Raw genomic sequence first — 1,153,433 nt, forward strand, 5'->3', positions numbered from 1 at the left:
TGATCTTGCCCCTGTGCAAAGTGGCACCTGCAGAAGGCGCTCTCCAGAGGAGTGAAGCTGTTGTGGCAGAACACAGGGAGAGAGCTGATCCCGTAGATAAGACGGGCCAAGACTATGAAGAGCTTTGTATGCGACAGCCTACTTTGAACTGAGCCCCCAGTAGCGGATAGGCAGCCCGTGGAGTGACTACAAAATGGGAGTGATATTCTTGCTCCCGATAATAAATGAGCTGCAGCGTTCTGTACCAACTGGAGTTTCCAAGTAAACTTAAAGAGGAGACCTATGTACAGTGCAGTACAGTAGTCAACTATTTGCCCCCCCCAAGTTGGAATGAGAGGCAGACACAGTGTTTGGGTTCTAAAATGGGCCACTTTATTAAAATGACAACAAGCAAACATCAACTACAGCAAGGCCCTAACTAGCGGTACAGGTCAGGCTCTGGGGTCACTCCTGGACCCCGCCCTGACCTGTCTGGGCAAGACACCCGCTGCCCCGGGTGCAAGCCATCCATCAAATGGCTGGGACCTGGCCTGGCCAGGCGAAGTTGTTCACCCCTGTAAAGCTCCCCCACCCAGCCATACAGCAGCGGGGGGAGACTGGCTTGTCCAGGGGTTCCCCACCCAGGGCATCTGTCCTCACAACTGGGCCATATGGCAGCCAGCTGCTCCTGACAGACCCCAATTCCCCACCAATGGGGAGGTGCCAAGGGTGCTCACCGGCCTGCTACAGATTTCCACTAACTGAAATCCTACTCCCCAGGAAATTAACTCAGACCCACCAAGCCAAATAACCCCACAGATCTCACAGTGCAAGGTAGGCGGAAAAACTCCAGTCCCAGCACCAATTAGGGACGAGGAGAGAAAAAATTCCTACCTGGCCCCATCAAAGGTGACCGGCTAGTCCCGCACTGAAATAGGGTGAGGTGGGTGGGCTGAATACGAGGCAAGACTGAAGCCATGGGGGTGGAGAGGCCAGCTAAAGCTGCAAGACTCCACCCCCAAAAGCTGAGCCCCATATGTAGGGCTCGTCTTCTGCCTCCATCCTTCCAGGGAGGCAAAAGGCTGCCACCCGCCTAACTGGCTTATGCCACTGGCTGGGATGGCAGGATTAGATCTAGTAGCATCTTAAAGACCAAATGTATTTCCAGGGTATGAGCTTTGGAGAGTCAAAGCTCTCTTCATCAGATACAAGAAGTGGAAAAAGGAAGTACATCCTGGCACACAGACTAGCCAGTCTGTGTACCTGCCCCAATTAATAACTGACACAGCCAATCACATGAAATAATGGACAGGAAAGCGATTCAAACCAAGCATTTGTAGGTAACTGAAACAGTAATTTGTTAGGCAGAAGTTTTTGGCAGGAAATAAGACCCTCCTGGCAATCTTAACACTTATGCAACTTAACATTCACTTAACTATGGAGGGCTTATAGCTTGCTGCTGAGAGTGTAAGATAACAAAGGAAATTTCACATAATAATAAACAAATTTTCTAAAGAACAAAGGAGAGGAGCTTTTTGACTTAGTTCCAGAATGGAGTTTGGTTTGGAATATTGACCAACCTTAGAATAGCAATTAATGAAAGTAATACCAAATATATATATATGTATATGTATATGTATATGTATATGTATATGTATATGTATATGTATGTGTATGTGTATGTGTATGTGTATATGTATGTGTATATGTATATAGCTAAAGTAACCCACACTCACATATTTTAAGACCAAATCAAAAGATTTCTGTTTATTGTATCTAGAAAAATGTGTGTTTGATACACAGGTGAAAAAGCAGCAAAAGACCTCCCTTTTTATCCTGTGAGGTAGATTAGTCTGAAGAGTAATGACTGGACAAAAGTATGAGTTTGAATCTGAAAGTAATAAATTAGTGATATATAGCACTATATAGTGATATATAGGGTACTGGTATCTTAAAACTGTATGAGAGTGTAATAATCCACATGGAAAGATTATGAGGGTAAATGTTTTACCAGTGGCCCACATCACGTTTCAACTGAGCCGAGACCAATGCAATCCTAAGCAGAATTGATTTCAGTGGGCTTGGACTGGAGTAACTCTGTTTAGGATTGTACTGTCTGTCCTTTACCATGCCTGGCTCTGTCTAACTCCCCCTCCCACACGCTTCGGGCATTCCTGCTGTAGGAATCTTCATTGCTGATCATGAAGCGTGATTCTTTAATACCAGATTTTAATCAAATGCTCATTTTCCTATGCTTATCTAACTTCTAAAGTGCATAGCTCTATGTTTCTAATTTACCAATAAAAAAAGATTTAGGAGAGCAAAACATGATTTAGGAACAAAAAAGTTTAGGAGAGAAAGCTAAGGGATGTGACTTATTCATGCACAAACACTTTTCAGTTTTAAGGGGAAAAAAGAGGGATAATCTTTTTGATGATTTTATAGTGCACATTTCCTCACGGCTCAAGGCAGTTGTTTTATTTTGCATCTCTGTTAGCAGTCAGACCCCTCCTTCTACTGAGGGGCAGACTTTAGATATAAAATCATAAGCTCCCTGCTTCATATAGCATAAGTGCAAGAGACTGCCTGGCCTGTATTAAAAAAAATGGAAGCCAGCCAAGTAAGAGCCTGGAAAAATGTTTCAAAAGAAGTGTCAGTGGCTGGCTGTCTAAAGACCCCCCCCCCGCCTTATCCTGGGGCGATTCATCATAACATAGGGCAATGATTCTCAAAGGAAACTCCTGACTAGACATGGGCACAAACCAAAAAAATTTAACAAATCCACGGTTTGTGGTTCGGTGCCGATGACGATCCTGAAGTCGCGAACCGCAACGGACATTTCCCGTTGCTGAACCGGTTCATGGTTTGTGGTTTGTGGTGCTCAGAACAGACCCGTTGCACTTAGAGAGTCCATATTCACAGGCAGTGTGTAGCAGGCTCTCCTCCAGTCGCTCCCAAGTGTGGTCAAGATTGCAATAGGGATCTTGGAGTTATACCCTCTCCAATCCGAGGCCCCCAGGAAACTCCCACAAAAATCCAAGCTCAATTATACTCTCTCTGTCTCTCCCCAAAGGCTAGCAAGTAGCAAGCAACAGCTCTCACACTCCACTGCTCACTGAAAGTGAAAGCCAGCCTAGGAGAGCAGTGCTTTTTATAAGCTGAGGTCCCATAGAGCAATGCAGGAGGTCTGTGTTTGGCCTTCAGAGCTGCCTATCAGGGTTTGCAGGGATGAGATTGAAGTGCCCATGGCTACAGAAAACCCCTCCCTCTCCCTCCCCTGGGTGTCTTCTCCCAACTTGTAACCACTTTGCAGCTCCATGGATGGAAGGAAGACCTGCCGATCAAGGTAAGCTGGGCTTCAATTCGGGTTTCCAGGGCAACAGAAGGAGCGCAGACAGAGTTCAGGCATTCCCCTGGCTCCATTTCCAGGGGAATTGATTGATGGCACCTGACTATCTGGCTTCCCGAACTGCGACCAAATGCACCAAACCAGGCTTCTTCCGAACGCTGGTTCATTTGCTGTGGACAATCACAAACTGCCGGATCGTGATTGCACGATCGCCAATTTCATGGGTTTTTGAGGTTTGTAATGCAGTTCGTGCCCATGTCTACTCTTCTTGACTCATCTTGTCAACACTCGAAACAACAGGTTTAAATTACATGCAGAAAGGTACTGGCTAGATATTAGGAAAAACTTTTTCACAGTCAGAGTACTTCAAAGGTGGAGTCAGCTACCTAGTGAGGTGGTGAGCTCCCCTTCACTGGCAATTTTCTAGAAGAGGCTGGACGAATATTTGTCAGGGATGCTTATGCTGCATTGGTCAGGGGGTTGGACTGGAAGATCTGTATGGCCCCTTCCTACTCTGTGATTCTGATATTCTGTGAACACCCAGCCTTACTTACCATCACCCATTTACCCTAATCTAGCAACACGATGCTATTCAGCAAATCTGGTAGCTTTTCCCATCCGGTACTTCGAGGGTCCCAACTCATTATCCACCCCTGGAAAACCTATTAGGTTATTGTTTGGAGGGCAAAGAAATCAGCTTGCCCCAGGGAGCATTTTGCCCTATATCTGGACTCCCTAGCCACCAGTGTGTGTGTGTGTGTGTGTGTGTGTGTGTGTGTGTGTGTGTGTGTGTGTGTGTGTGTGTGTGTGTGTGTGTGTGTGTGTTTTCTTGGATCTGTACACACACACACACAAATCCAGTTGGGCTTCTTCTTCTTCTTCTCACTGTGAAATGCTGGTCATTTTGCTGCTGATTTCCTCTTAGCCTCTTACACTGTGTATATGTATGTTTGCCTTTTTATTTCTCTTTTAATAAAAAAACCTTTCTGGTTGAGCTTCTGGGTACTTTATTTTGAGAATTCTCTTAAAGGAGAATTGGTGGAGAATCCCAGTTACCCCCTCTCACTTTGTCTCCTTTAAGCTAATTCCCCAACTAATTACATAACTGCCTATTTGGATAACCTCTCAGCCTTTTTCTTCTCAATGATTAATAACAGTGTAAAAATCAGAGGATGTTATAAACACACAATTAAATGACACAATAAATATAGCAATGTAAAAACATACTGAACTACTTCAGCCAAGCAGATAAAATGAATAAAATAACAGCATAAAGACACGATGTAAAATATCAACAGACAGTTTTAAAAGATGCAATAAAATGATCTCTGTGAAGGCAGTCTATGAAAGAAAAACCAACCCTACTAATAGAATGACTGTGCAAATAATCATGTTTTTACTTAAAATTTATCAGGATAGGCACCACATGAATGACTGCGGAGAGGGCATTCTGCAGCTGAGGCACCACCACAGAAAAGACATTGGCTGTTTTCTTACACATTGCATAATGCATTTTCAATGCACTTTAGCAGTCGTTTGCAACAGGAAATAGATAGATATATATGCATCATATATTTACTTTTAGTAGGGCCAATACAATCCTTACACTGAATTCCAATCCATAAGAATTCATTACAAAAGTGAAGCAGTCTACACAGGTTTTCCATGAACAAGCAATTTTGCTAATAGAAAACAAGGATATTCATATTTAAATCCCCGAAATGTGCCAATTTTATATTCTAATGATGCTTTTCATTTTGCTGAAACATCAAAATGCCCTGACCTGGCTAATCCAGGTGAGCCTGATCTCATCAGATCTCAGAAACTAAGCAGGGTCAGCTTTGGTTAGTAATTGGATGGAAGACCTCCAATGCAGGTGAGAGTTGCAGAGGAAGGCAATGGCAAACCACCTCTGATAGTCTCTTTCCATGAAAACTCCACTAGGGGTTGCCATAAGTCAGTTATGACTTGAAGGCACTGTCTACCACCAAAGCATCAAAATACATTTAGGCTTGACAGGAAACTCTTTTAATTGGGCAATACAAAATCAAGGGGGAAATAATGGTGAAGTGTTCTCTCTTTTTGTCTGAGGAGGTGTAACTAGAGAGAAGGAAGCTTACCTTAGGGGCACAAAAAAGCCTCTGTTGAAAAGGAAAATAGCAGGCAACACTGGATGCTGTTAAAGGCACAGAAAATTTCTTTTCTTTAAAAAGTATTAAACAGTTAAACAGCTTCTGTCCTATCCCTCCATTTTATAGGGAAAAACTCATCTGCGAACTGGCCAAATTGGACAAAATCTGGGGCTCACCAGTGAAAACTGACTAGTTGGCCATTATACTTTATGGTGAATGGTTGACAGGTGTAACTTGCTGAAAGAAGGGGAAAACTTGGTTGATGTTCCTGAGGGCAGCTCTGAATTTGTGCTTATCTGTAACTGTTGTTCATTGAGTATCTTTTGTGCATGCACGCATTGGAACTGTGCAGACACAGGTTACCCAATGTGAGACTACACGGATAGATGGATAGACACGAATAGACAGATAGATGGATAGACACGGATAGATGGATAGACATGATGACGAACATTTGGTTCTACTTTGATTCTTCTTAGGAATAGTAGGAGCAGTCAATAAATAACTCAGAGAGATGCCTTGGTAGGAATAGGGACTGTGCTATTAGATACTATCTGCTGATGTACATATGCTCCTACTAGGGAGTTTCTCTGTTGCTAAACATGCCATGTTAACTAGTTATGCTTTGTTTCAGAAAAATTTCATCTCTATCCTCAGCTTTATGATTGTTTCAAATTTTCTGCTATCATTTCCTATTGTATCTGCTCATTGAATATCTTCACTGTGATTCGTTATTGTACTTTGCTCAGTTAACGTCCTAGCTGTTGATTATATTGTATTTTACTCATACTGTGTGTTCTGCCTTGGGTCTCTGCTATGCACTGCTACAACTGCATGTCTAGCTGAAGATTCATTGACACGTGCAGTTACCAGCACTTCAGGACACATGCGCACCTTGGGAAATGGACACGGGCAGGTAGGATCAGACACGATTCTTGGCACTCGTTCAGACTCGTGTAATTCATCATGTCTAGTTCTGCTCTCAGTAAGAAAGGTGGAACAACAACAACAACAATAGTAATAAGCAGCCTTGCTTGAGCAAGGCACATGAAGAAACAAGACGGGGAAGGACCTCAGTGAGCCCTAACACCTATGTCTCCACCTCCATCTTTAAAAGCTTGTTTTAGCCATCTGCTCAGGTGTATATCAAATCTTGCAATAACTCCAAAGTGTTATGCAGTCTACAAAACTAGGAGGTGAACCATTCTGTTGAGGTGGGAGTACTTGCTGCACATGCTTTTCTCTTTTGATATACAGTTCTGCGGTATTTTGGACTAGCAAGGATTGGAAGTGGGTGAAAACTGGCCCCAATAAATACTAAGAAATATGAGAGATTCAAGGAAAGAGAGCAAATGTATCATGAGGTTCCTCAAGCCTCTCGTGTACTCTGCCTCCTTGTTCCTTCCTGAAAACAACACATACTAATTTAGCATATTGCATTATACGTCTACGGCTAGCATCCTACAACTCCAGTGAATGCTGTACCTTTTGAGGTTAATTGCCTGGAGTGGAGGGTACATGAATAACTCATCGCTTGCTTTAATTATGATCTTTTCCATGCTTGATTAAACTCCAGTTTTGTTTTTGTTGTTGCTTTCTTCTTTGCTTTAAGAAAGGTTTTTGTTTTAATAATAATAATAATAATAATAACATTCGATTTATATACTGCCCTTCAGGACAACTTAATGCCCACTCAGAGCAGTTTACAAAGTGTTATTATTATTACCCCACAACAATCACCCTGTGAGGTGGGTGGGGCTAAGAGAGCTCCAGAGAACTGTGACTCGCCCAAGGTCACCCAGCTGGCTTCAAGTGGAGGAGTGGGGAATCAAACCCGGCTCTCCAGATCACAGTCCCGTGCTCTTAACCACTACACCAAACTGGCTCTTTAAAAAATCATTTCAGCTTTTATAGTGGTAAGTTGCATTAAATATATAAGAGATATGGAGTGTTGATGTACCCTGGCTAAATTAGGGAAGGGAGCAATGGCTCCGTTTTCATATGTATATAATTCCCAGCCTTCAGGTATGTAAATTAAGCCTGCTAAGGCCCAGTTCGCATGCTATTAGAGCCGTGCGGGTACAACTTACAGCAACTGGAGATCAAGCTGCTCTTCTGAGTAATGGGGGAATGGTCGGATGGAAAGTACCTGTGTTATGCTAGGAGAGCCACATGATTCATTCCTCAAGGTGTTAAATGGAAGGTCTTGTTAACTGTCCCAAATAGAAGCAAAGTTTAGCAATACATTTCCCTCCCCCTGTAAGAATATTTAGCATCTAAGCATGAATTAAAAAAAAATTCATCCAGAGAAGAAAGAAACATTACTATATATATTACTCATGGGACCTTCCTCTGTCGCTAAAGTACTGAGAAAAACAATGCATTACCAGAAATACTGGCCTGAAATCTTTATTTTGCCCAGTGCATCAATATCATGTAATAATAACCCCAATTCAGTGGCTTGTGATAACAGGTGGCAATCACATATTTATTCACTCTGTTCTGTGGCTACGACAGGGATTGCCTGCCTTGATGTGCCACAAGGACATATACAAATGTCAAATTTCATTTGCATTGTGTATCGGTTGTTTAAGTTCAAGGTTTTGGATTTAACATTTAAAGCCCTTAGCAGACTGGGACCAACATATCTGTGGGACAGCCTCTCACCATATGTTTCCCAGAAGGTGCTCTGTTCAGCCTACAAACATCTACTGGTGATCCCTGGCCCCAAGGATGTTCGTCCGGCTTTGACCAGGGCCAGAGCCTTCTCAGTTCTGGCCCCAGCCTGGTGGAACTCTCTCTCTCTGTTGAGACCCAGGCCCTGTGGAACTTGTTAGAATTCCACCAGGCCTACAAGACAGAAATGTTGTGCCAGGCCTATGGTTGTGGTTGAGGCATGGGTGGACTACCTAACTGCCCTTTCTTGCTGTGGGCCTTTGGGCCGTTCCACTTTTATTGTTGTGTCCTGCTGTTGATTCTGGTGGTCTGCCTTTGTCGTATCCTGTAGTGTCCAAACATACTGGATTGTGTGGCATTTAGTGCCACATTTTGAATTCAGATGGCTTTAATTCTATGTGTACTGTATGAGATGGTATTTTTATCTTTCTGTATTTATTATATGGTTTTAGTTTATATGTGATTTGATATTGAGACCTGCCCTGAGCCTGCTTGTAGGGAGGCAGGCTAGAAATGTAATCAATCAATCAAAACAAATCAAACATTGTTGAGGTATCCTTCTTGCCTGGAGTTAAATGATCAGATATAGGAAAGTTAACTAGATTGCTTACGGCTTCTTAAGAGCCCACCTCTATCTGAATCAGACCTGACCAAAGTCACCCAGAACAGTATCACATATTCATAAGGAGTAGGCATATTAGTCTGATGCAAAAAATATACATAATTATTATGGAACTTTCTAGACATAGATTCTTATTGTAGCATAATCTTTTGTGGCTTAGAGGCCCTCCTGTTCAGATGCAATCGATACTGTCTTAAAATAGGAAAATTGATACAACCATGATGTCCATGGAAAAACTGGTAGGAGTCATTGCATGCATTGGGTTGGACCCTTTCAATTGGCGGAAAGGCCCTTACAGTAGCTGGGGGACTGTTTTTATATAGTAGTTGAGTGTTGCATTAAGAAAAGTTAATTCGTTCCTTATGAAAGCATAAAAAATGCTGGAGATGTTGTAAAAGCCATTCCTAATCTTTGAGGAAAGATGTTTATGAAGACTTGTGTGAATGCTGGCACATAGAATAATAGAGTTGGAAGGGACTTTACAGACCATTCTAGTCCAGCCTCCTGCCCAATGCAGGAACAGCCTAAAGCATCCCCAATAAGTATTTGTCCAGCCGTTCCTTGAAGACTGTCAATGAGGGGGAACCCATCTCATCCCTGGGCAGCCAATTGCACTGCTGAACTACTCTTAACGTGAAGAAGTTTTTCCTAATGCCCACCTGGTACCCTCCTGTAGTTTAAACCCATTGTTTGGAGTTCTATCCTCTGCTGCCAACAGGAACAGCTCCCTCCCCTCCTCTAAGTGACAACCTTTTAAATTCTTAAAGAGAGCAATCTTGTCTCCCTTCAGCTGTCTCTTCTCCAAACTGAACAGGTCCCTCAGTCTTTCCTTGTAGGACTTGGTCTCCAGGCCCCTGATCATCTGGGTTGTATTCGTGTGTGCCCGTTCCAATTTGTCCACATCCTTTTTGAGGTGGGGCCAACAGAACTGCACATGATACTCCAGGTGGGGCCTGACCAACGGGGTATATAGTGGGAATGACATCCTGGGATTTGGATATTATACCTTTCTTAATGCACCCTAAGATTATATTTGCCTTGTTCACTGCTGCATCACATTGACTACTCATATTTAGCTTCCTGTATCCCAAGACCATGTTCACACACACTGCTACCCAGAAGTGTATCCCTCATCCAGTATCCATACTTTTCATTTTTGTTACCCACATTAAGAACCTGGCATTTATCATGTTAGACTGCATCTTATTCAAATATGTCCACTTTTCCAGTGTGTTCACATCTCGTTGAATTCTATCTCGGTCTTCAAGGGTGTTTGCTACTCCTTCCAGTCTGGTATCATCTGCAAATTTAATTAGTAATCCCTTCACACCCTTGTCCAGATAATTTATTAAAATATTGAAAAGTACTGAGTCAAAGACTAATCCCTGTAACACTCCACTGGACACCTACCTCCAGTCAGATATGATGCCATTGACAACTACTCTTTGAGTGCAGTTATCTTACCAGTTCCCTATCCATCTAACCATCCTAGAGTCCAGTCAACAGTCTACCAGTTTACCCATCAGAACATCATGAGGAACTTTGTCAAAAGTTTTACTGAAATCCAGATAAACTACCTCAACATCATTCCCGCAATCCAGTAAGCTTGTCGATTGTAGAAGATGAAATTAGTCTGGCAGGACTTGTTGGGAACAAATCCCTGCTGACTTGCCCATATCACCATGTTGTCCATCAGATGCTTGCATATTGATGCCTTGAATATATGTTCCAGTATCTTCCCTGGGACAGAGGTCAGGCTGACTGGCCTGTAGTTCCCAAAACCATCCTTTTCCTCTTTCTTGAAGATTGAGATGACATTTGCCCTCCTCCAGTCTTCTGGCACATCATCTGTCCTCCATGAGTCCTGGAAGATGATTGGCAAAGGGTCTGAAAATTCTTTCAAAAAGACTTTAAACACTCTTGGAGGCACCCCATTTGGCCCAGTGGATTTGTGCACATCCAGGGCAGCAAGGTACTTCTCCACAACTTCTCTGCCCATGTCAACTAGCAGCCCCACAGCCATGTTTTGCCTACTACCAGGGAGAAAATGGAGGCAAAGTAGGCATTAAGCCTTTCTGCTTTCTCTCTGTCCTCTGGCAGAGTTCCTCTATTTTCACCCAGCAATTGAAGTATTGCCCCCTTCACCTTCTGTTTGCTCCTCATGTATCTGAAGAATGCCTTCTTGTTGTATCAAGCCCCCATGGCCAGTCTCAACTTATTCTGAGCCTTGGTCTCTCTGATGGCTGCTCTACAGTGCCTACCTGTCCAAAGAAATGCATTCTTTGGATGCATTTCCTTCCCTCTATTTCTTGAACATCTCCCTTTTCCTCCTGAGCTCATCACAGAACTCTCTGTTCATCCACATTGGTATTTTAGATACTCTACTGCATTTCCATCCTGCTGGAATGGAACCTGCAACAGCTCCTCTTTTCGGAGAGACCCTTCATCACTCCTTCTTTTCCCCTCCAGCATCCTTCTCTATGGAATAACTCTCACCATATCTCTAAGGGCGAAGCTACAAGTGACGAATGACACTTGAACAGCAAGTGTATTTCTCCCTGTTCACTTGCGCTCCACTCAATCCACTTGCTGTTCAAGTGTCATTCATCACTTGTAGCTTGGCCCTAAGTTTATTAAAGTTTGCCCTACTAAAATCTAACCTGTGCATTTGGCTACAAATCCCCTTGTTACCCCACAGCAAAAGGAATTATAGTACACGATCACTTCTCCATAAGGTTCCCAACAAATTTACTCCATCAACTAACACTTCAATGTTGTTTAATATCCAGTATGATCAAGCCCCTTATCACTTCCTCCACCATTTGAGAAAGGACGTTGTCAGGTAGGCTGGTCAAGAAGAATTTATGTGACTTTGGGCACATAGCAGACTTAGTCTCTCAGCACACATCAGGGAAGTTGAAGTCTCCCATAACTACAAGGGTACTTTTCTGGGATACCTTCTTAAGCTGCTCATGGAGGGCAGAATCCACTTCATCTCCTTGGTCAGGCAGTCTATAACAGACCCCAAGCACAATAGTGCTCATCCTTCCCTCCTTTATCTTCAACCAGACACTTTCCACTGGGTTGTCACTCTTCTCCTCCAGAATTACCTCACAATCAAGCCCCTTCTTCACATACAGCGCCACTCCATCTCCTCTATGACACTTCCTGTTCTTCTTGAATAACTCTCCACTACTGTATTCCAGTCATCCCACCAAGTGTCTGCAATGCCTACAAAGTCATATCTTTCTGTCAGTATTAGTAGATCAAGTTTCTTCTTATTGCCCAAGCTTTGGGCATTGGTTTATAGACATTGGAAACCTTGCAACATTCTCCCCTCCTTGACCTGGCCTTCCTAGGTAGGCCTCTGCTATTTGCTCTCCTTCCTTGAAATTCCTATGCCAGGTATCTCCATTCCCCTGAGATGTCAAATTAAAGCCATCCCAAGGAATCTCCCCAGGTCACTTCCAAACACATTCTTTACTGTCCTTGATAGGTAGAGACCATCGCATGCAAGCAGGCCATCTTCAAGAAAACATAGGCCATGGTCCCAAAATCCAAATCGCTCCTGCAGGCATCATGAACGCAGCCAGTGGTTCACCTCCACAATCTTCTGTCCCTATTGCATTCATCTTCCTCTGACTGGCAGGATCGAAGGGAATACCGCCTATACCCCCATTCCTTTCAGTTGCCTACTAAGGACTTCATAGTCAGCCCTTATGTAGTCATTGGTGTTCATGGCCGTGTCATTTGTTCCCATGTGGACCATCACAAATGGGCAATAATCTGTTGGTTTGACTAGCTTGGCCATCTAGTCTGTGATATCCTTGATCTTTGCTCGGCAAGCAACACACCTCTCAGGCCATGGGGTCAAACTTGGACACATGACGGTCCATACCTCTCAGCAGAGAGTCACCAATCACCAAGACTTTCCTTTTCATTCTAATGTTATTTGCTTGTAGATTCTCCCCTACTTGTTCTTTCTGGTCTTTGTTGTCATACATCTGCCATTGATTCTGCTCTAGTTGTTGTACATCTGACAGAGATTCCATCATATCAGCAAAGGTCTGGAATCGATTTCTCAGCTCCAGTGGCATTGAGTGCTGTATTGCTCTGCGTCTTCTAGTTCATGCTGTTGATCTTTAAGGAAGTTCATTAGGAAAATATTCTGTTTTATTGTCCCTTCCACAACTCTCTCCATCCCTTTGCAGAGCCTGAACACTTGATAAAACCCTCTCCTTTGATCTCTTGAAGGGTACCAGTCCCTTCCTCCAGACTCTTCACTTTTTCTTCCAGTAGCATTATCAGCTTGCACTTGGGACTTGTAACTGGAACAGGTAACTGGAAATGGCTCTTCAGTAGCCATTGTCTACTTCCGAAGCAGAAGTCTGCTTATGACTGCTATACAAAATAGATTTTCTCCTCCTGGAATCTACTTTCTGTGAGGAACCCTGGGCCCCAAAACCTGCTCTCATATCTCCTGAGTGATAACGCAACCTGAGATTTCAGAACAGCACTCATTAAGATTGGATTCCCCTGCAGATTCATGGTTGGGGGGTCCAACCTATTGACTCTTTCTGCTGTGCTGTCCTCACTGGTGACTGTGAGCTGCTTTTATCTAACTGGTGATAGGTTTCTGATAATATTTTATGATGACTTTTTAATTGTTGTCAGCATTCTATGAAAATGTTTAGACAGTGGTGCTTTTAGCAAACTTGCAATTCTTCCATAGTTAGGCCCTGTGACTCAGGAGTTCCATAAAAATTCAGTCCAAGATTGAATTTATTTCAGGACCCAGCCTGTAGCCGCTGCCAGTAATGAATCTTAACACAGAAAGGTTAAATGTTCGGAGCAATTTATTGGACGATCTGAGGAAAATATCCTGGGAGAAAAAAATTATGACAGTATTTTTAATACTGCTTAACAGTATTTGATGCCTTTTTTAAATGGTGACCTTTCCAAGCCCTATATTTTTAGGCCTGATTTATTATTTTGGCTCTGTAATAAAAACACTCTTTTATGGACATCTATGCCTCATCCACAATGAACTTAATAGCACTTAACATTCATCTTTCAGTCTTTTAGGGCTGAGCATGGCATGTTCTTACATGCACTCATTTCTGCACTTTGCAGTGATCCACTAAAGGTCTTGCTGCAATTATGGATCAATATATCTTAAGTGCACTTCAGCTTAAAAGAAGGAAATGTGTGACTTGGACCTCTCTTGATGAAATTATCTCAGACACTTTGAAAATTATTTCGGGTTTTTTTAGGCTTAATCCTCTGGTGGATTAAATGAATTAGAGTTTTACACTGAAAAACTATAAAATCCATGAGGAAAACCCCCTTTCATTCACTTGTAGCAAGACTTCCTTAGAGTAGTTTTGGGGTATTCAGTTAACATGTTTAAATCCTTTTTTCAGCAGACCTAAGTCACAGAACAACACAGAAGAATAGATCCCAAGGAAGATTTCCATGCACGCAAGAGCCTGTATGCAAGTGGAAACATGCTAAAAAGATCAAGTTTGTGACAAGTTTAACTTATTGTATCCCAACTTTCATTTCTGCTTAGAAAAGACAGCATGCAAGACCTTACCAGCGATTAGTGTATATTGCACTATATCTACTTCTTGCGCAAGCAGAACTGCATTAAGTGAGCTTGTATTTCTGTTTATGCATCACTGGATCCAAACCAGAGTGCTGGAAAGGTTTTATAAGTACAGCATTTGTTCTCTATTCTGTCACCCCTTATTTGAGTACATTGGTTTGCACTAACTAAATTTATTTTGGGATCAGCTAATGGCAACTTTCTCATGATTTTAAGAGTTTCTGGTGTTATACATCTGTGAGTACAACTGATCTTGAAATAATCCTAGGTACTGCTGAATTTGGAATTATGTGGACAAAGCTAACCTAGTCCTGTTACAGTGCCATTTTCTCATAACTGAATCATCACCATAAACTCCTTTGCTTCTAGGATTCACACAATTCTTTTGCAAAAAGAAGCATTTCTTCCAATGAACGCTTCTGATTATAAATTAACCTCTGTGTTAATTTTATGGCCTCTTATATACTAATAGCCAAGTGTCCTTGATCTGTGGATACTTAGATCTGGAGACTGGAGCCATGAAATGACAGGATAAATCTTTCTACAGACTTGAAAAATGCCCCAGGTTTTCAGAAAAATCTGAAATTTTAAAAAAAATGGAGGGTTTTTAAAAAACACAAAATGGTAAAAGGAGTGCCTATAGCTTTAACCAGATGCCCTTGGTGGCTGTTGCTAGGCAAACATGACTCAGTTAGGCCTAGCTGCTTGCTACTGTTCAACAGTAGCCCCTCCCCCCAAAAAAGTGTAGTATAGTGGTTAGAGTTTCAGAGTAGGATATGTGAGACCCAGGTTCAAATCACCACTCTGCTGTGGAAGCTCACTGGGTCACTTTGGTTCCACTCTCAGCCTAACCTACCTATCAGGGTTGTTGTGGGGATAACTGGAAACAATAAGAATGATGTAAGCTGCTTTGGGTTCCCACTGTGAAGAATGACAGTATATAAATGAAGTAAATGAATAAATATAGATGGGGGCAGATAAAAGGCAAGTAGTTTAGTGGGTTTGAAGAAGTACGTAGGGAAAGGTGAGCATAAGAAGACTGCCAGGAGGAGGGAAATAGTGTGGGGAAGGGAATACAGGGGAAAATGAGGTACCCTTGGCAATTCCTTGCAGGTTCTCCACCGTTCAACTGGGCTCAGCTCAGCCAGCACCACACAACTGGGCCACAGGATAGTGGCCGCCAGGGAGAAGGGAAAGGGGGCGGGGAAGGTGAAGACAATCAAAGGTGGATGAGGAGAGAAAAAAGCAGGAAAAGGGAGAGAGGCTATATGAGGCAGGGAAAGGAAAGAGGACATGGTGGGGAGGGGACAATGAGATGCTCTCCACAAGTCCTTATGAGTCCCCACTTGTATTTACTAAATTCACAAATCAGGAAACTAGTGGTAATTTGAGAGAACTCTTATGTTCTTCAGAAGGTCCTTTAAATGCTTTTGGAGGCCAAGATCCCCTTTTGTGGCCTGTATTAAACAAATGCTTGGAATCACTTCAAAGATGGATGTCTGGGGGATGGGGTTGTGGGAATGCTTTCTAGCACAAGTAGAAGAAATCTGCAGAACTTTAAAGACTAATAAGTTTGGTTGTTGGGGGTTTTCCGGGCTGTATTGCCGTGGTCTTGGCATTGTAGTTCCTGACGTTTCGCCAGCAGCTGTGGCTGGCATCTTCAGAGGTGTAGCACCAAAAGACTTTTGGTGCTACACCTCTGAAGATGCCAGCCACAGCTGCTGGCGAAACGTCAGGAACTACAATGCCAAGACCACGGCAATACAGCCCGGAAAACCCCCAACAACCATCGTTCTCCGGCCGTGAAAGCCTTCGACAATACTAATAAGTTTATTGTAGCATAACATTTCACCAAGGTACCTCACTTATACACCCCTGAGTAGGCTTAGCAATCATGGTATAAAGGTGCAGGACCTTTCATGGATTAAAAATTGGTTGTATGACAGGAAAAGTGTAGGAATAAATGGACTGTTCTTGCAATAGAAACAAGTGAGCAGTGGGGTGCCACAAGTATTGATACTGGGAGTGGTGCTATTTAATTTGTACATAAATCATTTGGAATTGGGGGTGAGTAGTATATTGGCCAAGTTTGTATATATCAGATTATTCCGCGAGATGAAAACAAGATGAACAGAGCTGCAGGAGGATCCCTCTAACTCATTTCTACCAAGTAGTGTATAGTTCATTAAAAAGATGTTAAGTTGAAGGATCGTTCACTGCAATCAATTAACATAGCGACAAATACCTAGCTGGATTCAGCATTTGTATCTTCTATCTCCATAATTTATAAATGTGAGTCACATAGTTAACTAGCTCATATTTATAACTATCTAAGTGTGCAATTATCCTCATTTATTAACCAGGTTTGACTTAAAAAGTGACCAGGTTAATAAAAGTGTCCACATGCTGGGCTCATTTCTTGTTCTCAAAATTAATCTGCATCTTGGTAGATTGTTTTTAATTTACCAGTTTATGAGGAAAAGGCACGTGTGCATGTATTTATGAAAGAGAATCTAATGCAATGAAATTGTTGAATTTGCTTAAGTGATTAGATTACTCACTACTAGGCTCTACACCTGATCTACTTCCAAAGCTTCTCTTGTAAAGGACGCTCAATGTTACAAAAGCAATTATCCATTTTTATTTTTGTTTACATTGCACTGAAAATTTACATCATACTTTTACAAATCCCCTTTTTCATAAAAATAGACTTCTTTACAAAAGTGTATGCATTAATATAAGAGGAGTAGCCAGTTGCAGAAGAAACAAGATTTTAAACAAGATCTCAAATGTATTAACTTTAACATTAAATGAGTGAATCATCGTTATTGCAATCATTTGAATAAACAAGAATAAATAACAAATTGATGATATAAAATATAAAAACAGTGTTCTTTTAGTAGAAGACAGTGTTTGGGACAGAATCGTATGAATTCTCAACATAAAATGCTGTAAAATGATTGATAAGAAATTCACTAAACACCATAGAAATCCAAGCAGCAATCCCAGGTACAATGAAAGGGGAAGGGGTTTTTTTTTTTTTTTTTGGTAGGCACTCTCTATAACATTAATAATTTTTTTGATTTTCACAGAGTTATTCATGTCTGGGGAAAGAATGTAATAACAGATAATTTGCACTGGCTAATGTACAGCAACGATGAGTGCAAAATGATTTCATGCTATAAAAGGAAGACAATGAACTATGACACGGAAATTACTTAGACTGTCATTTGATAATTAATTTATGAAACTATAATCAAAACTAAAAATTGCATTCCTTTATATGTGTGAATGAAATTGGTTTGCGGTGCCTAAACCAGCCTTGAAAGGAAGTTGGGTTTGAAGAGAAAAAGATTTTTCTCCCCCTTCTTAATATCATGATTTCCTTATCACCCTTATTTACATTGTACTGTTGCAACAGAACAAAGGATAAATTGAAGAACATAAATATTAATTTGTATTCCAAAATGATATCATCAACAACAAAAAGTCTCCCCAAATTACAATCAGGCATGATTTGTTTGGACAAGCCAAAGTCCACTGAATTCAGTAGGAAACTCGTGATCCACGGCTTAGTTTGCCATTTGATTATGCCAATGTATATAGCTTTGTCTAAGAGACAAACTCAGTTTCAATCCCAAGTACTTTGGTTGATCAGGGATTGGATTGGGTTACATCTTTCTTCAAAACTGATTTGTGGTTGGCATAACCGCTTGCAGCCATAGCAATATGCCTGACCCTGCTTTGGCAAAGCATTCAGAACATGCATAACCCCTTCTCCTGGAAAACAACTAGTTGCTGGTATAGCATATTAACATGAGACCAATGTTGTCAGTGTAAAATGATCCCTTTTCCTTGCAAGACTTGCAAATTTTAAAGGTATAAGCCCATACCTACCTGTGCATTAGACAGATACAAGGTATAGAAGATATGAGGGAGATCCATGTATAGAATCTTCCATTTAAAAAATGCCCATTAGAAGCCCCTGGCAGAGGGTTTGAAGATCAGGGAAGGATCACTGCATGAGAAGGTGTTCCTTCAGGCCCTTCCATGATGTAAGACCCTCTTGGAAGCTTTCATTCAATGCTGTATGGTAGAAAATTCAGGTACAAATACCCTAACCTGTGTTTTATACCACGCAAAGCAAAATGCAGCTGCTGAGGAGCATTTCAAATTGAGGAAGGGGCATGAGAGGAAAGGGTTAAAATGCCTTCTCACTCAGCAGCCTTTTCTAGATCTTCAGAGCATCCTCCTGGATCTGCTAATCTGCATTTTAAAAAAAAATCATCAGATTACTGTCCTAAATCAGAACATGCCCAATCCATAAGGAGCTGCTGTAGGTTTGCCCATTCAGTTCAATAGGGAGGGCAGATATGTGCCTCTGGCATTTGGTGCACAGACCTGCTCCCTCCATTGGAGTAAAATAGGAGAGACCTGGTAGGCAGGAGAGTTCTCTGCATGAATCCAAGTCCAGGTGCCAGCAAGGCATTTATGGTGTACCTTCTATTGACTGCAGGTTTCCTGGCATTGGGACCCTGGGGACAGCGTGGAAGCAGAGGCTGATCAGAGGGATGTTGGTACAAGATCCAAAATTTAGTTTCTAGTGTTTTGGTAAACTTTCTTGTGATCTTTCAAGAAGGGCAAATTGGTGTTACTAGGAAGGTGGGGGGGGGGGGGAAGAGAAGGAGGGTGAAATGGATACTTTCCGAAGTAGACCGCTGCAAAATTACAAAACCGGAACAACTAATTAACAGGGCAGGTCCCAACTGTTTTTATACTGCTGTCAGATTGGCGGCAGTCAGTAACAATAACATGAAATGGAAGAGGGTGGAGGAATAATGGAACTACCCTGTAGCCAAATGCAGGAGTAGTTAATACAAAGAAAACAATGACGGCAGAAATGGAGCGGGGAATTAAATACATGAAATAAAAGAACCTGAGAAGCTGATACTTAATTATCCCACTGTGGCATGAAAATAATAGGTTGTACTAGCAAGCTTAAACCTATTAATGGCCATGGCATAATCTTAGAAATTCATAGGTACAAACCAGGGTGGGGTGACTAAAGTCCTTAAAAGAGAAGGTATAATTGAGAGAATGGGACCAAATTCTGTCGGGAGAATTATGCAGTTTGTGACAGTTAAAAGAGAAGTCCGTGACTTGCTGTCTCCTGTAAATATAACTCTTAATTTCTACCATATATCTTTTGTTTTGTTCTTTTAAACCCAGTCCCTCTAGCATAGTTTATAAAGCACAGAAGTACTGATAATGGATGCTCCTCCAATATATGCAAATATGTTTTATTTTTATTTATTTAATTTTTCTTTTTTTTTAGAATAATCTCCTTTTTTAAAAAAGCAAATAAACTGTGAGTAAGCACTCATGGAGTGCAGCAGATTTTCTGTAAAATACTCCATGGTAGCCATGAAGTAAATTTTGTTTTCCAGTTTATGAAAAAGGAAAGAAAAAGAAATCCACTCTTGTCTCTCTCATCCTCAGGAGAAGGTGACCCAGGAAATCCTGAAAAGTGTGCTTTAATATATAATTTTTTTTAAAACAGTGAACTAGGCGTGCACTGTGCCGTTTCAATTTTCAGATCACCGAAGTTCAACCGCCGTCCTGTTATACCATTGTGCAGACCGTGTTCAAGTTGGGATCAAACCGTACTGCCTTCCCTTCAACAGACTTGGCGTTGGTGTCATACATAGGATTTTCAAAAGCAGCTTGTCCATTGTTATTTTCATGTACCGAGCATCCTGTGTACTGCGTTTTAGGGGCAGTTCTGTAGGGAGTGGGGAGAAGAAGGGAAAAGTGAATCATATCAAGTCCAAGTCAGGGCAGTCATTGACACAAAAAAGTACAAATGATAAAATCCAGAGGCAAATATTCTGGAGCTTTCCCATAAACCATAGTACCATGGAATACTCTCATCTGTAGCCCTATCCACAAGATACAATGAATACATGTATATCATGTGTGTACGTGCATAAGAAAGAGCCAATGCTCCTTAAAAATAAAACCAGGGACCAGTACCTGGATAACTGGGGCTTAAATCACACATTCAGTTCTACTTCTGATGAATGTAATGTGATAATTGTTCAATGTATGTATAAAAAAAAATCAAGTGTACTCTCTTCATGGATGGTACATATGTTCAATGTAACTTGTGAACAGGACTTGTGCTTGCCTATTTTTGTTTTCAGCAGGATTTTTTAAAACAGAAAATGGGATGCACAACCAAAAGGAGCCAAACCCTGTGCCCTTCCCACCTATCTTGTCATACTCTTGTTGTATGAAACAACGTTATTCCAGACTAATTCAATTCTGCTATTGAAGCGGAGCAAATAGATAAATATTACAAACAATGGAAGAAAGGACTTGTGGCCTATTTTCTGTACTAAAATAAAAAAGAAGACCCACCCCTGTCCACATGTGAATGGCACAGCTGTGAAAATTACACGAAGACCTCTATCATATCTAGTTTTGCTCTGAGGTATATATACCATTTAATTGGATGAAAGTCCTAAGTAAATGAAATATTTGCTGATTAACGTATGATTCTTCATTGATTCATCAATTAAATCTTCATAGACTTGCATGTGAACAAAACCAATAATTAGGAAAAAAATGGTTGTTTTTAGACAATTCATTCAAATGCCACAGCTAGCATTACCTCAGGAAAGGCATTCCCTCCTGGACCTTTGCTAAGATGGCTCCTGTCACCCATATAGTGAACAACTTAAATTAAAAAAAATCCACTCATTGATTTGTGGACAATTCTTTACTTAATCAAAGAATTTCTAATGGATTAACCTTAAAGGTAAACTAACTTTTATAGCCTTTGTTTTTGACGATACAGTAAGAATCCCACTTACAAATGGGTTGTGTTCCAAAAGTTCATTTAAAGTCAGATGTTTGGAACTTGGACACACATTTCCCCATAGAGATACAAATATACATGGTGCTTAGTTTCCCAGGTTAGCCCACAGAAGCCTGTTAAACCCATAATGTATACTGTAAGTTTACAATAAGAGAGAAAAACAGCATAGGTATATTACTGAGCAATTATTAAGCATGATAGACAATAAAATAGTTGTAGACTAAGCACTGGGTAGAGTCCAAATTTTCCAATGGCAGAAAGGAACTTCCCTGCCTTCCCTCTCCCACTAAAGCCTGCTGATCTCCACAAAATGTTGCTCCTGGAAGACAAGGATCCCTGAAGAATGACATGAACTCTCTGGAATTCTCTTCCCAGGAAGATTTGTCTGACCTCTTCTGTTGCTTCACCCAGCAGGTGAAGACTTTTTTCCTTTCACTTGGCATCTCTGTGATCCATCCCCCATTATTTTAACTGGGATTTTTATGCTTTGTATTTTTCTTAGGTGCTGGTTATAATTGTTTTAATGATCTCTTTGTGTGCTAGTTTTAATGGTTTTAAAGATTATTTTGACTTGTATGTTTTAATTTGTTAGCTTCCTTGGTGGCCCTATTGGGGCGGAAATATGGGGTAAAAATCAACCACAAAACCAGGAACATCAATCCAGTTCTGAAGAGGCCCCCACATTTTCTCAGCAGAACACAGCAGCAACAGGCAAGGCACAGCCACCTCCCCCTCCAGAGAAGCTCCAGCAAAGTCAGAAGAACTCAGGAAAATGGCTGGCTCTGACCTACAGCTGCCAATACCAAGCTGGGAAACTGGGGGGTGGAACCTGGGGAGGGCAGGCATGGGGACATGGGGGACCTCAGCACAGATGTAATGCAATAGAGTTCCCCTGTGAAGCAGATACTTTTTCCAGGGGAACTGATCTCCGTAGACTGGAGATGTGCTGTAATTATGAGATATCCCCAGGCCTGGAGGTTGGCAACACTCCTCTCACCAAAAAGGCCTTATTATTTCAAACTTTTCCAAGGTACTGTGGTTAGAGAATCTTGTTTTGATCAGGTTTGGAGCTTTTAGGGGGGCTCTTCTTTCTTTTCCTTTCTCCACTAGAAGCTCCTTGATACATTGATCTTGAGCAGCAGAATTGTTTAAGCCTATTTCTTAAGGGACATAAGGACTAATATGAACTTTGCAGCTGCCAGTGTAACTTTAGAATTCCTATCACTCAATAAAAAGGGTATTAACTCAGACACACATAATCCCAGCCAATCAATTAAAAGAAGAATAATGTAATGCCGTCAAAGTTCCTCATAAAAAGGAGACTCCAATAGCATATGCACTGAAGAACCTATCGAACCAGAGGAACACAGATAAATGGAGGGGGTATCTTCTGTCTTTTTGGGTCATGTCCTTTTTTTCCCGGGGGTGGTCTTTGTTGCTACTTAACATTGCCTTACAGTAACATGGCATTTGGCCCATAGGAAACAATGGAAACCAGAATGGCTGGGAACTCCTTGTTCAGGGGTCCATAGAATCAGACCCCATAGTTCAATCCCCTACAAACCGGGGGAGGGTCTATAGAAGAGAAGAAAGATTTGTTACCCTGCAATTTTGGTGGTATTTCTTTTACAGACTCCTGCTTCAGACCCCCAGGAAAACCTCCTATTCCCCTACAGGAAAGAAAGGAAACCAGGAGCGCTGGGGGGCACCTTGTTTAGGGGTCCATGAATGCGAGGTCTTTATGGGAGAGGGGGGTACTGCTTCCTGCAAATGTAGTCCCTTTTGTTCTAAAAGTACCCACTTGGAACCCAGCCTGGGTGTTGTGTGGCTGCCAAGGAAGCACATTGTTGCATTCTACTTTGCCCTGTGCCATCTCAAGTGCACTGCTGCTGGTGAGGAGGAGCTTAGGTACTGCTGTGCCCATGCTTCTCCTTCCACATTGGAACAGGGTGAACTGGTGGAGCAAAGCTTGGTGTTGCTATGCCCCTTCCCCATACTTGGCTTGCTTCATCTCTGTGCAAAGAACAGTGCACTAGGCTTGCCTCTTCACCTGCCCCACTGCATACTTCATCTCTCACTTTTTCCTCTGTCTTCCATTCCTCATTCTTCTTTTATTCCCCCACTGCCTTCCAAATTCCCAGTCCTCCTCCTCATCTTTCTGCTTGTTTTATCTCAAAGCAAGAAACATGAGACAGATTCAAAACATTTAAAAGGAGGAAGAGGAGAGTGAACACAAGTCAAAATCTCCCCTTCTCTCTGCTTTGGTTCTATCTGCACTTCTAGAGTTTCTCATTCCTTCAAGCCTGTGCCCACAACTCCCTCGTTAGTTAGCTTCTGCTCTTCCCCTTCACTCCTCTGCTGCCTTAGAGGCTCAGGTTTCCAGGTTTCTGTGGCTTATGTTCACGATTCAGGCATTTGTAACATGGGGACTTGCTATACTTGGATAACAGACCAGCATCTTATTGGAACAAAGTGTAATTTTAATATATGAAACCTCATAAAAATAGCTGTAATGCTGAGGATTTTTTAAGACATAGAGAACAGTTTTTACATTTAAAATCCTAAATTGTTAAACTCTGATAACAAAACCATATAGTACGGGAGTAAACTTCTGCCATATGCACTCACTATATTCCACCTACTCATTGCCTTTCTTCCTCTCTTATCCAGGTAGACATAATATATTATCCCAAACAATAGGGACTGATATCTCAAATCTCCCTAAGTCTTCTTTCAGTATCCAGATAGAAATTGGATCACATAAGCCCAAACAGTATTGATTTAACAGGGGGGAGGTGCTAGCTACTGAAGTTGACTATCCTCTCACCTTTCTCCCGAGCCCTGGATACTTGAAGAAGCTGTAGGATGAGACTTGGAGCAAAGGGACTGTGAAATCCCTCAACTTGTCACATCAACCTTGAGGAACTTTTTTGAGCATCATTTAATCATCCTACCTCATTTGATGGGAATTTAGCTTTAATGTCCTTCCAAACTGAACTGGAAGACCAAGAAAACTCAGCTCCCTTGCTCCTAAGACTTGGGAAGCTCTCTGTGGGCCAACAGGGGCTCCACAATTCCATAGAACCTTAACAATCAGCCTCTGGAAGCTTTTGCATGTGATTTCTGTGTCCACAACTTGGATAAAACAGAGAAAAACGTTTATATTTTCATGCAATTTTCTCAGCTATTTAAGGGAAAGGTTTTTCCTTCATTGAAGATGCAAATTACCAATATAATTGAAACTTGGGGAAATTGGGGTCGTCATCTCTACTCAGTACCCTCTTGTAGTAGGTAAGAAAATGTTGACAAGTTTTACTGCATTTCATACCTGTCCTCAAATTACTCAAATACATCAAGAAAATTCAAAACATTGTTTTAAAATGTTTTGTACAAAAGCGACTAGTTAAATAAGGACAAGTGGGTGAATTACTGGGAAACGTTGACAATATCACCACAGCCTGATTACAGTTGAATTATCATTGACTGCAGAGGAACAACCTTCCACAATAAAACCTCTCATAGGCATAAGACTCTTCTAAGCACTTACAACATGGTAAACTATCTGGGATGTACGATAAATTTTACAAGAAATATGAGCCACAATACTGTAAATGTCAAAAACAAAATATAGGCAGTATGTAAAGTACGCAGCCACCCCTTTTTATTGCAGTGTCCCGAGATGCCGAGAAATTTGAATAACCTTGCTCCTCTCTTGGAAAGAGTAATTTACAACAACAATTTAAAGAGCGGGAAGTAAAGGTATAATGTAGGAAAATAACCTTACCTATCAAGCATTTCTGACAGTTTTAAAATGAGGTTAGTGTATGTATCCACTAGACAAGATGTTTTTCACTGGAACACTTAATTTATCTTGAATGAAATAATGAGGTATACAGGCATTAAATAATTCAGTGTAATGATAATACTGAGTATGGGCCAAAGCAAATATGGATGCGTTTAAGCCTCTCTTTTTTATCAAAAGGTTTATGTGCTCTATTATGTGCTCACACTTCTCTTTCCAGTGGCCTGGGATGTGTGTGATTAGATTCTCAGATGTGTTCCCACTTCAAAGATACACAAAACAAAATTTTTTTTTTTCATCTCTCAAATTTGACCTTAACAGAAGCAGTTCCCACAGCAGGCAGAATCCTTCATACTAACAAGGCCCCATTGTTCCCTAAGCGATTTTCATTTGGTTTTAGTTAGAATCAGAATATTTTGAGACAAATGCATAAAGGGCCATGTTGGTCCTTTGTCTATTTAACTTGAACTTTAAACAACTGATGGGTCTCACAAACGCCTGACAGTAATTGTGAGCACAATGAATTCTTTCGAGATTCCCATGAACTGGTCTGTGAATCCTTGTCTGAGTGCAGAATGTTACCTTCTAAGAACGTAAGATGGTCCTGCAGGTACAGGATTTTGACTTTCAGGTGATCACCACAAACGTAGATTGTTTGTACAGGTTTCACACATAAGTGCTGCTTCCATACCCACAATAAGCAAATCTGCCAGAGCTAGGGTTGCTAGGTCCCTACCATCCCATATTCTGATGGCTGGCCTGTGTGATGTCATGTACCTGGATGGTGATGTTTGTAGGGACTGGTAATGTCACATTTATAAGCAGTACTAATTCCAGTATTTTTACCCACCCCATGGTGTAGACTGGTAAGCTGCAATACTGCAGCCCAAGCTCTGCTCATGACCTGAGTTCAATCCTGGCGGAAGCCGGGTTTAGGTAGCCAGCTCAAGGTTGACTCAGGGCGAAGCTACAAGTGACGAATGACACTTGAACGGCAAGTGTATTTCTCCCTGTTCACTTGCGCTCCACTCAATCCACTTGCCGTTCAAGTGTCATTCGTCACTTGTAGCTTGGCCCTCAGCCTTCTATCCTTCCAGTTTCCTGGGGGTAAAGTGTAGATGACTGGGGAAGGCAACGGCAAACTACCCCATAACAAAAAGTCTGCCAAGAAAACATTGTGATGCAATGTCCCCCCCATGGGTCAGTAATGACTCGGTGCTTGCACCTTTATCTTTTTTTTTTTAATCCACCCCCGTGCACCACACAGTATCTGTGAATGCATGTATCCACAATCATGGCTCTGAAAAGATGGACTAATATATGCCAAACGTAGAATGCAGTTAGTTCCAGATTATTGCTTTCAATCTTCCATTAATATCGGAAACCATTATCAGAAACAGGCATGCCCTGATGACCATCCGGTCTGTACTAGCTAATGCTCCTCCTGATATTTTAATTTGCTATTCTGAGAATGAGTCCCCCAAACTCGACGCTAAGCCTGAGATCTAGCAATGATATTTCAGATGGTGCACTCCTGATGCTTTTTTCCTGAGCCAAACAGCCAGAAAGGCAGAGCTAGTCATGCTATTTCCATTGCATCCCACACTAAAAAATGTGGAACGCCCAGTTGGGCTCACAGTTGGGTTTGAATTAGTTTCTGTATTTCATTGCAAAACTCAACAACGTTTAGGCAAGCATTCACTCATGTCGTCTTGCTTTCAAATGTGAAGCAAGTCAAAGGAAAAGGTAACCTTATGAAGTTAGTATGACACAAGCGCTCAGCCCTTCAGGAGCTAAGAGATCCCTGTCCTGCTATATTCAGAAAACTACTTGCATAAAATGGACACACAATTAGATCATCCAAGAGTCAAGCCCAAGTATGAGGAAGGACCTCATACAGAAATCCTAGTTGCCTTTCTTTCCTTCCTGTTCCACGATTTAGTACCAAGATAACTACTGGTTCAGAACAGACTGGCTCTACAGCTTCCCCTCTCCACCTTTAGACTTTACCACTATGTTATACTGGATTCCTGCTAATGCTATGTGTTTGTGAACTTGTATCTATTTACTCTATGGCATTGTTTATGGAAATGTTCTTGATATTGACTGTGTAATCCACCTTGAGTCTCCGTGAGAAAGGCAGACTATAAATGACATCAATAAAATAAATAAACAAATATGGTCCCCAGTTGGGTGAACTGTGAATTCAGCATAGAGCAATCAGCCTAAACAATCAGCTCTGATTCCCGCTTTCCACAGCAATATGTTTTTACTGACACCTACCTTTGTTTATAAAGGTAAAACCCAAATCCTGCTAATATAAGGGCAAAGAAAGGCACGAGAATAGCAATGGCCACAGAACTGCTGTTTGTACCGTGTGGTTGGTTTGAAGAATTTGAACCTTCAGACGTGTTCAGTCCTAGAAAGACAACATTTATTTTTATGACAGTCATGATTCTCATTCCACATATTCAAAATATTACAGCGTCAATAATAAAGCAGAACATAGAAAAATGAGATAAGCTCTAAAATTAAATATTTCCCAAATTCCATTAAATGTTTCTGAAATACTTCTCATCCTAATTTCTCTATGATCCTGGAGTTCTAGATTAAGAATATTTCCAAAATGGCACCACTTCATGAGGAGCTCTCCTCTGTTTCATTTTTCACTTCCAAATTTTGAATCCTGTGGTTTGCTTCTGTTCCTTTGCCTCCTTCTGCATTACCAATGTAGATATATACACTGATAAAAATGCTGCTAAGAAGCAATTGTGATGTGATCGTGCATATGATTACACAGATTATTTTTGTGATGCTTTACAAAGTACTGGTAAAACACTGCACAGAAAGAAACTTGGAAAAATCATCATGTACATTCATAGAAGGATTGTTTTTCTGCAGTTTGCAATGAACACATGCACATCAATAATGCAACTCAATATGGATGCAATGTTTCAGCACCACTACCTTAGAAGGAATCTATTGTCAACCTGGCTCAAGTACAAGAAATTTATAGAGCTATAGAAACCACTTTGGATTGTTCCAGCTGAAGTAATTAACCCAAATATGGAATATCAGGGAAAGGAATGGCTTACCCTCAAAGAATTAACAGTATTAGACAATGATGGGTTGAAACTTAAGCGAAACGAAGAGTTGCCATTTAAATATGGTTGGTTACAATATAGACAAATTAAAGATTTATTTGATTCAGAACATAGAAAGAATGGTTTTAGAATTAAAAATTCAGAACTAGAGGAGCTATTATTGGGGGATAATAGTAAAGCAATATCTAAAATGTATAGGTTGTTATTGAAGTGGTTTACAGAAGATGAAACAGTCAAGGTGCAAATGGTAAAGTGGGCCATAAATTGTAATAAGGAAATAGTGATGGAAGCATGGGAACAATTATGGAAAAATACCTTAAAAATATCAACTTGCACCAGTATTAAAGAGAACGGTTATAAAATGCTGTATAGATGGTATTTAACACCGAAAAAATTAGCCATAGCTAACAAACAGTTATCGAATAAATGTTGGAAATGTAAGGAGCATGAAGGTTCTCTATTTCATATGGGGTGGACTTGCCAAAAGGCTAAAGACTTCTGGTCTAGAATATGTGCTGAAATGTCTTTGATATTACAATATAATGTTGCTAAAAATCCAGAAATGTTATTACTATCTTTACATTTAGAAGAGGTCAAGAGAAATTATAAGACATTGTTATATTATATAATAGTAGCAGCAAGAATTTTATATGCTCAATATTGGAAAAAAAGAAGTACCGAATAGACATGGGCACGATCCAAAAATAAATCCCGATTAAGCCGATCTTGGATCTGGGCTGCCGCCGAATGCAGGTTCCTGATTCTAACCGATCAAGTCTCGTTTCCGGTCCAAAATCGGGAACCGGGGAGGCCAGTACCCATAGCAACCATAGTCAGGCTGTTGCGCGAGCGCGTGCGCTCCTGAGTCACTCCTGCCCACGCAGCAAGCCGGCTGTTCCGGTGCGCTGTGGAGCTGGCCGCAAGACAAGGGGCAGCCGGCTTGTCTGCACGCCCCTTGTCCTGGGGAAAGGTGAACAGCGCAGGTGGCCTCTCAGCCTCCCGCGCTGCCTTTTGCCTTTTCCCAGGACAAGGGGTGGCTGGCTTGCCCACATGCCCCTTGTCCTGGGGAAAGGCGAACGGTGCGGTCGGCCTCCCAGCCTCCCATGCTGCCTTTTGCCTTTCCCGAGGACAAGGGGTGGCTGGCTTGCCCACACGCCCCTTGTCCTGGGGAAAGGTGAACGGCGCGGGCGGCCTCCCAGCCTCCCATGCTGCCTTTTGCCTTTCCTTTGTGCCCACCCCCTTCCCTCTCCCTCCCCTGGGTTGCTGCTCCATGCTTGGAAGGAAGCCTGCTAATCAAGGAAAGCTGGGCTTCCATTCGTGTTTTGAGGGCGACAGAAGGAGGGCAAACACAGCTCATTCCCCTGACTCCGTTGCCCAGGGAATTAATTACTAGCACCAGAGTGTCTGCAATTCCAAACAGAAACTGACCCATCCGATCAAGTCCCGAACTAGCAAACTCCCGACTGCTGGATCGATTGCCATGGACAGAACCGATTAGCAGAGTCACGATGGTGAAAATGCCAACATTGGGGGGGGGGGGGTTGAAATCGTAATTCAGATCGGGCCCATCTCTAGTACAGAATACTGAAGAATGGACAAGGAAGCTGTTGTACATGGCCGAAATGGACAAATTAACTAGAAATCTGAAAGACCAAGCTCCAGAAACTTTCTTGGAAGATTGGAGGAATTTCAAGAAATATTTGGAAAAGAAATGCGATGTTAAAGGACAACTGTGGTCTTTGGAGGGATTTTAAACCTTATTATAATGCAATTCCGAACAGAAACTGACCCATCCGATCAAGTCCCGAACTAGCAAACTCCCGACTGCTGGATCGGTTGCCATGGACAGAACCGATTAGCTGAGTCACGATGGCGAAAATGCCAAAATCAGAGGGGGGAGGTTATTATGGTGGAGCACTGGTGTGGGAGCATATTACACCGGTGCTACGCCAGCTGCATTGGCTGCCAGTGGAGTACCGAATCAGGTTCAAGGTTTTGGTGTTAACCTACAAAGCCCTATGCAGACTGGGACTGACGTATCTGAGGGACCATCTCTCACCATATGAGCCCCAGAGGACTCTCCGCTCAGGTGGAAAACATCTTTTAAGTGTCCCTGGCCCTAGGGAGGCCCGCCTGGCATCGACCAGGTCCAGGTCCAGGTCCTTTTCGGTCCTGGCCCCGGCCTGGTGGAATACTCTGTCTTGCGAGACAAGGGCCCGGCAAGATTTGCTTGCATTTCGCTGGGCCTGTAAGACAGAGTTATTCCGCCAGGCATATGGCTGACATTGGGCGGTGCCCCCCCCCCGTGGAGGGGGGGTTAAACCATCACCCCTATGCCAACACAGATGCATGTATGAACCACTGTGCAGCATGAACCATAACATTTAATGCTTTTAAATGTTTTTAAATGTATTATTTAATGCTTTTAAATGTTTTAATGGTGGGTGATGTTTGTATTTTGTTATCCAACCTGAGCCTGAGAAAGCGGGGACGGCAGAATATAAATATAATAAATTAAATTAAATTATTAAATAAGACTTTAATGAAGGGAATATATATTAAGATCTTTACCATGGTTAATGTAATATAATTGCAATATAGTGTAATAATAATCTCTATGAATAAAGGGGGGTTCGAGTGTTGTTGGAAGTCAACAGAGAATAGAGGGAGGGGAGGGGGTGGGGTCATATATTTAGAAAGGTTTAATTTGGATAAGATGTATGTATTAACCAACTATTTTATATCACCTCATCCAATAAAATCTATTTAAAAAAATAAAAAAAATGCAACTCAATTGAAATCTGTGCCAGATTACATATACACCAAGCCATTATTAATTTTAGAAATCCAACTGGAATCAAGGATGGAAGATGCAATTGGGGAAATTTTCCTTGTACTTGGTTGGTAGAAATTAATAGTCTGTTTGGAACTGGGATCTGCACCAGAACCTCATGTCACACATTTCAATTTGATTCTAACATGGCAAACTTAAAATGGGCTTAGAAGGTTTTAACTCTGTTTAGGATTGCATTGTAATTATCATATCCCCCTGGAAACACAAGTTCTCTCCTTTGCATAGTGGATTTCTTTTTTAAATAGAACCTAATAAACATAAATGTGTCATAGTAGCAAAATAACTATGAAACAATGCAAGTGCATATTAAAATGCGGTCACCAAAATCAGCCATAGTTGAGTGAGTGAACAAGTGCCTGCCCCAACTTCTGTTCTCAGCCGACTTTGCCCTTTTCCTTTGACCTCTGCATCTTCCCAGTCCCTTAAAACCCTTGCTTCTATACGATCTCTAATGTGGGCACTAATTTCCACTGTATGCCTTCTATCCCTTCAGTCATGAAATACGAAATGCTTACCAAATGCTGGGAATGTGAATGGAAAGGCATCCTGGTGATTGGCTAATTCTTGCTTAATAAGAATTTGCATCTTTGTATTTGCCCCAAATATTAGATAATTTGCCATCTTTTATGAGTCCTTTCTTCCAGTTTTCTATCTATCCTGTAGCTGTGCTGGATTTTATTCATCTGTACATTCCAATATTCATACTTATTTCTGAGAGGGTTTTTTCCAATGTGCTCCTTTTGTTTTGATGCAGTAAGTTAGAGACTATGCACTCAAATAGGTCACCAGTGTAGATGAACATTAATTGACTGTCTACTGTTGCCACACAGGCATCGATGTCTTGCTGTCTCTCAAGCAAAGGAAAGAAGTGATATTCCAGTATAATGCTTTTAGAAGGAACATACCTCCTGGGTAATGCTGCAGATTCCCCTAATGCAGCTCATAGGTTCTCTTATTTCTCAGATTTCTGACAATATTTCTCATGCCCTTTTTGTCAAAGCCAGTTCAGGAGGTACGCAGAAAGGCAGATCAATTTACAGATATATGGGACTTTGTTACACAGTTATCAAATGTGGGCTCCCACACATGCATATAATAACACACCTATTGTTTAGATGTGGTGTGTACAAAAATAAGGAAGAACACTGAGGTGTCTTTGTAAAAACATGAGATAGGCGGTGATACTTCAAGAATACACAAAAAAGAAAGCAAACGGCAGAATAAACATGGCAAACTGGTGATGGTGAACTAATAAATATGTGAAAAATGAGACACAATAAAGAAGCAATAAAAGAATCATAAGGCAGATCATGAGAGGGAGGACAGGAAAGGTTGCATCAGTGCTTATTCTCATGGCCCTTTGTTATATGCCCAGGGTAATACCAATTGCCACTTTGGGGTCAGGAAGCAATTTTCTCCAGGCCAGTTTGGCCAGGGATCCTTGAGGGTTTTTTTTGCCATCTTCTGGGCATGGAGCAGGGGTCACTGGGGGTGTGGGGGAGGTAGTTGAGAATTTCCTGCATTGTGCATGTCAGATGTGCACTGCTTATCTGCCATGTATGTCTATTCTTCTCTGTACTCTGTACTCTGGGCCTCTGAGAATGTGTAAAGAATAGACATGGGCACAATCTGATTTCAAAAAAACCCAGATTTTGGCGTTTGCGCCATCGTGACTCAGCTAATCAGTTCCATCCACGGCAACCGATCCAGCAGTCGGGGGTTTGCTTGTTCGGGACTTGATCGGATATATCGGTTTCTGTTCAGAATTGCAGACACTCTGGTGCCAGTAATTTATTCCTGGGGCAACGGAGCCAGGGGAATGAGCTGTGTTTGCCCTCCTTCTGTCGCCCTCGAAACACGAATGGAAGCCCAGCTTTCCTTGATTAGCAGGCTTCCTTCCAACCAAGGAGCAGCAACCCAGGGGAGGGAGGGGGAAGGGGGTGTTCTGAAGCCATGGGCACAAAGGAAAGGCAAAAGGCAGCGCGGGAGGCTGGGAGGCCGCCTGCACCGTTCGCCTTTCCCCAGGACAAGGGGCGCGCAGGCAAGCCAGCCGCCCCTTGTCTTGTGGGGCAGGTGAACGGCGCAGGCAGCCACAGAGCCACTCGCACTGCCGCCAGCTCTGCAGCACACTGGAACAGCCGGCTTGCTGTATGGGCGGGGGGGGGGACCCAGGAGCGTGCGCGCGCGTGCACGCACAAGACCCTAACTACAGTTGCCCTGGGCACTGGCAACTGTAGATCCGGCCCTGGGAATGTCCCCTCCCTGAGGGGAGGCGGTTCGTTGCTGGGTTAAAAACTCCCCCCCACCTCTACTCTAAGTGTGTGTGTGTGTGTGTGTGTGTGTGTGTGTGTGTGTGTGTGTGTGTGTGTGTGTGTGAGAATGTCCCCTCCCTCCCTGAAGGGAGGCGGCTCATCGCCGCCTCCCCCTGCCCGCCGGGCCTGGTGGCCGCTGCCACCAACCACCATTCCTATATCACTGGAAACAGCGGGGTGCCCTCCCGCTTTGGCCTTCCTGATTCCGGATCGGAAATGGGACTTGATCAGTTAGAATCGGTGGCCTGGGTTCGGCAGTGGCCCAGATCCACAAACGGCTTAATCGGTATTTTTTTTTGGATCGTGCCCATCTCTACTAAAGAATTATCTGGGTAACTGTCTGACTATGTAGCCAAAAGTAGCTTATCTCACAGGCGGCTGCTTTTGTATTCTCGACTAGCATGGGAAAGTATCCTTGAAGTGCTGGCCAGAGCCATATCTCCCTGAGACATGAAATGAGCTCATCCTTATCTTCCCTTTCCCTACTCCCTCCAACATCCTAGGTCCTGTGCGCCTAAATTCTAATGGTCTTTATCCCAGGGCAGGGTAACTAACATTGCTTTGCCCATTTATGTCACCAATGCTGTAGTCTGAGTGCACTGATACTGATGGATCTCTAATAATAAAAAAAACTTTCACTGGACTCTTGAAGTGTCTGTAGTGAAGTAACTGGAGATCTAACTGGCAGAGCCTGACAGTGCAGGAGATGGGACTAGATGTCCCTGGAGGTCCCTTCCAAATCTATGATTCTAATGAAAGTGGTCATGTGGGACAGTGACTGAGAAGCATTCAGCCAATCTTGCAAAATGCACACCCTTTAAATGAGGAACTTCTATATTAAGAAAACAGGAAGTGAAGCTCTAATCAGGAACAGTCAAGGACAGACAATAAGATAAGAGAAAGGTGCTACTATCTCACATTATTTTTAGGGGCAGATCAAACTGGTGCAGAAATATCCTTAGGACAAGAAGCCTGACTCTTTAATATTTGCTAGGCTAAATGGATTGCCTTTGCTTACTTGTTGTTGTTTCCTTCCTTTCACGTTGACTTTAAACAATGAGAAATTTATCCTCCCTAGAAACTACAGGAATATTTCCACTTCCAGATAAACTTATCACATTCGAAAACGACTAACCTACGGAAAAAGGGATTGTAGCCCAAATAACTAATTCCTCTTGTAACAGTGTACATTGCTCTAAAGAGAACTCAGCTGCCTGAAAAACAGGAACATTTAATTATACTCCAGCTTCTGTCTCAGGGAAAAATACTGCAGTACTCAAGAGATGGTCTCCAGTAATTTATAGCTTAATATTTTCTTTTAGCTACCTAACATTTTCTTTCTTTTTTATATGCTTATTGAGAAAAGCAGTAAGATTTTATTAGCTGCAAGGAATTTGGGGAAAAGGTGAGTGAACAAAGCGATTGGTACACAGCATCAAAGATGAATATCTAAGTCTCCCCAGTGTCTTCCTTACAAATGATGATAATAAAAATTCTGTCTGAATCATCACCCAGTTAAGTCATGATACTTTTAACATAAATTGATTGAGGCCAAGCCAGGTCAAGGAACTGAAGAGGGACTTGGGGATGTTTATGAGTATTAGAATATTCTTTTTGGCTTCAAGAGGTTATGAAATATAAAACGCTAATTGCATTCAAAATCTGACATGAAATGCTTGCTTTTTTCTCTAGTAAAATTCAGCAGAATTTTTCACATAGATAACTCTTTGGTGCCAGTTTGAGAAAATGACTGTTCTGCTATGCAAAGCATAAAGTAATAGGATGAGGTTCAGGGACTTAACTTGACTGGCAACCCTTGGGAGATTTATGGAGCAACATTTGGCAATGTGATGTTATTTGTGAAAACTTAAATGGAATTGATGTTTTCAGTGAATGCTAGAGCATTTGGTGATGGAGTGACATCATTTCTGGTTACACTGTTGGAAACGATGTAGTCATATTTCCCAACTCTGCTCAGCCCCCACATTGTTTTCCTTCTACTCTCTGGAGCAAGGACAGGCAACAGGGGCAAGTGTTATGCCCACCATGGGAATGACAACCTTATACACAAGAGATTAATGAATGGATCTCAGTCAGGATATCCTGGTTTCAAAACAGTTACCAGGGGGAAGGGGTCATGTAGCATGCGCCATATTCCTCACAAGCCAGTTTGGTGTAATGGTTAAGAACAGCAGGACTCTAATCTGGAGACCGGGTTTGATTCCCTGCTCCTCCACTTGAAGCCAGCTGGGTGACCTTGGGTGAGGGCCAAGCTACACATGACGAATGACACTTGAACAGCAAGTGTATTTCTCCCTGTTCACTTGCCCTCCACTCAATCCACTTGCCAGGCAAGTGTCTTTCATCATGTGTAGCTTGGCCCTCAGTCACAGCTCTTGCAGCCCCATCTCACAGGGTGATTGTTGTGAGGATAATAATAACAGACTTTGTAAACCACTCTGAGCAGGTGTTAAGTTGTCCTGAAGGGCAGTATATAAATCAAATATTATTAATATTATATGAAAAAGGGAGGTCTTCCTGGACCACCTCAAAAGCTATGGGACCTGAAATGGTTGTGAGAATGGGACATGCCTTTAAGTAGACTGTTTACTATTCTCTAAACACGAGATTTTGACATTCCATCAGGTGTACTCATTTAATCATGAAGCACAACTAAATATTGTAATATTAATGTACTAATTACCTAATCTTTGAAGTCCAAATTGCCCATAATCTTTACCCTGGATAAATCCTTGAAAAACATAGGTAGCACCATCGGGTTCAGCAGAAACCTACATGGATAGAAAAGGACCAGTATTAAACTACGTGTACATATGCTGCTTAAAATACACCAGCTTATTAGATTCAAGCTGGAACAAGCCACTTAAATAATTCAGATACTTGTTACTATTCTGTATTTTTAATGGAAATCTATTTTCTGAACAGGAGGTAGTTGGGCTAAGAGAACATATGGGCCATTATATGCTTTTGTGTCTGAATTGCAACAACTCTGTTTTGTTTTGTTTTTTTAACATCTGAGATTACCATCACTACAGTTTCAAAGGAAATCTTTCTTTCAGTCTGGCTGCTTTGCACATTTGTCACAAAGAGTTCTTGAGAACACCTTAGAGAATAAATCATATGTGACTTTGAAACCAAGTATGAAAACTTGTAGGTGTGTTATCTGAAGCAGCTTTTGACTCCTTCTGTAAAATGGTGATCTTTCATGGGCTGTATTCTAGTTCAATTTCACTGAATGGAATTCAAGGATGTATAAATGTGTGCAAGATTATGGACGATCTAAACTAAGTCATATAACCCTTATCAGTGAGCAGCTGCCACCCCCCAAATAATCTGTGCTGTTTTAGTTCCAGAAGCATATCCAGACTGACTTCCAGTATGCCCCTGTGATCAGGTTATGATTGAATGATGAAAGTATATGTGCATGAGTTCAGCAAGTGCTGACAGCATTCACACAATTCCCTTGCTAGAATTGAAAAATCTCCAGCAACACCTCCACGCTTATGTGTTCAAGTGACTGGGGTGAGTCTTCTAAGTATTCCATACACCACTGACACGACAGAGTATGGCTCAAATTATCAAGGCTCTACCTGGCAATTAACAGACCATATATAAGCACCTGTATTAACAATTTCACATCACTAATCGTGTAGTGGCAAGGGGTTGTTGTGCACTTTTGTTTTGGCTGCAGCACTAGAAGCTGGAGCATAGGATGTTCTTCTGGTAGCAGGAAGACTGTGGCATAACAGAAACTTCACAAACACTAGTCCTATCCAAGGTATGGCCAGTAACAGCCATACTTACCAAGCAGACACACAACACACAAACATACAAAACTTGCTCATGGTCTTTACTAACAGTTGGCCAAGGTTCAGCATAGGCTAGCGGATACAGTGTGAATAAAAGCAAGATTCAAGTGCAGTGGCACCTCAATGGCCAATAAGATTTTCAGGGTATAAGCTTTCGAACGCCAAAGTCCCTTTGTCAGAGCTTTGACTCTTGAAAGCTTATACGCTGAAAATCTTCTTGGTTTTTTAAGGTGCCACTGGACTCAAATCTTGCTGTTCTACTGCAGACCAACATGGCTACCCACCTGAAACTATCAAAATGGATGACAGTAAATGACACATACATATAATTCCATATAACCAAGATGTCCACTTGATTACTTCCTGAACCAAGTTTAAGAATGTGAAAAGGCTTATGATAGAGAATTTATAGCTCAGTGACTCTGTAGACCACTGGAATGACATGTGGAACCCAGTGGCGTAGCATGAGGGGGCAAGAGGGGTGGTCGCCCCAGGTGCAAAATTTGCGGGGGGTGCAAGAGACTGTGCCGTGCTCTTGGGGAGGCCGCCCGCACTGCCTGTGCGTGGATGGGGTGGCCAGCTCACTGGGTGCTGAGCCGGCCTTCCTGCAGCAGGCAACACAGGAAGTGGGTGCCCTCCTCCACAGCAGCCACCTGTGCAGCCACAGCGAGCTCAGTCTGCTGCAGGAAGGCCGGGTCGGCGCCCAGCAAGCCAGCTGCCCCATCAATGCACGGGCAGTGCGGGCAACCTTCTCAAGAGCATGGCGCAGTCTTCGTTCTGCTGCAGCCACTCATGCTGCCATTTCCTTTGGGAGGCCTAGTGAGTGCCTAGTGAGCCGGCAGCCCCAGCAGCTGCAAGCGACGAAAGCAGCCTCCCAAAGGGTGCAGGCAGCTGTGGTGGATGGGGACGGCCATGTGCTCCGCGATGATGTTACTTGATGTCGCTTTGCATGCGTGCATGAGGGCTTCCCTCACCCCAGGCCCTCTAGAGGCATGCTACACCGCTGGTGGAACCAGCTGTTCTTTGGTAAGCGTGAAAAAGTTGTACAGTTCAATGTAGCATGATCCTCCCGGTTCTTTGTAGAGGATGCTTGTAATTAGCATATCTAAATGCATATGTGTTCAACATCTATCAAGGGCCAACTGCTTTGAGGCAAGAAATCGTTGGATCCAACCAGCTTCTCTGCTGGCAAAAAATGGAGAAGGAGATCCTTTTTAACCATCAGAGAGACTCTTGCAGGAGCCATGGGGACAGCATGGATAAAAGGCATGTGCAACCGCAGGCTGTAGTTAAGAGGGGGATTTAGGTGAGACTGAAAAACCAGGCGGGATCCAATCATTCAAAAATGTTTGCTACAGAGATATCCTAAGTCCTTTAATTACTACATAGGAAAGTCTTTAAACTTTTTCAAGACTTTCCATTTTGACATGATTTCTTTAGAAATTAAAATCCAGATGTTTGTATTCATCTCTTGATAAAAATTCTAAGTTGCTTTTCAATAGCAAAGGACTCAGTGTTAGGTTTATAGAAATGACTTTAAATCCTCACTTATCTTAACCACATTGTTGCTTAAAAGTATTATTTTCCAGTGTACTACTTTATTCTAGAAATGAAATGTCATGCAACCATATTCATTTCAGGAAAGAAAACTCCTGGGAAGAAGATATTTCTGGGGTAGTCCACATCCACTTAAGCAATCAATACTTTTGTCACTTACATTATAATGGATCCAGATCTTGTCTCTATATTCCCCTGGGCTAACAACAAGTTAGTCTTCCAATCACTGCCATTGCAACCTTTCCTTGCCAGTAAGGTGGAAAACAGCATCAATGCTGGCTATTGCTCCTGGCCCCAATGGAACACAATGAATTGTGTCATGGCACGGCCTGATGGTACAGTTAGTTCTCTGCCCTTTGTCAGGAGAGTGTACTAGGACCAGGATTTTAGGCAGCAAACCAAAAACCACTGGAATGTTACGAAGAGAGCAGCTTTTATTCTGTGGCATAAAAATGCAAGTAATTGTGACTTGCTTTCAATATATTGTGGGGCATGAAAGGATCACATGCTGCTCCAATAAACTGAAAATAAAAGGGATTTGGGAAAGTATCAATGAAGTGGCTGCTCATACTTTATGTTGAAAATTGCTGCTGTTTTCCAAAAAAAACAGCTCTACCATTTAAGATTTTTTTTTTTAACCTTTGCAATCAGAAGGTGGCATTTCCCAAGACTCTTTAGAATGTCACTATATTATAGTACCAACATTTGTGGGTGCCCCATCAGTAGCCACATGAACCTGTTTTCCAACACTGATAATTATATTCCATTTTATAACACCTATATTTTTCAAGTCTTGTGCACAAGCCATCATTTGCGATTAAGACAGTATTGTATTTTGCCAGAACTATACTCACAAAACCGTCCATTGCCCATTTTTCCTCCTTCAGTTTATTCAGCGAAGTATGGGATGGTGCTTTAATGAGATATATATGGAGCATTAAACGGGCTTCTTGGCTTTTATATACCCCTGTAAAATATAAAAGTAGTTGATCTGTACCACTTATAAGTAACTGGAACTTTAAAATAAGGAGGAAAAAAGAAATATCCCTAGACTTTTTATGTGAAGTCCACCTGATGCTCACACAGTAAAAACGTGAAGGTCAGTGGTTTACAACCTGTTCAGATATTTAACAATAGACCAGAAAAATGACTTATTTGGGTAATTATACATTAAAATCAGGAATGTAAATCTTGAGCTCTCTCTAGCTTCACTTATCTACACCGTTCATCCTATTTCTCTTCCACCATTGTTGGAGCTGAGAGCATTACAAAGCTTTTTGTACTTTTTAAACTATTTATTATACTGTTTGATACTGTTGTTTTAAATTGTCATATGTAAGTTTTATTGTAATGTTTTATGGAATGTAATCTGCCCTAAGCCTGCCTGTGCAGGGAGGGCAGAATAGAAATCCTCACCCCTGTACTATATATTTTTCAGTCAAATCCTGAAGTATATTTTGCACTGATGAAGAAGGTTTCACAGTTAATAATAATAATAATAATAATGATGATGATGATGATGATGATGATGATGATGATGATGATGATGACAGCAGTAGTAGCAATAACCATCACCACAATAATAATATGTACAACCTTCAGATAACATTTTATATTTGGGCATGTCATTTTTATCCTTCTAAAATTCGGCCATCCCTCCAGGCAGCTTTAGCTGCTCACAGAGAGGGCCGTGTATTGCCCTCCTGGAAGAAGGGAGGACAACACAGCTTTCCCGGGCATCTGTGGATTTTTCAAGGGTGGGCGGAACCAATAGCCTCTCAGGCAGCTCCGCACACCCGGCGGCAGTCGCAAACAACGCTCGGCCCACCCTCCTCACCCTGTTTTGGTGCAGGATTAGCCGGTTGCTGTATTCAGAGCCAGGTAGGAATTTTTCCCCCCTATCCTCAATTGGACCAGGGATTGGGTTTTTTTTGCCTACCTTGCACCTTTACTTGAGTGGTAGAAATTGGCAGGTGGTGGTGCCTGTTAGTGATGTCACTGGCGGGATAGAGTTTGGTTAGAAGCAGTGGGCCAGTGAGCACCCTTGGCGTTTCCCTATTGGTAGGGAAGAGGGGTCTGCTAGGAGTGGCTGGTACTGCTTGTGACGGCTGCCAGCGCGCGTGGGCAGACTGCCTGGGGGAACCCCACGTGCAAGTCCTTCCCTCACTGCTGTATGGCTGAGGCTTAGGAGCTTGAAAGGGGTGAACCAATTTGCCTGGCTGGCCGAGTCTCCTAGCCATCCACATGGAGGGCTCGCACCCGGGGCTTCGGGGCTCGCCCAGGCAGGTCAAGGCGGAGGTCTAGGTAGGACCCCGTGGCTTGGCCTGTACCGCTTTACCCTTGCCACAGTTATGGTTAATGCTGTCGTTGAGGTTAATTTAATAAAAGTGGCCCTTAGATCCAACACCTGTGTCTGTCTCTTCATTCCAACTAGGAGGGCAATATCTTACATTGCCAACAGCAGTGTAACAATGCAGCTCTGAATCTGCTAAAAGAACTTTCCCAAGTGACCAAGCAAGCACTACTCCTCAGAATCTGGTTCTGCACCATGTAAGAGGCTCCTGCTGTGCTTCTGCAGTACGTCTGTTCATGACCAATGCAACAGGAACAGCAATTCTGCTGTGCTGCCAACATGTACTACATTGTTTAGACCACCAGTCAAAACATGATGTAATGGTGCCGAAGCCACTGACTTTCAGGATCAGGCCTGAAGACCACATTGCCAGCTGATGTTTCAAAATAATATCAACATCTGTTGACAAGGAGCACACATCCAGCTACTGCCAGATGTCTCCTATCACGGCCAAATAATTCCTGTGCTCGTGGAAATATTAAAAGTGGAGGCTAAACTGTTATTTTGTAAGCAGGACACATGAATTAGTTTTGTAAGCAAATTTCTTAGATTCACACCCCCACCCCCCGCAAACTCTCAAGGAGAACTCTTGCTAATTCTAGCAATGGCTGAAAGAAAACAACTACTTACAAGAAGACAATTACTGATGTTCTGTGATGGATACTTGAGCCAATTCACTGGCTTAACTGTTTCTAACTAATAAAAATGAGTATTTGTAGAATACAATATGGCTATTTTAAGATCTGAATAACATTCAGTCAGTCAATAACATGCAAATCACGTATTATTCAATACATTGCCTATTTTCATTAGTGACCTGTCAGAGACTCCTGGGAACTGTATCCTGGGTATGAAGTCACCAGCTCTTCTCCACAGTGCCTCCAAATATGAAGGTTCCACTTAGGGATTGTGGCTAATGGATTGTGGTTAATATATACATAATAATGATGAGTCATATGGCTAATACACCGGCCACTCTTGAAATGTCAGTATTCTCATCTGATAGTAGCAAATGGCATAAATTAAATAAATATTTATTATAAATTGTTTGCCGTGAATCCATTACCAAAGATTGTTTGCCCTGAATCCATCGCCGATAAATTTCACTGAATAACTCTGAATTCTAATATTATGAGGAAAAGATCTTTCTAGCTACGTCATTCTAGAATAAGATCATTCTATTCCATTCCTAATTTTATAAACCTCAATCAAAATCTGAGATGTGAACCCTGGAACAGGAAGGGAGAATAGATGTCCTGTTTCTGGGGCCATGCCCACCCCAAAACAAAAAGTTAAAAACAAGATGAGCCATTAAACAAACAATTTTAAAAAGCCAGGGCTTGTTTGAATGTGTTCTTGCTGGATAAGACTGCTTTGTATTATATTACCACGGCATAACAGGCAGAAATCCACCGGGGGGGGTGGTGGTGGTCCCCAACGTCCCAGGGAAGGAGAGCTGCAACCACTGAATTCCTATTTGTTGGTGCAAGGAGAGGTAAACAGTGTGTTGATGCAGTAGCAGGGGGGGAAATGCCTGGAAGGTGTCTGGAAAAGAGAATGTTCCTGAGTTTCTGCAAAGTGTTCTCACTTAAAGCTCAGCCTGCAACTTTAGCTTAGCACACCTTTCTTTCCTCCTCTTGTTAGAGCCCTACTCTGTGGTGCAGAACAAAAAAAAAATGAAAGGGCTGAAGATACAAAAGGGCACATAGATCACCATCGTGTGGTATAAACAGAAATTACACTATCACATGGTTAAAAAAAAACCCAAACAGATAAATTATAGAGAAATTACAGATAATTCCTCTTTTGAAAGAGGAAAAGAGAATAAGAGGAACCAATCACTATATCTAAAAAAGAATATAGCAGAAAAAGAAATTCAACCCCCTAACAACCATAAATTCAGTAAATATACTTATTTATTTTTAAAAAATGAAGTTGGATTTTTTTTTTGTCCTGGAGTATCTCACTTTAACCTTAGACCGCTTTGTTCCTTCTATGTAACAGATTTACCTTTAAGTAAAAACCTACCAAGGCATGGAGAAAGGTTGTAGTCCAACCCAACGATGCTGTCCTAGTTTCCTATCTATTTTTAACACTGGGAAGCATTTTTTTTTAAATGTGATTTTCCACTGCCGCACTACAATGGTACCATGCATTTTGTTACCTCAACAGCCTACCACCTCAAGCTACTACATGTGCCCTGTTTTTATTAAATCCAAAGGGAGGTATTTAAGGAACTGCTTTACTCTTCCACTGAAAACAGCAGTACTAACCTTTGGTTGGAATGTAACACATATTTGTTTTATTAAAAAATAGATCTTGCAAAATCCTGTCCCTGACATTACCAAAGAACTGAAATAGTTGGTCAAGGATGTTGTTTCAAACTGTTTAAGTAAAGCCATTGTTTTATGCAAAAATATAAACATTTAAATTACAAGGATTAAATGGAGAACTATATGGCAATTGTCCCCTGCCCCAAGTCGTACCTGAAAGTAACAGCTCCATATTGCTGTTCGTAAGTGTAGCATTCACTCTTCCTGATGTTGCATTGAAACTAGTAACTGTCAAGGTCATGGGTTGTTTTCTGCCTTTGTAATTGTAGGAGCCTTTCCATATGTAATTTTGGGCAAACACATCATCGGGAACTGCAAGAACATCAAAACTGTTAGTGAGCGTTGCCATATTTGGACTGCAATAACTCTGATTAAAATGAGAAGAGATGTTCATTTCCTTTCCTCTTCAATTATTTTTTGCTATTGGAAATTATATTTATGATCTTCACTGCACCTAGCATCTATATGCATAATGCACAGAAATGATGACCAGAAGCTCATCATTGAGCTAGATTCAACTGTACCTGCCTTAATTGAAAACTCTAAGGATACTGCATACATCTTAAAGAATCCAGTAGATAAAAGTAAGGCATTTTTTAAATAATGCTTTCAAAACTATGTGTTTTATAATGCAAATTATGTTTGCCTTTACTTTGGAAATTTTGGATCAAATTCTGGTATTACATTTGGCAATGTTTCCCTGCTATTATGAATTCTCATTGAAACTGAGGATATTATAGCACTAAACCTTTACATTTGAGAGCCAGTTTGGTGTAGCAGTTAGAGCGATGGGACTCTAATCTGGAGAACCAGGTCTGATTCCCCACTCCTCCATTTGAAGCCAGCTGGGTAACCTTGGGTCAGTCAGCTTTCTCAGCCCCACCTACCTCACAGAGCGATTATTGTGGGGATAATAACATACTTTGTAAACCACTCTGAGTGAGTGTTAAGTTGCCCTGAAGGACAGTGTATAAACTGAATGTTGTTATCATTTTTTTATTATTACATTATATCCCAAAAGAGCCAGTTTGGTGTTGTGGTAAAGAGCACAGGACTCTGATCTGGAGAACCTGGGATTTGAACCTGTGTCTCCCCGGGCCTATTCTAACCACTACACCATGTATGGTTCATATTTTCCTGCAGCATCATCTACAAATTATACTTTATATACATGAATACACATAGTTTAATGTCTAAGAATTCTGGTCCAGTGAGAGTCTACTACAGGGAGCCAGTTTGGTGTAGTGATTAAGAACAGCAGTCCTCTAATCTGGAGAGCCAGGTCTGATTCCCCACCTCTCCGCATGAAGCCAGCTGGGTGACCTTGGGTCAGTCACAGCTCTCTCAGAGCTCTCTCAGCCCCACACACCTCACAGGGTGATTGTTCTGGGGATGATAATGACATACTTTGTAAACTGCTCTCAGTGGGTGTTAAGTTATCCTGAGGGCGGTATTTAAACTGAATGTTGTTGTGGTTGTTGTTGTTATTCTTATTATTTTATTTTTAGTGTAATTTCATGTTTACCTCACCTTTCTCCCTATGGGGACCCAAAGTAGTTTACATCATTCTCTTCTCCTCCATTTTTCCCTCACAAAGAACCTATGACGTAGATTAGGCTGACATCATGTGACTGACCCAAAGATCACCCAGTGAGCTTCCATGGAAGCGCGGGGAACCAAACCTGGGTCACCCAGATCCTAGACCATCACTCTAGCCCCTTTACCACACTGGCTCCATATTTTAAAAATACTTTATGAGAAATGTTGTCCTAAGTATTATTTTAAAATCATAGATTGATGACATTTACAGAACTCTTTCAGAGATAACTGAAAAACAGGATTAGAGATTCATTAAGAAATTCTAGATAGATGTAAATGTTACAAGAAATGATAACAGAACCATAGCTCGACTACAGATTTAAACAATTTCCAAATCGATTGCAAGCCAAGGTCCTTCAGTCCAAGTGCTAGTATCTCCAACAAATAATTCTAAGTGCTTGCACCACATCTGAAACACCATATTTTCCCCATGGAAACCATGACCATGAAATCAATTTGAAACTGATTAAGTGTTGTGAGGCCCCGCCCCGCTGGGCGCGCCTTCCCCGCGTCCTGCCGTCCCGGGGGTGACCACCAGGGGGAGGTTGAAGGTGCTCCCTCGGCCTCAGACTGGATAGGGGCAGTGGTTCAAGCACCAAGCTCTGCCTCCTATCTGGCGTTCTGGAATATACTCGCTCTCTCTCTGTGTCCAACCTTCCAACTAGCCGTCTCCTCCTCGGCGTCACTGGGAGCTCCCTTCTTATAGTCCCTCCTGGCTCTGCCCCCTGGCTTTCCACCAACCCTCTCCCCTGGCTCATCTGCCCTAGTCGCTAACACCTGGCTGCTCCCGCCTGGTTGGTTCCCCTGCCCTTCCGTCACCCTTCCTCCCCCTGCCCTCTCTCTAGTGCCTGTTTCTTCCCTCCACCACCCTTCACCAATCCCCGGTGCCGCTTCAGACCGGGGAGCCCTCCCAGGAGCCATCCAGCCAACCCAGAGCAGGGATGTCTCGCTGGGCGTCCCTCCTTCCGCCCGCCCCATCCGGGCTTTCCCCCTCCCCGCGCTGGGCCGCGCTCGCCCCGGAGCCGCCTCCCCGGGCGGCTGCGGCGGCGTCGGAGCTACCCTCCTCCGTCCGCCGCTCCCGCTTCTCTGCCGCGCGGCCGTCGTCCCGCCGGGCAGCCAGCCCGGCTCCGGCCACTCCACGGTCGCGAGAGGCGGCCGCGGCCGCAGCCGGCCCCGCCGCGGCAACGGCGGCGCCGGGCTCGACTCTCCCGGCGGCGGCGCCGGCGGCAGACCCGGCGGTTCTCGCAGCGGCGGGCCCCGCTGCCCCGGTGAAGGCCGCGTCGGTGGCGGCAGGCCTCGCGGCTCCCGCGGTGGCGGGGGCGCAAGCGGGAGCGCGGCCGGGAAGCCGAGGGTCGACGTCCCCTCCGAACCCTGCGCCGTGGGCTCCCAGGTAGGTTGGGGGGCTGGGCGGGGCTCGGGTGGCTGGTGGTGGGCTCCCGAGGGGGTGGGGGGTTGGGTCCAGTCCGGGGGGGGAGGGCCCACCCCGGACACACCCCCCCCTGGGGGTCGGGAGCCTCCTGGTCCATGGAATGTTCCGGGATTCGCGACATGTAGTCTGCATTCGCATGGAGCCGTCCCGGACGGTGTCGGAGCTGGAAGCTGAAAGGGAGCAGAGAGAGGTACCACCTGAGAACCCGTGGGTTGTGGTCCTTCATGCGGGCCATCCATAGCAGGGGGGCGTGGTCCGTGACCAGGGTGAAGGGGTTGTTGGCAAGGTAAAACTGAAGTGCCCCCACTGCCCACTTCACCGCCAGGGCCTCTTTCTCTACGGTAGCGTATCTGACCTCTGCCGGTTGCAGCTTCCGGCTGATAAACAACACGGGGTGCTCTTGACCGTCGACTTCCTGGGAGAGGACCGCCCCCAGCCCCACGTCGGAGGCGTCCGTGTGTACGAGGAACGGTTGCTCAAAGTCGGGGTTCCGCAACACGGGGGCCCCTGACAGGGCCCGGCGTAGGGCTTCAAAGGCACGGAGCCGGTCGGGGTCCCAGTGTATGGTAGCCGGTTGGTCCTTACGCAGGCAGTTGGAGAGTGGGCTGGCCTGGCTGGCGAAGTGGGGTATGAATTTACTGTAGTAGCCCACCAGCCCCAAGAAGCGCCGCATCTGCCGCTTGGTTCGAGGACGGGGGCTCTGCTCCAACGTCGTGACTTTGTCGGGTACGGGGCGTAAGACCCCGCGGCCCACCTGGAATCCCAAGTACGTGAGTTCCTGGAACCCGATCCGGCTCTTGCGCGGGTTGACTCGCAAGCCGGCCCCGGCTAGGGCTGCCAGGACCGCACTCAGGTGCTGTAGATGTGACGTCCAGTCCGGGCTAAAGATGATGATGTCATCTATATAGGCTCGGGCGAACCCCTGGCAGTGGGCCAGCACCTGGTCCACGAGGCGTTGAAAGGTGGCGGCGGCCCCATGCAGCCCGAAGGGCATGACTTTGAATTGGAACAGGCCTTGGGGGGTCGCGAAGGCCGTTTTCTCCCGGTCTTCGGGTGCCATGGGTATTTGCCAATACCCCTTCGTGAGGTCCAGGGCTGACAGGTAGCGTGCCGTTCCGAGTTGGTCGATCAGTACGTCAGCCCGGGGCATGGGATAGGCATCGAAGGTGGCGATGGCATTGACCTGCCGGTAGTCCACGCAGAAGCGTACGGAGCCGTCCGGTTTCCCCACTAGCACGATGGGGCTCCGCCACGCACTACGAGAGGGCTCGATGACGTCGAGGCGGAGCATGTCCTCCACTTCCTTGGCCACGACTTCCCACCGTTTTAGAGGGAGTGGCCTCCAGGGGGTCCTTGCCACTTGCCCCGGGGGTGTAGGTATGTGGTGAGACAGCATAGGGGTCCGGCCCGGCCGGCAGGAGAAAAGACCTGGGTTCTGTCGGATCACTGCCCTTGCCTGCGCCCGTTGATCGTCCTGGAGGTCCGTGTCCAGTACGGGCTCCTCTTCGGCGAGTCCGCTCGGGGTCCACGGCAACTCGCCAGCGGGGAGTTCTAGGGGGTCGGGCGACAGGTTGCACTGGTGCGCCTCCGCCTCGTGCCAGGCTTTCAGGTCATTAATGTGCAGTCTCTTCCGGTGTCGGGGGCTCGGCCCGCACTGGACTTCATACGACAGGGGCCCCCGCACTTTGGTGACGGGGTAGGGTCCCCGCCACGGGGCCCCTGGGCCCGGCCCCATGACCCGATGGTAGACCAGGACCTTTGCCCCCACCTGGAATGTCCGAGCTTTGGCTCCCCGGTCGTAGTAGGCCTTCTGGGCCTGCTGGGCTTCCCGTAGATGTTCCCGGGCGGCGGCCCGACAGGTCTCCAGCCGGTCTTGGAGGTCCTGAACATACTCGGGGGCGGGTCGTCCCTCGGGGCCCACTGCTCCCCCACCAGTCCCAGTATCCCACAGGGTCGCCGCCCATACAGGAGCTCGAAGGGGGCATATCCCGTAGAGGCCTGGGGTGTCTCGCGGACCGCGAAGAGTAAGGGGTCTATGTACAAATCCCACTGGCGGGGGCGGTCATGGGCTAACTTGCGGATCATCGCCTTCAGGGTCTGGTTGAACCTCTCCACCAGCCCGTCGGTTTGGGGGTGGTAGACACTGGTGAAGATTTGTCGTACTTGCAGCGTACGGCACAGATGTCTGGTGAGCTGGGCCGTGAAAGGCTTCCCGCAGTCCGACAGCAGCTCCCGGGGCAATCCCACCTGAGCGAAGAATCGCAGCAGCACCCGGGCGACCCCCGGGGCCTTCATGTCGCGCAGGGGAATGGCTTCAGGGTACCGGGTAGCATAGTCCATCAGGACCAGGATGTAACGGGCTCCCCGTGGCGTCCGTGGCAACGGGCCGACGAAGTCCATGGCCACTCTGGAGAAGGGCTCCTCGATGATGGGTAGCGGGGCCAACGGGGCCCGGGCTGGACGGCGGCTGGCTTGCCGCTGGCACAGCGGGCAAGCCTGACAGTAGCGTTTGACCTCCTTGGCTAGCCCCGGCCAGAAGAAGTGGGCTTCAATCCGGGCCGCAGTGCTTCGCGCACCCTGATGGCCGCCCCAGGGGTGGTCGTGGGCGGCCTTGAGGACCTCTGGGCGGTAGGCAGCTGGGACCAACAGCTGGGCCACTTCCCCTGGTCCTCCTTTCACTAGGTGGTACCAGCGCCCTCCTACTTGGATGACCCGCGGTAGCCGTCCTGCTCGGCGGGGATCAAGGACCCGGCCCTCACTTACCGCGGTCATCCGGCGTAGGCTTTCCAGCGAGGGATCCTCGGCCTGGGCGGCGGCGAATCGGGGCTCGGTTCCCCATCCCCGGCGGAGTTGGGCTGGGACATCCCCGATTCCATTCTCCTCTGGGTGTCCCTCGGCGTCGCCTTCGTCGTCCCCGACCATGACCTCCCCAACTTCCTCCCGATCCGGGGGAAGGGCCGTCTTCATGGCGGGGCAGAAGTGGGGGGAATCTCTCCCCAGCAAGACTGGGTAGGGGAGAGCTTGCACCCGGGCCAAGGGCGTCTCGCAGGTCTGGCCCCGGTACGTCACTGGGGCCAAGACGACGGGGCATTCCTCCACATGGTTGTGGACACAGGCGATGACGGCCTGACGGACCACCGGGAGGTCTGCAGGCAGGAGGTGGGAGCGGATCATTGACACGGAGCTCCCGCTGTCGAGGAGTGCCGTCAACTTCCTGCCCATCACCGAGACCAAGACAAGCATAGGGGGAGGCCGGGGGGCCCGGCTCGTTGCGGGCAGGGCCGTGTCCCAGCCCAGGTCGCACTCCATGAGGGGGCATTCTCTTTTCCAGTGCCCCCGTTGCCCGCAGGTGAAGCACAGCCCTTTGTCTCCCGGCTCCCGAGCTGAGCTGCCGGGCTTAGGCATAGCGGGGGTTACGGGCGGCGGGAGAGCTAGTCGGGGCCCGGCCGAGGGTCCTCCGGTTGCTCGATTCAGCTGGGCAGGGGCGGGGTGCCGGGGTCCCGCCCGCGCCCGTCCCCCCTTTTCGCCTGTGCTGCGGCTCCCGTTGCTGCCGGGGCGGGGCTCCGGCTTCCCAGGCTCCCGGGACTCCACGGCCATCACGTTTTCCCACAGCGTGGTGGCTTCTTTCAGGGTGGCGGGCTTATTATAGGCCACCCAGTTTCGAGCCCGTGTCGGAATCACCTGGAGCAGCTGCTCGAGGACCACTTGGTCAGCAATCCTCCGGCCGTCATCCGAGGTGGGCTTCAGCCAGCGGTAGGCGGCATCCTGGAGATTGGCCACCAGGGTGCGGGGCCGGTCAGTCTTCTGGAAGGCGATGGACCGGAACTTCTGCCGGTAAGTCTCCGGGGTGATTTCGTAGCGATCCAATATCGCCTCCTTAAGCCTCGCGTAGTCCGCGCTTTCGGCCTTGGGAAGGGCCTTCAGGGCGGCCTGCGCCTCCCCCGTAAGGTAAGGCCCGATGATGAAGGCCCACTGGGCCGATGCCCACCCTGCCGCCTCGGCGGTACGCTCGAAGGCCTCCAAGAACGCATCCACGTCATCCTCCGGGCCTAGCTTAGCGAGGTGGAACGGCGGCCTGGGGTTGGGCCCGGCGCCTCCGGCGGCCCCGGCCCCGGCGCCGGCCAACGCCTGTTGAAGGTTCTGGATGAGGTTCGCCTGGGCGTCCTGCTGCTGACGCGCGAGAGCGGCTTGCGCATCCAGTTGCTGTTGGGCCACCTCCTTCAATAGTTGCCCCTGGTGCTCGGCCAGCCACTGGCCAAACTGCGTGAGATCCATCGTGGAGCCTGCAGTCTCGGCAGGAGTCTCCACACTCGCCGCTTTCAACACCGCCGGGCGCAGGAGGGGTCGGGGGCTGCTCCAGCCAGCTGGAGTGGGCAGGTGCGGGCGCGGGTGCCTCACGGGGCTGCCAGTGCCTGCATTCTCCACCAGTTTGTGAGGCCCCGCCCCGCCGGCCGCGCCTTCCCCGCGTCCTGCCGTCCCGGGGGTGACCACCAGGGGGAGGTTGAAGGTGCTCCCTCGGCCTCAGACTGGATAGGGGCAGTGGTTCAAGCACCAAGCTCTGCCTCCTATCTGGCGTTCTGGAATATACTCGCTCTCTCTCTGTGTCCAACCTTCCAACTAGCCGTCTCCTCCTCGGCGTCACTGGGAGCTCCCTTCTTATAGTCCCTCCTGGCTCTGCCCCCTGGCTTTCCACCAACCCTCTCCCCTGGCTCATCTGCCCTAGTCGCTAACACCTGGCTGCTCCCGCCTGGTTGGTTCCCCTGCCCTTCCATCACCCTTCCTCCCCCTGCCCTCTCTCTAGTGCCTGTTTCTTCCCTCCACCACCCTTCACCAATCCCCGGTGCCGCTTCAGACCGGGGAGCCCTCCCAGGAGCCATCCAGCCAACCCAGAGCGGGGATGTCTCGCTGGGCGTCCCTCCTTCCGCCCGCCCCATCCGGGCTTTCCCCCTCCCCGCGCTGGGCCGCGCTCGCCCCGGAGCCGCCTCCCCGGGCGGCTGCGGCGGCGTCGGAGCTACCCTCCTCCGTCCGCCGCTCCCGCTTCTCTGCCGCACGGCCGTCGTCCCGCCGGGCAGCCAGCCCGGCTCCGGCCGCTCCGCGGTCACGAGAGGCGGCCGCGGCCGCAGCCGGCCCCGCCGCGGCAACGGCGGCGCCGGGCTCGACTCTCCCGGCGGCGGCAGACCCGGCGGTTCTCGCAGCGGCGGCGGGCCCCGCTGCCCCGGTGAAGGCCGCGTCGGTGGCAGCAGGCCTCGCGGCTCCCGCGGCGGCGGGGGGCAAGCGGGAGCGCGGCCGGGAAGCCGAGGGTCGACGTCCCCTCCGAACCCTGCGCCGTGGGCTCCTAGGTAGGTTGGGGGGCTGGGCAGGGCTCGGGTGGCTGGTGGTGGGCTCCCGAGGGGGTGGGGGGTCGGGTCCAGTCCGGGGGGGGAGGGCCCACCCCGGACAAGTGTTTTGAGTACCAAAACAGAAGAGAACTGAGCATGGAAGCATTTGATCACATGAACATACTGGCCAACTGGAGGGAAAGAAGTACACCCTTTCCATGTCAAAGTTCTCACATGCATCAATGTGGCATCTACTGAACCCTCTGGTGGGATGCATATAAATCATGATGAACAAATAAACATTCTGTTTCTGATAAATCATGTTGATATATGTTCAACTTCACAGAATTATTACAGACAGAATTTTCACAAACTTACTATATATTACAGACTTCCACACTTCACATTGTTTTCTAATCTGAAATATTGTAGCATGCTTCCATATAGATATGACCATAGGTGAGTAAGCCACATTGGCTACTTTGCTGCATCACATACAGCTCTTTTGAGGAAATGTAGTTGCCAGAAGTAAGAGCCCTTTTGAAAGTACTCCATTATCTGGGCTATTCCTGTTTAAACCACATAGTGAAATGGGAAACTATTCCTGATCCTGACTGACTTGTTTTCCAACTACAAAACATTGGGCTTGAGAAAGACATGTTTTTAAAGTATTTATTTACAAAAAAAATGTATGTATGAAGCACAGCAGAGATGTGTGTGTGTGTGTGTGTGTGTGTATGAAGCACAGTGTACCCCCTCTCCTAGACCATTCTTTTTTTGCCATTCACAGTTTATCCTCCCTCAGTTCAAATTGTCACTTCATATACAATGGTATTCCATACCAAGTTGATATTTGTAGCCTTGGCTTTCAACAGAGAATTCACAGTCAAAACATGATGGCTTCTTCATGTTAACTGGGAATGAAAAAAAAAAGATGCAAAATTTCCAATAGATGGCATGTTGGTCCATAGTAGAACAGAAGGATTTGAGTCCAGTGGCACCTTAGAGACCAACAAGATTTGCAGGATATAAACTTCAGATAGAGGGAGGGGTAGAGATTCTTGAGCTTTTACACCTTATTCAGGAGGTGGAGAGGGTGGAGCAAAGAAGGGAGTCAGGATATAAAGGTAGAGCACTGCTTGATTAGAGCAGAAATTAGTGTCCATAGTGAAATAAGAAATTTATGTCTCAGTTCAGTCCCAGGCTGAACTCAAGTTCAGCAATCTTCCATTGCAATCTGCCCTTGAAGCTTCTTTGTTTGAGGACAGCCTCTTCTAGATCAGCAATGGAATGTCTTGGAAGATTAAAATGTTCTCCCATTGGTTTTTGAACATGATTTTTAATGTCAGATTTATGTCTATTTATTCTTCTGCACAAGGACTGATCTGTTTGTCCAATGTAGACAGTGGAAGGGCACTGATGCAAAGGGTACTGCGTTCTTCAAAGGCGAAGACTATCAAACCCAAAGATCAGTCAAAAGTCTCTGTATCCATCCCAGTCAAAAGAAAATAACCTTCTTGTGGCTAAAATAATATGGTAAGTACTTAATATGAGATGAATGTGCTCCACAGTACAGCACCTCTATAACCTACAAGAGCCAGTTTGGTGTAGTGTCTAAGAGTGGCAGGACTCTAATCTGGAGAGCCGGGTCTGATTCTGCACTCTTCCACTTAAAGCCAACTGGGTGACCTTGGGTCAGGCACAGCTCTCTCAGAGCTCTCTCAGTCACACCTACCTCACAGTGTCTGTTGTGGGGAGAGGAAGGGAAAGTGATCATAAGCTGCTATGAGACTCCTTTAGGTAGTGAAGGCCAGAGTATAAAACCAACTCTTCTTCCTCTTCTACAAATAAGTGAGCTTACAGAAACCAAGTATGGGATCCAAGTCTAGGTTTCTATTAAGAAGGCGATGTTATAGTGCTAGTATATGATTTGTTTTCATGATACACTAACATCATAATCCCGAGTCCTGTCTCTGAAGGGTTTAGGATGACAGCAAAGCACTGCACCAGTATGCTTTGAAGAAACATAGGTGTAAATTGGATATAAGGTGCACTGTCAAGCTACACCGAAGTAACTGCAGCACCAGCGCAGAAACTGGAAGCATCAGAGGCTACTCATGGGCGCAGCTAGATTTAAGTTACCATCCTAAGACTCTCCAGCTCCAATCAACCCCTAATACCAGCGTGACCAAAGACCTCTGCATACGACCTCTCTATGCATTGACTGAAAACATAGATATGGAGAGGAGGCTTGAGTGCTGTGGCCCCATTCTGGTGTGATTACGGTCTGTAGGCTTCTGAGCTCAGTGCCTACACACATACACTCCCTCCCCACCATCAGCATTGTTTGGAAAGCATAATCCCAGATCACAGAATCCCTGTTGTAGTTTTCAACACCCGCATAGAACATGGCAGGAAATTGCATCATTGCGATCCGGTTATCTATTTCATTGCATTTCAAAGGTTTAAAGACAATTCTAAATTCAAATACAACCCAATCCAATAAAAGTGTGGTTGAAAGTCAACTCTGCGTTAGACCTGAAGACTATAAATCTGCCAGAATGATTAATCTTTTTTAAAACATATTTTTGCTACAGAACAATAGTTGTTAGGCACAACACAATTACTACCACTTCTATTTCATAATAATAATTTACTAATTGCTATTATTGAATTGAATCAGACTTACATCTAAGAGAGGGTACTTTGGTTTGCAACCTTGGAGAATTTAAGCAGTGTAAAACCTTCAAGATAATTTAGAACTTTTCTAAGCTTCATAATTGTTTAAAGTGTATTGGGGTTTAGCACAAAATCTTTGTTAAATGAAGAAAACGATTCAACAGCTTTTCTTTTTTAGTGCCTCCTAAGCATTTATCACATTTTTAACACTTTCCAAGGAATAAATGAATGTTAATCTTTATAAATTGAGGTGTGGAATGATGAGGTAAGCTCTAATGCAAAGCCAAATCAATGGGGAAAGTTTCAGTGATTTCAATAAGCGCTTGGGTTAGACTCTTAAATCTCAGTTGATGCATACAGTCTCACACTTGGTTCTGAAGATTAAAATCTCAGGATTCTGAAATATTAAAAATGTGAGGACACTTCAATAAATATACTGAGTGAAAAATTTAAACGGCGATTCCGCACAGCAATAATACACATTTTTATGTCCTACTATGATTAAGGCTACTTCACTGTCTATATAGTATGTGCTTACATTTGCTTTGATTTGGGCTTTGATGCCTTTAGTGAAATTCTGTTTCTCTACTCAAGTCTTCTTATTACCTCCTTCTACAATATGCACTTTTAGTAAGTAGCCACAATCCCTCATAAATACATGCTGAGTCAGTAAATGGAAAAAGCAGCCAATACCGTTACAGAAACTTGCTTGAAAGTTCACCAAAAGAAAGGGCAGCGTTTCTTGAGTACAACTTTCATAATGTTGTATTAACACTGCAAACAAAGGTCTATTGGATGTAGCTCCTTATCAAGAGCGGAGAGGAAAGAAATTTGTTAGTATTTGAAAACAACGTTCATCTCATATAGACTGATCAGGGTGGTTAAAGAGGGCAGTTGAACTGTTCAATGTAGTATTTCTATATAGGGCCGTTTCCAGATGGCTTACCTGAAGCCACTCCATGCCGCAATGTTGTGGATCGTGCCGGGGAAAACGCGAAATATCGTGTTTTCCCCTGCACGATCCACAACATTGCGGCATGGAGTGGCTTCAGGTAAGCCATCTGGAAACAGCCTAGGTTTCCTTTTTCTCACATACATGTTTCTCAGGATTTGCTCTTTTATAAAAATTGTTCCTGAAACTCAGATTGGCGAGGATCCTAACCTAAGGTCAAAGGACTTTATTTCCCTGTGGATTCCAGTAGGACACAATCACAATGGTGGTTGAACACCCACATGGGAAGAGACTTTAAAATCTATTGCACCCACCACCCCTCCCCTTCAACCAGCAACTTGCTTTGCAAAGAGGTGAGCCATAGTTGTTTCGAGTCCAGTAAGGACAACAGATAGAGCAGCAGGAACAAAAGAGAGATGAGGAGACACTTTAAAATCACTCCCTGTCTCTCTCTTAAATCGATCCATCGCCACTAACAGATTACGAGCTACTAGTAGCCACAGTTCTTCCATCTGAAGCTATGCTTTTATTGTTTCAGTGTTTTGCAAGCTTGTCTTTGAGATCTTTCTATCAAAAAGCATAGTATAAATATTTTAAAGTTTAAAAAGTAAATAAAAACAGGGACGTTGCAAGGACTTGCAGGGGCATCTCATTTAATGTCCCTTCCACTATTTCCTCTTTCCCTTTCCTGAAAACCTCCATAGCTTCTCCCCTTTTCTTGCTTCCTTTTCTCTTTCCCACCCCATCAGCCAACCTACCCTATCTGCCCCACTGTCTCCAGCTTTCTATCTTTCCCTCTGCCTGGCAGCCTCTACACAGTAAAACTATGGCCTAGTTAGTTACACAGTGGGGAACTTGCAAGGACTTGCAGAGGGCACCTCACTTTCCCGTTTTCCCCTCCCGACACTATTTCCTCTTTCCTTCCTCTTGACAACCCCTATATTCTTACCTTTCCCTGCTGCTTGTTGCCTTCCTATGTTGTTTTTTGTCTATGTGCATTCAGCATCAGCACCAGCTTTTAAGAGGTCATAGGATTGAGAAGGAGAAGATCTGCATTCATGACAAGATCAGCATTCGAGTGCCATTGTTTGTACTTTACAAAATCTAACTCCTAGTTTTTAGAAAACACCACTGGAAAATGCCATTGAAAAACACCCAGATGGCATGATTGGAAGTATTAATTCAGCACTAGTAAACAGCATGACATCTACCTATGTAAGAGATCACATCTGCCTGAGACTCCTGGGTAGAGATGGGCACAATCCGCATTACGATCGAAACCCCCCCACGATAATGGCGATCGCGCAATCATGACCCGGCCGATCGTGATCGTCCACGGCCAACAATCCAGCGATCAGGAGAGGCCTGAATCGTTGCGTTTGGGCTCGGATCGGGGATCCAGACTCTCAGGTGCCAGCAATCTATTCCCCTGGCAACAGAGCCAGGGGAAAGCCTGAGCTCTGTTTGCCCTCCTTCTGTCACCCTGGAAACCCGAATGGAAGCCCAGCTTCCCTTGATCAGCAGGACTTCCTTCCAACCATGGAGCAGCAAAGCAGTCACAACTTGGGAGAAGACACCCAGGGGAGGGAGGGGGAAGGGGGTGTTCTGTAGCCATGGGCACTCCAATCTCATCCCTGCAAACCCTGATAGGCAGCTCTGACAGCCAAACACAGACCTCCTGTGTTGCTGAGGGAGGGTGAACAGAGCCCCAACATGGGCTGCTGGAAGCCCCCCTGAAACAGCTGTTTGGATTGTGGCTCATCGCTGCCTCCCCGTGCCCGCCAGGTCCGGCAGCCGCCGCCACCACCCACCTTCCCACATAGCTGGGAATAGCAGCACGGCCCACTTTGGCCTCCACGATCCACGGCTTAGGAACGGGAGATGATCGGTGTGGATCGTTAATTCGAGATCGTCGCCGGCGCCAATCCACGATCAGATGGATCGTTAATTTTTTTGGGATTGTGCCCATCTCTACTCCTGGGTATGTGATTTATCTTATGTACACATACACTGAAATAATTCTAGCAAGTGATTTAATTTTTAATGTACCCATAAATCAACTAAAATTATTGCAAGAAACAATTTATGGAATGGAAATTTTGGGGTTTTAAAATTTTAATTTGTGAACCTTTCACCCTGAGTGAAATGACCGGTCAAACAATCATTTATAGGACCATTTGTCAAGAACCTAGTCTATTAGTCCGTTTCTTGGTTTTTCAAATCTTCAGTTCAAGTTTTGGGACCTGGTTAGGCCCATCTCTGGAAGATTACATTTACAATGATTTTGCAGTTCCCAAAGAGATAAGAGATAAAATGCAACTGAGGCAAATAGGTGCAGATGAGATCATGGGATTAGAGAGCTTCAAGGCCAAAGACCAAAGACCAGAAGAGAGTTTTGCAGCTCTGAGTTGGGAAATTCCTGGAGATTTGGGGGGTAGAGCCTAGATAATGTGAGGTGTGGGACAGGGAGAGGCCTCAGCAGGGTATAATGCCATAGAGTCCAACCTCCAAAGCAGTCATTTTCTCCAGAGGAACTGATCTCCGGTGTCTGGAGATCAGCTGAAATTCCAGGAAATCTCCAGCCACCACCTGGAGGCTGGTAACATTACATTAGCACAAGCAACCCTGGGTGACGTTAAGTTGCTCTGATTGTGAATACGCTTCAGCTGTAGAGGAACTTGGTCCCTTGTCTCAGTAACACCCATTGACTGATTAAACAGGATCAGGCCATGCTGTAGGCAGCCTGGCATAAAGCAAGGTCTTCATTTTAGTCTATGCTGTTTTTTGCTGCTGGTGGTATACTTGCCGCTTACACACCATTCTGCGCATTTGACTTGACTACCAAGTTAGGTGTCAGTCCAGGACTCTTGTCTCTGGACTTCAGACGTTGGAGTTCTACTTGGACTTTTATGCTTCTAGCCTGAAAACATAACATCTGTGTCAGGGAACCAAAGCCTGTACTGTATTTCAGAGTAGTTATTTTCTTTCTCATCTTGCACAGTTTTTATCTGTGTCATCCTTTGCACACTTCTTAATAAACATTATTAATCATACTTCTGTGATGTTATTTGGGTTCGGGGGACCAGAACTTAAACCCAGAACTTTGGCCTATTTGGCTGCAGCTACCAAGTAATTGTCAAAATCAACCTGCAGGTGTTCTACTTTGCAAGGCTGACTTGATTAACATCCAGTAGGGCTGGAGACTTTGTTCCTCAGGCTCTACGCTGAAGGTTAGTTTAGAGGAACTGGTGGTGGCTCCTATTAGCCTGGGAAGTCAGGATTTGCCCCCAGGAGTGAGTTTTGTTCTTGCTCCCTAATCCAGCCTTCTTGTGTATATAATGGGCTGAGACAACATTTATAGGCATTGTTATTACCTCAAGTTGTAACTTTGGAACCTTAGTTTTATACTGCACTCCTAAACATTATTAATACCGAATGACAACCAACAAGCTCACTGGGATTTGTTATAAGGATGCTGTAGTTGGCATTGTGGGCTGGAATAACTAAATATTGCATATCACCTCTGGACATTTAAATAGCCCTAACTTAATGGCCTTAACTCAGAATTTAGAGGCCATTTGCCTATGAATTTATTAAGTACTTTGAACAGCATGCATATGGTTTGTTTTCATTGGTACTGCTCAGCTTCAAGCCAAAGGGCAATGCAACTTATGACAGTAGGATTCAATTCGGCCATTATAGTGAATGATTCCATACAAACACAGCAATCAGTTACCCCCTTCTAAACCCATTGAGTTCAATGGGCTTAGAAGGGTATAATTTTTTGGATTGCCCTGCAAACCAACCATCAAGTCATGCTGATGGATCAGAGATAATCTTAGATTCAGTTTGGTCCAATGAGGTGGACAGAATGGAATAGGCAGGAAAAGCTCCAGGAGAATGAAAGTCTTGCAAGCTGAACAATTAGCATGAAGCAATACAATCTATGCAGAGTTACACATGTCTAAGCAGGGGTCATTTCATAGAAAAAGAGCGGCAGGAACTCATTAGCATAACTCATTAGCACAACTCATTAGCATATGCCACACCCTTCGACATCACTGGAAGTGTTTCATTAGCATAACTGATTTGCATAAGCCACACCCCTGACATCCCCTATCCTGGCTGTTTTGGACCCAATCCTGGCCATTCAGGACCGAAATTGGGCAGAAAATGGCAAAAAGGGGCTGAAAATGGCTGAAAAGGGGCCCAAAATGGTCAGAATTGGGCCGCTGCTGAGTGGGAGAGTGATCCACCACCCATCAGAGGCTCGAACCAGGCTGTTTTGGGACAAATCCTGGCTGTTTTAGGCCTGATCCTAGACATTTTGGGCCAAATCCAAGCCGAATGGGCCCAAAACGGCCAAAAATCAGGTGGGCGGGGCTACCTGACATGTTACCTCTTTGGAGAACTACCGGAACTGCATTCCTGCACGTTCCCCCTCAAAATGAGCCCTGTGTCTAAGCCCACTGAAATTAATGAGCTTAACCGTGACTAAGTTTGCATAAGATTGCATCTCTCCTTGATGATATCGCCAAATTACTGTTGCTGACTCTCGGTTCTCCAGCTGAGACTCCTTATTTAAATACTAAGATTTAAAGTTTACTTTGGCATCTGTGTATCATAAAATTCTGGCATGCGAGCAAGTCAAATTAATATGGCTTCATCCATCTGTATGAAGTTTCCATTTTCTTTTCTCAAGCCCATGGAGAAATTGCCCACTCACCACTAATTCCTGATCTTAATAGCAGCAGAAAGTATGACATAGAAAGAACTATCATAATAATGCAGCTGTTCCTGTAAGCCATTATTTCTTCTTCCTGAATTTATAACTGTGAGCATTGATGGATCTATTTTCTAAAGCATTCCTTATTTCTTATCTAAGCAAATTAAAGTGGGCGAGCGGAGTGGGGTGAGGACTGACTTTGCTTGTGCGCTGCAATATGAACAGAGAGCCAGAAAACTAGGACAATACTTTTTGCATCTGGCAGACTACTTGTTAATTTTCTTTTTATAGGCCTCGTTGTCACATGAATACAATATATGCTGTCCTTCCTCTTAATTCCATTTTTTTGTGTATCCCCAGTTCTCCACATTCATGCTTCATTCACCATATGAACTTTTACTAACCAAAATATGGGTAAGACTCCTGGCTCACCTACATGTTAACTTTTCTCTGGGGCTGTGCACGGATTGGTTGGAGAGACATGTCTGGAGGTCCATGCTTCCTAGTCTTACATGGACCCTTGTGGCATGCAGGGAATGGGAGTTTGGTTAAAGTGTTAGATTAGGATCTGGGAGACTCATGTGAGAATCTCTGCTCTGCCGTGGAAGCTTGCTGGTGACCTTGGGCCAGTCATACACTCTCAGCCCGACACACCTCACAGGGTTGAGGATCAAATGGAGGACAGCAGAATCATAAGCTGCTTTAGGTCTCCATTGGTCAGAAAGGTGGGGTTTAAATAAAGTAAATAAACAGAAGTTTCTTTGTCTTCACCTGAAATGGCTCTTGGGAGCTATTTGCCCTATTGGAGGGTTCCACGTGTACTGATGGTGTACATGTTACGTTCCCCAAAAAAGCATTTCCTCAGTAATGTTTTGAGTTAGGACACCAAGACAGTGGGGGAAGGTCTAAGCACCCTTTCCCCATTGTCCCAAAGCAAACTGGACTCATGTTCACCCCAGAAATGCAAAACTCCAGGACACATCTCTCGACTCAACCTGTGGACATTACATTGGAAAATGTAACATGTAATTGGGCCCTAAGCACAACAACATTAGTAAAGAAAAGGGGAGAAAGCTGTACTGAACTCTCATTAACGCTCAGCCATCCTATGTGTGTTTTTGTCTTCCTTTCTTCCTTTATTGCTATATTTAGTGTTCAAATGTTTTGCAGTAACCATACTCGGATGAAAAATGATAGCTAAATGACAGGTTATTGCATTATACTTTATATGTACATAATTCATCATGCTGAATAGTAGTGACACTGCCAACTGCATACTCAGCTGCATAATTAAATGCAAAGCGACTTGTCAGTAATGTAAAAAGAAGGAGAACAATCCAATCAATGTTCAACACTGCTAGACCTCAGTGATTTTAAAGAGTGAGATATGCATATGCTTATGGGACTTTAAAGTTGCTTAACTTTGGATAGATCATGTACAAACATGAAGGCTCTAGAACAGAGGCAATGTGGATGCCCTGGTGGCAGTAAAAAAAGAAAACTAGGAGACAGACCCCTTCTGGGCCTTAGTATTATCAACTGTACTGTAAACTTAAGCTTGTACAGCAAAGGTTGAAGCTAGATATAGGACAGCAGATCTAGTTGGACTTGGCTCCAAAGACTTTCTTTCCATCTGGCTGTCAGCATAACTCCTGGTCCATACTCTACTATGCTTCTTTCTTCTAAAACAAGGGTACTCTTTAAGCCCACTCCTGATTAGAGATGGACATGAACAGCAATACGAACCAAAAAAAAAGCCACGAACAGCCTAATCTGCTGTTCGCGAACAAGCCTCATTCTAAATGAACAGGTGGTCGTTGTAAGTTTCGTTCGTTGCTGTTCCTCAAGCTAGACTGTCTGGCACCTGCAATCAATTTCCTTGGCAATTTAGGCGGGGATTGTCTGAACTCTGTCTGAACTCCTGCTGTTGCCCTGGAAACCCCAATCTAAGCCCAATCTAGCTTGATAGGCAGGTCTTCCTTTCTAGTGTGGCGCTCCAACTTTGTTACAAGGCAGCAAAGAGCAGGGGGGAGGGGGGCTCCCAGCTCTGGCTTAGTTTGCAGGCAGTGAAGAGGGAGAGACAGTTGCTGTTGGCATTTTGAAAGAGTGCATTGGAGCTTGAATTTTCTTTGTGCGTGGCGGGATAGGGATCTACCCCTTCAGGTTCCAGGGCTGCTGCCAGGCTCTGGGCCAAGCTATTATTTATTACTGGTACCTTTCCTGCTGCCTGCTCAGGTAAGGTTTCTGGGAGTGGTGCATTAGGGATCTACCCCTTCAAGTTCCAGGGCTGCTGCCAGGCTCTGGGGCCAAGCTATTATTTATTATTGGTACCTTACCTGGTTCCTGCTCAGGTCAGGTTTCTGGGAGTGGTGCAGTAGAGATCTTGACCAAACTTGGATGATGGCTGGAGGAGAGCCTGCTGGCCCCCACGAACATCCAACCACAAACATGTTCGTGAACAGGCCATGCTCGTAAGTGTTCGTGAGTTCCTGTTCATGGATGGCAACGAACAATGAACATCATGTGTTGTCGAAGGCTTTCACGGCCGGAGAACGATGGTTGTTGTGGGTTTTCCGGGCTGTATTGCCGTGGTCTTGGCAGTGTAGTTCCTGACGTTTCGCCAGCAGCTGTGGCTGGCATCTTCAGAGGTGTAGCACCAAAAGACAGAGATCTCTCAGTGTCACAGTCAACACAGTGTCACAGTCAACACAGTCAACGTTTCGCCAGCAGCTGTGGCTGGCATCTTCAGAGGTGTAGCACCAAAAGACAAGAGATCTCTCAGTGTCACAGTCAACACTGAGAGATCTCTGTCTTTTGGTGCTACACCTCTGAAGATGCCAGCCACAGCTGCTGGCGAAACGTCAGGAACTACAATGCCAAGACCACGGCAATACAGCCCGGAAAACCCACAACAACCAATGAACATCATGTTCATTTTTTTTTCTGTTCATGCCCATCTCTTGATTAGCAAAGGAAATTTTTATGCTATGACTCAGCAGTTCACTAGAAAGGAGGGGTGTGTGTGTTTCCATGTTGTGTTTCTGCAGGAACACTACAGCTTGTGAATGAGCTAGTGTTTGATTTCACAAACTCTAAGGACTTACAGAAATAAAAATCTTTAAATGTTCTGTAAGTTTGTATATTTGATGGCTTGAAAAAGGGTGTTTCTTGAACTCTGGAAGATTTCAGTTTAATTTGATGATATTCTTTTGACCAAATCATACAATTTATCCTGATTTGAGATTTAACTAATGTGGAACATTATGGGATTCCTGAACATGTATTTCAGCACTCTTAGAATCACTGTGAAGTGGAGACCAGATGATCTGGAGATGTGACCAAGACTTAAGACTAGTGCTTTTCCAAATGGTTGTCTATTTCTAAGTGGAAGCAGTGATTTTGAGGGGTCTAAAATATTCCTCTAGGCTCCTTGAGAATGTTTGCTCTTTTCACACCAGTTTGCATCCATCATTCCTCCAAATTTACTTTCACACAGTGTTTCCTTGACTGGTTGCAAGGGATCATTATTGACCTCATTCAGAATTAGTGAACATTTTTTGATTGCTGTTCCCCAGAATGGCTGAAAAGAGGATTTTTTGACGATGGCTGCAAATATTCTCAAAAAGTGATTACCTCTCCTTTCAACATAGACCAACTTATGTCAGACATAGAAAGAGTGAAGGATTTTGGTATCATTAGCCAAGAGGGAAAAAAAGAAAATTGTTGACAATTTTGGTTTACTTGAAAGAATGTCAAAAAGAATCTGAACAACTATTTACAAAAGTGCCTAAAGGTATTAGACAAAGCCAATTGGTTTCTCAACATGTGTACTCAAACAAAATAAAAACACAGCATTTCACAAATATTGTCCCGATATTTTACCTCCCTAGAGGTTAACTCTGCAGAGGAAAAACATAACAATACCAGTTTAGCACTCCTCAAACTCCACTAACCATTTGTGTCAATATTTATTCAGAATATTTTATCCAACTTTTATCTCACAGTGGGGACTCAAAGCAGCTTACAAAATGAAATAAACACAAACAATGTGATTTACAAAAATATATACACTCCAAGAAACTACCAATAAAAACTTCAAGCTGGTTATGAATAGCAAGGATGTCCTAAGCAGATGGTCATTCCACCACCATGGTGCATAAAGAGACTCAGGCTAAGAGCCAAGAGCTCTTTGGCTGTTGCCCTTTAGCTTGAGTCAAAGGCTCACATCTCTATGCAGGCCCAGGCTTCACATTATCTACAGGATGGAAGGGAAGAACAAATGCCCAGGTCATGTCTTATTCAGCTGTCCGAGATATTCCCAATTTCTTCCCCTTCTCATTCACATCAGCCTGGAATCTAGATGAACATTATTATCTACAAGCACGGCAATGCTTACACACATGGATCACCATTGTTGTAACATGTGAATGTGTGAAGCGGCCCTAAATTCTATAAATGTCCTTAAAAACAGATGAGTTCTTCAATCAACATTCTGCTGCTACTCTAGAAACTACAGAGAGAAAGGAGTTTTGCTACACTTTAAGAATGTCTTCATAATCCATATGCTGTCTACATCCCCCTTATGTTTTATTATATCATAAAGCCATACATATACTTCATAAATGTGTAAAAATGTACATATGGATGGGACTTGCAACGAATGAATACATGTCATCTTATTTTAATTACTTTCATTGTTGTTTAAGCTTGCAAATTTTTAACAGGGGCCACATTTGACAACATTTGATGAAAGGAAAGAACAAGCATGAACTGTATACAGTTTCCCAGAAAAAGTGCTATAAAGTAACAGGCAGACAGGGTATTTATTTTTTTTTTAAAAAATCTTGCCTAGTTATATAAGGCTATGGACTAACAGAAAGCATGCTGGATGTCTGTTCCCCATATAAGTTTGTGCCTGGTCCTTGACTAGAATTTGTGTCTTCTTCCCAGTTTTTATTCAGTAGTGTTTCCAAGTTGGTCTGATACTGTGTGTGTAACAGAACCTTTTGACTTCCTAGCTTTTCAGGGCAAAACTATATGTTGAGTGATTCCGCACACGTTGGATAATGCATTTCCAATCCTCTTTATAGATCATTTGGAATGGATTTCTTTGTGCGCGGAACAAAAAATCCACCTCAAACGATTGATAAAGTGCATTGAAAGTGCATTATCCAATGTGTGCGGAATCAGCCGTTATTTCAGCAAATGTGCAAAAGGACGGAAGGAGTATTGACATCTAAAGACGACGACAGATGTGCAGAAAGGATCTATTATTCCTTTCCACACCCACTGTATTGTGCAAATGCTCCCCCAAGATAACACATTTAAAAATACATTTAAACTGCCCTCTGACATCTCTAAAGGGTACAAAAGAGAAGATGGACTGACCCTCCTTTTGCACAGGGCTTTCTCCCTCTTGCTATTTGCTTGGACAAACCCAGAACTTTATAAACTTGTTGCATTATATCCTATAATTTTCCAATTAAGTAAGAACTGAGGCTTTTCAAAACTGATGCTTAAATTTCTTTGCAACTTAAACAAGTGACAACACACATGTAAATATCATAACAACCGTATGTGACAACCACAAGTGAGACAGAAACATGTTTTTCAATAATCATTCCAGAGTTAAATATTCCTCTATTCCCCTGTAATAAATTACAAGCGTTCACCATCTGACATCTATAATTTGTCTAATTTCTTTTAATTTTAAATGTTTCTCTTATTCAGACAGCTATTTTCCTCATCATTCCTAGCCATGGGGCGCTAAGGATGTATTTAAATTGATTTTCACATTCTAAGCAGTAATTTAGCTGTAGCAACCATCCTATTCTTTAAATGGCTAATTTTTACTTGGCAATTGAACGAGCTCATTTCCAACAGAACTCCATGAGTCCTTCTTCCTGGTTGTGTCAGAGGGAGGGGGTGAAGCAGTGAGAGTCCCTCCACTGACCAAATTGGAACCCACTTGACTCCTGCCCTTCAAGAACTTTCTCCTGCTGCGGCCACGTTACCCAGTCATTATGCAATACATTATCTAAGAATTGGTACTTCACTGTGATTGTCTTCCTATTTCCTCTCCATTCCTGTTCTACTTGTGTTAATGTGTTATATTTTAGGCACTGTTTTGAAATATGAACAGCCTTGAGTGCAAAGACAGAAAGAACAGAAATGCAACTATGCTTGCTCTTCATAACATGCTTACTTACAACTCAGTATTAACTCTTATACATTGCATATATGTATTTATGTTGCTGCTTAAAATTAAAAATCCACAAACCAAAGCTGTCCACATGTTGTTCTTGGAGGCAGCACAGGCAATATCCCTATTCCCCAGTATGAAAACCCAAGAATCATTCAAATCAAAACTCAGAAGGGTGGCTCTTGGCTTCCTCTATATTATTCCTATGTCACTTCTCATTCATTTGAATGAACCTGGGCAGGAGAACATGCTACTTGACTGTCCTCTGATATCCAGAACACTATCATGTTATATTAGCCAGATCATTATGTACTGCTGATCCAGTTGATTGATTTTCTTTCAGATGGCATCAAAGTATGTTGCTAATGAAACAACTTGATTTAGCCTGTCATCTCTTTCAACTGAAATATATGGCCGTTTCCACATGTTGTTAAAGCAACGGGCTACTCACTCAGTGTTGGCGGGTTTTTTTTACAGATTCCAGATGCCTCCGATTTCAAAGCGGAAGCAGGCAGTTTGTCTTTCGTCTGATCAGCGTCTTTTCTGAGACTGGGATTTCCCAGTCTTTCCTATGCTGGGTCAAGGACGCTGATCAGACAAAAGACAAACTGCTTGCTTCCGCTTTGAAATTGGAAGCATCTGGAATCTGTAAAAAAAACCCGCCAACATTGAGTAAGTAGCCTGTTGCTTTAACAACATGTGGAAACGGCCTATAATTTTGACTAATTTAGATTTTCTGCCATAATATTTCAATATTTCTTCTAGGCTATTGTGTTTCCCCAGTTTTTGGCTAATAATACTCTGGACATTGATTAGTGATTCTAAGTCAATGTTTGCTGTTAGGTCCTTACGGTAACCCTGCTGGATTTATCAAGAAGAGTTAACAGGATGTATGAGATATATATATTACAGTTTCAAAATGCTTATATATTTCCATTAAATGCTCAAAGATATACGGCTGGGCACGTCCTTGTCAGCAGCAACAGGTTACTTCCTCTTATATGTATTCTATAAATATGAAGTGGTTTAAGATACCGATGGCACATAACTTTGAGGGGAAAAAGTGTTCCTTTAAAAATAATACCTGGGATGATGTTGCCCTCCATTCTTCTACATCTCCTCTCGGATGATCACATATCTCAAGTTAATGTCATGTTAAGAATTCCATAACACTGAACTGTTGGAGAGTTCTGAGATGTGTGCACTATATTTTTTACTAAGAAGTTATTTGGATCTTAGCATTTTTGTTTCTTTACTCATAAGTTTCTGAAATCAAAGTACTCACCATTTAATTTGGGACTTGGTGTCCCCAAAGCTGGCCTAGGGTCTTTCACCAATATTTTGGAACCAGCTGTTGATATAAGTAATACCAAACAATGAGCAGCAGTACATTAAGAAAACCATTTTGATTTTCTCTATAACATACAAACTCACATATTACATGCAATTGCAACACATATACTTGATGCTGTTAATAAAGATAAAATTATTTTTAATTATGTCAACAGTATAATCCTACGTAAAATTACTCCAGTGTAAACCCATTGAAATTAATGGGTTTACACTAGGATTGTACCGTAAGAATTAGAGATAACCCCCTCCCCCAATCTTTATTGAGAATAGTCTTGTTCTTTCTGGGCTTTTTCAGATAATTTACAGAAAAAAAGATTGAATTGAGGGTTTTTTCCCCTGAGCTTTCTGAAACCTCAAATAGAAGTTACCTGTTGCCCATCAGCACACCCTGTCCCCAGCTTTCTCTACAGCCAGTTTCCTTCCTCACCAGATGGTTTAAAAGGCTAAATTGATATCTAAAGGCCTGTTTCATATCTCTTTAGCATAACATCTTTAAGTTTAAGCTTAAGCTGCAGATATGGTCTTCCTTGAGCAATACTCCCATGGATACATGGATCCGCTAGCAAGCTGGTAATTCAGTGGGGCTTGTAGGGAGGAACTAATTATATTAATTGGCCACTTCACATGACAATCACATATTCTACGGTTTCTAGGATCCCTTACCATCCTGGTGATGGGGGGGGGGGGCTGCCACTCACCTTTTTTATGTCTTCTCACATGCACAAAGTGCACATATGCTCCTGGTGCCCCTGATGACATCACTTCCCAGCAAGGGCTGGGAGTGTTCCTATGCTTCACAGCACTTCACAGCAGGCTGATTTTGGCCCCAAACAGGCCTGATTCAGGAGGGAGCACTCCTAGCCCCTGCACTCCCTGGTGTGGTGTTGTTGTGCCACCCCAGGAGCAGGCCTTGGAGGCCTATTCCTCCACCTTTTCCCTCCGCCAGCGAGTGGTGACAGGGGGCTGAGGGTGGAGCAGGGGATCCCCCACCTCCACTGAGGGACCTGGGATTCCTAATGTATCCTGCTTCAGCAAGTCCTAGTTTTGGTGATTTGAAAAACGTGTTTGTTGCTGCATGTATAACGTATGTATGGGAACAGCAGTTCATACAACTAGTATACCCATGCAAGTCCTGCTGTGGTACATGCCAGTGGACAGACAGGTAAGTGACTGTGTACGGTCTATCAAGCATTTAAAATGGGTCTTCAAGTTTAAGGAATGCAGATTTAGAGGCTTCCAAAAATGTCACCAGCCCCATTCCTCTTCAAGCCTAAGTCATGCTTATTTCTTACGTGCCAGGCCTGTCAAAAGTCGCACACTTCAAGAATGAAATGAATCTACAAAATGGAAAAGAAGTGCATGTCTCATTGGCTGACTAACTTTACAGTTGCTGCATGGATCCTTATTACTGATACATCTTTGTAACTTGAATCACTATGAGGCAGATGAAAGCCATACAATTTTTCTAGTTCAGTCACTTTTCTGTGAAAACTATTTTCAACTACAACAAGAGAGGACATGGGAACATGCTGCTTTTTCTCTTAACAACATTTTCTTCTGAAAGCTTTTACAGGTTTTCTGTATGTATCAGTAAGATCAAAAAGGCTCTGCTAGAGAGCACTTTTTGAAAACTGGTCTTGGGCAATGGAGTAAAAGCGTACGAGGGCCTTCTCTCTTTCTACCTGCTTGCCAGTTAATTTACTTTGTAGATGCCAAAGTTTACAAAACAAAAATCAGTCAAATGTCTGGGTAGGAGGGTGTGTAGAGGAGCAGGCAAAAGAGAGGGAAGAAGAAAACCAAGAGGTTTCTGTTAATTCTTTATGTCCTGATATTTCAAAGAATGTAGCACTATGCATTCATTTTCTCGCATCTAGTAAATGATTCTAAGCATTAAATTCCCTGTGAGACCTTTTCCTAGGAGTTTGTGTGGTATACTAGAGAGAATGCCAGACTGGGTGGGGCTGTGGCTCAGTGGCAGGGTTTCTGCTTTGCATGCAGAAGGTACAGAGTTCAATCTGCAGCATCCCCAGTTTAAAGGGATCTGGTAAGAGGTGACATGAAAGACCTCCACTCACAACTCTGGACAGCCACTGCCAGTCAAAGTTGACAATTCAGTAGAAGGCAGCTTCATGTGTTCCCAAAGAGACTTCTAATATCATACAGCCTCCAATATAGAACATGGGAGTTCAGGTTATCCCATTTAAGCCACGATGCTCAAAGAGACTGTGGCCTATCTCTGTAATTCGGCCCACCTACCTTACAGATTCATTTAAAACATCAAAGCATCTGGAGGGTTGGGCAGAAAAGAATGGCAGCAAACAAGGTGACTCTTGCCTCTGGTACAGCTGGGACAGGGAGATGCAAAGTGTGAGGGTATCACATCATGCATTGTGTTGTAATAGATATTACTGGTGGTGTGTGATAAAGAGAGAGCAGAAATTGACACGGAACAGCTTCAACTCCACATCTCTTCTAACAGAAATTCTGCCCTAAGTAGGGAAAGGCAAGAGGTATACCTTCACAAACAGGAACCTTCCCTGTCCAAGTGCCATCAGATCTGCAGACTCTGTGTTCTGATCCTCCTGCTAAGAAAAACCCTGGCTGGCAGGTATATATCAGGGTATAGCCAAGAGAGGGAAGATCCATTCCTTCAACATTAGTATGAGCTGGAGATTCTGGCTGTTTACAGCTGTGAGCTAAAAAGAAAGCCATAATTATATTTTAGGTCTCAAAAAGCAAGCAAGTAGAAGAAAAGCAATAATGAAAACACATGTTGCAATGCTAATTGCACGGCAAGACAAGTTGTCCTTGCATCCAGTTCTCTCTTGCTGTTCAAGAGACTTTTGAATTATAGCACTGCTGTGAAATACAGGCCTTGTCCAGTGACCATGACTGCCCAGGCAAACATCTGATGCTATACACATCTTCAAACAGAGAGAGTGTGCATCTATACAAATGTGTTAATGAGATCGGTGGGGATCATTACAGGTACCACCAAAATGATTTAGGATGATTACTGAATAGTGTGCAGTATTATTGCAGCAGAAAATAAAAATTCATCTCTCACCACTATACTGGAAGAGAGATTTTGGGATCATTGCTTTTAAGAAATTTATAATGTATCTAACTCCATGGGAAGGAACACTCTGGATCTTTATTACAACAGAATACATATTTTTTTCACACTATACACAGAAAGCCATGCATATAAAGTTATTATAGGTTATACTGGCCAAACAGGAAACCTGTCTCCTTACTACACCAGATCCCAGATGATTTGGATAGATGATACAAGGAACTAAATCTTGCAAAGAGATCACATTGGCCCATCTATCAATCTTCTCTGCCACTGTGCTGGAAGTCTCAGATTAGACTGCTTTGCATGATCCAACCGAAAAAGCACCTGGCAGCTGTTAAGCAGCCACCAGCTGTCTCTTTCCTTGGATCACTGGAACTGGCCAGGCTTGGGGTTGCAGGCAAATGGCTAGGGACTATGAATAAAAATATGTATTCAACCAATCTACAGTACAAGAACAAAGTACAGACAGTACTTGGTGGCTCTCACCAAGTAGTAAACTTGCTCCCAGTCTGCTGCTCTAGGCAATGACTGCAAAGGCAATGGGATGATTGACAAACACTGGGCACTTGACAATTGCTTTATTAAAATGTATGTTTTAAATTTACATTTTAAATAAATGGAGTGCAATCTTAAAACTGTCCTGACCTGGATAGCCTAGGTGAGCCTTATCTTGTCAGATCTCAGAAGCTAAGCAGGGTCGGCCTTGGTTAGTAACTTGATGGGAGACCTCAAATGAAGACCAGGGTTGCAGAGGCAGGCAATGGCAAACAGCCTCTATTAGTCTCTTGTTATTAAAGCCCCACTAGGGGTTGCCATAAGTCAGCTATGACTTGAGGGCACTCTCCACCACCAGTCCTAAAATCATTCTGGAAATTGCCTAAAACAGCAGTTGAGCCCTACAACAGTACAACCCTATGATGCTGCTATGCCAGTGTAAAACCAGCACTCAGGCAAATGGTAACTCCTACATGGCCACCATTGTGCTGCCTGTTTCCCTCATTTGCATGTAGGATTACAGCAGCATGACATCACAAGGACATTCACAGTGATGTTGTGCTCTGTGTACACTCCTCCAAGGAGATCAGAGCAGTAAACATACTTGCCTCACCAATGTTGTCCTCACAATAATCTTGTGAGGCCAGGAGAGAGTGACTAAAAACATGCTGGGCTTGAACCATACGTCAGGGTGGTATGGTTGGAGTGGCCATGCTTCCTTCCCTGTGAGTCTTCTGGTCAAAAGAGCATGTGTTTGCAGGAGGTAATTTAAACTAGTGTTGTTAAGAGAAACTCTCTTCATTCCTCTTTACCAAAGTTCATACTGAAATCCAATCATCTGTTTCATTTACTTACTTACTTACTTACTTACTTACTTACTTACTTACTTACTTACTTACTTACTTACTTACTTACTTACTTACTTACTTACTTACTTACTTACTTACTTACTTACTTACTTACTTACGTCCTTTATAGTCTGCCTTTCTCACTGAGACTCAAGGCGGATTACATAGTTTGAGATTAGTACAATCAGTATCAAGGACATTTCAATACAGTATCAAGGACATTTCATAAACAATACCATAGGGGAAATAGATACAAGTTAAAAGACATAGTATTAGCACAAGAATCCAATACAGAGTGGAAAAAATACTGAAGCAAAACATAATCAGTTCTAGGACTAACATTAGACAACATGGAGCACTGGTGGCACATAGGAGTACATATTTAAAGAAGCAGTTAATATGTAAGGCAATATAGTGATGAAGTCTATGGTCCCTAACTCATTAGCGAAGCATCTTCCCTTGTTTCCTTGTTTTGCAATTTGGAGTTATCCTATTCAATCCCATTTTGATCAAATAAAAGTTCAAAGAGAGGAGGAGCAGAAAGGGAGATTTTGTAAAATTTTAGAATTTTGCTCTGTAGATGTTCAGAGGCAGACAATGACCATTTCCACATGCCTCAGCATAGTGCTAAACTCACGGAATGGGGGCGTCTTCACAGAGCAATTTCTGACATCGGACATTGTGCCATAAAGATGCCCTCGTTCTGTGAGTTTAGCGCTATGTTGAGACATGTGAAAATGGCCATTGTCTTCCAAAGCTTCCTGGCCTCCTGCTAGATCACCCCTCTGTGGTGTGCAACTGCAGGGGCTGAAGTGATGAAAGAATATATTAATTTCTCTTCAAACAGAAATGAAAAAGAAATCCTCCTTTTAAAAGCTTCTGAGAGCTATTGCAGCATAGCGGTCAAGCGGCTGGACTGTGAATCAGCACTCTGCCAGTTCAACCCCCAGTACTGCCATGAACTCTGCACACCAAATACACTCCATTTATTACACTGATAAAAACAAGATCATGTTTGTTACTCTCCTATTTTTATAATCATGAGCCCCCTTCCCCTTCATATTCATTGCACAACACTATGCTTTGTCTGCTGTATTAGTTTATGCTGCCCTTCACTGACTAGATAGTGTTTGTTTAAACTATACAACAGTCACGTGGAATGTGCACTGGTGTACATTTTCAAGCACTAGAGTCAAGGGTCACTGCACTCCACTCAGCAACAGCAGAATTTTAACAAGACAGCCACAAAAGCAAAAACAGGGATACTTATTTACCAGAACATTAGAAATGTCCCAGTGCAAGGATACAGTAGCACTAATATCAATTTGTGTGTGCATGTGTGCATGGGGGGGGGGAGGTTAATTAGTGAAATAATAATCAATGCCATAAGTCTCAGAATTAGGGTTAACAGCTCTGACAAGGGAAATTCTTGGAGATTTGGGGCCATTGTCTTGGAAGGATGGACTCTGGAGAAAGGAAGGAGCTCTGTAGGGATGTGATGCTGTAGAGGCTGCCCTCTAAACATGCCACTTCCTTCAGGAAAAACTGATCTCTGTACTCCGGAGACCAGTTGCATTTCCAGAAGAATTCCAGGGCCCCCTGGAGGATGGCAACTCTACTAAGAAATGTCTCTCTAAAAGGTTATTGTAGAGAAAAGACAGTTTTAATGGAAGGAGGGTATTATCGGTTTTCAAACAAACATTTCTTCTTGATTCAGGGAATGAGAATTGAGTCTTAGGGGAAAGAAACTTAATACAAGGGAAAGAATTTTGTGAAGGGAGAAGCCTAATATTTTTGTTTCCAACATAAATGTATCTCCTTTGCAGACAAACATCCGACAGGGTGTGCCTGCTTCAATCCAGATCACTTGAATATTATCGGATTAGCATTCATGCTATTTAAACCATTCACGCTTATGCGCAAGAAATGAGACACCTGTTGTATACAGTTTAAAAATCAAAACTTGATACAAAGCTCGAGTACACTGCAGTCCAGGGCAAAACTATGACAAATTTCATTTATTTACTTCGATATTTATTCTGCCCCTCTCACTGAGACTCAAGATGGATTATGAAGTTTAAAACACTGCAATAAAACAGTATTATGCATACACTAAACAATGCAATGAAACTGCCCCCAAATTTGCACAGATATCAAAGCTACAACCCTATTTCTTGTATTAAAATGACTTAAAAATTCAAATAGGACAAAAATTTCAACGCGTAGAGATCTGCTTTACTCCTTTTATTACTTACGTATGCATTCTGGCTGAATCCCACTCCACATAAGATCGGGAAGACAAGTGCGAGTTGTGGAGCCCTGAAGGAGATATCCTTTTTTGCAGTGAAACTGGACGACATTTCCTACCTATGGAAACATGAATAATAAATCAGTTAGGTCAAAAGGGAATAAAATTATTTTTAAAGAAGTTCTGACTGCAGTTACATCTGTATTCCTACTGATTTTTAATATCTGAATTTTTTTAAAAAGATCACATCCTGTTGTCATGGTTACAGCTAGAACTATAGGGGAACAACTGCTGGATGTGACCAAGAAACTTGTTCAAGACACCTATGCACACAGAAACTGTTAGTTATAGGCAGGACTTTTCTTCTGGGAAAAGAAGTGGTGGAACTCAGTGGTGGAACTCAGGACTGCACAATGACGTCACTTCGGGTCAGATGGAACAAGGGGGGAATTTTTTTAAAGTTTAAATTGCCCTCAGCGAAAACGGTCACATGGCCGGTGGCCCCGCCCCCTGATCTCCAGACAGAGAGGAGTTTAGATTGCCCTCCACGCCATGGTGCAGAGGGCAATCTAAACTCCCCTCTGTCTGGAGATCAGGGGGCGGGGCCACCGGCAATGTGACCCTTTTCAAGAGGTGCTGGAACTCCATTCCACCGTGTTCCAGCTGAAAAAAAGCCCTGGTTATAGGGCACACAGAAGCCTGGCCCTATATCTAGACAGGCCACAAAGAGAGTTGAGAGGCCTAGAATAAAATAACCTTGGAGAAGGGCATAAAACAATAGAGCTACACAGTTGTATTGCCATGTGTAGATTAGAAGAGACATGTAACTCATATTAATGCATACAACATACAGGTGCAGGGAGTATATGAGTATGGCAAGAATGTCTAACTTTATAGAAGCTGGCAATATTATATATGTACTGGTGGAGGGCCAGAAGATATTCAGAAGTATGAGAAATGTGTAATTACTAAGGACCAAGCTACAAGTGACGAATGACACAGGTTGGACACTTGTCAGCTTCCCTCAAGTTTTGATGGGAAATTTAGGCATCCTGGTCTTGCAGCTTGGCTCTCCAACTGCTGTCCAATGGACTTTTCAACTGTCACTTGTCCAACATTCCGCCAAGCTGCCTACATTTGCCATCAGAACTTGAGGGAAGCTGACAAGTGTTCAACCTGTGTCATTTGTCACTTGTAGTTTGGCCCTAATTCTATGTAAACTCTGTTAACACAAAAAGTAGCAAGAATGAAGTAGCTGTTGTTATAAGTTTCAAGAAGATTTTTCAAATATGAATAATCTTGTTTGGTGTATGAATTTATAAGATATTAGCTAGCCAAGAATTTGAGTCTCTGAAGCAGCTATTGTTAAGAAAAGGTTCCGAAACCCTATAAATACGACAAGTTAAATTGATAGCAAGCTTCTTCATCTTCTTTGAAGAGGATCCTTGCTGTGACCTTCATATGTTTAGAGAAGATACTTTTTGGACTCATGTAATTGCTCTCCTTAATGGTCTTTGTATTTGTTATAATGGTGGTATGATTTTCTCTTGATTGAGTTGTTATTAAGAATACTAAAGAGGTATGCTGTAACAAAAAAGGTTTAAAAAGGAAGCAGACTCCGTAAGTGTATTACTTGTGTACCCAGTAACGAACCAAAAATGTTATCTGTGGTGTACATCTGGCCAGGAGTTAAATGATTTGCTATAGGAAAACTAATTAGATGCTCAGGGCTTCTTAAATGCATGCCTATATCTGAATCAAGTCTGACCAGAGTTATCCAGGAAAATATGAACATCTACAGGGTCAACAATTCTTCAGAAAATTATGCTTCCGACAAAAAATAAATCAACATGTATTTAGTGTTCATCTGAAACTTTTTTCTGGGAGACTGACAGTGTTCAAGGGGAGCAGAATCATGGTGGTAGGCCCCACCTAAGGTTGTCAACCTCCAGGTGGGGCCTGGATAACTCTTGGAATTACAACTGATCTGCAGACTACAAAGATCATGAAGAAATGGAAGCTTTGAAGGGTAGACCATATAGTATTATAACCAGCTGAGGTCCCATTCCTTCCCAAACTCCACTATCCCCTGAATTCACCCCCAAATCACCACAAATTTCCCCATGGACTTGGCAACTCTAGTCTTACCCCAATCTGTATGAATTTAGAATATTCTGTGAACAGATTATACCTTTGTGACCTTTGTGCTCTCTCTACACATTTAGATTGTTCAAATGATCAGGGAGTCTGTTTCTTGTGCACTGTATATGCATATTGGATCTGTTTTCACAACACACATATGTAGACCTGGAGCACAGCCTGCAATGGTAATTCACTCCCCATTGCATACATTTTGTGTCCCTCTGTCTATTGTACAGTTTGAGATTGTGATGGAGCTCAGCAGAGATGTGATGCCATAGAGTTCTCCCTACAAAGCAGCCATTTTCTCCAGGAGTAATTATCACTGTAGTCTGGAAATCTGTTGTAATTCCAGGAGAATGCCTGCCCTCACCTGCAGCTTTGCAACACAATTTTTGAAAGGGCTTTCTTGCTATCTGTTCCACAACTGTGGCTGATAAGTGTAACAAAAAAAAATCACCTTTGAAGCCAATTCATTTATTAAAGACTACCTGGGCCCCCCAAAACCAGTCGTACATTTCATCTCTGCTTCACCAATGTGCTTTATGTATCCTCCACTTTCTGGAGTTTGGTCGTTGACTACAAAACCTCTTCTGTTGTAATCCCTGGGGTCTAGAAACACCTCTTGACATTCCCATGACTGCTGACAAACGTGATGAGCTTTTGGGCACTGGGAGATAACATTTATATTTTACCTAGGCATCTGAAGACACCTAATGGAGGATTTTATTTTTCTATGAGAAAATTCCATTTCTGATTTTGATTCTTCCTTGGTGGGAATCAAACCCATAATCTCTCATTTCCTAACCACGATTTTTAAAAAATAAAATATGTGCATTTTTAGCATACTGCATGAATAAAACATTATGCCCATTTGCATGGCATGTACAAATAATGTGCATTTTCATATCAATAGTGTGTTAAAGCTGTTCAGCATGTGTAAACAATATAAACCAGTTTACAAAGCCAGCAGTGAAAAGTGAAGACAAACATATAAACAAATAAGTGGGGCTCCCACAAAGACTTGCAGGGGGTATCTCATTTTATCCTGTATCCCTTCCTCCACTATTTCCTCTTTCCCTTCCCAGGCAGCTACCATATTGTCTCCTTATCCTGCTTCCTTTTTTTCCTTTTTGCCCTCCAGCTGACCCAATTTTATCCAGTTGTGTGGTGGCCACTGCCACCCAAGCAGGATGAGTGTGTTGTTAGTGAGTTTCTGGTAGTCACCAGGAGGCCTGTCCCCTGCAAGTCCTCCTTCATCAGGGGACATGACAGTGGAGGAAGGGATGGGACCTTTTCTGGGGCTTTTCTTAAAGCTACAGGCATTGTTCTGTTAGTTTTGGGAGTTTTAATCCCATGATTCTTCTAGATTTCAGATCTTTCTGCAACCCTCAGATGGGAGAGCCTTTACAGCTGCAATGGGCAGAGAGAGGATTCCCCTAGGGTTGTGGCATGGGTGGAAGAGAGGATAGAACATGCAACTAGGAGGCAAATCACTTCTTAAGATCTTTCACCTTAAGAAGCCTGGGGAGGACAAAGGAAAAAGGAGCTGAAGGAAAGGAGCTCAGCTGTGGAAAATGAGAAAACTTTCCTGGGAGGTAGGCCTCTTCCCTAAGAAAAATTGTATCCACAGCAGCTTCCCTACCACTTTGTTTCCAAAAGGCTGTGCAAAATGCTTCCCCCCCCCCTTTGCAAAGCCTGAAACATGTCTTGGAGGAAGGGGAAAGCAGCTATTTAATCCTTTCCTGGCTTTTAAAGCCAGGAGAAAAGTGTAGTAATGTAACAATGTTGCAATGTTGCTGTGTTACAATGTTGTGACATTGCTACACTTTCTTGCTTTTGAAAAAAAAAAGAATTTGTGTGCATACCCCAAAGGAGGAAGGGAAAACCAGCCATTTAGCCGTTTCCTGGCTTTTAAAGCCAGCAAGGAATAAGCAAACTTCTGCAAACATGTGAAGGTTTCCCCTCCCATCAGCTGAAAAGCAGCTGGCATTTAAAAGGGGGAAACCAGAAGCTCACACCCCTATTCTGCAGACCTTCTGCTGGCCCAGAAGTGATGTTTTCATGAACCACATGAACTGGTTCGGGAACTGGGGCAAGTTTGTGAAAGTTCGTGCTTCGTGGTTCGTGAAACTGTACAAACCTCGAACGTCCCAGTTTGTTTTTTTCCTGGTCCCTGCCCATGTCTAGTTTGCACTCCACCTCTGGGTCCAAGTAACCTTCCAAACCATCAGGTGGGGCCATGGATAAGTGACCACAACTCAGCCTGTTGCGCCCTCAAACATTCACATCCTGAGACAGCAGCTTGCAACATACATGACACCTTAAAGAGTACATATTAGGATGAGTAAATTCCCAGAAGTCTTTTCCATTTAGGGTTTGATCTTTCTTCACTTCAGAGGAATGTAAGATCTTCTATCAAAGCCTTAGTAGAACAGAACAGTGGGGGATTTATCCACCTTTTGCCTTCCTTTCCTATTCTCTCACTACTACCAGTGTTTGTAGAGGGGGCAGGGATATGATTCAAGCAATTATATTTGGTTCTTCAAGACAGGATGAGGTCTCAGAACCTAGAAGTATGCAATCCTGGGCTCAGAGAATAGATAAGAAATCCAACCCCTCCCCCCGCAAGAGTGCAGTTCTGGGTTCCAATAAATGATCTGGGAACTTACATGGCAAGATATGAGTATCAGACTTGAACTTGGGTCAGATCAGAAGTCCCTTGGAATGGGATTTAATGAGTAGCCCGAAGACCCTGATTTGATTGCAACATCTGATCTCATCAAGATTCAATCATGCAAGTCTGCTGGGACCAAGATTATAGTCCTTTTGATTATAGGCAGCAGAGGGCTGTGTCCTTGTACTTAAAAGGGAGCCAATTTGAGAATAACTTTCATATCCTGTTCTCTATGCCCAGGCTAGGACCTGAATCCTAACATGTATTTCTAAAATTGACTCCAAGGCAAAACTCTACACAGCTGTCATTTGAATGATGTCAGGCTGCCTGCATTCAGCAAGCATATGGCAAAGGGGTTAGTCAGAGGCAGTGAAGTTCCTCTGGCAATTTGCAAGAGTGACTTTGCTACCTGATTTCTCCACATATTTAATGAACTCAGATCACACAAAATTAGCCTTAAAGCAGTTCAGTGTTGTGATAGTCTGGGATCAGTTTCTGATGTCTGAAATAACGTTCATTTCCATTTGACATAAGTCCAGTGAACACAATCGAGGCAAATACATTTTCTACTCTTACTTAAGTATTCAATAGAAATTTATAGCTTTCTCAAATCATTTCCTGGAGTGATGAACCAGGCGGAAGCGGCTGTGGCAGCTTTTTATCTAATGCTGCACTTTTCTATGGCCAAACAAACTTATCTTCTTGTAGTATCAACTTCCTGCTTTTAACCTTAGAGATATGCCCAGGGTGAATTTGTTCCCCCAAATGTACTTTGTTTTGCAGAATGATAAATAAGTGTCACAGAAATATGGATTAGAACACATTATACTTAGCGATATACATGTATTCTACTAAACTTTATAAGAACTCTGTATGAACTTTGCTGTAGTTTTTCCTAACTTATATAACTACACAGGTGCTCTTTCATCTTTAACAGCTAATTAAAAATAAAACAGTATCAAGATAAATGTTCTCTAATTGTAGAATGGACCGATGGACTGATGATGATCTGCTCACTTAGCTTCTGTCATTTTTATTGATTTTTTTTTTATCTTGCAGCTGGACATAGTGTCACTTTCTGGCTAATTAAAATATCCCGTGGCTGAAAATATGAATAATTAATTAATTCTTAAACCAATCATAGGTATCTATGCTATTACGTGAAAAAGATCTTAGATTTTTGCATAAGATAACATATAAAAAGTGCTAACTTAGATAGCAGATCAGAGTTCTGACTGAAAGGAATCTCATCAAGATCTAGGTGAGAAACTTATTTTTGTTATGTGTGTTATGAAAATCTTAATTCATTTCATAGTGAAACTGATTGATTTAAACTTAGAATTAACTGATAAATGTTAGGAAACTTAATTCTTGTTGCCTTTATTTGTTCCATCTTTTTAGGTTTTATATTCATAAGCATTTATATTTTAAATTTTGTTTCATTCAAAGACTAGAGTTTATTTCAATAAGAGAAAACTTTAAACTCTAAAAAGGAATCTTTGCGTCTTGAGGGGAGAATATTGCAAGATGAGCCCTATAAATGATTTTGTACTGACAAGCAGATTATCTAAACGAGTGAATGCTGTTTTTTCAGGTCCCAATTCAAGTTCTGGAAACTGCTCAGGGTTTAAGAGAAACTCTTTAGTCTAACAGTAAAGGCCTTAATGAGGTGCAGATAACAGGTCCGTTACAGAAGTGGCAGTGCAGCTTAGTCCTATTAGAATATTGTTACCTGTACAATAGTAAACAGCATCCTCAAAATATAGCCAGTTACCACAAAACAACCTCAGAAATCTAGGCATTTTGCCACCACAGGAAAAAAAAGTACAAAACAAAACACAAAAACCATGAGGCTATTCAGAAACACTGACATGGGTACCATTTAAGTGCTCTCGAGAGATAATGTTATTAATTGTATATTTTTGCACATTTTCCTTTAAAATTCATGAAGGTTATGTTGGTTGTCTAATACTTTAGGTTAAACACACAGTATTTGTTGTTTCAGATATAAAAAACAGTAAAGGAGCCATACTGGTGTGAGTTATTCAATATGGTAAAGTAAAAAGGCGGAGCTACTCAAAAGAAACATTCTGCCTTCTGTCAAAGTGCGTTTTCACGCTCTGGATGTTTTATTACTAAAAAACACAATGATATTTACCACCACAAACATAGTTTTTCTGGAAATGTTTCTATCACAACATACATTGGAATATGACTTGAGGTAGAATTATACCCCATACACAATATTGAAAGGTTTTTACAGGGTTTAATAAGCATTAAACTGACAGAAAAGAGGGCTTTCTATTCTTCTTTCTTATCTCTATGCTGAGTTTCCATATAAAGTTTCATAAAACAGACCCATAAACTCATGTGAAGCTACCACAAGGGTGACTGAGCTATTTTTCTTTCTCAGTTCTGATTGTGCCTTGGCTCCCTTCAGGTTTAATATAAAAGAGGTGGCTATATTTCCACATACTCTTGTACAACGCAAACACACCAAATAAATTGGACAAAACAATAGACCTTAAAAATCTTGTATATATGACAGATTGCCCAAAATAAATCCCAGTCATTTCCATTCAGTACTATGTTGTAATGGCTTATGGTCAGAGTGCTATGAACAATTTCCCATGTTACCAACAATATCTCTACATAAATATTTCAAGCCTCCAGTTCATTTCAAGGACACAGGGTTTTTTTTAAAGCTTGAAGATGAAGTTGGGCAAAAACTGACATCTGAATATATTCTATCTTTATAAAATCATCACATTTGTTCAGGATATCTGTAACAAAGTCCAAGGTATATTGCTGAAGTCATTAAATGCACAGAATTATTTTGGAGCTGTTACGATTTCATTTGTATGTGGTAGATAGGATTAAAAGTAGACATGGGCACGATCAAAAAAAAAAATACCAATCAAGCTGTTAGTGGATCTGCACTGGTGATGACCCCAGATCACCGATTCACTCTGATCAAGTCCCGTTTCCGATCTGGGATCTGGGATCGGAGGGGCGCCCCCCCCCCACACACACTTAGAGCAGATGGGGAAAAAGTTTTTAACTCAGCGACGAGCCACCTCCCCTCAGGGAGGGGACATTTTCTCTCTCTCTCTCTCTCTCTCTCTCACACACACACACACACACACACACACACACACACACACACACACACACAGAGTAGAGGGAGGGAAAGTTTTTAAGCTGGCGACGAGCCGCCTCCTCTCAGGGAGGGGACGTTTTCTCACACACACACGCACGCACTTAGAGCAGAGGGGGGAAAAGTTTTTAACCCGTCCTTGCCTCTCCAAATAGAGAGAGAGAGAGACCCACCCGTCAACAAGTTTCAGCCAGCTTTTAAAAAAAAGCTGGGATAGAATCCATTCCTCCCCACCCAATTTTAAAAGCAAGCAGCCAGTCTTCCAAAAGCATATTTTAAACAGGAAGAAAGTAAAACCAGGATCCACACAGATCCTCGCAGATCCTATGGTTTTTTAAATAGGAAAAACACAAATGAAACATCAAATCACATAGCAACTTCTTGCAAAAAGCAGGCACTGGGCTGAGAAGCCAGGAGGAGACAGATATCTCTTTTCAGTGTTAACTCTTTCAATGCACTGAATGAACTCAGGAGGAGCGCAAAACAGCTTCTGCTGATAGCCGCACTCAAAGTTTTCTCTCTCTCTTAACCCCTTCCTCTCCTGCCTCCATTGCCAGGGGAATAGATTGTTGGTGCCTGAATGTCTAGCTTCCCGATCCTATCACGATCGCCCCATCCAGCCCCGGTCCAGCGCCCTCCTGACCGCTGGATCGTTTGCTGTGGAAGGCAAAGATCCACCAGGTCCCGACTGTGCAAATGCCATTATCGTGGGTTTTTTTTTATCGTAATGCAGATCATGCCCATCTCTAATTAAAAGTAAAGATAAAGTATGTCTACAACTGGAGGTAAGCCAATGACTTTATCTGTATCTATTGAACAAAGAGCAACAAAGCAACTGAGGCCAAGCTAAAGTCATGATAAGTTTTATTCTTTTTCTTTTACAAAATGGAGCTGAAGTGGTAGCAAACTGCAGTAGAAGATCTGTGCAGGAAGGATTCCATTCCTTAGCAGTTTTCTTACCAAAAACTGCTTACCTGGACAAGTACTTTTGGGGACAGGTAGGTTCTTGCAGAAAACTGCAAGTGGGGAGCAAAGAGGTCCTCCCAACATGAATTTTCCATCACTGAATTTTATAAAGAAAAAATGTCAAGGAAAAAAGAACACCTTGAAAATTGGGCAGGATTCAATTATATTTTTCATTAAAAGTAGCTGCCTTTAAGTTTCACAGCTATAGAGAGTTGGGCCGTTTTCACACTACTAACCTGCTTCTGTAACGTTGAGAAACGTCACGCAAAAAACGCGGACGAGATCATCTTGCGAGAGTTTTGCGCGATATCGTGCAAAACTCTCATGAGAAGATGCTATCTTCCGCGTTTTTTGCACAACATTTCACAATGTTACGGAAGCAGGTTAGTAGTGTGAAAACAGTCTTGTTTAGAAATGCATGGGACATACTTGCTAAAATGCCAGTAATTCTGAAATTGCATTTAGTACTCTGTATAGTTCCTTGGTCCCTGTCTTGCTACTTTTTAAAAATATTTTGCATGTGTTGAGCAGTCCCTCTGTGATGGACCGGACTGGCTCCAGCTCCACCTCTCCTGAGCAGCAGCCAATGCAAGAGGGCAGATTGCTGGGCCAATGGAAATGAGTGTCTGTTGGAGGGAAAATAAGGCTCTTGGGAGCTGCTGGAGGAGAATGACTCTGCCGAGGGAAGGCTGCAGAGAGAGATAGCTGATTACAAACCTGTTCTGATTCTTTGACACATTTTTTGTTTAGCTCAAATTTGTTTGTTAGTTTAAAATCTGTTCATTTCTATGTTCCTTCTTGTAAATAAAGTTTATTTTTGTTTTGTTTAACCCTGGTTGGCTTGGAATCATTGGCAGAGGGGGAAAAAATACCCCCCCCCACACACACACCGGCCTAGTCTAAATAGTGGCAGTGGAAAGTACTTTTGAGTATACAGAAAGTATACTCAGTTTAAGGAAAGTACCTCTGAGTTCCCTTTCCCCAATAGCCCTGAGCTGTAGCTGGGTGAGGTGGAGTACATACAAGGAATGGGCTGCCTGTCTGGTGGAGTCTCTGGAAGAGGAGAGCAGGGACCCTGTGAGGATTTGGGTCAAGGCTCTCTGTCTGCAGAAGTGGAGCTAGACAGGTGGCGTGTGATGGTATCCTCAATTTTAAACAACAACATTTGATTTATACACCACCCTTCAAGACAACTTAATGCCCACTCACAGCAATTTACAAAGTATGCTATTATTATCCCCACAACAATCACTACGTGAAGTGGGTGGGGCTGAGGGAGCTCCAGAGAGCTGTGACTAGCCCAAGGTCACCCAGCTGGCTTACAGTGGAGGAGTGGGGAATCAAATCCGGCTCTCCAGATTAGAGTCTTGCGCTCTTAACCACTACACCAAACTGGCTTTACCAGCTTGGGTGGCAAGAGTGTGGAAGGCTTTTTGTGTGTGTGGAGGGGGGGTCCCCCCGCTATACCCTCTTTCAACCATGGTGCTCACAAACCATGGGAAATGTTTTCAAGCCCTATCATGCTTCCAGTGATGCTCCCAGAACTGGGCTCACGAGAAAGAAGCTATTGTTTCAGGTTTTGGAAAAATAGTTTGCAAGAGTCAAGCTCAATTCCAAAGAATTCTTCCACCTTTCTTACCAATTAAGCAATTCATTCGGAATTCAAACAGAAGTAGAATGACCACAAAAAATCTCCACTGCAGAATACAATGGAAATTCAGCTTCACCAAACCTACCTGATAACCAAATGTATTGTTTTGTGATCCGTGTCGGGGAACTCCAGGGTTTTCACATGCTGTACGACTTGGTTCTGAGAAAAAAAAATATGAAAGAAAAAGATGCATCATGTAATGTGCGTGCATTTTAAAAGTGTGAATATGTTTACAATCAACTCATCACAGACACAAATCAAGAGAGTCAAAATTTAAATGAAAGAGCCCAATCTGAATCTTTGAAATTAATTCATATTATGTTTTGTCAACAAAAAAATGGCATAAAGAAAATCTCGTCAAGCTAGCCTGTTGTTACTTTATCCCAGAATCAGTGTGTAGGCATCAGCCCATAGGATTGAGCACTCCTACTAAAAATGTATTCAAGTAAAACCAAGCAGAAGAATACAAATTCCAGAGAGAAACTATCTAAGTCTGTTGAAATTAAAGTAAAAAGGAGTCATCTAGCACCATAAAAACTAACAACTTTATTGCGGTGTAAGCTTTTGTGAACCAGAGTCTTCTTTGTCAGATGCACATGAAGGAACTATGTCAACTTTACAGATGTAAATCATATATAAGTTTCCCTCCCCCATCAACCCATCATGGGTTATGCACCAATTTGTGGCCACGTATCACAGAGAGGCACCTTTGTATAAACATCCCCTTCCCTTTACAGCCTTTGGCTGAAGGTCTCTAGTTATACACATGTAAATATCCTACATATGAAGGCTTGGCTACAGAGATCCTGCTGCCTGAACAGACTATACTTCTGTTAGTGTCGAGTCTCACTGATTGGTCACTACCTCTCATACTCTCCCCTCCTAACAACCCTGCAGATTTTCTTCTGCTGAAGCCAATTTTTAGGAAGCAGCAGACAAAATGTATATGGAGGAATGAACAACAGTCCCCACGCTAGTAGATGTGGTGAACTGTACCCAGTGAGAACAGCATTAGCAATAAAAAAGAAGGGAAATATGTAGCAGAATATGACTAATCCCACCATACCTATGCAACGGGGAGATGACCCACTCCATGTACCATCTGCTTGACATATCCGAGTACTAGACCCAACCAACACAAATGGAAGATTGCAGCTGAAAGAGACTTCTGACTGATATATGAAGCTCTTGCCTTCTCTTTTGCCTTGTGCAGGTACTCCTGGGTCACCACAAAACTTTGCTGTAGAGAAAGACAATACACAGAAAGCATGTCAAAGTTGCCTATGGTTCCCTGGTCTCTGTACTTCATAATATCTGAAGTGGAACTTTAGCTTGTGAGCACAACACACAGTGCACAGATGCAAGCTCTGGTAGCCACACACCCTTCTTCCTGGAATGCCTAGTGATGCACTTACATGTCAAGCTAATATCTGGAGGGTCCATTATTTATTTTTCACTGCTGCTTTGCGCTAACAATCTCTCAAATGTCCAAGAAAAAATTAACAACATTCCTTACATTCTGGGACGTCGGTTATTTTTAAAGGGAAAATTTGTTGAGGAACATCATCATTCATTCAAGTATTTCTCCCCAGTCTTTTCCCAGCTATGTGTATTGTTGGATGCTTTGTAATTCTCTGTATGAATGGCGTAACCATGGAAGCCAGAGACCTCAGCAATTTGCATCGGTCTTATTTTTCTCAAGAAATGTGGAAGTATGCCGAGATGTCTTTGTTGCAGGCTTGAAGTTCTAGGAACCTGTCTTTTCCCAGCAGAAGTTTGCAGCCTGCTATTTTCCAAAGTATCCTCACAAGTCTGAAAGCAATAATTAATAATATTTTTGTTTTATGCAGAACAGGCCAATATTTGGGGAATGGCAGACATACCTACTGATTTAGGAATCAATTTCAGCACTAGAGGGGGAAAACCTTGGACTCAAGAGGCATCCCAGGATGAGAAACAAAAGCGTTGAAAGGCACTCATTCAGAATGCTCCATGTTAAGGAGCCCTGGGAGTGCAGCCAAGTGGAGGAAATAATGCTTGACCTGGCATGGCCATGAATACAGATACCACTTTGGTAGCTGGCAAATATGCCACCGTATCCGCACAAATTGCTACCATGCAGCAACTGTCAATGACTGTGGCAATTAAGACATTCCTTCCTTGATCTATGGCTGAATCCATAAGCAGCTCAAGAAACAAATGGGAGTTTTCTGAACTAGCCTTTTGTCTGGGTTCAACAGCCCCAATACCATACTGATAGAATCAGAGATTAAGGTTGCCAACCTCCTGCATTTATTCATTTAAATCATAGTATCCCCTATGCTCTCGACATACAATGGTTAGATTGAAAGGCAAATATGCATCATCACAATGAAATTCAACTGGGAGCTCATGTCGTACAGTGTAGTAACTATCAGGAGTGTACGTAATGAAAATCATGAGCCTGTCTCCAGGTCTTATTTGTGACTCTCCAGAAAGGAAAGGCTAGCCCTGGCTCCTTGGTAATCATGAAACTCTTCCATGAAAAAATCTGTGTTTTTTCCCCAGGTTCCAGCATTTATTAGCAATGCAGCATGAGCTCACATGTCACTTGGAACCTGTACTGATTTCCTGGAGAATTCCTTCCTTCCAATCAGATCATTGCAAGGGAAGACCAAAGAGCCCTCCCAGCCAAGCTGCAGAACATTGCCATTCTCCTTCCTCCTTCCTCCTGCACCCCTCCTTATGCGCTGGAGAGAGCTTTTGGGGGGGCGAGTAGAAAAGCCTTGGCTTGTCCAGGGGTCTGTAGAATTCTAACTCTTTGCCCAAATTACATGAAGCTTGGAGAGTTCTTTGAAGGACATGCCCAAGATACTCCTCTGCAATTCTGCAACATTCGGTTGAAAAACAACACCAATCTCCGCCCCCCTCCCAGTTCCCCATGGGAAATGATGGGAGTGCAACTTTGGGAGTGGAGCAGTCTGCAATGGGAGCCTTCATTTTCTGAACAACAAACCTCAACAAGAAAGAAAGGAAAATGCAGAGTTTTTAGAGGAAAGGTTAAAAAAAACATTAGTTTACAAATAGGGAAATGAAATGAATGTAGACAGGACTTTATGCTCGGGGCTGGCAGGAGCTCTCCTGCTGACTGCTGCTTGACTGCTATTGTAGAAATTAGTAAAGAGAGATCTTCAGGCTGCTGCCCAGAAAATGACCTACTAGCAGGGGCTGTAACCCCCCCTTGTTCAATCTGCTTGAAACTTAGAGGGGCTTTAGAGTAGAGAAGGACTGTGTTCTGTGTGATTTTGGTGCTGTTAAGTGCAAAAGCAGCTGTTCTCCCTCCCCTTCCCCACTGAAAAGAATGGCCATAAAAATCAAGAGAATGGAAATAAAAACTAACAAATTTCACCTCTACCGGGCAACACCCCAGGCCCCACCAGAAAAGTACCCAAATCACGTTAAACTTTTCACTCAGTGGCTCCAGATCTGAAACCACAATGAAAATGTTCTAGATACACACCCGTGAAAACTACACAATGAAGTATACTAATAGAATCAGAAAAAATGATCCAAAAAGATTGCTTCTGCCAAGAGCATAACAGATACCCACAGACAAGCAACTCTTTCTCAACTTCAGTTCCCTTCCCTCTGTTAGATGGGAATAATAAAACTGACTTAAATTGTAAGGTACTTGAAATGATTATGAGATAATCCAGAAGACTTTCCTTCCTTGATCTTCTGTGTGGCTGAATCCATAAGTGGCTCAAGAAACAACTGGTTGATTTCTGAACTAGCCTTTTGTCTGGGTTCATCAGCCCCAATACCATACTGACAGAATCACAGATTAAGGTTGCCAGTGGCTCAGTTCAGAATGTGGTTTTAATTAATCTATCTATGGTTACTGTGATAGAGGCCTGCGTTCAGACAATCTATGATTACTGTGATTGTCTAAACGTAGGCCATTCCACTCAGGATGTGAAACAATGGTTTGGGGAAGGATTCTTAACTATGGTTAGTCTTCGCTAAGGTTTTGAAGAATGTACAAAAGTGGACAAGCTGGGAAGTGAGTTGGGTCTTTGTGAGGGAGGCAGCAAGAAGAGTGAAGGTGAGGAGATCAGGAACTGTTGAAGCAAATCGGGATTTGAAAGATCATTGCGAGCCAAAGCCTGGTTTCACAAACTGACAGAGATTAAATAAACCATGCTGGGAACAGAACTTTTGTGTTGTAGTGGATACACTGTTGGCTTTGGATGAGGATATGCAACTATAACATCCTGCACTCCTTCTGAGTTCCATGGAGGCACAGCATATAAATAAATAAATAAATAAATAAATAAATAAATAAATAAATAAATAAATAAATAAATAAATAAATAAATAAATAAATAAATAAATGGTGATAATGAGTGCCATCAAGTTGCAGCTGGCTTCTTGAGTCTCTACAGGGTTTTTAAGACAAGAGACATTCTGCATAATGGTCATGGGCTTCCTTGGCAGTCTCCCATCCAAGTACTAATCAGGGTCAAGGCTGATCTGAAATTACCTGTAGTATACTTCTGATCATGTGATAGTTTGCCAGAGGTCTAACAAGCTACCACACCTGAGAGATGCTACACGAAAAGAGAATCTGAAGACTTTAACAAAAGGAATTAGGGAAACAGTGACAGAAGCACCAGGGATACTGTTGCAACATTGTGCACGGAGATGGTTGTTAAGTTGTTAGGAGCACATGGGACAAGCCACCCAGCACCTGTGTACCTGCAAAGTTCTGTAGTTGCAGCTGTTGTGCTCCAGTGACCATGTTGGGTTCCCCTCTCTATTCAGTGTGTTCCACTGTGTTCCAGTTGCAGCTGTTGTGCACAGCTGTTGCAACATTGTGCATGGAGATGGTTGTTAAGTTGTTAGGAGCACATGGGACAAGCCACCCAGCACCTGTGTACCTGCAAAGTTCTGTAGTTGCAGCTGTTGTGCTTTCCAGTAAACATGTTGGGTTCCCCTCTCTATTCAGTATGTTCATTAACAGAGACTGCTGGTCCTCCAGGAAACTGCTACATGAACTGCCATTGCCAGCATTATTGACTTTGACAATATGTAGACATTTTGATTAAAGTTGTAAGGCATACCAGTGAGTCAACTTTTTAAAAAAAATTTGAGCAACTGTGCAAATGCAATCCAGTACTCTTTGATCATGCTAAATAATTAGACAAAGCAAAGAAAATACAGAAAGTTGTGTAATTGTCATCAAGATTTAGACCTATTAGGATGATAAAATATTCCTCGGCACTAAATCCATAGAGATCATTGCAATGCTGTAGAACTGGGATGCACTAGGAGTATATAGATACCCAGAAAAGCAGAAGAGATTAGAGAAACACGATGCACATATAGTGTACTGAATGCAAAGTAACTCAACAGTTTCGACAAAATAAGCAAAAAAGTCAGATCCAGTCATTATGTGCTGTAGTAAATATGGGAGCCAGTATCCACTGGGAAGTCATGTATGTACATGAGCATCTTTAGACCTTTGGCTCACAGTCATGACCTAAGTTTTCAGTTAACAAGGTCAATTCAGAACAGCCCCATGGATGCAAGGAGATTTGGGTTTTGGTTTCCAAGCTAATGCACATATAATCCCTACAATGAATATGACAGGATTTACTTTTGAGTCAGCATGTATAGGATGAGGTTTGCACATTGCACTATAAAGCTCATCAATATAGTACCGTTCATACTTGTGATGCTTCTCCTATGCCTATGCATACATTGCTCCATTTCTCATTTCCCTTTCTCAATAATCAAATCCACAGAAGTCACTTTTTAAAAAGATTAGTATTTTTTTTTCAAAAAAGGGAGGGGAAAATCTATGCAAGAACCCTAGTGTAAAGAGCCAGCATACATTTGTTATTGTAATGAAATCTGCAGCAGTGAAAAATCCATCAATGTCAGCAATTTTATGATAATAAAAATTTCTGTATAAAATAGGTAATTTAATATAATATTGGAACAAAAGTCCAATTGTGAGAGAGACAGCCTGGAGTCTCTTCTGTACTTCTGGCAGGCAAAGTCATTACTGATGTCAGCGCAAGTTTTGCCTGAGCTAAGAATGTAGTTCCTTCTGGTGGCATTTTTGTCACATTTGACAAACTTGTTCCAGCTGTACAAAATATGAGATGAATGCTGTCACGGGTCTTTCTTCAGTGTCTACACTATGCTTAGAAGCTGGAAAATTATCAGTTTACAAAACTAAGGACTTCAAAAGGTCAAATTTTATTTTTGTGTCTAACAAATTAAAGTACTGCCCTGTCTTAGCAAGTTATTTCTCATTTATCTGGTGTGGATAGGACCAAGGGTGAGTACTACCTTCACCAATGTCACTGTGATGGTCCTGCTGGCTTTGTGGGGCCTGCACAGGGACTCCATGCTCCGAATGGCTTGCTCAAAAGAAAACATGGGCAGCCCAGAAGGAGCAAAGGGATGTCAATAGCAGAGCCAGGCCTGGGTCCGGTGATGGGGAATTTAAAGGGGTGAGCAGAGGCCACAAGGTGGAGGAGTGTGAGGGGAAGCAGGAGGAAGTGAGCCAGCTGCTGGCAGGGAAGAAAACCAGTGGCAAAAGTGGAACAGCGGTGGTGGCCATGCCAGGAATGTGCATGGCGAGAGCAAGGCCACTCCCAAAAGCAGGGGGGGCAGGTGTCAACAATGGAGGAGGGCAGCCAGTGTAAACTCAAGCTGGGTACAGCCCATTCCATGCCACTGAGATAGGAGGTCCCGAGGGAGAGGAGCCCAGACTGCCAGCAGCAGCAGGGAACTGGGAGGAGGGAGCTTCAGCCCCTGAGTTGAGTATCCATGGAGGCAGCAGCGGTGGTACACTGGCAGGAAGAGGCCTAGAGCCAGAGGAGGACAGAGGGACTCTTGTGGGGTGGTGAGCACCAGAGCACTAGTGGTGTTGGGAAGAGGGCCAGTGAAGAGTCAAGGCCCCTGCTAGTGTGCGAAGGACAGGGATCCCTGTCTGAGGTCATGGTGGCCAAATGATAGTCACTCTGGACAAAAAGAACAAGATTTGAGTCCCATAGCATCTTAAAGGCCAACAACATTTCCATCGGTTGAGTTTTGAAAGTCAAAGCTCCTTTCATCAGGTATCTGACAAAAGGAGCTTTGACTCTCGAAAGCTTATACTCTGGAAATCTTGTTGGCCTTTAAGGTGCTTCTGGACTTGAATCTTGCTCTTCTACTACAGACAAACATGGATACCCACTTGAAACTAGACAAAAAGAACTACTCCGTTTAGCGAAAGAAAGTCTAGGGTTTTTTTCCACATGTGCCATCTAGAAAAAGAGGGGTTTAAATTCAAGAAGTTATAGTTATGCACAGTAATAAAACCCATTTTGTAAATAATTTTTATAAAGGGGGATTGTCTTACATTCAGGGTCACATTCTTTTCTGGTGAATATGGTATTGCGGCAATAACACCAGTTAGTGGGCCCTGCAGTTGTGCCTACCCTCTTCCAGTCCCTTCCTCTCCCATCCCAAATTCCTCCTGCTCTCCCTGTGCAGTGCTGTAGTGCTGATGTTATAGATTATAGTTAATATTCACTAGGTTCCTCTTTTTATTGGTATTACTGGAATTTTTCCCTTTCAGCCATGGCAAAATGGAACCACTGGTTGGCATGAATTGCAAGTTTCCACTGATGCATCCTCTGTCATGGCCCCCACTATATGGAATGCTTAGGAAAACTCTGACTTTCCTGGCCATCCACAAATGATGCAAATCTGAATTATTCAAGAGGGCTTTTTACTCAGATATAAGGGCTGGACTGTAAGGAAGTGGTCTCAAGAGAGCCATCAGTAAAGAGAATCCATCAGTAAAGAGATAAGGAGAGACCACAGTCTTTACTAATATTGCCCTAAATACTGAGGGACCATAGACTTCATTACTATGCTATAAGTATTATCTTACTGAGTAGTTCCTAAGTTGTTTAATATGTCAGTTGTAAACGTACGCAACAAAGTTTATGCTGTTTCGACATTTCTCCAGCTCTGTATTGGATTTCTGCTGTTTTTTAAAAAATCTTTGCAGATTTGCATACATACCCATTACATGTTTATTGAAAAGTCTTTGATATTGATTGTACTGACTCACATTGTGTAATCTGCTGAGTCTCAGTGACAAAAGTGGACTATAAATAATAAAAATATAAATAAAAATAAATAAAATACATATAATTGGGGTGAGGAACTGTGATGAAGGTGTAGCCCTGCAAGCTGCTCCTGATTTCCTAAAAGTAGCTAACAGATCCTCAGCATTATGTTTGTCTCTGCTCCAGGGAAGTATATACAGTAGTCTTCTACTGCGTTACTGAGTATTTGAGATTTAATGGAAACACCTGTCAGAATAAAATGAAAATATCAAAGGACTACTTACGTAAACACTGTGGTACTTCGCCACTCCATGTTCCATTACCAACACAGGTTAAAACAGCAGGAAAAGATAGCTCATAGCCAGGCGAGCAGACATAGCTAATACTAAAGCCCCAGTCAAAATTTGTTCCTTCCTGTCTTCCATTAGAGATCTGGGGTGGAGTTGGACAGGTAACAGCTGCAACAACATTTACAGTCATTAGGCACAGCAGCTGCAAATATCCCTAGCGTCTACCATTACTAGGTGAACCATATGTGCTAATTTAACACTTTTGGAGGACAGTATAGGAGTTTTTTTTAATGCTGCTGCTGCAGCTTGCAGGTTACACCACATGTACTTCTTTCCATGACCTAATATACGCTCAAATGCATCCTGCAGTGGATGGAGAGGATGCAGGAGCTAAAAAAAACTACTAAACACCCCCCATGCACAATTGATATATTTCAGTTATATAAAACTCAAGGTCCTCTGTAAGTAGATCAAGGTATATTAGAACACTGAATATTTTCTTTCTATTGCTATTACTAAGTTTTAAGAAAGGAAAATAAAAATACTAAAAGTGTATGAAATTACATTGATGTTATTGGATGAATTATAGTACAGTTCTGAGCAGAGTCACACTGAAGACAATGCACTTAGAAGGATATAACTCTTCTTGGGTTACATTGTAAATTGCTCTAGAGCTGTATACATGGGATGGCTTGCTGGATATATACTTTTAAGCAGATCAAAGAAAAGATATTGGCATGGAAGAAAGCATTGTGAAAACAGTGGTGGAAGGGAACCATGAAGACTAACAGCAGATTTACTGAGCAATTCTAAATAAAATTACAGCATTCTAAATCCATTTAAATCAATGCCATTAGAACGGTAGAACTTTATTTAGGATTGCACTGTAATTTATTTTAGAGCTATGTATTTTTAAGAAGATGTGGGGAAAAGATGCAAGAGGCCTGGCGGTAACCGTCTTCCAGAGCAAGGAAAACATATCCCTAAGGTATATCATGGTAAAAGACGGACTACTATTCCAGGGAATTTTATAGCATGGTGCAGCTTGAAATTGGCTCTGTTAGGTAAAGAGTGTTTGAGTACTTAGCTGAGTAGGAGAGTTGACAATGATGCTTAAAGGAACTTTACTTCATGACCAGGAGAGAGCAGAGCTTATGATTACGTTATGAGTTTTTAAAAAGGTAGTAAGTGGAAAGGAAAGGAAACGAAATGGAAAGTTAATGTGAACAAAGGAATGGGAAAAAACATATGGATGAAGGAGGAAAAATAGAAGATGAGTGTCCATCTATAAACTGAATAAAGAGTAACTGCTAATCCTAGCTTCCTGACAGGCACTTTTAAGAATATTTTAAATCGTTTCCAGCCTGGTTTGGGGCCTGGTTATGGGACTGAAACAGTCTTTTTTGGCCTGGTGGATGACCTGCACTGGGAGATGGACAGAGAGAGTACAACTCTGTTGATTCTCCTGGATCTCTGAATGGATTTTGATACCATCAATCATAGTTTCCTTCTGGACCACCTTTCCAGGCTGGGAGACACCATTTTGTAGCTGTTCTTGTCCTACCTGGAGGGTAGGTTTCAGAAAGTGGTGCTGGGAAACTGCTGCTCAGCTGCTTGGCCTTTGGGGTCCTATAAGGCTCCATCTTGCCCCCATGCTCTTTAACATCTACATGAAAACTTCAGGGTGAGCTTTGGGCTTGGTTGACACCAATATGCATATAACACTGAGCTCTATCTCGTGCTTCCAGCTGACCCCAGGGAGGCTGTTGAAATCCTCAACTGGTGTCTAGAGGCAGTTTGGGAGTGGATGCAGGCTAACAAAGTGAAGTTGAATCCCAACAAAACAGAAATGAACATAAGGTATGGCACCTGGGATTTCAGGTGTCTGCAGTTTTAGATGGGGCATGGCCATTCCAATGACCTTTCAAGGACGGCGAATTTAGCTCTTTTTAATATGGTTCCATAAACTGGATAAAACATTTGTATTTTGTTGAAAGTCCTTTGTTAGTTGGTCCCTTATCATTTGTATCATCTTGTCGCTGATAAATTGATTTTTTTAAACGGATTTTGGTGTTTATGCTTGTAATTTTTTACTGCAGTTATTGCAAATTACTTTGGGAGTATCTGATCAAAAGTAATGTAGAACTTTTGTATATAAAGAAAAACATGAGAAAAGCATTACAAATATTTTTTTTCATGTCCTTTTGGGTATATCTTTAACTATACACCTTTAAAAAAGTAATGTGTGAAGGACCCCTAACACGGTAAATTACCATCCTAAGCAGACCTATACAAATCTAAGCTCATTGACCTAAATGGACTTGGAAGGGTATAATTCCGCATATCATAGCACAGTAAGGCTACATGAGCAAACAAACAGAACAGAACGAATTATGAGCATCATAACCAAATTCAGCACCAAGAGAGTCGAAGTCAATAAAGAGTGGGAGACCTATATACCTCATCCATACTTTTTATTGACTCAGACTCATTTCTGTTACAATGTTCTTAATTCATTATTTCAGAAATGAGCAAAAAATGCATAAGGGAATGGAAGAACAAAATACTTTATGAGAAGACTGTCTTCATAAAATTTTAATCTGTCTCCTAGTCATTTTACAATTAGATGAAGTAAGAGGGCAAAACACTAAAAACACAGTAAAGGACAAACTAGATGTGACAGGAAGATGCATGTATATTTATTCAAATATCTTCCTATTAATCTGAAAAGTGCGGGGGAAGCTCTCATCTGAGGGAGCTCTCATCTACATACAGCACACAGGTAAAGGGAGTTTAGCCCCACCATCTGCACCTTACTATTCTGTGTTATTTTAAACATTTTTTCTTCCAGCTCAGCTTATTTCCATTACCAAAACTAGCCTAGGGGAAAAGTGCTTTGAATAATAAAGTATAGTGGGATGAGAGAAAGGAGGCATGATTTCATTCTCTTAACTTACATGGATGGTTTTCAGTACAAAAAGAATTTAAAAAGTGCAACTTTTCTACAAGGACTTGAACAGTGTTTACAGAAATTATATGCAAAATTACATACAACTGAAATATCCCAATTATGTGCAACCACTGTTTAGAGTGCATTGTCCCGGGGATAAAAAATAACTCCTCCTATCATCTCCAGGTCTGCTGCTACTTCTCCATATGCAAGGTAGTATAAATAACACAGATTGTAAGGCAACATTTTGAGAAACATAAAACAACTATAACAACCTGCAGAACTGTCCCATTGAACATGTTTTCCTCCTTACTTCTTATCCTAATGGTCCTCTGATATAACAAAGCTGGGTGACTTTGTGCTAAACTCTCCGTCATTGCATGCAGAATCCTAGCATACCCCAAGGATGGTTCCTATCACATTGTAAGAATCTCTATCCTATGTTTCTTGCTACTGATGCGGAAAATTGTGTTTTGATGGTACCTTTCCATGGCAGAGGCCACCAGCATGCAAAACATGGTTTCGTGTAGCTAAGAATTGTCCCCAGACTGTGACTATAACCCTGTATTTTATGTGCTCTAAGGTGGGGATGGGGAGGCTCATTTATTTCTGGACTGGGCCTGTAACCCACTATGGGTCATGTCATGAACCTACTCTGTAAGGCTTCCATCCTTAGGAGTTATGGTTCCAGGCTGGAGTTTGGTGCGGATATAACTGATTCCTTTCAGCCTTACTCACTAGTTACTATAGCAAATCACCAGAAGCCCCCAACCCCCCTTCCATTTTCCAGCCAGCTTGGGGGGGGGATCCAGGGGACTATTGAGTATGGGCTGTAGTAAATGACTTGTGCATTGTTCTGGCCTGCTAAAGAGAATGTACTATAAAAGCACTGAAAATCCAAAATGATACCTTTACATGTAGGGAGCATTCCACTCCATGTGCCATTCGTGGTGCAAGTACGAATTTTGGAGCTATTAGATTCCATTATGTACCCTGGCTGGCACATATATGTAACATTTTGTCCAACAACATAGTCATCACCATATCTCAAGCCATTGGCTGGGACACCTGGATCCCCACAACTGATTACTATGAGGAAAAATTGTTGACAGACATGAGGGTAAATTATCAATGCTATTACATACTTATTAAAGAAAAAAGTATGGTAAAATGAATTATTGATTACACAAATATTTCCATCTTCAGAAAACAAATGTAAATGCCACCTAGAAGAAATATAAAATGAGTATACTATTTAGTTTATAGAAACTAAATCTATAACTCCTTATCCACCTTATATAAACATATTGAAAACAGAAAAGGTAGTTAACTTTCATATACATGTGCTCGTACATTATAAATTAATGAGGACTGAAGAATGTTTCTCACTCAGCCTTTCAGTTTTGCAGAAAAAAATTGTAACCCAATACCCAATGGGTTTCTTCTGTGCCAGAAATTATGGGAAGGTGAAAGAGAATGACGAAATGTAAAATTTCAATTGAAAAGAGGTTGAGCTGTGCCTATCTAAAACATACAGTGGGTTTGACATCAATTAGGAAAATAATGTAATGACTAGAGATGGGCACGAACAGTATTATGAATGCAAAAAAGCCCACAAACAGCCTGTTAGGCTGTTCATGAACAAGCTGTTCATGAGGTCTCATTCTAAATGAACAGGTGGTTGTTGCAAGCCTTGTTCGTTGCTGTTCTTTGCTGTTCGTCAAGCCAGACCATCTGGCACCTGCAATCAATTCCCTTGGCAACTCAGGCAGGGATTGTCTGAACTCTGTAAGAACTCCTGCTGTTGCCCTGGAAACCCCAATCTAAGCCCAATTTAGCTTGATAGGCAGGTCTTCCTTCCAAGTGTGGACAAGAGTTCCAAATTTGTTACAAGAGGAAAAGACTAAGGGGGAGGGGGGCTCCCAACCTTGGCTTTCAGGGAGAGACAGGGTGAGTGCATTGGAGCTTGAATTTTCTTTGTGTGTGTGTGTGTGTGGGGGGGATATAGATCTACCCCTTCAAGTTCCAGGGCTGCTGCCAGGCTCTGAGGCCAAGCTACTATTTATTATTGGTACCTTTTCTGGTGCCTGCTCAGCTCAGGTTTCTGGGAGTGGTGCAGTAATGATCTTGATGGCTGGATGAGAGCCTGCTGGCCCCCATGAACAACAAACAACAAACATGTTTGTGACAGGATCATGTTCGTCAGTGTTCGTTGTTCATGGATAGCAACAAACAATGAACATCATGTTTGGGTTTTTTTTTTGTGTTCGTGCCCATGTCTAGTAATGACTTCCCCTTCCTTTCTGGTAGTCTAAAGCCATGTTAGATCTCTGTGCTGATGAAATTATCCACTGGTGGAAGAAATGTACCAAAGCAGAGATGCATAAACCTGTCGATATTCGATGTATTGTCGAAGGCTTTCACGGCCAGAGAATGATGGTTGTTGTGGACTTTCCGGGCTGTATAGCCATGGTCTTGGCATTGTAGTTCCTGACATTTTGTCAGCAGCTGTGACTGGCATCTTCAGAGGTATAGCACCAAAAGACAGAGATCTCTCAGTGTCACAGTGTGGAAAAAATGTTGGCAGGAAATTTATATCTACTCAGGAAGGGGGGGTTGGGCTGAGTCATCCTGTAAGAGTTTCCCAGGATGTGGAATGCTAATGGACTTGGCCATCCAGAAAAATCAGCAGTGGCTGAACGTAGCCTAACTCAAACAGGACACAGTATCCTATTCCAGGACACTAAAATACTGGACAACACTTCCAACTACTTCGTCAGATTGCACAGGGAAGCCATTGAAATTCATAAGCATAAGCACTATTTCAACAGGAGAGACTTTAAGAATGAATAGAGCATGGTTTCCAATCCTGAAAAACACCAGGCTAACAAAATACTCTATACCCTACAATAGCCCTGCAGAGAAGATTAGCATATCAAGCACCAATCCATATGCAAAAAAACCCTCCTCAGGATACAGTGAAGCCTCCCTCCATTGGCATTCCACACCCTGGGGAACTCTTACAGGATGACTCAGCCCAACCCCCCCTTCCTGAGTAGATATAAATTACCTGCCAACTTCTTTTCCACACTGTGACACTGAGAGATCTCTGTCTTTTGGTGCTATACCTCTGAAGATGCCAGTCACATCTGCTGGTGAAACATCAGGAACTACAATGCCAAGACCACGGCTATACAGCCCAGAAAATCCACAACAACCATCTGTCAATATTCATTTCTTGAATGCTCAAGGAGTTATTTTTCACCCCTTTTTAGATGTTTTCCCCCAAATTCATTAGGTTTCCATTGAACTTTTGACTGTTGATTTATGTTCATTTTATGCCTATGATATTTACAGTTTAGTGCTTTTCCACTTGATTGTAGTATGTCCTGATAGGAAAAAGACAGCAGCAGCTGCATAACAGATTATGAAGAAACCAATTTTTTAAAAAAAAATCAAAGCAGACTGCAACATGCTTTCTTTTAAACCCTGCATTTCCAACTGTAGCACCTCAGTGGGGCCAACAGTGGCCCCATGTGGCCATTTCAGCTTGGGAAACCAGTACGGGAGGGAAGACAGTAATCCCTTCTCCCTCTGTGTCACAGTCCTGAATCAGGATCCAGCATTCTTGGGAATACCAGTCATAGAGGCCATATTTAGCTTTGCAAAGTTCACAGTCTGGGCAAACCCTGACCTGGCTCATGTCAGATGTGACACATCTAGTTTGGGCCTAAGAGATAAGCAATAGCATGCATGATAATATGGGTCATCTTTCTTATATTTGAACAAAACAAACCCTGTTCCATTCCACCTAGCCCTTAGTCTTTCCCTCCACATATTTAAAATGTCATTATTATTTTGTTTTTGTATTAATTTTCTCATTTCTCCCTCATCAGCAGGAGACCATGATGAAAATGTTATACTATGCTTATGTTATACTATGCTTATGTTATACTATGCTTATGCAACTTAGTTTTCATTTTCAATTGAAACTTACTTGTGCAGTTGGGCAAAGAACCAGACCATGTTCCATTGGCAGTACACTGTCTTACAGAAGATCCAGACAGAATATAGCCTTCCATGCAAGAATAGATGACGGAACTGGAGAACGTCGTGCCATCTATCCGAAAAACCTTCCCATTAGCAGTTGTTCCAGGGTTACCACACTGCACAGCTAGAAAGTCAAATACAGAAATATACAAAATGCAGTGGAGAATGATTTTAAAAGCTATAGAACCAAGTTCAAAATAATATTCCCATGAATTTAAGATGGAATTGGACTACTTCATAGCAGAGATGAAAAAATCCACTTGGAATATGTTAAGTCTCATTAAAACTCTTTGACCTCTTTCCAAAACTTCATAGCAGATCTAAAGACCAATGTGGATCCAGACAAAACACTTTCTTCTTAGCAGTTTCAGGTGGGTAGTCGTCTTGGTCTGTAGTAGGAGAGCAAGATTTGGGTCCAGTAGCACTTTAAAGATCAACTAGTTTTCCAACATCTGAACTTTTGAGAGTCAACACTCTCCTTTTCAGATATTAGATATCTGGACCCAAATCTTGCTTTTCCTGTTAGCAGTTGTTCCTGTGGAAGAACGACCTGGTTCATTTTGATATTGGTTTGGGTGGACTCTGGTTACACAACCAACGAATATAAGTAACCCCCTGAGAAATACCACTTGTCATATTGAAAATTCAATTCCAGAATTTTCACTTGAGAAGGAACTTCAAAAGAAGTTTTGGGCAAAATTTTGGTGCCAGGTCGTGCTTTCCTACAAAAACCTAAACAGGAACACTGCAGGGAAACAACATAATGATGTAGTTGTGTAAAATGCTGAGGAAAAACCTTTTAAAACTTTTTTTGTTAATTATTGCATTCAGTTTGTCATAGATTATGTTCTGTGATATTTTGTTGCTCTGGTGAAAAAAATCTAAAATGGTAAGTACTCAGGAGTGTAGTCTCTGGGCACAACAAAGAGCTATGCAAGATTATTGTGTATTATATATCAAAATATACATAGTGCCACAGCGCTTACTCACTGTGAGATCCTATCTCAGTGGATATTTACAAATGCAGCCCATAGCATAATATTAGAATCCATGTAACCTCCCCCCTCCCGCTTCATTCATATAATAATTTTATTTCATGAGATCAAGGCCAGCTTGAAAGGTTCCACATCCGGCACCCAGCATGCCATTTATATCACAAAAATCCAGATCTTTTCTTTCATTTGTTTTCTTCATTATAATTTAATAATTTTTCAAGTCATCTGCAGTTACTTAACAATATTGCCTTCTCTTTTGGTTAGTGCTTCCTAGTAGATTATAACCAAGGAATAAACCAAACCTTTTGGTATCTACTGTGTTGGCATGGACCAGTGATTTTCAACTTTCCAGACCTGGTATCCACCTTTAACTCCCTGGTGGCAGCATGTGCTCCTCTAAGCTGCAAGAAGGTGACATTACAATCACATGACAAGAAGGAGGGGTGACCAGCATCATGTCATTATGATGTCAGAATGCTGGGTCAGCAGCATTATGACATCATTATGATGTCAGTGGTCAGCAAAGCAAGGCAGCTGGGGGCAGGAAATACAAGCCAAGCACAAGGAGGTACAGTGGAACAAGCCAATAGTTAGAGCTATGGAGCTATCCTCTCTACACTGCCTCTGAGTGACCTTGCCCTAGTGTTGCCAACTCTGGCTTGGGAAATTCCTGGAGATTTGGGGATGGTGCCTTAGGAGAATGGTGTTTGAGGAGGGAGCATAGCAGGGATGCGATACTGTAGAGTCCCCCCTCTGAAACTGCCATTTTCTGCAGAGGAAAGGATCTGTTGTAATTCTGATAAAACTTAAAGCCTCACCTGCACATCACAGAAACTACCGTAAATACCGTAGTATGAAGTAGATAAAATAAAACCTAATTTTGGATCCTCCATTCCCCTGAGAGGAACTATATTATTTAGTTGCTTTAAACTATGTATTCTAAAGCTGAAAAGATATTAAGGAACACATTTGTGAAATGAATAATTTTATTTAGAATGAGACAACTATCTGCTATGGGCAAATCAGATCACAGAAATAGATTATAAAAGATGAGAAGCTCTCAAACTGTCTTTTGTGTTCAAGCAGCTTTTTTCTCATGAAGAATCTGTTGGGAATTATTTCCTATTTATTATTAAGCTAAAGTAACCAAAATGACTTTCCATAAATATCATGCTGCATCCTGCTTGTATCCCAATGTGTTGTCTGCATAATCTTTTGTTGCAGGTAAGTAGGTTGGATAAATTTCACTCCTTCCCTTCTACAGTTGTATTATTCAGCTGCAACAAATGTTCTGTTTTGTATCCTTTTGTGTGTGTGTTTGTGCCATCAAGTCACCTCTGACCTATGGCAACCGTATGAATGAAAGACTTCCAAAACATGCTATCATTAACAGACTTGTTCAGATCTTGGAAAGCGGACTCCATCTCATGTTGGGTCTTCCTCTTTCCCTCTTGCTGTCAACTTTTCATAGCATTATTGACTTTTCCAGAGAGTCTTGTCTTCTCATGATGTGACCAAAGTACAATAGCCTTATACATATTCAATATGAATAGTTATCTCTGCTTCCATAGTAATGTATGTCCCAACGTATAGCCAATGCATATTCCTCCCCACTCTCAATGCCAAATCTAGATATATCATGGTGAAATGACTGAAGAAATATACATGGAATTTCATTGTGTAACATGGACAGCTTGGATCGAAATGTGATATATTCTGGGGAGAAATCCTGTCAAAGAATTCTGAAGCATCCCAAGAGGCAACTGGTGGTGTAGTCCTAAACAAAACTTAATTTACCTCAGTTGATTTAGAAGGGTATAACTTTGTTTGGGCTTGCTCTACAGTTTTTCTACCGTTCTGGTCAAAATTAAGTTATCTAAATGTATTACTTTCTAAACATATATTTTTTCAATGAAATTATTTGTTCCAGAATATTTAGTTCAAACAACTTTTATTGTCCCCTGCTCACATTGGACAACCTGGTATGTGCGTTACATCAGCTTTCACAGATGGTCTGTGAGATATTGCTTCCTACACAAGTTTGTTTGCTGATAACTTTGGGGACCAACAAAGAGAAAATGTGGGGGCATCATGTGAGGGTAGCACCAGACGTACGGGGCAAGGTAAGCAGTTGTATTTTCTATCAAGCATTTGAACTATTTGTACCACTACGGTAGCTTGCCAAAGGGAGGACCAGCTGGCCTGCAGGTGTTTTTTCTCATATAGAAATCTGCTTTGAGTCCACACACACATTGGAGAAAAGCATCGTAAAAATATCCAAATAAATAAAGATTGTTTCAGGAGGGTAGCTGTGTTGGTCTGCAGTAGCAGAGCAAGATTTTGGACCAACTAGATTTCTCAGCTATGAGCTTTCAAGAGACAGAGTTCCCTTCATCAGATACAAGTATACATAAATTCTCTTCTTGTGCTACACTACCATTGAAGATGGCTAGAGGGGTGATACTGCAGTGACTGGTAGTAATCCAGCCTCACTCATGTGACACGTAGGGCCAGTAGAGTTCCATTTGTTCCCATAAAGCTGCAGAGTCTTGCCTAGCAACTCAGTCTACTTGCCACTCAAGCATAGACTGAGCCTAAACTATGTGACAGCTTCAGCATCTACTTCCCTCTAGAGCATTAACTCTTAACAGATACATGTCCAATTTAGAATCTACACTTCAGCTTGATTTTAAACAGTGGTATTCCGTGCCAGGCAAAAGGCAGATTGCAGGATCTGTACCTTTTGCAGATGTGCATGCAAGGAATGGTTAGTCTGCCAGTGCAGTGCTCCTTTGTAATGGGAAGACCTGACCTCCAAATTCAGAGGCCAGATCAACCTCCCATTGAAAATAATGACCATCTGGGGGACGGGAGCCCTTCCTCTCACCCTCTCTCTCTCCTTCCCTCCCCACTCTTGCTGCGTTCTGGTGGAGGAGGCACTTGTAAAATTATTTTTTTGTATGGGAAAGTTGGGAAGTGTGTATCATCAGGAGTACTGTTCCAAAAAAATGGCTTTCAGGAACAATAACACTTCCAATAGTTAATGAAAATTATAATAATGCTGTTTCAACTTTCTAATATAGGACTGAAATGATAATTTTGCAAGTGCACATTCCTACAAAACACAGAATTTACATGTGCATGCTTAATCCTTTAGAGAAATAATTGGCTCCATTTCTCTCCTTCAAAGAAGGGAGGAGAGAAACATGAGAAGTGCGTAATGCACTCTTGAAGACAGTCTGATTTTTTGCATTATGGTGAGGAGGGACTTAAAACATTCATCCGCACTGCTATTTCAGTGTCCATGAACAGTGCAATGACACTGCAACTTTTAGGGTTAGGAAGGATATACCAGAACTGTGTAAGATGAAACAGCAGCAGATGGACTTCCCTAAAATGATATTGTTACTTTTTAACAGTTTGGCATGCAAGGTCTGCTATAAATGAATTACCTTTACATTCTGGTTGTTTTCCTGTCCAACTTCCATTTGCTAGGCATGTTCTTTCCTCTGATCCATGAAGGATGTAACCAAGCTCACAAGAGAATTGCACAGTACTTTTAATTCTAAAATTGCTTTGTTCTCTGGAACCATGACCTGGAATTCCTGGATCTCCACAAGATCCTGCATTATCACCTAGAATTTATAATACGAGTTTTATTTCAGAGAGCATAAAAAACTGGATGGATTATGCTGATGTATGTTTATATTAATGCAGAACTGAAATGAGTGCATATGCAACCATAAATGACATAATGTTACGAGACAGTTTTGTGATCGATGCAAAATTAAACTATGCTATAAAAAGTGTACAGAAACTCTACATATTCACATTTTCTTTTGAACTTGAAATGTGTAGCATCTAATTATGTCTCATAGAAGTATAAAGAGGATTAATAAAGAATGCTGTAATAAAGAATACCGTGTTTCAATCAGAAAATATAACTAGTGTCTTGCTCTTTTCTTGTAGCTCATGGCAATTAAAAAAAAATCAGAATTCACTTTGTTCTACCTCACTGTGGAACTTCTAATTCTCCATTTAGTCAACAGTTGGGCTGGACTAGACATCAATATTCTGCAGGATAGTTAATACACAAAATTTATAATAAATCAACCTGCATTGCCCAGAGAAAAATATGTTATTAAAAATATAAAAACAAGGGACATATTATATTGGATATGTAACACTTATCAGCTGACTCAAGTGACACTGAAAATGCTAAAAAGAAAGGTTAATAAATCCCAGAACCACCAGCCAGCCAGAACTAAGAGGAAATCTCTTCTGTTCCTCCAGTTAAGCTCTGGACATGGTCAGCACCCCATCCACACCTGCCCATTAATTCAAGAAGAGAGGAATTTTTCTTTGTTCTTTAGCAAATATTTATACTCGCCAATATCTGACTACTTCTAATAGCCCAGTGGGGAGAAAGAAACATAGTGAAATACTTTTTGTGACATCTGAATGTTCCTTTGTAACCTAGGCCATTTCCAGATAGCTTACCTGCATCCGGGACGTCGTGCCACATTTCAGATCGTGCCAGGGAAAACGCAAAATATCGCATTTTCTCGCGCGAGTTTTGCATGATGTCGCGCAAAACTCACGTGAGAAAACACGAGATTTCGCGTTTTCCCCGGCACGATCCGAAACGTGGCGCGACGTCCCGGGTGCAGGTAAGCCATCTGGAAACAGCCCTAGAGGAAGAGCCAAGGCCCTATTGCCACCGCTTGTTCACTAAAGCAAAATGTCTATTTACATGGCTACTCTTTATATAGGAATGTCACTAACACCACATGATCTATCATTCTTCAGTTTTCATGTGTGGTTTGTCTACAGAGTAAGGGGCAAACTAAAGAAAATGGAGAGAGATCTTCCAACAGAAATTTCTTGGGCGGAGAGCTAAACCACCCCTTCCCAAACATTGTGGCCTCAACTTCCACCTCCAGTTGCTTTTAAGATTTTTTTAAAAATCTGAATCTTCTACTGTCTTACCTAGTTTGGCCCTACCAAGATACTAAGTCCTGAAAACATTTTTAGGGTACTTCCGCAAGACTGTTGATCTGGGCACTGCAGAAACTGCATTGAACCTCCTGGTTATAATTATTTATTTGAGAAAATCCAACCATTTGAGGCATTTTACAATCATGACTTAAAATATGAACTAGGAAAAAATCCATATAAAACCACTGAAAACTATCACCCTTTAGCAGAATCATTCAGAAGCAGATCATTAACCCTTACCTGATGCTGATGTAACATTGCTGATGCCTTAAACTGCAATTATGAGATAGACGATAACCATGAAGCTGAATACTAATAGACAGGTCTAAATCGAATTTATTCAGTTTAATCCGGCAAATGCCACTGGAGGCTGGCTCCCCTCCATGTCTTATAGACCACCTAGTCCATGTCTTATAGACCACCTAGTCCACCCCCTGCCTAATGCAACAAACAGCCTAAAACATCCCTAAAGTTTTCGTCTAGCAGCTCCTTGAGGACTGCCAATGAGGGGCAACCCACCACATCTCTAGGCTGCTGATTCCACTGCTGAATTACTCTTAATGTGAAGAAGTTTTTCCTAGTGTCCAGCTGGCACCTTTCTTCATGTTTTGAGTCCTATCTTCTGTTGTCAACAGGAACAGCTCCCTCCCCTCCCCTAAATGATAGCCTTTTATAGAATAATAATAAACATGTTACTTACAGGAGGGCGGGAGCATACCACTCTATGGCCCATTCCCAATCTCATAACCATGATTCAGAGATCTTTATAAGGACAAAGTAGTAGAGTCCAGTAGCACCTATAAGACTAACCAACTTTATTGTAGCATAAGCTTTCGAGAACCACAGCTCTCTTTGTCAGATGCATGACGAGGACAAAGCCTCTGGAAGCGTTTTTTTTTAAAAGCCTCTTTCCACTAAATACTATGCTTTAAAGAAAGTAAAATACCTAGGAAGTTGCCAAGAACACATGACACATATTACATCAGAACAGGGTACGTGTATTAATAATTCTGAAAGTTAAACAAAGCCAAGTCAAGAGAAGGAAATCACGATGCAGAAACACTCCATATGGAATTCAATTTTCTTCAGTAATATGTAAGCAACATTAAATATAAATATTCATCACCAACTGGTCAGCTGTCCTATCTTACTCTGTCTGTTTTACATTTTAAATATTATTAGAAACACTTCCCAAACTGGCATTCCTTGCAGACCTAAAGCAGTTGTCGCTATATCATTTAAAGGATATTTTTGGGTTTAATTTTCAGTTCCCTAAAGAGCCAAACAAGTTCAACTAAAACTAATATAATCTTAGAATTGCATTCAAAAGTACATTCACATACTTCAAAAGTGGTACCTGAGCAATGAGGCATAGATCCACTCCAATGTCCATTTAACTGGCATGTTCGAGATGGCTGTCCTATTACTGAACGTCTTCCTGTACAGGAGTAACGAACGGTAGAACCAAATGTATATTTTTCTCCAGACAGGACCGCATTTGGAGGAATGCCAGGATGACCACAGTCAATCACTACGATACATAAATATTGGAGATAAAAATTACGTTATAATCTAAATTCTTCCATCTGCAATCACCATTATATTTTGTATGTTTTACTATTTATTTACACTATGCTCCTTTTCCCTGGGTCTTGTGTATATATGTGCTATCAAGTCACCATTGACTTAAGGCAACCCCAGCAAGGAGCTACCAGGGCAAGAGACGCTGATTCTGCACACGTTGGATAATGCACTTCCAATGCACTTTAGCATTTTCGTGTGCGAAACAAAAAATCCACTTCCAAATGGTCTCTAAAGAGGATTGGAAGTGCATTATCCAATGTGTGTGGAATCAGCAAGAGAAGCAAAGGTGGTTTGCTAGTGCCTTCCACTGCAGAGTCTTCCTTGGTGGTTGCCCACCCAAGTACTGACCTTGCTTAACTTCAGAGATCTGATGAGACCTAACTATACCATGCTGCCCTCCCTCCCTCCTTTCCTGGATCTTAGCCGAGCTAAAATTTAACAAGCAATTGTTGTTGATATGTGTATATTCATGTTTGTGTGTATATTTATTAGCATATGACTATCTTGACTGGGCTACAGTGGGAGTGCAAGGAAACAGAGGCTGATTCCTCACAGTCTAAAAATAGCACGATACTCACGGAAGGCTGCCAGCTTCCTTGCATGATTTCTGATGCCATCCGTTTACAAAACGCCACAAACAAAACACCACAGATATGATTTGTGGCGTTTTGTAAATGGATGGTGTCAAAAATCATGCAAGGAAGCCAGCAGCCTTCCGAGAGTATTGCACTACTTTTAGACCGTGAGGAAATGGCCAAAGATGTCAGAAAGTGTGATATAAATATTTCAAGTCTTTGTTTCTCAATTTTTATGCCTTATTTCAGGGAACTGCTTTTGAAGCACTTCCTAGTCTCCTGAATACATGCAGTATTATCTCGTTATGAGAAGATTGTCAGAATTGATTTCTTTCAATCCTGTGCAATGACTAATAAACATCATGTTATGTTAACCAATTTCCTTTCTTTTCCAAATGAAATTTTGGAAAATGTTTGGAAAATTGGAAAATGTAGTAAATAAGGCTTCATTTAAGACTGCATGTGTCAGGTTATTATGGGTTTCGTATCAGCTTTTAGTGGAGTAGAGCCATGGAATTGTTACTTTTTCTCTTTTCTCTCCCCCCCCTCCCATTTACTAGTGGCCTATGTTGCAGTGCTGGTAGTGACGTGTAGAGTGAATTTTTAATATCTATCCCACAATCTTGGCCAAGACTTTCATAGCCTCATGATGTTTGGTGCTCTCACCCTCTTCCTTTTCCTTTTTTTCTAGAGATCTGGTGGCCATCCCTCCTTCTCCCCTCCCTTTTTGTAAGCAGCCATGAGGAGCAAGGATATGGATTATTGCCATAGCTCAATTATTATCAGGAGCTAGGCAAAGCATGCATATTACTTCAATTCTGCAGTCATTTCATTGGCTACCCATCAGTTACTGGGCTGTATTTGAGGTTTTGGCTATCACAAACAAAGGCCTCTATTGCCTTGGTCCCTCATATCTATAGGAGTGCCACTCTTTCTATGCTTTGCCATAGTAGTTTTGTTAATCTGAACAGGGTTTCTGCAGATACCACCCTGCATAGTGGCCAAATTAACAGCCATCCAAACACATGCATTCTCTATGGTGGCCCACATGTTATGGAATGGCCTGCCTGAAGACAGGAAGAAACTTCCCACTCTCAAACTAAGCAAAACTGAATTATTCAGGAAGGCTTTTTACTTAGGTAATAGGGCTAGATTGTAAGAAATGGCTCAGACAGGTCCTTTGACAAAGGAACAGGGACCATAGACTATACTATTGGGTACTATCTGTTGATGTAGATATGATCCTGCTGAGTAATTTCTGCATCATTTAATGTCATGTCAAATTAATTGTTTTGTTTCAACAATTTTTCATCTCTGTATTCAGATTCATGCTAGTTTTCAGATTTCTGTAATCCATACCCTATTGTATTGTTTATTGAAACCCCACCAATTGATTGTATTGTCTTGCAATGTGCAATCTGCCTTGAGTCTTAATGAGAGTGGACTAAAAACGCATACATAAATAAATAATAAAATAAATAAAAGGGAAGTGCATGATTGACTGAGCCAACAGACTCCTCAAACTCCCACCCTGACTTTTAGTGTAGTGTGTAGTGTGTTTTAAATTGTTGTAATCCACCCTGAGCCCACTTGGTTGGGGAGGGCGGACTATAAATTTAAGTAAATAAATAAATAAATAAATAAATAAATAAATAAAATAGCGTCTTTTTTTTAAGAAGAGGAAGGTGCACAAAAGCTAGCTGGGGAGGAGGGCATTCCATCCAACTTAAAATGTATATATATATAAAAGTGTATGAAGTGACCCTTGAAGTATTTTAAATATTTCAAACACACTTTTCTAATTCAGGAGAGAAAATATTAAGGAAAATAGAACATTGCCTCAACTATACAGATGTGTTCATTTGAAATTTTGCATATAATCTGGTCCTCAATCTTGAACATAATCATGTCTGAAAAGATTTAAAACAACATAACACAGAAGCAAGACAGCGGTTTCATTACATTTTTCATACTGACTATTTTCTTGGCTTTTAAATGGACCCTAATCCAATTTATTGGAGACAGCATTTTATATATTTTAAAAAATTAACAGGGATGGGATTGACCTAGCTGTAAGTGAAAGAAAATATATTTTAAATTGCAGAAACACTGCTAAAATGGGTTGAACATTCAAATGTCTGTGGAAGCCTTTTTTAGAGAAACAAGTGAGCCCTATAAAAGCGATGGAAATGCTTCAGTGTTTAGACCAACAGGTGTCTTATTCAATGAGAACAAAAGACTCAAGATGATGGAACATTTGCGGCATTTTGTAGAACATTATCCACACAGATAATATATGTCTTGGAAAAGAACAAGGTCCTCTATCTGTGATACTGAAAAAGAAGCAAAGAGGCTGCTGAGATATGCAACCGGACACATTTTTCAAGCAAGATTTAATTGTACTTGCTTTGTTTGCTAGGCCAAAATCTTTTTCTTAGGATTATCAATAACACACAAAAGAAAATCCTCCTCCTTCTGCTTAGCGATTGAAAGAACAGTACCTCTTGCAAGATACAGACAATTACAAGGAATATCATGACCAAAGTTAAGGAAAATTTACAATCTTAACTCTGTCCTGTAGAAACTGCATCTCTCCCCTCCCCTACACCCATATCCATGTATTATGAGATAGCTGATAATGTTATGTTGAATCAGACCATTGGTCCATCAAAGTCAGTATTATGTGTTCAGACAGGCAGTGGCTCTCCAGGGTCTCAGGCAGAGGTTGTTCACATCACCTGCTGCCATATCCTTTAATTGGAGATACCAGAGATTGAACCTGGGACTTTCCGCATGCCAAGCAGATGCTCTACCATTGAGCCTGGGCACCTTCCTGTGGGGGCCAATGCCATGCTGGATCAGAGCAAGGTTCCATTTACTCCAGCATCCTGCTTCTAACAGTGCCCAGCTAAATGCTTCGGAGCAGGCAATAAGCAGGGCATGAAAGCAACATTTCTCCCCTGTGGTTTGTCTCCAAAATTTGGTGTTCAAGATTTGGTATTCCTCTGAATATAGACGTTCCATTAAGCTATCAAATAATACCACTGATACACCATAAAGTTGTGAAATCCCCTTTTCCCAGACATCCTATCCCCTGGACATCGCCCCTGTCCTCAATCCTGCGGCAGCAGGATCCCAAAGAATTATGCCTTGTGTCTTTATTAGAGGTGGGCACGATCCAAAAAAAAATATCGATAAAACTATTTGTGGATCTGCGCTGGCAACAACTCAAGATCACCGATTCACACAGAACAAGTCCCGTATCCGATCGGGGAGGCCAAAGCGGAGGCCCCCCCCCCACACACACACTTAGAGCAGAGGGGGGGAAGTTTTTAACCCGGTGACGAGCTGCCTCCCCTCAGGGAGGGGACGTTTTCACACACACGCACTTCGAGCAGAGGAGGGGGAAGCTTTTAACCCATCCCTGCCTCTCCAAATAGAGAGAGAGAGACACCCCGTCAACATGTTTCAGACAGCTTTTTGAAAAAATAGCAGGGATAGAATCCTCCATTCCTCCCCACCCGATTTTAAAAGCAAGCAGCCAGTCTTCCAAAAGCATATTTTAAACAGGAAGACAGTAAAACCAGGATCCACACGGATCCTCGCAGATCCTATGTTTTTTTAAATAGGAAAAACACAAATGAAACATCAAATCACATATCACAGCCAGGTCCACAGACTGAAATATAAAAAACACAGATCCAAAAATATTTGGAGCTGCCATGGTGAAAAAACATGAATCTGAGACACAGATCCTCATGAATTCATATGATTTTTTCATTGAAACAAAACAAATAGGCTGTCATATTTTAGATCTTTTGGTCCTGTTTGTGGCATTGGACATGATCTGGGACAGTATACTGAATTTTGGGTGGCCCCATGTAAAAATCAAGAGGATCCATGAGGATTCGTGCTTTTGAACCATGTTTTTGTGCCGTGGCGCTGCCACAAAGCTGTGGATGAATGATTTTTTTGGTCCCATTTGTGGATATGGACATGATCTGGTTTTGTATGGTGGATTTTGGGTGGCCCCATGAAAAAATCATGAGGATCCATGAGGATCCATGCTTTTAGACCATGTTTTTGCACCGTGGGAGTGCCACGAGGTGGTCGATAACTGATTTTTTTTGCCCCTTTTGTGGCAATGGACATGATCTGGGATTGTACGGTGGATTTTGGGTGGTCCCATGTAAAAACCTAGAGGATTCATGCGGATCCGTGCTTTTAAACCACATTTTTGCACCGTGGCGGTTCCACGAAGTAGTGGATGGCTGAATTTTTTGGTCCCATTTGTGGCAACAGACATGGTCTGTGATTGTGTGGTGGATTTTGGGTGGCCCCACTTAAAAATCAAGAGGATCCATGTGGATCCGTGCTTTTTTAGCATGTTTTTGTGCCATGGCAGTGCCACAGATTAGTGGATGCATGATTGTTTTGTTGCTGTCTGTAGACTAGAACATGATCTATAATATGACAGCCTTTTTGTTTTGTTTTGTTTCAATATAAAAATCATATGAATTCATGAGGATCCATTTAAAAGTATCTGGATCCAGCTTTTACCCACTCCCTTTTAAACACACACACACACAGAGCCGTGAATGAGGTTTTCCCACAAAATACAGTGTTTTAAAAGCAGGTTAAAAACAGAGATTGACAGACAGAAAAACAGCCATTCCTCCTACAAAGCCCCGTTTTTTTAAAAAGCAAAAAACATTTGGAGTGCCCGTGGTGGCTACAGAACACCCCCTTCCCCCTCCCTCTCCTCTCTTCTCCCAAATGGTGATGCGTTGCTGGCTGCTCCATGGTTGGAAGAAAGCCCTGCTGATCAAGGAAAGCTGGGCTTCCATTCGTGTTTCCAGGGAGACAGAAGGAGGGCAAACACAGCTCAGGCATTCCCCGGGCTCCGTTATCTGGGCAATAGATGGCTAGCGCCTGAGTGTCTGCAATCCCGAACAGAAACCGATTGATCCGATCAAGACCCGAGCAAGCGCCCTCCCTGAACACTGGATCTGTTGCCATGGACGGAACCGATCAGCCCGGTCCCGATGGCGCAAACGCCATTATCGGGGTTTTTTTCAATCGTAATACTGATCGTACCCATCTCTAGTCTTTATTTTACCTGGCCTAAATATATTGTGATGCATTCTTAAATCAAGCCTTTAACAGCAAGTTTCTAAAACAGTTCCATAGATTCCAGAGAGAGATCATCAAGATTAATCTTGAATAGAATTTTATAGATTGGAGCCCAGGAGTGCTGAACTATACAAAATGAACCTTAATTTAACTTTTTTTTCTGTTGTGGTGCTTTGAGAAGAGGAAAAAAAAATTAGAAGGGTCAGAATATCATCAAAGCATGGAAGTCAATGAATATTTTGCTGAAGCTTTGATGGAACCAATCCTCCATGCTAGAAATAGTGAAGATTTAATTGGTAATAATTATCAGTTTCAGCTTGCCTGTTTCTAGACAACAGAAATGAATCACACAGTAAAGGCACTTTCAGTCCACCCTATCTTACCATGCTTAGACACATATAATCTATTAAACAATGCCTTAAACACAGATCTCTGTAACTGTTTATAATCTGGTATTCTGATCCTAAAGATTTTGAATTAATATATCTACTGGAAAGCAGAATTAAAACAAGACAGCAAAGGACACATGACATTTACATGTGAAATAGGCTAAATTATCTTTTATTATAGTACAGATTTTGCAAAAATGTTCTTCACTGAGAAACTACCTTGTAGGAAGTGGGTGAAAAGACAAAAGACAAAAACAATGGATAGTTTAGAGTAGAGATAGGCACGAAAGAAACTACGGAACAAAATTCCGTATGGAACAGCCAGTTCATAGTCAAAGAACCATGCATTCAGTGGGATCATGTTTTTCTGAACCAGACGAACCTTTATTACTGTTCTGTTGCCGGTTCGGACACTTTTGGCACCAAACACTCCCTCACCCAGGCAACAGGGGCAGTCTTTAGCTTGCCCCCAATCTGAGGCCTCCAGGCTTGATTGGCAGCTGTCAACTAGACCTGTCAACTAGAAAGCTCCCACTCTGGCCAACTAGACAGCTCCCACTCTGGCCTATCCAGCCAGGAAAGGGGGGGAGGGTTAGAATCTCCAAGGCAACCGAGGAGATGGAACTTCAGCAGCCATGGTAACACCAATCTCTTCCTTCCAAAACCATGTTAGGCAGGTTTTTCTGCCAACCAGAGTGCTCCTGTGTTGTTCAATCTCTTGGGTTTTTCCATAAATAAGGGAAGCCGTGTGATTCCTGGTTTCAGTTTCTCTAGAGCGGGAGAGGGAGGAGAACTTGGTGGCTTGGTGGCTGGCTGTGGTGTTGGGATTGGGACTGGAACTTGGATCTTTGGCCTGCAATTCTGGCTGCTGGAAAAGGGGGTTGAAAAGCCTCTTTTCTCTTCTCTTGCTTTCTTGTTTTTCTTACTGACTGAGGACTGGGGAGGCTTTTTGGAAAAGGGTGCTTTTTTCCTCCCCCCCCATCCTAGTCTTAGCTTTTCATCTTCACCCCCCCCCCAGCTTTGGGGCTCTATAACTCGGAGGTCCGTATTGCAATCTTCATGAAACTTGGAGGGTGACTGGAGGAGAGCCTACTGAAAACTCCCTGCAAGTTCGGGCTCTCTGAGCATGAAGGGGGCCATCCTGGGCCCCCCAAACTGGTTCAGAAATCTGGTGAGTTCTTTAAAGTTCATGTTCAGTGTTCCGTAGAAATTAACAAACCACAAACCGAGCAGTTCAGGTTTTTTTTCATTCCATGCCCATCTCTAGTTTAGAGCATTATCCCTAAGAAAAAAGGTAAAGCCTTCAGTACCTTTTTGCTTAGAAAAAGATGACCACTGAAGAATAGGGATGCCACAAATTTCTTAGAAAGAGATACTACTGAATTGCAACTGATAATGAAACTCAAGACAATGTATCCACCTGGATTAAACAGAGACCTAGGCTTCCTGTCTAATGCTGATTTCTCCATACCTACTGCCCCTCTACATATCCCACCTAATCCAATCATACCTGCTATTGTCATTCATTGACTATTGATATTTATTTATTGTCATTCAGCATCTGAAATCACACCACTCTTCAAGATATAAGGACAGATGGATTCACATTCTAACTGTATCTGAAGAAGTGAGCTGTGACTCTTAGAATATCTGTTTTGTAGATATAGCTATAGAGGTCTGAGATCCTTTTGTAGCTTCATCCCTTGAAGTTATTTAATATTACATACCACAGTGTGGCGCTCTAGCAGCAGGATAGGAAGGTTTAGGCAGACATTGCCTGCCTCTGAGCATCTACAGAATGAAATTCTGAAATGTTGCAAAACCTTCCTCCTGCCCCTTTTCTCTTACAATATCTATTTGATCAAAATAGAATTCCAAAAAAGCAGTAAAGAAACATGATGTATTTCAGGAAGAAATTAGGTAAAGAGGAATTAAGAGAACTTCTCACAACCAGGGTCCTCTCACCTCCTCTCCAAGTTGGGCAGGAACAGAAACAATGCTTTTGTAATCTGCTGAACAACCCATCACAAAGGAGGGAGGAGAAAGAGCTAATTTCTCTCCCTTTCTCTGCAGCCTAAGCTGACATCTTGTAGGGAGGGAGAGACAAGGCTCTTGGGCTTCCAGTCACCCCTGTCCTAAATTTGTTGCATCTCATCAAGTCTGGGATGCAGCAAAGTTTCCAGGACGGGAGACTAGAAGAACCGAACTTCCAGAGGATCACTCAAGAGTTGGTTCCTGATTCCCAACACTTGTAAAAAACTCAAACCTTTGCTTACTATAGAGCAAAATTTCCAAATCAAGAGATCAGAATCTGACTCCCACCTGATCCCTCATCTGTGATACATAAACAGTTTCCAAAGAATCTTTTTTCCATAGCGCAGATTTTGTGGCGTTAGAGAAGAAACAGAAGGGAAGTGATCACAATGAATATTCATTCGCGTTATTGATGTGAAGGAATGCCCAGCAGCAGAAGGGGCAGGGAGGCAGGTTATCTCAAACGTGACATGTTTTTGAGGCAGCTAGCCCTTCTGTTTAAGGGGGAAAGACAGACACTCGATGTAGGTCATTGCATGGGATAATCAAATGCAATTGTTTTGCTGACAGTACATAACATGAAAAATTATGCACAGTTGTTCTGCTTATTTTAATAAGAAAACACATTCTCTCCTCATTTACACATTTCTAAAATACTTACTAATGCATTCTGGTAAAGGTTTATCCCAATGACCATTTGGCTGGCAGACTAAAACTGAAGATCCAAATAAAAAATATCCAGGATTGCAATCATAAAAAACAACAGTGCCATAGGTGAAATTTCCATGCTCAATTTTACTCTCTCGTATGGAATTTGCAGGAATTCCTGGATCAGAACAGTTGACCACTGCAAAAGAAAAATATAGACAACACAGTAGTACATTTGTTAGACTTTATTAGAAATGATTTTGTTTCCAGTGGTTTCAATGCTGCATTGCTAAATAAAAGAAAAAAATATGCACTAAATAGCATAGCATCAGAATAACTCAAAAAATTCTTACAAGTGTCGGCTCAGTAAAAGGGGAAACTTGAGGGGTCATCCATTGCAGCTTATACAGAATCAAGAGCCATCCTTGAACTACTGAGCCAGCAATGATTGATGGAAACATTGTGGAAAGAAAAAGTATCAGCACAATCCTCTTCTATTGCAGAAGCTCTTTGACTTTGAGGAATGAGGAGTTGTAATGACAGTTTCATATTTCCTTGCTCTTGCCCCCTTCCTCTGATCTTATCAGCCTCTCAAAACCAGAGTGCCACAGAAATGAATGAAACAATTGTAATTCATTTGTTGATATGCCCATTCATTTTTTGTTATTCTAAAGAATTTAACAAGTTAGGCCTTTTGGTTTTCCCCCATTCATTTGAAAATGAACACACATATTATGGCTTATTCATTCTTTATAATTCCATGTGATGAAACTGATGGGAAATGTAGGCATCCTGGTCTTACAGCTTGGCTCTCCAACTGCTGTCCAACGGACTTTTCAACTGTCACTTGTCCAACATTCCACCAAGCTGCCTACATTTCCCATCAAAACTTGAGGGAAGCTCACAAGTGTCCAACCTGTGTAAGGCGTCACTTGTAGTTTGGCCCTGAATATGTCTTTGGTTTGCTTCATTCTCACTTTCAGGGTTAAGCCAACTATAGTCTGTCTTTTCAATACAGCACTCATACTAATTCTCATTATAATTACTCCTTTTGTTTTACTGCTTTCCTACAACATATACAAGTAAGTGGCCCAGAGGAAAGAAGAGAACAAACTCTTGCTTGGTTCAAAGAGTTTGGAATGGAAGAACGGTGATAACATATATGTGACACAAACTATGGGTTGGATCGATGTATTGTCGAAGGCTTTCGTGGGTTTTCCGGGCTGTATTGCCATGGTCTTGGCATTGTAGTTCCTGACGTTTCGCCAGCAGCTGTGGCTGGCATCTTCAGAGGTGTAGCACCAAAAGACTATGGGTTGGATCAATTGCAAGGACCTTGTGAGGGCCATGGAAAGATTCCTTTCCCTTCTCCTAGCAGTCTTTTCTAACTCCAGTAAAATTTATTCCCAGGGCTCTGGGACCCAGGGGACTAATAGCTCCACAGGTTGGGGGGGTGCAGTGGGGAAGGAGCAAAACCACTTACACTTCTGTCAGTGGAGCTCCACTCATTCAAGAGACAGAGGGAACAAATTTACTCCATTCCTTTTCCCCACAGCAGCCTCCTAACCTGCATGAGGGTCTTCTGACCCCAAGAACAAATTTTCTAAGTTGGAAAGGGCTGCTAGGGGGCAGGGGGGAGCTAAGAGGATTGGTGTTCTTCAGTGCCTTCCACTGATTATTCATATGATCCCTATTATATTTTGTACTAGGCTAGTAGTCCATCTACAAAATTAGTGACCCCTTTTAGGGATAATGTTTGAATCTGTACCCATTGGGTTAAAATGAAGAGCAGGTATTAGCACTTTAAAATATTGAATTAGTATGTGGACTAGATCTATTCTCAAGTAGATTGTATACAGATTTTTTAACAATGGGGAAGCAAAGGATTTTAGCCATATACTATTTTTAAAAAGATAGTAGTTCAGAAAAAGTAGAGCAATGTTCAAAACAAGACAGAAACAAGAATTAGAATACTAGATAAATGAGAGATGGTGCCACATAGTGACTTATACACAGAATTAGCACAGAATTTTTTCAAGTAATTTTTCTCATTATGAATGATGCTGGTTTTTTTCCTGTCATTGTGAGAGGAATTTACTAGAGGGATATAGTTGTTTAACTTGATATAAGAACAACTTGCAAGCTTGCAGATATTTTTTAAAAATTGATTGATGTTTATGTTGATCAATGGAAATGTCATAGTCCTCAAAGAAAGAACTAGCTCTGGTATCCTATGGCGATGCGGGGGCGGTGGGGGGAACAATTTGATGCTCATTAGTCCTTTGGTGTTCGAAGTTTACTTTCAAGATATAATTTAAAATGTCATGGCTGTCAAAGCTTTCTAAAACCAAGTGAATCGATACACACCTTGGGCTTCTGACCCTTAGAATTATAATACTTAGAATATTATATTAGGGCCCAATACCAATGCACAAGTGATTTAGCATTGTTAGGCAAAATTCTAACTAAACCTCATATAGTTGATATGATTTAGAGTCCAACAATGTAAGATACATTTTTTTAAAAAAAGCTTAGCTGTAGCTTCAAGAGGAAAGCAAAGTCTCAAACAGAAGACCAAACACATTGTGTAAAACAATTAAAATACAGTACATTTTTATATTCGACGCTGTCTAAAAAATCTACCATGGGCCATATGCAGTTCCTGTTGGAAGGAAAAATATGATCCATACACACTCATAGTGCAATCCTAAGAAAACTTTCATAGGAATAAGCGTCGCTGAGTAGACCTAAGTAGGATTCTGATTGTTCACTTGATTCATTTTTTATTCAAAGAGCTACTAGCATCAGCAAAAAAGTACTTCCATTCACAAAACACGAGTTCTTTGACCAAGTTTCTCCACCCCTTCAGTCTGTAGACTCCAGCATGCTTGTGATTCTAGAGGGTCTGACAGCTTTTGCCAACTTCAAGGGACCACAGATGGGAAGGGAGATAGTCCTGGTATGTCAATGGAACTCTGTGGCTTTTAGATGCAAAACATTATTTTTGAAGAACAGAAAATTCCCAATCTTCAAACACCTGTTGCCTTTTCCCAAGCTGCTTTTTAGAAAAAAATGCCTAGCACAGGAATTAATTGCACAGTCTCCAATTTCACTTTGTTCTTTCTTCTTTATCTAAAGCAAGCCTTCCACCCCAGCAAATTAGTTCTTACCTTTACATATCGGTGGTGGATGGCTCCATTGCCTGTTTGCTTGACACTGGGCTTTTGTTGGTCCTTGCATGACATAGCCAGTGTTACAAGAGAATGTGACAACATCATTGAAATTGAAACCATTCCCACTCGTTCGTCCATAAATCGGACTACCAGGATGACCACAACTAACAGCTACCATCAGAAACAAGCAAGAGAGGAAGAGTATTGTTATAACTTTTCGTGGCGCTGAAAAATTAATAGCATTGGGTCCCCCCCACTGGTGTAATAAAGATATCCTAGCCTTGTCTCTGGTTTCAAGTTCTCAAAGATAAAACACATATGACCATACATTGGAAAGTAACAGGAGTTCAAAAAGGAGACAAACTTGTGCTACAGGAGGTTAAGCACATGGTTCATGCCAGCAGTAGTACCCATATCCATGGATAAAGATCTCTCTTGTAGAGCTTCAAGATCTTCAGCAGTTAGACTAGGGCTAGCAAACAAAAAGTTTCAGGGCTGCACCCAAGGGCTTTCCTTCCCTCTCCTCTTAGGACTGGTCTAGGGCTGTCAGATGGTGGCATACAATTTAACAATCAAGAAGGGAGATGAAAGAATTGGTGAACTAGATAAAATTCATGTGTATGAAGGGGTTGGGATGTGTGCTTTCATATTTCCAGTTTGAAATGCAGGTATATTAGGGAATCCAGATTGATACCCAAGATTCTTGAATTTACTGGTATTCTGATCCTGATTATTCCTGGAAATATTTGGGAATATCTAGGAATAACCAGGACTGGCATTTTAAAGATTGCAACAGCTTGTTTTTCTTGCTTTTGCAGGTTTCCTGGATCAAAATGGAATGGGAAAGGAGGCAACCGTCACACTTCAATGGCATTGCATGTTAAGGGGAGCTCAACTATCCATTCAATCATGGCAGTTCTCTCATGGCCCACAGAAAAACTGACTGCCTGACTGCAGCTTCGGGGCAAGATTTTTTGGAATGCATGCTTTTGACTGTTCTAGCCTGCCTGTGTCTTACTTCTGCTCCCTGCAGCAAGGTTATTTCTGCTAGGATTCTCTGGTTTGGCATTGATTCTGTTGGGCGTTGTTGATTTTTTTTTTTTGCATCAGGAAGCTTTTGGCCAGTGGTTGACCTTGTGTGTTTGGCTAAGACTTCTTCGCCCTGGAGAAAGCAATGGATTTTTTCCCCCACAGGATTTTTTCCCCACATGGAGAGTAGCTGAGGGCACCTTGTTGAGGGGCCCATAGATCTGGACCCTTGACCCAATCTACATGAAACTCACAGTTTCTTTGGTGGATAGGCAGCAGCAGCATTGCTGCAATTTTGGTCCAATTTGCACAAATAACAACATTCCAGGACCCCCGGAAAGATTCCCACATAAAGAATAATGGACTCAGTTAATTTTGGAATACCCCCGCCAAAACCTGGTCTAAATACTAAACCAGTATGGAAGGACTGGACTATAAGAGAATACTGATATTTCTGGCCTTCTCTATACTTGAATCTGAAATATACTTATTTTTTAGTGCATATTCCTCTCTGTAAAGTAGTTCTTATACACTATCTGTTCCAGTTATTCTCTTTCATTTCTGTGATAGATACATAAACAACCAATCCATGCTTGCACAGAACTGCACAACTGCTGTGATTTCTTCAAATCCAGTTTAATTTCTGACTTCTCTGTGGGAATCCTTTGATGAAATTAGGGAAGGAATTTCAATGGGAAATTTAAAAAAAAATTAAAAACATCAGGAGCCCCACTTCTCCTTTTGTAGTGATGGCTGGGTTAATAGCTGGTGTGCATCATCTTGATTAGTCTTTCTTTCTTTGGAAGGCAATGTCTTCAAAAGAAAACAGTTTTCTAAAATAACTGAGACACATCATTGCTGGTTTCATTCCCCAATACAATATAGCCTATTTCTACAGTGTAGATTCTTCCACTATATAAAGGTTAAATAGACTCAGATTAGTTTATGTAATGCTAAGGAGAATTTTTTTTTAATTTGATTTTTTAAAAACATCATATATGCTAATCCACTGCGACATGCAGTTTCTGAAAACCAGCTTTTAGTTTTCAGGGTAATAAACTGTTCGTTTTCAGTGTACCCCTTTACCAAATTAGTAGAAGCAGAACATGCATCATGCAAACCTTTGCTATCCTTACTTACGCACACAGGATGGAAGTTGACCAGACCAGTTGTGATCTTGTTGGCATATTCGTACAGATGAGCCAATCAATCGAAAGCCAGGATTGCACTGGTACACAACGGTGTCTCTGTACCCATAATTTTCTCCAATTACTTGACCATTTACTATAAGATCTGGAATACCACAATGGCCCGCTAAAATAAGATTAAAAAATAATTATGATAGTTTAAAATGCATACAGATTTAAGTCCTATCCTTACGACTACTGGCCTTATATTAATTTACATTTCTATTTTTTTCAGAGCTGAATGTATGTTGATTTGAGTGGAAAATGTGACATAAAATAAATAAAATTGTCCTCACAACCTTACAAGGTATGTTGAGCTGAAACACAGTTCTGGCTTGAGGTCACCCAGTGCTCTTCATAACTGCGCTGGGATTTAAATCCCAGCCTCTTCAAGGGGAACATTCAGTCCACCACACCACACTGCAGCAGCTCTCCTAGGATTTCTTTGAAACATTTTACTTAAACAAGAATGGTGAAAGACAGTGTGGACGAGTGGCTAGGGGGCTGGATTTGGATCAGCACATCCCACTAAGACCATCTTAGGTTGGTCCACTCTCAGGCTAATCCAATCTCTCACATTTGATCTGAGAATAAAATGGGGCAACCTTTATGTGTACCATCTGAGCGCTTTGGACAAAGGATTTCCAGAATGGGAATTATCTTGTGGGTCCCGCAGGGCTCAATCTAATCTCCCATGTTATTCAACCTCTATGTAAAAACTTTAGGAGAAATCATTTGCAGCTATGGAGTTGGATATCATCAATACGCAGATGATACCCAACTCTATATCTCAATATCCAGGTCCCCACAGGATGCAGTAGAAATCTTAGATCACTGCCTGACAGCCGTAGTGAAATGGCTGAAAAATAACAAATTAAAATTGAACCCAGACAAAACTGAAGTGATGCTTGTTGGGAAGTCAGATATCTTGAAAGACATTGTACTCCCCACCTTCGATGGAGTTCGTTTGACCCTTGCAGACTCGGTTAAGAGCCTAGGGGTTATACAGGAGCCAGCACTAGAACCAGAAAAAAACCGAACTATGTGGTTCGTGGTTCATTAAATTTCACGAACCACGAACTTTCATAAACCTGCCCATGGTTCACGAACTGGTTTGTTTGGTTCGTGAAAATGTCACATCCAGGTCAGAAAATCATCACTTCCATGTCAGCAGAAGGTCACTTCTGGGCCAGCAGAAGTTCACTTCCAGATCAGCAGAAGGTCTGCAGGAAGTCCATCCCCTGTTGCCTAGGAAACTGATTGATTGGCACCAGGCTGTCTGCAGTGCCGAACCAAAAAATGAACCAAACGAACCAGCCTAAAAGTTCATGGTGGTTCATCAGAAATGGGATCTGACGAACCATGGTTCGTGAACCATGAACCGGCCTGGTTCGTGCTTAATTTTGGTTCGTGTTTTGGTTTGTGCCCATCTCTATCCAGCACTACTACTAGAAAAACAAGTTAAGGCAGCTGCAAAAAATGCTTATTACAATCACACTGCATCACAATGCATGTCCTAGAATTGATTATGTGCTTAATTTTGGTTCGTGTTTTGGTTTGTGCCCATCTCTATCCAGCACTACTACTAGAAAAACAAGTTAAGGCAGCTGCAAAAAATGCTTATTACAATCACACTCTATCCTGGAAAATGGCTTCTTATCTCAACATAGGCGACCTGGCCACCTGGATCTATGTTACAGTAACATCAAAACTTGACTATTGTAATGCATTATACATTGGTCTCCCATCTAAGTTAACTAGGAGGCTTGAATTGGTGCAAAATGTTGTGGGCTCGACTATTATCAGGAGCAAGCAGGAGATAGAACATCACTCCCATCCTACAGTCATTCCATTGGCTACCTATCAGTTACCATGCTCAGTTCAAGGTATTGGTTATTACATACAAAGCCCTTCATGGCCTTGGTCCAGCATACCTACAGGACCACCTCTCTCTCTATGTCCCTCCACCGCAGCTTTGCTCATTTGAACAGGGTCTCTTGCAGGTGCCAGCCTGTACATGGGTGAAATCAACAGCAGCCCATACATGGACTTTCTCTGTGGTGGTCCCTACCCTATGGAATGACCTGCCTGAGGAGATCAGGAGAACCCCCACACTAAGAGGGTGGTATTGTAGGAAAAGGATCCCACATGTTTCGCTAAGGAGTTAGAAACCATAGATTTCACCATTATGTTGTCTTACATATTATCTGTTGCTTTAAATATGTACTCCTATATACTACCTGTGCTTTATGTTGTTCAATGCATGTCCTAGAATTGATTATGTTCTGTTTCAGCAACTCCTCAACCCCATACTGGATCCTTGCTAATACTATAAACTTATATTCTTTTACCCCATGACATTGTTTATGGAAATGTTGTTGACACTGTATGGAAATGCCTGCCCTTGATCTTGCCATTGATTGTACTAATCTCACACTATGTAATCCACCTTGACTCTCAGTGAGAAAGGCAGAATATAAATGACATAAACAAACAAACAAACAAATAAAATAAATAAATAAATACGCTATTAATGCAAGAAAACAAATCATAATCAAACATTAGACTGGCACTTTTAAACCTTAAGCTTAATCTTTGTTAAAATGCCACCACTCTGGCTGATATATGTGACAAATTATAAAGTTGGTAGTTGTCTTCTGATATTTAAGCACATCTGCCCAACCTGTGAATCACCCAGCCAAACACAGGCTAGCCATGTACAATGACTTAATTAGGGAACCAATAAACATCGTGTTTTTGCTACCTGCTTTGCATTTGATCAAAAAGTGGTTTTTAAGCATCCGGTGGGCCAATGCTGACGTGGTGGATTGGACTCTTGTGCAGTTTTCAACATGTACTGGTCTCATTTAACTATATACTTTGTAAAATATCCTCTGTCCCTTGTGATGTAAAGCATCAATTTTCTGAATATGGAAGTGTGTGTAGCCATCATAAATATTTATTCCCATGAATTTACTTGAAATAAACCCAGTTTGGCCATTTGAAAGTCAACCTAATTCATCTTATTTCAGAGGGTTTCCCATCATTGTATTCCAGGAAACCACAGATTCAGTCTTCTGTCAAACTCCCACATTCTTTCTTTCTCTTTCTACACACACACATGTAAGAGGATGTTCTAATATGTGTATTTTCCATTTGAAGACAAAATCTGGACCATGGGAATGAAAAGAAGCATTTCTGAAAGAAAGAGGCTGTTGTAATCGCTTTCATTTAAACAGATTCCCATTACCAAGGAAACCATTCTTTTTGTCTGCATGTCTTTGGAAACGGCTGCCTTGTTATGTATTATGCATTGAAAAAGGAGATGCAGAAGTATTTTAAACCATGCAATAATAGAATTATTATGGTTAATTGGTAACTGTTTATCGTTTGGTCATTACAACATGGTTTGTTTTAATTCCTTTGCATTTCACTGACTTCGAACTGCTTCTCCCCCACTCCCCTTTGCCTTTTTTCTTTTTAAGTTGTCTGTGATGAAAAGAATTTCAAAGTGACAATATGACATTGTCAGGAATATAAGAGCGCCAGCTACAGTAAAGCATGGCTACACACCACACATTTTATGGCTCCATCTGTTGTTAAGGGGCTTTCAATTCTTCCATTTTAAATTATCATTTTCAGGTCTCTGGGACAGTTGGGAAAAAATTATTCTTTCCCAAAAGTTTGAATCCATTCTTCCTGGACATTTTAAAAGTTACACAACTATTGTTCAATTTAAAACGTAGTTGCTCTCAATCATTCCTTTGTAGGACAATAACTCTTTCCACATGCCTTCTTACAATAGAAATTTTCTCCAGGTTTTTACTTTATATGACAATGGTATTTCTACAGTATAGGAAAAAAGAATTTATTATTTTGTTCAGTAATATAAAGATGGCACATAATAAACCACTTTTTGGTCATAAATATGCCGTTTTGAATAACTATGTTAGCATTTGGAATGATACCAATGAGCTGATCTGTTCTTTCCATTCAGTTCATAATTTAAACTAGAAAATTCCTTTCTATCCAGCTGATTTTTATTGCTTACACCAGGGCTTTTTTTCAGCTGGAACGTGGTGGAACAGAGTTCTGGCACCTCTTGAAAATAGTCACGTGCCTGGTGGCCCCGCCCCCTGATCTCCAGACAGAGGGGAGTTTAGATCACCCTCTGCACCATGGTGCAGAGGCCGATCTAAACTCCCCTATGTTTGGAGATCAGGGGGCGGGGCCACCAGCCATGTGACCACTTTTGCTGAGGGTGATTTAAACTTTAAATCTGCATCTTGTTCCAACTGACCCAGAGTGATGTCATTGCGCGGTCCTGGGAACATTTGCACAATTTGCCCATGTGCATGTGGTACCAGGGGCACTACTGCCAGCTAATTCTGTGGTACCCAGTCCAAATTTAACAATAATGTACACACACATACAAACATTACCCCCCCACAAAAAATTACACATGCCTTTGAAATCAGGTGGTATCTTGGCTTGCTACATAGCAGCCCCAGATGTTGTGTGGAAATGCAATGGCAGTGGCAGCCATTGGGAGGAAGTGAGGAGAGAAAGTTGGAGCCACATGCTTGCTCTCCTCTCTGCACCAAGTGCAGGGGAGAGGTGAACAAGCAGGCAGGAAGGAACAGGACAGCCTAAACAGGCAGGTAGGGATGAGCCAGAACACCAACACACAGGTTGAGAGAAACTAGGACCAGAGATGGGGTGGGGGTGGGGACTGTCAAAAGCAGTTTCAAGGAGTTAGAAAATGGAATTTTCCTTCTACCATGAGTTCCCATCTTGTACTAATGTTACACATCTGATTAAGTATATCCTAGTTCAAGAGCCACTTCTGTTAAAGAAAAGCTCCTGAAGATTGGAAGGCTTCAAACTTGGCTGTTTAGAAATCGATCAATATCTTGATCTCCAAGGGGCCACGAGACTCTGCTTTTTCATTTTGGTGACCTCCCCCCCTTCTAAAAGCATGTGGGAGCATCTTTTTAATGACAGCAGCCAAAGATCTGGCACAATTTCCCCTCAACTCACTCAGGAAAAGGGAGACCTATGCGGACTATGCCAAGCACTGAGCTACAAATCTCATTTATTTTATAGCCCAGGCTGCCTTTCAACAGTATTGACTTTTCTATGTCATTCTCCACACTCAGTTTTATATTCCATTACTATCATTATAGCATTGTTTGATGCTTCCCTGTGAAAGGGCTCATGATGACTGATGGCATATTAAAATATGGAAAAGCTGTATTTTTGCTAGAAATGCTAAAATCTATCAAGCTTTACATACTGAATATTTTTGAAACAATGTTTTTACTCCCACTACACTATGCCTTTGCAACAATCATGTTTTCCCACAAAGGAATCTGTTCATCCTAGCTTATTTCTTTAAAACATGTATAAGCCCTACCTTTTCCCAGATAACTGGGACCCAAGGAGGGAACCAACAACAACAACAACAACAACAACAACAACAACAACAACAACAACAACAACAACAACAACAACAACAACAACAAAATCAGCAACAGGCCTTAGGGCTTCCTATTATTGTTGTCTGGAAAAAGAGAAACAATTTCAGAACAAGAGAAGCTCTGTTTAGCCACAATAACCATGCACAATCAAGGCGTAGGGGGATGGGAGGAGACCACATCAACTTGCCACTCCCTTAACCTGCTGATTGGGTCATCTGCACATATGTGCTGCATGTGAGTAACCTATGTGCATGCACCTGTGTAGAAGTGGGACCTGTCAGTGTGATTTCACGCTGTCCTCGACACACTGATATTTGTGAGCATGTTGTCCCAGTAGGTCTACAAGAAGGCAAAGTTCCCCTCTCCTGCCAAAATTTTTCAATTAAACGTTATTGTTTGCCAGGTAATATCTTTGATTTACTGATTCAGCTGGCACACTGCTATTTTGGAATGAAGTCACACATCATCTATTATTTTATGTTATTTATGAGACTTGGGTTGGTAATATAAATGGTATCCCAACTGAAGCAAACCGAAGCAAAGGAATGCCACGTGCTTGTCACTGATACTGTTTGGTTCTGTTCTGTGGTGTTTCCCTACTGGTTGAATGACACTGGTTGTGTTGGGCTAAGTTGCAACAGTGTTCCTTGCTTCAGTTTGGTTTGGGTGGAATAGATGTGATTCTCTGATGTGTGTTTTTGGTCTCCTTGCTTCATTTTAATTCTGGGGGGATTCCATTCTTGTGCTTCAGTATTGTTCTATTGGGCTTTCTCTGGAATGAGCTCAGCTTGCATTTGGGAGTGTGCCTTGGTCATGGCAGCCTTGTCCCAGTGTGTTTCTGCAGTGGGAGTCAGTTTTGTCTTTTCCCATAGGAGACAATGGAGTGGCTGCGAGCACCTTCTTTGGAGGTCCATAGTATTGGACCCCAGAGTCCAATGCTCCTGAAACTTTAAGGGTCTTTAGAGGACAGTTAGGATTAGGTCCATTTAAAACATAGTGGAGTTTGTTTGAAAAATGCCACCCCAACCCTCTGGATAGCCTCCAGATAGACTCCCCATAGGGAATAAGGGAAAGTGGCTGAGGGCACGTTCTTTTGGGGCCCATACAATGGATCCCTGGCAAAAAAAAACCTTCATAAAACTTGGGGAGTCTTTAGGGGACGGGCAGAAGTAGGTTTGGTGAAGTTTTATTTAAAAATGACGCCCCCCTCCTCAGCCCACCAAATAGCCCCCATAGGAAATAGTAGCCAAATTTTACAAAACTAATTCAGTAAAAAATATGGAATACTAAATCTAGTTTGGAATTCACCTTTTTGATCCCAAATCCCTGGATTTCACTGAATCAGCCAAAATTTAGTATTTTAATCCAAAGGAAGCTTGATGATTCACCGGCGGGCTGTGTTGGCACCGGGTGCAGGATGAAGTAGAGGCATGGCCAGCCTCAAAGAGGAGCAGCCGCCCCCGCCTCTGGGCCAGCTGCATGGCCAGCACCATTCCATCAGAGCAGCACAGGAGCAGCAAGTTCCCCTCCTACCCTCCACTGTTCATGGAACGATGGGGGGCACTGTCACAACTTTATGGGTTTGGCAGTTTTGAGGTTGGGTGAGTGGGCTTTCGGGACTGCTCACCCCGATGGATCTGGAAGCAAGGGTCGCCTGGCAGGGCCAGTGATGGGACAACGTGTGCTGAGGTGTGCCAGCGGGAGGCTGGCGGGAGATGCATCGGTCGGCAGCCTGGCCCTCCAATGCCAATGGGGATCCGTGCCCAGATGCCAGGCCAATGCTCCATCCAGCTGTAATCAATAAAGTTGTGGCCATTTCTAACCCAAAAGGTGTCTGGTGTGAGTTATTCAGCCAAAACACAGTCTGACATAGCACATAGGTGACAAATACCAAACCAAACTGCACACCCCTAAGCCTAAACTTTAGATTTTTAAAGGGATTAGGTATGGCCCAGTGGTACAGCATCTGCTTGGCATGCAGAGGGTCTCAGGACAATCCCCAGCATCTCCAACTATGTGGTACAGGTAGTACGCAGGTGATGTGAAAGGCCTTGACCTGAGAACCTGGAAAGCCACTGCCAGTCTGAGTAGATAATACTTATCTTGATGGATCCGTGGCAAGTCCTTAACTGACCTGCAACTGCAGAACCTTGAATTGACCCCATTTGCAGGTGCCTTGATAGTCCAGAGAGATCTCCTGTGGGTTCAAGGAAAGGGTGGGTGGCAGCCATCATAGGGATTGGGGGTGCTGCTGTTCATAGGGATTGGGGGGGCTGCTTTAAGTTGGGGGTTGTCTAAGGTCTACATTGTGGCTGGAGGTGAAGGTGCCCTCATAGTTCTGATATACGCTGTAGGGTAGATAGTCAGTGGACCATAGCCTAGGCAGTTAGTTGTGACAGCGACTTGCCTCATAGTCCATTACAGTTCTGTGTTCTAGTTTATCCATCTGTATGCCCTGCTTTGCATACAAAGACACTCTTCTCCAATATGTCCTTATATCTAAGGATGGACATATTCTACTGTTTTTCCCTATCTGACCAAGTTACTTTGACCAATTAAAACTCATTCTCCAGTTTAATTTTTTTTATGCCCAGGATGAGGCACAATAAAGAAAAAAAAAGGCTTAAATTTGTGCCTACAAATAACTATATACCTATATTTCTGTAGCTCCAACATTAGTGATCTCTGGATGAGATACCAAAAATGTTCTAAAACAGCAACAACAATTTTAACTGTTGAAATGAGCAGATTTTATCTTCAAAAGCGTGCTTGTGTACCTATTGTTTTGGATCCAACAACTGCCATCTAATAGATGTGAAGCCTTACTCTGGCAGAGGAAGGTTTTCCATTGGAAGATGGCTTGTGCTATCAGAGAATTCTTTTCCATTTAGTAAAAGAGAGTCATATGATCTCTCTCTCTGCCTGTGTCTATGTGTGCTTTATGTTTCTTGTATGAAAAGTATATATTAAAGAGTAGCCCTGAAATGATACCTTAATTGCATAGTATCGTTATTTTTCTTAATTCCTGAAAGATTTTATTCAGCAGCTATGATAAGAAAGATCCAAGATTTATACATTTTTTCCCCTGGCTAATGATTCTACAGGAAGCAGAAGCATTTACTTAAAAAAAATATTTATACATTTGTAACCTTAACTAACAAATAGATTATTATTTATTGTAGAGTCAGCTGAATTTGATTCAGTTTTTATTTTCTAATTAGTTTCCTTTACTGTTTCTTTTAACATCTAAGGGGGAAAAATAACCATCTGTCAAGCACTTAAGAATCTCCTGTCCCAAATTGTTCCCTTGGCAAAATATAAGGGAGAATTCAACCTTTCCCCCACTAAGTATCAAGAAAAAAATTGTCTGCCAAAGATTTATAGATTAACTAATTATCATTTTGTTCACGGAAGAGAAGAACTACTTTGGCTGAAGGCTAATGGTGGAAGACTAATGGAACTGCAGAAGTGTGGCTGTTCTAACAGGAAAAATATGACAAGCGAATGTTTTTAGTAAGCTGGGCAAAGGAAAATCTTTTTGTTCTCCTGCTGGTTGAGGGAGGCCCTAAAAGTAAAGTTATATTTTCTTCTGTATTTTTGCTGCATAGCCTTGCACTCTGCCTTAGTAATGATAAATGAGAATGGAACTATAATGGCAACTTCAAAATGCTATCACCATCTTAACCTCTACTGGAAAGAAAATGTCAACTGCTTGCAGAGCTCTGAATTGATGTCTGTTATAAAGTCAACACAATAATCCAGAACAAAATACGTTCAATCACAAGCCTTTGCCATATGGCCGCTTGGTTCCACCTTTTTTAAATGAAACAGGCCCTACAGAAACGGCATGTTTCAGACAGGGAGTTCTTGAAAGCTGAAATCCTGTGCCGGACTACCTATGTGCATACTTCACTGCTTTCAGTGGAACGGGTCTGAATCCCTACTCTCACCTAGAAGATCGCTAGATGATCTGGAACCAGTCACATCCTCTCTTAGACTAACCTACCATATGTGGTTGTTGATGGGAAGGTAAAATGAAGCTGAGGAAAACAGTGTTCTAAACCTCTTTTAGTCCTCACTGGTATGAAAAAGTTGGGTATAAATATCTAAGTGACAAAACAAATTCAGAAGCTTTCAGAAATAGTTCACTGTGTTTCCATGCAGTCCCACATATGGAAAAACACTCAGAAAGAAGACTGGAAATGCTAGTTCCCTTCCTTAACCCATGTGCAATAGTGATACTTGCCAGGAACTTTAAAAAAAAAGTGAGAAAAATCAACAGTCCCACTGACTGGGTACATAAAGCTTCAGTATACACTTTAAGGAGCTCTCTAGATGGTGGCCTAATATTTCACTTCAGTTACATGTGGTTAAGCTATAATGAATTTAAAAGCTCTTGCTGGCCATGAGCCAATAGTTCACAATTCATACAATGAGCTCTGTGAAATGTAGAACCTCCTTATAAACGTGAAAGATTTCACATCAAGACAGAAATGGAACAGACTTTGGAAAACACCTACAGAAAACACAAACACCAAAAGAGAAATGTAACCCTAATACACTCCTTAGAATTAAAGTAAACATATTTTATATATGACAAAAGGCATCTGAAGAGGCAGTCTACAGCCTATAAACTGTATCTCAGGGACTCAAAGAAATCTTTAGGGGCAGCCATCTGCTTGGATATGCCTAGTGGGATTTTTGGCTCTGTTTACTTCAAAAGATCTCCATGACATACTGCAAACTGTTTCTGAAAATTCCCTTCACTGAAAAAGTAGTTTGCTGCTTGATTCCGATGGGAGTATTGCATGGTTATTTTGATCTTGGCACACGTCCTGTTAAAATTAGCTAGCCCCAAAGGGTGCCACATCTATAAGGATGCCAGATGCCAGATCCCGCCCCCACCCCCATCCCCCTGGCAACCAGCGGGAGACTTACTTTACTGAGGAACCCCTTGACAGTGATGTGATGATGCCCCAAGTGATGTGTTGACATCACTCCCTTTGTGCCTGGAAGTGATATTAATGTGCCATAGAGTCTTTGGGGAATGCTAGAGTGACCCTTGTCACTTCTGTTTTAAACTTCCTGCCATCATACTAGGCCTAACCCACCCATTCCTCTTGCTGCTGCTCAAGGCACTGGTGGGCTATAGCATGAGGCCTGGAAACTCTACGCATCTCACTCTTTAAACAACTATACCATAAGACGAATACACTTAATCCAAGCATACTTTACTTGTCACTACTCCATTCATCATGAATATAATAATGGTCGAATCCACATTACTCATTCTAAGTCCCATGTTCCCCGCATTCCCCACGCAATCCCGAGTGCCGGTCACATTACCTCATTAAACAGACACATTTCATTCGCATTTCTCCTGAATATGTGGTCACAGGTTTTCAACGGGAGTTTCATGGTGGCCGTGAACAGGCCAATGCGCAATTTACACGTTTTTTTAAAAAACCACCCCCCTTCCTGTCTCTCCGGCCGTTCTGAGAGTTCCTATTGGCTGATTCAACTTGCAAGTGCTCCGTAGTCTGCAAAAGACTGTTTTTGACTTCATAGCATTGGATTTATTGATTATGCTGTTTCTGAATCAAATCTGGTAGTTTGAAAAATCATTTTGGGGTGAATCCATCCTCAGAACGGACTCGCGAAACTTCCTTTTTAACTGTTTTTTATTTTTTTTTATTTTATATTACTGTAATATCGAAATTATGAAATATCGAAATAATGACACTCCAAGGAAGTGAAACTTCAGTAAAATTCAGGCACTGAACTGTCCTGCATAGGAAATGCCCACAAAAGCTTCCCACATGCTTCCAAATTTCCAAAAAAGAAATGGGAGAGAGCCATCAGTGCTGTCAGTGGGGGAAAGAGAGGCATCATTATCTTCAATGATGTTTCTTTATAAGGCAAGATCGAAATAACGGAAAAGTGCGCTCAAAAAAATAAAAAAAAATGGGCGGGGAAAAAAAGTTCCCGCCCAAAAAAGCAGTTTTCGAGCGGCCGTGTGACTGGAGGGACACGCGAGAAAGACGGATTGGAAGCAGGAATGTGAACGAAGAGGAAAAAATCGTGGATTGGAGGCAAACGGAAGATATCCGATAAACATGCGGGTAATGGGTGAATGTGGATTCAACCTATGTGTTCATAAATCACTGTGAAACCAACTGGACATCCAGGAGCATGGCAGCGCATATGACAGTCAAATGCGACAGAATACATTCAATATAAAAGCTGGACAGTCAAGATAGCATCTTTTATAGAGAAGGAACTTGCACAATACAGTCATAAAGGTTCGACTGTTATAAAAGAAAACTAATTCCTTACCTAAACACCTTGTTTCAGTTCCACTCCATAGACCAGATGAGAGACATTCCCTTACAGCTGAGCCCACCAGCATGAATCCTAAATCACATGTAAAGATTGCTGTTGATCCATATGTGATCTGAGTTCCAATCTTATTCCCATTTGGAGGTAGAGGAAGTTCTCCACAAGAAATGACTAAAAGGTTAAAACAGGATGAAATATGTTATTGGCACTGTTCAAATTCAAAGATTTAATATTCATTTTCCATTAAATTAAAATATTAGGTGCCTCAGAGGCAGTATGCAGTGATAACTGCATGGAAAATTCTGTTAACAATTAATATGACGTTGGAAGACTATACATATGATTGTTAGGAAAAAAGGGATACATAATTCAGATGCAACCCAACTGAACAAGTGAGTAGCTGTAAAGCTCTTTGAATCTGCCTTCTAAAATGTATGAGACTATTTTTGAACACTATGTAGAAGCTACAAGTCATGAATAATGACTGTTACATATGCATTCTATGCATTCTGCATTCTATGGTTGGATCCAGCTAACATTTTCTCTCCATCTCACCCAATTCCCCTCCTTACTACAACTCCCCCCCCCACGTGGCTCTTGTCTATGCAGATCCCATGATCTCCAGCACAATCCTCTCTTTTTCACATTGAGAAGGTGGTTGGTTCCAGCCCTATGTATGTATGATAAAGTAATTAAAACATTCACTGCTGAGTCATTTTAGCTTTGTCATATTTTCAAATGGACTTCATTGAGGACACAAGTAAATGATACGGCATCTCCAGGGACAATCTGTGGACACTGCAGTCACTTTGCAGCAGGCATTCTCTTGCTTTAAAAATGCCATGGGATCCCCATCCTGTCTGGGGCCACAGAGTGGGGGAAAGGAGGGGCTCTTGTTCCCTGGCACTACTTTCAAGCATCCAAATGTCTGAGACATTTGAGATCTTGAAAAATGATGTGGGGGAGAGATGGGAATCCCTCCTCCCATGCCCTCAATCCTGTGCAGAATCGGGAGCCCATGGTTTTGTTAAAACAAGAGAATGATTGCAGTGTCCCTGGGCTGTCCCCAGGGATGCCATATTGTCTAGCTGTGCCCTGAGACTTCATCACAATGAAGAGTTTGAGCAGTACAGCCACTGAGAATTTTTCCTACATGCCAGATCGCTGGATTCTACGAAACGTGATAGGTGGGGTGTGACAAATAGTACATAGATACACTAAGCTATGACAACATGAAGACAGAAGGCTTGCGACCAAAGTGGACCTTTCGTTGATGAGCAGAATACTCACTTTGGCAGTATGGTCGTTCATTTCTCCAACTCCATGTCCCATTCGCAAGGCATTCAATTGATTCTGGTCCCAATCCATGGTAGCCAGGGTCACAACTGAAAACAACTTTTGTTTTGTATTCATAGTGAGAGCCATTCACTATTCGCCATCTCCCATGTTCCAAGGTGAATGAATTGATGCTTGGGCATGTAACAACTTGAGAGAGAGACAGGGAGATAAGAAGAATTTGTGCTGTTTTTGTAGTTTCTTAGAAGGAAATTAACATGCATTGGGGGAAAAAGGAGAATTTTCCTTGAATACTAAGCAGATGAGTTCATGTATTGAGGATAGGATATTATCTGAGTTCATAACCTAAACAGCTGCACAGTGATCTGCAGACAACAGCTAACTTGGATCCTCTCTGAATTTCAACATAAATATAAAAATTTAGATTTAATTTCTTATCTTTGGATTTGATGGGTGATTAACCAGATTTATATTAATGCTCAAAATAATTACTTAATGGATTAAGTATTACAGCTAACAAGTACCATATTTATTTGGCTGGTGGTTTAATCCTTATTATAAGTACCTTGGTTCTTTCTGGATTATAGGCATGATACCAGTTTATTCCTCTTACATACTGAGAATTCCCACCTAGTAAAGTCTTCACACTAGCAGACCTATAGAGATAAGGGCCATCATATTCACCATCACAATATGATCCCGCCATGACTCTTTGTCTCCTATATTGCCCTTTAGATGGAATGATTCAATCCCTTTGTCACAACATAACATCATCATCTCCATCTCCCTTGAGTTCACCGTTGTGTTATTTGTTTAATCTTCTCCATCCCAACTTTGGAACTCCATAGCCTTTGATGTTCTCTCATTAACACAGGCCTATCTAAATAGCTGTATCGAAAGAAGAGGCTGCCCCAAGGAATGAGTCCGAAACGTCACAGTAACAAGCCCCAGGGACAATAGCTACTGAACTCTGTAACTCCACTCAAAATAAATTAAACACTCAATAAGACTCGTGTCCGTACAAAATTATTCATTCAATTCAAGGTAAATAAGCCATCAGTTCTAGATATCAATTGGGTAAATTCAAAAAAGGTAAGTAAACCATCAACTTTAGGCAAAAATGCTACATCCAATATACAGAAAACAGACTGTATACCCTTGCTTTTGTCCAACAGTGTGTACAACTTAAAGCCCTTTAAATATCAATGTGAAATAAGTCATCTTATTCATATGCCATGTAACACACTGCAGTACACGTGATTGGAGATCCGATGAAGGTACACGTGATTGGAGATCTGATGAAGGTAGGAAAACACTGTTGGGAGACGCCATTCTGGTCTCCGCTCGAAGAGGAGAACAGGTAGGGGAAGCGGTGGAATCCCGCAGATGAATAAAGTTCTCGTGAATTCTTGTGTCTTTCAGGTGGAGAAATGCAGATGAAGCGGGACCCAGAGGGCCCCCCTCCTATTCGCCCTACAAGTGGCCGGCAAAGATGAATCAGCTTGTTTCACAGATGTTCACTTCCTCAGGGGCCACCATATAATCCACCAGTACAATAATTTTTTACTTTCCAATATATCGAATCAAAGAATCTCAGGTGCTCCTAGCTCTACGCACTCAAGAACGGTCTCGATGATTTTTTGAATTTACCCAATTGATATCTAGAGCTGATGGCTTATTTACCTTGAATTCAACAAATAATTTTGTACGGACACGAGTCTTATTGAGTATTTAATTAATTTATTTTGAGTGGAGTTATAGAGTTCAGCGGATATTGTCCCTGGGGCTATCTAAATAGCTGGCAGGCCTTTCTCCAGCTCTCATTTCCAGTTTCTCTCTTCATCAGTCATTTTACTTGATACTTTTAAAAACATACATTCCCCCCTTTAAAATACTAATAACCAAGCAAGAACACCAGTTTCAAACAGCAAAAATTGTGTGAAAGTTAAAGGATTAAACCCTTTCTCTCTTTTCTACATAGCTCCAAGGCAAGTAGTGGCTGCACAAGACTGTAAATTTACTTTTTACGTATAGAGTGAGTTGCATGGTGTTTCTCCTGTGTTTAATCCCAGAGAGTCAGACAGCTTATATAGCATCTTGGTTTGTTCCAACTGAGAGTTCAGGAGGTAGAACAGAATATTAAACTTTGGGCACAATCTACTAGGAACCTTTCCCTTTTCATGCAACCTGTGTTATTTTGGAATTCCCCATACATTTAGCTTCCTCATTCATTTTATTTTCCTGCTGCCATATTCCTTTAATATTTCCACCTATATATACATTTCCCCCTACTTAAAGAATCCTTTACTCCAGGGGTCCCCAACCTTTTTGAGCCTTCCTTTGGTATTCTGACCCTAGTGGGTGCAACCACAATGTGGCCCTCCCAGCCAGCAGCATAAGCTGCTTGGGGCAGGGGCCAGGTTTGCAGCCCCGGATGAAGGGAGGCAGACCCTCCTTCCCCAGGCATCTGGGGATTTTCCCTTGGAGGCAGAGCAAAGGGCATAAAAGCCTGCTCCACTTCTCAGGTCCGCAGTCTTCTTCTTTGCTCAGCCCGCCCACCCTCCCCATTGCAGTGCAGGATTAGCCGGTTGCTGTTTTTCAGGGCCAGGTAAGAATATTTTGCTCCTATCCTGATTGGCATCCTTGGCTGGCAGGTTTTTTTGCCTACCTTGCACTGTAGGGGGTTAATTAATTAGATCGTGGAGCTGTAAATAGCTGGTCACTGGCAGGATAGGATGGGATTTGAGTGGGGCAGTGACCCCCTTGGCACATTCCCTTAGGGGAATTGGGGGTCTGTCAGGAGCAGTTGGTGGGCTTCACCACTGCCAGTTCCAAGGGCAGACTGCCCAGTGGGACTCCTGGACAAATTCACCCCTATGGGCTTCACGGCACTGGGGGTTAGAGCATTTCAGGGGAACCACTTGCCTGGCTGCCGGGTACCAGCCATCCTTTGGAGGGTTCACCCTTGGGGCAGTGGGGGATCACCCAGGCAGGTCAAGGCAGAGGTCCAGTGAGACCACAGAGCTTGACCTGCACCGCTAGTTAGATCCCTTGCCAATTCCAAGTTTGTTTAATTAATAAAGTGGCCCATATTTTAAACCCACACAACTTGTCTGGCTTTTATTTCGACTGGGGGGTGGTGGCAAAACAGTGACCACAGGTTGTGGAGCCAACCACAGAATGCCAGGGAGTGAGTTTATAAATAACTCTAGTTGTAAGAAACTCTTCAACATTTCAGGCAGAAGCTCTATTTAACAGGATGCTTTTAAAAATGAACACTTTGTTTTAAAATATTTTCTTGTATATACACAACTTACATACAGTAAGTCAGTGGATTTCCTTGCCCTGTAGTGGCAGCTGCTGCCAAAGCAAGGTTTCTAAAAATCAAAAGCTCTGCTGGACAAATCTGGCCCCACCTACTTTCTAAAACACTTGGCAAGCACCGGGAAAGGTGTCAGCGGGCACCATGGTGCTGATGGGCACCATGTTGGGAGCTCCTTCTTTATACCATATAATTGACCTTTAAAAATACATCAAAACTACCTAAATTATCAAATGTAATCACTTGAAAAAGACTTTAGTTATAAAAATGGACAAAAATACTTTTTGAACCTGGATTGTCCTTACCTACACAACGAGGAGTTTTGTTATGGTTGCTCCACGTGCCATCTGGTTGGCAAGCTGCAGTCGTAAGTTCCTTGGATGATAGCCTATAACCATCATTGCAAAAATAAGTAACCCTTGTGCCTACTAAGTAATCTGTTGTCAATATCCCACCATTCGCTGGCGCTTTTGGAATTCCACAAGATATAGCTGAAGATTGGGAAATAAAAAAGAGAGAGATATGATTTGTCCCATCTTACTACAACCCGCCTTTGGTGGATAATATCTTTAAAATTCAGACACACGTAGGTAATTGTAATGAGATAGCATTCATTTTGGGTAGGAACAGATCCGTAGAGGGGGAGTAATGGTTCATGGTTGCTGGAACTAACATTCATGCCCCACCATGCTTCTGAGTATATACTTGATGCACCACAGGTTACCACATATGCAGTTAATATGCTAGACAGATGGGAAGTGCAGATACTGGGCTGGATGCAGTCAAGTTTCACTTGATCTCACTTAATTTTCCTTTCTCCACTACAGCCACCATCCCATGTGCCCTTTGTTCATGCAAGGCCTATGATCCCCAACATAGCCTTGTTTGGTGGTGAAAAGGGGCCCCTTGAGCCTTTTTCATTGGTGGAAAAGTCGGCTGGATCCAGCCCCTTATATACAAGAGTCTTTGTGTATTCAGAGGTAGGACCTGTGCAGTAGTAATCTTTGACAGTATGGGTTTGGACTGGTGGAAGCAGGCCTGATTCCCCTTGAGATCTGCATGTCTAACCAAACATATTCCTGAACAGAAGAATACTTTTCAAGCATTTCCAATAATGATTTAAATGATATCTTAGATAGGGGCATAATTTAACTTTCTCTCTTATATACCCTCAACATGTCCCTCTTCCTCTCTAGCTTACCACTGTAGCTAAGTATATTAAATATATGCTGTTCTTTTTTGGTATATGATTTTTTTAAAAAATAAAAAAAAATCCATCACATATTAATATTCATACCTATCCAAATTAGGTATAGAGAACAGATAACTTGGCCTCAAAGCCAAAAGGCTGAATAAGTACTCCGTCATCGTATTGTGAATTTTAAAGCCATGTCTAGCAGCTTCTAGGGGCAGGGAGACACAACATGTTGTGCTGTGTGATTCCAATCCTACAGACTCTTATTGGGGCATAACTGTTACTGGAGTGGATCCAGCTATCCTCCATGGAGCCTGCTTTCATCCTAAGGAAGAGTCACTTAAATGGGAGGAAAGTACTGGTGATTTAAAAACAATAAACAAATTTTGGAAAAAAAAAAAAAAGGAGGAAGGTTTCAAACGAGCCAAGTGGAAAAATTAGATATAAATAATTTAATGAATACCTACATAAATAAATAAACTTTGCTCCGCAGACAGGTAGGATAGGGGTATAATATATCCCATTAAATTTAGTGATACTTCTAAGTAAATATGCACAGGATTGAGCTAACTAATCCTATTAAAGGCTTTGGACAGGCTGTTTTTGGCAAGACCATTGAGGTGATTAACATGTGTTCTGGCCCTCAGCTGGGAGTTCTATATTCATATACCTCTATTTCCATTAGATAAACAAAAAAGAAAAAAGTTTACTCTTGCTTTCCAAATATGGTGTGTGTGTGTGTGTGGGGGGGGACCTAGTTTTGCCTCAATACCAAAATCACAGAAGATGTTTTTACACAAGACTGAGGGCCAAGCTACAAGTGACGAATGACACTTGAACAGCAAGTGGATTGAGTGGAGCGCAAGTGAACAGGGAGAAATACACTTGCCGTTCAAGTGTGATTCGTCACTTGTAGCTTGGCCCTGTGAGTACCCATAGAGGACTACTTGATCACACAAATATTGATGAGACAGCTTCAGTGGAGACCCTCATTCTAGCCAGTTGAAACATTAACTGGGTTGACCAAGTTCCCAAGTAACCAGAACACAATGCGTAAATGACCATTTCGGCCCTAATCTCTTAATCTAAAAAGAGTCCAAGTGTGCCATCCTAAACAGAACTACACCTTTCCGAACACATTCATTTTCATGCACTTAGAAGTATACAAGTCTTTTTTGGATAACACGGCATTTTTTTAATCATTTGTCTCTATTAGAATGCATAGAAGAATACTTCCTGGAAACTTTCTGTGTTTTGCTCTTTAAAAGCCAATTGTTAACATGAATTCATTTGGATCGACACCAATCTTGATTCCAGGATTAGCTCCTTTCTGTGTATCACACAAGCCTAAACAAGTTTCTGGCTACTTCCAGGGCCGGATCTAGTGTTGCCAGCCGGCACCCAAGGCAACCCAAGTCCGGCTTCCCGCATGTGTGCACAGTGCGTGTGCGCTCCCGGCACTGTACGATGATGTCATTTCTGTGATGTCATCATGCAGGGTGGAGCATGCCACCAGCGCGGCAAGCCGGCTGCCCCGGCACATGGTGTGCTGAGGAGCTGGCAGCGGCAGCATGGGTGGCTGGGAGGCTGCCCGTGCCATTTGCCTGCCCCACTGAGGGGGCAATGGGCTTGCAGTGCACTCCCTGTCCTGCGGGGCAAGCGAATGGCGCAGGCGGCCTCCCCCCTCCACTTAGCTGCCCGCGCTGCCACTGGTGTGCTTCCAGCAGCTGACAGCTGTGCCCGGCGCCCCCTCTTTGGTGTCACCAGGGGCAGACTAACCCCCCCGTCCCCCCGTCGATCTGGCCCTGGCTACTTCACTGACACAAGGTAGAGAAGCAGGACCATGCCTAACATTAGCATGCTCACTCAGCAGTTTAGGTTGTCCCGAGAAGAAAACAAGAAAGAAAACCATCCTTCCGGGAAAAATAATTGGCCTTTGAGGGAAAGAGAACTTTTCTTTTTGGATCTAATTGCTTGCCGTATAACTGGGGCCAGATACTGCCTTCTAAGAGAACATGTGCCTTTCTAAAATAGCCTATCAGCAGCACAGCACCCATCAATACATGTTACAGGCCTCACTTCTTCCCTTGGGGATTTTTTGCTGTCCAGATGTTCAGACCACTGTCTTGGAGATCAAGCCACTGCTTGGACCTTCATAGGAAGCTATAGTCATCTCTGTTCTCTCATTCACTCTGTCTTTTTGGCCTCTTGCTTCCCCTGTTGTGTGAAGTAACAATGCTTGATGTGATTATCTCCTTTACTCTGCTTCTTCATGTTGAACATTATATAGAACAAGTAGATGACCCACAAGGACATGCAGGACTCATCTCATTTCCCCTATATTCCCTCCCCTACTGTTTTGTTTTTCCATAACTGGGAAGCTCCTTCTCATCCACCAGCCAGCCTACCTTTATCTACCCCTACATCTTCAGCTTTCCATCCTTCTCTATCCCGGACAGTCTTTTCTTGGGAAGAGGCCAAGCTGTTTGGCAGCTAGTGCTGAGCCAGGCTATGTGGTCCCTGGGCCCAGTTGTGCAATGGTCCCCACTGGGCCAGGCTGAGTTGTGTGGCAGTAGCTGCTGGTGTCCAGGCAGAGTTGTGTGGGCAGTGAGTTTCCAGCAAATCCTCCTCATCAGTGGATATGATAGTGAGGAGGTGGCAGGACCTTTTCCAGAGCTGATTTGGCCTCCTTATCCAACCAAGGATTGGAAGCCTGGGCAATATAGCTGTGGTTGCCTGGCAACCCCCCAACAGCTACTGAGAGTTCCATGGGCATTCTTTTTTACCCACAGGAGTTGTTTGTTCTTTTGCAGAGTTTTAATCCCCTAACAGTTTTTCCAAGAGTTTTCTTGGAACGTCCTTCAAATACGTAGAGAAATCGACCCATCTGATTCTACCTCCATTTTGCTTCTCTAACAATCATATCCTCTATGGTTTGATTCAGAAGTAGATATATTTATACCTACTGAAATGTCTCGCCACTTTGTCAACAACTGTTTAATAAAGCCACTGTGTTGGCTGCTGCCAAGAATAAGGGGGGGAGGGTAATCTAGGCCCACAGCATTTACTAGAGTGGCAACAGCAGGAAGGGTTTCTTCCTTATGCTCAGCTTATTTTGGTGTGGTTTATGGTTCAAATTTGAAACTGTGCCATATTCACGCTGACAGGTGTCGAGGATATGTAATTCTGATCACACAAAGAAACACTTTTTCTTAGCCATATTTGCTAGGGATCCTGGAGGGTTTTTTGCCTTCTGCTGGGCATAGAGCAAAGGTCACTGGGGGAGGTGAGGCGAGGAAGACAGCTGTGAATTTCCTGCATTGTGCAGGGGGTTGGACTAGATGACCCTTGGGGTACCTTCCAGCTCTATGTTAAAAAAAAATAGTTACTGATTACATGAAGGGATGAATATTTGACAAAGGAGGTGTGTATTAATAATTACTCTGCACAGTAATTACATTTGCCTTGACTCTCAGTGAGAAAGCCATACTTTATATGAAACAAACAAACAAACATAAGAAAAGGGAAAGTAGGGATTTGTGTGTTATATGCCATCAAGTTGCTTCCAACTTATAGTAAACCTACGAATTAATGACCTTCAAAATGTTATATCACTAACAGCTTCTCTCAGGTCTTGCAAAATTAGGGCTGTCCTTTCCGCTTAAATCTTAAGCTTATACTAAAACGGAATCCAAATTAGGCAACTTCTCTTTGTTTTATTTTAAATTCAGTTTTAAGAAAGACAGAAACATAGAGCTGGAAAAGGATCATCTAGTCAAACCCCACGCATAATGCAGGGAATTCACTGCTACCTCCCCTCAACTCCCTCAGCGACCCCCAGGATCCCCAGCCAATCTTGCTGGGAGGAGATTTGTTCCTGACCCCGAAGCGGTGATCAGCATTACCTTGGGCACGTAAGAATGGGCCACAAGAGCCTAGTACCTGTTCATCCTTTTCTGTCTTCCCTCTCACAATCTGCCTAAATTCATACTGAGTCATAGAATCAGCACCCTGATCTGGGTGGCCCAGTTGAGCCTGATTTCATCAGAGCTAAGCAGGTTCAGTCTTGATTCAGTATCAAGCTAAGCAGGTTCAGTCTTGATTCGTAATTCAATGAGAGACCTCCAAAGAAGACCAAGGTTGCTATGCAGAGGCAGGCAACGGTAATTCACCTCTGTTAGTCTCTTGCTATGAAAATCCCACCAGGGGTCGCCATAAGTCAATTATGACTTGAGAGCACTCTCCACCACCATAGAATTAGTATTGCTGTCAGATAGCCATCTGGCCTCTTCTTAAAAACCTCCAAAGAAGGAGAGCCAACCACCTCCCGAGGATGCCTGTTCCATTGAGGAATCACTACAACTGTCAAGAAGTTCTTCCTAATCTTTAGCTGAAAACGCTTTTGATTTAATTTTAACCTGTTGGTTCTGGTCCAACCCTCTGGGGCAACAGAAAAGTGGAAGGCGGTAGCTTCTAGCTGGCATATTTTCTTCAGCATTACATGGTTCTTCCCAAAGATGAACTTTCATCCCTATTAACAAAGGGATTATTTTAACCCTATTAAGGTGCCATCTATCCTACCTATGAGAAAATTCCAAGATCTTTTTTATAACTGAATGTTCCTAAAGTCTTACTACATCCATGTAATACCTTATTCACATTTGCAAAGAATAACAAGGACTTCCTATGTTCTTTTTCTTACTTTTGCTCTTTGTTACGTTGGTCACTTGTCTAGAACAGCCACCTACTGCTGTATCTATCCACCAAGTGAACTTTTCAAAATGTTCTTTCCCAATTCCCAGCTGACTTCTATTCATCATGCTATCTGCCACCAGCTTGCTCAGCTCAATCCACATCCCTGATACTCTTTTATCAAGGCTTATCCTATTCTGTCACCTTTGTCTACCCTGGTCAAACAAGTCTATAAGCTCTCTAGGAAAGCATCTGGTCTTTGTTTATTCTCTAAAGAACACCGAAACCTCTTGGTGTTAAATAAATGTTAAATCACTGCAGCAGTAGTAGTAGCAAAAGCAGCAGCCACCCCAAAACATGTACATTGCCAGCAGGAGAGTCAGGGCAAGCTGCTCAGAGGGCCTCAATGTACTTTTGTATTCTGCTGTTTGCACACTATTTGCTTTCAGAATCCTTAATAAAGTCATTGTACTCTTTCTTCTTTCCAATAACCATGGATCCTTCTATTTCCTGATCTGCTCCCCTAGAAAGCTAATATTTTTCAGATATTGTTTCACGCTGGCTGTTTTCTCATAAAGTTTTGTCACTGTTCTGCCTGTCAAAAGTGCTATATATTTGAGGGGAAAAAATATGATCCACTGCAGAAAACTACATGGAATGGTGCAAATTTTAATTGTATGTTACTCAATTCTTTACATCCTGCCTCCTCCCCTTTATGATTCTGAATTGTTCAGACATCAATTTATGCAGAAACGGTGATTTATAACATGGGAAAAAATTCAAAGCAAAGAAGATTCTTCTGGGCTGGTTGTAAACATGGTGCTTACTTTTATTTGCAGAAAACTCTAAAAAATCTCAGCTCTGTGCCTGAAGACCCAATAAATGATATAACACCCCCCCCCCCCAAAATACTTGTTTGCTAGAGGCCACGGGTGCAATATTTATCTAGACGGAAATCAGAAACAAGAAGGAAACCAAAATATAAAAGACTACTGGTCATGAATGTTTCAAAAAATTCAAGTGCATTTTTGGAATTAAATGGATAAAGCCTGCTCCAGAACCAGCAACATTACAACCACATGCCAGTCAATCTATTAGGGAATGACCTATGTGCACACATTCTAACCATGGAATTTAATGCTACTTTTAGAGAAGCCTCTTGAGGAAAAAATGGCTGCACACAGTGCACAGAAGGTCAAAGAGCAATGATAGCAAATGACCAAAGACTTTTATTGTTGGTCAATATTCTGAAAGAAAGGCTTAGTCAGTGATATCTGGGGGGGGGGTGCTTTGCTAGTAGGAATGACAGTGGCAACTGTGATTGCTCAAGCAGAGAAAATCCCTTACATGAAATTTGGGTAATGGTGGTGGATATAAAGGCTTCTCAGTCAGCAGTATGCAAGCATGTGGTTGCCAACTAGGTAGCTACACATGCTGACATGAGCTGGGGCAAAGACATCCAGTTAACACTCTCCATTTCTATGGAGCAGATGGAAAGACCCCATCTCCATCACCATCTCCGCCAGCCCATAACAGCAGAAATTGCTCTCTGGCAGACCATCTCATCAGCCACTTTTGAATATACTCTGCCTTTGAATATTCCTCCTTATAATTGTGAACAGGCTTAAGAGTGTGCACATTTGTGACAAGTTAAAGGGCTTACGCTATTAAAGCAAAGCCCAGTATTCTCAGTGCCTATCCAAAGAGATCAATCCTCACTTTTGCTAGTCTTAGAACCTGTCTCTGCCCCACTCCCTAAAAAGCAGCAGAGCTCACTGCTGTTGACCTTGTGCATCCAGGATCGTCAATTCCAGGTTGCAAAATTCCTGGAGACTGGGTGGTGGTGGAACCTGGATAGGGGAGAGGAGAGGAGGGACCCAAACAGGGTATAATGCCATAGACTCCACCCTCCAAAGCAGTCATTTACTCCAGGGGAACTGATCTTTGTAGTCTGGAGATCAGTTGTAAGTTTGGGGACTCTCCAGGTCTCACCTGGAGGCTGGCAACCACTTCCAAACAATCTCACAAGATACTAGTGTATCTGTTACAGTACAAGGGCCAAGCTACAAGTGACAAATGACACTTGAATGGCAAGTGGATTGAGTGGAGGGCAAGTGAACAGGGAGAAATACACTTGCTGTTCAAGTGTCATTTGTCACTTGTAGCTTGGCCCCAAGAAGGAATTTCCTATAGCCAGCCGAACACAACCCACTGGTCAAGTTTGGTAACAACTGGGGATTTAGTAAGTCCTTTTGTTTTTTGCCATATGCTGAGCACCGTTTGGCCATAAGTGATTGGTGGTGGGCTGTGTTCGGCTTGACAGGTCACAAATTGAGCAGGCCTGATTCAAAACAACAAATGAAAGGAACATTGAAGTCAGGTTGTCAAATATGTAAACGTTTGGAAGAGTTTCAAAACTCTTTTAAATATTAATAGAAATGTATAACCTTAATACCCTCCTTGCATCTGATGAATAGAGCTGTAGATCTTGAAAGCTTATATTACAATAAAGTTGGTTAGTCTTAAAGGTGCTATTGAACTCTTTACTAATAGAAATTAAGACACAGCATTTGACATTAATTTTATACCAAAAACACATAAAGGGATTCTTTTACACAGAACTGTTGTATTTCAGATCAAACGTTTATTCTCCCAAACTACTTATGAGAATTAGCACGGAGGAAATTTCAATCTCGCTTCAGTCGAAAGGTCAGGAGGATCATATACATGGGCTTGCATTTAAGTAGAAGTAGTACTTGGACAGCATAAACAGAGGTCTGCATTCCTCTTACTTGTGTCATCGGACACGTCCAAGAAACAAGTTTATAGAATAAAAACAGTATTGATGACTTTTCCCCAAGTTATGTAACCACAACTTAGTTGTGTTGATATCTCTAGTAGTATGTTTACATTCTTATCTACCTGAACAATATCTACCAGAACAATACATTACATAGCAGTATAATCCTCACTCCTGCTCCAGACCCTTTGTTTGACGTTGGCAAAAGAACCAAGGGTGATCACTGCCCATTAAAGCATTTGCTTCAGTTCAGGGGTAACATCTTGCTTAGTCCTGCCTATGATCTCCTAGAGGAATCTCAGTCTTGTGAAAGGAGAATCAAGTGGTCCACACAGCTACAGTCCAGCTGAGCTCAAGTTCTGGTGGAGGATGACCTATGGTCTCTTTGCTAAGAACAAATGCAGGGTAGCTGTGATGTCATTAAGTGTTTTGAAGGCATAAGCCAGTTCCCTCAAACCTCTGCTCTCTCTCAACAGACCCCCTAAAATGACAACTCATCTTGGCAGAGGGTGGTTTGATCAGGAATATAGAACTTCCAGGAAAAGAGCTAGTACACTATATTCAACAGATTTGTCACCATAAGAAAGGAACATCTATCAGTCACCTCATCTCTAGAAGGTCATTTCATATGAAGTTCCTTTGGCAGAAGAAGCTTCACTTCACTAAATTGTAATGGCAGGAACTAGGTCCCAAGAAAAGAGGGAGTCCTAGTTCTGGGTATTAGTTTCCTTCAGTTTAGCCAGATCCCCCCTTTATTGGAGGCTCAGATCTCAGCAAAAGACTGGCATGCCCACTACAGCCAAGTATTCAGCCCCCACCATTCAGGAGAATGAGGCAGTGAGGCAGTCACCATTTTTAGATCTGTCTACCTCACCACAATCACCTCCCATCACAGTATCTGAAATAAGAGGCCTCATCTCCTCTCTCTCCTCTGTTAAATCCCTCCTGAGCTGTTTAAATCCTTTCCTGAGTGGTGGGTGCCCATCTTTCCCAAGTTATTTACCCAGATCAATCTAATTGGTGTCTTTTTTCCCATCAGGGTGGAAACTAACCATTGTAGCCCCAGTATTTAAAAAGGGCGCCACATCAGTTCCCCCAAATTATTGACCAATTAGTCTACTGGGGATTGCCTCCAAGTTGGAAAGCAATATTTGCTGTGTCTGGTTATCTGCCCTGAACAAGCAGGGCTCAAGAAAGGGAACACTACTGATCGCTGCCTGACTGTTCACCAGCTGGTTCAACAGAGTATGAAGGGCCCCACCAAGGCCTTGTCCCCAGCGTTTGTGGATCTAACTGCTTCCTTTGACTCAGTAGATCAGAACATATTGAAAATTACATAAAAAGTATTTTAATGTGCAGAACTTTGATCAAACTTGTAAAGCTATACAAAGTTGTAAAGCTGTATCAAAGCTGTAAAGTTGTACAATAAATCTGAATCACAAAAATTGTTAGATACATATGAAAAAAAATATAAATTCCATCAACATTTTGATATGAAATGTATTGTCCATTTTAGGAATTTCAACTGCAATGGAAAACAAAAAAAATGAACTTCTTTAAAGCTCAATGAAGTTTTAAGAGTCATTCTTTATCTTGAAAATATAATACTACAACAGAAAAATAAACTACACTGCAGACTTTGAAGTAACATGGATCATATAAAACATGCATAGTTGCTCCAGTGAGCACATGTAATTCACAAATGAATTACACTTTTCCTACCAATATCAATATCAGGAACAGCTCCACATGTATATTTCACCTTGGATCCCACAGAGAATTTCCATGGGTTGGGGTGAGGTGAGGGCAGCGGCAGCCAGTTCCTACCCTCTTGTCAAAGAGTTCTTGCTCTCCCCTTGGTGCTGTTCCTGAGGGTACCCTGAACCTCAGGAATAGCACCATGGGGACATTTTGGGCTGCAGCAGGAGGAAGGAGGGAAGAAAGTCTTGCTTTGTTTATAGAAATCATTTTCATCCACGGATATTTCTGGTGGACCAAGCCCGGTGTTCCATGTGTAAAGCTGTCCGCAATACTGATTCGCTTGAATATCACTGGAATCATTAGACACAGATCCCAATGAAATAATGAAGTAGTGCTTACCTTGACAGGCTGGGACTGGTACATCCCATGCATGATATCCATTGGGAGATTTCCTACAAACAGCGGTGCTCTTCCCAACAAGTCGATATCCTCGGTCACAAGCCCAGCGGACTACACTGTTGAGCTGGCCACCCGTCTGACTGACAATGAACCCATGAGGAGGTGACTCTGGAGTGCTGCAGTAAAGAGCTTTAGAAAAACAAAACAAACAAGGCATTTTGTTCCTGACACCAAATTATTTAACAAAGCATCTGCTTGCAAGGATTGCGGGATACATTTTTGTCCAGTGAGAAGAAGAGTTGAGAGGTTTTTAATATCTGATAAAGCTACAGCCCTTATCCCAGTCCACTTTACCAGAACGCTATAGAGAGTTTCAGAGGCCTTCATGGTAATATAGAGTCACAATAGGATACCTGCTGGATTATGGATTTCCTGCCACAATAGAAAAGAAAACCAGGGTCTGGTGCTATGCCACTATTACCATGGACATTTTACCTAGTTCCACTTGCTTTTGGCTTCAGAACATATATAGATCAAACAATAATGCATGGGAGAAGAAACTAGAGACAGCAAAAATACTCCATAATTACACAGAATTCGTAAACCACACAATGGGGGCACCTAATCTTTTGCAACTCATTTATATGCTATACTTTGTAATATATTACTTAGGACTTCATTTTTTTTAAGTCATTATTACTGCACCAATTAATACTTAGACTATAATTTATTTTTCCTGTTCACATACATGATTTGTGAATTTTATTGCTTCTAGTCTGATAAAAATTTGCATGTGTTAATTACAAACATAATCTAAATACACTGTGTCAACTTCTAAGTTCAATTTTCTATCTGAAGATCTCGCATACCATAATTAAGTCTTGTTCTAACATGTACTTAGCTTAATTAATATTGGTAAGCGGATTGAGAAAGATGGCATAGAGCATTTGCTGGACAAACTCTGGTACAAATGACGTTACAGAAGACCCAGAGATGAAGCTTCAGTGTTCATATAATCAGGGTAGTGGAACAGAATTTCCATACTGGTTAGACACAACAGTTCTCTTGGCTGTACTTCACTATAGTTGGTACTGAATATTGGAAATGATCCATTTGCATATCTTGGGTGAGATCTTTTTTTCTCACGTGTACACATCATTGTACTGTGTTTAATCACTCACAGCTGATTGTATCAGTTTTTGTAAAGATAATAAAGGAACCAATTGTGTTTACGTACCTATGTATCTTATCCTGAAACCCTTTTTGTTGGTGCCATGGTCTGCTGACCATCGGAGAAACACTTCATGGCCACTGCTGGTTACATTTAGAGAGGATGAATAATCTCCACTTAGGGAGATCAGCAGTGGACTATGACTATTTGGTCCTTGATAACAGAGGCAGGGAGGAATGAGGCAGAGAGAAGAAAACAAACAGACCAAAATTAGAGAGGTATCAAAAGTGAAATAACACCATTCAATGGAGCAATACATTGTATATCATGCAACAGCTCATATATATGAGAACAGTGATGGAGAACGTTTAAAAATGACGCCATATCCCAACAATGCAAATGCAACTCACATGAATATGAGGCTTATGCAAACACTAGTAGCTGAAAACAAAGCACATGTATTGCACAGATGCATTCAAGGCTGTGTATAGTTACCGTCAAACACCTCAAGTATATCAAATTCCTTTTCCGTTTGAAAGAATTCAAAGTAAAGGCTAATGTTATAGCCCTTTTCCACGGTAATGGTCCATGCACACATTTGGAGGTTTGGGTAGCTATCTGGGTAGCCAGGACTCAATATCACTCCTGTTGAATCCAGGCGTAACTCATTAGCAGGACAGAGCACTACAAAACAGAAGAAACACTACAAAAATTTAGATAGCTGGAAAGTTTCCCCATCCTGTCATGTTTAACAGTCTCAATATGCACATCAATGGCTTTATTTCCATGAGCACAAAAATCTTAAGACGTATTAACATGCCTTTTCTAAAATAAATCACTACATGAATAAACAGTAATTAATGCTTCCGATGCCACAATAAGGAGACTTTTCCCTATTAATGTATATCAGTAAAATCTGCTTGGATTTCTATCTATTTTCAACAGAAGGTGCAGTGCTATTTTGTGAGGAAATTGAAAAGATATAAGAAAAGAAATGTTCTCTGGTGACAAATTTGGCTAAAAATTCTTCTATAAGAATAAATAATGATAATAACATTTGATTTATATACCACCCTCCAGGACAACTTAACGCCCATTCAGAGCAGTTTACAAAGTGTGTTATCATCACAACAATCACCCTGTGAGGTGAGTGGGGTTGAGAGAGCTCCGAGAAGCAGTGACTGACCCAAGGTCACCCAGCTGGCTTCAAGTGGAGGAGGGGGGAATCAAACTGGGTTCTCCAGATTAAAGTTCTGCCGTTCTTAACCACTACACCAAACTGGCTTTCAGCATGAAGACCCTGTCAGACTTATTTTTTTAATCATTTGCCTCATGCAATTATGGCATGAAGTTGACTAACCAGAACTGCTGTCTTCCCTGCATACCTATGCAGAGAGTACTTCACCTGCACATGTTCTAGAGGTCCTATTCTCAATGAAATTACGTATGTGTGCACGCACATTCACATACAGGGACACAACAACCATAAATCTTGTATCAAATACCAAGAGGAACAACAAAGGGCTTAATCTGGGATTGGGTTCACTTCATTGTCTGAGCTGTGTCTGGTGTCCTATTTGCCAGAGCAGTGAAATGTTTTGTTCAGTACTTGTTGTAATTGTGGCAAAGAGAGAAGTTCTACATAGGTAAGGCATATCACTTAATACAGTTTTGCATAAAATTACAACCAAATATGGAGAATAAAGCTGTACAATGTTCACAGTTAAATCCTGAACTAATGATTCCAATGAACCTGGGTATTGCAGAACAGAGTGGCCAAAAATGTAACATTAAGGACTGATTCACACATAACAAAGACTTTGGATTACATATGTGTGAGGTTCTGTGCCTCCCAGGTGCATGGGGGTCTAATTAGAATCAGGATTGCAATTTTCCTGACCTTAAAGGACCTTGAGAAATTTGTACCCAGGCTTGCTGGGTCTTCTGCTATAGCAGGACAGCTCCCATCCCAGGTGCCCTGCTAATCAATGGAGAAGTGGGAGCATAATGGGGGAAACAGGTGTTGTGCCAGTACCATGATATCACTTCTTGCATGAACCTGGAAGTAATGTCATCATGTTGGCATTATACTGTAGGATAGTAGATTCCAGGTACTGAAATCACAAGGTGTTTTCTCAGGAGCCTTAATTAAAAGCAATGGTCCCCACAGTCTAAAACAAACAGAACTTTATTCCTTCTTTATAAACCTCTGAGCAGTATGAAGGGAAACAGAGAATGAGATTCACTACCTAAATATATGCTGCACTTTGTGGAGTGCTACATTATTCAGATAGGAACTAGCAACAGATTGTAAGACACAGACTTTTTTTTCTCCAGGTTATTCATATCTGTGGTATTAAATGAAATTAAACCATGGTAAACACAATACATGGGTAAATAGATAATTGGGATAATTGGTAAACACTGGGTGATCTATCTTTTAGCTATAAGATGTCAGGGTTTTTTAGCACCTCAGTTCGATTACATTTCTCTCTGTAAACCTACTCCACTGAAAATTTCCAAATTATATTCATCTTAGTGCTGCCAGTTTCCAGCTTCTCTTTTCATTTAATTTTACAAGTCAGCCAAAGGCTAAGAAGTTGCTTGTGGGCATGCTCTGCTTTTCTGTTGTGCTCCAATTACTATAGCCAAAAGATCTCTTGATTTCTTAGCCATAAATTCATTCATCTTTTTACTGAATTACAGATAATCAGATATTATCTCAGAATTTGAGGGGTTCTCAGCTGCCAGGGAAAGATGATGAAATGGTCGAGATATGTGCAGTATTGGAAGGGCTATCTTCTCATACCTAAATTGCTTAACACTTATTATGATCTTTAACTGAAGCCTTTCTCTAGGTGCCCATGTCTATGGAGTTTTTTGGATATAGTAACCAGAGGTAGAACCTTCTCTATTGTGGCGTCTCAAATGAGGTGTGTCTTGGCTGAAGACTCTACAGCTCAATCACTACCATAATGAAATATGCTGGCTATTGATCTAGATAAGTTTTCAGAATAGTTTAGGCTTCATTTTCTTTTGATTTTGACTATTTTGCAATATTTATAAGCCACCTTCACATTCAGAACATTTTATAAATGTATTGTCGAAGGCTTTCACGGCCGGAGAACCGTGGACACTGAGAGATCTCTGTCTTTTGGTGCTACACCTCTGAAGATGCCAGCCACAGCTGCTGGCGAAACGTCAGGAACTACAATGCCAAGACCACGGCAATACAGCCCGGAAAACCCACAACCATCATTTTATAAATGTTTACAAATTCAGCAAACTAGGCACACTTCACTGCATTTAGCTATAATAAAACTTCATACAAGTACAATATAATCAGAACCAGATTAAAATGGAATCAGATCAAAAACAGCAGTAGTGGACAATAACAAGTAACAGTTCGTATCAAATATCAAGTACATATCAAATGAAGGAATGAAGTAAGTGAGGTGGGTATACACGCATCTCAGTAGAGTGTAAACCTTAATCATAATGGTAGGTTAACCACTAAAACCCCCCTGCTCTTGGTGGCTGTCAATCCTAGATCCCTCTGAGACGATATCTCTGAGACGAACAGGTCCTCTTCACTGATGGAACTTAAAGGGTTCATATGTGGGGAAGACCTTGGATTCAAACCATTGAGGGTGTTGTTGCACTGTTATTCTTCAAATTAAAGGTAGGATCCTACCATTTTGTTCCATCAGTACGTATATGTTTCTCCATCACAAGAAGCTTTCCACAAGACATACTTGCATTGATCAAGACAATCTTACATCAGAAGAAGGTTTCTTGGCTCATATGAACACGTGGGAATCAATGGAACAAAGTGGTAGGCTTCAACCCTAAGGGTTTATGTTCCTGTGAAGAAGAACTGCATGTGGATTTAAATTATAAAAAAAAATCTATCTACATTTGTATAAAGGTCAACATCTGTAGCAAAAGGCTTGTTGGTTGCTGAGTTTCTGCAGCTCTCATTCAGACCCTGAGGGCTAAAAATGCTTAGAAGTTTGTTACAGAACTCCTACAAACTCAGTGCTGGGTGGCTGTAGATTACATTTATTCTTATTTCTTTTCACATTACAAAAGTGTGCAGTTATGTGAAACTGCTGGATTCAACAAAAAAAACCCCTTTCACATATTGAAAGATTAACATCTGAGAAGGAAGGGATCAGTCTGCAATTACGTTACCTCTGTTCCAAACTATCACTTTTCTCGTTTCTGCTCTCTACAGACGCCAATTTACTGAAATTGCTTTTAGGAAAAAAATAAACCCCCGGTTAGGAAGTAGAGAGATTATATAAACATATTTCTGTGAAAGAATTTTACCGTCGATCCATTTCTACCACAATGTAACCTCCACTGATTTTAAATGGCATATTCCATGAATACAGGAGGCTGCAGTGAAAAAGTAGCATGATGAATTATTTACATCCTTCTCACTATTATTTTTTGTTTTAATGACTAATCCAAGATGGCTACCAGGAGTAGCATAAAATATAGCTGGTCTCAGTAGGGTCTGGATGGACATTATGAATCTCCCTTCTCTGACCAATTCATGCTGAGTGGTCGGTTGGCTTCTGTTCTAAGTGAGGAAAGAACAAGTGGAAGAAGATTGATAAATTATGCTTTATCTGATCTCTGAGCAAGCTATCAAAAGTATTTAAGTGGCATATAAAAGGAATGCTGCATATTACCACTATGAGCCACTTTGAGGGTCCAATGAGTACAACATACATGAGCCTGTTATATGGGAACCTGAAGACATCACAACAACATGCAAATAACATATAATATAGGAGGGAAAAAATTCAAACACCAAACCTTGGCAAGCAGGTGGTGCTCCATCCATCTGTAGCCTTTCTCCCAGTCTACATGTCAGAATCTCATTACCAACTAATGTAAACCCTGGTAGACACTGGTACCTTATTATGTCCCCTGTTTGATTAAAAAAAAAGGCTGCAGTTAAACAACAATTAATGGGGACTTTTGGCATTGACAGCAGCACTGATTAATGAAGCACCCGCCATATATAATGTGTAAATGACCACTGGCGCAAATAGCTTTGATTAGACAGAGGAAATGTTGTGGCAAACGAGCAGCCACATTTATCATTTCTTGCCAGCTATACTATTAGTGTGAGTCACAAGCATTGGCTGCTTGTTACTCTGAAGAGCACAACAGCAGGCTGGTTGAGTTTTAAAGCTCTATATTTTTAGTAGTCGTGACAGTAATTAAAGGGACAGCATTAAAGACCCTAATTCTTGCTGTCCTTTTTCAGACATCAAAATACTGTGATTTGGAGATGGCTTGTCAGTTCTAAAACTGCAGGACAGAATTCAAGAACAATTTGAAATGCACCTTATTTAGTGTTTAACTCCGTAAGTGTAACCATCCATAGATCTACATCCTACAAACAGAGCAATCCTAAGCACAGTTACTCCATTCTAAGCCCATTGAAGTCAATGGGCTTAGACTGGAGTAACTCTGCTTAGGATCGCACTGAAAGAGTCCTAGCATTGGGTTGGATCCAGCCAGCTTTTTCATTCAGTCTCACCTAATTCCCCTTTTTATTACAGCTCCCTTTCTGCATGGTGTTTGATGAGGCAGGACCCATGGTCCCCAGCACAGCCTTCTTGGTGGTCTTCCTCCCTTTTTTACCAGTAAAAAAAATCTAGTTGAATCCAACCCATTGAATATTAGTGGATATGGAAATGAACTAAATTTTTGTAACATCTTGTTGTCCGCATAGCTGGTCCTTTCCTAAGAAATCTCACTTTATTACCAACATCTGCACAATTTCAGACAGTCATGCAAGTTGTTGGGAGAGAAGTACACACATACAATTGGAACAATTTGAGAATTTTTAGATTGGCTGATCAACCAGCTGACCAGGCAAACTGGTTTCCAAGGTAAAGTTGCTTGATCCATTCAGCAATGTAATCAACTGTAATGCTTTCAAAACACCTTCCGCTGCATGCACATGTGCTTCTCCAGCTGTACATCTTCCTGTTCAAGACTGTAGCAAGACTAGGATTGCCAGCTTCAAGGTGGGGCCGCCCTGGAGTACTCCCAGGATTACCTCTGATCTCCAGATTACAGAGAAAAGTTCCCTTGGAGCAAATGGCAGCTTTGGAGGATGGGCTTTATGGCCTCAAATCCCTGCTGAGCTTGCTTTCCCCCCCCGAACTCCCCCCCCCCAATTTCTTGGTATTTCCCAGCCTGGAGATAGCAACCCTAAGCCAAACTCTGTTGGCCTCAGAACTGTCATAATGTCTACAAAGTTTTGCAACCTTAAACATTCAGGGCAGGAAAATAGAGTGCCCTGGTATTACTCTATGGTGTTATTGTATTGGAAATAGGCATGGCCATTTTGGATATTTTTATCAGACCACAGATAATTTTGTCTTATATCCACCGTAAAAGGTGAAATGATTTCAGCTGAAAAGCTGAAAAGAGTTTTGCATGTTTGGCAGTTTTCTTTTGGTGAAACAAGTGTTCTTTATGCATTCACTTGACTTTTACCTATTTCAAATTCATCATCCTCACTCAAAATTTCAGCATTAGGTAAAGCAGGCGGAGGCTGACACACTCGAAGTTGGTATGCTATGAAATACAGAAGAGATTATGATAAACATGATGCTCAGGATAACAATGAACCACACTGATAACTTTATCTTGAGAGGACTGAAATCTACAAAGTGGACCACATGGACTCAACAGTATTTAGAATGGTAAAGAGTCCAGTAGCACCTTTAAGACTAATTGTAACATAAGCTTTCGAGAACCACAGTTCTCTTTGTCAGATGCAACTGACTGTGGTTCTTGAAAGCTTATGATACAATAAAGTTGGTTAGCCTTAAAGGTATGACTCTTTACTGTTTTGCCACTACAAACTAATAGGGCTAACACCACAGTATTTAGAATGCTTGTTTTAGAATTTTTACTTCTGGCTCAAATGTTTTAGCCAATAGCAACCCCTCATTTATTATGTATTTTGGATGAACTGCCAGATATACATTTGTCACTTTTTTCAAGTTCCCAGCTATCAAGGCTTGGAGAGAGCATTTCATTGACCCAAATGTTTTATGACACTATATGACACTCAAGAACTTCTCTGGCTAGACAGGAAGAGGGAGGCTAAGGAATCCAGAGCTTAATTTGAACAGGGTACTACTTGCAATGCTGGTTCTGGAGCACTAGAAGACCAGTAAGCAGCACACCACTAGAGATGGGCACGAACAGCAATACAAACTAAAAAACCCTCACAAACAGCCCAATCAGCTGTTCGTGAACAAGCTGTTCATGAGGCCCCATTCTAAACAAACAGGTGGTCGTTGCAAGCCTTGTTGGTTGCTGTTCATCAAGCCAGACAATCTGGCACCTGCAATCAATTCCATTGGTAACCGGAGGCAGGGACTGCCTGAACTCTGTCTGAGCTCCTGCTGTTGCCCTGGAAACCCCAATCTAAGCCCAATTTAGCTTGATAGGCAAATCTTCCTTTCAAGTATGGAGCTCCAAATTTGTTACAAGGAGCAAAGAGCAGGGGGGAGGGGGCTCCCAGCTCTGGTTTTGCAGACAGTGAGGGAGAGAGAGTTGTTGTTGGTATTTTGAGAGGGAGAGTACATTGGAGATTGAATTTTCTGTGTGTGTGGTGGGATAGGGATCTACCTCTTCAAGTTCCAGGGCTGCTGCCAGGCTCTGGACCAAGCTATTATTTATTACGGGTACCTTTCCTGCTGCCTGCTCAGGTAGGGTTTCTGGGAGTGGTGCGGTAGGGATCTTGATGGCTGGAGGAGAGCCTGCTGGCCCCCATGAACAACAAACAACGAACATGTTCATGAACAGGTCATGTTCGTCAATGTTCATTGTTCATGGATAGCAACGAACAACAAACACCGTATTCATTGTTTTTTTCTGTTTGTGCCCATGTCTACACACCACAGCACTATTGGACATTTGCAAAGTCCCTTTCGTCTCTACAGAGTTACAACAGCCACCATTGCACGTTTGGTATTAGGGACAGGACTTGTCCCAAACTTCAACAACTCTTGTTTTATATGTTAAATGTTGGATGGCTCTCTTCCAGTCCCAGAGTGCAACAGGTAAGAGTGATAGCAGTAGCAACTGGAGCAGACAGGAACCAGAGTGATTACATGAATCTGGGGACTGGAGAGGCTGCAGAAGGAAGGGAAGTCAGTGCTGTGTCAAAACAAGCTCCAGATAACAGGGAAAACAAAATAGTTCATGTCTCACCATTTGGGATTGGCTTTGGGAGCAATGAGACCGAAGCAGGGGGAACTTGTGGTCATGTGAGAGTTGGCATCATGAGACAGAGTTGGTGTATGTATTTGTGCTGGTTGAGAGAGTTCTGAAGCAGCAGCTATATTAGTTCAAAAGGAAATTCAAGGCCTAAAAGCTTTACTAGGCCTCTCCCTGAACAATCTACTATATCTACTTCTCTCTTTCAAAGTGACAAGTATGTGGGTACCAGTGAAGGTATCTCATTAGTCTCTCTCCCTCTTGTACTTGCCTGGATATCCTAAAATATATTCTCATGTACACATTACATTAGGGGAAAACAGTTAAGAAAATCAATAATCAGGCCCAGTGCCTGATGTCAGTAACTTAAATTTTTTTTTTACCAACAATTGGAAAAAAAGGGCTCTTTCTATCTTCCATCCCTCATGTATACAAACTCTGTTATTGTGGAAAACTTTGTGACGGCATTGTTAAGAGAAATTATTTTAATTCCTCTTTACCCAATTTCGCCCTGAACTCCAACAATCCATTACATTGGAGAAATCAACAGCTGTATGCAAAAAAGTGAATTTTGGAAAAAGAAATTCCCCTCCCCATAACAGCACTACTTCATGAGATACCCTGCTGTTGGATCTAGTTTTTAATACTTATAATTTTAACAGTTCTCCAGTTTTTTGCAGTTAACATTTTTGCAGTCATTAATAGACATGGGCATGAACGGGGAAAAAAAGAACAAGATGTTTGTTGTTCGTTGCCATCCATAAACAACTAACAACGAACAGTATCTAACACAACCCTGTTCACAAACATGTTCGTTGTTCGTGGCCCCTTAAAGACACCTTTAAACTATCAGATGGCAGGTGACGGGGAATTCCCCCCTGCTGTCTGCCAGCTGGTAGTTTAAAGGGACCTTTCCTGCTACGTGCAACGGGCAGGGCCCTTTAAAAGCCACAAACTGACCTTCCCAATGTCCAATACCCACGAAACTGGCAGGGGACATAGTCCTCACTGTCCTCCAAAGTACCAAGTTTCAGAGAGATTGCACCCCAGGAAAGGCATGATGCATGGGTCTCCCCCTTTGTTGTCATTTTCTCTTCAGTGGCAAAAATGGGACTCTCTGTTGGAAGTACTTTGAAGGGTTAAAGCCAGAAGGAAAGCCAGAAGGAGTTCAGACAGTTCAGTCCCTGCTGTTGCCAGGGGAATTGATTGAAAGGCCCCAGACTGTCTGGCTTGACGAATAGCTGATGAAGGCAATGAACGAGGCTTGCAACGACCACTTGTTCATTTAGAATAAAGCCTCACGAATGACTTGTTCGTGAACAGACGAAAGGGCTGTTTGTGGGTTTTTTCCGTTCATAATGCTGTTCGTGTTCATGTCTAGTCATTAATGGGTTAAATTTCATATTTCTATTCAGAGTAGGTAAATATTCACCAATTATATCAAGCAGTATAACTTCCTGGAGTAGCAGAGGCTTATAAGTAATTATGAGCTCTATTTTGACAACTACTTTTAATTTTACCAGTATTTTATTATTGTTTTCCACAAGTAGGAATATAACAGTATCACACTGATCTTATGCAAATATGCAGATATAGATGGATATAGGTGTGGCTGTAGCTGTGTTACTCATATGGAAGTGAGCTAAGACATTTTTTCCCAACAAGATAACCTGTTAGACAATCAACACATATATACCACACACCATGATAACTAAGCACAAAGAAGCCACTTGTTGTGAAGTCACTGTGAAACTTGATGAGTATCTGATTTGAAGTGCTGTAGACTGATTCCAATGCAGTGTTGCCACTGAACTGTCCAATCTGTGGAGAACTTTGGTCGGGCCCATCCCTAAGAAGTAACAAAACAATACCACCACAATTAAACATATGCCTTGTCACCTTCTTTAGGTAAGATTTAAGGCAGGAACAAAATGAAGAGAACAGATAATTCTAGGTGGGGATATAAATGTTTTAACACATTGTTTAACAAATTAATACGCTGCAATCCAATACCCAATTGGCATAGTTTACTAAGGGCTAGTATCATTTTTTCACTTGAACAGAACTTGAACAGAAGATCCATTAAAACAAGTGGTAGATTTAAAGTGGCATTGCTTGGGGGAAAATAACCTAACAGGTTGTGTTTATCTTGGAAAAAAATTATAAAAGGCAACATTTATCACAATCTCCTCCCTTGCAAATATTCCTTTAAATTGATTTATGTGAAGTTCCTGGTCTTCACTCCCCTATTTTTCATTATCTATTTTTTCTACAAACTTCAAATATTTGGGAAAAAGCAGTATCTTCTCATTTTGCTGTGTGTCATCCTCACCTTGAAATCTCTAACTGGCAAATAAGAGTATCAAATAACAAGCACCCCCTCACTGTTCCAAGGCTGGTGTTTATAGTATTTTGGACTGTTTCCATCCTTTTTCATAGTGTGAAACAACTGTAAAACATGTGCACACTATATTGTTTAATGCTCATAAGACTTCTGTCAAGTGCAGTTTACAGACATTTAATGTCCAGAAAACATATTTTTTTATGGAGCACTCAAATGTTCCCTCTAATGTGCAGGTGCAATTAATTGCAGCTACAGATGTTAGCATTTGGTCACAGACATGTGATTTGTAGTTCGAGTTGGACACCAAAAAGATTACATTGGAACGAACATAAAATTACAGGCTATTTAAAATTATGTGTCTCTTAATGTTCTAGCAGATTTTTCATCAACAGAATCCTGGGCAAAATAATAATGAAAAAAAACCCCCTAGCTTTTATATCTCGTTTTGCTCTCTGCCTAACAGTGACCTGTCCTGCTTCCTCCATTTTTTAAAAAAAAACTTTTTATTTTGAAACTTTTTTGTTTCATACAAAGCTTGACACAAATATTTCAAACCCAACTTTACAATATAATAAGAAAGTCAAAATAAATTAAATGAAACAAACAATCAAATATATACACAAGTAGGTAAAAGGTAAAGGTAGTCCCCTGTGCAAGCACCGAGTCATTACTGACCCATGGGGGGACGTCACATCACGATGTTTTCTTGGCAGACTTTTTACGGGGTGGTTTGCCATTGCCTTCCACAGGCATCTACACTTTACCCCCAGGAAACTGGGTACTCATTTTACTGACCTCGGAAGGAAGGAAGGAAGGCTGAGTGAACCTTGAGCTGGCTACCTGAACCCAGCTTCCGCCGGGATCAAACTCAGGTCGTGAGCAGAACTTGGACTGCAGTACTGCAGCTTACCACTCTGCGCCACAGGGCTCTTCATATATACACAGGTAGAAGTGTTTATAAGATATACATTATTCACGTGTCTACAGACCAAGTTTTAGAGGGTAATCCATATCGTGAAGCAGTCTCTCAGAAGCTAAAAGGATCAGCTGGATACGGTTTGTATGGTTTCATATCTTGGCTAAGCATATAGTACAGAACTGGTAACCAATCTTCTAGGAAGCTTGACTTACTGAATCTGCTTGTTTAACTTGATAGCTTATTTTCTTGATAAATAAAGTAATCCCAGATTTTGTTATGCCATAATGTGATTGAGAGGTACTTGGGATTTTTCCACAGGGTAGCTATAGTAGCTTTAGCTGTGGCTAATAAAGAGGCTATTAAATTTCTCAGCCCTCCAGGTAGGTCCTGATCTGACCAAAGAGTAAGTTGAACTAGTTCAGGTTTTAGAGAAACCTCATATCCTGTGATTTGTTTGATGCATTTATGTACATTTGATCAGAACTTCTCAACGACTTTGCAAGTCCACCAGTAGCGAAAAAAGGAACCTGCTTCCCTGCATAGCTTCCAACACTTTGGGGGCTTGGATTTGTTCATGTAGCGGAGTTTTGGGGGGGTAAGATACCACCTTGTCAATAATTTAATTGATCGAGTTTTGATGTTTATGGACCTGGATTTGAACATTGTTGAGTTCCAAATTTTGAACCATTCAGATTCAGAAACAGAGATGTGGCAATTTGCTTCCCAGGCTGTCTGGTAAGGAAATGGTTTGGTCTTTGAGTTAGAAAGCAATAGTTTGTAATTTTTAGAGATAAAACCTTTGATTTTGCTGTTTTCAAGCTTTACAAGATTTTCAAAGCTCAAACACAAATAGAGTAATCCTAAGAACAGTTACTCCAGTCTAAGCTCATTGAAATCAATGGGCTTAGACTGGAGTAACTTTTCTTAGGATTGCACTAAAAGAGAAGTGCTCTTGAAGCACTGGCTGTTTTTCTGTGTAGTTCTTAATTAACATCAAGTGGTGCATCTAAGTACTTTATGCAGCTATGAAAAAACAAACAAACACACAGTCTTTGTTCTGATGCTACTTGCAGAACTGATCTGCAAACAAGAACACTGATATGAAAATAAAATATATTGGAATCAACCACTGATATCTGTGATCAATAAATAGTAAAAGAAGAAAAGTTAGTTTTGATGGCTCTTCAGGTCAGCTGAGCCCTGCCTTGCACATGTCTTATGCTACGCAAGAAGACAGCAATATGTTCATGCTGGACTAGACCAGGTGAGGAAAAAAAGAGCCTGAAGTGGAAGTCCTGGAAGGGGAAGAAGGCAAAATAGATGCACTGAGTGTATCTTCTTCCCTCTTTGCCTCCATAACCTCACATGCTGCTGTCCTTGCCCATCTTGCAATGGGTTCTTTTCCTTGACTCTTCTTTTGCAACTAGGTTTCTTTGATTCTTTTCCATCGTAGAACAAGCATGCCAGCTACTGCTTGGAAGCAGTGCCTGTTGTCCCATAGACAAACATTTGTGAAAAGCATTACCTTATATTCTTGCTATCACCAGTTCTCTGAAGGAATTTGGAAAAAGCATAAGTTGATGCGGTGATAGAACTTGCTCAGTCTTCATACATACTATCCCCATTCCAGAGAAAGTAGGTCACTGTTGCTCATTTAATATGACAAGCCACTCTCAGCTAAAAGAGATTTAGGCATAACTAATTTCTTCTGGATCAGGGATCATATATGTAATCTTCACACTCAGAGGTTTAGTTGATACATACTCAGATATCAGTCAAGCTTGCTAACTAGCCACCGCATGTGTAAACTGGCATTAGATATGATACAAAGAGAGAGCTGAAAGTTGTGTTTAGTGTGTTATCTACAACAGACAATTCACACAAACAATTCATAACTTGATGTCACAGTTACAAAGCGCAGGAGGCATTCTTCAATAAGGATTTTCTCTTAATACCTGCAAGGCATTTCTCACATTATGCAATGTGGAATGTTTATATATAAGCGTGGGAAGCAATTACTCGTAAATGCCATCTTACGCTTAATACCATATGTATTACTATAAAAAACACAATAGGAAAGAGCATTCCCACACAATGAAATTCCAAACAATGACATTTTCAACAATGGGATGCATGAAGTACATTTACCTTCTGTAAGGTAAAATATGTTCTTTTATTGTTATTAGTCAGTTTGGGAGACTTAGTACTACTAGTCTGGAACCTTAAAAATATGTCAAATCACTTGATAATCTGCCTTATCGCTACATGTCACATGCTATAAAATAAATCAGTAATATTCATTTTTACTTACCAGACAGTTATGAAATCATATATTGGCTCTGTTTGAAGAACAGTGAAATTGATATAGATGCCATTCCCTGGTGGTACTCTTACAAGCCAAAAACAGTCCTGGAAGTTGGGATACTCATCAGGGTAGCCTGGAGAGTATATGGTGCCATTCATTGAAGTTATATTTCCTCCACAAAGAGCTATAAAGAAAAGAAAGGCAATGATGTGCATGTATGTTTCTGCATCAAAAATGTACGTTCTTTTTCTAAAATATGGTAGGTACTATACAGTGTGTAATATGACACAGGTGTCTTCTAACAGGCATGCTGCCTAGCCCATTGTGGGCATACGGTTAAAAAGATAAGGAATGAGAAGTCAGATCACAAGGTTTTCACACATCAATCTTATTTATTTTATTTTATTTATTTATATCATATTTGTATTCCGCCCTCCCCGCAAGCGGGCTCAGGGCAGATTCCCCTAATTAATTCACTGAATATATAGTCTCAGAAGAGCCAGTAAATGAAATTTCATATTAACTAATATATATCTATTGAAAACATACCTTCACACCTGGGAAGAGGATGGTTCCAGTTCCGACTGATCCCATGAAGACAAGTAAGTGCTGAGTTTCCAATTAAAGTGTATCCAGGGAAACACTCAAATGAAATGGTTTGTCCAACAGTAAAGTCAGTTCCAATGACGAAACCATTGCGAAATGGACGTGGGTCGGGACAACTCTGCAACTGATATGCTGAAAGAAAACAAAATAATAACCCTAAGGATCTCTTCAATGCACCAAAAATGCAAGTCTTTTCTAAGACACAACTTTATCAAAAACACCTACTTTAAAAAAAAGAACACCTGACTATTCTTAATGTGTTAAAGTGACCCTTTAATGGTCCACAGCTAGAGATGGGCACGAACAACAATACAAACAAAAAAAGCCACGAACAGCCCAATCTGCCGTTCACGAACAAGCTGTTCATGAAGCTCCATTCTAAATGAACAGGTGGTCATTACAAGCCTCGTTCGTTGCTGTTCGTCAAGCCAGACAGTCTGGCGCCTGCAATCAATTCCCTTGGCAATGTCGGCAGGGATTGTCTGAACTCTGAACTTCTGCTGTTGCCCTGGAAACTCCAATCTAAGCCCAATTTAGCTTGATAGGCAGGTCCAAATGGAACTCCAAATTTGTTACAAGAAAGCAAAGACCATGGGGGGGGGGGGGCTCCCAGTTCTGGCTAGTCTTTGCAGACAGTGGAGAGGGAGAGAGACAGCTGCTGTTGACATTTTGATAGAAAGACAGGGAGAGTGCATTTGAGCTTGAATTTTCTTCGTATGTGGTGGGATATGGATCTACCCCGTCAAGTTCCATGGCTGCTGCCAGGCTCTGGGGCTAAGCTATTGTTTATTATTGGTACCTTTCCTGGTGCCTGTTCAGGTCAGGTTTCTGGGAGTGGTGCAGTACGGGTCTTGACTTGGATGATGGCTGGAGGAGAGCCTGCTGGCCCCCATGGACAGCCAACCATGAAAATGTTCATGAACAGGGACATGTTCATGGTTGTTCGTGAGTCCCTGTTCATGGGTGGCAACGAACAACGAACATCATGTTCAGGGTTTTTTTCTGTCTTTTTTTTTTTCTGTCCACAGCACATTGTTCTGAACTTTTCGATTTCCTAACACACACCAAAATCTGTGTATTTTCATTCCACAAGCCACTTTTGGCTTGCAGTCACAAGTCACTGGTTTCTAAACTCCTTTTACTCGCAAAAGAAGTTTTCCATACTGCAAATGATATTATTTGTGAAAAACATGTCAAAACATGTTGCCATGTTCTCACAGAAATAGTCCCACAATTCTTTGTGTTGTGGACTGTATGTTAAGTGGATTACAGGCCTGCCTGTATTTTCTTTTAAAGCAGTGGTAGCAGAAGGTCATAAGAATTATATGAGCCATGTATATGGATGTGCATACATGCTCACTGCATGTACAGTATTATATACATAAATGGTTTGGATCCCACAGAGGATTTCTGCAGGCAAATGGGAGGTGGTTTACAACAATTCCTCCTTCCTGCTGTAGATCTCCAACTCCCCTTGATGCTGCTGTTGGATAGTCTCTGTCCCCTAGGAGAATCATTTTGGGGAATATTTTGGGCTGCAAAAGTCTTCAAAGGGATCCAATCCAAAAGCAGGTCCAAGCAGTATTTCTACTTTTCCCACGGGGTGATTTTGTCCTAAACGGAACTGTAAAACTGCATCTCATGCTTGAGACAAAATCATGTCTTATAAATAACATATATCTTCTATTTATATATAATTTTGTCGATAGCATCTACAAAGAGAGAGAAAATCTGTGTAAAATCACTCACCTTGATACACAATATGAAATCCCTGTTTGTTCTGAGAATAGTCACTGTGAAAATATAAGCTAGTTTCATGGGTTGTACTAAAAAGAGAAGCTGGTAACTGAGGGCCACTAAGTCTTCCAATAACACTACTAGTATCTGTTGATCCACTTCTGACTTCCAAATAATCATGTATTGTTTCTGTTGAGAAATTTACAAACTGCAAGTGCACACCTGAAAAAAAAAATTATTTGATACTTAAATAAATGTGATAAACTATAGCAATGTTTTTCTTAATAGTATTGTACGGTAAATATGTCAACACTGAAAAAATAACACAAATGGAGAGGCCATACTATTGCATAAAAGCTGAACCACATTCTGATTTTTCAGTACGTGGCCATATTTTACTCTGCCACTTACTCTGCCATTTTCAGCCAACCATTGGTGCTGCGTGAGGTATGGGCATTTGTGAAGGAATCACTGGACCATCTGTATAAACTATAACCATTAATACTACTTGTCCCCCACCTGTAAATATCCATGGGCTATTGTCCTAGGATTGCCTTGAATATTAAAACATCATCTTAACTGTATTGCGACTCTCCTAAACAATATCCAAAGTACTACAAATCTCTTAAACAAAGGCTTTTTTGATGTTGGTTTTTCCTTTCCCCTGTGTTATCTTGTCTGCATAAAAAAAATTATCCTATTCCACTGGAAGGGAAAAGGCTTCATTTTGGTGCTTTCTCTCTCTATAATTTATGTACAGAGGCAAGCTTATACATCAAATGAGAGCAAGAGTGGTACTGGTACTGCAGTTAAAAGTGTTCGAACACAATCAGGAGATCTGGGTTCAAATCTTTATACCAGTCATAATCTCTCAGCCTGACCTAGTCACACGATTACTGGGAGAATAAAATGGTGGAAGGAAAATCTTGTATGAGCTCCTTGGTTGAAGGGCAGATTGAGTGTGATGAGTAGATGAATGAATGAAATAAAATGAATTAATTTTGGAACATTTTTGCTTTGGGGAAGAGAAGGACAAGGAGTCCCATACAGAGATAAAAGTAGTGAATATTTAATTTATATCTGCATTCAAATAATAAGACATATAATAAGACATATTCCTTAATATGTCTTATTATAAGACTTATTCCTGCATGTCTCACTAAAAAGCAAAGTAATCTCCATTTATTAGGTACAGTCTTCAGATAGCTTGGTGAACTACAGCAAACCACTGAGAGCAACAGAACTTTTGCACCTAACTTGCATTAACAGGATAAAATGGAGGAGAGGTGAATGATGTAAGCTGTTTTCTGTCCCCACTGGGTAGAAAGGTGGCTGACAAATGAAGGTGGCTGACAAGTGAAGGTGCCTGACAAGTGTTTTAATAACATAACAACAACAACAATGTATTATTTTCGCATCTAGCTTTCTCTAGCTGCTATTCAGCAGGATGCTTTTGTTGGAAATGAGCAGCCCAGTCCAGCAAACTATGTGCCTTCTTCACCAACTGAGAAAAGGAAGGAAGCGTTGGTGACTCTTTCCTTTTCACTGAATATCTGCTAAAACTGAGGGAAGAAGGAGCCAGAATTGTGACAGCTCCAAAGCTCAGAGACTTTAGAAACAGAAAGACAGAGCTCTATTTGTTGTTCAAGGGGTAAGACATCTAAGAGGCTACCGTCTATTCTTCAGAGATTTGCCGAAATTGTTAACAGACAGCAGGAGAAAAGAACAGGCATTTATTCTGAAAGTGAACCAAATAAGGTAAAATAAGATGACATTTTCATTTTATTTATAATGCAATGCTAACAGAGAATGATAAATCATTGTTTTCATTATAAAGATAATTGAGTTATATTGAATGGTTCTGGCAGAAATAAGCATATGGATTTCATATAATATTCAGCAAATGACATCTGATGTCAATTTAATTATTGAAAAGCGAGGAGTAATGATGTACTTATCCAATTTAAATTATTTTGTGGCTATACAGTACAGATTCTTTCATATATCCAACTACAGCCTTGCAAATAATTTTCCAGGTCACATAAATTATGTCCTAGATGAACATCTATGCTACATATTTAATTTCAAATTAAGACTGAGTGTTCTTGCTTCCATTTATATACCATGGAAGGAGGGGGAAAATGTGGAACTCTATTTAAACAGATGCACACATTCTAAAGTGACCAGCTCCTAACCTTTCCTCTCCTAATCAGTCTCTCTTTTTTTCACATTTAGTATACTACTAAGGTCCGTTTTTGCATTCCGGCTATGTTTAAGCCATAATCTGTTCTGCATTTCACTCTGTTCCAGGAATCACTTTTTCTAGGAACAGGTGTAGTTTAGTGGCTGGCTATTACACCCTTTGTGGTATTAGTACTGTTACTTTAAGGTTAACTCCCATTTGCTCTCTAGAAAGGAGAGGCTCAGTTCTTGTGACCATTACTTAAAGAGTAGTTTGTTACTGAGGCCTAGTTGTGGCCTGTTCACTTTGTTAGTTGTAGTGTTCCAATAATCACAGTTCTTGTGAGCACTACTGCCCCCACTATTGATTCCTTCTCTGCCTAGAGATACTACACCCTTCTAAGATCACTGATTTCAATTGGCTTAGAAGGGTTCAACAACATTTAGGATTGCACAGTCTTAGAATGAGCTCTGAGATCGATCTCGTTGTCTGACTCAGGGCCAAGCTACAAGTGATGAATTACACTTGAACAGCAAGTGGATTGAGTGGAGCGCAAGAGAATAGGGAGAAATACACTTGCTGTTCAAGTGTCATTCGTCACTTGTAGCTTCGCCCTCAGTTACCCATTTGCAGTACTGCTCTACACTAGAATTTAATCCCATATTCTCCAAGGAGTTCATGATATGCATGGGTGCCCTCACCTTCAGCACACATTTTATTCTTAAATGACCCTGGTTAGGTTATTTTGAAAGAAAATGACTGGACCATGTTCATCAATGAATTCCATGGCTAAAGGGATTCCTGAACGTCAGTCTCCCCAGTCACAATCCAGCACTTTAGCTACTGTACCACATTGGCTGTTATATTGTGTTTGATTGGCCTTTGTGTTTGATCTGAGAACTGTTGAAGCATCACTAGCAGGGCATTAGGAAGCTCTGGTGGTCTCGTGATCCTCAATACTGGAACCACAGGCTAGAGTGGATTAATAAACTGCTGCAGATTCCACAGCCCTCACTGAGGAAGGAACATTGGCACTATTGTTAAGGGCCCCAAAGCATCCGTGCTGGTTGTAGTAGCTCATGCAGCAGTGTCCACAAAGTTGGAGACAAATAAGGAGTAACCTATGAGAGGTTATCCTCTGAGGACATATCCTGAGGACCAACCTTAAATACTCGCTGTAGGAGAACCGGTACAAGGAGGAGGGGATGCAACCCTGCTCCAAACTCCCTTGGATCTACATCTCAAAGGAGGTGATCTATGAGGCGAGTGTTTAAACAGATGCTTTGTTTTCTTTTTAGCCTTCTTAGGTATCAGTTCGGTGAAACTGATGTTGATCTCAGCTCCAAAAGAGGAGCTGGTTCGTAGGATGGAACTGGGGGCACTGAAATAGAAGCTGGGATATGGGCCCTTTTCTTCAGTTCAGCCCCTCACTTTGCAGGCTGTTCTGAAGCCCCCAAAGTCTTTTCATACAGGGCTGCTTTCAGTCTTGCCACCCTTTTATGTTTTGCTTTTGGTATGAACTGCCAGCATGCTCTAAAAGTAGAGACATTGTAGCCCTCTCCTAAGCAAATAAGGGCCAGTCATGCTTATCCAATTGAGCCATCTTTCTACTGCATTCAGTACATTTTTTCTAAAAGGACCATGAGGAAGAAAAATAATTTAAATTGAAAATATCAAAGTTCTGAGGTAAAAGTAAGAGCCCTAGAAAACATGTCCACACTTCATGGCAGTGAAGGAAAGACTGAGAGAGGAGCATTCTCCCCTCCTCTGTCATGTGATGGCTTAGGCACGAAAATACTGTCTTGAGCTGCGGGGAGGGGAGGAGGAGGCCTCCAATCACTTCAGAAAGCTCTAGAAATCTTTTGGCTGGTCTGCTCATGTGCAGTCTCATGTATGCCTGCACAGAAGTCTCAATGATGAACCATAGTTTTCAGTGAATCTTAAAGAGGACTCATGTCACTTCTGGTTTTATCCCGAAAGTGATACCAGTCCTCTCTAGGAATAATCAAAACTTTATGGGTTCACCCTAGAGTTTCTGTTGATTCCTAGAAAAGTGTGATATCACATCTGAGTTTTTTCTGCTCAACAGCCATTTTTTAGTTTTTCTTCCACCACCACCCTGAGTGGCAGCAGGAAACAAGAGGCAGAACTAGAGGATCCTCTGCTACTACCGGGGCCTGGCAATCCTAGTCTACTATCACCCTCCTTTAAAGGTCCCAAATATTACACAAAGACAAATCTGAGTTAGGTTGTTATGGGATGGAGAATTTCTTTTTCCAAATGTCCTTTTTTAGATATAGCCATTGATTTCTCTTACTTTCTTTTTTTTTAAAGAAGAATTTCTCTTTCATTGCTATTTGAAGAAAAATCAAGGCACCTTTTTGTAAATTCAGTCCTTGCACTTGTTTTATGTTATACAGCCCAGAATGGTGCTCTAGCAGAACTATAGGATGGCTTGGGAAGTCACTGTCTGCCTCTGAGCATCTACAGAGTGAAATTCTAAAATTCTGCCAAACCTCCCTTCATGCCGAACTCTTTGATTAAAAAGGAGTTGATTAGAAATGGACTACACATTCCTAAAAAAAGAAAAGGATTGCTGGATTTCAGAGTAAAGAAGAATTAAGATAATTTCTCTTTTAACAACCGTATGAACACATGCTTTTAATATGATTAGGTTTCGGTTTTTGAAAACGGAACCTAAAAATATGAAGTGTAAACAAATACAACTGTGTGGATCCCAGGTAATATATCTAGGATGCAGAGAAGTTAGCCGTGTTAGTCTGTGGTAGCAAAATCAAAAAGGGTCCAGTAGCACCTTTAAGACTAACCAATTTTATTTTAGCATAAGCTTTCGAGAATCAAGTTCTCTTCGTCAGATGCCTGATGAAGAGAACTTGATTCTCGAAAGCTTATGCTAAAATAAAATTGGTTAGTCTTAAAGGTGCTACTGGACCCTTTTTAATATATCTAGGGTATCCAATATATGGCATACTCTGTAATAAATTAATTACTTTAGCATTTCAATACTAAACTTGCTAAAATATGTAAGTCATGGATCATAATTCTTGAAGCACTACAATCCCAATTTCTAACTTGCTTTATCCTCAAGTTAATACTTGGTGTCATAACTTCTATAATTTATATCTTTAAATGTAGTTCAAGAGAATGAATATATGCATTATTCTACTGATTTAAACCTTCATGAGCATCCAATGGAATTTTCAGTTTCTCCCATTCCCTACAATATCCAGGGCTGGACACCTTGATACGTGTTGTGGCATGGTACATGTTGAGCTACCATGAACACAGTAGTAAGTGTGGAAACATGCAGCACACAATGGAAGTCCTGTGCAAACAAGGTTGCCATGTCCATGTGAACAACACAGGCCATTATGTCTAACAAAGCGCTGCAAATTAAAGCAGTCCTAAGTCCTACAACAAAATTATACATATATTACTGTTAATTAGGAATTAAACATACCAAAACCAATAGGTAGCATGATTGTCCATGTGCAGTCCAAACTGCTAGGATAATTTCCAGGAAAGCCTGGGCTGAGAATCACTCCACTGAAGTCTGACATAGATCCACCACATTGTGCTAAAAAGGAGAAATTAACATAAAGAATAGTTTAAGACAACCAAAGGTGTGTGGCGGGGTTAAATTATTTATATTAATTTGCTAAATAAACACCTTTTAAAATAAAACATTCGTTATTATTTTACATTAGGATAATATTTTTGCTTTATTGAGTTAGAAGAATCACCATAATTAAGAAATATATTATAATTCAAAATGTCCTCCTGAGACCTCCTAATAATATATCCTATAATTTAGGTAAGACTGTTGACATCTATGGGAGAATTCTAAGTATTTGGATGATTCCCTCTAACTAAACACTGATTTAGGCTACCCACATTAAATAAGGACCAAGCTAAACATGCAGGATTTTAAAGAGTTGGGTCCGGGTTCCACAGACCCAACTCAGGTCCCCTGCAGCCACACAGCAGCTTTGGGGAATGGCTGTTAAAAATAAAGGAGAGCCCAAACGGCCATGGAATGCCACTGAGGGGAAGTAGGGGTTCCTACCTCCCCCATCAAGCTATTTCCCCATGTCAAAACAATACGGGAGGGAGATTTTCCCCCTGTTTCTTCTGTTCCATGTGGAATATTCTGTGCATGTGGAGCAAAAAAACCGGGGGGGGGGGGCCTCCCCCATGCTATTGTGGCATACAGAACTGACTTGAGGGAGAGAGGGATGAGCCTCTCCCCCCGTGGAGGCATTCTGAGGCTGTTTGGGCTCTCCTCTATTTTTTAACAGCCATTCCCTAAAGGTACTGTGTGGTGCAGGGAACTTGAGTTGGTTCTGGGGAACCCAGAATCAATTCTTTAAAAACTGGCACATCTAGCTTGGCTCTAAGAAGATTTAAAAAATAATTTAGTCATGTAAAAAGATTCAGAAGGTTTTTACCCAACTGAGCTTTTTTTAAATGTCAAATCAACCTAAACCACAACCAGCTATGTATTTCAGTGCCCCTATGGCTTCTAAAGTTGATTTTAAACCAGATATGCATTTTCATATACTTTTCTTTAGATAATGCAGAATGATTTCCATTGTCAATTGTTACATAGTTGGAGTCTTTACTTCTTATTATGCTTTCATTCACTCATTATGCCATCGAGGGGGTTGGTAATTAGAGATGGGCACGATCTCCATTACGATTAAAAAAACCCCACGATAATGGCAATCTCCCAATTGTGACCTGGTGGATCGTTGTCTTCCATGGCAAACTATCCCGCAGTCAGGAGGGGGCTGGACCGGAGCGATTGTGATAGGACCGGGAGGCTAGACATTCAGGCGCCAACAATCTATTCCCCTGGCAACGGAGGCAGGGGAATGCCTGAGCTCTGTTTGAAACTTGATAATATTTCCCCTAGCGAGGAAAAGCAAACAGTTGTGAGTGAAAAGGTGGCTTCCTGAGAAAAATATAAGCAAAGTGATTGGGAGAGGAATGGGTTAAGAGAGAGAGAAAACTTTGAGTGCGGCTATCAGCAGAAGCTGTTTTGCGCTCCTCCTGAGTTCATTCAGTGCGTTGAAAGAGTTAAGAAGAGATCTCTTCTCAGTGTTAACTCTCTCAAAAAACCCTTGCTTTGAGAGCAGCTATCAAGCTGTTTTGCGCTCATCTCCTGACTGAGTTTGTTCAGTGCGTTGAAAGAGTTAACTGAAAAGAGATATCTCTCTCCTCCTGGCTTCTCAGCCCAGTGACTGCTTTTTGCAAGAAGTTGGTATGTGATTTGATGTTTCATTTGGGTTTTTCCTATTTAAAAAACCATAGGATCTGCGAGGATCCGTGTGGATCCTGGTTTTACTTTCTTCCTGTTTAAAATATGCTTTTGGAAGACTGGCTGCTTGCTTTTAAAATCGGGTGGGATGGAGGATTCTATCCCTGCTTTTTTAAAAAAGCTGGCTGAAACTTGTTGACGGGGTGTCTCTCTCTCTCTCTATTTGGAGAGGCAGGGACAGGTTAAAAACTTCCCCCCCTCTGCTCTAAGTGCGTGCGTGTGTGTGTGCGAGAGAGAAAATGTCCCCTCCCTGAGGGGAGCCGGCTCGTCGCCGGGTTAAAAGCTTCCCCCCCCCCTCCTTATGTTTCATTTTTTGATAGTTTTCAGATAAAACAAATCTTGTATTCCAGAGACATACCTAAGCAAATAGGAATAGGGTAATTCCATCTTCTTACAGGTCCAGGCATACACGTGATATGTGAATGTCCCTATAATGACATGAGATAAAATTAAAAATTTAGCAAGTTAGAAACTGTGTAACACTACACTGCCAAAATGACAGTGTCATACACTGATAATTCATTTGAACAGGGGATGACAATTCATTTCTTTCCTTCCTTCTTTCTTGGGGACACTGGTACCAGTTTGGAAATATACACTAGCACCGTATATGAAGGAATAACCCAACCAGTTACACATAAGGGAGCTGAAAAGCAGGAAGTCAGGATGGTAGCTACTATTGCCCCTCCCTCCCTACAGCCCTCATCCACTCCCACTGAGAGCCATGCTGTCTGCTCTGCAAGATCCTTTAGTGGTTAGATGCCAGAGAACAAAAAACAAGGCTCTTGGTTTGACCCTTTACAGCTTCTCACACCAGTGGCCATAAGAATGAGCCCAGCTTGCAGGACAATAATCAAAACCAGTCTGCTACCCAGTAATTATATCATCTTACCTAGATCATCTTGCTGTCCCTTGTTACCTCACCCAATACCAAACTATCCTTGCCCTCTTCCTTATGACCGCATTTAGATCTCCATCTATCTTGGTAACACATGATATGCCATTCACCAAAAATTCAAACTGACCAATACAAAGTCAGTTTGGTCCAATACCATCATGAATTATAGTTCTGCAATAAATGTGGATAAGAGCAGGGCTGCTCTATGTGTATAAGACCGGCATCCCTAGCCCATCTTTATACTTGGTTTCCTCCAGTACCGTTTAGCACTGCAAGCATGAAATTACTATACCCTTCCTTTTAATGAGTGGCAGAATATTTTTTCCTGTGCTTATTTTACTCTTCTCCCCCAAATTAACCTTCCTACCAACTCCCCATCCCTTAGCTCTTTTCTATAATGCCAGCCAATCTTTCCCACTGTATCCCTCACCTGGTCAATGACTCCACATCCCACCACAGTTTTCATCCCTTCTGGGCTCTTCTTCTCTGGGCTGGTTTGCTCTGGACTAACCATGGGGACGGAAACGCGGCTTGCAATGTAAGAATTCATCATTTAGCTAAAAGTAACCCACCTACACTAGATTGTGCAAATGTGAATGGTTTTATTGGACAGTCATGCTTAAATTGCTGTAGTACTATTGCAAAAGAATGCTCCAGTCTTCTTGTCTTGAGCCTTCATCGCAATTCCTTATTTTCTGTTCTTTATTTTGGCAATAAAATTACTTACTGGGGAAGTACTCTTTTCCTTCTTTCTCTTCTCAAAGATTTATTGTGCCAAACTGTAACCTGTGTATACAACAGACTAAGGGCACTTGAAAATGTGAGGGGTGGGGTGAGGAAGATCTCATGGTACTGCCATACCACAGGCCTGATCAGGCCTTCATGGCAACAACTATATTCTAAAATGGTGTTGGCGGCCATGGGTTGGACCCAGGTCCATCGTAACATATAGATTGGCTCTATAAAGATGTAGGGGATGCTCTTTCTGCAACAGGCCTGACATGGGGTCTGACTCTGGTAACAATGAAGGAAGAAATCATGGAGGAAAAGGACTGAAAATGTTCACAGTCTTCACTGTTATCCTTGTTGTGCAATTCTCATCTTTTCTCTGTTACTCATTATTGTTTCATCTTCCTTCATCCCTTCCACTGGTCTTCTGCCAATGAAGTTTAGACTATAAACTGCTTGAAAGCATGGACCTGTCTATTTTTTGCTCATCAAACTCTTTCAGTGTACAAGACATAGATGCAATTGCATAAAAAATTCAGAGCAACAACAATAAAAGGTCACTGAGCTAGGCTAGCCAGTATTTTTTCTAACATTACAATCGACCGTGGCAATCTTCTGTTGCACTGAATGTTGCAAGAACATCTGCAAAAAGAAGCTATATTTTTTCCATCTTTATACAAAATAAGCCCTTTGTATCACTACAGTTCTCTACATATAGGAAGAAAAGAAGATGTATTAATTAGACATTTTCACCGACAAACTGTTCCAAGTCCAAATAGTGTGGCACTCTGCATCTGACGTCATTTTTTTACCAAGTGAGAAGACGAAACAAAACAAAAAGTTTACAAATAACTAATGGGAGGAAAGTGATGTTGCAAAGTTATTCCTCTATTGCTCTCAAGGCCAAATTAACTTATATCAATAGTAAGTCTTTCATTATGTTGGACAGGATATGGGTCTTTGTTTTGATATATTTCACATTTATAGAAATGATTCAACCCCCCCCCCCCATCAACTACTTCTATTTTTCAAATCAGCCTCATGAGAAGGAAGGGAGGGTTTAGCCCAGTCTCTGGCAGTTGCTTCCTTACAGTTGCTTTTATCCCTCATATTTTCATTTCACTTTTCTTCTTCTGAGCTCAGGATGACATATATGATACACACAGCAGCCCTATCAGATAGGTTAGGCTGTGAGAAACAAACCCAAAGAGCATGGCTAAGTGAAGATTTGATCCCTGATTTCTCCAGTCATAGACTGACAATTCTCCAAGTAAGTCACACTGGTTTTCATCTCCATGAGGTTCAGGTTCAGGTTTGCAAAATAAACCTGAGTCCTGCATACCAGAAAGGAGGGTGAAGCAGCTGGGTCAGCAATCCAAAATACAAGTACCAGGAGACAGGGCCGGATCGAGGGGGGGCAGGGGGGTAGTCTGCCTCCAGTGCCACCAAAGAGAGGGCGCCGGGCGCAGCTGCCCACCGCTGGGAGCACGCTGGCGGCAGCATGGGTGGCTGAGTGGCCACCTGCACCATTCGCCTGTCCAGCAGGACAGGGAGCGCGTGGCAAGCTGGCCACCCTCTCAGCTGGGCAGGCAAATGGCACGGAGGGCTGGGAGGCCGCCCGCACCACTTGCCTGCCACGCACTCCCTGTCCTGCAGGAGAATGGCATGGAGGACTGGGAGGCTGCCCACGCCATTTGCCTGCCCTGCAGGACAGGGGGCGTGCAGCAAGCCGGCCACCCCCTCAGCGGGGCAGGCGAGGGGCGTGGGCGGCCTCCCAGCTGCCGGTGCTGCCGCCGCTCCACTAGTCACCAGCTGGTAATTAAAATCTACTAAAGAAAATTAGCACATACTTACCTTTGGTGTGAGATTATAACATCCTTTGTTTGCAAAGAGTTAACTCACCCCACCCCAAAACAATTCTAAAAGCAGCTATTTAGCAACTTGCATGCAGAGACAAAGAGATCTATTATAATAGCTAGTGGAAAGAAATAGAAGAGAATAACAAAAAAGGCTGAACAAGAGATCTATTTGTCAAAATCCAGGAACTCAAAGGGGAATTCAAACCATGAGTAGGGATGCTGAAAGATCAACATGGAAATACAGTCTTCAATCAGGGCAAAATACAGGGAAGATGGAAACAATACACTGAAGAACTATACAGAAGAGATGGAAGGATAACAGATTCCTTCAAAGAAGAATCTTTTGATGAAGAGCTTGAATTTCTTAAAAAGTAAAGTGAAAGCTACACTCAAAGAAACTAGGAGGAACAATCACCAGGAGTAGATGGTATACCGATAGAGCTATTTCAAGTGACAGAAACTGTGTCCATCAAAATCTTAACAAGAATCTGTCAACAAACATGGAGAACACAACAGTGACCCACGGACTGGAAACGCTTGATCTGTTCCAATTCCAGCCCCCCCCCCAAAAAAGATACCAAGGAGTGCTGCAACTATTGGATCATCATATTAATTTCCTGTGCAAGCAAAGTGACACTGAAAATTCTACAATAATGACTCTTATCATACATGGAATGAGAAATGCCAAATGTTCAAGCTGGATTCAGAAAAGGAAGTGGCACTAAAGATCATGCTACAAATTTACATGGCTAATGGAGCATACCGGGAAATTTCAGAAGAAAATCAGCCTGATAATCATGAAAAGCTATGGATTGTGTTAAAAGAAAAGGGTGAGCCACAACCTTTGATTGTTTGATGTGCAACCTGTACTCTGGACAGAAGGCTACTGTTAGGACAGAATATGGGGAAACAGTGTGGTTTCCAACAGGCAAAGCTGCCAGACAAGAATGTATTTTCTCCCTATCAGTTCAACTATATGCAGAACTATCATAAGGAAAGCTGGATTTGATTTAGAAGAAGCTATAGTGAAAATTGGTGGAAGGAACATTAACTATTTGAGATAAGCAGATGACATCACATAACTAGCAGAATATCCTGAAGCCCTGAAATTACTACTGATGAAGGTTAAAGGAGAAAGTGCCAAAAGAGGATTATAGCTAAACACTGAGAAGACAAACAATGACTGAGGAATTACACTATTTTAAGGCTGACAATGAAGAAATTGTAATTGTTAAAGATTTTCTATTCCTTGGCTTACTCATCAGCAGAAAGGGAGACTGTACCGAGAAATCAGAAGGAGATTGATACTTGGAAGAGTAGCCATGAAGGAACTAGAAGCTATCCTTAAAGATAAGCATGTGTTGCTGGGAACCAAGATCAAGGTAATCCATACTATGGTATTCCCCATTAATATGTATGGATTTGAAAGTTGGACAGTGAAGAAAGCTAACAGGAGGAAAACTGATGCAGAAAACTGGGGGTTGGATGTTCCTTCCAAACCTACGGTTCTATGATTTGAAATGTGGTGCTGTTTTATGGATATCATGGATAGAGATGGGCACGAACAGCAATACGAACTAAAAAAAGCCACAAACAGCCCAATCAGCTGTTCGCGAACAAGCTGTTCGTGAGGCCCCATTCTAAATGAACTCTAAACAAACAAGTGGTCATTGCAAGCCTCGTTCATTGCTGTCCGTCAAGCCAGTCTGGTACCTGCAATCAATTCCCTTGGCAACTTAGGCAGGGACTGCCTGAACTCTGTCTGAACTCCTGCTGTTGCCTTGGAAACCCCAATCTAAATCCAATTTAGCTTGATAGGCAGGTCTTCCTTTCAAGTGTGGAGCTCCAAATTTGTTACAAGGAAGCAAAAAGCAGGGGGGAGGGGGGCTCCTAGCTCTGGTTTTGCAGACAGTGGAGAGGGAGAGAGAGTTGCTGTTGACATTTTGAGAGAGAGACAGGGAGAGTGCATTGGAACTTGAATTTTCTTTGTGTGTGGTGGGATAGGGATCTACCTCTTCAAGTTCCAGGGCTGCTGCCAGGCTCTGGGCCAAGCTATTATTTATTACTGATACTTTTCCTGCTGCCTACTTAGGTAAGGTTTCTGGGAGTGGTGCGGTAGGGATCTACCCCTTCAGGTTCCAGGGCTGCTGCCAGGCTTTGAGGACAAGCTATTATTTATTATTGGTACATTTCCTGCTGCCTGCTCAGGTAGGGTTTCTGGGAGTGGTATAGTAGGGATCTTGATGGCTGGAGGAGAGCCTGCTGGCCCCCACGAACAATGAACAACAAACATGTTCATGAACAGGTCATGTTCATCAATGTTCATTGATCATTGTTCGTGGATGGCAACGAACAATGAACACCATGTTCAGTTTTTTTTCTGTTCGTGCCCATGTCTAATCATGGATATCAAAAAGGCAAATAAATGGATTCTAGATCAAATCAAGCATGAACTCTCCCTAGAAGTTAAAATGACAAAACTGAGGCTATGGTACTTTGTTCACATTATGAGAAGACTCACTGGAAAAGACAATAATCCTAGGAAAGGTGAAAGGCAGTAGGAAAAGTGGAACACTCGAGATGGCTTAAGTCAATAAGGGAAGCCACATCCACCAGTTTGCAAGATCTAAGCAAGGCTGTTAATAATAGGATGTTTTGGCAGGCTTTCATTCATAGGATCAACCTAAGTCAGAAGTGTCTTGATGGCATATAACACACACACACACACAAACAAAACTTTCCAACTTTACCAGCACATTTCTGTTAGAGTTGTAAACTCTGGGTTGGGATATTCAAGGAGATGTGGGAGAGGAGTTGGGGGGGGGGGAGTTGGAGAGGGTCTATACAGTCCACCCTTCAAAGCAGCCAATTTCTCTAGGAGAGCTTATATTTTTAGCCTGGAGATCAATTGAAATTCTGGGAAATCTCCAGGCCTCACTTGGAGGTTGGCATCCCTACTTTCTGCCCTTATGAGAAGGGAAAATTAGACTAAAATAATTTTTTAAAACACTGTCTTAAATTTTATGGTGTGTGTTCCCCCATCATAATAATAATATATACATTTGGAGGGTTTATTCATTAAAACTTACCTGAAGAGAATATCCTTGATCACACTGAAAGGAAACCACATCTCCAACCATGTATCTGTCGCCAATTTTAATACCGCTGTTTGGGGTCTGTGGTTCAGGGCAAGAGTCCAAACCTATAGCTGTGAAAAGTTAAAAAACTTAACAATGACAAAATACATTTCCTCCACCATTTGTCAAAGATTCTCGAACATATGCACTAAAGTTTTCTGGTAAGTATGAATGCTTATTGAGACTGATTACAGATGAACTGAAGCTTCAAAGCAATTGTTTCTAGATTTCCTTCCTTTCTGAAACCTGTTCCCCATCAGCTTGCCCAAATCAGTCTCTAAATGTTGCAGTGGATTGTGTTTCAACTCAGTTTAAACAGAACACCATCTAGATCTAATGTATCTCACAACTAGCTTTATGTGAAACAGAGGGAACTGAGAACACCGCTAATACTTTTCTGCGGCAGCTGCATATAGCTAGACAAATCAGTGAGGTAGGAGAAAACTATTACCCAAAGTATAATTTTCTCATTATCAAGCATACTCAGAAGGCCATTGATCCACATAACTCAGTATAGTCTACTCTGAATGGCACAGGAGTACTCCATGGTCTTAGTTAGAAAAATGTCTTTCCCGACACCTGATATATGAGATCCTACAGACTGATCCTGGAAGCTTCTCTGTGAAAAGCAGGGCTGCCAAGCTAGGCACTCAGCAAGAGATGGGGGAGGGGGGCAGTTGTCAGCAACAGTGTAACATCACTTCTGGGAAAACCCAGAGGTGACATCATGTCTCTCTAGAAATGGTCAGAAACTCTAAAGCAAAACCACAGTATCTTCAGCAATTCCTACAGAGGGCTGATGTCACTTCCAGGCTTTCCCAAGATTCTTTCCTGGATTCCTACTGAGGCATGATGTCACTTCTGGGTTTTGCCAGAAGTGATGTCACATCAAAACCATTTTTAAAAAATTCTTTCTCCTGCCAGCTGGAATCTCAGGTGGTCTAACATTCATAGAGAGGTATGATGTAACTTTCGGAAGTGAAATGACATTGTTACTGAAAGCAATTTTTATTTATTTTTCTTTCTCCTGCTAGCCATAACTCTAGGTGGTCAACCATTTTCCCAGAAGCAATGGAACACTGTCACCAACCATTTTTTTAAAAATTCTTTCTCCTGCAGGATACAGAAGACCTAGGCAGACTACCATTGAGCTATCTCTCTGAGTAACCAAAGGTAATTTTCTAAAGAACCACTGCTATCTCTAAAGATTTTATAGATTTTATTTTGGTAGATTTCTTAAAAGAAAACAAAACCCAACATAGATTTTTCAAAGAGGAAAAAATCTAGACAAAAATCTCAGTATTTTGCAGCATTTCCAGGAATTGCCTGTGGCTTATCTGGAAAGGAACAAAATCCCTTCTAGAGTTCAGAAAACAGTTTAAAAACAATTTTAATAATAATAAAAATAAAGAACTTGTTTTTTGTTAAAAAATTAACATGATGCTTAAATATTAAGCATGGACGATGACTTCTGGCTGTTAAGCCAACATTAATGTTGGTTTAAACTGGGTAGGCATGCTTACAAGAGGATGCCCATGTTGCCCATGTCAGAAAAGCTTGCATGAAAAGTACCACACAGTCAAATCAGAGGTGCCAATTAAAATAAAAAGGCATTTTCAAATACAGCACATCCAACAAAAATTACTTACAACTATTCCACAACTCTGAGTCTCTCTACCCGAGACATCTGACACGTGAAGAACATGTGTCAGGAGATGTAATGTTGGCTGGGAAGAGTAGCTTAAAAAGACAGAGCTGGTGGCAGGGCAAAGCTTTTGCTATACACTGGTGCTGTGTGAAGGGGCAGTGAAATGCCAGAAGGGGGGGAACACCAAAGGGCATGGAAGCAGTATCTTACACAAAAATAACACAACTCACTTCACATTAAAGAATCACCCCAAAAAATTGCTGTCAAAAGCACTTTATTTCTGTAACTGCTTTAGGTTACACAGTAGGAAGGCACAACAGAGCAGGAAAGCAGTGTACTACACAAAAATAACACAACTCACTTCACATCAGAGAATCACACAAACACAATTGCTGTCAAAAACGGTGAAGTGGGTTGTATTATTTTTTGTAGTACATTGCTATCATGCCCTGTTGTGCCCTCCTACTGTGTAACCTAAAGTGTTTTTGCCAGGAATTGTGTTTTTGTGATTCTCTGATTTTAAGTGAGTTGTGTTATTTTTGTGTAAGATAGTGCTGCCATGCCCTTTGGTGTTCCCCCCTGCTGTGTAACCTAAAGCTGTTCAAGAAATAAAGTGTTTTTGACAGGAATTGTGCTTTGTGATTCTCTGATGTTAAGTGAGTTGTGTTATTTTTGTGTAAGATAGTGCTGCCATGCCCTTCGGTGTTCCCCCCTGCTGTGTAACCTAAAGCTGTTCAAGAAATAAAGTGTTTTTGACAGGAATCGTGCTTTGTGATTCTCTGATGTTAAGTGAGTTGTGTTATTTTTCTGTGTGGGGGACTACTGGTGTAATGTGTCATAATGCTTTGCCTACTTGTACTTTGGAAGGGAGAAAATAATTTTTTAAAAACTTTATTTTGTGTTGTTCTTGTTTTATTCTTTGTTGTGCAGTTGGTTCCCATCATAGGGAACAATGGGGCTGGCTGGCCAGCCATCTCTGTAGGTGGGGGGGGAATTTGAGGGAGGGTGTCTGTGGTTCAGGTGCTCTTTCACAGGGACCAGCTGGCACTCAGAAGTGTGCCCACCATTGTGGCACCCCTGGGCTGTGCAGAATTGCCCAGGGAAAGAGAGTTTAGAAGTTCCCAGCATAGGGAACAAAGGGAGAGGGCTGGCCTTTGCCAGCCTGTTCCTGGGGTTATGGGTGTGGGGCAGGTGGAGGTGGATTTGGGTCTGTGAGGGGCTAATGTGGGGATTTGGGTCTGTGTGTGGCAGCTGGGAGGAATTGGGTTTGTGTGGGGCTGTAGGGGGTGGACTTTGGGGGCTGAGAGCACCTACTTGGGGAGGCCATGGAATGGCCCCGCCAAGTGGGAGCAGTCTGAGCCTTGGTGGGGGGTGGGAGGAAGGGTGGGAGAAGGGTCCCAGAGGGCTGGGGGGCATTTTGCATGCAAAATGCCACCCCTGGCAAAGGAAGCCTGCTTCTTCATTTTTCCCCATAGGAAATAATGAAGAAGATGAGCAGCAGCATGCTAACAATATGCTGCTCCTTCGCTTTCTTATGGGAGGATAGGGGGACCTGCTTTGGGGGGCCATAACATGGCCCCCCAAAGTCCAATCGGTCTGAAACTTGGGGGGTTTGTAAAGAGGGGTTAGAGGAAGGTCCCCACCAATTTTGGGCTGATTCGGTGGGAAAATGCCTCCCCCAGACGTCCGGGAAGACGCCGGAGGCATTTTCCCATTGAAAAAGCCGAAAGCCGAAAGCCGAAAGTAAGCCGAAAGCCGAAAGCCGAAACGGCTGGCCGTTTCGGCTTTCGGCTTATATGAAAGAGAATCCTCTTTTGGCTTTCTGCTTTCGGCTTTAGCCGAAAATTTTTGGCTTGCACACCCCTACTTCCCGGCTAACATTGCATCTCCCTACATGTGATGAACACATGCCGAGGTGTCTCGTGTAGAGAAACTCTACATTAGGGAAGTTACTTAAAGGTTCTTTTTAACTATTTATCTTAATGCCATTTCAGAATATTAGCACAGTTGTTAATAAAACAAGTGAGAATAATATACTATAGCATTCACTTTAAAAAATATTAGAGTATATCTGACATAGCTCCATTTGTGTTCCTTGCACAGAGTTACAGTATGATCAGTTAAGAAGCAACCAAGAATATTAGTTGTGCACTGCTAATTACTTAACCAGTAGAACTTGCTTCATGTTGAAATTGCACACAAAACTACTCCATTGTTCACCCAGTAAATAAAAGAAAATCCCAGGGCACACACCTGCATAAAGTTAGCTCAGCATAGTGAAGAGGAAAGTTTTGTTCTGGATCTAGTATACTTTGGTTCTCTGGACACTGCCTGACTGCCTCCTGCTTCTTTTCAATTGCCTCTGGTAATCAGTTCTGGGAACAGACAGAACCAGAACATACCACATGTGGAGGGGAGGGACCACAGTTGAGTCACAGTTGGATACGAGAGGTATTCCTTTAGATATGTTGGTCCCAGAGCATGAAGGTCTTTAAAGATCAGCACTAACACTCTGAATTGAACTAAGAAGCAAATAGGAAGCCAGATCTATTTTTTCAAGTTTGGTAATATATGTCCATGATAGCTCAATACTGTAAACAGGTGGGCCCACCACATTCTGTACAGGTAAATTATGACAGTGGGGCATTTTTATAACAATGACAACACAAGACATGAAGTGGCTTGTAAGGGTGGTCACTATGCAAGTCACAAATGGGACAGAATGTTGACATGCTTCTGAATTGTGTGTCAGGAACAATGGTTTAAGTTTGTAGAATGCAAGTGTGCAGACCAATCACAAGAACCATACCAGGCAACTGGAGCCACTCCCATGGCAACTGAAAGTAGATCAGCCAAAACTAGAAGTGACATTATCAGATGTCAGTCAAGACATGGAAGAGAACACCTATATAAAGAAAGCGCTGAGAAGAGGAAGGGCCAGAGGGCCAAGCAGACTGTGTGGCTCTGGCTCTCAACAGTCAGGAGCTACTGCTGCAGAGACGTTGAAGACAGTTAGCAGTGGGAGGATATGTTTCTGGGGATGCCCAGTAAATATGTGACGCATTCTCAGGAATCTGAAGTGATGCTCCAGGAGAAAGGTGAGAAGTAACACCTCCTTTCTTTTATGACATTTTACTCATCCTTGGCAGGTGATGGGGCAATTCTGAATCCCCTTGTGGGAATGTGATTTGAACATCTGGCACCCTTGATGCCTAGGGTCAGGGCTGAGGTCAGGTGGTCGTGTGAATGGTGACAAGTTTTATTTGATGGAATGAAATATTTTTAATCATAGCTGAAGAGTTTTGTTATATTAATTAATCTGACAATGCCATTTGTACGGCTAGAACAGTTTATAATGACAGTCAATGTACTGAATTTTAACTAATCTCTACATAGTTGGACAAGTTATTTCACATGCATTGCCTACTTTTTACAGGTTTCACTTCTGAATTACAAAGCTCCACAGTGCATATTGAGATATATGACTCAGGGTTGTTATTATGAAACAACAGCCTCTGTCTACAAAGCCACAACATCGTCAGTTATATCTTTTGGGTCATCCACAAGTCATTGGGTTTTCAGAGACCTTTGAATCACTTGTCTCTGCATATCAAACATAGCTCTCTATTATTTTACCCGTTCACTTCACCCAAGATGAAAGAGAATAGATAAGCCCAATGCTCTTGATTTTAGCAAGTATTTTTTTAAAGTAACCTCTGCCTCTGAACATAGCTCTGTATTTCACAATAGCAGCTATTTATTTATGTATTTGAAATATCTGTATACTGATTTCTCCATGCTCAAATTGGATCACACACAAACATAATATATCATCACACATTTTAAAAACATAATACATCATCACACATTTTAAATATTAACATTAGAGGTGTGCATTACAAAATTCCCAAGCCCCTCCCCCCCAAAGTTCTGATCCTTACCAGCTATGTGGCATGAGTTTGTGTTTCCCCTTTGATTCTACTGATTTCCTGGACAATGGCATTTCTTCATTCCAATAAGATCCTTGCAAAGGAGGAACACAGAGTACTCGCAGCCACAGATACTCTGTTACACAATCATTTCTTACAGTAAATATGAAAAGAGTGGCAGATGTGCCTTCAATATTTGTGTACATGTACTAGGGAGCTGTGATAGATCAAGATGGGTAGCCGTGTTAGTCTGTCTGTAGCAGTAGAAAAGAGCAAGAGTCCAGTAGCACCTATAAGACTAACAAAATTTGTGGTAGGGTATGAGCTTTTGTGAGTCACTTGTGACTCGCAAAAGCTCATGACTCACTTATGACTCACAAAAGCTCATACCACACCACAAATTTTGTTAGTCTTATAGGTGCTACTGGACTCTTGCTCTCTCTAGGGGCTGTGAATTGGACTGAAGATCCATGAAGTGTGTCCACAGATATTTAAAGGTATGCACTCGTCAGAGTTTAGTCTGCTACAAAAAACAATAACGAGGCTTCAGTGTCCTTGTGGCAAATATGATAGCTAGATAAAACTGTGATGTGCCCCTTGAGCTGAAAACAAATCTGAAATGAGTTAAAGAGCTGCCATCCCAGGATAACTTATCTATAAACAAACCATTAATAATGTCAACACATTTCCATATAATGATATCTTGTAAAAGTTATCATAAAATTTAATGATTGCAGAGAAGCCTAAGCTTCTTGGAACAGAAACAAAAAGCTGGGAAGTTGCAGAGAAGGAAAGATAGGTCAGGATAACCCCAGATACAGAGACAGGTGTGACAGACAGGACTTGCTCCAGCTCCACATCTCCTGAGAGATGGGAGTGGATAGAATGCTTGGCCCATGAGAGTCAGTGTCTGTTGGAGGGGAGGAGGGAGGCTTTGGGGAAGTGTTGAGAGAAGTATTTTGACTCTGCTGAGGAGAGGCAGGAGAGATATTGTTGGCAGTTAAACCTGTTTTGTTACATTGAAACATTCTCTGTTTAACTCCAGTTTGTTTATTAGTTTAAAATCCATTCACTCTTATGATCTATCTTGTAAATAAAATTTTGTTTTGTTTAACCGTGGCTGCCTTGAAATCATTGGCTGAGGGAAAATATCCCACACACAGGCCTCAAACACTCTGGTGACATTAAATGGGCCAAGTTTAAATGGTGGCAGTGTGTATATAGTGACAGTCACCTCTAAGTTCCCTTTCCCCGAATAGCCCTGGGCTGTAGCTGGGTGAGGGGAGGTACATACAGGGAACTGGCTGCCTGTCTGGTGGAACCTCTGAGAGAGGATATAGGGGAGCTTGTGAAGATTTGGTTCAGGGCTCTCTGCCTACTGAATAGGTGGCTAGACAGCTGATATATGATGACCTGGCCTTTAGCTGCCTGGGAAGGGAGGTTTGGGGTGAGTGGCAGTGTGTGAAAGGCTGAGAGAGGGTTATCACCATAACAGGTAATAGGTAAACGTGACCACAATGTCCTAAGTGGGAGTGAGAAAAAACATAAGGGCATATGTTAGGAGGGGGAGGATTGATGGAAGTGGATGCTGTCTCCTTGCCTCTTAGGGCCAAGCTACACATGACGAATGACACTTGAACGGTAAGTGTATTTCTCCCTGTTCACTTGCCCTCCACTCAATCCACTTGCCATTCAAGTGTCATTCGTCATGTGTAGCTTGGCCCTTAGTCTCAGGTTTCAGAGGCAAACAATGAGAAACTGAACAAGATAGAAAGGTCAGGGATCATCCTTTCTTTCTACTATCCTGGTGTTACCCCTTTGAAATGCAGGCTGATACTCTTTGGCAGGGCTTTTTTTCTGGGAAAAGAGGTGGTGGAACTGAGGGCCAAGCTACACATGATGAATGACACTTGAATGGCAAGTGTATTTCTCCCTGTTCACTTGCCCTCCACTCAATCCACTTGCCGTTCAAGTGTCATTCATCATGTGTAGCTTGGCCCTTAGTGATGGAACTCAGGAAAGCACAATGACGTCACTTTGGGTCAGCTGGAACGGTGGGGGGGAGTTTTTTAAAACCTATAAATGAGTTTTTTAAAACCTGAACGGAGGGCAATCTAAACTCCCCCCTGTCTGGAGATCAGGGGCCAGGGCCACTGGCCATGTGACCATTTTCAGGTGCCGGAACTCCGTTCCACCGTGTTCCTGCTGAAAAAAAGCCCTGCTCTTTGGGACCATCTTTACCTTCCCTTCCTCATTCTCTTCTCCATCTTACAGCCAGATGAACAGGATGCATCCCCTGCATCTCCCATCATCCTAGCTTAGACAGTTTAGAATGCTATCATTACTTTCTTTCCAATCCAAAGTATGGTTCCTTGCAATGAAGGACTATTATTTCCTTCCTAAGGATACAGCAGCATCTGTGTAAGCTTATTCCTCAACAGCATTCATGCACATGCTTAGCTGCACTCCCTAGGCTCCTTAGAATTTCCTTTGGTCATAGATCAGGAGAGAGTTTTCTGGACACAAAAGTTATACATCAAATCTCTCAACACCATTGGTGGCACATACATGAACTCGAGCCTGTCATATACTAGCCCTGTTCATAAGTTACAGTGAATGCAGTATAATCCCTGCACAGTGATTTTTCTTTACATATGTGTTGAGTAATTCTCACATTACATTCAACACATGTACAGCAGAACCTGTGATTTAAACCCCAGATTTATCCAGGCACTGGTCTGCAGTTTCATTTGAAAAGTGAATGTGTTGGCTCTTAAGGATTTATGTGCACTCTCTGTAACTTGTGAACAAGACTATTGAGTCAGATTGTTGGTCTATCAAGGTCAATACTGCTTTCTTTCATTGGCAGCAGGTGCCCAGGTTCTCAGGTCATTCACAACATTTATTACCTGATCCTTTTGACTAGGGGATGCCAGGACTGAAGCTATGATGACTGTCTGCATGCAAAGTAGGTACTCTGCCACTGAGCCACAGTCCCACCTGTTTGGCTATGTTCTTTCTTAATGGAAAGCTTAGTTATTGCTGAACACAATACATTTGGGTCAAGATGTTTGTGATTCAGAGATGTGATGCTGTGCTGGTAAAAGATAAACCTCACCTTCAAGAAAATCTGACAAATTCATAGGTTTCTTTTGCTTCTCCTCTCTCTCAATAAGTGTTCACAAATACCCTTATTCCATTATTAATACACTCAGTAAAAATGGGTAATTTCAAATGAAACAGGAAGAAGCACACTCAGGCTACATAATTCTTTAAACAACCACTTACTTTTAATTTTTTTTGAGTCATTATCTTTATTATTATAGATGTTCTTGTCAGCCAGTGATTGTTAAAATGACAGATATTAACTGTGTAGTTCTGCAGCAGTTTGTTTTAAAAATTCATATTGACAGTTCATACCCATTTCAGCTGAAAAATAGGTGATCAAAGAGCTGCAAAGTAGCTATAAGGACATTTATACAGTTTAGAATACAATTAATCTCAAAATATGATCACTACTATTCCAATTAGCCAGCTGTTACTGATTAACTAATTTGTTTAAAATATAAGATCTTTAGGTCGAAGAAAAAGAAATCTATGTGATTGCCCTTGCCCAACTCACACTTAACATATCATCTAATCAGACTCCAAATTTGGAATAGTATGGGTATGATAAAGAATGGAACTAGGAATCCATACTACATACTGCCCCTTTCCAGTTGTACATTTGTTTTAGGATGAAATACTCAACAGTATCTAGGTAACCACATTCTGGATAATATACAGGACTGACTGGCTCAGATATCGAGATCAGCATTGTAAGAGTGACCACTTCCTGAAATCTCAATCCTTTCTCCTACTAGCTCTCAAGCAACTAATTATCTGAATATCTTTGATGATAGACAGTAGACGTGGGCACAGAATGGGAAAAAAGCAAACCACGTGGTTCATGGTTCATTCATTTTCATGGAATATGAACCACAAATTAGCCAAACTTGAGCCGGTTCCAAACCCGTTCGAGATTCAAGGGAACCTAGAACAGGCAACTTCATGCTCACAGCCAAACTAAACAAGACTTTCCCAATGTCCAATACCCACCAAAATTGCAGAGGACCTAGTCCTCACTGTCCTAAAGACTCCCCAAGTTTCAGAGGGATTGAACCCTGGGAAAGGCATGATCCATGCCCCCCCCCTTCCTGTCATTTTTCTCCTCACAGTAGTAAAAACTGGAGTGTCTCCTGGAAGCAACTTTGAGGGGCTGGCCCTTTTCCTGGCTGGGTGAGCCAGAGTGGGAGCTCTCTAGTTCGCAGGGACAGCTGCCAATCAAGCATGGAGGCCTCAGATTGGGGGCAACCAAAAGACTGCCACCATTGCCTGGGCGATAGATTGACTGGCACAGTGTCTGGCTTCCCAAACCAGCAATGGAACAGAACAGTAGGAAAAGTCGTTTGTTCCGTAAAAACGTGGATCCACAGAACACATTTCTTTGAAAAAGAAGCAGCCGTTCCGTTCGGAATTTTGTTCCGTGGTTCGTTTCATGCCTATCTCTAATAGACAGCAAAGAAAGGGACAAACTCCTGGAGCATGAGGATTACATTACAAATATCACAACTACATTCCAAATTTCAGCACCTACAATAACACCATAAAATGGATAATGAGGAGCTGGTAATCACATCTGGCTGACTTTTATCCTCTAACAACCTTTCCTTTGCTAACAGAACACCCCACTTCACAGAGTGAGTTGTTCTAGTCCATTTTATAATGTTATATGATAACTCATCCATGAAACAGTTTTTCCTGTCTATATTCAACAGCATGATCACTTACAGTGCAATCCTAAGAAGAGTTACTCCAGTCTAAGCCCATTGACTTCAGTGGGCTTAGTCTGGAGTAACTCTGTTAAGGATTGTACTGTTAATGATCTCAACACTGCATCACTGATCACCAACTGCAATCCATAGTTATAGTCTGGTACAGACAGTTCCAAAATAAACATGAAATTCAAAATTTTAGAGTCTCTATATTTGATCATTATCTTTGCAGGACTCCACTTCTATTTCACAGGGTGTATGGTACTATTCATTCCATGGGGCCCTGATGAACACAGTCTAAGAAAGGAATAAAAATATAGGCAATCGACTCCTAATTTGTTTATATTATTCTGCCTCTCCACTGACCTGCTTGGTGTGGCTAACAAAATCAAATCAAATCATTAAATCATAAAAGCAGCATAAAATTATCAATAATAAGCACATCATAAAAACAAGCCAGGGCATAACAACAGCATTAACTAAGGACATAAAACTGATGCTCATAAAAAATTCCACAGGCCACCATTTTTATTTTATGTACTAAAAGAGGACCACAGCAAGTAGGAATGCAATCCTTTATTTTATGGAATGATGTCTCCAAAGTGATTCTAACTTACCCAACTGTAATATATATTGCAAGTACATTACCTGTATACTCCAGGTGAAATCCAGCAGCTGATACACTAATATCTGATTGAAAGTTCAAGTACAAATTGTTGGATGTGCTGTTGAGAAGTGGAGGTATTGTTGTTCCTGGGGAAAGAATGAAGGCCATAAATCTATACATCGGTACAGCAAGAAATCAACCTATTATTTCATTTCAATATTTTGTGTATGAAAATTTGAAATCTGGCAGAAAAAAGAGATATACTGTCTCTGACAACCAGGGCTTTACTGTTCCTACCTGCTTTGTTCCATTTCCTAGCCTGAGGAGCTTTTAAAATGAAGCTGCTATTGATGGTAAAATTGACTTTGACAACATGAACTATGGAGTTTCCAACTGGTTTGTTACAAAGGCTATTGTTATGCTTTTAGCTACTCTATCTATTCAGTGGGAAAGGCTTTATGATAATGTTTGGTGTAATTTGTTCTTGCTATTGAGTGATCAGCTGAAATAGAAGTTCAAATATTCTCTACTTCAGAAAGTGACTATCATTGTTATCCTAAACGAAGTTATCAATGAATATACCTACTTTTCAATACGGCCAAATCTATATTTATGTCCAGAGATCTGAGCCATGAATAGACAGTACACACAGCCCTTTCCAGTGCTGTTCAGGCCTTTGAGGGTCAATTCTTGGGGGCTAGACCTGCCAGCAACCACTGAGAATCGTGCTACCACCCAACTGCATGACTCACCCAGGCCCAAGCTGCTTGCTACTGTTCAGTAGCAACCACCTCACAATAACTGTCATTTTGTAGCTGACTCTGATTAGCCAATAAGAGAGAGTGGTTTCAGTTTCAGATCAGGATCTGGGAGACCCAGGTTTAAATCCCGACTCTGCTGTGTAAGAGGCAGCCATGGAAGAGGGAGGGAAGAAAAGCTGAAGATGAGGATGAAGGTTTTTTTAAAAAAGGAGGGCATAAAAACACTAAAAAGAAGCTCAGGAAAAAAAGAGCAACTAACATTTGATCTATTGAGATCAACACTGCAAGAAGCTCCTAACAGCCTGTGGGATGGTTTGGGTTGGAGCAGGAGAATGTGGGCTGACCAGAGAATAATGATAATGGAGGAGGTGCTATAAAGAGAGGCCAGTATCAGTGGCCCAGTTACCGTAAGAAATCATTTCCACTTTGCTCAGAAACTTTGGCCAACTCTGGAATACTGCACTGTTGGTTTTTAACATTCATCCAGGTGCAAGACAAAATCTTAAAAAACCCAACTATGTTTTAAAAAGTTTTATTGTTGCTCTAAAGGATATATCACTGTGGATGAATACTGGAAATGTAATACAATGTCCTGTGCTCACAGTATGTGTCGTGGCAGATGGTAATTAAATCAGGTTTTGCACAGACACCAATTTATGGTACTGCTTAGTAATGAATCCACTGAGATTCCAGGAACTTGGCGTGCCATTTTTTTGACTCTTATTCTGAGAGATGGTAAGCATTAGCACCTTTCTACATTATATGAATACGAACTGAGATATATCATAGCTAGCATCTTCAAACGTAGCAGATTGATTGTTTATCATGAAGAAGAATATTAGAAATATATTCACCTGAATAACTTCCAAGCCTTGGAGCATTATTGTCAGAGCCATCATAAAAATCCAAAGAGTCCCAGTTATGCTCTGTTGCAAAACTTATAACTTGTACCTGTGGGGAAGAAAAAATGAAAAGAGAATATGCAATTGCTCTGCTTTACATTCAGAAAAGATTGTACATTAGGGATTGGTTGGAACTGAAGTATATTTAACAAGTGCCAGATGGCACCCAGGCCAATGGATTGGACCCAGTTACCTTTTCCACTCAATTTCACTTAATTTTCCCTGTCCCACATGGCTTTTGTCCACACAGGTCCCATGATCCTCAGCATAGCATTTTGGGTACTTAAAAGGGTCCCTTCACTTTCCTTGCTCACCAGCAGAAAGCTGGGTGGAACCAGCCCATTATCTGCATGTACAAAAATTGAATAACTGCAAATGCATGCTTTTCATTTTGTATGCTACGATGTATAGAAGAGCTATGGTTTTCGTTAGTGAAACATCTATAATAATGGTGTACAGGGGTCATTTTGTAGAAAAAGAGCTGGAGGAATTCATTAGCATAACTCATTAGCATATGTCACGCCCCTTGACATCACCAGAAATGTGTCATTGGCATAACTGATTTGCATATGCTACACCCCATGACATCACCTATCCTGGCTGTTTTGGACCAATCCTGGCCATTCAGGGCCGAAATTGAGCCCAAAATGGCAAAGGGGGCTGAAAATGGCCGAAAAGGGGCCCAAAATGGTCAGGACTGGGCCACTGCTGAGCAGGAGAGTGATCCACCACCCGTCAGAGGCCCAATCCGGGCCGATTCGGCCCCAATCCAGGCCAAAACGGGCCCAACATGGCCGAGAGTCAGGTGGGCAGGGCCACCTGACATGTGACCTCTTTGGGGAACTGCCGGAACTGCGTTACTGTGCTTTCCCCCTCAAAATGCGCCCTGATGGTGTATACGCACAAAAGATATTTGAAATTTGTGAGCCAGAAATCAAACTTCTTAAAAAAGAATAAAATTCTGTACTGCAACTAATACTGAACTGAAGCCTCACATAAATTCCATAATCTGCTGTTTGTCTCTGTTAGCAACAATTGTGCAAGTAAATATTTTTTTAGATGTCACTTTTACAGGGTGTGGAGATGGCATATAAGAGAGTACTTTAACAAATATGACTACCAGTCAAAGTTAGCTCTATGTTTTAGGAGGGTTTGATTTCTCTGTAACAATGCTTGCTTAGGGAAATGGAGTGGATGAGGGTAAGTAAGAGAATGGAATTTGATGTTCAGTGTCTGGAACCTCAACATGGCAAATGTAATTAGTTTATGCCTGCTCTCTCTCTCTCTCTCTCTCTCTCTCTCTCCCCCTCTCTCCACATACATCTATTATCACATGGATAGATACTGGAGTGGGAGTCAGCATCTTCCTTACCATTCCATTAAAGTTGTCCATTAGCAAGTCCAGGTACTACTTCTACATTTCCCCTTTGGCTTTCAGTTTGCAACTTGGGAGTAGCTATCCACTCTTAGACTTAGAGGGGCAGATTTAGCCAGCTTCAGATCACTAATTTAGGAAATCTCCCCCCCCCCCCGCCACCCAGTGTTAACTTCCCTGAGATCTCCGGAGGGAAATTGATAATACTAATAATAATCAAAAAACTTTATACCCTGACTTTATCCCCAATGGGTACCCAAAGTGAGTTACATGGTTCTCCTCATCTCCACATTATCCTCACAACTCTCTGAGGTAGATTAGGCTGAGACTGTGTGGCTGGTCCAAGGTTACCCCAGCAAGCTTCCATGGCAGAGTGGAAATTTGATCTTAGAATGTTTACATTTTTGTTCAACACCTTAACCACTGTCCATCTGTAAAAGGTGAGAGATTAAACAAAGAGGAACCTTCTGTATTTGAAAATGTATGCAGCCAAACCACTTTCTTTCCCTTTGCTGAATTTCCAACGAGATTGTGAATAGAGCCAAAGAGGGAAAGGCTGCATTGACAATCTTCTTCTACACTGCTCTTATGTAACACCTCATGTAATGTTCATATTATATGTTTTTTGGAACATTATTTCCCTGTTTCCTGATCCTTGATAAACCCTCCAACAAGAAGGTTTGTAGGTTAATTTCTGAGACATTATTTATAGATAACATGATAACTCCCTCATGCTCCATAAGCCAGACACTAGCTAATGGAAGCATTAAACAAAATTATTAGGGAGCAGAATGTTATTCGTACTTTTCTGCTGCAGCATTTCTTCTGCCTTCCTCTAAAGCATCTGGCATTGGCGACTGTTGCAGTCCCATAACTGCAGATTTGGACTGATCCAGTAAGACAATTACTGTGTTCACATACAAGAGTGAACAGATTGCTTTCTGAACTACCAGCTGGTTGATAACTGTTTTAAAAAAATGTAGATGCCACTTTTATGCATAGTATTGGTACTATTTTTTAAAGGGGAAAAACTTTGCAAAGGTAATCTTGCACATTTGTATATATTTGTGCATGTGCATAATGGAGAAATAGTCTCTTGTTCATGCTCTAATTGTTTTTATACTGGCTATAAAGGCAGAAACATAAAGCTCTATAATCCATATCATTTTTGATAGTCTGAACTCTGGTATAGGAAAGAAAATTTCCAGTGACTCAGGCGCGTCACATTGTTAACAAACTGCAAACATCTACCTTTTCGATAATGCATACGTGGGGTATGGTTGCCAACCCTCAGGTGGGGCAACTGATCTCTATTCTACAGAGATCAGTTCTCCTGGAGAAAGTTACATCCTTGAAGGGTCAACTCCATGACATTATACCCTATTGAGGTCCTTCCCCTCCCCAAACCCACCTTCCCCAGGCTCCATCCTCCAAATCTCCAGGAATTTCCCAACTTGGAATTGGCAGCCCTAGGACTGTTAGTCCTTCCAACAGCCTACAAGGCAATTTTAAACAGAGTTATATTCTTCTGGACTTATAAGGGTATAATTCTGCTCAGGAATTGCACAGAGTTACATGGTGATCTGACTTCGTAAAAGTTACCACACAATGCAGAAACTGGTTGTCTAAACATTAAATAGCAAACTATTTTATACTGAAACCATTCACTCATTTAGCCCATCTATTCTGATTCTGTTACCTCCAAAGTCCTTCCCTGCTTTCAAGCTCCCATAGATCATCAGGTCTTGCACTGCTACATTGCAGCGAGAATCCATCTTTAATATCAAACCAGAGAATCAGGCAATCAAGAGGCCAAAACACAAAGAAGCAGCCTGACTACTATGGGAACTCCGGCATACCCCTAATCAACACTCATTTCTGTGACTCTTAGGCCCCACATACCCAGGCTAATTAACAACTGAGGTTGGCTGTATGATAACTAGGCACTCCAGACCAATTAGAAATATCCTTTACAAATGCCCAATAATCTAATCAAAAGGCATGATTGTATCATCTGCTATACTATCAACAGTCTTGAAGGCTGGATATTAGTCATCCTAACTGCCCACAAGACCATGTCTGAAATCAGCAACTTCTAGTCATCTAAGCCATCCCATAATGTATCCCAGACAATGACAGTAGGCATACTGATCCCTGACAGGGATCCAGAAACCTCCACAATGCAACTTTCCAACAGCCAAGTAGAAAAGGGGCTCTGAGAGCCTTGCTACAAGTGACATTTTACATGTGAAGGATAAAGGACCATTTTCGCAAGTCTTTCTGGGAACTGAAGTTCCTCTCCCCCACCCCTTTTCCTTTTGTTCCTTCCCCTCGCTGCCTGAAGAGACAGAAAGCCTGCGGCAACAGCAACTTTTGCAAATCGTTCCTCCATTCACAAGCCTGCTCTCAATGATCTTTGGGGCAGGCAGCTACAACTTTCTCAACTTTCTCCGGAGCATTCCCCCCCCCCCGAAAGACGATTTGCAAAAGCTGATGTTGCCGTAGGCTCTCTCTGTCTCTTCAGGCAGTGAGGGGAAGGAACAGAAGGAAAAGGGGTGAGGGAGAGGAACTTCAGTTCCCAGAAAGACTTGCGAAAATGATCCTTTATCCTTCACGTGTAAAATGTCACTTGTAGCAAGGATCTGAGTTCCATTATTTTAAGTCAGTTCCAATCCTGGAATCTTAATCCATGCAGACAAAAGACAGCAGTGTGCATTTTCACACCCCCTCAGGAACAATCACACTCCTTTCTCTGCTCCTCAGTACTTTTTCTTAGACTAGCCAAATGGGAGAAATTTGAATGAGGCATTTTGAATGATTATAAAAGTAAAAGATGTTTATTGGCAAGCCTCAAGTAAATTGCCACAGTTTTAATCACTGACCTACCAAGAATTACCATAATATTCGCTACATAGAACTGATTTACTTGAAAGCTATCATTTTACTTATCTTTGCCACATTGTATCTTGGCTAAGGCAATAGAGTTACTAGCTGATTAAGCATCTGTTTTTCTTTCTCATTTGTCCTCTGGAGGCATATACAGCCTCAGCAGAACTGCACATGGAAAGACTCAGATACCCCTCTCCACCCATGACTGACATGTATACATGAGACATTTACATTTGCATACTCTGACACAGGTGTCCATTTGGGTAGCAACTCACCAAGACTCAGGCAAAGCTCCAGCCTAGTCTTGCAACTTGATGATATGTTGCTTGCCCCCATTTTCATCTGTGCGTCCCTCACTTGCAGCCTGAATATATTACACTTGAGCAAGTCCCAGCCCCTGCAAGACACAGAACATGGGGAGCAATCACCATGTTTTGTGTTGTAAGATGGATTCTGCTCCATAAACAACTTTTGAAGAAGCCTTTTGGCAGGAGAAACCTGGGAAGATGAGTTGTGCAAACAAGACTAAAGCAATCAAATCATATCAAACCAAAAGATAAAGACACCATTTTCTGTATTATTCTTTACACGGTAAAGCAATCACTGACCACTGATGCAATTTGGCCTTGTGACATTTGCGAACATCTGATTCAGAACTTCCCTCTGTCCCAAAATACCCACCAAAGGTAAAACTTGGTGTCATGCCTTCAGTTTTCTAACTCTGTCTTTGTACCTGCTCTCAATTCAATCAATACACTTCCCAGCTGTTTCCACACATCTTTCCCCCTGAGGGAAAATTGCGCAAAACTTATGGAACAACAGCGTCTTCATGGCACGATTTCCCATCATGACTCCATTTCCTGGCATGATGATGTCATAAATTGTGCCATAAAATGGAGTCATGACAGGAAATTGTGCCATGAAGATGTTGCTGTTCCGTAAGTTTTGCGCAATTTTCCGTGAGGGAAAGATGCGTGGAAACGGCCCCTGTTCTTCTGCCCTTCCCTGGTAATTCATTCAATACACTCCTAGTTCTATGCTTCTGTCCCAGTAATTTACCCAATTGACAACCCATTTCTTTATCCTCTGTTGTAATCTTTTATTTTTTTAAAAGATTCCATGTTATGTCCACCCAAATCCTATAACTAGCCTATCTGTAGAGTCAGAAATCTAATTCTGAGCATAGCTACATCTGGCACTACTTGGCCTGCAACACAGGCTGTCTACACACTGAACCCCTCCTTCTTCTGTTCCAATTCCTATGCTGTCTAGGGATAGTATATCTTTGCACCCCAGTTTAATCTATCTATCCCTGTTTTCCAACATGCAAACTTATTTATTTAAAACGTTTATTAGCTGCCTTTCTACCCTGCAGGAGTTCAAGGCAGCTTACAGTACAAATAAAATAGTAATCATAAAATGAATGAAGTTTAAAACACAGTTTAGGACTGCCAATAAACATAAAAACAAAATTAAAAGCAGACCAAAAAAATGTGTTTAGGTATTTCCTGAAAATCGGCAATGAGGGGGCCAGGCAGACCCCCCTGAAGATGCTGTTCCATAATTGTGGGACTGCCACTGAAAAAGCCCTCGCTCATGTACCTACCCGGTGAGCTGTCTGTCTGAACATATGTTCATGTGTTTCTGGAGGATGTGTTAATGGATATTCAGAAGAAATAGTTGGGACCGTAAGTGCAATTCCTTTCACAGAAATCATCATTTCTGCCCGCACCCTACAATCCCCTGTGCCACTGAAAACTTCTTGTTTCCAGAATCCTTCTTGAAGACACATGAGAACCATACTAGAGTTTAAACAGTTTATTTAAATAGCAGATCTATGTCATAAGTAGAGGTGGGCACGAACCGGGAAAATGACAGTTTGTTGCTGTTCATGGTTTGATGCATTTCACGAACCACGAACCGGCATGAAATTGCCCGGTTTGCAAACCAATTCGTTTGGTTCGTGGTTTGTCACTTGTGGAAAAGTAGAAGGTCTGTAGAAAGTCCTGTGCGTGCCTCAGAGCTGGCGCAGTAACATCATTTCCAGAAGTGACATCGCCAGCCAGCACGCTCTGGAGCCGTCGCAGCAATGTCACTTCTGGAAATGGTGTCGCCACACTGGCTGGGAGCGCACATGGGGTGATTGTCAGGTGAGGAGGCAAACCCCACTGATGAACTGAAAAACAAACCAAACGAACGACCCTAAAAGTCGTTGCAGTTCATCAACATGTGCCCCGACAAACTGCCAGTTCGCAAATCCTGAACCGGCCCAGTTTGTGACGAACTTTGATTTCTATTTCACTTTGTGCCCATCTCTAGTCATAAGCAATTAGTATACTTAAGGGAGGGATGCACTATAGAGGCCAGTGGCTACCATTACTTTGGCAACTCTGCCTGGCTTTAAACAATCAGAAATTTCTTCTGGCTTTATTTATAGTAATGCCTGCATTGGAGAAACAAACCTTTATATGGCTTCTAATAGCCAAGGGCTGGACTACTAACTGCCACAGTCAATTCTGTCCAATTAGAAGGGGCCAGGACAATAACATCGTGGCCCTAATGGCCATGAATGAAGTTCTAAGGATAAGCAAACCCTTGGGAATGGGGTGGCATACAGCACAGAGGGCTGCAGCAGGAGGAGGAATGTGTGGAAATAAACACACACGTGACATAAAGTACCTTTTCTCAATGCAAGAGATATTTGATCCAGCCCATTATCATTTGGATATAAAAAACAGATTAATTTAACTTTCACATAATTTAAATTGTAAAATAGTGCCAGTTTTCATTGCTTGCAACGTGTCACCCTGACATATTCTAAGATATAAAAGGAACAGTTCTGAACGGAAACATCTCTAATGGTGAATTCTTCCACACAAAAAAACCCATTCAAATAATGTTCAAAGAACTATGTAAGTAGTCCTATTGTGACAGTTGTTAATTGCTTACTAAAACTTTTTGTCAAGTGTTCAGTGATCTTTTTGATGAGCACAGTTTTTTAGATGCCAGCCTTAGGAAATAAGAGGAGAAAACCACATGCGTTCTTACTTGGATTCCAGCTCCTTCTGGCACTGTGATCTTCCATACACAATTCAGATTGTTATCGTACGGTTCAGGGTAACCAGGGGACAAAATGGTACCTTTGCGCTTAGTTAAAATTCCTCCACAGGGCACTAGAAACAAATGCATAAAACATGGAAAGAGGTTTCCTGATACATAATGAATCAAAGCAGGGATAAGATGTAATATTATACAATTAATATATGATGGAACTGAAAACCTTTAAAATATGATCTAGTTCAAGATGATTCAGGAAAAGAATGCCCAGCAGTATACTTCTGATACTTTTTCCTAAAAATTTGAAAAAGAACTCAAAAAGTTCTTAAACAAACACTTCCTCTCAAAATGTTAACAATACAAAAGAATTTGAATATATGGATAATATTCACATTTTAAATGAGACATTTTTCAGCCAGTTGAAAATTTAAAGATTTAAATGTGTATAAATAATGCACTCCAGAGACACTGGTTAATGACATTACTTTGTCTGGAACACTTGACACATATACAGAAAGACCCAGTTTGGCATCTACCTTTAATAAATATCTTTTCTTCTTCTCAAAAAAATACTTACCACAATCCAGTCACCAAGGATACATAGACTATGTAATCAGTATATGTAAAAAATGAAGAAATGGGGAAATGCACAACAAGCTACTTTCCAAAATTATCCCAAAGCCTTGTTTTGGATTATCTCAGATTCCCATAGGTCAAATACCACTGCCTCAGTGAAAGCCAATGTGCTTGGTAGCTTAGCTGTTCATTAGGTTCACTGTACTACCTGGAAGGTGCTCGGAACCTGAAGAAGCTGTCTGCTTTGGAAGAGCTTGGCTCAGAACCTTCTATAACCTCAAAGAGATGGACAAGTAAAGGTGCTGGGGAACTAGAGACTTGCAAAAAGATTCTCTGTCCCCAAGCAACACCCTATCAGGTACACCACCAAAACATCACCACCACCACCACCACCACATTTGAATGATATACCGCCCTTCAGGACAACTTAACACCCACTCAGAGCAGTTTACAAGGTATGTTGTTATTATCCCCACAATAATCACACTGTGAGGTGGGTGGGGCTGAGAGAGCTTTGGCTCCCAAAGTCACCCAGCTGGCTTCAAGAGAAGAGTGGGTAATCAAACCCGGCTCTCCAGATTAGAGTCCCACAGCTCTTAACTACTGCAACAAACTAGCTTTCTGAAAGAAGCTATTCATTTTCTGTGGAGGGGAGAGACTGAATCAATCAAACCTGCATTGAAGCATTAAAATGCTTGGATTGAGGGAGAGAAGAATAAATGATCAAGTACTGTTTCGTTGAAAAACTTTTTTTGTTTGTTTGCTGGTATAAGGCATGACTGAAGAAGTGGTCAGAAAGAAGATGAAGAACTTTTAAAGCTTCCTCCTTGTAAATCTCTTCAACACTTGCTCCCCCACCCCCGTAATATATGAGCCTTTACATTTTAACTTTCAATTAATCTATACCTATGAAACCACCTCCCTCCCTATGTCCCTCCATGGCAGCTTCACTCATCTGAACAGGGTCTCCTGCAGATGGGCTTTCTCTGTGGTGGCCTCTACCCTGTGGAACAGCCTTCCTGAGGAGGGCAGGAGAGCCCCCACTCTCCTGGCTTTCTGCAAACAATGCAAAATCAAACTATTCAAAAAGGCCTTTTACTCAGATAGGAGGGCGGTATTGTAGGGAGGGGGTCTCAGATGCTTCATTAATGAGTTACGGACCATATGTTGCCTTATACATTATCTTTTGCTTTAAATATGTACCCCTGTATACTGTCTGCACTTCATGTTGTCTAATGTTAGTCCTAGAACTGATTATGTTCTGTTTCAGCAGTTCAACTCCATATTGGATCCTTGCTAATGCTATGTCTTTTTAAACTTGTTTTTATTTATCCTATGACATTGTTTATGAAAATGTCCTTGACACTGTATGGAAATGTCCTTATTACTGTATAGAAGTGTCCTTGCTACTGATTGTACTAATCTCACACTATGTAATCTGGCGACAAGAAAACTTAAGTGATTTTGTAATGACCATACTGTATCATACAAAGTACTAACTGTTGGCTTTAAATCCTCCCCCTCTCAGTAGACAGAGAGTATATTTACTTGAGCAATTCAACTATAAAAAATAAATCCAAGGTAGCCACAGATTTAATATAATTTCTGAGATTTAAAATAATTTCTGAAAGTGATACCAAAAATAATTCCAGTTCTTGAGAAAGTCCTATCTTAAAATAGCGTATCTGGTAAAATTTGGGTTAGTTCTTCTGCTTTGAACCAAGCAGTGATATAAATTTGTCAGTGAGTAAGTATGAGATTAGAAAGCTGTGGGACACACATTTCAGAGTCTCTCTACATGAGACACCTCACCATGTGTGTTTGTCAAGTTTAGGGAGATATGTTAGCTAGGAAGCGTAGTTTTAAAAGACAGAGCTGTGGAAATAGCTCCTCAGAGGGTTTGTTAATTTCATCTTTGCCTCTCCAAAGGCTCTGTCAATTTCACCTATCCAGTCTAAAACAGTGTGGGATTACAACCAGAGGGCAAGAGGAATGGAAATGGGCTGGAGCTGCCTTCCAAAGCTGGGCTTTGACCTGGAGAGATTATAATGGGCTGAAAAGCCTTCTGGCATTTCACAACATTTTCACACAGCTCCAGTGTACAGTAAAGCCTTTGCCATGCCATCTTTTTAAACTACCCTTCTGGCTACCATTGCATCTCCTGACATGTGTTCTTCACATGTCAGATGTAGAGAGACTCTCAGTCAACGAAAGATGTCTGGAGCACCCAGGGTTTACAAACGTGACCTGTTCTTTTAGTCCCAGTAAAGTCCCATATGAGCAATCCAGACTTTTCTGAAGTCAGAGGAGTTATTTTCACTGACATTAATGAAGTCAGTTATCATCTTTAGGGACTGCTCAAATTAGTAAAGGCCCTATTTGTATCAAGCACAAAATAAATACAACAGCAATAACAGACACAAATAGAAAGAATTCAGAAGGGACTGCATTGACTCTTGATGCTAAGCATGAATGATACTTTTGGTCAAGGCACTAGACAGTCTAATATAATTGCATTAGGCTGCCATCTAAAATATTCTGCTGGTATTTTAATGGCTTGAAGAAATGATTGATGAGAAGTTTTATCAGTACCATTAGCAGCCAATACATCATGCTCCTGAGAAAACATTATCAAGTCCTTGAGCTCATTTCATTAGATACAAATATGAATACTTGGAGGATATGGGGAAGAAGGGAAACTTATCTGAGTAATGAATACAGAGGCTACATTTGTAGTGCATATAGCTGATAGAATCTATCAGGGACAACATGAATAAACTAAAGGTCAGTGTCACTTAAACAGTTTAAATAATTACTGGTAAAAGCAGGAGCAGGCACAATGACTGATGGCTGATATTGGTAAGGAAATCTGAGGCATTCACCACAGTGCTATAGCAATTCAAAACAGGCATGTATAGTATTTCAGTTATTAAACTGATTTTGTTCAATGCAATTTTCTAGCCCAAGCATATTTATGAGCTTTATTAAAAGGGATACACACTGATGAGGATCAACTAACATTTTAGCTTGTAAATCTCTCTTACGTCAAATTATCTTATCTTATATTTCCTCTTCCTTTTTCATATTTATAAATGGTGCACTGATATGCTAGTAAAAACCAGCCACTAAGGGTCAAACAGCACATGACCTGTGGGATCCTTGATGGGATACACAGATGTACTTTAGAAGTACAAACAACCAGAAAGACTTCATATGGACCATGGCGGCAGCACTGGGTATGGTGGTTAACTCTTTTCCTGCATATAATTCACCTGATCAGGAAAGCCCCCCCCCCTTCAAACTGGTTTAACACCTGATTGGGAAAAGGCAGGTACCTATATGGTGTCTTTCTCTCCCCTCCCCACCAATCAGGGCTTAAATCAGGGTTCAAGGGAGCTCATATAAATAACTTCCACAAGTGTATCCTAGGAAGGAAGGAAGGCGGAAGGAAGGTGGATAGAGATGAGTTTTCATCCGTCTGAGAATATAATCTGAGCTGGGGGGAAATTCTTGCAACTGTAACACTTGCTTTGAATTGAAAGCAGATATTGTGAAATTGGTAATGTAACAGTGAAATCCCAGGGCTTTTTTTCTGGGAAAAGAGGTGGTGGATCTCTCTATTATCACATGTGTGTGCGCAAAGCACACATGCACTGCCAGAAACACATGATGAACTTACTTCTGGGAAGTGACATCACTTCCGGAAGTGACCTCGCTTCGCGGAAGTGAGATCATCGTGCAGGCCGCAGCGAGGCCCCCCCCCGAGCACTCCCTCGATTTGGGCCTGCTCACCTCCCCGCCCCTTACCTGGCAGCACTGTTTCCTCTAAGAGGAAACAGGTACACTTCCTGGACACCACTGTACAACTACATAATGGATGAATAAATACCACCTTATACCGGAAACCAACAGACCGATACTCTTATCTACATGCCTCCAGCTACCACCCTAAACATACCACTCAGTCTATTGTCTGCAGCCAAGCCTTACGTTACAACTATATCTGCTCCAATGCTCTCGACCGAGACTCACACTTAAGAGATTTACAACAAGCATTTTTGGGACTACAGTACCCACCAAATGAAGTGAAGAAACAAATCAACAGGGCCAGACTAGTACCCAGAAACAGTCTGCTCCAGGACAAACCTAAAGGAACTAACAACAGAACACCACTGGTTGTCACCTATAGCTCCCAGCTCAAACCCATCCAACGTATCATCAGTGAGCTACAACCCATCCTGGAAAATGATACCTCTCTCTCAGAAGCCCTGGGTGGAAGACCTTTCCTTGCCTACAGACAGCCCCCCAACCTTAAACGACTTCTCACTCACAACCATGAATCGGCTAGCAGAGTCACCAGCACAGGTACCAGGCCCTGCAACAGACCCAGATGCCAGCTCTGCCCCTATATCTACCCAGGGAATACAATTACAGGACCCAATGGCATCAACTACAGTGTCTCTGGCTCTTACAGCTGCTCATCCTCCAATCTGATATATGCCCTCATGTGCCAACAATGTCCTTCTGCTCTGTACATTGGACAAACCAGCCAACCTCTACGCAAAAGAATAAATGGACACAAATCTGACATTAGAAATGGCAACATCCAGAAACCAGTGGGAGAACACTTCAATCTACCAGGACATTCCATCAAAGACTTAAGGGTCGCTGTAGTTCAACATAAATCTTTTAAAAACAAAATCCAACGGGAGGCTGCTGAATTAGAATTCATATGCAAATTTGACTCTGTCAAGCTGGGACTGAATAGGGACTATGAATGGTTATCACATTATCACAGGTAACAGATCTCCTTTACAGAGGCGGGGTCTGGGGGAGCCCAGTGGCACCTGGCATGGGCTTTCGGGGACCACAGTTCTCTTTGTCAGATGCATCTGACGGGGAGAGCTGTGGTTATCGAAGGCTTGTACTGCATTGGAATTGAATGGTCTAGCTGTTTAACTGCTACAAACTAACACGGCAAACTCCTTTGAAACCTCACACCAAAAGGAGATGTTTACATTTACTAGCAAAGGAATGTTTTGGGTGCATCCTCCCTCTCTCCCCCTAATTGCACCTTCGCTCTCCCCCCTCCCCCCTCCTCTTCTATATTTGACCAGTTTCTGTACCATGCATCTGACGAAGAGAACTTGATTCTCGAAAGCTTATGCTACAATAAAATTGGTTAGTCTTAAAGGTGCTACTGGACTCTTTTTGATTTTGCTACCACAGACTAACATGGCTAACTCCTCTGCATCCTCTAAGAGGTGCAGCGTTGTGAGCCAGAAATCTACTTTGTGAGCAGCAAATTGCAAGTTTGGTCATGCCTTTTCCAAAACTAGAATCCATTTGATTGAAAGAATTTTGAATTAGGTTGTCTGAGGCATTGGTATTGGGTGCCATCAATATTTTGATGACACCCACTTATGCATGTGGCTCTCAAAAGCTTATGCCTCAATACAGTTGGTTAGTCTTAAAGGTGCTACTGGACTCTTTACTATTTTGCAACTACAGACTAACATGGATAACTCCTCTGGATATTAAAGAGTGCATCTGTAATATATGTTCACTACCACATGAAGTAGCAACTGCTAGAGGGTATTAGGAACTTTAAAAATGATTAGAGAAATGTGTGAATGAAAGATTTGTCACAGTTACTTTAGCATAAGAGTTAACTGGGGCAGTATAGCCAGGCTAGCCTGATCTTAGTTCTCAGAAGCTAAGCAGGTTTTGCTTATGATTGCTTTTCCAGTGCTGCAGTTTTGCTGGTACATAAACGAGAGTGATAATTATAGTATTGCAAGCTACCCTGCCTTTGAGATGTGGTGGGATAGAAGTCCAATAAGGGAATAAATAAAGACAAATCTACGGTGCTTTGTATTATTACCTGATTGGTAATAATTGCACTTTTTCTAAGTGAAATAATAATGCTTTGCATTTCTATAGCAATTTTATTTTTCAGAGAGCATTGCCGATATTACCGGTAACCCTTACAATGGCCCTGAAAGGTAGGCCAGTGTTGTTCTCATATTGTAAATGGACGGTTGAGATAACCTAAGGCTACCTTTTGAGCTCCTGGCAGAAGTGAGATTTGAACCAGGGGCGTCTGCATAAATTTGAAAACAAGCAGAAAGCTGATACACAGCCAAAACAAAACAGAAGCAATTTAATATGACATACTGTTAGTCTCTTGACCATTTATGCAAAAGACTGCATGGAAGAGTCAGCAGAAGGCAAAAAAAAAAGGCTGGGAAGTAAAGATCCCTTATAAGTATCTCCTTCCCATTTCCCCGTTGATTGAACACAGACTCCACTTGACCAATGAAGCTCCACACTTAGAAAGGTTGACACCAGCTCATGAACTGACCTCTGCTGAAACATTTCACCCTTTTTAATTCCAGGTTTCTGAGTGTTTTCACTTTTAATGTCTAATTTGTGATCATTTGTTCTCTTGCATCCTCTTTCCTAAAGAACCCCCACCCCAAGAAGGGGACTCATAGAACAACCCCCTCTTTCCCCTGTAGGACCAGCTGGCCGGACAAACAAGAACCAGCCACGAGCTGCAGCACTGTGGCCTCTGCAGCCACTGGCCTCTGTGGGGGAGCCTTCCGAGAGGCTCCTTCACTCCCAAAGACCAGGTCGGGGAGGGGGAGGGAAGTGGCTGCCTGCCCCATTAACCCCGACAGGGGTCGGCCCAGGTGGCTGCCTCAACTGCCCAGCACAGGTAGTGAAGAAGCCCAGAGAGTCACCTTCACCCCCCCCCTCACTCCACGTGGCTGCTCTTGGCTTGCCACGACCAGGAGCTGCTGTCTTGCCTGCTGTGGCTCCCACTGTTGGGCTCTTTGCCTGGCTCTGCCAGGGGTGGTGGCGGCAGTTGTCCTCATGGATGCTCCTCCTTCTCCCCCTCAGTGGGTGTCCAGGGTCGGCCTCGTGGACTGCCCCAGACTCAGCCCTGCCAGCCCTCCTCCCACAGCGGGCCCTCGACTGGCAGCCCACCTCCTACCTGGGCCCAGCTGCTGCGGGGATCCAGCATCGTTTGCCTGTTTCCTCCCCCCCCCCTCCTTTTTCTGGTTTTGTTTAATTTTGGTTTTTAGTTTGGATATTTTTTGGGGGTAAAAGTTTGGTGCTTTTACAAGCTGATGTGTTCTGCAGGAAGGCAATCTTTCTATTTTTTGTGCTGATTTGTTATGTGTTGGTGAAATTTTAGGGTGCTCTTCTGTAAAGAATTAGAGGTTGCTCTGATAGATTAGAATAAATGTGTTAAACATGGGATTTCCCTCCCCCATAAGAAACAACAAGATGGCTAGGGATGTCTTCTTCAAGGATCTGTAAAATTGGACCCCTTCTCTAATCTCCTTAAAACTGGAGGGGGGTGCAGGGGGGTCAGAAGAGAGGGAGGACTTGGTACACTGAATTGTTGGTGCTATTTTTTCTACAGAAACACTCAATCTGTACCTCCGGAAATATCCCCTATTCTCTCATAGGCAACAATGAAGACTGGAATGGCTGGGGACACCTTGTTCATGATTAAATTGGACCCCTTTGTCCAATTCCCTTCAAATTGGAGGCAGGGGTACTTAGGGGACAGGAGAGACGTAGTTTCATGCAAATTGTGTGCTATTTGTTCTAAAAACATCTGCTTCAGACATCCATGTAGATCACCTATTCCAGCCATTTTTGTATGTATGTTTTATGAAAAATTCCATAATTCTGTTTTATTGTTGTGCTAATACACAGAACACCTGGAAAAGGTATTTTGGGGGGGTATATTTTTGTCACGGGAATTTCAGTATGCACATCTCTATTCTACTTTCTACTTTGTATATGGTATGCCATGCCTTAGAAAGGTTTCTGCTTCGTTGTCTTCTAATTCTGTAATTCAGGTCCTGTTGCATTGTTGATGGTATATCTCCTGCTGCCTGACTGAATTTTTTTAATCATTTGTAACCCACCTTTAGTGAGAAAGTGGAGGGTGTGATAAATGAAATAAATCAATCAAAATACAAATAAATTCTTACAAGAGAAGAGAGAAATTACAAAAGAAATTTGTGTTGAAAGAATTATTAGGAAGGCATACAATATATGAAAAAGTGTACTTAGCATCAAAGAGTAACTTGGTAAGGATATCCACTGGCATGCAACTCTTAACCGTGCGATTCTAAGAACTGTTTCCTTGGAGTAAGTCTCACTGCTCTCTAGAACAGTTTCTTTGGACAATTTTTTTACTGTATATTTGGAATGAATGCTTATGATGTAGGAGTGGGAAGCATACACAAAATGATTGCATGTAATGTTAAAACAAGAAGGACTGCGAGCAGTTTGGACTATTACTGCAAAATGTATGCAAACAAAAGAAAAATAATGCATAAATATAAAATCAGAATAACTGATTTAGTAGTTATTGTGCAAACAGGATTGAAAGATACTAATAGATTATAAAAACGATATGATGATAATTACAGTATTATAAAAGGGTGGGATTACTAGAGTATTCATTAAACTTGAGAATGAAAGATTAAGGGAAAATAATTTATTGAAAAATACAGTTTTAAACAGTGAGAATGTAGAACTTAAACTAGGAATGATTGTGATATCCGAAAAGACCAGGTTTTGCCATCATAATAGGATCAGTGTTCCTTTGCAAAGCCTTTTGGATTGAATCCCATTCCAAGGGGCTTCTAATGAGTACTCCAACCCAGTCTGAGTCCGAGATTTGAATCTGGTACTTAGCGTTTTTTGCTGGAAGTGCCTTCTCTGAGGCCTGAAGTGTGCACACTGGGCTCTCAGAAGTGATGAAGACTCTTAAAGAATCATCTCTAAGAGTCTCTCGACACGAGACATCTTACACGAGAACGATCACGTGTAAGGAGACACAATGCTAGCCAGGAAGTTTAAAGATGTCTCGGATAGAGAGACTCTAAGAGAGAGGTGAATTGCTGCTCTGAGCCTAGAAGTGCACAGTTCTCTAAGTGCCGGGATTGCTGTTCTGAGGACTATACATATGTAGGCATTGTGCCTGGCTGATGCAAAGTATAAGCGTGAGGAAAGGTGTGGCCAACATACTTTGTCACAAGCAGGAATGGGGTTAACAGGTTTGGATCTGTTCTTCTTCTGTCTGTGCACACTCATATGCTGAGTGTAGACAACTAGTGTCTTTGTCTCTGTCGAATGAGGATTCTGATGCAATTTTAATTATTGTTGCAAGCTGCCCATCTGGGGAAAGGTGGAGCATAAATGTTTCAAACAAACAATGTTTAAGACAATAAGTCAGTAAGCTATTACTGCCATCTACGTCGGGGAACAGTACAGCGGTGGTGTGAGACTTGACAGGATACTTTAATAACCAATAACTAGACTTCTACAAAAATACAACTTTAACTACTTACCAATACATGAAGGAAGGGAATCATTCCACTGTGCCAAGGCATTGGGCACGGTGTCGCATCTAATTGCTATTGATCCATAGAGTACATAGCCTGGATTACATTCAAAAAGAACCAATGAACCAACTGCAAATTCATTTCCGATCCTTTTCCCAAATCTTGGTTCAGGCACTGAACTGCACTGCGTTGCGCTTGTTCTTGGAACCGCTAGAAACATACAAGAAATTGTGGCAATTCAGTGTCTTGCTCCATAGCAAAGCCTAAGATAGTTTTTGTACACAAATGTTTAAAACTCCTTTTGATAAAAATAGGTGTTCTTTTGATATACCTCCTGAATTAATTGCTAATGCTGGATTCTATATCAAGGGCTCCAACTTCTGAAATGTAAATAAAACTAAAATTCTAGTTAACCTAAGAAGGGCTATCATTCTGAGACCTTTGCAAATTACACTGGAATTGTAACACTTTATTCAAATAACATACTGAGTTCAAATCATATTGCTGTGATGGGTTGATATTTAAATTTATTGGATATGGTTTGATGAATGTATTTTTCTGCTTGTCGGATTGGTGTTCAAATCTTATCAAAGACTGAATCACAGTAGCAAATGTTGGCATGCATTTGTTTAAATGCGTGATCCTTCACAAAAGAGGAATAACACAAATCAAGTGAAACATCTTAATAATTAATAGCAAGATTAGATAGTCAGCTCAATGTAATGCAACTGCCAGAATATTCACTCTGATACAGTAAGACGTATTTCAGCAGCAGGCTAGATTGAACATTAATAGATCAGATTAACTATATTTTCTCTTCTTTGAATATGTCCTCCAAAGTTTGGAAATATTATTTAGGTTTTCTAAATTTATGATTTGAGATTTACTAATACTTATGTTTTCTTCAAAGTGCAAACAACAAGCAGAAGGATGCAAAATATACAGACAGATGGAAATATGACACATGAATAGCCAGCTGGTATTTTCCCTCTCTGTATCTGACACTTCATAATCTCAGCAGTGTTAAATATAGTTTTAAAATATGTATTTTAAGAAACATATTAATATATGAATGGAAAATGAGGGGTGAAAGATTTTAGCACACAGAATTAACTGAAGCATCTCTGAGGCCCTTGTGTCCCATACCTTGATACACAAAGTGAAATCCTTTAGCTGTTACAGGTCCAACTGAAGTAAACCGAATGGTAATCTGGTTACCTGAGCTCAAGGGAAGGGATTCTCCTACTCAAGAAAACAAACATTGCATCTCAGAAACAATTTTCTTCTAATGATTCTAAAAATACTGTTCTCGTTCAATTTGACAAAGTAGGCCACAAAAAAGTTTGTGCCATTATAAGTTAGTCTAGTGATCATTTGACAAAACAAATTGATTGTTTTTGCTATACAGACTAACAAAGCTTACCTCTGAAAGGTAATGCTGTATGAGTAATTAGAAAGTGAGACTCTATGCTGGTGAAATCAATTTATGGTTGAGTTAGAGTTTTTTAAAAAAACATACACTCTGGAAGGCTTTAATGGTTTCTTGAAGAAGAAGCTATAGATACAATAGATAAGTGGTGAGCAATCTGTGGTTGGATCTTTCACCATCTTCAGTTTTATTTAAAAACAGTCATGCAGCAACCGATTTGTATTTGGGCCATAACACTGAGATGGAGGGACTTACACTTTTCCTTATTCCCACCTAGGATTGCCAGTCTCCCCGCTCCCACCATTCATCCCCTGCCCCTGCTTACCTTGCCGGCAGGGAGGGCATGCTCCCAGGCAGCACAGCATGCTCCCATGGGACCGATCCAGCATGGATCGGGCACGAATCATCCTGGATTGGGCCTGAATCAGCCTGGAATGGGCCACTGTGCAGCGTGGGACTGCTCCCACGCTTCGCAGCATCCCGATCCAGGTCAAATTGGCCCAAATCTGGACCAATTTGACCCAATTCATGCTGAATCGGGGCTGATTCAGTCCCCCTCCTGAGAAGCATGGAAGCACTCTTGAGGCAGCCATGGCCCACGCAATGATGACATCACTTCCTGAAAGTAACACCATCACACAAGTCCGGGAGCGCATGTGCAAACATAAAAGAAGGTAGGTGTCGCATCCCCTACCTCCTGCAACCCTATGCCCACCCCACTTTCTATTAAACCTAACAAGATAATCTATTTGGTGTAATACCAATGGGTGGGGGGGAGTTCTATCCAGGAAATGGCATGGAAGGTATCCCCTACTGCCACACTGCAGAGATCCAAATCTCCTTCTGTCTAGCTGCTTTTAAATAAATAATTTGGGAGATCCAATCACAGAGCTCTTGTATAGTATCTAGACTTGGATGAAGATAATAGTAATAATAACTAGAGGACCTGCAGTAACATCTTCTGTATTCCCTTCACACTATTTCTTGTTTCTCTTTAGACAGCCCCCAAATTCTTTCCTTTCCCTGCTCCCCCACTCACCAACTAGCCTTTATTTTATCTACCTTCTCAGTCTTCAGCTTTATTTATTATTTATTTATTCTCTTTATACTCTACTTTTCTCCCCAGTTATTCTACTCTCCTCCATTTTGTGCTGTGAGATAGACAAGACTGAAAGACAGTGACCAGCTGAAGCTTACCTACCAAACTTCAATGGCAGAGTTGGGATTTGAATCTGGGTCTCTCAGATTCTAGTCTGATACTCTAACTGCTATGACACACTGGCTCCCAGCTTTCCCTCCTTCCCTCCCCCTGTAGCCTGTCCCTGAGAAAAGTCTGGCCAAGTTGTAAAAGTCATGTGGTAGCAAGTCACTCAGATGAGTTTTGTGGTGGCCGCCACAGTCATGCCCAGCCAAGTTGTAAGTTGTGTGGAGACTGCTGCAGGGCCCAGGTGAGTTCTGTGGCTTCAAGTCATAGCCACTGTCACATGCCTCGTGAGTTGCATGGTAGCAAGTTGGCTGCTGCTGGGCTTGGCCCCAATGAGACCTCCCTTCAGGACAGAAGGGAGGGGAAAGGGGGTGGACTGGAAGGCCAAATTAGAAATTGAATGGGCCCTCCTCTGTGGCCTTTAATGACAGAAACAGCAGTTTGAGGGCTGGGAATGTTGTATCTGCCTAGCAACTTCAACAATGAAGGTACAGACACTGCTTCTAACCCTGACCCTCCCCTCAAATGTATTTTTTTTTAAGATTTCAGATTTTTCTATAAACCTAGGGTTTTTTCTCAGGATTACAAAAGGCTCTGCTTTGTCTGTTCATGGCTCCAGTCTCTGGAGTATTAGATACACTGACAAGTGGGGAACCTGCAAGGACTTGCAGGGGCATCTCATTTCCCCCTCCCCTACCATTTCCCCCTTCTCTTCTCTGAAAGCTCCCACAGCCTCTTCCTCTTTCCTGCTTCTTTCTCTTATTCATCTCCATTAGCCAATCTATCTTCAGCTGCCCCCATCTTCAGTTTTCCCTCATTCTCTTCCCCTGGCAGCCTCTCCCCAGGAAAACTTGGCTAAGTTGCATGGTGCCAGGCCAGGCCCAGTTGAAGATGGTTGCTGTGCTGGGCTGAGCTATGTGCTGCCAGCCAGGCCAGACCTGATTGTACAGTGGGGATGCTGCAAAGATTTACGGGGAAAGGGAGGCGCCCCTGCATTTCCCTCCCCACACTATGTCCTAGGGTTTCCAGCTTCACTGGGGTACAAACTGGGGAATGGGGGGATTGGGGGTGTGGGTATATTGGGCGGACCTCGACTGCACTCTGGAGCACTTCCTTGTCATGCTGGGAATGATGTCATTCCTCATATGACAAGGAAGTGCTCTGGAGCACTCAGAAGCTTCTGCGGGGCTCCTGGACCCATTTCCTGCACCTTCCCCCTCCCTTTGGCCAGGAGAGAGGGAGATCTCTCGCCCCTTCTGGGGGAATGAGATCCCTACTATTTCCCCTTTTCTTCCTCCTGGCAGCCCCCATATACTCACTTTTCTTTGCTTCATTCTCTGCTTTCCACCTACCAACCACCAACTTTTATCTGCCCCACAATCTTCAGCTACATTTATTATTTATTTACTTAATTTATACCCAACCTTGCTTTACAAAGCAGGTTACATTATTCTCCTCACTTACATTTTATACTCACAACAATCCTGTGAGGTAAGTTAGACTGGGAACATGTAATTGACTCAAAGTGACCCAGTGAGTTTCCATGGAAGAGTGGGGAACCCGGGTCTTCCAGATCATAATCAGAAACTTGAGCCACTACATCATAATGGCATTCATGGGCTGGCTGCTGTTGAACGGTAGCAAGAAGCCAGACCTGGGCGAACCTTGCAAGTTTGATGGTAGCAAGTCACGTAGTGGTTTCTGTCAGGTCTGGCCCTCATGAGGCCAAAACAGCCCCGGAAAGGTCCCTGCCCTCCTTTCTTTCACTTATAGAAACCAAGGTTTGAACTTTGGCAATACAGTTGTAGTTAGCTAGCCATGACCACTTAGGGAATTTGTTTAATAAAGGTAAAGGCACTGCTACTATCATTTTGGGGTTATTAACCTCCCAATGCATTTTGTTTTTATATTGCAGATTTTTCTGGGGCTTTCCCCCTTCCCTACTCTTTCCTCTTTCTCTTCTCTGAAAACTCTCACAGTCTCTCCTCCTTTCCTACTTCCTTCTCTCCTTCATATTCATTAGCCACCCTACTTTTTTTCAGGATTTTTTTTAGAATTGTAGAAAGACCTTTCTTGTATGTTCTTAGCTCCACTCTCTGGATTTAAGCATCCACAGATGGGGTTGTGTTGAGAATTAGACATAATGATAATTATATTATAACTAAGATACATTTAGTTATATGTTGTATTATAACTAAGGTTCATTTCACACAGCACTCTGTCTTTTCCAATCAGATCATGATGGTGGAAACAATCCACTGGTCTTTTTTTTTTTCACCAGCATCTGTTAATCCGAAGTTTGCTACCTATAAGTCTATAGGCCTTTTGGGTGTTAAGGGAGTTCTTAATTTTCTGAACAGGAAAAGTCCTATTTATTTAAATTTTTAACCCACCTCCTCTCCTGGATATTTGAAGTGATATAGACGGAATTCCCTGAACATCTTCCTTCCAGATACTGAATAGATCCAGATCTACTTAGCTTCAGCAAAGTTGCTACAATATGATCCTTCCAACCATGCACTAAAGTAATAACTCACAGTTCTCTGAAATGTACATCTTCTTAATCAGTGGCAATGGCATATGCCATTAGAGGCCTAAAGCTTTTATATCCCATGATTACTTGCAACATATCTTCCAGGTCCCAATTAGGGAGAAACAGGGTTGCCAATTCTGAGTTGGGAAATTCCTGGTGATTGGGGGATGGAGCTTTGGAGAGGGGAGGAACTTCAGAAAGGTATAATTCCATAGCATCCATCCTACAAAGCAGCTATTTTCACCAGGGGAACTGATTTCTGTAGTCTGGGGATCAACTGTAATTTGAGGATATCTCCAGGCCCTAGCTGGAGGCTGGCAAACTTAGGGAGAAATCAGTTCACCAATAGACACATAGTCTATCTTGTTCAGCCTGTCCAATCCAAATCACAGTGAGTCACATGCAGGGCTTTTTTTCAGTTGGAACGCGGTGGAATGGAGTTCCGGCACCTCTTGAAAATGGTCACATGGCCAGTGGCCCCGCCCCCTGATCTCCAGACAGAGGGGAGTTTAGATTGCCCTCCATGCTGCTCCAGAGGCATGGAGGGCAATCTAAACTCCCCTCTGTCTGGAGATCAGGGGGCAGGGCCACCGGCTATGTGACTATTTTTGCCAAGGGTGATTTAACCTTTAAAAAACTCCCCCTTGTTCCAGCTGACCCAAAGTGACGTCATTGTGTGGTTCTGAGTTCCATCACTGAGTTCCACCACCTCTTTTCTCAGAATAAAGCCCTGGTCACATGCATAGAACAGCTAAAACCAGAGAAAGGCACCAGTCTAGTAAATAGCACTAGAAGAAGCCAATCCATGATGTAGGCCAATCACAATAGTGAAAGGCAAGAGAAAACCCCAAGCACTCAGATTCACCAGAAAATGTATCAAGTACAGTGAGACAAATGTGAACAAAACTCATTATCTCAATCGACATTCTAATTTTGTACACACTTGGCTCAGCTGTAAATCCCACAAATCTCAAAGGGTCTTACTCTCAAGGAACTATGTATTGAACTGTGCTCTTAGTCAAAATTTAATTGGTATAACTCCATGATAATGACATCTTATCTCTACTAGCTGTGGCAGTTCTGTCACAGAGAGAAGAAAAACCACTGATGCTCAAGCGTAGTATTTTTTTTTAATCTTTCACAATTTCAGTGGATTGCAAATGAAAAATAACAGCATACCGTTATGATTGTCTCTATAGATTAACCTATCTCAAAGCCAAAGGACTTCCTCTGCTCCAGCAACTATTCCTGGCAAACTATTTAAAAAGTTTACAACAATGTTTGTTAGCAAGCTAAAGTTGATGATGCCATTGCCACTGTAGTCCAGTATTCTCTTAATTAATTTGTACTGTAACTTCATGTCTGGAAGTAATAACACTTCTGAATATCAAATGCTGGGGAAGAAGACTACCTGAGCTGTTGCTTTCCTGCACTCCACAGAAACTTCCCAGAATAATCTCGGTAGCTTCTTTTTGAAACGAAAAGTATTCAGTACAACTCTTCCCAATTTTTTAGGAAATCGTTATAGCTGTTTATAATAATTCCTAATCATAATGACAGGGGAATATACTGTGTAAATGCACTCAGTATAAAAAACATAGATAAGTACAATATATTAGCCTGATCTAGGTAAAGTCAAGAAGGGTGAAATCCCACTGATTTAAATTGGAAAAATTAAGTGTGTTCTATCCCCCACTTCCATGTACTCAGGCTGAAATGTGTTTGATTCAGGGCTTTTTTTCTGGGGAAAGAGGTGGTGGAACTCAGTGGGTTGCCCTCAGAGAAAATGGTCACATGGCTGGTGGCCCCGCCCCCTGATCTCCAGACAGAGGGGAGTTGAGATTGCCCTCCGCGAGGGCAATCTCAACTCCCCTCTGTCTGGAGATCAGGGGGTGGGGCCATCAGCCATGTGACCATTTTCAAGAGGTTCCAGAACTCTGTTCCCCCACGTTCCCCCTGAAAAAAAAGCCCTGGTTTGATTTAATCTGCAATGTTATTTTACTGCTATACTTTTTATCCTACCATTCTTCCAAGCAGATCAGAGCCATATCCATGGTTCTCCCTGGCTTATTTTATCTTCACATAACTATGATTTGGGTTAAGCTAAGAGAGAATGATGGGCCAAAGGTCACCCAGTAAGCATCATGACAGAATGGGGATTTGGACCTGGATTTCCCATATACTAGTCCAGCACTCTAATCAGTTCACCACACTGGCCTTCAATATATATACCACATTTATGACTAAATATTAGGATACTATTATTTAATATATTCCCTAGTGCAGAGTTAGATCCTTTTAAAGTCCATCAACTTCAATGGATTCAGAAGGGATTACTCTGTAGTGTTTATTTTCATAAAAATGACCAAGTAAATGCTGGCCGAAAAAGCAAAAACAAAAAATTGGGATTATGGTTAAAATCTCTCAAGGGTATTTCTGCAGGTGGAAGGACATGCATTCACGGAGCACAAGTATCTCAACTCCCCCCTCTACAGCGGCCTAACAACCCCCCCCCCCAATCCTATTTCTGGGGGATCACTTGTTCTACAGGAATAAAATTTCGGAGGGCATTTCAGGTAGCCGAAGAAGTGGGGGGGGGGGGTATGTAAATTGCACTTTGTGAGTATATGTCCTTCTGCTTGCAGGATCTTATATTCTGTCTGGTTTGTGTCATTAATCTAAATGTTTAAAAAACAAAGCTGATATAATTCATTTACCAAAATCACTTCCTCACACAGTAATGCTGTTTCAGATTTTAGAAGGGTACTTTTACATGATTGGTAGTAGTTTCTTTTAACAATAGCTTTAGATGTATTAACATGGATCGGTCACACCCCCCTTTTTTAAGCAAAATGATTTCTGACTTCAATTTGAATACCTAGGATGCCAAGCTAGCACCTAATCCCATTCAGTTCATTATGCAGTTTTAGTCAGGTAGGTAGCCAGCGATACAGGTGAGAAATGGTCATACATGGCCTGAAATATACAGCATCTCTCTATACATGGAGTTCCTCACAATCTCATATTAGTATAGATAGTTTCAATCTCCATGTTTATAGATGGGAAATAATTTGGGACTTTCAGATCCGAATCCAAAAGTCTATCCACTAGACCAACCAGCATTTTTTTCTATTCAGTAATAATATATTATAGTTCTGTTATGAGGTACCTGAGTGTGATCCTGAGAGAGAAGATAATAAAGACGACTGTTGAGTTGGGCCATCATATACCTCAACCACGTCGTGAAGTGATGTCTGGAAAAATACAAACTGGCCAAATACCACTAAACACAACAGTGAGGGGGGAAAAAGAAAAGAAAAAGGCAAGGGGGAAATGAAAGAACAAAATATCTGTTTTCTCATTTGATGATAATGCACACAATATATTGATAATTAAACTCATTTTTGTGTTACCATTTTTATAGGATGATAATACATTCTGATCCCTTGAATAAACACAGTTGAAATTCTGGAACTGTTGACAGCTGTTTTAATATAAGCTTGCTCTTGAGCACTCATCTATATACCATGACTGCAGTCAGGAACAGGACTTTGTTAATGACAAACATTAACTTGGTTAACTGTTGGACTCACACATTCCCTCTCTCTTCTCTTGCTCCGTTCCTTTCATAGCACACCATAACTGAAAATGGAAGTTTTCAACTAAGCCCAATTGAATATAACTTCCAAATGTGGGCACCTTAACAAACGGAGCTTTATTTCTTTCCCAGTAAGTGAGATTCTACAGAATGATAAAACTGGGGTCAAGAATTCCAGGAACTAGGAAAGAAACAACCAACAATTTGTTAATGTATCCGAATCCGGCCATCACAAGAGAATTGAATAAATTGATTACTTTCATTTTAGTTGTTAACCATATCATAATAGAATGGGGGGGAGCACAGAGGGACCATGAGAGGACAGCCATTAATCATGATAGTGTCCACCATGAGCAAACACTAGTTTGTTCATAAGTCTGAACTGAGCCTAAGGTCGAGGAATCAAACAGTACAATGGGACTTGCCTTAGGGAGGCATTCACAGAAATAAAGGACAGAAGTAAGGCAGTTATATTCCAGAAAGATACCTGAGCCCTCGGCCTTCATGACCATTATGAATATATGGACAAATACTAAACAACATAATTATTTTCCTGGAAATATATGGGGTTGCATGTAGACCACATTTTTACATAACAGAACAGAACTTTCTTAGCTTCCCCCTGCCAGTACAGCCCATTGATTCCACCAATTGTTGTCTTGGGAGGATAGGAGACCCTGAGGTACAGGGTAGGTGTTTGGCAGTGAGATGGGAAAATGGGAGGAAACTGCCGATTTCGTTTGGATCCAACCAGCTATTTCATTTCCATAATTAGTTGGATAAAAAAGTACCGGTTCGTATCCTACCACAAATCATCTGAAATTTTCCTCCAGCCAAAAATGCCTTCCTCCAATGGAAGTGGCTTTTCTACCATCAAACTGTGCTGAGCTGAATGGTAGGGTAAAAACCATTTACTTATTACTCATTGACATACTGAAAGTTTAACCACTGTTAGTAGTGATTCTTGTGTTCATTCAGGCTGCCACTCTGAAACCATCTTTTAGGATCAAATTCAATGTGATGGCATGACTGGGCCCACAGCATGGCTGGATGGGGCACTGCTGTCCATCCTCCACCTTCTCAAGTGCTGAAACTGTGGCAGGGATGCAGCATTTTAAAGTCATTTCCATAGGCTTTAAAATGGCAGCAGCATCCACGGGTTGGACCTGGAAGAACCATCATTTCTAGTTTGGCCCCTAGAGTTGCATAATAGAGATGTCAAACAATTAAAAAATTACATGATGTTAGGCAATAGAATCTGTTTTTGTGAGAACAACACTGTATCAGAATCCAAAGTTTCATAGTTGAAACAGAACTTCAAAAGAGGAATGGGTTTCTTCCACAGAACTACTTTCTCTGGAGAGAAGATATGTTTAATGTGTGAAATTGAGGTGCAAATGGGGGTGGGGAGACACGTGAAGTCAAACTCTGACAAAACGGAATGAATGAGGGTTAGTCAGAAATTGTGTCACAAACTGCAGTCACCTTAATGATAAAAGTGAGATCTAGTAAAGGATGGAAAAGTGGTGTGTAGCAGCCATACATTCCCTTCTCCAAGGAGAAAAGACACAGGTCAGGAGGAAAGAGTTGTTTCTTCTTTGAATCTTTACCTCAGAGGTTGCCAAGAAACCTTTGAGGTGGGAGACCTGGTGGCCCTTTATGAGACTTCAACTAGAAGCCATGGATTCCTAGTCATGGTAAAATTGCCAGATTTATTTAAAAGTATCAGCAAAGTAGTAGTAGTAGTAGTAGTAGTAGTAATGTAGCCAGCAACTATTTTTAATATACAGTATGTATAGTTTCCCCAGATTGTATCACTTTTCCCATAGTCTTATTCCTACACTGTAATAAACACTTTTTTGCTGGAAAGCCAACATATTTTCATTGATACCTAAGTATGTACATGTCAAGCTCTGCTGTCCAGGGGTTGGAGCCTGGGGGAAAGTCACCCTCCAAGATGCCCTCCTTGTCACAGCTGCTGGGGGGTAGGTCTCAGAAAAGGGGAGGGGGCTACAGCACCAGTGCACCCTCTCTTCTCCTGGAGCAGCCTGGCTTCTTCTCTCTGGCTCCCACCAGCACTGTCTCCAGCTTCCTCTCCAGCATTTTTTATAGGGAGCTCCTGGGCATGACACCATCTCCCAGACTCCATTCCCTCCCAGGGCTGTTTGTCCCTGCTCCCACGGTCGAGTGGCAGACCTGGAAGCCTACCCCAGGACCTTGGAGCCTCTCTTCTGTTGCCCTGCAGCTGTTCTTGGCTCCCCTCTAGGGCAGGCTGGCTGGCCCCTTCCACATGATGCTGGCAACATGTTGGGCCTGCATATTAGCTTGGTGAGCCAATGCTGCTTGAAGCCCACCTGCTACCTGCTGAGCCTTGCCATCCGCTTTGGAAGGGTCGGCCAGCTTGCCTATTTCATACAAGCTACCATATTTAATAGAAAGGAAGAATGCAAGTTATAAAGAAAAACATTCATTGCTAGATATAACTGTAATATGTATGCAAATGTAAGATGACACCCGCTTTTATGTCATCACATGGAAAAATGAGTCTTGCATTCGAGTAAATACAGTCATTTTTGTGGGATACAACAGAAAGCTTTCAAATGAATGATAATGCAGTGAATGATAAACCTGGTGTTACTGGTCCTTTAATTTTTGGCTCACCACAAGCCCCTTCCCATTGTAGACATGGTGGTGGAAAGAGCCATCAAGTCACTGTGGACTTATGGTAACCCCTGCTGGGTCTTTCAAAGAAGGAGACTAACAGAGATGGTTTGTCATAGCCTGCCTCTGCCACTTTGGTCTTCTTTGGAGGTCTCCTATCCAATTGCTAATCATGGATGATCCTGCTTAGCTTCTAAACTCTGATGAAATTTGACTTGCCTTTGCTATCCAGGTCAGGGCTTGCTGTAGACATACAAGCTGGATATTGGATATTGCACTCCCATGGGGCTACGGCAATCATTTGCAACTGATATACATTAGAGATGGGCACGAACTGGGGGGAGGGACCCTGTGTGGTTCGTGGTTTGTCGCATTTCACAAACCATGAACCACGAACTTTCATGAATCTGACCCCCCCGGTTCGCAAACCAGTTCGTTTGGTTTGTGAAAACGTCACATCCAGGTCATCAGAAGGACATTTCCGGGCCAGGAGAAGGCCACTTCCAGGGTCAGTAGAAGGTCTGTAGGAAGTCCATCCCCTGTTGCCTGGGAAAGTGATTGATCGGTGCCAGGCCATGACAAACCAAAAAATGAACCAAACGAACCAGCCTAAAGTTCGTGGCCGTTCATCAGAAATGGACTCTGACGAACCACTAGTTCGCAAACCACGAACAGACCTGGTTCGTCATGAACTTTGGTTCGTATTGTGGTTCGTGCCCATCTCTATTACACATATCTGTCCTGTGTGGAGAAGCTAATCCAGTTGCAAAGAATTGTTATAGTGCTGCCAGGACACATCATTCACTGATATGCAGATTCAGCAATATTTGTAGATGTGTTTGCTTTATTCTCATCTGCCTCTTCCTTTTTCCAACTCTATCGTGAGTGGTATCTTATTTAACAAAGGTGGCATCATATTTACTGTGCATTGTTTGGCTCTCTGCTGGAATTGTCTTGATTTCCAAGACAATTTCCTCCCCATTTTTTCCCTATCTCATTCTTATAAATATTTCATTTTTCTGATTGCTCTCAGCCATTCAGCTGATCTTTTCATCAGTTGCAGTTACGCAGCTGAATATGGATATACTTCAAATTGATAAGAATCTGAGTTCCATTTTTTATAATTTGAGACTGTTTCCAATCCATGTAAGAACTGCACCTTGCCTGCCTGGCAACTGAAAATGTGACAGCCCCCTCCCCCCCAATACTCCATGTTTTGGGTTTCAAGGACAAGCAAAAGATGCACATTGCCTGTTCACTTCAGAATACAAATGGGGGGGAAATCTTCAGTAGGATACCTATCACCAATGATGTATTTAAAACTTATTAAGTCAGAAGATCTCGGGGAGTTAGCCATTCATCTGTAGTAGCAAAATAGTAAAGACTCCAGTAGCACCTTTAAGACTAACCAACTTTACTGTAGCATAAGCTTTTGAGAACCACAGTTCTCTTCATCAGATGAATGCAGGGTATGAAGAAACTGGCCATATATATATAAGTGGTGGTGAAGGGAGGGGGGAGTAGATGCAAATCAGTTGCAAAAGTCATGAAAGAGGTGGAATGCACAATCCAGGCTGGGTGTGACCCCTCCCCTCCATGGCTGAATCTGAACAGAATGCCTGAAAGGCAGTTAGTTCTGATAATGAGATAACCATTCATAGTCTCTATTCAATCCAAACCTGCTGAGTCAAATTTACGTATGAATTCAAATTCAGCAGCTTCCCTTTGGATTTTGTTTTTAAAAGGTTTCTCTTGAACTATGGTGACCTTTAAGTCCTTGATGGAATATCCTGGTAGATTCAAGTGTTCTCCCACTGGTTTCCGGATGTTGCCATTATTAATGTCAGATTTGTGTCCATTTATTCTTTTGCACAGAGGTTGGCTGGTTTGTCCAATGTACAGAGCAGATGGACATTGTTGGCACATGAGGGTATATATCATGTTGGAGTATGAGCAGCTGTAAGAGCCAGAGATAGTGTAGTTGACACCACTGGTCCTGTACTCGTATTTCCTGGGTAGATATGAGGGCAAAGTTGGCATCTGGGTCTGTTACAGGGTCTGGTACCTGTGTTGGTGACTCTGCTAGCTGATTCCTAGTTGTTTGTTTCCTCACCTCATTTGGTGGGTACTGTAGTCCCAAAAATGCTTGTTGTAAATCTCTTAAGTGGAAGTCCCGATCAAGAGCATTGGAGCAAATAGGATTGTAATGTAAGGCTTGGCTGTAGACAATCAACCAAGTGGTATGTTTAGGGTGGCAGCTGGAGGCATGTAGATATGAGTATCAGTTGGTGGATTTCTGGTATAAGGTGGTATTTATCTGTCCATTATGTAGTTGTACAGTGGCGTCCAGGAAGCATACCTGTTGTGTATAGTGGTCCAGGCTCAGGTTGATAGTAGGGTGAACACTGTTGAAGTCCTGATGAAACCTCTCAAGGGCTTCCTTCCCATGAGACCAAACGATGAAGATGTTATCCAAGAACCTTAAATACAGAAGCGGTTTCAGTGTATAGGAGCTGAGGAAGTGTTACTCCAAGTCTGCCATGAATATGTTAGCATATTCTGGTACCATGTGGGCCCATGGCTGTGCCATTAACCTGTAGATATAAGCTGTCACCAAAGTAATTGTGAGTAAGCACAAAGTGGCAAAGTTCAGTGGCGAGGTATGCTGTGGTTTTGTCTGGGATAAAATTCTTCATGGCTTGCAGTCCATCCGCATGTGGGATATTGGTGTACAGAGCCTCAACATCCATGATTGCTAGGATGGTATCATCTGGTAGGTTGACAATGGGCTGTATTTTCTTGAGAAAGTCAGTAGTGTCCTGTAAATAGCTAGGTGTGATGGTGGCATAGGGCCTGAGGATGGAGTCTATATATCCTGAGACTCTTACTGTGATAGTGCCAATTCCTGAAACAATGGGGCGTCCTGGGTTACCTGGTTTGCGGATTTGGGGTAGTAGGTAGAATGTTTCTGGCTGTGGTTCCTGGGGTGTGTCCATATGGATATGTTCTTGTATGTCCATGGGGAGTGTCTTTAATATTTTATTGAGTTCTCTTTTGTATTGTGTTGGAGAGTTGTTTCTCTGCTTCCTGTACACAGTTATGTCTGTCCATGATGACGACTGTGCTACCTTTGTCAGCTTCCTTGATTACAATGCCAGAATTATTTTTGAGGCTGTTTATAGCATCTCTTTCTGTACGGCTGAGATTCTGCTTTAAGTGGTGTTGTTTGTCAATTATCTGAGCCTGGGTACGTTGACAGAAGCATTCAATGTAAAAGTTCAATGAGGAGTTGCGGCTCTCAGGGGGTGTCCATGTAGAATTCTTGTTTCTGGAACTTTGTAATGATGATTGTGCATTGCTTGGTTGGGAGGGTAATTGCTGCTGTGATGGTGTCTGTTCAGCGGTCTGTTCAGCGATTTGTTCAGTGGAGTGGTTGAAGAATTCTTTCAGTCTTAGGTATCTAAAATAGGCCTCCAAGTCTCCACAGAGTAATATGGTAAGTCAGAAGAGGGATACAGAGAAAATCTATAAGCTTCAGTCAAAGAATCCATCTTCTTCCACAAATGGTTGAAGTTTATTCCTACAACAAAACTAGATCCAAGCTGAAAAAGAGCATGCTTTCATGACAATGTCAATTGTTTCTGACATAGTTGACAGAGGAACTCAGGAAATGCTACTGTCATCATTAAGATTTTTTTTTTAAGGTGCATGCTATGGTTTGGAGAATGATTTCCAAAATTGCATCTGGTGAATTTCTCGGGGGTGGGGGGGAGAACACTTTGCAAATACTTGTGCTGGCTTGAATTCAGGTTTAGATACCTGGTACCACTGCACTATTTTTTAAGAGAAATACATTCCAATGTGCATTCCCATCTACAACTACTATGACTAAAGCTTTTTCAAAGGAACACACACAGCCACCCAGAACCACGCAGGTATAAAAATTAGTGAAAGCAAAGACATGCCTATACATTTCTAGCTACCAGAAAAATCCTACTAAGAGCTAAATGCTTCTAAGTCCACTGAAGTCAATGGCTAACGATGGTGTAACTCTGCGAGGGTTGCCATCCACCAGGTGGGGCCTCCAGTTCTGCAGACTACAGAGTTGAGTTCCTCTGGAGAAAATGGAAGCTTCAGAGGGTAGACTCTATGGCACAACATCTCTGCTGAACCCTCTCCCCAAATCTCCAGGAATTTCTCTACACAAATTTGGAAACCCTAAACTCTGAATAGTATTTCATGTAAGAGTGCAAAGAGTGATGGGCAAATTTTTATACATTTCAACATGGCAAAATAGGAAATACTACATGGTGCCATGAAACTGCAACCACACCAATGGGGCTTCGTAATATTCCTATAACACTTTCAAGTGACACTGAGGAAGACTCAAACCCTGTAGATGTTCCCTTTGAACCTTAAATAAAGTGATAATAAGGAGGAATGGTTTAGATTTATTAGAACATAAATTCAATAGACATTACAGGGAGGAATGTGTTGGGACAAGGGTTGCTCTGGCTATCAAAGAGGGCATAGAGTCAAAAAGCTAGAAAACATTAGGGGAATAAACTCTCCCACAAAAATCACTGTGGGTAAAGATGCTGGGCCCTAAGAGTTACTTTAAAGTGGAAGTGCTCTACTGCCTGCCTGATCAAAACCATGAGGCTGATATTGAGACAGAAAGGGAAATAAGGGAGGTGAAAAAAGCAGACAATATCCCTCCTGGATCAGGGTGCATTTTTTCAGCATCACTATTTCTCTTCTTGTGCTTAAAGAACTCTGGGGGAAAAAACCTTTAGCTATAAATAGAGAGAAGGGTGTTTGGAGAAGATAATAGGTAATTTAAGGAAGTCATCTATATGAAGGAGATGTACATTAGTAGGCAAAAGCTTCTGAAGTTTAAAAAGAAACCCTGCTTATTCAGCTCCTTATGTTCTGATACAATGCATAGACATCAACATGCTTCTGGACACACACTCTTAGCAAAAGAGTATTGTCTATTGATACTGAAGTAGCACTATTGTTTTTCTATTTATTCTCTTAAAATGTCATCTGTAAATACTGCAGTTTCATCACCTGCAAATACGGCAGCTTCGTTAGTGAGGAAATCAGGCTAGAGCCTTGATTTCGTAGCTTGAAATTATTCACATCACAGGTGATAATCAACAGGCACTTTTGCACTCACATAGCATTCTACACAATTGCTCTGTGCAAGATATACACTTACAGGGGTTAGGATGGCAGAAAGAATCAGAGATACTTTACTGGTTACAAAATATGGCATGCACACAGTATATTGAGAAAAACCAAAAGAATCATAAGCTCAGGGGAAGGTATCAGGACAGTATATAACAAATGCATATCACCTGTAGGTTTACTGAGGTGGAAAGGCCTTAACCTATTTTACAGGTCAGACTCAACAGCCTTCTAATGCACTGGAAAATACCTGACTTTAATAACTTTATTAACGACTGAGCGTCAGTGATGAAATCCTAAGTGACTCCCCTCCCAAGATCCATAGTGACATGGGATTACCCCTTCAACACACTTGGTTGGATCCAATCAGCATTTTGTTCTGTTGAAAAAACAAATGAAAAGTCCTCATTGACCACCTCAAAAAATGCTACACTGGGAATCAAGGGACCAGCAAGGACAAAAGTTATGTGCCACAGGGGCTGTGGTGAGGAGGGGATTGGGTGATACTATGTGAAAGAACTGGCTGCGACTAACCCATTGTTTAGCCACAACAACATATTCTGCTTCTTACTTACTCTTACACATCCCTCACACATACTCCACGAACAATGTATTCTGGTACACAATGATCCAGTACCATAGTACCAAGTAGTCCCATTCACCTTAAAGGCAAGTTCCATGAACTGTTTTCACAGGATTTCACTTTTAAGCAGGCATTTTTAATAGTACCAATCACAATAGTTAGAACTTATGAACTTAGCAGTCCAAGCTGGATCCTTGGTCTTTCCATGGAACAGATGCAATGAGTGAATCCTTCTTCACTATGTAATCATGTCATTTAGGAGTATTCCTGATCTGAATAGCCCAGGCAAGCTAGATCTTATCAGATCTCAGAAGCTAAGCAAGGTCAGCCTTGGTTAGTAATTGTATGGGAGACCTCCAATGAAGAACAGGGTTGCAGAGACCCAATGGCAAACCACCTTTGTTAGTCTCTTGCCTTGAAAACCCCACCAGAGGTAGCCATAAGTCAAATATGACTTGATGGCACTATCTACCACCAGTTAACCCCTGCAATGGGTGGAGAGCCCCAGGCTTGTCTACGATATTTAATATCTCTAATGAGTAAAAGCCAGGGAAGAAGCAGGTAGTGTGGAATCTTAATGCATCTCAAGTCAGCAATTTCACATGACAGTCTCCTTTTGAAGAGCTTTTGTTGAAGAATGGAGACATTCAGGTCAGGAATAGTACCCAATGAGAGGGTAATGTTTTCCAACTGGTTTCTGAGTATTATGATTTCTAATGCCATGTTGGTTTCCATTAGTCTTTTGCATAGGCATTGAAGTGATGTATCCAAGTTAGTTCCTATGCAGGTAGGTGAGTCCAAGATGGTATAGCTAATGTTATTGGGTCCTGTTGTACTATTGCTTAAGTGTATATGGAGACAAAAATGGCATCTTGATTTGCTACAGAATTTAATTCCTGAGTTTGTGCCTCGATTCAGTGGTCCATTGCTGTTGGTAAAAAACTGTTTCAGAAGAGTGGGTTGTCTGTGAACACAGAAAGGCCTGCCTCCAAAGGCCTGTGTGGGAGTAGTAGACCACAACTAGTGGTGTCCCATTATCTCCTTTAAGCATATATTCTAGTAGGCTATTTCTGGATACCGGTCTGAATTTGTTGATCCGGTTCTTCCGGTGTGTACTGTAATCCCAAGAAGGCCTGTTGCAAATTCTTCCATGTAAGTCCCTGTGCAAGGTAGTGAAGAAAACACAGTTGTACAACAGCACTTGACTATAGACCACAGGATGCTCAGGTTGGTAGCTGGAACCATTCATATATGTGTGGTTGAGTTTTTGGTATAAGGTGTATGTGGTTGTACAACGGCATCCAGAAAACATGTGTGGACTGGTCCAAGATCAGGTTGATTGTAGGGTGAAAGCTGTAGAAATTCTTGTCTCATTACCAATGCTGGTTTCTCCACACCTAACCCAATCAAGCCTGCTATCGTCATTCACCACCAGCGATTGTCATTTACCTGATATTGTCATTCAGGTTCTCAAAGATATAAGGATAGATGGACTCATATTCTAGCTGTATCATGTTAGTGAATCATTCCTGTGACAGGCTACGTTTTGAATACTAAATGCACTTCAAGGTCCCAATCTTCACAGATCTGTAAGTATTGAATTGAACTGATTGATCAGTTTGTTTATGAACACCTTCAGTAACACCATTATTGTATCCAAGATCTATTTTCTTCTGAAGAAAGGTGCTTACAAAGTAAAATAGACACATATCAAAACCAACATAACTCCAGTATTAAAAATACTTTGGGACAATTCACCTTTAAAATTGCCAAAAACAACAACAAAAAAGATAATGTATTGTCGAAGGCTTTCACGGCCGGAGAACGATGGTTGTTGTGGGTTTTCCGGGCTGTATTGCCGTGGTCTTGGCACTGTAGTTCCTGACGTTTTGCCAGCAGCTGTGGCTGGCATCTTCAGAGGTGTAGCACCAAAAGATAGAGATCTCTCAGTGTCACAGTGTGGAAAAGATGTAGGTCATTTGTATCTACTCAGGAGGGGTGGGGTTGAGCTGAGTCATCCTGTAAGAGTTTCCCAGGGTGTGGAATGCTAATGGCGGGAGGCTTCACTGTATCCTGAGGAGGTTCTTTTGCATATAGATTGGTACTTGATGTGCTAATCTTCTCTGCAGGGCTATTGTCGGGGATAGAATGTTTTGTTAGCCTGGTGTTTTTCAGAACTGGAAACCATGCTCTGTTCATTCTTAAGGTTTCTTCTTTCCTGTTGAAGTTTTGCTTATACTTGTGAATTTCAATGGCTTCCCTGTGCAGTCTGACAAAGTAGTTGGAAGTGTTGTCCAGTCTTTTGGTGTCCTGGAATAAGATACTGTGCCCTGTTTGAGTTAGGCTATGTTCAGCCACTGCTGATTTTTCAGGTTGTCCAAGTCTGCAGTGTCTTTCATGTTCTTTTATTCTCGTCTGGATGCTACGCTTTGTGGTCCCGATGTAAACTTGTCCACAGCTGCAGGGTATACGGTATACTCCTGCATTATTTCTCAGTAAATCCCTACTATACACCATGATAAACTTTTTTAAAAAATAAAATCATGTGTTATATTGGTATGAAATGTTTAAAGATCTAGGTGAACTCTAGCTAACCAGGCTAATGTTAAGGATGTAATGTTATCTAGGAAGAGACTTCTTAGAGAATATTTTTTTTCAGTTGTAGTTCGGTTTCCCAATTTTTTAAAAAAAGTTGCATTCACTTGTACTTCTTCAAAGGTTATCAGTTGTCTTAAGCTATCACTGGTAGAAGGTATGGAATACCTATCCACACCCTCACTGGGGACAATTGATATTAATGAGATCAACAAATATTCGTTATTCGTTTGTAAATTTTCAAAAGCCTGTTTAAAAAGAATGAAAGTTTTTTTGTTTTGTTTTTTAAAGGCATAGTAAGGATCAGTCCTGAAAACAAATTCCTTGTAGGAGGAAAATGAAGTCATCTCAGAGGAAAGGCAAAAAGAAGAGAAAAATTTGAAATAATATGAAAATATATGAAAAAAATAATATAGGAAACTTAGCAAAGGCTATGGGAATAAAGAGATTGAAATTAGGACTGAACAGATTTTTCCCAATGCTGTTTCTTTAAATTGCTTCATGGGTTGCTCAGCTTTGAGTTCCACTTCTCCTGAATTCTGGTTTAACTTGGATAATTTCTAAGATTAATTCTGGAACTGAAACATAAGGTAATTTGCCACAACTTTCAATCACCTGTTTCTTGTTCCTGCAGTATATTCCAAACATTGCAGAAAAGCAATATTCAATGTGATAATTTATCCAGGTTCTCTATGTGAAGTTTTAGTATTATGCATATACAATTCTATGCATTGGTAAACCATCATATTCAAAAATAACCTTCATGTAATCATACAAAGAGTAAGATGAAGATTATGTATTTGCAGTCCATTCACCTATTGGCCATGTAGAAGAGTGGGAAAGACAGGAACAAACAAACAAACAAACAAAAAAGATACACATTCATATCTTGTATAAAATCTGGAAACAAACAAACAAACAAAAAACCCATGGATACTTATTAATGAATTGGTTTGCTGTTGTAAACAATTTGGAACTGTATTTCTCTCTCCAACAGAGAGACATGCAGTTGAGAAAAAAATTCAGAAGCATGCCTAGGTAAAATAGTTCAAGAATAATACTATGAGACCATCCTGTCCCTATGTCATATTTGTCTTCTGCTGTGTACTGGCATCTTTATGCTCACTAAGACACAAGTGACTTGGTTGAATGGATTGTGATGTCTTCAACAATTGGCAATTTAGAAGCAATTTATGTCTCTCAGATACACTTTTTATCTTGAAAAATACAAGATAATGCAAAGCTCTTAAACTGTCATTGTAAGGTTGTCTGAAAACAACACAGAAATGGAGGAAAATATTTTCTGAAGAATTCTTATTTTCCTCTTGACTGAAATCCTTAAAAAAAACAAATCTGAGCTTATGAATTCCATGGGAGGGGGAAAAGAGTATTTCTAAACAGTTTCCCATCTGAGGCCTTGATCAGCCAGAAACTACTAAATGTTAGTTAGTGTTGCTATAGTTAATGTTTAGAACCTTTAAATATTCAATAACAATATATTTGTCTGTCATTCTGCATATAGCTATTTTTTTCTGCACCTCAGTATTTTACGTAAAAGAAATTGGTTTTCAAATATGATAATCTAATCCAGCAAATAGTTTCTGACAATAAAATATCATTGACTTCATTTTTTGATTCTTTCCTAGCTACATTTCAAAAACAAATAATCTTTAGATGACTTCTGTTAGGATGCACTTCAGAAATGTTTGTTCTCCTGGTTATATCTAACTCCAGTGAAAACAGGTCTCCCCTCACTCCTCAATACAAAATTGAAAAATATTATTGTACTCTAGGATTACTATGCTAAAGATATTACCATTCGTTGTTTTATTTCTTGAAAATGTATTTGAGCATTCTGTAATACATGCTAAGTCTCTAGATACCCATAGCTGACTCATGAAAAGTATCAACCAGGGATTGCAATTTTTCTATACTTCTAAATCCAAGAGGAACTTGGCTTTGCACAATAAAGACTATTTTCCTAGGGGTAAAGGGAGGGTGGAAACCAGCTTCACAGGGAGAAATATTGTTCTAGTTGTTATAGAGGATGGGTCCACAGTTCAAACACATGTGTTGCAACCAAATAGGCTCAGGCTCAGGCCCTAGCATCTTCAGGGTGAAGAATTGTAAGTCAAACCTACATGTTATATTTAACAAGTAAAAGCCGGCTGTGAGTTCCCTGTGAGGCTGCTTATGTAAGCGTATAGTGCACTAACGATCCACCAACGGGGCAAATAATGCCCCTGGAACTATTTTGGACTGGGAAAATGGCTTCATGGAAGGGTTACAAATGGGGATGCCGGTCCCCCACCGGGGGAAGTGGATCCTCCGCTCCCACCCTCCACCCCTGCCTCTGCTTGCCTGGACATCAGGGGGAAACACGCCTCCTGGGGAACACCACCAGGTGGTGTGGTGTGCTCCCACACATCACAGTGGCCGGATTCAACCCAAATTGAGCTGTTGCAGGGTGTGCCAGTGCTCCCACACTCCGTAGCATCCAGATTTAAGCTGATTTGGGTCCAAATCATCCCAGATTTGGCCCCAAATCAGACCTGAATCAGGCTGAATTGGGCTGCTGCATAGTGCTGTGTAGTGCGGGAGTACTGCCGCACTCCACAATGGCCTGATTTGGGCTGTTTCGGGCCTGCTTCAGCCTCCTGGGGAGCGCAAAAGCGCTCCCAGGGTGGCCCATGACCTGCACAATTATGTCGCTTCCTGGAAGTGATATCATTGTGCAAGCCAGGAGTGTGTGCGCAAGGTAGGTACCAGGTCCCACATCTCCCACCGGGGGGCTAGAGGGACCTGGCAACCCTAATTATAAAAGACTGTGGGCCAAGCTACAAGTGACAAATGACACTTGAACGGCAAGTGTATATCTCCCTGTTCACTTGCACTCCACTCAATCCACTTGCCGTTCAAGTGTCATTCGTCACTTGTAGCTTGGCCTTGAGTTTGACAGCTGCTGCCATTCTGAGCAGATATGACTGGTTCATATATATTCACTGATATAAGTATAGATCAAGATGGGTAGCTGTATTAGTCTGACTTTAGCAGTAAAAAGATCAAGAGACTAGCAGTACCTATAAGACTAACAAAATTTATTGTAGGGTATGAGATTTCATGAGACACAACTCACTTCTTTAGATACAGGTAGAATGTGAATCCTTCTGTTCCTATATTTTGGAGAGTGGAATTATTTCATAGGCATTGGTGGGGGAGGAGACTTACCTCTTCTCGCTTACAGACAGCCTGCCAACATAAAACATCTAATTGTGTGTAATGATAAACTACTTAACAGTAACATGAACTCTGGTACCAAGGCCTGCAACAAACCAATATGCCAATTTTGCTCTTATATAGATCCTAGCAATACCATCAGTGGACCCAAAAACTTCAGCCATACCATCTCAAGTTCATATTCCTGACCGTCCTCCAACATGATTTCTGCCATCACATGCCAGCAATACCCTATATGTTGGACAAACCGGGTAGTCCTTTCAACAAAGATTTAATGGACATGAGTCTGACAACAGAAACCGCAATATTCAAAAAAACAGTGGGGAACACTTTAATTTTCCAGAACACACAGTTGATGACCTAAAATTGGCAATTATCCTGCAATGGAATTTCAAAGGGAGGCTAGAAAAAGAGACTGCTGAATTACGGCTGATAATGAAGCTTAAGACAATGCATCCACCTGGATTAAATCGAGACCTAGGCTTCTTGTCTCATTACCAATGCTGGTTTCTCCACACCTAACCCAATCAAGCCTGCTATCGTCATTCACAACCAGCGATTGTCATTTACCTGATATTGTCATTCAGGTTCTCAAAGATATAAGGATAGATGGACTCATATTCTAGCTGTATCTGAAGAAGTGAGCTGTGTGTCACACAAAAGCTCATACCCTACAATATTTTTTTAAGTCTTATAGGTGCTACTGATCTCTTGCTCTTTTCTACTGATACAAGCATGTTTTGTTCATCACTGGTTGCTTGGCTTCTAAATCAGGAAAATCTCAACCATAACAGTAGGAAACAACATATTAATGTCACTCAAGCAGTACTTGGTGCTTGTATCTCAATATAAAATGGTAAAATTCCCAAAACATGATTTCACTCAGAAATCAGTTGGTTTTATTGTGATTGATCCAGCAAGGTCATTTAATGTGGACTTGAAACAGTAAAACTAATTCACTTGCAGAACAGAAAATATGAGTGTGATTTTAATAGTCGCTTTACCAGAAATGAGTGCTGTTGTGCCAGCATATCACACAATATAATGTTTACCCAGCACTACAGGAAAATTGCTTTACTGTAATGCACAAAAACATTCATAAAACATATTTACTATCAGGAGGTTCCAACCATCTCCTACACAGGCAAGCTTAATTGCAACTGGTTGAAATATATTTTCCATCACTGGAATCCCAGCATATAGATGAGCCCTCTGAACAAAGGGCAAGCGGTTTGAACTCCTGTTGTCAAAATTTCAAGGCTTTCTGTGACTTTGCAGGTGCATCAGTTAGACCTAAGGCAATATCACACAATTTACATTCTTGCTGTTTCAGAGACAGATAAAAATATCCAGATAAGCATGCAATTAACAGTTTGATCCTAAGCCAAGTTGATTTCAGTGGGCATAAATGGGAGTAAGTCTGTTTAGGATTGCACTGTAAAAATACTCAAATATGTTAAAATTAAATGAACTATAACATGTGGATCTGGATACAATCTGCAGTTCTGCACCTATATGTTACTTGAAAGCTACTTCAACATAATTCAAGTTCTTTGGCTTCTACAGAACTGTCACTTTGAAAAAGTTATTTTTCTCTTCTGTCTCCTCCCAATAATTTAAACCTATAAATTAGGATAAGGTATTTTTGTGTGGATAATTATTAGGCTAACCATGGGATGTTATAGTTTAGATTAGCTGTTTAATCAGTTCAACCATCTGAAAAAAATTCAAATTTTTGTTGCCTTGCTAACTGTTCTTGCTCAAATACACACTTGAATAAATCAGATTTTATTTTTATGTTTCTTTTTCTTTTTATTTTTATTTTATTCTCCTGCAAAACAAATGCACACACAACAACAATAACTTTTAGCAGACATATAAGGAGAACAAATGGATACCAGCAAATCAAAATATATTTGAAGATTCCCTAAAGCAATGTTTAAGACTAGGGGTGTGCGATTCGGGTTTTGGCAAACCTGAAAAAAACCGAATCACCCCGATCGTTCTGAAACTTGGGGGGTTGTTAGAGGGGAGTTAGAGGAAGGCCCCCACCAATCGTTCTGAAACTTGGGGGGTTGTTAGAGGGGAGTTAGAGGAAGGCCCCCACCAAATTTGGGGTGATTCGGTGGGAAAATGCCTCCCCCAGGCTTCAGAGAAGCCTGGGGAGGCTTTTTCCCATTGAAAAAACACCCAAATCGATCCGAATCGATCCGAATCGGTAAACCCGAATCGGCTGGGTGATTCGGATTTCTGCTAAATCCGAATCGGCCTCTCGATTCGGATTTAGCAGATTCGGAAAAAACGAACCAGGGTGCCTTTGCACACCCCTATTTAAGACAATTTCATGGCATTAACAAATAGAACATTTCATTGGTCAACTGGTGGCACAATATGAAGCAGATGCAAATAAAGACTGATGGTATCAAATAACTTATGGCATCCTCGGATGTATATAGAAGGGATTTTTAAAACATATTTCTGTCTTGTGCAGGGAAAACCATAGGTTGAATCTACACATACCTTTGTGCAAGCAGAAGGAACTTCTGTTCATTCAAAGAGAAAGTCCACAATTTCCATGAACTTGACCACACAAACTGTACCCCTTATGCTGCACCCGAATACTGTTCCCGAGGATTCCCGAACCTCAGGGAAAACTTTTGGAGTGAGATTCTATGTGTTTGTATTAGTGCAGAGAACAAAAGAAGCAGGACCCATTTGTGCTATAAGCAGAGTTCCACTTGTGTTTTTTGACATCCAGCCTCCCCCTCAAAAAATTGAGATAGGCTTCTATCCAATTCTAGTATTCAGGTTTCTCAGGAGTGGGGAGAGTAAGAATCAGCTAAAACCTGAGCTGTAAAATTGAAGCCACTTGCCAAGGTTCATTAATCCTCTGTTCAGTACACCAAAACAAAGCACCAGAGGGAATAGTTTGATGTCTGAAATATTATTCACGTTCCAAATTTGGATCTGAAATTTGTTATTTGAGCTGATTTATAATTAAGATAGCATTTTGCAAAACAAATAAGTAGAAAAGCATACCCTGCTGTTTCATCCTTATGCTGTTGCAACTGATTCAGTTCGATTGTAAATTTAGACACCCTAAACTGGGGGGGTGGTTGGCTTAAACCATGTTGGAAATTAAGAGTGCAATCCTAAAACAAGTTACTCCAGTCTAAGCCCGTTGAAATCACTGTTAATGTATTAGAAAACAAGATGTTGTCACATTAATCTGAAAATCCAGTGGCTGCCTGTAAAAGTCAGCATTACCTTACAGAAACATCACATAATAAAATGTGACATAACAGTGTCAATGATGTTCAGGCATCTGGTCTTAAGTAGGGGTGTGCACCCGAAAAAGAAAAAGTGGGAAAACAATTTGAGATAACCCAAATCCTGAAGTGGCAAGAAAGCAGTGCAGCATTTGAAAGCACCCCTTTTCATGCCACCTGCAAGTAGCATGAAAAGGGGTGCTTTAACTTTCAAACGCCGTGCCGCTTGCTTCTCCCAATGGGTGAAGCAAGCAACGCGGTGTTTGCAAGTGCCCCCTTTCGTGCCGCTTGTGGCATGAAAAGGGTGTCTTTCAAACTTCCCACCTTGCTGCTTTTTTCCACCAATGGGAGGGGGAGGAGGGTGCCCCCCCATTGGGGGAAAAAGGTGGGGCAGGAAGTTTGAAACCAAGCAGCAGTTTTCTTGCTGTTTGCAATGCAATCAGCTAGAAAAATAATGCGGGAGCAGTTGCTGCCACTTTGCCTTAAGCTTCCCGAAGCTATACAAATCGCTTTGGAAAGCTTTGCTTCGGATTCCCGAATCGGCTCAGAAATGCTGGGGCCAATTCGGGGACACTGAATCTTTACAAATTGGGCCTCATTCAAGTTAAAAACCCGAATCAGAAACCCAAAACACACATATCTAGTCTTAAGCACTTATTTAAAATATTGTAACTAATAATTGTTTATTTGCATATTTTAAGATACCTTTATTTCACATTATTCTGCTTTAAAAACACTGGGCTGGATTCACTGCAAAAGCTTTTGGAAAGAACAAGTCTCCTGAAAATTCTATCTGAAGTTTAGAAGAACTTTGGAAGTAAGTCAATATAGAGCATTGTCCGGACTTGAATGGCCCAGGCTAGCCTGATCTTGTCAAATCTCAGAAGCTAAGCAGGATCTGCCCTCATTAGTACATGGCTGGAAGACCATCAAGGAAGTCTAGGGTAGCTATGCAAAGGCAGACAATGCCAAAACACATCCAATACTCCCTTACCTTTAAAATTCTATGAGGTCGCCATATGCTGGCTATGACTTGAGGGACTTCACACTCATACATTATTCTCTTCTTCATTTTATTCTCATAATAACCTATAAGGTAGGTTAGGCTGAGTGTGTGACTGGCCCAAGGTAATCCAAAAAGCTTCTACAGCAGAGCGGGGAATCAGACCTGGTTCTCTAAGATTCTGTACCAGTACAAAACACTGGCTCTTCTGATTTAGTGGGTACCACAATTGGGGGCACCACTACATAGAAGGATCTCTATTTAGTAACCTGCTCAGCTTCTGAAGTTGGACATCCTTGCTTTTGCATAAAAAATGTTATATGTGCCTTAACAAGTTAAATTCTAGTCATCAAATACATAAGCCAGACCATGTTTTAGAGCAAACTCTACATCAAGAGTCCAAGGGATCCCACCAATCTATCTGTGTTTGAAAGCAACCTGGTTCTTCTGCCACTTCTGCCTTCTTGTGCTTCTTGCTTATCTTTGTTCACCACACTTCATGAAACAGAACTACATAACCACAGAGATTTCACCACTCTCTTGTTCAGGAACTGAAATGCCCAACTGCCAGGAGCAGAGATGAGCAAGCTTTTCTACGTATGCTAAAACCATTCTAACAAAAGAAACAAAGGGATACCACTTCTTGGTGAGAGAACATCTGGGTCAACATCTGGGCAATTTTCTTTTTAATGTCATGCACATGTGTGTACAGCATGTGTGTGCATACACACCAACAAGTACTAATTAATCAGGAAGAGGGGAAAAAAACTTTAGCAGCCTAACTGTGGCTGGAAAATGTGTTCCAAATGATTGTCTGTCATTGACATTTCTGAAAACTATGATTCCATTGCTGTAGCAAAACCAAAAGGAAACAACTTCAATATGGACTGTCCAGGTGCGGGGGCCCTGGCCTCCCTGCCGCCCAAGGATGAGGTACCAACCCCTGAGGCTCACCTGATGGCCCCGGAGGGAGCTGGAGCCAAGGGCAAAGAAGCGGCAGTGGAGGGTAGTGATGCTGGAGGCAAGGCGAGGCGGCCAAGACAGACGTGGCCGAGATGGGCTGCTGGAGCACCAGGCAGGGCCGCACCTCTAAGGCGGGCCACCAAGATGGTGGGGCAGCCAGCGGACAGGCTGACACAGCCTCAAATGATGACACCCATGAGGAGCGCCCCAGGCCACCCCCTCAGGATGTCCAGGCAATGGAGGAAAGGAGAAGGCCAATGGAAGACCCAGAGGCCATGAGGGTGGTCAGCTGGGAGGAGTCAGGTTGAGGGAGGATGGGCTGGGGGTGGGGGCAGGCCACTGTGACTACAGGTAGCACAGGTGGTAGGAATAGCCTTAGGAGCGGGAGGCTGGGGTCATGGAGAGGAGAGCTGGTAAAGGGAGAAGGCAATAAAAGGGCAAAAGGAGCAGAGAAACGGTGATGGAAAGAAGGAGCAAAGGGGAGCCAGAGAGCAGAGACAGAGGGAGAGGAGGACTGAAGCGCGCTGCAGAAAGAAGGGACACAGAGCACAGGGAGGAGAGGCTGGTTCAGAGACAAAGGTTCAGCTTCTTGGGGAAAGCAGGGGTTCTAGGGGCTAACCACCTTGCCCTTGTGTGATCTCGCACAGAGGACTGACCTGGGGGCTCCATGGCAGCCTCTCAGAGGGGGCATGTACAGCCAGGCAAACCTCCTTTCGAGGCTAGCAACAGGAAACAAACACGGCCGAGTGGTGGGCAGCAGCAGCAGATGCACAGGGGTGTGACACAGACATTGCTCTGCAACCTAGGTCTCAACAGATGGTGGTTATTTTAATGCTTAGAAATGTGTAAAGAAAAGAAAACAGCTTACAAAACAGAAAAAATACCAAAATAGAAAAATACTATCACATGTGGGTTGGCCTTCAGCTCAGTTAAAGCTTTGAGCCCTATTCTGTGAGACATGACCCAGATGAAATCTTATCTTCACTTACCTGAGATTAAGTTCTTCTGCGAGGGGACTTCGTGCTGAGCACGTCTCATCAAAATCAACAGCAAAAGTTAATCAAAAATAAATCAAGTTTGATTGCTTTAAATGGAACTTAACAAGAAGATGAGACAAAGAGTCTGTCTGCAAAACAGAAGTTGCCAGTTCATAAAGTCTCACTTTGGCTCTGGGCCCTCTAGAGATGGCAGGAGAGTTTAACCCTTTTACCAGTCAAAATAAATATTAGCTGGACCAGGGCTTTAAACTTCTAGAAAGTATGGCTACAAACAAACAAACAACCTACCAGCTTGGCTCTGAACTTCTTTGGTAAGTTACACAACTGTTCTATCTATGACCATCCTTTCAACCAGCTTTCAGGTGTTCATTTCAAGAAATGTGCACTACAAGCTGCTGTTCTCAAGCACTGCATAAAGGTGCTGTCATTTGGGGAGCGCATACAAGATAAGATAGAGCCTATTAATCTGCTGCAGCTGACCTAGGCAGTTGGTATGAGTTATGTGGAAGATGTATGAACAAGGATCATAATAAAGATGGAGATAAAAGAATACCAGGACTTGAAACTAGTCTCGTCTGTGTTAAAATGGAATTTATAACTCTTTTCCCAGTAGCCACTGGCTTTGATCTTAACAGGGTCAGAGTTTTCAGGCTGATGGCGAAGGAAGGACAGTCCGGCTCCCTTCCTTCCAGCCAGCCAATCAGCATGGCTGATTGGGAGAAGGAGGGTGGGGACTTCGTCCCTGACCTGAGAGAAGTAGTTCTCTCTCAGGTCTGCCCTCCTTCTATTTAAAAGGAGCCAGCCGGGAGCATGCAGCAGTTGGGCACCGAACAGCGATCGCTCCCATCCACTGCTTCGTTTATGGTTTACATACAGGCTTTTATCATGCTATTATTTACAACTGTTAATTCAAGCTCGGCATAAAGGTTTTGGTTTGATTTGTGAGTGTTTTCAACTGGTTGGAACACAATTTACATGTTGGGTTGGTTTTTTACTGTAATGTTACCTCATCATTTTGTGGCGGTTTTGGTATTGGCCATGAATCCCCTTGGGGGGAAACAGAACCTGTGCACACAGTTTCCCCACAGGACAAGACATGGGCAGGGGCAAGCACATCTCGGGGGCTGCCAGAGCATGCATGCTTCCAGGTGACAGGGGAACCCATTGTGGATCTTGCTAACTGTCATCCTGCAGTTTCCCTTTCAGTAGGTGGGCTGAAGGGTGAGGGATCATCGGGTGGCAGGCAGGTCAGCTGATGCAGGGATCCACGCCCTACACTGTGCCAATGCTCCCATCACTGTAACCAATAAAGCTGTGGCCTTTTTTCTCCATGCCATGTTTCATGCGTATTTGTTAACTTGCCCAAATACCCAAGCCTTTGAGCTGGCCCTGCAAACAAAAGGCATGCCAAGAAAGTGCTTGATAAACGATCATGACGCTAAACTATATAGCTTATTCTTTACATTGGTAATCCTCGCAGATGTGGGGCAGAGCAGGGCTTAGGTACCTGACACACAAACAAAATAAGGCTTATTCCAGACTGCAGCTCATGTATGAGAGATGGTGAAAGGAACCAAGTGGGGTTGCATCTAGAATCTGGCCATATTATGAATGAGACGTTTTCACAGAAAGACCCGTTGTGCATGGAGGAAGAATATTCGTGAAACTTCTCCTGCCCAGAAAACAAGCAGGAGTGTTATATTTGATACAACTCCCATTCAATGTGCCTAGGAGAGGAAATGCTTCTGAAGCAGTATCCTATAACTATTCAGACAATATTGATGAATTCTGAATATCTGATATTTAAGAACGTGAGCTTAGATACCCTTGGTCATTGCCAATAGTTGAGGTTGAAAGAAAGCAATAGTTATTTTCAGTGGAGTGAGTAAATGTTTTTAAAGCACACTATAGATTATAGATATAGTTTCAAGGCTTTATTTTTAAACAATACTGAATATTCTCTTCAAAATACCAACTTCTTCATTGGCATCTGTTCATTTGGCACACATGCAAAGCATTCAACCAGTGAATGAAATTCCTCTCAGCTGTGAGTTATGATCTGTTTGTATAACACTCACCAGTCCCTCCTCTTCTAAAGCTGGTATTTGAAGATTAAGAGGAAGGTGATGTGAAACAGGCTTCATATTATGCAGTCAGAATCTAATAGACACAATGTTGACCTTGTACTCAAAACAAAAAGCACAACACAGCAATTATGGGACAATACAGGTCTAATTTCTCCCTCATGCACACATTCCTGAAGATACTACCTTCAAATTTATGTCTGTAGAGTAGAGATGGGCACGAACAGCAATACGAACAAAAAAAAGCCACAAACAGCCCAATCTGCTGTTCGCAAACAAGCTGTTCATGAGGACCCATTCTAAACAAACAGGTGGTCCTTACAAGCCTCGTTCGTTGCTGTTCTTGCTGTTCGTCAAGCTAGACAGTCTGGCACCTGCAAGCAATTCCCTTGGCAACTTAGGCAAGGGTTGTCTGAACTCTGTCTGAACTTCTGCTGTTGCCCTGGAAACCCCAAGCTAAGCCCAATTTAGCTTGATAGACTGGTCTTCCTTTCAAGTGTGGAGCTCCAAATTTGTTACAACAAAGGCACAAAGAGCAGGGGGAAGGGGGGCTCCCAGCTCTGACTTTGCAGACAGTGGAGAGGGAGAGAGACAGCTGCTGTTGGCATTTTGATAGAGTGCATTGGAGCTTGAATTTTCTTTTTGTGTGGTGGGATAGGGATCTATCCCTTCAAGTTCCAGGGCTGCTGCCAGGCTCTGGGGCCAAGATATTATTTATTATTGGTACCTTTCCTGGTGCCTGCTCAGGTCAGGTTTCTGGGAGTGGTGCAGTAGGGATCTTGACTTGGATGATGGCTGGAGGAGAGCCTGCTGGCCCCCACAAACAGCCAACCATGAACATGTTCATGAACAGGGCCATGTTCGTGGCTGTTCGTGAGTCCCTGTTCGTGGATGGCAACGGACAACAAACATCATGTTCGGTTTTTTTCCTGTTCGTGCCCATCACTAATGTAGAGAATCTACAGATTCATGCATTTGGATCTATGACCAATTTCTTTTTCTTTCAATTCGGTTAAGAGAAATTCTCTGAATTCCTCTTTACCCAATTTTCCCCTGAAATTCAACCCTTTTCTTACTCTCTTTTTAGGAATTTAAAGTCAGTTCCTGATCCATTTCATTTTGATCAAAAATGAAACTCTCACTTTGGGTAAGATTTGTTCAATTCTCTCCCCACTCCCAACACACACACACACACACACAGTTCTAGGTTATACAAAGCCTAACAGTGAACTGCATTTCAGGCTGTCAGGTCTTCTGTTAGAAAGAGACATCCCAACAGCAGCTCCTACCCCCTGCTGCCTCTCAGTAGGGTGGTGGTGGGAGGGTTATGTGGCTATGATGTGACCATTTCTGGGGCAAACCCAGAAATGAAGTCCCCCCATTGATGCAGCACTCTAGGGCTCACTGGAAACTCTATGGCATTTCTAGAATGTCACACCAACACAATGCCATTTCTGGGTTTGTCCTAGAAGTGACATCATGGCATTTCTGAAACACTGCCTCCAGGCTCTCACTGGTTACCAGCTGCTGGCTGACAGCCCTACCTGCATTTGATCCTCTATTGCCTAGTTGTCACTGAGGTATGAGATGGCTATATCACTTTTGAATTCACATAAGTGAATGCTTCCTCAAGCAAATAAATTCCCTATACACAGAAAGCTAGAGTTCAGGGACAAGAGACCCACCACAGTCTTCTTGATTTTTTAATGTGCATTGATTGGGGGGGGGGGTATGGGGAAGCAATTAACATGTAATCTTCACGTGCACTTTAAGGTACTACTGCCCAATCACAATTTTATCATTTCAGTAAGAACTAGGTCTTTTCCCTAATGGTTGCCATAATCTACACTTTCAACAATAAAGAACATTCTTATTCTAGCTCCCAACAGAACTGGATATAATTCAATTAACTATATAGAAATGTAATCAGCCCTGGATGCCAGTCCTTTCAAGATTTTCCAACAGTTATATTAGAAACAAAGCATGGTATAGTTAATGAATTTTATAAAATAATAAAAAGAGAGGACTTTCACTTCTGATGCCAGCATTTCCATCTTTAAAGCTAGTAGTTCAGCTGCTACTTTTATGTCCTGCAAATGAATAGTACGTATTGTGCTATGTTGTGATGGACTATATCTCATTGTAATTAGATTGTGAGGTCCTCAGTATGATATACAAATTGTACTCTCAGCATTGGCGGTTACTGCAGTTTCATACCAAGGGTGCTAAACCTATTAATATTAAAAATTTACTGGACCTGAGGCAAATATATTTGAACTTAGTGGAGTGGGAGACAGAAAAAGAGAAACAAAAAAGGTGAGGAGGAGGACAAAATAAAAATGATGAATGTTAAATGTTTCAGAGAAAATGGTCGGGGAAAGGAACATAAAAACGACACTCATAAACAACTGGCCAAATACATACCACTGTGAACAACAAAGCATTTTAAATATCTTTTTTAATAGGTAGCATGAATCTTCTCTCTAAACCCCTGAACTGCATAAAGCAGATGGCCTGAAATTAACCATGTGGATACGATACTTCTTGAAGATGTATGCATAGAGAAGACAAGAAAATAAAAAACTTTGTTACAAATGGAGATATCACTGGAGCAGATTCCTTACAAGGCCTGGGACTTCCACTCCCATCTTTATTACTGGCCAATACTCAAAGTATTGGCCAATACTCTGACACCAATGTAGGCAGAACAAGAGTCTTCCACGCTCAATTTTTTCTCCTTTTTTCAGTTTCTCTGAATTATCAATATCAAGGTCTATATCCTCTTGCTAAATAAGCTGTTTCTACCCATGGGCATTACACCTAAAATATGATTCATTTATATTTGTTTAAATCTTATGAAACATGTGAGGAGAGGGAATCACATGAAATCATTCCCTATTCCTCCTGACAAAACAAGTGCGGCAAAATACTTTTGCCTAATACCTCTCCTCACCATAGCCTTTGTGTATGGTGACATTTTGTCCAAGGAAGCTCTTGTGACATCCAGCATGTTAGTTGTAGGGCGCTGTTGTGAGAAGCGTAAGGTTGAGAAATACCCACCTCCGCATGAGCCTTGCATTCACACTTCATATAACTAAACACAGTGCTTCATCCCAGTTTTCCATGAAGCCACATTTCCATCTTGTGAGGTGAATTCCCTCCATTTTACTTACAGAACCTTATCAGCTGTTAGTTCAATTTTAAAATACATATAAATTGTTGTTCTTTAAACAAAACCAACACAGTTGACCATTCACAATTTAAATTGTAATAAAGATAGAAAGCCTACTTTAAGATATTAAAATCTAGGCAATGAAGCTTTTTAAAAAGCAACATAAAGAACAAATAAATGTTTTTTTTAAAACCTCCAAAAAGCTCCTAGGAATAAGCACAGACCAACTTCCTTTGTCCTGTTGTCCTGAAGGGTGGTATATAAATCGAATGCTATTATTTTTATTTGGCAGAGACATCCAAAAACACAGCACAATATCTCTGCTTTTAATCACAAAGTCAAGCTATATATAATGCTAAAAAAATCCATAAACAGATCCCTTCCACATATTTTAGTAGTGGTTAGCACCTGCAGGTAGTCTTAGTTTAGATAAGAACCACAGTGCAGGAGGGTTCCAAGAGATTCACTCTTTCCCCAAATGTTTATCCTATTGAAAGGAATGTGGTGTGAGTGACTTCTACATTCAGATATGTATCCAGATGTATGTGAAAATTAAGATGTTTCCAACTATACTGTATGACTTTCATTTAGATGCAATGGATGATGTCACTCCCGGAAGAGACGTCATCACGCTGGCTTGGGAGAGCAAGAGCATACAAAGTCCGTGTGTGAGGAATTCTGATCCAGATTTTTTCCCATTTCATCTTGCAACCCTACCTGGGTGAGTCATGCAAGTTGGTGACAGGAAGTTGTCCAATAACTGCTGCTTAACCTGGCCTTTAAAGGCCAAAACAACTCTGGAAAAAGCCTTGCTCCCTCCCCCTGCCTTTTATTGGCATAAACCAAACTTGGAATACTGGCAAAACTGTTGGCGTTGCCAAGCAACAGCCAACCGCTACATGCACTCTTTTTATCATTGGGAGCGATTAACTCCCCAATGTATTTTTTAATAAAGATTTTAAGATTTCAGATTTTTCTGCAAAGCTGTTTTTTTTTCAGATTTGTAGGAAGATTTCTCTTGTCCATTCACAGCTGCAAGTGCCAAATTTAAGTATCCTCTGATCCGGCTGAGTTCAGAATTGTATATATTGATTATTCTATCAGCCACAACATTAAAACAGTCCATTTCCCCCTTTTTTATCCTACTAAATATAATCTTACATGAAGTTCAGCCACTTAATCAGCTACCCATGCCTATGCTGTTAGTTTTTTTAAAACATGAAGTGCATTTTAAAGCAAAACTGACATTGCCAAAATAAGTACAGAATGACATGGCTTTTAAACTGTCTGTAGATTCCACACTCAATGAACTGTCCAACAGGCATAATGTGCATTGACAATACTGTTTGGCTGGTTTTACTCAGCTGGCAGAACAAATTTTGCGCTTGCATTTTCTGGAGTTTGCAATAGTCAATCTTTTATGGACTGTTCACCGAAAAATTGCTAGTGGCCTATTGATGCTACTCTTTCCATATTGCTATTTATGTCAGTTTCAAATCCACAACAGAATATCTCAAAAACCCAAGAAAAACATGCCAAAAATGTCAGCATTTGCAACAATGCTTGTTAGAAAATAGTGATTACTATACAGTGACTTAGAATTTGTTTGTTTTTTGTGGTGGTTCTCCAGACATCCAGGAATAGACACTATAGTCAAGGCAACTAGGAAACAGATTAGTTTTCAAGTCAGTAATGAAAGGTGAAAACCAAGCAGACAAAAAAAAATGACCAGGAGTCTAAAATCACTGGTGTAAGCAGACAAACGTGATGCATAGACTGTCTTGCTTGTATCTGGGAGATCCAGGTACACATACTCAGACAAACAATTAACTGAAGAACCAGGGTAAATCAAATCTCAAACTGATACATGACACATCCTCCATCAACAGCACCTTCTTATATGCCATCCATGCTACAAACTGGGACAAGACACACAGAGAAACCTGTTTAGTAAATCCTTCTCAGAACAAAGAAGTCTTCTTCCTGAAGTTCATCACCAATGGTTCTTCCAGAATAGCTGACATTCACACTCTAATACAAGTAGAGACAGAATATTCTGTTTTTCAGCAATAATCCTTTGCTGGCATGCAATGCCAGAGCAACAGTGGTATCTGTCAAGGTGACTGTGTGAATGAGTAGTGTGAATAAGGAGATGGTCTGTGACTGTTTGTGTAAATGATACGTTTGTGAACGGGGTGTGTGATTATCTATCACATTTTCCACATCCCTTCTCCAAGGAGCTCAGGCAATGTGCACAATTCTGTCTCCTCCATTCAATTCCCACAACAACCCAATGAAGTACATTATGCTGTGAAAAAACGACTGGCCCAGCAAGCTTCCACGGCAGAGTCCTCTAGTGCCTAGTCTATCACTCACACTGGCTTTCAGTGTATATAAGCAGTAGTTACAAAGTTTGTGAATAATTTATGTTGAGCATGTGGATATGGTATGTGAGTGGATTCGGCATGTGAATAAGATTGCAATGTGTGAATGAGAAATAGAACTGAAACCCAAACAAAGTTCATGAATTTTCAATAGAATTCAATTATGTATAACAAGTTGACAGGCTATTTATGAACCAAACAAGGTATTTACAAGGTCAGATAAACTTTGGAAAGGAATACTGGGACCAGCTCGTATTCCACAGTCCACAAAAGGCAAAATATCCCGTAAGGACAAGTCTGATTTTTAATTTGGGTGTTAGTGTCTTACAATCTGGAGAAAACCCAGGCATTAGTGCTATAGGTATAGATTTGTGATTTCAGTTATCAGAATATGTAGATCCTGTTCACTTTTAACCTTGGATCTAAATTTTACAGTATTTAAGAAAAGCACAAGCTATATAAACATCTCAAGTGTGCCAAAACATAGGATAATGTTTTTTACATTACCACATTGTAACATTTTGCAGTCAGCAATGAGAGTCTTCAGCAAAGTCCTTGTGCTGCAGGGCAGATACAGAGTATATCCCATGTGCTGTTGTTTGATAATGGTTACAGTTGATGGAATTGCTCCACTCTTAGTTATGGCACCAAGCTATTGAGATGAATAGCAGGCAACCCTTCTTGCTAGGGAGAACATACACATCACTGGAAAAGTGGCTATACTGAATGTAGACACTGAAACAATATCCTGACTATTGAAAGAACTCTGTTAATCAAATTCCTGTATTTTGTTTTAACGAATGTGTTACTAAAAGGTCTCTTATCTTTATAACAAAGCTGCCTATATTGACTAATCAGATTGCAGTTTATTTTTCAGTCATACATAGCCTGTCTATTGAAATCAGCATGCACTCATTCCGGAGATTCCTTTTTAAAGCAAACCTGCAGAGTTCCAAGGGGATGGAAGTGGCAGTACAGAAAAGTGAATATTAAGCATGCCAGAAGGCTCCCAGCCATGATCCAGTGCTAACAAACATGTGCCTGAAGATACTAAATGAGAAAACAAATCAAAAGCAATATTGGGGAAACTACCCATTAACAGTTATGCATATTTTCAGTTCAAGAGACCGGAAAAATGCACCAATGACTCCAGCTACCTTTAGTTGTTGAGAAGGTTTATGCGAGTCCAGTCCCCATCAAAGGGGCAAACAGTAAAAGGAAGGGTATTGGGAAGGGTAAGTGCTTTTGTTGAGAAGAGGTTCAGAAAAGTGAATAGGTCTCTGAATCCATTACCACAGCCACTAGCAATAGTAGTGGATACTGTAAATTTTCAGGGCTTTCTGTTGTGTGTTGTGTCGTTAAACATAATTAAATAATGCAAATCATCAAGAAAGAGATTAAAATTAAGCATCTGCATTTTAATTTTAATCAGTGAAGGACTGCAGTGTTAAACAATTAGCGATCATTGCACCCTTCTGCAGGATCAGTGGGAGAGTGTCAAAGCTGACGAGTCTTCCATGTTTACAAAAGATTCTGCCTATGACATGCTGTGTGCTTTTGTGAATCGTTTATCTTCCGGCTTAAGCCTGTCATTGTATGAAATATTGAAGCTATGATTCTGCATGACAGAATGATGAAACAGTGAAAAAAGGGCTACGCTAAAATGATCCCCTTCCAGAAATTTAGCAGTGAAATAGCTATTCCTTCCACTCCATCAAAAGTTTATTAGTCTAATAATCTGATTAAAATATTTGTCGTTTCTTCCTCTATGGTCAATAAACTATTGCTAAAATTGACTTGACTTTATACATTGTTACTAGTTTACTCATTTCAAAGCTGATTTTAGAACCGATATTTGGCAGTGATCTATGTACTCTGAAATAGATCCGTAACTGTCAGTGGGTGATAGGCAGAATCAAAAAGAGTCCAGTAGCACCTTTAAGACTAACCAACGTTATTGTAGCTTAAGTTTTCGAGAATCACAGTTCTCTTCATCGGATGCATGGAGGGCAAGAAGAAGAAACTCCTCTGCATCCATGATAGGCAGGTTTATTTATAGTGATGACATAATTTTACTTCCTCCTTTCACTAGAAGATGGTTTTATTCTTGGTTGAATAGAATGGAAGAATAAAAACTACTGACTTCGGTATGGTTTTATCCTTATACTTTTAATGCAATTTAAGCCACATTAATATATATATTAATATATACATATATAAATATACATATATATGTATATATATGTATATGTATACATATACACATATATGTGCATATATGTGAAAACCCACCAACCAATGTGTCCCAGAGAACATGTAGCAGAAAGTATGTGCAATATACTATAGTTGCATTATTGGTTCCCCTGCACTTCATTAGTTGCAGCTACAATTAGGCTAAAGGGGTTAGGGATATGTTAATGCAACATCATCAAATCATGTGGGCATTTTCAAGGGCACACTACCAGAGAAATATGGGTGGGTGGGATTTAGTTTGGATTTGTTCTATCTGAAAGTTAGGCTTTTGAACAATTTCATATTTCTTGGAGGGAAGGTGACATAGTATAGCCCAATCTTTTCAGATTTCGGAAGCTAAGCAGGTTTGCTTCTTGGCTAGAGAACCACCAAGAAGACTGCAAAAAAAAAGGCAATGTCAAACAACCTCTGCTTCTCACTTGCCTCAGCCCCTGCAAAGGTCATCATTAGTCAGTTGAGACTTGATGGCACATGCATTCAGATTGGTAACAGATTTAAAACTTTCCTATGCATATGAGGGTTATATAGATTTTTGCATGTTACCTATGCATTTATTTATTGACTTCATTGATTTCTCTACATGAGACGGATTATATGAGGATGCTCAAGTGAAAGGAGACACAATGTTAGTCAGGCAGTTGAATTCTAAAATACAGACCGGAAAGCTTTATCAATTTCCCTCTCTACAAAGACAGCAAAGATTGCTACTCAGAGGGCTTGTTTTTTTCTCTCTTTGCCTCCTGGTAGGTTTTGTCAATTTCACTTCCCCTTCTGGGAGGTGAAGAGGAAATAAACCCTCTGAGCAGCGATCCTTGATGTCTCTGTAAAGAGGGAAATTGATAAAGCCTTCTGGTCTGTCTTTTAAAACTCAGCTTCCTGGCTAACATTGTATCTCCTTTCACTTGAGCATCCTTGTGCAATTCATCTCATGTAGAGAGACTCATTCTCTAATTTTCTCAAAGTGGCTTACACTGTTATCCTCTCTTCCATTTTACCCTTTGAGGTAGGTTTGGCTGAGTGTATCTTACTGGCTCCAGGTTACTCAACAAGCTCCCATTGCAGATTAGAGATTTGAACCTGGATCTTCCAGCACTGAGTCCAACATTCCAACCACTACATCATACTGACCGTGTGAGTATAGACTCTTACATGGGTAGAAACAACTATTTTATATACTATATAGATTCAAATGAAACGGTGTATGTGTAGTATAGATTTTTGTGGCCTTTCCAGGCACTCTGGCTCTCTGGGAAATGTATAGTCCAGGCTGACAAAAAATAAACAATGTTGCCTCCTGCAAAGGGGAAATTGCTTGTTTGACTACTATAGGTTCTTTGATGGGGCACAGTTGACCAAATTCCTGTCACGAGACAAGTGTGGAGGAAAAATGGAGTGCATGAGCATGGCAAGCAAGCTGTGTTCATGTTCCCATAAACAGAACGACATCTGAAAGTGGATGTAGTAGTGCTGCACTGAATTCCTTTGATGTTTCATTTTTCCAGTTAAAGATGCTGTTTCACAGGAGTATTAACAACCACAACATTTTCTATTTTTTCACTCATGCTCCATCTCCCCTCCCATCTGCTGCTGCTTTAGATGTGAAAAGGCAAAGTGCATACTTGTTTTTCAGGACACAGCAGTGGCGTAGCAAGAGTTCAGAGTGCCCTGGGTAAGGCAAGTATTGTACCTATGTTCTCTGTTGTACACTTTGCACATGTGCATTCCCAGGCCAGCACAATGATGTCACTTCTGGGAAGTGATGTCATCCTGCAGGGTGCGACCGCCCCCCTCCACCACAGCCATCCACACCGCCACAGCCAGCTCAGCTTGAGCCATCAGCTTGGTGCACTCCTCAGCCAGCAGCCAGTGCAGGAAGGCCAGCTCAGTGCCCCATGAGCCAGCCACCCCATCAGTGCACAGGTGGTGCAGGAAGCATCCCCATGGGTGCGGCACAGTCTCTCCTCGACCTTTCCTTGGTCAGCCTTTTGAAATTTTGCACCCCTACTAATTTGCACCTGGGGCAACCGCCCCTGTGCCCCCCCCATGCTATGCCACTGGGTCACAGGGCAGATACTTCACATCTTGCTATGACAGTAGCTTCAATGCATCTGAATAAACTCCATGCAGTGTTGATGGAAGCACTTTCAGTTCTACACCCAACTGGATGCATGTCTGAATGTTAAACTCATTGATACACACTGCATTCCTTTCAACAGGATGTGCACTTGGATGCCAGTTGGATATCTCTCCACATTCTGCCCCTAGTTATCCACAAGGTGTGAGTGGATTGAAGTGAGGAAGCATCAGCTCACTGCCCTAGCAGGTATGTGTTTCTTCTTACCCTTGATATTCAGCCACGCTCAAACAATTCCATGCTCCTGAAAAGGGGTGTGCTAAAAAGGAATACATGTTTCATTCGGGACAAAAAAGGCTAACAAAATGCCCCAGCCTAGTTAGCTCTGCACTAATACTAATGACACTGGAGGCATCCTTCCGTAGTAGGTCAAAGGAAGTTCATTCAGCCTGTGGCTCTTACGTTGGTGGAAGAGCCCCTGAAGTTGGAGGGAAAGTCCTTTTGCCGGTGGAAGCCTAATGGAGTGAAAGAATATGAGCCACTACTGTTATTTATTAAGGCCATGATTTTAGATGCTTATTTTTGCACAGTAGGCACAATTCTGAAATGCTGACCTTTGGTTTTTGGAGGACATGTTGAAGATATTCTGACCATACACATTTTATGTAATATATACATCTACAATAAAGGGAAAACACTGTGGCTGGGAGAACAGAAATCTAATACTAATTTACTGCATGACTGAGGAGCACTTGAGTTTTTCTAGGCATAAACTAACTTAATGCTGTGGGGGAAAAAAACCTCAAAAATGAGAACTAAAATAACTTCATCACCAATCCTAAACTTTCTAGAACCATGGAACTGGAAGAGATTTCAAGGATCACCTACTCGACAATCTGCAGTGAGCCACCTTTCATTGGAGCAAAATTTTATAATGCCACCAGATGCATGTGATATGTCTATAGATCAAAAGCCTGTTAAGCCTAACCCAAGCAGAAGCTGCATTATTGGCTTCCGGTCACATATTCTGGTTTTATAAACCACAAGTTAAAGTGTTTTCAGCTGTTCTGTATAACACAGAGAAAATGAGTGAACATTCTTTTAAGAACTAAGTAACTATATGAAACAAGAATAAACTACAAAATACTCCCTAAAATACATATTTCTACAGGACAGACTGACTTGCCTAGTATTGTTTCTCCCTCTACAGATCTATTCAAAGGATGACGTCACTGGGAGATAAAAGATTATGATATATATGATCTGTGGGAAACAGTAACTGGTCCTAAGTCACCCACAGGTAGGGATGCCACGGACTTCAATGCAAATGAGTTTGCAAATGTTTTTGCCAGATGAACTTACTATATACATTAATTCTGCTGAGCTGATCCGGGGATTAGCTCATTGGTGCAGCAAACATCCCCAAATCCTTACAAATTGGTCTGCAGCTGTATAGTAGTGGTTTAGCTACAAGCCATACTAGTTGGTTGATCTCTGGGCCTTATTCACAAATGGATCAATATCCTGGTGAATTGGATTGTTCCAGATCCAGGATGGAAACTGTGCAGAGGGGAGACCTGGAGCACCTGGGTATGTAGATTAGAGGGCATGCTTAGCCAGAAGGAAGGTGGGGGATGGTTTCAACTGCATCCAGTGCTGCCATTGGCAAGTGAATGGGGTGGGCTGTTTGTGTGCCATTTCCAGTCACTGGTTGTTGAACTGTGTCACAGTCACCCTGGAGTTATATTGCAAAATCCTGCCCACTTGTGCATTAATAGCAAAAGTTACTCCAGGGCTATTCCCCCCCACCCCCCACATTTCATTAGAATATGTTGATATAATCAGAGGGCCAATAAAGATATTACATCTGTCATTTTTACAGACAGACTTGACATTAGGGAACTAATGCTCTGGGGACTGATTCAGACTGGAAGTATAGCACAAGGGTGGGAGCAGCTTTAGCCTCCCTCCACCATTTTCCCAAGCCAAAATAGCCACAGGGGACTTATTTACCCCAGTCTGGGGTTTCAGACAATATACACAAGGCCAGGCTGCACACAGCTTGCCTGCTTTTGATATTAATTTCTCTCTCAGTTATAAGTAAGACCTTTTTCTCAGGTGCACACAGTTTGCCTGCTTTTCCCTGACTGAATGTTCTTTCACAAACACACAGTTCAGGTTTCCACATAGGTTATATTTCTCTCAGAAATGCTTAAACATGCTAAGGCTGCACACAGATTGCCTTTCTTGCCCTGACTAAATATTTTCTCTCTACTAGAGATGGGCATGGAATGAAAAAAAAATGAACCGCTCGGTTCATGGCTCGTTAATTTCCACAGAACACGGAACACATACTCAACGAACTCACCCAATTTCCAAACCAGTTCAAGGTTTGGGGTTCGGAGGTGGGGGGAGACTAGGATGGGGGAGGGAAAGGAACAAAGCACCCTTTCCCAAAACACCTCCCCAGTCCCCAGTCAGTAAGAAAAACAAGAAAGCAAGATAAAAGAAAAGAGGCTTTTCAGCCCCTTTTCCAGCAGCCAGAAGTGCAGGCCAAAGATCCAAGTTCCAACCCCAATCCCAACCCCGCAACCAGCCACCAAGCTCTCCTCCCTTTCCCACTCTATAGAAACTGAAACCAGGAATCATACGGCTTCCCCTATTTATGGAAAAAGGCAAGAGATTGAACAGCACAGGAGCACTCTGGTTGGCAGAAAAACCTGCCTAACATGGTTCTGGAAGGAAGAGATTGTTGTTACCATGGCTGCTGAAGACCCATCTGCTCAGTTGCCTTGGAGATTCTAACCATTCCCCCCCTTTTCCTGGCTGGATAGGCCAGAGTGGAAGCTCTCTAGTTGGCAGGGACAGCTGCCAATCAAGCCTGGAGGCCTCAGATTGGTGACAAGCTAAAGGCTGCCACCGTTGCCTGGGGGAGGGAGTATTTGGAGCCAAAAGTGTCCGAACTGGCAATAGAATGGTAAGAAAAGTTCGTTTGTTTCAGAAAAACGTGGTCCCATGGAACACATGGTTCTTTGACTATAAACCAGACGTTCCATACGGAATTTTGTTCCGTAGTTCGTTTTTTGCCCATCTCTACTCTCCACTCTGTCTAAAACTGCATTCACTTTGCCCACACTCTCAGTCATCAATCAATCATATCACTCACTCATTCCTCTCTTTCATCCCCACTCTTCATCTATACCACACCAAGCATTTAAAGACACATACACGCATTTACTTAAAATCATTACAGGAATCCACTCAAAAAAGTTTTAGGATGCATATACTGGTGAAGGGAGGAGAAGGGAAGGATATCCTTCTGGACACAGCATCTCACATGGGATAATGAATAAGTGCATGGATTCACTAACAGAACAAGACTTGATGGTTGTTGGGGGTTTTCCGGGCTGTATTACCGTTAATATTAATACAGCCCGGAAAACCCCCAACAACCATCGTTCTCCGGCCGTGAAAGCCTTCGACAATACATAGAACAAGACTTCATTTTAAGTTATTATTTAAAGTACTCACTGTTCTGCTAAGGACACACCAGAAGCGTTTATGAGTGACATTGAGGTCTGAATGATGGGGGAACTAGTACAGGAAAAATACATCTCCCATGGTCCTTTGCTAAACCATCCATGTTTTAAACAGCATGCATGCACAAATATGATAGTGCATGTGTACATGCATGCTGTTGTGCTAGGAGTTCAGGAATCCATACCGAAAAAGCAATTCTAAGCAGGGTTACAGTTTTCTAAGCTGATTGACATCAATGGGCACAGAAGAGTGTCACTTTGCTTGGGACTGCACTGCCAGTAAGCTTTATGATCAAATAGGTATTTAAATCCACATCTCCACAATACAAACTATTATTAGCTATGCAAATTATTTTATCCCTTAATGAAAACAATCAAAACTAGGCTAAATCATTTGTTAAAAAATCATAAATTGCTCTTTGGTATACTGGCCATTGTTGTTGTTGTTGTTTAATAGGGTGTTCTGTTGTAGGGATAATAATGGCATACTTTGTAAACTGCTCTGAGTGGGTGTTAAGTCATCATGAAGGGTGATATATAAATTGAATGTTGTTGTTGTTGTTATAGATTAGGCAGAGAGTGTTTTACTGGCCTAAGGTCACCCAGCAAGCTTCCATGGTAGAATGAGGATTCAGATCTGGATATCTTAGAACCTAAACTGACATTGTAACCTCTATGAAATATCTAGAAATATGAATTATTTGGAGTGGAGGCTGAATAAAAGCATATGCAAAATATCAGGAATTCTTGGCCTTTGACACATATGAAGCTCAGAAATGTAAATTATTACAAGAAACATAAATTACCTTTCAGATCTTGGCAAAATATAATCATGCAGTTTAAATCAATTCCCTGGTTAATTAAGCAGATGACAATTTAAAGCAAAACTATTCCAACTGTTGCTTGCCTGGCTGTAAGCCATAAACATCCTTATCATATAATGAGATGGATACTCCAGTTCACCAGCAGATGATTTCCTGAATATATCGGAAACATATTTCACAAACTCACTGAACTGTTTAACTCGTTGATGCTTTCTGCACAGAGCAACTCTTGTGGCCCATGACAATGCTCCACATTGAAAAAAAACAATAACATCCAAAACCTAAGGAGTGATTATGCTACTGGATATTATTTTATTCAAACAAATATGCTACTAAACCTAGTATATGTCAATTTACACTGTCTGCTATTAAAATTTTACTCTTATTATTGGTTATGAGCTATACTCGAAGACAGCATAATTGTACTTACACCACCAATAACTGTAATTTTTGAACAAATGCAGTGTAATTTTAAAAACATTCCTTAATTATGAACAAAAATAATATTCAGGACCCTGAGTACCACCAATATCAATCTGATTTGTGATGTATGGATCCAAAATGTTGGCTGTCTTGCGGGCAGAGCAGTGCCAGTTAAATATGTGCACTGTTACCTCCAGATGAAGCTAAGACTGCATTAAAAAGTGGTAAACTATGATCTTTAGCTCTGTCAACAATCATCCTAAATTACCTCCTGTAAGGAGTAGACATGCGCATGAACAGAAAAAACAAACAAACATGGTTCATTATTCATTGCTATCCACAAACAATGAACAACAAAGAATGAAGAACATGACCTGTTCACGAACATGTTCGTTGTTCGTGGGGGCCAGCAGGCTCTCCTCCAGCCATCAAGATCCCTACCACACCACTCCCAGAAACCCTACTTGAGCAGGCAGAAATGTACCAATAATAAATAATAGCTTGACCCCAGAGCCTGGCAGCAGCCCTGGAACCTGAAGGGGTAGATCCCTACTGCATCACTCCCAGAAACCTTAGAGATGGGCACAAACGATAGAGATGGGCACGAACAGAAAAAAAAATAAGCATGATGTTCGTCGTTTGTTACCATCCACGAACAGGGATGAACAACCATGAACATGGCCCTATTCACGAACATGTTCATGGTTGGCTGTTCGTGGGGGCCAGCAGGCTCTCCTCCAGCTATCATCCAAGTCAAGATCCCTACTGCACCACTCTCAGAAACCTGACCTGAGCAGGCAGCAGGAAACGTACCAATAATAAATAATAGCTTGGCCCAGAGCCTGCCAGCAGCCCTGGAACCTGAAGGGGTAGATCCCTATCCCACCACACACAAAGAAAATTCAAGCTTCAATGCACTCTCTCTATCAAAATGCCAACAGCAGCTGTCTCTCCCTCTCCATCATCTGCAAAATCAGAGCTGGGAGCCCCCCTCCCCCCCGCTCTTTGCTCCCTTGTAACAAATTTGGAGCACCACACTTGAAAGGAAGACCTGCCTATCAAGCTAAATTGGGCTTAGATTAGGGTTTCCAGGGCAACAGCAGGAGTTCAGACAGAGTTCAGGCAGTCCCTGCCTAAATTGCCAAGGGAATTGATTGCAGGTGCCAGGCTGTCTGGCTTGACGAACAGCAACAAACAGCAACGAACGAGGCTTGCAATGACCACCTGTTCGTTTAGAATGTGGCCTCACAAACAGCTTGTTCGCGAACAGCAGATTGGGCTGTTCGTGGCTCTTTTTAGTTCGTATTGCTGTTCATGCCTATCTCTAGTAAGGAGCAGGCCTTATTTCACCTTATACACAGCAAAACTTTGGTTCAGTCTTCATGTCTGTAAGAAATTTTATCAGGCCTGTTTGCTGAGAGAGGCACAGCCACTGTTAATTAGTGGCACCTGCATTCCTATTATTTCCTGAGAAAGTGGCCTTGAGAAGCCCAGTGCCTGGCGCTGCTCTCAGCTCTAGCAGTACTCCCTAAACTTTCACACAGAGGTAATGTCAAATTAAGTAACGAGCCCTGATTGGTTCCTTCAGTGGGATGATGGTCCCCACCACTTTGAACAAGCCTCACTGTTTCTGGGCAGTTTACCATTCTATCTCTTTACATCATTCAGTCCAGTCTTGACCAGCTATGCTCCCTTGTAATCTCTGCCAGCTACCAGCTATGGAAAAGGAGAGCTTCTAGCTCCATGCCATCTCCAGGATGCCGAGAATGAGCTGGCATGGATGGAATTTGGTAAGAACAACCTGCTTTGGAACCAACTCAGACAATGCTTAGACAGCTAGCCAGTAAAGTAGTATTTTAGCTAGATAGAGCATAGATAGATTAGCAAGCTGTTATTTGTTTTTGTCTTGCCTAAATGCTTTTATGAGCAGTTTCTGCCTAGCACACATGCCTATGTTTTCTTTCTAATACATTCCTTTATATTTTACCAGCCTGTCTCCAGTGTTGCTTGCTAAGGACGAACACACACTCAAAAAAGAACCCTGAAGAAAAGTTGCTTCAAACTAATGATGAGAGCTCTTAGAGGCTCCTAGGGGTCCTGTGAGGTCTGGAGAACCAGCAGGGACGGGGAATGAGAGGCTCTGGATTAATATACACCACCTACAAAAAGAAATGCAGAGGACATACCCTGCTTCTCCTTGTTTGTTTGCTTTGACAACTCTCAAAACTGATGGGCTTGTAGCCAGTCTGCTAATACTGATGATATGATGCCAACAATCACAAGCACTCCTGTTACAGCCAAAAATTACCTGTTAGTGTAAATGACACTATACGTCTGGAGTCATCAAATGCAATCCGCACACATTTCTAAATGATCCCCGTCTAAAACACAAGGGACTGAAAATTACCATTAATTAACTATTGCCACTGTTGTATTTATCATGGAAAAAACAAGCAGCTTTAGCTACCATTTTTAAACACATTTATTCATTTAAAAATACTTATAACCTCACCAGAAGCTAACTGGGAATGCACTGAAACTTGAAATATGTGTGTTTAAACATCATAGCATTCAATTACTATTCAACATCTGTTATTGGGAGAGCTTGTACAGAAACCACTTCTCTTTTTCTTGAGATCCAGGTAGTTGTAGATATCCTGAATTAGATGTCTGCCATTAGTAATGTCCTAGATGAGTATGAAGTTTAATAAAATTAAGCTCAACCAGGGTAAGATAAAAGAACAGTAGGTAGATGTTTTATCAGACTTAGTATTCAACCAGTTTGGGACAGGTTTGCACTCCTCCTTGAAGATCAAGTTCATAGTTTGGAGATGTTTTTAGATTTGAGTGTAAATAACAATGCTCATGTGGCATTTGTTGCATTACTGGTACCATTCTCCTGCTGTGTCTCACTTCAACTCTAAAGAAATTACTGGTTTAGGTTTCACAACCAGTGTGAGAGGATGACACACACAACCTCAAAAGATTGTTTGAAAAAGCAACAAGGCTTCTAAGCTTTCTTTCCAGCTGGCTCAGAACGACTGTGATGGACAGAGTCTTGTTCCACATCTGCTGATGGAACTGGTGGAACTGATGGAGCCATTGGAGCCCCTGGAACTGATGAAGGGGTCGGATACTAGGAGGTGCCAGTGAAACGTAGGAAGCATGAGATGCAGTAGCAGGTCCTTGTGCAGAGGTAGAGAGAATTGATTTTTCCTTTGAAGGGACTTGCAAGGCTCTTTCCCTTGAGGCAGACTTGAGATTTGAGGCTCTATAATGCCTTGCCTTCGGGGTAAATGGACAGCAAATGGAACATCTAGCTGTGTCATGTTCCTCCTCAAGACGGAGTAGACGGAGGGCATGATCATCTGATTGCCCTGCACTCAGAACACTTTTAAAATAGTGCCTTATGAGCCATTTTGTCTTGAAGAAAAGTTAAAAAAACTTAACAATCCTGACAGCTGAGGACCGAAAGGCGGGAATCAATAGGCTGCTTGAGCTGAGAAGAGAAAGACTGAAAGGGCTTGCCCTTTTGAACTGTGCCTGTTTCCTCTGTCTTTCCTCTTTGTTTTTATTTATTATTTTATAATCTTTCTTCTTTTTCTGTCGTTCCTGAGTACAAAAGGAAGAAGAGTCCCTCCAAGGAAGACACCCCAGGAAGCGCTGAGAGAGGGCTGAAAGGACATCTCTCCTCAGTGGCAAAAAGAGAACTGAGGGAAGGTGCTCCCCACTCCCCTTTATTATATGCCAAAAAAGGCAGGAAAACTGGCATGTGGGGGGAGGGGAACGCCAAAAAGAACTCTTGAGAGTTCTGGAAACTTCTACCACCATAGGCAGTACCCTTGTCGGACAGTGCTATGACCATGACAACGCATACGGAAAGTTTTGTCAGAAACTGAAGAAGTCACAACAATACCAGGCATATAGAAAACTGACATCAAATAACACAATGCCTACATTAAAGTCTCATTATTCCAAATACGCTCACATATTTGTGTAATGTGTATCACTCAAGAAGCGAGCCAAAAGGTAGAGAGAACAAAAAGGGAAAACAGAGGTTTATTGTTACCTAGACCCAGAGTCTGAATTTTTATTAGTGATTTTTTATACTGTCATTCCATTATTGTGTCTTTAGGGCTTGTAAACCACCCTGTGGATTTTTTAAATAAAATCAGTATTTTAAACAAACAAATAATGACTAAATAAATCAAAGCCAAGCTCCTTCTCACTGAAGCTTTATATATTCCAGTTCAAGAGTATCATTGTTTGAGAGTCAAGTCATAATAGCTTGATTAACACAGCTTTTACCACCAAAATTAGAACTTTCAGGTCATCCCACATTCCCTTAAGTACAATGTTTATATATCATCTAATTTGGAAACAGATGTGCAAAATTCAGGCTATCCTAAAATCTTGTACTGTGAATCTGTGAATCTGAATCGTAGTATATTTAGAGAGAGATGAATTCTCATTTATTTAATGGCTGCTACAATATTTAAAAAGTTCTGTTATGTAGTTGTAACAGTACAGATAACTAGTCTTTTGTAATCAGTAGCCATGCTATGAGCATTCTCATTCTTTCATACAAACACCCATGCACGTGGACCCTACAGTTCCCAGGTCCCTATACCCTCTTGGCAAGAGTGGGGGCCCTGGGACTTACTGGCTGGAGTGTCCTTGTGTACGTGCATGAAAATGTCACTTCCTGGATTAGTCCTCTGTCCAGGCCTGTGTCTCTGACCTGGAGGGCTCAGAGGAAGATACTGAGGAATCAAGGCCTGGGAACGAGGAGGATCAGCCAAGGTACCTGCTGACTATACTTCAGTAATGCAAGTGGCTGTCCCACCAGAGCCTGCAAGTTAGCCCCCTGGGATAACCACTAGGGCCATGTCAGAAAGGACATGAACCTAGCTAGACCCAGAGCCCCTAGGATTCTCTACCACCCTGCAGGAACATTGGCATCATAGTGCCCAGGCTGAGGTGGCACAGAAAAGGTGAAGTGCCACTCTGGCTGCATTCTTCCTCCCTGTAGATCCAGAGCAGAACACCGAGAGTGGTAATTCCTTGCAGGATCCAGGCCAGCCTCAAGAGCCAAATCACTGCTCAGTGATTGTTGTTGGGATAGGGTTGCCAGCTCCAAGTTGGGAAATCCCTGGAGTTCTGGGGGGTGAAACCTGGAGAAACCTGGAGAAAATGGGGTTTGGGGAGAGAAAGGACCTTGGCATGGCATAATTCCATAGAGTCCTCCCCCCAAAGTAGCCATTTTCTCCAGGTGAACTGTCGTCTTTATTGACCTTGCCGTGCTAAGAATAAACTGCACTTAAGAATTGCTTTGCTGTTTCTGTTGAGGGACTTTGGTGGCTTTGACTGTGCCCCCTGATGAAATCGTGGCTAGATGAAACAAGCTAAATGAATTAATCTTGCTGGCTGCTTGTTGGGCTAACCTGGGACTGGGCCGGTTCCTGGGATACATCTGCCTAAGATCCTCTCTACACCAGAACTGCTTAAGAGGACCACTGTCCACCTTATTGTTTTCACATTGTTTACTGCTACATTGCGGACGGCTTCTGGACTACACGGATGTCTGACTTTTGGAAAAGACTTGAGAATCCACGGATTGATGGACTGACTTTATTTTCAGCACCGTGGTTTTGGTCTTGGGAGGCTTGGTCTTGTGAAATTGACTAAGACTGGTCTCTGTACTTATTCCACTGAGATGGTTGTTTGTAATTACATTTAAAGCTACTTTTCACTGTTTCATTGTTCAGAATTATACTATTTTTCAATTTTGGTATCTATTGTAGTTTCACTGAATTGTTGGTCCCTGGGCTATTGTTGTGTGTTGGTTTGAGTTCTGCCCTTAGGGCTGCCCTCGGTTTGTGTGTGTTTTACAACCTGGAGGCTGGCAACCCTATGTTGGGATAATAACAACATACTTTGTAAACCACTCTGAGTGGGTGTTAAGTTGTCCTGAAGGGAGGTATATAAATAGAATGTTATTATTATTATTATTGAGAAGGCCACATTGCTGGATCAACTGGTCCACTAGGCACAAGGTCTGTATTCCAAATGTCCGGCTCTTAGCATAGGTTCACTGATACTTTGTGCTCCTGAGCCTAGCAGGCCAAGCCAATGGCCCTACTCCATAGGAGTCTAGCCAGGCCAGGCTGCAAAGTGCAGGACAGATGCAGATCAAAAGTGGCTCACAACTTTATTCTCCCCTCCTCCATTTTATCCTTACAACAACCCTGTGAGGTAGGTTAGGTTGAGAGAGAGTGACTGGCTCAAGATCACTCAACAAACTTCCACAGCAGAGTAGGTAGGATTGCCAGATGGGGTCCAGAGAAATACTGGACCCTGAGGAGGAGGGGGAGGGCAACATTCATCTGTTTAAAAAGCAGTGTATGCACTCCTGCATTATGACATCACTTCTGGACTGATGTCATCACGTCACCCTGCATCCTGGCAGGTGGCCTGGCTAGCCACCCCTGGGCGGGATGGCACAGATGCCCAGGTGGGTAAGGAGCCAATCCTGAGCAGTGCTATGCAGTCACATGCGGATGGAGGAAGTGATAGAGGAAGGGGAAAGGGGAGGGGTAAGTGTCTGATTTGGGGGGAACTTTTTTCCGGACAGTCCCCCAAAGTACCAGACTGCCTGGGTGAAAACCAGACACCCGGCATCCCTAAGAGTAGTGATTCATATCCGTTTCTCCCAGATTCCAGTTGGACGCTCCAACCACTATACCACGGTATGTAAGCAAAACTGAATAAAACAGGACTGGATTCCAAACAGTCCTGCTTAAGATGGCTCTCAAAATCATTCAAGAAAGGCAAGACTGTAAAATATTCCATTTATTATGTTTGATTCATGCAGTTAAAGTCCAACATTGAATATTTTTATGGGGCCTAACAATTTTATGTGACCGTAATAATTTATTTCTGTCCTTGGATTTCAGATTTCCTTCACTATTGGGTGCCATTGGTCTGAATGCGGAAAGTGTAACAAATACATCTGAGTAAGTCAGGGCCCCAGGCATGGGGTTGTGTGGGTCAGAGTCATAGAGAAAGACCAGTGTCTTTCAACAAGCCCCATTAAAATGGTAGAGTCTCTTCATGATATTTCAGAACTTAGGTAGAAACTGTTCTTACAAGGCTCATGAGACTGTATACGTGTATAGGATAGGACTGGTATCTGTGTGTTTTACAAGTTTGTATCAAGTCCAAATAAAATATTCATAGACCCTGTAGTAATTGTAATTGATAAATATCCATGTCCATTGATCTATCATTATGTTTATAATTTCAGCTTGCCTCCTCTGTCTTTTCATATATATCCAGACTGCAAACCGACTGCGACTTAATCAGTAATGCTGGTTATATATACATCTTCTGCATGAGGAATTTACTCTACGTAGCAATGTTTTAGACACCAAGACATCAAAAGGGTCTATCTTCTGCAAATTATTTTCTTATTGATGTTTTTAAAAAGCATCGTTATACCAAGGCATATGATTCAAATAACATGACTGTGTACCAAAGTGGTTCTCAGAACTGAAGCCACAGGTTCAAATGGTTTGTAAAAGGTTTCACCTCAACATAATTGCAATTTCCAAGCAAAGATCTTGAAGTAATAATGTTTAAATAAGTCAGATAAAAAATACATGAAGCAAAAAGACTACTCACCGAACTCCTTAGGAACAGCAATGGAGTAAATGCAGTTGTGTCCTATGCTGTAGTTTTTAGGGTAGTTGGGTGATAAAACTGTGCCTTCAGAACCTGTTGATCGACTTCCACATGGCGCTAAAAAGTAAAGATACAAAACAAACATAACATCAGGACTGTAAAATGAAGCTTCTGATTTAAATAAATGAAACAGGCATTAAATTAAATACATTTTCATTTAAATAAATTTTAACACACTGAACAAAATGGTGAGGGGGTGTGGCTCAATGATAAAGCCTTGCAGAAGTTTCAGATTCTGTCCCACATCTCCAATTTAAAAAGATCAGGTAGCAGGTGATGTGAAAAACCTTAAAACTGAAATTCTGGAGAGCTGCTAGTCAGAATAGACAAGACTCATCTGATTGGACCAAGGGTTTGACTCAGCAGAAGGCAGCTTGATGTGTGTGAATTGCATAAAATGGCACATCTGTTAATAATTTACATTTTTATTAATTAGTTACATAATGTTTACATTATTTTTGATTATGTATATTCAAAATAAATAAATTACGTCATCTAACAGTCACAGCTCCTTTTGGTGAGGTTCTCTGGTCAGAAAATAGTAAAGGGTCCAGTAGCACCTTTAAGACTAACCAACTTTATTGTAGCATAAGCTTTCGAGAACCACAGTTCTCTTCAGATGCATCTGACGAAGAGAACTGTGGTTCTCAAAAGCTTACGCTACAATAAAGTTGGTTAGTCTTCAAGGTGCTACTGGACTCTTTACTATTTTGCGACTACAAACATGGCTAACTCCTCTGGATCTATGGCCAGAATTCCAGGATATGCAAGTCTTTATCATTGAGCTACACCCCCTCACCATTTTGTTCAGTGTGTTAAAATTTATATAAATGGAATTCCAGGATAAACTTTCAATGTGGAAAATTCCAAAAGTAAACATATTTTCCCTGAGTGAAGAATCCAGTGTGCACAATAATGGAGACATAAATCTGTTGAGTACAGTTTCATTCATTTCATGAACGGTGAGTCCCATTCTAGGATATTCCCCCAATCTCAGGAGTCATTGAAGTAGTGGGAAGAATTATGAATCAAGCAGACATTGGCTGTTTACACATGTCTTAACCATCGCACAAAATCACGCAAACCTCACGGAATGATGGTGTCTTCGTGGCACAATTTCCCGTCATGATGACTCCATTTTGTGGCGTAATGACTTAAGAAACCATGTCAGGAAATGGAATCCTGATGGGAAAATCGTGCCATAAAGACACCGTCGTTCCATGAGTTTTGCGTGATTTTGTGTGACATGAGAAAATGGCCATCATGTGTGTATCACATACTCAATTCAGAGGGGATAAAATCCAGCTATTCCTACCGGCACATAAAAGCTTCCCATTCATGGCATCGAATAAAGCACTGTGTGTGCCTTTCATTGAAATTAATGGAAAAGCTCTTGCAGGAAAGGGCTTATGTTTGCATCCCTCTCATAGTCAGCATCACTACTCAAAACAGAGTCCTGGGATTATTTTTGTTTGTTTGTTTGTTTGTTTGTTTGTTTGTTTGTTTGTTTGTTTGTTTGTAGTCCGCCTTTCTCACTGAGACTCAAGGCAGATTACATAGCGTGAGATTAGTACAATCAGTATCGAGGATATTTCCATACAGTGTCGAGGACATTTCCATACAGTGTCGAGGACATTTCCATACAGTGTCGAGGACATTTCCACAAGAATGTCATAGGATTTTACAAAGACACAGCATTAGAAAGGATCCAATACAGAGGTCAAAAATTGCTGAAACAGAACATAATCAATTCTAGGACTGGCATTAAATAACATGAAGCACAGAAAGTATAGAAGTACATATTCGAGCAACAGATAATATGCAAGGCAAGATAGTGGTGAAGTCTATGGTCCCTAACTCATTAGCAAAACATTTGAGACCCCCTCCTTACAATACTTCTGTCCTATCTGAGTAAAAAGGCTTTTTGAATAACTCGGTTTTGCATCGTTTGTGGAAAGCCAGGGGAGTGGGGGAGTCTCCTGACCCCCTCAGGCAGACCGTTCCATACAGTAGGGGCCACCACAGATTAGAACCAAAATAAGGACTATTTAAACCACCAGTCTGAATACAACATCAGACTGCAATCACTTCCTCGAAAACATGTTCTGCTGAAAATGAGATGCAGTTCATTGTGAGTAGTTTATGGCTTGAAGATATTTTAATTTTTTAATGACTTTAATAAGAGTAAGATTTAAAGACTTCACCTCCCTGAAATTTATGTTGTCGTTGTTCTGTTGTGCAATGGCCTTCCCACAGCCATTCTTCCAATGCCATGTTTTTGTTTTTTAATGTTCACTATAAAGTTAAGACATACCACTTCCTCTACATTTTCGTTAATCTGTCAATGGTATATGTGTATGTGATTATGGGTACTTCAAATCTTCTGCAACTTCCTTTCAAGTGCTCTACTGATTTTCCCCCCCTTATTTTCTTGTTGCTCCTGGTTTTGCTGATGTTTTCAAGCATTAATTGTTTTAACTGTGTTTAGAATGGTTGTTGACTATCTACCTGTGCACGTTTTAATATTATTTGTGTGATTTTTCAATGTTTTATTGGTCAGGAGGATTGGAATGATGGAAATAGCCAAATAAATGTGACGCATATCAGATTACAAAAGAGGAACACATGCTAAATACCTACATTTTTAAGAAACTGAATTATCAAATTATTTATATTTCTAGTTTTAAAAGCTCACATGCAAGATGCACTGATATTCTGGTAATTTTCACAAAACTGACGTCTCTTAATATCTCTGGAAGAAGATAACAATATAGAGGCAAATAAGACAAAATAAATAAAGACCCCAAACAAGTAAAACAGAAACAAACTATTGTTGTAGTTTCTGACTAAATAGGCTAGGACTGTACCCACAAGCTCAGAGTGTTCTCACAAGTGCCGTTAAAAAATGTTTTTTCTCTTGCATGCCATTTATATAAACACCTGGCTGTTTTCATGAGGGAGAAAAAATGGAAGAGAGAGATTTGCAATGCAAATGATCACAGACTTTACATTTGCTTTACAAAACTGATTGACACAAGAGCTATTTTAAACTTCATGTGTGAGAAAAGGCTGCAGTCTCAACACACTATGGCAAAATCTGTATTCCAAATTGATGGCATGATTTTTTGTCCCAGATGGAGTGGGCAGGATTTCTTGCCTATGTTAGCAATGATCTCCTGCAAGCCAACATAAGATGCAACCATATTGTGACATGTGGTTGTTATATCTAAAAGCATATGATGTGACACCATTACTTGGCCTTCTTTATAAACACTTTGGGTGCCTTGGGTGCTATACAGAAATGCTTCCATGTGATATTTTGACCAGCCAAACCTATAACATACTTCTGGGGTCACTACTGTTGTAGGAAGGCTACATTGTACAGATGACACGTCCACATGTTGACTGAATGCATGAGGAGGGATAGCATGTATAAAGTAGTGGGTTCAGATGCTAGAGTAATTTTAGCATAGCTCTTTTATTAGCAGGAACACCACTGAAAACACATGTGGCAAGCCACAGCTATATACACACAGCCCACTGCCAAAACACACCCCAAAATTCAATTCAACCAATAGCAAACACCTGGTATTTCAAATCCCCATCCGTTACTCATTAGCCTGTAGGAGTATCTTGATTGGCTGGCTCAACAAGCCCAGCCAATCTGAGTGGGTCTGCAAGGAGCACCTCTAACAAAGGATCTTTGCTTGAAGCTCCCAGTACACTACAGCAGGCACTGGCATTCTGGCCCCACCACCTCTTGAAGCACTCGCTGAGTTGTCTGTACAGAGCAAAGGCACGAAGGAAGTGTTCACGCATATGCTCTCTCCTTGTGATCAGGGATATTGCTGATGATCCTGCAGTTGTATGTATGGACACTTCTTCCATACTTTAGCTCCGTGCAGATAATTCAGCGATTGCACTGAGGTAAGGGAGTGTGCTTTTGTCTGCTCTCCTTCCATGGTCAGTCAGCATACAGATGGACCATCTGTACAGCACTCTTATGGTCAGTAACTAAGAAACCTTACGGCATCACTGGAGGAAGATCCCACCAACTAAGGCATTCTGGGTAGCGAGTAAAATATGTAGCAGCCCTTAGTTTGTGACCTGCTTCAGGAAAAGGTATAAACAGATGGTTCATGATACCCTTTCCATTTCTGACTGTGTACTATCATTATTTCCATACCTATAATTAGCATCTAGTACATATATGATATAAAATTAAAGCATAATTGTATTCTTAGAAATTATAAATGTATAAAAGTATACAAAAAACAATCACCAACAGATATATAATTCAAATATCGGTGTATACAAGATTAGGCTCTGGTGCATTCTCTCTTAAGGCAAATACAAAACACGTATTGAATGAAAAAAAATCTTATTTAAGATTTAGGTGTACTTTCTTTAGAATGTAAAATGAGGGAGAGAGGAATTAAATCATTTTCACAAAAGCATTAATTTTCAAATGAAGTAAATCTTATATGCAAATTGTTCTATTTCTTGTGCTAAACCTATCAACAGTGAAACTACGTGTCAAATTACATATGGAATTTGCAATAATGTTGAGCATTATCTGGAGACGCAGTCCCGTCTGTAAGTATCCATTTCAAGAAAAAATTAGCTCGGGAATACTTTAGCATAATGCTTATTTCGTGCAAGCTTATGTTATATTATCTATCCACTCCAGGAAAGTTCTGCCAATCTTAATGAGTCAAAACGTGTAGTGTTACCTTTTGTTATGCCCTAAAGATGCAAATCAAATCCTGTATTGCATCTGCATAACATTACTGGTCACTTAACATACTATGCATGTGCATTCAACATGCCAGATATGAAAGTAAGAAGAGCTTTGCTGGATCAGACCAAAGGTTCATTTACTGCAGCATCCTTGTTTCCACAATGGCCAACAGCATGCCTTGGAAAGACCACAATGGGGACACACAGTCCTCTATTACTACTGTTGGCCAGCAATGGACATGCACAGGTATACTGACTCTGCATATTGACAGAATCGTTCATATTTAAGAAACACTACCAGAGAGTCCTACCTTAGCCAAAACCTGAGATTATACAGGCCGTTTCCCCATGATCTAAAAATAGTGCAATACTCATGGAAGGCTGCTGGCTTCCTCGCGTAATTTTTTGATGCCATCTGTTTACAAAACGGAGGCAGGCAGCCACAAAAGCGCCATCATCACTGCCTCCCTCCCTGTGAGTATCGTGCTATATTTAGGCTGTGGGGAAATGGCCATAGTCTCAGACTGAGTTAAGCGCATGTACATTAGTTAATTCAATATTACTTTTTCCTTTACATTTTGTATTTTCAAGCTTTCAAAAACATGGGGAAGATGTTGTTTTACACTTCTCATCGGGACTGAAAACTGGGGGATGTTTGCACAACTGCGCAACAACCGGTTTCCATGCTTGTTGCATGTTACAACATGCACGAAAATGCAAATGACTCTATTCCCCTAGTTCACTCCCACTCCAAGATACTTGTGCAGGTTCTTTCTGGACAAAGTGCTCATCATTATAAGAAAGTTGTCAAGTGGACTATAATTCACAGGACCATACAATCAGAATTGCAATGTACACAAGAAATCATCGTATGAAGGTTATTGGCTCTTAATTGGCAATAACAACCAAATTGTGAAGGAAAAGGTATTTTCACAAGATTTTTTTTTCTTGCTTATACCAGAATTCTTCATCTTTAAGATACTTTATTTTTGTATTAGTGGCACAGATGAGCTTCATTCTGTATGAATTTTGCATGGCACAGACTTCCTGGCATTTGCAGTATAATGCCTCGACAGCCATTTCTATGAACAGTAGTCTGACACAGGCATTTTTTTAAAAAAATGACAAATAAATAAAACACAGTAGATCTCATTAATAAGAGAGAATGCAAAGTTGTGTGTGGGGGGGTTGTTTTTGTTTTTGCTTTCAGTCTGAAATTGAATTGCAATTATGATTTGAATTCCTCTCAGCATGAAATGGAGTTTTCCACCATGCTGAGCAATAAAGAACTAACTTGTAAACAATAGATATTGGTTACGTAGGAAGATAAATCTTGTGTAATACTATTGGAATGAAGTGCATTTGGTGAAGCTGACAAAAATCATTACTTATTATCCTTTGTCACATGAAAAGTTTAATCTGCACACCTTAATTACACTCTGCTCTTAACAGCGATCATCAAATGCCAAATGGCTTAGTGTATTAGCCTGGTTAATCTTTGCATTCATTCATATTAGAATGAGATGGTGGCCTTGGTTCATGTCCCACAATTATTAGAGAGACTTCAAGGACATTTGAAATAAAGGTATTAGCCAAAGGCAAATGATATCTAATACAGACAGGTATTAAGTACATAGCTTTCCTTCTATCTTTCCTTACATTTTTTAGGTTTTTTTTAAAGACATTTAATGCCATTTGAGCAAGTATTCCTTGCCTGAGTTAAAACTTAAAATCTGGATTCTGTAATTTATGGACATTTTATATGAAAACTAAAAGTGTACTTCTAGCTAAAGGATTTCTGAACTACCACTTAGAACCTGACCAGTTTTGGATTCTCAGAGCTTTGTGTTCCCCTGGGAAGGGACCGACCACTTATAAAGTCATATGCACTCCTCATAGTTGTTCTTAACTCAGTGTCAGCTCAGAGATTCAAGTTGGTGCAGAACGCCACAGCTCAGTCATTTTCAGGAGCTAGACAGAGCATGTATATACTCCCATTCTGCAGTCACTCCATTGGCTACCCAACAGTTAAGTGGGTTCAGTACAAGTGTTTAGTTATCACATACAAAGCCCTTCATGGCCTTGGTTCACCATATCTGCAGGACTGCCTCTCTCCCTATGCTCAACCATGACACTTTCACTCATCTGCACAGGGCCTTCTGCAGGTGCCACCCTGAAAATGGGCAAAATCAACAACTGCCTGTACGTGCACATTGTCTGTGGTGCCCCCCACCTTATGGAATAGCCTGCTTGATGAAGTGAAGAGTGATCCCAGTCTCCTGGCTTTCTGCAAACTATGCAAAACTGAATTATTCAGGGAGGTGTTTTTACACAGGTAGGAGGGCTGTACTGTAAGGAAATGGTGCAAAGAGATGCATTAGTAAAGAGATAGTGACTGAAGCCTATAGTACTATTCCTACTGGGTAGTTTCTCTGTTGTCTAATATTTCAGGTTTAAATCTTTTTTCTCTATTTCAGCATTGTTTTAACTCTGCTGGATTTCTTTAGAACGTAGGAGGTGTTGTGGATTGGGCGGGAGGGTTCCTTCTCTCTCTGATCCTTGGTACTTTGGTAGGGTGCCACCACCCCAGCTAGGAACCAGGCCTTTCACTTCAAGCTGCTGGGGATAGATGATTAGCTTCTAAGCATACACAAAGTTCTGGTAGGTGAACAGGTAGCCAGCACATGGGGGAGAATTGACACAACTTGGTCTTAACCATGAAAGATCTTTATTTACTACTGAAAGAGAAAGAGTACACAAGTAGACATGGGCACGAACAGGAAATAAATTCTGAACACCCTGTCCGTTGTTCGTTGCCATCCATGAACAATGAACAATGAACAGAACCGACATGTCCCCTTAACGAACATGTTTGGAGTTTGTGTTCGTGGCCCTTTAAAGATCCCTTTAAACTATCAGCTGGCAGGTGGCAGGGGGGATTCCCCCTTGCCGTCTGTCAGCTGATAGTTTAAAGGGCCCTTTCCTGCCACATGCAAGGGGCAGGGCCCTTTAAACATCCCACAACCCCCAGCACCCCCCCTGCCCCACCCCAGTGCCACTGGGCTGCTGCTGCCGGGTGTGAGAAGGACGGAGAGATTCTCTCCATCCCTCTGACAGTGGGCAGAGCTGGTGCCACGGGCCACTTCTGCCCGCTGTCAGAGGGACAAGGAGGCTCACCTCGTCCCACTGATAGCTGGCAGAGCCGGTGCCGCCATGGGGCCGCTTCTGCCCACTGTCAGAGGGATGAGGAGAGACTCCCCTAGTCCCTCTGACAGCAGGCAGAGCCAGCGCCACCATGGGGCTGCTTCTGCCCACTGTCAGCGAGATGAGGAGGCTCACCTCGTCCCACTGATAGCAGGTAGAGCTGGCTCTGTGGGGCTGCTCCTTCCCGATGCCAGCGGGATGGAGAGATTTTCTCCATCCCTCTCGCACTGGGAGAGCCAGCACCACCCCCTTTGCTGTCATTTTCTCTTCACAGTGGCAAAAACTGTACTGCCTGTTGGAAGCTACCTTGAGGGGTTACAAAACTGACCTTCCCAATGTCCAATATCCACCAAATTTGTAGGGGTCATAGTCTTCACTGTCCTCTGAATACCCCCCAAGTTTCAGAGAGATTGCAGCCCAGGAAAGATATAATCCATGGGTGCCCTTTGCTGTCTATTTCTCTTTTGAGTGGCAAAAACTGGACTGTCTGCTGGAAGCTTAAGGGTTAAAGCCAGAAGGAAAGCCAGAAAGAGTTCAGACAGAATCCAATCCTTGCCATTGCCAGGGGAATTGATTGAAGGCACCTGGGTGTCTGGCTTCCCAAACAGCGGCCAAACGCAAGGAACGAGGCTTGCGATGACCACCTGTTCGTTTGGAATGGGGACTTGCGAACAGACCATTCGCAAACAGACGAATGGGCTGTCCGTGGGTTTTTTCATTCGTATTGCTGTTCATGCCCATGTCTACACACAAGTAAGGGAAAAGAGGGCTAAGTTACATAGTCAGAGTTACCACAGTATACCTTATTCATCTCCTTGAAATAGGCAGTCCAATTTCCAGGAAGGGGGAGAAGGCCTACATCAACGATCCTCTGTCCTCTATCCTAGAACTCATTGGAGCAGCAATGGCTAAAGGGCTGCTTGCTCTTTTTGTACTTTCCTCTAAACCCAGCCTCTTCCCTAGGCTGCCAAGGCTAGGAGGCCCTTTGGTCATCTCTCTCACCTAGGACTCATCTCATAGGTCCCCAGATTTTATGACAGAGGCAAAAATCTAGAACAACACACAATAAATTAATCTCAAACTTGCTGCCTTTTTCTAGCATCAGATGAGAGGAGTGAAGGGAAAATAAGTGGTCATTCAACTGCCCCTTTTCCTGTCTCTCCAGCTTGATTAAAGGTAAATCAGAAGCCAGTTTTGATATTAAAAAGGCCTGAGCCTGATTCTCACAGGAGGGTTCTACTTTGACAATGATGGGGATCATGGGACCTGAATGGACAAAAGCCACACGGGACTGAAACTGTAGTAAGAAAGGGAACGGAGCAACATTGAGTGAAAAACTTGGCTGGATCTAATCCATTACTTTGATCACATTGTAAAATAAAATCCTAAAAACTTATCTTTATGTCAGCAGCATTCATTCCCTCTTTTTCTTGTTTGTTCGTTGTTGTATTTTCCTGACTGAGAAGAACAGGGATATGCGAAATCCACACTGGCTTCTTATTCACTAAAACAGCCCAAAGGGATCACTCTGTTCAAGAACACTTCACCCACAGTCGACTGGATAAAGTCACATGAATAATAAGAAATGTCTTTTATTACCTTTGGTGCTAAAATTGTTTGCTTCCTGAGAATCAAGAAACAGACTGAATAAGCAGAAAAAGTCTTACCATGACAGCTGGGTAAGGCTCTGTTCCATCCAGGTCTCCCATCATCTCCCATGATACATGTGAGTGTAGAATAACCTTGAAGAACATAACCCGCATCACAATAATACGTGACAGTCGACCCCAATTTATAATCCATTCCAAGTCTTGTGCCATTCATTATATTACCAGGATCAAAGCACGACTCCCGAAGTTTGGCTGTAATCAAAAGAATAAAGTGCCTTTAATTTTGAGGATCTCCCCCTTTCAAGAGTATTTTACCTTAATGTATCTTTCTCTTATACTGTTAAACCCATAAACATTTTTCTAAACTAGTTAACTATTGAAGAGTAATATTGCTTGATGCCAGCTTGAAGTGTACAATTTAATTTCAGGCATTAGATAAAGATACTGTCTGACCAAATCTTAATGATCAGGAGCCAGTGAAATAACACTAGATGTAATTGTATTGCTTACTATAAAATTAGCCATCAAACAAACAGGCTAACGGTGCAATCATTAAGAATTATGCCCGTTTAATCCCATCAAAATCAATGGATTTAGATTGGAGTAATTTATCTTAAGTATCAAGCTAGGTAAAACAGTGGCAAACATGCAGTCTCTTGATGGAGTGGTAGCAGGAAGCAACAGCTAATTTTTATCCTTATGCAATCCCCCCCCCAGTTGAATTCTCTTTTCCAGTTGTTGTCCTATTTACAGCCAGAAAGATATAATATCCTCACATCTTTCCACCATGGAGGGAAAGTATATGGGAGATGGAACTAATTTTGACCAGAAAGGTTTAAGCATATACTCTCCCCTTCACTCCCCAGGAGGCATTTCAATGGTCCAGGAAGGGAGATATGGGGAGTCTGGTCGTATCTACCTGTGTATCATTTAGTTTGATCCTAAGGTCTAGTTCAAACTGCAGGTGGGGGCTCACATTATTAAATATACTTTCATAAAGAAAAAAAGCAGGCTGTATGAAAAGTGCTACAATCCCTATATAAGTGGAGGATTTAGCAAGTAGACTGCTCTGTTCTTCCAAGAGAAAAGCTAGTAGAGTCCCCAGGCTGCTAGACTCTAATGAAGAGTTTAACCTTGTACCATAACTAGTGATTAAAATAAGATTCTTTTTATCATCACCACAGTCATATAGAGATGTCCATTTAGTTCCTGTGGAAACTACCAGTGCCTCAAGATTCCATCTTATCCCCCATGCTTTTCAAGATCTATATAAAGCTGCTGGGAGAGGTCATCTGAAGTTTTGGACTGAGTTGCCATCAATATGCAGATGACAATCAGCTATCTTATGCTACCAGCAACTCTCAGGGAAGCAGTGAAAACTGTGAACAGTGGCCTAGAGGCAGTTTTGGAGCTGATGAAGGCTAGCGAGCTGAAACTTAATGACAACAAAATAGAGGTGATATGGGAGGGGGAGGGGGAGGGGGAGGCTTGACCCAGGAAATGTGTTATCTCCTCTTATAGATGGGGTTGCACTCCCTCCCAAAAAGAACAGGTTTGTAGGTTGGGGGTGCAGCTAGACCCAGGCCTCTTGTTGCACGTGGCAGCAGTTGACAGGAGTGTCTTTCAACAGCTTCAGCTGATGAACCAGTTGTGGCTGTTCCTGAGCAGGAAAAATATTGCTACTGCAGGACACATATTAGATTGCTGCAATGCACTCTGAGTGGGGCTGCCCTTGAAGACTAATCCAGAAGCTACAGCTGGTACAGAATGCTATGGCCAGTACGCTCACTGGAGTGGATCATAGGGACCATACCTCTCTAGTCTTGTTCCATCTATACTGATTCCCAATTTGCTTCTGGGCCCAATTGAAGGTGCTAGTAATTGACCTTTATAGCCCCATATGGCTTGGGGCCAGCATATATTAAGGACCTTCTCCTGTATGAAGGATCTCCTTAAGGACCTTCTACCCATTCACTCTAGTCATCTTTGGAAGTCCTGCTCCAGGTGTCTCCACCATCTGAGGCTAGAGGGGTAGCAACCCAGGAAAGGGCCTTCTCAGTCATGGCACCAAAACTTTGGAACACCCTTCCCAGGGAGATTTGTGTGTCCCCCTCTATTTCTGTCTTCGGCCAGCAGATGAAGATTTTTGTTTTGTTTGGCATACCCCCAATAACTGTAACTGGCCCTCTTCTCTGTTCTTTGTGTTATGTGTTTGTATGTGGGTTTATTGAACTGTTCTTATACTTTTTAAAAATATTGTTTTAATTTTTTTAATGTTTTAATGTTTGTGGTTTCCTGCCTTGGGAACCCTATGGGGGTGGAAAGGCAGCATATACATACATACGTGCATACATACATACATGCATATTGTTCTGTCTTTCTAAGCATTCTTTTCTCAAACTAAGAACCTCAGGCTTTCCTGACTGCTATCTTCAATTTGCCCTAAATGTAGTGGAAGTCATGAGAATCTCATCTTCAATTTGCCCTAAATGTAGTGGAAGTCATGAGAATCTCATCTGTTGTAGTGATTCAATTCCCAGCAAGAATTTCCCCACATTCTCAATATGTGTGACCTAAGCTGAGCTTTTAAACTGATACAAAAAAAACACTATAATTCCAAATTGTGAAAAAGAAAGAGAAAAGAAAAAGTCTCATTACCACTGAGCAAAGGGGAAATAAAATGAGTGATAAAAGCAATCCTTTTTCTTCAAGTCAAATATGTATCCTTCCAGGACACTGAAATAAGAGCTAAGAAGAATAATTTTAATGGCCCATATTGCCCCTCCCTCCCTCTCTCTCTCTCATTCTCTTTTGGTGCATTTGGTTCACTGTAGGCTTTCTCATGAAGCCACTTCATATTCGGGCCTAAGCCATTTCTTGCATTTTCCAGTCCAGACATTACTCCCCCACACATAGGTGTAAACTACGAGGGGGGCTGAGGGGCTCAACCCCCCCTGGAGCCCCCCTGGGCAGCCAGTGAACTACATGGGGGCTAAGGGGCTCAAGACCTCTCAGATCTCACATGAGGGTCTCAGCTACAATAGCCGACAAAGCACAGGATTGTCCCCCCCTTCCTGTTATATCATATTATAATTTCTATGATTCTTTGGGGCTTTGTTCCTGTTTTTTGCTTGCATGTATTAGTGTGTTTATTAAGAATTTGTCATTTTTAAAGGTATTGCGGTTTGCAGGGCTTTTTTCTGGGAAAAGAGGTGGTGGAACTCAGTGGTGGAACAGTCAGGACCACACAATGACGTCACTTTGGGTCAGCTGGAACAAGGGGGGAGTTTTTTAAAGTTTAAATTGCCCTCGGCAAAAATGGTCACCTGGCCGGTGGCCCCACTCCCTACTTTCCAGACAGAGGGGAGTTTAGATTGCCCTCTGTGCAGACTCCCCTCTGTCTGGAGATCAGGGGGTGGGGCCACCGGCCATGTGACCATTTTCAAGAGGTGCCAGAACTCTGTTCCACGTTCCTGCTGAAAAGAAGCCCTGGTGGTTTGTATAAACAATTTACAAGCTTGTGTCTCTTTTACATTGTGGGCAACTGAAGCGGTTTACATAAATAAAAGAAAGGACCAGAGACCGTGTGAGATTTTGACAGCCATAAATCCAGAGATGTATTTACTGTTTATTCCTTTACTGCCCTTTGATATGTAGATTACCACTCAGGAGTAGAGATGGGCACGAACCTAAATATGACCCAAAAAAACCCATGAACCAGGCTGGTTCGGGGTTCGTGAACCAGGGTTCGTGGAAGCTCCTTTCCATGGAACTTCCACTAACTGTATGCTGGATTGTTGGGTCGTATTTACAGAGGCAGTTTAAATGGCCATTTCCTCAGTTAAATGGACATTTAAACTGCCCCTTTAAGGGCCCTGCTGCAGCAGCCCCCCCCCCACTGCCTGCCAGCTGATAGTTTAAAGGGATCTGCCTGGCAGGGCCCTTTAAACTGTCCAAACCCCAGCGGCCTTCCTGCCCTTCAAGAGGCTGAAAATGGCCTTCCTGCCCTTCAAATGGCTGCTCCAGCAGCCATTTGAGGGGCAGGAAGTCCATTTTCAGCCTCTTCCGTCGCCCTGCAGGCCTCCAGGGAGGTGGAAGAGGCCGAAAACGGACTTCCTGCCCCTCCTGGGAGGAGAGGGCTGCTTGCAAGGCAGGAAAGGGCCCTTTAAACTGTTAAATGCCCCTTTCACTGGCACTGTTAAGGCCAGAAAGGGGCATTTAAACCCCACGAACCATGAACTGGTTCGTAACTGATCCAGTTCCGTGGTTCGTGAAACCCACGAATCATGAACCTGCTGGTTTGTTGTTTTTTGTTCCATTTCCATATCTACTCATGAGGACTTCCTCCTCAGAACAGATCTGTAGGTAAGAAGCTCTCTTCACTTTCCTATCAAATTATGGAGTTTCTATAGTAAAGAACTCTGACTTCTTTTTTAAAACTAAAACTTTTCTAAAACTGCTTCCCTTTTAAAACTTATACACTCACACCAGCCAGCACGCTCCAGCCACCCATCATCATGTTTTCTCTGCAGTCAATGCTATTCTGTTAAGGACCAGTTTCTATTCCTTTTAACAGGGAAAAAAGTGAGTATCTATTTTACTTTCCAATAATCTTATCATTACATTGTATTTTGGAAATGGAACACTGGGAAAGGGTAGGCCTTATGTTTCCTTGTTGAAATAGCTTGTTTGTTTGTTTGTGGCTTTTTTTTTTTGCTCCGTGTGGGAGAACAGTTAGTTTTTTTTCATGGTAATGTATGGGGGGGGGGCTGCTTCAGCCACTCCTAAACTCCTCTTTCAATTTCCATTCCATGTTTAAATGGAGAGGTGGTATCTATTGCAGAAAAGGACAATTCCTAAAAATGAGTGCTGTCTCTCTGAAGCAATGAGAAGCCAGCCCTATCTGCATGAACAAGATTGGAAGGGGGTGCATGCAGATCAGAGGCCTTTTAAAAATTTCCTTTTGCCCTGTGTCCAGGCTGTGATTTGGTTAATAATGTTTTTAAGGTGGAGTTTAAGCAGTGTGCTAAGAAAGCAAGGTATATAAAATCCTAGGTAGTATAACTGCAAGTTTTCTTGGGGTCATGACTAGCACTGTTCTGAATTGCCTCAAAATGTGCTTGTACTCACTTATAGGATATGAGTTTGAAATGAGAAGATGGGAGTTTGCTACTACTTTGCACTCTGTACACTGCTCAGAAATTGAGTGCACGACAACTGTTTTGTATTCTGCCCTAGTTCAGACTTCAACCATGCATTTACCAAACAAAGGCATCTGCAATGCCATAATTTAGTAAATTTCAGTACTAAGTCACCCTTATGAATAAGGCAGAATCAAGACTCCTGTAAATGAATGTCCAGGAAAACTTTAAAAATGTTCCCTTACAGGCTTTTCTGTGTTGCCTTTCTTAGTGTCAAATTTGTGACCATTAGTTTGTCCTATACACATGATATGTATAATTATAGATCATAAAGTGACTTTCCTAAAAGTGAATTTCAAAAACAGGACACAGCAAGAGATCGCAGAAGTAGCACTATAACCACTGACCAACTCCCACATTTTCCTAGGTTTGGCCCAGCTCAGGGGCATTGTTAAGGGGGTCCCCATGGGTGCTTGGTCCCCCTAAATTTGTGCGGAGCCCCTCCCTAAATCTCCCATGGCCCCGCCTCCATAGATGGTGGCAAAGGAAGTCCCTCCCTGTGATGTCATTGGCTCCTCCCTGTAATGTCACTGGCATAGCAATACCTCTGGCTCAGCCCCAGCCCCAGCCCCCCCCCCCCGGGAAATTGGAAAGTCTACGCCCTTGCCTCCCCACAAGCACTTTTTTTAAAAAAAGGAGTCTTCCATCCTTCAGGACCCACCAGCCCATTTTTAGCCTAGACTAGCTCAAGCTTGTCAGAGCTTAGAAGCTAAGGAGAATCAGCCACGGTTAGTATTTCGATGGGAGACCAGAGTTGCTATGCAGAGGAAGGCAATGGAAAACTACCTCTGCTCATCTCTTGCCTTGACAACCCCTTGCAGGTCTCTATAAGTCAGTTGCAACTGCACTTAATTATTATTAGATCCTTTCACTTGTAACTGTCTCTGGGTTAAAGAAGTTTCCTCTGAGGGCCAAACTACAAGTGACGAATGACACTTGAATGGCAAGTGTATTTCTCCCTGTTCACTTGCCCTCCACTTGATCCACTTGCTGTTCAAGTGTCATTCATCACTTGTAGCTTGGCCCTGAGAATTCAATGGTTGCACAGAGGTCCTAGAGGTTCTAGTTCAAAAGGGGGAAAAAACCCTCTGTTTTGTTGACTGACCACCATTAACATATGAGCAGACATTTTCCACACCCAGGAAAACTGAATGCTAGCTATAAAAAAAATGATCAACTGTCTTTTGCCAACATAAGAATCTGGTTTAAGCTTTATTATTTTTCCCATAGATATCTGTGGGATAGAGCATCATTTCCTCCACTGAAACATTATGTTTTAACTATGGAAGAACAGGGGAAAAAATCATAAGAGACCTCACCTGCAATCTGATGCAGTAAATCCCAGATACAGATTTACTATCTCAGTGAAACCTAGGTCTCAATTATTTTTTTTATAAAGACTATTGTGCAACTTCAGACTAGCAACCTTATCTAATAATGTCAAATTGACAAAACAGTGTTTAGAATGTAGTACATGACTCAAGAAACAAAATATCACACACACTGAATTTCTTAAAGCATTGTAAGGACTTTTAAAAGGTTCAAAAATACAAATACCAGGGTCAACAAGGAAATCAGGCTGCCAGAATTTGCCATAAAATTATGGGCATTTACCTTTATATTCCAAGTGGAAGCCAGTAAAGCTAACAGATCCATCACTTCGAAAAGCCAGGTGCATGGAATTTGAACTGCTTTCTATCCTTTCTGGCAACTTGCTGTCTTGAAAGCTTCCAATTAGAGGACTGTTGCTGTCTGGCCCATCATAGATATAGAGGAAGTCATAGTTTGGTTCTATACTGAAGCTAGGAATGTTTAAAAAGTGAGACATGTTAGGTGGAACACGGCTTGTCCCATGTTTTCTTCCTAATAAATTCTGCTAAATGATAAAGCCATTTCATAAGAAAGGTTTTGTCAGGCATCTGCTGAGTGCTGACTTTCATTACTGTTTTCTAACCTCTTCCAAGTCAAATACTATATTTTTGTATTGTAGAACGGTCAATATTACAAACAGCATTTCCTAAAAATAAATTTCAAAAACATACAGTTTACCATAGCCATTTGTGCATCTTTTAAAGGCCATTTTTGCTTCTGATATCAGATTTGATGTGTACTTTTTATACGCATGTATTTTCACAAACCTTCTCTCAGTGTTGACCGTTATAGGTCAGAAACGCAGACTTGATACTATATTTGCTTTGCTTAATCTATGACATCATTTCAGATACTGAATACTGCTAGGAAAAAAATTGAACAAACAACATTTAATAGCCAGGATAGCATTGCTCACCTGAGCCTTATCATTATGTAAATATATGGCTTATAAAATGGACTCTCAATATGACTTTGACATTTTGGTTTAATCTCATGAATACATGTCCTATAAAAGTTTTTGAAATGTTGGCCCTGATTGCCAGTGTTTTAGTTTTAGGGTCAACAACATATTTTCCTATGAAGAACACCAACATTGTACTGAAGAAAACTTTTATGACATGCAAGATTACAAACTCTCTTGCTTTCAGTGCACATTCAGAAAACTGAAATGCTAACTGCTTTCCATGTTAGCGACAAAAGTGCCTCCACAAATGACTCATGTGGCTAACTATGTGGTATGGTGAGGATGGGTCTTTCTTTAGCCATAAGACATCATATATGCCATCTATACAAATTCTGCATAAATCCATGCTAAATAATATAACAGATATCCATAACATTATTTAAAAATATTTCCAAAATTTTAACTTATAAATAATATAACTGATGTACTAAGGCAAAGGTAGGCAGCCCCTGGCACACTTCAGACAGTGGCACACCAAATCATTTTTCTTGGTTGGGTACCATTTGCCAGATCTACACCCAAGCACTGAGGCACCAGCAGAACTACTGAGGGCAGTGTGCAGGAGAAGGCAATAGGCACATCCACTAGAAGGGGCCAAGGAAATTACATAGGGTTGCCCATCCCATGGCTGACAATCCGCAGGAATATTGGTGGGGATGGAAACTTTTGAGATGTCTCTTCCTGTTTTAGAACAGAAAGTGGAGTCATGAGGATGCTCCAGAATTTTTTTTTTAATTTCAATTGTTTTTACCATACAAATTTTGAAACTCCTAGAGTGTCATGATGCCACTTCCTGTTCCAAAACAGGAAATGATATCTAGGAGTCGATCAATATCATTTTCCCATGCCACTCCATTGAGTGAGGGCAGGGAACAGGGAGCAGCACCAGGAGGTCTCCTCACTTGCGGTGAGTGACAACGCAGTTGCCCTGAGATGCTGGCAGTGCTGCTGAGGCTTGGCTTGTACCAAGCATGTCTGGCTAAATACGACCCTCCCCCCAAGCAATTTCATACACAGATTTATTTTCTGCACTTGGACAGAAAAGGTTGCCTATCTCTGTACTAAGGGTCAGTTTATTTTTTTTTTAATAGAATTTTTATTGGATGGGTTTAAAAACATAAACATAAAAATCGTTATCATTATCCACCCCACTGCATTTTCCCCATCCTTCCCCCCGCCCTTTTCTGGTGACTCCCAGCAGTTTTCCATACCCACCTTAATCTAAAAAGTATATCATATACATTCTTAAAATCTATAATGTATATCTATATTATACATACTAATCAAATCTCTTTACTTATCTTAACTATCTACACTAACTATATTGCTTATCTTAGTTAAAAATATAAAAATTATATAAGTAATAATAGGTACATATACTAACTGGGAAAAAAAACTACATATATATATTTAACATACTATTCCTTAGATACCAATTAACTATATTATCTATATTTCACATATACTCCCTATAACCTTATTACTCATACTTATACTCCCCTGTAAATATACTATATTAATCCAATAAAATACAGTAAAATATACCCCTTTTTAAGCTTAAGTAAGTTTCTATCTCCCCTAATTCTCCAAAGACCACAGCTTCCCCTTCATGTCCCACTTTTTCTCCACATATTTCTTAAATTTTTCCCAGCTTGATGTATAGTCCAATTCTTCTTGTTCTTTCAATTTCCTTGTTAATTTGTCCATTTCTGCCATATTCAAAACTTTCAGAATCCAATCTTCCATAGATGGTATCTCCTGAGTCTTCCACATCTGTGCATAACACATTCTGGCCACCGTGATCATATAAAACACCATAACTCTGTCCATTTTATCAAAGTCTTCTAGGTTCATGTACTAAGGGTCAGTTTAGAACAGCTTTCATTTTCACATACCTCAAACTGAGGACCACTAAGGAATCACAGGAGGAATCACATATTACCAAAAGCTCTCTGCCATCCAAAATACAGTAAGTTGTAAGTTCTTGAGCAGGCCAGTTTCCATTCCCTCCTCCTTTAACATATACCCAATTGCCCTCGGTATTTGTTCTCAAAAGGTCCTTTGGGGAGAGAGAGGTCTTCTTTTTAATTTACAAATTAACATCTTTTCCCTTCTACCTTGTCTGTGAATGGTTCCATTTGCCTGCCACACTTACAGAAAATCAGACATCAAGGATGGTATCAGAAGAATGAATGATTCCAAAAATTAGGGTTGTTAAATAAAATTTTCTTAATTCCTCTTTATTCAATTCCCACCCCAACAATTCTTTTTCTTCTTCTCTTTTTAGGAATTTGGAGTCAGTTTCTAATCTATTCACTTTTGAGCAAAGGCAAATTCAAAGAGAGGAGGAACAGAAAGGCGAGGTCTGCAAAATTTCAGAATTTCACTCTAGAGATGCTCAGAAGTAGATAAACCTTCCCAAGCCATCCCTGTCCTTCCTATGCTCCTGCTAGAGAACCATCTTATGGTACGTAACATAAAACAACTGCAAAGGCTAAGGTTATAAAAGAGTGCACTGATTTCTCTTCAGAGAGAAAAAAGAGAATAAGAGGAATCCACGGTTATGCCTAAAAAAGCAAATTTCAGAAAAATAAATCCCACTCTCCACTATCCCATGTTGATGTCCAGGCCAGCTTACTATACTCCCTGAAACCCATGGGCAAGGAAGTACTGCAATTTCTAAACAATGGAAGCAAAAATATTACACCCAGAAACTGAGCCAGTAACTCACCTACCTAAAAAAATACCCCACCCCCACCCCAATTTGGCACATATGTAGTAAAGTGTGGAAGATCTTGTCTAAACCCAGATTCGGATCCAGTTCATGCATATTTCCTGGTTTTCAGCATACTCATTCCTCTCTTATGACTAGAGAGGTCCTCAGCATTTCAGATTACTACACACATTATTCATGAGGAACTCTGCATTAATCCATTTCAAAGCATTCTCGTTTGAAAAGCAACCTGGTTGCCATAGTTAGAAAGCCCAAAGTGCCAATGACATGTCGGTCATTTCAAATTCTGGCCAACCAGACACTTACCTGATAAATGCTAATGATATTACATAATCGTTATTAACAGTGATAGTCCAGTCACAGTCTCTGCTATGGGGATAAGGATGAGGGAAATTTGGTGAAAGAATAAAACCTGACGAGCCTGTCAAATTGCCTCCGCAAGGTGCTGTGAATAAATCAAACAAAATTTAAACAAAGTGAGTCCTAACAAACTTCCATTTTATTTTAAATCACTCAAACCAACAGGCAAAAAGAAAAGCAGCGGTGGGGGGAGGGAGTTGCCACCAAGATCAGCTAATGACCCTGTCATTATTCTGATTTATCAACTGCCACCACCATAACACCGCAAACCCAAATGATATCCAATGCTATTATGTTCAGCAACTCTGAGCAAGACAAAGATTTTGGTGTGTACACACACTCAAAAGTTTGGTGATTTGTGATTACAGTGTCTTTCTCAGCAAGCAGTATTATTGTGCAAAACAAACAGAACAATTCATACAACAATTGTCCTTAACGCGACAAGCAAACTGCAAGTAAATCAATATAATTATAACTGTGTAGCAGACAAATTTAAGATTGATGTAATCTCATCAGAATCAGATGTTTTATCTTAGAATTAGCATAATAGTTATTCATTTTTATGGGCATCCTGAACAGTGTGTAAAGCATACCTAATTTAACTTTGAATCAAGAAAGGCCCTGATCCAATAACTTGGTTACATATATGGACACATTATGATTTCTTTTCTTAAACAACTACTTTGCACTGTATCAAAATGCAAGTGCAGCAGGTGTTAAAGTGTCGAACTGGGAAGTGTTGGGTGAGATTTAGATTGCATATCACTATGAAGCTCTAGACAAAGAAAAGAACTCTCTGAAGACCAGCTATGCAACTCAAGGCTCCTTCCTGAATCAACCAGATAAGAAGATACTTCTTAACTACTATCAAAAGCCCTGTAAAAGGCCTCTGATATGAGCAACTCTTGCTGAATACAGACTGCCTTTGCTCATCCTGCACTCAGTTAATATGATGTCTGACTAGGGGTATGCACCCAAAAAAGATTTGGGTTTCCTGCTTTGGGTTTACTCGAAGCAGGAAAAAACGTCAGAAAAACGCAAAATCTGAAGTGGCACGCTGCTTCGGATTAGGGTTTCTAACTCGCTTTGGTCATAGATCCAGAGGAGTTAGCCGTGTTAGTCTGTAGTAGCAAAATCAAAAAGAGTCCAGTAGCACCTTTAAGACTAACCAATTTTATTTTATTGTAGCATAAGCTTTCGAGAATCAAGTTCTCTTCATCGAACTTGATTCTCGAAAGCTTATGCTACAATAAAATAAAATTGGTTAGTCTTAAAGGTGCTACTGGACTCTTTTTGATTTAACTCGCTTTGGTATGCTCCGTAAAGATTTGGAGTATACTGAAGTGATGGGGAGGGGGAGGCCCACCCCACCCTCATCCTCCCACCCCCCCACCCCACTTACCTAGACAGACAGAAGGCTGGAGCCAATGCTGCACTGGCTAGATGGCCGGCGGAGAAGGCCTGAAGCATTCCTGAAGCATTCTTGCTGCTGCCACACAGCCATGGCTGGTGCGGCTGCCTGGCAGAGAGGACCTTCCCTGCCGCCATTGCCATGCAGCTGTGGCCGGCGTGGCTGGCACAGCCAGCTGGCCTGCAGAAAGGGCTACTGCCGCCGCTGCCTCCAGAGGCCAGCAGGGAGGCGGGAGGACCTCCTATTCCAGCATGGTACCAGGTAAGTGGGGGGTAAGGGTGGGGAATTGGAAAGTTTAAAGGGCCCTGAACCCCCGGGGCCCTGAAGCTTCCCAAAGCATTACAAATGCTTCAGGAAGCTTTGGTTTGGTATTTCCAAATCAGGGCCAGCATGCTGGCCCCGATTTGAAAATACTAAAGCTTTCCAAATCGGGCCCGATTTGGGTATTTTACCCAAATTGGATACCAGAAGCGCACACCCCTAGGTCTGACTCACAGTGGTCTACTCTAAACCCTTTAAAAAAAAATGAGGAAATCTGTACTACTGCTTTCAATGGTGCTACATTTGAAAGACATTTTCTAAATATCAAGATACCTAATTCTCAATATAGCTTCATTTGTGGATACTTAAATCCAGATACTGGGGCCAAGGGGAGACAAGTTATATCTTTCAAGAAATCTGGGGGGGGGGGAAGCCCAAGGTCTACAGAAAAAAAATTCTAAAATCTAACAAAAAGATACAATGAGGAGTTAACATCCCCTCTACAAATAACAGAAGCATCACCTGCAGCTTTAAGAAAAGAATGACAGTTGCTTAGGCAACTACAAAAATATTGCCAGATTTCAAGGCTTGGTTTCTGGCAGCAAAAGGTACGGGGAGGGTATAGGGCCTTTTCCAGGGCTAATTTGGTCTTTGATGGAGGACACATTGGGGCCAGTCCTAGCAGTAACCAGTGGGAAACTTGCTACTGCTTAACTTGCATGACTCACCCAGGACTGGCTACTTGCTACTGTTCAACAGCAGGTGCTCCACAAAAGCCAAAATTGTGTAATGGTTAGAGTTTCAGATTAGGATTTCAGAGATCCAGGTTCAAATCACCATTCTGCTGTGTAAGCACACTGGGTAACTTTAGGCCCCACACTCCCAGCCTAACCTACCTCACAGGATAGTTGTGAGGATAAAATGGAAAAGAGGAGAAAGATGTGTGCTGTTTTGGGTCCTCATTTGGGAGAAAGCTGGGGTATAAATGAAGTAAATAAATAATAAATATAGCAGAAGATATGGTACAGATAAAAGGTAGTTTGGTGGGTGGATAGGAAGGAGAAAGTGGAAGACATGAGGGAGTACCAGTAGTGGAGCCAAATAGTGTAGGGAAGGGGGAATACAAGGGAAAGTAAGGTGTTCTCTGCAAATCCTTGCAGGGTTCCCACAAAGCAACTGGGCCCAACCCAGCTGGCCCCATGCAATTCAGGCCAGACCAGAAGCTAGGCTAGCACCATACAACTAGCTCAGACTTTTCTGGAGTCAGGCTGCCAGGGGAACAGAAGGAGGGGATACTGAAGACAGTAAGGCAGACAAAGGTAAGTCTGTTGATGGTAGGGTTGCCAGGTTTCCTGGGGCCCAAGCCAGTGGACTAGGGGAGTTGGGGGGCATTTGCAATGGGAGTACATACTCCACCCACACACAAAGGTTGCAAACACTCCTGAGCAGTCCTTTGTTGCACCGAGAATGACATCATTCCTGTGTGAAAAGGAAGGCCCCGCATGGGGCTGAGCTGATAAAAATCAGCCTTCAACATTAGATTGGGGGGCAATTTTTATCAACTCAGCCCCACATGGGGGGGGGGGTTCCCTGATTCTACTATTTTGTTCCTTTCCCTCACCAAAAATATTCCTTCAAATGGAGACATTTTTTAAAAAATGGAATAGCAATTTTGTGTTAGGAAAACATCAACAAAACTGCAAATACAAAGAGTATTTTAAATACAGAAAATATTAGTTCTTCTGATCAATGTCAAATCATAATACGGTAAGCTGATATGCCCATGTAGTGTTTGGAGGATCAGGTATACAAAACAGTTAACACATGATGGTATCCACTGAGAGGCATCAAGTATGTTTGATTTCTAAATGTAAAACTCGTCCTAAAGCATCCTGTATTTAATAGATGCTTAAGACAGAGTAGCCAGAATCTGTGCCAGCGTAGTTTCATAAAAGATGAATCTAAACAGATGCTCCAGGGACATCGCTCCAATGAAATCAGACACATATGCTGGTAGAAAACTACAGAACGGACTATAACACTCATGCATTTTAATTTTAACAGGCAGACTATGATGTGAATTTCTATATCTCTTTTGATTTCTTTTAGTTTAATGTTTTTTTACATAGCCAGGAGAGAAGTGCATACTTTCATTAAAGCCTTTGTTCAGTTTTTTTTTTTTAAAGAACACATCTGTGGTAATCATATTTTCCAGATCTTCACAGAAAACAAAGCTGTTAGATGTTTGCCCTTTCCAGAACAATCTGATCTCCTAGTCATATTAAATATTTACAAAGAACATTGTCACAACACATTTTTCACACAGAAAGTCTAATAAGGCAAAACGATCAATTTTCATAAAGCCAGATTTCTTTAATGTAAGTTTTATCATTAAAATATCCTTTAACAGGCAATTCTCTGTATAATTCCAGTGGCACAAAACAATTTAATACTAAATCCAGAGAAAACTGAGCTTCTGCTCGAGTGGCAGGGTAATCAGGATTTCCCTGGTGCCAGTTGTTTCTAGGGACATATGAATATTTCCTCTCTCGTTTTAGTTTTCATATGGTGCCTTCATGTTGCCTTTCCATTTTGCTCATTTACAGTGCTAATACACTGTTACTGATACATTTGTTGCTGCAACAGTTCCTCCACGGCAGCTTCGCTCATCTGAACAGGGTCTCCCGCAGGTGCCAAGCTGCACATGGGTGAAGTCAGCAGCAGTCATACATGGGCTTTCTCTGTGGTGGCCCCTATCCTGTGGAATGACCTGCCTGAGGAAGTCAGAAGAGCCCCCACTCTCCTGGCTTTTCATAAATGATGCAAAACCAAATGATTCAAAAAGGCTTTTTACTCAAATGGGAGGGCTGTATTGTAAGGATGGGGTCTCAGACTTCGTTAATGTGTTAGAGACCATAGGCTTCATCACTATATTGCCTTACATATTATCTGCTGCTCTAAATACGTACTCCTATGTACCACCAGTGTTCCATGTTGTCTAATGTTAGTCCTAGAATTGATTATTTTCTGCTTCAGTATTTTTTCTACTCTGTATTGGATTCTTGCTAATACTATGTCTTTTAAACTTGTATCTATTTACCCTATGACATTGTTTATGGAAATGTCCTTGATACTGTATTGAAATGTACTTGTTACTGATTGTACTGATCTCATAATGTGTAATCTGCCTTGAGTCTCAGTGAGAAAGGTGGACTATAAATGACATAAATAAATACAATTTTAAATAATGTTTACTTTATTTTAACGTTATATTTCATTGTTATACCATTTATGCATAGCAGGTATAAAAACAAGTGCTGATGTTAATGGTAATGGCTAGGATCCAGAGGAGGGTTTCCACAAAGAGAAGTGGAGGCTGATCTTCACTGATTCCACTATTTGGTTGCACAACCCCAGTGCTCCCCTTACACTTTTCCTGGTGCTCTCCTTTTACCCAAAAGCAGCATTTTGGGAGGGGTTCTGGCCTGCAGATGGAGGAGAGGGGCAAGAAAGTTGTACTCCACATACAGAAATCCCCTGCCATCACTGGACATTTCTAGTGGATCCAAGGCACTGACTCCATCAAAATTTTGTTAGTATGGGGAGGCTGGCTGAAGTTATGGCCTGTGCGAGGAGAACCGATGACAGAAACTAGGATGTTTGAAGGTAAACAGAGTGTTTATGAAATTTGGCTACAGCCAACATGCAGCATATCAAAAGCCACAAGCAAAGGATTACCCCAACTTTCTGAACTAACTTTTCAGGATGCACAGGGCTGCTGTGGAAAGGAAACACATCCAAAATCCTTAGAATTCCATCCACAGATTGCTAACCCTAATAATAAAATAAAGGATTTGAAAAGACTATGAAAGCATTCACTGATTTGATAATGAAGTATGAATACACTGCAACCTGTTCACAGATACAATATTGTCCCATGAAGGCCTAATGAGCTGCTCTCACATTTGTAGCTAATTTACCTTTATGAATTCTAAAATCTTGACTTTTGGCTTTGTGACGGGGCCACTGTATATGTTTTTAGAGTCAGAAAAGCAGTTGTGTCTTCTCTTGGTTTCTGCATACCTATACAGACTGGTGGGTTGGGCTGCCAGAAGTACCGATTTTCTACCTGAATGCAGGTTATTCTCTCATCTCCTTGCAATTCATAACCAGGGTCACACTGAAAAATGACTGTGTCTCCGGGCTCTCTTCCATCCCCATTTCTGGTTCCATTCATGGGGACACCAGGATCACGACAAGCTGTGGCTACAGAGCCTATGAGAGAGGGGGGGAAATCATTTTAAATTAATATTAAGCTATATATAGGACTGCCAAGCTCCAGGTGGGGCCTGGAGAGCTCCCCGAATCACAGCAGTTCTCTAAAACACAAAGATCACTTCCCTGGAGGAAATGGCAACTTCAGAGGGCAAACTCTCGGGCATCAGATCCTTGTTGAGGACCTTCCTTTATCCAAACTCTTTTACTCCCAGGCACTGCCCCAAAACTTCCAGGAATCCCCAAACCAGAGTTGGCAACCCTAGCTGCATAACGTATTTAAAATGCATTACATAGTTCTGGTAAGCCAAATAATTTCCTCGGCCTCTTTTCTTTGGGGAAATTATCACAAAAAATATATGGTCCAATAAAATGCATCTTTTATGCAATTATTCCTTTTATTTGCCATCTGTTTTAATTACGGAGTGTGCTCACATTTTTGCAGATTTAATGTAGCATCTCAGCACTTAAAATGCAAAATCTCATAGGCTGGTAGACAGGTTCTGCTGAATAACTCATACAAACGTGATTTTTAAAGAACCAGGAAAGGTTTGTGGTGTTCCTGTAAACCTGCCACTGTGCATTTAAGATTGTCACCGTGTACCCCAGGATCACTCACACGAAACTGCCTTATACTGAATCAGACCAGTGGTCCATCACAGTCACTACTGTCTATTCAAACTGGCAGCAGCTCTTCAGGATCTCTGGTCTTTCACATCACCTACAACATGATCTTTATTGGAGATGCCAGAAACTGAACCTAGGACTTTCTGCATGCCAAGCAGATGATCTACCACTGAGCCACATTCCCTCCCCAAGGATAGTTCAAGCGGCTTTATATTTCTTTCTTCTTCTTAATAGGTTGACCAAAACAGATCACACATTTGAAACAATCAAGGGAAAAAATTCAGCACATCAAAGTCCAACAAGCTTAAGCACTGTTTTCTTGAAATGGGATTTAAACATATTCAGCATTTTTCTTTCTTTCTTTCTTTCTTTCTTTCTTTCTTTCTTTCTTTCTTTCTTTCTTTCTTTCTTTCTTTCTTTCTTTCTTTCTTTCTTTCTTTCTTACTTCACTTCACTTCACTTCACTTCACTTCACTTCACTTCACTTCACTTCACTTTGCCTCCTTGCTATTATTTTGCATCTATCACCCACAGCCTGCTTGCCTTCAGTGTGTTCCGTCCTTTAAATCTGCACTGTACATTCCATTATGTACACTGAATGCCATTGTTTCTATTAGCTGTTCATTTTTCTCAAATATCTCTTTCGTTACTCCCCAGGAAAATTTGTGGAGTAAGCACAAATTCCAACAAAGTCTCTTATAACCTTGCAATCACACCTGCAATGCCATATTGACAGAAAACTTCTTGCAAAGTACAGAGAATAAGCTAAATCGACTCTTTATGAATATACAGTTTTGTGTTCTAGCATATTATTATTGTCAAAATTATTATTATCATCATTGAACTGTTTAATTTCAGACCGGTAGCTGTGTAAGTGTATTGTTGCAAAATAAAGCAGAAGTGGTGCCTTAAAGACTAACAAATTTTATTCCACACTGAGCTTTCATGTGTCAGAGCTCGTTTCTTCAGATGTCTTTTTAACCCATTATACAGCAAAATCTGCTTTGATAGCCATAAAAGTTTGCTTCTGAAGTAGTTGACAAAGAACACAACCTGTGCACAGTCCTTTGATGCATAAATTGGCTGTTCTGCAGTCAAGAACCCTTTTCTATTACGGAAGACCATTTTGGAAGCTCAGACAATATAAAATGGTTTATATCTCAACTGAGAACCTAATGGTTAACAGGTCCCATATTTTCAACTGAGCGGGTGTAGAAAAAGTGGCTCCACTCACTGAATCATATCTACTCAAGCCAACCCCCAAAACATGGAGTTTTTTAGAGCCTCCTCTCCATTCAGCTCATGATAAAGGAACTCATCCTTTAAACACAGCCTTTCCTACCTTTATCCTACCCGCGGGTTCTGCAATAGAATAGGTAGATGATGGTCAGGTTAGACAGGATGGTTAGACAGGCCAGCTATCCTATCTGTTTAAACACAAGAGTGTAGAAAGAGGCAGGGACCTGTTTTTTTTTTTTTTAAGTTATGTTGTGGGGGGTGTCTGTGGTTCATCTCCCCACAGCTTCAAGTTCTTTTCTCCTCTGACAGGCTCCAATCTTGAGTGGTTGGACATGAGGTAAGAATGTGAAGAAAAGATCACACCAAGAAGGTATTTTCTGTTTGCCCCCACCCCGTACCGTTTCCTTTTAAAACCAGATCATACCCCTCCTCAGTCGCAGTCCCATGGTTCCAATGTCTGGCTTGGCCCTGAGGTGCTTAACAAGAACTGGATTCAGAACAAGCCTCTCCTGCAGCTATTTGTGCCACATGTCCATGGGGGAGTTCCTTTATTATGGTTTCAGTGGCAAGAAAGTGGCCGTTTTCACACGTCTCAGCATAATGCTAAAGTCACGGAACAAGGACGTCTTCGTGGCACAATTTGACATCGTTGCGCCACAAAAACGGCATTGTGGCACAATGACGTCAGAAATTGCGCCATGAAGATGTCCTCGTTCTGTGGCTTTAGTGCTATGCTGAGATGTGTGAAAACGGCCAGTGACTGAGGTATATAATAATGTGCATGGGGTGTGTGGTCTCCTGGGACTAAAATAATTATCTGCGTATGTATGTGGTCACTTTAAGAAGGCTGTACAAATCAAACAATGCAGCTTTTATTAAACTAAATTAATCTATGTCAGAAACAGGGCGGAAGGCATCATCTTACCCCTACAACAAACTTAAAGTATATTCTGTGAAATAAATGAAGTTTACTAGACCAAGAACCTCGCTAGGGAGAAATTCACACCTTTCATAGTCACCGTTCTGAATCTGACTAAAACCCTTCTGTTTGATAAAAGTGTCACTGACAAGCAGTAGCCAGCATGCTAGCTAAACCTAATTATATTCTTTATTTCCTTTTTCTTTTTATTCTGACAGTCCGCTCTTGTTGCACTTGTCCTGGTTTTGAATTTAACTTCAATCGGAACTGTACAAGATATTTCAAAAGTTCTGCACAAGCACATTAAGTTACTCTGTGTTGCTTCACATAATATATCTCAGAATCACATTTGCCTTCTTCTTATCTACTTTACATTCATGACTCATCACCATCCAGTGATAATTAAATCCCCAAGTTTCTCTTTCTTCTCCCATCTCTAAAATATGAGGGTTTTTTATTCTCCAAATGCTCTTTTCTTATACTTTCAACTATCAAATGTCATCCCGTTTCAATTACTTGAATCCATGAAGCTATCTAGTTCTCTCTGTATAATTTTCCTCCCCTGTCTATTCCAACAATACTGCCATTAGCAAATTTTATGAATCCATTGCATTATCCATGGCTTGGGTCATGTCAGGGGAATAACATATAAAATGTTCTCAAAGACTACTTTACAATAATTTCATTGGTAAATGTTCTGGACAAAGCTCTAACACCCTGTGCTCCTCTTTGCAAGTTCTCTATTATTTTTATTATACTTTTCTCTAGCTAGTGTGGCTGAAAGCCTCAACATGGTTTTAAAATATATCTTCTGCTTCTAAAACAAGAACAGCAAAAAAGAGCAAGTCTGTCAGCTTTATTTAACACTGTAGCATGTTTTGTTTTGAATTTTAAAACTGCTGATTTTGACATGAGAATGTTATTCATCATAAATTTTCAGCAGTAGATCTTATCCTAGTTAAGTATTTCAGCTGCAAGAAACTCTGATAGCAAACATAAAAAGAGCCATATTAATTTTATAAAAGTGATTCAACATTTCAGGGAAACCAAAATCCCTGTGAGAATTCTACTGGTACTTCTGTTATGCCTAAACATGAGTTCGTGCATTCTCTTATTGGATAAGCAAACACTGATTCTGTAACATTTATAGGAAAAAAAGACATACTGCTGAAGAAACACATGAGACCACAGCCTTAATGAATTTTACAGGTTGCCCAACAAATACATAGCCAAAGGAAATGGGGTGGAGGAACACTCATCCAGAACTTCTGTAATCACAGCAGTCAGTTATTGTCTAGAAAGATCCATAAAATGCACACAATGAGAACTGAAGTATGCTATACACAAGAGAGCCATAATTGCACCCCCAAACATCTTTTTAAATCTTTAGCATCTTTTTAAATCTTGGAGGGAAAAAAACCAGTTTCAAGGGGCCCAATCTAGCTTATGGCCATGGTATGAGAAAAGAGGAATTTATTAACTGTTATCTCATATCATTTTAGAATAGAAATCTGCTCGTCTACAAGTTGCTATAAGCTCTAGTTTGTGGACAAGGGGGTGGGAAATGACTTGAATTGTGCTTCTCCCTCATTCTGTTAGGGAAAAAAATGTCGGGGTGAAGTGTTCAGCCCTCCACACTGCAGCTCTGAGAGAAATCCTCTCATGTTTCTCAGTGACTGCTTTTAATATTAACAGAAATATATCGGGATCCAATCATGGATCTCCTATGCAATGCATAGTCCAGACTTCACCCCATTTTAAACTTGGCCAGCACAACTATGTTTTTGAAAAGGTTACAAGGCAGGAAGGTGAGACCAAATCAAGCTACAGCTGTCCAATTAGTCAAGAATAGGACTAGGGGGACTTACAAAGCAGCAGTAAAGGGCCCAGATAATAAGAAACCCGAGTGTACAAGCTGCTTGTATTGGTGTCTTGAACCAGTAGAGATTAGATCTGAAGTGAGAACTTTTAAGGAAATTGATGTTTCACTCTTCCTGTTGCCAGAATAAGAGCCTTGATCATGCCAAGAGGGCATAGTGCTCTCCTCCCAAGTAGGACTGGCTTGCAGGATACTTTGAGCTTCCAAGCATGTACCTGTCACGTGGTCCAGGCCTCTACTCAGATCTACCACCTTCTTGGCTTCCAAGGAAGGCTGCAGGTTCTGAATGTGGATGGTTTACCTGCAGGAGTCCTGTGTTGTCATCGCCACTGGATCCCTAACAGGAGCATGCTATTGCATAGTGACTCTGGGACATCCCTCTGGAGATCCTCGGGCTCTCGAGGCTGTACTGGGAATACTCTTCCTCTAAGAAACCTTCATCCTGTAGTGAGACTGGCCCCTGGCAGGTGCTGATAGCCTTTGGATAGCAGGATAAATGGAATTCTGTGGCTAGATTTGGCCTCCTAATTCAGACCTTTTAACCATCCTTTCTCAAAATGATAGCCAAGGTATAGCAGGTTGACAGTCAAGACTGACTGTCTACCCGGGAGGCAGATCAAAGCTGCAAACATAGAGTCAGGTGTGATATATTGGGTCACATAGGGCTGTCAGTGTGGGAGAAAGGAGCTCAAAAGCTTACCACAATGCTAAAGGATCACTGAAGTCCATGCAGACTCAAGAATTGAAACTAGAGATGGGCATGAACCAAATTACGAACCAAAGTTCGTAATGAACTGGGCCGGTTCGTGGTTTACGAATCGGTGGTTCATGGGAGCTCATTTCTCATGAACTGTGACAAATTTTAGCCCAGTTCATTTGGTTTGTATTTTGGTTTGTCACTGCAGACAGCCTGGCACCGATCAATCAGTTTCCTAGGCAATGGTGGGATGGGCTCTCTGCAGACCTTCTGCTGACCCAGAAATGACGTTTTCATGAAACAAATGAACCAGTTCCTGAACTGAAGAAAGTTTGTGAAAGTTCATGGTTCGTGTAACACGATGAACCATGAACCACACAGTTTGGAATTTTCCCAGTTTGTGCCCATCACTAATTGAAACATAAAGTTCAAAGGAATGTACAAGCACTTTACAACTCAACATACTTCAGTACTTTAAGCTAATAATTGGCCCATCTCAACTGGAAATTCTATTGAACAGTCAGTGGAATGGATCCTCAACAACCTTAAGAAATGAAAACTGCTTCATTTTGTGGTATTAGATACCTAGAAAGCTGCACAGCTTCACTTCAAGAATTCCCAACATAATATATTTCTTTGGGTATTTGTAATGGCAAAGTGGGGAGAGGATAAAATACATACTATAATCCAAATCTTCAAAGTATTTTAACTGTCAACAATTCAAAGCAGAATCAGTCTAATGATTACTATGGAAACACTTTGACTGTCTCACACACATTTGGATCAGATGTCAACTTTAAAAGAATTTAATGAAAGGGAATGGATTAACGAAAGGGAAAGGATTAATGAGAAAGATAAAGACAATTCTCTCAGAAATGGAGTGTAAGATTCTTTTTTACCCTTTGATATTACGATTCTGCTTTTGGGGCAGGGGTGGGGGGGAAGCCTCCAAAAAGAAGGCTCAATACCTTGAATAACTTCAATAAGAGGACAAGAAGTGACCAACTAATATATCAGACTCACTAATTTTACCTTGAAGAGAAAACGTTTTATGGTATGCATTTCTGAATTAATGAACAAGACAAACAGCAGATTCTTTCAAATGTGAAAACAAGCTAGTTAACATGAAAAACCATCACACAGTAACATTCAGAAAAACAAAGATGCCCTCTGTACTGACCTGACATAGCCCGTTGTTCACGTTCATGTTTCATGTGGACTATCACAGCAAAGTGGAAGGAGGCAGCCTTCTCACTTCTTAAGCAAATGCTAGCACTGTCTAAGTTACTTGATGTCATACTCACAAAAATGAGGGATGTAAAGTGACAGAAAATATTTTAAAACATTTCAAGGGGAAAATCCAGTTTCATAAAATGGTGCGGGTCTTGGGCAGGGGATAGGTTAATTGTGTTATCAACAATATTGCAGACATTATCCAATATGTGCCCATACTCTCATGTAACAATATTCAACACAACATTCACAGTGGTCTGTCTAACTGGTTATGTTTTCCCACTGACAAACATTTCCAGTTTGAAAAAGAAGCAAAAGGCAAATAGCTGCACAATAGAGGAAAATCCTCGAGGGAGGGCATCTGGAGAGAAGGCTGACATTTATCATACCATAGGATTACTATCTGGAAAAGAGATTTCTCCATCTTTCCTATTTCAGTTAATCTCAGTGGAGATGGAAGGGGTGTTAAGGGAAATTCTCTTAATTCCTTTAATTTTCTTAATTCCTCTGAGATGCTCAGAGGCAGGAAATGTCTTGCCAAACCTTCCTATCACCCTGCTAGAGTACTACCCTTTGGTGTGTAGCATAAAGCAACTCCAAGGGATGAAGTTACAAAACGGTGCATTGATTTTAAAGAGACATCAAATAGAAATGAAACGGAAAGAAGAAGAGGAATCAATGGCTATACCAAAACCAGTGCATTTTGGAAAAAGACATTCCTCACCTCATAACAATACTAGAAGAAAGCAAACATGTTGCACAGCATCTGATCAGTAGTCCCTGGGGGACCCCATGCACAGCAGTTCATACTAGTCCTCTCCTAACCTCATGGCAACCATGGAACAAATGTGAGAAACAGCTACTGCGCCACAAAAAGCCTGCGAGGAAAGGGATGTGCTTGTTGGCTTTCTCTTTTTTGTAGTTTAGCAATGAATTGAAAAGCACAGACAACTACTGACTGTCCTTGCCCTCCAGCTGTTCCCAATTTACTGAAGAGGCTAAGAGCTTATTGGGCTCTCCGTTGCCCTCTCTTCTATGGAGGAGACTTCAGAAAACAAGTGGGTGTATTTCATATTTGAGAAAGGGCAGCTTGTAATTTGAAAAAGGGTATTCTCTGCAAGAATGCTGTGAAAATACAGAATCTCCACATCTGCAAGGAGAAGTATTAACAACCTATTCAGATGCCCAGCATAGACTGAGGATTCTAGTATTCATGACAGTTAAAATTGCAGAGAAAATCTCTCCAAAGTTTTAACATTTTGTTGAGGCTTTATTATTTTCTTGCTTGTTTAAAACTGCATAACTGGTTGCATTTATATTGTTGTAAGCTTTAGCACTGACATGATCACCAGAGGGGAGAGGCCAAGCCTCAGTGGCAGAGCATCTGCTTGGCATGCAGAAGGTCCCCATTTCAATCCCGGACATCTCCAATTTAAAAAGATGTTGCCCAGACCTCGATAGCCCAAGGAAGCCTTGATCTCATCAGATCTTGGAAGGTAAGCAGGGTCAGCCTTGGTTAGTAATTGAATGGGAGACTTCCAACAAAGATTAGGGTTGCAGAGGCAGGCAATGGCAAACCACCTCTGGTAGAGCGGAACTACAAGTGACAAAAGGCACAGGTGGGACACTTGTCAGCTTCCCTCAAGTTTTGATGGGAAATGTAGGCAGCTTGGTGGAATGTTGGACAAGTGACAGTTGAAAAGTCCATTGGACAGCAGTCAGAGAGCCAAGCTACAAGACCAGGACGCCTACATTTCCCACCAAAACTTGAGGGAAGCTGACAATTGTGCAACCTGTGTCATTTATCACTTGTAGCTTGGCCCTGAGTTTGCACACTTCCCTGTCTTTGGCACACTTTCTTTCAAAATTGATGACATTTACGCATCAAAACTTGAGGGAAGCTGACAACTGTCCAACCTGTGCCTTTTGTCACTTGTAGTTCTGCTCTGAGTCTCTTGACATGAAAACCCTACCAGCGGACACCATAAGTCAGCTATGACATGGTGGCACTTTCCACCACCAGTATATGATGTTAAAGACCTCTATCCAACACCCTGGAGAGCTGCTGCCAGTCTGATGAGATAATACTGGCTTTGATGAACTGACAGTTTGATTCAATATAAGGCAGCCTTATGTGTTCAAGGCCTGGCAAACTTACCTTGCTGCAGGGCTGTGATAGGTTCACCTCAATGATCATTGATGAAGTTTGTGTTCAGAAGCTTTGAAACTGCAAAGCAATTGCTTACAGGGTTTCTTTAGGTTGTTGTAGTTCTGGGTTGATAAGCCAATGAACTGTGTGATGTGGTCTGCCATTTTTTATTCATTTATGCATCTATTTATTTGAAATTGCTGCTGTTACATCATTATGTTATAGTTTTAGCAAGGAAGTCATGTTGGCCTGCAGTGGAACAGTAGGATCTAAGTCCAGTGGCACCTTAGAGACCAGCAAGATGTTCAGAGTTTAAGCTTTTGAGACTCAGAGCTCCTTTCTTTAGATACAAGTATGAATTGAGATCCCTGAACCTTTATATCCCATCCAGAGAGGTGTTACAAAAAAGGGCATCAGAATGCAAAGGTACAGTGCAGCTTGAGGTGTGTAGTAAAACAGGATGTCAGGATGTAAAGGTACTATAGTACAACACAGCTTGAATAGAGCAGAAAGTAGCATCTGCAGTGAGATAAGAATCCTCTATCTCTATTCAAGCCCAAGGGGTCCATTGTTCTGAATTTGTGGATGACAATATATTATTATATTGTGTACTAGCAACAAAGCCTGTTGTGGGAAAAAAATACAAGGGGATCTAGAAAGGGCAGGGCAGCTGGACTGGGCATTGCTGCCTTCCCTGCAAGGTGCCTTAGAGCACTCCTGTGCTCCAGAACAGCTCAATTCAGCTGTGCTCCCCACAGTGGCTGAATCAGGCCTGTTTTGGTCAGAAATCAGGTGGCTGTGGCACACAGGAGTGCACTGCACTACCAAGGAGCTGCCATTCCCCCACCTCCCCCCGCCAGCTAAGTGGGGGTGAGTGTGGAGGGTGGGAGTGGCAGATCCTCCTCAGGGCCTCCTAGGCACATCATGTTGCCGAGGACTCACCTTTTATCCTCTGCAGAGGGTCACAATTTTATGCCTGCACGAGGATAAAAGATGAGTCATCACCAATACGGCTTGCCTTTTATATGGTCAGATTATTATGTTACTACCATGATATTATAGTTTCAAGTGGGTAGCCATGCTGGTCTAAAGCAGAAGATCAAGATTCAAATCTAATAGGTTAAAGATCAACTAGATTCCAGGATATAACCTTTTGAAAGTCAAGCTCCCTTTATTAGGGAGCTCTGACTCTTGAAAGCTTCTTTTCTGGAAATCTACTCGAATCTTGCTCATTATCACCCTATCATTAGCCAATATTCCTGGTGTCATGGTATAATAGTACTACTGACAAAACTTTTTTAAAGAAACATTCATAGACATCAGCAGAGGGGGAAGGAGCAGACACTGAAGGCAAAGAGAGACACTAAAATTAAATCCATTTAACTTTTAATTTCAACTATGTGCCCTTTGGCAAAGGGAGAGGAAAGCTCCTAAGACTTAACAGCACTTTTTCCTCTGTTGATTTATATCAAGGAGATATACTTTCCTCCTAATGACATCAAGGTGTAACTAGAACTACGCTATTCAACACATGCAAAAAAGAAGTGTAATTATGCAACACAAACACATCTGAATTTATTCAGGCATACCCAAACAGTTTGTCAAACTACTGGCTCCTTGTTCACAGATGGTGAGTAGGATACGAGCCAAACTGGTGGGTGCTTGAGCATCTCTAGATCCATGACATAATATTGTTTACAGGAAGACTTTTTTTAATGATTTTTTAAAATGTCATGTGAGGTTTATGTTTGTAGTCTCAGGTAGTTTTTTTCCTTTTGTTCTGCATACTGTATTTTCTTAGTTATTTTCATATTAAAAGGAAAAGAAATATTTCCAAAGATGAACAGCAAAATCAGGTAGGATTCAATGGCCATTTCACAGTTTGTGTGTAGAGGGAGGCTCTGTAGTTCCCTCACCCCATAACATGCCCTCACCACCTTGCCTCATAAACAAAATTCTCTCTTTCAAAGCAATAATGAAACTTAACCATCTTCACAAAGAAACAAGTAGCAAAAAGTTTACCTTAAAACCAGAGCTACGCAAAAGCCTAACATACAGTTTAATAGAATATAGTAATTTATGGTATAAATGTACATATTAACTTACTTGAAAACTGAATGGCAAATCCTGATTTACTGATATAGAAGTCTGTGTCAAATTGTATTGTTACTATGTTGAGAGTGCTATGGATGCCTTCTGGAATAAGAGAACCACTAATTTCCTTCAGCAACATGTCATTTTCAGGTGGTCCATCCCAGACACGTAGTATATCATGCGATGCTTCAGTATCAAAGGCAAGAAACTGGAGGCTGTTAAAAAAAAAGGAATTACTTCTAATCACTAGAAAATAATTGTAATATGACAATGTGTACATATCATGGCTTGGATTGCACCTAAAATTTCTGCAGACAGAAGTGTTTCCATCTGCAAGAGAATCATTTCCTTGACTCTCCCTCCCACTGCACGGTGATATGCTCCCCCAAATGCTGCTGCTGGGGGATGTGAGGACCCCCAGGGATAACTGGGGAGAACTGAAGGTCTGCTGAGAGAGAGAATGGTGAAAACCAGCACCCACTTGTGCACACAGAAATTTTAAGTGTGTTCGATTGTAAATGTAGGAGTCCCATGGCACAGAGCGGTAAGCTGCAGTACCGCAACCCAAGCTCTGCTCACAAGTCTGAGTTCAATCCTGGAGGAAGCTGGGTTCAGGTAGCTGGCTCAAGATTGACTCAGCCTTCCATCCTACCAAGATCGGTAAAATGAGTACCCAGTTTCCTGGGGGTAAAGTGTAGATGACTGGAGAAGGCAATGGCAAACCGTAACAAAAGTCTGCCAAGAAAACGTTGTGATGTGACGTCCCTCCATGGGTCAGTAATGACTAAGTGCTTGCACAGGGGACTACCTTTAGCTTTTTTTAAGATTGTAAATGTAGAAACTGATGGACTATGTAACCCTAAGGAGGGGAGGTAATATGAGTGAACAATAAGTACTCTCCTCTGCTATGGTACTATTGGCTATGCCTTTATAGAATACATGCACTTTTTCTTTCGTAGGGAGAGATCCCTGATTTAAATGTAACCTCAAATATAAGTAACCCCAAATACAAATATATGTAACCCCAAATACATTTAATGGAGGGAGGTGTCATTTTAAATGCTTAGGCTACCAATGTTATGCAATCTTTAGAAGATATAGTTGCCTTGCACAAACAGGGCCTCTTATTCTTTCTCCTTCACACCCTGACATTGGAAAAACAAGGCAGCAATATGAGAGATAAAGAAGTAGGGCGTATATGGCGCCTGGGCCATACATATCAACAGAGTTGTCAGTGCCTAAGACACATGTTCCACTTCTCCACCTCACAGAATAGCTATCTCTATACATCAATTGGTGTAGCTGTTTCCAAAAGTCAGACTGCAGCCCTGAATATTGATGGGTTTTGCAGCAAAATGTATTGTCCAGACTTTGGGGGCGGGGGTTGTGATGCATTACTTAATTTAACTATACTATTTACTGTTACTACTATTACATTATTATAGGTAGGTAAGGTAAAGGTAGACCCCTGTGCAAGCACTGAGTCATTACTGATCCATGGGGGGACGTCGCACCATGATGTTTTCTTGGCAGACTTTTTACGGGGTGCTTTGCCATTGCCTTCCTCAGTCATCTACACTTTACCCCCAGGAAACTGGGTACTCATTTTACCAATCTTGGAAGCATGGAAGGCTGAGTCAACCTTGAGCAGGCTACCTGAACCCAGCTTCCGCCGGGATACAACTCGGGTCATGAGCAGAGCTTGGGCTGCAGTACTGCAGCTTACCACTCTTTTATTCCTTTTATCCCAATTTACAAATAAAGAAAATATGCATTAGCCAGTAAAATACACCCATATCTTGAAGCTAATTGTATGGAACGATGAATCTTTTAAAAATGGAAATATTCCACTGGGATGGAGGGGACCAGAAAATTTTCCACCCCACATACCTGGACAAAAATATTTATCCTTTCTAATTATATAGCCAAATCCTATGCATGTTTACTATTAAGTAAATCTTGCAGTAATGCTGTGGTTAGGGTTAGGGTTATCCTCAGAAAATCATGCCCAAGGTTGCAGCCTTTAGCTAGTAAACTGTTTTTTGCAGCAACATGAAGGCCAGAATCTTTTCCCCCCTCTACAACCCGAGAGGTCATTGGAGTACCTGACGATATTTCCTGGATCAACTTCAATCATCCACATGCAACGCAGATTATTGTCATAAGGAAATGGATAGCCTGGAGATAAGATTCTTCCAGAGGATTCTCCTTTAAAACGACCTCCACATTCAGCTGGTGAAAATAAAGTGGCAATCAAAAATAACAACAGTTAATGCTTCCGTTAATATTTCAAGCAAAATGTCTGTTATTTCTGTGTTGCTAATTTCACAGTAAATGTATTTGCTGCACTACTTATGGGGAAAACAAACAAAAAATAAAATGCATGCCTCACAGCCAAGAGCATTATGTTAAGTAGGCTATACAGCACTTAGGGTTTTTTTTTCCCCAAAGGTAATTTGGGAATTTTATTTAAGCAAGCAGGCAATCCCAAAGCTGAGAAAGACATCTTAATCTAATGATCAAAAAACTAGGGTCATACTCTAAGCAAGCTATTTCTACATCATGATTTGTTTATTGATAAATAATTCCAAATTGCCTTTCTTGCAAGGTATTTACAGTGGTCACTAACAGGAGAAAGTCACATGAACAATGAAGGGACCATGTTTTGCAGTAAGGAACATCAGATGGTTAAGTGTGTGTCTTTAAAGAGAATTACAAAATGATCCAGTCATCAGCTATGAATAATGCAGAGCAAATAGCTCATGATGCAATAGTTACAACAGCATCCCATATAAGGCAAGCTGTCTTTCTGTTCTGCCTGCCTTTCAGATCCTCTGCATCCACCCTTACTCCACCTTTCTTTGGCCAGTGAAAATCTGCATCATATCTAGATGATAAAGCTTCTCTTATGTGGCCTTTATATTCTAACATAAGCAGTTGCGGCTGGCCTGGTTCACCTTTCCAACTCTTCTTCCATGTTACAAGAAACAGCGGTCTGTTTCTGTTGCCCAACATAAGTAATAACTGGTAGTCTGTTAGTTACATTTCCAGTATCTTTTACAAAGTGGAATCTGTTCATTGAAACTAATAAAGAATTCTACTACCGATACAAGATGGCAGAGGATAGTCCCACGCCCTTCTTTCTCCCGTCATGCACTTAAGAAGACTACTTCCATGGAGCGTGTAGCCTGGATTGCATCCATAAATGATGGTGCTGCCGGCAAAGTGGCCCTGATCACTTATCTTGTATCCAAATTGTGGCACGCCTGGGTCCTCACAATGAGAAAGCTCAAAACCTGTAGTAAGGGCAAAAAACAGCAGTGTTACCAAAATTAGAAATGCAGGCCACTTTTGGTTCGGGAGTGTGATTAACAATCCAGGGGTTGTGCTTTGACTGGGAAGAAAAAAGATACTGAAAAACGTACATGCTGCTAAACTATCAGATATTCTGGGTTTGGGTTGGAAATCTTGTTCCCGTTGATAAACAGAGCTATGCCCCCAGTGTTCAGGATTATTTGCTATGCAAATGAATGTCCAAACAAAATTAGGAAGCTGACTCCCTGAAGTCTCATGCAGAGAACCTACTGATCCTTTCAAGTGGAGAGGCTGGGAACCGAACCTGGGACTTTCTGCATTCAACGCAGATGCTCTGGCACTGAGCCCCAGCCCCATCAATGGAATTAATACTGAAGGAAATGAACAGTGACCCATTTCACAGATCCACATGGGCAATAGCGTGCTGCACATCAGCTGCTGCATGTGTGAATTTCTACACAAGGAAAACGTTTATCTCCTGCCGGGGCAGCAGAGGTCAATCTTGGATAAAGCAGCCCCACAAACAGGTGACTAGTGTTTTCACAGCCAACTGTCTGTAATCTGTTGGACTCAACGCAGGGGTTTCTACCTCCCACTGCACCCTCTGGCACATGTGGATCCCATCCCACAAGATAATCTATGCATGGAAACCAGCTTCCAGATTATCATAGAATCATAGAATTGGAAGGGGCCATACAGACCATCTAGTCCAACCTCCTGCCCAGTGCATGATCAGCCTAAAGCATCTCTGACAAGTATTCATCCAGCCTCTTCTTGAAAACTGCCAGTGAAGGGGAGCTCACCACCTCCCTAGGCAGCTGATTCCACTTTTGAACTACTCTGACCGTGAAAAAGTTTTTCCTAATATCCAGCCGGGTGCCTTTGTGCCCATTGCTTCACGTCCTACCCTCTGCTGCCAACTGGAACAGCTCCCCGCCCTCCTCCAAATGACAGCCTTTCAAATATTTAAAGAGAGCAATTATGTCCCCCCTCAACCTCCTCTTCTCCAAACTAAACATTCCCAAGGCCCTCAGCCTTTCCTCGTAGGGCTCAGTCTCCAGACCCCTGATCATTCTTGTCGCTCTCCTCTGCACCCTCTCGATTTTGTCCACATCCTTTTTGAAGTGAGGCCTCCAGAACTGCACAAAATACTGCAGGTGTGGCCTGACCAGGGCAGTATAGAGAGGGGCTATGACCTCCTGCGATTTCGATGCTATGGCCCTTTTGATACAACCCAGGATTGAATTAGCCTTTTTGCCACCACATCACACTGACTGCTCATATTCAGTTTACAGTCCACTCTTACCCCAAGATCCCTTTCACATATACTACTGCCCAGAAGTGTATCCCCCATCCAGTATTTGTGCTTCTCATTTTTGTGGCCCAGATGTAATACTGTGCACTTGTCTTTGTTGAATTGCATCCTATTCACAGCTGCCCACTTCTCCAGAGTATTCAGGTCTTGTTGAATTTTAATTCTATCTTCTTGGGTGTTTGCTACCACTCCCAATTTGGTATCATCAGCAAATTTAATGAGCAGCCCTTCCACTCCTTCATCCAGATCATTGATAAAAATATTGAAAAGTACCGGGCCCAAAACCAAGCCCTGCGGCACCCCACTGAACACCTCTCTCCAATCTGATGAAACGCCGTTGACCACCACTCTTTGAGTGTGGTCCTCCAACCAGTTCCCTATCCACCGAACTGTCCTATAGTCCACTCCACAGTCTTCCTGTTTGCCCATCAGAATGTCATGGGGGACCTTATCAAAAGCTTTACTGAAATCCAGATAAATCACGTCAACAGAGTTCCCCCGATCCAGTAAGCTGGTCACTCGATCAAAGAAGGAAACCAGGTTGGTCTGGCAAGATCTGTTAGGAACAAAACCATGCTGACTTCCCCAGATCACTGAGTGGTCCTTCAGATGCTTACCGATTGATCCCTTTAAAATCTGCTCTAATATCTTCCCAGCAACAGAAGTCAGACTGACCAGCCTGTAGTTTCCCGGGTCATCCTTCCTCCCTTTCTTAAAGATTGAGATAACATTCACTCTTCTCCGATCTTGTGGCACATCTCCAGTCCTCCAGGAGGCCTTGAAGATGATGGACAGGGGTTCTGCAAGTTCTCTGGAAAGTTCTTTCAGCACTCTTGGGTGCACCCCATCCGGCCCAGGGGATTTGTATTCATCCATTGCAGCCAGATGCCTCTCCACTACCTCTCTATCAATGTCAATTAGCCACTCAGGTGTCCTGCCACATTTTCTACTATCTCTAGATGTGCCTGAGTTCTTCAGGGAGAAAACAGAGGCAAAAAAGTCATTAAGCCTGTCTGCTTTTTCTCTGTCCTGCATCAGAGTTTCTCCATCTACTCCCAACAGCGGTCCAATTGCCTCTTTTACCTTGCGTTTGCTTCTCATATATCTGTAGAAGTTTTTCTTATTGTAGCGAGCCCTCCTGGCCAGACCCAGCTCGTACTGAGCTTTGGCCTCTCTGATGGCTGATCTGCAGTACCTAGTAACCCTCATATACTCCTCTTTAGAGGTCTGTCCTTCTCTCCATTTCCTGAACATTTCCTTTTTCTCCCTTAGCTTATTCTGGAGCTCTCTGTGCATCCACATCGGTTTCTTGGAGCCTTTACCATGTTTCCGTCTTGCTGGGATAGTGAGGACTTGAGCTTGCAAAAGCTCATGTTTGAGAAAGGCCCACCCTTCACTCGCTCCTTTCCCTTCCAGCACACTCCCCCACGGAATGACTCTCATCAAGCCTCTGGGTTCATTGAAGTTGGCCCTACGGAAATCTAACCTATGAGTCTGGCTATGAACTTCCTTGGCTCCCCGCAGCAACTGGAATTCAAGAAGGACATGGTCACTTCCCCCTAAGGTCCCCACCACCTTCATCTCATCTACCAATTCTTCCCTGTTGGTTAATATCAAGTCTAGTATGGCTGAACCCCTTGTAGCTTCCTCCACCTTTTGAAAAAGGAAGTTATCTGCCAGGCAGGTCATGAAATTGCGTGATTCATGACGCTTTGCTGAGCCGGTCTCCCAGCACACATCGGGGAAGTTGAAGTCACCCATAATTACAAGGTTCTGATGTCTGGATACTCTGCCAATATGTTCAAAGAGGGCAGCATTCATTTCTTCTCGCTGGTCAGGTGGTCTGTAGCAGACTCCAACAATAATACCCTTTGTCCTTCCTCCCCTTATTTCTACCCATATACTTTCCACCGGGCTGTCCACCCCATTCTCCATATCTTCTTGACAATCAAGCCCTCTCCTCACATACAACTCCACTCCACCTCCTCTTCTACACTTCCGGTTTTTCTTGAACAACTCATACCCATCCACTAGCACATGCCAGTCATGGGAATCATCCCACCAAGTTTCAGTAATTCCTACTATATCATAGCCCTCTGTTTGCAATAGAAGCTCAAGCTCTTCTTTCTTATTGTCCATACTTTGGGCATTGGTATATAGACACTTGTAGCCTTGTACCTTTGTTTGACCTTCCCTACCCAGGTGGGTCCCCACTGTGTTCACTTGATCATTGAAGTCGCCATGTCGATCGTCCCCTGCCCCTTGCGGCATCAGTTTAAAGCTCTCCTGATGAAGTTTTCCAGGTTCGTTCCAAACGTTTTCTTCCCTGCCCTTGAGAGGTGAAGCCCATCATGTGCTAGAAAGCCTTCTCTAAGAAAACCTATCCCATGGTCCCAGAACCCAAAGCGCTCCTGCCGGCACCACCATCTCAGCCAGCGATTCACCTCAAGTATGGTCCGCTCCCGGTGTGCTCCTCTTCCTGTGACTGGAAGGATAGAAGAGAATACCACCTGAGCCCACAATGTCTTCAACTGCCTTCCAAGGGCTTCATAATCCTCTTTAATTCTTGCAACAGTATTCGAAGCCGTGTCGTTCGTTCCCACATGAATCAGCACAAATAGGTACTTATCAGCAGGCTTGATGAGTTTTGGCAGCCGGTTGGTAATATCCTGAATTCTGGCTCCCGGCAAGCAACACATCTCTCGGAATAGGGGATCTGGCCCAGAGACATGGCGTTCTATACCCCTGAGCAAGGAGTCCCCGACGACTGCCACCTTCCATTTTTTTTCCACTTCCATGTGGCCCCATGTCTTCTGCACTCCCTCTTCCAGATCTTGGTGGTTCTCCTTCCACTGTCACCTCTGTCACCATCTCTAGCACTTCAAAGCAATTCTTGAGCTCAAGTGGACCAGAGCATCTTCTTCGTTGACGCCTTCGGGTTTGTACTGTAGATCTGAGAGGAGGCTCAGAAGGGAGATCGACTCTTACTCCTCCTCCTTGACTTTCCTCTTCTTGGCTGTGCAGAGCCCCCAGGCTGTTGTCAATAAAATCCTCTCCCTCCTTGATCTCCTGAAGGGTGGTGACCCTCTCCTCCAGGCTCTGAACCTTTTCTTCCAAAACTCTGACCAGCTTACACTTCTGGCAAGTGAACTCTGTCTTCTCTTCTGGGAGAACAAACATGGCACACTCCATGCAGGTGACTGCGAAGGGGGCTTCAGTAGACATGATTGCCTTCCAAATATACCTTCTAGCTTCAGCTCTCCACCAAGTGCTCTTGCCTCAGCTCAGGTGCTTCTCTGGATTCTCCCTGGATGGAGTTTGGAACAGTTTGCATCGCTGCAGTGCATATGCAAATTACAGCATCGGCAAGGCTTAAAACGGTAGGACAGCTAGCAAAAAATAGGGTCACCTACCAAGTGGTAAGGAGGATTTTACCACACAATAGTTACAGATATGGGGTAGAACATGTAGGAAAGCAACTAATCTGGATAGGTTCTTTTTTGAACAACAGATAAAGGAATTCATTAGCAAGAAGCTATAATGAAATCATTGCATAACATTGCGGACACAGCACAATTCTAAAGAGAACTCTCACAATGCAGTCAAAAACAGAGTTATACACTTCTCATACTAATGATATCAGGGGACTTAAAGGACTGCATAGGACTGAACTGTAACATGAGCTCCTGAATTAAGGGTTCAAGATACCCCCACCTCCAGTCAGAATTTATCTAAGGAATTAAAAGCTCAGGAGCAACAGCTGAAAAAAAGGTGTTTTCAGATGTAAAAAGGCCATTGTGCTATAAATGTAATTTGCTAAAATGTGATTAAGAACTGGATAGAGCCACGTGTTGATAGATCCTCTAGTAAGTATTTGGAAGAAAGAAAAAAGAGACATTAACTATAAGGTTAACCTGGCCAAAGTGTCTATGAGGGTATATTTCATGAATGTCTGGAAAACTGGAGGGAATGCTTACACAAAGTAGTAATTTAGATCAGAAACTGCTGTTTGAAGCAACATGCAAAGATAGTCTGGTTAAAGATGGAACAGGAATGGATAGGAATTGCTAAAATCTTGTTTTACCACACAGACACATGAAAGTATCCTTGCTTTATGTCCTTTCCTCATGACTACTTTAAGCTGGAACTTCTGAGTATTCATGCTGATAAGTGCAGAATTGGCTTGGGGTTTCGACATTGTGCACTGCATGACTCCCAAGTAGAGATGGACATGGACCGGGAAAAAATGAACCATGCGGTTCATGGTTCATCGCATTTCACGAACTTTCACAAACCTGCCCTGTTTCGCAAACCGGTTCATTGTGTTCGTGAAAACATGACATCCAGGCCAACAAATCGTCACTTCCAGGTTAGCAGAAGGTCACTTGCGGGACAGCAGAAGGCCACTTCCAGATCAGCAGAAGGTCTGCAGGAAGTCCATCCCCTGTTGCCTAGGAAATTGATTGATCGGTGCCAGGCTCTCTGCAGTGATGAACCAAAAACCGAACCAAATGAACCAGCCTAAAGTTTGGGGCAGCTCGTCAGAAATGGGCTGTGACGAACCGCCGGTTCATGAACCGTGAACCAGCCTGGTTCGTCACAAACTTTGGTTCATGTTTTGGTTTATGCCCATCTCTCCTCCCAAGTAATCTGGCATCTGCTTTGTTATTCTGGATGAGCTGAAATGTGTCTGTATGGAGCTGTCTTTTGCAGTGGCTGCCACATGTGTTGTAATGTTACAATGCAAGAACCCAGCATGCCTACCATCCTCTCTCTCTCCTTGTATTTGCTGGACAGTCCTGTGCCCACGTTTTTTGTTTTTTTTTTAAGAATTCTAGAGAGGAAACTGGCAGCGGAGTTCAGGAGTGAAACCTACAAAGATCTTTTCGCACTTGTTCCATTTACAGATATTTCTAGCTGCCAGTGCTGTTAGTGTGGTTTGAATTGTCTGCTTGGTGCAAAATAGCACCTCTCTGCCAGAGCAAAATGTTCAAATGTTGCTGCCCAAACAAAACAGCATTCTCACTGGCTTCCTCACATCATGTGGCTCTGTTTTTGGATGGGGAGGGTGGATTCATGAGAGAAAGCCCTTCCCTCCAGTTTCCAAATCACCATGATCATGAGCCTCAGTTATAAAGGAAGGGGGAAAAAAGTAAATCCAAGAAACAATCAGTGGGGTATGTGCTTCACCATCAGAGAATGGGACGGAAATTGCTTAAAGGGGTAAAATGCACAAATATTTCAGTGCTGCAACTCTTCCCTTTTTTTTTTAAAGGGGAGGATGTTGTATGCTCAGACCTCTCCTAACACCAGAGTCAGTCAGTTGAGAAAAGTATAATTTGCGGGCTCATGAATTTGCAGTACAACCATATGAGAAATAATATCACAGTGTTATGACCCTTCCCTTATTTTAAAAAAAACAACACAGATGTGGAGAGCTGGGAAATGAGTGGTGTCCACTGGGCAGCCAACCAATCAACACCCAGGAAAGGAAAAGTGGAGAGGGGAAGAGAAGCAGTACTGGACTAAGAATTCTGCACACACATAAGATGCATCAACAGTGGCTTAATGGCGACTTAAAAACAAGTCACCGTATATGCACAGGGAAAAATGTTGTGGAAGGCTGGGGAAGTTAGATTCTGTATCTCATGCCTCCTTTTCTTGTGTGGAACTCTGGAGACTGAGAGAAGCAGAATGGAATCTGAATTGCCGTAAACTGACCATGCAGAAAACACTTTGGACAAGATGTGGTCAGAACATCTGCAAAAAGATAGTAGTGAGGAGATGGTATAAATGAGCTTTTCACCTCTCCATTGAAAGCAATTGATGCATTTTTCATTAAAAGTGGACCATACAGCCAATAGAAGCAATCTAGGGAGAGAGAAGGCTGGAGTAAAACATCATCTCATAAAATCAGATTTGTTTCTTTGCTTTTCAACCACAGCAAGAGCAAAGCTGGGCATGATCGTGGGTGTTAACTTCCTCCTTGGCATCCCTGAGAAGACCAGACATGATCTGTACTTCTGAAGGGTCCGGTTGGCCACCTTGCAGCTTCAGTTGGTATCCTTAAGTCCCATGGATAAGGTAATATGTCATTTTGTATCCTTTTACTTGATTATTTGCTGCTGGTAGTGTAGCGGGCTACCTTCAGGGCCAGCATCAGCATATGGCAAGATGGGACAGCTGCTAGGGCCCGTGGCTTCTGTTGGGGCCAATTGTTGCTGACTCCCTACTCACAGATCACTTTTGTCACCTCTTCTCCCAGCTACATGTAGGTAATGCACAAAGCATTCTAGTGGCCATGGTAGTAGCACACCTAGCTGCACCCGTCACCCAACATAATCAGGGAAAAGGGCATGCAAGCAGTGTTGGCAGCTGTGACTGCAGGTGTTGGGAGAGCTTGTGAGCAAGCAAAGCAAGAACACATAGGGAGTATGTGGGTGGGAACACAAGAAGGGGAGCCTAGGAGTGGGCACAGAGGTGTTTCTGCCCAGGACCCCCCAAAATCTGGAACCAGCACTGGTTACCGTGTTTAATAAAAAGGTTGATTTGTAAATCTAACCTGCTGGGTATGCAGTTGGCTTTTCTCTCACAAAGAAGTTGCAGCCTATAGCTCACTCAGCAAACTTGAAAAAAATGCAACACTGGGAATGTCTACTGAGTGTTATTTTTATGTTGATCCAAGAGGTGCATCAAAGCAGGGGGCTTCTTCCTCCCTCTTGACCACTAATTTCTCCAGGTAGCATGCTTCCACCCAAACTAAACAAGCTTGACCCTTCACCAGGTATTGGGGAACTGGTGAGCTCCTGAGCATGTACAGAGCACTAGCTATTGCTCAAGGAAAAGGTCCGTGAGCGAGGACCTGTTGGCACAGCTTCACTTCACCAAAAAAAGGTCTTATTGAAGTACAAAAATATGAAGTACAGAAATATGAAATATAAGGAGCACATAGTATATAGAAAGTTGCCTTGCACTAGGCTTGCAACTAAGTAAAAGAAAAGAAAGAACAGAAAATTGCTAATGTCTAACAGCCATGTTGAAAGTTACCTAACAGTACCTGAGGCAACCCCTGTTGGGATGGGCATTCCATGCTTGGGGAAGGTGAAAGCAAGCTTGTCCTTTTAGACCCTCCATTTTCCATTCCAGAGCTACTGAAACACATAGACCAAGGGCTGCCAAGCCCCTTTATACTCTCCTCCTCCAAGGCTAAACTGGCCTTTGGTCACATATGCACACGTAGAACATGAAGCCAGTTTTATGATGGTACCAGATTGCTAAAACAACATACATTTATTTATCCCAAGGATTTCAGTGAAGCAAACATCTCAAGAGGGCTGTCAGTTTGAGCAAGTGGTGTTTTATTGCCCTGCCTTCTCTCCTTCCTATTTTTCAAAGGGATGGATTGATATATAAAAAAGGTCTATGCTCCAATCATGATAGAGGGCATATGTCAGTTCAATAGCTCCCCCCCCCAAATTACAGTGAAAATTGACTTAGGATAGACTAGTTATAATCAGAAAGAGAATATCATGTTTCAGACCCAGGGGGAAGATGCAGAAGGGACAGACATGCAAACACCATGTTGGAGTTAAGAACTTTATTGATTACAGCTGTCAGACCCTTGGTGCATGGTAGGGCAATAGATCCAGATACTGGCAGACCTGCCCGCTGGAGATATCGTGGGATGGCAGGATGTCAGGCTCCACATGGGAGTATGCAATTGCATGGTTCCCTCTGCCACTTGAGAGTGGGGGGTGTCCTGATACACCCCCAAGTTGGACATGTCCCCACCAATCCTCACTCCAAGATCCCTTAAGGGGATCCCCAACAGGAGGAAGCAGGGACACACGCCATTGCCCCTAAATGGATTTGGTCCAATACTGATACCATCAGCCATGAAGTTGTGATGGTAAGAAATGAGATAACATCACAAGATTCAACAGAAACCAACAACCTGAAGCTAACAGACCATGAACATGCTTAAACAAGGGAGGGACAGAGAAGAAAGCCAGACTGAGGCAGGCGGTGCAGCAGGCCCTGAATAATCAGTGGCTAGGCAGACCAGAAAAAACACTCCCCTCTCTTGGTCCATCCACAGGGCCCTGCCTCCAACTTGACCTGGCTGGGCCCTGATTGGCTGGCTGGAAAAGAAGCACTGCAGGAGACCGCACTGGAGAAGATTCTTCTGGGATTGTCCATACCACACTGCCAGCTGAAGACCATGGTGCCTCATGTTGCTCCCCCACCTCCTTGGGTTTGCAAATCCAGCCTTGAGTAGATCTGGGCCCCAAGTTTGTATGGGCACAGTAGCATAGAGTTTAACATACCTGTATGCTTAAGGTCAGTCCTTTCTTGTAAATGACACACATTGTAGATGTTAATGTTACCAGAATGATCTGTTTGACTTGAACAAAATGAATGCTGTTTTAAGATGGATTTGCACAGCTGTGGAGGCATGGAAGACCACTTTTTTGGTTGTTGTTACGACTGTGTAAGGCAAATAAATCATGAGAGCTTGATTTTTGAGGGTCTCAAATAACCACCTGAATATTTACAGTGATGCAACAACCATGACCCCATTGATTTGGCACTATGATGGAGATCTTCCATTAACCATTCCACACAAACTTGCATCTCTCATATTCACCAAGAGGGACAGAAAGCTCATCACTCCCATAACCAGTATCTTCATGGTTTCGAAATACTTACTGGTATATACAAGTTGAAAACCTTCATCTGTCCCTTCAGAATCTGAATTAAATTCAAGCCAAAGATGATTGGAAGTGCTGCTCAGCGTCAATCCTCTCAGTGATGCTCCAGTAAAAGCCCCCAGCAAGTGTGCTGTATTGTCCCTTCCATCATATATCTGTAAAACAAATTGGCCTTGCTTAATTCCAACATCCCTATTTCCATTATGAGACAGATCAAGGCTGCTGTATCTCCTTATTATATGTTTACACAGAATGTCTCTTATGATCCTTATTCCTTTTAAACTAAGACAATTTGCAATATATATATATATTTAAAAACCTGAATGACAACAGACAGGGGCAAACTTCCATTTCAGAATGGCACTTTTAAATATCTGTGTTTACTTTGCCAAAGCTCATATTTTAATGGTGGCATCAACACATAATAAATGATCATTTGGTATACCCATTTCTATACAAGTCATAAAAGTGGCATAATGCAAAATGCAATCTCTCTGCAGCCATGAATATTAAAGGCAACCTCTGAACAATCTTGGTAAATAAAGACACATTCTCATTTATATCAATAGTATAAAAGGGAACCAAAGGATCTCAGATGGAACAAACAGACTAACTGTAGCTATAAGTTGGAAGGACAATTTAATCTATATGTAAATTTGGAAGCTCTTTATTATATATTTATTTAATTTCCTACACTCCTAAAGAGCCCCCCTCACATGCAAATATCCTTGAAAAGGTGTTGAGAGAAAGGAAGTATTTCAGATGAAATGTAAAACACATTTAGCCAGTTTCAAATTGGGATTTCAGGCGTATGAAGAATTAAACAGAAGTTTGGTCAGCAGTATATGTTATATTTAATGCTTACAGTCTTTAAGTGGGAGTTATATTTGTAGCTGATCATCTTCTGTACTTCATTTCAGACACAAAGTAAAAAAAGTTAACCATGTAAGAGCTACATCATAATTCTTGTCTATCTTCTACTTAAAAAGCATACTGTTTCAGTTTACGTCAGCAGAAAATGAATACTAGAAAAAAACTGAATCATAGCAATCTCTTGTTCATTAAAAAGCACATTGAAACAAATATGACCAACAATCTCTTTCACATACATTTCTTATTTAATACTATTCAAAGAACTTTTAAATAAGGAAAGAACAAAAAATAAGGAAACTACTAGTCAGGTTTCTTTTTCTTTTTCCATTGAACATCTTATGATAAAGTTACCTCATACAAAGCAAGCCTATCGGTTCTTTATTTTCTACTCTGACTGAATAGAGGCTTTTATTTTGCTGATAACATCAAATTTTTCAGAATATGGAAAGATCAAACAGACCGTGAAGAATTCCAATAGGACTTTTCCAAACTGGATGAATGGTCAACAAAATGAGAAATATAAATAAATATAAAGTAATGCATACTGGGACAATACCTAAAGGTAACTTTCTGTCATTGAAAGATATGCCCAATTCTCATTGCTTTCTTCATCGAGATGCATAGAACTTCAGAAAATAACTTTATAATGTGTGGATCAGGCCTTAAGAGGTTGCCTGCTCAGCTTTACAAAGGAAACTGTGCGTGTGTGTTTGTACTTCTGCACATCTTTTAAAAATCAGTAGAGAAGCTAACAAAAAATCAATATAATAAAATCAATAGGCTAAGTAGCATAAATAGAATAGCAATAATAAATGAAATATTCACCACTGAGATTAGAATCAACTTTTTGAGTTTTCACCCCTTGCCCAGAATTCCAAGAATCCCTCACTCTGAGCACCTTTCTTCATCTGAACCTCTTTCTCTGGTGGCTGCTTCCAGGTAAACTCACTAGATGACCCAAAGCACACAGCTAATGTATCTTGATATTACAAGGGGAAGGAAAATGATAAAACATGCCATAGAGATGCCAGTTCCATTACTGGACATAGCATGTATCCCAGTCATCATATAAACACATGAAGAGCCTGGCCCATTGGTGATACTGGCAGTGGGCCAGGCCAGCTTGGCGATCCCATATAAATATTAAGAAAAATGTTACACAGGTAAATCTAGAAAAAAAAAACAGTGAGAAATTGCGGGTGTGGGGTGGGAATTGTGCTGTATTTAAATAAGTTCTGGGCAAAAATGGGGGGAAAGACCATAGTACTAACTAAGACTATAGTACTAGCCACAGAATATAATTATATTTCTTCTGCAATGGAGTGGATTAAACAACACGAGAAAATAGAGCAAAGACTACTTAGCAGTAAATGCTTAAAAGTGTGTTACACACAGACCCATACACGCAAAAAAGGAAATAATAAAAACATTCGGTTAAATATTGCCTTTATCAATGAAATAAAAAGATGAGTATCATACATTTTGAAATAATGAATGTTGTAACCTACCTTAAGAACATCTCCTTGTGCTAAATGAAAGGTTCTGGCAGAGATATTGATTCCCTTCCCTGCTTGTACTTGAATGCTGTAAATACATTCATGGTTGTTTTCATAGTTGAGTGGGTAATTGGGGGACAGCAAAATCCCTTCATTATTTGTTGCAGATGCTCCACATTCAGCTGCAGGTAAAGCAGAATTTGAGGTATAGCTCAATAGAGAACATAAATTATTTCAGTTATGGTAAAGCTGGGACTGTAAAATGCAACCTAATACCAAATTACTAATATCTGGAGATGAATTGTAAGCGTAAATGTATTACTTTGATCTCTCTCCACATATACAAATGCCAAGCCTAATGTACATCACTGACAGTGTAGTCAGATGTGGAATACTATGGCAAAATTGCAATAGCAATGGTTGCTGGAAAAAATTAACTATGTGGTAATCAGCGATGTGGGTTTTCTGAGAACTGAGTGAGGAGGGCTTGGAAAACTATTCAATGCCTGAAATAAAACGTAATCTGATTTAGTATTTTTATTTCAACTTACATTTAGTAAGCCACTTTGAGTCCTGCCATTCCGAAGAAAGTAAATACTTCAAGTAAAATTTAAAAAGCACCTCATGATAGCTTTATTTCCCAAATGCAAACAACAACAACAACAACAACAACAACAACGACAACAACGAGCTGATTTTAAGGCAAGAAAGACCAATTGTGGTTTAAATTCAGAGCTTTATAAGGAAACTATTATTATAGGGATAATATCTCCAAAAACATAAAGACAATATACATATACTTGGGTGACAGTGTTTAAATGTAAAAGAAAAAAAAATACCCCCAAATACTGAAAATTTTTGACATACTAATGTTAGCGCATCCAGAGAACTGCACGTGTCAACTCATCCATTTCAACATAATGTAAGTTTCTTCCACAGAAGCTACTAGACCATCTCAGTTGTCTCTGTAGTATCATTTGCATTATTTATTAGTTTCATAACAGATTGGAGATTACAATATCCCTTTCACAATGTGAAAGATGTATAAATAAGATTTTTTACTTTGCTATTACATCCAGTCAGCATTTCCAGTCAATCTTCCACAATTTTCCATCTTACCATGTGTCCCTACAAGTCTAAGGATCCCCAGCATAACATTTTTCGAGGTTATGCTGGTTATGCTTTTTCAGCAGCTGAAAAGCTGGCTGGATCTAACCCTTAGTTTTGATTCAACCTGCACACTCAATCAAGTGAATTCATAAGACACACTTTAAATTTATAGATGTATTTGTGGTTATATTATATATCCACTCCCACCCTGTTTATCAACCAGTAAAATATATATGCAGTCTCTTGCACAATTCCTTGGGGAAATCACATGAAAAATATTAATTACAACTTAGAAACTGTCTAGCATACCTAATCGCTTATGCTCCATTTCAACATTTCTTCAGCTCTGTTTTGAATTTCTGCTGGTTTTTAAATCTTTGCAAATTTGAATATATGTATATGTATATGTATATGTATATGTATATGTATATGTATATGTATATGTATATGTATGTAGATAGATAGATAGATAGATAGATAGATAGATAGATAGATAGATAGATAGATAGATAGATAGATAGATAGATAGATAGATAGATAGATAGATAGATAGATAGATAGATAGATATTGGATTGGCAATGACATCTATTCATTATTATTAATTTTATGAAACAAAGACTTTTCAGAAATGGACAATTCTCCACAGAAAAATGAAGCTCTACACATGTTTTCTCCCTACTTCCCTTGTAGTAATTATTAATAACAATAATTTTTAAATCACCTATTTTTTTTTTCAAATTGTGTTGCTTTTCTTATAATAGCACATTTATTATTTCCCTGAAGTTTTTGACTAAGGCTGTTCCAGAGCACACACAAAAATGGTGCATGTGTGCTTCGAGTGCCTTCTGCTGACATCAATTTGAGTTTAAAACTGAAGCAATGGGGTCTCGGCATATCCAAATTGGCCTAAGATACATGTTTCAGAATGAATTTGGCCCCTCTAAGTCCCTTTCACTTCTGTTCCCCAGAAGAGATAAGATTTCCAGACATGGCAAAAATCTTAGTATTTGCAATTTGCAGCAATTCACCAGAGTTAATGGAGGGGGGTGGGGTAAGAAAAAGTTAAAGAGTCGAAGAAGAAAGAACAATGTATCCCTTCCAAAGGCAGAAGAAACTTTTGAGATAATTCTGGAATGAAACTGTATTTTGATACAGCATTTCATTTTTTTTTTGCAGGCTTGTTTTTAATTACAGTGGAAAGGAACATTGTTACACAGTGTTCAGCTTTGTTGTGTTAAGCATAGATCATGGAAAACCTTCCCTAATTATCAAGAACAATTGTTCTGGAAACCTCAATAAAGATACCACAAACATGAAGTACTTTCCCCCCTCAAAAACTAACTACCACTATGACAAAATTGATAGATCATCATTAAAATTCTAAGGCTTGCCTATACTTTGAATTATTTTAAAAACTTTATTATATAGAATATTAACTTCATTTATAATTGATCAACATATGAACATATTTATCACTCCCCCCCACATAATGAATGCTAAAGAGCAACAGTCGGCTATACAGAGAACTCCCCAACGTGTTGAAAACACATGGGTGAAATATAGAATATAATTGTATCAGAAATAAGAGGTGTGTTACCATCCTTATCCATGCTGTATATTTGCAACTCCATGGACAATGACTACACATACAAGCAAATGAAAGCAGCTGACCACGTACCCACACACCTGGGCAGAGGTGCACTCCAAACACGTCGGCCACCACCAAGACAGATGATCTCTGAAGTTCCCTCTAAGCGGTATCCAGATGAACAGGAGAATGTTAAAGTGTCTCCAACTCCAAAGTTAAACCCTATTCTGCTTCCGAATTGAGGAGTCCCAGGATCCTCACAGGGTTCAAGGTTATATTCTGTGAGAGAATTAAAAAAAAAAACTAATCACGTTCTTGTTCCAAAATCTCTTTACAGGTCTGCTTCGTACTTGATCTCTGCCTTATTACCAAACATGCAGTTGTACCTGAGAATCAATTTAGACTTCAGGTAAATTTTCAAAATAAATGTTCCTATAAGTAAATAGGCAATTCAGCTACAATTTAAAAATCATGCCTAGAAATGTTTATAGTATCTGCAAGAGGCATGCTTGCCATTCCTATAATAGCTAAAAATGCCTCTGATAGTATGAATCCCAACACATAAAATGAACCTAAATTATTGTGCAGCATAAACTCATGACCAATTTCCTCATGGGCTCCTTTGGAAATATCACTTCTTGAAATAAGACTTGAAATCATTTTGATGCAACATAATTTTCTCACTTAATAACTTTCTGTGCAGTTTATTATGATTTTCTTTGGCATCCATTATGACTGCCACAGCAGACAAACTAGGATTTATATTACAGAAATGACAACAAAATCATTTGTAAAGAAGATGTGTTTTTAAAGGGCATTTTTCGATATATATTTTCATCTTTGATCTTTCCCTTTCCCTCTCCTTTCCTTCCAGGCCAAGTTCAGTACGATAGCAAGCACTTTGTACAAATGCCTCATTTTGTTCTCTTACCAGAGAAAGTAATATTAAATCCTTCATATGATATTGAAAAGTCAGAAATGAAGCGCAACTGAGCCCTGAAATTTCCATAGAGACCAGCGTTGATTGCTGATGGAAGTTCTGAGCCAGTCAGGCGTGCCAGTGGCCGTGTGAAGCTGCCGTTCTCCGTGATTAGTAAGTAGTCGTGATGATCTTCCAAGTGAAAGGTGTGAAAGGTGAACTGCACTCCTATTAGAAAAAATAAAATTAGACCCACATATCACATAGTTAACATGAAAGCAATTATATCACTGATTAAACTCATACATCTCATTACAAACTAAGTCTTACATTACCCTTGCCCTCATTCTCCATCAGGTTATTTTTTTTCTTTAAAAACTGTTTAAAATACACACACAATTTTTAATTTAGTCATCTATGCTTTATTGTGGGGTTGGAAGAAAAAGATCGTTTACCCTCAAGGCACTTCTACTCATTTATAGAATCTAAATCAGATGCTATTGTTAATTCTCACATTTTTTTCCCTCAAAAGAACACCTAAGTATGATATTGAAAACTGCTTAAATGGTATTTGCATTTAATAAAAGTTCAAGGCAAATGTTGGACTTAAATTTTGAACTTATAATCAGAACTAACAAGTAGTATTTGAAACACTTTTTTGAGACATTGATTGAGTCTTCCTGGAAAACTCCTATGTATTTCCACAGTAGCTAGATCAGTAATATTAACAGCTTAATATAATCTGTAACAGCAACAGCCTCCTTGTTTATTCATATATTAAATGGCTACTTGCACAAGAAAACTTCACCCCATACACTGCCTAGTTAAGGATACTTTAATTGTGGGTGATTCTGTTTCTTTGCACTAATTAGAAACCTTTTCAGCACTGGTCAGAACACTATCCCCATATCTCAATTTTCCAGGGAAACAAGCATTGATTCCCCCTCCCATTGTGCTACACAAATGTGCAGAGAGTTTCTAAAAAGGCTGAGTATTGGGAACAGCGGGGGGGGGGACCGCCTTCCTCCAGTTTCCATTCGACACACCATCCCAGACCCCAAATGACCTGGTTACTGGGAAACTTTCATCCTCTTAATTAGGCATGGCGTTCAACCAAATAGTAAGTTGCAAAAAAGCTACTGTGCAGTCTCCAACTGGTTTGCAAAGGAGTTTGTGATGGTTGCTTGCTTTTTATTTATGTATTTACATTATGTATAGTCCGCCTTTCTCACTGAGACCCAAGGAAGATTATACAGTGTGTTAGTACCGTCAACTTCCTGGACAATTCAATAAACAATGTCATAGGGTATATATATGCAACTTTGCTGAGATTCACAACCAGCAGAAATCCAATGCAGAGTTGAAGAAATGCTGCTGACACACAGCATAAGTAATTTTAAAACTAACATGTTAAACTGCATTAAACGGTAGGTTTATACCCAAAGCAACAGCTGGCACACAGTAGTAAGGTCTATGGTTCCTATCTCTCTACTGATGTATCCCTCTCAGACCACTTCCTTAGGGTACAGCTCTCCTATCTGAGTAAAAAAGCCCTCTTGGATATTTCAGTTGTGCATAGTGTGCAGAGGGCCAGGAGAGTGGGAGTTTTCCTGATCTCCTCCGGTAGGCTGTTCCATACGGTAGGGGCCACCACAAAGAATACACATGTATAGGCAGCTGTTGATTTGGCCCATGTGCAAGATGGTATCTGCAGAAGGCCATGTTCAGATAAGTGAAGCTGCCATAGCGGATCAAGGCCATGAAGAGTTTTGTTTGTTATAGCCAATACCTTGAATTGTAGCCAGTGGAGTTTACCACACAAATGAAATAGTCTGTGCTTAGCTCTCCATAATTACTTGCCCCCCCCCTATTGAATATGGGAAGTTCATCTGATAGACTTATTTGCAGTGAGGTTTGTGGCATCTGAAGCTACAACACAAGGCAATCTCTTGGTATGAACAAAGCTTTCTAAGATACATGGGGATTCCTTATTAAACTATCAACCATTTCCTGATCAGAAAAAAGAACAAGCAATCGCTTTGCATGCGTGGAGTCCCCATGAGTGCTTTCAAGTGGATCATGGAGATTGTTACAAAGCGTACAACTACACATAAAGATTATGTGATTAGCTATTTGGGAACCATTAAGCTTAAAGTTGGGAATATGTTAAATATTAAGCAGTTTTGGCAGATTAAATCATGTTCTTACATCAGGAACAAGAAGCATTTTTGAAGTCAGGCATCTATTTTAAAAATATAATATTTTAGATATCCTGGGTTGGACACCCATTAAACAAGGGATCTGCTCCAACAGAGCGAGGCTTCCTCCACCGTAGCACGCCTTGCTACAATGAATGTGGCTTCTTCTGCCAGACTGACAATTCTCCCAACACAGCAAGGCTTCCTCAGAAAGAACATCATAGAAACCAACCCACTGTGATTTTATTATACTTGCAAATACTAAAATAATTAACATTTAAAAACACTTTATTTCTTTCAAGTAGCATTGCAAAAGATGCAGTTTATGCCAACACACTTCTTCTCACATTGGTGTGATTTGATTTCTTTTAATGGAATAATTGTGTGTGTTTTTGTTTTATCAACACATTGATGTTTTACAGCACAGTACTAAGCAGACTTAAATCTTTCAAGAGTTACACCATTAAAGTCAATGGGCTTAGAAAGATGTAACTCTTTTTAGATTGTAGTGTTGTTTTATTAACACATTAGGTATCTTTAAAATGTCTTTGGATCTTAACAATAACCTATGGAAACTAAAAAGTAAAAACACATTATTGGTGTCTCTGTCAAGTTGCAATTGACTTATGGCAACCCCAGCAAGGGGCTTTCAAGGCAAGTGAGAAGCAGAGGTGGTTTGCCATCAGGGCCAGATCGAGGGGGGGCAGGGGGGTAGTCTGCCCCCGGCGCCACCAAAGAGGGGGTGCCGGGTGCAGCTGCCAGCTGCCAGGAGCGTGCTGGCAGCAGCACAGGTGGCCGATCAACTGCCAGCGTCATTCATCTACCCAGCAGGATAGGGAGCACATGGCAAGCTGGCCGCCCCCTCAGCCGGGCAGGCAAATGGCATGGATGGCTGAGAGGCCGCCTGTGCCACTCGCTTGCCCAGCAGGACAGGAAGTGTGTGGCAAGCCGTCCACCCCCTCAGTAGGGCAGGCGAGTGGCGTAGGCAGCCTCCCAGCTGCCGCCGCTGCCACCGCTCCACTGGCGGCACGCCCGCCCTGCGTGAACTGACGTCATTACGCAGCACCGGGAGTGTGCGTGCACTGCGCGTGCGCACAAGGGCAGCCAGATTTGGGTTGTCCCGGGTGCCAGGAACACAAGATCCAGCATTGTTTGCCATTGCCTTCTTCTGAAGAGTCTTCCTTAGTGGTGGCTCATCTAAGTACCAACCCTGCTTAGCTTCTGATATCTGATGGGATCGAGCTATACCATGCCACCTTCCCTCCATATATACATAGCATATAAGTACAATTAGAACAAAATGGGCCTGTCTTACAAAACTGGACTTTCGAAGAAGAAGAAGAAGAAGAAGAAGAAGAAGAAGAAGAAATGTTCCTATAGAATGAGGTATGGACTAAAATTATTTGCTTTGTCACTAGATATGCTAATTTTAAATTGGATTGGGCCCCAGAGACGGTTCTAATGTAAACTACTAGAGCAGACACTTGTTGTGACTATTGAGTAACTCTCAAATAACAAGACAGCCATAAGTTGAGAATGAAGTAAAATGTCCACAAGTCAAAAACAGAACAAATATTATAGAGTACATTAGCTTCAGTTTCAGGTCAATCATCACACAAACTCAAGGTTTCTTTTAACTATGGTTAGCCTGTGAAACCAGAATTCAGACCTCAGAAAAATCACTCACATTCCGATTTCTCATAACAGATGCTGATTACATTGTCTTTTCTCAGTAGCCTAGAGGGTATAGCTGAGAAACAAGCCACGATTAAACCCAGATGTCTGCATTTGTGCATCATGCAAAACTGCAGTTAAGAGTAACTTTAGTTAATAAAGCAACTGTAGTTCCCTGTATAAATGGATCATAACTAACACTACCTAGTGAAGTGGCCCATGTTCAGACAATCACAATAATCATTGTGAGTTTAATTAAATTGTGGTCTTGTACGGGGCCAATTTCTCCCCAGGTAAGTAAGGATGTTCCACATGAAGATCACCCTCAGACTTGGTCATTCAGTGTTGAAGAGAGTGCTGTGGGAGGTAAAATCCATGCTTCCAGAACCTACATCAGTTAAATCTCATGGTCAGCCCAGATAAACATGTTTGTCACTCATTCACTTACTGCCACATCATGAATCCAGCTATTGTAGCACCACTATGTAAAACTTTATTCTGAGATTGTCAAGAAAGGTCTTTTCCAGTTACATACCCAGAAGTGACATTATGGCATTGTGGTGACACTCTAGGAATTTTCTGGCATTTCTGTGATGTCACTTCCAAGTACATATCAGAAGTAACTTTGCAGCATCGCCAACAACCATCGCCACTTAATTTATTTTTGCTTCTGCTTCACAACTGAAGAGCAGAGGTAGCCTGGAGAACAAGCCTAGTAGCATTCTGTACTATATTGAAGCACACTGAAAATAAGTGCAGTTACACATGTGCATAGCTTTGCTACTTCATGCTTGCACCGTCTTCAGCGCTACCACCACCTCTGAAATCCTGAAAGCCAACAAACCTCAGAAACAGCATGGGGAAGGGAAGGGGGCAGAAACTGCCCACCTCCTTGCTTGAGTAAAAGTGCCCTTCCATTTATGCAAGGACAAATTTAGATCCAAACGTATACAAGGAGCCACAGTAAAATAAAATAAGTGATAGAAAGGAAACTAGTATGTGAGGCTCTAGCCTGCTCTGGCCCTGCCTTAGTTAGTTCAACCATAGCATTGTTGACTGGGCGAGTCCCAGCTGGGTGACCCGGGTCTCAGGAAAAGAGCCTGGGGTGGGCTAACGTTACCCAGGCATCCCTCACTGCTTTCTTGGATAGGCTCTGATTATTATTATTATTATTTGTGCTCTCCTCAAAACTCCTTCCTCTCCACCCCAGATAATGGGTGGACTTCCCTTTTATCCCCTCATCCTTCCGAGTCTCCAACTCCTAGTCCCACCCCCAATAACCTAGCTGCTGTCAGCTGCCTTAGGTAGCCACGCTTGTGGCCACTCTGCTGCCAGCCTCCCCTGGCTATTTCCAACCCCCTGTAGCCTGCCTGCTAGTTAGCTGTGCTGCTGCTCTTTCTCCTCCTGCCTCTGTGCTGGAGTGTGGTCTGGCTCCACCTTTGCCGCCATCAATCTGCTGCTTGCAGTGGTGCTAGCCAGTTGTCCCTGCCTCCTGCAGCAGCTCCCTCTGGCTGGGCTGTTGAACTTCCAATGGGCTAAGGCAAAGAGCTACCCTGGAGCCATGGCTGGGAAGTGGGTGATAGCTAGGACCCAGGGGCCACCGTCCAGCCTGCCTTCTGCTGCCAAGGCCTTACCTGTGCTTCCTGTACCTGTGGCTTCCTCAACATTCCTGGCCCTTGTTAGTACCTCTGTTGCCTGTCCCATCATCACCAGGTGGGTGCTAAGGGTGGCAGGGCAGGACAAGAGGGCTGTGTGAGCCTTGTCTTTGGGCTGTGTGGCCCTGAATGGGTTCCCAAGTCCAGCCCAGGCACCAGACATAGTATAATTATCAACACTCCAATCACAATATGTGAATTTTGTATGCATCCATTGTTTGAAAGGCAAATCATTCTAACAGGTACCTACATTGACTAATAATTTATGGAAGAATAAGGGAAACACCACTCATGCCCAAAACTACTAGAATGAAATAGAAAGCCTTATAGTTACATAAAATTTAAGTAAATCCTTTACCTTTCCCATGGGTAACATCCACAGTCCATGTACAATTCAATGAATTTGGATAGAGTTCAGGGTAACCTGGAGATAAAATAGTTCCACTTGGTCCTCTAACATCTCCTCCACACAAAGCTGAGAAAGAGACAAAAAAAAAAACCTCAGGCACATAAATATAACTGTTTGTATTAAAATTAAACATGGGAAAAGAGCAAGCTGAAAATCATCTATTATCTCTGTTTAAACAATAGCCTATATGTGAGAGTGCCACCCGTTCCCTTGGGTGACAAATCTCTAATTGTAGCCAATATTTACACAAAGTGCTCAGAAGGAAACATGATTAATTAATTGTTGAGAAGCTTTGGTAATAATGAAAATGAATTGCTAATTACACTGGTTGATTTCAAAGAATTCTTAATGAAAAAATGTATTATTCACACAAAAATATGATTTACATTTTCAGTATCAACAGTGAGTATTAAACACATGTATAAATCATAAATGGGAAAAGGAGATGTAAGCAAGGAGAAAATGAAAAGGCAGGGTGCAGAGCAACACACTGTATTCTACACTTAAACTGACTTTTCATTTCTCCTTTGCTTACGATTGATAACTAAAACATGAGTTAAACTCACGGTTTATAAAATTTGTGTATTGTTCCTCTGCAACATGTGATCAAACAAGTTTTGTACATTTTTGAAACATTACAAAAACCTACAATGTCTGTATATCAGAGTTAAAAGATGGAATAAGCATGCACACCAGTAGTAATATGCAAGTATTCAAACACCTTCTTGGAAGGAAAAAAAAAGCTGTTTCAAGCAGTTTTTAAGTTTCAAAAGTGAATGTTTCAGATTTTCTTCATCTGCCTCATAGACCAATGTCCCACCAGCTGCATCAAAATCACATTGCCAGTTCAAATGGAGCCACAATTTAAATAATAATAATAATAATAAGCTGCTAGCCATTTGTTACAAATTATTACTTACACAGTTTTAATCTGTTTTAATTGTTTCTAACCATGGGTTTAATTGTATTGCTCTGTAAGCTTCATTAAAACCCTGATGCTAATAGGCCTCCCATTTACCTGGGAAATTATCTGCTCCCAGCTCCAGTTTCCCATCCATGAGGAATTAAGGAACGGGAAGAAAAATGGCCCCTACATAGTGATTTTCTAGAAATTGTTCCTAGTCTCTTTGGTAAAGACTACAGACACTTGAGGACACAGCCATCTTGTAATGATTTGCTTAGTTTTCAACTTTTTCAGCCGTTGTCTTTGGACTTTTAGTTCAGCTCCTCCTTACTTTACCTTATACCTCAGGAGGGCATTGGTCCTAATAAGCACTACTTATATTTCTAATCACACAGAGATTAGGTGTTCTCTACCTTGCCCAAGCCTTTACTTCAAGAACACCTTCCCATTTGTTTGTGTGACCTATATATTGTTGCCACCCTGACTCTCTCAAAAGGTTTTTGCTGCCACCAAAGGCTTTAGTCTTATATCTCCTTGGTTTAACTTGTAATAGAGGAAGGCTTGTTATTGATGGTAGTTTGACAGAACAGTCAGCATATGAGGGTGGTTGTGAGGGAAAACAATTTTTTTTTTCTTAAATAAAAGTAGAATTTATTTGTAAGGTCATAAGCTTGATGGTTGCACAGTTTTGATAATTGTATTGGTATCCGAATAATTCTTAACCCTGGTGGTTTCACATATAATTATGTAATAATAGTAACAACAGCAACAACATGCTTCTATACCGCCCTTCTGGATAAATTAGTGACACACAGAGCAGTGAACATACTCAGTCTTATTATTATTATTCCCAAAATACAGCTGGGGAGTTGAAAGGAGTGGCTTACCCAAGGCCACCTACAGAATTCTTAGCAGTCAAACCAGCAGAGTGCTGATTTGCAGCCCACCCACTTAACCAGTATCCTACAACAGCTCTTCTTAAATGTATATTCACAAAGTAAGTCACACAGAGTAATTTTGCACACAGGTCTTTACTAACAATAAACTCCACACAGACATAGATTCACTCAGGCCTTTCCAGACACCTTGCCTTACCTGGATAGACTAATTTCTCTCTCAGAGCAAAGCTACATGAGACAACTTACATAAGTTTGTGCGAGTGATTAGAAGTAGGTGTGCTCCAACTTCCCCATGTCAACTTTTCCCCAAGCTGAGCATGTGTCCTGTAACTTCGTGTAGCTGCACTTGTGAGTGTCCATGATAATAGAGAGTCTCCAGTGCAGAGTGCCAATTTTGGTCAGCATGGGGGAAACAAGGGATAGTATCCCATGATGCACCTTATCTTTCTGCATTTGGCAAAATTCAACTATTGTTTCTAATGGGAAATGTGATTTGAGACTTTTGGGGGCCCTGGGGGCCATTTCTGGACCTAATTTTGCCAAATTTGCTGGAGACCTACTCCTAACTGTCCTCTAATGGCCTTCCAAGTTTCATGAATATTGGGCCCCATAGGGGCACTATATGGTCTCCCCAAAGAAGGCGCCCCAACCACCTCCATTATTCCAATCTCCATTATTCCCTATGGGGAAAACTAGGGGAGCTACATAGGGGGCTGGGGTAGCATTTTGCAAGGAAAAATCCACCAAATTTGCAGGGGATCTGCTCCTAACTATCCTCTAAAAACTCGTCCCCAAGTTTCAGGGAGATTGGATCTGGGCGGGGGGGGGGGGCGCAATGATCCATATGTTTCTGCAGTGGAAACCATTTTTTCCACAACAGAAACTAATGAAGAGTAGCTCATCAGCGTACTCAGAGAGTGCTGGTTTGGGGATATGGTCTTCATTTTGGTTTTGTTGGGCTGTCTGGTATGTAGATTGTAATTGAGAGTGTGCCTGTGGACATGGCAACCATGATCTGTGTGTTTCGGCAGTGGGAGTCAGTCTTTTTTCTACAATAAAAACAAATGGGGTAGCTGGGGGCACCTTCTTTAAAGGGCCATAAAATGGCCCCTCGCGGTCCAATCTCCCTGAAACTTAGGGGGAGGGGTCTTTAGAGGTCATTTAGGAGTAGGTCTCCTGCAAATTTGGTAGATTTTACTTGCAAAATATCTCCTCAGTCCCCTAGATAGTTCCCCTAGATGGCTCCCCTAGTTTTCCCCATAAGGAATAATGGAGATTGGACGTGGCTGAGGGCACCTTCTTTGGGGGGGGGGGCATGAAATGGCTTCCTCAAAGTCTAATCATCATGAAACTTGGAGGGTTGTAAGAGGACAGTTAGGAGTAGGTCCCCAGCAAATATTGTGAAAAAATGCACCCCCAGGGCCCTTGAAATCCCTGAATCATGTTTCCTATTAGAAAGACGATTCAGGGATTTCAACTGTGTAGGCTATACTGATTTCACCTGTGTAGGCTATACTGATTTTGTTTTAGTTTTGCAAATCACCTTAGCTGAGAGAGTGAAGTAAATATGTAAGAAACAAACAAACATAAATAATAAAACCACTTGTGTGGGAGCTGATTCTGCTGTGAAATGAAAGCACAAATCTATTCTCTTTTCTCTCCCTTAGACATCCAAACTGGAGAAAGATTCAGGCCCAAGGATGTTGGGGGGGGCACATTTGGCTTTTGCATGCCTTTCCACTGGGGTATTATTAAACGTTTATTTCTAACACTTGAGAATTGCAGGGAACAGAAAGGACACATCAGCGGTTTCTCCCTCATCTGCTAACTTAACTGTTTTGCCAGATTTGAAATTTTTTGTGGAGATGTTAGTTAGATGTCAAGCAAAATTCATTAAGAGAAAAAGAGAGAAGGTGTCAGTAGTAGAGATGGGCACGGAACAAAAAAAAATGAACCAGGAGGTTCGTGGTTTGTGGGTTTCACGAACCATGGAACTGGACCAGTTACAAACCAGTTCATGGTTTATGGTTCATGGGGTTTAAATGCCCCTTTCCAGCCTTAACAGCAGCAGGGAAAGGGGCCTTTAACAGTTTAAAGGGCCCTTTCCTGCCTTGCAAGTGGCAGGTCCCTTTAAACTATCAGCTGGCAGGTGGCAGGGGGGATTCACCCCTCACTGCCTGTCAGCTGATAGTTTAATGGGACCTGCCAGTGGCAGGGACCTTTAAACTGCCCAAACCCAAACCCTCGCCCCCGTACCCCCCAGCCCCAGCCCCACACTTACCTTTCCCTGTGGTGTGGCATCCTTCCTCTCCTCCAGGAGGGGTGTGAAGGCCATTTTCGGCCTCTTCCACCATCCTGCAGACCCCCAGCGTGGCAGAAAAGGCTGAAAATGTCCTCCCCTCCCCTCCTGGAGGAGAGGAAGGATGCCGCACCGCAGGGGAAGGTAAGTGTGGGGCTGGGGCTGGGAGGTGACGGGTAGGGGCTGGGGTTTGGGCAGTTTAAAGGGACCTCCTGTGGCAGATTCCCCCTGCAGCCTGCCAGCTGATAGTTTAAAGGGACCTGCTTTTGCAATTCCCTTAAAAGGGCAGTTTAAATGGCCATTCCCCTAGGGAAATGGCCATTTAAACTGCCCCTGTAAATACGACCCAACAAACCAGTATACAGTTCATGGAAGTTCCGTGAAAAGGAGCTTCCATGAACCCCGGTTCGCGAACCCCAAACCAGCCTGGTTCATGTTTTTTGGGGGGTCATATTTAGGTTTGTGCCCATCTCTAATCAGCAGCTGCAAATAAGGCATTTAAGTCTCTCAGATGAACCTGACCCAATGTTTAGAACCTTCCCAGAGGCTTTGTTTCTTCTATTTTGTTAACCAAACAGGTAGGTCTTTGACAGTGTCATCCTATACAGAATTATACCTTTCTAAATCTGTTTAAATCAATGGGCTTAGAAGGGTATAACTGCTTAGGAATGCACTGCAAGACTATATAAATCCTGTGAATTCCTTCCATACAGACTGGGTCATCTAACATGTCCTTTTCTTATATCTTAATTCTTTTCTTAAACATCTAGGTTCCTTTGTTGCAGTTGGAGTTTAGTAATTTAAATTGTTTTCCCAGATGGAAAACTGTTCCTCTACCATTTGGTAGTATTTAAACAACATACATAATTTGAGAATCATTGATTGTAGTTCCTAATCAACATTAATAATTTCTCCAAATTAAATAATGTCAGTTTCAGATAATCAAACAGGGATATCATTCTAAGAAACTTTTAAATAGTGGTCTGTTGTTATTTGTTTCCTTATATTTAAGGCTGACATACAATTTTAGACAGAAATTAATCTAGAAATATTTTTATTTAATATTGTTATAGACGTGCTTCAAGCCAGGAAAGAATTTTGCTGTGTATAATAATGCTAGAAAAAGTAGAAGGTAGTAGCAAAAGGGGAAGACCCAACATGAGATGGACTGACTCAATAAAGGAAGCCACAGCCTTCAGTTTGCAAGACCCATGCTTCCCAGCTCCAGGTTGGGATATTCCTGGAGATTTTGAGGGTGGAGCAGAGAGCTGAGTTTAAGGAAGGAAGCAGCCTCAGTGAGGTACAATGCCCCTCCAAAGCAGCTATTTTCTCCAGGGCAAGTGATCCCTTCCCACTCACCCTCTTAAAGGGCAGGGAAGAGAAACATCCCATTCTCATCAGTTGTGAGGTGGTTTCTAACTACCCCTAAAGCTTTCCTGTGTCCAGGAAAACAAGACTAGTATACAGGGAAGTGTTACAAGATCAGAATCTTACCTATCCCATGGTCAACTTTGAATCAACATCTGACTAAAATGCTGCCACAAACTTGTTTGACAGCTTCTGAATCTGCTATTGACTTCTATCCCAATGGTTACACTGATCCTTAATTGTGCTTTACCTGAAATATTGGCAAATCTTGTTTATTTTCACTTTTTTTATGATTCTAGAAAACACTATCACATCTTGACATTAAATATTCTACATTGCTGAGTGTTTCTCTCAGGAAGCCACAGTGTCTGTCTGGCTGCAGATTTTTACTCAGATGCAACAGCATTGATTTCCCACCCCCCTACCCACCCCCCTTGGAATGATAGTCAATGTAGTCAAAGCAGCAAGCAGTTTCCTTAAATGAAAGTCTTCTTTTTCTCATCACATTCCACTTTTCATAGTTCACAGCTTCTCATTTTGAAATCCACAGTGTTCGGATGTACATCCCCACCGAATGAAAAAATATGTAGAATGAGATTAATAAATCATTGTACTGGCGTCTTTACAGGAGAACCTACTTCTTTTGAAGCCAGGCCTATAAGCATTCCCTTCCTACAGCCTTACTTTGAGAGAATACCTTGAAGCATTTATGGAAAATAAATCTGTCTTAACTGAAATATGTTGCTTTTTTCCCATCCTTAAAGCAGATTCTAGCAGGCTCCTAAACTCTGGTTCCTTTCATTATTTTATATCAAAATAAAATTGCTATATTGATCTACTAGAACAGAAGTATTAACATTTATAAAGACTGACCAAGATTCATAGTGCACAACTCAAGCTTTCAAAAGACTACCTGAGATATTACTGCAAGCCATTTTGGAAGTTCAGCATCAATAACATATGACCAAAACCCAATGAAAAACTAGTAATTTTAGGATAAGACCAAGAATCCCTTGCTGCATTATCGGCATCATTATTTTACTGAGATACTCATACAGAGCCATGGCTTGGATCCAGATTAAATTTCCCATCCGTGGAAGAGAACTTTCCTTCCCACACCTTCCATTGAACCCATTGGATGCTTCTTGTAGTAGGGTACCCTAAGGAATGGCATAGGGGTGGGGCCAGGGTCTGCAGCAGGATCAGGGGAAATTGCCAGCTTACTCTGTGTGAAACTCAATATATTACTCTGGTATTTTGCTGGTGTACTCAGATGCTTGATGCAATTATAACCCAGATCACTTCAGTACCATGTGCCCGAAACACTAGTGTAGTATTATATCGAAACATGATGCTTTGTACAATGCTGACATAGCCATTTGCGGTGCATCAAAAGCATTTGTGCCAATGTTCAAAATGTTAGCATCAGATTGCTAAACCTCCTCAGCCAATTCTCTCTCTCTCTCTCTCTCTCTCTCTCTCTCTCTCTCTCTCTCTCTCTCTCACACACACACACACACACACACACAAGCTGTACACCTTAAATTAAATTCCAATGGATAACAAGTAATAAATTCACCCTCTCACATAATGTGATGTTCCTCCTCTGCGGGGGGGGGGGGGTGTTGACTGGGCTGCAATCTGTGGTGCCCCACTGTTTGAGCTCTCCAGCTCTCAGACTGGAAGGGCACCTGGGGAAGGGTTATATCTTGGGTTACCAACTCCCTGGTGGGGGGGATCTCCTGCTCTCACCATCTGTCCCCTGCCCCCACTCACTTGGCCGGCAGGGGGGAAAGCATGGAAATGGACCTCCCAGGCACACTCCTGGGGCAGCGTGACTCCCCAGAAGTGTCATCATTGTGCACCCCAAGAGCTCTCCCATGCTTTGCAGGGACCCAAACAAGCCAAATTGGGACTGTTTGAGGCCCAAATTGGTCCACTGTGAAGCATGCACATGCTCCCACAATTGTGTGATGATGTCACTTCCCGAAAGTGATGTCACTGCACAGGTGCGAGGAGTGAAGATAAGGTAAGTGCCACCCCTCCTCCCTCTGGGAGGGTAATGGGACCTGGCAACTCTAGTTCTGTCACTCTGTCAATAACGATTAGCTTCTATCAATGGAAGGCAGAAAATGAAACACTCTATGCTTTTAAAGGGAATCCTTCATTCATGAGCCCCACAATGGGCAAGCACAGGACAGCCCATAAGCATACAACAGGCACACAGAGCCCCCGTTTTAATACCACATTACTTTCTTCAGATGTGAAAGCCAGTTCTTTTTTTTTTTTTAATTCTCATACCTGAACAGAACCAGTACTTTACTAACTACTTTTATTTTCTTGCTTGCGGTACAAACAAGTGCCAGAAAACAAATTCCAGAAGTGTTTATGATGCAGGTTTCAGATTTCCACATCTCAAGCATAGAGGAGAGAGTTCAAAAAGGAAAGTGAGCAAAACACTGGATAGGCTTCATATTTCATTCCAGCACTAATGCGTAAATAGAAAAAACTCAAGAAAGAGAAACAAAGTTTGTTGTCGGTCTCAATCATTGTGCAAGCTAAATAAATGCCATCTTTAAAATGCACAAATATTGCACAATAATGCAAATATTGGGTCTCTTTTCTCATTTGCCACTAAAAATGTTACTTCCAAAAGATTATTTAGGCAAAAATTCAAGTCTAACTAAGTTGTACAGTTATTTGGGGCTGTTTAAGCTAGGATGCATCCATACATATCTTTCTCTGAACAAATATGATTATATGCACAAGTAGTCTTTGGATGCAACTAAAAAGCAACTAAAAAGAACAAGCAAAATTAAACTACAGGAAGGAAGGAGAGTATGAAGTGGAGACACCATAATCAGGCAATAAGCAGGGACAGCAGACTCCTCTCTGGGACCAAACCCCGGTTTCACCATCTATGTAGCAGCAACAGCTCATGGATTTTTCCAACCTCTCAAGAGCAGGGGCTCTAGGCCGGGCCTGGTTTTTAGTCGCTCAACAGTGCAATCCTCTACAATCAAAGTCCACTGAAATCAACAGGCTTAGCTTGGGAGTCACTACACAGGATTCACTGCAAATTCCACCGGCAGCTAAAGCCATTCACTGCTACCCACAAAATCAATAAACTATGGAATGGATCCAACTTTATACAAGGGACAGATCTTGGGAGAATGATTCTTTGCCCAGTAGTCAAGTCCAGATGTGGCCCAATTACTCTATATATACTGGAAGATCCAACAGAGTAAGAAAATTAACATGAGTTACCATAAATGGACTAGAATAAATATAGTCAATCTTGCCTTCATAGGATATTTATTCAGTGGACAATTGCCATTTAGTGATATACCCTGGGGGGGAGGAGGGGGGGAATCTCATTTACTTAATGAACTGCATGCTAGTTCAGCATCTTGAAGAAGAAATTTATCACAATATGTAATGTTATTGCACAGCAGAGAATATTTTTCACAAGGAGATTCTTAATAGTGTTTATTTTTATATGGCAAGCATGTAGCGTCTAGTACCGTAAGAAAAAAATGGCTTCTACACACAGGCTCTGTTTATGAAATAGGATCCGTCTCTGTTAAATACGAGCTAAAGTAGCATGAGAATGGATCATTACAAGCTGTGGAAAGCAGTCCTCTGCATCAAGGACAGGATAGCTTAGAAGAACAGGTTTAACAGTCACCTGTCCATCATGCTGTCACATGGTGTCATGTAAAAAGAAATTACACCTCTCTGTTTCATCATAGAATGCTAGCTTACCTCAACCTTAATCTCCCCACACCTAAGCACAGTTGACAGTGGATGGTACATATTACAACCACACATTTTCCTGTAACAAAACCCTAATCGGTACTACTTTTAGGCAATGCTAGCACTGGGAGACAGTAATTTATATTGAGTGTATTAGTCTTTCTAAATCCACTGCATTTCCCATCCAACTCTTCCCCAGAGGGATACTATAGGATCATGCCCACCCAGTGACATCACCTTAAGCTATCATGTCCTATCCCTCTCCTGCTTCATTTTTTCCACTGGGGGGTGGGGGGTGGTATTGCAGTTTCTAAAGACTCATTAGTTTATAACATAAAATGGTTATCAATGGCAGTACAATATTAAGCGAACTTAGCAGTTTCAAAGTAATAATTAATTATCTGGATCCAGACTAACCTTTTCAGTAGCAGAATTTACCTTCCCTGCCCCCCATCCCCAATGATCCCCATGAAATGCTGCTCCTGGGGGACAGGGATCCCTGAGGGGTAGAATGTGTGGTAGAGGGGGGTGGTCTGCAGAAGGATAGAGGAAATTACCCATTTTGTCTGGATTGAACCCCATTTTTTTTCCAGGTGATTACAGTGACAAATTGTATGAGAGAGAGCACATTTAAGTCTTACAGCTTTCTAAACTGGGTGTGGGGAGTGATAAACTATCAATACATACAATAAGCCAAATTTTAAAACAAAATTGAGTTATGAATTCACTAGATTGACTGTGCAGGTCAGATCAAATCCAAAAACAAACAAACAAGAAATCATCTATCTCCTCTCACATGGGGGATGGGATATTGCAGTCACTATTCTGATATGGAACTCACAAGAGATGCTACAGAGTGACAGTGAGGAGCTCCAGTGATCTCTTTGGAAAAGAGTTAAATTCCATTGAAATACATGGGCATATCACACTAAATTCTTTGAATGTGCTAAATTAACAAATCAACTGTTTTCAGTGTTTTTGGGTTTGTTTCTTAAATTTAAACAATGTAAGGGACCTAGGTACTATATTGTCTTAATATTTTTACAAGAATTATTTAAATAAAATAATTTCCATGTAACACTTTGAATTTGTTTGAACATAACATTTAAACTACACATAGTTAATTTTCTCCCAATAACATATTTCAGTTCAACTATTGAGACATATAATTAACATGATTTATTTTTTGTTGTTGTTTAGTAAATACAAGTCAACACAAACACTACAAAGCAGGCCCCACTCTATCTGGGACATTGGGAAGTCTTCTAGATATTTTTCTGACTTAATTTCTTTGTGGAAAACCCACATCGTTGGTTATGACATGGATAAAGCTCCCTTAAAATGGGACTAGAGACAGGACTGAAGCAGAAACAAGAGTGCAACCAGAATGCAAGGAATGGAATAGAAAAAAAATCTCACACTGAACCTGGGAAAATGTGTGCTGCTTCATACAGCATTTTAGACACAGACTAGTCCTCAAGTCTTAGTTCTTCCCAGCCAACACAACCATGCTGAGATCTCAGAATAATGTCCATCTCGATAACAATAACTCTCCAAAGAGATAAATTGCTAATTCTAACAAATACTTTCCATGCTTTTATTATATTATCTATATATATAAAGACAAGTGTCCTGACTGACTCTTCAACGCCCAGCCCAAACCCCTGGACCTGGAAGCGTGGAATTTGGGGAGACCATTACTTTAATGATGCAGCGGCTCACTAAGAAGGGATTTTAAGAAATTGGCCCCCTAAGGGGGTAAAAAGGGGTAAAATGTGTTTCCCCATAGGGATACAGCTTCCCTGTGTGGCTGGCAGGGTGCTCCTCTCCCCCCACCAACTACCAACTCAGCCTCCCTGAGGTAATTTGCATATGCGGCCTTGATTGGTCATCATCCCAACATTCTAAACAGTATGCAGGACACATGCAGTACCTCACACATTCAATGACTCCCAGTCATTGAATGTGTCCAGAGGTAAAAATACACCTCCCACTCTGCCCCTCTAGGGTTGCCAATCTCCCTGTGGGGCCTGGCTTTCCGTGTGACTGGCAAGCTAATGGGTCAGCTGTGGATCTCTGTGTTCTGAGGTAAAAATCAGGCAAAGGAAACTGCAGACAGTTGAAGAAAGACAGTACAAGACTCCTGAACAGGGATTTTATATAGAAGTCAGTATGGCAGTATGGCAGCTGAGTATGGCAGGTGAGATGGTATACAACCTTTCTAGGGGCCATTTCAATGTGAACCTCTCACATGAACCTGCCGAAGTGCCCACCACACCACCCCTCCCTCAGTCCAACTCTACCTCACACCTCTTGCAGCCATCACCTCTTACTGCTGCCAAGAAGCCTTCTGGCAGATGTTGTGCAAGATACACCGATGCTAAAAAGAGTAAGCAACTTAGAGATGCGGAAAGAGGCCTCCTGGCAGACATTGTGCAAGATACACCGATGCTAAAAAGAGGAAGCAACTTAGAGATGTGGCAAGGAAATATGCATGTCCTGCTCCTGTGGTGCACCAAGCAGCAGTGGCCAAGTACCAGCAAGATCACCCCAAGGTGCACAGAGCGGCAGAGTCTCTCTATGAGCAAAGCAATCCTGGAAGACAAGTAGAGAGGTGCTCACTTCCATGGAAGGTCAGGGCACACTCAGGCATGGCGTATGATCCTTCATTACCTTCAAGCTACCTCTTAACCTCATCCATGCAAAAACACCCCTGTTCAGCATCTCAAAACAAAGCAACATGACCCAAGTGCTGTGGAACTGCAAGCTCATTGTTTGGGATGAGAACACCATGTTAAGGAGTGTTTTGAGGCACTGAGCATAATCCTTAAAGATGTCAGGGGCAATGAGAGAGAGATGAGGGGGAGTCACAGTGCTGCTGGCTGGAGACTTCTGGCACACTCTGCCAGTTGTCCCAAGGGGAACTCAAGCTGACGACGTTACCATGTGTGTAAAGGTGTTGTCTCTGTGGCCCCTCATCAGGAAATGTTTGCTATGAAAGAACATGAGGGTCCACTTGAGAGGCAAGGTGTTCGCTGGGGAATTCTCTGAACTCCTACTAAAAATAGGGGACAGTGTATCCCAAGTCCAAAGGAAAGGTGACCATCCCTGCAAGCCTGGGCACAGTAGTAATGGCCCTAGCAGACCCAACAGCCACAATATACCCTGATATTGTCACTATCACAGAGAAGTCCATAGACTGGCTGTGCAGGTGTGCTATTCTGACTCGCCAGATTGACAAGGCTGCCATCATTAATGAAACATTACTTAACTCACTCAAAATGGAATACAGATCTGTGGACTCAGTGGTGCAAATGGATGATGTGGTCCAATATCCTGTGGAGTTCCTCAGTATGCTCAACTCTCCTGGCTTCCCAGCTTACAAGCTTCTCCTCAAAGTGGGGGCTTCAGTGATGCTGCTTCAGAACCTCAGCCATCCCAAACTCAGCAATGGCACCAGATTATGAGTGAAAGCCTCCCCAGGAACATCATCAAGGCTACATTGTTCACCGGCAGTGCTCGGGGGTGGGGGGGATCAGTGTTTATACCATGCATACCACTCATACCATCAGAGAACCCCTTCAAATTCAAGACACTGCTCACTCAAAGCAATGCAATAGGACTAGGATTACAAAAATCTTTAACAAGGTGTTAGTATTTAATATGGTGTGTTAAATAATAAAGAAAAATGACAAGTAGAAAACAACGCAGCTAGAGCAAGATAATACATACATCAACAATATATTTCAACTTTCTGTAAAACTAGAAAAAAGAAAACCCTGCAAAAATCACAGTATGTTATTAGAAAGACATGAAGTTCTTAAGCATATTAAGGAACAAATATTGAGATCCTGAGGCACCCATACACCAGTTGTCATTTTGGGCTTCTGTCTAGTCTACAGCGCCTCCTTTTCTGGCATGAAAGGGGGAGTTCTGGTTGCACAGAAGCCCAGTTCATTAAACATCACCTCTAAGCAGGCGATTGTTTAGTGAATTGGGCTACAGCTCCTCCATTACACTGGAAAATGATGTCATCTTCCGGTGCAACAGGAGTAGACAGGAGCTCATGTGCTTCCCCCCCTGCTTTGACTCTTGGGGGACCTGGTATCCTACCAAGAATTCAGGTTTGGATACATAAGACTGTCACCTATTAAGTACTGACTTCACACAGACAATATGAGGTCTCAGCTAACTTTACTGCAGAGCAAAAGATAAAGTTACAAGTCTAACTAGAGAGCAACAACTACTTACAAACAACTAGGCCTGGAATACTTTGCTAACTGCAGCCACCAAACTAGAATTGCTATGCCAGAGGACAGAAATTGAAAGTGAGCCTTAAATGTACAATAACACTTTTTTCCAGACTTGTTCCATACAACATCACTAACCCCTGCTCAACCCATGGTATTGTGTTAACCAGCCATCCTTACACATCATTGGACACTATAACAGAGCTCTTTGAAGAATGGATACACAGAGAAAGCTGAAAACCAACAAGTTACACACACCAGAATTTTCATTCAATCCAGTGCGATTTTGCACCTTAACACAACCTCAGATACACATTAAATTTGTCTATGCAGGTCCCATGATCACCAGCATAGCATTTTTTTATGGCCAAAGGGGGTCCCCTCATTTAGTTGCCATCCTCCAGATGCAGCCTGGAGTTTTCCCAGTATAAAAGCTGATCTCTAGACTACAGAGATTAGCTCTCCTGGAGGAAATGACAGTTTAAGAGGATAGACATCGTAGCATCAAGTTGTATTGAGCTCTCTCCCCTCCCCAAAATCCACCTTCCCAAAGCACCACTCCTCAAAATCTCCAGGAATTTCCCAAGCTAGAGTTGGCAACTAGAAGTGGGGACGAACCAAAATATGAACTGAAGTTCATCAAGAACCAGGGTGGTTCACCTACCAGCGGTTCGTGGGAGCTCTTTTCTCACGAACTGTGACAAATTTTAGCCCGGTTTGTTTGGTTTGTATTTTGGCTCATCACTGCAGATAGCCTGGTGCTGATAACTCAGTTTCCTAGGCAATGGGGGAGGATGGGCTCTCTGCAGACCTTCTGCTGATGTGGAAGTGATATTTTCACGAACTGAATGAACCAGTTCGCGAACCGGGGCAAGTTTGGGAAAGTTTGTGGTTTGTGAAACATGACAATCCATGAACTGCAGAGTTCAGAATTTTCTCGGTTCATGCCCATCTCTGTTGGCAACCCTACCTTCAATCCTTTTCAGCAGCTGAAAAGCTGGATAGGTTTAACAGACTGGAACATGATGTAGATACCTTTATATATCAGTTTAATTAAATCTTACCATCACAAGTAGGAAGTGGATGGCTCCACCAGTGATTCTTTTCACACAGCAGAGGCTCTTCGTGACTCAATCTATAACCTGGGTCACATCCAAATGATACTGTTGAGCCAATGGAAAAGTCATGCCCATAACGACGGCCATGAACTGGTATGCCAGGATCCAAACAAGAGTAGGTATTAACTGTTACACCTGAAGCACAAGAAAGAATGTTCCAAAGATTAAATGAAGAAAGATATTCTTCAGTCTGAGGGAGGGGAATTATAAATACTAAGATTTCTGCTAATCCTTATGTTACTACAAAACTAGACAATTGTTGGTTGGAAGGGAGTTTGCAGGAATTGTATGTGAATATTGTGTTTATTATATTGAATAATATAAAGAAGGATATAAGTATGTGCATGTGTGTGTGAAAGAGAGTGAAAAAGAAAGATGTGAATGGACAATGGATACAGAAAATAATATTTAAACAACAAAAAGTCTATGAACTTCTGCTGATCCCACTGTTTCCTCTGGAATGCACCAACCTATTTGTATCTTTCTATGTTACCTAAAGATAAATTATTTCGCATTCACACAAATATTATATTCATATTTCTCTTCTATAGAGTCTCTCCTGTCTGGAAATGCAAGTCTTCATAGATAATACTAATATAAATCTAATACAATAATGAGTGCCTCTAAGACAATTCTGGTGAGAATAATTCAACACTAATTCCATATCTATAGCATATGAGTGCAATAAGACCTCTATCAAGGTAAGTAAATTCATTCTTAATTTTATAGAAGTACTTAAGCCTATGTATGATCAAATGCTTTACTGTTAATTTGATTTAGGCTTCAGAGTTTTGTTGAAAGGCACCTTTTTGGTCAAACTACAGTAATGTTTCCACAGTACTCTTGATTCTCCCATCTGGGAAACACCAGCAATTCCTTCATCAGTTGTACTGTTCTGTATCAAGTCGCTCTTTTAAATGGTGAAATCAGGGAGATGGGATGCTTAACAGTATAAGCATGGAAGGTGCTGATTCAAATCATACCTAGCCCATGGATTTAGCCTCAAGAAAGCCACTACCTTTCAGACACATAATTCCCATATTCAATGTGAGGATAATACTTCTAATTCTTATACTGTTGTTAAAATTGCTGATAATGTATTTGAATTGATATGCATGCTCTACCAACCTATTTATTTGTTTTTTTATCCCACCTTTCTTCCAAGGAACTCATAATGGTCTCCTCTTCTTTATTCTACCATCACAACAACACAAGTGAGGTAGGTTTGGCAGAAAGAGACTTTGTTTATGCATCTATTTACTTTATTCACAGCCTGCCTTTCTTGCTGAGACTCAAGGCAGATTCTATAATTATGGCAAGTAGTCTCCAAGTGAGCTCAATCTCCCCAATCTTAGTTCAATGTTCTAGCCACAATACCACACTAAGTTTCACCACCCTCATAAGCACTAGGTTGATATATGATGATGAAGATATACAGTACCTTGAGACTATTTAGGCCAGTAATGGCATGTTAATTGCAAGAGAAAATTAACTCTCTCTCAAGAGTTCTTGGGGTTAACAACAGCAACTGTACTTATATTCCACTCTTCTAGACAGATTAGTGACCCACTTAGAGTTGTGAATAGAGATGGGCATGAACTGGAAAAAAAACCGAACCATGCGTTTCGTGGTTCATCAAATTTCACTAACCACGAACGATCATGAACCTGCCCCTGGTTCACGAACTGGTTCGTTTGGTTCATGAAACCGCCACATCCAGCTCAGAAAATCATCACTTCCGGGTCAGCAGAATGTCACTTCCAGGCCAGAAGAAGGTCACTTCCAGGTCGGCAGAAGGTCTGCAGGAAGTCCATCCCGTTGCCTACAAAACTGATTGATTGGCACCAGGCTGTCTGCAGTCATGAACCAAAAAATGAACCAAACGAACCAGCCTAAAGTTCATGGCAGTTCGTCAGTAATGGGATCTGATGAACCGCAGTTCGCAAACCATGAACCGGCCTGGTTCGTGCTTAATTTTGGTTTGTATTTCAGTTTGTGCCCATCTCTAGTTGTGAACAAAGTTAGTGTTACTATTATCCCCACAATGCAGCTGGGCAACTGGGGCTGAGAGAAGTGGCTTACCCAAGGCCACCTGCTGAGATCATGGCAGTGGTGGGCTTTGAACCAGCAGAGTGCTGATTTGCAACCCAACCACTTAACCATTGTGCAAAAAAATAAATGGTTAGGAGGAAAACAAACAAAGCTTGAAATGAAGCATACTTCCAATCTCTAAGTGCTTTTGTGACTTCAGTTCAATTGCTGCAAGTTTATTGTTTATAATGGTTATAGATTTTTTAAAAATAAGCTTTTAGCATTTTTATAGCTTCTTAATGCATTTTACAATAATTGAATTAGCGTTAGCCACTTTGGGAACACCGCTGAGGTCAGAAAGTCAAAAATAAATTTGGAAGAAAAATCCTTTCCTGACGGTTACTTTTAAACTAGTGACATTAGTGTTGTAGCATGATGGCAAGTAGTCATTGCCAAGAAAACCCTGAAGCTTTAGCCTGGGCAGAAACATTCATACAACTCCAGGTTTTCTTAGAGTGAGAAAGTCTCTATGTGTTTCCAGCCACTGAACTGCTCCAAAAGAGTATTTCCACATGTCTCCAAACTGGAAATTTTAATTTCAAATTGATGGGCTAGCAGGAATTTGAACACATGCATGGGAAGTGAATAGCACATTATCAAAAGTTATACTTGCATTGGTGAGCACAGTCTGGGGACACTAGAGCCAAGCTGCATGATCTGCAGTTGCACAGGAGGTGTTTATCACTACGACATTTCATTCCTTCCTACCCACCCCTATAGGAATGTCTTCACACAGGCCAGTGCAGGTAGAGTGTTTAATCCCCCTGCCACTTCAGAACATGGGCATAGCCCAGATTATCAAGGTTTTCCAAATGTCATTGCTGCTTTCATTAACTGTCTCTCTGCCATACATTACAGACAGCATGTCTTATAATGGTGGGGGAGCTGGCCCAAACCATTCTCTTGGGGTTAAGATTGGGGAGGGGGGTTTTAAGAACATTGGCTGTTCCGCACTATAAAATGATGGAATTTGCCTAAAGGATTCTAGCTTTGATATTGACTGACCTTCACACAAGCCTACCAGCGAGGACGGGAGTATTTTGCTGGCACTTAATTATTCACAGTTGAATTTTTTCTCATGAGAACTGCATTTCTTTTCTTGTTTATCTGAGGTTAGTACAGGCAAAGAAGTGAAATCATGAAGAGATACTAGAAATCAAGGATTGACTGAAGATATGCCACTAGCAAGGCAATTCAGTTCTTTAGACTTTTTCCTTTAAACATTTCCAGTTAATCCCGACAGGTCAGCAATAAATTTTCTCCCTCTCTATGCTGGTATCATAAGTCATTCTTATCTTTGCCTCCTAGCTGCTTCTTTACCCAGGCTATGGACACTGAGCTTTTAAAATACTAAAGAGTCCAGTAGTTGGTTAAGACTAACCAACTTTAATGTAGCATAAGCTTTTTGAGAACCACAGCTCTCTTCATCAGATGCATGCCATACATCTGACGAGGACAGCTGTGGTTCTCGAAAGCTCTAGACTCCTTACTATTTTGCAACTACAAACTAACATGGCTAACTCTTCTGGATCTATGAGTTTTTTAAGCACCCCAGCACGGGTTAGCCTCCAAACCATCTATAGGGCAACCCAGTATATAAAGTTGCTCAGGGCTTGAATTAGAATGGAACAGCACTGAACTGAAAGTGCCAAGTCATTCAAAAGTCTCAAAAGTGCAAGTTTCTCTTAACGAGCTGATCACCCTACCATCACTTTGCAGTCAGACAGAAACTGCCTTATTAATGATAATAAACAAAATGGATAAACCAGTAATGTTTTAAACATTTTAGTAGGATTTGTTCACTCACAGATAGCACAAAATCAGTTCAGAGTAGCCATTTTCTGTCTAATCAGGGAACTGTGATGGCTCAATCAATTGTCCTTGATGGATATACTCTAAGGACAATTAAATAATGGCACCATATTTCAGAAAAAGCAAGAAAACTAGGCAAGTAGGCTTAGCAAAAAGTAATTTACCTTGGGGAGCTTTTATTCATAAAAATACTTTTTTTTCTGTAATAGACTGAATACAGTGCAAAAAAGCTATATGTGGCTTTTGCAGGGGAAAAATCTGTTTCCTTTGTCTCTTTAAAGAATAAGAGTGGAAACATTACCCCTTCCACAGAGCTGAATCCTAAAGACACAGAGAGGCACAGAATGGCCATAATCTCTGGACAGTCTCGCATGGTAGATATGTGACAGTAGCTTTCCATGACTAAGTCTGGGCAAATGCTTTTGTTGTTCTATAACTCAACTGAGAAGCTGTGGTGCCATAATAAGTGGATCAATACTGATCCCCAATATTGCTTCATACACACATGGACCCAAACGCACATGGGAAAATGTGTAAATATACAACGGTATTTCAGACTTCTGCAAAACAGGAATTTCACACAGTAAAGGAAGCAGGTTTTACTTACTCTCATAGTGGATCTTGAATCCATTATTAGAGCGGCTATTGTCTGTTGTAAAGAGAAGGTAAATGAAATTGCTGCTACTGAACAAAAACTGGGGGACTTGTGTACCATTGTAAGATCCTAGAAGTGGTGACAAAAGATTGGGTCCATCATGCACTTCTAGAACATCATAATTGAGTTCTGTCTGGAATCTATAATGGAGAAACACACATACAGACATAAAATATACCCAAAGACTACATACAGAGGAAATGGGCACAATAGAAAGAAATCATTCTTCTTGTACTTCAATGAAAACTCAGGTTAATTCTAAACTTTACTTAAATTAAACTACCCAAATATCAGTGATGATTCATAGAACTTGTCCCTATATTGCCAATGACTTTCCCACTATTGTACCACGTTGGGTCAGATTCTGCTGAAATTCTGCAGATTGTCTCAGATATCCACGGAGTATCTCCACTGTTTCCTGCAGACTTTGATCTGGGAAACTAGATTATGTAAGAACATGATACTTTATCTTGAATTTTCATATTGGAATTTAGAAAACAAAGTACATTCCCACAAAAAGAAATATTAAGTTACTGAAAGTGGGAAAAAAGAAGCACAGCACAAATTTTAAAAGATATCAATTTAAAAGGGACACACAGACCAGGAATTTATTTTTTTAAAAAAAAAATTGCTTATCTATCTGAAACCATTCCATTCACTGGATAAAAGCATTAATCACAACAATGTACTCAAAGCAGACAGTTGTTAAGGTTATGCATTTGTTTACTTTATAAAAAAAAAATAGGTATCTTCTTTTGTTGTGATAAACGTATAACTGGAGATTATACTTGGTTTCAAATACAATGAAATAAACAGAAAGCAAGTCTTCCTGTGTAAGTTTTAAACACGTTGTTATCAGAATAGGTGGCTATTAATGGTCCTATTCTTATAAACTAAATAAGCTGATCCTAATGTATAAGCATAGATGTCAAATAGATCCCATTCTTATCTATGGTATATTAAGATGACCCTGATCCTATGTAGATAATGTTTGACTCTTATTCTTTTTCACCATGATTAAGCATTATGTCTGTGTATCTAAACATTTATGAATTTCCAGTGAATGAAAATGTAAACTCTTGACTTGAGATGTGGGTTTGGCGTGAATAACCATACTGAAACATTACATCTGCACTCTGAAAACCACAATAAAGGCAATGCCCCTACCTTTCTATCTGTATGGTATTATGCAGGTCTTTGAAGATCTGTATGGTATTATGCAGGTCTTTCGTAGACAAAGTTGCTACGAGCAGACTTTAGTTAGGCATGATAAACCATGGTTTTACTAAATGTCTGGGGCTATAACCAGGGTTAAGAAACAAATTACGTCAACAGAAGCTATGGCCAAGCAATATAAGTATACATTCAATTGCCCAAACCATAACTATATTGAAAACCAGGGCCATTTCCACATGACTTACCTTCCCTTGGAATGACCCAGAACATCTGTGAAGTGGTTCCACCCTGTGAAGTGGGTGGAACTGACAGAGCTCTGGAAGATCTATGACTGACCCAAGGTCACCCAGCTGGCTTCAAGGGGTGAAGAGGGGAATCAAACCCAGTTCTCCAGCTTAGAGTCTCACTGCTCGTCTTAACCACTACACCAAACTGGCTTTCATTCATTCCTGTGCAGTAATTTGAGGAGCAGCTCCTTACTTCTGACAAAAGTTCAGCTCTATTACACTGCATGTCATTTAAGCAAAAAATGAGGGCAGTCAGACACCAAGTTTGTAAGGCAGATCTCTTGATTTCTCTTTCACAGAGAAGCAAATCAGAGTGATTTTGCTGGCCAATTTGCATTTGGTCAATAATAAAATTATTCAGGATATTTCAACCACAGTTTTCCTCTCCTACCCAACACAGCTAATGGTATAATAATCAGTCATTTGGTGGGTAAAGATAATCACTTTACCACCGACTTGTTCACACTCTTTCATCTAAGTGTAGTAAGATTGCCCACAGTAGCCAATTTACCAAGTGGTTATGTACAAACTGTGGATGACACTTGGTAAATTTATTACCCTGCCATTTCTCCAAGGAACTTAGGGTGGCACATATAGCATTCTATCTCCATTTTGTCATCAAAGTAACTCTCTGATATCGATTTGGCTACAAAACAGTGGCTGGCCAAAACTTCACGGCTACATGAGAATTTGAAACTGGGTCTCTCCTGACAAAGACCAGCACTCTAGCCATCATTTCACACTGGCTGTCAGTAAGTGGCCTTTGTCTCCATAATGAATAGTTTTCCAGAAGAATCACAGAACCATGCATACTATACTGTGGGAGTCAAACATGCTTTAGTTATAAAGAAACATAGGCTCCTTTTTAGTATAATTTCCCAGAAGTAGCAAATATTCAGTATCTAAGCAACTGGGAAAATCTGGAGAACATAAAACTATATGCATATTTGAAACATACACTGTTATTCCTGTGAAATAAATTAATGGTATGGCATGCTAGGTCTAAGCTCATTAGCCTAGAACAGTGCTTAGCAACAAGATGATTAACTACTGGCATTTTAAGCAGTAATAATTATGCTTCAACATCAAGATTAAAATGTCTAATTTTCATTTCTTACTAATATTGCTGCTGCTCAGCCTGACTGTGTCACTCACAACACTCAACAGATTGTGTCCCTGGTATTGTTGTAGCCAAAGAAAAGAAATCTAACCTGATGGCCTCTGGAGCTTAAAGAATGAGAATCCGTCCCTCCTGGCCAGCAGACTCAGCTGCTAGGGCTGGGACCTGCCTTTGCCTCCCCAGAAGGAGAAAGCGGCAGAGGTATTCTATGTGGGAGGTGGAGCTTGGTGCCTTAAAAGGTGGTCTCCCCCTAGCTTGGCAGTTGTGCCTCATGTTTGGCCTACCTACCCATCCTGTAGCAGTGCAAGTTTAGCCAGTCGTTGGTTACCACGGCTAGGTAGGAATTGTTTCTCCTTTCCATTATTGGCGGTCTGGGAGAGGTGTTTTTCGTCTACCTTGCACTGTGTGCATGCGGCATGGTAATTGGCTAAGGTGGAGCTGTAAATAGGTTGGTCACTGGCAGGATAGGTTGGAGAAAAGTGAGTTGGCCAGTGAGCACCCTCAGCACATCCCTATTGTTGGGGTAATTTGGGTCTGTCTGGATCAGCTGGAAGGCTTCAGGGCTACCAGTTGTGACAGCAGACTGCCTGGTGGGATCCCCTGTACAAGTCTTTTGCTCAGGCTCCATGGCTTGGGGTGGTTGGAGCTTTACAGGGGAACCATTTGCCTGGCTGGCCAGGTCCCAGCCATGCACATGGATGGCTCACACCTGGGGCAGTGGGGTTTGCCCAGACAGGTCAAAGCAGATGTCCAGGGGTAACCCCAGGGCTTGACCTGCACCACTAGTTAGGCCCTTGCTGTATTCGTGTTAATGTTTGCAGATAACATTGTTGTCAAATAAAAGGGGCCTCTTAGTTCCCAAGCTTTTTATTCCAACTGGGAGGGCAATAATACCCACAAATTCTCACTACAGATTATGGATTGAGGAGGGGGAGAAGGATTCAGACTTCATGATTTTGCAGACTCTGAAAGCTAAAGACCATGTGTATTGGCTCTTACTCTATCTGCTAATCAGGATAATACATCCAGTTAATCAATATCAAAAGTGGAAATAGTCGTATAATAGTTTATCACCACTTAAACTATGCAAGTGTCTTAAACCCTCTAGAAGGAAGAAAAAAAAGGGGAGACCACTTGGAGGGATTCATCAACATGATGGGGAAAGACTCCTTATACAAGGAAATAATGACCCAGTTTAATAGACCTTGTGAACCATCACAAATGTACCTCAGTCATTATTAAAATAAAGACTATCAAGTGACTCCATATGCTCTCAGCCTCCAAAGAGAACTGTGATTCTCACATGGGTTTTGGGTAGCATTTGGACCTTGCTGGACTCTGGTGTTTTTTCCTCCCAAATGAGATGACCTTCCCTTATTCAGTTTCTTCTCAGAATGCAAGTACTGTTATCTGATACCTATAACAAACAAACTGTGAGCCTGCCAGCATCAACATCAAAGGCTAGCATGACAGGGTCTTAAGAGCCAGACATGAGAAATTTCACACTCCCCCCCCCCCCTCACATTTTTAATTTTTGTCCTCATCTGCCTGAAGGGTTCTATAGAACTCAAAAGCTTCCATTGTGTAATTTGTGTTGGCTTCAATAAAAGGTACTCCATAATATTGTTTCTTTTTTTGGATTTTGTGTGGGCCAGCTTGATTTATGACTTTTTCCCTCTTGATGTATTAGCCCTACCTCTTTCTCACAGACAGAACAACCTCTCACTCCCACAGCCGATGTCCTTTTTCATGTAACATGGACAGACCACAATTTGAGTTCATCGATTCCAGGAATGCACGCATGAAAGCACAGCCTGTCCTCCACAAAGTTCCAGAGTCACATCTGATGTTACAGCTTTGTAAATAACTAATGTTAACAACAGCAACAGGCATTTGTAAAGCACTTAAAGGAAACAGGAAGTGTTTTATAGATAATTAATATATTTTAAAAAATACTAAGTTGTGCCCAAAGGCTTAGAAAGTATAGTGTTGATACTTCCTCTGAGTCATTGAAGAGGGATGGGAGCAGGAAGGACAAAAGGGAGACTGGAATGTGCAGAGGTGAAGTATCATTTATAAAGCACAGTTCCTTCATAAAAGCAGACAATCATTTCAAGTTTTTTAGAAATATAAAGCAGGTAAGGGTGAAAATACAGTAACAAACAGCAGAATATTTTAAAGATTTGGGGGAGAGAATTCCAGGCGCTGAAGAGAACAAAGAAAAGTAAGAAATGGTGCAATCCTAAAAACAGTTATAACATTCTAAGTCAATTGAAATTAATGAGGATCAAATAGTGTTAACTCTACTTAGAATGGTACTATAACACCACAATTCTACGGCTACTTTTCCGGGAGTAAGCCTCATTGACTAACATGAGACTTACTTCTGGCCTGCAATGGATTGTTCCATAGAAAGCCACCCTAAATTCAGTCCACTCAGAATCCTACTCAGGTCTATCCAATGGGGCATATTCCCAGGAAAGTGCCCTTAGGATGCCAGTGTTAGGCTTAGGGTGGCCAAGTCCCTGGCAGGAGGTTGGGGTGGGAACTTACTGGGAGGTGCAAACACAATTGCCATCTCCAGACAATGATGTAACTTCAGGCACAACCAAGAACAGATGGTGTCCTGCTGGGGGCACTTCTTTAGCTCTTAGCCCAAAACATAGTGTTTTTGGCCAAAAATGCCATTGCTGGTTGGTCAAAAATGCTGGTTTTGCCAGAAGTGATGTCATTGGCCAGGGACAACAATTGCAACCCCCATTTTGCTTGCCTGCCTCCTCCTACCAATCAGCAGGCACAGGCAGGGATTGCCCAGAGATTACTCATCATAAGCGGGCACCTGAGAATCTTAGTTAGGCTGCAATCCTACAAACACATTCCTATGAAATAAACAAATACACGTAAATTAAAAAGGTAAAGGTAGTCCCCTGTGCAAGCACCAAGTCATTACTGACCCATGGGGGGACGTCACATCACGACATTTTCTTGGCAGACTTTTTGTTATGGGGTAGTTTGTCATTGCCTTCCCCATCATATAAATTAAGCAATAACAAAACGAATAGGTTCCTTTTCTTCATACATTGCTCTTCTTCATCTTAGTTTCTTTTTAAATTTTATATTCCCTAAATATGTAAACTCAGGGCTTTTTTTCAGCAGGAACGCGGGGGAACAGAGTTCTGGAACCTCTTGAAAATGGTCACATGGCTGGTGGCCCCACCCCCTGATCTCCAGACAGAGGGGAGTTTAGACTGCCCTATGCACGCTGGCAGCACGGAGGGCAATCTAAACTCCCCTCTGTCTGGAGATCAGGGGGCGGGGCCACCAGCCATGTGACCATTTTCTCCGAGGGCAACCCACTGAGTTCCACCACCTCTTTCCCCAGAAAAAAAGCCCAGTGTAAACTCATCATAAAAAGGAAAAAACAGAAAAGCAAAACGAGCCAAACTCACTTTACGACGTATCTTCAAGCCTTTTCTGTGCTTTGATGCCTATGGGATTTTACAATCCAGCTATTGGTGGGGAGGGGTGGCAGCAAGATACATTAAAATGACAGAACTCTAAAAGCTGGTAGGTTTTTCCCGAGAAATACTTTGCCCCTTTCAGTATCAAATGAATTGTATTTCAGCACACTATTCTTAGGAAGAAAGTCGTTATGTAAAATATTTAAAGTTTTGCAGATCAATAATTTACAGGCATCATATTCATGATGCCTTGAACATGCCCTAATTAAATAACACTTTCCTTTTGCAGTACCTTGATTGATCTGAACTGCAGTGTTATTTATCAGTAATACAATTTTAGATACTTTCTGTCAGGAGAATCTGTGTAATACCAATTTTTGAGAATTAGCACAATTAAAATTAACTCATTTTAAAATGTAGAGGGATATGATATTAATCAATCGAATCATCAGATCCAGCCTCAAGGGCAGGATGAAATGGTAGAAATCTTGCACATAATGGAACAAATAAAGGGGTGTCTGTGCACTGTGACTCAGTATAAAAACCCTATTAATATTAATCAGGTTCAGGGAGGGTAAAAACCTGATTAATATAAACTGAGCCCTTGCCCAGGGCACCAAGGGCTGAAAATTAGACTTTGAACCACCACAAGCTACAGTGGAAGAAAGATATTAAGCATAACAGAGGATAGCAGAGCTGCATCTTGGTCCAGATCTGGCAACCATAGACATACATTGCTTTTATTATTCGTATTTTCCTATATGAAAGAAAGCATCACAGAACTGAAATAGCAAGATACTCAAATGAAGGTTAAGTCCACAAATGCCAATACATACCATTTCATAATTGTATTAGTGCTAATACCATTAATAATCTTGTCCTGTGAAAACAAAGATTACATATGGGTATCCCTAACAGCATCAAATATCTTATACTGAACTGCTGTTTAAACAGTGATGCCTTGCCATGAATAGCAATAGGCATCAACCTGGAAGTGGGGAGGTGAGGGAGGAGCCAGAGAGAGAGAAGGAAGGGACAATGGTACTAAAAACAGATGGACGGTCAGAGAAAGAGAGGTGGCACAAGAGAGAAACAGGCAGTGACATACACAACAGACAGACAAACAATGTGTGCAGAAGACAGTGACAGTTACAATAGAAGGTGGGAGGAGAGAAATTGATGAGTAACACTGAGAACATGTATCAAGAGGGATGCAGGAGAGAAAGGATGCTCCCAGAGTACAATACTGCATGTATCAGATATTATTATTATTATTATTATTATTATTATTATTATTGTAGTACTATGACTACTACCTTTGCTCTGATTTGGTGTATTAAATTATTATTATTTATTATTATTATTTCGATTTATAAACCACCCATCCTCAGGGGCTCTGGGTGGTGAATACTTAAAATAAATAAGAACAAGAAAACAATAATTCTAAAATCAACATACAATAAACAATAATAAAATAAATTAACCAAATACATTAAGGTGCAATGGTGGGGAGAACCCCCACCCCACCCCAAAGATGGGAGGCCGACATGGAACTGCCCCCTTCAACCACCGAATGCCTGGTGGAAAAGCTCTGATTTACAGGCCGGGTGGAACGGTAATATGTCCCGCTGGGCCCAGGTCTCCATTGGCAGAGAATTCCACCAGGCTGGGGCCAGGACTGAAAAGGCCCTGGCCTTGGTTGAAGCGAGGTGGGCTTCCTTAGGGTCAGGCACCACCAGTAAACATTTATCTGCTGATCAAAGCGGTCTCTGGGGAACATACAGGGAGAGGCGGTCCTGAAGATATGCTGGTCCCAACTCGCTCAGGGCTTTGAAGGTAAGAACCAACACCTTGAACCTGATTCGGAATTCAACTAGAAGCCAGTGCAGGACTCACACTGCTGCATTCTGGACCAGTTGTAGTTTCCAGATCAGGCCAAGGGGTAGCCCAGCGTAGAGTGAGTTACAGTAATCTAGCCTAGAGGTGAATGTTGCATGGGTCACGGTAGCCAGGTCCTGGGGCGTCAGGTAAGGGGCAAGTTGCCTGATCTGACGTAGATGGAAAAATGCACACTTGGCAACCACCGTGACCTGGGCCTCCACCAACAGGGAGGCAACCAGGAGCACACCCAGACTCTTCCCCACTGGCAAAATTGCCAATGGTGTCCCATCCAGGGCAGGGAGCTGGATCCCAACATCCAGCAGCCCCCATCCCAGCTGCAGGACCTCCATCTTCACCAGGTTCAGTTTCAGCCTGCTCTGTTTCAACCATGCTGTCACAGCCTCCAGAGCTCTGGCCAGATTGTCCGGGGCTTTGTCTGGCCAGCCATTCATCAACAGAAAAAGCTGGGTGTCATCTGTGTATTGATGACAGCGCAGCCCAAACCTCCACACCAACTGGGAGAGGGGGCACATGTAGATGTTAAATAACATTGGGGAGAGTATCGCCCCTTCTGGAACCCTGCACACCAAAGTGTGATGGGACAATAGATCTCCCCCGAGTGCCACCCTCTGTCCCCGACCCTGGATAAAGGAGACCAGCCACTGTAAGGCTGTCCCCCTAATCCCCACATTGGCGAGGTGGCCAGCCAACAAGTCATAGTCGACCATGTCAAACACTGCTGTGAGATCAAGTAACACAAGCAGCGCTGACCCGCCTTGATCCAGATGCCTGCGAAGGTCATCTGTGAGGGCAACCAAGGCTGTCTCTGTCCCATGGCCAGGACAGAAGCTGGACTGGAATGGATCCAGGACTACAGCATCATTCCTGCAGTTGTACCACCACCACCTGTTCAATCACCTTGCCCAGTGCTGGCCTTCATCAGCCAGGATGGGCAGGGGTCCAGAGGACAGGTGGTTGGCCTCGTCCCCTGCATGATCCTGTCAACTTTGTCCTGGGAGAGCAGCCTGAAATGATCTAATACAGACCCAGAGGACGGCCAAGAGGTCTCCAGTTCCCTTACTGTATAAACAGTGGGCGGCAGACCACGGCAAAGGGGCAAGATTTTGCCCGCAAAATAGCTCGCAAAAGCCTCGCAGCCAATAGTCGAATTAAGAATTGGGCGGTCTCTCTGAGAGAGGGAAACCAAGGAACGAACTGTTTGAAATAATTGAGCTGGGCGTGAGCTAGTGGACATAATGGAAGCAGCAAAGAAATCCCTCTTTGCTGCTTTCACTGCCACCTCATAGCTTTCATAAATGTTCTATAAGATGTCCTTTCCTCTTTGTCGCGCCCCAGCCTTCACACTCGCTCTAGTCATCTCAGAGACCACTTCATCTGGCAAAGCTCCTCAGTGAACCAAGGAGCTACCCGTTTGCAGGCTCGGATAGGATGGCAGGAGGCAATAACGTCAATGGCTTCAGAAAGTTGGCCATGCCAATCATCCACCAGCTCATCTAACGTATTGCCAGGGGGCATCGGATCCCACAGAGCCACCTGGAAACCAACTGGATCCATAAGTCTCTGTGGGTGAGCGCAAATCCACTTACCGCCCACCCAGGAAAGGAGTGGCATGCTCAGACGAGCCTTCAGAACAAAGTGATCCAACCATGGCACTTCATCATAGGCATCCAGGACCACCATCATCCCTGCCCCAAAAATCATATCCAGCATGTGACCTGCTTGATGCGTGGGAGCCAAAACAAACTGGGAGAGTCCTAGGGCCGCCATGGAGGACACCAGGTCTATGGCCTGCGTGGAGGCGTCATCATCAGCATGGACGCTGAAATCCCCGAGAACCAAAAGTCTCGGGAATTCCAAGGCCCAGCCAGCCACCGCCTCCAACAGACCAGATAGGGAAGATGCAGGTGCAGTAGGCAGTTGGTACACCACACATATTGCCAACCTCTCCTCGGCATCCAATGCTAGGCCCACACAATCAATGCCAGTAATTTTGGGGGTGGGGAATGGTCTGAAGAAGAGACTCCCGAATGAGCAAAGCCATGCCTCCACCCCCCAACCACTTGTCCGGGACTGGTGGAAGACCGTATAACCTGCGGTGGGCTAGTTCTTTCAGAGCGACCGTCTTGCCCTCCCTCACCCAGGTCTCGGTCACGCAAGCCAGGTCCACATTCAATGCTGCAAGATAATCTTGCAGCGTTTTGGTCTTATTATTTATGGACCTGGCATTGCACAGCACCAGTGTTGGAGAGTGGTTTAATATCCTATTTATAAAAATAAAGAATGATTGTAGTCTTCTATAATTATCCCTTAATAATGGACATACACAGTTGCCTTCCGCAGAAGCAGACCATTACCACACCTAACTCAGACTGGCAGCAGCTCTCCAAGATCATAGGCTGATGGCTTTCCTAGCCTTGACGATTGTCATACTCTTCAGTGGAGATGCCAGATATTTAATTTGTCATACAACTTTAACTGGAGGTAGCAGGGGTCAGATCTGGACTATGTGAACACCCAGGTTCATGCTCCACTACTGAGCTGTGGTTCACCAGCTAACGATACATACAAACTAATAATGTGAGAATGAAATTATATTTCTATTGGTACATCAGTGACACTCCTAAACCAATGAATCAATACAATGAAACTGGGTACATTCTAATACATCCTTCAAAAGTCTGTTGATATTCTCACTCAAACAAAAGCAAGAAAAGCGAATGTGTTAAATGAAAATTAGTTTTCTATTTATATGACAGCGGAGGGAAAATATCTCCAGTTTGTAAGTTTTAAAGAAATGGAATAAGGAGAAAAAAAGCTTTTGTCAAGACCTTTCAAATGTAATTTTGATAGAGTGTCCTGGTTCAGCTTCAATCACCCACTCACAATTCAAGGAGTCTTTATAATACCCAGGCCAGCCTGGAGAAAGGATGACTCCACTGGGAGAAGAAAAATGCCCACCACATGGAGCTGAAAAGAAGAAAACAGAGATTTATTTCCAGGCTGGAATCACTGCAGTCGTAATGCTCACAGATGGAAAGGAAAATATAGACACGATCGTGTATATACTATAGCCCTATTATTGTAGAAATATTCCCAGAGCAGTTTCAATGCTTTAATGGGCAACATGCTGTCATGTATGCATGGTGCATCTGAAGCATTCAAAAAATGTGGGTACTATTGCTCTTTTGATACTGGATGCCTCATGCATAGCAGCAGTTGCGGCCTTACTAATTTGCACATTCCCTGACGTGAAAGGCACACTTTTTCCTACCTATACACCTTCGGCATGTAACACATAAGTGGTAAATAGGTTGGCAAAAAACAGCTGGATTCAGGAAGACCTGTAGATTCAACTATGACCTAGGGCTGCCAACTCCAGCCTGAGAAATTCCTGGAGATTTAAGGGTGGATTTTGGAGAGGCAAGAGACCTTGGGAGAAATGAAATTCCATATAGTCCACCCTCTGAAGATGCCATTTCCTCCAAGGGAACTGATCTCTGTAAACTGGAGATAAGTTGGAATTCTGGGAGATCTCCAGGCCTGACTTGGAGGTGGGAAACCTTGTCATACTTCCAATTATGTTATTGTTTATAATTCTACTTAGAGAGTCTCTAACTCATTTTGGTACTATTGTGGTCTTGCTGTATGCTCTGAAATGGGGATGAAAATAATAACAACAACATTCAATTTATATACCGCCCATCAGGACAACTTAACACCCACTCAGAGTGGTTTACAAAGTATGTTATTATTATCCTAACGACAATCTCCCTGTGAGGTGGGTGGGGTTGAGAGAGCTCTGGAAAAGCTGTGACTGACCCAAGGTCACCCAGCTGGCTTCAAGTGGAGGAGTGGAGAATCAAACCTGGTTCTCCAGATTAGAGTCCTGCTGCTTAACCGCTACACAAAAAATCAGACCCCTCAAACTGATGGACAGATCACTCCCCCGCCCCTCTTGGCCCATCATGGGATTCAGGCAACTGGATAGGGCAGAAAGTTTAATACTGTTTTTGAGATGTTTAGTTATGGAGTCCAATGAGGATCTTTTTTCTTTCAAGGAAATAAAACTACTCTATGAGAATATCATCAACTCAAAAGTCTGTTCTCGTGAAGAATCAGATAGGTTTCTGAAATGGCAAAATCTCTTGCAAATGTTTATATTACTTTATCTGATAACAGGTGTGTTTTTGAATTCAGTACAGCAACCTGCTTTGTGTAAAGTTCAACACACTGATGGCTATATTTTGAAACTGGTACTTCAATAAGAACATCTTCTCTTGAATGACCCTAAGAAACTCCATTTTTGTATTTTATCAGCTTGGCTAATATTTCACATGACCTGAAAGATTAGCCAAGTTAAGCTCATGAAACGGACAGGGGAGTTTTTTGTTTGTTTGTCTGTTTCTTTTGTCTATGGAATTACTGATGTAAAACACACATTACAGTAGCATGCTTGTAGCATCTTCAAGCTGTTACAGCAATATGTTTCCCCAAAGCAAGTACAAGACTGTGCCAGGAAATTGGCATAGTAGGGATTCTTCAGTTGGTGCCAAGGGATAAAAGGCAATATTATTATACTACTGCCTGAGGAAACTCTTTTAGAAAGAAGGGAGCCTTTGCTTATGTTTCAGCAGTTGAGGAGTAAAGAGTGACATCACCGGAAACAAAAATGAAATAGTTTGTCCCACACTTTGAGCTATATTTACATGACAAATCCATCCATTTGGACAGATCAATACACACACAAACACACACACACACACACACACGCACACGGAAAAGACATGTAAAACAAGAGTCCAACAATGCAATTCTAAGCATAGTTATATCCTTCTAAACCAACTGACTTCAATCAACTTAGAACGGTATAACTCTGTTTAGCATTGCACTGCATATTCTTTAAACCTTGGATAATTTTAACCAGACAATTTTCACTGGCTCAAAGAGAATTTTTGATAATTTAGAAATTATCCAATTCCAATCAGTTTCCATGACCTTTCAGATGAAAATTAAGGATTACAAACATAATATTTCTTAAATTAATTCAATCTACAACCAATTATTACAGAGTCTTATTAAGAGAAACAAGTGCTATTTTAAACCATTTTTTTAAAAATCCTGACAACACATCCTAACAGTATACTAAGGATCTGGCTATACATGAAACACTAACGTCTTCAGGAAAACTTGGTTTTGCGTCCCCCCCTCCAAAAAAAAGCAATTTGAGAAAATTATGTTGGCAAAACTATTGTGCATATATCAGATAAGTGGGAAGGGGAAAATTGGGATAAAATTTACCACTTAGGGTAGACAAATGAAAATCAATTCAAATGAATAAATTACCAAAACGATTTAATTTTAATTTTCTCCACAGTCACATGGAATTTGATTATATGAAAGAGTTTACCATTTATGTGTTTGTCTGTTAATGTTATTTATATTTCTCACTGAGACTGAAGGTATATTTCATACTATAGTATAAGTCAATAAGAATGTTCAATAAAAGTCAATACCATCTCTCTATATATTTAATTTCAGTAAGCCACACATATCTAAGGAGCCTGCTAGGTGATGGCTACAAAGAATCATCACCTGGTAGAAAACTTGCCATGTTTCGTCTTTCTGTATAGACACCTTAAAAGAAATGCACAGTTCATCAATTCAAGATCTGCAATAATACATATTATGACAAAACTCCTTTTAATTAAATAAATCTTACCTCCACACTTAGGGATGGGTCCACTCCACATAACTTTCCCATCTATCAATACACAAGTGATTGTTTCAGTTCCTTGAGTTTTAATAAAACCTTCTTCACAAATGACAGAGATTGAACTTCCCAGTTGAAAGTTGTCACCAAAACGCCGTGCATTGATTGGTATACCAGGATCAGGACACTCATTATGTCCAAAGGCTTGAAAGGGAAACAAGGGGGGGAAAGGAGGAAAATGTGATAAATGATTGTGAGGAAAATTTTGGAGCTCCATTCAGCTCACCACAATATCCACCCCCCCCCCCAGTTCTCATATTAACAGTGGTTCTTTAAACATTTGTTGGAAATCTTAAGACAATGGAAGCCTGTTGACTACAGAATTTAGACAAACCCTAAAGAAGGTGAGTAAAGATAGGAACTTATTCATATGTAGGTTTGCCATGTCAACTCCAAGTTGGGAAATTCCGGGGAGTTGGGGGAAGAGCTCAGCAGGATGTGATGTTTGATGTGACATTTCATTTCAAAAGAGGGAATTTTACCAAAATGAGGAGACTAGTTAGCTGACAGGGAAACGCAAGAGAGTCAAATCTCTAGACGATGCTTGGAAACTATTTAAAACCACATTAATTGAAGCCCAGGTAGAATATATTCTCCAAGTTAGGAAAGGTAATGCCAAATCTAAAAAGGATGCCTGTATGATTAACAAACTCAGTCAAGGAACCCATAAAAGGGGGAGGGGCTCCTTTTAAAAAGTGGAAGGTCTGTCCCAATGAAGTAAAGAGAAGGGAGCACAGGGTCTGGCAAATTACATGTTAAGTGAATGAATAGACATGAGAAAAGAGGATTTGAGGAGTGAATTGCTAAAAAGCATCAAGATAAACAATAAACATTTCTTTATTTCCTTAGCAGGAAACTAGCCAAAGAATCAGTTGGGCCTTTGGATGACCATGGAATAAAAATATTGCTAAAGGAAGATAGGGAGATGGCAGAGAAGCTAAATGAATTATTTGCAATTTGTTCACTGTGGAGAATGTGGGACATGTGCCCATGGTGCAATCACTATTTTCAGGAAGTGAGTATGAAGAATTGAGCCAACATGAGTTGATGAGAGATGAAGTTCTAGAACTACTGGAAAAATTAAAACCAAGGTGACTTCAGGGACTGACAGTGTACTCCAAGGTTTCTTAGGGAACTCAAATGTAAGGTTATTGATCTACAAACCAGTATATGTATCTTGTTTCTAAAATCAACAATTTTTCCAGAATACTGGAGCATATCAAATATTACATTGTTGTTGTTGTTGTTGTTTTTAAAAAAGGGTCCAGAGGGGAATCAGGAAATTACAGGCTAGTTTGCCTAAAATCTGTCTCAGGCAAATTAGTAGAGATTGTAGTCACAGATTGAATTATTAGGAACATAGAAGAACAAAGCCTTCTGAGGGAAAATCAGTATGGCTTGGGAAGTTCTGCATGCCAATCTTTTAGTATTCTTTGAAAAAGTGAACAAACATGTAGATAATGGTGACCTGACAGACATTATATGTTTGGACTTTCAAAAGACATTTGACAAGGTACCTCACAAAAGACTTTTGAGTAAGCTTAGTAGGTCATACGAAAAAAGGTGGGGCCTTTTATAGATTAAAAATTGGTTAAACAAAAAGAAGCAGAGAGCAGGAGTAAATGGATAGTTCTCTCAATGGATGGAAGAAAGCAGCAGGGTTCCACAAGGATTGGTATTGTGGCTGGTACTATTTAATTTGTTCATAAATGATTTGGAAGGGGGGGCAGAGTTATCGCCAAGTTTGCAGATGACACAAAGTTCTTCAGGATTGTGAAAAAACAGAGTTGCGCTTACCGTAACTGCTGTTCATTGACGTCTTCTGTGCAGACACACATGGGACTGCGCCTGCGCAGGCCTGCCGACCGGATTTTTCTTTCTAGCAAACGTCCACTAGGGGGCGCACGTCCGTCCCAATGCGCATGCACGGCCGTTTCCCGCCCGAGCGACATTGGGCGACGTCGCCCCCTTTCCCCTCAGTTTCTCCTTTGCCGCCGAATGCCTTCACATTATCTGGAAGAACACAGCGGGGTAGGAGGGAGGGTTGTGTGTCTGCACAGAAGACGTCAATGAACAGCAGTTACGGTAAGCGCAACTCTGTTTTCACTGTCCGTCTTCTGTGAAGCCCCACATGGGAGACTCACAAGCCACTTACCCAGGAGGCGGGCATGTGTTCTCACCGAAAAAGAGACTGAAGCACAGCATTACCAACAGCAGCCTCTTTCCTTTCCCACACATCTAGTGCGTAATGTTTAGCGAACGTGTCAGAAGACGACCACATTGCAGCCCTGCAGATGTCTTGCAAGGGCACGCCCCTAAGGAAGGCCGCCGAAGCAGCCTGTGCCCTGGTGGAATGAGCTTTTAGTTCCAAGGGGCAAGGTAACTGAGCATGCGAGTAGCAGGCCCTAACAGTCTGAGTAACCCAGCGAGAAATCGACTGGGCTGTAGCAGCCTTTCCCTTCCTGGGCCCATAATAGCACACAAACAGTTGTTTGGCACTCCTAAACTGTGACGTACACTGGAGGTAAAATAAAATAGCCCTTCTCACATCCAAGGAATGTAAGGCCCTTTCAGAGCTACTGGAAGGGTCAGGAAAAAAGACAGGCAAGACAATGTCCTGCGAGGTATGAAATTGAGTAGACACCTTGGGCCTAAAACGAAGGTCCGGCCTGAGAACCACCTTATTTTGATGGACCTTCAAAAAGGGAGAATCCCACCTCAGGGCAGCAAGCTCGCTAACCCTGCGGGCAGATGTAATGGCAATCAGGAAGGCCACTTTACAGGATAACCATTTTAAATCACAGGTAGCCAGTGGTTCGAAGGGTGATTTCATAAGTCCCGTCAGCACTACCTGCAGTGACCATTGGGGAACAATTTCCTTGACTTGTGGAAACATATTATACAACCCTTTCAAAAAAGACTTCGACAAACTGTGGGAGAACACTGTCTTCCCATCTATTTTAGGGTGGAAGGCCGAAATGGCAGCCAAATAGACTTTAATAGAGGAATTAGAGAGTCCCCCATCCTTTAGGGACAGGAGGAACTCAAACACAGAAGACAACTGGCAATCCCAAACATTAACTTCGGTGTCAGCAGCCCAGGCTTCAAAACGCTTCCATTTAGCTGCGTATGACCTGCGAGTGGTGTCCCTACGGGCATTCAGCAAAATTTCAGCTACCCTGTCAGACATCCCCTCCGTCCCCGAATGTGCCAAGCAGTGAGGTTGAGTTTGGGTAGGTCGTGATACCAAACCCCTTTGTCGGACAGAAGGTCCGGGTTCAGTGCGAACCGATAATATGACCCCTGCGAAAGCTGCATGACATGTTGGAACCATGCTTGTCTGGGCCAGAAGGGGGCCACCAGAATTAAGTGCGGCCCATCCCTCTGGATTTTGCTGACGACCCGAGACAGCAGTGGGAACGGAGGGAAGGCATAAAACAGGTGCCCTGTCCAGCGTAACTGGAACGCATCCCCTAGGGAATGGCGACCTAGCCCTCCCCTGGAGCAGAATCGTGGGGCCTTCTTGTTGGTCTCTGACGCAAAGAGGTCTACGTCTGGAAACCCCCAGTCCGAAAAGATGGAGTTCAGGTAATTGTCTGCTACGGTCCATTCGTAGCTGTCGAATCGCATCTGACTCAGCGTGTCCGCGATGACATTGGTGGTGCCAGGAATATGGACCGCCTGAATGAACATGCCTCTGTCCATGGCCCAGTTCCAGATCCGAACGGCCTCGTCGCAGAGGGCCTTGGATGTAGTTCCCCCCTGCTTGTTCAGGTAGAACATCGCGGTGCAATTGTCTGTGAGCACCTGAACTGCCTTCTGCTGCAGCGTGTCTGCGAAAGCGATAAGGGCATAACGGACCGCTCTCAATTCTAGCAGGTTAATATGATCTTTCCTTTCCTGCTCCGACCAAATCCCATGTGCCCTCAGGGCACCACACTGGGCTCCCCATCCTACCGTGGAGGCATCAGTCGAGATCGTGATCTCGGTTTGGATGGACCCAAAAGCAACACCCCCAAGGAGGTTAGCCTCATCAAGCCACCATCGTAAGGCCCGGATAATCCCTCTGGGGATGGAATATCGTTTATTCTGGGACTCGTGTTCAAAATCATGAACCGATAGGAACCACAGCTGGAGAGGTCGCATGTGCAACCGGGCCATAGGGGTGACAGCTGTAGAAGAGGCCATGAGGCCCAGTAGCCTCTGGATAGCCGTTACGGATTGGAACCTGCACTTAGAAAAAAGGTTCACCATCCTGCCAATCTTTAAAGCACGCTCCCTGGGCAGAAAACCTCTGTTTACGCCACCGTCCAGTTCCATACCGATAAACAGTATCCGTCTGGACGGGGTAAGGTTAGACTTTTGTAAGTTAACCAAAAATCCTAATCTGGAGCAGGTGAGCATCACAGTATGAATCTGGGCCAGGAGTGAATTAGCAGAGGGTGCTGCTAGGAGCCAATCGTCAAGATAGGGGTAGATGGTACAACCCCGTTCCCTCAAATAAGCCACTACCACAGCCATACATTTAGAAAAAACTCGTGGGGCTGTTGAGAGGCCAAAGGGAAGTACCTGGTAATGGTAGGCCCTATTGTTACACAGGAACCTAAGGTATTTCCGATGATCAGGATGGATGGCAATATGGAAATACGCATCCTTGAGGTCCAGGACAGCGAACCACATGTCCTCAGGCATTAACTGGAGGACTGTGTTCAAGGTAAGCATCCTGAACCGCTTGACGAGAACGAATTTATTCAGTTCCCGGAGGTCTAAGATGGGTCGCACACCTCCATCCTTTTTGTCTACCAGGAACATCCTGGAGTAAAAACCTAAGAGCGGGTCCTGAGGGAGCACCTCCTTCACAGCCCCCTTCTCCAATAGCGCTATAACCTCAGCCTGTAAGCTATCAGAAGAGGATTGTAATGAGTGGTCAGGAAGAGACAACACTGGGTAAACATCAAACTGAATTTTATATCCAACTGTAACGATTTTAAGAACCCAACTATCGGACGTAATCTCCGCCCATGCAGATGCAAACTGAGCCAATCTGTTCCCAAACACGACAGACTGTTTGAGCTCTAGTCAGAACTGCTTTGGCTGCGTTGCTGACTCTTTGGCATCGTGGGCTTGCGGACCGCGACGAGGGCGGTAGGTAGGCCTCCGGCGCTGGTAAGAACTTGGTGGTTGGAATGGCCAGTAGGAACCATAGCGTGGATACGGCTGGTACCGGTGCTGTCGTCCACGATAACCCTGGGCAGGGCGATACTGGCCACGATTCTCGGTGGATGGCCTGGTCGGGAGAATGCCATAGGAGCGGGCTGTAATACGATCTTTGCGCTTCTGCGACAGGTAGTCATCTGTTTTGGTAGAAAACAGGGATTGCCCCTCAAACAGCAGGTTCTCCACCTTATTGCGTGTCTCCACCGGCAACGCAGTTGTGCGGAGCCACGAGTGTCGGCGCAGGACGACAGAAGATGCCAATGCTCTCGCAGAGGTGTCAACCGTGTCACGGCCCGCATTTATTTGTTGCCGAGACAGTCTCAGGGCCTCATCGAGGATCACCTTCGCCAACACTCTCTGGTCTGCTGGGAGTTTTTCCATGAAGGCCGCCATGCGGTTCCAAAGGAATATCTGATACGCCCCCATGATGGCTGAATAGTTGGAGATTTTCAGCGTCAGGGCAGCAGAAGAGTATAGCTTCTTGCCCAAAGAATCCAACTTCCTGCTCTCCTTGTCAATGGGCACCGCATAGGACCCCTGGCGTTGGCGGGTCTGCATTTCCTCCGTAATGAGGGAAGAGGGAGGCGGATGTGCAAAGAGGTATGCACAAACATCATCCCGTGTCTTGTACAGGGCCTCCAGCTTGCGGGACGTCGGGTACACAGAGGCCGGCTTTTCACAGATGTCGTGGATGATCTCCACCAAGCCTTCAGTGAATGGGAAGGCAATAGTTGGAGGGTTCCCGGACTGGACATATTGAAGAATTTTGTCCTTTGGCTTAGGATCTACGGCCGATATCTCGATGTCGAGAGAACGGGCCATCCTGACCATCTGTTCAGAGTAGTCGGTAGTCCTCAGACGGCGACACACGACCGGTCCCAATGATGATGTCATCCGGAGACGGGTCAGATGGAGGACTGGGACTCGGGCCCTGGTAGGGTTCAGCAGGATGGTAAGGTGAACCGTGTCTGGGAGAACCATAGTGGGAGAACTCACTTCGAGTGTCACCCCAATACTCCCTGCCAAATGATGGAGAGCTGGCATACAGGGAACCCTCTCTGTCAAATGCAGCCCACGGGAGGTGGTAACGCCGGTCCTCACGGTCCGCATAATCACCCGCATGCCACTGCTGGGCCGGAGGTGGCGCGTCGGGCAGGTCACCATCATCATCAGACGAGTGGTGCAGCGGAGGCGACAGGTGCGGCGACGGAGTCAAAGGCCTCTCCCATAGGACCTCATCTGTTTGGACCGAAGCCGATTGACTGTGCTTCGACTTCTTCTTGGACTTCTTGCCGCCCTTGTCGGCCAAAACCGGATCCGAGCTTCGGTCCCTGCTAATCGAATCCGACGTCTTCGGATCCGACTGAGCGCCCGTCTTTGGAGCGAGGCCGGTGCGCGCCGACTCAGCAGGCTTCGGAACCGATGGAGTCGGAGCCGATGGCGGATCCGACGGCTTGGGAACCGACCCAGCCGGGATGTTCGGTTCCGATGACGTTCTCGGCACCTTCGGAGCCGGCGTGAAGGTCGGTTCCGACCTCGACGGGGACCTGGAACGGTGACGTCTCCGAGTCGGATCCGACGTTGGCGCCAAGGGCTTGCGACCCGATGCGGAACTCGCAGCCCCCTTCGGATCCGGGGTTAACTGCCGGGCTTGGCGGCGATCCAGGGAGCGGGAACGCGAAGCGGACGTGGCCTTTTGAGATCCCATCTCAGGGGGGGTGTCACCCGTCCCACCAGCCGGTGGCGGCCCCTCCGGGGTAACGGGAGCCCCCGAAACCCGCATCGCCCATCTCCACAGCAAGGCGTTCAGCCTATTAGCCCTCTCAGCCCTGGCCTCCGGGGTGAACCGTTGGCAGTGCTCACACTTCCCGACGATGTGCCCCTCGCCCAGACACTCGAGGCAAACAGAGTGACCGTCCGTCCTTGTCATCTTAGTGGAGCAGTTGGAGCAGCGCTTGAACAGCGACTTCTCAGACATCTTCGATCTTCACAGGATCCTCACAGGAAAAGTTTCCTCACAGGCGGACAGCTAGATCTTTACCGGTCGGCGGCAAAGAAGAAACTGAGGGGAAAGGGGGCGACGTCGCCCAATGTCACTCGGGCGGGAAACGGCCGTGCATGCGCATTGGGTCGGACATGCGCCCCCTAGTGGACGTTTGCTAGAAAGAAAAATCCGGTCGGCAGGCCTGCGCAGGCACAGTCCCATGTGGGGCTGCACAGAAGACGGACAGTGAACCAAGGATGACTGTGAAGAGCTCCAGGCGGATCTCTACAAATTGCGTAAAAAATACAACTTCAACTATATGCTAATGGAATCTGATTTTGCTGAGACTGCGAGGGGAAAAGACCTTGGAATTGTAATGGATAGCTCAATGAAAATGTCAACACACTGTGCTGCAGCAGTGAAAAAAGGTTCCTTCTCTATGATGGGGATGATTAGGAAAGGAATTGAAGATAAAGAAGAAAATATTATAATGCCCCTGTTTAGCTTTATGATGCCGGCTTCAGTTGGCATACTGTATGCAGTTCTGGTCACCATATCTCAAAAAAAGGACACTGCAGAGCTGGAAAAAAGTACAAAAGAGGGCAAGCAGGATGATAAAGGGGTCAGAACACCTCAGAATGTTCTGATGATGGAATGTCTTGGTAGAACACTTCTACCAGGACATTCCATCAAGGACTTAAAGGTCACCATAGTTCAACAGAAACTTTGCAAAAACAAAATCCAACAGGAAGCTGCTGAATTGGAATTCATATGCAAATTTGATTCAGTCAGACTTGGACTGAATAGAGATTATGAATGGTTATCTCATTCTTAGAAGTAACTGATTTCATTATCAGAAGCAAACTGATCCCATTATCAGAAGCTACTAATTGCATCCACTCCCCCTCCCCTCACCACCTATATATATCTGACCAGTTTCTTCATACCCTCCATGCATCTGACGAAGAGAACTGTGGTTCTCGAAAGCTTATGCTACAGTAAAGTTGGTTAGTCTTAAATGTGCTACTGGACTCTTTTCTGTTTTGCTACTGCAGACTAACATGGCTAACTCCTCTGGATCTCAGAAAAAGTCTCAGACTTTTCAGTCTAGAAAAGAGTCGACTAAGGGGGGACAAGATAAGGATTCATAAAATTACTCACAAGGTACAGAGAGTGCACAGAAATAACTTTTCTTCCTCTCCAGAAATGCAAGAACTCGAGGGCTTCCAATGCAGTTGTTAGACAGTAGATAATTAGGGTTACCATTCTTCAGATGGCAGCTGGAGATCTCCCAGAATTACAACTGATCTCCAGGTGACAGATATCAGTTCAACTGGACAAAATGGCTGCCTTGGAAGGCGGACTCGGCAGCATTATACCCTGCTGAGGTCCCTTCCCTCCCTTCCCCATCCCCTGCCCTCCCCAGGCTCCATCTCTCAAAATCACTAGGAATTTCCCTATGCAGACATGGCAACCCTAAGTAAATTCATGACAGACAAAATGAGTGATTAAAATGCGAAATTCGCTACCAGAGCTTGTAGCGATGGCCACAGAAATTGATGGCTTTAAAAAGGGATTAGATAGATTAATGGAGGATAGTTCTATCAGTGGCTAGTCGTCACACTGATTAAAGAGAACCTTCCCATTTAGATGTGGTAAACTTCTAAACACCAGTGCCAGGAGGCAACATCATGGGAAGGTCTCAGTCTTTATGCCTTGCTGTTGGCCCTCTGGAATAACTGTCTGGTGACTATGAAACGGGATGCTCAACTAGATGGACCACTGGTCTGATCTAGGAGGTCTTACGTTCTTATGATGTGATGCCAAATATTTTATCCTCTGAAGTTGTATTTTCTCCAGGTGAACTGATCTATGTAATCTGGAGATCAGCAGTAATTCTAGGAGAACTCCAGGCCCCAGCTGGAGGTTGGTAATCCTATCCATATGGCCACATCCACATGCTTAAAGAATAATATTTGAAAAAAAAATGCATTCTAAGTTTTGGAATCAACCCATTAAGAACACAAAACCGTCAAGGAAAAAGATGCAGTCTATGTGATAAACATACAAAGGGAGCATTGGGAGGAAGAACAAATCACTATGGGCCATACTTCCTCAGTCAGGAACAGTAGTGCCAGGCAAACTCAGTACTAGCCAACCTTAATCCTTATGATGGCACAGTCCTACTCTCTTGTAACCTCACAGGCGCTTCAGAAGCGGGGTTGCTGGGTCCTTCTTGTAGATGGAGACAATATTTACCCGCCTCCAATCTTCTGACACCTTGCCTGTTCTCCAAGAATTCTCAAAAATCATGGACAGAGGTTCAGAAATTACATCCACAAGTTCTTTTAGTACCATTGGATGCAATTCATCTGGGTTTAAGAAACTAGGTGTTTATGTAGTATGCTGATCCTAGGCTGTAACTTCTTTCCCTCATCATATGTTTTTATTTGCTTTTTCCTTCTGCTAAAAGAATAATATATTCAAAACTTACACAGCTGCAACATCAATGAGCTACAAAATAGAACAGCAAAGACAGTGAAAATTAATTTATAACAACCCACTGTGAAGAAAATAATCTTATCTTGGTTTAAGCTATTGCTTAGCATCAGATGAAACCTGACAAAATACGAGAAACAGAAAGGAGAATCACTAATGGCAAACTAGCAGCTTTATGCAAAAATCTGCTATGGCATATGTCACAGTTAATTTAGCTTTAATGTTCCTCAATTACACTTGGACAACGTATTAGTGACAGCACTTGCCACCAGAGTCACTTCAGAAAAGCAGTAAACTTAAATTGTTATTAATTGCTTAAGCTCAGTATTTTTATATCTACAGAGAGGGAGGACATGTTATTCTGTTTCTTATAATTACAAGATGCAGAAATATTGTGTGTGTGTATGAATTAACCATCTCAATAATGGACGAGTTTTCCCAGATGAAGGAAAATACAAACAATTAAAACCATAAACATTTTGGAGTAAATCTATGTTGTGCCTTAACCTCATCACAAAGAAAGACATTAAAAATAATCAGGAAATATTCATAATACATTTCATATATAGAGATGAGCATGAACCTGGAAAATTCCAAACTGTGAGGTTCATGTTCATCACGTTTCACAAAACACGAACTTTCACAAACTTGCCCTGGCTCGCAAATCGGTTCGTTCATTTTGTGAAAACATCACTTCTGGGTCAGAAGAAAGTCTGTAGAGAGCCCACCCCCCACCCCCACCTAGAAAACTGATTGATTGGCACCAGGTTGTCTGCAGTGATGAACTGAAATATGAACCAAACAAACTGGGCTAAAATTTGTCACGGTTTGTGAGAAATGAGCTCCCATGAACTGCTGGTTCATGAACTGGCCCAGTTTGTGATAAACTTTGGTTCATATTTTGATTCGTGCCTGCCTCTATTCATATACTTCATAAGCTTGCCCTTATGGTGTAGAGCATTGAGAATCAAATTCAGCTTTCTACACAGCTAGATGGTCATGTGAGGTGCCTGACTACCAGATGAGACCTCAGTGGGACATGATTTGAATCTAGGATGTCTATTCTATGGCTACAAATCCATGACCAAAATTTTGTAGTACTGGACAGTGCTGGTAGGGACAAAGGTAAAGTAGATAAAACACAAAAATTAGTAATAGGCAAAGACACATACCAGAAGGCAGCGCCTCTAAGACTTCACCTCCCTAAATTACTCTTTTGCTAATTAAGCCTGATCTCTGCCCAGAATGGGTTCATCCAAGAAAGCATGCAAGATGATTTTATTCTAGCAGGCATTTGGGCAGACAGCAAACTCTTCTGGCAGAATTTGACTGCATTTTTAACTGTATGTTGTTAACTCTGCACTGTTTTTTCTTGTTGCTGAGCACTTGTGATGTGTTTGTTTCCTTGCAGTTCTTGCTGCTTTGTTAGCCACCTTGAGACCAAAAAAGATGAGGTGGGATATACATATTCTTGAAAAAATAAATAAGACTGCATAAATGGGTAAAGCATCTGTGTAAAATGCTTTTACTTGAATATTTGAAGCATGTTAAAAACTTCACCCCCCAGTTTAAAAAGTGTCTCTTAACTGAGAACATGTAGGAAGATGGGCTGGCGGCCTGCAGGCCTCTGGGATCAGGTTACAGTGGCTCTTTCAGTTCTTCCTAATAACAAGGCAAAGGAATTTCTGAAGTCCAGAGTAGTTCAGTCTGAGGTCAGGTCTTCCAGCAATCAGTCAAGCTAGTGTCGGCAGGTCAGTGTCTAACTGCCCAGAAGTGTCTCTCTGGAGGCTTTATAGCTTGTACACCCATACGTCATGCACCCAGGCAGCTTCTCAGACACAGTCCCGTGAAGACTTATCCTCACTGTTGTAAGTAGGGTGGCCAGCCTCCAGGTGGTGGCTGGAGATCTCCCGGAATTACAACTAGACATGGGCACGAACCAAAAAAATATATCGAACCAGCGGATTGTGGTTCGGTGTGGGCCACAAGCCTGAATTCCCGAACAGCAACGAACATCTCCCATTCCCGAACCGAACCGGATTGTGGATCGTGGAGGCCACAGCAGGGGGCACTGCTGTTCCCAGTGATACAGGAACAGTGGCTGATGCCTGCGGCCGCTGGGCCTTGTGGGCACGGGGAGGAGGCGGGGGGTCTGCCCACTCGCTGGTGGCACCCCCCATGTGCCTGCCCGCCAGGCCAAAGTGGACCACCTTGGTATTCCCAGTGAGGTTGAGGCGGGGTGGGGGGGTCTGGCCACTCACCGGCAGCACCCCCATGTGCCCACCCGACAGGCCAAAGAGGAGCACGCTGGTATTCCCAGCATGGGTGGGAGAGGACATGTCATTCGGATGGGGGCCTGATCCCCCAGCAAGCGAGGGTCCTCACCCAAGGGTCCCACTGAGGAACAGGGCAGCAGCAGCTGACAGCACCCACCTTCCTGCCTTGCCGGAAAGAATGGGAGGGAGAGGAGATGTCATTTGGAGGGGAAGTGGGAAGATCCACCAACAGCTGCGAGGCCTCCTCCGAAGCTCCCACTGAGCTACTCTGTGGCGGTAGCCGACAGTACCCACCTTCCTGCTCTTGCATGTTGCTTTCTCTTTCCAGAAGAAACAAGGAGATGGTAAACTTCAAAGAACCGAAGACCCGACAAGGAACCGGTCATTGATAACACTTGTTTCCAGACTGCATCAGGGGTCAACAGACCTTCTCCTCATGCATCTCTAAATGCCTCACTGCCGCTTACAATATCTCAGGTGGCAGATTGACGCACCCCTTTCTTTTTGGCCGTGCGTTATCTCGAAAGCAACATGCAAGAGACTGTTTAATGTTTACAACAGGAACAGTGCTGTTTCGTGCTCTTCTATGCACTGACTTTGTCATCTCTGTTTGAGCTTCCACCTTGTTGAAAGAAGTAAATTTACTACAGTTGGCTGGATATTGTGTAATATTGTATATGAGAATTGGATATATATAGCCTGAAAGTGTTTAGAATTAGACAAGTCATGCACTGTGCCACTTTATATTACCAATAATCACCTAATATACTTTTGCAATTTTTCATTGGCTTTTGTCTTGTCCTTTAGTTGTGGTTTTCCACTTTGGTTGTTGTGGAGTCAGAGCTGGAGGCAGGGCCGGCGCATCCATGGAGGTGGGTCTGGCAGCCGCCTCAAGCACTGAGGCACCGGAGGGGGCTCCGGGGGCAGGGGCACATGCTACAGAGCTGGGAAGCCGCCTGTGTGCTGCCCTGGCCACCTGCCATGCCTGGCCCGCAGCTGCTGCGCCCAGGCAGTTGCCCCATGTTGCCATCACTGCTGCCTACACACAGCTGCAGGCCAGGCATGGCAGATGGCTGGGACGGTGCGGGGCAACTAAGCAGAAAGGCAGGAAACCAGATTATGGGCAGGAAACCAGATATTTACTGATTTATTGGCATGTGCTCCATAATATAGTCATTGCTATTAAGATTATGGAATGCTGCAAATGTTATGGTTTGGCTTTAGACAATTATACTCTGAAATGTATGGTTCAACTACAATCTTCCTTAAACTGTTACATCTTTGTTTGTAATAGGGCAAGTCATGTTACACTTGTGGGAGGGAAGGTTTCACATGCTACGTGCTCTGTGTCTACTCCCCACTTGTACATTTAGATTGGATCCAGAGTTCACCAAAGTCTGGGCTGATCCTCAATGGAACCATGCTGGGTCCCATCCAGTCATCTCACCAGACTGTATACTTAGACATAGCTGAACCCAAATAAATAAACAAATGTACAGGGGCTTTATCCTGGAGCCATAGTTTTTAAATGGTCATGCAAACTGGTTTTAAGATCTGAGGCACAAAATTTGGTCCACTATAACATATAACAACCATGCAAACTTCTTCTTTTTTTAAAAAATATTTTGCAAATGGTAAAAACAACAGGTGTGTGTATGAGAGGAGAGGCTACAATGACCTGAGGAAAAATTCACCTATCTGTTGAGACCTTGCAGCCACTAGGGTTGCCAGGTCCCCTCCCCCTGCAACTGGCAGGGTGGGAATTTACCAGGAAGATGGGGAGGCTCACCAATGATGTCATTATATCATCAACAATGCACTGATGTCACTTCCCGTGCACCAAGAAGTTATGTCAGTGCACTACCACGAAATGCCAGGGACACGCTGGTATTGGGACAAAATTTGGGCAAAATACCAGAGCATCCCTTGATGTTGCTTCCAGGTTCATGGGGAGTGATGTCAGTGCATCAGGATGCTGCCAACATTCCCCCCTCCCTATTTCCTACCATTTACCTGCCACCAACAAGCTGAGTGACTGCAGGACACACCTGCTGCTAGCATGGTATCCCCCACTACCAGCAGGTGAATGGTAAGCCTGGCATGAACTCACAGTGAGGATTACTAGTTAAACAATTAATGTGGCTACTGAATGGATACTAACGGATATTAATATTTTCTAAGAATTATGTAACAGGAGCATAGCATTGTACTAAAAGATCTCATGAAATAAAGTAGCTATTTGAAATATTACTAAATGCACAGCGTTAGGACAAGTAGAATAACGTTGTTCCGGTTATTTTTTTTTCTTCAGTGTATCTCTGGAACTGATTTTGCATATGGTTAGTTGTGGAAAAAATCCAGAATCTGTTTGAAATACATGACTTCCATAGTACAATAAAGAATGGCTTGCCTCTGAATTCCAGGTGGTGAATTCAAAAGATACTCACTGTTATATGTGATATTAAATCCACGTCCCGACATTGAGTGGTCAGCCTGAAATTCCAGACGCAAAATATGACTGTTACTAGTCAGATGGGATGGCACCTCAGCTCCAGTGAATGTGCCAAGGATTGGAGAATCTGGAGAGTCGCCATCTTTAATTGCAAGAAAGTCAAACTGGGATTCCAAGTCAAAGTCATTAAAAGAGAGATGTATTCGACTTCCAGGGTCCGAAATGATGGTCCAGATGCAATTCAAATTATTTCCATATCCCTCTGGGTAGTCCGGAGAGAGAACTGTCCCCATTGGTGCCGTGAAATTAGAAAGGCAAGGAACTGACAAGAAAGAAATCAAAAAAGAAATAATAAATTAATAAATTATATTCTGCTGGGCTTCCCAGACACACTTCCCAATAACCATCTCATTGTTAAATTTCTGTCAATAGTGCCCATTATCTTAACTCAAAGAGCTAATTACACTGATTCAGAAAACCATAAATCCAACAAAAGGATGAGGACCCACGGCGACAACTGCAGTTAGGTCAATGTGATCGTGCTGTAAAGGAGAAGCCTCTTTTGACTTTCAAGAGAGGTAACAAGTGGAGGGAAAGAAGCTCTGCTCAGGCCCAGGGACTCTTCCTCAGTTTCATCCTCCCATGATAATAATAAAAGTGTGCTTATATAATACTTTTCTAGGCAAATGAGTGCCCACTCAAAGTGGTAAACAAAATCAGTGTTACTATTATTCCAAAAATGCACCTGGGAAGCTGGGGCTGAGAGGAATGGCTTACCCAGGGCCACCTGGGCCGTTTCCAGATGGCTTACCTTCTGCCGCTCCATGCCGCAACATCACGGCTCGTCCTGGGGCGAATGTGAAATATCGCACAAGTTTTGTGCGACGTTGCGCAAAACTTGCGTGAGAAAATGCGATATTTCGCGTTTTCCCCGGCACGAGCCATGACGTTGCGGCATAGAACGGCAGAAGGTAAGCCATCTGGAAACGGCCCTGCAGTGGTCATGGCAGTAGTGGGACTCAAACCAGCAGAGTGCTGATTCACAACCCAACAACTTAACCACCATGCTACAGCAGCTCTCTCTTGATACTGCAAAGGCTTTTTGGATACATGGGGATGTGTATCTCTTCTGCTCCTGCCTATCTTGGTGATACTGAATGGGCAGGTGCAGTGGGACTATGGTTCCTTGGACTGCTGAGCTGAGTACACAGAATGCTGGATATGGTATCACTCCCCTTCCATGCAGCAGGCTGTTATGCCCATACTGCAGCACAGCTGAGGGTACAAATAAATCTACTTCTTTAAACAGATAGCTGTAGCTGAATGAGGGCAAATAACTACGTGCTGACTGCAAAACCAATACAGAGTATTTCGGATTGGTTATCTCATTTGCTACAAAGGCCTCCCTTTTCTATCTGTGAGGATATCTGCTAACAGCACACCCTTGGGAAAAATAAAATTGTTATAGTACACTGAAATCACAGCAGGTGTCAGGATTTATCTGTGTCCAACAGAATCTTACTAATTTGGTAATACTTATTTCCCTCTTTAGAGAACCGTTTAAATGAACAATTCTGCCATAGAGATTAAGAGTTACAAGGTCAATGTTGCCTTGATAATATGTGGTTCTCAAACAAACACTAGAATTACATTAGCCACAACCACCCCCGCCCCCTGGATTCCTTGTTAGCCATACAAAATTTCATATTCAGTAATGCTATTTTGCTATCATTAATATAATTCATAGCCCTTTAATTGAACAATTGTGTTCTCTTGCTTTCTATGGGTATGCTTTTTACAATATTTTCATAGAAACGGTAAAAAATGTTTGTTACTATATCATATACAATATATTACATAGCTACTAAATTTTGTTCTGCATGCTCTGCATGATAATAATATTAACAAATAAAAATATATCTCCATGATTGTTATGTACAAAGATATTTATATATAATGCATGGGGGGGGGACAGCTGTAAATAATTTAAATGGTCTTGATTGCAAGTCAGCCACTGCTAACTTCATGAAATATAAGTGGCTTCTAATAGCATCTGTAAAACAGGGAATATGGAAAATAAAATATAAATATAAAATGTGCTGTTTTATACAAAAATACAACATGACAGTATTATATTAAAAGATCCAGCTGCCCCTCTATTATTATTAAAAGAGTTTTCTACCAGAGATTCTTCAATCAGTGGCAGGTTCTCTGGGCCAAAAGAAAGTACTACTGTTAACAGAACACACTTGTAGATTCTAACCCAATAATTTCTGGACAAAGACAGGCAACATTTACTTTACTTGGAACTAAGGATCGAATTCAGACTATTATTTGATGGCAGAATTAGGGGAAAAAATATTCTCCAGCATTTGGTAGTTTGCTGTTTTGTGATTAATATATTCCTTAAAAAATGTTACAATAAATCTTGTAGTACTCACAAATGCAAATTGGTATGTTTGCCGACCACTGATTGTTCTCTTGACAAACAATAGATTTTTCTCCAATCAGTTCAAACCCAAACTGACACTCAAACCTTAACACGTCACGATTGGAAAATCCATCTCCTTCTCTAATACCATATAATGGAGTTCCAGGATCCCCACAGCTTTCTTTTTCGATCTCTGAGGAAATAACAGATACATAATGTCAAATAAACAAATCAAACAGTCAATAATTCTTCCAAATTTGAAGGTGGGGGCAGGGAGGCATTGTGAGAACAAATTTTTCACACAGAATATCTAGATTGTGTACAATCACATAGAGGATACAGTATTTTTTAGACTTTGGCAAATTAAGATTTCTACAATCATGTTTTTAAAATGCACTTTGAAAATTATGCCCATAGCTTCACAGTTATTTAGTCACAGGGCAAATATTATTAATTCCTGGAAGTATATTGTCTTGGATTAACCTAAAACATCATTTCAAAATAGAGCCATTTGGATTTGTTTGGTCAGGAGGACAGTATCAGATTACTGGTTGCAATCTCGTTCACTCATACAGTGCAATCATATGCAATTGCTCCAGTCTAAACTAATTGATTTCAGTGATCTTAGAATGGAGAACCTTTGGTTGGGATTGCAATATTTGTGACTCTACACAAACAAAATTCAGTTAATTCATAATGACTTCAACATACAATTCCTGGCTGCTCAAGACCTACCATGCTGTCATGAGCTGTAGCCAACATGGGATGTCTCTTTTCCTCCAGGACAGCACATGCTGAGAAGGGGTTTGAATTAGAGATGGGCACGATCCACATTACGAATGTAAAAAACCCACGAAAATGGCGATTGCGCGATCGTGACCCCGCGGATCTTGATCGTCCACAGCCAACGATCCAGTGGTTGGGAGAGGCCTGGATTGTGGCGTTCGGGCTCGATTCGGGGATCCAGACACTCAGGCACCAGCAATCTATTCCCCTGGCAATGGAGCCAGGGGAATGCCTGAGCTGTGTTTGCCCTCCTTCTGTTGCCCTGGAAACCCGAATGGAAGCCCAGCTTTCCTTGATCAGCAGGGCTTCCTTCCAACCATGGAGCAGCAAAGCAGTCACAAGTTGGGAGAAGACACCCAGGGGAGAGAGGGAGGGGGAAGGGGGTGTTCTGTAGCCATGGGCACTCCAATCTCATCCCTGCAAACCCTGATAGGCAGCTCTGATGGCCAAACACAGACCTCCTGTGTTGCTGAATGGGGCCCATGCTTATAAATAGTCATGGGCTCCCAGGCTGGGTTTCACGATCCACGATCCACAATCCGGGTTCAGGAACGGGACATGTTCATTGCTGTGCGGGAATTTGGGATTGTGATCTGCACCGAACCACGATCCTCTGGTTCTGTAATTTTTTTTTGGTTCGTGCCCATGTCTAGTCTGAATAGGCCCTGAATAAGTATTCAACAAAATCTGGAGTACTACCTTTTTAGAAACAAATCATGGTGAGTTATTCATGGCCCAGTTCACTATTGTGTATAACTGCTATATCCCCCTTCAATGGAAACTTTCACAATTTCATTTAAATATGGTTGTTGTGGGTTTTCCGGGCTGTATTGCCGTGGTCTTGGCATTGTAGTTCCTGACGTTTCGCCAGCAGCTGTGGCTGGCATCTTCAGAGGTGTAGCACCAAAAGACAGAGATCTCTCAGTGTCACAGTGTGGAAAAGATGTAGGTTATTTGTATCTACTCAGGAGGGGTGGGGTTGAGCTGAGTCATCCTGTAAGAGTTTCCCAGGGTGTGGAATGCTAATGGCGGGAGGCTTCACTGTATCCTGAGGAGGTTCTTTTGCATATGGATTGGTACTTGATGTGCTAATCTTCTCTGCAGGGCTATTGTCGGGTGTAGAGTGTTTTGTTAGCCTGGTGTTTTTCAGAACTGGCAACCATGCTCGGTTCATTCTTAAGGTTTCTTCTTTCCTGTTGAAGTTTTGCTTATGCTTGTGAATTTCAATGGCTTCCCTGTGCAGTCTGACAAAGTAGTTGGAAGTGTTGTCCAGTATTTTGGTGTCCTGGAATAAGATACTGTGCCCTGTTTGAGTTAGGCTATGTTCAGCCACTGCTGATTTTTCAGGTTGTCCAAGTCTGCAGTGTCTTTCATGTTCTTTTATTCTTGTCTGGATGCTACGCTTTGTGGTCCCGATGTAAACTTGTCCACAGCTGCAGGGTATACGGTATACTCCTGCAGAGGTGAGGGGGTCTCTACTGTCTTTTGCTGATCGTAGCATCTGTTGTATTTTTCGGGTGGGTCTGAATACTGCTTGAAGGTTATGCTTTTTCATAAGCTTAACCTTATGAAAAAGCTTTTCATAAGCTTTTTCATAAGCTTAATTCATTTAAATAAATGAATTATACACCTATGAATGGATGCTACATTTGCTGGCTATCATGGTAATTGTTGCCTGACTTGGTCAGAAACTTGTATTCTGGCTAACTTGATAGACATTTCACACATGCAGCAGTGCAACAGGAGCCAGGGCAACTGCAGGGATTACAGCTATCCTATTCATGGACTTCTGTTTCCCAGGCTAAATCTTCTGTACAACATGGGATGAGCCTGCCAATGTCTCCTTGTGGGTTATTTAGCCTTGCTATCAGATGTGCAAACCAGCCCTTAAGAATTAGCCTGGGATGAATCCAAAAGGTCTGCGAATAACCGATGGTTATGTTCCAAAAAATTGGATGGTTTGAATTGTGAAAAGCCACTGGGGGAGATGATTTAGAGATGCAATCAGAAGGAAAATGAAAGCACTGTCTTGAAACTTCCCTCCAACTTTTCCCGTCTCAAAGTTGCTTATCTTTTAAAAAGTGAAACCGGGCCTCCCTTATGCAAATAGCATGTGACACGTACTTTCCCTAGGGTTGCCAAGTGTCTGGTTTTTTCCCCCCATTTGTCTTTTTTTCTGGGATTGTCTGGGGGAAATAGAGTTAAAATAACTGTCCAGTATTTTGAGAGTGGAGGAAGAGAGGCGGCTGGCTGCTGGGATCCACGAGCTGCAGCAGCACCAGCAGGCCTTCCTGTGCCAGCTCTGCCTCCTCCCACAGGCTTCCAGGAAGCCCAGCCTCTGAGTCCTGGGAGAGTGGCCAGCTGGCCCGCTCAACCTCCTGCACCGTCTCCATCCCTCCCCCTCCCCCTGCTTCCAGCCTGCCCAGAGAAGCAGCACACTCGCTTGCCCAGCTGAGCACTGGAGGAGCGCCCAGCCTATCTGGCCTAACCGCCTCCACTGCACCCAGGAAGAGGCGGGCCTGCTTGCTTGGCCAGCCTCATGAGTGCTGAGGGAGTGGCCAGCAATGATGTCGCTCCATAAGTGACAACATCACACCGGGCCCGGGAGTGGAGTCGTTTATTTTTTTCTTCAGTCTGTCAACTCTAACTTTCCTCTACAGCTGCTTTGCATTCCATTCTCTGCACAACCATTGATAATAAGTCTAATTGGGAAGTATCTCTACTTTGTTTCTAGGCTATTAGTTTCGCCCCTGAATAGGTGTCTTTTACTTTCATCAGCCAGTCATGAATTGTGGAATTTTTGTTGTTGTTTCCAATTCTAGGGTTGCCAACTTCAGCATGGGAAATTCCTGGATATTTGGGGTTGCCTGTCAAAGGGAGATTGGGGAGGGTATTCATCTAGAATCTATGATATAGGATAGAGTTTACCATTTCCTCCAGGGGAGGTGATCTCTGTAATCTGGAAATCAGTTGTAATTCTGGGAGAACTCCAAGTCCTACCTGGAGGTTGGCAACCCTAGCAAAAACCAATTTGACTGTGGTAATCATGTGTAAAGCTACAGCTTGATGATTTTTTTTGGCATATCAACTGTATAATTTAACTGTAAAATGTCTGGCTTAGGGAACCTGTCTTTCCAATTCAACTGATATAATTTCTACCACTTGTTTCCAATAATCTGTTGTCCCTTTACATATCCACCACATGTGAAAAAGCCTGCCTTCTCTACCTCACAAAACCAACATTTACTACTTACAGTTCTAAAGGATGTTGGTAACCTGAAAGGAGTTAGATCATTTTCATCAGATTTTCCCTATAAGAAAGGTAAATCCTAAAGGTGGTTGATTCCATATGTAAATCTCTCTCTCTTGCTTCTACGCCAATCACTTATTGATGAAAACATCTCTTCCCTTCAGACCTCGTGATCTTTCCAAATGAAAGAGCATCAGGTCTGAGGAGGTCTTTTCATATTACAGCATAAGGAAATGTTTTCAACTTTCCCTTCCACAAACTTTTTTTTAAAGGATAGATTATCGCCCTAACATATCGTCAAAATATTCTTTGACCATTTTTGTCTCTCTTTCAAATCCTTTATCAATATGTATGGATGGAAAGTTAAGAGGAAAACAACAACAACAGCAAACCTGTATTCTGGGGCTGAAGGCATCTGAGACTAGACTAGACCTAGACAAGACTACTATAGCAACAGGACCATAGCAAACTGTCCCCCTTCATTTCACTTCTCCACAGATAGCCATTGGAAAAACTACAGAATTGTGGAACCACCACTGCAAAACTGTAGGAATAAAGCGCTGTGGCCTCATTTGAATGTGCGGGGGGCTTGCAGAGTGAAGGGCTTGATACTTTGTATAGTTTGTTTGTCTGTAGCTCCTGAAGTGGCACCTCCCTGCTGTGAGTGAAGATTCTGTCTGTGTCAGTTGTAAAACGTCTGTTGGTGAAACTGTCTCTCTCTCTCTCTCCTGTATAATGATGAACATGTGTCTCTCTCAGTTTGTTGTATGTATTATTGTAAATAGTTCTTAAATGAAACTCTTCTTTAACTAAACAAACTTATAGTATATTTCTTCTCACTGGACTTCACTGTGTGCTCTGCTACACACATTCACATGTGTGGAAAGGTGGTCTATCCTTCACCAGGCGAGTTATGGGATATGCCCCATATTGAGGGTCACAGAGATATCTCTCCTCCCTCACAAAAACTCACATTTGAAGACAGTTAATGGAAGACCAATGGTATGGCTGGCTAATCTGAGGTAAGAGCCTCAGATCAGAGATTCTCCAAAGATGCAAAGTAAAAAAAAAAAGTTAAAAAAAAACCCCAATCCCCCCAAAAGTTTAGTTTGCTTGAAAACCTTGGAAATGTATATGTTAATGAATAGCTTAGTTTGTAGATACTTAACATCCCAATTCTATACTTAGTAGTAAAACTATAATGAAACATATTTCCAGTTAAGCATGCATAGGATTTGAGTTGTGAACAATATTTCTTCAAATCTTGTAGGTAGGAAGAGAATTCTCTTGTTTCTGATCATGTTTTGGTCATAGTAAATCCAACTTACAAATGATTACAGCTCACAAAACCTTCACCAATGACTTGGTATGCTATTATTGCTATCACTGTTCTATAATTATATACCAAACTCAAATCTATATCTATTTGTTTTGATGTCATTCTTCTGTTTGTTTGTTTGCTTGCTTGCTTGTTTGTTTTCCCCACAGGTAATGGAAGTATGCCCCATGGAATTTCTTACTCTGGCTTCTTCTGTGGTCCCTATATAATTTTTAAATACTATTAAAGCAAGAGAACTATGTGGAAAAGGCAATGGAAAACAACTGTAAATATTGCTTTAGAAGAAACAGAGACATTGTTTTTAAGACATGTCAGAAGAATTTGCATGTGCATAAAGTGCTGCCAAGTTGCAGCTAACATGGCAACTCCTCATGGGGTTTTCAAGGCAAGAGTCTAATAGAGTTGGTTTGCCATTGTCTGCCTCTATGTAACAGCCCTGGACATCCTTGGTGGTGTCCCATCCAAGTACTAACCAGAGCCAACCATGTTAGTTTCCAGGGACTGATGGAACTGACCCAGGCAAGAGTCAGAAAAATGTACTCTCTTAAATTCATTGGTGCAGGATCAACAGAGATGCTGTGCAAGAGTTAATCACTTTGTGAAATGAAATATTTCTGTCCTTTGGTTGCTTGTCCTAGTCTTAGAAGTCAGACATAGTGTGTAGGTGACTCACTTAACCCGTAGGGAGATAGGATGGTCACTTGCTGTACAAATATGTTTTGACAGAAAGACTCTGGCTTCAATCCCTAAAGAAGCAACTTGTCTATCCAGTTTCTTCTGTTCAAGTAAAATGGATCAGACTGTGGACATCACAAAGCAATGGAAATGCTGCTGTAAAGCAGAATGCTTACATCACCAGAATTATTAGCGAATCAATGGAAATCAAAATTCATGTAAACAGATATTTATTATAAACAGTGGACATGATTTAACCATAGCTACACTTGGTTGCCTTAGATGTGTACCTCCATGAGAATTAAAACAACACATCTAGCCAGTCCAACCAATCTCAGATGGGCATCATAATGTAGACACAGGTGTGGATCCAGGTGTACATCTGCATTTAAGAATACATACAGAAGGGTTTTTTTTGCATGGATATATCTTTTTTGTTGGAATGGGGGCAAACAGTTTACAAAACCCTGCCTGTGGGATCAGGTTCCATTTACTTCTGTGGATAAAGTGGATGAGACACAGATGGGATTATAAAGTATTCTATAAAGCTACTAATAAAAATACAAAATCATTTGAGTTTCCAAAGAGCTTACTGTGTAGTAACTGGATAAGAACACTTGGAGTAAGCCCCACTGAATGGACTTGAGGAGAAATCAGAGTAGGGCCATTTCCACATGGTCTATCTTCCCTTGGAACGACCCAGAACATTGCACAAAAAACGCGGAAGATCACGTTTTCTCACGTGTGAAAAGACAGGAAAATCCATATGCTGTCTCTACTGCATATATGACACTGAACCCAGATTTCTGTGATCTGGGAAGCCAAAGCTCAACTGGCATTCCTTGTACATACTGAAGAATTTAGGGGGGCTATTAACTTTCATGTACCACCTGTGAAAGTCTACCAGGATCCTTATTTATTTAAATGATTTGTTCTTTATATTTTTCTACTTTATTTACTTCAGGCTAAATAGAATTAGTAGATAATTTTAAGAACACTGTGTCTCTTTTCAAATATATTATTGGAACTATTTCCAAACAACTTCCTCTCACCACCACCACCCCGATGCAAGGATTAAAGCACATTTAGTTCAATTCAAATACTCAATGGAATACACTATATCCCTTTCATAAAGCAGCAAGGTTTGCACTAAGACAGGATCTCATTTTGCTTCAGCAGTGGTGGCAGTTTTATGGAGGATAGGAAGAAAGTATAACTGTTATGGAAAGAGAATAAGTCTGATATCAAGGCTACTGTGGCTGCCTAGCAGTCGTAGACCTTGGAGGACCTTCTTTGATGATGATGCCCAGTTGAGGTTCAGCTCAGGTTTCAATGTATTGTGAAATTCAGCCACTACCACATCCAGGATGCACGCTATTTTTGGTTCTCACTGCTCCATTTAGAGCGGTCTAAAATTTTACTCAGTGTTAATTTTACTTCTCAAAGGTAGAGACCATCAGTGAGAGGCCAGATGCTTCAGAGCCAGTGCTCTTTAGGAAGAATTTTTGATTATTGCGTGGATTTTTTCAATCCTGCTGTTTCTGCCTTTTGTTACTACTTCCCTTTCCTAATGTAGGTTTATTAGGCCATGTACTGGTTTTTCTTAGATTTTAACTGATACTGTTCATGTTAACTGTTGATACTAGCCTTGGGGATGTGGCATAATTAAAAGGTGAGATATGCATTACACTTTGAATAAGATAACAGTTTACAATTATTTATTTACTAGTAACAAAGCCCATTGTGGGAAAAAATACAAGGGGCTCTAGAAAGGCAAAGGCAGGCAGGTGGGCATTGCCTCCTCCTCCGTGTCTGATCCTGGCTGGGTGAAGGCAGCTGGAGGGTGGGCATTGCCACCTTCTCCGCTCCTGATGCCAGTTGGGTGAAGGTGGGGGTGGGCATTGCCACCTATTCCACTCCGGAACTCAGCTGGGTGAGGGGGGGCAGCATTGCTGGCTGCTCAGCGCTTGATCCCGGCCGATTGAAGGGGGTGGCCATTGCTGCCTGCTCCATACCTGATTACGACCAAGTGAAGGGGGCAGACATTGTCACCTGCTCTGGGCCTATTTTAGGCATTGCCTCCTGCTCTATGCCTGATCCTGGCCAGGTGAAGGTGAGGGGGTGGGCATTTCTCATCTGCTCTGGTTAAGGGGGGTGGGTATTGCCTCCTGCTCCGCACCTGATTCCGTCCTTGTGAAGGGGGGAAAGCATTGCTTCCTACTCCACATCCGATCCTGCCTGGGTGAAGTGTGGTGGGCATTGCCGTTTGCTCCACACCTGATTCTGGCAGGTTGAAGGGGGAGTGGGCATTGCCACCTGTTCTGCTCCTGATCCTGGCTGGGTGATGTCAGAGGAGTGAGCATTATCACCTGCTTCACTCCTGATCCCAGCCAACTGAAGGCAGGGGGAGGGCATTGCCATCTGCTCCATGCCTGATCACAGCTGGGTGAGGGAGGGGGACAGGCAATGCTGGCTGCTCTGTGCTTCATCCCAGCCAATTAAAGGGGGCGGCCATTGCTGCCTGCTCTGCACCTGATCATGACCAGGTGAAGGTGGGCAGACATCGCTGTCTGCTCTGGGCCTATCTTGGCCGAGTGACAGGAGCATTGCCTCCTGCTCTGAACCTGATTCCAGTCAGGTGAAGGAGGTGGGGGCATTGCCTCCTGCTCTGCACCTGATTCCAGCCAAGTGAAGGGGGCAGGCATTGCAACCTGCTCAGCACCTGATTCTGGCAGGGTGAAAGGAGTCAGGCATTGCCACCTGCTTCAGTCTTGATCCTGGGTGGGTGAATGGGGGTGGGCATTGCCGCCTTCTCCATTCCTGATCCTGGCCAATGAAGAGGGGTTGGACATTGCCTCCTGCTCCATGCCTGATCCTGGCTGGGTGAAGGAAGAAAGGTAGGCATTTCTCACCTGCTCTGCTCCTGATCCCATCCAGGTGAAGGAGGTGGATATTGCCTTCTGCTCTGCACCTGATTCCGTCCTTGTGAAGGGGGGTGAGCATTGCTTCTTACTCCACATCTGATCCCAGCTGGGTGAAGTGTGGAGGGCATTTCCACCTGCTTCACTCCTGATCCCAGCTGAGTGAAGGCAGGTGGTGGGCATTGCCATCTGCTCTACTCCTGATCCCAGCTGGGTGAAGAGGGGGCAGGCATTGTCACCTGCTCTGCTCCTGATCCTGGCCGGGTGAAGGGGAGCAGGCATTGTCTCCTGCACCATGCCTGATCCCAGCTGGGCAAAAGGGGGGCAGACATTGCCACATGCTCTGCTCCTGATCCAAGCTGGGTGAAGATGGGGGGGGGCAGGCATTGTCTCCTACTCCGTTCCTGATCCCATCTGTGTGAAGGTGGGGAGTGTGTATTGCCACCTGCTCTGCTCCTGGCCTGGGTTTTCCACCGTGGCATGCTCTCTGGAGGCACAGGCTGCCTCATCTGTGCTTCCCTCTATTACACCGAACTGAAGGCACACCATGGTAAGAAGTGAGTTGTCAGGAACACAGTTAGCCTTTTATATAGTGGGATGAAAGAAGCAAAAAACAGGGAGGGGACCATCCTCTCCCTCTGGTAGGAGGATGAATAGGAGACCCATTTGCTTCAACCTCCAAAGGCCTACTGGAACATTTCCATCTTACAGGCCCGGTAGAATTGCTTAATAGATTTTTTTCAGTGCGTTTCAGTTGCCTTTGTAAGGAGAATTATACAGATACAAAATGACATCTGTTTCTAATATAACACATGTCATCTTGTGCTAAGAGGTACTATAGAGATATATTCAAAAAATAACTAACATAGAATGTATGTTATATTAGACAGAGATGCAGTTTTGTGTCCAGCTAACTGCTCAATAAATTCCCTTGATGAAGACAGCTTAAACACATTACAAATGATCTATTAAATAATAATTGCAACCTTTTCAGTCCTGCCTCCTGCATCTTTCACTTTGATGGAACATCCTCATGAGATTCTATAGCTAAGCAAAACTGTTTACCAAACTAATATCGAGTTGGCAGTTTGATCTTACAATAGCCAAGGGCACTTGAGCATCAAGCTTATAAAGAGAAAGGACTACTTCTTTACAGAAATCCAAAAGCTTTACAGAAATCCAAAAGAACATGAGGAATGAAATAACTAAATTAAAAAACAAAAACAAAAAAACCCCACCCCAAAACACTGGGTGTCCGTTGGCAGAAGAAACTAAACAAAGAAGACTTAGAAGCAATAACATGAGAATTGTTTAGACAAATACCAGGCACTTCTTACAATGGGGACAGTTTTTTGTTATAAGAAATGTTTACAGTCTTTCAGTGACAAGTGAAACGTATCTAACATTAACATTGGTAATGGGAAGGGGTGGGGGAGGTAGTGTCTTTATCAAGTATCCTCAACCAAGGCCTAATAATCTAATTTATTTAATATGCTAGGTGTACAATCTATAAGAGATAGTGGTAATAAGGAAAGTATATTATATCATATCTAGATGTTCATTCCATGAAGAAGACACTAAGTAAACTACAATTTTCTGTCATTTTTTGAAAAAAATTAAATCATATACTAAATTTCTGGAGATAGCAAAATACTGTGCAAATCCCACATTAAAAAATAGTCAATTCTGGATTTCATTACAAAAGTTAAAAAGCCATGTGGCAGCGCATAACAAATGTATTGTCACCATTACTCTATCAACCCTTAATAGTGTAATACATGGTTACTGATAAAGAACAAATCCTCTGAAAACAAACAAAAAAGGCATGGTAAATATAACTTTCCAAGAAGTCACACTTTTGCTGATTTCACTGAAAGTATTATAGTTTCATTAGCAACACAGCACAATGTCATTTTATACAACATTAGTTACAAGAAGAAGAAGAAATTCCAAAGTCATATTTAATGGAAAAAGAGCAAATAAAATAATATCATCAAATCCTCTTACGTTTTTAGTGATAAATAAGGAACAAATCTCGCAGCAGCTTGTTAATCCAGCACTAACATATATGGAAGCCTTCAGCTAATTATAGCAGCTGTTGGCTCTGACAGTGACACCCAGGTAAAAAGTCCCATTCTATATCTCTTGCCATTGCTGCTGCCACTCAACTAGTCATTCTCATTAACAACACTTGGCTTCCTCAGGCAGCACAAGAAAATGAGACTGATGGAATTCTCCCTTTATGCACATACACAGGAATACAAACAGGGGCTTTAGGCAGTAATGCAAACTTGTTTAGTTTAATCAGAGGACATTTCCCCAGAGAACAAAGGCAGATATGTTGACATTTCTTTGAAACAGTTTTATATATCCTTTAAAAATCACACAGATCAGCTCTTGAAGCTGTATACACTCTTGGTTCACAAGCAATACATGTTGTATACCTGAGGCAAACTTGGAACAATCTCTAGCAGAACCAGTGCTCCTAAATTTCTACATTTTAGATTACAACATACAAACAAAGCTAGTTTTCACTGCTTTGAAATCAGGTGCAGAGTATATGAATCTAAGGTTATATCAATAACAGATGAGATTTATTTTACATACAATTATGCTGTGATGGACTGAACTGGCTCCAGCTCCACCTCTCTTGAGAAACAGTCAGTGAGAGCAAGTGGAATGCTGGGCTAGTGATCATTAAAAGTCCATTGGAAGATCAGTTAAGGCAGTTACTGAGAGGAGAAGGATTTTGAAGCTGCCAAAAAAAGGCAGCAGAGATACTGCTGGTTGTTAACACCAGTTCTGACATAGGCTGATTCTGCACATGTTGGATAATGCACTTCCAATCCTCTTTATAGATAATTTGGAACAGATTTTTTTGTGTGCGGAACAAAAAATCCACCTCAAACGATTGATAAAGTGCATTGAAAGTGCATTATCCAACATGTGCAAAATCAGCCATCTAGTAACCATTTGTTTATCCACAATACATCTATGAGTTTTAAAATTGTTCACTTCTGTGTTCTGTCTTGTAAATAAGAGTTATTCTTGTCTCTGTTTTAACCCTGAATAGCTTGAAGGCTTTGGCTGAGAGGAAATAAAACACACAAAGGTGAAACTGAAATACTCTGGTCATGTCCAATGGACTAAATTTAATAAATGTTGGTAGCATATATATGAGAAGTAAACACTAAGTTCCCTTTCCCCAACAGCCCTGGGCAGTAGCTGGGTGAGGGGAAGTATATATAGTGAAAGGGCTGTTAGAGCTTCCGGGAAGAGGAAAGAGAGGGCCCAGTGTAGGTTTGGATCATGAGTCTCTGATTGATAAATAGAGGTTAGACAGGTGGCATATTGTTTGTGACTGGCCTTAATTGCCTGTGAAGCCTCCAACCTGTGCAGGAAGGTTTATGGTGGGTGGCAGTGTATAAGGGGAACGCTGTTCCATATAGGACATCCCAAATTACCATGCTGATATAAGAGAATTGAAGGAATCCACACAGATTGTTGTTGGTGGACAATGGCCAAAACAAAGCAAAGATGCAGTAGAAGTAGATGCCTTTATCTCAAAGGAATGGTGACCAGAGCACAGGCTGCTACACTGTTTGTTGGGCTACCAAGTTTCCCACTATAGCAGAAGACTTCCTGGCAGCAATCCTGACTCCCATAACCATGTGGTAGGATGTTGGGGGGAAACGAGATGAAACAGCATGGAACTTACAGATGAAACAGCATGTAGTCACTTCTGAGTTCTTTCTGGAATTGTGTTGACTTGACTATCTAGGACTCATCAGAATCTCCATGGTAAAACTACAGAATCTCTGTGAATCCTAGTGTCACATCGATGCAATGATGTGAATGCAGAAGTGATGTTATGCTGTTAGTGTGATGGCACCCTATATATCCCTGCTCATCTAGTCTTCTGCCAAGTCCAGCCACTTGTTGGCAACCCTAACTTTTGGCCAAAGAAAATGATACTTGCTCTGATGACTCCCAGCTCATTCTTTCCTTAAGACTTTCAATCTGTTCCTCTGTATTGAGCCCTGCCCTCCCCCAGGTGTATAGGGCCAGGGTCTGTCCACACCTGCAAAATCTTTAAAGGCTGTCCCACAAAGAGCACTTGGCAATAGTGCTTTGACCCCTCCTGGGACAGATGCAGATTCATGAACAGATTTTAGAAGATGAACAGGAGGAGCTAGAGACCACCCTGGGGAAATATGAGAGGACTCAGGTGACACCCAGCATCTCCAGACTACACCCAGACCAGAATCGTTGCTGGGCTAGGAGGTCTTACCTGAGAAGACTGTTCCTGAACACTCAGCTCTGGAAGCTGCCACCTCCTAGAAGGGGAGGTGAAACTAACAGAGCCTTCAGAAGGCAAAGAGGAAATTAGCAAACCCTCCCAGCAGTGATCTCCCTGGCTCTGTAGAGAGGGAAAACTGACAAAGGCTTCCGATCTCTTTTAAAATTCAGTTTCCCGGCTAACTTTGCGACTCCCTTCATGTGTGTGACCTTGCGTAATTTGTCTCTTGTAGCTTAGCTCTCAGATATCTATAGTTAGGTACATAGGGCTCAGGGGCCAGATGAAGAGGCAGGAATAGAGCAGGTATCCCGGGTTACTTTAAGGAAATAGTGGGTTAGTGACTTGTGAGGGGATTGAGGGAAATATTCTGAAAGAGGCTGAGATTCTTGAATCTAGTGAGAAGTTATCACTCTTCCTCTCTCTCTGGCAGATACACCCTGTCATTTCAATAAAGCTGGGGTGTGAAATGGTAACTGTTCTAAAGCAGATTTCTGCTATCCACTACTGTAAAGATTTATAACTTGTTATATTCTTTTGCCTTACCGACAAAACCATTAAGTTTGAACCTTTCTAAGAAAGAGACGATAAACTTATTCGTTTTATGGTCAAACAAAAATGTTGGTTTGGATCACTCTAGGGAAGGGGAAGTATTAGAAATTATCTCAGATTCTTTCTAAATCACCTCCCTGTGCAATAGCAGCACATAACACAGCCAAATTATTGTTAACGTTGCCTCACTGACCGCTTGCAATTCAGGGCATAACAAAATCAGCTTGGTCACTGCTACTGGAAGGTGTGACAGGAGAAGATGAGGAGCCAAGAAGGCTTTAAGGCAACAAGGAAGACCTCCCCGCATGTATATCCCCAATTTCCCCAATTTCCCTGTACATTTTTAGTGCATTCACTGCATATACCTGTAAACAGTATTATATTTTTTTGGAATTTCCCCACTTTTATACTCATGAGTCCCCTGAAGACCCAGGAGTGAGAAAGATGTTAATAGGGCTGTCTTAAAAATTCTTTGATGGATGTATCATCCATAGGTGTGGATCCTAAAAAAGTTCTGAGTGACTATAATTTCATCCGCCATCTGTCTCTTTTGAAAACAGTCAATTAGTAGCTTAATTGACTTGGCACCTTGTACAGTGTTGTACATATGCTATGACTGATCAAGCAATTCTGTTTGCACAAAACTGTAGAAAAGCTGCCTTGCAGCTTTTTGACTACTCTTATTTCATTTTATAAACATTTTGGATTTTGAGGGTGGGGGATTACAACAACAATTAAGCCCAAGGGTTAAAGCCTTCTCTGTGCAGCTTTCAGTATTATGAACACATTCCTTCAGTAAGCAACTGTGCACCATACTGGCATACCAAATGTTATTTATTATTTATTAGTCTCTTTCTTTGACTTTGGTTTGTGAGCCTGGGGGAGGACTGTTAAGACATCAGGTTGCATTTCAGAGAGTGTTACAAAGGCACTTGAGCTAGAAAGCCAACATTTGAGCTCTCATCTACCACAATTTGTCTTTTTCATTCATTTCAAAATAACAACTTTACCAGAAACTTCTCTGATCCACTCTTTCATGCTTACAGGAATAAGCTTTCCCTTGCAACTGTTTATATTGCCCTAACAGTGTATTAGAGGTTGGTTTTAGGGACCAGTTAACATAGGAGGATTCCATATATATAGTCTGTGTTTATCGATGACACTCATGGTGGATTACGGGATATAAACAGTACAATCAAACAGCATAAAACAACCAATGAACAATGCAACAGAACTAGGATTACAGAATTAGGGAACAATGCAAACAATAAACTATTGGTAAGGCAGATAAAGTATAAATAGTGCAGAAAGTGGATTACCAGGTAAAGCCAATATAATAAAAGCAGGTGATACCCATTATAATCATAGTAGTGGAATATTCCAGTATAAAGGTGTCTTCCTGGCCTGTTCATTCTATGACAGTTCTAATCACTTTTTAAACAATGTTCTCTAGAACATTATGGTTTGGCACATTCTACAGAATGACTCTACACAAGCCTTCTTGACCTCCTCAGGCAGGCAGTTGTGTAAGGCGGGAGCCATCAATGCGAATGTGTGAAAACAGACACAGGTTGTCACTACTAGTAATTAGGTAAAAAAAATATTTACTTGTTTAAGAACACTCATATGCTCAATAGCTAGCAGTAATTCCCACCAACTCCACACACAGAACATAAGACTAGTATACTCTTCACATAAAAGGCCTTAATTTAGCTACTAACCCGCAAATGCAGTTAACTGCTCATCATGCACTAGAAAGGGACTATGTAGAGCACAGTCACTTTTGTTAGTGGAACACACTCTACTTCAGTTACAAGTTGTGGCAAAACAACTCCAGGCATATCCCTTCTTGACAGACAAGATTCAGAAGGCATCCGGGAGAACAAGCAAGAACAGCACTCAGAACTACTTGCAACTCCCACCAACAGATGGGTAACTATCCTGATAGCAATATATTACATACCCCAGTAAATGAACACTCCCCCCCCCCCCCGCCACACACACACAGGCAGTAGTGCCAGGGTATACAATGGAACAGCTAGGAACTGAGCTTAAGTATGCAACATGGAAACAAAAGTAGAGGCAGCACCCACTCTCAGTTACTCAGCAGCTTAGAATGATCCTCAGGCCAGTTTGGCTAGGGATCCTGACAGTGTTTTGCCATCTTCTGGGCACGGAGCAAGGGTCACTGGGGGTGTGGGGAGGGGAAATAGTTGTGAATTTCCTGCATTGTGCAGGGGGTTGGCCCAGATGACCCTAGAGGCCCCTTCCAACCCTATAATTCTATGATTCTATCATGTAGCCACAGGAATAATCTGTTGCCATTGGAATGACTCCGCACTGCATGCAGGTATTCCTGCGGCAAAATTATACCCCAAATTAGCTGTTTCATGTCAGCTCATGGACACCCAGAATTACTCCCAACCACTCCTGAAATTCAGAGAGTCACAAAAATGTATCCCTCAGAATTTCAGGAGTGTTTGGGTGAGGCAGAAGAGAGGAAGCTGGGCTGGGAAACAGCTGTTAGGTGATATCTCTGTTAGTTTAAAAAAATGTCTCTAGCTCCTTCCATTACAATGAAAGAGCTAGAGATTAACTTTTTTTAAAAAAAAATAAAAGCTAGGAATTAAGAGATCCTGATACCCATATTGCTAGAATGTTATATCATAATGCTATTTAGTTGCCCTTTAAAAAAAAAGGCCTCTGTCTTCAGGAGGAAATGGCAACTGGGAATCCAGGAGCCTGCCTGTTCACCCATCATTTTCCAATTGAGTGAGTGGGCTCTAATGCCTCTAATGCCAGCACTGGGAAAAGCCCCCCAGGGGTAAATGTGCTGGCATAGTATGCCTGGGGCTTCTCTTTTCCTCATTTCATCCCACTCCTGCTGCCTGAGGGGAGGGGGTTAGGATAAAAACAATGGCTTCAAATTTTGGGAACCTGGAAAAACATCCCACCCTCAAATCCTGAACCAGTAACGTTTTCCAAATAGCACTCTACATGAAATGCAGATTCAAAATTATTATGAAAGTGCTTGAAATGTACATACTTACTATTCATTTCTGTTTACTATTAATATTTCTGTGTACTTGTTCATTTACCCAGGTTGGTGACTGTAAAAAAATGCATTCAGATTTCTCCTTCAAAAATTGTTTATTCAAAGAACACAAAAAGCAGATGGCAACAAAAATTGTATCACTGGAGCAAGAACTTACAATTTGGCTTGCAAGAACAAATATGCATCTCAAGTATTAGCTTTACTTTACTCATGATGTATTCTTAGTATGCAAATCAGAACCAAATGAAATTATAGAAAGAACCCCACACTGATTTTAATATAACAAAATTGTACCTCTTATTCTGCAATGTAATGGTCAATACAGCCTTCCCACTTGAAAGATGCTTTCGTGACTTCAGTTCCTTGGTTTTTAGCTATAATTAACCCATTAACATCACAGAAAACTTGAGCATGGAAGTCAGGAACTAGTAAGCCTCCAGACTAAACTAGCTTCCCCAGCAGCTGCATGTTCGCCAACTCTCTCAAACAGAAAAGAGCCAGTGTGTGTCTGGGAGGCACAAAACTCCCAGACTACAGTTGATACAAATTCCTTGTGTTGTTCCCAAACAATCACAAGGACTTTGACATGTGTAGATAAATTGTCCTGACACTTCCCAATTCTTGTAAGTCTCTCAAGTTGGTAACTGCTGATACTTAGGTCATTCGAGCCCCTTTTTTTATATTACAGGATGTGGGAGCTGCTACAGGACAAATCTTTCAACTAGAGATGGGCACAAATTGAAATATGAACCAACATTCGTGATGAACCAGGCCAGTTCGTGGTTCGTGAACCATCCCATTTCTGATAAACCGCCATGAACTTTAGGCTGGTTCATTTTTCAGTTCATCAATCAGTTTCCTAGGCAACAGGGGATGGGTTTCCTGCAGACCTTCTGCTGACTCAGAAGTGGTGATTTGCTGGCCCAGAAGTGACATTTTCACAAACCCAAACAAACCAATTTGTGAACCTGGGCAAGTTTGTGGAAGTTCGTGGTTCATAAAACGTGATGAACCATGAAGCACATGGTTCTTTTGTTTGTGGTTCGTGTCCATCTCTACTTTCAACCATACTTTGTCCCAGAATTTCCCTCCCAACTCCCATGATGCAGGTCCCATTTGGCTTAATGAGCAGCGGAGTGACTTGTGAATCTGAGGGCCAAGCTACACATGACGAATGACACTTGAACAGCAAGTGTATTTCTCCCTGTTCACTTGCCCTCCACTCAATCCACTTGCGGTTCAAGTGTCATTCGTCATGTGTAGCTTGGCCCTCAGACAGACATCTTTCACTACTGGAGCACATTCCTTTTAGTATCCACCCCCAAAAGAAAGACCAGGAGAGAAAGAAGTGCCCGTTTTTCACAATACAGAATTTTATTCTTCTTTGTAAAATATGTTGGATGGGGTGGGGGGAGTGGGAGAATGTACACTATAAACAAACCAGATTAAGTTTATTACAGACATCCAGGACTATTGTGCATCTCACACAAGCATTGATTAAAACTGCATCAAAACACACAGTATTTTTAAATAGAATAGTGCCAGAATATTTTACTATGGCTTATTAATAGTACCCCATCCTCCTCCCCCCGCCCTTTTAAAAATCCAGTTGTCAGTTTGGCAACACCACATCATTTCAACCATGTTGTAGTAACTTACATTAGAAATGTGCTTATTTAAAAATCTTTAGTGCAACATTCTAATGACGACCTTTCTTAAAGAATTTTTAGCACAATAAGCTGTGCAACCTTTGCTCACAAGGAGCTTGGCATGTTAGCTTTAGAATACATCTCAAACTGACCATTATAGCACCCAGTTAATGACATTTCATGCAGACCCTTTCTATACTTGTAAGTTCTGTTTTTCCAATGGACTTGAGGGTTTGACGTATGCTAGATCCTTGTGCCAAGAGAGGGGAGGCACTCTGATACAGTCACATTTATAGGACCAGATCTTCACTGTATTTTTACCGTATTTTTGAACAGTGAATTGGTGTTGCCATACAGCCCCTTTTCTCTGTCTTCTCTGTATTGTATATTTCATCCCACCCTTCCTCTAAGGAGTTCATTTTCTCTACATTTTATCCTCACAACAACCCTCTATAGTAAGCTAGTGAGTGAAAAATGGTAACAAAAATATCATGGGAAAACTGACACAATCTACACAAGACCATGCATACTCACAATGATATTTTCGGTACCCATGTAGACAACTTTTTTTATTTTTTTTTGTCTCATTACTTTCTCTTCTATTACATTATTTCACCTTGTTACTGATCTCATTTTTTTTAATGCATAAGAAAGTTCTTGTAGCTCACTCAGTATCTACTAAAGCTTATCACTTTATATTCTGAGAATTTCAAAGAATAAATTGGAATTCTTCAATGACTGTGATCAGCAATCATTGGAGATAATCTGCAGGTGCATACTTGCTTATTCATACTTGTGCTGCTTACAGATTTGGAATCATCTTCTCCTTCACATGAAAGCTCAAATAGTTTTACATACTGTTATTTTACAGCTTATTTTACAGTTATGCATTTTCTAACTGAAACTGGAGTTATGCTACACTGATCTCTAACTACATGAAAGTAGCTGTAAGGTGTAGAAATGAGTAAGTTGTTTCAACTCCCCCTTCTAGATAATTAATTAAATAATGCAAATAACTAAACCCACCTGAAAGAGCAAAGCCGGATCTACGGTTGCCGGCACCCAGGGCAACCCTAGCCTGACCCCTTGCAACCTGGCACTGCGTGATGACATCACTTTTGTGACATCATCACACAGGGTGGAGCGTGCCGCCCGTGCGGTGTGCTGGCGGAGGCAGCATGCAGTGCTGGGAAGCCGTCTGCGCCATTCAACTCCCCACAGGAGGCCGCCCCCTGTCCTGCGGGGCAGGCGAACGGCGCGGGCGGCCTCACAGCCCCCCATGCTGCCTTTCGCCTGCCCCGCAGGACAGGGGGTGCGCAGCAAGCTGGCTGCCCCTTGTCCTGCAGGGCAGGTGAAAGGCAGCACGGGGGGCTGGGACGCTGCCCGCGCTGCCGCCCGTGCACTCCCGGCAGCTGGCAGCTGCTCCCGGCGCCCCCTCCCTGGTGGCACCAGGGGCAGACTACCTCCCTGCCCCCCCCCTCGATCTGGACCTGTGAAAGAGCACACGTCAGTCTTTGCAAACACTTCTGAACTGACTCCCTAGTAATATATTAACTCACTATTGTCCCTTGATTTAAGTTATCAGTGCAGTCCTAAGCAGAGTTACTCCAGTCTAAATCCACTGAAATCAATAGGCATAGACTGGAGTAACTCTGCCTAGGATTTCACTGTAAGTTGCTTTGCATTCAGATATTTTCAGTATCTACAGCATCGCTGATCAGCATTTCAAAAGCATTTCCTTTCACAGTCTTTCTGTTTTATAGCTCTGCTATAAAAGAAGCATCATTAGTGTCCACCATTTTCAAACGTCTGAAAAAAATCATTGGGGTGTATGAAAAAAGACTCCTGTGCTGTATGTTGTTGTTGTTTTTTTTTTAGAAAAATTTTTATTGGGTTAGGATCAATTATTTATACATTACAATCAATTCTCCCATTTTCCATTTCTAACCCCCTCCCTTTCCCCCCCTTTTTTATTGACTTCCAACAGTTTTCCAACCCTTTGTCCCTTTTCCCTTACTCTTTTTAAATTCCTCTGTCTAACAAATATATAATCTCCCATTTGTTCTAAGCAATACATTCTTAACTATTTTTAATACTCTATACCCAAACTATGAGTCATTATTTCCATATTGGATAAACAATTTATCCCATTTTCCATAGTTCCGATTTCAAATATTTCTATAAATCATGAACCATATAAATCATACATTCATTTAAATCAAACAATTTGACTTATGCTCTATATGTTACTCATTCTGTCTTCTTCTTTCTATTTTAGTTATATTTAATTACTTTAATATTTCTATTTCCCTTCAATAATAATTCTATATAACTATCATCACATAATCAATCAATTTGACTCATATATATCTTCAAATAAACATATTCAGTTTGATACATTATACCAGTCTTACCAAAAAGAAAATATTATTAGTTAATCAATCCTTATAATTAGCCCTTATGGTTAGTTATTTTCTATCGATATTCTGTTTATTAATCTGTATGTATCCATATATATGTCAATCTATTAATCTAACTGCTTAGAGATTCTCATTTGTCTCTTCTCCCCCCCGGTAAAGTCACCCCCCTCTGCATTTTATTATACTTCAGTAGTTCTTAAACTGCCACAGTTCTCCTCCCACCTCCCATTTCTTCTCCAAATATTGTTTCAGCTTCTCCCAGTCTGTGTTAAACTGCCCTGAGTCCAGATTTCTCAGTTTTCTTGTCATCTTGTCCATTTCTGCCATGTACAGCAATTTGTAGATCCAATCTTCAATAGTTGGCACTTCTTGTACTTTCCATTTTTGCGCGTACAAAAGTCTGGCTGCTGCTGTCATATAAAATATCAACGTCCTATGATGGGCTGGAATTCCCTCCATTCCCAGGTTTAGTAGCAGGAGTTCTGGGTTCTTATTGATTTGAAATTGTAAAATTTCACTCATTTCTCTTATTATTTCCCCCCAGTACTGCCTAGCTACCTCACACGACCACCACATATGATAGAGGGAGCCCTCATGCTTCCTACATTTCCAGCATTTATTAGAAGTATTCAAATTCCCTAGCTGTGCTGTATGTTGTTATCTAATGGGTACAAAGGCAAAAGCCATAGCCTTGCAAACATATTGATTAAATGGATGGAGTACAAATCAACATTCTTCTGGCTCCAATCCTGCTACTGCCATGAGCTCAGTTGGTGGCCTTGGGTAACCCACTCCTCTCAGCCCAGTTCCCCTGCTGCATTCTGGGGATAATAATAACAGACTTTGTTCACTGCTCTGAGTGGAGTACTAATCTACCTAGAAGAACTCTATATAAGTGCAGTTATTATCGCTGTTGATATTATTGCTATTGCTATTGCTATAAACAATCTGCAGTGTTTTTATATATGCAATCAGCCGTGCTCCCTAAGAACGCTGGTTTCAGGCAGGGAGCTGTGTTAGTCTGCAGCAGAACAGCAGGATTTGAGTCCCGTAGCACCTTAGAGATTTTCAGGGCATAAGCTTTCAAGATATATGAAGAAGGGTGCTACTTCCAGTCTTGTGGTAGTGCTTCATCATGTACTCAAGGATCATAATTGCTGGTGTGTAGGCCATTATACTGAACACTATTTTTGAGGCTGATATTATGAAAGTGGGTTCTGTTCACAGAGGTGAACCTGAGTCTAGAGTGTGCATGTGCCTGATTACACAGTAAAACATGTGAGGCATCATTCTATTTCAGGAGACAGTTAAAAAGCAATTCCTTTCAAAGGCCTCTTAAGTGCATGGGTTTTGGAGATGACAGAATAAAATGCAGCTTAAAGAAAAGTAAGGAGCAGACACATGGGCAAGGGCTGACAAGATGCATCTGCTCTGACCGTTCTTGCCCCTCCCCCCCCCCCCAGTCGGGATTAAAGAGGCAGACATAAGGCTTGGGTACTAAAGGGCCACTTCTTATTTTGGCCACAACATTAACTATTAAACAACTGAACCTGACAAGGGCCTAACTAGTGGTACAGGTCAAGCCCTGGGGTCACTCCTGGACCCCACCTTGACCTTTCTGGGCAAGACCCATTGCCCCAGGTGCTAGCCGTCCATATGTATGGCTGGGACTCAGCTGGCCTGGTCGATGGTTTCCCTCTTAAAGCTTCAATCATCCCCGCCATAGAGCATGAGGGAAGGACTTGTCCAGGAGATCCTACCAGGCAGCCTGCCCTCTCATTGGCCACCGTAAAGTATGCCAGACGATCCTGACAGGCCCCTATATCAACACCAATGGGGCTTTGCCAAAGGTACTCACCATCCCGCTCACTTTCCCCCAACTCTATCCTGCCAACGCTAAGGCCAAGCCTCTGCTTAGGCCTTCATGCCCCACAGGTACCTTAATGCCAACTGAAGCCCTCCCCCCCCTATATTTTTTTCCTTCTGGGGATGCCATATTAAAATCTCTGAGTGAAAGGTGGTTGAAATTTTTTTCTAGTAACCACACATGTAAAACACATAGGTGTAGATGCTAAGGTGCCATGCAATTTGGTGTAGTGGTTAAGAGCAGTGGGACTCTAATCTGGAGAACCAGACGTGACTCCCCACTCCTCCACTTGAAGCCAGCTGGGTAACCTTGGGTCAGTCACAACTCTTCCAGGGCTCTCTCAGCCCCACCCACCTCACAGGATGATTGTTGTGGGGATAATAACAACACACTTTGTAAACCGCTCTGAGTGGGCATTGAGTGGGCATTAAGTTGTCCTGGAGGGTGATATATAAATCAAATGTTGTTGTAGTTGTTATTATTATAACTAGTCATTTCTTGTACTACAGCTGTTATTGTACGTATTCAATTGTTGATCACAGTCTTATTGTATTGCTTATTAGATGCCTCATGAAACTGGGATACAATTTGTTATACTATGTAATCTTCCTTGAGAGAAAAGAAGACTATAAAATAAATAAACAAACTAAAATAAATTATGGAAGAATCTGTTTTATAAAGGTACTGGATAGTTCCAAATATGGAAGCACGCACGCAGGCATGCATAGACATACAGTGACAGATGGAGTAGAGCCTTCAGCTGTATTTAATGAGAGCAGTGATCCTTGGTATGGGGATAGGGGCATGACAAGCATCTGTGATATGTCGGTGAGTATGAAGTTCAGTGGCCCTGGAGCTGAGATAGGAGAAGGTAAGCAACAGCAGCTTGTCAGGGCCTAGAGGGACAACAAGCTAATTTAAAGGCTTTAAAGCATCTAGCAATGTTAATTGCACATGACCTTTCACTCGCATTAGCAGCTTCCTCACTGTTTCTTCTAGATATATTGTCATTGCCCTAAACGTTTATCTCTTGTTGCTTTCATCTTCTATTAACTTCATTGCCTAGTTTAATGATGACAGAGCTGGTCTTAAGTTTGCCAAGTCATCCTCACCTGGAGATAGAGAATGGTGCCTTTGAATGCTTTAAAAAAAAAAAAACACCAAGGCAAGACAAAGCTGCTGATTCTCTCACCTGTTCTTCTCTTGATCACCACCCTCTGTGCAAAAAGCAGCAAGCTCTCCTTTGATGTGATCATTTAGCTCAATTTACACAACATGCTGTCTACATCAGAGGCTGGTATTTCAGCCCCAGTTTCCACACAAATTACCATAATGCACCATTTAAGTTACCTCATTAAGCAGATTCTTAAAGCAAAGTCGCATGCATATGTTTACCTGACTGCCAGTCTTTATAGTACATTTATCTATTATCTATCTATTTGTATTTGTTTATTTAGCTTGTGTTTTTCCCCACAATGAGCAGCCAAAGCAGCTTACAATATCATTCTCACTTCTTTTTTAGCTAGACTACAATGACCGTATGATGAGGTAGGATTCAGGCTGAGAGAGAGTGTCCAGCCTAAGGTTACCCAGCAAGCTTCTACAGCAGTCTTGGAAGCTGAACCCAGATCCCTTAGATCCTAATCTGGCAGTCTAACCTTGACACTATGCTGGCTCAGTTCATCTATCTAATATGTACCCACTTCAGACATGAACTCCTGCTCTGGTTTTGTGAAAAGTTTGTCAGATTAAAGGTCAGCTGAGGACCAAACTTAATATAGCAATGGGAGACTTGTGATTAGATCTTCCAACCTTTTGCAAGTTTAAATTGTAGCAGTGTGGGGCCCCAATTTGAAATGGCAGAGCAGTATGGAAGAAGAGGGATTTGGCTGTTTCCTCCATGCCATTTTCAAAAACTTAATTCTCACACGGCTTGGGACTGTTCTCTGCATCTCAAGAAGAAATGTTGTATACCCTGTAACTGTATGTTTTCCCTGTGGGGTGTATAACAACTCAGAAAAGAAAACAGAGAAAAAGTACGAAAGGATTAAATCCTTCTCTCCTGTGCTACAACCTGGATCTAAACATTATGCATCAAAGCATATACTGCAATCCTTTTCAGGGTGTCTGACAGATTTTTTTATAACGTTTCTACTTGTTCAGTTCTTCTAAATCTGTTTTTCTTTTAACTGAAGGAGATAAAGTTAAGAAGTTCTACTTTTAGAACATTTTTTTTAAATCTCAGGAGATCAGGAAAACAAAAAAAGGACATATGGCTTCACTAAAACCATTAAAATTAGACTTGGAAGAAAGAGAAACAGTAAAATTCAGTCAAACAGTTTTAATGAAGTAGACAGAGTTAAAACCCACTTTCATTATATTGACTTTAGTCTGGCAATTCAGCTAGAGCTCTAGCAATATTGTATTGCCAAGTTACTCCTTAAACTTGAAATTCTTTGAATGGGTGTAGAACAGCATCAGCTGGAGGCTACTGAATAGTAACCAACAGAGTTGCCACTGCATTTTCCCTTCCCTGATCACTGAATATTGCAGAGTAGAAACTCTCCCTCGGTTTGGCAACTGTGTTCGGTATCCTTCTCATCTGCCCCGTAAAGAAAATATTGAAAATTCAAAACTTTTATACAGAAACGCTGCCAAGCAAGTATATAACAGATTGCCCCGTAGACTTATGGTGGAATTGTAAAAAACTGGCAAGAACACTGCAGGCAAAACACATTTCAATTAAATGCTCTTTTTAAAAGGTGAGAAGTTAGAAATCCATGTTAATTCACAGACTGGGTGGTGAAATGGCATGGTATCGCCCGATCCCATCAGATCTCATAAGCTAAGCAGGCTAGGCCCTGGTGGGAGAACACTGGGGTTGTTCTGTAGAGGAAATCTACGGCAATCTACCTCTACTTCTCATGTGCCTTGAAAGCCCCTTGCTGGCATTACCATAAGTCAGTTGTGACTTGATGACACACACATACATAATTCACAAATTACAATCCATGTGATTTCAGCGAGTCTTTGTGTATGAGTGAGGGAGGTGATACTGAAAAGTATGACCCAGACACTAGCCAAATTCTAGCTTTGGTGGAAGCAGTGTGTGCAAAATAGCATTCAGGCTTATCTCTGAAAATCTCTTTTTTTACGTCTGCAAAAGGGTTTTCTTCTCTTAAGAAGTGGTGGAGTTCCGTGTGTTTAATATTGTCCCACTGATTCACCGACTTGTTTTCAAGACCGGCTGCTTTCAGACTTGTGTTCCTGACGTAAACGTTGTCACCAGCCATCCAAATAGCTTTTGCACATTGAGCAAAGATAAATTTCTATACCCATATCCTTTTAGCAACTAAAATAGGAATATAGCCAAGTAGACAGTACGGGATCAATAATTCACATATCCATTTAGAAGCAAATCCTCCAGGTCCCTTTTTTCTGTTCTTTTATAACATCCAAATACGGTGCAATGTAGAAACAATGGGCGGTTTCCAATAGCATTTACAACACTGCCCAATACAGAATTTAGTTTTATTGTGCAAAAGTTGTACTGTCTGCATTTGTGAAGACATGGCTTCGACTGTATTCAGTTTTTGATTCAAACAAGCCTGTGCCTCATCTACTTGAAATCACCAGTACCAAATCTTTGTAGACAACAACCTTTCTGAGTAGTACAAAATACAAAAACACCACACTTTAAATGTTATACCTAATGCTGAATGAACAGAACTTCCTGCCTTCACTCTGCTGTAGCCCATTCAGCTCCCTGAAATTATCCGAAGTAGCATCACAGGGGAGAAAGTGAGGGCTCTGCAATGGGATGAGGGGATTGGCAAAAAGTGTTCCAGCAGCAGAAGCTCTAAGCCTTTTATCTGAGATATTTCCTGCTCCACTACTCTAGTGCTACTGTTGATATACTCTCAATCAGGGTTTTTTTTTCTGCAAAAAGAGGTGGCAGAACTCTCAAGAGGGAAATGAGGAAGAAACACACGTGATTCTTTGAAATAACATTATTTTCACACACTGTTGCTGAGTATTTTCAAGAGGTGCTGGAACTCCGTTCCACCGTGTTCCCCCTGAAAAAAAGCCCTGCTCTCAATGTTGGGAGCACCACCAGAGAACATCCATTATGAACAAATAATTTTACTGAGAACCACAGCAAAGGTATTAGCCAGCTATAGCTTTTCAGAAGAAAGGTGTGGGGAGAGAAGTCTAGATATGGAATGGAACCATATTTCCCATAATCTTATTTTTACAGTTGTATCAAGAGCATAAATCCATACAAAAAAAGTAGGAAGAAAGGAAATCTCCATAACTGGCCAGTCACCACTGATACTTTGGGGGCAATGGGTACTTGAAAGATTCTCCAGATGGAAACAAATCCAATTCAGGTCAAACTAGGCTTTTAATGAACGTAGTACTAAATAGTGGACATCTGAAGTCTTCTCTAATTAATAGAAGAATGAAAATATTTTTAGATTAGGTCGCTGAAAATTAAAAATAATTAAGAACAACTATTACAAAATATGATGATAGACGGAAAGATATTTAAATAGAAGTAGGAAATTCGGAACATATAGAGGCAATTTCTATATCAGTATATGATTTAATTAATGCCAAGATGTGAAGGAAACCTCCTATTGGTCAACCCGAGCACTGAGAGCCAAAGCTCAAGGAGGCAAAGGAAGGGGGTTGAAATTAAACACCTTCTACCTGATAACGATTGACAATTTTATATATCAGTGAAATTAACCAAAAAGGTCAAGTCCAATATCAATAATATACAGAGTCCCATTCACAAAAATGTCATGTGTTATCTTATTTCCTTGCTTGGTGGGATCCCGATATTGACTACACTGGAGACGAAAGTTTGAATACTGTTTATTGAGAAGAATTAAATATTAGCCGGAAGAAGACTGTTCTCGAAACGAGTCGAAAGAGACAGGGCCAGCGAAGCTCAAAACCATCTGCTTGGGAATACCGCCTCTGTTCTTCCCACCCTGTAGGGGAACAAGTGGCTTCCATAAACTACATGTCGAAGGACTGTGTGTGCTCCGTAAAAGGCAACCTTGAAAGCAAGGAAATAAGAGAACACATGACATTTTTGTGAATGGGACTCTGCATATTATTGATATTGGACTTGACCTTTTTGGTTAATTTCACTGATATATAAAATTGTCAATCGTTATCAGGTAGAAGGTGTTTAATTTCAACCCCCTTCGCCTCCTTGAGCTTTGGCTCTCAGTGCTCTGTATGATTTAATTAATAACAATTTAATCCAATTTATAGTAGTTTATTCACTTTGTTTATCCCTTACAGGATTTAGATGTTGTGTTTAGATTTATATATGTTCCAGATGAGTACTGATGATTGAATTAGTGGATGATTGTAGAGATATAATTTGGATGACTATAGGATGCAGTTATGGTTTTTATGTACATGTTTGAGTTTATTATCTAATTTTTAAAGAAAAATAATTAAATAAAATGGTGTATATAAGAATACGCTCCAAGTAGGGAAGCTCACAAAGACTCTCAGAAAACAGGTCGTTTCTTCCCCCTCCAGCCTTCATCCGCCCATTTAGCATTTCAGATTTCCTAGGGAATCACAAATTGTGGTAATGTTTTGGTTTTATTTTATCCCCTCACCTTTTCATGTTTAAGATTTTTCTACAAACCTGTTAAGTTCCCCAAGGTTTGAAGAAACATCTGTCCTGTAGACTGTGCACTTAAAAAAATGTACAGTGGGACCATTGAAAATTCTGTATGCATAACAATTGTACAACAACCTCACAACAAAATAACCAAATAGGGTATTAATAATATTACTATAGCAACTGAAAACCATGGTTTGTGTGACTATGTTGTTTTACAGATCTGATAGCTTATTTTTACCTTTGTAGTTAACCTTGAAGCCAATTGAGCCCACACTTTCATCCGTTTGAAGATGCAACCACATCTGATTGTTCATGCTTACAATTAAATCTGGCACGAAGCTTCCTGTTAATCTAATAATAAACAAAATAAAAATCCAATTAGCAGGAGATTGGCTTTAAATAAGAGATATTAAAATCAAGGAAGAGATCCTGATTACAGCACTCTAAGGACCAGAACATTACAGCACATTTAAGTTATCAGGAAAGATGCCAACCGTTCAAAATAACATTTGAGCTCTGCACAACTCAGCAATGTCCAATTGTATAGTTCTCATTTGACACTTGCGGGAAGGAAAAAGCAGATCAGTGTGTGAGGCGAACAATAGCTTTAATGACAAAATGTGTGTGTTATGCCTGAATTCTTATATTATTATTCTAATAAAGCGAAGAACTACAAGTGAGCACAAATGTTAAAGGATATGAAGAGCCAGGTTGCAATCATGCACGTTGCTGGCATGCACGGAGTGACCTGCAGGTAATGTTTGTACCCTGAGTCAATCCTACAAGTAGTTTTCATAAACAGAGCAGGTTTATGCTGTGAAATCCTAACACAACCATTATGATTAACTTGAATATACATATGTTGTAGCAGCATAGCAGCTTCTCTAACATATCGTTCATACATTCCTCTTGCTTCAGATATGCTCCCAGATTGAAAGAGCACAATTATTAACAGCACATACTGCTTTCTGTCACTATATATATCTTTAATGAATCAGTACAGTTGCCAATCATCAGAGCATCTATACATGAATTCACTATTACCAGAGCCTGAGTATCTCGCACAAGTGTTAGATTGCTGCTGATATATACAATAGATTAGGTATTGATGTAGCAATGACAAAGTTTATTTATTTATTTGCCTCACTTATGTAAAGAAAACAAAAGCGGCTGGCCCAACAAAGTCAGAAGAATTGGGGGTGAAAGCCTCAATCATAAACAAATACCCCTGAACACAATGATGGTAGTACAGCCACCATTTCCCCTAACCCAGTCCTAGCTCAGAGAACTGGGAAAACAAGTCTCTCTAGCCTTACCAGATACTACCTGAGAGTTAGCTCTGTTGAGTCTCCACAAAAAGAGGTAGCTGGACCAAACCATCTGTGCACTGATTTAGGTTGAAGCCAAGGATAAAAGAATCACTACATCGTCATGAAAAATATTTGGGCAATTAAAATGTTATATTCTGGAAAGTGTGTAAAAGGATAAAATAATAAGTATCTAACTAAAATTTCACACTGTACATACCAGGCAAAATCTGTTGCCATTCTAAGCCATGATACAATCTTGTAGGTGTAACACCTCATTCTTAGTCAGCATCAAGGTTTCCATGTCCAAAGCATCAAGTCAAAATTGGAATCTATAACTGAGAAATGCTATATGGGCCCTAGAAGCTACAAGTTGAGCAAAACAAAGCAAAAAACTTACTTTCCCAATTTATTCCCAATTATCTAGCAACCTTGGGAAATCTCACCACCAACTAATCAATGCCCCACAATAGCATGTGAGGTTGACATCCTGCAGATACATCAAACCTATTTTAATATAGCGATAATATAATGTAATTGTATCAGAAAGGGGTCTACTCCATCATACAACTATAAAAAGCAATAAAGCACTTCATACACATTAACCTTTACAGAAGTCTGTGACATAGGTCAGTATTATTAAGTCTGTGTTGCAGATGGGGAGGGCATGAGAAAGAGCCTTGCCAAAGAATACCAAATGATTTCATGGCAGAGGGGAGGTTTGTACCAAGGTCATCCTGCTTAATTTTCTTAGCCACTACAATACCCAACTTTAGCAAGACATATTTAAGATGCCAATTTGAACAAGAAATGAATATAAGACAATCATGCTTAGACCAAAGGGGGGGGGTGCTCTTCAGTAAAGGAAGGAGGTGGTGTAGAAAGAAAACAAAATGGCAAACAGTAGACAATTGGATTCAAACTGATGGAAATAATAAATATAACATTGTGTTTATATACAATTAATTCCAACTTGGAGATCACGGTGATATGGAACCACAAAAGTTCTAAATATCATTGCCAAGAGTGATTCCGCACATGTTGGATAATGCACTTCCAATCCTCTTTATAGATCATTTGAAACAGATTTTTTTTGTGTGCGGAACAAAAAATCCACCAAAAACTATTGATAAAGTGCATTGAAAGCGCATTATCCAACGTGTGCAGAATCAGTCCAACTCTCTTCTGCACCCTTATACTACTAGATGATATTAATGAAAGATCAAGTTCACTTAGGGCTGTAAACTCCAGCTTGGGAAATTCCTGGAAATTTGAGGGTAGTGCTTGGGGAATAGGGTTGTTATAGGGTGGGGAAATTCCTTGCAATTGTTTTGTTAAATGTCCCAGAGTGGTGCCTTCCCTGAACATCTACAGAGTGAAATTCTGCGATTTTGCAGAACTTCCCTTTCTGTTCCTCCTCTCTTCAAATTTCTCTATGATAAAAAAAGAATTGATTAGAAAGTGACTCCAAATCCCTAAAAAGAGGAAAAGAAAGTGATTGTTGGATTTCAGAGAGAAACGGGATGTAGAGGAATTAAGATAATTTTTCTTAGCGGTCCTAATGGGGAGCATGGAATTTGAGGAGGAAGAAGCTCAGCAGGGATGTTATGCCAGAGAAACCACCCTCCAAAGCAGCCATTTCCTCCAGAGGAACTGATTTCTGTAGTTTAGAGATCAGTTGTAATTCCAGGAGAACTGTCATTGTTAATGCATATCCATTTTATAGCTCATTATATTCTAACACATTATTATTCCATCAACCATTACCTATTCTTCTTTAGGAGATGTGAAGAAATGTCCTCATAAACTCTATTCCCTTGATTCCCACGAGATCGAAAAATCCCATGGTCCTCCCAGGTCTTGGTTCGGTGACACCTCCCCCTTTCCTTTACTCCTAGGGGGTACTAAACTTCTCACAAGGTAGTAACAGCTGCCACCAGAAAATCTGAGAGTATCTCTCTCCTGCTAGATAAATTTGCACATCTAGCACTCTGTATCTGTGTTGCCCATTAGAGGCTCCACTTTTGTCCATACTAGCTAGCATGGGGATGATCTGTCATAAAATTTCACAATTTTGAGCTATCACATTCAAGGGATGTTTAGCTCACCCACTACCCATCCTCTTTACCACTCTTTAGACAGCAAGACCACACAGGTATGGCATGTTTACAGAGATCAGGATCTGAGCATTCAAAATATAAGAAGAATTAATAAACAATATAAAAAGAGTACACATGGTTTGTTCAAGTGTAGGGCTGAGCAAGGATAGAAAGAAAAGATGACAACACTAATGCTTCTTACCCTAAACTATTCTTGTCCTTTCAACTACGTTAGGGTAGTAATTCTTGAAGGTACAGCATTTAAAAGTTCTTTGGTACCTCAGTTCTTGGATTTGGGACTTTTCACATCAATCTTTGACACATGGTCAAGAGGGAGTTCCTACATAAAGATTTAGTACCTGTCCACAAGCTGGATAGTAAGAGATTCTTCCTTGCATCTTGACAATTTATAGAGCTGCTGTAGCATAGTGGTTAAGTGACTGGACTGCAAATCAGCATTCTGCTGGTTCAAATCCCACTACTGACACGAGCTCACCAAGTGTCCTTGGGTAAGCCACTCCTTTCAGCCCCTGCTCCCAGCTGTATTGTGGGGATAATAATAACATTGACGTTCACTGCTCTGAGTGGGGCACTAATCAGTCTAGAACAGTGCAGTAATTATTATTATAATCTTCCTTTGGGAGTTCATATTCCACTGGGGTAGTTCTGGTCTTCCTGCCTCAAGAGGAAAAATCTCTATCTAGCCATCTGACTGTCCAAATCTCTGTCCTTTTTAGGTATGACTTTGCATAGCATATTTAAGATCCAACCTACAAGAGATGAATTACATGAGGAGGAGCATGTGAAGTGAGTCACAGTGTTAGCTGGGAAGCTGAGTTTTAAAAAAGACCGGAAGGCTTTGTCAATTTCCCCTCTCTACAGAGCCAGGGAGATTGCTGCTCAGAAGGTTTGTTCATTTCCTTTTAGCCTCTTAGAAGGGGAGGTGAAACTGACAGAGCCTTTGGGAGGCAAAGAGGAAATTAACAAACCCTCTGAACAGCGATCTCCCAGACTCTGTAGAGAGGTGGGGGTTGGAGTTGGTGTTGTATAGTATTCCTTTTGTAAAAAGGAATGACTTGCTTGTAATCTAGTCAAAGAACTAAAGTACTGTTTAGCTATTAATCTGCAAAGGCTTGATGTAACACAGATGTAATGCCCTCAGTCCACTCGACCATGGATCAGATATTTTAATCTTTAAATCATTCGAAATGAAAGACATACAAGCAGAGAAGTTGACATCAAAGTTTCTAGAATAGAATTTAACTTAATCCAAGTATCACTTTTCTGTAAAGAAGATTAACAGAATATTAAAATATTGTCACTTGAAAAGACTTACACTTGAAGGACAGTTCTGGGATCACCCACTTCTCCTCCATCACCAATTGTTAATGTATCATAGCCAATCTCCAGATCAAATTCTTCAAAGTTAATCTGAATAACCTGAGAGGGGGGAAAAAAACCAGTCCTAAGAATCTACATTTCCCTTGTTACATCAGCAGTAGTGTATAAAAAAGTAAGAAATCCACCCAAACCCACACTGTTATTTATTACGAATATTCTTTGGTTTCTCATATTTTATTTATCTAGATTTCTATAACAGAAATATTTGTACAAAACAAAAACAAAAAGTCACGGAAGAATGGGGCAATAATTTACCCCTGCCACAATGAAGCTTCTTGCAATACAATGCAACCCCGAAGGCCAATATTCCAATCTAAATGTAAAAGTTTTACTTTTTTTAATAACTTGAGCTAAATGAAAGTGCCAGAGGCAAAATTTTTATTATGCACCAGTGATCTAGACTACAGCATTTCTGTTTTTAACTATATTTTTTGTACATGTGTTCTCTCTTTTTCTCTCTCTCTCCCTCGCATTCATAGAAGAATGGAATTCACACATACAAACATACAACATAAAATGGAGCTAGATACATGCACTTACTGAAATCCTAAAAGAGATATATGACTCCTGCAATTAGGAGTTATGTAGCTGTCAACTCTATAATATTAGGCTGATTCTTACATTAATGTTTTTGTTCAGAAGACAATATTTCTATGAAAGCAGCTGCAGTTTTGTGTACACCTGATTTCCAGCATATCCTTGGTCAAGTTTTCCAAGAGCATTACTGCTGTAATTATAACTCATAGGGGTAACTTTTGTGAATAAATTCTTCATGTCAAAAGTAAATTCAGGGGTCAAATGTATACAGAGTTCCTCCAGCTGGAATCCATTTGAACAAATTAAGTTATACTGGTCTGTACTTTAAGTATCTTTTGTTACAGAACATTACAAATAATCACTACAGTTGTAAGAACAATATATTAGAATTAACCTTTTGTTTTGTATGTAAAATATTACTGGGTCTGTTTCATAAAGTGTTTAGAAATCTCTATGAATTTGCGGATTTGAACCTGGGAGCCAGCTTGGTGTAGTGGTTAAGAGCGGCAGGACTCTAATCTGAAGAATTGGGTTTGATTCCCCACTCCTCCACTTGACACCAGCTGCATGACCTTGGGTCAGTCACATCCCTCTCAAACCCGCTTAGGCACACCTACCTCACAGGGTGATTGTGATGAGGATAATAATAACTTACTTTGTAAACCACTCTGAGTGGCCATTAAGTGAAGGGTAGTATATAAATCAATTGTTATAATTATGATTATTTTTGTATTGAAAAGCAGTCCAGTTACCGACTTAAATTAGATTACACAATAATTTCTTCTACATCTTCTAGCTGATAAGAAAATCCATTTTCTTCCTTGCCCATTTTAGTGATGAAATGAGTTAGAATCCGTAACTGCTAAGAAGTATAGTTCTACATTCTGGAGATACTGATAACATAACAGATACTAGAGTTAAACAGCAAAAGTAATAATTTCATAAGCAGTTGTCTGATGTCCCAAGGATTCAGTATTGCCAGTGAACCTAGTATGCCAGGCACTCAGACATATTCTTTCCCTCACCCTATTACCCATCAGTTCTTAATTTATACCACCTTTTTAAAGAAAATGATAAAACCGATGAACAAAGTAAAAGAACAATATAAAATCAAGTGTGCTTGAAAGTTGGTGCTGATAAAACAAACTGGCCTGCTATGTAGCATGGAGGTATGTTTAAGATTAAAAACCTTTCTGTGCCTCTGGCCATACAGAACTAGTTGAGCAGTTCTTGGGATTTCTGACAATGACTAGAAAGCCAGCCAAAAATATTGGTAAGTAACTAATGTATTGATTCTGTTCTATGACCAGGCCTAAGCAATTCAGAACCACAAATACAAGGAGAACGCATTTTGAAAGTGCCCCGTAGAATGTTACCTTATACAGTCTTGAATTATTTTATGCATCTGAAATTTAAGATTGGCCAGGTGTTATAGTGAAAATGATATTACTCACCAACTGTTCAAGTTATTGAAGGGTATCAAAGTATGTTCAGAGGCAATTGCCTGTTCAGAAGCAACAAATGCCTGTAGCAATTTTTACTATGTCATCCCTCCTTTTTTTTAAAAAAAAAGTATAGCTACCTTCTTAGAAGAGGGATCTAATTAACTAGAGGAGTAATTTATTAACTGAATATTTTCAACATGAAGATTTTCTAGAATTTTTCTTCTTCTCTTGCTTCACAATGTACCTAGGCTGGAACAGGCACCTTTCTGCCGTAGCATGTACTCTCTAGTCTACCCACAACCCACCAACTGTGATAAACTAGTCACAAGGTGAAAATATGTCCATTTCCCCAGACATTGTTGATATATGGATGTTCTACAGTCCTGATTTTTATAGTTTTTTCTGCCATATCATTTTCACTATTTTATGGCATTATATTGGAAATAGTTTTTATGGAGGATTTGGGTGAGTGTTATATAGCTGCTTTTAGTTTTATATTGTTGCTTTTATCTTGTTAAATTGTCATTTTACATTTTATTGCTTTATTGTTATAAGCTCTCTGGTGATTTTCTGCATCTGAGAGTGCAAGATAGAAGTACTCAAAATAAATATAATTTAAATAAATAAACAGAGTCATTTTTTTCCCCTCCACAATACTTTATTGGTATCAAACGCAACCATAGTACAAGAACTATAAGACTGAAGAGGAGTGAAATAAGCTTAAACAAACATGTATAGCTAAAAATATCCAACAGCTTTTATTCGAATCCAAACTGAAGGTGTTTGGGTGATCACTGCCTCTATGGTGCAACTGAACTTGAATCCTGCAATTCCAACAATGTCAATGTACTCCAAATATGCTTTTGACGAGGTTTTTTCATGACAACAACAAGAAGAATAATGCCTCACTACTTGGAACATGCCACATATTAAGGCAATACCTCACTGACTTCTAGATTCTTTCATACAATCCAAGTCAGCGACGGACTAAAAAATCCCACCCCAAACATCTAGTGTACTGTGATAATACCATACATAGTTTTAAAGTTCTAGGACTCTTAACCTCTACTTATTTGGCCTTTTAAAGGTAGATGAATAGAAGAACCTCTAGTTCAATTGACAATTTCATTGCACCTGCATGTGGTGGTGGAGAGTGTCATCAAGTCATAGTTGACTTATTGCAGCCCCTAGTGGGGTTTTCAAGGCAAGAGACTAGCAGAGGCAGTTTGCCATTGCCTGGTTCTGCATTGGAGGCCTCCCATCCAATTACTAACCAAGGCTGGCCCTGCTTAGCTTCCAGGTTCCGACAAGATCAGACTTGCCTGGGCGTACCTATTCTTACAAACAGATTTTAAATCTTTTTTCTAACTATTAGCAACAACAGGGGCTAGAAACTTACTTTTTTATTTAAGTGAATGCGGGGAATTCTATAAATCAAATAGACCAGATGTTATAACATTATAATGATATTCAATTCCTGACTTCTAAACATAAGGACCTGGTAAAGCACCAATGGTCCTGGGGGGTGGGGGGATAGCTGCTGCCAGGGAGCTGAAGAAAGGAAACTGCAGGGAAACCTGCCATGTGGATAGTTTCACATAGGTAGCTGCATTGGTCTGCAGAGGAACAGCAGGATTTGAGACCAGTGGCACCTTAGAGACCAACAAGATTTTCAGAGTATAAGCTTTCGAGCCCCGTGGCGCAGAGTAGTAAGCTGCAGTACTGCAGTCCAAGCTCTGCTCATGACCTGAGTTCAATCCTGACAGAAGCAGGGTTCAAATAGCTGGTTCAAGGTTGACTCAGCCTTCCATCCTTCGGAGGTCGGTAAAATGAGACCCAGTTTCCTGGGGGTTAACTGTAGATGACTGGGGAAGGCAATGGCAAGCCATCCCGTAAAAAAGTCTGCCAAAAAAAGTCGTGATACGACGTCCCCACCATAGGTCAGTAATGACTCGGCGCTTGCACAACTTTACCTTTTACCTAAGCTTTCGAGAGTCAGAGTGTGTGAAGAAAGGAGCACTGACTCTCAAAAGCTTACACTCTGGAAATCTTGTTGGCCTCTAAGGTGCCACTGGACTCAAATCTTGCTGCCACGTAGAAGTCCTGTTGCCATGACACTGTATCAGCAGTCACAACAGCAATGGGGAAATCACACAAGTATGTCCACATGTGAAAATCACTAAGCTCTTGGCTCCTTAGTTCCCCCTTTTTAGCTAAGCTGCCTCAGAAAACTATGGTCTCTCAAGCTTCAGCGAGTGAACATTTCAGTGACATATGCTGCAGTCAGGTAACAAAATTATTAATGATTTAAAAAAAAAACACTTTTCTTTGTTTTTAACAAAACAACATTCCAGACAAAACCCATGCTCATCTGTCCAATTGCATTACTTGCACTAGCGGAAAAGGGGGAGGGGGAGAATGCATTTTATACGACCTCATTTCCTCAGTGTTTGCAATAAACATCCATATGTGCAAATTAGAATATTGTTTAATAAGCTTATGTTCCACTGAATTCAGCAGACCTTTATACTAGTTAAATTATATAACTTTCATTTTTTTTAAAAAAATGTAACCTTCCTATAAGCCTACCCATATCCCAAAGGCTAATTTTAACTGAAATTCTCACTGTCATCAACCAGCTTCAGCCACAAACCCACATGAATACTTTTAACAGGTATAAGGTCTAACGTTGTCTATTTTACACTAATTGTTTGGGGAAATGACTCATGAAGTAAAGACATTTAGAATATAATCCTAAACCCATCCTAGATCTGTGTGCCACTGCATCTATTTTCCTATGCTGGCAAAATCTGGAGAGACAGAGAAACATAAAGCTGGAAGGGAACCCCAAGAGTCATCTAGTCCACCCCTCCCCCTGCATAATGCAGGAAATTCATAGCTCTCTCCTCCCTCACCTCCCCCAGTGACCCACCAACATAACTTGGATATATGCTAACATAGCACCCCACAGACACCATACCAGTGTAAGCCCAGCACCAGAACAGCTGCACAAGCATAGGAATCGAAACAGGGCAAAAATGGGTGTGTGTGAGGCAGAAAGCAAGTCTCACTCAGCATATTTTATTTATGCGTGTATTTATTTGAATATTTATCTTCACTGTTCCATTTTGCTCAAAGCAGTTTACAAGTAATGGTTAAAACATTTTAAATTAAAGCAAAACAAAAGCTTTCCTTCCTTTCTCTACCCATTATGCCCCCTAAGGGCCAGTGTAAGATTATGCTGGCAGAACAGCAGGCACAAGCGGTAACTTTCCCATTTCATTGAGTAGAACTGAAAAACAAGGCCTCTTGTCTGCCTCCTGCCATGCCCTACACATCCACAGTGCAAGTTAGGCTACTGACTAAATAGACTTTTTACTACGGTTTTGCAGCCAAAACACAGAAGGGTTTTCCTTTGGTACTTTTCAAACACACTTTGTCTCATCTGTTTGACTTCTCTGTGTTGTCCATTCCCCCCCCCCCCCTGTGGTCTTCCAAACAGCTTTGACCCATGCTTCTCTTTGATGCTATTTGTCTTCTGCCTGACAGTTCAGATTCACTGTCTGGGTGTTGCTGCCTAGTGCTGAGGGGCAACGGAGAGGAGGGAACAGCAGTGACAAAAGAACCACAGACACAGTGAATGGAATTAAAAGATGGCCACTGTCAGGGCTTGTGGCAGCTGCTGCTGGGCGGGGCACCAGTATGGCCAGCCCTGACATCAAAGGGGGGCCAGGGAAGCTGCAGGACCCTGCTCTGTGGAAGGAAGGGCAGTATACCTCACCCAGACTCCCTCTCAGTCCACTCGCTGACCTGCACCACCCACCCCCTCAACCCACCTCACCCTGTGAATGGGCTTCCCTTTTATCCCTTCAGCCTAGCCATGCTCCACCTGCCAACCATGCCCTCCTGCTGCCTTCCACCCATGGCCCTAGCTGGCCTAGGCAGCTGCACCTGTGCTTGCTTGGCTGGAAGCACTGGGCCGGTCCACCTGTGCCTCGTTGGCTGGCTGTCCAGCCTCCCTGGCTGAGCTGATGGCTGAAGGCAGGCACAGCTGAGCCTCCCTGGCTGGCTGTCCATCTCCTTCCACAGAATGCCTCAGGCAGCTCCACCTGGAGCTGCTTAGTTCCTAGCATCCCCTGGGCTAGGTTACTGCTTTCCAGCTGGGCTGCAGGCTGGGGCGCTCTGAGCTGCTGAGGCTGCTTCTCCTCCCTGGCTGGTAAGGCTTCAGCTTGGCCCACTGCTGGCTGCCTGTCCCCACTGTCTTGGTCCTCTCCGTCTGCTCTAGCCCCCTCTGGGTTGCCCCCAGACTCCTTACTTGGCCCCCTGGACTCCCACTGGAGGGTGGGGCTGGCTGTTCTCCACCTGCCCCTTCTAATCCTCTGAGGCTTGGGTGTCTCTTCCCTTCCCCCTGTGGCAGGCTGGTGCCGGGTCTGGCTGTCTGCTGAGACAACTGGGCCGCTGTCTCCTGGGGGTCTCCTGTCCTTTTCTCCAGGTAAGTCCAGGGGCTGGGCTGTAGACCCCAGACAGCCACAACTTTATTGATTACAGAAGTAGGAGCATTGGCCAGCATAGGGATCAGATCCCATTATTGGCTGACTCACCTGCCAGCTGATGACCGCCAGCCCCCAGAGACCCCAGCTGTGTGTGTGGGGGGGGGGGGAAACCAAGAGTGGCAGTTTTAGAGGTCCACTAGGGTGTACACCCTTTAGTGTCCCCTGCCACCTGGGGGTGAGTCTTCACTGGTTGCCCCCGAGCTGGGCCTGCCTGCCATGACTCACTTGCAAGATTCCTTATGGGAATCCCCTAAAATAAGGGGAGATGGGACAGGCAGGCCCCCTCTCTCCCCAGAGGGATCGGATCCCAATGCAATACCACCTATAGTTGTGACAAAGAGAACAGCTAAACCCAGGATAAGAACAAAATAGCAGGGAGCGGTGGGTGGAATTTTGCCTGCTGGAAAACAACTGAAGCTGGAGGGAGAGCTGCCCACCTTAAATAGAAACCTGCCCAACCTGAGTGACAACCAGGCTTCCCAGGTCCGGCACCAGCCATGCCCCCAAGACCAACTGCTTCCCTGAGTACTGTATTGACCTGGGTTGTGGGGACACATTTACGTTTGGAGAGCACGCTGGCATTTATATATGTTATCTGACTTCTTCCATACATGGATGACATGAAGGCATTGTCAATGTGCAGCTAAGATCTCCAGTGCAGCTGGTAAGCTCTCAGCTCTTTGTAACTGAGGGCCAAGCTACAAGTGACGAATGACACTTGAACGGCAAGTGTATTTCTCCCTGTTCACTTGCACTCCACTCGATCCACTTGCCGTTCAAGTGCCATTCATCACTTGTAGCTTGGCCCTCACTCTTTTAAAAAAAATTCTTTCCAGAGCAAATATTATATACTGGCCCAGGTACAGAAGCATCACACTGGGATCAAAAATGTGAGGGCAGGTTTGGAAGTGGACTGCCCATCAGTGTGAGTTCAGCATTTATGTATTCTGTTGAGCAAAAGAACTTATGGAAATAAGGATAATTCTGAACAAAACAAATATTTAATTACTCATCTTAATTGAAAATGACCACATGGGAAAATAAATGAAAACAAAGGGTAAATAAAAATATAATGCAAATTGTGCTGCCTTTAATTACACAACAACAAAAAGCAAGGGCTCCCTGCCCCCCCGTAAAGTCAAAGAAATAATTTACCTTTTGTCTTATAGAAACTGAAAGGTATTGTTGGAGTTAATGGCTTTATTCTTTAGGCTTTAATAGAATAACTTGGTTTAATCATAGATTTCCCTAAAAGCCTTGCATACATTAACATTTGTAATTTGTCTTCTATAAAGTTAGAGCTGCCAAATTACTATCTAGTTGTTAAAGCATTTTCAGGCTATTTCTATGCGCAGATGTAAAGGTTATTTATGGTTGAGGTAAGCGTATCCATATATCACTCAGTATTTGTAACATTTTGCTGTATAACAATGTGAAAACTGCCTCCATTGAGCTAAACATGAAGCTCCGTCAATGGAGTTTATTCTGCTGTAGCTGCTCCAGAGACACCGAGTTGACAGTGCAGTCCTCCAGTGAAGAACATGCCTGGAGAACTCCGCCTCAGGGCTGAATCTTGCTTAGCATTTTAAAGTTGAATCTAGTCTATAATCAGAAGGAATTTTCCAGTTGTCGCTTTTTGAGGGGGACGTGGGCGGAAGAGATAAATAAGGAATATGTGTTCTGCTTGGGTTGCTGACATTTATATTCTTCAGAACATAACTATTTTATTTTGAGCTCAGGATGTCCGATTACTCCTAACTAAAGTATTTATAACTGAACACAGAGTCTAATGAAGTCCTGCTGTTGGATTAGTAAGTCAAGCATCCATCATGGATTCTTTAAAAAAAAACCAGCACCCCTAATGAAAATCATTGAGTTTTTAATATATTTTTTTACTCATATTGATATTGTAAATATATTTTACTCATACTGAATCCCACATTCATTAGAGAATTTGGTGGAAATTTAGGACTTGTGATTAGAATTGTTCTTCCTCCTAAAAGCAAAATTGGTTGGCATTATAGATAACAGCCTGCTTCTAAACAGCTTGTTTGAAATCAAATAATAACGTGGATCGGGTATTACTTCCAGTGTTATTGACTCTTCTGTGTTTGACTATATAAAGACATTTTGCTCAAAAGAGACCCAAGATAAATGAATTCTCATTATATGGAGGCAGGCTCTGCAACACTGCAACATTCTTACCCAACAGTTTTCATCTAATGAAGTGATTTTAAATTCCTGTTAAAATCAATTACTGCAGTCCAAAGTCAAATGATGTGAGCTCTGCATGCAGAAAAGAACTCTTGAAAATTTCCTTTCTGGAAGCTGTGTCAGCCATGAATATGAAAGTATGAAGGGAACGTGCCTCTTGCCCCGTCCTCCATCTTCCGCATCTTCATGCCATGTTCCAAACAGTGTACAATCCTACTTATAGCAAAGGACTATCAGAGCAGATCTGACTGAACTTTGAACTTTAACGCAACTTGGTTCTGTTCAGGCTAATGGATGCATGGGAGGTAAGGAAGAGTGACCACGGTCTCACTGGTCCCTTCACTTGTTTATAGGCACTGTCACATAAATTGTACTTGAATATGGCTCTGGAAAGCCAATAAGCAAACTCAGAAGAATTTCAAAAACACTCATCAATATGCTGATGTACTCTCTGCAGCTGAACAGCAGGATTTTAGTCCAATGGCATCTTAGTAGGGCTGCCGTTCCACTGGTGGGGGTGGGGGATCCCCTGTCCCCACCTTCTGCAATCTGCTACCACTCGCCTGACCGGCAGAGAGGAAAGGCAGAGGAACAGGCCTTCTGGGTGCACTCCTGGGGGGGCATGATGACATCAGTGATGTCATCGCACTGTCCTGGGACGGCACATGTGCTTTGCAACGGGCTGATTTCATCCCCAAGCAGACCAAATTGGCCCGGTGCAAAACACGCACATGCTCTTTGGGCTGTGTCACATCCCAGAAGTGATGTCATTGCACAGCCCCAGGAGTGCTCGTGCTCAAAGCATGCATGTGCAGAAAAGATAGAAAGGCCGGGTCCCCTTAATACTTTTAGAGACCAACAAGATTTTCAGGGTATAAATTTTCAATAGTCAAGCTCCCTTCTTTTGAGGAGCATTGACGCTCAGAAGCTTTTACCCTGAAAATCTTGTCAATCTTTAAGGTGCCACTAAACTCAAATACTGCTGTTCTACTGCAGACCAACACAGCTACCCACCTGAAAATCTCTGCAGCTGAAACAATAATACAAGCACCCACACAGACTGCTGATAATAAAGGTGTCAAAAAAGCTTACTTTTTCACTGCTCTAAAAGTAACACAAGATTTTGTTCTCATGAAAAATCAGTGGTAAGTTTAAGATTTTTTTTTGGGTCTACGGAAATATGAATGCATTCCACACACAGACTTTGGGGAACATTTTTTGTTTTGTTCACCATAAAAAAGATCAAGGAAAGAAAGGCTGGGGGGAGAGGGGCATCATAAAAACACAGAGACCAATAAGAACTTCAAATAAAACACTGACCAGTGGGTTGAGTTGAGATGCTTTCCAAATCTTTTACAGACAATACCATACAGCTTCTTTTTGCTTTTTTTTTAAATCTTTTCTCTAGAGTTTCCCTGGGCTTAGTCATAGTTGAATGGAGCCTAAAAATCACTCTTTGGGGGGATTTGTCCGGACTCTGATGCACAATACTGGCACCTCTGCTCTATTCCTATATTTACAAACAGAGTAAGTGCAAGTGGGAACCTGTAAGGACTTGCAGGGGGCATGGGGGGCATCTCATTTTACCCCACATGTCTTCCTCCCCTTCCCTGCCTCCCATTTCCTCTCTTCCTTTTCCTGCTTCCTTCTTTTCTTCAAACCTGCCTTTGTCTGCCCCCTGTCTTCAATTTCCCCCCTTCCACCGGCAGCCTCTCCCCCATGGCCCAGTTGCATGGTGCTGGCTGAGCCAGGTCCAGTTGCATAGTGGAGAACCTGTAAGGACTTGTGGGGGTACTTCACTTTCCCTTTTATTCTCTTTCCCACACTATTTCCTCTTTCCTTTCTGCTGGCAGCCTGCATGTACTCACCTGTCCCTACATCCTTCTCTCTTTCAAACCCACTAAACAACTTACCTTTTATCTCCTGCCCCCATTTTCATCTATATTTATCAATCTTCTGAATTTATATAATGTCTTTCTCCACAGTGGAAACCCAAAGGAACATACATCATTCTCCCTGTCTTCATATTATCCTCACAAGGACCCTGAGAGGTAGATTAGGATGAGAGTGCATGACTGTATCAAAGTCACCCAGCGAGCTTGAGCTTCCACAACAGAGTGGTGATTTGAACCTGGCTCTCCCAGATCCTCCTCTGAAACTCTAACCACTACAGTACACTGGCTTGGGGGAGGGGTCTGCTGTTGAACAGTAGCAAGCAGCCAGGCTTGGGTGATTAACGCAAGTCATCTGATGGTTGATTCTGGGCCTGTCCTCAATGAAGGCCAAAACAGCTCTGCCAAGGCCCCTGCGCCCTCCCCTGCCTTTTCTCGACAGAAACCAAGCCTGGAATACTGGCTAAACTGTTATGGTTACATAGCAACATTCACTGAGGCACTCCTTTTAGCATTATGTTTTTTTTTAAAACCCTCCAATGTGTTTCAGATTTTTCTGCAAATCTGTGTCATTTTTTAGGTACATAGGAAGATCTGTCTTATTCATTCATGGGTCCAGTCTCTGGGTTTAAGTATCCTAAGATCAAGGCCATTTGGCTATTAGTATATAAGATTATGAAGACATCATGCATTTCTCAAAATGTCTGTGTCAAAAAAAATTATGATCACTCAATGAATTGTAAAAGAACTTCCCCCTCTTTCTCTTTCTCTTTCTCTGTCATTCTGTCTCTTCCTCACTCTCTCTCTCTCTCTCTCTCTCTCTCTCTCTCTCTCTCTCTCTCTCTCTCACACACACACACACACAAGGACAAGCAAGTCTTCTATCAGAGTTAAATTACTAGCGCAGATTTTTTTAAAAGGTGACAATATAGGGAAACTTAATTAAAGCCTTTGATATTATGAACTGATTAATAATTACCTGCATTGAAATGTTACACAGAAACAAAGAAATAAGATAGCAGGACTAAACAATTTGTGTGATAGCCTTTAATCATGGCAGGTAACTAGCTCAGAGCATCCTCAGAATCATCTCTTGTGCCAATACAAGGAAAAGAAGAATGGTAGAGTTGTTTTTTTTAAAAAAAAGAAATCTCCAAAATGAAATCTGAATGTCATAGCAGAAGCAACTTGCAAGTATTCAGACTCATATGATTAAAAAATTGATTGTTATCTAAAGCTCATTAATCCTGATTGACTTCACTGGTATTAAACCAAATTAAATTTTATTTCTCTGATTTATGTGGTTTGTAAATTGGGAGGTTAATTTACAATACAGTTCTTTGAACTATAAATTATTTTAGTACTCTCCTTGCCATCTATCTTAATCTCTCTTGCACCTTCATTGTATAATCTATCACTCCTAAGTTTGTGTGCTTATGTGTGTGCGCACATGCATCTCTGTGTTAAAAATTATGTTCAGAAAAAATATCATATTTACTGTACATTTTCTTCCAAATTCCAGAAGGGTAGCCATGTTAGTCTATTCCTGCGGAACAAAATGAGTTTTGTGACTAACAGATTATTGTGGTATCAGCTTCTGTGCATTAGGAGAGGACTATAGAATAGAGGACTATAAGCTATTTTTGAGACTCAAGCTACAAGTGATGCCTGACACAGGTTGGACACTTGTCAGCTTCCCTCAAGTTTTGATATGAAATGTAGGCATCCTGGTCTTGCAGCTGTAATGGAGAGCCAAGCTGTAAAACCAGGACGCCTACATTTCCCATCAAAACTTGAGGGAAGCTGACAAGTGTCCAACCTGTGCCAGGCATCACTTGTAGCTTGGCTCACAGTGAAACAAAAAAGAAGTAAATTGTATGAAATCACTGTCACCCTTGCACAAGTGGGGGGAAAAGCAGAAACCTACATGCCATGTAGCACAGTGTTATTGAGTGTTTGCAAATCTGCATCGGTGGTATCATGAGGTCCATGTAATGGGAGGTAGGAATAATAACTGTAAGCTCCGTCTGTGGCAGCTTGGGTCCCACCCATAGTTTTTAAGGTCCCCCAAGATTTTTTTTTAAAAAAAATTCTCCAATCTCCTCCATATATGAGCCATACAACAGTGTGGTGTAGTGCTCAGAATTTCAGGCTAGGACCTGGAAGACCAGGGTTAAAATCCATACTCTGCCATGGAAGTCTGCTTTGTGACCGAGTGCCAGTAATAAACCAGAGTTTTGATGGTTTGAAGTTAATGGGCTTAGAAGGGTGTGACTGTTTATTATTGCACCCTTAGAATATTATCTAATTAATGTTTGGAAAAAGGGTTAAAACAGCTTTAAATCAGAGATGCAATGGATCTTGAATCAATCGAGAGTCAGCACACGAGTTTAGCTTTTAAAATCATTTTACTTCTAAAGGAAAAGGGTAACAGGTTGCCTACAAAATAACAAACACCTAGAGCTACATTTTCTGTCTGGTGCAAACAAAGAACTGGGATACTACTGAATGGAGAATCTTCTTCTTCCTCCTTCTTCTTGACCCTAGAAAGAAAGTCACCTGACCTGTTGACCAATAACAGTTTACAAACACTCTCAAGTTTCCCGGGCTTGCAGATTATTGGCTCTGTGCCAGGTTCCCTTTCTAGGTCAATCTAAACAATAGCATGGTAGGTAAACACATTAACCCCATAATGACTGAATGTCAGACCTTGCAACACACATATATTCCAACAATTAAGGCTTAAATTACATTTGGTATACTTTGACTGATATGGAAGAGGATGAGTTGTCCAAAACTAGATAGTGAAGCTCAACTTCTCGGGATGAGTTGTGTGATAATATCGCCACTACTATATTTTTGTTCCTGAAAAACTATGACAGTTCAAAGACCTCCGTGTATCTTTTCACTGACAAGTCCAGAAATATGTGCTGTCCTGGAACTGTAATTGTTATATCTGGCACTGTAAGAGACTATGATTTTGGAAATGACATTTGAAGCAGGCTTTTGAAACCCTTACTTTATGACATTTCCTGGAGTCTTGTACCAAAAACAGGCACCCCACAGTTGTGAGCAGAATGGCAAAAGTTATTTAATTACATGTCACAGACAGCTTGTCAGTGTAAAAGGACATTCTGCAATGGCTGGCTGGAGCTGGCTGTTTCACACAACATCTTTCAGTGAAATATTTGACTTACACTGAAGTCTGCCATTGTGAGATTGAGATCAGTGGACTTAGACTGAAGTAACTCTGCTTAGGATTTCATGACATGACTTAGTGCACTCCCAGGGGCCTAGCTCAAACAAGGTATGTACTATGAGGTTATCACAGAGACAGGATTTGAACATAATTAAAAAACCCTTTATGTACAAGAATTCCAGGACTGTTTTCAAAAACCTTGAGCTTTAAAGAACATTTCAATGACTGTTCTGAATAGATTTTATATTCAATACATTGCACTGAAAAGTGTCAACACAAATAGGAACAATAACATTATATATGCTGACATACCAGGGTGGTGTAGTGATCAGAGTGTCCGACTAGAATCTAGGAGACCCAGGTTCAAATCCCCACTTTGCCATGGAAGCGTGCTAGGTGACCTTAGGCCATTTATAGTTACTCAGCCTAACCTACCTCACAAGGTTGTTGTGAGGATTAATTGGAGGAGCAGAGAATGGTGTAAGACACTTTGGCTTTCCGCTGGAGAGAATAGCAGGGTATAAATGACATAAATGAATAATAAATAAACCTAAATAAGCATAAAGCAAGGCCTATGCCTGAGTTGCAACAACATTGTCAAGTATAAAACTAAAACTGGGGGACTGAAGAAATTACAGGACATTGTTTTAAATATTTTTGACATTCACAGATTAATAAGTAGTTTATTGTTCTGATTTACCCACTTTGAGCTACTTAATGGTGATTTATTGCCTTCAAGTTAATATATGAGTTGGTCTTTCTTGTCAAGAAAGGAAATATTAATAAATTATAGAAAATCTTTATCTTCCAACAGCAGGATAGTTTTTCCTATATAAATAATTCTTTTGGTCTGTTCTCTATTTGGTATAAATTATTATCAACACTCTAAATTATTCATACTGAGAAAAGTGAGTGAAGATTTCTTCAGGATATTGCACTTCTGCACTTCTGCAACATCTTCTATTATAAATATTTATTTTATTTATTTACTTCATTTATATCCCACTTCATTTACTTTATAGTCCGGAAGTATTAAGGGTATGTTTCTTTTCTGTGTAAAACATTAGCAGAATATATAAGTGATAAACTGTTGTCTGTTTAATCTGCAATGGACTCTCTCTCTCAATCAATCAATCAATCAATGGAGACATAACACTGCCTCCTTTCACACCAAGGATTTCCCATGTTTTAGCCACCTGACTGACACAATTATTTCGTGTTTCCATACAGTGTCATCCTCTAGTAGCGCACAGAACATCAGTTAAAAAAATGTTTCCTGGCAGGACTGTATCAGAAGGCGCAGTTACTTGTGTTTGAAGGGGAAACAGCATAATTGCAGGACTTCAGTGAAAAGCTAGTCAGTTACTTGTCAATTATTCTTTTCATTGGCTGATGACTGCAAGAGCCAGTTCCTTGCAGCAATCGGTATAATAAAAAAAAAAACCTGCCTGGGGGAGGGGATGTCTGGAGGTGCCTCTCTAAATACATGGTGGTTTTAAAAGTTTTTTAAAAGGAATTGGATTATTCTTAGGCAGCATTTGGCATGCTTAGGGAAGCTGAATTTGAAAAAGGAAAGAAGAGGGAGAGAACCACCCCCCCCCACCTCAGGCTGTCCTTTGGATGGGAAGGGTGGGTGGGAGGGGGTTGCTCTCCAAAATTAGGGGGAAAGTTGAAACAGGTCAGAGAATCCAGAGCATCAAATGAGAACACAGCAGGGGGTATTCAATGCACGTTGGGTCTGAAAGGGAAACCACAGCTAACAATGGAGAGAAAATGGAGAAGAGTGGGCATCCATGTGGCAAATGAGGTTCAATGTAGCCAAGTGCAAAGTAATGCACATTGGAACCAAAAATCCAAAATATAAATACAAGTTGATGGGGTCTGAACTGGCGGAGACTGACCAAGAGAGAGATCTTGGAGTCATGATAGATAACTCACTAAAAACGTCAGCACAGTGTGCGACTGCCATAAAAAAAGCTAATGCTATGCTAGGGGTTATTAGGAAAGGGATTGAAAACAAATCAGCCGGTATCATAATGCCTCTGTATAAATCGATGGTGAGGCCTCATTTGGAGTACTGTGTACAGTTCTGGTCGCCACACCTTAAAAAAGATATCATAGCACTGGAAAAAGTACAGAGAAGGGCAACTAAAATGATTAAAGGGTTGGAACACTTTCCCTATGAGGAAAGATTGAGGCGCTTGGGGCTCTTTAGCCTGGAGAAAAGACGACTGAGGGGAGACATGATAGAGGTTTACAAGATAATGCACGGGTTAGAGAAGGTAGAGAAAGATGTGTTTTTCTCCCTTTCTCACAATACAAGAACTCGTGGGCACTCTATGAAATTATTGAGCAGTCGGGTTAGAACAGATAGAAGAAAATACTACTTTACACAAAGGGTGATAAACACATGGAATTCGTTGCCACAGGAGGTGGTGGCAGCTACAAGCATTGCCAGCTTCAAGAGGGGACTGGACAAATATATGGAGCAGAGGTCCATCAGTGGCTATTAGCCACAGGAGATGGATGGTATTCTCTTTGTGGGGAGGTGGTGCTCTGTTGTCTTGGTGCTGGAAGGAAGGCAGTGGGAGGGCTTCTGGTGTCCTGGCCTCACTGACAGTCCTTTAGATGGCACTGGATTTCTAGCCACTGTGTGTGACAGAATGTTGGACTGGATGGGCCACTGGCCTGATCCAACATGGCTTTGCTTATGTTCTTATGTTCTTAAAATGGATTACCCTCTGCCATTTCTCTTGCAGAGGTGATTCCGCACACCATCCTATTAGCAACTGGACTACCATAGAAACCCAGCCTGGTGTGGAAACAACCACTGTTTCTCTACACCTCATGACAGGCACGATTTGCATACTTGTTTCATCTCTCTCCCTCCCTCTCCTTTCCAGCATTAACTAAAAATGCAAACTGTGGGTAATATTTCCTATGATTCCTTGCTGCTGTATTTTACAAACCTAACCCTGGTTTTACTCACCAGTTTACAGGAGACCCTGACTGAATTAACCATATTTATCTCTCTCTCACACACACATAGCATGAAGTAATGATTAATGCCATAGGTGAGAGGAACAAGAATCACGTCTGCTCCAGTCTCGTCTCCTGTTTGCCAGGTGTTCTAAATTCCAAATAATTTTTAAAATTACTATTTTCTGTATATTTTCAGAACAATTCATTAAGTAAGTCTGAGAAATCTTTGCCTTCTGGATTCTCTTTATCTGTACAACTTGTGCGTATGCATAAGCCTGGTCCCCTGATGATTATGTATGTAAACTACAACAGGGAGAAAAAAATCTCAGGCCAAGAATGTACACAGATGGCTAAGAGTCCTCATGTAAGCATCAGCTGGAGAAGATGAAGATGTCATAACAGTTTTGCAGGCTTCCAGAGGAAAAGCCATTCAGGACACAAACACCCCTTGAAGGTCTAATTTCTTAGCAGACATTTGCTGTACAAGGAAGCAACTGGGAATACATGCTGAGATCTTAATGTTGGCTGTTATAAGGCATGGAAATAAAGCTCACTGGGTATTTATAGAAACAACCAAAGCGAACACAGTATTTTATTCAATCCATCCTTTTTTAGCAAAAAAATTCCCATAACCCTGAATTTTCTCCAACAAGCTTGAAGTTGCAACATATAATTGGTATGTCTTCTACTAGATTATGGCTAGTTCCACAACCCTATCATTACCAAGAATGCACAGCCAACATAATCATCTAAATATCCAGGGCAATAATGTGACAGATTCTGAAAGAGATGCTATATCACTGGGAGGCAGTAAGGATGGGTTTCACATATACAGGGCCAGTGCCAGGGTTTCTGGCACCTGAGGCGAGATACCTGCTTGTGCCCCCCTCCCCCTGCTAACCAATTTTAAAAAAACAGAAGAAATGTAGGAAAAATGAAAAGCACAAAACTTGAAACTTTTTACATTTTTAATTTAATTTTTATTTCTTAATTTAAATTTAAATTTTTAATTTTTTAAATGTGAGAACAACAATCTTTGTTTTTCTTATTGCGAGCCAAAAATCTATTTTGTAAGCAGAAACAGCGACTTGCATTGAAGTTTTGAGCACACCTCTGTGTGTGTGTGTGTGTGTGTGTGTGTGTGTGTGTGTGTGTGTGTGTGTGTGTGTGTGTGTGTGTGTGTGTGTGTGTGTGTGTGTGTGTGTAAAAAGGTTCCCTCTCTATTTCCTCTCACCTCTCTCTGAACTCAGAGACTCTAGGCAGTAGAAGGAGGGTTTCTCTTACAGGGCCTGCTTGGAGGCGAGAGATGTTTAGAAGGAGGAGACTGAGCTGAAGCCTTCTCTTTCTCTCCAACCCTCTCCAAGCCTTAAAATATTTTTCATCTTTGTCAGAGATCCCTTTCGGGAACTACCCTCCATGCTTATCCTTCTTCTCCCCACACTTGGATTTGAAGGGAACGGCAGCTGACAACTAAGCATGTGGTATATAAATATTGAAATAAACTATTGGGGAGAGGGGGAAGGTGGGGTGATATATGTAAACTAGGGAATGAGAGAAGGAAGGTGATAAAGAGGGGGACGCAGTGTGGGGTGCTGCTCTGCTGGAGTGAATTGAGATCGGAGAATAGCAAGGGGGAGGGAGAATGAAAGGTAGAAGGGGAAGGAAAGTAATAGAATTTAAAACAACAATTTTAAACCCAACAACAGTGATTTGCTCCTACCTGTCACATAGGGACTGAAAGGGAATTGTGTGTGTCTCACCTCACTTCCTCCTTCCTCTGTGGTGGTGTACACACAACCAGCCACTCTTTCCACCAAAAGCAGCCCCCCACCTCAAAAGCCTGAGGAAAGGTGAGAAGTAGAATTGATGCCAGCTGGAGAGGGGGAAAGGGATTTACTAAAAGGAATGAAAGGATTGCCCATTGGAAATAATGGGAAAGGCTTGAGGCTTATTAGAGAGCCAGGAATGCCAATTTACTTGCATGGGCTCCATTGAAATGCATACAACACAAAAAAAGAGCAAGAGTCCAGTAGTGAAGAAGTGAGCTGTGGCTCATGAAAGCTCATTCCCTACCACAAATTTTGTTAGTCTTATAGGTGCTGCTAGACTCTTGCTTTTTTCTACTGCTACAGACAAACACAGCTACCTATCTTGATCAATCAACACAGGCCCCAGAGTGGAATGACAGTCCCTGGGAGAAGAATCAGTGGTCTGGGACTGGAATGGCAGTGGGTGTGGAATGACAGGGGGTGTCATTCCAGTCCCTGAGCACAGGTTCTATTCCGAGGGACCGTCATTGAACTCTAGGGGCTGTCATTCCACTCCCAGAGTATTCCATCTGGTCCCAGAGACCGTTGTGGAAAATCCATTCCACATTTTCTTTGCCACTTTTTAAAGTTGTGATGCATTTCAGTGGAGCCCAGGAAAGTAAATTGGCATCCCTGGCTCCCATTATCTCCAATGGGCCTTCAAGCCTCTCCTATTATTTCCAATGGGCAATCCTCCTGTCATTCCTTTTAGTACATGGTGTGTGTGGGGGGGGGGAAGCAAGAAAGAAAGGAGGGAACAAAGGAGACAAAAGGTCAGATAGGAGCTCGCTGCTCCCCAGCCAGCTAGAGTCTCTCTTGCTCGTGGAAGCTTCACCCAAGGCTTAAATTGAGAAAGAGAGAGGAGGAGGAGGGGAAAAAAGGCAGAGAGAGAAATGTCCCCGCAGATGGGGCGGAACTCGAAGCTCCTTGGGTGCTGCTGGATGAGCAGGAAGACAGGGCTGCCCTTCTGCCCTCCAGAAGAAATGCCTTGCGCCAAGAGAGGAGAATTCCTGTGCCCACTGCAGGGAACGACGATCGATCATTGGGGGGCCAGCACAGCGCCTCCTTCAGAGTTCAGTGCCTAAAGCTGGGGCCGGCTCTGCCTCAACAGAAGCACCGGCAGTGCACATATATGGAGGTAAAGTCCTACAGAGAATTCTTGATTAAAAAAAAAAAATCTTAAAACCAAAAATAAACTTCCATTTCTAAAATAAGAAAGCGAATGCAAAGAGTCTGTAAAGCAACAGTGAAAACATGCTGGTCTCTGTAATATCTGAGTCCTTTGTGCCCTACAATCAATGAGCGTTTACTTCTGACTTTCACACGTTTCTTCCTCCACAATTAGGGAGTTTTTTTTATTCCGCTTCTTTGCCTCCACCTGTCAACACATGGAAACGGATATGAAAGTCATTGCAGCCTCTCTGACCATGCTTTAAGCATTTATTGTGGGATCAATAATCCTCTACGCTGCTACCAGCACAGACGATTCCTTGAAAAATTGCCTTTCATTTGAAACAGGCACTTGAAACGCTCAGCAAACAGGTCAAAAATGGAACTGACAAATGTAGCTCAAATGAAAACTGGAAGCAGCTCTCACAGCGTCTAATTCTGTTTTTTGCATGAGTAGGAATGTGTTCCTCTTATGCTAGCTTAAGTCTGATAATGTTTCACTATGAGTAGGATCTGGAAATGACGGGCACATCTAGTAACAATGCAAGGTCTGGAGCCAATCGCATTGCTGTGATGGCATTTTGGCACCATAGACAGTTCTCATCTCTGTGCTGCTCTGATATCATTGAAGCCACACAACACTGAATGAGATTCTTAGGAAGAAATGTAGCCACAGCAGAAGAATGAACTCAGGGCGACTTCCACCCATTTATACCCTGATAGGGAATTACATTTTACACCAGGAGAGAATTGTACTTTGGGAACATGCACATACACCTTTTCATTCATAATACATGCTTTGAGGTGTTGATGTCCTCAGTGCAGCTTATTATATTTCATATTAGATTTGAGCCAATTCCAAGCAGAGCTTGGATATACGGAAAATATCTAGATACTTGGAAGAATATGAGAAGAAAGGGTAAGTCAAAAAGGAAGAAGGACTGTTAACTCCCCTCAAAAGAATGAAAATACCTCAGCTACGTTGCCAATTTAGAAATGCCATGAAAACAAATTTTCTACCAGCCACTTTGTGTGTGCTAATTAAATTATGCAATAGGGCAAAAGGTAGGAACTGGAGTTTCTTTTCTCTCAGTCAAGAAGTCACTCAGTATTCATCATTGATCTCAGTGGCATCCCAACCTTTCTGCAAGAATTCTGGGCATCATATGCAGGTGATGGAAGACTGAGGGATTGTGAATGACCCAGATTTGCTTAATGCATTTCAAAGCTGCATGGTGAGTTCATTTCATTGCATCAGTTCCCTGTGACCCCTTTGACCCAATGAGATTCTTAATTGCACCTCCTTCCCAACACTCCTCCCTGATGTAATCACAACAATAGCAATCTAAAACCACAACATGGAGGGCTACATCAGAGGAACAAACAATTCTGGGGTAAAAAACCCACCCCTCTGTTGTGAGCAGTTAGTTCCTTTCCTCATGCTAAGCAGGCAGTTTATGGGTGGAATATCCTAACTGTCCCTCATAAGTCCAAGGTACTGCCTGGTCCAGAGAAGATGTCAGCTGGGTGGGAGCCTGGAAAGCTACCAAAGCATGAGTCAGTTGAGTGACTAAGCCCCCCCCCCAAGCCCTGGAGAGAAGCAGAGATCATGAGCTTTCTTTCAGGCTCTGCTGCAGAGTCGTTGGAGCCTGGAGGGGGCTCATCTGCCACGTTGGCCTGCACATCTGGACCGGCTGCTGGGTGTGCCACAGAACTGGAGAGGAGGAAGTTTACAGCACCCTCATACCCTCTCTCCCCGCTGAGCAACCTACGAGCTCTCTCTCTCTCTCTCTCTCTCTCTCTCTCTCTCACACACACACACACACACACACACACACACACTCTCTCTCTCTCTCTCTCTCTCTCTCTCTCTCTCTCTCTCTCTCTCACACACACACACACACACACACACACACACCCTCTTGTCAACAGTCTCCTCAGCTTTCTCCTCCCCAGCTACTCTGACTGGCCCATCTTTATAAGGCTGCCCTGGAGGAATTCCCTTCCCCTCTCACAGGCTCTGACCTATCCCCAGCTGGCTCTCTCCCTCCAGTGGCTGATTGCTGAGGCTCAAGGCCTGTCCTGGACTTCCTATGGATCCCCCTGTCCTAGCCCCTGCCTTGCCCATTAGGGCAGCCCTGCAGAGCGGGACTGGTCAGCTCCCTCCACTGGCACATCTAGGCCACCATGCCGGCATTTCCTACAGTGGCTCCGCACTAGCTGCCTGTGATGGCAGTGCTCCTGAGGGCGTCCAGTGAGATGGGATGTATCTGCTGCTGACAGGAGAGGCAGCCACCTGCCTCATAGGCAGCGGGGGTGTATACCGAGGTAGCTGTGACACTTCGCTGCTTGCCCCTGCCACAGCCCTGATCCGGTGTCAGCGCGACCATAGCCCTCAAGACCCGTCCTTCTGGCTGCTCCCACCAGCTTCTCCTTTGCTGCCTTCACTGCATTCCAGCACCTCTCTAAAATACCTACGTGACTTGTGTCACGTAGGTATTTTTAAAATGGCCTGTTTTGGCCATCTTGGGCACATTTGGGCATGGCTCGGGCCTAAAACTGCCTGGATTGGGCCACTGCCAGGCAAGGGAGGGCTCCCCCACCCAGCAGTGTCCCGTTCCAGGCTGTTTCAGCCCTGATTTGTTCGGCAGCAGCCTGTTCCAGGCTGATCCGGGATGTTTTGGGCCATTTGGGGCCCAAAGTGGCCCAAATCTGTTCCAGGCTGATCTGGGCTGTTTTGGGCCATTTGGGGCCCAAAGTGGCCCAAATCTGGCCACTGGTGGGCAGGGGAGTGCTCCTCTGCAGCAAAGTGGCCCATTTTGGGCTGATTTAGGCCCAATCCAAGCTGAATTTAGCCTTATCTGGGCCAAATCAGACCCCCCCATGATACACAGGAGCACTCCCAGGGCAGCCACAGCCTGCATTATGACATTACTTCCCAGAAGTGATGTCATCGTGCAGTCCCAGGAGCGCACACGTGCAAATGCAGTGAGAGGCACACCACCTCCTCTCAGGAGTTGCCCTCAGTGAGAGTTCCCCCACCTCTTCCCTCAGAAAAAAGCCATGTAAGTATGCTTGTATGTGTGTGTACTTAGCCTTCTAAGTGTGCTGTGTGTATTTGTGTTATTGCCTTTTTATTTCTCTTTAATAAAAAAGCCTTTCTGGTTGAATCTCTGCCCGACTTATTTGAGAGTTCTCTAAGGGAATAACTCCTGTAAACATTGATGGAGGTTCCTAGTTACCCCCTCTCATTTGCCTTCTTAATGCTAATCCTCCGAACCAATTAAGGAGACCTCCTATTTTGGGTAACACTGTGATCCTGAGCAGCAATGATAGCCTAAAGAGGAATCCCAGTCCTGGAATTCTCCATCCCAATCAAAGGCCAGTGGAGCAGATCTCCTTCCATTCCCAATGGATGGATGTTGGCTGTCCCACGAAATTCAAAAAAATCAAGAGGCCATTTTTACAAAGATAACAAGGTTCTATTATACTGGAATGGTTCAGGAACATTCTTTAATAAAGGGAAACGGAATGTGGACTATACTACTGTGTATAGTACATACTACCTGTTGCAGTACGTATTATCCCACTATGTAATTCCTGCATTGTTTAACATGTCATGTCAATGCTTATGCTTTGTTTTTGCTTTGTTTCAGATTTCTGCAGTCCTAATCCTATTACATTGCTTATTTGCTGTTCCATTCTGTTGCTTTCATTGACTTAGTCTCTGTGATCTGTCTTGAATCTTAATGAGAAAGATGGGCTATAAAGTAAATAAAATAAAACACACAGGAGAGGGATTCCACTAAGGAGAGGGAGGGCATGTAAAAAGCTCATCACAACAGATATTTAATACAGACAGGGAGAAGGGAAGGATTACTCCGCACAAACTGAAGACTTCACCATCATGCTCCCAAATATGCTATCATTTGATACTGCGTTGAGCTAGATGGATCAGTGGTTTGATTTGGTAGAAGGCAACTTCTTCATACCCAGCCTGACAAAGAGCTCTGGGGGACCTCAAAAGCTTGCCTGCTCTTTTGTAATATTTTGATAGGTTCCCGTAGAAAAACATTGCACTCCCGTTGTTTATGGATTGAAATGTTTTTCACACAAATCTGAGCTGCAGATTTTTAGACCTTAGCCTCTTCAAAATTGTTTGCACTCTTTGTTTAGTTTTCCTTCACAGTAGAAGAGCATTTGTTTTCTCTGGTATAAATGATAAGAGGCCTCTGAATAAGAGCGTGTTTACAGATTTCACCTCAGACCTTACCAAGTTAAATCCAATTCTCTATTTCACTACATTCAGTAACTGTCAATATGCAAGATCGAAGGTTCATTACAGGATTTTAAGATGCCTGTTAAACTTTGGAATAATGCACGGGTCATGATTGCTCTGAGATAAGGAAATGTGCTACATTCTCATAAGGTAGCTGTATATTTTGCTTCCTCTAAAACTATAACATTTCGTGAGGAATGGAGAAGGGAATCAGAGCAGCCTTATTTATTGATCAATTTCTTCAGGCACAACCTTTCTAGCTTATCTTGATGGAGACTTCTCAGGGCCTGATTTCTACTTTCATTGAGCAAACCAGATACACTGTCATACAATCTCTTTGCAGATGGGTAGTTGTTTTTTTTAAAGCAAACCAAATTTGTATTAGCACTCAGCTTTTAGGTGTGTGTATTTTTTTTCTTTTAAAGGAACAGTGGACAGCAGTATAAAACCCGCAATTCTTAATATTCTCAGGATCCAGATATTCCAAATGGTCGTGTGCAGGGTGAATGGCTATAATCCAGTGTGATCAGACATTGCTAAGTGTGGCCAGGAAAGATTGCAACTGGCATGACAAATCAACTGGGTGAAGCTACTGTGTGCCAAAGAGGAAACCTGCAAAACACCAATCTAATGGTATTCCTAAATTACTGTTGTTATTTTTATAGCCCCGCCTTTCTCACCAAGATCCTGGGCAGATTACACACTACAAGTGAATACAATATAATCAATAGCTAGAACATTCACAGAACAAAAATACAATATGATCAACAGTTAATTATGCACCTATTCCTTCAGAAAGAGCACGATCATGGCTTAGCACAAATTGATATCTTTTTTTCCTGGCTGGCAGTATTATTCTCCAAGAGCTACTCAGTTTTGTCAGAACTGAGTTTTAATTTATTGGCTCGCCAAACAGAGGGAAAGAAATTAGATGTCCTTTGGGTGGGGGTGTAAGCAGTCAGTCCGGCCTTCGCTAGTTGTACCTCAGTTTTCATATGGCTGTATGTAATATTGAAAGTGTACTTTCATTGATTTACTGCCATCCCGGCACCACTGGTGCCGGGATGGCAACAAAAGCCTCGCAGAGTCATCCTCACTTAAGACATTCTTTTCCCTCCTTCCATGATGAGATCTCCTGTCCATGATTGAGGAGATAATCAAATGACATTCATAAGTATAGACAGTCATTCTTGGCACAATGCGTTCCCTCCTTAAAAATACTTAACCTAGCTCCAGTGTACTTCATCAGAAAACTGTCTGTTATGATCTTCACTTTCTTTAGGGTGGATTTTGCTTTAAATCTCCCCCTTACACCCTCTGGGTAGTTTGCTGCCACCAGGAATATATTATTCCAAAATGTTTTATTTAAATTTTCCCTTTTGTAACGTGTTTGAGCGTCAGGCTCCTTCGTGGTTCTATGTGGCCCTGAGGATAGGAATGGGAGATAACTCTGGGATATAACAAAACAAAGTTTATTTTTTTAAGAAGCGTATTGGTTACATAAAAGTCGTTCTTAGTTCTTCTAGTTGCTTCATCCAAACTCATTCACACAGATCTCTTGTAAGGCTTCACACACAGTTAGCCTCTTTCTCTAGGCTCTATATTTCTCTCACAGAGAACTCCTCAGACAGCACACAGCTAGCCTGTTTTCTTTTCACTCTCAATTCTTTCTCTCTCAGGCGCACACACAGTTTGCCTGCTTCAAATAGAGTGAATATATAGTCTCACAGACACACTCAGTTCAGGCTTCCACTCAGGTTGCCTTTCCCTCACAAATACATGAACACACTCAGGCTGCACACAGCTCGCCTCTCTTGCCCTAACTGAACCTTTTTCTCTCCCTCAGTAACTGAAAACCGCCTTCACTCCACCCACTCTGTCATCAACCAATCATATCACTCACTCATCTCTCTCTTTCACCCCCCACTCTTCACCTATCTCACCAAACATTTAAAGACACATGCACCCATTTCTTGAAATCATTACACTGTCCTTTTTGTGAAGCGCTAGAACTAGTTTTGCATCTGCATTTACACACCCCAGCAGCTATCCATCAAGGCAATCAAGCCTTTTGTCTAACCCAGGAACTGACAATTGGAGTCTTTGTCCGAACTGCTAGGGGGATTCTCCTCCACCTCAGGGCACATTTTACCTATAAAGGTAGAGCTCTGGTCTCATTCAAATCGAACATGTTTCTGGATCCACAAGTGCTGTTCCCTTGAGGTTTGCTCTAAGCCTCTTGCTTTCTTGGCCAAGGACTCTGGATGTTTGAAGCTTCTCTCTCTCTCCTCACCGTGGACTGTACTACTCTCCAGGATAGGTAGATATACTTACTCCTTCTCTCTCTATTCCCAATCTCTGGCTACATTTCCTAGGACTCTCTCTCTCTCTCTCTCTCTCTCTCTCTCTGTGTGTGTAATTCTTTTCCCCCAGTAATTGGAGTGTATGTGCATGAAGTTCTTGTGTTCAATAAAAGTTATTGTTTGATATTAAGCACCAGACTCGTCGTTCTATTGTCAGAAGGGACCTGGTATACAAAGGTGACAGATCCCAGTTCCCGCCTCTCGTATAGCCGTCTTCCTTGCTTGCTAATTCCCCTCATAAATCATATTTATTGCAAGGAGACCACTTCCGGTAACAGGGGTAGTTATTTCTGATGAGTACATATCTCACCTCAAAAAACAAAGGCCTCAATACTTTAAAATCTGAAATGAATTTTTCCAAATTCAGTTTAAGTTACCATGAAATCACCCTGTTTCTAATGTAGCATTGCTGCAGTCATCAAAAATGTTATGCTATCTGACATACCCAGATGCACCAATGTGAAACCACAGATAAACTAGACCTTGGATCTTATCAAAAAAAGAAAAAAAAACTCTCTGCTGTCTCTGTAGAATTCCGTCCCAAAATTAAAAGTTCATATTAGAGGTGAGCATGAACTGGGAAAATACCGAATCAAGTGGTTTGTGGTTCATCATATTTCACAAACCGTGAACTTTCACAAACTTGCCTTGGTTCACAAACTGGTTCGTTTGGTTCATGAAAATGTCACTTCCAGGGCAGCAGAAGGTCACTTCCATGGCTGCAGAAAGCCCATCCTCCCATTACCTAAGAAACTGATTGATCAGCGCCAGGCTGTCTGCAGTGACAAACCAAAAAAATGAACTGGCCTAAATTTTGTGGTGGTTCGTCATAAATGGGCTCTGATGAACCACCAGTTTGCAAACCATGAGCCAGCCTGGTTCGTGATGAATTTTGGTTTGTATTTTAGTTCGTGCCTGCCTCTAGTTCAGATTAAGTATATCAGTATCCACTTTATAGCCAGACTTTAAAGGAGGGTTCCTGAAAAGCAGCCGCGCAAGTGAGCAGTGCTGCCATATCAGCAACAAATCTCAGATTAATATAGGCAGTGCCATTGTTCCATTTTCAAACACCTTGTTTTGACTCTTTCCTCAATTTGAATCTTTCACGTAAACTTTGTGTATGGAATGTGCTGCATGCGATGAAATTTTCCTGTCTGCTGTAAGGTTTCTAGCCCAAACTTCTGTTTTCTAGAAAATTGGCTTGCAGACCCACACGCACGCATAAACACACATACACACACTTTATATATAGGGTCACTAAGCAATACAAGGTATGCTTCAAAATGAGATAACTCCTCCCCCCGCTCCCCAGATTGCAACACTGACAGGCAATTTTAAACAAATTTACACATTTCTAAGAGTGCTGATTTCCATGGACATAGAAAGATGTTATTGTTATGGCCTTAGCATATGTAACACAGAAGTAAATCCTACTGAGTTCAGTCGGTGTCATTCCCTAGCAAACGTGTTTGGTATTGCAGCCTCAATTAATTATAATGTAATCCTAAACAAAATAGCTCTCTTCTAAGTCCATTACAGTCAATGGGCTTGCAAAGGTGTAATTCTGCTTAGAACTGTGCTGTCCAACGTATTTTTATTGGTTAAATTTTTAAATTGGATTACAGCTTTCTTTACTTAAAAAAGTTTATTTTATTTTATTTTTTTAAATGTAAGTACTCATCAGTAGATGGTAGAATCTTTCCTAGAAGGACATGTGGCCTAGGAGAGTATCAGAGGAAACCTAAGAAGATTTACTCCAGATTACTCTGCTGAAATCAAGAAGATAAACTAGAGTAACTCTTCGGAGAAATGCACTGTATAATCGACATTTCTTGGCTGTTTTTGTCCCCCCCCCTTCAAAAAAAAAGGGCTAAAAGCAACAAGGATTTGCGAGTGGTGATATTTTAAAATTGTATCCAAGTGAGAATTCATTATGACTGGCTCATAAATTATATATATATAGGTTTATTTAAAAATGCAACGCAGATAATTCAGAAGGAAGAAAAAATGGTAAAATTTAGATTTTTAAATACCTTTGTGTTAACCTTATCTGTACATCTATCTCTGCCCTGAGCCCTCTGTGTCACCTGTGGAACATGCTAAGCAAAACTAGCTTAGTTAGGAAGTGATGCAAGATAATCCTAGAAGCAACGCACATCATATGTTGCAGATTCTAATTTCTTTCTCTGTCCTTGGAGTGTGATAGCAGTGGAAATCAATTACAGAAGAAGGAATGGCTCACAGTAAAGCTTTGAACCTATGGATCAAACTATGTTGATTGCTTCTCTGAAGTTCACATATCCACAGATTCATCTTGACCCTTTCAGCAACTATAAAACCCAAAAGGTTGTACCCTGTTATCCCATGACAGCAACCCTGAAGAACTCCACAGAAAATCCTGTACCTAATGCCTTAAATGAACCTGTATAAGAAAGTGCCATGCATGATTTCATTTATCTATGTTTTATTGTTTATTAGCATTTTTATTCTTTCCATTTTTTTCTTCCTGTTTATTGATGCTACGGTTTTCATTCATTTCCTTTGCAATTTCTTTCTTTTAAAAAAATCTATATACATTCTGAATCTGAACATTATCATTACTTAATTGTAAGTAACCATAAAGATCTTGTAAACCATTTAAAGATTTGGAATCCCTGTTGGAAAAAAAGTTCAAAACAAATGAATCAAAATCAGAAACAATGGTTTTAATTGTTTTCATTCCACTCTGCTAAAATGCAGGAATGAAAAGAGGTATTGGACTTCAAATCACAATCAATGAGAGATTCAAAAGCATCCTTGGAAAAGATGGAGAGAGATCTGGAGAAATGGATAAAAAGATGATGTCTTTCTGTATATTCTGGGCTACCTGATACATTCTCATGATAGAACAGGAGGCATCGAAGTGACAATTCTATCATCCATAAAAACAATGGCTTTACATTTCACACAAAAAAACTCTGATATAATTTGACTTATTTGAAACTATGTGCGGTCAATTATTCACTGAATTAAACAATTAACTCAAAATTGGTCAGCCCTTCTATACTATGACTTTTGTTATTTGACACAGGATTTTAACATATTATCAGATTAGAATTTACCTTATTTGGGTTGATAGCTGTGATGACCCAAACACACTGAGCATTACTGTCATACTGGAAGGGGAAGTTGGGGGATGTAAATGTTCCACTGGGCCCCTGAAGATTAGATCCACATGTCTTTACTGTAAAAAAAAGAAAAGTAAAAGTCATAGTTGTCATAGCATAATATTGTTATGCTTATAACTTTGATTCAAGTTTGCATGTCCATTAATGTTGCTTCAGAATTTCAAAACTGGAAAGGAATTCAGTAGAGATGGGCACAATCCAAAAAATTTTAACGATCCAGCGGATTGTGGATCGGCGCCGATGACGATCTCGAAATAATGATCCACGCCGATCATCTCCCGTTCCCGAGTCATGGATCGTGGAGGACAAAGCGGGGCATGCTGGTATTATGTGGGAAGGTGGGTGGTGCTGGTGGCCGCCGGGCCTGGCGGGCACAGGGAGGCGGCAACGAGCCACCTCCCCTCAGGGGGCGGGGGGGTCTGGCCGCTTGTCTGTGTTTGGTCGTCAGAGCTGCCTATCAGGGTTTGCAGGGATGAGATTGGAGTGCCCATGGCTACAGAACACCCCCTCCCCATCCCTCCCCTGGGAGTCTTCTCCCAACTTGTGACTGTTTTGCTGCTCTGTGGTTGGAAGGAAGCCCTGCTGATCAAGGAAAGCTGGGCTTCCATTTGGGTTTCCAGGGCGACAGAAGGAGGGCAAACAGAGCTCAGGCATTCCCCTGGCTCCGTTGCCAGGGGAATAGATTGCTGGCGCCTGAGTGTCTGGATCCCCGATCCAAGCCTGATTGCCCCGATCCAGGCCTCTCCCGACCTCTGGATCGTTGGCTGTGGACGATCATGATCTGCCAGTTCACGTTCGCCATTATCATGGTTTTTTTCGATCGTAATGCGGATCGTGCCATCTCTAGAATTCAGACAGATTTAGGACTGATCTCCATAGACAGAGGCAAAGCTCTGGGATATGAGAATGACATCACTGATATGTCTTGGCCCTGGCCCGTTCTTCAGGCTATGCATGGGCACTGACATGCTACCTAACTATTTGTATTACTTACTGTGCACTAGGCATTTAATATGTGCACTAAAATTATGCAGAACCTGTTAATACCTGAACCCTCATATACTATTTATGGAACTTTTGGCCTTGAATCTTCATATCTCTTGTGAGAGACCTTTCTACCTTAGTGAAAAAAGAATAAAAACAGGCAGGTGGATTTACATCTCACAAACTTATGTACAGACTACTCTTGATTTCGGCACACTATTCAAATAGGAAGCCAGACTACCATTAGGGAATCGTCTTTTTTTCTTTCATTTTTTTACGCACATTAAATGATGAATGTAGCAAAAACCTAGAGCTAAACCAATTTAATGTAAGAATAATCTCAGATATTTGGTTTAGATCAGCAGACATACTGTAACACTTTATTAACACAATAAAACATGCTGTACATTTGAACTGTACTTATGTCTTGTCATTTATAAATGAAAGATCAAATGTTCTCTTTTACGATCCTCTTTTTCCATATGTATATCTGACAGCTGCTGCTATTTATACAGGATTTTAGATATTAGATGAATTGCTATAATATATTCAGAAGTCATATCCCACAGTCACTTTCCTCACTGCCATCTGTTAGTCTATGCAGAAACTTCAGGATTTTAATAAAGAAAAATACATCTTATGAATCCAGAGATTACATCCCAAAATGCAATAATGGAATTTGTATTACGGTAAATAGATAGAAGATTTATGCATAAGCCTTTGCATAAATTATTCAAATTGTGACACCCTTGCATTATTATATTCAAAATAAATGTGTGGTTTTATCCATCCAAAAAATCAGTGTTGAAAGTAGAGTTCAATACTGAAAGTATATAGCAAGACCTCTTTACTTCTTCGCGTAACTGTTGTTACAAGATTGAGACAAATGGAAATTTAGTAACCACACCTCCATCAGAATGGATTAACATGGATGATTTTAGAGTGGGGGGGGGGGGAGAAGTGCTATAAGTTATCTGGTGGAATAAACATTATGAAATAAGGTATGCATCTGATTTTTTTTTAAAGCAGTAAGCATGAAGTGGCCATCAGTAGGGAAGAACGGAATTGTTATCAAAGATTTATTATCTGATTCATTTTAGTAAAATGAACATTACAAAAAAAAATTCCAGGAGGGTAATGAAAAATAATTTGCACTCATGAAGTGACAATTGATAAATTTTTGAGGTACTGGATGTAATCATAGCAGGGTATTAGATGAAATAAATGTTATTGATATCAATGTTACTTACAAATAAATGAGTCTGGCTTGAGAAGCAAGCTGCAGACTTCTGCTCTAATTATCCAGAAGAGCCCTTGCGTCCTACACTGGGCACCTTCAAACATAATTTCTCCACCTTTCTAAGCTACGTTGGTAATTACTGAAGTGTAAAGATAGTTATTGGAGATCTTGCCTAGCATCCTTATTAGTAGTTATAAGAATGAATTGATTAATTAATTAATGATAATGAAACGAAAATCTATTCAGACTGTACTTTTTTAAAAAAAAATGCAATTCTAAAAATCTTGAGTTGTTTCTTCTATGAAACACAGTTATGTTTTTCCCCTAACTTTTCAGGGAGCCCCAGAAAGTGTGCATTGTATTCTCTCTGACATTTTATCCTCAAAACAAACTTGAGTAGTAGGTTGGCTGACATAGAGAGTAACTGGCCAAAGGTCATACAGTAAACGTCAAGGCAGATGAAAATTTTGCATCTGGCTCTCCCCAAGTTCATATTTAACATTTACCATTTTTCACCTTCAAACATAAATCTCCCCCTGCCCCAGGGGTAGCTTTTAAAGATTTTGAAATCTACTTTTCACTTTGTAATCATTCACTTTTGAACAGTTTTCTCTTTTATAAATGCAAACAACACAACTTAAATAGCAGAATATGTTTTTACAGAGTCTACTAGATAATTTCCGCCTCATCAGATGGATGAAATGTATCATCAGCGTCAACAGCCCATGAAATGCAAGAAGTAGAGACTGGGATCTGTTTATGCAAAGCTCAGATGTATACACAGCAAGAACAGTGACTGTTCACAACATCATAAATAGTTAATAACACAGTCTTGCTAGCCTTGCTAATCTAACATCTGTAGTACAAGAAGAACATAGAATCATCATTTATTCTGTGGCTTCAAGCTTTTTATTTCTATGCACCAACTAGGGTTGCCAGGTCCCCGACACCCTGGGTGGGAGGTCAGAGGTCCGTCACTTACCTTATGGCTTTGCCTATATGATGACATCATTTCTGGGAAGTGATGTCATTGTGGAGGTCACATGCCACCCCAGAAGCACTCCTGTGCTCCCCAGGAGGCCGAATTGGGCTGCTGTGGCGCACAGGAGTGTGCTGCCCAGGTGTGCACTATGCTGCCCAGGAGAGTGCCCCAGGAGGCACATTCCCCCCACCAGCCAGATAAGCAGGGGCAGGGGGTGGAGGGTGGGTGTGGGGGGATCCCCTGTGCCCAGCAGGGGACTGGCATCCCTTGCACCAACTTTCTTTTTCCTATGATTTTTTTATCAATATATTTTTCAGGAATGTCTACAATATTTATCAATGTATATGAGAAAGGCATCTAAATATTTAAAAAGGAAACATATTAAATGTCATACCATATCTGGTCATACCAGAAAATAATAAAGATTATACAACTTTCAACATATTTGCCTGTGCAAAAAGAGTATTTCTTTGAGCATTCTGATAGTCTAGCAAGATTCGAGTCCAGTGGCCCTTTAAAGACCAACAAGATTTTCAAAGTATGAACTTTCAAGACTTAAAGCTCCCTTCATCAGATACATAGACAAGTGGAGGACCCACAAGATCTAGTTTTTGTGGGGTAGCTGCTGTGGAACAGTAACAAAGAGACAAGCCTAGCCAGTGATGCAAATCAAGTGGTAGCATGTTGTCAGCTGGTTGCGGCCAGGTCTGGTCTCATTGAATCCTCCCTCAAAGGTCAAAACAGCCCTGGAAAGGGCTGTACCTGCTCCCTTTATCAGATACATAGACAGAAGTAGGTTGTGGCACAGGCCATTGGGCAAAAATAACTTAATGGAGATTGAATAAAAGGAGAAAAGTGAGGTCCAGTAGGATGGGGTTTATACTCCCCCCCATGAGTTCCTTGTTAATCTTCACACTTGTAAAAACATTGTTTTACATTCTCTTGTCTCCTTCTTTATGATCATTTTATTTCATTTATGTTTATTTTATTTACTTTATTTATACCTAGGGCTGCCAGTCCCCCGGTAAGGGTGGGGGATTCCCCGCTCCCAGCCTCCGTGCCCGGCCACCACTCAGCTGGCCAGTGGAGGGGAAAGGTGCGAGGAATGGACCTGGTAGGCAAAATATCTCCTGGACAAGTCTGCAGTGGGCGCACTCCCAGCAGGGTACGATGATGTCACTTCCAGGAATGACATCATTGTGCTGGCTGTGGAAATGCTCCTCTGCTTCCCTGGGGGCTGATTTGGGCCCCAAACGGGCCCATTCTTAAAGAATTGTCCCCACACGGGGCCATCACATCGGCACTGGGAGCACATGCACATAAAGTGTGTGCATGTGGAAGAGTTTCCAGGTAAGTGCCTGGTTCCCTTGTCCCACTGGGAGAGTAAAGGGACATGGCAAACCCAATTATCCCCAATGGGACCCAAGGTGGCTTTCATAAGTCTCCTGCTCTCCATTTTATCCCCACAACAACCCTGAGAACTTGGCCAGCCTGAGTGTGGTGACTAGCTCAAGGTCTCCTAGGCATCTTTCATGGCAGAGTAGGGTGTCAAAGTTGGTTTTTCCAAGATCCTAGTCTAACACTCTAACCAGTACACCATGCTGGAAATACCAGTACATCCCACTTGGAAATAATTTGAGTGAGGAAGAGGGAAGCTGGGAAGAAAACTCCTAGAAATACTCTCTTTTTCAGAGCTTGGCCTTAATTTTTGTGCCACAAACAAAACTGTAGAAGCCCCAGGCCATGTCCGTGGAGCCTCTGATGTGGCTCTTTACCATTCTAGCACCATGCTTCCTTGAAATGGAGACAATGCTGATTGGTAGAGGCATTGCCGTGTGGGCTCTTGGCACGTGATTATCTACAAGATACAGAGGAAAGCTATGCTACTGGACTCCTGGACTGCAAAGGTAACCCAAAAAACAACCCTCAGTGACTGTGACAGAACATTTAGAATTAGGCGCTTTTAACACCCACTTGATTTCATACTTTATCATTCAAAGCTTGCAGAGGTATAACTCTGATCATTATTGAAATGGCACGCACCATAATTTCACAGGTTTTTCTGTGCTAAGTTCAGCCAAATGCACAGCAGCAATAATAATTTGTTAGCGGCAATTGTTTTGAAGTGAATGGAAAATGGGGAGGATTTGAGATGTGAAATAGCTGTCTCCCACAGTCTTCATAGCTTTCTGCAGTTTCATCCATTATCCATTTAGCAGCCTCATGACAAAGAGAAATCCTTGTACGGGTTTTACCTCATTAGCCTGCACATTCTGTGCAATTTAAACTTTTAGAGTGCCGACCACTTTCCAAAGTTCCTCTGCACTCTCATATGGGGTTAAACCTCACCAGGAATTCACATTTGGAATGCTTCAAAGTCATCAGTCCCATCCATGTTTTAATTCTTTCTTGAGGACAGTCATCTTGGTTAGCTGACTTTAAGCAAAATTGTCTTCTTATGCTTGAAGAGTTCCCTTTCTTTTCCAGTAGCATCATTATGTTTAGCTTGCTAATGGCACTGTAGTTTTGCTTTAATAATTTTCTTAACCACATCATGGACATTACAGTTTTGATTTTTCCAATCACTGTGCTGGACTTAAACGAAGTCCAGTAATACATAATGATTAAATATTGGAGTTTTTAGTATAAAAAATGTTGGGCATATAATCTCATCATTCCATATTTACTTGGGGAAATAATAGATCTGTATATTTTGGGTTGGACACTGGCTTGCTTCTTCACTAAGCACTCCATTTGCACCACTGAGTCCACAGATCTGTACTCCATTTGTGCGCGTTTGAGGGAGTTGTGTTTAATTAATGATGGCAGCCTTGTCGTTTTGGGGGGTCAGAATGGCATGCTTGCACAGCCAGTCCATGGACTTCTCTGTGATAGTGGTGATATCAGGGTATATCGTGGCTGTTAGATCTCCTAGGGTCGTCACTACTGTGCCCAGGCCTGCAGGCCTCTTGGACTCAGGACACTCTCCGTCCCCTATCTTTAGGAGCAGTTCAGATAATTCCCCAGTGGACACCTCACCTCTCAAGTAGACCCTCATGTTCTTTCTTAGTGAGAGTTTCCTGATGAAGGGCCACAAATACGATGCCTTGACACACACATGGTAACCTCGTCAGCTCAAGTTCCCCTTGGGACTACTGGCAGAGTCTGCCAGAAGTCTCCAGCCAGCAGCACAGTGACTCCCCCATCACTCTCTCATTGCCCCTGACATCTTTGAGGGTTATGTTCAGTGCCTCAAAACACCCCTTATGTGCCATGGTGCTCTCATCCCAAACAATGAGCATACAGTTCCACAGCACTTGGGCCATGTTGCTTTGTTTCGAGATGCTGAACAGGCGTGTTTCTGCATGGATGATGTTAAGGGGCAGCTTGAAGGTAGCGAAGGATCATATGCCATACTTGAGTGAGCCTTGACCTTTCATGGAACTGAGCACCTCTCTACCCGTCTTCCAGGATTGCTTAGCTCATAGAGAGACTCTGCCACTCTGTGCACCTTGGGGTGATCTTGCTGGTACTTGGCCACTGCTGCTCAGTGCACCACAGGAGTATGATATGCATATTCCTTTGCTGCATCTCTAAGTTGCTTCCTCCTTTTAGCATCGGTGTATTTTGCATGACGTCTGCCAGGAGGCTTTTTGGTGGCAGTAAGAGGTGATGGCTGCGAGAAGTGTGAAGTGGAGTTGGACTGAGGGAGGTGTGGTGTGGTGGGCACTTCAGCAGGATCATGTAAGAGGTTCACATTGAAATGGCCCCTAGAAAGTTCGTGCACCATTTCCCCATAAACATTTAAATACTCTGTTGCCATAATGACTTTTATATAAAATCCATATTCAGGAGTCTTGTACTGTCTTTCTTCAACTGTCTCCATTTTTCTTTACCTAATTTTCACCTCAGAACACAGATTTCCACAGCTGACCGATCAGAGAGAGGGGGGTACAAGCAGACAGGAGCCTGCCAGCCACACAAGAAAGCCAGCCCCCACAGGGAGATTGGCAACCCTAGAGGGGAAGATTGAGAGGTATATTTTACCTCAGGACACATTCAATGACTCCCAACAGCAACTGCATACTGTTTAGAATGTTGGAGTGAGGACCAATCAGGCTACATATTCAAATGATCTTGACAAGCTGGCCCAATTAGGTAAGAGTGGCTGAGTTGGCAGTTGGTGAGCGTGCGGGGGGCAGGCAGCAACCTGCAAGAATGTGTTTTCTCTATGGGAAAACACATTCTAACCCTTTTTACCTCCTTAGGGGGAGAATTTCTTAAAATCCCTTCTTAGTTGGTGCTTGCATCTTGAAAAGAATGTTCTCTCCAATGTTCTCTTGACTGATATGTCCATATTTGGAATGAATGACATATAAGATAGTTATTTGTGGGTTAATAATTCTTGTATACTTAATAGTAAGGCTGGCTTGTACATTTTATAATACTGTTATAAGAATTATGGAGATAACGTAAGTATTAGATAAATCTTAATAACTCAATCCTATTTCTGTTTGCTTGGCAGTAAATAAAGCTAAGTTGAATGGAACTCATTCCTAAATAAGTGTGCATAGGATTGCACGCTAAGTATCGTTTGTCTTGGTAAAGCACTAGTTGATTAATCTTCAAAATAAGCCAGTTAAAGAAGCCAAGTCTGCAAATCTGAACAGCACAATCGTGCTAAACTCTCACAGTGAGCAGACTTTGGAGCTTCATTGACCCAAACGAAGAGGAACTAAGAGGAATCCAAATCCCCACCCCCAATATAAAATGCACATATGAGCTTGTTCTTCTTTATCCCAATTGTCATTGCAGATTATCCCTGTCCGAACTCCAACTGAATACTGAATGACTCATTGAACATCTTTGCTTATTAGTTCTTTAATTATAGTACTAATGAGAATCATTGTACTGAAAACAGTGCAGGCTCATCTCTTCTAAATGCAAGGATCAATCTGTAACCCACTTAAGTCAATGGAAAAACACACATTGGTCTTAGTGATCAGGAGGACTGCATCTAGATACAATATTTATAATTCTTTCTTATGCATTTTTTCTTGGTGGTCTTCTCAGTACTATCACAGATTGTCATGTAGCTTGCAGGGGTAACTGAAGAACAATTTGATACCCCCAGAAGTAATGGGTCACACTTTTATAAAAAAATTACTTCAAATCTGAGTTTAATGTAAATTTAAGACCCTTCAACCACATCTCTTATTGTTCAAGTTGTATATCGTAACCAAAATTCTGTGTCCATTTTATCTTACATACTTTCACCTGTGTTTCTTCCATTTTCATCTTTAACAAAAGTTTATACATTTTTATAAAAGGATTGAATATGTCACTAGAGAAACTAGCAAAAATGTATAAGAATGTTTCAAATAGATGTTGAAAATGTGAACAACAGGAAGGGGCTTTTTATCCTTTATGGTGGACGTGCAACAAAGCAAGGAAGTTTTGGAAACAAATGCATTCAATTATTGAGAAGATTCTAAAGAATACTGTACACATGAAACCAGAGGACTTTTTGTTGGGTTTAATGGAAAAACAGTTGGAAGGTAGACATGGTACACTTTTTGTGTATATGACAAAAGCAGCAAGGCTGTTATATGCTCAAAAATGGAAAGCTACAATATTATCTACAGTAGAAGAGTGGCTGGAGAAAATGGTGGATTTTTGATCAGGGAAAATACATTAAATAAATATCTTACTATCTGGAAGCCCCTTACAGACTTTTTGCAAGAAATAGAAAGAGATGAACTAAAGATCTGTGTTTTTGAAGATAAGAGAGAAGAAAAGAATGCCTAGATGGAAAGAAAAATGATAACTTTAGAGTTAGTATATAATATGTAACATGGTTATACCTTTCCAAATGGAAGATTGGAACATATACGAAGGCGACCAGACTCACCTGGCGCCCGGTTGCCGCCGGCGGGCCGGAGGGAGACGGAGAGCAGCAACGGCTGGGTTTCCGGCTTGCCTGGGACGCGTGGGGCCGGCCGGCGTCCAATCAGTTCAAAGTCCGGCCGGCCAATCACGGCGTCCCAGGCCAGCTCTGCGGGGCGGGGCTTGACTGCGGACCTCGGGGCCGCAGTTTTCACACAGGTCCGGCGGCCGGGTATTTACCCGGCCTCCGTCCCCGCCCTCCTCACTCTCGCTCGGTCGACGGTCACCCACCCACCTCTCCCTCTTTTTTAGTCGTTTTTTCTGTCACAACTTTGGCGGTGGTCATTGGGTCAGATCCCTTTTGGGGGGAGCTGGGGGCCTCCGGGCCCCAGGCTCGCCGTTAAGGGGATTCCCATAAGGAGTCTTGGGAGTGAGGCATGGGGATGCATGCCCAGCTCGGGGGCTGCCACGGCATCCTCACTCCCAGGTGGCAGGGGAATCACCCAGGGGTGTACACCCAGGTGATCTCCCCCTAATGCCACTCCTTGGTTCCCTCCCCCAGCCGGGGTCTGGGGGGGGTCGAGGCTCATCGGCTGGCAGACGGGTCAGCTGATGCTCTTTGGGATCTGACCCACATGCGGCGCCAATACTCCTTGTTTGCTGCTGTCAATAAAGTTGTGGCCTTGTTTTATCCAAAACTTGTGAGTGGTCTCGGTTTGTTGCGGGTCTCCTGGCTCCCTCCTCTTGGCCTAGGCGGCAATCCTATTCACATAATATTTTTTTCTTTTTCTTATCTCCCCCCCCCTTATTTTGCTTGATCTTTTAGAAGTATACCTTTTTTTTTCTTTTGTATGTTTTTATAACTAAGGTCAATATTTTAAATAAAATGTCATTATATAAAAAAAAATAGTAATGGGTCATGCTGGGAAATACTGTGGCAGGGGTCCTGTAAGCTGTGTGGCAGTAACAGAACGTGGGATGCTTACCAGACATAAAATTATCACCAATTTAAATCACAAACTACAGCTGTCAAATTAATGACATATAACTAGCAATAGTAAATCAGTGGTTCCAAAAGCTTGCTTTGCTGCCTTGAGCTCAACTGAAATCTTCCTTATTTGTAAAGAACAACATTGTTTGCAGAATATTACCTGCTGTCACTATATAAAAAATGTTTTCTCCCTGTCTTGTAAAGTAGCTTACAAACACTGTATTATATGGCAAGCAAGTTTTATTAGAATTAATTTTATTGCACAATAAACCCAGTTTTAAATGAATTCAATTGTGTCAGAAGCATGAGACATTTGTAGTAAACCTGCACACTTTTTAACACAGTAAATTATTTTTAAGTAAGATAAATCATGATAAAGCAATACTCTCTTTTAGTATGAAAAAATAATGCAGAACACATTTCATTACAGAAAAAAACCTACACAAACACATGCATATACTTGTGTCTTTTTTCAGATAATCCAGCTGTGAGAATGACAGTGTGGGTGGCAGTGGGATCAAAGTGGCAACTATATTCAATAAGTTTGGTTGTTTATTGGAAAGCATTATAGATTGTACATCAATGCTCCCTCCACACAACTGGGACCATACTGAAGGATGAGCAGTAAGAGAGTAGAACTTATGTAGATTCCCCCATTTCAATACTGAAATTAAAGAGAGGAGCTTATAACAATCCTGCTCTGTCCCCTTGGCCTATATTGACAGTGCAGTCCTAAGCAGAGTTATACCCTTTTAAGTCCATTTCATTAAACAGGCTGAGATAGATTTTACTCTATTTAGGACTGCACTATAATTCTTCCCATTAAGAATGCTCGAAGAGGATTAGTATTTCTAACAAAACTGAAACACCTCTTCAGGTTTCAAATGGTTGTCAGCAACAACCATTATCCAGCAGAGCTATATATGAAATAGTCCATAAATCACAATAAAAAAAATGCTGGCACAAACAAAAGAAAAGGGGGGTGGAATCCCATGCAGAAGCAAAATATGTACCAAAAATGAAAGTCTCAGTGTCAAGAAGATATAAAATTCCACCAATATACACATGGAGGGATGTTCTTTTTAAATTTAAAAGTGGGGGTTGGGAGCTCTGTGGGGACGTGATGTAGGGTTCCCTGGTGCCGACCAGTGGTGGCCAAACTCCTGGTGGTTTGCCTCTCTGCTTGCCAATAGCTGGTTATCAGCAGCAGTAGGCGGCAAGCTGCCTGGTGACTGTCTACCACCGGCAAGCAACAAGGGCAAATGTGTGGCATAATGACACCACTTCTGGAAGTGATGCCATGATACTGGCTGTGGGAGTATTCCTGCACTTTATATGGGGCCAAAATGGGCCCTGCACAAAGGGAAAGGAGCCCAAGAAGTACCAGGACTGCCCCTCTCCCCAGCTGGTTGCCAGGTCCTAATGTGATGCCACATTTGCCCTCTGAAACTGCCATTTCCTCCAAGGGAACTGATCTCTGTAGTCTGTTGATCAGTTGTAAATCCAGGAGAATTTTGGGTCTCACCTGGGCCGTTTCCACACGACTTACCTTGTTCCGGAAAACAGCAAAATCTCGCGCGAAATCTCACAAGAAGACACTGTTATCACGCAAGAAGATGCTGTTATTGCACGAGAATATGTGATAACAGCATCTTCTCGTGCAATTTCACGCGAGATATCACTGTTTTCCGGAACAAGGTAAGCCATGTGGAAACGGCTCTGGAGGTTGCAAAATCTAGGCAATGCTCCTGTACATAGTTCCATTGCTTAAACCCCACTGAAGCTAACAGGTCTTAGGCAGCCCAACAATGTGAAGGATATTCAGTCATTTGCAAAAATAAAGAACAATCATGAAGAAAAAAGAAAAGTGGAACAAAGAAGTGGCCGAAGCATCAAGTTTAACAGGAAGATTGTACCATGTTGAGGGGGGGAAAGCAAATGAATATGGACAAGGATTTTAGCAAGAGCAACTCTAATATGACAGAAGATAAGACTGTGCCAGACAAATCAACAAGAAGCAATACAGAGATTAGAAAGAGAAGGCACTAAAGAATGGGGAGATTTAAGTAGAAGCAGCAGCAACTTCAAATGGATGAAAGAGGATTCTCTTCAGTGGGTAATATAAACAATTGTACATTGGGCTCCCTTATAGCTAGATTCCAGACTTTCTATGATAAGGCAAATGATGCAAAATTGCAAATAAAATCATAATAGTTTCCAGCCCACAGATGTTTTCCAAATTCCCTACCTGCCCACATATCTTTGGATTTAAAACAGAACAGTTTTTTTAAATTAAAAAATCCTTTAATCTCATATCCCAAAATATGGTACAATGGCATCAGTTTAGATTTCGAGGATTAAGGATGACAGAAAGAACCAAAACCCAAGCTTAATAGTAGCTGCGGATATAAATAATCCCTCCAGAGTGTCTGCGTAGTGAAGCCCGACCTGCCAGTTGGGTTGTGGAGAAATAGGAGGTTTTGAAAACTGAGGCAAGCTTGTGTTTCATTGCAACTGGTTTGTTGGGAGCCTACCTATCACAACAACCCCCACTGAGCTGGCTCTGGAGTCCAATTCAGAAACTTCTGAGGAAGCACCCAGGGAATTAGAAACATGGCCTAGGGAAGAACAGGGAATTCAGGGAGAACAGGGTCCACTTCCACATGGCAGGAGCAGTAGAGGCAGAAAGCTTGTGCTGAGGTAACTAAGGGCTGAGCTACAGTGATGAATGACACAGGTTGGGCACTTGTCAGCTTCTCTCAAGTTTTGATGGGAAATGTAGGCGTCCTGGTCTTGCAGCTTGGCTCTCCGACTGCTGTCCAATGGACTTTTCAACTGTCACTTGTCTAACATTCCGACAAGCTGCCTACATTTCCCATCAAAACTTGAATGAAGCTGACAAGTGTCCAACCTGTGTCAGGCATCACTTGTAGTTTGGCCCTGAGAGGAGTCACAGTGCCAGGTTGTCGCCTATGTGTTATGTCAGTCTGTGTTCTGGCTCAAATTACTCACACGACACCTTTCTTGGGTTAGAAAATGGCCACAACTTTATTGATTACAGATTGATGGAGCACTGGCCAGGCATCTGGGCTTGGAACCCCAATGGCATCGGAGGGCCATCCTGCAGACCGATGCATCCTCCGCCAGTCCTGTGCTGGCCCACTGTAGCAAGCGTCATCTGCTGCCAGCACACGCCAGGCAGTCTTCTCATTCCAATCCGTCCGGGTGAGCAGACTCATGGCCCGCTCAACCTATTGGAATCCGGCCCAAGGCCACAAAACTGCCAAACCCGTAAAGTTGTGACAGTCCTCCTTGCAGTCCATGGAAGTGGTGGGTGGGAAGGAAACATGCTGCTCCTGCTGACGCTTCTGGGAAGAATGGTGTCAACCATGAGGCAGGACTGGAGGTGGGCTGGTCACTCCACCCCATCCTGGCTTACCCTCCTCCGCTGTATCCTTCATAACAGTGACAACCCAGCCCATCGGTGAGTCAGTGAGCCCACCTCCAGTCCTGCCTCGTGGTCAACTCCATTCCTCCCAGAAGCGTTGGCAGGAGCAGCACGTTTGCAGCCCATTGGGTCTGGTAGGCTCCTGCCGGGGGTTTCTTCTGGGGAGGAGGGCGGCTGTTTTCCCCTCCTGGGTGTCTTGCCCCCTGGGCGGTTGGGGAGCACTGGCTAGACAAGCCCCCCTTCCCCCCTTCCCTCTCCTTGGGCCCCTCTGGAGGATGCAGGGGCCTGGCACCCTTGCATAGTGCTGCATGGCTCCCAGTGAGGGGGGGCACGGGTGGCCTCTGGCAAGGTGTCCACCATCCCAGGTGGACAAGCCTACCTGGCCCAGATGACAGCGGCAGTGCCCAGGCTGGCCAGGCTGCTGTCAGGCTGTGGCTGCTGGTGTGGGTGGTGACATGCAGGGCCTCGACCAGCCTGGTGCACTGGCAAAGCATTCTCCCAGGAAGCCCCTGAACATGAGGAGGGGAGGTGCTCCCCATGAAAAATGGAATTAGAGTCAAGCTCATCCCCCCCCTCAGGTTATTACAAAACCTCCACAAGAGTTGTAGGAGGTGGAAGCCAAGTCCAGTTCCGAGGAGACAGGCACAACTCTAATGGCGCGAGCGAGGGCGGGGTGGACATGGAGGATTGCCGGACTGGGCACTGTTTCGCGTCATGAGCTCATGGCAGCAGGGGATGATACCAGGCAATCAGCATCTGCCTTGTACTGACAGATTTCCAGGAGCTTTGCCAGCCACATCTCACCCTGTGTGAATCAAGGGAGAGGGCACTTTCATACAGTGTAAGCTGAGTGCGTGTTAGGCACCAGGAGACCTCTCAGCCCAGCATCACCAGGGGTGCATGCCCCTGATGGTCACGGATGGACATGGTCTACAGTGTGACTCCTTGCCACAGGGGGGCATCAGGCCAAGAACTGGAGAGCCTGCCAGTGATGGTGTGGATATGAGTTCCAAAGGTGCCTGGAGGAGTTTTGATGTGTGAGACAAGTGTCATTTACTCCCCACTGCAGAATGGTGCTGCTTAGCGACTTACTTGAAGCCTATGGGAAATGGGTCTTTGCTTGTTGTTTCAGGTGGGGCTGCCTGACACCTGATGGGCAGAGGTGGTAACCTCAGCAGCCTATCTTGGCAATAGAGTGCCATTGTAGGTTACCAGAAGGCTCCATTCGAGGTGTGGTTGAAAAGAATGGCAGGACTCAAACGTCGGAATCTTTGGGGCTAAAGCATGGAAATTGGATCCCGGGGCAGAATGGGGAATTCTGGCTCGTTGTGCACCCAGAGGAAATATATTTAGCATCATTAATCCTGAAACATTCTCGGTTAATATGAGCAACAGGGCTCACTTTCCTGTTTCACTATTTTCCAAGCACCCAGAAAAGGGAATCTACAGTGGAAGCCAGCCTAGAAGCTGAGGGGGTCTCTTTTATTGATGTGATGATGAGGCCAACTGCCTGGGATGCCAACCCACTGAAGGAGCACCAAGTAGTGGCTCCACTATTGGAAAGGGAGGCCGGAACAGAGATGTGTATTCTGTGCAGGTGTTCATCCTGGGGGTGAATCCCCCAGTGGAGTTGGCAGAAATGCGTTGATGGCCAGAGACATGGAAGGGGACGGCACTCCCGGAGACCCCACGCTACGGAGCTCATCCCGATCCCGGTCACGGTAGGCCTCTGGAGCGACCAATTCTGCAACAGGAGATTCTCTCAGGAGATAATCAGGCAGTGGAGCAAATGGTGAACAGTCAATCGTCGTGCTCGGAGTGAATCTCGTGGTTTGGCGCACAGGCTGGCACTCTTTTCGTTGCGGCACCATAATTAGGCACGATGGGATGTATGGTGCCCGCCACGCAACCAGGGTAACAAACAAAAGATGGACGCCCCCTTTCTTGGTTTCAGGATGATAGTTTTCGAGTCCTGGCACCAAACACTGAATGACACCCAGAACCCTTCCAGGAAGAGCAGTGGGAACTTGGGAACATTGGATCCTTCGTGAAGTGCCAGACTCATGGGCACCATCCACAGGCAGGTGCACGGGGTAGCTGTCCTACATTCTAGGCTGTCCTCTCCACACGGTTTGCTGGGTGGAGCAGGAGGGGCTGGAAGAGGGGTTTTCTGGAACCCCTAGTGGGGACGGATGAGTCTGGGTATGTACCAGAGACCACCAGGGTGCACAGGGCAGCTGGGGTTGGAACACCCAGTGGGGATGGATGAGTCTGAGTGGGAGCCACATGGGCCTGGAACACTTGACAGGGAGGGAGTCCAGGCACGCACCCAAGACACCATTGTCCGTTATGGCAGAGTGCCATTTGTTGCTGCCCTGGAAGGAGGAGAGGCAGCTCCCCCTTCCCAGGCATATGGGATCCTGGTGGGCCAGAGCATGAGCCTTAATAGGCTGCTCTGCCCACAAGGCACTCATTCTGCGCCTCGTGCTCGGCCCACCCTCCACACCCTGTAGCAAAGTACATCTTGCTGGTTGCCAGTTTTGGGGCCAGGTAGGAATTTTTCCCATTTTGCCAAATTGGCCTGGGCATTTGGAGTTTTTTCGCCTACCTTGTTCTGTTTGCAGTGGTAGTGTGATTGGATCAGGAGGTGCCACCTTTTTTAATTCGGCTGCTGTCAGGGTAGAGTTGGGGAAATGAGAGTGGGCTGGTGAGTACCCTTGGCAGCTCCCCATTGGTGGGGAATCGGGGTCTGTCAGGAGCGGCTGGCATGCTTTATGGCGGCCAGCTGTGAGGGCAGACTGCCTGGTGGGACCTCCTGTACTAGTCCTTCCCTAGGGCTCCACGGCTTGGGGTGATTGGGGCTTTAAGGGGGAACCACTTGCCTGGCCAGCTAGGTCCAAACCATGTTGTTTAGATGGCTCGTGCCCGGGGCAGTGGGTCTCGCCCAGACAGGTTCAAGGGGGAGGTCCCAGTGCGACCGCTGGCTTGACCTGTACCGCTAGTTAGGTCCCCTTGTTGCCGCATTGTTTACTCTTGTTGCTTTAATAAAAGTGGCCCTTTAGTTCCCAAGCCTTGTGTCTGCCTCTTATTCAGACTAGGGTAGCAAGGAGCAGCGCTGCACACACACAGCGCAAAATAGCTAACGTAACTGATGACTTCTGCTTAAAATTTCCCTCTTTTCAAATAAAGACTCTGTGATTGGCCAAAGCAGCTCTCCTGAATAGTCCCAGAGCATATATTGCCTAGGAGAGATGCTGTTTCCTGGGGAATGGGAGGCAGACAGGCAGCCTGTGCTAAATTTCTGACAATTAATTTGCAATGTTTACAGATCTGCAGTCATTCAGGGAAAGGCTTTGCCTGCCTTGGATATGCCTATCCAATCCAATGCCAGGAAAGTTGTATGAGTTTTAGTGTTGGCAGTATCTGATTACACATCCCTAAGCTAAATACAGAAGCCTAAAGAAAAGAAGCAACTTACCTGGAGGTTTAATTACCATAAGAGCGGCATGCCATAATTGCGTAAAAATTTAGAAATGCCAAAGATGTTGAAATGCTGGAGAGTTGTGGAATGATCACAACTTTGAAAGCTGCCAGAGCTTGGCTTGAAAAGATAGGGGTGATAGTAGGAAGTCATAATGAATTTTGGCTCAGATAAAATGGCAAGGAAAAGACTGGTATTACTAGTGTTCAAGAGACAAAAAGATTGAAAACAGAATATTCCTTTCTTAAGTAATATGTTATTAACTGATGGGAAGTTTTGTATATGATAATGAAGGATTCACTAAAGTAAAAAATAGAAAACAATCACATAAAAAAAATCTGATCTAAAAATAAAGCCACAAGAAAGGGATTTTTATCATTGTACATCCAACATGGGTTTCAATGGACTTTAATAGTAAGTTTATGAAGCACAACTGAGGCTTTTTGCAGATGGACATTATGGAAGGCAGGAGAAGCGGATAGATAAACAAGTGAAATTTTACTTCATACGAGTGGTATTGCAACAAGATTTTTTAGAGGAGTGTTCCTGTTAAAAACAAAAACAACAAGCAGCAATCAACATTCTGGGAGCCCAGTCAGGTTTCTACCTACAGACCGCTCTGAGGTAAGGGTGGAAGGCAAAGCAATAGCAGCGCAGACCAGCAATTCCTACTTTCTTTTTGGCCATAGTGCTAGTGGCAGTGTGTAGGAGTCAGCACATGATGCACCACTCTCTGGCCGTTTCCACATGTCTTACCTGCCTGTGGAACATCGCACGAAAGGCCCGGAAGATAGCGTCTTATTGCACGAAATCATGCCAGGAACTCGCTGTTATCCAGGAGTTTTGCGTGCGCAAAACTCCCAAATAACAGCGTCTTCCTGGTGCAATTTTGCGCGAGAAGATGCTGTCTTCCAGGCCTTTCATGCAATGTTCTGCAGGCAGGTAAGACGTGTGGAAATGGCCTCTGATGCAGTAGCACTGGTTCCTGTACACTGGCTGAGAAGTATGAGACTTTGCGGATGGGCTGGGATTGGGCTCAGAAGGTGGGCCAGCAGTCCTAGCAGCCCCTCCTCCCTCCTCTAGGGCTGCAGTGTAGATTGAGAACAGGGGAGGGCTTTGCCTGCTTGCTGCTGTTGTACCATTTCCCACACCCTGGACACACAGCCCTGCAATACCTATGCTACCATCACTCTCCCTCTTGGGTCTCATGATGCCAAAACAAGCAGCTGGCTGGGTGGCTTGCTGGGGGAAATGGCCCAGAGAGTAATACATTTTGAAAGACCTCTTTAAATGGCATGGAGTTCAATGCTTTGGCAATGATATATTGTCTTAAGCCAATGGCAGAGTGGGAGGTGGGAAGGAGTGCATCTTGCCAGGGGTATGAAACGAAGAACTAAGTCAGATTAATTGGCTGCTGGTAATCACTCTCATTCTGTGTCCAAGGCCAGATAAATCATATTAATGTACAAAATAGCCAAAAACTGAGTCAGAGCATTGTTTATTAAGCCCAGTATTATCTTCTCTGCAACTCTCAAAGAGCTAAGCTAAAGGAAGCTCGCAGACTCACCAGTGGGTGGTGTTGCCGCTGAGGGTAAGGCAGAAGTGGAGGCGTGGCTAGAGGCGGAAGAGGAGGAATGGTGGGAGGCCACTTCCAAAGAGGTGCAGCTTGGCAGGTGCCATTCCATAGATGCTTGACAAGAGCAGGACACTTTTGCAGGGAGCTTTCGGGCAGAGCACCTGGGATGAGCGGCACCCAGTATCTGGCGTGAGTGGGCTCCACTCATCAGCCCAGGTAAGACAGCCTGTTCCTGCACTGGGTACAGGTAGAGCGAGTGCAGCAGAGAAGGGGTGGATGGCAAGCTGGCTCATGCCAGGCACCTCCTCCCCTTCTGCTCCCCCGGGCCAAGGAGGATGCAAACCCCTGCAATGTCAGGGAGGGCACGAGGCAGCTGGGGCAGCATGTGCATGCCTCGCTGCCTTCAGGACTGAGTGGGCAAGGAGCCAGGCCTGCTGGCTAATGTACCTACTCGTCTCAAGGCTGCAGGCTGAGAGAGGCAGGTTGCCAGGACAGGGTTAGCTGGCCAGTGCACGTGCTCACCTCACAGCCTTGGCAGGCTGGGTGGGCAGCGAGGAACCAGGCCCAGCATGCCCCTGGGGTGGAGGGGCCCGGCTGGAACATGATGCATACACATGCTCTGCAGCTCTCACGAGTGGTGCCGAGCCGCAACACGGCCAAGAGGGCGGCCTTCCTGCTATGCAAGTTTTTGGCCACTGCAAGGTTGCAAGGCCAGGGCTGCAGCCTGGACAGGCAGCTCATGCCAGGGCTTGCCTTGTGGCCAGGCTGTGGGGCTGGAGTGGGGGCCTGGGGCACCTGTGGGGCTGGAGCAGGGGCCATGGTGGGGCCTGGCATTATACGCTCCCCCTTTCCTTCTTTCCAGGGCTTTGGGGGCAACACCGCAGTTCGGATGGGGCTTAGGAGCTCGACCTGGCAGCCTGCCGAGCAGCAGGGCGGGGAGCTGGGCTCAGCCTTCATGAATGGCAGTGCCTGCTCCACAACCTGCCACAGCGGTGACAAGTCACGCTTCGGCAGGGCTCCAGGCCGCTGGAGCTGCACGGGTGGAGCAGGCTGCCATCTGGCCAGGGTGCCTCCCCCCAGCTGGGGAGGAGAGGAGGGCCCCCCCCTACTCTCCCAATTTTGCACATACAAGGCATTCTGACACACTCAAAGGCTTGGTTGCAGGAAGGACCCTCTGGATGCTTCGTCCATGAATTCAGGTCCACTGACTGCTCCACTATGCTGCCTTTACGCAACACTTGTCGCCTTGCAGGTGCTCCCATGGGCTCATTGTGCTTCAGGTGGGCCAATAGCCACTGCAACTTGGCAATGAATTCTCACCATGCCATGCCTCGAAAAGTGGAACTCACATGACTTGTGGCATTGTTCTTGGGTAAGGCCTCTATTGGTTGTACGAGCCTCACAGCATTATCCATCTTGAGCCTCAGTGAGAAAGGCTCAACATGGCAAAAAAAAAAGTGATAAGGTTAGGAGATGCCCTCCCCAGGACCAGGCTCAGGGTACACCCACTGGCTAGGCAGAGACCCAGGCAGGGTGGGGATGGGGAGCCCTGAGAGTGAGGTGAGAGAGTCGGTCCATCTGCTCTGCCAGTGCACTGAATCGATCACTGCTTCCCTGGCTTCATACCCCAAGTGAAGTAATACATGGACAGAGACAAGCAGATGGGAGGAGCAGCCGCTGAAATATCAGTACTCAGTACTGGGGAAATGAGCTACTCGGCCATAGGGCACCGCTGCCCGGACGGAGCAACATCAGGGTGCAGAATCCCACCTCCTGGCCATTTGGGTGACAGCGAGACTTGGGGCCAAGGGGCTACCCCACTCAGTCCCCAGGTGACCCGGCAGGGGAGCATGCACTGTCTAGGGATGCCGGGCAGCCTTCCTGGGTGTGTGTGGGGGGTGGCCATGCAGTAGCACTCTTGGGGCTGCAGCCCCACAGTTTTCCACAGGGTCTCTGAGATGGGGGAATCCATCCAGCAGCAACAAGTGGCTGACCAGGGGAACCATGGCAGCAAGCTTGATGGTGGGAGCAGTCATGTCCAGCATGCCAGGTCAGGCCAGTCGAGACAGTAGTGGTGGTCCAGAACTAGGGACCAGAGCCAACAGCTTCCCACCCCAGAGTTGGGCCTGGTGAGGACGCCTACCAGGGGTGGGCACAGTGGAGAATGCAAGTTGGCGGGTGATGGGGGTCCGACATGGTGGGGCTGACCTGCCCAGGTCCATGGCAGCCACTGGAGCAGCGGAGGTGGGGCAGCCACCAGCCATGGGCTAGTTGGCGGGATGTCAAGGGAGGTAGGAGCTGACACAGGTCTTTTTGGTTGCAGACACAGCAGTCCCCCAAACTCAGTCCAGTGGGTGAGCTGGACAAGGCCAGCGGTGGCAGGGGGATGTTGGGGGTTCCCTGGGGTGGGCACGGGAGTGACGTTCTGAGCCAAATGTGCCAATCACACATGCAGGGATCAGCAGAAAATTTTCTCCTCAAGGGCCTTCAGCTGAGGCATCATGATCACCCTGGGGATAGGGGAACGTCCCCAATTTCCTTTGAGGCATCATTGATGAGGGTCACCCTGGAGATAGGGACAGGTCCCCCAACTTGCTCAGATGCGGGAGCAGTGGTGGCAGCCTATGCAGCAGCAGAGGCAACCAGGTCAGGAGCCACTCAGGGGATGGGGTTTGTGGTTGCCCAGATGTCCGAACGGTGGTGGCAGCCAACAGACCACCAACACCCAGCAGGGTGCTGGGCCTCCAAGGCAACCTGGCTGACAGACCAGAGGAGGAATGATCTAACACCTCTCTTTTCTAGTTACAAGCATAGCAGTCCCCTGGAGGCATTCGAGGCAGAGGAGCATAAAGCGAGGAGAGGCATGTTGGTGATAGGGGGCTGCTGGGGTCCCCAGGGGAGCGTGGCAGAGATGCCCAAGGCCAGTTTTGCCGGTCACCTGTGAAGCGGCCAGGAAGGAATTTTTCCCTGCAAGGACCAGATTGGCTGAGGTCTCTTGGGTTTTTTTTCGCCTGCCTTTGGGTCATCAAAGTCAGGGCTCACCTGAGGGATGGGGGAGTGGCTCCAACTTTGCTACAGTGGTTGGAGCGTTGACGGGAGGTCGGCCTTCAGCCTTCCTCTTGTGGTGGTTTTGAGGCATTGGGCTGGATCCTAAGGGGTGAGTGCAGCAGTTGGGCAGCTCACCCCCAGCAGAAAAGGGGGGCAAGGGCCGACCAGCATGGCTGGTGGAGGAACACGGCTTGCCATCCCTGGAGGCCAGCATGGGCTGGAGTGGTATGCCCAGCAGTGGGCTGGAGGGTTTACCCGAAGCGGGGGGGAAATCCGGAAATACCTTAATTCGGCGGTGGGGGCTGGGGCTGGGATGATGTTTAAAGGGCCCCGCCACTGCTTGCAAGCAGCAGTGGGGCCCTTTAAACTCAGCCCCAAAGGTTTCCAAAGCATTCTGAATGCTTCAGAAAGCTTTGATTAGGGATTTCCCTAATCTTTATGGACTGGGTCCAATTCAGGTAATTTACCCAAATTGGAAACTCAAAGCGCACACCCCTAGTTATGCATTGAACAGCATGAGGCATTTCGATGCCAACAGAGCATTTGTGCCTATATGCCTGGCCAATTCTCCAATCTGCTGTAATTAATAAAGTTGTGGCCATTCCCACCATCCACAGGTGTCTGTGTATCATTTGCTGGAACCTAGCCGTATAGCACTGGGCAAAGATCTATTCTTCCCCTCTACTCAATCTCTTTATACCTACAAATGCTAATGACAGAACCTTCCACATAGAATGAGCATGTGTTCTGCAGCAAAACCATGAGTCCCTCCCAAAAAATGGAATACTTTATAAACTTGCAAGGCCATGTAAACCTTGGGTTAGATCCAGTCATATTTTTTTTTAGTCTCATGTAGTGCCTGTCCTTATCACAGAGATTTTGTTCATGTGGGTCTCATCCCCAACACAGCCTTCTTGATAGCCAAAGAGAGCCCCTTTTTTCACCAGCAGTAAAGCTAGTTGGATTCAACCCCTTTTCTGTACTGCTTCAATTTTAGGGTCTGCGCAGCTGAAGTAAATCAATATAGAAAAGAGAGTTTCAAGTGGGTAGCCATTTTCTTCCTTGGTAGAAGAGCAAGATTTGAATCAGTAGCACCTTAAAGACCCACAAGATTTCCATGGTATAAGCTTTGGAGAGTCAAGCTCCCTTCATCAGATGTACTACTGACTCAAATCTTGCTCTTGAAAATGTCAAATACTGCAAACATGCATGCCCACAAAATATTTTAATTAGGCCTCTTCAGCTTCTGACCTACCAAGCAGAACTCATCCCATTAGCCTGCAAAGTTAACAGAACTTTTGGCTGTTTGCAGTTAATCCATAGAGTTAAAGAGATCATAACTAGACATGGGCACGAACCAAAAAAAATTAATGAACCAGCGGTTCACGGTTTGGTGCCGACAACGAACCCAACCAGCGAACCACAATGAACTTTTCCAGTTGTCGAACCGGTTCAAGATTCGTGGTTCGTGGGCATCAGAATGCCCCCCATTGGACTTAGAGAGCCCATATACACAGGGAGTATTTAGCAGTATCCCCTCCAGCCAGCACCCAAGTTTGGTCAAGTTTACAATACGGATCTTGGAGTTATACCCTCTCCAATCCGAGGCCCCCAGGAAACTCCCATTCAATACAATTAGAGCCACCAGTTGACATTGGCCCAGTGTACAAGGGGTCGGCCGTCAGAACTGCCTATCAGGGTTTGCAGGGATGAGATTGGAGAGCCCATGGCTACAGAACACCCCAATTCCCCCTCCCTCCCCCCAGGTGTCTTCTCCCATGTAACCAATTGTAACCAATTTGCAGCTCCATGGTTGGAAGGAAGACCTGCTGATCAAGGTAAGCTGGGCTTCGATTCGGGTTTCCAGGGCGACAGAAGGAGTGCAGACAGAGTTGAGGCATTCCCCCATCTCCGTTTCCAAGGGAATTGATTGATGGTGCCTGAAGTTCGTCTGGCTTCACAAACCGCAGGTGAACACAACAAACCGGGCTTTCCAATGAACGCTGGTTCATTGGCCATGGACCCTCACGAACCGCCGGTTCGCGAACAGATGATCAGGTGGTTCGTGGGTTATTTTGGTTCGTAATGCAGCTCGTGCCCATGTCTAATTGTAACAGGTGATCATGATCTATAAAGAGGAATTTCTTTATAGTTTGTGTTTGAGAGATAAATGTTTGGGGGGGCAGTATTTTCTCCTCCTACCTGCATAAGGTAGGGTTGGAAAATGTTTGGAGTAAAAAAAATTCTGTCCCTTTAATGGAAGCTTGATGGGATGTGATTTATCAGGTGATGTTGTTAACCTCAGTGCCATGAAAAGCTTCAGCTGCTGCTTTCCATACATTAAACTTCAACTGAAGGGGCAGGATATTTTTTTCCAGACCTGTTACAAACCCCAGAATTAAAGACCAGAAACAGCAAAATGGAAAGCTTGCTAGGGAGTTAAAAGATAATAGAACTCTGAATCCAAAGCTGGTTCACATATGCCAAAATCTGTCATTAATTATCCCTCTAAAGTAAACACTTTAAGATTTGGTGACATTAATTAGATCGAATTGTTTTAAAATATTTTGTACCCTGTTATTGTCTAAATAGTTTTTCACATATTTATAATCTGCCTAGCCTCACAGCATTATTTTGTTTAACTAGGAATTTTTAGTGATAGATTCAGATTTTTTAAAAATTATACTTTGTAATTTACTTACTGATTGACTAAATAGTTCTTATATTTATAATCGGCATTGAATTGCATCAAGAAAGGTGAATTATAAATGAAGCTAATAATGATGATGGTGGCAAAGTCAGAAATGTGAATGTTATAGGTAAATGCAATTGTAAGGAGCAGGCCCTATGTTACAATGCTTAGAGTGGAACTTTGGTTCAGGCTTCATGCCTGCAAGAGATCTTTCTAGGCCTGTTTGCTGAGAGAGGTACAGCCACTGATAATTAACTGCCCCTGCATTCCTATCTTTCCTGAGAAAGTGGCCTTGAGAAGCCCAGTGCCTAGCGCTCTTCTCAGCTCTAGCCATACTCCCTAATCTTTCACACTTAGATAATGTCCAATTAAGTACTGAAACCTGATTGGTTCTTTGAGTGGGCTGATGGCCCCCACCACTGTGAAGAAGCTTCTCGGATACCAAGAAGTTTACCACTTACCACTTTCTAGCTGGACACCATTCGGTCCAGTTCTGACCAGCTATGCTACCTTGTTGTAACCACTGCCAGTTACCAGCTATGGCAGATGAGAGCTTCTAGCTCCATGCCAACTCCAGAATACCTAGAGTGAGCTGGCATGGATGGACCTTGGTAAGAACAACCTGCCTAGGAACCAATTCAAAGAATGTTTAGACAGATAGACAGCACAGTAGTATTTTAGCTAGATAGAACATAGATAGAATAGCAATCTGTTATTTGTTTTTGCCTAGCCTAAATGTCTTTAAGAGCGGTTTCTGCCTAACATACACTCCTGTGTTCTTTCTATAATAAATCTCTTTATATTTTATCAGTTTGTGTCCAGTGTTGCTTGCTAAGGAGGTACACACGCTCAAAAAAGAACCCAGAAGCAAGGGTGCTTCAGCTAATGACTAGAACTCTTAGAGGCTCCTAGGGGTCCTGTTGCGGTCTGGAGAACTGGCAGGAACAGGAGATGAGAGGCTCTGGGTCGAGACTGCAATACATCCCCATTGTAAGCAAAAAAGATATAAAACAATCAGAAGAAGAAGAAGCCCAAAACTCTCAGCAGATTTCATTTGGACAATACTCCCAGAGGATGTCATTATTACAAAATGAAACAGGAGAACAAGAAGTACTGGCAAAATACATGCATAATACATACACAGATACAGATATAGGATTTTTTTTTTTTTACCTTTGCACACTGGTCTATGATCACTCCAAGCAGCAAAAACCTCTGCTATTCTCTGACAGGTGATACTTTTTGCACCCTGTAGTACATAGTCCTCATCACAAGAAAACTGTACTGTTGCATCCAGACTAAAATTGAAGACATCAAAAGGGGAGAGGGGTAATTAATAGATACAAAAACCAAACTTCAAAGAATTCTAGAAATATTTTTGAATTATTCTAATCAGTTACAAAAAATGAACTCAGATGAAATCATGTAGAATATGGAATCTGAGTATTATTCTTACAGTGGCTTAAATGTAGATATGGTTACTGTAAACATTAAGGATCTGTGGGTGGGAAATATATCCTTGTATTACATGCAGTTTTCTACTTTCTGCCCTACAGCCCTGGATATCCACAGGAATTCCACAGAGAGTTACCCTTATGTTTAGGAACTGCAGACGAAAAGTGGATAAGGATAAATTGGATTAATATCCCAATTCTTAAAACAAAACCAGTTTGTGCAAGTGTTTGCACAACAAGGAGTCAATAATGTTCTTCTTTTCCCTGGCAGAAAATAAATCAGATGCAACTGAACAGCAAGCAGGTTCAGCATAATTGTCTGTACCAGCAGAAATACAATGACTGTATCAGAAATTGAACCTGATGGATTACTGCAGCATCATTGGTAAATATAAATAGTATGCTTTGTATTTGCAACAGAAGAGGAGACTGCTGAACAGCCACTTTGAATGCTCCTAATGAGGCGGAGCTATTAATATTCATTTCCATGGGGTATTGCATGTCGATTTTAAGAAGTGAACATTATAAAGTATTAAGGAATAATGACAATTAAACTTAATTAACGTGATCAAAGAAGCTTAAAATGTTTCCCAATCATTATGTCTGAGGAATAATGAATTACAACCTAAATAATTTGACCCACATGTTTCTCTCTCAGTCTAACAGTTGCTGTAGAAGGGGGGTAGGTATGACATATTAAATGTACAGGGCCATCCTAAGCAGAATTACACCTATCAAAGTACATTTACTTCAGTGAACATCTCAGAAGCTAAGCAGGGTCAACTCTGGTTACTACTTGGATGGGAGACCACCAAGGAAGTCCTGGTTTGCTATGCTGAGGCAGGCAATGGCAAACCAGCTCTGCTAGTCTCTTGCCTTGAAAACCCCTTTATGGGGTCACCGTAAGTCAGCAGTGACTTCACAGCACTTTACATACACACCTTTGATTTTACTCAGGTAATATGCTATACTTTAAGAAATGGCTCAGAGAGATGGTTTGGTAAGGGCTGCAGAATATACTACTGTGTATTGTTGGTGTAGATATGCTCCTACTGGGAGTTTCCTTGTCATTCATTATGTCATGTCAATTTACTAATGTTTTGTTTCTGCTATGTTTCTTTCCTGTATTGGACTTATGGTTGCTTTCAAATTCCTGTGTGATCTGCCTTCAGTCTTAGTGAGAAAGGTGGGCTATAACTAGGATGACACTGTCTGATGATAGTTTCAAGCTAGTAACCATGTTGGTCTGTGGTAGAAGCAGGGCTTTTTTTCAGGGGGAATGCGGGGCAACGGAGTTCCGGAACCTCTTGAAAATGGTCACATGGCTGGTGGCCCCGCCCTTGATCTCCAGACAGAGGGGAGTTGAGATTGCCCTCTGTGCCACTGAGTGGCGCAGAGGGCAATCTAAACTCCCCTCTGTCTGGAGATCAGGGGGCGGGGCCACCAGCCATGTGGCCATTTTCTCTGAGGGCAACCCACTGAGTTCCACCACCTCTTTTCCCAGAAAAAAAGCCCTGAGTAGAAGCGTAAGATTTGGGTCCAACAGCACCTTAAAGACCAACTAGATTTCCAGGGGATGAGCTTTTGAGAGTCAGAGCTCCCTTTCAGTGCTATTTGGTTTCAAAGCTTATTGCCTGATGATTATCTTTTTATCAGTGAGGTGACCTTTGTGGGAGAATCATCATGCAGGAAATGTATATTATATTATATTATATTATATTATATTATATTATATTATATTATATTATATTATATTATATTATATTATATTATATTATATTATATTATATTATATTATATTATATTATATTATATTATATTATATTATATTATATTATATTATATTATATTATATTATATTATATTTGCTTGATGGGCTGCAACATTTGCAAGCTGTTCTCCATGTGGATTGTCCAATACAAAGACAGCCTTTGTACTGATATCTATCAAGACTATTCAGTGATCTTATTATGACTCTGCATATGATGTTGATCCACTAGATGAGTCCTTCCAATGTTAGTCAATTTAAAAAGTAACATTCCGACAATATATTATTTCCAGAGTTGAAAATGTGCAAATGTTACCTAAAATCTGAGCCTATCCGTTTTCCATTTTCAGGTTCTCCAGGATCAGGACACAAATTGGATGCCTGTTTAATACCTCCTTCATTTACTGTAAAAGAAACAAAAATATAGGTTTGAGATACCTAGAGAAATAACTAGGGGAAAAGATTTTTCCCAGTAGCTAAATTATCAAACAGCAATAAACTGTGTAGCGATACATAAATGAATACATTTTAAATGACATAATTTTTGCTCATACCTCATCTGTATAACTGAGTTCCACATACCTTGTACTGCCAAAATAAACACAAACCTGTTATAACATAAACACTAGAAATGTATATATTGCTGTGATATGTAGCCAAAATGCATATTTTTATTTGAAAAGGTAAATGTTCAAAATCACAGGACATGTTGAATATAATATACATAATATTTATCTAATTTTTTTAGGATCCCTCATTTGCAGCTCAGATTATAGGTATATTTTAGGTATTATTAGGTATTATTATTAGGAATTGCACTGGGACACAGAATACGCCTCTATGACTTCCTGAGTCAATTTTGTAGCTCCTAAATATCCCAGAGACTGGTGATTATGAATTACTAAACAATGAAGATATATTCTTAAAAGTACTGAGAATACCTAGGTGCGGGATATAAACTGTAACTTAAAACTCCTCAACTGTAAGTAAGACAGATTAGAAACTAAAGAATGTCTCTTTGTGTTCACCAACTGTAATGTACATGGCCCTAATCCACAGATGCAGGTAATTACTATAGATGGGCACAAACAGCAATATACACACAAAAAAGCCATGAACAGCCCAATCCACTGTTTGCGAGTAAGCTGTTCATGAGGCCCCATTCCCAGCGAACATGTCTTCATTTCAAGCCCTCTTTGTGGTGTTTGTCAGCCGTTCGTAAAGCCAGACAGTCTGGCGCCTTTCAATCAATTTCCCTGGCAACATAGGCATGAACTGTCTGAGCTCTGTCTGAACTCCTTCTGGCTTGTAACCCCTCAAAGTAGATTCCAGCAGAGTCCCATTTTTGCTACTGTAAAGAGAAAATGACAGGAAAGGGGGGGCATGTATCATGCCTTTCCCAGGGTGCAATCTCTCTGAAACTTGTGGGTTTTTCGGAGGACAGTGAAGACTATGTCCCCTGCAAATTTGGTGGGTATTGGACATTGGGAAGGTCAGTTTGTAACCCCTCAAAGTAGCTTCCAGCAGACAGTCCAGTTTTTGCCACTGTAAACAGAAAATGACATGCAAGGGGGAGACTCATGGATTATGTCTTTCCTGGGGTGTAATCTCTCTGAAACTTGGGGGTCTTCAGAGGACAGTGAGGACTATGTACCCTGCAAATTTGGTAGGTATTGGACATTGGGAAGGTCAGTTTGTAACTCTTCAATTAGCTTACAGCAGACAGTCCAGTTTTTGACACTGTGAAAAGAACATGACATGAAAGGGGGAGACCCATGGATCATGCCTTTCCTGGGGTGCAATCTCTCTGAAACTTGGGGGGGGGGTCTTCAGAGGGCAGTGAGGACTATTTCCCCTGCAAATTTCTTGGGTATTGGACATTGGGAAGGTCAGTTTGTAACTCTTCAATTAGCTTACAGCAGACAGTCCAGTTTTTGCCACTGTGAAGAGAAAATGACATGAAAGGGACCGATGGACTCTCCTTTCCCTGGTTCAAGTTCATCTAAGTTCCAAGGGGGCTGATTTGGCTCCCAAGAACCTCCAGCTATGAACATGTTCATGAACATGTCATGTCCATCGTTGTTCGTGAATCCCTGTTCGTGGATGGCAACGAAGAACGAACATCGCATTTGGGTTTTTTTCCTGGTCATGCCCATCTCTAGTAATCTCATCTCTGCAGCTCCATACTAGAGCTTCTCTACTGTCAGTGTTATGTTGAAGTTAGGATCTTCAATGGAATGCATACACAGTGAACTTTGATGATAATAGAAAGCTTATTAATTCAATGTCTACAAATGCTGGGTTCAATATTACTAACAAACTATTTCTAGAAAGAAGTGTGTGTGTGTGTGTGTGTGCATGTGTGCATGCGCGCACGAGCGCACACGCATATTAAGGTTGCCAACCTGAAGGTGGGTTCAGAGATTTCTCAGAATTACAACTGATCTCCAGATTCCTGAGAGCAATTTCCCTGGAGAAAATGAGTGCTTAGGAAAGTCCCTTAGCATTGTCCCTGCTGAGATCCCATCCCTCTTCAAACCCTGTCTTCCTCAGGCTCCACCCCCAAATCCCCAGGAATTTCCCAATCTGGAGTTCACAACCCTAATATATCTGCATACATATATACATGCACACACCGTTTCTAAACTCATCACTAATAAAGTTTGCATTACCCACTCATGTTTACCCCACATATTCAAGTGACATTGATGGGTTTTGCTGTTCTAGACAGGAAATAAATGGTAAAATATAGTATTCCAGTTCAAAGCATATGGAATTAAATTCAAGTAAAAGTTTCAGGACTGAAGCCTTAATATACAGTCACATTAAAATAAGAAAGCAAATGTACAGTCATCTTAAAAGAAGACTGGTTGTGGTTGCTCTTTCCAGGTGGAAAAATCCCTCCTCCGTGCTCATGAGTCTCCATATATGCAGTCCAGAATGGCAGAAGATCACACATATGGTAAAGAATGCATCCTATCTATGCAAAACTCTCTCTCTCTTTTTACTTACATTAAAATACACCAGTCATGGAATTTCTAAAGTGTTCTCCCCTATCCAAGATTCCAAGACTTGAATTGGGAACCTTGGGGAATGTAGGTACTTAAGAGTTTATCATATTCCTCCAGTATAGATGAGAATAGCAGTGCCTATCAGGCAGTATGAAGTAGCATTGCCAAATCCCCTTACCCTCTCAGTGGGAGGGGGGACTCGGTGCTTACCATCCCAGTGCTTCTGGGATACTACTCGCCTGTGTGCACACCTGGGGCTAATGTGATGTCACTTCCTGAAAGTGATGTTATTGTACAAGGCTGGAGAGCACACACATGTCACAGTGGGCTGATTTGGGCCCCAAACAGACCTGATTCGTCCTGTTTGGGGTCCAAATCGGCCCATTGCAAAGTGCGGGAGCACACTTGGGGTGGCGCAATGACATCAGTGACATTGTTGCGCTGGCCCTGGGAGCATGCTGGGAAGTCTGTTCCCCATCTCCCTCCCACCCCCGCTGACCAGGTAAATGGTAGTAGGGGGCAAAAGGTGGGAGCAGGAATCCCCCACCCCCACTTGGGGAATGGGATCCCTACGATGAAGGTTTTGGATTTGCTAGGTCTAATACAAATCTAGCTAGGTTAGGAATTTAGCCATCTGTCTTTATCTATTCAATGAAGCATTACTTCCTGCTTGGTAAACTTTTGTAGCTCAAGTTCTCAATATTTACTTTTTGAAATAGCCTGGCTTTCACACTCCTATATTGTACAGAACGAGGATGGTATATCCAAAAAATCTGCAAATAAGAGGAGATTCTCACTTCTTTTCTTCCTCTTTGTTGCAAAAATTTCCCCAAGAGAGAACAAGAAATAAAGCTAACAGCTGCAGTCCTATTGAACGTGCCCTCAAAACTGCTCCGTTGCATGATCTGAAGTTGACAGAGTTGCACAAGAGTTTGGAACCATTTAAGGAAAGGCAGTATGTTGATCTACTTACCTTGTCCATGATGATTCAAGTTGCTTTCCCAATGCCCCCACCCAGAGTCCTTTAAAATTTCAACTGTTCTTTCTTGTGACCATACTATGGAGGGAGTTAGGGGATTATATAACCTAAACAGCAGCCTGCTGTGCCAGAACTTTATCTGGGAATCTATTGTGGTAGAATTTTGCCTGGCTATGGGTCCAAAATCCAATTTAAGGTATGAAGAAAAAGAAAATGCTACTGGATACACAAGATAGGTCCATAGCTCATGGCCTCAAATAGTGACTAATTTTCTTTATTCAAATTCACATCAAAATAGATAACTTGATAATGATATTGTCAGGCATGGAAAAGAAAAAAAATAAACTGAAAAGTGTAGACTTCTTGTGGCTGATTTTCTTAATTCAGATTCACAGATTAAGGACTATGACAATTGCTATTTGCACATTGTAATTGAAAAGTGTATTGGGAACATTTGGCTTGGCTTTTGATGCCGTATCTAAACATTCAGCTGTGGACCTGCCAGAAGACCTCACTTCCCTACAGAAAACACAATTGGTTCATTTTTTTGTTTCAGTCCTCAGCTCTATTTCCGTCTCTTTGTATTGTGTACATTGTGCTGACTGATGCCAATAAAGGCTGACTGACTCTATTTCCTTCTCTTTAACCCTGGCCATCTCCTTTTATATCTTTAGTTCATCTTCAGTTCTAAAAACGGGATGCCCTCAATATAAACATAAAGCTGCATGATGTGCGATCCACCTAGCCCAATGCAACCTATCAGCCATGCATTATAGGCTGCCAAGTGTTTGATAACCATCCTGATTATCTGGTTGCCAATGTGTAGCGAAGACAGGAATGTAATCAAGCCTCTGGTGGCCAACATAGGTACATTATTAATGACTGAATCAAGCTTGGGAGATTGAAAGATTACTGTGAGTGGGAGAAAATGAGGTTGTCATAGAGATCAGAACCAGTTCCCTATTCAAAGGAGGACAGTTAGCACCTGGTGACCTAGATGAAAGGCACAGGAAGACACTATTTATTCTTCTAAACACTCCAAAGAGAAAGTTAAGCTGGGAGATAAAAGGAATTTATCTTTAGTAATTTAACATGTATTGATGGAGCTATGAACTTGCTTTCTCACGGTCTATTACTTAAGAAGTCATATATCTATCATTTAGAGAGATTAATTTAATAAATTAATAAATATAACTAAGCATCTTATAAATGGAGGCAGGGCTTGGGATACAAAAACTGATATGTTCCCATTGCCTTAGTGGTATTGTTGTTGTTTTGCTAATGTAAGAAATAAATTAATATGTAAAATGGTAAATCATTTTGGGATTCATCTAAATTCTTGAATATGTCTTCATCACAACTCATATCATTATATGGAAGATTGAAGCTTTCCTTGTTTTGATGTTAAGAATTTTATACCATTCTATCAGAGGACAGAAATCTGTGGAGGACTCCCTCATGGAATCTAGACAACTCTTTTGGATAACCTTGATAACATCATTATGACTTTGGTTACCTGGTGGTGGTAGAAAGTTCCATCAAGTCATAGCTGACTTATGGCAACCACTAGTTGGGTTTTCAAGGCAAGAGACTAGCAGAGGTGGTTTGCCATTACTTGCCTCTGCTTGTGGTTACCTGGACAAACTAAAATCATTGTTGAGATTTCATGGTCAACTCATGAAACCAAAGTACTTATTCACTCCACTATGAAACTGAAAGATGATTAGAGGGTGAAGAAAGGTAGTGGGCAAGCACGAAGAGTGAGGGAGAATGGGTGGAAGTTGAGTCAAAGGGGAAGGAAAATGGAGATCAGGAGTGAGAAATAGTAACCAGATGAGGGGAAAGGAAATTCTTCTCCCTCCAGTGTTGTGAATTTTACACTACAAATGTAAATTTGCATGTGAATTTACATTTCCAAACATGAATTCTATGATAAAATCACAGATATGATCAACTTCACAGTCTAGTCCATAATTTCTGGATATGGTTATATTGTCCTATATAATATGTCTATATTACATAAACATAGAGAAACATCCAGTGATGTGAATTTTTTGATTCCATAGGCTGATAAATGTCATTATGAGCACAATATAAAACAAAAACCAAACAGGATACTAAACTTTTTCTGGTGGCAAGGCATACCAATTAAGGTCTATTCAAATGATAGTTATGCTTTTAAATTAATTATCTCTCCATCTTGAAAGTCTAAATGCAATAATAAGTCCCATCACCTGGGAATGGAGAGGGATCAGAAAAAAATTGTCCTTGTGCAAACTTAGCCCAGTCAAGGCTCTGTCACCTCAAAAACATGAGATTTTGTGCTTTGGTTGGGCATAAGGAGGCTAAAGCAAAGCACAATTCCAACAGACTCATGGTTACCCTTCTGCAGCCCTACCACGACCAACTACACAAGGACTGAATGTCTGTCAAAAATCTTTTTGTGGGCCATTCAAAACTTGCATGAAGACAATTAGAGTAGAAACTAACTGCTCCAGCCTTGCATGTCCAGGGCAACTTCCTTGGGGACGGGAGCACATTTAAACCTTTGATCCTGACCCAATGAAGTTCTAGTTAAGCTACTTTTATATCACAGGGGGCTACTGACTGGGTAAAACAGCCCTCTGTCCACTGAGAATTAGTGATGCTGTGATAATCACAAATAATGTGCTTGAAAACAAAATTCATGCTGCTCACAATGTCCATTTCTCTTGAGCTGAGCGTCCCATTCACTTGCATTGCTGATTTATGCACCATTTTAAGCAACGCATTTTAAGTGTATTTTTGTCTGCACCGTAGGCAGTAGGGATGTGCGTTTCGGCATTCAGAATGCCGAAAGAATGCCGAAACAAAAGTGTTTCGGCATTCTTCAGGAATCCCGAAACGTTTCGGGGAATGCCGAAACGTTTCGGGATTGCCGAAAGAAAAACCCGAAACGTTTCGGGATTCTTTCGGCATTCTTTCGGCATTCGAGAATCGCCATTTTGTTTTTGCTAGCCGTTTGCCTTAGCAAGCGGCTAGCAAAATCCTGCTGGAAGCAAAGGCTTCCTGCAGGCTCTTAGAAGAGGGGAGGGGGGGAGAAGGAGTGAATCACTCACTCCTTCTGTCACCCCCCACCCCTCTTGCAAAGGAGGATAGGGAATCCTGTGCTTTGCCTTGCAAATGCAAGGTGCAAGCATTGCATTGCACTTTGCATTTGCAAAGCAGCAGAGATTCCCGCCAAAACTAACAGGTAGGGGAGGGGGAGCAGGAGGAGGGTGGCTCTTGGAGTGTGGGTGGGGAAAGGCAGGGGAGTGGGGACTTTAGGAGTCACCAATCCCACTGCTGCATTCTCATGCCAGCCAATAGATTTAAATCTTTGGCTGAGGCTGCAGCAGGGGATTTAAATTTGGAGCAAGACTGTCTGGAACACTTCTGTTGCTGCTGCTGCTGAGCTGTGACCGAGAGAGGAGAAGAAGAGAGACTGCACCTGGAGCCTGGAGGACATCTGCCTGGAGGATCAACTGTGCTGGACATCCTGAGAGGACACCTGGTAGGCCTTTTTTAAATTTTTGTAAATTTTTTTGATGCTGGGCAATGTGCTGCTGTGGCCTGCCTCTGCAAAAAGGTGTTGCAGTTTATTCTTGGCATGGCCTGGGGGACAGGTTGGGCAGACAATGTTTGATGGTGGGGTGGGGGTTTCAGCATTGGTTGTTGTGCTTGCCTTCTTTAAGCTTGATCCACTGTTTTAAGATTAAAACAAGAGTGTGCCAGCTTTGGGCCTACACAGGCCAGAAGCCTTTCTTCTGGCTGGCTCTCACAGTTGTGCTTCACAATCTGGAATGGTGTGGCTTGCTTTTCTGTGTCTGGTCCCCTGCTTGCAAGGATTCCCAACAGGCTCCGTCCTGATCAACTGTGCCAGCCTGTGGGCCACACACAGGTATGGCCTGGGGGACAGGTTGGGCGGACAATGTTTGATGGTGGGGGGGGGGTTCAGCATTGGTTGTTGTGCTTGCCTTCTTTAAGCTTGATCCACTGTTTTAAGATCAAAACAAGAGTGTGCCAGCTTTGGGCCTACACAGGCCAGAAGCCTTTCTTCTGGCTGGCTCTCACAGTTGTGCTTCACAATCTGGAATGGTGTGGCTTGCTTTTCTGTGTCTGGTCCCCTGCTTGCAAGGATTCCCAACAGGCTCCGTCCTGATCAACTGTGCCAGCCTGTGGGCCACACACAGGTATGGCCTGGGGGACAGGTTGGGCAGACAATGTTTGATGGTGGGGGGGGGTTCAGCATTGGTTGTTGTGCTTGCCTTCTTTAAGCTTGATCCACTGTTTTAAGATCAAAACAAGTGTGTGCCAGCTTTGGGCCTACACAGGCCAGAAGCCTTTCTTCTGGCTGGCTCTCACAGTTGTGCTTCACAATCTGGAATGGTGTGGCTTGCTTTTCTGTGTCTGGTCCCCTGCTTGCAAGGATTCCCAACAGGCTCCGTCCTGATCAACTGTGCCAGCCTGTGGGCCACACACAGGTATGGCCTGGGGGACAGGTTGGGCAGACAATGTTTGATGGTGGGGGGGGGTTCAGCATTGGTTGTTGTGCTTGCCTTCTTTAAGCTTGATCCACTGTTTTAAGATCAAAACAAGAGTGTGCCAGCTTTGGGCCTACACAGGCCAGAAGCCTTTCTTCTGGCTGGCTCTCACAGTTGTGCTTCACAATCTGGAATGGTGTGGCTTGCTTTTCTGTGTCTGGTCCCCTGCTTGCAAGGATTCCCAACAGGCTCCGTCCTGATCAACTGTGCCAGCCTGTGGGCCACACACAGGTATGCTGCTTTGGCCAAGGTAACCCTTTTTGGTTGCTGGCCTGGCACTCACAGTTGTGCTCCACAATCTGGAATGGTGTGGCTTGCTTTTCTGTGTCTGGTCCCCTGCTTGCAAGGATTCCCAACAGGCTCCGTCCTGATCAACTGTGCCAGCCTGTGGGCCACACACAGGTATGCTGCTTTGGCCAAGGTAACCCTTTTTGGTTGCTGGCCTGGCACTCACAGTTGTGCTCCACAATCTGGAATGGTGTGGCTTGCTTTTCTGTGTCTGGTCCCCTGCTTGCAAGGATTCCCAACAGGCTCCGTCCTGATCAACTGTGCCAGCCTGTGGGCCACACACAGGTATGCTGCTTTGGCCAAGGTAACCCTTTTTGGTTGCTGGCCTGGCACTCACAGTTGTGCTCCACAATCTGGAATGGTGTGGCTTGCTTTTCTGTGTCTGGTCCCCTGCTTGCAAGGATTCCCAACAGGCTCCGTCCTGATCAACTGTGCCAGCCTGTGGGCCACACACAGGTATGCTGCTTTGGCCAAGGTAACCCTTTTTGGTTGCTGGCCTGGCACTCACAGTTGTGCTCCACAATCTGGAATGGTATGGCTTGCTTTTCTGTGTCTGGTCCCCTGCTTGCAAGGATTCCCAACAGGCTCCGTCCTGATCAACTGTGCCAGCCTGTGGGCCACACACAGGTATGCTGCTCCGGCTTTGGTAACCCTTCCCGTTTGCTGGCCTGGCACTCACTGTTTTGCTTCACATTCAGGTTGTTTATCGTTGGTGGACCTCTTCTGGACTGGACTGCACTTGGTGGACATCGGCCTGCAGATCTCTGCGTGGAGGATCAACATTGCTGGACATCTGCACTGGTGGACTGGTAGGGTTGTTGTTAAATTTGGTTTTTGAGCTTATGTCTGCTGCTGTGCCTACCTGCGAGCATATGCTTTGGCTCTGTCTTTATGGCTTGGGCTGGGGGGGGGGCATTTTCTGGTTGGGCAAGAGGATATTGTTTGGGGGTTAGGGGGGCCAGCATTGATCGCAGTGCCTGCTTTCTTTCATGTTTCATTTTTCAAGTTTGAGTGTGGGGTGGGCTTGAACTACTGTTTCACAGGACTAAAAAATGAGTGTGCCAGCTTTTGGCCTGCACAGGCCAGAAGCTCTGCTGGGTGGATGTGTTTTGTTTTGCTGCTGGTTGGCCCTAGCCTTTAAGGGGGGGGGCTGACTTGGCTTGTGCAACGGGGCCTTGAATTTTGGGGGTTGCGTGTGCGGCGTGTGGTGCTGACTCTGCTAACATTTCCAATTTTCTTGACAGCATCGTGGAGGAGAGGAGGACCAGCTGCAAGACCGCCTGAACATCGCTGGACTGCAGGACTGGTGTTGCTGTGAGCGAGTCCGGGTTCACATTTGGGTGGCCTTGGGGGTGGGTTCTTGCTAGCTTGGGAGGGGGGAGGCTCATCTTCAAAACACCACATCCACACCCCACACCGACATACCACAGATACATCGGTCCCGCTAAATAGTGTCTCTTAGGTAGGTGGGCCAGTTGGTAGGTGATCAGTGGATAATTGCCCTCAACATAATTATTAGGGAAACCGAGCCTAGTTTTTTTTAAAAAACTAAATAGGGACTCAGCAGGGAAAGCATTAGTGAGTGAGTGTTAGGTTTGAATTCTATATATATATATATATATATATATATATATAAAAATTTGTAATAGCTGTCAATAGGCTTCCCATTAGTGCCCCCATAACTAGGGTTCCACTGCCCATCTCTGGCACCCGTGGTGGTGCCAGGCCGGCCCGGGCATACTAGTGTGTGAGTGTTTAAGGCTTTGTCACCTGTTATTGGGGTTTAGGGCCAGCTCAATTCCAGAGGAATTCAGCTGATTGGCAGGCTCAGGTTCCCTGACATAAATAGGGTTGCTTAAAAAGGCACTTGATTGTTCATCTCCAAGTCACAGAGCCACTAGAAGCACAGATTTAGAGCAGGTTAGTTAGGTCTTGAAAACAAAGTTGACCTTTGTTTTCTAAATCTTTTCTGATTAGTTAGGGTTGAATTTGGGAGGGGAAAGTATGTCGGAGAGGAAAGCAGAGAGGGGCCCCGGGGGAAAGGCTAGGGAGAAATCTAGAGGGGAGGAGGGGAGGGGGAGGGGGACTGCTGCGGCAGCCCCTCCATCTGAGCGGAGGAGGTCCTCCCCTGCGCTGCTGCCGTTCACCAGCCTGGCTTCTGGTGACAGGAAGAGGGTTCGCAAGACTCTCTTTCCTGAGGCAGCTGCTGGAGGGCCACCCCCAACCCGGGTGCGTGAGGCAGGGGCTGGCACTGGGCGGGGGCCTGCTGCTGAGGCTCCTCCTCCTCCAGTGGTTGCGAGCCAGCTGCTGGAGGAGGGGCAGCATGTGGTGTCTCCTGGGATGGGCGCGGAGCACATGACTTTCCCTGCGCTCCCGCTCACCCCAGGAACCCGGAGGATGTTGGAGGAACTGCCCGTGAGACCCCCCCTGGGGCGGTCCACCCCAGTTTCCTCTGAGGCCAGCAGCAGGCCTCTCGCGGCTGTGCAGGAGGAGAGGACGCGGGAGGAAGAGGCAGAGACTGTGGTGGAAGAGCCCACATCTCTGCCCCTTCAGCCTCGTCCATCCCCACCTGCCCCGCCGAGAGTGGGACACGGTGTGTCCGGCCAGAGCACCTCACAGGAGGTGCCGCAGGGTGGTCCCGAAAGCGCTTCTCCTGGGAAGCGTGGGATGCCCTTTTCCTCCGAAATCTGGAAGCACTTCCAGACAACGGAGGATCCCCGAGCAGCCCTGTGCCGGCATTGTAGGCAGCGCGTCAGCCGTGGCAAAGATGTGTGGCATCTCTCCACGTCTGGGATGAGGTACCATATGAAGAGGCACCACCAGGCGGTGCTTCTTCGGGAGGAGGGTTCGAGTGGCGCCGCACGGCCGCCAGCTAGCCAGAAGGAGGCAGGCTCCTCTGGTGCTCTCCCCCCAAGGGTACCTGCAGGAAAGGGACGCCAAGCCTCTCTCCCGGAGATGCTTGGTATGCAGGGCGCTAGTGTGCCCAGAGAGGGGATCCGGAGGGCGAGCAGGCGCATCACGCGCCACATCGTCAACATGATAGCAGTGGATGGGCAACCGTATTCCGTAGTTGAAGACTTCGGCTTCTCAGGGCTGCTCCAAGATTGCTTTCCCTGGTACGCCGTCCCTGCTCGCACGTCGTTGAGCAGATCGGTGGTGCCCTCGTTTTACAGGGCTGCCAGGGATCATGTGAAGGCACAGCTGTCCCGGGTTGCCGGGAGAACTGTGCACTTCACATCGGACATCTGGACCTGCCCAAGTGTGCAGCAAGCGTACCTCTCGCTTACTGCTCACTGGTGGGAACCCGAGTCGGTTCTGGGTGGGGGCCGGGGGGAGGTGCCTAGCACAGCTAGACAGGGAAGGATGCGAGACCGCCAGGCCGGCTACTGCAAGGCCTTGCTTCACGCCGAGGTGCTCGACGTGTCCCACACGGCGGAGAACATCGCTGCCACCTTAAGGAGACAGTTGGACGAGTGGATAGGCCAGGGACCCGCCACCGTGGGATGCATGGTGACGGACGGTGGCAAGAACATGAGGGCAGCGGCGCATCTAGTGAGCCGAGAGAGCGTCTACTGTGCCGCTCACAAGCTTCACCTAGTGGTGAGAGATGCGCTGGGGTTGGGCTCCTCGAAGGAACCCGTGGATACCCGGACCCGTGAACTCCAGTTACTTGTCCAGAAATGTCGGAGGCTCACGGGTCACTTCTCGCGCAGCGTGAAGGCCACGCACGAACTGCGCCAGACACAGGTCAGGACAGGTGTGCCAGAGCACGCTCTGATCACTGACGTCAGCACTCGCTGGAACTCCACCTGCGCCATGCTTGAGCGCTTGGTGGAGCAGAAGGCCGCACTCCACGCGTGGCTCTCCGAGAACCGCGGTGCGAGTCAGGTGGGTGAGTTCAGCCGGGAGGATTGGCTCACCATCACCCAGACAGTGGAGGTCCTGAAGCCCTTCAAGGACTTCACTGTGGCGGTCTCGTCAGACACGGCGACCCTCGGTCTGGTCATTCCCCTGGTGCACACGCTCCAGAGGAATCTGGCCACCCTTGCAGACCGGGTCGCGCCCCGTGCTGACCTTGTTCCAGCGGTGCGCGCATTAGTGAGAAGGCTGCAGCAGTGCAGCAGGGCATAGCTGCCAGGCTAACTCCTCTCACTAAGGAAGAGTCATACATGTTGGCGACCATGTGTGACCCGCGCATAAAGGGCACTTTCGCCGAGCGGGACGGGAACCTCACCCAAGCCAGAGACGGCCTCTGCTCTTGGGTGAGGCGCAGGCAGGCCAAGAGGGGACGCCTGTCGACAGGGGGGACGCAAGAGGGGCCCTGCCGTGCGGGTCCCTCTGACGCCCCCTCTGCGCAGGCCCCCCCCGAGGCCACCACCGGAGTGCCGATGGAGATGGAGATGCTCCGGTGGGCCCTCGTCCCCTCTGGGGTCGTGAGGACCGTGAGAGAGGATCCGGCGGAGGCGATGGTCAGGGACTACCTCGCGGAGCCCTGCGAGTCGCTCTCCACCGATCCGCTCAGCTACTAGGCCAGGAAGGAGTCGGTCTGGCCGGACCTCTCCCTCGAGGCGCAGCGGCTGCTCTCATGCCCTCCGACGAGCGTGGAGAGCGAGCGCGTCTTTTCACATGCGGGCGACATTGTCGGCCCACATCGCACTCGCCTTCTCCCATGGAGAGTCGAGCAGTTGACCTTCCTGAAGGTCAACTCTCGCCTCTTCGATTTCTCAGGACTGGACTTCCAGAGTGACTGAGGTGAGCCCAACTTGTGGCCTGCATCCTCTATGAGTCCAATCCTTTGGAATCGCGCTCTCCCCTGTATAAAACCCTGTATATACAGTTAAAACCGGCCAGTAGAGGGAGGGTGGTTAGGAACCAGTGGCAAAGGGAAAACACCCAGCAATTTGAAAGCCCCCCCCCAGGGTATTCAAAACATCTCCCATCACTGAGACATACCCTGTGGGACCAAATTTATTATGAAAAATAATGCCCCAGAAACATGGATTGCTACTGGAGGGAGAAACAGGTTAGATAGGGATTGCTTAGGTGTTTCTATCAGATGAAATCCTTGTAAAAAAAAATTGTAGAAGAATTGTTGTACTGTTTTTTGAAAGTTGATGTTCTGTTCATGTAAAAAAAAGGAAAAAAAACCAAAAAAAAATGTTGTGATTATGTTTTTTAAAAGTTGATTGAATGTTCATGTAAAAAAAAAAAAAAACCCAAAAATGTTGTGATTATGTTTTTTAAAAGTTGATTGAATGTTCATGTTTAAAAAAAAAAAATTGATGTTAATGTTGGGTTTGCATGGTTGGGGGATGCGGGAAGAGTGGTGGATGGGCACCGGCCAATGATGATCTCTCACAGATGTTCCCAGGTAAATTCTGAGGCTGGTGTGGGGGTGGGGGGAGACCTCTGCAGAACTGCTCCAGAAATACCATTGTCCAGTGCCTTGGAAGTGCCCAGTTCAGCTTTGTGTGTCTGAACTGAAAGCACAGCCACAGGAAATGACATTGGTTCTGCTGGACCCTGTTGCAGTGGTTCCCCCCGCATTAAGTCATGTTATGGAGGGAGAGTTGTATTAGGCTGGTAGTTATTATGATCATCTTCTGTTTCCATGCCCTGTTGTGCCCGCTCACTATGTAACCTGTTGTAATGTTCAAAACTTTACTGTTTGTCCATTTCAAAAAAAAAATTGTGTTTAAGATTCTCTGATGTGTAGTTAATTGTGTTGTGTTGTGCTATGAGGGACAATAAGTGTAATATGTTGTGATTTGTTGACCACTTGTAATTTGAAAATGAGAAAATAAAGGTTTTTTAAACTTAATGATTGTGTGTCTGTGTTCCCTTCTTTGATGGGAGGTTGGTTCCCAGCATAGGGAACAATGGGGCAGGCTGGCCAGCCTGTTCCTGGGGTACTGGGTGTGGGGCAGCTGAGGGTGGTTTTGGTTCTGAGAGGGGCTGAGTGGAGGATTTGGGTCTGTGTGTGGCAGCTGGGGTGGGGGAACTGGGTTTGTGTGGGGCTGTAAGGAGTGGACTATGGGGGATGAGAGCACTGGTCGTCCCTTGTGCCCAAGTAGGCCCCTGCTACTGTCCTGGTGTGGGCTTCCATGCCTCTATCAGTTGCTGGCCCTCCTTTGCCATCTTTTTCTGAAATTTTCCTAGGGCTGCCAAACTCCTGGTTGGGCTTGAGTTCAGGTTAGAGAGAGTAGTTCCCTACAGAGAAACTGGCTGCTTCCAAGGGCAATCTCTTTAGAGGGCAAATGCGGACCATGGATTCTGGGGGAGATCCCTACTCAGATTTCCCTTTCCACAAGTCCCACCCCCAAATTGCCAGTAACTTCCAAGGCCAGAGTTTGCCACCCCAGAGAGATCCCGTTCCCACCCTCTTAGCCTTGGCATGAAAGTTGTAGCCCCCATGGAACACTTCCAGGTTCCTGATTCCAAGCCCAATGACACCAATGTAAGACAATCCAGACCTCCATCAAAAATGGATTTTAAGTAGCAGTGGGATTGGGCTGCATTTCAGTCATTCACATATCTGGTTGTGTTCCCAAACATTTAGCTTATGTTTTTTTAAATCAGCGTATGGCACTTAAGGACACTTTTAAATGGTTCTAAAAACATATTTTTATTATGAAGTATTTAATGTGGCATTGATCAAGGGCAGGCCTTTTGGCCAAATGAGCAGTATCAGTACAGTAAAATTTAGACAAAGCTCATAGGAGGAAAAAGCATTCACACTGCGAAGTGGGAAGAAAGTTTCAATTTACATGTACCATGGACTCCGAAAAAGACATGTAAGTGGCATCCAGACCAAATCAGGCCTGCTTTCTCCCTTGAAGATATCAATTGATGATAGTGCTTATGTCACATCATGAGAAGACAAGGTTCACTAGAAAAGACAATAATGCTAAGAAAAATTGAAGGCAGTAGGGAAAAGAAGAATACCCTAGATGTGGTAGATTGACTTCGGTTTGCAATACATGGACAAGGTTTTTGGGATACTGTGGAGCTCAATATAATTCTAAAGTACACCACAAGTGATTTGAATGCATAAAACATACAGACACATACACATAAAATGTATATACCCCCTCCCCACCAAATTAAAGGTTTATCTTATGCCCCGGTTTTCTCCCCCATGGGAACCTAGAGTGGTTTACACATTGCTGTTCTCCCTTGATTTGTTTCACCCTCATCACAACCAGGCTAACAATAGACAGCTGCTCCATGCCTCACATTGGAGTGACTCCACCGATGGCCTTCTTAGTTGTATGAGGGGGTGGAGGGGGGGGAGGAAGGAAACAACGCACTCCTGCCCACTCTATCTGGGGCCTAGGTGACCAAATTGCTTGGCCTTGGCAAGGAGCCAGTGGTGGGGCGGCACTGGTTCTGGGGCCCCGTCCAGAACATTTGTCCAGGGCCCCCAAATCACCTAGACTGCCTCTGGAAAACACAACACAATTGTTTACTTAGGCTGAGCCAAGAACATCCATCAAGCCTACAAGGCACAGAATCAGAGTCTGCCAGATTCTAGACCAACTCTCTAGCCATTGCACTACAGTGGATATCTAAAAATTGTTCATACCCCCACCAGCAACTTGAACATTTTTCTCCAAAAGGCACACAACTTGGCTGGGTCTCAAAAAGGACTATGATGCATGGGCCTGTCAATGCATGCTGTTACTAAGGCTTTGGCCGGGGGGAGGGGGGCATTGTGCCAATGCCACCCTGGCTTTGGAAGGGGACAGTAAAATAGAAGAAATAATCTAGGTTCAGTGCCTCCCCCCCTTCTCTGTCTCTGTCTCTCTCTATAATGTGAGTGAAAACATTACTATACCATCACTGAAGCCTACAGGATACTTAGGGTCTGTTCACACACGCATGATCATTTCATGGCAATGCTCTGGCATGATGATGTCTGTTCTAGGAAGTGATGTGATCATCACACAAGGCTGGGGAGCACGCACAATTCACAGCAGGCAGATTTGGGCCACAAGGGATCCTGCTTTGGCCTGTAGGGCCCAAATCAGCCCACTGCAAAGCACAGGAATACTCTCAGGGCAGCCAGATGACATCAGTGACATCACGGCAGCAGCCCCTGGAGCGTACCTTGAAGGCTCATTCACTGACTTTCCCCCTTCGGGGTGATAGGTGAGAGTGGGGGATCCCCCACCAAGGGGAAACGGATCCCTAATTGTGTCTGAGGTTGTGGAAATCAAATGGGTCATTACCTCCATATTGCTTCTGTCTTTGAGGGACTTACATGCACATTATATTTAACTCCAGATTTCTTGATTGTCAAGGAATGCATGTGGTGGGGGGTGGGGGGAAGGGTGGGAGAAGGGCCCCTGAGGGTAAGGGTGGCATTTGGCATGCAAAATGCCACCCCTGGCAAGACAAGCCTCTCCCAGCTGTCAGTGGTAGAGATGAGAGCAGAGCACCCACTTGGGGAGGCCATGAAATGGCCCCCCCAAGTGGGAGCAGGCTGAGCCTTGGTGGGGGGGTGGGAGGAAGGGTGGGAGAAGGGCCCCAGAGGGTTGGGGGGGGATTTTGTTGCAGTGGTTCCCCCCCATTAAGTCATGTTATGGAGGGAGAGTTGTATTAGGCTGGTAGTTATTATGATCATCTTCTGTTTCCATGCCCTGTTGTGCCCGCTCACTATGTAACCTGTTGTAATGTTCAAAACTTTACTGTTTGTCCATTTCAAAAGAAAAATTGTGTTTAAGATTCTCTGATGTGTAGTTAATTGTGTTGTGTTGTGCTGTGAGGGACAATAAGTGTAATATGTTGTGATTTGTTGACCACTTGTAATTTGAAAATGAGAAAATAAAGGTTTTTTAAACTTAATGATTGTGTGTCTGTGTTCCCTTCTTTGATGGGAGGTTGGTTCCCAGCATAGGGAACAATGGGGCAGGCTGGCCAGCCTTCTCTGCGGGTGGTGGGGGGGTCAGGGGGGTGGTTGTCTGTGTGCCAGGGCAGGTGCTCTTTCCCAGGGACGATTTGGCACTGCCACCATTGTGGCACCCCTTGTCTGTGCAGAACTGCCCTGGGAAAGAGAGTTTAGGGGTTCCCAAAAGGGGAGGGCAGGCCAGCCTGTTCCTGGGGTTATGGTGGGTGTGGGGCAGGTGGGGGTTGATTTGGGTCTGTGAGGGGCTACTGGGGGGATTTGGGTCTGTGTGTGGCAGCTGGGGGGGAATTGGGTTTGTGTGGGGCTGTGAGGGGTGGACTTTAGGGGCTGAGAGCACCTACTTGGGGAGGCCATGAAATGCCCCCCCCCAAGTGGGAGCAGGCTGAGCCTTGGTGGGGGGTGGGAGGAGGGGTGGGAGAAGGGCCCCAGAGGGCTGGGGGGCATTTTGCATGCAAAATGCCACCCCTGGCAACACAAGCCTCCCCCAGCTGTCAGTGGTAGAGATTAGAGCACCTACTTGGGGAGGCCATGAAATGCCCCCCCCCAAGTGGGAGCAGGCTGAGCCTTGGTGGGGGGTGGGAGAAGGGGTGGGAGAAGGGCCCCTGAGGGCTGGGGGGCATTTTGCATGCAAAATGCCACCCCTGGCAAAGGAAGCCTGCTTCTTCATTTTTTCCCCATAGGAAATAATGAAGAAAGATCAGCAGCAGCATGCTAACAATATGCTGCTCCTTTGCTTTCTTATGGGGAGGATGGGGGGACCTGCTTTGGGGGGCCATAACATGGCCCCCCCAAAGTCCAATCTGTCTGAAACTTGGGTAGTTGTTAGAGAAGGGTTAGAGGAAGGTCCCCACCAATTTTGGGCTTATTTGGTGGGAAAATGCCTCCTCCAGGCGTCCTGGAAGACGGAGGCATTTTCCCATAGAAAAAAGCCGAAAGAATGCCGAAATAATGCCGAAAGAATGCCGAATCCCGAATCCCGAAAGAGATTCTTGTTTCGGCTTTCGGCTAATGACGGTAGAGAATCTTGTTTCGGGTAATCCCGAAACAAGAAAGCCGAAAGTTTTTTCCTTGCACACCCCTAGTAGGCAGCATTCCCCATCCCACAGGTCTCCAGTAGGGTTGGTAGCTATTCCTGGCACATGCTCAGAACTTACTGGCCTGCTGGAGTTGATATAAATGCCCCCCCTCATATTTCTGAATCAATTTAGGAGGCTGCCTAAGAAACAAAATCCATTCTGCCAGGGAGTCATGCAAGTGAAGGTTGGGAACAGTCATTTTCAGGAAAATTAAACTGTGGTCAGAGCCTACTGTCTGTTTCAATAACCACTCCCTGTGGCAGGTGACTCCCTGTCCTTTAGAAAGGAGAGGTTTGTAGAGAATTTGCAAGGGGGGTACTACTGAACATTGGTGCATATGCATGCAAGTCTCCCATTAAATATCTACAAATGCCTAGACAGGGATGCCCACAAGAATATGCAAGGTTTGGGGTTGAGCATATGATGTGCAATGGATACAGAATTGGAAAACAGCATTATCTCTTATTTGCTTATACTAGAGATCCCAGGTACCCCGGTAGGGGTAGGGATCCCCTGCTCCCACCCTCCCCTTTCCACCACTCACCTGGCAGGCATGGGGAAAAGTGGGAAAACAGGCCTCCTGGGATGGTGCAATGATGTCACTTCCAGGAAGTGATGTCATTGTGCCACCTCAAGAGCATGTGCATGCTTTGCAGAGGGCCAGGAGCAACTAAAAGGTGAGTGCTGGGTCCCCCCTCCCACTGGGAGGATAAAAGGACCTGATACCACCAGCTTATACTCCTGCTTTCCTCAAGCCCTACTGTACATGAGCATCCTGCTGTTAACCATGTTATCTATGGCTGTAGAAATATCATTTATCTGTTGCTTAGTAATTAATTTCATAAACTTCTTAGACAATAACTGGTCCTTTACAGAGATTATAACATAGTATACTTTCCTGTGCCATTTGTGTTCTTCAGAAAGCATCTTCTTTAAAGTGACCTCTCTTAGAACATTTCTTGCAACATCCTTCCCACTTTCTGAATATACCTGACAAAGGGAGCGTTGACTCTCAAGAGCTCATATTTTTAAAATCCTGCTGGTTTTTAAGGTGCTACTGCTGTTCTCCCTTTGGAGTGTCCACACAGCCACATCCAGAACACAGCCCTTTAATGTTGTGGGCCCAGTCCTTTGCCAGAATGAGTGAGGACAGCACTTTTCCTTGGTACATGTAGGAAAGCATGTAAGACCGTCCCTCTTCCAGAGAGCATTGGATGGTGAGTAAATATCTGGCATGATGTATTGTCGAAGGCTTTCACGGCCGGAGAACGATGGTTGTTGTGGGTTTTCCGGGCTGTATTGCCGTGGTCTTGGCATTGTAGTTCCTGACATTTCGCCAGCAGCTGTGGCTGGCATCTTCAGAGGTGTAGCACCAAAAGACAGAGATCTCTCAGTGTCACAGTGTGGAAAAGATGTTGGCAGATCATTTGTATCTGCTCAGGAGGGGTGGGGTTGAGCTGAGTCATCCTGTAAGAGTTTCCCTCCTGAGTAGATATAAATGACCTGCCAACATCTTTTCCACACTGTGACACTGAGAGATCTCTGTCTTTCGGTGCTACATCTCTGAAGATGCCAGCCACAGCTGCTGGCGAAACGTCAGGAACTACAATGCCAAGACCACGGCAATACAGCCCGGAAAACCCACAACAACGATCTGGCATGAGTTTGCTGATCCTGTGTGTTTTTACATTTGGGTATATTAAGTCTGTAAAATTGGTAGGTTGTGTATTTTAATCAGGTTTAATTTTGTTGATTTATGCCTTTGCAACTTGGTTGCTACAATATACACTTCCTTGAATGCAAGGTAGGATAAATTAAATTAAAGAAAGAAAGAAAATTTGGTTTCCCTTTCCTCAACCATGTAGCTTCTTTTTAGCAACACTATATACATCATCTATTCTTGTTGGCCGTCTCAGATCTTATGTCTCCATATCTGAAATTTCTGTAACTGAACTGAAGAAAACAGATTCTTTCAAATGATATCAATATTAAATAATGGAGAACATTATCTACCAGTAAATCTTGATTACTCTATTTCAATATGTGATTCCTTTAAAATTTTTGTTGGATTAAATAAATATGGATAATTATTCTTTCCTTGGATAAAAAGAATATGGAATCTATTCCATACACACACAGATATACATCCAAAAATAGGATAAGAAATAATGAAGATGGAAAACAGTATTAAACATAATTGATTTGGACTATTTTACATTATTGTATGATATAGCTATGTTATTCATACAGGGTACGATCCAGCTAAAGAACAATCTACTTCCAGCAGCAGAAAGCAGTTAGGATCAAACCTTTACGGAATAGGAATAGTTCTTATATTTTCTACTTCCAATTTCTCTGTGGATTTTGGAGCTTCAAATTAGCTGGATTTTTTCTAAAGATAGCAAATTGGAAAGAGTATTACAGAACTACTGTGGGGTTCTGTGGAACTGTGAGATAAAGATAGGTTTGACACCTTCCAGACAGGGCCTGGAATTCTGCCAGAATTACAACTGATCTACAGAATACAGAGGTCAGTTACACTGGAGAAAACAGCAGTCTAAGGGCCAAGCTACAAGCGACAAATGACACTTGAATGGCAAGTGAAGTGAGTGGCGAGCAAGTGGAGGGCAAGTGAGCAGGGAGGAATACACTTGCCGTTCAAGTGTCATTCGTCACTTGCAGTTTGGCCGAGAGGGCAAATTCTATGGTATACCATAGAATCTAGGTGAAATCCCTCTCCAAATTTCCCCCTCCATAGACGCTGCCTACCCAATTTTCCAGGAATTTCCCAAGCAAGAGTTGGCAATCCTAGTTAGAGATCAGGGAACTCTTGGGGTCAAACCACACAAGACAAAATACACTTGAATTACATGTGTAATTCGAGAGTATTTTGTCTCATGTGGTGAGACCCTGGCTGTTTCCACATGTTGTTAAAGCAACAGGCTACTTATTCAATGCTGGCTTTTTTTTTTTACAGATTCCAGATGCCTCCGATTTCAAAGCGGAAGCAGGCAGTTTGTCTTTCGTCTGATCAGCATCTTTTCTGAGACTGGGATTTCCCGCTCTTTCCTGTGCCAGGTCAAAGACGCTGATCAGACGAAAGACAAACTGCTTGCTTCTGCTTTGAAATCGGAGGCATCTGGAATCTGTAAAGAAAACACGCCAGCATTGAGTAAGTAGCCCGTTGTTTTAACAACATGTGGAAACAGCCCCTTTGTCTTCACTTACACACGTTTTGTGAGCATCCCATCAAAGAGTTGCAAATCACTGTAAAACTTTTTAGGTGCCTGACAAGATATTTGCTAACGTGAGGTAATTGGGTTTGTTTAATTGCTTTATTGCTTTTCTTTTTGCTTTGATTCATATGCATAACAATATTTGGCCAAGATCCACAGGCACACACATGGAGTGATTTTTCTTTTCTTTTCCATGCGTAGAAGTGCTGCCAACTGCTTTTAAATCCAGTCAACACAAGAAACTAATTGTGTGGTTCTTTGGATTCTGCCCCATATACATTACTTGCTTCAAACAATATTGGAATGCTACCATAGATTCAAATGCATAATATAGAACAAGCAGCCATTCACAATACTGTATTGTTGCTGAAGTAAACCCTAAGGTAAAAAGGTAAAGGTGGTGCAAGCAATGAGAAAAAAGCAGCATGAAATCCCACTATGCCTGGGCTTGGTTCTTTTCCTTTGTCCATAGCAAGTTTCCATCTTAATTTCACCATATTTCATCTATCTGTGCCTACAGAGATTTTTCCACATAAATAATAATAACTGGGCTCCATGACCCCAATAGCTTTGAAATTGAGTCCTCAAAGTAACAGTGAAATTCTAAAGTCCAGTCTAAGCCTGTTGACTTCTTTTTAGGATTAGGAGTTCTGTATAGGATCAGGAGTTACTCCCGTCTAAGTCCATTGACTTCTGCTTAGGATTTCACTGTAAATCTCTTTATAAAGTTATTCTATAATTAATGTGTTCTGTTCTTGATTCACACAGCAAAAGCAAAATAAGTACAAGAGAACATCCAAGAAAGAAGTGAGGGAAAGTGATTTTAATGCCTTGATAAAAAGGCCTTTCCAATACATTCACTTGAATGATTCCTTAGTATACATCTGCGAATGTACTTCATTTAGTGATAGACTAGTGGCATGACAGATATTTATTCAAGATCAAGGATCATACGCTCTGATTGTTCCCGAAGTGAGGCTTCGGAAAGCAGTAAAGTAATACCATTTACTTTGACTCAAAAACATACCTTCCACTCACTTTATAAGCAGAACTGACTGATACAATGCTGGTTGAATTAAAGACGACAGTGTCCCCATCTACAGCCCAGTAAAGACATAGCTTTAATCTGATTTAGAATTCAGTCCTATTGTTGTGAGGTTTTTGCCAATACTGAAAATTGATCTATCAGTATTATTTATTTTTAAACTGATATGCAGTGAGAAACAAGGGTTTTGTCACGAACAGGCTCTGACAAAAAACCCCTGTTAATGTTCCTTAATAAAGGTCCTCAGCAGAAGCTAATTGTAAGGAGACGTTCCCCTGATCAGGGCCGGCGCGCCCATGGAGGCCAGGTAGGCGGTGGCCTCGGGCGCGCGGGCACTGGAGGGGCGCTGGAAGGGGTGTTGGGGGGTGGAGACGCGCGCAGCGAAGCTGGCATGACTTGGCTGCAGCTACTGCTGCAGCCAGTCAGCCAGCCCCTTGCTGCCACGACCGCTGCCACACACCCCAGCCGGGCGCAGCCTCTGTGTGCCGCTTGAGCCCCGCTGCCGCCGCCACACTTCCCAGCCGGGCGCAGCCTCCACGCACCGCCCCAGCAGCGGCTCGCAGCTTCTGCTCCCGGCTGGGGCGTGTGGGGGCGGCGGCGGTGGAAGCACGGGGCTGGCTGGCTCCGTTGCGTGCTCCTCCGCCCCAGCCGGGCGCAGAAGCCGTGAGCTGCTGCTGGGGTGGCGCACGGAGCAGCCTCCGTGCGCCGCCCCAGCCCCGGCTCGCAGCTTCTGCGCTCGGCTGGGGCATGTGGCGGCGGCAGCACGGGGCTGGCTGGCTGGCTGCAGCTACTGCTGCAGCCAGCCACCCCAGCTCTGCTGTGCACTCCTCCGCCCCAGCTGGGCGTAGAAGCCGTGAGCTGCTGCTGGGGTGGCGTACGGAGCAGCCTCCGCGCGCCGCTCCAGCAGCAGCTCGCAGCTCACAGCTTCTGCACTCGGCGGTCCTCCACACGCCGCCCAGCCCCCCTGCGGCGCGTGATGACGTCTGCAATGACGTCATCACGCAGTCCGTGGCGCACCCGCGTGCACACGCCGCCGCGGGCGCCAAAACCTCTGGCACCGGCCCTGCCCCTGATTGTCCTCTCTTTGTCTGTGCAAGGACCCAAAAGACTTGAAGATGAGACACACACCCCAGCTGAGAAGGAAGGGGGGTAGGGTTGTCAGCAACCAGGAGAGAAAAATATAGTCCTGTCCCTTTAATAGAGGCTTTAATGTGTGAAAATGGACAGGGGAAGCTATTCATATCATGGGGGTAAATAACACCAGCTGGTAAATAACATCCCAATAGGGTTGGTAGCCCCATAACAGTGTGTGCATGTGGGGGGAAATGCTGTTTGAATATGCAGAAAAGAGCAAGAGTCCAGTAGCACCTATAAGACTAACAAACTTTGTGGTAGGGTAGGAGTTTTCGTGAGTCACAGCTCACTTCTTCAGAATTTGCAAAAGTCAAAAGAGAGAGAGAGAGAAAAGCTGATTGAGACAGCTGTGAGTTGCTTGAAAGTTGAACAGCTTGAGTTGCAGGCTGTCTCTCAGGACATCTTGTGTAGTGGATCTGCTGCTTTATAGGAAACATTTTCCATTTGTATATGTGTAAGGTGTGGAGGGAATAATATAAAAACACCATAGCCCTCTCCAGACATTACATCTATGTGAAATGGGGCCCTACTGACAGTGTGTATTGGGAGTGCACAGTCCCCGCACAATACCCCCAATAGATGTGGTCGCCATTTCATGAGAAATGGTCAATGCATGCCATTCCCATATGCATACAGCTTCCATATGCATGAACCAATAATCTCTCTCAAACACTTCTCTCTCTCAACCAAAGGAAACCACGGCTGGTAGAATACCTTTGGAATTCCTTGCGGAGCAGAGAATAAGGTAGTGTGTAACACTGGTGTAAAGAATGGGATTTTCCTTTCTTTCTTTCCTGCTTTCTTGTTTGCTTGCTTGCTGGGCGGGTTAGGAGAGAAACTGTAAACTGTAAGAGAAACTGTGACTGAAGCAGAATGCAGCAACTAATCCATCAGAAAATGGAAGACTGGGAGGCCAAACCGAACGATAATGAAGACCTTACAGCTGCAAATCCAGACACATCTGGGGTTTTGCAGTAGCTCATACAGTAGCTTCAAAGCAGCCCAGAGTACTCTAGATCCTGCCTCATATGAAGCTCCCTTAAATGGAATTAGATCATTGGTCCAGAAATCTCAGTATTATCTGCTCTGATTGTGGCAGTTCTGCTGGGCTGAACTGAAATGTAAGGATTTTTAAAAAGAGTCTAGAAATCCAATTGTAGAGAATCCTGTCAAAAATGGCTGCAGAAATCCAGAAGATAAACAGCGGTTGGGTTTGAAGTGCAGATTTTGTACTAGGTAAAAAGCAAGAACTTTAATTCATTTGTCCAAAGGCTTTTCAGTAGAGTTGTGAGCAAAAAGGTGGAGGAATAATCATAGAATTTGCTGTAGTTGGAACTAGAGAAACTACCATCTCCTGCCGATCACCAATGATTGGTGGACAGAGGGGCAAACCACCAGGAGTTTGCTCACCACTGGCAGGCACCTGGCAACCCTTGGAGAGTATCTTATTTCCCCCTCTCTATTTCCTCTTCACCTCCTTGATAGCCCCCATAGCTTCTTCCCTTTTCTGGCAACTTTCTCTCCTTCCCATGCACCAAATAACCTACCTTTATCTGCCCCCTATCTTCTACTGTCCCTCCTCCCACCCCCAGCAGCCTCTGCCCAGGAAAACTATGGCCCAGTTGTTTGGGCCAGGCTAGGCTCAGTAGCACAGCAGGGAACCTGCAAGGACTTGCAAAAGACACCTCATTTCCCCCTGTAATCCCTTCCCTAACTGTGTGGGGTGATACTTCACTTTCCCATGACTCCCCTTCCCCACACGATTTCCTCTTTCCTTCCTCCTGGCAGCCTCCATATGCTCACATTTCCCTTGCTCCTTCTTTCCTTCAAACCCATTAAACAACTTACCTTTTATCTGCCCCCCATCGTCATCTATATTTATTATTTATTTACTTCATTTATGTACTGCCTTCCTCCATAATGGGAAACCAAAGCCGCTTGCAGCATTCTTCTTGCCTCCATATTATCCTCACAACAACTCTGAGAGGTAAGTTAGGCTGAGAGCATATGACTGGGTCAAAGTCACCCAGTGAGCTTTCACAGCAGAGTGGTGATTCGAACCTGGGTCTCCTCATCCTATTCTGAAACTCTAACCACTACACTGCACTAGCTTTTTTTGGAGAGGTCACTGTTGAACAGTAGCAAGCAGCAAGTTCTGTATGAGTCATGCTAGTCATGTGGTATCAAGTTGCCTGGTGGTTGCTGTTGAGGCTGGCCCCAATAAGTCTTCCCTCAAAGGTCAAAGCAGCTCTGCAAAGGGCCCTGACCCATCCTTGCAGCTTTTTACTGATAGAAACCGAGCCTGAAATACTAGCCCAACTGCTACGATTGCCTAGCAACAGCCACTGAGGGCATCTGGTTAAAGCTGCATGCACTCCTTTTATCATTTTGTTTTTTTAATCTCCCATTTTTTAATTTCAGAATTTTCTGCAAACCTAGGGCACTTTTCAGATGTGTAGGAAGATCTGTCTTGTCTGTTCATGCTCCAACCTCCAGTATGTCTAATATTGAAACTTTTAGGGTTTTTTCTTCCTAATTCCTCTTCAATTAATCTTTATCTCTATGAACAATATCACCATCCATCCTGTTGACCCGGCATGCAAGTGGCCTTACATTTGATTCCTCCCTTTCTTCTGCTTACACGTATTTAATCTATCCCCCCAAATTACATAGTTTCTCCAATATGTATCATTCCAATAATTCATCCCTGTCTCACACAAGTTTATGTTGCTGACTTCTTAGTAATCATCTTATATGCAGGCCTGTATCCAAGCTGGCTGAACAAGCAATTTGTCTGGGCCAAATCTCCACTATTTTTTTGCACTAAGTGAACCAAATAGATATCTACAATTAAAAGTAACAGTAGCAGTAGATGACTTTGTCAAAATCAGTCATATCAAGGATGGATGTTAGTAGCAATGTCATTATCAAATGGAAATGTTAAACTATGAATAAAATGGTTTTAGCTGCAGCATTGCAAAAAAAAAAGTTACACCATTTTTCATCTGTCTTCTGTATTCATTTACTGATTTCCACAAAAGAATGAGGCAATTTATTATTCTATTATATGTTTGGCCTCCTGTTTAGTCATACAGAAGCTTGGAAAGATCAATACATTGACTTGTCATATCCTGTTTCATGTGTATAGGGAGGAAAGAAATAGCAATAAAAGGGAAATAATCTCTCCTTTGGTCTCCTGTCCTTCCTCCTGTAATTCAGCGCAGACTATGTCTTCTCTCTCGTTCAGCCATTTATTACACATCTTAAATATTAAAACATTTCTCAGGAGGTTGTTTAGCAGATGGTATTTTATGGACTAAATTAGCAATACTAATAAACTGCTATAAAAGAAGAGAGATATCTATAGCTTAGTAGGAGAGAATGTGCTTTGTGCATCTGAGGCCTCAGATTCAGTCCTTGCCATCTCCAGTTGGGCTGAGAAGGACCTCAGACCTTGGAGACCTTCTCTCACTCGGAACTAAAATACTGGACTAATACAGACTAGCTGTCTGAGAGTGCATATGTTCATATCTTCACATGAAAAATTATGTACAGTGTGGTCTACTTTGTTTCTCCTTAGCAAATTTCCCATCAGCTTGGTCATGCAGGACATCGGCTGCAGAAATCTCACTGAAGTACAGCTTCTTAAGGGCATATTCTCACCATGCAAGATCCGGGAAATTGCTTCCAAGGCATCTGTTGCAGGTGCAGATAATCAACACAAACAAAATCTGCCCAGGTTGTACATGGACTCAACAAATTTCATTTCTTTGCAAAGAAGAAAACACAGCGCACACATTTTTATACATATAGAACATTAAATATTTTAAAAGTGGTTCCACTCTGAAAAGTGACTGTACAAAATGGCAAACATTTACCAACAGCTCTGTCCTTTCAAAGTAATTTCTGCTGACTTCAGGTACTAGAATGAGGTCTTTCTAATTTTCTTCTTGGTTTTGCATACTCAACAGAACATCAATTATGTAAAATAATGCTGATTTCTTTCAGATGTTAAAATCTACATAAGACTATCCATTTTTTGTCCCATCTGAAGCTAAAAATAGTGACATGTTATGGAACTATTGTTAAAAAGGTTTCTTTTTTTACACCTGGACAATGCTAATGAAAGTAATAGTTCCACTAACGGTAGCACTTTTCTGCAGTGCAAGGTGTCTCCCCTTCCATAAGGAGAAGACGAATAACGTGAGTATGTGGTTACAATTCATTGAAGGTAGTTCTATTGACATTTTCAGACTGTCATCAAACTGCTCTGTAGACTCAATGAGAAGGGATCTGAACATAGGGTGGAGCATTCAGACACATACTTCCTTGTCACATATTAAGGGTAGGATGTCAAAGGGCCTATGTTTATGTCTGGCCATTTTTATTTCTTCCTTTGCTTAACAACTTGTTTTTAATGGAACGTGAGTCATGCAACATAATCAGAAACTGAAATGTTGCATGCCATGTCCTCCATGTGGATGACTATTGGTGTGGCTCCAGGAATTATCAAATGTCAAAGCAGAGCAGATCTTATTTTGTATGATACTTAGACAGGGGACTGCCTGGGAGCTAGACATAAGCAATTTTCAAATGTTTGGAGAAAGACAAGGGTACAGATGAAATAACTTATAATTTAAGCTTCTGATCACCATGGCTCAGCCAGTTAAAGTTGCCACCAGTGAGCAGTCATCCAGACAGCCAAAAGTTGCAAAGTAGTTGTGACGGTCCAGAACAAAACCTAAAACAAAATCTACGTAATACCTTTCATTAAGTGCTCCCAAAATAGCACAGTTTGGGTTCTTCAGAACTCTATGTCAAGAAGGCTGTTAAAAAACACAAAGGGGTGGGGAAATAATAATAATAACTGCGCTTATATACCACTCTTCTAGACAGATTAGTGTCCCACTCAGAGCAGTAAACAATTTAGTGTTATTATTATCCCCACAATACAGCTGGGGAGTTAGGGCTGAAAGGAGTGGCTTACCCAAGGCCACCTACTGAGCTCATGGCAGGAGTGGGATTCGAACCAGTAGAGTGCTGATTTGCAGCCCAATCACTTAGCCACTGTGCTACAGCAGCACAGTGTCTCAGGCAATGATTTTAAGGTCCTTTACTTACAACTTGGGCCCTTTTCGCACTTCCGGTTTAAACTGTCATTTATGTCACGATCACAATGGCTTCAGCATTTCACCCCCACATTCTACACTGTCTGAGGCAGTTTCAATTTGGCATCTTTTTCATTTTAGATGGGCTTTGAAGCCTCGGTGCAGTTTCAGGCTTTTAGGGCTTTACAATTCACGTTACACTTAAAAAAAAAAAAACTTTGAGAAGGCATAGTAACGTTGCAATGTTGGGATCCCACCCCTGTATTTGCTGACTGGGCTGTCTTGTGTCCACTGGAGAAGCAATTGGTAGCAGAGTTCTGGGGAAAAACACTTTTTGTGCTTTTTCCACTCTCATTTTTTTAAGCCAAGCCAGGAAAGGGTTAAAATGCTGCCGCTTCATTCCCTCCCAGCAGCTTCTCTGCCACTTTGTTTCCAAAGGGCTGTGCAAGATGCTTGTGTTTTTTTCCCCTCTTTGTCAAAGTCCAAAACGTGTCTGGGAGGGAGGGAAAAGCAGTCATTTAATCCTTCCTGTCTTTTAAAGCCAGGAGGAATGTGCAGTAATGTTACAGTGTTACAGTGTTATAATGTTACAGCCCGTTCTTGCCTTTGAAAAGAGAGTGTGTGTGCATACCCCAAGGGAGGAAGGAAAAAGCAGCTATTTAACCATTTCCTGGCTTTTAAAGCCAGCAGGGAATAAGCAGCAACATTAGGAATCATTCTTGGCTTTGAAAAAAAGAGAGAGAGAGAGAGAGAGAGAGAGTACTTGCATACCTAGAGGAAGCTGAGGGAAAAGCAGCCTTATGGCCCTTACCTCACTTTACTGATAAAAATAGTGGAAAACGCATTCAGAGAGCTGTGGAAGGTGGGAGTGGTTAATTCTGAACAGAACAATCAGCCCCACAGAAAAGGAGAGGGGGGGAGAAGAGAAACAGAAGGAAAGTATAGAGTTTGCACTGACATTAATCGGGCCAGACATGACTCGGCAGCAGCTTCAAAATAACATTGTGGTATGTCCACAGGGAAAATTGGGGATGTGCAGACAAACATCGGTTCTGTGTCCCATGACTACCTTGCAAGTGTGATACTCCTGCAAACATGGGAAGCAGAACAGATACTGCAATGTTTTGAAGCCCCAGTGTGAAAAGGAGCTAACGTGGAATGCCAGCCAGATTTAAATATATACAAATAAGTTGGATGAAGCTGGTATCAAGTTACAACTTAGACATTTTTAGATGAAGAGATAACTGCAGCCACAAAAGGATTTTTTAAAGTGGTTGATTGATCCCCCCCCGACTTTTCAGTTGGGTGTTGTTATTGTTGCATGTTGTATTTGTTTTTAATAGAGTTTAATGAATGGTTCTGGAGAATTCAAGAACTTTTGTATTGGTTTGTGCTATTTTGGTTGTTCTAAATAGAAGGTATCACAAGGCTTTTGTTCCTGAGTGGTTGGGTACATGATTTTAGGTTGAAATGAAAATGTTTAGGAGTGATTAGTGGCCCTGTAGATTAGGAGATTAGGCATGTAATTATTTTAGCACTATGTCTGTGAGCACTTCAGAAAACAGCTCTAATACTTGCTTTGCCCTGAAGACAGAAAGTTCTCCTGAATTTATTGGAATATTAATATTCTCCAGTGACTTCCACATGCTGCATTTAGGAATGGACATGTAATACCTGTGTTTATATATGGTGGACAGACATGCCATTTCTATACTGAATGCAATAGATCGTGAAAGGTTAAAATTTGAAATGTGCTTAGAGTAAATCTAGGAAAAATTACAACTTTCCCAACTAAAACTTTCTCAATGTCTTTTAAATATACGTTTCAGGGGAGATGTATTAACTTATCAGTCACACCCTTCCTGTATTATTATTAGGCCGTTTCCACACACGTTGAATAATGCATTTTCAATGCACTTTAGTTATCCTTTAGAAGTGGATTTTTTGTTCCACACATGGAAAATCAGTTATAAATGTTCACTAAAGCATATTGAAAGTGGATTATCCAACATGTGTGGAAACAGCCTTAGTTACAGAGGAGAAAAAAGATAGACACACATATTTTGTTGGTTTTCCTCTCCCTGCCACCACCACTGAGGGATAACTACAGCCAGTAGGGTGGATTTCCATTTGTGAAATGAACCAGGCAGGAAATAATTTTGCATTACATGCTCTTTATGTAGCCCCAATCGAAGCTGGGCCTGCTCAGAGCTTTTATTAGCATTTCAAAAGCAATGAAAAGATTTTATCATAAATTTACTGTCATCTCATCTTTTCATATTAACCAGGCAGTAAGTCCAAAGAAACTCTAATGTGTTTACTTCTCAACAAACATTTTAAAGATGGCACTGAACCAGTGATCTAGATTGTATTTTTTTTTAAAAAAATAGGGCATATAAATCACAGAAGGATTAATTTAATGTCAAATGAAATTCTACTGTTAGGAGAAAGGAAAATATTTATTTGTAGAGCCATTAAATTTTAATTTGGAATACTAAGGCACTCAAGAAAACACACTCCAAGGATGCCAGATTTGTCCAGTAACTCTTCAGAGTACAACTACACTTTTACATTCACCATGCAGATTGTAGAAGAAATATTTCATACAGTTTAATTCTCTGATATATGTGAACGATATTGAAAACATACACAAACAACACAGACAGCACACACTTCACTCTTGCACTAGAAAAAAGTAACAAAAAGGAGTACACTCACAGATAGAAAACTTGTTGCTGTTGTCTTTCCCTGGAAACAATTTAAATCCTCTAGATTTAAAATCTATGGCCTTTTTCACTAGTTAAGAAAACAAACAAAAACATGTATCAGGCAATACAGTCTAATAAGAGTTCATTTCAATTGACAATTCTTTTTTTTATCATGGAGGTGCAAATTAAAAAGTAAATGATTTCCAACAATATTGTGTACCCAAAAGAGGGAGGAAAAGACTAGAAAAGAGTATTTTTACACAAAAGGCAAACATTTAAACTGGATTATGTAAAAAACATACAGGAACAAGCAAGGATAATGCATAATTTTCTTTTCCTGTAATGAGCAGATGATGCCTCTTATGCAAAATGTAAAGATAGACTAAAATATACCAGTTTCCATGAACCATAACTGCCTTTGTGTCCATTTATTATTGTACAGATATGGACCCTGGAAAACTGAGCCTTTAGTACAAGGGGTGCAAGAGCGCTTCCAAAACTTTATTGGCATTTAATAGGGGTTTATTGCCCTTATTAATGGATACAATCATTATGTTTAACTCCATTCTTTTTCTCAAACTTCTTCTCTGACATTTTATCCATTTTAAAACACAACATTGCCACTTCCCAGCCTGTAGCACAGTTTTATATGAGCTTACATTTCTATCCATGGGGAACAGTACAAGAAGGCCCTTGATAATTCCTCAAAATACCCCAACCAAGCAATGGTATAACAATGACAATGTTAAGTAAGCATGCCAACATTGTTTTCTCTCTCTCTCTCTGTCTCTCTCTCTCCCCCTCTGATTGCTAAGCACATTTAATTACAATAAAATATCAGTGAAAAGAAATGTAACTTTTTTTTAAAAAATCACAATATTATAAGAATGGATACAGATAAACCATGGACAACCTATCTATATGGAAATCAGTTCAGTGTGTGAAACCCGTCTCTGAAAAAAACCCCAACCTTGTTGAATTCAATCACAAAGCCTTTTCTAGCAGATTTCAGTCATAGTTACACTGATATAGCATAAAACGGTTGTGCATTGTTCCAATTTGTCACCACAGTATCCCTGCAAGTAGGATATATGAGGATAACGTGAGATGCAGTCTGAAGATGTGTTGGAATGGCTGTTTCTTCATCATGTGGGAAAGTCAACAGGTTCATGTTAGCTCATTGGGAAGCTTCCATTGTATCCAATAGGATGAGATTAAGGCTGTCAGCTCCAGGTTCAGAAATTCCTGGAGACTGGGGGGGGGGATCCTGGAGAGAGTGGGGTCTGGGGAGGGGTGGAACCTCAGCCATGTTTAATGCCATAGACTCCACCTTCCAAAGTAGCCATTTTCTCCAAGGGAACTGATCTCTGTGGTCTGGAAATCAGTTGTAATCAGATCTAATAGGACGTACAATTACTATAAGTAACATGACTATAAATAAACAACTCTTCAGATTGACATTTGTAAATACGAAGAGAACCTCTGTGCACCAACGAAGACAGGGAGAGAGAAGGAAAACTGTACTGTTTCTAATTACTGTGTGTTATTTTTTTTAAGAGCACAATCCTATGCAAGTCCCAATGAGTTTAACAGGATTTACTACGTAGTGTAAGGAACAGAACAGAAACAACTATGCGTCTTTCATGGAGGGTCGCTCATATTTAATGCTCACCCTAAATTAAGTATATCATTTATCAAAATGAAGTGTACATCACTCTTTTGCCATGACATAAGCACTATAATTACACCAATATTTAAATACTTTAATTGGCTAATTTTTATTTACCTTTTAAAAAATATAGCATCAGCTGCTCTATTTTTTAATTAGACAGTTTCCTCCCTCTCCTTGAAACAGATGTGTTTGTGCCGTACTTTAGCAAAAGGGTGACATTTCTATTTTTCAGCAGGTTTTTTTACCCCTTCAAAAACTGGGAATTAGGACATTTTGCAGCTGTTTTAAAACAGCTGTGGAGCAAAAAAAAAAAAAAATGCCGAATAAGGAGAGAGGAATCACAAGGAAGAAAGGATAAGAGAAAAGTGACCAAAATGAAATAAGAGAGAGAACAGCTTTTAAAAAATTATAGGCATGGTCTAAACAGAATTATGCAATTTAAAATCTGACTGATTTTATTAGGAAGGTTAAATATGTGTTTACAGCTGCAGTTGAATGCACATTTACTTGGAAATAAACCACAGTGGGTAATTAAGGTGGTATGGTATCACTCAATCTCGTCAGAACTCAGACATTAAGCAGGATCACCGAGGAAGACTCTGAAGAGGAAGGCACTGGCAAACCACCTCTGCTTCTCACTTGCTTGAAAAGCCCTTTCCTGGGGTTGCCGTAAGCTGGTTGCGACTTGATGGCACATACGCATGCCAGCCATATAAAAAATAGTGGAACTTGCTTGAGAGTAGATTATGTAGGAATTTGCTGTAGCTGGTATTGACTGCATGTACCTGTCTCTGGGAATTAAAAATAGATTGGGTATCCTTCTTGTGTAGACCACTTAGCTCCCCCATAAGCTCCCTTCTGAGTTGGCAGAGCTGCTAGCAGACATGGTGTTAGAAACACCTAGGCTTATTGTTCTGGGAGACTTCAACATCTATGCTGAGTAGGGCTGTGCACTTCGGGTTTCCAATTTGGGTAAATTACCTGAATTGGACCCAATCCAGAAAGATTCTGGATATCCAAATTGGGGCCAGCATGCTGGCCCTGATTCGGAAATCCCGAATCAAAGCTTTCCGAAGCTTTCCGAAAGCTTCGGAAAGCTTCAGGGCTGAATTTAAAGGGCCCAGCCACTGCTTGCAAGCAGCGGTGGGGCCCTTTAAACATCATCCCACCCTCACCCACCCACCCACCTTGTCGGTGGCAGCTGCTACCGCCTGAGCCTGTGGGGCATTGGGGAAGGCCGGAGCTGCCTCCTCCAGCCCTTCATGCCCCTCGAATGGCCGCAGCGCGCTGGTGCCACAGCAGCCATTTGAGGGGCAGGAAGGGCCAGAGGAGGCAGCTCCAGCCTTCCCCAATGCCCCGGAGATTCAGGTGGCAGTGGCAGCACGAAGCTGCAATGGCCTGGAGCCTGCAGGCCATCACAGCAGCCTCATGCCACCACCGCTGCCACTGTAGCAGCGGCAGCACAAGGCTGCTGCAATGGCTTGGAGCCTCCAGGCCATCACAGCCTCGTGCCACTGCCACTGCCGCTGCAGCAGCCCGTGGTACAGCTGAACCTCCCGCAAGGTAAGGTAAATGGATGAGGGGGTGGAGGGGTTGCCCCAGGGGGGTGGGGGTAGGGGTGGGGAAGTTGCCCCCCTCGCTTCAGTATGCTCCAAATATTTACGGAGCATACCAAAGTCAGTAAAGTACCTTAATTCCGAAGCGGCTTGCTTCGGAATTAAGGTATTTCTGAAATACCCAAAATACCCAAAGCGGGAAACCCAAATTAACCCCCTCCTGCACACCACTAATGCTGAGTGCTCAAAGTCAGGCCTAGCTCAGGAATGTATAGCTTCCCTGACAACTCTGGGCCTCTCGCAAATTGTGACAGGCCCTACACATGAAAGAGGCCACACCTTAGACTTAATATTTTGTACTGTGCCTTTAAGAGAAAACCTTGTTTCAACATTGCGGAGCCGGCCTGAACCATTGTCAGACCATCATCTGCTGAAGGCAGAAGTGAATATAGTCCCAACTCTCCACAAAATTGGGGGGTCCAGTTAAAATGATTCACCCACAAAGGCTCATTGACCCTTCTAGATTCCAAAATGCCTTGGGGGATTTTAGAATTCCAGACACATGCCTTATGGTCGCTGCTGTAGGAGTGTGGAATGCAAAGCTCCTTGAAGCTATTGACACCATTGCTACTTATCAACCGCTCTGGCCCTTGGGATGGACGCCAGCCCCATGGTTTATTACGGAGCTGGCTGACTTAAAGAGAGTTGGAAGATGTCTAGAAACGTGCTGGTGAAAAACTCATGGAGAAGCAGATAAATATGCTACAGAACCCACTGGAGGACCTATGAAGTGGAAATGAAAGCGGCAAAGAAACATTATTTTTTGGCAACTATTGTATTGCATGGTTCACAACTATCCCAGTTGTTTAAGATATCCAGACACATCCAAACTCCTAAATCTGAACTTTTACAGTCCCAAGAACAGACAATTAGCTGCAAGGCCTTTGCTAAGCTTTTCGCTGATAAAATAGCAAATACGCTCTGATCTAGATGCTAGTTGCAATGTAAACGAGATAGAAGAAATACAGCTTACATTTGGACTCCTTTGAACCAATCACAATGACAGATCTTAACAGGATCTTGATGTCTAAGAAAGCCCCTGTTTGTGAGCTTGATCCCTGCCCATCCTGGCGGTTGACATCAAGTAAGAACCACGTAAGTGAACCACTGAGGTCTACTGTAAATCAATTGCTAACTCAGGGCAGCTTTCCCCGGCAGCTCAAACAAGTGGTTATCCACCCGCTACTTAAAAAATCATCCCTAGACAAAATGATGTGGCCAATTATTGCCCAGTCTCCAATCTGCCCTTTCTGGGCAGAGTGATTGAGAGAGCGGTAGCTGACTAACTCGACTTTCTTGGATAACTCTAGCACTCTGGACCCTTTCTGGTCATGTTTCAGACCAGGGCATGAGACAGAGACAGCACTAGTAGCATTAGTGGATTATCTCCATCTGAATATGGACAGGGGCCATGCCTCCTTACTGCTTCTATTGGATCTGCCTGCAGCCTTTGATACAGTAGACCATGCCATCCTGCTGAGACATTGAGAAACAGAAGTGGACATCAAAGGATGTGCCCTGGACTAGTTTAAATCATTTCTCTTGGAGCGGTCTCAAAGGGTGGCCATTGGAGATCAACTATCTCTAGAATGGGAACTATCTTGTAGGGTTCTGCAGGGCGCAATCTTATCTCCCATGTTATTCAACCTCTACGTAAAGCCTTTAGGAGAACGCATTCGCAGGTATGGAGTTGGACGTCATCAATATGCAGATTATACCCAACTCTATATCTCGTTATCCAGGTCCCCACAGGATGCAGTAGAAATCTTAGATCACTGCCTGACAGCCATGGTGAAATGGTTGAAAAACAATAAATTGAAATTGAACCCAGACAAGACTGAAGTGATGCTTGTTGGGGAGGCAGAGATCTTGAAGGACATTGTACTCCCCATTTTTGATGCAGTTTGTCTGGCCCTTGCAGACTCAGTTAAGAGCGTAGGGGTTATACTGGATCCAGCATTATTACTAGAAAAACAAGTTAAGGCAGCGGCAAAAAAAATGCTTTCTACAACCTCACTCTAGCCTGGAAGATGGCTTCTTATTTTGACATGGCTGACCTGGCTGCTTGGATCCATGCTATGGTGGTAACATCAAGGCTTGTCTATTGCAATGCGCTATACATAGGTTTCCCATCTAAGTTAACTAGGAGGCTCCAATTAGTGCAAAATGCTGCAGCTCAACTGTTATCAGGAGCAAGCAGAAGCATGAACATCACTCCCATCCTAAAGTCACTCCATTGGCTACACATCAGTTACCATGCTCAGTTCAAGGTTTTAGTGATTACATACAAAGTTCTTCATGGCTTTGGTCCAGCATACCTACAGGACTGCCTCCCTCCCTATGTTCCTCCACGGCAGCTTCGCTCATCTGAACAGTGTCTCCTGCCAGTGCCAGGCTGTGCATGTATACAGGCTTTCTCTGTGGTGGCCCCTGTCCTGTGAAATTATCTGCCTGAGGAAGACAGTAGAGCCCCCCACTCTCCTGGCTTTTTGTAAACAATGCAAAACCAAACTATTCAAAAAGGCTTTTTACTCAAATGGGAGGGCTGTATTGTAGGGAGGGGGGTCTCAGATGCCTTCGCTAATGAGTTAGGGACCATAGACTTCATCACTATATTCCCTTACACGTTATCTGTTGCTTTAAATATGTACTTCTATGTACCACCTGTGCTCCATGTTGCCTAATGTTAGTCCTAGAACTGATTACGTTCTGCTTCAGTATTTTTTCTACTCTGTATTGGATTCTTGCTAATACTATGTCTTTAAAACTTGTATCTATTTATCCTATAGCATTGTTTATGGAAATGTCCTTGATACTGTATTGAAATGTACTTGATACTGATTATACTAATCTCATACTGTGTGATCTGCCTTAAGTCTCAGTGAGAAGGGCAGACTATAAATGACATAAATAAATAAATAAGTAAATAATGAAGTCTGTAATTTAGCTGGATAGAATGTATTTTTGTCTTCTAGAATAAGCTATATGTAGTATCGGTAACGATGATACAGGGATAATATAAGAAATATAGATAAGTTTAATGGCATTATACCAGTTCTGTGGCTAAAACAACCTGTAGAATCGTAAGGCATCTGAATCCCCCCCACTCCACTCATAAACAAAGCAAAATCAGACCACCCACAGACAAGGGAGAGTTCTCAACAACACTAAAAACTAAAATAACAGCCTGATGAGGACTAATTGTGTTCCAAGTGCACAAAATGACCAGGGCAGTTGAGTCAATTAAGGTAAAGAGAAAGGAATATCACACTGTCCAAATACATGTATATATATCTGAGCTTGCAAAACTTCAAATATAGATATCTTGGGAGAGTTCCACATTGCCTCCCCTCTCCCCATTCATTAAGGCCTTTCTAACATATAAGATTTGTTATTGAAGATGAATGTAAAGATGGGGAACAAATAATTGATATATGGACTGATACATCCATTAACCCATTAATGAGTTAGTTGCTCAGTTCAATAGATTTTTAACTCTCAAAACCTTTAAGGGGCCTTATGTCCTTTCCCCCTTTTTCAATTGTAGATGCTACTCTCATACAATGAAATAAACCATTATAGGCATTCCATAGTTCAGTGCCACCAAGGCTGGAAGGGCGGGAGGGAGGGAACTTCCGGTCATATGAAGATGGATAGTTGCCAACACTCATTAAAGAAACACAAATAATCTTTTGAAACACTAGTGCCTGCTCCTCCCCCAATTCTGAGTATATCATCTATCGATTATTCAGTAATGTATTAATTGTTGTTTTTATGACTTTATATGTTTTTAAGTTCCAGTTTTAACTGTTTTAATGATGTGTGTTGGTTGATTGTAATGGTTTTATGATGTGGTTTTAGTTTGCATGTTTTAATTTGTTAGCTGCCTGGGGGGTCCTCATGAGAGTGAAGACAGGACAGGAAGGAGGGACAACAATCTGAAGTTCCACAAGATCCAGGGTCAGATTTAGAAATAAGAGAATGCTTCAGCTGAATGTACTACCAGACCTGGTCTGAAGGCTGAATCCATCTATCAAAGGTCTCAAACATGTCATCATGTCTGATTAGTTGTCATAATATCCTTCACCCTCCATAATATCACTCCCTCTCATATATATATATATCTTCCCTTTATTTTGATCTTACAGATATTCTTCTGGAGTATCTGTCTAAGGATCAAAGCTCAGTTGATTACCCCTCTCATCCTAGGCCAGAGTAGTGGCTTTAATCTCAGTGTCATAAAAGGCTTCTCAAATGATGGAGCCCAAGACTGCCCACAGCTGAGTCACTTCCAAATGACCTCACTCATGAGTTCTCCAACAGGATACAAAAGCCCATACCTGACACAACTGAGCAGGAAGAATACATGGTACTGGCGTATGTAGGAAAATTAACCCTCCTAGGCTCCATGAATATGTTTATATCACTTAACGATCACATCATATATATTTTTGGTACCATATACATTTTCTAAATAGGTATTTAATTCAACAGCAAAAAATTAAGGGAAAAATAAATTCCCCATCAATTATAAGGTCTCAGTAGAACATAAGAACCGTGCATAAAAAAGCTGCAACCTAGTGGAGTTGCAAACAATATCATTATTAAGATGCTGTGTTTTACAATTTTATTCACCATTTAATGTACAGCATTTGGACCTCAGTTTTCTAAAATGTGTTAAATATATTCTGAGTTTCCATTTTTAAGGGAATTCCTTTCTGATATTTCACTTGAGATCACAGCCTTGTTACTGGTGACTAGAGCTCTGCTACAAACAGGTACATCATCATACCTAGTTGATAAGTCATATTGTTAGAGGCCACCACTTGGACAATGGTTATTCTTCTAGTTTGCAAAGAGATGCGCTGGTGGATCAAATGTGTGTTGAACTGCAAAGGTAGGGTGACTTGATCATTCCTGAGCAAGTATTTCCTTTTATCAGTCTCCGCCCTGCATAGCAGCTATTGTTTTCACATTTTCAAATAGCCACCCTTATGCACATTTACTCCAGTCTAAGATTTACTGCAGTCCACTGAAATCAATGAGCTTAGACTGGAGTGACTCTGCATATGATTGGACTGCTGTTTCCTCATTGATAGGGCTGAAAATAACCTTTTGCATAAGGGTGCAAAACTCCTGGAATTATGACCCCATACACCCTACGCCCGTAACCTATCCTCTCTCTCTCTCATCAGCAAAATATTATTATGTTATTATGTCATTATGTCATTATTATTATTATATTATTATTAATTATTATTATTATTATCTATAGATATATAGATACACAGATATATAGATATATAGATGTTAGAGGCAGGCACGAACCAAAATATGAATTGAAGTTTATCATGAACCAAGCGGTTCATGGTTCACAAATCAGCAGTTTGTGGGAGTTCATTTCTCACAAACTATGACAAATTTTAGCCCAGTTGGTTCAGTTTGTATTTCAGTTTGTCACTGCAGACAGCCTGGTGCTGATCAGTTTCCTAGTCAATGGGGTGGGGGGGTGGGGATGGTTTCTCTGCAGACCTTCTGCTGACCTGGAAGTGATGTTTACACAAACTGAACAAATTGGTTCACAAACCAGGGCAAGTTTGTGAAAGTTCGTGGTTCGTAGTTCATGAAACGCAATGAACCAGTAACCACATGGTTGGAATTTTCTCTGTTCGTGCCCATCTCTAATAGATATAGATATAGATATAGATATAGATATAGATATAGATATAGATATAGATATAGATGGTCAGCAAAATATTATCCAAAAAATCACCCCATGCCAACCTGCCTTTCCTTGGTGCAACACTAAACTGTGTAATGAACTGTTTAGTAATTTATTGTAAACCACGTCTAGCCTACAAGAACATAAGAAGAGCTCTGCTGAACCACATCAGTGGACCAACTAACCTTGCATCTGTTTCACACAGTGGCTAACTACTTGTCCTAGAGGGGCTGACAAACAAAGAACAGGAATCAAGGCCTTCCCCTGATGTTGCCTCCTAGAAATTTGAAACTATATCACATCTCTCCATTTTTATTCCCACTTCAACCATTTATATGTATAATCATCTAAAAACTTTAACCTGTTTTGTATCAGATACACATCGACACTTCCCCCATCATATACATATGAGCTTTTTGATACACAAACATAGTATACAGAAGAAGCCCACACAAACACACCAATACCATCTTTCACTTTTATAAGCACAGACTCCTCTCCTTCTCCTCTCCCTCTCTCAGGAGAATTTTTTTGGAGATGATAGGGTGGACTCAGTCATTTGATATTGCACTTGTGTTGTGCTATACAAATCATTTGCATCTGGCTTGTCTTGTTCACATAGGAAAATCCAGTTGTAGATGATAAGCTCTCATTTCAAGCCCTGCTCTCTGCGGCCCCCATATTCAGACAGGAAGTGAATGTATGGTTGCTAGCTTCCATGTGGGGAGTTCAAGTGGTCTCTAGACTACAGTGATCAGTTGCCATTAAGGAAGGGTGGATGCTATGGCCATACACCCTTGCTGAGCTCCCTACCCTTACTAAGCCCACCACAAATATCCAGGAATTTCCCAAACAGGAATTAGCAAAACGACAGGCGGCTAGAGACAAGGCTTTCAATGGTACCACCACACTTTCCCACTTGATGCTCACCTGTCACATATTCTACTGTCTTTTAGGTGCTATGCCAAAATATTTTTTGACCCAAGCTTTTAAACTTCTAGCTTAAAACTTGTTATGGTCTGTTTCTAGCCTGAGGAATTTAATGGATATTTTTAGGCTGCTCAGTGATGATTTATTTTAATGGCTTGTTTCTAGTATTGATTGTATTTGGGTTTTATTAATTATTTCACTGTATTTTCATTGTATTGTTTTTACTTGTGAGCAGGTATCTGGAGAGGAAGCATATATTTTTTTCTAAATAAAATGCAGCACAATTGCTGTACAATTTCCACCAAAATGTGTGTGCAATCTCAGTGATTCAGTGGAGTAACCTTACATTTTAAGGCCTACTGCCTACTCTGTAATCCAAGGACACCCTTGTAGTGCCTATAGGCACTTTGAAATTTATAAAAAGGGTAGTGAGAACTACCACAGAGCTGAGATCAACCACAAAATGGCTGTGACAAGGTGAGGCCAATAACAATACATTGGGAGGTTTCCATGCCAGGGGGGCTGCTTTGCAGCTGCTAGGCTCATCTGAACAAGGCCTTCTGCAGGAGCCACCCTGCAGAAAGGCTAAATCAACAGCTGCCCATATATACACATTTTCTTTGGTGCCCCCTACCTTATGAGACAGCCTGCCTGAACAGGTCAGAAAAGCTCCCATTCTCGTGGCTTTCCACAAACTGTGCAAAACTAAATTATTCAGGAAGACTTTCTCACACAGGTAATAGGGCTGTGCTATAAGGAAATGTTTCAAAGGAATAGGGACTGTGGACTAGAGATGCCATTCTGCCACTGGGGACAAGGGATCCCTGCTCCCACCCTCCAACCCTTGCAGCTACTCACCTGGCCAGTGAGGCTGGAAAGGTGAGGGGAACGCCACCCTGAGCATGCTTCCGGAACAGCATGATGACATCACCTCCTGAGAGTGCTCCTGCACTTCTCAGCAGGCTGATTTGGGGTACAAAGAGGCCGAATTGGGCCTGTCTGGGGCCCTAATTGGCCCGCTGAGAAGCGCTTGAGCACTTCCATTATTCTGTGATGATGTCACTTCCCGGAAGTGATTCACATAGGTGTGCAAGGTAAACCCGGAGATGCCGGAAAGGTAAGGGGACCTGGCATCCCTACTGTGTACTATACTACTGTATACTGCCATTTATTACTGCAGGTCAAATTCCTTATATTTTGTTTCAACATTGTTTCAGCTCTATATCAGATTTCTGCTTTTCAGATTTCTGCAACCTATACCCTATTGTATTGTCGAAGGCTTTCACGGCCGGAGAACAATGGTTGTTGTGGGTTTTCCGGGCTGTATTGCCGTGGTCTTAGCATTGTAGTTCCTGGTGTTTCGCCGGCAGCTGTGGCTGGCATCTTCAGAGGTGTAGCACCAAAAGACAGATCTCTCAGTGTCACAGTCACTGTGTCACTGTGACACTGAGAGATCTGTCTTTTGGTGCTACACCTCTGAAGATGCCAGCCACAGCTGCCGGCGAAACGTCAGGAACTACAATGCCAAGACCACGGCAATACAGCCCGGAAAACCCACAACAACTATACCCTATTGTATTGTTTATCTAATGTCCCAGCTGTTGATCATATTGAATTGCACTGTAATCTGCCTTGACTCTCATTGAGAAAGACGGACGATGATAGATAGATAGATAGATAGATAGATAGATAGATAGATAGATAGATAGATAGATAGATAGATAGATAGATAGATAGATAGATAGATAGATAGATAGATAGATAGATAGATAGATAGATAGATAGATAGATAGATAGATAGATAGATAGATAGATAGATAGATGATAAGTGGCATTTCAAGCAGATGCGAATGCATTAGACGTCTCCAGGGCTCATCTGAGACTTGTCAGATGCTTCCTAGTCAGTCAACAACAGCTTTTATTAATGTTCACTAATTTAAAAAAAAATAAGGAAAGAATGGCATCCTGAGGATGCATTCACACATCCTCAGAAAAATGAATGCAGGAGAATGGAAAATGCAGCAGAACAGATTTCTACTTTTGCTGTGCTTTCTCCATAATTCTTTGCCATAGTCCCAATTAAACAAGGAATGTTACACTTCCCAGGGTGATACTTGTACTCCCTGCATCCTTGCAATTTACAGCTCCGCTCATTGAGCCACTGTTATCAATTCCCCCTCTGTAACATTATAATCAGCTCTATACTAACTGTTTTCATAGAATAAAAAGGAAATCACAGTAACTCTTGATAGAGAACAGGAAACAGCGGGGCATACATGGGTGAATGCCCATAGGTCAACACTTACCAACCCTCTGTACTGCAGAAATGTATCACTAGCCATTCATAAAATAAAATAAAATGCTATTATTGCTCAACAGACAGTTTAGTGGGACTCGGTGAACGACACTGTATGAAACAACTTATTTGCAAGATAACCATATTTTAAATATATTATTATGTTAAAATGTGGCATTTTTCTTCAGTTTTAATGAGTACAAAATGTTATAAGAAAAGAACCTTTAAGAATAATGAAAAATTCTAAAATTATACATCACAAAGCGGCCAAATAATAAAGCTTGATTTGACATGCGCTCTCTCTCTCTCTCTATATATATACATATAACTTAATTTGCAGTTTTGAATGACTATCCTGACTCTTATTTAAATTTAAGGAACACTAATGAGCAACTTCAGAAGGGGAAAAACAATTTGTTGCCTAGGCTATGAGGGGGGAGCCACTTATTTTGGGGTCAAACTGAAATTGTAAAGAAAATCAAGAATTTTGCTCCACTCGGTTGTCAACAAAACTTATGTTCTAAATATTGCCACTTTATTGCCTTTTCAAATAAAAACCTGCTGAAAGCTGTAATAAACATGCTGAGGATTATTTTGTTATAGTTCAATACAGAATTTATTTAAAAATGAAAATATGTATCCAACATTTATAACACCATCTCAAACTCAGTATATGTATACTATACTAAATGAAGATGCATACTTGTGATATCTTTTATATCTAAGATCTGTTAGAAAGTTTGCAAACTGAGTGGCATACTTCTTTGTGACTTGTTAATTGTTTTTTTTAACCTAAAAACATTACAGTGCAACCCCAATAAGAGTTTTTCCAGTCTAAGCCCATTGATTTCAATGGGCTTTGACCGGAATAACTCTGTTTAGGATTGCATTGTTAGTCTGTAGGGGCAAAAATACAGTCAATGCCACCATCAAAACTATGTTCAGATCCATTTAATTCAATTAGAGTTGTTTTTTTTTTACCATCATCTAATGATACACGCATCTAAACAGGCAGATATGGGTACAATGGCAACTATATTTTGTTAATCTCATTTAAATTCCATGGCAACTAATTTGTCCCATTGGTTTAAACACATTTAAGAATTACTCCCCCAACCTTCACATGGATTTACGAGTGCCAGTTTGGTGCAGTGGTTAAGAGCGCAGGACTCTAATCTGGAGAACCGGGTTTGATTCCCCACTCCTCCACTTGAAGCCAGCTGGGTGACCTTCGGTGAGTCACGGGCCGGCTTCTGGGAGCTCACTCAGCCCCACCCACCTCACAGGGTGTTTTGTTGTGGGGATAACAATAACATACTTTGTAAACTGCTCTGAGTGGGTGTTAAGTCATCCTGAAGGGTGGTATATAAATCAAATGTTGTTGTTATGACCATGTAATTTTTTTTTAACTTTCTTTTCTAAAACTGCATAATAGAAACATTAGCACAGAACATTGGACTAGAATGTTCACTGTTAGGCAACCTAAATTTATACTGAAATTGATTAATTTGACTTTAGTAAAAGGCTAGATGCACTATCAGCAAGTTACAGACAAAAAGGACCCTATGCTTTCTCTCATCCATTCTTCTCCCCTCATTTGCCCTCCCACCTGGACCTCCTTCCTGCCTGTCCTCTTGCCAGCCCAAGTTTCCCCTATGTTTTGTATTCATGATTTCAATCACAGGCATCCATGTTAAAGGTATATATTCTTTTGTAGCTTCCTAACCTCTGTAAGGTTCAGCAGCCGGTCAGGAAAAATAGAGGACCACCTCTTAGCCGGACAGTTCATTAAGGTAGCTGAAGAAATAGTACATTTATTGCTCTTTAATTATGAACAAGTGCCCATTTTATTTGTATAACTTTGCATTGCAAATGTATTGAATGTTATCAAGATGGACTCCAAGTCCAGTGTTGCTTATCTTTGTAATATCTTTAGAGACCAATTGTTTTATTTAGAAGACAATCACATATTAAAGTTAGAAAGATTAATTTGTCTCCCTGACTGTCACCTTTAGGGTTACCAGCCTCCAGGTAGTAGCTGGAGATCCCCTGGAATTACAGCTGGTCTCCAGGCCACAGAGATCAGTTCACCTGGAGAAAATGGCTACTTTGGGGGATGGACTCTATGGAATTATGCCATGCCAAGGTCCTTTCCCTCCCCAAACCCCTCTTTCTCCAGATTTCTCCAGGTTTCATCCCCTAGATCTCCAGGAATTTCCCAACTTGGAGCTGGCAACCCTAGTCACCTTCTCTATAAAAAGTTTCATATCTGGGGCTAGCCAGGTGTTCTGCTGGTGTCTTCCAATCAGAGAACATTTTAGGAGAGATACTTCACTGCATCTGCATCTGCATCTGTTCCTGAGGACTGGAAGGTAGCTAATGTTGTCCCCATCTTTAAAAAAGGTTCCAGGGGAGATCCGGGAAATTACAGGCCAGTCAGCCTGACGTCAATACCGGGTAAGTTGGTGGAAACTATTATCAAAAATAAAATTAGTGGGCACATTGATGACCAAAAGCTGATGAGGAAAACTCAGCATGGGTTCTGTAAGGGAAGATCTTGTCTCACCAATCTGTTAGAGTTCTTTGAGGGAGTGAACAAACAAGTGGACAAGGGAGACCCGATAGATATTGTTTATCTTGACTTCCAGAAAGCTTTTGACAAAGTTCCTCATCAAAGGCTCCTAAGTAAGCTCAGTAGCTATGGGATAAAGGGCCAAGTCCTCTTGTGGATCGAAAACTGGCTAATTAATAGGAAACAGAGAGTGAGCATAAACGGGCACTTCTCACAGTGGAGGGTGGTGAGCAGTGGGGTGCCACAGGGGTCGGTATTGGGTCCAATGCTTTTTAACTTGTTTATTAATGATTTGGAATTGGGATTAAGCAGTGAAGTGGCTAAATTTGCAGATGACACGAAATTGTTCAGGGTGGTGAAAGCCAGAGAGGATTGTGAGGCACTCCAAAGGGATCTGTCGAGGCTAGAAGAGTGGGCATCCATGTGGCAAATGAGGTTCAATGTAGCCAAGTGCAAAGTAATGCACATTGGAACCAAAAATCCAAAATATAAATACAAGTTGATGGGGTCTGAACTGGCGGAGACTGACCAAGAGAGAGATCTTGGAGTCATGATAGATAACTCACTAAAAACGTCAGCACAGTGTGCGACTGCCATAAAAAAAGCTAATGCTATGCTAGGGGTTATTAGGAAAGGGATTGAAAACAAATCAGCCGGTATCATAATGCCTCTGTATAAATCGATGGTGAGGCCTCATTTGGAGTACTGTGTACAGTTCTGGTCGCCACACCTTAAAAAAGATATCATAGCACTGGAAAAAGTACAGAGAAGGGCAACTAAAATGATTAAAGGGTTGGAACACTTTCCCTATGAGGAAAGATTGAGGCGCTTGGGGCTCTTTAGCCTGGAGAAAAGACGACTGAGGGGAGACATGATAGAGGTTTACAAGATAATGCACGGGTTAGAGAAGGTCGAGAAAGATGTGTTTTTCTCCCTTTCTCACAATACAAGAACTCGTGGGCACTCTATGAAATTATTGAGCAGTCGGGTTAGAACAGATAGAAGAAAATACTACTTTACACAAAGGGTGATAAACACATGGAATTCGTTGCCACAGGAGGTGGTGGCAGCTACAAGCATTGCCAGCTTCAAGAGGGGACTGGACAAATATATGGAGCAGAGGTCCATCAGTGGCTATTAGCCACAGGAGATAGATGGTATTCTCTTTGTGGGGAGGTGGTGCTCTGTTGTCTTGGTGCTGGAAGGAAGGCAGTGGGAGGGCTTCTGGTGTCCTGGCCTCACTGACAGTCCTTTAGATGGCACTGGATTTCTAGCCACTGTGTGTGACAGAATGTTGGACTGGATGGGCCACTGGCCTGATCCAACATGGCTTTGCTTATGTTCTTATGTTCTTATGTTCACTGGAGTAGGGTTTTTTTTTCCTTCAAAACTTTATGTAGCATTGTTACTATCAGCTAAAACCTGATTTGCCTTAAATTCACAGTTAGCTAAGTTTGAGAAATGTTAGGAGTCTTGATTTTAATTATATGCACTTTCCCCTCTGTAATCGTAGGATTAATTAGCATCTGTATCTACCTATCTACTTCTTGCCTAATAAAAAGTTATGCTTTATTTTAAATAAAATTATTAACTCAAAGAAGTTTGTTCTGCTGGCAAAAGATCAGATACCCAGGCCCCAATATTTCATTGTGCTGTAAGAGATAAGTCTCTCTCAGGGCCAAGCTACACATGACGAATGACACTTGAACGGCAAGTGGATTGAGTGGAGGGCAAGTGAACAGGGAGAAATACACTTGCTGTTCAAGTGTCATTCGTCATGTGTAGCTTGGCCCTCAGAGAGTTTTCCTTACACAGACCCAATAGGAATTTTGCGGATGTTTAAGCCAATGAGGAAAATTCTCATAAAGCTGAGTGGTGCAGAGACCTTTAAATTGCATGCAAATTAGGGCTCTGTACCTTTCACTCTTTTCTGCCCCCCTTTTGTCAGCTCTCATTCCCCCTTTGTGTCCCTTCCATGGTGTCTTGTTTCCTCCATCTTCTCTCTGTGTCTAATCCCCACCTACACTCATCTTCTTTTGTTTGTGGCACCAAGGATAGGGAAAGTGAAATATGAGCAAAGAGAGGGGAGAAAAGAGTGAACAGGGAGGGAGAAATAAGAAAACAGATGGCTACAGCTTGGATAGTGTTTTGTGTTAAATATGAAGAATGGTTTACTGTCCTTTCCCAAACATCAGGTGCTGGTTATGTAGCCTGGTATTTGGGAGAGTGTACAAACCTGTTATCCATATTCCACCGCACACTGTAGGCATGGCATGGGTCTTCCACTGGGAAGGAAGTCAAGCTTTGGAGGCAGGGCAAGGGGTGGCCACGATGTTGCATCAGGTGTCATGTCCAGGCAAAAATCCAAACATGATGTTGGATGTCAGCCAACAATCTGGAAACTCTATGGCTTTACTACAGAGTTTTCAGAGTGCATCCCAATGCACAGATGTCAGGTCTGGGGCTTTTTACCTGGATGTAACATTGGCATCTAATGCATTGTCATTTACACTCCCCCCCCACACACTGTTCTCCCACTGGTCCCAGAGGAAAGGGTGGGTGGAAGAGATCAGTAGTGGGAGAAGGTCTGCTCGAAGAGGGCAAATGGCATCAAGATCTCACAATGTGTTTGTTCCCTTTGGAGCTTAGACATCAAAGCACTTGGGCTTCTGTTACTGCAATGCCAGCAAGTGCAGAGGGTTCCCCCCCACTTTACCACCCCGTCTTCAACTTTCAGATTTTTCTGCAAACTTGGGGCTTCCCCTGAATTTGTAGAAATTAGCTTGTACCTCAGATGATCTAATTGTGCAAATGTTTGAATCTATATAATGGCTATAGCTATGAGACACATAGAAGCTATAATATTAGATACTAAACAAAACAAATTATAAGAACTGCACATGTAACGCATGGTCATGTGGCCACCTGTTTGTTTGTTTGTTTGTTTGTTTGTTTGTTTGTTTGTTTGTTTGTTTGTTTGTTCGTTCGTTCGTTCGTTCGTTCGTTCGTTCGTTCGTTCGTTCGTTCGTTCGTTCGTTCGTTCGTTCGTTCGTTCGTTCGTTCGTTCGTTCGTTAAATCCAGACTGGCTCATGATAAAGCAATCACCCAAGCAGACCACCAGAAGTACAAAATGTGATTCAGGTCATGCCCACTCAATCCAATATGAGGGGGGCTTTTTTGCTAAAATATATGCATATCTGAGGAAATAAGCTGAGATGCACAAAAGCTCATACTAAACAGGAAATGTTGTCAATCTTTAAGGTGCCACTGGACTTTTGTTTTATTTTACTGCAATAGGCCCATTATGGGATAATAATTTCATCCATAATTACTTAAGAAAGAAAATAAATTATTGCTAATATTACTCAGGAAACATGCAAACTGGCGCACAAAAAAATAAACTCAGGAACTAAAATCAATTACAGAATTCGGCATGCAGAACAAAAGAAAGTGAACATGTACAAGACAGAAATCCCTAAAACAGCTTTAAAAACATTGTATACAAATATCATAAACTAGTCACAGAAAATCAATACAATAAACTACAACCACAATTTCACTTGGTGCAGTTATGTTTAGCTATAGGATCACAGTCATTATAAGGGAACATCATCTACAAATAAATGCACTATTTTTCTCAGATACTGTTAAAAGATGAAGCCTATGGAAATCAGCAAAAATGAAAGTGTCTACACAATATTCAATTATTTTCAGACTATATTGCATTCCCTATACTGTTTAACCCAAGGAATGGTTCTTTTTGCACTATGTTTACAACGGTCTAACAAATAATAATGCCTTATAATTTCATCTAACCAATCACACACACACACACACACACATATGTGTGTGTGTGTGTGTGTATATGAGACAGTAAAAATCCTCAAAAACGTACTGCTGACTGTTCAGCAGTACATTAAAAAGAAGCAGAAATGCCATGCTACATGAGCAGAAAGTGTTATGCTTTGCAAGGAATTTATTATCTGCACTGTTTAGAGATGTGGATGCATCCCGCTTCCAATAAAATACAACAATTCTTTATAATATTATTTTAAGCTTTTCAGAGATGGACAATAAATGAAAACTTAACTGAGATTTAGGGGATTCTCTCAGTCATGAACAATCCAGAAGTCAATCTATTTTTTAAAAAACTTCAAGCAAAAAGAAGAGATCAAAGAGAAAAGATTTGTCTAATTACCTTCTGAGATTTTGGGGGACTGATTATGTTTCTCAGCCTTCCCTGAAGCACCTGTCTTGCAAAGAATCCTGGATAAATTCCAGGTTGGTCTTAAAAATGTATAACCTTTTGAATAACCAAAAATGTCAGCTTATGGAGGAGATGGATGGGCTAGTCAGTTTTCTCTTAAGTGAAGGTAGAGCCATGAGAGCAGAGCAAAGCCACATGCTTTGTTTTTTATATTTTGGTGAGTGCTGAACAGTGCTTCAGATTTCCAGTAATCTTCATCAATACTTCTTGTAAACATACTCCCTGTTGTTTAAATATTCTTCTTGTTCATGTCTCATAGAATTTTACTGATATCACGACTAGGAATGACCTCAAAATCTTTGTGCATTAGATCCTATATCACAGTCTCCTCCAATTTACATCTTACTAGCATGAAACCCAACTAAGTAGAATTCAGTAGATCTTTTGAGGTTGCCTCACTCATTTTTTTAATAAGTGTATGTCTATATAGATGTATGGGGGGTGTAGGGATCCCAGGTCTCCCTGTGGGAGCGTAGGATCCCCAACTCCTACTAGAGATGGGCAAGAACCAGAAAAAAATGAACCATGGGGTTCGTGGTTCATCACGTTTCACGAACCTGCTCCAGTTCACGAACCTGTTCGTTTTGGTTCATGAAAACATCACTTCCAGGTCAGCAAATCACCACTTCTGGATCAGCAGAAGGTTACTTCTGGGTCAGCATAAGGTCTGCAGAAAGCCCAGCCCCCGTTGCCTAGGAAACTGATTGATTGGCACCAGGCTGTCTGCAGTGATGAACCAAAAAACGAACCAAATGAACCGCTTTAAAGTTTGTGGCAGTTCGTCAGAAATGGGCTCTGATGAACTGCTGGTTCACAAACCACGAACCAGCCTGGTTCATGATTAACTTTGGTTCATATTTCGGTTTGTGCTCATCTCTAACTCCTACCCTCCGGCCTCCACCACAACTCACTTAACTGGTAGCAGAAAAGGCAGGGAAACAGGCCTCCCAGGTGTGCTCTCGGGACAGTGCAATGACATCACTCCTGGGAGTGACATTATTGCACGATCCCAGAACCGCTCCTGTGTTCCACAGTGGGCCCCAAATGGGCGGAATCGGGCCTGTTTGGGGCCCATGTCGGCCTGCTGCGAATCATGGTAGCACTCCCGGACCCTGTGTGATGATGTCACTTCCCAGAATACACTAAGAATGGTACATGCCAGGTGCCCCCTCTCACAAAGAGGGTAAGGAGACCTGGCAACCCTATGTGTGTGAGAGATGAAGTTCCATGAATGTGCAATGACTGTGCAATTCCACAAACAATAAATATATTCCAATGACTTCTTAAAGTTCTACACTTTCCCCATGATTCTGACTGTGCATTGTGCAGCTGTGGAACCTATTTTTCCCCTACCAGATGTCTACTTGTAGACAAACTGAGCATCTTAATAAAGTCATTGGTGCACATTCCCCATGATCTCTGAAATACAGAATGCCACACCCAATGGGATCAGTTTTTTCTACTTGAACTTGGCAGACATGACACCTTGGTTAAAGTGTTTTTTTCTCCCTTTTTGTGATCCACTTTGAGTCTCAGCAAGAAAGACTGACTAGAAATGAAGTAACTAAATAAATAAAATCTCAGGATTGTCAAAATATATATTCAAAGCACTTTAAAAAAAACCTAGGAAGATATAAAGGAAAAAAGGAGTCTATAGTAGGAAATGTTACTGAGTACTGAGTGAAAGAAAACAAAATTCAAACGAACACAATTGAAGCAGAACACAAGGGTTAATCAGAGAATGGAACACACTAAGAACAGAACTGAAAGTATCTGCACACCTTTAGCTGTGATACTATATTTCACATGAGCTGTTTCCACACACGTTGAATAATGCTCTTTCAATGCACTTTAGCAATCCTTTGGAAGTGGATTTTTTGTTTCACACACGAAAACTCAATTCCAAATGATCACTAAAGAGCATTGAAAATGCATTATCAAAAGTGTGGAAGTAGCCAATGTTGCAGATACTAACATGGTTTACTAAAGCTGGCTGAATTAAGTTGCAACATGGTAAATGAAGCTGAGAACAATCAGGGGAAAGAAGGAAAATAGTGCTGAAAAGCAGGATCTGGAGGGGAAGAGAGAGACTGACATCAAACAGTAAAAACAAATGTTAATGCTCAATGAACTGAATATATTTTATTTGGTAATTTATTCTGCAGCATCAAACATAATGCACAAATCCTGTGTACGTAGCCTGCTTTAATATCAAATATTTTAACAACATAATAATTGATGGTACTTTCTCTGTTTGCGAGGGGAAGTCTATTTTTGAAAGGATGTCCTTTCCTCATGTTGCATGAGAAGAGCTTGTTGGTTTCTTGAACAAAAGACAAAAATGAGAAATAAGGCAGAACAGGCAAGAAGGTATGTAACTCTTGTTGGTTGTCATCCGTCTTTGGGAAATGTAAGGCTATCACATTTGTCATACTTCAACTAGACCAGTAGTCCATTTAATCCTATTTTGTCTCTGTGCAAGGTTATACACATGTAATTATCAAGAATCTTGCTCATAGGGTGCAAGTGTCTTGCTAATCCTATCAATTTGTTTTTGATTTATTATTCGGAACATGAATGTCTTTCATCTGCTTTTACAAATTTACTGTTTCCAGAGAAGACTAAAACATAATAGTAACGTGTTCTAACATCATTTTATGTATTCCTGGAAAATGGTAGCTGTATGCATTGAGGAATGATGTCGTATAGTAAACACAGTCAAGCTTGAAAGCTGACCCATGGAGCTAACTGGGTGATCTTGAGTTAGTCTCTTTTCTTATCTTTCTTATCTTAACGAAGATGTGGTTTGTCAGTCCATGAGTCCAGACATCCTGGTGCCGATCTATCAATTCCCTAGGCAAAAGAGGGGATGTCCGCAGACCTTCTGCAGCTTTTAAAAACTTGATAGGCAGGATTCGGTTTCGTTTTCCCGGCCATGTCGGATGTTCCTCTCCGCAGGTCCGGGGGGAACTGTCTGAGCAGCCTGACCGGGCAGTTGACCCGCGAGGGTTAACCCCCAGGACTCCCAGTGAGGGAGCCTGGATCCGGGGCGCCGTGGGAAGAACCCCCTGGAAGTAATGCAGGGGGTAAATTGCCCGCTTGCTCCAAAGGAGGCCGGCAGACTTGTGCAGCACCACGTGTGCTGCCGGGCCATGGAGAACGGCAATAAGCAGATTTAAGGTGAAGACCTGTAAGTAAGCGAATCCCTTCTGATTTTTAAGCGTATGCGAAGGATCGGTGGGAATTGAAGCTAAAAAGGCGCAGACTTCTTCCCCTGCACCGAGTTTCGGAACTTAGTTGGTGCCTCCCCCCCCCCTAAGATGGCGACGAGAAAGCAGAGCCCAGCAATGAGTAAATCGGTGATGGCGACGTTACAGGGGAAGGGGGAAACTTTGGAAGAGTTGGTGAGACGAGCAGTTTTCGATGCTGTGCAGCCCTTTGTAGCGAAACTGAATGAAATGGGGCAAAAGGTTGATTCATTGGAGAGCGAGGTGAAAGCCATTAAAGAAACAGCGACCGGAGCAGAGCAGTCTGCGCACGAGAACGCAGTACTCATGAAAGCAACAAGTAAGGAAGTGAAGCTTTTGGAGAATCAAATAATAGGATTACAAGTGGACCGCGCCCAAACGGTATTGCGTCTTCAAAATGTAAAAGAAGAGCAAAGTGAAAATTTAAAAGATTTGGTGTCTGGACTTTTGGCGCCATTCGCAAAGGCAACTAAAGAAGAGATAAAAAACGATATTTTGGAAGTCCGGCGGACATCTTCAAAGTATGCAATGAAGCGGCAGCTGCCTCACGAGATTATTATTGACTTTTCATCTAAGAAGACTCGGGACACCATCTTAGACAATTCGTATAATGTGGACTTGGATTATTTGGGCAATAAGGTTAAAATATTGAAGGATGTTCCATTTTTGGCTCGTAAAAGAAGATTCAAGTATAAAGGACTTGTGGCTTTCTTGAGGAAATGTGATATAAAATATAAATGGCTGTTTCCAGAAGGCGTCTGGTTCAGATATAAAGATCAAACTTACAAGATCACATCGGACGCGCAGCTGATGGACTTTTTGTTCAACCATCAGGAGTTTCAGCAGGAAGAAAGTTCGAAGTCTGAAGGGGAAAGTGGGGGGGAGGAAAGAGCGGGCGCAGCTGCTCCAGCTGCACAGAGAGAATTGAAACCGAGACGCAAGGGGGGGGGGAAGAAGTCCTGATCCTGAATATAATCTGTATTGTATAAGACCTACCAATCTGATAGCATATTAGAAAGTTAACTTTTAAGAAAAATTGCAGCATGAAGGGAATACAAGACATGTAGTGTAGTGTTTGTTGTTTGTATGTTGAAAATTAAAAGAAAAAAAAAGCTTGATAGGCAGCTCTGGCTGCCAACCAGAGAGCTCCGCTTCTTCTTTATGCAAGCAAGGAGCAAAAATTAATTCCCTACAGAGGGGATGAACGTTCTGCGGCCATGGGAACACCAATCTTAGCCCTCAAAACTGCCAGCCAGAGATCTCTCTTTCTTCTCTATGCGAGCAAGGAGCAAGAATTAGTTCCCTAGGCAACAGAGGGAATGGATGTTCTGCAGCTATGGGAACACCTATCTTAGCCCTCAAAACCTTGATAGGCAGCTCTGGCTGCCAACCAGAGAGCTCCCATTCTTATCTATGTGAGCAAAGAGCAAGAATTAATTCCCATGGCAACGGCTGGAAAGGTGTCTGTGTGGTGAGCGAGGGGGCTCAACCTCCACCTTTTTCTGTTTGATTTTGCTTCACTGCAACTTTTTGGTGCTGCAAGCCAATGCAATTGGCAATGCAATTGGTATCTACTGGAAGTTTCCTGGGGGTGGCTGCTTTGGGAGTTTGTAACTTGGACGTCCAAAATGCAATCTTGACCAAAATAGGAGGGTGGCTGGAGAAGAGGCTGCTGAAGATTCTCTGAGAGTTTGGGCTCTCTGGGTGCATAGGGGGTGACTCTGAGAGTGACCAATCCCTGCAGCAGCTCTCCTTCCAGCAAGAGTACCTTTTAAAGGAGTACCTTTTAAAGGAGAGTACTTTAAAAAGGAGAGTACCTTTTTAAAAATGTTGCAGAGATTTAAATTGGAGGATAGGGGTACCTTTTGGGGGGGCTATAAAATAGCCCCCCGAAGTCCAATCTTCCTGAAACTTGGGTGGTCATGAGAGGAGGGTTAGAAGAGGGTCCTCAGCAACTTTGGAATTATTAGGTAAGAAAATGCCCCTCCCAGGCCCCCAGATATCTGGGAACATCATTTCCCATTGGAAACAATGGCCAAATCTTACCTAATAATTCCAAAGCAGTTTAAAGTTTTTTTTAAAAAAATTGGGTTTTCCAATTTTTTTCCAAGACTTGTTTTGAGGTGCACACCCCTAGTCAGGAGGAAACAATAGGCTTCCCAATTATCACTGGCATGTAGCCATTGAGGTCGATATCCCCAAAGTAGAAAATCTGTCGAATAATTAAGATGATGGAGAACTTGAAGAAATAAAATAGAATTATCCAAATAGAACCAGTGTAATAGAATCCTGAACTCATGTACAGCCAAAAAACAGAGCGGAAATTTGTATACTGTACTGTAAACTGTGTGCATAAAAATGTGGGTATGATCAAGATCCCTGAGTCCAATGAGCAGAATCCTAAAAGTCCATATCCAACACCCTTTCTCTCTTCCCTTTTCTATTTCCAACCCAGTTAAGTATTCTAACATTCTAAAGTTGACACAATATTTTTCTAAGATGCAGTAGTTAAAACAGAGTTCCAGAGCAGAAAATATCAGAAAGCATTTGCACACCAGAATTACTAGAGGGAGATTTCGCCTTGCCTGGCAGCAGCATAGCTACTTGAGCCGGGAGCCAGCATTTGCAGCCCCGCTCAGAGGAAGGTGACAGGCATCCGGGGCTTTGGCCAGGGGTGGAGCCAAGAGCCTTATGCAGGTGGCTCCGCTTTTCCCAACCACAGTTGCTTCGTGCACTCGGCCCACCCACCTCACCCTGTTTGAGTGCAGGATTAGCCAGCTGCTGTGTTGAGATGAGCCAGGTAGGAATTTTTTACTCTTTTCCCTGATTGGATTTTAGAAAGTTTTTTTTTTTTACTACCTTGCACTAATGGCAGTATTTTCAGGTATTGTATGGGTGGTGCTGTTTGGTTAGGTCACTGGCAGGAGAGTTTTGTGAATAGGGAATGGGCCATTGAGCACCCAGTGGTGCTTCCCCATGGGTGGGGAACAGGGTCTGCCATCAGTGCGGTATGATTGTGACAGCTACCATAACATGGGCAGACACCTGCCAGGATCCCCAGGGACAAGGCCTTCCCTCATGCTGTACGGCTGGGGCGTTACGTGCTTGATGGGGGATCCATTTGCCTGGTTGGCCAAATTGCAGCCATTCCAAGGATGACCTACACCTGGAGCTTTGGGGCTCACCCAGGCAGGTCAAGGTGGAGATCTGGGATCGATCCTGTGGCTTGACCTGTACTGCTTAGTTGGCCCTTGCCGTGGTTTATGTTTAATGGTCGTTTTAATAAATGGCCCTTTAGTTCCAAGCCTGTCTCTGTCTCTTCATTCTGGCTGGGGTTGCAATATAGGCTCCAACGTGACAAGAATCATTCTTAATTCTAATTGAACAATATATATGGAGTCTGAAGCTGATTATGGAACTGATTTCTGGTACACCTTACTTCTAAGTTTGCTTGCTTTAGGAATATAGAGGGGTTCCTAAATAGGTTATGCTGGTAAATCTAGAAGTGACATAATTGTGTCAATGTGACATTCTAGGATTTACCAGAAACTCCACGGTTTTTACCAATCCTGGAGCATTAAATCATAGAATCATAGAGTTGGAAGGGGCCATACAGACCATCTAGTCCAACCCCCTGCCCAGTGCAGGATCAGCCTAAAGCATCTCTGACAAATATTCATTCAGCCTCTTCTTGAAAACTGCCAGTGAGGGGGAGCTCACTACCTCCCTAGGCAGCTGATTCCACTTTTGAACTACTCTGACCATGAAAAAGTTCTTCCTAATATCCATCCGGTACCTTTGTGCATATAATTTAAGCCCATTGTTTTGCGTCCTACCCTCTGCTGCCAACTGGAACAGCTCCCCGCCCTCCTCCAAATGACAGCCTTTCAAATACTTAAAGAGAGCAATCATGTCCCCCCTCAATCTCCTCTTCTCCAAACTAAACATTCCCAAGGCCCTCAGCCTTTCCTCATAGGGCTCAGTCTCCAGACCCCTGATCATCCTCGTCGCTCTCCTCTGCACCCTCTCAATTTTGTTCACATCCTTTTTGAAGTGAGGCCTCCAGAACTGCACACAATACTCCAGGTGTGGCCTGACCAAGGCAGTATAGAGAGGGGCTATGACCTCCTGCGATTTTGATGCTATGGGCCCTTTAATGCCCCTTTAAATTAATGCTATGGACCCTTTAATGCCCCTTTAAATTAATGCAATGAAATCATTTTGGGCTTCACCTGGGAAGTGACATCACGCTGTCATACCAATTGTGATTTTCATATTTTTTTTCACTGCCACCCTATCAAGTGGCAGTAGGAGTCCGGGCCTGCTGCTGGGAAGTTTCCCCACTATAGCATGAGCCCTACTTACTACAAAGTAAACACTTATAATTCAATATAAGTAAATGTTTTCAGGAATTATTTTTATAAGCTACAAACAAGACTATGCCGCATGTTGTCTGGCAAAAATTTTCAGTAAGAAAAATTTCTTCAATTATGATGAACGATTGACTTCAATTTAGATATCAGAGTTTTTACTTTGTTTTTAAAAGTCCTTAATTTTAGATAATGCCAGTTAAATTTAAGGTACAATAGACTTCCTTCTTTAGTATTCTTGAATACAGTTCGTGAAATACTCATTAGAATAAAGGTGGGTGTAAGTTTGAAAATAGCACTAGGTTTGTTGTTTGTGCTTTGCTTTGCTTCATCTTAGGTTTGGCCTGGTTGTTTGGTGGGCAATGGGCAACAGTGAGTCTTAAAACAGCCAACATGTTGTAGATTTCTGATACTACCATATTCACTTCTAGTATATGATTTCAAACACTGCAGACCACAGTATCATGCAATCTCTTTTTTCCAAATGTACAATGTCATATTACAAAGTTTCTAATAAAGCTTAAATTTGCCTCTTGTTTTTCCTCAATGTTGCTTGATTTATTTAGTATTATGAGTTTAGATCATGCATGAATCATCAACCTGAATCTCCCAAATCACAACAAAGATTTAAGGCCACTTCTCCCAGTTCATCTATAACTGCCATATGGAGAAAGTCTTATGTGGTGACTCATTGATTCATATGCTTGTTTCATGTTAACCTGCTTGCATACAACTTTGATCCATAAATGGTTTGTTTCTGTAATGTGGTGGTGAACATTCTTGGAGTTTGCTTGAAGGCAAACCATGAAGTGGGGGGACTGATCTATGTGGGATGCTGATATAAATAAAATGCTTTGCTCTTGGGAGCAGCTGCCACATGGAGACAGATTTAATTGGCCTCTACCTGGCAGCCGCACCACTGAAACATGCCATGGAAAAACAGTGTGATTTCCTGTTCTTTCCAAAGATACTTCACTAACTGCAGTATGCAGGAGAAAGCCTCACTAGACTAAGCCTTATGATCACACAGCCTGAAAATTCTCTAATACTCCAGCTATTTGTAACAGCAAACTTCCCATTCCCTCCATTTTATAGACCCTGGACACAGGCGTCCTCATATTCCATTTTAATTTCTTACTGAAATCTTTCCAGCCTTTCACTTTATGAAATCAGAAAAAAAAAGTTAGTGTGTAGGTGACACATCTGTGGCTGTAGACTAAATGGGCACAAGTAAAATAACATCCAATACCTCTATGAGTAACAACTGCAAGCTCTTTAGTTCTTTCTATCTGTTCAGCATTTCTTGGCCGTCTTCTTGTATTGTGGGTATTTGCTGATTGAAGGGAGAACGACTCCTTGGAAGTGGCGAGTTCCAGATCAGATTTGCTGAGATTCACAGCTTGCACTCGCTGCTCTTCGGATATTCTAGGGCTGGTGACAGCAGTAACACTGGATACAGTAACATCAGCAGATGTGCTAGCAACAGTAAAATCACCAGCAGTAGCCGCAATATCCTCCTCTAACTCACCAGTGGAGGCAGTTTGGGTCAAAGTGGAAGAAGAACCTGTGGGACACACAGTAGCACTGGATGCTAACTTTTTTCTTTGGAATTGTGATTTTTTTTCTGCTCAATTTAATTAGATAATATTCCCCTCTGATTACCACCATTAAAGACAACTGACTTGGCAAGAGGCAACTCAATTGTAGTTTATTTAAAAATAATATCTGCATTTACACATTAGTAAACATCACAAAGCACAGATAAATAGAAAAGGTCACTAAAAATAACACAATCCAACATTTTTGGGAACTACCAGTAGGTCAGCAACAAATTGGCCTTTATCACTCACTGTCATGCTCATTTGAGGATGCTATTTTTGCAGAAAAGCCATGGATAGTATGACAAATTAAAACAGAAGTTTCATGAACTGTAAACAAGCTCTAGCTTTGGAAGAGGGCGTTTTTCTTAGAAATTCTTCTTTGCTTAAGGGCAAAACATTATTTTAGAAATAATTATTGGATGCAAAGATAATATGCATTAAGTCATATTAGGATCCCTCCTTGGGCAGGGGGAAGGATCATATCCTAAGGACTCCATTTTATGAAGAAACTGCTTTTGTTATGCAACTAGCTACAGGCTACGAACCAGTACCAAGGAGCAGTTTTAATGAAATAGTTCTCATTCTCAATTTCATTGGACTAACGAAGCATTTTTATGTATATGATGCATAAACCTTTCTTCACTGGCTTTTTAAAGAATTGTTTCCAAAAACATGAATCAGCTTTGGAAAAAAAAATACAATTTCTAAAAGAATCATAAAAAATACAATGGAATAAGAAGAGATTTGTCAAGTATTTAGTCCTTCTTGAAGTGACTCTTGTGACTATATGTGAACAAAATCTTGATCCAATATATTGGGACTTTTATGTTGCTTGTCCCCTATCCCACCCCAGACACAATTTAATGTGCTTTTTAAAAGCTAAACTGGATTAACAGGGACATTTATTATTAGCATTTTTAATAGTGAAAGTAAAAAAAAATAAGATACAAATGATAGTTGGTTCGGAGGCTCTGGAACCTTTCTAGAAATTTCTGTATGAAGCAATTATATCTTGCTTTAAAAAATCCAACAGTGACACAGATCCATCAGACATCTAAAAAATGGTAAGGAGAGGGGGGGAAACCAGACTGGTGAATATTTAACCCTATTCTTGCCCCTTCTTCCCTTCAGTCTTGTCCCTCCACTCCCCACCCCCCAATCAACCATAGCAAACACCCAATTAGGAAAGTCAGTTGGGACATCAGACAGGAACACAGAGACAAAGTAGTAGGTGAGAAAAGAGTAAAGGACTTTCCCTCACGCATCTCGATTCTCTGCAAAGTATGTCCTTTAAGAGGTTTGGCAGATAAATGAGTTTCCAGACTTGAGTCTGCTCTAGAATGCGATGTTCAGCCCTGAATGTCCAGCTAATTGTATAAAGATTCTTTTTAGTGTTATGAGAGGATATCTTAGAAAGTTGAAAACAATAAATGCAACACACAGGATAAGCCAAGTGTGTAGTTAATTCCAAAGGCATAGCCATGTTAGTCTGTTGCAGTAAATAAGCAAGACTTTTGGCACCCCAAGGACTAATACATTTCTTGTGGCACAAGCTTTCCTGGGACAGACTGCACTTTGTCAGATGTGTCCTTAAATGGGCCTTGGCCAAGAATGCTTATACTACAATAAACTGGTGGATCTTGATGATGCTCTTTCTTAGTTGGTTTGTAGATAGTTGAATAGCTGGATTCAGATTTTGGTCCCTCCAAAAATAGCTCCATCACCACATGGTGAGAATTATAGGAAACTGGCTACTGGAAAGATCAAGATGTGTTCATCTTGATTCTTGAATACTACCATGCTTACCTCAAAAATCAATTTTATGAAAAATGCACAAGGTGGGATCTACCAAGATAAAAACAGTCCGCCAACTGCATGTTACCCGTCTCAGAGTATAGAAACAAATGACTGTCAAATATCTGTCTGACTGTTGTGTGGGCCAGAAAGGAATTGGCCATGTTAAGAGAAATTCTCTTAGGCTGTTTCCAGACAGCTTACCTGCCTCCGGAACGTTGTGCCATCTTGCGGGGAAAACGCAAAATATCGCGTTTTCTCACGCGAGTTTTGCGCAACGTCACACGACGTCACGCAAAACTCGCACGAGAAAACACGATATTTCGCGTTTTCCCCACAAGATGGCACAACGTTCCGGAGGCAGGTAAGCCGTCTGGAAACGGCCTTAATTTCGTTTTACCCCAGTGCTCCCTAAAACCCAACAATCCATTTATTTTGCTCTTCTTAGGAATTCTGAGGCTGGTTTTAATCTGCAAAATTTCAGAATTTTATTCTATAGATGCTCAGAGATAGGCTATGTCTTCCCAAGCCTTCCTGTCACCCCTGCAAGAGCACTGCCCTGTAGTTTGTAACACACACACACACACACCTGTAAGGGCTGAAGCTACAAAAGGGCACATAGAGGTGTAACAGAAAATCACAAAGAAGAATTAAAGAGAATTTAAAGAGAACAGGAGGGAAAAAACTGCAGCGTGAGTAGGAAAATATCACCTTGTAAAGAGAAACAAAAGGTCACCTATCCACATTAACAATGCAAACAATGGAAGTTCTGTTAGTGTGGATTGGTGACCCTTATTTTTTCTCTCATGCACACTCTAACATCTGTTTTGTTCACCAAGGAACAGTTGGCCTGAAGCCTGAATGTTCTTCTGCCTTGTCCTAAACAATGTCAAAGGTGCAGTATAATTAATTACACAACATGGGCATAAGTTAAGTTGCTCTAGACATATTTGGAATGTTTATAATGAACAATAGGGACCTTGACTTAACATCTGCTCCACAGTGAAACACTTCTCAACTTTGCAACAACACTTTGCCCTGACCTTGTCAAATGCAGCTTGGGTTTCTTGTTCAGGGACTGAGCCTCATGACCTTTCAGGAAAACAGCAAAATCACTTATTTTAATTTAAGTCATTCTGTCAGCTAGGTCCATAAAACTTGCTAATTCTCCAAGCAAAAGCACAGCATAAACGAACTATGAATGTTCATGATTTAGAACTAGTGCTGTGGTCATACACCATCATATGATAAGTCTTCTGAAGGGAGATTATCAGAACTTTCTACTTCTTTCAAAGCATCATAAAGAAGCATTAAAACAATGAGAACTCAATGTAAAAGTCATGTTGTTACACTGAAAGAGTAATACCTAGAAATTGTATATTAATTCCAAGTATTCAAAGTAATTCATATACATTACATTGGAACACAGAACAACTCTGCTAATTACGGGATTTCACGTCAAACATAAGATTTGAACGGGACTGTGTGCATGTGTGTGTGTGTATGTAAAGATCTGTGAGATTTCTGGTTAAGAGAGTAGGGCATAATATTTATGTTTCAAAGTTTGTTTGCTTTTTACAATTCTTTTGTTGAATCAAAGGAATAAACTTGTAGCATATGATGCTAGAAGACAGTGGCAGGCTTTTCCACAGGGACTACTGCTGTGTTTCCTCCATATTCTAGAATATGAGATAAAGACTGTGAAAATCACAAATGGAGGGTATTGCTTGGACTGTGTTTGTGCTATTGGTTCTTATCTCTGACCTGCCATAGACTGCTAATTCTGATCCCTTATCCATTAAGTGTAGCCTTCTGAAGGGCCAGGTCGTTCTACCTTCTGGATCTCTGCGCTATCAGACTATACCATTGGATCCACCAATTTGATCTAGCCTTGATCTTCAAAGATCTGTCCTATCAAAGGATCTGAATCTCAAGACACCAGTTGATCCTATCTCCATCTGATAGATATGGCACACATATAGCCAGTGCATAAACAATAAATATTGGGTTATATGAGTATTTGAGGATCTTTCCTGTATGCCATCTGAAATGAAAAAAGTCTGAATAGCAACAATGATAAAGCAGAAGAAGCTACTTGTAGGAATTCTATCCTGCTTCCCCTCCCCCCAAAAATCGGTCTTGAAGACCAATTGAGTCTGATAGGGCCGGATCTACAGTTGCCAGCACCCAGGGCAACCGTAGTCAGGCTAGTTGCGTGCGCGCATAGCGTGCGTGCACTCCTGGCACTGCATGATGACGTCACTCCCGTGACGTCATCAAGCTGGGCGCCCCCCCCACCCCCATGGCAAGCCAGCTGTCAGTGATGGCAGCATGAGTGGCTGGGAGGCTGCCTGCGCCGTTCACCTGCCCCACAGGACAAGGGGCAGCCGGCTTGCCGCAGTGTGGGCGGCCTCCCAGCCACCCGCGCTGCCTTTTGCCTTTCCCGCAGGACAAGGGGTGGCTGGCTTGCTGAGCGCCCCTTGTCCTGAGGAAAGACGAACAGCGCGAGCGGCCTCTGAGCCACTCGTGCTGCTGCCTCCGCCGCCAGCTCCGCAGCGCGCCGGGACAGCAGACTTGCCGTGGGGGTGGGGGGGAAGGCAAACGGCGCGGGTGGCCTCCCAGCCTCCCGAGGCAGGCAAAAGGCAGTGCAGGTGGCTGAGAGGCCACCCGCACCATTCACCTTTCCTCAGGACAAGGGGTGCGCGGCAAGCCGGCCACCCCTTGTCCTCTGGGAAAGGCAAAAGGCAGCGTGGGTGGCTGGGAGGCCACCCACACCGTTCGCCTTTCCCGAGGTGTGCTCCCGGGCCTGGCAGCTGCGCCCAGCGCCCCCTCTTTGGCGGCACCAGGGGGCAGATTACCCCCCTGCCCCCCCATCGATCCAGCCCTGGAGTCAGATCAGAAGATTTAAAGAACAAAAAAGAAAAGAGGGGGGGGGAGAATATCATTATATGTAGTCAAAGTGTAGTGTGTATAAATGCATAATGTGGTGAAAAAATATCAATGTGGTCTTTAAAAGCTGTTATTTTTTGCAGATCTCTATCTCTGTTTAATATTGCAACTTGAACATGACAGAAAAGTATTAACATAACAAAATGCCCACCATTTAAAGGGGGGACAGAATTCAAATGTAAATGCTGGAAAGACTATTGGAAATAATGAGAAATATTGGAGAAAGTTGTCACCAAGTGAAACCACTGGATATGGAAATGGGTGACATAGTGACTGAGAACAGAGCAGCACATGTATCAGTGGGAATGGAAGATTTGTATTCACTTACCGTGAAGCTTCCTTTCTCAGTGGTCTAGGAGTGGGGCAGTCCTTACTTTTGGGATATAGCTCCTCCTCTCCAAAGGCAGGGTCAGTCAGCTGATTTTGATCCCAGAGGGGAGGGGCTTGTTCTTGGAATCACCAGTCTGTTCCCAAGCCCTGACTCCCCATCATGATGCCAAAAGGGAAACGAATAACTCCCCTCAATTTTTTTTAAAATAAATAGAAAGGTCTGTCCCTTGAATCCACTGGGAGGAAGACTATAGTCCTAACTCTTCATCCAATCCTAGAAGTCGCCCTGCAAGAAACTCGGGTGGGTAGGACTGCCCCACTCCACCAAGAAAGGAAGCTTCACGGTAAGTGAATGCAAATTTTCCATTCTCTGGTGGTCCTAGGAGTGGGGCAGTCCTTAGTTTGGGACATACAAGAGCAGTGTGCCCCAGGGTGGGTAGTCCAGCTTCCAGGCCTAGAGGGTATTTTGTGATACCCTCCTGCTGACAGTTGTCTCTGCAGAGGAAAACTTATCTATACTATATTTGTTGATGAGAGAATATACTGCTTTCCATGTAACCACCTTACCGATCGTTTCTAACGACAAAAGGATTTATAGGCTGCCTGTGTCGCTGTTTCCCTTAGTGAGTCTGCCCTGACATCTATGGGCATCTCTAGACCTCTGGCTTGACAAGCCAGAATCATGTACCCTCTGCTTTACCTCCTTAGCCAAGGAAAAGACACTCTCCTGCAAACATACAACTAGTGTCCCAGACGTGTGAAAAACTGTTTAGTCCTGCCCAAGTGAAATCTCACATCCCTATGTATATCAAAGTAGTGAGATTTTTTAATTTCTTCTTCTTCTCATGCTTTGGATTAGGTTAGCTAGTCCTGCCTTTGCTGACATTCTGCCATCCAGGCCCTTGGGCATTTCTCTTTCATTGGCCTGTTGAGAGGCCCAGGAGGGGGCCGAGGCCTGGGAGTTTGGAAAGTCTAGGCCATAGGTTTACAGTCTTTGAGGCCTGGGATGTAGCTAGGCCTGCCTTTTCTGACATTCTGCTATCCAGGCCCCTGGGTCTTTTCTCTTTCACTGGCTTGTTGAGAGGCCTGGAGGAGGGAGCGAGGCCTGTGAGTCTGGCACCACTAGGCTGCAGCTTTGTGCCCTCTGACTCTGAGGCCTGGGAGGTGGCTGGGGCCTGCTGTTATTGACATTCTTGCCAACAGAAATTTTCCCTCCAAATGGAAAAAATGAAAGTGAAAGTGCACCTCACAAGTCCCGGCTGAAAGGAAAGAGAAATAAAGGAGGGCTCCCTCCTTCCTTTCGTGCCCCCCGTTTCCCACAGGATCAGTCTTACTGCGGTTCAGTCAGAGCTGCTGGGGTTGGAGCAGGTCCTCTGCTGCTGCTGGAGGCTGCTCCTTCCAAGCCTGAGGCAGTTCCCAATAATATCAGTCTCTATGACAGGCTACCACGGACTCAAACACTGCACCCTCTGGCCATCTGAGAGGAGTTTTCTCAACCCGAAGGTGGGGAACCTTGGTGGAGTTTTGAGGTTGTGGCCATGGAACCTAGAAGAACCTGGGGACCTCCGGCTCTAATGCTCGCCATCGCTCCGAGCGAAACGGGGGTTGGGTAGGGCAGTATGGACTTTCCCTTCCCATGTGAGCTCCACACTGCCTGTGGCCTCAGCCTCCCTGAATACTGGGATTACAGGCATGCACCACCATGCCCGGCTCATCTCTGGAATTTTCTTCTTCACCGGGATCGCTGCGCTCTGCAGAGCGCTGCTGAAGACATCCTGCTCGAATGGCTGGTGATTCCAGGGACAAGCCCCTCCCCTCCAGGATCAAAATCGGCTGACTGACCCTGCCTTCGGAGAGTAAATAAGGACTGCTCCACTCCTAGGACCACTGGAAAATGGGCTGAAACCGGGGACAGTATGGGGCACCGAAAGAGTAACTTCACTATCTGGGACAGGTTTCATTCCTCCTTCAAATGCGATGAGGAATTAAGAATTTGGTCTGGTCCCTGAACCACATTACCATCCCTGGCACCTTTGATTATCTCATGAATGGGTAAGAAGTGATTCATGAAAGCTTATGCTGGAATAAATGTAGTTGGTCTTGATCAAATTTCTGTTTTACTCCCATGCTTTGAGAGGAAAGAATTGCACAAACTGGGCAAGGAAGCAATCAGGCATCCATAGGTAATCCTTATGCGTTACAGTGATATTGGCATGGTGCACACACTGTTCCCTATGTGAAAAAGGCATCTATCAAACTATCTACCTAGTACATTTTATCCTACCTTTCTTCCAACAAACTCACATTAGTATACATGTATTGTCGAAGGCTTTCACGGCCAGAGAACGATGGTTGTTGTGGGTTTTTCAGGCTGTATTGCCGTGGTCTTGGCATTGTAGTTCCTGATGTTTCGCCAGCAGCTGTGGCTGGCATCTTCAGAGAGATCTCTGTCTTTTGGTGCTACACCTCTGAAGATGCCAGCCACAGCTGCTGGCGAAACGTCAGGAACTACAATGCCCAGACCACGGCAATACAGCCCGGAAAACCCACAACAACCATTAGTATATATGCTCCCAGTATTTCATACTCACAACAACCCTGTGAGATACGTGAGGTTAAGAAATTGTGACTAGCCCCAAATCACCAATTGAGCTGCATGGCAATGAGGGGATTTGAACTTGGATCTCCCAGATCTGTATCACAGAGCCTCGCTCTACAACCTAATCAATGCAACACATTGGTTTTAAGTAAATATCTGAAGGGAGCCACTCTCACACTTCCACATTGCAGCTTTGACTGTAGTTCTTTTTGATAATATAGCCCCACTTTCCTTCAGCAAAATACCAACTCACGTTTTATGAAAAACTGTAAAAATTAATAGATTACATTTATTTCTCACAATTTAGAATGTGTTGTTGTTGTTTTGCATCATGGAATTCAACACAGAGTTCCTGGAAGATAGGACATCCAGGCACTGTCTAGCCTCCAACCTGCTGACGCAGAGGTTGCTGTCACATGTATCTGCCAATTATACTATGAAATCTTAGCTGGATTGTCAAACCTCAAACAGCCACTCCCATAATTTCAGTCATTAATGGTTTGGCCAAGCATAATTTCTTCAGTACCAAATAAATTATTGTTATATATATTTGTGAATATTATTCTATAGTACCATTTACAATTTAGTTGTAAAATTCTAATATTCACTCTCTCTTGATAAACTCAGTGCTATGTAAACTCTTCAATTTGTATCTAATTCTTTGGATATCCCAGTGGAAAAGACTGGTGATGATCCTAATATTGTGCAAATAGGAATCTAATATTTCTCAATAATTCTCCCTCTTAAATACTTTAAGTCTGCTGAGCTTCAAAGTTTAGATAAAAAATATGTCACTGATAAAGTAAGCACATTATAATTATGCCAAAGTCTTGAGAACCAGAGGAAATCCTTGTTTTAAAAATCCTACACAGTGTTCAATACATTCATCAAACTACCGCAGCCATGTGGGATTCATTATGATTCAGCTATGCCTTTTTCGTTACATTCCCATAGGAGTGGTGGTAGAGAGTGCTGTCAAATCTAAACTGATTTATGATGACCCCTGGTGGGGTTTTCAAGGCAAGAGACTAACAGAGGTGGTTTGCCATTGCCTACATAAAGCAAAACAGGCAAGTGATGCCTGAAGTGGCATTGTTCCATGTTCTATACTGCTTCCTGTCATGATGGCACTTTTGATGTAGGCATCAATATAGGTATCCGGTATATTCCACGTAGAGTATACAACCTTCTGTTCACTTCCATTTAAGCAGCCTAAAAGTTAGGAGTAGATTCTTGTCCTCCAGTCTCAGAGTCCAGGTACATGACCAACAACAGATGGGCTGAAGAGTCATCTTGTAATGTGTGTTGATTTTCTTGGACCCCACTCTTATGCTAGTCATGTCAAACTACTTCCTCAGTCAGTTATGTCTATAAACAGCTTGATGATGGTGGTGGGTAATGCACTGTGCAGCTGCCTGTAGGGTAAGAGATGGATTGACTGCTGCTCTCGAAAGCTTGTATTTGTTAGATGCCAAATTCAAAGAAAGGAGAGGTTGGCTAAAAAGGGATCCAAGGGAAGATTATATAGTGAAAAAACAAATCCTGGAGTCACACAGTACAAGGGAGAAAGGATAGTACAGGAAAATGTGTGAGTGAATTATATATTCCTCTTCTCTCATACGGAATGGCAATTGTGAAAGAGTTCTCTGTGTGCCCAATATTTATACACAACAAATGGGTGATGTGAAGAATGGATGGATCTTCTTTCCTTGACTTCCAGTCAGGTTGCTAAGACAAGTCAAAAAGGTTCCTGAATCTCATGAGAGTTCAGGCACTATTTTGGTTACCTTTGCAACCTTGTGTATTTATGTGCTGTCAAGTTGCTGACTTATGGTGCTGACTTATGTGCTGACTTATGGTGACATTATGAATTAATAACCTCCAAAATTGTCTGTTATTAACAGCTTTGCAACCCGAGTGGCTTGAAATGTGTCCCAACTGGATGTGCAGACCTCAGGAACTCAATTTGTGATCTTGTTGTTTTGGAACGTTGCATAATTTAGGGGCTAATGGGGTCAGATCTTTTTGCACACCTGTGGATTTCTCTAGTTTTGTTGAATAGGGTTGTGCACCAAGAAAATTCCATTTCAGTTTTGGTTCTGAGGTGTTCTGGTATAATCCATTGCATTACTAGTTTGTTCCGGGTCAGCCGGTGTGAGCTTGGAATGATCCATTTATTTTTTTTTCCATTTTCACATGAGTTTCAGTCTATTCTGCACAAACTGGCCACATATGTGCAAATGCATGTTCTTTTCAAGGGCGGGGTGGGAAAATGAAGCTCTGAGGCAGCTGTTTTCATGCTTATCCAAAAACAGCACCAACCATTAGTCCCCTTCCTAGTCTAAATTATTGATACACTGAGTTTTTTTTCCCACAAGCACAATAAAACACACACACATCAGACCCATAGAAGGCGAATGTTTCTAGTTGGAGCAGCAGCAGCAAGGCATTACCAAGTAGGAGAGCGCTCCAACAAGTGCAGTGCAGCAACATTAAAAAATCCTGCTTCATGTTAACTTTTTTCTTTTTCTATAGTGCCAATAATTTATTATCTTTGCATTTTGCTGTTGCCTGTTGGTTTCATGTTTTCTTGTTCTTTGTAGTTTCCCACAATGAGGGGCAAATCCAAATCCTTCCTTTTGATGCTCAGTGTTCTGCTGCAAATCGGGGCTTTCTCACTGCAAATCTTCTCCATTGTTCAAGTACAGGCAAGCAGGCAGAATGATTGGCTGAATTCCTCCCCCCACAAACAGAGCTATGTTTTGCGCATAGCTTTTCCTTTTGCTGTGGGGACAGGCGGGACTGTTTTTGAAAGGAAGGAGTAAGTATACGTTTGCAATTTGACTCAGGAAAAAAGAGAACCTTGAAAGACTATGGAAACAATCCTATACAGATCTACTTAGATGTAAATCCCATGTTACTCAATAGTGTGTACTCCTAGGGAAGTGTTTATTAATTGCAGCATGTGACTGAAGTCTCCTTTCCACATTTCCAAAGCTGATAGGAGGGGAGAGGTCTCCCTTTGTGAGGACCTGATTGGTAGGGAGGCAGAGAACACCATGACTTGGGTAGCTATGGGGTGGGAGATGCACTCATGCTGTGTACATTGATCTCATTCCCTCTTCCTGCCAACAGAGTTGATTAATAATGTAAGGTCACTCTCCCCTTGGGATCTAATTGGTGAGCTGTACAGGAAAACTAGCTGCTGCCCTGCAAGGCAAGCCCCGTGCCTGCCTGCTGCTGCAAGGTACAAACTGAAACAAAACTCACAAACTTTTCAGTAGGAGGGGCTTATTACAATTGGCAGCCCAATCCTAAGAAGGGCAGAGGAAGTGAACAGGAACCGAACTAAGGCTTGCGACCGCGCATCTAGCCCGTACGCCTGTGTAAGTGGCCCTCCGCCCGCGCTGGGACGCGGCGCTGGCCCGCCGGCGGGCCAGCACCGGTGCAAGCCACAGGCGCCCGGGCGGCGGCGCAGGAGTGGCGTAGAGCCCTACGCCGACGCAGGGGGGGGCGGGGAGCAAGGCGGGGTCGGAGTTAGTCCGCTCCCTAAGCTCCTCCAGAAGCGGGAACGCCCACAGCAGCGCAAAAAAGCTACGCCACGGAAAAAGAAGGCGTAGCCCATAGGCGTCCATGGAACGGCGAAAAATCAGCCCCCTCTCTGAGCGCCCCGCCCCGCCCCTATGGCCCGAAGGAGCATAGGATGAGAACTATCCCGGGGACCAATCAGCGTGCGCGCCCGGCGTGGACGAGCCCCCCTCTCTGCACCCAATCACCTGCGACCGCGCCCTACAAAACATCCGGCCAGCGCCGCCCAAACCCCCAGGTAAGTGAGCACTCGGCCGGAGGCTCTGCCCGTCTGCTGAGTGGCATTGCCCCTTTGAAAACCGAAACGGGCTGAGGGCATTCACGTTGGCAGGCGCAGAATGCACTCGGGGGACTTTGCGAAAAACTGGGGGAACTTCACATAAAGGGGAAGAGGTGCAAATGTCTGCCTAACTCTCTTTCTACGTGATAGAAAGAATGACTCAACAGCTAACTGGACTCATGCATGCTAGTTGCTTCTAACTAAGCACAAACAAACTAACCCTTCCGTGGCAGAAGGGAATGACACTTTGCAAATTAACCGCATGCTCTCCCGTTTCCTTGCAGGTGCCCTGACTCTGGCGCTCCCACCTGGTGATGACCGACGGAGCGCTGACAGGTGAGGAGGAGGTGGGGGGGGCATTCCGCAGATTAGTGCAAACCGCCCATTCACCTGAACCCACCCGCTCACTTGCCGCTTTGGGTGAGGCCCAGCAGGGGTGGGGGGCAACCATGGCCGCCCCTGGCTGCCTCAGAGGCAGGCGCCTCGAAAACCACATGTGGCCAGGTGTTTGTTGTGACCAGCTCATTCCCTCCCATAAAGGTAAAGGCTTCCCAAGGCTGAGTGCATCCTCGCCAGACCGTCAGGCATCAGCTGCTGCCCTCGACCATGTGCAACCCCCCCCCGGATGGCGGAGTGTGGGGCTTGCCTTGCCAGTGGAACGAGGCAAAGCCCACACGTGTCTTTTTCCCCCACAGGCACGTCCAGGGCATGGCTGCTCCCCCGCGCCCCGCCCTCCCCAAACATCTCTGACGGACGGTTGGCTGCAGCCCAGGAAGCACCGTCGCGCCGCGGCCTGCATCCCAGCCCCGCCCCTCCGAGCGGGAAGGAGGGCTGTGTGGAATGCTCCGGCTCCCTCGCCAGCCTAAACGCAAGCCCGCTCTTTCCAGTGCAATAAAACGAGATGTACAACAACTGTCTTCTGTGTCTGCGAGTCTGACTTCGTCCTCCGCCCCTCCCCCAACACTCCCGTCACATCTCCCCACCTGCACATTGCCACAAATGTATCCGACACACCCCGTCTTGCCTCCCCGCCCCCTCCCTCCCTCCTCCTCCCCCCCTCCTCCTCTGTATTTGACCAGTGTCTGTACCACCCATCTGCCGAAGAGAACTTGATTCTCAGAAGCCTATGCCACAATAAAATTGGATAGTTGTAAAGGTGCTACGGGACCCTTTTTGAATTCGCTACCACAGGCTAACACGGCTAACCCCCCTGTATCTATGGCCAGGTAGAGGGTTGGGGCAGGGCATGTGAGCGGGGAGGGGGATCAATCCCCGGTGGGGAGAGTAGCTGGCACCCGATAAGCCAGGGAGAGGGTGGTGCGAGCTGCCGCTGCAAGGGGGCGGGAGATGGCAGGGCAAACGGTCCGCTCGCTGGAACCCTAGCCCCCACCAATGGAGAATCCAGGGTGGTGGCAGGTGGATGCCATATCCCGGGCAGGAGGTCTCGCGCGCCTGGGGAGGGTCGCCCCCATCGCAGCCGCAGCTCCAGCAACACAGTCCCATGAGCGGCCGCCTCCCAGAGTGGGTCCAGCCCCTCGGGCGTCTGCAGCAGCCCCATTGGTCATTCCAACACCTTCCACCCCAGGGCGTCCTGCCTCACATCCAATCCCGTGGAGCAGTTGCCAGCCTCCCACGCCAACAGGCCATGGTTGTTGGGAGGGGTGGGGTGTGCCTCTCAAGTCCGTGCCGAAGCCCTGCTCGGGCGGCTCGTCGCCATCCTCGACCCTCCGGCCCCACCCGCTGCAGCAGCTCCACCCGCCCCAGAGGCACCCCTCCCTCGGGCCCAGTTGCGTGCGAGAGGCCGGGCCCGTGGACGGCCAAGGGGGTCCGGCCGCCGGCCTCCCCGGTGACCGCCGCTGCCGCCTTGGGGGTGGGGTGGGGTGTTTTGCTGCACAGGCGGCTCTCCTACACACCTCCCCTTCCTCACGTCTGCTGGGGGAGGTGGGATGATATAATAATAAAGGCTGATTTCTGTGCAATGGGTGTCTGTGTTCTTTGCCTTGGGATGGGGACGAGGGGGCAGGCCCGCTGTGTCTGCCTCTTGGTGGCGGCCTCAGGCCAGCCCTCCCCTTCGGCGCCACTTGGGGGCTGTCCCCTGCTGCCAGAGACTGGCTGCTGCCCTGGATTCCTCATGGCAGGGCGCCTGCCAGTCCCATGCCAACCTCTCTGGACGCGGCCGCCACGGACTTGGTGCTACATTGGGCAAACGGGGGAAAGGCTTCTCAGACTACGCCCACCCCTCTCCTTCCCGACTGCGAGCCCCACCCGACACACGAGCCGAGGCAGTCTGCCGGCATGGGCGCGGTTTGCCTGCTGCTCTGGGGCCTGGCTGGGATCGCGTGCTGCCCATAGGCTGCGCCTTTCCTGGCCCCTCCCCCTGACGCTTGTCAGGAACAGCGCCCTTTGGCTGCGCCTGGCGGCGGCCGTGCATCAGACCCGCCCACAACACTTTCTGGTTCTCCAAAATTGCATCTCTGCGCCACTGCGGGCGCCGCTGCGGCCACACTTTGCTGGCACAGGCGGCGCCGCCACACCACCAGTGCAGCCGCGTCGGCGTTGGGGCCGGCCATAGGATTGCGCTGTTTGTTTCTCGACCCTGCGAGACTTATTGCAGTACTGCAGGGTCTGCAAAATGGAGATGTTTGACTGGGCCTTTGGCTGAGAGCCAACGAACTGTCCCCTTTCCTGAATGTCAGACTCCACCTATAACCATCCTGAGCCTATATCATGGCTGTGCCTTTGAAGTTTTAAAGTAGCTTGGTATTGTTAGAGGGGCCTAGATTTTAGCTGTCAAATTGGTTTTATACTTTATGATATTTAAGTTGTTTATTTTCTGTTGTAAGCTGCTCTGAGCCCATTAAAATAAATAAATAAATAAATAAATAAATAAATAAATAATCTATGTGTAGATTCCATGGATGCTATGAAGGAGTAGATACCACAAGCTACCCACTTTTTCAACTGCAGCACATTTTTGATTTTCAGCACTGCTAATTAGAGGTGAGCACGAACCGAAATATGAACTAAAATTCGTCATGAACCTGGCCAGTTCATGGTTCACGAACTGGTGGTTCGTGGGAGCTCATTTTTTATGAACTGTGACAAATTTTAGCCCAGTTTGTTTGGTTTATATTTTGGTTCATCACTGCAGACAGCCTGGCACCAATCAATCAGTTTCCTAGGCAATAGGGGATGGGCTCTCTGCAGACCTTTTGCTGACCTGGAAGTGACATTTTCACAAACTGAATGAACCGGGGCAAGTTCCTGAAAGTTCATGGTTCGTGAAACGTGACAAACCATGAATTTCACGGTTCAGAATTTTCCTGGTTTGTGCCCATCTCTACTGCTGATCTTTTAAATGGAGATGTTCCACCGGGCCTTTGGCTGAGTGCCAGTGGGTGTCCTCCTTCTTCTATCTAAGACGACCACTTCTTCTGGGGCTGCCCTCGGCCATCTGCTATGCCTGTATACGGACTCCCAATATTTGTTTAAATAGCCTGCTCCTGGACTATTTTAATGACTTAAAAAAAAATGATTTTATGTTTTTGTGACTTTTAATGTATTTTTTAAAACGTTGTTAGCCGCCCTGAGCCCATATGTGGGGAGGGTGGGGTATAAATCAAATCAAATAAATAAATAAAATAAATAATAAAGGATTTCATGCTATTAGCATATCTACTTTTTCTATGATACATAAGATGTGCAAAACTGAAAAGTATGCAAGTATTAGTGCAAATCTATGATCACTGATGCATATGGTAAGAGTAGGTTGTGAGGTGCCTCCCCAGCCAGTGGGGATGAGTGTCCTTCCACCATTGTTAATTGTTAAGTGGTACCCGGATGCTGTGATCAGAAGCTTCATTGTTTCAGGGCTCATATGGTATCACTACTGTGATATTCTAACCTATGGAGGCTGGAAAATTTGTCTGTACCTGCTATGTCTATATCTGTTAGGTATCTGCGGCATTGTACATGCCTGGAAACATACTGGTGATGTTGTCCATGTGATATTACTTATTGCTTTGCAGAATACCAGACAGTAGCTGAAATAATGTCACAAGTTACAACATGACTACTGTCCAGATTTGTTGATCGACAAGACCATTCAGTTTAGATTGGCATATCTAAGGAAGTTTTGCGGCCCAGATTTTTGTTTTATTTAAAGAAATTGTGCATTTCCTCTGCTTAATTTTACTATCTATTTATTTATTAGATAGTATCCAATAATTAAATAAATAGGGTTCAATCCAAAGTACCATAAACAAAGGAAAGTTAGTGGATCAGGACTTTTCTGCTTTTGTCTCTTACTGCAACTCACTTGGGCCTTGAAATTCTCATTCTGGGAGTCAGGAGACCCTCACAAACAGCACGGGGATAAAGGGAGGGTCTGCAGTGACAGGAGAAATAAGTCAAAAATGGCTACTCCTTTTGACAACAACAGTGCCCTTTTGCAAGTGTAAGTAGTCATGTAGTTCTGGAACTGAACCTTTGGATCTAAGCCACAGGTTTTTTTGCTTGTTTTAAGTACACTTAAGCAATTTAACAAAGCTTCAGACATGCTACAAAGAATATGGTATGCTTTTAAAAAATAATACTGGTTTACATTGGTTCATTTGGAAGCTTTGAAGTCTTTTGAAGGAATTCCTAAGTGCCTAACTAACTAGTTAACCATTTGAACTTGAAGATCCTCACAGCAAAATTCACATAGCTGCAATTTGCAGATATGAACACCTTTCAGCATGTGAATGAGAAGCAGCCAAAAGTTACTTTGCCTTTAATTAGGTTGCATTTACCCTCATAACCAGGACCTGCCCTGGACCAGATTCCTTGGGAGGAAGGCTACTCAGATGTAGAAGAAGATGAACAGCAGAGGAGCCCTAGGTGGTCACAACACCCAAGGTTTCCCAGGCTCAAGCCTCCAGGGGAAGACCTCTGCTTTCTCTACCACAGCAGACTACTGTTCAAGAGTTGGTGGAACAAACAGACCAAGAACCCCCTGAGCAGATTCATCCACCTCTAGCATCCTGAGAGTCTCCCTGCCCCCCACCAAAAACTCTTGGATCTTATGAATGAGTTCCATGCATATTAGAACGTCTCTGTTGTGAAGTGTACTTCCTCTTCTGTGATTTGTTTCAATGAGCCCTAGTGTAAACAGAAGTACTAGTGGAAGAGAAACTGCACTCCGCAGCAGATGACATCTAATGTGCACAAAAACCCATTCATAGGACCTTAATCAAAGCCTGGACTGAGCAAAAGAGGACACACGTAGCAGCTCGAGGCACCTCACTTTCTCGTCTCATGTAGAAGAAGAGCCCTGCTCTCTACATCTTTACAGGATCCAGAACCCCACTCTGGCTGCAGGAAATGGGGCAGAGATATCAACTCACTATCTAATCCACTTGGTGAGCTGGTTTGTGTACTCCTAATTAGGATTTACAATGGTGCCCAAAACTTGAGAAAACAAGGAGTCAGATCTGTTTCACTCACACACGGAGACTGCACTAAATACAAGTGTGTGTGCGCATTTGTGCGTGTTACATAGATGGGAAAAATTGTAAACAATGGTTCCAAATGCATTGCCCACTGACTAATATCCTACTGAGGATATTACTTTATGCAACATTAAAGTAGGATCTACACCATGAAAGTATAATAAATATGTTGCTATTTCAGGTGCCACTGATTTCTTTGTTGTTTTTGGTGATAATACTAGTTATCTTGCTATGCTAATTTAACACCTAAAGAGAGACAATTATTTTATATAGTGGGAAAGATAATCTTTCACACCTAAGGAGAGACTATTACTTTTTGTAGTAGGAAAGAATATCTTTAGTGAAAGATTATCTTTCCCACCACAGAAAATAATTGCTGCACTTTGGGTGTTAAATTAGCATAGCAAGGGAGGAAAAAAGTATTACCAGGAACAACTGTTATGAATGGATATCTCTGTTTTTATCTCGTATACATTTGGGCTCTCCACACAAGAGTGAGAGACCTATTGCATTACAGGTGTTAATCACTTTAACAAAACCAAGGAAATTATGTTATCACCAATTACTGCTATTGTGAATGGTCTCTGCATTTTGATTACATTTGAATGTTACAAAATTATGTCACCTTGTAACACAGGGAGATTGCAGGTGGCTACATTAGTCTAATACTAAAGTCAAAAATGAAAGTTGTCAGATATCTTTTAAAACACCAACCAAAATAACACAAATAACTGTGCAAACTTTCGAGTTTTCCAGAACTCTTCAGTAAAGTGTTGTCCACCACCAGAGATCTCCCAGAATTACAACTGATCTCCAGCCTACAGAGCTCAGCTCCCTGGAGAAAATGGCTGCTTTGGAGCGTGGACTCTACGGCACTTTACCTTGCTAAATGAATTGAAATCAGCCGTCTTAGTCTCTGCTTTCATTTGCCAGCTCCAGGTTGGGAAATGCCTGAAGATTTGGGAGTGGAGCCTGAGGAGGGTCTGATCTCTGTTGTCTGGCGATCACCTGTAATTCTGGGACATCTCCAGGCCCCACTTGAAGGACAGCATAGGATTATTGTTAACGGTGCTGGGTAGAGTTGATACCAGTGGCCTGTACTTGCTGCATTTTCGGGCCCTGCCACCTTGCTGTTTACATTTTCTTTCTTTCATATCCTCACACATACATATCTGCCTGAGGAACCACTATGTGCATCTGATGGAAGCATTAGTCAACAAATGTGTATACTAGAAAACAAACTTCTTAGACTTCCAGATGCCACAAGAATTCTGTTAATTTTTTGCTACTCCTTGCAGTTCATTTTTGTCCTTTCTGCTCACTGTTTACAAACTTTTTCACTCTTCTCCATAGCTCCATGTGGGTGTGCACACCCATATAATACATCTATCTGCTGAAGTAGTTTCAAGTCCACAAAAGCTTATACTAAAATAATGTTAATTGTTAATACTTGTCCACTAAGCTCCTGTGATTTGGCAGGCCAGGAGGGTCTCATAGGGACAAATCCCTAACCTCAGATGGAGTCAAAGCTGGATCAACTTAGAAATATGGAATTACTATAGCACAATATCGAGTAAGCAAAAATGTGCATTCTCTATACAGCTAATCATATTCATGAAAATATGGGATAAGGAAAAAACTTGGTTGCTTTTTTTCTAATTTTATAGTCCTTCCTTCCTTCCTTCCTTCCTCCCTTCTTCCTTCCTTCCTTCCTTCCTTATATACTTTAAGATATTGTCTGAGACGAAATCAGTGTTCATATTCCTGGATTACTACAAAGTGAGGGAATCCACCATACTATCTATAGCAGACACAATTGTTCACTAATAGAAAATGCATGAATGAATGTTCCTTGAACATATGCTTAGGATTATCAGGTCCCTGGGGGGGGGGGCAAACTGGGGGATGTGGGGCACAGGGGAGAGTTGTGTGGGGGGATGCTAAATTTGGCCCCAAATTTTCACTCAGTTGGCCCCCAGCATAACCCATTACTTCAACACTGTGTCAGGAATGACAACATTCCTGGTATGACATGGGCACATGTGGGAGCACTCTGAAGCATGTGGGAGCATGCTTTGCCCCCAGGACAGTGTTCCCGCAACTTTATTCTCCCTGCTGGCTAGGTGAGAAATGGCAGAGGGTGAAGGATGAGGGCAGGGGATCCTCCGTGCCTACTGGGGAAATGGCAAGTCTACATCTATATATATAAAGACAAGTGTCTTGACTGACTCATCAATGCCCAGCCCAAACCCCTGGACCTAGAAATGTGAAATTTGGGGAGAACCTTCCTTTCATGATGTAGAGACTCACTAAGAAGGGATTTTAAGAAATTCAACCCCTAAGGGGGTAAAACTGGGTAAAAGGGGTCTTTTCCCATAGGGATACAGCTTCCCTGTGTGGCTGGCAGGATGCTCCTCCCCCTCCCCCCACCAACTGCCAACTCGGCCACTCTTCCCTGAGGTCATTTGCATTTGTGGCCTGATTGGTCATCACCCCAACATTCTAAACAGTATGCAGTTGCTGTTGAGAGTCATTGAATGTGTCCTGAGGAAAAAATACACCTCCCAGTCTTCCCCTCTAGAGTTGCCAGTCTCCCTGTGGGGCCTGGCTTTCCTATGTGGCTGGGAGGCTGATGGGTCAGCTGTGGAACTCTGTGTTATGAGGTAATGATGAGGTAAAGGAAACTGCAGACAGAAAGACACCACAAGACTCCTGAAAAGGGATTTTATATAAAAAGTATGGCAACTGAGTTTTTAAATGTTCATGGGAAGGTGGTGCATGGCCTTTCTAGGGGCCATTTCAGTGTGAACCTCTCACATGAACCTACCGAAGTGCCCACCACACCACCTCTCCCTCAGTCCAACTCCACCTCACATCTCTTGCAACCATCACCTCTTACTGCTGCCCAAAAGCCTTCTGGCAGATGTCGTGCAAGATACGCCGATGCTAAAAAGAGTAAGCAACTTAGAGATGCGGAAAGACGCCTCCTGGCAGACATTGAGCAAAATATACCGATGCTAAAAGGAGGAAGCAACTTAGAGATGCGGCAAAGAAATATGCACATCGTAATCCTGCGATGCACTGAGCAGCAGTGGCCAAGTACCAGCAAGTCCCGAGCCCAAGAGAAAGGTGACCATCCCTGCAGGCCCGGCCGCAGTAGTGATGAACCTAGCAGACCTAACAGCCAAGATATATCCTGATATCACCACTATCATGGAGAAGTCCATGGACTGGCTGTGCAAGCGTGCCGTTCTGACCCCCAAGAACAACAAGGCTGCCATCATTAATGAAACACAACTTAACTCCCTCAAATGGGCAGAAATAGAGTACAGATCTGTGGAAGTGGTGCAAATGAATGATGCAATCCACTACCCCATGGAGTTCCTCAATATGTGCAGCCCTCCTGGCTTCCCAGCCCATAAGCTTCTCCTCAAAGTGCTGGCTCCAGTGATGCTGCTCTGGAACCTCAACCCACCCAAACTCTGCAATGGCACCAGATTGCAAGTGAAAGCCTTCCACAGGAACATCATCGAGGCCACATTGTTCACCAGCAGTGGTTGGGAGAGAGGGGAGTCAGTGTTTATACCACACATACCACTCATACCATCAGAGAACCTTTGAATTCAAGAGACTGCAGTTCCCCCTCAAGGCCTGCTTTGCTATTACAATCAACAAGTCCTAGGGGCAGACACTGAAGGTGGCAGGAATTGACTTGAGGAAGGATTACTTCTCACATGGGCAATTCTATGTGGCCTGCTCCAGAGTGAGCTCACCCAGCAACCTGGTGATCCTAGCACCTGAGGGGGAAACCAACAATGTGGTCTACAAAGTTCACTAGGGTTGCCAATCTCCCTGTGGTCAGCTGTGGAACTTTGTGTTCTGAGGTAAAAATCAGGTAAAGGAAACTGCAGACAGTTGACAAAAGACAGTACAAGACTCCTGAATAGGGATAACATGCTTCCCTTTATTCAAACATCTTTGTGAAGCTATGGTACTCTGCTATTATACTACAAAACCAATTAAACCCCCCCCCAAAATGTTACATACCCATAAGTATTATAAACTGGATTTAAAGTAGTTAAAACTGCCATAGTGAAGCATGGGTATCAAGCTAGTATGCTATATGGCAGGCAATAATGAAAATAGAATGTGTAGTAATGTTTTTCTGAAATAAATGTGAAAATGGAAACTACTAGGTTTTAGGCATTTTGGATAAATTTTGTCTACTAAAGAATCTTACCCTTTTGATTAAATTCTGTCTCACAGCCTGGCTCAGAAGCTGTTGTATTTAGATCAATGGGAGCAGGAAAGAAAGAGCAACAGGTGTTTTAAGAGCCTTTGAGGCTGTTCCACTAGTTCTTAGAACTGCTTACAGACACAGCTGTTCTTGCTAAGACTCTGCTTTTACTGTTAAAGTAGGATGTTTGAAAATATATTTTCTAGCAGCCAACTAGGATCTTCATATATGGGCAATGCTTTGTTAGTCCAAATACTCAAAATACCATAAATGCTTTTGTACTCTCCTATGCAAAAGAGAGGGCTATCAGAAGTGTCAGGATTTATTCTGTCTCCTTCTGAGTTCTCTTCTATAGCTAAAGTGACTTTTTTAAAAGGAAAAAAAACACCCTTTTGTTCTTTAAGAAAGTGATTTTGGCCAATCTGTTTCCAAAACACAAATGTGAAGACTTGTTTTTCTTCCACAGAAAAGATTAATGGAAATTATTTAAAGTAAGGTTACATGGAATGTGAGCAAAGAATTGGGGTGGGGGTAGAGGTGGAGTGCACTCATGTAGAAAGAATATAGACAAAACAATGCTAAGAAAAAGATACAGACCCCATTATTTCAATATAAAAACAGAGGACGATTCACCGAACTTTATTGGTAGTAGGGGCTGAAAGGTTTATATTGCACGTTAGGCACCAAGAATCGAGAATTTACACCATGTGCGAACAGTATTTGCCAACAGAGGACAAAGGACATAAGCAATAGACTTTTTTATGTGAAAAAAGCTTGCAAATTGGCTGTTCCAATCTATCTCCCAGATTGAAAGAGTGGGACAAATCAAAGGAAACTTAAAAATTGGGTATTGCTAGCATCTAGCAAGATAGATCAGAAGAAAAGAAGAAACATAAGATACTGTTTTCTATAGTTTGAGGCTGAGATGCACCGGAAATGTTATATATAAAGAGAGAGATGTCAGAGACCAAAGAAGAACAGGAGTCAGGACACATCAGCTGAGTTTTTAAATAGGATACAACTTTATTGATATAATTTATTAAATGATTAGCCAGTGGAGTCTCACTGTTATGATTAGTTGCACAATCAGTCATTATGCCCTGTAGCATCTTCATCCGTGCAGGTACAAAGCCCTCAAAGGGGGTCAAGCTGCACAAGCTGAAGTATAAAACTGTTTCCCAGCTAGGAAGGACTGTGATAGATTAAACCTAACTTTACAAAAATGGAATTTCAGTTTATATGTCAGATATAAAATGTATAAAACCAAAATAATTAAAAAACTTGAACCTGGTTAAGGAATGTTTACAATGTACACTGAGCTGAAATGGAAGATCAAATTGCGAATATTTTCATCACCACAAACTTCACAAGGCACAGATGTTGGGTGGAAGATGCATGCTCCCTCTCTGGACCCAGCTCAGGTAACTAGCTGGGACAGAATGTGAATTGGGATATATATCCCATTGAATGCAATGCAGTCTGGGTACAACATCTGGGCCATGCATCAAAATGGGGATCTTGCCCATCTGCACTGCATTTCATTCTCTGGAATGTGAGATGGACACTTAAATGTATATTCCCATATATATTCTGCCCCAACTCATGGCTACATCTAGATAAGAACAAATGTCTTACTGTGTCAGGAAATCAATAGTACAGCATGACAAGACATGCAGTGTTACAATTTGCATAGGCAATGGGGATTTTACATTGGCAGGAAGCCTTCTTTTTCCCTTCAGAATTAGGGAGATAAGTCAGCTTGGTGAAACAATCCTACAGTTAATTTTGACTGTCTACTTAGCTTGGTGTCATAGCACTATGTCTTAGACATGTTCACGGCTGGGTTCAGAAACAAGCTCTGTAAAGGATATTGGGGTGGGGACAGTCACAAAACCCTGTTTTTTTTTCTGGGTGTTGCTTTTTGAGGAGGGAGAGAAGCTGTTTCCAACCCTTGACAGCTTAGTGTCCACAGTGAAAATCTACCCTCACAAAGATTTGGTGCAGCACTTGTTGTAAAAGCCTGCTTGACTCCAGCCACATTCTGACCCAGATCAGCATTATCATCTCTTCTCTCACTGAACTGAAGCCTGAAGTTGTGACAAAGCATAAAAAAGTGTAACAGCAAGGCAGGGCAACCATTCCCCATACAATAATAAAAAAGAAGCAAGCAGAAACAGTATGAAGAAGGTTAAAACACCCCAGGAACATTTCAGTCAGTTTCATTCCTTCTCAGCTCTACAATAACGCAGCAGCTACTCAAAACTAGACATGGGCATGAACCACAGAAAAAACGAACCATGCGGTTCGTAGTTCATGGTGTTTTCACAAACCAGGAACCAGGAACTCCCATGAACTGGGGGAAGTTCACAAACCAGTTTATGGTTAGTGGGGTTTAAATGCCCCGTTCCAGCCATTTAGCAGCTGCAGGGAAAGGGGCATTTAAACCCCTGGATCAGCTGCTTGTCAGGGAGATCCCCAATAAGCAGATGATCATTTTAGGGGTATGCGCTTCTTCAGGAATGGATTCCCGGAAAGGGCACCTTTCCTGCCACTTGCAAGTGGCAGGTCCCTTTAAACTATCAGCTGGCAGGTGGCAGGCAGCATTTCTGCCACTGCGTGGGCCCGCAGGGTGGCGGAGGAGGCTGAAAAGGGCCTTCCTGCACCTCAAATGGCTGCTGTGACAGCCATTTAAGGGGTGGGAAGGGTGTTTTCAGCCTCCTCCACCGCCCTGTGGGCCCGCACAGCAGTGGAGAAGGCCAAAAACACCCTTCCCACCCCTCGCGGGAGGAGAGGGAGGTGGCTGTGGGCCCGCAGGGCAGCAGAGAAGGCCAGAGCTGGTGCTGCTGGGTCACGGCCTCCACCACCCCTGCAGCAAAGCCAAGGTAAGTGGGGGTCTGGGTCTGGGGGCTGAGGTGGAGGGCTGGGGCTAGGTTTTGTGGGCTTTAGGATGTTTAAAGGGCCCTGCTGCTTGCAAGCGGCAGGTCTCTTTAAACTATCAGCTGGCAGGTGGCGGCGGGGGGGGGGGGGGAATGGCCATTTAAACAATGGGGCTTGGCTGGCCAGCTGGGAACTCCTGGCTGGGCAGCCAAGCCCTGCTGTTTGCATGATCAGCTGCTTGTCGGGGATCTCCAAAGGTTTAAATGCCCTTTCCCTGCCGCTTTGCAGCAGCAGCAGGGAAAGGGGCATTGCCCTTTAAAATGAACCAAACGAACCAGTAGACCAGTTCGTGGAAATTCATGGAAATGAGTTTCCATGAACCACTGGGTTCACAAACCACGAACTGGGCTGGTTTGTGGGTTTTCTTGGTTTGTATTTAGGTTCGTGCCCATCTGTACTCAAACCCACTTAATCATATTAAAGATATGGGGATATGGGCAATGAGAAAACAGTGGAGAGAAAAAGGAAAAGTGAAAAGGTCTGCCTTACCAGCGGTCTGACTGGCTAAGCTAAGTGATTGACGAGGCTAATCAGACTTGAAGGGAGGGACATCATGCCCAGGTCACTTTCGCTTTCTTCATTTCCAGCTGAAGCATGCCAGCAAGGATCTCTTACCACCATGTAAGTAAGCAGCAGCTGGCAGACCCTTTTAATAATGCATTTCAGTTACAGTAAATGCATATAATAATAGAACATGGAAATATGTCATGATCATATGCTTTATCTTAGCTGTATATTATGAATAATAAGCACAGAAGATTATGCACAAGCATTATTTGTTGTGCATTTTGAGATGCAGAAATAAAGGCAAGTCTTAAAAATAGCAACACTAAGCTGCAGACTTTTCATGGTATAGAATGTAACATTTTCACACGCAACTCCTTCAGTAATGAAATAGAAAATAGCATCACTCTCTTCTATAAAAAAGTTCTATAGCTAACAAATCAATCACTTATGCTTGTACTTTTGATCCTGCATTCAATATGTTTGGATAATCATTACTAGTTAAGCTTTGGATAATTTTTGGAGATTCATTACTAGTTAAGGAACCATCTGTCTCCTCAAATGGTCTGAAAGATTTTGCATGTATGATTCTTCCTTTTCTGTATTATTTACTAGTTTCAAGTTTACAACTATAAAACTCTCTCTGTTTCGCAGGCAAAAATGTTTCAATGAACTGCCCTAATAGAGATAACTGGCACACAGGATAGACCTAGGTAGTTACCCTGGACAGCAATTTGCACATATGAGCATCAAAATGCCCATCTCAATGGCTGCTTTCACAAACATTGGAGAATGTACTCTCAATGCACTATCAGTCGTTTGCTACCAGAGTTTCCATTTTCATGTAGGAAAATCGCAGTTGCAAACAATTGCTATAAAGTGCATTATCCAATGTGTGTGAAAGCAGTCTTGGAGAGGGGTGTCCTTGTATCTGGGTACAGGGACTAAGGATGTGAATAAGGATCAGGATTAAAGACACAAATGGAAGGAAAGAATGGCATGGTGAGTGATTGTGATATGGATAAACAAAGCAAAATGAGAGAAACGGGAGCAAATGATGTGATAAGGAACAGGACAGCCAGCACAGTAACTATGGGCACAAGACAGCCTGACACTGAATTATTTAGGGAATATGAGATAGGCACTGAGGGCCAAGCTACACATGACGAATGACACTTGAACAGCAAGTGTATTTCTCCCTGTTCACTTGCCCTCCACTCAATCCACTTGCCGTTCAAGTGTCATTCGTCATGTGTAGCTTGGCCCTCAGAGGGTGATCTGAGGAGCAAGGGATGGGAAAGTGAGGAACAAAGGAGCTGGACGTCCAGAAATGCATGGACAGCAGGTGGATGCTTAACTGGCTTACTAAGAAGTATCCGAGCAGTTCCTGGTCCTCCCCTCCCCTCCCCCGGAACATGTCTTAGGTCATTATGTTACTTTCTGTAAAATGAGTGCTGTGCTTTGAGGATGAGTCACTTGATAATTGCAACTGTTCAATGTTTTAAAATAGATTGATCATCTGCCTTTGGACCAATTAATTTTAAATATAATAGTGCATTCCCAAAATCTCAATATAGGCAGCTTCTTGGGATCTTGAAGAGATTGTGAAATAACTAGAGTTTAACAAATTAAAGATACTACTCATTATTTCATGCCATGTTAAACTAAAACCAAAACAGCAAACCCAAATTAAATCCCAGGCTTATTAAGATTTGGCTTCATTGATTAAAAGTTGCCTCTTACATTTAATCAGCTAAAGCTTTACTTGATTAATGTATCAGTTAAGTGAAATAATACAACTAGGGCCAAGAGGAGATGAAGATTAGAGGGATGTAATTCCAATAGGATCTGAGGGCCAAGCTACAAGTGATGAATGACACAGGTTGGACACTTGTCAGCTTCCCTCAAGTTTTGATGGGAAATGTAGGCATCCTGGTCTTGCAGCTTGGCTCTCCGACTGCAGTCCAATGGACTTTTAAACTGTCACTTGTCCAACATTCCGCCAAGCTGCCTACATTTCCCATCAAAACTTGAGGGAAGCTGACAAGTGTCCAACCTGTGTCAATCGTCACTTGTAGTTTTGCCCCGAGTCTCTCTGGGAGCCCAAGGAATGAGGCAACTACCACTGAAAGGTTTGCCAATGGGACCCCAATCCAAGTGGGACCTGGAAACCTCCCAGAATCACAATTGATCTTTTAACTACAGGGATCAGATCCCCTGGAGAAAATGGTTGCTTTGAGAGATGGGGTCTAGGGCGTTATACCCATCTGAGATCCATCCCTTCCCCAAACCTCACGCTCTCCAGGCTCCACTCTCAAATCTCCAGGAATTTCTAAACCTGGAGTTGGCAACCTTATTACAAAAATATTGCAGCTGTATGACTGTTCTAGGCTACATCCCCATGTCATTTTATATTCTTCTGTTGTCGTATAACAGCAACCATTCAATACTTTCCACTCAGGAAAATCCATCTGTGAACGATTGCAACCTTGAAACAACAGTGCAATATCCAATGTGAAGATACAGACCTGATCAAGCATCAGGTGTGTGTTCTTCCAAACAGAAAATTCAGACAGTATTTGTGTGGGGATTCATAGTAGCTCTTGGCAGCCCTGCTGCCAGGTCTGCAGGCCCCAATCCAACACTGTGGCACTGTATTTAAGTACATTCAAATCAATGGCCTTAAGCAAACTAAGTTGCACCAGTTTAGCATTGTGGCTATAGCACAACAAAGAGGAAACACTTCTGTGCTAATGCAGGAACTATTGCTTTACTAGATCTGTCTGGAAGTTCTATAGAGAAGCAGACTATATGAACAAAATCCAAAACACATCTAATATTGTCCTTTTGGGCCAAGCTTCAACTGTGCCCTTTAAAAAGCAACAGCAACTGTCCGGGGACTGAAAGCAAAAAACAAAAACAAAAAACGGTGTTCTCTCATTGAATCACATCAGCTGCAAAACTTCTGTAAAGCTACCATAAACCAAACTTCTGGACTATATGGAAAGACGCAGCAGAACAATGGCTACAGGTATTTTTCCATGGCAAGGTGAAGAATCGCATTTGTCAAGAAAATTTGTCAAGAAAAATGCTGCAAGTGTTCTGTAGTTTGATAAATGGGGATTCATGAAAACACTGCAGTTCACGCTTGTCCCCTAAATGTTCATCTTATACTGAGATAATAATTGGCCCATTTCTTGATCTATCTAGAATGGATTCCACGATGTTGTGACGACACAATATTTTCATATAAACGACTCTGCTCCACAGAAGAGGGAAGAGAATGTCTAGAACTCAAATTTTATTAAACTCCCATTTGTTATCAGAAACAATAACATTTTTCAGTGGAATGATTTATATTTGAAATTATTGGTGCTCTGAATTGTTTAGTATGCTACATGGTATTAAAAAGAAAATTGTGTAAATGTATGAAGTTGTCAAGACCTAGGGGGAAAAAAAGGACCTTCCTGAGGAAAACCTGAAAACTTATTTTAATTGTTTTTCCCCTACCATCAATTTATTCATTTAAAATATATGTATTCCGCTTCCACAGTCATTTTCTGAGTTCTTTGCATTTGATTGATTACAATCTTAAAATTCACTCTACTCAGCCATAATTTAGAGCAAGGCAGTAACTAGGAAGGTATAGTAAACTACAAAATACTCATAACACATAATTTTTAATTTTTATTCCACTTGTTTTTCAAAGAGCTCAGAGCACTGCCCTCCTCCCAATTTATTCTCAAAAACAATGTTGTGAGGTAAGGTTAGACTGAGAGTGCAACTGAACCGAGGTCGCTCAGCGAGCTGCACAGCAGAGTGGGGATTTGAACCTGCGACTTCCCAGTCTCAGTTCTACAGGCTAATTGCTGCATCACACTGGCCCCCTGAACTAAATATGCTATCAAGGGGCAGATATGTAGGCACTATGGGCATTACTAAACCTACCCCTGACATGTGTGGTGTCATCATGGATGCTTGAATAGGAGTGTCAGACATACATTGGGAGAACTCCGCTTTAAAAGTGGCCATTTCCACACACGTTGAATAATGCACTTTCAATGCACTTTCGCAATCCTTTGGAAGTGGATTTTTTGTTCCACACATGGAAAATCAGTTTCAGATGTTCACTAAAGAGTATTGAAAGTGGATTATCCAACGTGTGTGGAAGCAGCCAGTGTTTGTTCAGCTCTGTGAAGGAATGCTGCAAGAGGAAAGGAATATCTATTTTTTCTTCCACTTTCATCAGTGGAAAGGTGGAGCTTTGCCCCTTTTCTTGCTCAGAAGGACAGAGACAGAAAAGAGGGGCAAAAGCCCCCCTGCCACTGACGGGAGAGAAATGGAAGCTCCTTCTTCCTCCTAGCGGCACCAAGTGAACAAATGCTTTTTAGGTGAGTTCCCCAAACGCACATCTGGCTGTGGGTCTGGTCATGCACCTGACCCCAACATGTTGGGTGTATTGTGTAGTTACATCCTCAGAGAATTCTAGTTACTTCCCACCCCCCCGAAAGAGTCTTTTTAAGGAATATGATAGTGTATAGATCCTTTTAAAAATAGTTTGGGTGAATGGAAAGGAGTAAGGTTAATATGTACAGGCAGTCTAAATTTGACACCTTAAAGGAGACTGTGGAAACTGGTTTGTCCATGTAAATGATTTCCATACATCACCAAATCCTAAAGTTCTCAAAAGATGCCTCAGATAAAGCCCCCAGGGAATATAGTGTGGGAACATTGCTATGATAAATGAAGAAGAAAAATCCTTTGGTGTCAAGTTAGGTTACTATTTCCGGGAGATGACTTGACACAAAATAGAGTCTAAAATGTATTTACAAAAAAAGGATGGTTTAAAAAAGCAGACGGCTTTGTGAAACGTTATAACATACACCTTTTCATTAGAACTTCATCTTTCTAATGACCTTATTCCAGCAGTGCAGTCTCCAAGTTAAAGACTTCTCTAATTTTACTCTTTTTCAAAAGATGCTTACAAGAACTGTAGATAAGAATCCTAAATTAAATATGCAAGGATATGGCATGCAAAGAAATAGATTGTGCTTGATAAACAATCCATCCAACAATTCTGTTCTTATGCACTGTTTTTGCAAAGAGGTATTAACATCATATTTCCAACAGATAATGATGTATTTCACTAATGTTTAGAATTACTTCAGGATAAGTTATTCTTTTTCCTATTAAATGCCTCTTAACTGCACAGAAATAACGCAGGAAGGATATGCTATAGTCTGTTCTGTAATTTTACAACTACCTTGTTGTTCCCATAGCAGGATAATGATTGCTTATGCATATTTGAACTATCCATCTGTAACAGATAAGGACATTCCCCCCTTTTTAATGGGAAAAATACTTGTGTTTGTAAAATCTTTTTTCTTCATTTGGAAAGGAAAAAAATGGTTCTTATTAAAGGTACCTTGATAGGGAGCACTAAATCCACGATATCGGTGGTTGCTGTCTGTTACAAAATGAAGTCGGAGCCAGTTTTTGTTGCTGATAATTGGAGGAGGTATATTCATTCCAGACAACCTGATTGAGAAAATAAAAAAATAAAAATGGTTAACAGGGTTGGAAAACGGAGTCTGTACCTAAGAACATTTTCAAAATCCTTCATACCATCCCCACTTGTAAATTCTAAAGTATATACAGGTGTTCATATTAGAGATCCCATTCCTTTGGTAGGGGCAGGGGATCCCCCACTCCCACCTTTCTCTCCCTGCCGCCACTTACCTGGCCAGTTGAGGGGAAAGACAGGGAATGGGCCTTCTGGGCATGCTCCCGGAGTGGGTGCGACGTTGTCACTTACATCATTGAACCACCCGGAAAGCACTCCAGTGAATTGCTGCGGGCCAATTTGGGCCCCAAACGGGCCGAATTGGGCGCGTCTGGGGCCCAAACTGTCCCGCTGAAAAGCGTGCATGTGCTTCCCGTCTTGCACAATGACATCACTTCCTGGAAGTGATGTCATTGTACTGGTATGGGGACACATGCACCGGGTCCTCCACCTCCTGTCAGGAAGATTAGAGGACCTGGCAACTCTAGTTCATATGCATATGTATTTTTGTTGTACTTAGGGTTGAAAAATTCCATTTTTTTAAAAAAAAAGACCCTGGGTCAGACAAGATGGCAGAGCCTTCTGAGTAAAGGCTCTGTCAACCCATGACAGCTCTGGTGTTGGGAGAACCCAATGATTTTTGGCTGACTCAAGGGCTGAGACCATCTCTATAGTTATTTGCTTAAGATATACTGTTTTTAAAAATGGGTGTTCAGTCTCATGACAATTTCTCTTGCTTTCCCTTCTCTCTTTCTTAAAGATAGCAGCATTTCAAAGAATCTTGCAAGATGATTAGGTGCGTATGAGAATAGCAGGAAAGAGGCACTTTTTAGACTGGTTAAGCATAATCATTGACAAGGGCCTAAAGGAACGACTCTCTGCAGTGAGATGCATAACCTTTCCTTTTGCTCTGCCTCCTTGATTTGTGTCTGTTTCCCTCCATTTTTCCCCAGCGTAATCATAAAGCTTGGAAGGTATCATGACAATGTAGACCTATTGCAAAATCTATACAAGGTCTCAGGCCTTTGTGGAAGAGAGACTTGCCAAGGCCTACAAGCCATTTCTTCTTCAGCCTTAGGCCCAGGACCATGAAAAAAATTCATCACAGAAAAAATGTGCCCGCCCTTTCTTCACATCTCTTCTCCTCACAGGAGAGGCATACTTTGCATTGCAAAGACTCTTGACTTCTGCCAAAAGCCCTTTCAGTGATCGCCATTGTGGAGGTACTCTGAAGTTGCCCAGAACCTTTTATTTTTAAAAGGTCTCTGAAAGTTAAATTCACAGATGTTTGGAGTAGGGTTGCCTATAGTTTGTCTTGCCATTCTCCAGCCGGGGATGGAGGATCCCCTGCTCCCACTTCCCCGCCCCTGCCCCCACCCCCACTTACCTGGCCAGCTGATATACATTCTAATCTCTTGGACCCAATTTTATTTAATATGCTGGGTCATTCAGAGGCCTTGATGGTGTACCATTTTTTGAATGACTCATCATTCGAAATAACTGAACAGGTAGCCCTATTTTTAAGTCTGGTAATCAAGGATCAATTGAAAAACATCTAAATGTTTATACTCAAATTACCCTTGTTACCTTTATATTTGTTTACTGCGTGTATCGATAACTTGAGATGCCAATAAAGGCTTTGTTGTTGTTGTTGTTGTACCTGGCCAGCGGGGGGGGGTGCACCATCTGAGGGCACCCCACAGTGATGCAGTGCACCCTCCAGGCAACACGGCACACTCCTGTGCCCCGCAGTGGGCTCATTTCAGCTGAATTGGGCCCTGCAGGGGAGGGATTCAACCCTTGGGCAAGTGCAGGAGTGCTTCTGGGCTGCCCTCTGACCCACATGATGACATCACTTCCTAGAAGTCATGTCATCATGCCAGCTGGGAGCACGCTGCAAGCTGTGCTCATACATGGAGCGGGGGGAATAGGAGGTACGAGCCAGCATCCCAACCTCCCACTCGGAGCATGAAGGGGCCTGGCAACCCTACCCATAGTCCATCTGGGACCTGAAGCTGTAGTATCCATGGCAAATTAGACTGATTCTGCTGAATGTTTAGATAGCTGTCCCATAATTGAATCTGGTAGACCTTGATTTGAATCCTAGTGTCCTTTCAAGTTGACAGCCACAACTGGTGACAATGAAAACACACCAGAATACTGGGACATGATTTAATACAGGATGTTAAAGTCAATGAAATAGGAAATATTTACTAAAATTACACAAGATAATCAAAAATAGGAGACACTGTACAGGCTAGTGGAAAACATTAGGTGAAAGAAGTCCTGCTGTCAATGTATACCTAGTGGGATAATATTATATTCTAATTCACAACCTTTTTCTGAAATGGTTTTGAAAGGCAATTCTTAAACAATCTCAATTTAATTGTTCAATAACTTTTTAAAAACTTTATTTTGAAGTTGATGCTTAGGAATTTGTCATTTTATCTGTTTTCCATCCGGTATAGACAAGGAAAAGATGCATTTCATGACCAGGGTAGATGTCTCCCTCCTTACAACAAATGAAGGATCACATTGTAGTATTTTGTTTGTACCATTTTATCAGCAGCCTAGAACAGCTGTCATTAATTTCTATTCATCCAGCTATGGGAATCTGACAAAAGTGAATGGCCTTGATTTATGAAGGAGCTTCTCCCTCTTCCCCTTTTAAAAGAGCAGTTTCATACCGGACAAGGTTAAACCTCACAAGCATCTAATATCGATACCAGGCTCTCCTGCTGGCTAACCTGTCAGATCCTAGGAATAAACAGGTATCCAAACAAGGAGAGTACACAGAAAGTTACAACAAAAGCAAGGAGTCTTGCGTGTACTGACTAATAAACCTTTTAACAAAAAATTTGTCAGTTTCTTATTTAATGCTACTACATATGACCTAAATAACATACACAGTGATACCTAATAGTACACTAAAGAAAATATGAGCACTTCCTATCACTACTGGAATTATAATTTATACATGTGCTATAGCATAAGCAACCAAGCAAATATATATCAGTATACATGAACATACATATATGTATCCAGGTTGCTGCTATATTATGCACTTTCACTTTTTAAGGATGTGCAATAATACGTAAGTTTACTACAGCACTTTAGCAATTGCACTTTATGTATACCTGGATAGAAGGTTACATATGTTATGGTGACCACGGCAGCCATTTGAGGGGTGGCAAGCCCATTTCCGGCCTCTTCTGTCACCCTGCGGGCCCATACAGCAGCAGAAGAGGCCAAAAACGGTCTTCCCGCCCCTTGAGGGAGGAGGGGGAGGATGCCACAGGCTCACAGGGCGGCTGGGCAAGGTGTGTGGCTGGGGCTGGGGGGGGGGTGGGGCTGGGGTTTGGGCCACTTAAAGGGCCCTGCCACTTGCAAGCGGCAGGTCCCTTTAAACTATCAGCTGGCAGGCGGCGGGAGGGGGGATCAGTAGATCGTGGAAGTTCATGGAAATGAGCTTCCAGTAGACCGGTTCGTAGAAGTACATGGAACCAGTATACCAGTTCGTGGAAGTTCATGGAAGTGAGCCTCCACAAACCACTGGTTCGCGAACCACAAACTGGGCTGGTTCGTGGGTTTTTTTGGTTCATATTTGGGTTCATGCCCATCTCTAACTAGGATCAGGATACTCATGTCTCTTGAACCAATGTGTGACTATTAGTTTGCATGAAATTCAGTGAACTAAAATACAGGCACATGGTTCATGTCTCAGATTTAAGGAAGAACTGCAAGTTACGTATAGTTCTGTGATACTTGCTCCCTTTCCCATCTCTTTGGAAAAAGCAATATTGTTACAGGCAGCAGGAAAACAGGACAAGGAATGTTCAAATTAGGGGAAAAGGGTAGAAGATTCCTTAGTGAAATCCACAAACCCCATCTTCTGACACTACAATTTTAACACTTTCAACTGATCTTCATAAGACAAATCTCTAACTCCATTCCAAACAAGATGTAATTAATGGAATTTTGGGCTCATTGTCAGCCAAGTTTATAATAGTCTATGCACACAGAAAAATGCCTTGGAATCTTGTGCCCTCCTTAGTTCAGACTACAAACTCTACCACGGCCAACAATTTCCTATTTTGGCTTAACTACATAGAAATGAGATTACTATGTTATAAGAAGCTCTATTATAAAATTCCAGTAAACAAACAAACAACCCTACAGCAATGGGCCTCTTCCTTCTTGTTTGCACTATGCTTGTAAGATATAGGGTCCAGGAAACATTCCCAATGCTGAGCTCCCCCAAGAGACTCCACCAGGGAAGGTGTGACAATTGAAACATACAAGACAATCAGGAGGCAAACTGGATTATTCCTTTCACTAATCAAACTCTCCTTGGCCATTGAAATCTCTGCATTAACCTGTTTTCCACTCCATGCAGTAGTGCAATAATATTTCCAGGGATTTTATCTGAATCCACCCTTATGTCCCCTTCTTAATTCCAGAAGGGTATTGCCAGGAATTTGCTTGTGGCTTTCATTCCTCATTCCGGATCATCACAAAGCAGTCCTGTCTCTCCTTGCTACAGCTGGGCTTGCAGCACCAAATAGGGTGGTGTGGTTTCTGAGGCCAATGTGAGGTGGAATTTGTTCAACGTTCTCCTGCTCATTTCCCTGCTGGAGTTCAAAAATGTGCATTGCTCCCCTTGGAGTCAGATTATTTTTGATCCTCCTGACATTGCCACAGATAGAAAGGAAATTATAAAGCAGTTGGTGGTTGTGATGATCTGCTTGTTTGTTTTCTTTCATAACCTTTGGAGCTCCACTTTTACATTACCTGAATCTTATACCTCAGGAGGGCTCTGGGCACAACCTATATTCTTTTTTTTTTCTTTTTAAATTTCCACTCGCATATAGCTACAGGTGTTCTCTACTTTACTCAAGCTTATAACCTCAAGACCACCTTCCTTTTTTGCGTGTCTGTGTGACCTATATACTGCTGTCTCCAAACGGTTTTCGTTGGCAACAAAGGCTTTCAGCTTAGACCTCCTTCGTGTAACCAGTAATATAGGAAGACTTGTTATAGGTGGTAGTGTGAGAAAACATCAGCACGTGGGGTGGTTGTGAGGCAAAAAAGTTTCCCCCCCCCTAACCTCAAATAAAATGTATTTATAAGTACATAAGTGTGAGGGTTGCAGAATTTTGCTTAGCATATTCATTTCAGAATAGTTCTTAAGCTTGGTAGTTTCAAAAATAATCTTAAAGGTATATTCACAAACTAAACCACTCAGACAAATTTTCTATATAGCTTTTCACTAACAGAATAAACTCTCATCTCATCCACACAGACATAGATTCACTCAGGCCTTTCCACACAACCTGCCTGAGATAGATTAATCTCTCTTTCAAATATATGCAAACTGATTCAGGCTCACACAGTTTGCCTGACTTAGCCAGAATAACCTCTCTCTGAAATATAGAAAGGCTGGCTGAAAACCTCTTCCCTCAGTTCTCTGACTTGAAACGGAAGTTCACTCGGCCCCCTAGGGTACACGTACCATCCAATCTCCATTCACCATCTAGCTTCCCTCCTTCTTTCCTCTGAGGCCTGCATTTGAACTCACAGTAACACTTATTAAAAACCCCACAGTAGCAAGCAGAAATAAAATTCAAATTAAATGCATTACATGCAAAATATCACAATGGGGCACTCTCCATTTGGCTCTAAAATTACCTCAGCCAGTGTCTGTAGTAGATGTTGAGGTACTGTAACTCTTGAGATGTGGCAAGAGATTCTGACTGACAGGATGGAGTATATAGTAGGATTTGAGTCCAGTGGCACCTTAAAGACCAACGAGATTTTCATGGTGTAAGCTTTTGAGAGTCAGAGAGCTCTGACTCTTGAAAGCTTACACTCTAAAATTCTTGTTGGTCTCTAAGGTGCCACTGGACTTAAACTGTGCTGTTCTACTGCAGGCCAACACAGTTACCCATCTAAAACTATCCTCCAGGATGGAGTATCTAAACAGTGTGAGGAGAAAGCGGTAGGCAGGTAGCTTGACAACTAGAATAAGATTCTGCCCACGGTCTTATAATATGGTTGGATCCAGATAACATAAACAAAACAATGCAGAGCTGGACACCAGAATGCTGTCCTGAGCCAGGTTTATGTAACCACAGAGAGGCATGACCCAGGGAAGGGGAGAGGTTGGGGTGCCTTAACTGAGGCAAGGGAGGCCAATCAAACCCTCCTGGAGCCTTCTTCAACAGCCTTCTACCACAAGAAACTTCTCCACCCATCCACTTCAGGTCACTGAACACTGGCCAACAAAACATTAACAAAAAGAATTATGGAACTACATGCAGTGCATAGTTCTGTTCTTATATGCAGAAGTTTAAGGGAGCAATCTCCAAGGAGTTCCACTAGAAATAAGTCCAATTTTATTCATTGGGGCTTACTCACAGAGAAGTGTTCTTAGTACTGCAGCCTAAGCCACAGATTCATGGGGGATGGGTCTATCAATGGCTAGATGCCATAGTAAGTCAAAGGAACCTCCCTGTACAGCAAATCTCTGAATACTAGCACTATCAGGCAGCATCAAGGGAAGGCCTTGGCCTCTATGCCCTGTTTGTTGCCCCTCCAGGGCAACTGGTTGGTCACACTGGTCAAAAGAATGCTGAACTAAAGGGACCTTTGGTTTGGAGGTCAGTTTGCCAGCCTCCAGGTGGTGACTGGAGATCTCCTGGAATCACTAATGATCTCCAGGTGACAAAGATCAGTTCCACTGGAGAAATGGCTACTTTTGAGAGTGGGCTCTATGGCATTATACCTCACTGAGGCCCCTCCCCTCCCCAAACCCCATCCTTTCCAGGCTCCACCTCCCAAATCTCCAGAAATTTCCTAACCTGGATCTGACAACCCTATTTTGGAGGAGAGGGGAGATCAAATTATACATTTATTTCATATAAAACAACAAAGTTTTACCTCTTTAAATGATGGTTCCCTTCAAATAGTGATGGGGGGAAAAGAGCAGCTTCATTATTAACACTACTAATATCTAGTTAAAATTGTCCATCAAGGCAGTTATTCATTATCACTCTTTAGACTTGACAGCTGTAGGTTATAGTGAAGATTGTTCTAATTAAGCACATGCTGATCTCTGCAGTGTTCTAGCTAAAATCATCCTTTTTTAAAAAAAAAATCTGATCTCTGCAGCTCATGATTTGTTTGGGATTATTTCCCTGTAAGTAGTTCTGCAAAGTGACAGGATTTGCAATGGCTACTGGCATGAAATCTTTGCTTATTCTCCCCTTTCTTCTCATGTCAATTTATCTTCTAAGCAAATTATAAAGCTGTTCGCTATTATCATAATGCATTGGCAGGGCACCCTTTGCTGAGTGCCAGGTTCTGTTTGAAGCACTGCAATGGCTTATATTCCAGAAGATTTTTTTCAAAAAAGAAATCTGTATTTATCGCCCCGATTCATCACAACATCAAGCAAAACTAAGATGCTATGGGTTGGGAACCATGTGCTTTTCTTGTAATACCAAGGAGGGAGTCATTTCAGAAAAGGCTGCTGGGAGAGAATGTTTAACCCTTACATCACCAACCGATGCTTCCTTGAAAATGCCTCTCCAGGGTATAGTTGGATTATTTCCGCCCAGTTGAGCTGTAAAATTGAAAGGAAGCCCATTTAGGAGAAAAACTGATCTGGGAAGGGGAATGGAGGCAATGGCAACAACAACTCTAGGCACAGGAGAGGTTAAACACCCTTCTAACTCCCACCCACCAATACTGCCATGCAGAAGTCCCATCTCCCGTATCATCTCAGCCAACTCAAGCCTGTGAATACGAATTTGCTAAGACACCATTTAATTCTGCCCTCAGTTCTCATGCAGGCGCTGCATAATTAATCTGTATGAATGCAGATTGAAATCTAGTCCTCATTAATGAGGGTAGAAGTCAGAAGCAGAGACCCATTATGGCCAATCCTCCTCTAATTAGAACATGAAATGAACTGAGGTAGCAAGAGAATTCTCGGGAAGAAAATGCTATAGATTCTCTTGTCCTGACAACAGATAATGTTTCTATATAATGTCATACTGGGAAATCAAGGTTTAAATGAACCATCTTGAATACATATAAAACAGATGTTTATTATGAGAAAATGTAATGGTCCTGGGATGTAGACTAGACTCTATGTCCCCTTTCCACCCCAAAAATAATTCTGGCACACAAAGAACAGTTTGACTCAGTTTTATTCAGTCCCAGCTTACAGGTCAGGCGTTCCCGTGCTTCTGCTCCAGCTCTTCATCATTTGGACCCATGGAAAGGAAGCCCTTGAGAGATTTCATCAGGACTTCAACAACATTCACCTTACTATCAACCTGAGCCTGGGCCACTCTACACAACAGGTATGCTTCCTGGACGCCACTGTACAACTACATAATGGGCAGATAAATACCACCTTATACCAGAAACCCACCAACTGATACTCATATCTACATGCCTCCAGCTACCACCCTAAACATACCACTCGGTCGATTGTCTACAGCCAAGCCTTACGTTACAATTGTATCTGCTCCAATGCTCTTGATCTGGACTCCCACTTAAGAGATTTACAACAAGCATTTTTGGGGCTACAGTACCCACGAAATGAAGTGAGGAAACAAATCGACAGGGCAAGACTAGTACCCAGAAACAGTCTGCTCCAGGACAAACCTAAAGGAACTAACAACAGAACACCACTGGTTGTCACCTATAGCTCCCAGCTCAAACTCATCCAACGTATCATCAGTGATCTACAACCCATCCTGGAAAATGATGCCTCTCTCTCACAAGCCCTGGGTGGAAGACCTCTCCTTGCCTACAGACAGCCCCCCAAACTTAAACGACTTCTCACTTACAACTCAGCTAGCAGCGTCACCAGCACAGGTACCAAACCCTGCAACAGACCCAGATGCCAGCTCTGCCCTCATATCTACCCAGGAAATACAATTACAGGACCCAATGGCGTCAACTACACTGTCTCTGGCTCTAACAGCTGCTCATCCTCCAACATGATATATGCCCTCATGTGCCAACAATGTCCATCTGCTCTGTACATTGGACAAACCAGCCAACCTCTGCGCAAAAGAATAAATGGACACAAATCTGACATTAAAAATGGCAACATCCAGAAACCAGTGGGAGAACACTTCAGTCTACCAGGACATTCCATCAAGGACTTAAAGGTCACTGTAGTTCAACAGAAACCTTTCAAAAACCTAGATGCAGAGGAGTTAGTCGTGTTAGTCTGTAGAAGCAAAATCAAAAAGAGTCCAGTAGCACCTTTAAGACTAACCAACTTTACTGTAGCATAAGTTTTCGCGAATCACAGTTCTCTTTGTCAGATGCATCTGACGAAGAGAACTGATTTTCGAAAGCTTATGCTACAATAAAGTTGGCTAGTCTTAAAGGTGCTACTGGACTCTTTTTGATCTTTCAAAAACAGAATCCAATGGGAAACTGCTGAATTGGAATTCATATGTAAATTTGATTCAATCAGGCTTGAATTGAATAGAGACTATGAATGGTTATCTCATTATCAGAAGTAACTGATTTCATTATCAGAAGCCCACTGATCCCATTATCAGAAGCTACTGATTGCATCTACTCCCCCTCCCCTCTCCACCTAAATATCTGACCAGTTTCTTCCTACCCTCCACGCATCTGATGAAGAGAACTGTGTTTCTCGAAAGCTTATGTCACAGTAAAGTTGGTTAGTCTTAAAGGTGCTACTGGACTCTTTTCGATTTTACTCCAGCTCTGAGGGATAGTTCTCCTCCCTCCATGTGGATCTTGGCACCCCCCACCCCGTCCACTCCAGGCTGCGCTTGACCAACTCCTTTAACATCATCCCCAACATCTGGACCCACCACTGGACTGCAAACCATGTCCTGTACTTCAACCTCTAAGCTCTTCTTAGCCTTAAGGGCACACCCACCTGCCATGGTCACCCAGCATGATAAAGAAGAACAAAGGGGCCAGCCCCAGTTACAACAAGCAAAACAAAAGAGGAACCTTCCACCAGAGGCTAATTAGTCACGAATGCGGCATATACAAGCTTATAATAATTCTCAAAGAATATAACAAGGCAGGTACACCAATGGTATATCTAACAAAACATGAGCTTTATCTCTTAATTACAAAGTTCAGTCTTTTGCAACATAAACTTAATCTCTTTATACAACAATGTTGTCTCATGCGTGAATTGCAAAATCAAAAGGAGAGTTCCCCCGAGGGAGGGGGGACCGGGAGGGTTGAAGCAAACCGAGAATGTCCATTAATACTTATAAGGGCGCACAGTCCCAATTCTTATGGACCATCCCTCGTGTGTGCAGACGTGTAGTTTCAGGTTAGCCCAAAGAGACGTTGTTGGCCAGATGATGCAGTCAACTTTTCGTTCAAAACTTCCTCAGGGGCAACCGTCTGGACTACTGTACAAGATAAATCATATGCACCTAACAATCATTCCTTCGTATTGTCGAAGGCTTTCACGGCCGGAGAACGATGGTTGTTGTGGGTTTTCCGGTTGTATTGCCGTGGTCTTGGCATTGTAGTTCCTGACGTTTCGCCAGCAGCTGTGGCTGGCATCTTCAGAGGTGTAGCACCAAAAGACAGAGATCTCTCAGTGTCAGTGTCACTGTGACACTGAGAGATCTCTGTCTTTTGGTGCTACACCTCTGAAGATGCCAGTCACAGCTGCTGGCGAAACGTCAGGAACTACAATGCCAAGACCACGGCAATACAGCCCGGAAAACCCACAACAACAATCATTCCTTCATTTATCACACAACAGATTTTCCAAAAGCACTTCTCACATAACTGGAACAGCAACAGACTCTTGCCCATACGTGCAAGCTTTAGGCTTCTCAACCTGCTCCCAATTCCGACGCCGATGCTATCTGACGTACTCCAAGAGGGGCTGTTACAGTTTTGTTAGATGAGATTCACATTTAGGTAGATCAGCCCCTCTTGGAGTACGTCAGATAGCATCGGCGTCGGAATTGGGAGCAGGTTGAGAAGCCTAAAGCTTGCACGTATGGGTAAGAGTCTGTTGCTGTTCCAGTTATGTGAGAAGTGCTTTTGGAAAATCTGTTGTGTGATAAATGAAGGAATTATTGTTAGGTGCATATGATTTATCTTGTACAGTAGTGCAGACGGTGTCCTGCTTCCAGTGGCTGTCAAGTCTGCAGAGTGCTGCTGACAGGTAACAAGGTCCAGCTGGCAAGGCGAGGAATGTGCAAAGTCCGTAAATCAAGGGAGTAGTCGAGGACAGGCCGGGTCGGAGGTCAGAGAGACAGTTCCAAGGAGCAAACACAGGCAGTACAGTAGCAGCTTAGAGAACTCGTTGAAGCCACGCTGAAAGGACCCCTCCCTTTGGCTTTTATACTTGGAGAGCATTCGGTCAGCTCGCACAGCTGCTTCAAGTCTCCTCCTCTGAAGCCCCTCCTTCCTCTGAGAAGGCTGGCCTGTTCAGAGCCCGGAGGCGTGCAGATTGACGTCGGGTCTGTAAGTCTCTTCTGTCCCTGCTACGCCTACGTTGCTCTCGATAGTCTGGAGATGTTGGAGGGGATAAGGAAGCTGGCTGCGTCTAGGCTGGTGGCTCTGGGTGGGGAAGGGGAGCTGCTGGCTGGGATTCAGCATCTGACCGTTCAGCTATGGTCGGCTGCTGGGAGGCAGGCTGCTCCTCCTCAGGAGGAGCAAGGCTGTCAGCAAGTGTCAGCTGTTCCAGCTCCTCCTCCTCTGAGGACTCGTCAAGCTCAGGCTGTACTATGACAGACGGTTGCCCCTGAGGAAGTTTTGAACGAAAAGTTGACTGCATCATCTGGCCAACAACGTCTCTTCGGGCTAACCTGAAACTACACGTCTGCACACACGAGGGATGGTCCATAAGAATTGGGACTGTGCGCCCTTATAAGTAATTATTAATGGACATTCTTGGTTTGCTTCAACCCTCCCGGTCCCCCCTCCCTCGGGGGAACTCTCCTTTTGATTTTGCAATTCACGCATGAGAACATTGTTGTATAAAGAGATTAAGTTTATGTTGCAAAAGACTGAACTTTGTAATTAAGAGATAAAGCTCATGTTTTGTTAGACATACCATTGGTGTACCTGCCTTGTTATATTCTTTGAGAATTATTATAAGCTTGTATATGCCACATTCGTGACTAATTAGCCTCTGGTGGAAGGTTCCTCTTTTGTTTTGCTTGATGGTCACCCAGCAAGCTTCCTGGTAGAGTGGAGATTTGAACATGGGTTTCCCAGACCTAGATCCTAGTCTAACACTCAAACCTTTATGGAAGGATGGAAGGAAGGAAGGAAGGAAGGAAGGAAGGAAGGAAGGAAGGAAGGAAGGAAGGAAGGAAGGAAGGAAGGACTCTATATTTCTTCCTTGTAGCATCTCTGCTCTGCAGTAGTTCACATGTGTTGAAACTGTGATATCCAGTGATGTGTGAGTGGGTCATCACTGATACAGCAGAAAAGATATAACATTTGTAGCAGTTTAAAGTGAATGTAATTCAGGTCAATTGTGACACTTTATATGTTTGTGTGAACCAAGTCTGTGATTCACATCACAATGGTGTGTGTGGGAGTGGGGTGGGGGTGAGATCTTCTCTGATTTTCCCTTATACAGACTTCAATATATACACACACACACCATCCAAATTCTCCTCCGACACATAACAATGAGCAAGAGGTTTAAAAAAATCATATTACAGGCATGTAAACAAGTTTTAAGAAAATATGCTAACTAATATATCTTGCTAGAAAGTCCACAAACCAGTTGTGGTTTGCAAGCCAAGAAACAAGTCAAGTTGTGTCACATCATTTCTGAGCAAGGACATTGCACTGTGCAATGTCAGCGAGACAGCCCAACACTCATCATGTGTTGTAAAATCCATTACTGTCTGCGAGACAAGATGTGAATTTTCTATATGATACCAAATAAATGAATCTCTTGCAGCAAGACACTTTGTGGTCATCGATTGCTAATCCAATTATAGATACCCCTCTGTTTAAAAACAGCAACAAAACTATGTGCTTCTAAAAAGAATGCCAAATTCCTTCAATGGAGTATATGCTGTTACAAATGCTGACAGTATCACAATAGCAGTTCAATTGTAGATGTTCAAATCATGGAAGGATACACCTTTTTGGACATTCACAAAATTAGTCTGGTATTGTCTATATATTGAATTGGGTATTGCCAGCACACACGTGCACACACAAACACACACACTCACACTTCTGCAAAATTGCAAGGCAGCAACAGAGCTTTGATTCACATCTACAACCACGGCCTAACATTGCTATTCCATAAAGCATATACATACCAGGGCGGGGGGGGGGGGGCAGTTTTGAGATTTAGACTATAGCACAGCCAACAGGACAGACAGATAAAAGCTTTCATATGCTGAGAATGTTAAAAACCTGGTCAAGCATGTGATGTACAGAACAGTGTTCAAAACATATTTGTATTCTGTGCTGCACATCCAGCTACCTACTGAAATAAATTATGTATGGTTGGTGATCTGATTTATCAGCCTGCCAGTGTAGTTCAGAAGCAATATACCAGAAACAAAAAGACTGCCACTGTTTTAAATAGGAAAACAACATTAAAGAATAAACTTCCTCTTCTAATAACTGAAGAACAACACACCCCAAACGCTGGAGTCAATCTGTCTCAGGCAGATATAAAAGGCTCGCACGCCAGCGCATTCGTTTACAGCAGCCCGTGAGGTTGTTATTCTGCGCACATTCGCCTCTGCACTTCCTGGAGCTGAGGCTTCACTTTCATGTCATAAACATGTGTCTAATAGAGATCAACCTTGGGATGAGTTAATCTCTCCAGAGAAAGTTTTATTTAAATCAAATCAGCATTGAATAGCTTAGATTAAATCCAGAACATCTGATCTGCAAATTAATCTATTTAAACACTCTCCAGGGATCAAAAAGAGGCTGGATGCTTTATTTGTGTTTCACTCCTATCCATCTCTGCTGTAAACTTGGAATGAACATATATCAGCTTTTAGTTAACTAAATTATCTAATCCACTCAAAGTTTCATTTTGTTGAAGAACTTCAAAGAGTTTTTTATTCAATTACACAACCACGGGAAGGAGAAAAAGGAGATGTCTCTCTCCCAATAGGTTATCTGCAAATCTTCTAAATCTTAATTCTAATGAAAAAAATATTCTAGCACATCTGTAAACTAGAAGAGCAGGGAAAAATAATGTAGTGGTAAAGTAACCAATGGGTGGTGAAACCAGGTTACCTTTTATCCCATCAGCACATTACTGGACTCTGCTTTTCAACTGCTACTGACAGACTAACACACTACCCATCTTGCTTTACCCATCAATTCAGTTTGTTTTCATGCACAGTGACTGGCAGTGAGAATGGGGCCATACAACACTTTCAGTATGGCTCATAACAATAACAATAACAATAACAATAACAATAACAATAACAATAACAATAACAATAACAATAACAATAACAATAACAATAATAGCAGCCACAACAACCATCAATAATAGCAGCACTTATATATCACTCTTTTAGACAGATTAGGGCTCCACTCAGAGCAGTGAACAAGTTAGTGTTATTATTATCCCCACAATTCACCTGGGGGTTTACCCAAGGCCACTTACTAAGCTCTTGGCAGTAGTGGGATTCAAACCCACAGAGTGCTGACTTACAGCCAAACTACTCCTTGCTATGCGCTGAGTGTTGAATAAGCTCTTTCTAAATACGCAAATTAAGACCAAGCTGTCAAATAAAGTCAAGCAGGTTGGAAAACAAGCATGACTACCATGCCTTAGTGCTTAAAACAGATGTTTTTCAAGTTTTCTACATTCAAAAAGTGGGTTTTTTTTCACAAATTCATTTGCCTATCTCCAAATTTAGAGAATATTTCCATATTTCTTACTGATAATTTCCCCCATGATACGCTATTTTAACCCAAATTTCCCACATCATAGAACAAAAGTATATATGCCTTCTTTCCACCCAATTTCTATTTATGTATCACCATTTATTTGGTGGGGTAGGAGATATATTTGCTTATGTAGCATCATTATAGAAATATTATGGAAGTATGGATTATGATGTATCAAATACATATAAAACAAACAAAATATTTATTGAAATGCTCATCATGCACATCAACAAAAATTAAGTGCAGAAAATTCCCAGTAAGTAATTAGACAGATGTCAAATGGAACTGCCTAAATAGTCCAGACTATCCCAAACTTGTTAGAGCTTGGAAGCTAGGCAGGGTCATCCATGGTCAGTACTTGAACGGAAGACCACCTGGGAAGACCAAGTTCGATACACAGGGGAAGACTGCCTCTATTCATGTCTTGCCTTGAAAACCCCATGGAGTGGAACTTCATGGGTCATTGTAAGTTGGTTGCAACTTGCTGATACTTAACTGGAAGGATGTGGAATATTTGATGCACTGAACTATGGCACAAACTATGGAATAAACAGTAGAACGATGTATTGTCGAAGGCTTTCACGGCCGGAGAACGATGGTGGTTGTGGGTTTTCCGGGCTGTATTGCCGTGGTCTTGGCATTGCAGTTCCTGACGTTTCGCCAGCAGCTGTGGCTGGCATCTTCAGAGGTGTAGCACCAAAAGACAGAGATCTCTCAGTGTCACAGTGTGGAAAAGATGTTGGCAGGTCATTTGTATCTAGTCAGGAGGGGTGGGGTTGAGCTGAGTCATCCTGTAAGAGTTTCCCAGGGTGTGGAATGCTAATGGAGGGAGGCTTCACTGTATCCTGAGGAGGTTCTTTTGCATATGGATTGGTTCTTGATGTGCTAATCTTCTCTGCAGGGCTATTGTCGAGTATAGAGTGTTTTGTTAGCCTGGTGTTTTTCAGAACTGGAAACCATGCTCTGTTCATTCTTAAGGTTTCTTCTTTCCTGTTGAAAGAAGAGGCTAACACCTCTTGGGCATCTCTGTGACAATGAAAGTGTATCTTAAAGATGAACTACACAAGACAAATTACACGTGTTCCCCATTACTTTCCTGTTCACTCACACACTGCAGGCACACGGTAGTTGATCCTGCGTTTGGGCTGGCACGGGTTTCTTCCCCGTTCCTCCCAGATGAAAGATAGTATCCCATGATGCACCTTTTCTTTGCACATGTTCAAACTTTCCACTTTAACTTTTCCTTGAGGGAGAATAGTTTACTCCATTGGACACCAGGTGGAGCTCTTCTAAATACATTCTCTAACAACTATTGCTTCACCTTCTTGTATGTGTTGGTCATGTAAGCTCTACTCAGCCTGCCCTATTCAGTATGTGTGCGTGAAGAACACCACTCTTCCAAGTTTCCAGATGGGTGGGGGAATGGAGAGCACACATAATTAAAACCTGTGATAGGCCTGGTCCTAGCAGCCTTCCTTGGCCTGTGTCACAAACCTGCAGAGGAGTCCACTTCATTTTCCACCCTCTCCCTTCAGGATAAAGCATAGACATGAAGGCACCCCCTCCCCATGAAGTGAAGAGAGGAAATAGCCATTCATGGAACTATTTTACGCATCAAGGGGGGAAAAAAACCTCTGTCAAGTTTCCTGGTGGTGAGGGGGAGGGAATAGGGGTTCCACACCTGTGCTGAGATCTAGCAGCTCAGCCTGCCAGGAAGGGGTGGCATCTATGCAAAGAGGGGGTTGGGAATCCCTACTTTCCAACCACCCCTCTTGTTCCCAGGAAAGACTCCTCTTTTTTCCCCTCTATGCGTAAGACCGATCCATCAATGCATCAAAGGATCGTAGCCCTTCAAGGCTGTCAGTGGCAGGATAGATGGGTGGGAGGGACAGCCAGGTTCCATAAGAAGAGACTGTGCCATGCGGGGGGGGGGGGGGATAATGCAAAACACTCCAAAGTGTGGTGTAATCGTGTGAGGAAGAAAGTGTGTGAATTCAGAAAAAGGAACTGAACGTATAGTTTGAAAAGATGTTTTTAAAAAGCAACAATGAAGAAGTGTTTTTGATAGTAATCCTTGACAGAAATACTCGGTCGGATAGAGTACTAGACTTCGGAATGCATGAAAAAAGGTGGGGTATGATTAAGGTGCTGTTACTGAAGTCTTCCTTTCCCACCTCCTCCTTATCCTATCCAAAGATGCTGCATGGAGAGGAGGAGGAGGAGGAAGTAAAGTGGGGTACTTCATGTCACTTTGCAAGCTGCAAAGTGACATGAATTTTGGAGAAGAACAGGGATTCTCTGTCCCAGAGAGAAAAGCAAGCAAGGGCTGTTCAGGGGAGAGAGGGGTGGTCAAGACAGCACCCCACCGCCACCCCCTTGTCTGAGATATAGTAACTGAGCCAGATCTAATGACAAAACGGATCTCGGAAACTACGGCTGCTCTCTCACGGCCTAAGAAGAAAGGAGGAGTAGGAGTCATTTCTAACTAACCTCCACTTAAAATCAAGAACACAACCCAGCACAATGTGAGGCTGTGCATTTCAGGGGAACATTAACCGTGGCAGAGATGACTTTTACAGAAGCTTGATTACCATTTCTGACATTCTTATTAAAGAAGCCCAAGGGAGCTGCCAGGGAACAGCATGGTTCCTAGAACACAGCCCAAACACTAGTGTCTTAAAATAAGACTGAAGAACGGGAAAGAGAATGGCACAATAATGAATTAGAAAGAGGTAGAGCATTCTCTTTATTTTAATGGTGATATAGAAGTGGGTGGTTGATAAGTATTGTGAACAAAGCACTTTTTATTGTGTCAACTCATTATCTCTGCAAACTTCACCATAACTCATGCCCAAACATTTCTCGGAACTAATGCAAGACTTTAACAGTATCTTTGCTTTAATGACATGATATACAATCAATTTGCTGACAATTAAAAAGCAATCACCTTTTAAAGGCTTGTGTTTATTAACACTTTTGTCTCAGATTCTGAGCCTGGTATATAAAACAGGGTTCTAAATTTAAATGTAAAATAAATATTGCATCTCTTCTATTACTGTTTGAGAAGGTTTGCTGGTAAGACTGTTTTAAATGGAGAGGAAAAAAACAAAGAAAAAGGATCCATTTTAAAAATAAAAACAAGATGCCTACAACGGTTACACAAGCAATGAATACAGTCACTGGTGTAAACAGAGGCATTCATCAGCTCTCTCAAGGACCATTATAAGAAGCAATTTTTATCTATAGACAATTTCATACCTCTCTGCACCTTGTACATACTTTATGCTCAGCAATGCTCATGCTCTTGCGAACTGTAGTGCCTGAATAGCGCCAGAATTGACTTAGGTAGCGTGCACTCAGTGTAGGTTCATGCAAATTGTTTTCTTGCTGAGCAGAGGCTATGCATGGTAGAGGAGCAACTTTCTTGCTCACCAAGCACACCTATCACATTTTCAAGCCCACCAGCCATGAGTGGAAGCAATATTTTTCCACCGAATCTCTGTGCTCAAAATGCAGAATGCCCTGAATCATACACAGGGAAATGCTGAATTTCTGAGGGATATCAATTGTATAGTTCAGACATACACATATTTACTTTTCCATGCCGATGCTCAATACAAATATTATTTCCAAGGGCGGGTCCAACAATATAGCAGGGTTGGGAAGGCATCCCAACCAATGGCATCCCCCTCCATTATGATTAGTTTCTATGCAGCAAGATTTTCTGTAGCAACTTTTGTCCCTTTCTTATTTAAGAGTCAGTAGATTTACTTATGGAAGTCATTGATAAGCAGCATCACCTAGTCAAAGATTAACCCTTTCCAGCCGAAGTCAGTGTGGCCAAAAGTACTGGATTTTAAAGTAGTGTATGTAAGTAAAGAAATGCAACTATTCATTTTTACTTATATGTTTTCAGCTACCTTTCAGAAGTTCAGAATTGAACCCCCTTCCACACATATATACTTACACACATTTCTTGACATTGAAGTCTGTAATAGGGGTATGCATTACAAAATTCCCGAGCCAAAGATATACATGGAAATCGCTGCCTCAGGTCACTGCAAGTATTTTCTAGAATGGTAACACACATCCAAGATGCTTGACAATTAAAAAACCCTCTTCCCTGAAGAATCTCCCCGCACCCCCAAGTTCAGATACTTGACAGCAATGCCATGTGAACGTCTGTTTTTCTTTGATTCTATTGATATCCTGTGCAATAGTATTTCTCCCTTCCAATTGGATCTTAACAAGGGAGAAATACAGAGCTCTCTCAGCCAATCACCTTTAGAAGCTGACCGTTCTCCTTTGCTTCCTCCTTTGAAAGGGTGGAGGTTTTTCTCCTTTGCAAGTAGCTGCTTGGACACCTTGTTCAGGAATCCATAAAATTGCATCTCTTGGTCCAATTTACTTGAAATTTGGGGGCTCTTTAGTGGACAGGCAGCAGTAACTTTGCTGCAATTTTGGTCTCATTTGGTGAAAAACAGCCACTACATCAGAAAAGGTCCCCCCTAAGGAATTATGGAATACCTATGGGATTGGAGGAAAGTCTGCAAAGGAAGCATTCCTCACTTTGTGAAAGGAAACAAACAACATACCAAAACAAAGAAAGATGGCAAACACAGTGTTTTCAGCAGAAAGGTAAAAAATTGTTGAAGTTTAGCCACTATAAGAATTTTTAAAAGAAATGCATTCAGAAGGAGTTTTTGTTTACCTTTTTTTAAAAAAGCCAGTGGCTGTAGGTTGGAGCTCTCCTGCTAGACCTTCATTTTAGGAATCAGTAAAGAGAAGTGCAGCTGCACAGAAAGGCATCTACTTCACAGTTCAATCTGCTTGAAACTTAGGGTATCTTTAGATTAGAGGGAGGACTGTATTCTGTGCAAATATGGTGTCACTATCTTTATAAACATCTGCCTCAGGCCCTGCAATAGATTCCCCATTGGAAATAATGGCCCTGAAGCACCAGATCATGAAAAATCACATGGATTTGAATCCCAAAAACAGCAATGTCCTACATTAACATAGGCAATTATGGGGCAAAAAATCTGCCCCTCACGCACACACCAAATACAAAAATATAATAATTTTTTTTTCTTGGCGCATACCCCTGTTTGTAATGAAGTTTGGAATCACCACTGATTACTGCCTATGCTTTCCACTAATCTTAATTGTTTGCCAAAATATCTCCCTGCTCTCTACCTATGAGAAACACATTATCCATGATTAGATCTCTAAGGAGTTATTCAGAAAGGGAAGAGAAGTTTTAATTATTCTATGCATGAACATTTCCCCCCATCAATACCCTTTGCTGTTATGATGACCAATAAATGAATGGGGAGGCAAAAGACTGGTGCTCATCCCCCTCCTCCTTCTCTTCCAGGACTAATAATAGTATAAGACAATGATCTTTAATATGCAAAACAATGTGGGGTGAAAAAATCAGAGAGCCACTTCAATGTAGTGGTTAAGTGTGGCAAGACTCTAATCTGGAGAGCCGGGTTTGATTCCCCACTCTACTTGGACTCATTCAGGTCCACTCTACTTGGACTCATTCCGGCAGATAAATATAATAGTCAATGGGATCAACTACTGGGAAAGAAAATGCCTAGGAATAACAAACAATACAGTCAAGACTAGATAGATAGATAGACAGACAGACAGACAGACAGACAGACAGACAGACAGACAGACAGACAGATAGATAGATAGACAGACAGACAGATACTCTAATTGGTTGAGCCAAATTTGATTCCCCACTCTTCCGCTTGAAGCCACATGGGTGATCTTGGGTTGCTCACAGCTCTTTCAGAGCTCTCTCAGCTTCAGCCACTTCACAGGGTGATTGTTGTGAGGATAATAATAACACCCTTTGTAAACTGCTCTAATTGTGTGTTAAATTGCCCTGAAGGATGATATATAAATAGAATGTTGTTGATGATGTTGTTGTTGTTGTTATTTTCCTCTCCTCTTACTATGCAGCCCCAATCCAAAATGGAGCTGACTCTCAGAGCAACACTTTTTTGAAGGGACAGGGAAGATCCATTCATATCTTTCATCTAGTTAGACATACTGATGTATTATGGCCAATCTGTACGAGACAGATTATTTACATCCATTTCAGTCTAGCTTCAAGTCTGGTTTTAGACCTTGTTGATGCCCTTGTCATGTGTGCACACATCCATGCCATTGATGTGTTCTCTGAACTGATATATTGATCTGATCTACTGTATGATTATATTCCATGCTCACTTTGTGCTTTGTAAGGTAGCCACATGTCATGCCATTCTTGGCTTGCCTGAAAATGAAAGTACTAATGCTGATTTCACAGAGGAAGCAACCAGCCTGTTATTTCTGAAAATATGCAGCACTGGCCTTGCAGCTGGAACTAACAATGTAACTGTTTCTCAGGAGAGAGAGAAAGACTTTGCTGTCTTTGTAATCCTCTGCTTTTCTCTGTCCAGACTAAGCTATTGTGTTCTCATGGAACTTTTTAGGATTTTCGTGCCTAAAGGCTAACAGCTCAAAGAGAGGGGGGAATAGTTCTCCTTATATCAAAGTGCATATGCTTGTATACTCATTCCTGCCAACCTTTATCATCTATGGATGTACCCATGAACTTAATGGATCTCTGAATAAAGACCTTTTCAGCCAATGCACTGGAATGCTTGCTGTGAGGGGTTTGGGGATCTTTCTGCCACGGAGTGTCGTCCCTAGAACTGACAGCTCTTGGACTTCTTAGCGGTTTCAATGAGATTGTTACTCCCAACTTTATTTCTCCTTTTCCACCTAATCAGTGGAAGCTAGACATGGTTGCAACCCATAAAAGCAAGTGATTTCTTCATTAAGGTCAAGTCTTCATTAAGGCCAAGAAACTGAAGCTCAATCTAAATAAGACCGAGATTATATTAACCAAAAATGTAGACTGAGATGATACGAGCTGATAATTTATGTATATATTGTATATATGTATATATATGTTGTTGTTGTGAGGCACCTCAGGAGCCAACTCTTATTGGGAGTGCAGGATGGAGAAGTTAAATAAATAAATAGCTGCTATTACTACTACTGTCAAACTTTTGTGTATGCTCTCCAAATCATTTCATATTGAATCATGGGATAAAAAAATTAGGGATGGCACATTAAGAAATATTTCCCCTGCTAAAGTTTTGCCAGATTTTGCATTTCTAAATTACCAAAGCGACATTGATAATGGTGAAACCTGCAATTCTTCCATATATATGTATATATATAAAACAAAAATATTCTGCAGATATGTACACAAATGCTGATATTCTGGTACATAAATACACTAAGATAAAATTGTGGGGTTTGGGGGGGAAATCTTATATTCAATTTAATTTTAAAATTCTTGTTAGTTATTTCTTCTGATTTGGAGCACTACTTGGAGTGTAAGGAAACGCCAAAAATGCATTTTTTCCAGCACCAGTCTTCAAGTGCAGAATGAAAGGAACTTTTAAAAGTAAAAAAAGTGGGGTGGGTGGGAACACTGTTCATGGGGAGGGGAAAACATTTTGCTCCCCACTCCAAGCTTATTCCATTTAGGTTTAACTTTGATATTTCTTATAAGTACAATAAATAGAAAGAAATGTGCACTTTCAAACATACCTGTGGAAATGGTAATGCAGATCATGTTGTAGATAAATTTAATGTACAAGTCCAGTTCCTTCCACATCATACCAAAATTATGTACCCTCTGTGTCTAATTAGTAAAATCCTTACAGTGTGCACATCTCCCTTGAGTATATATTTTATAATTCATATTTAAATACAGAGGCTCAAATTAAAAAGGAAGCATCCTTTATTTAAAAAAAGAAAGGAAGAAGAAAGAAGATAAGAAATGGTGAGAAATTGTTATGTTTCTAAAAGTTGTCTGTTAAATCTCGACATCTTGTTCAAATTCAATCTAGATTGTTATTTAAATTGACAATCCAAACATTAAGGTATGAAACCTCCTTCCAAGTCACCACCAGAAAGTGAGAGGAAAGAGTAAAGTACTGTAGCTTATGTTACACAAGGGATAAATCTCTATGTACATTTGCTTTCTTCTACAGGTTCCATTATTTCTTTGAATGTGCTGAGAAGAGCATTGCAGCCTGTCGCAGAGTGTTATCCTCATCATTTAAAATGTTTTTTCCCCGTCAACATTCTTTGTGCATTTATGCATTGCTTTCTCTTCATTAATATCCTCTCATTATTTCTCTCTGCTTTCGTGTATTTGTCTGCCATGATGTACACTAAATTCTGGGCAAAATCCACTGGGAACATCTCCTGTACAAGCACCATTTATGGAATGACAAAAAAAAATCATATGTACAACTATTTATTGGACAGACAAAACAAATCTTCCTAAAAAAAAAACCCAAATACCCCAGGTTTACAGAAAAATCTGAAATCTAAAAAACAATGAAAAAAAGAAACCAATATACTGGGCGGTTAACACACACACCCCATAACAGAAACAGTGCCTGTAGCTTTAAGAAATAAATGTGCTCACTTGCTGTTGCTAGGCATCCTCAACAGTATTGCCAGCCTTTGTTTCTGTCATAAAGGGTAGGGCAAGGGATCAGGGCCCTTCCCAGTGCTATTTTCTGAGGGAGGACTCATTGGGGCCAAGCTTGGCAGCAACCACCACCTGATTTGAAACTGTGATTTGCATGACTCACCCTGGCCCAGCTGTATGCTACTGTTCAATAGCAGCCACCCATGAAAGCCAGTGCGGTGTAGTGGTTAGAGTTTGAGACTAGCCCCAGGTTCAAATCCCCAGGCTACGTTGGTACTCACTGGGTAACTTTGGGCCAGTCTCACACTCTCTGCTTAACTACCTCATTGAGTTGTTGTGAAGATAGAAAGAAGGAAAGGAGAAGGATATAAGCTTCTTTGGGTTCCCAGGGTATACATGAAGCAAATAAATATATATGTATAAATGCATATATAAGTATTGCTGAAGATGAAGGAGCAGGTAAAGAGTTGGTGTGTGAATGGGTGGGTGGGAAGAAGAAAAGGAAGCAGAAAAAGATGAGGACATGGGGGCTTCCATGAGGAGGAAAAGAGGAAATAATGTGGAAAGAGGGATACGGGGGAAAGTGAGTGCGCACTGGGCCCCACTGTGCAACTGGGCCTGGCCTGGCCTGTGGCACCACATAACAGGGCCCTGCTGGAACCAAGTAGAATTTTCCCAGGGAGAGGCTGCCAGGTGGAGGGAAGGATTACTCACCTTCAGGGCTTTTTTTTCTGGGAAAAGAGGTGGTGGAACTCAGTGGGTTGGCAGCACAGGGGGCAACTCTTGGCAGGAGGTGGTGCCCCTAGTACTACATGTGCATGTGCAAAGTGCATGTGTGCTCCCAGTGCCAATGACATCACTTTGGGTGAGCTGGAACAAGGGGGGAGTTTTTAAAAGTTTAAATCGCCCTTGGTAAAAATGGTCACATGGCTCGTGGCCCCGCCCTCTGATCTCCAGACAGAGGGGAGCTTAGATTGCCCTCCATGCTGCTCCAATGGTGCGGAGGGCAATCTAAACTCCCCTCTATCTGAAGATCAGGGGGTGGGGCTGCCAGCCATGTGACCATTTTCAAGAGGTTCCGGAACTCCGTTCCGCCGCGTTCCAGCTGAAAAAAAGCCCTGCTCACCTTTATATCTTTATATAATAGACCCTGAAAGGAAGGGCTCCACCACCATGCCTTCCTCCTCCACCACCATTCCTTCTCTAACTAAATTAACATCCAGTTGGGAATGCTCTGAGACAGGAAAATGGGAACACTCTCAGAAGACTGAAAGAACAATCTGATGAGTTATAATCCAGGTCTAAATACATTAATTTCTGCATAGGATTGTACTTATAGAGTTCCTACATCACTTCTATTTTGTCTATTAGTATACCAGATTTTCCTTAAGCAGCATTAACAAATTCTCTTACATGGATACTGTCAGAAGTTATAAGAAGAACCCAGCTGTTTTTACAATTTATGAAAATATTTTTTAAAAAAATAAACAGGCTAATGTGATTATAAATTCTGATTTCCAGTTTTTAATAGTTTCTGTTAATGGACCTTCCAGACAGGATTAAGAAAACTATTTCAGATGAGGTCTGCTTCACACATTAGGAAGGCCACACCAGTATTTGCTACTCAGTCATCCAGTCATAGAGTAAACTTTTGCCATTTCCACACACATTGGATAATGCACGTTCAATGCACTTTAGCAATCCTTTGGAAGTGGATTTTTTGTTTCACACATGAAAACCCAGTTCCAAATGATCACTAAAGAGCATTGAAAGTGCACATTGGATAATCCACTTTCAATACTCTTTAGTGAAGATTTGAAACTGATTTTCCATGTGTGGAACAAAAAATCCACTTCTAAAGGATTACTAAAGTGCATTGAAAGTGCATTATTCAACGTGTGTGGAAATGGCCTTTGTAAGACAGGTTTGTTACTTTCAAAACATTATACTTGAAGGAATTCGCTTAAAATATCTTATGGATACATTTCAAAAAATATTGTGTGAGAAGGCCCCGATCACTGAATTTACCCCAAGAAGAGAAACCCAGGCCTGACTAAACTATGCAACTCCTTGGAAAATACAAAGTAATCTGGATTCAAAGGAAATGGGAATAATAAGAACCGCTATTACACAGGATTCTTCTGAATACTGTAAAGCAGTATGAATGTTAAAAATGATACAGGAATATTCATACATGAAAGGTCAGTTACCAATCTAAACAGAATTATTCAAAATCAAAACCTTCGTGTGATTCTGTTTGAAATGCCATACATAATACAGCAGTCCATGGAGTACTGATTCCTTTCAGAATGGTGAATGCCCCATCTGCTGGTCAAAAGATCTAGACAGGTCTAGAAATGTATATTGGTATTACACCTTTCACAGTTTCTCCAAAGACTACCAAGCCTTCCCTCAAAGAATCCAGCAAGCTATATAATGCCATCCTATGCAGAATAACTCCAATCTAAGTCTACTGAAGTCAATGAGCTTAGACTGGAGTCACTCTGCACAGAATTGCACTGGTACTCTTGTGAAGATTCTGTTAGGAATCTCTAGCCCTATCGGAAAACTGCATTTTCCAAAGTCTTGTAATGCCCAATACCTATTTAAACAGCGTAAAGCTACAATGTATGTGTCTGTCTGTGTCTTTGTATAAATAACAATCATTTGATGATGGTGCTATTGAGCTATCAGTAGTTCCAGATGGACTTGGATTGTTGTTAAATGCATATTTGTGGGTTTTTGTTGTTGTTAAACAGTTATTTTTATATCCTCAATTTTCCTTTTTTTTAAAAACTAAGAACAGCTTTTGTTGATAAAACAAAACCTCAGTATTTATTTCAAACATATTCATCTCATGAAATTCTGTAGAAAATATGTAAATTCATCTATTGTGCAGCCAAACAGAGTTCTAGATCAAAACAAGCCTGAATTCTCCATGGGAGCGAAAACAACTAAACTGAGGCTATCATACTTTGGTCACATTGTGAGAAGACAAGATTGACTGGAAAAGACAATAATGCTAGGAAAAGTTGAAAGCAGTAGGAAAAGAGGAAGATCCAACATGAAATGGATTGACTTAATAAAGGAAGCTACAACCTTCAGTTTGGAAGACCTCAGCAAAGCTGTTAATGGTAAGACTCATTTATACAGTCACCATAAGTCAAAAGCTACTTGATGGTTCATACCATGCACAATGATACATTGAGGGCATTGGTTCATACCTGGAAAATGTTTTCAAAACAAAGCTGTAGAAATCAACATTTGTCCAGCTTTTCTGTACAAAATGTAAGGATGGGAAAAGGTTTATTCTTTTTTTATGATGTCATCTAGCATATGTTTGAGATACAAGCCTCATTGACTGCTACTTGAAGGAGAATAATGCCAAAAACTAGAAATGTGTACACATACATTCTTTCAGGTTTGGATTATTTTCTCCAATAATAATAACTGGATTGTTACTAATGTGCATGAAATTGGATAAATTAATGCTACAATCATCCTCATGTCTTCAATGAGAAACACGTTTCTAACAGTGATATACCCTCCCATTCAACTGGGATGAAATTCCGGTGGAGTTGCTCCACCAACCAAGGGATCCCAAATGTCAGGTCAATAGTGTGTCTGCTCTAGAAAGCATCTATGTTCTACGAACAATTACAGGCACAACCCTTTTTTATCTTTAATCTTTTCTTCTTTTTTCTTTCTCTATCTAATTAGAATTATCTAATTAGAATAAAATTCTCAGGGATTTTTTTGTGGCACAGTGGATTCTTCCTGCTAAAATGCAGATGGGGGAGGGGGCAAATTTACAAGTTATTAGAGAAGGCATGCAAGTCGAAAAGTTTGGGGATTTTTTTCTTAGTCCTTCCCCCACCATTGGCTTGGGAGTAGGGTTGCCAGATGTCCATTCGCCCCCGCCCCCGGTCTGTTTTTTTCGGTTGGATTATCCAAGAGAAACAGACTCAAAATACAGGACACCTGTGTGATGGGTCAGCCCACCTGCCCACCCGCCCAGCCTCCTGAGTGCCAGGGGAGTGGTTAGCTAGGTGGCCCACCCAACTTCTGACGTATCAGCAATGACATCACTTCCAGATGGGCTTGGAAGATGCATACACAAACACAGAGACACACAAGTAATTGCCAGGGCCCATGTTCTGTTTGTTGAGGAAGCCATCTGGCAACCCTACTTGGGGGGAGGGATATTTTTAAATATGTCAGGTGGTATCAAACTGTGCAATCATAGAACACATTATACATTCATTTCAGAATCATTTTCTTCCACCCTCTGCCTATTTTTTGCTTACTTCCTGTTATCCAGCAGACTTCACAGAAGATAATTAAATACCTCAAGAGGTAAGGTACAAAAAAGCAGGTGTGGAAGAGTATAAGATTTACGTCCTTTTGCCATCATTTTTTTAACATTTAAAAATACCCATCCCTTTGTTTTACACATGAGAAGGCAAATAAATGAGTAATCAGACCTTTAATCAGGGGTCTCTGTCACACAGAAAGCTCTAACCAGGTCACAGAACTCTTGCTTTGCAGCATGGCCTGACTTTTCTGTCTCCTGCCCCACCTATGTTTCTGAAAGTGAGTGGCCTGCCTACCATGAGGAAGAGGAAGATGAAGCACATGAAGATCAACATCTGGGTCTTTGGTTGCCCCTGCTCTTTCTTGGTAACTCTACATCAAAATTATTTTCCAAGGGGTTGTAGGCTTCCCAATTACCCAGGCCCAGCAGGAAACATCCCAGCCTTAACCCCAATTTATTTTTTATGTCATTTATAGTCCACCTTATATAGTCCATAATGAGTTATGCATTCTGGAGATAGCTGATCTCTGACAGCAACCCTTTGAGTCTGTTCCATGAGAAATGATTTAAACCAGTCCAAGGCACATCCTTTGATGCCAACTTCTGTCTCTAGATGCCTCAATAGGATGGCATGTTCTACTGTGTCAAAGGCTGTTGATAGATCCAGGAGGAGCAATAAAGAGGCATGGCCTTTGTTTATGGTCAGACAGAGTTCATCTACTAATACTACTAGTGCCATCTCTGTCCCGTGTCCTGGTCTGAATCCAGACTGGAAAGAGTCCAGAGTGCTAGAGTTATCCAAGAAAGTCTGGAGTTGGTCAGCTACTGCTGTCTCAATTATTTTGTCCAGAAAGGGCAGATTAGAGACTGGGCGATAATTGGCCACATCATTTTTGTCTAGGGTTTTTAAATTAGCGGACGAATAACTGTCTGTTTGAGCGGCTGGGGGAAGGTGCCCTGAGTTAGCGACTTACAACAGACCTCAGTGGTTCACTTATGTGGTCCTTACTTGATTTTAACAGCGAAGATGGGCAAGGATCGAGTGCACAAGTAGTGGCTTTCATAAATGTCAGAATCCTGTTAAGATCTGTCATTGTAACTGGTTCAAGGCAGTCCAAATGTAAGCCCGATGGTGCATTAAGCATTTCTTCTATCTTGACTGTGTTGCAGCTAGCATCTAGATCAGAGTGTATTTGTGCTATTTTATTAGCAAAAAACTTAGCAAAGGCCTCACAGCTAATTGTCTGTTCCTGAAACTGTAAAGGTTCAGATTTAGGAGACTTAGAAGGTGTCTGGAAAGAAATTGGGCAGTGGGGAAAAAATGACTTCTATGGTGACACTATAGGAATTTCCCCAAATCTCCATGGTCTTCACCTGGAATTGACACTGGCATTTGCCTAGGCAGTGCAGGGAACTCTAAGTGGATGAAGCAAGTGGTGAGAATCTAGGAGAAGAGTGGAGAATTAAGTTCAGGTAAAAACCTACGTGAGTCTACTTTCATTTTCATCACCACCAACTGCTTTTTGCCAATAAAGGCCTTTGCTGATCCCTAAAAACAGGATAACCAATTGTTGGAACACCTCTAGCCTATATAAAAACAAGAGCCTTCCACAAGCCAGTAGATCAGCAATGTCACTGGGGAAAACGTTAACCATATAATGCAGAATGAGGGCTGAGGATAGGGAGACCTTATGCCCCCTACTGGTTCTTCACACCATTGGTCAGGTAAGACGCAGAGGAAAATGTTTGGGGGGGGGAGAGGGGGATGACCAGTGTCATTTCAATGCTATTACATCACTTCAAGCTCAATCCAAAATTGACATGTTGGGTGATGCTGTAGCATTTACCAAATCTCTATGGTTAGACCATAGATTTTGAGGCAAATGCTAGAGAGCATTGTCTCTACACAATGATATCACTTCTGGGTTATACCAGAAGTGACATCACACTTCGCATCACATATTCCTCAACATCGCCAGTGAAGGCCCCCAACCAGGTACGTCTCCTGCCAGTTCGTAGCCTCAGACTGGCAACCCTAGCTGAGACTATGTGGCATGACCATCACTAGATACGCCACTTGAATGATATGCTTTGCCAAGCATTTATCTGCAGAGTCTCTTTCTCACTTCTCCTCTTCTATCCCTTGTCTCCCCAGGGGAATGAAAGAAAGTGCAGGGAAATAGAAAGTGCATACAGAGTGCAGACTCATTTCATTAATGTATTTACTACTTTAAAATGACTGGGATAAGATTATTTATCTAAGCATATATAACTGCTAAGCTTATAATAGAAACTTATAAAGCTTATAATAGAACAAATTTTGTTATTCTTTATGGTGTGTGCCACCAGACTTTTACAGACTAACAAGCCCATTCCTATGGAACATGCAACTGTTTCTTGCAGCTGTCTATTTTTATTTGCTTCTGTCTTTAGATGTGATTCAAAAAACCTTCTTTAGGCTAGCCGAAGGAATTCTGCAAAACTAATTAAATCTTTTTTTTTTCCATAGAAGGGCAAATACCTAAAGATGTATCCCAAATTGTTTTTGCAACTCCTCTCACTTCCAAATGTCTTTTGCCACACAGCATGGAAAATTGCTGTTCCAGAAATACACCTTTGGGCATGAATGGAAATTTGACTCCCGGCTTTAATCTTTTAATGTATTATTATATAATCTGCATTTTTTGCTCTATAAAGGATGTTATCCAGCTTGAGCCCGCAGCAAGAGACCAGATTATAAATCGAATAAATAATGTATTAAACATGCTGTTCTACTTTTGGGTGAGTCAGCAAAATTGTTTTCCTGGAGATCATGTACAAGGGTTTGAATTAATGAATGTAATTGATTCTGAATAGGGCTGATTAATGTTAAAGAATACAGGCACACACTTTATATTTCAGCATTTGTCACTTTCTATTTTATTTTTCCCAAATAAAAGTGCTTACACACATGTGAAAGTATAACTTGAGATTTGGAAGTTGTTTATGCTTTGATTTAAGTACAATATAGTCTAATATATCTAATAGGTAATTGCAGCTGTGCGTTATCAACAATGAAAAAATGGAAGAGACAGTCACAGGTGGAATGATGCCTAGTAATTACCTTTTTAGAGGAAAGAAATGCCCTCTCATTCTGTATCAATTAAGACAGTGATGGCATGATAGGAAATAAGGAAAATATGGGGGGAGGGGGAAGGAAATCCAGAAATGTCAGGATTTCTACCCTAGTAGTATGTCTGTCTCTTCAGTCAGGTTGTGGATTCCTATGGGAAGGATTAACAACTCAATAATTTTATTTTAAAAAAATATTTATGTACCTACTTTTCTCCCAGGCATCCTGTGATCAATTTAAATGTCATATATCACTTTGTGTGTGTGCGAGCGTGCACGCCTTTAACTATCCTCCTATGGTTAAATGTAATGTAATTTGATACTTACATATTATGCTAGGCTTGCCAACCAGTGGTAGACTGGGGACGGGGACATGGATGAGGGTGGCAGAGATGGTGTGACATCACTTCCTGGAAAACCCAGAAGTAACATCTTCTCTCTTAAAGAATTCCTAGAGAAGTGTGACATCACTTCCAATTTTTATATCAGAAGTGATGTCACATTGTGACTGACAGTGGTTTGTTTGGTTTCTCCCACCACTGGACCTGAATTAGAGCCAGAGGTTTAAGGATGAAGTACGTTACTGGGAGCCAGTTTGGTGTAGTGGGAGCCAGTTTGTTGTAGTGGTAAAGACTCTAATCTGGAGAGCTGGGTTTGATTCCCCACTCCTCCACTTGAAGCCAGCTGGGTGACTGTGGGCTAGTCACAGTTCTCTGGAGCTCTCTCAGCCCCACCCACCTAACAGGGTGATTATTATTGTGGGGATAATAATGACACACTTTGTAAACCGCTCTGAGTGGGCATTAAGTTGTCCTGAAGGGCAGTATATAAATCGAATGTTGTTGTTGTTGTTACAGAAGGTATTTCTCTGACAGACAGGTAAAGACAGAAGGCCAGGCTCTTTGCAATTTATGTTTGGTGCAGTAAAACAGAGACTTCATATTGCCTTTCAAGCATAGGGCCAGTGCTTCCTTTCTGTGTCTGTCAGGTGATTGACAGCCTGAACTCACCCGTTCAAGGTAGCTCAGTAGGCTAAATTTGGGCCTCAGTAATGATCAAAGCTCTAAGATTATTGGTTATCTATATGCTGAATAACCTTGTATTTGACATTATAGTAGGATGAATACAGATCTAAACAGAGCTGCATTATCACTCTTAGTATTGCCTCAGGAATCTTACTGAAAATGGCACCCTTGCCCTGCCCCCTCCCCAACATACGCTGAACTTTCTGAATGGATTACCATGAATATGAGCGTCCATTATATGGAAAGCATCCATGCCCCAACCACCATGGAGATTCGTCATGCTATACTGCCTACTTGAGCAGTAATGCATTTTAGATATTACAACTGGGGTGTGGAGAATGAGGAAGATGCTATTTTTTGCTATCATCGCCATGGCTACCATACATATTCCAGCTCAAAGTATTACATAGTTGTTAGATCCCACATGTTCATACAGCTTTTTTCCTTGAGACAATGGAGGAGGAGGAGGAAGAGAAACGTGTTGCTTTTTTGCACCATTCATTCACCCAGTGTAACATGACCCCCCCCCAAAGTGAAAGCCATCCATAAAACATATCATGTCTCCTTGACCAAATTGCACCCTTTTGCCATTACTGATCTGACAAATTGACAGGAAAATAAATCTGAACAAACATCAGGGTATAACATTTCAAGTAATCTTGTAAAAATAGTAGGCTTTAACACATTCCTGTCACTGAAACAAATTCATGATTTATTAGATATCCGCTAGACATCTAAATGATAGTGTGGTGGGGCAGAAAGCAGAAACCATAAGATGAAAAATAATGTATTTTTGCATTTAGCTCATCCTTTGATTCTTAGGATCTAAAGGCTTCTGCACCCATTTGTGTGTGTATAGCAAATATATGCATATATATGCAAATATATGCAAATATATGCATACCCCCCAGTTGAAATAAAAGGCAGACACAGTGCTTGGGTATAAAATTTGGGCCACTTTATTAATTTCAACATAAACTTGTAAAAACAGTAAGGGATCTAATTGGTGGTGCAGGTTAAGTCCTGAGGTTACACCGGACCTCTGCTGTCACCTGCCTGGGTGAGCCCCCACTGCCCTGGGATGGCTGGTACCTGGTGGCCAGGCAAATGGTGCCCCTTTAAAGTCCCAACCTCCCACTGCCGTGGAGCCCATTGGGGTGGACTTGTCCAGTGGTCCCACCAGGCAACTGGCTGCCGTGAAGCCTACCATCTGCTCCTGACAGACTCCAATTCCCCACCAATGGGGATGCATCAAGGGGGTCACCTTCCCGCTCATTGCTCATCCTGTCTTGCCAGTGACCAACTATTTACAGCATCACCATAATGGTTAATCCATCCCACAGTGCAAGGTAGATGAAAAACTCCCCTCCCTGTGTGCCAATGGGGAAAGGAGACAAAATCCCTACCTGGCCCTGGAAAAAACAGTGACCGATCAATCCTGCACTGCCATAGGGTGGGTGAGTGGGCGGAGCACAAAGAGAAGACTGCTTGCTAGGTAGGCACAGCAGGCATATATGCCTTTGACTCTGCCTCTCCATGCAGATCCCCGGATGTCCAGGAAGAGGCAGCTGCCTTTTCCTCTTCCAGGGCTGCAAACCCAGCCCCTGGCCCTAGCAGCCTGGTCTGCCAGGCAGGAGGGCCGTATTATTACTAGTACTACTGTTACCACTATTGCAACCCTTCTTCCTGACTTCTGTCAGCAAAAGGGAGACTTTGCCTGCTCTTAGTGTCATTGGGAGTGTCAAGGCAGTAATCTCCCCAATCACAGGCCTGAACTGAAGATTCAAAAACAAGAAATAACTTTTAGAAAGAGTTTAATGACCTTGCATTTTATCTCAGTTATGTTAACAGCAGAAGACAGTGACACGGTTTAATGTAACAGTCACTTCCCCCAAACAAGATGTGAGAAAAAAAAATATGGAACTCCCTCCTTATTCCAGGCAATGTGCTTAGAAGAATGCAACTCTGCTTAGGGTGGCACTACAAATCTCTCAGTTTGATCTTGATCTTTCTGAGTAGTGGATCCTGCATCGCGGAGTGGACTTGCGTAGTGGTGCATGCGAAAGATTACTGTGAACTCAAGGAGTCCGATTTGGTGTGCCGCAGTTGCTCTTCGGACCAAACCTGAACATCCTTCACTGTTTTGGTTTTTCTTTTACAAACAAGTTCTTCATCTTAACATATAACTTAGCAAATCACAGTGTCCTGTCATTGCCTTTGGAAGTGGGATGTTGATGAGTTAAACTTATGTTCATGATATGGTGTTTTTAGAGAGGACAGGAGCACTCTTCATATTGGACACCTGCCACTTACTGCTTGACCTTGAATACATCACACTTTTTCAAGGCAAAATAAGGGGAAACAAATGCACAGGTGTAGCCACATAGCTTCTATATAAGTCTCAGAGGACCCCTCCACTGAAGAACCTCTGATCAGGCCAAACCACATAAGCAGAGCTGTGCAACTGACCAGAACCAAGTGTCCGCTCATGGTCTTTTGTTGCGGTTCCCAACAGCAGTACAGGGGCGTAAGCGAATTCTCTGTTCTTTACTTGTTGATTTCTGTAAATTGTCAGAAATCCATTGCCCTTCAATGCTTGTTGTCCTCAATTCAAAAACCATTGGCACTTAGCAACACAACTTCCAGAATGAGTGAGGAATGTATCCAACTCTTATAAAAAAAAAATAGGAAATAGTGCAAAGCAAACATATTTAAGGTGCTGCAAAATTATTTAAGGTGATGCAAAACTATTTAAGGTGCTGCAAAACTATTTAAGGTGCTGTTTGGTTACTAGGCTTCCCAGCAGTGACCAGTGTTTCAGTTGTTTTTAAAATGATGTGAATTCTGTATTTTTTTAAAGGCTATCAGTGTGAGCCACCTGGAATCTTTCAGAGAAGCAAAGGAAGGATAAAATATGTATTAAATGAAATAAAAGGATCCCTTTGGACTTTGCATCCTACCCACAGCTCCATGAAAGGTCAGAATTCTCTCTCCTTCTGAGGCCAGGCAGAAAATGTCCCAGCAGAATTACTGTCACTCTTTCTTCCTCAGGGATTCAGAGAGGAACAACAAGGTGCTGTGTAAACCAGAACGTGAGCGACTCCTTCCAGGGTTGTTCTAAGTCACACAATATCAGCTTCCCTTCAACAGCCAAACTTCCAGTCAGGCAGCATCTCTTTAGATGCAACTCAGCTCTTTCTTTGTGGAATTCTGACAGTCCTACACTCTCCTAGCGAAGGGAGAGGATTTCTAGAGTTCCTCTTCCATCGTTACCTCGTAGAGGTTGTTTCTGCCCACTAGATGGCAGCATTCTCAGAACTGCTCTTTCTTAACTTCACACAACTTCTCTCCAAAATGAAGTTTGAGAATTTCACATCAGTTAATCTGTGCGTGTAGTTTTTTTCTTTTCTGGATGTGTGTGTGTGTATTTTAGAAATACACAGAACAGCAGAGCAACGAAGTGTATTTCATATTCAAAAAGGCTTTTTACTCAAACGGGAAGACTGTAATGTAGGGAGATGCTTTGCTAATGAGTTAGGGACCCTAGACTGCGTCACTATATTGCCTTACATACTATCTGTTGCTTTAAATATGTACCCCTATGTACCCCCTGTGCTCCATGTTGTCTAATTCAATTCTAGAACGGATTATGTTCTGTTTCAGTATTTTTTCTACTCTGTATTGGATTCTTGTTAATGCTATGTCTTTTAAACTTGTATCTATTTACCCTATAGCATTGTTTATGGAAATGTCCTAGATACTGTATTGTACTAATCTCATACTGTGTAATCTGTCTTGAGTCTCAGTGAGAAAGGTGGACTATAAATGACGTAAGTTAAAATAAATAAATAAATAAATAAAAATTATCCAGAGGCAAACCTAGATTCATTTTGTCACCCAAAGCCTCTTTTCCCAGTTCTTTCTCCTGGTCTTGTGATCCATTTGCAAAAGAGGTGAAATTCACATTTTATTTATTTTTATTTACTTTATTTATACCCCGCCTTTCTCCTTCACATCCTCCTCCTCTCCCCCATTTTCTCCTCACAACAACCCTGTGATGTGGGTTAGTTGGACGAGGGTGTGATTGGCCCAAGGCTTCCACGGCAGAGCGGGGATTCAAATTTGGGTCTCCCAGATTCTAGTCTGACAAACCACACCACCACTCTGACTCTCATTTGACATTTGAGTACTACTGACAGTTTGCAAACAGCCGGCATGCACTAATATTCATTCTAGTAGTGGTGGCTTGAGGAAGGACTGGAGTGAACAGAAGAACAGAAGAGTCCCACTGGATCAGACCAGTGGTCCAGCATCCTTCCTCACACAGTGAACAGCCAGTTGACTCTGAATGGCCAACAGGGCACAAAGGTTGAGGCCTTCCCCTAAAGCTGCCTCCTGCCACTGATATTCAGAGTTCACTTTCTCTGAATATGGAGGTTCCTCCCTTTAGTCACCGTACCAACTGACAGACCTCTCCACCATGAATATGTCCAATTCCAATTTAAAGCCAGTGGCCATTACTGTATCCTCTGGTAGCAAATCCCACATTTTAATGAATACAACTAGGCTCTGGTTTGCATTTTAGTTGGTATGAAGCTAGGATATTCAGAACTGGATGGGGAAATATTTAAAGTAATTTTGCAAACGTAAAATCACGAATTCTGGAACGTGTGTGTTTTTCCAGGTCTTTGGCATGGTATTTTTCAAGGGAGCTGAGATTAGTGAGGTTCTCGTTTTGTTCTGAATGTGGCTCTTGTTAACAACATAATGCTGTGGGGTTGGGGTTTTGCTGTCATTATAACCTGATATTTCATTAATGTCAATTTTATTTGTTCTCTGTATTTTTAAGAGCATTTTATGAATCGCCTTGAGAACTTTGTTGAAAAGTTTGATGTAAATTATTTAAATATGTGTACACGTGTGCCCACGAATCCATCCCAAAGTTTATTTGTGCCAATACCAACCATTGGTGAATGTGTTCCTGCAGTGCAAGCAATTCAGCAAAGATCTAATGAGGATTTAGTGAACATGAGCGTTTCCTTCTCATGGGGTTTTCATTAAGGAATTAATTTTGTATTGGATTCGCAGCTGTCCTCTTCATTGGACAGATGTGATATTTATCTTGGGCACTGGCCCAGAAAAGGAAATGTAGCATTTAAATGTACTCAGTAGCTTTGGAGAATTAAATAACTAAGCTAACAATAAAAACATAAGTACACAACAACTTAATTAGATGTCATGGGCTTACTATGGCCAGCAAAAGAACATCTTCTTAACACAAACCACTGAAACAGAGTAAAATTACTTCCCATCAATGGATAGGTTGACATTGCCTTTTAACCATTCCTTGAGAAAGGTTGTGTAATGTTATGTAATCATTAGGAATGTGAATTCAGATATAAATCAAAAGTAAATGTGACTCTACTTTAACTAAGAAGCACCAGAAAATTTAAAATTTTGATATAATGATGAGGTTAAGTTATTAATCCTTTGCATTCAAACGCCTTGCTAATGTGATCTCAATTTGTGAAGAGCAGTAGGAGAGGGGAAATGATGCAATGGAAACTGACTTTACAGACAGACCTCTTGACTAACTAGCCGAGTGTATGATCAGTCTTGCTGCTAAAGAAGAATGCACTCATAGATTTCCATGCATGATATTTTTACCCTATATTGTACTGCCACACAGTGCTCCTGGGATCCCATAAAAATTGCTAGAGTTACACTGTTTCCCGTTTGCTATCAAGTACTTTCCTCCCCAAGAGATCATGGGTGTCTGATTACACAATAAGTTAAACACGAGTTGGGTTGGAGAAAACCACAACCCAACTTGCATTTAATGTATGACTTACGCTCACTCTTAAACTAGTGGGGGAGGTACAAATGGCTCCTGAGTGCATGAAGATGCAGGGGAGGGGTCTTTATTCCCTTCCTTCCACCGCTTGAATTTTCATTAGCCCAAAAAGGTTATTTGTCTCAATGCCAGTTCCATGTATCTCGTGGGCAGACACATGTCCACTGTGCAAGCAAGAATTTTAATTCTCTGTAAAATATGGATTATTTCCCATCTAACTTTTTTGGCATGGAGGATCCCTAGGTTAGTAACAACAACAACAACAGCATTTGATTTATATACTGCCAGGGCTCATTTCGAGGGGGAACGCACAGGAATGCAGTTCTGGCAGTTCACCAAAGAGGTCACATGTCAGGTGGCCCCGCCCATTTCAGCCTGGATCGGGTCTCTGACTGATGGTGGATCACTCTCCTACTCATCAGCAGCTGACCATTTTGGGCCCCTTTTCAGCCATTTTCAGCCCCTTTTGCCATTTTGGGCCGAATTTCGGCCCTGAATGGCCCAGATTGGGTCCAAACCCGCCAATTTTGTCAGGGGGTGTGGCATATGCAAATCAGTTATACTAATGACACACTTCCAGTGATGGCAAGAGGTGTGGCATATGCTAATATGTTATGCTAATGAGTTCCTCCAGCTCTTTTTCTACGAAATGACCCCTGTAATACCGCCTTTAGGATGATTTGCCCACTCAGAGCAGTGTACATAGTATGTCATTATTATCCCCACAACAAAACACCCTGTGAGGTGGGTGGGGCTGAGAAAGCTCCAGAGAACCGTGACTAGCCCAAGGTCACCCAGCTGGCTTCAAGTGGAGAAGTGGGGAATCAAACCCGGCTCTCCAGATTAGAGTCCTGTGCTCTTAACCACAACACCAAACTGGCTCTCAAGGGCTCCAGTACTTGATTTTATCATTCAACTGGCTAGAAGAAAAAAGTTGCAGTCTGATCTGTACTTCCCATTGAAACCAAGGGAAACAAATAACAGAATAAAAATTGGAACACGTGTAATAATGAAAATAATGAACATTAATAAAATTATTAATGAAAGCACAGCCATCCAGAGACGTATTTAAAGTATGTGTCAGGGCTAATGTTTATTATCTCTCTCCATGTGGCCTGCTTCTATTTTCATGGCTACCCTATGGTTGTGAAGATTTAATCAGATGTAATGTTCTGGTGTAATGTTTTCTTGAAAGACAGCTTCTGAAATTTTCATCCACACTAAGGAAAATGTGGAGGGAAGCAGTATATAGTATAATATAAGTGTGGATTTTCAATTCTGACAGATTTTCCATGTTTATTTCTCCAAAACTAGAACTAATTCTCCATGGCTGTGAATAAATATACATGTTTATCATAATGTAATTCCTCCCCTAAGCTTTGCCTCTAGAAGTTTTCACATCAGTGTTCTTAATGGGAATGAAAGAAAACTTCCATCCAGCTGTATAAATGGCTGGAGCAATCCCCCTGAAAACCAAACACAGGAGAACTGCAGTAGTTTCAATGAGCAAAACTACAGCTTATGCTTTTGGGCACTATTTGAACAGAAAATGGCACTCCTGGTGCGCGTGCAGCGCGCTCACCCAGGTGCCGCCATTTGCCCTCCTGCATGGAGGAAGAGATGGCTGGTTCCCGGGCATCCGGGCACTCTTTGGGGGAGGGGCTTGGCCTATATAGGCCAGCCCTGCCTCCATCCTCCGTGCAGTCGCCTTTGCAAGCTCGACCCGCCCTCCTCTCCCTGGTCTATTGCAGTACAGGAATAGCTGGTTGATGGTTTACAGGGCCAGGTAGGAATTTTTTCGCCCCTTGCCTGATTGGACGATGGCAAGGGTGTTTTTCACCTACCTTGTACTGCATGTTAGTGGGTTGTTGTTTGTTCTGTTCTTCAGGTTCTGGCAGGTTAGTTCGGGTAGGCAGAGTGGGCCGGTGAGCACCCAGTGGCACCTCCCCATTGGTGGGGAATGGGGGTCTGTCTCGGATCGGCTGGCGGGCTTTACGGCTGCCAGCTGAGAGGGCAGACTGCCCTGTATAAGGTCTTCCCTCGGGCTTTACGGCAGGGATGTATGGTGCTTTAAGGGGGGAACCATTTGCCTGGCCAGCTGGGTTACAGTCATGCATTGGATGGATGGCACCTGGGGCAGGGGGTGCTCACCCAAACAGGTGAGGAGCAGGTCCAGTTGACCCCTTGTCTCGACCTGTACCGCTAGTTATACCCTTGCTGTGATTAAGTTCGTAGTTAAGTTTTGAGTTATTGTCGGTCAATAAATGCCCCTGTTTTCACCCAAGCCTCGTGTACGTGTCTTCATTTCGAATAGGGGGGCAAATCCTGTAATCACAATTTTTTTAAAAAAATGAAGAAAAAAAGTATAATTTTAGGTTGAGTATTGAAACAGTTCTGGCTAGAATCTCTTCCTCTGTTTCCTGTAAGAATGACTAGTCATGTTCAAAAATTACACTGACTGCACATACAATATGAGTATAGTGTACACTTGGTTTAAAAAAATACCAACATTGAGAAATTCTCATTTTACATTCAATGCATGTACAGTTAATCTGTGATACAAACCCTACATTTATTTTGTTACTGGTACCTGGTTTTAATTGCAAAGTGAACATGTGTTGGCTCCTTCTTACAAACAAATGTATAGCATGTACATGCTGGCTGTACATGCATTCACTGTAACATGTGAACAGGGCTTCTGTGTACAGTGTACATTGGATTTAAAAAAAAAAATGTGTCCAATAATTCTGTTGCATTCTGGTGAATGTGCAATTTAAACCACAAATTTATCAAATTACTGGTCCCTGGTTTCATTTGTAAAGTGAACACGTTTGCTCTTTCTTAGAAATGCATGTACACACAGGATGATACGTGCATTCACTGTAATGTGAACAGAGTTACAATAGCATAATAGGAATTTGTGTTTGCATTGATTGTTGAAACCATTGCATACCTCAAAAATTAAGAAACTAGTTGTTGCAAGAACTATACAATTCAGAGATATATGCAAGTTTTCATTTTCCCTCCTTTGTTGCTTCACAGTTAGGTACAAAAGGGGGGGGGATGAGAAAATTAGTTCTGTGCATAACTGGCTCTCATCCAATGTAATTAGTGTTTAAATGAAGCACATATTCTTTATCAGAAAGCATTATTGTCTGTGTCCCTCATGAAACAAGGTAGTTATAGAACCAGCTTACCAGAAATTGGGAACTAACCTATGCACATAAAGATGACTAATATGCTCATCCAATAGCTATGTATGTCTCCGTTCAAGCAGATCTTATACAACGGGCCACATAAGGCTATATAGTATTATTGCAAACCAGAAAGAAACCCCAGATTTGCAACAACAACAACAACAAAAGCACTATTAAAAATACTGGGGAGGGCTAATTTTCCCAACAATAATAGTTTGTACAGTTGTCACAGGAACAAAGACACAGGAATAGTTGTCACAGGGTTGCCACAGCAATGCAAGATGCAGCATGAAAATATGGTGGAAATTGCCATAATCAAGCAGATGATGAGGGAAAGTTACAGCCAGTTGGGGTTCACCTCTCCTACCACCTGCTCCATACACAGTTTCACTGCTGTTCCAGCAAGGGACTGGAAAAGCATGGGGAAGAAAGGAAAGAAAATCAGGTGAGTGGAGGGGAAAATGTAGAGCCAGAGCAAAAGAGGGAACATATTTCCCCTGTAAGTCCTCCTCCATTTCTGTTAGATGTGTATAAAAGTAATGAATGATGAGCAGATTTCACCAAATTCATATGTTGACGTCAATGGAATTACTCTTGGCACTGTGTTCTAATACTCTTTACTTCCAGTTTACTTAGAAGAATTTATTAAATTAATTCCAAAATTCAAACCTGTGCTGTTTACTGCCACTTTCTGTCCCCTCAATTTATTTGCATATTTCTCCATCCTTCTGTGAGCATTCATAAAACACTGCAAGACGAGCAACTACAACATGATTGTATATAGGACTGGACTGGGATTTCTTTTGTGCAGTGATTTATTGATTGATTTATTGATTGATTTAGTGATTTATAATCCACCTCTGTGCATCAGAATCTTGGTACAACATTATGTCCATTCCCATTAGGAATGATTTTTGCACTAGTTTAATCTATTTTTGTGAGAGGTGTTGGTAATACAGAAAGGGGGAAAGCTCCAGATTAATTGAATGAACTGGAACAGCGCTAGTACAGCACTCTGTACAAAATTCAGAAATAAGAAGTGGGAATTTGTCAAGCATTGGTTCCACTTTGGAAAACAGATGAGCTAATTTGAGATGCTAAAATTGGGGGAGATGCGTGGATGAGGAGAATTTCAGAATAAATCCTTACATTAAACGTGCTTTAATTGTTAGGATCAAAATAATCTTTTCCCATGGAGCAGATATATTGTGCATGTAGCGCTTGGAGTTTATTCACTTGGCTTCCTTTGAAAATTAAAAGACTGTCCTTGAAAATTAGCAAACTGTTCAGGGACACCACCGCAGGAGGCTGATGGTGAGCTTCATGCTGTGCTAATAAATCAGACTGCAAAGTAGTGATCCATGTTACTGCATTTTAACCTCTCCAATCTTTGGAACGGGACTGTCTCTAAGCCCATCATTTCCAGTTTCATTTGTCCAACAAAACAAGACAAAAAACGAAGAAGTAGAAGAAGAGAGCTTAGTTCCTCTGAGAAGAAGGGCTGTGGAAAATTAATGTATTTTGTGTGTGTGTGTGTTAAAACTTCTAAAAAGACTATTAGTTAAGTACGAAGACTGTATAGAAATCTCTTGAGCGTAACTATTTTTTAAATGTACTTTTTTAACAGTTGTAACAGCAGGAGGTGAATAGCAGTAAGTAGTTTGATTGCCACTGTTCCCCAGTGAAGAAATTGTTTTATCTTTAAAATGCTGAGGTCAAATAGCAGCCGAGCCAACTGTTTGTTAATTAAACTAAGGATGTATAAATATACCTTTTTTGGTTTCTTTTTGTTTTCATGAGTTGTGAGTTTTGGTAATCATGTCCACTTTCATTCCTGATTGTGTTAATTTTCCACCATTTTAATGCAAATTTATGATGTTTTGCAGTTTATATGTATTTTATGTTATATATATACTGTTTATATGTCATTTCTATATAACTGATGGAACAATAATAATAATAACTGCATAAAATCCATGCAAAGAAGCAGAAAACTGAAGACTAGCGGGTCACTTTACACAAGGAACAAGCAAAATGTTGCTATGGAAAAAAAATAAAGATCTGTGAAACCAGAGCATCATTAACTTCACCTATTCTCTGTCTGTAAAATAAGGAAGATCCTGAGCTAAGGAGATGTGACTTTAAGCCTTATTCTGCTGACCAGCATGCAACAACAGTATTTCTCAGTCTTCAGATAGCTGCAAAACACATTTTTGTTTGAATTAAATTTGGAGGAATACTTTATTCTAGATTTGTGCATTCAGAAATCCCCAAACTGAAAATCAACCCAAAAATGTGTAATCCTTTTGGGGGCAATTCCATGGTTTATGGAATGATTAATTACATTCTAGAATTCTTCTGGATTATGGAAAAACATTCCGTAAGTGTCCATGGTTCTCCCCCACCCCCAAGTTCAGGCCATGGTTTGCCTGCTTCCGCAGTCCATTTTTCTTCGAATGAACTGATTTCCTGGGCAATTCTTCCAATGGGATCAAAACACTTGTAGCTAATCACAGAAGTCCAGTCTTGGAGACAAGCCTCAGAGAAGGCTATCTCAACGGTGGGGGGAGATGTTGCATATTATACTTTATAGCACTTCTTCACAGCCTTTTCAGGCTTTCTGCTATGGGTTTCAATAAGTGATTCCCAGAGCTACTCTTTGTCACTTCCAGGTTGTATCCAGAAGTGACCTACTGATGTCGCCAACATAACATATAGGCACCCTTGTCCCCAATCCAGCACTCCCGCCACTTGTCAAGCTCAGATTTATTGAGCCTATATTTTTCATGATTTTATTAAGTACATTCCTCCAGTGGACTCAAGGAGACATAACTAACCTATCACACAAGGTTGTTGTGAGGATAAAATGGAAGAGGAGAAGAATGATGTAAACCATTTGCATCTCCATTGTGGAGAAAAAGTGGGGAATGAATGAATGAATAGATCTCTTTTCTCCCCTGTCTTCACAATAACCATGTGAGGTAGCTTAGACTGAGAGAAAATCGTTGGCACAAGATGACACAGTGAAAGTGGGAACTTAAAAGAAGTGAGGTCTCAATTAGAGATGGGCACGAACCTGAATACGAACCAAAAAAAACACGAACCAACCTGGTTCGTGGGTCATGAACCAGTGGTTAGTGGAAGCTCGGTTCCACGAACTTCCATGAACTACTGGTTTACTGATTCATTTGGTTCGTTTTAAACGGCAATGCGCCTTCCCTTGCCACTGCCAGCTGATAATTTAAAGGGACCTGCTGCTTGCAAGTGGCAAGAAAGTGCCCTTTAAACTATCAGATGCCCCTTTCCCTGTCACTGCTAAGCAGCCGGATAGGGGAATTTAAACCCCACGAACCATGAACTGGTTCATGAACTTGCCCCAGTTTGTGGGGTTCCTGGTTTGTGTAAACAGCATGAACCACAAACCCCATGGTTCATTTTTTTGTGTGGTTCATGCCCATGTCTAGTCTCAATGCTGTAACTTTATTACTTGAGGCTTAATCTGCCACTGCAGAGATGATTTAGGGAAACTCTCTTGTAGAAAGGCATGTTGGGTTCAGAGGAGCAATTAAATGTTTAATTAATTGATTTATACAGCAGCACTAGCACTTCCTGGCACACAGCTGAAGAATTATTGTGACAGAACAATGAACTCAGTCATCTCCCCAAAACAAACTTCTGCCTACCACCAGGTATCAGGTAATAAGATGAAGAAAGCTTTGGAGGTGTCAAGATTTGCTTGCATTTCACCGGGCCTGTAAGACGGAGCTATTCCGACAGGCATATGGCTGACGCCGGGCAGTGTCCCCCCCCATGGAGGGGGGGTTAAACTATTCCCCCATGTGAACGCAGATGCTGCTGCCACACTTATTATTACGATATGGGTTTGCTCTGGTAACACCGCTGTGTGATACACTAAACTTTTGCTATGTGCTGCTTTTAATTTTTTTTAATTATTTATATGTAATAGATGTAGATGAGATGATTGTGTTTTTTAAGGTGTTTTTAATGATGTGTATATTTGTATTCTGTTATCCGCCCTGAGCCAGCGAAAGCGGGGAGGGCAGAATATAAATACAATAAATTAAATTAAATTAAATTACATTACATTAAATGATTTGGAGATCAAGAGTGAATTACCTCCTTCCAGTCCCAGGATAGTATCCAAACCACGCAAATTCACTTACAAACCATACCCTTTGCATCAGGATTGTGAGGCATGTCAGCAAACAATGGTTAGAGCAAAACATGGACAGGATGGAATTCATGGAGAGGAAGAAAGGAGGGAGAGAAACGAGGAAGTGCTTGTGCCCACGGCATATTCCATAGGTTTACGGTTTGGAGGTTGCACCAACAATATTTCATCTGCCAGTCATAGCCTCCAAAGTGTCTAATGTAGTCTGAACTGGGCCAAAATACAGCAGTTCTTTATACCCTTAATACATTCCCTTTTATTTTTATGTATTCCATCATACACTGCTGAAGCAGTAGCATGGAAAGTTCCTATACAAACCTAGCCTTGGGCTTTTTTCTTGCTTCTGTATGATGCAGTTTATAGATTTAGTCCCATAAAATGCTTCCGAAGACTTCTGACAGTGGATCAAGATATTTTAAATTCAAAGCTGAACCTCCTCCACCCCCAGATATTATATTCAAAATCTTAGGCTACAGCTGCCATGATAAATATTTCTTCTCTTGATTGTGCAGGAGCTGGTTTTCTTTTATTTTTACGCCTGCGTCGGAACTATAATACATTAATTTTATTTTCTTATTAAGAAAGTTGCCCTTAATTATAATTATCTCCCTGAAAAAGAAAAATGCAACAGCTGTATCTATTCTGGGAATAGCTCCCCAGACAATGTAATTAAGTTAGATTGGTCAGGAGCTGTCTGTCTAGATTTGAAAGATGCTAAACATAAGTAGTATCTTAATTTCATATGTTTATAATGGGATTGGATCAGCTACTATTGAGTACAGCAATAAGTAAGCAATCTAAACTACAACTGCTCTAAACTGCACTCTTAAACCAAATGAAATACACCCAGGATTAAAGTAAAAGGCACGGCCAATAAAATTATGGCTGTTCAGTATTCGCATTCACATACAGGCATTTCACATAGAAAAAGGGTGTTTGGGGGGCCGTTATAGTGCCCTTATATATGAAACCTGAGAAATATGGTTACTAGTATTTGAGAGCCAGTGTAGTGTAGTAGCTGGACAAGGATCTGGGACACCTGAGTTCAAATCCCCGCTCTACCATGGAAGCTCACTGGTTGACCTTGGGCTAGTAACATACTCTCATCCTTAACGTACCTCATAAGATTGCTGTGAGGATAAAGTGTATATGGATGTAAGCAGCTTTGGGTCTCCTTTAGGAAGAAAAGGGGGGTATTAATTAGTCAAATAAATGAACAGTAGCAAAATGGTTTGGAGATTGATACAAGAGCCCTGTTTCAACATTTCTTGAGTTGATGGCTTTGCTATAGGCCAGCATAGGTTTAATGGTTGTATTATGAGGAGTGATATGAGGAGTGGCTACTATAATGCCCAAGCTTGCAGTGATCCTTTCAGAAAGCACCATGATCATCACAACTGTGTTATCTGTGTGTGAGGCACCAGTTCCTGAAACCAGCACTTCCTAGCCAGATTAACTGGCAAAACCAGATGGGGCCAGGAAGAATCTGAACTAGGCCAATGGCACCTGTAATAGTTGTTTTAACCCTGCCAAACTAGCTCCTAAAGTCCAAAACTGCTTCCAGATGTCTAGGTAACTGGCCACCAGTGCATTTTAGCATCTAAGAATGTTTTGCCAGCTGTGCCCTTTCTTGGATAAGATGGATCTGGTCATATATACCCTGGAGGACTCCAGGATGGACTACTGTCATGCATTCTGTAAGGTTCTGCCTTTGCAAAACATTCAGAAACTTCAGCTGTGCAGAGGTGCTGTATTATTACAATGTGAAAAAAAACCTGCATTGGTTTCCAGGATGAATTTAAGGTGATAGTTTTGACTTTAAAGCCAGAAGCAGTTTGGGATATGAGCAGCTGCAGCTGCATATAGTTGGAAACTTGGTTGGAAACTGCAGTTAAGGGATTCGTGCAAAAAGCACTCCCAAAAAGTGGATTTTTAAGAAATATTTGAAGGAAAAGAGAGAAGGGACTCTCTCCCATACATGGACCATCTTTTGTCAAAGAGGGTTTGCAAAAACTATTTGGCCAGAGATTAAGGTGGGGTAAAAGAAATGTCTGTGCACACACAATCACACACAAGAGCAAACAACACAAAGGTATGGTTATTGTAAGCTGTTGAATTCTCAGGATAGCTTCTGTCTTGCGGTGACATTCTAAAGGACATCAGCGCTTCCCAGAGTAACTGAAGGTCCTATAGAATAAACTTGTGATAGGTGTCATGCAGTAATTATTATTGTTGTCATTATTTATTTAGAGCTAGCACATGACCACATTCATTTACCTGACAATTTAGCCAAGTCTTGTTTCTTGGGAGGACATTCTCGGGAGGAAATTTTCCTGACTCGTTATAGAAATAACTCTATCAATTCAAGTACAAAGAGGACAAAATAGTGTCCAAATGGCTCTTGTCTCAATGGCAATTAGTTATGTTAGTTAAGTGGAAAAAGTGTAATAAGAGTCAGGTTTTCCATGATAGAGTTTCCACTCCTGGTTAAAGCATGTCCTGTTGCATCAGCCTCTGGCCTCCATTTCCCACCCAAAGGATCCTTCTGATAGTGGGTAGAATTGTCTCTTCAGCACAGAAAGGATGTAGAGCAAATAAAGACATTTAGTCTGGAAGATGCAGGGCTTTTTTCAGGGGGAACACGGGGGAATGGAGTTCCAGAACCTCTTGAAAATGGTCACATGGCTGGTGGCCCCGCCCCCTGATCTCCAGACAGAGGGGAGCTGAGATTGCCCTATGCGCCGCTGAGTGGCATGGAGGGCAATCTAAACTCCCCTCTGTCTGGAGATCAGGGGGCAGGGCCACCAGCCATGTGACCATTTTCTCTGAGGGAAACCCACTGAGTTCCACCACCTATTTTCCCAGAAAAAAAGCCCTGGGAAGATGCACACCATAAAATAAAGTCTGTTAAATGAATCTTCTGCCAGATACATCTTCAGTGGTGAGGAATGGTCCCTTGCTGCTTGAACTACTGAAGAAAATGGAGCTTGGGGAATACACTTCCTCCGCACTTTCCCCTTTCCTTTCCATGGATTTCTACAGGTCTGAATTTCTGAATAATAATTTTAAATAAAACACATCTCATTGTCTTTAAAGCCACAGATTTATTTCCAAACCAAAATATGGATTGCTTTGCCTAATTATCATCTTTGAAAACGTTCTTCCATTATAAACATCTGACAAATGCAAGGATTCAAAGCCAGTCCCGGTTTGTAAAATTACTTGTTTTTAAATGGCTTCTCTCAATTCTGCCATGGTAAAGAGTTTGGATTCTGGAACCACACAGGAAGGCTGATCTCATGGTTACTTCCCACATCATTATCGTCCAGCACTGGTGTAGGAAGAAGCCACATGTAACCAGCTCCTGCAATGTTGTGATAACATATGAAAGGCCCTTTAGAATTCTTTTAAAAGGATTTAAAAAAATACATGAAGGATAGGTACAAGAACAGCTGTTAACCACAGCCAGAACACAAAGAACTATGCTACAAGATACATGCACTCACGAGGGCTGGGAGGGCTTGCATTTTTCTAACAGCAGCCCTCTGTCATCCAAATGGCAAGCTGATTTCAAAAATAAGAGTTTCAAAGGTATTTTGAGAATATAATATATTGAACTGCTGTTCATTTCAAAAACTGTGCAGAAACTACTCCATAGTTACCCTCAGCTGAGGGTTCCTCCTTTGTTAGAATTCATTCAACCCAAAAAATTTGCAAAACCATGTTTTCAGAGCTCAATATGGAAGATTTTTTTTTTAAGATAAAATAGAGGCAAGGAGAATTATGTACGCCGCTTTGGGTCCCTGTTGGAAGAAAAGGTGGGGTATAAATGAAGAAAATAAAATAAATTACTATCTCTGGTCTAAAAATGGCATATGGTTTCTAGACATGGGCACGAACAGCATTACAAACAGAAAAAACCCAAGAACAGCCCAATCTGCTGTTTGCGAGCAAGCTGTTCATGAGGCCCCATCCTAAATGAACAGGAGGTCATTAAAAGCCTTGTGTGTTGCCTTTGGCAGCTGTCCAGCAAGCCAGACAGTCTGGAGCATACTGCAATCAATCCCCTTGGCAACCGGAGGGAGGGACTGAACTCTGTCTGAACTCCTTCTGGCTTTCCTTCCGGCTTTAACCCTTCAAAGTACTTCCAGCAGACAGGGGGGTCTTCAGAGGACAGTGAGGACTAAAGGGGGAGAGTCATGGATCATGCCTTTCCCGGGGTGCAATCTCTCTGAATCTGGGGGGCTCTTCAGATGACAGTGGGGACTATATCCCCTGCAAATTTGGTGGGTATTGGACATTGGGAAGATTCTCCCAGGTGCGAGAGGGACAGGGAGAATCTTCCCACCTCTCTCGCACTGGGCAGGCAGCCTGGCTGTGCGACTGCTCTCCCGGCCCTTTAAATTCCCCCCCTGCCACCTGCCAGCTGATAATTTAAAGGGATCTTTAAAGGGCCAGGTAAGTGCATTGAAGGGGAGGGGGGCTAAGTGGGGGGGGTTGGGGGTGGAGGTGGTTCTGACTCCCACGAACAATGAACATGTCCAGGAACAGTTCATGTTCGTCCATGTCTGTTGTTCGTTGTTCATGGATGGCACGAAACGTCAAATAGGGTGCTCGGTTTTTTTTTTTACCGTTCATGCCCATGTCTAATGGTTTCTACTACTTTGTTCATTAATACTGCCATCAACATTCAGCAGTTTCCATGGCATGGCAGCCCTTTTCCTGATATGGCTTAGAGCCAAACTACGATTTTTTTAATGAGTTTGCCACAGAGATGTGCAGCCTAACTGCAATTCACGTGAAAAAAGAAGAAATGGGCCCAATTCTGACCAGGAAAGTGATGGGGGAAAGAGGGGCTCCTACCTTCCCCACTGTACTGTTTTGAGTAGCCAAAATGACTCATGGCCTTCAGGAGCAGGTGATATTCACTTCATCAGAAGGCTACACATGCAGATGTTCAGCACCCACACAGCCTCCTGACAAGGCAAATAATGCCCACTTTTACATCCCCAAGTCCCCCCATCTGCCAAAACCGGGGGGGCAGAAGCCCCCTCTCCACACCACTATCCCAATATGAATCAGCCCATCCGTGCTTTTTACATGAGCTGCCTTGAGGACTTGCCAGCACACTATGCTGCAGTTCCCTGTGTCGAACTCACGAAAAAAGTAACATCTAGTTTGACTCAGACAGTGCAAAACTGTGAATCAGGAAGTCCTTTGTTATATATGCGGACCTATTAATGCAGAAGTTATTGCCCCAAGAACTCACAGTAACTGAGAAGCTAGTATAGCTCTCTACTCATCTGAGAGTCAAGTGTGCAATGGACACAGGAGGAGGGTGCTTGGCTTGGAGCGGCAAAATATCTCCTGCTTAAATCCAAACGAAAAAGCGAAGGAATGCAGTGCAAAGTGAAACAATGAGGACATGGCACAAGGGAAATCCACTCCTCCCTAACAGAAAAGAAGAGCTTATTTCTGCAGATCAATAGTGATAAATAGCATTACAAAGAGACTGCTGTTATAGAGCCTTGGGAAGTAGTCAGACTGATCAGTATACGGAGGAAATTCATTTGATGAGCCATGATGAATGAAAAGATTAATGGCATGAGAGCTTTTGCATGTATTCCTGTTTGCTTTCATTACAACATTGGAGATAATAGAGGTGATAAATGCAGAACTAAACAAAAATCCTATTTTGTCCTCTCACGGTTGCCTACAGAGCTTTATGAATGAAGTGTATGAGGTGCTGTTAAGACTTAATAATAATATTTTAAAAGGATTAGTTATACTACAGATTTAAAATAGATTAATCTTTCATTATTTATATGCAACATTTTAAGCAGGCTGCGTAGACACTGTCAGCCAAATAAGCAAGTCCAGGACTTCATCAGCCAGTCCCAGAAGGAGTTGTGCTTCCCCTGAATGAGCTGGTCCCTAGCTTGGGAGTGCTGCTGCTGGATCCTGGCCTGCAGTTGGAGACTCAGGTCTCCTCTGTGAAACACAGAGCCAAGCTACAAGTGACGCCTGACACAGGTTGGACACTTGTCAGCTTACCTCAAGTTTTGATGGGAAATGTAGGCATCCTGGTTTTACAGCTTGGCTCTCCATTACAGCTGCAAGACCAGGATGCCTACATTTCCCATCAAAACTTGAGGGAAGCTGACAAGTGTCCAACCTGTGTCAGGCGTCACTTGTAGCTTGGCTCACAGTGTCTTTTTATTAGCTTCAGCTGATACATCTGCTACAGCCATTCCTCAAACAGCCAGATCAGACCATAGTGATCCATGCTCTGACAACATCCAGGCTACATTATCATAACATGTTTTACATGTTATGAAAACTGTCGAAAACTGTCCAGAAGCTTCAATTGGTCCAGCAGCCAAGATTTGCCAGGGGTTTGTCTGCCAGGATTGTACCACTTGCCTATTTTTGTGAGTTAATTCAATTCAAAGTGTGGCTGCTTAGATTTAAAGACCTAAACAGTTTGGGGGCAGAATACCACTGTGCTATTCAGCCCACAAGTTAAGTTCCTCTTCACAACCCCTGTTCTCTGTTTCCCTATCTGCAAAGGGATTTTCTCCATTCCCTGTCGATTTGCCAGCAATTGACAGGAGGTGGCAAGCCTCCCAGAGGTTGCCTGCCACTGACAGGTGCCCCGGAGACATGAGTGGTGCATGAGCTCCCAGAGTGTGTGTGATGACATCATTTCCTGAAGTGATGCCATTGTGTTGGCTGCAGGCATGCTTCCATGCTTCACTAGGGCCAATTTTGGACCCAAATGGGCCAGAATTAGCCCTGTGCAAAGTGCAAGGGTAATTCTGGCCAGCACAATGACACCAGGAGAGAGAGAAAGCAGAAAGCACAAGGTAAGTCTCAGGTCCCGCCCCCCCTTCCTGCCAGGAGTGTAAGTGGACCCTACCTTACACCTACCTGACTCTCTTTTAGGATCAGGCCACAACATTTATTTTTGACCAGGCTTTTAAATACCAGGGTTCTATCTTTCTCTAACCATTCTAGCAATCTGCTTCTAGTTTGCAAACTGTTTTATGAGTCATAGACTTTCTGGTGCATGGGTCATTATTAACTGTCTTTTACCGAATCAAATCAATGAACTAAAGCAGAATAGTGTGATATTGAGTTAAAGAATCAGGTACATTGTAGAGAAACTGACATGGCACATTTTAGGTTCACGGATTATAAAAACAATGTGTGTCTCTATACTGCATGGATAGTGTGGACTCTATCCTTTTTTGGTAGATGGTGGAAGACGATGTGCACATTCTCTGTACATCCTGTGAAATTTACTGTTGGTCTTGGTATCCTGTTGAATGTGTATGCAGTGTACACACAGTCCAAAAAAGATTAGTATTGTTCCTGCACATCACAAGTATTGTTCTTGCACAAGAAACATGATGAGGACATGGCCTACAGATTAACTGCCCTTCCATGTGATGTAATTCTTAGAATGATTCCATTCTATCTTGGCTGGTCAGGAGCACAGATTGGGAGAATCTAAAATTTCAGGAGCACTACAAGTCCACACTGGATGGGACCAAGGCAGAACAGCAGTAAATGACATATTGATGATGATATCTTGAATCAGGATTTTATAACAACAACAACAACAACAACAACAACAATAATAGCAATAATAGCAATAATAGTAATAATAACATTCGATTTATATACCACCCTTCAAGACAACTTAATGCCCACTCAGAGTGGTTTACAAAGTATGTTATTATTATCCCCACAACAACAATCATCTTGTGAGGTGGGTGGGGCTGAGACAGCTCTGAAAGAGCTGTGACTGACCCAAGGCCACCCAGCTGGCTTCAAATGGAAGAGTAGGGAATCAAACCCGATTTTCCAGATTAAAGTCATATTGTTCTTAACCACTGCACTGTTTCTATCAGCTTAAACCTAAGCAAAGTTGTGCCCTTCTATGTCCACTGAAGTCAAAGGACTTAGAAGAGCATAACTCTGTTTAGGACTGCACTGCAAGAAATCAACCAAGAATGCTGAGGTTCTGTAAAGCATTCACTCCAGCTTTCAACTTATTACCCAAAGCTTTATCTACATTATTTGAAGTAGGATGGTCTTAGATATTTAAGCACACAGGGATGGCACGGCAAAACTCTCTTTTAAGGCAGCAGCTAAATGAAGCTTAAGAAAGAGACTCAAGAGCATTACTTTCTGGACAAAACTCTATAACCTTCCTTCTAGTTTTAATAGGATTTTAGAAGATAAGTTCCAACTGTCTCCTAAAGTAAGATAACATGAGAGGATCCTGGGTTTAGCCTTTGATATAGAGAATTCTGTGAAGATATAATCAGCGCAGCTATTAGGAGCTGAACCTCAATACTATTCTAAAGGGATAAAAAGTATTAACATAATAAATCTAATTAACAAATCTCTGCTAATTAAGTTTTGTAGATCTATTTTTTTCCTAGCATATGGAGAGGTGCTTTTGCATAACCAAGTACATCAATCTAATTCCACAATATGAATGACAGGCTCAGGAATGCCTGCTCCTTCAATCTGCTGTTCGAAATTAGCAATTATTAAATTAGCATTTTAATGTTGTACTTTATTTCATAGTTTGCACTTAGGTAATGACAGCATTTCCATCTTTATATGTTTACTCTGTTTTGTCATGAAGTTTCTTGCATCCAAGAGGGGAGAAAAATGAACAAAACCAAAAATGAAGCACATATATATATATATATATATATTTTCAACTGGAAAAATTAACTACAAGAACTGCTGTATAAAAGACACAATGAAGGTTTAGTAATCTGACTAATTAACAATGTTAGTTTTAGTACCCAAATAATACATTTAGAAGTTAAAATAATAATGCAATTGATAGAGCTCAACAATTTAACATCTTGAAAAATCAGAGAAAACTGCTGCTATTCACTACAGGTAATTAACTTATTTTATTTAAAATAGGAATACATTTCCTTTCCCCTGAAGGGTGCAAGATGGCTTATGACAGATATACAAATAGACATTAAATTACATCAAAAACCTTATGACAGATATACAAATAGACATTAAATTACATTAAAAACCTCAAAAACATTAAAAATTACCAGTAATTACGTCAACCACTGCTTGGGATATAAATTCATCACAGACAAACCCTCATGAACACTATCAAAAAACCCTCGACCATCACTGGAATGCATCTCAAACAAGGCTGCCTTACATCTCTTTCTAAAAACTGGTAGAGATGGCAGTTTCCTGCTCCCCCCCATCTGGGTGGTTAGGATTGCCAGACCTACCTAATCTGACTTCTTTCCGGGGCTCCCAGGCCCAGTGTGATGATGTCACCTCCAGAAGTGACATCATCCCTGGCCACTCCCCCGGCACTCAGGAGACCAGGCAGGCAAGTGGGTCAGCCAGTATCCCAGCGCTCAAGAGGATAGGTGTGTTAGCTGGCCATTTCTCCAGTGCTGGAAGCAGGGAGGAGGGGAAGGAGGCAGAGGTGGCAGAGGAAGGTCTGCTGGCTGTACTGCCAGCTCATGCACACCAGCAGCAAGCTGCTCCACCCCCACAGACTGTTCAAGATGTCCAGTATTTTAACCCCATTTCCCCCTGACAGTCCAAGAAAAAACTGGACTGTCCAGGGGGAAATCAGACACTTGGAAACCCTGGGAGGAAAAGTACACTTACAGGGCCCTAGGCTGCGATCCTTCTTAACATGGAAAAGGATGAAGATCATGCCTGATGACATATATAGAAACTTATTACTTTGTATCTATGCATCTATTGCCCAGATCTTGTGAGATTTTCTGGAGCTAATCAGAAGCAGTGTTAGAGCAGCGATCTCAAGCAACATTCTAAACTGCTGGGCCTCCTGGGTCTATATTGTAGGGATCCCAGGACCCCCAGTGGGGGTGGGGGATCCCCTGCTCCCACCACCACTCACCCAGCCAGTGGGGGGGAAAGGATGGGGAATAGGTTTGGGAATAGGTGTCCCATCGCCTCATCAATCAACATCCCTTGTGTCTTGACTGGATTAAGTTCAAGTTTTATCTCAGCCATTTGATAACAACTTTCAGTCACTGCTTTAGGGAACACTCCTAAGCAAGTCTGTTCAGAAGTAAGTCTCATGTTACTCAATCAGGCGCACTACCAGGGAACTGCCCTAGAACTGCAACCTTAATTAACACTATAGAGATTCATGTGCCATCAACATACTGATAAATATTAAAATAATAAAGATTAAAATACTCTACCTTGGGGTAGTCACAAGTCAGATCCTAAATCACTGTTTCAGTATCCCCAAGAGAATCTCTTTCTGTCCATCTGGATAAAAGGTCTGAAACAAGTGGCATGCTGTCCCTTTGATTCCTACCCTGGTTTCCAACCCATATAACAAAAATTAAGTATCCTCAGGATACCACTTGTAACTAAGGTAATGCGTTAAATCCTGGAATATACAATGTGCGCACAGTTCATATCCTGTTTATTTAGGAGCCATTCAAAAGAATTCACTAGATTTCATAGCACAGGTCCATAAATTTCTGGATCTAGTCATACATGAATGGTCACTGTTGGCTGATGACAAAATTGAGTGATAGCTTGTACATGTTCCACAGCGATCAGCTTGTACATGTCCCACAGTGAAGTGATCTGGGGAAGTCAACATGGTTTTGTCCCCAACAGATCTTGTCAGACCAACCTGGTTTCCTTCTTTGATCGAGTGACAAGCTTATGGGATCTTGAGAACTCTGTTGATGTGATTTACCTGGATTTTAGCAAAGCTTTTGATAAGGTTCCCCATGACATTCTAATGGGGTTCCCCACGACTGCAGACTGGACTATAGGACAGTTCAGTGGATAGGGAACTGGTTAGAGGACCGCACCCAAAGAGTAGTGGTCAATGGCATTTCATCAGATTGGAGGGAGGTATCCTGTGGCATGCCACAGGGCTTGGTTTTGAGCTCAGTACTTTTCAATATTTTTACCAATGATCTGGATGAACGGGTAAATGGGCTACTCATTAAATTTGCTGATGATACCAAATTGGGAGGAATGGCAAACACCCAAGAAGATAGAGTTAAAATTCAACAAGACCTGAATACTCTGGAGAAGTGGGTGGTTGTGAACAGGATGCAATTCAACATAGATAAGTGCATTGTACTACATCTGGGCCACAAAAATGTGAAGCACAAATACTGGATGGGAGATACACTTCTGGGTAGTACTGTATGCAAAAGAGATCTTGGGATAAGAGTGGACTGTAAACTAAACATGAGCAGTCAGTGTGATGCGGTGGCAAAAAAGGCTAATTCAATCTTGGGTTGTATCAAAGGGGCCATAGCATCGAAATCGCAGGAGGTCATAGCCCCTCTCTATGCTGCCTTGGTCAGGCCACACCTGGAGTATTGTGTGCAGTTCTGGAGGCCTCACTTCAAAAAGGATGTGGCCAAAATCGAACGGGTGCAGAGGAGAGCGACAAGGATGATCAGGGGTCTGGAGACTGAACCCTACGAGGAAAGGCTGAGGGCCTTGGGAATGTTCTCCCACTGGTTTCTGGATGTTGCCATTTCTAATGTCAGATTTGTGTCCATTTATTCTTTTGCGTAGAGGTTGGCTGGTTTGTCCAATGTACAGAGCAGATGGACATTGTTGGCATATGAGGGCATATATCACATTGGAGGATGAGCAGCTGTAAGAGCCAGAGACAGTGTAGTTGATGCCATTGGGTCCTGTAATTGTATTCCCTGGGTAGATATAAGGGTAGAAATGGCAACATCCAGAAACCAGTGGGAGAACACTTCAATCTACCAGGACATTCTATCAAAGACTTAAAGGTTACTGTAGTTCAACAGAAACCTTTCAAAAACAAAATCCAACGGGAAGCTGCTGAATTGGAATTCATATGTAAATTTGACTCAGTTAGGCTGGGACTGAATAGGGACTATGAATGGTTGTCTCATTATCAGAAGTAACTGATTTCCTTAACAGAAGCAAACTGATCTCCATATCAGAAGCAGCTGTTTGAATCTACTCCGCCCCCCCCCCTCTCCTCCTCTATATCTGACCGGTTTCTTCTTGCCCTCCATGCATCTGACAAAGAGAACTGTTATTCTCAAAAGCTTATGCTACAATAAAGTTGGTTAGTCTTAAAGGTGCTACTGGACTCTTTTTGATTTTGCTACTACAGACTAACACAGCTAACTCCTCTGGATCTCTGACTAGCAGAGGGTCTCCAAGGTCTCGTGGAGTTTCATATGACATACTACCTGATCATTTTAACTATAGGTACCATGGAACTGAACCTGGGACCTTCTGTATACCAAGCAGATGTTTCACCACTGAGCCACAGCTCCTCCCCAATAGCTTGCCAAAAGGATAGGCAGGTCTGCCTCTAGAAACTCCTCTTTAAAAGGAGATCCAAAAGACTGGATGTGGAACAATATGCATATATGTGAACTCTACTATTAATCTATTGCCCTTTCCTTTTTGGGGTATGGTTTAGTCCTCTGTTATTTTTGCGTAGTAGTTTGAGCAGTTTTCCAAGAACTGATTTTGAGTTTCTTATAATGCAAATCATCTGTGTTTTACTAGTATAATTGGCTTAACTCCACTGAAAAATAACAAGCCTGACTAATAGCCAATACTCCTCACATTGCAAAAGGCCCTAGAGATACCTTTTATACAGAAACTAATATGGATCTTCAGTAATGAAGTTTTGTGGCTAACATTTGAAAATTCTGGTATAATGTTGACATTATGACTGGCTATGTACAGATTAACAATTTATGTAAAATACCTGAATCAGACAATGAGATTATTGACCAAATGTAAATCACCCTGAATTCTCTGGGGCAATTAATTAGATTTTACTCCAGTGTGGCACCCTGAAAAACTGAGGGTGTATTGAAAGCCTATCTCTGCCAACTGCAGATGAGAGAATCCAACATACTTTGGGATGGAAGAGAGAATGACCACATGGACACATGATGCTGCCTGATACTGAATCAGACAAATTCTCCATCAAGGTTAGTATTGGCAGTGGCTTTCCAGGGTCTTTCATATCATCTGCAACCTGATATTTTTACCTGGAGATGTCAGGGACTGAACCTAGGGCCTTCTGCTTGAAAGGTACGTGTTCTACTGACCCACAGCCACTCCCCAGCTAAGTGAAGCCAATGCCACCCAAAGCTGAATAATATTTGCAGGAGAAAATGATGTAACACCAGACAACCATATTTTGAAAAATGGAGTCCCAGCCTCTGCCATCTTCTCACCAGGATGGTGATTGGAAGCTGAGGCTCAGAATCAAGACAAGGTAATTGTGGTTCTTGAGCTCATGGCAAACTACTGACATGTTATAAGGCTTTGAAGCATTAGCACTGATGGATAGCAAGAAAAGAAAAACAGAATATCCAACCCTGAGCTTCTTCGGGTTAGGCTTTTTTTCTTTTTTACACAAATTATACATGTTGTGAATTTCTGAAATGCCCACGTATGAGGTTTTAGCACCTCATCTCTCTAAAATGCACTCACGTGCAAAGAATCAGGACTTTCATTACTGCATTTTGAAAATATAAGCAACTAAAAATGTTTTAGCTCAATATAAGCCACTCGGATATGTTTTGTACGGAACAAACAATCCTGATTTGGAGCAGCCCTCAGACCCGTGACCACAGCAGCTAAAAACCATGCACAACCATTGCAGTTCAACAGGGGCAGAAATCGTAAATTTGCTGATTGTGTGTTTAGGTTGTGTGTGTGTTATGTGCCGTCAAGTCGTTTCCAACCTATGGCGACCCTATGAATGAAAGACCTCCAAAACGTTCTATCTCTAACAGACCTACTCAGATTCTGCAAACTGGAGGACGTGGCTTCTTTATCAGGAATGTTATTGATGTATAAATAAATACAGTCAATAATAACATTTGCAACATAGAATATTCTGAAAAACACAGACTGATCTATCAAGGACATGAGAGACATGGAAGTGGGCTTACACACAAGTACCTCTGCCCAGATGGGGAACAATCTGCATAGCCATATGTTACAAGTTCTACTCCTGACTCTGATTCTGCACTTAGAGATATCAATATTAGGTGCATTTGCAATGGTGAACTGTTTGGAGAGAGGAGAGGGAATCTGGGCTGAGCCTCCCCCCCTCCCTTGTTGCCCTGTCCATGCCTAATGGGTGGAATTTTAGCTTTTAAAAAAGCATTTTCTATGTGTGATCTATTGGGTCAGAGGAACACGTACTGACAAAGTCAATCTAATTAATTCTTCTTGATGGTTTCTTACTGATGGAAGTAATTCTCAGTTAATTACGTTTTATAAGTCTGTTGTTTTTCCTATCACAGGAAGAGGGCATTTGCATAATAGAGTACAACAAATTGCTGGGCAGAATTCATTATCACCCCATGCCCACGATTCATAAGGCCTGCACCCACATGCCCAACCCAGACTAACAGCACTCACACTGAAAATTATTTGAGGAAAGCAAGATTCATACTATAAAAGATCCTAGAGAAGAGGTAGGACTTGCACAAGTCCACCACGGGCAACGAAACTCTCTTCACACAGGTATACAAACACAGTTGTTAAATTTTGCCTAAAATGACTATTTTGGGAGTTGTCTGTTCAGATTAAGTGATTTTGAAGGATGTTAAAATAATTTTGAGAAGATTCTCCATTTTTTCCCTCAAAATAATCTACATTAAGTTAACCTTATGTTCCATCTAAAATTATATTCAAGACAAAGTTGGAAGTTTCATCCCAGATGAAACATCTGTTGGAATCGTAAGATAAAGGGAGTTTGATAAGATTAATGACACTGAGAGAGCAGTAATTTCACACAGCCTTACAAACAAAGACTTGGCCACTTACCATATTGTAGGTGGTTCTGAACCTTCTATTTCCAAGTAATCATATTTCTCTTCCATTTGAAAATCCGTAAATATGAGTGAAATGGTATCTCCCGGTTCGGCCACAATGGTCCACGTGCAGTCTGCGTTATTGTGGTACTCGTTTGGAAAATTAGGGCTAGAGATGACGCCACTGGATCCCCTCATAGTGCCTCCACATGCATCTTCCGCTGTTAAAAAGAAACATAAGGGGGGGACACCATACATAAGAAACAGACATTTATTTTAGAAATAATGGTTCTTCCTATGCAATTAAAATCATTTTTAAATGATGCATGAATAACTCAAATGTATTCCTAAAAGATTTCAGAGTTCCAGGCCACCAGATAGCTACAATTTGCGAAACTGGTTGCCAAAGACAGCAGATTACTAGAAAAGTTAGACACTGGGACATTGCTGAACTTATAAGTCATGAGTCACGACCTGGGAGATGCAATTTAATTTGCGAACAAGATCAGCGTTATGGCAGAGAGCAGGTCAAGCTGCAAATAAGGGCCAAGCTACAAGTGACAAATGACACTTGAACGGCAAGTGGATTGAGTGGAGGGCAAGTGAACAGGGAGAAATACACTTGCCGTTCAAGTGTCATTCGTCACTTGTAGCTTGGCCCTAAGACAGAACCTTGCCTCTTGGTCCCTGGATTTGGGGGAGGGGACATTTTCTATTGCAGTAAAAAATGCAAATCTGCAGCTGCATAATACAAATGACAAACAGCTGCAGGGGGAAGCTGTTTCAGCTCTTGAAAAGCCCTGTGGACACAGGGCTTAGCCTGCTGTGCTGTGCACCCAATCAGGACTGGGCCCTTTCAGCATTTTTAAATCGCTTTACAATAGCGGTGGTGTCCACAGGTCTGACCCATGGGTGCCACTGCATTGAGTTTGGCGGAAGTCTGTGATTCTTAGGCTTAGGTGCAGCCACTGAATGTATATACTGGATGCAAATGTGGCCACAGTTTTAAAAGCTGACTCTTTTTTTTTGCAGTTGCAATTCAGAAAATTGCACATGGAAAACTTGCTCACCCACATACTTAGCATGTAAGGTAGGATGGTCCGAATGACTGCTGTGTGGCATTGAGACAGAGACTGTCAGTTGGAATATATTGAAGGTATATAAGTCCTGGATAGTCATTTTGCAAATAATGGTTTTTGGGCCGCACATATGCAGACATACCATTGGCATGAAGGCAATCTCTAACAGCCTTTGCAGATCACACACACAGAGAACTACTTTTCCACAGGATACTTTGCTTACATTACCCAAAGTAAAGCTTCTTGAAGACACATGATTCAATCAATGAGAAATACATGTGTGATCACTGGAATATAGTTCCCTGTGATGAGCAACTATGCTTTAATGTTTTCCAATGGCTCTTTAGAAAAACAGTAGATTCCTACAGTCATTGGGATGGAACCAATTCATCACTAATGTCATTCCCTCTCATTCCTTTTAGTATCACCTGGTTGGACAAATGGACTTGGTCAGATGGGAGCCTATGCAGGCTGTACCTAGTAATTTCTATTATAATGGAAATTTGGTCAACCCAATTTGTCTGTACCCTTCCTCACCTATTAAATATTATACTCTAATCTACTAGCGTTCCAGTGAATAGTTTACAGTTATTATCTTGAATGTCATCTCCCAGGCACTATCATGCTTCTGCCTTTTATAACAGAGACATTTTAATAACGATCTTTTTTAAACAGAGCACATACTTCAAAAGGTGGCTATAGAAAGGGCTTCCTTCTTGGATGTATGCTTTATTGCATAATTAATTCAGGGTTGAGACCCTGGTCCGCAAAGCTGTTTAGTAGCTTGGGGCCCTAACATTGAGAAGAAAAGCAATACATATATATATATTGAATGCAAATAATTATATTGCTGCCATTGGGCTTAATTTCTGTTTTGTGAGATGCTGGGGTTTAAGCCTGTCTGGATGCCAGGACTTCTACCTTGGAAATCCAGATCAAACGTGAATGTGTGTGTGTGATGGTCAGAGGGAGGTTATAACGGAGAACTGTCCAAAGCATAGTTGTGGATAGAATTTCCAATCAGTGCTGACTTTTCTTATTTTATGGATCAGATTTTCAGCCTCACCATTTCCAAATATCTGAAGGAAGGCAGCTGTGCTTAAAATATATACTTTAGTTTAGTTTAGTTTAGTTTAGTTTAGTTTAGTTTAGTTTAGTTTAGTTTAGTTTAGTTTAGTTTAGTTTAGTTTAGTTTAGTTTAGTTTAGTTTAGTTTTTTCTGGGGAAGGCAATGGCAAACCACCCCATAAAAAGTCTGCCAAGAAAATGTCGTGATGTCACGTCCCCCCATGGGTCAGTAATGACTCGGTGCTTGCACAGGGGACTACCTTTACCTTTAGTTTATTCACTATTTAGCCCACTCTCCCCGCAAATAGGCCCAGGGCGGGTAACAACAAAAATATTGTATACCTATAAAGGCCAGCTAAAACTGAGACTATGAGACATGGACCAATTTGCCTCAGCCCACATGATTTGAATATGGCATGAGGCCTGACTCGTCAGTGTGAGGTGGCTCACCTAATCCAAATGAGGACAGTAGAAGATGTATCCAGCTGCCCCCCTCCTTCAGCAGGCATTTGCATCATAAGTGCATCATGGAAATAGCTGGTTGCCAATTGGGGCTGAGCAGGTATTTGGGGGGATTCCACCAGTCTGGCAGTGGTCAGGACTAGAGATGGGCACGAACAGCAATACGAACGAAAAAAAGCCACAAACAGCCCGATCAGCTATTTGCGAACAAGCTGTTTGTGAGGCCCCATTCTAAACGAACAGGTGGTCGTTGCAAGCCTCGTTCGTTGCTGGCTGCTGTTCATCAAACCAGACTATCTGGCACCTGCAATCAATTCCCTTGGCAACTGGAGGCAGAGACTGCCTGAACTCTGTTTGAACTCCTGCTGTTGCCCCGGAAACCCCAATCTAAGCCCAATGTAGCTTGATAGGCAGGTCTTCCTTTTAAGTGTGGAGCTCCAAATTTGTTACAAGGATGCAAAGAGCAGGGGGGAGGGGGGCTCCCAGCTCTGGTTTTGCAGGCAGTGGAGAGGGAGACAGTTGTTGTTGGCATTTTGAGAGAAAGACAGGGAGAGTGCATTGGAGCTTGAATTTTCTTTGTGTATGGTGAGATATGGATCTACTTCTTCAAGTTCCAGGGCTGCTGCCAGGCTCTGGACCAAGCTATTATTTATTACTGGTACCTTTCCTGCTGCCTGCTCAGGTAAGGTTTCTGGGAGTGGTGCGGTAGAGATCTACCCCTTCAAGTTCCAGCGCTGCTGCCAGGCTCTGAGGACAAGCTATTATTTATTATTGGTACATTTTCTGCTGCCTGCTCAAGTAGGATTTCTGGGAGTGGTGCAGTAGGGATCTTGATGGCCGGAGGAGGGCCTGCTGGCCCCCATGAACAACGAACAACAGACATGTTCATGAACAGGTCAGGTTCGTCAATGCTTGTTGTTCGTTGTTCATGGATGGCAACGAACAACGAACACCATGTTCATTTTTTTCCTGTTTGTGCCCATGTCTAGTTATGATCTGGGGAAAAAAATATATTAATAGCTAACGCTCAGGGTCTGGTATCCAAGGAGATACTTTAGGCGCATCTCAGGCCTACTAGATATCCAGGGGGATGCAAATATAACTTGGTCTGTAATTTGCATTTTTTTTATTCTGTTGTGCTTTCCTGGGGGTACCAAGTACCAGCCTTCAACAGTTCTCTGTACTGTGGTTTTGAAGTTATTTTCCCCTTTAAGCCACAGAATTTCTTGTCTATCCAAGAATTTCCTATACAAATATGTATAGGAAAAGTAATTAAGAACCATCTAGAAAGACTGAATAATTACACGATTTGGTGTATTCCGAATTAAATAGATTATTTTAATACATTGGTATGTTTTAGAAGGGAAAAAAACCATCATTTTTTACCAAGCCACTGGGTGAATGCGGGGGGCAGGCATTGCTGCCTGCTCTGCATCTGATTCCAATGGGGTGAAGGGCAGACAGCCTGTTCAGGACCTATTTTTTGCTTGCTCCGTGATGTATGTGGTGATAGGAAGTAAATAGGCTCAGTTAAAAAGCTGGTTAGGCCACGGCTAGTTTAGCAGGAATAGGTCAGGTAGCCCTATAGGAAGGGTTAATTGGCAAACACTCTAAGGCATCTTTCCAGTTAGTACCTGTCCAAGGTTTCCTGCTAGCTGGAGGTTTATGGGGCCAAGTATCTTAGGGTTGCCAGTATGCTTATGGATAGTCTCTATTTCTTTTTCAGGAGAAGCATAACAAGCTGCAATTAAAATGTAAAGCTTTTACCACTACAGCATTTCTGTTTTGGGGAGGGGGGAAGCCTTCTATTGATTCCTGATTGTGTATCTTTTAAAAAGAAAAACATTATGTTGGCACATAATTGATTCTGCACTGATTAGACTTGCAATAAGCAAAATCTGCAGATCTGGTCAGTGCAATCTGTGTAGCAGCACTTTTCCAGATCCCTACCCTAACTGAATGCATGTAAAATCTACGTTCAGTGTACTTTGGATTTTTCATCAAGTGTATGTTAATTCTCATGTTACATTCAACAAATGTACAGCTGCATGGGTGATTTAACCCCACATTTATCCTGGTAAACTGGTCCCCAGTTTTATGGGTAAAGGGAATGCTAATTGGTTCTTTCTTACAAATAGAATGACACACGTACACTCAGGATGTATGTCATTAACATGTGAACAGGGCTGAGAGCCAGTTTGGTGTAGTCGTTAAGAACAACGGGAGTCTAATCGGGAGAAATAGGTTTGATTCCCTACTCCTCTACTTGAAGCCAAATGGGTGACCACGGGTCAGTCCAACAGCTCTTCGAGAGCTCTCTCACCCCCACCCACCTCACAGGGTGATTGTCATGAGGATAATAACAACATACTTTGTAAATCACTCTGACTGGGGCCGTTTCCAGATGGCTTACCTGAAGCCGCTCCATGCCACAATGTTGTGGATCGTGCCAGGGAAAATGCGAAATATTGCGTTTTCTCGCACGAATTTTGCAAAACTCGTGCAAAACTCATGCGAGAAAATGAGATATTTCACGTTTTCCCCGGCATGATTCACAACATTATGGCATGGAGCGGCTTCAGGTAAGCCATCTGGAAATGGCCTGGATGTTAAGTTGTTCTGAAGGGCGGTATATAAATCAAAGGCAGCTATTATTATTATTATTATTAAGTTAAAAACTACCTCATTACAATATTTGACACATGCTTTATAAGATGATTGTGACAGTTTTTAAAATATATCCCATACAATTAGGCTGTGATCTTACATGGCTGCACATTTGCCCTTTATTTCCTGGATAAAAGCATGGGTTTGGCTCATATTCTAAGTCGTTACAAATCCCTTTTCCTTCTTTTCCCCCCACATGCAGCAATCTATTCATTTTTCCTTGCATGTACCCTGTATTTCCAGTACATGGAGTCCCCCATTCTTCAACTCTTTTCTGAAAAATAGCATTTGGTCTAGGAAAATTATAATCAATTAAAATCATAATTTTGTGGCAGAGAACTGACTTGATCCTAGATCTGCACAGGGCTTTTTTTCTGGGAAAAGAGGTGGTGGAACTCAGGGGGTTGCCCTCAGAGAAAATGTTCACATGGCTGGTGGCCCCATCCCCTGATCTCCAGACAGAGGGGAGTTTAGATTGCCCTCCGTGCTGGGCAATCTAAACTCCCATCTGTCTGGAGATCAGGGGGCGGGGCCACCAGCCATATGACCATTTTCAAGAGGTTCCGGAACTCCGTTCCCCCTGAAAGAAAGCCCTGGATCTGCCTTAGTACAGTCCTATGGAAAGTTACTCCAATCTGTTGATTTCAGTGGACTTTGGCTGGAGCAACTTTGCATTGGGATGTTCCGTGCTGCCATTATATCACACTACAGCATAGAACGCACAATAAAAAAGCAATATAATTTCAAACTGAAAAAAAAAGAAAAGAGAATTCTAAATTCTGTAGTGTAGATGATTGCTTAAGTAAGAAAATATGCACGTAACTTGAAACACACACAAAAAAAAGGCACAGAGCAAATTTCCAGCAGCACCCTGGAAGTCTTCTTAATCAAATAATGTTAGGTATTATTGTTAAAGAAGCCTGACTTTTATCTTCAGATAAAGAGACTCATATAACGAAACGCTTTCAAGAGTTCAGTCTCCTTTCATTTCTGTGGGAGGGCAATTATGCAGGGAGCTTAAAATGGAGCCCTCCAGAATGAGATTTCTGATTATCACTTCTCCCAGAAGCTATGAATAGGACTTGACTTATTCAGGATAGACTTTCTCTCAACCAAATTACAGTGATTGCTGGGTCAGCAGGTTTTTTTCCCCCTTCAGCCAAAAATTTATCAGACCGGGTCCACTTTTGTCTACAAAAGTTCATGTCTATGTACATTCAAAACGAAAGATATAAAACAGAGTATTGCAATACACTATGCAATATTAGAGGGGAAAGAAAATTCTCTATGTAATTTAAACAAAGCTCAACAAAACATATGCACATGCATTTAAATATAAATGTTTGCACAGATACATTTGAACCATTCCCTCAAAATATGAGTATTAATTGGCTATTTTCATTTCAAAAGCTCTGCTTATTTTGTTTATTGCTGATGTTCATTTTTGGTTATTGTATTTATTTGAGAGGAGTAATTCCCTGCTTGTTTGGGAACTACAAAGTAGGAAGCCAGGTTATTTGTTTCTTGGGGAGGAGTGAAGAGGAGATAGGAAAAGTAATTGACTTAGGTCTGGCAAATAGGTGGGACCATATAAACATTTACTTTATTGAAGAACAGGTTTATCATGCCTTCTGTCAAAAAGGGCCCCAGGTCCCCTTACCCTCCTGGCTGGAGGGGAGGTGTGATGTCATCATGTTAGAAGCATGCACCAGGAAGACCATTCCGTGCCTTTTCCCCACCAGCCATGTGAGGGGGGGAGGCTGGGACCATGGGATCCCCTGCCTCCATTGGGGGGCTGGCAACCCTAGGGCCTGTTAAGGCAGATAACAATGTCAATTCAACAAAACAGGAGAAATCTAGACAGCAAGGAACAGTAGCGTAACAGAATTAAACAGCCAAAATTCAGCCTACACCAAATGCTTTTGTGAACAACCACGTTTTTACAACTTTTACCAAAAATCAAGAATACCTGAGGAAATCAGGGCCCACCCTCATTGTACCAGAGGAGAAAGTCCTTTAAATATCTTTGGCCCAGACAATTTAGATCTTGAAAATTCTAAACTATCACCATGATTTCAATCCAGCAACAGACTAGGTAGATGAAGAAGGAACGGTGCTGAGGGCTGGGGTGGGGGGTGAGGCTGGGGTTTATGGGGGTTGGGCCATTTAAAGGGCCCTGCCACTTGCAAGTGGCAGGTCCCTTTAAACTAGCAGCTGGCAGCCGGTGGGGGGGATTTCACCCACCGGCCAGCTGATAGTTTAAAGGGACCTGCCACTTGCAAGCGGCAGGAAAGGGCCCATTAAACAATTAAATGCCCCTTCCCCTGCTGCTAAGTGGCTGGAAAGGGCAACCTCACGAACCACAAACTGTTTTGGGAACTTGCCCCAGTTCGTGGGAGTTTGTGGTTCCTGGTTCGTGGAAACCCACGAACCACGAACCTCATGGTTTGGGGGTTTTTTTTGGTTCGTGCCCATGTCTACTTGCCACCACATATCATCTCATTCTGTGATGCAACATTAGTTCTTCAATAACTCTTCGTCCCTTTCCTTCTTAGGGCAAAGTAGCCACAGCCAGAATAAATGAAGTACTGCTGCTTTTTAAAACTAGGTACTTCTGGGGTCAAGGATGAAGATGTGTCAAGTGCATGGCAGCTCCTCCTTTTTAAAGTGCACAGAGCCCTAGATACCCAGCTGCTTATACTGCTGACTGATGGAAAGAAGTTTATTCCTGTTTTCAGGATTCCAAAACAGTCAGAAAAACCTTGAATGCATCCCCTCAATAGGAGTAATGTGAAGTTTTCCACTTGGCTTACTGAAGTTTGAAAAGGGATGACTGATCAGCCACTGGCTCAGCCTGTATCCAGCAATCAGAGTTGACATTTGAAATACTGCTTGGTTGTGTCTTAACAGAATGAAGATGTTCCATTGCATAAAAAAGGATAACCAAACATATATGAATACATGTTGCTTTGCCACAGATTTCTCCTCTCTGCCATTCTGTCTGCTGCCACCACGACCAATTATTAAAAAAGCACATTGTTAATAGGAAAAAAAAAGTTTGACATTTTGAAATGAGACTTTCTACTTAAGTGACCAGTGAGCCTTAAAGCAGTCACTTAATGTCTATGCAGTGCTCCCGATCTGTCTGATTCAATTTGCACACGTCTATTCTTGCATTGCCTTGTGGGAATTGCAGTTTTTGTCTACCACAGGTTTGCCAAAAAAAAAAAAAAGCTTTAAAACGAACACACTCAAAAGAGATGGGTCTTGGGGCTTGTCATAACACAATATGCCTTGTATTGCCCACAGTGAAAACGAACAGGAAAATCAGCTGAATGTTAATTCCCTATACAACCTGTTGTGTTATGACAAAGAGCAGCTCTAATTTTATTTTATGTATTTTATGTATTTTAACTTGGGGAGGGCATTACCCCAGAACAATGATGCTTACTCAGTGGCTCAGGAGCCACACTACTTATGGCACCCTTCCCATGTTCTAGGACAGTCAGCAGTGGACATTCCCTTTTTCAGGACTCCAAAACAACCTTAATACAATGGTTGTTGTGGATTTTCTGGGCTGTATTGCCGTGGTCTTGGCATTGTAGTTCCTGACGTTTCGCCAGCAGCTGTGGCTGGCATCTTCAGAGGTGTAGCACCAAAAGACAGAGAGCAGAACCACAAGTGACAAAAGGCACAGATTGGACACTTGTCTGCTTCCCTCAAGTTTTGATGGGAAATGTAGGCATCCTGGTCTCGCAGCTTCGCTCTCTGACTGCTGTTCAATCGCCTTTTCAACTGTCACTTGTCCAACATTCCACCAAGCTGCCTACATTTCCCATCAAAACTTGAGGGAAGCTGACAAGTGTCCAATCTGTGCCTTTTGTCACTTGTGGTTCTGCTCAGAGATCTCTCAGTGTCAGGAACTACAATGCCAAGACCACGGCAATACAGCCCGGAAAACCCACAACAACCATCGTTCTCCGGCCGTGAAAGCCTTCGACAATATAACCTTAATACATTCCCTCAATAGGAATAATGTGAAGTTTTCCACGTAGCTTACTGAGGCCACAGAGACTGGAGAGAAGACAGGGGTGGTGCTGGACATTCTATCCGTGGAATGAGACCCACAGCTCAGAGAGGCTCACTGACCATTTCCAGACACGTTGAATAATGCATTTTCAATGCACTTTAGCAATCCTTTGGAAGTGGATTTTTTGTTCCATACATGGAAAAGCAGTTCCAAATGTTCACTAAAGAGTATTGAAAGTGGATTATTCAACGTGTGTGGAAGCAGCCACTGCTTACCTGTCCTCCAGTCCTTCTAGCAGTGGCTCTCTTAAGGAGGGAACCACCTGAAAACCAGAAGACCTATCAAACAGGCAACTTCTGGGAAGACAGCAAGCTGACTACAGAGAAGACAGGGCAAAACCACCATGGCAGCCACCTAGGAAAACAGCAAGCCAGCCATAGTCTGGTGGTGGTGGTTTTACTCTCCTTTCTCCATAGCCAGCTGGTCCTCCTCTGGGCACCTTGGCAATCTCAAGCTATTACCTGAGCTGCTGTTCTTCATGCTGGGAAGAGAGCGAGAAGGCAGAGAGGGATACCCTGCCCCATATTTCACACTTTCAAGGTCTGGCTAAGCTTCAACTGTAATGAGCAGCAACCGTACACACACCAAGTTACTCTGGTAATTTAAAAAGTTACAGTTGCATACTTAATAGTTATATCCTATATTATCGTATGAGTGTGTTTGGTAGGGCAGAACACAGGGTATACAGTAAACATGGGTTTCTTTTTGGTGACTGATAGTTGCTCATGTGGCTCTCCATGAGTCATGGCAGGGCTCGCATCAGCACATGGTGAGGTGGGGAAGCTGCCAGGGTCTGTGGTTTCTGGTGGGGCTCGCTGCTTCTGACCCTCTACTCACACCCCTCCTCTGATGCTTGCACTCACCCCCTCCACTGCCCACTTGTGAATGCCTTGTCACCTCTGCCCCCAGCTGCATCCGCTGCCTAGCGCTGCTGGAGAAGGGCATGTGGGTGGTACACAAAGCATCAGCATTCCTGTTGTCCATCACAGGGGCTCTCCTAGCTGCACCCAGCACCATTTGGGAAAGGGAGTGCAGGCAGTGTGTGTAGCTGTAACTGCAGGAGGAACAGCTTGCAAGTGGGCAAAGGAAAGACACACAGGCAAGTGGGAGCACATGGGTAGGACCGCAGGAAGGGGAGCATAGTAGTGGGCACCCCCCCCCCCAAAAAAAAACCTGGCCCTGAATTGTGGAGTGAGAACCTAAGCAACTAATGCACAGGCACAAATCTACCCAGCATGGCATTTCAGTTAAATACTGAAAACAACACTCATCAAGGGCACTCATCCTGGTAATCATGTTCACATCAAAGTTCTCAGCATCCCAGATTTTCAGTATATATTTTCATTTAGGCACTATAACGTACCACTGCATTGTCATCTTTGCAAACCAGACTTTCAACCTGTTTAATTTAAAAGTGAATACAAGACCTTCCTGCTTTAAATCATTTGTCTATAAAAATCACATTTCCTTTCTTTAAGATATAGATTGATTAAATCATGTGTGCCCTCCGCTACAGTGTTGTAATGATTTATCACTGCAAATTGGATTTGGTGAGTAATGATAAAGCGTAATTTATTATACCAGTTGTAAAGGGCACATAATGCAATTAGGGCCAGGCAAAACATTTCTCAAAGAGAGAGAGAGAGAGAGAGAGAGAGAGAGAGAGAGAGAGAGAAACAGTTCCCCAAATCACAAATCCTCATTCTCTGTTAGGTAGCTCACCCTCTATGTTCCCTTCGTGCCAGCTACTAACAATAACTCTGTGCAAAGCGCTCTGCATACAAAATGGTGGCATTCTTTACCATCTTGACAGTATGGAAATGAGTGCAATACATCAGGTTTTGGACTGGGAAAAGACCCCATTACCAGAATGAAAGAATGAGGGCAAGAGAATATTGGATGCATAAGAAACCATCACAGACACTGGGGGGAAAGTGAGTGCAGTCTACGGAGAAAAAAAAAGGGGAAAGTTGCATCTAACAACTACCAGTGGCAATTTCTCTTTCTTATTTTGCCTTTGTATCAACATTGCCAGCTCACTCCAATTCACTGAACACAGATTATTGACAGCAAATCATCACCCTTTAAGTAATCAGCTATGCTCACTACAAGGGTAGTTAAGAAGTGTTTACCTACCTGTTCTGTACATGATCATAAATAACATGGGAGAATTTCAAATTCACATGCTGGCAGATTTCTGGTCAGTCAATCCATAAAAGGAGAATAGTTTATTTCTCCTTCAGCAGCACTTTACCTACCAAAGCTGGGAGCTTTATGTCAAGCAATGGCATGAGATTTGGCCAGAGACATTGAGGACCCTATAAGCTCAGCTCCAAATGCCCTGGCTTTAGTATTGCCAACTTTGGCTTGGGAAACTCCTGGAGATTTGGAGGCGGTTCCTGGGGAGGGCTGAGTTTGGGGACCAGATGGAAGTTCAATGAGGATGTGATGCCACAGAGTCTTATCTCTGAAACTGCCACTTCCGCCAGGGGCTATGGTCCTCGAAGTCTAGCGTAGAGATGGGCATGAACCGAAATACGAACCAAAATTAAGCACGAACCAGGCTGGTTCATGGTTCATGAACTGCAGCTCGTCAGATCCCATTTCTGACGAACCGCCATGAACTTTAGGCTGGTTCATTTGGTTCATTTTTTGGTTTGTGACTGCAGACAGCCTGGTGCCAATCAAACAGATTATTAGGCAACAGGGGATGGACTTCCTGCAGACCTTCTGCCGACCTGGAAGTGACCTTCTTCTGTCCCGGAAGTGACGTTCTGCTGATCCAGAAGTGATTATTTTCTGACGCGGATGTGACGTTTTCATGAACCAAACGAACTGGTTTGCGAACCAGGGGCAGGTTCGTGAAAGTCCGTGGTTCATTATTCATGAAATTTGACGAACCATGAACCGCATGGTTCATTTTTTTTCCGGTTCGTGCCCATCTCTAGTCTAGAGATCAGTTGTAATTCTGGGACAACTTCTGTCTCCACTTAGAAGCTGGTAACTCTACTCAGTTGTGCATGTTCTGCTTTCATTCAGCCAATGGCCATGATATAGACAATAGGGGAATCCAGTGGAATGAAGTGGCAGAGACCTGAGGTGGTAGAATAGACTGCATCACTGCAGACTGCATTTTTTAATATAATTTAGGATGTTCACCTGCTAAAACCTCCAGTCAAATAGAAAACCAGCACAGTAAGAAGCACAGCAAGAACACCCACTGTGTTCTTCTCCTTTTGCATGATTCACATATGCACATACTGCATATGTGAATCAGACCTCAGTGCTTGACTCCTAAGATCCTAAATCAAGCGATGGCACCCAGATCTTAGTTCTTGCATTGTTCTGTACCTGTTTCTTATTACTTTGAGTTGACAAGGCCTAGGGCTGCCAGGCTTCCCACTATGGAAGAATACAAGGGGGGGTAGAGAGCTTAACTGCAGTACAGCCACGCAACACAACAAAAGAAAGCTCACCCCAGGCGGAAAATACTAAAGGCAAATGTACAACTTTCTGCAAGTTTAGTGTGTAATACAAAAATACAAGGAACAATAATCAATTCCAAAAGACAGTAACTGTACAATATTATTGCCAATAATAGCTATAGCTGGTATAGTCCCCAGTTACACGAAAAAGGGGCGATGGCCCTAGTAGACGTGTATAACTGCCGTGGTCCAACAAGCTGTCCCGATCCAAAAACGTGTAGAAGCCGCTGAAGGTAAGCCAATTAAAGCAACTTGAGGCAAAAAACAGCAAGACGTCCCGGTCCGACGCTTGAAAAAAAGGCCGCTGTAAAATGAGCGGGAGCGAATTAATTAAGCACTGAGGCCAAACACAACAAGCCGTCTCAATCCAACGCTTGTAAGAGCCGCTGTAAGGTAAGCGGGAACGGAGAGCTGAGGCAACGAGCGTAAGCCGGCCAGATCATTCTCTTTTTCTCGTTTCAGACCTAATTATGTCTTTCATCAGGCCATAATATCTAAGGAGTAACATAAAAGCAGAAAGTTGCAGAAAGTTGTACATTTGCCTTTAGTATTTTCCGCCTGGGGTGAGCTTTCTTTTGTTGTGTTGCGAGGCTTCCCACTATGGCAGGAGGCCTCCTGCCGGCAGCCCACTTTGCCCACCACCGCTTGAAGTTGTGGCAGGAGAAAAATTTGAAACAGCAATATCGGCTGCATCACTATGTCGATCTAGGGTAGTTGTAGGCATTGTTAGAAACTCCATGATTGGAGTTTCTGGCAATTCCTAGAGCTACCCTATTTCACTTGTGGAGTTTCCCAGGAAGTGATGTCACCAACATAGCTGACATTGTGTACCCTCCACTTACCTGCCCCCATGTCTCTCACTGGTTGCCAGACTTGGCAACCCTAATAAGACTTCACACAGTTTCATTCACCGTTCCCATTTCTGAAGGCCATATCATTTGCCCATGTGAACCCTCATCTCTTCTCCCTCTCACAGCAGTTCTGACTGAGCACAGTTTGATCCGAGGGCCCTGCAGCTTTTCCTATACAACATATGGCAATCTGCCGTCTCCAGTTCCTTACAGATTAAATGAGGGCATAATACCATTACAGGAGAAAAGTTGGCATTTAATTTCTTGCTTTTCAAGCTGTTTTCTTCATGTGTTTTGTTTTGTTTTTTTTCCTCAGGTAAACCAATTTATATTGATAAATGCAAAGCCGTCCCCCCTCCCCTCCAAAAATTGCAATGCAGCAGGTTTACGTCTATTTTAGTACATTGAAAAATGGATTAAAAATGGATCCCTCTAGGTGCTATGAAGAGGCTTTAATTACACCCTTTCATGATTGATAGTCATTTCTGTTTTCAAAATGCCACACAAATGTGGTAATCATCTTTGAGCAAATAATTAATTCAAAAAATGCTTTGTCAAATAGCATAAGTGATAACTGAATTTATCTTGAGACAAGGGCCTTAAGGAAGGGAAGGAGGAAGGGATGGAAGTATGTGTGTGCATGTGTGTGTGTGTGAACAAGAGAGATATAATGAAAAAGAGACTTCAGATAGCCAGTGTGGTGTAGTGGTTAGATTGTGTTATTGGGATCTGGGAAACCCAGGTTCAAATCCCCACTGTGGCATGGGATCTTTCTGGGTGATTTGGGGCCATTTATACACTCTCAGCCTAACCTACCTCACAGAGTTATTGTGAGGATAAAATAGAGAAGAATGTTTAGGGACTCCATTGGGGAAAGGCAGGATATAAATTACGTAAATACATAAATAAGTAAATGTAATGCCCAGGATTGCACATATTTATTCCAGTATCTATTTTTATTTTACTTCACTTATACTCCACTTTTCTCCCCAATGGGGACTCAACGCAGTTTACATGATTCTCCTCTCCTCCAATTTATCCTCACAACAATCCTATGAAGTAGGTTAGGCTAAGAGTATGGGACTGCCCTAAGGCTACCCAGAGAACTTCCATGATAGATCAGGGATTCAAACCTGGTCTCTCAGATTCTACTCCAATATTCTAACCAGACTGACCTTCTCCTATACCACTGATATTCAATGACATGGTTAACTATAGAATTTTAAAAATAGAAACTCAAGGAGGCAATATATATTGGCAACAAATTAGGCTGTGCTGTACATTGCTGGTCTATTCACTATTTGCCTCCAGTATTTTCATGTGATTTGTGCTAGTACAAGTGTGTCCCCACCCCTCAGTCACTAGTGGAGGCCATATCCCCTTCATCTAAGGTTGCTCATTTGGGCTTGGAAAATTTCTGGAGATCTGGGGCTGTGACTGTGGAGGGAAGACCCTTAGGACAAGAGGGAGCTCAGCCAAGATAGGACACTAGAATGTCCACCTTCTGGAGCTCCCATTTTCTCCAGGGAAATTTATCTCAGTTATCAAGAGATCAGTTGCAATTCTGGGAGAAATCCAGTCCTCACCACGTAGGTCATACTACATGGCTGGCCACTGCTGAAACACTGTGAATATTGCTGCTGTTTTTGTTATGTCATTGGATATATTTCTGATGGAACCCTGAACTCAAGGCAACCTACAAAAATTAAAAAGATATTAATACTAGATAGGGAAAGGCCCAGTGTGTTAAGCTTTCCATTTCACAGAGACATAGGGTAGGCAACTTCCCGGTGAGGCCTGGACTTCTACTAGAATTACAGGGAGATACCCAGACTACAGTGATCAGTTCCCCTGGAGAAAACAACAGTTTAGGAGGGTGGACAGTTGAGCTCTCTCCCCTCCCTAAATGCCACCCTTCCCAATGCCCAAATCTCCAGGAATCAACCAACAGTGGCATCAGTGGCAACAGGAATCAACCCTACAGTGGCATTATATTTTTACAGAGTTCAATAGACATTTGATAGAAGTAGGCCTCAAAAAGAATTCTTTTATAACACTTTATAGATGGCATTACACCATGTGGTGCTGGAGGAGAGTTTTGCGGATACCATGTGCGGCCAAAAAGACAAGTAAGTGGATTCTAGATCAAATCAAGCCTGAATTCTCCTTAGAAGCGAAAATGAATGTTGTTATTGTTATGACAAAACTGAAGCTATCATACTTTTATCACCTCATGAGAAGACTCACTGGAAAAAGTCAATAAAGCTAGGAAAAGCAAAAGGTAGTAGGAAAAGAGGAAGAACTAGAACAAGATGGCTTGACTCAGTAAAGGAAGCCACATTCTCCAGTCTGCAGGATCTGAGCAAGTCTGTTAACGATAGGATGATTTGGAGGTCTTTCATTCATAAAGTCAATGAACGAAATATAGGGTCAATGACTGGATATTCAGTCTTACTGAATCCAGTTTTGCGGGCTAAAGTTTTCACCTTCGGTAATGATTTATGCTAACTTTGGCCACAATTTTAATACCTAGGTATGGGGAACAAATGGCCTTCTGTTACATTCTAGAAATATAAAATTTGGAATGCATTGTTTTCTACTAAAATAATGCCATGATCTTATAAGCATTTGGGGGAAGGTCAACAATAAAAGGAAACATGAAGGATTGCTAGAATCTCCAATGTTGGCTGAAAATATGTGACAAGGAGTACTTGCTATAATATTTTTTAGCTAGTAGGGAGCACACAAATGAACACAAATGAAAGTGCCTTGGTCCATCAGGGTCAGTATTGTCTACTCAAACTGGCAGCCGTTTTCTGTGGTATCAGGTTGAGGTCTTTCACATCACCCACTGTGTAGTTCTTTCAACTGGAGGTGCTGGGGACTGAACGTGGGACCTTCTACACACCAATCAGATATTCTACCGCTGGGCCACAGCCCAGAGAGGATTTCTTGAATGTGCTGGATTTCTTGTTTATGTCTATGTAACATTAATTAATAGTTACTGGATGATTTTAAACTTTTTTAGAAACAATAATATAAAATTAAGAAAAATTCAGTGTGGTGGTACTAGTTAGTGTGTTATGCTATGTCTGGAGAGATCTGATTCAACTGCCTGTTCTGCCATGAACCTAACTCCCTACTTAGTCATTAACCTAAATGAGTGATCCTGGGCCAATCATTATCTCGATCCTTCTTCTCTCAGCCAATCATTCTCTCTACCACTTTGGTATGAACATAAAATGAATGGGATAAAAATGCCATTGGAAGAGAGAGGAAAAATACTAAACAACCGAAAGAGACAAACCAAAATGTCTCCCCTGGGTAGGATGTTCTATAAGGTAGCTGCTGCCACCCAACAGTGTAAGGATCCTGCCAAGAAATTACAAAAAAATCCACTGGTTGTTTTTGTAAAGCTTTATTGCAAGACCTAGTGTCAAAATATTATGAAGGCATTGTTAGGAATGGGGCACATGCAAAATCCAGTAACACATATACTTCAGCTCATCATTTCCCTCCCTTTTGGAGGTTGGGCCTGAACGCCTGAGATCTCAAGGCCACCCAGCTGGCTGCACAACCTTGAAGAAGCAACCTGGCTGCCCAAACTTTGAAGAACAGCTCGGCTGTAGCTTTCCCTACCTACGGGACTGACGCCAGATGCCAACATCCTGACAAAGCGTCCCTGCTCCACATTCCCTACCATCTTTCCAATATAGAAAGAAATATGAAAAAAGTTTAAACCATTAGGTCAAAATACAAGGAGGAACAGATGGGAAAATCCATCCTTCAAGGTAAGCAGGAACACATTCAGCAGCAACAAAGGAAGAGAACAGAATACTTCCCCAATGCTCATGTTAAAAATGTTCACAGCATGTATAAAACAAAGCAACGAGTTTACATGATTTGGGAAACTATTCTATACTATTCCTCAGGGCTTTTTTTCTAGGAAAAGAGGTGGTGGAACTCAGTGGGTTGCCCTCGGAGAAAATGGTCACATGGCCGGTGGCCCCGCCCCCTGATCTCCAGACAGAGGGGAGTTTAGATTGCCCTCCGCACCACCAAGCCATGTGACCATTTTCAAGAGGTTCCGGAACTCCGTTCCCCCGCATTCCCCCTGAAAAAAAGCCCTGCTATTCCTCATTTGGGAGAGAGGGGTATCCATCACAAAGAACACGGTGATTTTAAAAGGAAAATTGGCTTGCCTGTATTGCTGGCTACAGTTTTAAAACACACACACACACACTTTCCAAACACTCCACACTATTTTCTCTTTCTGCCCACATTATAGATCTCTAAAAATTGTGCCATTGCCTTCTGGAATAAGTACATAGTAAGCTATGATTACTGGATTTATTTATAAGCAATTCAAAATTAGAACATTCATTCTGAAAAGTTGATAGTTGACCAGCTCGGCTGTATTCTACATAGCCAGGATCAAAATTTGATTTCATATGTTATAGATTTATAGAATTTGAGCAAATGAGTCATTTGAATGCTTGAGCGTTCACAATACCACTCCTGGCTTGGAGTCATCCGTAATACATGCAGGGAGGGATGAGCTCTATTTCTGGATATTTCCAGCCTGTGAAAATGAACATGAGGCACGCAAAAGAGGATATAAAAGAATCATAATATTTGGGTTGTCATGTTGCACGAAATGGCAAGTTTGGTGGGACATTCTACAGTTTGCACAATGGAGAAGCAGCAGGAGAAGGCTGCCAATGGAGACACTCTTACAGCAGCAAGGGGAAAAAAAGTTTCAGAAATGTAATGTGGAAACTTTAAATGACACACAAAACTACAGTGGTGAAGTGGTTGGGGCCTGATTTTTAAAATTTATTTAATTTATTTATTTACATTATTCATCATTTGCCTTACTCCTCGAGACTCATAGCATATTACATGATGTAGGTTAGTGTGATTGATACAGTAATTGATTGATACAGTACAGTGATAGATGAGCAAAGTAATAGGACTAGCAGGGCTTTTTTTCAGCTGGAATGCGGTGGAACGGGGTTCCGGCACCTCTTGAAAATGGTCACATGGCCGGTGGCCCCGCCCCCTGATCTCCAGACAGAGGGGAGTTTAGATTGCCGCTCGGCACAGAGGGCAATCTAAACTCCCCTCTGGAGATTACGGAGCGGGGCCGCTGGCCATGTGACCACTTTCGCCTAGGGCAATTTAAACTTTGAAAAACTCCCCCCTTGTTCAAGATGACCCAAAGTGACATCATTGTGCAGTCCTGCATGTGGTACCAAGGGCACCACCTCCCACTAAGAGTTGCCCCCTGTGCTGGCAACCCACTGAGTTCCACCACCTCTTTTCCCAGAAAAAAAGGCCTGAGGACTAGTATTACAGAAATCTGAAACAAAGCCTAAGTATTAGACATGATATGTTAACCATGTCAAAAGCAGAATTATATAGGTAGATAAAATGTAGTGAGAGCAAGATAACACATACAGCAAACAGATGATATATGCTGTACACTGTAGTGTAGCCTATAGTTATATTCCCTTTATTAAGGTGCCTTCTTGAACGTCTGCATCATAATATAGCCCTATTGCCTTTATCAATGAGACAGAAATATAAAGAGTGAAGAAGTACAGGATGTAGAAAGATTAACCGACAGCCACTTTAAGCATCTTGTCTCTAGAACTGCAAGCATCTCTGCAGGAAGACTTTATGCAACTCATCCAAGTGCCATATGCAATTGCTGGCCCAACAGGCTGTTGTGCATAGTCTAGCCTAGAGGTTATCCTTCTTCGCTCAGTTGCTGGCTGGTTTGCTAATGCAAACATGTTTCCCCATTCCAGTTTGGTCATTTCACAACATCTAGTACTATGTAACCACTTTTCACATTCCTCCCCCCCCTCCCATTTTGAGAGATCTGACATTTTCCAAGACTGTTTGGAAATATGTTATATTCTGAACGCTCACCTGCAGCCATGAATATGCTGTTGCTGTTTCTAGAAATGAGAATGTCTATGATTGTTGCTATAAACTGTTATTGGACAGTTCTGTTTCATGGCATTGCGACCTGATGTTGCATTGTTAGCCCTTTTTACCATGAAACAGTAATGCAACCATCCCTACTCAACTGTTTTTGTTTTGCTGGACTGCAGATAAAAGAAATGTTAATTGTGTGTTTCTCCTTTTCTCATAGTTTTAGCCATGAGCTGGCATATATGATTCTGCTGCCAACAGTTTATTTTACTTTCTATTAAGCAGTTGAGTCCTACCTGCAGAGATGTGGCAAGTGGCAACTAAGGACAGGGCTTTTTCAGTGGTGGCACCTCACTTTTGGAATGGCCTTTCCTTTGAGGCTCACCTGACACTTACTATATTGTCTTTGAGACAAAACATATTTTATTTTGTTAACCTCATCTTTGAAAACTTTTTTTTAATTATGTCCTTTATTCTTTTATTAATATCCTTTTCCAGCTGTGATCGCATGCTTTATACTCTGGTCTGCTTTTAATGGTTGGCTTTCTAGCTGTTTATGGCTGATTCCGCACACGTTGGATAATGCACTTTCAATGCACTTTATCAATCGTTTGAGGTGGATTATTTGTTCCGCATACAAAAAAAATCTGTTCCAAATGATCTATAAAGAGGATTGGAAGTGCATTATCCAACGTGTGCGGAATCACTCTATGATTGATACTTTTTAAACTGGTTTTATTATTTTGTTTATATTGTGCAGGTCTCTGGAGAGTAAGCAAATACATTTTCCAATCAACTTAAAAAATATTGTAGCCAAGTTGAAAGTCTGGAGATCCTTCATATGAGTGTGGTTATGTATCTTTTTTTTTTTACTTTGCATCTTAAAACACACACACACACAACAAGAACATAGCCATCATAGCAGCATCTGAGCAGTATCTTTTGAAACTATGCCGGTTAATATTTGTCTGTTTTCTTACCTGCTGAAGGCAGCTGTGACTTTAATCAGTTCATTTGTCTTCATCTGTTGTGCTAGGTTTTCCCACCCCCCTTCTGTGAGCTAAAATGTTAACTCTGTAACAAAGTAATCTTTGGAGGTAGCAGAGATAACTATTTTAATTCAGACGTCAGCAGTTCATCATTACTAATACATTACTCAACATGAGCAGTATGGCATATGTTTTTTCCATCACAAGATTCTCTCCTTTTCCAAAATCAACTCTATTACCATTTCCTTGCCTCTTCTCTCCAATACTGTCTACGTGTTAAATGTCTCTCCCTTGCTAGTTCAGCTGTAAGAGATGAAATGACAAAAGATAATGGAGATCTTTCTGTCTTCCTCTGAAGTTTTGAAGGGGACTGGCATTCAAGACGGCAAGTGCTGAATGAAATGCCCCTGCAGATATTGTACTACAAGCTCACTGAGACAATACAATATGGTGTGGGGTAAAAAATCTATATTGTCACAACCTAATGTTGACAGGTCCCCTGGAGCCAACCCGAGGGCCAGGGTGGTCATGGGAAAGACGTGTACGAGGGGAACAAAGATCAGTCCCTGCCCTTCATTGTTGCGCTGGGAGTGACGTCATTCTCGACATGACAAGGAAGAGCTCTGGAGCATGTGGGAGCATGCTCCAGAGTCCATCCCACCCCCTGCCAACCAGGTGAATGGGGGGTGGGGGGGAAGGCTGGTAACCCTATTACAACAACCCAACATAAGGATATGATGAACTGTGATTTTGATAATGTATCAGAGGGTCGCTGCTAAACATTGAGTAGGAACAGCATTAGAATGTGCTCATTGGCCAATGAAGGGTCAGCATGATCTAAAGAGGAAAAGAACTAAATGAGCGTGGGCTCCAATGAAGGATTTTGGAGCGCTTGATGTTGTATCATTGTGTAAGCGGATCTAATCGGTCCTTTGGGTGAAAGACCAATGATATTTCTATTTAAAAGAAGGTGGATAGCAAGCAAGAAAAAAGATGATTAACAGCTGCCAGCTGAATAGTTAATTGACAACACCACCACCATCCCGCACAAAAGTGGCCTAATTCCCAAATTGTATGCCATAAAGAACTGGCGCAACTCCCCAAAAGTGTTTCAACTAATTAAATATTTTGGCTCATGTAATCCCAAAGTGAACAAAAAAAGTTATCTGCAGTGTCTCTGTATGATTCATTGCTCTGGTCTTGTCTCCTTCCATTACATTATTGTGAGTAAATCTGGGCCACAGCAAAAACGGCAAAGATCATGGATCTCTATTTGCCTATTGAAAGGCAAATTCTAATAGTGGATAGTGTATGATTGCCAGGTTCCCATACCTTCTCAGTGGGAGGGGGGACCGGGCCCTTACCTTTAGAAAGTCTCCGCATGCATGCGCTCCCAGCACCGACACAATGACATCACTTCCAGAAGTGACATGATCCTGCAAGCCAAAGGTCTTCGCATGCATGCGCTCCTGCGTTTTATGCCAGGCCAATTCTTTAAGAATTTCATAAAGATGCAGTTTTTGTGTAAATACCCAGAAGGAGATTTATTTATTTTTTTTATTTTTATTTTTTGAGAGAGAGAGAGAGAGAGAGAGAAGCCTAGGACTGATGATTGACTGGCTACGCTCGCAGAGCTGTGGACTTGAGAAAGCATTACAACCACAAAACAAAGACTATTTCCAGAAGTAACTTCAAGCCCATGATATTGGATATAGATATACATGGCACCTGGAGGAAATGAACCAGTTCAAGGATGCCTCAAATGGATAGTAGCTTTCCTCTCTACTATCACAGCTGCTGATACCGATTTCATTACACTACTGATTTTTCAGACCCAGGATTTAGAAACACTGCTAATGATTACAGAGGAGGAGTTTCACATAAAACAGCAGCTATAATTACTACCTGTTGGGCCACTGATGGTTCATAATGATGTAATTAAAATTTATGGCTGAAAACAGATGCTAGATGGATGCATCCTATCTATTTCCAAGTCGATCTACATTCATTTTCAACTTTTAGCTCCATTCTGACCTTCACAAGTTGGAAAATGGAAAGGGATGGCAGGATCATAGACACTGTCCCATTGCCAACATCTACATGGGCCGTAGAAGGTCAGAATGGATGCTTGTATGCACTCCACTGGGGTGGGCAACCACTCAGTGCTACATCATCTGCTTTGCATGTAGAATGCACCTGATTAAATCCACAGAATCTTCAGTTTGAAAGATCAGGTAGTAGGTGATGTGAAACACCATGACCTGAGACCCTGCAGAAACACTGCCAGTTACAGAAAGCAACACTGACCTCATAGAAACATAGACCTGGAATGTACCCCAAGGATCGTCTACTCCAACCCTCTGCACAACGCAAGAAATTCACAGCTATCCTCCACTCACCTCCCCCAGTGACCCCTGCTCTATGCCCAGAGGAAGACAAAAAACTTTCAGGATCCTTGGCCAACCTGGCCTGGAGGAAAATTCCTTCCTGACCCCAAAGTGGCGATTAGCAATTCAGCATTAGTCTGGGCATATAAGAAAGGGCCACAAGAGCCTAGCTCATCCCTTCATGCATTCCCTCTCCTGATCTCTGTACATTCATACTGAGTTAGAGAATCATCATAGGTGTCAGGTGGCCATCTAGCCTCTTCTTAATTACCTCTAAGGAAGGCGAACCCACCACTGAAAATTCTTTTGCTTTAATTTTAACCTGTTGTTTCTAGTCCAACCCACTGAGGCAAGAGGAAACAACTCCTCCCCATCCTCTAAGGATCTCAATAGACCAATAGTCTAAATGAGAATAAGGCAGCTTCATGTGTATAGTTTATATAGACTCTTTCACAACATCAGAAAACCTGCAGCATCCCTGGTTGTCCATATGCACCTACATGTTAGGCTCAGTCAGGGAAAAGCCTAGTTATTTATTTAATTTTATTAAGGGTCTTTTATCTATCTAGCCAAGTGCTGGTCAGCTTTATAGTTTAAAATGTGAAAAGGGCACCAAGAGACATTGTGGAAGATGCCAAATAAGTCCTATCAGAGGAACAGGGGGAAAAAACACTTATCTGCCTCAGTAATCCAAAATGATTATGAGAACAAGGAGAGAGTTTATCTGTCCTGAATATAATAAAACTGAAGACAGGAGATAAAGCCATGTCCAGCCCAGACAGTAATGAAATGAGTTAAGGACAACATCAAGGACAGTCTCAGAAGAGATTAAGAGCATCAGGAGATCATCTTTCCAGAACACCGTGTATGATGGAATATAGGAACCACAAAACACTAAGAAGCTGATAACACAAAGGGAATTGTGGCATGAGACTTGATGCCTAAGACCAAAAAAGCAAAGAACCAAAGATTTTTTTAAAAAATTACGTAATTCATTTACAACTAGAAGTCTGAAAATTCCAAAATTGGGCTGAAGGGTGACCTAAAATGTGGTTGTATTTTGTAAATATAAAATAATTCTTTGCTTTGATCAATGATAGCTCCTTCCAATTAAAGTCTGAATGGAGAACTGGGAGATCACTCTCTAATCTTCATGAGGGGTGAGCTTCCAAGGATGCATAGACAAGTGGTCATAGATGCAGAAGAGTTAGCCGTGTTAGTCTGTGGTAGCAAAATCAAAAAGAGTCCAGTAGCACCTTTAAGACTAACCAATTTTATTGTAGCATAAGCTTTCGAGAATCAAGTTCTCTTCGTCAGATGCATGGTACAGAAACTGGTCAAATATAGAAGAGGAGGGGGGAGGAGGAGGAGAGAGAAGATGCAATTAGGGGGGGAGAGGGAGGATGCAACCAAAACATTCCTTTGCTAGTAAATGTAAACATCTCCTTTTGGTATGGAGATTAATTGGCTTGTGTGAGGCTTCAAAGGAGTTTGCCGTGTTGGTTTGTAGCAGCAAACAACCAGACCATCCAATTCCAATGTCGTATAAGCCTTCGATAACCACAGCTCTCCCCATCAGATGCATCTGACAAAGAGAACTGTGGTCCCCGGAAGCCCACGCCAGGTGGGGATCCCTCATCTTCCGGTTGCTCTCTGTGAGCATGTTTTGTTAGTTGGCTAGCAGGGGAGGAAATCCTGCACTACAGCAGTAATTTATGAACTTCATCCAACAAGAGAGTCAGATCCTGAGCTGTGATATTGTCCTAGGAAGAAATGTTAATTTATTGTACTAGTTTTATAACCCCTCCTATGTCCAGGTTGGCACTATCTATGACTAATGCTAGGCTCAGCTGTTAAAATATTAGATACTGATTAGGACTGGCAGTTTAGTTTGCAGTGAATCGAAGATGAAAAGCCAGCCACCAAGGAGGTGCATTCCAGGGAGTGGTTTAGAGCAGCCTAATATGGTTATCTATGTTCCAAAGAGAGAGAGTTGGCAGCCTTTATTTATCTTGACAGTAATGTTTATTCTGTGTACAAGAGGTTCATGAACAGATGGCAATTGGATACAGCTGGGAAATGAAATGGCATTAAGTTGACACATGCCGATCTAAAGGTCAAGCATTGCTGGAGGACCAGCTTATCTTGCACAGCAGCTTCAGAGGTCTGTGGGCCAACTGGAGTATTAGTTCATTCTCCAGAGACAAAATTGATGATGGTGGCTACCTTTCATGTTGGCATCCTGTTGCGAAATTGTTTCTCTTGTTAAAGCAGGATTGCCCCCCCTCAAGACCAGACAACTCTCTTGATGCTGTGCCAACAAAGCACATAACATGGCAAGCATAGCTGCTACGGGCTTAATTATGGGAAGCTGATGGTAAGATTTTAGATTAGCGCGTTGGACTTTTGCCTCACTTAATCCAAGGGCTGTCTCTGTTTGCAGTTTTTGGCAGTAAACGAGGCAGAAACAAGGGCTGCAGGCAAGAAAGGGCAAAGTCCTTGTACTTCTGCATAACCATTTGGAGGGGAAAAAAGCAAACTTTTATTGGATTTATTTATAGTGCAATCCTAACCAGAATTACACCCTTCTAAACTAATGGACTTAGAAACTATATTTGCTTAAGATTGCACTACTTATTTGAGGCAAAATGCAAATCCAAGGACAATAAGCAGCCTCCATATGAGGGAATCTACACTTCTGGCTCCTTGACCATAGGAGAAAATTGCACACCATGGCCGTAGGAAGGAGAGGACAAGTTACCGAGCAAGGAAAGAGCCCTATGCCAATTCTTGAAGGCTCAGCTGTACATGCATTAGGGCAGGTACTTGACCATAAGTTATACTTACATTCTTTTACAACCAGAAAGGCAGGCATCTACTAATGGAGAAAAATGTGCAAACGGAGTTTACAGAAGACATTATGTAGAAAAAAGTGGAAGTATGAGTGCCCTCAGGTTTCTGTGTTTCACTATACATGCAAAGCCATCACCTGATCATCACATCATCTGATCATCACCCTTATAGAGAACAAGATGAACCTCTAAAGCAAGAAAGATGGCGCTGAGCATGCACAGCTGATACTAAACATTCAAATGGAGACACAGGAAAGATTTCCTTCTCTTGCCACCTCAAGACAGACCCTAGACTTTAATGACAGAAGTGGCAGACCAAACTGAAAAGCCAGGGTACATTTTAGGCATCTGATGAAGATAATTTCAGCCCCAACGCTACTTCTACTCAGAAGAAAATGAAATATTAATTGTTGAGTGACTACAAAACCTTCATATGAGCTTTGCATTCTGCTGCTTCTTTGCCTGATAAGAAACTATTCTCATTTAACGTGACTATCATGCGTGCGTCCCCTAAAACTATTATACACAACAAAATTAAAAATGCAAGCTCATATAATCTTCAGATTTAGAGCTTGCAGCAGAGCATACATTTATGGAAGCAGTGTTGGGAAAAAAGGAATTCACAGACAAAGCTATTAAAGTTCTTTTCAGCTGTTGAAAAGTTTGCGTCTGATTGCCTATAAGCTACATGGAAACTGAAACCCAGATTCTGTTGTATGTGCAGAATTTTTCTTTTTGATAATAAAATAACCATGCTGGAAATGCACACCCATGCACTTAATCCTTACACTGTTTTACAAACATGTAACTTTAGTAAGAATATACTCTTGCTGGAAGGTAATGCCTGCATGTTTATTACCTGAGGATTATAGCATAAATATATGACATTCATCTGGGAATGAGCATCCCCAGATTTAACCGTAGACATTGCTATTTGAACACAATGTTCCTCCCCTCCAATGGATTCAGTTCACATGTTCACAAGCTAGTCATCAATTACAATAAAGTATTAAAACAGAGACAATAATACCTCTACCTGTGAACTATTTTCCATTACCTTTAGGAAACTCATGAAAACTACCACTAGGCATGAGGTTGTATCATCTATGCACAAACTCAGTCCCTCAAAGATATGACCAAAGCATTCTTGGTGAAGCTCTTCAAATTTTGGAACTCTTTTTTTCTTAGGAGACTCACCAAAGATTCCTGCATCTTTCAAAAGGATAAGTTAGAATAATTTATGTAAAGTTACCAATAATGAGCAAGAACAGGCCAGATTATGTCTTCATGCATCTAATGAAGTAGATTCCAGTTCATGTAAGCTTTTTTCCACATTAAACGTATTAGTCTATAAGGTGCCGTAACACTCTTCCTTGTTTTGGTTGCAACTAGAGATGGGCACGATCCACATTACGATCGAAAAAACCCCACAATAATGGCGATTGCGCGATCGTGACCTGGCGGATCGTGATCATCCATGGCCAACAATCCAGTGATCAGGAGGGGCCTGGATCGGGGCGATCGGGCTTGGATCGGGGATCCAGACACTCAGGCGCCAGCAATCTATTCCCCTGGCAACAGAGCCAGGGGAATGCCTGAGCTCTGTTTGCCCTCCTTCTGTCGCCCTGGAAACCCAAATGGAAGCCCAGCTTGCCTTGATCAGCAGGGCTTCCTTCCAACCACGGAGCAGCAAAGCAGTCGCCAGTTGGGAGAAGACACTCAGGGGAGGGAGGGGGAAGGGGGTGTTCTGTAGCCATGGGCACTCCAATCTCATCCCTGCAAACCCTGATAGGCAGCTCTGACGGCCAAACACAGACAGCCAAACACAAACACAGATGCCGCCGGCATCACCCACCGTTCCCATATAGCTGGGAACAGCGGGGCGCCCCTCCGCTTTTGCCTCCATGATCCATGATCCACAGATCAGGAATCGGAGATGATCGGTGTGGATCGTTTATTTGGGATCGTTGCCGGCCCCGATCCACGATCAGCTGGATCATTAATTTTTTTTGGGTCGTGCCCATCTCTAGTTGCAACAGATGACATGGCTACCTTTCTGGAATCTAAATAAAAACATTTCCAAATAAGTATATCTACCCTGTATATTAGAGTTGCCAGCCTCCAGGTGGTGGCTGGAGATCTCCCAGAATTACAACTGATCTCTAGGCCATAGAGATCTGTTCCCCTGGAGAAAATGGCTGCTTTGGAGGGAGGACTCTATGGAATTATCTTTCTCTGAGGTCCTTTCCTTCCCAAAGCCTGCCTTCTCCAGGCTTCATCCCTCAAATCTCCAGGAGTTTCCCAACCTGGAGCTGGCAACCCTACTGTATATATCAAGGGGAATCAAAATAATAAGCATAACAGAAATTATCACGAATTGTAAATATTAAAAGTGGGTATTTGTTGCAATTAAGGCTATCCCAACGTTAAAAATGAATTATCCAAAAAGAGAGCAAAATACACATACATATTTTTAAAAGCTATTTACTGCACATTTCAGTATTTTGAAAGACGGCAAATAGTTAAATGACTGAACTGTGCTAAAATCGAAACTTGCAAACCTAACATACTCTTTTGGCCTTCTTAAGTATGAAGGAGTCCATAATCCACCAGAATTCTTTAAACAACAGCTGGAAAGAAGTCGGCATTAAGATACGGAGGGAAAGAACACCTGTGGTTATCAAGGCTTATAGGATTAATGGCAAAGGTTCTATCGCTAATGGAGAAGGAGGCAGGGAAGCGATTGTAAAAGTTGCTGATTTCTTTACCAGAGAACAAAATGTAATGTCAGGTCAGAAAGTTAGAAGCTTCACGATAAAAGGAATCTTTTTACAAGAGAGTTTGGATTGGTGGACTCATGTTCAGTATATAAGTGACTTGCACAAATTCCGAAATATGAAAAACAAAGGAAATTAAATCATTATAATTGGCATGATTTGTCCAAGGAAAGATGAGAATGGGGTACTGTCTCTTTGCACTCCAAGGGGTTCCCCTCCCTTATCTGTTGAAATAAGATACATCTGAATATAATAGATTAGAATGGTATTTTTCAGACCTGAACACAGTCAGCTGGTGATTATGGCAAACTTCTGGATGTCAATATAACCTCAAAATCCTACTAGAGGCATTTTGTGCAGACAGACACAAAGACAAACACCACACACACCTCTTCTTTCTTACCCTTAAATCCTATTGCTCTGCTGGCTGCTTCTTTCTTTCCTTCTTTCTTTCTGGTCATACTTAGAACTTCATTTCAGCAGGGCAGGCTACAGACTTCGTAGCCTGCTTACCCATACTGCCAACCACCCTATTCAAGGATAGGGGGTGAGTAAATAGAGGATGAAAACTAAGATGGGGAAGACAAGGGAAGTATAGAAGGCATTGAGGAAGATGAATAAGGAGGAAAGCACGGGGAAGGCAAAGGCCAAAGATCAGGAGTTGTATACTGGGGAAGGGGTGGGTTGAACTAACAAGGGTAAAGGACTCAGGAGAGTATAACATATTTTAATAGGAAGCCTCCCTGAGGAAGAATCTAATAAATCTCCTAAATTAATAAATAGAAGGAATTTGAGGGAGGGGTTTAATGGCAGGAGAGAAGAAAAAAGAGAAGACACTACCAGAAAGTATATATAGGCCAGGCCTTCTTTTAGGACTACCAACTCTGTGTTGGGAAATTCTTAGATACTTGTGGGGGAGCCTGGGGAGGGGGATAGATCTTGGTAGGGTATAACATATAGAGTTCACCCTACAAAGCAGCCGTTTTCTACAGGGGACTGATCTATGTAATCTGAAGATGTAATTCTGGCAAATCATCCGGCCCCACCTAGAGGTTGGCAACCCTACTGCCTAACCTCCTCCTCATCCATACCTGGGCACCACATTGTTAATGAGCACCTTCTCATCATTTTCCCCAGGCCTCGCTAAAAAACGGCAAACTGTAGGTCCTCAATGGCTGCGTAAAATGCTATCAAGTTGCACCCAATTTATGGAGGTCCTGTAGAGTTTTCAAGGGAAGAGATGTTCTGCTGTGGTTTGCCGTTTCCTGGCTTTGTGTGGGGACCCTGGTCTTCCTTGATCTCCCATCCATGTACTAAACAGGGCTAATCCTGCTTAACTTCTGAGATCTGACGAGATAGAGGGCTTCCAAAACTGTCATGAGATTTCTTTCTCTTGTGAGTGAATGTTCGGCAACCCAAATGCAGGGGATATTGAAACAAAATGTCGTATGGGACAGGACTGCCATGAGGAGGATAATTCGGCAAGATATCCCTTCCTCCTTCTTGCAACAGCAAAAAAACTGGTAGGAGCCAACCAAATCTTTGGTTTCTGCATTTCAGGGATCACTTGGCCACCTAGTTCCACTGTTCCTGAAAAAAAATTGTTTTTTTGCATTCCTCATAGTTAACTGTTTAATGTTTTCACTTCAAAGCTTTTAATCACATTGTTCCCTATAGTAAGGGTCTGGAAAGTTTCTGGAACAAGCAAAAAATCAAGGAAGAATGGGCAGTTCTTGTATGAATATGCTACCTTCGTAGGCTGAATTTAAATCTCATTTTATTACCACTATAAAGTGCCTGCCACATAAAGAGCAAGCAAATAAATAGTGTGTATGCAGTTCCTTGGAAAAAAATAATCCCTTGATACTAAATAACATATTGCTATGAAATTCAACCCATAAAAGAAAAATCATTTCTCACCTTGCACTGACAGAAGTAAAGAAAGTAGCTTAGGCGGCATTTTTAAGAGTTCTAGCAACTGACAAGAAAAAGGAGTTAAAAGTGATTTCAAAACAACAGATTTAAGTGACAGGAATCTCAATCAATCAGCGCTGTGTACACTGTTGGGTTGGGGATCCAAAGCAGACCTGATCAGGCTGTTTCAGAAGTGTTTCCAGCACACATTCTCAACAACCCGTTGCTCTTGCTCATTACTCCACCCAGCCAAAACCTTTGTACCAGCCATTATGCCCCTTTTCCATCATTACACTTGGGGCATTCAACCATGCATACTGGTGGCATGTGCTACCAGTGATCCTCCCAATACATCAGGTGGCCATTTTGCCTCAATAGGGCACCACTCATATTTTCAGCTGAAAATACACACGGTGCACCATTTAGACAAAATGGCAGAAACATTCAGAAGTTTTTGTTTTCCGATGTGATCTGCCAATCAGGAATGAAGCTGTATAGTTCAAAATAAGTTAACCTGGTTTTCCTAAGTGTTGACTACTAGATAATTGTGAACAGATAGGAAGAATGTCATGATAATAAAGCACTTCCAAACTAGAGCACACTTGAGTGAACTGCTAATGTGCTACAAGAGAGGAATCAATTGGATAAATAGTCACTGCTGTAAACCCAAGTGCTTCTTTCAAGAAAGCTTCCTACTGGATTATTCACAAGAAGCGGCCTTATCCTGTGTCAGGCAACTGGTCTGTCATGGTAAATATTGCCTACTCTGACTGGCAGCACCTTTTCTGGGCCCTTTCACATCACCTATTACCTGATCCTTTAAACTTAAGAGGGAGATGACGAAACCTGGCAAGGATGATAAAATGGCCTAGGAGCCTGCTGGACTGAGAGACAACTGGAGCACTGGCAGAGCTATTATTGGGGATTGCACCTGGTTGCTTCTGGCTGCCAACACCCCTCTAAGGCCTATGATGAACTTTTCCCTGTAAATTAATGGCCAGCTCCCTGGAATCTTCTGCACGCAAAGCAGAGGTTCTACCACAGTAGCTCCCCATAGTATTCTAGCATTTTCACCTTGTGGTTGGGAGGCAAAGTAATAGGATTCCCATGTCCCTATACCCTCCCAGAGGGGGTGGGGGCAGGGGAATTATCAGGATTTGTCTTCTTGCACATGCTCCTGGCAAGGCACAATGATATCACTTCCAGGAAGTGATGTCATCATGCCAGCTATGGGCATGCTCCTGCACTTTGCTTGGAACCAATTCAGCCCCTTTAAGGCCAAAATTGGCCCCAGCAAAGTGCAGGAGCACACCTATGGCCACTGCCATGATGTCCCTTCTTGAAGCAACATCATTGTGCCTTTCTGAGAACATACCCTCAATTGACGAGCAGTGGGGCAAAACCCCAAGCGATTTCCTGCCACCAGTGGTCAACTGGGAAGCCTACAGAGTAATAATTTATAGGTTTCCTCTGAATCAGGCAATCCTTTTTCAGACATTTACCCTACAAATAAATCTTTGAAGGTATAAGAACTTATTGCACATTCAACTTTAAATCAGAAAAAGTGACCTTAAGTTACTAGACATTTTCTGACTTCTTAATCACAAGGCAAAGCAACAATCTCAAATATGTGGCTCTGAAGAAAAATAAATTAAGGTTTCTTGCTTCCTTTTCAAAATTCTAGATTGCCTGAGCAAAACTGTACATCTCAAAGCAATTTGAAATGGTTGAAGAATTCTCCTGGAGGAATCTGTGACAATGCTAGAATTTAACGACTATGCCACTACCTTGAAGCACCATTATAAAATTCCGATAATGTGCTTCCAAAAGTATCACATTTTCATTTACTCTGTTGGGGCATTTATTCAAAACATTTATTACTAAGATTTTTTTTCCTTGTGCTTTGCTAGTGCCTTGGAGGCTTAATTTTAATTGTTTTATGCTAGAACAATGCCGGAATGCTGTATAAATGCTACAATAGATAATTAATTATCAGCAACATTTATAAATACAAAGCTATTTTGTGGAAATTTCTAGCGCTGCCCCCACCTCCCTCACTGAAAAAAGATTGTGGAAAATATTTTTAAAAAGTTTGGATAACCGATTTATCTACTTTTGCTATGCAAAAACCTGCGGGTCACAATGGCCGATACGTTCTAATATTTAGTTGGTCCACTTACATGAATATTTTTTGCTCAAAAGGGGCACCCAAGACTGTTCAACCCCCAAATTAATAAAATAACATATTAAAAGACATTTTTAAAATTACTTTAATCAAATTGTAAAGCCAGCACCCAAATGACATCTATAAGAGCAGTACACAAAAGTGATAGGTTTTAAAAAATCGTAACACGGAGAAGTGTCTTTTACTGAATCAGTCCATGGGTCTAACTGGCAGAGTCTATCCAGGGTCTCCAGCACAGATCTTTCATATCACCTTGAACCTTTTAATTGAAGATGCTAGGGATTGAACCTGGGACCTTCTGTATGCCTACCATTGAGCTATGGCCCCTCCACAATAACAATTTATTCAAAGACAACTTGGAATAAAAATGTGTTTAATTTGTTCCAGAATTCCTAAAGAGATGGTGCAAATCTCACCTCTTGGGAGAGTTCCATGACTTAGAGATTTTCAAGTGAATTTATCAAGTTCATGACAAGAGATGGGCACGATCTGCATTACGATCGAAAGAAACCCACGGTAATGGCGATCACGCGATCACGATCCAGCGGATCGTGATCGGCCACGGCCAACGATCCAGCGATCGGGAGAGGCCTGGATTGGGGCGTTCGGGCTCGGATCGGGGAACCAGACACTCAGGCGCCAGCAATCTATTCCCCTGGCAACGGAGCCAGGGGAATGCCTGAGCTCTGTTTGCCCTCCTTCTGTCGCCCTGGAAACCTGAATGGAAGCTCAGCTTTCCTTGATCAGCAGGGCTTCCTTCCAACCCCGGAACAGTAAAGCAGTCACCAGTTGGGAGAAGACACCCAGGGGATTGAGAGGGAAGGGAGTGTTCTGTAGCCATGGGCACTCCAATCTCATCCCTGCAAACCCTGATAGGCAGCTCTGACGGCCAAACACAGACCTCCTCTATTGCTGAATGAGACCTGAGGGGAGGCGGCTTGTCGCCACCTCCCCGTGCCCACCAGGCCCGGTGGCTGCCGTCATCACCCACCTTTCCACATAATACCAGCGTGCCCCGCTTTGGCCTCCACGATCCACGATGCACGGCTTGGGAACGGGAGATGATCGGCACGGGTTGTTAATTCGGGATCGTCGTCGGCGCCAATCCATAATCCGCTGGATCGTTAAAATTTTTTGGATCGTGCCCATCTCTATTCATGACTCTTAATGGAGAGCATTAAGTGGACTCTCATCTTGCAAGTTCAGAGCATATCTCTTTTCTTGTTGCCAATGTTTTGCTCCTTATCTTGGAGAGAAATGGAAAAGATGGAACAAAGAAACGAGTGCAGAGGGGACATGGGTGTGGAACTCTTCAGAAAACTTATCAGTTTGTCATTCCATAATGGGAGATTCAGTGCAAATTAAGAGTCACATTACACGTTACACAATACATGTGGTTCCTGCCAAGCTGTGACTCTTTTATGGCCCTATAAGATAGGTGCAGAGAACAGAGGAATCACATCATCATTGAGCAAAGAGGCTGACAAGAGCCAGGCAGCTATTCTCCCTGTTGTTTGCTCTGATGGGTAAGGTAATTGCTTGCTAAACAGGAGCCAAAAGAGTAATACTTCAAAAGAGTAATACTTTTGCTTTACGATTTTAGTATCAAATGTAGACATATAGAGATACACAAATGTGAGCATCCACAAGGAATTTGGAGAGGGGGCATCTCAATTCCCCTGTTCACTATTTTTTTCTTTCTCTTCCATAAATGTCCCTTTAACTTGCACCTTTTTCTGCTTCCTTCTCTCCTTCCCACCCAACAGCCAACCAGGCTTCAGCTTTCCCTCCTTCCCTCTCCCTTACAATCTCTATCCAGGAAAACTATGGTTTAATCATGCAGTGGCAGCCACTAGGCTAAAACTATGGTCTAATTGTGCAAGGGGTACCTCACTTTCCCCTTTATCCCCCTCCGCACACTGGTTCCTTCCTTCTGGAAACCCCCATATTCTCACTTTTCTCCACTTACTTTTCTTCTTCCCACCTACCAAACAGCCTACCTTTTATATGCCCTCCATCTTGGGCTGTATTTATTGGTTTCATTTATATCCTTCCTTTCTCCACAGTGAAGACTCAAAATAGCTTACAACATTCTCTTTTTCTCCATTTTATTCTCACAACAACCTTGTAAGATAAGTTAAGCTGAGAATGTGTAGCTGGCCCAAGGTCACCTAGTGAGTTTCCATGGCAGAGTAGAGATTCAAACTTGGGTCTCCCAGATCCTAGTCTGAAACTCACTACTACACTATATTATGCTATAATACACTGCTTTTTGAGGAGTAGCTGCTGTTGAACAGTAGCAATCAACCAAGAAGTCATGTGGTAGTAAGTTATCCAGTGGTTGCTGCCAGGTTTGACCCCAATAAGTTCTCCCTCAAAGGCCAGAACAGTCTCCTACATTTTACTGCCAGAAACCAAGGCTTGACAGCTGTCAGTAACATGATGGTTGCCTAGTAATGGCCACTGAGGGCATTTGTTTCTTAAAGCTACAGGCACTGCTCCTATAAATGTGGAGAGTTTTAACAGCCGCCCCGCCCCCCCCTTAATTTTCCAGATTTTTCTGTAAACCTTGGGCTTTTTTCAGGTTCATAGAAAGATCTGTTTTGTATGTTCATGACTCCAGTCTCTGGATTTAAGTATCCACATATCTGGCCATGTTGAGAATTATATATATTGATAGAGACCACATACACGTATTTTAAAATTTGTAAAGTGTCATTCTTTTTTGGAAGATAGCCATTTTGGTCTGCAATAGAAAAGCACCTTAAAATCAACTAGATTGCCAAGGTATGAGCTTTTGAGAGTTAAAGCTCCTTTCTTCAGCTCGAAGCTCATACCCAGGTAATCTTGTTGGACTTTAAGGTGCTACTGGACCCAAATCTTATTCTTTTTATGGAAGATAATGTTTTGAGTCCCAAAAAGAAAGAAATAAAAGATCCCTGGCAAGGATGGCAACAACGCAACTCAAGGTATCTAATTACCATATAAAGCACCTTTAATTAGATGGTAGTTAAAATAATGGCACAGTCAACAGGTTAACATTTGGTTAAATAAAACAAAAGTCAAGTAGCACCTTCAAGATTAACAACATTTATTTCCGTATTAGTTTTTAAGGTGCCAGTGGACTTTTATTTTGCTATGACTGCCTGACACAGCCACCACTTTCCAAACAACATTCTGTTCAGACAAACACAAGTGGCTTACATTTGATAACTAATTATTCAGTTCTTAAAAGCAGGAAGTCAAAGACAGTCATACAGTTCCAAAGGATGAGGCAGACACAAGGGTTATGTAACATGCAATGAGACCCTAGGATCTGTAGCGCTTATTTTTGCACTTAGTAGATGGCTTTAGATTTAGATAGGTACCCACTAATCTACTGGAAATCTGCCATTAAATTTATCAAATGGCTGTTTTGTGATGAGTAGGGCATAAACACTTCAGCATGGGGGTATCATGTTAATGAAACTGCAATCTTCCACATGATAGATGAAACAAAGTTCGGGTCAATAGGTTTATTAAAAGATCTCTTGAAACTTTTATGAGAATGGATGTATCTTGGCTCTTTTCCAGTTTGGACAGGCATACTGTACCTAATGGCTTTCCTAAAACCCAAAAATAAATTCAATATGAGGGCCAAACTAGATGTGATGGTGTCCTTGAGGCCACCACAAAGACACCACCACCATTTAAAATTAATTTTAAAATGCCATATCAGGTCTGCAACATGCAGCTTTCCCCCCACCACCACCCTTACACACACACAAGTCTTTTCAAGTGAAACAGTTGCAAGGGGGGGGGGCAGTGCAGCCATTTGGCACTTGATAAGGGGGGGAGGGGATAAGAGTGCCTCAGTCAACTGAGAGCCAAGCTACAAGTGACGCCTGACACAGGTTGGACCCTTGTCAGCTTCCCTCAAGTTTTGATGGGAAATGTAGGCATCCTGGACTTGCAGTTGTAATGGAGAGCCAAGCTGTAAAACCAGGACACCTACATTTCCCATCAAAACTTGAGGGAAGCTGACAAGTGTCCAACCTGTGTCAGGCGTCACTTGTAGCTTGGCTCTGAGCTTCAGGCCTGATCAGCATCAGGCTCTTGCTGTATTTTTAAACAACTTTAAAGTGGTGGCAGTGTCCTCTTGGCAGCCACAAAGATGCCATCACATCCAGTTTGGCCCTGAATCTCCACTTTTCCTTCAATACCAAATGAGGAGAAGCTAACCCTAACCCTGCCCAAAGACTTTAGGATGCTAATATCCTCCTACTTTCCACTCTGCTAGTGTGCATCCATCTGAATGCAACTGGGTGTCATTCGGTTCCTTTGTGAGGTTCAGGCTTGGTTAAAATATGATGCTGGATTTGTAAAAAAGGGGGGAAAAACGTTAGTAGTGTTTTTTTAAAATATGTTGTTAGTAGTACCACATTACTATGTTGAAAGGAAAATTTATCTATAACCTGAAGCATTTTGGACAATTCTATACTGAGTATTTTGAAGACAGGATAAAAGTATGATATTTTGGAACATGGAACTTTTTGTACATAGAACAAATCTGGTATAGCATCCCAGCTGACCTGCTGTGAGTATTGATGGCCTATTTGTGGAAGAAAGTGATTTTGAAATGTACTAATAGCAGCTCAGATGGCCATGCCACACTACTGGAAGAAATCTGCTGGTCTTTCATTACTAGAGTGTATTTCAGAATATAGGATGTGACCATGTGAAGGTAACATATTCTGCATAAGTCAAATAAAGCAATGAATTCTATCATACAAAAATGCTCTACATTTTCATTATGTTGAAATGATAAAACGGTACCAGATCTTGAAAAACCACTGGGTTCTACCGTTCTCCAAGGATTTAAGATTAATACTGATGCTTTTCTTGTATCAGTTCTACATCTTGTTAGCATTTATGTTGCTCATTTTGTATCTTCGCATTAATTGTAAATAGATAATTTTGTACATGTATAGATTGGGGGGGGGGGTGGAATCACACAGTTCCATGTACTTAACACATGATTTAACAGTTGGTACCTGTGCAAACATGGTTAGCACAACACAGATCTGTGGCCTGGGTGGCAGCCACACAGGAATGTTAGCAATACACACTGGTGGTCAAGACTTAAGTGGCTTAAACATTGGTTGTATGGAATAAAGACCTCTTTAATGCAACTCTGAGAGCATATGTTTATATACATAATACTGCCTTTCCCCAAGGATTTAAGAGAGAATTCAAAAAGCCCAAAACCACAATCCATGTAATACCTTTTACTAAGCCCAACCCAATCACCTGTAATGGTATTCTTCATCGGGCCAGATATTAGAAAATAAAAAGAGGGGAAAGTCAGACATTTCAGGCCATCATGATAAACCATCCATGATGGGGGAGGAGGAGGGGTTAAATTGCTGGTCAACATGGGCTGGATTTGGGACCTGTTTTCAGAACTGTTCAGTTCACCCAAACCGGTTTAAAGAGTCCTATACACAGTGATGATCTCCAGTGCTTTCCCTGTTGCCACTGAGGCAGCCAAACCAAGGCATTGGCAATGCAGCGTCCCAACACATTTTCTGCCACAGAAGCCACAGAAGCTTTTTCAAGTCTATTTTTTTAAAAAAATCTGTAATGAAAATATCAGTACAACATTATATATGTCAATTACAGGTTGTTACTTACTGCTTTAAACAAACTTTAAAAATACTTCAGAGGTTGCAGAGATAGAAAATAGCCACTGAAGGGAAACGCATTGTGCAGAAATGCACAGGGAAAATAGCACTGGTGTGGGCAGGACAGAGAAAACCCAGACTTTACCATCCACTTCGGTGCCACCTTGACCTTGTTGTGATCTTTCTAAGAACATTGAAGCCAGGCAGGATTTGGAAAGAAGGAGAAAAGATGGGGGAGATCCAGGAGCTGCATGAAAACACCCTGGTCTGTGGGAAAGCAAGGAAAAAACCCATCTCCTTATAGCATCCAAGCCAGTGCAGACAAATAAGAAGACCAATAAATCTGTGGCGTTTATTGTTGGAAGAAGAGACTGGTGATGTCTCTTGCTCAGAACTTCAGAACTGAAAGTAGAGCAGAAGGGAGGCAACAACCATAGAGTCATTTAGATAGACAGGCTGGTATCAGTCTCCTTCCTGCCAAGGGAACTTCCTTCCTTCCCTTCTCTCCTCTTTTTCTCTCTCTTCTTCCCTGAATGCACCAGGTGAGGTAGCATGGTGTCTCCTGCTGAGAGAGATGGTCTACATTCAATCTAAAGCCATCCTAGCTAGTTAGATTAGTTATTAGTTCTCTCTCTCTCTCCACTAATCTTAAGTATATGTATTTCTTTAGATAAATAAACAGTTATTGGTTCTCTAACTTGGATGAGAGCTTTCTGCGTACAGTTTGTTTAGTTAATGTGCCTTAACTGAAACCCAATATTTATATGCCTGTAGAATATGACAGCTTGAAGTACTTTTTATAAAAGAAGCTGATGTCTCTGTTTGCTGTGTGGTCCCACTGCAGTTCCTGCAAAAAGCAGTTGTGCAAGGTAATCCTAAAAACCACGCAATCCACATTTAGTTCATTTTTTTTTTTTTAAGGATGTATTTCTTCCCTTTACTTCCGTATATATTTTGGCTGCTGCAAATGGTAATTGGTATCTTTGGCTGCTAAACAATAATACGAAGGCCTCAATCCAGCCAAAGTTAAATACTTCTAAATCTCACTGAATCCACATTCCTTTCATATTGAAATGAATAGATGGATCACACTCAATATGTTTTAGCAAAGAAGATAACAGCTTCCTAAGTTCATTAGAATATAAATGCTTCTTGAACTGAAGCAACAGCACAGTATAACTGCTATCCAGAAATAGAACAACCTTTTAAAATTATAAGTCAGAATATTATCCCTGATTATCAAACCATCTAATTAATATAACCTTTACAGAGTGACAATATTATATATAACTATGACCTTATTTATTAGCCTTCCGTGAATCATTCCAACCACTCTACCGTGTGTCGCAGTCTGCAGTCTCTATAGTACCTCAAAAGGAAAAGGTGATACGATAAAGCCCCTGTCAAGTTCCATTGTTTAAAATGCTCCAATCAAATTAATATGTCAGGAAAGAAAAAATGTATTTAAAAACTGGTCATGGGCTATGAGCAATGTAATTGACCACTTCACAACACAATAAATCTACAAGGCTCTACCGTCAAGGAAACATTTTTGTGCATCTTCAATAAAATTACATACTTTTCTTGAGCAATAACAGTGCTAGTAGCAATAAGTGAAACTTCTCAGTGGTTATTATTTCTTCTACAAGACAAGAATATCAATAATTAATAAATTTGTTTATTACTACACTGGGCTACTTATTACTGATGTGTAGACATATATTCAGGGCTTTTTTTGAGACAGAATGCCCAGGAACGGCGTTCCGGCACCTTTTTAAAATACCCACATGACTGTTGTCGGGCCCCAAATGGTCCCAATTCGGGTCCAATGATTGTTGGGGCCAATTTGGGTCCAAAATGGCCAGGATTAGGCCTGAAGTGGCCAGGATTGGGCTCAAAACAGCCAGGATTCGGTCTCTGTTGGGTGGGTGAACACTCCCCTGCCCGGCAGTGGCCCAATCCTGGCCATTTGGGGCCACTTTTGTCAATTTTGGGCCCTGGCAGGGGAGTACTCTCCTGTGTGGCAGCAGCCTGTTCTGGGCCACTTTGGGCCCAAAACAGCCTGTATCGGGCCATAAATGGCCAGGTTCAGGTCCCTGCCAGGTGGGGGAGTGCTCTCCCATGCAGCGGCAGTCTGTTCCAGGCAGATCCAGGCCATTTGGGGCCCATTTTGGCCTAATCTGGACCTGAAATGGCTTGGATCCAGCCACTGCCAGGTGAGGGAGTGCTCTCCCATGGCAAAGTGGCCCATTACAGGCTGGATTTCCCAGCCGAATCAGATCCCCTCATGGAGCACAGGAATGCTCCCGGTGCAACCACGGCCTGCGTGATGATGTCACTTCCCAGAAGTGACATCATCATGCAGTCCCAGGAGTGTGTATGTGTGCTGCATGCGTGCACGTGTTTTGACAGGCCCACCACTTTCTCCCGGGAGTTGTCCCAGGTAAGAGTTCCCCCACCTCTTTCCCCAGAAAAAAAGCCCTGCATATATGAATAATATAAAAGTATCCCAGCATCTGTGTGTGTGTATAAGTGTGTGTGGCTTTTGTGCTGTGGTTCCTGCAGTGGACAAATCCTGTCTAATTCATCTGGATAGCAATATCAAAGGAAAGAAAGGCATATATAAAAACCATCCGGATACGCGGACTGGGACCGACGTATCTGAGGGACCGTCTCTCACCATATGAGCCCTGGAGGACTCTCCGCTCTGGTGGAAAACATCTCTTAAGTGTCCCTGGACCTAGGGAGGCCCGCCTGGCGTCGACCAGGGCCAGGTCCTTTTCGGTCCTGGCCCCGACCTGGTGGAATGCTCTGTCTTGAGAGACAAGGGCCTGGCAAGATTTGCTTGCATTTCGCCGGGCCTGTAAGACAGAGCTATTCCGCCAGGCATATGGCTGACGCCAGGCAGTGCCCCCCCGTAAAGGGGGGGTTAAACCATCACCCCTATGCGAACACAGAGACATGTATGAACCACTATGCAGCATGAACTGTAATATTTAATGTTTTTAAATGTTTTTAAATGTATTATTTAATGTTTTTAAATGTTTTTAATGGTGTTTGTATTTGTTATCCGCCCTGAACCTGCGAAAGTGGGGAGGGTGGAATATAAATATAATAAATTAAATTAAATCCTAGATGGCTTTTAAATAAACTTTTAAATATTCAGTAATACAGCAGAGAATACCACCATTTCCTTGAAAGGGCTCCAGCTAATCTAGTCTATGTCTTTGTAGATTGTCCGCAAGTGATCAGATTAACAATTTGTTTTCTTCTACCTTGTAACCAGGGCTTTTTTTCTGGGAAAAGAGGTGGTGGAACTCAGTGGGTTGCCCTCGGAGAAAATGGTCACATGGCTGGTGGCCCCGCCCCCTGATCTCCAGACAGATGGGAGTTTAGAGTGGCGCGGCACGGAGGGCAATCTAAGCTCCCCTCTGTCTGGAGATCAGGGGGTGGGGCCACCAGCCATGTGACCATTTTCAAGAGGTTCCAGAACTCCGTTCCACCGCATTCCTGCTGAAAAAAAGCCCTGCTTGTAACTGCTAACACGTGGTTTCTTTTCCTTACATGGCAAGCTTTCTGGACCTTTTATGATTCTTCATAGGTTTCTTCTGACCTGACTGCTGTAGAACTTTGTAATATGAAGCTTTTTATTACTTACATTTATATCTTTAGAAATTCTTTCTAGTCCACAATTCCTAGTCTAAGGATTTTTTTTTGTTTATTTAGAAAATGTATATGCCACCTCTCCAGAGAACATGAAGGGTATTATATAACCTGCCTTGTTGAAGCTAAGATATAATATCCCTACTGCATTTCCCTGTCCACTAAGCTAGTTCCTTTATGAAATAATAGATCCAAACCTTAGAAAGCTAAATATATGAATGGATAGCCAAATGATATACGTAGACCCATAAATGTTTAGCCTGCTACACTCATAAGAATGAATTATCAGCGTATGAACAAGTAGAAATTAAATCAATATGGTATTGCATTGCCAGAGACAAACTTCTCTGCACTCTGATTTCAGTTTCGAGACCAAAGGGCGATGCTTCTGCTGGTGGTGGAAAGTATCATCAAGTCACAGTCAACTTATGGCAACTGCACAGGATTTTTAAGGCATGAGATGTTCAGAGGTGGTTTGCTACTGCCTGCCTCTGCATTGTGATCCTGGACAGGTGGGCCCTGGAGATCTCCCAGAATTACAACTGATCTCCAGACAACAGAGATCAGCTTGCTTGGAGAAAATGGCTTATTTGGAGCCTGAACTCTATGACGTTATACTCCACAGAGGTCCCTTCCCTCCCCAAATCCTACCCTCCCCAGGCTTCCTCCTTCCAAAAAAAAATCTCCAGAAATTTCCTAAACCAGAGTTGGCAACTCTACCCATCCAGTACCTCTGTTACCCTATCAAATTTTCTTTCCCTGTCTTTGCAGATTCAGTGTGTAACCTCCACACTTATAAATAAACATTTGGCAGATAACCAAACAGTCCACATATGACTAGTATGACTCAGTGTAATTTCAGTTTTTAGCACAGAACAATTAAAGCAATCAGATTGTTTTTGCTTGTTTTGTTTTGTTTCAGTTCATTCGGATTGCCCTTTGCACTCTGATATACACTGTATAATGTACGGAGCTGAGAATAAACCTTTTCTGTCCTTTCTAACATGTTAAAAGAGGTCTGGGGTACTATTTACCTGAGGAAGGGATTGTCAAATCACAGGCAAATACAAAATCAGAATTATCTTGAAATGGAGAAAATGCCCACTTGTCTTATGCAGATCCACAGAGAAACAGAAAGACAGTAAGGCCAAATCCACACATCCTGGTCCGTCCCAGCATTGCGGCAAACATTCACTAAACTCCCAGAAGTATAGCGTCTTTCTAGCGCGATTTCTGACTCATCGTGCAATGAGTCAGAAATCGCGCTAGAAAGACACTATACCGGAAGTTTAGCGAACCTTTACCGCGATCCCAGGACATGTGGATTCAGCTTAAGAAAGAGAGCGCAAAAATGTTCTTTCCTGAATTAAAAAAGGTTATATAAGGCAAAATTAAAAATATATTCAAGCCAACTGGAATATCACGTTTGGTAGAGGGGTAGGATGTGTATGCATATTTAAAAGAAATAAACACACTATAGAAAGATTTAGGACAGGGATAAATTGCACCCACTTCCTATAGATAATGATTTAATCAAGGAGAATCATCATCAGAAACTGGAGAAAAGAAATAAGCTCATTAGAGTTAAAATCACCCTCTGTGACCTCTAGCAAAATAACACAGTGTGTGTTCCAAGTAAGAAGGATTCTGCTAAAACAGAATGTGTTTAAGAAAAAACGTACTTTCATAGTACACAAATGTATAATATAGAGTTTAGCTGGACTCACTGCTCTCCTTCATGTTCTTTTGTGTTCTGACCTGATTTGCCAAATGACATGTTATATTGTTGACAGGTTCACCCAGGTGACATGCAGCAAAATGGCAGATGGAAGTTGTCTATGGAAACTCTATTTAGATGCTACTAAAGGGCCCAAATCTGTTCCTCCAGTGGCATTTCTGGCCTGAAATTTCTGGAGCTCCCCCTCCCCAGCCCGTAGTCACTCTCAACTAAAATGAGATCCTTAGATGGCTTCTAAGTAGAGTGAACTTGTCGACAATGCAATGTGAAGTATGGCCCTCGGTAACAATCCAAGGCCATATTTAACTTCTGTTTGTATAAACAAATACATGCAATACCGGTCATGCTATTAATTTCAATGCAACAAATGTTGCATGTGCACAAGCTATCTTTTCACACTGTAATTTTCAAAAATAGAAAATAACTTTATTTAGGATTTGGAAAATGTATTGACTATAAGAACTCTAGAGTTTAACTGGGAGGAAAAAACAAAAAAAATGAGACACAGCAGGAAAAACTAGAATGTGAGAAGAAAAAAAATGCAACCATGCAACAGAGTAACTCTTCTCTTATGTTAACCGAAGAGAATAACAAGATTTGAGTCCAGTGGCACCTTAGAGACCAATGAGATTTTCAGAGTGTAAGGTTTTGAGAGTCAGAGCTTTACACACACTCAGCTAGTGAAGCATCAAAAACAAAAAAAAAGTATTAAAAGCAAGAGTCAGAAGAAGAGTCTGAAGAATGGAGATTTGACTCTTGAAAACTTACACTCTGAGAATCTTGTTGGTCTGTAAGGTGCCACTGGACTCATATCCTGCTGTTCTGTTGAAAACCAACATGGCTACCCACCTAAGCTATCGAAAGCGAACAACCAAACATAATAATGAGATCTGCCATATATCACCATTTTGCAGATATACTAATAGAAAATCAGCAGTGCAATCATAAGCAGAATTGCCTCCTTCTAAACCCATTGACTTAAATAGGCTTAGAAGGATATAACTTTGCTCAGGACTGCAGAGCAGAATTCTACATTCCTGGGTCAAATCCACATTACTCCTTCTAAGTCGCATGTTCCCCGCATTCCCCACGCAATCCCGAGTGCCGGTCACATTACCTCATTAAACAGATGCATTTCATTCGCATTTCTCCTGAATATGTGGTCACAGGTTTTCAACGGGAGTTTCACGGTGGCCGTGAATGGGCCAGTGCGCAATTTACGCGTTTTTTTTAAAAACCACCCCCCTTCCTGTCTCTCCGGCCGTTCCGAGAGTTCCTATTGGCTGATTCAACTTGCAAGTGCTCCGTAGTCTGCATAAGACTGTTTTTGACTTCATAGCATTGGATTTATTGATTATGCTGTTTCTGAATCAAATCTGGTAGTTTGAAAAATCATTTTGGGGTGAATCCATCCTCAGAACGGACTCGCAAAACTACCTTTTTAACTGTTTTTTATTTTTTTTATTTTATATTACTGTAATATCGAAATTACAAAATATTGAAATAATGACACTCCAAGGAAGTGAAACTTCAGTAAAATTCAGGCACTGAACTGTCCTACATAGGAAATGCCCATGAAAGCTTCCCACATGCTTCCAAATTTCCAAAAAAGAAACGGAAGAGAGCCATCAGTGCTGTCAGTGGGGGAAAGAGAGGCATCATTATCTTCAATGATGTTTCTTTATAAGGCAAGATCGAAATAACGGAAAAGTGCGCTTAAAAAAAATTTAAAAAATGGGCGGGATAAAAAGGTCCCGCCCAAAAAAGCGGTTTTCGAGCAGCCGTGTGACCGGAGGGACGCGCGAAAAAGACGGATTGGAAGCAGGAATGTGAACGAAGAGGAAAAAATCGCGGATTGGAGGCAAATGGAAGATATCCGATAAACATGCGGGTAATGGGTGAATGTGGATGCGACCCTGGAACAAGTAGTATTCTTCAGAGATTCAGCAGACAAAACAGAATCCAGACCCTAGATTTTCAGGAAGTATATGCTTAATTCTCCAGTTGACTTTAGTGCAAGATCCATTGGGTGTTACTAAGCCCTGGTCTCCAGCTCATAGCATTATGCTCTCTCACCACCTCAGCATAAAGTGTCACTCCATTATTCAATCTAGCTCACTTTTCAGTTCTAAAGGGAAATATCACAGCTTGCCAAAATAGACCAAAGCCATCTGAAGATTCAGATCCATTTAGCTGGACTTTGACTTACTTGAAAATTATCTGAAGCAAGTATGCTGTCTTAACCGAGAGAAAAGAGTTACGATTGAAATATATGTGCAAACTGTATAGGTGATTGTATTTTTTTTCATACAGAGCCACTAAAACAGAGAAATTGCTAGTGAAAAGTAAGACTGGTCACAAATTAGCCTTTTAAATATTTTTACGGCTGTACTTACATACACAGTGTAAGTGATTTTATGGCTTTGTTTTATAATAGCCATTTAGCTTGACAGTTTTAACCATCACAAAGAATTTGTAATAGCCCCATTGTTGACTAAAACTGACATATTGTTATGCCTAATACATTTCTCCTTGTAATATTTTTTACTGGCTTATGACAAACTCATTTCAATGAGATGATTGATCAGTTTGTCAAATCAAATATGGTAATAAATGTCTTCCTTTTTCATTGTTGAAATAAATACATGGTAGTATAATAGTTCAGAGGAGTGTATTAACACACTGCAATAGTACCAGTTAGATTAATTAATATATACAATATTTCACTTACAGTTAACTTTTCAGTTTTGCTTTGAAAAACAACGTTTATATACATTTATGAATAAACATTAAATATCATGAAAATAAAATGCTGGCTCCAAGGCACACACTTCTATGTATCAATGAAGCCCTTTTAAGTCATTAATTACCTAAGTACTGGGAGAGGGCACTACGTACAGTCCTCTCAATACGTTCAAATGCCAATTAATTAACCTGTTTTTTCTGACTTCAGTAAACCCAACTTTAAAAAACTAGATTTTTTTGTAGGGGTGCAATTGCAAGTACCAAAGCTACCGGGAAAAAAATGCATTGCCGTATTCACACCAAATGGTGACCATATGTATTGAGAGCATTATGTGTATTATGCGAAGTAGGAGCGCTGAAATTTAAATTACTGAAAAATGCTCTGTTCCAGTATGAGGAAGTTAAATTTGTTCATTCTCTGGAACACTGATCCACGCCAGTCATCTTTGGAAGCCTGGTTTCTGGTGTCTTTATCATTAGAGGCTAGATGGGTGGGCAACCCAAGAAAGGGCCTTCTTCGTTTCGGCACTGAAACTTGGAACTCCCTCCCCAAGGAGTGTCTCCTGTCTCCTTCTGTCATTGTCTTCCACCAGCAGTTGAAGACTTTTTGTATCATTTGGTAAAGTCTCAGTAAACTCTTATTGGCCTCCTCCCTGGTTGTGTGTGTTTGTATGTCTGTATGTACTTAATTGTATTTATATATACCTTTTTAAATGTTATTTTAATGTTTTAAATGTTTTAATGTTTGTTGTTCACCACCTTGGGGCTAGGGGTGCCAGGTCCCCTGACACACTGGGCGGGAGGTCAGCAGCCTTTTAGATCTCCATTCTCTATCTCATGCATAGAGGGACTGCACGTGTTCCTGGCCCATGTGATGATGTCACTTCTGGGAAGTGACATCACTGTGCAGGTCATGTGCTGCCCTGGGAGTGCTCCCACACTCCACAGGGGGCCAAATTGGGCCCAATTGGAGCCTGAGGTGCCTGAAATTGGCCCAAATCTGGCTGTGTGGAGCATGGGATTGCTGCTGTGTGCAGCAGCCCAATTCGGGCTGAATCCAGCCCGATGCCCAAATTTGCCCCAAATCCAGCCCAACCTGTCCCAAATCTAGCTGAATCAGGCCACTGCAGCATGCAGGAGTGTGCTGCGTCCCTGGGACCGCACCACGCTGCCTGGGAGCATGCCCCAGGAGGTGAATTCCCCCCATCGCTGGTCAGGTAAGCAGCGGCAGGGAGTGGAGAGTGGGAACGGGGAATTCCCCGCCCCCAGTGGTGGACTGTAAACCCTACTTGGGGCCCTATTTTGGGTAGAAAGGCAGTATATAAATATTTTAAATAAATATATAAACAAAACTGTACTTTAAAATGTTCGATGTTGTTTATAGGATCATAATTAATCTTACCTCTACAGATAGGAACTGGAAAATCCCAGGATGCTGTGTTTACTGAGTTGGCTATGCAAGTGAGCTGGGGGTGTCCATCCAGAATATATCCTGTCACACAGCTGTACCGGATTTTGTCACCAACATCAAACCTTGCACCATACAAGACGCCTTTGGGTGGAACTCCAGGATTTCCACAAGAACTGCTCTGTAATTCTGTAAAAAAGAAAAGTATGATATATCATGACAAAGCGCAGTGTACACAGAGATAAAAAAGACGAGCTCATTCACCATTGACTGTTAGAGTTTGAAGAGCTCTACATAGTTTTACAGTGAATTACAGTTCAAGAAAGCAAACAACCAGTGTCAAATCATACCAGCTAAAGAAATTAAGAAGTATTTTAAGGCAACAGTGAAGAAGAAACCACAGGGACGAATCAGGGTTACTAGTACTGAAGACAGATAAGAGAACTGCATTTAGAATAATTAACCTTTTGAACTGCTTTCATATATTTTTTTACAGTCAGAAAAATAAGGGTCAGAAGTATAACCAATTAGTAGGTAATGAAAAACCTTGACAGTATCTGTGTTTTTTTTACAGTTAGCTTATTTGAAGTAACCAACAAGCCAATTATGTTACACCCCTCCTCCCCAACTTTATAACAATCAGCACTGTAACATTATTTACTGTCTGCCTTCCTTGCTTTGGAGGCCATTGAATGTAATTAAATATGAGCAGTTTTAACACTTTTTATTATAAAATGCAGACACACACCTGCACAGAATTTACCAAATCATATGTCCTGAAAATATGCAATGTTACAGTAAAATGGCCCTGACCTAGATAGCCCAGGTGAGTCTGATCTCATCAGATCTCAGAAGCTAAGCAGGGTTGGCTTCGGTTAGTAATTAGATGGGAGACGTCCAATGAAGACCGGGGTTGCAGAGGCAGGCAATGGCAAACCATTGAGGAAATTAATCATCTAAACCACGCACTTCAGGCAAATGGCTACTCCAGAAATGAAATCCGAAGAGCAATCAAACCCAGGATGAATCAAACAACCAAGGAAAAACAGTCTCCTACAGGAAAAGTGTTTTTGCCATATATCAAAGGAATTACTGATCAGATGGGAAAGCTTATGAAAAAGCACAACCTTCAAGCAGTGTTCAGACCCACCCGAAAAATACAACAGATGCTACGATCAGCAAAAGACAGTAGAGACCCCCTCACCTCTGCAGGAGTATACCGTATACCCTGCAGCTGTGGACAAGTTTACATCGGGACCACAAAGCGTAGCATCCAGACAAGAATAAAAGAACATGAAAGACACTGCAGACTTGGACAACCGGAAAAATCAGCAGTGGCTGAACATAGCCTAACTCAAACAGGGCACAGTATCTTATTCCAGGACACCAAAATACTGGACAACACTTCCAACTACTTTGTCAGACTGCACAGGGAAGCCATTGAAATTCACAAGCATAAGCAAAACTTCAACAGGAAAAAAGAAACCTTAAGAATGAACAGAGCATGGTTTCCAGTTCTGAAAAACACCAGGCTAACAAAACATTCTATCCCCGACAATAGCCCTGCAGAGAAGATTAGCACATCAAGTACCAATCCATATGCAAAAGAACCTCCTCAGGATACAGTGAAGCCTCCCGCCATTAGCATTCCACACCCTGGGAAACTCTTACAGGATGACTCAGCTCAACCCCACCCCTCCTGAGTAGATACAAATGACCTACATCTTTTCCACACTGTGACACTGAGAGATCTCTGTCTTTTGGTGCTACACCTCTGAAGATGCCAGCCACAGCTGCTGGTGAAACATCAGGAACTACAATGCCAAGACCACGGCAATACAGCCCGGAAAACCCACAACAACCATGGTGTTCATTGTTCGTTGCCATCCATGAACAACAAACAATGAACATTGACGAACATGACCTTTTCATGAACATGTTCGTTGTTCATTGTTCGTGGGGGCCAGCAGGCTCTCCTCCAGCCATTAAGATCCCTACCACACCACTCCCAGAAACCCTACCTGAGCAGGCAGCAGGAAAGGTACCAATAATAAAAAATAGCTTGGCCCCAGAGCCTGGCAGCAGCCCTGGAACCTGAAAAAGTTGATCCCTACCACACCACTTCCAGAAACCTTACCTGAGCAGGCAGCAGGAAAGGTATCAGTAATAAATAATAGCTTGGCCCAGAGCCTGGCAGCAGCCCTGGAACTTGCAGAGGTATATCCCTATCTCACAATACACAAAGAAAATTCAAGCTCCAATGCACTCTCCCTGTCTCTCTCTCAAAATGCCAACAACTGTCTCCCTCTCCACTGTCTGCAAAACCAGAGCTGGGAGCCCCCCTCCCCCTTACTCTTTGCTTCCTTGTAACAAATTTGGAGCTCCGCACTTGAAAGGAAGACCTGCCTATCAAGCTAAATTGGGCTTAGATGGGGGTTTCCAGGGCAACTGCAGGAGTTCAGACAGAGTTCAGGCAGTCCCTGCCTCCGGTTGCCAAGGGAATTGATTGCAGGTGCCATACTGTCTGGCTTGACGAACAGCAACGAACAAGGCTTGCAACGACCACCTGTTCATTTAGAATGGGGCCTCATGAACAGCTTGTTCGCAAACAGCTGATTGGGCTATTTGTGGGATTTTTTTAGTCCGTATTGCTGTTTGTGCCCATCTCTAATCATAACCTCTGAAATAATATGCAAATGTATTACTTGTTGGCACATTTGATTGCTTATTACCACCAAATTGCTTGCAATGCTTTTTTTAAAAAAAATATTTTTTGGCAATCATATGGCAAAAGTTTGCATAGCTATCTACAGGCCCCCTCTCCCCAAGTCTTTCCTCCATAGCGCTTAAGAAGCTTATCTTCCCATTTTATCCTCACAACAGAGATCCTCACAACTGCCACAAGATCTCCCAGCTAGCTTTATGGCAGGCTGGGACACTGAGTCCTAATCACCTGGGTCCTTGCCCAACACTCTAACCACTACACTACATGGCTATGATAGACTAGTTGCCATTATTTGAATCCTTGGCTCACAATATTTATTTTTTCATTTACTTTCTATTTCCTCCTTGTTTCATTAAGGTTCTGTTTCAATATAATTGCCAATATGTTAAAAGAATGTATTTGTTAATTCAGTAAACAACAGGTTGTGTAATCATTCAGCCCTGATGCATAATCAATATTCCTTTGTATATTCCAGATTCTGTTTTAAGTAAGTGCTGTTACTTACAAGCAGTTTCACTGCTAACAGTAGGTAAAGAAATCTTTGGCTACGAGTATTATGCATATCCAAGAGGACACAATTACTACCCCTGCTGTCGTTGTGTTGATTAGAGTGTTGGACTAGGATCTGGCTGACCCAAGTTCAAATCCCCACTCTGTTATGAAGCTCACTGGATAACCTTTGGCCAGTCACAATCCGGCAACTTAACCTTCCTTGTAGAGTTGTTATGAGAGTAAGATGAAGGTATGAAGAAGAACATATGCTGCTTGGCTACAGTGTGATTCATGACTGCTGGAATCACCATTCTGGGAAGAAGTAGCAGATAAGGGGCAAATAATAGAATCATAGGGTTGGAAGGTACCTCTAAGGTCATCTAGTCCAACCCCCTGCACCATGCAGGAAATTCACAAATACCTCCTCCCTCCCCCACACGCACACACCCAGTGACCCTTACTCCATGCCCAGAAGATGGCAAAACACCATCAGGATCCCTAGCCAAACTGGCCCGGGAAAATGTATTGGAGTAGCAGCCCTGACAGGCTAAAAATGCCTTAGCAAGATAGGAAAAGACAAATATAGAGGAAGGCCTTCATTCATTTTGCACCAGAAATGTTTACTAGGGTGCATTGGGCACAAACTCTTCATTATACACAAATACCTTAAACGCGATCCATCTTTTAATTCAAAGGAAAAATAACAGTCTTCTTAAAATCATCATTGCATCCTAGGTCCCCATATAATTGGATTCCATTGAGGACCTTTCTCACAGCTGTTAGTAGCAGCAGCAGCAGTAGTTGCAGCACTCAGAATTCATTAATAACAACAAAAGGTAGAAACTTCTTCTAAAGTAATTCATTTCGGAAGACAGATTTAAACATGGTTGTGGAGAAAATAATGATGTCTGTGCAGTAATAACGTTGGAATGCAAGAGACAACACATACCCATGAAAGTTGAGTGTGTGTGTCGTGCAGCCATTTGCCTCCCCCCTCCAATGAAAGGCTTGCCAATTTGTTGATATGATCAGTCAATACATCAGTGACATATTTGCACCCAGTGAGTACCAGGCAATCCGAACCCTCACGAGTTTGAGCATCCCTTATGTATTTTCAGTGAGAATTGCTTCACGCACATGCTTTTGATATCCATTCTTTATCCATAATACCGCTTGCTACATTTGTATAATTCCACAGATCAAGCAGGTGGAAACTCCATGATGAGAATTGCAATTTCTCTTCTGTTACATTTGAAAGATTTCCCATCATGGCAACAATTGAGGTTCAATGAGGCAAAAATCTTTCCTTCGAAACCGGGCTGTCAACTAATTAAAAGTATTTTTAGTTGATTAATCAGCTGGCCTTTAACTGATTACTCAATCAATCAAGTACGTTTTAAATAAGTGTGGATGTTATCAAGCCATCAATACAGAGGCTTTTTTTGAGATCCCAAAGGAAGCAGAAGACGGCTTGCAATTTCAGAAAAATCAGCCTCCATTCCCTGCTGAAACATCATGTTGTCCATTTACCAAAACACGGCTTGTCAGACTGGAGGAGCTTGCCATCCTCCACTCCCTTTCTCTTTCTTCCTCTATCATCTCATGCACTCTTTCCCATCCTTATGTGTGCCAGTAGAGACAGTAAGGAACAGGACTGTGTGAGCGCCCAGTTCACACACTACTCCCAATTGCCAAGACTTGGCAAATGGCCATTCTGAGGTCTGAACTGTTAAAAGCAAAAAAATGGTTATTGCAATTCCTACTAATGCACCAGAACCAAAATGTACTTTACTTGTTGTCCCAATGATTGAAACTGACCCTGAATGATTAAAATTGGCCCCCTATTAGGCATCCACTAAATGTGTAAGGGATTAGTCTACCAATTAAACAACATATGGCTTATGGTCATACTGATAAATTGGGATGAGTAGAACAAAATAGGAGACGTTAAATTTGCATTTGCAGGAATTCTGTCCAGATAGCAAAAGTGGAGATTGTAATTCTTTGGTGATGTATACGATACGCTTTATTGTATAGCTTTGGGAGATAAAATGCAGAGCCAAAACTTGTCATTGTGGACAATACAAAATGTGACACTTTTGTTAGGTACTAGCCAGCTGGACCTGTGTTTTATCATCTGCAATGGTTACCTATTTGTATCAGAGACCAATTCAAGGCGTTGGCTCTTGCCATGAAAGCCCCTCGAGGCCTGGGACTCTCAAATCTCATGAATCTCATCTCTCAATATACTCTTATGTGCCGACTGCATTTCTCAGGTGATTCCTCTCCCCCAGCTGCTCCCTCTGCTAGAAAATTCTGCTCCTCCTCAGGTCAGCAAAGATATTTTGTTTGTGAGGCCATTGTTATGGAATGGCTCGCCTAAAGAGGTACAGAGGTAGGGATCCCATAAGATTTCACGCTCCACACCCAACCACCACTCACCTGACTCGCAGGGGAGAAGGGTGCAGGAACGGGCCTCCTGGGTGCGCTCTCGGGGGCAGCACGTCATTCCCAGGAGTGATGCCATTTCACCACACTGAGAGCACAAATGTGCTTTGCAGCGGGATGTTTGGGCCTCAAACAGGCCGAATTGGGTGTGTTTGAGGCCCAAATCAGCCCATTGTGAAGTGTGCCCGTGCTCCTGCCCCTAGTGTAGTGGTGTTGCCAGAAGTGATGTCATTGCACTGGTGTGAGAGAAGCATGCTGGGGCCACAAGACAAGTAAACCTCAGGTCCTCAGCCTCCCACTGGGGCAATTAGAGGACCTGGCAAACCTATACAAAGGACCTCATCGCTTCTAATTTTCACAGGGAAATACTTGTTTTTGTTGAGGGGGGGAGGCTGGTGAAGGGGTAGATTTTGTAGCAGACAGCTGTAACAGGCTTGCTGTGTTTCTTTAGGCTATTTTAGATTTGATATTTTCAATCTTGTGTGCTGCTTATGGCACTGGTCTTCTCTGCTTCTCCTCCTGATGGGAGCCCTTTCTGAGAGCCAAGCTACAAGTGACGCCTGACACAGGTTGGACACTTGTCAGCTTCCCTCAAGTTTTGATGGGAAATGTAGGCATCCTGGTCTTGCAGCTTGGCTCTCCATTTAATTGAAGTTTACAGAATGGCAGTTTATGGGAGGGAGAACATGCGGTTGGGAGGGGAGTGCAGGCGTTGAGCTCTCGCCGGGCGCCCCCCTTCCCCTCAACTGGGTATGGGAGAGGGGTTTCTGTAAACTTCAATTAAACGGAGAGCCAAGCTGAAAGACCAGGATGCCTACATTTCCCATCAGAACTTGAGGTAAGATGACAAGTGTCCAACCTGTGTCAGGCGTCACTTGTAGCTTGGCTCTGACACTGGGAAGGTTTATTCCTGGGGTTGAGAGACCTCAGTGGACTTCTACACAGTTTGGGCAGCAGCAGTGGGAAGGGAACATGATCATCCTTTGGCTCTTACATGAGCAAAGCAGAGCTCACAGAAAAAGCAGCAATTTCCACCTCTCCTTCCTGCAGATGCAAAATGCCTATGACTATCATTTTCAGTTTGTTCAAGTTTAACAGCCCATAGGTCACACACTATAAACAAAATTTAATAATTAAAAATAAAAAAAGAAAAGTTTGCCATATCCACAATGCAGCTTTTGCAAAAACTACTGAGAATTAATCTTAAAGAGTCAGGAATGGCTGAGTACTTCGGTAGCCATTTTTTAAAAAAAAACTTTTATGACTATTAGTCCACGTGCATCTCCCAACCCGAAGAATAAACTTTTTTGGTTCGGAAAGGGTTGCTAGGAGGGGGAAAAAAGAGAGAAGATCCCACAATCCTTGTGCCTGAGGATCACGGAATCTAACCCAGTGTGTTTACTGATGGTACATTTACTTTTTATTATTACTGCAATTGTTTATTATTACTGCATTTATAAGCTACCCTGAAAGACAGGGTATACATATTTTAATAAAATAACAAAAATAATCAATACTACAAGACCAGTGCAGACCTGGAGGAGGTTTCTTGGTATGCATTAATCTGTCATTAACTATTTAGTAAAGAAATGCCTCTAATCACATGCCACAATTGCAAAAGCTTTATCTGATTTAGCACACTCTGTATTTGGTGTTAAAAATATGAATTCCCACAACTAATTAGAATGAAGAAGAAGAGACAAGCTTGTACTTTTTCACCAATTACTTTTCACCTGAGATACAATGCTGAGCTCCAAGCACAAATAATTAGACTCAATCCATTAATTAAAGGTGTTTGTACAGAGACTTTGAACGTACTGTAAATTCTAATTGCATCTAGCAGATGTAGTAATTTATCTCCCCAGACCTCATCAATCCATCCTCTTACTTCATTAGACACTGTGCACAGTAAAAGCACGACAAGTCCTGAAAGCATAAGTTTTCTCCCTTCTAGCCCATAAATTATGTTTTAATAAGTGGTGATATTGAAGGTTCCAGGAAGGCTGTCCTTAGTTTATGATAGCCAAGAGTCAAATGCATATCTGAAGTTGCCTTTTCCCCAGAAAGAAGGGAGTCAAGGGCATTTCCATGGGCAGTTCATGCTGCTATGGAAGGGGGGAACTGAGAAAATCATCCTCTGTGGGAAGGCATTTTGCTCCTGAGAAATGGTGTACTGGATCCAGCCCACTGCCTAATATAATCTTACTTTATTCAAAGAAGCTGACCTCTGCCCTTCTTTCCAGATTTCAAACTCCTTGTGAAACTCTTCTCTTTTTCAAAAGTCATTTGCCACGAGGGAGCTTAAATCCCCTTTAGGGATGACCAACCAGTTTTGCATCTTTACATCTTCTTGACCAATATTTATTTATTTATTTATTTATTTATTTTATTTATTTTATTCGATTTATACCCTGCCCTCCCAACAGATGGGATCAGGGCGGCTAACAACATTAAAAATACATTAAAATCAAAAACATAAAATCAACAAAACAATTTTTTAAAAAATCATTAAAATAGTCCAGGAGCAGGCTATTTAGACAAATATTGGGAGTCCGTATACAGGCATAGCAGATGGCTGAGGGCAGCCCCAGAAGAAGTGGTGGTCTTAGATGGAAGAAGGAGGACACCCGCTGGCACTCAGCCGAAGGCCCGGCGGAACATCTCCGTTTTACAGTAAAGTTTTATAAAAATATGTTTTCTTTCCTATTTCTTGTCATTGTTCCCAGTCAGAAAGACCATTTTCATCCTACATCTTTTCTTGACAAATTTCTTGGAGTGTTTGTTTGTTTGTGGTATTTTAACACTGTTTTTGTTTTTATATGCAATAGATGTCAAAATATGGCAATTTCAACAGCATTATTTCTACTGAATTTTGTTAATGTGGTCAACAGAAAATATGAATTTCCATCCAAATTTAAAAGAAACTTTAATTTTCAGAGCAAATTAGAACTGTCACAAAATCATGGAATGACCTTACTGGGGTGTTTTGAAACAGTAATGTATAGACACAGTGTGGTCAAGCTATAAGAAGGGGAAAAGTTAACTATTGATGCAGCAAAAATTCATAAATAATGGGTTCCTAATATAATTTTAAACTGCTTATAATATTCATCCTTTACTATGATTCAGGCTTTCACACCCTGAAACTCTTAATCATTAAGTACTCCATTTATGTCCTGCCTTTTCCCTCAATGGGTACACAAAAATAGCTTCTTCTCTCCTTCATTTTATCCTCTTAACAATTCTGTGAGGTAGATTAAGCTAAGAGTGTGACTGGCCCAAGCTTTCATGGCAGAATGAGGATTTGTACCTGGGTACCCCAGATCTTAATCTGACACTCTAGCCACTACACCATACTGTCTATCATTAAATTATGAGATACTATTCTTCCCCTGATCATGTTCAAAATGATTTTCAGCATAGTTATAGAGCAGAGACTGCTTTGATAGCACTGGTGGATGATCTACATCAGCAGATAGCTAGAGGAAATGCACCCTCATCCATATTGTTAGACGTAAGCTGCTTTTGATTAGAGATGGGCATGACACGAAATTGTTCGTTTCGTGAAACAATTCATTAGTTTTGTGATTTGTCAGAACCCAGGGCACTTCAATGGTTCCCTTCATACCCAGAGATGCCAAACTCGTAGGGAGACTTCAGCAGGCTCTCCTCCACCCACCCTCATCCAACAAGCCAGTAAGAACAAATGCTTTAAATAAGAATATAAGCAAAGAAAATTAAAGGGGGGAAAGCTAGGCCTCAGTCAAGCTAGGCCTCAGAGCCAGGCAGTGCCCTGAGGCTGGGGTTAGGTGGGATGGAGGAAAGAAGGCACCCTCACCCAATGACCTTCCCAGCAAAGCCAAGAGCTGAAAATAAGAAAGAGGCTTTTCAGTCTCTTTTAAAGCAGCAGCAAATCCAGCCAAAAGCTCCACTCTCTCACTCGAAACCCCAGCAACAGGTCCTCCCTCTCCCTCTGTCTACTGGAACTGAAAAGCACGAGGCAGAGAGCTGTGCCTTATATAAGAAATGCTCACAAAGAGCAGAACAGGGGGTCTCTGGTTTGCAGACAGACCTGCCTAACAGGGTTTGGAGGGATTAGATTGATATTCCCATAGCTACAGAAGGCCCTCAGTTGCCTAGGGGATTAACCTTCCTGCTCCTTGCTCTATAGGGCAGAATGGAAGCTCTCCAGTTGGCAGGGAGAGCTGCCTATCAAGGTTATTGGGCTAAGATTGGGGTTTCCAATGGCAACAAAAGGTCTGCAGACATTCTGGGCTTATGTTGCCTAGGGAATCAATGGATCTGCGACAGCCTGTCTGGCATCACAAATCATTCAGGAATCGAACGAATCAGCCCCAAAGTCATGAATTTTGTTAAAACCGTGGCCCCACGAAACACACTTTGCAAAACACTAATCGGCCCGATTCGTCAAGAAATTTGATTCATATTTCGATTTGTGCCCATGTCTACTTTGATACAGTAGACCATGCCATTCTACTGGAGCCAACTGGAGCATAATTATGAGGTTGCTGGCACTGTTCCCTAGTGATTCTGTCTCTTCAATATAGAGGCAGAAATTATTCCAGGTAAGACAGATATTGTCAGCAGGGAAGGCTAAAGGACTGATCTGCCTAGCCTGGGAAGTCCTGTTTTGTTTTTGTCCGAGTGAGAAATGAACCTATCAGTTATATCAAACTCAGGCGCTCTCTCCCCTCTTTGACCCTACTGACACTGCCTCATTGACCCATGGTTCTGTAAGGCCCAGATTAGACTACTGTAAAACACTGCATGGGGCTTCCCTTAGAAGGTGACTTGGAAACTGCTGCTGGTTCTGGGCACAGCTCAAGGTGCTGGTTTTAACATTTAAAGCCCTTCACTGCTGGTATCTATGTATTTGAAGGACTACCTCTTCCAATATATGCACACTTGCCAGTTGAGGCTGGCACAGGGTCATCTATTGGTGATTACTTCCTTTCAAAGGGTATGTTTAGCCTCTGGACCAGTCACCACATTCTCTATAGCTGCCCCTACTTTGTGAAATAGTTTATTGTTTCATGAAGCACCCTTTCAAGCAAGAGTCCGTACATTATTTTAAATGGCTTTACTTCTGCATAGCTGTGGAAATTGAAACAGGTGTACTACTGAACTAGACTAAGTTGGAGGTTTTTCAGTTTCTTTGACCTGAGTGACAATTGGTATTTATGTAGCATTTAAAATGCTTCAAAGCCTTCTAGGTCCATGACACTCACTCAGTGGTTCAAGAGCCACATGTGGTTTTCTGACATGCCACATGGGGCTCTTTTGTACTTCCCCCATATTTCAGGAAAAGTGGGCATGGCCCTTGCCCAGTGGGGCCTGTGGTTGGCAGGTGGTGCCCACCTTTAAACAGCCACCTCTAGAGGAATGAGTAAGCAGTGAGCCTCCCCGACGTGTAGCCTCATGCCAGCAACGTAGCAAATGTGGCTTTTTTGGTGGACGGTAATTGTGAAAGTGGCACTCCGCAAGCTGCAGACTGAGTGCCACTGGTCTAGGTAACATTGACAACAGCTGTCTCTTTGTAAGGAAGGCTACATTACAGATATGCACCACAGGCAGAGAGGCGGCTTGCTGGTCCATGATCCAGTACATTCTTGAACCAACCAGTGATTAGTACCAGTGACTTCTGCTGGGACGCATACTCGACCTGCATATTTATATACAACTGACAAGCCATTTCAAATGTTCTACCAGCCCTTCGGCTGAAGCTGATCATGCACATCCCGCTCTTGTTGTGCAATGAGCAGCTCAGTCAAATTTCTCCCATCTTAGGATTTATCTGCAAGTGGAAAAAAGCCTATCGTTCGTAGCAAGCATAAATACAATGCTTCTCCCCATTTTAGTATTAATTTCTATCCACTTTATATAAATTTGGATAGATTAATTATGCAATCCTAAAAAGAGTTACTCCAGTCTACTGAAATCAATGGGCCTAAACTGGAGTAACTCTGCTTAGAATCACACCGTTAAAGAATCAGCATATTTGTTATTTATTTTTGACCATAGCAGGATCATCTCACTCAACTTTTCCAAGGACAGTCAGGGATGTACAAGTCTTCGATGATGCAGTAATAAAACTCTGAGGGCAAATGAATCCCTTGTACAAAATCTCCTCCTGCGTATTTTGCATTTCTCATTCCTTTCTTGTTCTGCTTGAAGAATTCTTGTTAATATCAATGGGAGTTTTGAGGGGAAAACGCAAGTAAAATATCCTACAGAGATTGCTCCTTAACAGATACGGGCAAATGTTCCGCAAACATTTAATTAGCAAAGGAAAGTAAAAAACCTCCTCTATTTGTAAATATTAAAGTCATTTAAATTAGATCTCTCTCAGACTTACAATTTTGGACAAAATCTATACACGGAGAAAGTATTTGCTCTGGCTAGCATTAAGGTTAGAAGGAAAACCAATTAATTTCTAACATGTGTATTTGGGTTCTGCAAATACAGCTATTCTTTTTTTTAACGGACCTTTTTTGTTAGATTCCTTCTGGACTAGAACTCGTGGTCTTTCCCAAATAGCACATGCACTTAAAGTTCAAAAATTATTTTGAAATTATTTATAGAAGTGCTCCTCATAGGCTCCAGGAATAGAGGAATATTTGTATGAAGTTCATTGGGTCTTGGTCTACAGGACTTTCACAGTTCACGGGGTTTCCAGCAAGCAGGCAATGGGGATTGTGCTAGTGTAGTTTTTGATAGAACCGATATACTTTTGCTTTATATAAATTTGAAGGAACTAAGGCTTGCCAGGCCTCCAGCTATTACAAGAAGCCTCCTGCCAACAAGCCCCATTGCCTGCCACCACTCCAAGTAACAGAAGGATAGAAATAAAATATGTCACATGCACCCTCCATGTCCCTGCCCCTGGCTTTCCTGCCAATTGCTAGGCTTGGCCTGGCAACCTAAGAACCTTGAAATAAGCTTTTGGTTTATATAGTATCTCACAATATATTGGTAGGGTTGCCAGGTGTCCAGTTTTCACCTGGACAGTGCAGATTCTCTGAAATACCGGACACCTTGCTGTTGCCAGGGGAGTAAACACCCAGCCTGCCCACCCTCCTGCACGCCATTGCCTGGCAGTGGCTGGCTAGCCCGCCCCTCCCGGGTTGGTGTGATGATGTTATGCTGGTTGTGATGTCAGCACACTGGGAGATGGAAGCATGCATGCACAAAACATGCACAGATAACAAATATGAAACGAGTGTTCCCCCCGCCCCCTGGATTGGTACTTCTCTGGACCCCATCTGGCAGTCCTCCATGTTGGTCTACTGGTTTCCAGAGTTCTCTAATTTAATGGCTCCATTTCTGAGTAGCTCTCACATGAAGCTGGCTTATACTGTGTCAAACTAGAGTTGTTAAAGAGTAATTATCTTAATTCCGCTTTACGCAGTTTCTTCCTGAAATCCAACAATCCTTTCCTTTCCCTCTTTTTAGGATTTCTGAATTTCTCATTAATTTCTTTTTGATCAATGAGAAATTTGAAGAGAAGAAGGGCAGGAAAGGAAGATCTGAGAAATCTCAGAATTTCACTATGTAGATGCTCAGAGGCAGGCAATGCCTTCTCAGACCTTCCTATCTTCTTGCTGGAGCACCACCCTGAGGTGTATAACCTAAAACAACTGCAAGAGCTGAAGTTACAAAAAGGGGCATTGATTTCTCTTTGAAGAGAAACTCTGGAGAAATGAAAAGAGAAATTCCGCCCTTAAAAGTGGGGGGGGGGGGGATAAGAGGAATCAATGGCTATATCGAAAAAGGTGAATTTTGGAGAAATTCTTCACCCATAATACCCCTAGCTCAGATCCCACTGCTGCCTAATAAAAATCAGTATTGCCTTCTCAGACTGGCAGCAGCTCTTCAGGATCTCAGGCAGGGGTCTTTCACATCGCCTATCACTGGATCACTTTTACTGGAAATTCTGGGGTCTGAACCTGGGACCTTCAGTATGCAAAACAGATGCTCTATCACTGTGCTATGGCCCCATTCTCTAGTCTAATGCAAAGTGGCCCTCTTTTCAAATAGCAGTTCCTCATTTCAGGCTATTCTGCCCATGGCTGGCTCTGCAATGAGGAGAAGTGAGGTAGTGGCCACAGGAGGTGGAGAGGGGGCAGACAGCCTTCATCATTGTCAACCCTACGTGCACAGCTCTATGTGCTGTGCTTAAAGAAGCCTAGGGAAGGAGGAATGAATGAACATTATCTAATCCGGGTTCTGGATGGCGCAATGGAGAGGGTGGCAGCAGTAAGGGGTGGTTTCTGGGGGCTGGCAGCTTTAGGGGGTACCTCTTCTTGAACTTGCACTGCCTGTACATTCATTGCCCTTTCATGGTCTCTTATATCTGTCACACAATTCCAGTGAGTCTATGCAGGTTTTCGATACTTTCTATACTTACAGGGTGGATTTTGTAACTGGGGATTGATAATGTAATGCAAACATCTCCCATCAGATCTGAAAGACAGTTCAGTATAGTTAAGGATAGTGTTGTATAGTGGTTAGAGTGTCAGATAAGGATCAGGGAGATGCAAGTTTCAATCCGCACTCTGCCATGGAAGTTTTCTGGGTGATATTGGGGCTGAATACACTCTCTCAGCCTAACATACTTCATAGGGTCACTGTGAAAATAAAAAGGAAGACAAGAAAGTGATGATATAAATTGTTTTGAGTCCCTGATGGAAGAAAATGTTTGTTTGTTTGTTTGTTTGTTTGTTTCTTTGTTTGTTTCTTTGTTTGTTTGTTTGTTTGTTTGTTGTCCGTCTTTCTCATTGAGTCTCAAGGTGGGGTATACAGTGTATGCAATATGATCAACAACTGGGACATTCAATAAACAATGTAATAGGATATACATTACAGAAATTTGAAAAAAGAAGTATAAAATTTGAATACAGGAATAATGAGATGAAACATTCCTGAAACAAACTGTAAGTGATTTGCCATAACAAATTAAACAATGCAGAAACTACCCTGTAGGAGCCCATCTACGTTAACAGACAGTACTCAGCACTCTAGCCTCCAGTCCCTGTCCCTTTACCAAAGCCTTTCTCTGAACCATTTCCTTACAACACAGCCCTGTTTCCTGAGTAAAAAAGCCCTCCTGAATAACTCAAGTTTTTCATAGTTTGCAGAAAACTAAGAGAGTGGAGTCTTCTGGACCTCTTTAGGCAGGCCATTCCACAAGGTGGGGGGGGCACCACAGAGAATGCCCAGGTACAAGCAGCTGCTGATTTTGCCCATTTGCAGGGTGGTATCTGCCAAAGGCCCTGTTCAGATGAGCGAAGCTGTTTGTAGCAGAGGATAGGGAGACAGGTGGTCCTGCAGGTATAATGCACAAAGCTGCCTTACACGGAGTCAGACTGCTGGTCTGCAATGCCATTATTGTCTCCTCTGAGGTTTCAGGTCTTTGGCAGTAGCTCCTACCTGATTCTTTTAAGTAGAGATGCCAAGTATTGAAATTAGTACCTTCTGTGTATAGAGTAGATGTTTTACTCCTGAACCATAGTCCTCCCCCTTAAGACATGTGCCTTCAAGGCAAATGGAAGGTGGCATGCACTATTAGGCCTATGGCTGGTGGGAGTGATGGACCCCTTGCTCCCACCTGCCACCACTCACCTGGCCAGCAGGGGGGAAAGGTGGGAGAATAGGCCCCCCAGCCACACTCCCGGGGCAGTGTGATGACATCACTTCCAGGAATTGACATCATCATGCCGGCTCAGAGCACTCCTCCACCGCAGCTGGCTGATTTGGGCCCCAAACAATTTGAGTCCGCTGCAAAGTATGCTCCCAACCCCTGCATGATGATGTCATATCCCGAAAGTGACATCATCATGCTGCCCTGGGAGTGCGCACATGCAAAGTGCAGGCTCAAACACACTGATAAAGGTGAGTACCAGGTCTCCCCTCCCACTGGGAAAGTAAGGAGACCTGGTAACCCTAATTAGGCCCCATGATTAGCATCTCTGCTATACATTTGAACCAGATACACAGTTAGAGGGATCAAGTAAGAGAGTATCCTCAGAACTGCCGTAGCATAGTGGATAAGTGGTTGGGCTATGAATCAGCACTCTGCTGGTTCAAATCCCACTACTGCCATGAACTCTGCATAACTTGGATAAACAATTTTTCCCAGCCCCAGCTCCCCAGCTGCATTATGGTGATTATAATAACATTGACCTTGTCCACTGCTCTGAGTGGGGCACTAATCTGTCTAGAAGAGCAGAATAGAAGCCTAATTATTATTATTATATTTTACAGCACATTTTTTATCTTGATGGCTACTGACCTCCTGAGAACTGGAATTGGGGGAGGGGGAGGTAAAGGGGGAAGCCCCTTTAAAAATGTAGGAAGCTGCCTGACACCAGATTCACTGGGAACATCTGTGAACTTTCATAAGAGTTCTTCTACTTAATAAGGAATGAGAAAACTCTATCAACTTTAAACATAGTTACACTTGGCCAATTAGTGATGCTAAGTTGTTCCAACCCAGACCTCCTTTCACATTTCTTCACAGTTCACCTCTCAGAATACATATTTAATAAAATATTTTATTTTAAAAAATGTCACTAGAAAAATTATGTGTATCCTGAGACTCCTAGATGAAAGTGCAAATACATATTTATAAATTATTTTAAATAAATACATAAGTACAAAGGCTTTTGTCACTTTTAGAATATATGCATGTTTTTGAGGGGAGGAGAATATAGTCCTACAGAGGGAGGGGCCAACCATGATGACTTTCTGCAAACTTCCTGAAATGATAATCAAAATATCATTCTCATCTGATCATAGAGATTACAAAGGGACTCAGTAACAAAGATGGTTTCCATACAGAAACTTTTAAGGTTAGACCCAGCACCCAAATTGTTTCCAGTCAACTACAAAAAGTTAAAGTATACTGGCGAAATGGGCACCTGATAATCAACCCCATCTGAGGAAGTGAGCTATTGAGCACTAAAACATGGAGATATAATATGTCTGGAAATATAAACAGTTGTTATAAATATTCATAATTATATAACCCTGGGAGAATTTTATCTATTCAATTATGTTAACAGAATATTGTTCTGATTTTGTTCTTTATATGCAGACTGTTTTCCTTTTTTTAAAAAAAATCCTATTATATACAAAGCAGATTTTTTAAAAAATCAGGCCATGTCTTGTTTATAAAATGATTGCAGTTTGGCAGTGAATTATTCTCACTTCCACAGCCTACCCTGGCAGCTTTGTTTACTGAATATGAAGCTATTAAATCGGCCCCTTCTCATAGCTGACCTCAATCTGCTACCGTTGATAATTGGCTTTGTTTGTTACTAACAATGATGAGGAAATGTTTTTTCTATCACTGGGGATGGTGGTGGTGGGGAACATAAATATTTAAAGGCAATGCCTTCAAAGATTATGGATTTTTTTAAAAAATTTCTGGACTGTTGTCTGGTCCAAAATTTTAGTTAACCAAACATCTAAACAAAATATCCTTTGACTTGGATGCAGAGCTTTGGAAGAAGTGAGCTGCTGTGAAAATAAAAGCTGTAATGCTAAATAAGATTGTGCAGAACTGTGTTTCTTTCCCTCTCCCCATTGCCCTTAATTGCAGCTTCGTTATTCATTGCCACTATTGCATTTGAATTGCCATAGTTACTTCACTGGGGCTCTCTACTGTTCAATTAAGAAACTACATTTCACAAAGGTTAACCCATTTCCTCATGATTGACAGATCTCTCTCTCTCGCTCTCTCTCGCTTTGTGGCATTTATCTTTTTCCCTATAGAAACTGTCAGGGCAGGTTGAGTTAACCGAGGTGAATACTCAGGGGATTAGGGTTGTGTTTGTGAAGGAGAAAGGAAGAGTATTTTTTATAAGTAGTCTCAGACCATCAAAATATAGCAGCAGAAATTCGCTGTTGACACTTTATTTGAGAGCAAGTAGACAAAAATAACTGTTGTACTTTCCCTTCTGTGCTTTCAACGTGTGCCATCTTTATTTATAGAACTAAAATAATGCCTTATGCTCCCTGATGAAATGCCAGCTTCAGCATGAAATAAGTTTAATCATCGCCCACGCTAAGTGTTCAGAGAGTCTTCCTAAAGACCCGGAACGCTTGCAGCTGATTTCCATGTTGCATCTTTCGAGATGTAAGTCTGCAGTCGTGTGCAAACATGGTGTATGTTTGGAACTTATAAAATGTTGAATTGCTTCTCTGTTAAAAACTGCGTCCAGTGTTGTACACATCCATGAAACACACACAAAGGAAGTTGAAACAGAGCATTATGACGAACAAGAAAGGAGAAAAGATTCCATTTAAAATCCAGTGCTGATTATCATGAAGAATTCAAGCTGCCAAAAGAAGGATCTATCACTTTAGAACATTTAAAATAACTCCTTTAAACAAGAATTTCTTAACAGGATGCCAAATTAAGTAGAGAGAAGAACCCCGGGAGTTTGGAGGTCAGTGGCGTTTATGTCAGTGAAGTATACAAAACCTCAGTAAATGAAGGGACACAAACCAAAGCCATATTTGCTACCTGTCTGGTCTTTGACCATATTAAATATTGATTGAAAGCCATATTTGCAAAACTTAAGAAAAGTGGAAAGCATTGGAGAAGAAATCCACCTTATACCTACACTGGATCTTGTAAGCTTGGTGGAAAACAAAGGGTTAGGGGAGGGATCCCTTTGGTGTAGCCAGCCTGGTGTACTGGTTAAGAGTAGAGATGAGCATGAACAGCAATATGAGCTAACAAAAAACCCACGAACAGCCCAATCTGCTGTTCGAGAACAAACTGTTCATGAGGCCCCATTCTAAACGAACAGGTGGTCGTTGCAAGCCTCATTAGTTGCTGTTCGTCAAGCCAGACAGTCCGGCACCTGCAATCAATTCCCTTGGCAACATAGGCAGGGATTGTCTGAACTCTGTCTGAACTCCTGCTGTTGCCCTGGAAACCCCAATCTAAGCCCAATTTAGCTTGATTGGCAGGTCTTCCTTCCAAGTGTGGACTGGAGCTCCAAATTTCTTACAAGAGGAAAAGAGCAGGGGGGAGGGGGGCTCCCAGCTCTGGCTTTCAGGGAGAGACAGCTGCTATTAGAGAGACAGGGTAAGTGCATTGGAGCTTGAATTTTCTTTGTGTGTGGGATAGGGATCTACCCCTCCAAGTTCCAGGGCTGCTGCCAGGCTCTGGGGCCAAGCTATCATTTATTATTGGTACATTTCCTACTGCCTGCTTAGGTAGGGTTTCTGGGAGTGGTGCGGTATGGATCTTGAGGGCTGGAGGAGAGCCTGCTGGCCCCCCGCAAATAACAAACAACAAACATGTTCATGAACAGGATCATGTTCATCAATGTTCGTTGTTCATTGTTCGTGGATGGCAACGAACAATAAACACAATGTTCATTTTTTTTTCTCCGTGCCCATGTCTAGTTAAGAGCAGCAGGACCCTAATCTGGAGAACCATGCTTGATTCCTCAAGCATGAACAGATATTTCCAATGCAGACAATGCCGTATTCAGATGCAACCAATATACCTGCTAATGGTATGCTTATTTTCTCCTTTCCCCTTGTACACAGAATGTGACTGAAGACTTCCTGGCACTGGATTCCTTTAGTCTAACTCCAATTTCTCATGACATCCCCTAGAACTAGGATTCTAAGCCAGAATTAAATCATTCCCTTCCTCATCACTTTCTATAGACTCTCATCATTCTCTGTTTTATCCTCACAACATCCCTGTGAGGTAGATTTTATTTTTCTAGACAGTCATTCATTGAAGTGATGTTGTTTCCCCATCCAATTTTCTTCTGCCTCTCCATGGAGGGAGTGCAGAGGGCTGTGGAATCTGGACAAGAATTTGCCATCCCTTAACAATGCTACTGGCAAGCCAAGATTAGGGGCACAGCTTGTCACTGTGTGCTCATCCTACATACCCTATTTTTCAAAAGGGCAACTGATGAATTGGATTCAGTTAAAGAATTAAGCAAGTTAGTGGCTTATTACTTATTTGTTCGTCATAAACACTGGGAACTGCCAGTTTCTCTAATATAGGAAGGGATGTTCCTGTAATAAATATTCAGCCAATGCTGTTAAAATAATGGATGCTATGATTTTAATTGAGTGTAACTACTGACAATTCTACATTTTTAATTACATAGTCCTCTGTGTCTCCTGTGTATGGTGAAATTTAAGTAATTTGCTATTGCTGATCTAGCTCTGTCTTCTCATAAATTGACTTTCTAACTGAGAGAGATGGTAGTCAAATTATTAACACATAAACCTATACATTCACGCAGAGGTACGTGTTTATATGTGTTTACACACACACACAGGAGCAAGCTAACATTTGCTAACTACATGTGTTGTTTAATTCTGCACATTTCCAAAGAAGAATCTTCGTCACTGGATCCGTACATGGCATCTTCTGCTCAAAGCGGAAGAAGCTATTAAAAGCACGGCTGGTTCAAGATATTTTATTATCCCATCACTTCCTCCAGCACCAGTGGAGGCATGGAACAAGTTGAGCCCTCTCAGCGCTTCCCGCACTGCAGGGGCTTGACTCAAATCCAACCTGCACTGGTGTAAATCCAGGAGGGGACAGGGAGTGATTCCACACCCGTTGGATAATGCACTTTCAATGCACTTTATCAATCGTTTGAGGTGGATTTTTTGTTCCGCACACAAAAGGATCCGTTCCAAATGATCTATAAAGAGGATTGGAAGTGCATTATCCAATGTGTGCGGAATCAGCCAACAATGGACATAGCCTTCTTCCAAACCAGTAGCCACTGGGAGCAAACAAGCTCATGGTTGCAGGGGTTCAGCTTGGGCCCAGTCAGCAGAAGCACAGGCCTGGAAGAAAACAACCATTGTCTCCCTCATCGTTGATGGACAGGAGCCAACAAAGGCCCCGTGATGCATCAGTGCCCTCCTTTTTCTTTTTCTTTCTTTTTTTTGAGAGAAGAATTTAGGCTATACAAAATAACATAAAAGCTAAAAACAAACATAGAAGGTAAAAAACCCCAAAACCTTCTAAAAAAACCCCCCTACTAACAATACATATATACATAAAATAGCAAACAAGAAAAAGAAAAAAGAAACTAAAACTAGACTACAAATTGAGTTCCAATTTTCTCCACAAAAAATATAGATCATTTTCAAAGTCTCACTTATTCTAAGTTAAACATAAGAGCCCTCTTTTTTCTATTGTTCATGATCCCAGATGTCATCAAGACCTTATTATCTGTTTCATGTAAAAAGTCTATAAACAGTTTCCATTCAGTCAAAAATGTAAGTAATGTCTTTTCTGATGGTTGTTGTGGGTTTTCCGGGCTGTATTGCCGTGGTCTTGGCATTTTAGTTCCTGACGTTTCGCCAGCAGCTGTGGCTGGCATCTTCAGAGGTGTAGCACCAAAAGACAGAGATCTCTCAGTGTGACACTGAGAGATCTCTGTCTTTTGGTGCTACACCTCTGAAGATGCCAGCCACAGCTGCTGGCGAAACGTCAGGAACTAAAATGCCAAGACCACGGCAATACAGCCCGGAAAACCCACAACAACCATCGTTCTCCGGCCGTGAAAGCCTTCGACAATACAATGTCTTTTCTCTCATCAGGGAAGTAAATTTTGCCATTGACGCAAACTTCAAAACTTTTATCCACCATTCCTCCACTGTAGGCAATGCTGGAGTTTTCCACTTTTGTTCATCAGTGCCCTCCTTGTTGTGTTGCCCCAAACAGCTGCTTAGACAGCTTACACAGAAAACCATCCTTTACTAACAACAAAGCAAATGTGGCTGATTATTAAGTATCAATCTAGAGAGAGAGAGAGAGATCATGATGAGTAGGGGTGTACACTGGAAAATATCATTTTAATTCTGTATCAAAACTTAAGAAAGGGAAGGTGCATCAGTTTTAAGAATTATCAGTAATATTGTTTTTGTGTTATGAAGATTCATCAGATTCCTCCTGCATTTTCATTAAGATTGGATTGGATGTCAGCCCATTGTTTTCCATACGTGGAAAATTGCAGATTTTCATCAAATACTATCAAAATATCAGAGAACTTAGGGCCAAGCTAGAAGTGACGAATGACACTTGAATGGCAAGTGAACAGACTCACGTGATCAAGTGGAGTGCAAGTGGAGTGCAAGTGAACAGGGAAGAATACACGTGAGTCTGTTCACTTGCCATTCAAGTGTCATTCGTCACTTCTAGCTTGGCCCTTAGCCCTCTCTTTCTTCTAAAGAGCAAGATTCAGGTCCAGTAGCACCTTAAAAATCAAGTGGATTTCCAGGGCATGAGTTTTTGAAAGCTCATACCCTGGAAATCTAGCTAGTCTTTAAGATGCTACTAGACCCGAATCTTGCTCTTCTACTACAGACCAACAGGGCTACTTAGGGCCAAACTTCAAGTGATGAATGAAGTAAACAGTATTCCTCCCTGTTTACTTGCCCTTCACTTGCTCTCCACTCGATCCACTTGCCGTTCAAGTGTCATTCGACACTTGTAGCTTGGCCCTCACTTGAACCTTTCTGCTAAAGAACCCCCAAATTTCAAGTGAATTGGAAAAAGGGATTCAATTTTACAGCCCCTTGAATAAGCTGCCCTTAGCCATCCATTTTGCATCATGAAATGAGTGGCTGAATGGCATGTAGTAGTAGTCCTTCCAGAGAGTCTGTCTAATGAGGCACCCACCTGCCCTGCCAATTGCATTACTGAGGAAAGGGAGCTTACCTATCCCAACACAAGTAATGAAAAATGCAATGTTATTCAAAATCACATTAATCTGCAAAAGAGGTAGAAAACAGATAATTCACTAGCTGAAGGCAACCAAAAAACAAGAAACAAACTCCTCAGAAGCACAAAAAAGGAAAGGCAGAAGGTCAAAACAAACCAAATATTAAACCACATAGAACTCAAAACAACAAAAACAATTCTCTCCCAAACTCCCCAAATATACCCCCTTTCCTAGCCCACCACCATGAAAAAAGGATGGAGGAAAGGGTAACTCATAATAATAACTCACCTGATCAGCCACAGGGCTAAAACTGATGGAGAGAAATGTTGTTCCCTGGGCAATTGGGAGAAACTTTTTTTAAAAAAATGAGGCAGGCAGGCACTGTGAAATCCCCGATTTATTCTGTCATGTCTGCACCTCATCCATGCCATTATTTTAAGCTGAGCTGTTACAATGAGCCATTGATGCTACTGTGAACCATTATTGATGCTGTACCTTGATGTCATATTGCCAATGCCATAAATTGCCTTGCTTTCACAGGCCTACTGAAGCCACAGGTGCCTTATCTAACTGCTTTGAAGCTCCCAGGGCTTCTGACCTTGTAAACTGTTCATTCTCATGAATCACTGTTTCAATTTTAATCTTATGCTTTCCTAGTGTCTAGACTTGATAATGTAAACTATGTGAGGAGTACTCAAGGGGGCTTCGCACCAAAAGTTATGTTTTACTGTTGGGAGGGGGGGCGAGTAATTGTGCTCTATAAGAAGAACGGTTTTCACCCATTTAGGCATTCCTGTCAACTTTCTTGTCTGCTTGCTTTTCTTCTGAGCAATCCTATGGACATATCTGTGGACTTGATTTGATTCCTGAATAAAGCCTTTCAACCAAGATCATGGATTTTTTGCTGTGAGGGTACAGGGGTCTATCTGCCATAGCCTGTCATCCGTAGACTGACAAATTCACTCAGTTAAGAGATCCAGAAGTTGTTTTGGGATGTCTCTGATATAGCTTACCTGATCTGATGCTGAGTAAGTTGGATGACTTTTAGGATTAGCAATATCCAACTGCTCATCCCCAATTATGTTAAGATGCATTGCTTGTGTAACATTCCAGCCTTTCATGTTTTGCTTACCTGACTACCAGCATCAACGGGGTTTGATCACAAAATATTTATGCATTCTTGCATTGCTACCTGAAAACTGTATTTCAAGCCTTTAAGTCTTGACCACATGCCCATATGATGAATGTGACTGACTAATAAATGCCACTAAGGGGACATATACATATGCTCTGTTGTTTAGGATCCAGGAACAAATATAAACAAAGCAGTTAGGAGCATGCATCAATATTGGTTGCTTGGTCGAATAACATGGTGAATGTTTCCACTGTGCAAACATGAAAAACTGCTCACTTGGAATTGCAAGCCAACCATTGAGGCAATCACATGACGTGCCTGACTTAAAGCAAAAGGGGATTGTGAACAGCTGGTTTGCAAAAACAGATTCATCCCTGATTCCAAGGTAAGTCGAAAGAGTCTCAATAAGATTAGCAAAAATTTCTGAGCAGGGTTTTGCACATGGAAGAAGTACCTTTCCCTCGTTAAAAAGGGAGGACAGGGTTCCCTTTGGCCACTAAAAAGGCCATATTGGAAATCACAGGATCTGCATAAAGAAAAGGTAAGTGTAATGGAAGCTCCAGGACTCTAGAGGGAAGGCATATACATTTCCTAAACAAAATAAAATGTAGTATGATGGGAATTAATGAAATTGAGTGAAAAACCTGGTGGGGTCCAACCAGGTATAGTTTTTAGAATGGATAAGTAATTTTTCTGTGGCCTACTTTAACAGTCCATGCCTGGAATCCTGTATGAATTTTCCATTAATAGCTTTAACAGTATAAAGTACTACAATACAACTGCAATGCTGGATAGAGATGGGCACGAACAGCAATACAAACAAAGAAAAGCCACGAACAGCCCAATCTGCTGTTCGCGAACAAGCTGTTCATGAGGCCCCATTCTAAACGAACAGGTGGTTGTTGCAAGTCTTGTTCGTTGCTGTTCGTCAAGCCAGACAGTCTGGCATCTGCAGTCAATTCCCTTGGCAACATAGGCAGGGATTGTCTGAACTCTGTCTGAACTCCTGCTGTTGCCCTGGAAACCCCAATCTAAGCCCAATTTAGCTTGATAGGCAGGTCTTCCTTCCAAGTGTGGACTGGAGCTCCAAATTTGTTACACGAGAAAAGAGCAGGGGGGAGGGGGGCTCCCAGATCTGGCTTTCAGGGAGACACAGCTGCTGTTAGAGAGACAGGGTGAGTGCATTGGAGCTTGAATTTTCTTTGTGTGCGGTGGGATAGGAATCTACCTCTTCAGGTTCCAGGGCTGCTGCCAGGCTCTGGGCCAAGCTATTATTTATTACAGGCACCTTTCCTGCTGACTGCTCAGGTAGGGTTTCTGGGAGTGTTGCAGTACGGATCTTGACAAAACTTGGATGATGGCTGGAGGAGAGCCTGCTTCCCCCACGAACATCCAACTATGAACATGTTTGTGAACAGGTCATGCTTGTAAGTGTTAGTGAGTCCCTGTTCATGGATGGCAACGGACAACGAACATCATGTTCGGTTTTTTTTTTTTCTGTTCGTGCTCATCTCTAATACTGGACACATTTTCATGAGATTAAGCTCAAGTGGAGACAGATTTTTCTGGATGAACATAACAGGATTGTGCTGTTCATATATTAAATGGAAATATGGATCATTGTGATAACTATAGATTTCCTCTGTTCTTTGTCAAAGCATTGATTTATGAAGCGATCTAACAGGGTAAGAACATTTGCTTTCATTTCCTAGCAAATATTTCCTTGTGAGGAAGATGAACTAAATAAATTTAAGAATAATGGCATTAGACAGCAAAGTAATGTCAAAGAAATGAAATTTTCTGTAACTGTTAATGGAGAGAGTGAAGAAAGTATTTTTTCTAAAATATCAATAGCCATGTTTATAGCTACGTAACAAATGTGAATAAAAGCAATGATATAATAAATCTTTTCGAGGCCTGCCATTTTTCAACTGCAGGATTAAATACAAAGAATTGAATTGACTGAACAAGTGATAAATTTATTCAATTTTAAAAGGCAGCAACAGCTTTCCAGAGAAACATTAAAAATATACATAAAAGCCAGAATTGCAACAATCAGCTGAGAAGAATATTCAGATTAGTTTTAAAATGGCCTTATTACAAGGCAAGAAGCAAATTTCCACAACATTTGAATTATTATCCTTATCTAAACAGCTTCCATGAACTAGATGAGATCATATGCATTTTTAAAAAGCTTTTGCTCGGATTCAAAAATGGCACTTCCATGAAAGGAAGTACATTTCTACCTATAAAACTGTCTGAATGTGCCATTGTGCCTGCCAAAAAAATGCTCTGAGTAGGCACGGAACTCTGTATCTATATTCGTGAATGGACAGGTTCTGAGTCCACTAGCACCTCGAAGACCAATAAGATTTCTAACGTATAAACTCTCAACAGTCAAAGCTTCCTCTGTCAGACACAACATGTGATGTTCCTGTTTCCTTAGTGTACCAATGAATGATGAGATTGGCAGGTTCAGGCATAATAGTTATCAGGCACATGAACTGACCCTGCATCTACCCATCTCTCCTTGCATGGAGATTACTAATTAAACACATTAATTTTTAAGGGAAGCAGCACTTTGTTTGTATCTGTGACCCATGAGCTGGGCAGAAAACATGTTCAGACAGATTATTCTTTACAGAGAAAGCAGAATAACCAGGGTGCAAGGGGAGACTCATGCTCATTAGTGTAGCATACCAATGTAGGGGAGTGATGTGCAAGTGGTGACCTGTCTTAGGGCTCGTTTGTGTTATAATTCCTGTGTAGCTGGTTAATTCCTGCATGTGTAGCTTCACACAACATGCCTGAAATTACAGTACTTGAAACACAAACCTCAACACTCAAAGCAGGGTGCTAGCATAGTAAGTAGAGATGGGCACAAACAGCGATATGAACTTTAAAAAGCCACGAACAGCCCAATCTGCTGTTTGAAAACAAGCTGTTTATGAGGCCCCACTCTAAACAAACAGGTGCTCATTGCAAGCCTCATTCGTTGCTGTTCGTCAAGCCAGACAGTCTGGCACCTTCAATCAATTCCCTTGGCAACGTGGGCAGGGATTGTATGAACTCTGTCTGAACTCCTGCTGTTGCCCTGGAAACCCCAATTTAAGCCCAATTTAGCTTGATAGACAGGTCTTCCTTTCACGTGTGGAGCTCCAAATTTGTTACAAGAGAGCAAAGATCATGGGGGAGTGTGGGGGCCCACATCTCTGACTAGTCTTTGCAGACAGTGGAGAGGGAGAGACAGCTGCTGTTGGCTTTTTGATAGAGAGACAGGGAGAGTGCATTGGAGTTTGAACTTTCTTTCTGTGTGGTGGGATATGGATCTACCCCTTCAGGTTCCAGGGCTGCTGCCAGGCTCTGGAGCCAAGCTATTATTTATTATTGGTACCTTTCCTGTTGACTGCTCAGGTAGGGTTTCTGGGAGTGGTGCAGTAGGGATCTTGACCAAACTTGGATGATGGCTGGAGGAGAGCTTGCTGGCCCCCATGAACAGCCAACCACAAATATGTTCATGAACAGGGTCATGTTCGTGGTTGTTCGTGAGTCCCTGTTCGTGGATGGCAAAGAACAACGAACATCATGTTCATTTTTTTTCCTGTTCATGCCCATCTCTAATAGTAAGCAACCAGAGAAGGCATGTTCCAGCACGTATCTGGCCAGGTTCCTGTCTCTGGTCAACTACTAATGCGTAAATAATATCAGTTGCAGTAGAAACTCCGTAACAGTTGGAACGAAAGCAGCAAATTAGAAAATCTGAGAGCCAAGTTACAATGACATCTTACACAGGTTGGACACTTGTCAGCTTCCCTCAAGTTTGGATGGGAAATGTAGGCATCCTGGTCTTGCAGCTGTAATGGAGAGCCAGGCTGTAAAACCAGGAAGCCTACATTTCCCATCAAAATTTGAGGGAAGCTGACAAGCGTCCAACCTGTGTAAGGCGTCACTTGTAGCTTGGCTCTAAGTACCTCTGACTATTTACTAATGCAAATCAAAGTGGCATTTTGCACCCTGCCCTTCATTCAGGGACATCAAGGGCGAATTCCATATGACAGAAGCTGCAAATGGTCATAGAATACCCCTTGGGAGGAGCTTCTGAACCTTTTCTCCTCTGGTGGTTTTCCTGATAAACACTGTTCTCCTGAGTTGCATCCTATCAGGGGGAAGAGGTGGAAATATGTTAAGAAATCTTCTTCCCCCATGCTGCAGCAGACTGCAACCTCCATTGTTGTTTTTTTTTAAGTTGGGGGAATTGTATTCAACAGAGGGACACATAGAACTTGGCCCTCAGGGTGGCATCTGTCAAGATTATCCTGCTTTTTTATCCCAACAACGTGTGTCTTATGTTATATTTAGAGGTGGTGAGAGGCCCAATGTCATTTACAGAATTATCAGAACAGATGTGAATATCTTCGAATTTACCTTCAAGAAGCTTTCTTTACTGAACCGGTAAATAATATGTCAATTCACTTTGGTCCTTCCTAGTTAGTAAAACACAGGAGACAGGTATGGACATAAATCAATGTGATGTTAGGAGAGCATGTAAGCTTTTAAAACAAGGGGTGTGATCCCCCCCCAAAAAAAACCCAGGCAACTGGATCTGGGTTTCAGGGGGGAAATGAATCCAGGTTCCCTGAAATCCAGGTCAGATTATCTGATCTGGGTTAGAGAATCCTGGATTTAACCAGCCATTATTCCCTATGTAGGGAAATGTCCAAGGGCTGGGAAACATTTTTAAAGCTAACGCCCCCAAATTTACAGGGAACCTACACCTGATTGTCTCTTAACCTACCCTCCCAAATTGCAGGAGGATTGGATTGCAAGGTCCAATTCTATGAGCCCCTGAACAAACTGCCTCTGGCTACTCTTTCATTGCTTCTTATTGAGGAAACATTTCCAAGGCTTTTAAACCCTATGGCTGGTCTTCCCCCAGACCCTTGCTTAGAATTCTCTGGTTTAACACAGAGCCTTGTAAGTTTATTGTCAGAGAATCCCAATGTTGAACCAGATAATCCAAATGTTGTATTAGAGATTCTCAATGTCAAACCAGAGAATCCCATTGAGAATCTCTTTCACTGAAGCAAAAGAGGAGTGAGCCACGGAGCTTAAAAGTTTGCGGAGCCACGGAGTTTAAAAGGCGGCCAGTGACAGCGGCTTGAAGGGGCTCTTTTGGAGCTTGGGTGGGGGAGCAGAATGTCTCCTCCCCTACCCTGACAGACTCATGCTGTTCTCCTGCAGTGCCAGAGGGCTTGGGTCCATCTTTATTGGTGCCACTGCCAGCCCTCTTGCCGCTGCTGCCCTCTTGTTCACTGTTGTGACTGATGGCTGCTTGCAGTGGCCACCTACTACTTCCTACTGCAGCTGGATAACATAGCCCGACTGAGTTCAGCCCCCAGATCGGATCCCACAGATCCCATTTTGACTTGTGGAACTAGCAAAGCTGGATTATGCCAAATCAGCATAATTCCAGCTTTTTTGCCAGTTCCCAGAGCTGAACCACACATTTCCCCCATCAATTATATTTGTTTGATATAAGCAAAACCTTTTAATCTTCTTTTTGAAGCCTAAATATAAGCAAGCTATACTTGGTTAGCATTTTGCAAATATGGAGTGCCCTTAACTGCATTTATAGAGAAAGAGACATATGAAACAATAAACAGTGGTTGTATCAAATAACACATTAGGAATCCAGATTATGGATGGATTGAGAGAATCTCTTTATGTCAATGATGAGTTTATCCCATGAAAACATCTCTCTATGTTGATGGATGCATGTGTTCAAATATTCCCATGAATGTCAAATCATGATATGATCATTATAAGTGCTGTATGATGAACCCATGAACACAAATCCAGTATTTGAACCCTCTAACAAGAAGATAACAGTTTCTAGCAAAAGATTTTTCTCCCCACAAAGGTAGACACAGGGAACTTATGGCATTTGAAAATGGAGCATAGGTTTTCTTGCTTGCAACAATGGTATGACTTATCTTTCCTAATAGCAGCGAGCCAGTAACCTTTAGTATCACACACTTATCTCCCTTTCCATAATTCCATTCGTTTCTATATAATTCCTTTTTTCTTGAGACTCTGAATCTATTTTAGTAAATCCTCATGTAGAAAGAAAGACTATGCATGTCACAATTTTCTGCAGATACAAATTCTGTTTTCTTTTAATCTCAGAAAGGATAACTCTCATTTGCCCCAGACCCCCTCCCTTCCAAAATGAGCAAGAATAAGGATCATCTATATGTAACACAGAATGTGGCTGTAAAATCCTGAGAGGGCAGAGTGAGTGTTACCATTTCAGACTGCAGAAAGGGGTTCCCATTTGAATGTTCCCACCTGTAAACAACAACAACAAAAAGAATCCACACACATGAGAAGAAAGGGAGCTGTTGCAGTCAGCTCCCTGCTGTGCTTGATTTCTAAATGAAGAGAGCTTATTTTCCTAAGCAAACCAAAAAAATAGTGATTTCCTCCCCCTCCTTAGAAATTATACAGTACATCCTCTCAGCTCAGGATTCTGCCCTCTTATTATCACTGCTTATCTTATTTGTAGACTAAGCCTAATATTAAATTATGCAAGAGCATTCATGGTGGGGAATGAAAAAAACTTTTTGCTGTCACCAAGAGCCGAAACAAACGTGACGAAATACCTAGATTCAACTCGTGTTCTCTTACCTCAAGGTTTGTCGGGAAGTGTAGGCATCCTTGCAGCTTAAAGTTTAGCATTTACAGAGCAGCAGGGAGGGAAGTGCGGGCGTCCTTGCAGCTTAAAGTTTAGCATTTACAGAGCAGCAGGGAGGGAAGTGCAGGCGTCCTTGCAGCTTAAAGTCTCCCGGTGCAGCCAGGCATCGCTCTGCAGGGCCAGGCCAGGTGAGGGGAAGGGAAAATGCCGCAATGCACCTTGAGAGCGGGAGGAAAGGTGCCCCACGCCTGCACTTCCCTCCCTGCTGCTCTGTAAATGCTAAACTTTAAGTCGCAAGGACACCTACACTGTAAATGCTAAAGTTTAAGCTGCAAGGACACCTGCACTTCCCTCCCTGCTGCTCTGTAAATGCTAAACTTTAAGCTGCAAGGACGCCTACACTTCCCGACAAACCTTGAGGTAAGAGAACACGAGCTGAACCTAGGCATTTCGTCACGTCTGTTTTGAGTCTAAGTCATCTTTATGTCATCAAATGGATATTAAGGTGGCATCCTGAGCAGACACACCAGCATGTCACTCCGGCTCTCATGTAGGTTTTAAGAGAAATTATTTATTTTGAGCTTGGAACTCTAATAAGGTACAGCAGGTTTGCAACTTGCACTTTTAAAGGAGGTTTTCCCAGAGAATGTTGGCTTTTTTTACCCTCTTTAGACTGTTTACTTCTCCGGCAGCTGGGTCCCAGCTTCGTGCCCTTACAGCTGGGAAGCCAGGAATGCACTCCCCCTACAAATGGGAAAAAGATACTGTTGTGGCCTCTTAAGTGAAGAACCAAAGAATACACTGCAGACTTGGATTGGCGGTGTTTCTTATTTTTTCCCCTTTGCATTCTGTCATCATTATGCTAGTTGGTCTGAGGAGAACCTTCAACATATAAACTTCACCACACTTTCTTGTTGACAACCTACCTTACTTAAGAGGTGGTAGCTGTAAGACAATAAGGTGTTGAGTTACTCTGGACAATCCACTTCTCCTTCATTCCCACCTCCACCCAAGTGACTTGGGACTCTTTGTGAATGCAGAAATATGTGAGATTCCAGTCACAGAACCAGAATGTGCCTTATGATTCAGGCAATATTTTAATATGTAAAGTAATGTAATGTGTCAGAAGCATCTTTCACGTAATAGGCTACATAGAACGGGAAACAAAGACATGCACCCCATCCATATGCCCTTGGCTGAAAACACAGCCTCATTACAATATATTACAAAATGTGTTTATTTTCCTCCAGGTATTAATCTCTAGGTCACAGAAAGTGACTTATGTCAATGACAGAACTGTATAATTTTCAGTGACTTGAAATTCCTCAATAAAATTAGATCCTGAAAGTCCTACTTAGAATGTATAGTGTTTTATCAAGAGGTACTGGTAAAAATCCACATCTTGTTTGTTTCCTTATTTGATTTTTATTCTGCTCATTTTTCCAAGGAACTCAGGGCAATGCACATAGTCTCCACATTGTATCTCAGGGCAATGTACATAGTCTCCACATTGTATCTCAGGGCAATGCACATAGTCTCCTACCACATTGTATCTTAACAAGCTTAACATGAAGTGAGTTAGGCTCTGACACAGTGATTGGCTCAAGGTCACTCACAATACAATCCTAAACAGAATTACTCCAGTCTAAACCCATTGAAATCTATGGGCTTAAACTGGAGTAACTCTACTTATGATAGCATTGTCAGTGAACATAGCAGCAGATTAGGGATTTAACTTGTCTTCTCCAGCCTAATTTGACACTTTAGCTTCTATGCTGCACTGGCTTACTAGTTACGAGTATTATGTGCAACACATGTGATGCAAACATGCATCAACAAATACAACAAATGCATGCATCATTTTCAAAGGGGAATGGATGAGTATATTACGATTATGATTTTGACATTCAGATGAGCATCAGCATTAGCTGTGCATGGCAGTATCCCTTGCTAGATTGGAGCACATGTCTTTGTTTCATAACTTCAGCTGTTAATTCATACGGCCAACCACCCTGTTAACCCCCACCCCCTCTTTTTTATTTAGTGTCTGTTATAGTCTTCTACTTATGCACATGTTCAAGTGTGAACATACTAGAATGTTCAAAACCAAAGTAATCTACATACTGACTATTAAGGTGATCACTAACACTTTTTGCAAACTTCAGCAACATATGAGTGGGAGATCTTAAAAAGAGATTAACTGAATGACATCTGGGTTTTTTTTAAGCCATCTGGTGATGCCTCATATAATTAGTGATTTTTCAGGCAGATATGCTTTAGGTTTTTAGCTCAGACCTTGGCAGTCAAGATACTATCGCCCTGACTGACAACTGTACTGGCTAAGGTTGTAGTGGCTAAGAGTTTACTAAGTGGAGATAGTCAAGACCCTATTTCTTTCACCCAGAGGGGCCATCCCCATTTGTAATATGGAGATTATCCTTGGAAAGGATAACGGTTATGCATCCTAGTTCTAGCCCTCATCTCTATAAGGTTGCACAGTTGGAAAAAGTCCATAAAACAGAACAAGTGGTAGTCCTAGGGACAGCAACTACATCTACTGTTTATAACAAAGCATCTAAATAAGATCCAGCAGAGTTAGCCATGTTAGTCTGTAGTTGCAAAATAGTAGGTTAGTCTTAAAGGTGCTACTGGACTCTTTACTATTTAAATAAGAGCAGTGAGTAATTTTATCTGCAAAGTATTTTTTAAGTTGGTCTCAGCAGGCTATCAAAATTCTTCCCACTGCTTCCTATTGGTTAGAATGGTCTCCAGCTACTCACACATCTCTACTGCTTGGCACTGTGCAAACACAATGGTGGCAGAGAAGCAGGGCTTTTTTTCAGCTGGAATGCAGTGGAATGGAGTTCCGGCACCTCTTGAAAATGGTCACATGGCTGATGGCCCCACCCCCTGATTTCCAGACAGAGGGGAGTTTAGATTGCCCTCCATGCGAGTGTCAGGGGGTAAGACCAGGGGGCAGGGCCACTGGCCATGTGACCATTTTCACCCAGGGTGATATAAACTTTAAAAAACTCCACCCTTGTTCCAGCTGACCCACTGTGTGGTCCTGGGAGCGTGCGCGCACTTTGCGCATGCGCATGTGGTATCAGGGACACCACCTCCCGCCAGGAGTTGCCCCCTGTGCTGGCAACACACTGAGTTCCACCACCTCTTTTCCCAGAAAAAAAGCCCTGCAGAGAAGTAACATATCTTTCTACTCTCACTACTACAGAGTAGGTCTTAAAGTAGGCTTTATCCTGCAATTTGTGGGATTCAGCCAAAGTCTTTGTCTTGCAGTCATCCTTGCAATTTTATTAAGCTCAGATCCTTAATGAGCCTCAATGAGTACTGACCAGCAGGGGGCAGTGCTAAGGAGCAATTGTGTCAGCTGCCAGGATCATTTCTCTGTTCCAGAGATCAAATAGAACACCAACTTTATCTACCTGAAAATCCCTCCAGGGTGATCAGAGAACTATCCAGATTTTTCTGGAGCAGACGTGGATCATCCTAATAGGTTCCTCACACCTGCAGAGAGGTAGTTATAACAATACATTCCTATGCAGGGTTACTCCAGTCTAAGGGAATTTATTTCAGAAGAGTTAGCAAAGAACTCTGCCTAGGATCACAGTGTAACCCCATGATGGCCGATTCTACACTACCTAGTTTTAGCGCTAGTTTTTCGCTGCCGCTGCGCTACACATTCCTCTGTTCACACGTTTTTTAAAAAAAATTGTAATGGTACCGCCACAGCGTCGCAGCAGACCACCGAGATTTCATCACGCTATTAGCTCATTAAATCATCCATCCCCTAAAGCATCACCCAATCAATCTGCACCCCTCATCTCCGCGGCCCCGCCCCCGCACTTAAAGGAAAAAAAGGAAGGACAATTCATCGGTATGCCGACACCGTTACTCAGTCAACCACCATGTACCTACCCAGAATAAGAACGGACCGCATCGTAACATTTTTCTGTGCCAGCTGTCATGTCAGCTTTCGGCTCGACTGCTCCATCATGTTGCAAGAGTGGATCTCCAGATGAAAGCTGGGGAGAATGCTGCATAGGACGGACCAGGATGTTGACTGCCCATCGCGGAACCCGTGTCATGTAGTGGGGCAACAGGGGTCCGCAGTGGGTGACGCCTCCCCGATCATAGGTGATCACCCACCTTAATCAAATGGTTTCACGAGGAGCCATGATGAGCAATCCAAAAATCCACCTACTACCAACAGAGATAAAAACTCCACGGACCCAGCATTAAAAAACATTTCAAAATTGCCCGCCCAAACAGGGGGCCAATCACTGCAGACTATCGATGGTGGTAGGAAAAAGAGCCAATCAGCGCCAATTAACGGGGTGTGGTTTCAACAGGACCGGATAGTATCGTGTCGGTATACCGACCGCTTGATTTTAAAAAAAAAGGCACAAGACTTTTCACAGCAAAACCACGCCCCCCGCACGTTCATTGCGGGTTTTATTGAGGGGATATGATCGTGGCGTCGCGCAAGAAAGACGGAAGTCGGAAGGTGATGTGAACACGTGAGTGATTATTGCGCCCTCGCACATGACGCAATAATATCGGAAAAAACGCGGGAGGTAAGGTGGTGTGGAATCGGCCGATGGGAATAACTACTTTCTTTTGTTTGACTTGAATCTACAGCCAGTTTCACGTACAGGCATGTGTGTGAACCAGCCCTAGCCTTTTCAGTTTGCTATAAAAGGTTAGAAATGGGTCAATCCAACGAATTGTTTGCATCAGCAAACAGCTCTTTAGGATGAATTACTGACTGCTTGGGTGGTACAATGTTTGTTACCATTGCAGGGTTCCCCAAATATTCAGGACATGTTCAATGATGAATTAATGCTAAAAACTGAACTGGAAATGTAGCTATCCAGTAAAAATCATTATATTAAATCCAGACACTGTCCCAGTCTCTTCTTTGGGTTTCTTGGCTCAGTCTGAAAGCCTCTCAAGCTCCCTTATCTGTCCATTTCCCACTAGTGCAAATGAATGCATGCAATGTTTGTTTCTCAAGTGAAACATTGCTTATTTGCAGTAGCACACCAGTGCCCTAGATATAACAACAGGTTTGGTTTCTAAAGAACTAGTCTTAAAAATTATATTACTGTTGTTACACAATTAAGACAACTGAATAGAATGAACAGGACAAATGTGAAATAACTCATTTATTTTTTAAAAAGCAGCATCCCAGGAGCATGCACAGTAGCAGTAATGAGAAAATCTAGGGAGTACCCTAGAACAAAAGAACTAAGGAAGGACAAACATGTGTGAGCTAGTTGGAGATCAGAATGTTTTTTTTAAAAAGTTAATTTAACCATGGTTACCTGCTAGGAGTCTTTGGGATAGGGCAGGTTATAATTTGAACACAATGAAACATTTTTGCAGATGAAAAGTAGACATGAGCACGAACCAAAAAAAACTAACGAACCATCAGATCGTGGTTCGGTGCAGACGACGATCCTGAATTCGCGAACCGCAACGAACATCTCCCATTGCCAAACCGGTTCGTGGTTCGTGGAGGAGGGACTAGAGCCCTAGCCCACCACTCCCACAGACCTGACCTGATCAGGCTCTGATCAATAATCAATGTGAGCCCTCAGATGAGGTGCCCACTGAGCTTGGCCCCAGAGCCAGGCAGCAGCCCTGGAACCAGAGGAGATAGATCCCTATCCCCCAAAGCCAAGCTCAATTGTACTCTCTCATTCTCTCTCCCCAAAGGCTAGCAAGTGGCAAGCAAGAGCTCTGTCCCACTCCACTGCTTGCAGAAAGTGAAACCCAGCCTGGGAGACCACGACTATTAATAAGCATGGGTCCCATTCAGCACCACAGGAGGTCTGTGTTTGGCCATCAGAGCTGCCTATCAGGGTTTGCAGGGATGAGATTGGAGTGCCCATGGCTACAGAACACCCCCTTCCCCCTCCCTCCCCTGGGTGTCTTCTCCCAACTTGTAACTGCTTTGCAGCTCCGTGGTTGGAAGGAAGCCCTGCTAATCAAGGAAAGCTGGGCTTCCATTCGGGTTTCCAGGGCGACAGAAGGAGGCAGACAGAGCTCAGGCATTCCCCTGGCTCCGTTGCCAGGGGAATAGATTGCTGGCGCCTGAGTATCTGGCTTCTCGAACCGTGCCTGAATGCAATGAACCAGGCCTCTCCCAACTGCTGGTTTGTTGGCCGTGGACAATCATGAACCGCCGGGTCACGATCTCGCGATCGCCATTTTCGTGGGTTTTTGAAGTTCGTAAGGCGGTTTGTGCCCATCTCTAATGGAAAGAAGTTCATTCACGGAGCATGACTTTCTCACTTCTCCTTACTGAAGCCCCAAATGCCCCCACCGAATTGCTGCTCCCAGGGGCTCCCTGTTTCCCAGGAGCTGCATTTCAGGGTGAATTTTGGGCTGCGTCAGGAGGAAGAGGCAGGAAAGTCATGCTCCATGAGTGGAAATCTTTCCATATCTGCTAATTTCAAACCCTTTCTTTCTTCCCCAGCAGTTCTCTGTGACCTCTGAAAAGCAATGCTGGAGATCAATGAAACTTTATATTCAAATGTCACATGGAATAGAGGGATTCAATGAAAAGAGAGGATGAGGCAAAATCCCAGGAGGCTTGGGGGTGAGACATGGGAAAGGGGAGCATTGCTTGATGTGGTGACATCACTTTCAGCTAAAGACTCGAAAAGTGACATCGTTATGTTAAGTGATGTTCTAGGATTTTCTCCAGTTTCTATGATAAACACTATAGAGATTGGGGGAATTCCAAGAGTGTTGCTTGACATGGTGATGTCACTTCTGAGTCTTCATGCAGAAGTGATATGCCACAATGTCATCTCCCAATGCCACATTGAGTGGAGGCAGGGGACAGGAACACAGGGAGAGACAGTATGGCAGGCAATCTGGCCACCTTAGCAAAATCATTCCTGCCTATAGGGATAAGTGAAGATCACCACCCAACCACTTCTACTCACAGTTTCACAGTTAATATAACAAGATAACCCATCAGGCCTTCAATTGATTCTCATATTATAGTTCGATACATTTATGAAACAGTGATCAGTCAGAGAGGCTGGGGAATACCAGATATTACCGTTCTTGTCTTTCACAATCCTATGTAAAAAAGAAGTTGCTGGCACATGGCGCCACCTGTTCCTGCTCACTCTTCCTGCACTTTTTTGAATCATTGATCTTTTAATGCACAATTTAACTGTAGTGTACCGTAAAGAGATTGGGCTCCACTCTTTTTCATGAGAAGTGGAGAGATTTTATTTGGCATTATTATATTAGTTTGGTTATATGGGTTGTGTTTAATGGAAGCATGCCTGAGAGATAACATTTAAGGCTCGCTCCGGATTGTAAAATAAAACAACAATAAATTATGTCTCTATTTGTTGCAGCACATATCTTAAATTCCAGTATAAAATGTAATTTATATCATCCTTGGCAATACTTAAATCGACAGTTCAGTTTCAGAAAGCTATTTAAATAACACCAAAATATTTCATTTCTATTTTCCACCTTCTAGAGAAGTAACGTCTGACTTTGCACTTGGGTTTTACGCTTTCTCTAAGATGGGGCAATATTAAATATATTGAATTTATCATACTATTTCTAAGGTTCATTCCAGGAGACTTCAGATAAGGGGAATGTGCTTGGACTGATAAGGTCAACTCTTTCTCTTGAGTCTTAAATGACTCCCAATGATGTAAATAGAAGTTTCACATTGGAAAGAAGGGCAAGCCACACCCTCAAATGCTTCCAGAACTGCCACTATAAAATTGCACTCCAAAATAACTGTTCATGTTTCATACTCGTGCATAATGAATGATAATAATGTCAGAACTTGGGTGGTTTGTTATGTTTGAAGAATATTTGGGAGACCAATAGGAGCTGCACATTGGGGTCAACCACTGCAGTCCCCTCAAGTGGGGCAATGCAGCTTTTGGATTCAAATCCATATCCTATTGCAAGGTCAAAGAATTAAAGCATAATAGGTGTGTAGGATGAAAGGGAAAGGATCTGAAATGGACAAGTCTAGATTGGCTCAGGCATATAAAATCAATGAATGGTGTGAGGAAGGACACTGGACTTGTTGCTGGGTGTGATGGAAGAGGCTGCCAGAAGGACAGATGGAATTATCCCCCCATACAAAAATGATTCTTCTCACCACAGAGAAAACCAGATGTCAAAGGGAGTTTTAGCCAACTTTCTAGCAACATGCTAGCTCTCTTGTGTATGTGTGTGTTTTGGAGAGGATTGTATTCCACAGAGTGGATGGAATAAGGCTTACTGGAGTTCATGAGTTTTATTGCTAGAGCACCAGGTCAGCATGGTTGCAAAGAATACTTCCATCCACCCAGTACATCTTGTACAGTCATTAAGTGCAATCCTCAGAAGAGTTAAACCAGTGAAAGCCCATTGATTTCAATGGGTTTAGGCAGGAGTAACTCTTTTTAGAATTGCACTGTAAGTGTAGTTGTTTGTCCTTGTGTCACCTGCTGAGTGTGAACATGTTTAGGGGAGCAGAATGGTGTGTGGGATGGTGCCACAATCAAGAGGATATAGAGTAGATGGAGATATAGTGGTGAGAGAAGAAGAGGCCAGATAAGGGGACAGGACCCCTTGGCTCAATGCCCTGTCCAGGAATCTTCTGATTTTGAGATTATGTATCTAGTGCTGCAAGTGCAAAACAAGGTTGATATTCTGTTGGTGTACCACTCAACCCACTGCTCAACCATCTCCCTATCTGAGCTTGTGCAGGAGTCTCAGAGCTGGTGTTGAGGACACCAAGGCTGGATGTTTTAAGGAACTTCAGCATCTCTGCTGAGGCTACCTTGATGGTCTCCATGGAACCCATAGGCCTATCTCAGGTAATAACAGGTCCCATACACTGTGAAGGTCACACTCTATCTGGTGTTTTGCTCTGAGTAGGAAGAAGGTGGGCTGAAGGAGGAAGGATTGAAGACAGTCCCCTTGTCATAAGAGATCACTACTTTCTGGTTTAGACTTATAGGGATACCAACACTCCACAGTGGTGGGGGATCGACTAAGATGATCCCCTCCTATAGCCAGATGGATCTGCCTGGTTTTCAGATCACATTAGGGATTTTCCTGCTTATATGGTTGGCACTCCTGAATGAGGAAATGGCATGGCAATGGACACTTTCATTCCTGAGTGCCTTCTCTTAGGTTTAAGTGCGCAGTCTACCACTTGATTTACTGAAGGGCTGCAGATGATGGAAAGACATGGGAGATGGCTAGAGTGATAGTGGAAAAGACTCAGGCTGAATCCAACGAGGTGCAGGCTAGAGCTCATTTTAAAACTTACTATGTGGCAAGAATTGGAGCGAAGAAACAATATTTCTCCACCGCCGTGACATCCACACAATGTAGAGCTTACTGAGGAACTCCTTTGGGTGGTCAGGGGCCTATTTGGTTCCATCTTACAGGAAGAAGTGAACTGCTCTGCAGCTTCCTGAAATCATTTTGCAAAACACTTTGCAGATAAAATCTCTTTCATCCATTCTGACTTGGACTGCACATTAACAGTGACGGACTGAATGGTCCCAGGGTGCCTATTTATCCAGCTGGGTGAGATACCTTTTACTTTGTCCAGTCTGAAGATGTCGACAGGATTCTTGGAAGTTTTAGACCTATTGCCTGCTTGTACAACCCTTGTCCTTATTGGATGCTTAAATCTGGTGGGAGTGGGGGGTGGCAGACTGGGCCAGGGAGACAGGGAATGCCTCCCTGAGAAAGATGTTGCTTGCCCTTGCCTTAAGGTGGACATCAGTGCATCCTCTCCTAAAGAAACCGACTATGGACCCAGAAGAGCGGAACAACTACTATCCAGTCTCAAATGTATCATTCTAGAGCAAGGAGACTGAAGAAATCGTGGTTGGAGAACTTCAGGGATTCCTGAATGAAGTGGATGATTGGATACATTCCAGACTTATTTCAGGCGTGGTTAGGGAACTGAAATGGCCTTAGTTAGAGCTGCTGTAGCACAGTGGTTAAGTGGTTTGGCTGCGAATCAGCACTCTACTGGTTCGAATCCCACTACTGCCATGAGCTCAGTGGGTGGCCTTGGGTAAGCCACTCCTCTCAGCCCCAGCTCCCCAGCTGCATTGTGGGGATAATAATAACACTGACTTGTTCACCATTTTTATTATTATTTTGTTGTGGTGGTGGTTGTTGCTGCTGTTGCTGTTGTTTTTGTCCTGGTGGATGACATGTGCTGGAGGATGGACAAGAGGAATGTGATCCTGTCAGTTCTTCTGGACATCTCAGCAGCTTTTGACACCATTGATCATGGTATCCTTCTGGACCTTCTCTCGGGGCTGGCAAGTACTATTCTGATGTGGTTTCTGTCCTACCTCGAAGGTAGGTTTCAGAGTGTGCTGCCATGGGACTGCTGCTGTGGCCCTTGGCCTCTGACCTAAAGGGTTCTGCAAGTTTCCATCTTGTCCCCCATGCTTTTCAACATCTATGTAAAGCCTCCAGGAGAAGACATCTGGAGATTTGGGCTGTTGCCAGATGACACTCGGCTCTATCTCATGTTACCAGCAGCTCCCAGGGAAGCTGTGGCAACTGTGAACAGGTACCTAGAGAAACTTTTGGAATGGATGAGGGCTAACAAATTGAAACCTAATCCTGAAAAAAAAGAGGCACTACTAGTGGATGGGGTTGGATGGAGTTGCACTTTCCCTGAAAGAGTAGGTTCAGAGCTTGGGGGTGCTCCTGGACCCAGGCCTCCTGTTGGATAAATAGGAGGAAGTGGTGCCCAGGAGTGCCTTTCATTAGCTTCAGCTGGTGAGCCAACTGCGGCTCTTTCTGCAGAGACAGGGGGAGGGGTCTTGCCACTGTGGCGCATGTCTTAGTTACATCTAGATTAAATTACAGCAATGTGTTCTACTTGGAGCTGCTCTTGAAGACTGTCCAGGAGCTAATTGATACAGAATGCAGTAGCCAGAATGTTGACTGGAGTGGGTTGTAGAGACCATAACATTCCAGCCGCTCTACCTAAACTGGCTCCCGAATTATCTCCCGGCTCAATTCAAGGTGTTAGTATTGACCGTTAAAGTCCCATATGGCCCCCTGTACAGCCAGCGTACCTTAAGGGCCACATGTACAGCTGAACATATGATTGAAATCCTACACTTATCCAGATACTGGTCCTCAGTTTCATTTGTAAAATGAATGCACATTGTCTCTTCCTTACAAACAGATGTATGCGTGTACATTCAGGACGTGTTCACTGTAGCAACAGGGTTCCTGAGCCAGAGTATTGGTTTATCAAGATTAGTATTGTCTACGGTGACTGGTAGCAGTTCTCCAGGGTCTTAGGTGGACATCTTTTAACATCACCTGCTGCTTGGTCCTTTTTACTGGAGATGCCTGTGGCTGATTCCTGCATGTGGAGCAGATGCTCTGCAACTTGAACCACAACCCCTCCCTATATCTGTGAAAGTGGCTCCATCTCTGGAAGCTGTGAATCTGATAATGGAGGTATCTGGAGGATGTCAATGACACATTCTGAAAGATGAGTACATCCATGAATGCATCCTTTAAATTTAAGATAGCCTAACTGACTGCAGTCCCTTTCACATGTTCATGTAGGTAACACACTGATATTGTTTAGTGTTGTACAAATGCTGGAACTTCCTGGATAAAAGAATTTCCAAATAATGATGTCAACTTCTCAAAAAAATTTCTCAGAAACAGAAGCCACAAAGTGATTTCAAAAGACAGGACTAGATGCGGGGAAATATGCACATCATCTTTAAATCATGCTTGTGCTCCACAAGATGGCAGCTTTTACTTGAGTTCTATCTTGGAAGGGTCTTTTTCCCACTACGAAAAAAAGGACTTGAAGGCTTTTTGTGCAGAAAGAAGGCAGCAGACATTGCATAGCTGATTAAAAAATCATTTAAAAAATCCTAGACTGATTTGATCAGTATCCACTTTAAAAAGAGACTTGAATGTTTGTGAGAATCATGGATAATAGCAATTTGATATTTTTCAGCTGCCAAAGAAAAGTAATAAGGTTTTTTTTTCCCTTATAAAAGGAGGTTTTCACAAAACACATCTAATTCTGGGATTTCAGCACTGAAATGGCTTAAATATAACCCTTGGTAAATTATAAAAGATAAATGCTAAGTGACAATAGAGTAGTGGAGAGGGCCCTCAAGGCAGAGTTGACTTCTGGCAACTCCTGGTGGGGTTTTCATGGCAAGGTACTAACAGAGGTGGTTGGTCATTGCCTTGGTCTTTGCTGGAGGTCTTCCATCCAATTACTAACCAAGGCCAACCCTCCTTAACTTCTGAGATCTGACGAGTATTTGCCTTGGTCTTTGTCAGAGGTCTTCCATCCAATTACTAACCAAGGCCGACCCTCCTTAACTTCTGAGATCTAACAAGTATTTAAAATATATATTTTATTTCATTTTTACTTTGAACATATTTGCACATTTAAGTATTTATAATTACTTATGAATGGTTGAACTATTTGGAATACTGAAAGCCTTCCCCTTCCTTCTACCCATCCCTGATTAAAAAAACTAGACAGAGATTGGCCAAAACCCATAAAACAATATTTAAGTATAGATTAAGTATAATCCCAATCCAGGGATACTCAACACAGTGGATAATCTATATTCTAAATGATGGCATAGTAGATAGGGGTATATGATTGAGGTTTGATATTCAATAAAAAATACTGAATTTTATCTGACTCAGTAAAATTCGGTATTACCAAAATTAAAAGGAATACTGAATTCAAGTTTACTACATTTATTCAGTAAAATTTGGTAAACTTCCTTGTTCCTTTGCTAAGGAACAGCAAAGAAACACTGTTTCCCACCTTTTTAAAAACAAATGGGGTGGGGGGAGTGAGGCAGATATAGAAGGGGAGGGAGGGGGGAAGGGAGGGGAAGTGGGTGGCAAATCCCTGCAGGAGCTTTACTTCTCTAGCCAATGTGATTCTATGGATAGAGAGTGTCTTTTTAAAACTGCTGCAATAATTTAAATCAGAAGACTTGTCTCAAAACAGCCTCCATTTTGCTCTGGCCTGGAGACTGAGAGACACTACCTGGCTTGCTGCTGGCTGTTGGCTCTCTTTCTGTGGTCTGGCTGCTTTGAACTGCGACTGGATCCTGCTGACTAGTGAGTGGATTCCTGGCTGCTGCTGCCTGTGCTGAGACCTGCTGCACCTGGAGGACTTCTGCTGCTCTCTGGTTTGAGAGTTGTTAGACTAACTGGAGTTTTTGTCTCTTGGGGGGCAAGGGGGGCTGGTGTCTGGAAACGATAGGGTTGGGGAGGAAGGGAAAGGGGGTTTTGTTTGCATTTTAAAAACTGTTTTTTTGCTGGGTGGGAGGGTGCTTTGGCTGAGCTTTTCTGGGAAGGAGCTTTAGTTTCTGGCTTTTGAACTTGGTTATATTTACTATTCATTTTGCTGCTTGTTCTTCTGAGTGAATCTTTTGTTTTATCCTGTTGTGGGTGCTTTCTTTATTTTCCTGGCATAGTTGGCTTTTAGTTGCTGTTAATTTTGAGAGGTTCAGTTGGGGTTCTATTTGGTGTTTAATTATTGCCACTTGTTCTTCTGGAGGGGAGGCTGTTTTATTCTGTTGTGGGTAACTTAGAGTTTTTACTGGTTTTTTGCTATGTGTGGGGTGCTTTGGTTGGGCTTTTGTGCATGGGGGTGTTTTGGTTAGGCATTTACTTATTCTAGTTAGTGTTTATTTTGCTGTTCTTCGGGTGAGGGAGAATCTTCTGTTTTATCCTGTTGTTCAGGTGTTTTGTTTGCTGTTTTATAGTTGCTTATTAGATTCACTTGTTCTTCTGGGGAGGGAGGGTACTGTAATTTCCCTTGTTATGGGTGTTTTGTGCAGTAATTTTTTGCTAATTCTTTGGAGGGGGTCCCCTGTTGATGGGCCTGCTCTTTTTGTATGGTAGCTTGGTTGGTGTTTCTGTTTTCTGTTGGCATAGAGGTTTCGCTTATTCCTATAAAGAATAATGGAGATTAGAGGTAACTGGGGGTGCCTTCTTGGGGCAACAATAAAGTGCCCCACAGGGTCCAATATCCTTGAAACTTGGGAGGTTTTTAGAGAACAGTAAGAAATAGATCCCTGACAAATTGTGTGGATTTTACTTGCAAAATGCTACCCCAATAGTTTTCCCCATAGGGAATAATGGAGATTGGAGGTGGCTGGGGTACCTTATTTGGGGAGGAATAAAATGGCACACCAGGTCCAATCTTTATGAAACTTAGAAGTTTCTTAGAAGTCAGTTAGGAGTAGGTTCTCTGCATGTTTGGTGCAATTCGATCCAAAGAGGATCTGTATTATTGAAACGAACTAGAAAATGAATCCAGTATTTGGGGAATACTGAATATTTTGCCGAGTTTGGTATTACCAAATGAAAATTTACTGATTTTTCCCCCTTTGCACACCCTTAATAGCAGATACAATGCCTTGTAGTGATCTAGGAAGACCCATTCAAATCTGACCTTTGCCTTGAAATCATCAAACATGACCCCAGGCAAGTTACAGACTCCCATTATTATGGGGAAACTGACCTATTGTGCTATTTACAGCATTTATTTCTCACCTTTTTCCTTTATGGAATTGAATATGGTTTCTATAAAATTATCTGGAAGTCACCCATCCTGGTACCAACCAGACCTATACCTCCTTAGCTGTAGTGGCAGTCGAAATTTATTTTAATACAAGATCAGCTCTCAAGAGTCAGCAATAATAATAGGAAGAAGAAATAAAAGTAAAATAAAACTAAATATAGGGAAAGCACATGCAGTGCAATGAGTACAGAACAGTGATTGCAGATTGTTGGGGAGATGGAGAGATGATACCTTCCTCCAACATGGAAGTAGGGTTATTGAGGCTCAGTCGGCCACTTGTGTATCCCACCCCTGAAGGCAAAATTTAGCAACTTGATTTGTTATCTCCTGGGAAGAGACTGCAAGAAGGAGAGAGACATAAAGTTGTTCAGATCTATCTGATAAAGTTAACAATATTGGAGCTATATATTGGGATCAGATGTTGTTATAGAATGTACAGTGCAGCAAAACACATCCAATAGACTCTGCTTTCCCTGTATGGCATGGACAGAGCCGTTGAGAGAGTGGGACATGATCATATCTGCCTTCCAGGAGGGCTGAGGGTAGAACGTTGCAGCACCGAAGGGTAAAGATACTCCAATATTTGGAGATCTCAAGATAATCTACTGGTTGAAAACATTTGGCATACTGCAGAATTGAATATTCTGTATTCTGTGAAGGTTCTATATCATGTACCCTCCCACCTTACTCTGGGTCCTATGTGTTATTTTAGGGATTACCATGATCATTTTTTAAAAGAGCTTTGACTGTATACAAGTACCATGTATTATTATTAAATAAATTAGGGCTTTCTTTAAGAGAGAGAGAGAAAGAGAGAGAGAGAGATGTACTGCTTGATGAAGCAAGCTAGATATAAAAATAATAATAATAACATTCAATTTATATACCACCCTACAAGAAAACTTAACACCCACTCAGAGTGGTTTACAAAGTATGTTGTTGTTATTCCCACAACAATCACCATGTGAAGTGTGTGAGGCTGAGAGAGCTCCAAAGAACTCTGACTGATCCAAGGTCACCCAGCTGGCTTCAAGTGGAGGAGTGGGGAATCAAACCCGGTTGTCTAGATTACAGTCCCGCTCTTAACCATTACACCAAAATGATAACCTATAACCTAGTCTCTGTAACTTTCTTATAAATAAACAATGCAGGAGTTATGGTATGAACTCTTGTTCATACTCCTTTTCATTTGACTCATAGCATGAATAGTATTTGCCTTACATTTCTTAAGCAACTGTTGGTGTATACTGTGCCAGCATTCAGACTAGACAATGAAGTGAATAACAGATTGAGTGCAAGATTTAAGTCCAGTAGCAAAAAGAAGATAAGAAGATTCTTGTTCTTCTATTGCAGACTAACAAGGCTACCCACCAGAAACAGATGGAATGAGAAGACAAATTCCCCTGATATTGTCTGTTGGTATATGAGAGAGACTGGGGGGCAGGGACATACAATCAGGACTGAAGTGTAGATTTTGTATAAAGGCAATATTTGGCATGTAAGCTCTAGGTCTAGGAGTTTTAGATCATTATGGCATTATAACTTAATGCCTAATTTATATGTTGCTTTGGCAATGTGGCTCGGAACCATATGACATATGAAGTGGCATCCATGGGATGTGTTGACTTGGTTAAAATTAGCTCATGTGGATGCTACTTTATGGTTAACCACCCAGATGGCTTCTTAGCTGCAACACTGCTACTAAAATATTGTGAGCAATATTTGAGCAAGTGTCCACAGAAGGAAAAAAAAGTGAAGAAAAAAAACCTGATATGACATATGTCTCTTTACTTTCCTCACCTCAGATTTCCTGTGCATTAATACAAACACGGCAGATCTATCATGTTGTCACTTATGAGCTAATGGCTTAAGAGGCCACTATGCCTCAAGCCATACAGGAATATCTTTGATTTGCTTCAGAATTCTGTCTAATGGCCTTGTCCTCCAAGAGCCACATACTGTTTGAGCACATCGGTTTGGCAATGAAGGATATTGCACTAAGAACTTGCTGCCCCTTGCTAATGAGAAGATAGCTAATCATTCCACCATCAATCATATACAAATCTCCAGGTCCTACAGGTTATGGGCAGGTGCCCAGGCTTAGGTGTCCAATTAGCTGAAACAAAATTCTAATTGGAAGAAAACACAACTCTCTGCATTCTTCTTTGTAGCGAAGAAAATAAAAACTCTCCAGTAATGGCCTCCATGTATATTTATCCTCTGAAGTTTCAACTCAGAAGGAACCCCTACATTTGCTTAGAATAATACTTTTACAAGCCTAACAAAAGTTGGGCACCACCGGATACAAGAACCAGAAACTACAAACAAATTCCGGTGTACAGGAACTACAAGGTTCCACAATCTCTTAAGAAACTTTTTGTATATTTTTAAGTATTTTTAAAGTGCTGATATTGTGCATGCAATAAACAATACAAATAAACTTTACCAACTGGTAAAGTTCAACCCTATACATATAAGTCCAACTGGTAAAGTTCAACAATCCATGAGCAATACAGTCAACACATGAGGATGGATTGGTTTGCACATTGTCTGTTTATTTGTATTGTTTATTGTATCCACAATATCAGCACTTTGCACTTTAAAAATACTTTAAAATATACAAAAAGTTTCTTAAGAGATTGTGGAACCTTGTAGTTTCTGTACACTGGAATTTGTTTGTAGTTTCTAGAATAATACTTTTGGTAAATTCTCACAGGCCACACTAGCTCTTCAAAACAAACTGTGCATTTATGAAACTCTGAGCATGAATTTACACTTAACATAGCTTTAAAAGTACCGTCTGTCTGAGGGGGGGGGGGCGGGATTTCCAACTATGACCACATATGTTCATATGTTTAAATCCATGCAGTATTTAAATATACATGGATGAAAAAATCTTAACATGCTCTGTCACTATTGTAAACCAACATGCTTTCCATTACTTCCTGTATGCTCTGTGTTTCCTTCGCTGCTTCCATCAGTACCAATGAGTACTGACAAACTACCAGCAGGCTTTGAGTCCAGTGGCACCTTACTGAGACCAACAAGTTTTTCAGAATGTAAGCTTCTGAGAGTCAGAGCTCCTATCTTCAGAAAAGAGAAGGGGGCTATGCCTCGCAAAAGCTCACTTTCTGAAAACCTTGTCGGTCTCTGAAATGCCACTAGACTCATAGCGTGCTGTTCTACCGCAGACCAAAACTGCTACCCACCTTGTAGTTGGAACATTGGCCTAAGTTCATGTCCTCACTCAGCTTGTTGGGGATTTTATTTTATTTTTTACTTTATTTATATGCTTTCTTTCGTCCCAGTGGGGACTCAAAGTGGCTTACATCATTCTCATCACCTCCATTTTACCCTCACAACAACCCTGTGAGGTAGGTTCGGCTGAGAGAATGTTACTGGCTCCGGGTCACCCAGCAAGCTTTCACGGCAGTGAAGGGATTCAAAGCTGGGTCTCCCAGGTCCTTGTCTGACTCTCTTACCACTACACCATGCTGGTAGTCACTAAAGAACTCAAGGAATCCAACTATGGCTGATTCCGCACACGATGGATAATGCACCAATGCACTTTATCAATCGTTTGAGGTGGATTTTTTGTTCCGCACATGAAAAAATCTGTTCCAAATGATCTATAAAGAGGATTGGAAGTGCATTATCCAACGTGTGCAGAATCACTCAAAATGTACCCACAACATATGTGATAGCCAATTTGTCTGAATAGAGAAATCTGTGTATTTTCTGGTTTCAATACACCTGTTCCCTGAAAAAATGTAGTATTTTGTTCAAACTTACAGAACCGTGAAAATATGTGTTACCCAGTTCAGATGAAATGGTGACCCCCAAAATAGGGAGCATTAGAGGAAGCATACTCTCCAGTTTCATGCTGTCCAATGTCCCCAAAGTAAGTAAAGATCTTAACTGTCAGCTTAATCCATCTCACAGGGTTGTTGTGAAGATAAAATGAGCTAACTCCATCTACTGACCTGAGCTCCTTGAAGCAAGCAAGCAAGCAAGCTTCCAATGAAAACCTGATTGGTTTGACATCGTAAGATACCATATAGCAGCTAATTATCTCACTGAACGACTGCTGAATCCGTATAGAGGACAGGGTCATGGTGGAGAAATTGAGAACACCAAGAGCACCTGACTACTATTTCACATGATTCATAGCTACATTCTGGCAGTCAAAATTGTTCTGCCGTTAAGCCCAAGTAATCCTGGCTCAAATTAAGTTTGCTATTTTCCCATTTCTCCAGAAGGCACTTCTTATCTGCTCTCCATCAGAAACCTCTGAGCATCCCGGCAATCTAAGTATCTCCCCAGCACACCTTCATCTCCTAATGCTCTTTTCGTGTTTCCTATGTTCATTCCTTTTCTTTGACAGACTGACTTGCTTTCTTTTCTTCTTTAGGAACTTTCTGTTTAAAACTTATATCTTAGTTTGTGGACATTCAGACCACAAACTGGGAGCTTTTTCCATGTATGATTTTTTAAAATGCTTTTTCTCAAGAGATCTAAATTGGCTTGCATTGTTTGGGTGCATGCAGGTTCTTGTATTGCTGTTCAGGAATCAGGAAGGCAACAGTGTACTGACTAAGCAATTATACCTGTTTTCCCCCTCCTCTCCCAGTATGCCCTCATTGACTGCTGGAAAGGCAAGTTACCAAGAGGAAACTCTTCCCATCCCTGTCATGTCAATCGCCAACTCCCTAAGGCATTTGCTGTTGTTAAGGATCACATTTATAGGAGGGATGTCTTGCCTCTCCCACGTTTCCAAGAGATGATGATGGATTGCTGAATGGCACTCAGAACTGGACTGTTGTCCTGTAAATTAAAGTGCCAATTTAACAAAAAAAATCTCAAGTAAGTTTCAGTTATCGGAAAGGAAGGACAGTTTCTCATCAAGCAAGAGATAAAGCAATCAAGCTCTGAGCATTCACCAGCAGTAGCTACCCGCCTCAACTGCTGGATACGATGAATGCTGACCACATTGGAGCAAAAGTGGGACATCAAAATGAGCTTTGCTATGAATTTAAAAAGGTATAAGAGTTCCAGGGCAAGAATGCCCTACTTGGAACAAAAATGAGTATTCACATTACAAGCCTGTTATTTATGATCTTCCCCTCTCACCGAACTATGCCAGTTCTGCTGGTTCCTGGCTTTAAACAGTCCTCAGTCAGCAATATATTCCCATATGCTGTATGAAGGAACTGTATCTGATTGCAACCCTGGCTCTATCAACCATGTGCCAGCACACTTTGAGGTTGTTTTTTGTAATAAAAAATGCTTACTGATATGTATTTCCCTGCTGGCTTTACTTATTTACCCCAGAAATTGAAAACGATTTACTAAATGTATTACAATCCAACGAAACTATATGCTTGGGTAGATCAATGTGTGCAATCAAAGCCTTCTATGAGGATGTTGCTGAAGCAGTATCAAGCACTGAAAACAGAGATGATGTTCAGCTTAAGAGGTGGCTTGCCTCTTTGGCAACAGGAAAAGCTCAAAGGGCCAACATTTACATCCATTTGCATGTATGGACATTTTAATTTTTTTGAATTATTATCCTGGACTATAATTAAACAACACAAAGGAAAAAAGCTTAAAACCAGGGCTTTTTTTCTGGGAAAAGAGGTGGTGGAACTCAGTGGGTTGCCCTCAGAGAAAATGGTCACATGGCTGGTGGCCCCACCCCCTGATCTCCAGACAGAGGGGAGTTTAGATTGCCCTCCGCACCACTCAGTGGCAGGGAGGGCAATATAAACTCCCCTCTGTCTGGAGATCAGGGGGCGGGGCCACCGGCCATGTGACCATTTTCAAGAGGTTCCAGAACTCTGTTCCCCCGCGTTCCCCCTGAAAAAAAGCCCTGCTTAAAACCTTCTGTTAAATACAAATGACGTATACATATGTCTTGAACATGGCAGTTTTAAAATAAGGGTTTTTTTCCCCCCAGTACAGCATATCTTTGATCATTACTCTAAGTTTCCTACATAATACATGAAAAAAGTTAGACAGAGACTTAATGTTTAAAACTCTTATCCACGTGGATCTTTTTTGTTACATATGAACAGGATAACAATATTTTACGGTGTAATCCTAAAAAGCGCTATATCCTTTTAAGCTCATGAACTTGAAAGGATTTACAATGGTATAACTCAGAATAGGATTGCACTGTTAGTGTCATGGGATATTGTTATGAGTGGATCCAGGGCTTTTTTTTCTGTGAAAAGAGGTGGTGGAACTCAGTGGTGGAACTCAAGACCGCACAATGATGTCACTTTGGGTCAGCTGGAACAAGGGGGGAGTTTTTTAAAGTTTAAATTGCACGGAGGGCAATCTAAACTCCCCTCTGTCTGGAGATCAGGGGGCGGGGCCACCAGCCATGTGAACATTTTTAAGAGGTGCTGGAACTCCATTCCACCGCGTTCCTGCTGAAAAAAAGCCCTGAGTGGATCACTATAATCATTTTTTTCCTATCATCAAGCTCAGTGCGTATTCTTATTGGTTGCAGAAGATCTCGTAATAGGTGTGAAATCAATTTATTGTTTCAGTTATACTGCCTTTTATCACTACTACTACTCTCTGGTGGACAAAAGGTCTTGTTAATCCTCTTAAGTAAACTAGATGGAGAAAAACCATTGTGAAAGATGCACTGTTCTTACAGTTTTTGGGTTTCACCACTAAGAAGCAAGCTTATTCAATAGGTCTGGAAGTTATTTTTTTTAATTATACGTGCATCCATGTGAGACCTGCTGAGGACATTTTCTTTTTCCAATCCCACTTCCTTATCTTGAGAAGCAGCACTCAACCAGTACCCACCCTAGAAATGTGTGAAACCTACACAAGAGCCAGTGTGGTGTAGTGGTTAGAGTGTTGGACTAAGATCTGGGAGGCTCAGGTTCTAATCCCTGCTCTGCCTTGGAAACGTGCTGGGTGACCTTGGCCCAGTCATGTTTTCTCAGCCTAACCTACCTCACAGGGTTGTTGTGAGAAGTAAATGGAGGAGAGAAGAATGGTGTAAGCTTCTTTGGCTCCCCAATGGGCAGAAAGGCAGGGTAGAAATGAATAAATAAAATCCTATCACAATAAGATCCTATCAGAACTCCTTAAGAGCCAGTTTGGTGTAGTGGTTAAGAGTGTGAGACTCTAATCTGGAGAGCCAGGTTTGATTCCCCACTCCACCACTTGAAGCCAGCTGGGTGACCTTGGGCTAGTCACGGTTCTCTGGAGCTCTCTCAGTCCCACCCACCTCACAGGGTGTTTTGTTGTGGGGATAATAGTAACATACGTTGTAAACCGCTTTGAGTGGATATTAGGTCATCCTGAAGGGTGGTATATAAATCGAATGTTGTTGTTGTTGTTGTTATTATTAAAATTCCTCTGATGTTCCATTTGAGGAGGAACCTCCATAAGCTTTTCAAACAATTGCTTTAAGTAAAATCTGTTGGGCTTCCTATGGAACATTCATACACTTCATGGACATGTTGCCCAGATGATCAAAATTCCATGCATGGTTCACCCAGGTCATTTCCTTCCTTTCTTAGTACTAATATTTAGTATATAAAAAATACAATGAAAGAGCAATCCACAAAGATATTCGTCTATTAGACATCTTCAGAAGAAACATCTGCTGCTAATCCTTATGCACTTCATATTACCATTTCAGTCATCATGATTATGTGTCTAACATCAATGCAGTGTGGATTTGCTCCAGACGGATTATTCAGAAGGCACGGAGAGTATCAAACATTAAACATTGTGCTTAATGCTCAATGTGTTAGCACCATGCTCCCCTGAGCAGGCACTGATGCAATTGGCAGCGCCATGTGAAGCATCAGAAAAGAACACTCTATACTGAGCAAAGCTGAGGGGGAAAAAACAATGTGTGAAGCCTAAAGCATAATTCAACGCCAAGATTTAACAGAATTATATGAACTGAAAATGAGGTTGAGGGTGACCGTGCCATTTTTTTTCTCCTTCATCCCAGGATGCAGAAAGGATAGTAAAGCGATGGACATGGGGTCGGAAGACTGAAATCTGTTGTACTGAATAATCAATATATATATATTTCAAACATATGGTATATTGTACAAGAAATAAGAAGAATGAGACTGGGTACAACAACATTTGGAACTAGTACAATGCAATGAATCGCCAGTGCTGCAACCTCCCCCAAACATTGTTTTATAAATGTCCAGACCATTTGTTCATATAGTCCAGGGTTTGTTTGTTTTTACTCTAACACACATGAAGCTGCAATATACTAGCCGGACACAAAAGACTCCCCCACTCTATGGGAAGGGTCATCTGTACTGGGCTTCTGAGTCTAAGCATTGATCTATGTGTCCAGTCAGTGCTGTCAACTTTGACTGGCAGTGGTCTCTGGTCGAGGTCTTTCACATCACCTATCACAAATCCTTTTAACTAGAGATGGTGGAGACTGAACCTTGGACGTTCCGCATGCAAAACAGATGCTCTACCACTGAGCCATGGTCCCGCCCAGCACTATGACTAGCAGTGTCTGTTAAAAGACTCGAGCATAAGTCTTCTCCAGCCCAGCTATCCAAGATCCTTTAACATGAGCAGTCATAGACTGAATCTGCAATGCATGATTCCTAATAACTGAGTTATGCGTTTTCTGTCCAGATACCCTGTTTTGCTAGGTCAGAAATACTGTGCAATTATATCTATGCAACAACTCAAATTATGAAAGGGCATTCATGCAACTACACTCTGGAGGGCCTTATGTGAGCCAGAGTGGACAAGGAGGATGTGCAGTACAGGGTGGAATAGAAACATTTAATTTATGGCATATCATGAAAAGCAATTTGGAGACATAAATCTGGAAATCAAAGCCTGGAGACACAAATTCAGAAGATGACACATTGACAAACACAGAGTCTTTTCAGAGTATATAACCAGAAATTATTCTGCACAGGCTGAACACACTGGCAGGTACCATTCCACTCAGTAAAGTCTGAAGCCTCTTTTCAGCTTACGGAGCTTTCAAGTACACGTGAATTTACCTTTTACTGAGACATACCATTTGTCTATTAAGATCAGTATTCTGACTAGCAGCAGCTGTCCAAGGTCCAGGCAGAAGTCCCATATCAACAGTCCCTTGCCTTACCCATAATTGTAACATAAAAGGAGGTTCCATATTATGTGCCAGTGGCATGCAGTCAGCAATGTATTTCCTCTAACGTATCAGCATTTTCATTCATGGAAGGGCCACTGGCATTTTCTGCTGATTATGGCAGGACCCCACTTTCCCTCCTATGCTTTTCATGAAAGTCCACCGACAAAAGAGCATAAGAACTTGAGAAGGGATATGCTGGATGAGACCATTGGTTCATCTAGTCCAGAATCCTGTTTCACATAGCAGCCAATCTGGTGCACTGGAGGGCTGACAGTCATGGCCTCCTTCTGATGCTGCCTCTTAGCTCTGATGTTCAGAGGTTTTCTGCCTGTATACATGGAGGTTCCATTTACTCAGCATGGCTAGTAGTCATTGATGAACTTCTCTTTTATGAGATCCAGAGGAACAAATTTCAGGGTGGGAGGGGAGGCTGAGTGTGCTGTAGTGGGAGGGAAAAGCAAGGAATACCTACTCTGCAAGGCCTGTGGGTGCTTGGATACACACCAGTATGTTTGGGGATGACTTTGATTGGAAATACTCTGGCACTCTACTACTTAGCTGAGAAACTGAGCTCCCTCGTTGCTATAATTCCTTCTTCCCAGTATAATTTCTTCCCCTGTGAATGAAGAATTATGTCAATCAAGGTAAAAAGCCAGGGTGAGTGAACGTTCAAGATTGCAAAATTGGGTGCAAGAAAACAGAAAATGGAGCAAGAATAATAGGATAGATTCTCACCTGTAAGTATAATTTGCATAGATAGAGATTTTTCAGGGCACAGATGAGAAATTCAAAATCATCTTCATACAAAAAAGGTGTCTCACAGAATTAGCACTGGAAACATGCTTCTGCCTCCATCCTACATCAACATTCCATGTTATGAAGTGTACATGTTACCTATCTGATCCAGATGGCCATTATTTGTCTGGGAACATCAGCTGGACCACCAGAACAAAAGTCCTGCTCTCTCCTCAGACCCCTGTTCCTCCTTTATATTTTCTGTTAGCTAGAACGCTGAATTCTGGGTCTTTTTTCTCTTCATTCTTCTAATCAAAACACACTACGGGGGGGGGGCTTCTGGTAGCTGCTTAACTTCCTTGTTTGTGCTGTTACTGTAGGACTCACTGTTATTATATTCCTGTTCCCCAAACATGTCCTAATTGGATTTGAAATAAGTGGCCTTTTTTCCTGAAATGAAGTCATAGGGGGAAATATAATGCCCTGTAAATACAATTTGTGGCAGAATAAACCCACTCTCTGCCGCCATCCATCTTTTTTCCAAATAAGTGATATCTGTTATCTCATAACAAAAGGAAGCAAGGTTTAACACCCACCTCCAAGAGAACATGGTGGATCTTGGTACTCCTATTAAGCTTTGCCGTTGCCAACAAAGTTCCATTTTGATTTGTGTTTCTACCCTTCCCTCCATGTGGCCCACTCCTTCTCTCTGTCTTTATGTGGGTCAGTAAAGTTCTAGTCCATTACCTCAACAAGGATAGAGGAGCCACCAGAATAAGCCTAATCTTATCACACTTTGTTAAACAAACAAACATAAAAAAGTTGTTCCAGAAAACATTCTCAGCCAGTATCTGGCTATCCAATCATTAATCAAGGCCTCTCAATGATTAATCTGTGTGCTTTCCACCACAAAAGGATCTTGCTGTACTGGCAAGCTACCAAAGAAAGAAGTGACCCACATTTGCATTCCCAATAAATAGGTCAGGTTGCCCCAATAATGTAATTTGGACTATTTGCCCATCAAAGAACACATCACCAATTAAATTAGACCAGGACTTCCTCCCCTCAAACCTTACAGTTTGAAATTTTACCTTTGAAAAATGAATAATGCTGTCAGAAATATTTTCAAACTAACTTTGTGAATTTGGCCTATACCCAGTTAAATGAAAATGTGACTCTATAAACATTTTTAGCTCACTGCTATTCAAATGCTCAGGTTGCCTCATCTCACTATGCCAACTCTCCCACCCAGGAATTGCAAAGTGTTTGCAGATTTCAGCTGGTCATCTGCAGAGGAACCTCGCTGTTCTTATATTCAGGTCACACACTGAATTGACCAGATGATGGACCTGAATTTCACTGTAAGTTAGAGTTTGCATTTACAAACCTAAAACTTTCTTTGAAATGATTTTTAAAAGAACACATTGTAAATAAGATGAATAATAAGTGGACAACTTCAGCTGCTGTTTCCATAGCGGGGATCTCAGATAAGCAGCTTGGCTGATTTAATTTTTGGCTGCAGTCTGTAATAAGAGGTCCGTGGGATTGTCATGGACAGATGCCAGAAAGTACAGAAGAATGGTATTCCCTTCAACACATGCCGGTCAGGTAGGAAACCATGAATGGAAGTTTTGCCTATAGCTGCTTCACAAGACTGGCACTGATGCTTTCAGCCCCAGTTAGTGATCTTACCTTTCTGATGCTGATCATTTTTGATCTAGTTTCATGTCCTCTGCTGCCCTGATACTTAAAAAAAAAAAAACAACTTCCCCTATTTAATTACATGACAGGCCTGTTAGCAGCTTGCTGAAGCACAGGCCTTCTTCTGTGGTAACATGAAAAGAAAAATTAATCCTAAATTGTTATTTTTTTCCCAAACAGAGTTTTCTTTCCCTTTTCTCTAAATGGTGAGGACATATTGCAGATACTCTGCAAATACCCATATTGCAAATGACAGAGATCTGGAGACTGGTGGTATCTCTGTGAAAATCTGTGCATTTACAAAAATGCAGGTTAAGGAGGACTGATAAAAGGACAGTGGCAAGCACATGCAATGATATTTCCAAAGCATCATCAACTAATTCCTCACCCACCCCCCAAACCTAATCTGATCAGAGGGCACACATCACAAATTGCTTTTCAAACCTCCTTCCTAGCATCTGAGAAAGCCAACATTTCTCACTCTCTATTATGCAGCCAAGAATAAAGACTAACCATACTTGTATATACAATTATGTGAGATTATCAAAACAGGAAATGGATGCCTAATGGCTCTGTAATCTGAAACTGAGAGAGAAAGAGACCTTGGGGTCATAGTGGATAGCTCCATGAAACTGCCTCAGGACTGAGAAAGACAAACTCTATGCTGTGGATAATTAGGAAATGGACCGAAAATAAAAGAGCCAATACCCTTTCCTTGACAGAGGCCCATCGAGAACAGGCAGTCTCTTGGTGATTTGGGCCTCTACCTGCTGATTGTCAGCTGATCAGCAGGAGGAGGCAGGCCGAGGGAAATGGGTGCATGCATGGCCATGAGCCCATTTGATGAGGTCACTTCCAGTGCTACTGAGAAACAACAATGACACACTGGAGCAGATTCTTTAACAATCAGCCCAAAACATAGCATTACGTTGTATGTTCATCATTAAAAAAAATCAAGACTGGGGCAGTACCATCACTTCCAAGCTGTGCAGGAAGTGACATCATTGACTGGGCCATGTGGAAAGCACCCTTCACCCCTTTCTCTTGTCAGCTGCCCCTAGTGGCCAATATTATAATGCTACTGTACAGATCTATGGAATACTGTCTGCATTTGGAATACTGTTTGCAGTTCTGTTCACTGTATCTCAAAAAGGACATAGAAGAGATGGAAAAGGTACAAAAGAGGGCAACTAAGATGATTACGGTATTGGAACACTTTTCCTGTGAAGAAAGGCTGAAGAGTTTAGGACTTTTCAGTTTAGAAAAATGACAACGGAGGAGGGACATGACAGAGTTTTATAAAATTATGCATGGAATAGAGACAGTAGATAGAGAAAATGTTATCTCCCTCTCCAAAAATACTAGAACTCAGGGGCTTCCAATGAAGCTGACCAGCAGTAGGATTTAGAACAGACAAAATAAAATATTTCTTTACACAACAAATTATTAAGATGTGGAATTCCTTGCCAGAGATGTAAGGATGGCCACAGGCAATGATATTTGCTTTAAAAGAGATTAGACAGATACATGTGGGATAGCTCTATCAATGGCTAATAGCCACGTTGAGTAAAGGGAACCTCCATATACAGAGAAAGACTATCTCTGAATATCAATGCCATGAGGCAACATCAGGGGAAGAACTCAGCTTCTAAGCTCTGTTGTTGGCGTTCTAGAGTAACTGGTTGGCCACTGTGTGAGACAGGATGCTGGACTAGATGGACCTCTAGTCTGATCCAGCAGGGCTCTTATGTTTTTAAGTATGCTTCTGTGATTGTAAGAACAGAAAGGATCCATGAAAAACCCAAAGGTTTGGCATTACTCAGGTGCAACATGGTTGGCTGTATCATCCTACCAAGTGGCCAGGAACATTTTATGATGTGTCAAGGGAAGATGTAAAATGGCTGTTGCCCAATTACCTTTAGGTGCTAAGTGTATATGTGTTTTCCATGGCTGAGAAAAGACAGAAGAATGAATGTTTCCTCCCAGTGCTAAAGGAAGGATACATATCAGTGTCTTTTTAGAACTGCATCCCAGCATCCCAAACTAGCAACACAAAAATCTGCAGTACAAATAACAAAAGCATGCACAGAGTTTTTATTCTGCCCCATTGACCTTGGTAGATGTGTTTGATATAGATGAGGACCAGAGCTGCAACTTGTACCAACAATGGATGATGAAAGTAGGATGGAGCCCAGGTGGCTATACAAATAGCACCAAGCACTTCCAACAAGCAAGGTATAATCTGAATCCACTTGGCCAGGGCTATATTAAGTCCACAATCTTTTACTGAGGCTGGAATCAGTTGCATTCAGTTACCACCATCACACAGTGTTTGTTTTATTATGCAGCAACCTTACTTGAAAACATTAACTCAAATGACTATGTTGTTTATAAACAGGCAGATCAGAAACATTTGGCTGTGGAATTTTAATTTCTCTTTCAGTTACATTCCTGAGCTCTAACAGGCATTTTAGGTACTGTTCTATGGTCCCTCTTATTCAGGCATATTACCTACTTTTAAGCAATCGAAATTATAGGGTGGCTATGATCCGTCATAGGCACTTAAACAACATACACCCTGGGCTACCCGCATCGCAACCAAGCTTAATATGAAAACAGACCAGGTCCATGAGCTGCTAGGATGATCGGGATTTTGGACCCTTAGTTCCTTACTCTTGATGGCCTTCGGGGGGAGGGGGTAACTAGCCCATTTAAAATATACTATATTTTCTCTCCATGCTTTGGCAACGAACTGCATTGCCTTCTGAGCTCTCATGGCACTGCTGCAGGCAAGGCACTAGACTTCTGAAGGCAGGATATGAAACTTGTATTTTAAAAACTACATTTGCCACACAAGTCATCTTCTAGACAGGCATCCACAACATGGTGCCCATGGGCACCATGGTGCCTGCCTTCTCCATACTTGGTGCCCACCAACTTTTTTTTTCAGAACGTTGGTGAGGCCAGGTGGGGCTTTTGCCTAGCTTAGCTTCTGATTGGCCATTGGAGATCTGATTGGCTGTGCAGATTAAAATAATGTTGCTTTGGAGTCAGCTGCACCACTGTGTTGGTTTTATTCTCTCTCTCTCATTCCATTTTTCCAGTGTGTATTATAAATTACTCCACTTCTCCTCTGCACTTAGACTTCCTCTGGGTGTGTGCATGGCTCCTCTTCTGCAATGAATTAACATCACTTTTTGATCCTTCCTGGCACTGCTCCATATAGACTTCTGAAGACAGTATATGAAACTTGTGTTTTAAAAACTACACTTACTGCAAAAGTCATCTCCTAGACGGGGGTCCCCAACATGGTGCCCATGGATGCTTTCGTGCCCACCAAGTTTTTTTCAGAAACTGGTTGGGGCTAGGTAGGGCACTTGCCTGGCACAGCTTCTGACTGTTCTCACTGGCAGCAGCTCTCCCAATTCCCAGACAGAGGTTTTTCCAAACCCTACAATGGCGCTTAGGGTCACCACCACAATAAAACACCTACAAGTAATAATCTATGGTTGAAACAAAGGGCAACCAATTTTTGAAACCTCCAAGAATAATTGTGCTAGACTCAAGGACTGGTAGTACAGTCCTAAACAGAGTTACACTCTGCTAAGCTATTAAAGTCAAGAGGCTTCCGCATAGGACTGCATTGTCTGTAACTTGATGCTCTTTGATGTACAGCCATTCAAAACCGCTTTGTATTCTCCACATCCTTATAAGCAGCGAGGAACTCTTGCTCGTGACCTAGAATTCTGATATCAAAAGCACTGCTGCAAATCCTGCTAGTTCTGATTTTCTGTTTCAAGGTCTTCTAGGATCAATGAAATTTGTGACACAGCTACCATATTAAAAATACTATAAATATCACATAGATGGAAGTTTATCCTCTTCAGTTTTTCCTCATATGACAATGATGTATTATATATATTCTGATCACCTCCAGCTATTTTATTTAGCAGACTTGAGAGACTGGACCAAGGGTCCACCTGTTATCAATACCTGCCCGCCAGATGTGTCTAGAAGCACAAGAGCAAGGTATGAAGGTGAATGATACTCTGTAGTTTTGTGCTCCACATCTAGAGATCTAGATTGATTCTATTTTCCTTTATTAGCAGGTATATCTATACAGCTCATACGCTGCTAGACAGAACATAATTCTATATATAAAACTTAAAAAGGAATAAAACCAAGATCCCTGAGCTAAACGATTTATAACAGTCACTGGCAAAATCAGATGTGTACTGCTCTACTTATATACTTCTTTCCTACATAAGAGGTTCCATTTAGTTGCCATATCATAGCTATCAATATGCATCTTCCATGAAGCCACATTTTTAAAGCCAACTAATTTGGATACCAACAGTTTCTGTGGTAGCAAATGGAATGATGTAACCGCAACAGATGAAGAAGTGAGTCTTCCGTTGGAATTGAGCAGAACTCTCCACAAGACTGCTTACAGTTAAGCTTGCCATGGAGAGTTCATCAAGAGCAAAGTTCAAAGCAATTTGCAGGGTGGTGATGGTTCCTCCTCAGGAACTCCAAGAGAAGCCATGTGAGCTCCAACAAAACTTGCAAAATTCTTAAGCTGGGGAAGGAGATGTCTGAACAATTACTCCACATAAACAGATGGTGTCACTGGAATGCTACCATGTGCTTTGAGAGAGCATAACGAAATGAGACTTCTGAAAACAACGTTCTATTAGGACTTAAGGCTTAATTCTTGCTTGGAGGAACAAGGTCCAAGTATATAATTTATTTCTTCTTCATCACTGGGTTACCTGCTGAATTAAGTTCCCTAAAAATAAAGGATTATCGCGCTACTGAAATGAAAGTAGGTTCAGTGAGGTCTCCTGCTGCATGTTACAATCTGCTACTTTACTCTCTTTCTGAATAGCAGTGTCTCTCTTTCACAGGTTCATGCTGAGTAAGCTACACAGTGTATCACTGGGCTATCGCAAGTGGAAGAAACGGATCAAACTGGCACAAATTTAAGTTTTATTCCAAAACTAACGTAATCTGAAAGAAGGCTATAGTAGCAATAGATTATGACTGGCTAAACATACTTTCTGGAGATGGATGGAGAAACTACAGTATTTCATATAGGTTAGCTAACAAAAGCAAATTATTTTTAGCAAATGATTCTTTTGAGTGTAATCTAAGCTGAAAAGATAAGGTTGTTGTGGATTTTCCGGGCTGTATAGCTGTGGCCTTGGCATTGTAGTTCCTGACATTTCGCCAGCAGCTGTGACTGGCATCTTCAGAGGTGTAGCACCAAAAGACAGAGATCTCTCAGTGTCACAGTGTCTTTTGGTGCTACACCTCTGAAGATGCCAGTCACAGCTGCTGGCAAAACGTCAGGAACTACAATGCCAAGACCACGGCTATACAGCCCGGAAAATCCACAACAACCATCGTTCTCCGGCTGTGAAAGCCTTCGACAATACAGGAAAGATAAGCTTGATTTCCTTTCCTCAAAATTTGGATGACAAAATTTTTGGATCCAAAGGTTTTGTTGCCTGCCCCAGTCTGTTAGTCTTCAGCCCAAAATGCCATTGACCCTCTTGACTGGGAAAGGAAATCCATTTTTCCCAGCACAAATAAACAAAAGTCTTGTGAACACCTGAAGCTGCCTTACATTGAGTCAGTCCATTGGTCCATCAAAGTCAGTAATGTCTACTCTGACAGTCAGCAGTGTAAGAGGTCGGACCCTCCCCCATGATATTAGAAGGTTTATGGTTATGGATATGCCATAAACCTCTTCTCTAAATATGCTTCCAGCATTAAAATTACTGTCCAAAGAGGCAGAAAACATGGAAGCGGCTGCCCAAGGAGGAAGCCAGATCCCACCCAGGAGATGGAATGTGTAAACATGTGGAGAAACAAGTGAGGCCAGCAAGGCTCCCTCCCTTGCCACAGAAGCATGCAATTCTGTATCCTGATACAATAGGGGCTTCCCGGAGTTCCTGAATTAATCAACACATCCCACCCTATTGATCTCTCCTTACCCACTTTCCTATTCTTAAGTGATTTAAAGGAGTGATAGCCTCACTCATCCACCTCATGGGTCATCAATCATAATTCGATAACTTTAGTTCAACCCAGGAAGACTTACTCAAACCTTCCTAATTCTTTGTTACACCCCAGAGATGGTTTACTGGCTCATCCCATCTTTGGAACAGTTCACCAGCTCTTTGTCTCACCCCAGTGACAACTTTGCAATCCTTTGCTCCACCCTAAGACCAACCACTCAAGCCTTTGTTTTAGGGGTAGAAGATGTAATCTTGCCCCAAGGTAGGATCCATGGTATAAAAAAGACTGCTCCTCAGCCCCAAAATGCTTGGATCCAACATTCCGCCTTGAACTCTGTTCGAGCCCTTCAGCCTTGAAGTGCCGGCCACTCATCGCTCCTTCTCTCTCAGATGTCTGGATGGTCCGCCCTGAGCCTGCTTGCAGGGAAGGCAGAATATAAATACGATAAAATAAATAAATAAATAAATAAAACTATCCCCTGACTATCACTCTCTTTCCTGGTTAGCCCTGAATGCATGTTGCATGTTGTTGGAATGTGTTGTGTGCTGCTGATTTTGTTATTTTCCATAAAGATTCCCTGTTTGTTTGAAATATCTGTCTGTTTATTGAAAGGAGTTCTTTAGTTGGGACAATCCCCATATACATAGACTAAAAGATCTCTAAGTTACCCCAATTCTTGCTGCTAATTCTGCCCAACTCACAAGGAGACCACTTTTGGATAACAACAACAACAACAATAATATCAACATTCAATTGATATAGCACCCTTCAAAACCACTTAACGCCCACTCAGAGCAGTTTACAAAGTATGTTAGTATTATCACCACAACAATAATCACTCTGTGAGGTGGTGGGACTGAGAGAGCTCCTAGAAGCTGAGAGAGCTCCTAGAATTCCCCTGGCAATGGAGCCTGGCAATGGACTGACCCAAGGTCACCCAACGGACTGACCCAAGCTCCTAGAATTCCCCTGGCAACAAAGCCTGGCAACGGAGTGACCCAAGGTCACCCAGCTGGCTTCAAGTAGAGGAGTGGGGAATCAAATCCAGTTCTCCAGATTAGAGTCCCGAGCTCTTAACCACTACAAAAGCTGCTCTGCAGCGTCTTGGGTAAATGTCTTTCACATCACCACTAGGCAACAGCATTACATACTTCAAAAATCCACGAAATTAGTAATTGCAAGATTGCAATCCGGCAGTTCGTTATTGTCCATGGCAAATGAACTGGCATTCGGAAGAAGCCTGGTTCAGTGCGTTTGGCCGTGGTTTGGGAAGCCAGACAGTCAGGCACCATCAATCAATTCCCCTGGCAACGGAGCCGGGGGAATGCCTGAACTCTGTCTGTGCTCCTTCTGTCGCCCTGGAAACCCAAATCAAAGCCCAGCTTACCTTGATCAGCAGGTCTTCCTTCCAACCATGGAGCTGCAAAGTGGTTACAAGTTGGGAGAAGACACCCAGGAGAGGGAGGGGGTCTTTGGGATCATCATTGGCACTGAACTACGAACTGCGGATTTGTTAATTTTTTTTGGTTCGTGCCCATGTCTAATCACCACTACCTGATCCTTTTTACTGCCAGGGATTGAAGCTAGCACTATCTGCAAGAAAAACAGATGCTCTACCACAGAGCCACAGTATCACCTCTGGCTCTTTAAAGATTAACAATTTGCAGATGACTGTACATCAGATGCACGTAAAATGGGCTGCAGACTACACAAAAACTTAATCTAGAATAAAAATTTGCTAACATTTAAAGTGCCACAAGATTCTAGTTTATTTTTCCTGCAACAGACTAACATGGCTGCCCTCTAGAATTATTTTCAGAACATGACATCATGCTGTCACAATTTTCTTGATGCAGTAAATTCCCTGACTTTAAAATAAACTCAACTTTGTATATTCTCCTTACAGGCCACAGATGTGAATAAATATCCCAGCCACAATAAATTTATAAGACAGGAAAAGGACTAGAGATAAATAGATGCATGACAATCTACACATGAAAAGTAACTGTAAACATTGTCATGTAGAGGACACAGCTGAACACTAGGCAGGCATGAACCAAAATACGAATCAAAGTTCGTATTGGGACAGTTCGTGGTTCACAACCCGACAGTTCGTGGGAGCTAATTTCTCACGAACCATGATTAATTTTAGCATGGTTCGTTTGGTTCATATTTCAGTTAATCACTGCAGACAGCCCTGCAACGATCAAACAGTTTCCTAGGCAACAGAGGGGATAGGCTCTCCACAGACCTTCTGCTGACCCAGAAGTGATGTTTTCACAAACCGAATGAACTGGTTCGCAAACTGAGGCAAGTTCATGAAAGTTCATGGTTCATGAAACATGACAAACCACGAACTGCACAGTTTGGAATTTTCCCACTTTGTGCCCTTCTCTACTGAACACAGAAATGAGCTTCATGCTCACAGTTTTATCTAACCATTCACATGACTAAGCAGGCAAGGTCTCTGTAGATATCAGTGACCACTTATTCATGGTGGAGGGTCAAGGAAGAGGATGGTTCAATCCACATGATCCATTCTAAGCCTGTGTAGAAACCTACAGCAGGATGGGTTGATATAAACTGATATACCCATGGCCTACGCAGAACAAGCCAAACAAGTTGAGTCCTTTACAGCTGTCCAGCAGTAACTAGTACATGTCTGGATGGTTAGGTGGGTAGCTGTGTTGGTCTGCAGTAGAACAGCAGGATTTGAGTCCAGTGGCCCTTTAGAGACCAATGAGATTTTCAAACTGTAAGCTTTCAAGAGTCAGAGCTCCCTTCTTCAGATATGAGAGCCCTTGAGAGCTTACACTATGAAAATCTTGAGGGCCTCTAAGGTAACAGTGAACTAAAATCCTACTGTAGTACGTCTGGACATCCTCCCTTGCTCCTGAGGTGTATCACAGCAATGGTGACCTGATGTTCTATTAGTCTGTTTGCTGCAATTAACATATGAGTAAATGTCTATGTTTATGACCTCAGAAGCTATGAGATCAAATTAAGAAAAGACTGCAACCTGCTTTACACCCAATGGGTCACCCAGACAGCATCTTCTGGGCGCAAAATCATAGAATCAGTCATATGGAAAACGCCCTAGGGAAAAACAGGTAAATTTTCTTTCATCCTTGCCCTTGTACATTGCATAGATGCAATTCTTACAGCATGTGTGCTACCTGTGGTCAGTTGTACAAATTAAAATGGGCACTACCCACCAATTTGTTTGTTATTGTTTAAGATTATACCAGACTATTTTTTCCTGACTAATAAAGCTACTGCTCTATAAACCGAATACACACTGAAGTAATACATTCCTAATAAAACACACAGAATAACACAGCGATAGGAGAAAGCAAGTTGGCCAGGAAAATGTTAATATCGTTGGAAGAATTCACACAGCTGCTTGTCAGTAAAGTTGCATAAGCAAAGAGCAGGAAGAAGACAATGTACCTGATGTAAAGGACAAAAGTTCATAGTATTGCTTTGGAACATCTGGAGTTCGATACAATTATAATAAGTTTTATGTTTTAACTAAAGAAACATTGGAGACAAACTCATTACAGCACATCCATCGGAACTGAAGTTATAAACAAAACAATTATCACAACCCATCCACAAAACATGATAGGTACCATTTAATAGCTCTAAATTGTAAGCTTGTTTGTGAACGGAAGGAAAGATTGTTAGGTAGAAAATGTAAATAGCTAGCTTTCAAAATCACTCCAAAGTGGGCAAAACAAAGACACAAATGCTTTAGTTTTTTGTCTACTTTGTTATTTTTATTTATTTATCATATTTATATACTTCCGTTCCTCTAAAACATTCAGGCCACAAGTGTAACTGAAATAAGTAAATTTGTGTTTCTGTTCACATATCACTGTATGCAATGCATAATTATAAGTAGCTGGCCCCGGCCTCCACCATATTTAATAAAAGACTGTGATATAAAAATCACAGGGCACCTGGATTAATGCTGCCAGATCTGCAGTAGGGGTCTTCCAGCCAGCTGGACAGAATGTCACTGAGTCTCTCTTGAGAGATTAAGGCATGAAAGGAATGTTGATACAAATGCAGAGTGACTGGCGTGATTAGTTTACTGCCTCCTCAGCTGCAGGCGTGAGATCATGACAAGAAAGGGTCTCGTTGAGTCACCCCACTTAGCACATTCCAATACTCTCCTTCCATGATTAATCCTCAGCCTACGATTGAGAGCAATCAATCTGCACTGATAAGTTTCTAATTTCTCTCTGAGAACATTTGGTCCATATCTAAATTCATCAACTCAGCCCCGGTAATATTAATTGGCAAACTGCAATCATACACTAAGAGTAAGCTGAAAGTATTATTTGAGCGACAATTTGGTAAGTTATCCCAAAAAGGAAACAGAATACCCACTTGAAAATTTTCCTATCATTCCAATATTTAAGCAATCCATTTGGTTCTGAACATTTGAATCATCTCCTGTCACATCAGATTATAACAGCCAAATAATAAAACATTCAATCCACACAGCAATTACGTATTATGGTTAACGCCAAAAAAGTAATAATTTTTTGGTGGAAGATGTTTTCAAAATGTAGAAATTTATTTTTTTAAGAGAGAATCTCTTGTGAAAACATTAATCCATTCATTTCTGTTGCTCTCACTTGTTCACACACCCTATTGCTTTCACGTATACTCAGTGATATAAACACATTGGTTAAGTCAGGAAGTCTGCATAGCTTTGTGATATCACATTGAGCCAGGACACAATGACTTGAACAGTTTTGTTGTTTTTTATGTGAATATTTGGAGTTGCAGAAGGAGATCTATCCCCACTTAAAACTGCTAGTTTCTATCCAAAAATCAAAACAGAAGAATTTAGTAGAGACTTCACATATATATTTGCCTCAATTGTATTATCTTACCTTCATAATATACTTTAAATCCATGAGCGCTCACAGCAAAATCACTGGTCAATCGTAGAGAAAATACAGACTTTGTACTGGTCACAGGTGGAGGAAGATGAAAACCTGTTAGCCTAAAAAAAAAAAAGACAGTTCTTTATTGTTTTTGCAACAAAATAAACAGACAATTTCACACTTTGTTGATCCCAAGATGTATGCAAAATATTAAACCATGCTGCTTTCATTTTCGAGTAATGTTTAGGGACATAATTTTATTGCAGTTATATTTGGCAGCTTCATCACTCTGTAGGGTTGCTAGCCTCCAGATAGTGGCTGAATATCTCCCAGAATTGCAACTGATCTCCAGACAGAGATCAGTTCACTTGGAGAACTATGGCCTGGAGATCAGTTGTAATTTCGGGAGATCTCCAGCCACTACCTGGAGGCTGGCAACACTACCTGGGAGACGGTCCCAGATGGGGAGAAGTCCTTCAGTTACCCTGTCCCCAAACTGTTTAGTGCTTGAAAGGTGAGTACCAACACTTTGAATTGTGCCTGGTAACAGAGGAGCAGCCAACACCAGCATTTCTTGAGGATAAAGTGGAAAGTGACTGAATAGAAAGGCAAAAGGGTCTCCCTGCTGAGCATTTAAGTAGCATCCACATGGAAAAGATAAGAGGCTCCATGAATATTCTTTGTCCTTCTTACTCTTTTCAAGCTCCTGAAGCACTCCCACCTATTTTGTAAGAATATTGCTCTCCAACTGAAAAGACACCTGGATATGAGTATTCTTTACCTTTCTCTCTCACCTGCAAAGAGTTACTAATGAAAAACATTGGACTGATAAAGAATGACCATGCGAGCAACATGAGGTAAGTGCCAGAACCCCCCTCCCACTGGGAGGGTATAGGGACCTGTGACGCTTCCTGGAAGTGACATCATCGTGCAGGTGCAAGAGAGCATGCACATGAAGAGCACTCCTGGAGCAGCATAAAGATGAGTGTTGGATCCCTCCTTCCTGCTGGGAGGGTAAGATGACCTGGTAACCCTAGCAGTGGTCCCCAGCATAGTGCCTATGGCTTCCATGGGTCTCGCTGAAACTTTCCTGGTGCTTTAGGGTTCCAATTCCCCCAGTGGGTATGGGGGAACCCCTGCTTCCAACCACTGCCCCCATCACCTCTCCCCTGGTTGGAAGAGGGAGGTGCAGGGAATGGGTCCAGGGACCCCCCCACAGCATGCCCCCACATACTCCAGAGCACTTGCGCATTGTGCTGGGAATAACATTGTTCTCAGTGCAACGTAGAAGTGACAAGTTATGCATAGGGTTGATTTAATAAAAATTGGACCCCAATTTAGTATTCGGAGCTGATTTTGACTAAATCAGCCCCAACTAAGACCTGTCACTTCCATGTCTCCCTGGGAATTATGTCATTCCCAGCACAATGCAGAAGTGATCTGGAGCATGTGGAATCTCCAGATCAGGCCCCCCACCCATGCCCTCCCACCTACTTTCATTTCATTGGTGCTTGCTTAGTGTTTTAAAATAGCCAACAGGGCCAGATGGGGCTTTTTTAATTACAGAAGTTCTGCTGGGTCAGGGGAGGAGGGGATGGTCACTGCTGGAGTCCCAGGGCAGGGAAACTGCAGGGAAACCTATTGTATGGAAGCCCCATTGCTGCTGCACTTTATCTGCTACCGTACCAGCAACGGGGAGATCCCACAAGCCTTTTTCTATGGAAAAACCACCTGGATGCTAGTCTGGCACTCTAACTAATACACTGCACCAGCTATGACTGAACTACATCCAAAATCTACAATGGCAGTTATGCTGCTACTGCTGCCTAACTAGCCTAGCTTTTATTACAAGGCAGAAGTAACTGGTGCTGATATGACAATGACACATTACATTTTTTCTATATTTTCCAAATTTGAAATAATCAATTTCCCTCTCTGAAATCAGGATACAATCTAGGTCTGCACAATTGTGACTCAGATGCATTTCCCCAGATGCATCTGGCAACCTGCTAAAATGTCCATAAACTGTTTTTCTCTCTACCTGGTACGGCAAACGCATGATAACAAAACAGCTGGCAGGTAATCCCACACAGTTGATGAGGTTCACTTGGCTCAGGGACACACAACTCATGCTGGCCTGAGTTGGTCAATGAAACCATGAAATGTCACAACTGAAAACAAACCAATGAGTTTGGGCTCAAGCAGACATAATGAACTGAAATTTAGGGATGGAGAGTTTTGACATTGTCCTACTCATGTGTAGGAACATCCCCACATGGCTGAGACTACATTTGAAACTGAGGAATGGCAATTCAAATCAGCTGGAAATCTGTGCACAAGAAGCCAGCAGATGCCACTATAATCATTGTCACTACTGGAAAATGTGCACTCTCAACCACAGAAATGGCTTCTTGGCTCGCATTGCGTACAGCTTAATTCCTACTGTATTTTTTGTGAAGACCTTTACATGCCCACACGGCTTCTGTTGCTGAGTCTCTGTTCTGAAGAACCCTGAACTTCTTTGGAAGCTTATCAAGTTTCTTCAGTGAGATCAGTGATGATGGACAAACATCCCTAAAAGACCATCACTACCGCCATTTTCCAGTAATGTGCATCTGCAACCGAGTGTTGAGTGTGCTTTAGAGCACAATCTAAGTTTCTGCAAGTTAGTAAACCTTGCAAGTGCCCTGAATAAAATGAAGTAATGGTGAACACTCTGAAAGCTCCTGAGATATGTTAAGCAGCCATATTTGCATGGCAATAGAGGTTTCAATCAGTAGGGACCAAGTGCCCCATTCCTTGTGCCATCATGATATCTTGCAAGCAGAGGGAGTCAGTGGCTTCATCTCTTCAGTATTAATGCCATCAATGTGCAGTAGACGTAGACATGAACCGAATTACAAACCAAAGTTCATCACGAACTGGGCCGGTTTGTGGTTTGTGAACCAGTAGTTCGTGGGAGCTCATTTCTCATGAACCGTGATGAATTTTAGCCAGGTTTATTTGGCTCATATTTCAGTTCATCACTGCAGACAGCCTGGCACTGATCAATCAGTTTCCTAGGCAACAGGATAGGCTCTCTGCAGAACTTCTGCTGACCCTGAAGTGACATTTTCAAGAACTGAATGAACCAGTTTGCAAACCAGGGCAAGTTCGTGAAAGTTCGTGAATCGTGATGAACCACGAACCAAACGAACCATAATTTTTTCAGTTCGTGGCCACCTCTACTGTGCAACATTTATAGCTCTTAGCAGGAAATGGACAAATATGGTCCTGCCTGGCTTTTGAATGCCTTTGGTCTGACCCCTCAGCATAAATATTATGATTCCTTGCTTTCCAACTACTTCCAGACCACCATCCTGGACAATATGTGCAAGTACTTTCAGATACACCCCCCCCCCAAAAAATATGCTGCAACACGCATCAGTGCCAAGTGGGTATAAAACTAAGACATCATGTGAAAGTTGTATTTTGTGGCAAAGTCCCAATTTTTCAATGCTGCAGGCACATCTAGATTCATTTTGTTGTATGCCTTGTATTTGCTTGGGGAAACAGAACAAATGGAAAGTAGGAGAAAAGGAAAGAACAAAAGAAAAGGAAAGAGGGAAAGCTGAAGAGCAAATCAGAGATAGAAAGAAAAAAAAATTCCAGCAGGCTCCATTGACCTATGGAAATTATCCCCATTCTGCACTGCCATAGTTTTATGAAAGTGTTGCAACATAAAAGGCAGAGGTGAAGATAAATGCATAGCAAGCAGAATGTTTAAAAGCCAAATAGTCATGGCACACAAAAAGAATAACTTCCTTTTTCAGAGACTGTGGAAGATACCTTACCCTATCCTACCACTGTACTTCATTTAAAATATTTATACCCCACCTTTCCTTTTGGCTCAAGATTGAAGTAACCCAACCACAATATTTATGGCAGGCTGTGCAACCTTACAGCACATACAGTAAGCTATGAGAGAAGTCAGTTACATAATGGTTAGCAGATGCTTTGGGAGCCTGCCATAAATATTGTGGTTGGGTTATTGTATCCCTCTGCCCTTTCATAAAGATGATAAACAACTATGTGATGGGAACATAAGAAACTGCCTGGTTAGATGAGACCAAAGGTCTATCTATACTGGCCTACTGTTTCCTGATGGCTCCACAGTCTTATAAGCCTGGCGTGCAGACAAATGGCCATCTTCTGTTAGTATGTTCCTGCAGCAAATGCTGAAGACAATCTTCATTTATCAATCACTGGCTAATAGTAAATGATAGAGTTATCATGATGAGCCTTGTTATTTAAAACAAAAAACAAAGGCCTCTAAGTTCATGGCCATCACTATTTTTGCATCAAAAATTCCATAAACTAAATAACGTGATATAAATCATAAACACAGGAGGCATTTTAACGTCTTTGTTCAGATATGGAAAGGGCCACAACATGCAAAGTTCCCTGCTTTATCAATCTATCCTACTATATAAAAGGCAAGCCATCTTGGCGATGACTCACTTTTTATCCCTGTGCAGGCGCACTCTGGCCTGCGCAAGGATAAAGAATCATCGCCCATAAAGCTTCCTTAGGAGGGGGCAGGGAAGACCAGTGCACTGGTGCACCCCTCCCAAAACTCTATAGTGGCTGCAGGAAGGCCTGGTGCTCCTGCACTAGCCTTCTCCATTACTGCAGTAGGCCCCTTGGGGCCTCTGGAGGGCTGTGTCACTGCAGCCGCTGAGGCACTGGGGAGGTCCACCACACTAGCCTGGCCCTCAGCATGCCCCGAGCAAGCTAGGGTGTTGCAACAGACTGTGGAATGCTCCTGCGTGCCACACTGGCCCAATTTCCACCTGTTTGAGGCTGACTTGGGCCGATGCAGAGTGCAGGAATGCTACCGGGGTGGTGCAATGGGCCCTGGAGAGCTGCTGTGCTCTGCACCGGCCCGATTTTCACCAATTTGTGGCCAAATCACGCTGATGTAGAGCACAGGAATGCTGCTGGGGCTGTGCAACAGGCCCTGGAGCGCTCCTGCACTCTGCACTGGCCCAACTTCTGCCTGTTTGAAGCTGAATCAGGCCAGTGTGGAGCACAAGCACACTGCTGGTGTGGTGCGATGGGCCCTGAAGTGCTCCTGCACTCCACACTAGCCCAATTTTAGCCCATTTGAGGCTGAAATCAGCCCACTGCTGGGGTGGCACATGACCTTACAAGGCCCCGCTAGAGCCTGTTGTATTGTTCAACACAACAGGCTTTGTTGCTAGAATTTATTAATATGCAACCCGATGAACAAAGTAGCATTTCTAATGTGATTTTCAAAGGACAATTGATATAGGATTATTAGATGTCCTCCTGAAGCAATTCTTATCAAATGAGGGTTGTTTCCATAATAGTTTTGGGATATCAGAATACATTAAAATCACCCACGATTAAATTTGGAGAAGACTGACACTTCCCTACAAATTAGGTTGTCTATTGGCAGAGTTACATTTGAATTAGTGATAGGCATGAGAAGAGTTCTGTTTGTGTTCTCTGTGTGAATTCCATTCCCACATAGTTGAAATAGTAACAGCTTAAATAGACACTCCAGACTACATAAGCTCAGTGCATCACACATACGGGCCAAATAAGTATCACAGCCAATTATGGAGCACCATGAAATCGCAGACCAGTGCTGAAAGTCAAAAATGATATATAATCAATAGCAAAAAAAAAATCAAGTATATGATAGGAGCCCAAACCTTCACCAAGGTTACTATACAAGAGACTTGTACCATATGCACAAAGAATTAGTTTTGTACAGAGTTAAGGATTAGGTGGACTAGTTATACAGCGGACATATTGCCCTGGAAGTATTCCTGATTGCTTGAATGTTATTTGCCCTGGAATACTAATGAATGAATATTTCCTTGATGTTCATAATTATTCTCAAATACTTCTCTCACTCTCAAAACAAAAATTAGTAGGCAGAGTTTCTAAAAATATTGCTTTACAATCTTCAGAAAAATCCTGAGCAGTAAATGACTTTGCTGGGCATGACAATTATAAATGACTAAACAAGTCTTTGGGATTTTTATGACTGTACAGTTACTGAAATCAAATAATGAGCAGTCTAAGATCTCCTGACCATGATTATGCATCTGTATTGTCCAGAAAGCATAATTTTCTTCTTCAATCTTGATCACTGCTATGAAATCCACAAGGACTCTCTTTGTGATTAAATGTTTATGGATTAGATTAGGTGCTCCCAAGAAAGGAGCAATCCCAATGGAATAAATATGTATCAGCTTCTCCAACCCCAGCAACTCCTTAATCCCATGAAAAACCACTCCTCCACAAGAGTTATGCCATGTGGTATGGGACAGTGATTGCAGTAAGAAGGGGGATTTGGCAAGAACTACCCTCTAATCACTCTTGGGTGGCGGGAGCACTCTTCATGATTTTGAGGTCTCTCCATGCAAGAGTGAAAGATAACAATTTGGGGGGGGGAGTTCTTTGTTAAAATGTCACATGCCCTGATCCTTAGTAACATCATCACACAGCCAGTCAGGCTTGACAATGCAGCATTGCAACACTACTCAGTTCCCTGAATTGAATGAGGCCACCAATATGACTAATCAAGGAAAGAGGAGAAAAAAATGTGCTGACAATTGTGCAAAAATTTAAATATTTTCACCATCAGTTTTGGGGAGGGGGGATTTCTTCCTCAACAAAATGACTACGTTTATCCTAAAAACTGTACGTAGAATATGATACACCACTATGTCCATTTACTGGCCTCAGAATACTAGGTTGCGGCACAGTAGTAAAGCATTGGTTTTTGATGCAGAAGTTTCAGTACATGGCATCACAAGTTACAAGGATTTGGTGTTGTTACCCAAAGACCCTAGAGAGATGCTGCTAGTCAGAGTATACAATACTGACCATGATAGACAATCAAGAGTAGACAGTATGGACATTAATAGACCACTGGTCTGATTCCATGTAAGTCATCCTCGTTTGAGCATGTGTAAAAACCAAAAGATTCCTCAGTGGAGTTCCACAATTACATAACTACTTTTCTCTGGAAGCTCCCAAAATCTTGATCCTCCACCCACCCAAATGCTAAAAGACCTTTTTATTTGAAAAAATTTGTTGTCTATAACTGGATATTTTTAATTTGCTCAGAGCCCCAGGGAACATCGTTAGCTAAGGAGTGTACATAAATAAAACGTGCAGACACTGCTCAGATACTCCATTTACTAACTTATTTATAAATGTCTTATTTGCTGTTTTTTATAATGCCTTACCGAGTTATAAACATGATAATGTAAAATTAAGAATGTCATGAAATAAAATGTTTAGCTAATACTGTGATCATTTCAGATATCCTTAAATATTTAAACATCAGAAAAATGAAGACATTCATTGTACTCTCTAAGCAGCAGGAAGCCTCTTTTCAATAGTACATGAGAATAATTCTCAGAAATATACAAAGGAATAAGCACCTAAGTTTCATTTTCAGAAGTAACTTGCCTGCATGTAGGTGGTAGTGACAAAAGGGGAATTATCCACAGAAACGTTGGCACTCAATGTGCAAATCGCAATAATAAATAAATAATTATACAATTTCTCCAAAGTGCAGGTGCCTCTTATTTCTTTAGCCAATATTGTAATAAATACATATACAATTCCTAATGTGTAAATTCATCACTGTGCAAATTCATCATCGGCGCAGTACAATGCTACAATCCCAGGTACACAATTATTATAATTCAGTTCTATACACGTTCATTCCTTCTTCTCATTTCGCAAATTTTCTTCCCGGTTCTTCCCAAAGATGATATAAAGTCCGGATTGGGGAGTGAAAACCACCACGCTCAATCTGGGGCCGGCTACGAACGCAGATTTCGTGCCACCTTCTTCAGGAGCGTGCTATCTGTTGCAAACACAACCCTGTAAATATGCTACCAATCGCAATTATTTTCTCCAGCATACTCCTTCTCTATAGCTTATAATCACATATACTCACAAGCACCCCACGGGAAAATATCACCTCCGCATTTCTCTCTCCTCCTGGTTAGTAGGTACGCATGTTCTCTTCCATGTTCGTCATTACAAACTGCCTCCTATTTGAATAAGCACTGCCAGATTGGTACCACCCCTTCTTAAAGCGACCACACGCTGTAATGTAAATTCATTTACTACCCAAGACTTCCTAATTAGCAGCGGTTCCTCACAAAAAGCAGTTCAGACATAATTCATTGTTCAATCCCTTAGGTTTTATGGTATCTAATTTTTGAATCCAAAATGCTTCTCTGCGGAGAAGCCTAGTTTGCAATGAATCGCCACTAATTCTTTCCACTACTTCCAGAATCATTACCTTAAGGGCACTCTCCGGAAGGCCACGTTCCCTGTAATGTTGTGTCAGCGGAGCTTCCTGGATGTTGTTACGAATGCGTGACATATGCTCCAATATTCTTACTTTTACTGGTCTTGACGTACACCCTACATATAACATTCTGCAAGGACATTCCAAAACGTAGATTACCCCCTTGGTCTGGCAATTGGCAAAATGGTGAATAACCACCTTGTTGTCACCAATGTGAAGTTCCCTGCCCACACTAAGGATGTTGCAAATTTGGCAGTTACCACACTTAAAGTTACCCTGCGGAAGCTCACAGGGTTTGTTCCTATCCCTAATGTCGGCCCGTATCAGGTCATCCCTTAAGCTTTTAGTTTTACGGAAACCAATCCTAGGTATGGACTCACACCCCTCTATACCATCTATCAGCGGCCAATGACGGTACACTATCTTTTTAATCTGATTGGCTCTGGGGGTGAAATCTAGAGCCCACGTTATTCTATTCCCCTGATCTCTTGTTCCCGACTGAAAAAGTGATGCTCTTCCTGTATTGTTAGCCCTTTTCCAAGCTGCCTCTATGACTTTAACCGGATACCTTCTTCTCCTGAACTGTTCACAAAGCCTCCTTCCGTCCCTCATAAAGTCAATAGTGGATGATGAATTACGTTTAATCCGTAATAATTGGCTGAAGGGGATATTTTCCCGTAAATGTCGGGGGTGGAACGAGTCAAAGTGTAAATAAGAATTCTTATCTGTTTCCTTATTGTAGGAACGTACCCTGATCGTATTGCCTGCATCTCTAAAAGTAATCACATCTAAACAATTGATCTCATTCTTATTGTGTTGCCAGGTGAACTTCACATTGGGGTCCCTATTGTTGAGCCACTTGCAAAACTTCACTACCGAATCTGTCCCTCTGTACACAAAATAGAGATCATCAATATATCGAAAGTATTGTATGATCTGTGCTCCAAACGGATTAGATTGATCCAAAATGTGTTGATTCTCCCATTTGCCCATGAACAGATTTGCAATATTTGGTGCTGCAGAGCATCCCATCGCTACTCCCCTCAATTGAAAGAAAAACTGATCCTGAAAGCGAAAATAATTTTTTTCAAGTATCAGATCCAGTAACTGTAAAAGAAAATTTTTGGACGGTCTATTGTCTCCTGCAAAATCCAAAGCCTCCTCCACTACCATCCGTGCCGACTCATGCGGAATGATGGTATACAGGGACGCTACGTCCATGGTAAGGAGGCAAGCATCCTCCGGCACGGGCACCCCCTCTATCCTTTGAATGAAGTCCCTGGTGTCCTGTATGAGAGGGCCAATTGCTGCTACCGCTGGTTTCAAAGCCATATCCAGCAGTATAGCTAATGGCTCCAGGATAGAGCCACATCCCAAAATGATCGGTCTTCCGGGGGGGGAAAGATCTTTTTATGTATTTTTGGTAATATGGAGAACACTGGCGTGCGAGGGGTCCTAGCCTGTAGTACATGAGAATAATTCTCAGAAATATACAAAGGAATAAGCACCTAAGTTTCATTTTCAGAAGTAACTTGCCTGCATGTAGGTGGTAACGCCACCTGAAAGATCTCAATGGTGGTGGAAAGTGCGATCAAGTTTTAGCTGACTTATGGTGACCCCTGTTGGGGTTTTCAAGGCAACAGACTAACATAGGTGGTTTGCCATTGCCTGCCTCTGCAACCCTGGACTTCATTGGAGGTCTCCCATCCAATTACTAACCAAGGCTGACCTAGCTTAGCTTCTAAGAACTGAGGAGATAGAGCTTGCCTGGACTATCGAGGTCAGGGCAGAGATCTCAATAGCCCTTTCTCTTTCCTAAAAGCTTTTCCGATGATTTACCCTAGGCATTTCTAGTCAGTTCCTGTTTCGGATGTAGGCAAAATCTGGTACAAAACCAAGAAATGTACCTTGAGAAATATTGTTGGCCTTATTAAACCATTCTGGCTTTCTTTCAGAATTCCTCAGAAGCTGCACTTGACAAGAAGCTTGCAAAATCATGTTTAATTTTACTTCAGGCAAAATTTCTGTAACAAATTCATGCTGCAGGCTTCCACCCACTTACAGCACAAGCATTTCACTGGAGTTAATAATGTCAAAGGTTACAGAATGGCATCCTTGAGCTATGATCCTAATATACTCTTCAACAGTAGCAGTCACACCGATGTTGATAAACTAACCAGTTAAGTGCACCTTACCATAATCAAAGGGGTACAAGTTGTTATTCACTGACTAACCTTGACTTAAATAGAAGCCTCCAGTATAAATTATTGCAAATTATTTTTCAAATGCAAAACATGTTTTTAATGAAATCAGAGATGACCAAAGAAATCACTGGTTACACTGGGAGGAAATTATTTCCCCAAATTTCCCTGGCAAAATTTCACATAAGATTTCTTATGATCCTATGCAGAAACCTTTATCATTTTTTCTTCCTTCCTGCTTAATTGGCAGGTCACTTTGGCCTTTAGGCCTCACATTTTCATCAAGATTTATTTTCAAAGCTGCGCTGAAGTTATGAGGATAAACATTTAATTGCATGTCAAATGAGCAAGCTGCTTCCAAACTGGACTCATTAGCCCTTAAGGAAAGATGCACTTTCAATTGCAAGATCAAATTAGAGCAACAGCTACAAAACTTCTGAGCCAAAATGACGGGGAACAGTCCTGATTTGTCACAGCAAAATGCTTCCAGAGAAATTGTTGACATTGGAGTGGAATGATGTAAATAATCTGACAGCCCTAATGCAACTGGTAATTGTACTTTCTAAACAGAACAAATTTGTAAAACCGAAAAGCTTGCTTTGGTTTGCATAAGTTCAGTAGTCATATAAAGCAGTTTGCTAGGCATATCAAACAAAACATTAGGAAAAAGTCAAAACTTCTATTAAACCACAGCTTCAAGAGGCCTGCACTAGAAGTTACATGACAATTTGTTTTGTATTATCTTGCCTTTGGGGGCATGCTTAAGTTGGGGTTCATACTTGAAGTTCATACTTGAAACAAAGCATGCTGCTCTGAATACATAATCATACCATCTTTTAAAAATCCTCTACCATTTATGAAACAACGTATCTCTAATTATCTCAAGCACTTATGAAACAACATAGGATTGGTACAACATGGGCAATTTGTTGACTTGCTACAACTTCCAGCTTTGAAATAGGTGATTTAAAAAAAAAAAAGTTTAAATTTGCTTTTCTGAGGCTAAGATAGATATGACATACGGGAAACCCAAATTGCTGAAAGCATAACAGATACATATTGGGAAAGATATTTTTTGCTACAGTTTCATTCATTGATAAAATAACTCCTCATATATTCTTCAACTGTGGCTGTATCTTGGGGCTAAGAGATGACTAAAAGTTCAGTCCTATGCAGTGTTACTTCAATCTCAGCCTTTTAAGGACCTTAGACTGGCGTAACTGCACAGAAATGCACTGTGTCATGCATTCAGGGAGGTACAATTAGCTCAGTAAATGACCTAAGTTTAACAAATAGTCAGAACTGTGTGTGATTTCAAACAATGCTGTTTTCCCCCCTCACAATATGGGTTAGTGTCCCCCTCCTTTTTTGGTACAACTTTTGGAAAAAAGTATAGTGTCATTATCGCTCTTCAGAATCTGAATACAGATTAGAAAGAACTAGTTGTCCTGTTCCAATGAACTCTACAACATGCTGTTTCCATCTTTCCAGATTAAGTTGTTTCAGCACAGAGAGAACTACTTATCTGTAGGGATTTTACTGCAAGTCTTCTGGTGATCTTTGTCAAATCTTGGTTTCACTAGAATCTCATTTCTTGGCATATACCAGGCAATGGCATTTGCTGCTTTTCCCTCATTGACTGAGATATCAGGCAGGAGATATGATTACTTAATAAAGTGAGATTTTTAAAAGGTCAAGGACTATGTCTGTTTCGACATCTTCTGCCAAGGCAAAACTGTACATTTTTGTGCTGTTCACATTTATTGACAATGGAAGCCCAGTTTCACTTCAGTACATTTTTAGTTAGGTTTCCATTCCTTTAGAGGCCATCTGAGAAGTTCTGACGTTGTTATTCTGAAGTCTTGGTAACTCCACAGAACTGAACAAGGCATCTGCCAATAGCATCTAGGCCCTTAAGCAAATTCAAAGGTCAGACAATCAAGAATGATATGAAGCTATATCAGCAACTAAAATCAGGAGGGATGAACCTACCAAGAGAACTGTTGCTTCTTTGTCTTTCTGTTTACTGACCTATATCTCACTCTGTGCTTCATAACTTAGAGCCAAGCTACAAGAGACAAATTACATGAGGAAGAGCATGTGAAGGGAGTCACAATGTTAGCCGGGAAGCTGAGTTTTAAAAGAGATCGGAAGGCTTTGTCAATTTCCCCTGATTACAGAGCCAGCTACTCAGAGGGTTTGTTAATTTCCTCTTTGCCTCAGGAAGGCTCTGTCAGTTTCTAAGAGGCGAAGAGGAAATAAACAAACCTTCTGAGCAGCGATCTCCTTGGCTCTGTAGAGAGGGGAAATGGAAAAAGCCTTCTGATCTCTTTTAAAACTCAGCTTCCCAGCTGACATTGCAACTCCCTTCATGTGCTCCTCCTCATGTAATTTGTCTTTTGTAGCTTAGCTCTTAGTCAAGCCATATGCTTGAATGTAAGTTAATTTACAGAAGCTGTCCACCGTATTGAGGGTTCCACAATAGAGGCAGGCATGAACCAAAATATGAACTGAAGTTCATGGTTTGCGAACCAGCAGTTTGCAGGAGCTCATTTCACACAAATGTGATGAATTTTAGCCTGGTTCCTTTGGTTCGTATTTCAGTTAATCACTGCTGACAGCCTGTTTCCTAGGCAATGGGGGGAGGTGGGCTCTCTGCAGACCTCCTACTGACCCAGAAGTGACATTTTCACAAACTAAATGTACTGGTTCGTGAACTGGGGCAAGTTTGCAAAAGTTCATGATTCATGAAACATGACAAACCATGAACCTCACGGTTTGGAAGTTTCCCGGTTTGTGCCCATCTCTATTCCACAACATCTGACTGTTTTGATGCTTGATTTGTACTTGGGACAAGATACTACTGTCAAGGCAGACTATGAGCAATAGGCAAAGGTGTCAGACAAGGATGCATATTATCTCCCTACCTGTTCAACCTCTATGCAGAGTATATCATAAGGAAAGCTGGATTAGATCTAGAAGAAGGTGGAGTGAAAAATCGGTGGAAGGAACATTAACAATTTGAGATATGAAGATGAGATATGCAAAATTGGTGGAAGGAACATTAACAATTTGAGATATGCAGATGTTACTGGCAGAAAATAGCAAAGACTTGAAACGACTACTGATGAAGTTTAAAGGAGAAAGTGCTAAAACAGGATTACAGCTGAATATCAAGAAGACAAAAGTAATGACTACTGAGGAATTAAACAGTTTTAAAGTCGACAATGAGGAAATTGAAATTGTTCAAGATTTTCTATTCCTTGGCACAATCATCAAGCCAAAGGGAGACTGCAATGAAGAAATCAGAAGAAGATTGAGACTTAGAAGAGAGGCTGTGAGGGAACTAAAGAAGATCCTTAAACATAAAAATGTCTCTCTGGGGACCAAGTTCAAGATAATCCAAACTATGGGATTCCCCATACTGAATGTGAAAGTTGGATGGTGAAAAAAGCTGACAGGAAGAAAATTGATTCATTTGAAATGTGGTGCTGGAGGAGAGTTTTGTGGATACCATGGATGGCCAAAAAGACAAATAAGTGGGTACAAGATCTTATCAGGCCTGAATTCTTCCTAGAAGCTAAAAATGACAAAACTGAGGCTATCATACTTTGTTCACATCATGAGAAGACAAGATTCTCTGGAAAGTCAATAATGCTAAAGTCAATAATACACACACACACATAATACGACTGGATAGTAGCCCAGTCTAGACTAAAGGACAAGGATAAAGGACCATGAACCTTCCTCACAGACATATCTTTACTTACTTGCACTGTTAGTGTATTCACTGCTAGCTGTCTCTGAAATCCTCATAGTGATATAATATCTATCTTGAGGGAAAGAAGGAGACCATTTATGTGGCAGTTTTCCTTCCTTATTCAAGCCAGCCTTGAAAAAACTGAGGGCCTCGTTGTCATTGTACTCTGGTCATGCAAAATATCTGATGAATTCTAAAAGAAAGTAAAAGAGCTTCAACAGATTCCTAGACCACCATCACATTTCACCTAAAATGACATTCTAGAGAATTTAAAGATCCCTGTTTTGACAAATCACCCAAGGAACTTAAAGGGAAGTCAAGGGATTTTGAGAAGACTAATGAAATTTCTCAGGAGGTGTTGCATATCAGAGAAGACTAAAAGACTCCTTTTTAAGGGTAAGCCATTAAGGTAAGCCATGTTATAGCAAAAGTACCATCTGATGTGTTTAAGAAAATGGCTGTCTCCCATGAAAGCTTTTGCCACAGTGTATTTTCTACAGTTTAAGATGCCACTGTACAATACTGTACCAGCTAACAGAAAATGTAATGAGGTGGCAATTTCTCTGATACACTTTTATTACAAGGTACAGAAACACAGCAAAAAAAGTTACTGAACCTCAAAAAATCTGCAACCAAGACGTTGGACCCAAGCTTGTATCACACTAGAACACAGGAAGAACCCTGTTGGATCAGACCAGTGGTCCGTCTAATCTAACCCAGTGGCCAACCAGTTTCCCTGGGAAGAACCAGAAACGTGGCATAGAGGCCAAGGCCTTCCCCTGATGCTCACTCCTAGAACTAGTATTCAGAGATTTGCTGCCTCTAAATATGGATGCTCCCTTTAGTCACCATGGCTAATAGCCACTGATGGACCGATCCTTCATGAATCTGTTTTTTAAAGCCATCTATGCTTGTAACCATCTATATACTCTGGCAGTGGATTCTACAAGTTAATTACTCATTGAGTAAAGAAGTGTTTCCTTTTGTTTATTGCCCATCAGTTTCATTGGCTGCCCTCAAGTGCTCTGTCCTCTACCCTATGATGTCTATATGCAACCACTTAGTATAATTATCCAGAGTTTCAGGGTAGGATGTCATTAATATACAGATGACATCAAGCTATATGCATCCCCAACAAAGGCCTCAGATGCAGCTGTCTGAGTTCTGGAATGCTGCCCGGAGGCATTGGTCAAGTGGCTATAGGACAACAAGCTAAAGCTGAATCCAGACAGAACAGAAATTATTTTTATGGGAAAAGCCAATATTCTATAAGGTGTAAACTTACCACCATTAGGTGGTTTATTTATGGCTTGTATGGATTCATTTAAGAGTCTGGGAGTATTCCTAGCCAGAGCTTTGCAACCACGAAGATGCTAGCTACCAACACTACCTCTGAAGATGGGGGGGGGGTGCAAATTGTAAAGTGTCTGTCTGTAGAAGATTTTATCTGACCAACAGACTCATGCGGGATCAGGCAGACTTTCAGGCTTTCACCTGTATCACATAAATGGGATTTAAGAGCTCACCTGTGTACTTTAATTCCATTTGTTTCAATAAGATTTAGATGTGCCTGACTTGTCTGCATTGTGTACTCTCTAGGTTTAACAATCAGGGCATGATTTATGAACTAATTTATTTTTTTGTAAAATTATCATTTTTCTCTTGTCAAAACATGAAGCCATTGAGTCAATTAATGCATCATTTAAAAACAATGATCGTAGGTCAAAACTGAACATTCTATAATTGCATAGTAGCTTTGAACTAAACAAGTAATTACTTGTCAGCCCGGGTACGATCATTTATATTCTTTCTAAAACATAGGTTAAAAAAACTCTGCTTCATTATGATACTAGAAGTTTCATTACACAATGCGTTCTCTGTCAACTATGAATTTAATTGATTGCAGAGCTTTTGATTTCTTTCTTTTAGCAAAAACAAGTACATGCATAGGTTGGAGTTAATGCCAGTTGAAAGAACTTTAAAACTGTTCATTGTTATGATTTGGTGTTCCAACCTTATGTAACAGGAATGTGAACTACCCATGGCTCCTCTAATATGTTTGGTAGCCTTTTTGTATAAATAGAACAATGCGCATATTGCTCAGCTTTAGTATGCCCAAGTGCTCAAAAATCAGGGTTTCTATTTGTATATAACAAAGCTGGAAAATGCACACATTGCCTATTCATACAATTTAATTTGTGTCCTGACGTCATCATTACATTGTGTGTTTCCCTCTCCTCACCAAAATCAAAAAGAGTCCAGTAGCACCTTTAAGACTAACCAATTTTATTGTAGCATAAGCTTTCGAGAATCAAGTTATCTTCGTCAGATGCCTGATCAAAACTTTTGATCAGGCATCTGACGAAGAGAACTTGATTCTCGAAAGCTTATGCTACAATAAAATTGGTTAGTCTTAAAGGTGCTACTGGACTCTTTTTGATTTTGCTGCTACAGACTAACACGGCTAACTCCTCTGGACCTATCCTCACCATCACACTATTTGCTGCTATTGGCTGGAGCTGTGTAAATGATATCAGGATATGGGAGAGATTGTTCTAGATGTTGAAGGGAAAGAATGGGCAATGTGTATAGATGGACACGAACTACGAAAATGGCAGTTCGTGGCAGTTTATGGTTCATCATGTTTCACAAATCATGAACCATGAACCACCACGAACTTGCCCAGTTCGCAAACTGGTTTGTTTGGTTCGTTTCTACATCATTTCCGGGGGTTTCTCTTCAGTCTGCAGAAGTCCAACCCCCCCCCCCTCAGTTGCCTAGGAAATTGATTGATTGGTGCCAGGCTGTCTGCAGTGATGAACTGAAAAACAAACCAAACGAACCACCCAAAAAATCATAGTGGTTTGTTGTGGTTCATCAACAATGTGCTCTGATGAACCGCCGGTTTGCAAACCACAAACCAACCTGGTTCGTGACGAACTTTGGTTCGTATTTCAGTTTGTGCCCATCCCTAGCAATGTAATAAAGAGCTGCTGATTTCAGTGGCAGCACTGCATTTCTTCAAAAGTTTTGTTTTGCCCGTAGTCTTCAACATGATATCAGTATGACATTCATAACATGACATTCATTTGAGGGAGTTCAAACATGTATGGTTTCCAGATGGATACTGTGGGTTGACTAAACACTGAATAAGATTTAGCTTATGCTGCTAATGTCTATATATTCTGAACCCTTTCAAACATATTCTATTTCTAACAGCTTAGTAGCTTGGACTCTACTTGCGGCATGAGAGAGAAGGAAAAAGGGAAGCTAGAGAGGCCTTAAGTCTGATCGCTTTAATCCACACAAATGGTATGTCAAAAAGAGAAAGCAAGGGGCAGAGGGGGGAGGAAGAGAACAGCAGCAGAAACATCCTGAAAACAGACGAAATAAATTGCCCCCTTCTTTAAAGAAGCTGAAAGGTTTTGTTACCAGCCAAGGAAAAAGACATTTGGGAAAAGTTGGCTTGGCAGAACTTGAACTTCCCAATTGCTATGGAGGCTAAATGGATTTAAGCACAGCAGTACCAATTCTTGTTTAAAGTTCCACTGTCATTATGGGAAGTGGGAGTGAGTGGCAATTACTAGGCCTGATTCACACTGGGAGCCAGTATGGTGTACTGGTTAAAGTGTCAGGTTCACATCCACACACTGCCATGAAAACTTGTCAGGAGATCTTGGGCCAGTTACACCAGAGCAGCCTCACCCTCCTCAATAGGTTGTTGCAAGAAAAAATGGAGGAGAGGAGAAAGATGTAAAACCCCTTTGGGCCCATGTTGGGGAGGAAAGGTGGGGTATAAATGAAGTCAAATAAATAAATAAATCATATTCTAGCAATGTGCATGTCACAATCTTACCAAAAGGAAAAGACAAAAAAATTTAAAGAACAACTATACTGGTAAAATGCATAATTTAAAAACATACCTTTATATTTAACTGCATTAGTAAAAAAGTAAAGGTAGCCCCCTGTGCAAGCACCGAGTCATTACTGACCCATGGGGGGATGTCGCATTCATGATGTTTTCTTGGCAGACTTTTTATGGAGTGGTTTGCCATTGCCTTCCCCAGGAAACGGAGTACTCATTTTACTGACCTCAGAATGATGGAGGACTGAGTCAACCTTGAGTCAGCTACCTGAACCCAGCTTCCACCAGGATTGAACTCAGGTCGTGAGCAGAGCTCGAGCTGCAGTACTGCAGCTTACCACTCTGCACCACAGGGCTCCATATCTTTAACTGCATTAAGGAATAATTTGTGGATGTGCCCCAAGAGCACATAGCCTTACTTTATTCTAGAACAAGGCTTTGAGATTGCTATAAAAATGTTTTAAGTTGCTCTCTATATTGAAGCTGCTTTAAGCCATGACTCACTGTGGAAGTGCCCATGCACAGAATACTCCAGTTGGAGCAGCAAAAATGGGGAAATAACTCCCCAGCACTTTTCAGAGTGGGAAAATGGCTTGGAGAGGAATGCAGGAGCCCTTCCTTCTCTTGTGGCAGTATTCTAAGCGCTCCTTTTATTTTTAACAGCTGTTTCCCACAGCTGCTATGTAGCTGCATGGAATCTGAGTTGGCTCTGTGAACCCAACCCAACTCTTAAATCCTGCCCTTCTAGTTTGACCCTCAGAGCCAAACGACAAGTGACGCCTTACACAGGTTGGACACTGTCAGCTTCCCTCAAGTTTTGATGGGAAATGTAGGCGTCCTGGTTTTACAGCTTGGCTCTCCATTACAGCCGCAAGACCAGGAGGCCTACATTTCCCATCAAAACTTGAGGGAAGCTGACAAGTGTCCAACCTGTGTCAGGCGTCACTTGTACCTTGGCTCTCAGAAGCTCTTTACATAAGTGAAGAGCACTTCTGCTCAGGCATGCGGGGGGGGGGGGGCAGAGGTGTTGGTTGGCTCCACTGAACCTTTCTGGCTGCAGCCCTCCGGTGGCATTCCAGAGATTCCCCTTACTCTCTGGAACAGCTTTGGGGTAAGTTGAACAGCAGTAACAGAAAGAAGATGGGAAAGCCCAGCGGCATTTGCAGAACACACCACTCAGGCTTCTCTTCTCTCTTCTTATTTACACCACAGATCTTTTGCATATTCTACTTCTCCATAATATTAATAAACAGGGTCACTATATCTATATAAGACTGCAAACTAGATCAGGATCAGAATCTGTATCCCCGTCTAAATGTTCTTTATTCACTAAGCCTGTGCAGTATAAGCCCTTTGTGGAACAAAGCATGCCAGCACTGCGCTTATGGGACTGTGAGGCAGGGAAAGGTGGCACATTCTTTCTGCCATCATGTGTGATTGCTAGAGGCCATTAGAATAATATGGACGTCTGCCAAGCACTCTGTGAATTTATGAAGTGCATCCAAAGGCAAAACGCCAATGGCATCCCTGCTGAGCCAACTTTAAAGAAAGTGGGGAGAAAGTGTGAGAGTGGGCAATTGCAGATGTCCCAAAAAGCATGGGTTTAGAGTCAGGAAGTACCTACATCTTTCAAAGATACTTGGAAGGATAAATGTGAAGCATTTACTTTCCTCAAAAGGAAAAAGAAGAGAGTAACACAGCCCTACAATTGTGTGGCTCAGTAGTGTCCCTGCTGAGAAATCTATCGACTGTGCTCCATTTGTGCTATTTTCTCCCATTGGAAACAGCTGATGAGTTCTCCAGCTGAGGCAGAACTTCTGCAATTAGGTTTTCCTTTTCTCTGTCTGTTCCATTTGTGATCCATGGTTTCCTCAAAGAACTCAGGGCAGCATACAATTGATCCCACTTTTAGCAAAATGCATACGCAACAGCCCTATGAGGAAGGCTAGGTTGAGAGATTACGGCTTGCCCTATACTCAGTGAGTTTTATGACCATATGAAGATTTGGAAATAGGTCAATGGGTTCCAGATACAATACTCACTACATCACACAACCCTGTTTCTTTCTGATGCCGCAAACACAGGATTAGTTCAGCTTCACAGATATGTCATCAAATTAAGGTATCTTTTAATGGCAATCCCTGGGATGTTTAGGATATTTTCTAGGTCACCATTTCCCCCTCTTCGGTCTTACAAGGACTGTGGTGCTGTTACACATACTGCAAAGATGATCCTCAAGAGTTTCTAGCCATACTATGGATTCTCAAAGCACTGTTTGCCCTAAAATTTAACTCTATTCACCTGACCAGCTTTGCTAATTATCAGACACAACTCAGAAGGCTAAGGCCCAAAACACTCGTCACCATGTGAGACTAACCTTTAAAAACCTATCTGGTACTCCACACCCCTCCAAATGCCACGAGAAGGAAGAAGGGGCTTCAAGCTTCCCTTCTGCACCATTTACCCACAGAAAGGGACTTGGGGAGGCCTGTTTGCCTCTTCCTCAGGCTACGTGTGTACATCCCAGGGACTCTGGAACCTGAGGAATGGACAAACATCCACCTAGCAGTAATGGCACAGGGGGGAAGCCTAAAGTCCCTGGTTTGCCTTGCAGTATTTGAAGCAGTGTGGAGTGTCTGAGCTGTTTTTAAAGGTTAGTGAATGAGCGAGGTTAGTGAAGGTTAATGAATAAATGTCTGAAATTTAATTCAGGCTCCTATGACCTGACTCATATCATCCATAACATGTCTTTTGGTCCCAAATGTGTCTGAAATCACAGAATGAAATTCTACCAAATGTTGCGGCCAGTTTCTTTGCTTGAGACAAAGTTCATCTGAAACAGTGGGGTGGATCTGGCCAGATCTGGCCCCTACCGTATCATTCCCCTGAGCAATGTTTGTTTGTTAATTTATTCATAAAAATATTTATACCCCACCTTCCCTTTTGGATCAAGTTGGAAGCTTCCTTACAATCTAAGAAGCCAAATAATGTGACTCTTCCATTGGAGGAGCAGCCTTTTAAGTTAGAGGAAGGCTACTTGGATAGTTGGGTCCACTCTATGACAAGTCTGTGCTTGATTTGCATCAACTGTTCATAGTGGAAAGGCCACAGAAACATCAAGTAAATAGATTGATTACATCTGTAAGAAAAATGAGAGAATCAACAGCAACTTATGATGACAAAAAGAAATTAAAAAAAGAAAAATTGATATGTTTCTAAAACAGTCCTTCGGTATGGTATTTCATAGGTTAGAGCAATGTTTCTCAAATAGACATATTTCCTGTAGTGACTGAGGAATCTCAGGTAATTAAGTCCTTAGGAGATGGTATCTTGATGAAGACTGAAACATGTTCTAATTCAACTGAAGTGTCTGACCATGTCCAAGTTACAAAAAAGGTCTATTTTTGACTTGCTGAAAGGCATAGGAAGATCATATGTTATAAATAATCGCTCTTACATGCAGCTCTTCTAGACAGGTTAGTGCCCCACTCAGAGCAGTGAACAAGGGGCCAAGCTACAAGTGACAAATGACACTTGAACGGCAAGTGTATTTCTCCCTGTTAACTTGCCCTCCACTTGCGCTCAACTCAACCCACTTGCTATTCAAGTGTCATTCATCACTTGTAGCTTGGCCCAAAGCCAGTGTTATTATTATCCCCATTCTGCCACGTGTATTTAGCAAAGCAAATCATTTGTGAATTTTGTACTGCCAGATAAAACCAAGATTCTTTTTACTGAAATCCAGGGCAATTCCTTGTTTAAAAGTGGTAGGTTCAGAAAGCTATATTTTTCATGTGGTCCAAATAGACTGGGAACATCAGCAATGAAAATGGATAAATCCCAAAGATTCAGAATGACATCAATATGGGGAAAAAATAAATATAAATGGGCATATGCATACACCCAAATTACTAGAACAAGGATCATTACACCAGTTTGGTGTAGAAGTTAGTACTGGACTAGGATCTGTGAGACACAAGTTCAAATTCTCATGCTGTCATGGAGGCTTGATGGATGACTGTGGCCAGCCATACACTCAAGCCTAACCTACCTCACAGGGCTGTTGTGAGGATAAAATAAAGGGGAGAACAGTACAAGCCACTTGGGGTCCCTATTGAGGAGAAAAGCAGGATATAAATGGAGCAAGTATATAGTGTCTATTTCCTGTTACCCACTTCCTTCTTCTCCAAAATATCTCTTCCCCAAGTTGTGGCCTTCTTCCATCTCAATAGAGTAGAAGCTGCTTCATAAACCCAAGAAGATCCCTCCCTAGAGACACAAGCACTCATTTGGAAATGGCTACCTCCATCATAGGACGATACTTGTTCTGGAACATCCCAGCATACTGTGATTGGCCAGCCCTCATGGCAGCCATTTTACGGTGCTGTCTGCTCTCTATTTTCAAGTTACCAAAAACGTCCAGAAGTTCAACTAAGTTAAGGAATCCTGGACTAGGGGAAAAATGAATTCAATTCATTTTTCTTAGAAGAGTGGAAGTCGTGATGAAACACAATTCTATCTAAGTTTGTCAGCTAATACGAAAACAACTTTGAAAATGTTTTATTCTAGAGTCTATAGTCTGGTTCTGCAGCCCTTCAAGAATAGACATAGAAATTGATAAGTTGTGTATTACATAGAGACAAAAAATGTCTCATTTCCATTTTCTGACAGATGCACTCTGAACTCCACTGTGCTTCATTAATCATGCAAAGTTAACTGATAATACTAGAGTTCATTTCATTTAGATGAACATTCTAAACTCTTTGAAGAGTAAAGTAGAAAGGAAAACAATATCTGAGGCCATTTCATACCTCTTTTTAAAGAGGGGTGTGTGCATGCGCGCACATGCATTTAAGAACATCCCAAATACTGCAACATGTTGATACAAACATTCTGAAACACTTGCTTCCATCTGTATTCATATTATATAAGGAATGGCTGTAAAGGGCCATATGTAATATAACTTTGCAGACAACAAAAGAACATGAGAAGATCAAGAACAAAAACATTGGCATTTGAAATGTGATGTGCAGATTTTTCTGGCTTATGCCATACAACGGTACATCAATGAACACTGAAGTTTGTCCTGGGATGGTAGACACTGCTGTCACCCTGGTGGGGATATAATGTTAGTGGGCAATCTCTAAGAGCTTCCCCCTCAGTCGTAATTTAAATGTTACATTGGCAGGGCAAATCCATCTCCCCATGAAACTTGGCACTCTCCCAGTACCTCATTTAAACTGGACGACCACTATATACATGATCCACACAACATCCACAAGGGCTACAGGTCTCTGGCATGCAAACTAAGCCCTCACAGCCCCTTTACACGGGTTCCAGCAAACAAAAGGCTGAGCCTGCCAAAGCAGCACAGGAAAGATTCTTTGCCTTTGTCAGCCTCGTCTTTAAATGGGGCCTTAGATTCCATCCTAGAACTGAAAGAGATGACAGAAAATGGGAATAGAACTTGCTTTAGGTAGGTGGAGACACTGGCAGGCTTCAGACGAATGGTTCATCTAGCTTGGAACTCTCTCTTCTGACAGGCAACAGGCCAAGCAGAAGTCCTTCCCCGCAGAAGAGCCCTGGCCTTTGCATATGCAGCATATATTTAATTTAATTTTTAATTTAATTTATTATATTTATATTCTGCCCTCCCCGCTTTCGCAGGCATATATGATGTAGCAATGGGCCCTCGGCTTGATAAGCAATGGCTTCACATCAAATTAAGGGTAGAGCTTGGGAGAATTTAACGGTTCAGATTTTACATTTAGCATTTCTCATATGAACAGTGCAAACCTAAGCAGAACTGCATACTTTTAAGTCCACTGACCTCCACAGACTTAGAAAAGTGTGTATTTTTGCTTATAATTGGACTGTTAAATTTCTAAGGCTGTAAGTCTGCACACATTGATTCGGTGGGACTGAAGTCTCAATAAGCACATCAGATTGGGCTATAGTGAGCTAAATAGCAATCTCAGCCAGTTAGTGGGATGAGTGCCCCGACTATTATAAATGAATTCTAGCCTGTATCCTAACTAGACATGGGGGGGGGGGATTATGAACACCCTGTTCATTGTTCGTTGCCATCCATGAACAACGAACAGAAGCGAACATGTCCCCTTAACGAACATGTTCAGTGTTTGTGTTCGTGACCCTTTAAAGATCCCTTTAAACTATCAGCTGGCAGGTGGAAGGGGAGGATTCCCCCTTGCTGCCTGCCAGCTGATAGTTTAAAGAGCCCTTTCCTGCCATGTGCAAGGGGAAGGGCCCTTTAAACACCCCACAACCCCCATCCCCTGCTCCACCCCAGCGCCGCCAGGCTGTTGCTGCCGGGTGCAAGAGGGATGGAGAGATTCTATCCATCCCCCTGACAGCAGGCAGAGCCGGCAGTGCCACGGGGCCACTTCTGCCCGCTGTCAGAGGGACAAGGAGAGACTCCCCTGGTCCCTTTGACAGCAGGCAGAGACAGTGCCACAGGGCTCCTTCTGCCCACTGTCAGAGAGGTGAGGAGAATCTCCTTGTCCCTTTGACAGCGGGCAGAGCCACCGCTGCCACGGGGACACTTCTGCCCACTGTCAGAAGGACCAGGAGAGACTCCCTTTGTTCCTCTGACAGTGGGCAGAGCCGGCACCACGGGGCTGCTCCTTCCCGGTGCCAGTGGGATGGAGAGAATCTCTTGCATGGGGAGAGTCGGCACCACCCCTTTTGCTGTTGCTTTCTCTTCACAGTGGCAAAAACTGTACTGCCTGTTGGAAGCTACTTTGAGGGGTTACAAAACTGACCTTCCCAATGTCCAATACCCACCAAATTTGCAGGGGACATAGTCCTTAGTGTCCTCTGAAGACCCCCCCAAGTTTCAGAGAGATTGCACCCCGGGAAAGGTATGATCCATGGGTCCCCCCCCTTTGCTGTCTATTTCTTTTCTGAGCAGCAAAAACTGGACTGTCTGCTGGAAGCTGAAGGGCTAAAGCCAGAAGGAAAGCCAGAAGGAGTTCAGACAGAGTTCAGTCCCTGCCGTTGCCATGGGAATTGATTGAAAGGCGCCAGACTTTCTGGCATGACAAACGGCTGCTGAACACAATGAACGAGGCTTGTGATGACCACCTGTTCATTTGGAATGGGGACTCACAAATGGCTTGCACGCGAACAGATGAATGGGCTGTTTGTGGGTTTTTTTGTTCATATTGCTGTTCATGCCCATGTCTAATCCTAACTCTGTGTATCCTTCCTCCAACTTTTGTTGGAGGATGGGCCACTTAAGTTGGAAGAGGTTTCAAACTTTGCTCACTGGAGTAGTAGGATACACACCAGTGCTACTTCTCAAAGAGGAGCCACCCTTGAACAGAAATGTAGCTGACAATAAATGTGGTTGAGCAGTTAGGTGAGCTTGGCACCTTGCACAAGAACAAAACTTCTCATAACTATCGTTAGCCATGCATTGGGATGCTAAAGATTCAGTGTTTTCAATTGTTTTACACTTTCCTTTTTCAATGTATATCACAAAATGCAAAAACCATGGATTTTGTTTTACACAATGAATTCCAGATAATAATCTAGGTGATTGTACAAATTGTGCAGTAAGACCCGGTGTTTGGAACAAATAACAACCATCAGGTACTTTAAACACTAATGAAACACCAGACTGCTGTTATGACTAGATACTTACAAGCCATTTGCAGCCTCAAGTTCACAACATAGTACATGTCGGACTGCCATAAACTGCCTTTTCATTATATATTATTGTCTCATATTTATGATGTGACATTTTTGCTAAATACTGCTAAGGAAAAATCCATCATGAAAAGGTCTGTTAGATTATAGGCTCCAAGAAGTTGCCCTTTTAAGCACTGGCATAAATTTGCTTCAGCTAATAACATGGCCTGTTTGGAATGTAATCAGAGCACTCCCAGGTAAGAAACTTCCAGAGAGCCCATTACTGCATTTGAAGCTAGAACAAGTCACCTTGAATTAGATCATAGGGAAAAAAATACATTTAAATTTAACCTTAACTACAAAGTTTAGTTCTCGCACACGTATTTTACAATGTGATTTCAAAAATGTTCCTTTTGCAAGGTCTTCAGGAGAAGATACAAATGAAAGGACACATCACCAGGGGAAAGAAAAGCTTAACTTCTGTTATGAAAGATGACAATAAATAATCAGGACGACATAAACGGTACAAACTGTGCATCACCGGGAAGCTGTGAAAATGCATTTCTCATTAGTCAAAGAATCCAGAGAAGACTTTTTTTTTTGCTCTCCAAGCAAGCAGTCCCAAATATCCTTGTAACATATAAACGTGATATATAAACCAAACCACCATCATGGATTCAACCCATTGGATTCAACCCATAGCAAATTTGGGCTGTTGTGCAGCAAGGGTGACAGCTGATCTTCATTTGCAACGAATTCAAGTGTCATGTCGCAGGGTTCCTGAGACCATATTATTTTATACTGCGGGTACGAGTGCACATGCTTGGATGCTCCTAGCATTAAAAACAAGCCTTTTCATTGACAACCAGTAATCTAAAACCTTTTCCCTAAGTTGCTAAGCTTATATGTAAGGGGAGTGTTCTGATGAAGGGAACGTTTAAACATGGAAATTTCCACCAACAATTTGAAGTGGTAGATACAGTGTCAACACCGTGTTGCTTGTGGTCGTACCCAAACCCAGGCTTGGAAGGTGTCTGAAGCTCCCTGAAGTCAGTTGCAATGGAATGGGAGGTGTTTCTTGGGTAGCTATATGGCCCCACGGTCTGAAATTTGTTCAGATTCTAGCATCTATATAGATGGCATCCTGGCTCAGTTTCTTTGCTGCCATTAAAAAAGAAATGCTCCCTAGTCATTGAAGATTTATACTGGTTAACAAAATGTGCAGGCATTATTGTGCCCAATCATTTAGTGAGAAACAAGCCTACTCACGTTTTCTATTGCTGTAGCCCACAGTGTATGTCACAGCTGTCATTGATGGATATTCTTGGCCCTTTACAAACTCGGCCTTTGTTTGAGAGGAAACATGAGGCTGAACAAATCATAGACTAAACAAATGGTCTGGAGAAACAGAGATTTCCCCATCTCTTTGTGGTAGTTGCCAAGAATGGATATGAGGCCACTAGTAGACAATGAAGCAATTAATGTGATTGTTTTGCGTAATGAGCAAGAAGGGGTGCCAATTCTGGGTTGAGAAGTTCCTGGAGATTTGGGGGTGGGGCCTAGTTAGAGCTGAGTTTAGGGAGGGGAGGATTCAGTGGGGTATAATACCATAGTCCACTGGGACGTGCAGCAAAAAAAAATTCAGTATTGTTCAGAACTAGGTATCAGAAATACAATATTTATTCATAATTCCTGATATTCAGGTATTTTTGTACTCTGAATATATTTGGCTCCAGTATTCTCTATGGGGAAATCTTCCCTATTAATCCACATGGGGAAATCTTTGTGGGGGGGTCTGGAGGGGTCATTTTTCAAGAAAAATTGTAAAGAAATTAGTCCTTCCTGTCAACTAAATATCCCCTCCAAGTTTTAATTAAATTGGACCAAAGGGTTCAGTTCTACAGGTCCCTGAACAAGCCACCCCAGCCACTCTCCATTGTTTCCTATGGGGAAAAATTCCACGGCTTTCTCCAGGATAAAGAAAGCGTTAGCCAACATACGACAGCAACCAATGAACAAAAGCCTCCCAATGCAAACAGAACCGATAAAGCCCAATAGACCTAATGTCAAACCAGAGAATCCCATCAGAACAAATGTCAAACTAGAGGATCCCAGCAAAACTAAACTGAAGCAAGGGACAGTGTTACAAGCCCAACAGAAACAGTGTAACTCAAAGATGCCAAGTAGAACCTAGGCCAATGTGAGTCCAACAGACTCAATGTCAAACCAGAGAATCTCATCAGAACCAATGTCAAAGCAGAGAACTCCAGCATCCAACTGAGCAAGCCAGTAACCTCAAGGCAGCAGCCAGACCTGGCAATGGCACATGGCAAGCAAGAAACACTGACACATACACACAGAGAGAAATCCTGCCTCCCCCCGCCCCTCCTGTTGCTTGGAAAGCCTGGGAAGCCTTCAAAAGAGGGGTGGGGGGGAGAATTTGATGATTTAAATACTGGTTTATCCAAATATGCTGAATATATCCAAGCATACCTGAATAATTCCAAATAGTTATTTTTGGGGTATATATTTGGTATTCCCAAGTCAAATTGCACCCCTCTAGAGTCCACACACTAAAGCAGCCATTTTCTCCAGAGGAATCTCTGTGGTCTTGCTATGAGTTGTAATTCCAAAAGATTTCCAGGCCCCATGTGGAGGTTAGCAACACTATGAGCAAGCAATGTTCTTTTACACCTAATTAAGTAGCTCATATTTGAGGAACTAGAATATGGCAAGCCGCTTGTGGCTACACTTAGAAGCTAAAGCTAAAAACTGTAGCCTGAAGTGGAACAAGCAAAAATATTGCCATATTCACCATAACCAGGCAGTAATAATCTAGTATTTATGCAAGATCTGACCAATTCCCCCTCTTAGATACACACCTTAACATGGAGAGAGTTTGAGTATGTCAGTGAAACTGAGAGCAACACTGTCAGGAGCACAGGTTTGGGCAAGACTCTAAACCATTCCTGGTGGAATGGTCAAAGCTGAGAACCAAACTAAGATGCATCCACCCCCTTCAGGAATCAACAGTCACATCAGCAGAAGAGAACTGATTTTTCCAGTGGTGATGAGACAATCCAAAATGAAAGACAATATAGTGCTGGAAGACAGGACCCCCAGGTCAGATGGCACTCAACTGGCTACTGGGGAAAAGCCGAGGACAAGTACGAATAGTGCTATTCTTAATGATGGGACTGAATTAAAGTCAAAAGGGTGTTCAGTTGCAGATGTGAATACATGCAAAAGGAACATCCAAAGCTGTGTGAAACATATAATACGAACATGAAACATGAGAAATATGAAGCCAGGCAAGCTAGAAATTGTAAAACAAGAAATGGAATGTTTAAATATTGCAGACCTGGGTGTGAGTGAAATAATGTGGATCGACTCAGGACATTTTCAGTCAGAAAACCACACAGATTTTTACTACAGAAATGACAAACTCAAAAGAAATAGTGATGCTCTAATAGTGAGGTGAGACACATCACAAGCAGTCAAGAGCAACAATGCAAAGTCTGATAGATTGATATCAATCAGACTTCATGGGAGGCCTGTTTACATAAACATCATTCAAGTTTATGCCTCAACTACAGATGCTGAGAAGGAAGAAATTGAAAACTTTTATGCAAGCATCCAAGAAGAAATTGATCATACACCTAAACAAGATATGCTGATAATAACAGGTGACTGGAATGCAAAAGTAGGAGACAAAGCAGAATCAAACACTGTTGGAAAATCTGGACTAGGACCCCAAAATGAATCATGAAAGTGACTCATAGAATTTTGTGAAGCCAACAACCTGTTCATTGCTAACACATGCATCAAGCAACCAAAAAGTCAATGGTATATGTGAAAATCACCGGGTGACTAATATGAGAACCAAATAGATTACATAACTGGAAGCAGAAGATGGTGAACTCTCTGCTAAAACAAGACCAGGAACTGATTGCAATACAGATCATGAGTTGCTAATATCAAAAATTAGAATAAACCTGAAGAGAAAGAATCATAGTGCCAAAATACAATCTAAATAATATTCCTGAAGAATTTAAAGACCATGTAAAGAACAGATTTGCAATCCTAAATTTAATTGATTGTAAATCAGAAGAACTATGGGCTGAAACCAGAGATATTATCAAGGAAGATAGTGTAAAGACTATTCCTATAGCCAAAAGAAAGGAGAAGGCTAAGTGGATGACTGACAAAACTCTTAAAATTGCTAAAGATAAACGAAAAGCAAAAGATGACAGAAATAGCCAGAATTCTAAATGTAGCTTTTCAGCAACTTGTACACAGAGACAAAGAAATCTATTATAATAAGCAGTGCAATCAAATAGATGAGAGCAACAAAAAAGGAAGAACAAAAGATCTGTACCACAAGATCCAGAAAATCAAAAGGGAAATTCAAGCTATGGCTCAGGATGCTGAAAGATCAACATAAAAATACAGTATCTTATTAGGACAAAATAAAGGAAAGGTGGTGTCAGACAGGCAAGCTGGCCTGCCTGCCATACCTGCCTGCCATACCTGTGAATGTCTAGCTACTGGGGGTGGGGGATGGGTAGTAGTGTAGTTTCTTGCTTCCCTGTGTCTTTGCCAGGCTCTGTTGCCGTTTGAGCTAAGCAGTGTTATCAGTGCAGCTGGGACTGAGTGTCTGGGAACAGACCGACCTTGAGAAGCTCAGCTCTGACTTCAAGAGGAAGAGTGGGGAATCAAACCCGGCTCTCCAGATTAGAGTCCCACGCTCTTAACCACTACACCAAACTGGTAAATCTAAGTCATGAAGGCTTGACTCAATAAAAGAAGCCACATCCCCCAATTTGCAAGATCTGAGCAAGTCTGTTAATGATAGGACATTTTGGGAGGTCTTTCATAGGGTCACCATAGGTTGGAGGCAACTTGATGGCACATAACACACTGGCCAATCTGGAGATTTTGTACTGTCTGCCAGATTACAGGGGCTGATCTTGATATCCCTACTATGTTCCATACATGAAAACAACTCGGAAGTCTTGAGTGCAGACAGCCCCAAGTAGTTTGACTGACTGTATCTTAGCCTTGGGTAATGAGGTTGCTGGTTCATGTTGTATGATTTGTCTACATATATGTATTTGCCTTGAAAACAACTTAGAAAGACATCAGGGAGAAAAGATCCTCAGAGCAAGAACAATTTCACCATGAAAATTAATGATACAGGAAGCAAGGCTTAGATCAAATGTACGGTAATATTAAAAGTGAATGAATATTGCATCCACATTACAGCCTCATATACACAAAAATACCCTGAAGGAAACGTACACAACCACTTTTATAAATTATTAGCAGGACCATATTTATGCTGCTTACCAAGTATCAAATAAAAGTTATCCCCTGTTGCTCTATTCTTTAAGGGACCATTTTTTCATTCAACAATATTTAAAATGTGTGGATAATTTACTTGTACAAGTATGGTGGTTCCTTTGTCATTTGAGGACAAACTCAATTTCACCTTAAAACATATTTTCTCTCCTTATGAATATTTGAGTTCTCTGCCTGACATAAAAATAATGAATAGAAAATTGTAGGCTATTAAAGCAATAAATCTGTCGCACATGATCTGATAAACCATCTGAGCTTTACCTAAGTACATGTTTTACAATGTCAAAGTAGGCAATGAATAACTTGCAAAAGGGGAAAAAACATTACAGTTATGAAGCAAAGTTACTTCATGCCATTTTGCTCAAGAGTCTGGTTTTCAAAACAGCCATGGTCTTGTTATTTAGACCTTTAACTTAATCCATACATCATTTGTATTGTGTTATCATAGGCCTCTTCCTCATGGTGAACTTTACATCGGGCTTTCTGCGTATTCAACCGATGAGGATTGGATCCGCTTCATTCATCGGTTCTGGCCCCGTGCTACTTTGATTCTTTAATTCTACACTTTGAGGCAGTTGAACAGAAGTCTTGTCTGTCCTCAAAGCTGCTGCGAGCTTTGAGGACTCGTCAGCTTCCTCAACGGAGGACTGGCCAGTTTCCTCAGTGGATCAGCTGAGAACTTTTCAGTTTCTTCAGTTGATTACTGAGGAAACTTATAAAGGGGGGGGGTTCTTTTTTGAATGGCACCAATGTTGCAACATTATCATTTATTTTAAAAAATAGGGGGGGAAATCTTAATTGGTTGCTGTACAATCAGTCAGGATGCAAGGGTATAAAGGGGAGGGTGAAAGGCAGGGCCAGGGCCAGGCCTCACAGCGAAGAATGCATTCTGCTCTTCAAAAAAGCCCTGTTTCGACTTTGCTGGAAAAAAACATCGGGGTATATGTGCAGGGAGAAAAGCTGCAGAAAAGCCAGGGAAAGATAGATTCTGTGGCAATTGCAGCCTTTCTCCATGTGGAATGCAAAAACATCTGGGACGGAGTTTGGTGACTGAATTGGGGTATTTTGACCATGATGCAGAACTCTGGAGAGAAATCAATGCAGTATGGGACCAGAACCAATGAAAAAGCCCCATACGGAAAATTTATCTCATGGAATTTCCTGTTGCAATATCCAATAATGTGTAGAGCCTATCCTTGTTTCCAACTTGGTTCATCTATTATCAGTTTGGACTAGTCCTAGGGTTGCCAGGCAATTGGCAGGACACTTACTTTTTTGGGGGGGGGGGCTTTCTGGCAATATGGTGATAACACTTCTGGCATGAACCAGAAGTGATGCCATTATGCATTAGCATTCACCCACAATTCTAAAGTTTAACCATAGAGTTTTGTGCAAATAGTGGAACATCACCCATAATGATGATGTCACTGAAGCAATACCATCATGCTGGAGTTACTGATCAAGACTCCTCCCCATTTCCCCAGGGAATTTTCTCCCACTGCAGAGCTGAGTGGCAGTAGGCAATAAGAACCAGGCAGGGGAGAGATCTCTTACTACCAGTAGGAAGCTGATAACCCTAATTAATCCTCACCTACTGTGAGTGGCTTCCTTATTTGGACCTCATTTTAAAATGACCACACTTGGAATAATCTTGCTAGGGCACTAAAATGTGCCAAAATGCTTGGATTTCTTACATAGGTAATTCATCTTTTATGCATAGTGTCTGAAGGGACTAACTACCACTGCACCTTGTTAATTTGTTTTATTATTTGTATATTGATTTTAGTTTTTGTTTTTATCAATTTTAACTGTTCACTGCCCAGAGCCCCTGGGATGGGCGGTATATAAATTGAATAAATAAATAAATAAATAAATAAACTAGAAAAAGAATGGCAAATATTGCATAATAGAATAACAGTGCAATCCTAATTACTCCAGTCAAAGCCCATTGAAATTGGACTGAAGTACCTCGGTTCAGGATTGCACTGTAAATTTCAGATTCGCCCTTTGAGTATGTGAAAAATGTATCTGTGGTCAAACGGGTTTTAAGTATTGTTTCCTCAGAAGAACCAGCTGTGTGACCAGACCTCAATGTATGTATGGCCCAAGCTGTTTATGATTTTATAGGATACATTTAGCATTTGAGCCCTGAAATTTTAGCCAGTTTTGAATATTTGCAAATATTCAGTTTAGCTCCAATATTTATTTATTTTATCCTATCCTTCATCCAACAAGTTCTAGGCATCATTCATTGTCCTTCCTCCCATATCATTTTCAAAATGAGAGGTCTATGGAGAGGCAGCATTTACATTTTCTACATAAATTAACTTTTTAGATAAATTATGCTGAGAAAGAGATGGGCCCAATATCACCAATCTGGGGTTTTGAATTCAGGATTCCAGAAATCAAATCTGATCTACTACCCCTGGCACTGCTCCTATTCTCAGGTAGAAACCTACTTTTTTAAAAATAGTAACAAATACTTGTGTAGAACTTTTTTATTGTTATCATGCATTTCTAATTCTATACACTTAACACCAGGGCTTTTTTTCAGCTGGAACATGATGGAATGGAGTTCCGGAACCTCTTGAAAATGGTCACATGGCTGGTGGCCCCACCCCCAGATCTCCAGACAGAAGGGAGTTTAGATTGCGCTCCGTGCCGCCAAGCAGTGCAGAGGGCAATCTAAACTCCCCTCTGTCTGGAGATCAGGGGGCGGGGCCACCAGCCATGTGACCATTTTCTCTGAGGCCACTGAGTTCCACCACCTCTTTTCCCAGAAAAAAAGCCCTGCTCATAATTTTGTATGTTGTTTTGTCTAGTTAACTGGTATTATATGATCTTTGAGAGTCACCAGAGCCATATATTTTTATAGACCCTATGGATGACATTTAGACTCTCACTGCTTCCTGTATTCTTCCTTACTGGCTGAGTCCCCATGGTATGTTTTGGCTTTTGTCTGTGCTTTCTGTTTCTCTCTAAATGGTAGACTAAGTTGCAGTGCTGTGTGAGGCTGTTTGAAGGGGGGGAAATCAATGCTTCTGTGTTCGGCAGTTCAAAGGTGTGTCAAAAAATACTGAGCCCCTAATTTGCTCCTAATCATTTCAGACTGCTTTTGCTCAGCTGGTCGATTTAGACAGAGAAGGAGCAGTAAAGAAAAAAGCAAATTACCTGGCCCTTGTTCTAACAAATACGTTTTTTCAGAGAACCCCTGAGGACACTCAAAGGTTCCGGAGGCCTATGTTTATAAAAAAAACTTCATAGGGATCAATAAGTTCTCAGAAGAATAGGGAGACAACTACTTGCCTGACCCCAGCTCTTAAAGGAGTCACCGGATTGTTTTCATTATATAAAACAGGAAAAAGAGGAAAGGATACAGTTATTTTAAGCCATCAAGATTTTTCCGTTTCTGTTTTCAGCCGCTGAAGGAAGGTTGTTGTTCCTCATATCTTGCGAACAATAGACTGACAATCCATTGAACAAGTTACACATTTGCCTCAGATACTGGCGTGGAAGAGAGGATATGATTATCATCCCTCACTCTTCTTATTGAATTTCCTACAGCAATTTAAGCCTTACCCTTACTAGTTAGTCCAATACTTCACCAAACTGTCTTCTGCAACTTTTTTATCCTGACAACTGTTGGAGAAACTCCCCAGCTTCAAACAAGTCAAGGAAGGGAAGGGAAGTAGATGCACCATATGAAAGGGAGGTAGGAAGCAATTTGGGGTACAGATGCAATAACCTGAGAACTAATGACTCCCAATTCTAATAACTAAAAATGTTAAAGTGTGGAAGAAGGATGTAATTTGTTCCATTGTTTTCAAAGTATATGTATTCCTTTTAGGGAATCTATCAATATTAGGCTTTGTGAGTACATGGGATTGTGCAATACGTATACTGCACCAATGGATGTTTTAACAAACTGCAATTTATTTTTATGCTACTAATGTTCTCTATTTTATGTATCTAAATCACTGTAATCTGCTCTGAGCCCACCTGTGGGAAAAGCAGACTATAAATTTAATTTGGCCCGCCAGGCCAGCAGCAGAGCTGCTTAAGGCTGGGGGCCCGCTTTTGCTTCCCCGCAGGAGGAAGAGCTGACAGATGGCTTCCTGGCCATCCAGAGATTAAAGAGGGGGTGGAGCCAAGTGCCTTATAAGGCAGCCCCACCCCTGCTCTCCCACAGTTGTCTTGAGCTCTGCCCACCAACCTGCCCTGCGGTAATACAGGCTTAGCCGGTCGCTGTTTACCAGGGCCAGGTAGGAATTTCTTCTCCTTCCTCCATTTTGGCGTCAGAGAGGGAAGTTTTTTTGCATACTTTGCACTTATTGCATGGGTTGTGGTAATTGGTTTAGGGTGAAGCTGTAATAGAATGTCCCTGGGCAGGATTAGGATGGGGAGAAATTAGTGTGCCAGTGAGCACTCTTAGCATATCCCCATTTGGGGGAGAATTGGGATCTGTCAGGATCGTTGGTACAGCTTGACAGCTGCTAGCTGAGAGGGCAGACTGCCATGTGGCTCCGCCTGTGCAAGTAAGGCCCTCCTGCTTTATGGCAAGGTGTTATAGGTTTGGAGGGGGAAACCATTTGCCTGGCTGGCCGAGTCCTGACCATGCGCTTGGATGGCTCGCACCCGGGGTGGTGGGGCTCACCCAGACAGGTCAGGGGGGAGGTCCAGGGGTGACCCCAGGGCCTGACCTGTACCGCTCGTTAGGCCCTTGTCTAATAATGGTGTTGCCAAATAAATATGGCCCATTAGTTCCCAACACTTGTGCCTGTCTCTTCTTTCCATCTGGAGTGGCAATAAATAAATAAAATAAATAATAAATACTCAAGATAGTGATGATTATTCTGAATTAATGAATTAATTAATGCAGAGTAAAATACAATCGTGATATCATTTGGAATAGGGCATTATATATAAAAATCTAATATAATTGGATTTCATCATCAAAACAGTATTTTCCACCTTTCAGAATGCTAGTGCAGATCACAGATATATATTATTATATTAATATTATGCATTGTTAATTAGACTGCTCATTGGACAATCTAAAGGTCAGGATTCAACCTGATGCATAGTCCAGGGCCGGATCTAGGGTTGCCGGTGCCCAGGGCAATCCAAGTCCAGCCCCCTTCCATGACGTCATCACTTCCGTGACATCATCACGCAGGGGCGGAGTGTGCCACCAGGGGAGTGGCAGCAGTGCGGGCGGCTGGGAGGCTGCCCATGCCATTCGCCTGCCCTGCTGGGGGGCGGCTGGCTTGCCACACACTCACCATCCTGTGGGGCAGGCGAATGGTGTAGGCGGCTGCTCAGCCCTCCATGCCACTCACCTGCCCCACTGAGGGGGTGGCCAGCTTGCCACACGCTCCCCGTCCTGTGGGGCAGGCGAATGGTGCGGGCGGCTGCTCAGCTGCCCACTCTGCTGCCGCTGCTGCGCTCCTGGCAGCTGGCAGCTGCGCCCAGCACCCCCTCTTTGGCAGCGCCGGGGGCAGACTACCCCCCTGCCCCCCTTGATCCGGCCCTGGCATAGTCTGAAGGGGGAGAAAATCCTATTCAATGACTCAGTGTAATGGCATCTGATTTCAAGAACAGCTCTACCTTTTAAAGGATGTTTAGATACATTTTAAAGAATGTATCTACACATCACCAAAAGTCACAGATCTCTTGAGGGCTAATATTGTTGGAAATACAATGCATATCTGTTTAAATTAAATAAGAACTAAGCAACGATGCATTACTGTACTCAAAATAAGTGAGCAAATTCACGTTCAGAATTGTGTTGTTATTAGAATACAGGCAGTGCAAGAGCAAAAGCGTGAACTTTTATTCGCCTAGGCAACATGAGTTTAAACCACTAGCTTGGAATCAATAAAATACACCAAATCATTTACCCTTCTTTATGCCACTGCTCAAAAAGGTGTAAAAAGATACAATTTGCATAATAATGGTACTGCTGAAATATGTTCATGCAACAGTATACATTTGTATGCATTTGCTGCTTCCCTGAGTGTATCCTTTTGAATTATTGGCTATCTATAAACCTATATGGCAATGGGCTTTGCAACCTATGCTTAAGCTCGGTGGGGAGGACGACGCGCAAAGAACTCATAAAAACCAGAGCTGGAGAAAAACAGGCCACAACTTTATTGCGAACAGAAACAAGCAAACAAGGAGCATTGGCAAGCATATGGATCGGATCCCAAGCAAAGGCTGGCCCGCCTGCCAGCCACTGAGCCCTCCCCCCCTTCAGGACCCCCGCTGAAGGAGGGGGCACCAAGGAGTGACATATTGGGGGAATCAGATGGGTGTATACCCCTGCCTGATTCCCCTGCCACCTGGGAGTGAGTACCTCGCGACCCCCGCCCGGGTCTGCCACTCACCTCACTCCCAAGATTCCATATGGGAATCCCCTGAACAGGGTACCAGAGCCGTGGCCCTGGTCCCCCAGATAAGAGATCCGATCCAATGCTACCCGCAAAGCTGTGACAAATAAACGCAGAAAAACAGGAAGTGGAGGGTGGGGTTCGCGTCCCGGCGCAGACTGCCGGGCGGAGGAGGCCGGGCTGCTTAAGTGCCGAGCCGCCGGACCAGAGGGAGAACCTCGCCATCCAGGTCCGGTGGCTGGCCCCGCCCCCCCGGCAGCCACCCCCCCCGACGGCTCCGATTGGGCGGCCAAGTTCAAACTGATTGGCCGCCCAGACCGAGGAGCCTGCCGGGATGCAAACGCCGGGACCCGCAGCCGTTCCTCCCTCCGTGCCGCCGGCTGCAAAGCCTCCGCCCGGTAAGTCGGGCCTCGGTTCCTTCCCAGCTACTCATACTGTTCTGCTACATACATATTTGTAACAAATGAGACACCCTACGTTGGAATACCCTGCAACAGTGCTTCCTTGTACAGGTCTTTTCTGCATCTAAACCTTTTTCAGAGAACTCCTATCACAAGCTGTCCCTACAAAACACCCAAGTCATTCTTTAAACTTATCTGTCAATATATTGGCTCATTTAACTGCCTTCTTAAAGCACGGATTTGGCACGGAAGAATATTGAAAGGAGGTTTGTCTTTGGCCCAGGGACATCAGGTAAAATTCCTGCCCTTGGTGCTCCAATCCCCATGGTTTTTGCTCCAGTGGGAACAAGAATGGGAGGCAACGTAATACTGTCACTTCTGGTTGTATCTGGAAATGATGCTATGATACTCTAGAGATTCTCCAAATCTCTATGGTTTTTAGCATAGAGACTGGGGAATTCCTAGAGCTTCTTGTCGTCCCTTCTGGGTGCAACCAGAAGTGATGTCACACAATGTCAGTCAGCCCCTTATTTTTGAACCTGCTGGAGCAAAGATACTGGCAACCCAGCTGAAGGGGGAAACAGCATGCAATTTTCCACTGGGCGAGGGGGCGGGAACTACTTCACAAAATCATCACATTGATCTTGGATCGTGCCAATATGGCATTATGTTCAGGGAATTTAAAGCACAGTTTGCGGGTGCTTTGGGGCAGGGTATGGAAGGCTAATGCAGAAGAAAATTCAATCATCTGTACAGACTATGCATGCAGAATATGCATGTGTACCCTTTTAGATTATGGGTGTGGAAGCTCACAAGCCTGTGACAAGTAGAACTGCCGCCTCTATATTGGCACAACAGCACATAAAATATGGATGTTGTACACATGTGTAATATATCTTTAGCCACCATGTATGTGCATCTGAAGAGAGCTAACTGAGCCAGAAACACTTACACAGATTTTAAAGCTGCATATACATAACACAAATGATACATGATGTATGTGACATATAACTTCAGTAAACATATTAGTACAGTTCAGCAACATTTAAAAAAATTAATATAACTGAACAGCAAGCTATGCTGGAATATTTAAAGTCTGTGAAAATCAGTTTCATGTAATGGTTAGAGTTTGGGACTGGGAATGGAGTCACCAGGGTTCAAATTGCCTCTCTCTAAGGAAGTTTATAGCTGAACCCCTGGCCTGTCAATCTCTCAAGGTGATCTACTTCATGAGGTTGCAGCAAAGATACAGCAGAGGAGGGGAACCCATGAGTGTCCCCCTCAGCTCCTTGGAAGCAGGGTGTACCAAAAGTGTAGAAAACAAGTCTGTTTTGCATCTAAAACCAAGAGTATAAAAGGCGGTTCACAAAACATTGTATGTGAGGTAGCAATTTGCAGGGCACAATTTCCCCCAGGCCAGTTTGGCTAGAGATCCTACTGGTGTTTCGACATCTTCTGGGCATGGAGTAAGGGTCAGTGTGTGTGTTTGTGGAGGGGGGGGAGGTATTTGTGAATTTCCTGCATTGTACAGGGGGTTGGACTAGATGGCCCTAAATGTTCCTCAGCCCTATGATTCTATGATTCTGTCACTAGATATCTTTACATTTTAAAATCCTATGTTTGATAGCATGCACCATGGTTCTGATCCTAACTGGGCATGTGATTGTGTTACGTATGACACATCCCGGAGGGGACCCCAGACCCCGCGTGTGCGTCATAGATACCACTTCTTTCTGCCCAATGGGGACCCAAAGCAGCTTACATCATTCTCTTCTCTTTCATTTATCTTCACAACAACCCAATGAGGTGGGTTAGGCCGAGTTTGTGCAACTGGCCCACTGTGCGTTTCCATTAAGCTAGCCACTATATCACACCAGGTCTCTCCATAATGCCTGAAGTAATAAAACGTGTATTTTCATTGATAAATTCTGACAAGAACAATTATATTTGAACATTTCTTTGGTCCATTGTCTCTTCTTGGTCTGGATGTGTGTTTTCATTCTGTTTTGGAGTCACTGGTTCAGATCTTCCCTAGCAGAGGTGATTTTCTTCAGTGGAAGGAAACTTTTCCCAGCGTTCTTTTATCAGGCGAAGTCTCCTGTTGCAAGAAAGTGCCTCTGCTAGCGGAACAGATGCAGAGGGATCCAAATCACTGCTAATTACACCGGCCTCAAATTCACATCACTCTGGGGATAACTCATTTTCTCTGTCTGCTACATTCAGGTAGGAGTTGTAATCCAAACCACCCCTTTAGACTACTGGTCCTATTTTAAAGACAGTCACAGGTCTCAGATTCAGAAGTATATTACACTGTTCTATTGCTTTCTTGATGGGAGCTATCACTTTGAGACAAACTGAAATCCTAGTCTAAAGGATTGGCATGGAGCTGGAACAACAATGCCCCATTAGCCTTCACATATCTCACCAGCTATTGGAATCTGTAATCTTCCCCACAGATAACGAGATTAATAGAATTAGAACTTCTATTGCCCTTTCCTTCACACCAACAGACATTGTGCAGCTAGAAATGGAGCAGGAAGCTATGCTACACGTTGTAAATACTGTATCAAGAAAGCGGAAGAAAGCTGCTTTAGAAAAAGAACTTTCATTCTTCCAACACCTTTGGGGTTGACATTTCAAATTCAAATGGCATGCTCAAGCTTAAGTTCATGTTATGAATTTATCATATCTCATATTGTGATAACAAAGATCATTGTCCAAATTCCATCCCTATCGACTACTACACATTGTTGAAAGTTCTTTTACACCTAACATACATTAGACTGGTTTATTCTGTGAAGTCCTATTCCACCCTTGCTTCTGAAGCAACTGTGTCATTAAACAGATTATAACCATTTTTAAAAGGATGGTTAATCTCACAACACATCTGGTTAGGCATACTGTCCCATAGTTGCCTCTAAAATACATTCAATAATATTTATTATCTGTGCAGGCAATGATGGGGGCAGAAAGGAAGATGGCACACACTTGCAAAGTCTCAGAAATTTATTTCAAAGCATACCCAAAAGATTATCAGAAGGCAACATAGAAAATGTAGATATGGTATCAATGAGCAAAGAGTTGAAGGAGTTCGGGAGTCTATTTTTTAAAAATGGAATATGATGATGCAGGTTTAAAAAATTATGTATGAGGTAGAAAAAGTAGATAGAGGTAACTTTTTCTCCTTCTTCCATAATCGTGGAACACATCAGCAGCCAATTGCTTTTTAGCTCAAAGAGGAATTAACTTGTGGAACTCAGCGCCACAGGATATAATGATGGCTTTAAAAGGGAATTAGGTGGCTTTAAGATCAGACAAATGCATAGATGATAGTTCCAGCAGAAGCCGTTAGCAAAGACAAATAAATGAAACCTGCACATTCTGAGGCATTAATTCTCTAAATATCAGTGATGAGGACACCATACCATGTGTGTAGGCCTTTCCAGGGATATCTAAATTGGTCACAATGTAAAACAGGATATTGGACGAGAGGGATCATTGATCCAATTCAACACAGCGGTATCTCATGTTAGAGAACGCAAAATACTTCACATAGATCTTGTGGTACTCTTTAAAAATAATGCTGTATATATTATCATCACCAGGCCCAGAGATAATGGTTTGCCTAAGGCCACCAAGTACAATTTAAAACCATTCCTAGCTCAGTCTCTTGGTCACTAAGCTAGTCTAACCTCAAACTAGCTTATTGTGATTTTCAGGCAGGTACCACAGAAAGGGGCCTCTCCTTGGTAAGTAGCGCCAGAGGGAAGAATATAAAATAACTTATATACTGTTCTTCTAGACAGATTAGTGCCCCACTCAGAGCAGTGAATATACAATCATATTGACCAGAAACAGGTCTCCGAGGCCTCAGATAGAGGCCAGGAAACAATTTTCTCCAATCCAGTTTGGCCAGGGATCTTGGAGGTTTTTTTGCCATCTTCTGGGCATGGAGCAGGGATCACTGGGAGAGTGTGGGGGGGGGGGGAGGTAGTTGTGAATTTCCTGCATTGTGCAGGGGGTTGGACTAGATGACCCTCGGTGTCCTTTCCAACTCTACGACTCTATGATTCTATTCTATGACTTTCCTGCTTCTAGCGGAGATTGTTTTTATTTTAAAATGGAGAGACCACTTGGGTACTTGGGCATGCAAAACATATGTTCTAACACTGATTTAATGAGGTATACAATACAGCTACCCTTTTTACATGCCTCCTTCCCGCATAGCTTATGGTTAGATTTTGTGGAACCATTCCACATGAGCATAGGAAGCTGCCTGGCAATAAGTCAGTCCATAAGTCAATATCATCCACTGTGACTTGCAGTGGCTGTCCAGGGTCTCTGAAATAGGTCTTTCACGTTATCTACTACTTGATCTTTTGAACTGGAGATGCCAGATATTGAACCTGGACACACAAAGCAGATGTTCTACCACTGAGCCATGGCCTCAACCACGAATTTCCACTAATGGTGGTGTTTTCCTCTGGCTCAAAGTGTCTTCTGACAATGCAAGAGGTGTTCCGCCATTGGAATCTCACCCACTATATGTTTATCAAAGCCTTTTTCAATATAAAGTTAAACCAGCAATGATGGTGAGTTCTATTCTGTAAGGCAAGTTTGGTACCTGGCTGGCTGCTGTGGAAAACAAGTGTAAGGAAGATAGCTGGGAAGAAAAGGAAAATCTGGTTCTTATTGCTAGCCATCACTGCTGTTACTGCACAAATACTTGTAACAAATAAACAGAGTTTTAACAAGCTGAAGTTTGATTGGTAGCTGCATTATTTACCTTGTCCTGAAGTTCGTAGGATGAGGATGCCCATCATATAATGATAAATAATCATATTCTTCTTCTAGAGCAAAAGACTGAAATACTATCTGTATTCTATTTCTTTCTTCTGCAATTATTACCCATGTACAGTTTGCACCATTTGGATATCCATATGGGAAGCCAGGGCTTTCTATAGTACCATTAAGTCCTTTTAAAGTTCCACCACAAGTATAAATAAACCCTGAAAAAGAAACAAAACAAAGAGTAAATTAGACAGTTACAGACATAAATATACCAACATGTAAAGGTGTGAATGAAATACATAGCTCAAATTCACATTTCAATTCCAATACAGATGGCCCCATCTGTTTAGTACTGGTTAACCAAGAAGATTTAGCCTTATATAAAACATTAAAACATAATAATAAGTGCAATATAAATACAACTAACAACCTGATCCAGTTCATTGACTTGACTATCAGCATCATACCTCCCTATCCAGTGCTGGATATCCAGTGCTGAATATCACAATATCCAAATATTGTGATGCTAGGATACAGTGAGCCATGACCTGGATAGCCCAGGTGAGCCTGATTTTGTCAGTTCTCAGAAGCTAAAGAGGGTCAGCCTTGGTTAGTAATTGGATGGGAGATCTCCAAGGAAGATCAGGGTTGCAGAGGCATGCAATGGCAAACCTCCTCTTCTAGTCTTTTGCCATGGAAACCCTACCATGGGTCGCCATATGTCCGTTATGAACTGAGGGTACTCTCCATGACATGGTACAGTGAATTTAGCTTTGACTGTCATTGTGGTGTAATTTTTAGACTTTAGGACTAGATATTGGGAGACCCGGCTTCAATTGCTAGCTCGGAGCAAAATAAGGCATATGATGGGAGTTTCATATTCCCGTTTATTTCCACAGGGCAAAAAGACTTCCTGGGGCCATTTCAGGCTGGGGAAATGATGTGGGGGAGGCTCGAAACTTCCCAGTATGCCACAGTGCTGATCTCAATCAGATCCCTGCAAGCCTTCAAATAATATTTGATACATTGAACTCCCAGCTCACACTGGGTCTGGCCCCCAAACTTATGGAGCTTGAAGCTTATGGGGTAATCCTGGGCTAGTCACTCTCTCTGTCTCTAGTTCACAGAGTCATTGTGAGAGTAAGGGCCAAGCTACAAGTGACCAATGACACTTGAACGGCAAGCGTATTTCTCCCTGTTCACTTGCCCTCCACTTGCTCTCCATTCGATCCACTTGCCGTTCAAGTGTCATTGGTCACATGTAGCTTGGCCCTAAGATAGAGGAGAGAATCATGTTTGCTGCCTGGAACTCCTTGGAAGAAGAGTGGAATAAACACATGAGATGGACACAGAGGGCTGCTTAATATCATAACATTTGCTACTCCTTGAGTATGTTTAAGAATGACTAATGCTTAGGGTCACCAACCTCCAGGTGAGGCCTGGAGATCTGTAATTACATCTGATTTCCAGTTGACAGAGATCAGCTCCCCTGGAGGAAACAGCTGTTTTGGAGGGTGGCTGTACCCAGGAGGTGGCAATCCTACGAATGCTGCTGTTCTGGTTATATACATGTTATTAGACAAAACAAGGACTTGTTTCCTGGCACAAAATTTGGTGGACAGAAGCAATTCTATCTAGAGAACACAATTAGCCCTCCTCCTGCAGACCAAAATGCCCCCTAAAATGCTGCTTCTAGGGGATGGAGGATATCAGGAATAGCTTGAGGGGGGGTCTCTGAGGTGACACCCCCCCCAAGCTATTCAGGTGAAGGTGAGTGAAAATCAGAAAAACTGTCTTCTTTTCTATCCATAAAACCTTAAGGAAGGATCCAAGTCCAGATCTTCCTTGTCCTTACAAACCAACTAAATATTTTGACTGAATTCCACCATGCATGTATCTAATTTTAATAAGGAAATACATTTTGGGCATCCCAGTCTCAAACGGGGATGGAGATCAGTGGTCTTATTTCCCCATGGATTTAAGATCAGGGTGTTGGTATTGTGCGAGTCTTCCTCGGCTCATGCAATTTAAATTCTGACTGAAGCCAACCATTTCTTCTCTGTATGCTTCTGCGAAGGATAGAGCACTACATCTGTTTTCCCCCTTGTAATACTAACACTTTGAAAACTGTTTTCTTCGAGTCCTGTTGGCATGATGAGCCAAGCTCCGCTGGGGTTACACCTTAAGTCCACTTCAAAAACACAGGTTAGAGCAGAATGCTGTGACCTAGTTGTTAAATAGAGTTTTCCAAGTAGAAAGTAGAGCACATTATGCCAGTGAACACTGGATACTAATAGGTTTCTTAAAGTGTTATTATTAAGGAGTAAAACCCTAAACAGTTTGAAACCTGATTGCCAAAGAGATTGCCCTTTTCTTCATGTCGTACCCCTGCAGTCAAGATAAACAATTATTAACTCTTACGACAAGGGAAAGACTTAAGTTTTCATAAGGAGTCCGTTCTTGTCTTTGCAATTCAGTTCCTACTTCCTTGGCCCATTATAGATGAAATTTACAAAGCTACCTCTGTGTGATACATAAATTGCTTGATTGGATTTTTTACTCCATATTATCGAGCATCTCAGAGTGAAACAACAGATATTGCATAGATTAACTACCACAGGCAAGGATTTCCTGCCACTTCACATGTTTTTGAGCACAACACTTTTCAACAGCCATCCATGTTAATGTTTTTATTATTTATTTCCAAAATGTACATCCCTCTTCACCATCTACAAATGTGATTAACAAATGAAAGCAAAACATCAGAAAACACACTATTAAAAATTAACTCCAAAAGTAAAATACATATAAAGAAACACAAAACCAACAATGAAAACAGAGTAGGAAGGAGGGCTCATTGAGAGACCACCAAAGGAAACCAAGCCTTCACCTGCTGGCAGAAGACAGCTGCGAATGGGATGTAAACCATTGCCCTTTGATTTTACTTATTTAACCCGTTTATAATGCACCTTTCCAGGGCTTTTTTTCTGGGAAAAGAGGTAATAGAACTCAGTGGGTTGTCAGCATGGGGGAAACTCCTGGAGGAAGGTGGTGCCCCTGGTACCACATGCACATGTGCAAAGTGTGCATACATTCCCAGGACCATGCAATGACATCACTTTGGGTCAGCTGGAACAAGGGGGCAGTTTTTTAAAGTTTAAATTGCCCTTTGAGAAAATGGTCACATGCACGGAGAGCGATCTAAACTCCCCTCTGTCTGGAGATCAGGGGGCGGGGCCACCAGCCATGTGACCATTTTCAAGAGGTGCCGGAATTCCGTTCCACTGCATTCCAGCTGAAAAAAAGCCCTGCACCTTCCACCTTAAACCAAAATAAAAGAGACAGCTATCCAGGCACGGAGAATTCAGTCCTTAATTGCTCCCTTATGGGTATTCTTTGCCATCTATACGAGTTAGTGCCAGGGTATGGGGCCATCCTCTTCCAGTGCATCAAGCACAACAGGCCTTACCAAGGGAAGGGGAGGAAAGAATAAACCTTTTCCTGCATGGCCCTTTTCAGGTTGCAATGCATTAAATCCCCAGAAAGGTAGAGGAGAATCAATGCTTTCCCCATAGAACTTTCAAACCTACCCACATTCTGCAGACTATCAAAATGGCAAGGGTGAGGGGAGGAAAGGGAGTTGGTTTTCAAGACTTCTAGGATTATTGGGGTTAGGGTTGCCAGCTCCTGGTTGGGAAACTCCTGGAGATTTGGGGGGTTATGGTTGCCAGGTCCCTATTCCCTGCTAGCGGGAGGGTGGGTGGCACCGTGTGCCTGGCAGTACTCTTTGTGTGTGTGTGTGTGTGTGTGTGCACTCCCAGCACTTGCAGCACTTCATACAGTGCAAATTCAACCCATTTGGGGCTAAAATTGGCCCCAGAGAAGTCTGGGAGCACATCCATGTAAGAGAACTGCTTTACGGCGTACCCTTTCTAATCTGATGGTGGGACATGTTCAGAATCTCTAATCCCACATCTAATTCTATCTTCTGTTCAGGAAAGGCACCTGTGAAAGTATGACATCATCAGATTGTACAAAACACGAATATGAAGAACAAAACCAAAGGTTTAATTCACAGCGGGAAGAAGCATTAACTCTTAAAGAGCCCAGTTCCTATGCCTTAGTTGCAGTGCAACGTTCAGTCATTACAAATTAAATGTCTCTATGAAACAAATCTTGAAAACTAATCCAGGGGATATTTAGCTATGCCTCTTAAATCATGCTTAAACTGCCCACGTGCACAACTTTCAGAATTCAGTAGAGAAGCTGACCTAACAAGAGCCAGTTTTGTTATGGCACACAGTATCACTTGTGCTAAATGTCTGTATACTGATAGAGAATTTGTCAAGAAGCACGTTTCTGAAGCAGTTGCAGAGCCAAACAATACTAGACGACAAATTCCAATGTCACACCGCTCAAGAGAGATGCATCTCCAAAATCAGAGCGCAAGATGTAAATAAGATACAAAACGACCTGTGGAGCTCTCCAGCATTCAGCCTAGCTCTTGGATCTACACATGGGCAGAATAAACCACAACTTGCAATCTTTGTCTACTTTGTTCCAATAGTTATAACTGTAAAAGGAAATTTTGGACTTGGTGTCAGAAGCAGAAAATTACCCATGGTATTGATGTAAAGAATGTACTCGATAAAGCATTGACAGATGCTAGCGTACCATTGGAGAATTTGTAGTGTTGCAACAGATGGAGCATAAGCAACGGTGGGAAGAAAGACGGGCCTTATTGAACTCTTGATCTCAAATGTTCTGAGTTTCTTCCTGTTTGTTACATCATCCATCATGAATACTGTGTTGGCAAATGTTTCAATTATGTCAATGTTATGAAAACAGTTCTGGCATTTGTCAATGCAGCCACTTTAATGGGAACACTCATCGGTTCAGAGATTTCATCGAAGAGTTAGGTCTAGAAGATAAACCTACTCATCTCTCTTTCCGCTGTTATGAGGCTGTTATCAGCCAACAATGCCTTAAGTAGATTTCAGTAACAGTTGGAGCCTATTACCACTTTCCTTTAAAGAAAAAGAGCTATTGTACAATAAGATGAAGAATGGATACAGGCTCTGAAGTGTTTGTTATGTGGCACCTGCAAACTCTCAACTTGGTACTCCACAGGAAAGCTGAAATTATTTTTGACCTTAAACAAGCAATCTTCAGCTTGCAGAATAAGATAATGCTTCTACAAAAAGACATGGTATCAAGAGACTTCAACTGCTTTCCCCATCTCCAGAATAGGGTAGCCGTGTCTCCTCAAAGTTAAGTGGTAGATAACAAAATTAAGGCAAATTGCAAGAATTGCTTTGATGACTTTCAGGGCAGGCTGGAAACTTACAGATGTTGAAGATGTTTCTTGAAAACTCTTTTACTATTGATCCAGTCAGTGATGGCTGCCCAATCCAATAAACAATGGCTACAGAAATACCCACTGTAATAATGGAAGCATAAGATCCCAGAAGGACCAGGCTCTAAATATGATGCATATATTAACAACAACAACAAAAACAAACAACATTCAATTTATATACCACCCTTCAGGACAACTTAACCCCCACTCAGAGTCGTATACAAAGTGTGTTATTATTATCCTTACAACAATCTCCCTGAGAGGTAGGTGGGGCTGAGAGAGCTTTGAGAAAGCTGTGACAGACGCAAGGTCACCCAGCTGACTTCAAGCGGAGGAGTCCAGCCACTCTTAACCACTACACCAAACTAGCTCTCAGGTTAGTGTCAACAACTGTGTTTTGGAAGAAACTGTGAGGAGCAAAGTACCCTTAATTAAAGAAAAGCAGTGTGCAATTTATTTCAAGTTTTGGCACAAGATACTACAGTCAATGACTGTACTCTTATGAAGTTTGTTAAATCTATATGTCTGGCAACACTTACAAGCAACTAAGTAGGCTTGCCGCCACCACCTGCCAAGACACCTTTCAAAAGTCTCCACAAGGGTTGCAAAGCTTTATTGAAAGAGTCTAGTATCATGATCTTATGATGAATATCTTATGATGGACATTGTCAGGAATAAAGCACCATAAAAGCATAGATACATATATCATTCCCAGGCTAGTGCTTCTCCCCAACCCCTTTTCTGCTGGGAACTATCTGCACAAGGGAGGATAAAGCCTCCAAGGTCACACAGACTCCTTTCTCAGCACTAGGAACCATCTAGTGAAAACAGGCAGTTCATGGGAGAAGCTACAAGACATAATTAAACATTGGAATTTCCATCCCTCCCTCCTGCGTGGGTGTGGCAGATGCTAGCATCCTGACATCCTAATGCCCCAAGAGTCTTTTCCATCCTGGTTTGTCTGGATACTTCCTGTGAAAGTCTTTTTATTAGTTTAGGGGCTTGAATGTCAGTGGATTTAACCCATTCAGCCTTTTGGAGAAGTATTTCCTTTGGACGAGATAGTACAGCACTCCCTGCTTCAGTTTAGAGTCCAACATAAATTCGATTTCATGGTGTGGCTGTCCTTCCACCATAATAGGAGGAGGTGCTGCCAGTTCTGGGTGCCACTTACTGGGTCCTGGGTCCTTTTTCAGAAGGCTGAAATGGAACACTGGGTGTACCTGTTTCAGATTTTTAGGTATTTCCAGCTCCACAGTAATGTCATTAATCAGATGGATCACTTTGAATGACCCTACACACTTCCAACTTAATTTCTTGCTTGGCTGATTGCTTCTTAGGTTCTTCGTAGATACATACACACTATCCCCCACCTTCAATTCCCAGGTGGGAGATCTCCTCTTATCTGCTTAATATTTATCGTCCAGTTTAGCTTGCTCCAAGGTTTGCTTTATAATGTCCCATTGTTTTATGATGTCAGTCCACCATTGCTGTAAATCACTCCCCTTCCCAGCTGAGTCAGGTTCTAATAAGGGCATGGGCTTTCCTTCAAACCCTTGTGTAACTTTAAAGGGGGTGGCTCCAATAGAACTGTGTACACTGTTGTTGTAACACTACTCTGCAAAAGGAAAAAAGTCCGCCCAATTATCCTGTTGGTAATTGATATAACACATCTCAAAAATTGTTCTAAAATCTGATTTAATCTTTTGCTTTGTCCATCTGACTCTGGATGATGGGAGGATCTTAGTCCCTGTTTGATTCCAGTTACTTTCAGCAGCTCCCGCCAGAAGGTGGCAACAAACTGGGGCCCCTTGTCAGAGATCATCTTGCTTGGAAAAGAATGCAAATGCACTACATGTTGCATAAACAAGTTGGCTAGTTTCTTTTCTGTGGAGATTTTAGAGCAGGCAACAAAACGGGCTTGCTTAGAAAATAGATCCACAATCACCAGAATTACTGTCTTCCCCTTGGAAGGGGGAAGGTCTGTGATGAAATCCGTGGAAATGGTAGCCCAAGGTCTGGAAGGAGTCTCTAAAGGCTGCAGAAGGCCAGGCAGCTTCCTCTCTCTTTTCTTTCCCATCACACATACTTGACATGTGGACACATAGTGAGAAACATCCCTCCTCATTCCTAGTTGCCAGAATTGTTGTTGCGTTAAGTGGAGGGTTTTAACAAATCCGAAGTAGCCAGCTGTTTTGTCATCATGGCACCATTTTAAGATTCCCCCTGCAGGGTTTCTGGAATATATAAACACTCTTGACAACACCAACATCCATTTCCCCCTCTCACCAAAAGTTCCTGTAACGGTAGCTCCCCCTCCTTTTCTGTTTCCGCCTTCACCCTGTCTAACCAAGAATCAGGCTGGGACAGAAGGGGGCGGCAAACCTGATATCATGTTACAACTCCTCCCAGCTGGGCTAGTGTAAACATAGAATCTATGCTCTCCTCCCTCTGACTGTCATGTTGGGGAAGGCGAGATAGTGCATCCGCCAAGAAATTTGATTTCCCAGGAAGATGCGTAAGGGTGAACTGAAACTTAGAGAAAAACTCCGCCTACCTAAGTTGCTTTGCTCCCAATTTTCTGGGTGTATGCAGAATTTCCAAATTTTTATGATGTGACCATATCTTGAAGGGTACTTTTGCTGCTCGAGCAAATGCCTCCAAGCAGAGAGTGGCAGCTTTACAGCTGGAGCTTCTTTCTTCCACATGACCAGTTTCAGTCTCTGAGAATTTCTTTGAGACATAAGCACAAGGATGCAGTTTCCCATCAGAGCCCTCTTGCAAAATCACTCCACCCATGGCCACGTCACTAGAATCCACTTGTACAATGATTTTTTTATTTTCATCAGGATGGCACAGGACTGGCTCAGAGGTAAATAGTTCTTTCAACCTCCCAAATGCTCGTTGGCACTCCCTATCCCAATTTAGTTTAGCTCCTGGCTTTGTATCCCCTGCCCTCCTCCCCATGATTTTTAATAAATCAGTTAGAGGGAGGGCAGTTTTGGCAAAATTCTTAATGAAAGGTCTATAGAAGTTTGCAAAGCCCAGGAATGATTGCAATTGGCATCTAGTTTTTGGAGCCTCCTTGACAGCTTGCATTTTACCGGGGTCCATTCCTAACCCATTGTCTGATACTCTGTACCCCAAAAAGTTAAGTTCCTTCTTGTGAAATTCACACTTAGATAGCTTTGTATACAATTAATTCTAGTGAAGGATAGTCAGTGCTTCTCTGATTAACTTGACATGTGGTTCATAATCATCATTATAAATTAATACGTCATCCAAAAAACCCAGTACCCCTTTGTAAAGATGCTTGTACAATGCTTCATTAATTAAAATCAAGAAGACCCCAGGTGCTCCTTGGAGTAGAAACAGCATGACCAGATACTCAAACTGGCCTAAAGGGGTATTGAATGCTGTTTTCCACTCATCCCCTTCTTTGATCCTCACTCTGTAATAAGCATCCTTTAAGTCCAGTTGAGTGAAGATCTTCACTTTGGAAACCACCCCCAACAGATCTCGAATGAGGGGGAGGGGATACGCATTTGACATGGACACTGCATTTAGTCCTCAATAAACTATACAGTGCCTTAACCCTCCATCTTTCTTTTTGCAAAACAATACTGCCGGAGCATGGGGGGGAGCTCGTCGGACGAATGAAGCCTGTTTGCAAGTTCTTGTTAATATGCTATAGGAGCATGCTCCGCAGTGCTCACAGAATACAACTTTCCCTTTGAAAGGCTGTGCCCCGGGATTAATTCAATTGCATAGTCAGTGGGGCGGTGTGGAGGAAGCTCATTAGCCTTCTCCTCTTCAAAGACTTGACTTAAATCATGGTACTCATGTGGGATCTCTGCAAGTTCCTCCCTGGTCAGGTACACCACCTCCTGGCATGGAATGTGGAGTGGGTCCCCAGCGAGTAGTCCATACATGATTCTGGCATTCATAAACGCCCTGCCTTCCATTGCACATATGGATCATGGTCACATAGTCATAGGTGCCCAATACCACTGGAAACTTGGCAGCGGCACTGATAATAAAGGTTCTCTCTTCCCAATGGCTTCTCATTCCCACTGAGGTTAACTCAGTCTCATAGTTACATGGGGTTCCTTTCATAGGAGAACCATCCATTTGCTCAAATTGTTGTGGCTCTGATAATTATATCAGATCCAGTCCGAAACCTGTGGCAAAGAGCAGGGGAGAGTAGGTCTCGGCTGCCTCCAGAGTCAATCAGGGCTCAAACTCTGATGCGAGTTCCCCACCTTGGATGCATTAGGGTAATGGGGATAACAAACAAAGCTCCTTTTGGTCTCACCATAGGCTGCGGCACTGATGCTTCTTGGACAAATGGCCTAATACCAGCTGTGTTATCAGATTCTGAAGTGGAATGCATCTTATGCATTACAAGTTCCTATGAACTACCTCACTAGAACCATTCCCTGTTTGGTGCAGCCTACTTACTCATGATAAGAAATCTTCCTCTTCCCCCTTTCTGGTACCTCACTGTTAAATCCCCTATGGAAAATTCTGTTGCTACTTATTATTTAAATCTAACTGAATTCGTTAACTCCATAAAAGCCTCTGGGACATGCTTGGTTCAGATATCTCTTCTCAGAATGAAGTTTAAATTACTCATGAAGAATAATGTTAATTATTTACATGTCTTGTGTCTCAAGGTCGGGGATAGAATTCTCAGATTTTGGCAGACAAGTGGGGTCCGTGGTTTTTAGGTTTTGTGTTTTTTAAAGGAAGCAAACAGCTGCCTCTGTAAATAACAGCCACCTCTATACTGCCTTGGTCATGCCACACCTGGAGTATTGTGTGCAGTTCTGGAGGCCTCACTTCAAAAAGGATGTGGACAAAATCGAAAGGGTGCAGAGGAGAGCAACAAGAATGATCAGGCGTCTCGAGACTGAGCCCTACGAGGAAAGGCTGAGAGCCTTGGGAATGTTTAGTTTGGAGAAGAGGCGGTTGAGGGGGGACATGATTGCTCTCTTTAAATATTTGAAAGGCTGTCATTTGGAGGAGGGCACGGAGCTGTTCCAGTTGGCAGCAGAGGGTAGGACCCGAAGCAATGGGCTTAAATTACATGCACAAAGGTACCGGCTGGATATTAGGAAAAACTTTTTCATGGTCAGAGTAGTTCAAAAGTGGAATCAGCTGCCTAGGGAGGTGGTGGTGAGCTCCCCTTCACTGGCAGTTTTCAAGAAGAGGCTGGATGAATATTTGTCAGGGATGCTTTAGGCTGATCCTGCACTGGGCAGGGGGTTGGACTAGAAGGTCTGTATGGCCCCTTCCAACTCTATGATTCTATCATAACATCTGCTCATTTCAACTGGAGAGGCTATAAATGCTACTGACTTCAAATAAGCTCCGGTTCACAGACCGGAACACTACAAAATATTAACCAGTTATCATCAGAACCAGAAGAGTAATTTATGTTTCAAATTTGTTCATTCAGAAGTAATTGGCTAAAGGGATAGTCAGCAGCTATGCTGGTCCTTTAGGGGGGAAAGTCCAAGCAGCTGAAAGATCTGTTGTAAGATGGAAAGCAGAAGGGGAAAAAATGGTGGTCCTTCTATTAACAAAGCTGGAGAATAAATTTTAGATGCTACATTGCTCTCCTCCTTACAAGGGCCCCATGTGTTCCAATTAGCAATAAAGACAGATCCAGATAACTGCTGGCTTTTATATTTTCAAAGGGCAAGCAGCCAGCATTCCTTTATTCCTGCATTCCTTGTTGCAACTTACAATATTTTTGTTCTACCAAGGGACAGACCAAATGTCTACCGATTTTTCACTGGTCTGCAGTAGATACTCAAAAGTTACTGACTTATTCCCTAGCCAATATAGCTCATACTGATTGGCTGGCTGAGAGGGGGAATGACTGTGCTATTGTTAATCAAGTCCTCTTTTCTCTTGGTGATCTTTTAAATACATTTTCAGACACAATCTCTTTCACTCCTCTTGTACGACTATCCCCTTCCTGGGACTTTACCAATGCAACTCTGACCCCCCCCCCCTTCCCAACATAGCCAGAATAAACAAATCACATACAGACCTAAAACATACTTTATAAGACTGCTTCTATTAAGGAAGATGGGGGAAACCAAGAATAGAATTCTGTTTTTCTTTTCTTTTTTTAATGGAACGAAAAACTTTGTATTTCGCAAATTCCCAGGCTAAGCATGTGTTCACAGGAACCCTTTTCATTAATTATAAATGTGTACCTTGCCTATTACAAGAAAACTGGAAAGAGGTCAGGAAAAGAGTCTGCCCACCAAATAAGTCTGCTAAACACTGTTACACAGTTTATATGGTACAGAGAAATTAGTGCTCTGGTCATTCTTGGCTAGAAAATACCAGAGGATGGCAATAGTCAATTATTTCCCCATGAAGCCTTCTTCACAAACACGAGAGCAAGGAGAAGCCATGGAGCAGTGGTAGAGCATATGCATTACATGGAGAAGATACAAAATTCAAGCTTTGGCATCTCCAGTTAAAGAATCTCAGGCTAGGGTTGCCAACCTCCAGGTGGCAGCTGGAGATCTCCCAGAATTACAATGGATCTCTAGGTGACCGAGATCAGTTCCCTTGGAGAAAATGGCTGCCTTGGAAGGTGGACTGTATGGCATTATACCCAGATGAGATCTGTCCCCCTCCCCAAATCCTGCCCTCTCTAGGTTCCACCCACAAAATCTCAAGGATTTTCCCAGCCCAGAGGTGGTAAACCAATCTCAGGCAACAAACCTTTCTCTCCCAAGACAGGGAAGTGGAGCCAAGCACATGGGTCTGCCCCATCACCAGAATATGAGCATAATGTCTATAAGCATGCATGTATATATCACGGGTAATGTTCAAAAACCAGCTTTCCAGATCCTAAGGCTGGAACATTCATACTCCTGGCTCCTGTGGGATATGGGCTCCTGGACTGAGATGTTAGGGGATGCCTCTTGGCCATTGGCTCCCTGGTGGCCTTAACAGTCAGACCACCCCTGCCGATGTAGGGCAGTCAAATAAGGGTCCAAATTAATAGGTCAAATGATTCCCGAGGTCTCTCTATGCTACTGTGTGTATGGGTCAATGGAGAGAGAGAGTCAGGGGGAAAGAAGCATACAGTATAATTTTTGAGGGGAGCAATACCCTCTAGAATGGAGGATTGGGGAATTACAGGGTTGAATAGTCCTCCCTGCACAACAAAAAGCTCCCTGCATGTGAAAAGCTAGACTTGTTATCTCTCTAACATCTAACTTTCCAAGTCCCTGACATGCTTGTTTTCCAAGGACAGGGAGTCTTAACTTTACTTCTTCACTCCAATCCATGAAAAAGCAAAATGGAAACAAAACAAAGCCAAAAATTCTGCAAAGCTGTCCAGAACAGCATAGGCAAGTTGAACAATGATATGCAAACTCATTTGATTTCCATAATCCGTTCTGAAAGTAGATTTGGCAGTTTCTATTTTTAGAATAATGCAGGGTGTTTTAACGCAGATTTCTAGGCTTTCCTTACTTTAAATGGCTCAGATTTTGATGCATCCTCAGTGAAGGAGAATCAGAGTCTAGTCTATGTAGCAAGAGCACCATTGTAGGTTTCAATGGTGAAATGGGAGGAAACAGAAGAGGAGGGTAATTCACGTGAATGGGTAAAGATCTGCTCTTGAATATATTTGGACTGCAAAAGAATGGTGCATTTAAACAGCTTTTGTTGTGATTGTTTCTAATTAGATATATAGAAGCTTTGAAGAATAATTACATATGACCCAAACCATGCGGGGAGGAGTTGGCCCTGCCCAGCAAGAAGCTTGGGATTAAAAAAATCATACCAAACTTGCTTGGTTCACTCCAAACCATGGTTTACAGGATTTGTATTTTGGCTTTCCTTCTGATTTCTAAGCAAACCTCATTTGCTTAGAAGACAGAGCTGCAAACCATAATTTGATCAGCAAATTTTCAGTTCTGGTTTCCAGGAGGTTTGCTGCAAAAAAAAAAAAAAAAAAAAAAGAGGAAGTGAGGTAGTATCCAAGTCCACAATGAAACAGGAAAGGAAGCGTGCAAACCCATAGCACTTCCTTGATTCTCCGAACTATGATTTGGAAGATCAATAATATTATATCTGAATCAAAGTATTGTAGTCTGGGAGCTATACAGGTTTTACAGCTTTGAAAGTATGCTATAGAACATCAAATCAGAGTACAAAAGGAAGATCCCCTGCAGATGCGCTCAGAGATGGAACTAGATACGCTTGAAAATAGAATCCAGCGTACAATTCCATCAAAGTACAAAAGGCATTGCAATGCAAACATGGCATTTCTCTAAATTCCTTAAAGTGGCCACAATGTCATTTCATTTCACTTCCATACTATATGACACTTACAAGGATCTTCAACCATTACTAGATCCAGGTGCAGTTAAGTCAATGTAGAAAACTTCCTCCCTTCAGCAGGTTAATATTGATATTCCCCGGTTTCTCTAATAAAATGATATCAGATGAAACCATTTACATGAGCATGACCACTAAATCCATTGTTTATTAGTTTCTTAAAGGGAAAAAATAGTTAAACACAGAAGTGTCAGAAGATTGACTGTACTAACTCAATCAAAAAGAATCCAGTAGCACCTTTAAGACTAACCAATTTTATTTTAGCTCGAAAGCTTATGCTACAATAAAATTGGTTAGTCTTAAAGGTGCTACTGGACTCTTTTTGATTTTGCTACTACAGACTAACACGGCTAACTCCTCTGGATCTATGTACTAACTCAGTTACCTCATTGTGACTAACACATATTTTGACAGTGTACTAAATTCTTTGCACATTCATGTAAACTAATTGATCTCTCATCATTTGATTACACAACAACATTTCAATGTTTTGCAGCTAAAATGTGACCCAGTTGCAGTGAGAGAATTGCACTGGGTGAGGTGACAGCCTAGGGCCCATTCATGTTTATAGCAAGCCTCACATAGAAACAAGATTGAGTCTTGGATTTACCGCTTTGTACTAAGGTATAAAGAAGATCTGGTTGGAAGAGTATAACTCTGTAATGGATCTAGGGTTGCGAGCTCCAGGTTAAGAATTTAGGGGAATTTTGGGAAGGATAGGGGTTTGGGAAGAGCAGGGACCTCAGCAGGATATAATGCCATACAGTCCACCCTCCAAAGGACTCATTCTCTCCAGGGTAACTGATCTCTGTTGCCTGGAGATCAGTTGTAATTCAGGGAGATCTCCAGCCACCATCTCCAGCCACCTAGAGATAGCTGTGCCCCTACAAAGGGTATCTACCACCTAGCCTTTGCCATATATTTCTGGAGATGGTTGGGTAGTGGTTCCCAGAGGAATCTGCTGTTATATATCTTTTTAAAATCTGCTGCTGTATTGTTTGTTGTGTGTTTTTAAATATTTAAGGAGTTTTATTGGTTTTAAAGGTATTTGTATTTTATATTAGTGTATTAGTTGTAATCCGCCCTGAGCCTGCTGATGTGGGGAGGGTGGAATATAAATCAAATCAAATAAATAAAAATAAATAAATAAAATAAATCTGGAGGTTGGCAACCCTAAATGGATCTGGTGTGATTAATTGTAAGCCTCGCCAGAGAAAAAGGGAGGAATTCATATATTTATTTAGAAAATTTTTATGCCGCCTCTCCAGAAATCTGCCCAAGGTGGCTTACAAAATAAAAAACTCAAACATTAAAAGATATTAAAATTCAGCATTAAAAACTGAAGCAACTTGGTAGTTTTTTAATGCCTGGGAGATTATGATGTCTTGAGGACTTTGAAACATTGGAGACAAACTGTAGGATATCCCTTGCCTGGAAAAGTGGGATGGATTTTTTTCCCTTTGATATATCAGATGAAGCAAATACTCAGTACACCGAAAAGTCATCTTCAACCTAAGGCTCTTTATGTGAAGCAGGGTGGCTCTACCTTGTGAGCTGTTGTATGCTTCACAGCCATCTCACAGGACAGCAAATGGAGGCTTTTTTCAAGTGACAGTAATACATCAAGCAGGTTGCACTGTGCAGTTTTTGTAGATACTCGGAATCAGACGCACAGTCTCAAAACTGGATTCTTTACAGCCAATGCCATATCTTAGGGCTTTCATGTGTTGCCCTGCAGCTGGGATGGGGGCTGCCAGATGTTGGGATCCAGCTCCCTGCCCTGGATGGGACACCACTGGCAACTTTGCCAGTGGTAAAGAGTCTGGGTGTGCTCCTGGATGCCTCCCTATCGATGGAGGCCCAGGTCACGGCGGTTGCCAAGTCTACATTTTTCCATCTTCGTCAGATCAGGCAACTTGCCCCCTACCTGACGCCCCAGGACCTGGCTACAGTGATCCATGCAACCATCACCTCCAGGCTAGATTACTGTAACTCACTCTACGCTGGGCTACCCCTGGGCCTGATCCAGAAACTACAACTGGTCCAGAATGCGGCGGCGCGTGTCCTGACTGGTATACCTTACCAGTCACACATCACACCTGTCCTGTGCCAGCTGCACTGGCTTCCGGTTGAATTCCGAATCGGGTTCAAAGTGTTGGTTCTTACCTTTCAAGCCCTGAGCGCGTTGGGACTGGCATATCTTCTGTACGTTCCCCGGAGATCGCTTCGATCAGCGAATAAATATTTACTTGTGGTCCCCGGCCCTAAGGAAGCCCGCCTCGCTTCAACCAGGGCCAGGGCCTTTTCAGTCCTGCCCCCAGCCTGGTGGAATGCTCTGTCCCAGCGGGACATATTATCGTTCCGCCGGGCCTGTAAGACAGAGCGGTTCCGCCACGCGTTCGGTGATTGAAGGGGGCGGTGCCATGTTGGCCTCCCACCTTTGGGGTGGGGGAGGGTTCTCCCCACCACTGCACTTTGCTAATTTGTTTTATTGTTTGTATATTGATTTTAGTTCTTGTTTTTATCGATTTTAACTGTTCACCGCCCAGAGCCCCTGGGGATGGGCGGTATATAAACTGAAATATAAATAAATAAAATAAATAAATCATGACTGTGTTGGTTCTTAGTAACTCTTCATCAGCTCTGTGAGTTGGAAAATTATTGTGAGTTGGAGAATTATTGTATAGAAGTTAGAGGTTGCAACTAGAGATGGGCACGAACCGCATTACAATAAAAAAAAAATCCACGATAATGGCGATCACGCGATCGTGACCCGGCGGATCATGATCGTCCATGGCCAATGATCCAGCAATCGGGAGAGGCCCTGATCATTGCGTTCGGGCTCGGATCGGGGATCCAGACACTCAGGCGCCAGCAATCTATTCCCCTGGCAACGGAGCCAGGGGAAAGCCTGAGCTCTGTTTGCCCTCCTTCTGTTCCCCTGGAAACTCGAATGGAAGCCCAGCTTTCCTTGATCAGCAGGGCTTCCTTCCAACCATGGAGCAGCAAAAAAGTCACAAGTTGGGAGAAGACACCCAGGGGAGGGAGGGGGGAGGGGGTGTTCTGTAGCCATGGGCACTCCAATCTCATCCCTGCAAACCCTGACAGGCAGCTCAGATGGCCAAACACAGACCTCCTGTGTTGCTGAATGGGACCTGAGAGGAGGCGGCTCGTCGCCGCCTCCCTGTGCCTGCCAGGCCCAGCAGCCACCGCCACCACCCACCTTCCCACATAGCTGGGAATAGCAGCGCAGCCTGCTTTGCCCTCCACGATCCACGGATCGGGAACGGGAGATGCTCGGTGTGGATTGTTAAATCGGGATCGTCGCAAGCGCTGATCCACGATCAGCTGGATCTTTAATTTTTTCGGGATCGTGCCCATCTCTAGTTGCAACTGAGGCCGAGAGTAATTTAGAGATACAAAAATGAATGATGAATTAACAGATATATTACCTATAATTTATTACACGGCCAGGTACTGTACAAGGGATAAAAATAAGATAGGCTTTTCCCACTGGATGACAGTCATAGTGAGGACAGGACATGAGGAGAAAGGAGGAAAAATAAAAAACAAAGAAAGGCTGGTCAGGGAGAAATTATGGCAGGGGCAGAGCTGTGTCTGAAATACTGTATTTACTTAAAAGGAAGATCATATAATCATAGAGTTGGATGGGATCTCTAGGGTCATCTAGTCCAACCTCCTGCACAATGCAGGAAATTTACAACTACCTCCCCCCACACACACATGCCCAATGACCCCTGCTCCAAGCCCAGAAGATGGCAAAACATGGTCAGGATCCCTAGCCAAACTGGCCTGAGGAAAATTGCTTCCTGACCTTAAAGTGGCAATCGGCATTAACCTGGGTATGTAAGAAGGAACTATGAGAACTAAGCACTGATGTTACCCTTCCTGCCCTATGATCTACCTAGGTTCACAGAATCAGCATTGCTGTCAGATGGCCGTCTAGCCTCTGCATAAAAACTTCCAAAGAAGAAAAGCCCACCACCTCCTGAAGAAGCCTGTTCCACTGAGGGACTGCTCTAACTGATAGGAAGTTCTTCCTAATGTTTAGCTGAAAATTCTTATGATTTAATTTCAACCCATTGGTTCTGGTCCAACCTTCTGGGGCAATAGAAAACAACTTGGCACCATCCTTTATATGGCAGCCCTTCAAGTACTTGAAGATGGTTCTCCAAAGATGAAAATGACTCCAAATGTAGGATGACCCACTCACCCAAAAAGGGAGAGAAAAGAATAATTCTGAATTTAAGATGTTCTAATTCTCCATTAGGGTTGCCGTCCTCCAGGTGGGGCCTACAGATCTCCTGGATTTACCTCTGATCTCCAGACTACAGAGATCAGTTCCCCTGGAGAAAATGGTTGCTTTGTGGAGTGGATTTTATGGCATTATACCTCACTGACATCCTTTCTCTCCCCAAACAGCTCCCTCCCCAGGCTCCACCTCCAAATTTCCAGGAATTTCCCAACACAGAGTTTGCAACCCTAACCCCTTTACCTTCTAGCCAGAAGCAGAAGGCACAGGAGCATAGAGAAAAGTTGCAAATAGCTCACCAAGCTGGTGTGTGTTGTGTACTCTTCTCACTGCCTTTGGAACTACTGCAGAAAAGAAAGGAGATGTCAACTGGCTGGTTCACAAAACTTCAAGCAGCTCAACAAGACAACCCGTATGTGGAGGCACATATTCCTCTCTCTGTATCAGTAGCTACCAGGGTGGTAGAAGGAGCCATCGACCAGCTTGCTTGCTGAACTTCAACCTGCTCAGTGAGCCAGATATGGGGGCCACTCCTCTCTATGTTAACAGGTTCTGGAGAAGGTAGGGTTGTGAAATTCAGGTTGGAAAAGTCCTGGAGATTTTGGAGGTGGAGCCTGGAGAGGGTAGGGTTTGGGGAGGGGAAGGGCCTCAGTGGGGTATAATGCCATAGAGTCCACCCTTCAAAGCAACCATTTTCTTCAAGGGAACTGATCTGTGTTACCTGGACATCAGTTGTAATTCCAGTAGATCTCCAGCCACCACTGGAGGCTGGCAACCTTAGGAGAAGGCTTTATGGTGAGAGAGGAGGATGCCCCCAAAGTATATGCCCAAATGGAAGGCAACCCCCATTTTTTGCAAAGCCAGTCAGGAAGAAAAGTTTGTTGTTTGAATCCAGTTGCTTGACTCCAGTAATAACACAAATATTTTGTTTACATTTTGTGGTTTTTATTGTTGTATTGGCTTTGAGTCAGCCCAAGCAGACTTCTGGAAAGGTAACAAAAATTCTCTAATAAATAAATAAATGGAAGAAAGCCATATGCCAGTCAAAGAAAGTCCTGCTCTAGATGTCAATTTCCAGTTCTATAGCTGAACATGTATTTGTAGAGCTTTGTGCTGACTCATCAGAAATGGAAGATAAAAAGACAACCACAGGTCAATGAGTCAGTACTGTGAGGTCAAAGTCTCAAAGCATTAATTTGCTTTGGAGACACTAGGAGGAAAGAATTTGTCTGTAGCACAAGTGTGAAGGCAACAAATGCAGTCCAAGTATGCAGAACAGAAATGTAGGCAAATGAATCTGTTTGTTGAAATAAGCAGAAACCTTTTAGGTAAGGTCCCCCCCCCCCGCACCACACTAGAAAAGGGTAATGTAGGATTAAGTTTTATCCCAAAGTTTGGCAGCATGCATATCGAACTCTTTCACCTGCTCTTATATAACTGCTTCATTAGACTTTGGCCTTTAAATCTTTAATGAGATTTACACAGATACTTCAATAGTAATGATAAAGCATCCACCAAATGCCTCATACCTGGTTATTTGGATTCCAAAAGAAGTATCAGAGAGCTGGTGGATGACAGGATTTTGCAGTGCAGTGAGTTACGTTAGTGAGTTATTTATTTTTTTTAAAAAATCACCCATGATATGGGAGGGGAGCTAATCCCTACTGAAGTGCCATAGAACTACATGGTGTCAAAGGAAAGCAGCAACAAGATTAAACTAGCAGAAAAATACAAAAATAAAATGCTCAAGCATAAGCGAGCTATGATTAAAAAAATAGGAGTGGTTTGAAGTGAACTTCAATAAGATTAGAAAGGGCTTCAATGTCTGGGGACTAGAAAACTCTGGAAAAACAGGGAAGACACACTATTTATAGTTCCAGCCAACAGCAACCAACCTTGTTAGAGAGAGAAGGCAGATTCTCAGTACAATTCGATTTTTTTATAGTCTATGCCTCCTATGCTCATGGTGAGCAGTAGCAATCAATAAATCGTTGGATTATTATTAATAATAATAACGACAGTAACTGTGTATTGTCGAAGGCTTTCACGGCCGGAGAACGATGGTTGTTGTGGGTTTTCCGGGCTGTATTGCCGTGGTCTTGGCATTGTAGTTCCTGACGTTTCGCCAGCAGCTGTGGCTGGCATCTTCAGAGGTGTAGCACCAAAAGACAAGGATCTCTCAGTGTCTGAAGATGCCAGCCACAGCTCCTGGCGAAACGTCAGGAACTACAATGCCAAGACCACGGCAATACAGCCCGGAAAACCCACAACAACCAACAGTAACTGTGCTTATATACCACTCTTCTAGACAGATTAGTGCCCCACCCAGAGGGATGAACAAGTTAGTGTTATTATTATCCCCACAATACTGCTGGGGAGCTGGGGCTGAGAGGAGTGGCTTACCCAAGTCCACTTGCTGAATTCATGGCAGTCCAATCATGGAAGTCAAGCCAGCAGAATACTGGCTCGCAGCCCAACCACTTAACCACTTTGCAAAAGTGGCTCTATACAGTACCCATTAAAAAAGACTACAATGACAATACAAAGTAATAGCACACCTATGCGGGTAAGATAGAGGCAAATACTGAAGGCATTTCAGGACTAGAAACTGAGGTTATCAACTTGCAGGTAGTGACTGGAGATCTCCTGAAATTACATCTAATCTCTAAGCAACAGATATTAGTTCCCTTGGAGAAAATGGCAGGGTTGGAGGATGGAGTCTATGGAATCATATTCCTGCTAAGGTTCCTCCCTTCCCGAATTCCTTCTCCCTCAAGCTCCGCCCCCATATCTCCTAAAATTTCCCAAGGTAGAGCCAGCAATCCAACTAGAAATGTCTGTACCCAGGTGAGTTCTAACAGTACAGACATTTAGTTACAGTAACTTGAGGCAAGTAAACAGGAACTTTCATCTAAGATGAGGTGGGAAATAATAACTGGGTTCCAATACTGAGTCTTTAAGAGGGTTGTTAATTCTGGCTTGGAATATTCCTGGAGATTTGGGGATGGAGCCAGAAGAGAATGGTGTTTGTGGAAAGAAGGGAACTCAGCGAGGTATAATACCATAGAGTTCACCCTCCAAAGCAGCAAAGCAGCCATTTTCTCCAGAGAAACTCTATAGTTTGGAGATCAGTTGTAATTCCAGCAGATCTCCAGGTTTCACCTGGAGGTTGGCAATTAGGCCTTTTGTGCTCGCCAGATGAGTGGTAAGACCTGGATCCTATGAACAAGTTCCATGTGTGCTGTAGATAGCCTTTGCCCTGGAATTAAATTCATTGCTCTTGTGTCAATGGAAGCACCAGCACAAGAGTAAATTGGTGTCATGGCACATGCTATCTAGAGCACGTAGAGTTCATCTAAATAGTCCTTAGTGATGTTAAGGGTGGCTGACCAGTTTGAATAGGTAGTATCTTTGTGCGTGCTTTATATTGCAAAAAAAAGGCAAGATTGTTTGGCAGGCATTCAACAGCCGATCAGCAGAACCGAATAGGCTGGATGATTGGCCAACACCTTGTCAATGTTTTCAAACACTATTAGCTCAACTGTGGAACAAGTTCATAGTGAAATTCATAACACCCCAACTCTCTTCCACTTTTCCCCTTATACTCACACACGCATGCTTAAGAATTCACTGGTTCTAGGCCCTTCTTCCGTGGGCTCTCCTGAAACAATCACTATTAAGCAAAGCCTGTACCAGGAGCTTCAACCTGATGGAAGGGCTCCAACTCCTTCACTTTATGTTGGAGCCCTTCTGGCTCACATAAGCCTATTCCTGGCTGCAGTACCTCACAGTCCTCCTCCTCTTTCCCCCTCTCGTTCTCTCCCTTCTGTCTCCTCCTTTCAGGAAAAAGACGACTGTTTCTTCAGTAAGAAGCAGAAAATATTGGGAGGTGTTCTCTCAGAAGTTCCATCACAGTAGACATAGGCTCGCCAGCCTCCAGGTGGGGCCCGGAGTTCTCCCAGAATTACAACTGATTTGCAGATAAGCCTGGAGGAAATGGCATGTTTGGAGGGCAAAGTGTATGGCATCACATGCCTATTGAGCCCCCTCCCCAACACTTCCCTTCCCAGGCATCACCTCCCCCAATATCCAGGAATTTTACCTATCAGATTTGGCAACCTTAGATCCAAGTAACCAAATAAATCAAATTCTTGAAATCATCTCAGCCTTAGACCTAGAACAGGAAGGTGACAGAGAAGTATTGACCCCGCCAGCATGCCATACCTGAAACCTTCTTAACATGAACAACTAAGGTTGTTTGCCCAATTAAAGAATGAGCTTAAACCGAAGAGTTGAATCACATGCACTCTCCCCAGCTTCACCTATCTGTAAGTAACCTCTACTAATATGTGCAAGGTACTGTCAGGGACCTATATCAAAGAAAATGAGAGTCATTTACAGAAACATATGAATGATTAATGTATTTATATACATTATACATTTATACAGTATACATTTATATACAAAACATGAGTTCCTCTTTTTACTTCACACTGACCTGGCGCAAAGTGCATACAACCAATGAGATATCCTGCAAGCTGCCTCAGATACTTCCCCAGTTTCTCCTCAGAACTTGGAGTCTCTGGAGCAACTCCATTCCATTTCTCCCGCCCTTTCTGAAGTCATAAAGGGCTAGTTGTTGATGTAACAGATACTTGCATAAGCCCTACATGCAGATGATGGCACTAAAGTTCCAAGCCCCAGGTTAGGAAATTCCTGGAGGTTTGGGAGTGGAGCCTGGGGAGGGCAGGGTTTGAAGATGGAAGGGACCTCAGGGGGTATAATTGAGATTGCCCTCCAAAGCAACCATTTTCTCCACAGGAACTAATCTCTGTAGTCTGCAGGTCATTCTGGGAGAATTCCAGGGCCCACCTAGAAATTGGTATGCCTATCTAGAAGACCCTAACATGGGTACTTTAGGACTTGCTTCCACATAAATATGGTTAAGATTCAAAATGGCATTATTCAAACATCATCTACTTACAGCAAACACAGCAAGGAAACTTTCTCTTGATTGTATCCTTCAAGTCTCCATCACAAGACTATGGGAACAAAAACTCCCAATAAACAAAGTCTGCACTCACTACCTTGGTGGAACAGTGGAATAAAATGTATTCTCCCTGACTTCAGATTTTCCAACCCTGTCTGCCCATTTGTCTTCCCCACTTTTGTTGACAATAACTTGCCATTTCTTTGATGAAGAGCAGGTAAATAAAACACTCCGAGATAACAGTATTGCAGGTAGGTATAAGAAAATATCTTGAGATCAATCAGTCTGTAGTGTCCCAGGTGAAGGACCATCCCTGCACAATTCCTTAACTGCTGCTGTAGCATATTGGTTTGAATCCCACTACTGCCATGAACTCAGCAGGTGGATTTGGGTAAGCCATTCCTCTCAGTCCCAGTGTCTCAGCTGTACTGTGGGGATAATCATCACTAAGGGCGTGCACAGGGAAAAAATCAGTTGATTTGGTTTAGTAATACCGAATTGGAAAAAAATTCAGAATTCGAGGAATATAGAATTTATTCTCCAGTTCAATTCAATAATAAAGAGCAAATCCGGTAAAATTCAGCTTTATTTCCTATGAGAAACTCAATTCAGAAATTTCCAGTGGCCTGGGGGCATCATTTATTAACTAAATTTCACCAAATTTGCAGGGGACCTACTGTTAACTGGCCTTAAGCCCCACACAAATTTCATAAAGATTGGACTCCACGGGCCCATTTTATGTCCCCCCCAAAGAAGGTGCCCCCAGCCACCTCCCATCTACATTATTTTCTATAGGGAAAACCTATGAGTAGCCTTTCTTAAACACACTTTTTAAAAGTGCACATCTCACAACTCTCAGAATACGCAAAAAAGTACACCTAAACACAGTTAACAAACTGAACTAAGCACCCCAACAAACAGAAGAACAATTGAACACCTGACCAAACCAAATTTCTATGCCAAGAAAACACATAACCCAGCAAAAAACACCAACTAATCTTCTGTAAAGAAAGCCCAACAAGAAGAAAAAACAGCCCCCCCCCCCGAGGAACAAGCAGCAAAATGAAGCGTAAATATAACCAAGCTCCGAAGTCAGAAATCAAAGCACCTCCTACACAAAAGCCCAACCAAAGACCACACGCACAGCAAAAAGGCATTTTTTAAAAAACTTTCACTCCCCCCATCCCTCCCAGACACCAGGGCAACCCCCTCCTCCCAAAGAGAGAACAAACTCAGTGAGTTTATGACTCTCAAACCAGATAGGCACTCAACTCACTGGGCAGCAAGATCCAGTCGCAGTCCAAAACAAGCCAGGAGAGGAAGCCAACAGCCAGCAGCAGCAATGAGCAGGCAAGTTCTCTCTAAATCTGAGTCAAAGCAAAATGGAGGCTGACTGCCTACTAATTTAACTCCTTGCAGCAGTTTAAAAAAGGCACTCTCCTTCAGAATCCCATTGGCCAGAGAAGGAGAGCTGCTGCAAGGATTGGCCACTCACACTTCCCCTCTCTTCCCCTTCCCCTTTCCCTCTTCTGCAACTGACTCTCCCCCTCCCATCTGTTGAAGAAAGGTGGGAAGCAGTGTTTCTTTGCTGTTCCTTAGCAAAAGAACAGCAAGGAACAGTGTTGTCGCACTTACCGAATTTTACTGAATAAATTTGGCAAACTTAAATCTGGCATTACTGAATTTATTTGGTAATGCATATTTAAGTTTGGCAATACCAAATTTTACCAAATAAGGTAAAATTCGGTATTTTTGCTGAATTCCAAACCCAAATTGCACATCTATAATCATAACACTGACTTTGTTCGTCCCTCTGAGTGGGGCAATAAACTGTCTAGAAGAGTAGTATATAAATGTAATTATTATTAAATGTAGATGCTAAAGATGGACCTGTAGAAATGCACAGCTGCTTACCTGAGGCCAATGCTAAATACTTCTAGAGAAGAAGCATTCCTGTAGAAGCATCAATATTGCAGCAAAACAAGCTACTTGATGCTATATAATAGGAGTCAAGCAAGTTAAACGTGCAAGTAATGGTAAGTAGGAGAGCCCTTGTAACCTCTCTCAAAAACAATAACATCATTTAATTTAACATCTTTGGAAATGTCAAACTCTAAGTTTGACAAGGCAGCTTAAACCATGGCAACTTGTCATTCATTTATGTATCCCAAAGGCAGTAAGCACCTTTCATTCCGCTCTAAAGGACAAAGAAACCTTATGCTGATTGATTCCACACATTTTTTAATCCTTAAAAAGGGTCTATTCTGTAGCTTATTCAACATGCCTGAAAACATATATTCTAAGGCCACACAAAGTTTCTCACCTCAACTAGTTTGAAGTTATATTGAGTCAAGCAAGCTAATGAGCTTACAGCCAGTTTGGTGTAGTGGTTAAGAGTGTGGGTTTGATTCCCCACTCCCCCACTTGTAGCCAGCTGGATGACCTTCAGTCAGTCACAACTCTCTCAGAGCTCTCTCAGCCCCACCCCCCTCATAGGGTGATTATTGTAGTGGGGATAATAATAGCATATTTTGTAAACCGCTCTGAGTGGGCATTAAGTTGTCCTGAAGGGCAGTATATACATTGCATGTTGTTGTTGTTGTTAAATTTCATAGAGCACTTACCTTCAAACTGTTCTTACTTTCCCAGAAATTTTGGGGCTGATTTAAGTAGAACTGGACAAACAGTTTCTGAAGGCGTATTTCAGGAATTCTCCCCAACGATCCTTCATAATTAACCTACTATGTCAACAGTTTCACACCTCCCTCTTTCCCCAACGTAAGAGATAGCAATAGTAGGATCAGGCTGAGGGCAAACATCAGAGGGTCCATCTTTAGGTTCCCACTTTGCTCCCAGCAGTATAGTGCAAGCTTTTAAGCATCTATCACCAGAAGTGTGTATCAATAGGGTTTTTTTCCTCCATGCTAAATGCACTAAACCAAAGAGGAATTAAAAGCTACAGATTTCTGCATCTGCAGCAGGTAAATGAAGGTTTGCATCTAACCCTATGATCCTATGCCTGATTTGGAACGTCTACTGTATAGCCAGATACAGTGGGAGCTAAAGGTGGGGTTTCTACATTTCCCTGCCTTTCCAGAGGCTGCTTCTGCTCCCTCCCCTTTGAAAAAGAGGGAAATTGCTGGCAGAGGAAGCCATGGAAGCATGTGTCAGGTTCAGAATGCTGAACTAACCACATTTTCTAAAGCTGTAAGACAATTTGTATGTACCTATAGCATTCTCACAATATTACCTAGAAATATTGATTGTGATGGAAACTATACTTAGTGGTGGCACACACTGGAAATGGTTTTGAGAAGGAGATATCTTGGCCAACATTGGATTTGACTTTGATGCAAGGCATGCTTCTGCACCACCTGCTACTAAAGGTTGCACAGTCACCCTTGTTTCTCAGAACAGGATCTCCAAAGTGCTCACACACACAAAAAAATGAGACTTTTGCTGAAAACAAGAGTACCAGGCCTAGCTCTCTCTCCTTTCATTCATAACTTGGAGTAACAAAAGCAGATGGTCAAATGTTATCATATTGAGCATTTCCCCCCTCCCAATTCATACTTCTGCTGCTGCAGGTAGAGCAAGACAGAGATACGTATGTTGCGATGTCATCTTGTATATTTCATAATGGGTGAGCAGAGCAAAACTAGACACATTGCTGATGTTTTGGTATGAGTAGGCTGAGCCTGGCAACCAGCAGGAGGATTGGAGAGCAGGGATGTGGAGGAAGGGGGAGTATGACACTGGTGATGTTACTGATGCCACTATATCACTTCCCATTACAACCCAGAAGTGACAATGGTGGGCCCTAGGAATCACAACTCTATGATAAAACTCTATGATTTTACCCATAGAGTTTCAGGCGATTCCTAGAGCTACCTATTATACCTGACGGTGATGTGTCTGCAACTAGCCTGGAACCTTTTTTTCTTTATTTTTCTCTTGTTGCTACTTGAAGCAACAGCAGGCAATGGAGCAAATAACTGGGAGACAGCCTGCCTTAAGCAGGTGCATTGTAAGCCAAGGTACAACCTAGATCCATATTCTTTTAAATGAGAGCCAGCGTGGCAAAGTGGTTAGTGTCAGGTTAGAAAGTGGAAAACCCAGATTTGAATCCTCACTGCCATGGAAGCTTGCTGGGTGATGTTGGGCCAGTTACATGCTTTCAGCCTAAACCACTTCACAGGGTTGTTATGAGAATAAAATGGAGAAGGGAAGAATGTTTAAGCCACTTTGGGTTCCCACTGGGAGAAAAATGGGCTATAAATGAAGTAAACTGGGGTCCTCAACATGGTGCCCATGGGCACCATTGTGCTCATTAGCATCTTTCCTGGTGCTTGCCAAGTGTTTTTAGAAAGCGGGGGGGGGGCTGATGGGGCTTTGCCAAGCATGACTTCTGTTTAGCCATTGGAGATTTGATTGGCTGTGCAGATTTTAAAAAAAACATTGCTTTGGCAGAAGCTGCTTCCACCGCACAAGAATTTTCACTGTGTTTCTGAAGGTAAACTGTAGCAGCTATTTTGTGGCAGCCATTTTGTTGCTGCACCCACCACACCACGTCAGAATTCTAAATGTGCCCACATATTCTAAAAAGTTGGGGTCCCCCGAAGTAAACAAATAAATACATTTAGATAAATAGATACAGATACTTCTGGACAAGAGGCACTTCTTAAAGAGAGAACAGATTCTGACCGAGCATCGGCGGTTGGCCTCTGAAGCAGTTTGCGGGCTGCAGCCTTGTGGTAAAACAGCTCACGTTCCTCTCAGTCCTGCCTTTTAACTTGCAGATTTTCTTTGATTGCTCACAGAACTTCCCGCAGCAAAGAGAACTCTATTTTCCTCATTTTTATTTATCATCGGTATAATTAAGGATATATGATTTCGTTATCAGTGCCGCAAAATGAAAATGAAATCCACAGCTAGGATGAATAATTTACCCAGTGTGTATGGAAATAACAGAAAATTCAAACAAAAAAAATTAATTACACTTTTCTGTCTCTCTCTTAATTACTTTGTGGTAATTTAAGGGATGTGACTAAGTTATTAATGCCGTGTTCTAAACCGAAGCCAGTGCCTAGCAAGCCAAACAGGTTTCAGAAAAACAGTATTTTCATCATGACTGTTTTTAGGATGTGTTGACTTTGTTGAATTACTGCAGTAAAGTGTGAATGATTTATGGAAGAAAAAAAAGTCACTTGGCACATTAAAACAAAGAACTAGGCTGTAATTGGGTGCTAAAGAAACAACACATTACTTAACACTGGAAAGGCAATTTGAAACGTAATGGAAAGCGTGGTATAAGCCTGGGTTGTATTAATATTATGGGTGAATGACTAGACTATTTTCAAGAACAGCTAATGAGTAGTCAAGGATGTTAATGTAAAGAAGGAAAATATTTGCGTGTTACATTCACATCCTGGGATGGGCAAAGAAAACATAAGTTTTTTCACTAGATGACTCTGGGGTTCCTGAACCCAACTTGTTTCCGCTGCAGTTCCACACCAGCTACCAGAATGTCATTTTAAAGATCAGAGGGGGTCTTTTTTGGCTTGACAGGGAAGAGGACTTCTTCACAGGCTGCTTTCAGACACTGACAGCCCCCCCCCTTCCCGGGGAGTTGTTTACATATACGTTTGGGGCACCATGTGGGATATTAACAAAGAAAAAAATGGAAACATTCAAATTTCAGGAATTCGTTGAGACATTTATTTATCTATTTATTTGTTTATTTAAAGCCTGCTTTTCTCACTGAGACTCAGCAGATTACAGTATAGAAAGAGGGGAAAAATGAAAACAGACTGTATAGGATATCCAACAAACAATTCAATAAGGCTGGGAATACAAAACTGAATGTCAATGCAATTGAACCACGAATACAAAGCTAAACGATAATGTGAACAACCACCTGTCCAGGCCAAAATAGTGTGAGCAAGGCAGAATCTGAGATTACAGATGTCCGGTGTGAGATCCTTTAACTGGAGGTGTCAGGGATTAAATTTGTTCCTTTTAACTGCAAAGCAACACCGAAGGGTCGCAGCTCCTGCCTAGGAGATGTCAGAACCACATATGGTGTAGTACAAAGCCATGCAGAGGCAGGACTGGCAATCTGAAGACATTATGGCTCCTCCACAGACCCATGTTTGGCAAGAAGATTTTATGAGAGATTGCAATTTAAAGTGACCCTGCTTTGTTTCTAAGCACTGCTTGGTACATTGTGCACAATTCCTGCTGCACTTACTAAGAAGTCCTAAGCAGAGCTATTCAAGTAACTCGGCTAAGGGTTTCCTTGTTATTCTGTGACTAAGAGCCAAGCTACAAGTGACGCCTGACACAGGTTGGACACTTGTAAGCTTCCTTCAAGTTTTGATGGGAAATGTAGGCATCCTGGTCTTGCAGCTTGGCTCTCCATTACAGCTGCAAGACCAGGATGCCTACATTTCCCATCAAAACTTGAGGGAAGCTGACAAGTGTCCAACCTGTGTCAAGCGTCACTTGTAGCTTGGCTGTAAATACTGGGCTATAAAGTGGATAGGTCATTTATTAGGTATATCTCATGCTCTTTTTTCCAGAGGAGTTAGCCATGTTAGTCTGTAGTCGCAAAATAGTAGTGAGTCCAGTAGCACCTTTAAGACTAGCCAACTTTATTGTAGCATAAGCTTTCGAAAACCACAGTTCTCTTCGTCAGATGCATCTGACAAAGAGAATTATGGTTCTCGATGCATCTGACGAAGAGAACTGTGGTTCTTGAAAGCTCTTTTTTGTAAGGTATATAGGGTAACAACACATTTGATTTTGTCAAAAGGCATGGAAAATTTTTAGATTTCTAGGCACTGGTATAGTTTCATTTGTCAACTACAGGTGTTAAATAATGATGGATTCGGCTCCACCAAACTGTTAAATAGTTGCCAAGGAAAAGAAGTAGGTCAGATATATTTACCTTTCATGGTTTTTAAAATATGTTTTGTATTTGTTATGTACCATCATGTTGACCCTATGAATGAATGACCTCCAAAACAGCCTATCGTTGACAACTTTGCTCAGGTCTTGCAAACTAAGGCAATGGCTCCCTTTATTTTTTTTTTTTTTGAAAAATTTTTTATTGGGTTAGAACATTTTTATTTTTACATTACAATCAATTTTCCCCTAATTTTTCGTTTCTAACCCCCTCCCTTTCCCCCCCTTTTATTGACTTCCAACAGCTTTCCCACCCTCTGTCCCTTTTCCCTTACTTCTATTAAATTCCTCTGTCTAAAACAGATATACATTCTCCATTATATTAAGCAGTGCATCATTAACTCCTTTAATTATTATACACCCAAACTATACGTCTTTAGATAAACAATTTATCCCATTTTCCAGTTTTGAATAATTCTATATAAACCTATATATCATAAACCATAAAAATTCCCCACATTTAAATCAAACAATTTGATTTGTTCTCTATATATTACTCATTTCAACTTTTTATGGTAATTCTATATAACTCCTCAGATACTCAATCAATTTAACTCTTCTGTACATTCAGTTTGGTGCATATAAATCTTGTCAAAGAAAGAAAATATTGTTAGTTAGTCAATCCTCATGTTTAAACCTTATCATTAATTATTCTCTATCAGTTGACCTATACATATCTATATATATCTCAATCAATTAATCTAACTGCTTATAAATTCACATTTCTCTTCCTCCCCCGGTAAAGTCACCCCTCTCTTTTATACTTTTATTATATTTCAGTAGTTCTCAAACTGCCACAGTTTTCCTCCCACCTCCCATTTCTTCTCCAGGTATTGTTTCAGCTTCTCCCAGTCTGTGTTGAACTGCCCTGAGTCCAGATCTCTCAGTTTTCTTGTCATCTTGTCCATTTCAGCCATATACAGCAATTTGTAGATCCAATCTTCAATAGTTGGTACTTCTTGTACTTTCCATTTCTGCGCATACAAAAGTCTAGCTGCTGCAGTCATATAAAAAATCAACGTCCTATGATGGGCTGGAATTCCCTCCATTCCCAAGTTTAGCAGCAGGAGTTCTGGGTTCTTATTTATTTGAAACTGTAAAATTTCACTCATTTCTCTTATTATTTCCCCCCAGAACTGCCTAGCTACCTCACACGACCACCACATATGATAGAGGGAGCCCTCATGTTTCTTACATTTCCAGCATTTATTAGAAGTATTCAAATTCCCTAGCGCAATCTTCTTTGGTGTCATGTACCAACGATAGATCATTTTGAAAATGTTCTCTTTAATATTGATACATGTCGTTGTCTTCATTGTAGTTTTCCACAAGTATTCCCATGCCTCCATTGTTATTTCTTTATTGAAATTTATAGCCCATTTCACCATCTGTGTTTTAACTATCTCATCCTCAGTATACCATTTCAGCAATACTTGGTATACCTTGGATATTCTTTTCTTGTCTTCTTTAAGAAGGGTCTGCTCTAGTTCCGAGTTCTCTGTTCGTATGCCCCCTTTTGCAAAGTCTGAGTTGTATAAGTCTCTAATCTGTCTATACTGAAACCAATCATAGTTAGGTGATAGTTCCTCTTGCGTCTTTATTCTAAGTTTAGATACTTCAATCTTAGTTATTTCTTTGTACGTTAAACATTGTTGTTCATTATCCACAGCTCTCGGATCTATCACCTCATATGGAACCACCCACAAGGGGGTTCCTTCTTGTAGGTAAGTTCTATACTTCTTCCAGATTGTAAATAGACTTCTCCTTACAAAATGATGCAGGAACATCGAGTTGACCTTTACTTTGTCATGCCATAGGTATGCGTGCCATCCAAAAATTTTTTTATATCCCTCTAGGGCTAATAGTTTCTTATTCTTTAATGTCATCCACTCTTTTAGCCAAACTAGGCAGATTGCATCATGGTAAAGTCTCAGATTGGGCAGTTGCATTCCGCCTCTCTCCTTTGCATCTTGTAAAACTTTTACTTTCACTCGAGGCTTCTTGCCTGCCCAAACAAAATCTGATATTTTCCTCTGCCATTTTTCAAATTGTTTAGAGTCTCTGATGATTGGTATTGTCTGTAACAAAAACATTACTCTTGGTAACACATTCATCTTAACTGCTGCAATCCTGCCCAACCATGACAGGTTCAATCTATTCCATTTGATCAAGTCTCTCTCTATCTGAGTCCATAATTTTTCATAATTATTCTTGAACAAATCTATATTTTTTGCAGTCAGCTCAACTCCCAAGTATTTCACCTTACTAGTTACTTCACAATCCGTTGTTTCCATTAACAATTGTTGTTTCTGCTTAGTCATGTTTTTGCATAATATCTTTGACTTCTTTTTGTTAATGAAGAAACCTGCCAAATCTCCAAACTCCTTGATCTTGTCTATCACTTTTGGCATGTTCTCCAGTGGGTCTTCTACAATTAACATTATGTCGTCTGCAAATGCTCTGACCTTATATGAATAGTCCTTTATTTTTATTCCTCGTATTTCCTCATCTTGTCGAATTTGTATCATCAGAATCTCCAATACTAAAATGAACAACAATGGAGATAACGGGCAACCTTGTCTTGTTCCTTTACTAATCGTCAATTTTTTGGTCAATTCATCATTCACTACAATTGCTGCAGTCTGGTCTCTATAGATTTCCTTGATTGCTCTGACGAATCTTTCTCCCAGTTGTAGCTTTTCCATAGTGGCAAACATAAAGTCCCAGTTTAAATTGTCAAACGCTTTTTCAGCGTCTACAAAGAAGAAACCAACCTCTTTGTCACAACGCTTGTCGTAGTATTCAATAGCATTGATCACTGTCCTTAAGTTGTCTCTTATTTGTCTGTCTGGCAAAAAGCCTGCTTGTTCCTCCTCTATAACTTCCGAGAGCCACCCCTTCAATCTCTCCGCCAATATCTTCGCAAAAATTTTATAGTCATTATTGAGTAGTGATATAGGCCTATAATTTTTCACGCTAGTCAGATCTTGGCCCTCTTTTGGGATCAATGATATATTCGCTTCGCTCCAAGTGTCTGGAATTCTTTGATCCCTAAAAACTCCGTTCATCACCTCTTTTAGGAATGGTGCCAGTTCATTGGCCATTGTCTTATAAAATTTAGCCGTAAGTCCATCTGGCCCTGGCACCTTTCCTAGATTTGCGGATTGTATTGCCATATTTATTTCCTCATCAGTTACTTCACTGTTCAGCTTATTTCTCCAAGCTTCCGAGATCTCTGGAAGTTTGGTTTTCTCCAAATATGATGCTATTGATTCTTTGTTTACTTCTTTTTTATTATACAGCTTAGCGTAAAATTTATAAAAGGCTCTACTAATGGTAGTCTGCTCCAAATACGTTTTGTTTTCTTCACAAATTTTATTTATTATTTTCTTTTCCCTTTTCTTCTTTAATTGCCATGCCAAATATTTCCCAGGTTTATTAGCACCCTCAAAAGCTTTTTGATTCAGTCTTTTAAGGTTCCACTCCAATTCTTTGTTACTCATTGCTGTTAACTGTTCTTGAAGAATTTTGATTTCCTGATGTATTTTCTTTTTCCCTGGTCTCTTTTTTAACTGTACTTCTTTGGCCTTTATTTTCTCCTCAATCTCTTGTCTTTTCTCCTCTTTCTTTTTCCTTGCTCTACCATTTAAGTCCATTAGTATGCCCCTTACAACCGCCTTGTACGCGTCCCAAACTTTACTGGTTGGTACTTCTTTATTCACGTTGTATTGTATAAAAAACTTAGTCTCTCTTCTCAGTGTTTCCATATTCTCACTTTCCTGTAACAGGTCCTCATTTATTCTCCAGGCTTTCCTTTTTCTCCTTTTTCCAAATTTCCACATAATTGGGTTGTGATCTGAGCCTACCATCGGCATTATTTCTACCTCCTTAGTCCATAGCGCTAAGTCCTTTGAGGCCCAGATCATATCAATTCTTGATAATGTAAGATGCCTTGCAGAATAAAAAGTAAACTGTTTGGTTTTAGGATATTCTCTCCTCCATACGTCTTCGAGAGTCTCTTGTTGAATCAACTCAAAAAAAAGCTTTGGCAATAGTCCTCTTTTCTTTTGTGCTTTTGTAGTCTTTTTGTCTAATTCCAAATCTGTCACTCCATTGAAATCTCCAGCAAGAATTATCTGGTCATATACAAGATCGTCTAGGTGCTTCCTTAAGTCCTCAAAGAAGCTTTCCTTTGCACCGTTAGGTGCATAAAGTCCGACTACCAACACTCTCTTTAAGTTCCAATTACATTCCACTGCTACAAATCTAGCTTCCACATCTCTCATAACAAATTTTGGCTGCAGCTCCTCTTTTATATACAACACCACTCCTCTTTTTTTCTTGTTGGAAGCCGCTACAAATTCTTTGCCCAATTTTCCAGATTTTAAATATTTTACATCCTGTTTTCTAATGTGGGTCTCCTGCAAACAAACAATATCACATTTTTGTTTTAGTAGCCAATGAAAAATATTTTTTCTCTTATTCGGTGAGTTTAGTCCATTTACATTCCAAGATAATACTTTACACTCCATATTCATGGTTTTGTTGGTAAGTCTTTTTCATTGTCCTTGATAAATCTCTCCATCTCCCGCTCAGATCTGATGCGTTTTTTTGCCCCTCCAAACTCAAAGGACACTCCTTCCGGTAACTCCCATCTGTATCTGATATTCATGTCCTTCAAAGTCTGAATTAGCACTCTATATTTTTTCCTGTCCAATAACACTGATCTGGGCAGTTCCTTCATTATAATAATCGTCTTGCCATCAATCTCCAATGGATCTTGAAATTGTTTGGTCACAATCCTCTCTTTCATATTTCTAGTTGTAAACTGCACAATCACATCCCTTGGTAGTTTCCTCTGGGTTGCAATTCTCGAGTTCACACGATACGCCACATCTAGGATAGCCACAATTTCCTCCTCCTCCTTCCCCAGGTAATCAGCCAACACCTCAGTCATCTGTTCTTGCGCTGACTTCCCTTCCACTTCTGGCAGACCACGAAAACGAAGCTGCTTCTCCATGTGTTTAGTTTCTGCAACTGACATCCTCCCCTTCACCAGCCTCATCTCTGTTTGTTGCGTGTCTATTAAATTCTCCATCGCGTCTTCTACTGTTTTAACTCTCTGCTGCGTTCCTTGTAATTCACTGCTAATCGTTTCCACACCTTTTTTCACTTCTGACAGCTCCGACTTTACTGTCTGTGTAACTTCCTTGACCTCTTTAATAAGCTCCAATTTCGTGTCCTTAAGTTCTTTCATCATGTCTATAAGTTTTTTGTCCAAGTTTTCTATTGCCGATTGCCACTCTTTTTTCGACATCGTGGGGCTTGCTTTAGCTCGCTCCCACGAATCTGCTCTCTTCCTCAGCTCCGTGGCGTATAATTAAACGTTTTCCTTTTTTTTTAAATGTCCCAATCTTTGCCAAAATTAATTTTTTATATCCAAAATGTCGGGCGTCTTTTCTCTATGGTTTCTCTATGTTATTATAATCCAAGATGGCCTACTTCCTCTTCCGCTGAAGCCACGACCGTTCCACTTTCAAAGATGGCGATTCCCCACTTCCTGTCCTTTGGCAAGGGCCGCTTCCCTCCAGCCACTCTATTGTTGTTACGCACTTCCTGTCTCCCGTCTTCCCACAGCAGGTCTCGCGATGGTGTCTTTTTCCCACAGCTCCAAAACCACAGGTATTCAAAACAATAGTCCGATTTTTGTAATAACTTCTTTAAACTTAGTCTCTTTTAAAATACAACTCCTGCCGAGTCTTCACCTCCTTTTCGCTAGTCTGTTGCAGTTTAAAAGTCTACTTTCTTTCCTCTCTGTTTTTGTCAATCTGTCCCGTTTCAAGAGATAGCGATCTTTACCTTCTCTCCAGCTTTCTCGGGTTGTAATCGCTGTTTCGATCTTAAATTCTCCTCTCGACTTCCCTCCCCGATCGAAGCTTGGGTATGTAGGTCTTATGCCAGCCGAATTGGCCCCAAAATTGCCGCAGAGATTATAGCCGACCCGTCGCAAGGTGGGACCTCAAGGATCGGGGGGGAGACTCCTTGTGTAGAGCCCCCCCTCGTCCGAGATCTAACTCACCCTAGGGTCTTGAGCGTTCTTTGCCTGCTCCCCGCCTGAGAGCAGTCGGCCGCGGGTTATTTTCACCCCTCCGGCCGGTTAAAACGGCAATCCGGTCAGCTCCACAAATGGAGCTGCGTTAGACCTCCATGAATCCCAAACCGGAAGTCCCCGCAATGGCTCCCTTTATTGAGTCAATCCACCTCATGTTGGGTCTTCCGCTTTTCCTGCTATTATCACTAGATTTCCCTATTTCTTATATTCTTGGCTATAACAAAGCAGGCAGAGTGGTAGCTAGAATAAAGCAGCTAATGTTTTGTCTTAGAGCCAAAACACACGAGAAGAAATACCCAGATTCAGCACGTGTTCTCTTACCTCAAGGTTTGCCGGGATCTGTAGGCGTCCTGGAAGCTTAATGCTAAACTTTAAGCTGCCAAGACACCTACACTTCCCAACAAACCTTGAGGTAAGAGAACAAGTTTAGCATTTACAGAGCAGCAGGAAGGGGAAGGGAAATACAGGCGCCTGTATTTCCCTTCCTGCTGCTCTGTAAATGCTAAACTTTAAGCTTCCAGGACGCCTACAGATCCCGGCAAACCTTGAGGTAAGAGAACACGTGCTGAATCTGGGTATTTCTTCTCGTGTGTTTTGGCTCTTATACGATGACTGTCATTTGCGTGCATTGCTGTCTATTGACGTTACTAACCTTTTCTCAGATTTTACACAACTGCTCTGGATGACAAGGATACTGGCACTGAAAGACTCAATGGTTCCATCTGGCTTCCTGCACAGTGCCTAAGGATTCCTGGAAATAACATGGCGGGACACTAGCTGTGGCTGGCATTCTCATCCGTCTCAGAATGTCAAAAAAATTAAAGCGAAACAACAGGTAAATATGATGCTGTTCCCCTGAGCCTTACACTTCACTGAGTAACTACGGCGCAGAGAAAATTGCCTCAATTAATATACTAAGGAATTGGTGAGTGAGATCCATGTATCTGATACGTGGCTGACAAATTAGGGTGTCTGTGGGCAAAGTCTAGGGAGACAGGAATGAAGGTCGGTCACACAAAGTGGTGTACACTAAGCAAATTGCCAGCTGCTGCTGTTGCTGCAATACAATTTCCCTGATATAATGCAACTGAGCAGGTAAAAAGCTTGAAAGGTAATCCATGTCCCAATAGACCTCTGTCCCTATAAACAACACATCTCTGTGCTTATTTTGCCACAATATAATTATTAGGAATTTTACCAGATCATAGTGTTTTACAGTTTTGCAGTAGCCTGGCGTTGTTTAGAGCCGCCTGGATTTTAGCTGTTAAACTGGTTTTTTATATAATACTGTTATGATGTTTTAATTGTACATTCTTGTTGTAAGCCTCCCTAAGCCCACTTGTAGGAAGAGTGGGGTATAAGCTGAATAGAATAAAATAAAATAAAGTTTATTTATTTAAAATTTCTACCTTCCCATTCTCCTGAGAGAACCCTCAAGGGCATCTTGAAGGTTCCCACTTTATTAAATTACGTCAGTCTGTCTGATACAGGCTTGATTTCCATTAAGATCTTGTGAACAACTCAGATCATAATTTGGGGAAGATACTTTCCTGTCCTTCAGCTTTTTTCAATTTATTTTATATTTTATTAAGATTCACTCATTAGTATTTAGTTTTCTATCTTGCTGTAGTAACTCTCCAGCATGTATGTCATTTTTAAAAAAGAAAGCAAGTTCATTTCATTTGTTTCAAGCAGGTGTTCAATGGAAATATTATAACATTGCCATCACAACTTTCCATAGATGACTCGTTTTAAAAGTGCCTCCTGGTTCCACCTTCATGTGTGACATATTTTATGGAGGGTTTCCTAGTTCAAGGCAGGCCTTCTCAGAGCTGTTGTTGACCTCCACACAAAGAAGTGCCCAGCCTCTCACTCATACCACACCAGTACAGCAAAAATAACAAAACGAAAACAGATCACATGGCTTACCTGGCTCTATGGCCCCTCCCCCTGGAATTCTGTCTACTGTTCCTCTCTCAGAAGCCCTGGTCCTAAGATAGGGTTGCCAGGTCCCCTGGAGCTCAAACCGGGGGGGTTGCCAGGTCCCTTTACTCCCTGGCACTCACTTTGCTGCTCAGGTGGCTTGTGCGATGACATCACTTCCAGAAGTGACGTCATGGCTCAGGGGTCAAAGACCATCCGGGAACACTCCCACACTCACCAAGGGCCGGATCAGGCCCTGCAGGATGACTCTCCCCCAAACAGACCCGCTGTGGGTGCAGGAGGGCGTATTGTGGCTCGGAGCATGTGATGCAGCTCGGGGAGCGCAGCACAACTCGGAGCATGTGGTGTGGCTCAGGGGATGTGCAGCACCTCTTGGGGGTGGGACACGTGCTGCCGCTCGAGGGAGCACACCCTACACCAGCCAAGTAAGTGGGCACGGGGGCGGAAGTGTGGGAGCAGGGAATTCCCCGCCACCGGCGGGGGAATAGTAACCCTATCCTAAGACTAGGGGGAGATTACAACATTTTGAATAAGAGCACAATATCCCTATTAATCTCACTTGTCTCTTCATCCAAGCAAACAGCCACAAAGGAAGCTTTCAAAACACTTGCAGCTGTATCAGCCTCTCCCCCTTTCTTCCATGGTATTCTACAGGCAAATGCCACCAGTACTGCTTCTCAAGTTTACAAACCAGAGGTCATAACTAATGTAACACAAAGGCAATCCCTAATAAACCGTAAATTGTGAACAAGTAATCTTTTTAAGCTCTCTCTTAAACTCACACATTCTTAAGAACACATGCAGAAGGCGTGCTCGCTTTACAGAATTATTTCAAACTCTAATCGCCAGTTTTCACAGAAACCTAGGATGCTAGGATGCAATCAGTAATTCAAAGATCAGTAATGATCCTCTTCTACTGACCAATGCTATTTCCACACATCCTTAAAAGGATGGCCCACTCACCGATCACTGCTGGCGTTTCCCCTTCACTTCACACGTCTCCATTTTCAAAACAGTAGCAGACTGTTTGGCTGTTTGACTGTTTTGTTGGTGCCTTTTCAGGGACCAATTGGCAAGTGCGTTCTCAGAAAAGGTGCCAAAAAAATGGAAGCCAAACAGCCTGCTACCGTTTTGAAATCAGAGACGTGTGGAGTGAAGGGGGAAAGACGGCAGCATTCAGTGAGTGGGCCGTCCTTTAAGAACATGTGGAAATGGCTCAACTTTAATTCACCTTTCTCATGACACTACATCATGGCTTTAAAAAGCCCTAAACCCAATACCAAAGCAGCTTCTTTTTAAACACAAGTCCCAGATTACTAGTTCTAATTGCATTGCTTTGACCTTTATTTATTCTTAATCATTTCTATTTCATTGTCGCCTAAAGATACTCCAGGCAGCACATTTCTAAGAGTTATTGCATTTTGTCGGGCGCGTAGAGTCAGTGTGCCTTTAGAAGTTGGGAGTTAAATCTGCCGTCAGACCATAATGCATCTTGAGTACCTAACAATCCTGAAGTCATAAGCTGTCTGTCATGTCTGTTTTCCCCCCTCCCCTCCTTAAAATTTACTTGCTTTAACATGTTCAAATGCACTGAGATGGAAAGGGCAAAAAAGAACCCCCACTATCTTCAAAGTGACAGGATGCTCCTGTGATGCCGAGATGCAGCAGAGACTTTGACATACAAATTACAGAGAAAGAAACCAATCAGTCAACCCAAAGTCCTTCTCCAAGTCCCGCTCATGATGACACTGCTGTTGCCTTTATTCCCTTCAGCAAAGAAAGCTATAGATAGACTCTTACTTATCATGATTTCTGTGCAATTATAAATGTTAAGGTTCATAGCAAACTAGGCTATTGTTTCTGCAATGACAACTAGGAATTCAAATTTATTGCGGCATAAGCTTTAATGGTCTTCAGCCCTGCCAATAGGATTGCCAGGTCTCTATACCCTCCCGGTGGGGACCCTGCACAAACCTGCAGGTCTCTCCTCACATGTGTGCACTCCTGACACCAACACCATGACATCACTTCCAGGAAGTGATGTCATTGCATAGGCGGCGAGTGTGTTCCTGCTCTTTTCACGGGGCCAGTTCAGCCCATTTGGGGCCAAAATGGGCCCCTGCAAAGTATGGGAGCCCCCAGGAGATTGCCCGCCACTGACAGGCAACTGGAAATCCTAGTTGTCAACCTCCAGGTGAGGTCTAGAGAACTCATAGAATTATAGAGTTGGAGAGGGCCTTACAGACCATCTAGTCCAACCCCCTGCTCATTGCAGGAAAAGCCAAAAATATCCTCAACAAGTATTCATCCAGTTGCTCCTTGAAGACTGCCAATGAGGAGAAACCCACCACATTTCTTGGCAGCTGGTTCCACAGTTGAATTACTCTTAACATGAAAAAGTTGTTCCTAATGTCCAGTCAGTACCTTCCTTTCTGTAGTTTAAACCCATTGTTGCCAGTCCTATCCTCTGTCACCCACAGGGACAGCTCCTTTCCCTTCTCTAAGTGACAACCTTTTAAATACTTAAAGAGAGTGATCATGTCTCCCATCAACCTCTTTTTTTCCAAACTGAACATTCTCAGGTCCCTCAGTCTTTCCTATAGGGCTCAGTTTCCACGCCTCTCATCATCCTGGTTGCTCTCCTCTGTACCTGTTTCAATTTGTCCATATTCTTTTTGAATTACAACTTATCTCCAGGTTACAGAAATTAGTTTCCCTGGGAAAAAACGGCTGCTTTGGAAGGTGGACTCTATGGCATTATACCCCATAGAGGTCCCAGGCCTCCTCAAACTCTGCCATCTCCCGGCTCCATCTCCCAAAATCTCCAGGAATTTTCCAGCCTGGTGCTGGCAACACATAGCCAGGAAGGAGGCCCAATAAGAATTTACTGGAGGTAGAGCAAATGAAACAAGCAAGATGGTGATTACAAAATAGATTAGAGGACAGATTAATAATTCGCTTCACAGAGACACACAATCTGGATTTATGGAAGGAGTGGAAGATGGAACAACTGATTTAGAATTAGAGATACAGTAATTTAAGAATGGTAGCCATATTTGTTTCTTGCTGGAACGTTTTTTGTTTTTTAGACAAATGAATCTGCTGACACCCTAAAAACGAAATAAAATTGTGTTAGTCTTTAAACTTCTGCTAGATGCCTGAGTAATTTCAGAGTTAAGGACAATTTAAATTGTCAGTTTTGTCCATTAGCGTTCAAGTTCGTTCACTTCTTCCCACACCCAATCTTTTTTGTCACCAGCATTTAATTTTCTTCATAGAGTACAAAAGGCATTAACACAATTGACTTTGTTCTCTTGCTGCAAGAGATGAATAGCAGCACTCCTAATAAAATTAGTATTAGCAAGGGAACATAAGGAATGGAATTTGCCAAACTGCTACAAGACAAACAGTCATAGGGGAAAACTCACTGTAAACAGATAGCCACCAGTAGATAAAGGAATAAAGGTGCAGAATCTAATGGCCTGCTTCCTTTAAAGGAAGAAAAATAACTTCTTGGCCTCATTATTTTAACATAGTGAAGTAACTTTAAATTGATTTTATCTCTGAATTTTGCAGCAATATTGTTCAGATAAAAATGTACTATATAGGTCTACTGAACTATCTGCATCAAAGATTTTCCAAGATATCTGGAAAAACATTTTGAGTACTGCTAGAAAAGCAGTATAAATATTGTAAATAAATCTGGAGTCGTCATGGTCTGGACACAAATCGGAAAATTTGCAAGCATGAGTGATACCCCCAGGAGGAATTCTGTACTGAAGTACCATAACCAGAATCACTAATTGTTGAGGGATATCAGTTTGCTTTGATGAATGTTATTCAATTCCATTTGCCATCCTTTCTATATTTAAGAGTTTCGTTTCAGATACAGACTTTGGAATTTTGTTTCCTCCATCAGCATCATAAATAATAATAATAATAATAACAGAGTGCTTACATACTGCCCTTCTAGACAGATTAGTGCCACACTCAGAGCAGTCAACAAAGTCAGTATTATTATTATCCCCTCAATACAGCCGGGGCTGAGAGGAGTAGTTTATTCAAGGCCACCTGCATAGCTCATGACAGTAATAGAATTTGAACCAGCAGAGTGCTGATTTGAAGCCCAACCACTTAACCGCTATACCACAATGGTAGTGTTCAAGCTGTGTATACTGTATAGCTTGAACAATGGTAGTGTTCAAGCTATACAGTATGAAGACTATAAATGATACAATGCATTGACTGGGAATGAAACCAGCATCCACGAGATATACACTAACAGAGTATGCCTTCCCTTCAGTTCTGAATTCGGGAACCTGCAGAATTGGTCCTAAAGTTGCATATTTGGTCCTTACAGTTGTAACTCAGCAGCAATCCAATTTGCAGGACCAGTTGCAAGAGACATATAAATAAATAAATCAGTGAAGAAATCAACCTGAGTGCACTCAATAAGGAATAGTCATGGGAAGGAAGAGACCATGCACTTGCTGTTATAGCCAATATCCTAGCTTTCCTTCTTTGGCAACTTGCAAAACCCAACTTATGAGATAGCTAAGAGATCCAGTTGTATTCCAGGAAATGTATCATAGTGATAAGGTGCCAATGCTTTATAGGTGCATGGAAGTAAATGGGATCTACCTCGAGAGCCATAATGAATTTGAAACAAGCTAATCTGTTAACTGAAGGTTATGTTTTATCAACACAGGTCCCTGTTCTTCAAAGGTACTGAAAATTCCTCTGAGACTGATTTGAGTGTGTGAAGGGGTAACTGACATCCCAACATTTCATTCTGATGCACATGTTGTTTTGCATGCTCTGAACTCTCATATTTTGACTTTTTACTGTTAGTGTTTTTTTTTTAAAAAATGCCCTTTCTCAGCAATCTCTAGCAAAGGCTGCATTCTCCTTAGCTCAGCCCTCTCCAGATGTAAGAAAAGGAAACAATGTGGTCTCTGTCTCATGAGCTCAATTCTTCCAAAAATCGGCTTGATGACAAATCCATCCTCCTGTGAATACAAAATATATCAACCACTGGGTGGCAGTATAAAGCCAGTTCCCAGCCTGCAAAGAAGGTAAGGACTGGTATTACATCAGAAGCCTCTTGCCTTCCTATTCTTTCCTCAGCTGTGACTTTTCAGCTTTCCTTGAATGCGGCATAGCATTTTTATTTAAATGTATAGTTTAAAATATCTCACTGGAACTCCAGTTCTTGGTTCGGCATGGTTAGTTTATGTAAATCGGCCCCCATATTATTTTTAATTGCTAATCAATTATTAAAATCAACAAAGATACCACTGGACCCAATACAATGGTTTGATGTAAGACAAAAGTTAAATGAATATCCTACTGTTGCCAAAGAGCAACACGGCTGTATGATACAAAGGGCCCTCTTAATTTCACTTTTGTGCGCAATGTTGTAGAAATAAGCGCCTGTGTGTCAAGAGGGGATATTCAATTTAGGCTGAAATCTTATGCCTATGTATATGGGAGAAAGTTATATAAGCTGTTTATTTCCCAGTAAATGTGCATAGGATTTGACTTTTAAAGTGCTAGCAATGAAAGCTTCATCAAAAGCAAAATTCAAAGCACTCCCTTCAAAAATCTAAATATCCAAGGAATTCTGAGGAACGCCAAAAGAGTTTTGAGAAGAGGCAGTACAGCTCTATGCTGTCACTCAATTTCTCTAACAGCAAAATTCAAAGTGAAGTTGAAGATCCCTACTTACGTGCAACAATTTTCACAGAAGCTCAAATGTGTTTTGAGACAGTCAAAGGTATATGTCCCCTATGTAGCCTCTGAGAATATCTTCTCCACCTTTACTCCACAGTTGTTAAATAAGAATAATGATGTCATATATGGTCCCTGCATATCTGTATATGAGTTCTGCCTCTGGTTTCTGAGAGTGTGGAAAGTTGTTTATTGTTCCAGGCCAAAGGGTTATCTTACAAATGTTTACTTTCACTTTCTCACTCCGCTGAGCAATTGTCCTTGATAGCCAGCCAAAACTGGCTCCTGGTGTGCTTCTCCTGAGAACCTAAGGTAAGTTCATCTTTCTCACTGTCTGTTCTAAAACAATGTCTCACCACACACACACCCTTTAACGGTCCTCTGTCCTAAGGCAGGAAGATTCCCTATAACTAACATTGCTAGCCCCACATACATCATTTCTGTCAATTTCACTGTCTATGAACCTTGTACTGAATGGATCTCTAATAAAGTTACTTCAACTGGAACTGTGGCGAACTTGGGGACCTAACTGCCAGGGACTGACAAATGATGACCCATAAAATGTTGATTGTTATGAGGACATATAAATTTTATTTATTTATATCTTACCTGTCCAGAGACCTATTAGAGGCAGCTCACAAATAAAAACATTACCATAAAACCATACAAAAATTAGAAAGTACCAATATTAAAACAGGCTCGGAGTGTGAAAGAATAAGACTATTGAACAACCTTAAAATATTCATAAAATTGTCCTTCAGCTGAAACCAGAGACTTTTCTGTTGGGAATAATGGACAGCCAGTTGGAAAAAAGTTTTAGAACACTGTTTTTATAATTTATTACAGCATCAAGAGTACTTTATGCACAAAAGTGAAAAACTACAACATTGCCTACAGTGGAGGAATGGTTGACAAAAGTTTTGGAGTTTGCGTCAATGGCAAAACTTACTGCATTAATTAGAGAAAGGACATTAGTTAATTTCTTGACTGAATGGAAACTGTTAATAGACTTTTTGCATGAAATGGATAACAAGGATTTGATGACATCTGGATTTATGGATTAAGAAACATGAACAATAGAAAAAAGAGGGGTTTTGTGACTACCTTAGAATAAGTGGGACTCTAGAAATGATATATATTTGTTGCGGAGAAAATCGGAACTCAACTTGTAGTGTAATTTAGGGGGGGTTGTTTTCTTTTTTCTTTTCCTCTTAATTTTATAGACACATGTATTGTTAGTGTTTCATGTTTAGAATTGTGTGTTTTTTCTTATTCTCTATGTTTATTGTTTATTATGTTATGGTGTATAGTTTATAGTTTAAATAAAGAAAAGTTTAATGGAAAAAAATTGTCTTCAGGATAGAAGTAAACAACTGACGGATTAAAACTACTTAGATAAACCCCTGCTGCCTAAAAGAGAGTAGAGTCTGCCGAAGGAAGGAATTCCACAGGTGCAGAGCCCCCACTGAAAATATCATGTCTGTAGTAGCCACCCACCTCACTCTGCAAGTAAGGACACAATGGGAAGGGCTCAAACAGCAGATCTTGACCGGCAGACTGGACAGTACAGGAGGAGGGATCCCTTAAACAATCCAGCCCTGTGTAACTTGGGGCCTTAAAGGTAAGAACCAGCACTTCAAATGATACCCAGAAACAAATGAGCAGCCTCACAGGAGTGCTTAAAACCACAAAGCAAAAAAAGCAGAACCTATAATAAAGAACTATGCAAATATCTTACAAAAAGTGTATTCAGAAAGAGTTCTAAAAGCGCAAAGTGCTACAAAATTTTATAAGAACAACCTCAAGTACAATATATGTTTATCAAATATAGAAACAATCCAATGTAAATCAGTCAACAGTCAATAAACAATATAACAACAGTTATTCTTTAAGCTAACAACAATTATTCCTTAAGTTTACCCCAAGCTTTAGACCTTTCTATGTCAATTACAAAAAGAAAAAAAAGGAATGATTGGCATCCTGTATCCAGCCCCACAGTTTGGAACAACTGAAGTTTCCAGGCAGCTTGGAAAGACAGGGCTACTACAGGGTTACTATATTATAGTAACCAGAGCTTTTGGGGGAGGGTACTCTCCAATACTGAGTACCAGCACCTTCGGGGAGGGGTGGCTTTCCTAAGTCCTGACCCTTCTGCACTGGCCCACCCACTGAGCCAGAGAAACAGAAATTGGACTCTCAGGAACAGCCTAGCGGGGATCTGCAGAGGGAGGGGGAAATTGGTGGAAATCGGTGCAACCTTATATATGAGTGCTGGTGGGGTTTTCAAGGCAAGTGACTAACAGAGGTGGTTTGCCATTGCCTGCCTCTGCAATCCTGGTCTTCACTGGAAGTCTCCCATCCAATTACTAAGCAAGGTTGATCTTGCTTAGCTCCTGAGAGCAGACGAGATCAGGCTCTCCTGGGCTATTCAGGTCAGGGCATATATGAGTGCTAGCGCCACTTAAAGCAAAAACAAAAAAAGCAGTGATAGTAACTGTCATCTGCTAGCCTTTGAATGTCTATATTACAGTTCATGCCACCTTGGTGCCAATGAGCTCTAGATATGAGTTCCTCATATGGAGTAATCCAATCACCATAATAACTCTCGGCAGTAGTTTAGGCTCCCTACTTGTCACCTGTCCTGGGTAACTCTGCTATCTTGGTGGCAAAACAGTGGGATTGGAATTCTGATTTCTACATGTCAAGCCCATTCACTATACTTACATTAATGAAATATCAAGTCTTTGCACCTCTTGATTTAGAATTTTATTTTATTAAACATGGTTAGAAATGGGCTATAATTTGTATCTTACATATCTCTAATTAACCAGATAGTTTCTAAATGCAATGCCATGGTATTAATTTTACCTTTTAGGGAAATATGACTTTGCATCATCTTTTTTAAAAAAAGAACAACATGCTTTCCAAGTAGTATTTATTTTGATGTTTATGCAGGAGTTATATCTGGAGAAAAGCAGGCTCTTCAGCAGCAGTGAAAATTTGTCAAAGGAATAAGAGAAGGAAAGTGAAAATTCAGAATATTAAACAGTATGTCAAAGATCTGCTCTTTAAAAAGGTCAAGCATACTTTGTTTTTTTTTTGCAGAATTTAACACCCCCAACATTCTGGTCTGCAGTAAAAAGACGATAAAATCCCACCTCTGTTGAAATTAATGGATATCAAACAAGATGCACCTAAATTTCATATGACAAGTTGTCTGCAGAATGATATATAAAGGATAAATGCTTTTAATAGAAACAGCTCACAATTTTAATAAACAGAAGCCCACTGTATAGCCTCCTGTTATTTCAATGGGATTAAAAGGAGAGAATTTCCCAGAGGTTTGTGGCCATGCTGAGATGTGTGCTCCCTGACTTTAAAAATTACATACAGACATATAAAGCTCAATCAGACTCCTGGTCCATCTAGCTCAGTATGTAGTATATCAATGGCCGCAGTTCTCCAAGGTCTCAGACCAAGAAACATTTCCAAACACCTGCAGCTCACGATCTTTTCACTGGAGATGTTGGGCATTGAACCTGGAACATTCTAGATGCCAGTCATGTCCTCTACTATTGAGCCTTCTTCACTCTTTGTAGATAATTCTAGATCAAAGGCCTATAGTCTTCCAGTGCTGTAGGCAAAGTAATTGCTTTACAAATATATCAGAAGGGAAGTTGACAAAATCTGGTTGTGTCAACAAACAAGCTTAATCCTTTCCTAGCTTGCCTAACATTGCAATGTTAACAGTAGAAATAACAGCAAATGATCAGCTGTGATAAAATATTCCTGTGATGACAACACTGAAATAATTGTTGAAATTGCCCTATGGGGGAGGTGGGGATAATGAGAAAAAATATCCAACAAAAAGAAAAACTGTGAAAATATGTTCTTCCAGTAACGGAACCCAACAAATTGCTTCCATCCTGACCAACAGAATTTTCTCTTAGGTTTTACCCTCCCCCTCACACAGAAGGATTGTAGCCCTCTGTAGAGAAATAGCTAAAATTCTTGATGGAAAGTTATCAAGATTATATATATTGTCAATTTATGAGGTAAATATAAGGTAATTTTACCTCTGTGATCAAGGTAAAGCTACAGACCCTGTAGCCTTATGGGTGACTTGCCAAGCAGGGAGCTAACGCCTCACTACTGCTATCAAGAGAATGTTTGTCCCTGAGGTTCTCAGAGAGTCTCTCTAGCATTCATATGGGACAAAAGGATTCAAAATGTGCCATTTCTGATGGGTTACACTTATGATTAGTCTATTTGTAGATGATTTGATCACTCTTATTGGTCCTTAGTTTAGTATCCATGAGATGAGGGCCTGAGACATAGTGAAATTTGAATGATGTAAGGTTTTGGTGGGAGTGACTAAAAGGTCAGCCCCCATCAGTGAGTGATTCAAGGTGTGTGAAGAGAAAAGATTCAGCAGTTGCTGCTGGAGGCACCAAAAGGCCCGAAGAAGAGGGCAGGAAAAGAAGGATGTGATCCCATAGAAGATCCCAGCTTCCTGTCCTCAATATGCAGGGACAAAAAAAATTGAGATTGTGCCTCCAATTTTTACTATCCACAAATTTTCAAAAAAAAAAAAAGATGTCAAATCTTACAATTTCACCACAATTTCAAGTTGGATTTCAGTATTGTTTTTGCTACTTGAGGTTGGCCCTATGTAATTCTGGCTTGTGTACTCAAAGACAAATAAAAAAATTAATTTGCCCTGACATTTTGCCATTACTGCATCACAATGAAGACTGTTCCATTCAGTTGTCAAAACACTGGACATTGAAGAGGACATATTGCATGACCTTGTAAAGGTTTGATACAAATTCAGGTCGATATTTTTTAAGTAGCTTTCTCCATGTATTTTCATGGAAAGGGCCTGGCAGTTTCATCAAGGTAATAGGCACATTTGGAGAGTGTCATCAAGCCATAGTTGGTGGGGTTTTCATGGCAAGAGACTAACAGAGGTGGTTTGCCATCGCTTGCCCCTGCAGCCCTGGTCTTCATTGGAGGTCTCTCATCCAATTAATAACCAAGACCAACCCTGCTTAGCTTCCAAGATCAGACGAGATCAGGCTTGTCTGGGCTATCCAGATCAGAATGCACATTTGTATGCCAACAATGACATTGCTGGCAAACAAGAAGGGATGCATTGGCTGATAGAAAAAAATATGGAGTGGGCCAAGTTGACCATTTTTAAAAAAAGTTAATGAAAGCTGGGGCTTTTAACAACCGGTTAAAATAAAATCAACAGCTTTTAGCCATGGTAGTGAAATACAGTCTGTCAGTTCAGCATACTTCCAAATTCCATATGATGGAAATAAGAAAAAATGAGAGAGATGCCACTTTCATGCCCTTTCCTGCACCATCAGGATGTACTGGTCATTGTTGCAAACAGAACCATATAGACTCTTAGTCGGATCCAGCAAAGCTCTTTTTAACAAGCTCTGGAGGATAAAGAGAGATGACTAGGGAAAGAAGTAAACTGGGTTGGGCCCAGTTTTCTCTTCTACTTGTCCCTCTTTTGATGTCACTTGATTCACTTAATCATACGGTTACCAGATCCCCTTTCCCTCTCAGTGGGAAGGAGGACCCGGCACTCACCTTCTCTTTGCTCATTGTGCGCATTCTATTGAGCCTGCATGATGACATCACTTCTGGCGATGTCACTTCCAGGAGACATCATCACACAGCCATGCATGTACACTTTGCAGCGGGCCAATTTGAATCCCAAAGGGCCATTTTAGGGCCCAAATTGGTCTGCTGTGATGCATGGGAGTGCTTTTGGGGCGATGTGATGGCATCACTCCCAGGAAGTGATGTTGTCACTCTGCCCTGGAAATGTGTCCAGGAGGCCTATTTCCATGCCTCCCCCCCCCCACCGGCCAGGTGAGTGGTGGCAGGGGACAGGGGGTGGGAGCAGGGGATCCTCCATTCCCACCGGAGGAAGTAACCCTACTTAAGCATGATGCCTCCTTTGAGGCCTAAGCTTCAAAGCTGCATGACCATGGATGAGGCAAAGGACAAAAGCTCAGCAAATCAAGAATCAGCAGAAATAGCAAAAGGGAGTGGGAAAAGATGGGTACAATACTGCCTCTGTTCCTTTCTTTCCTAATCATCTCCCCTCTCTCCTCTTTTCCCCAGACTCTGGACAGGAGGGGACGAGATGCTTAAATTTGATATGCATGTAGTCAATCATATCCATATGGCTAGAAAAGTCTCAAACTTTGAACAAATTGCCTCATGGCCAGGGCTTTTTTTCAGCAGGAACGCGGTGGAACAGAGTTCTGGCACCTCTTGAAAATGGTCACATGGCTGGTTGCCCCGCCCCCTGATCTCCAGACAGAGGGGAGTTTAGATTGCCCTCTGTGCCGTTTCAGTGGGGCATTTGTGATGCCTCTCATGTAAGTGATGTTTGGAACTGAAAGAGCAGGCTCCAGGTCAACAATTTCTTAAGAAAACCTTTAAACCTTTCTTTCAGGTTCTTCAAGTTCCAAATAGGGAGCTGCACTTTCTGTCTTTTATCAGCACTGCTGGAGTATCTCTCCTGCCTTCTGTGCTGCCTCCAGGCATTTATATCAAATATGAAAGTATTCAAGTGCCCTTATTATATGATTTATTCCATTCGATTCTGGTAAACGTTTTGCTTTCCTTGACAATTTTTACTGGTGCTGCTACGTGCTACTCAGTAAGGGTGAATTCAGCCTCTGGACAAGATTTCCTTATCTTTTTTTCACACTTACCCCTCTGAACTTTTTTCAGCACTTCACATGTCTCTGAGAATACCACCCCATGCCTGAACTCTTTAGTGTCTGACACAGATGTCTCAGTTCTGCATTGATAGTATTCCTTAAACAATCATTGCTCTCAAAGTGTTCACACTCAATAGTAACACTCATGTATCCCAACAAAGTTGTTTTTGATAGCATTTAAGCAATCTACCTGGAGTAACTCTGCATAGGATTGCACTTCTAATCATCTAGAATGTCTACTAGTAATTGTGAAGGTAGAAAAAAAGTCATGAAATTGGTGTGAAACACTTCCTTCAAAATTATCTGATTAAAATTCATCCTAGACATTTGCTGTTGGCCAGTATACTAGTGCTGGAAATCTACAATATTAACATTACTATTTAAGTAACATGGCAGAATCTGGAACCCTGTTAATTTTTTAAAGATACTATTGCCATACATACCTGGATTATGGCAACCATGCATTCTGCATGCACTTTCTCCTTTGGTATATGCAAATGAGAACCCTGAACAAGCCAGTGGTGAGTTGGGGTATGCCAAAGCTATACACACAGAAAATATATGTGTTTCCCCTGTTCAGACAACATGGCAACTGAATATATCAGGAGGACGGTATTATACTTGGTTGCCAGGCACCTATCATACATGCATGTTAAATGTGACAAGGGCTATTCTCATATATAAAATCGCACAGCAAGTCCCTTCGGCAAAAAGCCAAGTAAAGGCCAATTGTTTTTGCAATACATAGCATTCTTCTCCAACCCTTCTGAACAACCTTTTCCAAATTTGACCACCACTATCCCATTATAAGAATATAATTCCATTATGATGACCTTCAGAGTTTTATGCTATTGGTTAATGTAAGGCTTATCATTACGCATGCATGAGAATCTTACCCCCATAATCCACTCCTCTCAAAAACTCGCTCTTAAATACATGTATTATTCCTGTCTTGTTATTCTCATGTATATATTATTTTATATAAATTCATTAAGTAAAAAGTCTTAAATGCATCCTATAATTACCCATGCATGTCTCCTTTTACATGATTTCAAAAGTAAGTCTTTTTTATTCTGCCTTTTCTTATGTTCTTTACCCATTCTAGGTCTTTAATCATGAGGGCAAAGAAAAATAAATCTGTTTTAGTGTCATATTATTGAAACTGCAACGTTTTTCCTATATAAGACCATTATATGTACAAAGGGAGAAATAAAAATTAAACTTTCCAAGGGGCCACAGTACTAAAGGACGTAAGCCTTCACAGGGCTTTTTTTCTGGGAAAAAAGGTGGTGGAACTCAGTGGTGAAACTCAGGACTGCACAATGATGTCACTTTGGGTCAGCTGGAGTAAGGGGGGAGTTTTTCAAAGTCTAAATCGCCCTCAGCGAAAATGGTCACATGGCCGGTGGCTCCGCCCCCTGATCTCCAGACAGAGGGGAGTTTAGATTGCCCTCCGCACCGCACGAAGGGCAATCTAAACTCCCCTCTGTCTGGAGATCAGGGGGCGGGGCCACCGGCCATGTGACCATTTTCAAGAGGTGCCGGAACTCCATTCCATCGCATTCCTGCTGAAAAAAAGCCCTGCCCCTTCGTCTTGGTTAAAAGAATAATATAGTCTGCTATTAAGCTTAATAACCTCCCCAGCATGGTGGGAGGACAGCTTTCAGCTCTTAGAACTGGAATTAAATAAGCTCTTACTTGGGGAACCTCTACAGCTCCTGGATATATGATATATGTAGCTATGGAACTAGTACAAAATCCTAGGTTGTTGGAGATTCTTAGTGTTAAACTTCAGACACATCCTTGAGATTTTTAAAAATTACGTAAATGGCCTTTTTTTTGTTTTGATAGCAAGGTCTCTCATCAGAAGAACGAGAGCTGATATAAAAATCAAAATCCGCTAAAAATTTGCTAGGCTTTATTAATACACCATTTGTGACTCAAATGCATATAAATCTAGCCACCATCTTTATAAAAACCAGATTAAAATATAAGAAAAAATGGTAAGAAAACAGACCTATTTAGCCCAGTGGAGAGTTAAGCCTGGAAGGACGGTGACTCCAGTGAAATGATATATCAGCAAACATATGAGTTTGCTCTCCCACTATAATTATATATTTAAAACCTAATTCCCATGACTATAGCACACAAAGCATAGAGTACGTGTGAGACTGTTAAAACTGTAAAAGGCTGTTTTCTTAGATCATGAAATTTCCTTAAAACAGAGTGCATAAAAATATGCAGCAGAGCTATGTTAGTTTAGAATGCAGCACTTAGCAGCCTGTCTTTAAATGCATGTTTTGAGTGCTCATTAGAACATTCAGAAGGAAACACACAATGACATTTGGTAGAAAGGAAGGTGCACATGGGAGCACTTACAGGAATTGTGTCTGTTCTGAATCTTTCTTAGCTAAAATTTAGTGGGAATCACCAAATCCCTGGAAGCACCTGCAGTTCTCTATAGAAGATATCCATCCAGTACAATATAACATGCTTGAGATAAGCATACTCTATTGTGTTCCTGGACACTTGAACAATGTAAGCATCTGAAACAAGGCTAAATCAATCACTTGCTCATTTTAAATTCTAACAATCCCTCTGCCTCTCAATAGCATCTAAACAGCACACTGCCTCTCTCTATGCTTTCTGCTCCTGATTTCAGCACCGAATGGTATGCATCTTCTATCATAATGTGAACCTTTTGTACAAGACCACTAGCTCACTGTGAGAAACCTTCCACTATGATGGTCGTGGAGTGCCAGTGAAATGTTATACCATTTCAGTTTTCAAGAGAGAGGAGTCAAAATGGTTTTATAAAGAGATGGAACAAGGTTTTTTGTAAGGTTTCTGCATCTCTTCCAGATGAAATTGTAGAATTAAAACAATGACACATTTTAACAGCCGTCATTGAAATTATTATACCATTATAGCAACACAGGGCTCCAAAGGAAATGAAACCTTGAAGGCTGCAACTCTGCTCCCAGAAGTCACTGCAAAACAGCCTCTGATATATTGATGCTGCCTCTTCTGTTCACATTTTGAAAGCACTCGCTGTGAAACCTAATGCGGGATTTGATAGGGCCATATCTGATATGCAATACCACATGTTCAACGGCACACACACACCAGAGGAGATAGCTATGTTAGTCTGTAGTTGCAAAAGAGTCCAGTAGCACCTTTAAGACTAACCAACTTATTTGTAGCATAAGCTTTCAAGAACCACAGCAATCTATTTTACACACACACCAAATGCCTTTTAAACATTATGCCCCTTCACAGAATACCTACAGGTGGGTGAGTTTTTCAGACCACTATGCAATATTTAAATTTATCCTTGTATTCAGTGAGGCAATCCCTGTAAGAGACTGGGAGTGGAATGGAGAGACACTAGGGAAGAGACTCAAGGAAATAAAATATATTTTAACATAGCCACACACACCCAAATAACCAGGCAGAAGATGAGCAACAAAACTGAAAGCATATTAGCTGCTTTGTAAATTCGCCTGAAAGATAGTGGATGCTTGACTGTTTAAAAAATACAGATCAAGGCTTCATAAATCCTTGGTCAGGCATTGACTTACCCATGTTATTCTTACTGATCATTCATGATTATCATAGAGAAGGTATAACTATCCCTTCACAGAAAGACTAGTCTTATTTTTATTCATACACTAGTAAAATATATGCAAATCAAGGTAGTCAATTCAGCTGATAACAATGAAATGAGTTTGCAATCTCACCTATGATATAAGTATTTTCAAATAAATTGCACAATGAGATAGCTCCTATCATTACTAAATTACTTGAAGCCATGTCCTGAGCTCTTTATACAGATATGCCTGCACAGGTTTTTTTTTAAAGTACACAATCACATAGCACGTCATTCTTCTATACATTTTGAAGCAGGCCTTATCTCCGCAACTGGAAAGCTCCATCTGGTGGATTCCAGGTACACAGCAAAAGCAGTCTGCCCAAACAATCAAATCACGAAATCCACTTACTATACAACAATACTATTAATGTCGGTTGATTAAAAAGCATAAACCTAATAGACTATTTTTCTGGAACTGCAGCAACAATGCAGTGCTCACTTTTATCCTTCATAGCTACATAATAATACAGACTACATATGAATTGAATATATTCACTCGTGCTGAATTACTGTAAGGCTTTAGCCAGCTAGGACTGCATAGTTGTATACCAAACGCATCTTAGGCCACCTAAGGTCAGTACAATCCACATTACTCACATTAAAGCAGTGTTTCTCTACTGGTACAGCTTGCCTAGACATTTCTTCAGGCTAAAATTCAACAGTAATTTCAAAGCTATAGGAATCTTTCCCAGGGCCATTTGTTAGAAATACAAAAAACAGTGAAGAGGCAAAGATGTTGCCCTCATTTAAGGCCCTCTCAGTGTGCCTGGTTAAAGGAAATAATTGCATTTTTGCTTACCATTTTTGAATTTTCCTACTTTTCTGTACCAGGTGTAGTTGGTCCACCTTTTGAAAGATAAGACGTATAGTATTCAATCCCCCCCTTTTAATAACTAGTGAATTTATACTACTATAACCAATTATCTTTACCAACAATGGTCTTCCACATGAACAAGCTGCTTTATATTGAGTCAGATCATTGATCTATCAAGGCCATTATTATATACTCTTGCTGGTAGCTGCTTGACACAGTCTCAGAGGTCATTCATCTCACACCCTACCTGTCCCTTTTAACAGATGTTGGAAACTGAACCTTGGACCTTCTTCATGCAAAGCAGGCACTCTCCTACTGAGTCACAGCCCCAGTTTCAAAACTCTCTAACTATGTATTCTGCATAGTATATTTTTATCCTACCCTTCCTCCAAGAAGCTCAGAACAGCATACATGCTTCTCCAACAGCTTATCCTCACAACAATCCTTAGGGTGATGCGTCCAAGATCACTCAATGAGAGATTGGGGATTTAAACCCAAATCTCCAAGATTCCAATCCGCCACTCTAACCCTTAAACAACTGTGGCTATACACCACCTTGCCTCAAGTATCTCATAAAACTACACCATGCTGGCTGGGAAATAGCAAGCTTCCATGTTTCAATAGTAGTCTCTCCAGATGTCTGCTTGCATCTGCAGCAGGGCAGGGGGAATACAGAGAAGGTACCCTTTCCTCGGATCATTTTGAACAACACTTGGGTGGTTCAGGCCAGCCTGATCTCATCAGATCTCGGAAGCTAAACAAGGTCAGCCCTGGTTAGTACTTGGAAGGGAGACCACGAAGGAAGCCCAGGGTCGCTAATACGCAGAGGCCTTGAAAACTCTTGAGGTTGCCATAAGTTGGCTGTGGCACCTTACAAATACAATTCCTAGGCACTGGGCTGCCACAAGAAATATATTTTTTAAAACTTGTTGGAAGACCAAATTCTCTGTCCCGCGAAGAGATTCTTGCCTTGCCTCTCCCAGCCACCTTCTGCTGGGAGCCACTCTTTATGTTGCGTGATTGGATCATTCAATCTCTCCTGATGCAGAGGGACGGCAGTTCTTCTCAGACATTAATGGGAGACAGAGGACAGTAATCTCCTACTAGCACACACCACATTTTTCATTTACTGCATAGCTAATGTCCATGGGTTTTTTGTGCATGGAGAATAGTCCAGTTCTTCAAAGCTGCGGGACTCTAATTTCACCTATTCTCAGCTGGCATATGGTACCATTCCTAATGGTAATTTAATGTGACATCATCAAGCCCTGTCTCACGTCTCTGTGGATGTGGGGTGCTGGGGACCTGGCAAGTTCAAGCAGGCCTGGGCAAGCTCAGCTGCTGGCCTGGGAAATTTGTCCACCACCCCTCGTCACCCCCAGCTATCTTCCAAGGAACACAGTTTGGAAACCATTTCTCCAGCCTCTACTGAAAGGGCTTCAGCAATACATCCTTCTCCTCTTAGTAGCTAATTTCTGGGAAATTGCTGGGAAATAGCAAGCTTCCATGTTTCAATAGTAGTCTCTCCAGAAATGTCCACAGTCAGAGTCCAATAACACATTACAAGGGAAATGGGCCGCAACAGCAGCAGTTCCATCTTTCTTCCTTATATATTTCCAGTAGCATCGAATGAAAGAAGCTACATGGCACGATACTATAGTCTAGAGATGGACACGATCTGAATTACGATACAAAAAACCCCACGATAATGTCAATCTTTCAATCGTGACCTGGTGGATTGTTGTCTTCCATGGCAAACGATCCAGCAGTCAGGAGGAGGCTGGACCGGGGCGATTGTAATAGGATCAGAAAGCTAGACTTTCAGGTGCCAATAATCTGTTCCCCTGGCAATAGAATGCCTGAGCTCTGTTTGAAACTTGATAATATTTCCCCTAGTGAGGAAAAACAAACAGTGGCTTCCTGAGAAAAATATAAGCAAAGTGAGAGGAAGGGGTTAAGAGACAGAGAAAACAAAAACCCCTCCCCTAGCTTTGAGTGCGGCTATCAGCAGAAGCTGTTTTGTGCCGTTGAAAGAGTTAAGAAGAGATCTCAGCGTTAACTCTTTCAAAAACCTCTTGCTTTGAGAGCAGCTATCAAGCTGTTTTGCACTCCTCTCCTGAGTTTGTTCAGTGCTGAAAGAGTTAACTGAAAAGAGATATCTCTCTCCTCATGGCTGCCCAGTGCATGGTTTTTGCAAGAAGTTGGTATGTGATTTGATGTTTCATTTGTGTTTTTCATATTTAAAAAACCATAGGATCCGTGAGGATCCGCGTGGATCCTGGTTTTACTTTCTTCCTGTTTAAAATATGCTTTTGGAAGACTGGCTGTTTGCTTTTAAAATCGGGTGGGGAGGAATGGATTCTATCCCTGCTTTTTTAAAAAGCTGGCTGAAACTTTTTGATGGGGTCTCTCTCTCTCTCTCTCTATTTGGAGAGGCAGGGACGAGTTAAAAACTCCCCCCCCCCTCTGCACACACACATGTGTGTGTGTGAGAGAGAGAGAGAGAAAACGCTGGGTTAAAAACTTTCCCCCCCTCTGCTCTAAATGCGTGTGTGTGTGTGTGAAAGAGAGAAAATGCCGGGTTAAAAACTTCCCCCCTCTATGTGTGTGTGTGTGTGTGAGAGAGAGAGAGAGAGAGAGAACACACTGGGTTTAAAACTTCCCCCCTCTGCTCTAAGTGTGTGTATGGGGGGTGCCCCTCCGATCCCAGATCGGAAATGGGACTTGATCGCAGTGAATCGGTGATCTGGGATCGTCACCAACGTGGATCCACGATCGGCTTGATTGGTATTTTTTTTGAATCGTGCCCATGTCTACTATAGTCATCCCACCCTCTCACCTTGCCACCCCCTGTCCTTACCATCAATACATTATGCATTCTTCTTTTACCAGATGCTGCTATGGAATTGTGAGGGGGAGGTGTGGGGCTGCTGCTCTGGGTGGAACCATATGTCCCATGTCACACACAGCCAAATTATATGCTAAGAGATAGCTGTGAAAACGTACAAGAGAAATCAAGGATGGCCAGATGCAGCGGGAGGCAGGGTTCCTGTACCACTGACAGCTGTGCAGGAAATGGAATTTTATCCACTACAATTTCTGCCGTCATCTTATAATAAGATGCACCAAGCAAAGTCCTTCTTTTCCCAGCTACTAAAGATACAGGAACCTGATCTTCCTTGCACCTCTTCCCTGGCTACATTCAGACACCACAAAGTGACCTTGGGTTTGCATGTTCCCTCCCTACTCCCTTTTCCCTCTGTGTACAGAGGCACAACTAAAGATTTCCTGGTTTAGGAAATGTTCAATCTAATTCCAATTCATTTTTATATCTACGCTTGTTTTCCCCCAGAAACTAGTATTTTAGATTAGGATAACAGTATGTGTCTGAAAGATATGGAGAAAATTTACCTCATAAAAAATTGTGGTTAATTCGTAATGCCAGAACTGAGCCATCATCAATAACAACGTATTCTGCAGGATAGAGAGGGAGGAAGACATCTGAGATGGGCCCTTAACATTAAGGTGAAAAGAAGCCAATAAATATCAGATTTCTTTGTTAGCTATCTTGAATTGTTCTTTTCAAAAAAGAAAGTGAGTTATAAATACAATAAGTTAATTAATGGGGTACCCTAAATCGCATTAGGTCAGCGGTCCTCAGCACTGTTGAATATGTGGACAATTCTGGAATTTTGAGAAAGGGCAGTGATTACCACCACAAAATGGCTGTCATGCGAGAGGCAGGATCAATCATCAAATAGTGCTGGGAGGTTTTGAATTCAAGCATCCTCCTATGATTGGGGCAGCTATTTCTGAACGGGTGCTCCCTCCAGTACCGAGATGATAATTTCTGGGGTCTTCTGAAATACCTCCTGCTCAGATATGGTTACTTTTCTTCATCGGGGGGGGGGGCAAGCACATCTGTATAAACCATAGTGCCCATGGCTGCTACATAGGGGATCACCACCACCTTAGGTTACTGCTGTGGAGATACTACTATGTCATGTCCATATGTTGCACTACCTTTAACAGCTGATAGAACTGGAACAGATCAAACTTTTCCTGGCCCAGAGAAACTACAAAGTGGCAACCCTAAAGCAACTCCTTTAAAGCATATAACATTTCTGGAGTGCCAAAGCTAAACACATTGTAGGGAATTAACTTAAAACTTGGGGAAATATTGGCTGTCTTTCTACTGTTTAAATAAAAGGCCAGTTTCCCTGCAATACTCGGTATAATCCCCATGTAATTATTTTTATTAAATTTCATCCAACTCACAATATTCTCCTCCTAATCCTGCTGAAGGAGACTGTCTTCACAGGATAGCAATAAAATGAGAAGAGATAAATACTGTGATAATTAGACATAAGAGAGAGATACCGATGCAAGTTTTGCTGCAGGTCAGCAGTTGTTATATTTGAAATGGAAGTTGTTGACCTGAAAACTGAAAAGTGGCATTTAGAAATATTTTCTTAGCACCTAAGTCATTTAAGGATTGCTTCTAAATCCTTTTAACAATGCTTATTATTAAGGAAATCCATGGATGGTGTTAAAAACTTGCACAGTGCATTCTAAGCTAACAAGAAAACGATTTAAAATGCAGGAGAGGAAAAACAGCAAAATTTTACCTGTAGCATCTGCACATATGCAAATGCTGCATAAAGGGCAGAATTTGAACAGCCTTTGGGGCTGCTATAGTAATCCAAATGGTACATGAAAACTGGCAGTGGCCAGATGACACTCATAGTGGATAAACATAAGGAAAAAATGAGGCGAGTGGGGAAGCTGGAGCTGGGAGTGTGGGGGAGTGAGAGTTCCTCTCCACCAAAAGTACCCACAGTTCCTGTAAGATGAAGCAAGCTAATTTAGTTAATGATATTTGGGGAGTATAACACAGGCGGGGCCTATTCATGCTGAAGAATGCAGTGGTAATGGTTAGAGATGGGCATGAACCAAAATACACACCAAAGTTTGTGATGAACCGGGCTGGTTCGTGGTTCACGAACCAGCGGTTCATCAGAGCCCATTACTGATGAACCACCATGACTTTTAGGCTGGTTTGTTTGGTTCGTTTTTCGGTTTGTCACTGCAGAAAGCCTGGCACAGTTTCCTAGGCAATAGGGGATGGACTTCCTGCAGACCTTCTGCTGACCCAGTAGTGACAATTTGCTGACCTGGTAGTGACAATTTGCTGACCTGGATGTGACGTTTTCATGAACCAAACGAACCAGTTCCCAAACTGGTACAGGTTCATGAAAGTTTGTGGTTCGTGAAATGCGACAAACCATGAACTGCACGGTTCATTTTTTTTCGGTTCGTGCCAATCTCTAGTAATGATGTGGCTTAGTGCGGTGGTGGAATCCACTGTATTATTTCAGATTGAAGTTGAGGGGTTCCATTTTTAAAGTTTCTCCACCTTAAAGACTGGGAAATTAAAACAGCATGCAAAGGGCTAAGCTTAAGGTTGCTAACCTCCAGGAGTGGCTTAGAAATCTCTCAGAATTACAGCTGATTTCCAGATGACAGAGATCAGGTCCTAGGGTTACCGTTCCCCTAATGGGGGTGGTAGATCCCCTGCTCTCACCCTCTGCTCCCCATCATCACTCACCTGGCCAGCAGGGGGGGAGGTGAGGGAACAGGCCTCCTGGGTGTGCTCTTGGGATGACACAATGATGTTACTCCCAGGAGTGATATCTTCATGCTGCCCTGGAAGCACTCACACAGCTTGCATGGGCCCAAAATGGCCTAATACAAAGCGCACAGGTGGTCTCGGACCTACATGATGATCTCATTTCCCGGAATTGATGTCATGACACAGGTCTGGGAGCAAGTGTATGCAAAATGTGCACGCAAAGAAGAAAGAACATGTGAATGCTGCCCCCACTCCTGCTGGAAAGGTAAGGGGACCTGGCAACCCTATCAGGCCCCCTGGAGAAAATAGCTGCCATGGAGGGTGGACTCTATGGCATTATACCCAGCTGAGGTCCCCTCCCTCCCCAATCCCAGAGCTCCCCAGGCTCCAAGCCCCAAAACTCCACACATTTTCCAACACAAAGGTGGCAACCCTAACAAAGCTACAAACTTTCTCCTTGATGTACTCTTTTCTGGGGAGGGGGAACAGCACATTTTTTTTATATTGGAGAACACTAAGAATTTGAATTTTTCCACACGGCCTATTCTACCACTTCACTCTGATATATGTGTACGCCAAGCCTAACGTTGATCTCAGGGAACAGGAAATACATTGTTCTAAACTTTTCCTTCAAGGAGCCTCCTCCAAGTTAAATCTGTTGTTTATGTTTTGTTTCTGTATTGCTGTTTTTATCTTATGTCCTTATTTTTTGGTCAAGGGCTGCACCCTGCTTACCCCAAAAAGCCAGCTGTCTACATGGAGAAATATTCCATCTGTACATATCCAGTTGTATACTCTGGCTTCAGCAGATTAAAGGTCAGCATTTGGTCCACAGTAATTATCACTGTATCATTACAGAATAATCATACATAATTATTCCTGGCATCTGAAGTGCCATGGAGGTCAGATGATAATTAGTCGGACTCCACTAAATGCAGTTTCAAGAGAGGCCATAGCAGAGAAGGAAATATCACACAGAGAGAAAGGAACGACAAGGTGGCAAATGGTAATAGGAATAGAGATTGAGCAGTCAGCTCAGCAAGGAAGGAAGACAGGGTCTGTGGTAAGAAGCCGTTTAATCAAGCCATCCCCATAGGCCTTTGCGATTTACGGCCGTCTCCTCACAGCTGTCCTTCTGCTCCTCGGCAGGCCACAATGGGCTGTGGAACACAGTGCCATGACAAATCTTGTCACCTGCCTTTGTCCGTTCTTAATAGATACAGGCACTTTACAGTGTTCCAACAACTGAGAGGATACTAAATTCATCCCCCTTAAGTACTAGGTATTGGGTCTACATACATTTTCTGTTGACACCTCTAGTTAGCTTCTATACAAGCATTTAACTGGGAGGGAGAAAAAACACATTTATAACAAGTCAACAAGTAACAACCACCTCCCTGAAATCCAAGGCTTTACCTTCAGATATTTAGGCAAGTCTGATTTGAAGGTCTCCATACTGATTCTGATGCCATCCTGGCTTTCTCTGCTATGCAGGGGTTTCTGCATAGCATGTGGGTTTCTGATTTAGTTTTGTTTTCTTATGCGTACCTTTGAGGCCATTTGCCTGAAGGCAACTTGGAGCGTCTGGAACTATTTTTAATGTTGTGGGTACTCAAAATACCATCTTCATTTGCATCTGTGGACCTGAAGACCTAATGTAGGTGTGTAATGTTTAGGCAAATGTGATTATTTTATGCCTGCTCTTTATAGTGTTTGCTTCTGATTTCAGCTTGTGCAGATGGTTTGTGAGATTCAGAACTGTATAGGCACTGGCTGTACTCAGCATTTGTTCCTAGGTTCTAACCTAGGTGGATGTAGAGAAGGTGTGTGCATTTAAGAAGGCATAGGACTATGTCATGCTTTGTTATGGTGTGCCAGAGGAAAAAAACAGGTGTAATGTCTAATAGGGAGGTATGGTCTCCCCACTGCTGAGAAATTGTGCAAAACGTAACAAGTCTTTGTTAGCATTATAAAAGGGAGAGGAGTTTCTTTTTCCAAAATTAACTTTTTAACATATAGCCATGATTCCTCTTATTCTCTTTTAGAAGAGGGACTTCTCTTTCATTTTCCTTTGTAGAGAAATCAATTCACCCTTTTGTAACATCAGCCCCAGAAGCTGTTTTATGTTACACACCTTAAGGTGGTTCTCTAGCTGGAGCATAGCAAGATTTGGAATGACATTGTCAACCTTTGGGTATCTACAAAGTGAACTGAGAAATTCTGCAGCATTTCCCTTCTTACTCCTCCTCTCTTCAAATTCTTCTTTGAACAAAATAGATTTGATTAGAAACAGAGTCCAAATTCCTAAAACCAGGCAAAGAAACAGATGGCTGGCTGTTTCAGGGTGATACTGGGATGCAGAATTAAGAGAATTTCTCTTAATGACACTAGTGCCCCCCCCCCCCCAATTTCTTGGAGTATCAGCAGAAACTCCAGATTTGTCTTAATTGATGTTGCCATAGACAAAATTCGGCCAAACAAAGCATATTTTGTCCAATTGAAGAGATGCAAAAAATATGGGTGTGACTTGCGGTTCTATATGCCTGTTCCTCGTAATAGATAAATTTGCTGCTTGGAGTAAGATCATGCAATCCAAGCATACATTATTACATTGGCTGCCATTAAACAGAGCATTTCCTCGGCGAGTTGTTCATCCCTTCCTTATTGGTGGATTGTTCTAAAAAGCTTACAATATAGATGGGTGTCATGAAGCACCAAGACCATTAAAAGAGTGTGTGAAGTCTCGTAAAAGGGAACGAACCATTCAAAGGGTAAAATCCAGCCAGCTTTTCCCACTCAATCTCAATTAATTCGCCTCCTTATTACAGCCTCTATTTCACATGCCTTTTGTCCATAGGTCCCATTATCCACAGCATGCTCTTTTTGATGGTCAAATGGAACTTCCTCCCCACCTTCTAATGAATGGAAAAGCTGTTGGATCCAACATTCTGTGGCAGTCGAGGAACCTAGAGGGATGCCATTTTGGCAGCAGGAATTTAGTCCGAGGAATTAGTGCGATGGCTCCTTGATTGATTTGGTATCTAAATGGTTTGCTGTATTTATTTGCATCACATTTGATACTTTTTTAATGCTTGTGGAACTTAAATTATCTTAATTGAATTTTTCTAACAATTACAATATTAAGTTAATATTTACATTTATACATGTAACCTTACTGCATTTTGTTTTTAAGGCTGCTATGTCTTGTCAGAAGCACTGAGAAATTCATAAGTCAAAGAAGCATTAGAGATGTTTGTAGGTACTGTGAAAACAAACGTCTTATAGCACTTTATAGATGAACAGATTTACTATTGCATACACTTTTGTAGATTTATGAAACAGGCTCTAATCCATAAAGGCTTATTCCGCAATAAATCTATTAATCTTTAAAGGTGCTTTGCTGCCTTTCTAGGTTTTATAGCTACATTATAGATGCATTTGCAACTACATTTTAAAACTGCAGTAGCCTACTCTAACATTAATTGTACTGTAGAATTTCACTTCTACATTTGCATGCACTTCTGTTCCCCTTTGCTTTGCTGCACATCATGAGAAGGTGCTGAATAGCCAATTCCCTTGTATTAAATAAGGATGATCATTCCTTTGAAACGTCTGGAGAGGCTGATCTCGTCAGATCTCATAAGCTAAGCAGGGTCAGCCTTAGTTAGGGCTTGGATAGGAGACCTCCAACGAAGACCAGGGTTGTAGAGGCAGGTAATAGCCATCTCTGTTAGTCTCTTGCCATGAAAATCCCACCAGGGGTCGCTATAAGTCAACTATGACTTGAGGGCAAAATTTCATTTCCTCCACTATGTATATCCAGAACAACAGATATTGTTATTTAGACCTCTTCATTACTCCTTAATTGCTGTTTCCACTGGAATGTTTGCATATGATGGGGGAATCTTATTTACTAACAGTGAAGTGGCTCTGATCTGAGGATACTTAAATCTGGAGACTGGAGCCATGAATGGACAAGGCAGATCTTCCTACAGACCTGAAAAATGCCCTAGTTTGCAGGAAAAAATCTGAAATCTAAAAAAAAAAAATACATTGGGAGTTTTAAAAAAACCCAAATGATAAAAAGCACGGCTGTAGCTTTAACCAGATGCCCTCAGTGGCTGTTGCTAGGCAACCATATCAGTATACTAGGTTTGGATTCTGTTAGTAAAAAGGAGGGGGAGGGGCCAGGACCCTTTCAGGCTTTGAGGGAGGACTCATTCAGGGGTCAGGCCCAGAAGCAACTACCAGACAACTTGATACCATGTTATTTGTATGAGTCCCCCAGGCCCAACTGTTTGCCCCTGCTCTACAGAAACTTCCCCTAAAGCCAGTGCAGTGTAGTGATTAGAGTTTCAGAGTAGGAGGTAGCAGACGCAGGTTTGAATCACAACTAGACATAGGCACGAACCAAAAAAATTTAATGAATCCGCGGTTTGTGGTTCGGTGCTGCTGCCGATCCCGAGGTCGCGAACCACAACAAACATTTTCCACTGCCGAACCGGTTCGCGGTTTGTGGGGCGCGGAATGGCCCCCGTGGCACTTAAGAGAGCCCATATTCCTGGGGAGTGTTTTGCAGGCTCTCCTACAGCCATCACCCAAGTTTGGACAAGATTGCAAAAGGGATCTTGGAGTTATACCCTCTCCAATCCAAGGCCCCCAGGAAACTCCCACAAAAATCCAAGCTCAATTATACTCTCCGTCTCTCTCCCCAAAGGCTAGCAAGTGGCAAGCAAGAGCTCTGTCCCACGCCACTGCTTGCTGCAAGTGAAACCCAGCCTGGGAGCCCACGGCTATTTATAAGCACAGGTCCCATTGAGCAATGCAGGAAGTCTGTGTTTGGCTGTCAGAGCTGCCTATCAGGGTTTGCAGGGATGAGATTGGAGTGCCCATGGCTACAGAATACCCCCTTCCCCTCCATCCCCTGGGTGTCTTCTCCCAACTTGTAACCACTTTGCAGCTCTGTGGTTGGAAGGAAGACCTGCTGATCAAGGTAAGCTGGACTTCCGTTCGGGTTTCCAGGGCGACAGAAGGAGTGCAGACAGAGTTCAGGTGTTCCCCCGGCTCCATTGCCAGGGGAATTGATTGCTGGCGCCTGAGTGTCTGGCTTCCTGAACCTCAGCTGAATGCACTGAACCAGGCTTCTTCCGAATGCAGGTTCGTTGGACGAGGACAATCACGAACTGCCATATCGCGATCGCCAATTTCGTGGGTTTTTGAAGTTCGGAATGTGGTTCGTACCCATCTCTAATCACCACTCTGGGTGGCTTTGATCCAGTCACATGCTCTAAGCCTAACCTACCTCTTGTGAGGTTGTTGTGAGAATAATGAGGCCTATACATCCTTAGTCGGACCTCGCACAACAACAAATGATATGCGCAAATAACTTTTTTTATCATTTGGTTCATTATGATACATCTTATCCTCCTGAACAATAAACAACAAAATAATGCTTTCAATCTTGTGTAACATCGAAAGAATCCACGCAGATAACCTAACTGAGTTACTGACTCAACAATAACATAGGAATGCCAATATTGTACCTTGCAGCAGCTAGTTTTATTGTTATCTTTAATGTTACTATTATCTTTAATGTTATCGTTGTTTATAAGAAGTAAAAATCAATTTTAATAAATGTTTCTTAATTTTTTTAAAAAAGGATAATATGGAGGCAAGAAGAATGATGTACAGTGTTTTGGATCCCCATTGTGGAGAAAGTTAGTATATAAATGAAGTAAATTAAGAAATATAGAAGATGGTGCAGATAAAAGTTAACTTGTTTACTGGGTTTGAAGGACAGAAGGATGTAGGAAGAGGTGAGTATATGGAGGCTGTCAAATGGAGGGAAAGAGAAAATAGTGTGGGAAAGGGGATACAGGAAAAAGTGAAATACCCCCTCCAAGTCCTTCCAGGTTCCTCAGCATCCCACTGGACCTGGTTCAGCCAGCACCAAGCAACTGAGCCATAAGGAAGAGGCTGTTGAGGAGAAGGGGAAAGCTAAAGATAGGGGGCAGGCAAAAGTGGGTGGGAAAGAGAGAAGAAAGCAGAAAAAGGGGGAAAGCTATGGGAGAAGAGAAGGAGAAGAGGACATGGTCAGGGAAGGGGAAATGAGATGCCCCCTGTAAGCGGGTCCCCACTTGTTGTTTCCATAATTATGGGGGCTAACATTCCACCACTGGCAAATGAATCATAGTAACAGTGGTATAGCATAATGAGTAAGACAATTGCCTGAAACTTACAACTTGAGACCATTGTGAGGGACAGACAAGAGTCCCACCTACTGGGTCTCAAGACCCTGTAGCGCTAATATTTTTGTTGCTTTTTGGAAAGACTTAGGCCGATTCCAGACGGCCCTCCCCATCGCGAAACATCGCGCGTCGCTGCGCAGAAAACGCGAAATATCGCGTTTTCTCGTGCGACGTCGCGCAAAACTTGCGTGAGAAAACGCGATATTTCGTGTTTTCTGCACAACGACGCGCGACGTTTCGCGATGGGGAGGGCCGTCTGGAATCGGCCTTACTGTTAGTGAACATACATAAAGAGGAAGCCATGTTTCCTTTCTCTCTTAACATGCTCACTAAAAATTACAGGATAATGAGGCAAGATTAGTCAGCTGCTACAGAGGATTCCTCCATAGCAACGACTCTCAGCTTGTTCCTCAGTTTAATACACCTCTTGGTCTGTTGCCCATTATCCTGGCACGGATACCAAAGAGGTCTTAATTCTGACTTCCCTCTTCCTTTCACATAATTTCAATGTTGCATAACTTCTTATTGGATCCCTGCAGCTCAGTATGGAACCCATATCTAAAACTGAAGACTCTGAAGAGTTGGGAAGGGCCATGGCTCGGTGGTAGAGCACCTGCTTGGCACATTGAAGGTCCCAGGTTCAATCCCTGGCATATTCAGTTAAAAGGATGAGGTAGCACCATGAAACACCAACTGATACCTTGCAGAGCCGATGGCAGTCTAAGTAGACAATACTGAACGTGATGAACCAATGGTCTGATTCAATATAAGGTTCATATGTGAGAACACTGCTTTTAAGAGACTGAGGTATTTATCTTGAAGAATGTGATTTGAATCTTACTTCTAATCTGAACCTTCTAAGGTTGCCAGCCTCCAGGTGGGTTTGAGATCTCTTGGAAATAAACCTGATCTTCAGATGCCAGAGATCAGTTCCTCTGGAGGAAATGACTGCTTCGGAGGGTGGACTCTATGGCATTATACCCCGCTGAGGTCCCTCCCTTCCCCAAACCCTCACCTCCCTGGGCTCCACCCCTAAACCTCCAAGAATTTCCCAACCCAGAGTTGGTAACTCTACTTAAAGTTCATCTTTTCAGCTTTCCCCCTCTCCTACGTATCTGCAATATAGTGATAACAACACAGATCTACCTTACAATGCTGATTTATTAAAATAGTCTTATCTCACACATTATTACAAAAATAGTTTGTTCTGTCTTTAGCAGCTCTGAAAAACCAATATACATATTGGATATCTATATCTATATATCAGCTTATGAAACACAAGAACTAAATCTTTTCTCCTCTAACAAAAGGAGAGTAAATCAGCAACAAAGAGGTAGCTGCCTGCTTAGGTCAGGAAGGCTCCCATGCACTTACAGTGCAATCCTATGGAGAGTTACTCCAGTCTAAGCCCATTGACTTCAATGGGCTTAGACTGGAGTAACTCTTCATAGGATTGCACTGTTACTCTTCTGCAAATTGAGTAAAACAGAATTATTCAGAAGGGCATGTTTATAAAGTTAATTAGGTTGTAGTTAATATTAATAGAATTAATTGTATGTTTATTATAAAAATGAGAGTGCCTTTGTTTATATAAGGAACATTAAGAACTGCTTTCCCCAGCAGTTTCTCACTTTGCATATGGTACCCTTTGCTAAGAGGCATTATACAACATCATGAACATTTCTTTTTATACCACAAGAAAGGATGTAACCTCAAAGGTGACCTGAAGCAAAGTCTTTGCCATTTTAATATCAATAATAATAAAAAAGCAACTTAAGAGAAAAGCACAAGAAATCACACCAATGAAATGGTTAAGAAATAAAATACTGAAATGGCAAAGCTGAATTCACGCAACAATAAGCTGCAACTTAAAAAGAGCCTCTCTATAATTTATGAGCCAATTTTCAAAAGCAGTAAAGGTGAAAAGGAAACAATGACTGAAGGATGAGCGACAGAGAAAAAGAAACCCTCTAGACTCAGCTCCACATTTCCTGGCCGAGACATTTTAACTTCTGAATTAAATTCTGAATTCAGGAAGTTTCCCCAAGTATTGTAACAGTCCAAAGCCAGTCCACCACCTAACCTTTTGGCCCTTTTTTAAAATGAGAAAGACCAAATCAAATAGTTGCCTTGATTTTATACCCGTGGAAAGATGTTCCTTTGTAGGGTATAGATGCGTACTCTTCTCTGATTTCATAAGAATCGCAAAGGGCCACTTCACACATCATGCAGCAAAAAAGAAGAAGAAGATGATGATGATGATGTTATTATTCCCACAATACAACTGGGGAGCTAGAGCTGAAAGAAGCGGCTTACCCAAGGCCACCTACTGAGCTCATGGCGGTAGTGTGGGATTTGAACGAGTAGAGTGCTGATTTGCAGCCGAATCAACCATTTAGCAAGGAGCAGAGGCAATCCTGGCTTCCTGCCATATACCTGGATAATATATGCATTTACCTTTTCCGCGCATTGTTTTTCTGAATACATGCAAATCATAATGCCCTTGATAAGAATAAATATGACACCAGAAGATATGCAATCAGATCTCCCACATGGTTTTAAAAAAATGAAAAACAGCAATAGAGGGGTGGCTGATTTGGAACAAGGCTACAGTACTAGTGAAGGCACTCGTATGGCTGATTTAACTCAGGGAATGCATAACTCTCCCCCACACACACAAACACAAACCTTAAGATGTCCAAGAGAGCTTGCTTGAGATGTAAAAATAACCTTTGGAGTATGTTTGCTTAGGACATAACGTGATGAGATGCAAGCAGGCATGCGATCAGTTCACCTGATATCTGTTCCGAGGCCATTCAAGTTTAGATTGAGGCTCTGGCACTGGAACAGGAGGGGTTAACCCTTTCCCCTGATGCTATAAAAATGGAGGCAGGGGATTGCTTGAACTTAGATTTATATCCATGATACTAGGATGCTGCTGCTGCTGATGTGCTGAATGAATAATATCTCCCAGTTTCAATCCATTGGGCTTGTCTTTAGAAATTAATAAATATAACAACCAGATTAAGCGGCCAATCTGAACAAAAGATGGGTTGACCTGCCCAGCTATGCTACAGAACTATGGGAGCACCATTGATCAGTTACAGAGCATGACATGCAGAAGATTTTGGGTTCAATCCCTGACATGGGTGAAAGGATAAGCTAGTGAGTGATGTGAAAGACTTCTGCTGAGACCCTGAAGAGCCGCTGCCAGTTAGAACAGGCAAACCTGACTTTGGTAGATCAAAAGATCAGATTCAGTATAAGGCAACTTCATGTGCTTAGAATAAATCTGGAGAAGTGATACTCATTCAGTGGTTTAGGAGCCATGTGTGGTTTTTTCACATGGCACCTTTGACTATTCTGTGCACTAATGTGGCACTCGCCAGATGTTTCAGGAAAGTAGACAAGACCATTGCCCAGTAGGATTTGTGGATGGCAGATAGTTCCCACCTTAAAACAGCTGCCACTGAAGGGGCCGGGGGATCAGTAAACTGCAAGCCATATGCTGCAGATAGAAAAGCCCATCTCTCCATCCAAACTTGACTTTCTCTACAGCTTCTGAGCTTTCGTCCCAGCACCCAGGCAGCTGCCAGGAGAAGAGCATGCTGGCTGCAGATAAGGCCAGGAAAAGAGCAATCTGGCCAACAGTGGTTTTCTCTCTGGTTTGGAAGAACCCTTCAGAAAGTCATGGCCGGACCTGAGCAGGTTCCTAAATGAGAAACCAGAGTGTCCTTCTCTCCCTTCTTGTTCTCTTCTCAGTGTGAGGAGAGCAGGTCCCTGTAGCTGCTGGCTAGATCTGAGTGAGCAGGATCTCCAAAGAAGAAATGGGAGTTTTGCCTCTCTTTCCCCTGCAGAGCCCCCAAACTGTTATCTCTTTTGGTTACTGGCAATTATGAATGTCGCTCTCCATGGGCTGTGAATCATGTATCACTGATCTGGAGCAACTGCATTAATTCTCCAAGTGTCTACCAGATGTCCAAGACACACAGATCCCATTCACCATGTATCAGTGGCATGATAAACATCTTTCAGTTTTCTGCCTTGGACTAGAAAACAGAGGAGGGAGTTGCCAAAACCCAGGTAGCCATAGTTCATGGCTGGAGGGCTACATGGTGGTCAGTAAGTCAAGAATTCAGTGTGGTTAGACTTGGAGCCAAGCTACAAGTGACGAATTACACTTGCCTGGCAAGTGAACAGTCTCACGTGTATTCCTCCCTGTTCACTTGCCATTCACTTGGAGAGCAAGTGAATGGCAAGTGAACAGGGAGGAATACACGTGAGACTGTTCACTTGCCAGGCAAGTGTAATTTGTCACTCGTAGCTTGGCTCTAGGACTGTCAGATCAACGTTAAGCCATAAAGCCACAAAGCCCACTTGCTGCTTCTCTCGGCCATACTTACTTAATAAGGCTGTTGTAAGGATATGTGGAGAACCACATACATTACCTTTCTTGGGGGAAAGGTAGGATAAAAATGTGATAGGCAGTAACTGTGAAAACCTATTTAATGCGGATCCCATAAGTTTATTTATTTACATCATTTATACACTGCCTTTCTCCCCCAATGGGAACCCAAAGCAGATTTCGTTATTCTTCTCTCTTCCATTTTAACCGCACAACAATCCTGTGAGGTAGGCTAGGCTGAGAGTTTGAGACCAGCTCAAGGTCACCCAGAAAGCTTCCATGGCAGGAATTATTCTTCAGAATCATCTACAGAATATTAAAAGTTTTCATATTGCTTTGACCACTGACCAACAGTGGTTATGCTTACAGAGGAATGTTCTACCGCTTAAGATTTAGAATCGTGGCATCCCCACAATTTCAGTGGTACAGTACCTGGTCCATGGTCCAGTCCCTGAATCTCAAGTAGCCAGTTCTGGGAAAGACTTTCTTTTGCCTAACACTGAGTACTGATGCCAGCCAGTATAAACAATACGAGGCAATATTGAGTATAGACAATACTGAGATCCTCGGACACAGTGCAAGACAGCATCACATGTATTGCCCTAGCACTAGGCCAGGCTACCTAGTTGGCATTGGAGACAAATCAACCAAAGCAAATGTTAAGGAGTGCAGTACCAAATTCTCAATTTTCCTGTCTTTACAAAGTCAACAAAAGAAGCTATTTACACAATATATTTAAAAGAGCACTATGTTTATTCAGCTACCTGAACTCCGTCGCTTTATTTATTGTCAACAATACTTGCAAAAGGGAAGACAGAGATGCTTCCATTGAATCTAGGGATGGCGGACGTTTTCTTATGCCCTTCTTGCTTCCAAAATGAAATAAAATGGGCAGGAATGCTTTATGAATCGTAATAGTACAGTTCATGACTTCTTTGCAGATACTGTATCATTCTGAGTACCCATTTTGCTGTGTGTTTTATAATAGGTTAGCAAATTAACCTGACATTCAGGTTAATTCATTCTTTTCTGTCCCATATATCTTTCCTAAGCCATTTGGGTTGTGTGACAAGATACAGCATTTGAATAACTCCTCTGCTGCATATTAATTTTTAAAATTTAGCTTTAGCACTCGAGTTTTCCTTTGAGGAAAAGATTTTTGGGTGTTTGTACAGAGATATGCACAACTCTCAACACCTCAAACTTTAATAGTTAATTTATCACAAGCACAACAAAAATTAGCAGACTCAAAGTATATTGGCATATGTTATGGCCAAATATGGGAAATTGTGCCCTGAGCACAATTGTGCCCTGAAATCATGCCCTGAGCCTAGGAGAGCCTGATCTTGTTAGATCTCAGAAGCTAAGCAGGGTCAGCCTTGATTAGTAATTGGATGGGAGACCTCCAACTAAGACCAGGGTTGCAGAGGCAGGCAATGGCAAACCACCTCTGTTAGTCTCTTGCTATGTAAACTCGACCAGCAGTTGCCATAAGTCAATTGTATTTTCAGTGATGAACAGCTCATGTTGTGTTAAAAAAATTAGCATAGGAGTCTATTAGATACTGAGAGACTTCCTCCAAAACTAGGCCTAGTAAGCTGTATATCCATTCTTTGGAAATACAAGTATTCCCAGCCTTTTTGACCCTGAGGGCACCTTTGGAATTCTGACACAGAGTGATAGGCACAATAACAAAATGGATGCCACAAGAAGTACAGCCAACAACAAAATGGCCGGAAGTGTGGTCATGTGCATAACTCTTCAAGATTTCTGGCAGATAACTTTGTTTAACAGGATGCCTTTTAAAATGACCATATTGTTTAAAATATTTTCTTGCATATACACTGTTTACCTTCAGTCATGCAGTGGCTATCTCTGCACTTTCATGGCAGCTGCTGTCAAAGCAACTTTTTAAAAATTCTGCACAGTCAACCAACTCTCCAGGCCAATGAGAAGCCCTACAGGGCCAAAGCCCCACCTGGCCCCACCTGCTAGAATAGGATGGGAAACGTAAGTGTGGCCAGTAGACAACAAGAAGACTCTGAAGTAGACAGGAGTTGTATGAATACTCGATCTACGTCATAAGAAGTGTCATCTGCAAGCTCAAATCAAACTCTTACCATGACCTCAAGCAACCAGGTTGGAGAACACACACTCTATGTTGAGAATCAGGTTAAGCCACTCACAACTCTTCTTTGGTACTTATGGAATACTTTTTTAAATATATATATATTATGGAGTCATTTATGATCTACACATTCAGGGTGTTAATTGTGGATAGTCAAGTATCTTTGCAAGAAGTTAACTTTTTTTAAAAGGTAAGAATTATTCATAATGAGGTGTTTTCCCGCTTCCAATTATGGTTCCTCTTTCTTCTTCCTGGATTTGTCACATGGGTGACCCCAGTTCATCAGGGATCACATAATGAACAAGCTAATGTCATAGTGTTATGAATTAAATCAGGTTCAGCTGTGTTCATCTACAGTAGAACTGCGAGATTTGAGTGCAGTAGCACTATAAAGACCAACAAGATTTTCAGGGTGTAAGCTTTCTAGTCAAAGCTCCCTTCATCAGAGTACTAAACCATATTCAGCTATCTGGTGATGTCATTGTTGGTGAGCGATGGCAACTGAAAGTAAGAACAAGTCAGGACAGTATTTTGTCCTCTATTTTTGGTTGATCCCAGTCAATCAGGAAGCACATAATAAATGCCTGCCAGCACAGCTTCATACAGCCAATCAGCTCTGGTTATGTGATAAAGTCACTGAGAACAAATAAAGTTAACTGAAAGCACAAACAAGTAAGGGCAATGCAAATGGAGAAAAGCAAGGCATATGTGACAAAATATTCCATCAAAAACTGAGTAGCCGCAACTCTGATATATAAGCTGTCCTACTTCCCCCACACGACAAACCACTTCTTTTTTCTGTCAGATATGTAATGATTTTGGCATATACATTCTGATGGATCAAAGCTAGTTTTCTAGGCAGCTTATTCTAAGACTGCAGATGTAATTACTTGCGCAATTGCACATGCTTATAGCTAGCGTTCTCCAAAGTGCAATCTTCCAAGCACTTAATGCAGTTGTAATAAAAGTCTGTGCTCCTTTCCCCATGCTTAACTGAGCATTCAGCAAGGCAACCAAGAAAACGTACAAAAGAACCCCAGATTTTTAAAGAACTTGTCACAATTAAGTGCTCATCACTGCCTGCTATCGCCACTTATCCCCCCCTATGATTTGCAGTATATAAACAAGGACTTTAAGAGCTCATTGTTACAATGGAAAATGGGCCCACTGACAATGAAAATGTGCGCCAGTTACACTTGTTCGGGCTTGAGCATTGTTGCTTTCAAATAAGCCTGTCTGCTTCTGAATGCCTCGTCAGTTCGACAGATTTGTCAAAATCTTTCCACAGACCATAGATAAAAGGCTGGATCCTACCAGCTTTTCTGCAAAATCTCTCCAAACTCTCTCTCCTAACTCTGCAGCTTCTGTCTAGCATTGGTTTTGTTCATTTGGAGCCCATCATCTCCAAGGTAGGCTTTTAAGAGGTTGAAAGGGGCCCTTTCTCCATCTTTTTGACATTGGAAAAACTGGTAGGATTCAGCCCCATATTTTGTTTGAGTTTTGCTGTGGAATGTTTATCGTAATCGCATTTTATAAAATTATTACGTGTCATCAAGTTGCAAACAACTTATGGCAGTACCTCAAGAGGTTTTTTAAGGCAAGAAAAAAACAAAGGTGATTTACTGTTACCATCCTCTGCATAGCAACCCCGGACTTCCTTGTTTATCTCTCATCCAAGTATTAACCATGGCTGGCCCTTCTGGGCTATTCAGGTTCTTTAAGCCATTTATTTGTGTTAATGGTTATGGTTTGAAGACTTTTTTGCTAGGTAGATCTATGGAGTATTTTCAAGCGGGCCTTAAAACCTTTATTTACAAAATGGCACCACCGCTGGCATGCAATATCCTACCTATATATTTATGGTTTTGATCTACTTTACCTGTCATGGTTTTCCTCAAATATATTTATTAAAACACTTTATTTATTTATTTATTTGTTTATTTATTTATTTATTTTATTCAATTTATACCCCACCATCCCCACAGATGGGCTCAGGGCGGCTAACAACATTCAAAGATACATTAAAATCACAAAAACATAAAATCAATAATAATTTTTTAAAAATCATTAAAATAGTCCAGGAGCAGCTTATTTAAACAAATATTGGGAGTCTGTATACAGGCATAGCAGATGGCTGAGGGCAGCCCCAGAAGAAGTGGTGGTCTTAGATGGAAGGAGGAGGACACCTGCTGGCACTCAGCTGAAGGCCCGGCGGAACATCTCCGTTTTACAGGCCCTGCGAAACTGTAACAGGTCCCGCAGGGCCCGAATCTCCAGTGAGAGAGCGTTCCACCAGGCTGGGGCCAGGGCAGAAAAAGCTCTGGCCCTGGTTGAGGCCAGACAGATGTCCTTCGAGCCACATTTATTATTTAAAACACATTTCTCAAAGGAACTTGAGGATTTCAGATTGATGAAATGCTGCTGACAATTCTATCCGAATTCCCTAATCCCTGCCATTTTCCAGGCTCTTCTGGGAAGAGGGAATGATTGTCATGCCAACTGAGCTCTGTAAGAAAGGCTATGCCCAGGAATACAGAAATCCTTGAGCAACGATTCTTGCAATATTTCTGGATCCATAAGTGAAGACTAAAAGGGCAAGGAATGGCTTAAGGATAACTTTAATATAAAGAGCAAGTAAGGAATAAATTCTAAATCCTATTTTATTCAATGGGGTTTACTCCCAGGAAAGGGTTCTGAGAATTGCAGTCAAAAATATCCTGTGCTGTGGTCTCTAGCTTTGTTCTAGAACTAAGTAAAAGTCATAGGTCAAGACCGTACACTACCAATTCCTTAACACTGTAAAATATAAGGGAATGCCATGAAATTGTATGTTCTATCGCTACGGTGTTGAATAGTTAAAAAGCTGAAAACAAACTGGAGAAACAGCTAGCGTGACCAAATGAAAAGGCATGATTGACCCTTTATATTTTAGATGAAGGCATTTTGGCAGGTATATTGTCATGCAGGTGTGAGAACTGCTGCAACTGCCAAAATTCCCATTCTTATACAATTACAAACGTCCTTAATAAATAAAACTATGACAAAAAAGTCTTTCTTTGCATCTCAGAAATTCATATATGCAACAGCTCATAATTCCACTGAAGAGATTTTCACATCCTTCCAATAAAATATGAAATCTTTTATTGCCTCAGTGACTATTACTCCAGGCATCCTCTAATAGCAGTTCATCTCCTGGAGAAGATTTATCATAAGCACAGGTCTCCACTTCTACCCCAGAGGTATGAAATATGCTTCCAGTCTGACAACCCAAAAAAGGATAAAAGAAAAGGCACATGGAAGTGGAATTTGGAAAACCACTTTCAGAGAAAGTGGTGTTGATTGATTTTCCCCATTCTGTTGAAAAACCCCATCCTGTTGAAAAACCCGTGATTGTTGCCAAGTCACACAGTAGCAGAGTTACTCCAGTCTAAACCAATTGATTGCAGAGAGATTAGATGGGAGTAAAGCTTCTTAGGATTGCACTGAAAGTCAACTAGTCATAGACACCTCTCAAAATTAAGTCGACTTTCCATCAGAACGAGATGCTGACTGGGAAACTAGACCAATATATCACGTAATTTTTATGTTGCATTTTCTCCTGGTTTGGATTTTGTTTAAAGTGGTAAAGATTACACCCAGTGTATAAAGACCTCTGTACAAATCAAATGCAAGGAAAAGCATTCTTGCACTTTAGTAATTACAGCTGCAATCCTAATCTTCCCTTAGGTAAAGGTAAAGGTAGTCCCCTGTGCAAGCACCGAGTCATTACTGACCCATGGGGAGATGTCGTATCATGACATTTTCTTGGCAGACTTTTGTTATGGGGCGGTTTGCCATTGCCTTCCCCAGTCATCTACACTTTACCTCCAGGAAACTGGGTACTCATTTTACCGACCTCGGAAGGATGGAAGGCTGAGTCAACCTTGAGCCAGCAACCTGAACACAGCTTCTGCCGGGATCGAACTCAGGTTGTGAGCAGAGCTTGGGCTGCAGTACTGACGCTTACCACTCTGCGCCACGGGGCTCCTTTAGAAGGCAAAAAATCCCACTGAACTCACTGAGGGCCAAGCTACAAGTGACAAATGACACTTGAATGGCAAGTGTATTTCTCCCTGTTCACTTGCCCTCCACTCAATCCACTTGCTAGGCAAGTGTCTTTTGTCATGTGTAGCTTGGCCCTGAGTCTTATTTCTGAGTAAACACAGTTTGCATTGAGGTGCAGGGGGCAATCATATTAGGGTTGCCAGGTCCTCTTACACTACCAGTGAGGGGGGGGGGGAACCCAGCACTCACCTTTAGCATCTTCTCTTGTGCATGTTCTCCCAGCATGGTAGGATGATGTCACTTCCAGGATGCGAAGGCTGGGAGCATTCCTGCGGCCTGTATGATGGCATCACCAGGAGAATGGCAATCTAAATCATATTGATATTTACCTGAAAGTAAGCCTCACTGAAGATGGTGGGACTTACTTCCAAGTAAACATATAGAGAGTTTGGGCTGTAAGGGCAGCATGAGCCAGGCAACAACCTGCTTCATCCGCCGCATCTCAAAAGGCTGTTCTCAAGCCAAAGCTTGAAAGGATGGTACTTTCAAATGAGGCATAATTACCATACTTACACATGCAAATACCTCAAAGTTAAAGCAGACATGCAATTAGGTATTTTCTGTGTTAAACATGCAGGTGTTTAACTTAAAAATATCACTGAGATATTTTCCTGCCATCTTCTTTCAAAGGCACCTTCATGTGTATTTCCCTACTGCCATTTTACATATTGTTGCTGCTTAGTTTTTACAATTTGAATTTATGAACATTCATGAGTTCAGAGTAAAAACGATCCCTTAAAAAACCTATAAAATCCTTTGTCTGCCATTGTGTTAATATATTTACACATTCTCTTGATTTCAAAGTAGGGTTGCCAACCTCCAGGTGATAGCTGGAGATCTCACGGAATTACAACTGATCTCCAGGAAACAGAGGCCAGTTCCCCTGGAGAAAATGGCTGCTCTGAAGGGTGAACTCTATGGCATTATACCCTCCCTTCCCCAAACCCCACCCTCTCCAGGCTCCACCCCCCAAATCTCCAAGGATTTCCCATCTTGGTCCTGGCAACCCTATTTCAAAGGAAGATGGTTTCAAATGTATTTGTCAACAAAGATGCCATTGGTATTAATAACAATAACAGCAGCAACAACCTTTAATCAGCTAAAACTAAACCTCTTCCACGGTCATATAAACTGTTTTTCTTTCCAAATGCAATGACTTATTTTCTGAGGGAAAGGGGAAAAAATTAATTCCTCTCCTATCTCATTGAAAAAAGCTCTGAGCTGTTTGTCCCCTCACTGACGGAAAATACAAAATATATTCCCCTGTGGTATTGCTCAAACGTTTTGTTTTTGTTTTAACACAGAAAGCAACACTGGAAGCATGAGGTAAAGAGGGCTTCTCCCGCCATGCTGTTCTCCTGACCACCTTTTATGTGCGTTGAAGGTAGGCACAAGAAACAGTGACACACAGGAGGTTGGGACTTTTGATTGTGGTGTGATACATACCGTCCCCTGATGAAGTGGATTATCCGCGAAACAAGATCTGAATCCAGACACTTGTAGGGCGGCGGAGAACCCCGACTGTGGAACTCCGTTGTTGTATTCCACCCACCACCTTTTCATCTGGCATCTTTCAGTGTGGACAATAGTGCTTGTTCCCAACACGGAATCCTCCATTTGTGGTTCCCTCACCACTAAGACCAGACTGATCTATTTTCTCAGTGAATGGAACTATTAAGCGTGTGTGTCCGGGGTCTGAGCCCCAGCCCCCAGACTTGACAAGAGGGAACAGCAGGGGACAAAAGGGTGGCAGCAACTCCACCCCCCAAGCCGGCAACCAGGGCCAGAACCTACCTACTCCATGGGGAAGGGGCAAAAGGCCAGTACCTCAGAGGGGTGGAGGGGGCAGGGAGAAACCAGCCAGCCCCACCCTCCAGGGGGAAGAGAGGGGGCTAAGCAGGCTGGAGGGAAAGGGACACAGCAGGGAGAAGGTGGGTCCAGCAGCAGCAGCAGCAACCCAACCAGAGCCCTTACCTGGCAGGGAGAGGACGCCGCCGCTGCAGCCCAGAGCCACACCATGGCTAGAAGACAGCAGCCTGGCTCAGGAGTTGCTAGAAGCCAAGCCTCCCCAGGGGGGGCTGCCGCAGGCATTCTGGGGGAGGAGATGGGTAACCCCGCCCAGCATTGCTGAGCAGGCAGCGCAGAAGCTGGCTAAGGCAGCTCCTCGTGAGCAGGGCCAGGCAAGCCCAATAGCACAGAGGCTGGCTGGGGCAGCTCCTCGTGAGCAAGGCCAGGCAAGCTCAGTAGCTCAGAGGCTGGCTGGGGCAGCTCCTCGGGAGCAAGGCCAGGCAAGCCCAATAGCACAGAGGCTGGCCGGGGCAGCTCCTCGTGAGCAAGGCCAGGCAAGCTCAATAGCACAAGGGCTGGCTGGGGCAGCTCCTCGTGAGCAAGGCCAAGGAGCCCTCAGCTGGGGATGGCTCGCACTCAACCCCACCCTGCCAGCATGGCAAAAGGGCCCAGGAGGGATTAGTGGTTGGAGGGAAACACCTGGAGGAATGCACAGCTGGGCCCAGTCAGGAGAGGGAACAAGCCTGGAAGGAGGGCGGGGTGGAGAAAGGAAACCCTATAAAGGGTGGCTGGGAAGAGCTCTGCGGTGGTGGGTGTGAGTGAGGAGTGATGATGTGGAGTGAGAGCAGTAGGATGCAAGGGTGGAGGCTTGGAGGAGAGTTCTGGAAGGAGGAGATGGAGGACACAGAGGGTAAGCAGGCCAGGTTGAGCAGGCCAGCGAGTGGACTGAGAGGGAGTCTGGGTGAGGTATACCGCCCCTCCTTCCACAGAGCAGGGTCCTGCAGAGTCCCTGGCCCCCCTGTGACCGCCCAGTGCCACGCCCAGCGGCAGCTGCGGCAAGCCCTGACAAGTTGGTGGCCCGTACGGGGAGAGACGTTCCGACGCAGGCGCCAGTCAAGGGGCGGCCTCCCAAGGCCGCCACCCCAGTGGAGCTCGGACTGTGGCTGGAGGAACGCCAGGATAGGATGTGGGGAAGGCTGGAGGCAGCCTACCCAGCTGCTCCAGCGGAACTAACACTGACGGCAGAGCCGCAGATGCAAGCCGGCGCGCTCACAGAGGCCTTGCCAAGGGTTTGCGCCTTCGTTTGGGAAAATAACCCACCGCCTGGCAAGCAGGTGCAGAGTCTATGCGCCACCGTGAGGATAGGCCGGCTGATCCTACAAGCCCTATTGGACTCCGGGAGTGCAGTCTCAGCAATTCAACCCCAGCTTCTCCCAGCTGCCACCCCAGTGCACCGCTGGATCCCGGTGACAGACGTGATGGGCCGCACCCAGCCGTACCCTACGGCCCTAATCACAATAGAGTACCTAGGGGTCTGCCACCAAATGGAAGTTGCCCAGGTAGCCCACCTACCCGTGCCAGTGCTGCTGGGAAGAGACGCCCCAGGGTTCTTCAGGCTCCTCAAGCAGGCAACGGAGAAATTGGGAAGAGACGCCCCCGGGAATGCCGGGCTGCTGCTGGAGGCGGCAGGGGAATTGGCAGGCCCTCAAGTTGCCACTGCTCTGCAAGTGGAGGAGGCCAACGACCCGGGCGAGGGTCCCTCTGTCAGACCAGGGGCAGATCCACAGGTTGAAGACCCAGCGGGACCCCCGGCAGACCGCCCATTCCGCGATGCCCAAGGGGCAGATGAGTCCTTGCAGCGCTTGCGAGAGACAGCCGCTCGTGAGGAGGAGCAGGTGCGGGATGAACGGAGGTCCCAGCGGCTCCCTCGCATCGAGAAGCAAGGAGGGGTTTGGGTTCGCCTAGCTCGTGCCCCAAGTGGCCAGGGGGAGGTCCGCCAGCTATTGGTGCCGGCGGCCTACCGGGCCGAAGTCCTCCGCACGGCCCATGAGCATGCGTGGGCCGGGCATCTGGGGCACCACAAGACCCTGAAGAAGATCCTTGAACAGTTCTTCTGGCCCTCCGTGAATGCAGATGTGAAGGCCCACTGCCGCTCATGTCCCACCTGCCAGCGGGTGGCAGCCCGCCGCCCACCGAAGGCCCCCCTCTCCCCGCTACCCGTCATGGAGACACCCTTCCAACGGATCGCGATGGACTTCATTGGACCGCTGCCACGCACACCCCGGGGCCATCGCTTTGCCCTGGTGATTGTGGACTATGCCACGCGGTTCCCCGAGGTCATCCCGCTGAAAACCATGCAGACCCCGGGGGTGGTCCGGGCCCTGTCCAAGTTTTTTGCGATGGTGGGGCTGCCTGATGAAATCCTGACGGATCGAGGGGGCCCGTTCCGTGCCACAGCCATGCGCCAACTCTGCCGGAATTTGGGGATCCGGCAGGTGTTCACCTCGGCTTACCACCCTCAAACAGATGGTTTGGCAGAGCGGCTGAACCAGACTGTCAAGGAGGCCCTGAAGAAGATGACACGGGACAAGCCTCACCAGTGGGACCTGTACATCGACCCGCTCATGTTCGCCCTCAGGGAGACCCCGCAGGCCTCCACTGGCTTCAGCCCATTCGAGCTGCTATATGGGCGCAAGCCACGAGGGATGCTCTCCCGGCTGACAGAACGCTGGGGGCCCCAGGCCAGCAACCCTGCGCCCACCCCACAGGAGTACGTGAGCCAGCTCCGTGATCGGGTGCAACAGTCCCAGGCCGAGGCGAACCGCAGACTGACTCGCACCCAGGCGAAGCAGAAAGCCGCCTACGACCGGGGTGCACGGATGAGGACTTTCCAGGCTGGAGAGAAGGTCCTGGTGCACCACTCGGTATTTCCCAGAGAGGGAGGGGACGCTTGGAGGGGCCCCTACCCGATTCGAAGGGTGCTGGGCCCCACTACCTATGAAGTCCAGTGCGGGGTCGGCCGACGTCGGCGGAAGACCCTGCATGTGAACCTCCTGAAGCAGTGGCACGAGCGCCCCGAAGAGGAGTGTGGCATGGCTGAGGACCCATTGGAGCTTCCTGACAGTGAGCTGCCGTGGACCTCTGAAGCCCCGGAGTTTGAGGCGCCCAAGGTGGACCCCCAGCTTGATCCAGCTCAACGGGCCCAGCTACGAGACCTCTGCGCACGGGTTCCCGGGGTCTTCTCCCGCAGGCCAGGCAGCACCAGCCTGATTCAACATGCCATCCCAACCAGCCCGGGGCAGACAGCCCGGGCTACCTGGCGCCCCATCCCCAGGAAGCGGTGGGAGGCAGTGGAGAAGGAGACAAATGAGATGCTCCGGCTGGGTGTAATCGAACCCTCACGGAGTGCCTGGAGGAGCCCGATAGTCCTGGTTCCCAAGCCAGACGGGACCACCCGGTTTTGCATTGACTATCGCGAACTGAATAAGGTGGCCCAGTTCGACGCCTACCCCATGCCCCGAGCAGACGTGCTGGTGGACCACCTGGGGTCCGCCCACTACCTGTCGGCCCTGGACTTAACAAAGGGCTACTGGCAGGTGCCCGTACGGCTAGAGGACCGGGAGAAGACGGCCTTTGCCACCCCCCAAGGCCTCTTCCAATTCAAGAAGATGCCGTTTGGCCTGCATGGGGCGGCGGCCACCTTTCAGCGGCTGGTGGACCAGGTGCTGGGAGAGTGCCGGGCGTACGCCATGGCATACATTGATGATATTATTATCTTCAGCCCCGACTGGCCCACCCACCTCCAACACCTGGAAGCCGTCTTAAGGGCCCTCCAACGAGCTGGGCTAAGGGCGAACCCAAAAAAGAGCCACCTGGGGTTCCAGGAACTCCAATACCTGGGCTTCGTGGTCGGGGGAGGACAAGTCAGGCCACCACCGGACAAGGTGGCCTCAATAGCCGACGCCCCACAGCCCAAGACCAAGAAGCAGGTTCGGAGATTCCTAGGACTGCTGGGGTATTATGGGCGGTTCATCCCCCACTTTGCCTCCCGAGCGGCGCCCCTGACGGACAGCTTAAGGAAGGGGCTGCCCAACCAAGTCCGGTGGACCCCAGAACTAGAGGCAGCTTTCAAAGACCTGCGTTCCGCCCTCTCTAACGCCACTGCCCTGTGGAACCCGGACTTTGACCGGCCCTTCACACTGGCCCCAGACGCTTCGGACACCGGCCTCGGGGCTGTGCTGACCCAGGAACGTGACGGAGCAGACGTCCCGATTCTCTTCCTGAGTCGGAAGCTACAGCCCGCCGAGAAGCGCTATGCCACGGTGGAGCGGGAGGCCCTAGCGGTCAAGTGGGCGGTGGGGGCCCTGCAGTACTACCTGGCCAACAACCCCTTTATACTGCTGACGGACCATGCACCCCTGCAGTGGCTCCATCGCATGAAGGCGCACAACCCCAGGGTGCTACGCTGGTACCTCTCCCTTCTACCCTTCCAATTTACCATCAAATACCGCCGGGGGGCACGGCATGTGGACGCGGACTATATGTCCCGCATGTTTGAGACTGAGCCAGACCCCCACAACTCAAAGCCAAGCGGGGGGGTGTGTCCGGGGTCTGAGCCCCAGCCCCCAGACTTGACAAGAGGGAACAGCAGGGGACAAAAGGGTGGCAGCAACTCCACCCCCCAAGCCGGCAACCAGGGCCAGAACCTACCTACTCCATGGGGAAGGGGCAAAAGGCCAGTACCTCAGAGGGGTGGAGGGGGCAGGGAGAAACCAGCCAGCCCCACCCTCCAGGGGGAAGAGAGGGGGCTAAGCAGGCTGGAGGGAAAGGGACACAGCAGGGAGAAGGTGGGTCCAGCAGCAGCAGCAGCAACCCAACCAGAGCCCTTACCTGGCAGGGAGAGGACGCCGCCGCTGCAGCCCAGAGCCACACCATGGCTAGAAGACAGCAGCCTGGCTCAGGAGTTGCTAGAAGCCAAGCCTCCCCAGGGGGGGCTGCCGCAGGCATTCTGGGGGAGGAGATGGGTAACCCCGCCCAGCATTGCTGAGCAGGCAGCGCAGAAGCTGGCTAAGGCAGCTCCTCGTGAGCAGGGCCAGGCAAGCCCAATAGCACAGAGGCTGGCTGGGGCAGCTCCTCGTGAGCAAGGCCAGGCAAGCTCAGTAGCTCAGAGGCTGGCTGGGGCAGCTCCTCGGGAGCAAGGCCAGGCAAGCCCAATAGCACAGAGGCTGGCCGGGGCAGCTCCTCGTGAGCAAGGCCAGGCAAGCTCAATAGCACAAGGGCTGGCTGGGGCAGCTCCTCGTGAGCAAGGCCAAGGAGCCCTCAGCTGGGGATGGCTCGCACTCAACCCCACCCTGCCAGCATGGCAAAAGGGCCCAGGAGGGATTAGTGGTTGGAGGGAAACACCTGGAGGAATGCACAGCTGGGCCCAGTCAGGAGAGGGAACAAGCCTGGAAGGAGGGCGGGGTGGAGAAAGGAAACCCTATAAAGGGTGGCTGGGAAGAGCTCTGCGGTGGTGGGTGTGAGTGAGGAGTGATGATGTGGAGTGAGAGCAGTAGGATGCAAGGGTGGAGGCTTGGAGGAGAGTTCTGGAAGGAGGAGATGGAGGACACAGAGGGTAAGCAGGCCAGGTTGAGCAGGCCAGCGAGTGGACTGAGAGGGAGTCTGGGTGAGGTATACCGCCCCTCCTTCCACAGAGCAGGGTCCTGCAGAGTCCCTGGCCCCCCTGTGATGTCAGGAGCAGACCGCCCAGTGCCACGCCCAGCGGCAGCTGCGGCAAGCCCTGACAGTGTGAACAGTTTGGAATACGGAGAATAAATAAGTTGGTCACTGAGATGGAGTGGTGAGGAACGTGGTCTCAAGTGTGGACTTGTGATTATTACACAATGTATATTTGAATTATGAAATCTTTATCGTTTATAAGAAATAATGGTTTTCCTGTAAAGAATTATTAAATGTGACTTGGTGTTTTTCACACGTTGCCAGTTCCTTGCTGTTTTTCAGCTTTGTCCCTGCTGTTCTCCTCATAGTAGCAGCTATGAGGCTGCTGGGGCAGAGGGCAAGCAGAGCCAACTAATGCTGGTTTTGCTCCCATCCTCCTCACTAGCAACACTGCAAAAGATCACAATCACAAATGATGCTGTCCCCATAGTATACAGAAAAACAACAGGAGAAACTTCCACCAGAGACTACAATTACTCAGTAGATGAATTTATATAATCAAAGTGCAAGTGAAAGCTACAATGTATGTACAAATCTATTTATCATTTTCACAGTATAACATCCATTAGTTTTTTTTTCCTTTTACTGGATCTAACAACCAACTGCTAACAGACCATAGTGAAGGTAAGCCTTGTCATCATCTCCACAGTATTAAAAATAATATCTGCAGAATTTTTCTCTTTACAGGGTCCACCAATCAGCTCCTGACAGACCATGTTGAAAGTAACCATTGCTTAACAGTATAGTCCAAGTGGTTAAATCAGTTCTTTTTTTCTTTTTTCACAGGCATAAAGACTCACAGATAGAAAATTCCATGTCAAGCAAAGACTGTGCCCCCCTTTCCTAGTACCCATTATGCAACACACTAGTCAAAAGAGTAAGGTTTATGAGATAAAGAACAATATGAGCGCTGTAGCTTAATCAACTCTCCAAATTCCTAGCCCAAGAACTCATTTTCCATGTTGTAAAGTAACACAGAGCAGTGAGGCCTTTGGTTACACGTTGAAGTCAAAGCATTTCCTTACTGATACAACCAGCCCTATCCTGATTAAGAGTGGTTGGATTCAGAAAAGAGGCTTTCGGGAGACAAACCCATTTCAGAATCCTGGTAACAAAATGGTTGAGAAGACACATGGAATACCTTTAACTGAACACTAATGGTGCAGTCCAATGGATGTTTAATCAGAAGTCCTTCTGAACTCCAGGATTCACTCTCAAGTAACTGTGTAGAGGAATGCAGCTTGAAAGAAGTTTAGTTTTTTTTCATTGGACAAAGAAGTGGGAAGCTACAACCTTTTTCCTTAAGTATATATTATGCTCAACAGCTGAGTTACTTTGGAAATTATCTTCTTCAAGTTCCTAGATCAGGGAAAGGACTGAAGGACTATATTTTCCCCTCTCACACAAATTGCTGCAGTGACAAGATTACGCCTGCTGTCGGTCCTCCATAGCAACTGGTTGGCCACTGTTTGAGACAAGATGCAGGACTAAATGGACTACCGGTCTGGTCCAGCAGGGCTCTTCTTATGTTCTTATGTTTATTGTGAGACAAGTACCTGGTTGAATCCTCCTCTCTCTCTCTCCAGGCTTTCTCCAGTTACTAAAATAGAATGGCTGCCTCCTCCTTTCTGTGAAGAGGGAGGATCGAATGTCCTGAGAGAAATGAATATATGTTAAAAAAAAACCTCACTGATTTTTCACCTTATTGTATAGGCCTGCTTCTGAAAGGAGGTGGTGGTGGTGCTCTAAAGAATCAATGTACTTATTCATTGAGGTTTTGGTAGCCATAACATTTCTCCATCTTAAGAGAGTCCCTGATAGGACAGATCTTTTCCCTCCTCTCTGGGAAAGAACAAAGACTGACAGGCTGATCAATGGATTCTTATGGATCCAATTAGGGGCTCAGAGGAAGCCATGAGAATGACCCAGTGAATTAAGGCACTAGTGTGGAAGAGCATGTTTAAATGGGAAAGAAAAAGGCTCTGCCTCAGCGACGACGGGCTTGCTTGCTTGCAATGCTCAGCTAAACAAAGACACAACAGATTGTTTTAACTGACAGACGGCTACCCTCTGGATTGTAAGGAAGAAAGCTGGAGGGGGGTTGGGGCAGCCTGAGTGGGTGGGGCACTGCCCCATTTTCCCTAATGGCCCAGCCTCCACTGCAGCCTCCTCAAAATAAAAAGCAGCCCCAGAAGCTACATACAAGAATGAAAAAGTATCCTTAGAAGAAAGAAAACATGTAGTTAAGCCTTGCTTCATTCATCCTTGCAACATCCTGTTGTCTCCCCACCTACATTTAAACTAGGGTTGCAAGCCTCCAAGTGGGGGGCTGGAGATCCCTCGGAACATCAACTAATCTCCAGGTGACAGAGATCAGTTCTCCTGGAGAAAATGGCTCCTTTGAAGGGTGGACTCTATGCCATTATATCCTGCTGAGGTCCCTCCCTTCCCCAAACCTCACCCTCCCTTCCCCAAACCCACCCAAATCTCCAGGAATTTCCCAATCTGGAGCAGGCAACCTTAATTTAAACCTAGAAGTGCTGCCCCAGCAAAACAACATAGAACTTTGTAGCATCTTAAAAATTATTTTATTGTAGCTTAAGCTTTCATAGGATATAATCAACATTAGCATTGTTGAATAAACACAACAGCTGCTCTACTAGATCAGACCAAGAATCCAACTAGCCCAGCATACTGTTTCCCACAGTGCTCCAATCACCCCAGAGGGCCCACAAACAGGGCTTATCCATGTCTCTAATCTTCTCCAAGCAGCTGGTATTCCAGATACACAGCTTCTAAACATGGAGGTTCCATATAATCTGAAGATCAATGGCACAGCCATAGGCACCTGCATCACACCACAGTAAGCCCGTATATTAATGGCTGACTTGGAGCAGCATCTCCTCAGTTCCCACCTGCTAACACCCCTCTTGTACTTGAGATTCATTGATGTCCTTTCCATCAAGAAGAACTGGAGGAATTTCACCAGGCCTTCAGCAGCTTCCACCCTACCATCAACCAGACCATTAATCAATCCACACAGGAAGTACATTTTCTAGATACCACTGGACAAATAATACATGACGGAAATTTAAGAACCACCTTATAGCAAAAACTAACTGATCGCCAAACATATCTACGTGCCTCCAGTAATCATCTGAAACACACCAAACAATTCATTGTCAACAGTCAAACTCTGTGCTACAACTGCATCTGCTGTAATCCCTCTGACAGAGATTCTCACCTGTGTGATCTACAACAAAGATTTCTGGAATTACCATATGTATTAAGAAAACAGATCAACAAAGCCAGCATAGCAATGGATGACCTGCTACAAGATAAGCCTTAATGGAACTACTACAGAACACCACTGGCAGTCACATACAGCTCTCAGCTTCAGTTCAATGCATCATTTATGACCTGCAACCTGTGCTGGACAATGATACTGCACTGTCACAAACATTGGAAGGCAAACCTTTTCTTGCCCACAGACACCTCTCCAACCGTAAACAACTCCTCAGTCACAAATGCGCTTTCTAACATGAATATGAATTCTGGGACCAGGGCCTACAATAAACCAAGATGCCAACTCTGCCCCCATATTCACGCCAACAGCACAATCACTGGCTCTAACGATAATAACAACATTTGATTTATATACTGCCCTTCAACATAATGCTACACTCAGAGCAGTTTATAAAGTGTGTCATTATTATCCTCACAACAATCACCCGGTGAGGTGGGTGGGGCTGAGAGAGCTCCAAAAAGCTGAGACTGAGCAAAGTTCACCCAGCTGGCTTCAAGTGGAGGAGTAGGGAATCAAACCCAGCTCTCCAGATTAGAGTCCTGCCACTTTTAACCACTACACCAAACTGGCTCTCAACACCAGCTATACTATCTCAGGCACAATGTTCAAAAACCAGTGGGAGAACACTTCAGTCTGCCAGGACATTCCATTGCTGACCTAAGAGTAGCAGTTCTCAAGCAGAGAAACTTCAAAGAAAAATTACAAAGTGAGATTGCTGAAGTTAAGTTGATCCCTATGCGGACTGGGCCCAGCATACCTTCGGGACCGCCTCTCCCCATATGTTCCCCGGAGGTTGCTTCGATCAGCTACTAAGAACTTGCTGATGGTCCCTGGTCCCAGGGAGGTCTGCCTGGCCTCTACCAGAGCCAGGGCCTTCTCAGTTCTGGCTCCGACCTGGTGGAACTCTCTGTCTGAGGAAACTAGGGCCCGGCAGGATTTGTTATCTTTCCGCCGGGCCTGCAAGACAGAGATGTTCCACCAGGCATTTGGTGGGAGCTAGGCTGTCCTCTCGCTGGCCATACCACTGAAGACCTTCCACCACCCATGCAGGACAATGCTGTATTTTAGTATTTTATACCCACCAATTTTAATTGTTTGATATGATGTTTTAATGTTTTTATAATGTTTTTATTGTTTTAAGATACTGTTAAACCGCCCTGAGCCCGTCTGATGGGGAGGGCAGCCTAGAAATGCGATTAAATAAATAAATAAATAAATTTGCAAATTTGGAACAATGGATCCCCCAGGGTTGAATTGGGATGTAGGATTTTTCTCACATTACGGATGCTAATTTTCTGTACTTCACACCTAGGCTCTATCACGCTAATTACAATATGTCTTATTGTTAGCTTCCTGACACTTTAATTTACAATAACCCTCTCACCCTCTGCCTGGATTATAAGGATGCCTTCCTTTTTTCACTACTCATATCTGATGAAGGGAGCTTTGAATCTTGAATGCTGATACACTGGAAATCAAGTTAGTCTTTAAGGTGTTACTGGACCAGAATCTTGTTCTTTTACTACAGACCAACACGGTTACCCACCTGAAACCATTTTCTCTAGAGGAACAAATCCCTGTCATATGGAGATCAGTTGTCATTCCAGGAGATCTCTAGGTCCTACCTGGAAGTTAGCAACCCTACTGTCTAGAATAGCTACCAGATAAACTCACCATCACTAATGTGGAGTAGAACCTAGGCTTTGTCAATGAGTATGCACTGAAAGCATGAAAAAACTTTTGCTACTCTTTAATCACTTATTGTAATTTCAAGAGGGAGCAGAAATGGTATTAAGAAAGAAACAATCTGTATTAAGTGATATTGGATATACATTCATATACATCTCTATATAAATGAATTTATGTTTAAATTACATACTACCATCTGTTCCATTTGAGGAAGGAGATGAGAGTTGGCCTGTTTTTGATCTCTAGTGTGTCATCCCCTAAACACTACTAGGGGCCACCCACATGATCTGGGTTCCATCTGTTATTTCCTTTCCTTCTGTAGAAGACAGTACAAATTGTACAAGAACTTCTGATACATTTTCTCTATTTGGACTATGTCAAAAACATTCTGAGAAAAGCTTTTGCTGACTTGGTTGTCCTGACAGCTGATAATAGCACTTGCAAAAATTCCAAAAGGGCAGGAAGAAAAATTATGACACATACTTCTCTTCCCCATTAATATTATTGTACAAAGTGGGAAAAGAGAGAGGCGTGTAGGCAGTTGCTACGCTTTGTATGTTTCCCGTTGGTATCATTGTCTTCAAACCTGGAAGAAACTTCTGCTCCCTGAAACACAAACTGATTAACACTGCCAAAATGGAATTTTACAGAAATTAAATATAAAACTGAACTGAAAACTGAACTGAAATTAAATATTTCAATAGCGTTTAAAAATTAAAATTCCAGTTACAAATAGAGATGGGCAAGAGCTGGAAAAAACCCGAACCATGTGGTTCATGGTTTGTCAAATTTCATGAACCACGAACTTTCAAGAACCTGCCCCCAGTTCACGAACCAGTTCGTTTGATTCGTGAAAAGGTCACATCCAGGTGAGAAAATTGTCAATTCCGGGCCAGCAGAAGGTCACTTCTGGGTCAACAGAAGTTCTACAGGAAGTCCATCCCCTGTTGCCTAAGAAACTGATTGATCGGCACCAGGCTGTCTGCAGTGATGAACCAAAAAACAAAACAAAACAACCAGCCTAAAGTTCGTGGCGGTTCATCAGAGATGGGATTTGACGAACCGCTGGTTCGCAAACCACGAACCGGCCTGGTTTGTCATGAATTTTGGTTCGTATTTTGGTTCGTGCCCATCTCTAGTTACAAATGAAAAAATTAAGCATTAGAAAATTAAAGACTCTATTATCTCATTTTAATCAAAAGAAGTTTCTAAACTACCCAAGGAACACCCTTATGTGGCCTTTCAAAGAACAAAAACCTTCACAGGAGTTTCAAAATCTTTGGGGGGGGCAGCCCCAACAACAAAATTTAAAGATCAGTATATACACAATTTGGAACTTGATAAACACAGCATATAAGACTAGTCTGCAAAACTGAAACCTGGATTTCAGAGAAAGATTTTAGAGGAGAAATTAAATATGTTTCATTGACAATTATTATTCTATTTGAACCTAACATTTAGTATCTCCAGCAGAGCCGGTGCCAAGGTTTCTGGTGCCTGAGGTGAGATACCTAATTGCACTCCCCACCCACCGCTAACCATTTTTTAAAAAAAACAGAAGACATGTAGGAAAAATGAAAAGCAGAAAACTTGAAACTTTTTACATTTTTAATTTAATTTTTATTTCTTAATTTAAATTTTAAATTTTAATTTTTAAATAAGTGTGAGAATAACAACAATCTTTGTTTTTCTTATTGTGAGCCAAAAATCTATTTTGTGAGCAGAAACAGCAACTTGCATTGAAGTTTTGAGCACACCTCCTTTTGTATGTGTATGTGTGTGTGTGTGTGTGTGCGTAAAAAAAGTTTCCCTCTCTGTTTCTTCCCACCTCTCTCTGAACCCAGAGACTCTTGGCAGTAGAAGAAAGGCTTCTCTTACAGGGCCTGCTTGGAGAAGAGAGATGTTTGGAAGGGGGACTGAGCTGAAGACTTCTCTTTCTCTCCACCCCTCTCCAAGCCTTAAAATATTTATCATCTTTGTCAGAGATCCCTTTCAGGAACTACCCTTCATGCTCATCCTTCGCCCCACCCTCCTTCGGTTTCAAGTGAATGGCAGCTGACAGCTAAGCATGTGGTGTATAAATATTGATGAAAGAGCCTACGGCAATGGTCCGTCAGCTCTTTCATCTTCCAGGAAATGAGTGTGGTGGTGTTGGAGTGATGCGTATGTTGATTTGAGCCTTTGAAAAAGACATTGTCGAAATGGGATAGCAGGCTGGCAACACCCGTCAGGCTCTTACAGCCCATTTTTGGATGGTCTCAACTTTAACCACTGGGTAATGTTGCGTGAAGATATTCCATACAGATATGAACAGTTCTGAAACTTCTAACAAATATCAACAGCTTTGAAACAGAACGAAGAACAAGATCATACAGGTTTTCATAGCCCAATCTTGGAGATATTCAGCTATAACCACTAGGAAATGCTGTCATCTGAGGATACTCCACACAGATATTTATAGTTTTCAAGCTCCACACAGATATTAACAGCTTTGAAATAGAACAAGAACTAAGAATATACAGTTTACAACTCTGGCATTTGGAATTCAAAGTGGACTGGAAGGATTGGACGCTTGATTAATAATTATGATTATTTATGAAGGTTTATTAGCTGTATATTTATTGTAGTATATTTATTGTAGAATATTTATCACATTTGAGCACTTGCACTTTTGTAAGAATTAAAAATATAAAAATTTACAAAATATATTTAACATATAACCTTCGAGGTTTGTAATTTGTTTTGGAGTGTTCTACACTCAGAGGACCCCTCTTATCTGACTACCTGGAGGCTGGCAACCCTACCAAGGGCTGTCATTGCACTGCACTCTGGGGGTTGTCCTTCCAGTCCCAGAGCACTGAGCCTATTCCAAGGACTGTCATTCCTCTCTGAAACCCGTCCTTCTGGTCCTGGAGCACAAACTTTATAGCTAGGGACTGTCGTTGCACTCTGGGGGCTGTCATTCCACTCCCAGAGTATTCTATCTGGTCCCAGAGACCTTTATGGAAAACCCATTCCACATTTTCTTTGCAACTTTTTTTGTGTTGTGATGCATTTCAATGGAGCCCAGGCAAGTAAATTGGCATCTCTGGCTCCCATTATCTCCAATGGGCCTTCAAGCCTCTCCTATTATTTCCAATGGGCAATCCCCCTGTCATTCCTTTTAGTACATGTGTGTGGGCGGGGGGGAGCAAGAAAGAAAGGAGGGAACAAGGGGGACAAAAGGTCAGACGGGAGCTCACTGCTCCCCAGCCAGCTAGTCTCTCTTGCTACCGGAAACTTCACCCAAGGCTTCAAATTGAGAGAGAGGGGGGGAGGGGGGAAGGCAGAGAGAGAAATGTCCCCACTGATGGGGCTGAACTCAAAGCTCCTCAGGCGCTGGCTGAGCAGGAAGACAGGGCTGCCCTTCTGCCCTCAGGAAGAAATGCCTTGCGCCAAGAGAGGAGAATTCCTGTGCGAGTGCACGGGAGCACGCACACTGCAGGGAATGCCGGTCGTTGGGGAGCCGGCATGGTGCCTCCTTCAGAGTTCAGTGCCTGAGGCGGGGGCCAGCTCCGCCTCAATTGAAGCACCGCCCCTGATCTCCAGGATTGCTTATCCACAGTAAGCCACCAGAAAAGTATTTTCATTGTTTGGATCCTATTTTCCTGCCCAACTCTGCACAAAATGGGCAAAGAATCAGAATGTTCATTCTAATTATTCTTGTAGAGATATAGGGGAGAAAAAAGACCAAAAAAGATTGATAGGAACTAAGTGGCACATGTGTAAGTTGATTTGTACTGTAGATAGCAGAAATAAGAACATACAATGTGAGTTAATATGATATTAATTTGTGCCATGGTTTAGGGGATCATTGGATGTAAATTTTGGAATTTTCCTACCCTGAGGGAGAAAGCCAATGTGTGGATCTCTTCCAAAGGAAGCATACTGCTGGTTATTACTCTGTCACCAATGCTGTAAAGAAAAACTGAAAGTGACGAAGAGAACAATTTTTAACAGGTTTACTTGGACTCCTATTCCTGGTCTCAATCCCAGGAACGTGTTCTTAGGCTTACACTGCAAGAATAGTTTACTGCAGTACAAGCTAGAAGGCTGTATTACTTGTTTGGAGTTGACATCTGCTGTTCTGTTCAGTGGGGGCGAGGAGAGATAACTGATACGGATCCACCCAGACAACTGAAACTGCTGAAACAGCTGAAGTCTCCTTTGTTGGCTAAGATAAGCCATCCTCTAAGTGGTAGCTGGTGGTTTCTAGATTCATTACTGGGCAGGATAACACCTCTTGCATTTTGTTGGAGTAGCCAAGGTCTTGGTGATGTTTTCTGTAGCTGACCAATCTAAGGGTTCCTAAGAGATTCTGCCTTCTGTCATGCACTGTTTGGTGACTGGAGACCAAAGAAATAACAGTTTGTCAGGATAACTAAACTGGATGAGACAATAAACTGAATTGTTCTCTTACCTACAGACAAGTATTCCAAAACTGGGATTAATTCTGATCTGGAATTCAAGTTTGTCAGCAAAAAAACAAATCACTGTTTATCACTGTGTTACGCAGGCGATATTGACGTGTGATTTCTTGAGAACTAGGAAGTCTTCACCAGCCATGAAATGGAGACAATAGGTAAGCCTGAGGACTCCTTTAATTACATTTTTGTTATTATATTTGAATTAAGCCAAGACAAAAGTTCTGAATAAACTACAATTTCACAGAATAATAGAAAGTTTCAGGCTATTGATGTTGGAATGGCTACATTATTTCTGTCACTGTGTGCCCTAATTAACATAATCATTATTTTCTCACTTTTTCGAATATTCTCAGGAGTAATCCAGACAAAAAATTGGTAGGACCCTTTATGATACCAGGCTTCCCAAAAGGTCAGTGAGTTTCTATGGCAGAATGAATATTCAAACCTAAGTCACCCAGATCCTAGTTCAACACTCTAACCACTAAACCAACTTTTTTATGACTGGAATTTTCACCACCTTACAAGTACGTGGTGTTGTGCACATGTTATTTGAAGAGTGTGGCAATTCTTGAAAAGACATACCCACTCACAAAGAATATAGCAACATTCTGAGGAGCAGAACAAGAGATGTGCAAGGGCAGACATGATTTTAAAGCATTACCCAGCAGTGCCTACCAATGCCATGAAGAATGTGTCAGGAAATGCTAAGGAACAGAAAACAAACATGGAAATTGCTCTGGAAATGACTTAACTATTACTGTTCTCTTTTAAGTGTAACAGTTTCTACCTGTATTATGACTAAAGATTGACTAAAGATTCAAAATCTTGACTAAAGATTATGACTATTGACTAAAGATTCAAAATCTACAAAACTACAGGCATACAACTTGATTATATGAATGTTTATTTGGAAGTAAGTTCCATAAAATTCAACTATTTTATTCCCAAGGAAGTGGAAATAAGAGTTACGGGCCACAACTCTAAACATACTTACTATCGAGTAAATCCCACTGAGCAAAATGGGATTAGAACTGACTATACCTACTTAAAATGGCTCTTTAAACTGTTGCTTTCCCCTCTTCAAGCCTCCTGCGTAATTTTTCCTATTAAATTATCACATTTGGCCAACATATAATTAAACCATGCTAATTTTTTAAAAAGAACATCCTAACAATTGCACATTAGAAACTCTGATTTTTTCATAGTGCAAGTAAAAGCTAAGACTGAATTTACTTCCCAGTTGGGTTACCAGCTGGCCAGGAGAAAAATGCTCTCTCTGTGTAATAGAAGCTCAATATGCAAAATGGGCAGTTGAAACTTTTCATGGCCTGTTAATTGCTTCAGATATTAAACAGCCAGTTAGAGGTAACAGTGTTTTTTTTAAGTTTATTTATACTCAGCCTTTCTCACTGACAGTGTAACCCTAAACAGAGTTAATCCAGTCTAAGCCCATTGATTTCAATGTTAAACCATGTTAAACAAAACAAGCAATTTGATATGATATAATTAACTACAGTAACAGAGAGTGCACAATAGTATAGTCTATAGTCCCTATACCTTTATTAAAGCAAGTCTTTGACCCATTTCCTTACAGCACAGCCCTATCATCTGTGTAAAAAAGCCCTCCAGAATAACTTGGTTTTGCGTAGGTTGTGGAATGCCAGGAGAGTGGAAGCTTTCCTGACCTTGTTCCATAAGGTGGGAGCCACTACAGAGAAGGTGCATTTATAGGCAGCTGTTACTTTTGCCTTTCGCAAGGTGACACACGCAGCAGGCCCTGTTAAGACGAATGAAGTTGCCGTGGCAGAGCATACAGAGAGAGGCACATCCATAGATAGGAGGGGCCAAGGCCATGAAGGACTTTGTACACGATAGCCAAAACTTCGCATTCAGCCAGGCAGCCAATGGAGTAAGTGCAGAATGGGAGTAATATGCATACTTCAACTAGTTCCCAGTAATAATTGAACTGTACCAACTGGAGTCTCATTGAGGGGAGACCTATGCAGAGTTGATTACAGTAGTCAAGTTTTGATGATATCCTGCTGCGAGGCAACCCAACTTAGCAGAAAGAAAGTTGGATACTAGGTGGGAGACCGAGGTTCAAATCCCTGCTCAGCAAAAAGTTTACTGGGTAACCATAGACTAGTCACTATCTCTCAGCCTAACCTATTTTAAAGGGTTGTTGTGACTATAAAAGAGGAGTGGAAAGAGCAAAATATATATTGTTTTGGGTTTCTGAAAGAAGATTACGTTTAAAATAATATGTTGATGAGTAATAGTTGCCCCCTTTTGGTGCAAATTTAAAAAATCTATGGGGGGGCACCTAGGGTACAAGTAAAAGTTTTCTGCAATCTCCAGCTGAAAAACACAAAAAGGCTTTTTAAAGGATTTTTTTAAAAGAGGGATACCTGCACACAGGTAAACACTGCTGGGTGACATTTTGTGGATTCAACAAAGAGAAGTGAGATATAGGGATAGGTACGGAAGAGAGAGCCCAGGAGTTGGAAAGAACAACCAGGAGAGGAGGAGAAAATACTACCTAGCAACAGTGGGAGGTAGAGTTGCCAAGTCCAGGTTGGGAAATTGCTGGAGATTTGGGGGGTGGAGCCTGGAGAGGACGGGGTTTGTGGAGGGGAGGGGGCCTCATAATGGTATAATGCCACAGAGTCCACCTTCTGAAGCAGCCATTTTCTCCAAGGGCACTGATCTCTATCACCTAGAGCTCAGTTGTAATTACGGGAGATCTCCAGCCACCACCTGGAGGCTGGCAGCCCTAGTGGGAGGGGGAGCAAGACTAGAGGAGGGGAGTTGTAGGAGGAATGAAGCAAAGGTAGAGCTGCGCAGAGATGGTTTGCAGGGAAATGAAATAAAAATTTCTACAGGAGAGAAGTGGAGCAGTGGGGGGAGCAGAAGAAAAGCAGGACCAGACTGTGGGGGCAGGCAATATGATGAGGTGCACTGGGGAAGAAGATAGGTAGGGTTGCCAATCTCCAGGTGGGACATGGCAATTCCCTGGAATTATAATTACTCCCCAGACTACAGAGATAGTTTCTTTGGAGGGTGGACTCTATGGCTCTATACCCCACCCCCAAACACTCCTCTCTTTCCCAAATTCCCCAAGCTCTAACTTTCAAATCTCCAGGAATTTCCCAACCCAGAAGTGGCAAGCCTAGAGAGGGATTTTCTTTTCCTCACAAGCCCTTGCGGGTGCCTACTTGTACTTAATGCGACAGTGTGGTTCTCTTAGGTAAAGGAGATCAAGGAGAAATGCTCTCATTTTTGTGCCTACCAAAAACAGCAGATGTACATTTACTGTCCTTTATTTGGAAGGACTGTTCACCAGGAGTTCATCTCCTCAGCTGGTTGTGATGTTTTGGGCCATAAACCTCTGAGTTTGCATAATGGAACCAGCTGCCTCGATTCCCATTCCCTTTGCTATTTTATTCTATCTAAGGAAGTAGTGAAGCACTGTAGCAGAGTTAGGGTCTTCCCTTCAGTGGCCGCCACCGGGGCCATCTGTTTCCCTTAATGGGTTCCAACCAGTTCCAAGAGCTTCTATGATCAAAAACAGATTGTTAAACAAGCTCTATTGCATATTGTGTGAGACGGCACTATTTTGCCAATCTGCTGCATTTGCAGGGGTGAAGCAAGGGTGGAATCAGTGGGAGGCCACCCTACCTGGAATATTGTTTTTACCACCCAAGACATTTTTGCTAAGCCAGCCACCCCTGCTCTTTGGAGGAGAAGGATCAAACACCATGAATTTGAGGAATGAACACTGAGAAACAGGCAGACAGGTCTCTGGAGAGATGGGAAGGTATAATTGGAAAATATTTGAATTCTCTTCCCCTTCTCTCTTTTCCTCCCCAAAAAGATCTGTAGAAATGGTCATTTGCCATGTGATTAGAGTAACAAAGGACAGGGTAACCTGAGCATGCCCTGCAGCCAGAGGAATAAGAGCTGCTTAGACATTACACTTGGCACTATTGAAATACTTGTAGAAGTCAGTCAACAACATCTTTAGAGTAGATAATTTTTTTTTTAAAAAAAGGTAAAGGTAGTCCCCTGTGCAAGCACTGAGTCATTACTGACCCATGGGGGGACATCACACCACGACGTTTTCTTGGCAGACTTTTTACGGGGTGGTTTGCCATTGCCTTCCACAGTCATCTACACTTTACCCCCAGGAAACTGGGTACTCATTTTACCAAACTCGGAAGGATGGAAGGCTGAGTCAATCTTGAGCCGGCTACTTGAACCCAGCTTCCACCGGGATCGAACTCAGACTCGTGAGCAGAGCTAGAGCTGCAGTACTGCAGCTTACCACTCTGAACAATGGGGCTCTAGAGCAGATCATTAAAAAGAGAGAAAGACAGGAACACCGCCCAATAAATAGCCTCCAAATTCCACCAAACTGTCTAAAATGGGAGAGTCTTTGGCTCTGTAGTAGAACATTTGTTTTGCATTCATAAGATTCCAGGTTTGACTCCTAGCATCTCCAGTTTTTAAAAAAGGATCAGGTAGGAGCGACCTATGCCTAAGATCTTAGAGAGCCACTGCTGAGACAATACTGACCCTGATAGACCCATAGTCTGACTCAGTACAACGCACCTTCACATTTGTGTTCGAAGAAGAGAGCTCTGACTCGAAAATTTACATGCTGAAAATCTTGTTGGTCTCTAAGGAGCCACTAGATGAAAACCCTGCTGCTTTACTGCAGTCCAACATGGCTACCCACCTTACTATCATACGGGTGTGTGTGTCATCCAGTTTAATATACTTCAAAATAGATTCCCCCTCAGGATTATTATCACCTGAAATATGCTTCAGGGACCCAGGGGGGAAAAATTGCCTTTAGCTACACAGTTCTGACTCTAAATGTGGCAGGGTGCTTAAATTAGCATCTTGAGGAATAGATCCAGAGGAGTTAGCCGTGTTAGTCTGCACAGTAGCAAAATAGTAAAGAGAGCTGACGAAAAGAGCTGTGGTTCTCGAAGGTTTATGCTAAAGCAGGTTAGTCTTAAAGGTGCTACTGGGCTCTTTACCATCTTGAGGAAGTTATTTATTTAAGAAAAGAGCTCATTGTAAGTAGGCAAAAGATTCTCAACTTAAAAATAACTGTTCTTACTCAGTCTATATGTCTGTTTTGTGGCTTGTAGACAGTAAAATGCACATAGACACTCAGGCTTGTCAACAATGGTTCTAGATGTTTCTTGTTGGTTATGAGGAAATCATGGAGTCTTCATTCATTTCTTTGAAGCCCGTGGTCATGTGCCAAGGAAGGCTGGTTGCAGTCTTGTGTTCTACAAGGGATCGTTTCCACTACTAAGACATTTTATGAACAAAATCTGAGGGTGCTTCTTAGGCAAAATGATGAGGAATTTCAGGAGATGGTAAAAGTAATTTGATAAGCCTGGCAAAATTGCTCAGAAAAGGGTAACATCCTTAAGTTGCCAGTGAATTCTGCCGAAAGCAAGGCAAATTCAAAGTCCCTTGTTTGTCAGAACATCTGAAAAATTTGAGAACACATTAAAGAATTTCAAGAAGCAATTTCTCAATGGGTTTCTCATATCCTTACATTTCTCTCTAATTCATTTTCTTTCTTGTGCTTCTTTATGTTAGTACAATCTGAATCTTTTAGGATGATTCATGCAATGTAAATTTGGAAAGGGAGGATTACTCATAAGATTATGATGAAAACATGAACAGAATTGATGGCAGAGTCTGAGAATAAGATGTCACTGACCAATCAAATACTTGGAAAAGCTTTCCTAGATTCAGAATGACATGAAGCAAATTTGCCCAGTGTTGTGTAATTCTAGTAGGAAAAATATTATCACAATATATCATTTTTCTCTAATTCTAGAACACATGAAACCTCCATTTCTCAGCCTCCATCTGGCTTATGAGAAAGGCACTACATATCACTTAGTATTTATGTCCAACTATACCACAAGTGAAAGCCAACTCTATTAAATTCATTGAGAGTTCACGAGGTAGACTGCATAATATGTGTGTTACCTAGCATGTTTCCTTTCCTTCCTAGTCTATTTTTTCCCAGAAGTGAAGCATTTGCAAATGAAACCAGTCATATTGCATCTATTTTAAGAAACTAACTGTGGTGGTAAAACCTATTGAAACCAGTTGGGAGGAGTGCCCGAATTCAATAATGTCGCTTCCTGTTCTACTCATATAAGAACCTCCAAGCAACATTCTTCCTAGCCACCCATTCTAACAGTGAATGCATAGACATTGGCCTTTGGTCTAAACAATGTCAAGTTGTACCATATATTAAAATATGCTATGGAGGCAAAATGTAATAGCTGTATCCATCCAACCAGCAACTTAATTTCACTGAAGGGTATACTGCAAAAAACAAGGTTATTTCAAATATGCAATGTACAGTACTAAAACTCTGGGTGGCCTTTCAGACTATTTTAGTTCAGTGATCCTCAAGGAAGTACTTAGAGATGCTCTGGCACCCACTGATGGTTTTCCTGGCACCCATATGCTTCTTCAACAAAGTGCTTCTTTCTCAAAGCAAGGAGTCAACCCTGACTTGACTGTAGGTGAAGGGAGTAGGAAGGGCTTCAGAAGAACCCGAGAAGCATCGTCTTTGGGTCTGCAGGGAGAATGCATTCGAAATAGCTGCCTCCATCACAGGAGGATGCTTGGTTTGGAATCTTATCAATATTTTGTGATCAGTCCCACATCGCATTTCTACCATGTTGGGTGACATCCCCCGCCCCCATTTTGTGGTGGCAGCCATTTCCTGCTGTCAAGATTCCAAAAATGTCCACAATCTCTTACAAATAATTGCTCTGACCTGGATAGCCCAGGTGAGCCTGATCTCATCAGATCTCAGAAGCTAAGCAGGGTTGGCCTTGGTTAGTACTTGGATAGGAGACCTCCAACAAAGATCAGGGTTGCAGAAGCAGGCAATGGCAAACCACCTCTGTCTCTTGCCATGAAAACCCCACCCGGGATCACCATAATTCAGCTATGACTTGAGGGCACTCTCCACCACCATTACAAATAATTACAATTCTTAGATGGGATGAGTTTATGTGGTGCAAAAGCAGCTCAGATCTTTGGGATTGTATTTTTCATCTTGCCTACTAATACTTAATTTGTGTGAAGTGTTAACAGAGTTCCCTTGCTCTGAATATTTGATATCGGTGTACATTCCACTGGAACAAGTCAGTATATAATTTCCTTTGCTATTAACACCTGTATCAAACAGAGAGGTATGAGCCCTGTCGACGTGTCACAGTGAACACACGTACAATATGTGTACAGTGTATATGTGATTGGCTTTTTATATAGTCATGGAGTAATTTTCATGTTACATTCTATAGATGTACAGGTGAGCATCCGATTTAAACCCCACATTCATTTGGGTATTGCATCCCAGTTTGATTTGTACACTGAACACGCTTTGACTCTTCCTTACAAACAGATGTATGCACTTACACGCAGGATGTACAAGTGTTCACTATATCACATGAACAGAGGATAAGGAGTCAGGGCTGCCCTCGATGACTTTCCGTGGCAACATGCTACCTAATGGAAATGAGATTCACTGTTTCTTCCTTGATTCTTTGCAGACATTTCAAAGTGCAAGCTTCAATTGGCAAAACCCTCAAGGGATTGGGCTGATATCCAAAGTTGCTTCTTCTCCATTACAATCTCTATGACCAATCAAGAGTATGCCCCAAGGGCATGCAGAGAGATATTTCCAAATACTAAAAGTATGGAACCAAGTCCTCCCCCTCAGAAATTCAATTAACATTTATACTGCTACTTGCAAAGTAGTTGAGCAGTTTAGCTTTGTAACATGACCTTGGGACATGTGCTGGAAATGTGCAGAATTGTGCTTTCGTCTCTCCCAGGAACAATCTCCACCTGTCTTGAAAAGCCTGTCACCACGTTAAGAAACACTTACTTTACATAGAAAGTACCCTCTAATGTAATTACTTGCCCTGGAAATAATGATTGGTGGCTGTGTCAACTATTTGTCTTGCTATCAAGGGACAATAATTCCAATTATGTCAGCACTGCAAATATTCTCAACTCAGGCATTGTACATATGCTTTTGATGGTCTGCTCTATGGGAATCCTGTTGTTTCTTCGAAAAACAATTTTACAATACAGTAAGAATTCTTTAATAAGATATAGCTGAGGTTAGATCAAATGTGCACATCAAGGACCAGTTATTATTATAACAACAATAGCAACAAAAGAATAAAAATAATACATGGTTTATATTTAAGGGGGACTGTGGTGGTAGTGTCCTTTTACTCTCAAAGGACAAGCTGATGCTGCAGCCTGCAGATATTTTTAATGAAATTCAAAAACAACAGCAACAACACAGCCATACCCATAACAATTGACAGATTCCACAGAGTACTGAACCCAGTCTACACAACATGTTCATTTTCTGTACTTGATGGATTTATAAATAAATCTTTGTACCGTAAATTTAGTTGACTCTTCCTTAGATGTTTCTAGATGCTAGCTAAAACACGTACGCAAGTTATTTGTCTACGTGCAAGCTCTAATATCTAACCACATCTGTTCAAGTCCTTCAAACCTAAACAAACAACATTCCTAAAATTCCAGGCCCCTGGATGTAACCCACAGTACTGTCTGTGTTTTTTTATAAAGTGGATTGTGAGTAGGACTCTGCTCTGGGGGCACTAGTACAAACCGCCTGGGTTTGTCTCTGCTATAGCTGGAGTCCTTCCAGTACAGCAGTGGCAGAAAATGGGGGAAGTACCATCACAACAATACTGCATAACTGGAAGTGATGTCATGCATTGCTGTTGTTTTAGTAATAGATATCTGGGTGATTGCTAGAGCATAGAGCAACCCTAGTTTGAAGGGGCAGGAATAAGTGTCCTGAATGAAATGGGCATGGGTAAAAACACCCAACCTGAATTCTATTGTATAGGTCTGATTATGAATCTGAAGGTTGGAGGGAAAGAGAGGATAGAAGACTGTTACACTAGTTCATTGGGGCTTTAACAGCCACAAAATATCTCTACCTGAGAGAGTCCCTGATTGGTTAATTTTTCTGCCCCTCCGTCTTCCTGAGGAAAGATTGACAGGCCAGGTCAATGGATTCTTACAGCTCAATCCTTAGCAGAGTTACTCTAGACTAAGCTAACTAATTTCTAGACAATGAGCTTAGACTAGAGTAACTCTGTTTAGGATTGCACTGTCATGATGTCAAAAACATGTCACTGAAATATCAAAGGGACCCATTCTCTTTGCTACGAAAACTGTACCTTACTCCCCAAAAGTTTACCCCAATCTTCTCACTACTTCAAGTATGGGAGAACATGAAAAAAAATTTACAATTTATCAGAAGAGGCTGTGTGTGTGAGTGATGCCTCAATTAGGATTGCCAGGTCCAGGATGGGAAATTCCTGAAGATTGGGTGGTGGAGCTGAGAGAGGGTGGGGTTTGGGGAGGGGCCTCAGTGGGGAATGATGCTATAGCAAGGTTCATTCAAAGCAGCCATTTTCTCCAGGGAAACTGATCTCTGTTACCTGGAGATCAGTTGTAATTCTGGGAGATCGCCAGCCACCACCTGGAGGCTGGCAGCCCTAGCCTCAATACCGCGCTAAGTTCCACAACTAACCTTAGTTGAACACTCTGGAAATGTGATCAACAAAAGGCTTGAAATTTGATTTTGATATCCGTATGTTGTATGTGAACTTTAAAATTCAAACAAAGTTTGAATGTGAATTTTTTAAAAAACTTAACATTCGAAATTTGAATGTTTACAATTGATTGGGCATCTCTTGATTGCTTTGATGTTGGAAGGCTTCAAAGAAGACCTCTGCTAAGCTGTTCACTGTCAAATGACACATAACATTGCATAGCAACCACCCAATTCTGTCAGTCAAGAACTGTTCCATTTCAGTTATTTAATACTATTAAATACAAAATAACGTATGCTCATTTATCATGAAAATTCTTATCTTTTTTATTCATGGAACGTGAATCATGTTCCTGAAAAAGCACTGTTCCTATTTTTTAACCTTTAGGGGATATCTTTTTTAAATTGTGTGTCTTGCTAGAGTTGCCATTTTTCATAGTATTATACAGCCCCTTTCTGGTCCTTGTGGCTTCCTGTTTCAATTAAGCTCCAAAATCAGGCAATCCCTTTGTACAGCTTCTGTAGTCACAGCAGCAACAGAACAGCTAATTGCAAGGCCCCAGAGGGAGGATTAGGGTTTCTCTACAAGGAATCACCTGATTGGCTTAGCACTTGCTATAGCAGGAAAAAAGCACCTATCCATGCAAGAGGATGTGAACAAAAAGAATAAAACCCTGAAGTGGGAGTGTCTATTGCTTTTCTGAGAAGTAAGGAATTTAGTTTAATTTCTGTTTGCTTACTGTGTTACTTTATCTGTTTTGCATTCTCCTGTGTGTATGAAATCCTTCCCAGTTTTTTATTCCTCTCCTACAAGAAATTGCACATACCAGGGATTAGGCTACTTTGGAATTCTAACACACAATGGTGGCCCAGCCACAAAATGGTTGATGCAGGAGGTTGAGTCAGCTGCAAAATGGCTGCCACCATTTACCTTCAGTCACACAGTGAATATCCTTGTGCTATGGTGGCAACTGCTGCCGATGCAATTTTTCAGAAAATTGGTACAGCCAATCAAATCTCCACAAAGGCCAATCAGAAAGCATGATGGGTGAACCCCCTACCCGGCCTGCCCACTTTCTAAAAACACTTGACATCTGTAGGAAAGGTATCAGCAGGTGCCACAGTGGCCATGGGCACAATTCAGTTGTAAAAGGGGCATTCCAGCTCGTATGGGATTCAGGCTGTGTGTTTAACTGAACCTGGTATGTGTTGGGTGAGATGAAGGGAAGGGAAGGCAGATGCAGGCCTCTCTAACTCAGATCTCAAAGTGACATGTGGTAGTGGCTACTCAGTGAGTATGTGTGGGCTATTGTTTTGGGAAGAATGGGTGAGGTGCTAGAATAACCAGCAAGTGAAGGGAATGACAGGCAGATTTTTTATGGGACCAAAGGACTTCTTAGAGATGCTTTATAGAAAGGGAAAAGATAGGGGTAAACAGTTGCCAGACATCCAAACGCAAATCGTACACAGATTTATGCCAGTGCACTAAAGCAATTGTGCAAAGCTACTACTCTATATATTTTAACTTATTGTGAGACCTGGCGTATGCCAGTTCCTAATATCAAACTCTCAACAAGTGCTTGGGCAGTGGACACTTTATGAATTATTAGTCAACATGTTAATTATCAAGAAGGTTAAGTTGTATATTTTTGGTTATACCAGTGAGCTTTCTCATACCACCTCTTTGTTGATGTCTGGCTCTGAATTTTGACATCATTTGGCTTAGTTGTTGCCAAGTAGGCCCCCTCCCCTGCTTTAAAGCCTGCCATGAACTGTGCTAAAGTTTCCTGCGTTGCTGTTTTACTGCTACACCAAAGACTGCTTTGCACGTGTGTGTTCTGGTACACGTGTCAGTTTCCTGCCTGCGTGTCAATTGCCTTGCTGCTGCTATAGACTGTGTAGTTACTGACTCCATGTTTGGATAACTGCACAAAGGACTCTCTTTCTGGGCAGCCCTGCCCTGACCTGTATCTGGAATTCCCAGTGTGTGTTTGGACTCTGTTACAAGTGTGCCCCGTGCTTGCATTGCCATCTGCCACGGACCGTGCCTGTTCCCTGCTTTGGACTGTGTTTTGTGTGCTGTTCCCCCTGCCTCCATGGAAGCCTGCCTCACATGGGCCCAAGCCGCTGCTAGCAGCCGGGCGCCTGCCGGGGAAACCTCCAGCGAGCCTGGCTAGGCGCTCCCGCCTGGAGCCTCCCGCGAGCCGGTCGCCGAGCTTGCCCTCGCTACCGGGCAGCCTGCTAACCAGCCCCAGCTATGCCCAGCCGGCATCCATGTTTTCAGGCAGCCAGAAGACCCTGGGAAGAAGACTGCTTTGAGAAGCCATTTCGGTGAAGCGGGCACACCACGTCCGCAGCGAGAGCCCCTCGCCCCGCTCTGCATATCTTAGGAGCCGCCCCGGAGAAGAACTAAGTGCCGACCATCCCAAGCACTTAGAGAATGCATCTCAAAGAAACCTCCGCATTCCTGAGCTAATGACATCAGGACAAGCCCTGTCCGCTGGAACATCCTTTCAGCCCACTCGGATTTCCCCCTCCCTCTTTTGTCCCCTCTTCCTGAGGTGTCACTTATCACAATCTGATTACTAAAGTGGCCCATCCAAGCCATTCAGTAGCCCATTAGACCCTTTGTTTTAAACTGTGGGAGCCACCAAGTACAGCACCAGCCCCAGGGTACGTTTTGGGGTATTTAAACTGGTCTCCCAGACCACTCGGTGCTCAGGCCATTCCCTATCCAGACCTCCTTGCTGTCCGTCTGTGGTCCCAGTGCTGGCATTGGGCCACCCTCGCTGCTGTGTCTCTGCTTCGCTCCAGGATTGTGAGTATTTCCCTTATCATCGTTGGGAACCCGCTAATGCGAACGTCTCTGCATTTCCCACTCTATGTTTCTTAGATCTTGTGTGTTCCTTGTATGATTGTGCAAGCTAGGCTTACGCCACACTAAATACACGTGTTTGGAACTTATTCGTTGTCTGCCTCTTTTTCACTAGAGTGTCTGGGATCGGGACCTCCGTATACATAGGTTATGATCCGCGCTTAATATTAAGTTACAGACTGCTACAGCTAATTCCCCATTATAATAAAGAGCAGTTCTGGTAACATAGTAATTATAAAAGGTTGGTGACCCCTGCTTTACAGTAAACAAGCACAGCGTGCAGCAACTGTGTGACTTGTGAAATGGTGATGAGGGAAATGAGCAGTGATTTTTGATACTAGAATTGGAGTTTTACTAGCATGTGCCTATTGTTATTTCATAGAATCATAGGGTCAGAAGGTACCTCCAGGATCATCTAGTCCAACCCCTACACAATGCAGGAAATTCACAACTACCTCCCCCCCTCACAAACACCCTCACAAACACCCAGTGACCCTTGCTTCATGCCCAGAAGATAGCAAAAGATTTGAGAAATGTTGAAGGATTCTATAAATATCCTCACATGCTATCAACTATCCAGTATCAGATATTGCTGCCAAGCTCCAATATAAAAAATATTGAAGACTTTGAGGTGTTCAGAAACCATTCAGTTTGCAGAGGACACTTTGGCATACCTATAGAACACAAATAACTATATACAGAGATAGTCTAGCAAATCAAGAGTATTTCTGTGACAACAAGAAGGATGTATAAGGGGGTGTTTCTCTGTGTATGAAAACTTAACATATCCGCAGAAGCACGAAAATCATGAATCACTTCTCATGAGTTAATTATATATAATGAATAGTGCAATATTGAATGTTGCTCACCTGGCTCCCTTCTTGGCAGACTGGCATGGTTTCCAATTAGAATGGCTAATTGGCAAGTGTGTGATTTACCTTTTTCACTTTCCCTTCAATTAGATTATATGCTTCTAAACCACTCCCAGTGCAAGGTCGGTGCAATAATTAATAGCCACAATCTCTTGCAGCCTTTCTAAAGACCAAACAGAGCAATTGCATTCCAGAAGGCAGTAAAACCAATATGTTTGCTTTTGCAACTAGTATAATGAAATACTAAATCAACATGCCTATGAGGACTCTTGCAGAAGGTTATTTGAGCCATGCCCCAAGATAAATTAATATAGTTTTCATTGTGGCAGTATTTAACTGATCCAGGCAATGTTAGATACAACTGTGATCCCTGAATGAAAAGCATACTATTCTAAACATATTTGCTCTAAAGTATACTCCAACTGAAATCTATTCACAAGAGTATTATTAAAAAAGGATGATTGCTAGCAGCAGGGATCATGGGAAGGGCTTGAGTTGCCAGGTTCCAGTACCCTCCCAGCGGGAGGGGGGTTGACCTGATACTTACCTTTCTGTTCTCCTTAACGTGTGCAAAGTGTTATAAGGGGTGTGTTTCTTGATAGGGTTGTAAGGGGTGTGTTCTCCTTAACACATGCAAGGCACATGCGCTTCTGACAGGTACGATGACATCAGGAAGTGACATCATCTAGTCGCCTGTGGGGAACGCACCCAATGCTAGCTGGCCTGGGAGGATTTTTGTCTCCTGGGCCCGTTCCCCAGGGTCTTCCCCCCCACCAGCTAGGTGAGTGGTGGTGGGGTGCAGAGGCTGGGAGTGGGAGATTCCCCCACCCCCACCGGCGGATCTGGCAGCCTTAGGCCAGAAGATTCTAGTAGTCTTCCTTGTAGGTGAGACTGAAACTAAACACAGATGTGGGGAATTCAGATTAGTCTTCTCTTCTCCTTGTGCTTATTTAACATAATGTTTGCTGGGAAGAGATCGAGGTCCAGGGAATCTCATCTTGCTTTGCCCCACCCTCTAACCCTAGGAATCATCAAAAGAAGGAAGGTTAGTAGTGAGAGAGACTAGTGAATCAAGCAAATTCCACACTCTTGGACCAAAACATTTAGCTACAGCATAGGTGTCTGTGGGGGGTGGGAACAGTGTCCCCCTAACAGTGTCCCCCCTCTTAACTTTACTGATCTGCAGTGACAATTAATAGACCTTCCTTCCACCTTTCTTCTGATACCGTTGGGCTACTGGTGACAGGATTTCAAGGGGCATCCTGGGCAGCTATGGTAGAGGTGAAAATGTTGTGCTTCTGTGGGTGGAAATGTTTGCATTTGCAGAAATATAATACTGGATCCAAGGCATCATATGAAGTCCATTTCAACCATAAGCTCTGAATGTTCACAAAACTGTTTGCTATCATCATTTTCTTTGGAGAGAAGCATTCACATCCAAGAGTGGAGTAAGTACTTCTGTGTAACTCAGTGGATGCAGAGTTAACTAGCTCAGTGAAACCTGTGGAAAAATTTGTCTATGTCTCAGTATAAAGATGGCAAATTTGCATTCATGAAATAGGTTGGTTCGCCATTCTTTCCTAATTACAAGCATAAATATCTCTTTGGCTTGTTTCAGAAGTGCCTAAGTCATAAACATCCTGAAGTCAAAAGCAGAGGTTATTACACCAAGAGAAATGTTATCGAAACTCCCATACTGTTTGGTGTTTAGAAATTATGATACCCCCCCCCTTTCAGAGGGTCGTCGTAGGTTGGAGGCAATTTGACAGAACATAACACATACAGTGTATGAATAAATCAATCACATTTTGCTTTGACAGGGGAAAAAACCAACAAGCCTAAAATAGGCTTGGGTGGGGAGAAGCCTACTATAGGTTGGCTCTGAAATTGTTTTTGAACCAATGCTAAATTATTTTTTAAAATATGGAAAGCAGAAGGGTAGAAATCTCCTCTTTCAGGCAGAAAGGACAATACTGGCAGGACTCTACAAATGGGATTATCTCTAATGAGATTAGTACTGTGTCTGTTCTAATCTTTTGTACTCTCTTTTTGACCCATGCCAGTCTGGAAAGCAATACAGTTTGGAAATGCTGTCCTTCAACACATTTCACTTCCAGCTCCTTATGTGGCAGTTTGGGAGCAGCTGTTTTCTCCCTTATCAGTGAAAGCGTGAAGAGATCTCAATCTGGCACATTGTTCACAAGGTTAAATTTCACATCAGCTAAATTTGGTGCCCGTCGATACAGTACTAAATGAACTCTCCCTAAAAATGGAAGCACGGATGGTGTTATTAGATTATCCAAAGCCCCTGCAATGCTCAGCACAGAAATACATTTGTTTTCCACATTTGTTTCCTGATGTTCTCTGCCAACGCACTTGAAGTAGTGTTTTAGCTTTACAGAATATAAATAGGGCCTTACAGCATATACTAAAAAGCTTTGCTATCCTTCACTTGAACAGCCAGAACATGCAGTGAACTGGTGTTGCCCAGAGGTTGAGCTCCTGCCCCACACCCACAACACACCAAACAACTTTGTCCACGTGAGTGCTCCATTTCCACCTCTCCATTGGGCCAGTATGATGATGAACTGTTGCTGAGCTTCTGACAGCCAGCACTGCCAATTGACACCATCCTTGGGTGCTTCCTTCTCAATCACCCCACCTCAAGCTGTAAAGGGAAAGTTCTGCCAGAAGACACTTGGCCAGCTGCCCCACTTTTCTGTCTGGCTTGGGAGGGAGCCATCTCCAAGTGGCGGCTGGAGCTCTCCCAGAATTACTACTGATCTCTGGACTACAGAGACCAGTTTGCCTGGAGAAAATAGCTGCTTTGGAAGGTGGATTCCATGGCATTATACCCCACTGAGACCCTTCCTGTCCCCAAACCCCATCCTTTCCAGGCTCCACTCCCCACATATCCACGAATTTCCCAAACTGAACCTGGCAACCCTAGGGAGGAGCTTTCTTCCAGGCATGGGGAATGTAACCATGTCATTCCCAAGGGAGGAAGGGTTGGTTGCCACAATTTCCTCTGGGTAGGGCCAGAGCAATAAGCTTGAATATTCACCATATTCAGGGATGCCACCATCCTGGAAATCTCTTGGAATTAGAGCTGATCTCCAGACTACAAAGATCAGTTCTCATGGAGAAAATGACAGCTTTGAAGGGTGGGCTGTATAATCATAACAATAACAAACACCAAAAAGACAAATAAGATTCCAGGGGATAAGCTTTCCAGAGACAAGCTCACTGACTCTCAAAAACGTGTGCCCTGAAAATCTTATTGATCTTTAATAGAGGTAGGCACAGACCAGAAAATGGACCAAAATTTGACATGGACCAGCCCGATTCAGCATTCGCAAACCGGTAGGTCATGGGATACATGTTTTCCATGGAGCCAGTGACTTTTGGGCCAGTCCATTGGTCTGTGAATCCAGACATCCCAGCACCTTCCCCAGGACTTCCCCACCTGCCAGCTGAAGCAAGGCGCAGGGTTTAAAGTGCCTGTTTCTGTGCCCCTTACCTGCAAGTGGCACGGAACCAGGTGCTCCCACATGGGGCTGGCTTCAGCTGACAGGCAGCGACTTCCCTGCTTGCCAGCTGAAGCAAGGCATGGGGTTTAAAGTGCCCATTTCCATGCCCCTCACTTGCAAGCGGCATGGAACTGAGCGCTCCCACATGGGTCTGGCTTCAGCTGACAGGTGGGGACTTCCCCACCTGCCAAATGAAGCAAGGTGCGGGGTTTAAAGCACCCGTTTCCATTCCACTCGCTTGCTAGCAGCATGGAACCATGTGCTCCATTGCAGGGCTAACTTCAGCTGACCAGCAAGGACTTCCCCACCTGCCAGCTGAAGCAAGGTGCAGGGTTTAAAGTTCCCATTTCTATGCCCCTCACTTGCAAGTGGCACGGAAATGGGCAGTCCCCCACAGGGCTCGCTTCAGCTGACAGGCCCTGGAAGTGATGGACCATGGACCGACAAACCGGTCCATGAACAGGGGCAGGTCCGTGAAAAGTTCTTGGTCTGTAGTCCGTGAAACATGACAGACCACGGCCCAAGGGCCCATGTTTTTTCCCAGTCCATGCCCACCTCTAATCTTTAAGGTGCTTCTGGACTCGAATCTTCATGAACTTCTCTACATTTATTTAAATGTTAAACATTTGTTAATCGCCTTTCTACCACAAGACACTCAAAGGAGCTTACAACAAACATCAAAATACATTAAAACCTCAATTTAAAACCTCTGTAAAACTATAAATTAATAGTAAAATTAATTGAATGTAGCTCTAAATAAAATACATGAAGAATTCTAAGTTGGTATATATAGAAATATGTAGATATATGGGTAATAGAGAAAACAATGTAAATAATGGGACCCAAAGACCATGAAATGCAAGAGCTGTGTTATTATATAAAGCCCTAATATATACTAGATAAGCAGAGTGACCATTTATAGCAGCAGTAATTGGAGATAATCTCAGCTTTGTTATGCTAATTTAAGACTGCACTGGGAGAGATAACCCCTGATCTCTATTGAGACCTAAGTAAGAACAGTGGAACTTGCTGATAAATTCCATTTCCAAAATTTCATGCTAAACTGCAGCCTAACCTACTGCAATTTTTCAGCAGTCCTTACATTCAAGCTAGAAAGTATAGGAACTTGATGACTGAGCAGAGATTTGAAATATGTGCATTTCCCACACTCAGACACAGCACTGTAGCAAATACATCAGACAGAGAACATATCACGCTGGCACCAATGAAAGATGGAGTGTTTGATAAGTCCTTTCTCTCTGCACATGATATTTTGGAGGAGGAAAATAGGAAGGAAAGGCTTGTGTTGGTAAAGGAGAGATGGGAACGCTGAGGTGATTTGGGATAAAGTTATCCCTATTTCCGGTCTCGCTAGTTGTGGGAATGCTGGCAACAGAACAAAAGGGTTTGGCAACAGGACAGAAATACAGGCCGTTCCCACACGGCTGACCTGAACCCGGAACGCTGCGCAGCATGCCGAAAAAAACGCGGAAGATTGCATTTTCTCTTGCGAGTTTTGCGCGAAGTTGCGCAAACTCGCGAGAGAAAACGCAATCTTCCATGTTTTTTTCAGCATGCTGTGCAGCGTTCCGGGTTCAGGTAAGCCATGTGGGAACGGCCACAAAATATACAAGTAACAACTGAACATTTCCTCTTAAGACATGTCTATGCACCTTGGAGGGAAAGGGGTCTTCTTTGACCCAGTTGCTATGGATATCAATGTTCCCAATTTCCCACATAACAAATTTATAACATTAAAACTTTTTAAAACTTTCAGGTCACAATTTCAGCAGCCCGTCTGTATTAAAAGATTAAACAGCCACATCTTCCACAAGCCCTGAAGGGACAAGTCTCTAAAGAGAAACGCAGCCAAAATACTTTTAGGTTTCTTTTATCTATTTCCAGACAAGTTAATTGTGATGACCCAGATAGTCACTGAGTATTAGTCTCTTTTGTTATTTCATGGAGTTGCATTTAATAGCAATTGCAGAGAAATGAGAGGGGTGGGGAATGTTCGGCTGTCCATATTTTGTTTATAGAACCGTTCTTTGAACTTAGGTCCTTTCTTCTTTGCATGTGTGATAAGTATGAATTAATAATGCTAATTCTTAACTAAGTAAGTAAGGTTCAGTGCATCCCATAACAATCCTTTACACTTTGTTAGGAAATCCTGGACCCCACCTTCTCACCCTACTCTGAATGGCCATCCCAATACAAAGTTTAGCCTAACTGAAGACAGACTTCAAATTATGAATTGGAACCTTACTTACTTAGTTAAGAATTAGCATTATTAATTCATACTTATCACACATGCAAAGAAGAAAGGACCTAAGTTCAAAGAACGGTTCTATAAACAAAAGACGTGGGCAGTATTATCCTTAAATTCTTAGAATCTTTCTTTGTTACTGGTCTTGGATATCCATGTTCAGTCTTTATATTCTTCTCAGTGACTAAAGATATGTGAATCACAGGATATTATATATGATCATTCTTAGGCCTAAACCTATTTTTCTTTAAAGTTCAAAGTAGATTCAGATCAGGGCAGCATTGGGATTGATCCGGGTTGCACTGCTCAGGAACAGGGCTGAACCCTTGACCTAGTAACATTTCCCTTGCCTAAATGACACCCATGCACAGAGAGCTGCTATTTACCTGGTGGATTTGCTTCCAGTTCCAACGTGGCTAATAGCTGGGTCAGGGTTGGGAAGATGGCATGGGATGAAAGAGTTAACCATCTCCCTCAATATGGGAGCTTCAAATTCAAAGGAAGCCCCCTAAAGTTCTAATGAACTAAATAAAAACAAAATGGGAAATTATCATCAGGGACTTTTATTATGTCTAGTTATATCTAGGACCAACAAACAAAGCATAGAGGCCAAAGTCTTCCCTTGATGTTGCTTTAAGGTTACCGGGTCCCTTTACCCTCCTGGCAAGAGGGGGGACCCGCACTCACCTCTTCACTCATCGTGCGTGCTCTCCCCTGGTGGTCAAAGGGAGCCCCTCATTTCTTTTTCAGCAGCTGAAAAGTTGGTTGGATCCTACCTATATTGTGGGAAAGTGCAATGCCTGCTGTTTCTCTTTGTGAACACACAAGAGGAGCAGGATGGCAAGAAAAGGTGACTCACTGGTGGAGAAGGTTCCTGCACAGCTCTCGTCTACAGCTTCACCACAATGTAGCTGCCATTGCTTGGCTTGTGTCTTTTGTCCCGCTGCCCCCTGGAGACCAGTGAGGCACAAATCTCCCCACTCCTTGTGACATCATATTACTATGATGTCATAATACTTCCTGTCACATGCTTGCAGCTCACTAGTTCCCATACTTAGTGAGCCCCAGGTCTGGAAACGTTGAACAGCACTGGTCGAATGGACTAATGAACAGAAAAAGTCATGAATGTATGAGTATTTACAAGAGGGATAATTAAATTTTTCTTGTGCTACATCAAGCTGGTGTCAAGAATGGTGATGTCAACAAGTCTGGGTGTGCCCATACTCAAACTTGGTCCAGTACAGGGAGAAGGCAACATCATATGTTGATTTTTTTTCATCTAGAATTTTAATTTAAAATGTCACAACCCAATTTTCAAGTGAACAGTTATTTCTTAAAACTGCATCCTGTTCTATCTTCAAAGAAATTCAGTAAAATGCACAAAGGAGTTATCTCATTTGATGCTCACAACTCTGTAATATAGGTTAAACTAAAGGCTTAACTACATTATGATTTCTTGAAAGTGTTTTTTAAATATTTTTTCCTTTGGCAAATGCATCTTCCAGGACTGCTTTATGAGGAGAAAAGAATGAAGTAGGGAAAGGGAGGGAGGGAGGGAGGCACACTTTTAACCTTTTTGTCCCTTGCCCTATTCTTATTGGAAAAAGCCTCTCTCAAACTGCCTTTAACTCCTGCTCAGAAATCTTGCATATTTTCCCCTAATGGTGGTACAAGCCACTCAGGGGTGGGGTTTTCAAGTGAGAAAAGAACAGGAGGTGCAGGGGGCTAAACTTTTCTTCTCCCCACACTGTCCCTCTTCTTGATAAAGCAGTCCTGGTGGCTTTATTTGCAAAACAAATGAACAATCTTTTCAAATGAACCTGTAAGTACCTTCAACCTGTAGTTGAGCCCTGAGAGAGAAATGAAAGAGCCAAGGACAGATGATGCATTTCACAGCCAAACACAATTTCAAACTCAAGTTTCTGCAAACAGTCATGTTGCCACTTCACCATGTTTTGGTTCTCTGTTACCGCTGGAGCAAATAAATTAACAATGCAATTCTGTTTCCTGGGAGTAAACCCCATTGCATGGGCCTTGGTAAAATATTGAGTAGATCTGCTTAGGACTTCTCTCTAACAGTGAAGTCCTAGGCAAGAGATATAGCCCTCTAAGCTGTGTTGACTTCAATTATCTTCAAAAGGTGTAACTCTGCTTAAGATTGCCTTGTAAATTTCCCCATTTGAGCACCCAACAAATATAGGGTGAATGGAAGGAAAAGGGTGAAGCAAAATCTTACATTAAAAACACTTACTTAGCAACAACCCCAGGCAAAAGAGAGAGAGTCGTATGATACCTGCTCCAAACCTATTTTTGAAGATCTTTTCTGTGTACAGATGAATCACCAGACATTTCTTCATGACAAGAATTAAACTGGCATCATAGAGATCACACACAGTGGAGAAAGCAAGCAATGAATGCCTTGAGAGCTCCTGTCACTTCACCTACCTATTCAGAATACATTTTGGGGCTCACTAAAATCACGGAGGGAAAGAATACAGAAAAGAGCTGACTACGTTGTAATTTCAGTATCTGATAGCATGTTTATTTTTCACTGTTTGGACGAGGACGCACAATGTAGTTAATTTATTTTCTCTTCAGTTCTTTCTATATACAGCAAAATTTGCCTTCTAAGGGTACAACAAGGGCAGCGGGTGGGGGGGGGAGATTCTGCAGATTGATAGAAAAAATCATGTGAGGACCTTGTGCAGTCTGCATCTCATTTACTTTCCTATCACAGAGACAGGTTGAGCATAGTTTCCTTTGCAAAAGAAGACCAAGGCAAAGTAGAAATTGAGCAGTTCTGCCCTCTCTTTATAGCCTGTTAAAATCCCACTTTCCTCTCCCCACAGCAGACCTACCATTTCCCTGTTCCTTTTCTTGCTTTGAACATAAATAAAGAATCTTTTTTTTGTTTTGTTTAGCGTCTCTTAATATACTAAGTTCTTATTGAGCTTAGCCTTTCTAATGCTCTCTTTTCAAGCACTGGCAATTTGTTTAAATTTAGGGTTGCCAGGTCCCTCAATTCTACCAGTGGGAGATTGGGATGCCGGCTCCTACCACCTTCGACCTCTTGCTGTTGCAAATGCACGTGCACAAAGCGTGCGCGTGCTCCCGCTGCACGTGATGATGTCACTTCCAGGAGTGACATCAGCACGCAGGGTCAAAGGCAGCAGCCGCGGTGAGAGAGCAGCCAGCGGCGGCCACAGCCACGGTGGTGAGAGCGGCGTGCTCTTGCAACCGTCGCCTGCTTTCTGCCGCTGCCACGGCCCACTCTCATGGCACAGGAGTGTGCCCCGCACTCAGGGATGCGCCACACCACCCAGGGAGGAGGTGCCCCAGGGAGCGCATCCCCCCACTGGCCAGGTAACTGGGCGCGGGGGGTGGGTGGGATTGGGGGTTCCCCCACCCTGAGCGGGGGATGGGAACTCTATTTATATGTCTTTGGTTATATGGACTTCCCTTCCATTTCTTAAATGAACATCCATGCTCAGCTTCATGTATTTCCTCACAAGCAGGGCTCATTATAAAGGGGAACGTGCAGGAACATAGTTCCGGCAGTTTCCCAAAGAGGTCACATGACAGGTGGCCCCACCCACCTGTCTCAGCCATTTTGGTCCTGTTTTGGCCTGGATTGGGACCGAAAGAGCCCGGATAGGGCCTCTGATGGGTGGTGGATCACTCTCCCACTGAGAAGTGGCCCGATCCTGACCATTTTGAGCCCAATTTCAGCCCTGAATGGCCAGGATTGGGTCCAAAACAGCAAGGATAGGTGATGTCAGAGGGTGTGGCATATGCAAATCAGTTATGCTAATGACACACTTCTGGTGATGTTAAGAGGCATTTTATATGAGAATGAGTTATGCTAATTAGTTATGCTAATTAGTTCCTCCAGCTCTTTTTCTATGAAATGACCCCTTCTCACAAGTATATACATCCTTGACATATAGTGCTACTCTTCCCCTCTTCTTTACTGATCTATTCCTTTTAAATAAATTGTACCCCCAACTTTAATTTTCCAATTGTGAGTCTTAGCCTGTTAAGTTTCAGTAATGCCTATTATGTCATAGTCCCTTTCCTATATTAAGACGTTAAGTTCCTTGTGTTTTGTTTAACATACACTGGGTGTTAGTGTAGAGACATCGGAATCCATGATTTCTGTTCCCAGAGTGCTTCAGGTTTGTCTTTACCTGCAAATTATTGGGTCCCTGTGTATGTGTCCCTCCCTGCTCATCAGTAATCGGCATCATACTCGCTTTTGGAGTTTTGTCTCCTTCCTCAACAGGATTTAGTTTAAAACCATCATCAGGTTTGTGAGGCTCTTAACAAACACATTTTTCCTACCCTTGTGAGATGCAAACCATCTCCCGACAGAAGTGCTTCATCTCAAAAGCATAGACCATAGACCACAGTCCAAGAAACCAACCCTTTCCTGAAAACACCATCTGCTTAGCCAGTTGTTTATTTTTAATATTATTTTCTCTCTTCCTAAGCCACGGCCATCAACAGGAAGAAGAGACAAATCACAACTTGTGCTCCCTTCACCTTTTTACACTCAGCTTTATAGTCTCTTTTGGGCAGTGCTGGGCAGTATAATTTATTCCTACATGTACGGGCAAGATGGGTTAATTATCTGTGAGCTTGATGAGTCTTTATAGCCTCTCTGTTACATCTTGGATGCATGCACCTGGTAGACAACATACTTCTCAAGATGATGAGTCGGGCCTGCATATTTTAGCCTCTACCCTCTTAGTAGGGGGTTCCAGGCATCACCACACATCTCTTCATTTGGAGAGGGGACAGAAGTCCTCTCATCCTCAGGGACTTGAGAAACTTCCTTTGAACTCTGTGCAATCTGGGGTAGTAGTCCTTGTTCCAGTAGTCCAGAGTCTGGAGAAATCCTTTGGGGAACTGCATGCTTAGCAATAAAGGCTCAGAATTTCTCCTGAGTTTCTTGCTCCTTTGGGTCTCATTCTTCAACTTGCCCTCTTCCTGGTGCTTTTCTTTTTCCCGAGAGACCTTCTCCTCCTTCTCCTGACCTCCCAAGAATGCTTCACATTCCCTGATAACCTGGAGTGTGGATAGATGTGCCTCAAACCGCTTGTATCTTCTCCTCCAGTCGGACAACCAGCTTATACTTCCTAGAAATGTAATTCCTATTGTTCGCCAGTAAAAAGGCAAACATGGCACAGACTTCGCAGGAAACAATCCCAGCTCTCTCCCCAGCCATGTTGTTTCAAACCATAAAAGAAGTAGTCCAGTCTTTCCTGCACTCCCCCTCAAACAGCCCTGCTAAACTCTCTGTTCACTTCTCCAGTTCCCTCATTCTGGATCACAAACTCACTAGGTTGTTAAGCTATTTATACATCTGTGTAGTTGCAGACCTCCCCACACCCAACCAACTCAAGTTATGTAACTCACCAGTCAGGTCACTCGCCTCAATCAGCAAACACAGGAAAAAGGAGGGAAAACACACACTCACAAAAAAGTATCAACTCATCCAAGCCAGAACCCAACAACAGAACCAAACAGCCTCAACTCACTCAAGTTAGAATCTAACACCAGTGCCAAGCAACCTCAATTCATCGAAGCCAGAACCCACTTCTGGAACCAAGAAGCCTCAAATTATTCAAGCCACAACTCAATACCAGAACCCAAAAGCCAAACAACCTCTACTCACCTAAGCCTGAACCTACCATTAAAACCAAGCAGCCTCAACTAGAACCCAACACCAGAACCAAGCAACCAAGCACAAATTATGCACCAGAATCAGACAGACAAATCAAAGAATGTAAGCACAAGCCACAATCTTGCTTCTACCAACTGCTTACCACCTGCTTATTCTCCTACAACACTCTGTTTGCTCCTGCTGTTTACTTGCTCCAGATCGTGAAGGGGCTCTGGATCATGGGGCAGTACTTGTTTAACATGCAGAAGGCCCCAGGCTCAATCCTAGGCACCTCCAGCTAAATGTATCAGGTAGTAGATTGTGTGTAAGATCTTTAAGCATCTGAAGGACTGCTTAGTGATCCGCGGAAGTCAACAGGGTTTTGTCCCCAACAGATCTTGTCAGACCAATCTGGTTTCCTTCTTTGATCAGGTGATGAGCTTACTGGATCATGGGAACTCTGTCAACATGATTTACCTGGATTTCAGTAAAGCTTTTGATAAGGTCCCTCATGACATTCTAATGGGTAAACTGGAAGACTGCAGACTGGACTATAGGACAGTTCGGTGGATACGGAACTGGTTAGAGGACTACACTCAAAGAATGGTGGTCAATGGTGTTTCTTCAGATTGGAGGGAGGTGTCCAGTGGGATGCCACAGGGCTCGGTTTTGGGCCCAGTACTTTTCAATATTTTTATCAATGATCTGGATGAAGGGGTAAATGGGCTACTCATTAAATTTACTGATGATACCAAATTGGGAGGAGAGACAAACACCCAAGAAGATAGAGTTAAAATTCAACAAGACCTGCATACTTTGGAGAAGTGGGTGGTCGTGAACAGGATGCAATTCAACATAGGTAAGTGCACAGTAATACATCTGGGCCACAAAAATGTGAAGCACAAATACAGGATTGGGGATACACTTCTGGGTAGTAGTATATGCGAAAGAGATCTTGGAGTAAGAGTGGACTGTAAACTAAATATGAGCAGTCAGTGTGATGTGGTGGCAAAAAAGGCAAACTCAGTCTTGGGCTGTATCAAAAGGGCTATTGCATCAAAATCGCAGGAGGTCATACTCCCTCTCTATACTGCCTTGGTCAGGCCGCGCCTGGAATATTATGTGCAGTTCTGGAGGCCTCAATATACAAAAAGGATGTGGACAAAATTAAGAGGATGCAGAAGAGAGCGACGAGAATGATCATGGGTCTGGAGACTGAGCCCTATGAGGAAAGGCTGAGGGCCTTGGGAACGTTTAGTTGGGAGGAGATTGAGGGGGGCATGATTGTTCTCTTTAAATATTTGAAAGGCTGTGTCATGCCTCAGGTGGGGTGAGCCACCTTATGCTGCCACCCCTCTAGGATTTAGGGTCCCTTGGGAAGGCCCAGAGTACCCTCCCAACCCTTCTGACTTCCGTAGGTCAGTTAATCAAACAACAAGCAAACAAGGTGCCTTAGCAACAATAGATGGGTGAAAGTAAAATAAACATGACTGACTGAACATGACTGAACTCCCTGTCCCTCAGTCTGCCAGGCCTGCCTTCTCACCCTACCTGGATGAGGGCCTCTCTCCATAGCAGAAACTTCCTCAGGCCTGCAGCTGCTCCCTGGGAGAAAGAACCCAGGCTTTTTTCCTCCCAGATTTATACAGCACTAGCCCCCTGTGTTCTGATTGGCCAAAAAGGGCACCAAAACGGCCCAGAGGCTCCTGGAAATTGTAGGCAGGCCTACTCTCACTGCTAACAGGCTTCTGAGGCCTTGCTAGGTCTTCCTGGCACAGACGTATCATTATAGACTGTCATTTGGAGGAGGGCAAGGAGCTGTTCCAGTTGGCAACAGAGGACAGGACTCGAAGCAACAGGCTTAAATTACATGCAGAAAGGCACCAGCTGGATATTAGAAAAAACTTTTTCACAGTCAGAGTAATTCAAAGGTGGAATCAGCTGCCTAGGGAGGCAGTTTTCAAGAAGAGGCTGGATGAATATTTGTCAGGGATGCTTTAGGCTCATCCTGCATTGGGCCGGGGGTTGGACTAGAAGGTCTGCATGGCCCCTTCCAACTCTGTGATTCTGTGAAGACCTCCACCTGAAACCCCGGAGAACTACTACGAGTTAGGGCAGACAATGCTGAAATTGATGGATCAGTTGTCCAATTCAGTGTAAGGCAGCATAAATGTTCTATTTTTCCTGGTTTAGATCCTGATAAAAACTGCCAAGTCCTGTTGAGAGAAATTATCTTAATCCCTCTTCATCTAGTTTCTCCTTGAAATCCATGTCTTCCCCCCTTATTAGGAATTTGGAGTCTGTTTTGAATTGATCCCATTTTGATCAAAATTGAAATTCAAAGAGAGGAAGGGTGGGAAGGGAGGTTCTGCAGATTTTCTTAGTTTCACTCTGCAGATGCACAGAGGCAAGCAGTGTCTTCCCAAAGCTTCCTGTCTTCCTGCTAGAGCTCCACTTTATGGTGTGTTAACATTTTTAAAAACTTCAGAACCTGCATGCTTTAGCCCTTCCTCTTCTCTACTGCGTGACTCTCTTTAGGGGTTTGGGGGAAGAAGGAACTCTCATTTCAAGAAGGGCTGCACACATTCTTGGAGCACAGACGTGTTTTAGACAGAGGAGAAGCTACTTGGGAATGCACAGAAACACAAAGATTGGAAAGAGGTGACTAGCTACATAAATAGAGAAGGGAAATCTGATACGAACAGAGGATAAGCAACTGACATGGAACCATTAAGATCATTCTGCCTATCCCTTTAACATCATAGGGACAAGCTTTAAGACTTCGGCTGAGTGAATTGTTTTTACTCTTATTTGATGTTTCTTATGCTCAGCAGTTTGTGGTCTTTTGCTGTTCAGCTTTTGCTTTGTTCAGCTTTTGCTTGTTCTATCCAATGATTGCTTATATACTGGCTTTTGCAATCACAGACAAATCCAAAACTCACCAGAATTCAGGGGAAAGTCAGACAGAGCCTGCTTAGGTCTGATGATATTCCAATGGGGGATTACTAGTGTTTCCCTATTTCCAGGGTGGATGTCATGGAATAAGCAACGAGATTTTGAATCTGGAACAAAGAATTTGACTGTATGCCATCAGTCTGCAATGCTTCTAGTGGCCTGCTGGTAACACCGGAGAGTAAACTCTACTTGTGAAGGGGAATGGTTGGGCTAGAGCTCAGCTGGAGAGGTAAACCTGTAGAGGTCAAGCAGTTTAAGACCAGGGCCATCTGCGTAATCTCTCATTTAATATCATATAAATTTCTCATGGTAAAAACAAGGGCCTGTGAGGTTGTCTAACTGTACTTGCTGTCTCTCTATTTGGGGGTACAGGGAGTTGGACCTTGCTAGCACATAGGACCGCAAGGACATGCCAACGTAAAATACTGGAAGGTAGATTACTAGTAAAGTTACCAACCTCCAGGTGGTGGCTGAAAATATGAAATTACAACTGATCTTCCGGCTACAGTGATCCATTTCCCTGGAGAAAATGACTGCTTTGGCAGATGGACTCAAGGGCAGCATATCTCTGCCGAGGTCCCTTGCTACTCCAAGCTCCAGCCTCCCCAGGCTCCATCCCCAGAATCTCCAGGAATTTCCCAACCTAGATGTGGCAACCCTAATTACCGAAGCAGTATTCCTGATTAACACAATGAACATATTGCCTTTTACCAAATATTTGAATAGCGAGTGCACTTAGAGATACACAAAAAATGAATATTTTGCTAATCACATTTAAATTCTTATTTATTTATTTTGATTTATACCCCGCCCTCCTCATGAATGGGCTTAGGGCGGCTTCTTCTAAATATCCTACCGATGTTACTCCCCAAGGACTTGCCGAATCTGCTTTGGACTTCACCAGGATTAGGGATTGCTCAATTGAAAGAAGAGAAAGACCTATAATTAGAACAACTTTCAACAAAGTTCTGTAGCCACCATGAACTTTCTGTAGCCACACTTGTGATCTCATGCATGGAGCAATTTAAAACACATCCATTTAAATGCTTCAAGAAAGTTTATCACACCGCCAAGTAATGGACATGGCTCCAATGTCATTGCATGTGAAATAACAACATTTGATTTATGTATCACCGTTCAGGACAACTTAATGTCCACTCAGTTTACAAAGTGTGTTATTATTATCTACACGACAATCACCCTGTGAGGTGTGTGAGACTGCAAGAGCTGTGACCGACTCAAGGTTCCCCAGCTGGCTTCAAGAGGAGGAGCATGGAATCAAACCCGCTTCTCCAGATTAGAGTCCTGCCGCTCTGTCTTAACTACTACACCAAACTGGCCAGGATGAGGTGTGAGGACCCTTCCCCTCCCTCCCTTTATTCACACACAGCTCTACAATTACACGCTCCAGTTTAACAATTTGTCATTACGTCCAAATCAAAAATTGTTCTCTTCCCTCCAAATCAGAATTGTAACCAGGATTTATAAAGAAAATTAGTTCTTATAAACCATTGCCCTGAGGCATTGGGTATGGCCCCTATGATTACACTCCAAGTGATCCCAACTAAAGAGGATTTCTATGTTCCAGTTTTACAAGACAGGCACAGTCTGCTTCCTTAGAGGACGATCAGATTTGGTATTTGCTCGCTTCAGTGATCTGAAGTACTGATAGTTTTATATCCCTGGAAGAAGCACCTGTGGGTTGGTGATGAATTGCTAGTGACTATCCAGTCTATTTTGTTACACAAGAGCAATGAACAGCTTATGATTACTAGGCTTTTTTCTCTAGGTTACCTTTTGCATTTGTTCAGTCTGATTGGGGGGAAAAAATCTGAGACGTGTCAAGGTACCAGCGGTACAAATGCCAAGGGCACTTCTAATAAATAAACTGCAATTCAGACAGGAAGAGGACATCAGAGAGATGAAATAGCTGGACCCATCATACTTCAAAAAAAGCACTGCCTTTTGCAGAACAAGCCAATTCTGAATACAGATGAATGGCCTATGATAATTAAAACACTCCCTGGAATACAAGATGACCCCTGGAAACTGAAAAGTAACATTCCCTCTGGGAATTAAGTGGTTTATTTAAGATTCTGAACAGAACTGTTGGAAATTCCTGAATTATTTGTCACAGGGCTACAAATAATGAAATGTGGTGGAAGACTGTTTGGCATCAGAAGGAGGTAAAAGGGAAAAAATGCATACAAAAAAACAAGGACGCATCTGAAAATTTCTTTTCACTAACCTTGCCAGAGCTTCGCATTTCCAAAAAAACAGACAAAAATTGCCATGTCTGTAATTGTCCTTGCAATCAAGACAATTTCATTGCAAATTAGGCTTTTATATGTATGTTATTACTTTTCTCCCCTCGTTGCCCTTTAAAGCTCACTTAGCAAAAGAGCACAGGAAGAAATGAGAATTTGTAGCAATCCTAATCACACTTGCCAGGAAGTTTGGGATATTGTACAGTACAAATAATCACATAGTAAAATGATTTCTGGATTGTACCACTTCAGACTTCAGGCTGTGGATTTTCACATTTAAAATGTCCCCATGTGGGGAAAAGCATCCCAATATATAGACAGCTAGCTTGTCAATGTCAACACTTGCATCTGACGAAGAGAACTGTGGTTCTCGAAAGCTTATGCTATAAGCTTTATAGCTATAAGGTTAAAGGTGCTACTGGACTCTTTACTATTTTGCTACTACAGACTAACACGGCTAACTCCTCTGGCTCTAAAACTTTTCCTGGCATCTATATACAGGGCCTTTGTCTACATGGGATAGACATTCAACCACACAACCTGAAATCTGAAGTGGTACAGTCCAGGGACATTTTCACCATGTTGTGTGTAGTATCTGTACATGGAATCCAAGCCTCAGATATAAAAAGAGAAGAAAATATGATTACTGCAAGTGTCTTATTTTTCTCAGTTCAACTGCCTCATTTGGCTAAATTCTGTACATTTAACATGAAGTACCAATCTTCATTTAAGAAAACAAACAGTAATTTTGAGAAGGTGAACTTCATTACATTTCAGAGATAAGTGGCTGCCGCACAAGAACTTCAAATCAATAGAGGTGGGTATACATTCTAGCCGTGTTACACATGGTGTGTTGTGGGGGAAGTGAGGGGAAAACACATCAGAATTTATGTAACACTAAAACAAACACTTTCCTCAGGGCAGCACATTTTATTAATACCAAGTGTTTTTAAACATATGTTAAACATTGAGTCACAGCACACAGCGATAACACCTCTTCAAATCTGACTTCACAAACATTCTCAAGGATTCCTAGCTTGCTTTGTCATTTTAAACCGTGCTCCTTAAATTCAGAAGAGTAGCTGTCAATTTCCACCCAGAACCAACATGATTTTTTCCTGAGGGGAAAAACATCAGAGCCCTTTAATAGAGGCTTAATGTGAAGAAATAGTCCAGTGAAACTTTTCATGGTTATGAGGATAAATAACATAATCTGGTAAATAATATCCCCATTAAGCCTCTGTTAAGGAGACAGGACATTTTCTTCTCCAGGGTACTGATGATAACCCTCCTAGCATGTAATCCTGGATGCAGTCCCCACAGTTTATAGCAGAATACATGTTTTATATTCAAAGAGTTCATCCATGAGATCTGCAGCCAAAAGTATTAAGGGCTCACATGAAAGAGTTCTTACTGGAAAAGTTCTTACCCCCACCACTGAACACCACTGAAAGGGGGACTGGGATGTGGTGTCTTTACTGGAAGGCATCATGAGGCAGCAGTATGCAGGCATACTGGATTGATGGTACAACTTGGCACAGGCTGTGTGACATCATTTACCTGTGCCGGGTTCAGCTGTTAGCTCCACATCCTCTGTGATTGCCTCCTGATGCAAACTGCTGCTGCTTAAAAGACTTTCAGGCTTCTGAAATCTCAGGAAGATGAAGACTTGTGAGGAGCATCTCTTTCCTCCCTCACCCCACCCACTAGTTCCTCTTTCCCTTCCCTGGAAGTCCCTGTAGCCTCTTCCTATTTCCTGCTTTGTTCTCTCCTTCCCACCTACCAGCCAGCCTATCTTTATCGGCCCTCCCATCTTCAGCTTTCCCTCTTCCCTCCCCCTGGCAGCCTCTACTTGGGAAAACTATGGCCCATTGCATGGTGGGAAATCTGCAAGGACTTGCAGGGGGGGGGTCTCACTTTCCCTGGTTTTCCACTCCCCACACTATTTCCTCTTTTCCTCCCCCTGGCAACCCTTATTTCTTCCACTTTCCCTGCTTCCTTCTCTCCTTTTCACACCAGAATCAACCTATCATTTATCTGCCTCCCATCTTCGGCCATATTTGTTTTTTATTTACTTCATTTATACCCCATCATTATCCATAGTGTAGGACCCAAAACAGCTTACATCATTCTCCTGGCCTCCATATTATCCTCACAACAACCCTGTGAGGTAGGTGTAGCTGAGTGTATGTGACTGGATCAACGTCACCCAGTGAGCTTCTACGGCAGCGTGGTGATTCGAACCTGGGTCTCCCACATCCTACTCTGAAACTAACCACTACACTACACTGACCTGGGGGAGGGGCTGTTGTTGAACAGTAGCAAGCAGTCAGGTCCAGGTGAGCCATGCAAGTCATGTGGTATCAAGTTGCCCAATGGTTGCTGCCAGCTCTTGCCCCAATGCGTCCTCCCTCAAAGACCAAAACAGCTGAATTTCTCCATGAGGAATGCTAATTTGCTTACTAATAATATAGTTTATCCCCATATGTTCAAGGGAAAAGTTATCTTTGTTTTCTAGTAAAGTAACTATGCGGGGATATCTATCTTCAGTACCTGAACAGAGAACATGAAATATGATGCTTTCTCTTTTCCCCACATCTCTGGCTTCCTTGAAGTGCTCAGTGCTAAGAAATTTTTATTTTATTCACTTCATCTATACCCTGACTTTCTCCCCAATGGGAATCCAACGTGGTTTGCATTGATCTTCTCCATTTCATGCTCACAACATCCCTGTGAGGTAGGTTAGGCTGACTGTGTTTGACTTGCCCAAGGTCACCCAGCAAGCCTAGATGTATAAAGGTACATCAATTAAGTACTGCTACTAATAATAATAACATTCAATTTATATACCACCCTTCAGGACAACTTAATACCCACTCATAGTGGTCTATAAAGTGTGTTATTATTATCCTCACAACAATCACTTCTGAGGTGAATGGAGCTGAGAGAGCTCTAAGAGAGCTGTGACTGACCCAAGGTCACCCAGCTGACTTCAAGCAAAGGATTGGAGAATCAAACCTGGTTCTCCAGATTAGAGTCCTTCTGCTCTTAGCCACTACATCAAATTGACTCTCAAATTCCTGCCCGCATCACATTATTAACAAAAGCCCTACCAAAACAGTGGCAGTCTTAACAATATTAACAGCCAATGACTGACTCCAACTGACTCAATTCAGTGACAAAAGTGAGCAGCACAAACAAACTGATGATTATGGCTAGTAAATCACCCTCCCACCAACCTTGTGGTTTCTGTTGTTTCTTATTATTTTGAAAGGTATATACCATTAGCAATAACTAACTAACAGCTAAGTGTGGAGAGGATTCAGATTTCGCACACACACTTATATCTTCTTAACTGCTAGAATGACTACTTAAGATTTTATGAGAGTGGATGAATTGAAGAAAAAGGCATTAAAGCAAGGTATTAGCACATTTTATGTAAACATGAAACAGCTGTAACTGAAGGAATATCCCAGTTAGCCAGTTGTTTCTCTCTCTGAACATGCATATGTGCACACCCCATCCAAAACTGCAATTTCTTCTAAGTAAAGTGACACTTTTAAGAAAGAGTGATTTTTTTTTAATGAAGGATGATTTTGAAATGGACTTCTCTGAGTTGGCAAGTATTTTGAACATGGCTGTTTCCACACATCTTTAAAGGGACAGCTCACTCACCAAATGCTGGTGGCTTTTCCCCTTCACTCCAGATATCTCCATTTTCAAAAAAGTTGTAGGCTGTTTGGCTTCTGTTTTTTGGTGCCTTTTCTGGGGACGCACTTTCCCACGGTCCCTGAAAAAGCACTGAAAAGATGGAATCCAAACAGCTTGCAACCGCTTTGAAAACAAAGACGTCTAGAGTAAAGGGGGAAAGCCGCCAGAGTTCAGAGAATGGGCCATCCCTTTAACGACATGTGGAAACGTGTCTATCTTACATTGGGTTGGGTTGATCCAACAAATTATATATTAGCAACCTGAGTGGCCATAGTGCCTGCAAACCTGAAGCAGTCTGAAGAAGTGAACTGTGACTCATGAAAACTCATACCCTCCCACAAATGTTGTTAGTTTAGGCGCCACTGGACTCTTGCTCTTTTCTACTCCTATAGACAGAATAATACGGGATACCCATCTTGATCTACGAACCTACAGACTGTATGCACATAGATCATGATTCATGTTATGCAGATCAACCTCCTGTCCAATAGGGGGAGCTGCAATGAAGATTTATCTTATAATCTGAAGCAAAGAGAATGATCAGAACAGCAGCCCAAGTTTCTGTAGCTTTTCCAATAAAGTCTGAGCCCTTGTGGCTAGGCTTCTGTGTTCATTCACCAATCCAAACAATTAAAACCATCAAGATCACTACTTTTTATGGATCACAGGGATGGTGGAGAACATAGTTTGCATGCTTGTAGGCATTGTGCCCATGTTTAGGTAAATGAGTATAGCCAGGGTAGGAACAGGGATAAAGCCAACATGCTTACTATCGCTCCCACTGTATGCTCACTGGTCATCCCTTGATACATCACTGCGACAGGGCTACTTAATGTTTAGCTTCCAAATCTTCCACAACGTAATTTTCATTAGCTGAGGTATGGACTAATTTAATAATAATAATAATAATAATAATAATAATAATAATAATATAGATTTATATACTGCCCTTCGGGATGACTTAACACTCACTCAGAGCGGTTTACATGTTGTTATTATGTTATTATCCCCCCAACAAAACACCCTTGTGAGGTGGGTGGGGCTGAGAGAGCTCTGAAAGAGCTGTGACTGATCCAAGGTCACCCGGCTGGCTTCAAGCAAAGGAGTGGGGAATCAAACCCGGTTCTCCAGATTAGAGTCCCATGCTCTACACCCCTACACCAAACTGGCTCTTGGAATTTGGAAGCAACAATTTGGAAGCAACGTTCATTTCCCAGTATGTACATCGACGCTAGTTAATGGCAGTTTCTGGATTTTAGTAGCGCTCAGCCTAATTATTCCATTTATTTATCAGTTATTTACAGTACTTCCCGAGGGAGAACTACATCCTTCCAAATCCGCTGAAGTCAATGGGCTTAGAAGGGTGTAACACTGCCTGGGCCTGCATTGTTAATTCATTATGATACATTTCACATTTGGAGGTCCACTGGGATTTCCTCCGGCTACAAAATGTCTTCTGACAGTTCCGAGCATCCCGCATGTTTTGCTGTGGGGTGGAAGCTGACTTATTACAACCTACTGGGTGCACTTATTTTTTAAGGCTTTTTGCTAAAGAAAAATCAGTAAATGATGAGGACACCTGAGGAAAGAGCTGCACAGCTGAGAAGAACATCTTTCAATGCTGCTGTTCATCCTCCCCTGTTTAAAATTTGACTAGGTCAGCAAGATAAAAGCACCAGAGAAAAGAAGCATGCAGTCTTCAAAGAAGCAAAAATGTCAAATGTTAAATCAAATTGTCACAAAATTGTGGATGGAAAATGTTGCTTTGAGAGTTCACTCTTTAGTTTTGGCTTTCATTTCTGGGTGTTTCTGCATTAGAACTGAACCACACTAGACAGCACTGTGCTGAAAGGGACAAAATTAATGCGAAGAATGAAGTCTTGAGAAACAGTGCAACACACTAAGCTGGTTTTCAGTAGTGCACAGACTTGTAACAAAATGTCAACAGATCTTCACATGAGTCTTCTAGGAGCCCACTAGTCACCAGACATGTTCATCAACAATTTCTGAAGTTTACCTCTCAACACGCAACTTTATCCATCTCTGTAATGTTAGAGAAGGGTCTATGGGAAACTTAAAAAAAAAAAAACACCTTTGGGCTAGAGAATTCTTTAAAATGCCACAGTTATGTCCATGGAAATAATTAAGGAAATTGGATGGTTTGAAAGACAGTGAAATGATAGCCGTTGAGCTTTCTCTTTTGACACACCTCAGAAGGACAATCAATGATTTTCTGATTGTAGAGTATCATGATTAAAGCAGGAAAAACAAAGGTAGGAAATCTGCTAATCACAGCAAGCTGAGGGTTAGCAGGCAGGGGTGGATGACTTATCTTTTCTCGTTCAAAGGAATTAGCACCAAACAAAACACATCTACATCTGCTGCATGTGGTGAAAGAAAAGATTCCAATTTTGAAGCAAAGGTTGTGAATAGTTCCTCTCCTTCATATAAAAACTATGTCCAGCTGTTCTAATTTCAGCCCACACCACGGAATAAGAGAAATATGCTTTCTTTGTCGCCAATACAGATAATAAAAGAGTGTTCTCTGGGCAAAGCGAGTTTTAAAAAATATACACTGTTGCATGAAATAGAGATATTTTAATCCCTAATCACACAAAGACACAGCAGAAAAAGAATAGTTACTGTTTTATCTTTTAAAAAAGAAAGAAAGAAATGCATCGTCTTGAATCTTCTAGAGCATTTCCACAGGTGGAACAATATCCAGAAGGCTTAGGGTTCCCAGTTCTAAGTTAGGAAATTCCTGAAGATTATGGGTGAGGAGTCTGGAGAAGGCGGGGTTTGGGGAGGAAAGAGACCTTAATAGGGTATAATGCAATAGAGTCCACCACCTCCAAAGCAGCCATTTCTCTAGTGGAACTGATCTCTATGGCCTAGAGATCAATAGTAAGATCTCTTTGGCACGATCTCCAGCCACCACCTGGAGGCTGGCAACCCTACCAGGAGCTGCTCCTGGGGTCTTCTGTCCCTCAAGGCAAGCATTTTGAGGGACACTCTGAGATGCGACAGGTAAGAGGATAGAAAGAAATCATGAACTGCAACAGAAATCATTCTTTCCGCAGATTTAAGCCATAGATATTTTGTGCATGGCCAGTGAATGACAGGTTTTACAAATGAGAAAAAAAACCAGACAATCTGCCAGAAAGCATGCTTTGATATTTTCTTCAAAAACCTCACCGCAGTCAGCTTGCTGGGTAACAACCATATCTAGCATTACAGTATTATGTAAACATCACTTAGCCACAGGAGAAACTCTGACTTAAAATCTATGATTAAAACAGATTTTCTGTTCACCAAAAGAAATGAAACCTCTAGCATTTTTTTTAAGAAAATGAAAAGCATCACACAGACATATAACTATATATGTAAATCAGTGTACAGTCTTAACATGAGTGGGGAGTTGTTGAATGTGATGCTGTAGCTTTTCCCCTCCAAGGTTAATAGCATGTGTGTGTGTGTGGCTTGAATAGGCAAAATCATGTGTGGGAGAACAAACCTACACTCTACTCCCTTGTGGCCCTGAGCTGAATCAGGCTCCTGGAGCTGCATATTACAATTTAATAATGCTGGGGAAATACGGCCACAGATCTGTTACAGCATGTCATCTAGCTGTGTGTGTAAAGTGCCGTCAAGTTGCAGCAGATTTGTGGCAACCCCATAGGATTTTCAAGGAAATATATGTTTAGAGATGCCGTTGTCTGCCTCTGCGTAGCAACCCTGGACTTTCTTGGTGGTCTCCCATCCAAGTACTAACCAGGACTGACCCTGCTTATCTTCTGAGTTCTGACAAGCTCTAGGTAGCCTGGGCCATGCATGTCAGGGTTGTCAAGTAGTTAGGGCCCACTTAATGCCATCCTATTCCAACCTCTGTGGCGCAGACTGGTAAGCTGCAGTACTGCAGCCCAAGCTCTGCTCATGACCTGCGTTCGATCCTGGCAGAAGCCAGGTTCAGGTAGCCGGCTCAAGGTTGACTCAGCCTTCCTTCCTTCCAAGGTCGGTAAAATGAGTACCCAGTTTCCTGGGGGGAAAAGTGTAGATGACTGGGGAAGGCAATGGCAAACCACCCCGTGACAGAGGTCTGCCAAGAAAACGTTGTGATGTGGCGTCCCCCCATGGGTCAGTGATGACTCGGTGCTTGCACAGGGGACTACTTTTACCTTTTTTTACCTCTGTCCTCCTCACTTCATCTTTTTCATGTGTGGTCTTCCCTTATACATCCACCTCCACACTAGCTGCTCCGACCTTTCTTCCTACCATTCATAAATTCTCTTCCCACCATCTCCTCCATCTACTTTATACCACAAGTAATTAAATGGTTAAATTCACTCCCAGTAGAGCTAGTACGGGCCATGAGCATAGATGGCTTTAAAATGGAATTAGACAGATCCATGGAGGATCTCTCTATCAATGGCTACTAGCCACAGTCACTAAAGGGTACCTCTATATTCTAAGGCAGTAGACTTCCGAATGCCAGTGCTAAGAGGCAACATCAAGGGAAGGCTTTGGCCTCTGGGCTCTGTTTCTTGACCCTCTGCGGCAGCTGTTTGGACATTGTGTGATACAGGATGGTGGAGTAGGTGGACTGCTGGTCTGATCCATCATGAGTTCTCATGTGTTATCTCTTTGACATCATGACTAGACATGGGCATGAACGGAAAAAACCCCGAACAAGCTGTTTGTTGTTCGTTGCCATCCACAAACAATGAACAGTAACAAACATGACCCTGTACACAAACATGTTCGTTGTTCGTGGCCCCTTAAAGATTCCTTTAAACTATCAGCTGGCAGGTAGCGGGGGGAATTCCCCCTGCCACCTGCCAGCTGATAGTTTAAAGGGCCCTTTTCTGCCACATGCAAGGGGCAGGGCCCTTTAAACACCCCACAAACTGACCTTCCCAATGTCCAATACCCACCAAATTTGCAGGGGATATAGTCTTCACTGTCCTCCAAAGGACCCCCCCCCACCCAAGTTTCAGAGAGATTGCACCCTGGGAAAGGCATGATCCATGTCCCCCCCCTTGCTGTTGTTTTCTGTTTACAGTGGCAAAAATGGAACTGCCTGTTGGAAGGCAGCTACTTTGAGGGGTTACAAACTGACCTTCCCAATGTCCAATACCCACCAAATTTGCAGGGGATATAGTCCTCACTGTCCTCCAAAGACCCCCCCAAGTGTCAGAGAGATTGCACCCCAGGAAAGGCATGATGCATGGGTCTCCCCCTTTGTTGTCATTTTCTCTTCACAGTGGCAAAAACGGGACTCTCTGCTAGAAGTACTTTGAAGGGTTAAAGCCAGAAGGAAAGCCAGAAGGAGTTCAGACAGAGTTCAGTCCCTGCCGTTGCCAAGGGAATTGATTGAAAGGCCCCAGATTGTCTGGCTTGAGGAAGGGCTGACAAAGGCAATATGACCACTTGTTCATTTAGAATGGAGCCTCACAAACAGCTTGTTTGCGAACAGACGAATGGGCTGTTTGTGGGTTTTTTCCCATTCATAACGCCGTTCGTGCCCATGTCTAATCATGACCCCTCAGACTATGCACTTCTTTTTTCTCTCTCACCTCACTACTGTTTAATTGATTTATCATCTATGCAGCCATAACTCAGCCTGATCAGAACTGATATTATGGGCCTGAGTTTCAGCTATTTTGTACATGTTCAGTTCCTATTTAGTAAAAACCAAGCTCAAGGAATTAATCCTGGATTCCCATGTTCTTGGGATTGTGCTGGTGACAATATGATCCTGCACATATCACGGAATGAAAAAAAAGTTAAAAAAATAAAAATGACAAGCTTTGCAGGAACAACCTGCAGCCTTAGGGCGTTATGTAACAGACTGGATCTTAGTCCTAGAATTGATTATGTTTTGCTTCAGTATCTCTACTATGTCTTGGATCCTTGCTAATGCTATGTCTTTAAACTTGTCTATTTTTACCTTACGGTATTGTATTGAAATGTACTTACTTGATACTGATTGTATTAACCTCATACTGTGTCATCCGCCATGAGTCTCAGTGAGAAAGGCAGACTAAAACAATGTAAATAAACAAACAAACAAACAAATAAATAAAATATGTTCCTGTACATCAACCCCCTTTTAGACTTGTGAGCACAGCCAGACATACTCTTCCACATCTACCCCGTTGAAGTTATTTTGGGGGATATTCCACCATGAATCCACTGCTCTTCAGGCCAGGTTGCATATACACAAGCCTCTTTAGTAACATCTAAAACATTTCCACAAGAAGGAGCTCTGTATTATTTCATTGGCAATGGTGGTGTATGATTGGGTATGAGTAAAAAACCCTTTTGCTATGTTTCATTATATTCTCCTTAGTGTGTACCTTTGTGGCTATTCCATTGCTTCTCTATTTAGTAGTAGTAAAACTCCATTACTGAAGCTAGAGTCTTTAATTTCCTGCCATTGACAGCCCATTGTTGTTTTTCTTCCCTTCCCTTTCCTTTTTTCTTCCCTCACCCTTCTCTCCTTGGCGTCAAGCCACAGTTTCAGTGCCACTCATGGGACCTGGTGTGTGTATGTAGGGGAATAGGCCTCAGTTTATACATTAACACTTTTGGTGCTGGTTTGCACTGTGGACATGCTCAAAGCGATGTCTCATGGGGATGGGGAGTGGACATGGGTAGCCATTCAGGTAACACAAAGAACAGGCAGGGAACATACAAGTCTAGCCAAGCCCCAACATTTCTAAAAGTGAAGCTGCTTCTCCATAACTGAGCAGAGGAAAGACACATAAAATTCTTCTCCACAAATGGAAATGGCTGCTAGTGCTTTCCCAGTTTCCTCTCTCTTCGTTTTTGTTCTCATAAATAATGCAGCACTGATTGTGTCCTAACTAGATTGCCTGTGTTTGAACTAAACTGCAGGGCCCTCCAGGCAGGGACAATGTTGTCTTACGTTCGTCATGGGAAGGAAAACTGCACTGGGATACTTAAAAAAAAGTTGTTGTTTCTGTTAAAATATAGTTCAGATTTAAATAGCACAGGGAACTTGCATCAAAGAGAATGTATCTGGCAAGCAGGCTCTGAAGTATTGGATGCTGCATATACTGCAGCTGCAGAAAAATCTTCCTAGGGCAGGCTTACCAGTTGCCCACCTGTGACAGGAGACCTCCCACCTCTGCAATTCATCCCCTGTGCTCACTCAGTGGATCAGCAGGAGAAAACAATGGTGCAGACACCCTGACGTCACTTTTGGGTGAACAGCCAGAAGTGAAATCCCAGTGTCTGTGACACTCTAGGAATCTCAACAAATCTCTATGGGCGACTGGGGACATTTCTAGAGTGTTGTGGATGTCCTGACATCACTTCTGACTGCACCCAGGTCTGCTCTTCAAACACTCCCAGGGGTTGTAGAGCTGGAAACCCTATCCTAGGACACTATTCTCACATATGGGGGAAGTTTTTCCCCACTAGAGAAGACATGCTATTAGATTTCATCATCTAACTGTAGGATCTAGTTTCCACTTCATTTTCAGCCTTGACCATTCCTATCACAGGTCCAATGTGTACAGTTTTAATTGCACACTGAACTCTACCTTTTTGTTCAGATAGATCATGCCTCCCAACACACCTTCCCCACCTGGAATGGTATCCTCTTTTAACTCATCTGGAATTATTCCCAACAATCTGGTCCACCTTTCTTTCCATTGGAACAATCAGGATATTCTCCGTCTTAATCCCTACCTATGCCTCTTTCCATCTTCCCAAGGAAAAGGTTCCTCCCATGCTTCTGCTTGCATTCTTTTACTTGTCTTAAGCCATATCCATGAGTCTCTCTATACAAAACATCTTACATGGGGACCCTCAAGTGACTTACTTTCTGTGTGATCTTATGCAGCAGTTTGGTGTAGTGGTTAAGACTGTGGGACTCTAATCATGAGAACCGGATTTGATTCCCCACTCCTCTACTTGAAGCCAGCTGGGTGACCTTGGGTCAATCACAGCTTCTAGGAGCTCTCTCAGCCCCACTCACCTCACAGGGTGATTGTTGTGGGGATAATAATAGCATACTTTGTAAACCGCTCTGAGTGGGTGTTCAGTCATTCTGAAGGGCGGTATATAAATCGAATGTTATTATTATTATTATAATCCACAAAGGGAGAACAAGTGTAAGATCTTTCACTTGAGCATCCCCGTGTAAGTTATCTTGTGCAGAGAGACTCCACGTCCAAGATGCTTGGGCTCCTGTCTGACTTCAACAGCATGAGGCCTTGCTTTTTCCTTTTGTGGATTACCTGTTGCCCAGTTGCATGGACCCCTCATTACCCCTCATTGGACTTCAGAATTGCTAACTATTACATTTATCTTTGCCCTCTTCTTCCTTGCTTCTGGCCTCTTGCTTCCCTTACTGAGTGGAGTGCTTGAAATAACTTGCTCTTTAGCGTGCATATGATAGTAGGTATTGGATACTTAACATTATTTGACTGCTTTGAGACAGCAACTCCACATAACAAACTTTATTTCTGGTTTTTACTTTCTCTGGATTTTACTTCCAAGCAGGAAGTGGAACCTCACCACCTAATCAGAGAGCCGTTATTATATTTGAGGGATTCTTTTAGCTGGATATAGAGGCCAGAAGCAACTTAGATATGGAGTGAAAGGCAACAAAAGGAACCTTTCTTCTTTACACTTGGCTATTTTAATACTTTTTGGTTACAATTGGAAAGTGTATGTCATTCTCACAGATTCATGTGCAGTGCAAAAATGTCTTCTGAGGACAGAGAAAAGCGGATCACAGAAAGTCTTCCCAATTCTTTTTTAAAAATCGAGTTTTATATAAATCATGTCCACGTGACTAAAATTGATGCACTTCCTGCACAAAACTCTAGAGGTGTATGTCAAGTATTTCAGGTAGGATTTATTTACCATATAGGACCTGAAGGTCCTTCAATAAGATTAACACTGAAATGTCAAATGACCCAGTTTGAATCAGAACAAAAATTTTGTTCTCTCTCTCTCTCTCTGTAAAATTCAGTAGATGTTGGGAATTCACCTTTTGCATTGTTCATAGGGTTTGTTCACATTGGTATGATATCTGTATCCTTGAACACAAATATATAATAATAATCTTTGTTAGAGATAGAGAAGAATTTTGAAAATGAGCATGCTGAGAAATCCCCAAGCCATTATGAGCCAAGCCCTGCACTTACTACCCCCTCACAAGTCTACCTTTGCTAGCAATGACTCAGTGCTGGACTTCTCATCTGCGAGTTTGCCTGCTCCACACTTTCACAGTCTTATAAGAAGAAAGGAAACCAACAGCTGAGATTAAAGCTGAGGACTCTTCAAAGTTCTTCCTGTACTGTTAAGATAAATTTGGGGAAGCATAGTATTTTATGAATCCTGATACATTGACAGGAAGAATAAAAAAGTCATGGTTTCCAGAATTATGCTAATAGTTCTTTAGAATGTTCCATATGCAGCAATGAGGATTTTCAAGCATGGTTAATGCCTGCTTTAATGTGGCTAGGAAGTATTATTTTTTATTCCTACTGACTCATTCACCATGAAGAATTAAACAGACAAACAAATGCAAAAAAAAAAAAACTATAGCACAAAATTTAGGGAGAACTTTTGTCTAGGGTGCTCGTTAGTAGAGATGAGCACGAACAGCAATATGAATGAAAAAAACCCACAAACAGCCCAATCTGCTGTTCGAGAACAAGCTGTTCATGAGGCCCCATTCTAAATGAACAGGTGGTCATTGCAAGCCTCCTTCGTTGCTGTTCGTTGCTGTTCGTCAAGCCAGACAGTCTGGCACCTGCAATCAATTCCCATGGCAACACAGGCAGGGACTGCCTGAACTCTGTCTGAGCTCCTGCTGTTGCCCTGGAAACCCCAATCTAATCCCAATTTAGCTTGATAGGCAGGTCTTCCTTCCAAGTGTGGACTGGAGCTCCAAATTTGTTACAAAAGGAAAAGACCGGGGGGAGGGGGCTCCCAGCTCTGGCTTTCAGAGAGAGACAGCTGCTGTTAGAGAGACAAGGTGAGTGCATTGGAGCTTGAATTTTCTTTGTGTGTGGTGGGATAGGGATCTACCCCTTCAGGTTCCAGGGCTGCTGCCAGGCTCTGGGGCCAAGCTATTATTTATTATTTATTATTGGTACCTTTCCTGCTGCCTGCTCAGGTCAGGTTTCTGGGAGTGGTGCAGTAGGGATCTTGATGGCTGGAGGAGAGCCTACTGGCCCCCACGAACAATGAACAACAAACAACAAACATGTTTGTGACAGGATCATGTTCGTCAGTGTTCATTTTTCATTGTTCGTGGATGGCAAGGAACAACGAAAACCATGTTCATGTTGTTTTTTTCTGTTCGTGCCCATGTCTACACGTTAGCCCCAAACTTCATTTTGGTGCTGAAACATGCTTCTTGCCTATCGATGCATCCAGGGTCATATTAAGCCATGCCCAGGCCCCTAGGCTTTTGGGTATTTTGGGCCCCCTCTGGCACTTCAATCTCCCCCACTACAGCTGAGAGTTTGACCCTGGTACGGTAGATACTAGACCACAGTACATAGCCCTATATCCATTCTGAGGGTCTCCTTTAGAATGCTATTCATATATACTTAAGAGAGTGTATATATGGATAAATACATATGTACATGTATTGCTACAGCTCAGAGTATAAAGTGCCTTTAATCACTGGAGCCCTAGGGCACAGGTAACAGTGCCTCAGCAAAAAAATTAATGGGCCCCTAGTCCCTGTGGGGCTTCAGCCTAGTCAGTCTTTTGAATAATATGGCCCTGGGTGCATTGGTGTTTCTTGAAGTAATATGAAGCATCTTTGGTATGCAGGGGAAGCAAAGAGCCACACCCAATTCAGTAAAAATAGCAGTGTTCTATGACAAACCTGAAAGAAAAAAAATCCTGAAAATGTCCTGTCTATAGACCAGCACTGAGAGATCAGACTATGATTTGCTGCAAAGGACCCCCCCCCCTTCTGTCATTAGCATCTCCTCCAGTTTACCATGTCAACTAAAAATACTTAACCATAATTATCATGCCCATTACATCACCCAGATGAAAAGCCTATATTTGGCACCAGATAACTCCAAATTGTCTTGCCTCCGGCCACTTTGTTTCCAAGAAAAGAACATTTAATTTCTGTGACCTGCCTGTTTGCTCTTTAACTGGGGACAGAATCCTTCTCCAGAGTTCCAGAGGAGTTAGCTGTGTTAGTTTGTAGTAGCAAAATAGAAAAGAGTCCAGTAGCACCTTTAAGGCTAACCAACTTTATCTGCATCAATTTTATCTGCATCTGTATCTGATGAAGAGAACTGTGATTCTCGAAAGCTTGTGCTACAGTAAAGTTGGTTAGTCTTAAAGGTGCTACTGGACTCTTTTCTATGTTATTTCTCCAGAGTGTAATTTTAGCTATTTTGAAGCCACCCATCTCTTGAGAGTTGCAAAAAATCTGTTTGGCACATGAATTGCTTTCCCCTTATTAGATTTACTAGCTGCCTGGTCACCTAGATCTCCTTCCTAAGTCGGACTCCTTGAAGGGAATCCAGGAATCTTGGCTTCGGTAACTCTCTCTCTCTCTCTCACCCCCATTTCTAATCTAATTCCTTTCCCTCATCTTGTGTCTGAGTGGAGTGCTTGAAATAACTTGCTCTTTAGCGTGCATATGATAGTAGGTATTGGGTACTTAATATGATTGGAGGCAAGTAACTCACCTCATGATCCTGATACTTGGACCTTTTTTGCCACTTTTGGCCCCAGATCTACACAAAGTGCAGACAGAAAATTCAGGAGAGAATCTTTGTAATGCTGCATTGAAATCTGAAGAAGGACTTAAGTACCTTGAATTCAGAAGAAAGCTCGAAGACGTATGGGGCCAAAAGCGGCAAAAACTGCCTGTGCAAAAACGGTTTTGGAATCAATTTCATGTTAAGAGCTACTAATTCACCGCCTTAAGGTTTTGTATGATGCTGCTTTAAAGTCCATTAAACCTTCATTTTGATTTGTATCCTGTTTGCAATTTCTCTGGAAGTTCATTTAAACTTACCAGACTCAGCCAATGTTCATTATTGCCAGGGGTCATTTTGTAGAAAAAGAACTGCAGGAACTCATTAGCATAACTCAGTAGCATATGCCATACCCCTTGATTGGGCCAAAATGACTTGGATTTGGCTGATGCCAGATGGGGGAGTGTTCCCCCACCTGGCAGTGGCCCGATTAGGGCCCTTTTGGTCCCAAACCAGGCCGAAAGGCCTCAAATACCTCAAAATGGCCATTTTGAGCATGTTTTGGCCTGGATTGGGCCAAAAATGGCCCAGATTGGGTCAGTGCTGGGCAGGGGAGTCTTCCCCCGCCTGGCACTGACCTGATCCAGGCCCAAAATGGCCATTTTGGGCCCATTTCAGCCTGTTTCAGAGCCGAAACAGGTGGGACCAGGTCGGTGCTGGGCTGGGGAGGGTTCTCCCACCCAGCACTGACCTGATCCTGGCTGTTTCAGGCACAATTCATGCCATGTTGGCTCTTACCCAGGCCAAAACAGGCCAAAAATGGCCATTTTGAGCCTGTTTTGGCCTGGATTAGGGATGAAAACCCGGGATCGGGTTTGTGCCAGGTGGGAGAAGGTTCCCCTGCCCAGCACCGACCCAATCCAGGCTGTTTTGGCCCAGATTCGGTCCATTTTTCCCCAATCGATGCCTAAATGGCCTTAAAGTCAGGTGGGCGGGGCCACCTCACTTTGGGGAACTGTTGGAATGCTGTTCTGGTGCATTCCTCCACGAAATGAACCCTGATTATTGCTACCTTAGAGTCACTGTGTTTTAAGATTATTGCATCTAGGTAAGTATGTAAGAAAGCTTCTCTCTGGGAAATAATGCTTTAGTTAGTGTTTTCAGTTTGAAATACAAATCAGTCAAACTGATATTATTATATAGAACTAAAGTTATTTCTCCTTTCTCTGAACTTTTAAGGAAATTATTTAAAAATGTAATTTAATGTTATGTTAATATTTAATAATATCTCAATTCCAGTCACCACTTTGCTTTAGGTTCTTTAGAAAACTGCCAATATGCAAGATGCTCCTTTTTTTTTCTTATTCACTGCTATAAATTTTAAAAAGAAAGAGCGGTGCAAATTAAATTTAAAAGAGAGAGAGACCTGGCTAGTTATGCATGTCAAATCGATATCTGATGTTAAATTACTTTCATATGTTATTTGTGTGATTGAAGATGGATATATTATACTTTCCCTTTTGGGAAACATTCCCACTCCACACCTTCAAATGCTTTCTTAGAATCAATAAACATGGTGATTCTTTTACTCTTTTGTGATTTTCCATTCGTCATCTTTCTAGTGAGACACTATTCCGTGGTGGTGAATAAACTCACATCATTTTACACTGGATAAATGTATTTTTCTGAGTTTCATCTGAAATGATCTCATAACTTCTTTTGAACTGAATGTGTAGTCTATAAAATATAATAAATAAATAGCATGCAATTGAAAAAAAACCTCTCACTGCTATTTTTGGAGAATTTAAGGCATTATATTATAATACACAAACCAATGTGTTTTCTTGCACAATCTTCTGCAAATGAAAAAGCATAAATTTTATTATCACTAGGTAATAGAGAAATTGGCTTTGTATGATGAAAAAAGCTTTATATCCATTTGTGGCTTCGGAAAAATATTTCTTGCTTTATTTTGGTATCTTTCACATGATCTTTTTAAAAAGTCTTCTACTATACAACTACTCCACACATGGAATTTCATCTTATTAAAATAAAGTAAGGTTGCCAGTTCCAGGTTGGGAAATTCCTGGAGATTTGAGTGGTGGAGCATAATGCCATAGGGTCCACCCTCCAAAGCAGCTATTTTCTCCAGGGGAATTGCTCTTTGTGGCCTGTAGATCACTGTAATTCCAAGAGATCTCCAGCTACTACCTAGAGGTTGGCAACTAGAGTTGCCAGCTCTGGGCTGGGAAATTCCTGGATATTTTGGGAGTGGAATTGGGGGGAGTAAAGTTTGGGGAGGGGAGAGACATCAGCTAGGTATAATACCATAAAGTCCACCTTCCAAGGAAGACATTTTCTCCAGGGAAATTGATCTTCGTTGCCTGGAGATCAGTTGTAATTCCAGGAGATCTTCAGCCACCACCTGGAGGTTGGCAACCCTACTGGAAACCATAAAATTAAGGAACCAGTGTGCTGCCAAGTAGTTTTAAAAAAGCCATTCCTCATAAAGCCAAAATTTAGTACTTATAATTCACAACACTTGGGCCCGCCAAGATCTTATATCTTTTCAGTGGGCCTGTAAGACAGATGTTCCGCCAGGCATATGGTTGAAGCCAGCACTGAATCCATCTAAGTAACCTTCCTGCCAGTCTTCTACCAATGAGGTGGGGTATGGTTCATCCACCCCCGCATGCTCTGCTTGGGGAGTTAGAGTTTCACCAACTGACACCTCCAACCTTTTTCTTCCTTGGTGTATGGTGGGCAGGGAAACGGGGAAGGGTGCCCCATCTGGAATACTGAAATTCATATTCGTACTGAGATGTTATTTTATTGTTTTTATCCATTGTAATTTATTTATGATTGCAACCAGACCTGAGCCTGCTTGAAGGGAGGGAGGGCTAAAAATCTAATCAATCAATCAACACAATGATCATCAGAAAAGACTGAAAATGACACCTTTTTCATACCAAAGTAGAAACCTGGAGCAAGAAGCATACTTGATAATACAGCAGCATTTTCTGACAAAGACAAAGCATATATGAGACATAATGCCATAGGGAAGTTCTCTTGCTTGTTTATACACACAAATCAAAAATATTATTGGGGCTTGCAGAATCAACCAGGAACACTTATAGTAGCAACCAGGAACTGGAATAATCATTTGTGGATTCTAGATACAATGTGTAATATTTAAAAAAGTCTACAAATATATTGATAGTGAGCTGGATTATCATGGGTATGGCAGGTAAGAAGGAAATGGTAGCTCTTTTTCCAAAATCTACTCCATTGTGGAATAGCCATAATTCATATTCTTTTGGGGAAAGAAAGTAATTTTGGAATTAGATTTTCCCAGTGTATTGCACTATTGAGAAGTGCCAAGCAGTGACACCTTCAAATTGAACATATAAAAACAGTGGAGGAAAGTTTAGCGAAAGAATGCCTAGATAACTGCAAAGCTACTCAAAATAGAGATATTTATAGCTAATAACTCAGTACAAAGAGAACTATTGGAGATAAGAACCCTGTTTAGGATGAATCTAAACCTATGATGTGAGGTAATAGAATCTGATTCATACTAAAACCTTTGGATGTTCAAGTACTATGAATATAGACCTTAATTCTTACATAACACTTAATACTTAAACCACAGCAACATTTAAAATATTCAGATAATTTCACATATAATTTAATTTAAATGTAATTTATTAGATTTATTTTCCGCCCTCCCCACGCCAGCAGGCTCATATATTATCTGTCTCTCTCTCTCTCTTTTTTTTACAATACCTCTATAGTAACAGAATATTGTAGGTTAGAAGTGGGAAGTGATGATAATAACAAATAAATGGGAGGGGGAGTCAAAACTCGAGCCCAGTAAAATTGCAAAGAGGGACAGTTTGGTGTATGGGTTAAGTCTTGTGCTAGAATTAGGAAGATGCACATTCAAATCTCTACTCAGCCTTTCCTATATCACAAGGTTGTTGTGAAGGTAATATGAAGTATATTAAATTCATACTGGACTGAGCTTCTTGAAGGAAGGGCGAGCTAAAAATATCATCAACAGTTGGAAAAATGTCATTTTGATTACACTAAAAGGATGAACTATTAGCAAGATTACAGGTTGTCTAGATTTTTTTCTTGAATACATTTATAGGTAATAGCCAAGCGAGAGCTAAACTAAACCATCCATATCTACATTGGATTCCATCACAGAGAATCCAATTTATCATGTGTACATATTGCAAGAAAACCATCACCCTTGGAGGCAAAACATCTGGCAACCAAGATACATTATATTAAAGAAAGTATCATCTTCAAATTCAGCAATGCAATCCTAGAATACCAATGGCTGTCTATGTGTAGTATGTTGGTAAAGTAACTTCAGACCTTCAATACTCACAAAACAACAGTTACAACAAAAAGTCTGAACAATCTGCTATAAGACATGTTAATTCTGATTATCACCACTAACAGAAAAACTATACAGTCCTGGAAAATTAGAAGCAAGAACAATTTACAGACTGAAGTAATATGTCATAGAGAGTGTGTGAAGTTGCTTTATATGAGCAGTTCGTCTAGTTCAAGATTGTTTAATCAAACTTATGGCAGCTGTCTGGTTACCTTATATATTTTCAGTAGAATGCTAGAGATTAGGACCTGTTTTATATGAAACTGCCTTATACTGAGTCAGACCATTGGTCTATCACGGTCAGTATTGTTTGACTGCCACCAGTTCTTCATGATCTCTAATAGACGCCTTTCAGATTGCCTGTTACTCAATGTTTTTATCTGGAGATATCGGGGACTGAAACTGGTAGGTAGGTAAAGGTAGTCCCCTGTGCAAGCACTGAGTCATTACTGACCCATGGGGGACGTCGCATCATGATGTCTTCTTGGCAGACTTTTTACGGGGTGGTTTGCCATTGCCTTCCCCAGTCATCTACACTTTACCCCCAGGAAACTGGGTACTCATTTTATCAACCTCAGAAGGATGGAAGGCTGAGTCAACCTTGAGCTGGCTACCTGAACCGGGCTTCTGCCAGGATCGAACTCAAATCGTGAGCAGAGCTTGGGCTGCAGTACTGCAGTTTACCACTCTGCACCACGGGGCTGCCTAGTGAAACTGGAGTCATCTGCAAATGCTTTACTACTGAACGCTATTTGGTAGATTCAAGTATGATAGAAATTATTCATTTTAGTATCTCCATTTTAAATTGGGAACATGTCATTTGAAATTCCTTCTAATGTAATGAGCGTTGGTATTTGGTTTTTCTCTGGAGGCATAAATACCAGTTCCTGCTGTGAGTTTGTGGTGCGCTCAACCAAAATGTAGAATTAGCATGGTGAAATCATTTCATGCTGACGATCCATCAAAATATAATAGACTGCTAACAGCTTTACAGTGATAGGATTATCAGCTTGAAGGGACATAAATGATTGCCCAACAGCAGCACGAGGAAGAAGCTGCCTCTATTTGTTCGATGCATGGGATTTTGTCACCTCACACAGAAGCAAATTGTGTAGAAACGACCAAACAGAACCATCTTTCTAAGCCTGTATGACAGTTCCTGCATCACTGTCATAAGATGAACTCTAATCATCCTTCTCCACCTAGCGAGCAAGAAGATGTTCTGACCAGGTGAATACAAGGATCATATTTGATGTCTGCCCCTGCCCCCATTTGAATTCCATGCCAAAGCTCCCACTGAATGCAATCCAAACAGAATATAGCCCAAGATTTATAAATACCAGACAGCTATGTATTAACTAGATTGATTTGTTTTTGTGCTAACCTGAAAAAAGAAGTCATCCTGGGAATGTTAACTAGGGAAACCATGTTATCTGTTGTCTAGACAGCATGTTGTGTAGCCTAGAGAACAAAAAAAAAGCATGCTAGTCCTTAATTGTCAGAAAACATAATACATGATTGCAGGAAAGATACCATTGCCTTATTAATGTATGACTTATGCAGAACCGGTCTTCGAAACACTGCACAGTTCTTGTAATGATAAAATGGAGAAGGGGGAAAATGTTAGAAATCGATCTGCACCCCCGTTAGGAGAAAAGTGTAAATAAATAAATAAATAAATCATTGTTTGCTTGCAAAGTAACTGTAAAACAGATCTCAGTTTGAAATGGGGAGGGCATATTTTATTGAGTAGTTTTAAACTAATTATTTTGTTAATCACCTGGTTACTTTGCCTTAGTTCTCCATAGATGGCTATAGCCTTTGCAGGCGGGGGTGGGGGTGAGCAGGGGAGAATCTTTTTTGCAGTTTCCTGGTGCAAAAGATAGTAATTGCACTATATGTGGTATCCACTCCACATGTTTCTTTTCTTTCCCAGGGCTTGTTTTTTACTAACATTATTTTGCCTACGTGACATTCAGTAAAACCAACAAAGAAATAGCTTCTGCACCATGAAAATGCAAACCATCCAAAACAAAAGGCAAACAAGCAATATGCAACTATTCTGTTCGAGAAGGAAAATCTCCTCTTATATCATGGCCTGAGATGAAAACCAAGCAAAATAGCAGTGATTATTTTATTAATTAGTTTAAAACAGCTAAACATCATCTTACTCGCACTTTCAAACTGAGCTCCCTTTCCTGATTTTCTAATAGCTTTCCTTCTTTTAAAAATGTCTTCCTCTTTATCCCCCAACATTTTAGGGCTCCATCTTTTCTTTCTTAACGCTCCATTAACATATCAAAAGAAGAAAATAACTTACTGTGTTTCGATATGGTAGAATGGCAGCAAGAAGGAAGGGACTACTGGACCAAGGAAGCCCAAGAAGCTTCTCGCGTCAGTTCAATTGTTCTTAGGGTTGCCATCTTTGGGATGGGAAATTCATGGGGATTTGTGGGCGGAGCCAAAGGACAGTTCTCAGCAGTGTATAATACCATGGAATCCATTCTCCAAAGTAGTCATTGATTTTTGCACCCTGGAGATTTAGGGTTGCCAGGTCCCCTGGCCCTCCCAGCAGGAGGGGGGGGGTGACCTGACACTCACCTTTAGGGAGTGCTTGAGTGTGCATGCTCTGGGTTCTATGCAATGACATCGTTTCTGGTTGTGATGTCATTGTGCACGCTGTGGGAGTGCTCCCCCCCTCTTCTGTTCCTGCTCCCGTTTGGGGCCCAAATCAGCTCGGTGTAACACACGGGAGGACTCCTGCAGCCTGTGCAATGAGGTCATTCCCGGGAGTGATGTCATTGCACTGAGCTGGAGCATGCCCTGGGAGGCCCATTCCTACCCTTTCCCCCCCCCCCCACTAGCCAGAAGAGCTACCAAGAGACTAGCAACCCTATGGAGATCAGTTGTAATTTCAGGAGATTTCCATGCTCCACCTGGAGGTTAACAACCCTAATAGTCCTTCCTACTAAGGCCTTGTTGCTTTGCAGCAGCTTATGATAGACAAGCCAAGCCTCTATTTAAGTAATAGATGAATTTCCAGTCCTAGCCTTGCCTACCAACCTCCCCAGCTTCCTCTCCTCCTCTTTTCCCCTTGACAGCTGAAGTGCTGAGAAGGTCTTATTTTTAACTGGTTGTCACTTTTTGTGTTTAAGGGCTTGGTTCCAGTTTAGAATCATGGCAACTGAGAGATTTCACCCTGAATTCCAGTACACTGGGGGAACCCCCCCCCCCCAACTCCCAATTTTTAGGTCTGGGTTCAGTTCAACCTACCTTGAGCTATCCTGAATCAACTTTGTGGAATAAGCCACAGTTATAACAGGGGAACATATGGTTGCCAACATCCAGGTGGTGGCTGGAGGCCTCCCAGAATTACAATTGATCTCCTGGCCATATAGATCAGTCCTCTTGGAGAAAATGGCTGATTTGGAGGGTAGATTCTATGCCATTCTTCCCTGCTGAGGTACCCCCATCTCCAAACTCCACTCTCTCTAGGCTCCACCACCAAAATCTCCAGGATTTCCCAATCAGGAGCTGGCAACTTAGGGGAGAGGGAGGGGAAAGTTCTCTCTATTCAGTTTCTGCATTGCCATGAATCATGATGTTTTCTTTAAGTATGAATAGGATTGCAACCTAACCTTCTCTGGATTGTGATCTACACATACACATATAACTGGTTAGCATACATGAATTTGTTCTGTTTTACCTGTGCACTTTTGTTGCTGTGTCGAACATTTTGGGTAACTTTCAATATACTTTTGTTGCTGCATCTTTTTTTTTTCACTTTTATGATGTAATAATCTTACCTTCACAGTTGTGCCTTAACTACAATTTGCTTTCTAGCCATTGTCATGAGATCTCTTCTAATAAATGCTACAAGCAGCCATCGACACCCAATTTGGTAATCTGCTTTGCATTCTGTTTAGCAAAATAAATGTATATTAAATTGATCTTAATCTTATCAGCACAGCTCTTAGCCCTAGCAAGCATTATTTGGAGAAATGTTTTGCAGTATGCTTACAGACATTTGGGAAGCCGAGACTGTAGAGTTGTTGGCTTGTCGGGCTAACTCTGTGGAGACCAAGGTTCAATGCACTCTTCAGTGAAACTCAGTGGGTAATCTGGGGCAGGGCCAGTCACTCTATCCCTGCCTGATCTGTTTCACAGGTCTCTTATAAGGATAAAATGAAGGCAGAGAGAAACACATTTGCTAACCTGAGCTACTTGAAGGAAGGGAGAGGATAACTATGTGATACTTCCTCCCCTTCTAATCATTGCATGCCCCCACACACCTTTAAATTACTATGGATCATAAAATTATAGAATCGTAGAACTGGAAAGGACTCCCAAGGGATCTAGTCCAACCCCCTGCACAATGCAGGAAATTCAATCACAGATACCACCCCACCCACCCCCATTCCCCAGGGACCCCCACTCGATGCCCAAAGGATGGCAAAAAACTTCCTGGATCCTTTGGAAATCTGGCCTGGAAGAAAATTGCTTCCTGACCCTGAAGTGGCAATTGGCATTACCTTGGGTGCGTTACCCTGAGATGTTTAGCAGCATACTGAATTCCTTGGTGACTTTCCTTGTTTTTGTCAGTACCTGGTTTACTTCTTTCTTCAAGATCTGAAATTTTTAAAAATTAATTTAACCTTCCTCCAAGTCATTCCTAGCAGAATGTGTGTAATGGGCTTGGAAACACAAATTGTACAATACTTGTAATTTCAGCATTGAGCTCCAAAGTAAAGCATGTACACAATCCATCGTTGTGCAGAAGGGTTTGCATACACCTCTGTTCAGCCTTGATCAGCTTCACATATGGGCATCACAGCTACTACTGTGTACCCTGGGAGAATAGTAACTAACCCGCTGTTCTTCTTCCTAAGTTCTACTTACTTGAGCTTGTAGCTCACAATTTTTTACTTCTGTTTCAGAATCTGAGCATTTGAAACTGGATTACAAAATGGGAAGCATAATTCATAAATTTGTTGAATGGCTTCCACCCAACAAGGTGGTTGCAGAGCAAAATGCTCCAAGTGATTCAAACAAGTGGGAAAAAATCCTCACATCAAGTTTAATAAACTTATGAATAGCTGAACAACTAACTAACTCATTCCCCTCTCTTTAACATGGGTTCCTTAAAGGCTGAACTAGGTGAGATGGCATTTTCCAGCCTGCCCTAGAGACATGCTTCCATTTTATAGCAATGAGTTCCCACCGGGGAACTCCTTGTAACAGCATTGCAGTGGCCTGATTCTGGTTGGATCCACTTTGTTGCAGGGGGAAGAAACTCCTGCCCCCTCCCAACCATTTTCCTAGCCCAACATGGTACCAGGGCATATGGACAAATAGCACCCACAAGCTCCATTTTGGGTCAGAAAATCAATGCAAGGGGAAGGTAGGGACCCCACCTGTCTCTTGTGCTACAGGAGTCTCAACCAGAATTGGACCTTTGCAGCTCTGTTAAAAGCACCCCACCCCCACCCGGGACTCACAGCAACAAAATAGCAATGGGATCCCAGGGCAGACTAAATCCTATTGGGGAAAGAGACAAAAATTCAAAGCCTATAGCTGGAGATGAGAACACTGAAGATTTGTGGAGAGTGGCACATATGCTAGGAAACATTCACTCACAGGTAATTACAGAAACAAAAACCTCAGGGCATATAACTCATGGTTTCCAATGTCTCTACACTAATGTGCAGAGTATGGGAAACAAGCAGGAGGAACTTGAAGTCTTAATACAGGAAGGGGACTATGACATAATAGGCATAACTGAAACTTGGTGCAAAGACACTCAGAATTGGAATACTAGGATTGAGGGATACAATGTGTTTAAAAGGGAGTGACAAATAAGGAAGGGGGAGCAGTATCATTATATGTAAAGGAGGTACATACTTATGAGGAAATACATGTAGCTGAACATGGACATTCAGTTGAGAGTCTCTGGGTAAAAATAAAAGAAGTAAAAATGATAGTGACATTATGGTGGGCATCTGTTATAGAACGCCAAGCCAGGCAGAGGACTTGGATAGGACACTCCTAGAACAAATTACAAAGTTCTCCAAGAGACAGGACACAGTGGTCATGGAAGATTTCAATTACCCTGGTAATTTTGGGAAGTCTATACTAAAAATGAAAGGTCAAATAAATTCCTGATTTGTCATGCTGACAGCTTCAGTTTTTAGAAAGTGGAGAGGGAAACAAGGGGACCTGCTATCTTAGACTTGATTCTCACCAAAAGGGAAGAACTGGTTGACAAGATGAAAGCAGTAGGCACCCTGGGTAGCAGTGACCATGTAATTTTTGAATTTATAGTCGTGGGGAAGGGAAAAGCTGTATGTAGTCAGACGTATAGGTTGGACTTCAGAAAAGCAAATTTTAACAAACTGAAAGCTATGCTGGGTAGAATCCCATGGCCATACATACGTAAGGAGAAAGGAGTTCAAGAGGGGTGGGAGTTTCTTAAAGGCAAAGTATTGAAGGCACAATCACAAAGGATTCCTACGAGAAGGAAAAACGGGAGGAGCTTAAAGAAGCCAAGATGGCTCCATAAACAGCTTTCTAATGAGTTGAGAAACAAGAAGTGGAAGGAGGGAGTTATAACCAAGGATGAATATAAGCAAATAACCAGTTCTTATAGGGAGAGTATTAGAAAAGCTAAAGCTCAGTATGAACTTGGGCTAGAAGAGATGCTAAAAACAACAAAAAAGGGTTCTTTGCTTATGTTCAAAGTAAGAAAAAGAGCAAGGACATGCTTGGCCCATTGCAGAGATAGGGAAGTGAAATTGTAACAGGAGATAAAGAGAGGGCAGAACTGCTCAATTTGTAAAGTATGGGAACGGGAACCCCACAGCACACTCCCACGCACTCCCGGGCACTTCCATATCAAGCCAGGAATGAAGTTATTCCCAGTGCAATGTGGAAGTGTTCCAGCATGCATGTGTGCATGAGGTAAATATTCCCATGACATGCCCCGTGCAATTCCTCCGTCTGCTGGTTTGAGCCCTGAAGGACCAGGCAACCCTACTTAGAATGGTGGGATTTGGGGAGGGGAAGAACTTTCATGGGGTATAATGCCATAGAGTCCACCCTCCAAAGCAGCCATTTTCTCCAGAGGAACTGATCTCTGTGGTCTCAAGATCAGCTGTAATTCTAGGAGATCTTCAGACCCCACCTGGAGTTTGCAACCTGAGCTCCCAGCCTGGAGCAGTAGCTTACAATGCAATGCTAAGTAGAATAACATCCTTCCACGTCTACTGAAATTGATTGTCTTAGAAGAGTGTAACTCTGTTTAGGATTGCACTGGTAAAGAACAATGGCAACCAGTTCTATTCAGAATCCTACGCAAGACTACACATACTCCCAGGAAACTGTTCTTAGCACTGCACTGTTAGTCCATCCATACTTATTGCATCCTGCACACCAAAATGTGCCAAGAGGTGTAGACCTTGTCCCCTGGCGCCATTCAGTATGCTGGTTCATGCATCAAAGCCCAACACTGAAAGTGTTCCCTCCCCAGTGCCTGGGGCCAGTCAGATGCTAGAAGCTGCTTTGATTACCTCTCATAAGCCTGACAGAAAAGCAGCACATAAATATTTCAAATAAATAAATAAATCTGCAGTAACCCTGCCAACCTCTGCTTAAGTTCTAATCATAGTCTCTGCAAGGACTCGGCCTCATTAAATTACCTCCTCCCTTTACATGCAGTGTGAAGGAGGCAAAAAAAGCCATTTCTCCTGTTGATTTGGAAAAAAAACACTCCCAAATTCTTTCTCAGCTGTGATGCGGTCAACAACCTCCACAAACTGCCATATGAAAACAAGGGAGGGTGATGATGGAGTGCTGAGCAGGCAGGAAAGCTCAAAAGAGTTCTCCTTTCCTCTGGACTTATGGACCAGGATGCTGGCCTACAACTTAAACTAGCTGATGGCTGGTGTCTACTTTTTTAAAAGCTGGATGTGAGCAAAATAACAGGCAAGAACCAGGGCTTTTTTTCAGCGGGAACGCAGTGGAACAGAGTTCCGAAACCTCTTGAAAATGGACACATGGCTGGTGGCCCTGCCCCCTGATCTCTGGACAGAGGCATGAAGGGCAATCTGCCTGGATATCAGGGAGCGGGGCCACCAGCCATGTGACTATTTTCGCCAAGGGTGATTTAAACTTTTAAAAACTCCCCCCTAGTTCCAGCTGACCCAAAGTGACATCATTGGTCCTGGAAGCATGCACGCACTTTGCGCGCGCACATGTAGTACCAGGGGCACCACCTCCCGGCAAGTGTCACCCCCTGTGCTGGCAACCCACTGAGTTCCACCACCTCTTTTCCCAGAAAAAAAGCCCTGACAACAACTGTTCATCTTTGAAGACCTTGTATCTGTTTATATGTTTATAAGTGCCCCCGTCCCATGCTTAGAATTTGAACATTGAATTTCATCACAAAAAGATGAGTTAGAAGAGCATTCATTGACCCACAATGCAGGTAATTACAGATCTGTCAGAATTTCCATTATGAACTCCGCTTAGCGTCGAGGGCTCTGCGCTTCCATCATCTCACCAAATGTCAGACTGAAAGCTGGCATGCCGATTAGCAGCCTGCATGCAAATTTGTTTACACAAAATATTTAAATCTGTTCAGCTGCTTTTGATTTAGCGATCAGCCAGAAACTTCAAACTTCCAGGCTTTTTTTTTTTAATGGGATTCTGCCAAATTCCACATCAAGGTACAACAATCTGTAAGTGCCTAATAATAAAAACTGATCTCATTTTGCTTCACATTCTCTCTCTCTTCCCCCTCTACCGTTCTTGGATTTTGCATAATCAAAATAATACTTGAAAGATCAATTATTTGGAGCTTGTACGGAGTCTCAATTTAGCTGAGGAATGCAATCTGGGAATGCCTTTCAGTAACTGAAGAACAAGACTATATTTATTTCCTGATTTGATGAGAAAGTTAGTATCAGGAGAGATGGTAGCTAAGGTTCACCTAGGGTTGCCAGCCTCCAGGTAGTAGCTGGAGATCTCCCGGAATTACAACCAATCTCCAGCCGACAGACATCAGTTCCCCTGGAGAAAATGCTGCTTTGCAGGGTGGCCCCTATGATATTATACCCCACTGGGGCCCCTCCCCTCCCTAAACCTTACCAACTCCAAGCTCCCCCCACCCAAATCTCCAGGAATATCCCAACCTTGAGCTCTCAATCCTAGATTCACTATAACCTAAAAAACAAAACCCTTTGTAGCCTCACCAGGGAGAAAATGGACACCCCAGTAAACAGCCCTTCAGCTATTTTTGTCAACAAAGCCCCCAAGATGTGTTGAAATGGCTACCGTTTCTTGGGATTCAGCCTATGAAGTGAAAACTGGAACTCAGATGATGCACATTTTAGGGATCATATCATGTTTTTGAAGCACATCATGGAGTGAACATTTTTGTTTTCTTTGCTTTCAGATAGAGGAGCAATGCGTGAGGCAGGCACACGCTCTCTCACACGCAGTCTTCCATGGTTGGCTTGATTGCTAACAATTTTAAGAGGTGATGCTCAGACACGTGTGAGGTCTCAGCACTGCTGGAATCAATGGAAGGTCTTCCATTTATACCAGTCTGACTTCAGTTCTCATTTCCCCCCCTGCAATGTATGCCGTAAAAAGAGGATGAGTTGCTTCGAAAAGGTACCTGCAGAGCAAAATGGCTGTAGATTACTTGAGCATGTGAGCCAACAAAGCACCGAATGCCACGCTGAAAACGAATCCAGTGATTTCCAGCCAATTTGATCTGGAGGGAAATTATTTTTTAACTCCAAATATGACACACTATTTTTTTTAAGTTCAAAAGGACAATGGAAATCATAGAACTCATACTTACACAAGGAGCATTAAATGTCCTCTACTCATTTTCTTTTTTAAAATACGAGCTGAGCCATTGGTATAGATCCTATGAACCACCATTCTTTTATGTCTTTTCCGTCTCTTGCCGATACTCTGCCCCCCAAAGCTGATGCTAGCAGTCCAAGAAGCCTCATGAGCAAAATGCTATAGTAGTAAAGGGAACTGCAGCAAGGAAGGGAAATTGGGTGAAATAGCCCCATCTCCCTCTCCCCTAGTCTGAAGTAGGCAGAAGAGGAAGATAAGAGAATTTCCCTTCTCACCCTCACCCAAGCCTCATAATATTTTGTCCATGTGACTTCCCCCAACTCCCAGGATTGGCTACTGGGGAGGACACAAGGGCTACTAAGGGGAAAAAAGGAAGAAAAATATCTGCTTCCATGAGCATTGATGTTCTCACAGTTTGACGTTCCAAGCAACCCAAGCTATTGGTCCTACCATACAAAGATGGACTGAGTACAGATATTCCTTCAAATGTACAAGAACCCATGAATGACCAGAGGTAGGAAGCAGGGGGTATACAATGCCACTGATTCAGGATGACTTTATACCTCATCTGTTATAGCTCTTCTTTGTCCTTTCACGCTTGAGTACTTCTCAGTCAGTGATTTTCAAAACATGATTTGCTCCAGACGGATGGCTTGAAAACTTACAGGGTAAAAAAAGAACAAAACAGTAATGAAATACTAGCTTCCCTAGTAAAGAGCTATGACCAACTTTCCCTTGCAATGTGTAGCCACAGAGGAGAAAAAGATGTGAGGGCCATACTTTCCTGGCCAAAGATCAGGTGTAGGGATGGATCTCAAAGGAGGGACAACTTTCACAAATTCCCTTCTGCTGCAGACCTCCAGCTCATCCCTCAAGCTGTTCCTGGGGCTTTGGGGCTGCAGTGAAAGCGGAGAGGCAAGCAATACCAGTTCCACTGACAGAAATTACTTCTATCGATGGAGATTTTGCTGTAGGGTTCAACCCCCTGAATCCTAGAACATGACTCAGAATCGTTTGCAAATCGTAGGGATTCTGTGATAGTCAAGTCATTTAGGAAATTGTTCATTGGGGATACAAAGCTTGAAACCATTGTATCCATTCATCCATCCATCCGTGCATCCGTGGGTGCTGCTGTGGCACAGTGGTTAAGTGGTTCGGCTGCAAATCAGCACTCTACTGGTTTGAATCCCACTACTGCCAAGAGCTCAGTAGGTGGCCCGGGGTAAACCATTCCTCTCAGCCCTGGCTCCCCACTGTATTGTGTGGATAATAATAACACTAACTTGTTCACTGCTCTAGGTGAGGCACTAATCTGTCTAGAAGAGCGGTATATAAGAACAATTACTATTATCTTCCCATGCATCCATCCATGCTTCCATCCCTCCATCTATATATTCAGGCTTTTTTTGTAATCTCTCCCCAAGCATATCTTTCTGTTGCTTGATAGATGCAGAGGAGTTAGCCATGTTAGTCTGTAGTAGCAAAATCAAAAAGAGTCCAGTAGCACCTTTAAGACTAACCAACTTTATTGTAGCATAAGCTTTCAAGAATCACAGTTCTCTTCGTCAGATGCGCATCTGACGAAGAGAACTGTGATTCTCGAAAGCTTATGCTACAATAAAGTTGGTTAGTCTTAAAGGTGCTACTGGACTCTTTTTGATCTTTCTGTTGCTTGTAACTTTTAAGTATAAATATCTCTCTTATGGATGTACGTCTGATGACGTCAGCTCTGAATCACAAATACTAAGTCTGGAGGGAAAAAAACTGTTAATGTTTAAGGTGCCACTGGACTTCTCTTGAATTTTGCTTTGAAAGACTAACACGGCATCCCTTCTGGAACTATTATTTTTCATCACTAACTACACAGATGCTGAGTAAAGAATGATGACGTTGATTTCTCAATGTATTTCTTTATCGCATATTTATCCTGTCCTTGCTCTAAGGAGCTCATGGTGGCATCCAAAGGGTTTCTCAAACTTCATCTTCAGCACAGCTCTGAGAGGTGAGTTAGGCAAAGAGTGATTTGCGAAGGGCAGCCAGTAGCAGCTAAGTAGAAATCTGAACTTCGATGGTGGAAATCCAACACTCTCTGTAGCATGATACAGTTTCATACATGGTGCAGCTATATTGTTCCTGCAACAAATGTAAAAGTGGTTGATGACGGAGTGAAAAGAGTGCTGGCCCCTCTCCCTCGGATTCCTCTCTGGTTCTAATCCCTTTCCTTGAAGTTCTCAAATGGTTCCCATTCTCAGTATCTCTGAGCTGGTAAGAAGCAGAAGTATATTCCGCTAATGTAATTAAGGTGGTTGTTGTGGGTTTTCCGGGCTGTATTTAAGCTTAAAAACATTTTAAATGCAAGCTTTAAAGGAGCTTTGTGTAACAGCAGCCTCATTACTTGAGGCAGAACATTTTTATTGCATAACCAAGATTTTAATCAAAAAACACTGAAAACAGGTTGAAACCTGGCAGCAGTTTTGCTAATGTCCTGCCAAGAATGTGCTTTTTAAAAAAGCAGGCACTCTGTGGCCCTACAGATATTAAATAAAAAATTATTCCATTGCCACAGCATTATATTTAGCAAGCCCCCATACTTATGCAGGATATGTAACATCTTCCAATTTCCAGCTATGAGCTCAGGTTGCCAACCATGAGCTGCAGTCCATATCCCTGAGTTCAATGACAAAAATTCCGTTCCGTTTATTGGCTCTGAATCGCTCAGTTGTGGCTCCCTCACTTCAGTTCTTTCCAGTGGAGGCTAATTGTGGCTCCAGGGACTGACTGGTCATTGCAGAGCAGCCAAGTTTGGTGCATTGTTTTATACAGAAAAGTATTCTGTGTACCCATTTGAGAAACAAGGAGGTATCCCTCCCCCAAAAAGAGAGAGAGAGAGAGAGAGAGAATATAGTAATATAATCCAGCAACAACTTTATTGAACGTTTGGAACTGTCTTATACAGTATCACAGGTCTATCACCATTAGTGTTATCTAATCTGGCAGTGGCTCTACAGGGTCTCAAGCAGAGGTATTTTACATCACTTTCTAGCTGCTTCTTTTAATTGGAGATGGGGGAGATCAAACCTGGGACCTTCCGCATGCAGAGCAGATGTGCTACCACTGAGCCACGACCCATATCAATGACTGATGATGGGATGAGCTCCACGGCAGTTATTAAAAGCTGCCCAAGGATCACAACAGTCAAATGTAATCACCTCTAGGGAGACCTTTCCATTTCACTGCACCCAACAGCTTTGTGGGGCAACAGTCAGGTCCCTGGCTGGTGCCTGACCCAGCCTCAATCAGACCCAGCACCTCTCATAAGCTGTTCTGAGAAGGCCTCCTTTGCACTCAGTGCCCTTTCCTTGATCCTCTCCTCTAACTATCCCTGCCAGAAAAAGCAAAAATGGGAGCTTCAGTTTCCATGCCATGCTTGTAGGCTTTCCATGGCATCTCTTTGGCCACTGTGTGCAACATGACGCTGGACTAAATGGACCGTCGGCCTGATCTACTACACCAGCTATTATGTTATGATGATTAAACAAATGCTTATACACTCAATTGTCCCAATCCTGCTTTGCACAGCAGGAAACAGCCCCATAGTAGCTAACCCCACATGGCAAAATGAGAAAGAGGGTGGGTACAGAAAAGTCTCAACTGAGAGCTGGCAGTGTAGGTATGGGCAACTGAATACCCACATCTGATTGGCTAGCCTGAATGAGGCTGCCTGAGTTGGCCACCAATGCCTGCCTACCATTCTTTTAGGGCTGAGTGCACGTCCTGTCATTCTATCCAATGGGAGGATGGGAGAAATGCATTTCTTGCAGTCAGGTCAACAAACGTACTTAGCAATGCTGAAGTCTCAAAGGCTTCAAATGTTTTTAGAAAGTAAACTTAAATGGTTGCTATAGCGAGTTGTCTCTCTAGGAATTTACTTTTCAAAACACGGGATAGAAATTTCAATGGAAAACCTAGTTCTGCAAACATCACTCTCAAGCAGTAGCAAATCTGCTGTCCAAGGTCCTAAAGAGTTTCCCATTGAAATCAATAGGCAGATGATTTATCAAACTATTTAGTCTGAAGAATGAATCACCTATTAGGTGACCTTAAATGAGTGTGTGTGGCAGGGGGATTGTTTTTGTTTGTTTTCTTGACCCCACAGTCTCTTTTGAATCTTAGTTTCATATCCTGTGGCAACTGCAGTACATGTTACATTGGCTCACAATCACGGTGGGCATTTAAACACACTGTTGTGTGACTGCATGCATTTGAATGATTGCTTTCCCTGCTTTGCTCATCGCGAGTTGAGTTCAGTCAACATGACTTCTTTGCCAAGGGGCCAGTCTTTCCAGGAAGCAATGCGGATCACTTCCTTCCAGCAATAAAAACGGGAGGGCTGTCATTTTACTGCCTCCAAACTGCACCTCTGTGTGTCATTTTAAAAATGAGATCCAGTTCCTAGTAAGTTTGTGGGGAAGAGGTTTAATGACAGTTGAAATACACACATTTCAGTGACTGCATGGACACTGAACAGGAAAATATGATGGCAGAGTGGGCATTCTTTGGGTAAGATTTGTTTAATTAATCTGAGCACAAATATTTTCATTACTCTCAGGGGGGTAGATGGCAGAGAATAAGCAGACGGCCTGGGTAGAACCATTTTGAAAATAAAAGTGAAATGCGTGAGATAAAAGGTAACAAAGAGATGCCATTAAAAAGGAATCTGGGTTGTTTCACCAGTCATAGATCTGCAGAAGGTAAAAGAAATTTGGAGCACAGCCACGGGTTGCTATATTGATTTTAGAAGTACCTGTTAAGGAATGTTTAGAACCCATTTCATAAAATCTTATTCTGAACATACATTCAAGCTACCAGCACACAGAAATATGTAAATAAGTAAAGATAGTCCTTACCCTAGTGTTAAAATCCTGTCTCTGGGTGAGACAAGTTAGTGAGCAAAGTACAAACAATTTCTTGTTTTGGTTATTCTAATTAAACAAGTAAGATTTCAACCCTGATTGAATTCCTTCCCAAGGAATGTGTCAGATAAATGGCTCCAGCTTCTCAAATGTTGGTATAAATCATTTGTCATTCAAGCTTGTCACATGTTATCTTCTCTTGGAACATGTGTCATTTTGACAGAGTTTTATCCTAACTTTTGACCTTTTATTCTGTAAACAATTAACAATTATCCTGTAAACGAACAGCATTAAGGGTATTTAAAACCCTCCAATATAGCTGGTCTTTACACGTCTCCCTCTAATGGAGAATGTGTCTCGGATTATTAAATAAAGAATAAACCAATTTTTTTTGTGTATGTGTTTGGTGTCTTGAAATATATGTGGGTAAGTGGTAGTAGGGGACTTATGAATTGACAGCAGAGTACTATTACAAAAATCTCCCCTAACAGTATCAAACAACACAAATCCTATTTGCACACATGAGAAAGGCTCCATTGGATTAAACTATATAGACCACCTCATCCGGCATCTTATTTTACATGGGGACAACATCTAGCAAAATTAACCTTACCCTACATTGATACAAAGACTCACAAATAACATGGATATCATTGTGGGGGGTGGGTTGTATACAAGAAACTGTCCTGCATTGCTGCCTTAGGATAATGCCATCTCCTTTTTGCAGAAATCTTCTCATCGGTTGTACAGCAACTGAGAAAACTGTGTTTTTGTATACATGGAAATCAATGTACTGAACAAAGTGTCCAGCAACGATGGTCTCTATCCATTTCCCTCCTAGGAGATGCCTTGTTCTCATCTTGATCTGCTTTTCTCCAAAGCCCTTCTGTCTGCATTTTTAGCAAAACAGAGTAGAATATCTAATTTCTATCCTTGTTTGTGCAAGGCAACCCAACAATAAATTGGTTTATACTAGGGCTGTACCACATGTTCTTTAACTTCAATTGCGACCTCAAAATCAGCATCTTTGACACATCTGAGCAAATGAACTATATTGTACTCTCTTCATCAAGCATTTACATTGTTTCCATCTTGTGAAATTTTTGGATTTCTTGAAAATATCTTGAAAAGACGGCCGCAACCAAAGCAGGGTCACACCTTTCTTTGAAGTGTAACTCTGCTTGGGATGTCACTGTAAATTGTGCATTTTTCTAAGGGAGGTTTGCATCAAAACTGTGCAACCTGTTTCATGTTTGTTTTCTGAATACCACAGACATTGATTGCAAAGGCATTCAGATTGTTTCCATTCTGATCTTGCACACTCTGTTTTTACTTTTCTTCTTTGCCTTTACTCTTGTCCTGATCACACAATCTGTGTTACTCTGTGTGTTTCTATTTACTCTGCATGCCATTATGTCAAATGTACAATAAGAACATCACCAACATATCATGAGGAATGCCACAGCCAATATTCCTAAACTGTAGTTCATTAGGGAAGAAAATCTGAGAGTGACTGATAAAAAGTGGTATTAAGACAGAAAGTAAAGATGGACAGCTAGTTAGATTCTGCCATCACCTAGATAAGCCAGGCAAACCCAGTCTTGTCAGATCTCAGAAGCTAAGCAGGGTTGACCTTGGTTAGTAATTGGATAGTAGATTAACAAGGAAGATCAAGGCAATGACAAACCACCTCTATTAGTCTCTTGCCTTGAAAACCCCAGCAGGTATCACCATAAGTCAGCTATGACTTGACAGCACTTTCTACCACCAGTTAGATTTTATCCTGTTATAACTGCTCTTTGTGTATCCTTCAGGAATGTAAAAGAAGGAATCTCATGGATTACCTTGAGAAGTTTTCCAGAAGCTTGCCTCCATCTCCTCAACCCTCTCTGTTGTTTATATTGCATATGTTCATCCATTCTTACATATAAGTTGAATCAGGTAAAGGCAATATGAAAACTGATTGAACACCTCTCCACAATGCAATTAGCATTATACTGATCCAAAGAGAAGTCCTGAAGGAGTGCAGGAACATATGCCTAGGTATAGTCACTTACGTATCTTTCAGGTACCATTTTGGGGTTACAAATTCTGTGCTTGGACCATAGATTGGCTGGTTCACTAACTGCATCATCTTTCTTTCGAAACAGAATTTTGCATTAATTTGCAGGAAGAAGTCCTATTCACCCAAGTTTGTTCCCTCCCTTTCTTTCCTCTGACTTTTACTGCCCTCCCTCCCATGTTAGCATTTCTGACATATATAATATTCTTTTTAATCCTTCTGCACCCACACTGATTGACATTTTTGGGTAACAGCTCTTCTCACTGTCATGCCACTGAAACAGGACTGAAGCTGATCAGGCTTCAAGGCACTGGAGGTAGACATAAAATATGCATACGGATGTGTCTACGTAGTTGTGGGTTGATGTGCCCTCTTCCCCACACATGCATAGAGACAAATTCTTCTAGTATCCTGCTGTAGAATATTTTAAAGTTTAGAATGACTGATGAGGCGAACTGCAAATGCAGATCCCACCATTAATGTAAGGTGCTACCTGTTAAAATCATGTTTTAAATATCACTGAGTAGCATTCAAAACGATGCTTGTGATATGTTTGATTGGTGGGATTCTCCAGACCCCTCCCACACCCCCTAAATGAAAGGGGTAACTAGTGTTTGGCAGAATCAATTCCCAAATGCCATCATCACCACCACCCAAGGGCTTGAAGATATCCCCGCAGAAATCTGAGCCAAGCAGAAATTGATTTTTGCACTCAAATTTCAGTTCCATACACTCTGTGGTTCCAAAAACACAATTCTTCATTACTAGCACACATTGTTTTCATACCACTTGAGCCACTATAGAAAACCTGGGAATCATGGTTTGGTGACAGGGAATCTGTCATCAAACCATGAGAATCTGTTTAGAGATCCTTAGATCTGCCCACATAAAACGACAACTGCCAGGTCAGAGGGAGGGACTATTAGACCAGATTTAGCCTACAATGTAGATAGGCCTCTTGCTTCAGTTCAACTTGTAAAATGCAGTAACTGTATTGAAAGACATACCTGTCAATTCAGACGGATATAGGAAACTTCTAGAAGGAGGAACATACATATAGAAAAGAGGGCTGTAGTCTAAGGCAGTGGTTTCAACGAGATGCATTGGTGAAGGGATAGAGACTATAGAGTATACTACTATTTACTGCCTGTTGCCATAAGTACAGTCCCACTAGGTAGTTTCTGTGTTGTTTATCATGTCAGGGTTTGAATTGCTTATGTTCCGCTTCAGTATTGCTTCCACTCTGATTTGGATCCCTGCTTGTTTTTAAATCTCTGCATTCCATACCCAACTGCATTGCTTATTGAATGTTCCGCATGTTTATATTGTAATCCACCTTAAGTCTCAGCAAGAAAGGTGGACTATAAGGAACATAATTAAAAAATAAAATCAATGGTGTTTAATTGTGACAGATGGGTTTTGCAAGGGGAACACAGGAAACTACTTCATACAGATCCAAACAGGGGTCTGTCTTATCCAGTACCGGAGAAGCTAGTATCTCTCCATCAGAGTTATTTTCTAGTATCTGTTGCCTAAGATCTTTTGAACTGGAAATGCTAGGAATTGGACCCCAGATCTTCCACATGCAAAATACATACTCCGCTACTGCCTTTCTCCGCGAGGCTTTAAAAGGGGCCTGCAAGGCTTTTGAAAGAGAAAGAATACGGGCAATAGCTTTGGCAAACAGTTCTTACAGAACTATCGTCTTTTCACTTTGTTTTTCAGTTTCCAGTACCGGGTTATCTGGGAATATGAAGTGCAACTAGAGGTTTTGTTGACATTGTAAGTACATAAATCAAGCTTCTAAAAGGTCACCTGTTTCAGATAGCAGGGACTTCATAGTAAACACTAGGAATACGATCACAGCTACAATGTATAAAGACCCAGATGCTGCAACATGGCTGTACTGTTGAATTACCACGTAGCTCAGGAAACTTAGCGGTAGTTTGTGGGGACCCAAATAGCCCTTACAATCCCAAGGTGCAGTCCACTGCCCCTGGTTGTCAACAACAGAACACATGTCAGTTGTTAGAGCAAGCAAACACTTGTATTGAACCCCCAAGATACGTTAGGAGGAATAAAAAACAAACAAGTGGCAGACCGTATCTACCCGCTCAGCCTTATCGTCACTACTCAGGGAACTGGAGCCTTTTGGGGAGGGATAGGAATCTTTAATGGAGAACTATCAACACAGCAGACTCACAAATGCTTATGATGGAATAAATTTTGCTCGTCTTCGACGTGCCGCTGGACTTTGGATACAAACCCGACATCAGTTTGCAGTGAGCATAGAAAACTGCTCGACATCAAGGCCATTCATCCATCTAAGTCGGTATCATCTTTTATGGCTGGCAGCAGCTCTTCCGAGTCACAGAGAAGGGCCTATCACAAGACGTGTGATCCTATTAACTGGAGATTTGAACCTTCTGCATATAAAACGTGTACCCTACCGCTGAGCTACAGTAGCTCTAGCATAGCCTGAGAGATGAATACTAGTCACCAGAGCCAAATCCCTGTCACACAATGAGATGTCTAAGCCTTGAATCCCCAACACAATCTACAATTTTTTACGGATACCAGCCATTGGTGGTGGTGGTGTGTGTGTGTGTGGGGGGGCGTTTAATAAGAGTTAATGTCTGTTCCACATGTTCGTTATTTCGCTGTCCCTCCCTGAGACTTTCTTAAACCAAGCTTGCCCCCCTCCTTATCAGGCAACACATAGCACTATCCCCTGACTTTCTACAAAAAAGTCCGTAACCATTTCTTCCTATGTTTCATAAAAGAAATAGACCAACAAAAATCATGTATGTATTTTACTTTGAAATAAAGTACCTCTAGGTAAACATGTTTAGGATTTGATTGCACAGCACGAGTAAATGGGTAGTACCTGCCCCTAGTTTCAGCCCGTCTTCCTGAACAGGCACAGCAACCCCCCTGCCATCCTTTCTCTCTTCACCCCCCCCTCTCAAAAACACACAGGCCTCTAGGCTGAAAGTGACCATCTCAGCTAAGTTTGACCCCCTTTGTTTTCGAGACTATTTTAACTTTCTACCCAAGTCTTTGCTGAGCTGCCATTACCTCACACATGGTTGGACCTGGGTTGCCTAAGGGTTCACACGTATGGGCTCACCACTAGAAATGTGTGAATTGAGTTCATGGGGGAGTGTTTGAGTGGCACAGGGGAAAGTTCTGCTCCTGGGGTCAGATCTGTGATGGCCTCTCACACAAATCAAGCGGAGGTCTCGTAGTCTTGGGGTTTCCAGCAACAGGTGCAGCACCCACCCGCCCTTCTCCTCTCTCTTCAGCCTCTTTGCTCTCCCCCCCTCCCTTCCCACTTGGGTTCAACAAGTAATTTCCATTCAATCACCTTCCCCATCACACGTGAGTCAAGAGCACTGGGAGGGGGTGGGAGGTTGTCTATGTGTGTGTAGCACAGGAAAATTCACTTATGCCTTTAATTTCTGTGGGATGCTGCCTCCCCGCGATCCTTAGGTACAAGGCAAGGCTCCCTCCATGTCCCCCTTTTTTTTAACACACACACACACACACACACACACACACACACACACACACACACACACACACACACACACACACGAGACATCCATCAGAGTCAGAGCATCCCTCCACCGAAGCGACAGCGTGTGCGTTTCCCCGACCCTCGCACGCTGTTTGTGTAGCTGCGTTGTGTGTCATTCTAGCAAGCAAGTCACGCACAGGGATCGGGAGAAGCGGGAGCTGGGCGCGCGTGTGTGGAAGGAGGGAGGCGGAGAAAAAGACGGGTTCTCCTCGAGCTTGGCCCAGGGCCGGCCCCACACACCTCCGCGCCCCCCTCCCGCCCGACGGCCCCCCGCTCTCCTGGCCGACTCGCTTCCCCCGGAGAAATCGGGCCAAAGGCCGGCGGCGCAGATTGCGTCAGTGGCCACCCAACGCCCGGAGCGGCTTTCGGTAATTACAGGGCGCATTAACATGCCAGACATGTCCCCTCCCCGGGCCGGCTGGAGGCAGCGGCATGAAGTCAATCCCTCGCCCGCCCGCCCGCCTCCGAGAGGGACCGAACCAGCTGCGGAGGGAAGACAATCGGGCGCTTCATAGGCAAGCCCGGCGCGATCGCTCGGGGAAGAGGAGGAAGAAGCGGGAGGCGGCAGCGGCGCCTTTTCAAAAGAAAAGCCCGAGCCCTCCCGGGGGGACGGAACTCGAGAGTCGCGCAACTCGCCCGGAGAGCTCCCTCTTCCCCGGAGAGAGACCCTGGGGAGGGGATCGCGCGCAGGGGGCCTCTTCCTCGGCTCTTTGGGCACAAGACGGAAAGAGCCGCGCGTCCTGCCTCCATCCTCAAGTGGGCATCCATCTCTCCATCCTCAAGCCCCTGGGGGGGGGGGATTTCTCTTCCACGCTCCACACCCGCGCACCTGCCCAGCCGACGGCTCGCCACAACCTTCGGCCGCCCACCTCCATTCATCAATGCCCCCACCCAGCAAGGGGCGGGAATTCCCCCCCCTTCTTGCCTACTAGAGATGCGAATGGAATTGGGGGGGGGGGACGTGACTGAGTCCCCCAAAGGCGCGCGCCCGCCACTCCAAGCCCCAAACCCTGTAGGGGGGGGAGCGGAGCTTTCCCAACGCCTCTCCGAACTTTCCTTACGAACCGTGTGTGTGTTCGTGTGTGTTGCGTGTCCCCTATTCAGTCCCCTCTCCCAGGGCACATCGAGGTGTTTCTCAGCCCAGAAATCTCCAAGCAGGAGATTTAAAAAGCCACAATCTCCCGTCGCTCTCTTCATCTCGCACCTCCCCTCCCCTCTTTAAATATAGTCACACACACACACAAAAAGGAGGAATCCTCCGGCGGCAATTCTGCCGGAATATCCGCTCGCTAAAGGGCTGGTGAAACCCAACTCACGTCTCGGATGGAGCATACTGCGAGAATATTTATTGGGCACCAGTTTCAGTCACTGCATTGAACGCCAGCCTTGGCAAGCGAATTGCATTTCCTATCGCAGATGGAAAAGAGAGCGAGCGCCCGGGATCCTTCTTTGGGGAAACAAGCCCCCCCCCCGCCCTCTCCACCCCTCTCTCTCCATCGATCGCTTTTTGGAGAAGCGGCCCCCACCAGCTCCTTTGCGGAGATCCAATTCGGAACCGTAAGAACCACAAGCCCCCAAACCTTGAGAAAGGGCAAAGCTGACGAGGCGCCTCTTCGAAACCGAAATGCCCCCCCACACCCCTTCTATTTTCTCTCTCCCCCCTCCCCCCCATTAATGTTCCTTCCCCCGGAGAAGGGGGGGGGGCTGTGCACCCTTTTTGCCCCGCATCCTTACCTTTCACGCAGGACACCATCCAAAAAAAGACGAGATTCCCCAAGGTAAATCCACTTTTAATTCCCATGATCTTGCCCAGGGTGCGCAAGTCCGGGCGCTGGCATGCCCCACATCCCCTTCGCCCCAGATCTGCGGCGGCGGCTCCCTTCGGCCAGGTGGTCCCTTTGCAGTAGAGGCAGCTCCTTTGCATCTTTTTTGCTGGGCGAGAGCGGAGCGAGCTCCCCCCGCCCCCCAATTCGGATCTTCCTGCCTGGCCTCTGCCCCCCCCTCCCCTCCTTGCCTTCCTCCTCCCCGGCTCGGTCCAAGGCGCAGTGGAGGAGTTTGTGCGGAGCTGTGGAGTGTGTGTGCGCGCCTGTGTGTGTGTGTGTGTGTGTGTGTTGATGGTGCGCGGTCACAGCTCCGAGTGAACGGTGTTTCTGGGATACCACGGCAACCTTGACGAGGAGGACTCAACCATCTCTCCGACGGGGGCAGCGAGGCTGTCGGCTCAAGCGAGCGGGCGGGAAAAGGGGCCGCTTCCCGGCTGCCTGCCGCCAGCCGAGCCAGCCCGAGGCTCGCCACCAGCCGCCGTCGCGCGCTCTCCTCTCCCCCGGTTCAAATCCCCAAAGCCCGAGAGCCGCTCCTTGAAATTGACCAGACGCGTCGCGAAATTGACCAGACGCGCAGGCTCTAGCATCCGCTGCTATCCAGGCTCTTCCTTCCTTCCTTCCTTCCTTCCTTCCTTCCTTCCTTCCTTCCTTCCTTCCTTCCTTCCTTCTCTCGCCTCTTTTCAGAACAGTACTTTGGGGGTGGAGATGGGATTCCCCCCCACCTCTTTTTCCCCTTAGGAAAATCAGGTCTAAAGAAATAATTTAAAAATGCACAACAGCCCCGAAGAAACAGCCACCAGCTAATTCGGCGGGTTCTCCATCTCAGTACGGAGGATGGGGAGAAGAGAGAAGCCGGCGACGCTTTGAAGAATCTCCGCCTCGGAGTGTTCAAGCGGTGTGATCGCACACTGCGCGTGTACAGCTTTTCCCCGTTCCCAAGCACATGTCATTTGCTCTCGGAGTGGCGGGATTCCTTTTGGATCCGATCGCTTGCCCGAGCAGCTGTTGCAGGGCGCAGAGTGGTTCCACGGCCAGCCAGTTCAGCCTAAATTTTGCATTAAAAAACAAAAACAAAAAACAAAACCCTTATCTTTCCTAGTTGCCCTCGGTCCCCTCCCCAAGGCCACTGTTGCTTTCGGGATCTCCTTGTGTTTTTTCTTCCCACGGCTCTTCTCTCGACCCTCTCGATGTCTAGATGCAAAGATCGCAGGGATGTTTGTCGTAATTTTGCAAGTAGCCCACAAAGATGTAAATGGTATGTGTTGGGGGGGGGGTGTCTTTAAAACACACACTCCACCAACCTACTGCACAAAATGCAAAGCGGTGCCTAACTAGAAAGGGTTAAGCCCGAGCAAGGAAAGAACACGTGCGCCATCTACCGGTCGCCCTCGGACCGCAGGCATTTGTTTGTCATTTGTTTGTCATTTGTATACGGGGGCTAGGGCTGGTGGGGGGGGTAGTTGCTCTCCAGGACACACAGACAGCCACGTTTTTGTTTCGTTTGTTTTTGTTGTTTTAAAAAATCAGATTTCTTTTCACGGCTCTGCTTCCTCCAGTAGGAAAAGCGACTGTCAAGGGCTGGGGGGGGGGGGGGAGCGGGCGGTCTTGAAAATCCGCATCCCGTTTGCTTTGCACCTGCTTCGTGCTTGAGACGAACGATGAAACGGACCAAGATCCGGAACAAGGGATGCGGTGTGCACACGTGTGAGAAAGAAAGACTGCAAGATTGCCTTCGGTGTGCTAATCGGGAGACGTCATTGCTTTATGTGCGTCTTCTCGAAAGACCCCCAGGCTCGCTCTCTCTGTTCGTTATTTCCTATACTAGAGTGGCTGGCATGGAGTGAGTTAGATGCCTCCTTTGGGGTAGGAGGATTTCCTCCGCCAGAGCATGACGGTAGTAGACCCGCTCTGCTGGGCTGCGAGTAAAACAGGCGACGTGTTAGAGACAAGGGGTTCCTATAGGGCGCCTCTAAGAATCGTGTTTGGAAGATGGATAAAGTGGAGCAGGAGAAATATCGTAGGGATGAAGGCGGCTCAGTTTGGGGAAAGGGGTTTCTTCATGTTTTAGGAGAGCTGGCGAGGGATAGGCCTGTGGGATTGGGACTGAGGAGGTCTGGGTTCGAATCCTCACAGGGTGACTTTGAACCAGGCAATCTCTCTCTCAGCCTAATATACTTAGTGGGGTTGTTGTGAGGAAGAGAGAAAGGTGGACAGAAGAACCATGCATACCATCCCTAGTTTCTTGGAGGAAATGAAATTAAATTCTGCCCTCAAACCATAGCTGGCTTGTGGCGACCCCTGCTGGGGTTTTCAAGGCCAGAGGCTAACAGAGGTGGTTTGCCATTGCCTGCCTCTGCAACCCTGGTCTTCATTGGAGGTCTCCCATCCAATTAGTAACCAAGGCCGACCCTGCTTAGCTTCTGAGATCTGATGAGATCAGGCTCTCCTGGGCTATCCAGTTTAGGCTGGGATAAAACATGCAACAGATTTATTGCCCTTCTTATCCCATTGGCTTAAGATGGGTCCTCTTATATATTTAAAGGAGACTCACTTTATAAATGTCCCCATCTTAGTGTGGGTCAGTTATATGTCTGCTTCATTTGGGGGGGGGGCTTCTTCTTGTGCCTTTAACCACCATTTGGCACAGAGAACATGAGCAGATTTTCCCATTACTAATTTCCTCACTGGAAAACTGTCTGTATGCTTTCCATTACAAAGGAGCAGATTCAGTAAAAATGGAAAATAATCCTAAATATATATGACAAATAATTATGCCACCCTTTGAGCGACCTTGTTGGACTCACACAGCTCTTCCATGCAGCACTGACATGTACACGGGGCGGGGGGGGGGGGGAGCCTAAGCACATGCATACCTGTCTTCTGCAGGTTCACATGCCGGGGCATTGGAATTGATTCCCACTGGGCACTCACACAGCAGCTCTTAAGACTGCTTACCACAATACCTGTGGATGCTGTGAAACTTCTGATGCGTTAACGCATACCAAAAAGGGCCATTGCCAGCCATTTTTGGAGCGAGGAGGCCAGAGGCCTTCATCCTCAGTCAGTACAGAATCAGAAAATCTTAAAGACAATGTAGAAGCTTAAAAAATGAACCCAAGAAGCTGTCTGAACAGATCCATCAGTCTATCAAGGTCAGCATCGCCCGTTCTGAGTGGCAGCAGCTCTCCAGGGTCTCAAGCAGAGGTCTTTCACATCACCTACAACATGATCTTTATTGGCAATGCTGGGGATTTGAACCTGGGACCTTCTTCAGGCCAAGCGGATGATCCACCACTGAGCTACAACCTCTCCCCATGTATCAATCAGTTATATCAATCAGTAGAATGAAATTTAGTTTTAATCAAAATAACCAGGATGGCCAGCGTTCACCAAATTCGAACAGGATTACTTTGCCCTGAATTAGAGTCATTGTATGACTGGTAGGAAAAACTTTCCTCTACTCTTGCGCCTTGAAGAGCAACCAGATTTGCATAAACCTGTTAGGTGAGTTTTGTCATGATGTATTATAACTAGTATCACCTACTAATGTCTGCAGATAAAGCTGCTGGCTGAAAAGTGAGCAATCCTAAATAAGCAGAATGCTATGTGCGTGTCGGTATGTGAAAGAAATGACTTGTTTTTCACAATGAAAAATCTGGGCAAAAGGACCCTAAGGGGGTCAGCTTCCCCTTTCCGCACTGGTATGGGCACTGAAGGGCACCAGGGACAAAAGAGAGCCCCTCGGCACATATACCTCTTTCAGATATTAAGTGCCATATAATGTTAAATAGTATATGATAAAATGCAATATTGTACAGGTACACGTGGGCAAGGTACATGAAGGTATACTTAGAGAGAACATACTGCTTTTTTTTCTTTTCTTTTTAAACATTTTTATTGGATAGGTTGAAAAACATAATCACTTCAATATCTCTTTCTCCTACAAAATACATATTTCATCCCAACCCACCCTTCCCCTCCCCTCCCTTCTGACCTCCAACAGCACTTCTACCCTTTAGTTCACCCAGTATTCCCTCTAGTTCTATTATTTCTCATACTCTTCTAAGCTAAAGTTACAGTCAATATAAAATTCAACAAGTTACATAATGCTCGTCAAAACTTGTCCATGGACCACAGTTGGTTCTTTACGTCCCAGTTCTTTTCCAAATGATCTTTAAATTTTTTCCAGACCATCAAAAAAACCATTTAAACTTTGTTCTTTTAGCTTTCTAGTTGGTTTGTCCATTTCCACCATGTGCAGAAGTTTTTGTATCCATTCATCAATTTCTGGTATCTTATCTTGCTTCCAATATTGCGCATACAGCAGTCTTGCAGCTGTAATCATGTACCATAATAGTGGAGAAAACATCTTGTTTGAGGACTTCCCAAACTGTCAGGGACCTGATTGATCAAGATGGGTAGCTGTTTTAGTCTGTCTGTAGCAGCAGAAAAGAGCAAGAGTCCAGTAGTACCTATAAGAATCACAAAACTTGTGGTAGGGTTTGAACTTTCATGAGCCACAGCCGTGAGCTGTAGCTCATGACAGTTCATACCCTATCACAAATTTTGTGAGTCTTATAGGTGCTACTGGACTCTCGCTCACAGCTCTGGCTCACAAAAGCTCATACCCTCCCACAAATTTTGTTAGTCTTACAGGGACCTGATTGTGAGTCTCTCGTATCCCCAAAGAGAAAAGTCCACCATTTCTGGTCAAGGCTTCCCGGGTTACTTGCAACCACATGCCAGCCAGAACACCAGGAGGCCAAGCTTTTCTCCATCACCTTATCTCTTGATAGTGATAGCCAGGATCATGCCACGGTAGTTGGGTTTGGAACTGTACTTCTCAACTTTTGCTTCGCTTCCAGCATGACTTGTCCGGAGAAAACCTGCCCTTGATTATGAATGCACAGGGCTTCTGAAAAGGCCTTTAGGAAGCCTGTCAAGCCATTTGGGGGTCTAAGTTTTAATTTATAATTTTAACAGATCCTGAAAACCTGCCCCCCAAACATACAGAACTCCCTGCTCTGTGTGCCTGACCGATAGACGCAGGTCTATCAAGATATGAGGACTATCAAATATGCTCCCAGATGGGGTGATAGGGACTACTGAAGTGTTGGACTTAGCACATCTAGTGTCAGAAAAGCTGCTGTAGGCTGGACTCAAAGGGCCATGAGCAGAAGGAACCGTGAGCTGCTAGGGCTGTTCTGCAAATGCATAAGCTTGTGCCGTGTTATGCTCAAGTTTATGTTTCTGCCAGTGCAGTGAGTTGCATAAGCTGTTGCCCCAATGTGTTATAGGTGTCAAGTCAGAGGCCCATCGATGCCAATGCTAATACTGAACCATTGTTTCATTCTGTATTGTTGCTATGATCCATTGCTAATGCTGTACCTTAATGTCATTTTGCAAATACCATAACCATCACTTTCATTTCACAAGCATCCTGAGAACGCAGCTGGCTTATCTTTTTCCTCCTGTCATCCCCTTTGAAGCTTCAAGGAGCAACCTTGCACTGTCTGAAATGTTGCAGTTTAATCATATGCCTTTTGTCCTGTCTAGGCTGATGTATAAACCCTTGAAGAAGATCCCAGAATGTTTCCCGCATAAACCTGTGGTTTTGTTGGGGGTGGAGAGTGATTGGGTTTTTAGAGATGTACTTTCTTCAAGTTCCTATTCCTGTCAAGGAACGTGTATTGCCTAGATGCTTTTCTGCTTCTGAGTAATCCTACGGACATACATATGGAAATGATTTGATTTCTGAATAAAACCATTTAACCAAGAGCTTGGACTTCTCGTTGCAATGGTGCAGGGACCTGTCTACCATATCCTATCATCCATAGTCTGGCAATAGGAATGGGAAGAACATCGCTTGATCTGCTTCTACTTTATCATGGCTAATTCTAGCACGTCCTTCAGTGGGCAGAAGAAAGAAAGGTCAGACATAAGAAGTGCCCTATCAGACCAGACTCATGGTCCATCTAGTCCAACATCCTGTTTCACACAGTGGCCAAGCAGTTGCCCTGGAGGACCGACAAACAAGGCATATTGGCCGAGGCCTTCCCTTGATGCTGCCTCTTAGCACTGCCTCTAGATGTGGAAGTTATCTTTAGTCACCGTGGCCACCAATGGACCTATCCTCCTTGAATATGTGCAATCCCCTTTTAAAGCCCTCTGTGCTAGTGGCCATCTCTCTGTCCACTGGCCAGGAAAACCGTAAAGCAATTACTGGGTGATGAAGTGCAAGATGTGGCTCCAGGAGCACCTTAAAGACAAACCAGATTCCCAGGGCACAAGCTTTCTAGAATCAAAGCTCTCTTTGTCAGAGATATCTCAAAAGCTCATACCCTCAAAAGCTCATACCACAGCCATATCCGTTTATTGTAGCCTGTATTATTCATGGCTCAAGTCTTTGTATTTTGTACTGTATTTAGCTTTTAAATATTGCTTTTAGATATTTGAATATGGGGCTATAGCCCAAGTGAGCCTAATCTTGTTAGATCTCAGAAGCTAAGCAGGGTCAGCCTTGGATAGTAATTGGATGGGAGACCTCCAACGAAGACCAGGGTTGCAGAGGCAGGCAATGGCAAACCACCTCTGATAGTCTCTTGCCATGAAAACCCTACCAGGGTTCACCATAAGTCAGCTATGACATGAGGGCATGACATGCACACACGTATGGAGCTAATATATAATGTTTTCTTTTGTTGTTAGGCACCCTGAGCCTGTTTACGGGGAGAGTGGGATACACATTTGATTAAATAAATAAATAAATAAATAAATAAATAAATAATAGTTGGTCTTTAAGGTGCTGTTCTACTACAGACCAACATGGCTACCCACCTGAAACCATCTGAGTGAAGAAGTGTTTCCTTTTATTTCTCCTGAATCCACTGTGATTCTTTCTCCAAGTGTGATTATTAGCAATCACTCTGGGCATTATAAAGCTTTTTAAAAAAAATATCCTTAAAAATATATATATATTTTTACACACACATATATTTATACACACATATATATATGTGTGCAAGAATGGGCTTTTGGATCTTCTTAGGAAACTTCTCCTCTCTCTGCTCAACCCTGTCACAGCATGCCTGTCCAGAAATCTTTATTTAAGGAGATTGGGAGTGCAAGTGATGGGCTATATTATCTTTCTAAAATACTTGGCAGACACAGGCGTTGCCTCTTGCTTTTGGCCTGGCCAACAAAAAGTCTATTGATCCCCTGGGTACGGGTCAAGGATGAAAATGACTTGGCAAGGGCCGTTAAGTCAATCACTGCGATTAAAGACCCCGGAGAGTTTTTAAAGAGGGTTGCGATGGGAAATGGACAGCCTCTTAAATATTCAGCCTGTCAGGGTCATGATTACCAGTGGGAAATGAGGAGGTGTGTGATGAGCTCTCTTGATGACTTTGCTGCTTCGTGCGGGAAGACCTTCCAAGGCCAACTCCGTGGCTGGCTGAGTGCTTTTGATGACTTAGTAGGCAGGTGCTCTTGCCTGGTCTCTCGCAGAGAACAAATGCACCAACAGGGCTTTCCTGGAGGCCTTGCACTCTTCTACAAGTCTCCTTTGAAGTGGAGCTTGAAAGCAAAGCAAAGAGTTTCTTTTCCACTGCTAGGAAATTTCCCAAGATAGCAATGACTGAGCATGAGGGTCTACAGGTCTGCAGCCAAAGAACGAGCTGGTAATCCCAAATCTAGATAGCGTCTGCATTTCTTCACGCTCCATTTTAACCACCCAGCATTTTTCAGTGTACTGTGCTTGGTCCCACTTCTTTGGATTAGGCTGTTTCTTGGCATGACTGTCCCTCCATGCTCTCCTGGCCTGTAAATCTGTGTGGTTTCTTCAGAGTCCCTATGAAATTATTTCAAATGTGTGTGTGTGTCTTTAAATGCTTGGTGTTGTACACATGAAGAGTGGGGTGAAAGAGAGGGGTGAGGGAGTGAGATGACTGCTTGACGACTGAAAGTGTGGGCGAACTGCAGTTTTTAGACTGAGAGGAGAGAGAAAAGATTGAGTCTGGGGAAAGTAGGCAAAGCTGTATGCAGTCTGAGAGTGTTAGAACATTTCTGAGAGAAATATAACCTGTGTGGAAGCCTGAACTGTGTATGTTTGTGAAAGAACAACTGTAAGCAGTGAGCCCAGCCTCCGCCATTTTAATAGCAGTTTTTATATGATTGCTCATGATATTAAAAGTGTACAAACCTCTGGAGTTTAAAATGGCTGCAGCATGGCCACCAGAGAGCTCTTGGTGTTGTCAGATCCCGTCCTGGAGAACCAGGCATGTAAGGAATGCCGCATTGGAATGCAGAGGTATTGTGATGCAACTGGTCTTGCTATCCTCCCAAGCTCCGGAAGGTCCAGAGCGATAAAGGTCTCGCAGAGTCATCCCCACTTAGCACATTCCTTTCCCTCCCTTTGTAATGAGATCTCCTGTCTGTGATTGAGGAATTGATCAATAGGCATTCGTAAGTACGTACAGCCATTCCTGGCACAATGCTTCTCCTCCCTAAAAACACTTAACCTACCTCTGGTGTACTTCATCAGAAAACTATTCCGTTGTGCAAGCGCTGGAACATGCTTTGCATTTGCTTTCACACACCCTAGCAGCCATCGACCAGAACCATCAAACCTTTTGTCCAACCCAGGAACTAACCATTGGAGTCTTTGTCCTAACTGCTAGGAGGACTCTCCTCCACCTCCGGGCACATTTTACCTATAAAGGTAGGCCCTGGCCTCATTCAAATCATGCAAGCCTGCTGGCTTCTCCCTTAGAGTCACTTCCCTAAGCCTTTTGCTCTCTTGGCTGAGGATGCTGGTGTTCGAAGCTACTTTCTTCCTCCATGGACTAGACCCCTTCTCCAGGATAGGTAGATATACTTACTCCCTCTATCTCTATTCCCACACCTCTGGCTATATTTCCTAGGACTTTCTCTTTGTGTGTGTGTGATTATTTTCCCCAGTAATTGGCGGGTATGTGCATGAAGTCCTGTTTCTTTAATAAAAGTTATTGTTTATATTTGAAGCACCAGACTCACTTAGCTTATTGGGATTGGGACCCCGTGGACACAGGTGATTCAATTCCAGTTACTGCCTCTCATATAGCCATCTTCCTTGCTAGCTAATTCCCCCATAAATCATATTTATGCAAAGAGACCACTTCAGGTAACACAGGGCAAGAGCGGCAAACTGTGTGAGCCTGAGAAAAAAATCTATGTGTATTTGAGTGAGAAACTGATATCTGAAGCAGGCAAACTGTGTACGCAGCCTGAGAGGAAAAGTTTATGAAGATCTGTGTTACTGTGCCTAAGTAAAGTAACTTTAAGAACAGATAACACTTTTTGAAACCATCATGCTTAAGAAATAATATGAAACCAATATGCTTCTTGTAAAAATTAAAGTTTTTTTTTTTGTTTCTCCCAGATTATCTGTTATTCCTAGGGCTCATTTCGAGAGGGAACGCAGTTCTGGCAGTTCTCCAAAGAGGTCACATGTCAGGTAGCCCTGCCCACCTGACTCGGCCATTTGGGCCCATTTAGGCCTGGACTGGAGTTGAAACAGCCCAGATCGGGCCTCTGACGGGTGGTGGATCACTCTCCCACTCAGCAGCGGCCCGATCCTGCCCATTTTGGGCCCCTTTTCAGCCATTTTCAGTCCCTTTTTGCCATTTTGGGCCCAATTTCAGCCTTGAATGGCCAGGATTGGGCCCAAAACAGCCAGGATAGGTGATGTCAGGGGGTGTGGCATATGCAAATCAGCCATACTAATCAAAAAGAGTCCAGTAGCACCTTTAAGACTAACCAATTTTATTGTAGCATAAGCTTTCGAGAATCAAGTTCTCTTCGTCAGATGCATGGTACAGAAACTGGTCAAATATAGAAGAGGAGGGAGGAGGAGGGGAGGAGAGAGAAGAGGCAATTAGGGCGTGAGAGGGAGGGTGCAACCAAAACATTCCTTTGCTAGTAAATGTAAACATCTCCTTTTGGCGTTGGGGTCAGTTGGAGTTTGCCCTGTTAGTTTGTAGCAGCAAAACCAATTCCAATGCAGTATAAGCCTTCGATAACTAGCAAAGGAATGTTTTGGTTGCACCCTCCCTCTCCCCCCCTAATTGCCTCTTCTCTCTCCTCCCGTCCTCCTCCCTCCTCTTCTATATTTGACCAGTTTCTGTACCATGCATCTGACGAAGAGAACTTGATTCTCGAAAGCTTATGCTACAATAAAATTGGTTAGTCTTAAAGGTGCTACTGGACTCTTTTTGATTTTCCTACCACAGACTAACACGGCTAACTCCTCTGAGTCATACTAATGACACACTTCTGGTGATGTCAAAGGGCATGGCATATGCTAATGAGTTATGCTAATTAATTATGCTAATGAGTTCCTCCAGTTCTTTTTCTGCGAAATGACCCCTGGTTATTCCCGTATCCCATTCCTGTCCTTGGGCACTTGGGCATGTTATTAATGGGGAAATTTAAATTATTTTGGAATATAATTCCTGATGGCAGCAATCTACTCAGAGGGGGAAAGAAGAAAAGTGTTAAAAGCAAAATATAACTGAGAGAAAGAAAGTGGTTGTGTAATGCCCTGCTTCCATTAACCTCCATTTCTCATCACTTCAGGCCTCCCACCTGTCTCTTCTCCATGTTTCTGTTTGTCAGGCTGCTTCGTCCCTTTTCCTTCAAACATCTTGCTTTCCCTAAATTCTTGGCTCTCTTCTCATCTTCTTCCCACAAAGCTTTTCTTGCCCTAGGGATTGCTTGAGGATTTAATCCAAGAAACATAGACAATTTGCTCTTTCTCCATAGAAACGGAATTTCAAACATTTTACTGCCACTGCTGAACAATTAAAAGATTCATGAGTATTCTATGCATCTCACCACGTCACCCCATCAGTGTGAGTGGCCTCATTGCCACCAACACAATACAATATATAGAGAGAGATAATGTGGTATTGGGTGAACTGGGATCTGGGAGACCGAGGGAGCAATCCTAAGCAGGTCTTCTCAGAGCTAAGGCCCTTAATCATAAAAGGTAAAAATGAAATTAAAACAACAACAATTGTCACTGACATTGCTACATCACTCATGGATACAACCAGAAGTGATAAAGGGGAGCTCTAAGAATCACTGTAAACTCTATGGTTTTACCACAGACTTTCTGGCAATTCCTAGAGCTATCCTTTGTCACTTACAGGTTGTACCTGGAAGTGACACAGTGATGTCAGAGGTGTCAGTGACATCTCAAGTGTGCTCCTTTGTCCCTGCCCCCAACCTTCCAGCCACCTTATTCGATGATTCTTACTCCCAGGAAAGAGTTCTTAGGATTTCAGCTTGAGATCAAATTTCTACTGTACCATAAAGCAAACTGGGCAACTTTAGGCTCTTTCCCTCTGTTTTAGCGTTGTCTGCCTCACAGAGTTATTGTGGGAATGAAATAAGGTAGGGAGAAACATGTATGTCTCTCTGAGCTCCTTGAGGGAAGGGCAAGAGCACAATGTACTCAGATAGATAAAAATATAGATAGATAGATTAGACAGAGACAGCAGGTTGTTATTTATCCTGCATTGTCAGGAAGATGCACATGTAAAACCCCACCAAGTCTCAGTGACTTTCAGTGATGCTTATGCTGTCCCTCTGCCCCCCCCTCCCCGCACAGTGATCTGCAGTTCTGCCATGCCTTCTCAACTTCAAGATGTGCCTGCAATCATGTCTAATGGCTGGAAACATATCGACGTCTACAAAATCAGCACAGAAATACCTAATGCATCTTGGCCTGTCCTGTTTCTTCTAGAGGGTGCATGTTTTTAAAGATAGCATGCCTTATTTCTGAATATTCCTGTCCCATGAAATGTCTTTATGCACTTATACCTCCTAGACCTAAGCCTTCTGCCTCCAATAGAGTCTTGGTTCTTTCAAATACGGCCTCCAGTTTATGTAGGGACAACACGAGTCTCAATAGTCAATGCTGAATTTCTCCAAGCCAGTTTTACTTTTACAGAGAAAGCATTAGTGCATATTTTACTTACTTCAGATGTTCCATATACTAACTAGAATGGGATCTGTCTATGCATCGTGGGGAAGCAAGAATGTTCTTGAACCCAAACAAAAAGTACAATATTTTCTGTTGTGGGGCGAAAGACATATGGTAATCTGAGAGCAGAACCACAAGTGACAAAAGGCAGAGATTGGACACTTGTCAGCTTCCCTCAAGTTTTGATGGGAAATGTAGGCATCCTGGTCTCGCAGCTTGGCTCTCCGCCTGCTGTCCAATGGACTTTTCAACTGTCACTTGTCCAACATTCCGCCAAGCTGCCTACATTTCCCATCAAAACTTGAGGGAAGCAGACAAGTGTCCAATCTGTGCCTTTTGTCACTTGTGGTTCTGCTCTGAGAAAAGGTATTCTCAGTTATGGTAATGATTTACTTATTTATTTATTGGATTTCTATTCTGCCCTCCCCACAAGCGGGCTCAGGGTGGGTTACAACAGTAAAAACATAGGTTACATTTAAAACATCGACAAAACAGCAAAAATCCCATTAAAACTGCTCCCGACAGTGGCCTTGCAGCCCGTCTGAAACTTTGCTCACCAGGGAGATTCGTCTGTCTCCCTCTACTGTTGTCTTCCACCAGTGGGTGAAGATTTTTTTATTTTGTTTTGTTTGGCTTTCCCTCAGTAGCACTTTTTAGCCCTCTTCCCCGTTTCTATGTTCTAATGTGTTTATAGATACTCTAATATTGTCTTTTAAAAATGTATTTCAAATGTTTTTTAATGTTTGAAATGTTTTAATGTTTGCTGCCATGGGAACCCTGGATTGGGTAAAAAGAATAAATAAATATGCACAGTCTTGATTTTCCTGCTTATTTGGGGTGGGGGAGATAATAGAAAGGGTTCTTGCACATGTTATGTTGTAGACACGGTAGAGGCTCATATGTAATCCTAAACAGAGTTACTCCAGTCTAAGCCCATTGAGATCAATGGGCTTAGACTGGAGTAAGTTTGCTTAGGTTTGCATTGTTAGTTTCCTTCTATTATACTTTGAGCTCAATTGATACATCCTTGAGAGCATGTTTATTTGAAGTATATGAAACTTTTTCTGAGACAACTGATTCATGATCGGAGTATAAATTTGCCTTCTGGTATTTCTCACCAAACAGGAATATTGTTGATTTGGATTTTTTCTTCTGTCAGACCATGAACTGCTTCTGCTTGTCCAGAGAGCTGCTGAATCCATTTATTCTTGGCACAAAGCAGCTGACCTTTTCTGATTGATTCACTATTAATATTTTCCATTATCATAATTACCCATGTCTTTGTCACCTTCGTACTGGAAGATTATGATGAACACTGTGTTGTGCCACCTCTGAAAAGTTACTTAAAGATATTAGAAAAACTATTAAAGATGTGCACTAGGCTCTCAAGCATGGTTGCCCAAGCTGATTTTCACAAGTTGGTGGATGGTAGATGTACTCTCTGGACCTGACAGTCAAGGACTAGGTAAGCTTGGGCATCGGCCAACTGAAGCGCTCTTGGGACTTGTTCAAGGCTCAAATAAAGAGGCGTAGAAAGGCCATAGTTCAGCGGCAAGTAGGGTTGTTAAGAGAAATTCTCTAAATTACCCAGTTTGTCCTTGAAATCTAACAATCCTTTCTTCACCTCTCTTTTTAGGAATTTGGAGTCAGTTTCTAATCAGTTCCTTTTGGATCAAAGAGAAATTTGAAGAGAGGAGGGGCAAGAAAGGAGGTTTGCAAAATCTCAAAATCCCACGCTGTAGATGCTCAGAGGCAGGCAGTGCCTTCCAAAGCCTTTCCTATCTTCTTGCTACAGCACCCCCTGCAGGTGTTTAACGTAAAACAATTGCAACAGCTGATGTTACAAAAGGGCACCTTGATTACTCTTCAAAGAGAAACGAAAGAGAAATCCTGCTCTTCAAAGAGAAAAAAGAGAATAAGATGAATCAACGGCTATATCTAAAAAATTGAATTTTGGAAAAAGAAACTCCCCAACCCATAGCAACCCTAGTGGCAAACCATATAATTTGCACAAAGAAAATCTCAAGCCCCGGCATCTCTGGTTAAAAGGATCTTAGGTTGTTGAGATGGAAAGAGTCACTGCATACTGCAGTTCTCCAACTGTTACTAAAGGCTTAGAAATGGGTATATCAGCAGATATACTCACTGAAGAGCTAGGACTGGCAGTGGCTCTCTGCAGAACGGACACTCAGTTGATCTCAGGTTTATTGCTGTGTAATGTGTGTGAAGCACCCCATTTCTCTGGCGTTTTGTCCAAGAAATATGCCTGAGATTCAGTGTTAATTCAGGCTAGTTCATGTTTGGCTTCATTTTGTCCGTTAAAGGGTTGTTGGGATTCTTCTGTAATGCTACATCATACATCTGAGGTGATTAATCAGTTTGGTAATAGTTCCCACTGGTTCAAGTGGGAAACCATTCTTAGCTATATCTCTTTCATCTCTCATGTTGGGATGAATTTTTCAGAAACTGTATTCCCCAACGAAGGAAACGAGTCTCCTAAGTTGCTGTATGATAGGAGCAGGGCTTATGATGGGAGAAGGGCAGAAAGGCCATTTACTCTGGGGCTTAAGCTCAAACAGTCTCTCTAGGATGTGCCTGGCAACCAGTGGGATACTTGGGGTTAGGACATGGGAGGGCAGCTGGCAGCAATAGCAAGATGTCACTTCCTGAAATTTATTTTAAACTTCTCTAAGGGCCTCGCTACACGAGACGAATGGCACGGGAAGGAGCAAGTGGCAGGAATCATATTTTCACGTGTATAACAATAAGAAAGGAGCACATGTATTCGGCAGGGCTTGGGAGGATGGCAGGTGGCTCGCCTTCCTTCTCCTTCCCAACTCGGCTGGGGCTGCGGAGAGCAGAGGGCAGCTCAGTCTTTGCTCTCCACGCCCAGTTCAAGCAGGGCTGTGGGGGGCGGAGGGTTGATCGCCCTCCTTCTCCTTCCCCACTCGTCTGGAGCTTTGGGAGGCGGCACATGGCCCAGCCTTCGCTCCCAGCTCGAGCAGGGCTTGGGAGGGCGGCGGGCAGCATGCCCTTTGCGGCTCAGTTCTGGCCTTCTCTCTACCCTCCTGCAGGGTGGGAGGGGGACTGTGCTCCATGGCAGCCCCCGCTCACCTGTGGGCCAGTTGATCTGTGGGCAAGGGAGGGGGCAACAACAAGAGTGAAGTGAAAGAAGCATATGCATTTTTTCCCGCCTACAGCATGCGGTGGACATGAAGTAAAAAATTTTATTACTAGTCTTTCGGCCGGGACAGGATAGCATATTCCGAACAACTATTGCAGTCACTGAAATGTTTTTTCCCCAAGAGCTCCACCTAGTGACCAATTGAAAGAACTGTCTCTTCCACACATTATCAAGGCACGTACGAGGCATGCGCTGTACGGAGAGGCTGCTTCTGCGTCTTGGAAGACCTAAAAAAAAAACAAGTGCAAAACCATGCACTGGATCAACTGCAGTGTGGCAGCGCTGGCGCGTGTATAGTCTGTAAGTCCGTTCTCGTGTCTACTTGCTCATTTCACGTGCCATTCGTCTCGTGTAGCGAGGCACTAAGAATCACTAGAAACTCCATAGTAATATTGTAGAGTTTCTGGTAATTCCTAGAGAAGACTGATGTCACCTCTGGCTTTTCCCCAGCAGTAACATGATACCATTGGTCTGATAGCCTTTTTGTTGTTTGTTTTACTGTTCTATTGTTTTTATTGTTTTTATTGTGCTCAAAATGATGTTTGGAAAAAGGCTCCTGGTGAGGGGCTGGTAACTCTAAACAGATCTACACAACTGTTAAATTTTTAGCATAGGTGAAATTTTGCAATTTGTTTTAAGTATATCATGCATCTGCAGAGTGAAATTCTATTTTTTCCAGAATTTCCCTTTCTATAAATCCTCTCTGTGAATTTCTCTTTTAATCAATGCAGGATTGAATAAAAACTAACTCAAGATTCCTAAGAAGAGGGAAAGAAATTTATTGTTGGGTTGCAGACAGGGCTGGTGCCAGAGTTTCTGGTGCCTGAGGCCGGGGGCAGCTTCAGGGCTGTTGCCGCCCCCATGTGTGTGTGCTTTGCACCCAGACTGCACGATGATATCACTGTGTGTGACATCATCATGCAGCATGCCGCTGCGAGCCGGCCCCATTGGTGAGGCAGGCAGCTGGGATGGTGCACGGGTGGCCTCCCAGCCCTTCTGCTCAGTTGCCCCATGTTGCCCTGGTCTCCTGCCACGCCTGGCCCACTGCTTTGTGCGGGCTGCAGTGGCAGCATGGGGCAACTGAATGGGAGGACTGGGAGGCTGCCCGCTCAGACTGCCCTGTGCTGCCGTGGCCAGCACCCGCTCCCAGCTTGGCACAGCAGCTGCTGGCCAGGCACGGCAGGAGGCTGGGGCAGTGTGCGGGCGGCTTCCCAGCCCTCCCGTTCAGCCACCATCACTGCCCTGCCAGCTCAGCGGCATGTGCCCCCACCCCCGGTGCCCCATTTGGCGCCTCTGCACTCAAGGTGGCTGCTGGACCAGCCTCCATAGACGTGCCGGCCCTGATGGGTTATGGAGGAGTTTAAAGAAGTGAATTAGAAATCTTAGTGGCTTTTTAATAAGCTCCTCTCCATATTTAATTGTTTAAAATACTTCTACCTCACCTTTCTCCTAAAATGACAGCAAAATGAAATGAAAACAATATGGTTTCCAAGATACTAAACCAATAAATCACCATAGCAACAATAGAATCAACCTCATTATTTAACTCTCCTCAGATGCCCTCCTGAAAAGATCGATGGTGTATCCCTTTTTGAAAGTTAGGAAGGTAGGTGTTTTCCTAACAACCTCTGGAAAACTGTTCCTTAATATGGAGGCAAGCAGAATGCGTTTGGCATTTTTTCTGGGGCTGGACATCATTTGCAAGGATTTTTTCTATCATGATTTCCACTTACCCCGCTGCATTGGGCTTAAGTTTCCCAACCTCCAGATGAGACCTGGAGTTGTCCTGAAATTACAATTGATCTCCAGACCACAGAGATTAGCTCCCCTGGAAGAAATAACAGCTTCAGAAAGTATGGCTGAAAAAAATAGTTACAATTTACCTTATGGGATGTTTGTCCTACTGCTTAAAGTGTTTCCAGTGTTTGTTGCTGACTCGCTCCTGGGCTGCAAGATTCTCTGATTTCCAGTTCTTTCACAGATTTTCTGGAGTCAGAAATAGAGGCATACAGCTGTTCCCATCTGCTTTCATTCATCTAATTCCTTCTACCAGTTTTGGCCCAGGTCTTTTATAATTCATTAATGGAGGGTGAAGAAGGCATAGTGAAGTCTCACAGTTATTCAGCAGCATGCCTTAATAGCTTTCTTTTCTGGGAACTCAGTGGTACATTGCTTCTCATGGAGAGCTTTGAACGACAGAGAAACTAGAAAGATAAGGGATCATTTTCAGCATGCATGTTTATGGATTTTAAAAGAAAATTCAGGCATATCATGTGAGCATTTGAGAAAATCAGAATCATAAAAGGGTGCGGTAAGAATTGTAACATCACATGCATATAATAATGAGCAGGACTTTTTTTCTGGGAAAAGAGGTGGTGGAACTCAGTGGGTTGACCTAGGAGAAAATGGTCACATGGCTGGTGGCCCCGCCCCCTGATCTCCAGACAGAGGGGAGTTTAAATTGCCCTCTGCGCCACTGGCAAGGAGGGCAATCTAAACTCTCTGTCTGGAGATCAGGGGGTGGGACCACCAGCCATGTGACCATTTTCAAGAGGTTCCGGAATGCCATTCCACCGCGTTCCAGCTGAAAAAAAGCCCTGATAATGAGTAGCATGCATCTTGAATTTTTAAAAATGTACGTGCTTAGGTGGGTATTAGTCCACATCGGACTAATGGGAAACCTGTTGAAAAAAACGTAACTCCTTTCAATGATGTGCTTTAAGAACATGCCTAACTTCTAATTTTAAGATAGATTCGTATAAATGATTACAGAATAGAATTTTCCTGCCTCCCCAGCTCCTGCACTATCCAAAGAGCTGCTTCTGAGAGTTAAGGAAATTTCAGAAATAGGGTGGGATACAGCTGAATGAGAGTGTAGCTTGAATGGGAAATTCATGGATTTTTCTCATACTAGGGCATCTTTGGGTCCAACCTACTGTGTAATTGAATGGAGACCATTCATACTATTTCCTTGATATTCACATTGTACACAGGTGTTTCCATTTATTTTTATTGCTTCTGGTTTTGTGCATTCTTTAGTACCCCTATTGCTTTCAGACAAGTCTTAAACTGACATGGCCTGAAATTCTCCCCACCCTGAGCTGAAAAGAGCTATAGAATTCCTAAGAAAAGAGGATATGAGCCTGGTGTAGCTTGAAACAAGAGGTCAGGCAATAATCTAAGCCATCTGGACTGGACTGAGCTCCCAGAATCTTCCCATCCTACATGGAGAGCTCAGCTAGCTTCCCTTTATTAAATACATGCAAACTGTCCATCTAGCCCATGTGAACGAGGCTGGAGTGGGGCTGCTACTGAGGGTTGCAGGAGCTTCCTTGGGGATAATGAGAAGTCTGACTGATACCAGAGTGTAGAAAGGAGGTTATGGAACTTCTCCTCTCTCTCTCTTTGGGGCTTGCAAGACAGTCCCCCTTGAAACGGCACACATCAATTTTTCAATTCCTTGCTTTGATGAAACATGTTATTTCATTGAAAAGGAAACTTTTGATATGAAAACCAGAACTGATAAATATTTATGCTGTGATGATCAACATGCCCAAATGTTATAGCTATAAGCTAGCAAACTTTGAATGCATGGAGTTATAGCTATAAGCTAGCAAACTTCGAATGCATGGACTTTTATTGGATTGCAGTTCTTAAGAGCGTATTGATAATATTATGCAAACCCTTATGAGAAGAAGAATGCTATCTCTTGCAAGCTTTCCTACATTGCTTGCCTGCCAAATTCCCCTCCTCTCTCCTACTGGAAGTGGTCCAAGGAATATGCATGGCTACTTTCATTTTGTTGGATTAAGGTCCAAGTGTTTTTCCTCCTGTAATTTATTTTATTCGTGCTGAGTGAGTCAACTGACCTTGAGTTAACTTAGGTTGCTCTCAACTGATCATGAAACTGCTTTTCTACTGAGTCAGTCCACTGGTCCTTTTGTTCTGAATTGTCTAATCTGACTGGCTGTGAACATCCAAGGTCTCAGGAGGAGGAAATATTCACAATCTCTGCTTCTTGAGATTCTTGAATTATAACTCTTTGGGACTGAATCTGGTATCTTCGACGTGGTGCCATATGCTCTCCCATTGACCCATGATGCCTTCCCATAGTTGTCCACCCAAGAATGAGCCAGGCAAGACTCAGGGCCAAGCTACACATGACGAATGACACTTGAACGGCAAGTGGATTGAGTGGAGGGCAAGTGAACAGGGAGAAATACACTTGCCATTCAAGTGTCATTCGTCATGTGTAGCTTGGCCCTGAGTCTAACACATGCAAGTGTAAGCAATTCGACTGTCAAGCTATGATCTAGGAAACCCAGGTTGAAATCCCCACTCTGCCATGGAAGGTTGCCGGGTACCTTGGGCCTGTCCTGGACTGTCCCTCACTAATAGTGCTCTTTGACCCTTGTATATTGTGTTCAATGGATATTTATGAGTGTTTACTTACTTATATGGTGCTAATTATGCATTTGCACTTTAAGATGGATGTGCAATAATATATAACTCTGATATATAATTTCTATAATAGCACTTTAGCAACAGCATTTTATGTATACTATAGGTACGAGGTCTCTTGTAACATAGCACTTGTATGAATTGTTGTTCCGATTGTGAGTAGGGAGCCATTCTAAGATCCCATTGGCATATACATTAAAATTTCACTGTGTATTTAATAAGATTTCATAAATTATTGTTATTATTAAATTACTGAATTGATACATTTGCACTTTCGGCGAAGAGGTTTATTAGTAAGTTTATATGGGATTGTTTGCTTTTGTGGTCTCATACTGCGTTACTCTCTTTGCTTGGATATTGGCTGGGTGACCTTAGGCCAGTCACACGTTCTCAGTCTAACCTACCTCACAGGGTTTTTGTGAGGATAAAATGGAGAAGAGGAGAATGATGTAATTCGCTTTGGATCCCCATAGGGGAGAAAAGGCAGGATATAAATGAAGTCAAATTCTCCTTTGCCTTCAGCTAAGAACAAGGACTCAGTGATTCAAGCAGAGGGAGAGAATAGTTTTTATTGAAAGATCTCCTCTCACAATGCATTTGGAGTGTGGGTGTGCGTGTGAGGGAGGGGGCTTGCAAGAAATACTTTGCTCCTGCATTGGAGCTTTAGAGGGGCAACTGAACAGAAATGAAAATGCTGTGGGTGATATAAGAGACCACACACAGCATTTTCATTTCTGTTCTGTTCGGTTTATGCGTATCATCTGCTTTTAACTGCATTAAGAGAAGTGATCTGCAGAGCTCAATGAGATCTCTTCCTTTCCTTGGGCTGGATCCAGCCAGCTTTTTCATCCAATCTCACCGAATCGCCCTCCTTATTAAATAGCTCCTTACACATGGCTTTTGCCCATGTAGGTCCTGTGAGCCACAGGATCCTCTGTTTTGGTCAAAGGGGACCCTTCCTCCCTTTTTTCCACCAGTGGAAAAACCGGTTGGATCCAACCCCCTGTATTCAAAGAGAAGCAAAAGATCCTAAATTTGTAAATTGGATCTCCATATCCCTGTAAACTGCCTCGGGGAAAGTGCTGCTTATTCAGAAGAAATGTCACATTTCCCCAAAATTTTACTTGTCACTAGAAAAAGAAAAGAAAGGAACTTCATGAAAATATGGCTCAATCCCAATTTTAAACTACGACAGCTGGTCTTAAGAAACATGTACCCTGGACCTTAAAGAAATTATATTGCACACCTAATTTCTGATTTCCATGGGCCATCTGCTAACAACTAGGTCTGCCAATGCAGATACTGTTAATTTCATCAACAAGAATTTATTCCATCAGTAAATAGATTCTTTGGTTTTCTAGATGTATATATAACCCACTTGTTTTTTTAAGTTAAGAAAATTTCTTTAAATCAATAATAAACAGAACAATACATCTATTTTTTTTCACCAAACTCATAGATGCAACAAAGAACAGAAACGTCCAGCCAATAATATCTTTAAGTTCTGCCAAGTAACTGGTTGTCTTTTGAAACCACTTCAGGGTAAGCAAGGCCCAACTTTTCGGGTCCCACCAAGTGCCAGAGTCCTTTGCTACAGTTCTCTTGATTATGGAATAAATTGGAGCCCAGGCTTCTGTCTTCAGCTTGAGAATTATAGCCCTCCAATAATAATATGATTCCAGTTATAATACCAAACTAAATATTACACACATAACACCACTTTTACTCACTATTGTTCACATACAACTCCCCCCCCCCATTACCTTATTCAAGGTGATAAGAGCACATAAAATTTTTGTCCAGCTCTTCTCCGTCCATTCTTCTTTCGGCTGCTCAGTGCCAGACACTGACTCCATCCTACTGGGTTAAACCAACTAGCTCATGGAGGTTACATGTATTTTTTTCTGTTAAGATTTCCCATAAAAAGAGTCAAATCCCGCTCTTTTACAGTCATCAGACATACTTCTGGTTTTCGAGTCTGGTTTCTGTCACTATAGATTTTCGTAACCATTATAAGAAAGGAATGAAAACAGGCTACAGTTTTGAGTCACATTGTTGAAGGCTTAGGTATCCTGATTTCTGTTTCACTGCCTTGTTAAGAAGATCATTCCATTTGTGAGAAAATGGCCTGTGTTGTGACATCCAAACAGCCTCTGGCAAAACGATGTCAGAGATGCAAGAAATGGCATTCCAGCATATTTTATCCTGTGTGATAAATAAGGTCATATTTGCACAGAATTAATCGCCAGGGGGAAAGAAGACCTGCAAACAAAGACAAGTACACAGATGCTTGTAGACCAGCCACCAGAACTGGAGAATACTATCATCAGTTGTACTGTACAATCCCACCAGCATTCTCAGGGCCAAGCTACAAGTGATGAATCACACTTGAATGGCAAGTGGATTGAGTGGAGAGCAAGTAGAGGGCAAGTGATCAGGGAGGAATACACCTGCCATTCAAGTGTCATTCGTCATTTGTAGTTTGGCCCTCAGAGTGGTGTAGTTACCACCACATTAGAACAGGACTGATTCACAGGCTTCAACTGCTACCCATCCATGAAGCCCACTGGGTAACCCTGGGCCAGTCATATTCTGTTGTGAAGGTAAAATGGGGTTTAGAGAACCATGCATGTTATCCTGAGCTCCTTGGAGAAAATGCAGGATAAGAATGAGGCAAGTTGAGCTTGGCTTTCCCTCTAACATATGGAGGAGAAGAGTTTCTCCTTATGATGGCATCTCCATAGCACAAGGCTGACAGCAGTCGGTGTAGAAACTTTTCATGTCATCAGGATTAACCACATGATAGGCTTCATGATGTATATAGTATTGTTGAAAAGTCATCAGGTGGATATAATTTCCACTCCAGTTTGGTGCAGTGGTTAAGAGTGTTGGGACTCTAATCTGGAGAGCCAGGTTTTATTCCTCACTCCTCCACTTGAAGCTGGCTGGGTGACCTTCAGTTAGTCACAGCTCTTCCAGAGCTCTCTCAGCCCCACCCACCTCACAGGGTGATTTTTGTGGGATTCATAATAACATACTTTGTAAAGTGATTTGAGTGGGTGTTCAGTTGTCCTGAAGGGCAGTATATAAATCAAATTTTGTTGTTGTTGTTGTGATGATGATGATGATGATGATGATGACAATGATGTGGAGACAGGTTCTTAGAGCTGCCGGAAGGTTTTGCCATAAAAGAACATCCTTTCCCACGTACTACTACCTGCTGATGTCGGATAATAAGTAGCATTCCTGGAAAAGAAGTGCATGAAAAATGTCACAAACAGTACTGGTAGTATAGTACTCTGGCCCTTCATGGTCAAAGCTTTGGTCACCATAGAAGGTCTATGAAATGATAAGATGTCCTACTGTTCATGGTTCATTCCAGATTGACTTCCTGTCATGTTTGAATGTGCCCATTCGTCCATGCCAATATTCAGTGTATGGTCCAGAGTTGCCTTGGTGCTGTACCTGGTCTTACGTCGTAACTGATAAGTACATTCCTTAACTTGCAATAACCACTTTTGTTTTCTCAGGCTCATAGGCAGCTGCGGACAATCTTTTCTATTGATATTGTGTAGACTGACCTTGAGTGTCTGAAGTGTTGCATTACTCGGTATCTTGTCTGTCTAGTGTGGGAACTTCAGAAATGTTTCCCAGACTAATTCTGTACTTGTGATCTAGGGGGGAGGAGGTTGGTTGATTATATTGTCCTGTAATAGCCTGAAGCTTTATTCCTTTCAATGAAAAGTTACCAGGCTCATCTGCCTTTACTTCATGTACTCCTATGGACCTGTGTATATGTACAAGATTGAATTCCTGAATAAAGATCATTTAGCCAAGGACATGTGTCATGCTGAAGTGATCCAGGGATCTATCTGCCATAACCTGACATCCACAGTCTGACACTTCCCATTTATCCTCGAAGGGCTATATCAATTATCAGGGCTTTTTTTCAGCTGGAACGTGGTGGAACAGAGTTCCGGAACCTCTTGAAAATGGTCACATGGCTGGTGGCCCCGCCCCCTGATCTCCAGACAGAGGGGAGTTTAGATTGCCCTCTGCACCGCTGGATCTCTGTCTGGAGATCAGGGGGCGGGGCCACCAGCCATGTGACCATTTTCACCGAGGGTGATTTAAACTTTTTTTAAACTCCCCCCTTGTTCCAGATGACCCAAAGTGATGTCATTGTGCAGTCCTGGGAGCGTCTGTGCACTTTTGTGCATGTGCATGTGGTACCAGGGGCACTACCTCCCATCAAGAGTTGCCCCCTGTGCTGGCAACCTACTGAGTTCCACCACCTCTTTTCCCAGAAAAAAAAGCCTTGTCAATTATCAATCCAGACCAGACAGAAGTGAGGCAGGTTAGGGTTGGGATGATTAATCTTTTAGAAGAATTGGATCCTCTGGCCTTGTATGGCATTTACAGAGCAGGTTAAGACCTTAGGTGGGCTCACAGACCCCCACCTTGTTGTTTGAAAAGCAAGTTCATGTAGTGACTAACAGTGAAATCCTAAGAAGAGTTACTCCAAGAGTCAATGGGCTTAGACTGGAGTAATTCTTCTTAGGATTTCACTGTTCGAGTGCCTTCTATCAGCAGCATTTGGTTCACCAACTTTCTCCTTTCTTAAACTTAGCTGATCTGGCCAAGGTGACCCACACTTTTGTAACCTTGCAATCGGATTACTGTAGAGCATCCTACATTGAGCTGTCTTTCAAGACAGCCCAGAAAATGCAGCTACCCAGTTACTGTCATGGCCTAGCTGAAAGGAACATATTTCACCCATGCTATAACAGCCATATTAGCTGTCGATTTGTTTCTGTATCCAATATAAGATGTTAATTATGTCCTTTATAGCCTTTCAGAGCCTAGAACCCACATATCTAAACAACAGTCTCCTCCCATATGTCCCTGTGCCCCAATGATGGTCTTCTGGCTGCCACTTATTGGCTGCTACCCTTGTTAAGATGGCCTGCCTGACCTTCAGCAAGGCCCGTTCCTTTTCCATTGCAGTCCTACTCAGAAACAAGCTGATCTGTGAGGAGAACTATCGTTAGAAATCTTCAGAGGGCACCACAAGGGCATTTTATTCTTCAAGGCTTTTAATCAAGCGTAAACTGCAAGCATCTTTGGGGGGCCAGTATCTGGGGTTTATCTTAAATGGTAATTTGTAACTAAGATGAATAAGCCTCCTTGAATTACAAGGAAAGGCAGTTTTTAAATATTTAAATAAGTAATTAATTAAAAATTAAATAAAATTGTATCTTCAAGGAGAAAAAAACCCTATTCTTTCCATTCTTCTAATGTCTCCTACAGTCTCCAAAATCAATATTTCTTTAGAACTTTCTGACTTTGCTTCCCTTTTCTTCAGCTCCAATTCTTCCTTGTTTTATGTTTTCCCTGAAACACATGCCTTGTTTATGCCCATTGTTTCAGTGTCTAGATGGATCTTGCTTTCTGTCAGTCACAAATAACCAATTCAAATACCATGTATTTCTTACTTGAAAAGCACTTTTGTTTAGCAGAGGTCTGAATTCTACATGTAGATGGACATGTGTGATGAGAGCACACCCATTTCTTTCACTGAGCATACGGTCATTTGAGTCATTGTCTAATGGCTTCTTATTGCATAAATTGTATCATCATAGGGTTTTCAAGGTAAGAGATTAGCAGAAGTGGTTTACCATTGCCTTCTTCTACTTCGCAGTACTAACCAGGGTTAGTTGAAGTGATGCTGCCGTTGTCTGTGAAAGATCCTCTGCCAGTGTCACCTTCCACTACTGCTGAAACCCAGTAGCTAACCTTCAATTATTCTTCTGCTCCCATCGCTACTGGAACATTCAGTTCTCTTCTGCTGATATGACCATTGATTCCTGAAAGGGGTGGATGCATCTTAGTCTGGTGTCTCAGCTTTGACCACTCCACCTTGAGTGACTCTTCCAGGAGTTTAGACTCTTGACCAAGCCTGTGCTCCTGACGGTGTTGCTCTCAGCTTCACTGACACACTCATACCCCCTCACTGTGCTAAGGTGTGTATCCAAGAGGGAGTCTGAGCAAGTTTGTTAATTGTAGGATGTTTTGGAGGTCTTTCATTCATAGGGTTGCCGTAGGTCAGAGGTGACTTGACAGCACATAACACACACATTGCATAAATATTGTGTGAAATCAAGTATTAGGGGATTGCACAGAATGATTCTCATGTTTGTTTCATTGTCATTCTAGAATATTCATATTTTCTTGGGGGTTTTAGTGCTCTATTATTTATTGTTATCGTTATTTTAATTTTTTTCTTTATTTTTGCAAAACAAACAATCCCCAAAACTAAAACAAAAAAGTCTGTGCTGGCAAATCTATACATAACCTTCTATAAAAGACCTCCTCAAATTTTTCTTTATAGTAGGGAGAGAGGCCCTTAGTTGAGTCTGGTAGCTGATGGAAAGCCAATCAAGTAGCGAGCAAAGCTAAGTGGTGGTTAAATCCACTCTCTCTTCCTTGCATGGCTCCAGTGGAAACTGAGGCTGCAGGAGCATGTGGTTTTACAGATGGAACAAGATACACAATTCTTGTCTTATATGTTTGCACCCTGAGGTACAATGAAGCACAGCAAAAGTTGACTTTTCTAGACTTTGAAATAGATAAAAACTTACAGTGCGGTCCAAAGCTGGTCTACTCATAATCCTACTCAAATCTACTCAATGGTGCTTACTCCTAGGAGGCTGTTCTTAGGATTACTCTGTTAGGCACATGCTTTTGAAAGGAGACATCCTCTATATTAAGAATATGTTGGGAAAGCATGCCACTGAAGTTGTAGAAAACTGCAGTGTAGCTATTAAAATGGCAATGTCATAATGCTTTGGAATTAATTCATCAAGCAACTACAATTGGCATTTACTCCACTTCCAGCAAACTCAGGCAAGGTCAATGGTTTACTGTGCTTCATTGCACCCTGAGGAACAAAGGGTGCTTTCCATTAATGATATTAGGTATCCTGGGGCTACAGTTCTTAAAGTGCAATTATAAGAACACTTTCTGGGAGGAAGCCCCATGCAGTCGATCCAAGTAGGATTTTGAATAGGCTGGTTTAGGATTGCTCTTTTAGAGTGCACTGAAATGTGGCATCTTGAATAATCAGAAGGAGCTTCTGAGGCATTATAATGGTTGGGGAGGAGAAAAGAGAATTCTTATTCTTGGTTTGCCAAACTACACTAGCCCCGTGCTTGATCAATCAGTAGCAGCAGAGCTCCCTGCACCACAACTAGCCTTGGACACAACTAACTTGGTAAAAACTGGGGAGATTCTTTACTTGTCAGACAGCATTGGTCCTGTTCTTGGCCTGGTCAGCACCAATGCCATCAATGGCTTTAGAACTAGATCCAAACCCCACTCTAAACTTGTCCAGCACTGTGTATACATGTGAACCTTCCACAAAGTCTACAACAGACAGCCAGGCACCAGAATGACAAACAGATCTGAATATTAAGTAGTATTACCAATGGTGATACCTTTAAAAAAATAGATGCATTATAATAAGAATATTAATAAAAAAACATTTTAAGCTCTTTCCCCCCCATTAGTTACTATCCAAATATATAAGATCATAATCTATTCAGATTTTTCAAGAACACTTTTTTGTTCAAGAAATATGTTACTTTTGCAACCACCCACAACAGGAAGAATGTGATATATAGAATAAGGCAGTTTTTGAGCAGTACGGGCTATAAGGATACCAAGTCTTGAAAAGCATTAATATAAGTTAAGGAGAATTAGAAAACCCAGCCATACCAATTGCATTCATGTTTCAGGGCTGAATGATTAATATTTGGGGGAGCTATGAGATCCTTTCCCATTGAGAAGCTTATTACATTTCAAGGCAAGGGTGACTTGCATTTTCCACGGACATCTCAGGTGCTAGTCGCTGTCTGTCATGGAGTGATAGATTGAACTGGTTGCCAGTCAGATACGGTGATGCTTGTGCATTTTGATGAAAGAAATCTGAGTCATATCGCTGGAGCAGATGCTGTTTTGTAATTTAAATGGGTAAATGAGAGCTATTTAAGAACAAGTCATCGAATGATTACTGTGGGATTGAGGGAGAAACAACATATCTAATTTATAAAGCAGTGAGTGTTTAAACATCCAGGGCTCCGTCATCATACTTATGAGTGAGGATGTTTTAATACAGTTATTCAGGCCATTGCAAGTTTCTCAGTGCTTCTATGTATTCCTGCCAGGAGATAATTTTGAAAAATGGTCAAATTCAGCTTCTGCCAAGTATGGCTATGGGTGGTGGAGGTAATATTGTCAGCAGAGGAGGTTGCAATCCATTGTTTGCCTTCCTCTATGAACAGAATGTAGCATGTTGAATGGGGTGTGAGTGGGTATTAATGGAGCTTTGCTTTAGGCCACATTTTTGTGTGTGTGGAGGCACTGGAAAAACGTGAAAATAACTTTGGTGCATGCTGTCCTAAGAACTGAGAATCTATTTTGGGGGGGGGATTAGATGAAAGGCCTGTCTAATCCAGATTCTCTTTCCAGCACGGCCAGTCAGGGATCCCTGAAAAGTTCCTAAACTTGTCAGATGGAGATAATCATTCCCTGTCTTTGTCCCCAGTATTTGGTAATTAGAGAGGCATGTTTCCTCTGAACATGAAGCCTTCTCAACATCTTAGATACTATGATGACAATAGTTGTAAGGAGATGCTACTTGGCTATTTCCCATATGCCCTGTGGCTGCAGGTTCATACTCTGATTGAAGCAATAGTAACCAGGGGAAACACAAACAAATAAGTTTATTTTAAGACCTCTTCACCTATTTTTCACCTGTTTTTTCCTGTTGCTGTCATTGAGGGATCTCCAAGCACCATAGAAATGGAGCAGGGTTGCCAGCCCAGCACTGGCACCCAGTGGGAGCTTTAGAGGGGTGGGGACATACAAATAGATATTGTGCTGATGCTATGATGTCACTTCTGCTGAAAACCCAGAAGTGACATCATCAGCATGGTGCTTTAGGATTCCATTACAACTCTGTAGTTTTACCATAGAGTTTTCAGGAAATCCTAGATCATCAAACCAATGTGATTACATGACTTCTGGGTCATGCACTTGAGCACTGTGCACTTTATATTTAAAATACAGTAAAATTATTCTCATTTAGATAAGGAGAATTATTGTGATTACTGTAGTGTATACCTCCGGTTGTTTCTTTGCAAGTCTCCAGCAGAAGTGGAAGACTTGGCAGCCCTAAACTGAAGACAATAGTCTGTACAACTTGTGAGTCTGCCCCCTCCCCCAAAGCTGGACAAAGCCCATTAGCTAACCTACCAGAAACACAATAAACCAGTTAATTCTATCTCGTACAGGTAAAAGAAGGAGTGGCGATTGTCAAGTATTTGCTAGGCCATAGTACATGACTGGCTGGATTTGGTCTAGTGGCTTACAAGTTGTGTAGACCTGTGTCATGACCACTCGTGACCATCCCAGTGATTCTGACTCCAAGGTAGGATTGCCAGGTCCCCTTACCCTCCCAGCTGGCGGGAGGCACCTGGCACTCAATTTGGCAGTCTTCTTGGGTGCATAATATGTATGCACATGCTTTCGGGGGAGGCACAATGATGTCATTTCCAGAAGTGATATCATTTGGTGGAAGAACACACATATGTGCTGACAGGAAGATTTTTGCCCCCTGAGCCGATTCCCTGGGCCTTTGCCCCCCATGACCAGGTGAGTAGTGGCAGGAGGCAGAGTCTGGGAGTGGGGGATCCCTACTCCCACTGGGGGACTGGCAGCCCTACTCAGAGGCTCAGAGGAAAAGCCTGAGATGCCAAGGAACCAGGAGAACCAGCAGTATCTGGGAGGGCCTGATGCTCCAGAGGATCCTTCTGATCACACTCCAGTGACACTGGAGGCCACCCTGTCAAAACCTGCAAGTGAGCCCTTGCTACCAGCTTCTGACATAAGCACTAGGCAGGAATTGAACCTGGGCCCACAGACCACCAGGACCCACTCCACATGAACAGTGTTGACGGAAGGCCCAGGGTAGAGTGACACAAAGTAGGTAAAGTGCCAGACTGGCTGCATGCAACCTCCCTGTACATCCAGAGCAGAGTGCTGAGAGTGGTACTTCCTCACAGGATCCTGGCCAGAGCACAGAGCAGCCCCAAGGGCCTCAACACCTGCCAGCAAATGCAGCTGATCCAGATTGGCTCTTGGCCTATTTAGACTAAGACTTGAGAGGGCTGAATTATTCAATCAACTGATTCAATAGGTGTTAAGTCCTGTTCCCCAGCTCCAGTCTAGCCAACCAGGCTGCTGGGCTTATTCCAGAGGATCCCACACCTGGCCAGCCTGCAGAGTGCAGGACAGCCCACTCTGGAGAAACAACAGACTGATTTTGAGGTAATTTGGATAAACATAAGGGCCGTTTCCAGATGGCTTACCTTCTGCCGCTCCATGCCGCAACGTCGCGGCTCGTGCCGTGGAAAACGCGAAATATCGCGTTTTCTTGCGCGAGTTTTGCGCAATGTCACACAAAACTCGCGTGATATTTCGCGTTCGCCCCAGGACGAGCCGCGACGTTGCGGCATGGAGCGGCAGAAGGTAAGCCATCTGGAAACGGCCAAGGATACAACCCTAGAAGAGTGAAGTGGATATTCTGAGCCATCTTCCTCTGAATGTGTACAGTGTCAGGAACTGAAGTAGCCCAGGCAGAATGCAAGAGTTCAAAGTCCAAACCATGAGGCTTGAAAATGCCATCTATCTCTGCTGATCTGGTCACACCAATCCATACTATGCTATTGTATTGGCTCACTAACCTAAAAGCGGTTTTAGTCTGAGGTAAATGCTGCCCACATGAGCCCCTTCTTTTTAAAAAATTGACAGTTTATTTTCCTGAGGGTATTTCATTGGAAAGTGTTAAGTGAGGGATGAGTTTTTGTATTTTGCAGTTCAGGGATCTGGATAATGGGATACAGAACTAAGGGGGAAAGTGAAGTCTAAGTAGAGTTCTCCAGTTTTGGAGCAGAAGAGTCAGGAAAGTGGTAGCGAATCCTTGATAACCAGCCAGTTCTACTATGGAAGATGTTCAAACAAACATGGCCTATTCGAGCTTCTATCAATTGAATTAGTTTTATAATGGAAATCATCAGAAGACCAGGTGCTATGCTCTGGAACTGACATCCACTCTTGGGTAACTTCACTCTCCTTTCTGTATTTGTTTGGGGTAGCAGCTGGCATTTAAGGAAATTATGTGGGTGGAAGCAACCCACATATGGGATACGTGCCCATTCAGCTTAACTTTCTGGCAGATATATACTTCATGCCTTAGCATAAGCTCTCCGGAGAGGAGAATTTTATGTTCATCCAAGATTCTAGTTACTGCTGGGGCTACAGAGCTCTTGAAGCAGTATTTCCAGGGTGTATTTTTCTAAAATTTTTAGAAGATGCAGGTTGGATCCAACCAGCTTTTATGCTGGTGTAAAAGGAATAAGGGCCACCAAAGTCTCCTTTCCTGGGGATCTTGGGAACTGCATGGACAAAAGTAATGGGGGATGGGGTCTGTGATAAGGAGGGGAATTTGGCAGAATTGAATGAAAAAGCTGACTGGATCCAACCCAAGGTGTTTCCACTTGATTGTTAGAACACTTAAAATCTACTCGCTGGCAACTAAATAGAGCATTTGTGTTATCCAGGAACATTATTCAGAATTTTTGATCATGCAGCCCAGATGTCTTTTGTACTACAGAATTGCATTGGCTTGGAGGCAAGTGGACCACTGTGAAAGGCTTGATTTTTGTTTGGCTCTATGTACTTGCAAGAAAATCCACTAAATGAAATGCTTACTTCAATGCAATGCTCTTTTTTCCTTAAAAAAAGAAGAAGAGGGACTAGTACTCATTATGTTCGTCAACTTGGGGCTGAAAGAGGTGCCAGTACTGCGGAAAGTACCACAAGAGGGGAAAAGCCCTCCTTGAATGTAAAGCCAAAATCCAAAAAATGACGAAGAGAAGCCTTGGTGCTTTATGTTTGGTTTCTTTGAACAGCAACCTGCCACTATGACACGTCAAGCTGCTTTTCAAATGGATAGGATTTCGAAAACAGGTTGTGATATGGCATGTGTGGGGATGGGTTACCTATTCAAAGGTACCAAGATTTATTCATTGCATATAGTCAAAGTTCAGTGCATCAAAGAAAATGATAAAAAATGCTACCATGCTAGCACAAAAGCTAGCATGAGCCTTCTGGATTCTGGCCAGGCTCAAAAGTTGCCAGAGGCAAAGTCATAAGATGGTTACTGAGTGGGATGGTTTTTCCCTATTTGATGGAAAGCCATTATGACAGTAACCCCCAGCTGTCACCCCTTATAAAACTATATTGTGACTGCGAGCATTGGCTGCCACCACTTTTATTTTGTAGTGCCGCCATGTTGTGATGGGGAAAAGATGAGAATGGTGAACTGAGTAGGGAGACCTCTGAGGTGATCTGCCTCTTTAGACTGAATGCAGTCTTATTACCCCTATACTCTGGCCCCCTCCTTTCCTTCAGTGTACTCCAGCTGCCACAATATCCATAAAGCCTAAAGGGCTTGCACTTGTCACCCTAATAACGTGGTAGTTAAGAGTGAGGTGATTAGAAACCCCTTCCACACAGGCAGGGCTTTTTTTTCTGGGAAAAGAGGTCGTGGAACTCAGTCGGTTGTCCTTGGAGAAAATGGTCACATGGCTGGTGGCCCCGCCCCCTGATCTCCAGACAGGGGGGAATTTAGATTACCCTCCGCTCCACTGGAGCGGCTCAAAGGGCAATCTAAACTCCCCTCTGTCTGGAGATCGGGGGCCGGACCACCAGCCATGTGATCATTTTCAAGTGGTTCCAGAACTCCATTCCACCATGTTCCAGCTGAAAAAAAGCCCTGCCCACAGCTATTTTGAGTTGACAGCCAGCACACAATACGTAGTTGGAACAGAACAAAGATTTATTTACAGAAAAGTTGTAGAAACAGAGATTGATTGGAATGTATAATAAGCGCAACTGTACAACTGGCTTGAAATTTCTGTCCCTTAGGGTTGCAAGGTCCCTGTGGGGAAAAACCAGGGGATGGGGTGTGTGTATGTGGGGGGGGGGGTAGTCATGTGGGGGGGTACTTATCTCACACATGCTCTGGAGCACCCTGCATTATGCCAGGAATGCCATTATTCCTGGCACGACACAGAAGAACTGGGTTATGCCAGGGGACAATTGAGTGAAAATTGGCCCCAAACACTAAATTTTCTGTCTTTCAGGGTGGGGTCTGCTGCCTCTGAAGCTGGCAGAAGGGAGTGTAATGGGAAGAAGACTTGCAATACGGCTTCTGAAGCTGCCAGTGGGGCTGATGCTGGTCAGGGCTATTTCGGTCCTTCCTTTCCTTCTAATCTTTAAAGTGACAAAAGGGGATAAACGTGACCCGAGGCCAGGTCTACCTGGCAAACAGCTCTTTGTTGGCATCTGTCTTCCCTTTGAATTTTAAGAGGCAATTATGTTCTATAGGGGGGGAGACAGCCTCCACAGTTTAGAATTCAGATTTAGAACCTATAGAAGATATAGGCCTTTAAAATTCAATGGGAAAAGAGACATTAACTAACTGTTAATTGCTGGGATCAGCTTCCTGTCTCTCCCCCCTCCCCCTCCTATTGCCTCTGGGGTGGGGGTTAAAAAAAGTGACTCCCAAATTCCATAATCCAACTCTGAAAAGGAATTCCAAACCATTAAAGACAGCACTCAAAATTCAGGATAACAGAACCAGTGCCCTCCCTGAAATCTGAAATATCTGAATGTTTTTGAAGTACACACCCCCTACTAGGAAACCTATTCTCACTAGAAATGGGTACTCAGAAGGGATGCTATAGAATTAGTTAATGAAAGCGGGACATACACTTTTGACACCTTTGTTGAACTTCCCATTTCATTTCTTCTTTTTATCCTATTTCGTTTCCCCCCTCCCCCCTTTCTCAGCCTCTGCCTCCGTAAGTAGATGCAATCCTAACAGTGCAATCCTAAACAGAGTTATCTAATCTATTTTTTTTTGAAAAATTTTTTATTGGGTTAGAATATTGTTATTTTTACATTACATTCAATTTTCCCCAAATTTTTCATTTCTAACCCCCTCCCTTTCCCCCCCTTTTGTAGACTTCCAACAGCTTTCCCACCCTTTGTCCCTTTTCCCTTACTTCTATTAAATTCCTCTGTCTAAAACAGATATACATTCTCCATTATGTTAAGCAGTACCTCTTTAACTACTTTTCTTATTATACACCCAAACTGTACGTCTTTGGATAAACAATTTATCCCATTTTCCAGTTTTAAATATTTCTATATATCATAAACCTATATATCATAAACCATAAAAATTTCCCACATTTAAATTTGTTCTCTATATATTACTCATTTCAGCATTTTATGGCAATTCTATATAGCTCATCACATAATCAATCAATTTGACTCTTCTATACATTCAGTTTGGTGCATATAAATCTTATCAAAGAAAGAAAATATTGTTAGTTACTCAATCCTCATGTTTAAACCTTATCATTAATTATTCTCTATCAATGTTCTATCAATTAACCTATACATATCTATATATATATCAATCTGTTAATCTAACTGCTTATAAATTCACATTTCTCTTCCTCCCCCGGTAAAGTCACCCCTCTCTTTCATACTTTTATTATACTTCAGTAGTTCTCAAACTGCCACAGTTTTCCTCCCACCTCCCATTTCTTCTCCAGATATTGTTTCAGCTTCTCCCAGTCTGTGTTAAACTGCCCTGAGTCCAGATCCCTCAGTTTTCTTGTCATCTTATCCATTTCAGCCATGTACAGCAATTTGTAGATCCAATCTTCAATAGTTGGCACTTCTTGTACTTTCCATTTTTGCGCATACAAAAGTCTAGCTGCTGCTGTCATGTAAAATATCAACGTCCTGTGTTGGGCTGGAATTCCCTCCATTCCCAAGTTCAGTAGCAGGAGTTCTGGGTTCTTATTAATTTGAAATTGTAAAATTTCGCTCATTTCTCTTATTATTTCCCCCCAGTACTGCCTGGCTACCTCACACGACCACCACATATGATAGAGGGAGCCCTCATGCTTCTTACATTTCCAGCATTTATTAGAAGTATTCAAATTCCCTAGCGCAATCTTCTTTGGTGTCATGTACCAACGATAGATCATTTTATAAATATTCTCTTTAATATTAGTACATGTCGTTATCTTCATTGTAGTTCTCCACAAGTATTCCCATGCCTCCATTGTTATTTCTTTGTTAAAATTTATAGCCCATTTCACCATTTGTGTTTTAACTGTCTCATCCTCGGTATACCATTTCAACAGTACTTGGTATACCTTGGATATTCTTTTCTTGTCTTCTTTAAGAAGGGTCTGCTCTAGTTCCGAGTTCTCTGTTCGTATGCCCCCCTTTGCAGAGTCCGAATTGTATAAGTCTCTAATCTGTCTATACTGGAACCAGTCATAGTTAGGTGATAGTTCCTCTTGCGTCTTTATTCTAAGTTTAGATACTTCAGTTTTAGTTATTTCTTTGTACGTTAAACATTGTTGTTCATTATCAACAGCTCTCGGATCTATCACCTCATATGGAACCACCCACAAGGGGGTTCCTTCTTGTAGGTAAATTCTATACTTCTTCCAAATTGTATATAAACTTCTCCTTACAAAATGAAGCAGGAACATCGAGTTGACCTTTACTTTGTCATGCCATAGGTATGCGTGCCATCCAAAAAATTTTTTGTATCCCTCTAGGGCTAGTAGTTTCTTATTCTTTAATGTCATCCACTCTTTTAACCAAACTAGGCAGATTGCATCGTGATAAAGTCTCAGGTTGGGCAGTTGCATTCCGCCTCTTTCCTTTGCATCTTGTAAAACTTTTACTTTCACTCGAGGCTTCTTGCCTGCCCAAACAAAATCTGATATTTTCCTCTGCCATTTTTCAAATTGTTTAGAGTCTCTGATGATTGGTATTGTCTGTAGCAAAAACATTACTCTTGGTAACACATTCATCTTAACTGCTGCAATCCTGCCCAACCATGACAAGTTCAATCTATTCCACTTGATCAAGTCTCTCTCTATCTGAGTCCATAATTTTTCATAATTATTCTTGAACAAATCTATATTTTTTGCAGTCAGCTCAACTCCCAAATATTTCACCTTACTAGTTACTTCACAATCCGTTGTTTCCATTAACAATTGTTGTCTCTGCTTAGTCATGTTTTTGCATAATATCTTTGACTTCTTTTTGTTAATGAAGAAACCTGCCAAGTCTCCAAACTCCTTGATCTTATCTATCACTTTTGGCATGTTCTCCAGTGGGTCTTCTACAATTAGCATTATGTCATCTGCAAATGCTCTGACCTTATATGAATAGTCCTTTATTTTTATTCCTCGTATTTCCTCATCTTGTCGTATTTGTATCATCAGAATCTCCAATACTAAAATGAACAACAATGGAGATAACGGGCAACCTTGTCTTGTTCCTTTACTAATCGTCAATTTCTTGGTCAATTCATCATTCACTACAATTGCTGCAGTCTGGTCTCTATAGAGTTATCTAATCTAAACCAATTGAAATAAATGGGCTTAGACTGGCCTAACTCTGCTTAGGATTGCACTGTTAGTGAAAGCGGAGGGAGTTTATTGCCTGTATGTAAATTCTGAGTAAACAAATAAAATCTTGTCAGAAGTAGAATTAAGAAAAAAAAACCCTGACATATGCATAGAATTTGGCCTAAAACGTTTAAGCAGTATTTAACTTCTAACAGCAGTATATCCATAGGGAGAGGCTATTAGTTTCTTGGTCCCACGAAGTGTTCCAAATGGGTTGGCTTCATCATGAACTAGAGGAAACAAATTGGCGCCATTTTTCCTAAACAGTGTGCATGCTGTTGACCACCTGTTCATCACTCCCAAGGCAAGCGCCTCAGATTGAACTTAATGCTGGAGCAACATACACAGTCACATCTCTGATATCGTTCATCATTATGTACACAATACCTAAATCAAAGGCAAATATAAATGCTAGAGGTTTTTTTTAAAAAAATATCTGAAAGCTGTGTATATTTTATCATGTGGATATAGCTTGATGCACTCCATCTAGGTTGGCTCCAATTTATTGAACGTCAGAATGAGAGATGCATAAGAAATCCTCCTCCACCTACTTTTTATCCCTGCACTTAAGGCAGGGGAATGGTGGATCAATTCAGTGCGACTTACTTTTAGAGAAGCATGCATTGTATCACACCCATAACCACATAATTCTCTCTTTGCAATGAATGGAATTAAAAGGGCTAAACTTCGGATCATAATTACATTACAAGATAAAGGTGAAAAGGAGAGAAAGTAGAAAGGAGCCTGATAAATATTTTGAATAAATAAATAGTAATTAACATATGTGAACACAGTTATATACTCTGCAACTGAGAGCTAGATGTATTGCTAATATTTCATAAAGACATCAACAATCAAACTACAATGGTCCCTCAGTGGACTTCTCTATCAATGAAAGACTCTGCTTGGAGATTTTCATGACTCCCAAAGCATCAAATGGACAGCAGAAACATAAAGGAAAAACATAGCGGATAAACACAAAAGCATATCTAGTTTAACATATAACCCACGTGGGAGGAGTCACCAACATCTTGGCACTTACCACTAGAGATGGGCATGAACCAGAAAAAAACTGAACCATGTGGTTCGTGGTTTGTCAAATTTCACGAACCACGAACTTTCACAAACCTGCCCCTGGTTCGCGAACTGGTTTGTGAAAATGGCACATCCAGGTCAGAAAATCATCAGTTCCGGGTCAACAGAAGGTCACTTCTGGGTCAGCAGAAGGTCAGCAGGAAGTCCATCCCCTGTTGCCTAGGAAACTGATTGATTGGCAGCAGGCTGTCTGCAGCGATGAACCAAAAAACGAACCAAACGAACCAGCCTAAAGTTCGTGGCGATCCGTCAGAAATGGGATCTGATGAACCGTGGTTCACGAACCATGAACCAGCCTGGTTTGTGCTTAATTTTGGTTTGTATTTCGGTTCTTGCCCATCTCTACTTACCACAAGTGACCACGGCAGCTGGCCAAGAGGGGGAAATGAGGAGGAAGATCTTGCTTGGCTTGCTGTGAGCAGGCCAGCAGCAGCTGAGTCCCATCTGGGCTAAGTTGGCCTTCCTCTTGATGCAGGTTCATGGTCTGAGGAGCAAGCCCCTGGGCATAAGCCTAAGGGCTCTTAGCCCTTTGGAATGGTGACAGTCTCTATGGATAAACCAACAACTGATCCCTCACTGCTCAAGCCAGCAGTTTTTGTTTGTTTGACTTGGGTTCACCAACTTTGTATTTTGTTGTTGTTGCTGTAAGCTACTTGAGATCCCCTTGTAAATATAGGTAGGTTTTGGAGCAGGATGTTATAGAACATTGTGGACATCAGTTACCAAATAACTTTCCCCGTCATGGAAAACTTGTCCCCTATTTTGTGGCTCCATGACAGCTTTGCACCAGCATGTGCTCTGCTTCCCCATCTCTCTGCTTCATAAGACAACTTCTTCTGTAATGACTGAAGCCTGCAACACGGAAGTGAAACAGTATAGGAGACTTTATTCCACTGAACCCCCCACATTTTCATTAAAAACACCAAATTCTGCAGAAGATTGGTTTTGAGTTAATTGCTTTGGGAGGCACTTCTGGGATAGTTTTATATTTTAAAGTCATCTCATCAGAAAGCTATGTGCATCAGGATAGATATAAGAATTCTGTTTATACACAAAGACTTGGCTTTCAGGAGTATCATTATGGGAATGTCAAATTCATTTGACATTTTTAAATGAAAAGAGAGAGTAAGTGTACCCCTCCCCCCAAACAATCCAATCTCCTCATAACGGGATATGCAAATGTTGCCATTTTATTGTTCTCCCATGTCCAAGTAACAATAGGGAAGTTTAGAGAATCCCTGCTCTAACATTTGGTCATGATATTCATTAGGGAATGGTTTATAAAGCAGAACAAAAGGAATTCTTTAACAAATGTTCATTGTACTGATTTTTAAAATGCAGTTGCATGGTACGGGTTTCAGAGAGGCTTTGTTTTTACTGAGTCAATAAAAACACAATCCTAAACAGAGTTATATTATTCTAAATCAATTGAAGTCAATGGGATTAGAAGTGTAAAATTCTGCTCAGGATCACATTGTGACTCACCTGCTATGTTTTTCAGCTTGTTGGGTTCACAATAAGCTTGCTATGTGTTATATTTATGCCTTCTTCAGATGGAATAAACAGGGGTTTGGCAAGCACTTGGCACCATACAAGGCTATTGGGCTGTAGTCAGCGTAGGAGCCTACAAATGGTAGAGGCCTATGACCACATTCATGTAGGAAGTATAGCAACTAGTGTTGAGCCAAATCCCCTGCCCAGCTCTACCACTCTGTTCACAGTCTATGGATAGGAAGTGGGGCATTTTGCCCTACTTACTAACCGACACATGCTTCTCATGTTGTTGAGTGCCCTTTATTTCTTTCCTTCTTTCCACAATGTACAAAAGTTAAGAAGACATCACTCCTTCTGATATTATTTCACAATGATATCACACCACACAACCAAAAGGGAGGGGCAGTCAAATATTTATTAACAATCTAATTAACAATTGACAAAAATTGTTAATAGTTAATGCTCATGGTAAACTGTGGATTAGATCCAGACTAAATGTGTTATTTTCCACTAATTCTCTCTTTTCACTGCAGACCTCCTGTCCCCATCCCCATCCCCGTCCCCAGTCAATCCTCAGGATCCACTCAGGAGAAGCATTTTATAGAGATCAGAAGGGCTTGCATGGGAAGGAGGAGGTAGAAAAATTCCATTCTGCTGATGAAAAACTTCGTCTAGAATGATTCAACCCAATACATTCTATGAGCGATAAATGGTCCAGAATTATTCTTGATGTTAAAATCAGAAACATTCCAGCCTAACAGTTATTCTGGTGCCTCTCTGAACCAAGCTACAAGTGATGCCTGACACAGGTTGGACACTTGTCAGCTTCCCTCAAGTTTTCATGGGAAATGTAGGCATCCTGGTCTTGCAGCTGTAATGGAGAGCCAAGCTGTAAAACCAGGATGCCTCATTTCCCATCAAAACTTGAGGTAAGCTGACAAGTGTCCAACCTGTGTAAGGTGTCACTTGTAGCTTGGATCTCTATCCGTTTTGTTTTTCTGGACATCAAGATGTGGGAAGGGCAATGAGAGGAGAGAGTGAGTTAGCAGACATGTGTCAGTGAAGGATGTTGTCTAATCAGAACACTTAACCCATCTTAATTATTCAGATGTTTTATTTAGTTTTTCTCTCCAGTAGGAACTCAAAAGTGGCGTACAATATCATTCTCCCCTCCTCCATTTTATCCTCACAACAACCCTATGAGGTATGTTAGACTGAGGGTGTGTGACTGACCCAAGGTGACCCAGCGAGCTTCCATGGCATAGTGGGGATTCAAACCTATGTTCTCTCAGATCCTAATCTGACACCATAACCACTGCGTCAGGTTGGCTGTCACAACAGAATCATCCTGGTTGGTACTTCTGTGCGTAGCATTTCCACCTCCTGCCAATCATTGCACCATCTCAACTGGCTTTCAGTTCTATATGAGTATAGAAGTGTCTGTGTGTTATATGCTGTCAAGTCACCTCCAACCTATGGTGACCCTATGGATGAAAGGCCTCCAAAATCTATCATTAACAGACTTGCTCAGATCCTGCAAACTGGAGGATGTGGCTTCTATTAGAGATAAGCCATCTCGTTACGTCTTCCTCTTTTCCTACTGCCTTCTACTTTTCCTAGCATTATTGACTTATCCAGATAATCTTGTCTTCTCATGATGTGACCAAAGTACGATAGCTTTAGTCTTGTTGTTTTAGCTTCTAAGGATAATTCAGGCTTGATTTGATCTAGTACCCACTTATTTGTCTTTTTGGCAGACCATGGTATCTGCAAAACTCTCCTCCAGCACCACATTTCAAATGAATCAATTTTCTTCCTGTCAGCTTTCTTCACTGTCCAACTTTCACATCCATACATAGTAATGGGGAATACCATAATTTGGATTATCATGATCTTGGTTCCCAGAGAGACATCTTTATCTTTAAGGATCTTCTCTAGTTCCCTCACAGCCTCTCTTCTATGTCTCAATCTTCTTCTGATTTCTTCATTGCAGTCTCCTTTTTAGTTGATGATTGAGCCAAGGAACAGAAAATCTTGAACAAGTTCAATTTCCTCATTGTCAACTTTAAAATTGTGTAATTCCTCAGTAGTCATTACTTTTGTCTTCTTAATGTTCAGCTGTAATCCTGCTTTGATGCTTTCACCTTTAACTTTCATCAGCAGTCATTTCAAGTCTTCACTATTTTCTGCCGGTAATATGGTGTCATCTGCATATCTCAAATTGTTAATGTTCTTTCCACCAATTTTCACTCCACCTTCTTCTAGGTCTAATCCAGCTTTCCTTATGATATGCTTTGCATAGAGGTTGAACAGTTAGGGAGATAATATGCTTCCTTGTTTGACATTATGCTAAAGACTTTGCTTTCACACGCAATACAAATATTGCATAACTGGGCCAGATTTTCATTACATTTAAATGCTGGTGACATTTTGGGACAAAATATTTGTGCACATACATGGATGTGTATATACTGAGTGGAGAGTCAACCATTCTCTAAGAACTTTTAAATTCAAAACAAAAATTGGAATTCACAAAAATTGGAATTGGCTTGGAATTCACAAAAATTGTCACGAAACTATCTCTAACCCTTCATAAGAACATAAGAACATAAGCAAAGCCATGTTGGATCAGGCCAGTGGCCCATCCAGTCCAACATTCTGTCACACACAGTGGCTAGAAATCCAGTGCCATCTAAAGGACTGTCAGTGAGGCCAGGACACCAGAAGCCCTCCCACTGCCTTCCTTCCAGCACCAAGACAACAGAGCACCACCTCCCCACAAAGAGAATACCATCTATCTCCTGTGGCTAATAGCCACTGATGGACCTCTGCTCCATATATTTGTCCAGTCCCCTCTTGAAGCTGGCAATGCTTGTAGCTGCCACCACCTCCTGTGGCAACGAATTCCATGTGTTTATCACCCTTTGTGTAAAGTAGTATTTTCTTCTATCTGTTCTAACCCGACTGCTCAATAATTTCATAGAGTGCCCACGACAATCCAGACAATATGCTTCTCGCATTCTAGAAAGCACTGAAATACTTCTATTTTATTAAAGATATTTACATCCCACCTCTTAGTTTCCAAATAATTTATTTGAACAATAAACTAATTTATTAACAATAAAACAACCTTCCAATAAACAAAAACAGCCAATAGAGGAAAACTGTCAAAGATCAATAATATATCCCGTAGTAATAAAACAGCTATAAAAAATAAAACCGAGCTGCAAAAATCATGTAGACCTGCAAAATAAAACCCATAAAAGTCACTTTCTGTCTTGTCTCAAAACAAAACCCTGCCTGAAATAACATGAGGTTTGTCAATCCCCAAATCCCCATTTAAATCCACCGACACCAGTCTGATGTACCATTATTATTTATAGCTGGATTGGTCAAAACTGCATAAAAGTGTAAAACTGAGCATTGCTTTAAATGGTTTCTTCGACTGGACTAGAGACTTTGCAGGGGGATATTGGATTCATTTTCTAATGGCAAAGGAAAAGAAACCTTTTTGAAGCAGAAAATATATGCTTTAAAAAAAAAATTGTGCACCAAACCATGCAAGCTGGGGATATACAACAAAGTATTGAACTAACCTATGTTGTAACCTGACAAGAAAGGACCAGAGGAGGTATTGATCCCTGACTCTGTTCACTTCAAAATTGCTCACCTTAGTCAGAGAAACTGCAGCACAAAAGTAAACACCTTGCATACTTTTTCCCCAGCCTGTTAATCTAATTTCTGCTTTCTAGTTATGATTGAACAATCAGATCAGTGCTAGCATGAGTGCAATAATGCTCCCAGGATATAAGGATTCACTTCTCAGTTCTGCCTCCTGCTCCTGAAACAAAGAAGACGAAATTAATTAAGCTTTCCTAGAAGCATCGGGTTGGATCAAAAGAACAGTGAATGGAGCTCTGCTCATGAAATGGATCTTTCTCTACTTCCCTTTGCCGTCTGGAACACATCTGTGCCACATGAAAAGCTGCTTCTGGGTAGCATTGGAAAGGGTGTGGGATTCAGCACCAAGGCTACCACTCGAATGGGAAATCTGCAGCAGTTGTGGACAAATACAAGCACCTTCCACTTCTGCAAAGACTACTGTGGATTTAAAGCAGTGGCACCGTCCCCCAAGTAGTCACAGTAAAAGAGAGCAGGAAAAGGCTTCCAGCAAGCAATTCCAGAATAACTCAGAGATAAGCTTTATTTATTCTATTTATTTAAAATATTAAGCCTTATCCTGCCCTTGAGGCAATATATAAATTTACAGGTAGACTCACAACAGCCATTATGAATAAAATTTAAAACAAAATTACTCATATGTAGGTGACAATGTGCTGAAAGAAAAAAATTGTAGAGCCGCTTGTCTGTACAGCCACGTTTGCAAAAAAAGCACAGGTGGGATAGGAAATTCACCCCCCTAGCAGGCTGGGGAAAGGTTTAAACCCTGCATTTGCAATTTCCTAAAAGCTATACACTTCTATTCAGTTTTATTAATATCCAAAATTTGTTTAATGGTTCTTTTCCGTACCAGAGCACTTTACTATAATTTACACTTTTTATTCTGAATAGCAACAACAACATTTGATTTATATATAGTCCTTCAAGACAACTTAACGCCCACTCAGAGCTGTTTACAAAGTATGTTATTATTATCCTCACAACAAAACACCCTGTGAGGTGGGTGAGGCTGAGAGAACTCCAAGAAGCTGTGACTGACTCAAGGTCACCCAGCTGGCTTCAAGCAGAGGAGTGGGGAATCAAACCCAGTTCTCCAGATTAGAGTCCCGCTGCTCTTCATCACTACACCCAAACTGACTCAGGTTGAGCAGGTTTCCATTTATATCCGTCAGTTTCCCTCTCCCAGTCTGTAAGTTTGCCAGTCTCCAAGTTGCCTGGAGATCGCCACACTGCAGAGATAATTTTCCCTGGAGAAAATGGCAGGTTGAGAGGGCAAACTCTGTGGCATATCACAGATTGTAGATGAAAACCCTCCCCAAATCCCCCCATCAATAGGCACTGCTCCCAAATATCCAGCAATTTCCCAGAACAGAGTTGGCAACCCTAGCTGTCTATCCCCACCAATGCTGGTAACTGTAAAAGAAACAGAAAAGGGAATGAAGAACATGCCAAAGGAGTTTATTACAGGCACTGTAAGGAGGCTGTAACCCTGTCTTTCAGATTTAGAACTAGCAAGCTCATTTATTCCCTTGTGACCTCTGTGTTGTATTAACGCCATACACTCTATGCAGGGTTAGATTTAATGATGGCTAAGGGGCTTAAAGCAGTAGCAAAAATATATGGAAAACTGCTACTTGGTGGGGATAGGCTGTCAGGAGCCGCTTGCACCCGTGTTGGAAGGTCAGCCAGGGGTGCCATTTAGGGGTGGCCTGGGACCAAGGAGCTACCCCTTTCACTGTATTTTGGACCACATATGATTGTTCCTGCAGACCATCTATATCTCTAATTATTATGAGGTATAAAGGAATAGCCAATTTTTCTTTTGTGCTTGGATCTAGCGAGCAGCAAACCTTTGAACTGTGGATTTTTTTTTCACCGCTCAAGTTCACATTGAAATCTATCTTGTATGCAGAAGGTGCCAGATTCAATCTCCAGTGTCTCAAACTAAAGATAGACCAATGATTTGACTCAGTAGCCCTGTTCACATGTTACAGTGAACATCCTGCCTGTACATGCGTATATCTGCTTGTAAGAAGAGCCAATGTGCCTTCACTTTACAAGTGAAACTTGGGATAAATACCTGAATCAAAGGGCAGTTCCAATCTGATGTTGATTGGGATGTAGATTAAATGTAACTTGAGAATACACATATAAAGAAAAAAATAAGCCCAGTTCGTGAGTTAGAGTGAGCACGTGCACAATGTGTGTAGAATGTACACTTGATTTTTCTTTATCCTTCTGGTGAGTAATACTAATGGTACACAGGTCCAGGGATGACTACCTGGACTCCCCAGATGCAGATGCAGCCCTGCAGCTGGCCCAGCTGTGTCAGAGCGAGAAAGTTCTCCAGCCACCATGAGGGTCACAACTCATCTGGGATGAACTGGCAGGTGGCGGGGAACAACAGGCGAGCCTCAGGCAGCAGCAGCTGGCAGATGAAGGAGGAAGGCAGCAAGGAGGGGGAACAGGAGGAAGCCACTGTGGAGCAGCAGAGGAATGGGGAGGAGGAGTTGCAGGGGAAAGTGAGGTGAGCACTCATAAGAGAGCTGGGACAATGCCTCCCTCCTAGCCAAAAAGAATAAAGGCCATTTCCACATGACTTACCGGCCTCCGAGCATTGCACAAAACACACAGAAGATAGCATCTTCTCACGCAAAATTGCAACAGGAAGACAGGATGTCACGCAAAACTCCTGGATGATAGCGTCTTCCTGGTATGATTTGGGGCAAGAAGATGCTATCTTCCACGTGTTTTGCGCAACACTCCGGAGGCTGGTAAGTCATGTGGAAATGGCCCAGGTCACATCAGGAGATAGGCATGCAGCCCTGGTAAGGGCTGGCCATGTGATAGTGGCCCTGCCCTTGCCCTGGAGCAACCATGAGGGCTGTGTGATACCAGGGAGCCAGTCGGCACTGAAGTGGCAGCTGCAGGGCCAAGAGGCAGTGATCCTTGTAGTAGACACCCCAGAGTGCATGCCCCCAGCCTGAGGCTCCTGGGGGTGGGGCTCTTGGGGGCAGGGATAGAGGCTGCTCTTTGGCCTGACTCCAACTGGGCCTGGGATTGGCCTGCACCTTGGGGGGTGGAGTTCGGAATGGGGGGAGGCTCTGGATGCAGGCCAGAGAGGAGTCGAGGAGACACTGTCTGAGACTAGAGGGAGTGTGTGTGAAAAAATGACAGACTGTCTCCAAGGGAGCCTGAGAGCCTGGGTGATGTAACTCAGCCTCTGGCCCCTTTATCTGGGCCCTACAAGAACTGATGGGTGAGGGGCAGAGTCTGCCCCTGTGGAGGGCTCACACATTTAACACATGTATAGCTGAATATGGTTGAATCCTCACATTGATCCAGATACTGGTCCCCAGTTTAATTTTTAAAATGAACATGTTTTGGATCTTTCTTACAAAAAGGTGTACACACAGGTTGTATGTGCTTTAACTGTAACGTGAATAGGGCTTGAAATGTACACCGCACACAAATTATACAGGTGTTTACTGTAACTCATGAACAGAGCTAGTATAAGGCAGCTTCATGTGTTCATTTGTTTACAATTATTATCTCAACAAAAAGAGTTAATCTGCCCTGGAGCTGACAAGCCCCTGGTCTGGGCAAGAGATTTCCTGTCCCCAAGCTCCTATTTTTTAAAAAAAATCTCTGGTGTCCAAGGCATGATGCTGACACTTGTGGGGAAAACTTGGAATTGGTTTTAACCACAGAGTTTCTGGTAATTCGTAGAGCTACCATGGTCACTTCTAGGTTTTCCCTGGAAATAGTATCAGCATGGTTGCAATGCTGCCCCTATCTCCCTGCCCCCAACCCTCCCTCTTTTTTAAAAAATATTATTTTATTGGTGGTGGTCCTCAGGCCTCCTCTGAGCCCCCCCCACCTCTGAGCCCCCCAGGACCGAGTGATTTGTATGGTCTGAGCCCCCCAGGACTGATGGGTGAGGGGGCCCCCCAGGACTGAGTGATTTGTATGGTCAGAAGGCTGGTCAGAGGGGGTCATGACAGTAAGGATCCCCACCTTGGGAAAGGCTACCTGGCACCCCCCCCCTCACACACACTCATACTCATAATGCTAGCTGTGTTTCAGCCCTTTGACTTCTCCATGGTCCCAAATGTACAAATGGATCAGTCCTTCATTATTCTCCTGTTTTCCTGTGTTCTTGTGTTTCTTGCTTACTGGATAAGTACACCAAAGGATTATTATAATTTAGGTAGTTTCCACTACTGAGTGTCTTGACCAGAGGGAACTGTCCCGCTCAATCTACTTTAAGCTAGCACCTTCTGTCTACTTTAAACTTCCATACTTCTATCACCAGTTGCCATTTCTACTAACATCCATCAAATCCCTCTTCTCGTAATCTAATCTTCCCACCAAGCCATTACTGGGTATGATCCATGCATAACCTTTAAATTTTCTGGTCTGCATCCCATCCAAATCGAGGCATGTACTCATTGCTCTTGCAATGTACATCTTTCCCCACATTCTGGAGTATAACTGCCAGAACCCTCTCAGGTTGGCTTGGTTGGTTCATTCTGATTCAGAATCCTGGAGACCCAAAAAGGTTCTTTTAGTATCAAACCTACAGATATTGCTTCCTAACCAACCCAGCTTGATCCAGAAATATACAGCACTTCTTCATGCCGCCTCTATCCTATACAATTTTAACTCTTCACATTTTCTTAGTTGCTTTCTTCTTAGTTTGTGTAACTGTCACTGTTCCCCTCTAGGTTTACCTGATTATAATGAACCCCCTCTTCTGTGCTTAACTCTTGTCTACTTACTTTCTGGAAACTAGGCCAATTTAATTTTAAGGTGCCACTCCAATTCTAGGGCCTTGATATACATCAGATGAGTGATCGCAATAATAAAGTTAAACAAAACATTCTATCCCCGACAATAGCCCTGCAGAGAAGATTAGCACATCAAGCACCAATCCATATGCAAAAGAACCTCCTCAGGATACAGTGAAGCCTCCCTCCATTAGCATTCCACACCCTGGGAAACTCTTACAGCATGACTCAGCTCAACCCCACCCCTCCTGAGTAGATACAAATGACCTGCCTACATTTTTTCCACACTGTGACACTGAGAGATCTCTGTCTTTTGGTGCTACACCTCTGAAGATGCCAGCCACAGCTGCTGGCGAAACGTCAGGAACTACAATGCCAAGACCACGGCAATACAGCCCGGAAAACCCACAACCACCATCAATAAAGTTATCCGTTTGGCACCTGTGTGCTCTTTTGACATGCTCAGAGGAGCTCTCCTTACATCAAGAGGTAGACACGTGTAGACCATTTGGTTAATATGGCAGGATCATGGGTATTGCATAGTCCCATTAAGTATGGTTGGTAGTCTCCTTTCTTTCCAATATTTACTGACCTTTATACTATTGTTATACTCTCCAGTCACATATGAGATTATGAAACATGAGCATCTGCCAGCCTGCCGCTTTGATCCATATTTTCATTTCAGTTAATCCTTGTCAACAGAGACTAGTAAATAGAGTTTTTGTAAAACGTCAGAGTCCACCGTGTCATACATTTTTACTGGAAGTGATGTCAGAGCGGCTCTATCCTGACGTGCACACCTTCCCTCTCCATTTCCCCCCTCTGGCACTGCAACAAACTGCTAGGCCTCATGGCATCTCTATTTGCAGGACCTTCAAAATAACCAAATGTTTCTTAGAAGTGGAAGGGGGGAAAAAAATAAAGCCATGTAATGCAATCCATCAAATTAATAGGTTTTCATCAATTGTTCACTTTCCACTTCCTTTTCTAATTTTCAATAGTAGCTTATATGCTGTTCAAAGGGGAAAACGAACTTATCACTTGGAAGAAATATAGAGGTTATTGGTTTACAAGTTGACCATTAAATCCAGGCACTGTTAAATACTCTGGAAAATATCTAGAGGAGTGAGCAAAGGATCTGCTGTTGTGCTGCTGAAGTTTTTAGGAGAGGCCCGCACAACTTGTGACTTGCCCCCACCTCAACCAAACACTACTCAGAGAAGTACATGACAGAGAAGTACATGTTTCACTCTCTCTCAGTGAAATGCACACCATTTGAATTTATCTTTTCAACCATAACGTTGGCCGTTTTCACATGTCTTACCAGCTCCAGTACATTGCACAAAGCTCCCGTAAGGACAGCGTCTTCCTGGCATGATTTTGCGCGAGAACTGGGACATCGCGCCAGGAAGACGCTGTCCTTGCGGGAGCTTTGCGCGATGTACCGGAGCTGGTAAGATGTGTGAAAATGGCCGTCATAACTTTTCAACCATAGCAGCTTACATTTACAAAAAATCCCTATAGCCTTAACCATTCTGCCCTCCTGTTCTTAATATATTAGTCTCCACTGCTGAGTGAATGCATCATTTCCTTCCTTCCAGGATGAGAGTGCCTCTTCAGTGGACTCCTAAGCAGACTTACACCCTTTTATACCCACTGTCTTCAATGGATGTAGAAGGGTATAACTCTGTTTAGGATTGCACTGTGAATGTCTAGAGAGCCAAGCATGGAGGAGCTAGGTATAGCTTCGCTGTAGGTGCTTGAATGACAGATATTTGGAGGGTGCATTCTCTAGCCCTCCTAGAATGAGAGGATCCCATCAGCCAAGCAGAGAAGAGGCAGATCATGATTTGTAAATAAAAAAAATAAGATTGCTAATAATAAGATAATCTTCCCAAAACCATAACAGAGAAAAAGAATTGTTCTGGGTTCACAACAGAGCTCCCATTTCATAATTCCTTAATGTGAGCCTTAATGTGTACAGGCCAGAGAACTTCGTTGAGAATGAACTGACTTTTATTTCAGACTAAGAATCAGCTTTGTACACAATTCTTTGCACACTGTATAGGGAAATATGTAATGATAAGGAAGCATTATCCCATAATGGTGTGGAAAGAGAGAAAATAGGAAATGACATAGATAAGAGGGCAATGCAGCTGGAGTGTCTAGGCCAAATTTTAGTAAGCAGAGAAAATGAGGATTGAAAGTAGGGAGAAGAGAATCATCAGAAAAAAGTGGGCAGAGGTGAGGAAAGGTCTGGTTTTAGCTGTGTTTGGAATGATGAAAAGGCTGTGATAAATGAATAAACCATAAATCAGATAGACTAATATGATCCTTGTTTTTAGAAGCCTAGGAACCAAACTAAACGTAACTTTTTACTCAAATTCACCCCAGAGACTTGCAACCATCCTGCAGTTGTAGGTCCCCAGTGGCAGCTAAGGATGCACATCTAGAAAGTTTCCCTTTCAGTTTCAGTTCCGGGAGTTATGGAACAATTGCATCTCATTACTAGTTTGTTCTGGCTGTGGCAGTGCAAGCTCAGAACTGATCCTTCCCCCCATTTCATGAGTTTCGGCCCCTTGTATGCATACTGGCCACACATGTGCAAACACAGCTCTTCTTTTCAAGGGGGAAAATTTCGTTTTCCCCTTAGAACAGCATATAAGCTACTATTAAAAATTAGAAAAGGAATTGGAAAATGAGGCTCTGAGGAAGCTGGGTTTGCATGAAATGACACCAAAATTCACAGGAAACACAGCCCTCCCTATAAACTATTGACCTACCGAGTTTGAGAGCATGCAACAACAGGGTTCTGCATTTATGAAGTCTGAGAAATGGGGAAGGCACGTGTCAAGGCAAATGTTGGGCAACTGCACATGCACGCACACACTGTTCTTTTTGCATCATCCCCAAACCTGTCAATCCAATGAGTTTCTCTTCAAGCACATGAACACTCATTCAACAATGGACCCCGAAGAAGGTGAATGTTGTTGGTGGTCAGGCACTCGCAATGGCGGCAAACAACTGGTGCCAGCACGGTGTGCAAGCAGAAGAGCGCTCCATTGCTGTCTGGTCAGGCACAGTACAGCAATTAAAAAAAAATCCTGCTTTAGTGACAAAGCCAATGAATTGTACCTTTGAGTCCTGCTGTTATGCCATGTTTCCCTATGCCTTATCGTTTCATTTCCACAATGAGGGGGCATTTGGGTGAATCCTCCTTTCTAATCCCATGTCAGGATGGGACTGTGTGTAAAAGCACACCAAAAGGTTTTTCCTTCATAGGGAGGGAAGTAGAGGGAGGATGGCCCTCTTTCCCCTCTATTTTTTACTAGTAAAATTGAGAGACTGGACAGGTTGCTGGCTTCCAGTTTCCCTTCCTGACTAAAAATGTTAACCAGAGTTAATTGAAGAAGAAGAAAAACTGTCAGGCAGAACTGAACAAGTCCCCCAGATTGGTCCTTCCACATGGAATACTGATCTGGAAAGACCTGGGGGTGAACATGCGTGCGAGTGTAGAAAACACATGCTACCTCCCTGTCCTCTCATGCTGGGTTAACAGTTTTAATCAGAGAAGTCCCCAAACTCTGAAGGCTTTCTGGGCCAACTCCTTGAAACTTGAAACTCCTTGTGGTGCTCCTTGACCCACTATTTTTGTGGGACTTCCAAATTCACAGTGAGTGGTCCTGGAGCACCATGGCACCTAAGTGAAGGACAGCAGCAGCAGGAGAAGGCCACTGAATGAGCATGAACCAGCTCCTCGTGCCTGGAACCTCCTGGCTCTCCTATAATAATTACTTTTCTTTCCACTTTTCACCCTAATCTGCATAACGTGAGCCTAATCTACATAACAAGAGGAGGTGGGACCAATTTGTATCCAGGACTGTGGCACAGGAGTATTGAGAAGCCTCTATCTTGCAGCCTCCAGTGGGTCAAAAGCCCTCACTCATCTTTGTTTTGGCTGCAGTAACAGTAACAGATTTATATACCACCCTTCAGGACAACATTGCCCACTCAGAGCTGTTTACAAAGCCTGTCATTATTATCACCACAACAACCATCACCCTGTGAGCTGAGTGGGGCTGAGAGAGCTCCTAGAAGCTGCGACTGACCCAAGGTCACCCAGCTGGCTTCAAGTGGAGGAGTGGGGAATCAAACCCAGTTCTCCAGATTAAGAGTCCCACGCTCTTAACCACTACACCAAACTGGCTCAGTGTGGGGGACGACAAGAGCCCCTCCTCCTCCCTCACACACCCTGTTCCCAATCCAAATTGGGCCCATTACACATTTTACATATGAGCTGCTACTGGGGACTTGCAGCTGCATTATGGCACTCATGTAAAAAGTAACATCTAGTTTGGCCCTACAGCTGATCAGGTTTCAAGCATACGGAGACTCTAAGTCGCCTGATCCTTTTGGTTACCACTTGTGGAAGGCTTTAGACCATTTTGATTTAATATTCTGGGGCACTTCCCAATTCCAAGGTATTATTTCAGCTTGGAGAACCATTATTTACCTATGACGTGCACTGTACTTGTATTATCAGGAGTGAATAGGCTTTTGTACTCTTAGGTGCCAGTGAAGAGATCTTATCTTTCATTTCTTAGTTAAGTTTAAGTGGAGAGTATAATGGTGGAGGCTGAAAGGAGATATCCGGTTTCAAATGGGTGTTTATTTCTTGTAGGGTAGGATTAATTGAATGTCTTGAATGGTCTGTTTTCAGTACATTTGGGATAAAGCTAATATAATAAAAGGGTTTCCTCTTTTTGTTGCATTAAAGACTGGATTACTGAAAAGCAAATCGAAGTTGAATTAACTGAAATGTGTTATTTATGCTACAGTTGTTGCTCTATTGTAAAATGACTATGTACAATTTTCTCTCTTCTGTTCTGGGCACTCGGTAGATTCATGTCTGTGCCATACTAAACTAAGTTAATTATTTAGTCAAGTAATATTTGCATATTTCAAAACTACCTTGCCATGCAGTGTCAGGAGAGTTCTAGAAATTATAAACATCGCTATCGCTAGAGAAAGAACTTGAAAATGTTGTAGGGATGTTTTTAACACCATGTAAAAAAAGTGCAGAGGACTCCATTTACCAAATTATTATTCAATGATTAAAAAAAACCACAACGTTCTTATAATAGTGTTTCTTAATGTTGTTGAACTTTGGACTTCCTTTCTAAAATATATCCTGCCACAATAACTACGGCTCTGGTCTAGATGTAGTTGTGAACACCAAGTGATGCGTAAGAGCAAATGGTTCTGAATACTGGTGTGCCTTCTTCCTGTATTAAAGGTTGCTTCCTAATGCTTTAGTAGGACTGAGATGGTGTGGACTGGGATGAGTAAGGCAGGGGTGGTCTTAGTAATTCTAGAGTCCTGGACAAAAGGTCAGGATGGGGTCCCAGAATCATTGCCATTCACTACTTCTGCTACCTCTCTCTTGTCCCATGTGAAGTGGGTAGGAACTGCTGCTTTCACCAGAAGCCAGCTGCCTGAGCCCCCAGTGGGACAGGCGGAATGGGGGCAGGAGTTCATTCTACTCCCCCCTTTCCTCGGGGTGGGGGTGGTGAGCTGTAGGTGATTTGGGACCCTCCCAGCATAAGGCCCAGGTCCGCTGTTCCTGTTGCCCATTGGCTGACTGCTGCTGGTGAATGAAAATACACAATGGAATCTACATTGACAATGTGTACCACTTTGTACACACAGAGATCTCTCTTGCTGGAACAAGGTGTGTTTTTGGTGGATGGATGTGGATGTGTGGCATGTTGGAAGTAGTTGGGCACCTCTTAGCACCTCTTAATGAGCTTGGCAGCTGGTGGGAAGGCTGGGGGCAAGGACATGGGATGGCAGTGATGTTACCAATGTCACTAAGTCACTCAATTCACATGCAGGCCATTCTTGCTCAGCACATGTGAATGCTGCTTTCATGGATGCTCCCCTTGTGTGATCACATCTGCAAGTGATTCTAAAGCACCAGTTCAGCTGTTTTTGCTGTGAAAACAAGTACTATAGGCTACTTTGACTTGCCAATTTGCATTTCTTTAAGGTGTGAGAAAGTGTCAAGATCTGCAGTTCAGTAAATGGATGTAGGGGAAACTGGGATACTTTTAGCAGTTGAGAAGGAACGGATATGGAACATGTGAACTATTCATGTGGCACAAATTGAAGTGTGACTGTGCAAGCAAGTACATGGAAAGTTGGAGGGGGGTGCATGAAATGAGGTTCACCTGAGTGTCTCTAGGTAAGATGTCTTGTGTAGAGAGACCCTTTGTCTGTGCATCTTATAAGGATGTTTGTGGGGTACTTAACTAACTTCTGCATCATCATGTCTTCACTTGGCAGGTGCTGATACAACGGCCATTTCCACATGCTGTTAAAGAGACGGTCTACTTACTGAATGCTGGCATTTTTTTTCACAGATTCCAGATGCCTCTGATTTCAAAGAGGAAGCAGGCAGTTTGTCTTACGTCTAATCAGCGTCTTTTCTGAGACCGGGATTTCCCACTCTTTCCTGTGCTGGGTCAAGGACGCTGATCAGACGCAAGAAAAACTGCCTGCTTCCGCTTTGAAATCTGAGGCATCTGGAATCTGTGAAAAAAACCCGCCAGCCTTCAGTAAGTAGACCGTCTCTTTAACAGCATGTGGAAACGGCCAACATCTCCAATGTCAGGCAGCGAGCTCTTTAAGATAAAAGCCATCAACAAAATTGCTAATTTTATCTTCAGCGCCTTTTGTTTATAGAGAAAACATGGTTATTTAACAGAAATATTAGGAAACTTTTAGAAATTTTAGGCCTCTCTCTACCTTAAATCTCAGGATACTTCTTAGCCAGGTACCATGTCAGTAACAGAAACATTTAGAAAAGCAATTTATAATATACTAGGTGATGGTTTTCTCATCATTGCCAAGAAGATCAATGAAATGAATAATGGAAATATGGATCTTCAGTAGGATAGGGCAGCTTTTAGAAAATGGCATGAAATTAAGACAGAGTCTAGAGGTCTTACAATAAATGATGCAAAAAAAAAATTCTGATAAACCTTCAAGGGACCAGTTTAATCTATTGGCAGATTTAACAATGCCTTAATTTTGCATGGCAAAGACATCCAAGAGTTCCATATGGATAATGAATAATTCATACAGTTTTCTGTGCATGTGGTATCACTTACCAAAAAAGCAAGTTTTTTTAAAAAAAAATCAATATGAATTATAAAGTGCTACATACATATAATACAGAACAGGTGAAACAAGACTCTCAGATCCTGTATTTGTTTTAACCGTTCTGTCTCTTTCCCCAAATAATGTACACATAGAATACTGGGTCAGAAAGAGGGGAAGATATTACAAGAGAAAACAGCAATTTATATCCAGTATACTGTTAATGCCTTTGTTGTGCCAAATTTTTGTACTGTTCTGTATTCAATGACAGTCTGTCTTTTGTAGGTGCCTAATAGTTCAGTGAGTGTCTGGAGCTCCTTTTGAAAACTGTTTTAACGTTAAAATGGGTTAAAATCTTGGGTTAAAAATATGGTAGGCTAAGTTATCATTTGATCATTCTGCCCTACAATTGTGTGATGTTTTTCATCTACCTTATACTATCTCATGTGCTCATGAGGTCATATAAAGGTGCAGAGATATGTATGTGCATTTGTTTACCCTGACTCAGGGAGTGGTGATTTAATTTTTACCTGTTAAATATATCAATATAATAAATACGTTTGTTATTGATTTCATAATTCATACGGTGAAATCAGTATTCATGGCACTGTTTGTTGAATTCAGATTTTTAGGTATACATGTGTCTGGGGCTGAATGCCCAACCCGCCCACCCCCTGCCCGGACTCACCTGCAAGGCCCTGGGGAATCGACAGCACACCAGCAAGGCTCACGGTGACCTCAGGAACTGCAGACGTGGTGGCGGGAAACCAAAAGGCCACAGGCACTCTGGCCTGACTCTTAGCGGCTGAAAGAGCCACAGGTGCGGCAGTGGAAACCAGGGAGGTCCTCAACATGGAGGCCAAGACCGTGGCAGCCCGACAAATGGCAGAAGGGTGGGCAGAGGATGCTGGCGAGGCATCCAGATGTGCAGGAGGCATTCAGATGGTGCAAGGGCTCTCAGGAGCCAGCCTGGGACTGGCAAAGCCAGGACAGCCACTCCTGGTGAGGCCTAGCCATCCCCACCCTGCAAGAGGGATGGAAATGCTGGAGGTGGGGGCAAGAATTAGAAGGAGTCGAAGGAAGATTGGTGATATACCAGCTCAGTTGGCAATTCCCCAGGGAGGGGGAAAGGAGCACTCAAGACAAGGCAAAGCCTGGAGGGGGTACGAGCAGTGCCCTGGGATGGCCCCGTAAAAATGGGCAGGAGGGGAAGCCAACAAGGAACGTTGGGAGACAGATTGGATATGAGAGAGAGAAGGAGCGAGACAAGCCAAGCCAGAGAGAGAACAGAGAGCATACTGTCAACCTGATGGAGGGAGAGAGGGATGAGGGTAGGGTTGCCAGGCCCCCTCCCAGAGTGCACCCACGCTCCGCAGGGGCTTGGATCAGGGTCACTGTGGAGGGCAGGAGCACTCCTGCCCTCTGCAGTGGCCAAAAACAGGCCCGATCTGTGCCAAACTGGTCTCGTTTTGGGCCCATTTTGGTGCGGATCAGGCTTGTTTTGAGCCACTGCGGAGCACAGGAGCACTCCTGCCCTCTGCAGCAACCAAAAACAGGCCCTATCCATGCCAAATTGGGCTAGTTTCAGGCCCATTTTGGTGTGGATCAGGCCCGTTTTGAGCTGTTGTGGAGCGCAGGAGCGCTCCCACACTCTGCAGTGGCCCCAATCCGGGCCAAACTGGGCCAATCCAGGTGGCTGCTGCACATGGGAGCATGCAGCACCACAGGGGAGTGTGCACAGAAGGTGCGCGCCCCCTGCCAGCCAGGTATATAGGGATATAGTATCCCTATATCTAGGGATATAGTATCCCTAGAAGAGGGTGTTGTAAACATCCCTCCTTCCCCCAGATCTGAGGTATACCCCAAGCTTGGATGCAGGTGAGTCCAACCTGAAAGCGCCCCCCCCCCAGGCTCCAACAGCGCCAGATCAGAGTCTGACAACATGTTAAGTATCTTAGCCATTCACTCAAAAATTATGATGTGGGAAAAGGCCATGTGATGACACATGACTCCATACATTCTACCTACTTTGTTTTTATCCAAGCTCTGCTTTATTGCCTGGCCCAGTTTTTTGCCAGCTTTTATGGTCATCCATTCAACCAAAGTGTTAAGCGGACACCGGAGTGAAAGATCTTCCACTGACAGTATAATCACTGATGGAGTGGGAAAGACTTATTTTTTTTCTGCTAAGTATGAAAGCCTCTACTGACAACATCATTGCCAAATGAAAGAAAGAGAAGTAAAAATTCAAGGCTGCAGCTTGCAGGAGCAATTTTTAGAGTCTCGTACAGGAAATTTGTGAATGCAAATTGAGTAAATGAACTGTTAAAGGAATCAAGGTCTGTTTCCCTGCAGTCAGCATGGCAACAATGTACAAAGGTTAAAACAAATACAATCAATTCTAGCAGACATCAATTATTTCTAGGCTGAACATCCCATGGTATGCACTGATGAATCAGTAGCAAATCTATATTAAAGTAATGTCCAATAAACATAGTTAAAATTTGAGAATTTGGAACTGAATTCTGTACTAAATTACATCTTGCTTCTTCTCCGAATAATTCAGCATAGACTTGAGTATCCAGAGCTGTTTGGAGACGGGCATCCAAAGGTCAGAAAGTTTGCCTGAAAGAAGAGATGCCCTGCCCACCCCCCCACCCCCCCACCCAAAAATACTCGGAGAAGCTTTGGGTTTTGTAACATTTCTATACTTTCTATATTTAATAAGATTTTTTACTTTCTAAAGGGGAAGGTTGGCAAAAATAAATGAGGGATCCAATTCACAACTCTTCTCTCTGTTGTAGCTACCCAAATCTTAAGTCCCAGAAGCATACATGAAGACTGCGCGGTCCACATACTATCAAGCAGGAGACAGCGTGGTCCACGTACTATCAACATAGTCATTGGCTATGGTACTGTGAAAAATGAGAATAATCAACAGCATTCTCTAGCAGTGTAGGATTAACTTCTGACTGTCTAGAGATCAGTTGGTGGTGCCCTGTTGGGAGAGCCTGTATCATCAGAGATGAGGACTGAGGACAATGGTATATAGGACTTTTAGCTCCCCTGCATACCTAGTTGCAGATCTCCTTTGGAGGATGTTTGTAATGATTAATTGATAATTGCACTGGTGTCTTTGGGGGGGGGGGGAGATGCATAATCTGTTCTTAGTTTTGCAAGTGACATGATTTGGAGTTGCTTTCTCCAAAGTAGTCCCATTATTCCACATGAGGCCACTATGGAAAAAAGTAATTTGACAATTGTTTGCCAGCGTCTTGTTGCCTACTTGAAAAAAAAAAAGCTAAACAAAACAAGGAAGCCAAAAAAGCACAACTGCATTTACTTAACACCGAGACTGCAAACCAAACACCTTATCAAATAAAAATGATGATAAGTTGGAAAATACCATATGGCTATTCTACACCCAGGCACAATAGGGCACCAATGTAATTATTATTTTTTCCCTCATGACTCGTTGGAAGGAAGCGTTGGGAGACATATGGCATGTTTTTTATTTTTTACCTTAACTGTGCATTTCCTGGCTTTCTTCGTGTGTCCTTTACTACAACATAAATATTTAAAGGAAGTTATTAAAATGATCAATTAATTTGAATTTCATTAGCATGGTGCTGACTCAGCAGGGTAAACTCCAGGCACAGAAGATGCTGTAATTGCTTTTAGCGCCTTTAAGAAAAGGACTGCTACTTGTGGGGTATGTGAAGTCCCAGGCATCATATAACCTGTCAGAACAGGGCAAGAAAAATCCAGATGGGAGGCCTCTAAAAGCTAAGATCTTGCAGGAGTTGTGCTGCCTATTCTTGATGGGTTAAGTTTGTCCCTGTCAGATTCAGTTACAAACTGAGTGGTCTCCTTAGACTCAGTTCTTTTACTGGAGAAATTATTTGGGGTGGTAGCAAAAAGTGTCTTCCTTCTCATTATACCTAGTTCAGAGGTTAACTCCTTTCTTGTACTTGGCTGACTTAGGTATCCTTGCCCAGCCAATGGTAACCTCAATGCTGGACTACTGTAACACATCCTATTATAGGGCTGCCCTTGAAGACAATCTGGGAACTTCACTTGCTGCAAAATGTGGCAGTCCATTTGTTAGCTGAAGCTGACCAGTACACATATAGTTTGCCAATTTTGACAACTCTGCATTAGTTTCTGGTGTGTTTCTATTTTAAGCTGTTGTCTTCAGTTCCTCTGCATTTCAAAGCAGTGGAGCAATAGATGCAGGGCTGATGCAGAAAGGGATCCTTAAGACAGGGTCCCTGACACCATTATATACCTTCATGCTTCAGGGCTAGTTCAGATACAGAGTATTATAGAGAAATAGGCACAAATGCGCCCTTTTACCAGGTGCATCAAGGGCAAAAAGGGAAGAACGATCATTGTAATTGATTATAAATCATCCAAATCTCATCATTATATTTTATAGACTGATTTAAATTACCAGGTACTGTAAAAAAAAAAAAGAAAATTGACTGTTCTCACACTCATAGGCTGAAACTACAAATTATAGTATGTGGATTGTAGAGGAAGAGAATTCATGTAAAAGATTATCAGCGTAGATTGACAGGTAATTAAGTGAAGGCTAATCAAACAAAGAAAGATGAGGGGACCCAAAAACTCAACCTGAAATATATTGTGGATGCTACAAGGGTCAAGCTATAACAATTAAAATATATTCAAAATAAAACAGTGTACACAGTAATAAAATTAAAAACATAAGGGCCTGAATGTCAGACTATGTAAGAAATCAGAGCAAGATTTAGATAAACTATAATATTTTCCAAATACAGTTGATAAATCTCAAATGATCAACATGAAACCATATATGTTTTGGCCCAAGAACCTTCCTCAGTGATCAATAGTACACACTAGAGGTGGCCATGGACCAAAAAACGGACCAAAATTTGACACAGACTGGCCCAATTTGGCATTTGTGAAGAGGCGGATCGTGGGAAATGCGTTTATCATGGACACAATGACTTTTAGGCTGGTCTGTTGGTCCGTGAAATCAGACATCCCGGCGCCGAGCAATCAATTCACTAGATAACATAGGGGAGTTGCCTGTAGACCTTCTGCAGCCTTTGGAACACACCAATCTTAGCCCTGAAAACCTTGATAGGCAGCTCTCGCTGCCAACCAGAGAGCTCCTGTTATTCTGTCTCTTTTTTCCCTTTCAATTCTTATTTGATTGTGGGGTGTTGGGCTAGCCTAGGGCTCTGCCAATTCTTCCAAGCCAATGAAAGTCAATTGGCATTTGCGGCTCCTATTCTACCTACTGGAAGTTTCCTGGGGCAGCTGCTTTTTTGGGGGGGGTCTGTAACTCGGACCTCCAAAATGCAATCTTGGTCAAACTTGGAGAGTGGCTGGAGGAGAGCCTGCTGAAGACTTTCTGCAACTTTGGCATCTCTGAGTGTGAAGGGGGAAGTCCTAGGGCCCCTGGAAGTGATGGACCATGGACCAATGAACCGGTCCATGAACAGGGGCAGGTCCATGAAAAGTTCATGGCCCATGGTCCATGACACGTGATGAACCATGGACTGATGGTCCATGGTTTTTTACCAGTTTGTGCACATGTCTAATACACACTTTTACAAACACACACATCCAGAAACCAATTTGTATTCATTTTGCCTAAGGAAATAGGCAAATACAATGGAAATACAAATAGAAAAAAAAAGATTTTTTTAAAAAACAATGTTATAATGTGAATAAATAATGATACTGTAAAACAAATTCTTTTTGGAAAAGCACAAAAACATTTTTACATAATTTATTGTGTGGTATTACAGCAGACCATGGATCCCTTCACATGGTAACTGCACTCACTCAAAACTCCTCATTGGTGTTATACTCTATAGAGCAAAAAATCACATATGAGCTAAATTTTACAAAAATAAACTTTTAAACCTAAATACACTCCAATCTACAAACAAACCTGCTATTAAGTTTCGAATATTTCTGGATGGGTGTATCATCAATCTGTAACTGAAATCAAATGCCACATTTGTCCTGTAAGTTCAGCTAAATGATAGAATGAAAGGATGATGCAATATCTCCCACCGGGAATGTAATTCTGCTCCCAAAGGAGAGAGGGAAGGGAGGAGAGAGGGAAAGAAAAAAAAGGGAAAAGAGAGAGAAGAGGAGAAAAATGTAGACATCTAGAATTCAGTACTGCCAAACACAAAACCGCAGGCACCCATCCACAGAAACCAATCCTATTCAGATACAGAAGGCTCAGTCTACTTCTTCATTCAGTCCCACTGGTGTAAATGTCTGGAGATGGTGAACCCAGAACACTTCTTTTTTTCTGTAGGAGTTTATGCAAACTCAAAGATGTATGCTGTATGTACTCAACAACCCAGAATTGCAGCTGCTTCTCAGTGAGGCTGGAAATGAGATATTAGTTGACACACGGGGCAATCAGTTTCTTTAATGTAGCTCCTATGTTCACATATTCTGATTTTGGCACTTATAGTAATCTCAGAAGGTTGGCATAGCTCCTACATCCTCGGGTAGGTGTGATCTATATATATTCATCCCTGTAATTTTTATAAGGAAGTAGGCTGATTCCACCTATATTTTATACAGGATAAAAATATATGAACATGACAAAGCGCTAATTTCTTGCACCCTTCCATTTGCACGTGTTAAATATTCAATTGATTCTCCTTTATTTTTTTTTTTAAAAAACCATCGAATTTTAGAAATTTTTAAAGAATCTGGAGTAAACAGCCAGTAGGGAATTATATTTTTTAAATTTCTTCCTCAGATCGTTCCACACACACATGGCATTGTTCTTTTACAATTGTGGTATTTACAATTTCCAAGATTTTTTATGGCTGAAATATAAAGTCTGATTCACAATCTTGTTTCAGTTCAATTCCACATATCCAGAGTTTTCACCAGATTTTGGTATTAAAATAATCTTTTCCATTCATCCACCAATGGAGGTGAGGCAAGTGTTAACTAGAGACAGGATGTTCTCGGTGGTAGCACCCCAGTTTTCTAATGTTCCTTGATGTCTGCTCATTATTGTCCCTGTTAGGATTTAAGTGCCAGGCTATGGTTTGCCCAGACTTTTAACTGAAGTTTCGGCCCATCTTTTAGTTGTTTTTCAAATATTTAAGGTATTCAGCTTCTACTCATTCCTGACTGACGTTTTTATGATCTGATTGTTATAATTCTATGATTGTTTTATGTTCTTAAGGCATTATTGGTTTTATACTTCAAGACTGGAGTGGTTTTATTGCTGATGGGGTTAGTTTTATTAAACTGCTTTATTGACATATTGTTTTAATTTGCAGCCTGTTTTCCCCTCTTTTTGTTATTAGCTGCCTCTAGCTGGTCTCCAGAGAGAGAGAAAGAATACAAATGTTTGACAAATAAATACATTTTTGTGTAAAGAGGAATCTAAAATAAATTTGAAAGTTCCTCCGAATGTGGAATTTCTGAGGAATTTTGAAAGAAGCCAAAAGAATTTTAGAAAACTAACAAAAAAGGAAATAATGAGAGTTTGACAAATGCCAAGGATGTTCCATCTTAGTTCTAGCTGAGAAATAGCCCCTGAATGCTTCACTAAAGGGATACCCTGTTTTGATCTGAATGGGATGAGATCTTGGACATTTGAAGGAAATAAGAGTAATAAAAATATACAAAGGCATGAAAGTGTCTCACACTGAAGTCTGTCATTGGTTTAGCAATATCAGTATTGTCTACTTAGACCGGCAGTGCCTCCTCAGGGTCATAAGAAGAGGTATTTCATACCACCTACTAGATTTTTTTAAAAAACTAGAAATGTTGGAGATTCAACCTGGGACCTTCTGCATGCCAAGCAGATATTCTACCACTGAGCCAAAGCCCCTCCCCTAAGTAAAAACAAATAGTATGACATGGGTTTAGAATGGGCAGGTATGTGTATGACTCAGGGGGCCAAGCTACACATGACGAATGACACTTGAACGGCAAGTGGATTGAGTGGAGGGCAAGTGAACAGGGAGAAATACACTTGCTGTTCAAGTGTCATTTGTCATGTGTAGCTTGGCCCTAAGATTCAGCTTCCTGGAGTATCTTGCTGTGCTATTTAGCACAAATGCTTATGTCAGTCTTAGAGTGGAATTAGGGCCAATTCTAGCTTGGCAAATTCTTGGAAATTGGGGGGATACTTAGAGAGGTGAGGTCTGGGAATGGTGAGAGATCAGTGCTGATGTGGTGCCTTCGAGTCTGCACTCTGAAGCTGCCATTTATTTCAGGGCTACTGATCTCTGTAGTCTGGGGATCCATTGTAATGCAGCTACAGAACAAAAAGAAGAAAATGTTAAAGAAAGCTCCACAAGCTGCCTCAATTAGACAAAAGAAGGTTATTTCATGAAGACAGCATGTTTCCAGAAAACACAGGATACTGCAATGCTTTATAGGAAAGAGCATTTGTAAGTGTAAAGGGCTGAAGTAGAGCTTTTAAAATTTAGTATCATTAAGAGAAATTCTCTTAATTAATTAATTAATTAAGAGAAATCCTCTTAATTCCTTTTTATCTAATTTCTCTCTGAACTCCAGCAATCCTTTTATTTCCCCCTTCTTAGGAATTTGGAGTCAGCTTCTAATCAATTCCTTTTTGATATATTGTCGAAGGCTTTCGCGGCCGGAGAATCCACAACAACCATCAATTCCTTTTTGATCGAGGAGAAATTTGAAAAGAAGGGAGACAGGAAGGGAGATGCTGCAAAATATCAGAATTTCACTTTGTAGATGCTCAGAGGCAGGTAATGTCTTCCCAAGCCTTCCCATCCTCCTGTTAGAGCACTACCCTGCGGTGTGTAATGTCAAACAATTGCAAGGGCTGAAATTACAAAAGTGCATTGATTTCTCCTAGGGTCACTAAGTCTCCCCTGGTAACCAGCAGAGTGCAGGGGGGACTTACTGGGTATTGGGTTCTTTGCCAGTGATGTTGTCATGTTGCTGGTGATGTATCAATGTTACTCCTTTAATTGATGCTATCATGTCACCAGAGGTGCTTGAACCACTCTAGTATTTGAGGAAAACTCTTATGTTTGCCCAAATACCAGGGCCTCACTCAGTGACTTGATGATGTCACTTTTGGACACATGGGGAGTGACATCAGCATGTACCTGGCAAATTGATGACATCACTAGCAAGGGTCTGCACTACCAGTAAACCCCCCCCCCAAGTTTCCCCCTCTTAATTATCCCATCAGCCATCTGAGAGCGGAACTACAAGTGACAAAAGGCACAGGTTGGACACTTGTCAGCTTCCCTCAAGTTTTGATGGGAAATGTAGGCATCCTAGTCTTGCAGCTTGGATCTCCAACTGCTGTCCAATGGACTTTTCAACTGTCACTTGTCTAACATTCCGCCAAGCTGCCTACATTTCCCATCAAAACTTGAGGGAACCTGACAAGTGTCCAACCTGTGCCTTGTAGTTCTGCTCTGAGTGGTGATGGGAAGTATTGGCTGGGCAGTGGGGAATCCTCCATACCCAGCAGGGGCCTGGCAACTCTAATTTCTCTTCAAACAGAAATCCACAAAAAAGGAAAGAGAAAAAAAAGGAGAATAAGGATTTACCCATTGTGATATCTAGAAAAGTAAATTTAGGAAAAATTCCCTTCTTCATAACAACACTTAAGGTTGCTTTTTACCACATCTGCACTACAAGTACATGCCTGTTGATGCTTTAAGTGGCATGAATCCTACTGAAACACCTAGACTACAGATGAATGGATGAATGGTATGGAAGAATATAAGCACATCATATTAATTTAAAACTATGGTCAATGTTTCATTTCCTCTGCAGGATACAAGTCATCCCATATACCCAGCAGGAAAAACAGATGCCTTCATTCTAAACCTCCAGCCAATATGGGTGAGATTCCTGCGGAGTAATTGAGGCTGCCATCTTTACAGCCAAAACGTTAATTACATTTTTTTTTTAAAAAAAGGAAAATGAGGTGCAATTTGATTATAAAAAATTGGATCAAATAAGGTTTGCTAAATTGCCAAGCCAGGGTGATTGTACAACTGAAAAACGGCGGGGAGCAGAACCCAACTTTTACAGTAAGTGGCTATCCATTTTAGTTTAATGCAGCAAATGTTCAAGTTACGTTTAAATGTGTTTGTTATACCCTGTGAGAATTTGTGATATGTGACATATATTTCTTATCTTTTCTTCCTTTATGTAATAATAGATCTTCTAACGTGCGTGCGTGCTTATAAGCAATAAAAAATAAAAGTGACTGCAAAATTAACCCGTGCTTCAGTCTCTGAGCATCCCTGCATCTTCCTTAGATAGCCTCTGCTATTTTTTTTCCTTCTCTCCTAACATCCACAGGTGTCTGGCTATAATAATAATAAAAAAATCTTATTTTTTTCCTGCTCTCTCCTTTCTGGAACAGTTGGTGCCTATCATCCTTTTTTTCTTCTGGCCTTGTTTCTTCTTGCCTGATGAGCTGTTATGCTTTCCTGAGATGACGGTAGGACAGGTTATTTGCCATTTAGCAGCTGTCTTGGTTTTCAGACTGTTCTTTCGCATCCTCTTTTCAATGGCCCTTCAGTGTTAAATGAACCTGAATGATCTTTAGTTTGTATCTCGTATTGATTTTCATGATGAGTTGGCAAATTCCACCAAGCGCAAAATGTTTAAATCATCCACATCCAACGCAATGCCTTTTGTTGACGTGTTCACCTTTTGTTTGAGAGGCGGTGGGATGGCCGCTCTGTAATTTAAGGACTCTGTCTCCTCTTCATTTCACTTTACTCCAAGTCATCATCTGTCGTTTTGATTTTCCTCCCCTCAGTTTTGTCCTTGTGATTTGAATTTACTAGTTCCAAACTGACATTTTGTTCTTTTAATTTTTAACAACAAGGAATTTCTGGCCCTGCCTGCTCCATTCCTCTGGTTTTTTAGGCATGGTCAATTGTTGGCCATGCCTGAGAACCCCCCAACCTCAATTTTATGTGCTCCTGAGGTTATATATATAACACACACACACACACACACACACACACACACACACACACACATACACACGGCTTTTTTCTGGGAAAAGAGGTGGTGGAACTCAGTGGGTTGCCCTTGGAGAAAATGGTCACATGGCTGGTGGCCCCGCCCCCTGATCTCCAGACAGAGGGGAGTTAAACTTCCCTCTGTCTGGAGATCTGGGGGCTGGGCCACCAGCCATGTGACCATTTTCAAGAGGTTCCGGAACTCCGTTCCACCATGTTCCAGTTGAAAAAAAGTCCTGTATATACTTAAAAAAAAATCGAAATAAGTGGAGTATCAGAGAAATGCTTCTTTAACGCTGCTTGAGGGTTGGGCGGGATGGACAAAAGTCTTCACCCCAGCTCCCAGATAGTCCTGTTGACACAGGACTGGACAGAGCCTTGGGGATATAGCCTTTCCCACAAACGTAATTGCCAAGCAACCTGAGCAACAGATGTCAATAGACACTGGAGGGATTCGACTCTCCATAGCCAGACTTAAAGCAGCTCCAGGTCTCCAGTGGCTCTTCTTATGTCTGCCTTGATTCTGGGGAGGGAGAGCAAAGCTGTCCCAAATTCTAACCTCAGCCCTCAGAAGATAGCTCTTCTGCTACAACAGCTGCTATCTCTACCCATCAGGTCTAAAGCACAAGTTTTTTCTTCTATCCTTGAGGAGACAGATTCCTCCTTGACCAGCTGATTGGGGAGTAATAGGGGTCCCTAAGTCACTTGACCATAGATAATCTATACCCACCCCCAACTCTGCCTGAAGAATGTGACTTAGCCAGCAACTGCAAAGCTTGACATAAAAAGGCAATCCTTAGATTAAGGATGCAAGAGATGGATATAATAGTTAAATTGGTAATAAGGCTGTACAAATTATTTGAATTTCGTTTATTATAAAACAATAAAAGTCGTTATTACCTAACATGACATTTTTTATCTTTTTAATCATAACATAATATAATGTATCATAGAAATTTTAAAAGCTCCCCTGCCCAGGTGCAACAGTTTGATTTTGTATTAAATTCCTCTTCTGCTGAAATCAGCAATGGTACCTCAACTCGTCGTGATAGCCTTATAATATAGGTTTCTATTCCCATGGTTTAAATTGCTATTACAGGCTCTCCACTCCTTGAGCTTCTCTCTCTCTAAAATGGTCTCATGTTCTCTCTCTCCCACTCAGCTTCTGAAGGAAGTTATTTCCTATGTTGATTAGGAATGTGTTGTTTTCATTCAGGCATCTTGCCTCAGATTTCCCTTGTGGTAGCTGAGGAGAACTCGTTTCATCGGAGGTGTCAAGTTCCTTCCTTGTTATGTTTCTTCTGCTGTCCTTTGGAAGTCTGAAGCCTTCCCCTTTCAATCTCTCTTACAATATATGAAAACAGGATTTATTGTTTTATCTGCAAAACATTTTTTTAAAAAAACCTTATAGGTATTTCATATTTTCTTAGAAATCACATTCAGCTAATCAGAGGTGAAAGTAAAATTCTCACTGGAACTGCCTCCCTTGGGTGGGTGGGTGGGGGTTAATGTAGACAAATAGGAGATACCACTTTGGCCACTTTCTATGTATCAGCCTGTATCCGCTTATTTTCAAGAATCGCTTCCCTGAATTGAAAGGGGAAAAAAATTCTTTAATTCACTGGTTGTAGGTAGTGTTTATAGTTTTAAGCTATGGATGAATCTCCAAAGTGAGAATGGATGCTCTGCGGTGTGAAATAGTGGAAACATACAAGAGATACAGCTGATTCACACATCCATGGATGTCACTTGACGTTTGATAACTGATAGCTGAATGTGTGAACCACCTCTGTTGAAAGGCACTGTGTTCAGAGTGATGTGAACTGTTGTAAAAGTTCTTCTGTGTTTGATTTGTGATGGATCATTCACACTTGTTGGTTGCCTCTTCATACTGCAGTCTTCTAGTGATACTTATGAATATGTGAAGTGGCTCATAGATATTAGGAACATCAGATATTTAATTCTTTGGACAGCCTCATATGGAGCCCTTTTCCATGGAGGCTAGGGCCTAACTGGAACCTCCACATCCAGAGAATGTAAACCACTAGGAGGCAATACCAGAGGAACACATTGGCCTCTGTGTCCTATTTTTGGCCCTCTAAGGAAACTGATTGGCCACTGTGTGGAACAAGATGCTGCCTTCATACCATTAGGGGTATTTCTTGTGTCCTGATTCCCTTCTTTGCAACACCTCTTCCACCTTGATTGAGCTATAAGGGCTCCGGGATCTCCATTCCTACTTTTATCTGATGAAAGTAGCTTTGACTCTTGAAAGCTCATTCCCTGGAAATCTTGTTGGTCTTTAAGGCGCTACTGGACTTGAATCTTGCTCCCCACTAGGGGGTAGGTTGCCTAATCAATAATCAAAATTGCTGCCTAATCAATCACCGGTTGAGTGGAGGCTCAGCCATTTAAGGCTGATCTACTTCACAACATGAGACTTTTGCCTCAGAAGCTACCCACCCATCTTTGTTAAATGCCAAGTGTGAATGGCTCAGGGGTAGAACACATACTTTGCATGCAGAAGGTCTCGGGTTTAATCCTAGGCATCTCCGGTTAAAAGGATCTGGTCGTGGGTGAAAACTTCATGTCTTCAATGTGAAATTAGCCATTTGTTTCATGACCAAGAAGGAATGACTTGAGAGCCAGTTTGGTATAGTGGTTAAGAGCACGGGACTCTAATCTGGAGAGCCGGGTTTGATTCCCCACTCCTCCACAAAGCCAGCTGGGTGACCTTGGGCGAGTCACAGTTCTCTTGAGCTCTCTTAGCCCCACCCACCTCACAGGGTGATTGTTGTGGGGTAATAATAACACTTTGTAAACCGCTCTGAGTGGGCATTAAGTTGTCCTGAAGGGCGGTATTATAAATCGAATGTTATTATTATTATTCTTTTCAGATTGGTCCGGAGAAGAACATTCTTCGGCCTGTTTCAAACTATTCTGGTAGGGAGTGGAACCTAACTTGGTCTGGCCTATTGGAGTGGAGAGCCTTTGACTAAATTCAGCAAGATGAATGCGAGTTGGAAGTTTGCGAGTTGAGGTAGAGGCGTCTGATGATGGAAGTGCACTCAAACTAGTAGCCTGTGGTTGAGTAGACCCTGGAAACTGAGGAGGAAACCCTCTCAGTGCTAGGCATCAGCCCTTGAACCTTACACTGATCGGTGAGGGGCGATGAGGATAATAGTCAATGTCTCCTGGCACAGGTTTTTGTGCACAGAAGGAAGAAAATCAAGGTGTGGCTGTTGCTTTGACCAACCTTGGAACCACAGAGCGATTGACTAAATGTTTGCAGCTCTGTTGGGCAGTCTTTTAGTGGGGTGATTTTTACTAAACTGCATTTCCGCATGCTTTTAATAATTTTATTATTTTTTTAACTAAAATATATGAAACCTGCTTTTCTCTAGTGGCTGAAGGTGGCTTATGGTTCCAAGATGAAAAAGATACAAAATACAATAAAATCCCACAAACCCTAGTTTAAACCATATCCTGTGTGTGGTGTTTTCCATTCAGGGTGGTGGTGGAGAGTGCCCTCAAGTCACAGTTGACTTATGGTGACCCCCCTGGAGGGGGTTTTAAGGTAAGAGACTAACAGAAGTGATTTGCCTTTGCCTGCCCTCACTGGAGGTTTCCCATCCAATTACTAACCAAGGCCGACCATGCTTAGCTTCTGAGATCTGAGGAGATCAAGCTCATCTGGGCTATCTAGGTCAGGGCAATATGGTGGCAAGAGACGAACAGAAGTGGTTTGCTTTTTTCTGCATCTGCAACCCTGGTCTTTGTTGGAGGTCTCCCATCCAATTACTAACCAAGGCTGACCCTGCTTAGTTTCCAATTGTGCCCCAGCGGCAGGAGTCCCTCAGCCAGGCACATGAGGCATGAACCTCATGCTGGCTCCCTGCACTCATGCCATCCATCCTCCCACCACAGGCAGCCCCAAAAGAGCAAGGACAGGACGGGTGCACTCAGCTCTTCCCCCACTCAGCACCCATGAATCATTCTTCAGGTTCTGCTTGGCTCCCAGCCCCTTAGTGCGAGGGTGTACCCCAGCTGCTGCCACCTTGTCCCTCTCACTGCCACTAGTGTGCTCAGCTCCCTCTGACTGCCGAGTGCATTTATGGGAAGCAAGGGAAGCAATTGGAAGCAGCACCACCTCCGAGCCCAGCTGAGCTGCAGCCTCTGCCACTTCCCATTTTCTGCCTCCAGCTGCTGAGGCCACACCGGAGGGGCTCGGTTGCTCCTTGCAGGCAAGGAAGGTGCAGAGTTCTTTTAGGGGAGCAAGGGGAACTGGTGGCAGTGGGAGGGAGCTCCCCCTCTTCTCCCTGACAGAGGTTCTTTCTCACTACGCTTCCCATGGACCCTTGTGAGAAACTGACGAGCGTCCTCCATGCTTCAGGTGTCTCATGTGTTTCAGTTCTCTATCAGGCTCACCTGGGCTATTCAGGTCAGGGCTCAAGTCAGGGTATGTGGGCAGTATTTGATTCTATCCTATTTTGCTGGGTTCAGTCATTCATAAAACTTATTATGGTGGTCCAAAGCCACTGAAAGGTTTGACTCACGTAATGTGAAATAGATTGCCACCATTTCTCTCTGCAACTACAAACCCTCATTTTGACTTCAGTGCTGCTTCCGAGTGACAGTTGGATGCTGCCACTCACATAAACTAAGTAGATATCATTTTGAATTTCTTATCCTTGCTGTTTTCATGCAAAAATTGTTTTCATTATGTTTCTTCCTAGTGGAAAGTGACCCTGTGATTGCTTACTTTGAGCAGTTTTCCAATTCTGGCCTTTAACTTTCCCCTTAAGGCACCTGTTTTTCCATCATTTGTGCTCTAACACACCAGCATCACACATTATTTGTATTATCATAAGATTTAATGTCTTATGCATTGCATAGAACAACCAAAGCTGTGTACACAATATAAACAAATCTACAAAACCAACAGCAGAAAGCAGAGAACTAAAACTCTAAAGATAAATATAAATAAGTATACAAAGAAATAAAAACAGGGAATTTTTGCTCTTCAGTAGAATCACTCTTTACATTTGCTTCAGTATAATATTGAAACACATTGTTTAAGTACTGATCATCCTGGAGGGAAAAAAATCACAAACCACATCGTATCAGAGGGCTCCCTAATGTCTCCTAGCAACCAAGCCTCTAGTTTACCCGCTGTCATGAATTGCTCTGGCCAGGGCAGTGTTATCCAGCACAGCCGGAAAAAATGGAGGCTGCAAGAAGTCTATCAAACGAGAAGAGATAACACTGACTGAAATGAAGGCACGCATACATGGTAACATCTGACTAATTAGAACTTGAAATGGGAGTGAAAATGAATTTTCTGCTGAACTTTCTGTTTCAAAGGAAGACCAAAGGCTGTATGACAGTTGCCTCAGTTGCTATGGAGCCAATGGGACTTTGCCAATGGGATTCAATGACAAGTACATTTGTTATCTGTAGACTTTGAAGATAAGACTTTTAGCCTCCATTTAGATCTGCCAAGGTTTGATTCTGGCCCTGTTACTAGGCTTTTAACAGCCATTGGGTTCACAGCAATTAGCAGACTGATTTATTTATTTGGAACGTTTTATACACCCCTGCCTTTCGCCTGACACAGTCAGGACTCAAGTTGGGTAACATCCATAGATAAAATGCAAAAATATTGATATTGAATTAATTAAAATGCATAATTAAAAATTGAATCAAAACAAACAATTAAAAAGTTAAGCCCAAGTCTATTCAAGCTCTTTTAAATAATTCTGCCTTATAGATTTGCTGGAAGGTTCCAATAGTAGATGTTTCACCTTTGCCAGAAGGCAACAATACTGTGAGGAACAAAACTGCCACTTTGGTCCATACTGAATATAATTTATCTTCTGCCATGAAAAGTTTCACCTGTGAATTCCTGTACACGATGTATACCAGGTTGGTCATAGATGATGAAATGGCAGAAAAGTAAACCAGGGCATTTTTCATTTGGCCAGTTGGTAATTTTATCTTCGCTGTTCAGAGTAGGAACTGTTTAGTGAAAAAAGACATATCTGGTAACCTTGATGCTGTTTGAGAAAGCCAAATACCGAATTATGGAAAGGAGAAACAGCTTTTCCTAGCAGAGCAGTAGAGCTAAACGCTGATTGGATTGCCTCAATGTTCTTTATGAAATTTTGTCTCTACCACTTTGTTAAGCTACTTTACACCTCAACAGTATCCCCTTGTGCTAATGGGTGACAGGTGATTTGTGCTGTTGTAATAAGCAACAGATTGGTGGTGCAGCTTGTGACTACTTTTGCGTTTACACAATCTAAGAGCTAAATCTCTCAGTCGCCAAAGAAGAAGTGCTTATCTCCAAGGGTCTTGGTTTGGTTATTAAAGTGAACTGTTGAGCATGGACATTCAAAAATGCTTTTTAAAAGCCTACAGAAGTGTTCTGGGTCTAACACCCATACAGTCAGCAGCATTTATCCCGAAGCGATCACAAGGAATGATTGCAAGATTAGTCATGTAGGTTCATGGGCAGACACCAAGTGATGGTGTCAGAAGGCACCCAAAGTAGTAAGTCTCAACTAAAAAAAATCATTTATTTATTTATTTAAACATCAAATGCAATTTTTCTCTAACTGTGCCTTTTGACAATTGGAGACAGTAACAGAGGAAGCAGCTGCAAGAAAGCAGTCTGTAATCATGCAAACTGTTTAGAGGCAGATAAATAGTCCATCAAATGACTTGGCATACTGATCATCATGACCAGTGAACAAGATGCAAGCGGATCCGGCCGGTAATCAAGCACCCCGGGTACTCAGTATTTTTACATCACTTATTAGTGGTGATGGACAGACTCCTCTTGGTTAGATTCAGAAACAGCTTGGTAATTTCAAGCTTTCTTGGCAAGAGTTCAGAAAAACAAATCTGATTTCTCTGCTATCTAGAAGTTGATAATATTGCCATTTGCATGTGTCTGTTCTATTGCTCCCTAAGAATGATAGTTCTCAGCATCAGGTAAAGCAGAGTCACTTGGAAATTAAAAAAAAAACACTACTGAAAAACAGATACATTTAGGGACAACAAACACTCTTATTGGACAGGGGACAGCTAGCACATATAATGTTGTCATGAAATAATCAAGAGAGTGGGCTGAAGTAGAGAAGATATCCACACAAAGCAGAGGCTAGATGGCCATCTGACAGCAATGCTGATTCTGTGAACCTAGGCAGATCATGGAGGGGAGGGCAGGATGGGTTATGTCAGTGCTTAGTTCTTTTGGTCCCTTCTTACATGGCCAGGGTAATGCTGACTGCCACTTTGGGGTCAGGAAGCAATTTTCCTTAGGCCAGTTTGGCTAAGGATACTGACGATATTTGCCATCTTCAGGGCACAGAGCAGAGGTCACTGGAGGTGTGGGGGGAGGTAGTTGTGAATTTCCTGCATTGTGCAGGGGGTTGGACTAGATGACCCTGAAGGTCCCTTCCAACCCTATGATTCTATGATAGGCTTCTTTGTTGAATGGTCTAGTAGTTCACACAATCCATTCACATGATCAGGCAATGAGAGAAATGATTTAACATGACTATGCGTACGCAAAGAAAATAAGGTGACTTGGCAGTTCACATCATTTCATAGCAATACATGGGAGTTTCAGAGAGTGTAAATGTTAAAGAATAAAAGCATTTAACTCCTAATGCCTTGCCTAAAACTGACTAATTGCATATATGGCAGAACCTCATAGTATCTCTTCTGAGCTGGAAAATGTTTGGAGGAAAAGCTGAGCATTATGATCTGGGCAAGTTTGTATTTCAGATCAAGCAATGACAAACTACAGGGAAATCATGACTTATTTGTAGCAGTGTAGATGAGAGAAGACCTTGGCATCACATACAACTTCCCCACAGGCTTTTGAACATCTTTGTTAGTCTTAAAAAGACAGTATGAACAAGCTGTAGCTGTGATCCTAAGCACACTAAAGTATATTGTTATTGTTGCATATAAGGATGATGACATCATTGTCGTTGTCATCATCACCATTATCATTAGCAGGGCTTTTTTTCAGCTGGAACGCGGTGGAACGGAGTTCTGGAACCTCTTGAAAATGGACACCTGGCTGGTGGCCCCACCCCCTGATCTCCAGACAGAGGGGAGTTTAGATTGCCCTCCGCGCCACTCCAGCGGCACAGAGGGCAATCTAAACTCCCCTCTGTCTGGAGATCAAGGGGTGGGGCCTCTAGCCACATGTCCATTTTCGCCAAGGGCGATTTAAAGTTTTAAAAACTCCCCCCTTGTTCCAGCTTACCCAAAGTGACGTCATTGGCCCTGGGAGCGTGTGCGCACTTTGCGGGCACACATGTGGTACCAGGGGCAACACCTCCCGCCAAGAGTTGCCCCCTGTGCAGGCAACCCACTGAGTTCCACCACCTCTTTTCCCAGAAAAAAAGCCCTGATCATTAGTGTAATAAAACAGAAGTTCTCATGTTCAATCCCTGGTATCTTCAATTAAAAGGGTCGGATAGCAGGTGATGAGAAAGACCTAAGATCCTGGAGAGTTGCTGCGAATCTTAGCAGACAATACTGACCTTGATAGACTAGTGTATAAGGCAGCTTCATGTGTCCAACCACTTTGATGGAGTTAGCAGGCACAAGTCGTGTCTATGAAACCTCCTGGGAATCCCTTGTAAATCACCTTGAGTTCCTTGATAGTGAAATGGAAGCCTGATTAATAAGCATAGTTAATAACATTACTATAAATCCGAGCATTCTAACAGTATACTCCACCAAAGCAATTACTTTTGGGTTTCAGATATTACTTTTCTGCTTTGAAAAATGATGATGCGTTGCTGTGAATTTCTGACCCCTTAAGATGTAATTCTTAAATTATGCCACTATTTCTTAACCATCTTCTACAGCTAGCAGTATCTTTGTTCATGAAATGCTTTGGCACTCCTTGAGTGCTCAGACATGCATTTTTAACTTCACCTTGGCAATTTTGAAACATTCAACATATGATGTGTGAGAAATCAGACAGGATTACATCGGTAAACAACCAGTCTTTTTCCTTTAAAATTCTAGCTTTTCAAATACAGAAAACCAAAATGTTCTAGAACTGAAGAGCACAATGAAAAAATATTCCCATCTGTGTATGTTAGAATCAGTTTACGAATTAGATTCCTTAAGTAAACCACCATAACTCCCATTTTAATGACTCTTGAGATGAACTGGACAAGCTTTCCTCCATGTTTACCTACAATCTCACTTTAGGTTGGAGAAGTCGCAGAGTAGGATTTTTTCTGTTGTGGCTTCATTTTCAGGAATCCTCTAGGGAGGTCTGCATAACTTTGGGGGATTCAGGAAGATAGTTCAACTGGCATATAGACATGAGATTGTTGACTTGCGGAGATAAACAGCGCAATCCTAAACAGAGTTACTCCAGTCTAATCCCTTTGGAATAAATGGTCTTAAACTGGTGTAACTCTGTTTAGGATTGCACTGCAAGTCTTCCTCTTCCTGTGCCTCACTTCCTGCAGTGAATAGGAAATTTCCTTCGTATATCTATTCATCTGGCCCTTATCTTAATGGTTTTTATGTGCCATATAAAAACATGTCTGTTAATTGGTACTGTTTAAACTGTAAGCTTGACTGATTTTGCTGTTGCTTGCTTTTCACTTGGATGTATTTGCTATATTTTAATGCTTTTAATGCTTTTATCTGTTTTAGTATATTTTGAATATATTTTAATTGGCCCTCAATAATTCTGGAAAGAAAATTAGGTGGAATTATTTGGAATAAATTCTTTTAGTTGCTTCATCCAAACAACCTGTCTTATTGATGTTTTGGGATTTCATGGAAGAGGTATTGTGGACTGGGTTCATTTGTATTGCTTTTAAGACAATTACTTTGCATCTTCATTCAAACAATATGGAATGCGTGTGTGTAGTCTGTCTGTTTAGTATATGTTAATCCTGCTTTTGGTTCAAGGAGCTCAAAGAGGTGTACATGGTTCTCCTTCATTTTGTCTTCACACCAATTTTGGGAGGTTAGGCTGGTGTCACCCAGCAACCTTAATGGCAGAGCCAGACATTTCTGACCTAATCTGACGCTCTATAGGGGCCATTAAATAATACATTTAGAAGGTCATTGCCACTACCGGCTCCAATGCCTTTCTCACAGGTAGTATGCTGGGAAAAGAGAGAACCCTTAGCTTGGTGGTACAGCATATGGTTTGCATGCAGAAGGTCTCAGTTTTAATTCCCAGCGTCTCTAGTTAAAAGGATCAGATAGGAAATAATGTGGAAGATCTGAGACCTTGGACAGTTGTTGATCATCAGAATATGCAATACTGAACTTGATAGACCAGTGGAGTGACTCAGTATAAGGCAGCTTTATGTGAAAAGGTGACTGCACTTAAAAGGACATAATTGAGTTTACAATGGAGTCTTTTGCAGAATGTCTCTAGCCTAAGCCAATTGAAATCAATGGCCTTAGACTGAAATGACTCTGCTTAGGACTCCACACAGGAATGGGTTATTAAGAACATTTCAAGTCGCTTGCTTACTTTGTATTTTTCCACTGCTCATCTTTCCTTCCTTATTTTTTGGCAGAAATCCTCAACCCACTTAGTACATAGCAAAGGTGCTTGAGGACTGCAGACCTATGCTCTGTTCTGTCTCGAAATGGGTTTTCTGGCAGTATTTTCACAGGCTGCTATAACAAGAGGCAGAATTTCCTACTTGAGATTGTCACAATGTGGTACATTTTGTGTCTGTTCTCTGGACTGGCATGGTTTTAATTTCATACATCATTTGCAAGTTACTTGCTGTAAAGATTCCACACAATTCAGTGTGTGTGTGTGTGTGTGTGTGTGTGTGTGTGTGTGTGTGTGTGAGGTCACAGGAGAAAAAACCTACAGAACAAAAGAGAAATTAAAAAACAAAAGAAGTAAAGGAAAAGAAAGACATATTGATTGCAGAAACAATGGGCTGGAAACAATCTTAAAATAAGGGCAAGAAAAATATTTGGCACTGAGGATTGGTAGACATTTTGACAAAATATTTTCAAGCCTTTTGCACCCCTGAGCACCAGGGTGGGAACATATAACTGAAAGTATTGAAAGTATAACATGCCACATCTCCTTCATAGCCTCCTGTTATTTCCCCTGCTTTTTCTGCCTCCCTTCTCTTAAAAGTAATCAATTATATAGGAATGGCTCCCTTCAGATATTTATCTTACTGGCATTTCCCTCAAATGTTGCAAACTGAAATCATGAGTTTGAAGTGAGAATATGGATGAAAAAGCATGCATTTTAATAAGCGAATCATAAAAGAAATGCTTACGTTTCTTTAAATCAAACCAACAGGGAAAAGCCCGGATAGTGGTAGCTAGCAACAACAAGTCCGGGAATGAACCGTTAATCAGCAATTGAGTAGTAAAATGTTCTTTTTTATATAAGTGCAAAGTGCAAAAGTGCAAAAAGTGTCTTAATAAATATACAATTCTAATAAATACAATGAATACAAATACAATTAATCCAAGTCCTATTTGTATGTCCAAGTCGTTGTGGTGAACGCTTATATCCAGCAGAGCTGTAACGCCGCAATGGGCTCACTCCTAAAAGTCACAGAGTTGAAGAGAAGGTGATTCCAGTCCAATCCAAACTATGATAATATTATTCAAGAATGTGCCGACGGGATTATGCGGGCATCCTATACAATTCCCGTTTCGTGTATTGCACACTTCCTCTGGGCACAATTAAAGATGGACTGTAATAAAAATACATCTATATAAATATATAATATATAATATAATAACCATCATTACTCAATGCATGCATACAGCATATAGCATATACTCACAAATCACCCTTGTACCGATTGTTCTAAAAGTGACTGCCAACAATGTTCCTTGTATCAATCCATAACAATCATATAGCAAGTGACATGGACATAAAGCATACAGGAAAGGGCGTGCTTAAATATACAAGCTCCAACAAATCAATTAATCATATGACGGACCCTTAAAGTACAACACTACTTGTAAAGTTACATAGTGTTATATCAGTACAACAAATACATATCAACACACAAAGGGAAGGTGGAGAACCTGAAGAACCAAACTGTATTTTTAGCCCAAAAAACATGAGTAGTCTATTTCATTGTTAAGGCCCGTAGGGGCAAGACTCTGAAGCCTGAAAATCCACCTCGTCTCTAACTGCAGCAGCCTCCTGGGGCCATCTTCAGGGATAGGTTCCTGAATTGAATCTACCACAGTGATTTTAAGGTCGCCCAGGGTATGATGACAATCCCAGTAGTGTGAGACCAGCGGCGCCTCTTTAACTTTGTTTTTTATTCTGGAGACATGTTCCTGGATTCTAGTCCTGAGGGGACGGGTGGTATTACCCACATAGTATAGTGGGCAGCTACATTGAATGACATACACAACGTTAGACGATTTACATGTAGTGAAGCCCCGTGGTATTTCACGTCTATCCGGAAACATGTCCAAAAATTTAATCATGTAGGGACATACATTACAGTCTCCACATCAGAAGTGGCCGCTAGGAGCTGGTCTAATTTGCCTTTGGGCGGAGGTCTCCGGAGAAAATTCAGACCGAGTAAGTATGTCTTTAAGGGATCTAGTTCTACGGAGTCCGATGGCGGGGCTACCTTCACACCCAGGGATGTTATCAATTAAATGCCAGTGTTTCCGAATAATTCGACATATGGGGGCGGACAATGGGGTGTAATCCAAAGCCCATTTCAAACGATTATTATTACTACGGACTTTGGGGGCCAGTAAATCCTCTCGTGGAGTGACAACAGCCCTATTTTCAGCCGAGGCGATAGCTACCCACTATGTAGCTGCCCACTATACTATGTGGGTAATACCACCCGTCCCCTCAGGACTAGAATCCAGGAACATGTCTCCAGAATAAAAAACAAAGTTAAAGAGGCGCCGCTGGTCTCACACTACTGGGATTGTCATCATACCCTGGGCGACCTTAAAATCACTGTGGTAGATTCAATTCAGGAACCTATCCCTGAAGATGGCCCCAGGAGGCTGCTGCAGTTAGAGACGAGGTGGATTTTCAGGCTTCAGAGTCTTGCCCCTACGGGCCTTAACAATGAAATAGACTACTCATGTTTTTTGGGCTAAAAATACAGTTTGGTTCTTCAGGTTCTCCACCTTCCCTTTGTGTGTTGATATGTATTTGTTGTACTGATATAACACTATGTAACTTTACAAGTAGTGTTGTACTTTAAGGGTCCGTCATATGATTAATTGATTTGTTGGAGCTTGTATATTTAAGCACGCCCTTTCCTGTATGCTTTATGTCCATGTCACTTGCTATATGATTGTTATGGATTGATACAAGGAACATTGTTGGCAGTCACTTTTAGAACAATCGGTACAAGGGTGATTTGTGAGTATATGCTATATGCTGTATGCATGCATTGAGTAATGATGGTTATTATATTATATATTATATATTTATATAGATGTATTTTTATTACAGTCCATCTTTAATTGTGCCCAGAGGAAGTGTGCAATACACGAAACGGGAATTGTATAGGATGCCCGCATAATCCCGTCGGCACATTCTTGAATAATATTATCATAGTTTGGATTGGACTGGAATCACCTTCTCTTCAACTCTGTGACTTTTAGGAGTGAGCCCATTGCGGCGTTACAGCTCTGCTGGATATAAGCGTTCACCACAACGACTTGGACATACAAATAGGACTTGGATTAATTGTATTTGTATTCATTGTATTTATTAGAATTGTATATTTATTAAGACACTTTTTGCACTTTTGCACTTTGCACTTATATAAAAAAGAACATTTTACTACTCAATTGCTGATTAACGGTTCATTCCCGGACTTGTTGTTGCTAGCTACCACTATCCGGGCTTTTCCCTGTTGGTTTGATCTAACACTTTGTTAATAGGGAATTATGTCTGATTTGGCAGAATGTTTTGCTTATTCTATGGAGGAAAGAGACTCCATTTTGGCTGTTAATAAGTCCTTATTGGGGAGTACAACACCTATACCTATGGAGGACTGGACGACCCTTGAGCAGCTAGAAACCAAAAAATGTCGCATGTTACTTAACGCGGCATCCCTGACGGACTATTCAGTGAATAAATTCATTCCGAGAGGCTTACGCATCCATAAGCCGCCTGGAATGTTTAAGGATAATGATGAGTTCACACAACGTTGGGTGGCCATACTTAATAAATGTTCCTTTGATTTAATGTTGTTGTTGATTAGGACATCCAACATGGAGGCAGATAGGATCACAGCAGAGATTACGAGGTTAGAGGAACAGCTAAAAGGGAAATTGACAATGGAGGAATTTGAAGCCAATAAGGTGGAGCTAGACCGCAATATTAAGGAAAGTAAAGAAAAGTTGAAAGAAATAAAATTGAGGAAATTTGAGAGGGACAGGAAAGATTACACATCGGGTCGGATTTATACATGGAAAGAAGACTTTAACGTTAGACCACGTAAGAGGGTTTCCTGGGCGAGGAATCTTCAGACTGGATCGGACTTTGAAACTACAGAGCCCTCAGAAACGGATACTTCCGGTGACGAGGGAACTAGTACAAAAAGTTTGCGGAGCCGCAATGTCTCTTATCCCTTCAGAGGCAATCGGAATAATAATTTTTTAGGGAAAGGTCCGCCACGCTCGAGGAGACCATACAAACCGAGGACTTAGTGTTCAATCTGTCCTCGAGACAACTTACCCCGATAGAGAGAAGTGTACTTAATAAGGGCTTTGGATTTGTGCCTACACCTAGTTATAAACCTTTTGACACTAGACTAGATGTGTATAAATTGCTTAGACTTATAAAATTAAAAAAGTTTTTTGGTAACTCCACTAATGCAGCTCCGGATATCAATATCAGACAAAAATCCACGTTTTGTCCCCCAGTTGTGGACTCTTCAATAGATTGTTTTGAAAGGGTGGTACTTAGGGACATTGAACATTTGGAAAGGCAGAGGAGAGCGCATAGGTATAATCTAGACCGAGGTGAATGGGAGGCACTCAATTCTTTGAAAAGGGATCCTAATATCATTATTAAATCTGCCGACAAGGGCGGGGGTATAGTGATACAAGATACTATTCACTACCTCCAAGAGGCAACCAGACAGCTTTCAGTTGCCTCCGACTACAAGAAAATCGGGAGGGACCCGCTGCCCCAGATTCGAAGGATCATTAGGATTGTCTTAGATGAGGGTTTGATATATAATGAAATTGACAGCAAAACCCATGAGGGACTGCAGAACAAGTGTCCCCGCACCCCAGTGTTTTATCTGCTTCCGAAGATACACAAAGGAGGCAGACCGCCTCCTGGAAGGCCGATAATTTCAGGTAGCAATTCGGTATTGGAACCCCTCTCTATTTATTTAGATTATTTTCTGCAGCCACTTGTGGGGCGCACGGAGGCATATTTACGTGATACCATGCAGCTCATTGCCTCCGTGGAGAGTTTAGTGCTCCCCGACTCTGCTTACTTGATGACACTGGATGTAGTGTCTTTATATACATCGATTCCCCATGAGGGGGCTAGAATGGTGGTGGAAACAGCTCTACTAACTAGAGCATTGCAGAGTCCGTCCACTCCATTTCTGCTTAATATCCTGGATGTAATACTGGAGCGTAATTATTTTAAATTCAATGGCGAATTCTACTACCAAATTAAAGGTGTGGCGATGGGGTGCGCGGCCGCCCCCTCCATCGCCAACCTATTTATGGCCCAACTAGAGACGGATTACATTCTTAATAGAGAGAATAATCCTTACAGAGAATCCATTGTGTACTACCGCCGATACATAGATGATGCCATTGCCCTGATTAAAACAAGGGAGGCTGCAGAACAGTTTGGACTTTGGGTGAATACCATCAGCCCGGACATTAAATTTACTTGGCAAGGTAGTAATGATTGCATTAACTACCTGGATGTTACCATTTATAAATCTAGTGATGGTCAATTAGGTGTACGGCCCTTTAAAAAGAGCACAGACAGATGCTCGTACCTCCATTTTTCCTCATTCCATCCACAACGCCTTAGATATAATATTCCAGTGGGCCAATTCTTGCGGCTCAAACGTAACTCTTCCCACGAAGGAGACTTTAGGGCTAACTGTATCAAACTAGGAAAGGCTTTTTCTAGCAGAGGATACCCCCGGTCAGCTATCGCCTCGGCTGAAAATAGGGCTGTTGTCACTCCACGAGAGGATTTACTGGCCCCCAAAGTCCGTAGTAATAATAATCGTTTGAAATGGGCTTTGGATTACACCCCATTGTCCGCCCCCATATGTCGAATTATTCGGAAACACTGGCATTTAATTGATAACATCCCTGGGTGTGAAGGTAGCCCCGCCATCGGACTCCGTAGAACTAGATCCCTTAAAGACATACTTACTCGGTCTGAATTTTCTCCGGAGACCTCCGCCCAAAGGCAAATTAGACCAGCTCCTAGCGGCCACTTCCGATGTGGAGACTGTAATGTATGTCCCTACATGATTAAATTTTTGGACATGTTTCCGGATAGACGTGAAATACCACGGGGCTTCACTACATGTAAATCGTCTAACGTTGTGTATGTCATTCAATGTAGCTGCCCACTATACTATGTGGGTAATACCACCCGTCCCCTCAGGACTAGAATCCAGGAACATGTCTCCAGAATAAAAAACAAAGTTAAAGAGGCGCCGCTGGTCTCACACTACTGGGATTGTCATCATACCCTGGGCGACCTTAAAATCACTGTGGTAGATTCAATTCAGGAACCTATCCCTGAAGATGGCCCCAGGAGGCTGCTGCAGTTAGAGACGAGGTGGATTTTCAGGCTTCAGAGTCTTGCCCCTACGGGCCTTAACAATGAAATAGACTACTCATGTTTTTTGGGCTAAAAATACAGTTTGGTTCTTCAGGTTCTCCACCTTCCCTTTGTGTGTTGATATGTATTTGTTGTACTGATATAACACTATGTAACTTTACAAGTAGTGTTGTACTTTAAGGGTCCGTCATATGATTAATTGATTTGTTGGAGCTTGTATATTTAAGCACGCCCTTTCCTGTATGCTTTATGTCCATGTCACTTGCTATATGATTGTTATGGATTGATACAAGGAACATTGTTGGCAGTCACTTTTAGAACAATCGGTACAAGGGTGATTTGTGAGTATATGCTATATGCTGTATGCATGCATTGAGTAATGATGGTTATTATATTATATATTATATATTTATATAGATGTATTTTTATTACAGTCCATCTTTAATTGTGCCCAGAGGAAGTGTGCAATACACGAAACGGGAATTGTATAGGATGCCCGCATAATCCCGTCGGCACATTCTTGAATAATATTATCATAGTTTGGATTGGACTGGAATCACCTTCTCTTCAACTCTGTGACTTTTAGGAGTGAGCCCATTGCGGCGTTACAGCTCTGCTGGATATAAGCGTTCACCACAACGACTTGGACATACAAATAGGACTTGGATTAATTGTATTTGTATTCATTGTATTTATTAGAATTGTATATTTATTAAGACACTTTTTGCACTTTTACGTTTCTTTAAAAGCATGTCCAAATACTTTCTACAAATTAACGGTTTATTTATGAAGTGGAAACTCTATTGTCATGATTGCAGAGGCCTATTAAGACTGAGATTTATGGTAATCCAGATGTGAATAAGATTAGTAAATTTAGAAATATTGCATCATAAATGGAAAAAATGCCCCTGCATCTGGGAGTAGCTGTGCATTGCAGATCAATTATTATTCCTTGTACTGTTTCTAAAATAATTGGAAGAATACATTAGAGAGGTAATAGATTGGGTTAAGGAGTACTGCATCTTGGCAGAAACACAAGCTTTGGGGTTGGATAAGCCTCATCTGTTCTAGTTCATAAATAATTAAGTTTTACAGATTTATTTTTCTGGATTCCTGCAGAAAGTCAAATTTGTTACAGTAGAATAGACATGAGCATGAATCAGAAAAAACTGAACCACGGGGTCTGTGGTTCGTGGGGTTTCCACGAACCATGAACTGGCATGGAACTAGCCCAGTTACGAACCAGTTCATGGTTCGTGGGGTTTAAATGGCGCTTTCCGGCAGGGAAAGGGGCATTTAATTGTTTAAAAGGCCCTTTCCTGCTGCTTGCAAGGGGCAGGATCCTTTAAACTATCAGCTGGCAGGCAAGGAAATCCCCCCTGCTGCCTGCCAGCTGATAGTTTAAAGGGACCTGCTGCTTGCAAGGCAGGGCCCTTTAAATTGCCCAAACCCATTTCCACTCATCTTGGTGGAAACTCATCTTGGACAGAGCTTGGGTAGAGGGATTGTCTGGGGAACAGCTTGCCAGATAAAAAGCATCTTAACTGTGATCTTCACTGCTTCTGTTTGCAGGTACTAAAGCCTGGGTATGGCCAGAGGCATAAGCCAAAGGCCAAGAGACCAAGGGCTTGCAGCCTGTAGCCATGAGTGAGCTGACCATTGGATTTAGAATCAGCCCAGGATGGCGTTTATGTATGTTTGTATTCTGCTTAATTGTTTTTTTTTAATTTAAATTTGGTATTTTTGTAAGCCAATCTGGGTTCCTTTGCAGGAGAAAAGTAAGATAAGCATAAATCCATTAGTCAGGGGGTGAAGAGGGTAAAAATAGTGCAATGAAAACTGTATGGATATAGAGGCCCAGATCACTCTTCTGCATGCATGAAAATATGTGCAAAGCCTTCTGCATCACCCAATGCTTTCTTCATGTTAACCTCATCATCCTTAAACCTCCATCATGGTGCTGACAACAGTAGGAGAGAGGTACTGAGCGACACAATGAAGATAGCAGCAGACGTGAAGGCCTTTAGGCCTTATTGCTTGCCAGTAATAACTGCTAATGAAGCTAGAACAAGAGCACATAAGGATAAGATGGATTGATGCATGCTTTTATATGAACAAATAGGAAGTAATTCTCCATAATGTGTTTAGGACTGGGGCAGCAATCCTTTTTAATATGACCAAGCTCATTTAAATTGGCTTTGACGTCTTTCGTTAAACTCTAATCAGAGTATTTTGTGTTTGCTGATCCAGTGCAATTCACAGAAGTCTGAATTCACAAAATAGCAGTTTTAAAATTTACAGATATTCATTTGCAAATAGCAAGCTGTAAAGGAATAAAGAGCTGACTGACCCCCCCCCCAACCTCTGGAAATCTTTGAAATTAACGTTTTAAATATTTCTCATTCAACACCTATAAGTATTAGACAGTTTTTAAAGATGGGTTTCAGAGTGTGAAGGCCCCAAACATTTCTCTTTAACAGAGCTGCAATTACCAATGTGGAAGCAATGAAATGGTAGAGTACTCTAGTGTCACTTCGCTTTTCCCCAGCATCATCCCAAAGGACTATTCCTTCCAGTCTGAACAATGCTCTTCATGTGGAAGTCCTCTAACTGAGCCCCTGGTTAGCTGTTGTGTCTCAGGGCCAAGCTACACATGACAAATGACACTTGAACAGCAAGTGTATTTCTCCCTGTTCACTTGCCCTCCACTCAATCCACTTGCCGTTCAAGTGTCATTCGTCATGTGTAGCTTGGCCCTCAGAATGGATAAGAATGATAGACCAATAGTTTTACTTAATACAAGGCAGATTCATGTGTTCATAGTTGCTAGAGAGGGAACTGTTTGGGATATGCCGTACAACACTGTACAATATAAGATTACCAGTTCAGTCCCATGGGAAAAAACAATGGTATTCCTGCACCATTATGAGAAAACAGAGCTACCCCTATTACAATGGTATCTCAGAACTCAGGATCCTCCATAGTACTTTACTCAGTGAAAGATAAGATGAATCCTTGACTAGAATGTTTAGTGGTATCGGCATCCTGATATTCTCTTATCTAACATGAATATCTGGACACGAAAATCAAAACTCATGTCTATTTCAATCAACAGCAATAACACATTCAGTCATCTCCATGTGTAAAGGGATTTTCAACTTCTGTCTCCTGGCAACAAACCCAGAAGGCCTCAGAAACCCTTGGGAGCAGCAGCTCATGAAAGGCAAAGGGCAGCTAATGAAAAAAAAAACACCCAATAAACCCTAGAAAGTGTACCTGTCCACTCCTGAGTGTGCAGTTATATTTTGTGTTCATAACTGGATTCTCTGAAGCCTGGTCCATGTCTTGTTTAGGAACAGGCAAGAGTAGCTCTAGGAATCTCTAGAAACTCTATGGTTTTACCATAAAGCCATATAGTTTCTGATGATTCCTATAGCTACTCTATGTCACTTCCAGGTTTCCCCTTGGAAATGGCATAGCAACATCAGCAACGTCACTGTGTTTTTTAATTATTTTACCTGCCCCCTCTCCTGGCAGCCCTAGCAAACTTACTTCAAGAACAGGCTCTCTCTTGTTTTTCAAGAGCTATTTTCCCAGTCATAAGATGAGAACATATATGCTTATATGCAGTGTCATTTGGAACTGCCTTTCAAAATTTTCTTGTAGTGTTGCCAAGTTCTGGACACTAGCCACAGCTCAGACAGAACTGCGAACAAGCCCCCGAAGGCTGGTGTTTACTGCTCCATGTAGGAGATTTCCTAAGACTTAAAAGCAAAGGAGTTATGGAATACTTGAGTTTAGCCAACCAGGCTCAGGAAAATTCCCAGACTCATGATGTAGCCAAAATTGTAATTATCTGGCTTATAATAAAGACTTGGCCAGCACACAATGTTTGGCTGCATTGTGACAAAGTTCTACATCCCTGCTGAGTTTTTTCCTTCAGTTTAGATTAAAACTGAGCCTCAAGTTCATGTACCTCCCTTCTTCCTTGGTGTGAGAGAGGGTCCAGTTGAGCTCTCTCCATCTCTGTTGCTACCAGGGGAATGAGAACGGAGATGGAGTGTACATTCAGAAACAGTCAGATATCATCAGGGTCTGAATTTCAGGAATAGGCTGAGACAAAAACTGAGCTCGCCTTCTGATTTCTTTTCAAAAGGAAAAATAGTTTGCTTGCTTGGCTGAGCCCAATTCTTAACTGAGTCAGGGGGAATTTGGCTATTGTCTCCAACTCAAATGAGCTAAAACATAAGCCCTTTGTATACCTTCTATAAACATGTCCTTCAGCCCATGTGCCTGTCGTTGTTGTTGGGGGTAGACACAAACAGGGAAAAAAATGAACATAGTGTTGGTTGGTTGGTTGTTGTGGATTTTCCGGGCTGTATAGCCGTGGTCTTGGCATTGTAGTTCCTGACGTTTCGCCAGCAGCTGTGGCTGGCATCTTCAGAGGTGTAGCACCAAAAGACAGAGATCTCTCAGTGTCACAGTGTCACGTGAAAGCCTTCGACAATACATGGTGTTCGTTGTTCGTTGCCATCCATGAACAATGAACAACGAACATTGACAAATATGATCCTGTCACGAACATGTTTGTTATTCATTGTCCGTGGGGGCCAGCAGGCTCTCCTCCAGCCATCAAGATCCCTACTGCACCACTCCCAGAAACCCTACCTGAGCAGGCAGCAGGAAAGGTACCAATAATAAATAATAGCTTGGCCCCAGAGCCTGGCAGCAGCCCTGGAATCTGAAGGGGTAGATCCCTATCCCACCATACACAAAGAAAATTCAAGCTCCAATGCACTCACCGTGTCTCTCTAACAGCAACTGTTTCTCCCTGAAAGCCAGAGCTGGGAGCCCCCTCCCTCCTGCTCTTTTCCTCTTGTAACAAATTTGGAGCTTCAGTCCACACTTGGAAGGATGACCTGCCTATCAAGCTAAATTGGGCTTAGATTGGGGTTTCCAGGGCAACAGCAGGAGTTCAGACAGAGTTCAGACAATCCCTGCTTAAACTGCCAAGGGAATTGATTGCCGGTGCCAGACTGTCTGGCTTGACGAACTGCAATGAAAAGCAATGAACAATGCTTGCAATGACCACCTCTTCGTTTAGAATGGGGCCTCACAAACAGCTTGTTCACGAACAGCAGATTGGGCTGTTCATGGGGGTTTTTTAGTTCGTATTGCTGTTCGTACCCATCTCTAGTTGGGGGATGCAGAACTAGGGTTGAAGTCTGAAGGAAAGTTTTAAAAAGTAAAATGAAACCTTAAAACAGGAGTCCCCAGTGTGGTGCCTATAGACTCCATTGTGCCTGCCAACACCTTTCGTGGTGCCCACCAAGTATTTTTAGAACATGGTTGTGACCAAGTGAGGCTTTTGCCAAGCACAGCTTCTAATTGATTATTGGAAATTTGATTGGCTGTGCAGATTGCTTTGGCAGAAGTTGCTTCCACAGCACAAGGATCTTCACTATGTGACTGAGGGTAAGCTGCAGAAGCCATTTTGTGGCTGGCTCTGCCTCCTGTGGTAGCCATTTTGTTGTTCCACCCCCTACACTGTGTCAGAGCTTCAAATGTGCCCACAGCCTCAAAGGTTGGGACCACTGCCTTAAAATCTGCCTTTGGGAACTTAGGTGGACCTCAGTTATGATTAAGGTCCATAATTTGTATAAGAATTAGTCCAACATAGATTAAATGAAGAAATATTTTCATTCTTTTTAAAAATGCTTAGATGTTGAAGGAAAAGTTTTCCTTCATTGACCCACCTTTTGACCCTGTGCATACAAAATATCCCAGTCAGTCTTTAAGCTGACCATTTGTACAGATAGTGTCATTTCACATTCCAAGTGGATGAAGACATTTGAATGGAAAGAAAATATAATAAAATATTTTAAAAATCATGATTGAAAAAAGATTGTCTATTTATTATATACATGATGCTTTGCTATTTTCCCCCCAGGGAAGTCAAGAAAACATACATAGGGATCCTAGAAGATGTCCCTCTCAGGAACTAATCAGATCCATATGGTTACTTTATGTGCTCATAGACTATATGCTGGACCAAATAATAATAAATCATGAATAATAACAATAATATAATAAGACATTTCCCTGGATGATGTTAATATTTTAAAAACACTTATACAGAAGCTCCTACAAAACAATCTTGTATATCCAAATGCTCATTTTATATTCTAAGCCAGAAAAAAACTGTAAGAGAAATGATGCTTGAATTGCAATAAAATATTACAACTTGGACTAATCCAAATAGGTTATCATTGAATTTTAGCAATGTCGCTAAGAAGAACTTCACACAGAAGAAGCGCTTAGTTTGTAATTTGCCCCTTTATCCAAGCATTGCAAAACTAGACCTATGCACATTTTAAAGCGTTCAATTTTAAACACTGGCCATTTTCACCATTGTGCTAATTGATTTCGTATTAGCTATTAGTGGCATGCACTAACAAATAGCATTATTTGGATCTAGGACTCTGGAATACCATATATATTCTATATTCCTGATATTTTGGTGCAAAAATAATGGTATAGTATTAGGATCTGGGTTTCATTTGGGAATCCAAATATATTGGGCTCCATTATTCCCTATGGGGGAACATATTCGGAGGACTGGGGGCTGTTATTTGTGAAAACTCTGCCAAAATAGCAGAGGACCTTGTCCTTCATGGCCATTACAAACTTCCAAAGTTTCAAGAAGACTGGACCATGAAGTCCAGTTCTATGGGCCCCTGAATAAGGTGTCCCCTAGCCAGTCTCCATTGTTTCCTATGAAGGAAAAATTCCAAGGTTTTCTGATGCAAAGAAACCTTAACCAAATAGACAGGGACAACCCTTGGCCAAAAGCCAGTCCCCATGTAAGCTGAACCAAACAAAACCCAACGCCAAGCCAAAGAATTCCTGAGAAACCAATGCCAAACCAGAGAATCTCAGCAGGACCTAAGTGAGGCATGGGACAGTGCTGCAAGCCCAACAGAACCAGTGTCACTCACAGAACCCAGGCAGAACTCAGGGCCAATGTGGAAACACAACAGAACCAAGTACCAACCACACAGCAGCAAAACCACCAACCCGGCACAAGCAAAGTCCATGAGAGGCAAACACAGTAAACAACTGCGGTGCGCAACAACAACCTTAACAATGCTTTAATACAGGCTAAAATCAACCTGCCCCTCACAACGACAGCAACTCTTAATATTTAATAATTAGCAGCAACTCTTTAAATATTAAACCCACTCAAGCAAAGCAATCTGCCCATCCCGTACAACAATAGCAAGTCTTTAAATATTAGACCAACAAGCAAAAAGCAATCTTCCCCAACAACAACAGCAATACTTAATATATTATATATAACTAACAACACACAAACAACCACAAAACAATCTTCTCCCATAACAACAGCAACAAGTATTACACAACCACTAGAAAACAAGCAGAAACACCCCCACAACAGAAAAGCAATTAAAGTTTTAAAAGAAAGATTAAAAGGAAAGAAAATTCCGCCCCCTTTCCCCATCCTTACCCTCCCCCTCCCCAACCCATCACCAGGCCAACCCCCTTCCCAACAAACAACAGGAAAAAAATAAGTCTATGACCAGGCAGAAGTCCCTAAGGTGGTCCTCCAGGAAGGCAGGCATCATGTCCAGGCAGGTAGCAGCAGTAATCCAATGTGCAGATCCAAAAGGCAGTGGTAAATCCGAAAGGCAGACTCCCAGAGCAGCCAGAGGCAAAGAGCACTCATAACACACACTCCAGAAATCCTACTAAAAATGGAGTCTGCACTGAGCCAGGCCTGTTTTTACGTTCTTGCAAGAATTTGAAAAAAAGCCCTCCCATCAAAGAGTCCCTGTGACTGGGCAGACAACTAGAGCTCCTCCACCCCTGGGTCATGCACTCATTCATTCTCTTATGCTCTCTCTCTTCCCCCCTTGGTGGTGGTGGTGGTGGGGGAAGCCTGGGAAACAACAGAAGGGAGAAGCCAGCTGGCTTTAAAATAGCCGGCATGGTGATTCCTGGATAAACCCAAATAGTTAAGGTATATTCAGGAATCTAGTATATTCAAATATATCCAGAATTATCCAGGCAAGCCAAATATAACCGAACAATACTGATAAGGTATTATTTGGGTATATTATCTATTTGGGAATACTGAATCGCACACCTCTATTAGCTAGCAGGAAAGTTATCAAAAGAACCTAGAATGACATTGGATGTATGGACCACATTGCATTCTTAATGCATTTTTGTTTGCTACCTGTCACAAACTTTTACATCTTTACCCAGAATTGTTGGTGCCTGCCCAGTTCTCTTGTGACTGATAGTTCCATATTACTGTATTTATTTTCTGTATTTATATCCTGCCCTTCTGTTGGAATGGCTTACTGTGGTAGTAGTTACAGATAACTATTTAGCCCTCACCATCCATTCCATGTTATACAAATTGGTTGTATGACTCAGAGTTATATGGCAAATTAAAGGCATGCTCGTTCAACTGTGATTGAGTCCCATATGCATTATCCTACAGTCATGTCCCCCACTATAAAGCCAGGAACAAAGAGACAAAACTACCCAACTAATATACAGTAGCAAAGTAGTGTAATAGAAATGTAACCAATAGCTGTCAGGTACTTTAGAATTTGAACTGCAAACCTTATGACCTGAGGATGGAAGCCGAAAATCCTGCTCTGACAATAAAGAGCATGTGGGTGCGCAACATCAACTCAAGTGATAGGAAGGCCTGATACTGACTCTAGGAGCCTAGCCACCACCAGCACCAGCACCAGCACCACCACCACCACCATCATCATCTATATAGTGTGGTAAAGAATGATAAGGGATCTGAGTCCTTGTGGAGTCTGAGAAGAAGAAACTGTGTTGTGGTACTTAAGACAGCTGCTGGAGTTGTTGCCCTTATGACCTCTAGACTCAAGTTACATATACACAAATAAAACCGATTCTGTTCCATGACAAGCAACTGGGCCAGTTCTTTGTGGAACCTGGAGGAATCATCTTAAATTCCCAGTACTTTGAGCATTCAAAACAGTTCACGTTCAACATTTCAATAATCCTGACAATAACCCCATCAAAGTAGGCTATATTACAGTTGGACAGGACATTGAGAGATAGCAACTTGCGTGAGGCTGCCTAGTGATTTCATAACAACAGTAAAACTTTGCTCCAGAATCACATCTCATTCTCTCAGGCACTGTGTTATGCCCTGTCTAGGTCTTCTACTCTTCTTTGGTTAACTGAGAGTAACTTCTGCCTGATGCAATTTAGACACCAGCTCAAACCTTCACACTCATTCTGATTCCATCTCAGTCCTTCTGTTCCAGCAACAAGCCAAAGTGACTCTGGGATGAGAAGCACACCCTCTAGGTCTAGATTTTTAGAACGGGCACTTCTGAGCTTTGAAAACAGAATACCACTATGGAACTGGCCCGCTCACTTCCTGCAGAAGGCTGCTAGATCTGGGAATACACAAGCTACTGGGCACTTTATATTCTACCCACATCTTTATAAACAGCAATGTTGGACATTGCCATTGCTACCTTCAAAGTTCCAAAGGACAGAATATAAAATTACTGCCCCCCCCCATTATCAATTTCTTTCAGACCTGGCATGCGCTCTGCAGTCCTTTCCATTAAATAATAACAAGAGAACCGAGGTAGTTGCAAATTCCCAGGAAACTCATTATATACTCAAATGGATTGTCATTTTGTGGTAATAAAGAGCATGAATCTAGATTCAAATGCAAAGTCAATTCTTGTTTAACTATGAAGTTGTGACAGACATTTCTCATTGCTGTCAGGATGCTGTATATCAAATTATTTCCATTACTTTTCTCTTCCACATAGGTTATTTTGACCGGTCCATCCTCTTTCAGATGTGAAAGCATATCTGGTACTCATTCTAATTTTCCCCTTCTCTTTTAGCTAACCCTTTTTTTGTATTGAAAGACAATCTCTCACACAACTTTGTTCTTGTAATGTCTACAGAAAATAAAATAATGGGCTGGCTAGTCTGAACTTTCATCAACATGCCACTTGTTCCCATCTTGATGGATTTTGGTGAAACTGATTTGCAAGTGTTTTAGAATTGCTGCCTTTGTAAATATGATCCAGAGGAGTTAGCTGTGTTAGTTTGCAGTAGCAAAATAACGAAGAGTCCAGTAGCACCTTTAAGACTAACCAACTTTATTGTAGCATAAGTTTTCAGGAGCCACAGCCCTCTTCATCAGATGCAGAGAGAAAGTATATTTGTAAATATTCTTATGAATCTGTACAAAACACAGCTGAATACCCAGCAACTTTGGCTTTGGGTTCAGATACAGTCCTGCAAATGACTGTGATTCTACCACCCTCAGGGTGACTAACAATAGGTCAACAAATGTCAGGAAACTGTGACGGTGGTGCATGGGGAGGGTGGTATTTTGGGAGGATATGACATCATTTCCAGCTGATGCTCTAGGAATTCCCTCAGTCTCTACAGTAAAGCCCATAAAGATATGGGGAAATTCCCAGAGTATCGCTACAGAGACGCCATTTCTCCAGCCATTTTGCTCATGCTTCTCAGTTTCTCAAGGGAGGGCATATACCTGCCACAAGTGGCCAAATCAGCGGTGTCAGACCATCCTGAGCTAACCAACATGGTGGTGTACTCTTGAATAAAATGCTAGTAATGAATATTGCCTATGATGAAGTGACTGGATGAAATGGGGCGGAGATTCTATGCTGGCAAAACCTATAGGTGTGGCTTGTCTATACGCTGACTTCTGCAGGCGAACGCCACAGAGATTGCTTCTCATAATTTTTGTGGCGTGGCTTGTCTACATGCTGGTTTCTGCAGGCGAATGCTACAGAGACTGCTTCTTATAATTTCTGCAGTGAACTGCTTTTGAATACCTGTGTGCATCTTCGAGATTGAATGAGATTGTTTTTGTACTATTTGTATTTTCCCACCAGTTGGATATGTTTACAATTTGTATGGATTAATGAAACTGACAATTTTCATTGCTTGCACTCTTGCACTTTATACTCATTAAAAGGGTTAGATAATTGTCATATATTGTCACTCCCAGGGCTTTTTTTCAGGGGGAACACAGGGGAACGGAGTTCTGGAACCTCTTGAAAATGGTCACATGGCTGGTGGCCCCACCCCCTGATCTCCAGACAGAGGGGAGTTGAGATTGCCCTCCGCGCCGCTCAGTGGCGTGGAGGGCAATCTCAACTCCCCTCTGTCTGGAGATTAGGAGGTGGGGCCACCAGCCATGTGACCATTTTCTCTGAGGGCAACCCACTGAGTTCCACCACCTCTATTCCCAGAAAAAAAGCCCTGGTCACTCCGGATAGTTAGTGTGTTTTGTGTTAGTTCTGAGTTTCTGGAGCAGCTCTTGTGGCTGATGAGTGGCCAAATGGCAAGTCTGTCCTCAGTTGTCTGAAGGCTTCTTGAGTCAGTATAACATAGCAATTAGAATGTTAGAGCAGGACTTGGGCTTAAATCCACTTTCAGTTTGAAGTGCAGAAGATCATTTTCTCTTTTAACCCTCCCTATTTCACAGAACTGTTGTGATGATTAAATAGAGAAACTTTGTATGCTGCCCTGAACTCCATAAAGTAAAGGTAGGATAGAAATGAACTAGACATGTCCATCTCATTTTTTTTTCCGAATGCCTCCTCAAAACCCTGCTTTTTTTTGATGAGGTGTCTGGTCAATCCTCATTCACATATGCAACAACATTTTGCTACAAGTAATGGTATATACTGCTAAAATTATCCTTTGCTACAGATTGCCAAGATCTAAAGTGACCCATAAGCAATGAACAGAAGGCTTTACGGATTGGACTAATAAATCAAGAACTGAAGACCTGCTGCTTGTCAAGATATATTTTCCAGAATTTTTGAAGGGTTGCACCCATCTTAATGAGTATCATATCAATCTGAAAAGTAGATACGCATAATAACAAATAATCCTGTTCTCAGCGTGGAATGCATTAGACCTCTTCTAGACATGCAGCATATCAAGGTGATAGAATGTACAGTAAAACATGAAACTGGAGACAGATAATGATTTTTTTTTTTTTTGGAAAAAGCACATCAGAGAGGAATAGGGCAGCCAGCACTCTACTTGTTCAAGGAATTATCCTAATCTCTATGGAAAAGACAATAGAAACATGGGGAAATTCCTTGAGCGTCGCTATGGAGTCCATTTTAAAAAATGATTTCTTTTCTAACAAACAAAAAACCCCTATTGATCTCTTGTTATAAATGTCTTCTGCAATCATAAAACTTATTGCTCAGTGTTGTTGCTATATTGACAAAAGACATTAGGAGTTTAAAAAACTGTGACAGAATGAATGAACAACGAATTATGTATACATAAATCAGTTTGCAATATTCTGTCTTGCACGACTGACAACCAGACCTCACAATTAGACTATGTAAATAGAGAAGTAAGAGCCCCGTGGCACAGAGTGGTAAGCTACAGTACTGCAGCCCAAGCTCTGCTCACAACTAGACATGGGCACGAACAGCATTACGAACAGAAAAAACCAATGAACAGCCTAATCTGCTGTTCTAGAACAAGCTGTTCGTGAGGCCCCATCCTAAACAAACAGGTCGTCGTTGCAAGCCTCGTTTGTTGCCTTTGGCAGCCGTTCGGCAAGCCAGACAGTCTGGCACCTGCTGCAATCAATCCCCTTGGCAACCGGAGGCTGGGAGGGACTGAAATTTGTCTGAACGTCTTCTGGCTATCCTTCTGGCTATAACCCTTCAAAGTACTTCCATAGGAGAGTCCTGATTTTGCCTCTGTGAAGAGAAAATGACAGCCAACAGGGAGACCCATGGATCATGCCTTTCCCAGGGTGCAATCTCTCTGAACCTTGGGGGGTCTTCAGAGGACAGTGAGGACTATGTCCCCTGCAAATTTGGTGGGTATTGGACATTGGGAAGGTCAGTTTGTGGGGTGTTTAAAGGGCCCTGCCCCTTGCACATGGCAGGAAAGGTCCCTTTAAACTATCAGCTGACAGGTGGCAGGGGGCAATCCCCCCCTGCTGCCTGCCAGCTGATAGTTTAAAGGGATCTTTAAAGGGCCAGGTAAGTGGGTTTGAGGGGAGGGGGGCTAAGTGGGGGTGGTTTAGGGGTAGGGGTGGGTCCTGGCCTCCACGAACAACGAACCACGAACATGTCCGGGAACAGTTCATGTTCATTCATGTTCATTGTTCGTGGATGGCACTGAACGACGAACAGGGTGTTTGGGTTTTTTTCCCATTCATGCCCATGTCTACTCATGACCAGAGTTCAATCCTGGTGGAAGCTGGGTTCAGGTAGCTGGCTCAAGGTTGACTCAGCCTTCCATCCTTCCGAGGTTGATAAAATGAGTACCCAGTTTCCTGGGGCTAAAGTGTAGATGACTGGGGAACGCAATGGCAAATCACCTCATAACAAAAAGTCTGCCAAGAAAAAGTCATGATGCAACGTCCCCCATAAGTCAGTAATGACTCAGTGCTTGTAAAGGGGACTACCTTTACCTTTAATGGAGAAGTAGGGTTGTGTAGAAATAGGCCTTGTTTTCAAAGATGGATAGTTATTTGAGGTCACCAAGGGCAAATAATAGGTTTAGCCTCCATCCTAGAAATCTCCAAATGTATCACTTTGCCTGTTTCCCACTTAAGTGAAAAGAGTGGAAAATAAAATACTGCCTTCAGGCGATGTTGCAATGACAATGGGCATTCTGTCTTTTCTGGACATGGACTCCACAGGGAACTGCTTCCTGAACAGGTCCTTTTGATATAACTGCTCACCCTCCACACACAATGACGGTCTTCTTGTTGATAATGAATTAAAGTGGACTTCTGTTATAATTGTCTGGGAAACGAGTGAATGCTTACAGGGCTATCCTAAGGAACACTGATGTCTATGGGCTTAGAGAGGTGGAACTCTCCTTAATATCACAGTGCTACTTTGAGTATATCGGTGATCTTTCACCTCTTTTGATTACAGTAAAAGGCAAAATATAATATACCATCACTTCTGAAAAACACGCAGAAAAATCCCTTTTTCTACTTGACAGCTTCTTTGGCAGACATATCTTGTAGTCCCCAAAAGGACATTGATTGAATTTTCCAGCTGAACTACAGCTCAGCTGTTTGGAGCGCTCATTTCCTCTCTCACTTCTAGTTTCCTCACAGTGGAAAAACCTTCCGATGGACCTGCAGAACATATGCATCTCTTAGCATTCCTGATGGAGGATAACTTGCTGGGACCTGTTAGATGATGAAAATATGGGGCTGAATTTCACTTGGACCAAACTGTGAGGTAAACTTAGAGGTGCTCCTTGAAACACCTCTATGCATTTTGCTGGCAATCAATATATCTCAGGGATTTGTTTTTCCTGTCAGAGAAGGCATTTCTGTGCATGCAAATTAGTAAGTGTGCTAAATTTTTTCCTCCACTGTTAATGGAGACCCATTTGCTTTACGGCTGAATGAATGTTCCACTCTGAGGCTTGGATTGGACCCAATGGAACTTCTTTGTAGACAGACTACCAGTCCGGGGTCTGGGTCCCAGTCCCCAGACTTGGTAGGGGGGAGCAGTGGGAGGCAACCGGGAGGCAGTGGCCCTACCACCCCAGCCAGCAACCAGGTCCAGAACCTGCCCACTCCAGGGGGAAGAGGTGAAATGCCCAAGCCTCAGAGGGCTAGGGGGAGCAGGGGGAGATCAGCCAGTCCCACCCTTCAGGGAGAAGAGAGGGGAGCTAAGCAGGACAGAGGCAAAGGGCCAAGGCAGTGGGAACAGGGACCCAGCAACAGCCCAAACAGAGCCCTTAACTGCCAAGGACGAGAAGCAGCCACTACAGCCCAGAGCCACACCCTGGCTAGAGGACAGCAGCCTGGCTCAGAAGGTGCTAGGAGCCAAGCCCCTCCAGGTGGGGCTGCCACAGGCATTCTGGGGGAGGAGATGGGTAGCCCCGCCCAGCATCAATGAGCAGGCAGCCCAGAAGCTGGCCAGGGCAGCTCCTCGCAAGCAAGGCCAGGCATGCTCAGCAGCACAGAAGCCGGCTGGGGCAGCTCCTCGCGAGCAAGGCCAGGCATGCTCAGCAGCACAGAAGCCAGCTGGGGCAGCTCCTCGTGAGCAAGGCCAAGGAGACCTCAGCTGGGGATGGCTCGCATTCAACCCCACCCTGCCAGCAAGGCAAGGAAGCCAAGAGGGGATTAGTGGTAGGAGGGAAACACCTGAGGGAAGGCACAGCTGGGCCAAGTCAGGAGAGGGAAGAAGCCTAGAAGGAGGGTGGGGGGGGGAAGGAAACCCTATATAAGGTGGTTCGGAAGAGCTCTGAGGTGGTGGGTGTGAGTAGGAAGCGGGGGCGGGGGCGGGGGCGGGGGCGGGGGCGGGGGCGGGGGCTTGGGCTTGGGCTTGGGCTTGGGCTTGGAGGAGAGTTCTGGGAGAAGGAGATGAAGGAGGACGCAGAGGGTAAGCAGGCCAGGTTGAGCAGGCCAGCGAGTGGACTGAGAGGGAGTCTGGGTGATGTATACCGCCCATCCTTCCACAGAGCAGGGTACTGCAGGTGCTCCTGGTGCTCCTCTGACGCCAGGGCCAGCCCAGCTGGGGCCTCGCCCGGCGGCGGCAGTGACAAGCCCTGACACTACCACCCCTTCAGTGACTTTCTCACATCATTCTTTCTGCTGCAGCTCCAAATCCCCCATGAATTGCTATTCCTGGAGGTCTTGGGTAGATTCAGACCTGCTCTATATTCATTCAATTTTCCTTCCTTGTGCAATTGTTCTTATTTTTGCTGCATCACATGTTCTCTTCTACTTCAAATGTATATGAATTTTCTTATATGGATATATATGATGCACATTTAAATATGCACACATTTTATAGGCACTTCATATGTATTGTAAACCTTATAGTACTCCTATAAAGATATCTATCCATGTGTTATCTTAATGGTCTCCAATGTATACTACACACACAAACAATTCAGCACACCACAACAGAAAATGTCATTCCATATGGTCAGCTTAAATCAGAATAGCATACTCCTGTTGAGTTCATTTAGAAGAACCACTATTTTGTTGCTGGCGAACCAAAGAGAACTAGCTAGTGGATGATGATATGAACAGAGATGAATTTTTAGATGAAAATTCCATCTAAAAACTTTGGGCTAAAAATAAATTTTATTGCCACGTCCCTCGTTCTTTTCTCATTGTTAAGTAATGTAGCCAGTGAGTTTTCAGTGCTATAATTTATTATGGGACGCAATAACCATGAAGTGATATTTAGAAATAGTTCTATAAACTCATGTTAACGCTTGCATTGTCAAAGCTAATGGATTCTGGATGAAGTGTTGTCCAGGAAAATGCTTGTAGCATTGTTCAGAAGTCTAATCAGAGAGAACTTGTACAATAAGAGATAGGGAATTAGGATTGATGGCCAATAGAGATGGGCACAGACCAAAATACGAACCAAAGTTCATCACGAACTGGGCTGGTTCATGGTTCGCGAACCAGTGGTTCATCAGAGCCCATTTCTGATGAACTGCCATGAACTTTAGTCTGGTTCATTTTTCAGTTCACCACTGCAGACAGCCTGGCACTGATCAATCAGTTTCCTAGGCAATGGGGGGATGGACTTTCTGCAGATCACCTGCTGCTCTGGAAGTGACATTTTCACAAATCAAATGAAGCAGTTCGTGAACCGGGGCAAGTTCGTGAAAGTTTGTGGTTCGTGGTTCGTGAAACGCGATGAACCACGAGCCACATGGTTCAGAATTTTCCCAGTTTGTGCCCATCTCTAATGGCTGAAGAATATGAAATAAAAATTTAAGTTAAATCTCAATGTCAGTAAACAGTAATGGGTTGTTATCAACATGTACCCAAGAACGAGAAACTATAGTAATCTGAAGATAAATTCTTCTTATGCGCTAGATAGTGACAGGGGCCATTTCCACACATCCTGGCATAGTGCTAAACTTTACGGAATGAGAGCTTCTTCCTGGCGTGATTATTGATGTCATTACGCCATGAGAACAGAATCAGAAATCGTGCCAGGAAGACACTCTCGTTCCATAGATTTAGCACTATGCTGGGATGTGTGGAAACAGCCATGATAAAACCAGCAGAAGTCAGCCTTTTTGTAAATGAGTCATGTGAATGCTATGACTCTTCTCTGATGCATCAAGCACGTGATTCACCACCTTCTGTCTCAGCTACGAGCTTGAACTTGACATTAGTGCTAAGAAGAAAATTAGAGTGAAATGTCCATGTCCAGAAGCAATATATTTCTGAATTCCAGATCCTGCTAGGGACACACAAATAAATGCCGTCTTCATACTCAGTTTATAACCTTTCAAGTGGCACTGGACTAGCTATTGCTTGATAACATGGACCTTTGGCTGGATCTATCCAGGCAGTTCCTGCATTCTTATTATGAGAGAGTTTCTGACAAGGAAATCCACATTGAAGCTTGTGGTGTTTTATCATTTGACATTCCCAGAGTAGTTTCACATATGCCAAATCACAGAAGAAGAAAACACAAAGGGGATAGTGAAACAAAATTCTCTTCCTGTACATTGTACTTCCAGTTCTAGACATGGGTTATTATTCTTATATTTTTAATTCTTTTCAAAATATAAATGTGCCATGATGCAAAGGCCAAGCATATTACACCACTTAGAAATTAGACAAGTCTGCATTTAACATTTTGTGAATCAAACTGTTGATTGCTAATGGGTGGAAGTGTCCATTTCCCACTCTCCCCTGCCCCTTCTTCTAAGTAACGTTAGCATTATTACAATTTTCCAAATGTTATAATTGTGACTGAGTGAATAAAATGTCACTGGGGATAATGAAATAAGTGTAGCAGGATGGTCTCTAATAGTAATTGCTAAGCCAAAAGTTGCATTAGCATATTCATGCTCACTTGAATCTATGTCTTCAAAAGAGTTGGCAAATGTTTGCAGAAGAAAGGCAGCCTGTGGGCAGCTTGCCTGGTGGACCTATCATGAGGATGGGCCTGAAGGAACATAGCCAGTGGGTCATCAAAGGAAGGGTTAATGTGTTCTGACATCAGGTCACAGAAGGCCTGCTGCAGATATAAATGAATGTTCTCTATCACATGCCTTACCCCAAAGAGAGTGCCTTTATGTTAGTGATGTACAAACCACCATGTTGCAATGTGAGGTTCAGTGCAATCTGATGACACTGCTATGCCTATAGCATCCCTACACACAATTGTGATAATTTCAGACAGGTAACCACATTACTGTGTAGCAGCAATATAAAGCAGAACTCCAGCGGCACCTTAGAGAGTAACAAATTATTCCATTACATGCTTTCATGAGCCAGAGCTCCCTTTATCAGATGCAGTGACTTGTACCCTTCAATGCAGCTGATGAAGTGGGCTCTGATTCACAAAAGATTATGATGGAATAAATCATTAGTCTCTAAAATGCCACAGGAGCCCTGTTTTAGATAACTGTGCGTCATAACTGTATCATGGTGGTGGAATGTGCCGTCAAGTTGTAGCTGACATATGGCAACCTCTGCTGGCCTTTTCAGGGCAGGAGACTAGCAGAGGTGTTATTGCTTGCCTCTGGAACCTTGGTCTTCGTTGGAGGTCTCCCATCCAGGCCAACCCTGCTTAGCTTCTGAGATAGGACAAGATTGGGCCTGTCTGGGCTATAATTATGCTGTTATATAAAGTCACAACTGACTCATGGCAACTGCAGGACCATGGGGTTTTCAAGCAAGAAATGAGCAGAGATGGTTTGCCATTGCCTTCCTCTACACAGTGACCCCAGTCTTCCTTGGTGGTCTCCCATCCAAGTACTAATCATAACCAATCTTGCTCAGCGTCCAAGCTCTGATGAAACCAGGCTAGTCCAGGCTATCCAGGCTGCTTATAACTGTATATATAATTGTAATAATAATAGTAATTGTGCTTATATACCACTCTTTTAGACAGATTAGTGCCTCACCCAGAGTGGTGAACAAGTTAGTGTTATTATTATCCCCACAATACAGTGAAGAGCTGGGGCTGAGAGGAGTGGCTTACCTGAGGCCACCTACTAAGCTCATGGCAGTAGTGGGATTTGAACCAGTACAGTGCTGATTCGCAGCTGAACCACTTAACCACTGTGTGTGCATGCACATTATGTGACATCTGCTTTGCATGCAGAAAGTACCAGGTTTAATCCATGGAATCTCTACTTAGAAGGATCAGGGAGTAGGTGATGTGAAAGACCCTGGAGAACTTCTGCAAATTAAAGTAGACAGTAGATCTTAGAAGATCTACAGACTCACTAGCCCACTCGAGATGTTACAGTGCATGCATATACATCCTGTATGGACATGTATACATCTGTTTGAAAGTAAGAACCAATTAGCATTTACTTTGAGACTGAAACCAGGAAGCAGTACCTGGATAAATGTGGGGTTTATATCACACATTTATCTGTATATGTATTGGATGTAATATGAGAATTATTCAATACTAGAGGTGGTTCGTAGTTCGTGGGGTTTAAACGTCCTTTTCCATGCCGCTTTGCAGTGGCATGGAAAGGGGCATTTAAAACGAACCAAACGACCCAGCAGACCAGTTCGGAACTTCATGGAAACAAGCTTCCACGAACTGCTGGTTTGGGAACCACAAACAGGGCAGGTTCATAGTTCTTTTTGGTTTATGTTCCATTTTGTGCCCAATACATTAAAATAAAATGAATCAATACATTAAAATAAAATGAAAATTAGTATATGTATTGTGCCCAATACATTAAAATACAAATGAGAATAATGTATTGTGCCCAATACATTAAAATAAAATGAATCAATACATTAAAATAAAATGAGAATTAATGAATTAAATTAATGTAAAACTGATTTAATTAAAATAAAATGAGAATTACTTACAATCAAGTGTACTCTGTTTATGAATGATACATGTGTTCCCTGAAAACTTGTGAACACGGCACCCCATAAAGCAGCTTCATGTCTTCCACCACTGAGCTATGGTTTTTTCCTTCACTGTGGAGGGAGGGATACTGAGCAGCCAAGGCAGAAGTGCAGATCTGCAGCAATTATCAGGCGATGTTATTTAGCTCCACACCCTGAAAACATTTGGCAGCCACTTTGGTATACTTAACCTTTATGAAATGGACAGGACATTTTTTTCCTGGCCAGTTGGTACACTCAGGAGCAGTGGAGAAGCACGAGTGATTGAGAAGCAACAAACCAAGGCACCCCCCCCCCTTTTCTCTCAGCTCTTCTCTCAAACTGACTACCCCCTCTCTTTACCTGGCCATTTGCAAGTGGGTCTTCAGAGAGATTCATTTTGGGCCGGCACTGTTAGGTCTGCACTCACACACACAATTGTGAACCACTTTGGCTTCAATAACATTGACTTTTATACATGTATTGTCGAAGGCTTTCACGGCCGGAGAATGATGGTTGTTGTGGATTTTCCGGGCTGTATAGCCGTGGTCTTGGCATTGTAGTTCCTGACGTTTCGCCAGCAGCTGTGACTGGCATCTTCAGAGGCGTAGCACCAAAAGACAGAGATCTCTCAATGTCACCTGAAGATGTGCCTCTGAAGATGCCAGTCACAGCTGCTGGCGAAATGTCAGGAACTACAATGCCAAGACCACAGCTATACAGCCTGGAAAATCCACAACAACCATCGACTTTTATACAGTTTTCTACAAGCATATAATGGTAAGTCCTAACACTAACTCTGGTAGATTTTCTGTGTGTCATAAGTTCCATCCAGTTAATGGTTAAAGCAAGCAGGGATTGTTGTGGCTTTGTCAGTGATGAAGAGAAGGCTGGCTTCTCTAATGAGTGTCTCCAAGAGTGCCCAGGGCCTTGTGTGTAACAACAAGGCACTGCCTTGTGATGCATACTTAGAAGTGTAGCTTGCCTCAATTTGATTTGCAGGGCACTTCCAAATAATTACTATTAAAACATTTGACTGGATTCTTGACTGAACAAAAGAGTGTATACAGAATAGGAAGAATTAATCTTTTGTCTCTGAGGGGAGTTCATTTAGCAGTCACAAGACTGACAAAACTGCTGGAATTGACAAAACTAACTGAAATGGGAGTCTGGAAAGATGAGAGAAAAGGGTTGCAGCCCAAGACCTGGAGATGGATGGCTTCCAACATCATGACATTGCCGGCAATGCAGTGACATGACTTTTGTGTGACCCAGAAATGACATCATTACATCTCCAGTGATGCTCTATCATTTACTGGTTTAACTATAGAGTTTTGCGCAAATGCTAAAGCATCACTGGATGTGATGATGTCACTTCCGGGTCACACCAGAAGTGAAGTAATGGTCAGGGTGCAGCTGATTACCCCCATGCCCCTCATTTCCCCTTGTGACCTAGCCTGTGGGAAAACATTTTCCCCCAAATGTTGGAAGCCCTTTTATGAATTATGAATGGAAAAGTTACAATTAACAATAGACTGGTATAATTGTGCAATATATTTTATAACTTTATATATGAGTTTGATCCAGTTATTTGTTTAACTCCATCTCACTTATTTCCCCTCCTTACTACAGCCCCTCTCCCACATTTTTTCCCCTACAAGCCTCATGATCCCAGCAAAGGCTTTTTGCTGGTCAAAGGGGATCCGATCTTCCTTTTTTCACAGGAAGAAATCTGGTTGGATCCTTCCCTATGTCTGTTAAGAACCATGTGTTATTATGTGAGTTAATTTATTTCTAATTCTTTCTAATTATTCATTTATAATGTACCTTCGGTAACTGAAGTAAACAAAAACCTTGGTTAAAATTTGGAAACATCTGTAGAAATCTGTAGAGCTAATTTTTTATACTGTTAGTGAAACTTCACAGGAAGTGACAGTCTATGAGATTCTTACTTGATTAGACCAAGAATGGTTACCAAAGAAACACCAGCTCATTAGCCAATAGCAAAGCATGAAACATTTTGTTTTCAAAGCCATTCATGTAAGCAGATCTCAGAGATGCCACATAAAGTACTATGACCTCACCACAGCAAACCTTATCCTTTTTGGATCAGAGTAAGTATCATTGTCTGGATCTCCAGTTTCACGCAAGCGGCCCAAATGTGGCATTTCTGGCTGTTTCAGGTTAAAAATGTCAGAACGCTGCAGCAGTGATCTCCTGAGCCCTATTAACTCTGCATTACTAGCAGATGTCTTAAACAATTGGTTAAAAAAATACTTGGAAAAAATTCAAGAACATTTCTCTCCCCATAGAAATCGGACGCATTATCCTGAGTACAATATTGTGCTGCAGCAGTATAAATATTCATGTTTCCAATTATAATGCCTGTTCATCCCCCTAATTATCTGTATGTAAGTACTGATATAAGCAATCTATTAAATTAAGTTTTCACTTACAGGGACTCATTCTTTAAGGTGTATTTTCCAAGGAAATCACAATAGTTGAAAATGTTTATGAAGATTATATTGTGAAAGAGGTATAATTTATCTCCTTAGCAAGTATATTGTTTTAAAATATCCTCCATTTAGCTAAATAGATGCATTTTGGGGAGTGCACAGGACTCTTAGAGGGTATTTTGTCACTGCACATTTAGAAGTCTTAGCGATCAATAGGAAAGTTGAAGACTTGTTCATACATCCAATCAGGGCTTTTTTTCAGCTGGAACGCAGTGGAATAGAGTTCCGAAACCTCTTGAAAATGGTCACATGGCTGGTGGCCCCGCCCCCTGATCTCCAGACAGGGGAGTTGAGATTGCCCTCTGTGCCACTGGAGTGGTGGAGTGCAATCTAAACTCCCCTCTGTCTAGAGATCAGGGGGTGGGGCCACCAGCCATGTGACCATTTTCACCGAGGGCGATTTAAACTTTTAAAAACTCCCCCATTGTTCCAGCTGACCCAAAGTGATGCCATTGGCCCTGGTAGCATGTGCACACTTTGCGCGTGCACATGTGGTATCAGGGGCACCACCTCCCACCAAGAGTTGCCCCCTGTGCTGGCAATCCATTGAGTCCCACCACCTCTTTCCCCAGAAAAAATCTCCTGCATTCAATGATATTTGGGGTGGGTGGGTTCTGCTTCTTTATCTCTTTCTCTCTCTCTCTCTCTCTCTCTTTGGATTCTGCTATAAAGTACCATGTACAAATAGTAACAAAAGCCACAAATATCAATTAGCAGGAGCAGCAAAAACAACAATAGAAACAGCAACAACAATAACTATAAAAATAAATTCTTTTCATGCTTCTTTGGGTGTAGATGGCTCACATTCCATATTTGAGAATAAGTAGTTTGAAACTGATTCCAGAAAGTCAACTAGGGGCAGCGAGATGGGCCAAAAAAAGGGGGGGGGGAAACAAGCCAAAGAATAATCTGGAGTGGCATTCCATTATATCTGATTCACTCCTGTATGCATGCTGCTAAATGAATATGCTTTTTGTTCCATCAATAAATGAGAGCCAGTATGTCTGAACCTGACATTCAAATTCAATTACTCTGACACTGTGAGACGGAGACTGTGATTCTAAGCTTATGTGCGATCTAGAAGGTTTATGGCCGTATTGCTTTGGATGTCACGATTTTTGATAGCTAAAAGGTTTAAAGGAGAGGTTTTCCAGGTGCAGGGCCCCTTTATTTTGTTTTGCTCTTGTCCTCGTGCCTCATGATAAAGAAGGGAGATTGCACAGACACCGTGCCAGTTTTCTTTCTAAGCTGCCAAAAATGGCACAGAAGGCAGGGTTTACAGAAATCATAATATATATTTGTCCTTTGCAAATAACAACACAGAATGGTTCCAGACTTAGGAACCAGTCGATAGTGCTGAATTGGTAAAAGAGAAGGGAAGCAAAGTCCCTCCTCTTAGCAGATGGTCAGCAAATTTTTCCTTATATGTGTTACATAAATCTTGACCCACTGTTTTAAATTGGAACAGTTTAAATGCAAGCTGATAACACTCTTTTAAATAAGTTCAACATCTTCTTTAAAGTGGCCAAGAGTCCTTAGGGCTTCTTTAATCCCTCAGGGGCTTCAGCAAGTAGAGTTCCCCTCTTACTCTCTTTCTCCTTGAATTTCTCAGCTATCCTCAACGTTCATATTCCTTCTGGGGTATATTTTAGTTTTCATCAAGTGAGTTTTTTAAAAACTGTGGTTAATTCACAGACTCGTATTTTTTCTTACAGGAGGAGGAGAATGACCTCAAGTCATAGCTGACTTAGGGTGACCCATGGTGAGGTTTTCATGGCAAGAAACTAACAGAGGTGATTTGCCATTGCCTGCCTCTGCAAACCTAGTCTTCGTTGGAGGTCTCCCATCCAATTATTAACCAAGGCTGACCCTGCTTAGCTTCGGAGATCTAACAAGATCAGGCTGTCCTGTTCTAGCCAAGCCAGAGCATATTTGGGGAATGCCCTGAATATTTATAGACCCCTGCCTTGTCTGTGAGCAACTCCAGCATGCAACTTTTCTTATCCACACTGGGGCCAGAGAGTTTATTATTAGATATCAAAATAATAAGTAGCATTTATATAACATTTTCCAAATTTTCAAACCATTTCATATATGCTATCTATAATGTTCTTAGCATTATTCTCACTATATTACAGATGGGGGAAGTAGTTGAGACTCTGCCTCAGGGAACCTAGTGAGATTGCAAATGAGGCTCTGAGATTTGATCCAGAGTGATTCCTCTCCACTGCTTATGCTCAGGCAGCAAATCTTATGCATTCTTTCTAGGATACAGATCCCAAGAAATTCAGTATAACTTGCATCAAAGTGAAGATAACATAAGATGAGACAACTGGTACCATGCCACAGTTGACAATAACAGGGTTTTTTTGTTTTTTATTTAAACACTAGCAACAAAGCCCGTTGTTGGAAAAAATACAATGGGCTCTAGAAAGGTAAGGGCGGGCAGGCAGGCACTCACTCCTACTCCATCACAGATTCCAGCTGATGGAGGGGGGTGGGCATTGTCATCTGATCCATGCCTGAACTGCCTGATCTCGGCCATATGAAAGGGTGGTGGGCTTTGCTACCTGCTCCATGCGTGACACATGCCAGGTAAAGGGGGGACATTGCCTCCTGTTCTGTGACTGACTACGGATGAGTGAAGGGGGGCAGGCATTGCCGCCTGCTCTGAGCCTGATCCCAGCTGGGTGAAGGGGGGTGGATATTGCCACCTGCTCCCCGCTGGGTGAAGGGACGAACAGGCATTTCCACCTGCCTCCACACCTGCTCCTGACAGCTGAAGGTGGACAGCGGGCTTTACTACTTGCTCTGCTCCTGATACCAGCTGGGTGGGGGTGCAGGCATTGCCACCTGCTCTGCTCCTAATTCTGGCAGGTTGAAGGGGTGGCAGGCATTGCTGTGTGCTTGGCTCCTGACTCTAGCAGGGTGAAGACAGGGTAGACATTGCCACCGACTCAGTGGCTTATTCCAGTATGTTGAAGAGGGCAGGCATTGCCACATGCTCTGCTCCTTATCCTGGGTCAGTGAAGGGAAGAAGGGCATTGCTTCCTGCTCTGCGCCTGATCCCAGCCTGGTGAAGGTGTGAGGTGGGCACTGCTACCTGGTCCACTCCTGATCCCAAATGGGTGATGGCAAGGGGTGGGCATTGCCACCTGCTCTGCCAATAAAACCAGCTGGTTTAAGGCAGGGGATGGGCATTGCCATCTGCTCCACTCCTAGTACCAGCTGGGTTAAGTTTGGGGATGGGCATTGCCACCTGCTCTGCTCCTAATACCAGCCGGGTTAAGGCAGGGGGCAGTGTCACCTGCTCCACTCCTGATCCCAGTCGGGTGAAGGAAGGTGGGCACTGCCACCTGCTCTGCTCTTTATCCTGGCTGGGTGAAGGAAGGGGTGAGCATTGCCACCTGCTTCACTCCTAATACCTGCTGGATTAAGGCAGTGGGTGGACAAAGCCACCTGCTCTGCTTCTGATCCTAGTTGGATGAAGGGGGATGGGCATTGCCAAGTGCTCTGCTCCTAGTAACATTGGGTTAAGGTTGGGAGTGGCATTGCCACTTGCTCTGTTCCTAATAAAAGTTATGTTAACGTGGGAGGGGAAATTCCACCTGTTCCACTCCTACTTCCAGCTGGGTTAAGGCGGGCGGTGGGCTTTGCCACCTGCTCCGGTTCTGATCCCAGTTGGGCGAAGGGGGTGGGCATTGCCAAGTGCTCTGCTCCTAATACCAGCTGGGTTAAGGTTGGGGTGGCATTGCCACCTTCTCTGCTCCTAATACCAGCTGGGTTAAGGTGGGAGTGGGAATCGCCACCTGCTCCACTCCCAATACCAGCTGGGTTAAGGTGTGGGATGGGCACTGCCATCTGCTCCACTCTTAATACCAGCTGGGTTGAGGTGGAGGGTGAGCATTGCCACCTGCTCTGCTCCTGATCCCAACTGTTTCAAAGGGGGGCAGACATTGCCACCTGCTCCACTGCTCCTAATACCAACTAGGTGAAGGCGGGAGGCGGGCATTGCCACCTTCTCTCATCCTGCTCTCAGCCTGGGCTTCCCACCAGGGCACGTTTTCTGGAGGGACATGGTACCTTGCTTAGGCTTCCCTCCACGGCAGCGCCCTCTGGTGGTGCACCAGGGTATAAAGTGAGTTGTCTGAAATATGCTTACTCAATTATACAGTAAGCTTAGATACTTGGTGAAATTTGTCTTTAAATATTATAAATCAGGATTTATTTTTAAAACAAGGTATACAATAAAATTTGCTGAAGTTCTTAAATTATGTTACGTGGTGTTCATTGCATTATTTACAGTGCAATCCTAAACAGAGTTACACCTGTCTAAGCCCATTAATTTCAATGGGCTTTGATAGGAGTAACTCTGTTTAGGATTGCGCAGTAAGTCAAATTACCGTTTCATTTAACATGTGAGTAGATTCAGCTGTGAAGAAATTCCATGAGAAAACTGCCACGTCATAACCCACGTGTGAATCTTATACTAAGTACTCTTGATCCATTATTGATGTTTATCTGTAAGCTCTGCCTTGGCAGGGAAACTGAAACGAACTTCCTTTAGTAAATGTTTGCCTGACTCAAGTTTAAATGATCACTTTCCTAAGGCAAGCCGGATAGGTTTAGCACCCACATTTAACACATTTTGCCTTCAGTGGCCCATTATATTTTCTATGGTATTGTTTGGATAAAATGTATGCTTAACATTACAAGATGCAACAGCTGGCTCATTCAGTTTGACCGACGTTAACTTTGGGAGTGCCAGACAGATGGAACTGTTGAGAGTTTCATATGAGGATATTGCATGCAACTCCTGGTATCCCTTACCATATCAGATAACTTTTTTTTTAATAATAGAGAAATGTGCACAGAGACAGTTACTCATTTGGTTAAGATGTGCCAAAAGGTGTCCTCACCCACTATCCTGACTACTCATCCACTTGCCAGCACTCTGTGCATGGTCAGAGGTTTGCCAGTTTCCAAATGGCTGTTGAGGACTGGAGTCTATAGGCTTGATGACGGCAGGTACTAAAGAGAAATATGACCAGGAGGGAAGGAGGGAAATCACCCCCTGTCCATAAGGGTAGCATGGCTGCAATGCAGAATCACCACGTCATTTCTTCTGGAAACAGTTTTCCAGGAGGGGAAGCCTGTGACTATAGCAGGGGACCTGGCTCAGTAGTGGGACCATGGGCCGCTGCCCTGGTATTTCATTGTTATTAGGCTACTGCCTTGTGGGCCCACTGCCTTCACTGCTCTCATTGGGTTGGGTGAAAACCTAGCAATTGGTGGTTCAGAATCTAGCTGTGAAGGAATCTGGCTGTCCAAGTGGCTAGAGCTGAGGCTTCAGGGGCAGGCAAGGCTTCAAAATGTAGGGTAGTGTTGCCAACACCCTGCTCAGGGTAGGGGGTCCCCTGGCCTCACCTGCCACCTCCGTTCACCAGGCTGTCAGAGGGGAAGTCATGGGAGGCTAGCTGGCACCACCAGAGCACACGTCAAAATGGCAGGTGTGCACTCTGGAGGCCTTTGGCTGATGTCACTTCTGGTTTAAATGAAAATGAAAGTGACGGGCTGAGCAGGGCCAAATTGGCCCCAAACATAGCAATTTTGGTACGTTTTGGGGGCAATTTGGTCTCACTAAGCCCCTGCCGCTTCCTCTTTAATGTAGAAGTGATGTCAGTGCAGGCCTCCAAGCACACGTGCTTGTGCAAACAAAGAGGACCAGCATCCCACTGCCTGGACAACACCCTGGTTTGAAGGCAAGGGGAGTAGCAACCCTAATGTAGAGGTCTGAGGAGGATCCAGTTGTGCCAGGTATCCTCTCAGCTGTGAGGTAGGGAAGGAGGTTGCCAGAGCAGCCCCCACCCTGCAGCAATGTCCTCATTGGGTTGGTGCTTCTGAGGTGGTAAGATGAGGCGGAACACATTGGGGAAGGGTGACACCAGCAGCAAGTTGATATGTTTCCCCCTCCCCATGCGAAGTCATCCCTTGTGTGATTGAAGGGACACGTGTCCCTTAGATGTTGTCAACTTTCCAGTTTGGGCACAGTGCCACACCAGAATAGTCTGAGTAGATACTGGCTTAGGTTTTACACCCGGCTTAAGAGAGTGCTCTCAGTCTTGGTGAGGATCCATACAAGCGGCAATTGCTGACCAAGAGATGGAGTTTGAGCACAAAACTGGAAAAGGTACTGGAAGCTTTCAGTATGGTAAAGCTCATCATTTGGAATGAGATAGAATATACTTGTACAGTCTCCTGCAAGTAGATCCAAGTCTACTGGGAATAGAATGCAGCAAAGCACGGCAGGGGGCTGATTTAGTGACAAATCCTTGCATCTTTTTGCAGGGCAAAAGGCTTGAATTTAAAAAAAAGAAATGCTCCTTTCTCTCCAACTCTAAAGAAAGGAGATGGGGAACATGTGTGTTAAATGGTAAACCGGGGAATTGGCTGAAGGGGAGGAGGAAGAAGATCTAAGGTTGTGGGAATATGTATTGTCGAAGGCTTTCACAGCCGGAGAACGATGGTTGTTGTGGGTTTTCCGGGCTGTATTGCCGTGGTCTTGGAATTGTAGTTCCTGACGTTTCACCAGCAGCTGTGGCTGGCATCTTCAGAGGTGTAGCACCAAAAGATAGAGATCTCTCAGTGTCACAGTGTGGAAAAGATGTGGCAGGTCATTTATATCTACTCAGGAGGGGTGGGACTGAGCTGAGTCATCCTGTAAGAGTTTCCCAGGGTGTGGAATGCTAATGGCGGGAGGCTTCACTGTATCCTGAGGAGGTTCTTTTGCATATGGATTGGTGCTTGATGTGCTAATCTTCTCTGCAGGGCTATTGTCGGGTGTGGAGTGTTTTGTTAGCCTGGTGTTTTTCAGAACTGGAAACCATGCTCTGTTCATTCTTAAGGTTTCTTCTTTCCTGTTGAAGTTTTGCTTATGCTTGTGAATTTCAATGGCTTCCCTGTGCAGTCTGACAAAGTAGTTGGAAGTGTTGTCCAGTATTTTGGTGTCCTGGAATAAGATACTGTGCCCTGTTTGAGTTAGGCTATGTTCAGCCACTGCTGATTTTTCCGGTTGTCCAAGTCTGCAGTGTCTTTCATGTTCTTTTATTCTTGTCTGGATGCTGCGCTTTGTGGTCCCGATGTAAACTTGTCCACAGCTGCAGGGTATACGGTATACTCCTGCAGAGGTGAGGGGGTCTCTACTGTCTTTTGCTGATCGTAGCATCTGTTGTATTTTTCGGGTGGGTCTGAATACTGCTTGGAGGTTATGCTTTTTCATAAGCTTTCCCATCTGATCAGTAATTCCTTTGATATGTGGCAAAAACACTTTTCCTGTAGGAGACTGTTTTTCCTTGGTTGTTTGATTCATCCTGGGTTTGATTGCTCTTTGGATTTCATTTCTGGAGTAGCCATTCGCCTGAAGTGCGTGGTTTGTGGGAATATTTCCAAATAAGAAAAGAGACGACAGGTTTCTGTGTGGGGAGGAGATATGTTGGAGGTAATCTTAGATACTGAGATTTAAATGGGAAAGTCAAACCTATCCCAATGGGATCCGTCAAAACTAAGAATCTTTCGGTAGAAAATTCTAGAGTGGACATAGCTGAGTTGGCAGGAATGTTAATTCAGCACAATACTTTGTGTCTAACTGAACTTCAATGAATGGCTCAAGAGGTTTGTGCTAGTGATCTGAGGACTAGGTGAAAGATGACACTTGGTGTCCTTCTGAGCTGCTATTGTTGCCACGAGCATGATCAAATAAAAGTGGGAAGTCTAATCCCTTGTCCTTTCTCTGCTGGCTCTCAGCTTTTGTCTTGGAGACGGCCCAAAACCTGTTTCTGGAGTTCATTTGACTGGCAGCGATGAGCTGATCTCAGTGCCAAGACAGAGGAGTGAGAAAATATGCCAAAATGGAGGACTGACAGAAACACCTTTCTCCCCCTTCTTTTTTTTGTTTTCGTATGCTGTTGTGAGATATTTATTGCAGGGTTTTCGAGTTTGCTTGTTTTATGTCATTTATACATAATCGATGCACAAATGATGTTGAACAATGATGGGAAAAAATTGATGCAGTAAAATATAAAAATGGCATGAAAGCAAGGACACAAGGCAGAAGAAGAAAAAGGGAAATAGGCATTTCCAAGGTGAACCAATGGACAACTGAAGTTCTATGACATCCCTAACTTTTAAGAGTTGTAAGGCTTTATGATCAATAATGGGATTAAGATATTTTTATTTTTAATTTAACTTTTTGGAGTTTTAATCAACATGGGAACTACAGCCTGACATACACAGGAGACACTTTATGACTTTAGGTGGTAAAAAAAATCTGGATTTAGCACTTGGTTGGACTTGTTCTCCAGATGAATATATCAGGGTTAGATGAAGTTGCCTTAGATTGCATCATAATACTTGTTCATCTTAGAGACTATATTCTATCAGCACATTTATCTAGTGCTGGAAACAGTTGTTGAAGGTCTCAGATGGAAACTATGCTTCAGACCGTCTTTCTGAGTTGCTTTCAAATGGAAATGGCAAGGACTGAAACTAAAATATTTGCATGCAAAGCATATATTCTAATGCTGCATTATGGCCCCTCCATTTCTTGCACTATTGATCCATCAATCCTAGTTCTGGGCTGGCCATGGCTGTCCAAGGTCTCAGGTCAATGAAGGTGCAGAGGGTAATAGAAAAGTTGGCTGCAAGACTGAGTCAGTGCTGTCCTAAGCAGAGGTATGTTATTCTACAGCCATTGGCTTCAGTGGACTTCCAAGAGAGTAACTCTGCCTCGGATTGCACAGAGTTTTACATACAAGAGGACTCTTTGGAGTGAGCCTGTATTCACCCTGTAGAGCTTCAAATTGTTTGCACTTCCTGAAGTTACCCCCTGTATTGCTGCATTTCCCAACACACAGCTATCCACAGACTCCCACCTCTGTGTACAGATGTAGCAAATCATATTCAGTCAATAAGTACCAAAGATTCCTTTTTGCTTTGGAATAAAAGAATGCCACAATAAGAAACGAAAATTAAAATATATTTCTCACTGGTTACGTTTGTCTATAATTACATGCTAGGGTTGGGTTGCCTTGACCTGGATAGTTGAGGCAAGCTCAGTCTCATCTGATCTTGGAAGCTAAGGAGGGTTAGCTTTGGTTTGTAATTGGATGGGAGATCTGCAAGGAAGATGAGGGTTGTGTGCACCAAGAACATTTCCATTTCAGTTTTGGTTCTGAGGGGTTCTGGAATAATTCTTTTTCATTACTAGTTTGTCCTGGGCTGGCTAGTGCTGGTTCAAAAAGGATCTATTTGAGGTTTTTTTGTTTTCATGAGTTTTAGTCAGTTTTGCACACATTGGCTAAACAAGCACAAATGCACACTGTTCTTTTGGGGGGAGAGAGGGACGAAGATCTTGGGCAATTGTTTTCATGGTTAACCAAAAAGAGTATTGACTCTTAGTCCCCCTCCTAGTCTAAACCATGGATCCACTGAGTTTTTCCTCAAGCACAATAACACACACATACAGCAATGGACCCATAGAAGGCAAAGTGTTTCTGGGTGGAGCAGCAGTGGAGCATTCCAACAAGTGCAGTACAGCAACATTAAAAACAAGCCCACTTCATGTTAACTTTTTCCTTTTTCTATAGTGCCAGTAACTTATTATCTCTGCATTTTGGCTTTTACCTGTTTGTTTCATGTTTCCTTGTTCTTTGTAGTTTTATTCCCACAATGAGAGGCAAATCCAAGTCCTTCCTTTTAATGCTCAATGTTCCACTGCAAAATGGGGTGTTCTCACTGCCAATCTTCCCCCTCACCCAAGTGCAGGCAGGCAGAATGATTGGTTGAATTCCACCCCCAAACAGAACTATGTTTTTTGCCTTTTCCTTTTGTTGCAGGGCAGGCAGGATTGTTTTTGAAAGAGGGGGGAAAATATGCATTTGACATTTGACTCAGAACAAGAGGGAGCCATGAAAGAATAGGGAATCAATCCTAAATAGGTCTACTAAGATGTAAGTCCCATGTTTTTCAATAGTGCTTGGTCCCAGGGAAGTTTCTTTTGAATTGCAGTCTATGATTGAAGTTTCCCTTCTAAATGTTTCCAAAGCTGATAGGAAGGGAGGGAAGGAGTCTCCCCTTGTAAGGACCTGATTGGTAGGGAGGCAGAGAATGCCATTTCTTAGGTAGCTATGGAATGGGCAGTGGGGAGATTTACCCACACGCATTGATCTCATTTCTCCTTCTTGCCAACAGAGCTAATTAGTAATGTAAGCTCTCTCCCCTTGGGATCCGATTGAGGCTGTTCAGGAGAACAAACTGCTGCCCTGCCAAGTGAGTCCAGCACCTGCCTGCTGCTGGATTGTACAAACCCAAACAAAACACACAAACTTTTTGGCGGAGGGGACTTATTAGAATTTAATTTCCCAGATTAGGTCCAGCATTTCAGAATCCAAACCAGCAAGTTCTGTGTATATTATCAGCCTGTTTTGTCCGTTATGCACACCCCTAGTAACTATGCAGAGGCAGACAATGGCAAATAACCCCTATTAGTCTCTTGCCTTGAAAACCCAAGCAGAGGTTGCCATGTCAACTAGGATTTGATGGCACTTTCCTCCTCCACCACCAGAGTTGTGTTATCTAAAACAGTTGAATGAAGATTTGCCTTAACATGTCTGTTTCTAGAAAAGCACAGGGATTACTGGCCCTGGTCAGTTTCTTGCAGGAAGGTTGAAGGGCATCTTTGCAATGCCTTTCAGAAAGTTCAGGGAAGCATCATATAGACAACTGGCCAGCTGTTTTCATCTAAGATAGAAAAAAACCATGAAGAGCATCTTACACTGCATTTCTAAACAGAGTCGCACATTTCTAAGCTAATAGGCTCCCATGGACTGAGAAGGGTGTATATCTGCTTAGTACTGCACCACAAGCAGCTGTTTTGGGGCAGAAGCACTCTGGCCTGGAATTATTGGGAAGCTGTTCCAAGGCTTTTCCTGTAAAAAGGAGAGGCTGTGGAGGAAAAGAAGGCAGTCCCCAAAATGAAATCAAGGAAGGCTTCAAGGGAAATTTCCTGAAGAAGGCTGAAAGAATCCTGGTTGAGGCTGAAGCTGAATAGGCAGAGGAGTGTTGTCCTAAGACAAATGAAAAACAGCAGATGCTGATGCATATCTTTAAAGTCTTTCATGATATGGGAGTAGGGTTACAACCTCCAGGTTGGGCCTGAAGATCTCTTGGAATTTCAGCTGCTCTCCAGACAAGAGAGATCAGTTCCCCTGGAGAAAATGGCTGCTTTGGAGGGGCAACTTTATATCCTGCTGATGCCACTCCCCCTCTACCAAACCCCCCTCCACCAAACCCATGATCCCAAGATCCACCCCCCCCCAAATCTCCAGGAATTCTCTGCAACTCTCCAAATGAGATCTGTATCTGGCAATCCTGTATGGGACTCACATACTTAAAAAGGACTGCCCCTCTCTCTCTGAACCTGTGTGAGACCTCTGCTGCCCATCCCTTCCTGAAGACAGGTGCAGTCAATGGTGGAATGCCCACACTCTTTCCCAATTACAGCCTCTGTTCTTTGGAATACCCTTCCAAAGAATATGAAGAAGGCCACTTCTCTTTTAGCATTTTGATGGGGCTGCGAAGTTGAGCATTTTCACTGAGAGCGAGGGCAGTGCAGTGGTTGAAGCATCAGACAAAGATCTGGGAGGCCCAAGTCCTGATCCTTTCTCTGCCATGGAATCAATTTCATGCAACAGGCAGATACGAGGTATGAGAAAAATTAACCTTTCTCACTCACAGGGCAAGACAGAAAGCCATACTGTAGCAAAGGACGTTGTGAAAATTCTTGAAATTGGGTAGCCTTGATCTGCCAGGCAAAAACAACAACCAGTGGAATAGTCACAAGCCACTACTTTGCTCTACTACACTGGCCTTTAGTATAAATATATCCGAGTGGCAGTATACTAGAACTAGTTTTGATTATTGTTAAGTCTCTAGTCTCTTTACATAAGAAGAGCAATTGCCAATTAATTCCTTTCTTTTATGTGCAAGCTGTTAATCAAGCGCTTGGTTTCATCAAAGCAGCAGCCGTTGCTCTTCCTAGCCAGCCCAGCATCCTCTTCCTTATGTGTCAGTTCAAGTTCATCTCATAATATCACAGAACAAAGCAAAGTTTAGAGATAAGCCTCTTGATCATTATACCAAGATAATGATATACCCTCTCTGAGACTTGTTTTCAATGATTTTTTTTTAAAAAAACAGTATTATGTGAGAAGGATCCATTCAGATGTCACATCACAAAAGACAAGAACAGAAAGAACCTTCAAATTAATCTTGTCCAAGAGCAAAAGCAAATGCAAAAGATGGATTATTTTCATTAGGACCATTAAATGGATGTTACCTTAAAAGTTTAACACAGATAACCAGAATGACATCCTACTACACGTTATACAATCTACATGTGTATAGATGTGCTCCCCGGGCAAACTCGATCTCGTCATGTCTCCTAAAAACTAAGCAGGGTCGGCCTTGATTAGTAATTGGGTAGCAGACCTCTAAAGAAGACCAGATTTGCGGAGGCAGGCAATGGCAAGCCACCTCCATTAATCTCTTTCCATGAGAACTCCAGCAGGGGTTGATATGTCAGCTTTCCACCTCCTCCATAGATGAGTCCTTCTGGCAGGGTGATGATAATCCTAAACCTTTCAGCTGTAATATTTTTAATGTATAAAGCAAGCTGTGATGAGGTGACTCTGCACACTTGTTTGGTATACAGGGTGACAACGCCAGAGACTCAGGCTGAGGGGTGACTTTGGCTAATCAAGCCAGCATATGGGAGAATCTTGGCTGCTACCAGAGGTGGAGGACTCAGGGCCAAGCCTACAAGTGACGAATGACACAAATTGGACGCTTGTCAGCTTCCCTCAAGTTTTGATGGGAAATGTAGGCATCCTGGTCTTGCAGCTTGGCTCTCCGACTGCTGTCCAATGGACTTTTCAACTGTCACTTGTCCAACATTCTGCCAAGCTGTCTACATTTCCCATCAAAACTTGAGGGAAGCTGACAAGTGTCCAACCTGTGTCATTCGTCACTTGTAGTTTGGCCTTCAGTTACATGACCATGCAGGTGGGGATCAATGTTCCCTCTAAGATGTGCATTGCTGTGAGCCAAAAATGTATTTTGTGAGCTGAAACGTGCATAAAAATTTGTTTTGTGAGCTGACTTGCATAAAATTTTTGAGAGCGCCTTTTTAGAAAAAAAATTGCAATCTACAAACATACAAACATTTGGCTACCACATAAATCAGTTTGTAGAAGCTTATAACCACAACCTTATAAATATCTGAGAATTAATTTTTAAACTGTATTTTAAGTATGTTTTTAAAGAATGTTTTATACATTATACCTGTAAACATAAGTCACATTTCATTACACAGACTTTCAATTTAACATGGTCATAGATGCAGAGGAGTTAGCCGTGTTAGTCTGTGGTAGCAAAATCAAAAAGAGTCCAGTAGCACCTTTAAGACTAACCAATTTTATTGTAGCATAGAGAACTTGATTCTCGAAAGCTTATGCTACAATAAAATTGGTTAGGCTTAGAGGTGCTACTGGACCCTTTTTGATTTCAATTTAACTTCTCTCTTCTTCCTTTCTCTGTTTTTCAGAACTTGAAAACACTGGTATTTTATTGATATTGAGCCAAAGGAGGCTGGAGCAGAGGGTTCAGAGGAGTTAGCCGTGTTAATCTGTAGTAGAAAAATAGTACAGTCCAGTAGCACCTTTAAGACTAACCAACTTTATTGTAGCATAAGCTTTTGAGAGCCACAGCTCTCTTCATCAGATGCATCTGATGAAGAGAGCTGTGGCTCTCGAAAGCTTATGCTACAATGAAGTAGGTTAGTCTTAAAGGTGCTACTGGACACTTTACTATGGAGCAGAGGGGAGTCTGGGAGGAAAGCTACTCACGTGAAAAATGTACCAAGCCAAACAGGACTGAAAAAGAAGGGGGTGAAAGGACCAGATTATCAAATACAGGACAAATGTCTTCCCTGGCGGCAGAGTCAAGGAAGAGGGGATATGGGCAAGTCAAAGAGAAAGGAAAGGAGGGAGAATGAGAAATGAGACGGAGAGCTAGTTTTGTGCTTGCAACAAGCCACTGAAGGTGGATTTTACTTACATTTAGACAAAAGGTGTCAGCTTTATGCAGGCAAAAAAGGGGACAGAGATTGCTCAGAGAAATGCCCTGATGCTCAAACTCAAAGGTGGCAGAGGAAGAATTTCTTCTACATGTGCAGAAGGGGAGTAGGCTTGCCATTCTCCTGGTGGTGGCTGGAGATCTCCCTGAATTACAACTGATCTACAGGCAACAGAGATAACTTCCCCCGGAGAAAATAGTTGCTTTGGGGGTGATCTCTATTGTACTATACCCTGCCAAGGTACCTCCCCTCCCCAAACTCTGCCTTCTCCAGGTTCCATGACCTAAATCTCCAGGAATTTCACATCCTTTACCAAGAAGCCCTCAGTGTCACAGGACAAGCCTACGCCACTGCTATCTTGTGCCATCCTTCATCCCCGGGCCCTCAACGTCATGGATAAGGCCTGTCCCAGTGCCATCCAGTACCATCCTTCATTCCTAGGACCTCATTGCCACAGGCCAGGCAAGCCTGCCCCAGCACCATCCTGCTCCATCCTTCATCCACAGGCCCTCATTGTCACAGGCCAGGCATGCCCTGCCACCATCCTGAGCCATCCTTCATTCCCGGGCCCTCAACATCGTAGGTGAGTCCTGATCCAGAGCCATCCTACACAATCCTTCATCCCCAGGCCCTCATTGTTGCAGGCCGGGCCTGCCCCGGCGCCATCCTTCACTCCAGGCCCTCATTGTTGCAGGCCAAGCCTGCCCCGCGCCATCCTTCACTCCGGGCCCTCAGTGTCACAGGCCAAGCCTACCCCAGAACCATCCTTCATCCTCGGGCCCTCAGCATTGCAGGCCAATTCTGCCCCAGTGCCATCCTGCTCCATCCTTCATCCTGGGGCCTCAGTGTCGCAGGCCAGGCCTGCCCCAGCACCATCCGGTGCCATCCTTCACCCTGGGCCCTCAGTGGTGTAGGCCAAGCCTGCCCTGGTGCCATCCTTCACCCTGGGCCCTCAGAGGTGTGGGTCAAGCCTGCTCCAGTGCCATCCTGCCGCATCCTTACCGTTCAGAGGGCACCAGCTGAGCAGGAAGTCGAGACCATCAGAGAAGAATCATCTCTGCGCTCCTGAAGCAATCATGTGCGCCAAGAGGTAATATTTTGTGCGCAATTGCGCACAGCGCACACTAGAGGGAACGCTTACTGGGGATCCTTTAAACAAAAAGGAAGGAAACTGATTAATATAGTTTACAGCACTAGCTTAAGGTACAGCTGGTCATTTGGGTTCCCACAAACTGAATCAATCCCCTGATAAAATGCTGTTTGTCTCCCAGTAGCTCATAAAGTCTCAATCAAGATAAAATGTTTTTTTTTATGATCCTTTCTGTACCCTATAAATGCTTTATTGCTGTTTCGTACCTATTCTGGAAATATAAAAAGCCACAGCAAATATGTCTTTAGAGTTTCTCTTTTCCCAAGCTAATGGACAGTAGATTCAGGGTAGATGAAAGAAAGTACTTCTTTACTCAATGAGTAATTAAATCTACTGCCAGTAGATGTAGTGACGGCCACTAGCATAGATGGTTTTAAAAGGGGATTAGAAGATTCATGGAGGAAAAATCTACCAATGGCTACTAGCCATGATTACGTGGAAATCTACATCCAGAAGCAGTAAACCTACGAATACAAGTGCTAGGAGACAACATCAGGAGAAAGCCTTGGATTTCATGCCCTGTTTGTTGGCAACAAGCTGCTGGATTAGATGGGCCAGTGGTCTTGTTGCACAAAACTGTGCTCTTCCCCTTTGCCCCTTCCAATCTTCTGAGCAAAAGAGAGATGAGACAGACAAGGGCTGTTGTAACAGAGTATATTTGCAAATATAGGGTACCAGCTTACAAAATGAGCTTAGAAAGTACCACAGAACAAAGGAGCACATGCTTCTTTTAAGGGCTTGTGATATCATTTTGGAGAAACGAAAGTCACATTCAGAATAAGGCACCTGATCACTTTTATACCTTTACATTGGACTATTGTCCACCGTTCAGTCTCGCGACAACATCATGTACCATCCTTTCTTGGTCTCCATAGCAGCATCTTCCTTCATTCCACAACTGGTTACTTTTCTACACAAACTCTCTTCTCCAAAAAGGGGGAAGGGGTGGAACTTATAATTCTCCCTTTGTTTCTAGCTTTGCCCTGTTCATATACTGGCAGGAATGTCCAGTTATCTATCTTCAAGGATAGACATTCTTTCTTTCCATGTACAGCTAGGGAGAAGAAGGGGGGGTGGCTAAAGACAGAGACCAGTTACTTTAAAACATAAAGAATCCATCTTATGCTTCTTGCTAGCTTACTATTATTGCTATGATTAATCCATAGTCTTTACTAATATTTGCTAATCCCACAGTCTGATAAAGCTGTTAAAGTTACATTGTGTTCACTAACTCATCAAAAATGCAAAAAGCTCATGAACTACTAGTATGGATTGACTTTATATAGTTGTGTCTTTCCCCTTGAGCATGGATGGCATGTTCACCATGATGGCATTGTAAACAGTACAATGGGATGGATGCAACTAGCTTGCGGGGAGAACGGAATCTAAATTGAATAACATTTTTTAAAATCTCTTGGTGAAAAGGGTTGCCGGTCTCCTTTGAGCACCCCCCCCCCAAATTGCTAAAGATCGTGGGATTTGCATGGACCAAGACAATGTTGTGGGGGGGGGAAGGGAATTGGGCAGGACTGAGTGGAAAAGCTGGCAGGATCCAGCCCCTTTGTGTTTATTATTCTCCTTCATGTCACTCAGGATAGTTGATCTGTGCAGAAATGTCTTTGCTAATTTGAGATGTTTTCACAGTTGTTGGTCTGTCTTATTTCATCAAGCATTGCATTATGTTTATATCCCATTAATAATAATCAGACAATTCCAGCTGATTTGACTTGTCTCTTCAATGTCCTGTTTTTCATACCATTGAAATTCCTCTGGTTCGTTCCGATGTTTACTTTCTGAAATGGAAAGGTATTTCTTTTATTTGATTTTTGAAAGTATGAGAGCAATATATATAAAAATGAAATATCACATGAAAGTACAGCATGGAGGAACCCTTCAGTTGGTCAACATTTTTTGGTGAAAATTGGCCTTTGCTCAAAATCTGTTCCAGTTAGTAGTTTTGGGCTTTCTTCTGTGTTTTTAACACCTACTTCCTAAAATCAGTTTTAAAGTTGCTGTCAAAAGCCTTGTTCACTTTCTTTGGGGAAGGGCATTTTAAACAGCAGTTTCACAGAAAAAGGCCGTCCATAGATTTTATTAAACTGAAAAAATATCATTTTTGTTAATTCATTTTCTAGTTTTAAACCATTTGTCCAAACACAGTTATCCACTGTATGGCCCTGTGCATGTTTGATGGTGGAAATGGCCATTAAGTCACAGCCACCTAACAACCCCATAGGGTTTTCATGGCAAGAGACAAACAAAGGTGGTTTGCCATTGCCTGTCTCTGGTAGCAGACCCTTGGTGGTCTCCTATCCAAGTACTAACGAGGGTTGCCCCTGCTTCTCTTCTGAGATCTGACAAGCTCAGCCTAGCCTGGGCTACCCAGATCACGTTGACTGAGAATTAAGACCCAATGAGTTCAGTGGAGCTTACTCCCACTGCAGCCCAAGTCATGGAACTAGTAAGGTAATTCCACACTGGTGGTGGTGGTGCAAAATGCCATCCAGTCATATCTGAGTTATGACAATCCCATAGAGTTTTCCAGGCAAGAGACAAAGAGAAGTGGTTTGCCATTGCTTGCCTCTTGGTCTTGCTTGAAGGTCTCCCATCTAATTCATAACCAAGGCCAACCATACGTAGCTTCCGAGATCTGATAAAATCAGGCTTGCTTGGGCTATCCAGATTAGGTGATTCTGCACTACAAGAAATATTTTCAGCAGAAATTTTTAAGTAATTAACTGTGTAATCCTAAGTAGAGTGACTCCAGTCTAAGCCCATTGCACAGGTAACTGTAAAGGTAATTGAATTAAGTGGTCCAAAAAAGGAAAACATTATGAAACTTGACAACATGAACGTTTATAGGTTGGTACTGTCACATGGTTATGGCATGAGGTGGAAGGCTGGTATTAATCACCAACAAAATTAGCTAATGTGCAGTAAACAATTCAATGTTGAGTGTTATTTTGATAGTAGAAAATCTGGATGGATGGTGGGAACATGGAGACTGTTGTTTTAAGAGCTTGAAAGCAGAAAATGGGAGACCCTCTTACCCTCCATCGTCCCATACTCCACGCTACATGTCACACCAAGCAGAAAAATACGGTAGATCATTGAAACGTGGAACAGAAGTCATTTGAGAATTGCAAAAGCATGGCATGCTATGCACATTTACCCAGAAAGTTTAAATTGAAAAAGACATCTTGGGTTCATCGTAGAAAGAATGTATGCATTCATCTGTTCTTTTTACAAATATGTCTTACTCCATGTAACATGGCTTACAAAAGCAGTAAATAAGCAGATCCAGGCTCAAACCAATCCAAACATATATAAGGAATTAGTTTCAGGGGGTACCATGTTGGTCGGTAGTAGAAGCTCAAGAGCTGGGTACAGTGACCAACTAGATTTCCAGGGTATGAGCTTTCGAGAATCAAAACTATTTCTATTATACTTCATTACTTGTTGACGCCTATAACATCCATGATGATGAAAACAGAGAACCAGCTTTTATAATTTTTAATTAATTAAGTATGAAGTGTGCAGAACCCCTAACCTTGTCTGGGGGCACCTGTGAGGACTTGCTGAAGTTGTCCTCACAGTCCCCTGTAGTTCCCTCACTTCCTCGGTTCTTCTTTTACTGCATCCTATGAGGAAGAATCAATTGTGTCAGCCAGTTCCCATGTAGGCCAGGTGAATGGGAGGGAGGGAGCTTGGAGTGGCAAGCATACTTGGGACAAACTTTCTCCGAAGCTTCTTCCACAAACCTCCAGATTCACACCTTTCGTGATACCGGATTGGTTTCTTGAAGGTCTGACAGCAACTGAATTAGCACTCTGGAAAAACCAGCAGATGACTCGCTTGATAGATTTAAATGATGGGTGATCAGTTTTGAATAAGAAAATTACAAAAACAGATAACCTGGTTTACTTACCTGCAACTTCAAACTTTTTGTTCTAAACTGAGTGTTACCTGGATATTATGTCAGCCTCTGATGAAATTTGAATGCCTACTTGAACAGCACTCTGTAAAGCAAAAAGGATTGATTTTGTTACACTATAAAATCGTAGAACAGATTATCTCCCAAAGCCATTACCATATCAACATAAATGGCAAAAAGAATGTCCCTCATTGGCTCTTGCAGAGGGATGGAATGCGGTTTGGACATTGGCAGAATTTAATTCTTCAGTTTTTACAATACGTTATCAAATGTTTAAATTAGTCTCCAGGTGGTATCTAACACCAAAATCTTTATCGTATACTTCTTCACAGCTGAGCCCAGCTTGTTGGAAAAATTGTGGCTTGAAGGGATCTTATATCCATTGTTGGTTGACTTGTCCAGTGTTGGCACCCTTTTGGCAAGCCGTTTGGATGACAAGATAATAACCAGTGTAACACTAAAATTTAATCTGGAGTGTCTCTTATTAGGAACAAATTGGGATGTAGATCAACCCCAACGGACAATGTCTATTATAGCAACTCTCTTAGCGGCAGCCAAAATTTCCATAGCCTTTTGCTGGAAAGCCTCTACTGCTCCAACTTTACAGATGTGGTACACACGACTATGGGATCAGTATGTCTTAGCAAGACTTACTTTTAATTTGAATCAGATGACATCAACTAAAGCCCTCTCTAATTTCAAGAAAATTTGGTCGCCAATTTTAACTTATCTTTCTGAACAGAAGGAGATTCCAAAGGAACTATATTATAGTTATGTATAGTATATATTGTTACACACTGTATAATTAATTGATACATTCACAATTTATAGCCATCATTCCTATGTTTTTAATTTTAATAAGATCTGTATAAATTTATTGGTGTTTTAAGAGGTATTGATATATTTTTTATGTATTGTTGTTTCTTTTATGCTCTGTATTTAAATAAAATTTTAAAAATGTTTAAAAAATGGTAGTTGGGGAAAGAGTTTTTACAAAGAAGTACAAAATGCCACATACTGCACATGCTCGGTGGTGATTTGCAGTATACAATATCCTCTCCATCATAATCATGGGCATTTTGCTAGTATTAATTAAATACTATTTTGAAATGCTGTTCCTTTCCTCCATTAAGATAATGATCCTGTACACTTAAAATGTCATATTTTGTTACCTAAGAAAGTACAACAAGAAGGAACATTACTGATGGTCTATTACTGTTGACACTTTTTGAGCTAAGAAAACAGAAGATCAATAGTACTTTTTTTAAAAAAGAATATCTACATATCACAATCTTGAGACTGATTTTAAACCACATGGCAGACTGTCCTTTTATATAAGTAATCTGCTCTAAAAAACCCTCTTCACTTTATTTGTTACACAGAAAAAACAGGTAGGGGGAAGGATGAACAAAATTTCATAAGACTAGAAAGGGTATACCAGTATAAGAAATCTCATTAGAATTAGAAAGTTTGTGGCTTTGTTTGCTTGTATATGTAAATTAATATGCAATCAAATGACTTCTGAACAAGGTGTTGGAACATGAGACAGGGTTATATCTCTCCTTATATAGGAATATTGGATGAGTACTTTCAATTAACATGTTCAGAGAGTGGTGCTGCCTCAATAAAGCATTCCCAAGATCATTTTATCACATCCAGACAACTAATTGTAATATTAATGAATTGGTTTAACAATCAACCTCAGGTTCATCAGGGGAGGCCTATTTCTCTTAATGGCTGGCAGAGGGAGACATGCCCTTGACCAGTTGTCCTTGGTTGCCTATAAATACATATAAATACTTGCTGGATATCTTCTAGTTCAACCCTGTGCAATCAAATCCAAAGGCAAAGAGGAACAACACCAACAGGGTAACAAGTACAATGATGTTATAAATAATCAGTCTCAATAAATATTGCCATTAATTTATGAAAATAGTATGTATTTTTTTTAAAAAATGAATTATATAAATACAGTAAAGTGCAAAGTGCTCTAGGTGACGTCACCTAGAGCAATTTGCACTTTACTGTATTTATATAATTTAAAAATTAAAAAATACATAATATTTTCATAAATTATTGGTAATATTTATTGAAACTGATTATTTATAATATCATTGTACTTGTTACCCTGTTGGGGTTTTCCCCTCTTTGCCTTTGGATTACCTTCTAGATCTTGCCTGAGTAACAGATAACCTCACCATTTTCTATTCCTTCTAGCCTTTTCCATCCTTGTTCTTTTATCTTGAACTGACTTCTGATTAGTTGTCCCTGGAGAAACACTGAAGACATACAGAAATACCAAATAGTAAGTTCCAAGTTAAAAATACCAAATTGATTTTCTTTTATTTTACTGTTCTCATTTAAAAATGAAGGTGGTGGCAGCAGCTGCCACAAGAACTGCTAATCACACAAGTGTGCACATCTGAAACCATTTGGATCCAAACAGCTTGCAAAATGATCATTTCCCCAATCATAGGATATGTGCTAGACCAGCGAGCATTTGAGCATAGCTGCTTCTGATTACTCCTGTTTTCACAGATTTTTCCTACAGTTGTTCTTGCTATGCTCATAAAATTGTCAGTATCTGGATATGTCCCTGGATGTTGAACTATCTAGTCATGTTTGTGAATTTGGCAATCCACCATGTTCTTATTTTTTCATTCCCAGACTTTGTGTAGGGCACTCTGAATGCTCATTTGGCTGTTGTTTTTGACGCGTGCCTGTTTTCTCTACTTACAGGTAACCAGTACACATGAGTGCGTATATGCTTTATGACACTCCCTCTTGGATACATACCTTAATATGGTGAGGGGGGTTGGGTGTGTCAAAAGGAACATCCAAAGCTGTGTGACACACACAATAGGAACATGGAACATTAGATGTATGCATCCAATTAAGCTAGAAATAGTAAAACAAGAAATGGAATGTTTAAACATTGCAATCTTGGGTGTGAGTGAACTAATGTGGACTGACTTGGGACATTTTCAGTCAGAAAACCACAAAGTGTTTTACTGTGGAAATGACAAACTCAAAAGAAATGGTGTTGCCCTAATACTGAGGCAATATATAGCACAAGCAGTCAAGAGCTACAATGCAAAATCTTACTGAATAATATCAGACTTCAGGGAAGGCCTGTTAACTTAACCATCATTCAAGTTTATGCCCCAACTATAGATGCTGTGGAGGAAGAAATCGAAAACTTTTACTCAAATGTCCAAGATGAAATTGATCACATACCTAAACAAGATAAGCTAATAATCATAGGTGATTGGGATGCAAAAGTAGGAGACAAAGCAGAATCAAACTTTGTGGGAAAATTTGGACTAGGATCACAAAATGAAGCAGGAGAGCGACTCCGAATTTTGTAAAGCCAACAACATGTTCATTGCTAACACATGCTTCAGGCAACCGAAAAGATGACTGTACATGTGGAAATCACCAGATAACCAATAAAGGAACCAAATAGATTACATAATTGGAAGCAGAAGATGGAGAAGTTCTATCCTGTCTGCTAAAACAAGACCAGGAGCTGAGTGTGATACAGATCATGTTGCTAATATCAAAAATTAGGATAAAGCTGAAGAGAAACACTAAAAGAATCATAGTGCCATAATACAATCTAAAGGATATTCCTGAAGAAGTCAAAGTCTAAGGAATTTAGACTTTGAATAGATTTGCAATACTAAGTTTAATTGATCTTGAACTGGAAGAACTATGGGCTGAAACCAGAGATATTATCAAGGAAGAATGTGCAAAGACTATTCCTGCAGCCAAAAAAAGGAGAAGCCTAAATGGATGACAGAGGAAACTCTTCAAATTGCTAAAGACAGACGGAAAGCAAAAGCAAAAAGTGACAGAAATAGAGTCAGCTTTTCAGCAATCTACATGCAGAGACAAAGAAATCTATTATAATAACCTGTACAAAGAAATAGAAGAGAACAACAAAAAAAGAAGAACAAGAGATCTGTTCCTCAAGATCCGGGAGATTAAAGGGAAATTCATGAGATGCTGAAAGATCAACATAGAAGTACAGTATCTGATCAGGACAAAATAAAGGAAAGATGGAAACAGTACACTGAAAGAACCATACAGAAGAGATGGAAAGATGACAGATATTTTTGAAGAAGAGTCCTTTGACAAAGAACCAGAAATTTTAGAAAGTGAAGTAAAAGCTGTACTCAAAGCAACAGGGAGAAACAAAGCACCTGGAGTAGATGGAATACCAATAGAGCTATTTCAAGCTACAGAAATGGAGTCCATTAAAATCTTAACAAGAATCTGTCAACAAATATGGAAAACAAAACAATGGCCCGCAGACTGGAAATGCTCAGTCTACATTCCAATTCCAAAAAAAGGGGATGCCAAAGAGTGCAGCAACTATCGGACTATTGTGTTAATTTCCCATGCAAGCAAAGTGATGCTCAAGATTCTACTGCAAAGACTCTTACCATTTTTGGAACAAGAAATGCCAAATATTCAAGCTGGATTCAGGAAAGAGGCACTAGAGATCACGCTGCAAATTTACGGTGGATAATGGAATGCACCAAGGAATTTAGGAAGAAAATCAGCATTTGTTTTATAGATTACAGCAAAGCTTTTGATTATGTGGATCATGAAAAGCTATGGATAGTGTTAAAAGAAATGGGGGTGCCACAACATCTGATTGTTTTGATGCACAACCTGTACTCTGGACAAGAGGCTACTGTCAGAACAGAATATAAGGATTAAGCATGGTTTCCATTTGGCAAAGGTGTCAGACAAGGATGCATTTTATCTCTCTACCTGTTCAACCACTATGCAGAGCATAGCATAAGGAAAGCTGGATTAGATCTAGAAGAAGCTGGAGTAAAAATTGCTGGAAGGAAAATTAACCATTTGAGATATGCAGATGACACTACATTGCAGGCAGAAAATAGTGAAGACTTGAAACATTAAGGGAGAAAGCACCAAAGCAGGATTACATCTGAACATCAAGAAGACAAAAGTAATAATGACTACTGAGGAATTACACAATTTTAAAGTGGACAATGAGGAACTGAAATTGTCCAAGATTTTCTATTCTTTGGCTCAATCATCAACCAATAGGGAGATGGCAACCAGAAGGAGGAAACCAGAAGGAGGAAACCAGAAGGAGATTGAGACTTGGAAGAGTAGCTGTGAGGGAGCTACATAAGATCCTTAAAGATAAAGCTGTTTCTCTGGGAACCAAGATCAAGATAATCCAATCAATGGTATTCCCCATTATGATGTAAGGATGTGAAAGTTGGACAGTGAAGAAAGCTGAAAGGAAGAAAATTGATTCCTTTGAAATGTGATGCTGGAGGAGAGTTCTGCAGATACCATGGACAACCAAAAAGACAAACAAGTGGGTACTAGATCAAATCAAGCCTGAGTTCTCCGTAGAAGCTAAAATGAAAAAAAAAACTGAGGTTATCGTACTTTAATCACATTATGAGATGACAAGATTTTCTGAAAAATTCAATAATGCTAGGAAAAGTAAAAGGCAGTAGGAAAAGAGGAAGACCTAAAACAAGATAGTTTGACTCAATAAAAGAAGCCACATCCTCCAGTTTGCAAGATCTGAGCAAGTCTGTTAATGATAGCATGTTTTGGAGGTCTTTCATTCGTAGGGTCACCATAGGTCGGAGGCAACTTGATGACAAATAACACACACATACATGCTTTATGACAGCACAAAAAGGAATGTTGGTCTAATGGCCTTTTCAACACTGGCAAATTGTAAGGAAAAAGAGATACACACTGAAAACTGGCAAACTACACATGCATCTATTCTGAAACTAGTTTTTAAAGTACTGTAGAATACAAGTTAAGAAGAAAACATGGCAGAATCAATTTAGAGGATAATGATACAGATCCTTAGGTTGCAATTAATCGTCAATCTCAACATGTTTCATGCAAAAGAGGGACTTCTGGGTAGCTTGCAATCTTTCCTGGAAAGAAAAAAACCTTCATTATTTTCCTACAGTAAAATTCGGATACCTTGCCAGTGTTTTACCCCCAGCTGTCTCCCTTCTCCAGGTGACCCCAATCAGGGGTCATGTAGTAAACACAATACAGACTCATCTCCATGTGGCAAATCATATTTGGCTACTTCACTACAACTCTCTCTTTGTTTCTCACTCTACTATCACTGCCAATCTCCTGCTGTGGTCTGATCCTGCCATGCCTTCCTCCATAACCTGGCATCATTTTAGGATGGAACACAAGCTCTGTTTGAAATAATCTCTTGTCAGCAAATGAAGAATCAGACCCACGGATACTACAAGTGTTAGGTACATTGTGTAGTGCAGATGAGTGTAGAGGATTTTCTCAGCTGCTTATCCAACATATCTGAAATGCTCCAAGCTGTTGTTTAATACTTGTCAGTCTATTCAGTCTTCCTAGACCTGCCAAATTCAGTAGTATTTAGTTCAGCCATTTAAATGTTAATGGGTGCAACACAGAAGAATGGGGACAATAATTTCTTCCTTTTAAAGCAATGCTGATGGGGGGAAAAAGAGATGTAGGCAATCTCATCTCACGATAGCATAGCTTGCAAACTACAGGCCTATTATCTTTAATTAATTTATTTCTGCAGCATTGCCAGTACTTTTATAGTCGCAGTTATCTCAGAATTTTCCTTCATCCCAGTGTTTGATATTGTGGTTAATCTGCATAGCTGGAGGCTAAAACTTAATATGCAAGCGACTTTTGTGTGCAAGATGCTTACACGGATGTAACTTTGGGGATTTGTTTTGTTAAGTTGCATCCATCAGTTTGAGCTGCAGTACATGGATCTTAGCACATTCTTTGGAATGCCTTCCACAGACTTTTAAAAAAGATGTTTGCGTGTCACGTCTCTTCTAAAAATAAAGGGTGACAGGAGCTATACAATGAAATGCAGGCCTTTTATGTGCACATTTTCTTTTATATTAAAGAAGGCACCTTCTCTTTAAAAAAAATCTCTACCATCTGATATCAGGATATCAAAGAAGCTGCTGCATAAGCTAACATCTCTGGGGCACAAATGCTGTCCAGGTTTCTTAGCTTGCTTCTTCTATGTCTCCTTTGAAATAGCAGGAACAATTCACAAAGAAGATCTTGCCCAGTCCTGAAATGCAGGAATTTCTTTGAAGCGTCCATATGTCCAAATAGAAATGACCCTGTGAGGGTCTTCATCTGGTGGAGGCAAACAGCCTCATGTCCCTGAAAATGTTATATGTATAGATATATAAAACTAAACCTTGCATTTCACCCAGACTTACTCACAGAATACCCTTTAAGACCCCTCAAGCCAAGAACCCTATCAAATATGCAATACTACAGCAAGAACCTTACACTTTCCATCAAACCAGCAAGGGAAAATCCCCCAGGCCAATTCCACAAGCAGGGATGTCCAATTCACTACAATCCACTAAAACTTGTCAAACTCCTTTTTAAACTGACAAGCTTTGCTGCAGATGGCATTTATGGTTCTCCTTTATGTATGTGAAGAGGCCAATCCAAAGTTTAGCTTCAGTAATCGATTCACATGTAACATGAACTAGGAACAAATCTCTAGGGATCTGCAAAAGTTGTGTTATTTTTACATTTTTGTCAGTAGATTCAGTACTCTTTTTACTAATGTTCTTTTATTATGATTACAATTATGATTATGATTACATTTACAATTATAGTTATGGTTATAGTTATGATTTATTTGATTTGTAGCCCACCCTCCCCACAAGCAGGCTCAGAGCGGGTTACAACAGTATAATAATACAAAAATAAACGAATTAGATACAGATCTGTTTGTATCATTTATGTCTATGGTATGGATTTATTGGAAGTTTATACTGTACTTCGGCATACAATATATATAATTTGCAGATATAGAGATAATGCTCATTTACTGACACACAAATGAAGATGAAAATGTGTGACCTGTACAGAAAAAAATTGGTGTGAAGCAACAAAAAAAAGTCATGAAAAGATAGAATCATAGGCTTGATTGATACAAATGTCATGTTCAGAATACTTTCAGGTATGCTAGTGCTAAAGAGACTCCATTTTAATCCTTTCAGTATTATAAGTGCTTTCTTCACAGGTGCCAGGATGTTCCCAGGCAGCTATCTCCCAGAGGAGGAATGTTTTGGCTACCGCTGTTCTAGCCTCGAAGGACTTTTGCTTTCCGAGCTTCAAAGGGATTGTTATGAGAACTATGGGGGGAGGTTGGGCCTGCTGGGATCTGTTACTTTGTACCTCATGCTTTGCCTGTCATTGGTAACAATTCACATCTACCATCCTGAATATTGTATTCAGGCTCGTGGACTATAATGCATTCTTTCTTCAGTAAACTTTTGAAAACAACGGGCTTTTGTCTGATTGCAGAAGGTAGTCTGGAGTAAGGACATTATCTAGCCACAGTTCTGACAACAAGAGAGATCCAGTTTGGTGTGGTGGTTAAAAGTGCAGGACTCTAATCTAGAGAGCCGGGTTTGATTCCTCACTCCTCCACTTGAAGCCAGCTGGGTGACCTTGGGTCAATCACAGCTTCTAGGTGCTCTCTCAGCCCCACCCATCTCACAGGGTGTTTTGTTGTGGGGATAATGATAACATACTTTGTAAACCGCTGAGTGGGCATTAAGTTGTTCTGAAGAGTGGTATATAAATCGAATGTTGTTGTTGTTGTTATTATAGAAGCATAATAGAAAAGCAGTTTTTGTCCAGGTTGAAAAACTGGGTTGAGAAATTTAAAATCATCTTTACTAAACTTATATTTTCTCCCCCCCCCCTTTTTACTAAGAGTTTTATATAACAAAATAAGTAGAAAGAAATCCCTCTAAAACCCTAAATATTTTCTGTGAGAGGGGTTGTAAAAAGGGAAGGACTGCAATGTTTCCCCTCATCTCAGGTTTCAGTGCTTGCTTTAGCAGCACATTATACTAAAATTGGAACCATACAGAGAAGACTAATATGGCCTCATCTCAGGTTTCAGAGGGGGACAATAAGAGAGATAGGAAAATAGAGAGGTCAAGGGTCTGCCTATCTTTCCTTTCTGCTATCCTGGAACTATCCCTTTGAAATATAGATTCTTCTCAGACTTCATTCAATGGAGGAGTTAATTTGTCCCTGAGTTGCATTCTAGATACAGAGTCAAATTCAGATTTAAAATCTGCATGAAGTGAAAGTTATTCCCTTGGAAGAGTATTTCTCAATAAGATGTATTGGTCTATTATAGATCTCCATGGCCTGAAGCCTGCTTGTTCCACCACTATAATATCCTCTCACACAAACTAGTCTAGGAGTTTGTCCAGGAGATATTCAACAAGCTAATCAGCCTACAGTTTGAAGGATACTCCCTCTTACCTTTTTTGTAAAAAGAAACCACTATAGCCATTCCCGTCTGGGGGTTGATTATCAAGGGAAGAAATTGAAGAGACAGCTTCAGGAAATTTAGAGCCTTCCCATTTATTTATTTTATACCCTGCTTTTCTCCCCAGTGAGGGTCCAGAGCAGTTTACATCATTCTCCTCACTCCATTTTAGCTTCACAACAACCCTGTGGAGTAGATTATGCTGAGAGTGTGGGACTGGCCCAAGGTCACCCAGTGAGCTTCCATGGCAAAGTGGGGATTAGACATGGGCATGAACCACAAAAAAAAATGAACCATGCGGTTCGTGGTGCATGGGTTTCCACAAACCAGTAACCACGAACTCCCATGAACTGGGGCAAGTTCCCGAACCAGTTCATGGTTCGTGGGGTTTAAATGCCCCTTTCTGGCTGCTTAGCAGCAGGGAAAGGGGCATTTAATCGTTTAAAGGGCCCTTTCCTGCCGCTTGCAAGTGGCAGGGCCCTTTAAATGGCCTAAATCCCACAAAACCCAGCCCCAGTCCCCCAGCCCCCAGCCCCACACTTACCTTGTCTTCTCTGTGGCCACGGCCTCCTCCCCCTTCTCCTGTGAGGGTCGGGAAGTCCATTTTTGGCCTCCTCTGCTGCTGCACAGGCCCACAGAGTGGCAGAGGAGGCTAAAAATGGCCTTCCTGCCCTTCAAAAGGCCGCCATGGGGGACTGGGGCTGGGATTTGTGGGATTTGGGCATTTAAATGGGCCTGCCACTTGCAAGGGAAATGGCCATTTAAACTGCCCTTTAATATGAACCAAATGAACCAGTAGACCAGTTCATGGAAGTTCGTGGAAACAAGCTTCCACGAACCACTGGTTCATGAACCACGAACCGGGCTAGTTCGTGGGGGTTTTTTGCTCGTATTCAGGTTCGTGCCCATCTCTAGTGGGGATTGGAACCTGGATCTCCTAGATCTTAGTCTGACACTCTAACCACTACAGTATACTCACTCTCTGTTAACAATTTAATGATCATATATATCAAACCAGTTTTGCCATTGATGAAAGAAGATGATGGTGTTCCTTCCTCTTTTTTAATATATATATTTTATTTCAATTTACAAACATACAAACATATAGTATAAACTAATCATTTATATCCAATATCCTACATTTAAATGGAACTTATTTAAATTTGCTTCTAATATTTCAATTCTATTTAAATCTCTTTATTCTATCATTTCAATCTATCATCATATCTAACAGCATTTGTATCAACAATAACATTTTTATTATAATCATGTATTACCTACCCTTTCCTTCTATCACTCTGTGTTAATTTAATTTTGTCCTTGATTTTTAGCTATATAATTGGGAAAAAACCTTTCCCCCTTTTTTTAAATTCTCAAATTGGTCTGTTATGTATAAGAGATGTTAATTTTGCCATTGACACATAGTCATTTAGCTTATTCTTCCATTCCTTCAGGTCTGGGCATTTCACTGGTTTCCATTTTGCTTCAAATATTACTCTTGCCACTGTGACCATATACTTAAATAATTTACTGTGTATTTTTGTCATTTTACTTGGTAAGATATTTAATAGCAAACTTGGGTCTCCTAGATCTTAGTTTGACACTCTAACCACCACACTACACTCACTCTTTTAATAATTTAATGATCTTATGCATCAAACCAGCTTCCCCATTGATGGATAAAGTTGGAGGTGTTCCCTTTGACCACCCAGAAAGACTTTAAAAAAATTATTTGTCCTTACAAAAAAAAAGAAACTACACATTAAGGAATGTTTAAGTAGACTCTGTTGCCATGTTCATGGATGCTGATGTTTCTGACAAGAACTTGACACTGAATTTTAATAAGGGTACCTAAAAAATGTGCCCTGATAGGGTTAGCCCAGGGAAGCCAGATCTTGGAACCTAAGCCAGGTCTGTCTTGGTTAGTAATTGGATGTGAGACCTGCGAGAAAGACAGGGGCACTAGGTAGAAGTAGGCAATGGCAAAGCACCTCTGTTAGTCTCTTGCCTTGGAAATCTTAGCAGGGGTCACGGTAAGTCAGCTGTGACTTGGTGGCACTTCCCACTATCACCCAAAGGTGAACTTTTTCCAATACTCTGTTAAAGAACAAAGTTATAGCTAAAATCGTTCCCCCTAAACTGGTTCAGTGGTAAAATTTGACACAAAATTTGTACAGATCACAAGCATGCTCTTATCACATTATCTTGAATATGTTTTAAGATCATTGCAATAATGAATGGGGGAGACATGTATTGTGTTTTGAGAAATATGTGGAGCAGAACTGCTTGCAAATCCTAAACTAACTAGCTGCAATTTTGGAGAGCCTATCAACACTTTAAGTTTTATTTTATAGATTTTTCTACCCTTAATGGAAATTATTCAGGCTATTTAAATTTTAGAAGAAAGTAAATTAAAAGAAAATTTGCCTATGAAGTACAGCTCTAAGGCAAAATTATAAACTCTCAAACTGAAACGGCAGTAATCTCAGGAGTTCTTTATTGTTGTTAATGCTTTCAGCTTGATGTGCTTATTAAACAAGTTATGTTCTAGCAGTATACCAGGTTCCTGCAGTTCTATATTAACTGAATTAAATTCAGCAAGAAGGAGTTCAGCAAAAACAAGCTGCGGGCCCATGAGGAATCATGGAAGAGAAGAACAATTAGAAAATCTTCCCGCTTTCCCCAAGATCTTCTTTTCCAGGAGTGTATAAACTCTCAAGGTCTTGAACAGGCAAATTTTTCCTCTCCTGTTTTTTTTCCATTTGACTCTCTGCTGCTGTCAATATTTTACGCTCTGGGTCATATTCAGATCTTATTAAGATGAGGGTTTTGTTGTGGACGGAGGAAGGGAGGGAGGTCTCATTTCTTTTAATAAATGCATGAAGTTATACATTTCTTCATAGCTGGGGAGTCTGTCAGATGTTTTACCCCAACTTTGGAGAACTGTGGGAAAACTGGTTTTATAATGGGCGTGGGAGGGCTAGCCACTTAGAAAGAGACTACTAGGCATTCTGGATTAAGGATGGGAATTATTTCAAATTTCATATTCCTGTTGATGCTTGAAATTTCTCAATATTTACAGATCTAGAAAATTTTCATTTTTGAATCTGGGGTTGTTGAGTGAAATGTTTGTCGTGATAAGGTAGTTTTCCGGTGGGGCAATGGCAAGTCGGGGTCAACATTCTCATGATTTTTGTGGCCATCCTTTTCAATGGGGAAGGTGAGATGGGAACAATTGGAAGCTCTGAAGCAGCTGTGTTTGAACTTAACAGCACCAAAATCACACAGAACACAGTCCTCCCTCTGATTTAAAGAACTCCTAAGTTTCAAGCATAATTGCTTGAAATGTTTCAAGCATGGGAGGTAAGTGGGAGGTGATTTTACAGACCTCCCAAGCAGGTCCCTCTTTGTGCAGTCACACTAAGTTCTCTCTAATTCCTACAATGGCCATCAAGCATCAGCCAGCAAGAGAGCATCATGCAGCCACCAGAATTTAAAAACAAAGTCCTGTCTGTATTAATTTCCTTACTCTTACAATGACTAACAATATATATATAGTTTTCATTGGAAAACACACACATATATACATACACACTCCTGGAGGGCTGGAGTTGTTCAAATAAATGTCACCAACATTTCAGAGGAGTGTCTTGTGCATGTCCTTCAAAGAACCCCCAAATTTCAAGCAAAGTGGACAAAGATTTAGAATTCTACAGACCCCTGAACAAGCCAAGGCTTTTCTACTTTCACAAGAAAAAGAAGTCTCTCTCCAGCCCACAAGGAGGGTGGAAGGAGAATGGCAGCTCTCTGCAATTTGGGATTAACTGGGAGTGTTCTTTGCTCCTCCTACGTAATGATCTGGTTGGAAAGGGAAAATTCTCCAGGAAATCAGTACAGATTCACTGTGAAATGTGAGCTCATGTTTCAGTGCTGGTAAGCTCTGGAACTCAAAAAAACACATGGTAATTTTCGGGGAGGGGTTTTGTGACTACCAAGCAGCCAGGACCAGGGCTCATTCTGAAGGGGAATGCGCAGGAACACAGTTCCAGTAGTTCCCCAAAGAGGTCACATGTCATGTGGCCCCACCCACCTGACTCTCAGCCATTTTGGGCCCATTTTGGCCTGGATTGGGGCTGAAACAGCCCAGGCTGGGCCTCTGATGGGTGGTGGATCACTCTCCCGCTCAGCAGCAGCCTGATTCTGACCATTTTGGGCCCCTTTTTGGCCTTTTTCAGTCCCTTTTGCCATTTTGGGCCCAATTTCTGCTCTAAATGGCCAGGATTGTGTCCAAAACAGCCAAGAAAGGTGGTGTCAGGGGGTGTGGCATATGCAAATCAGTTATGCCAAAGACACATTTCCGGTAATGTGAAGGGGCGTGGCATATGCTAATGAGTTATGCTGATGAGTTATGCTAATGAGTTACTCCAGCACTTTTACTACAAAATGACCCCTGGCCAGGACTATCGTTTTTGTTCTGGAGAATCACAAGTAAGACCCAAGATTCAGATCCAGTAGCACCTTAAAGAGCAACTAGATTTCTAAGGTATGAGCTTTTGAGAATCCGAGTTCCCTTTGTCAAATACCTTAGTACAATGATGTTTATGGTTTGTGATTTTCATTATGCATGCCCCTACTAATTTCTTTTTTGGTAAGTCATATACTCAAATGGATAAAAGGGAGGTGAATTTGTAGAGGCATGGGTTCAAGGTGACAGATCTAAAGACTGAGACCCCATGGAAAGTTTGCAGTTACTGGTTTTACCCACAGCGGCAGATCACGGTAGAAAGCCTTATTCCCTTCTGGCTTTTCCAGAGACTGTAACTGTGGATCTGATTTGCTTCCTGATACATTATTCAGAATCTTTGTTTGTTCTGATTAGTAGCTAATGAGAATGCGGCACTTACCCGGCTGCTGCATTGCAGCTTAGCCAGGTGCCGACTTTGCTCCTACGGCTGGAGGAGGGGGCAGAGCTTTCCCGGGCATCCGGGTCGTTTAGGCTGGGGGGGCGGAGTCAAGAGCCTAGTAGGCGTCTCCGCCCTCCAGCTTCAGTCCCTTCCATGAGATCGGCCCACCCGCCTTGCCCTGTTTCAGTGCAGGATTAGCCGGCTGCTGTAGAGCCAGGTAGGAATTTTTTCCCATTCCTAGATTGGCCAAATGGGTTTGGGTTTTTCGCCTACCTTGTACTGTAGCAGGACAAGAGGCATTTTATATGGGTGGAGCTGTGTAGGTGTCATGGCAGGAGAAAGTGGGGGAGTAGGGAGCGGGCCGGTGAGCACCCCTTTGGAAGTTCCCCATAGGTGGGGAAAGGGGTCTGTCAGGAAGGAGGGTATGCTTCATGGCTGCCACCACCTGGCTAGACCGCCTCCAGGGAACCCTGGGTGCAAGTCCTTCCCTTACGCTGTATGACTGAGGGCCAAGGTACAAGTGACGAATGACACTTGAACAGCAAGTGGATTGAGTGGAGCGCAAGTGAACAGGGAGAAATACACTTGCCGTTCAAGTGCCATTCGTCACTTGTAGCTTCGCCCTGAGGCTTTAGGAACTTGAGGGGGAACCCTTTGCCTGGCCGGCCGGGTCCAGGCCATTCTTTGAATGGCTCAAGCCCAGGGCAGTGGGGCTCGCCCAGGCAGGTCAAGGCGGAGGTCCTGGTTGGACCCCGTGGCTTGACCTGTACCGCTAGTTGGCCTTGCCGCAGTTTATTGTTAATGTTATGTTTAATAAAGCGGCCCTTAGTACCAAATACTGTGTCTGCCTCTTTCTTCTGACTGTGGGGGGCAAAGAGTTTAAAACATGAGGACATAAATGCCTTGTTGGATCAGACCAGTGGTCCATCTAGTCTAGCAACCTGTCTCACACAGTGACTAAGTGTCAGATGCTCAGGATCACCTGTCATATTCAATACCCCCCTGCAGCTGAAGCTGATGCTGTTGGAGTGTTTCTGTTATTTGAACCTCGAGTGGAAAACTGGGAACAGAAGGTGTTTGTCCCTGTTGTAATCTCTTCCAAACCTGGGAGCCTGCTTGACTTTGAGCAGTCCATGAATCACACAGCCTGTTTTCCTGACTGTAGAGTTAGAGGATTGTTAGGAGAAAGGGGGGAAATTAGGAGTAGTCTTGGGGAACTTATATCTCTGTGATACTTGTCTGTAGTCATCAGTCCTAGCAAGGATGGCATAAGTGTATGATACTGGTATCAATAAAGAACCTTTACTCATGACGTGAAGTCTCTTGAGAGTTGCCCGGCACCCTTACAGCAAGCAGTTACTCTGGAAGGCCAACAACAGGGTACGGAGTGTGAGGCCTTCTCCTGATGTTGCCTCTTGATGCTGCTTATTCAGAGGTTGACTGCCTCTGAATGTGGAGTTTGAGGATGTTTTTTCGAATATAATAAGGAATGAAATAGGAAGCATTGGTTATCCCTCCTAGATATGCCATCCTATAACATGTGATTTATTCACGGCCCTTCAGGACAACTTAATGCCCACTCAGAGCAGTTTACAAAGTATGTCATTATTATCCCCACAACAATAATCACCTGTGAGGTGTGTGGGGCTGAGAGAGCTCCTAGAAGCTGTGACTGCCCCAAGGTCACTCAGCTGGCTTCATGCGGAGGAGTGGGGAATCAAACCCGGTTCTCCAGATTAGAGTCTCATTGGTCTTAACTACTACACCAAACTAGCCTAAAAAACAAATATGGGAGGAAGACAGAGGAAAAATTTTCCTGACTGCAAAAAATGGACTGCTTCCTGATGTTGACTTTTCTAGAGAGACGTTTTGTTGTTGTTGTTCTGGAATTGGTTGCTGCTTCCTGGATGTGGGTCTTCCCTATCAATTACCACTTTGCCAAGAAAAGGAGAGAGAGAGGAAGGAGCAGAAAGGAGAAGAAAATGATGTTTGAGTTTGTTAAATTAACTTCTTCACTTGATCATCTTTATTTTTGTGTGTTGGTTTCCTTATTGGTATACTAATCCTATACTAGGAAGTCTATGCATAAATGGCAGTGCAGTCCTAAAGTTACTCCAGTCTAAGCTCATTGATTCAATGGGCTTAGACTGGGATAACTCTTCTTAGGATTGCATTGAAAATATAACAATGGCTTGGTAAAAGCTAAGGACAAGTCCTTACACATTCAGTTGGGCTATCTGTGGTCAGAATTTTAGAATTTGGATTGATCTGAACCCAAACCCATAACATAGAACCAGCTCTGGCCTAAAAAGCAACTTCCAAAAGCTCTCACTTCGGTTCATGTACACTTAGGCTATGTGAGAGCTGGCAGAAGTCTGCAGCAGCCCCCCCCCCTTGACACAAACCAGGCATGGGCCATAAAAGGACATTAAATTAGGGAAAGGTATTCAGCTTTGACATATAAGACTGACAGAAAGAGGCCCAAGCCATGATATAAGGGTTAAAGTTCCCCTCTGACCTCTTTAGCCAATCAGAGTAGGACAGTTTTTTAGGCTTCATGAGTTATGCTGAATCATGCTGACTCTTCAAAAAGAGCATCCATACAGTGAAAGTCACATGGGCAGAGACTGGCTCAAGACGAAGCCTATTTTAGGCACAAGGAGAAAGAACACCTGAAGAGCCACAGAACTGGTTCAGCCCCATAGGCCAACAGGTCCTTGTGGCCACCTATGTCAGCAGGGTCATGGAACCACCCATGTCAGGGTGCCACTGACCAATTAGCTGTGTCAGAGGGCCACTGACCAATCAGCTGTGTCACAGGGCCACTGACCAATCAGAAAGCTGAGGACTACTCTATAAAAAGAGTGACCAAGGAGCTGGTCCTCGCTACTCCTTGGGAAGACACAAGGGTTTTGTGTCTGCCAACTGATGGCCATTAAGCTTCCTCTTTGGAACCCACAAGAGACCCAAGTTGGTCCAGGGGTTTTCCAGGAGGTAAGGCAGAAGACTTCTGTGGGGTTAGTAACTTTGTTATAAGGCTTTAAGGCACTATTTGCTCTTAGGTTAAGAATTAATATAAGTATAGGTTAAGGATTAAGTACTTAGGATTGTATAAGGATTTCTGTTATAGATTTACAGTAAGTTTGCTTAGGGTTTTTATATTATTAAGGATAAGTATTCTTTTAGTTCTCTCTTTCTATCATAAGGTCCATAGATTATAACATTGTAAACTGCATGCTTGTATTTCTGTAACTATTACCGGTCTTGCTCTATTTTTGTAACATCTAAGGGCAGACAGACCTAGTGGCACCTGGTCTTGACATTTTAAATGCAACATTCTAATGTAACATTCTATCAGTCAAAATAAACGTTGAGACGAGTTAAGATTTTCTCTGTACAAAGGTGATTATTCATGTCACTCGGACCGACTAGCAAGAGGGAAAGCGGGGCTAGACGAAGGGTTACTCCATTCACACCTCACAAGCCTTGGTAAGTGGCTCTCCAGAACAAACGAACCAAGGCGCTGCTGGGGGGAGACCCAGAAGGCGAGGGAGAAGGTTCATCCCTCCAATTTTTGTGACACTATCCTCTCTCCAAAATAATATCTTCCAGCTAAAAAAGAAGAGCACATAAGGATCAGAGTGCTGGAGCCCTTTTGTTAAGTAGAAAAATCAAGGCATTTGTGCTGTGTGTGTTTTCAGGGAAACGAGGATGACTGAAGCCCTGTTTAAACATTCACTGGCTTTCCAGCCATGGATAAGGGGAGTGTGTTGTTAGCTTTTATCCTCCTGATACGTGAGGTCATCATTTTGCGGGAAATAGGCCAAAATACATATTTTCCATGCACTTACAGCTTCTGTATGCCAGAACAAAACATCAGATTTTTAAAGTTTTTTTTTTTTTGCAAGTACCAAAGCTGTACACACATGGGGAATGCATCCTTATTGAGAGCATCATTGATAGCAGCATGCACCTGTTAGGCATTGTAGGATGGCCAAATAAAGTCTTTTTAAAAAAGGCTTTGGTGGAGAGGGAGTGATGTGTGTGTGTGTATCGACTTATGGCAACCTCAGCAAGTCACTATTGACTTATGGCAACCCCCACAAGGGGCTTTCAAAGCAAGTAAGAAGCCAAAGTGGTTTACCAGTGCCCTCCCTTGTAGTCTTCCTTGGTAGTCGCTTATCCAAGTATCAACCCTGCATAGCTTCCGAGAGCTGATGAAACTGGTCTATCTCATGCTACCTTCCCTCCTAAGGATGTGATAGACGCGTATAAAAGTATGCATGGGGTGGAGAAAGCTGACAGAAGGGGTTTCAGGGTCATTTCCCCCTCCCTTTGAAAATGACCCCAGGCGGTGTTCAGTAGATTAAGATTCTAAACAGGTGAAAGAAAATACATGAGGGCTAAATGGAACCTCCATGTTCAGTGGCACTGTATATTTGAATACCAATCGTTTGAGATCAAGAATGGGGGAAGGCTGCAGCATTTGTACCTTCCTTCCTAAAGGTGTCTGATAGGTTACTGATGGGGAAAAGAATCAAAGAACCTTTGGTCTGATCCAGAAATATTTATTTTATTTATTTTCAATTTTATTCTGCCCTCTCTACATTTCCAGCAGTCTCAGGGCAGATTTATTCTTACTTTTGAAGTATTTCTTCTTATTTTTGAAGATCTACAAGAACAGTTGCAAAGACCTACATATCTGCAGCCAGCACTAGACTGGCCAATTGAATGTAAAGGGGTGACTAAAAGCACGCAGACCCAAGCCACAAGGTTCAGATCTTTCCCTGTCAGAGGTAACTGATATCTGCCCAGTTGACTCTTCCTGCACTACTGACCATTTGTGGGTTGAAGCCCTGGATCAGCTAATGTCCATTGCTGGTGCTGCTCCCCTAAGTGGCAGCAACATTTGATTTATATACTGCCTTTCAGGACAACTTAACACCCACTCAGAGTGGTTTACAAAATATGTTATCATTATCCCCACAACAAAACACCCTGTGAGGTGGGTGGGGCTGAGAGAGCTAGAAGCTGTGACTGACCCAAAGTCACCCAGCTGGCTTCAAGTGGAGGAGTGAGGAATCAAACCCAATTCTCCAAATTAGAGTCCTGTGCTCTTAACCACTACACCAAACTGGGTCTCCCAAACTGACTACTCCTGTCTGCAGCTGTAGCCACTCAGAATATAAGGAACATGTCACAGTGGGCAGCATATGAGTAATAGCACTAAGAGCAGCTTCAGGGCTACCAATTAGTGTTAGGGCTGCCAAGTGACAATGACATCACTTCTGGGGAAAACCCAGAAGCCAAAGTGATAGCTCTAGGAATTGCTGGAAACTCTATGGTGATTCCTAGAGCTGCTGCTATCACTTCCGGGTTTTTCTCAGAATTGATGCTATCACACTCTTGAAAGCTTCCACCCTGAAAATTTTGTTGGTCTCTTGGATGCCACTGGACTAAAATCCTACTGTTCTACTGCAGACAACACAGCGACCCACTTAACAATTGTCATGGAAGGCACCACGTTCAGTTGTATGGAGTAAAAATCTATCATGAAGAAGGGAGCTCTGACTCTTGAAAGCTTACACCTTGAAAATCTTGTTGGTGTCTAAGGTGCCAATGGACAAAAGTCCTGACGTTCTACGGCAGACCAACATGGCTACCCAGCTAACTATCATCACACTTTCAACGCCAACTTGGTCTTATGCCCCTCCCCCCACCCCTCCTGCTGGTTACCAGGCTCCATTTGACAACCCTAATTAGTGGGTGGTGCCTTTAGGTCCATGACGGACCCTTCGTGCAAGATCCTATTAAGCAGTTATTTATCCTTCCTCAGAGGCACATAGGCTGAATATGTGCATACACATCCAAATCTTTGAAGGACAAGCTATGTCTGTGTGACATTTGTATACTATCAGAACCCATTAACGATTGTATAATTGTGTTTTCCTTTAGAAAAATAAGATAAGAACATAACATTCTGAAAGCAAAATACAAACATCGTATTTCTCCCCCTTTTAAACTGACAGAATCAAATCTGATGCGCTTGACAGAATAGGTTTGCACAATATGTCCTTGCTTTACGGTTTACTTGTTACAATTATTTACGTTGTTGTAAAGGACACATTTAGCAAGAGATAATCATTAATATTATATTACGTTTTGTTACTTAGTTGTCAAATATAAACCCAGTAATTTGTATGAAATGTTTTAAACAATCATAGTAATTGGCACTATGAATAATCCAAAGGTCATATTAAATACTTTAAGAACAAAAATTACGGAATATCTCTGCCTAAGTATGTTTACAGCCCCTTCCCTATTTAAAGTTTTCTGTATTATGATTCAAAGGTGTGAAACAAGGTTGTTTGCTGGCTCCATCCTTATTTAATCTATTCATTAATGATATGATTCCATTTGTGAAATCACATACCAGACACCCCCTTATCTAGCAAATACTCCAATTTCAATTCTTTTATACGCAGACGATGCTCTCCTTATTTCCAAAACAGAATTAGGTTTAAAATCACTAATTAACGCATTTATTACATATTGTAATAATGAGGAACTTAAAGTTAATTATGCTAAATCAAAAGCCCTGAGATTTTCCAGGCCCTTCCATAACGGCCCCAAATCGATAAGAGTACTGGGAGGGGCTTTGGAGAGAGTCCCCTCCTTTAGTTATCTTGGTATCACTTTTAATTACAATCTGTCATGGAAACCACATATTCAGGCTGCTCTGAAGGCCACAAACATTTCATCAATGGCAATTAAAAAATTCTTTTACTCCAAAGGAGCAAAACATATACCAGCAGCCATTAGGATTTTTAATGCTAAGGTTATCCCACAGATACTTTATGGGTGTGGAGTGTGGATTGAAGGTGTATCCGACAACCTTGACACCCCTCTACACACATTTTTGAGGGAGATAGCGGCAGTCCCGAGATGCGTAGCAGGTACTGCACTTAGGGTGGAATTCGCCCAACCCTCAATTGAGAAGAGAGCATGGATTACAGCCTTTAAGTTGTTCTTGAACAAGGACATTTACAAGGACAATTCAGGGAAAGTAGGTTTTGCACATTTGATCTCGCAGGATACCTATAAGAGTAGCCGAACTAATTTAATTAACCAGAAACTAAAAATTCTGGATATTGATATAACATCTTTACAGTCAAATGAGGCCCTAAGAGTTATAAAATTAAAACTAAAGGATCTTGATTACAGCAGTACTCTCCAGAGAGCCAGACATACATGTTCGGGCTTATCCCTGGGACTTTCACCCCCAGAGGCTATTCCATCTTATTGCTATTCTTTAAAGATTCCAGCTCAACGCAGAGCCTTCACATTGGCTAGACTTAACTCCTTCCCCTCTAAAGTGCTTTTTGGTCGTTTCTCTGGACTCCCTTATTCTGAACGAGTTTGTGACTGTGGACAAGGAAAGTTAGAGACCTTGGATCATATAATAGTTTTTTGCCCTAAGTGGAGTAAGGAAAGAGAGAGATTTATTATTCCTATTATGTTAAAAGAAAAGCTTCCCTTCCTTCCTTGGGCAATCTCAGTGTTATTGTCTGATAACCTTCCTGACAATCAAACCTCTGCTATAGTGGCTTCCTTTTTAGCCACGGTGAAAAAGAAACAAGATTTTCATGAGTTTAGATAGTTTAAAGTGATAATGACGAGTTATGTCTATGTGAATTGGGTATGTTCAAGTGTACAGTTCATATTTTGTTGGTGTTTGTATGGCTTATGGCTTCGGCCGGAAAAGCAATAAACATATTATTATTATAAACATATTATTATTATGATTCATAGTTTGTTGCCATTTTCTACAAACCATTTGAATTAGCTAATAATATATCTTTGAACTTCCAATCATGTAAATTTTTACTCAGTTCTGTGATATTACGTGTAATTAATGAATGTAGCTGCTTCCTAGATGAGAATTCAGACATTAATAATGAAAATTCAAACTGAAAATATATATATATATAAATTATAACATAATCAGATTGAAAGTAACGATAGTTGGTAATACCTGGAGTTTGGGCTGTTTTGTTATTCAGATGTATGGTCTCTTTGTGTCACAGTATGTTGAAGGAGCAAAGAGTGAAGTGATAGTTTGCAAATATGTAACTGCTAGGGGTGTTTACCAACTATCAGTTCTACATACTTGGCCACTGAAGAGGATTGCACTGATAGGTCTGCTCTTTCCAAAGTGGTTATGAATCACATTGTTGGCTCATTAGCTTGGGGAGGGCATTGATTATGTATACATAGTGATTAGGGTAAGAGCCAAGGAATTATATAGCATGTAGTTCCACATGTACAAAAAGAGAGGGGTTCATGTGCCAGTGTCACATGATTTGCTTCCTAATTTCCAGCGCCAGAAATTATTCCTAAATTTTGATTTGCTTCCTAATTTCTTTAATGAAGGGAAGATACACACCTGGGAGAGGGCCAAGAGCACACCTGTCACCCACCCCATTAGTCAAAAAGGACCCCCTCCCATCTATTCTTTATTCCTGGATTGTATGGGTTTATCACCATTCTCCTGGATCCTTCCATTCACTGTTGCCAACTTCCGGGGGGGTGGGGGAGGGTTCTTGTGCTATCATCAGATCCCTCAAGCCTAATTCACAGCTTCTTAGAACCTAGAACTCACAACTCTTCCATGCTTCTGTATTAGTGTGACAGTAGGGGAGAGGGAGATAATAAGGACAATTTCTCCAACTCTTGTTCCTCTTCACAGCTCCTAGTAGGGTAGTTTGCTCGGCCTACCCACTGTGCCCCTTGGAAGTCTGGCCAGGCTGTGCATGGGTGGGCCTGTTCCAATTCTGGGTGCTATCTTCCCAGCCATCCTTCAGCTGCCATACCATGCTGCCCCTGATAACTGAGCTACCAGACCTTAAGGATTCTTGGAGGGGTATAGCCCAGTTAGTACTTATGTCATTGTTTCGATTGTGCAAGTGTTTTGCCTCCCTTATTTCTTCTAACAGTGCATATGGATAAGAGTCCACCTGATTTAAGCCTTTACATTTTGAAACTTGACTAAAACCTCAACTATATCAAATTGTAAAAATGTGGTGACAGTACAGAGCAGTCCACAGCAAAATTTCCCAGTGCGGCATTCTGATACTTCTTTTAGGCAAGGTGGTATATATAAAACCCTCAATTGGAAGGGAAGGGTCATTTCTGGCCCAAGCGAATGCAACAGATAACAAAAAGCACTTTTGAGCAAAGGACATTTGAATCAGGCCATGTTTATAAATGTATAAGGTCTTTGATGTGGCCTTTGATTAAAGCAAAAGAAGCAGGCTTTTCCTGCAGGACTTTTGATTGGTTTTGGAATTACTTTAGAGATAAGAACCTTCTTTGGTGTGTCAAAGAGAATTTGATTTACATGAATTCAATGCCCTTTTTTGATCCCTTCTGTTTTCAACAAACATTCAAATAATATTAAGTAGACCTGTCAATATCTTGTTTGAATAGATGGGTCCTCAGGAGCCACTGGGACACCTCTGCTTATTCCGAACGGTATGCTTTAAATGTTCTTCCAGTGATGTGCAAACTGTTTATCGGTAACTCTTGCGCAGCTGGGAGAACATTTAAATGTTCCCACAACAGGAGAGGAAGGGGCTGTGGCTCAATGAAAGACCCTCTGCTTGGCATGCAGAAGGCCCCAGGTTCAATCTACGGCATCTCCAGCTAAAAGGATCAGGGGATAGGTGACGTGAAAGTCCTCTGCTTGAGACCCCGGAGAGCTGCTGCCAGTCTAAGCAGACAAAACTGACACTGATAGAACAATGGTCTGCTTCAGTATAAGAATAATTTCTAATGGCATTGGATCATCCTATAACGGCTAATAAGTCATTAGTAAAGAATGGCATCTCTGACGTGCACACTATCTAGTTTTCTTCAATGAGATGCAAAGATTTTTAAAGTTTATTGGTGCATTTTCTTTCAAGTTGATTGGCTTGGTGCTCAGGTACCTGCCATATACAAAGGTCGTGACTTGTCCATGACCCTTGGTAATGATAAGTTGCTCTTTTAAAAGCTTACAAAAGCTGCCTTGCAGGCCCATTTTTGGTCTGTACAGCATGACGTAACTTTTAAAAGAAACAAACACATGGCCCTGTTGTATACCCTGCTGTGAAGGTGACATCAAAGAACACTGTTAGTTACAAGATGTGGGACGGGGAAGGGGCAGATAGCAAAAAAGAGATGCAACACTACTGTTATAGAAATCATTTGTAAAAGTATTTATATGATTTATTAGTAGCTATTCCATTTACGCTTACCTGAAGAACAAAAAAAGGAAGAATAATTAAATATGTCCAAATTGAGAATTATTTCTTGAGCAAAAACGACTGGTTTTTAAAATGGGATTTCCCCCCAGAAATCAGGAGAAAAGTTTTGTTGTTTGACAGTGATTAGAAAGCTATTGTTCTCCAGGACTATAATTTCAAGAGCACAAGACTGTGAGAAAAACTGAGCCAGAGCACAGATAACGCAGCACTTAATATCTATGGAATGATTTGAAGATAAGACGGCATTTGTTTTCCAAGTGGATTAGACATCAGGGAAGATCTCACAGAGCAGCAATAATTAGATCATGTTTAAGCAATTAGAGAATAAGCTATGCAGCTGAATTTGGATAAGGCATCATTTAGATTAGATGCTTTAAAGAACAATATTGAAAGAAAACAGTCCATAAGAGAACCCAAATGTTGGTGTAATGCAGCTAGCACATGGGCAATAAATGAACGTTTGCTTCTCACTCATTGTAGGAAGAGGATGCTTTTCTGATCCACTGACTGCTATTTTTTGTACCTGGAAATTCAGTTCTTCCCCAGACATTCTTTGATGTTCTTATTGCCATGCAACATGGATTGCCACTGCATTCTTCCCAAAGCAAAACCCAAGGAGTGTGTGTGTGTGAGAGGGGGGGGGGTCCTATAGATATAATGTGGGGGATGCATAAAATTTCACGGGAGCAGGGAGAGGTGAAATTTGCCATTTTCATAGTGCTGCTCCAGTCACATGGCATAGGAGCCAAACTCTCTGTAAGCAGAATACATATCAAATGTGTATTGAACACATTAAAAAGATATCAAAATATGCACATGAGTAGTTCTGCCCTCATAGGCAAAAACTTGGTGAGAGGAATCTTGCTCAATTTCTAGTAGTCAGCAGGTGGGACCTGAATACTTTACAGATAGCTCTCTCCCTACCCTCTAAGTGACCATCAGCACTGAAACAAATTATATTGAATAAGCAAATACATATGCAAATATGCCTTATGCACGTAATTTATACAAAAATTGCCCTTTCCTCGTGGAGAATTTTTGATGCATTTTTCAAAGCACAGACCCAGCCTGGCAATAATCCCTAAAACAAATGTTCTTCTGCAGTATAAAATAAATGCTTAGCAGGAGTTGCTTTCAAACCATTTTACTAACAACTTACACTCTGCCAACATGCCAGTATAAAACCTGATGTTCACACATTTGATGTTAACTCTTTGAGTATCTGTTTTGAGCATGAATTCAAATGTTATTTCTACAACCATGTGTCCAAGCATTTCCATTTTCAAAATGCACATGATTAAATAAGCATCTCATTTTTCACACACACTGGAAACAGTTGCATCTCTTTCATTTTTTACTTAATTAAAATTAAATTAATAAATACACGACTGCTCCATTCAGAAGTCAGAAAAGTGACCCATAATTGTTGTATGAGTTATTGCCACAATTAGTATAATTAAAAACCTGAGTTTGTTGATTAAGCAACTAATCAACACTCTTGCTAATTAGTTTGATCCCCCAAACAAACAAAATTCTACATGTAAACATTTAAGAACAAAATATCTTCAACATCATTTTCAAACACAACAAACACTTTAAAGAAGTAAAACTTAATTACACCATCTGGAATTTTGTACAATGAAATTGGATTACAAGAGATTATTGAACAGAGTAGGGCATCTCTTTCCCATGATTCCAGACACCAGTACAGTGACACCAGTAAAATACAATATGTATAATGGCTTGGATACAGCCTAGAATTGTTGTGGCCAGAAATTCATTGTTAAAGCAACTCTCAAAATCATCAAACCTGGTCAGACCAGCACTCCCAGACCAGTTCACAAAGCCTTGGAGAATATCTCCAAATTCTTTGAGAAATCTAAGAGAATAAGGTCTCTGTGGGTTGGCCATCATTTTCCTGAGTTCTTTGGATGATTGTTTTATGGTTGTTAGCAAGGGTTTTGGGGGGGGGGGTTAAAATTCTGATTCGACAATTTAGTGCTTTATCTTTCTGATTAGCTTCAGGTAGTGGGGTCTTGTATCTGTGTGTGCATTTATCTATTTTTCACTTTTTCCCTGGTTTTGTTTTATTTATGTTTTTTTGCTTTCTGCTTTGTTTTTTGGTTTGAATTTTTTGTGTTTTTGGAGACTGTTATGTTCTGTTGGGGGCCGTCTTCATTTGGGGGGAGTTTGTTTCTGTTGTTCATGCTGGAGGACCCAAGGAGGAGGGTGATTTTTGCCCCTTTACCACTTCCATGGTAGTTCAAAATGCCCGCTGAAAGCTTTCCCTAGGAGACGGGGGTGTCCTCAGGGATAGCTTGGGAGAATCAACCAAAATTGCACCCTTTTTGAACCTGTGGATACTCTAGGCAGGTTGAAAGCTGTTTTATAAATATTTAAGTGGCTCGCATGGTATCATTTTTGTGAGATCTTTAGAGGTGCTGTCACAATGTCCTTTATTTTGGGGAGTAGACTTTGAAGCTCAATGAGTGGGAATAGTTTTTTAATTATACTGTCTGTATAGATTTGTGTTGGTTGGTTGGTTGCTTCATGTGGGGCCTTGTTTTAACACATCTTCCCTTGACCTATTTCTACCTTGTTGCAGGTAGAGGGAGATGGTCTTTCTGCACCATTTTAAGCAGAGTTATGTCTTTCTCGGTGCTACAAAATCAATGGGCTTAGAAAAGTGCAACTCTCTTTAGATGACACCATTTGTTGCTCTAATGGACAATCTCTGCTTACAAATGGACATGGAGAATGTATCTCTATTAGGCATGCTTGGGTTTTTTTTTGGGGGGGTGGTATTGTTGATCATTCTATTCTGTTGAGATGTTCAGAAGTTAAAATAGATGTTTGAGAAGTAGTGCTCAAGTGGTTTATATTTTGAATGGGCTACGAATACAGAGAGTGGTTATTAATGGTGTAAAATCCACTCTTTGAGTTATCTTGTGGGATTGTAAATCCCTAAAGGATAAACTATTTCACAATAGTATAGCTTTACCATCTAAAATTTGCATCGGCAAGATTTTACCTGGATTAAGTCTACTTCCCAGTCATTTTTCATAGATTAATGGAACATACCATAAATTAACTGAGAATGAAATAAAATTTATTCTCTAAACAATAAATAATATATATATTTGCCATGGTTCTCACCCAACGTCTAAGAAAAGTTTTGTTGTTGTGGTGGTTGGAAAAACCAAGAGGAGCATAAATGGACATTCAGTAGAACACAACAATAGTGTTGTTCACAATAAGAATATTGAGTTGCCTCTAGCAGATCTGTTATGCTGGTGGTGGTGCTTTGCATGGATAGAGGATCTTTGCATGGATGCAGGTTCCTCTGCCAGTGGAAGAGCCTCTCGTATCAGGGGATGGTTCCTTGAGCTAGAGGAAACTGCTGTCACAAGAAGACACAAACATATGAAATAGCCTTATTTGTCTACCAAAGTGATTATCTACTCTGATTGGCAGTAGAGAAGGGCACAAACTAAAAAAAAACCGAACCAGGAGGTTCGTGGTTCATGACTTTTCAAGAATGAGGAACCATGAACTGGCACAATCTGGCATATACTGGGGCAAGTTTATGAACCAGTTTGTGGTTCGTGGGGTTTAAATGCCCCTTTCTGGCTGCTTAGCAGCGTCAGGGAAAGGGGCATTTGACAGTTTAAAGGGCCCTTTCCTGCCTTGCAAGTGGCAGGTCCCTTTAAACTATCAGCTGGCAGGTGGCAGGGGGGATTCCCCCTTGACACCTGCCAGCTGATAGTTTAAAGGGACCTGCCACTTGCAAGCAGCAGGACCCTTTAAACTGCCCAAACCCCAGTCTCCACCCCCAGCCCCTACCCCCAGCCTTAGCCCCAGCCCCACACCTTGCCCTGCGGGCCCGTGGCATCCTCTCCCTGCTCCTACAAAGGGGGGAAGGCCATTTTTGGCCTCTTCCACCACTGCGTGAGCCCACAGGGTGGCGGAGGAGCTGAAAATGGCCGTGGCAGCCATTTGAAAGGCAGGAAGGCTGTTTTCGGCCTCCTCCGCCGCCGCAGATGCTGTGGCCATTTCAGGGGCGGGAAGGCCATTTCTGGCCTCCTCCACCACCACGGTGGCCATTTGAGGGGCACTACAGATCCCCCCTGCCGCCTGCCAGCTGATAGTTTTAATGGACCTGCCGCTTGCAAGCCACAGGAAAAGTTTATAAAGGGAAGTTAAACTTCCCCTTTATGACCCAAATGAACTAGTAGACCAGTTTGTGGAAGCTCATGGAAATGAGCTTCCATGAACCTCTGGTTCACGAACCATGAACTGGCCTGGTTCGTGCGGTTTTTGGGGTCATAATTCGATTCGTGGCCATCTCTAATTGGTAGTGGCTTTCTAGGGCCAAGGATAATTCACATGACCTACTACTTGATCTTTTAAACTGTGAACCTGAGATCTTCTTCTGCCACCTCCCAAAGGAAGAAGCCAGCCAAGAACCCAAACACCAGAGGGCAGTTCTCTCACCACACATCCATCTGGGCCCAAATTAATGTCCTTTGTGGAATGCATCTCTGGGATCTAACCCTACAAATTCAGGATGAAACAAAATTGAGAAGTTACCTAGATTCTTAAATTAAATATGTGAGTACCAAAAGGGTTAAGTGAGAGCGAAGAACTTCATCAGTTGCTATAAGACGCGCTCATTTAGAACAGTGATTCTCCATCATTAACTTTAGTGTTCTACTTCCTTAATATTCTGCAGGTGCTAGAGAAGAAAGGGCACTAAATTATAAAATGACACCACAACAGTTCTCAATTTAAACTCAGCTTCTGTGGAATAAATGTTCCTTTACTTTGTGAGTAATGTACTGCTATTTAGTAATTCTGCATTAACAAGGAGACTATGTTTAAATTTCATCCATATATTCCTGCTCTCACAGTTCAGCATTTTATGGGTTCATACTAAAGGATAATACATTGTATAACTGAATATTACACTTTCCCTTAAGTCATATATAAAACACTTATATATTTTACGCTTTTTGTTAACTTCTTAGCAGGGGAAAATCTACAGTATACTTGCATAGGCCAATAATTATCTTGAATAATTACAGCTTCTGAATAATTTCGAAGACACATTTTAGATTATACTTTTATAATACTGATATTTTTAAATGACTACTAATTTAAATTCTGCCATTTCTTAACTCCTAAGATTGATTTTAATTGTCCTAAGCTATAGGAAACTTTGTGCGGGACTACATATTATGTCAACAACCTGCCGTCAGATCTCCCAGGGTATTTTTAAATATAAAGGAGCCATGGAGGAGGGAGAGGAGGATTTGGATTGGGGTTGTGGGAGGAAGTCAGTTTAACCCTTTCCCCGTAGAAATCACCTTAAATCCTTGCGCTATGGCTCCAATCTGAATCGGACCTCCCATGGATGCCTTTAAACATTAAGAAAGCAATCCTAAGCAGGTCTGTTCAGAATCCTACTTAAGTCTATTTATTGGGGCTTACTCTCAGGGAAGCGTTCTCCAGGTTGCACCATAAATGCACTGTAAATCTGATCATGGATTGCTCATGCAAAGTGTAGTTCGCTGTTTTTCTTTTTTCTTGCATCCATCAGTTCCCCTGTTGACAAGGGATTGCCTCAAACCTCACCAGGGTTTCTCAGCTTCTTTAACTGATAATTGAGTTAGTTATGTAGGTTTTCTTGCACCAAGTATATTGGACTTGCAGCTTTGGCTTTGTTGTTTTGCAGTCATGGCTATGCTAGTGTAACTTCTCTTTACATGGGTTCTACGGGGCTTAGAAAGCAACTTTCACAAAATTTTAAGAAATAACTTTTTTCTTTTAAACTTTTTAACAACTAATAAAATACAACTTTTTTAAAAAATTAACTTTTAAGTACAACCATACAAAAAAACCTCCAAATCAACAATGTCCTTGAAAAGGCATCCAAGAAGTGATGACGTGTCCTCTCTCATCCATTTGAAGCAGCTGTACCCCAGGCTTCAGGCTTCTGGTTGGGAATTATCGCCCTGCAAAAATAACACAACCCCAGTAACACCAGCTACACACAATACACAAACACCACTTAAATCATATTTTACATACAACATTTGATTACCTTATTCAAGGTGATAAGAGCTTGTAATTTATTAAGCTCCCCGGCAAACAGCCTCCTCCTCAGCAGCCTGCCTCTAGCTTCTGACTCCACCCCACTGGGCTAAACCAATTAACCTCACAGGGGTTACACTAGTAGCTTCTTTATTTCACAGAAGAAAGCTCGATTTCGTTGAGTACCAAGTTCTGAAACACCTGTCTTAAAGCAAGGCTTCCGTTTGCATATTAAGGTAGAATTCATTACTAATAAACTAGCAAGCACCCTATTTAGAAGAAGGTAAAATCCTTGGCTTAGAAAAATCTAACATTCATCTGTGAATGCAGTAACTTTTAGAGAAAAGCAAGCTCTATTTAGCAGCCTCCACAGAGTTAGCCACTGGTTAAACTATTTGTCTTAGTTATGCTTAATTACTCCAAATACAGAAGTTATACTTCTTGCCTCCATTAACGCTGACTGTTCTGAATGGCAGTAGCTCTATGATATCTCAGGGCAGAAGTTTTTTTTGACTCAGCTGGTTTCCTTAAGATGTTTTCTAATGATTGATGCCGTTGCTTCAACTTGGGATCTTGGGCATGTAGTTGTGGCCTTTCTTTTTCTCTATCATGCTCAGATTTTGTCTTGGTCAGCAAATTCTTCATAGCCTTCTTTTTGTTCTATATTTTCTGCAAGTGTTGACTTCCCTAGAGGAGAATTCCTCAGTCATTTTCATGAGAGCTTCTTAGGCTGTCAGGGTACCCATCCAAACAAATATGCTGCCTGCTCTTCCAACTGATTGACAATGAAACTGACCAAGGTTTTTGAGAGCAAAGAAAATTTTGGCTGATTCCATTTCATTCCTAATTTTGGTTGATTTCATTTAGTTCCTAATTTTGCTGCAGCGCTCCTGTCCAAACTAATATATAACAAATGTATTGATCGAGGTTTTCTTGGGTGTTCACATATCAGTGTTTGCATCATTAATTTCCAGACTTGACTACTGCAATATGCTTTGTGTAGGGCTGCCCCTGAGAAGCTTCAACTAGTTCAGAAAGTGATGTCCTGTATTGACTGGGGATGAGACCATATTTAATCCATGTTACAACAACTGCACTCAGCTACTAGATTCAATTCAAGGTAATAGAATTAACTTTGAAAGTCCTTTGTGGCCTGAAACTGCCTCTCTCCTTATAACAGCATTTACCTGTTTAGGTCAAATCTACAGAAAATCTGTGATGATGAGATATAGAGTATGCTGAATGGCAATGTCTACCCTCTGTAATTTTCTCCTGTGACTGAATTAGGGAGTGGCATTTTAAACCCTCCTTATACTGGGTTGCAGGAATAACGACAACAACATTCGATTTATATACTGCCCTTCAGGACAACTTAATGCCCACTCAGAGTGGTTTACAAAGTATGTCATTATTATCCCCACAACAATCATCGTGTGAGGTGGGTGGGACTGAGAGAACTCCAGGAAGCTGTGACTAACTCAAGGTCACCCAGCTGGCTTCAAGTGGAGGAGTGGAGAATCATACCGGGTTCTCCAGATTAGAGTCCCTTCGCTACTCCAATCTGGCTCTCTGTGAGAGGGAGGCTCAGAGGTGGCTGGTAGAAGTGGATTTATTGCAGTTCTTGGCCTTAAAAACAGCCCGGATCAGCTCACTTAGCCTTGCTAGGGCAATGACGTCCTCTTCCTTGCTCCTTTCTTCCCTGTAAGTCTTTTAAGTTTGCCCCCTAACCTGAGGCAGATCTGTTCAGTTGTGTGTGCTCCCAAATGGATACAGCAGCCAGATCTGGGCATGAGGCTCATAGAGATAGATGTGGCAGGATATTGGGCAACTGGGGCAGGATCAATTAGCTTGGCCAGATGAAGGGGCAAGACAGGGCCCAACATGGGGCAGCTACAGTAGGGAAAACAACCAAGGACTGGGAGAGCAGCCAGTGCCACAGAGGGAAAGCAGAAGCTCCAGAAACTCTGCTTGAGGGTGAGTAGCCATACTGGGATGAATCTTAAGGGAGGACATGCTATGGGGCCTGGGGTGGCATCAGTTCTGGGGATCCATGCCCAAGATGGCATGGCTGAGGTGCACAGGATACACCAGGCATCTCTTGCCTTTTTAGTGGAATGGACCAGTGGATTTACAAAGTCCTCCTTGACTGCAGTTATTACAGATTCCTATAGAACTGAAGAAGACAACATATTTGCTGCAGCATGGAAGCATTCTGTAGGAATATTTTTGTACAATTTTGAACTGCATCGTTCTGTTCCTAGTCAACGTGATTCATTACTGAGTTTAAGCGCTTTTGTAGCAACTGCTAAATGATTGTATTCTGCTCTGTTTCAAGAGTAAGTGCTTCTTTCCATTGGTAATCATAAAGGAGCCCAGAGTTTCTCCCTCTTCTAGCACTCATCATTGACACCTTGTATTAAATGTGAAATGTTATGGAGGTGGCAAGGCGAGCAAAAAGAAGCAGCTGCATGGCTAAAAGATGCTGTTCCAGAAGCCATGGAGGGACATAATAATAGATACGGAGGAGGGAGTGGGAGAAGGTTACTGGGATCGAGTAAAAGAGAAATGGAGTGGATGAAACATACTGAGTAAGAGACTGCAAGGTCCTAACATCAAAGGACCAGAGCTGTATTAAAGTCATGAAAAATATTTAATACAAGCTCAAGTGGAGTTAAGGCCACACATAATTTGGGAAGAAAAGTTATATCTCAATTTACAAACTTCGGCTCCACGCTGTTTAAAATTAAACAGATGTTTCAATACCTTCTTATTATCTGTTATCTCTGTCTGCTATGACCTAGGGCAGTCCACTAATTAAACATTGTAGCTGATGAATCATCTGCCTCCTAAGTAACTAATTGATTGCATTTCAATGAATTTACGTAGCACCCAAACCTCAATATGGTTGCAGACAGAAATGTGAAATGTCCCATAACTGGGATAGCACGGGAGGGAGAAGGAAAGGCTATCACACATTCTTAGAAAGCAAGGTCAGTTTATTTACCTTTTTTCACTTCCCGGTAAAGCAACTCATCAGGACAAAAATGGCTTCAAACATGAATCAGGAATGACGATTCTTTCCAGAGTTCCTGCAGTCTAAGCCCTTTGAAATCAATGGGTTCAGAGCAGATGAACTTACAGGATTGTACTTTCAGTCTTACTAAGAGAAATAACTTTGTGTTTACATAAGCATTCTTTTTTGGGTGTTCCTGTTACAAAAAAAATCAAAACCAAAACCTGCAGCAACAACCTTCTTCTTTGTTCTCACAATACTTGAAAGGGTTGGTGGTGGAGAGTGCCCTCAAGTCATAGCTGACTTATGACAACCTCTGGTAGAGCTTTCGTGGCAAGAGACTAGCAGAGGTGGTTTGCCATTGCCTGCCTCTGCTGCCTTGGTCTTCATTGGAAGTCTCCCACCCAATTACCAACCAAGCCAGACCCTGCTTAGCTTCTGAGACCTGATGAGATCAGGCTCACCTGGGCTATCCAGGTCAGGGCACTTGTAAGAGGTAGGGAAAGGAAAATCTCTGCTTCAGCTACTTTGTAACCATAAGCAATGGTTATAGTGAGAGAATATGAATTCTAAGATGCTCTCTCTCTCTCTCTCTCTCTCTCTCTCTCTCTCTCTCTCTCTCTCATGGGGCCCATGTGACTCTTGGCAATAAGACTCAGTCCTAACTGGAGGCACTGGTAGTTCCCTCTTCTGGCTGGATGTCAGAATAAGGGTATGTGTGTTGAAGGACTTTGCTCCCCTGTGGACACAAGAACACAGAAAGCTGCCTTATACTGAATCAGACCATTGGTCTATTATGGTCAGGTCTCCAGGGTCTCAGTCAGACATCAAGCCTATCACCTACTACCTGATCCTTTGAACTGGAGATGCTGGGGATTGAACCTCAGACCTTCTACATGCCAAGCAGATGCTCTGCCACTGAGCCAGGGCCTCTCTCTATGCCTTTATCAGATTCACTCACTATTTATTTTTACTTTGGTGCTACTGTCTAGGATACCATGAACTCTCACTGGATGAGCCACTTGTGTCAAACCGACCACAAGCTAGCCAGTACATCAAGTTCTAATGCTTTTCTAGTATAACAAAAAGATCCAGTTTGGGGTAGTAGTTAACAGTGGCAGGACTCTAATCTGGAGAGCCAGGTTTGATTCCCCACTCCTCCACTTGAAGCCAGCTGGGTGACCTTGGGTCAGTTACAGCTTCTTGGAGCTCGCTCAGCCACACCCACCTGTGAGGATAATAATAACACACTTTGTAAACCACTCTGAGTGGGCATTAAGTCATCCTGAAGGGCAGTATATAAATCGAATGTTATTGATATAAGCTGTCCCAGCATGAGGCTGGAGCTAATTCTAGACCTAAAAGTTCCCTAGTCAAGGAGCAATTCCAACACTGCCTTCCATGTATTCCATTTTGGAATACCTACTTTTTTTTGGTACAGCATTGCTCATTCAATCACTCCAATCTATAATTTGCACTCATGCTGTACCCCTCTTGTACATGAAAATAAATTTGCATGCTAGAATGTCTAAATCAGTATTTATTCCTGCAATATATCATCAAATAAAAACAAATTTAAAAATTATTGCAATATGCTAACATGATCAAGAAATAGAGCTGTGTGCTAATATTGGGTAGACCAGTATTAAACAGTGATGCAGTAGGCAACAGCCTTCAAATACGAATCCCAGTTTTTCACTTGGTCCCATTTGTTTCAGCTGTTGAATGGATAGATTAATAGACTAACCTTGTCAAGAATACCCCCTACCTGTGCCTGCCCTGCCCTGCCTAAGTCCAGTGCCCTTGAAGTCTGGTAGTCCTAGGTGGTTGTCTGGCTTGCCTGCCAAAATCTGGTCTTGCACATGATTGCTTTCACAAGGGATTTTTATCAGTCGAATTTGCTAAATAAGATGTAAGCTATAATAGCATTCAAAAGGAGCAATCTTAAGCAGGTCTACTCAGAAATAAGTCCCATGTTATTAAGCAGGGATTATTCCCAGGAAAGTTTCCTTAGGATTGCAGCCAAGACTAGTTTTGGAAACAACATCATGCTCAGAGAAGCAAGATCTGTGATGGTTTGGTTGAAAAGCACATTTTGGTCTCGCCTTCTCATGATCTACTGTACTGTATCAAAGTTGTGGCAGTCTCACTAATTGGCTGCACTGAGCAAACAAAGCCACTGAAATCTTATTTTATTTAAGGAAAAGGCCTAACTAAGGATGGTTACATGAAAAGAGATTTGCATTGTGTGGGTTGCTTGTCAAGGAATAAGCACTCCGAGCTTGCTGTATCTCCTTGCACAACCTGTTAAAAGATTATTAAAAAGCCTCATCTATCTGGAGAGGATTGTTTTTGCCTATGGCAACAGACATGTGAGTAGAATTATTTGGGACCTGGGTGAAAAAGAGACAAGAGAGAGGGAAGAGAGAGAGAGAAGAACTGAAAGCAATTTCTCTTCCTGATGATGGGGGGCAAGGGAAAAAAATCAAAGAAATGGCAAGATATATTAACAAGCAAATAACTGAATGTATGACCAGAGGTAATGTTTGGCTAAACTAACAGAGCAGTCCTAAGCAGAGTTATTCCAGTCTAAGCCCATTGATTTTAGTGGGCTTAGACTGGAGTAACTCTGTTTAGGATTGCAGTGTAAAAGTGGCATCTTCAAATTTATACATCTGAGCAAAGGACTTCTGTCTATTAAAAAGGACTTCTTAGTAAAATCAATGTCACTCAATCATATTGTTGCTCTTAAAACTGCAGGAGAACTTGATGGCAATTCAGTAATGGTCATTGAATGTTTTAAATTAGTATAATGTTAGGCTGCACCATTCATATACCCGCTCAATGCAGCATGAAATTGGCATCGTCTGTTGATTGATTAATTCATTGCAAAGGATTCTATCTTGATATTAACTATAGTGGCTTACATGAAAACAAATAAAATATTATAAATCCACACAATGTCAATAAAAATAATGCATTATTTGTATTTTTTTGTTAAAAAGCAGATGTTATATGCATGACTTCCAGACAGAATTTAGACCTTGGGCAAGTTGGGAGCTGTAAGGGGGGAAGAACTGGAAAAGGACTTTGGGAAGGAAGAGAAAAGCAAGGAGAATAATGGAGAAGCGGTGAAAACTAAAGAAGATAGTAAAAGAAAGCAAGAAGTAAGAGACTTGTATCAGCCGCCTAGTGAACAGAATTGGGAACAAAATGAAAGCCAGGGCTTTTTTTCAGCAGGAACGCGGGGGAATGGAGTTCCGGAACCTCTTGAAAATGGTCACATGGCCGGTGGCCCCGCCCCCTGATCTCCAGACAGAGGGGAGTTTAGATTGCCCTCCGCACCGCTGAGTGGCACGGAGGGCAATCTCAACTCCCCTCTGTCTGGAGATCAGGGGGCGGGGCCACCAGCCATGTGACCATTTTCTCCGAGGGCAACCCACTTTGTTCCCCCACCTCTTTTCCCAGAAAAAAAACCCTGATGAAAGCTAATGTCATAAATTACTGTGCCCCAGTCTATCCTACAGCCTCGGAATAATACCTGCTGGAAAGCGGAGCTCTTGACAGAAAAAAATAGAAATGCTTTTCAGTGACTGTACATATCCCCCTCGATATGTTTTAATTGTTGGGACAAGGACCAATCAAGCCTTGGAGGTGATTCCCCCACACAGCTGAAGAGAAGACAAGTATGTGTTTGTTTGAGGGAAAGAGCAGTTTTAGATTTTGGAAGAGAGAGGATTAGAGGATGAGTTGGTTGAGGCACCTTTGAAGTATATGATTTTATTTATTATTTATTTATTTAAAACATTAATTAGCCACCTGTCCACCTTATAGAACTCAAGGTGGCTTACAATACAGACAGAGCAAACACAAACATGCATCAAAAACATAGTTTAAAACCAATTAAAGAGTGCTGCTTCCCTCTGAAATATGATGTGGCAGATCTGCTACCCTGTAAAAGTGCTTTTGGGGGGGGGGGCTGTGTTCTAAGTGTCCAAAAATGTACCAGTTGTCCAATGCTCTCTTCTCCAAGACAACCAACCTAGTTAAGCACTACCCCTACAATTTCTCATCGCTTTTATTACTAGAGTGCACATACCAATCCATTGTTGGTTTCAGCCTGGGAACTCAGGGTTACAGATGGCTGAGAATGAGAAAGAAACAATAACACACAGTCTGCATGGATTCTATCATTTTTATATCCTATCCTTCTTCAAAGGGGCTCAGAACAGAAAATATAGTTCACCACTTCTGCATTCTATTCTCAATGCAACCTGTGAGGTGGGTCAGGCCAATGTGGTCACCTAAAAGGAGCTCTCTTGCACGAAGTGTAGGGAGAAAAGGTGTTATGGAACCCCTAAAAACAGACTTGGATGTATTTTCACTGCCACCAACTTCAGGATATTTTGGATTAAAAGGTGTTTATAGTTCTGCTTCTCCCTGCCTATTCAGAACACTGGACAGCTGCCTTCTTGAGCCACTATAGGGAAGAAAACAACAAGAAACAAAGTATAATTTAAAAATTAAAGTGTGAACAAACTAGTGAGTGATTTTAAAAAGAACATCCAGTCCAAGTCCATTTTATTGATATTACTTTACGCATGAACATTATCATGCAACCTTATGGGGGTCATAATTTCTCCCCCTCCCCGTCCAACACCATTTCACTGTTAGTTTCAAATACCTCTTTATGTGGGAAATCTGAGATCAGATCTTCTGGGATTATTTTTAAGCCTTCAGAGCAGTCCCTATGTATATTGTTGCAGTTGAGGCGGGGGTACTATTACCCTGGCACTGTTCCTGCCCCTCAAAAATTGTCTCTATCACATTTGCTGGTAGCTCTAGTGGTGAAAAACACAGGTGGAGTATAGGGACCTTATTTTTTCCCCTATCAGTTACTGGCAGAAGCTTCACAGAAGGAAACAGTTAACCACACCCACCCCCTGCAAATTCTAACACAATTAATAATAATAATAATAATAACAGCAGCAGCAGCAGCAACAACAACATTTGATTTATATACTGCCCTTCAGGACAACTTAATGCCCACTCAGAGCAGTTTACAAAGTATGTTATTATTATCCCCACAACAAACACTCTGTGAGGTTGTTGAGGCTGAGAGCTCTAGAGAGCTGTGACTAGCCCAAGGTCACCCAGTTGGCTTCATGCGGAGGAATGGGGAATCAAACCTGGCTTTCCAGATTAGAGTCCTGTGCTCTTAACCACTACACCAAACTGGCTCCACACACACACACACACACACACACACACACACACACACACACACACACACACACACACACACACGATTACAAGTAGTAAATGTATTTATTATCCTTCTTGTCTCTCACACAATTTGAGAGAGAGAGAGAGAGAGAGAGAGAGAGAGAGAGAGAGAGAGAGAGAGAGAGAGAGAGAGAGAGAGAGAGAGAGAGAATGCTTCTAAATTGTCCACTTACAGGAATTCTCCACATTCTGATGCACCATTACTACGTAGGTTGCCCATATTGGAGAATAATATGGGTGTTTTCTGGATTAGGTGGAAAAATATATATTTGGCATGCATTTGGGGGGGAAATGATATGCATTATCATTATGAGCCTATGAATGCCTATGAAACATTAATAAAATACAGTATCTCATCCAAATCCAAAGAATTCAGAACAGAACGCATTCCACATCAAAACTGTACTACTGTAACCGTCTGCTGAGCCTATGACTAAGAGGGAGAGAGAACTTAACTGGGGACAAGTGACTACAGAGAGGGGTGAGTCAGCTGCCTTCCACTTTCTGAAGCAGCTAGGTGCTATAAGTCTGTTGGATCCAACCAGCTTTACAGCTAGTGAAGAAGGAAGGAAGACAACCAAAAAAAAGCTATGCTCTGGGTCATGGGACCTGTATAGACAAAAGTCATGTGAGATTGGGTGGAGATTTGAAAATGTTGGCTGGTTCCAACTTAATGCTTCTAAAAATAAAGAAAAGAATAGTAACTGAACTAACCGATAGTTACAGTGCATACAACAAATGAATAAACATAAGGAGAAATCATGACCTGATCCCCAAAGTACCTGAATAATTAATGAACATAACTGTTTTGTCTGGGTTATGATTCCTCTGATACAACAGCCTTGATACCTTATCAGTTCTGCTGGAAAAATATCTCTCTAGTACATTGCAAAAAGGAATTGCTTTCAAATGGAACGTTATTAGATCCAGCTAATAAGAGAGGCATCAATAACTATCTTTCATGGTTCTAAGCGGTTAGAGACGCCTTTGGGCAAGAGGAGCGAGTTATTTTCTGCAAGAGATAAAATGGGTAGACAGCCAATGTCACACTGATAAATGATATCTTAATGTGCTGTACCTGTAGGTATAGACTTTGTACATAATGGGATCCCCATAACAAAATCATTACAATGAAGGCTTTTATACTCACCGAGTATGACCTGTTAAGACAAAAGGATTGGTGAGTCATTTTTTAATTTTTTTTCATGGGTTACTACTTTCAGTGTTAGTTATTTCTAGTACTTAGCTGCTATGGTTCATGGAAGATTTCAAAATTTGTAATGACAAATTGCCAAGAAGACATTGGAAGAAATGAGTAGAACCAACAGTAGCAGACTCATTATGTTAGTTTCCATTGGGAAAATCTCTTACATCAGAATTTTCTTTTTTTAAAAAAACTGTGTTCATTAAAAAAAGAAGACATACACCTGGAGTTTCTTGGAAGCTTATTGAGGACTCGATGAAAATATTATGAATGGAAGAACGTTTGTTCATTATTACAAATCTTCTCTTACACCACAAAACTGCATGGAAGTTTCAAAATAAAATAATGACTGCCACCCTTTGGAATAGCATAAAGCACCAAACACATTCATAACGCTTCCGTCTACTGCATCATCCCATTGAACTCAATGGGTTTAGATGGATGTAACACTGCTTAGGATGCTATATTTAGTCTATCAAGGTCAGTGTCGTCTACGCAAAATGCAACAGCTCTGTAGGTTTTGGGGTGAAGATTCATCACATCACCTGCTAGCTAATCTTTCCTCCCCCACTTTTTAATTGAAGACACTAGGACCTTCTGCGTGCAAAGCAGATGCACTATCACTTAACCACACGCCCAGTCTTTAGAAAAGCCTGTATGGTGAGTCTCTTTCAAAGAGAAATTTTCTGAGTGTTTGTGTTTTGGCTGGCTATCAAAGATACAAAGCTCTCTTTCTGACTAGGCTAAGTGACAGAGGTGTGCACTGAGAAAATTTTCATTTCATTGAATCTGGGGATCCGGGATTTTCTAACAAACTGTTTACCATTATTGGTGTTTTCTGGGAGGAACATTGCCATCAGTTCAAAGGCTCTTGGGAGCTGTCCAGCTTCTGAAGTCCCGCTACCATTTTGCCAGTTTCCCACAATAGTGTGCTCTTGCTGACACTCACCTTCTTTGGAGTTCATTGCTGTATGTGTGTCATGTACTTAAGGAAAAACAGTGGATTGATTTAGAGGAAGGAGGACTAATGGATTCATAAGGGTTCTTGGCAGATGCATCAATGTGAAAAGTGTTCCCTGGGAAGTTTGAAAAACACTGCACTATATGAAATTTATCTAAAATAGTAATGTCACCAAAGTTTATAATTATCTGATTCAGAATACTAATTTGTTCAGCTCATAGTCCTGAGATGCGTTACAAATCAAGTGACCTTTTCCCTAAGAAGTTCTTCTCTGGCACAGAATATAAAATGAATTGTATTATGAAATGCTTGTAAATATCAAGTCAGTTCTGAATCAAGCAGAGGAGAGTTCACCCATCACTAGTCTAAATTTACCCTGAAGAGTCCGGGGGGGAAAGGAGTCTATATTAAGTTGGATGATATTTGGTGATGCTACTCTGTCAAATGTTGTATCTGACTGATGTCTTTCCCTGGCCAAACACATCCACCTTACTGAGTTCCTTCTGCATAGAGGTGGTATGAATCACCTCTATATCAATTGATTGGAAGAACAGAAGCACAGCCATGCAAAAACAATTAAATTAAGTCCACAATGCAATATTAGTCCAACAGTCCTAGGTCAAATATGGCCAGAGAGCTTCCCATCTGTTCCTAGCACATTCTCTGAACCTAAGGATTCCCCTTTTTCATGCACATTGGCAGTTTTCTCCTCAACTGAGACCAAAACTTGAGTCTAATGGAAACTCAGAGACCAACAAGATTTTCTTTCAAGAGTCAAAATTCCCTGCTTCAGATACAAATATTAGATACTGCTTTAAATACTATTTGTATCTAAAGCAGGGTGCTTTGACTCTTGAAAGCTTAGCTTGTTGGTCTGTAAGGTGCCTCTGGACTCAAATCCTGCTGTTCTATTGCAAACCAGTACCTAACCCATTCGCCCAAGTTAATGAAAAGAAGCAGAGGTTCTGTTTTAGCCCTCCTCTTATTCTACACTGTACATAAGCAGATGCAGCCTCGGGACACTGAACACCTGAAGAACTCACCCAAAGAGTTCCTTGGCATGTGTCAATCAGAGGCCTGCAAATATTGCTGTCTCTTTAGTTCTTAATTCAAACAATGGCTCTTGCTAAAATTAGTTGATAACTAGAATCCTAGAGTAACGAGATGATTTCTCCCCCCCCCCCATCTACATACACAGTAGGTTAAGGTCATGGGAAATGTAACCATCACAAATAGGGTTCCCAGCCCCCTACTCCCATCATCTCATAATGGTGGTGGAAATTTTTTTTAAAAAAAAATGGGCATTGGGCAAAACCTGCACATGACAGCAGTCCTCTCTAAGAATTTCCAAAAAATCTATGGTTTTCTCTGAAAGTGATGTCATCATGACATCACCACTTTTCACTCCCCCTCCCCATGTATCCACTTCCCTGGTCTCTGGCTGGTTGCCAATTCTGCAAGGGCTGCGAAAATAGTGTGCAGTGCCTCTAGCAACTGCTTATACATCCAAACCATCCTAAGGAGATTGGATAAAGGCATCCAATTTTACAGACCCCCACGCAAGGTATCCGCAGCCATTTTATGGGGAGAAATGCCAGCTTAAACCCTTGAATCTAATCTTTCAAAACAATCTCCAGTTCCCCCAATGAGTACTCTAAATTTCCACCAGCATGAACAACAGAAACAAACTCCCCCCGAACAAAGACGGCCCCCAACAGAACATAACAATCTCCAAAAACACAAACAATTCAAACCAAAAATCAAAGCAGAAAGCAAAAAAAAACATGAATAAAACAAAACCAGGAAAAAAGTTAAAAAGCTAATCAGAAAAATAAAGCACTAATTTATCAAACCAGAATTTTTTTTAAACCCCCCCGCCAAAAAAAACCTTGCTAACAACAGTAAAACAATTATCCAAAGAACTCAGGAAAATGCTGGCCAAACCACAGAGACCTTATTCTCTTAGATTTCTCAAAGGATTTGGAGATATTCTCCAAGGGTTTGTGAACTGGTCTGGGAGTGCTGGAGAGTTGTTTTACCATAGAGTTTCTGGCAATTCCTAGAGCTGCCGTGGTTGCTTCCATGTTGCACCCAGAAGTGACATACCAGCCCTGAGGCTGGCAACCTTTTCCCCTTATTTTTATTTTACTGAGTAATGGAGATAATCCCCGGAATATTACCTGTCATAAGCGGGCATGTGGTAAACCTACATTTTCCCCATAGAAAACAATGGAAACCACGATGTGGACACCTTATTCAGGGGGTCTGTAAAATTGGACCCCTTTGTCCAAACCTCTTATAACCTGGAAGGTCTTTGGGAGAGAGGGTGGATTTGGCACCCCACAATTTGGGTAGGGTTGCCAGGTCCTCTTACCAGCCCAGCGAGAGGCTGAGGACCTGGAATTACCTTTGTTATGACTTCAGCATACTGTAAGCACGTGCGCAAAGCCCCACGTCCATGTAATGACATCACTTCTGCTGATGTCACTTCTGGGTGACATCATCACATGGGTGCAGGAGCACATGCACACTTCACAACAGGCCTATTTGGGCCTTAAATGGGCCCAATTTGTCCCATTTGGGACCCAAATCAGCCTGCTGCTAACTGCTCTTGGGGCAGTGCAATGATATTGCTCCCAGGAGTGACATTGTGCCGCCCCTAGAAGCGTGCCTGGAGGCTCATTCCTGCACCCTTCTCCCCACTAGCCAGGTGAGTGGTAGCAGGAGGTAGAAAGTGAAAGCGAGGGATCACCTATCCCCACTGTGGGAGTGGGATCTCTAAATTTGGCTGCTGTTTTCTCTGCAAACACTTGCTCCAGACCCCCATAAAGATCTACTGTTCCTTCATAGGAAACAATGGACTCATAAACCTGGAATTCTCCTTTGCCACAACCCCTCAAATACTGTAAACTTGAACTTCTATGAGGATACCCCAAAATTCAGGATTACACTAATGGTACCACTTCCCCAGTTCTGACAGAATTTTACTGATTTTTTTTCCAAATGCACACCCCTAGAGAAAATCTTTATCTGTAAGTTCATGGAGCCAGTGATGGGGGCCCTTCAGTTAGCAGTAGTGTGTGTGAGGGGGAGGGGCAGCATCTGCGCAATTGATGAATGAGTAGGTATGGTAACTCTGGTCTAGGTAGCTGAGTCAGCAACAGTGACTATCCAATCAGAAGTTTGATGAAGCATGACTTCGGTACTGCCTGCAAGTCCTTACAGTTAAATGACACGAATTTCCTTCCTTTCTTGATGACCCCATAGTGGCCTCTAGTGGTTTGACTGATAAACCACCTCACATTCTCCTGCTTTAGGCTCCCTGTTGCTTAGCAAACAGTGAAAATACCTGTCATTAGGAATTCAGTAATGCTTGACTAACCACTACTGGACAACTTAAATTTCAATGTGTGTGTGTGTGTGTGTTTTAAAGAAACTCTATTTGCTAAGATTGTTTCAAAGCATTTATATCAAACTTCACGTTTGGAAAATTGGCTTGGGCAGCTTCACTCTTTTCCTTTGGATTCATTAGAAATGTTATACATCCACTTTGACAATACAAAGAAATAACTCTTGCTGAGGCAGGCTTTGATTGACATATTGCATTAGTAAATCAATATTTTTAAATGCTTAAAAATATCAGACAGTTGGATAAGGGCAATTTGTATCTTTGTATCTAATATAAACATTTAGTCCTGAAATAGGGGGGTGTTGACCCATTCAATAAAACCATATTACAGGGCTATACCTAGGGTTGCCAACCTCCAGACGGCTCAAAAACAACCAAGAGGCTTCCCCAGGAAGAGCTAAGGAAAATACAAAAAACATACTTGGGGAAATGATCCTAATGATACCTAATAATGCCTAATAAGCAATCAATAATTTCACAACCAGTTATATAAGAAGTGCTCAGTGAATTACAAAATTCAAATGTATACATATATACAATTCAAGAATCCATCATACTGAATCAATACAGGAAACAACATATAACTCTTTCAACTGACCGTAGCCTCCAAACACTCTCTCAACATTAAATATAGTCTCTTGTTAATAATATAGAAATGTCCATAATCTCCAAATAAATCAAATGTTGAGGAGCCCTACATCGCCATCTATTCAAGGGAAATAGGGTATCTTGCAAGGTGAGAGAAGTCCATAAAAGGTAGCAACAGCTTCTGATTCGTTTTTTCTCTTTCTCTCTCTCAGCAGGTGGAAAAAGGTGGATGAAAGGGTGAACTCCACGAAGTCCCCCAAACCTCCAAATGGCACCTGAAGTCCTCCCCATCATACAACTGATCTCCAGACTACATGAATCAGTTCCTCTGGATAAAATAACACCTTCCCTGCTCGTAATCTGTGGCCTCACATCCCTGCTATAGTATCACATCCCTTCTTCCTCCCTCCCCGGGCTCTAGCTCAAAATCTCCAGGAATTTCCCAACTCAAAATTGGCGACCCTAGTTGTAGCCAACCTCCCTTGCTAGATGGAGATATTGCAATTCTATGAGAGGGGGCTTCAAGGAAAGGAATAAAGATAAGTGATTTTCCTATAAACAGTGTAGTGTAGTGGTTGGAGTGATGGACTGGGATTTGGGAGACCCAGGTTTGAATCCTCACTCTGCCATGGAAGCTTTCTGGGTATCCTTGGGCCAGTCAGCCAAGTAAGCTCATGGGATTGTTGTGAGGGAAAAAAAACAGAGGAGAGGAAAATGATGTGAGCTGCTTTGGTTCCCCATTGGAGAGAAAGTCAAGGTATATATGAAGTGAGTAGCCAGTTTCCTGGGGGTAAAGTGTAAATGACTGGGGAAAGCAATGGCAAACCACCCCATAAAAAGTCTGCCAAGAAAACGTTGTGATGCGACATCCCCCCATGGGTCAGTAATGACTTGGTGCTTGCACAGGGTCATTTACCTATATGAAGTAAGTAAATAAATAAATAAATTTTGATGGGTGATCTTTGGTCAGTCACTGAGAGCCAAACTACAAGTGACGCCTGACACAGGTTGGACACTTGTCAGCTTCCCTCAAGTTTTGATGGGAAATGTAGGCATCCTGGTCTTGCAGCTTCGCTCTCTGACTGCTGTCCAATGGACTTTTCAACTGTCACTTGTCAAACATTCCGCCAAGCTGCCTACATTTCCCATCAAAACTTGAGGGAAGCTGACAAGTGTCCAACCTGTGTCATTCGTCACTTGTAGTTTGGCTCTCAGAGAGAGTGACTAATCTACCCTACAGGCTTGTTGCTGTGAGAATAAGATAGAGGATGGGAGATCAATTTATGCCACCCTAAGATACTTAGGCTGGAGAAAGGCTTCCAATTTTGCTGAGTGCTATAACAGAATAAGTGACACTGAGCTGGAAGCTACTGGTAAATTCTTGTATGTGAAAATTATGCTAGACAGTGTAAGAACTTCCTTCTGAGGAAGTCCCTGCCATGGATATGGAAGCTCCTCACTCAGTGATTTTAATATTGGTCACAGATGAATAGAACACAAAATGTATTTCTCCTAGATTTTGCCCAAAGATGTTTTTAAGTGTTGTCTTAGCCCTTCTGGCAAGATTTAAAGAATCAATAGATTAATGCACAACATTTGTAATCAAAGACAAACAGCATTTGTCACCAGGATTAATTTTCATGGAATATTTTTTTCCAATGTGAACAACTTGTGTTTTTCTTTACAAAACCCTTTATACAGATGGCAAAGCAGCCACATTACATATAAAATAATTGGAATCAATAAACCTTGACTCACAAACGTATGTTTCTTTTAAAAGCATTTTTCAAATGATCTTAATTTTACAGGCTGCTCTATATACGGGTTTATGTGTATGTTGCCCACGATGTAAAGGAAGTTGGAGTAAGCCAGAAATACTGCACAAATGTCACTCTTCTCTTAGCAGATAATATAATAATAGATATATAATAGAATAGAGGCTAAAGCCAAGGAGGTGGGCTACGCCTCTCTTATTGGCTAGAATTATCCATGTGGCTAATCTAGGAAGAAGTTAATACAGTAAGGGTTTATTATTATTATTATTATTATTATTATTATTATTATTATTATTATTATTAAGTGGCACTAAAGCTTGAGAAGATAGAGACAAAAAAATGTCTGTGAATAGAATTAAAAAGTGGCAGGATAAAGAATAAAAAAAGAACATTCTTCTAATTAAGGAGTTTGGGGGAAGAATATTCCTACAACCAACACCACCACTACTTTAAAGTACTGATGCTCACTCATCTCTCTATTCAGATTGCAGTTTGCTTGTATTCTTTTGAACAAAGAAAACAGTTCTGAAGAAAAGCCGTATTTCCTGCCCAAAAGGAATACATACACACACACAGGCACAAAAGCTGGTTGTTTTTCAATTAGGGATAAGCTCTGGGCAGCCAGGAACCTTTTTGTTTTGTGATGTGCTGTATATTTCCTGAAGGTGAGCCACAGTAAAGTCTGTGGCTCTGAAAGCTTTGGTTAATTTCATTTCAAGCTCCTAGCCTTCCAGCTGTGCTCCCATTCAAAGTAATATATGCAGAGTTCTCACCCCAGTGTATCGAAAATGAAATTGACCAAGGGTTTCTTAGCTGCTGGATGCCTTAGTCAATTTCATTTCCCATACACTTGGAGAGCACTGGGTGTGTTGTTTGGATGAGAACATAGCCATGAGACTAGGAACAAAAATAAAATCGGTCAATGTTGCTTCGTTGCAGAGATGTGCACCTTTGGGAAATATACAGTGAAAATAAAAAGTGAAAAGTATCTGCCTGTAGAGAACTATGTGGGCAGAACCAGTGATGCTGGTTGATCTTTATAGTTCCTGGTTCCACAGCCCATGTAGTTCTTTATGCACCTCTTACTGGTTCTCCAGTATGCTGTTTTAAATATGATTATTATTTATGATTGATTGATTGATTAGATTTTTAGCCTGCCCTTCCCACAAGCAGGCTCAGGGTATAAATAAATTACAATCATAAATCATAAATAAATTACAACAGAGAAAAACAATAAAATAGTATCTCAATAGAAACATGAATTGGAGTATTCCAGATGGGGCACCCTTCCCCTTTCCATGCCTGCTATCCACAAGGGAAGAAAAGGGAAGAAAAGGGTGGAGGTGTGGGTTGGTGAAACTCTAACTCCTCAGCATGGGGGGGGGAGCAGATGGATCATATGCCCCTCCCCACTGGTAGGAGACTGGCAGGGAGGCTAATTAGATGGATTCAGTGCTGGCTTCAACCATATGCCTGGCGGAACATCTCTGTCTTACAGGCCCGCCGAAAAGATATAAGATCTTGGTGGGCCCGAGTGTCTTCCAACAGAGAGTTCCACCAGGTCGGGGCCACGACAGAAAATGCCCTGGCCCTGGTCAAGGCCAGCTGAGCCTCCCTGGGCCCCACCAGTAGGTGTTTATAAAGTATGATTATTACTGTTTTATCAATAGCTTTTAATTGAAAGAAAAGTGCCTTCCAGTTCCTTAGTGTAAAATGTGATTTCTTGTTCTAGTGTGTTATTGAGCACCTTCAGAACTGGGAAAGGGGTGGGGGAGGAATTAAAAACATGATGGACCTTGAATAACACCTCAGCTGTAATGCTCTATAATTGCTTTTCATCCTTATCAGCGGTGGGGTTTAAAATATTGATCAAAGACAATGACTAGCACCTTACGCTTAGGCTGTGGCACATTGCTAAAAAACTCTCATCCTCTTTAATAAGTACAGCATGACCCAGCATAAGGTTTACTATTTTTTTTCTTCCTAATTTTGTCATACTTTTTTCAGACTAGGTGGATAGGATTACAGCTGTCTGGCAGGGAATGAATGGAGTTAGGATGTCAGCATTAAAAGGAAGTCTGTAGAGTTTTTTTTTAAAAAAAGGATTTAACTATCTGCAAATATTTTATATTGCTGCACTATGGAGAAGACAGATCTTAACCATTATGGAACACTCATTTCCAGACAAAAGACAAGGGGAAAAAATAAAACACTTGGAGAAGCAATTATTTACCAATATTTCAATGACTCATGCTCTCTCTTCAATTTGCCAATCCCATTAGGGATGTATGAATATTTTTTTTTGTTCTTTTAATTCTGTGCATAGTTATAAAGACAATTCTCAGCCTGTGTCCCTTGGTTAACAAATTTCTTGTTTTCATTTGTTTCTGTAATGGCTTTTTTACACAATTGCTCTGCAATTGACACAAAACAGTCACCCAGGAGGAAACCCCATCTCTTCCTCTCCTGTTTGGAGTATGCTGCCTCTCTTGCCCTTCCAGAATGACAAAAATGTCATACAGGAAGAACTGCCCTCACTCTGAACTGGCTACATTCTCTTGCCAATAGTGTTGCCCTATGACAAATCCAATTGGCTATTTGTCATTAGTACATCATCACATTCACAGTGTGGTACCTGATTTCCTGGGTCCTTCTTGGTTTGAGGAAGAAGACCACACAGTGGAGGGCAAGAAAAAAGTGGTATTGAAGCACATTGCCTGAGGGCCAGTGACACCACGTAATTAGGTACAAGAAAAATATGTCATTTGGAAGACTTTATGGAAACATTTAAGGTTCCTTGAAATGCCCCATGTGACACACTCACAAATCTTCCCCAGGAAATATTTTTTGGAGAAGACAAGAGTTCTAGAGGTTTGTTCATTGCCACTTCTCTCTTGTGCAATTTGATTTGACTTTATATTGCTCTATATGAACATATGAAGTGGCTTCATCAGTCCATCACACCTTATAGTTTCTACTTTGACCAGGAGCAGATCCCCCAAAGTCACTGGCAGAATTACGGATCTTTCTTGAATTACCAAAAAAACCCTGACAACCTTTTGCTAGGAATGCCAGAGATAGAAACTAGGATTTCCGGCATGCAAATCATTTGTTCCACCTCTAAATTGTGGTTCCACCACCCTCACTTTATGGCTTTAGTTTGCACACACACTGACAATTTTATATTCAAGAAAATATCTAATAATAATGTATTCCTCAATGCTGATGAATATTTGTTCAAACACAGCAAATAAACATGATGTGGGAGATGCATGAACATATCTTATGTATAGCGGCTAATTTGATAAGGGAAGCAAGGGAATTTATTTCCCTGCCACATCCTGAAGTTTGTATGCAGCTGCTTTGATGCTTGAGCTCTGGTGATAGATGTCTATGCTCATGACTGTTTTGCCCCACAGAGAAGGCATCAGTCATACTGAAACTGACGCTGTTCTTAGTATAAGAGAGGGAGAGCAACCTCTCTTTTTGAGATTGATTGGTTTGACCTTCTCTCCTGGACAGGGCTTCTTGGAAGTTCAACTGTGCAACAGCTAGACATCCCTTTTCTCCTGTGAGCTCCTCTTACGGCTTAAAAGGCTCCTTTGCAAGGGCTGAAATGGATGGGGTCACTTCTACAAATATATGTTGGTGCTGCTGCAAAGACCTAAGTGATCGAGCACTTAAACCTTTACATTACATCCAAGAAAGCAGTGCCTGAGTTGCTGTGTAGTGCACAGGTGCCCAGTCAGCTGGCCAAGCCCCTCTGCCACATGGTGGGAGGTGCTTAGCTGGTTGGACAAACCCCTCAGCCATGTGGTGCAGCGTGGAAGTGCCTGGCTGGCCAGCCAAACCACTCAGCTGCAGTGTGGGGAGGAGTGCCAAGTCAGCCAGCTTTCTCCCTCCTTGTGCACATATGTGCACAATAGAAGCTGCCTTCTGTTGAATCAGATCATTGATCCATCAAGGTCACTATGGTCTACTCAGACTGACAGTGGATAGAGGCCTTTCACATCACCTACCAACTGATCCTTTTAATTGGAGATGCCGGGGATTGAACCTGGGACTTTCTACATGCTAAGCAGATATATTACTACTGAGCCATGGCCCCTCCCTCCTTTTGAGGGGCAAGGCCAAAGGCTATGGACCCCAAAGTGATTCCCCCTCGAGTTCTGCCCAGGTACCCCAAATCACTAAGAGCTCCCCTGCTGTTGGCCATCTGCAATGGAAGAATTTTACAGTGCAGTCCCATAAAAGAGTTTCCCCCTTCTAAGCCCGTTGACTTCAGTGGGGTCAGAAGAGTCTAACTCTGCTTAGAACTGAACTGTAAGTGCAACAGAAATCAGGCCAGCATCTCTCCTTTCTAGCAAGCTTCCCCCGTGGGAAATGTCCAAGTCCAGCTTGGCCTCAGGGCTAAGCTACACATGACGAATGACACTTGAACAGCAAGTGTATTTCTCCTTGTTCACTTGCCCTCCACTCAATCCACTTGCTGTTCAAGTGTCATTCGTCATGTGTAGCTTGGCCCTCAGTTTGGGGTCTGATTGCATAATGGGTAGCATTTCTTTGATAACAACTAAAGACAGGACCAATGTATTTGTTTCCAGATGAGTTCTGCAACCAGCAACGATGAAAATATCTACTTCTTCAACAGGAGAAGCTCAGAGCAAGAGTTCAAGATGACAACAGAAAAAATGAGCTCCTGCAAAGGGACGGCTGCATTTGCTGGCAGTGCACTCATGGAAATTAAGCTCTCGTCTTTTGTTCCAGGAACACTCTCCCCCTGGGAACTTGGTTCCCGTCGCTGCAACAGTTCTTAATTTTTCACTCTCATATTCTGTTCTGAGCAGAAATCAGGTGGGCCTAGCCACCTTTCCCCTTTATTCTCAACTAGCTCATCTCCTGATTGTGAACCTCACAGAATTTTCACCTGTTCAGGCCCCGTGACCCCCAGAGTAACATTTTTGTGGTGGTCAAAAGGGACTCCCTTTTCCTTTTTGACCAGACAAGAACCTGGTTGGATCCAACCCACAAGTTAGTCATCTATTCTATCATGCACAAGACCTCGACAGATGGTATTATACATACAACAAAAGTCAGAGCAGGCACAGATGCATTGATCCCACCTTCCCAACAACATATGATTGCCGGCTTGTGAGGAAAGAGTCTTTACATGTGTGAAGTGTATACATGCAGACCCTATGATCATGCATGTTACTTTCTTGAATGTTTCTGATTATGTGGATATCGCCTAATTATGTAGACTCTGTTCTCACAAGCTGGCAGCCAGATATGGGTATGTGTGTGTTTGTGGCCAAAGTGTGACCTGAATAGCCCAGGAAAGCGTGATCTCATCAGATCACAGAAGCAAAGCAGGGTCAGCCTTGGTTAGACCTGCAGTAGAGATGTCCAATTGGAGACCTCCAATGAAGACCAGGGTTGCAGATGCAGGGAATGGCAAACAATCTCTGTTAGTCTCTTGCCATGAAAATCCCACCAGGGGTTGCCATAAGTCAACTAAGACTTGAGAGCAGGATTTCATTTTTTTCACACTCCTCTACATACATTGAATTCAATGTAGGTAATGTTATCTGTACAGGACTTTGTGTGTGTGTGCATGCACACGCACGCACGCACACAGAGTTCCTAACTAGCTTAGGGAGAAAAATGTCTTGTCCTTTAAATACAGGCTAAATATGAGAAAATGGGCAGTCAAATCTTTTTGTATGATAGTGGTAATTGATGTCACTCAGTATTTGCTAATTTAAATGTTGGCAACGCTACGTATTCACCAGTGTATTGCTTGTAGCAGAGACACTTCGAGGGCATTTCGAAATGAAAAGACAATGTTACTACTATGGTTGTTGGGGGTTTTCCGGGCTGTCTTGCCGTGGTCTCGGCATTGTAGTTCCTGACGTTTCGCCAGCAGCTGTGGCTGGCATCTTCAGAGGTGTAGCACCAAAAGACAGAGATCTCTCAGTGTCACTCTCTGTCTTTTGGTGCTACACCTCTGAAGATGCCAGCCACAGCTGCTGGCGAAACGTCAGGAACTACAATGCCAAGACCACGGCAATACAGCCCAGAAAACCCCCAACAACCATCGTTCTCCGGCCGTGAAAGCCTTCGACAATACAATGTTACTACTCTTCTGCAAACAAGGGAGGGGAAGGGATTGCTGGGTTATCCAAAATTCCAAATACTTTCTGCAGTGTGGGCGTTCTATGATAAACATGCACAAGTTTCCAGGCAGACTAGTCAATATGGAAAAGGTTCCCTGAAGGCTTATAGTTTGAAAATCTCTGTACTAATGCATTAAAAAATGTAAGATAGACATCAATACTCAGCAGTGCATTACAATATGCCAGTGAGTCATGGCTAAAATTATCATGTTTATTACTTCTCTACAGAAAAAAAAGGCATGATGAGTTCCAGCCACAATGTTTCTGATATTTTATGCCATTTCTATTTTTTTAATCTATAGAAGACTAGGTTTGTCATAATTGTTGGCTGCTATTTGCTTTGTAAAATGACTGCCCCCACCAAACAATGCAATCCTAAACAGAATTACTGCAGCGTAAGGCCATTTTAGAATTGCACTGGAAGTGTTGTACTGCAGGTTAATGCTAAATATGATGGGTCACAATTTTGACTCTTTTGCTACAATATACTCTCAATATTGGATTGATAGACCAATATGGAACATGTTCTGTGTTTTCAAGTAACTTTCAATAGTGTAGATGTAGAAAGTATTTGCCAATTTGGGAGAGAAGTTTCAATAGGTGGAAATATAACAAATATCTGCCATTTTGGGAGAGAAAAACTAGAGATTTGGAGGACACGTACTCTACGAAGTATAATTCAGAATGAGCCAATATTCATCTTAAAAAAAAAAGAATACAATTCATTCATCTGCCTTCCTTTCCCCTCACTTATTTTCTGAATTAGTCAAATGGGTGATACAATCCAAACAGGGATCATAGTGAAATGTATGACATCACGTTCCATCTGATGGGACGATAGCACCAGATGTCACTAAATAAAATCATAATCAGTCAGAGCTGTCTTCCAACCAACCCTAGACAGTGCCGTTTAAGTGAATATGCGAACATTTTATCGTGGAGCATCCCAAGTAGAAGATGGCTTTTTGTCACTGTTTGCAAACAGTCAGATAAGTTTTAGCTTGAGCCTTGAAAAATCAATTCGCTTGTACGAACTGGAGCTAGTATTTCAATGCACTAGATAATGTTTGACTCAGATATGTGAAATATGGATTCAGATCACACCTAACAGAGTTTAATTCCATAGACATTACCGAATTGTATGAGAAGAAAGAGATTGATTGTAGAGGATCATTTAGATATGTCATGGGAGATCCATGATCATAGATCTCCAGTGGATTTTAATTTTTTTTTTTTTTTTACTGATTACCAATCCCATGTAAGTGTTTTGAAATGGCCCTGGGAGAGGGTTCTTTCCCCCTTATTTCAGTATTATTTTCCAATTGTTAAATCCTAATTGCAGTTTACTCTTCCAGGGGAAGGGACACACAACAGGAACTGATGTTTTACCTCTCTTTATTCCCTAGCTCTAATCATGAATCTTTTTAGCGTATTTTGTTTCATCCTGAATTCATTTATTCTGTTGTTCACCAACAAGATGTGGGTTTTTATTATCCTCTTTTGATGCTATGTCCACCACCTTGAAAAATGGGAACATCAGCTACCCATCAGTGACTGGGCTCAATTCAAGGTCATGACTGCTGCATATAAAATCCTTCGTAGTCATGGCCTCTCATATCTGCAGGACCACCTCTTTTCTTATGTTCTTCCACGGCAGCTTCATTCATTTGAACAGGGCCTTCTGCAGATACCAACCTGTAGTTGGCCTATATCACCACCTGCCTGTACACATACACTGACTGTGGTGGTCCCCGCCTTATGGAACAGTCTGCTTAAAGAGGTCAGGAAAAAAATCCCATTTTCTTGCCTTTCCACAAACTAGGCAAAACTGAATTATTCAGGAGGGCTTTTTATTCAGGCAACAGGGCTGTGCTAAAGAAATGGCTCAGAGAGATGTTTTGGCAAAGGGACAGGGACTGGTGACTATACTACTGTGTACTGTCTCTTGAAGTAAGTATGCTCCTACTGGGTAGTTTCCATGTCATTTAATATGTCACATCAAATTACTTATATTTTGTTTCAGCAATGTTTCTGTATTCAGATTTATGTTTTACTTTTAAGTTTCTGCAATCCATAATCTATTGTATTATATATTGAATTCCCAGCCATTGGTTGTATTGGCTTACACTGTGTAATCCACATTGAATTTCAGTGAGAAAGGCTGACTATAAACAAACAGACAAATTTCCCTTGCAACAATAGGAACACATTGCATGTATGATTGTCAGGATAGTGACCAAGATATCCATATGACCTGGACTATATTTAGTATTACAGCTTTAGATTGCTTTAACAAGTGAGAAAGGTCAAAGATACAGGATAGCTCTTCCAAAGAAATAAGATCCCCCAGTTTGACATGAATGTGAAACAATAGCAAAAAAAATATATTTAAAGGTATTTAAATCTTGGCACCAAAACAATCCTATTACATAAATGGCAAGCCGTATTGGTGACGACTCACCTTTTATCCTGGTGCACCTCCAGAGGGCGCTGTTGCAGCAGGAAGGCCATGTGAGGAGGCCCGTCCCTCTGGAGGCTGCGCTGTGGCGGGAAGCCCAGGCAAGGCAGCCTGTCCCTCCAGAAGGTGTTCAATTCTCTAAAGCCCTTTTTTTAAAAAAAATGGGCTTAGTTGCTGTTCCTGTATATTACAGTCCTACTGAACACCGTTGTCAGACTATGGAATCCCAGTTATCTAGAGTTTGTCTCCCCCCTTCTGCAAGAAGCACAAGGTTTCTTGGCTTCAAAAAGTTTATTGGAAGATTATGCTCAGGATACAGGTATCCACAATCCAAGGGCTTGAGGCCCTTGGCTGAACAAAAGCTTTGTTCAGAATGACACATGAAATGAAAGTAACAATGTTTCAAACACCCATTCCCAGCCTCCCCCCTTAGTCCTGTCTGCGAAGGCATGGGAAGACGAGGATGTCAAGGTTGTCGGCTGGAACGGGCTGATAAGGCTTCTTCGCTCCCAAGGATATATGCAGCCTGGGCACTACCTGGGCCTAGAGGGAGAAAACTAAATAACTACAGATTATAGCATGTTAATATGGCATGACTCTGGCTAGAGAACTGTCAATTGAACTGAGACTCTGACAACCGTTAGGTCACTTGTCACATCTGAACCCCCAACTAGCTCATAGTAGGGTCTGAAGGACAGACCTCAGACAAGGCGCAGGGAAAATAAGGATTGGGTTTGATATCACAAATCTATTCTGCCAATGGGAGTGCTTCCCCTGGTGCAAAGAGCCTTTCAGATGTAAGAGGATGTTTGGGCAGCACAGGTATCTTTTGCATCAAGAGAAGTCTCCTTATGTCTGAGGAAAGTACCATCACTAGTACCATCACTAGGGTGTGGTGGATACAACCCTATATTCAGATAGACAGAGAGGCAGAGGGTCAGAGATCTGAGGGGACATGAGTCCCAGAAGGGTACAGTGATGGTGTATCTGTGACAGTGTAAAAAAGTAACAATGTATTTATTATTATTACTTATTTCGTACATTTGTATCCAACCTTTTCTCCTAGGATCTCTGGACAGTATGCACTGATTTCCCTTCCATCATTTCGCCCTTAGAACAACCCTGTGAGGTAGGTGGGAGAGCAACTGACCCTACGTCACCCAATAAACTTTGTGACACAGTGCGGGTGAGTCTCCCAAATCATCTGGCACTCAACAGCTCCCCCAGATTGGCCCTCAGAAGGCAAATGGGATGAGGTCAAGTGCTGATGCTTGAAAGGCAGCCCAAAGCCAACAAACAAGTGCCAAAAATAATGTCATAACTACAAGCCCTCCTCTGCTCAAAGTCACTTCCTGCTTTTTATCTATACTTTCTTCCCATTGCTTTATGCAATCAATCAAAGTTTAATATGGGCCATTTCCACACATGTTGAATAATGCACTTTCAATGCACTTTCGCAATCCTTTGGAAGTGGATTTTTTGTTCCACACATGGAAAATCAGTTTCAAATGTTCACTAAAGTGTATTGAAAGTGGATTATCCAATGTGTGTGGAAGCATCCATGGTCAAAGACCAGACAAGTAACAGCATACAATCTAATTAAAACATACACTCAAGGTAAACCATATCGTTAACAGATCTATCCATCTAAAAACATTGAATTTCCAGGATCCAAATTCTTAAATATTTAAAACTTTAAAATTAATAAAATATTTAAATATTTCCCCCTACAAAATACTTCTGGAGCTGCATGGCCTGCACGGCAAATTTTGCCACCTTTAAGGTGGTTTCTTGGTCTCTATTGACTAAAAGCTTATCTAAATAAAATCTATCATTTCTTCCTGGGAACTAGATCCAGCAGAGTTAGCAGTGTTAGTCTGTAGTAGCAAAATCAAAAAGAGTCCAGTAGGACCTTTAAGACTAACCAACTTTATTGTAGCATAAGCTTTTGAGAATCACAGTTCTCTTCGTCAGATGCAAGAACTGATGAAGAGAACTGTGATTCTCGAAAGCTTATGCTACAGTAAAGTTGGTTAGTATTAAAGGTGCTACTGGACTCTTTTTGATCTTCCTGGGAACTGATTGCGAATCAGAGTTATATAGGCAGCTCTGATATTTTGGTAAAGTTTACACTAAAAAAGGACATGTTCCCCTCGTTTCTATCTTCCCAGCCCCATATACACACATTCTTTCCTCAAATGGTTGCTTTGTATATTTATCTGCTTTATGCCAAGGACTCGCATTATGAAACCAGAGACCTAAGTGGTTTGTCAATTACAGCTTGCATTAGACCAGACTAAAGACCAGGTCACCATTAGAGATAGTGCAAAGCTTCTTCTTCTTCTTCTTTTTTAAAAAAGCAAGCTCCTTTTAATTTAATTCAAGCAAACTCTTCAACCATTGCACACATAAACCCTTTCAAACACTGATTAATCAAATCAGAAAGCTAATGCTAACTTTAATTTCATGAGAGAGAGAGCCACAAGGGTATGTAGGTGGAGATGTGGTCGCACCATTGTTGTCACTGTTTTCCCTAGCGCGCACAAGATTTTAATTAATTTTGGGAACTCAACGCGAGTGCCTTAAATTCAGACAGTTGCCATATTGTAATGGATTGTGAACTTTCCTCTGTGCTCTGTGATGGAGCATTGCTTTTAGTATGCAGTTACAGTCAATGAAGACATACTTCTAGCATTTTGAGCTCCTAACAGGCCTCCCTTTTTATTCTGCAGCTCACCAGTAGAATATTAATATCATGCTTGGTAATGCAGAAACACATGGTGAATTTCTTTTGTCTGTAAATGTCTGTTTAACAAGTCTTTAATATTCAGGCAGAGATCCTGGATTCAATAGCTAGAGTAACACTCAAGAGTCAGAATGAGTTATTAGCAAGGTGCAACAGCGTTAGATACCCTTTAAAAATCTCTAAGCTGCTGCTATGAGATTTTCGGTTATAATCAGTGTTATATTTCAAAACAGTGAAACAGCCCTGAGCTCATGCATTTATGATTCTCTACAGAGGCTTTGGGCCTATTAAAGAGAACACAAGCCATTTCGCTTACTTAGCTTTGCCTTTAAATATTGTAAGCTTTCTTCCCCTCCCTGCCTGCCTATTTTCAGTTGTGGTAGAGAACAGTTTCTGTCCTTTTCTTGAAAACCACAATAGCATATTTTCTAAGAAAGAATGCAACTATCTAAGGTGGCAGTATGAAGTTTCTAATATCACAGATGACTTCACCCCTCTTTATTAATTTTAATTATTTAGAAAGTGCTTCGTATTGATGGTGGGCAAGACTGTTCAGGATTTCATTCTCTCCAACATGTTTGTTCCATTTTCAGTTTGATTCTATGAGATCTGTTTTGCTTTATCCTGTACTAATCCTGCAGGAGGCTTTCCTGAAATCCTGAAAGAAAAATTGACTCAAAGAGGAGGCTTTCGGGAGCTGGTGTGGTGAGCAGCATTTGAACATGACAGAACTAGAAATGGGCAGGAACCGAAATACAAAGCAAAATTAATCACGAACCAGGCCGGTTCATGGTTCGCGAACCGCAGTATGTCAGATCCCATTTCTGATGAACCGCCACGAACTTTAGGCTGGTTCGTTTGGTTCGTGACTGCAGACAGCCTGGTGCCAATCAATCAGTTTCCTAGGCAACAGGGGATGGACTTCCTGCAGACCTTCTGCTGACCTGGGATTGACCTTCTTCTGGCCCGGAAGTGACCTTCTGCTGACCCAGAAGTGATGATTTTCTGACACGGATGTGATGTTTTCATGAACCAAACGAACCGGTTCGCAGACAAGGGGCAGGTTTGTGAAAGTTCAAGGTTCATGGTTCGTGAAATTTGATGAACCACGAACCGCATGGTTTGGGGTTTTTTCGGTTCATGCCCATCTCTAGACAGAACTAGACATGCCACCCAAACTTGGAATGCAAGCTTGGGTTGCTTGTATGATGCATGCATTAGAGTAATGCATCCTTCTCTAGTTCATACATATATAATTCAGGCTAGATGAAAACTCCTCTTCCATCATATTACTTCTCCTCCCCCTCCCCCTCCCTTTCCTCTTTTCTTTTTCTCTTCACTTCCTTTTGGACAACTGGGGCTAGCAGTGGCTTGATAGCAGCTGCCCGCTTGGCATTATTGGTTAGAGCTGGTGGCAGTGGCAGGTCAGTCAAAGCCATTGACTCTATGTGCAGGAGTCTTAATTCTTTCTCTACTCCCCTTCTCTAGCACCCCATGTTGGCTCAAGCTAACCCGGTCTTGTCAGATCTTGGGAGCTAAGCAGGGTTGGCCTTTGTTAGAACAGGATGGGAGACCACTAAAGATGTCAGGGTCACTATGCAGAGGAGGGCAATGACAAACCACTTCTGTTTGTCTCTTGTCTTGAAAACCCTCTGGAGTCATCATAAGTCAGCTGTGACTTGACAGCATTTTACACACATACTTTGGGAAATGTAATGACTGATATTAGTCAGAGGAAAGGAAATGATTCTTCTGAGATGTTCTGAATATGAGAATTTTTCCTCAGAAAATATGAGGGTTTGCTAGTGTTTTGGCAAATATGTGAAAGATGCCTCATTCCAATTCTATCCCAAGTGCAAGGGAGGGGGAGATGTGTCCCTGTTGATTCTCCGGGGCCTTTCAACCATCTTTAATATCATCAACCATGATAACATTGTGAAAGGAAAACCATGAGGTTTAATCTGAAGCTGCAGTAGCAGAAAGTATCACAAAAGAACATAAACTCTGGGGGATTTTAAAGGTGCAAGAAGAAAGTAGGACAAAAGTGGGCAGGTAAAATTTTGGCTGCTTATTTCCTATTGAGGAGAGTGAATCTTAGAAGGCAATGGGACCCCATTCCTCAACTGTGATGGAAAACAAAAGCATTGGTAGGCTGGGATCAGAACTCTAAAATATTGCTCTATGCATTCATCACATTGGTTCAGTTGAACATTTTCTCCATTATTTAACCGACTGCGTATATGGGCATTAGATCAAAATGGAAAACTCCAGTATATAGAACAGGAAGGATTTTTGTGATGAGAAAAATGAGAGATGGTGGGGTATAGTGGTTACAGCCAGGTTCAAATGACCTCTCTGCCATGAAACTTGGGGCAGTTACTATTTCTCAGCTTGACCTACCCCACAAAGTTGTTGTACAGATAAAGTGGAGAACCAAGTACAGCATCCTGACTCCTTGGAGGAAGGTGAGATAAAAATATACATGCTGTCTTACTTGACGGAAGATATAGAGTAATCTACGAAATTTGTGATCCCCCCCCCAGCCAGCTGTTGCCAAATCAAAGGTCTGAAATGATTTGTAATTCTGCTTGTTCACCTGAACATGGTGGAGGTGATGATTAATATAGTTTCATTCATAGTTCCATCCACGTGCATGACTCTTAGGGCCAAGCTACACATGACGAATGACACTTGAACAGCAAGTGTATTTCTCCCTGTTCACTTGCCCTCCACTCAATCCACTTGCCACGCAAGTGTCATTTGTCACTTGTAGCTTGGCCCTTAGAGAACTGAAAGTCTGCATCTTCCCATAAGAACCCACCTGCCTACTGAGCTCTGACTAGCAACTAATCTTGGTGGTTTCTTCTCTCCATCAGGCTAGGAGTATGGTGACCAGAAATGGATTTTTTTCATTAATGGCACATACTCTGTGCTACCAATACATTGCACAGATACTTAAGGGGGCCACTCTATCTTGGTTTTTGAGAGGATTGAAAAAAAAAACTTGCTTTCAAACAAGCTTTTATCCTATAGCTGGAACAATCAAGTGTTTTTACAATGGGCATTCTTAAATTTGACTCTTTTTTTATTTGATATGATTACATGTGATCTTTTTAAAGTATTTGGTTGCTTTCTATTTTTAGTTGATATGGTATGTGGGCTGCTTTGAACGTGGAATAAAGTAGAACACATTCATTCTATCAATAAATAAACAAACTTTACAGGTTCCAACAAGAGAGGTTGCTGCTCAGAGCATAGTTTCAGTTCTAATTGAAAAGAAGGAAGGTTGGTGGAAGTGGAAAAAATAGAGGAACCACATGAGTTTATTTTGGTTGCATGTTGCTTTGCAAGCAATGCAGTCCTCCAGAGATGAAGCATCAAGAAAGGGCAAGAAGCAAGCAAGTTGCTATGTGTGTTCAGAATGGGGGCGCAGAATTCAAGGCCTTACTGTCATCTTTCCAATAATAGTATGTCTCCAAATAAACATCTTCTCTTCAATAAGGAGTGAAGTTAGGAAGAAAGAAAGGACCATTCTGTTAATAGATGTTTGGATGTGAACAGAATGTTAAAAAAATGGAAAGTAAAAACAGTAGAGTTATGGCCTGTATTGTGTGTGCGATGTAGTGTTTCTTGACTAAACGAAAAGAGTCTACATCTGCAGCAAGTGAAAACTAGTTGCTCGATTGGAAGAGAAGGTAAGAGCATTTGAGGAGCAAGTTTTCATGCTTGCCTTAATAGAGAATGAGGATTGCCTGGACATGAGAATAACTGCAGGTGGAGACTCTCAGGGATGAAGTGGCAGTCTGAATGAAGGAGGTAACTCCGTGGAGTAGAGTGGTACTCTGGAACTGGCGAATCAGAAGTCATTCTGAAATGTATAAATTAAGAAACCGCTTCCAGGAACTATCCAATAAGAGTGCCTCTGAGTATTCCAATGGAGGACAGCTGCAGGAGGCTACACCGCAGGAGGAGGAAAATACCTTTTATCAACAGTAGTTAGAAGTTTAAAGGATAACTCTACACTTCCTTTTGAACTGTATGTAAAACAGATAGTGGATACCGCACTGGAAGGCTCTTAGCCCATTGCGAACAGAGATGGTTCCACCTTCACCTGCAGGAAGAATTGGAGAAGGGTTGTTGTGGTTGGTAATGAGAAGGACAAATGCAGGTGACAGCCACCCAGACCTGTTAGCTGTGACAAAGTGTGAATTCCCCAATATGCATGGATCCAGGATGTGGCAGATGGGGTAAAGGGCTACCCGAACCTGCTAATCATTATACCTTCTTGCTCATCATCTAAGAATGATAGAGAGCTCAACTACTCAGTGGCACCTGCCATGGGGATTCTGTTGAAAATGGCAGCTAGGTGTCAGGTTCTTATTTCTCCCTTCTGTGACATATTGTGTGGAATCACTCTCCAGATGACACAGACTTATAATATGACCTTTCTTGCTATTGACATGAAATTGTAGTGGTGGTGGTGGTGGTGAAGGCTTTAGAGAATTCACAAAAAGTTTTGCATGTTGAGTAGACCCCGATTTTATAGCAGGGAGGGGGATCTTAGGAGAATGTTATTTTTGGCAATTTCCCCATGGTGGCTATTGTAGGTTTTTATCAATGAAGCAGAAAGACAAATCCCCTGCATTTTAGTAGTTATGCTACATAGGCAACAGACTACTTAAAACATCGTTTGTGAACATATTCATGACATGAAAGGATACTTAGATATATGCCTTCTATTTTTGAAGGGAGTGTTTCCCTATGTAAGCATTTATTTTCACCCAAGTTCTTCTGGTTTTTATATTTTTTTAAATGGATTACAACATCTGCCAGTTTTATTTTTAAACTTTTGATGAGTGTAAATTTTTGATGGATGGATTTCATTTCTTTCCCCCCCCCCCATTATCGTGTGATTCTTCGCTAACATGAAAGTTATAGAAAAGGCTTAGCTGTAACTTACAGAAGGATCAATGCCCTTTAGAGCATAAGATTAAATACAAAAGAGTGACAAATAAGTTATTGAGCATGAAACTACACAACAATAACAGGCATTTCAGGCAAAGAAGATATTAAACAGGATTTCAAACTAATGCAAATCTTTAAGAGGCAGAAATAAAATGTGTTTTTCTGAACTTTTTTTCCTCCATAGCTGTGATTGGAATGCTAGAGACTGAACAATTTCTGCAATATATTCCCCCATCTTCCAACATATATACAATATTTTTTTGCCCCCAAATTCTGTGTGTAGCAACCAACCTTGAAATAATTCTGGTAAAGGGAGAGAAAACCCTCTGCTGATCTGTTAAGTGAGGTGGGTCATCTACCATTTATTTATCTTTCACCCACTTTGAGACATAGACACTGCCAGAAAATTGCTTTCCATCTCCACATCTTCAAATAACATATTGGTGATGATGAGAGAATGCTCTGATGAACATTTCTTTTTTTTAAAAAAATCTTAACTTATATGCATACAAAAAAAAGACATAAACATCAACTGCAAAGGATGACAAGCTACAAATTAAAATAATTGGGATGACAAACAGTACAGAATTCTCATACAAACTAAAATTAAGTTCATATAATCAGTCAGAATAAATAGTGTGATGCAATGTTTGGAAAGCAACTAACTAATACACAAATGAAGCCTATATTGGGAAAAGAAGCTTAATGGGCAGGATCCAATCAGCTCTTCCACTGATGAGATCCTTTTGATCACAAAAGGTTATACTAGGAATCATGGGACAAGCATGGACAAAAGCCATACGGGTTTGGGGGATGTAGTAAGGAGGGGAAAACTGGGTTCATCTGATCCAATGTCATCATCATGACCATTCAAGTTCTAGGGATATTGGTTTGATTTCTTTTTTCTTTGCCATAAGCAGTCTGAGGCTTACTCCCAAGAATGCAGATGTACCTCTAAATATTCCGATCAGATCAACAGAGATGCAGAAAGTTGTAGATTCCAGAGTTCTTAGGCCCCTTGATACTTTCTGCTCCCTTTGCCGTGCTCCACCACAAGGTGTACAGGAAGAACAGGAGTCCATCCCTTGTCTCTTCTTGCTTGCACTTATCCTAAAACAACTTCTCTCCTACAACAATGGATCGCCCAACAGAGATACAAACTCAGGGCCTGGACACGGGAGCATACCTAGATGCCAAATTTATCTCCATGGACACAGAGACAATATGATTACGGGACAGAATAAAACCAGCTGTATCACCTTGGGCTTCTACTCTTCCTCCAGTGTTATATATTCCATCACATGCCAATATGCCCTGCTACTCTTTATATAAGACAAATAGGTCAGTCCCTATTGAAAATAATGTGTGGGTGTGTTAATGTGTCATCAAGTTGCTTTTAACTTATGGTGACCTTATGAATTAATGACATCCAAAACATCTTATCATCATTAACAGCATTGCTCAGATCTTGCAAACTGGAGCCTGTGGCTTCTTTTATTGAGGCAAGCCTACTCATTTTGGGTCTTCCTCTTTTCCTGCTGCCTTCTATCTTTACTAACATTATTGCCTTTTCCAGTGAGTCTTGTCTTCTTATGATATGATCAAAGTGCAACCAACTCAGTTTTATCATTTTAACTGCTAGGGAGAATTCAGGCTTGATCTAGAACCCATCTATTTGTCTTTTTGGCAGTCCATGGTATCTGTAAAATTCTTCTCCAGCACCACATTTCAAATGAATCAACTTTCTTCCTGTCTGCTTTCTTCATTGTCCAACTTTCACATCCATAAACTGTAATGGAGAATACTACAGTATGGATTATTTTGATCTTGGCCCCCAGTGACACATCCTTATCCTTAGGGATCTTTTTCTAGTTCTTTCATGGCTGCTCTTCCATGTTTCAATCTCCTTCTGATTTCTCATTTGCAAACTCCCTTTTAGTTGATGATTGAGCCAAGGAATAGAAAGTATTTAACAATTTCAATTTCTTCATTGTGAGCCTTAAAATGGTATAATTCCTCATCAGTCATTAATTTTTCTTTATGTTCAGCTGTAATCCTCCTTTAGCACTTTATCTCTTAACCTTCATCAGTAGTCATTTCAAGTCTTCCCTATTTTATGCCAGTAAAGTAGTGTCATCTGCATATCTCAAGCTGTTAATGTTCCTTCCACCAATTTTCACTCAACCTTCACTTAATCTAACCCAGCCTTCTTTATGATATGTATTGTTCTGCATATAGATTAAATGGATAGGGAGATAAAACATATCCTTGTATGACACCTCCCATATATCCTAACAGCAGTTCCTTGTCTGGAGTAGAGGTTGTGCATCAACACAACCAGATGTTGTGGCACACCCATTCCTTTTGACACCCTCCATAGCTTTTCATGATCCACACAGTCAAAAGTTTTGCTGTAATCTATAAAGTACAGGCTGATTTTCTTCTGATATCCTCTGGAGCGCTCCAGAGAATTGTAAAGTTGCAATATGATTTCTAGTGCCTCTTCCTTTTCTGAATCCGGCTTGAACATCTGCGATTTCTCATTCTGTATGTTGTGAGAATTTTTGTTGTAGAATCTTGAACATCACTTTGCTTGCTTGGGAAATGAATGCAATAGTTGCTGCAATCTTTGGCATCTCCTTTTTTTCAGAATTGGAATGTAGATTGTTTCCAATCTGTGGACCATTGGGATTTTTTTTTCATATTTGTTGACCTATCCTTGTTAAGATTTTAATGGACTCAGTTTCTATTGCTTGAATTAGTTCTGTTGACATCCCATCTAGACACAAATCTGCCATTAAAAATCTCAATATTCAGAAACCAGTGTGGGTATAGTTTATTCTTCCGGGGTATTCTGTTTCTAATCTGCACTCACTATTACTCTATAAAAAGAACAGCAAAGGGAAACTCCAACACAAAATTGCTGAATTAGGATTAATCAAGAACTTTAATACTATAGATTGGATTCAGGCTAAATTTTCTATCAACAGGACAGAAATGTCTTCCTCTTCCTTCCCACTACCGCTCACTGATGTCCACAAGGTACTTTTCCTATGAGATAGGGATCATCAAGGAATGACTGGGGGCTGGGGAGTGAAATCTATAGCAGGAATGGAGAACTAGCAGAAATTGCCAGTTTAGTTTGGATTCAACCCTACCTTTCCTTCTCACAGTGCTTAAAAAGGACTTTACAGTTCTCTGAATATCCTGTGTATCCCACCCATTACAGAGGTTAATTAGTTCAGCCATACTTCCACAATTTTCAAATCCTCTTCACACATTATGGGATATGCTGGTTGAGTCTGGATCCCTACCTTGTGCTAATTTTTGAGAATAGTCACACTCAAGTTGTGCATTCTCCTTAATTCCTGCATATGTGGTGCTTGATTAGGCTTGATGCATATGGGAAAAGGGCTTCAGCCTTCCTACCCATGCCTTTTTCCCTATTAGGAGAAACCTGTGCGTCCCCTGAGATACACATAGGTTTCCCCAACAATCCCAACAGCGCTCCCCAGGGACTGCTTCAGGGTAGGAAAATGGAACAAGAGGGAAGGCTGAAAACCCTTTCTCATGTATACCATTATCCTAAACCTATCTGAGTACCATATGTAGAGGACTTAAGGAAAACCCACAGCTCACAACATGAGTATGTTACATTGTACTATAGAAATATGTTGCAATAGAGTAACTTGCACATTTTGGGGGCATGACATTTGGTAAAACCTTTCTATGGCATGTCTCAAACCACTCACAGACTTACAGTGCAATCCTAAGAAGATTTACTCCAGTCTAAGACCATTGATTTCAATGGGTTTAGACTGAAGTAACTCCACTTAGGATTACATTGCTAGTGAAGTAGGAATTTCTCATTTTCTCTTTCTGCTGTAGCTAAGACCCACCCCAGTTTTGTTCTTGGAGGTCAGTGGACCCTCAGGAACAGCATAGGGGGCAAAACGGGGTGTGTATGTCTGCAATGCCAAGAGGAATCAGTGGAAATTGCCACTTCTTTTCTGCAAATGGAAATGCTATTTTGCCACCTATGTGCTATGTTCCAGCTGGGTTCCTGTGAATAATACACAGACACCTCTGTTTTGGTTGGAATGGCCACAACTTTATTATTTACAGCAGATTGGAGCATTGGCCAGGCATATGGGCAACAGATCCTCTGCTGGCATTGAAAGGTCCCATGCTGTTTGATGCATAACCCTCCAGCCATGCCGCCACACCACTCCAGCCCAATGCTGGCCCCATGGGACAGCAAGCTGTGCTCTGCCACCAATCATGCTGGTCAACCCTTGCCTCCCTTTTCTGCCAGGGTGAGCAACCCAACTGCTGCACTCTCCCTTTAAGGATCCAACCCAATGCCTCAAAACCGCCAAACCATTAAAGTTGTGACAGGCCCACAACTGCCCTAGTTGACTGGTGGGTGGGCGGGAAAGTGTCCTACTCCTGCCAGAGCATCTCTGGAATGGTGCCAACCACATTGCACCCCACTCTTCAGAAAAGTCCTCCTGCATTCCTCCTCTTCCGCCTCTGACCGTGCCTCCACCTCAGCCTCGCCCTCTGTGGCAACTCTGCCCGCAGTGAGTCTGCGAGCTTCTTTGGTTGGAGAAACTGAGTGGTTGGATGGCCCTCCCTCTATTTTCTCATGTAACAGGAAACTTTATCAAAATCCATGAAGTTAGTTTGGTCTCAGCCTGAGAAAAAATGTTTCCTATTTCTCCCAACACATTCCTTTAGCATCTTGTACCATGCTACCATTTTTTCCCCTTTAAAAATGGTATCACCATAAAAACCATTTTAAAAAAGAGGTTGATTTGGCAGGTCCTTTAAGCATCAGAAAAATATTCACTGACTCTGGAGAAGTTTGATTCTGCCCTAAGAAGGGATTTTGAAACTCATTTAGTCTGCTTTGTAAAATGTTACATCAAAGAAAGAAGGAGTAAAAGAAGGTTTTCAAGGAGACACAGTCTGTCCTGAGAAGATAACAAAAGTAGATGTGTGTAGCAACGAAAAGAAATCGATAATACACGTTTTTTCTTCTGAAGTTTCCATTTCTAACACAGGCAATATTTGTGTGAAATATCCAGGTGAGGTGTCACTCAACGATCCTCTCCTTGAAGGGACGACAACTCTCCTCGACACAGTGAAAACTAGCTGGTCTGAAAAGAATTGCCCATTTCATTTGACTGTCTAGACCTATCAAACAAGGCACGAGACACCATGCAGTGTAGGAGCAAGTTGTGAACAGATATTAACTGTGTCAGAGGTAACGTTAAGGTTTCTTTTTTATTTCACATTTTGAATAGTGTCGAATATTATTGATATAGACCTTTCAGTCCAACAACATTACCTCTCTACATGGGGGACATGTTGTCACCTCGGAGGAAGATGTTTTACACCTCCTACTGTAGTGTTGCATGAAAAAATTGAGAACTGAATCCAAAGATGTTCTTCGGCTTGCTTAAGATCTTGTGCAAGAACTTCTACAAGGCAGAAGGAGGGAAATATCTGTTTCAGCTACCTCTTCTATCATAAACATATATGGGGCATTTGCAGGACAAGCCTAGCAGCTGTTGCCACTTTCCTTCTGCCCACATTTCTTTAGATTCAACCCAACAGAAACTCCTATTGTATAATAATCAGTGTAAGAGCAGGGAGTCACAAGGAGAGTTCAACAGCCTTGTTTCCAACTGAACAGCAGTTGTTCATCAGTGGAGATGTGCAGAGTTAGGTTGCTTTGCACCTTGAACAAAGACCAGCTAGGAGGGGAAGGAGAGAAAGATTAAGCAGAAACACTAAAATGGGGGGTGGAATCAGGCCACAACTTTACTGATTACAGATTTCTCAGGTTGTGGTGCGGCATGTTACGTGTGGGGAATGATAGGTGCCATTGACAACCCCACAGCTGGCAGTGAAACCTCCCCCCTGAGCTGTTGGCAATAACCAGGGAAGCAGGCTATAAAGCAAAAAGAGGTGAAAGCCACTATTCATGCCCATCATCAGCCTTCCAGTGGTATGTTCAGCTTGCTGACCCTGGAAGTGGCCACCATGCCACTCACCCCCTAAGCCACGTGAATTGAGGCAATTTATGTTGAGGTGGAATGTGTAGAACTTCTTTTATTTCCATGATATTTTCCACAGCCATCCCATAGATACTTATGGAAATGCAATAGGCATCTATTGAAGTTCTGAAGAACTTGTGAATACATGTGCTCTCCCCTCCCAAGATATTTTCCCCTTACTGCATGCTTTTTGTTTCTACTTCTAGCCACTGACCTCTGAAAGTTCAGCACTCAAATCCTTGGAATTTTTCAGTAAAAAATGTCAAGGTTACAGAATGCAAGAATACATTGAGGCAGCTAGGGTTGCCTAGTTCCTATCAACCCCAACCCTTAGACTCACTGGGCAGGACCAGATGATGTCATGTGTAGGTATAATTGATGCCACAGAGTAGGGACCTGTTGATGTCACACCAAATAACAAATGTCATGGTAGTACTGTCAGGTACAAATTTGTACCTGTGGCCCCTTTACCTTATATCCCAGGGCCGATCAGACCCTAAAGCAGGGCTTTGTATCCAGCACTGAAGAGGCCAAGATTCCCAGGCAAAGATCCTTTTTAAAGTAAGTAAAGTCACTTATGAATCCTAGATTAGCCTGATTCACACTTCACATTCACCTGAAGGTTGGCCAAAGTTTGTTACATGCAATGACTGCCTAAGCAGGAGAGCTCCGTTGATGATGGAAGCTAAAATTCTGCCCTGGACTGTATGTGTCCCATCTCCTTGCAAAGCAAAGAGGAAGGTACTGCATTTGGCTCCACCTCCTGCAGCAGCCATTTGGGGTTTAGCTATCAATGTTGATTCAATGCACTCTTCTCATATAGTGCTCTCCCCTTTCCTCTTTATTGCCTTGGTGTACAAAGTTTTTTTTCTTCTCAAAATTGTGCAATTTTTTTTTCAAAATTGTGCAAAATTTACAGCAAAAATGCTGAAAATCCAAACAGATCAGCAACTATGAACATAAGTAAGGACTACTTAGACCAGCGGTATTCAGTCCACAGCTGGAGGAGAGCCACATTCACAATTACCATCAACCAAAAGGGCCACATTTACTTCCATCTCTGGCATGAGATTTGCAACTCTGGGAGGCTTGCAGTATACTTGTTCTACCAATGGCTATTCTAAGGTGGGCATTACTTGTCAACTACAAGCCCCACTGCATAAGCCTTGCCCACTTTCCTGAAACATGGGGTTGGTCCCATATTTGAGGAATAGTGCTCAGAGGAGCCACAGGTGTAACGTCAAAGAGTCATATATGGCTCTCAAGCAACTGAGTGAGTAGAACTGACTTAGACAAACACAAAAGGGCAGGTTCCTTTTTAAGCACAGTGTTTATTTACGATTGATTCCAATGATCTGTGACTGATTTTACTGTCCATATAAACAACTGCCTGCTGAAGGGAGCAGTTACGCAGTCAAGGATGAAGGGAAGTAGGACTCCATCAAGTTGTATACGAATGCACATGTAAGAAAACTGATTGCACTCTGTTGCAGCACTGTTAAGAAGGAATATGGTGAAGCAGCCTGCCAAATAGCCACAAATGGATCTACAAACAGATGAATAGTCCATCAAAAATCCTCTTCATGACTAGTAAATATGATGTGAACTAAACCAGTGGGTGTTTAAGTACCCCCATGAATCTCTCCTGGTCACTAAGATCTCCTGGGCCTTGTGGCACTTTGTTCACCAGGGTCCCTCAACTCTCATTCTTGAGCTTGGAGTTTATAGCTATCCAGTCTAAAGAATCTCAGGTTTGGTTCACACAAGTCAGAAGCAAAATCAAAACAGAGGCTTTCATGCTGAAACAGCAGGGATGAGAACTTTGTAATAGGTTCAAAGGTCTCTGCTAGAATCAGAGCTCAAAGCCAATACAAGCTAGTTCACAACAAACTGACTAGGCTAACACTAATCTTTTCTTCAGTAGAGCATTCTGGATAAGTGATTTTGATCACTTGTTCAATAAAAGCAGACTTTGAACCATTTTAACTACATTTTAAATTTAGTACTTGGAATATTTCATATGTACAACTAGCAATTCGTGATCATTACTTCTTTATTCTCGGCATGCAAATCAGCCTGTATAGCAGAAAAGGCTAAGCAGATGAGTTGTAAACAGTTTTGAGAGATATAACTTTCAAGGTATGAATAAGTAATACAATTCCTTGCGAAAAGAATTTGGGGTTTTATATCCTGTTTCATTTGATTTAATTTCTAGCTGCCTCCTTTTTTTTACAATGACCCCCTCTCTCCTTTTAAAAAGATTTTTCACACCCTTTGGGCTATAGTTCACTATCACATATATGAATCCTGCAAAGTAGGTCCACGTTCTTTTCATTTTAGTTACAGAGAGGCTATATGGACTTTATTTTAGCGTCTATACATGACCTTTCCACTTCTGAAATGTACTATATGATAAAATAAGCAACGTAATAAAAACAATCAACAATAATTATTTTCAGTTTCAGTAAAAAATCAAATACTCAGTGACTATTAAAATCTCAGTTAACAGAAAGGACGTGGAAGTGTTTGAATTGTGTTTTCCCTATCAAGAAAGTTTGTGATGTCATGTGATGATGTCATAAAGAGGGTCTTTTTTCTGTGACACCCACCTAACCTGAAAGTAGGGGCACTTGGAGAAAGGCTGCTAACGAAGATCTTAAATTCTGGGCCAGCATCAAATGAAAGGAAGTAGGTTTTCATATACTCTCACTCTAGACTATGTACTTTGAACTGTCCCTGGAACAAGTTGAACTTGCTAAGAACGTGCCATGGATTTATAGCTGAGTTAGGACTTGAAATTGGTTGTGATGTTCAAATCACCAGGATTAACTAGTTTTATTTTGATATCTTTAACTCAAGTCTACAAGCTTGTGCTGTGTATTGCTCCTGTAAAGAGCTAAAAATAATTCATTGAAAGTCATTGGCATATCTAATTTGAATATTGATTAGTTCATTCAAGAAGTGCTGCTTGTACATCTTTGGCCTTTTAATTGATACCTCATGAATGAAACATATTTAGAAATGTTGACATTGCAGTGATTCTCACATCATGGCACTAATTTTACTTTTCCATATATTTGACTGCCATTTTTTAAAAGCAAGGTTTCACTAATAGCACTATTAGTGAAACCTAACATGCAATATAAAAATATTACATAGAAGTGTGTGTGTTTATAAAAAAAGTAAAATATGGGTTTCAGAATTTTTCAGATAGATTCATCTGAAATGGTGGTCTGGCTTCAATGTGAATCCTCCAGGAAAATAAAACTGCTATTTTTAATTGTGAAGCACACTGAAGATTGAAAAGAGGTCAACACAATGGGTAGTCTATTTTTATGGGTGATATTCATAACCAGAGACTCATTTAAATAGCTACTGTCCAACTTCAGTAATTAATGCAACCGTATCCTACGCACTTCCAAGAACAGCAAGCATCTTTATAAATAAGTAAAATAGATTAAAAATTGAAACAGATGAGATGCTGAGAGATCCATGACTGGACACACAAAGTTGACTTATACTAAGCCAAACCGTAGGTTCATCAAATTCAGTATTGTCTACTCAGATTGGCAGTGGGCTTACCAGGGTCTCAGACATAGGACTTCCACATCCTTTTAAATAGAGATGTTGGGTTTTGAAACAGAGATCTTCTGCATGCCGAACAGAAAGTCTGTTAATAAATCACAGCTCCTCCCCTAAGACTGGCTCTTCTTCACATTTTAACAGGTAATCTGGGGCCCTGTGAATTCCAATTTAGATTGGTGCCACATGGAGAAAGGAGTGGGTGTTTATCTTTAAATTCAGCATGCTTCCCCCCTACAAAACTCTCATCCTTCTGCTGCTTTTAGCCCTAGATATTTAAGCCCACACAGCTGCAATTTGGGTTTTAAAAACACTGGGTTGACTGCCATGGATCCATTTTCCCAATAGTGAGACTTTTCTATCCAGTGCAAGGTGCCTTCCCCTGATGCAGCAGGCTGTTTAGCCAGTAGAATCATAGAATCATAGAGTTGGAAGGGGCCATGCAGACCATCTAGTCCAACTCCCTGCCCAGTGCAGGATCAGCCTAAAGCATCTCTGACAAATATTCATCCAGCCTCTTCTTGAAAACTGTCAGTGAAGGGGAGCTCACCACCTCCCTAGGCAGCTGATTCCACTTTTGAACTACTCTGACAGTGAAAAAGTTCTTCCTAATATCCAGCTGGTATCTTTGTGCATGTAATTTAAGCCCATTGCTTCGGGTCCTACCCTCTGCTGCCAACTGGAATAGGTCCTTGCCCTCCTCCAAATGACAGCCTTTAAAGAGAGCAATCATGTCCCCCTTCAATCTCCTCTTCTCCAAACTAAACATTCCCAAGGCCCTCAGCCTTTCCTCGTAGGGCTCAGTCTCCAGACCCCTGATCATCCTCGTCGCTCTCCTCTGCACCCTCTCGATTTTGTCCACATCCTTTTTGAAGTGAGGCCTCCAGAACTGCACACAATACTCCAGGTGCAGCCTGACCAAGGCAGTATAGAGAGGGGCTATGATGTCCTGCTATTTCGACACTATGGCCCCTTTGAAGAACCTCTGGCATTTGTCAAATGATCCTAACGGCAACCATGAGCAGAAAGGATCTGTGGAAACCAACTGTATTAGAAGATCTATTTTGATCCTAAAGAAGTCAGTGTCTGTAAGCCTTTTCAACCTACTGACTGAACAGCTGTGATGTCATGAAATGTTGATGATCTTAACTGTATTGGATGAATTTCACTCTATAGATGCTCAGAGGCAGGCAATGCCTTCTCAAACCTTCTTATCCTCCTGTTAGAGAATCACCCTGTGGTTCTCTACAAAGAGAAATCAGAGAAATGAAAGAAAAACCCTTTCTTAAAAGAGAAGAAAGAGAACAAGAAAAAACCATGGCTACATCTAAAAAAAGAATAACAAACCTAGCTGAGAGTCAATTACCAAGGTTGTGAAACAGGGAAAGAGAGAATTGGCCTGCCCAACCCCTGAGAAATGACAGAGTCCAGAAGGGGAGAGGTGAACCAGGTAGCAAATTCTCAAATGATTTCTCTCCTGTTCCCTTATCAATGATTCCTTGTGAGATGTAAGTTAGTTTCTTCAAATAGCAAACCATGTACTTAAATATCTATCAAGAGGACAGTGAAAAACCACCACCAGGCAAGGCTGAGGTTTCTTTATATGGGGAGGGATGGGGGGGGACTCCTGAGATGTACAGAAAAAAATAGTTTGTATGAAGAAGATGTGGAAGGCGGCTTGCTTAAATTCCTAGGAGTTTATATAGTATCCTGCAGGGGGGAGAGTGGATGAGGGGAGATTTTCCCCGTTCCTCATGCCCCCTCCCAACTTGTTTTTTCCAATGTTAAAATACATGGAAAAGGCCTTATCAGTAGGGCAGTGAAACAAGATCAACCACACACAACAATAGGGGTTTTGCATGTTCAGGAAGTGCCGTATAAGAGCAAGATTCAAGTCCAGTAGCACTAGTTTTCCAGGATATAAGCTTTCTTGAGTCAAGCTCGCTTTGTCAGATACAAGGAGGAATGGAGATCCCTGAGCCCTTATAATGTGGGAGGGGGGTAGCAGAGAAGAGAGCCAGGAAGTAAAGGTACAATGAAAGATGTAATCGGCTTGTTTAAAACAGAGGAGAACATTCAGAAAATTAGTGAGACAAGAATCTTATATCCCTATTCAGCCTGTGTGTGTGTTTGTCCATTGTTCTGAATTTGTGAATGGATTCAGATTTAGCAGTGTTTCTGTGTGTTTTCCAGAAATGCAAAGAAACCATTTTTTTGCAAACTGAACAGAAGAATTCTCCCCCAAAGGGACCAATGAGCACTCACCATATGCTAACTGCTACAGAATGTTGAAGGCAGTTGAGCATCAGTCAAAGGCAGGGGTGGGTGAGGAAAATAGATAAGAGCTAAGGAGTTAAAATCCTTGAGCCTTTATCAAGCCTTTAGTATCCTGGAAAGGGAGATTAATATTGGATGATGGGTGCCAAGAATCATTTATCCTGAAATCAAATTCCTCCATTCCCAGTCCATATATCTAAGGACTTTGTCAACTTTTAAGACTAAATGAATTACATGTGTATGTGTGTGTGCGTTATGTGCTGTCAAGTTGCCTCCGACCTATGGCGACCCTATGAATGAAAGACCTCCAAAACGTCCTATCATTAAGACTTAACTCAGATCTTGCAAACTGGAGGACATTGCTTCATTTATTGAGTCAAGCCATCTCGTTTTAGGTCTTCCTTGTTTCCTACTACCTTCTACTTTTCCTAGCATTATTGACTTTTCCAGAGAATCTTGTCTTCTCATGATATGACCAAAGAATGATATCCTCAGTTTTGTCATTTTAGCTTCTAGGGAGAATTCAGGCTTCTAGGGAGAATCCAACTCTCCTCCAGCACCACATTTCAAATGTAGAATTGGAATAAAAGTGCCAACCCTATTTAATTGCTCCCCCAGAGACATACATTTCAGTTAGAGCAAATCCATCCCAAATCATGTCCATTCTTGAATATAGTTTACATAAATCATCTCGCCGAAATAATTTCTGACATTCTGTAACAGTGGAAATATTAGTTATCTGACCTTTAGTCTGGACAGTCCAGTGTGAGAGAGAACTGCTGCAATAGGATCTGAGTTTAATCAGCATCTAAAAGCAGCCATGCCTTCTAAATCGATTTAGCTTGATTGGAGAGGATCATGTTACAATAATCCCTCGGATGCAAAGCCGAATATCGTTGAAGATATGTGCGCTGTAAAGCCTTCCCACTGGGCTCAGAAATCCTAATCAAGCTGCCTCGTGCTGTTAGAAGCCCTTTCCTGAAGTCACAATCCCACCATATTGCAGAAGCTATTCAGTAATGAAAACCAGGGACTTCCCACTGGCTGGTATTATGCAACGTGAAGGCAGCGTATAACTAGATCTTTGAGCGCTTAATTGCATTAATAGCAGTGAACAGAATCAGGCTGAGATGTAGGGGAAATAAAGCTGCTCTTTGTTAAAATGAGTTTCCGTGATGGTCTGTTAAGGTATAACGTAGCCTAAAGGCAATGCTTGTGCGACATCTCGTTCATCACTAAGATGCATCTCCCAGCACACCGCAAAGTTCAGCCTTCCACCAGCAATTCCATTCCAGTCACTTTGACCATGTGCATTTGTTAAGACTTAATTAAAGGTACAAGGGGAGCATTTTTTTTCTAGGTATGCATCCTAATAATGAATGAAAGAAAAGAGAAATGCTGTGGTACACTAGGACTACAACAGTGTGATTCAGGGATATGGCAGCAGGAAGGGATGTACAAACATTCCCCTTTTCTGGGTTTTTTTTGGGCTTTTTTGTATGCTGTTGTTGCAAAATTGTTCATTTTGTGCCTTTTCTTAGCTTGGGCTCCTGATTTGTTAATTTTTTAAAACACTGTTTACAAGACATTTATTTGCATGGGATTTAGATATTTTTAATATATATATATATTTATATATATATATATATATATATATATATATATATATATATATATATATATATATATATATATATATATATATATATATATATATTTCACAGGACCAATTTCAGGATGAGGAAACAGAGAATGGTGCAAAAATAGAGGCCCCGGGGTTCAAATCACACAAGGGGGCAACAAAAAGAGGGAATCCACTGTGGAATTTGGTCGTATGTATAGACTGGGGGATGCCATCAGCAGCCTGATCGTCTGGTAAAGCATACGGTATTGATGGTAGCACAAGTTTGTGCCAGCAGAGCAGTTCTGGTCTGCAGGCTACAACCATATCCTCCAATGTCTACTCCAGCTTCTTATCCTCTTCCGCAGAACAGCCCAAATTCTTAGTTCTTCCACTCTTTCAAAGCTCCCTAATCTTTGTTTCTGTTTTTAATCAAAAGTCCTTTTGTCTCTCCGTTGTGTTGATTCACTTCTACTGTATGTGCATGCTGAATTATTTTTCTGTGCAATTTATATGTATCATGTGCACTGCTGGACCTATAAGCCATATATAATGCTAATTCATTGGTGCACAAACAGTATTGGAAAATGGGTATGTTTCATGGGAAAAATTCAGTGTGGGAAAACAAAAAAAGGGAGTTAATGTAAAAAAAAAATAGCAGGTTCAATTCACACAAGGGAGAAGCAAAATTGAAACAAGGTTGAAACAGCAGGGATGGGAGATCTGGTGGTAGTGATAATATATGTGGAATCAGCAGGGGGGGTGAAGGCCATCTATGGATAGTGTGTGATCTTCCCCTCCCTCAGTAGCAATACTCCTACGGATTACGATAAAATGGATGTCTTTGTTTTTCCTCCTTGACATTTGAAACAGATGCTTCATATAAGGTTATGCCTGTCATATTGAACATCTTCACTTTCGGCATCTCATCCTCCCTCTTCCTGACATATGCTATTTGAAAGAATGCGTTTGTACACATCCCACCCACCTCTTTCTGTTTTTTTCTATCTCTTTTGACAGATTTCTTAGCAAGGTGAATGAAGTAACTATTAAAATTGAGTAGCAGCTAGAGCTGTAAAGACAAGCTCTGGATTCAGTAAGCCCTGTGTAGGAATACCATGAGCATCCAACTGAACTGTGTTTTTTTTAAATCAATGTAAACAAATACTCAAAGCCCATTTTGTGTTGTTGTTTTAAGTCATAGGATTCTGCTTTAAGGGGAATAGTGGGACAGAAACACAGTGTAGTCTTTGCCCCATTTACCAATGCCATTTCTTTACTACCGTAGATATTATCTACTTTAGTTTATAGGGTATCTAATTAATTAATTAATTAATACTCCATCCTTTCCTCCCAAAGCCCTTACATCATTTTCCTCTCTTCAATTATGTTCTCACAACAACCCTGTGAGGTGAGTTAGGTTCAGAGTATATGACCAGCTCAAAGTCACCCAGCAAGCTTCCAGGGCAAAGTGGGAATTCGAACCTGAGCCTCTCAAATTCTAGTCTAACACTCTAACCACTATGAATACTGTCTCAGGGTATGTAACAGCAGCTTGAAAAACAAATGTTAACGTACTTCTATGTCATAAAATTGGACAGGATTTGAAAATACAATTGCTAGGTGAACACTCCGTGCTTGACATGAAACCACTCCTTTTTTTTTTTAGCATCTCTTTCAAATATTCACAAATGTTCTGTGGGCGTTCATGAGCCTTTGGCAGGAATCTCTCAAAATATGTGCATGCATGTGCACACCCATGCACAGCTGCCCATGTGGTCTGCCTATGCTGTCTGCCTCCTCCCCACTAACTCTTGCCACTACATCGCCTCCTTCCCCAAGGAGTGGAAAGTAATCAGCCATGGCAGATGGATCTTTAAGCTTCTGATAGGCTTATCTGCCCCACTCTTCTTCAATATGGCCTTGTGAGATGATGGATGAGAGTTGGGTGGTTGAATCAAGAGAAATTAAGCATTGCAAGGTGGGTAACTTTGAACTTGGAAAACATCACTGGTGAAGATGGCAACATCACTAAATGAAGTTCTCCAACCTTGTCAGGCACTAAAGGAATTCAGAGGCATCTACATAGCAAGTCTCAACTAAAAAATCTCAAATTCTCTCCTCTCTTTTATTAGTTAAGGGGGAGAGGGTGAGCATTGCCACCTGCTCTGCTCCTCATCCCAGCTGGGTGAAGAGTGGCGGGCATTGCCGCTTGCTCCGTGCTTAATCCTGGCCAGTTGAAGTGGGGGAGCATTGCTCTGTGCTTGATCCCAGCTGGGTGAAAGTGTGTGGGGGGGTGGGCATTGCTACCTGCTCCATTCTTGATCCCAGCTGTGAAGGTGGAGCAGGCATTGCCATCTGCTCTATGCCTGATTCTGGTGGGTTGAAGAGGGGCATGCATTACTGCCTGCTCCATGCCTAATCCTGGCTGTGTGAAGGGGGCACATCATTGCCACCTGCTCTGCTCCTGATCCCAGCTGGGTGAAGGCTGGGGGTGGGCATTGCCACCTGCTCCCCTCTTGATCCTGGACTGGGCTTTCCACCATGGCATGCTGTCTGGAGGGACCTGGGCTTCCCTGTGTGGCAGCGCCCTCTGGTGGTGTACCAGAGTAGGAAGTGAATCATCTGGAACAAGCCTACTCTTTTATATAGTATGATTGAAAAGCATTGGGCCCAGGATTAAGCACTGTGGCACTCCACTGGACACCTTCCTGCAATCAGATGTGATGCCATTGAGAACTGCTCTTTTGATGCACTTATCCAGCCCGTTCTGTATTCATCTAACCGTCCTAGAGTCCAGTCCACAATCCAAGAGTTTACCCATAACTAGTTGGTAAAATGTGATTTGGATCCTATTACTGTTAGGTGGATTTGTAACTAGCAGATCGATGCCAGTTTAGTGTAGTGTTTAAGAGCAGCTGGACTCTAATCTAGAGAACCAGGTTTGATTCTCCACTACTCCACTTGAAGCCAGCTGGGTTACCTTGGGTCAGTCATAGCTCTCTCAGAGCTCTCTCAGCCCCACCCACCTCACAGGGTGATTGTTGAGGGATAATAATAAAATACTTTATAAACTGCTCTGAGTGCGTGTAAACCACTCTGAGTAGGTTGTCCTGAAGAGTGGTATATAAATCAAATGTTATCATTAGATCGCACCGAAAGAGTGTTTGTTAATGGTTCCTCATCTTGGAGAGGAGTGACAAGTGGAGTGCCTCAGAGATCTGTCCTGGGCCCTGTGTTGTTCAACATCTTTATTAATGACTTTGTTAAAAGAACAGAGGGGATGTTCATTAAACTTGCAGATGATACTAAATTGGGAGGATTGCAAACACAGTAGAAGAGAAAAGTAAGGTTCAAGGTGATCTTGGCAGGCTGGAATATGGGACTAAAACTAATAAAATGAATTTCAACGGAAATAATTGTAAAGTTCTGCATGTCGGTAGGAAAAATCAAAGGCATATTGATAGGATGGGGGAGACTTATCTTGGCAGTAGTATATGTGAAAAGGATATAGGGGTCTTAGTAGATTGTACACTGAACCTGAGTCAGCAATAGACATGTGCGTGAAATGGAAAAAGCCTGAAATGAGAGTTTTGTGTTTCGACACGATCTACGAATTGCAAATCATGAAACTTCATGAAATTGACACGTTTGCAGAAACGATTCATTAGTTTTGTGATGTGTCAGAACCCGGGGCATTCCAACGACCCACTTCATACCCGGAGATGCCAAACTCTCAGGAAGACTTCAGCAGGCTCTCCTCCACCCACCCTCCCAGTTTGCAATATGTTGATTGGGAAGGGTGGGAAGGGAAGTGCTGCCAGAGTGCATAACTGAAATGGGGACTGGGAGTTGCTGGATCAGAGAAGGACAAAGGACCATCCGTGGTAGAGCTGGACTGGGAAGACAGAGTGAGGGGTGGGGTGGGGTGGGGTGGAGGAAAAAAGGCACCCTCACCCAAACACCTTCCCACAGCAAGGCCAAGAGCTGGAAATAAGAGGCTTCTTTCAGTCTCTTTAAAGCAGCAGCAGGCAAATGCACAATCCCAAATCCTTCCACACATTCTCTCACTTTAATCCCAGCAAAACCCAGACATAGATCAGAACAGGAGGTCTGTGATGGCTAGGAGAGCTGCCAGTCAAGGGTAAGTGGGCTATGATTGGGGTTTCCAATGGCAACGAAAGGTCTGGGCCCATTGTTGCCTAGGGAATCAATGGATCAGCACCAGCCTGTCTGCAATTACGAATCATTCATGAAGCTAAGGAAACAGGCCCCAAAGTAATGTATTTCATGATAATTTCGTGATAACCATGCCCCCACTAAATGCTGTTTCACAACACATAAAACAACCTATTTCATGATGAAATTTGCTTTGTATTTCAATTCGTGCCCATGTCTAGTCAGCAATGTCATGCTGTAGTTAAGAAGGCAAATGTTATTTTAGGCTGTATCGACAGAAATATAGTGTCCAGATCACATGAGGTGATGGTATCGCTTTACTCTGCTCTGATTAGACCTCACTTGGAGTACTGTGTTCTGTTTTGAATACCACAGTTTAAGAAGAATGTTGACAAGCTGGAACCTGTCCAAAGATGGGCAACAAAGATGATGAGGTGTCTGGACACCAAGACTTATGAGGAAAGGTTGAAGGAGCTGGGCACATTTAGCCTGGAGAGGAGGTGAGTGAGAGTTGATATGATAGCCTTCTTCAAATATTTGAAGGGCTGTCACATAGAGGATGGAGCGGAGGTGTTTTCTGTTGCCCCACCAGGTTGGAGTTAAAATTAAAGCAAAAGAGTTTTCGGCTAAACATTAGGAAGAACTTCCTAACAGAGCAGTTCCTCAGTGGAACAGGCTTCCTCAGGAAGTGGTGGGCTCTTCTTCCTTGGCAGTGTTTCAGAAGAGGCTAGATGGCCGCCTGTCAGCAATGATGATTCTATGACTCCATATGAATGTACACATTTCAGAAGAGGGAGGGCATGAAGGGATGAGCTGGTGCTAGGTTCTTATGGCTCCTTCTTACATGCTGATTGCCACTTTGGGGTCAGGAAGGAATTTTCCTCCAGGCCAGATTGTCCAGGGATCCTGGTGGTTTTTTGCTTTCCTCTATGCATACAGCAGGGGTCATTGGGGAAGGTGACAGGGGGAGATAGCTGTGAATTTCATGCATTGTGGAGGGGGTTGGACTAGATGGCACTTGTGACTCTTCCAGCTCTATGTTTCTATGATTCTAAGGCAGCTTCTACATAAAATCAACTTGCATTTGTAAATTGGTACATAGAGGCTAATCTTCTGTGGGCAGTATTTGTTGATGTAAGAGTTTGTGATGGGAACAAAGGGAAGAAGTGTGCTCATAAGCATAGTGGGTCCCCAATCTGTGTTCAGAACCTCATCAGCATCACAGTCCTGTCAGATATTTTGAGCTGATCTGGGTCATGTCTGTATTGTATGGTTGTATTTCTGTGAAGCAAGGGCCAAATAGTTCCACCCTGGTGTTTATCCATGCTATCTGTTCTGTATATCAACCTAATCTCACACTACAGCCTTCCAGTAAAATCTGTTTTGTGGGATGCTTAACTGGCACGTAGAATGGAGAGCTGTGATTTCCCACCCCCCCTTCTTTTGCTTCTCCTCATGTCCCCTACCATCCCACCTGCCGAGACTTTTGGAAGTGGGAATAATAAACCTCAAAGTGATTTTGTAGATGTGCAGTTTAGTCATTATGGGGCATTACTTGTTCTGAGTGCATTTATGTGCTTTTATCCACTTTTGCCTACTTTTCTTTCAAGAAGATCAGCGAATGGTGCCTTTCAAAATCCGTCCAGCTTCCAGGACCCCTGTGCCCTACTCCTTCTCAGCCTGCTTCTCTGCACAACTTTCCTCCGTTGTGCTGAGAGAAAGGGAAGTTGATGAGATTGTACCATTAACCATACCATGCATGGCAGCCCTGCTAGCACTTTATGGTACAGCCAAGGCAGAGCAGAACGTGCATACTCTGAAAGTATTTTTGTGAGAGTCATCTTGTTCCTGTAAATGTAGATAGATATTCCAGAAACTTGTTCATGTGAGTAATTCTGGGAGATGGTTTGAATAACTGGAACATATCCTCCCAGGGTACTTGTGAATGAAGACAGACGAATGAAAGGAATGAGATCCCCTCCACAGCTTTTCTTTTAAAAAAAAGAGACATGATATCTCCCCATACTCTTCTTCTTGAATAAATACATTTCTAGCAATCATAGATGGTTTGTGTGTGGTTAAAAATCTGCTTCCTGGAAAAGAAAGGCTGTTGGGGAACTCTAAATGCAAAGCAAAAATAATTTTATCATAAATGGAATTAACATCTGCCAGTAATTTTGCTCGGATTCCCCCCTCCCCCCACTAAATAATTATGGAAAATCTGCTGATCTATACTGCTCTATACATATATACTGGATTCAGTTTCATCTCCTAGCATTTGCATGATCAAGGACCATCTAAACTCTTTCCAGTCCATTGAGCATTGCATCAAACAATGTGGCTAAACTCTTCCATATGTTGTTTGCCATCTCTCTTCTACAAACATTTTTGGGTGATGTAGGGTTATGTATGAAGAGTTTAGAAAAGGACAAGAAGATTTGTTTGGCCCTAGGTCAATCAATACTTTAGGGTATATTCCCCCCCCCTGCCCAACATCCTAGGCATATTCAAAACATGCAATTAAGGTTTTATTTCCAGTTCCTTATATATCTGAAAAAAATTAGTGAGGGTTAGATTTGGATTTTGGGAAGGGCATAAATATCAGTATTCAATGATACTCAGGATCCCTGGTATCATTTTGGGATTCAGGTTTGGGTTTCTCTGGGATTCCAGAATTATTCAGGTTTTATTATTCCCTATGGTGGAGGAGGGGACATATTTGGCTGTAGTGGCTGTTTTTCAGCTAAAGACACCAAAATCCAATCTTCTGAACAGGGTCTCCTTCAGGTGCCACTGTGCACATGGGCAAAATCAATTGTAGCCTGTACATGGGCGTTTTCTGTGGTGGCCCCTATCCTGTGGAATGGCCTGCCTGAGGAGGTCAAGAGAGCCCCCACTCTCCTGGCTTTCTGGAAACAATGCAAGTTTGAATTATTCAAAAAGGCTTTTTACTTAGATAGGAGGGCTGTATTGTAGAGAGGGGGTCTCATATGTTTCACTAATGAGTTATGGACCTTAGACTTCACCACTATGTTGCCTTTCGACTATCTGTTGCCTTAAATATGTGCTCCTATGGGCTACCTGTGCTTCATGTTGTCTAATATCAGTCCTAAAATAGCTTATGTTCTGTTTCAGCATTTCTTCAACTCTGTATTGGATTCTTCTTAATGCCATGTCTTTGTAAACTTATATTTATTTACCCTATGACATTGTTTATGGAAATGTCCTTGATATTGACTGTACTAATCTCACACTGTGTAATCTGACTTGAGTCTCAGTGAGAAAGGCTAGCTATTGAACAAGAAAGAAAGAAAGAAAGAAAGAAAGAAAGAAAGAAAGAAAGAAAGAAAGAAAGAAAGAAAGAAAGAAAGAAAGAAAGAAAGAAAGAAAGAAAGAAAGAAAGAAAGAAAGAAAGAAAGAAAGAAAGAAAATGGCAGGGGAGTTAGTGCTGGCTGTCCAGTAAAAAACTCCCCCCCTCCCCACAAGTTGCAAGTGAATTGGATCTAGGAGTCCAATTCAATGGGCCCCTGCATAAGGTGGCCCCAGCCATCATAGTTGCAGAGCTGCAGACTTGGAAGAGAAAAGGTCCATATCTCCTCAAAGAAGGGAGGGAAGGAGAACTGCAGCTCTGCTATTATATCCTATGGGGAAAATATTCGGGGGGTGGGGAGGTAGAATGGCTGTCAATCAATCAATCAATCAATCAATCAATCAATCAATCAATCAATCAATCAATCAATCAATCAATCAATCAATCAATCAATCAATCAATCAATCAATCAATCAATCAATCAATCAATCAATCAATCAATCAATCAATCAAATGTCACTAGAATTGCCAAAGAGCTACTAGTGCATGCCCACTAAAGATTCTCCAAGTTTCAATGAAATTGGACCAAGGGGAACAATTCTATGGGCCCCTGAATAGGGGCATTTGTAGCCATCCTACATGCAGAACAAAAAAGGGCCCAACCCCCATAAAGGAGGGAGGGAAGAAGAAGGGGCAAGCCAGAACCCCAGCTCTGACTAGCCCTGAGCCTGGTATGCACTGGCCCAGAGCTGCCTTCCCCGAGCCACGGCCTGGAAAACTAGTAGAATCAAAGCCTCCTGCTGCTGCTATTGCTGGTGGTGGTGGTGGCAGTAAGCACCTGAACACAAAAAAACATGGATTTTTCATGCATGTGTGTTTTTGTAATGCCTAAGAATCTTGGCTTTGTGTGACCATTCTAGAAAATCACAGTAACTACCCGATATAGCAATTTTTGTTTTTGGCTTGGAAATTCTGGAATTCACACCCCTATTTTCACAGTAGCTTTCTGTGGAAAAACCACCAATCTCTTTAATTTCAGTTGGTTCTATCAGTACTACTATTCTTGCAAATTGCCCGTTGGTATCTTCAATTTAAGACTGAAGTTGTTTTTTTCTGTACCACACTGCATCATTTCTTTTATAGTCTTAATGTTTCATATACATGATTCGTTGGCTTGCAAAAATGAAGACAATTGGACATAAAATAATTAGAATACAGATACTGCAGATAAAGGGCAGAATTCAACCGGATGTTTGGCTTGTAAAAAAGGAGTCCCTTTTGACCACCAAAAATGCTACACCAGGTGTGATCTGCAGGGACAACAGTCTTATGAGAAGGGGTTGTGGTATGGAGGGGAATGGAGACTGAGTGAAAAAGCTGAGTGGAATGAATCTCATTCATTCTAATGATCTGTACAATATTGTGAGAATGCAGCTACTATGAGATTGCATAATGTCTGTTCCCTTAAAGATGTCTTAAAAGAAGATTAGTTGCAAGCATAGGGGAATAGCTTTCTTTTCTTTTTTTTTAAAGTGTTGTTCGCAGATGATCACTTGTTCTACTTGACTGGAATATATACAGTTTGTGTGAGAAAAAAGTTTGTACCTTTAAGCAATTTGTGGCAGTGTAGCATATTTGTGGATTTCAGTCCCCAAAGCAAAAAAAATTCACTTTCACAACTATAAAGTGCTGTTTAGTACACAGCACTAAGTTTCTGAACAGACATAGGTTTCTGAACAGAAAGATATCTATCAGTCAATTGATTGGTACGTTAGAATGCAATGTCCATTCATTTGAGCAAGTGGAGAGAACCATGAACAATAAGCAACTTTAATGGTCAGCATCAAACAAGCTAGTGAGTGTTTACCCATGAAAAAAATGATAATAGCTTGCTGTGAGGAGGAATAATGTCAGGCGACAGCAAAGCACCATGTGCGAATAACAAGGCAGTCAGCCCCTTGAATGGGAATGATACACACTGATGCTAAGGAATTAACTTGCAGTTTAGCTTTTAGAAAATTCTACTCCAGAAAAAAATTACACATCCCCTTTTATGCATAAATAAATGCAATGCTGCCTTTTGAAAATGCACAGACATCTGCAGAAATCATAGGTAATGTTTTGTATATCCCTGGGGATAATGGAGTAACAGCACACACTGGGTAGGATCCAGGCAGCTTTTTCATGCATCCAGTTCCCCTCCTTATTACAGCTCCCATCACACTTGGATTTTGTATATGCAAGTCTCATGATCCCCAGCATAACCTTTTCTGTGGTCAAAGGAACCCTCTTTTCCTCTTTTACCTGCAGAAAAATCGGCTGAATCTAATCTATGTAAAACAAGCAATCAACTTTGTCTGGAGTTTTTGCCCAAAAATTAATGAGATAACTTGAAAAGTGTCCTGACCTGGATGTCCTGGGCTAGCTTGATCTCATTGGTTTTTGGAAGCTAAGCAAGGTTGGCGCTGGTCAGTACTTAGATGGGATACCATCAAGCAAGCCCAGGATTGCTACACAAAGACAGGCAATAGCAAACCACCTCTGTTTGTCTCTTGCCTTGAAAACCCTGTGGGGTTGCCACACACTTCACACACACATACAGCCAGTGAAGCATCAAAACAGAAAAAGCATTGAAAGCATCTAAAACGAGAGTCAGAAGAAGAGTTTGAAAAAGGGATCTCTGACTCTTGAAAGCTTACACCCTGAAAGTTTTGTTGGTATCTAGGGTTGCCAGCCTCCATGTGGCAGCTGGAGATCTGGAATAACAAC

The 1,153,433-nt window shown here is 42.4% G+C and overlaps 1 protein-coding gene across 3 annotated transcripts; it reads right to left on the reverse strand.

Moving 5' to 3' along the window:
- Nucleotides 1-19,984: 19,984 nt before the first annotated feature.
- CSMD3 (CUB and Sushi multiple domains 3) lies at nt 19,985-942,252 on the reverse strand. 3 transcript variants are annotated; one of them, XM_054984889.1, is made up of 71 exons: nt 942,186-942,252; nt 775,624-775,846; nt 732,861-732,973; nt 665,460-665,654; nt 617,514-617,721; nt 557,350-557,462; nt 526,863-527,177; nt 498,930-499,007; nt 467,181-467,268; nt 464,816-464,940; nt 439,249-439,370; nt 409,641-409,744; nt 405,137-405,249; nt 376,442-376,624; nt 373,996-374,322; nt 359,522-359,716; nt 356,631-356,769; nt 345,809-345,996; nt 341,245-341,433; nt 326,654-326,770; nt 320,781-320,996; nt 319,940-320,128; nt 317,163-317,332; nt 314,780-314,936; nt 304,545-304,736; nt 303,546-303,672; nt 301,453-301,655; nt 290,412-290,603; nt 284,603-284,741; nt 280,842-281,029; nt 274,084-274,278; nt 264,413-264,529; nt 219,046-219,159; nt 211,857-211,952; nt 210,717-210,920; nt 200,749-200,873; nt 193,389-193,485; nt 191,815-191,919; nt 180,728-180,846; nt 174,511-174,580; nt 172,293-172,409; nt 166,642-166,851; nt 164,836-165,024; nt 164,293-164,470; nt 160,422-160,567; nt 156,982-157,062; nt 155,281-155,394; nt 150,949-151,137; nt 150,520-150,666; nt 149,283-149,471; nt 138,801-138,986; nt 135,168-135,362; nt 133,875-134,048; nt 122,012-122,185; nt 119,840-120,013; nt 116,683-116,868; nt 107,664-107,837; nt 104,761-104,943; nt 100,261-100,437; nt 97,173-97,352; nt 93,308-93,481; nt 85,976-86,149; nt 84,995-85,068; nt 74,327-74,438; nt 70,166-70,345; nt 67,582-67,647; nt 43,545-43,703; nt 39,560-39,672; nt 36,023-36,110; nt 27,332-27,467; nt 19,985-20,148 (listed from the first exon to the last, which is right to left on the reverse strand). In XM_054984889.1, exons 1-71 carry the CDS (start codon nt 942,250-942,252, stop codon nt 19,989-19,991), a joined length of 11,016 nt encoding a protein of 3,671 aa, XP_054840864.1. In that variant the 3' UTR covers nt 19,985-19,988. The 3 variants fall into 3 exon arrangements, with proteins under 3 accessions (XP_054840864.1, XP_054840865.1, XP_054840866.1); XM_054984890.1 differs by lacking the exons at nt 135,168-135,362; nt 526,863-527,177; XM_054984891.1 differs by lacking the exons at nt 211,857-211,952; nt 219,046-219,159; nt 498,930-499,007; nt 526,863-527,177.
- Nucleotides 942,253-1,153,433: the final 211,181 nt, after the last annotated feature.

This window comes from Eublepharis macularius, chromosome 7 (genome assembly GCF_028583425.1).
Source record: "Eublepharis macularius isolate TG4126 chromosome 7, MPM_Emac_v1.0, whole genome shotgun sequence".
NCBI lineage: Eukaryota > Metazoa > Chordata > Lepidosauria > Squamata > Eublepharidae > Eublepharis > Eublepharis macularius.

Bases quoted from the DNA above. Each gene is read 5' to 3' on its own strand.
- CSMD3 (XM_054984889.1), bottom strand. From the start codon at position 942,252: ATGGGAATTAAAAGTGGATTTACCTTGGGGAATCTCGTCTTTTTTTGG. The intron at 557,463-617,513 runs GTAAGTGGCCAA...TTTCTCAATCAG, and splicing joins TCAGAACCACCTACAATATG to GTTGTCTGGAATGAATATAC. The intron at 134,049-135,167 runs GTGAGTATTCTG...TTAACCTTTTAG, and splicing joins TGAACGACCATACTGCCAAA to TCATTTCTTGTGGAGAACTT.